The 970,417-nt window shown below is 55.1% G+C and overlaps 318 protein-coding genes and 1 non-coding gene across 319 annotated transcripts; 170 read left to right on the top strand and 149 right to left on the bottom strand.

Annotated features, from left to right (window-relative positions):
* Nucleotides 1–5,070: 5,070 nt before the first annotated feature.
* On the top strand, nt 5,071–6,389 carry ACO1O0_004126 (uncharacterized protein; the record flags this gene model as incomplete). The annotated part of the gene is made up of 3 exons (XM_083193568.1): nt 5,071–5,211; nt 5,271–6,067; nt 6,140–6,389. 3 exons carry the CDS (start codon nt 5,071–5,073, stop codon nt 6,387–6,389), a joined length of 1,188 nt encoding a protein of 395 aa, XP_083050516.1.
* Nucleotides 6,390–6,902: 513 nt separating this feature from the next.
* ACO1O0_004125 (Mob1/phocein) lies at nt 6,903–8,438 on the bottom strand (the record flags this gene model as incomplete). The annotated part of the gene is made up of 1 exon (XM_083193567.1): nt 6,903–8,438. The coding sequence occupies one exon, from the start codon at nt 8,436–8,438 to the stop codon at nt 6,903–6,905; it is 1,536 nt and encodes a 511-aa protein (XP_083050515.1).
* Nucleotides 8,439–8,850: 412 nt separating this feature from the next.
* On the top strand, nt 8,851–10,258 carry ACO1O0_004124 (CobW/HypB/UreG, nucleotide-binding domain-containing protein; the record flags this gene model as incomplete). Its single annotated transcript, XM_083193566.1, has 5 exons — nt 8,851–8,953; nt 9,028–9,111; nt 9,232–9,328; nt 9,363–9,885; nt 9,938–10,258. The coding sequence occupies 5 exons, from the start codon at nt 8,851–8,853 to the stop codon at nt 10,256–10,258; spliced, it is 1,128 nt and encodes a 375-aa protein (XP_083050514.1).
* Nucleotides 10,259–12,200: 1,942 nt separating this feature from the next.
* Nucleotides 12,201–13,372, top strand: CDC36 (NOT2/NOT3/NOT5 family protein; the record flags this gene model as incomplete). Its single annotated transcript, XM_083193565.1, has 5 exons — nt 12,201–12,468; nt 12,519–12,792; nt 12,841–13,050; nt 13,102–13,243; nt 13,307–13,372. The coding sequence occupies 5 exons, from the start codon at nt 12,201–12,203 to the stop codon at nt 13,370–13,372; spliced, it is 960 nt and encodes a 319-aa protein (XP_083050513.1).
* Nucleotides 13,373–14,003: 631 nt separating this feature from the next.
* On the top strand, nt 14,004–14,859 carry ACO1O0_004122 (CUE domain-containing protein; the record flags this gene model as incomplete). The annotated part of the gene is made up of 3 exons (XM_083193564.1): nt 14,004–14,012; nt 14,186–14,485; nt 14,563–14,859. The coding sequence occupies 3 exons, from the start codon at nt 14,004–14,006 to the stop codon at nt 14,857–14,859; spliced, it is 606 nt and encodes a 201-aa protein (XP_083050512.1).
* Nucleotides 14,860–16,572: 1,713 nt separating this feature from the next.
* ACO1O0_004121 (J domain-containing protein) lies at nt 16,573–19,242 on the top strand (the record flags this gene model as incomplete). Its single annotated transcript, XM_083193563.1, has 4 exons — nt 16,573–16,660; nt 16,711–17,604; nt 17,657–17,696; nt 18,033–19,242. The coding sequence occupies 4 exons, from the start codon at nt 16,573–16,575 to the stop codon at nt 19,240–19,242; spliced, it is 2,232 nt and encodes a 743-aa protein (XP_083050511.1).
* A 1,116-nt stretch (nt 19,243–20,358) lies between these two features.
* ACO1O0_004120 (uncharacterized protein) lies at nt 20,359–20,974 on the top strand (the record flags this gene model as incomplete). Its single annotated transcript, XM_083193562.1, has 4 exons — nt 20,359–20,418; nt 20,465–20,675; nt 20,733–20,825; nt 20,886–20,974. 4 exons carry the CDS (start codon nt 20,359–20,361, stop codon nt 20,972–20,974), a joined length of 453 nt encoding a protein of 150 aa, XP_083050510.1.
* A 656-nt stretch (nt 20,975–21,630) lies between these two features.
* On the top strand, nt 21,631–23,545 carry ACO1O0_004119 (uncharacterized protein; the record flags this gene model as incomplete). The annotated part of the gene is made up of 5 exons (XM_083193561.1): nt 21,631–22,000; nt 22,332–22,355; nt 22,408–22,565; nt 22,621–23,157; nt 23,243–23,545. The coding sequence occupies 5 exons, from the start codon at nt 21,631–21,633 to the stop codon at nt 23,543–23,545; spliced, it is 1,392 nt and encodes a 463-aa protein (XP_083050509.1).
* Nucleotides 23,546–24,857: 1,312 nt separating this feature from the next.
* ACO1O0_004118 (putative nuclear serine protease HtrA2/Nma111) lies at nt 24,858–28,078 on the top strand (the record flags this gene model as incomplete). The annotated part of the gene is made up of 4 exons (XM_083193560.1): nt 24,858–25,204; nt 25,266–25,462; nt 25,518–27,815; nt 27,870–28,078. 4 exons carry the CDS (start codon nt 24,858–24,860, stop codon nt 28,076–28,078), a joined length of 3,051 nt encoding a protein of 1,016 aa, XP_083050508.1.
* Nucleotides 28,079–28,726: 648 nt separating this feature from the next.
* IST1 (regulator of Vps4 activity in the MVB pathway-domain-containing protein) lies at nt 28,727–29,731 on the top strand (the record flags this gene model as incomplete). Its single annotated transcript, XM_083193559.1, has 2 exons — nt 28,727–28,750; nt 28,847–29,731. 2 exons carry the CDS (start codon nt 28,727–28,729, stop codon nt 29,729–29,731), a joined length of 909 nt encoding a protein of 302 aa, XP_083050507.1.
* Nucleotides 29,732–30,231: 500 nt separating this feature from the next.
* On the top strand, nt 30,232–32,267 carry ACO1O0_004116 (uncharacterized protein; the record flags this gene model as incomplete). Its single annotated transcript, XM_083193558.1, has 3 exons — nt 30,232–31,009; nt 31,071–31,516; nt 31,566–32,267. The coding sequence occupies 3 exons, from the start codon at nt 30,232–30,234 to the stop codon at nt 32,265–32,267; spliced, it is 1,926 nt and encodes a 641-aa protein (XP_083050506.1).
* Nucleotides 32,268–32,720: 453 nt separating this feature from the next.
* aps2 (AP complex, mu/sigma subunit) lies at nt 32,721–33,224 on the bottom strand (the record flags this gene model as incomplete). Its single annotated transcript, XM_083193557.1, has 2 exons — nt 32,721–33,120; nt 33,193–33,224. 2 exons carry the CDS (start codon nt 33,222–33,224, stop codon nt 32,721–32,723), a joined length of 432 nt encoding a protein of 143 aa, XP_083050505.1.
* A 492-nt stretch (nt 33,225–33,716) lies between these two features.
* Nucleotides 33,717–37,275, top strand: ACO1O0_004114 (aromatic acid exporter family protein; the record flags this gene model as incomplete). The annotated part of the gene is made up of 2 exons (XM_083193556.1): nt 33,717–36,024; nt 36,077–37,275. 2 exons carry the CDS (start codon nt 33,717–33,719, stop codon nt 37,273–37,275), a joined length of 3,507 nt encoding a protein of 1,168 aa, XP_083050504.1.
* Nucleotides 37,276–37,719: 444 nt separating this feature from the next.
* SPT3 (transcription initiation factor IID, 18kD subunit-domain-containing protein) lies at nt 37,720–38,742 on the bottom strand (the record flags this gene model as incomplete). Its single annotated transcript, XM_083193555.1, has 3 exons — nt 37,720–38,541; nt 38,591–38,680; nt 38,737–38,742. The coding sequence occupies 3 exons, from the start codon at nt 38,740–38,742 to the stop codon at nt 37,720–37,722; spliced, it is 918 nt and encodes a 305-aa protein (XP_083050503.1).
* Nucleotides 38,743–39,831: 1,089 nt separating this feature from the next.
* PPM1 (leucine carboxy methyltransferase) lies at nt 39,832–41,039 on the bottom strand (the record flags this gene model as incomplete). Its single annotated transcript, XM_083193554.1, has 2 exons — nt 39,832–40,697; nt 40,751–41,039. 2 exons carry the CDS (start codon nt 41,037–41,039, stop codon nt 39,832–39,834), a joined length of 1,155 nt encoding a protein of 384 aa, XP_083050502.1.
* Nucleotides 41,040–41,600: 561 nt separating this feature from the next.
* On the bottom strand, nt 41,601–44,511 carry KLP1 (putative kinesin family protein (KinA); the record flags this gene model as incomplete). Its single annotated transcript, XM_083193553.1, has 3 exons — nt 41,601–41,847; nt 41,904–44,323; nt 44,392–44,511. 3 exons carry the CDS (start codon nt 44,509–44,511, stop codon nt 41,601–41,603), a joined length of 2,787 nt encoding a protein of 928 aa, XP_083050501.1.
* A 3,830-nt stretch (nt 44,512–48,341) lies between these two features.
* On the bottom strand, nt 48,342–49,011 carry UBC2 (E2 ubiquitin-conjugating protein RAD6; the record flags this gene model as incomplete). The annotated part of the gene is made up of 4 exons (XM_083193552.1): nt 48,342–48,465; nt 48,546–48,770; nt 48,836–48,900; nt 48,970–49,011. The coding sequence occupies 4 exons, from the start codon at nt 49,009–49,011 to the stop codon at nt 48,342–48,344; spliced, it is 456 nt and encodes a 151-aa protein (XP_083050500.1).
* Nucleotides 49,012–49,950: 939 nt separating this feature from the next.
* ACO1O0_004109 (Thiolase, N-terminal domain-containing protein) lies at nt 49,951–51,308 on the top strand (the record flags this gene model as incomplete). Its single annotated transcript, XM_083193551.1, has 2 exons — nt 49,951–50,100; nt 50,166–51,308. 2 exons carry the CDS (start codon nt 49,951–49,953, stop codon nt 51,306–51,308), a joined length of 1,293 nt encoding a protein of 430 aa, XP_083050499.1.
* A 411-nt stretch (nt 51,309–51,719) lies between these two features.
* ACO1O0_004108 (uncharacterized protein) lies at nt 51,720–53,390 on the top strand (the record flags this gene model as incomplete). The annotated part of the gene is made up of 3 exons (XM_083193550.1): nt 51,720–52,045; nt 52,107–52,410; nt 52,476–53,390. 3 exons carry the CDS (start codon nt 51,720–51,722, stop codon nt 53,388–53,390), a joined length of 1,545 nt encoding a protein of 514 aa, XP_083050498.1.
* Nucleotides 53,391–54,106: 716 nt separating this feature from the next.
* Nucleotides 54,107–55,552, bottom strand: ACO1O0_004107 (uncharacterized protein; the record flags this gene model as incomplete). Its single annotated transcript, XM_083193549.1, has 1 exon — nt 54,107–55,552. The coding sequence occupies one exon, from the start codon at nt 55,550–55,552 to the stop codon at nt 54,107–54,109; it is 1,446 nt and encodes a 481-aa protein (XP_083050497.1).
* A 2,570-nt stretch (nt 55,553–58,122) lies between these two features.
* MEF2 (mitochondrial elongation factor MEF2) lies at nt 58,123–60,440 on the bottom strand (the record flags this gene model as incomplete). The annotated part of the gene is made up of 2 exons (XM_083193548.1): nt 58,123–60,353; nt 60,404–60,440. 2 exons carry the CDS (start codon nt 60,438–60,440, stop codon nt 58,123–58,125), a joined length of 2,268 nt encoding a protein of 755 aa, XP_083050496.1.
* Nucleotides 60,441–61,175: 735 nt separating this feature from the next.
* ACO1O0_004105 (Golgi apparatus membrane protein TVP15) lies at nt 61,176–61,835 on the top strand (the record flags this gene model as incomplete). The annotated part of the gene is made up of 5 exons (XM_083193547.1): nt 61,176–61,195; nt 61,266–61,337; nt 61,435–61,493; nt 61,544–61,612; nt 61,660–61,835. The coding sequence occupies 5 exons, from the start codon at nt 61,176–61,178 to the stop codon at nt 61,833–61,835; spliced, it is 396 nt and encodes a 131-aa protein (XP_083050495.1).
* A 1,651-nt stretch (nt 61,836–63,486) lies between these two features.
* Nucleotides 63,487–65,821, top strand: ACO1O0_004104 (uncharacterized protein; the record flags this gene model as incomplete). The annotated part of the gene is made up of 3 exons (XM_083193546.1): nt 63,487–63,708; nt 63,816–65,457; nt 65,529–65,821. 3 exons carry the CDS (start codon nt 63,487–63,489, stop codon nt 65,819–65,821), a joined length of 2,157 nt encoding a protein of 718 aa, XP_083050494.1.
* An 8,634-nt stretch (nt 65,822–74,455) lies between these two features.
* ACO1O0_004103 (uncharacterized protein) lies at nt 74,456–76,122 on the top strand (the record flags this gene model as incomplete). The annotated part of the gene is made up of 3 exons (XM_083193545.1): nt 74,456–74,521; nt 74,581–75,528; nt 75,595–76,122. The coding sequence occupies 3 exons, from the start codon at nt 74,456–74,458 to the stop codon at nt 76,120–76,122; spliced, it is 1,542 nt and encodes a 513-aa protein (XP_083050493.1).
* A 4,399-nt stretch (nt 76,123–80,521) lies between these two features.
* Nucleotides 80,522–83,664, top strand: ACO1O0_004102 (alpha-1,2-mannosidase MNL1 domain-containing protein; the record flags this gene model as incomplete). The annotated part of the gene is made up of 2 exons (XM_083193544.1): nt 80,522–80,624; nt 80,723–83,664. 2 exons carry the CDS (start codon nt 80,522–80,524, stop codon nt 83,662–83,664), a joined length of 3,045 nt encoding a protein of 1,014 aa, XP_083050492.1.
* A 675-nt stretch (nt 83,665–84,339) lies between these two features.
* Nucleotides 84,340–85,082, bottom strand: APT1 (adenine phosphoribosyltransferase APT1; the record flags this gene model as incomplete). The annotated part of the gene is made up of 2 exons (XM_083193543.1): nt 84,340–84,485; nt 84,557–85,082. The coding sequence occupies 2 exons, from the start codon at nt 85,080–85,082 to the stop codon at nt 84,340–84,342; spliced, it is 672 nt and encodes a 223-aa protein (XP_083050491.1).
* A 3,927-nt stretch (nt 85,083–89,009) lies between these two features.
* Nucleotides 89,010–91,059, bottom strand: ACO1O0_004100 (uncharacterized protein; the record flags this gene model as incomplete). Its single annotated transcript, XM_083193542.1, has 4 exons — nt 89,010–89,577; nt 89,628–90,281; nt 90,344–90,555; nt 90,634–91,059. 4 exons carry the CDS (start codon nt 91,057–91,059, stop codon nt 89,010–89,012), a joined length of 1,860 nt encoding a protein of 619 aa, XP_083050490.1.
* Nucleotides 91,060–91,814: 755 nt separating this feature from the next.
* Nucleotides 91,815–94,130, bottom strand: ACO1O0_004099 (Bromodomain-containing protein; the record flags this gene model as incomplete). Its single annotated transcript, XM_083193541.1, has 6 exons — nt 91,815–92,227; nt 92,288–92,774; nt 92,824–93,085; nt 93,136–93,735; nt 93,823–93,917; nt 94,053–94,130. 6 exons carry the CDS (start codon nt 94,128–94,130, stop codon nt 91,815–91,817), a joined length of 1,935 nt encoding a protein of 644 aa, XP_083050489.1.
* A 777-nt stretch (nt 94,131–94,907) lies between these two features.
* ACO1O0_004098 (nucleotide diphosphatase) lies at nt 94,908–95,795 on the top strand (the record flags this gene model as incomplete). Its single annotated transcript, XM_083193540.1, has 2 exons — nt 94,908–95,105; nt 95,166–95,795. The coding sequence occupies 2 exons, from the start codon at nt 94,908–94,910 to the stop codon at nt 95,793–95,795; spliced, it is 828 nt and encodes a 275-aa protein (XP_083050488.1).
* Nucleotides 95,796–96,630: 835 nt separating this feature from the next.
* INO4 (uncharacterized protein) lies at nt 96,631–97,009 on the top strand (the record flags this gene model as incomplete). The annotated part of the gene is made up of 2 exons (XM_083193539.1): nt 96,631–96,727; nt 96,807–97,009. 2 exons carry the CDS (start codon nt 96,631–96,633, stop codon nt 97,007–97,009), a joined length of 300 nt encoding a protein of 99 aa, XP_083050487.1.
* A 470-nt stretch (nt 97,010–97,479) lies between these two features.
* Nucleotides 97,480–98,997, bottom strand: MST1 (threonine--tRNA ligase MST1; the record flags this gene model as incomplete). The annotated part of the gene is made up of 1 exon (XM_083193538.1): nt 97,480–98,997. The coding sequence occupies one exon, from the start codon at nt 98,995–98,997 to the stop codon at nt 97,480–97,482; it is 1,518 nt and encodes a 505-aa protein (XP_083050486.1).
* A 2,936-nt stretch (nt 98,998–101,933) lies between these two features.
* On the top strand, nt 101,934–103,512 carry ACO1O0_004095 (DUF1479 domain-containing protein; the record flags this gene model as incomplete). The annotated part of the gene is made up of 2 exons (XM_083193537.1): nt 101,934–102,393; nt 102,455–103,512. 2 exons carry the CDS (start codon nt 101,934–101,936, stop codon nt 103,510–103,512), a joined length of 1,518 nt encoding a protein of 505 aa, XP_083050485.1.
* A 442-nt stretch (nt 103,513–103,954) lies between these two features.
* ACO1O0_004094 (karyopherin KAP120) lies at nt 103,955–107,164 on the top strand (the record flags this gene model as incomplete). Its single annotated transcript, XM_083193536.1, has 2 exons — nt 103,955–104,122; nt 104,210–107,164. 2 exons carry the CDS (start codon nt 103,955–103,957, stop codon nt 107,162–107,164), a joined length of 3,123 nt encoding a protein of 1,040 aa, XP_083050484.1.
* Nucleotides 107,165–107,263: 99 nt separating this feature from the next.
* ACO1O0_004093 (NADPH:quinone oxidoreductase family protein) lies at nt 107,264–108,592 on the bottom strand (the record flags this gene model as incomplete). Its single annotated transcript, XM_083193535.1, has 4 exons — nt 107,264–107,793; nt 107,895–108,209; nt 108,298–108,454; nt 108,560–108,592. 4 exons carry the CDS (start codon nt 108,590–108,592, stop codon nt 107,264–107,266), a joined length of 1,035 nt encoding a protein of 344 aa, XP_083050483.1.
* A 618-nt stretch (nt 108,593–109,210) lies between these two features.
* ACO1O0_004092 (ubiquitin domain-containing protein DSK2) lies at nt 109,211–110,612 on the bottom strand (the record flags this gene model as incomplete). Its single annotated transcript, XM_083193534.1, has 2 exons — nt 109,211–110,101; nt 110,181–110,612. The coding sequence occupies 2 exons, from the start codon at nt 110,610–110,612 to the stop codon at nt 109,211–109,213; spliced, it is 1,323 nt and encodes a 440-aa protein (XP_083050482.1).
* Nucleotides 110,613–111,708: 1,096 nt separating this feature from the next.
* On the top strand, nt 111,709–113,080 carry NPR2 (nitrogen permease regulating protein NPR2; the record flags this gene model as incomplete). The annotated part of the gene is made up of 3 exons (XM_083193533.1): nt 111,709–111,751; nt 111,803–112,267; nt 112,326–113,080. 3 exons carry the CDS (start codon nt 111,709–111,711, stop codon nt 113,078–113,080), a joined length of 1,263 nt encoding a protein of 420 aa, XP_083050481.1.
* A 134-nt stretch (nt 113,081–113,214) lies between these two features.
* Nucleotides 113,215–115,173, bottom strand: MSY1 (tyrosine--tRNA ligase MSY1; the record flags this gene model as incomplete). The annotated part of the gene is made up of 3 exons (XM_083193532.1): nt 113,215–114,370; nt 114,429–114,869; nt 114,932–115,173. The coding sequence occupies 3 exons, from the start codon at nt 115,171–115,173 to the stop codon at nt 113,215–113,217; spliced, it is 1,839 nt and encodes a 612-aa protein (XP_083050480.1).
* Nucleotides 115,174–115,611: 438 nt separating this feature from the next.
* Nucleotides 115,612–116,289, top strand: SDH4 (CybS-domain-containing protein; the record flags this gene model as incomplete). Its single annotated transcript, XM_083193531.1, has 2 exons — nt 115,612–115,774; nt 115,937–116,289. 2 exons carry the CDS (start codon nt 115,612–115,614, stop codon nt 116,287–116,289), a joined length of 516 nt encoding a protein of 171 aa, XP_083050479.1.
* Nucleotides 116,290–117,334: 1,045 nt separating this feature from the next.
* ACO1O0_004088 (FAD-dependent oxidoreductase) lies at nt 117,335–118,630 on the top strand (the record flags this gene model as incomplete). The annotated part of the gene is made up of 4 exons (XM_083193530.1): nt 117,335–117,342; nt 117,452–117,948; nt 118,020–118,289; nt 118,362–118,630. 4 exons carry the CDS (start codon nt 117,335–117,337, stop codon nt 118,628–118,630), a joined length of 1,044 nt encoding a protein of 347 aa, XP_083050478.1.
* Nucleotides 118,631–118,859: 229 nt separating this feature from the next.
* Nucleotides 118,860–121,576, bottom strand: ACO1O0_004087 (class I SAM-dependent methyltransferase; the record flags this gene model as incomplete). Its single annotated transcript, XM_083193529.1, has 4 exons — nt 118,860–120,629; nt 120,754–121,071; nt 121,132–121,512; nt 121,565–121,576. 4 exons carry the CDS (start codon nt 121,574–121,576, stop codon nt 118,860–118,862), a joined length of 2,481 nt encoding a protein of 826 aa, XP_083050477.1.
* Nucleotides 121,577–122,910: 1,334 nt separating this feature from the next.
* NGG1 (histone acetyltransferase NGG1) lies at nt 122,911–124,929 on the top strand (the record flags this gene model as incomplete). The annotated part of the gene is made up of 2 exons (XM_083193528.1): nt 122,911–123,331; nt 123,443–124,929. The coding sequence occupies 2 exons, from the start codon at nt 122,911–122,913 to the stop codon at nt 124,927–124,929; spliced, it is 1,908 nt and encodes a 635-aa protein (XP_083050476.1).
* A 672-nt stretch (nt 124,930–125,601) lies between these two features.
* URE1 (uncharacterized protein) lies at nt 125,602–128,379 on the top strand (the record flags this gene model as incomplete). Its single annotated transcript, XM_083193527.1, has 4 exons — nt 125,602–125,622; nt 125,700–125,786; nt 125,856–127,042; nt 127,107–128,379. The coding sequence occupies 4 exons, from the start codon at nt 125,602–125,604 to the stop codon at nt 128,377–128,379; spliced, it is 2,568 nt and encodes an 855-aa protein (XP_083050475.1).
* A 572-nt stretch (nt 128,380–128,951) lies between these two features.
* On the bottom strand, nt 128,952–130,584 carry ACO1O0_004084 (uncharacterized protein; the record flags this gene model as incomplete). Its single annotated transcript, XM_083193526.1, has 3 exons — nt 128,952–129,395; nt 129,453–129,830; nt 130,300–130,584. The coding sequence occupies 3 exons, from the start codon at nt 130,582–130,584 to the stop codon at nt 128,952–128,954; spliced, it is 1,107 nt and encodes a 368-aa protein (XP_083050474.1).
* A 3,193-nt stretch (nt 130,585–133,777) lies between these two features.
* On the top strand, nt 133,778–136,845 carry ACO1O0_004083 (heterokaryon incompatibility protein Het-C-domain-containing protein; the record flags this gene model as incomplete). Its single annotated transcript, XM_083193525.1, has 6 exons — nt 133,778–133,883; nt 133,940–134,500; nt 134,563–134,695; nt 134,758–134,804; nt 134,855–135,399; nt 135,460–136,845. The coding sequence occupies 6 exons, from the start codon at nt 133,778–133,780 to the stop codon at nt 136,843–136,845; spliced, it is 2,778 nt and encodes a 925-aa protein (XP_083050473.1).
* Nucleotides 136,846–139,857: 3,012 nt separating this feature from the next.
* ACO1O0_004082 (uncharacterized protein) lies at nt 139,858–142,037 on the top strand (the record flags this gene model as incomplete). Its single annotated transcript, XM_083193524.1, has 5 exons — nt 139,858–139,907; nt 140,095–140,173; nt 140,267–141,282; nt 141,421–141,941; nt 141,997–142,037. The coding sequence occupies 5 exons, from the start codon at nt 139,858–139,860 to the stop codon at nt 142,035–142,037; spliced, it is 1,707 nt and encodes a 568-aa protein (XP_083050472.1).
* Nucleotides 142,038–142,929: 892 nt separating this feature from the next.
* Nucleotides 142,930–144,702, bottom strand: ACO1O0_004081 (uncharacterized protein; the record flags this gene model as incomplete). The annotated part of the gene is made up of 1 exon (XM_083193523.1): nt 142,930–144,702. One exon carries the CDS (start codon nt 144,700–144,702, stop codon nt 142,930–142,932), a length of 1,773 nt encoding a protein of 590 aa, XP_083050471.1.
* Nucleotides 144,703–145,841: 1,139 nt separating this feature from the next.
* On the top strand, nt 145,842–146,588 carry ACO1O0_004080 (HAD-like domain-containing protein; the record flags this gene model as incomplete). Its single annotated transcript, XM_083193522.1, has 1 exon — nt 145,842–146,588. One exon carries the CDS (start codon nt 145,842–145,844, stop codon nt 146,586–146,588), a length of 747 nt encoding a protein of 248 aa, XP_083050470.1.
* Nucleotides 146,589–147,100: 512 nt separating this feature from the next.
* PEX2 (Pex12 amino terminal region-domain-containing protein) lies at nt 147,101–148,474 on the top strand (the record flags this gene model as incomplete). The annotated part of the gene is made up of 1 exon (XM_083193521.1): nt 147,101–148,474. One exon carries the CDS (start codon nt 147,101–147,103, stop codon nt 148,472–148,474), a length of 1,374 nt encoding a protein of 457 aa, XP_083050469.1.
* A 570-nt stretch (nt 148,475–149,044) lies between these two features.
* ACO1O0_004078 (uncharacterized protein) lies at nt 149,045–150,435 on the bottom strand (the record flags this gene model as incomplete). The annotated part of the gene is made up of 3 exons (XM_083193520.1): nt 149,045–149,681; nt 149,738–149,882; nt 149,949–150,435. 3 exons carry the CDS (start codon nt 150,433–150,435, stop codon nt 149,045–149,047), a joined length of 1,269 nt encoding a protein of 422 aa, XP_083050468.1.
* A 407-nt stretch (nt 150,436–150,842) lies between these two features.
* Nucleotides 150,843–152,046, top strand: ACO1O0_004077 (DUF3844 domain-containing protein; the record flags this gene model as incomplete). The annotated part of the gene is made up of 2 exons (XM_083193519.1): nt 150,843–151,385; nt 151,441–152,046. 2 exons carry the CDS (start codon nt 150,843–150,845, stop codon nt 152,044–152,046), a joined length of 1,149 nt encoding a protein of 382 aa, XP_083050467.1.
* A 731-nt stretch (nt 152,047–152,777) lies between these two features.
* On the top strand, nt 152,778–155,196 carry ACO1O0_004076 (uncharacterized protein; the record flags this gene model as incomplete). Its single annotated transcript, XM_083193518.1, has 4 exons — nt 152,778–152,929; nt 153,119–153,769; nt 153,829–154,121; nt 154,184–155,196. 4 exons carry the CDS (start codon nt 152,778–152,780, stop codon nt 155,194–155,196), a joined length of 2,109 nt encoding a protein of 702 aa, XP_083050466.1.
* A 291-nt stretch (nt 155,197–155,487) lies between these two features.
* On the top strand, nt 155,488–156,030 carry ACO1O0_004075 (uncharacterized protein; the record flags this gene model as incomplete). Its single annotated transcript, XM_083193517.1, has 2 exons — nt 155,488–155,782; nt 155,849–156,030. The coding sequence occupies 2 exons, from the start codon at nt 155,488–155,490 to the stop codon at nt 156,028–156,030; spliced, it is 477 nt and encodes a 158-aa protein (XP_083050465.1).
* A 165-nt stretch (nt 156,031–156,195) lies between these two features.
* Nucleotides 156,196–156,684, bottom strand: SMG1 (uncharacterized protein; the record flags this gene model as incomplete). The annotated part of the gene is made up of 4 exons (XM_083193516.1): nt 156,196–156,267; nt 156,338–156,412; nt 156,466–156,537; nt 156,655–156,684. The coding sequence occupies 4 exons, from the start codon at nt 156,682–156,684 to the stop codon at nt 156,196–156,198; spliced, it is 249 nt and encodes an 82-aa protein (XP_083050464.1).
* Nucleotides 156,685–156,894: 210 nt separating this feature from the next.
* On the top strand, nt 156,895–158,355 carry ACO1O0_004073 (nineteen complex-related protein 2-domain-containing protein; the record flags this gene model as incomplete). Its single annotated transcript, XM_083193515.1, is given in 2 exon segments — nt 156,895–157,003; nt 157,016–158,355. 2 exon segments carry the CDS (start codon nt 156,895–156,897, stop codon nt 158,353–158,355), a joined length of 1,449 nt encoding a protein of 482 aa, XP_083050463.1.
* A 205-nt stretch (nt 158,356–158,560) lies between these two features.
* ACO1O0_004072 (cytochrome P450) lies at nt 158,561–160,115 on the bottom strand (the record flags this gene model as incomplete). The annotated part of the gene is made up of 5 exons (XM_083193514.1): nt 158,561–158,677; nt 158,741–159,227; nt 159,281–159,406; nt 159,467–159,831; nt 159,897–160,115. 5 exons carry the CDS (start codon nt 160,113–160,115, stop codon nt 158,561–158,563), a joined length of 1,314 nt encoding a protein of 437 aa, XP_083050462.1.
* Nucleotides 160,116–161,205: 1,090 nt separating this feature from the next.
* On the bottom strand, nt 161,206–162,690 carry ACO1O0_004071 (uncharacterized protein; the record flags this gene model as incomplete). Its single annotated transcript, XM_083193513.1, has 1 exon — nt 161,206–162,690. One exon carries the CDS (start codon nt 162,688–162,690, stop codon nt 161,206–161,208), a length of 1,485 nt encoding a protein of 494 aa, XP_083050461.1.
* Nucleotides 162,691–163,240: 550 nt separating this feature from the next.
* Nucleotides 163,241–164,315, bottom strand: ACO1O0_004070 (nucleic acid/nucleotide deaminase domain-containing protein; the record flags this gene model as incomplete). The annotated part of the gene is made up of 2 exons (XM_083193512.1): nt 163,241–164,184; nt 164,243–164,315. 2 exons carry the CDS (start codon nt 164,313–164,315, stop codon nt 163,241–163,243), a joined length of 1,017 nt encoding a protein of 338 aa, XP_083050460.1.
* Nucleotides 164,316–166,310: 1,995 nt separating this feature from the next.
* On the top strand, nt 166,311–166,688 carry ACO1O0_004069 (uncharacterized protein; the record flags this gene model as incomplete). The annotated part of the gene is made up of 2 exons (XM_083193511.1): nt 166,311–166,390; nt 166,451–166,688. 2 exons carry the CDS (start codon nt 166,311–166,313, stop codon nt 166,686–166,688), a joined length of 318 nt encoding a protein of 105 aa, XP_083050459.1.
* A 496-nt stretch (nt 166,689–167,184) lies between these two features.
* On the bottom strand, nt 167,185–169,111 carry STI1 (Hsp90 cochaperone STI1; the record flags this gene model as incomplete). Its single annotated transcript, XM_083193510.1, has 4 exons — nt 167,185–167,340; nt 167,425–168,617; nt 168,673–168,977; nt 169,041–169,111. The coding sequence occupies 4 exons, from the start codon at nt 169,109–169,111 to the stop codon at nt 167,185–167,187; spliced, it is 1,725 nt and encodes a 574-aa protein (XP_083050458.1).
* Nucleotides 169,112–174,875: 5,764 nt separating this feature from the next.
* Nucleotides 174,876–176,370, top strand: ACO1O0_004067 (Zinc/iron permease; the record flags this gene model as incomplete). Its single annotated transcript, XM_083193509.1, has 2 exons — nt 174,876–175,095; nt 175,277–176,370. 2 exons carry the CDS (start codon nt 174,876–174,878, stop codon nt 176,368–176,370), a joined length of 1,314 nt encoding a protein of 437 aa, XP_083050457.1.
* A 518-nt stretch (nt 176,371–176,888) lies between these two features.
* ACO1O0_004066 (hemerythrin domain-containing protein) lies at nt 176,889–177,706 on the top strand (the record flags this gene model as incomplete). The annotated part of the gene is made up of 2 exons (XM_083193508.1): nt 176,889–177,177; nt 177,237–177,706. The coding sequence occupies 2 exons, from the start codon at nt 176,889–176,891 to the stop codon at nt 177,704–177,706; spliced, it is 759 nt and encodes a 252-aa protein (XP_083050456.1).
* A 2,167-nt stretch (nt 177,707–179,873) lies between these two features.
* On the top strand, nt 179,874–180,247 carry ACO1O0_004065 (uncharacterized protein; the record flags this gene model as incomplete). Its single annotated transcript, XM_083193507.1, has 2 exons — nt 179,874–179,950; nt 180,019–180,247. The coding sequence occupies 2 exons, from the start codon at nt 179,874–179,876 to the stop codon at nt 180,245–180,247; spliced, it is 306 nt and encodes a 101-aa protein (XP_083050455.1).
* Nucleotides 180,248–181,163: 916 nt separating this feature from the next.
* Nucleotides 181,164–181,749, top strand: CTR3_2 (Ctr copper transporter family-domain-containing protein; the record flags this gene model as incomplete). Its single annotated transcript, XM_083193506.1, has 2 exons — nt 181,164–181,584; nt 181,655–181,749. 2 exons carry the CDS (start codon nt 181,164–181,166, stop codon nt 181,747–181,749), a joined length of 516 nt encoding a protein of 171 aa, XP_083050454.1.
* Nucleotides 181,750–182,730: 981 nt separating this feature from the next.
* On the top strand, nt 182,731–183,916 carry ACO1O0_004063 (uncharacterized protein; the record flags this gene model as incomplete). The annotated part of the gene is made up of 3 exons (XM_083193505.1): nt 182,731–182,964; nt 183,034–183,521; nt 183,574–183,916. 3 exons carry the CDS (start codon nt 182,731–182,733, stop codon nt 183,914–183,916), a joined length of 1,065 nt encoding a protein of 354 aa, XP_083050453.1.
* Nucleotides 183,917–184,455: 539 nt separating this feature from the next.
* Nucleotides 184,456–186,345, bottom strand: ACO1O0_004062 (transcription factor domain-containing protein; the record flags this gene model as incomplete). The annotated part of the gene is made up of 1 exon (XM_083193504.1): nt 184,456–186,345. The coding sequence occupies one exon, from the start codon at nt 186,343–186,345 to the stop codon at nt 184,456–184,458; it is 1,890 nt and encodes a 629-aa protein (XP_083050452.1).
* Nucleotides 186,346–186,979: 634 nt separating this feature from the next.
* On the bottom strand, nt 186,980–187,390 carry ACO1O0_004061 (uncharacterized protein; the record flags this gene model as incomplete). The annotated part of the gene is made up of 1 exon (XM_083193503.1): nt 186,980–187,390. The coding sequence occupies one exon, from the start codon at nt 187,388–187,390 to the stop codon at nt 186,980–186,982; it is 411 nt and encodes a 136-aa protein (XP_083050451.1).
* Nucleotides 187,391–187,477: 87 nt separating this feature from the next.
* Nucleotides 187,478–188,094, bottom strand: ACO1O0_004060 (uncharacterized protein; the record flags this gene model as incomplete). The annotated part of the gene is made up of 2 exons (XM_083193502.1): nt 187,478–187,870; nt 187,927–188,094. The coding sequence occupies 2 exons, from the start codon at nt 188,092–188,094 to the stop codon at nt 187,478–187,480; spliced, it is 561 nt and encodes a 186-aa protein (XP_083050450.1).
* Nucleotides 188,095–189,477: 1,383 nt separating this feature from the next.
* On the bottom strand, nt 189,478–191,269 carry ENT3 (ENTH domain-containing protein; the record flags this gene model as incomplete). The annotated part of the gene is made up of 4 exons (XM_083193501.1): nt 189,478–190,912; nt 190,963–191,042; nt 191,102–191,133; nt 191,188–191,269. 4 exons carry the CDS (start codon nt 191,267–191,269, stop codon nt 189,478–189,480), a joined length of 1,629 nt encoding a protein of 542 aa, XP_083050449.1.
* Nucleotides 191,270–192,818: 1,549 nt separating this feature from the next.
* Nucleotides 192,819–193,737, top strand: CSR1_2 (peptidylprolyl isomerase; the record flags this gene model as incomplete). Its single annotated transcript, XM_083193500.1, has 5 exons — nt 192,819–192,832; nt 192,894–192,958; nt 193,160–193,329; nt 193,391–193,497; nt 193,551–193,737. The coding sequence occupies 5 exons, from the start codon at nt 192,819–192,821 to the stop codon at nt 193,735–193,737; spliced, it is 543 nt and encodes a 180-aa protein (XP_083050448.1).
* Nucleotides 193,738–194,218: 481 nt separating this feature from the next.
* RPC34 (DNA-directed RNA polymerase III subunit C34) lies at nt 194,219–195,447 on the bottom strand (the record flags this gene model as incomplete). Its single annotated transcript, XM_083193499.1, has 2 exons — nt 194,219–195,092; nt 195,158–195,447. The coding sequence occupies 2 exons, from the start codon at nt 195,445–195,447 to the stop codon at nt 194,219–194,221; spliced, it is 1,164 nt and encodes a 387-aa protein (XP_083050447.1).
* Nucleotides 195,448–196,343: 896 nt separating this feature from the next.
* Nucleotides 196,344–198,432, bottom strand: RPD3 (histone deacetylase RPD3; the record flags this gene model as incomplete). The annotated part of the gene is made up of 4 exons (XM_083193498.1): nt 196,344–197,243; nt 197,294–197,835; nt 197,887–198,187; nt 198,238–198,432. The coding sequence occupies 4 exons, from the start codon at nt 198,430–198,432 to the stop codon at nt 196,344–196,346; spliced, it is 1,938 nt and encodes a 645-aa protein (XP_083050446.1).
* Nucleotides 198,433–199,011: 579 nt separating this feature from the next.
* On the top strand, nt 199,012–200,169 carry RPN11 (proteasome regulatory particle lid subunit RPN11; the record flags this gene model as incomplete). The annotated part of the gene is made up of 3 exons (XM_083193497.1): nt 199,012–199,080; nt 199,170–199,423; nt 199,479–200,169. 3 exons carry the CDS (start codon nt 199,012–199,014, stop codon nt 200,167–200,169), a joined length of 1,014 nt encoding a protein of 337 aa, XP_083050445.1.
* Nucleotides 200,170–200,635: 466 nt separating this feature from the next.
* ACO1O0_004054 (uncharacterized protein) lies at nt 200,636–201,709 on the top strand (the record flags this gene model as incomplete). Its single annotated transcript, XM_083193496.1, has 1 exon — nt 200,636–201,709. One exon carries the CDS (start codon nt 200,636–200,638, stop codon nt 201,707–201,709), a length of 1,074 nt encoding a protein of 357 aa, XP_083050444.1.
* A 473-nt stretch (nt 201,710–202,182) lies between these two features.
* ACO1O0_004053 (uncharacterized protein) lies at nt 202,183–202,850 on the top strand (the record flags this gene model as incomplete). The annotated part of the gene is made up of 2 exons (XM_083193495.1): nt 202,183–202,429; nt 202,495–202,850. 2 exons carry the CDS (start codon nt 202,183–202,185, stop codon nt 202,848–202,850), a joined length of 603 nt encoding a protein of 200 aa, XP_083050443.1.
* Nucleotides 202,851–203,462: 612 nt separating this feature from the next.
* On the bottom strand, nt 203,463–205,845 carry srk1 (kinase-like domain-containing protein; the record flags this gene model as incomplete). The annotated part of the gene is made up of 4 exons (XM_083193494.1): nt 203,463–204,522; nt 204,579–204,823; nt 205,204–205,685; nt 205,806–205,845. 4 exons carry the CDS (start codon nt 205,843–205,845, stop codon nt 203,463–203,465), a joined length of 1,827 nt encoding a protein of 608 aa, XP_083050442.1.
* Nucleotides 205,846–209,471: 3,626 nt separating this feature from the next.
* On the bottom strand, nt 209,472–210,415 carry ACO1O0_004051 (YoaK family protein; the record flags this gene model as incomplete). The annotated part of the gene is made up of 2 exons (XM_083193493.1): nt 209,472–210,067; nt 210,181–210,415. The coding sequence occupies 2 exons, from the start codon at nt 210,413–210,415 to the stop codon at nt 209,472–209,474; spliced, it is 831 nt and encodes a 276-aa protein (XP_083050441.1).
* Nucleotides 210,416–211,766: 1,351 nt separating this feature from the next.
* Nucleotides 211,767–213,292, top strand: ACO1O0_004050 (RmlC-like cupin domain-containing protein; the record flags this gene model as incomplete). The annotated part of the gene is made up of 3 exons (XM_083193492.1): nt 211,767–212,162; nt 212,238–212,577; nt 212,643–213,292. 3 exons carry the CDS (start codon nt 211,767–211,769, stop codon nt 213,290–213,292), a joined length of 1,386 nt encoding a protein of 461 aa, XP_083050440.1.
* Nucleotides 213,293–216,121: 2,829 nt separating this feature from the next.
* ACO1O0_004049 (sulfate transporter family-domain-containing protein) lies at nt 216,122–218,370 on the top strand (the record flags this gene model as incomplete). Its single annotated transcript, XM_083193491.1, has 4 exons — nt 216,122–216,455; nt 216,512–217,252; nt 217,315–217,469; nt 217,561–218,370. 4 exons carry the CDS (start codon nt 216,122–216,124, stop codon nt 218,368–218,370), a joined length of 2,040 nt encoding a protein of 679 aa, XP_083050439.1.
* A 272-nt stretch (nt 218,371–218,642) lies between these two features.
* Nucleotides 218,643–220,586, bottom strand: ACO1O0_004048 (uncharacterized protein; the record flags this gene model as incomplete). Its single annotated transcript, XM_083193490.1, has 1 exon — nt 218,643–220,586. The coding sequence occupies one exon, from the start codon at nt 220,584–220,586 to the stop codon at nt 218,643–218,645; it is 1,944 nt and encodes a 647-aa protein (XP_083050438.1).
* Nucleotides 220,587–221,633: 1,047 nt separating this feature from the next.
* On the bottom strand, nt 221,634–222,869 carry ACO1O0_004047 (uncharacterized protein; the record flags this gene model as incomplete). The annotated part of the gene is made up of 1 exon (XM_083193489.1): nt 221,634–222,869. The coding sequence occupies one exon, from the start codon at nt 222,867–222,869 to the stop codon at nt 221,634–221,636; it is 1,236 nt and encodes a 411-aa protein (XP_083050437.1).
* A 2,148-nt stretch (nt 222,870–225,017) lies between these two features.
* Nucleotides 225,018–226,895, top strand: ACO1O0_004046 (kinase-like domain-containing protein; the record flags this gene model as incomplete). The annotated part of the gene is made up of 1 exon (XM_083193488.1): nt 225,018–226,895. One exon carries the CDS (start codon nt 225,018–225,020, stop codon nt 226,893–226,895), a length of 1,878 nt encoding a protein of 625 aa, XP_083050436.1.
* Nucleotides 226,896–227,854: 959 nt separating this feature from the next.
* Nucleotides 227,855–229,602, top strand: ACO1O0_004045 (mid region of cactin-domain-containing protein; the record flags this gene model as incomplete). The annotated part of the gene is made up of 2 exons (XM_083193487.1): nt 227,855–229,246; nt 229,585–229,602. 2 exons carry the CDS (start codon nt 227,855–227,857, stop codon nt 229,600–229,602), a joined length of 1,410 nt encoding a protein of 469 aa, XP_083050435.1.
* A 3,096-nt stretch (nt 229,603–232,698) lies between these two features.
* On the top strand, nt 232,699–234,745 carry ACO1O0_004044 (uncharacterized protein; the record flags this gene model as incomplete). The annotated part of the gene is made up of 3 exons (XM_083193486.1): nt 232,699–232,732; nt 232,769–233,496; nt 233,765–234,745. The coding sequence occupies 3 exons, from the start codon at nt 232,699–232,701 to the stop codon at nt 234,743–234,745; spliced, it is 1,743 nt and encodes a 580-aa protein (XP_083050434.1).
* Nucleotides 234,746–238,773: 4,028 nt separating this feature from the next.
* Nucleotides 238,774–238,847, top strand: ACO1O0_004043. The gene has a single exon. It is a non-coding gene; the product is annotated as a tRNA-Ile (tRNA).
* A 4,244-nt stretch (nt 238,848–243,091) lies between these two features.
* Nucleotides 243,092–244,922, top strand: PHR1 (deoxyribodipyrimidine photo-lyase PHR1; the record flags this gene model as incomplete). The annotated part of the gene is made up of 2 exons (XM_083193485.1): nt 243,092–244,326; nt 244,376–244,922. 2 exons carry the CDS (start codon nt 243,092–243,094, stop codon nt 244,920–244,922), a joined length of 1,782 nt encoding a protein of 593 aa, XP_083050433.1.
* A 542-nt stretch (nt 244,923–245,464) lies between these two features.
* On the bottom strand, nt 245,465–245,793 carry RPS21 (40S ribosomal protein eS21; the record flags this gene model as incomplete). The annotated part of the gene is made up of 2 exons (XM_083193484.1): nt 245,465–245,699; nt 245,762–245,793. 2 exons carry the CDS (start codon nt 245,791–245,793, stop codon nt 245,465–245,467), a joined length of 267 nt encoding a protein of 88 aa, XP_083050432.1.
* A 544-nt stretch (nt 245,794–246,337) lies between these two features.
* SLX4 (uncharacterized protein) lies at nt 246,338–249,013 on the top strand (the record flags this gene model as incomplete). The annotated part of the gene is made up of 1 exon (XM_083193483.1): nt 246,338–249,013. The coding sequence occupies one exon, from the start codon at nt 246,338–246,340 to the stop codon at nt 249,011–249,013; it is 2,676 nt and encodes an 891-aa protein (XP_083050431.1).
* A 563-nt stretch (nt 249,014–249,576) lies between these two features.
* Nucleotides 249,577–250,682, top strand: ACO1O0_004039 (NUDIX hydrolase; the record flags this gene model as incomplete). The annotated part of the gene is made up of 2 exons (XM_083193482.1): nt 249,577–249,988; nt 250,057–250,682. The coding sequence occupies 2 exons, from the start codon at nt 249,577–249,579 to the stop codon at nt 250,680–250,682; spliced, it is 1,038 nt and encodes a 345-aa protein (XP_083050430.1).
* Nucleotides 250,683–251,169: 487 nt separating this feature from the next.
* ACO1O0_004038 (transcription factor domain-containing protein) lies at nt 251,170–254,153 on the bottom strand (the record flags this gene model as incomplete). Its single annotated transcript, XM_083193481.1, has 3 exons — nt 251,170–252,912; nt 252,974–253,345; nt 253,401–254,153. The coding sequence occupies 3 exons, from the start codon at nt 254,151–254,153 to the stop codon at nt 251,170–251,172; spliced, it is 2,868 nt and encodes a 955-aa protein (XP_083050429.1).
* Nucleotides 254,154–258,150: 3,997 nt separating this feature from the next.
* Nucleotides 258,151–259,102, top strand: RPL23A (60S ribosomal protein uL14; the record flags this gene model as incomplete). The annotated part of the gene is made up of 5 exons (XM_083193480.1): nt 258,151–258,164; nt 258,455–258,502; nt 258,593–258,839; nt 258,930–259,007; nt 259,070–259,102. The coding sequence occupies 5 exons, from the start codon at nt 258,151–258,153 to the stop codon at nt 259,100–259,102; spliced, it is 420 nt and encodes a 139-aa protein (XP_083050428.1).
* Nucleotides 259,103–260,503: 1,401 nt separating this feature from the next.
* Nucleotides 260,504–264,256, bottom strand: ACO1O0_004036 (uncharacterized protein; the record flags this gene model as incomplete). The annotated part of the gene is made up of 3 exons (XM_083193479.1): nt 260,504–260,824; nt 260,853–260,947; nt 261,007–264,256. 3 exons carry the CDS (start codon nt 264,254–264,256, stop codon nt 260,504–260,506), a joined length of 3,666 nt encoding a protein of 1,221 aa, XP_083050427.1.
* Nucleotides 264,257–265,691: 1,435 nt separating this feature from the next.
* ACO1O0_004035 (protein MTC1) lies at nt 265,692–267,320 on the top strand (the record flags this gene model as incomplete). The annotated part of the gene is made up of 2 exons (XM_083193478.1): nt 265,692–266,304; nt 266,356–267,320. 2 exons carry the CDS (start codon nt 265,692–265,694, stop codon nt 267,318–267,320), a joined length of 1,578 nt encoding a protein of 525 aa, XP_083050426.1.
* A 175-nt stretch (nt 267,321–267,495) lies between these two features.
* On the bottom strand, nt 267,496–269,529 carry MAE1 (NAD-dependent malic enzyme; the record flags this gene model as incomplete). The annotated part of the gene is made up of 5 exons (XM_083193477.1): nt 267,496–268,276; nt 268,333–268,576; nt 268,633–268,929; nt 268,982–269,174; nt 269,230–269,529. The coding sequence occupies 5 exons, from the start codon at nt 269,527–269,529 to the stop codon at nt 267,496–267,498; spliced, it is 1,815 nt and encodes a 604-aa protein (XP_083050425.1).
* A 1,777-nt stretch (nt 269,530–271,306) lies between these two features.
* ACO1O0_004033 (cytochrome P450) lies at nt 271,307–273,063 on the top strand (the record flags this gene model as incomplete). The annotated part of the gene is made up of 4 exons (XM_083193476.1): nt 271,307–271,493; nt 271,562–272,592; nt 272,651–272,788; nt 272,857–273,063. 4 exons carry the CDS (start codon nt 271,307–271,309, stop codon nt 273,061–273,063), a joined length of 1,563 nt encoding a protein of 520 aa, XP_083050424.1.
* Nucleotides 273,064–274,807: 1,744 nt separating this feature from the next.
* ACO1O0_004032 (uncharacterized protein) lies at nt 274,808–275,801 on the top strand (the record flags this gene model as incomplete). The annotated part of the gene is made up of 3 exons (XM_083193475.1): nt 274,808–275,416; nt 275,470–275,769; nt 275,796–275,801. The coding sequence occupies 3 exons, from the start codon at nt 274,808–274,810 to the stop codon at nt 275,799–275,801; spliced, it is 915 nt and encodes a 304-aa protein (XP_083050423.1).
* Nucleotides 275,802–276,523: 722 nt separating this feature from the next.
* ACO1O0_004031 (uncharacterized protein) lies at nt 276,524–277,471 on the bottom strand (the record flags this gene model as incomplete). The annotated part of the gene is made up of 2 exons (XM_083193474.1): nt 276,524–277,020; nt 277,108–277,471. The coding sequence occupies 2 exons, from the start codon at nt 277,469–277,471 to the stop codon at nt 276,524–276,526; spliced, it is 861 nt and encodes a 286-aa protein (XP_083050422.1).
* Nucleotides 277,472–277,992: 521 nt separating this feature from the next.
* MAN9 (glycoside hydrolase superfamily) lies at nt 277,993–280,622 on the bottom strand (the record flags this gene model as incomplete). Its single annotated transcript, XM_083193473.1, has 2 exons — nt 277,993–280,041; nt 280,092–280,622. 2 exons carry the CDS (start codon nt 280,620–280,622, stop codon nt 277,993–277,995), a joined length of 2,580 nt encoding a protein of 859 aa, XP_083050421.1.
* A 1,467-nt stretch (nt 280,623–282,089) lies between these two features.
* Nucleotides 282,090–283,297, bottom strand: ACO1O0_004029 (P-loop containing nucleoside triphosphate hydrolase protein; the record flags this gene model as incomplete). Its single annotated transcript, XM_083193472.1, has 3 exons — nt 282,090–282,848; nt 282,907–283,036; nt 283,116–283,297. 3 exons carry the CDS (start codon nt 283,295–283,297, stop codon nt 282,090–282,092), a joined length of 1,071 nt encoding a protein of 356 aa, XP_083050420.1.
* Nucleotides 283,298–284,390: 1,093 nt separating this feature from the next.
* Nucleotides 284,391–285,474, top strand: ACO1O0_004028 (uncharacterized protein; the record flags this gene model as incomplete). Its single annotated transcript, XM_083193471.1, has 3 exons — nt 284,391–284,398; nt 284,669–284,924; nt 284,962–285,474. The coding sequence occupies 3 exons, from the start codon at nt 284,391–284,393 to the stop codon at nt 285,472–285,474; spliced, it is 777 nt and encodes a 258-aa protein (XP_083050419.1).
* Nucleotides 285,475–285,794: 320 nt separating this feature from the next.
* On the top strand, nt 285,795–286,965 carry ACO1O0_004027 (D-2-hydroxyacid dehydrogenase family protein; the record flags this gene model as incomplete). Its single annotated transcript, XM_083193470.1, has 2 exons — nt 285,795–285,984; nt 286,058–286,965. 2 exons carry the CDS (start codon nt 285,795–285,797, stop codon nt 286,963–286,965), a joined length of 1,098 nt encoding a protein of 365 aa, XP_083050418.1.
* Nucleotides 286,966–287,051: 86 nt separating this feature from the next.
* Nucleotides 287,052–287,636, bottom strand: ACO1O0_004026 (uncharacterized protein; the record flags this gene model as incomplete). Its single annotated transcript, XM_083193469.1, has 1 exon — nt 287,052–287,636. One exon carries the CDS (start codon nt 287,634–287,636, stop codon nt 287,052–287,054), a length of 585 nt encoding a protein of 194 aa, XP_083050417.1.
* A 503-nt stretch (nt 287,637–288,139) lies between these two features.
* On the bottom strand, nt 288,140–289,977 carry ACO1O0_004025 (general substrate transporter; the record flags this gene model as incomplete). Its single annotated transcript, XM_083193468.1, has 4 exons — nt 288,140–288,253; nt 288,319–289,292; nt 289,353–289,848; nt 289,918–289,977. The coding sequence occupies 4 exons, from the start codon at nt 289,975–289,977 to the stop codon at nt 288,140–288,142; spliced, it is 1,644 nt and encodes a 547-aa protein (XP_083050416.1).
* Nucleotides 289,978–293,917: 3,940 nt separating this feature from the next.
* ACO1O0_004024 (transcription factor domain-containing protein) lies at nt 293,918–296,208 on the top strand (the record flags this gene model as incomplete). The annotated part of the gene is made up of 6 exons (XM_083193467.1): nt 293,918–293,921; nt 293,950–294,398; nt 294,614–295,079; nt 295,133–295,445; nt 295,559–295,824; nt 295,880–296,208. The coding sequence occupies 6 exons, from the start codon at nt 293,918–293,920 to the stop codon at nt 296,206–296,208; spliced, it is 1,827 nt and encodes a 608-aa protein (XP_083050415.1).
* Nucleotides 296,209–297,378: 1,170 nt separating this feature from the next.
* On the top strand, nt 297,379–298,059 carry mxr1 (peptide-methionine-S-sulfoxide reductase; the record flags this gene model as incomplete). The annotated part of the gene is made up of 2 exons (XM_083193466.1): nt 297,379–297,652; nt 297,710–298,059. The coding sequence occupies 2 exons, from the start codon at nt 297,379–297,381 to the stop codon at nt 298,057–298,059; spliced, it is 624 nt and encodes a 207-aa protein (XP_083050414.1).
* Nucleotides 298,060–298,451: 392 nt separating this feature from the next.
* Nucleotides 298,452–299,589, bottom strand: ACO1O0_004022 (uncharacterized protein; the record flags this gene model as incomplete). Its single annotated transcript, XM_083193465.1, has 3 exons — nt 298,452–298,938; nt 299,006–299,562; nt 299,584–299,589. 3 exons carry the CDS (start codon nt 299,587–299,589, stop codon nt 298,452–298,454), a joined length of 1,050 nt encoding a protein of 349 aa, XP_083050413.1.
* A 468-nt stretch (nt 299,590–300,057) lies between these two features.
* ACO1O0_004021 (uncharacterized protein) lies at nt 300,058–303,116 on the bottom strand (the record flags this gene model as incomplete). The annotated part of the gene is made up of 2 exons (XM_083193464.1): nt 300,058–300,087; nt 300,186–303,116. The coding sequence occupies 2 exons, from the start codon at nt 303,114–303,116 to the stop codon at nt 300,058–300,060; spliced, it is 2,961 nt and encodes a 986-aa protein (XP_083050412.1).
* A 4,550-nt stretch (nt 303,117–307,666) lies between these two features.
* Nucleotides 307,667–309,675, bottom strand: ILV1 (tryptophan synthase beta subunit-like PLP-dependent enzyme; the record flags this gene model as incomplete). Its single annotated transcript, XM_083193463.1, has 2 exons — nt 307,667–309,223; nt 309,313–309,675. The coding sequence occupies 2 exons, from the start codon at nt 309,673–309,675 to the stop codon at nt 307,667–307,669; spliced, it is 1,920 nt and encodes a 639-aa protein (XP_083050411.1).
* Nucleotides 309,676–310,351: 676 nt separating this feature from the next.
* On the top strand, nt 310,352–311,093 carry ACO1O0_004019 (DUF3716 domain-containing protein; the record flags this gene model as incomplete). The annotated part of the gene is made up of 3 exons (XM_083193462.1): nt 310,352–310,531; nt 310,618–310,849; nt 310,903–311,093. 3 exons carry the CDS (start codon nt 310,352–310,354, stop codon nt 311,091–311,093), a joined length of 603 nt encoding a protein of 200 aa, XP_083050410.1.
* Nucleotides 311,094–317,227: 6,134 nt separating this feature from the next.
* On the bottom strand, nt 317,228–319,134 carry ACO1O0_004018 (glycosyl hydrolase family 76-domain-containing protein; the record flags this gene model as incomplete). Its single annotated transcript, XM_083193461.1, has 4 exons — nt 317,228–318,500; nt 318,576–318,625; nt 318,682–318,810; nt 319,132–319,134. The coding sequence occupies 4 exons, from the start codon at nt 319,132–319,134 to the stop codon at nt 317,228–317,230; spliced, it is 1,455 nt and encodes a 484-aa protein (XP_083050409.1).
* A 1,176-nt stretch (nt 319,135–320,310) lies between these two features.
* ACO1O0_004017 (uncharacterized protein) lies at nt 320,311–323,604 on the top strand (the record flags this gene model as incomplete). Its single annotated transcript, XM_083193460.1, has 2 exons — nt 320,311–321,445; nt 321,494–323,604. 2 exons carry the CDS (start codon nt 320,311–320,313, stop codon nt 323,602–323,604), a joined length of 3,246 nt encoding a protein of 1,081 aa, XP_083050408.1.
* Nucleotides 323,605–323,936: 332 nt separating this feature from the next.
* On the bottom strand, nt 323,937–326,270 carry NOC2 (mRNA-binding ribosome synthesis protein NOC2; the record flags this gene model as incomplete). Its single annotated transcript, XM_083193459.1, has 1 exon — nt 323,937–326,270. One exon carries the CDS (start codon nt 326,268–326,270, stop codon nt 323,937–323,939), a length of 2,334 nt encoding a protein of 777 aa, XP_083050407.1.
* Nucleotides 326,271–326,585: 315 nt separating this feature from the next.
* On the top strand, nt 326,586–327,416 carry VPS28 (ESCRT-I subunit protein VPS28; the record flags this gene model as incomplete). The annotated part of the gene is made up of 3 exons (XM_083193458.1): nt 326,586–326,672; nt 326,726–326,962; nt 327,018–327,416. 3 exons carry the CDS (start codon nt 326,586–326,588, stop codon nt 327,414–327,416), a joined length of 723 nt encoding a protein of 240 aa, XP_083050406.1.
* Nucleotides 327,417–327,536: 120 nt separating this feature from the next.
* On the bottom strand, nt 327,537–328,760 carry MDM12_2 (ERMES complex subunit MDM12; the record flags this gene model as incomplete). The annotated part of the gene is made up of 1 exon (XM_083193457.1): nt 327,537–328,760. The coding sequence occupies one exon, from the start codon at nt 328,758–328,760 to the stop codon at nt 327,537–327,539; it is 1,224 nt and encodes a 407-aa protein (XP_083050405.1).
* Nucleotides 328,761–329,157: 397 nt separating this feature from the next.
* MDM12_1 (1-phosphatidylinositol-3-phosphate 5-kinase) lies at nt 329,158–336,697 on the bottom strand (the record flags this gene model as incomplete). The annotated part of the gene is made up of 2 exons (XM_083193456.1): nt 329,158–329,254; nt 329,316–336,697. 2 exons carry the CDS (start codon nt 336,695–336,697, stop codon nt 329,158–329,160), a joined length of 7,479 nt encoding a protein of 2,492 aa, XP_083050404.1.
* Nucleotides 336,698–340,375: 3,678 nt separating this feature from the next.
* Nucleotides 340,376–340,969, bottom strand: uvi31 (bola protein; the record flags this gene model as incomplete). The annotated part of the gene is made up of 3 exons (XM_083193455.1): nt 340,376–340,598; nt 340,683–340,789; nt 340,871–340,969. The coding sequence occupies 3 exons, from the start codon at nt 340,967–340,969 to the stop codon at nt 340,376–340,378; spliced, it is 429 nt and encodes a 142-aa protein (XP_083050403.1).
* Nucleotides 340,970–344,225: 3,256 nt separating this feature from the next.
* On the top strand, nt 344,226–346,179 carry ACO1O0_004011 (acyl-CoA synthetase; the record flags this gene model as incomplete). The annotated part of the gene is made up of 3 exons (XM_083193454.1): nt 344,226–344,580; nt 344,649–344,944; nt 344,998–346,179. 3 exons carry the CDS (start codon nt 344,226–344,228, stop codon nt 346,177–346,179), a joined length of 1,833 nt encoding a protein of 610 aa, XP_083050402.1.
* A 437-nt stretch (nt 346,180–346,616) lies between these two features.
* Nucleotides 346,617–347,499, bottom strand: TIF45 (translation initiation factor eIF 4e-like domain-containing protein; the record flags this gene model as incomplete). The annotated part of the gene is made up of 3 exons (XM_083193453.1): nt 346,617–347,105; nt 347,161–347,232; nt 347,290–347,499. 3 exons carry the CDS (start codon nt 347,497–347,499, stop codon nt 346,617–346,619), a joined length of 771 nt encoding a protein of 256 aa, XP_083050401.1.
* A 1,290-nt stretch (nt 347,500–348,789) lies between these two features.
* Nucleotides 348,790–350,101, top strand: ACO1O0_004009 (uncharacterized protein; the record flags this gene model as incomplete). The annotated part of the gene is made up of 2 exons (XM_083193452.1): nt 348,790–349,255; nt 349,323–350,101. The coding sequence occupies 2 exons, from the start codon at nt 348,790–348,792 to the stop codon at nt 350,099–350,101; spliced, it is 1,245 nt and encodes a 414-aa protein (XP_083050400.1).
* A 1,049-nt stretch (nt 350,102–351,150) lies between these two features.
* On the top strand, nt 351,151–356,184 carry ACO1O0_004008 (uncharacterized protein; the record flags this gene model as incomplete). Its single annotated transcript, XM_083193451.1, has 2 exons — nt 351,151–354,641; nt 354,693–356,184. The coding sequence occupies 2 exons, from the start codon at nt 351,151–351,153 to the stop codon at nt 356,182–356,184; spliced, it is 4,983 nt and encodes a 1,660-aa protein (XP_083050399.1).
* Nucleotides 356,185–356,963: 779 nt separating this feature from the next.
* Nucleotides 356,964–359,045, top strand: ACO1O0_004007 (putative lipid phosphatase CDC1; the record flags this gene model as incomplete). The annotated part of the gene is made up of 2 exons (XM_083193450.1): nt 356,964–357,242; nt 357,330–359,045. The coding sequence occupies 2 exons, from the start codon at nt 356,964–356,966 to the stop codon at nt 359,043–359,045; spliced, it is 1,995 nt and encodes a 664-aa protein (XP_083050398.1).
* Nucleotides 359,046–359,610: 565 nt separating this feature from the next.
* Nucleotides 359,611–359,895, bottom strand: ACO1O0_004006 (uncharacterized protein; the record flags this gene model as incomplete). The annotated part of the gene is made up of 2 exons (XM_083193449.1): nt 359,611–359,814; nt 359,851–359,895. 2 exons carry the CDS (start codon nt 359,893–359,895, stop codon nt 359,611–359,613), a joined length of 249 nt encoding a protein of 82 aa, XP_083050397.1.
* Nucleotides 359,896–360,515: 620 nt separating this feature from the next.
* ACO1O0_004005 (uncharacterized protein) lies at nt 360,516–362,279 on the bottom strand (the record flags this gene model as incomplete). The annotated part of the gene is made up of 1 exon (XM_083193448.1): nt 360,516–362,279. The coding sequence occupies one exon, from the start codon at nt 362,277–362,279 to the stop codon at nt 360,516–360,518; it is 1,764 nt and encodes a 587-aa protein (XP_083050396.1).
* Nucleotides 362,280–366,636: 4,357 nt separating this feature from the next.
* Nucleotides 366,637–367,037, bottom strand: ACO1O0_004004 (uncharacterized protein; the record flags this gene model as incomplete). Its single annotated transcript, XM_083193447.1, has 2 exons — nt 366,637–366,707; nt 366,761–367,037. 2 exons carry the CDS (start codon nt 367,035–367,037, stop codon nt 366,637–366,639), a joined length of 348 nt encoding a protein of 115 aa, XP_083050395.1.
* Nucleotides 367,038–367,950: 913 nt separating this feature from the next.
* Nucleotides 367,951–368,352, bottom strand: ACO1O0_004003 (uncharacterized protein; the record flags this gene model as incomplete). Its single annotated transcript, XM_083193446.1, has 1 exon — nt 367,951–368,352. One exon carries the CDS (start codon nt 368,350–368,352, stop codon nt 367,951–367,953), a length of 402 nt encoding a protein of 133 aa, XP_083050394.1.
* A 477-nt stretch (nt 368,353–368,829) lies between these two features.
* On the bottom strand, nt 368,830–369,878 carry rad1 (repair protein Rad1/Rec1/Rad17-domain-containing protein; the record flags this gene model as incomplete). Its single annotated transcript, XM_083193445.1, has 2 exons — nt 368,830–369,665; nt 369,722–369,878. 2 exons carry the CDS (start codon nt 369,876–369,878, stop codon nt 368,830–368,832), a joined length of 993 nt encoding a protein of 330 aa, XP_083050393.1.
* An 884-nt stretch (nt 369,879–370,762) lies between these two features.
* Nucleotides 370,763–372,063, top strand: GCN5_1 (Bromodomain-containing protein; the record flags this gene model as incomplete). The annotated part of the gene is made up of 3 exons (XM_083193444.1): nt 370,763–370,775; nt 370,827–370,954; nt 371,011–372,063. The coding sequence occupies 3 exons, from the start codon at nt 370,763–370,765 to the stop codon at nt 372,061–372,063; spliced, it is 1,194 nt and encodes a 397-aa protein (XP_083050392.1).
* A 777-nt stretch (nt 372,064–372,840) lies between these two features.
* On the bottom strand, nt 372,841–373,836 carry ACO1O0_004000 (uncharacterized protein; the record flags this gene model as incomplete). The annotated part of the gene is made up of 1 exon (XM_083193443.1): nt 372,841–373,836. One exon carries the CDS (start codon nt 373,834–373,836, stop codon nt 372,841–372,843), a length of 996 nt encoding a protein of 331 aa, XP_083050391.1.
* A 1,086-nt stretch (nt 373,837–374,922) lies between these two features.
* On the bottom strand, nt 374,923–376,840 carry ACO1O0_003999 (uncharacterized protein; the record flags this gene model as incomplete). The annotated part of the gene is made up of 3 exons (XM_083193442.1): nt 374,923–376,457; nt 376,523–376,610; nt 376,682–376,840. The coding sequence occupies 3 exons, from the start codon at nt 376,838–376,840 to the stop codon at nt 374,923–374,925; spliced, it is 1,782 nt and encodes a 593-aa protein (XP_083050390.1).
* A 5,874-nt stretch (nt 376,841–382,714) lies between these two features.
* Nucleotides 382,715–383,456, bottom strand: ACO1O0_003998 (DUF3716 domain-containing protein; the record flags this gene model as incomplete). The annotated part of the gene is made up of 3 exons (XM_083193441.1): nt 382,715–382,905; nt 382,959–383,190; nt 383,277–383,456. The coding sequence occupies 3 exons, from the start codon at nt 383,454–383,456 to the stop codon at nt 382,715–382,717; spliced, it is 603 nt and encodes a 200-aa protein (XP_083050389.1).
* A 607-nt stretch (nt 383,457–384,063) lies between these two features.
* On the top strand, nt 384,064–384,966 carry ACO1O0_003997 (PQ loop repeat-domain-containing protein; the record flags this gene model as incomplete). Its single annotated transcript, XM_083193440.1, has 2 exons — nt 384,064–384,660; nt 384,718–384,966. 2 exons carry the CDS (start codon nt 384,064–384,066, stop codon nt 384,964–384,966), a joined length of 846 nt encoding a protein of 281 aa, XP_083050388.1.
* A 2,793-nt stretch (nt 384,967–387,759) lies between these two features.
* Nucleotides 387,760–388,844, top strand: ACO1O0_003996 (uncharacterized protein; the record flags this gene model as incomplete). The annotated part of the gene is made up of 3 exons (XM_083193439.1): nt 387,760–388,049; nt 388,101–388,582; nt 388,720–388,844. The coding sequence occupies 3 exons, from the start codon at nt 387,760–387,762 to the stop codon at nt 388,842–388,844; spliced, it is 897 nt and encodes a 298-aa protein (XP_083050387.1).
* Nucleotides 388,845–389,550: 706 nt separating this feature from the next.
* On the top strand, nt 389,551–390,421 carry ACO1O0_003995 (Alpha/Beta hydrolase protein; the record flags this gene model as incomplete). Its single annotated transcript, XM_083193438.1, has 2 exons — nt 389,551–390,010; nt 390,069–390,421. 2 exons carry the CDS (start codon nt 389,551–389,553, stop codon nt 390,419–390,421), a joined length of 813 nt encoding a protein of 270 aa, XP_083050386.1.
* Nucleotides 390,422–390,820: 399 nt separating this feature from the next.
* ACO1O0_003994 (uncharacterized protein) lies at nt 390,821–391,982 on the top strand (the record flags this gene model as incomplete). The annotated part of the gene is made up of 2 exons (XM_083193437.1): nt 390,821–390,884; nt 390,964–391,982. 2 exons carry the CDS (start codon nt 390,821–390,823, stop codon nt 391,980–391,982), a joined length of 1,083 nt encoding a protein of 360 aa, XP_083050385.1.
* Nucleotides 391,983–392,939: 957 nt separating this feature from the next.
* Nucleotides 392,940–393,792, top strand: ACO1O0_003993 (uncharacterized protein; the record flags this gene model as incomplete). The annotated part of the gene is made up of 3 exons (XM_083193436.1): nt 392,940–392,976; nt 393,016–393,551; nt 393,628–393,792. 3 exons carry the CDS (start codon nt 392,940–392,942, stop codon nt 393,790–393,792), a joined length of 738 nt encoding a protein of 245 aa, XP_083050384.1.
* Nucleotides 393,793–393,873: 81 nt separating this feature from the next.
* On the top strand, nt 393,874–395,061 carry ACO1O0_003992 (uncharacterized protein; the record flags this gene model as incomplete). The annotated part of the gene is made up of 1 exon (XM_083193435.1): nt 393,874–395,061. The coding sequence occupies one exon, from the start codon at nt 393,874–393,876 to the stop codon at nt 395,059–395,061; it is 1,188 nt and encodes a 395-aa protein (XP_083050383.1).
* Nucleotides 395,062–395,286: 225 nt separating this feature from the next.
* ACO1O0_003991 (uncharacterized protein) lies at nt 395,287–395,969 on the bottom strand (the record flags this gene model as incomplete). The annotated part of the gene is made up of 2 exons (XM_083193434.1): nt 395,287–395,913; nt 395,946–395,969. 2 exons carry the CDS (start codon nt 395,967–395,969, stop codon nt 395,287–395,289), a joined length of 651 nt encoding a protein of 216 aa, XP_083050382.1.
* A 2,582-nt stretch (nt 395,970–398,551) lies between these two features.
* ACO1O0_003990 (uncharacterized protein) lies at nt 398,552–399,763 on the bottom strand (the record flags this gene model as incomplete). The annotated part of the gene is made up of 3 exons (XM_083193433.1): nt 398,552–398,652; nt 398,718–399,158; nt 399,298–399,763. 3 exons carry the CDS (start codon nt 399,761–399,763, stop codon nt 398,552–398,554), a joined length of 1,008 nt encoding a protein of 335 aa, XP_083050381.1.
* An 895-nt stretch (nt 399,764–400,658) lies between these two features.
* On the bottom strand, nt 400,659–402,098 carry png1 (peptide-N4-(N-acetyl-beta-glucosaminyl)asparagine amidase; the record flags this gene model as incomplete). The annotated part of the gene is made up of 2 exons (XM_083193432.1): nt 400,659–401,505; nt 401,560–402,098. The coding sequence occupies 2 exons, from the start codon at nt 402,096–402,098 to the stop codon at nt 400,659–400,661; spliced, it is 1,386 nt and encodes a 461-aa protein (XP_083050380.1).
* A 4,715-nt stretch (nt 402,099–406,813) lies between these two features.
* Nucleotides 406,814–407,293, bottom strand: ACO1O0_003988 (uncharacterized protein; the record flags this gene model as incomplete). The annotated part of the gene is made up of 1 exon (XM_083193431.1): nt 406,814–407,293. One exon carries the CDS (start codon nt 407,291–407,293, stop codon nt 406,814–406,816), a length of 480 nt encoding a protein of 159 aa, XP_083050379.1.
* Nucleotides 407,294–408,887: 1,594 nt separating this feature from the next.
* On the top strand, nt 408,888–409,247 carry ACO1O0_003987 (uncharacterized protein; the record flags this gene model as incomplete). The annotated part of the gene is made up of 2 exons (XM_083193430.1): nt 408,888–408,894; nt 408,940–409,247. The coding sequence occupies 2 exons, from the start codon at nt 408,888–408,890 to the stop codon at nt 409,245–409,247; spliced, it is 315 nt and encodes a 104-aa protein (XP_083050378.1).
* Nucleotides 409,248–410,935: 1,688 nt separating this feature from the next.
* Nucleotides 410,936–413,588, bottom strand: UTP4 (small subunit rRNA maturation protein UTP4; the record flags this gene model as incomplete). The annotated part of the gene is made up of 2 exons (XM_083193429.1): nt 410,936–412,524; nt 412,574–413,588. 2 exons carry the CDS (start codon nt 413,586–413,588, stop codon nt 410,936–410,938), a joined length of 2,604 nt encoding a protein of 867 aa, XP_083050377.1.
* A 1,261-nt stretch (nt 413,589–414,849) lies between these two features.
* ACO1O0_003985 (uncharacterized protein) lies at nt 414,850–416,160 on the bottom strand (the record flags this gene model as incomplete). Its single annotated transcript, XM_083193428.1, has 1 exon — nt 414,850–416,160. One exon carries the CDS (start codon nt 416,158–416,160, stop codon nt 414,850–414,852), a length of 1,311 nt encoding a protein of 436 aa, XP_083050376.1.
* An 8,695-nt stretch (nt 416,161–424,855) lies between these two features.
* mug86 (GPR1/FUN34/yaaH family-domain-containing protein) lies at nt 424,856–425,797 on the top strand (the record flags this gene model as incomplete). The annotated part of the gene is made up of 3 exons (XM_083193427.1): nt 424,856–425,172; nt 425,241–425,639; nt 425,707–425,797. 3 exons carry the CDS (start codon nt 424,856–424,858, stop codon nt 425,795–425,797), a joined length of 807 nt encoding a protein of 268 aa, XP_083050375.1.
* An 805-nt stretch (nt 425,798–426,602) lies between these two features.
* ACO1O0_003983 (major facilitator superfamily domain-containing protein) lies at nt 426,603–428,072 on the top strand (the record flags this gene model as incomplete). The annotated part of the gene is made up of 1 exon (XM_083193426.1): nt 426,603–428,072. One exon carries the CDS (start codon nt 426,603–426,605, stop codon nt 428,070–428,072), a length of 1,470 nt encoding a protein of 489 aa, XP_083050374.1.
* A 624-nt stretch (nt 428,073–428,696) lies between these two features.
* On the top strand, nt 428,697–429,908 carry ACO1O0_003982 (uncharacterized protein; the record flags this gene model as incomplete). The annotated part of the gene is made up of 1 exon (XM_083193425.1): nt 428,697–429,908. One exon carries the CDS (start codon nt 428,697–428,699, stop codon nt 429,906–429,908), a length of 1,212 nt encoding a protein of 403 aa, XP_083050373.1.
* Nucleotides 429,909–431,725: 1,817 nt separating this feature from the next.
* Nucleotides 431,726–433,831, top strand: ACO1O0_003981 (uncharacterized protein; the record flags this gene model as incomplete). Its single annotated transcript, XM_083193424.1, has 7 exons — nt 431,726–431,939; nt 432,007–432,225; nt 432,285–432,390; nt 432,456–432,618; nt 432,680–432,762; nt 432,832–433,038; nt 433,123–433,831. The coding sequence occupies 7 exons, from the start codon at nt 431,726–431,728 to the stop codon at nt 433,829–433,831; spliced, it is 1,701 nt and encodes a 566-aa protein (XP_083050372.1).
* A 242-nt stretch (nt 433,832–434,073) lies between these two features.
* Nucleotides 434,074–434,894, bottom strand: ACO1O0_003980 (uncharacterized protein; the record flags this gene model as incomplete). The annotated part of the gene is made up of 3 exons (XM_083193423.1): nt 434,074–434,261; nt 434,327–434,734; nt 434,783–434,894. 3 exons carry the CDS (start codon nt 434,892–434,894, stop codon nt 434,074–434,076), a joined length of 708 nt encoding a protein of 235 aa, XP_083050371.1.
* Nucleotides 434,895–435,983: 1,089 nt separating this feature from the next.
* ACO1O0_003979 (copper amine oxidase) lies at nt 435,984–438,209 on the top strand (the record flags this gene model as incomplete). Its single annotated transcript, XM_083193422.1, has 4 exons — nt 435,984–436,037; nt 436,106–436,537; nt 436,585–437,116; nt 437,176–438,209. The coding sequence occupies 4 exons, from the start codon at nt 435,984–435,986 to the stop codon at nt 438,207–438,209; spliced, it is 2,052 nt and encodes a 683-aa protein (XP_083050370.1).
* Nucleotides 438,210–438,645: 436 nt separating this feature from the next.
* Nucleotides 438,646–441,197, top strand: ACO1O0_003978 (uncharacterized protein; the record flags this gene model as incomplete). The annotated part of the gene is made up of 4 exons (XM_083193421.1): nt 438,646–438,682; nt 438,744–438,803; nt 438,876–439,116; nt 439,181–441,197. The coding sequence occupies 4 exons, from the start codon at nt 438,646–438,648 to the stop codon at nt 441,195–441,197; spliced, it is 2,355 nt and encodes a 784-aa protein (XP_083050369.1).
* A 116-nt stretch (nt 441,198–441,313) lies between these two features.
* ACO1O0_003977 (cytochrome b5-like heme/steroid binding domain-containing protein) lies at nt 441,314–442,369 on the bottom strand (the record flags this gene model as incomplete). Its single annotated transcript, XM_083193420.1, has 1 exon — nt 441,314–442,369. One exon carries the CDS (start codon nt 442,367–442,369, stop codon nt 441,314–441,316), a length of 1,056 nt encoding a protein of 351 aa, XP_083050368.1.
* An 856-nt stretch (nt 442,370–443,225) lies between these two features.
* On the top strand, nt 443,226–445,397 carry ACO1O0_003976 (uncharacterized protein; the record flags this gene model as incomplete). Its single annotated transcript, XM_083193419.1, has 1 exon — nt 443,226–445,397. The coding sequence occupies one exon, from the start codon at nt 443,226–443,228 to the stop codon at nt 445,395–445,397; it is 2,172 nt and encodes a 723-aa protein (XP_083050367.1).
* Nucleotides 445,398–446,316: 919 nt separating this feature from the next.
* Nucleotides 446,317–448,008, bottom strand: CAJ1 (X-domain of DnaJ-containing-domain-containing protein; the record flags this gene model as incomplete). The annotated part of the gene is made up of 3 exons (XM_083193418.1): nt 446,317–446,481; nt 446,551–447,824; nt 447,903–448,008. The coding sequence occupies 3 exons, from the start codon at nt 448,006–448,008 to the stop codon at nt 446,317–446,319; spliced, it is 1,545 nt and encodes a 514-aa protein (XP_083050366.1).
* A 1,608-nt stretch (nt 448,009–449,616) lies between these two features.
* On the top strand, nt 449,617–451,204 carry ERG9 (bifunctional farnesyl-diphosphate farnesyltransferase/squalene synthase; the record flags this gene model as incomplete). The annotated part of the gene is made up of 4 exons (XM_083193417.1): nt 449,617–449,672; nt 449,745–450,798; nt 450,854–451,015; nt 451,079–451,204. 4 exons carry the CDS (start codon nt 449,617–449,619, stop codon nt 451,202–451,204), a joined length of 1,398 nt encoding a protein of 465 aa, XP_083050365.1.
* A 1,201-nt stretch (nt 451,205–452,405) lies between these two features.
* ACO1O0_003973 (peptidase S8/S53 domain-containing protein) lies at nt 452,406–453,972 on the bottom strand (the record flags this gene model as incomplete). The annotated part of the gene is made up of 4 exons (XM_083193416.1): nt 452,406–452,584; nt 452,650–452,845; nt 452,926–453,228; nt 453,298–453,972. 4 exons carry the CDS (start codon nt 453,970–453,972, stop codon nt 452,406–452,408), a joined length of 1,353 nt encoding a protein of 450 aa, XP_083050364.1.
* A 2,536-nt stretch (nt 453,973–456,508) lies between these two features.
* On the top strand, nt 456,509–456,974 carry ACO1O0_003972 (RidA family protein; the record flags this gene model as incomplete). The annotated part of the gene is made up of 2 exons (XM_083193415.1): nt 456,509–456,820; nt 456,882–456,974. 2 exons carry the CDS (start codon nt 456,509–456,511, stop codon nt 456,972–456,974), a joined length of 405 nt encoding a protein of 134 aa, XP_083050363.1.
* A 736-nt stretch (nt 456,975–457,710) lies between these two features.
* Nucleotides 457,711–458,972, top strand: DAO1_2 (FAD-dependent oxidoreductase; the record flags this gene model as incomplete). The annotated part of the gene is made up of 4 exons (XM_083193414.1): nt 457,711–457,736; nt 457,799–457,900; nt 457,921–458,096; nt 458,149–458,972. 4 exons carry the CDS (start codon nt 457,711–457,713, stop codon nt 458,970–458,972), a joined length of 1,128 nt encoding a protein of 375 aa, XP_083050362.1.
* Nucleotides 458,973–459,430: 458 nt separating this feature from the next.
* ACO1O0_003970 (mRNA splicing protein SMX3) lies at nt 459,431–459,761 on the top strand (the record flags this gene model as incomplete). Its single annotated transcript, XM_083193413.1, has 2 exons — nt 459,431–459,630; nt 459,692–459,761. The coding sequence occupies 2 exons, from the start codon at nt 459,431–459,433 to the stop codon at nt 459,759–459,761; spliced, it is 270 nt and encodes an 89-aa protein (XP_083050361.1).
* A 1,706-nt stretch (nt 459,762–461,467) lies between these two features.
* Nucleotides 461,468–463,301, top strand: ACO1O0_003969 (uncharacterized protein; the record flags this gene model as incomplete). The annotated part of the gene is made up of 2 exons (XM_083193412.1): nt 461,468–462,989; nt 463,042–463,301. 2 exons carry the CDS (start codon nt 461,468–461,470, stop codon nt 463,299–463,301), a joined length of 1,782 nt encoding a protein of 593 aa, XP_083050360.1.
* Nucleotides 463,302–463,768: 467 nt separating this feature from the next.
* Nucleotides 463,769–465,193, bottom strand: GPI14 (glycosylphosphatidylinositol-alpha 1,4 mannosyltransferase I; the record flags this gene model as incomplete). The annotated part of the gene is made up of 3 exons (XM_083193411.1): nt 463,769–464,056; nt 464,121–464,394; nt 464,466–465,193. The coding sequence occupies 3 exons, from the start codon at nt 465,191–465,193 to the stop codon at nt 463,769–463,771; spliced, it is 1,290 nt and encodes a 429-aa protein (XP_083050359.1).
* Nucleotides 465,194–465,580: 387 nt separating this feature from the next.
* On the top strand, nt 465,581–466,477 carry ACO1O0_003967 (Translin; the record flags this gene model as incomplete). Its single annotated transcript, XM_083193410.1, has 2 exons — nt 465,581–465,762; nt 465,895–466,477. The coding sequence occupies 2 exons, from the start codon at nt 465,581–465,583 to the stop codon at nt 466,475–466,477; spliced, it is 765 nt and encodes a 254-aa protein (XP_083050358.1).
* A 655-nt stretch (nt 466,478–467,132) lies between these two features.
* ACO1O0_003966 (uncharacterized protein) lies at nt 467,133–468,281 on the top strand (the record flags this gene model as incomplete). The annotated part of the gene is made up of 2 exons (XM_083193409.1): nt 467,133–467,140; nt 467,342–468,281. 2 exons carry the CDS (start codon nt 467,133–467,135, stop codon nt 468,279–468,281), a joined length of 948 nt encoding a protein of 315 aa, XP_083050357.1.
* Nucleotides 468,282–469,112: 831 nt separating this feature from the next.
* On the top strand, nt 469,113–470,675 carry ACO1O0_003965 (uncharacterized protein; the record flags this gene model as incomplete). Its single annotated transcript, XM_083193408.1, has 3 exons — nt 469,113–469,445; nt 469,507–469,743; nt 469,821–470,675. 3 exons carry the CDS (start codon nt 469,113–469,115, stop codon nt 470,673–470,675), a joined length of 1,425 nt encoding a protein of 474 aa, XP_083050356.1.
* Nucleotides 470,676–471,264: 589 nt separating this feature from the next.
* ACO1O0_003964 (metal binding domain of Ada-domain-containing protein) lies at nt 471,265–471,951 on the top strand (the record flags this gene model as incomplete). The annotated part of the gene is made up of 1 exon (XM_083193407.1): nt 471,265–471,951. One exon carries the CDS (start codon nt 471,265–471,267, stop codon nt 471,949–471,951), a length of 687 nt encoding a protein of 228 aa, XP_083050355.1.
* An 827-nt stretch (nt 471,952–472,778) lies between these two features.
* ACO1O0_003963 (uncharacterized protein) lies at nt 472,779–473,957 on the top strand (the record flags this gene model as incomplete). The annotated part of the gene is made up of 2 exons (XM_083193406.1): nt 472,779–472,970; nt 473,085–473,957. 2 exons carry the CDS (start codon nt 472,779–472,781, stop codon nt 473,955–473,957), a joined length of 1,065 nt encoding a protein of 354 aa, XP_083050354.1.
* A 515-nt stretch (nt 473,958–474,472) lies between these two features.
* Nucleotides 474,473–475,315, bottom strand: ACO1O0_003962 (uncharacterized protein; the record flags this gene model as incomplete). Its single annotated transcript, XM_083193405.1, has 2 exons — nt 474,473–474,737; nt 474,795–475,315. The coding sequence occupies 2 exons, from the start codon at nt 475,313–475,315 to the stop codon at nt 474,473–474,475; spliced, it is 786 nt and encodes a 261-aa protein (XP_083050353.1).
* A 711-nt stretch (nt 475,316–476,026) lies between these two features.
* Nucleotides 476,027–478,714, bottom strand: ACO1O0_003961 (uncharacterized protein; the record flags this gene model as incomplete). The annotated part of the gene is made up of 1 exon (XM_083193404.1): nt 476,027–478,714. One exon carries the CDS (start codon nt 478,712–478,714, stop codon nt 476,027–476,029), a length of 2,688 nt encoding a protein of 895 aa, XP_083050352.1.
* Nucleotides 478,715–479,120: 406 nt separating this feature from the next.
* RCF1 (respiratory supercomplex assembly factor RCF1) lies at nt 479,121–479,963 on the top strand (the record flags this gene model as incomplete). The annotated part of the gene is made up of 3 exons (XM_083193403.1): nt 479,121–479,188; nt 479,261–479,331; nt 479,401–479,963. 3 exons carry the CDS (start codon nt 479,121–479,123, stop codon nt 479,961–479,963), a joined length of 702 nt encoding a protein of 233 aa, XP_083050351.1.
* A 198-nt stretch (nt 479,964–480,161) lies between these two features.
* RTC5 (TLD-domain-containing protein) lies at nt 480,162–482,029 on the bottom strand (the record flags this gene model as incomplete). The annotated part of the gene is made up of 2 exons (XM_083193402.1): nt 480,162–481,901; nt 481,964–482,029. 2 exons carry the CDS (start codon nt 482,027–482,029, stop codon nt 480,162–480,164), a joined length of 1,806 nt encoding a protein of 601 aa, XP_083050350.1.
* A 565-nt stretch (nt 482,030–482,594) lies between these two features.
* Nucleotides 482,595–483,877, bottom strand: ACO1O0_003958 (uncharacterized protein; the record flags this gene model as incomplete). The annotated part of the gene is made up of 4 exons (XM_083193401.1): nt 482,595–482,963; nt 483,023–483,145; nt 483,201–483,320; nt 483,380–483,877. The coding sequence occupies 4 exons, from the start codon at nt 483,875–483,877 to the stop codon at nt 482,595–482,597; spliced, it is 1,110 nt and encodes a 369-aa protein (XP_083050349.1).
* Nucleotides 483,878–484,747: 870 nt separating this feature from the next.
* On the top strand, nt 484,748–485,549 carry ACO1O0_003957 (uncharacterized protein; the record flags this gene model as incomplete). Its single annotated transcript, XM_083193400.1, has 4 exons — nt 484,748–485,059; nt 485,115–485,183; nt 485,240–485,344; nt 485,400–485,549. The coding sequence occupies 4 exons, from the start codon at nt 484,748–484,750 to the stop codon at nt 485,547–485,549; spliced, it is 636 nt and encodes a 211-aa protein (XP_083050348.1).
* A 1,065-nt stretch (nt 485,550–486,614) lies between these two features.
* On the bottom strand, nt 486,615–488,228 carry ACO1O0_003956 (uncharacterized protein; the record flags this gene model as incomplete). Its single annotated transcript, XM_083193399.1, has 4 exons — nt 486,615–486,777; nt 486,832–486,894; nt 486,948–487,160; nt 487,225–488,228. The coding sequence occupies 4 exons, from the start codon at nt 488,226–488,228 to the stop codon at nt 486,615–486,617; spliced, it is 1,443 nt and encodes a 480-aa protein (XP_083050347.1).
* A 607-nt stretch (nt 488,229–488,835) lies between these two features.
* On the bottom strand, nt 488,836–491,160 carry ACO1O0_003955 (uncharacterized protein; the record flags this gene model as incomplete). Its single annotated transcript, XM_083193398.1, has 4 exons — nt 488,836–490,215; nt 490,316–490,383; nt 490,560–490,855; nt 490,922–491,160. The coding sequence occupies 4 exons, from the start codon at nt 491,158–491,160 to the stop codon at nt 488,836–488,838; spliced, it is 1,983 nt and encodes a 660-aa protein (XP_083050346.1).
* Nucleotides 491,161–492,515: 1,355 nt separating this feature from the next.
* Nucleotides 492,516–493,407, top strand: ACO1O0_003954 (Alpha/Beta hydrolase protein; the record flags this gene model as incomplete). The annotated part of the gene is made up of 3 exons (XM_083193397.1): nt 492,516–492,520; nt 492,791–493,272; nt 493,325–493,407. 3 exons carry the CDS (start codon nt 492,516–492,518, stop codon nt 493,405–493,407), a joined length of 570 nt encoding a protein of 189 aa, XP_083050345.1.
* Nucleotides 493,408–494,170: 763 nt separating this feature from the next.
* Nucleotides 494,171–495,965, top strand: NMT1 (glycylpeptide N-tetradecanoyltransferase NMT1; the record flags this gene model as incomplete). Its single annotated transcript, XM_083193396.1, has 3 exons — nt 494,171–494,871; nt 494,928–495,510; nt 495,564–495,965. 3 exons carry the CDS (start codon nt 494,171–494,173, stop codon nt 495,963–495,965), a joined length of 1,686 nt encoding a protein of 561 aa, XP_083050344.1.
* A 117-nt stretch (nt 495,966–496,082) lies between these two features.
* ACO1O0_003952 (Alpha/Beta hydrolase protein) lies at nt 496,083–497,223 on the bottom strand (the record flags this gene model as incomplete). Its single annotated transcript, XM_083193395.1, has 2 exons — nt 496,083–496,964; nt 497,038–497,223. 2 exons carry the CDS (start codon nt 497,221–497,223, stop codon nt 496,083–496,085), a joined length of 1,068 nt encoding a protein of 355 aa, XP_083050343.1.
* Nucleotides 497,224–497,955: 732 nt separating this feature from the next.
* ACO1O0_003951 (Oligosaccharyltransferase subunit Ribophorin II-domain-containing protein) lies at nt 497,956–498,946 on the bottom strand (the record flags this gene model as incomplete). The annotated part of the gene is made up of 3 exons (XM_083193394.1): nt 497,956–498,195; nt 498,269–498,556; nt 498,620–498,946. The coding sequence occupies 3 exons, from the start codon at nt 498,944–498,946 to the stop codon at nt 497,956–497,958; spliced, it is 855 nt and encodes a 284-aa protein (XP_083050342.1).
* A 510-nt stretch (nt 498,947–499,456) lies between these two features.
* ACO1O0_003950 (glutaminyl-peptide cyclotransferase family protein) lies at nt 499,457–500,617 on the bottom strand (the record flags this gene model as incomplete). The annotated part of the gene is made up of 1 exon (XM_083193393.1): nt 499,457–500,617. One exon carries the CDS (start codon nt 500,615–500,617, stop codon nt 499,457–499,459), a length of 1,161 nt encoding a protein of 386 aa, XP_083050341.1.
* A 1,318-nt stretch (nt 500,618–501,935) lies between these two features.
* On the top strand, nt 501,936–503,349 carry ACO1O0_003949 (fungal specific transcription factor domain-containing protein; the record flags this gene model as incomplete). The annotated part of the gene is made up of 2 exons (XM_083193392.1): nt 501,936–502,093; nt 502,170–503,349. The coding sequence occupies 2 exons, from the start codon at nt 501,936–501,938 to the stop codon at nt 503,347–503,349; spliced, it is 1,338 nt and encodes a 445-aa protein (XP_083050340.1).
* Nucleotides 503,350–503,460: 111 nt separating this feature from the next.
* Nucleotides 503,461–505,071, bottom strand: ACO1O0_003948 (major facilitator superfamily domain-containing protein; the record flags this gene model as incomplete). The annotated part of the gene is made up of 1 exon (XM_083193391.1): nt 503,461–505,071. One exon carries the CDS (start codon nt 505,069–505,071, stop codon nt 503,461–503,463), a length of 1,611 nt encoding a protein of 536 aa, XP_083050339.1.
* A 513-nt stretch (nt 505,072–505,584) lies between these two features.
* On the top strand, nt 505,585–507,687 carry ACO1O0_003947 (amidase signature domain-containing protein; the record flags this gene model as incomplete). The annotated part of the gene is made up of 2 exons (XM_083193390.1): nt 505,585–505,608; nt 505,669–507,687. The coding sequence occupies 2 exons, from the start codon at nt 505,585–505,587 to the stop codon at nt 507,685–507,687; spliced, it is 2,043 nt and encodes a 680-aa protein (XP_083050338.1).
* A 783-nt stretch (nt 507,688–508,470) lies between these two features.
* On the bottom strand, nt 508,471–509,902 carry ACO1O0_003946 (CDP-alcohol phosphatidyltransferase-domain-containing protein; the record flags this gene model as incomplete). Its single annotated transcript, XM_083193389.1, has 4 exons — nt 508,471–509,475; nt 509,531–509,656; nt 509,717–509,826; nt 509,887–509,902. The coding sequence occupies 4 exons, from the start codon at nt 509,900–509,902 to the stop codon at nt 508,471–508,473; spliced, it is 1,257 nt and encodes a 418-aa protein (XP_083050337.1).
* Nucleotides 509,903–510,752: 850 nt separating this feature from the next.
* Nucleotides 510,753–511,440, bottom strand: ACO1O0_003945 (uncharacterized protein; the record flags this gene model as incomplete). The annotated part of the gene is made up of 3 exons (XM_083193388.1): nt 510,753–511,142; nt 511,196–511,284; nt 511,338–511,440. The coding sequence occupies 3 exons, from the start codon at nt 511,438–511,440 to the stop codon at nt 510,753–510,755; spliced, it is 582 nt and encodes a 193-aa protein (XP_083050336.1).
* Nucleotides 511,441–513,107: 1,667 nt separating this feature from the next.
* ACO1O0_003944 (Phox homologous domain-containing protein) lies at nt 513,108–513,882 on the top strand (the record flags this gene model as incomplete). Its single annotated transcript, XM_083193387.1, has 3 exons — nt 513,108–513,530; nt 513,588–513,766; nt 513,819–513,882. The coding sequence occupies 3 exons, from the start codon at nt 513,108–513,110 to the stop codon at nt 513,880–513,882; spliced, it is 666 nt and encodes a 221-aa protein (XP_083050335.1).
* Nucleotides 513,883–514,625: 743 nt separating this feature from the next.
* ACO1O0_003943 (IQ calmodulin-binding motif-containing protein) lies at nt 514,626–516,407 on the top strand (the record flags this gene model as incomplete). Its single annotated transcript, XM_083193386.1, has 1 exon — nt 514,626–516,407. One exon carries the CDS (start codon nt 514,626–514,628, stop codon nt 516,405–516,407), a length of 1,782 nt encoding a protein of 593 aa, XP_083050334.1.
* A 657-nt stretch (nt 516,408–517,064) lies between these two features.
* ACO1O0_003942 (something about silencing, SAS, complex subunit 4-domain-containing protein) lies at nt 517,065–518,632 on the top strand (the record flags this gene model as incomplete). The annotated part of the gene is given in 3 exon segments (XM_083193385.1): nt 517,065–517,068; nt 517,081–517,575; nt 517,650–518,632. The coding sequence occupies 3 exon segments, from the start codon at nt 517,065–517,067 to the stop codon at nt 518,630–518,632; spliced, it is 1,482 nt and encodes a 493-aa protein (XP_083050333.1).
* An 824-nt stretch (nt 518,633–519,456) lies between these two features.
* taf2 (transcription initiation factor TFIID subunit TAF2) lies at nt 519,457–523,159 on the top strand (the record flags this gene model as incomplete). The annotated part of the gene is made up of 2 exons (XM_083193384.1): nt 519,457–523,086; nt 523,136–523,159. The coding sequence occupies 2 exons, from the start codon at nt 519,457–519,459 to the stop codon at nt 523,157–523,159; spliced, it is 3,654 nt and encodes a 1,217-aa protein (XP_083050332.1).
* A 2,544-nt stretch (nt 523,160–525,703) lies between these two features.
* SIN3_2 (Transcriptional regulatory protein sin3) lies at nt 525,704–526,504 on the top strand (the record flags this gene model as incomplete). The annotated part of the gene is made up of 1 exon (XM_083193383.1): nt 525,704–526,504. The coding sequence occupies one exon, from the start codon at nt 525,704–525,706 to the stop codon at nt 526,502–526,504; it is 801 nt and encodes a 266-aa protein (XP_083050331.1).
* A 216-nt stretch (nt 526,505–526,720) lies between these two features.
* SIN3_1 (transcriptional regulator SIN3) lies at nt 526,721–530,874 on the top strand (the record flags this gene model as incomplete). The annotated part of the gene is made up of 6 exons (XM_083193382.1): nt 526,721–526,849; nt 526,927–527,027; nt 527,080–527,638; nt 527,701–528,525; nt 528,581–530,278; nt 530,335–530,874. 6 exons carry the CDS (start codon nt 526,721–526,723, stop codon nt 530,872–530,874), a joined length of 3,852 nt encoding a protein of 1,283 aa, XP_083050330.1.
* Nucleotides 530,875–531,444: 570 nt separating this feature from the next.
* Nucleotides 531,445–532,835, bottom strand: ERG10 (acetyl-CoA C-acetyltransferase; the record flags this gene model as incomplete). The annotated part of the gene is made up of 4 exons (XM_083193381.1): nt 531,445–532,447; nt 532,522–532,594; nt 532,658–532,707; nt 532,771–532,835. 4 exons carry the CDS (start codon nt 532,833–532,835, stop codon nt 531,445–531,447), a joined length of 1,191 nt encoding a protein of 396 aa, XP_083050329.1.
* Nucleotides 532,836–533,406: 571 nt separating this feature from the next.
* Nucleotides 533,407–536,928, top strand: ACO1O0_003937 (P-loop containing nucleoside triphosphate hydrolase protein; the record flags this gene model as incomplete). The annotated part of the gene is made up of 5 exons (XM_083193380.1): nt 533,407–533,426; nt 533,494–533,633; nt 533,710–535,850; nt 535,958–536,045; nt 536,363–536,928. 5 exons carry the CDS (start codon nt 533,407–533,409, stop codon nt 536,926–536,928), a joined length of 2,955 nt encoding a protein of 984 aa, XP_083050328.1.
* Nucleotides 536,929–537,491: 563 nt separating this feature from the next.
* ACO1O0_003936 (iron-sulfur cluster assembly protein CIA2) lies at nt 537,492–538,170 on the bottom strand (the record flags this gene model as incomplete). Its single annotated transcript, XM_083193379.1, has 2 exons — nt 537,492–537,874; nt 537,936–538,170. The coding sequence occupies 2 exons, from the start codon at nt 538,168–538,170 to the stop codon at nt 537,492–537,494; spliced, it is 618 nt and encodes a 205-aa protein (XP_083050327.1).
* A 4,407-nt stretch (nt 538,171–542,577) lies between these two features.
* ACO1O0_003935 (Zn(II)2Cys6 transcription factor) lies at nt 542,578–543,890 on the top strand (the record flags this gene model as incomplete). The annotated part of the gene is made up of 3 exons (XM_083193378.1): nt 542,578–542,803; nt 542,869–543,396; nt 543,457–543,890. 3 exons carry the CDS (start codon nt 542,578–542,580, stop codon nt 543,888–543,890), a joined length of 1,188 nt encoding a protein of 395 aa, XP_083050326.1.
* A 701-nt stretch (nt 543,891–544,591) lies between these two features.
* ACO1O0_003934 (uncharacterized protein) lies at nt 544,592–545,306 on the top strand (the record flags this gene model as incomplete). The annotated part of the gene is made up of 2 exons (XM_083193377.1): nt 544,592–544,610; nt 544,849–545,306. The coding sequence occupies 2 exons, from the start codon at nt 544,592–544,594 to the stop codon at nt 545,304–545,306; spliced, it is 477 nt and encodes a 158-aa protein (XP_083050325.1).
* A 1,340-nt stretch (nt 545,307–546,646) lies between these two features.
* ACO1O0_003933 (chromate transporter) lies at nt 546,647–548,330 on the top strand (the record flags this gene model as incomplete). The annotated part of the gene is made up of 4 exons (XM_083193376.1): nt 546,647–546,763; nt 546,829–546,876; nt 546,953–547,074; nt 547,133–548,330. 4 exons carry the CDS (start codon nt 546,647–546,649, stop codon nt 548,328–548,330), a joined length of 1,485 nt encoding a protein of 494 aa, XP_083050324.1.
* Nucleotides 548,331–548,367: 37 nt separating this feature from the next.
* Nucleotides 548,368–549,262, bottom strand: ACO1O0_003932 (uncharacterized protein; the record flags this gene model as incomplete). Its single annotated transcript, XM_083193375.1, has 2 exons — nt 548,368–548,987; nt 549,049–549,262. 2 exons carry the CDS (start codon nt 549,260–549,262, stop codon nt 548,368–548,370), a joined length of 834 nt encoding a protein of 277 aa, XP_083050323.1.
* A 288-nt stretch (nt 549,263–549,550) lies between these two features.
* ACO1O0_003931 (Type I Iterative PKS) lies at nt 549,551–558,005 on the bottom strand (the record flags this gene model as incomplete). Its single annotated transcript, XM_083193374.1, has 12 exons — nt 549,551–550,396; nt 550,829–554,362; nt 554,413–554,435; nt 554,673–555,397; nt 555,451–555,601; nt 555,656–556,376; nt 556,583–556,649; nt 556,711–556,801; nt 556,878–556,968; nt 557,258–557,565; nt 557,628–557,772; nt 557,829–558,005. The coding sequence occupies 12 exons, from the start codon at nt 558,003–558,005 to the stop codon at nt 549,551–549,553; spliced, it is 6,879 nt and encodes a 2,292-aa protein (XP_083050322.1).
* Nucleotides 558,006–559,285: 1,280 nt separating this feature from the next.
* Nucleotides 559,286–560,105, top strand: ACO1O0_003930 (uncharacterized protein; the record flags this gene model as incomplete). The annotated part of the gene is made up of 3 exons (XM_083193373.1): nt 559,286–559,308; nt 559,456–559,529; nt 559,597–560,105. 3 exons carry the CDS (start codon nt 559,286–559,288, stop codon nt 560,103–560,105), a joined length of 606 nt encoding a protein of 201 aa, XP_083050321.1.
* A 1,346-nt stretch (nt 560,106–561,451) lies between these two features.
* ACO1O0_003929 (uncharacterized protein) lies at nt 561,452–562,982 on the top strand (the record flags this gene model as incomplete). Its single annotated transcript, XM_083193372.1, has 4 exons — nt 561,452–561,674; nt 561,804–561,934; nt 562,000–562,385; nt 562,466–562,982. 4 exons carry the CDS (start codon nt 561,452–561,454, stop codon nt 562,980–562,982), a joined length of 1,257 nt encoding a protein of 418 aa, XP_083050320.1.
* Nucleotides 562,983–565,450: 2,468 nt separating this feature from the next.
* On the top strand, nt 565,451–567,201 carry ACO1O0_003928 (uncharacterized protein; the record flags this gene model as incomplete). Its single annotated transcript, XM_083193371.1, has 4 exons — nt 565,451–565,513; nt 565,593–565,743; nt 565,808–565,867; nt 565,916–567,201. The coding sequence occupies 4 exons, from the start codon at nt 565,451–565,453 to the stop codon at nt 567,199–567,201; spliced, it is 1,560 nt and encodes a 519-aa protein (XP_083050319.1).
* Nucleotides 567,202–567,375: 174 nt separating this feature from the next.
* ACO1O0_003927 (thioredoxin-like protein) lies at nt 567,376–568,026 on the bottom strand (the record flags this gene model as incomplete). The annotated part of the gene is made up of 1 exon (XM_083193370.1): nt 567,376–568,026. One exon carries the CDS (start codon nt 568,024–568,026, stop codon nt 567,376–567,378), a length of 651 nt encoding a protein of 216 aa, XP_083050318.1.
* Nucleotides 568,027–570,952: 2,926 nt separating this feature from the next.
* On the top strand, nt 570,953–572,707 carry ACO1O0_003926 (ZIP zinc transporter-domain-containing protein; the record flags this gene model as incomplete). The annotated part of the gene is made up of 3 exons (XM_083193369.1): nt 570,953–571,217; nt 571,265–572,296; nt 572,349–572,707. The coding sequence occupies 3 exons, from the start codon at nt 570,953–570,955 to the stop codon at nt 572,705–572,707; spliced, it is 1,656 nt and encodes a 551-aa protein (XP_083050317.1).
* A 286-nt stretch (nt 572,708–572,993) lies between these two features.
* Nucleotides 572,994–574,216, bottom strand: ACO1O0_003925 (uncharacterized protein; the record flags this gene model as incomplete). The annotated part of the gene is made up of 3 exons (XM_083193368.1): nt 572,994–573,889; nt 573,954–574,106; nt 574,165–574,216. 3 exons carry the CDS (start codon nt 574,214–574,216, stop codon nt 572,994–572,996), a joined length of 1,101 nt encoding a protein of 366 aa, XP_083050316.1.
* A 333-nt stretch (nt 574,217–574,549) lies between these two features.
* ACO1O0_003924 (FRG1-like family-domain-containing protein) lies at nt 574,550–575,450 on the top strand (the record flags this gene model as incomplete). Its single annotated transcript, XM_083193367.1, has 2 exons — nt 574,550–574,941; nt 575,012–575,450. 2 exons carry the CDS (start codon nt 574,550–574,552, stop codon nt 575,448–575,450), a joined length of 831 nt encoding a protein of 276 aa, XP_083050315.1.
* A 287-nt stretch (nt 575,451–575,737) lies between these two features.
* On the bottom strand, nt 575,738–576,946 carry ACO1O0_003923 (WD40-repeat-containing domain protein; the record flags this gene model as incomplete). The annotated part of the gene is made up of 3 exons (XM_083193366.1): nt 575,738–575,930; nt 576,008–576,419; nt 576,646–576,946. The coding sequence occupies 3 exons, from the start codon at nt 576,944–576,946 to the stop codon at nt 575,738–575,740; spliced, it is 906 nt and encodes a 301-aa protein (XP_083050314.1).
* A 504-nt stretch (nt 576,947–577,450) lies between these two features.
* Nucleotides 577,451–578,783, bottom strand: MTM1 (mitochondrial carrier domain-containing protein; the record flags this gene model as incomplete). Its single annotated transcript, XM_083193365.1, has 2 exons — nt 577,451–578,583; nt 578,648–578,783. The coding sequence occupies 2 exons, from the start codon at nt 578,781–578,783 to the stop codon at nt 577,451–577,453; spliced, it is 1,269 nt and encodes a 422-aa protein (XP_083050313.1).
* A 668-nt stretch (nt 578,784–579,451) lies between these two features.
* ACO1O0_003921 (SCF ubiquitin ligase complex subunit HRT3) lies at nt 579,452–581,094 on the top strand (the record flags this gene model as incomplete). The annotated part of the gene is made up of 2 exons (XM_083193364.1): nt 579,452–579,847; nt 579,913–581,094. 2 exons carry the CDS (start codon nt 579,452–579,454, stop codon nt 581,092–581,094), a joined length of 1,578 nt encoding a protein of 525 aa, XP_083050312.1.
* Nucleotides 581,095–581,620: 526 nt separating this feature from the next.
* Nucleotides 581,621–584,724, bottom strand: ACO1O0_003920 (uncharacterized protein; the record flags this gene model as incomplete). Its single annotated transcript, XM_083193363.1, has 3 exons — nt 581,621–582,260; nt 582,768–583,123; nt 583,177–584,724. 3 exons carry the CDS (start codon nt 584,722–584,724, stop codon nt 581,621–581,623), a joined length of 2,544 nt encoding a protein of 847 aa, XP_083050311.1.
* A 2,578-nt stretch (nt 584,725–587,302) lies between these two features.
* On the top strand, nt 587,303–588,258 carry ACO1O0_003919 (uncharacterized protein; the record flags this gene model as incomplete). Its single annotated transcript, XM_083193362.1, has 2 exons — nt 587,303–587,416; nt 587,548–588,258. The coding sequence occupies 2 exons, from the start codon at nt 587,303–587,305 to the stop codon at nt 588,256–588,258; spliced, it is 825 nt and encodes a 274-aa protein (XP_083050310.1).
* A 217-nt stretch (nt 588,259–588,475) lies between these two features.
* Nucleotides 588,476–590,461, bottom strand: GUP1 (MBOAT, membrane-bound O-acyltransferase family-domain-containing protein; the record flags this gene model as incomplete). The annotated part of the gene is made up of 4 exons (XM_083193361.1): nt 588,476–588,531; nt 588,634–589,495; nt 589,546–590,138; nt 590,206–590,461. The coding sequence occupies 4 exons, from the start codon at nt 590,459–590,461 to the stop codon at nt 588,476–588,478; spliced, it is 1,767 nt and encodes a 588-aa protein (XP_083050309.1).
* A 1,658-nt stretch (nt 590,462–592,119) lies between these two features.
* On the top strand, nt 592,120–592,524 carry ACO1O0_003917 (uncharacterized protein; the record flags this gene model as incomplete). The annotated part of the gene is made up of 1 exon (XM_083193360.1): nt 592,120–592,524. The coding sequence occupies one exon, from the start codon at nt 592,120–592,122 to the stop codon at nt 592,522–592,524; it is 405 nt and encodes a 134-aa protein (XP_083050308.1).
* A 1,373-nt stretch (nt 592,525–593,897) lies between these two features.
* ACO1O0_003916 (uncharacterized protein) lies at nt 593,898–594,258 on the top strand (the record flags this gene model as incomplete). The annotated part of the gene is made up of 2 exons (XM_083193359.1): nt 593,898–593,902; nt 593,928–594,258. 2 exons carry the CDS (start codon nt 593,898–593,900, stop codon nt 594,256–594,258), a joined length of 336 nt encoding a protein of 111 aa, XP_083050307.1.
* Nucleotides 594,259–599,046: 4,788 nt separating this feature from the next.
* On the bottom strand, nt 599,047–601,173 carry RCO3 (and other transporter-domain-containing protein; the record flags this gene model as incomplete). The annotated part of the gene is made up of 3 exons (XM_083193358.1): nt 599,047–600,409; nt 600,471–600,743; nt 601,058–601,173. The coding sequence occupies 3 exons, from the start codon at nt 601,171–601,173 to the stop codon at nt 599,047–599,049; spliced, it is 1,752 nt and encodes a 583-aa protein (XP_083050306.1).
* A 6,139-nt stretch (nt 601,174–607,312) lies between these two features.
* On the bottom strand, nt 607,313–608,287 carry ACO1O0_003914 (uncharacterized protein; the record flags this gene model as incomplete). The annotated part of the gene is made up of 1 exon (XM_083193357.1): nt 607,313–608,287. The coding sequence occupies one exon, from the start codon at nt 608,285–608,287 to the stop codon at nt 607,313–607,315; it is 975 nt and encodes a 324-aa protein (XP_083050305.1).
* Nucleotides 608,288–608,779: 492 nt separating this feature from the next.
* Nucleotides 608,780–610,823, bottom strand: ACO1O0_003913 (dynamin family protein; the record flags this gene model as incomplete). The annotated part of the gene is made up of 4 exons (XM_083193356.1): nt 608,780–608,996; nt 609,197–609,630; nt 609,685–610,368; nt 610,464–610,823. The coding sequence occupies 4 exons, from the start codon at nt 610,821–610,823 to the stop codon at nt 608,780–608,782; spliced, it is 1,695 nt and encodes a 564-aa protein (XP_083050304.1).
* A 953-nt stretch (nt 610,824–611,776) lies between these two features.
* On the bottom strand, nt 611,777–613,940 carry OSM2 (FAD binding domain-containing protein; the record flags this gene model as incomplete). Its single annotated transcript, XM_083193355.1, has 4 exons — nt 611,777–613,304; nt 613,367–613,604; nt 613,714–613,782; nt 613,907–613,940. 4 exons carry the CDS (start codon nt 613,938–613,940, stop codon nt 611,777–611,779), a joined length of 1,869 nt encoding a protein of 622 aa, XP_083050303.1.
* A 2,327-nt stretch (nt 613,941–616,267) lies between these two features.
* On the top strand, nt 616,268–616,973 carry ACO1O0_003911 (uncharacterized protein; the record flags this gene model as incomplete). Its single annotated transcript, XM_083193354.1, has 2 exons — nt 616,268–616,870; nt 616,941–616,973. 2 exons carry the CDS (start codon nt 616,268–616,270, stop codon nt 616,971–616,973), a joined length of 636 nt encoding a protein of 211 aa, XP_083050302.1.
* Nucleotides 616,974–617,771: 798 nt separating this feature from the next.
* RLM1 (MEF2 family transcription factor) lies at nt 617,772–619,734 on the bottom strand (the record flags this gene model as incomplete). Its single annotated transcript, XM_083193353.1, has 3 exons — nt 617,772–619,409; nt 619,463–619,619; nt 619,679–619,734. 3 exons carry the CDS (start codon nt 619,732–619,734, stop codon nt 617,772–617,774), a joined length of 1,851 nt encoding a protein of 616 aa, XP_083050301.1.
* A 3,759-nt stretch (nt 619,735–623,493) lies between these two features.
* Nucleotides 623,494–627,580, bottom strand: ACO1O0_003909 (histone acetyltransferase; the record flags this gene model as incomplete). Its single annotated transcript, XM_083193352.1, has 4 exons — nt 623,494–623,926; nt 624,045–624,248; nt 624,301–624,357; nt 624,576–627,580. 4 exons carry the CDS (start codon nt 627,578–627,580, stop codon nt 623,494–623,496), a joined length of 3,699 nt encoding a protein of 1,232 aa, XP_083050300.1.
* A 1,358-nt stretch (nt 627,581–628,938) lies between these two features.
* Nucleotides 628,939–630,447, top strand: ACO1O0_003908 (uncharacterized protein; the record flags this gene model as incomplete). Its single annotated transcript, XM_083193351.1, has 3 exons — nt 628,939–629,118; nt 629,183–629,317; nt 629,368–630,447. 3 exons carry the CDS (start codon nt 628,939–628,941, stop codon nt 630,445–630,447), a joined length of 1,395 nt encoding a protein of 464 aa, XP_083050299.1.
* A 598-nt stretch (nt 630,448–631,045) lies between these two features.
* ACO1O0_003907 (uncharacterized protein) lies at nt 631,046–631,713 on the bottom strand (the record flags this gene model as incomplete). The annotated part of the gene is made up of 2 exons (XM_083193350.1): nt 631,046–631,676; nt 631,706–631,713. 2 exons carry the CDS (start codon nt 631,711–631,713, stop codon nt 631,046–631,048), a joined length of 639 nt encoding a protein of 212 aa, XP_083050298.1.
* An 818-nt stretch (nt 631,714–632,531) lies between these two features.
* On the top strand, nt 632,532–633,618 carry MNN4_1 (LicD family-domain-containing protein; the record flags this gene model as incomplete). The annotated part of the gene is made up of 4 exons (XM_083193349.1): nt 632,532–632,661; nt 632,827–633,320; nt 633,375–633,502; nt 633,555–633,618. The coding sequence occupies 4 exons, from the start codon at nt 632,532–632,534 to the stop codon at nt 633,616–633,618; spliced, it is 816 nt and encodes a 271-aa protein (XP_083050297.1).
* Nucleotides 633,619–634,174: 556 nt separating this feature from the next.
* On the top strand, nt 634,175–636,239 carry ACO1O0_003905 (uncharacterized protein; the record flags this gene model as incomplete). The annotated part of the gene is made up of 5 exons (XM_083193348.1): nt 634,175–634,184; nt 634,239–634,287; nt 634,346–635,732; nt 635,782–635,952; nt 636,000–636,239. 5 exons carry the CDS (start codon nt 634,175–634,177, stop codon nt 636,237–636,239), a joined length of 1,857 nt encoding a protein of 618 aa, XP_083050296.1.
* Nucleotides 636,240–636,313: 74 nt separating this feature from the next.
* On the bottom strand, nt 636,314–636,995 carry ACO1O0_003904 (HSP20-like chaperone; the record flags this gene model as incomplete). The annotated part of the gene is made up of 3 exons (XM_083193347.1): nt 636,314–636,664; nt 636,724–636,926; nt 636,983–636,995. 3 exons carry the CDS (start codon nt 636,993–636,995, stop codon nt 636,314–636,316), a joined length of 567 nt encoding a protein of 188 aa, XP_083050295.1.
* A 295-nt stretch (nt 636,996–637,290) lies between these two features.
* On the top strand, nt 637,291–638,412 carry TFB3 (TFIIH/NER complex subunit TFB3; the record flags this gene model as incomplete). Its single annotated transcript, XM_083193346.1, has 1 exon — nt 637,291–638,412. One exon carries the CDS (start codon nt 637,291–637,293, stop codon nt 638,410–638,412), a length of 1,122 nt encoding a protein of 373 aa, XP_083050294.1.
* Nucleotides 638,413–638,837: 425 nt separating this feature from the next.
* On the bottom strand, nt 638,838–641,022 carry ACO1O0_003902 (ANTH domain-containing protein; the record flags this gene model as incomplete). Its single annotated transcript, XM_083193345.1, has 5 exons — nt 638,838–640,192; nt 640,249–640,360; nt 640,418–640,608; nt 640,676–640,913; nt 640,975–641,022. The coding sequence occupies 5 exons, from the start codon at nt 641,020–641,022 to the stop codon at nt 638,838–638,840; spliced, it is 1,944 nt and encodes a 647-aa protein (XP_083050293.1).
* Nucleotides 641,023–642,220: 1,198 nt separating this feature from the next.
* Nucleotides 642,221–644,294, top strand: MSD1 (aspartate--tRNA ligase MSD1; the record flags this gene model as incomplete). The annotated part of the gene is made up of 4 exons (XM_083193344.1): nt 642,221–642,231; nt 642,301–642,958; nt 643,011–643,271; nt 643,320–644,294. 4 exons carry the CDS (start codon nt 642,221–642,223, stop codon nt 644,292–644,294), a joined length of 1,905 nt encoding a protein of 634 aa, XP_083050292.1.
* Nucleotides 644,295–644,469: 175 nt separating this feature from the next.
* Nucleotides 644,470–648,537, bottom strand: ACO1O0_003900 (uncharacterized protein; the record flags this gene model as incomplete). The annotated part of the gene is made up of 2 exons (XM_083193343.1): nt 644,470–646,070; nt 646,143–648,537. 2 exons carry the CDS (start codon nt 648,535–648,537, stop codon nt 644,470–644,472), a joined length of 3,996 nt encoding a protein of 1,331 aa, XP_083050291.1.
* A 530-nt stretch (nt 648,538–649,067) lies between these two features.
* ACO1O0_003899 (uncharacterized protein) lies at nt 649,068–650,114 on the bottom strand (the record flags this gene model as incomplete). The annotated part of the gene is made up of 1 exon (XM_083193342.1): nt 649,068–650,114. The coding sequence occupies one exon, from the start codon at nt 650,112–650,114 to the stop codon at nt 649,068–649,070; it is 1,047 nt and encodes a 348-aa protein (XP_083050290.1).
* Nucleotides 650,115–652,637: 2,523 nt separating this feature from the next.
* CEL3B (beta-glucosidase) lies at nt 652,638–655,267 on the top strand (the record flags this gene model as incomplete). The annotated part of the gene is made up of 6 exons (XM_083193341.1): nt 652,638–652,734; nt 652,810–653,121; nt 653,189–653,346; nt 653,413–653,807; nt 653,865–654,270; nt 654,329–655,267. The coding sequence occupies 6 exons, from the start codon at nt 652,638–652,640 to the stop codon at nt 655,265–655,267; spliced, it is 2,307 nt and encodes a 768-aa protein (XP_083050289.1).
* Nucleotides 655,268–656,103: 836 nt separating this feature from the next.
* ACO1O0_003897 (Zn(II)2Cys6 transcription factor domain-containing protein) lies at nt 656,104–656,852 on the bottom strand (the record flags this gene model as incomplete). Its single annotated transcript, XM_083193340.1, has 2 exons — nt 656,104–656,598; nt 656,661–656,852. 2 exons carry the CDS (start codon nt 656,850–656,852, stop codon nt 656,104–656,106), a joined length of 687 nt encoding a protein of 228 aa, XP_083050288.1.
* A 1,456-nt stretch (nt 656,853–658,308) lies between these two features.
* On the bottom strand, nt 658,309–659,813 carry NPT1 (nicotinate phosphoribosyltransferase; the record flags this gene model as incomplete). Its single annotated transcript, XM_083193339.1, has 3 exons — nt 658,309–658,444; nt 658,499–659,561; nt 659,618–659,813. 3 exons carry the CDS (start codon nt 659,811–659,813, stop codon nt 658,309–658,311), a joined length of 1,395 nt encoding a protein of 464 aa, XP_083050287.1.
* Nucleotides 659,814–660,481: 668 nt separating this feature from the next.
* On the top strand, nt 660,482–661,381 carry ACO1O0_003895 (rRNA-processing protein UTP11; the record flags this gene model as incomplete). The annotated part of the gene is made up of 2 exons (XM_083193338.1): nt 660,482–660,577; nt 660,662–661,381. The coding sequence occupies 2 exons, from the start codon at nt 660,482–660,484 to the stop codon at nt 661,379–661,381; spliced, it is 816 nt and encodes a 271-aa protein (XP_083050286.1).
* A 555-nt stretch (nt 661,382–661,936) lies between these two features.
* Nucleotides 661,937–667,104, bottom strand: ACO1O0_003894 (tetratricopeptide repeat protein; the record flags this gene model as incomplete). Its single annotated transcript, XM_083193337.1, has 6 exons — nt 661,937–664,608; nt 665,720–665,758; nt 665,975–666,085; nt 666,226–666,424; nt 666,516–666,759; nt 667,073–667,104. 6 exons carry the CDS (start codon nt 667,102–667,104, stop codon nt 661,937–661,939), a joined length of 3,297 nt encoding a protein of 1,098 aa, XP_083050285.1.
* A 953-nt stretch (nt 667,105–668,057) lies between these two features.
* On the bottom strand, nt 668,058–669,399 carry ACO1O0_003893 (uncharacterized protein; the record flags this gene model as incomplete). The annotated part of the gene is made up of 2 exons (XM_083193336.1): nt 668,058–669,307; nt 669,372–669,399. The coding sequence occupies 2 exons, from the start codon at nt 669,397–669,399 to the stop codon at nt 668,058–668,060; spliced, it is 1,278 nt and encodes a 425-aa protein (XP_083050284.1).
* A 958-nt stretch (nt 669,400–670,357) lies between these two features.
* On the bottom strand, nt 670,358–672,190 carry ACO1O0_003892 (uncharacterized protein; the record flags this gene model as incomplete). The annotated part of the gene is made up of 1 exon (XM_083193335.1): nt 670,358–672,190. The coding sequence occupies one exon, from the start codon at nt 672,188–672,190 to the stop codon at nt 670,358–670,360; it is 1,833 nt and encodes a 610-aa protein (XP_083050283.1).
* A 1,371-nt stretch (nt 672,191–673,561) lies between these two features.
* Nucleotides 673,562–674,103, bottom strand: ACO1O0_003891 (cytochrome c oxidase biogenesis protein Cmc1 like-domain-containing protein; the record flags this gene model as incomplete). Its single annotated transcript, XM_083193334.1, has 2 exons — nt 673,562–673,890; nt 673,959–674,103. The coding sequence occupies 2 exons, from the start codon at nt 674,101–674,103 to the stop codon at nt 673,562–673,564; spliced, it is 474 nt and encodes a 157-aa protein (XP_083050282.1).
* A 630-nt stretch (nt 674,104–674,733) lies between these two features.
* ACO1O0_003890 (MARVEL domain-containing protein) lies at nt 674,734–675,872 on the bottom strand (the record flags this gene model as incomplete). The annotated part of the gene is made up of 3 exons (XM_083193333.1): nt 674,734–675,271; nt 675,345–675,649; nt 675,705–675,872. The coding sequence occupies 3 exons, from the start codon at nt 675,870–675,872 to the stop codon at nt 674,734–674,736; spliced, it is 1,011 nt and encodes a 336-aa protein (XP_083050281.1).
* A 906-nt stretch (nt 675,873–676,778) lies between these two features.
* XYL2_1 (chaperonin 10-like protein) lies at nt 676,779–677,918 on the bottom strand (the record flags this gene model as incomplete). Its single annotated transcript, XM_083193332.1, has 2 exons — nt 676,779–677,834; nt 677,889–677,918. 2 exons carry the CDS (start codon nt 677,916–677,918, stop codon nt 676,779–676,781), a joined length of 1,086 nt encoding a protein of 361 aa, XP_083050280.1.
* A 765-nt stretch (nt 677,919–678,683) lies between these two features.
* ACO1O0_003888 (uncharacterized protein) lies at nt 678,684–679,099 on the bottom strand (the record flags this gene model as incomplete). The annotated part of the gene is made up of 2 exons (XM_083193331.1): nt 678,684–678,837; nt 678,903–679,099. The coding sequence occupies 2 exons, from the start codon at nt 679,097–679,099 to the stop codon at nt 678,684–678,686; spliced, it is 351 nt and encodes a 116-aa protein (XP_083050279.1).
* An 880-nt stretch (nt 679,100–679,979) lies between these two features.
* On the bottom strand, nt 679,980–680,933 carry ACO1O0_003887 (P-loop containing nucleoside triphosphate hydrolase protein; the record flags this gene model as incomplete). The annotated part of the gene is given in 2 exon segments (XM_083193330.1): nt 679,980–680,712; nt 680,731–680,933. The coding sequence occupies 2 exon segments, from the start codon at nt 680,931–680,933 to the stop codon at nt 679,980–679,982; spliced, it is 936 nt and encodes a 311-aa protein (XP_083050278.1).
* Nucleotides 680,934–682,125: 1,192 nt separating this feature from the next.
* On the bottom strand, nt 682,126–683,145 carry ACO1O0_003886 (Alpha/Beta hydrolase protein; the record flags this gene model as incomplete). The annotated part of the gene is made up of 4 exons (XM_083193329.1): nt 682,126–682,190; nt 682,251–682,418; nt 682,496–682,778; nt 682,840–683,145. 4 exons carry the CDS (start codon nt 683,143–683,145, stop codon nt 682,126–682,128), a joined length of 822 nt encoding a protein of 273 aa, XP_083050277.1.
* A 3,646-nt stretch (nt 683,146–686,791) lies between these two features.
* ACO1O0_003885 (uncharacterized protein) lies at nt 686,792–687,226 on the top strand (the record flags this gene model as incomplete). Its single annotated transcript, XM_083193328.1, has 3 exons — nt 686,792–686,835; nt 686,867–687,027; nt 687,099–687,226. 3 exons carry the CDS (start codon nt 686,792–686,794, stop codon nt 687,224–687,226), a joined length of 333 nt encoding a protein of 110 aa, XP_083050276.1.
* Nucleotides 687,227–687,877: 651 nt separating this feature from the next.
* ACO1O0_003884 (sialidase family protein) lies at nt 687,878–689,110 on the top strand (the record flags this gene model as incomplete). Its single annotated transcript, XM_083193327.1, has 2 exons — nt 687,878–688,383; nt 688,450–689,110. 2 exons carry the CDS (start codon nt 687,878–687,880, stop codon nt 689,108–689,110), a joined length of 1,167 nt encoding a protein of 388 aa, XP_083050275.1.
* An 83-nt stretch (nt 689,111–689,193) lies between these two features.
* ACO1O0_003883 (sugar porter family MFS transporter) lies at nt 689,194–691,281 on the bottom strand (the record flags this gene model as incomplete). The annotated part of the gene is made up of 6 exons (XM_083193326.1): nt 689,194–689,400; nt 689,477–689,912; nt 690,000–690,454; nt 690,536–690,802; nt 690,854–690,966; nt 691,053–691,281. The coding sequence occupies 6 exons, from the start codon at nt 691,279–691,281 to the stop codon at nt 689,194–689,196; spliced, it is 1,707 nt and encodes a 568-aa protein (XP_083050274.1).
* A 2,388-nt stretch (nt 691,282–693,669) lies between these two features.
* Nucleotides 693,670–694,521, top strand: ACO1O0_003882 (uncharacterized protein; the record flags this gene model as incomplete). Its single annotated transcript, XM_083193325.1, has 1 exon — nt 693,670–694,521. One exon carries the CDS (start codon nt 693,670–693,672, stop codon nt 694,519–694,521), a length of 852 nt encoding a protein of 283 aa, XP_083050273.1.
* A 1,029-nt stretch (nt 694,522–695,550) lies between these two features.
* Nucleotides 695,551–698,694, top strand: ACO1O0_003881 (ankyrin repeat domain-containing protein; the record flags this gene model as incomplete). Its single annotated transcript, XM_083193324.1, has 2 exons — nt 695,551–697,571; nt 698,031–698,694. 2 exons carry the CDS (start codon nt 695,551–695,553, stop codon nt 698,692–698,694), a joined length of 2,685 nt encoding a protein of 894 aa, XP_083050272.1.
* A 2,426-nt stretch (nt 698,695–701,120) lies between these two features.
* On the bottom strand, nt 701,121–703,896 carry ACO1O0_003880 (uncharacterized protein; the record flags this gene model as incomplete). Its single annotated transcript, XM_083193323.1, has 4 exons — nt 701,121–702,031; nt 702,767–703,064; nt 703,135–703,446; nt 703,663–703,896. 4 exons carry the CDS (start codon nt 703,894–703,896, stop codon nt 701,121–701,123), a joined length of 1,755 nt encoding a protein of 584 aa, XP_083050271.1.
* Nucleotides 703,897–704,461: 565 nt separating this feature from the next.
* On the bottom strand, nt 704,462–706,221 carry ACO1O0_003879 (uncharacterized protein; the record flags this gene model as incomplete). The annotated part of the gene is made up of 6 exons (XM_083193322.1): nt 704,462–704,654; nt 704,725–705,032; nt 705,091–705,228; nt 705,303–705,732; nt 705,792–705,955; nt 706,141–706,221. The coding sequence occupies 6 exons, from the start codon at nt 706,219–706,221 to the stop codon at nt 704,462–704,464; spliced, it is 1,314 nt and encodes a 437-aa protein (XP_083050270.1).
* Nucleotides 706,222–707,129: 908 nt separating this feature from the next.
* ACO1O0_003878 (uncharacterized protein) lies at nt 707,130–708,641 on the bottom strand (the record flags this gene model as incomplete). Its single annotated transcript, XM_083193321.1, has 3 exons — nt 707,130–708,341; nt 708,417–708,615; nt 708,637–708,641. 3 exons carry the CDS (start codon nt 708,639–708,641, stop codon nt 707,130–707,132), a joined length of 1,416 nt encoding a protein of 471 aa, XP_083050269.1.
* A 1,322-nt stretch (nt 708,642–709,963) lies between these two features.
* On the top strand, nt 709,964–710,983 carry ACO1O0_003877 (uncharacterized protein; the record flags this gene model as incomplete). Its single annotated transcript, XM_083193320.1, has 3 exons — nt 709,964–710,185; nt 710,268–710,596; nt 710,689–710,983. 3 exons carry the CDS (start codon nt 709,964–709,966, stop codon nt 710,981–710,983), a joined length of 846 nt encoding a protein of 281 aa, XP_083050268.1.
* Nucleotides 710,984–716,219: 5,236 nt separating this feature from the next.
* On the top strand, nt 716,220–717,540 carry ACO1O0_003876 (MCT family MFS transporter; the record flags this gene model as incomplete). The annotated part of the gene is made up of 2 exons (XM_083193319.1): nt 716,220–716,565; nt 716,624–717,540. 2 exons carry the CDS (start codon nt 716,220–716,222, stop codon nt 717,538–717,540), a joined length of 1,263 nt encoding a protein of 420 aa, XP_083050267.1.
* Nucleotides 717,541–718,900: 1,360 nt separating this feature from the next.
* Nucleotides 718,901–719,900, top strand: ACO1O0_003875 (uncharacterized protein; the record flags this gene model as incomplete). Its single annotated transcript, XM_083193318.1, has 4 exons — nt 718,901–718,907; nt 718,964–719,017; nt 719,286–719,407; nt 719,442–719,900. 4 exons carry the CDS (start codon nt 718,901–718,903, stop codon nt 719,898–719,900), a joined length of 642 nt encoding a protein of 213 aa, XP_083050266.1.
* An 862-nt stretch (nt 719,901–720,762) lies between these two features.
* ACO1O0_003874 (uncharacterized protein) lies at nt 720,763–721,694 on the bottom strand (the record flags this gene model as incomplete). The annotated part of the gene is made up of 2 exons (XM_083193317.1): nt 720,763–720,849; nt 720,915–721,694. 2 exons carry the CDS (start codon nt 721,692–721,694, stop codon nt 720,763–720,765), a joined length of 867 nt encoding a protein of 288 aa, XP_083050265.1.
* A 4,262-nt stretch (nt 721,695–725,956) lies between these two features.
* On the top strand, nt 725,957–729,091 carry ACO1O0_003873 (glycoside hydrolase superfamily; the record flags this gene model as incomplete). The annotated part of the gene is made up of 4 exons (XM_083193316.1): nt 725,957–726,829; nt 726,878–727,012; nt 727,061–727,736; nt 727,791–729,091. The coding sequence occupies 4 exons, from the start codon at nt 725,957–725,959 to the stop codon at nt 729,089–729,091; spliced, it is 2,985 nt and encodes a 994-aa protein (XP_083050264.1).
* An 802-nt stretch (nt 729,092–729,893) lies between these two features.
* Nucleotides 729,894–730,375, top strand: ACO1O0_003872 (uncharacterized protein; the record flags this gene model as incomplete). Its single annotated transcript, XM_083193315.1, has 2 exons — nt 729,894–730,269; nt 730,290–730,375. The coding sequence occupies 2 exons, from the start codon at nt 729,894–729,896 to the stop codon at nt 730,373–730,375; spliced, it is 462 nt and encodes a 153-aa protein (XP_083050263.1).
* Nucleotides 730,376–730,967: 592 nt separating this feature from the next.
* On the bottom strand, nt 730,968–734,312 carry ACO1O0_003871 (uncharacterized protein; the record flags this gene model as incomplete). The annotated part of the gene is made up of 2 exons (XM_083193314.1): nt 730,968–734,135; nt 734,226–734,312. 2 exons carry the CDS (start codon nt 734,310–734,312, stop codon nt 730,968–730,970), a joined length of 3,255 nt encoding a protein of 1,084 aa, XP_083050262.1.
* A 3,599-nt stretch (nt 734,313–737,911) lies between these two features.
* rps30a (40S ribosomal protein eS30) lies at nt 737,912–738,302 on the top strand (the record flags this gene model as incomplete). Its single annotated transcript, XM_083193313.1, has 4 exons — nt 737,912–737,945; nt 738,007–738,032; nt 738,110–738,214; nt 738,279–738,302. 4 exons carry the CDS (start codon nt 737,912–737,914, stop codon nt 738,300–738,302), a joined length of 189 nt encoding a protein of 62 aa, XP_083050261.1.
* Nucleotides 738,303–738,912: 610 nt separating this feature from the next.
* On the top strand, nt 738,913–739,445 carry RBM8AA (RBM8 family RNA-binding protein; the record flags this gene model as incomplete). Its single annotated transcript, XM_083193312.1, has 2 exons — nt 738,913–739,146; nt 739,227–739,445. 2 exons carry the CDS (start codon nt 738,913–738,915, stop codon nt 739,443–739,445), a joined length of 453 nt encoding a protein of 150 aa, XP_083050260.1.
* A 487-nt stretch (nt 739,446–739,932) lies between these two features.
* ACO1O0_003868 (glycoside hydrolase superfamily) lies at nt 739,933–742,824 on the bottom strand (the record flags this gene model as incomplete). The annotated part of the gene is made up of 7 exons (XM_083193311.1): nt 739,933–739,981; nt 740,029–740,519; nt 740,565–741,867; nt 741,924–742,143; nt 742,194–742,452; nt 742,502–742,627; nt 742,681–742,824. 7 exons carry the CDS (start codon nt 742,822–742,824, stop codon nt 739,933–739,935), a joined length of 2,592 nt encoding a protein of 863 aa, XP_083050259.1.
* A 1,921-nt stretch (nt 742,825–744,745) lies between these two features.
* On the top strand, nt 744,746–745,656 carry ACO1O0_003867 (SDR family NAD(P)-dependent oxidoreductase; the record flags this gene model as incomplete). The annotated part of the gene is made up of 2 exons (XM_083193310.1): nt 744,746–745,370; nt 745,451–745,656. 2 exons carry the CDS (start codon nt 744,746–744,748, stop codon nt 745,654–745,656), a joined length of 831 nt encoding a protein of 276 aa, XP_083050258.1.
* Nucleotides 745,657–746,996: 1,340 nt separating this feature from the next.
* On the top strand, nt 746,997–748,886 carry NAG1_2 (beta-N-acetylhexosaminidase; the record flags this gene model as incomplete). The annotated part of the gene is made up of 2 exons (XM_083193309.1): nt 746,997–748,382; nt 748,458–748,886. 2 exons carry the CDS (start codon nt 746,997–746,999, stop codon nt 748,884–748,886), a joined length of 1,815 nt encoding a protein of 604 aa, XP_083050257.1.
* Nucleotides 748,887–749,369: 483 nt separating this feature from the next.
* Nucleotides 749,370–750,032, top strand: ACO1O0_003865 (NUDIX hydrolase domain-like protein; the record flags this gene model as incomplete). Its single annotated transcript, XM_083193308.1, has 3 exons — nt 749,370–749,472; nt 749,550–749,764; nt 749,874–750,032. The coding sequence occupies 3 exons, from the start codon at nt 749,370–749,372 to the stop codon at nt 750,030–750,032; spliced, it is 477 nt and encodes a 158-aa protein (XP_083050256.1).
* A 1,419-nt stretch (nt 750,033–751,451) lies between these two features.
* ACO1O0_003864 (uncharacterized protein) lies at nt 751,452–752,524 on the top strand (the record flags this gene model as incomplete). The annotated part of the gene is made up of 2 exons (XM_083193307.1): nt 751,452–751,619; nt 751,682–752,524. 2 exons carry the CDS (start codon nt 751,452–751,454, stop codon nt 752,522–752,524), a joined length of 1,011 nt encoding a protein of 336 aa, XP_083050255.1.
* A 538-nt stretch (nt 752,525–753,062) lies between these two features.
* Nucleotides 753,063–755,032, top strand: ACO1O0_003863 (uncharacterized protein; the record flags this gene model as incomplete). The annotated part of the gene is made up of 2 exons (XM_083193306.1): nt 753,063–753,515; nt 753,572–755,032. The coding sequence occupies 2 exons, from the start codon at nt 753,063–753,065 to the stop codon at nt 755,030–755,032; spliced, it is 1,914 nt and encodes a 637-aa protein (XP_083050254.1).
* Nucleotides 755,033–755,180: 148 nt separating this feature from the next.
* On the bottom strand, nt 755,181–758,924 carry RTC1 (uncharacterized protein; the record flags this gene model as incomplete). Its single annotated transcript, XM_083193305.1, has 1 exon — nt 755,181–758,924. One exon carries the CDS (start codon nt 758,922–758,924, stop codon nt 755,181–755,183), a length of 3,744 nt encoding a protein of 1,247 aa, XP_083050253.1.
* A 317-nt stretch (nt 758,925–759,241) lies between these two features.
* On the bottom strand, nt 759,242–760,825 carry ACO1O0_003861 (putative secondary metabolism biosynthetic enzyme; the record flags this gene model as incomplete). The annotated part of the gene is made up of 4 exons (XM_083193304.1): nt 759,242–759,493; nt 759,568–760,020; nt 760,079–760,425; nt 760,489–760,825. The coding sequence occupies 4 exons, from the start codon at nt 760,823–760,825 to the stop codon at nt 759,242–759,244; spliced, it is 1,389 nt and encodes a 462-aa protein (XP_083050252.1).
* An 801-nt stretch (nt 760,826–761,626) lies between these two features.
* Nucleotides 761,627–763,473, bottom strand: ACO1O0_003860 (Zn(II)2Cys6 transcription factor; the record flags this gene model as incomplete). The annotated part of the gene is made up of 4 exons (XM_083193303.1): nt 761,627–762,122; nt 762,187–762,604; nt 762,660–763,049; nt 763,467–763,473. The coding sequence occupies 4 exons, from the start codon at nt 763,471–763,473 to the stop codon at nt 761,627–761,629; spliced, it is 1,311 nt and encodes a 436-aa protein (XP_083050251.1).
* A 488-nt stretch (nt 763,474–763,961) lies between these two features.
* ACO1O0_003859 (uncharacterized protein) lies at nt 763,962–765,787 on the bottom strand (the record flags this gene model as incomplete). Its single annotated transcript, XM_083193302.1, has 5 exons — nt 763,962–764,210; nt 764,268–764,330; nt 764,389–764,576; nt 764,635–765,123; nt 765,370–765,787. The coding sequence occupies 5 exons, from the start codon at nt 765,785–765,787 to the stop codon at nt 763,962–763,964; spliced, it is 1,407 nt and encodes a 468-aa protein (XP_083050250.1).
* Nucleotides 765,788–767,127: 1,340 nt separating this feature from the next.
* On the top strand, nt 767,128–767,580 carry ACO1O0_003858 (uncharacterized protein; the record flags this gene model as incomplete). The annotated part of the gene is made up of 2 exons (XM_083193301.1): nt 767,128–767,308; nt 767,432–767,580. The coding sequence occupies 2 exons, from the start codon at nt 767,128–767,130 to the stop codon at nt 767,578–767,580; spliced, it is 330 nt and encodes a 109-aa protein (XP_083050249.1).
* An 87-nt stretch (nt 767,581–767,667) lies between these two features.
* ACO1O0_003857 (uncharacterized protein) lies at nt 767,668–770,773 on the bottom strand (the record flags this gene model as incomplete). Its single annotated transcript, XM_083193300.1, has 2 exons — nt 767,668–767,827; nt 768,156–770,773. 2 exons carry the CDS (start codon nt 770,771–770,773, stop codon nt 767,668–767,670), a joined length of 2,778 nt encoding a protein of 925 aa, XP_083050248.1.
* Nucleotides 770,774–775,575: 4,802 nt separating this feature from the next.
* Nucleotides 775,576–777,045, top strand: ACO1O0_003856 (uncharacterized protein; the record flags this gene model as incomplete). The annotated part of the gene is made up of 1 exon (XM_083193299.1): nt 775,576–777,045. The coding sequence occupies one exon, from the start codon at nt 775,576–775,578 to the stop codon at nt 777,043–777,045; it is 1,470 nt and encodes a 489-aa protein (XP_083050247.1).
* A 782-nt stretch (nt 777,046–777,827) lies between these two features.
* On the bottom strand, nt 777,828–823,628 carry ACO1O0_003855 (NRPS; the record flags this gene model as incomplete). The annotated part of the gene is made up of 1 exon (XM_083193298.1): nt 777,828–823,628. One exon carries the CDS (start codon nt 823,626–823,628, stop codon nt 777,828–777,830), a length of 45,801 nt encoding a protein of 15,266 aa, XP_083050246.1.
* A 581-nt stretch (nt 823,629–824,209) lies between these two features.
* ACO1O0_003854 (putative secondary metabolism biosynthetic enzyme) lies at nt 824,210–825,443 on the top strand (the record flags this gene model as incomplete). Its single annotated transcript, XM_083193297.1, has 2 exons — nt 824,210–824,291; nt 824,374–825,443. 2 exons carry the CDS (start codon nt 824,210–824,212, stop codon nt 825,441–825,443), a joined length of 1,152 nt encoding a protein of 383 aa, XP_083050245.1.
* A 2,934-nt stretch (nt 825,444–828,377) lies between these two features.
* On the top strand, nt 828,378–829,360 carry CSR1_1 (phosphatidylinositol transfer protein csr1; the record flags this gene model as incomplete). Its single annotated transcript, XM_083193296.1, has 5 exons — nt 828,378–828,391; nt 828,502–828,566; nt 828,719–828,888; nt 828,965–829,071; nt 829,174–829,360. The coding sequence occupies 5 exons, from the start codon at nt 828,378–828,380 to the stop codon at nt 829,358–829,360; spliced, it is 543 nt and encodes a 180-aa protein (XP_083050244.1).
* Nucleotides 829,361–829,907: 547 nt separating this feature from the next.
* ACO1O0_003852 (ABC transporter ATP-binding protein) lies at nt 829,908–834,200 on the bottom strand (the record flags this gene model as incomplete). Its single annotated transcript, XM_083193295.1, has 4 exons — nt 829,908–829,928; nt 830,034–832,953; nt 833,046–833,674; nt 833,769–834,200. 4 exons carry the CDS (start codon nt 834,198–834,200, stop codon nt 829,908–829,910), a joined length of 4,002 nt encoding a protein of 1,333 aa, XP_083050243.1.
* A 1,386-nt stretch (nt 834,201–835,586) lies between these two features.
* ACO1O0_003851 (thioesterase domain-containing protein) lies at nt 835,587–836,839 on the top strand (the record flags this gene model as incomplete). The annotated part of the gene is made up of 3 exons (XM_083193294.1): nt 835,587–835,848; nt 835,930–836,519; nt 836,774–836,839. The coding sequence occupies 3 exons, from the start codon at nt 835,587–835,589 to the stop codon at nt 836,837–836,839; spliced, it is 918 nt and encodes a 305-aa protein (XP_083050242.1).
* Nucleotides 836,840–836,898: 59 nt separating this feature from the next.
* On the bottom strand, nt 836,899–838,718 carry ACO1O0_003850 (FMN-dependent dehydrogenase-domain-containing protein; the record flags this gene model as incomplete). The annotated part of the gene is made up of 4 exons (XM_083193293.1): nt 836,899–836,955; nt 837,174–837,277; nt 837,350–838,522; nt 838,592–838,718. The coding sequence occupies 4 exons, from the start codon at nt 838,716–838,718 to the stop codon at nt 836,899–836,901; spliced, it is 1,461 nt and encodes a 486-aa protein (XP_083050241.1).
* Nucleotides 838,719–839,363: 645 nt separating this feature from the next.
* Nucleotides 839,364–848,113, bottom strand: ACO1O0_003849 (type I polyketide synthase; the record flags this gene model as incomplete). Its single annotated transcript, XM_083193292.1, has 13 exons — nt 839,364–841,097; nt 841,181–841,255; nt 841,318–841,602; nt 841,671–842,552; nt 842,759–842,784; nt 842,845–842,941; nt 843,021–845,176; nt 845,293–845,742; nt 845,835–846,513; nt 846,568–846,680; nt 846,754–846,877; nt 846,965–847,478; nt 847,554–848,113. The coding sequence occupies 13 exons, from the start codon at nt 848,111–848,113 to the stop codon at nt 839,364–839,366; spliced, it is 7,695 nt and encodes a 2,564-aa protein (XP_083050240.1).
* A 1,451-nt stretch (nt 848,114–849,564) lies between these two features.
* Nucleotides 849,565–850,673, top strand: ACO1O0_003848 (thioesterase family protein; the record flags this gene model as incomplete). Its single annotated transcript, XM_083193291.1, has 2 exons — nt 849,565–849,765; nt 849,876–850,673. The coding sequence occupies 2 exons, from the start codon at nt 849,565–849,567 to the stop codon at nt 850,671–850,673; spliced, it is 999 nt and encodes a 332-aa protein (XP_083050239.1).
* Nucleotides 850,674–853,020: 2,347 nt separating this feature from the next.
* ACO1O0_003847 (cytochrome P450) lies at nt 853,021–854,405 on the top strand (the record flags this gene model as incomplete). Its single annotated transcript, XM_083193290.1, has 3 exons — nt 853,021–853,303; nt 853,370–853,735; nt 853,795–854,405. The coding sequence occupies 3 exons, from the start codon at nt 853,021–853,023 to the stop codon at nt 854,403–854,405; spliced, it is 1,260 nt and encodes a 419-aa protein (XP_083050238.1).
* A 508-nt stretch (nt 854,406–854,913) lies between these two features.
* On the bottom strand, nt 854,914–856,165 carry ACO1O0_003846 (putative secondary metabolism biosynthetic enzyme; the record flags this gene model as incomplete). The annotated part of the gene is made up of 3 exons (XM_083193289.1): nt 854,914–855,183; nt 855,260–856,059; nt 856,135–856,165. 3 exons carry the CDS (start codon nt 856,163–856,165, stop codon nt 854,914–854,916), a joined length of 1,101 nt encoding a protein of 366 aa, XP_083050237.1.
* Nucleotides 856,166–860,440: 4,275 nt separating this feature from the next.
* ACO1O0_003845 (uncharacterized protein) lies at nt 860,441–860,997 on the top strand (the record flags this gene model as incomplete). Its single annotated transcript, XM_083193288.1, has 2 exons — nt 860,441–860,560; nt 860,653–860,997. 2 exons carry the CDS (start codon nt 860,441–860,443, stop codon nt 860,995–860,997), a joined length of 465 nt encoding a protein of 154 aa, XP_083050236.1.
* Nucleotides 860,998–866,805: 5,808 nt separating this feature from the next.
* ERO1 (ER oxidoreductin) lies at nt 866,806–868,500 on the bottom strand (the record flags this gene model as incomplete). The annotated part of the gene is made up of 2 exons (XM_083193287.1): nt 866,806–868,365; nt 868,414–868,500. The coding sequence occupies 2 exons, from the start codon at nt 868,498–868,500 to the stop codon at nt 866,806–866,808; spliced, it is 1,647 nt and encodes a 548-aa protein (XP_083050235.1).
* A 1,029-nt stretch (nt 868,501–869,529) lies between these two features.
* On the bottom strand, nt 869,530–869,911 carry CKS1 (cyclin-dependent protein kinase regulatory subunit CKS1; the record flags this gene model as incomplete). The annotated part of the gene is made up of 2 exons (XM_083193286.1): nt 869,530–869,737; nt 869,808–869,911. 2 exons carry the CDS (start codon nt 869,909–869,911, stop codon nt 869,530–869,532), a joined length of 312 nt encoding a protein of 103 aa, XP_083050234.1.
* Nucleotides 869,912–872,914: 3,003 nt separating this feature from the next.
* On the top strand, nt 872,915–873,678 carry ACO1O0_003842 (uncharacterized protein; the record flags this gene model as incomplete). The annotated part of the gene is made up of 2 exons (XM_083193285.1): nt 872,915–873,322; nt 873,370–873,678. 2 exons carry the CDS (start codon nt 872,915–872,917, stop codon nt 873,676–873,678), a joined length of 717 nt encoding a protein of 238 aa, XP_083050233.1.
* A 322-nt stretch (nt 873,679–874,000) lies between these two features.
* On the bottom strand, nt 874,001–878,474 carry CFT1 (cleavage/polyadenylation factor CFT1; the record flags this gene model as incomplete). The annotated part of the gene is made up of 4 exons (XM_083193284.1): nt 874,001–874,494; nt 874,540–875,806; nt 875,855–876,342; nt 876,392–878,474. The coding sequence occupies 4 exons, from the start codon at nt 878,472–878,474 to the stop codon at nt 874,001–874,003; spliced, it is 4,332 nt and encodes a 1,443-aa protein (XP_083050232.1).
* A 517-nt stretch (nt 878,475–878,991) lies between these two features.
* On the top strand, nt 878,992–880,773 carry ACO1O0_003840 (uncharacterized protein; the record flags this gene model as incomplete). The annotated part of the gene is made up of 1 exon (XM_083193283.1): nt 878,992–880,773. The coding sequence occupies one exon, from the start codon at nt 878,992–878,994 to the stop codon at nt 880,771–880,773; it is 1,782 nt and encodes a 593-aa protein (XP_083050231.1).
* Nucleotides 880,774–880,979: 206 nt separating this feature from the next.
* ACO1O0_003839 (uncharacterized protein) lies at nt 880,980–882,123 on the bottom strand (the record flags this gene model as incomplete). The annotated part of the gene is made up of 2 exons (XM_083193282.1): nt 880,980–881,976; nt 882,035–882,123. The coding sequence occupies 2 exons, from the start codon at nt 882,121–882,123 to the stop codon at nt 880,980–880,982; spliced, it is 1,086 nt and encodes a 361-aa protein (XP_083050230.1).
* A 1,669-nt stretch (nt 882,124–883,792) lies between these two features.
* On the top strand, nt 883,793–885,456 carry ACO1O0_003838 (uncharacterized protein; the record flags this gene model as incomplete). Its single annotated transcript, XM_083193281.1, has 2 exons — nt 883,793–884,436; nt 884,484–885,456. The coding sequence occupies 2 exons, from the start codon at nt 883,793–883,795 to the stop codon at nt 885,454–885,456; spliced, it is 1,617 nt and encodes a 538-aa protein (XP_083050229.1).
* A 1,217-nt stretch (nt 885,457–886,673) lies between these two features.
* USB1 (phosphoric diester hydrolase) lies at nt 886,674–887,686 on the top strand (the record flags this gene model as incomplete). Its single annotated transcript, XM_083193280.1, has 2 exons — nt 886,674–886,956; nt 887,004–887,686. 2 exons carry the CDS (start codon nt 886,674–886,676, stop codon nt 887,684–887,686), a joined length of 966 nt encoding a protein of 321 aa, XP_083050228.1.
* Nucleotides 887,687–888,809: 1,123 nt separating this feature from the next.
* ACO1O0_003836 (uncharacterized protein) lies at nt 888,810–889,786 on the top strand (the record flags this gene model as incomplete). Its single annotated transcript, XM_083193279.1, has 3 exons — nt 888,810–889,032; nt 889,088–889,148; nt 889,207–889,786. 3 exons carry the CDS (start codon nt 888,810–888,812, stop codon nt 889,784–889,786), a joined length of 864 nt encoding a protein of 287 aa, XP_083050227.1.
* Nucleotides 889,787–890,821: 1,035 nt separating this feature from the next.
* Nucleotides 890,822–892,036, top strand: ACO1O0_003835 (ER lumen protein retaining receptor-domain-containing protein; the record flags this gene model as incomplete). Its single annotated transcript, XM_083193278.1, has 3 exons — nt 890,822–890,830; nt 890,887–891,255; nt 891,329–892,036. The coding sequence occupies 3 exons, from the start codon at nt 890,822–890,824 to the stop codon at nt 892,034–892,036; spliced, it is 1,086 nt and encodes a 361-aa protein (XP_083050226.1).
* Nucleotides 892,037–893,088: 1,052 nt separating this feature from the next.
* ACO1O0_003834 (cytochrome P450) lies at nt 893,089–895,100 on the top strand (the record flags this gene model as incomplete). The annotated part of the gene is made up of 8 exons (XM_083193277.1): nt 893,089–893,319; nt 893,383–893,419; nt 893,481–893,572; nt 893,646–893,730; nt 893,796–894,309; nt 894,373–894,539; nt 894,606–894,991; nt 895,050–895,100. 8 exons carry the CDS (start codon nt 893,089–893,091, stop codon nt 895,098–895,100), a joined length of 1,563 nt encoding a protein of 520 aa, XP_083050225.1.
* A 274-nt stretch (nt 895,101–895,374) lies between these two features.
* Nucleotides 895,375–896,789, top strand: ACO1O0_003833 (uncharacterized protein; the record flags this gene model as incomplete). Its single annotated transcript, XM_083193276.1, has 2 exons — nt 895,375–895,440; nt 895,644–896,789. The coding sequence occupies 2 exons, from the start codon at nt 895,375–895,377 to the stop codon at nt 896,787–896,789; spliced, it is 1,212 nt and encodes a 403-aa protein (XP_083050224.1).
* A 571-nt stretch (nt 896,790–897,360) lies between these two features.
* Nucleotides 897,361–899,150, top strand: ACO1O0_003832 (MFS transporter; the record flags this gene model as incomplete). Its single annotated transcript, XM_083193275.1, has 4 exons — nt 897,361–897,377; nt 897,434–897,718; nt 897,788–898,244; nt 898,317–899,150. 4 exons carry the CDS (start codon nt 897,361–897,363, stop codon nt 899,148–899,150), a joined length of 1,593 nt encoding a protein of 530 aa, XP_083050223.1.
* A 1,223-nt stretch (nt 899,151–900,373) lies between these two features.
* Nucleotides 900,374–901,224, bottom strand: ADK2 (adenylate kinase ADK2; the record flags this gene model as incomplete). Its single annotated transcript, XM_083193274.1, has 2 exons — nt 900,374–901,002; nt 901,068–901,224. The coding sequence occupies 2 exons, from the start codon at nt 901,222–901,224 to the stop codon at nt 900,374–900,376; spliced, it is 786 nt and encodes a 261-aa protein (XP_083050222.1).
* A 1,259-nt stretch (nt 901,225–902,483) lies between these two features.
* Nucleotides 902,484–904,166, top strand: YLH47 (LETM1-like protein-domain-containing protein; the record flags this gene model as incomplete). The annotated part of the gene is made up of 2 exons (XM_083193273.1): nt 902,484–902,544; nt 902,608–904,166. The coding sequence occupies 2 exons, from the start codon at nt 902,484–902,486 to the stop codon at nt 904,164–904,166; spliced, it is 1,620 nt and encodes a 539-aa protein (XP_083050221.1).
* Nucleotides 904,167–904,422: 256 nt separating this feature from the next.
* On the bottom strand, nt 904,423–906,559 carry ACO1O0_003829 (GMC family oxidoreductase; the record flags this gene model as incomplete). Its single annotated transcript, XM_083193272.1, has 6 exons — nt 904,423–904,646; nt 904,725–905,328; nt 905,393–905,932; nt 906,000–906,216; nt 906,320–906,439; nt 906,504–906,559. 6 exons carry the CDS (start codon nt 906,557–906,559, stop codon nt 904,423–904,425), a joined length of 1,761 nt encoding a protein of 586 aa, XP_083050220.1.
* A 3,313-nt stretch (nt 906,560–909,872) lies between these two features.
* Nucleotides 909,873–911,384, top strand: ACO1O0_003828 (uncharacterized protein; the record flags this gene model as incomplete). The annotated part of the gene is made up of 6 exons (XM_083193271.1): nt 909,873–910,028; nt 910,210–910,370; nt 910,439–910,575; nt 910,634–910,688; nt 910,761–910,956; nt 911,022–911,384. The coding sequence occupies 6 exons, from the start codon at nt 909,873–909,875 to the stop codon at nt 911,382–911,384; spliced, it is 1,068 nt and encodes a 355-aa protein (XP_083050219.1).
* Nucleotides 911,385–912,726: 1,342 nt separating this feature from the next.
* On the top strand, nt 912,727–914,188 carry SNX4 (sorting nexin-4; the record flags this gene model as incomplete). The annotated part of the gene is made up of 2 exons (XM_083193270.1): nt 912,727–912,978; nt 913,037–914,188. 2 exons carry the CDS (start codon nt 912,727–912,729, stop codon nt 914,186–914,188), a joined length of 1,404 nt encoding a protein of 467 aa, XP_083050218.1.
* A 367-nt stretch (nt 914,189–914,555) lies between these two features.
* KEX2 (kexin KEX2) lies at nt 914,556–917,204 on the bottom strand (the record flags this gene model as incomplete). Its single annotated transcript, XM_083193269.1, has 3 exons — nt 914,556–915,378; nt 915,431–916,005; nt 916,056–917,204. 3 exons carry the CDS (start codon nt 917,202–917,204, stop codon nt 914,556–914,558), a joined length of 2,547 nt encoding a protein of 848 aa, XP_083050217.1.
* Nucleotides 917,205–918,330: 1,126 nt separating this feature from the next.
* Nucleotides 918,331–919,350, bottom strand: MIR1_1 (mitochondrial carrier domain-containing protein; the record flags this gene model as incomplete). The annotated part of the gene is made up of 2 exons (XM_083193268.1): nt 918,331–919,185; nt 919,258–919,350. The coding sequence occupies 2 exons, from the start codon at nt 919,348–919,350 to the stop codon at nt 918,331–918,333; spliced, it is 948 nt and encodes a 315-aa protein (XP_083050216.1).
* A 3,137-nt stretch (nt 919,351–922,487) lies between these two features.
* Nucleotides 922,488–922,829, bottom strand: ACO1O0_003824 (uncharacterized protein; the record flags this gene model as incomplete). Its single annotated transcript, XM_083193267.1, has 2 exons — nt 922,488–922,672; nt 922,823–922,829. 2 exons carry the CDS (start codon nt 922,827–922,829, stop codon nt 922,488–922,490), a joined length of 192 nt encoding a protein of 63 aa, XP_083050215.1.
* Nucleotides 922,830–923,197: 368 nt separating this feature from the next.
* Nucleotides 923,198–924,815, bottom strand: ACO1O0_003823 (S-adenosyl-L-methionine-dependent methyltransferase; the record flags this gene model as incomplete). Its single annotated transcript, XM_083193266.1, has 5 exons — nt 923,198–923,511; nt 923,607–924,064; nt 924,121–924,244; nt 924,307–924,433; nt 924,594–924,815. The coding sequence occupies 5 exons, from the start codon at nt 924,813–924,815 to the stop codon at nt 923,198–923,200; spliced, it is 1,245 nt and encodes a 414-aa protein (XP_083050214.1).
* A 4,301-nt stretch (nt 924,816–929,116) lies between these two features.
* ACO1O0_003822 (uncharacterized protein) lies at nt 929,117–930,656 on the top strand (the record flags this gene model as incomplete). The annotated part of the gene is made up of 6 exons (XM_083193265.1): nt 929,117–929,326; nt 929,388–929,763; nt 929,836–929,953; nt 930,008–930,072; nt 930,125–930,155; nt 930,218–930,656. 6 exons carry the CDS (start codon nt 929,117–929,119, stop codon nt 930,654–930,656), a joined length of 1,239 nt encoding a protein of 412 aa, XP_083050213.1.
* Nucleotides 930,657–931,490: 834 nt separating this feature from the next.
* Nucleotides 931,491–933,536, top strand: ACO1O0_003821 (heterokaryon incompatibility protein-domain-containing protein; the record flags this gene model as incomplete). The annotated part of the gene is made up of 1 exon (XM_083193264.1): nt 931,491–933,536. The coding sequence occupies one exon, from the start codon at nt 931,491–931,493 to the stop codon at nt 933,534–933,536; it is 2,046 nt and encodes a 681-aa protein (XP_083050212.1).
* A 1,482-nt stretch (nt 933,537–935,018) lies between these two features.
* On the bottom strand, nt 935,019–935,537 carry ACO1O0_003820 (uncharacterized protein; the record flags this gene model as incomplete). Its single annotated transcript, XM_083193263.1, has 1 exon — nt 935,019–935,537. One exon carries the CDS (start codon nt 935,535–935,537, stop codon nt 935,019–935,021), a length of 519 nt encoding a protein of 172 aa, XP_083050211.1.
* Nucleotides 935,538–938,725: 3,188 nt separating this feature from the next.
* On the top strand, nt 938,726–939,517 carry PNC1 (nicotinamidase; the record flags this gene model as incomplete). The annotated part of the gene is made up of 2 exons (XM_083193262.1): nt 938,726–938,752; nt 938,900–939,517. 2 exons carry the CDS (start codon nt 938,726–938,728, stop codon nt 939,515–939,517), a joined length of 645 nt encoding a protein of 214 aa, XP_083050210.1.
* Nucleotides 939,518–939,980: 463 nt separating this feature from the next.
* Nucleotides 939,981–943,601, bottom strand: HMG1 (hydroxymethylglutaryl-coenzyme A reductase-domain-containing protein; the record flags this gene model as incomplete). The annotated part of the gene is made up of 2 exons (XM_083193261.1): nt 939,981–940,383; nt 940,438–943,601. 2 exons carry the CDS (start codon nt 943,599–943,601, stop codon nt 939,981–939,983), a joined length of 3,567 nt encoding a protein of 1,188 aa, XP_083050209.1.
* A 3,257-nt stretch (nt 943,602–946,858) lies between these two features.
* ACO1O0_003817 (uncharacterized protein) lies at nt 946,859–947,770 on the top strand (the record flags this gene model as incomplete). Its single annotated transcript, XM_083193260.1, has 1 exon — nt 946,859–947,770. One exon carries the CDS (start codon nt 946,859–946,861, stop codon nt 947,768–947,770), a length of 912 nt encoding a protein of 303 aa, XP_083050208.1.
* A 222-nt stretch (nt 947,771–947,992) lies between these two features.
* ACO1O0_003816 (PUA-like domain-containing protein) lies at nt 947,993–949,053 on the bottom strand (the record flags this gene model as incomplete). Its single annotated transcript, XM_083193259.1, has 3 exons — nt 947,993–948,276; nt 948,331–948,447; nt 948,588–949,053. The coding sequence occupies 3 exons, from the start codon at nt 949,051–949,053 to the stop codon at nt 947,993–947,995; spliced, it is 867 nt and encodes a 288-aa protein (XP_083050207.1).
* A 2,046-nt stretch (nt 949,054–951,099) lies between these two features.
* On the top strand, nt 951,100–951,728 carry ACO1O0_003815 (uncharacterized protein; the record flags this gene model as incomplete). Its single annotated transcript, XM_083193258.1, has 3 exons — nt 951,100–951,439; nt 951,499–951,639; nt 951,691–951,728. The coding sequence occupies 3 exons, from the start codon at nt 951,100–951,102 to the stop codon at nt 951,726–951,728; spliced, it is 519 nt and encodes a 172-aa protein (XP_083050206.1).
* A 648-nt stretch (nt 951,729–952,376) lies between these two features.
* Nucleotides 952,377–953,489, bottom strand: ACO1O0_003814 (glycoside hydrolase family 130 protein; the record flags this gene model as incomplete). Its single annotated transcript, XM_083193257.1, has 1 exon — nt 952,377–953,489. One exon carries the CDS (start codon nt 953,487–953,489, stop codon nt 952,377–952,379), a length of 1,113 nt encoding a protein of 370 aa, XP_083050205.1.
* Nucleotides 953,490–956,448: 2,959 nt separating this feature from the next.
* On the top strand, nt 956,449–959,513 carry ACO1O0_003813 (beta-mannosidase; the record flags this gene model as incomplete). The annotated part of the gene is made up of 5 exons (XM_083193256.1): nt 956,449–956,651; nt 956,714–956,791; nt 956,854–957,165; nt 957,214–957,722; nt 957,781–959,513. 5 exons carry the CDS (start codon nt 956,449–956,451, stop codon nt 959,511–959,513), a joined length of 2,835 nt encoding a protein of 944 aa, XP_083050204.1.
* Nucleotides 959,514–960,424: 911 nt separating this feature from the next.
* Nucleotides 960,425–961,311, top strand: ACO1O0_003812 (GNAT family N-acetyltransferase; the record flags this gene model as incomplete). The annotated part of the gene is made up of 3 exons (XM_083193255.1): nt 960,425–960,586; nt 960,759–961,103; nt 961,159–961,311. 3 exons carry the CDS (start codon nt 960,425–960,427, stop codon nt 961,309–961,311), a joined length of 660 nt encoding a protein of 219 aa, XP_083050203.1.
* A 286-nt stretch (nt 961,312–961,597) lies between these two features.
* ACO1O0_003811 (serine hydrolase domain-containing protein) lies at nt 961,598–962,687 on the bottom strand (the record flags this gene model as incomplete). The annotated part of the gene is made up of 2 exons (XM_083193254.1): nt 961,598–962,426; nt 962,512–962,687. 2 exons carry the CDS (start codon nt 962,685–962,687, stop codon nt 961,598–961,600), a joined length of 1,005 nt encoding a protein of 334 aa, XP_083050202.1.
* A 560-nt stretch (nt 962,688–963,247) lies between these two features.
* On the bottom strand, nt 963,248–964,957 carry ACO1O0_003810 (uncharacterized protein; the record flags this gene model as incomplete). Its single annotated transcript, XM_083193253.1, has 1 exon — nt 963,248–964,957. One exon carries the CDS (start codon nt 964,955–964,957, stop codon nt 963,248–963,250), a length of 1,710 nt encoding a protein of 569 aa, XP_083050201.1.
* Nucleotides 964,958–965,901: 944 nt separating this feature from the next.
* Nucleotides 965,902–966,762, top strand: ACO1O0_003809 (uncharacterized protein; the record flags this gene model as incomplete). Its single annotated transcript, XM_083193252.1, has 2 exons — nt 965,902–965,951; nt 966,054–966,762. 2 exons carry the CDS (start codon nt 965,902–965,904, stop codon nt 966,760–966,762), a joined length of 759 nt encoding a protein of 252 aa, XP_083050200.1.
* A 2,013-nt stretch (nt 966,763–968,775) lies between these two features.
* ACO1O0_003808 (uncharacterized protein) lies at nt 968,776–969,144 on the bottom strand (the record flags this gene model as incomplete). The annotated part of the gene is made up of 1 exon (XM_083193251.1): nt 968,776–969,144. The coding sequence occupies one exon, from the start codon at nt 969,142–969,144 to the stop codon at nt 968,776–968,778; it is 369 nt and encodes a 122-aa protein (XP_083050199.1).
* Between the last annotated feature and the right edge of the window lie 1,273 nt (nt 969,145–970,417).

The following is a 970,417-nucleotide window of genomic DNA, read 5'->3' as shown; positions in this document are numbered from 1 at the left end:
GGCCTGAGAGGAACTTTTGTTGGGCCAAGACTTCGGCACTAATAGGTATCTTATCCACCATCTCTCGGTGAAGTATTAGTAGCCCGGGGAGTTGGGACTACAAGCAAGGGTTTTTCATTTCTGGCCTGTTCAGCTTCCGTTGAACCGAATAACATGTCCAGGAAGGATTTTATACAGCCATGTCGTGGTGCATTGCTGACCAGCCAACGCGATTTAGCCGCAGGCTGATGCTGAGCTGCAGTTGCCGGTACCCGCGTCTTTGCAACGGGTGCCGTCCAAGTTCAATGGGGGAACGCGCGGGCCCTTGTTGGGCTGATTGAGGGCTTGGGGACAATTGGGATTCGCTCGTATTGGAACCTGGTTTCGGGCCGTTCACTCTTGCAGCCTCTTGCCTAGTGCCGATGAGCCGGGAGTGCAATTGATGCTCCGACCTGGTGCTGTCGCCCCATACGCCACCTGTTCTATATTCTACATAAAGTATGGCCACACTGTCCGTGATAATGTACTGATAGCATGCTCTTGCTGATGCTATTAACCTGCTGCGACTTGTAAGGATATGTCAAGAGTGCGTGGGTCCCAGCGGGCTTGGCGGGATCACTGGTGACATCGGCGGTCCTAAAGAAACACAGGAATCGTTGAAAGATGTATCATTTTTTAGGCGCAATTTCAAGCGTGCCGTGGGGAGCCGCATGGCCGGTTAGAACGCTCTTGTGCTGAGGGATCTTCTTGAGACAGAGGATCGAACACGGTTGAAGATTCTTAAAAGAGAGCAATCCCAGGTACGGGGAAGAAACTTCGCATTGGCCATTGGTGATAGAAACTTGAAAACTTCAAGACTGGGGTCGAGGAGGTGGTTGAAGAGGTTCAGGGTTGAGACATGGCGAAAGGGTGGGTGGGAGACTGACTTTCTGGGTGGGCGTGCCTACCTAAAGCAGGTAGGCGCTTGACGATTGTTGAAATCTGGTGCTCCACTGCTCCTGCTCAACGCGCTCAACGCGCGGGGACTGTCGGGTAAGGTGGTAGGCACGATGGGGTTGACAGGTAATCTGGCATAGAGATGTACGAGTACTGTAGGCATGAGGTGGTCGGTGCGGTTAATGTGCAATGAGGCGCTAGTTCCTTCCACCGATGTTACTTACCTAGGTATCCAGGTACTCTGTACCTTACCATCGAAGGCAGGGAACCCAACCCAGGAAATCCAGGTGCGAGAGGGTTTCGCTGGACGAGAGGTAATAATACTACCTACTACCTACCTAGTAGCGTTCCTGTAAGCTGTAGCCCACCGGGTCACACGCGTTGTCTTACTATCCGTATTTGTAGTATTGTACCCCGTACGGAGTACGAATACCTACCTAGGTACTAGTACTATTAGTATGTACTCAAGAGGTACCACCCACCCGTACCTGCTCCGTACTCCTACTCGTACTAATAATAACTGTGGATGATCCTGGTTCATCTGCGTTGCATCTCCCGCACCTAGGGGTCTTGGTCGTCATTAACTGCCCGGAATCCCATCTGTCAATGTTAATCTGTTGGTCTGGCAGCTGGTTGATCTGTTGCCGTACGCTATTTGCTGTACCCAGCATTGCGGACAGATTGGGAGTTGAAACTGCTCATTTCCCCAGCCAAAGCCCACCTAATAGCAATGCACAGGACCCGCCTCGAGGCTTTCGGAATACGGGTCATTGGTGGGGGCGATCGTTGTCGGAGCCTCGAAAGGCACCTTATTTAGGACTCCGCGCCGTTCCGTCTTTTTAACACCGACCCCCATTTTTCGTACGAGTGCTACTAGTACTCGTACTGACACCACTGCCAGTCTGCGATTCGTACCTCTATAACTCTTGCTGGTCGCAAGCCCGCTACATCCGAGGTAAGCTGGAGAGAAACCGCATGCACTTACACCCGGTGCGGCACCAGAGGAGCTGGTAGGTTGTCTGTCACCCGCAATCCTGCATCGAGATGTGCATACTCGTAGGGCCACGCTGCTGAGGCGCTGGGACCAGGCGCCAAGGCGGGTGAGCCTTGAGATCAAGTCGTCCATTGTCGGCGCTTCTCTCATCTGGTGCCTTTTTGAGACTCTTGCCCCCAATCGGCCCCTCTTTCTTTCCCCTCTAACCCTACCACGTTGATGCTGCAACCTAGTCGGGGGTTCCTTGACATCAAATTCTGACTCGCACTGTAATAGCATCCCCAGATCAGATTCCATCCCCAGATCAGATCCCATCCCCAGATCCCATCCCCTGGCGACAGGCTCAACTCTCCACCAGCCTATCCCGTCGCTCTCTGAAGCTCAGAACTCCCGGCCTTATCCCCCCCGAACGAGAGGCCGAACTTACCTAAAGGGACGAACCTACGGAAGCTGCCCAGGGTCTCGGCCCTTCTTTATCCGTCCCCCCATAAGCCTCCGTGCGGTCTCCAAGGGCTTATCGAAACTTTTGACTCAGTTGGATGTCTTGCACTCTCAGACTGCCAGTCACTACGAATATCGGCTACTGGTTGCCTGCTCATCGTCTTGCATGTTGCGACTGTGGCGCAGCTGCCAAATCTCAATCTTCCAAAAGGTATCCATCTATGGAGTAGGGCACTCTCAATTATCGTCAAGTCAGGAGATTGGGGCGCCAGTCATCCCTCTTCTGACTCCCTCTCCCTATATCCCTTCCCTTCAGAGCCCTCCCATCTTACCCTGACCTGTCCTACACGTATCCTCGCAGAGACCTTCTTGGTAGGTGCCCGAGCTTGGTATGGTGATCCTGGGCCTTGTCGTTGACGTTTGGGAAGGCCGGGGTCTGGTCATGGCTAAATGCCACCCATTCGTGTGACGAATGGCTCATCTATATGTTCTCATGCCTCGACGTCGACAACTTAGGCCCCTGGAGGGTCACCCACTCTCAAGCAGCTGACAGAGAATCTTCACATACTCAGTTGAGCGAACCCGATGAGAGCAACAACGCTGACAACATCACTCTCGTAGGAGCAAATGTCTTTCAGCCTCTGAATGCCAATTGTGAATATTTGGAAACGCGCTGTGCATACGCAGCCGGAAGGACCTCAGGCTTTGGGCCAAGCTGCACGGGGTAAACTAGCCGTTCTTTACGGATAGGAGTCGCCTTTGTTTCTGACAGATCGGGCTTCCCATAGAGCATCCACTGGGGCTACCCTTTGCGGGCAATTTCTGGAGTTCGCCCGGAGCATAGATATCCAAACCGGCCCCCTTACGTCCTACCTGAACTGACTCGTGGATATCACTGCCCTCAGTGTTCTATTACCCCCCACCGAGCTCCTGCTGAACGTTTTGAGACTTCTCCTTGTCCTCAATCCGAGACAAGACCGCCCGCGACTCTTGGATCGAGGGACCCGACTGCAGAACAACTCGCTCCGGCGGTATTCAACACTTATCGAGAGATATAGGGAGCCGTCCCGTCAAGCAAATTATCCACGGGGGCTGCTACACGGATTGTCAACGACTTCCTGGAAGCGCTCTTAATACCCGGATGTGCCAGTTGGGAAGAACGACCCCCACTCCTTGCAGACGATCGCGTTCCAGCACCACCACTTCTTGTGAGACCCCGTGATACCAACTTTCAGTGGCGAGCGGGCAGTCGATTTCAAGGCTAAAGAGGAGCGGCTTGCTTTGAGCCGACGAAGCCAACCGTGAATTTCTGGCTGGTAGGAGGGCAATGGGGGATGAGGAGAACCCCTAGCCGTGGTGGAGTACCTAGTTTAAGACGCCCGGCTCCGAAGGCCTGACCACTATCACTTTGCAAGCTACATGAGTTGTTTTCTACACAAACTTCTTTCTGCGACATCTAGGGACTTTGAGTTACCTTAACATTCTAGGCGGTCTCATCCTCGACGATATCTCCGACTTGATACCTACTATCATCTCAGGAGCAACCCCTCTCGCTGCTCGAACTTCAGCCACCGCGCTCATACACAGTGTGGCTTTTGCCCGTCAAGTGTGCTAGTCTTATCTCAAGGTATCAGCGTGGAGACGCGAGCGCAATCGCTACGTCGGAAGAAAGATCCATCATCAACCCTGACCAGCTCGCGAATATGGATGGCCCTTACCAGCGCTTCCTTACCTCCATGTCGAGGGTTGAACCGCACAATATCGCGCGACTACAAAATATAAAGTCACAAGGGTTTCCAGTCGAGTCTGTTCCAATTGGGGGCTCTCCTTTGAGCGAGGTTCATCCTCAAGATACTGGTCAGATTCAGGACACACAAGAAGCCGTCATCGACGGCTCAAAAGGCAAAGGTCGCAAGAAGTCAGTCGCAGTCAACCCCGGAGGAGATGTTGTCAAACACAGAAGAACTCGATCTGGTTGTTTCACCTGCAGAAGCCGGCGGGTTAAGGTAGAGTAGCCGTCGTGAAAACCTACTGGAGAAAATTGCTGACAGATATAGTGCGACGAGAAGAGACCGGTCTGCGAACGTAAGTGTACTCGAGACCGTGTGCAATTATCATTGAATAATGGTCAAGACTGACCTTGCCTAGGTTGCCAAAAAGGTAATAGGGAATGCGTATATCCTGAACCGCTTTCACGGAAAGGAAGCTCTTCACGATCCTCTCGATCTAGAGACGCTCCCCAGACGGAAAAAAGCAGTTCTCTGTCCCCTTCTGGGAATCAAGATGAAACCGGCGGTTTGAGACTGCAGACCATCGTTGATCAGGATGAGACGGATAACACACAACCACTGCCGCCTTCGAATACCACTGCATCACCATCAGGTATTTCAGGGGCTAGCGGTCGTCATGGTTCCGAGACTCCCTCTCAGGAGGACAATCGCTCCTCTCCTTCGAGTTCTACAGCGGCCTCAAGTGGATTTGCGACAGTCCCGTATGACCCCTCTGATTTCCCGTCGCCGATTGATGGGAACTTAGACTGGTCTCATCTCCCTCTGGATTACCAAAACCATCTCAATTGGTATCATGAGAACATTACCAACTTCCATTACGGCATCAATCACGATACCGACGACTTTTTCAAAACCATTCTTCCCCTGGCGGCACTAAAAAATGAAGCACTACTGAATGCCCTAGTTGGGTTCTCAGCATATCAATCAACAATGCAGAACCCGGACGGGAAGATAGAAGATTTCCTGGGATATTACAACAAGAGCGTGATGCTCTTGTTAGACTTTCTAAGAAAAAAGGAGAGGCACGATGTCTCGACGCTCATGACTATCCTGCAGTTAGCCCAAATCGAGGTGCGCCATCGACAATATTTGAAACGGGCATATACATGTACTAACACTACTGGCTATAGGAATATCTGGGCGATTGGGTGAACATCCTAGGTCACCAAAAAGCCGCTCTGGAGATCTTTACCAAGATCTTCTCCCCTCAGACAGTCATGCAGACGCCTTTCGGGAGAATGTGCCTCAGCTGGTTTGCTCGTTTCGACGGCTTTGTCGCATTCAGGGGTTCCTTTCCGACTGGTCTATCCAAAGACTATTTCGATGCAATGCGTGAATTCTACCAGTCTCAAATGCTAAGATACCCGGGGGATTTGAACTGGATTATTGCGGATAGGTCTGCGCATCTCCGCCAGATTTCGTGCCAGCAATGCCTACTCTATGCTCGAAGGAATCGCCACCAAATCTCCCCATTAGAATATTCTAAGGAGCACCAGCGGCTCAAGGATGCCTTGCATAACTATAGGAACAGTTGGGATCCTGCCATTACCGATCCCAAGTGTCTTGTCACCGACTTTGGAGGTCGGGAGCCAGATCCGGACGACATCGTCAACCCCTACGAGCCTGGAATCCTCTACGACTTCCCAATATTTAACACTACGGTCGCGGCCGCTGAGTGGCATTCGGTAATGATCATGCACATGATTCTGACGCCCAATCACACTTTCCAGGAGATGTTCACGGAACTCCAGGAGCATGCGTATGCGATTTGCCGATACTACGAGACACTCCAATACTGGCCACACTCACCAAACGGGGTCATGATGCAACAGCAGTCGGTTGTACAGACAGCATCTGTGTTTCTGCCCAAAGATTCAAAGCATGGGATGTGGCTTAGGAGAAAGGCTGCATTCTGCGAAAGCACTGGGTGAGTTATCCGCCCTGTTAGCTAGTCCTCGTTGGATATCTAGAGACAGGTACTGATCTACTGCCTGTCTAGATACATGCGGTCATTATCTCATCGGCAGAAGCTAGCCGAAATCTTTGGCGACCCTTCTTGCGTTCGCTGGTGGCTGCCCAACGACGAAGGGTTCACTCCCATCTTGCGGAGTGTCCGGGACTTTGCTGACGAGCGGAATGCCGTCGCCGTTACCGCCCAACAAGAGAGCGTGCGGGAAGTCAAGCATCTCTTCCAGAAGTTTGGGAAGATGGATCTGGGGGAGTCTCCTGGAGAGGACGAGGCTACCTAGGTAGAATGCTTTGCACATTTCTGGAACCTTGATTATTCCCCCGGGGCAGAAGGCGCTACCGCTCTTTAACGTGGCAGAGCGTTGAGCTTGGTATTTTGCAAAAAAATAGATGGTAGGGACATATTCGTACATTTATGGCATAGAAGGAACGGGAGTTGGGAATACGAAAGAACACTCCTCACGGGTTGTACATCGGCTTAATATACTTCGAAGATAGGCGGCATCTTGGCCGCCAAAGGTATCTACTAATACCTCCTTGGATACTAGCAGATGGTGAGAATAACACGTAAACTCTGAGTTGAGAGAAGATAAATTTCTGCTTGCCGCAGGGCTTCGTTGTGTCCATCCTGTCATTGTCCTCAAAAACTATCTAACTATTTTACAAGAAGTGACACGCCTGCTGGAAATGAACCATCTTTGCAATGGCTCGTTCATGACTTGATATAACCCAGCTAACCATATTAAATAACCATCAGAAAAGCCATCGCCATTATACTCCCGACATGTTTCGCATCATTGGCTTTCCACCTTGCTCTCTGACTCCGGTTTTGATTCGGCCGACGCCTCGGCTGGTGTACTCAGCTCTGGGGTAGAAATAGTGGCATCGCCTGTAGTATCCTTCGCATCCGCCGAGGACTCCTCCTCCTTTAGAACTTCTATAGGAGGCTCTGGGGCTCTAGGATTCTCCGCCTTTTCGCTGTCGACCGACGGCGTCTCTCCCAGTTGATCGTCTTCCGCCTCCTGTGCCGAGCTCTCTTGCACAATAGTCTGGTCAGGATCTTGCGCGTCGGCGGAATCAGGCTCGGCCTTCTCTTCATGCGGTTTGCTGGCTTCTTGCGGGGGGGATATAGGCACCACTGACTCCTCCTCCTCAACCATCATGGGGACATCGGCGACCTCGGGCTCTTCGGAGAGAGGGTCGGGGGCCGAGATGCGCAGCTCCTTGACCCTCTGGGCCATTCGGTCAGTCTCCTCCTCCTCGGCCTCAATGACCGTTGTCACGGCACTGCCTGTCGAGGGGCTACTCCTAATGTGCCGCCTCGTGTTGGTGCCCCTGCCGGGATGTAGGTTGTCGTCACCGCCAGCACCGCCAGCACTACCATTATCGCGTGGCTCTGTGGGGGGTTTTAGGATGACCGGTGTTGGCCTCTCGGGCTCAGGCTCCAACGGAGGCGCCTCGAGCCCCTCTGCCTCGGGCGGCAGCTTGTAGTTCTCGGCGGGCAGCAGGTCGTAGAGGTCGCAGACGGTCTTGAAGAAGACGTACAGGCCGGTCTGGGACTCGACGGACCAGAAGACGCTGCGGTGCTGGAACCAGGCGTGGGCGAAGATGCGGTGCAGGCGGCGGAAGACGTTGACGAGGTTCTTGACGCCGACGTTCTTGGAATGGGCGTCGCTGAGGACGACGAAGCGGCTGGGGAAGAGCTTCTGGTCGGTGACGATGTTGGCGGCCCAGTCGAGGGTGTGGCAGCAGTAGTCGATGGCGCAGCAGCTCTTGGGCTGCTCGTGAACGGCACAGAGGAACTGCCACTCAGAGGCGCGCATCTCGGGGCAGGTAGTAGCGCTGCAGGCGGGCGTGTCGAAGAGGAAGCCGACGATGAGGGAGTTGCACTGCGAGATGAGGAAGCGGCAGAGCTCGTAGAGCCAGAGGGTGCGGTCGATGCCGGGGGGCGGTTGGGCGAGCTGGATGGCCGTGTCGCGGTCGATGGGCTTGGTGCCGTTGGCCGAGAGGTGGTAGTGCAGGGCGGCGAGGTGCTCCTGGAGCTGGAAGGGCGAGTCGAGCTGTGCTGTGGTCAGCTTGGGGTCATGTGGCGAGGGCAGAGGGGAGCGGCAAACCTCATTCAGGGGCACCAGGGGGGGGCCGGCAGCCATGTCACAGGCCTTGGTGCCCGGGTGTATGCGCCTCTTGGAGTTGGCATCGAGGAGGCTCTGCTCCAACTGGGAAGCATGGAGGCTAGCTGCTGGGCCACCGGATGGAGAATTCGGCCCTATCTGGATCTCTGCCGGCGGCGGAGGGCTGGGAAGTCGTGGCGAGCTCGGAGCGAGCGCCATGGTCAAGCTGGATGGGGTTTGCAGAGAGGACGCGAACGTGGCCGGAGCTGCAAGGCTTCCATGGAGGTTTGCGCCGTTCCTGCGCGACAGGGTCGGCGCTTGGAGTGTGCTCGGTAGGTGCATAAGAAGCTGATAAATGCATAGTAGCTATCTGCTATCCGTAAGCCACCAAGCGCCAATTGGAGGGGCACCGCTACCTGATGTAATTCCAGCGCCCTTGCGTCCTGTAAAATTCAAGTACAACTGTGAATACGGGCACCCGCTATATTTTTGACGGAACCGTTCGAAGCAAGATTTGGCGTCTGTTTATTTCATTCTACATCCCTGCTATTCTTCTGAGCGCTTTGCCCATCGTTGGCGTGTACGTGGCTTCGTTGTGAGTCGTCGGGGATTTCCCTACGTCACCACCACCATGGACTTGGACGACGATGCCCCCCCAGAGCTCATCGACACGGCTATCGCCGAGGAGCCTAAAGAAGAGGTTACCGTCAAGGTGCCAATAACTATAGTGACAGGTATGTCTGATTTCACTCTGTCTTTTATGCCAGGAGATATATTTTGAAAACGGACTCGCTAACTTAGCTCCCAGGGTATCTCGGCGCCGGGAAGACGACGCTGCTCAATTACATCCTCACAGCCCAACATGGCAAGAAAATTGCAGTCATTATGAATGGTTCGTAGTGTCCCGGGATTGATGCAATTACTTGACTAATCAGACACCCAAAGAATTTGGAGACTGTGAGTGGCATCTGCCTCATGGCGGCCTGTGACATGGCCTTCTAACAGGTGACAGCGCTTGATATCGAGAAGTCCCTTACTGTCAACAAAGGTGGTGAACAGGTAGAAGAATGGCTTGAGGTTGGGAATGGATGCATCTGTTGCTCCGTCAAGTAAGTCAACGCTCACCAAGGTTCCATGCGCAAGCGCTAAGGCGACCAGGGACACGGGTGTAAACGCCATCGAGTCTCTGATGGACAAGAAGGGCGCCTTTGACTACATTCTCCTTGAGACAACGGGACTAGCCGACCCAGGCAACCTCGCGCCGTTATTCTGGGTTGATGATGGCTTGGGTAGCACGATATACCTGGATGGCATTGTGACCTTGGTGGATGCCAAGAACATTTTACGCAGTCTCGACGACCCTAGCGGGGATGTTGAAACTCATGACGACCACGATGGCCATGACGCTCATGGCCCATTAATGACCACAGCTCATGTCCAAATTTCGCATGCAGACGTTATTGTCATCAACAAGGCTGATTTGGTGAGTGAGGAGGAGCTTCAAAAAGTTCGATCACGGATAGAGTCGATCAATGGGCTCGCCAAAATCCATGTTACTGAGAAGAGTGTTGTGCCTAAACTGGAGGGTTTCCTGCTGGACCTCCACGCATACGACCAGTTCAACGAGGCCGAAGCTACCCCGAAGGGGCACAGCCACCTCGATCCCGTGAGTCTCGGAGAGGCGACTGTCATGTCAAAGGGCATAGCTGACTCTTCAGGCGATATCAACCGTTTCCATCCCTGTAGGGCCGCTCCGCCCTGACCAGCTTGATCAAGTCGACCGCTGGCTGAGATCTGTTCTCTGGGACAGCAAGCTGCCCGGAAAGGACGAGCCGGTCGACTTTGAAATTCATCGTTCCAAGGGCCGCTTGATATTTGAGAACGGCCAGGTCAAAATGCTGCAAGGTGTGCAGGAGATATTCGAGCTCATTGATGCTCCTAATGGAGCCGAGTTGACCCAGAAGGGTAAAATCATCCTAATTGGCAAACACGTGGCCAATGTCGACTTTGAGGGTAGTTTCAGGCAATCTGTCAACTAGAATATACAAACCTCGACATTCGTTGGATCATCGTAGTTGTACCGCTCAGTCCTGGGTTGCGGTGAGACACGTTGGTTAACTACTACTACAAGGCAAGCCATCCGCCTACGGATGGCCACCCAACTGGTGTTGTTTCAACGTGAGCTAACGCAACAAGGATGCATCGATTACCGCAGGGTAGGTGGCGAGCCTATTAAGAGGCTGACAATAAACAACTTGAGAAACGTGGCTAGAACACGCATAATAGGGGGGGCTCGAGGTTCCCCGGAAGTAAGCTTATTGTTGATGCCATGGTTCTGGGTTGTTGGGAGAAGAGGATGGAATGGCGACTGGTTAGAGTTCAGCCTCGACCGCGGTCAGTTAGCCTGGGTGGGATGGCTGGTCGTGATTGGCTGTGGGGCTCACCGGGGCGGGCGCATTTGTGTCCGACAGCGATCGCTTCCCCAGACGTCAGTCTGGCAATTCGATGCTGCAGCCTTCTCGTACAACTCCAACATACAACGGACCTTGCAACTAGAGAATCTACGTCTAACCCTCGCTACCGAGCCAAGGAGATCCACTCGACCCGTCTTCTCTATCCAAATCTCTCCGAATCGCGCGCACACCGAGGACCGAACTTTTCGACACTTCGCCGCGCGCCAACTGTAGCAATTATGAATCGGCCAGGTAGGACCTCCCGATCTCGTCACACGTTGTCAATCCAATGGGCCGAGGAAGCGCGCGAAACGTTTTCACTGTTTGGGAATCGATAATGACTCTCTGCGCCGTGTCGCTCTGAGGCTGGCAAGGAGGGGTGGGTGCTGTTGCAGGAGGCGGTCGACACGAGCCTGACACTGTTTTACGCCCGACCCCTCTCTTCTCGACTAGTAGCTATACACGGGTCGCGGTCGCAACGTCGGGAGATAAACCTGCTGGCGTTGAGCTGATCGGACCGCGAGGTTGTGGAGGTTGGAAGCTACCATGGGATGCGGTGCAGGATACTGGAGATCCATGCGAACGAGCTATACCCAGAGGAACAGGCGCTGACGGTATTACCAACTTCAGGTGCGGTGCCGCAAACGATACGAGGGATGCCAGGTGGTTTTGGAAACCAACAACAATCCCAACAGCCAAGTAGATCCGTGTCAAGCCGTCTACCAAACGGCAAGATGGGTAAGTCGAGAGTCCTTTGCCGACCTTTGCCCGCCTGCCCCCGGTGTTGGTGGAGAGGGGGTCATTCCGTGGCCGGCTGGCGGACAGCTGCCGGCTACCGTCACCAGGTGGCATGATTGACGCTGACGGGTCCCTGTTGAATAGCAAACAATAACTCAGGCTGGGCTTTTGGGGGTGGTGTGCCAATGGGCGGCGGTGGAATTCAAAATCCAAGCCGTCAAATGGGCGGTAACGTTAGCTTTGCTCAAAGCTTGAGCGGTTCGCAGCCGGCGACACCTTTAGATCCGTCGTACGTTCTTTCCACCCCACTCCGTCTTCGTTGCTTCCCAGGCAGTCGCTTTGCTTCTACTTCCTTGGTTGCTCCTTACCTACATACACACGTCTGCGCCTGCCTTCATGAGCCCCAGCCATGTCTGGCCATATAAAAAAGGCCATGTTGGTCAGGAGGGCTACAGAGTTGGCGGACAGAGAAGCCACTCCTGGCCGCTCCTCTGGCCCCGCGTATGCAGCTGTTCTTAAGGGGTACTGACCGATCGCCACCACCTTGGGAGGATCAATAGCTGGCAACTATCAATCGTCGATATGGTAAAACGGCTGACATTTTTCTAGGGAGTTTCCGTCGCTATCGAACAACCCCCAAATGCCGAATTCGAGCCAGGCTTCAATGTGGTCGAATGCGTCCAACGCGGGGTCTCGAAACACCAGCGCCCCTGTGCCGCGCAATCAACAACCGACGCCCCTATCATCCCAAGCCGGCCAAGACGATCTCTTCAGCCCTCCATCTTCCCGGATGTCTCAACACGGTTCGTTCCGATTTGGAGCTCAAGGGACGTCTACGCAGCAGGCACAGCCGACAAGCGTCGACGACTTTCCGCCACTACATCGAAATGGAAACGGCGAGATTGGCGCGGAGCGAATGTCTTCGCTGGGATTCGGATCCCAAGCTGGATCGACAACAGGTCCTGTGCAATCTAGCAGGGGGAATGGTCTACTCAATGCGCTCTCTGCCAATGGGAGAGCAAGCGATGCGCGGTCACCCCCAGGAATCGGCTTGCCGGGTCAGTATTCTTTTGCTCTGGCGGCTTCTTCAGCTTCTAACTTGTCCAAGGATCCTCGAGGCCGCAGGACGATGAGGGCCCAGAGAAGACGTCTCTGGTGGGCGATGGGCAGCGGCCTGCTGACTATGACGCATCGACTTCCAAGGCGAAGGAGGACAGAGAGAGCCAAGCGCCCGAAGGTGTTGATCTTCTCGCGGGAATGCCAGAAGCCGACAAGTGGGGAATCAAGGGCTTGCGGACGTTGATGAACAACTACCCGGACTATCATGCTATGGTTGTCGGGCTAGACCCGCAAACGCTGGGACTCGATGTCACCTCCCCAGAGTAAGACTTGGACTCCGAATTCTCCTTGGAGAGACCTAACGTGTGCAGGCCCGTTTCGAATCAGATCTATTCGATATTCGACGACGCTCCTCCGCGACCTACTGTTAGTGGCAGTAGGTTTCGCTTGCCGGACTGCTACAACGTGACGAATGTACAGCCTATAGAGACAAAGATCCAGAGTTTTAACGAGGAGACCCTGTTCTGGATCTTCTATAGCTGCCCGCATGACATCAAACAGCAAATGGCAGCAGTGGAACTGTAAGTTGTGAGTTACCTTGATTTGTGAGTTTACTAACCATACGTCGGCAGGCATACACGTAACTGGAGGTGGCATAAGAAGCACCAAATATGGCTTACTAAGGACGAGCAGATGACCCCCCAGATACTGAGTCCGATGCATGAGAGGGGTTACTATATCGTGTGGGATACTACCAACTGGCGAAAGGATAGGGTAAGCTTATTGCTACAAACCTCGGCTAGTCAAGTTTTGGGCCGCGCTAACAACTATTCTTAGCGAGAGTTCACGTTGTACTACAACGATCTGGACACATCGCCGGGTCAAGCGCCCGTAGTAACATAAGCAGGGGATTGGGGAGATGACGGCCAATCACGTTTCCCCGGGGGTTCTGTTTTCCGGCTTGATTTACATAGCCTACGGCAGAGAGGGCAATGTTTTCTGTACAAGTGTGGCGTTCAACTTCCAGGTCTAGTAATCGGTTTCTGCCGGTAAAGAATCCCGGGGATTGAGCTCGGGGAGGCTCCGGGATTGCAGAGCTATTTGGGCAAACGCGGTAGAACAGGCCAGTCGCTCCCCTTTAATGGATGAGGTGCATTCATCAGTCAATTAATCATGCATATGCGCGTGAAAACATGCGACGTTACGGATACTATTCCACCTATTTCGGGATACTATCCCACCTACTTCGTAGAGAGTATGCACTTCGCAACTTATGGGGACCTCTTGGCGTTCCTAGTATTCGTACTCGTATTCGAGCTCGAGGCCACCGTGGGTTGGGGGAATTTCACATGTTGTGGGTTTCGCCGATATTCTGCCGCCCTGACACCAACCTGGAATCTATGCATTGTCGGTTCCGGCCCACCATGACATGTAGAGGCCGAGGACATACAAAGACCCGGAAGTTTCATCCTCAAAAACAACCGAATCGTGCCCCTTTCTGTCTTGTTGGCTGTATTGGTGCAGGCGATCTACCATGAGTCACGTTTGCATTTTGCAGTAATATACGACTTCGCTGCGCGAATCCATTCTCGGCGACGTTTCCTGACACGGACCACGCCGCCACGGTATCCACGCCGGACGATCATCCTCGTACCATTGGAGACCTCGCAACGCACCCCCTGGCCTTGTCGCATCCCTCATCATCGTCAAACACAGGCGGCCACGCAGTGGTACACTCAGGGCGCCATGTCTGACGACCAGATCTCGCTGCCGTACTTTGTGGCGATTCTCATCATCCTTGGATTCATCATCCGATATCTCTTCTTCCATGGCGGGTCTACGGCGCCGTCATCACGCTCGCCGGAGGCGATCCTGAGGGCTAGGGAGCTGGCCGTGGAAACAATACAGCAGATGTTTCCGCAGGCGGACCGCCGGAGTATTCTGTGGGATCTGCAGCGGAATGGCGGAAACATTCAGAACACGACGGAGCGGATCCTGGCGGGCCGCTTGGAGACGGTAAGAAGAGATCCCTACAATATACGGCCCTGTGAGAAGAATTGTGTGGGCTGACATGGACCGATTCTTGACTATAGCCCCCTATCACCTTTCAACCGCCTCCACCGCCGAACCAGAGCACACCCAGCGGGAGCGCTGTAACAGCCGCCCGACTTCCTGAGAAGCCAGCACAACCGGACCTGATTACACGGTACAACCTGAAGAGCAAGCTGGGTGGGGAGGAGCCCGTGGACGGGGATAAGAAGGGCAAGGGGTGGAGCTCGAACCGGGACGAGAGGCAGGCCTCGCTGCAGCGGCGGCGGGAGGAGATGATCCTGGCGGCAAGGAAGAAGATGGAGGCTAGGATTGCCGCCGAAAAGGCGGCAGTCAGCTGAGCTCAAGCAGGCCGCTAATGATATTGGACAGTGGCGGGGGAAGGCTTTGGTCGGTGAATATACGATGGCTGCGTGCCCTGGGGAGCCGAGGAATATGAACCTGAGAGTTGACGGTAGCAATGAAGCGATCTGTAGTTTGAACACTGTTGATCGACTTGTTTATGCTCATTACCTATGCTCCCACGATCTAGAATGGCGGCCACTTCTCCCTAGATACCCAAACAGTTGCCGCACCGCTTGCAAGGATGACGCAGGCAGTGATGCGGTCTGTTTGCCAAGCCGCATCGTAGCGGCGCGCTAAGACTTAACAATTTGCATCTGCTAATACTCCGTATCAGCAAACCGGAAGCTTAGAACCTAGGTAGAGATGACGAGCTCGTGAGGCGGTGCAGCTGTGCTGAGAAGCTGTGGCTAAGGAATATCAACCCACACCGAAGTGGGATGAAAGTGTGTTACAGCGCTCAGCCACAGATGACTCTCGCATTCGGTAGCCATGCGCCTGCCCCAGTCGGCCGTTATACTACTGGTAGGATGCGGTGAGCCGAAAGATTCGAGGCAAAGATATTACGTACTACTTTGAATATCCACGCAAAGTAAACATGGCTCATCTCGAACATCTTTCTACTCGTAGTATTTTTAGTTGACGAAGGCTTGAACTTCGAAGCATCAGCCTCTTTGGCGAGGCCCAAGAGGCTAAGAACCCTGGAATCCACCCAGTGGCTGACCGTTGTGTTTTTTTTAGGCGGGACACTAGCAGGATGGACGCCTCAGCAACGACGACATCACTGTAACATTGCAGCCCAAACTTGCACCCAAACAAACGTCGCAACTCCAGCGGTTCCCTTTTGCTCTCTACCTCGTCCAACAGCTTCAGCGCCACATCCTGGCTCCTCGGGTTTGCATCCTTTTCCCAAGCCACATGCGACTTCGGCTCTCCAGTTCCATCTGACGTCATCTCGGTAAGTGGCCCACGCGACCAGACCGTGAGACTCGGCCGTTGTGTGGCTTGTACGAAGTACAGACAGCCGATCCTCGCCTTTTCGTCGCATTGCATCTTCACCTTGATCTCACCCTCACCTTTGCGATCCCGCTTGCCTACATACTTCTCCCCCCTGGTGCCAGCGCGTAACACAACTCCAGCCTTTTCATCGTCCCCTTTGTTGGATCTTCAGTCTTGCGCTTGAACGGTTGCTACAGTTTGCCTCACAAGTGCCAGCAACTGGCCACGATTGGAAGTTCCGTTCGCTTCCCTCTTCCACTCGAGTTTGTACGGCGAAATTCCCGCGGTTGCGTTTCTCCGTGCCCCTTCCACCTTCACACCCAGTGAGCCTACTGGATTCGCCCTCACCATGATTATGATACGTACTTGGTGGCTGACAAGCATTGGTCATGTAGAACGTCCCCCATCTGTCCCACCCCACCTTGAGGTTCCCACGAGAGACCTGGACAACCCGAACTCTTCGGCCCGAGCCACGAATACTTTGTGAAACCCTCACTCTCGTGATCCTGCGCCTGAGGCCTCAGAGTACCACAGTTCCTCGCCTGGTTCCTCGCCGAGGTGGCTCGCCTGCCCACTCGACTGACCCTTTGAGGCGGAACTACGAAAGATAGACACGGCTGTTTCTTTGATATGGTATATTTTGTGTGAGCTCGCCATTTCATTAGATACCAGCCAGGCCCCGCTCTCTAGGAGTGGTGTCGCCAGAGACTGCCATGGTAGCTCCACGGGACTACTACGCAGACCTGGAGCTGTCGCCCACGGCAGAGGTCACAGAGATTAAGAAGCAATATCGGAAACTAGGTACGGTTTTTTTATATCTCGATGTATCTACACTTGCTAACTTTTGGCAGCTCTGAAATATCACCCTGACCGGAACCCTGGACGGGAACAGGAAGTCAACGCGCAATTCCTCATCATCCAAACGGCCCACGACGTTCTCACGGACTCCCAACAAAGGGCCAAGTATGATGCCAGCCGGACTCGATCTGGAACCAGTCGATTTCCTGGGGCGTCTGGTGTGAGAGGAAATCCCTGGGCGGACGTTGGACAGCAGTTTCCTACTCCGCCTCGTCGCAACCCGGCTCCGCGCAATGCTGCATCCGGGGCAGAGAGATGGAACTCGCGGTTCTCTTCTGGCGTGCCGCCAACAGCGAGACAGCACACCGCGGCCAACCCAGAATCTAAGAAAAATGCAGCCAAGGCTTTTGAAAATATGAAGCCTAAAGCCCAGACCAAGAGCAGTTCTGGGTCGGGGGCTCGGCCGTCCGGAGTACCTCCTCCCACCCCCCCACGCACCGAGTCCGCAAGACAGCGCCAGCAGGCATCTTTCGGTGCAAGGAAGACGGGATACCACCCTCGCGCCTCCGCAGCTGGTGACGAACCTCCTGTGATTAACAGCAACTATTCGACTCGACCCGACCCGCCTCCGCGATCTAACCCCATGTCAGCAGATCCTGCAATGCCTCAGAAAGTCAAGCCTGAGCGAATGCCTGACCCGCTGAGTCAGTTCAGGGACAACTCCGCCAGTGACGCCCGTCAAAGATCTCCCTATATGGCGAATACAGGCGAGAGGACTAATCCATTCGATGTCAATTCGGGACAACCAAGCTCCACATCGACAGCCAATGCGTCCCAGTCCAGCAACTCTAAGAATTATGCACCCTCTGGTGCGAACGAGCCCGCGGCTCACCACAACGACGCCAAACCAAACGACCACTCGAAACCCGCAACATCAGACAAGAGCTGTGAGTCTCTATGTAGTGAATAATTTCAGATCCGCCCCTAACAAGGCCACAGCATCGAAACTCCAGGCCAACGGCAGCCAAAAGCCCTCAATGTATGAGACACCCTACCAAAATTCCACATCACCCCCAACACACCATGCACGAAGCAACGCTCTTCGGAGCAAGAACCTGGATTTGATCTACAGGATGATCTATGGCTATGATGCTGCTTGTTTGTCGGTGTCAGCCTGCCAGTCACCTCGGCGTTCGGTTAGCAGTGGAGCAAATAACTGTCACCCCCTTACATTGACTTCTTTTGAGCGAGAGCAATATCAATTACTTGACCGGTTGATCCACAATGCCAACCAGCGGCAGGAACGGAGACAAAGAGCTTCTACCCTGTCCAACTTACCAGAAATTGCGGACGGTGCTGACAAATTCCTCAATAGCTTCAACATCTCCGACGACGATGACTTCGCAAAGACATCGAGCGAACGAAGGTACTTTGCTAAAAGTAGCATCGACGATATCAACACTAGTTTTGTAAATGATGATGGTCGCGCCGCTTGGCAGTTCAATGCCGGTGGAGCGGAGCAAACATCTCCGACAAACCCTCCGACTCAGCCTGCCGAACAGGATGGTGAGAGATCGTCGACCAAGCCCGCGGGGACTTGGACTCAGCCTACTGATGGGCCCTTCAATGCAAATGGGTGGAGTGATCAATTTGGTCCACAGACGTTCGTGCCTCCCCAGAGGACTAACTCATCGGGCTCTCCCCCGAGGACTACTCGGACAAATTCGAGGAAGCCGAAGGCAACTAAACCTGTTCCCGGAGAGCCAGGGCAGAATGCCATTCTCGTGGACGACAGCAGCGACGAGGAAGCTTTCACCTGGCGGGGTCGCAAAGGCCAAACTACAGGAGCTTCTACCGACGGCCCCCAAGCGATGGATATCGACTCTCCACCAGCAGAGCCAGCGCCCGAGGCTCCACAGCCCAACGGAGCACGGAACATACACGTCGAGCCATCGAGACCCGAATGGCGACCAGGGGACTTTGCCGGCGTTGACAGCACCAAGGACAAGGCGCCTGAGAAAAAGGAGCCGGTGAAGCCCAACACTGGCGGTTCTGAAGACAGCGACGAGTTCAAAGCAAGCTTTGCAGACCTGAGGAATGTTGCACCTTTCGCCACAGCCGGTACTGGGCTGAAATCATTTGCGGACTTGAAGGACACTCTACCTTTCGAGAGTAAACCATCGGATGAAATACCGATTGAGCCGAAGGTTTCTGCGCCTAAGCCACTGGACTTCCCCACCGTGCCTCAGGCGCCCCGGCCTCCCCTGACAATGGGGGTTCCTAACATGAAGACGAATATCCCGACGTGGGACAAGTACGTTCAGGAATTTGAAGACTACATGCGACGGTGGGATAAATTCGTTGGAGAGGTTACCGATCATTTCAGCACTCGGAGGGCCCGGATTGCTACTCATCGAGAAGAAAAGGGGTATGGGTTCCTCAGGGCCCGTGGGGATACGGACTACTCGGACTACCTCCAGAGTGTCCAGCAAGACAACGACGTCCGAAGACGTTGGATGGCTGCATTCGATGATCACGAGCAGCGACTTCAGGAGTTCAAGAGTTTCAGGGAGAAGATGAAGTGAAACGTGCTGTGATTTTAGGGTTGTGGTGTGTTTGATTCGGATTTGGACGGCGAGCCAACATCTTTTTTGGCTGGCTTTATTGCAACCGCGACGAGTGTCAACTACTTGTTTTCTTACCGAAGACTATACCCACATGGCGATGCGATATTTGCTTCACAGGGGACGGATAGACCAAACGACGACGGCATGGATCGGCGAAGGAAATGGGCGTGGAAGGTCGGTTGTTTTAGTATTATGAGAGCATTTAGCGTTTGGGTTTGCGGCAATTCCGCAGTTTGTGTCTGGTCCGTACTGATAGGTTCATCATCGGGCTAGCAACTGGGCTGATCGAGCCGATGCTACCACCTGCTTTACATTCTCAATATTCTATGTAGAGCCTCTTGCTCTGGGCACTCTTAGGATCTACGGGCGCGGGACCGGGAGTAAATATAGCCATAGGGGACCTGGAATAACCTAAAAATAAAATAAAAAAAATCAATGCCCACCTTGGAGTACAGCGCAGAGATTCAAGTGTTACGATGGCAAAATGGGGCTGGTAGGGAGCTGGACTGGAGCTGACGGCTGCCAGCAGTTGGCAGAATAACCAGGCACAGCCAGAGCAGTATGGCCTTGAGAGGATTAGACTTCTCTCACCATCTACTCTCGTCTTATTCTCTCTTTCTCCTCCTCCACTATCTCCCCCGTTGATCATCATCCAAGTGCCTTTGGGCCTCTCAGTGTAACTTACGACAGCAGGTAGGTTGAAGAAACTCCTTTCTCACTCTCACCAGGATTATTCTCTTCTGTATCCATTCCACCCTGTTCGCGAGAGGCCGGGGCGCTTCAGATGCGAGATGCAGTTTGTCTGGAGAAGAGGCCTGTCACTCACAACTCACCTTCGACTCTCAGCGTCTGCTAACACAGTTGCAAACTTCATTTCTTTCCACCCAGTCACTTTGTTTCCTCCACTACCCATCACTTTCCTCTTGTCTCTTTACCGCTCCCGTCTCCTCTTTATTCCTTCTCCTCCACACACTCTTGAGACAATATCTCTCAACTTGTACCCACCTTCTTCCACACACTACTCGGTTGATATCACCAAATCTTTCTCGGCTAACTCACCCCAAGAAAATCATCATGTCTGACAACGACGTTGGCACCGAGGGCAAGTCTGGCGCCTGGACTGAGGCTGCCAAGGTAGGCTATCCGACCCCCTCCTCCTTCCGTCTCAAGTACCGACCAGGCACTGATGCGCACCCAGTTCCAATTCCTCCTGCGAATCGTCGCTCAGCTGAAGGAAGATTCCGGCCGCAGCATCTCCTGGACGAAGCTCAACATGCCCGGACGAACCACCAAGTCCCTCCAGAACATGTGGACCAAGATCCAGAAGGACATTGCTGCGCTCGAGACGGGCGGCGAGGATGGCGCCGCCGCAACCCCCAAGAAAGCTGCCGGTAAGATTTCTCAACTACAGGATATATTCACGGTGGTAGCTGACGAGCGAATCTTAGCACGCAAGCCTGGAGGCAAGAAGGCTGCTGCTGAGGAGGATGATGGTGAGGGTACGCCCTCCAAGGCCACTCCCAAGAAGCGCGGCGCCGGTGGTAAGACATAGTCACGGTCTTCATGTGGTAGTACGGCATTTAACTGACTGGTAAACTTAGCCAACACTGCTGCCAAGCTGGCCAAGAAACCCAAGAAGGAAGAGAGTGACGAGGAAGAAGACGTCAAGGAGGAGGAGTCTGGGGCTTAACTAGGTCATCACTCTTGACGGCTGTTGTGCTTCACAGCAGGAAAATGACTGCCACCACATTGGGCTTGGGCATGGCGATAGGTGCCTGATTTCTCAACTTTCCTAGACTGAGGTATCTAATTTTTTCTGCAAAGAACCTTTCAAATATGTCGTTGAACACGAAGACGTGAAAGCGGATAACAGGGTTCAATATGGATTGACGAGAGGGGAGAGGGGAGGAACCCGTCGCTAGGAGCAGCCCGAATGAAAGCCACGCTGCAAAACGTTATATATGACAACTGTGACCTATATAAAACGATTGGTGCCATGTTGGTAAGCTAGGGGTAAGCTAGGGGCCAGTAATACGAATACGGTCCGTACTATCGAATGCCTCGGGATGGTTGCCTTTCTCACCGCTCCAAAGTTCGGATGTTACACGACCCGGTTAACGGCAATTAAAGTGGACCAAACCGGTGTGGTCTGATGGCGGGAGCGGCTGTCCCGGGGCGGAGCTTCAGAGGGCCTTGATGACTTCATCCCGTGCTAGCATTGCGCCATGGCCTCATTCGACATGGGTCCTAGGCACAGATATTTCATCTTGTAGCTGGCGCCGTCCCATTGTCGTGGAAGGCCCGAGGAGTCCTACCATCTACTTGGGCCGCCAATTTGAAGTCACGATGAGTGACATCGGGGAACACACACGGCTACTGGGCGACTCGGAGGCTCCGAGCACTGTGGTCGCTGCTTTGGACGACAACCGCAACGAAACCCCCGGTGAAACTTCCAATGGATCCAACGATGGAAAGGCGCCATGGGCGGTGACCAAGACGGCCAGGCGCCTCTATGTTTCGCACTTCCTGTCGACATGGAACTCGCGCGTCTTTGAGTTTGGCAGCGTGCTGTACCTGGCCACCATCTTCCCCGGCACGCTGCTTCCCATGTCCGTCTACGCTGTGGCTAGGGCCGCATCTGCCATACTCCTATCGTCTCTGGCAGGGCAGTATATAGACACGGGCGACCGGCTGCGTGTCGTGCGCCACTCGATTGGTATGTAATACCATCCACAGGCCCCCGAAATAGCCTCGCGTCGTGGCGCTGAATTGTGTCAGTCCTTCAACGTTCTGCCGTGGCGGCGTCTTGCGCCATCTTCCTTGTTCTCGCACGGGGGACTCTGTCCTCGGAAGCTTGGAGGACTGGCTTGCTATCTGCTCTGGTTCTCCTGGCCTGTGTCGAGAAACTCGCCTCCATCATGAACTTGGTGTCTGTCGAGAGAGACTGGGTACCATCACCCCCCCTCCTCCTCTAAACATCTGTCTGGTTGCTGGATTGCACAGTGAGGACAGCAGCTCACATTCATCGCAGGTTGTAACAATCGCAGGAGATGACAGCCAGATCCTACCAGGTAAAACTGGAGCGTGTTCCGGAGTCGCCACGTCAAGACCTAACTTTTCCAGTGATGAACTCCCAGATGCGGCGCATCGATCTCATTTGCAAGCTCTTCGGTCCCTTTTTGATCGCACTCGTGGATGGTGTCTCGACAGAAGTCGCCATACTTGTCAATCTTGGCATGAATCTGGCATCTATACTTCCGGAGTACCTCTTCATCGCCCAGGTATCCCCTGCAATCCTGTATACGGACCAGCCTGGCACAGTCTGACAATGGTTAGATATACCGCCACGTACCAGAACTACAGCGGCATACTCGGAATGAAGATGTAGCTGAGGAGAGCCTAGCGGACGGGCAACCACCCCAAAGACGCGCTCAAACTCGGAACCGAGCCGCGGCAGCTGCCTCAAAGCTGGTGGGGGATATGAAGCTGTACTTCCACCATCCTGCCTTCCTGCCATCGTTCGCCTGTGCTCTGTTGTACCTCACAGTCCTATCCTTCTCTGGCCAAATGGTCACCTACCTGCTCTCCACAGGTTACACCTCGACCCAGGTTGCTGTCGCCAGGACACTGTCGGTGTTCTTCGAAGTGTTGGCCACATGGGTGGCGCCGTGGCTGATGGACAAGATTGGCCCGGTGCGTGCTGGGCTGTGGTTTGCGAGCTGGCAAGCTGGTTGTCTGTTTGCTGGGATATCAGTCTTCTGGGCATTCCCGGACAAGGCCATGATAGCTGCTTCTGGGCTTGTCGGTGGGACGATACTAAGCCGTATAGGCCTCTGGGGATTTGACCTGTGCTCGCAGATTCTCGTTCAAGGGGTAAGTAAGCCATCTTTTTTTTCTCAATTTTTTTTTTCATTCAGCATGCCGTCAAGGATCATAACTGACCTGGAACGCGCCTTAGGAGGTTGAGGAGAACAGCCGCGGTGCCTTTTCGACAACGGAAGCGTCCTGGCAGAATGCCTTCGAGCTCTGCTCCTACGTATCCACCATCATCCTCTCGTCGCCCGACCAGTTTGCGTATCCCGCCAGCGGCAGCGTTCTGGCGGTGCTTTCGGCCTGGCTGCTCTACAGCCGGTTCGTGACGCAGCGGAGGGGCCATCTGCTGCACTGGCCGGCTTGCATTCCCGGGCCAGAAAAGAGGCGACAGTCGTGGGGGCAGGTGACGGAGAGGCTGCAGCGGCGGAGATGGCATGATGGAGGTTAGGGGTGGTGTTGCATGTGTGTGTGGGCGTGTGTGTGTGCCTAAGCTGGCCGATACCGCCTTGGTTGGGGCAAATGGACTTGCATGTTTATGCTTGTCAAGTGATCTATGGGCTCATTGAGATGTGGTTTTGGGAGGCGGGAACGGCTGGATACGGATGGCTGCCCGTGTCCAGCCTCGTGGTGTACGAAGTATGGTGGATGCAGCCCACCTCAAGGGCGATATCGGAATCTCTGGCCTTGTTTTCTCAGAGTCTCAGACACCAAGCATGCCATGCCATGCTTTATGGACAGTGAGTTGGTAACTGGTTGAGTGGCGCAACCCATTTCTTCCGTATTTGTAGCCGACGAGAAAACGACGACACACACACCCCAAGTTCCCTTGCCATCGCCATCCCGAACACAGCCAGCACCGTCTGAAGTGAAGAGACAGGTTCGGGTGTAAGCATCGGTTGTTGGATGGGATGTCAAAAAGCCGGCGGGCCAAAAGTGAGTCCGAGACATGGAGCGGGCCGGAGGTGCTCATGTGCTTGATCGTGCACACCACATCTTGAACAAGGTCGCATCCTGATGGGCCGCGCTTGGGCGGCAGCAGGCTGCAGCGGCAGTTGGGGGAAGAAGCAGGGCCATGCACAATGACGGCCCTTGGAGCTCTAGGAGCTAGAGGTAATAAGAGTACTAATAGTATCCATGGATGTGAGCGACCTCCATGAAACCTGGAAGTGGACACTGGAAGCTCGCTGTCCCCACCGACTCTCTGCCCTCATGCGTTGTAGGAGACTTACATAAGCAGCACAGCGCTCGGAACCTTCTGGCAGGGGCATCTTGCAGGGGTGCTCCAGGCTCCTGGTGGTGGGCCACCCAGAGGTCATCGGGCCTGGCGCGCCATCCACAACCCGGCTGATCCACCCTGCTGGCTGTTCTGGTATCGAGTTTTCCCCAGACTCAAACTTCGAGGTTCCAACCACCATCCTTCACCAGTCTCGCGTCACATGCCTGTGCTTGACGCAAACTCCTGTCTCTCCGGGTTTCTCTTTATCGATTTTATCGCCGGCAGCACTTGCTGAACCTTGTCCCTCATTTTGCTGCCTACACGCCGGACTATCGACTTGGCTGATGCGCCTCCCGCCCTCAGTCTGTGATCCTTGTCCGTCAGTTCGCGTCATATCTCGAGGCAGCGCCAAACTCGAGAGACGCCAATCCAAGACAGGCCTTCGTCCATTATCAACTCCGCTTCTTGAAACCCCTTGCCAGCTTTTGCGCACCGAGATCTCCCGTCCCACACCTTCTTTCAGCCGTCCAAACCTCCCATCAAGATGAACCGCAACGGAAGGGCGACGAGAAGCAGCAAGAGAAAGGCACCGGCCTCACCGGATCAGGGGCCGCCCCCCAAGCGTCCCGTCAACGGAAAGACCACCGAGGATGAAGCCGAATATGTCGAGGTCGAGTACGAGTACGACGAAGTCTCAGATCTGGGGACCGACTTGCACGCCCATCCTGGCATGTACATTGGGACGCCAGGAAGTCTAGGAGAATGGCAGGACACGATTCAAAATGTCGTGCGCAATGTCGTGGCGATTCGATTCTGCCAGACATGTTCCTTTGACACGGACCCGGCTCTCACTAGTGAGGCTACTGGTTTTGTTGTTGACGCCAAGCGAGGGTGAGTCAAGCAGTCAGGTTCCGTGCCAAGCAACACCGTGGGCTGACTTTTCAACTTCCAGGTACATCATGACCAACCGCCACGTTGTTGGTGCTGGTCCCTTCTGGGGCCACTGTGTCTTCGACAACCACGAAGAGGTCGACTGCTACCCCGTCTACCGCGACCCGGTCCACGACTTTGGCATCCTCCGGTACGACCCCACGGCCATTAAATACATGACGGTGACTGGGCTCGATATCAAGCCAGAACAAGCACAAGGTGGGTTCTGAAGCGGGTGGTGATATTCTGGGCGTTGTGCTGACCTCTGTCGCAGTTGGTGTCGAGATTCGCGTCGTCGGTAACGATGCTGGAGAGAAGCTGAGTATTCTCTCCGGTATCATCAGCCGTCTGGACAGGAATGCACCCGAGTACGGGGATGGATACAGCGACTTCAATACGTGCTACTACCAGGCCAACGCTTCGGCCAGCGGAGGTAGCAGCGGTAGTCCCGTCGTCAGCAAGGACGGCTCAGCAGTTGCCCTGCAAGCAGGTGGTCGTTCCGATGGCGCCTCGACCGACTACTTCCTTCCCCTCGATCGTCCCCTGCGCGCGCTACAGTGCATCCAGCAAGGGAAGCCAGTGACTCGGGGTGATATCCAGTGCCAGTTCCTTCTCAAGCCTTTTGAGGAGTGCCGTAGGCTTGGGCTCACTTCCGAGTGGGAGGCTGCTATCAGAAAGGAGTTCCCAAACGAGACCAACATGCTTGCCGCTGAGATCATCCTTCCCATGGGTCCTTCTGACAAGAAGATCGAAGAAGGTGACTTGTTGATCAAGGTCAACGACCAGCTCATCACCCAGTTTCTTCGCCTCGACGACATTCTCGATTCGAATGTCGGAAAGCCGATCAAGATCCTCCTGCAACGCGGAGGCGAAGATGTGGAGGTGGAGATTGTGGTTGGCGATCTTCACGCGATTACTCCTGATCGCTTCGTTACCGTTGCGGGTGGCAGCTTTCACAACCTCTCATACCAGCAGGCTAGGCTCTACGGTGTGGCGGTTCAGGGGCTGTACGTCTGTGAAGCAGCAGGGTCGTTCCGATTCGATAGTCCGGAGAATGGATGGATCATTCAGACTATCGACCACAAGCCTGTGCCGGACCTCGATAGCTTTGTCGAGGTGATGAGGGGGATACCCGACAAGGCTCGCGTGGTTGTGACATACAAGCACCTGCGCGATCTACACACGCTCAACACTACCATCATCTATGTCGATCGCCATTGGTCCTCAAAGATGAAACTTGCGGTTCGCAATGACGAGTCCGGTCTTTGGGACTTCTCTGACCTGGGAGACCCCCTCCCCCCGATCCCGCCCAAGAGGAAATCCGCCGCATTCATCGAGCTGGACCATGCGCCCGACCCCGGCATCGCAGATCTGGTGCACAGCTTTGTGTACATCAACTGCGCCATGCCTGTCAAGCTCGACGGGTTTCCCAAGAGCCGTCGTGCGGGAATGGGATTGGTCATTGATGCTGAGAAGGGACTCGTGCTCGTCTCCAGAGCCATCGTTCCCTATGATCTGTGTGATATCACTGTCACCATTGCTGATGCCATCATTGTCGAGGGAAAGGTCATCTTCCTCCACCCTCTCCAGAACTATGCCATTGTGCAGTACGACCCCTCGTTGGTCGATGCCGATGTCAAGTCTGCCAGGTTGAGCAACGAATATCTTAAGCAGGGTGCCAAAACACATTTCATCGGACACAACCGCATAGGTCGTGTTGTCCATGGTTCTACTACGGTCACCGAGGTCACAGCTGTGGCAATCCCAGCCAACTCAGCGGCTCCGCGTTATCGTGCCATCAACATCGATGCCATCACCATTGACAGCAACTTGGGCTCGACGTGCAACAGTGGTGTTTTGACAGCGCCGGATGGTACTGTGCAAGCTCTCTGGTTATCGTACTTGGGCGAGCGGTCCCCATGCAGCCAGAGAGATGAAGAGTACTATCTCGGACTGGGCACGCCGACACTTTTACCAGTGCTCTCAGCCATCCAGAGGGGCGAGACCCCTTCGCTGCGCATCCTGTCGGTTGAACTGAGATCCATTGCCATGTCCCAGGCCTCCGTAATGGGTGTTTCGGACGAGTGGATCAAGAAGGTCACGGAGGCTAACCGCTCTCATCACCAGCTGTTTATGGTGAGCAAGCGTACCTTTGAGCGAGTCAACCAGCCAGTGTCACTCCTCGAAGGTGACATTGTCTTGACGCTCAACGGCAAGGTGTGCACGACAATCTCTGACTTTGACCTCATGTACACTCACGAGGTTTTGGATGCAGTGATTGTGAGGAAGTGCCAAGAGATGGAGCTTCAGCTCCCCACGGTCAGCACTGACGGCATTGAAACCGACCATGCCGTGTCCTTCTGTGGTGCCATCTTCCATCGCCCGCACCAGGCTGTTCGTCAGCAGATTAGCAAGCTGCACAGTGAGGTCTACGTATCCAGCCGGATCCGTGGCTCCCCGGCCAACCAGTACGGCGTCGCTCCTACCAATTTTATCACCGCTGTCAATGGCCATCCCACGCCAGACCTGGATTCGTTCATTCGTGAGACCCGGAAGATCCCAGATAACACCTGTAAGTTTGACCCCCCCCTGAACGTCTTGGTTGACAGCGACTAATTAAAAGCAGATTTCCGGATGAAGGCAGTCACTTTCGACTCGGTGCCGTGGATGATCACGATGAAGAAGAATGATCATTATTTCCCAACCATGGAATGGATCAAGGATGACAAGGAAGTCTGCGGGTGGAGGCGAATCACATACGAGGGCAAAGAGGTCTTCGAAGGTGAGGCCACGGACGGCGTCCCGGCGCCTCCTGGCGATACGGAGATGGATTAGATATATGGGGAAGCTTTGTGGCTGACAGAAGGGCTCCCGACAAGGGCCCTGGTGCCACAGTAATGGGCGGGGCAACTTTTTTTCTTTTTTTTAATGTTTATACCGGGCGTTCAAAGGCTACATAGGGGCGGATCCGGATGGATAACTGGGCCAGTGACACGGTGTTGGGGGATTCTGATATTGATGGTAGCCGCATACCATCAACTGCGGAATTTTGATAAGGCATACCTACATACAGGACGTAGATAGAAAAGCCCCGCCCGGCGAGGAAGAACATACCTCAAGTCGAATACATTGTTAATCATGAGTTCCATTGTCGCAGTTAGAGACGGGGCGGAGAATACGTGTTCAAGGTTCTACGGACGTCTTGAGGCAGAACCAAATGGAACGGCTGGAGGCTGGAACACGGATGCGGATGACGCTGATGCCTCGCTCGCGAGTTGTTGGTGGGGTCTGGATGGCTCATTGCGTCGACGCCCCGCAATGAGCTCACAGGCGGCAGCGAAGGAAGGCAGCCGCCAGTCGGAACTTCAACCCGGTCCATCACTTCTGCCTTGCGCATCCTCGTCATCTCTCCTGGCTTCAAATCCATAAATACTCCTCCCACCATTCCTCCAACGGGCCATTTCTCCACAGAAGCCACCCGCCATGGCTCCAGGAGGGAACTTCACTGTACGCATCCCCCGCCCCTCCTCCTTCTAGATCTACCCCGCGATGCGACTTGCGACGTGACAGGGCATGCTAACCTCTCTATGAACCCACCCGCAGACCAAGCTCAAGGTCCAGCTCAAGCTGGCCATCTCGCGGCTGCGCATGGTCCAGCAGCGCGACGAGCAGCTGGGCAAGACGCAGCGGCGCGCCATGGCCCAGCTTCTCGAGGCGGGCAAGATCGACTCGGCCACCATTCGCGTCGAGAACATCATCCGGAGCGACATCACGAGCGAGCTGCACGAGCTGCTGGAGCTGTACTGCGAGCTGCTGTTGGCGCGCGCGGGGCTGCTCGAGGCGCCCACGTGCGACCCGGGGCTGGAGGAGGCGGTCAAGAGCATCATCTACGCGGCGCCCAAGACGGAGATCAAGGAACTGAGCGTGGTGCGCAACATGCTGGCCGACAAGTTTGGCAAGGAGTTCGCTCTCCAGGCCGTGGACAACTCGGACGGCAAGGTCAGCGCAAAGGTCGTGCGCAAGCTGAGCGTCGAGCCCCCGCGCGCCGAGCTGGTCCAGGGGTACCTCGAGGAGATCGCCAAGGCGTACGGCGTGGACTGGCCGAAGCGGGCAACGAGGACGCCCCCGCCACCGGAGTTTGAGGATGAGGATGAAGATGATGAGAAGCCATCGGGCGGGCAGGCTCAGAGGGCGCTGGAGGAGCCGTTGGCTGCCGAGGCTGGGACCACGAAGCCCGAGCCCGCCGAGCCCAGGCAGGCAGCTGCCATTACGCCGGCAAAGAAATTGGCTGGGCCGACGAGCCCCCTGACGGTGACGCCGCCGAGGATGACGACGGACAATGTGCATCCCAAGGTGACTCTGGGGTCGGTGGAGCTCAAGCCTAGCAAGAAGATGGAGGACGCATCGCGAAAGAAGAACGAGCCGGAGGGCTCGATACCGGATATAAGTGATCTAGAGAGGAGATTTGCGGCACTGAAGAAACGGTAGGAGGAAATCCATTTGTTACGGTATAACTACCTAGGTCTTTTAGGGTTTTGGCACGGAGTTCCGCCGCGGATGGCGCTATTGATTGTTTTCTTCAGCTTGGCCTGATTGATCATGGAATGGAAGTCACCGATGTCCTCGCCATCGCTGATGTCTGGTAACAGTGAAGGGTCTTAGGTGTCAGTACGTCCAGGTTGAACTCAGTGAAGTGAATTTCGGGCGAGCAGCCGCTGGCAGCTGTCGAGAGGCAGGAGCGCCCCTGGACGAGGAGCCTTCTTCCCCTGTGTTGCTTATCGTCTTCTGTCATCTTCACCGACCGCCCAGCTCGCTTTTTCTTCACACTGTTCATTGTGCTCCTGGTATTATCTTCCATCATCGGCAACCCCTCTCGCCGGACGCTTTGGCCAATACCTCCTCCAACACCTCCAACTGGGCCCCTTTTCCTCATCCGCACCGTCAGAGACGCAGTGATCCATCACTGCCCCTAATTAGAGCCAGTCAGCATGGGCACCAAGGATGATATAATCAAAATTCTCCAGAAAAAGCTGGGATTCTCTGGCCTCCGAAATTCCAGCGATCTCGGCAAAATGAGGCAAGCAACGCTTGAGAAGAAGATCAACATAGAGAGGGACAAGCTGACGGTCGGCAATGTGGCAACCATATACAATATGTGGCTCCAAGAGCAGAAGGGGCCTTTCCAGAAGGCCCACGAAATCATGGTCAAGACCTACTGCAAATGTCTCGAGTCGTTTCACTGCCAGCCGTCGGCGATCGCCATGTTGTGGAATGAGTGCGCTGCTGACGCACTAAAGACCGCTGCTGACGCCAGAGAAGAGAAGCAGCTCAAGGACTACATGGACAGGATCGCAGACGAGATTCAGATTCACTTTAAAAAGGTGAAGCCCGCAGGCAAAGGCAAAGCGGTGTCCAGTGTTGGCAGCTGTCAGCCTGTTGCGGCCTCCGCAACCAAAGGAACCATGGCCACGGCTCTCAACCCTAACCCCAAACCCCCCAATACACGGCAGCCTCCGCGAATCGATTCGAATATCAAAGAATCTCCTCATTTTGGAGTGGACAAAGCTTCCACAAAGCTTCACACTTTCCTAGCTGCTCCTCAAGCCACCGTCAAGTCGAGACAGCCCGAGCCCATCCTGATCGACCTCACCAAGGACTCGTGGGAAACTGGCCCAGCTCAACCCCTTGTACTTCAACACAACGACGAGTGGGACGAGACAATGCCACCTCCTTCGAGCTACGTCTGCCATAGATGCAATTGCAGAGGTTGGTATCTCCCTCAATGTGCAAGCCAAACTAACGTCCGCGGAAGGCCATTACATTGCAGCTTGTCCCACCAACTCCGACCCATTGTTCGATAGTAGGCCCAGTATCGGATACATATGCCACATCTGCGGCGCCAAGGGTGATCATTTCATCACAAGCTGCCCCAACAAAGATCCAGGGTTCTGGATCAAGAAGAAGACCTTCTTCCTGCCTCCTGAAGACAACGGTGGCGTCAGAAGAGGCCCGCCACCTCCTCTATGGGCCAGCACTGGACTGGGCAGCCCGCGCATGGGCAACAGATCTGAAGCCACCAACCATACCACGAGAACATTTTCCGGCCATGTTCGGAAGAGATCCGATGATGTCGAGGATCTCAGCCACAGAGCGAAGAAACAAAAGGCTGATACTGAAAACGACCCGGGGCCATCTCGTCGCCCCACATGGGTTTTGCTTCCACAGGACGGCCCAGTTCCACCGTCGGAGGGACGGCTTACTCCTTGGGCTGAGGTGAGTACTTGTGAGCGAGTGCTAGCTGGGTAAGACTCACGAGTGTTAGGAAAGCGGAGTCCACACTGGCGCTAGACAATTCGACGATATCCGAGGTAGTCGCAGTGATCGAGTTGCTCAGCTGGAAGCTGAGAGTTTTCTGGCAGAGATAACCCAAGAGTCGGAGGAGAGGGCTACCCAGGAAAGATTTGAAATTCGAACGGCACCACCACATCATCCCTCAGCCGTCCAGACACCCATTCCATCGAGGAAGCGGCGCAAAAGCGAAGCGGGGAAGGTGTCCTCCGAGGATCAAGAAGACCCTAGACCCAGCAGCCCAGACTCAGCAGCGCCGTCGGAAAGTAGAGACGACGACCTTATGGAGATGAGCTATGACTGGAGCTCACCCATAACACCGAGATCTCCGGCCCCAATCGAGTTCCTCGTAACCCCAAAGCCCCTATACAAGTATCCGCCATACCACTCGGGCGTCATCTCTCTGTTCCACCACAAGTCCAACTTCTGGGTGCAGAAGGTTAGGAGGCCATCCTCACTCGACTTGTGGGAGGTGCCTGAGCATGGCACAATTGCCAGGGCGGTGCTTCAGGAAGCGGAAGTCGGAACGAATGCCATCGCAATTGGCGATGGCATTCACGGCACGGGGGTCGTCAAAGATGAGGCAGTCGAGGATGCTACCGAATTCGTGGTGGCGGAGGACAGCGAAGAGACTAGTCAAATGCCCGAGTACCTCGGACTCGACGAGGCGAGCTGAAGGTCAGCGTCTGTTACTCATAGTGCTGAAGCACTGCTAATTAGCAAAGGCCTGAGTATAGGAGGTTCTCCAACGAAATAAGTCTTTTGCGTGGCCTTTTATGCAGTCGGCAGACCTCACACTATGGGAACTATCATCATGGGCCTCGACGAGCGGAGAATCGGCTACGATCTCGAAAGGGACCCATTGGTTCTTATAGGCCCAGTCATGAAATGAGCTCGCCAACATCTTCCGATCGTATAGCTAGAAGCTCAAAGGATATGTCGAGGGATGTACGATTTAGTGTACCTGGTGATCATACCTATTCAAATACCATAGTAAAAATAATTGAGCCGAGCCGACCGATGGCTGCCTGCAACACCCGAACTCCGCCCATGCCGTAATTTCCCGTAAACGCAGTTATATGTACAGCTCTATCGTGTGCTCCGTCGAATTCCCAAGTGCGACTTCCGGTCACTCCAGCTTGTCAAGATGCTCGAGGCGGGTGAGGACGACCTGCTTACTCGTCTCCTCGATCTCGCCGGCGAGGAAGACCTCGTCTAGGATGGCATAGACCTTGTAGAAGTTAAATACAAGGTCGAGCTCACAGACGTTGCCGAAGAAGGCGTCGAGGACCTCGACGAAGAAGTGGATGGCCTCGAGGTAGGCGAGCTCGTTGTCGTTTGTGTCGACGCAGGCGCAGAAGAAGAGGCCGGCGTAGCGGCGGTAGATGACCTTGTTGTTGCGGAACTCGACAAAGTTGGACTGGTACTTCTGGTCGCGCGGGGCGACGAGGCGGTGGACCTCGCCCTTGAGCTTGATCTTTTCGTCGTCGCTGTAGGGGGCGTACCACTTGGCGAGGCGGGTCTTGCCCCTGCGCAGGAAAGGGAGGTCTGGTTAGCCAGGCGGTTCAATCGGAAAAGGGGCGGCAGTGTGGTGGGCTTACTGGCGGTTCTGGATAAGGATGAAGGAGAGCATGGCGGCGCGCTGGGTGATGCGCGGGAGAGGGCGGGAGATGGCGGGAGATGGCGGGAGGTGGTGGGAGATCAGATGAGAGGTCACAGATGGAAGCGACGTTGAATTGGGCTGGCGGTTGGCTAGCTTGTCCAGGTTGGCTAGGTTGTCTTAGCGATTAGTGTGGGGGAGGGGAGCTCCACTGGCCATCACTACTACACCATCACTGGAGGGTCTGCAGCTGCGTGCATTGTGCATATCATACTCCGTACGAGTACTTGGAGAGTTCGACCCAACCCGCATCTGCCGGCGCCGATCTCCCTCGTCTCGTGCTTCCAAAGCACCAGTCAGTCCGCTGGCCGCCCTCACAGCCCCTCATCCATGATCTCCAGGCGTCTTCTTGTGCCGCCGAGGACGGCTCGCGGGCTTCCCGGGCTCTGGAATGGATGAATACACGGGACTTAAACTCGCGCAGCCCTCATCGTCATAATCATCACCATCGTTGCCATCGTCGCCATGGCAGCGTCTTTCGTTAAGAGGCTTGTCCGCCTCATCTGGGGCGACTGGCAGGCCAACCGGCTGTGGCAGCGCATTCTCAAGTCGTCCATCTCCTGCACCATTGCCATCATCATCGCCGTCATCCCCAAGGTCGTGGAGGTCTTCGGGCTCAGCACCTTCCTCATCCCCATGACGGCTGTCTTTGCCCACCCGGGCCAGCGCATGGCCAAGATGATTGAATCTCTGCTGCTGATCCTGTTCGGATCTCTGGCGGGCCTAGGCTGGGGTATACTGGGCCTATACCTGTCGTCCATACCTCTGGATTACGACTCACCCGGATCGTCGAGCATCCGGGCCGTCTTCCTCCTAGCATCAGTCCTCATCCACGGCTTTGTCCGCTCATCTACCCCACGCCTCTTCGTCTTCGTCTGGCTCTTCCTCTTTGTTGCGGCAACGACCCTCATAGGCAGAGCCACCAAGGTCAGCTTGGCCGTCTTTACCAACATATACTACCCTATCCTTGCTGGCGCCGGGGTTGTGCTCGTCGTCAATGTCTCCATCTTTCCAGAGTTATCGACCAGTTTCCTTGGCACATCGACCATCGAGACGCTCTATGACACCATGAATACTGTGTCGAGAACAACGCACTGGTTTATGACCCCCGGGGGTGACTCGGAAGAAGCTACCAAGAACCAAGCCGAGTCGAGCAAGGACAAGCCCAGCAAAAAGAAGACCTGGCTCAAGGGGTTTCTGGCCGATTTCCCCAATCCTTTCAAGTCCACCAGAGCGGGTCCCTCATCAGAAATGTCGCTGGAGCTGACGGCACTAGCCGTGTTGGCCGAGAAGAAGTCAAGTCTAAGAGCAGCGCTCTTGCGGTGTAAAGCCGCCCAGGATGAGGTGAACTTTGAGTGCTCCATATCGCCCCTCCCACCAAATTCCCTTAAGCCCATCAGCAAGCACTGCATGTCGAGGCTCGTTCAAAATGTCGTCACCCTGATTGGAGCTTGTGAGAACAAGTATGTGCTTTTGAAGACGACATCTGCTGAGGAGGATGTCACGGAAGGCTCAGAGTCAAACATGACGCCCGAGGATGGCGTGTCTGAGCCGGCTGATCCCCATACGTTGCAGAAAGTGTCTGAGGAAGAGGAGGACGATCTCAACTGTCCGGTGGACGATGTCAAACCCGTTCGTGAGATTGAATCGGGGAGTGTGGACCTTCTCGAGTCTATTCTGCTACGGCTACGTGGGCCTGTCGAGGAGTTCGAGGATGCATTCAAGGAGGCAACGAACCTGGCGATGGCGTGCATTGCCTATTGTTTCGACGTCCCAAAGCTTCCGTCTGGGGTACCGATACCCCAGGGAATTGAGGTGGAAGAGATTGATCTCAGGATCGACGCCTTCACCGACGCATTCGCACGCTTCGATAAACGATCAACCGAAGAGCTCCAGCTGGCAGCCCAGGGGAAGTCTGGCCAGGTTGTGGATCTCATGCCGCGCATGGAAATGTTCCTCGTCTCCTCGTTCCTCCTGGCCTTCCGTCAGGCTGCCACCCATATCTTGACAATGCTCCACCACACCAGAGAGCTTGTCGACCAGCGAAGGAAGCGCAACGACAGACCAAGACTCTGGATGCCTCATTACGCCGATATTCGGCAGTGGCTCGTAACTTCGGGAGAGTCAGATGCCATGGTTCTGCCGGAAAGCGCCCGGAAGAGCATTCGAATTGGCAAGACGACCAAACCGCCCTCCCGTTCCGAGCGTTCAGATAGTTCAAGTTGCGAAGTCCCTCTGCCATGGAAAAAAGGAGACGAAGAGAGCAATCATGCAGCCTTGAATGGGGAGAAATCTGCAAAGAAACAGAGGCGCAGGGGGCACGAGGGAAAGAAACCCAAGTCCAAACATACCGGGCCCATCTCCAAGCTCAGATCTTGGCTTGCCAATGGTCTTGAATGGGCACAGCACTCGGACGATCTCGCGTACGCGCTAAAGCTGTCTCTCGCGGTTTTCATAGTTAGTTGGCCATCTTTTGTCTCCTCCTGGAGGACCTGGTACGGCAATGTTCGTGGCATATGGGCCCCCCTGCAATTGGTGCTCGTCTTTGAGGTCTCCATCGGCACTTCTCTCTTCATCTTCTTAGTTCGTCTATTCGGCGTCATCTTCGGTTGTGTCATGGGCCTTGCCTCATATGAAATTGCCAGAGGCAATCGCATAGGCATGGTCGTTATTCTTATATTCGGAATTGTTCCTTGCGTCTATATCCAGATTGCTACGAAATACGTCAAGGCTGGCATGATTGCCATTACAACAATGTGCGTCGTTGCACTAGGTACGCCACCCCCATTGTAATGACAAGTCCGATGGTGCTGATACTTCCTTAGCTGCCATGAATCAGAGTGGGACGGCGGGCGAGAACTTTTACAAGCGCCTCGTTGCGTTCCTCGTGGGGTCCGTTGTAGCTATTCTGGTGGAAGTCTTCATCTATCCAGTCCGGGCAAGGCACCGCCTCGTCGAATCGCTGTCTTCGTCAATCCGACAAGTGCAGAGAATGCACTCGACCATGGCAGTCGGTATCCACGACCCTGAGTTGCCCAAGTTCCGCTCCCACAAGCTCTATTCTCGCTTCCAACGCGCCCGGGAGAAGGCCCAGGGCTCCCTCGCCGCGGCCGAGACATTCCTCCCCTTCTGCCTCACCGAACCGCGGCTCAAGGGTAGTTTCAAACCTCTGGAGCCAATCTACAGAGAGATCATATTCGTGCTTCACCAGATCATTGATCGAATGGGTAATATCATTGACCTGAGAAATGCATACGGGTCGTCCATTTTGGAAGATCTGAACGTGCACATCTACGCATATAGGCGGAACGTGGCTGCTTCGAGCACGCTCATGTTGTTTTCCGTCCATGAGGCCCTCACGACGTGGCTCCCCCTTCCGCAATTCCTCCCATCGCCAAGGCTGGCCCAGTTGCGACTCGTCAGTCGCGTCCGCGATGTTCTAGAGATGCAAGAAACAAGTCTAGGTGGCCACGATGAGACGTTCAGCGAGAAGGGCGGCGTCGAGCACACAACGAGCTTTGTGACGCAGCGCAGCTTCCTTGCCTGGAACGCCAACGCTGCCGGCCAGATGGAGATTATCGAGTACCTCGAGGAGCTCGTCGAGTTGGTCAAGCTCCTCGTCGGGGTCAACGCCTTCCGCAGCGGCCTCCTCGAGAGGCCACACTACAAGGATTACGTCGAGCAGACCAAGCCGGGCCGTGGGAATCTGGACCTGCTAAAGTCCGACAGCGCTCCTGCTGCACCTACACAGGATGCCGAATCGACATCTGCGTCGCCGCCAACTGCGGATGCTCCTCTGCGTCGGGTCGTGACAGTTGCTGCCACGGTGCAGAGGTTCCGGCAGGCCGTGCGGAGCAACAGACTGCCCTCTGTCTCGACCCCAGACCAGGCGAGGAGTAGTGCCATCAAGGACGACGCGGAAGATTCTCTACCCATGAGCTTGCGAAGAGTCGGCTCCAGGATGCGCGACGACAATACGGCGGTGAGGAGGAGATTCTCGACGGCGAGCCGAGCCATGTCATGAGATGACAATATATATGTGTTTAATTACATGGAAATATACAGCGATGAAATTTAACTTCAATTTAGAAAATACATTTAGCGAGTGTATTGCTAGGGATTGGCAACTTGCCGTGCGCGGGATATTACTTGTAGTAGCTACCCAAGTACTATTAGGTTGTATCTGGTTCCGATTGATGGCATACATGAGGCTTCTCTGTTGCAAACAGCAAACTCCTAGTCCAATAGTAAAGAGCCGCGGCAAAGCAAACGCAGTCTTTCCATCCAGCCATTACGCGTAGCAATCATATCCCTGGATCCAATAACCGTAACTCCATCAAACTCCCTGAAATCCATTCCGCAGCGCCTGGTGCTGGGGAGGCCCCCTTTCCAAAGGCCACCAATAAGTTCTCATCCAATCTCGAATAAACAAATCCCAGTCCGTGATAACTCTGGCCGCGTATAAAGCTCATATAATATTGAGGGGTGTGTGCTGGACCAGCCTCGTGCCGTTGAGCATGGCTCTCGACTTCTTGGGCCGGTGCTGGAAGCGACGGAACGCCTCCTGGACGTGCCTGGGCTCAATGGGCCGCTTGCCCTCGCTGGGCGGGTCGAAGAGGCCCTGCTCATGCTTGCGCTTCTTAGAGCCCGCATTGTCGCCGCCGCTCTGGGCACGGGCGAGGTCCTCCTGCTCCTTGACCTTGAGGGCGACCTCCGTAAGGACCTGCACCATCTCAAAGGTCAGGAAGCCGAGGATGTCGACAATATCGTCCGACGGCTTGCTATCTGTGACGATGCCGAAGCCGGCCCACTCGCGGAAGCGCTTTCCCTTCCGGTAGGTGAAGGACGCCTGGCGGTACTCAGACCAGGTAACGTACTCCTCCTTGGTCATGGCCTTGGTGCGCTCGTCTGCGCGGCGCAGTCGCTGCAGTGTGATAAAGTTCATCTCGTCCTCATCCTCGTCCTCCTCATCGTCGCGCTCGGGGACCTCGACGGGGTAGAGAGAGGCATGCTCCCAGGGCAGGCCAATCTTGGACTTCTTGTTCTTCTTGGCTGCCTCATCGACCGGCCCACTGCCCACAACACCCCCCACGGGGTCGTCGCCTGCTGCAAGATCAGCATCAGCGCCCTTATCGTCCGAGTCCTTGACGTTCTTCCGCACGTCCTTCCAGGAAAGGAACGTGCGAAGCCGGGACACCTTGGCCTGGTCATGCCGAATCTGGAAGATGAGATCGTTGATGCTGATGGATTTGGATCCACGGCGAGAAGCCAGTTCTGTGCAGGTGCGAAGCTGCTGGGAGTTAGTTGGGCGACAACGCCGAGTGCCTGCCGGGACATACCATTTCTATTACTTGCTGACGCACAATGTCTTCCATGATGCTCGTTGTCTCGACGGGAGGCTCAGCAGTCTCTCCAGAGACGTACATCATCTGCAAGGTGGAGTGGATTAGCCTGCGCGCAAAAAAGCAGACCCGACTTCGACGACGGGCATCATAGAGGAATGGTGGGTATTCCGCGAGATCCAGGGTGATGGGACATCGGGGCATCTTGAACAGATTCATGGAGACGGAAGAGAAAGGGAGTGAGATGGGGCGCGCGCATCTTGCTTTCGTAGATGGGGCCAGATAACTTATGTATCTGGATGGCTGGCACCTGTTGACAGCTGGCGGCAGCTGGTGGCACTGGTGGCACTGGTGGCACTGGTGGCAGCTGGACGACATGGCCACCATGCTGGCGATTCCTCTTTTGGAAGTCGGAATGTTCTATGCATGACTTATAAAGACAAACAAAGAAATAAACAAGACGTACCTGGCTGATCTCCTGTCGGTATTTATACTGTTTATCCGCCATGTTGCTCGATGTCTAGGGTCCTGCCCAGCTGCCAGAGTATAGCGAATAATCCCCCTGTTCTTCTACTTCTCTCAGCTCTCCCAAGATCTGATAACAATGGATAGCCAAAACTCCCCGGAAAGGTGTTGACACGGCGTCCCGGCGACGTCTATGAATGCGGCCAACAGGGCTGATGGCACGACTAGTTCCCCGCGAGCAAGTAATCCCAGAGACAAATCCAAAAAGACACGAGTATCCAAAAAAAAGAAACAGGAAAAGTACAGGTCTATCCAACAAGATCCGAGGATGAGCAGTGATTCAGCGGCGCGAGTCGCGTCGATACATGGGCAATGACCGGATGAGGATGGAGATGGAAGACGGATGGAGTGGATTGGCGCATTCGTACCTTGGGTTACAGACCCACTCACGCCGACGTCAAAATGCACCCCACGTGCCCACGTGACACCCCTCATCACCACCAGGTACATACCTCCCCAAGATACTCAGCAGTAGGTAGAGATTTATGTAGAGATTTTCTACGAAGATCCCAAAATCATGCTCTGCCATGTGTAAGCAATTCATATATCTCATGTACAAGTTAAGGGACTCTAGGTTGGAAGATAGAGTGTTGGTGAGGCTACTTCTACCTGGTATCCTCTGCCTAACATCCCCCTAACGAAGACGAAGAAACCGCTTACGACGGTGTATTCCTCTCCCGACATCTACTCCGTACCGTCACACGCATCCCACGTCAGGCCCCTCCCGCCAACGCACCCCACGACCCAAACCCATCCCCCCTCGACCCCCATGCCACAATGTAGTGCGCCGCCAGCAACTCCCACTCCTCCACCTCGTCCAGCCCCTCCAGCCCGTCCACGCGCTCCCTCTCCTCGGTCCGCACCCACGTGCGCCACAGGTCCCCAACCGTCATCTGCCGCGCCACGTCGAACCCCGCCGCCCGCAGCCGGGCCTCCTGGTCCGCCGGCTCCGGGTACGCCTCCAGCGTCGGCATGCGGATCCGCCGCGCCGCCAGGTTCGACACCATGACCCTCCCAAAGGCGTCGTGCGGCCGGATGGGCTCGTACAGCGCGCACGCGAGGCTGGGGATCCGCCCCGTGAAGTACGACAGCACACCGCTGGCCTCGTCGGGGGAGAGGTAGCACAGGCAGCACTCGGAGAGGAGAAGCGTGGGCACGTCGGTGCGCAGACCGGGCAGCGAGGTGGGGGCGGTATTCTGGGAGGAGGACGTGTCATCGTTGGAGGAGGAGGAGGAGGCAAGTTGACGCAGGTCCAGGCCGTGGCAGTGATAGCTCCCTCCGTGGACCGGCTCACTGCTCCACGAGGTCTCGTCGGCGGGCGCCGAGAGGTTTGTCAGGATCCCCGACAGCACGGGGTTTGTCTGGACTGTCCGTAGCTTCCTCCTGCACACGACGCCGAAATCCACCTCGTGGTACACAAGCCCTTGGCGATTCGGCCGACTGAATATCCGGAATGGCCGCGTGTCTGTGCCCGCGCCCAGCGAGATGATCTGTTTCGGCGTAGCGGCCGATGTGGCGTCTTCCTCGGAGAGAAAGGCCTCGACGAGCATGTCCAGCGCGGCGGTGCGCGTATATGTGCCTGAAGCTCCAGGTCAGTGTAGGTTCACCACAGGCTGGTTTGTTCCAGCGCACCTCTGTTGATGATGGGGAGACGCCTGGCCGGTGGGCCATCGACGCTCTGCACAAAGTACCGCGCATACGGGTCGTCCAGATAACCCAGCTCCACGGCGCTCAGCCTCGAGACAGCCGCATCATTATCTGTGCCCTGTATCGTGGCATCATGAGCAGCACCAGCAGAAGAGCCCTGCCCCGAACGGCCTCGTCCCCTGCCTCCACGAGCGCCTCCTCTACTGCCGCGCAGTGACAGTAGATTCGGGATGGACGGCGCGGACATGAGGTCGCCGTCGGGATTACCCGCCATCAGTATTTTTGTATATGAAGTTGTACCGAAATAGAATGAATGAAAACGACACAAGTCTTTTACGCGATGGTTTGAAAGAAGTGTGACGTCGCCTAAACTCATGTGGGGCATCATTTGCTGATACTTCATATGTACTCCGTACATGTATGGGCTACCCAAGTACAATTGGCCTCACACTGCAAAATAGAACATTGCTCACAATCTCACAAAATCCTATCCCCTATCAACAAGCCTCGTCGTGTTTATGATTCATTTAATTCCTAGTTTCATTCGCAATCATGACAAGGAGACTACTGACTACCTCCACCCCTACTCTACATAGATTCACAACAGCTCTGTCTCCGTCATAAATCCAATCATCATCGGACTGGGGGCGCTCACGCTGGCCCTTCTAAAGATGTAGAAATGCTGGCAGAAGAGTGGAATCGGAAAGCAGAATCGCTCAACAAATGATGATGGTGGTGGATGTGGTGGGTGTGGTGGTAATGGTAATGGTGGGGGGGGTATATCTCTACCGTTTACTCTACTCAAGACGCCTCCGCCAAAGCACAATGTCATCGCTTATGACTTGAAGAACCAACTCGACCGCTTGCTGGTGGTCCCCCCGTTTCCTCCCTCGCTCTGCTGGATCGTCTGGATTGTCGGGTTGGCCGCTGGCTGATCACCGCCGCCCCCGCGCAGGGGCTTCGCAATGCGGCTACCAGCGCCGGCAAAGCTGAAGCCACCACCGCCCTGGTTGAGACCACGGGTGCTCCCGGCCTTGGCGCTCTCCAGACGCTCCTTGACAGAGGCAAGCTGGGCCTCGAACCTATCACACTCGTCAGTATCAAGAGGAGCAGATATGTCCATGTAGGAGGCACGTACTTGTGGTTCGCAGCCGCCATCTTCTCCTGGCTGTCTTGCAGCAGGCTCTCGAGGCTCTGGATACGCTCGTTGCGTGCAATCAGCTTGCGCTCCGCAATAGCCACCTCCTTCTTGAGCGCCGAGTTCTGCTCAACCAGTTGCCGCTGCACCTGCGTCAGCTGCTCCAGGTTCCGCTCCAGGAACGCCATCTTCTTCTGCTGTGCGCGGTTGTTGGATGACCGCAGCACATTGTTGTACTGCTCCCGCGTCTCGTCGAGCGAGATCTCGAGCTCCACAACCCGCTCGCAGCGGTTCTGCAGATCCCGCATGAGACTCTTCTTCATGACATCGAACTCGGCAATCTGCTGTTGGATCGTCTTGCCATTGGTCATTGGGGCCCCGGCCCCTGACTTGACCCGCTGCTGCAGATCCTCGATCAGCGTCTTCATCCTGGTGTTCTCGGAAGCCTTCTGGGCAATGTCCGCCTTGAGCTCGTCCACTAGTTCCGTCTGCGTAGTTTGACGGCTGGCATAGACCTTCTCCAGCCGGCCCTTGACCTCCTCGACGTCACTATCGCTGAGATTGCGTGTCAGAGCATCCTCGTACTCCGTCTGCAGCGCCTCCAGCTTCTGCTCAAGCTCATGCCTCCGGCGAGCATCCATGTCGCTCGATGACGCACTATACATGGACAGCTCGGCTTGGCGCACGATGCCCTGGGTCTCCACCAGCTTTGACCTGAGTGACTTAAACTCATCTGGCGCAATGTGGTCGCCCACAGAGCTCTGTTCATACAGCACGTCAATCTGTGTAATCGCATCACCAATCGAGCGCTCATTGTCGCTGAAGACGTCGCCCCCCAGCTCGAAGCCGGCCATCATCTTAGCCATCTTCTCCGCCTTCCTCTTCTCCTTCTCGTCCAGGGCGGCGCCGCTCTCCTTGGCGCTCATCTTAACATCCAGCAGTTGCTGCTTGACCTCGTCCAGCTCGCTGGTGAGCTCTGCGTTGGCCTCCTTCAAGGCATCCATGGTGATCTGGGCCTCCTTGCCCTCAAAGTTCAGTCGCTCCAGCTGCATCTTGAACTCGTTGACCTCGGCTGTCAGCTTCTCGTTCTCCTTGCCAGCCTTGCTGTCGTGCTCTTTGAGGAAGGCAAGCTCTTCCTTGGTCTCCCGAAGTTGCTTCTCGGCAGCAGCAGCCTGTGACTCCCTCTCCGATAGTTGGTCCTGCAGCTCGTTCTCCCGTCGCAGGAACTCCTCGCGCTCGTCCTTCTCCATGGGTATGCTCGGAGTACCGGCGCGCTCAGACAAGGCCGGGGTCTCTGAGCGGCTTTCCGTGGCCAGCCGAGAGGGTGTCGATGGCCTCGGCGGCTTAGACTCAGTCCTCGGCCCCACCACAGCATCGGCCATCGCTTGCGTCCATTTATCCTTGGGAACACTCTCTCCCGCACGCCAGAGCTGAATCTCGCCTTCCAGGGAGGCGATGTAGTTCTCAAAGTTTGTGACCTGGCCCTGGGCCTTCTTCAGTAGTGACTTGAGCTCCGCAGGGCTGAGCTCGGCGTTGACCTTGGCCTTGTTCTTGATCGATTTGGCTCTTGTGCCAAAGCGGAGAGTGCTGAGAGTTTCGGCATCGTTGTAGCTGCTCGGCGAGCAGTTGATGATGAGCGTCGTCCGACTGTTACCACCCAGCGATTCTTGCAGGATACGGGTCAACTTGGAGTCTCGGTAAGGAATGTGCGACGACTTTCCGTCAGTCAGGGCGTTGATGACCATGCCAAGAGCGCTAAGACTCTTGTTGATCTTCTTGGCCTCCTCCAGGGTCTGACCGCTGGCACCGGTCTTCCCGACCTTTTCGCTACCAGCCAAATCGACCAGGAACAGCTGACCGCTCTTGGCCGAGCCCGTCTCGACATTCTTCTGTGTGACGGTAATGACAAAAATCGAGTGTGATCGCGACGACTCCTGGTTCATGTTTGTCGCGGCCACGGCACGGGAATTCCCTCCCCTCCTCATGACTTCGTAGACCTCCTGCACACTGGAAACGTATATCTCCAGCAGCCCCTTGACATACACACCGCGGTTCTTCTCCTCGTGAACGGGCAGGTTGTCGTTTTGCGGAGCCAGCAAATCGCGAATCTTCTCCATGTAGATTTCCATGTAGCTGACGCGTACAGTGTACTCGATGGTGCTGGGACTCGTCATGATGCTGGCAAAGATCTGCTCGACGATGCGCGGGATGACACCCCGCCCCTCGACATCGTCAATGTTGGAGCCCATCATTGTGTACGATTTACCGGCACCGGTCTGACCATAGGCGAAGACGGTTCCGTTGTAGCCATTCAGGATATCGTCGACGGTGGGGCGGATAGAGAAGTCGAAAATGTCCTGCTGCTTGCACGCCATATCAAAGACTCGATCGAAGGTGAAGCTCCCCTGGGCTTCTCTCGACTATTGCAAAACCTCTCACTTTAGCAAGACAATCACCATGACGGAGGAGCTGCAGGGAGAAAACCTACGTCGACGGTACATGACTCCTCCGAGTTGAACCTGACAATCGGCTTGCCGCCCGAGTCCAGCTCGATACGGTTCTGGGGCCGGAACCGGGCGACAACCTTGATGCTGTTGGCAGCAGACATGATGGCGGCGACGATGTCAGATCGAGGCCGTTGTCATGGGGTGCGGTGGCGGGAATATCAGGAAACAGCTGGAGAGCTCAGGGGGTGGACCACCGCAAAACCCGCGAAGCCGGTGACGAAGTGCTCCAGGACGGCGCCCCAAAAACAACCTAGCGAATGGCAAGGGCCCAAGCGCGAACCCGTGGACCGAGGGCCGTGGCAACGACAGGCACGAGTGCAGGCAGTACTGTATCTGCTGCGAGGACGGGCAGTAAAAACAAATACTCGAGGTGAATCCCCGCAGCGACGGAAAGGAACGAGGGGACAGGTGGTTGAGGTGGACGGGTCTTCGCGAGGGGTGGGCGGGAGTCGACGCGCTACATTAAAATGGTGGGTGGGAGGATTCGCGTGGGTAGAAGGTGTCCACGAGACGGCGAGGATGGACGTCAGCTCAGTGCTCAGTGCTGGTCGCCGGACGTCTGAGTACCGTCCAGTGCCCGTGCCGTCCATAGGTGTGCTGGGCTGGGCCCAGCACATGGTGGGCTGCTGGTGGATCGCTGGTGTCCAGGGTGCGACCGTAGTGTGCGGTGCCTCCCAGTCTCCCAGTCTATTACTCGGTAGGAGCAATTTGCTTCCATGGCGCCCCCCTCCAGCACCGCCACGACGGGTGGGACTCGGGCCCTCAAAAGGGTATTAGAACACGGGATTGGAAATGCACAACCGTCACTACTACAGTGTAATACTACGTAGTCAGTGTCCAGGCTCCCCCAGCTTCCTTCTACGCGAGTCCCTAGTAATGCTACTCGCTGGGTACTAGTAGTACCTACTCAGCAAATCGACAACATGCTTATGCTGTACGTATCGCCATCGCGGGCTCGTAGCAAGTATTCACATGATATCATATTAACATCCCAACTTTGCCCAGCACCTGTTCCTCAGCAAACACATATTTATATTAACCTATTCATAAGCCTACTACGTAGCTACTTAGTGAAGATAGATATGTATTGGCCGGTAGAGATATGCTCAGCTTACAACAAGACGCTGGGCCGGACTTAAGGTTTCAACACTGTATCAGCGCACGAACAGTTGCTATAGCTATCCTTGTTGAAAAAAAAAAAACCCTCTCTGTGAAGCGATGCAACAGCTACTCATAGTTCCATACCATAAAATAACCTCTGATACAGACACAGCATGCAGCAGGCCAAAAATATGTATGATGCAGTTAAGTAGGGGCTTTCAAAGATAGGGTCCTATTGGGGCAAGAATTGACTTGCTCTCTCAACGTCTTGTTGGCTAGAGCAAAACTATTTTCTCTGGTGATCTACTAATTTCAAGTCCTTATGTCCTCTACCTCATAGATCTAGTTAGTAGTAGGTAACATTCCCACTATGTTGTATCTCAGTAAGTAGGTAATACGCACCTAGTATCTGCCATATATAGTTGCTCCCGATGCAAATGTATAGAGGCGATTGCATCCTTTTAATAATCCCACGGGGTCCCCGCTATATCTGTAAGAAGGTCATGGGCGAGCTATCAGGAAATCCCGTATCAATCATCAGTACTTAGTCATGCTCTTGCTAACTAGACGTTGAGAGAGCAAGTCTCGGATTCTACATCAACAAGGCCCTGTGTTGCGGACAGATGGTGTGGCACAGGGATATGGCGCAGGGGTATGGCGCCGTAGATGATATCATAGCTAGAGCCTCGGGTGAGTTAGGAGTAATCAACAGCATCAGATAACAGCATCAGATCAACCATTCATCCTGGCAGATCGATCCCGATCAGCATCATCTACCGGATCAGTACGATCCATCGGATCTACTGTATCACCCTGACTTTCAAAGGTCCCTAGGTACCTGACTACGAGTGCTTCTATTATCATGTCCTGCAAACTAATAGTATTATAGCTATACGACCTTTTATTTATCATAAGTACCTAGACTTTAAATAATTATCTGATTTTTTACAGCTATATTATTATTAATCTCTACTTATCTCTTTTAATCATACTAAATATATACTATGCACAAGAACACGAACAAGGGACCCACAACAATAAAGACCGTTGTTTAGGGGCCTCACAAGTGGGGCTCAGGGAGGCTTGCTGAGACAAGGGGCAGGGGATGAAGCTATCAACACCACAACAACCACAACAGCAACATGAAGGTCTTGGAGGTTTGGTGGGCTGGGTTGGGTGTAATATTGCTCGTACAGATGATTGGTGCATACGACAAGTTGTCGTAGGCCATAATCGCAGCCAAGGGCTGGATTGACCCGAAGGTCGTGGCTCACGGAGCAACAAGGTCAGTGTGCAAAATGGGCAACAAATGCGTCAATTGGTAATAAAAGAAGAATATGATGGCATCAATCATCTGTGCGATTGATGCGTGTCTTATATACATAGTGAAAAACAATCTTGAGACCTCTCGGGTCGGGATTCCCTGTTGTGGCTCTCAGGTTGTGACCTTCTGACCACAGAAGCAACGAAGGTGGGCATCCCCCAACACAATATCTTATAAAAGACTATGATATAGAATAAATTAGATTAAGATATTTCTATAATAGTTTTCCCTTTCTTTCTATAAAACTTCTATACTGGAAATTCCTAATTCTTTGAGTAGTACTTAAGTACCTCTATATACGCCTAGGTAGTATATATGCCTACTAAGTACTTAGTATCTTGATACCAATACTTAAGTATAAGTAGGGCCAGTATATATGACTTTGTCCCTCCAAGAGCCGGGTGTGGAGATGCCTTGGATCCTCGCTGATAACGTTCTTGCCGCTGGCAAGGGAGCATTTGGCCCTCAGGTACTCGACAACCGACTCAATCCATACCTCCTCGCAGTCGCTAACCACGGTTACTAGATTCAGTCCCACCTGTTGCATATCCCAGAACAATTCGGCTTCTTCTCATCCGGTCCTCCCCGACTTGCTGTGCACCAGGCTACCGCATTTGTTGTGTTTGTTGCCTGGTCAGCCTATGGAACTCTCTTACTGGGAGTCCCTACTCTTTGGTTAGGCAAACAGATAGCAAAGCTAATTCCTACAATATTGCTCTAGATGGTAGTATTCCATATTTCTGTCATAGCTATACTCTGGCTTATTATGTGCCTCGACCATCGCCGCGCGCTGGGATATGAGTGGGAGGACTGGAAAATACGAACGGAATGACGGTGGTTTATTTCGCTTGCTAAGTCCTTGGTTGCGGAAAGTGTTCACCTAAGTAAGGAGGTATCGTCGTCCCTTCCTCTAGCAGAGCCACTACAGAATACCACGAAAGTACTCAGACTTACCTGAGCATTGGCAAACATATCTAAATGCTACTCTCCACGCTGGGATTATTCGTCGGAAGTTTGCCTCCACACAGGAGAGGGGAGTGCACTAGATTCTCCTGTGTCAGTGTCACCATACAGTACCCTATCCATCTATCCAATTGCGTATCACCACTTATGCCTGCCTTGCAAACCTCATGAGTAATACATGATCCGCCAACGTAGTGAAGTTGCGCGTGAAGAACCAGCGGGTGTCACTGCATCATTACTGGGTGCCTAATGCGCAATGAATAAGTTTTATATCTGCTACGCAAATACAGTCGTCCAATTCACTCTCGGCCATGTCTCAAAGTCTTGCCCCCTGGCTGCAGCTCGCACCAACTCCATACAGCACCGCGCCTATAATGGCATGCAATGACCTTGACGTGATAAAGAATTCCAACACCAGCGCCCAGAACGCCTCTTAAACTCCATCGCTCCTTATGCAGGACGCATCTTACAGCCTAGTCAGAGCTTACCCCGGGGGTATCCAGTCGAAACCAGCTCTTGCCCAGCAACACCTCGCGCACTGGGCTAGTCCTCCCAGCTCTTCTCGACTGTTTCCCTCACCCGCTTCGTGTACTCCTTCCTATTGTCCTTGTATAGATTCGAGGCCTCGACGTTGGCTGGGGATCCCGTGTTCGGATCGTTAAGCAAACTGCAGGCAAGGAAGTCAAGTTAGCGGCTCAGTCGTTGGCATCAAAACTTCCCTCTCTCTGTCTCTCTCCCCCGTCGTACCTCTGGATGCTCGTGAGCACGGCGGCGACATCATACGTTGGACTCCACCTGTTTTGCAGAATGTCCAAGCAGAGCTCGCCGGTCGCGTAGACGTTTGGGTGGAACATTTGGCTGATGAATTTGACTTGCGGCGGCTTGTTGGGATACTGCTCCTCGAACTGCATGACGAGTCGGAAAGTCCCATCCTCGAAAGGAGTGTCCGCCGGTCCTATAATTACGGCGTTCCTATACGCGGTGGTGAGCGCGTGCTTCTCCCCGGCGCTGGTGCCGCTGTGCGTGGTCGGGCATACCAAGTCATCACGTTATCGGGAACAGGAGAGGCAGATACCCCCGCAGGGGGGTCCGTCTGCATTCGCTAGAGTTCTGTCAGCATGCTAGATCAGAGCAGCCTCTTCCGTGGTCTCTCCATGGGCTCAGGGCGGACCTTAAAGTCACGCATCAAGCGTCTTCGTGCTGCGGTCGACATTGTTGCGGCTGAGATTCGGGGTCGTGGGGTTTACAAGGTTCGAGTTGGGGAGAGGCAGAGCAGCTGCAGGTTCGGTCGTGAAAATAGTAGCTAGGCCCAAGAGAATGCGTCTTTCCAGCAGACAAGGATCAAGATTCTCCAGGTACTCGTAGTCGCTCGCCACTTGGGTATTGTCAGGGCTGATGGGGATTCGAGAAGAAACTGAGGATTGGTCATGGAGTCTCGGATGCCGTGGCGGTTGACGGAGGGCGTCGCCAATAAAAGGCGTCATGGGAGGGGCCAATCAGAGTAGATCCGCCTCACGGTGGATAACTTCACGTGATGCCTGCTGCCCGCTCCCTGTAGCAGTGCGGATCGAGGCCGTGCAACTCTCGGCAAGTCTTATTACGTCCCATGGTTTGTTCGTTGTCTCGACGCGCACGGAGATGTCCTGTGTAGTACGTGGAGTCTCGGGCGCGTGGGCGTCGGTGCACAAGGGACAGTGAGGCTATCGGCATGTCAGACAGGCGGGTGCGTGGGAGGTGGACAGGTTCCAGGTTCTAGGTTCCGGGCTGCCCCATACTGGCCCAGTGCAGGTGGCAGAAGTAATCAAGAGCTTGTCATCGGATCCGAAAGCTGCCCGGTTGCCCAGCTGCCCTGAAGATCCGCTTCCCCAATCCCTAGGTATTCCCCAGCACTGGGGGCGGCGTGGGCGACTAGGCGCCGTGTCACCGACGCCGGCGACATCCATGCCTCCCCGCCAACCCGCCAACCCGCTCTAAGCCGAAGTGGCCCGAGATAGACAGAAGCAACATGTAACCCCGGATGACCGCATTCCCCTTGCCCAACTCCCGTCCTTCTTCATAACCCCTCCACGCCTCTGCTCTTTTTTCTGCCTCCCTGCCTGGCACCTATTACTTCTTCCCAGACGAGAAGCACACCCACAGCACATCAGACACAATGGTGACGACACAACTGCGGTCACCCCGGCTAGCCGGCCAGCTCGCCCAGCACGTGAAAGCGACCCGCTGCTTTTCCACCAGCGCCGCCCTCCGCAAGGAGATTCGGGATGCCTACATTCTGAGCGCGTCACGGACGCCCACGGCCAAGGTGCGTATCCCCGGGATCCTACGGGCCCGTAACCGCCCCATGGACCCTCACTAACGGCCGCGCAGTTCAACGGCTCCTTCGCCTCGCTGGACGCCTCCAAGCTCGGCGCCGTGGCCATCAAGTCGGCCCTCGAGAAGTCCAAGGTCCCCGTCGAGCACATCACCGACGTCTACATGGGCAATGTCCTCTCTGGGAACATGGGCCAGGCCCCTGCTCGCCAGGCCGTCCTGTTCGCCGGCCTGCCCCAGTCGGTCGAAGCCACCACCGTCAACAAGGTCTGCGCCTCGGGCCTCAAGTCGGTTGCCCTCGCCGCCCAGAACATCCAGCTCGGTCTGGCTGAGGCTCAGATTGCTGGCGGCATGGAGAACATGACCCGCGTCCCCTACTACACGCCCCGCGCCAGCCTGCTCCCTTCGTTCGGCCACGTCAAGATGGAGGATGGCCTGATCAAGGATGGTCTGACGGACGTGTACGACCAGTTCCACATGGGCAACTGCTGCGAGAACACGGTCAAGAAGCACAACATCACCAGGGAGCAGCAGGATGCCTACGCCATCCAGTCCTACAAGAACGCCCAGAAGGCATGGGCCGAGAAGGCTTTTGCCGACGAGATCGTCCCCGTCACGGTCCCCGGAAGGAAGGGCGACACCGTCATCGATACCGACGAGGGCTACCTCGACATCAAGTTTGAGAAGGTCCCCACTCTCAAGCCCGCGTTCATCCGTGATGGGTCTGGCACCGTGACGGCGGCCAACTCGTCGACCCTCAACGACGGTGCCAGTGCGCTGGTCCTCGGTAGCAAGGCCATTGCGCAGCAGTACGGCTCCGGGTCCCGGGTCCTGGCCAAGATCTGCGGCTACGCCGACGCTGCCATGGCGCCCGTCGACTTCCCCATTGCGCCGGCCAAGGCTGTCCCGATCGCCCTGGAGCGCGCGGGCATCACCAAGGACCAGGTGGCGGTGTGGGAGTTCAACGAGGCCTTTGCCGGCGTGATCCTCGCCAACGCCAAGATCCTAGGTCTGGAGAACGCCAAGGTGAACCCTCTGGGCGGCGCCATCTCCCTGGGACACGCCCTGGGCAGCTCCGGCTCGCGTATCCTGACGACGCTTCTGCATCAGCTCAAGCCTGGCGAGTATGGTGTTGCCGCGATCTGCAACGGAGGCGGCGCGGCCACGGCGCTCGTTGTCCAGCGGGTAGAGTCTGTGTAAGGAACGAAGAAAAAGGAATCCATGACGCCAGAATGGGAACATGTAAATTAAGCCATAGCAATTGAGTTTTCAAAAGGAACAATGACTTGATGCTTGGACCGATTTGACCATGGTGACAATTGTGGATATACATGTACTTTTCAGGTGAGTTGGATAAAGCTGTCAGATAAACCTCACCACGCCGTAAGTAGCATATACTCAATTCGGTGGCTACATATCCTCTAAAAATATAAATGAAGAACGAACAAGCGCTTGGACAGTATTCGTCCTATGTACGGGGTATTCTGACATTCTCTTGTTCTGGCAGGATGAAAGACCAAGTCCGTGCCCCACATTGACCGCCAGCCTCGAACCAACTTGCGACGCCTCTCCAATGTCAATCCGACCGAGCATGGAATCTTTCACATCACCATGTCACTTGTAATACACTTTCTCACGCAGATCCGCCAGCAGGTGCGCGATCAGCAAGGCGATCTCCTCAGCTCATGGCTCCAGGTCGCCCCCGAGGCCGGACGCCAGTACCATGAGCTGGCCGCTGAGCTGCGCTCCCAGTACCGTAACGATGGCCTCGACACCGTCATCGACACCTGCCTGCCTGAGCAGCACAACCTGCAGGAGGGCCAGGGCTCGCCCTTTTCCAGCTTCAACACCTTTATCAAGGACTACCTGATCTTCTGGAGGGACGTCGACTACAATGACCTGCTGGCCGCCCACGAGCTGCTCAGCACTCTCGTCAAGTGAGCCCCCCTTCCACGAGCCCATCACGGCACCAAGAGACTGATCTGCGATACTCCTCAGCTCATGCGCCACGGCATTTGCCAACCCCCAGGGCGCCATGCTCCTCAAAACCAGCATGTCTCTCTCCGAGACCCTCGCCCGCCTCACCATGACCCTCAACCGCAGGCCTGACCTGCTCCGCCGCGTCAAGCGCGACGCTGGCGATGACAGCCAGAAGTCCCTCGCCGAGAAGTCGGCCGAGACCATCCAGCGTATCTTCAAGACGTGTCTTCAGGACCGCACCACCGACCGCTATACCACACCAGGGGGGACCAAGGTGGCTGTCTACAGATTTGCCAATCTCGTCCTCAAGCTACTCTTTGCCGTAAGCAAGACCACAATACACGGCACCGACATGGCCCATGCGACATGACTAACCTGCACACATAGTGTCGGAGGACGCAGCTGGCCACCATGCTCCTCACCCAGATTGAGTCCCAGGGCCCTCTCCTGTCCCTCTACCCAGCGCCCCAGAGGGTCACCTTCCTCTACTACCTCGGACGGTACTGGCTCTCCAACAACCACTTCCTCCGCGCCGCCCACTGCCTGCACGAGGCCTACCTCCAGACACCCGCCAACTACGTCTCCCACCGCACCAAGATCCTCACCTACCTCATCCCCTGCAACCTCCTCCTCGGGCGCTTCCCCTCGCCCGCCCTCCTCGCCCGCCCAGAGTCCCAGCCCCTGGGCCCCATCTTCGGACCGCTCTGCGCCGCCATCCGCACCGGCAACTTCCCCGCCTTCCAGGGCCACCTCGCGGCCCACGAGGACTGGCTCTTCCCCCGCGGCCTCCTTCTCCCGCTCACCCACAGGCTCCGCCCGCTGCTGTGGCGCTCCCTCAGCCGCAGGACCTTCATCCTCACCTACTCCCCGCCCACCGACGCCTCCTCGCGCCGCGCCGCAACCCTCGACCTCGCCCACCTGCACGCCGCGGCCCTCCACCTCCAGCGCCGCCTCGAGGGCTGGCTCAGGAGCAGCAGCAGCAGCAGCAGCCCCCAGGACGGCGGCGACACGACGCTCGTACCGCCGCCCGGCGGCCCGCGCAAGCTGAGGCCCAATGAGGGCTTGGTGTGGGGCAATGCCGCCGTGACGTTTGACGACGTGGAGATGATGGTGGCCGAGCTGGTGCAGCAGGGGCTGATGCACGGGTTCGTGGCGCACGGGCAGGGCCGCTTCGCCATCATCGGGGCCAAGGCCAGGGGCCCTGTGGTGGCGGGCTGGCCCAACGTTTGGCAGGCCATAAGGGAGAGGCGGCACCAAGGGGAATTTGATTCAGATGAAGTGCCTGGGTGGGTGCGTGGGTAGGTAGAGGACAGGAGGGAGGAGGACGTTAATCACTTTGGATATGGATTTGGATATATAAATAGACCAATGAGTGTACTAGGTAGATACCCTTTTTTATGTTTCATGTCCCATGGGACGAGGCCTAGGAGGCCAAGTATGGATGTTAAAAAAATATGGATTTCGCTCGATGCTGTGCCTATCCTGCATCATAATCACAGGTCCTATCCAAAACCCCCTTCCGTACAACCGTGAACATGGCGTCATCTCTGAAAAACAAGTATCGCCGATGAATTTTTGTTTTCCCTTCCTGAAAACCCCGAAACCTTCTAATGCCAAAGGGTATATATATATACATGATGAATAAATCAGAACTCATAAAGAAGAAGAAGAAAATAGTACCTCAAGTAGAAGAAGGTACCAGACTCCGGATGAAGTAGTACGTGGTAGAAAATGAAGTGCTCTGACAGGCGCGCAGATGTGGGCAGCGCCTATAAACGTGGTTCATATATAGGCTCGAAAGGGACTGGGCTAAATCGCCGTATGTAAAAAGAAAAAAAAAAGTTTCGTGAAAAAAGATGGGCAGCCACAACGACAGATGCCAAATAGGTATCTGTCCACAGCGAAAAGGGAGCGATGAAACCAGCCATAGATGACAGGTTAGGTTTAACGTCCCAATACGATGGGGGCTGGCCAAATGAGAAGAGGCGAAGCGGCCAGGGGCCACCAGAGAAGGCTGCTTAGAAGAAGCAGGCAGCCGCAACAAAGGCGACAAGCAGACCAGCGATGGTCGGACTGGATTGCCGACCAGCGACATCTTCGGCCGTCGCAGTGGCGGGCTTCTCGTCCGTCTTGGAGGTGATCTCGGCACCGGAAGGAGTGGTGGAGGCAGAGTCGCCGGTCTCGGATGAAGTGTCGTTGGTGTTCTCGTGGAAGATACCGCCGTGGATAGTGGGGTTGAGCTTGGGCTTAGGGTCGGGCTTGGACACGGTGGTGGACGTGGACGTGGACGTGGACGTGGTCGATGGGAGAACCGACGAGATGGTGGTGGATGTCGTGGTTGGCTCTTCCGTCGTCGTCGTCAGCTCGGGCGATGAGGTGGGAGCCTGGCTAGTCGTAGGCTCCTGGGTTGTGGTTGGGGCTTGACTGGTGGTCGTCTTCTCCTCAACCACGTCATCCACGGGTTCGTCCTCCTCAACGTCATCGTCGGAGTTGCCGCCACCGGGGGTGTAAGCGACAATGTGGGCCGTAGAGCCCTTGGGGACGGTGACAACACAGAAGTTGGAGTCGCCGGCACCACTGGCACTGAGAAGCGAGTCAACGAGGCCTGTACCCTTGGAGGGGTCAATGCCACAGGGAAGACCGTTGCAGCCGCCGTCAGGGCATTCCACCTTGACGCCAAAGTCGATCTTCCGGCTCTTGAGAATGGAAGATTCGTAGATGGGGTTCCAGCCGAGCTTGACAAAAGTGTTGCCATCGGAATCGGTGTTGGCACCGGCGACAAAGGGGCTCCAGTTTCCGATAGATTTAGTGTCATCGCCCCAGACGCAGTCCTGCTCACTGCTCCCCGGCGGGTTGATGTAGAAGTGGGCGGCAGTCTCACACCAGTAACTAGGATCGGGGACGGCAATGGTGGCCATATCGGAGACAATGGTTGGGATGAGCATAGCCTCATTTCCGGGCAAAACGGTCTGGCACCATGACATTTCCTTTCCGGCCTTGTTCACGGCCTTGATAGTGCCGGTGCCATCAACGCAGTAAGGCTTGTTAGAAAAGGGCTTCTTGATCTCGCCATTCTTGTCGCAGTAGAGACCACCGTTCATGGACGACGGGTAGTCATATGTTGAGTCGGGGTCCCACTGAGCCATGACCATGCCCGGTTTGCAAGCGTAGGGGCAGTAGCTGTCCTTGGTGCACTCCTGATCCGGGCTCATGGCCCAGCCGCCGTTCTTCTTATCGGGGGTGACAGCGACAAGGTTGGGATCCTCATCACCGGGGAAGGCACAAGTTGAGCGCTTCTCGATAGAAGGCTCAGCCTGGTCAGTATGGCGAACATGGAGGTGGGTGTGCTGGTTCTCATAGTGCTGGTGCAGATGGCGATGGGAGTGGCTGGCCTCGCACCCGGCAGAGAGCAGGACCAAGGCCAGGCCGAGGGCGCCGTGGATTGGTGTAATCGACAGCTTCATAATGTCGATTCCTTGAGGGACGTGCCAGCAACGTCGTATGTATCGGAAGTACTATCGTGAGGAACTGGGGGCCAGGCGCGTTGCGCTAGGATCGACTGATGAGACCACAACGGTGCAAGCAGGATTCGTACTTGGCGCTGACGTCTCGGGATTTGGAAAGCGAGCGTGAGATCAAAATGGGAGTAGCCAGGGGCTGTGCCGTAGGTTGATCAGAAGTAGCAGGTTGCAAAAGAATGACGGGTTGGCGAGCAACAACTTGCAGTCGCGAAACAGAACAGGAGGTTTGGTCAACGAGCGATAGTAGCAATAATGAAAGATGAAGGATGAAAGGAGAGACGATGGTGATGGGGGCGCCAGCGAGGCAAACGAGGCAAACGAAAGACACTGGCAAAACTGGGACAAAGAGACGGGGCAAGACTAGCAAGGAGCGAAAAGCCTTGCAATGCAAGGATGGTGGTGGGCGACGGGAAGCTGGGGACCGGGGCATCTGGGCAGCCTGGGCTGTCCATCGCAACGGTTCCGCGGGTTGCTATTGAGTATTGACGGCTTTGACTGGACCCCATCATCAAACTGCGCAGCGGTCGCGACTCGGCCAGCGAGCTAAAATGAGACGGGGCCCAGCATACCCCGGTCACAGCCTCTACTCCAGCCAATCCTATCGCAGGGCCGAAATGAAGCATTGGGGGATGGGCCCAGCAGGGCAAACAAGCTGGGTGGAAATCAAGCATTGGCGTGGCAAGCGTGGGCTGGCGTGGCATTGCATAACTTTGATGCAAGGCACAAGGCACAAGGCACCAGGCACAAGGCTCAGGCACAGCAGGTGCACAACGCACCACACCGTTAGCACGGAGTACGAAGTACTTCGTACCCCGAGGCCCAAACAGTCACCTGTTGGCAACTCCAAGTTGGCAACTGGCCCGTGGAACCGGGATACGGGGAAAGCGATTCTCGTGCGTAGTACTGATACGAGCAGCATTGTATGCCAGCAGGGGAGCAAAACTTGTTCCGAATCTCTGATGACTGGCGAGTGTTGACTGCCTGCCACCAGTTCCTGCTAGAAATGGTCAATCGCCCGAAGCATCGAGGCACTGAGGCATTCGCAATTTCGACTGGATGGCGGGCTAATGAACTCGAGACAAGTCGAACAGGTGCGTATTAGAATGTGGCCCAAAAGGAACGAGTCGTCGCCGTCATAAACTGCACTGGGCCTGAGCGGTCCCTCAGCTTGCCACGTCGACGGGCCATTATCAGCCGTCATTCGCTGCCGGCCGTCGACGCCTCCGGCGTGATTGGGGTGCTGGACCTTTGGCACCTCGGTCGAGTTTTGCGCTTGACGGGGCAGGCGGATAATGGTGGACCGGTGGAGTGATGAAGTGATGAGTGGTGAACTGAACCGCTAACGACCTTGAGTCCTTGACTGAGGGAAACCAGCAACACGTTGGGATCCTCAACGATGCCTTCCTCATTGAGTCTGGGTCTGCTGCCATACGTAATAACCTACCTTACTTGGGAACAACGCAGGAGTCAAGAGCACCTTCCCTACAACTCCCTGTGCAAATCTCTCGAGTTTAGCGCGACAGAAGTAATCGTTAACACGCGGTCTCCTAAGCCAAGTTTATAGGATGGCAAGTTGTGCTGATCATGTGTTGTTTCACCCATCAATTCGGAACCGAAACATAAACATCGCCCCCCACATTCCAGGAACTTCGACCCGCCGAGAGAAGTCACATGTTTATGTCTCGGTGAACCTTAGCATATTAGTACTACTATTACGTAGTACGAGTACTATTGTTGTTTCGTCGATGGGAGTGTAACAGAGCCCGCCGTGTTATGGTATACCTATAAGTAACTAGTATTATGGAGCACCAGTACTCTTCTTCAGTCGTGACGACTCCATTACCAACCAGCCCTACAATTACAAGAAAAACAAAAGGGGGGGAGCCCGCGAGGCAGATTCAAAAGCCCAACTAAATATACAGTGCTCCATTATTATACCAGCTACTATTATTAAAGCGAGGTTCTCTACTCCGTATCCGTCCTCTATTTTAATAATATTGGTATAGGGTAGGGTTGCGAAAATGAGTCACGATGTGACGACCCTGGTTGATACTGGAAGAAAAGAAAAGACTAATACTAGTGGTAGGATGCTTAGCCAGCAGTTTTTTCTTTTTCTTTTTCTTCTCCCTTCCTCCTTTCCCCATTATGTCTGACTAGTCAGCCTCGGAGGCCGTCCTGTGTGGTGAAAGCTTCCAGATGCTCCAGGTAGAACAAAGCTCAGAACACAAGCGATAAACCTTACCCCATGGTGCTGCGGAATATATTACTTTAATTAAATTGACACGCCGAGTGGGCGTAGATGGTTTAAGTGAGACGTCCCAGGGCTTAAGACCATCGGCGATGACATCGTCTAGAATGGAATGAAATTTATTTCAAAAGGTGTACGGATAGCCAACGAACCTTTGAATTTCCCATGGTAGAAACGCCCTGGACATGGTTGCCACATAATAATGGTACAGATTTGTACAGACATTGCCCCAAACATCTCTCTCGTTGAACCCTCTACGAATACATTACAGTCCCTTCTCACGATGACCCACAACCCTGGCAAACGAATCAAAAGACATGGTCATGGAATGACGACCGGCTGTTTTGCTTCTGAGGTGTTCGTCATAGTTGAGCATCTCCTTGTACGGAACCTTTGCCACAATCTCAATCACCCGGGCCATGGACCTCTTGCCTCGGAGGGAAGTCACCGAGTCGTAGGGGTCTGGTGGGGCGTAAATTTTGGACACATCGATGAGCTCGTCGCCGGTCGACTCTGCGGACCGGTCGTTGACTTCGAGGACGCTCCCCCCGGCACCGGCGGTGATGTCGTGCTGGACCGTGCCGGCTACTGCTTCGGGGCAGGTGATGTGCACGAGCATGATGGGCTCCAGGACGCCCACTAGGTGCTTCTCAGAGGCATCCCGCAGAGCCGCCTGGACTCCTACCCTTGCCGCACCACTGAAGTGACCACCCGTGGGGGACTCCAGGGCCCCTTCAGAGGTGTCCAGGGTGATGGTGGCGTGGCAGCCATGCACCGGGGAGGCCCGCCTCGGGCCACGGGCCAAGCCAGCGATGCCTCCGTTCAGCAGCTGATGCTGTGCTTCGTCGACGTCAAACCCCATAGTCTCCTGGCCTTGTCCTGTCGGCACTTCGATGGTAAAGATATTCCCATCTCTTTCGACGCCTGTTTCCAAGAGTCGGTCGTGATCCTCAGGCTCAATTGGTTCCAAAGTGACAGTGCAAGAGGCCTTGCCTGCCTTGCTAGCAACTGGCCTGTCAAAAACCCCGTGTTGGGGCTGGACTGGTCCTGTTAGGCATTCCTTGTAGTCGACCTCAATGGGCCCAAACTCGGCATCGATCTTGTGTTTCTGTCGCATGTTGTAAATCGACACATCCAAGTGCAACTTACCCATACCTTGGATTGTGAACTGGTCGGTCTTGGCGTCGCGGCTCCATCGTAGACTAGGATCTTCCCGTGAAGCGTTTTGGAGAGCAATTTGTAGCTCCTGAGCCGCTACATTTCCGAAGGGGTCCACCTGCAGAAAAGCCACGGGAGGTGGGATCTCTGGCGGTCGAATATGGATGTTTCGGAACGCATCAGTGACGGCCTTGTTGCCTCCAGTGGTAATGAGGGTATCTCCAGTGCGGGATAGTTTGAGGCCGCGTAGAGCCCCGATTTGGCCAACCGTAAGATCATGGACATCATGAGTCTTTGATGCCGAGATCTGTAGAATCCCCATGGGGCGCTCGTTCACGTGGAGGTGGGTGTTGAAAGTGGACGCATTTCGCGTCAAGGTGCCATGGTAGACTCGAACAAAACTGATAACACCCTCTTTCGGATGGTTGTACACTTTGAAGACAGAGGCCACGGAGCTGATGTTCGCCTTTGGTCCTTTTTTGTCCTTTTCGAGGAGGTATTCTTCGAGCCTATGTTTGGTAGCTCCTACTCGTACCTCCACATCTGGCCGATCAGCGGGACTGGGGAGGTAGTCTGTGATGGCATCCATTAATGGCTCAACACCAATATGGCGGAAGCTGGAGCCAGCAAACACGGGAATGACCTGGCCGTCGCCACTTTGAATAGCCCTTCTGATAGCCTCTTTAAGAAGAGGCGCAGGTATGTCGTAGTTCTCGGCAAGGAATTCGTCCATAATGGCGTCGTCAAAATCGGCCAACACCTCAATGAGTCTGCGTCTCGCGACCTCAACTTCGGCCAGCAGACCTGGGTTTGACTCTGAGAGCTTTTCTCTCAATTCTGCAGCATCGAATTTAGTTTTCTCTCGCTCAGATTTCCACCGGTACCCAACTAGGCTTATAATGTCAATGACTCCGACAAAAGTGTCCTTTTCCCACCAGGGAATTTGGCAGACGAGTGGCCATCCCTTGAGACGTGTGCCAACCTCAAGAACAGCCTTCTTGAAAGAGGCACCTTCACGGTCGAGCTTGTTGCAGTAGACGATGCGGGGAATCTTAAACTCGTGGGCAGAGGTCCAGACTCGCTCGGTGTGGGCCTCAACCCCTTTTACCGAGTCGATGATGCATACTGCACCGTCCAAGATGGGAAGACACCGATCCACCTCGAACCTGAAGTCCTGATGGCCCGGAGTGTCTATTAGATTCACCGTCTTTGGGTGAGTTCCCGGTGGGTACTCCTGATGGCGAGGCCAGTAAAACGTGATGGCAGCGGATTGAATTGTGATGCCTCTCTCGCGCTCAAGCTCGAGGAAGTCGGTGACAGTATTTCCGGCGTCCACATCTGATTAGATCAGTAAAGTGACAGGTATGGGCTAACCAGAGGTCACGTACCACCCACTCTGTGCGTGACGCCGCTATAGAATAGCATACGCTCTGTTGTAGTGGTTTTACCCTGTAGGCAGAGTTAGCGTGATGTTGATGTAGTGTGAGACGGCAACGAACTGCATCAACATGCGCGATGATGCCAATATTCCGCGTATTTTCTACATGAGGATGATGTTGTGTATCTTGGGTCTGGCTGTAAAATCTTGCAATGATAACGGGGATAGATGCTAGCTTCCGGGTCCGGGAGAGGTGGGAAAGGCAGTTTCGCCTGGCCGCGGCCCTGCGGAACAGCGTGGGAGTGATCATGACCAAATCCCGTCAGCTCTGGACATGTCGGAGAGCCGACTAGGGGGCCAATTGAACCGGAGCAAGGAAGGTCGTGGTGTGAACAGGGCAAGAATTCAACCTCCGTCCAGCTTCTGAGATTTCGAGCGACGACGCACAGAGCTAGGTGAAGCTTGAACGGTTGCAGCTTGTCGTGGCTGGAGATCTGACGCTCTGACGCTCTGACGCACGTGGCTGGTGCTGGCCAAGACTTGTGTGGCTGGGCACCTCGTCTACTATCCTGTTCTCGGCATCATCAGGCTACGACCTTCTCCATCTGCGCCTCTCCAACTCAGCTGCACCGTCGTCGTCATCAGAAACCCCCTTTTGCAAACTGTTGCCCGCATCTGCGCTCGATACCCCGGGGATATTAGTTAACGTCGAAAACCTATCGTCTTCCTGCGAAACACCCTCCCGCAAACCTTTTCAGATCCTCCTTACGCAATCCGTCACAATGGAGCTCTCCGACATCTTGTACTGCATCCCGAGCTCCTGGACCACCCCGTCGCGATTGTTCATGCTGCTAATTGTGCCTTGATTATAGCCGCATCGTCAACCTGGCCATTGGTACCATCACCGCCCTGGGAGGCATCGTGTCCATCTTCCAGTTCAGCCTGTGAGCACTACCTGTTTTGCTCTGACCGCGACGCTGTGCGACAACGTTGCGCTTCTGAGCCCTTGTTTAAGAGTTACTTTCTGACCGTTATAAATAGATCGAGCATCATTGTGGGCGCCTACCTGATCATCTTTGGCCTTTGCGTGGCTCTCCTTGGTATGCCGCTTCCGCCAACTTGACCTACTCCTATCTCTGACCCCATTCAGAGTTCCAGATCCCCCCTCAGGTGTCGCGCTATGCTTCTTTCATGTTCTCCCTCATTGGCCGAGGCGTCTGTAAGTTTTTGTCGCTCGTTGTGCTCGATTCGGTCTGACCAAAGCAGTCTACATCTTCATCGGTGGCCTTATCCTTGGTAGCTCGGTTCTGAGCAAGATTGCCGGCTCCGTTGTCGGCATTGTCGGCATTGGCTACGTTGTTCTCGAGTTCGTCCCGTCGATTGAGGCCCCCGCAAACATGCGCGAGGCCGAGATGGCCGGCTGGGGCGCCGAACAGGTCTAAATCCGACCCCGTGCCGGTCGGAGCAAGAGCACCGGTCGCAACGAGCTCGAATGTTATACTACACGCAAGAGGGGGGCAATATTTGTCCTAGAGAAGTCCTCGTTGCAGACCGGCTAGTGGCTGTGCAAGCGGCAACCTGACGCTGGTATGTTATATGGATATGGAATGGGAAGATGACCGGGAAGAGGAGATACCATGGTGTTCGCATGGGCACCTCCTGTATGGATGGTAGCTGGAAAATACACTCGATAATAAGGAGGTCACGTTTCTGTTATCAGCAAACCAATCTTTCTGCGACTAGTACTAATAGTTGGTTGCCACGTCTGTGGACATGAGCATCTGGTTAGTGCGCGACCAAGTTCCGCTCATACTAGTCCCTCCCAGCGGGAACCCGGATCTGAAGCCGTTGGCAGATGGGGTGCTTATACTATTGGAGACCTTCCTCTGCGCCTAAGTATGTTATTTGTGTAGACAGCTCCACTCAGCATCGCTGAGGCGGCGAGGCCACAAGGAAGCAAACTAGGCCGCGGGTGTGGCTTGCCGTGCAAATCCTGGCCATTGATACTAGTAATACTACTGCTACTCGTATGTAGTAATCGTAGCAACTCGTATGTGGTACTCGTAGCAGGTCATCAAAGGCAACCTCTCTCTCACCGGCGGAGGGAGATCGATCTCTGCTACTAGTCGGCTAGTCTGGGTTGATTCACGTTAACACGACCAGGGCCAAGCAAGCTATTTCCTGAACCAACTACGGATACTTCATAGTATGGATACTGGTTGACACCTGATTTGCACAACGTTTTACTACCTACGTACGAACATTCAGGTCGACAGGGCCACGAAGAATGATATACTAGGTTGCACTGCTACAAGTTAGTGTCAATTGTTCCAGTCGTACTACTAAGTAATGTAGGTGTTTGACAAATCTCACTCGCCAAAGGCGGCAGCATTGGGGAGCCAAAATACGATCAGAAGGACGGCACACATTGGGATAGAGGTGTTCGAGTTATGTTTCACTCGCAAAGAGAGAGATGCACTTCGGTTATCAAGCTTGGAGCTGTTCACGCAGTACTATTACTCGTGCTATTAGAAGTTGAGTCGCTTGTACCTGCTGGTTTCTTTCGAAGTGACAGTGGCTGATACGACTTTACGTGAGCACGCTGACTCTCATCCAATCAGAACACTCAGGCATCAGGCCATAGCTCCACCAAGGCGGCCCCGCCTTGCCTATTGGTTGCACATGCAGTTAGGACCTTCCAAGAACCAGCAAGTGCGGGCGAATTCACGAGCTGCCATTGGGCAGGATTATGTGATTTTTTCGTTTTCCACACTGAGTGGCAGGTGACGAGCCGCCGCGCAATGGGTCATAATTACAGTTTCCAACGGTCCCTCCAGTTCCCTCCTCCACCAGAAGAAATCCCGACCGACCTTTTCCAATTCAACTGCCTCCGCATTCGGCGCTCTGGGCCCTCGACAACGCATCACCACCAACATTGCGACACCGGCTACATTTTTTTCCCAATTAGGGATCAGCAACCCGGAGCCGACCGAGCCAAGCCTATCGCCTTGTCTCGCATCACCCCCAGGCGGTTATCGCACCTGAGCCTCCGACCCCGCTCTCGCTGTCCTGCGCAGCAGCCTCAGCTGTTGCATGGACGGCTCCTCTATCTTGGCCGCTGGTGGGGCGGCGTCCATGAGCCCAACGAGCCCGGTGAGCTCGAGACACGGCGGCATACCTAAGCGCAAGAGGAGCGCGGGCATGGCCGGATTGGAGAGTAGTCCTGGAAGTTTTGTCGACGATGACAACCTCGACAATGACAAGAAGCGCCAACCGGGCGTCAAGAGAGCGTGCAACGAGTGCCGCCAACAAAAGGTGAGTCAGACCATCCATTGCACTCCTCTGCGCGGACTGGCATTGCCAATGCTGATGCACTGCGATCCTTCTAGCTACGTTGCGATGTCGTCCAAGAACCGTTTCAGAGCTGCTCGCGATGTAGGCGCCTGAAGCTCGATTGCAAGATTGAGTCTAACTTCAAGCGCATTGGGAAGAGGTCGAAGCACGCCGAAATGGAGAAGGAAATTGACCGTCTTCGGCGGGGTGTTGCTCGAGCAAAGGCCCAGGGCTTCATCATGGACGACGACGACGACCAAATGGTGTCTCCAGCTGCCCAGAGCACCCCATACACGCACACACGGAACCCGTCACTCATGGGTTCCGACGAGGCCGTATCGAGTCTGCTCCATCTGAAGAGGGGTGGCTCGTACAACGTACCACAGTACGCCTACGACCTCGACGGCGTGCGGCTCACGGACGAGGAGGTAACACACCTCTTCAACGAGTACTTTGCGTTCTACCACCCGTTTCTTCCCTTCCTGAATCCGCACCAGCCTCCGGATCAGTATTACCAACAACATGCGCTTCTCTTTTGGTCCATCATCGCCGTCGCCGCACGTCGCTATAATCCAGCCAATGCCCCCGATTTCCTAGCTAACCTCTCCACACCGTTAAACAGATTCCTGTGGACCACGATTGGGGAGGTTCCGAGCAGCTATTACGTGGTAAAGGCCATGTGCCTGCTCTGTGCGTGGCCACTCCCGACTAGCACAAGCACTTCCGATCCGACCCATATTCTTTGTGGCGTGATGATGAAGACCGCGACTGGTATCGGGCTTCACCGGCCAAATCACATCCAGGACTTCTCACGCGTGTCCGTTGAACTTAACAAGGAACAACTCAGTGATCGAGTCACCACATGGGCTGTTTGCAATATTGTGGCCCAGAATGTCGGCACGGGATATGGTCAGCCGGCTTCGAGTTTGTACGACTGGACATTAGCTCTTCGACCGGGCGACGACAATGCCCTCAAGCTTACTCCAGAATTGGAGGCTAGGCTCCAAATTGAGCGATTCTGCGACAAGGTATCCAAGGAGATGTACAGCAACGCTAGTGACCCGCGGGGTGTTGCCGGCGATGAACATCGAGCCATGCTCATGCGGGTGTACCGCAGGGATTATGCAGAACTGCAAGCGAGTGTTCTATCTCAGCGCTTGGGAACGGTTGTCAACCTCCATTTGCGCGCGGCGGCGCTCCACATGAGGTTAGCGGGCTTCTTCGACGCCAGCACAACACCTGGGTACATTGATGACCTAATGGGTCTTTGGCGGGCTGCCACGAGCTTCCTGGATGAAGTTCTCGAGTCGAAACAGACTAGGTCTCCGGGGGTGAAGTCGGGAGGTAACCTGTTGCAATATGCAACCAACTACATCCAACAAATGCTTGTAGCGGCAGGTTTCACTATCTTGAAGCTGATGAGATCATTCTTTTCCAAGACGATAGACTTCCATCGGGGTCGAAATCTTTTCCACGCCACCGTCGCGGCGATACGGCGCACCAGCGTTGTGCATAATGATTTGCAGTGGCGGTTGGCAGAGCTTATGGTCCAGATGTGGAACGGAGCACGCCTAGAGCACACTAAGCCTAATCTTCAAGACGATTCACCGCTTCATGTTGATGATAGCTTACAACTAAAGGTCCGTTGCCGTCACAGCATGAGTCTTGTCTTTGACTCGGTATGGCGATGGAGGGAGGAGTACCAGGCACAGGGACGAGGGACTCTTGAATGTAAGAACCTATACATGATACTGCCTGGAGAAGGACAAGCCTTTCCATATGCTAACATGATTCTTCAACAGCCCTTAAGCAACCGACCCACCCCGATTCGGCCAACGAGTCATCATCCTCGTCGAGCCATCTGGATAGCACCCTGATGCCTTCTCAAGGCCTAACCTCGGGGATGATGAATACAAACGGTTCATTGACGCCGAACGCCACCGCTCTTTCTGCAACGTCGTCGGCTCCTAACAGCATGATAGGAAGCTTGAGTTACGGCGAGACGAGCTACGATTTCTTCGATCCGCAAAACTGGATGTTGGATGGACTGTTGGACTTTAACTATTCCTATGTCCCGCCTCTGGAAGGCGCCTGAGATGTAAAATGGTTGATGAGGGAAAAAGGACACGGTTATGAACAAGGCTGTTTAGCCAGCGCCGGACTGCTTTACGTTAAGGATTCTTTTTTTTGTGTCGCTTGCCAAGGCCTTAAAAGGTAAAGCCACCACATATTGTGCAAGGTATGCATCCTAAGGTCAACATCTTTTTTTTTCTTCTTTTCTTTTTTCCCCGTTGATTTGCTTTGGGTCCGTTCTGATTCATCGATACCATTCCCTGGTGTCACTTACTTCTATTATCCCTAGCTTTTATCCTTGATATTTTTGTTATTAGGACTGGGGGGCTACCAGATGCTGTTATACCCTGGGGATGGGTTGGGAGGACATGGATTTGCACTCTAATATGGGCTAGGCAGCAGATGTGAGAATGAAGTAGTGTAGTAATGAGTATAAGAATGCATGCAGCAAGTTGTCGGCCCGGGAACAAGACCACCTAAGAACCCGTCTGTGCCAGTATCACCAATCCTTCCTGGGCTCTGACCTTGGCTTTGGGCATCATCATAGGTATACCTCCCGGTCGACGTAAAAATTTACGAAAGAGGAAGAGGCCGACGGATTTCGCCGCTGAACACTACTACCTAGGTACTATTAATTTACATGGTCCGAGTGCTCGGGAATCGATATTGTAACGTTAATATACCGATACCCCGTCATATCCCTGATTCATGGAGCCTATCGTATATTGAATTACATTTAATCTATATGGAACTTGTGCTACCGCTCGGCTGCCATAGCCGAAATCGAGTGGGAAAAAAAAGGAGGGGGGAAAAGGGGGGGAGGGGGAATCCACAGGAACCTGGCCATCCTGGGGTTACCAAGACAAAGTCGTTATATCACAATGGTACATAGCCAAGGAGGCAGGGAACTCTATTCTCAAGATGCCGTGATTTGTAATTGCACGAATGGAAAATACGGGAGCATAGCTCCGACGCAGCAGGGAAGTAGGGTGGGAAGGGAAGAGAGTTACTTTGGGGGCCGAAACGCCGGATCCTCTTGCACAATCTTGGGACTTTACTTCGCCGCGAGCATGCTGCGCTGTGCCGTGCGGATTCCTGTGGTGGCATGACTTGGGCTCGTGTTTCGATGAAAGGGGTAGTATTTGGTTTGTTCCGGCGACGAAGGAAGAGAGATCAGCATGAAGAGGTACGGATGCTTATTACTAGTTGGCCATGTGAACCACCCTGTTGCAACAAGCTACGCTGTGATATCTGTCGGTCCCTTAGTGATGAGAATCGGGTGCGGGGAATAGTTTTCAGAAGCAGGAACCTGCTGGAGAATAGAGTTACTGTGAAACTCTTCTTCCTCCTTTTGACAGGGCTGGTGGTGTGCCCCGAGTCGATGAAATCTTTGTTGGTTGATATCAGTCGTCAACGGGAGGGTGCTGTGCGGCACGGAACGAATGGCTCAGGGGCCAAGAAAATGAGCGAGGTCGAACAGAGGTCATCAACGCTACGAGGACTCATACTGTTTGACTAGATTCTAGAATCACAAGGCTCCAACGAAAATGCCTCGACGGGTCGCGCTTGTGGTCGGAGTGGCCCGGAGGCCGGCCATGGACCGGATCAAATAGCTGCGCTCGACCGACGACAATTTAGGCCCTTGACAGGACCCAATATCTGCAAGGCATATAATACATAATATATCTAAAAACGCCTTGGTATTGCCTCGCACGCTTGTCACACACGGTGACGGATGTTTGGCCGATTCTCCCGCCTTCATGCGTGTCGAGCGAGCATCACGTCCGGTGACAAGCACCCGACAGCAAGGAACATGCTGAACAAAATACGGAGCACTGCGTGTGATACCACCACCCAGAGCTTAAGCGAATGTGCAGCGCAAAGTATACATACCAGTAGAAAGCAAGTTCTTGCAAATTTGTGACCATCCATAATATTCGGACTTTAGTCCCTCACCGTCCGTAAATATTCGGCAACGGAGTCGGAGTCCCCCGTTTCTGGCCCCGGCCGGTTTGCTGGGTGCTAGACGGACGGATGGTCTATGAGGCGAAAGACACTCGGAAACCTGCCTGCTTACAAGGATCTGAACTGGCTTTTTTTTTGTGGTGCGGAACTGTCCGGGGACATTCAAAATACCTGGGGGGTTTGTCTTTTGCTTCCGTGGGCCAGGGTCCAGGGAGAGGGCAAGGGCATGGCTGTTTTGGCCCCCAAGGGGAACAAGATCCCATGGAAGAAGCCAAGAATATCCTGCTAACCTGCCACTGTGCCCCCTCCCCTTCAGTACTATCAAGTTGTTGCGAGCACATACTACAACTATTGTCAAGGTTTAGAAGCGCACCATATTAAAGTAATACCAGCGTGAGGGTGAGTGGTCGGTTCATGGATAATTACCCCTTTCATCTTGTCCTGCGCGCATTGCAAAGTGGATATGGATCGTTTGTGTTCCTGGCCGTCCAAGGTTGTGGCTTATCAGAGACCCAATCACCCGTGATATCGAGTGAATTAGGCAGTCATTCTTGGCTCCCGTATACTCCCGCCGCCGGCCTTGGGGGTGTTTTTGACTGGCAAGCCATGGTGGTTGGGGTCATGCCATGACTGGTCCTCGTCAGGAATGATTCATATCATGATCTCCCAGAAAATATCAGGCCCAAAGGGCTTCCACAAGAAGTAAACTTGCCTTGAAGCGAACGTACGAGTACAGATTACTATTATGTTCGGTGGACCGTAGCTTAATGCCGACAATCTTCGGAAGGAGGCGCGCCAAATGACCCCTGTTGACGATGTTGAAGCCAGAGCCCCACACGACAATCACTGGGGCTGGGATAGACTGTGAAGTTGTGACGACGAAAGACCCCAGGAATAGTCGGCAGGATGGCGAATGTCAATTGGAGATTTATGGCTGAGCGGTGACGTCTCTTGAAGATCCAAACACAACGGTGGCAAACTTGTACAGTAGCCATTCGGTCCAGGACCCCCAGGATTGCCAACATGGGATCCACGCAAAGCTGGCTCATCTGCACAGACTGTGCGGAAGAGATGGACGTCCTTGTTTGCAGAACTGGAATGGATTACGAATCAGAGATGGACGAGTAGTTGCCCTGAACCGAGATTTCGCCGTCGGCCTCAACCGGGCGGAAGCCTGTTGACGTGGCTGATGGCTTCGAAATGGGACCCTCGACGCGGGTCGCCTGTGGCCTTGCTAAAATCCGACGAGCGGTATCTCCTTAAGGTGTCCTGAGCGACGAGAAGGGCAAAGCCATCGACCCGACAGTCTGTTACCGGCTCCAACCTGCATGCTGAGGGGTCAATGAGGTTCGAGATGTGACATGTGTTGGTCGCCGACCGCGTCTAACGCACTGCACAGCCGCGACGGAGGCCATTGCGACTGACTGACCGAACACGACTGCGAGGTCTCGACTCATGCGACCCGGGCGCTTATATGTGAAATATCGATGGCCCAAGTATTATTAATGACGATAAATGGGGGACCAAGCCTTGTCCACTTGTCATCGGGGGTCAGACACTGCGGCAGAAGGAGGCGGGACGATGCACAGATATGCCGCGATCTGCTGGTAGCAGTGGCAGGTGACATGCAGTCCCCAATGGTACATAGCAAACGGGCCAGAATGGCGGTCACCAAGCGGGCCCCGAGGCGAACTTGGTTCCAAAGCGGTCGGGAGGCGCATCTCGACTTGGGTGAAACGGCTTGTGGCCCTCATTGGGCTCTAAGCCTCAGCATCCCAAACCCTCGTGGCTGTGATGGGGCAGAGCACATGGCAGGCAACGGCCGGATGCTTCATGCTGGTCATGATGCGCGCGGAAGATCAGTCACCGTTGGCAAAAAGCTTGAAACGAAACGTCTCTCTGCCGCGTTGCCCTTAGAGGGCTCGAGCCATCGGGCATCTACTGTCAGAGTGTCAACCCGGCAATGGGCGACGGCACTTTGCCGCATGTTAGCTGACTTGGTGTCGGCGGATCATGGGGAATCGGAGATAGGCGCGGCAGCCGCAGGGCCGTATTTTGGTCCCAGCGCCGTTTTGGACTAGATCTTCGCTCGTTACGAGCCTTGTTACCAAAGGGTCTTCACGCAAGTGTTCCCAATCCAAAAAGCGGACAGATTGCGAAGCGTGAGCGAGGAGGGTGTGATGTGTTGATGTTGCAGGTCGATGGGTCTCGCTTGCTGCGTCGTCGGTATCCAATGGGCAGCGCCTTCCCCGGCGCTTAAGCGCTGTCGGCCGACGGACATTATTGTAATTGCGGACTAGCGTGAATTCCAGGGTAATCCGCTATTGGTGCAGCGGGGACCGATGAAGCCTGGGGGGGAGGGGTACAGATAAGAGTCCAATCCCCGGCCAGAAACCACTGCTAGCGCGTCCCGACAGTCTGGTACGCCAAGGGACGGCGCAATCAAGGTCTCAAGCACCACACTGTCAGTGGTCAGATACAGGGGCCAGAAGCAGGAGGATGGGGCGGGAGGGACACTGTGGCTTTTCTGGTGGGCCTCCTCACGCTTCCGGCACGAGATGTCTTTCCTTGCCTGCAATGCTTGCATTGCTTGCTGCTGCTGAGGCACTGCTGCAGCGAAGCCAGCATGATCCTCGTCTCGGGGGGGGGGGGGGGGGGGTTCATCAGCCTGTTCGACCTTGCCTTTATTCCCGTTTGCGACGTGCGACGTGGTCAGGCCGCCTGTCGCCCGTATCACCTCCTTTGCATCTGTCGGTAACCAATCTCAGTCGCAGATGCTCGACCAGGTGCATGCACTGTGAGGGTCGTCCTGCGCCCTCGGGCTTTCTACTTTGTGTGCGTCCGCCCTCTCAGGTCCGCGCCGCTCTGGATCTGAAATCCAGTTGAGTCACGGGTCCCGGTGCTCGCCGTGGTCTGCTCGGGCTGTGCGTGATGCAGCTTGCACGAGCCTGGGGACTCTTGGGAGTTGTATCGCGTACCTGAGTGTGAGGGCTGTTGGATCGGCCCATTTGACGGAAGCAGGAACACACGCGGCTGTTGGCGGCAGTTTTTTTGTCCTGTCCTACTTGACTGCCGACGTAGCGAACCAACAGCACTAACTTTTTACCGCCAACGAGTAGCAGCCACTGTTGAACGAACCTTGGGGCTGATAATCGAGAAGCCAACACAGGAGGGGAGGGGAACGGAACGGCGGCTAGTAGCCTGGTCCCCCAGAGACCGCTAGGATTGAAAGGACTAACTGCTGGCCACACGGCTAAGCATGCAGGGTGGGTTGCACGCAGTTATCATGCGTCCAGGCGTCCCATGCCTCTGGGGCTTTTTGCCTCAACTTGATTGTGCCGATTCCGGCAATATGATTTCAAATGTTGGGCCTGAGGATGGGATGCAAGGAGAGTCAGTCTATTGGGACCTGACCATCAGATGATCGGGGTATCAGAAAGCACAGTGCCATTGGACGCCCTCCCTTTCCGTGTCCCCCTTCGTCTACCTCTCATGACCGCTTGACTCCTTGAGAATGATGACGCGGTATACGAACCGAAGGACAGAGGACCTGTTGATCACTCCTACGGGCTCCTATGTATATTACGTACACCGGACAAGTTCTATTCATCACACCAGCTCCAATGACAATGAATACAACAGCCCGGGAAGCTACTAGCTGCTAGGCCCCGGGAGACCGGGGTTCCATCCCATGATCGACGATAAACCGGCTTTAGTCTTGTGCTTAACGCCGTCCGTCGCGGAGACTGGGTGCTACTACTGACATGGTGACAGTTGCACCGATGTAAATCACCCAACTTGGTTGTCGCGAGTTGAGGTGGGCGCCCACTGGATGTCAAAGGATCAGGGCTACATAGTAGCCCTGGCTTTTCTTGAATGTATGTATGCAACAACTATTAATACAAACAGTACGAATACTCCACACTACAATACTAATAATACCGTACCTCTATGTACGTGCCTCATGCCTCGGCTTATTGGGGCTGTGATGAGGCGCGGCAAACAGGAGAGTACCATTAGGCATGGCTCAATATGGCACACTATGCTATGCACGCATATGTCATGCCCACACCATCACCAAGTACCCATGGACTATGTATGTTCACCTTAAACCCGTAGCTTCTTCCAAGCGGCTGAAGCTCCGAGGAAGGTATTAGTAGACGGGATGGCTTAGATGAGATTTGCGATTTCTTGTGCATGGCTGTAAGAATAGATAGGTAGGAGTTGCGTCATGCGCCTGTGGCTGAACTTGGTGGAGTGATCAATGATTTTGAAATTGAGGGTTGTGACTGTGACCCTCAGAGGTTCTGGGGTGGTGGTAGGCGTAACCGTGGAAGCACTATTACCTACGAGTACACGCAAGAAGATACGAGGGGTTGCCTGGAGCCTTGGAGTTCTATTATTTGCAGCAAATTCTGGGTTGGCACCTGTAAGCTGGGGCAGAACGCCCGTTGATTCTTACCAGGTTCCTCCCGAGTCCCCGGTCTTCCACTGCTTCCACTGTGGCTACTACGCTACAGAGCAAGGAAAGAAGGCTTCGCACGGATGATAGTGAATCTGGAAGGAATACAGTACAGATCTCCGGTTTTAACACCGTCCACCTTCCCTAAACCCCTGCAACCTGAGCCACCAGGGATCAACAACTTTCTCGCCATTCGTGGGCACTCAGCCAACGGCCCCCAAACTGCCCCGCCCCGCCCCATTGCCCATGGGAACCCTTCTCGACAATGCGAGTCGTCATTGTCCGCCGCTGGCCGTCTCGTCTCGTCTCCCGTTTTCTCATCCTCTTACCGAGGCCAGACGCAGCGCAGCTCTGGCGCTCTGGCGCTGGAGGACTATGGGGTCTGCCTCAGGATCTTTTGGCCCCCTCGGTTGAGAACATCAGTGCTGTGGCCAACTCGCTTGTTGGGGGCGTTGCACAGTCAGATCTGTTCTTCGATGGCCTGCCGGACTCCGTCCAGCCTTATGGTTTGCAGCGACTGTTGGCTGACCCCTTGGATGCGATCGGAATTAGCCTTCTTCGGTGGCGGCAGTGCATCGCATCGTCAGCGGCCGCCGACGTAGAACGACATATTAATCGAGCAGCCGCCATTGGCCTATGATACCGGCTGCCGATGATGGCTCGACTTGCTCGCCGGCGCTCGAATTAATCGCCCACGGAGGTGCCTGGTGCCATTTCGCAGCCATCAGGAAGCTACTCGTATTACAAGTAATACCTATTACTCGTAGGAGAGATTTATCATTACGTTACTACCGACCCAGTTACCCCCTGTCCCGGATGTGCGATGTGCTGGTCCCGCCTGATTCACACTAGTATTTCGAACACCAGCGTCATGTCACGGGATTATCGCTCGAATATTGAGTACGTATCACACATGGTTTGACAGCAGCCCTGACCGGTAGCGGATTTAAGAGGCACAGCCGTCTAGTTCCATCGGCATTCCCAGAGTCGCAGAAAGGATCACGATGCGGCTTGTTGGCCTTGCCCTGAAGTTCGGGGCTCGTCGTCGCCAAAAACTTTCGCTGGGCAGTCCAATCCCCCTTTCCACGGTTTCGGTACTAGACAGTCTCGCTGCTGCACTCTCCGTACCGTCTCTTGGTCGTATTATTCGTACGGTCTGCGGATGCTTGTTTCAGTCGCACACACCTCCCAGTGCATTCACGCCCCTGGCAGGCATGCGAAGGCCCAAAGCACACCCCCAGAGATCCACCATCTCGCAGGCTCTGGCACTCTCTCTTCTCCAGCTAATAATGTAGTCTCTCTCAGGTAACATCGAGTCCAAAGTATGAGTACTCGCCGTGGTACCCGTGCGGTTGACAACTTTGTTAGTGTTCTCACCGAGGTCGCAGCTCTTTTGCTACCGGCATCCCTCGATCATCTCGTCCTGCCTGGTACCATTGCCCCCATGTTTAGATCGCTCTCTGCCTTGGCTCGTCATACCAATGGACATCTGTGGTTCATGGCCCTGCCTGGCCGGCGGGCTTCTGGCCAGCCCACCGCACTAGTCAGGGATACCCGTCACGTAGCGCGAGCCCTGTCTTGTGTGTCTTGGGGTGTTCAGGGCCGCATCCGCATCCGCATCCCTGGTCTCCTAAAGACGCGAAGTAGTGTAATAGTGGAACTATCGTTTCCACTCGGCAAAGTACTTCGACATTCCCGGTCGCCCATGGACGACGGTCCCTTACTACAACGGCAGGGAACCAATTCGGCCTGATCTGCGGTTCTGCACCTCCAAGAGCCGGCGGGCTTCGTTGTATACAAGAGGCCGGGCCACCTGCGTCCCCGCAAACATCTCTTGTCCACCTCCATACCGTTCCTCTCCCCCTCGGCCTGCCTTCTTCAAACGCGGTCACGACCAAGCGTGGGCTGACTCTTGGGACATTGGAACCTGTCCCATATCAGCCTTACTCGACCCGCCCTCTCCTCGCCAACATCTCTCTACATAAACTCGAGTCGGGTCTCGAGCATCACCAATTAGTTTAAACCAGGCCTCACGCGACTCCTCACCAACTACAACGACGACCCTTCACGGCTTTATTTCTTCCAGCATCACCCTCTCTCCCTGTGCTGCCGGTGGTGTCAAGCACCACTCACCAACCTGGCGCGGGTTCGTCAACTATGGGAGATACGTCTTTCATCGCACAACCCCAAGCTCTGCCGCGATCCGACTATCTGGCGTGTATCACCAACATGAGCCACGGTTCCCGCACCTCTGCCGCACCAGACTATCCGGAACTCACTACTCCTTACTCAGCTGTTAGTCTGCTCATCCAAAGGGCGAATTGCCGTCCTTCATTGCTGACCCGAGACCCAAGGTTTCATCCTTCAACTTCCCAACTCGTGCCGACTCATCACTCCTGACGCCCATTTCTTCCTCGGCATCGCCTCCCATGCACCCAGATAACAAGTTTGCTGGTCGCTACCCTCCTCCCCCTGACCACTCTCACACACAGGACGGAGCGCCCTCAGCAAACTCTAAGATGTACAGCTGGACAAACCATTTTGACATGAACGGCCAGGCCACTCAAACTAGCTCCCCAATGGCACCCGCGGCTACGGTCGCGCAGGACTATCTGACGACAGCTTACTTGTCTGATGACCGACGTTCTACTCCTGCCCCCCCTGAGCCTTATACTGGCATGTACGGAGTTTCTGAGGCCCCAGACCATCATGGAATCCAGCATCAAGGAACGCCCTACTATATGAGCATGCCTCCTGTCGACCATACAGGCCCCCTTATGGTCAGGGAGGCGCCATCCATGCTCGAAGCTGACCGGGACCCGAGCCGTACCCATATGCCAAATACGCCCATGCTCAGCCAGGTGCATCCCCCAAACCTGCGCTCCGAGCGCCGGCTAAACGGGGGAGGCGCCCATTTTCCAGGGGAATCGGAAGGGCCGCGTCCGGGCGAGAGGAATCCTCGGATCCGGCAAGGCCACCCGCGCGTTCGCAAGCCGAAGCATACCCTCCGCAGGAACAAGGGGAGCCAGTCGCGCAACACGCCCACAGCTCCAGACCCTGGTGAGGACCACAAGAACTGCCTCGGGCACGAGGAGCCACCGCGCCTGAAGGAGACTTGCCCAGCCGAGGAGCGCTGCATCTTCGAGTCGCGGTGGCGAAACCGGCACAAGAAAGGACAAGACATGTGGGACACGATCCAGGCAGATTTCCAGGAGAAGTTCAACAAGACTCACGGGAAAGAGATGCTGCAGATGAAGTTCAAGAGAGCACGGTCCAAGTACTACGTGTGGCTCTCAGAAGATGTGAGTGAAAGACCCTACCCACTCTTTGTTATCTACGCGAAGACTGACGAATCTGCCTTTTAACAGGAAGAGATCCTCCGCCAAGCATTCGTGGAATTAGAAAAGGAACGATACGAGACGCTGCTAGACAAGTTTCTAGACATGGGTGGCTCGCGCAACATGCAGCTGAACCCCGGCGACATTGAGGCCAAGGTTGTCAACGACCTGAAGCTGGAAGAGGGCTTCTATATGGATGACTATTCCGATCTGGGAGTGCGACGACGACGCAAACTCAACCCTCGGAAGCGTGCCGCTGCGCGCGGAGACGACGGCGATACGGCGGCCCCCAATGATGAGGCAGCAGTACCGATGGCGCAACACAGCAATGGCGTGAGCGAGGACGAGGTCATCGACCAAGTACATAAGCGACGCGACCTTGGCTGGAACGGGGGCTCCACGGTGAGCCCCGAGATCATGGAGATCCAGATGGAGATGAAGATGGAGCCTGGTCTGGTGCCCGAACATGTGGCACACCAGCAGCGCGAGGCGCAACGGCTTAGGAGCAGCCATTATGGTCAACAACAGAAAGGAGTTTGGGAGAGGAACCGGGCATGAAGACCGTTTTTTTTTTTTTTTTGGTTTGGCACTGGCGCATAGGAGGATTCTATTCTTGTCTTTTCTTCACACGACATGTTTGGTCACCATTTTCAGTCCTTTCCTTGACTGGCACACGGATAGATTGCTTCATCTTCTCAGCGAAGAGCGGCTCTTGCTTTCATTCTGACTGCGGGGGTGGAGGTTTTGGTATATTATGAGATGTCTAGGACGACTTCCACCACTGATAGATACCCGGAAGGGACAATGTGACTCTCTTCGAATCTGGAAGTACTCTTGACCCTGTGGCAATCATTGTGACATGACAATTGCATGCTTGACATGGAGGATAGTTATTTGGGTGATGGGGGGACGCAAAGAGCGAGCCTGGTAACGCTGCCGGAGTGCCGGGGGGGCCACGCTCGGGGTTCTTGGGGGGTGGGAGGGGTTGGGAGGGATTCGTACCTGGTAACTGGGTCTGGGCGGTGGACCACCGGAGTCAGCCAGGGTAATACGCGAGAGGGGATCAGGGACTGCGGGCTCTTACCCCTGGGGGATGATGCGCAACATGATTCAAGGGCTACTAGTCTTATCCCGGAAAGACTTGAGCCACTCGGGGGGGGGGAGGGGGGGGAAGAACTTGAGAAGGGGCTTGGGGCACGGCGACGGGTGCAAATTGCAGAAGTGTATCTGTATAAAGTTCCATCCAGTCTTCCGGGGGCGGCACTTCTGGCTGCTGTGCCCCGGTGGGCCCGGAAATCACTCCATCGCCCCATCACCTCAGCCCCATGGAGTCTTGGACCATATGATATGACCCATGATCCATGGGCACCCACAAATATCCACAAAACAAATGGCGTAACTGTGTGGTATTCCGTAGTGCCCCGAGTTGTGTAACCATGGCCTTGCTTGGCCATGCATCTCCACGAATGTCCCAAAAGGGAAGCATGCATCGTCTTGCTGAATGTGGAGGGCCGTGGACCGTCGGTCGACTCCGTGGCTCTCGGTGGGTCGTCTTCACGACATCGTTCGACTCCTCCGAGGCCCTGATGCCCGTTGTCGTCCCCCACATTGTCCCCGTTCTTGGCAGTCCAAGGCACTACGTCGTACGTACTATGTAGTAATATGTACTCGTACCACTGTTATGTGCTATGGATGTACGGATACCAACATGGTGTCAATGGTATTATTGATCTGTTTGCGGCCGACGAGTCTTGTCCGGGAGAAGCAAAAATGAAGGTGCCGCAAAGGCTCGCAGACCCGAGGGTCGGTGAGTCGATGAGCCGACGGCCCTAGGGGACTCACCGATACGAAGTACGGAGGCTGGGGGATGAAGAGTTGAAGATTGCTTTTTCCTTCCCGACGCCCTTGTCTGATATGGTGACTGGCCCTGCCACTAATATCATCATAGCTTTTATATGCGTGGTAGTAACTGTGCGTGCTCTGTATTATGTATACTCGCACGAGTGAGTGTTCGTAGTAGGCGCAAGGTATGGTAGCGCCAAGCCACCACGGGTAGTGACATCTGGGAATGTCATCGTGGTGTCTCCTGTGGCGCGGGCTCAGGTCCGGTCTTCCCCACGGGCCACGATGCTGGAATACTAGCAAACGATCTACCAGAGACACCGGACACGCCGCTCTGGAGTGGGAGTAATACTAGTATAATGATGGGGGAGACGGGACGCCGGTAATAATTCATTTTGAACCGGTGGCGCCTTGTTCCAGAGAGCTGGCTCCCGCTCTCCCGTCCCTGGACCCCCGGGTCCCCCGGCTTTATACTACGTACTTCGTACTAACGTACGGATGGTAGCACAGATCTATCCGTTTCGCCCCCCCTCGAGAATCAAGCACTGTGGCAGACAACGTCGCCTCGGTCATGTGATGCGCCCCCAGGTCGTCCGCCTCCGGATCTTTCAGCCCCGCCAGCCACCGATGGCAGAGCCCCGTGGCGTTGGAGGTAATCGATCACAATTTATATCTAGATCGATGAGGGGAAAACACATGTACACATGCACAGTATTTGTACATCTGAATGCTACTCCTTCATCCCTGCATCCCCGTGCGAAATTCCAACACCGCCGGATAAGCAACGCAACAAAGGCTCACGACCGTGTCTTAAAGTCTTGCTGAGAAGGGTCCTATCCGGAGCGCGCGTTGTGCACCGAGTACTGCGAACGAATACTTTTGTACGCGTATTTTCAACATGTACCTGTACTTCCCAAGGGGTATTTGTAGGAGGGAGTCTACCTTGGCAAGCCACCTGCTAGGAATATGTCGATCCAGCCTGGTGCTGACCGTTTCCTTTCTTTTGCCTCTATCGGCACCTTCCTTAGGACCCCAAGATCAACATCATGAAGCCCCAGGCATCCCGCCCGGAACGCAGCAAACGGACCCAAATATTAGGACTAGTATGCATGGTTGACTCAGAGCCAGTCGTGAATGCGACGGAGCAGGAAGATAGACGGCTGTCAGCAAGCGTTCTCTTGACTCCCTTGAAGGCATGTCGCCGCGCCAGACAATCCTGAGGGGTGAGACATGGGACGCGGAGCCTGGAGGCATGCAGGGTCAACATCTCGGACAAGTGCGACATGGCTTGCTTGACTTACACAGCGCGAGAGAACCGGCCAATGCCATCTTACTCCAAGAAGAAGGAAGGGGGACCACTTCCGCTGCGTCCATACCGCCTGGGTGTTGGATTGACTCGAGAGTCCTACTCGTACTGCTGGCCCCGGTACGAGGACTCCTACTATTGGTCTCGGTACAGGGACTAGGGACATGCTAGTAGTTCATCTCGTTGAGCGACATGCGCGAGGAGACGTGCTTTTTCCCTGCATTAACGAGCAGGTCTTAATTGTACACCGTATTACACCGTACGACTACACCGCACCCCCCAAGGCCAGCTGGAACTGACCGGTGTGTTGGGAGTGTTGGTTGGTTGCCCGGCTCGATTAATTGATGACTGTTGGGGGCCAGGACCCGATCACCGTCGGGGATTCCGGGGACGCAAATTCTCAGCTGGCGGCCCTAGATCGGATTGTTGCATGCAGTACCCGTAGGCCACGGTGTGGCATCGCGTGCATTCGTGGTTTTCTGGTGATATCACCACTAGGAAACTCAGATAGGATGCTCCGTACATGTAATACTGACAAGTTCAAGTGAGAAACGGATAGGCGATGGCGCAGCATACCCGGGGGGGGGGGGGGGAGTGCCGGGCGTGCAGAGGCGCATTCGCAACAGTATGACCGTGGATCGCAGTAGGGATGTTTGGCAACGTACCACAGACGTTCAGCCTGCAAACTTGTGCTGCGGTGACCCGTAGGTCCCTGGCACCGAACTCCGGGTGGTTGCTCCGGTCCGGCCATGGCCCGCCTCGGGTGGCCCCACCCCGAAGCTCCGGAGTCTCCGAACGGGGTGGCTTGTCTGCCGAAAATGACATCTTACTTGTCAAGTTGTCTGACCGGTGAGGTTTCCGCTATATGGCGCTTTGATCAAGCTGTTATAGGCCTTGTTTATTCCGGATGAGACAAGCCCTGGGGAACCGTCACCGGGTCCGAAAGCTCTCGGGGGGGGGGGTTCTATCCCGCGCGAGGCTTGCCGTAATCCAAATTCACGCCCCACATGCGGCCGGGCGGGCGGTTAAAGAATCAACCGCCGCTGTGCCCGTAAACTTGTGGCTGGTCTTTCATCAAGTTACTCATTGTGCCTTGTCGTCTGGATCTCCGAGGGTTGGCACCTCCATCTACTGCTCTCCGTGCCAGAAGGCGCGATCTCCGGGAATCAGATGAGTGAAAGCCATCAAGATAGTATGGGGAAGGCCTAGTAGTGATGTTAAGATTCGGACAACGCCTGCGAATGGTAAATTGGTGTACCTACCTTAGTGTTAGGTGATGCAGATGATGTTGCTGTTGTGGGGGAGTTGTGACGGTGCGCGCATGCCTCTTATGCCCCGCGTTAATACAGCGCGCCCGTCCCTCCTGCCTTCAACGGGACCCCACGATAGGTACCTACGACGTATGGGGCAAGTGCGTGTGTCATAAGCCACAGCGGCGCCACAGCATCAGTTTATCAACTGTGGCACAGGACAGTTCAACGCTGGCAACTTCTCTTGCAGATGGAATGCATTCTGTCCACGCCGCGACTTGCTCCTTCCGCCTACTACTAAGCCTGGGACAGCTCTGTCCTCCGGGTGAAGGATAAGACCTCTGGCTGACGGACCTTGGCTCTGTTCGGGCTGATTCATCTTGGCAGGGCCTCTTGGAGCCTCTTGGAACCCCTCCCAAATGACTCTAGAGGGGCCTACGGAGAGCAACCGCTCGACGGCCACGATTCCCATCCCCCGATCGCCCTGACGGGGGCCCCAACTATGTTGCCGCTTGCGCTGGTCCTCCTATGCGCTCTGCTGCCATGGACCGCTCCCGCGATGCGTGTAGACCGCCTGGCGCGCCTGCGCCAGGACACGGTCGACATGTTCTACCACGGCTGGAACAACTACATGGAGCACGCCTTTCCGGAGGATGAGGCAAGTAGACGCCGCTGAAACTCCCATGCTGTCACCATATCATCATTCTGACACGGTGGTTTTTCTAGCTGCGCCCGCTCACCTGCGCTCCCTTATCACGAGACCGAAACGACCCAAGCCAGATCGGCCTCAACGACGCACTGGGCAACTATTCCCTGACCCTTATCGACAGCCTGTCCACGCTCGCCATCCTGGCTGGCGGCCCAAAGGACGAGTCACGTACCGGCCCGCAAGCTCTCAGCGATTTCCAGAGAGGTGTCTCCGATTTCGTCAAACACTACGGAGACGGCCGCCAAGGGCCATCCGGCCAAGGGATCCGGGCTTCGGGCTTCGACCTCGACAGCAAGGTCCAGGTTTTTGAAACGGTCATCCGAGGCGTTGGTGGCCTTCTGAGCGCGCATTTGTTTGCCATTGGAGAGCTTCCCATCGCTGGGTACGACCCGACACCCGTCGAGCCTTCGAAACATGACGACCCGCTGGAGCTCCCCCCTATCCGGTGGCCAAATGGGTTCAAGTACGATGGCCAACTGTTGCGCCTGGCCCTTGATCTTGGCCAGAGGCTCCTCCCTGCGTTCTACACCCCAACCGGCATTCCCTATCCCCGAGTCAACCTTCGCCACGGAATACCGTTCTACACCAACTCTCCCCTCCATGGGCCGGAGTCCGCGGAGAGCTACAAAGACGAGAGGGGGCGCAGAGAGGTAACAGAGACCTGCAGTGCCGGGGCTGGCAGTCTGACTCTAGAGTTTACGGTCCTGAGCCGGCTGACTGGGGATCCCCGCTTTGAACAAGCTGCTAAGCGGGCATTCTGGGAGGTCTGGGGCCGCAAGAGCCACATTGGACTGATCGGCAACGGCATCGATGCAGAGAGTGGCGCGTGGATTGGCCCTCACTCTGGCATCGGCGCTGGCATGGATAGCTTTTTCGAGTACGCTCTCAAGAGCCATATCCTGCTCTCCGGACAAGATATGCTGAACATTTCAACCTCCCACAAGGAAAGCCGGGCAGATTGGCTCGATCCCAACACTCTCCACCCACCTCTCCCCCATGAGTTGCATACGTCAGATGCATTCCTCGAGACTTGGCACCGAGCTCACGACTCGGTGAAACGGTACATCTATACGGACCGTAGCGCGTATCCATACTATTCCAACAATCATCGCAACACTGGGCAGCCGTACACCATGTGGATCGATAGTCTAGGTGCCTTCTATCCAGGCCTACTCGCCCTTGCCGGAGAAGTTGACGAGGCCATTGAGGCAAATCTCGTGTACACGGCGTTGTGGACTCGCTATTCAGCTCTACCCGAGCGGTGGTCATTCCGGGGAAATGATGTCGACTCAGGAATAGGTTGGTGGCCGGGACGACCAGAGTTCATCGAATCGACCTACTACATCTACCGGGCAACCAAAGACCCCTGGTATCTCTACGTTGGAGAGATGGTCCTGAAAGATATCAAGTGGCGCTGTTATGCTCCCTGCGGCTGGGCTGGACTCCAAGACGTCCGGAGCGGCGAGAAGCAGGATCGCATGGAGAGCTTCTTTCTTGGAGAGACAACCAAGTACATGTATCTCTTGTTCGATCCGGACCACCAGCTCAACAAACTGGATGCCCCCTTTGTATTCACCACCGAGGGCCATCCGCTCATCATCCCCAAGAAGAGACATGCCAAGTCTCGCACTGGCGGCGCCCCGGCGGCAGAGAAGAGCGTGGTCCCTTACACATACTTTGACGACACGTACACCAACTCATGCCCCGTCCCAAAAGCTCCGGATATGCTGATGGCGTCTGCTACGGCTGCGCGCCCCGATCTTTTCGATGTTTCACGTTTCACGGGCCTCTACAACATTCCCAATATCCACGGCCCGCTCGAGGCGGTCCAAGTCCAGGACAAGAAAAAGGGGCGCGTGACCAAGTATCGACCTTTGTCGAACCACACCCTGTTTCCTTGGACACTGCCTCCGCAGCTGCTCCCGCCGGATGGTACCTGCTTAGCACCACCGTCCCGTGTCATATCCTGGATTGAATTTCCAGCAAGCGACCCCATTAATTCCGTTATCTCCAAGTTTGGCACGTCCCTTGTGTGGCAGGACCACCGCGGCCCGACTGTCAAGAACTTGGGTGGTCTGAGACTGCAGATTGAGAAAGAAACAGGCAGTTTGGACGATGAAGAAGAGTTCTGGAGGATAACGCACGTGGGCCAGACCGAGCTTGGAAAACATGAGAGAGTGTTTTTCCATGCGGAGCATGTCAGGCACCTTGCGGACGAGGCCTTCACCGCGTACCGGGACTCTAGTATGGTCGATATTGAGTTCATCATTGACGTTCCTTCCGAGGAAGGCGACGCGGACTTACTCTTCCGAGCCGAAGACATGGCTGCGAGTAACGCATCCACGGCCAGCGTTCCTCAGGGAACAGAGTTGGACTCCTCAGAATCTCTTTTTAGATCTCTTCTCCGAGTCGTCTCCTCGGTTTTTGAACCTTCAAACACTGGCCTTCCCGAAAACCCTAGCCATGACGGCGCTGGCCCTCTGATCTACTCTCGGAGAGCTTACACCGCTACAGGCCTAGGTGGGTTCCCAGTCCCTCCCATCGTCGACACCCCTCTCGTCGACAGCCCAACGTATAACAACAAGGATCCGATCTCCAACTTCCTTTGGAAGACCATCTACCTCGCCGGTTATGGGTGCGACGGAGCCCTCCCGGATACCGCTCCACGAAACCACCAGGTCATCGTCATGCGACGCGGGCGCTGCTCCTTCTCCGCCAAGCTGGACAATATCCCCTCCTTCTCCCCATCTACGTCGGCCCTCCAGCTCGTCATCGTCGTCAACGAGAGCGACGAGGAAGACGTGCGCCCGCAGCTCGAGACCGAGCAGCTCACCCCCAGGGGCGTGCGGCGGCCGCACGGTATACCTCTGGTGCTCATGAGCGCCGCGGCGGGCGACTACGAGCTCTTTAGGCAGGCCGCAGGGGTGGGCATGCGGAGAAAATACTATGTCAAGAGCCAGGGGGGCCGCATTGACAATGCTATTGTATTGTGAGAGCCGTGTCGGGTTGGTCCTGTTGCACAGGCGGCGTGGTCTTTGGGACGTGAATCGTGTAAATACCACTGTGGACACGCCATGAGTCGAGCGTTGTATATGCGTACCCGTATTCTATGGCAACAGCGTACATAACATAATACATTGTAAATGTAGGATCGGACGTGCCCACGTGAAGGGCTGACCCATGTCATCCAAGATGATAATGCTGTTATCGTCGGGAAGAGGGGCAGATATCTTCTATCTCATCGGCGACCCAACTTGCCATCTATCCGGTGTCCGTCGCAACCTTAATATCGTCTTTTTTTGCGCAAGCTTGGGCGAAGCTCGGATTATTAGTGACGCGCGGAACGAGTAGCATGGCGAAAAAAAAACAGTATCAACCAAAAATACCTCCCAAACCCCCCAGCGCTCTTGTCTATGTAGTTTCCATGCAAAATATTCCCCTCATACCCACTTTTATGCCAAAGCAATACCTAACGCCAAAAATGTGCTCACTGCCTGCCGTTGTAGGCAAGAGAGAGAAAAATAAGTTTCTTCGCGATGAAGTGGAGATGATCCGATTTCTTTCCCATCGTTGGCGCAGTATATCTGTAGAATCTATCATCGTCCAAGCGGTCGCTTCAAGGGTCCTAGATAGGCAATCATTTGTTGAAAAGTCCGGTGGACGCGGGCTTAGGCGTCTTCGATCAGAATCGACGCGGGGGCTCCGCCGAGCTTGTCACGGCCGTTGAGGCCGGGGATCTCGAGGATGAACAGGAACCCAACGACTTGGCCCTTGAGCTGATGGACAAGGTCGGCAGCAGCCTTGGCAGAGCCACCTGGAAAGTTGTTAGATCTCGAGGTTCTGGGGAAAAATTTTCTTCTCGTCGAAGTATGCAGAATATCTTACCAGTAGCGATAATGTCGTCCACGATCAGCACCTTCTGGCCCTCCTTGATGGCATCCTCCTGCATCTGGAAGAGATCCTTGCCGTACTCCTTGACGTACTCGGCCGTAACACACGGTCCAGGCAGCTTGCCCTGCTTGCGCACAGCGGCGAAACCGACTCCGAGCTTCAGAGCCAGGCCGGGGCCGAAGAGGAAGCCGCGCGCATCAAGCCCGACAATGACATCGGGGCGGGAGCCAGGGAATGCCTCGGCGATCTGGAGCTCGAGGGCCGACATGAGGGTGGCGTGGGCGGAGGGGTTGGCGAAGAGGGGCATGATATCGACAAAGTCGATGCCAGGGATGGGGAAGTCGGGGAACTCGCGCAGGTTGGCACGCAGCTCTATCTTTGCACCGGCGAGTTGGGCGGCGGCGGAGGAGGCGGCGGAGGGCTGTCGTCCCGAGGCATCTTGGCTAGCCGTGGTGGAGGGGTCGATGTTGGTGGTGGCCGCTGTCGAAGAAACAGGAAGATGGTCGCCCTGAGTGCTCATGGTGAGGAAGGGAGAGAGAGAAAAAGGGAACAGAGGAAGAGGGGAAGCTGAGTAGCAGGGGACGAGGGTAGAAAAAGAAGAAGAGTGGGCGAGAAGATTCGGAAGCAACTGGAGGCAAAGGAGCAAGGACCGAGGACGGGAAGTGCAGGAGGAAAGAAACGACAGGGTACAGCCAGGCAGGTAGCCAGGCAGGCAGGTTGCAGCGCAGGTTGGGCAGGTGGGATGGCGGGGGAGGGGGACGGAGGGCAGATGGTGTGCAGTGCGCCCTGGCGCTGTGCGAAGCTGCCGCTGAGAGCAGCCTGAGCCCAAACCTAACCGCCTAACGCTGCCCTGTTCATTCAGGTCGGGCACAACCTGGAAGCTACAACGGGCAAACCGGCCACAACGGCCACAACGGCCACATCAATGATTCACGGCGGCAGGAGCTTCCGTTCGCCTCCAAGGTTACAAGGTTGCAAGGTTCCAAGGTTCTTGTCTGGCACAGGGAAGCCACTTATTACGACATGGCAAGACCAGTAATGCGTAATAATAGTACCTTACCAACTTGCCTTACTACCTTGATGTACTTCCAGTTTCAGCAATAGCGATGGCGAGACAGCGAAGGCAGCATCCGATTGCTATGGAGCCTTTTTATTTCTTTTACGACATCCGACGGGTGCTCGCTTTTCAAATTGTGCTTGTCCTTGTTTTTTGCATGTACTATCCCCAATGTTGGTCGACAAAATTCGCAAGCGTAACAGTACGACTCGGACCAGCGAGCGCCGAGTGCAAAACAGAAGGCGGTAAGAGCGCGTAAGAATGACTCCTCGCCCTGCACGCGAAACATGATCTACTAACATGACAATGTACATATACAGTACTATGGGACTATGTAGCTCAAGTGCAGAGATTTCCTCCCAACCGTGCGCCGGAGCTTAAGAGTGAGCAAATAGCAAATCGTAAGCTGTGGTGTGCGCAGGTGGGATGGACTGAGCTGGCCATTGAAGCGACGAATCGATAATTAACCCCACCATGGCCAGGCATGGGCCGTTGGCAGGGTCGTCGCGACGGCCTTGCTGGGGTCTCGCCGGGGTCTCGGTGGAATCGGTGCAACGGTGAATGGTCGAAGGCACGAAAGAGATGGCTTGGATGACAGCCGATTGAATTGTTTACGGGGGACGGGTCAATGGGTCAACCGCTCATCAGCTCATCAGCTCATCACCTCATCTGCTCACGACGTACTCCACTGTCGTGATCTGTACAAGCATCTCCTCATCCTCCCACATGGGTCTCACCAATACAAAGAGGCGGATGGTTGCCTCGTGGGCGCGGCGGTCCTTGGCTTCCCTCGAGGAATCCAGGGCTCACACGCGACGCTACTCAGACACGCGATCTGCAGAGCATACTTCGTGCTACGCACCTACTTACAAACGGATGCTACCTACCATTGTATTACAATGTACATGCTGCCCCGCCACGGCCATAGCGTGCATGCGGCCGTGTTGTCGGCGATTCGGCGCAAAGGGAAAAAAAAAAGTCCCCTATCTGACAGTTCTGAGCGACAGCCTGGGTAACTGGGTGAAGCAAGGTTCTTCACATGAGTTGACAACTGACAGGGCAATAGGGCTCTGTGAGAGGAGAGGCGACACGACAGATATGTTGGCGGCCCAACCGTTTTGGCATTCCGCAGTGTCAACTTGCCAGCTTGTCAACTTGCCAGCTTGCCAACTTTGAATAGCGGCAGCAAGCCTCAAGGACGCGCAAAAATCACAGCAACTAGGAGCAAGGATGCAGGATGGTGTGGAGGCAACCGATTGACAGGGGCAGTGACTCGTGAGCCCCGAGTCTTTCCTTGCTAGTCGTTTGAGGCCCATGGCGGCAAAAGCTTCCATGGAGCTTCTTCAAGTGCTTCTGCCATGTTACCGAGATGAGACAAAGTGTGGCAACAAATCCACGATCCATGCCAACCCCACGAGTTCTGGCCAGACTTCTTCCACCTTATCGAAGGACATGGGGGAGACAAGACGCCGAGCATGACCGAGGCACCAGCCCCAAGCACGACGCATCAATTTCAGTTGACCAGAAGAAGAACAGGCCCCGATAATACGTGTCGACTCGTCGAGAATCACGACAGCCACACACAACATGATGGCCAGCCATCCACACACACACAAACACACACACACACACACACACATAGGTACACACACACGCAAGCCTGCCACACACCCTTCCCGCGTTGTCATGTCAGCGGTGGGCAAAGCAATCAGATAAGGCGTGCCCCGCACCATCTCCATATCAGGATGGGTCTGACACGACCCAAGCGACGTTTGGGCTCTTCTCGGCAGCTCGCGAGCATGCCATATTATGTATTCGCCCAGGCCAATTTGACGTTTCAGCCTTCCAGACATAGCGAATGGGGGTGGCTGACGTGGAAGGCCAGGTCTTTCATGCTTGTACGAGAACCGACTGCCGGCGTTCTGTTTTATTTGTCAAGCTTATTCCCTCCTGCGACAGTACTCTGCTGATCACAGGCATGCCGCCATGAGCTGGTCGCCAACCTCTCCTATGGAAAGAGTTGTACCTACGCTGGTAAGTTCGTTGGACAATACAATACATGCGTATACGAATATTATTACTTTCCCAATAAACCGGGAGATCACCCGGAGGTGATTCGGGAGAAGCATGATATGGCCGAGACGATATCACGGCCATCGGTCTCGCATCCGTGTCGGGTCGGTGTTTTCCATAATTTCTCATGGTTTTCATGTTTTTCACATGCCCAGCCCAAGCGCCAGCCTATGGACAACCAAATACCACGGCCTCCACCGACAATGGCACCTTGGCAACTTGGCTGTCAGGTCAGGTCATGATAAACGGCGGTTTGAGGCGCTCCGGGGACCGCAACCTGCTATACGTATGTACTACGAGTACGTATGAGTCAACAAGCCTCGCCTTCCGTTGCGCATTCAAGGCACATTGGGGTACCCGCCACAACCATCCATCTCGAGTTACCCTCTCACCGCTCATCTTTTTCGGCACTGGCTTGCATCGAAACAAGCCTCCAAACGCTAGTTCCAGGACTCGAGCATGTCGACTTTATCCCTACTTGAAAGCGTCATCCCGTAAGAGAGATCTAGACCTACATCCTCCGTACGTACTTCATAGTACAAAGTGTGCCCATGGCACCCTCGCCTCCGACAAGGATCCGCCCCACCACCCGCATCTGCGTTGTACATAGTACATATGTGCATACATAATAGTAGTAGTAGGAGCAGCAGCTCCAGGCGATACGGCTATGTACATGGTATAGCCATTTTGCGCTTCATGTACATGTATACAGCATACTGATATGTACTAATATGGCTATTCCTAGATACGGCGTTGCACTCATCAGCCTCACCGGTGCCAGCCCTGTGGGGACACGGGAGAGAGATGGGTGGGAGAGAAGGGAGACGCCGGGACGGCATCTTTGCCATGGTTTGGTCGATGAGAGTCGTAGACCGTAGTGCATCCAAAGTTGATAACTGACAATTGACTCCCGATATGCCACTGTACGTAGGTCTATCACCTTAGGTCCCAGGTAGAATGTTGTGCATGCGTTAGTACCTGTTAGTTACCAAGTTTCGCTGGATCTCGTATTATACAACTCGGATGCGACGGCCGATGAGGCACTTCTGCGGGTATGCACTCCACAGCGAATCTTGGCCCAAGCATCTAAAGATTAAGCATTTCTAGCAAACAGTCAGGGGTGGTATTACTATTTAATGCCGTTACGTTGATGCCGGCAGACTATAAACGCTCCAAGAGGGGGGGTATCCAGGCGCTATGCTATGCAAAACGGCGAATCGTCTAATATGAAGGGGCTTGCCAGGAGAAGCCTGGCGGACAGCCAGCCCCATCGAATGTGATGCCAATGGGAACAGCAAAAAACGAAACATGGTCGCGTCATGCTCGAAAACGTAAACGAATGATGGAAAAAAGCATATTCTGCAGCACGTGGAGCGTCACCGCTACGCACGTCGGCAGCAGCTCCGGCCACACCGCCAGATCCATCCTCCCCTCGAGCCCGACGTCAACGCTAAAGATGGCCCGCACGAGGACCCTGACCACAATGCTGGCGACGAGCTCGCAGCCCCATGTGACGCCCGAAGCCCAGAAGGTCATATTGAAGTCGTAGTCATCGTCGAGATCGTCAAAAGAAAAGTAGGGGTAGACGTTCTTGTTGGCGCCAAAGTGGAGAACTAGGACGCTGCCGAGAAAGGTGGCCATGGACGCGTTCTCGGCCAGGAAGCGGATGAAGACGTTGCGCGTCTGCAGCTTCTGGTAGGTCCCGTAGCTGAGCGTCGTGAGGCCCAGAACGGAGAGGATCTTGTGGAAGACGGTCGTCATCATGATGGGCGTGAGGACTACGAGTCGGGTGGATGAGAGGATCTGCAGGACGAGGAACTGCTTGGGCGAGCGCAGTCGAGCGTACAGAGCCCGCACATAGGTCTGGTAGGTGAGCATGAAATATCTGGCATATCGTCAGTATCAATCGTGATGGAGACTTGGAAGTCAACTTACAGCTTGAAGACCCAGCTCAGGGGGTAGCTACCCACTCGCTCGCCCTCGCGGATGCCAAGCACCCAACCTGTTAGGGCATCTAGTAGATGCACTGTGACGACCCAGCCATACACGTACACAACCGTTTCGAAACTGTTGTGTGGGAGGGTCCGCAGATAGATCTCGGCGTACGCCTCCCCAAGCACGTAGGCCATCAGCCCAATAAACAGGGCGATGCAGAACCACATGAACCTGATAAAACTCGCAGGGAACCACCTCCGTTTCAAGGCCGGGGGGCCACGTTGGAGCTGAACCAGGCCAAGTCCGCCTGGTGCGGCAGGGATATCGTCGAACATGTCCTCGCTGATGGGGCCGCGCCGCCGATCTCGGTTTGAGAAACTGTCGACTGGATCGGCTGTCCACCACGACGAGGTGAAGATGCGCTGCGTCTCGGAGAGTGTGTGCCTCAGTCCAAGGTGACGCTCATTGTTCCTGAGAAGCAGGAGTGCTATGGCCACGGGTAGTGCCATGATGATGAAGGTCCATGAGATCCAAGATGTGTTGTGCATGGTCAGGAAACGGGTCACGTCGGCGTAGTAGATGGGTATCGGAGCAACGACCGACACAATTGCGATAAGTGAGACCGTGACTGGGAATCCCAGCGACTGGGGCCACCTAGGGTTTATGTTATTAGTGATATAGATTTCCTGAAATCGTGTTCAGGGAGGCCGGAGTACCAGTTGAGGCTGTAGAGATTAAAGACCTTTGTTATCCAGGTCAACGCCGTGATATTGTAAAATCCGTAGTAGACGAAGATGAAGAACCAAAAGTTGACTTCCACCCGCGCTTTACCGTGACCAGGCGCCTTGTCCGCGTGTTCCCCCGTATCGCCATCGTCGTCTTCGGGAAGCGGATACTGGGGGAACGGTATCGAGCACCACGCAATGGTCTATATGCAAGCATTAGCCCGGCCATCCTCTTTGTCATTTTTGGCGTTATATCGTGCCCCGTGGCCGACTCGACTTACCATGATAGCAGGTAGGAAGACCAGTAGCCCATATCGAGTATACCACTTCTCCGCAATCCTCTTGACGGCCAGCTGCCTCGGATGAACCCACAAGTCCACCACCCACCGCTGCCACGCCCTCTTCCACGCAGAACCTACCCCCGCGTCGCTGTCATCATCATCGTCGTCGTCGTCGTCGTCATCGTCATCGTCGTCATCCCCCACAATCAACGCGCCGTACCCGACGTGGACGCTGCCCCGGCCGTCGCCCGACAGCAGGCCCGGCTGGCTGGGCTGGCGCCTCACTCCCCGCTGGCGCCGCTGGTAGTACTGGTGCTGGTAGTGCGCGGGCGGGACGGCGCGGAAGCGACCCAGCAGCGGCGAAGAGTCGCTGGTGGGCCGGGCGCGCGACTCGGTGCCCTGCGTGAACTGGAAGAAGCTGGGCATATCTCAGGGGGGGTGGTGGTGGTGGGCGCGCCTTACGACGGGGGAGGCGGCTACATTGGCTGCGTTTCTGGTCGCACAAGTTTAGGTCTTTTTATCGGCTTCGGCGTGGTCGGAGGAGTGGGCGGTATTGGCAGGTGGTCATGTGTCGAGTCCCGGGAGCATTGGGAGCTTTTGGAGAAGGGGGGGGGGGGAGGGGGGGGGGGGGAAGCGCGGTGAAAGGGCAGCGGATCAGCGCAGCACAATGACGAGGGAGTCGTAGGTCCCTGCAGGCGCTATTGGCGCCTGGCAAAACACAGTGGGGGGCACGTTAACTTATCCGCTCAAGTACGAAGTAAGTGGTCCAACACTGCAGAACGAACTCCATCACAATGCCAGATGATCAGTTCTAGCGATATTAATGACCACTCCTCCTCGGTTCTGTCGCCGGCGCTGTTACGGATACAATCCAGACAAACTAAGCAAGTTACTACACTTATAAGCTTTCCTGACCACCGCAAATAGACAGATAATTACACACAATTGTTCGCATTGATACCGAACGACAGACGCATAACATACATAAACCCCACCCAGCGCCTCACGCCATGATACGCCGTCCATGACTCCCCAAATTTACTATCCGGTTTTTGGTAACTTAGCCTGGTGCCAACGCGCCATCACTTACTCCGGCGAATTTCTTGAACCCGCTTGTTTGCCACCCTCATAATAGGCTGAGGCGAGCCCTGCCCATCGTCCAAGAACGGGGTGTCATACTCCTAGCTACGCATCACGTTGACAAAGACTGTAAAGATCTCTAGCTCCGCCTCATCCTCGCCTAGGACTCGCTCGCTGCGAGGGATGGCCGCAATGAGATGGGCCTCGATCATGTTGAGCCCCGGGTGAAGCGTGGCTCCAAAGACACGGTCCTGGGGCCTCTGGTTGGGGATAGGCTGGGGGCTGGCCTTAAGAGGATGCCTGTCAACCAGGGCCCAGAGGCTGTACTGACGGTCTTGGAGGAAATTGGGAAGCGTTGTAACCATGGTCACATGATTGTAGTCGGCTGGCAGGTTGATCGTGGCAGATTGCTGCATGTCCTTGGGGTCCGGGAACACCGTGGACACGTTGGGCTCATTCTGGCCGTGCTTGTGGAATTCAAGTCGCAAGCTGGAGATCAAAGCGTCTTTGATACCTGGTTCGTGTTAGCTTCTCCTAGTTACCCTCTCCCCGCCAACCAAGGAATCATTCATACCTTTTCCGGGGCGTCTCAGACGTTTCTGATCCACAGGCGCGGCTGGGACAGGTTGGAATTGCGGTTGGGCGTGAACTGCAGGATAGGAAGGTCGAGTCATGGCATGCGGCATTGGGCCCGAGGCCACGCTTGGTGGGCGAACTGCGGGAGACATCCGGACATCTTCCCCTTTCAGCCCAGGTTGGATCGACGGACTTGGTGAAGGTGCCGAGGCCGAGATGCTCCTAGCCTTGTCCGTGGGTGCGAGTACCATCTGGGTGTGGCCGGCGACGCCGTTTACGTCCTGGCTGGGAGCTGGTGGATCGACACCCTGGCCAGCTTGGGTTGCGGGGGATTCCACGGAGCCGCCTCGGCTGTTTCCGACATGAATAGTAATCTTTTTGGCTGACGCCGGCTGTTCAGACTGCTGCCCGATCTTGAGTTTGATCTTCGGCTGGGCTGGCTCGGGCACGACCTGAGCTTGCTTGAACTCTTCGTAAAAGAATTTCTGCCAAGGATTAATATCGCGTTTGTCCCGTCAGTTCATAACGGCTTACCTCAAGTTCCTGTGCCAACTCATAAATGTCGCTACCCTCTTCGTTGTAGTAGTATGCGTTGTCCCAGAGAAGTTTTGCCCTCTCCTCAAACTGCGTCCAGTTCTTGAACTCGCTGACGCCAGTAGCATCATTTCGTCCCTGGACACCCTTCACAATCTTTTGCAGCTTCTTCAACGAGAGGGGCTCTTGAATCATCTTGTAGTAGTCTTTCAAAGCCCGCGGAGGCAGGTTCACGAAAGGCTCAAAGTATGCGCTCTCATAGCTACAGACACGTTTAGCAAGGGTTATTTGGCAGACGGGAGATGCACCTACTCTGGCTCTTTGTGTCGTAGCATCTCTTCAACAAGCTTTTCTTGAGCTTGTTGGAAGGTAAGGCCTTTGTACGGCACATCTTCATACTGATGGTCGGGGCGGTTCGAGATCGACTTTCGCGGTGTTTCCTGAGGAGTCGACATCGAGTTCCTAGCTGACCGGCCAGGTCCCCTTCGCTTGAGGATGATAGACCGTTTCCGGGACGCAGTGCCGGGCTCATCGCCGTCCGCATCCTCGTCATATCCGTCGCCTATAGCATCATCATCCTCGCCCTCTGCATCTTCATCCGCACCCTCGTCTTGCGCTCCAGACTGCACGGCACCCTCCGGAGGCAGCGGGGTAGGAACAGCCTGATAGCCGCGGGTCTGATACGCAGGGTTGGTCTTGGTCATGTAGTTGCTGACCGCCTTGCGTACACGCTCGGCGTCATCAAAGGTCGACGAGGACCGTGGAAACCACTCCTTGGCGTTGGATATCATGCGCTTGAAATAACTCTCCAGCTCGGAGAGATTTTGAAACTCGCCATTCTGAAGCTTCTGTTCGATTGTCTCGAGTGAGATGGGCATGCGCGTCCGTTTGTAATAGTCGGCATTGCCTTCTCTGGGGGGCAGCGTTTCGAAGTAGCCCGCTACGCGACGACCACTGAACTGGTCAGTGATATTTCTTGGACCGACAAGAGAAGCTTACCTTTTATCGGCAGTCCGCCGAATTTGATCCACAAGACTCAGTCCATATGCTGTCGTCGATTCGCGGGATTCTCCCTTGGAAAGATCAAATGACTCCTGATTCTGTCAGCTTGGTGTGTCTGGATGGTTGCGCATCAAAGCCGAGGTATAAATGTGGACGTTGAATCAAACAGAGAATCGAGCAATCATACGCAAGGTTGCAGACGGGTTGACGCGCAGGGGCAGACTTACCGCTAGCCTGCGACGCTTGGCTGCTCGGTCATCAGTGTCTGGAGTCCCAGCGCCATTCGCTTTGCGCTTGGAATCCATCTCGAATCAATCGCTAGCGCAACCTCAATCGCATCATATAGAGCCCTGGGAGCTCGAAACAATGCTTTGAGGAGGCGATTCTGCTCAACCGTGGATCCGAATTTGTTGCTGGCGGGTGCTGCCGAAGCAGGGGGGGACGCGCGCGGGAGCCGTCGTCGGAGTCGCGTCGGGGAGACCGCTGTCTGCTGGAAAGCGCCAGCAGACAGAAAGAATGGACTGCTGCTGTAGTTTGCCCCAAGTCAGAGGAATTGGCGGGATGCCTAGGGTTGTGTGTCTGGAGCTCTGGTAAGCTGGAGACGCTTGAGGCCGTCGGATGATTGTAGGTCGCGTCCGTTTTCAAGGTTGGCTTTTTCGAGCTTGGGGATACGTACCTCCTTCCACAGTGCCTTAGCTGGCATTGTCGCGCTAAACCATAAAGGGTAACTGAGACACAGTCGCCATTCCAGCACACCGTGTCCAAGCGAGTGAGAACAACCAGAAGATGGAAGAAAAATGAAGGGAACTTGGTGTTGGTGCAACAGCAATTTTTAATTAGGTCCTTGTAATGGTTTGTATAAGGAAGAAATAATTTCACTGGCACTTTATATATGGTATCATTCACTCACTCCAACTACAACTAACTACGTATTACTATGTACTTCAGGTGTACTCGTACGAACTGGGGTGGCGGGGCAGGCGGGCCCTCCAATGCTCCAACGGTGAATCAATCATCAATCGCCTTGGTCGAGTACTCGACTTCTTCTCGTCACTTACCCAACGGACGATTTCCAAGCCACCATGGCAGACTCCAAGACCCCTAGTGATCCGCCTCCGGATTACGATAAGGCCACTGGCGAGCAGAGCCTTCCTATACGTCAGAATGCACCCGTTCGCAGGGGCCCGCTGCCCCTCGACGTGCCCATTATCAAGCACCTCAACTCGAAGCGTGTGATCCTCGCCTCTGCCTCGCCTCGGAGGAAAGCATTGCTACAGCAGGTGCGCCGCTGATCTAAGGAAATGGCTTATCGGGTTCGCCCACTCACTGACCCGCCGTAGATGGGCCTGAAGAACCTGGAGATCCTCCCGTCGACGAAACCGGAGGACCTGGACAAGACGGCCTACGGTCCCTTTGAGTACGTCGCCGCCACCGGGCGCCAGAAGGCCCTCGATATCTACACCCAGGCCATCGAGACGCACCTCGAGTCGATCCCCGAGCCGGACCTCGTCATTGCGGCCGACACCGTCATCGTCACCCGAGACGGCCGCATCCTCGAGAAGCCACGCAGCGAGGCCGAGCACATCCGCATGCTCAAGGTCATGCGCGACACGCGGCTGCACAAGGTACTCACGTCGGTAACGGTCATTGCGCCCAGGGAGGACGCCAGGCATCCCGGGTACGAGATAGCAACACACACGGAGGAGACCAAGGTGTACTTCTGGGGCGAAGACAATGGGCTGCCGGACGACGTCATCGAGGCGTACGTCAAGACCCGCGAGGGGGCAGACAAGGCCGGCGGGTACGCTATCCAGGGAATAGGGGGCATGCTCCTGGTGGAGAGGATCGAGGGTAGTGTGGACAACGTGGTCGGGTTGCCGGTCCGTCGATGTCTGGCCATGGCGGAGAAGGTCATTTTCCGCCAAGATGAGGAGGAAATGGCAGAGGAGGATGAGCCTGAAGACTACTAGTAGTGCCTCATGTTTGTAGGTGCTGAGACGACAAGAGTGTTGAACTTGCAACGTTAAGGACTACTTGAATGGGCATGAACAAGGCGTTATGGATTTGGTTACAGCGTGTTAAATCGGTTCGGGATTATATACATAGAAAGCAACAGGATGGGTGACAGTATGTCACAAATAAGTCCATGACAAACTATGCTACCTAATTCGGGGAACTCATCGGGACAAGATAGTCTGGAAAAGTAGATTCGACTCTTGGATAATATCCCAACAAACTCAATTCAGGCAGGCCGTAGATCTGCAAGATCTTTCCCGAAACCTTGTTCGCCTTGCCGCGGCGCCTCACCAGGGCTAGTAACAGCAAACATCGATGAAGTTATTATTACCAACCTTGAAGCTACCCACATGAGCATGAGCCCACAGCGTTACAGTAGCACGAGCAGACAGGAATGCGGCAACGCTGGCACCCACGCGCGTGCCAGAATCCCCTGGACGAACCAGCCTCTACCGGCCTACCAGGGCACTTGGCACCCGCGCCACGGCTTCTTGGCTCCCTTTTAAACGTTCTTTTAAGCAGCACGAGGGAAATCCGGGGTCGCATCCTTGCACGCTGCAACCCACACTTTTCATCCTCCCCCGACACAAGCCTCCCCGGATTCACCCGCTTCCCCATCAACACACACGCGCAGAGGCACAGACGGATATAAAAGGACACTCTGCTAGTCTCTTGTCGGCCTGGTCGGTAAAGGGGGGTTTTCGTCTGCTGCTGGGTGTAGCATTTTCTTCTCGAGACGGCAAAAGACGGGCAACCAGGCACTGCCAACACCGAGACACACATCAAACCATGTCATCCCCGCCACCCGCTGACAGTGGCGTCCCCGGCGCCGACGAGAAGCCCCGTCTCACCGAGGAGGAGAAGAAGCAGAACCACATCGCATCCGGTACATCTCCACTCCCCTGGGGCTCGTCTCCCCCGCTTCGCCGCCGAGGCTGCAACTGACTAACATGGCTACGCGACAGAGCAGAAGCGACGGCAGGCCATCAGAGAGGGGTTCGACAGACTAACGGAGCTGGTACCGGGTCTCGAGGGCCAGGGCCGATCAGAGGGTCTCGTGCTGAAGCGCACCGTCGAGTTCATGCGCGAGAAGATTGAGGAGCGGCGCGACCTGGTGGACAGGGTCGAGAAAGCGGGCGGGGAGGTCAACGAGGAGCTCAAGAGGTAGGGGTTGCTACCAGTGCGCCTTCATCCCACCCTCCGTCTCTGTCCATTGTCCCGTCGTCCGATCTGACCTGGTTGGCTGATGCTGCTCCTCCTCCCCAAGACCGCTCTACCGGCAGCAGAGCGGTATCACCCAGGGTCGCCAGTGACGACAGGAATCGAAGAGAAGCGGACGCCTCTGCTGGGCGTGACGGAATCTGCCCCTCCGCGATGTCAGCATTCGCTGCGCCAAAGAGCCGCGCATCGTGTCGCGCAAACCTCATTGCGCAGGCTTGAATGTCTGCTAGTACGGACCAAATGGCACACATCGGGGGCTTTTTAAGCAGGATGACTACCTACTCAGCCGGAATACACGAGGGTTGAGTGACGCGGCCTCTCTGAGGAGGCCATCAGTGCGTCAGGGTTATAGTCAATACTAGTGTTTGAAAGAATAATACCCTTTTGTTATTTACAGCCCTAGAAGGGCACTCTATCTCATTGGAAAGTATCTACCATGTTGAGCATCTTGTCCCGCATCTCTGCCGGGCTCATCCGTTCCTTGCCCAGGCTGACCTGCTTGTTCTCTACGTCCTTGTCGCCGACAACCAGGATCTGGCTGTACCCGTTGGTCTTGGCCTCCCTGATCTTTGAACCGAGTGACCGCGCACTGCTGTCTACGTCCACTGCCAGGCCGGTCGGCCGCAGCGGGTGCTCCGGCGACGGGAGTTTGCCGGCCTGCAGGTCCTCGTACACCTTATCGTCGTTGCCGGTGAGCACATTGCGCACCTCCTCTGCCCACTGCACGACCGGCTCCGAGGTATTCACAGTCAGTATCATGACTTGCCTGGGGCTCAGCCAGAAGGGCCATTTCCCATTGTAGCTCTCAATGAGAATCGCCATCAACCGCTCCACAGATCCCAGCACGGCGCGATGGATCATGACCGGGCGAACAGGGCCGTACGAGGCCAGAAGGTCGGGGTCCTCCGTCGTTTCGCCGCGTGCTTCGTACTCGGGCGCGGGGGCCTGGTACTCGAGCTCGAATCGCTTGGGCAGCTGAAAGTCCAGCTGCACCGTGGCCGTCTGGTGCTCCTTGCCGTCCGAGTCCTTGAGCACAATGTCAATCTTGGGGCCGTAGAAGGCGCCGTCGCCCTCATTGACGCTCCACTCCATGCCGGACTTGTCCAGCGCCCTCCTCAGCGAGTCCTCCGCGCGGTCCCACTCCTCCACGGTGCCGATGAAGTGGTCCACCGGGCGGGTGGACAGGGCCAGGCGGTAGCTGACGCCCAGGCGCAGGGCCGTGTAGACGACCCGGACAAAGTCGAGCGTCTTCTTGATCTCGTCCTCGACCTGGACGGGGCGGCAGAAAATGTGTCCATCGTCCTGGTGGAAGCGGCGCACCCGAGTCAAGCCACTCAGCGCCCCCGAGATCTCGTTCCGGTGGAGTGGGCTGAAGTCGGCATACCGGACGGGTAGGTCACGGTAGCTGTGGTGCTGCGAGGCGAATATTATGCAGTGCCCGGGGCAGTTCATGGGCTTCAGGCCGTACTCGCCATCCTCCTCCTCCTCTGCTGGCACCGCGCTCTCCTTGCCGCAGCAGCCCGTGGTGCTCTTGGGGTCGTCGGATTTGGCGTACCCCGTCACCGAGTACATGTCATCCTTGTAGTTCTCGAGGTGGCCCGACTTGGCCCACAGCGACTTCTTGTATATGGTCGGGGTGATGACCTCCTGGAAGCCGTAGCGCACGTACTGCTTGCGGAGGAAGTCGACGAGCCGGTTGAAGACGCGGGCGCCGTGGGGCAGGAAGATGGGCGAGCCGGGGCTGTAGACGGAGGTGGTGAACAGTCCCTGTTGCGTGCCCAGCTTACGGTGATCGGCCGGTTCGGTCTGCTGGGGAGGCTTCAGCTCGCGGCTGGGCTTCTGGGAGTATCGGCGGTAGAAAGAGCACGAAGGACATGTCCATTGCCTCCGCGCGAGGGCGGCGGCGACTGTGCGAGTGGGCCGGGGCCGGATCATGGCGGTCAGTAGGCCAATGGCTCAATGGCTCCAATGGGTTATTAGGTCAATGGCGACGACGCGGAAGAGCGAGGTTCGAGAATTCTACGACGCGGTTGTGGTTGCGATCGAGTTAATTGCCCTTTGTGGTTTAGCGCTTCCGTGTAATTAAATCGATTTCCCCAAATGGAATCGCCCATGATCACCCCAACTTGCAACAACTTCCATCCCACAAACAACTGCAATATCATCTAGACTACTACCAACTTTTACCTAGTGGATGGAGATTGGCGATGGCGACTAACACAAACCCACAACGGTGATGGAAGAAGCCACAATCTAGAACATCGTCCAGTAGCCATGTTCAAGTTCATCCCCGATCATGTGGGCGGCGTCGGCACAAAGCGAAAGTCGACCCAGCAGAAGTCTTGCGATTCCTGCAAGAAACGACATGTCAGTTGCACTAATTCTTGGACTCGTGCGCTTCATCCCCACTAACATGTGCCCATGTAGAAACGCTGCTCACATGGGGTATCCCGTGGCTCGGATACCATCCCGAGCCATGCTTCGCTGTCTCCTATACCTACCTCTGGAGGCTCCCATGATTTTGTATCTAGACCCCAAGTGCCATCATCCAATCCGGCGGGGCCTACGTCTGACACTCCCGTTCGTCCCGAGAATGGCGCGCCTGAGATCCGGCCACTCTCAAAGGAGTCATACCTTCGATTTGTGGGGGATCTGAGCCCTGAAGCCTCATTCCTCTCTCATCAGCATCCCAGCTCAGAGTCTAAGCAGCTGCCACGGCACGCCGAGGTTGGTGTGTGGCTTGGCCAACGACCCGAATCTCACGACAAGCTACTTTCTAGGGAAAAAAATGGGCCTGTCGACAATCATTCTTCCCAGGAACCGGCTCAACTCACTGGCTTAGTTGGCCTTGGAGCCATTTCTTCGCGTTTGCGCCAGGAATGCCTCGCAGTTCTGCCTCCCGAGTATGAACTTGGTGTATTGATGAGTCTCTATTATGCAAAAGTCGATCCCGTCTTCCCGATTCTGTGGGAAGAATCCCTTGATGCTTATAGCCCGTCAGAGGCCGTGGTACTAAAACAGTGCATCTGCCTTGTCGCAGCCTTGGACCCAAAGATGCGAAAACATTTACGTCTGCCTCATAAGGAGCGCATCCTTTCCCCAAGCGAGTTTCGCGCATACATCGCGGCCGCTGTAAAGCAATCGCTTGATATGGGCTTCATTAGCGACAACGTTGTTCTCTTGCAAGTGTGTACCTTGATGGCATTCTATGCAGACCGAGCCAACTGCAGCGAAGTATCAGCCTACTATGTCTCCCAAGCCGTACATCACACGCAGACCCTGGGTCTGCATCTTGGTTGGCCTGATGACGGCACAGGGGCAGAAAAGTCGAGGCGCATATTCTGGTGTATTTGGGTGCTGGACCGGCTGAATGCTGCGACTAACGGACGTCCCGTTCTCCTACACCGGCAGGATATTGATATAAGCCTACTTGAGACATGTGCTGGGCAAACTCCCCCTTTCAGGTTGCTCATCCGCACTACTCAGTTCTTGGATAGTGTCATCTCACGGTATCGCCCTCATTCTACCGCTGGGGCGGTCGTGGCGGATGAAAGCCTGACGTTCGAGGACCTTGTGCGCGAGGCAAAGGCACAGGACGTGGCGAGCGCTCTTCTTGGTGAGTCCTAATCTGATCCTGGAACTGCTGGTGATTTGATCGGGAAGCACGGTTCTGTGTGTTCTGCTACTGACGCCTACAATAGCCACCTTGGAAATTTTCTATCTTGCAGTTGTCATACTCCAACACAGGCCTAAGGAGACTGAAGGGCAGAGCCAACCTACACCTAGCTCAGATCTTCAATTTTTTGCCGCGACGAGCATCATATCAATCGCATCGGAGGATTTCAAGTCCTCGATGACTTTTTGGCCCGTCGCGCCTTACGCCGTCTCTCTAGCCACGTCTGTCGCATACAAGAGCCTGCGCAACAGCTGCATGGCATATCGCCGCAAACGCGCCTATGCCCTCTTTCATAACAGTTGCGATGTTCTTGACGAACTAGCAAAGACATTCTCCTCTGCGCGGGCTATGGCGAAGCTTGCTACAGATACTATGAAGCAAGTGGAAAGGGTTGCTGCTGACAGGAGTAAAGCAAGACAGCCCTCTAGAGATGCGAATGGTTCTCCCCGGGTAGATCGTGATGGTGTGGGCACCTCTCATATTGAGAGAGCAGAGACCACCAGTAGATCGACGAGAGATGGGGACGAACCTGTTCCTGTGACCGTCGGGCAGCAGCCCATCGAGACCACGGGCATGTATCCACCACTGTTTGATAACACCCTCCTGGACGACTTTATAGGGGACGCGGGGATATTCAACGACTTCGACCCCAGCTTTGATCTGGATCGCATCGATCAAGTCTTCTCGGCCAATCTAGACCCAACTCAGCCACCTCAAGATTGGTTGGGATATATCCCGCTCGGTTGAATACCAATCTGATGGATGCTTTTAACCATTTCCCGGCCCTGTGGTGGAACCCCATTTCCAGATGAGAGCCTGACTGTTTCGGAGGATTGCCTTTTCCGGCAATACCGACGCTGATGATGATGGCGAGTCAAACCATGTGGGCAACTCCCCACGTCGGCCTCCACTCCACCCTTTACACTTTTACCTTTTACAAACTTTCCCGCTTTCGTGATTTTCTGTAAAAGGAAATTGCCCGCTGAAGACAACCGGCTTGGTCCATGTGAAGCCACGGGACCTCTCCTCACGTCATGCTAGATGATGCAATGAGGGAGCTTCTTCCGAATATGGGCGAGAGGGGGGGATTCGGGATGGATTTAAAATTAAATACGGGTGGCTTAATAGCTAGCGAGTGCTGCTACAATCTTGGTCCGTCTCGATTCATCTTTGATCCATCTTCTCCAACAACAAGATGTTGCGAACAACTTCGAGGTCGTTCATCAGGACACGGCCGACCCTGATTTCCGCTCCTATTTTTCAGTACCGGACCGCTACCACGCAGCAGACTCCAAAGAACGAGGGTGACATTTCTTCTGTCTTCCGATCCTTGTCTGGCAGCGATGAGACTGAAAAGCTCCCGCAACGGTTCGCGGACGTGAAGCGCGGCCTTGTTCACGATAGACACGCTTTACATTCGAGCTGGAATCGACTGATCGCTCGCCTGAAGGATGAGACGCATATAGTGAAATCTCAGGGCTCTTCGTGTATCCCTCAGATCAATTTCACGGATATCGAGAAGGCCCCTGTTGAGTTTAGCGAGGCACTCCGTAAACGCGGAGTAGCTGTCGTTCGCCAAGTTATTCCTGAGGACGAGGCTCGCGAGTACAAAGAAGAGGCGGAAAGATATGTGGCTGCGAATCCGTCGACGAAAGGTATGCTTAAGCTGTGCTCCGCTTCGTCTCTTGTCCATTACTGACTTAAGTCGACTACTAGCCTTCCCTCCCGGCAACCCGGCAGTATTCGAGTTGTACTGGTCACGTCCACAGCTCGCTGGTCGGCTTCATGCGAACATGATCAAGGTGCAAAAGTTCCTTATGTCTTACTATCATTCCAGCAACCCCCATACCCTGTGTTCAACACAGCAGCCTCTAACATATGCGGACCGTCTGCGCATCCGCCAACCCGGGGATGCTGGGTTTGCCTTGGGACCCCATGTGGATGGAGGCAGTGTTGAGCGTTGGGAAGAGGGTGGCTACGGAAAGGGGCACGTCTACGACAAGGTATTTGAGGGCAAGTGGGAGGAGTTCGACCCCTGGGAGCTCAGCACGCGCCTTGATGCCACGCAGGATCTCTACAACGGCGCCGGAGCCTGTTCCATGTTCCGCATGTTCCAGGGCTGGTTAAGCATGTCCCACACTGGTCCCCGGGAGGGCACTCTACTGGCGAACCCTCTCCTGTCGCTTTCAACAGCCTACTACCTACTGCGGCCCTTCTTTGCCCCGAAGAACCTCCCAGCCCAGGCAACCGGGTCAGTGGAGTACTCGTCCCAGTTCTTGGATCCCGAGAACTGGGTATGGGCAGACCAAGACTCGCCCGATATCCAGGGCGCCTGGCCTGGCCATTGCCAAGAGCTCAACCATAAGGGGCATCCCCATCTCGATCTCCCAAACACCATGGTTCACGTCCCTCGAATTGCCCCTGGGGACTACGTCGCCTGGCACTGCGACACCATCCACGCTGTTGACAGCGTCCACGCTGGAAAGTCGGATTCGAGCGTCATGTACATACCCGCCTGCCCGACGACGAAGCTGAATGTCGATTATGCCCGCCAGCAGCGCGAGCATTTCCTCCAAGGGATTCCACCGTCTGACTTTCCAGGTGGTGTTGGGGAGAGCCAGCATATAGGGAGGGGGGATGCGGCCACAGTGATGGCCATGGCTGGACCAGAGGCGCTCCGTTCCTTTGGCTTTGCTCCATTCGATCTGGCGGCTGCTAAAATGAAGGGCGAGGCGGATGTCTTGAAGTACGGCAACGAGGTCATGGGATTCTGATTTGGCGGAACAGCGAAGTAGACGACCAAATGGTTCAATAGGCCTCTTTAATTGAAACACTCCCCGAAAGGGAACCATCGACAGTATAGTATTTTCAGAATACAAATATTACCAATCGCAGTGAATCCAAGTAGCACCACTTCTAGCCGTCCTTACTGATCCAAGAGGCGGGAGGAGGCGAGGACTTCGTATTCCTTACCCCACCAACCCCGCCAAAGGGTTCAGCACTCTTAGGCAACCAACCAGGCGGGCTCTTTTTCCATCCAACACCAACCACCAACGTGACGATCTCACGACCCAGTCCGAACCTGCCTGTTCCTCGATATTATACGTGGCATGCCTCCTTGACCGGCCTCCCCAAGCCATCCTCCCATCGAATCGCGACTCAGCGACCACAGCGGCCGCTCGGGCGGCGTCCAGCGGCGTCCACCACGCAGCAACCATGAGCTTCGCCATCGAAGTGCCGGGCGGCGCGAACCCCTTGAGCTTCCAGGACCTCTGCCGGGCACTCGAGTCTGCCACCACGTCCCTCGACTATGCCCAGCGGCAGGCCGCTGAGCAGCAGCTCTCCGCGTGGGAAAGTCACCCCGGGTACTACAGCTCGCTGCAGGTACGCACGCGTCACCGTCTCTTGTCTCACATCTGTCGTCTTTTTTTTTATGCCTAGGCCGAATATCCTCTAACGGAACCCTCCTAGGCTGTGTACCTAGACAAGTCCCTGCCGCTCGAACCGCGCTTCCAGGCAGTCATCCAGCTCAAGAATGGCATCGACAAGTACTGGCGCTCGTTCGCCCAGGTCAAGAACGCCATCAAGCCCGATGAGAAGAACATTATACGCGCGCGCCTGTTCGAGGGCACCGTCGGCGAGGCTGAGGACAGACTAGCCGAGCACAACGCCCTGGTTGTGGCCAAGGTTGTCAGGATCGACTATCCCGCCGAGTGGCCCGACGCTCTTTCCCAGATCATCGGCCTGCTGCGGTCGTCGAGACATGGGGACCAGCGCCACCTGTACGGCTCGCTACAGATCCTGCTGCAGGTGGTCAAGGAGCTTGGGACGGCGCGCCTCAGGAAGTCGCAGACGGCGCTGCAGTCGGTGACACCCGAGATCGTCCACGTCTTGACCGAGATCTACGCGGAGAGGTCCGAGCTGGGCATCGGGTTCCTCTCGAGCGGCCAGGGCAACGAGCAGGAGGCATACCAGGCCATGTCCATCAGCCTGATTGCTCTCAAGATCCTGCGTCGTCTCGTCCTCGTCGGCTACGAGCGCCCCCATGGCGACGAGACTGTGCAAAAGTTCTGGGCCATGTCCCAGAACCAGTTTGGGCAGCTCCTCGGCTTTGTCAGCGACAGCTCCAGCATACCAGAGCACTTCCAGAAGGTTGCGGGCGGCCACCTGCTCCAGTTCACCAAGCTCCACATCAACATGGCCGAAAGTCATGCGGCGAGCTTTGCCGTTCTGCCCAACACCCTTTCCCTGGTCCACGCGTACTGGGAGCTCGTCGCCAAGTTTGCAGAGGTCTTTGCCACGTCAGGAGGGATCCGGCAGAGTTCAGGGTCAGGAACTGCGAAATCCAAGATTGAGGGTCCGCTGCCTGAGAAGCTGGCCGTCAAGGGCCTCCTCTTACTACGGGCGTGTGTTCGTATCGCCTTCCAACCGGTCCAGACGTTCAAGTACCGCACTCAGCAGACAAAGTCCGAGCAGGAGTCGGCCAAGACCCTGATCAAGACGGAGCTCCTGAAGCCGGATCTCGTCATCCAGATCGTCAACTGTATCATCACCTATCTCTTCGTATTCCGCAAAGCTGACTTGGAAGCTTGGGATGAAGACCCCGAGGAGTGGGAAAAGGAACAACAGAGCGAGGGCGATGCGTATGAGTGGCAGGTCCGGCCATGCGCCGAGAGGCTGTTCTTGGACCTACTAACCAACTTCAAGAGCCTTCTTACCGAACCGCTGATGTCTTACTTCCAGACAGCCCAGAATCCACAGGCCGACATAGCCACAAAGGAGGCCGTCTACACAGCAATGGGCTTGTCAGCTGCTCATGTGGTCAATGTCTTTGACTTTGACTCGTTCTTAACCTCAACTATCCTACAAGATGCCCAGCAGACGGGAGGACTCTACAGGGTCCTACGCCGACGGATTGCCATTCTTCTTAGTCAGTGGGCACCCGTTCATCTGGAAGACTCTAGTCGACCAACCGTGTACCAAATATTCCGTCATTTTCTGGATCCGAACGACGAAACAAACGACCTCGTGGTAAGAATCACAGCAGCCAGACAGCTGAGATGGATTGCAGACGAGCTCGGTTTCAGCGTGGAGGCCTTTCTGCCATATACTTCCGATGTGCTAGACCAGCTCATTGTTCTCATCCGCAACGTCGATATTGACGAGACCAAGCTAGCGATATTGGAATCCATCAGGATCATTGTCACCCGCATGGAGGAGCAAGTTTCCCAGTTTGGCGACCAGCTCATGTCAAATCTACCAGCAGTCTGGGACAACTCGGGCACTGAGGAGTACATGATCAAGCAGGCTGTGATTGCCATCTTTTCTGCCCTCGTCATGAGCATGGGCAACTCGTCCCAGCGTTACCAGCACCTCATGATTCCTCTCATTTCCGAGGCGGTGCGACCCGGGACCGACTTGCATGTGCATCTCATTGACGAGTCCCTAGAGCTGTGGAATGCCATTCTCATGCAGAGCAATGCACCCCTTGGTGCCGATATTATCAACTTGGCTGAGATGGCACTCCCACTGCTGGAATATGCCTCTATCACCGCCACCGAAGCACTCAGCGCCGTTGAGTCATATATCCTGCTTGCGCCGGGTGCCGTACTAGAAGATAGACTACGTCGTCCGACTCTACTGGGGCTCCTCGGCGTCTTGGACTCGAAGAGCAGAGAGCAAGTCCGCCGAGGTACCACATGCATAGAGTACCTTATACGATCAGCGGTAGAACTTGGAGGCTCGGACGGGGTTTCCATCATCATTCGGGATATGGTCGAGACGGGCTTCATGAATAAGATCATGGGCGATCTCCACAACGCGTGGGAAGCACATCAGACTACGGGGCCCAACCGCAAGATTAGCAAGCTCAACACGGTTACCCAGGGCGACTACCTTGCCATCCTCGCTCGCTTAGCCCTGGCGGAGCCAAGTCTGTTTGTGCAGATGCTTACCACGTTTGGTGGTCTTGATCAGGTGTGGGGCTGGCTCTCTACGGAATGGTTCAGCTACTTACATGGGATGGACCACATCGAGAGGGAGAAGCTGTATCTGCTAGGCATGACTCGCCTGCTTGAGCTCCCGTCGCCTATGCAGGAGCTTGTGCTGGGCAAGCTCCAGGACTACTTCACCATGTGGTCCAATATTATCTCGGACCTCCAGGACGGTGCCATGGATGCCAGAGACTGCCTAATCCAGGGGCCAGAGGAGCCCAGCGAGTATGATACCCCCAAGTCAATTGTAGAGCGAGAGATGGCGCAGAAGGACCCAATACACACGGTACATGGATACGGATTCCTAAGGGAGCGGTTACAGGACCTTGTTGGCCGGGTTGGCGGCGAGGCGGCCTTTGAGGAGCAGTGGGCCGTCAACGTCGACAAGGACATCATGGATAAGTTTCGACAGATAGCGAGCACCATGCAGTGATGGAAATAGTATCTAGATTTTTACCTCTAGCAGGTTCTCGTGTACGTGTACAGATCCCACACATTTTCCATTTCTCTCCAGGACTACAGGTAGGTAAGATCACAGCTTGCTCCCCCCTTCCTGGGGGACCTTGACCACCACCTTGCCCCAGGTGCCCCGACTCCCCAGCGCAAGCAGCGCATCCTTGACCCTCTCCAGCCCGACAAACTCCTCATCCGAGTACTCGGTGCCCTTGAGCTTACCCTGCTTAACCAGGTCCATGATGCCGCCCCACACGGTGCCGACCGTCTGGGGCTCGAACTTGGCGTACGCGCCCCAGTGGATGCCGACGAGCGAGATGTTCTTGAGCAGGAACTTGTTGGTGGGCACCTTCTCGATGGACCCGGCGGCGAAACCGACCACGAGGATGCGCCCGTTCCAGGCGGTGCACTTTGTGGAGGCGTCGACCAGGCCGACGGGGTCGTAGACGATGTCGACGCCCCGCGACCCGGGCGTCAGGGCCTTGACCTTCTGCGGCCACGACTTGTCGTCGTACGACAGGGCGTGGTCGGCCCCGAAGCGCCTGGCGATGGCTAGCTTGTGCTCGGTCGAGGCGGTGGCGATGACGGTGGCGCCAAAGGCCTTGGCGACTGTGCTCCAAGTCAGCTAGCTATTCTGCCGTCGCTCTCTGCGCGCGCGCGTGTATATCTTCGTATCAAATTTGGGGGAAATGGGAGGGGGGGATTCATACCCTGGACGGCAGCCAGGCCGACACCACCCGCAGCGGCGTGTACGAGGACCGTGTCGCCCTTCTTGATGCCCGCGCGGACGACCAGGGCGCCGTAGCTGGTCGGGGCGGTGACGAACAGGCCCGCGGCCTCCTGGAAGGACCAGCCGTCGGGGACGGGCAGCAGGGAGACCTCCGGAGAGCAGAGGCGCGTGGCAAAGGCGCCCTGGCTGGCGCCAAACACGCGGGCGCCGACGGGGTACTTGGGGGGTTTGCTGGACGACTTGGGCGTGGCGATGACGATGCCCGCGAACTCAGCACCGGCGACCCAGGGAAAGGCTGGTTTTCTCTGTTAGCAAGTTCCATTTCTCTCTCTCTCTCTCTCTCTCTCTCTCAAATGTTTTGTTGCTTCTGGGTAGGTAATTACGTGGCTGGTGCTGGTATTTGCCCTGGACCTGCAGAATGTCGAAGAAGTTGGTGGCGGCGGCGTGGACTTGGATCAGGTACTCGTTGTCCCTGGGGGTTGGGTCAGGCAGGTCGGTGACCTGGAGCTCGCTGGGGCTCTGCTCGAGGGATTGAATTAGCTATAAATACTGTAACCCAGAAACTCTCGGCGTCTTTTCTCATATCAAGAGGCTGTCAAAGGCAGGCAGGGGAAGATGGGAGGGAGACGAGGCCGAGGGGCGTACCTTGACATATTGCTTGAGCTGGATGCCGCGCATGGTGAATATGGAGAATCGGGCAAGATGAGAAATGATGAGAGAAGACGCAGAATGTGAGAAGAAGCCCGCTAAATAGTACTCGTAGAAATGCGGTGATGCGATGAGCGATGAATAATGAGGCTCCTGCAGGCGGCCGAATCCCGATGTTGGGGCCGGGGGGCGACGATCGCGGGGAGCGAGCCGAGGCATCTCTGGGGCATCTCTGGGGTCCATTAATAGTCCATTGACGTGCAGTCACCGAGCTTATTTTGTTCCGCATTTTCGCAAGCATTGCCTGCTACACTATAGCTGCGCCGCATTCCGCAACGTGGTCGTGAATGTGGTAGTAGTCGTTATTTCCTATGGCCCATGTTTGTGCAGGCAATACTACTAGTTAGCCAAGTACTATGTATGTGTTCCCTCGACACCCACAGGGCATAACCATGATGGAATCAGACGGCCCGCTCTCGCCTCCCAACTATGCTATTCCTACCTCGTCGCAAAAGACTCATTCTAGAATCCATTCCATCCACCCCCTCCCCCCCCCCCCCTCCCCGGTGATCCATCTGCTGACCCCATGCCATGGTATTGCAATGTGCCTCCTCACCTCCGCCCACGTCATTCAAGCCATCGCAGCCTCTAGTCCAGTGCGCTCAACAGGTACTCGACCGCTCCCTGAACGCTTCCGCCGCTCCGTCTGAGAGCTGCTACGTTGCGGTCAAAGTCGAAGAATCCCATGTCGTTCAGCTGGCGCAGCTGCTCCTCGTACCGTTCCTCCGGAGGCCGATTGTCCGGCGGCGACTGGCTTGCGCCGCCTCCATTCATCATCTGCATCATCTGCTGCATCTGCTGCAGCAACTCGGGGTTCGTGCCGAATGGGCTGCCGCCTCCCGGTGGTCCAAACAGAGCCGCAAACGGATTCGCAGCTTGTGTGTTCTGCTGCTGCGAGCCTTCTTCGTTCTGCCCCGTAGTTGTGCCCGTTCCCGTGCCAGCCGTCGCTCCGGTCCCTTGGCCTGTTGTTGCTGACGAGTCCGTCTGGCCCGGCGTGGTAGGTGGGCGCATAGCATTGGAGAGGAACTGAAGCTGCTGCGCTAGCTGATTCACGTCTGGCTGCCCTTCTCCTCCTTGGCCACCGCCCAGGCCGCCGCCTAGACCTCCCCCAAAAGCCATGAATGGATTCGCAAACGGATTCTGTTGGCCCTGCGTCGAGTCGCCACCAGTCTCGTTGCTGGACGGTGCTCCCGAGGGAGTCGTGTCTGTCGCCCCAGGGGCTGGAAAGGCAGAGTTTCCGCCCCGCATATTGCGCTGCATCCGCATAGCGTGGGTCATCATGTTGGGGTTCGTCATCATCTGGCGCATAAACGGCGAGGTGATGATTTCTCGGGCGTTGGGCATGTTGCGCAGCATCGGGTTTGACTGGATCAGCATGTTGACAAAGTCGGGGTTGCTGAGCGCTTCGTTCATAGACTGCTGGACGTTGGGGTCCTCCATCATACGCTGCAGTCGCTCCTCGTCCATTGGCGGGCCCATCTGTTTCCCTAGCGTCAGCATCCATCTATATCCATCAAAAGCCCGCCTAGGCAAACACGAGGGGAGCGGGAGAACCTACGCCTCCATCGGGACCGAACATATCAAGTCCAGGAAGGTTGATCTGGTGGCCAGCATACCTAGCGCCAGTGAGGCCAGCCAGGGGGTTGTTGGCGGTGCCGGACGCCATGTTGGAGGGGATAGCTTGAGGGGTGGGGGTAGAGGCGGTGGCGGGCTGGCTGGGGTTGCTCGCGGCGCTCTTGACCATGTGGATGGTGTTGTTGGGCTTGATCTTGTATGTTGCCAGGGTATCGTCGTTTTTGAGGACGCGCCCGGAGTAGATCAAGCGCTGGCGCTCGACGGGGATGTCCTCGTAGTCGCCGCCGGCGAGCTTGTTCTTGAGATCGAGGACAGTGGCGGACTGGGCCATGGTGATGGTGTGGGTGCTGTTGCCCGAGGTCTTGACCTTGAAGGTGATTTGAGCATCACCGCTCGACTCGGCGTTGTCGGCCATGTTCCGTGTGTGCGGCCCTGTAGGCTGGTCTGCTTGGCGCGATGGAGATTACGAATCGTCGAGCTATGCGAACTGTCTGCGGGCGGACGGGCGGGGTCCAGACCGAGATGAGGACGAGCAAAACAGTGATGCGACACTATTGGGACGAGTCGTGAAGTGGGCTGACGTTAAGAAGGGTTTGTGAACGCGAAAGTATGAAGGGGAGAGAAGGAGGAGTGGGCGGCTCAAGCGGAAACGCAGGTGGAAAGTGAGGTCAGTCCAGTAATTGGCAGCAGAGGCGATGACAGTCGGTCGTTGGTGGATGTGGGGTGAGGAGCGTGGGGCAGGCAACTATGAGTGCTATTACATAGTATCCGTAGTACGGAGTACCTATCACTACACAGCTTAAAGCACCCTCGGATGGTAGTTATGGGTGGTGCCAAGTGTATAATGCAAGTAGAAATGGCTCAGAGTCTGAGATGCCTATATAATAGAATAATACTCCCTAAGGGGTCGCTACTATCCAGATTGAATCATCTTGTCCTAAGAATCCAAATGTCCGCTGCGAGGTTCGATTGGCGTCCATGTGATTCTGGGGCCACTTATAGTAATAGAGGTACGAATACGGAGTACGTAGTATATCTTTCTCGCTTAGGCATGCGTCGTCTCCGGGGGAATTGTTTTTTATACGATGCATGCAGCGACCGGGACTTTTGTATAGTGATATTTGTATTCTATCCGCGCGCTGTTTTATATTCCCATGTGACTCGAGCACATTAGGTTGATAGTGGTAGGTTGGTCACCTCAGTCTTTCGTCCTTGGGGCAACTGCTGCAATGAGGTAAGTGGGGCACCACACCCAGATTGGTCTCACCTCACTCGCCGACTCTCTCAATGGACCTCCTTCAACACAAAGCAAACACCCAACATCACGGGGCCAATGTGCATATCGCGACTGGAACAACGCTTCCGAGACCAAGAGAATTACTCAGTTTCTAGTCAGTCGAAGCTGAGCATCCTCCCAAGACAGGCCTCGCGGGCAAGATGAAACTTGCCGCCCTTGAGTGAGCATCTCGAGATAGCCTCAGCACTGCTGACTCAAGAATGCCGCCGCTGCCATGATCCAGGGCATCTTTTACGCGAGGTTCTTCCCTCAGGAGGGTAGGATAGACTTACTCCTCCCATTGGTATCATTAACTGACGGGGCATCAGGCCCTAAGATAGTCGCCCAGTCTCCCCCAGGCTGTATCACCGCTGTCGGCGACGGCACTACTGCGACACGCGCGCCGCTCATCGACTTTGACGTCCTGCAGGAGTACATCATTCCCCGCCAAGCTTTCTGCAACCGCTATGTCACCATCGACTCTCCGGACGGGAAGTACTCCATCCTCGGTTACCCCATCGTCATCCCCCACTCCAAGTACATGCGCAACGAGTTCATCTTCAATTTTGGCTTGCTCGTTGAGGCCGATGTCGATCACGTTCCATACGAGCGCGTCGTGCGCAGGCTAGCGACCACATTCAGTGAGATGGAAAAGCAGAATGAGTATCTCAGTCAGGGCGAGGCTAGGCCTGATGATGGCGGTGAGCAGCTCGCCGGCAGAAGGCCTATTGAGAGTCTGCTCGAGATTGTCAAGGAGGACCTCAACAACTACGGCGAATGCATGATTCCAGTTGGTAGGTTTATCCGCCATTCCCATTCCTAAAAGCCCCAGTTTCTGACAGCCTCTCCCAGACGAAGCAAACACCATCAACATGAAGCTCTTCCCGCACCATCCAAACCCACCCGTCGTTAAAGGGTGGCACGTCCCTGTCTCCAAGACCAAGTTTGCCGACATTGTCGACCCAACCTGGGACCTCACCCTGCAAAAGGTCATCTCCCACATTGATGGCGTCTCAGACGTCCGGCGCATTGCCCATGCCGCCTCCGTCTCCCTCGACCTCGCCAAGACGGCCCTCCGCCACCTCCTCTACTACGACACCATCCTTCTCCTCGACATGTTCTTCTTTAGCGCCTGCTACGCGCCCCGGCCCGGTATCCACGACTTTGTCCGTAATGTCGATGGCATGGTCGACGAGTGCGCAGGCTACGTATCCCACGCAGGCCGTCGGCCGAGTAACTATCACCTTATCCGGCTCATGACGTCCATGGTCGAGGGACGTACTGTTCTCGAATGGCTGTGGGCCCACCAAGAGGCGGGTTTCGAGGTTCTGCGCTACATTGACGTCCGCCGCTTCGTTCAGTTCGGCCTCATCAAGGGCTGCCTCTACCGCGTCCACAAGTACGTAGTCTCGAAGCAGTACCTGGCCGCGCTTGCATCGGGGCAGAGCCGCCCAGTACCCGGGGGCGACCCGCTCCAGAAGTACACAGACGGGTGCCACCACTTTGACCAGATCATCACCGAGCAGGACCTCACAGACGACGAGATTATGAAGAGGTTAAGGACACTCCCAGTTCCAAGAGGCGATTTGGCTTTATTCTATCGGTGAGGGGATCTGGATCCCCAGTCTTGGCTGCCCAACAATTACAGAGATCTATGACTAGGAGCCCGCAGGCAGTCCGCTAATGTACATATAATATGGGTAATTTACAGCGTAATCATACACAGAGATGATGAACTCTCTCACTTCCTCCTCATTATCTCCCGGAGCTCAGCCTTGGATGGCAGCTCGATATCAGGGTTGTTGGCAACGTGGCCCGCCTCGGAGTCCTTCTGGGCCTTGAGCATCCGGCGAATCTCCTTCTCGGACAACTCCTCGCCCCTCGCCGCGGCCTCTTCCTTGAGCTTGTTGACCACGCGGCGCACCGTGCCCGTGTACGGCTGGCCCGGGTACACCCTGCCACTCTCATGCCACTTCTCGTCATCGACCAGCTCGATGATGCGCACGTTGTGCTTGCCCTTGCGCAAGATCAGAATCCTGTCGTCAATGACAAACTTGGTCGTCTCGCCGGGGAACCACATCTTCATGGGCGTCCAGGAGAGGTTTCCGGGAACGAGACCACGGTCCTGGCCCGGCTGGGCAGCCACGTAGGCGCCCTGGGTGGCGACGAGGCGCTGGGCGTCGCTGGTGCTGGAGGCGAGACCGCAAGCGAAGAGGATCTTGGCGGGGGAGGCGTTGATGATGGAGTGGGGAAGCTCAATGTCGGCACGGGGGCGGATGTTGGGTGTGAGGATGCCGCTCTCAGGGCTGGGCTCCTTGATGATGGCTGGGAGCTCGCCGCCGAAGCGGAACTGGTGTTGCAGGGCCTCCTGAAGAGCCCTCTGGGAGCCGTACACCAGGGACAGCACCTCGAAGGCCAGGTGATGGTTGGCGACGCGCTTGGCGGGGTTGGCGCGGTGCTCCGTCATCAGATCCTGGATCCGCTTCAGGGGCATGAAGGTGAAGAGCTTCAGCAGCTTTTCGAGGTCCTCGTCAGGGCGTCGCATAAAGTACCCATAGAGGTCAAATGGCGACGTCTTGAACTCGTCGAGCCACATGGCGTTGCCTGCACTCTTGCCAAACTTGGCCCCGGAGGAGTCGGTCAGCAGGGGCACCGTGAATCCGAAGGGTTCGTGCTGCCACGCGGTGGACATCCGGAAATGGGGCGCCTCCTCGGTCTCCCGGACGGTTTTGAGCACGTCGATGCCAGAGACAATGTTGCCGTACTGGTCGGAGCCGCCGATTTGCATCTGCACGCCTTGCTTGTTGTACAGATGCCAGAAATCCCAGCCCTGGAGCAGGGGGTACATGAACTCGCCGAGGGACATACCGTCGCCTTCTGTCATCTTGCGTTTGACCCTAGCTCCTGAATCAGCACAATGGTTTATCAAGTTGTCGTTCGAGAGGAAGGACTCACGTCTCACGACTAAGCATGGGCCCCATGCGCATGTGTCTACCCAGTCTCTTGCTAAAGTCGTACAGGGTCAACTTCCCCAGCCACATGTTGTTGTTGAACAGGGAACGCTTCGCCGCCCAGTCCTCCTCGTAGCCGTACTTGTCCCTTAGTTTGATGACGTTGGACCATAACCTTGTGAGCTGGTAGTGGAGTTTGGTGATGTTCTTGCTGATATCGGCATTGGACAGGATTTTGCGGCTCTCAAGTCGGTCCGTTGGATCGCCGATCCTCGCGGTAGAGCCTCCAAGAAGGAGGACGGCGGGATGGCCATGGAACCACATCCAGAACAGAGCCATGAAGGGGAGCAGGTGGCCGAGATGCATCGAGTCGGCAGTCGGGTCGATGCCGACGTAGCCACCTATCCGCTTAATTCGCATAATCTCCTTGATCTTGTCCGGGTTCCTAGCAGCGCCGAAAGAGTCAGAGCAACACTTATGGTAATCCAATGGAGGGGCGCAACCAACCCTGCGACATCCTTGATGTAGCCGCGTTCGGCTAGGACATCCCAGACGTGAGGGATCTCGCCATTTTGGATCTTCTCGGCGCGTTCCTTCCAGCGCTTGTCGCCTTCGTCAACCTTGTCAAGGTAAGACGTGGCGATGCCTCTAGCTCTCTGCGCTTCGGCCAAAGGTTGTCGGGTCGAACAGAGGGCGCATGGCCGCACACTCAGCCTAGGGAGACTGCGCAGGGCAATTCGGGGCGCCATGGTGGCTGGGGGAAACCGGTGTGGGGTGAGAGACGGATCAACAAAATTGATCACGTACTAACGAAACCCTTGGCGACTTCTAGATTTGTCTTGACCTGGGACTTTGGTGATCCGTAGTACCGCGCCTGCGTCTTGTTGGAGCCCCAAGAAAATTCCCCAAGAAAGCTACAGGGTCCTCGTCTTGAAAATATGACCAATCACATGCCGCGCTACGACGCTCCCGGAACAGCATTCTTCCGCACCGGAGGCTCGGGAGCACGAGGCCTTTCGGAATGCCTCCAGCCAATCACGAAGCTCGTAATTCGACTTCCTCGGCAATAATCAGTCTTTGGAGATCATCGACCGTCATTTGATCCTGCCTCCTGCTTCGTTCCCATCGACCTTGATGACCGAAACCCATTGGGCGTGGCAACCGACTCGCGCATTCGATTGATCACCATGGCCTCATTCATGCGCCCGACTCTCCTCCGGCAAACGGCGCTCGCGTCGCGCGCTGCCGCCGCTCCCGCCTTTGCTTCCCGAAGCCTCCTCGCCCGCAGCCCTGCCATCGCGGCCTTTCACAACTCGAGCAAGCGCTCTGCGATTCTGCCGCCCCCGCCCCGTAAGAATTCCTGGACTATTGGTTCTCCCTTGCGTCTGGCTCTGGATGCGCTAACATAAAATTACAGAGAAGATTGAGGGCTCAGGTACGGAACGATCGGACTCTTTTCACTGGCACGTGAATATCGCGAGGATGCCGACGAACTGACAATGAGCAACACAGTTAACGACCCTGTCCCCGTCCCCGAGCCCAATGCCGCCCACGGCTCCTACCACTGGGCCTTTGAGCGCCTCCTGGCCGCCGGTCTCGTGCCCCTCACCGTCGCGCCCTTCGCCGCCGGCTCGCTGAACCCGACCATGGACGCCATCCTCTGCGGCGCCGTCCTTGTCCACTCGCACATGGGATTCCAGAGCGTCATCATCGACTACATCCCCCAGAAGCAGTACCCCGGCCTGCGCAAGCTGTTCTGGTGGGGCCTGAACGCCGCAACGCTGCTGGTGGGTGTCGGCCTGTACGAGTTTGAGACCAACGACGTCGGTGTCACGGAGGCGATCAAGCGGGTCTGGAAGGCGTAAAATAGGGGCGTGCTGAGGTTCAGAAGTTGGAGTGTATAGGAAAGGGTGGGGGCTGAATTGATTGGCGGAGGGACGGTTGCATGGCGCACTTTTCCCTTTGTGTGGACTATAACCGGGGGTGCTATGACAACTGTATAGATTACAACACTATTAACCAGGACGAATTAAAAAGGATTCGCCTACTGGCGTGAACAGTCAGGGTGGCAGCGGACGAGCTTGTTGTGAAGCAGCATGAACGGAGCCACATGTCTGCGCATGTCTGACATTGTACAATGTACAAGATGCCGCCAATGGCCCTTTAGAATCTCGTGAGCTGAACCATGCAACCCTCCCCCCCTCCTTTTCCCCTTCTGGGGAACCGGTCAGCCGTTCGAAGTGTTAATTCAGAACAATGTGATACCAAACCAACGTTTTATGCGGGAAACCGCTTCTGGAAGGACAGCACGGGGCCTGAAGCCAATTATTTGTGCCCGCTAGCTCATCAATCTCCCTCTCCATTCGCTGAACCAGATTGTCGGGTTTGCGATGCTGGATCAAGCACACCGAGTCCTCGATGAGTCCTAGGAGTGTGATGGTGTCATCCTACTCCTTCGGGTCACGCGGGAGGTAGCCCGGGTCAGAGAAGATGAGCAGGAGAAGAATTTCCTGGCCTGAACGCTACGGTCAACAGAGGTCGTGCAGGTGAATGACCAACTGCAACCCTCGCCCACCCGCGTACCCTCAAGCTCTGCAGGACAACAGGAATGTCATGATACCGTCCACCGATAGTGACCGTGGATGATTCAGAACGAGAATCGAAAGCTACCTTCTATTACCCCTCTTCTAAATAGGTGGCTTAGGTGGCTATATATATGGCCCCAGCCCTCGGGTGGTGTTATCTCACCTCAAAGCTCCCGATCACAATCTTTCAGACCTGACGATTTCAAATAGAGTGACAACCCAAAATGAGTGCTCCACGAGTGGCCGTAATTGGGTCCGGCTTGACCGGACTCCTAACTGCTCAGGGCCTTCGGAAGGTAAACCTCCCATCCCATTCCCTCAACCCATGAAACAGTCGCTTCAACTGTCCGCAGAATGGCATACCAGTAGTTGTGTATGAAAGGGACCCTTCTCTAGACTTCCGCGAAAGAGACTGGACCATACTGCTGCATTGGGGACTCAGTACTCTCGGTAGCCTTATGCCCCAAGACGTCCAGGACATCTTCCCTGAGGCCTTCTGTGATCCCTTCTACAAGGAGGAATACCCACCTGGCCTCCCATGCTTCGGCAACACCACAGGGAAACCACTCTTCCACATCCCCCCAACCTGGATGCGCCTCATCTCCCGCAAGCGGTTCCGAAGAGTCCTGTCCCATGGCCTGGATATCGAGTATGGCAAGAAACTAGATCGTATCGAGACGGCAGGTGACGGTCCCGTTGCCCTCATCTTTGAGGATGGCACACGCCATGAAGCGGATATTGTTATCGGCGCTGACGGACCAAGGTCTGTCATCCGGACCCAACTGCTCGGCGAAGAGAAGTCAGCCGTCGTCAAATCCCCGTGGGCTATATCCTTAGTCCTAGCGACATATGAGACCCCCGAACAGGCTCTTTTTGTGCGCCAGCCACACCCTGTGTGGCACATGGTATACGGTCCAGAGGGAGTCGGCGGGCTGGCAGGTCAGTTTACCCCCCTTCTGAACATCAAGTCCCATTTTTTAACCCGGAAGAGAAACCAGTATCCGACGTAGGGAAGTCAAACGATCCCGCGGAGTGGCAGTTTTACTACTTCAGAGTGTGGAGAGAAGATTTGGAGCACGGTATCCGGGGCGCCGAGGCGCTTGATAAGTTCAAGGAAAGGAGCAAGCGGCTCTGTGAGCCGTTCCGTTCCGCCGCCGAGTGGGTTCCCAAGGGCAGTGTCTGCGCCATCGATCAGCTCAGGTACTGGATCCCGGAGCCATGGGACAATTGCCAGGGACGCGTGACCCTGGCGGGCGACGCCGCCCACGTTATGATGCCTTGTAAGTCATCAGCACTCGCCCAAACTATGTACGATGCAAGGCTTCTATCTCAGATCACTTACACAAAAACAGTCCGCGGCCAGGGGTTCAACCACAGCATGGAGGATGCGCTAAAGCTCGTTGAAACAATCGTGAGCATCCGTGATGGCGCGGACCGCGCGCAGGTCATGGGGGAGTATGACAAAGACGTGTATGAGCGTGGACGCCAGGCGGTCCTGGCTTCGGTAGAGGAGGGCCAAAGGAACATGAATTATGAGAAACTGTTGACTAGCAAGACGGTGAAAGCGGGGTTTGCGAGGGAGTACGAGACGCTTAAAGCCGTTAAGGTAGAGACAGTGTAAAGCTATCCGTGAGGAAATCCCTCCGCATTGGTTGGCACCAGGTTTATCTCAGATTACAATTTATAATTGAATGTCTTGGGGATTCAGTCATCTCATTATTGCGTTTTAAGTGTTCTTTATTTCCGTTCCCCCGTTCTTTAGATTGTCCCATGTTTTATGCTATATCGATAACAGCCGTATCTTAGGGGGTGGGGTGTTGAACGGTTCCTCGGTTCTCTACAGCACCAGATCAGATGGTCAGACTCGTAATCTCGGGTCCTTCAACGCGGTCCATCTTGGGCGTGGGTGGCGGCAGGTTCTCCGCCTTGGTGCAGAGCCAGCAGCTAGCGTACATATTGACACGATCGATGCATGCGCCGTCTATGCGTGCTCCATGGCGTCTCGCCATGAAGCCGTGTGCCTTGAACACCTCAATGTACCAGGGGCTCAGCGCCGAAGAGCGCAGGAGGACACGCCCACCCGTCCGGAGCGCGCGGTTAAGCTTTCTGACCTGCGCGGCTGCAGCAGTCGATCCATTGTCGAACCAGTCCATGCTGTCCATGATGACGGCGACGGTGAGTGTTCCGGGTGAAATTCGTGAGATGATCTCTTCGAACTCATCCGTGTGGATGCGCAGACCATCGAGAGCGCCCGGGCGGGAGAGCTTGGCGTGAGATTGGGGGCTAAGGTAGTCGGGATGGCATTTCCGCGAGAACTTGCCAGCGAGACAGACGTGGTAATAGGGGTTGTCGGACGCAATGTGTGTATCCTCAGCCATGGGGTCAAGAGTGTTAACCATGTAGTGCCAGATGGCATGGGAGCGTGTGTTCCTGGCCGTGGGGTTGGGGCCCATGACAGCGTCCGACTCGGCGTGGTCGGCCTCGATCATAGCAAGCTGGTTCTTAGGCACGCCGAGAGCAGACCAGAGGAAGCTCTCCTGCGAGACGACGAGGTTGCATATAAGCTTAGATAGCAGGGCGGGGCGAATCTTGTTTCGCCATATTTCCCGCTGCTCGATCAAGGTCTTGGCCTCAAGCATCTGCTTGACCGCAGACTGAAGACCAAAGAGACGTGCAACCCAGCGGAATGCGCGAATGGCGTGCCGAGAGCCGCCGGTGTCGTAGAGGCCGTAGCCCCTTGAGTTCTGGAAGACATGGGTATTCTTGAGCCAGTACTGGAAAGCTCGGCTTGACAAATGGGGTGAAAGCTTGGATATGAGGATATCGCGGAAGTTGGGGTGCTTGCCGTCCCCAAAAATCTTCCAGAAGTCTTCATACTCGAGGGCAACGTAAGAGGCTGCTTTCAGCTCAAGGAGATGGTTCTGCGTCGGGTTCAGATCCACAGCATGGACACGGGCCGGGCCCTGCGTGAGGTAGGAGAGAATATTGTCGCCGGCAGATGTGATGGCAATGACTTTGTCCTCAGAACCGAGGTTGAGTAGGCGGGCATCGACGCGAGTATCCTCCCAAGTGAAGGCGTAGATGTACTCGTCATTGAATTGCCTGTGCTTCTGGAGCTGATCATCGTAGTAGATTCTCCAGTGGTGGTTCTGATAAAAGAACGCGGGCAGTGGCAGGTTGGCTGAAAGGTTCGAGATGGCCGTGACGAAGGCCTTGGAGCGAATCTCAGGGGCAGTCCTCTCGATGGCCAGGGTGAGGGCATCGCCCTGGTTCGCCGGGTATAGATAAGGAGACTCGGTCGCCAGGGCGTCGATACGCTCGATGATCTCATGAGGCAGACTAGACGGCGAGAATGGCTTCTTGTGGCATCCAAGCCAGATGTAGTAGGGGATGAAACCCAGGGCGCGATTGCGACCATTGAAGCTTAGGACCGTGCCGTACTTGTACTCCAAATAGTCCCGACGACTAGGCTCGAGCCCAACGCGGTCGAGGTCAAACCAAGCTCGCCAAAAACTCCTCGCCAGGAAGTTGATATGCCGGTCAACAAGACCTCCCGTGTAGTTTCGGGACGAGTAGTCAACCTGGTTTTGCACGTAGAAGTCGACCACGCCCATGATTCCCTGGGGGGTCAGTAGAGATCCCACCGATTCAACCACAGAGTAATAGTCGGGCTAGGTATTATCCAAGTCAGTCAAGGGATTATTGAACGGGAGTAAGGATTTGTTGGGGGGTTCTATAACCTACAATCATGGACAGACTGTAAGACATGGTGACCAAGTCAGCGCCCCCGTGCTCTGGACATTTTTGTTTGAAGTAGCTGAGCGACGGAGGCCGCGACGAATTTGGCGTCATTTCCACGCCGGATTCATAGTCCTCTAATCGAAACTTGCGGGCGTCTTCGCAAACAACCGTAACGTTGGTCCAGCCCAATCTCAGGAAACGCTTCCGAGCTACCTCGCATAGAGAGGGAGAAAAGTCGACGAGATAGACACTAGAGAAGAACTCGGGGACATTGACAAATTCGGCCATAGCCTCGATATTGAAGCCCGTGCCACCACCAATCTGAACTTGTCAACCGGGTGTTCCCTTCAGAAAAGGGGAGGATGGGTGGGTAGCACATACGTCAACCCAGATTCGCTTCTTGTACCCCTCAGTGTTGTTTTCCCGCTTGGCCTTCAACTGAGAGGCGACAAGCGCCAGCATTTCTTCTCGCCCACGGAGGAGAATCCCGCGAGTGACATCATAAGCCCATGCCTGCTTCTTGTAGAAGCTCTCAAGGGCATCTTGCTGCGTGCCCTTGGGGCCGCCTTGGTGCGGTTTGACGAAGGAGGACCAGAAGAAGAGGAAGAAGGATTTGAGCAGGCTGAGAGCCTTTATTTGCTTCCCGTCAGGCTTGGATGCAAGACTAGAGATATAGACACTGGCGATGACGGCTATTGTTATTCCAGCATAGAGGGGTTGAGCATCAGTGCCCAAGGGCAGCAGGTTAGGAATGTTACCACCCTAGATACTTGGTCAGCATAGCCAATATGCAAGGAGAGTAGGGGAGGCATACAAGAAAAGCCATGGTATTCTCTCATTTTATGGGAGTGAACCTGTGGTAAATTGGCTACGCAACTCGGAGCTGTGTTGAAGTCGCTCAGAGTCGAAGAAGATAACTACAGGACGACGAAAAGCCAGCCACGACATTGGGAAGGGAATCATCTTTATTCCGTTCTGTGTATACATGAGGTCGAGGTACTTGGTCTTGCTGATGCAGGCCACTGGCTACTTCTGAGCAAGGTAGTTAAGAGGTAACATTGAAGGCGTAGGCTTCCCTCACCATCGCCAGCCTCAACATTGGGCCCAAGAATCCCCGCGGTCAGGAGCCGCGTGAGCCAATCACTACGGCACATGTCTTAAGGTGCTCATAGCCTAGGTCATTCGCAAGCCATGCCACAGGGCGGTAGAGAAGATGCTCGTCGAGTTATTGCTGGCGACGGTCGGGAGAGCCAATGGGATGCGTTCAAATTGGAAACATGGGCTCACAACCCAAGAAATGGGCCCCCTCTTAGGTCATGAGAGAAGAGAGGGGGTGAGATCCGCCTTGGTTCACCACCTTGGGTGATGCAGTCTGATGCAGGGACTCGATCAAGTTGGAGGATTTAACGTTGTACAATTGGGGGGAGTGGGGGGACAACGTGCAACTAGCCCCACTTTAGCTACCTACTAGGTACATACCTACAGAGAGCTGTGAGCTCAGGCAGGTACCAATTGGATGGGTCGTGGCTGCCACATGCATCAAGGAGCAACATCCTGAGGCGAGTCGGAGCGTTTCGGCGACAGGCATCCTCGTGCTCTTATAGATGTGATATAATCTAGCCGAAATGTTCTAGCAAACAGATCAACGTAGCCCGTACGGTTGGCCATGATACCCTTCATCCCATCGGTGTGACTTCAAGCCTGGGCATAACAAGAGACCTCATTGACAAAATAACTAGCAACCCACTAGATGTAGTTGTCAGGGAAGTGCGCAAATCAGTAATAAACTCATTTAAAGGTGCGAGGAGGATCCTAAAGAATCACGCGTTAAATTTATACTCACTGTTTATGTTGTTATCAAATAAGAACAAATTTCATTGAACAAAACGATAGCTACTAGTACATCCCTCAAGTCCGTCTCTGTTCCTTTTTTTGTCACTACCCAGCTCCATCGGTTGGGAGCGGAATAACATCAAGCCGTCGGCCCGCCCTTGAGGTCTTGGCGTGGGTGTGAATGCGACGCCAATCATGACGCCGCACTGGGCCGTCAGACGTCGCGAGAACCACGACCGTTCAATCGATCCATCAACAGCCTCCCAGCAGCATCATTGTTGCTGTATGAGGCACTGACTACCATCAGTGCCGTGACGCGCCGTCACTATGCCGTCGCAGAAAGGCACCAGCAAGAAAGGCGGCTCCGCCATCCCTAAGCAGAGCCGCACTTCGACGCCAGCGCCGACCACCACCCTCCCTTCCCAGGAGCCCTACGACCCGGACTTCCTCAACACTCGAGTCATCCTGTTCCAGAATGCGCTTGGGTACGATGACCTCATTGATTCGGGGGCCTCGAGTGCCGCAGTGCCGGATTCCCGGAGCATTGACGCTATGCTCGCCAAGCTCAAGGACTTGGTCGGCGTCATGGAGAAGCGCTCCAACTTCTACGATCGCGGCATGCGCTTCCTTGCCGACGAGCGCAAAAAGCGTCCTGATGACTATGTCCCTGAGCACGAAGGAAAGCGCCTGAAGAACAAGAAAAAGAAGGGCCCCGATTCCCTGGCACCGCCTGATGCAGGCAGCCACGGTAAGTTAAATCCCATGTGTCTCTCACTTTGAGTTCAGATTTCTATTTTATTTTCCCTCATTGCTGGTCACATGTGTCCTTGTTCCATTTTTTGACAGATCATCTCCGCAGGACGAGCATCACCGAACCGAGAGAAGCGAAAACACTCACGCGACCACGATTCGGCAAGCTCTTCGCTGTCGCCTGTCGCAGCACGCTCTCCTTCAGCCATGGAGGTTGACGAAAAGGCCAAGAAGGAAGAGGAGGAGGAAGAGGAAGAGGGTTCATCAAGCTCCGATGACGAGGGTGCTCCTCCTCGCCGCGAGATGCCTCAACATCAAACTTTTGGCGAGGACCCGTCCACATTTCCCGACCCTACCATCTACGAAATCCGCGAGACACACCCGGGAATGTCCGAAGAGGAAAAGAAGGAGATATATTCTGTCGCCGTCTATCCCCATAGCGATCTCTCCGATCTTATCGCTGGCGACCCGCCAGACAAGGATTTCAGCAATGCGAAACCGAGCAGCCAGATCAACTTCACCACATTCGCATCCTACATTGAGCCATACTTTCGCCCATTCTCGGAGGAAGATCTCGGCTTCCTACGCGAGCGGGGGGACCGCACCGCGCCATTTCTGATGCCCAAGCGGGGCAAGAGGCACTACACCGAAGTCTGGGCCGATGAGGACGGCTCCATGTCCCTCGATGCCCCACAGCAACCAGACAAGCTGCCACCGAACATGCCTCGTGGCACCATCGAGAATATGAACGACACAGTCGCCGAGACCGATGGGCTCTCTATCGGGCCCCTAGCCTCTAGGTTACTCTCGGCCCTGCGGCCGGAGCATAGGGTGCAGCCGGCTGACGATAAACCGACCACCAACGGCGTGACCAACGGAGATGTCGCCATGTCCGGTGGTATCAATGGCGAGGATCAAAATGGCGCCAATGCCGAGGAGAAACCGGAGCCGCTAGCCCCTGCGACTTATATGCCCGATTCAGCCACTGAGGCTTGGAAGAAGGCAACCTATCCCAAGCTAGACTATCACCAGGTGGACGAGCGCCTCAAGCAAGAGCTCAGGTACATCGGCTTCACACCCCCAGAAGGCGCTGAAGCCGACTACGACGGCGCATATGATGACGAGGTCGCAGGCAGGCTGCGGGAGCTACAGTCACGCCTGAGGGAGCAGATGCTTATCAACGGCGCGCGCAAGGCCAAGCTCACGGAGCTGGTGCGGGAACGCATGGCCCACCAGGAGTACTCGACGATCCTGGAAGACCTGGACTCGCAAGTCCAGGCGGCCTACACCAAGCGGACACGGACAATGGGCAAGAGCAAGAAGGCAAAGCGCCCCGGCGGAGCGGGCGGTGGCAGCCACTTTGTCGGAGGTGGGGCGGCCGGGACGGCGCGACCTGGCATTGGCGACTTGACCAAGACGCTGATGGAGCGTCGCAAGAGGTGGATCAGCACTATCGGAGCCATCTTCACAGACGAGACTGTGGGCAAGGTGCCGCGAGAAGAAGACCCAGACAGCTCCATCTTCAAGCCGACCGAGATGTCGGAATACATGAAACGGGAGAAGGAGCAGTGGGAGGAGGAGGTCGAGGGCGAATAATGAGAAGATGCATGGCAACAGTGGCTTGGGTTGGCGTTACAGGATAAGGAGCGGCGTTACGGCTTTGATACTTATCATGGCAACGGTCGGGACTGACAGGATACCTTGGTGCGGAGTACCGAGTAGCCAGTAGTGATGGCGCATGATTTGGGGTTTGGGGTTTGGGGGGGAGGGTTAGTACTGCTACTGCATGTTTGAAAGCCCGAGACAATACCTATTCGAACCAATCAGATAAGGAATAATCTTCCAACGCCTACCTATATAAGTATAGGTAGCATTCTAGGACAACGGAAATAGTATGTTCTAGACCAAACACTTGAGACATGTTGTAGTTCTACTGAGAGCACTTTACTAAATAGTACGAGTAGAACCTGCCAATTGGAACGGAACGTACCTAGGTATGCTCCATTGAGTATTAGCGGGTTTCATTGGGCAATGGGCATCGAGAGGCTTATCGTACGCCAACGGTTGATAACTTGACTAACTTCCAGGTTGACAGTGGGGTTTATCGCTCCTTGGCTCTTACCTCGAGTTTAGGTAACGGCGGCCAACTCCGCTGAGGGATCTGTGCTCCCGCCATCTCGTCCTCCTCACCTTCAAATTCATGTCGTTTTGCAGGGTTGCACAGGATTGCCAGTTGATTCCATGCATGTCTGATCCGTCACTATCAACATGCGTCTAGTGCCCAAGGAGGTGCGTATTGTCTTGGAATGTGGTCCACCAGGACTAATGGATCTGCAGTGGGCTAACATGGCAGTTCCCCCCAACAGCTCGACAAACTTGCCATCTCCCAGCTGGGCTTCCTCGCCCAGAGGAGACTGGCACGGGGAGTCAAGCTCAACTATGCTGAAGCCACGGTATCTTCCGCATCTCTTTCCCCTTGGCAACAATTGCGAGTCGAACCTCAGCGCTGACCAAGTTGGCAGGCTCTCATCGCCAGTAACCTCCAGGAGCTCATCCGGGATGGCAATCACACCGTCGCTGAGCTTATGGGGATCGGGTCCACCATGCTTGGCCGTCGCCACGTCCTCCCAGAGGTCTGCAGTACCCTCCATGAGATCCAGGTTGAGGGCACGTTTCCCTCGGGCACGTACCTCGTTACTGTGCACAATCCCATCAGCACCGATGACGGTGACTTGAACCGTGCACTCTACGGGAGTTTCCTCCCCGTGCCGGACAATGACCTCTTCCCGCCCTCCGATCCTGCCGAGTACAAGCCGGCCAACCAGCCAGGGGCCGTCATCACCGTCGAGGGCCAAGTGGCCATTAATGAGAACCGCAAGAGGATCAAGCTCAAGGTCACGAGCACAGGAGATCGCCCCATTCAGGTCGGCTCGCACTATCACTTCATCGAGACGAACCCGCAGCTCGATTTTGACCGCGCCAAGTCGTACGGCTACAGACTGGATGTCCCCGCTGGCACCTCTGTCCGGTTTGAGCCTGGAGACACCAAGACAGTCACCCTCGTCGAGATTGGGGGCAATAAGGTCATTCGCGGAGGCAACCACCTAGCCACTGGGGGTGTAGAGCTCTGGCGCGTCGGCGAGATTGTCGAGAAACTTCAGAAGGCCGGCTTCGCCCACACTCCCGAACCGACCGCCGATGCCTCGCTTCTTACTCCGTTTGTCATGGACCGCGTGGACTACAACACCATGTTTGGCCCCACGACGGGTGACATCGTTCGCTTAGGTACCACGGACCTATGGGTCAAGGTCGAGCGTGACCTAACCTTCTATGGCGATGAGTGCAAGTTTGGTGGCGGAAAGTCGCTGCGAGAAGGCATGGGCCAGGCTACTGGCCGCCCAGACGCCGATGTCTTGGATATGGTCGTTACCAACGCTCTCATCGTCGACTGGTCAGGTATCTACAAGGCTGATATTGGTGTCAAGAACGGCATCATTACGGCCATTGGCAAGGCAGGTAACCCAGATGTCATGGACGGAGTTACGCCCAACATGATCGTGGGCAGCTGCACCGACGTAGTTGCTGGGGAGGGTAAGATCATCACTGCTGGTGGTATTGATACGCACATCCATTTCATCTGCCCTCAGCAGGCTGAAGAGTCCCTCGCTTCGGGAATCACCACCATGCTTGGAGGTGGCGTCGGACCAAGGTTAGCCATCAACCACCTGCCTTGCTCTATTTTCAATGACATGTCCCACTAACAATCGCTTCAGTGCCGGTACAAGTGCCACTACGTGCACTCCTGGAAAGCACTATATGCGCCAGATGCTCCAGGCCTGCGATGGGTTACCCCTGAACATCGGCATCACTGGAAAGGGCAATGACAGTGCCCCTGAGGCACTCCGTGAGCAGGTCAACGCTGGCGCCTGCGGCCTCAAACTGCACGAAGACTGGGGCAGCACACCTGCCGCTATTGATACCTGTCTGGGCGTATGCGATGAGCTAGATGTCCAGTGCCTCATCCACACAGACACCCTCAACGAATCGGGCTTCGTCGAGTCCACCATTGACGCCTTCAAGAACCGCACTATTCACACGTACCACACCGAGGGCGCTGGCGGTGGCCACGCGCCCGATATCATCTCGGTCGTCGAGCATCCTAATGTCCTTCCCTCATCCACAAATCCCACCCGGCCCTTCACACTCAACACTCTCGACGAGCACCTCGACATGCTCATGGTCTGCCACCATCTCTCCAAGAACATCCCCGAGGACGTGGCCTTTGCCGAGAGCCGCATCCGCGCCGAGACCATTGCGGCAGAGGATGTGCTTCACGACTTGGGCGCCATCAGCATGATGAGCTCCGACTCGCAAGCCATGGGCCGCTGCGGCGAGGTCATCCTGCGAACATGGAACACGGCGCACAAGAACAAGGTCCAGCGGGGCACCCTCAAGGAGGATGAAGGCACAGGGGCCGATAACTTGCGGGTCAAGAGATACATAAGCAAGTACACAGTTAACCCTGCCATCGCCCAGGGCTTCGGGCATCTCATCGGCAGCATCGAGGTCGGAAAGTTGGCCGACATTGTCGTCTGGGATCCCGCCTGGTTCGGTACCAAACCCTCTCTCGTCATCAAGAGCGGCCTCATCGCCTCCGCGCAAATGGTAAAGTTCCCCTCCCATCCTCTGAAACCCTCGGACCCCAGGCTGACCATATCTTCCCAGGGCGATCCCAACGCCTCCATCCCTACCGTCCAGCCCATCATCGCGCGGCCCATGTTCGCCCCCATGGTCCCAGAGACCAGCGTGCTCTTCGTCTCGGCCTCGAGCATCGAGACGGGCGCTATCGCCTCGTACGGCCTGCGGAAGCGTGTCGAGGCCGTCCGTGGGTGCAGGAACATCAGCAAGAGCGACATGAAGCACAACGACGTCATGCCCAAGATGAGGGTCGACCCGGAGGGCTACAAGGTCGAGGCGGACGGGGTCGTGTGCGAGGCGGAGCCGTCTAAGACCTTGCCACTGTCGCAGGCCTTCTATGTCTACTAAGAGGCACAGTGCGGCAACAAGCGAATGGCAGTTGCGCATTTAGATCCCAATTAGCTTCTGAATTATCATAGTACTAGTAGCCATGTCCAGATATCCAAACACTTTCATACCCCAGCTCAATTTCAATCACATCAAAAACAAATAGTATGATACCGTAGTCCACGCATGGGTATAATACTCAATCATTGCTATCATAATACTAGGTGAGGTCAAAGAAGAGACCTCGTGCTCGGCTCAAACATGCAACTTATAAAAAGCCATGGACACACGCCGCGTGGCTCCATTCCCCATGACCTGTGCTGGATATGCCCGCAGCCTCCCCTTGATCCGCCGGACCTCCTCCTACATAGAAAGAACCAGTACCTCGAACCCAGAATAGCCGCCCCAAACACCGAATCAACATAAAACAAAGCATGCACATAAGTCCAAACCAGCATTCCGCATCCAATCGGCAGGGAACCAATATTGTCTCATTTGGACGACTTTTTTCCCTTTCGGCTCCTCGAACGCCGATGGGTTCTTGAACGACCCCTAGAAGGGCTGCTCCTCGAAGAATCACACGAGTCGGGTCCCTAGGAGCTCTTAGTCTTCTTGCGACCAGACTTCTTAGGTTCTTCCGCCTCCACGGGCGGCTTGCCCGACGTCCGCCGGCGCTTCTTGTCCGGGCTGGCAGGGGGGGCGGGGGTAGAGATCTTGGACACGTCGGCGTCAGCGGCAACCTCGCTCTTACGCTTGCGGCCACCAGCGTTCTTCTTCGGCGTCTTGGTCTCGGTCTCAACGGCCAGGTCAGCTACAGGCGCATGAGCGACCTGCTGCAGCTGCTGAGCGATGGCATCCTGGTCGTTGGCCGCGCCATCGGTCTGCTTCTTCAGATCAGGCATGGGGATTTCGTTGGCGTCAGCGTAGCGCTGGGCCTCCTCGTCGGTCATGTTCTTGGCATCCATGTTGCCAGCCTTGTAAGAATGGACCCTGGCATTGTACAGGTGGAGGTTGTACTGGTAGGCACGGTTCCAGGCCTGAACAGGTTAGCACTCACTGCTCGAGCATTCAATAGGATGCAGGCTGTAACTCACCACTTTCTCCTCGGCATTCATGGTTGCCCAACGCCTCTGTCCCTCTTCCTGGACAGCTCCCTTCGGGGCATCAGGGCCAAGGTCGTTAGCAATGATGGAGCGAGCGCTCTGCATGTACAGGAAGTACGGCGTCAGAGGGCGCTTAGGGGCATCAGGGTCGTGAGTACGCTTCTTGCGCTCCTTCTTCTCCTCAACAGGAGGAGCCATGTCAGCCATCGGGTGGCCCATGAGCCCGGCGGCGGCATTCTCAAAGTTGGAGAGGAGGTCGCCCTGACCACCATCGGCGGTGGGCTCGCCAAGCAGCAGATTGGTCTGGCGGATGTAGTCGGTGGTGAAGCTGCGCAGCAGCTCAAGAATGGTGGTGAGACGGCCCACAGCCTAGTACAAGTTAGCACAGCATTCGTTACTAGAGAGTACTAAATCATAGCAGTGAGAGTGAGTTTGGTGGCGGAGCTACCCCTGTTGACCCACTAGAGCTCGAAAGCTCCTCAGCTGCAACGGGTACGTGGGGCAAGCTCCGTGTAAACAAGAGCGCGTCCTGTGTACGTTGCGCGCGTGTTGGACAACGAGTGAAGAATTTTAAGGCTGCTTGACCTCAAGCTCCAGAAAGTGCATGGAATTGCATTTCACGCCTTAAACACGGGTACTGGTCGGATTGAGACGCGATGGGTAGGAGCTTGGAGGTCTCAACCCATCCTCGTCTGAACCATTACCGTAGCACCACGCGTCGTCACCCTGATGGCAATCGCGCAAATACCCCCAGTGAATGGCGACGATAGCACCAGTTCTTTCCAGGTGCAGCGTGTATGATACATAGAGAAGGAGATTGTGTGAGAAGGAGTCTTACCGAATCTCTAACCGTGACGAAACTCTCAGCGTCAACGGTTCGGCCAGGCTGGGGCTGCATCGAGGGAACGCCCACAGGCGGGGGAGCCTGCTGGGGCATCTGGACCTGAGGCATGAACTGCTGCTGCTGCTGAGGCCGATGCTGATGCTGATGCTGCATGGGCATGCCTTGAGGAGGCATGCCAGTGGGCATCATGGGCTGAGGAGGCATCTGGGGAGCGGCGGCGACGGGCGCAGGCACCTTGTTCTTGTCCTCGGCGGCCTTCTTGGCAGAGGGACGAGGCATGACGGCGAATAGTGGTGGAGGAATACCTGTATAAATGGATGGTATCAATGCGACGTTGGGAGGTTTGGTGGCGAGATGCTGTGCTATTGAGGTCCACTGGTGTCCTGGGCGCTGGGTGTGACGCGTGCGGGATCAGTTGTTTTGACAGCAGCGAGCTTGGAGGCGCTGGCGGGGGGCAATTGGGATGGTGAGTGCTGGTGGAAGCTGCGCTGGAACAGTGGAAGGGCTGTTCGCGCGATGAGTTGAGGGTGAGTGGGCAAGGGTTATATGAGATTTTTGCAGCGCGTCGTTTTAGCAGGCTCTGGCGTTGTTGTGCACTGAGATGCCTGTGAACAGCGATGCGGTGGATTTAGTTGAGGTGTTTTGGGGGGGAGAATGGAGGAACGAGGTGCTGAAGGGACGCGGGGGGGGAGAGAAAATCTCGGGGGCTGGGTGATTTTGTACCACGGGACGCCTGTGTGCAATCAGCACCTCAGCCCGCCCACCAGCATCAGCGACCAGCACCCGGCCTCCAGTCCCTCTGACCAGTCAGGCCACTCAGGCGGCTCGCACAGCGCCCAGGTTGGGTCCGCTTCAGGTGCTTCGCGCGCATGTGGCAGTTGCACTGCTGCACTGCCCTGCAAGCCTCTGGCTCTGGCTGGATTCGAGCCTTGCCTGAACTGCCCAGGCTACGGCCACCTGTGCAGGCCATCGACCCCGCTCGCCCCCAACCTGGAACCTAACAGCGCCCAGCCTTCTGCCAGAGGATGCATGCGCCGTGAAAATTTCCTCTTTCCCCGCCGCCAGACGTCAAACGTGCAACCTGGAGCTTGGGAGGTTAGGCGGTCGCGACCAGCACCTAGTGGTCCCCATTTCTCGTCCACGTCCCCAAAACACCACACTACGCAACAGTCGACTCTCTGACATTCCCGCCAGCCCCCCAAGCCAGGACATCGCCCAGTGGTTCACCACAGGCATCTTTCTGTCCTCAGCGCACCTACTACAAGGCTGAGAGACCCGAACTGAGCGTGCACAAGGATCCACGACGGTTCCCACAGCGCTCGTCTCCCATCACACCCAGAACGCGCCGGGCCTCAGCGACCACAGCGTCCACTTCCACACCTCACAGCCCGAAAGAACAACGCAGTGGTTTCTGTTCGCTCCCCAACTTGCGAGTCACAGAGCCCCGTTCACTTGGAGCTGGTCGCGCACCCACCCGTCCTCCAGTCAGACCACCCGCACACTTGACTGCACTATTTCAACGCCCACTTGTCCGATCGGTGTCCAGCCCATTGCTTCAGAGGACCCGCATCTGCTCACATTTCTAGTCAATACTTCCAAAGTACCTAGCTGGCCTCGAGCGTCCGTAAAATCCGAGTGTAGTGCCGGTGAGGCATGATGTTGAAACTAATGGCCCGCTTGCCGCAGCCTTAAATAATATCGAAAGCCTATACTACGCCTGTCGTAGAGTGGCCAGTTTCCAAACAGCTCCTAGATGTCATCAAGACGCCCGTAACCCATCGTCGGCAGCGCACCAGCTTAAGGACGGAATTGGGCGCTTATGTGCTCCTGGGCAGGCCAATGGCTCAGCGTGGTGCTGCCGTTGCACCGACTCCTCCCGCAGAGGTCGGGTGTAAATCTCAGCACGGTGGGAGTTTCAGGCCCACCCCTCACTGTGACTGAGCTCGACCTCAACCTGGAACGCCACGGGATGGACATGTCGCTGACACAGGTAACCTTCAGTTTCAAGCCGCCTGATCAGTAATGGTACGGTGCCAATGGGCTCCCGTTGCATGACTTGGGCGCTAATCAGCGCTGGAGCTCTGTCCCGTCGTTGGCCTGAAGTTAGCCTGTGTTTCATCGAATCCTTCCGTACATCACCTGCCAGGAAACATCTTAGCCAGGGAGCTCGCCTGGCGGCTCTAGGGTAGTGTTTCTGTGGGAGCTCGGATTCGACTGGCTGTACCCAAGACGGTTGTGTTTCGCGATGGTGGCTATTGCATTGTCATTTCGATATTCGACTTGCCTTCCTTGCTATTATTTATCTGTTCTCGACGGGATAGCTTTTCTGTATCCGTTCTTGGGCTCAAACCTGGTGGGTGGCGTTATTCTACCTCTTTTAACATCCATGTACACATAACGTTCTCTTAAGATCGGTGGTATTGGAATATTTGACGGGGGAAAAAACGGATTAATTGTACTTCACAAGTAATTCACAGCAAGTGCTCCAATGACCTAGGTAACCTCCTGGCGAAGGTGTTCCACCGTATTCTGTATGTTAAAACCCACATGGTTGAAAGATTATCTCGTACTGGGCAAGCTCCGAATGAAGCTCCGAATGAAGCTCAAAATGGACTCTAAATCTCCAATTCGAGCGGTGCCTGTTAGAACCTTGGTTTAAAGTTACGGGTACTACATTAGTGCCACAAGCTCCAACGGCAACTGACCAGCACCCCAAACGGCCAAACCACGGGTTTCTCACGAAACTATGCGATTCCTGCAGCTCGTTACTCGACCATGAGAGACGGATATCGATCTGCCCCTCCAAACCGGCAGGGCCCCCTCTTCGGCCAGGTCGGATGGAGGGGTTGACGGGGACTGGGAGAGACCCGCGTCGACTCCACGAGGGGTACTTGCGATTGGGTAGCCGCACCAGCCTGGCTCGTGTACCGAGACCCTGTCCCCACCCTGGGGTTTCATCGCGGGTTCGTGAGCCCCTCCGGTCTCCCACTTGTTGCTGTGCTCCAAGCCCAAACTCATGCGCCGGCGCCGCATTGCCGGCTTGTGACGGCAACCTCACAACTCGACTGGCTGTTCGCGATCCCAGTTCCATTGTACTGGAGCCGCTCTCTGGCGAGAACGCAACCCCCCGGACGCGCGTCGGCTTGTTCCATTGGGTTACACCTGTACCTGGTCGTGTGGTCTGGAGAGCTTCTGAAGCTGCCCACCAGCTCTCCCTGCCCGGCAACGTAAAAGCTAGCTTCGACGTCACCTGTTTATTAGCTCCAGCTTTGCCCCTCCTTTTGCTGCCCAGACAAAAGCGACCTAACCCCCTCTCCTCCTTCTCCTCCCATCTTCCTCCGAAATATTAGCGAAACACCTGGATGTCTTGCGTTGCCTTGCCATCTCTTTTCATATTCGTCTTGAGAGCGTCCTTGGATTAGACGCTTGGATCGTCTATTGTTTAAACTGAAGCACTGGGCTCGCCGCCACGATGCTCCGCTTCGCCGTCTTTCTCTTCCTCGCTTGGGCCATTACGCCCGCGGCCGCCTTTGGTGCCGGTAACATTGCCTCGATTGCCAAGATTGAGGGTACCAACTGTACGTTGAACCGCTCTGCTCAAACAGAGTCAAGGGCTAATAATTCCGGGCTTCAGGGCGCCATGGTGATATCGAGGACGTCCTGCTCAGCCTTGCCGCCGCCCACGCCTACAACGGCGGCAAGAAGTTCTCCAAGCTCATGGTGAAGCAGACCTACTTTGGCAACTGGGCCCGTGACTACTCCCAGGCCATCGATGTTGGCACGGTCAAGTCCGTCTCGGCCGAAGCTATCCGCCTCCTCCTTTGCGTCCTCGGCTTCATGACCTTCGGCTATGGCTCCGGCGAGTTCGAAGTTACCAGCGAAAGACTTGGTTGCTACCGACCCGAGGAGCACATTGACAACCCCAAGAACTACGCCGATAACGAGGATGCCCGTCAGTACGACCGCCGTCTCCGTGGGCCCGTTGACGAGGAGGTCGAGCTCGCCATTGATCCCGAGACTGGCATGAAGAACTACATTGCGAACGAGCGTGTTGGCATCATGACCTCGGCCCAACTCCTCCGAAGCCTCCTCGGCCGCTGCATTGAGCTCGGGCGGAAGTACAAGGATAGTGGAAGGGACAAGGACCTCTACGAGTCTCTACGTCTGCTCGGAACAGGCCTCCACTGCCTGGAAGGTCCGTCTTCCCGAACCCAAGAGTGTGCTTTTCACACTGAGGTTGCTGACAATACTCTGCAGACTTCTTCGCTCACAGCAACTACTGCGAACTGGCCCTCATTGAGATTGGCGAGGAGAACGTCTTCCCCCATGTTGGCCGAGACACTCAGATCGAACTCGAGGGAGCTAAGGGGCCCGTTTATCCCATCGTCACGTACGTCGACCTCTTAGGATCAAGCCAATACTGGATCTAGCGCAGTGCTGATTTTTGCCTAGGGGAACCTTTGGCGGAGTCGACTTCCTCCACAGTGTGACTGGCGAAGGTAAGAAACCTTAGAGTACTACCTTGGAGACTAGGCTTACGGTGAGGCAGTCTCGGACAAGCTTACTCAAAGTGAACTCGATGAGCTGAAGGGTACTCTCGATGAGAGCAAGAACGCTGACACCAGCATGCTGCGTGACCTTCTCGACAAGATCCCCGATGGGTTCTTTGGAGATAAGCATGAGAGCGACAAGCTCAACGAGCTCCAGTCTAACGCTAATACTGCTGAGATGGAGAACATGTCCATCTCGCCTCGCGAACCTGAGGAACTCACTCAGTATGTTCAGCAAGCTTTCCGGCAGGTCCAGCCCGCCATTGAGTTCCACGATGAGATCATGAAAGGCATCACGGCCGCCGTGGAGAAGATCCCCGTCCTGCCCAAGGTCATCGAGCAGCTCGAGGAAGAGCTGTCGCGCTTTGTCTTCTCGATCATTGCGCCCTACATTGTCCCCCTCATCAACAACATCAAGAATGAGCTCATGACCGGCTCCAGCGAGATCATTCACTCCTCCGAGCAGGAGCAGCACATCGTCTTCAATGAAGACAGCTCGACTGATCCCACCCACTCAATGCTGGCCAAGGACCACTTCTCAAACGTGAGTGGAGCCAAAAACAACGCGTAAAGCTGTGTACCCCTAACAATTCTCCTCTCCTAGATACTCAATGAAGTTGCTGGCCAGTGTGCCGCCAAGACGGTCCACTGGGTCGTTCCCCAGATCATGGAGGCCATTGATGACGACGGGGTCGACATCGACAGCCTGCTTACACGAATCATTTCCGGCGTCATGCACCATCCCGCTCAGCGTGACATTGGCGAGGATGGCGCTCACGAGGGCCGCCGTCGCATCTACCAGTCTATGAAGGAGTGGTGGCGCGGGCTGGGCCAGGAACGGCGGGCGGAATACCGCCAGAAGCTGTCCCGCGATGGCGTCCTAAATGGCGAGAACCACAAGGAGGGCGTGCACGACACCGGCCATGGCCACGGGTGCAACGGCAAGCTCAAGATGCAGAAGCTGTATGGCCAGCCCGAGACTATGGAGGACAAGATTGCTGGCAAGGCTGCCGAGGTGATCATCGAGGGCGCTACCAGCGCCTTTGCTAATAGCTTTAGTGGGGGCGGTAAGAAGGAGGACAGTGGTCTGGGCGGCATCCTTGGTGCTGCTGGCTCATTCCTCAGCGACGCTCTTGGCGAAGACCAGAAGAGGGACAGCCGCTCTCGCCGTGGTGATGATGATGGTGATGATGAGGAGCGCCCCAAGTCCAGCCACTCCAAGGACTACGAGCGCAAGGAGTATCGCCGCCAGGACAATGAGGAAGAATCTTATGGCAGCAGCCAGCGCTACCAGCAAGAGGAGAGGCGTCAGGAGTCCTCGTCCTATGGCCGTGGAGAGGCGGCTGAGTATGAGAGCGGTGGCTATGGTCGCGGGGAGGCGGCCGAGTATACGAGCGGTGGTTATGCGCAAGTCGAACGCCAACAGAGTAGCTACGGAGATCGCTATGGAGAGCCCGAACGCCAAGAGAGCAGCTACGGAGGTGGTGGCTATGGCGGAGGTGGCGGCTATGGTGGAAGTGGCGGCTATGGCGGAGGTGGCGGCTATGGCGGCGGCGGATATGAGCAGTCCCAGCGCGAGGAGAGTGGCTACGGTGGCAGCGGCGGCGGGTACGGACAGTCCCAGCGCGAGGAGAGCAGCTACGGAGGTGGTGGCTATGGGCGTGAGGACTCTGGCTACGGCGGCGGATACGCTCAGCGCAGCGAGGGGGGAGGCTACGGAGGAGAGGGCTACTCCCAGGAGCACCGTCGCCAGAAGTCCAACGATTCGGACGAAGAGAAGCGGCGCCGCCACCACCACCGCAAGAATTCTAGCGACTCCGATGAGGAGAAGCACCACCGCCGCCGCAAGAGCGGCTCGGACGACGAGCGCGACCTCGCGTACGGACGTGGCGGCGGTGAATACAGCCAGGGCGGCTATAGCCAGGGTGGTTATGGAGGCGGCGATAGCTATGGTGGAGGCGGTTATGGACAGCAAGGCTATGGGTACTAAACTGGCCCGTCCTGTATGTCATTGAGCTTGCCGGGGCGGCGAAGCCTAGAGTGTTGATTAGACAACACGGCGATGAGATGACGACTCATTTAGTTTGAGATGGCTCTGGTAGCATGAAGCTATGGGTGAGTGTATATCATTGTGTCGTTCGCAAAATCGGCGTCGCATATAACTAGAATGAAATCGGAAGCCAACCTGGATGTCTCTGTGCATTCTCCCCATGCTAGAATGTGGATGCACCACGTGCGTCGGTTTGAGCTTTTGACCACCTTGATGGGCGCGGTGAGACAGCAGATTCGTTGAAATCAAAATGGCGATTGATTGGACTGAATCACTCCTCGACTGGAGTCTTGGACAGAAGGGGGGGTGTGTTGGAGGTCTTCAGCTCTGACAGAGTCTCAGCTTTTCCCGACTTGGTGTGGTGGAAATTGCTGCCTCAGGCTTGAAGCATATGGCTCGAGCGGCCTAAGGCAGCTCGACGTCATGTGGCGTCGCTGCGGTGAGACACCAGATCAGATCAACGGGTCTCAGCCGTCGGGTATCAAGGGAGAGGCTCTGTGCTAATCGTTAATAGCCGCACTCGATGCCCGTACGACGTACTAGGGACTCGGGGGGGAGCAGACGTATATCCAGGATGCTGGGAAATTTCCCTAAACGGCCGGCGGTGCGTCTGTGGCGTTTGTTTACCGGCAAGCAGTGAGCACGGCTTGCGACATGCCGTGCTTGGCAGTTTGGAACAGCCGAACAGGTTTGACAGCGCCACGGCATGTCGGGGCGTTGACGGTTACGGATGCCGTCCGACGGCAACTGAGACCACTTGGCCATCTGCCACCAGCGCCACTCCACCGACCACCGACGACAGGACGAGTCATGACACTGGAATATTCGGATTTACTCCGTCCATGTGGTTCTTGGTCTGCCAGCCCGGCCGCAACGCGGGAATAGCTGTGGAACCGTGGAACCGCAACCTGCTGGGCACAGTGAGTACAGGAAACTCCAGGTACGCACGAGAGTACTCGTAAACACACTCGTAGTATCCGTACTCGCGGAGAACGAAGGAGGAGTTGAGCGTGGATAGCTCCCTCTCCTATTTCGGTATGAAGTAGGTACTGATGAGTTAGTGGCGACCCTTGTCGCATTCTGGGATTCTGATAAGGAACACATTCGGCAAGAGGAGTGGGGTCTGGGAGAATGTCCCTGTACGGATGGATATCCATAGGTCGTAGGGAGTACTAGCACGTACTCTGTGTGTACGAGTACGAGTATCCGTGGGTAGGGAAGTTAGGTAATAATAGCCTTCTAGTAGTACATCATCGTATGTAGAGGAGGCGATTGACAAACAGCGGAAGGGTTGTGATTCGCCCGCTTCCGAACATATCGGGACTCGGGCAGCGGGGAGCCATTAATGGCCATTTCTTCAACACATTTTTTTAACCCCCCTGGCGAGTCCTGGGAGCCTGGGACTTGCAAGTTGCGGAGCAGTCGTTTCAAGGGTCCTGGGGAGTCCCGGAGTCAATCTGCAGACCTGCTGTTGTTGGAGAGCACGCCATCACAGGAGGAGATGTGACCTCCGCAAGGAGAGTACTACGTATCCATAGCCGTATTAATCTGAGATGCGCCGTCATTGATCAATTTTGGTGTCGCCGCAGACAGTTACATACTAGTAATACGCAGCACATATCCGTACAATGAGTTGCAGACCGCTCAGGCGCACGCAGTGGGCGTCATCGCCAGGGCAGCGCTCAACTCGTATTGCCTGTCGGGGACTCAGGGGGGCTGGGTGGATCTGGCCCCCCCTCTAGGCGCTACGGAGGACCTGCGCTATCGTTCCGGGCACCTTGCTCGCCTGAAGTGTGCAGCTAGCAGCTGGGCTGTTAGACTGGCTGAGTGAGACCTATTGCAGCGGGTGCCCTGGTAGGTGGTGCCCTCCACTGCTGGGTGATGCCCTGCTGGGTGGTGCCCGGGCTGCCCTGCAGCCTCCACTGCTAACCTGGAAATCACCTAAACTGGGTGGACGGTGACCTCCACTGCTGGCCGGCGCTCGGGGCCTCCAACTGCTCCAATCCTCCAAGGTCGCTGCCATCCGTCCACCCCGTTCCAGTCCCGTCCCGCCCCCATGATCCATGAAACCTCCAGTCCGTCAGCCCTTTCGTCCCTTTCGCTTCCATTCCTGTTCCATTCCAAACCCCTCCTCGTGCCCCGATGCCACTGACGAATACTCGCATTGCATCTCTCCGCCGACAACAGCGACGCTCCACAAGTTAGAGCCGCCCGCCCAAAGACCACCCAACGCCAAACACCAAACCTCGACTTCGCAAAACTGCCCGTCTGCGGTCTCGCCCTTCATCGACCGTCACCCCCCCTTTTCCCTGCTGTCGGCAGCCCTGCGCCGCTGCTGCCGGGTGCTCACCTGTAGGCCGTTGTTGCCTCGTTCGTCCAACGCTGTGCATACCTAGGTCCAGGAGGCCGCTCTTCCGGAGGCATCGTGCCACCCGCCTGCCCGGCCGTTGTCGTTCGTTCGCTCGTTCGCTCGTTTCGTCTCGACCTCCCCCAATCCTTGCCAGCGTCCCGTGTCGCCGCGCTTCCACTCGCTCTCGACGGCCGATTCTCTTTCCCTCCTTTTTTCTCACTCTCGTCGACGTGTTCTCCCCGCACTATCCTGGATAGCCCGTTATCCCCCAGCCTGTGCGCCTCTCCGGCCCTGCGCAGACACCACCTTGGCGATCTGCTTGACATTCACGACTTCTTCACATCGCGACGGGCATCGACCGACTCCGCTACTGTCGCGCTGTCGGTGCCGCTCTATCATGCCTGTCGCCACCTAGTTGGATATGTTTTAGAAGCATGTGTAAGTTGGCTCAATGCCCTGCAAGGCACCCGTCGCTTGGCTTCACCCTGCTTTTGCGTCGCTTGTTGACGTGACGCGCCATGGAAAGCCAAGGACGTCCCCTTCAACTACCCCAGTCTTGGCATCCGGCAGCTAACGCCTCGCAGCGCTCACCGAGATTCGAAATGTTGTGTAGGTTTCCCTCGAGCCCTTGCGCCATTGCTTTTTTTTCGGGGTTTGTCGTCTACCACCTTCCATGCCTCTGTGCCTTTGGCCCATCTGAGTCTCGAGACGCCGGCCGAATCCCCTCGTCCCATCTGCCACTGCCCGCGAATATTTGAACTGGCCGGCAACCAGGCGCCACGTTTCAGACATTATCACGACGGCTTCACACTTGCGCTTGTGCTGACGCCCCTTTTCAGACTTCTTTTTAGCAACCCAGTATGGGCTGGTGCCAGCACGGTCCCGACGACGATTATTAGGAACATCACCGCCTTATCGGTATGCTGGGCGACCCCCCCCCCCCCCCCCCTCTCCTTCAACGCCTCTCCCCAGAAATGGCAAGAGCATAGCTGATTTACATTTCCCCTACAGAGCCAGGTAGCATACGAGCAACGTTTCGGCACCAATATTACGACCTTGACCACGACCAATGCCGATACGCTGGATGGGATCATACAAGGTCTCCTCTATGTCCCTGACATCACAAGCTACGCCTCATGCGACACGCTCCAATATGATTTCATCCCTCCCAATGTCACCCGCCGGAGTGACCTGCCCCCGACAAACTACAACCTGATCGCCCTTGCCCCTTGGTTTAGCATTGATTGTACCCAGGCCTACCTCGCTGCCGCTCGTTTCGATCCCGTCCGTGCATTCGTCTTCTACAAGCCGAACAACTCGTCCAATAAGCCGCAAGATGTGGACTCGCCCATCTGGAATCTGGATGACGATGGCGCCTGGAAATCGGCCAACAGATATCCAGTTTTTGCCGTACCCGGCCTCGAGGGTCAGCAGATGATGGACCAGCTGAGCCTTTACTCTGGGAATGTCACCGAAATTCCCCACGGCCAGGAGATTACAGAGTTGTACGGGCCCAACCCGAGCGATTATGTTCGCATATGGACTGAACTTCAGATGAAGAATCCATCCAACATGCTTGCCCTTTGGACTTTCTTTCTCATCGTTATCGGGTCACTGCTATTCATCATCACGCTCGTTTCCTTGACAATGCACCTCATCCAGCGTCGTCGACGACAATCCCTCCAGCAACGAGTCGAATCGGGCGAGGTCGACCTTGAAGCGAGCGGGATAAAACGATTGGCTGTTCCCGCATCACACGTCAAAGAATTTCCCCTATACACCTACAACGCCGAACCTGATGTGGCCAGTGTTCCGGTGACCCCAAGCTCCGTTGGCGCTCCCATGTCGACTCACTCCGTCCGGTCGTCTCGATCACGCAAAAGCCGAAGAAGACACCACGACAGCCGCAGTGTCATATCTGATATTAGACCCCCAGGCAGCATCAGGAGCAAAAGGTCCAGCCTAGGAGGCTCTGTTGATACTACCGCGACCAACTTCCAGCCAAACTGCCACATTTGTCTGGTCAGGTTCGAGCACCGGTTGTCAATTATCCGGGAGCTACCATGCGGCCACATATTTCATCCGGAATGCATCGACGAATTCCTGACCGAAAATAGCTCTCTGTGTCCAATGTGCAAACATTGTATGCTCCCTCGAGGCTATAGCCCCAAGATCACTAACGCTATGGTCCGCCGTGAACGAGCGTTGAGGCGACTGCGAGGCAGAGTGGACCTAGACGAGTTTGAGCTGGAGGCGGGCGAAGCCAAGATTAAGCTATGGAAAAAGCGGCTGTTCAGTTCCTCGGTGACATCAACGGACACACCAATGGCAATGGCATCCGTGAAGCAGGACAAGAACAAGAATTCGCGTGAGACCAGCGACCAACGGGCGTCGATCGCAGAGGAGAGCACCGATTCAACCGCAGAAGTGCCCGAGGACCCTCTGACTTTAGCGATACCAGAGGAGCCTGAGCAAGCACGCACAACAGAATCGACAAGGACGCCCCGGCCACGGAAGAAACGACCGCGAGCATTGCGATTATTACCGACGCAGCCCGAGAATTCCGAGCTCACGACTGCTCCTGTCGTGGGACGAAAAAGCCCGTCATCGTTTGCCCGAGAGCGCATGCGGGCCATTGCCGCCAAGAACGCGCCGTTCGACGACCCGGACGGCCATCGCCCCAAATGTGAGTCGCTGTGCCTAACAGATATGGATGACCGGTCAGCTAATCAGTCTTACAGGGCGGCGAGCGCTCGGGCATGTTTTCCCGGCATTTTCATAGCATCGGCTGCGTCCAGTCCACTCTTCCCGGACATGGACTGGACCTCTTCGGTTTTGTTTTTTCTTTTAGCAACAAGCAGCATGGTATGGCATGGCATTGGCGTTCTTGGCATGGAAGGCTATAGTGCTTTTGAAAAAGCGCGAGGGAAACCGGGACGGATAAAAATCCCTGCGAAACGGTGTTTTGAGGCGCTTCTATGAAATCGACCCTTTCTTAGAAGGGAGGGACTCGGTATCTTCCGGCACGTCTACGTCTTCACTCGTTCCGATACCCCAGCACAGGTCGGAGAGGAAGCGTCGAGCTTTCCGGGCGTTGACAGGCGGAAAGCAACAGACACGACAGGGGGACCTGTCGGCACTGGAGGCAAAGATGGACGAGAAGAGCTCGAATAGCTCTGGACGAGCCGAGGAGGCCGCGACGCCACCTTTTTCTTCTTCTTTTTTTTTTCTGGATGAATGATGGATATGGCATCTATGGGCCTATATGATATATATACCGTGTTATTTAAGGATACCTAGACGATGGATGGAGCTAGCCTCACAGCCGGAGTCTTACGAGTTCGCATACTACCTATTTAGGGGACGCGAATGAAAATAAAGCCATGTACACCTCCTTGGTGGTATTTGGCCGATGAATTCCGATTTTACTGTCACACGCTGACTGGCTGCAGAGGTGTCACCACTATTTGTGAGGCATGTATTCAGTATCTAATTCAACCAAACTCAGCTATCCAATCTTTGGTATTACCCATTCTGCCCCAACGCCCTAAATCAAAGCCGTATCGTGTGCTATGTACTCCTTTCCCTGTATTGTGCTCACGCCAAAATGCTCACAACAAAACAGTACCAAATCTAACACAAGGAAAAAAAGAAGAATGAACCAAAAACTGACGCTACCGATCTTCAATGAGCTGCTCGTCCTTCATGCCAACCTTCTTGAGGATCTCCCTGACACGATCCGTCTCGGCAGCGCTAATCCTGCGGCGCGCTTCCTCCAACCTGTCGATCCCACGGTCGATGGTCTCGATGTGGACGCTCAGGGGGATGGACGTGTGCCCGGTGGCGGTGTGGAGCTCCGGGGCGGCAACGCGGTCGCGCAGGTCCTCGATGTCGCTTTGTATACGCTGGAGCTCGAGCATAAGTTTCGAGACGCGGTCCACGGCGGCGCCGCGCTGGCTCGTGACCTTTTGGAGGAGGCTTTCCTGTTGGGAGAGGTTGTGAAGGTGAGCTGTGTTGCCACCGACCATGGTCCAGAGGCTCCACATAGCGTCCTTGCGGCGGGAGGCGACTGAGTCCGAATTGCGCGAGCTGACATCGTGGATGAGGGCGAGGTGATCCTCTGCACGAGCCAGGAGACCAAGGATGGACTGCGCCTCGAGGATGAGGATGGCGATGCGGTCTGAGACTTGCGCCGTGTGCTCGACGTACTTCTCGAGGATCATGCGCTCGGTGAAGTAGCGGTCGGTAGGCATGAAGGGGGTGAAGAGCCACGACGTCCAGCGGGTGATGAGTGAGAAGTCGTGGGGACCCGCCGAGTCGTTCGGAGCAGCGAGCGAGTCGATGTAGCGTGACGTCCAGCGGTTGATGGAGATGACGCTATCGACGGCGGAGCCGCAGTGAGTGTTGAAGCGCTGCAGTTCGGAGGCGCTGCGGCGGGAAACGTCGATGAAGCTGTTGAATTCGTGGACAAGCTCGTCGCGCGATGGGATCTCGCTGGCCTTGACGAGAGTGCGCAGGTCGCGAATGGACATCTCGGAGCGCTTCATCTCGTAAGGCAGCGAGATACCTTCGGCGCTGATTTCAAGGACCTGTTCGAGTTTCCCCTGAGCGCCCACGAGGTCGTCAAACTCAAGGTTCGATGACGCGGAGTCATTCGAGCTTGGTGATGGAGGTGACGTCGGGCAGAAAGGGAGGTTGAGGAAGGTGGCGCCAGGAAAGCGGCAGATTGGCGAGAGGGAGACGTAAATGGACTTGGTGACTATGTTCTGCGTAACAATAATAGCGCCGAAGGAGACGTATATGGCGAGGAGTAATGCCAAGGGTCGTTGGGCGTAGCGGAAGGCCAGAGTGATGACGCCGAGCGCCCACATTAGAACCTCGAGCAAAGCTTTCGGCAGGGAGTCCGCCATCCGCTCTCCAACCGTCTGCGGCAGCTGTTCATCGCCCTCGGCATACTGTGCCCTCGGTCCAGTTCGCCTTCTGTATGCGGCACCTAGCATGTTCACGTCTCGCCGTCTTAGTTGGGCATCTCCTCCGTCGGTCTCCATTCTTGCGCCCCGCGTGGTTCGCCTCGCAGCGCCCTCGACGTCAATCCTGGGCATTTTGAACTCCAGGTCAGCAGAAGGTCGTGCGGTGATAGTGCTGCCACTGTAGCTAGTACCCCGCGCGCTGGGGAGGGTTGGGCGAAAGGGCTCGCGCATGATGTTGTCCGGATCATCTTGGTGGCGTGAGAAGTCCCGGATGCTATCCTGCGAGCCCATACTTAGGGCACCCTGGGAGGTGGCGGACAGCTGCGAGGGGAAGGCAGAAGAGGGCTGGCCGCTCGAGGGAACAGAGAAATCATCGTCGAGAGAGGGCGCGAGGGTGGTGTCGAAGCTATCGTTTTCGCCCTCCACGATGCGCCAGGAGCCCGAGGCGGACGACGGCTGGCGCCGGCTCGAGGCCATGGCGCGGGGTCGGTCAGTGGATATCGAGTCGCTTGCTCAAAGCGACTGAAGACCCAAGAGGAGAAGGGACTGGAAGGTTGCGGGGCCCCGGAAGGGTGTTATATGTGGGCTCTATTGGACGTTGAGGGATGAAGTTTAGGCAGAAGCAGGCTGGTTGGTTGTAGAGCGCGTCGCGACGAGGGTGGCGACTGGCGAGTTGTTGTTGACCGGGGTTTAAATGCGTGGGGGCCTGTGTGGACAATGTTGATTCTGGGGACATATATACCAGGCACCAGCTCTGGATGCGGATCGTTGTGGGCCAGAGACAAAGCGTACGATAAGGCGGTTGATGGGCAGACAGGCAGATGTGCAGGGGACGAAGTAGGATCTGAAATCATGTTTGGCGTTGATGCAGGTTGCATGTGTAGGCAAGGTACGGATACTTGGGTATTATGTCCCTTGCATCATTGATTGCATGGAACAGTTGGAGCATAATCTGGGGAGGGGAAACTGCAGTGGTTATTACTCCGTACTTTTACGACCGTTGGGTGGGTGGAACGGGGCGGCGGCTGACCGTGTCTTGTGAGCCTCAATTGCCAACGTTTAAACGTTCCCCAAGTTGCACAGCCTAGAACGAGCCCCATCTATGTTTGCCAATGTTTCTAGTCCATAGAGCGCCTGTACCCCGCTGCTTACAGGGCAATCTGGTTGCTCAAAGACAATGATCATGTGCTTGCATACCTTACCTTTCAAGACTGGAATTTAGTTTCGTACTACGGAGTACCCCACGAAGTAAAGGTAGGCACGGTCCGCGTGCGGAGAATGGCAACGCACTTCTTCCCTCCCGTTCTTCAATGCGGTAAACAAGTTGCTGGGGTGACACGTGATTCTGCATCAACACCTAGCAACTACTCTCGTGTTCCAGTTTCTAGGCTGGCATTCACCCGTCACGGTGTCCTCACCTTCCTCACCTTCCTCCTCATCGTCGTGTTGGGCCCCTTCACTCCCCCCCGCAACCATCCCAGCTAAGCTCCCGAACTACCAGCACTAGCGCGTTGTCTGGCACCCGGCCATCTCCTCGTGCTCGAGACCCTAGACTGACCAGGCCGCAGAAGCCAGTCTCCGAGTCTCATCCAACAACGTGGTTCTGGATCGCCAATATGATTTCCCTTGTCGCTTTCGACCTCGATGGCACTCTCGCTGAGAGCAAGCAGGCATTGAAGGACTCCATGGGCGAGGCATTGGCTGACCTGCTGGCCGTTGCCAACGTCGCCGTCATCTCCGGCGGTGACTGGCCGCAATTTCAGAAGCAGGTCGCTAGCCGCCTGCCTCCGCGCGCCGACCTGTCTAAGCTGTGGCTGATGCCAACGACAGGCACCAAGCTCTACACGCACAAGGCGGCCGACTGGGAGATTGTGTACGCCGAGCTGTTCAGCGATGAGGACAGGAAGAACATCCTCGAAGCCTTTGAGGCCTCCCTTGAGGCCACTGGCTTCAAACCGGAGCAGACCTGGGGCAAGCGCATCGAGGACCGCGGAAGCCAGATCACCTTCTCCGCGTTGGGCCAGCAAGCGCCCATCCATGCCAAGGAGATCTGGGACCCTGATTTTGCCAAGCGCAAAATCATCCAGGCCGATCTGCGCAAGCGGCTGCCTGGTCTCTCCATCAATATGGGCGGTGCGACCTCAATCGACATCACGCAGAAGGGCGTCGACAAGGCCTACGGCCTGAAGAGGTTGAACCAGGCGAGCGGGATCCCTCTGGAGGAGATGATGTTCATCGGCGACGCCATCTTCCCGGGCGGTAACGACTACCCTGCCAAAGAGCTCGGGCTGAAGACTGTGTGCGTCAAGAACCCGGACTGCACGCTTGCGGCCATTGGAGGCATTGTTGCGTGCCTCAGCTAGGCAGAACACGCCCTCCCATCTGTCGCCATTGGGTTGGTGGTTGAAAATGGGGTGAGTTGAAAGCTGAAAGGGATGAGGCGGATGTAACGGTGATATCGAGGGTAGATATTTAATGCTACTGAACGATTTTTAAAAAAAAGTCTCCGGTAAACCCAGCACTGACTTGCTCTGTTCTCTTTTTCGCCCTGATGCTAGATATTAGAGCAAATGTCTATCTGTACTAATAGTATCCGTATTCAGTTGCAATGTGGAAGGGAAATGCGGGTGAAGGTCTGGGCACGCAGAGGAGCCACCGAACCAGCGTCATCCGTTCTCGGCAGTCGCGCCCGAGACCTCGGCTCCTCCAGCACATGGCGGTTCCTTCCAGGTTCCCCATCGACCATCACCCACCACCCACGGTCCCCCAAACTCCCCTTCATATCCAACCATCGTCCTGTTTGCCATCATGCAAACTCCTCCTCCGCTCTCAGCCTGAGTAAACCCACGATACGAGCCCCTCCAATGCCGCCGCGATGACCGACTCCAGCTTCGTCCAGGCCCAGCAGCGCGTCGCCGCCAGGCGCCAAGCTCGGGAAGCCCAAGCCGCTGCCCACCTCGCCGCCCAGCGCGAAGCCTCCCGCGCCAGCGCCGCCCTCCAGCGTCTTCCCTTTCCTCTCAGCCGCCTCGCCCCCGCCTGGGACGCCGTATCCTCGCGCGAGGGCACGCGCCCCGCCTTCCGCGTTGGCCAGGTCGACGCCGAGCTCCTCGATGACGAACTGCTCGACCTGCTTAAGGGCCAGGTCGGCGATGCCCTCAAGTACTTTGCTGGAGGCCACCTCCAAGATGACTGGTCCGCCGAGATCATGCTTGCCCTGCGGGCGGTGCTCTTTAAGCTCACCATCTGGGATCACGATGCGACGTACGGCGCCGCGCTGCAGAACCTTAGATACACAGACGCAAGAAAGGACGGACCTGTCCTGGTTGCCCCATCAAGATGGCAAAAGTCCGCCTACGGCCTGGTCACCGTTTTTGGAAAATACGCGTGGACAAGGTGGGAGGACTGGCTCGTCGATCAGGACGACGGCTACGCTCAGCCTAGCCCTCGCGTCCGGCGCATGTCGCGCTTGACCTCGACCCTTTCGACTGTCCACAGCACCGCTGCCTGTGCCTCTTTCCTCGTCTTCCTTCTCAACGGCCGATATCGCACGCTGCTGGACCGGGTACTGAGGATGCGCCTGGCGCCCCCGACTAGCCAGGTGAGCCGCGAGGTCTCGTTCGAGTACCTCAACCGCCAGCTGGTCTGGCATGCCTTTACAGAATTTCTCCTCTTTGTCCTTCCCCTGATCGGCATCAACCGCTGGCGGAGATGGCTCACCCGGACATGGCGCAAGACCAAGGAGATGATCCAGGCTGGACCGTCGGAGGGCGACGATACTGCCAAGGGGGAGTACGCATTCCTCCCCGAGAGGACATGCGCCATCTGCTACCAGGACCAGAACGATGCCGCGACGACCGAGAACGAGGTCATGGCTGCAGCGGCCGCCAGCGGCGTGGTGGGGTCCGCGCAGACGGATATTACAAACCCCTACGAGACCATCCCGTGCGGCTGCGTCTACTGTTTTGTGTGCCTGGCAACGCGCCTGGAGCGCGAGGAGGGCGAAGGCTGGACGTGTCTACGGTGCGGCGAGCACGTCAAGGAGTGCAAGCCTTGGAGTGGCGATGTGCTGGAGCCGCCGAGCAAGTCGACTTCCGCCAAGACGGTGGCCTTCTCGGACGACGTCACGGGGGTTGTGCTCGTCGATGACGACGATGATGTCGATGATGTCGACGATGTCGACGACAATGCTTCCCGGGAGGAGGGTTGGTCGACAGATGAGCGGTCAGACGACGAAGAAAATGGGGAATAAAAAAAACCATGCTACAACCCTTTCCGAAACATACATACATGGGCATTATATACGATTTAGAGGCCCTCCCAACAACGCATTATATGGATATGGAGCCTAGTGGCACAGGCGAGCCCGGATGGTAGCTTCTCCTCCCGGCCTTCTGTTCCCTTGTCTACTTAGGATGATACCCTTTGAACCCGGGGAGGTACAGCTGGCGCCGTCTACCGTCGCGACGTTCAAACGGCGAAAGACTATTTGAGTGGCTGAGATTTCCGGAACGGTTATTATCTGCCAACGCCATATATGGGATTATCTCCAAGTCACCCTTGGGTACAGCGATTTTGGACTTGGAAGATCGTCTCCAACAACTCTTAGCACTTGGACTAAGTGCCTGTCATAACTAGAGATCACGTAAAAAAAAGATAATGTAATTGAGATATATCCTCAAAACCATCGCTATGCATTTCCTGGTAGCCTAAACCCAAACCTCCATAAGTCTATGGTATGTACCGCTGAGCAACTCAACCATTCACTAGCGCTACGCCGATATTCCACACAAATGGTACAAGGAACTTCTATAAACTCCCCTCATCGCCCACCCATGGGCCGCTGCTGGGTCTGAAGAATATGCTTCAACGTCGCCTGAACGTTGGTGTACTTCTTGGCCCGCGGATCGTACCAAGCAGCCACATATACAACCATGAGCGCCGACTTGCCCTGAACCTCGATGAGGCCGTCTACACGAATGCAGCCTCGGTTGACGGGCTGCTCGGCTGGCCTCCAGTTCTTAGCGAGAGTGAAGGAAGCAGCCTGGAAAGCCTGCATCATGCTTGCCGACATGGGTATATCATTTTCGCCCGGCTTCCTAAAGAGGCCAGTAAAGTCGGGAGTTGTGCCCCGGATCGAGCCGGACTGCGACTCCTTGCCTGACGGGGCTGGAGGTGCTAGTATATGGCCCTGCGATGGCTTTCCCGTGGTGCCAAACGGTGACTGCTCTTTGCCGCGGTTGATTATGGCAGACTGCCAAGTAATTTCCTGTGCCTTTGATCCCTCGAAGCCAAGTGCTTTGGAGATATCGTCTTTGGTCCGCTGGAGAAGGACGTTCCAGAACGTCCATACGGCCAGGGCCACCGCTTTCGGATATACGATAGCGTCGAGCTGGTTCGCCGCGACCGACTCGATGGAGCGGTCGCCCCAGAAGAGGCCGTCCCAGTCAAGCATTAGCCTGCTACATGTTAGCACCGGTTTTGTTTATTGATCGAAAGGTTCGGGGGAATGTACCCTGAGATGTAGTGCTTCGGTGGCGGTGCCGGGGGATATATAATGTCGAGCCACATCTTGCGGACTTTGGTCGACTTGCCGCCCATCAGCCTGACGATTGCTGGATTCGCTTCAATACCTCGCCGGACCGTCTCGGCTAGGGTTGCTACACAAGAGCATAAGCTGGTGCCTGGTGTTCAGGCACGAGAGCCTTGACAAGGGAAATACTTACACTTTATTTGCATTTGCCTCTTCGGATCTTTGTTCACCTTGAGAAACTCCTGCCATTCCGGATCGCTGCCCTTATAGGGTGGTTGCAAGACCTCCTTTGTCGTAAAGGGAAACGGTAGGAACAGGAGGGGGTCTTCATCCTCGTCTTCGGCCTGCTCCTCCATATCCTGCTTCTCCTTCTCCGACATGGAATCCCACTCGGCCTCGGCCCAGTCCAGGAGCGGGTCGAGAACCACGCTCATATAGATCTGCCACATTGCATAGTATACGAGGAGTGTGAAGGCGACGTAACGAAGCCGCGGCCGCCAGGGCTTGCGATGCTGTGGCGCTTCTTTGGGGAAGTAGACGGGCAGCGTCGGGTCTGTCTTCCTGCGCAGGGGCCAGAGGGATATCGATCTCGTGGCGGGGGGGATCCGGCGACTCGCAATCCGGGGTGCTGCGAGAACGGCGAGGGTGGCGCGCCGCGAGGCGGCTGCTCTGGCTAGCATGGTGGGCAGACTGTGCAGATGCGAGCCGAGATGCGAGCCGAGTAGTGTAGGGTGTAAGGAAATATGAAACTAGGGCGCGTGCTATAAGAAGGGAAAAGGCATGACTGCGACGAGATAACAACGGCGCATCCACGGGACGGTCTGCTTTGAATCACAGTGGGCGCAAACTGACCGAGGACTGAGTCGGCGAAGCTAGCCCCACTGTGCGGATGCCAAAAGTGCTGCACAATGATACACTGTGTACACTGTCTTTCGGATCATCCCCCCGCCGAACTCTCCGATGATACGGAGACGACCCAGCAAGCAGTGATGGCCTGTGGCACCTCTGCTGTTCAGCCCGTGACGTTGCAAGCTCCCCTTCCAAGTCGGCCACCAAACCACCGCAGCTTCATCGCCCGACAACCACAATGAAGCTCACCCTTGGGCTCGCAACGGCCCTGGCTGGCTGTGCGGCCGCAGCACAGCAGGCTGCCCAAATCTACATCCTTCCTAGCGATACCGATTCCACCTCGACGCCCTCCGTCTCACCTAGCCTCGCACGTCTTATCCTTCTACAACGACTGGCTCCCGCAGGAAAGGGGCCCTCTGTTTCTGATATCCCCGATGGCGCCGATATCGACACCGTGGTGGAGCTGATGAACAAGTACGGCGGGAAGAGCCCGTCGTTGTTTGGCCAAGAGCAGCCTGTCTCTCCTAGCCAGCTTGTCATCATGCTGGAGGGCTTGTCCGATGACCAGATCAAGGAAGTGGGCGAGGGCTTCCAGAAGAAGCCTGCCTTCTCTGTCGTTGATCCTCCGACAGCCACCGCCCATGATAAGCTGGTCAAGAATGACTTCTACAACGTTGGCATCACGAATGAGCACAAGTGCTCCATCACGGAGGTGACCAACCCCTTTGAGGAGCGGTGCTGGAGCGGGCGGTCCACTGTTGCCAAGTACAATGTTAAGAAGGTAGGTTCTACGCGAAATTAGTTCTTGTAGATGGCAAGGCTGACGTAAACTCTAGCAACCTGAGGTTCTCTCCGATCTCGCGCGTCTGGCCGCGAACCTCGTCGTGCTAGCCAAGTCGGGCGAGATGGAGACGACACTTGTGCTCCTACCCGCGTCGGGCGAAGCTAAGCAGTGGTCCGACAAGACGCAAGAGCTGCGACGCCGCCAGTCAGAAGCCGAGAAGGTCATGTCGATCTACCAGAAGCCGACCGAGTCGGAAGCGCCGACCTCGCCCAGCAACGACGGCACCGTCTTCTACGCGTCCACGAAATCAGGTTCCATCCCCGCGTGCTTTAAGTCGGAGGATAGCTGCAGCACGGCGACGGGCGCCTGCTCTGGGCACGGCACCTGCGTTAACAAGTATGCCAAGGCGGACGGGTCCGAGGGGAAGGAGGCGTGCTATACCTGCCACTGCCAGAGCACGGTTAGCAAATCGGGTAGCCTGACGCACTGGGCTGGACCTACGTGCGCCAAGAAGGACATCAGTGTCTCCTTCTGGCTATTTGCGGGCTTCACGCTGGTCATGGTCCTTGTCCTGTCCATGTCGATCGGCATGCTGTTCAACGTCGGCGAGGAGAAGCTGCCGGGCGTCATCGGTGCGGGTGTTTCTAGGACCAAGTAAGCGAGGCTGTTGGGCAGCATGGGGCAGCACGGACTCTGGAGTCACGCTGAGGCGATGCGAGAGGCGGAGGCAGAGCAGGCGGGGATGATAGATGATCCTGTTTTTTAATCACAACTTGTTCCAAGGTTTAGGAAGGCAAGGGGGAGATGGACGGGCATGAAAGCCCGGCACTCAGGGTGTACCATACAGGTGTATCGATACATTGCATCATCTTGTATCTTGTGGGAGGCTGTGCCGCTTATCACAATTCTCGGCCACGGTTCCCTCTTTGTCAAATACGCGTCGTTTCAAAGAGCATGGAAATGTTTTTGGATGCCTGTCTACTATGATCTATTAACGGTGCCCTGTTCACCCCCGAGGCCAGCCTCGCTTGAGTTAAGCAGCTGCCAAAGTCGCCACGGCTAAGCGAGGTCGTGGCATTGACCATGTTATGCAGTCAGCAATAACCAACCAGAGTTCAACTTGGTTCGCCTGCAGTCGCTTCGCCCCAGCAGTCTCAGCCTCGATTAGACGCGAGATGTTGCGCAAACGCCGCGCTCAGCCCCAGCCCCAGGATCCTCGACCGGAGTTCTTTATAATCTCCGTGTTAAGCAACCATGACGGCGAGGTTTTTTAAGTAGGAGGTGTGCACTGAATCGACGGCATATTGTATTGTCGCCAGAAAACTCCGACGGGCTATATTCACTGCAGAGCGTCTGCATCAGTTGGTAACCATTTAATGTTAAGTAACCATGGCCGACACCGCTAGCACTGGCACCCATAGGAGATCGGGCAGCAGGCTCGGGCTTCCCACAGCTGGATGGAGGGCTGCATGTTCGGCTTGTGCTAGGGCCAAGATTAAGTGTCTGCGATCGAACCCGGCGCCGAACTCCAAGTGTGACACGTGAGTTTCCTCACTTACATCAACGGTACGACAATTGACTAGAAATGATATGCAGATGTCAAAGACTCGATAAAGAATGCACTTCTCAGGTTGTTCGTCCCCGGAAGAAGAGACGGGCCAAGCCGTTGTAAGTGCCGCCCTTGCCTTATGCACCCCATCCATCATCCATCCCTGGCTTACACCATGCAGGAAGACGGACGGGGATCCGGGGAAGCTGGTGGACCTTGGGGACCACCACCCATCGTCGTCGTCTTCGCAGCCCGAAGATCTGAACCTCAACAACCCGTGGGCTGTTCCGGATACTTACAACACTAATGCTCCTCCATCGTGCACATGTCGCGCGCCAAGCGACGATGCTCCGCCTCCGCCAGACTCAGATGAAGCCCTCCTCAACATCTACCGCAATGAGCTGCTCCCTGCTCACCCCTTTGTCGTCATTCCACCGACCATGTCAGCGGCCGCCCTGAAGGAGACGCGGCCGTTCCTCATGTCAGCCATCAGGATGGTCGCCTCCTTCCGGAGCCTAAGGTCGATGAGGGCGCAGATGTACCACCTGATGAAGCACATCTCGGAGCACATGCTGATCCGCTCAGAGCGGACTATAGACCTACTACAGGGTATCATCGTCATTTCAGGGTGGTACCAGTATCATTGCTTCATGCACGCCCAGCTGAGCAACCTCATCAGCCTGGCCCAAGCTCTGGTTGGCGATCTGGGGTTGGGGATGCCCCCTGTGCGGAGGGAGACGACAGTTCTTGCTGTGTTGAAGCCGTTCGACACTCAGCCCCGTACCAACGAGGAGAGGAGAGCACTTGCAGGAGTCTGGTTCCTGTCTTCGTCGTGAGTACTGCGCCTTTAGTTCTTGCTCATTAATGGCAATGCCGACTAATTTACCCTAGGCTGTCACTCGGCTTTGGCAAGATTGAGTCCATCAAGTACACCCGATACTTACACCAGTGCCTCGGGCAGCTTGAGGAGAGCGACGAGTATGAGACCGACACCACTCTGGTGCAGATAGTCCGTGTTCAGCATCTCCTCGACCGCATTGCACAATGCAACGCCCCCCAGGACAGCATGGAAGACATGGGCGTGATGCCTTCAACTCCAACCCCTAGGGCAGCGTGTGTCTCGGGTTTTCAAGCGGAGCTGGACCAAATACGCCAAAACTTGCCTTCAAGTCTCAGGCTAGACAGTAAGTTTCTGATCTCGTATTGCTGGTGTTGTCCCTGATGCCCGTTCTCACACTCTTTCCAGAGATCTTCCAGACGTACCTCAACACGGCCGCCCTGCGGCTGCACGCTCCACCATCGATCGACAGTGAACTTATCGAGTCTCTTTCCGAGTCCCTCGCCTCACCTTCCGATGAATCAAACTCCCCCCTGGACGAGATTTACCGGTCGCGCGCTGCCTTGGTTGCATGGTTCGATAACTGGCTCTCTGTCCCGGTTTCTTCCTACCACTCACAGACGACGGCGACATGCTCTCTCGTCATCTACGCCATATCCATGCTGAACCGCTGGGCAAAGCTCATAATCCCGTCCAAACTACGCACAGAGCGGGTAGTGGGCTCACCAGGGGCCCAGAAGCCCCCTGCTGACCCCAGGCAATACAGATCGTCGCCTCCCAGCGCCGTCTCTTCAGCACCGACGCCTGCCGACTCCGACTCAAACCAGGACACGGAGTACTGCGCCTCCAGCCAGCACAACCGACAGGTCAAGTCGGACCCTCAGCTCCCAGTGGCTGTCGCCTCGCTGCAGGCGCGCCTCCAGCAGCAGCGTCCGGGGCTCGACGTGGACATCCCCGGGATCCTGTCGACTCTCCAGGGGCGGTTCCAGCAGGTCAGTTTGTCGATTCAGGAGTGGTCGGCCTCGGAGGCCGAGAGCGGGGACCTCAACGTGTGGAGCATGAGCGCGGTCAAGATCCTCTCTACGCGTGCAAGGCTCGCGCGCTGGGCGGAACTGGTCGTCGAGGGGATCGAGGCCCTCAGCCTAGAAGACGGCGCGGTCCAAAAGTACTCTTCCGGGGAGGATGTGGCCTGGAACGCGCTGCCGGATGGCTTCCTGGGCGGTTTCGGTGCTGGTAACTCTGGTATGGGGATGGGGATGCCGGATTTCGGGGATGGGATGGGCACGGGATGGATGGCGGGCTTGATGCCGGGAACGGAGCCCATGGCCTGCTTCGACGGGTACATGAACTGGAGCCCGATGATGATGGATTCGATGGGGAGTGTTGACCAGTACGGAAGACTGTACAGGGCACCAGAGTAGTGCGCTGGACTTCAAGGGACGAAGGGATCCATAACTAGTTAATTGCAATGACATGATGGCAAGGTTGTACCTTCGGTCGCGCTCTCAAGCATTGGGAACAGGGCAATCTGGGGCCGTTGTCTAAGTGGGAGCCCGGCTCCGTCCGGGTAAAGCGGGGTCAGTGGACCGGGTCTCGATTCTCGCGGCCTCTGTGACTCTGTCTCAAGGGAACTTGTTTCCATCACGAACACGCCAGGTCTGTATAACTGGTGTGTTTCACTGACGACTAATCGAGGCCTTCAAGTTTCCTCAATGGCGACAGAGCAAGCGCAGAACAGTGAGCCCTGGTGGGCAGCCTTCCCCGAGGTCAAGGCATCATGCCGTCGCATGGACGCATCGCAGGTCAAGGACCTTCTCGAGGCCGATGAGGCAGCTGGCCCCAATGCGCGCAGAGACTTCCTCCTGGTCGATGTTCGACGGACCGACTGGGAGGGCGGCACTATCAAGACGTCCATCAACTTTCCTGCTCAAACACTCTACCAGACAAGGCCGGTCATTTATCAGCTCTGCAAGCAAGCAGGGATTAAGAACATCATATTCTACTGCGGTGAGTGACAGAAAATCACCGACTTCTTTCCAGTTTGATCACAACTCATGTCTCTTTGACGGACAGGAAGCTCCAACGGCCGTGGGCCCAGAAGTGCCGGCTGGATGCAGGACTACCTCAATGAAGTTGGTGAGACCACTATGGAGGCTGTGATTCTGACCGGGGGTATCAAAGGCTGGGTGAAATCGTACGGCGCCGCACTGATGGACTGGTACGACGACAAGGCGTGGGGCGAGCAAGCCAAATAGGATCCGATTGATTCCGTCCAAACCCCATGAGGGTATCATCCTCCCCTAGACGCATGACCGTTACCCGCCCATGCGCCCGCTCTGTTTTGTAGATAGAATGTCCATTTTTCGTCCGCAAACGCCATGTCATTTGTTTCCAGCCTTTATCTGCCATTGGTTCGTAAATCACCGATGTCGTTCGTCGCCGCCAATGCGCTCCAGCGCCTCGAGCATCACAACCGAGTTTCCTCGAATGACCTGGAAGTGTGTCAGCACGCTCGCCGATGAGCCCTCCAAGGATGCTTCCTATTTTCTGGTGAAGACTTACCACCATGCCCAGTCTGACCTTCTCGCCGCCCTCCTTCTCCTCCACGGCGTCGTCCAGGACGATGTTCAGGTAGACCTAGTGGCCCGTCAGTGCTTGCTCGGGGACAGAAATGATCGCAATCGACTGACATCGTAGCCTCGAAGAATACCAAGGACCTTCCGGCTGCCGTTCAGCTGAACAAAGAGCCGCTTCTCGAGATACTGGATGCCAGTCAGTATGTTGTCAAATGTGGTTCAGCCCGAGGCCATGCGAGCGACTGCGCGCGGTCTTAATTCAAACCAGGCGAGTCTGAATCCGAGATTGGATACGCGACGCACCTTCTTCAGCTCAGGCTGCGCGGGCGCCATCTTGAGCAGTGAATGTGGGATGTGGTGGTTGTCTTCCAAACCTGCGACGCGATGACGGACTGAGCTCCCTGCCTTGACCCCAAAATTTCCGTCACGTGGAGATAAGATTGCGATCGCGTACCTCAAGCTCGGCATCCCGCGTCGACCATCTTGAACTGCCTTTCCGACTGCACTCCAAACTTGAAAGTCCAACTGCGAAATATATAAAAAATGAGCTCTTTTGGCTCTAAGCGCAAAGCGCGCGTTATTAGAGTCCCTGATGAAGATGACCCCGCAAACCAGTCGTCCTCGTCGGACAATGGAGACGCCATGAAGACTGGTAAGTATTCAGATGCCCACCTCGCGAAAGTCTTGATGGAGCGGCAAAGGCTGATAGTGACGCAAACAGATCTTCCCAAGCCAGTATTCGGATCGAAAACCGGGCGCAAACCTTTGAGGCAGTCAGGGCTGCGGAAAACGTTCACTGCTGCAGATGATGAAGACGCCGCGGCCGACCAGGCTTCGAAAGGCCAGGATGGGGAAGAGGACGACGACGGCCCCGTCGTGGTGCGCCCAAATATCAGCCGGAGCAGCGCGTCAGCACAGAGGAAGCGGCCGCCTAAGTCGAAGCTCTCTTTTGGTGGGGGCGCAGGCCTTGAGGGAGACGACGACAGCGACGTCATGCCTGTGAAGAAGGCGCCGTTGGGAAAACGTGCGTTGGAGACGAGCGCTGCAAAGAAAGGGATCTCGACAAGGGGCCTCCCAGTGCGTTCGTTCCAGGACGAGGAGGACCGGCCAAAGTACAGCAAGGAGTATCTGGATGAGCTGCAGTCGTCCACACCCAACACCCCTCAGCCTGTCTCGCTGGACGGAGACGAGATGGACCTAGACGATTCCGAGCTCGAAGGCGCGGTTGTTGTTGAGACCCAGGCTGTTTCACCCGCAAAACAGGAGACGCACATACTCACCGAGGCCGAAATCCGAGAGAAGAAGGAACGGCGAGCACGGTTAGCCAAAGAACAGGACTTCCTCTCGGTTGAGGATGACGATGAGGAAGATTCGTTGGGACGGAAGAAGAAGGACGATACTCGGCTGAAGGCCGAAGACGAGGAACTGGGAGAGGGATTCGATGAGTATGTCGAAGATGGAGGACTGTCATTGGGTAAGCGGACGGAGAAGGAACGCCGAAAACGAGAGCGCCAGCAAATGGCCGAGCTTATCACAGCCGCCGAGGGACATTCCTCGGACTCGTCGGAGGACAGCGATGCGGAACGCCGGATGGCATACGAAGCCGCGCAGAGTCGCGCGGGGATGGACGGCTTGAAGAAGCCGCGCAAAGACCCGGCCCAGGAGCTCCTCAAGGTCCCACCTAAGATCACGCCTCTACCAAGCTTGTCGGAGTGCATACAAAAACTCCAGGTCTCCCTCAAGACCATGGAAAACGAGCTAAAGGGGAAGGAGGCTCGGGTGCAGCAGTTGAGAGGCGAGAAGGATGAGATCTCGAAGAGGGAAGCCGAAGTTCAGGCTCTACTTGATGAGACGGGCAAGAAATATCAAGAAGCAATGGGTCAAGGCAAGGTTGACGACGCGACGGTGAAACCCACGGGACCTGGTGCTGAGCTAGTGGGCGAGAGAGGGTTGGAGAGCATTGGAACGACCCCGAGGAGGACAGGCGAGGACGACGAGCTGTGACCTGGCCATGAAGTGAGTTGCATCGATGGCACATGAAGAAAGACTAGTTGAAGCCCCCACGGGCGAATCTTCTGATGGTTTGGCTCACCACCCAGCCTGGCCCTGGGAACTGCCATGCTCAGGAGAGTTAACTTACAAAACGACAAAACCCTGAACCTAACGCCAAATCCCATTCCCGAAAACAAAGAGCGGCACCGCCTATTCACTACAGTTCCCGATTCGTTATCTTCACCCACATGTTGGATGCAATGATGAAGACAGACGACTTAACCTTGATTGGCCTCTCAGGGTTGATAAGCGATATGTCGTACCGTCTCAGCAGCTGCGGTCCTGGTTAGGCCTACTCCGGACAATGCCAACAGCAGCACGGTTCAAAACGACGTACCTCAAACACCGCCTTGTGCAACTCCATCAAAGAAATGGGTTTACCCAAGCAACTATATTTGCCTCCACCAAAGGTTGTATCCCACGCGGCACTCATCCTCACCAGCTCTTCTTCTTCAGCCACAAGCCACCTCTCCGGCCGGAAGATGTCGGCGTCTGGGCCCCAGACATCCTTGGAACGCCCGACGGCGTGGAAGCCTTGACCAACTTCAGTACCGCCGGGGACGAAGTATCCGTTGATGTAATCTCCAGTGTCGGGCACGCGCTTGAGGCCCAGCCCCGTAAGCGGCGGCCACACGCGCAGCCCCTCACGGATGACAGCTGTGAGATACGGCAGAGTCTGTGTCTGGGCCCAGGAGATGGGCCTGCTGACGTTGGGGCTCGCTTTGCGGATCTCAGCGACGAGAGCCATGTAGGCGGAAGGCGTGGTCATGAGGGAAAGCAGGGTCATGCGGAGAGCGTGCGCAGTTGTGTTCGTGCCGGCGATGCTTGCAGGCTAGTCAAAAACTTCCTGAGAGGGAAATGGAGGCAGGACGCTTACAGGAATATGAGAACCTGCTGAATAAGTTCATCGCGGGCCATGCCGTTATTGATATGTCCCTGCAGCATGTCTTCAACAGGGGGCGCCTCCACGTAAAGTCTACGGTCGACAAAAGAGCTTGCAAGGCTTTTTCAACCCTAGTCAGCCACCAACCAGGGCATGCGGGAATTCAAAATAGACACGCACCTCCAGAGTCTTCCAAACCCGACCTGGTCTCCTTCCCTGGGTATGGCCAGCCGCAGCGGCCATCGGTGAACAATCTTGGTCAGCCAGGGGAGCACCGAGAAAACGTTCATGATGGTCGACGAGCTGGTGTTGATACGGTTGTAGTCAAAGAGGTCCTCATCCCCCGCGAGGAAGCCGAAGGGGGCGCCAAGAGAGATATCCCCAATAGCATCCAAGGCAAAGAACTGCGTCTTCTCCGCAAGGTCAAAGGGCTTCGTATCGTGCGCCGTCGAGACGTACTTGCGCTCGAGCAGGTCCATGAAGCTGAGCACCTGACGGTCCAGACCAGACTCGAAACTGAAGCCCTCATTCCCCTTGCCGGAGTACTGTTATGGCAGTTTCACATTAGTAGTTGAGAAGAGAGCATTGCGATGGGGGAATATATTCATACGGCTGTCCACATCCGTGCCCTCATTTTCTTGTGTGTTTCCTCGTCCCTCATGGAGACGACATTGTCGACGCCCGGTGTTAGTCTGCCGCTCTCGTAGAACGAGCCCTTGGTGTATGAGCTCCGGGCGGCCGACATTCGCCGCAAGACGTCGGGGTCGGCTGAGAGTAGCTCATTGGGCCCGATTCGCACAAGGGGTCCTTTAGCCCAGGGAAGGTACATGTAAGCCCAAGTATACCCCAATTTGATCGATATGCTAGGGGGGAAACTTGCCATATTTGTCCGCCACCTCCTTCAGTCTTTCGTGGTTGTTGTCTTGCAAGGCGCCCTGAAGCTGCCACAGGATCGACCATCCAGCTAGCCAGGGACCGGGAATGTGTCGTAGGCGATTCCAGACGCGGATCCTCCACACGGCTAGCCCTATCGCCAAGATCGCTGAAGCCACGTATGTGAGCCGGACAGACTCGGGCCAGAGATTTAGCAAGCTCATCTCAGTCTGGCCTGTCGTTGACATGTGGGAGGGGGGGTAAAAGCAAGCCTGGATAGAGAGGACCTTTGTTTTATATGGTTCTGGCTTCTTCTTGGTGGTTGGATGTGAGAGGGCAATGGCGAATGGAAAGCTGAAAGGGATCAAAGCGCTAGGAGCCCAGTTCTCGATCAGGGACCCAGGATTGCCCCTCACAGTTGCTAGCGCACAGCATATCGCATATACCCATCGGAGCTATATGACAGATGCCAAGGAGCTGCTGTGATGTATGGAGAATGCCACCTACGCACCCGCAGCAGATGGTTGTTGGTGACGACAGGGCTGCCCTAGAGGAATCTTTGCCGATCTTCTTCATGCGGGCTCTGCCTTGCTTTATCAGGCTTCATGCGCCTGGCCATGCTGTACATGCACCTTCATACATTGGCTGATGTATTTCCGCTTTAGCTAAGACTCTGGGCCCGATGGGGGTTGTCAAAAAGCCCGTCGGGAGTCGGTATGGACAATGGACGCCGATCCAAAGTTGAAAATAAATAGACATCTCCTATCGGCACACAGGTGCTACTGGAAATATTGCACCGTATCTGTACTCTGTACTTACTGCGAGTACGGATATAGGCACGCTTGTTGACTGTGCTTGCTTTTTTTCTCTGTCTTTTCCTTTTTCTTGTGCTGGGACCTGGGGTCGTCCACGAGTGGCGCGGGTACTATGTACTTCGTAGGCGACACATGATCAAGATCAGACGCGATACTACACAAGTAGCGTAAAACATTCATGTCTATTGGCATGAGATTCGCCAGTACTGGCACGCGCTGGCCCACTCGCTATCACGTATTCTTATCCTTCACACCGCCATATACAAGACCCTTCTCCATGTCGCTGAACAGATACGCCCAGAAATCCCAGAACAGATTCTTGCGCCCATACCATGGCACCTCTCCCGTCGTCTTGGGCATCCGGTCCGCTGCTTTGACAAAGTAGTTGCTCTTGGCATCGACGGCCAGCTTTGTCGGCATGTTCTCCTTGCGCTCAATCTGGGGGACCACGGTCGTGGCGCCCTTCTTCTCCATGTGCTTGAGCAGCTTGACCGTCAGGTGCGCCATCAGGTTGGCCCCGGGCGTCCACGACGACGTCACGTAGCCGAAGATGAAGGCCGCGTTGGGCATCCCGTCAAGCATCATCCCGCGCCAGATATAGTGTGATCCCAGATCCATCTCCTTGCCATCCACAACAGGCTTCAGGCCGTCAAAGAGCTGGAAGTAGAGGCCGGTGGCTGTGACAATAATGTCCGCGTCCAGTTTCCGGCCGGATGTGAGCTGGATACCGTCCGTCGCCACCGTCTCTATCGTGTCCGTCACAATCTCGCAATTGTCCCGATGCAGCGCCTTGAAAAAGTCACCATCCGGACACATCCCGAGCCTCTGCTCGACCGGGTTGTACTGTGGGTTGAAATGAATGTCTGCATCTACCTTCTCTGGCAGATACTCCTTGGCGCCCTTGATCAGAATCTTGCGCCCCACGTTCGGGAACATCAGCAGCACCTCCGTGATCATCATCTCGAACACCGTCTGGAACCAACGGCTGACGACGGATGCCCAGCGTGCTGGGAGCACGAGATGGGCAAGCCAGTCGAATGCCGGCTGCGTGGGCTGGGCAACAACGTACGACGGGCTGCGCTGGAGCATCGTGACGTGGGAGGCATCCTTGGCCAGCTCGGGGAGGACCGTCACAGCGGTGGCGCCGGAGCCGACGAGCACCACGCGCTTGCCCGCGTAGTCGAGGCCCTCAGGCCACCACTGCGTGTGGACGACCTGCCCACCAAAGGCGTCGATTCCCGGGATCGAGGCCTCGAGGGCCTTGTCATCGGCGTAGTAGCCCATGCAGCCCAGGACAAAGTTGGCGACAAAGGTCTTGCGGACCCCGTCAGCGTCGACGTCAAGACGCCATTTCTCCTCGTCGCTCCTCCACTCGAACCCGTGGACCATGTGGCGGAAGCGGATGAGGGGCGTGATGCCGTCCTTGTCGGCGGCCTCGCCGAGGTACTCGAGGATCTCGCCCGCAGGGGCCATCTTGTGCTTCTTGGTCCAGGGGTGCCAGCCCAGGCCAAAGGAGGTCATGTACGAGTCAGAGCGGAAGCCCGGGTAGCGGAAGAGGTTCCAGGTGCCGCCCAGGACGGGGCGCTTCTCTAGGATGGTGATGGAGCGGTGGGGCATCTGGGCGCGCAGCACGTGGGCCGTGTTGATGCCGCTGAGGCCGGCGCCGATGATGAGGATGTCATGGCTCTCGACTGGCGCATCGGCGGTTGAGCCCATGGCGGATATCTATGCCCTTCCACCAGGGGCGATTATGCTGGCTGGGGACTTGGTTGGAGGGGGAACAAGGAACCAGGGGGGTGGAGTCTGATCTGGCACTGCACGAGTTCATGTCCACCCTGGTGGCGCCGAGTCCTACCCCGGATTTTGCATTGCCGAAGGCACATGCCAATCCGAATTCTAGAACTTCACGTACGAAATGACTGCCTGGTGCTCGCTCCAACACTCGTGTACTTACCACTAAGGTGAGATACTAGTACGGACAGTAGGTAAGGTATAAATTTAAAGAAAGACGGTGAAATGGCTCACATTTTAGGTTCCGGGTACCTCAGGTGCAATGCATGTAACTGGAAGGCGCAAGTGAGTTCTTGCTGATTGCTGAATAGGTACTCCGTATTGAGATTTAGTCGGAGTTGAGGAAACCGCAACTCGCGGGTGACGAGCTGATGAGATATTACAGGGAGCCGCAACCTTCGCGTCAACTCAGAACTGCCACTCAGAACCGCCACTCAGAACTGCCACCTACAAATCTGCCACGGCTCATCCCCCTTTACAGCAACAGCGCACCGCCATCATCATCACCCTCACTATCCCTATTCTCGTGCGCCGTCAGTGTCAGTCCATCACGCAGCAGATCAGCCAGTTCGGCTGTATCCGTCCCAGACCCATCATCTGCCACCAGAGACACGGCTTTGACACTGCTACCGGGTGGCTCGCTGTATGTACTCGACGATCTTGACCCAAACTCGTACGTATTCGAGTCGTGCGTCTTACCCACCGAACACTTCTCGACCATGATCTTGAACGCATCCTCCCGAATCTTATCCATCAGCTTGTTCAGCGACTTCTGCCACCTCCTGGCGCCCAGGGAGCCACCAGGCCCGTGTGCATCAGGCAACTTCCAGTTGGGGTAGATGTTTTCGTGGGACGCACGCATCACAATGTCGCTTCCGCACGCCTCAAAATAGTATTTGCACATCCGGCAGGGCGGCTTGCTGCTCCCGATGTACTTCCAGTTGTTGAAAAAGCGAAGTTGCTGTTTCTGGCCTACCCGCGAGATCCAATCTTGGGCCAACACCTCTGAGTGGATGAAAGGCTTGAAACTAGACTTGGTGCACTCCTCGTGGAGGCGGTCGTCTAGCTCAAACTTGCGCATATCTTGGGCGTACTCATGGAATGTGCTCATGATATTCGGGTCGCTGGTCATGCGCCCAATGATAGCCTCAGCACTGTGGCTTGTCCGTCCCAGCGGCCTCGATTCCGGTTTGCTAGACGGAATTTGGCAAGCCTTGAAGTTGTCGAAGAGCTCCGGCCACTCGACCCTGGCTTTGAATAACGATTTCATCGCTTCTTCATAGGCCAGAATACGACTGACACAGTGCTTCAACTCGCGCCAGCTCTCGCTGTTGGAATCTTCGTCATGGCCCTGAACCAGTCGACAGGCCCTGACGAATACTTTTATCGCCTCGATGCATCCAAGGCAACTCTCGACGTCTGCATCATGGTTAGCTCGCCAACCTTGTCGCGGACAATTGGGCAAACAAGGACATACATTCATCGTCCGTCTTGCTACTTAGCGTCGTCCCGCTGAGGGATCTCGTCAATCCCTCCAAACTCGCCCGCATTATACTGTCTGACGATTCGGTCAACTACTGACATATGATTGAGTGGAGCCCTAGTCCAGTCCATACCTTGATCTCCACCGGCTTGGTGCCCTTCCAAACACTTGGTTGCATGTTGGAAGATTCTTTTCAAGTACGCTTCGATTCGAAGGCGATTGAAACGCAAGATCCTCTTTAAGACCTCGTCCTGGCATCTGGTGCCAGGGTTGCCACGGGACTGATTTGCTGTAGCAACCTTCCTGAGGAGAGCCTCGATGTGCTTTGAAATGCGCTTTCCTTCCTCAGCGCTGACTTGATTACAGGCAAACAGGTAAGAGAATGAACCCTCGGTTTCCATAACAGCCACCGAGGTGATTGTGTCAGAGCCTACATTGTTGGCGCAGATATAGGCAAGCCGATATACGAAGGAGTGAAATCTGTCCTGCGCATTCTGCGGTTCGACAGCCGGCCCGGCCCCTCTTCGCCCTGGGGAGATTTTATTCTCATGGCCCATTGATAGGGCTTTGAGCATCACCAGCGGCTCGTAGAACCGACGGCGGCGTTTACCCTGGAGCGACTTGTTCTCTTAAGTGCGTTAGAACACGGATCGCTTTGCGCGGGAGTCAGACTTACCTGATACGGTTGTAGGCATCTTGTTCGATTGGAGTGAATTGGTTTTCGATGCTTATGTGACTTTCAATGGCATGTCATGGGCTGAGAGCTACTCAATGGGCATAGGGAGCACCTCTATTTGAACCCAAGTTATCTACACAAACTCCCGTCTCCGAGCGCCTTCTCAAGTCAGGCTCCCCATCTTTCAGGCTCGGCTGTGATAGAAATTATTCGAATACCATCGACGATCACAGACTCACATTTGAGAAAGCCTCGGAGGCCGGTATGCGGGTCGCGCCAACCGCGACCCCCTATGGCGCAGCCACGTCTACCCTCCATTTCGGCCTCCCGCTGGAACAGGCGTCACGACCAACCAGCCGCTTCTATCTCACCGGAGACAACCGTTCCATAATTCGCGGCCCAAGCAATACGCGGCTGTGCAGGGCGCCGTTGCTTTTTGGCGCAATTGAGCAATAAGGGACCATTGTCACCGACAGCGCGCGCAACACTCCGCAATGTACATCCCAGGGGGTTCGAAGCGGTTCGTTAGGCTTCCAGACGGCCGCAGGATGACCGAAATCGGGCTCATTTTTATGCGTCATCTTTCATATTAATTCAGATGCATCATGTACAAGGCGGAAAGAGGATCTATCGCGGCAGTACGTTGGCTGGGGGGAGCCTCAGCGGGCTGGAGTATAAAGACGTTGTTCCACATTCTAATTCCATTTTGTCACCCTAGTCCTCGAGTATTCCATCAAAGACCCAACAGTAGTTGAACCTGACCCAAGCTCGTTTCTCAATACATTATATTGTAAGTTGATGAGCCACCTGAAAGGAGTAGGACTCATTCAGTCAATGTTCAGGAAACAGTCTAATTTCTCCTTCAGCTCAATGCTTGTCGCTCAAATACCGAACATATTTTAATCCTGCGATTGATGTCTTTTCCACCAGGTCCTTATATCATACCAGAGGCATGGACAGTTCTGAACATGGCTCCTCAACAGGAACATAGCACAGACGCGGGTTACTTTCCAGAAGACACCGACCTGAATGCCGCCTATGGAACATCAGATCCTTTCTACTTTGGTGATACTTCGATTGCCCAAGAAACGCAAGAAGTCGATATCAGTGCAACTGCTGGTGCATTATTCGCGGAGAGTGACCCAAGCCCCGGTCATTAGACCGGAGACTGCCCCAATCTGACGTTTGGCTTCGAAGCTATTTCAAGCGCAGACCTCTCAAATTGGCAGGGTTCCCAACCGAATGGAACGACGCCCCTTGACTACGGTATTACTGAAGACGAAGCCGTCTCATACGATACGAATCTGACCACCTACAATGCCCCAATTGGTAGGTAGACGGGCAAGACTTCACCAGCTGCTGTTGTCACTAAGTGATCTTCTAGAAATGGGCGACTCGCCATCATCGCCCTACCAATGCCCTGCCGAAAACTGCGGCAAATCATTCCCATCTCAGAATGGGCTTAGGTATGAAGGGAGGGGAGGGTATGTCCTTGGGTCGACAAGAACTAACCAACTATTCTGAAGCAAACACCAGAAGAGCCACAGAAAGGAGGTCAGATGCCAAGCGAACCAGTTTTGCAAGCACGTAACGGCCGACCAGCGGGACATGAACCGCCACTACCACTCTTCCCACAGGATGTACGCCGAGGAGTACAACATCCCTGACCAGAGCGCCGTCTGCAACATCTGCGGCAAGGAGTTCACCAGGGAGGACAACATGCTCAAGCACCAGAAGAATATATGCCGCCCTAAGGGCGCTTGATCTAGTGGGAGTTACCTTGGACTGTTTTCCGGTTATTTGTCCCCCTTGCTTTTCTGCATGACTGTTCGGGCTTTGGTGGAGTTTGCAGACTGTTTGGTCTTTCATGAATATGACGTTGACGGCCGGAACGTGCTTTTCATCCTTTGTTTCTTTAGTAGTCTAGCTAGGCGTGTCTACATCATTTTGCTATCTTTACGAGTTCGAATACGCGATGGGTACGTGCCCACTATCTCCTGTTAGGCAATGGCCTCACATATATAAATAGTGCGAGAATGTAATCCCCATCGTTAGCCGTTGATTATCATCGGAGAGAGAAGGGGGGGTTTAGACAGGGCAGCAGATGGTCTCCTTGCATAGCTGTTTATGGGAGCAAACTGTTTGAACGTCATTTCGCATTAAAATAGTGCTAAAACATTTCTTTTACACGCCAGATGGTCCCCAATACCGATGCAACCCTCCATCCCTGCATTGAACTCCCACCTTCTCACACCGCACATCAGCCGCGGCCGACGCGGATGACACCGGCGGCAGCCAGTTTGTGGATCTTGGTCCGCACGACGGGGTTGCGCATGTGCTCCTGCAGAGCCTGGGGGTCGTTCTGGGCCTGCTGCAGAATGGTCTGCATGACGGGGTCCTGCATGATGCTCATGATCTGTTTTCAAAGTGCAAGTCAGCCATCTGGAAAGTGGAATAGTAGAAACAGGGGGGCCACGCTTGGCTAGCTGGAGTTGCTTACCTCGGGGTCACGCTGGAGGCGCTCCTTTGTCTGCTCTTCCGTCTCATTGTCCCGGGCCGCGTACATGGCCGAGAAGGCCTTCTGCTGCTGGGTCTCGATCTCGCGGGCGTTGGCGCCCTTGTGGTGCTCGGCATCGATGGTCTGGGCGTCGGTGCAGGCGTCGACGCACTCCGAGTACTTGCGCATGCCGAAGTACGCCTGGGCCTTGCGGATGTAGGCGCGGATGAAGGTGGGGTCGATCTTGATGGCCTGGTTGCAGTCGTCGACGGCGCTGGGGAACTCGAAGAGCTTGATGAAGGCGGCGGCGCGGTTGCTGTAGCCGCGGGGGTCCTCGGGCGCGCGCTTGATCATCTCGCTGTACGAAGCGACGGCGCCGGGGAAGTCGGTGTTCTTGAACTTCTTGTTGCCCTCCTCGCGCGCCTCCTCGGCCTTGGCCGGGTCGATGTAAGCTAGCCGGGCCTCCTCAGCCTTCCTCTTCTCAGCGGCGCGGAGCTTGTTCAGGACATCGGGTGTGCGGTGCTCAGTGAGGGACTTGTTGAAGTTCTCGACGGCATTGGCCATGTCGCCCTTGCGCTCGTAGGCAGAGCCGATACGGGCGTAGCTCTTGGCGATGAGCTTGAAGTCGGCGTAGATCTCGCGCCCCTCGTTGACGGCCTGTGTGCACGCCTCGATACACTTGTCGAAGTCGCCCTTCTCAAAGTACGCGGCGCCAAGGTTGTTGAGGTAGGTGATGTCCTTGAAGGTCTCCCAGGCCTTGGTGTAGTGGGCGATGGCCTCGTCAAAGTTACGCTTCTTGTAGTTCTCGGTGCCGAGAGCCTTCTCCTTGTCGGCCGCATCCTTGGCCTTCTTCTTCTCCAGTGCCTCGTCGGACAGATCCTCGGGCTCGGGTTGGGGTTCGGGAGCCTTCTTGGCCGGCTCGGGCTTGGGGGGAGCGTCGGGCATGGCGACGTCCTCGGGAGGAGCATCGCGGGTCTCGAGATCGACGCCCATCATGACGCCAAGGACCTGCAACATCCGAGGGTCGCTGAAAAGGTCAGGGTTCTGAGGGTTCTTCTGGATCTCCTGGAGCTTGGCCATGAACGACGGATCGGCCAGGAAGGAAGCAGTCTTGGGGTTAGAGGCGAGTTTCTGGATCAAGCTGGGGTCCTGGAACATCTTGGAGATGCCGGCACCGGGGTCTTGTCCCATACCATCTGTTGTAGAGGTCAGCACTGGCCTGGTTGAGACCTAGATCTTCCGACTACATACCGCGCTCGGCTTCGCGCTCCATGGACCTCTGCACGGAGGCCAGGCCATTCTTGATCGTGGCGTTGTTGGCATCGTACTTCAGTCCCTCCTCGTAGGCATCATTTGCGCCCAGCAGGTCGCCCTTTCCGTGCAGAGCTGTGCCTTTGCGGCCCCAGCCCTTTGCCCAGTCAGGCTTGATCTCAGTGGTCTTTTCGGCGTCGGCGAGAGCATGGTCCCAGTCCCGCTTGGAGGCATAAGCGGCTGAACGGTTGCTGTAGAGAATGTGGTTCTCGGGCTGGATAGCGATGGCCTGGGTAAACTTGTCGCTTTAGGGAAGGTCAGCAATGCAAATCAGGGAGTTTGCGGGAGTGTTCGGGGGGCAGACGTACATGGCATCGTCAAAGTTCTTGTCGGACATGGCCTTGTTGCCCAGGGCCTTGAGCTCGTCTGCGGAGGCCATGGTGGTGGCGGGTATCTCAGGATTATATCGTCGGGTAGAGTAGTCCACAAAACAAGGTAGTCTACTGAGAGGAGGAAGAGACGATGAAGTAGCTTGGAACGCCCGGAGAAATTTTGAGAAGCTTTTGCGGAGAGGATGCTATCACCGGCAGGCAGCCTTTCTCGGTGGTGGGGAGGCCTGAATAAATCGCCGCCTTCAGCAGATCGTCTCGTAGTGCGGTGGAGACCGGGAGAGCTTCAGTGCTTTCTAGCGCCTTCGATGGCCTGAGCAACTCCCCGCACTCAGGCGCTCATTGGGCGACAGCGGGGTGTGTGGCGCTCCCCGTTGCACCGCCACAGGTGCAAGGCTGGTGATGATTGTGCAAGCTTTGGAAGAGCTATCTTCGACTTGGCACTTGAAACAACAACGCCAATACAACCTTGGATTTCCACTGGGAGGTTTTCCTCCTCCATTTGAACACTCATCGCATGTCCACTAGTAATGAGCACTGATTTATTAACCAAGCCATAACTTTCAAACCTATATCTCTATTTCACCAGAAAAGTCGAGTGTCACAATTAATGCCGACAGTACCGCGACAGCAACAGAGAAATGTAGAGGCACAGAGCCTTCACAGAGCCCCATCGTGGACTTGACTTCAAGGAGGTACTTGGGCGTAGGCTGGCGCCAGGTTTCACCGAGACCCCTATGATTGATCAGCAGCCTGGTCAGTGCAGCCTGGATATCATTGTATACGATGTCAGCCACCTCAGTGGCACGCCGCCTCTCAACATTCCCATATTCTGGATGGAGGTTCACACAATGTCGAATTGTACTCTCCCAGTTCTCGATGGAAAATTCTGGGAGACCAGGTTCTAGTGCGTTGGGGAGCTCCAAAACCTATGTTTCCCGATTAGTTTGCGCCCTAGTGTGGTGTCAATTATCGATATAGTTACCCACGTAAAGCTCGCCAGCGGCGCCAATCATCCTATCCCGCTCAATCTGTGGTCTTGAATAGGAGCGAACGGGTTGGTTTGTGTCACCAGAAAGTGCGCCCTGGAGCGATGATAAATTCAAGGGGCAATGTGTTGGGAAACGGGCCCTCCGCGCGACCGTGACAACTCGCTGGAGCAGTGTCCGGTACGTTCTCTCATCCTCACTGCTGGCTCCAAGGTTGATGCTAAGAGGCGGATATGCAGGGCTTCCGGGGTGCCTTAGATTTGGAGGCAAATGAGCTGTGGGTTGAGACTTCGTACCGAATGGGTTGTGTTGTGTTCCTCCACGTCTTATCGGCTCTGACGTGGGCACAGGAGAGGGAGACGGGCCCCGAGCAATGGCAAGTGATAATGTTCGAGCACTCAATGACATGGAACTTCTGTCTTCACTCGTCACTGTTCTCACAGGCGGCCTGGGCCTCTCATAATCATCTTCTGCAGCTGCCGTAGTCTGTTCCGAGATGAGTTCAAATTCCGTTCCCTCAAGATTAGGTTCAGCATCTTTATTAATTGTGGCAATGTCGTCCTCTTCTGAAATCTCGGGGATCACAGACCGACTAGAATTGAGGACAGTTGAATCTAGACGACATCCCTTCTCGTTTCCTGTACCTATCGCCTCTCTGGCAGGGGAGTCGCTCACCAACCATTAAAACAGAAAAGGAGGGAATGTTCTTGCATAACAGAAGTCGCGACGTTTCTTGTTGCGTGGAACGAAAATCTGGAGCCCTGACTGGCTTTCCCGGTAATGAAGGTCGCTTTGGCCTAACTCATAAAGATATGGCTTGCCGTCCTGGGGCAGTTGCAATTAACAGTGTATTCCGTCGGCGCAGAAAATCTCAACACCTCACAAGATACTGTCAAGATCGTTGATGGAAGTGTTCTTCAATCTTCGGCTTCTGTAGTGGAATGCAACGCTGCGGAATCTTCAGGTCAGAACCCAGACATAGGAATATGGAAGTGTGATAGGTACGACTTATCGGCGTAGCGCATGAGCCTTTGGTCGAATAATGCAATCTGAAGGTGTTACGGGCCGTTCATCAACCCCTGAGATGCTTGAGACCTCTGTCACGTTGCGTGACAAGTACCTGTGATCGAGTCCGAGCCAATCAAGCAGTGTGGGCTGAGTTTGCGAACCTCATCAAAGCTGAAGTTGAGAATCTTGACTTTTGTTTCGAAGTACTCCCCCAAGTGTGTTCTGTAAACATTGGTAAAGTCCGTTGCCGCAGTACACATCTCGACTCGCCTCTTGCCACCGCCAGGAACCTTTACGGGGAATATCCTTGCTTTGCGAAGCTGCTCTAGGTTTGGCGTCATAATCATCCTCAGACGCATCAGTGAGGCCATTCAGGACCCAAAGCTGGTCCTTGATTCTTTTGACCAACGCTGAAGATTGGCTGCCCAAGTGTACAAGGTCATCGTAGACTAGCTGAAGATCAAGGGTGTCAACTCCCAGGAAATCCACGAAGAAATTATAAAGATCCTCGTAATCTCTATCCAAGACTATTTTCCCTTAGATTCTGGTAGCACTAGACCACAGGCAACTTGATATCGTGTGCCAGCTGATGCCTCGCTTTCTGGGACATATATCAGCAATTCGTTTTCAAGTTTGCCCCTGTTTAGCTCCATGTCAGTCATAGCTGAAAGACTGTCATAATTTGCAGCTCACTTGGGCCTTTCCCTATCATCATCTCCTATTTCCAGAACTATGTCACTGAAGTGCTCATAAAGCGTCTCGATCTTGTCAAAATCAACATAAATTTGCTCCCCTGCATTGCCTCAAGTCCTCAAAAATGGTTACTCCACGTGCAATCCGGTATCCCCAGTAGGTCTACACAGATGTGTTTTATGGACGAGGCCTGGTATGAGTCTCCTGAAAGCAGCTTCTGAAACCTTGCCTTTAACGGGTGTCTATATTTGAGGCAAGTTGGAGCATTCCACTGGCGCACTGGACTATTTTAGACAAATCTGATGTTTCCTATGCGGTAACTGGCGGCACCAAGCGTCTCACCCGGGCATAGACGCATATCCAAGCCTTCTAGCTAAAGATGAAGTCGTTGGGTTTATCCGGAATATCCTCTAGATACCAGTGGTGGATGAATTTTAAGTTTGGTCTCCCCTGGGCCTCACTCCCTTCTTCGTCATCTCCTACGAGGTTCTTTGCCCCGAACTCGTGGTCGTCGGGAAGATAAATATTAGTCTGGTGTGGATGGCACATCTCTCGCTTTTCCTCGACCACTAGAATGTTTGCGATGTTTATTGTTGAGGAAGACGCCAGGAGATGTGTCAAGTAGAGGAACTTCAGATGTCTCTAGTTCCGAGCACCGTCTTTTGGAATCGTCATATTTGCTGGTCGTGTCTCTCTAGAATTGTCTTGCGCACAAAGTCCACGTCGGCACTGTGGACCCCAAGGTGCTTGAAGATATCCAACGCTTTGAATTCAGTTCTACAGTGTGACGGATCAAGTTGAGGCCGATTGGCTTTGGGATTAACACTCCTCCGGATTTTGAAAAGCAGACACCGTCATTCACGGCCACCGAGACCCAGGTCCTATCTTGAAGGAGCAACATGGACATTCTCTGTAGTCTCCACTGATGGCTAGGGTTGTGTCGTCCTGTATCAAATGCCCTATTAAGAAGCTCCGCCGCCCTGGTGTGCTAGTTGTCTTCAGTGTTGTCGGATTTGAATCTCGATTCCTTATCCTTTGAGTATGTGGACATCTGCATCGCTGTACTTCCTAGAGAGATACATATCTGGGTTTGGGTCTCCAAATAGAGGTTATCCATGGAAATCAAGAGTAGGTGACGGAATTTGGTAAAGTTCCGAAATAAATTGAAAGGCATTAGGTTCGCTACAGGTTTGTAGTAGAAGCGTACTTTGCAAGCACTTCTCGATTGTTGTAACCAATTGTGACTAGAATTGATCCTACTAGTGCCTATTTCTGTCCGGCAGAAATCTCATCCACATATATAGAAGGGCCGGGTGATTGCAAAACTCTAGTACAGCTTTCATGAAGGCTTCTCCAGTGCCACGAAGGAGGTCGAGATTTCGTCGTGATGTGGTCACAATGCCCTGCCGGTTTTCTTTTGTTACAAAGTCGTCTTGTATCAAGAACTGAAAGAGGGTTAGAGTATTTCTGCAAGATAAAAAGAATTACAAGGGCATACAGAAACCCCAGCGTTCTTCATTGGTAGAAATGCAAAGACATTTTGGGGCTCCTTGATAGGGGTTGAGCCTGGATCCAGCGGAAATGCCAATACCACCTCAGACCGAGCGTATGCCCGGGTTCTTTACTCAAACTCTGAATAGGTACGATTCTCATTTCTTTCAAGATTTCCTGCAGAGACTACCTTTGGTGACTGTCTTGGTCAGGGCGACCTGGCCCGAATCCATCTTCCCCTTGGAAAAAACGGTGGAAGTTTCCTGTCTATCATCGTCGTCAAATATGTCGATTAGGGTCTCCTCTAGGTTTCTTAAGAATAGTAGCAGATTCTCCTGTAGGTCATTGAACTGTTGGCGTATTGTCTGGCGCTGCGAAGCCAACACCTTCCGGCCGCCATCATCGTGCAATAGCAAAGTCATGCGTGTGAGAGATGGGGCTCACCATCCCCTATTCATTGTCCCCGGGTCGGCTTTCGAAATGGAGGGGGAATTATCCGGAATTGATGTGGATCTTCCAGGCTGCCATGAAGACAGACTTGAACCCGATACCCTTCTCGCCGATATACCTCTGCCCTTCTTGATCCGTATTCTTGGAGCTTTTATTAGAAAATCACTATTCGCATATTAAGATCTATAATTCTACCCCGCTCTTTTCCCTCTATTATACCACCCGTAGAACAATAGTACGCGAGAGAACGCATGATAGCTTACGACTATTCGTAGGTTTTCCGGCTTATTAAGGCAATGGCGATAACTGCTGCCAAATGCGCTGGCCCTTTTGGGCCCTTGGTGTTACTAGGTATGGACCTCTGTATCTGGCTCTGTGCGTGCGCCTCCCTACCCGCTATTATGAGTTACACTAGGTATAAAGAGTCCAAGGGAAGTAGGGCTAAAACTAGATCTTAATACTATGCGAACAGTAATTCTCTAATATAAGAATAGTATCCGTACTACTCATTGATAAAGTCAGTCGCAAATATGTCGACTATAGCGCAAGATGTAAGGGTATCGTTACGCATGCGTCGTGGGTTCAAGTTTGCCAGCGACCCTGGCCCGACAGTTGAGACCAACTGTTGCTGCCCACCAACAAACCCGATGCGTCCCGTCTTACGCACGGACTACAAGGGAGGCATACATAGTGGGTATAGCACTTGAGGTACCTATGCGCACCTCTCTCGGTACTCGGAGGATATAGACGAGGGTTCCTACAGATGGGGTAGCCAATGGAACAGCTCGAATAAATCCCCTAATGTACCCCCTAATGTATTCCATATGGTTTATTCAGAGCTCAATCATTTAATAAGCCTTTCCAATGGATTATGCAAGGGCGTTGAAGTCTTCATTAATCCTATGAGACAAGCTGTCGCCTTGCAAGAGATAGCCGACGTTTAGGCGGGACCCCTGAAACCAGCTCAAACATGCGCGTCAAATGGGCATGACGTTGCCCTTGTACGCTAAGAATTATCTACGGGGGCCCGCCCGATTATGCCTTGCTGGCACCTTGAGTGCTCCCCCAACGGGCTCAACCGCCACGACTCTCAACCTTCCAACATGTCCACCCTGTCGCCATGAATTTGCCAGTATCATTATAATTGCGGATCTGGGAACACGCCGATCCAGAAGTGCCCGTCATGGACGGCTTGATAAACACGGCCAGAGGTACTGAGCTTATGAGTCCCTCCCTGTTCGCCGCCTCTACCCCAGAAATGCTAACCGGGCGTCCCGACACAGCCGCCGTTGCAGACGATGTCTCGTGGGCAACAATACCGACGAACATTCTCCTCGCGGAACTCAAGCGGCGGCAAGATGATGGCCAAGACCAGAAGCCCGAGTGCGGCTCGAGAGAGCGCGGTTGGTACGACACGGCAGCCCACGTCTTTGCCCTCTTCCTCATCCTAGTATTGAGCACGCTAAGTACGAGCACCGCTATCCAGAAAGCCGTAGCGCTCCAATCGCTTACATAAAAATGTTGTTTCAGGTTGCGGACTCCCCCTACTATCGCGACGAGCCACGAGCGGACACAAGCAAAAAGCCATCATATTCTACTGCCAGCATGTCGGGACCGGCGTCCTCATGGCGACGGCATTCGTCCACCTGCTCCCGATGGCATTCGACTCGCTGACGGACCCCTGCCTCCCGAACTTCTTCAACAAGGGCTACAGGCCTCTCCCGGGGTTTATAGCCATGATATCGGCCATTATAGTCGTCGGTGTCGAGTCGTACCTGACAGCCCGTGGCGCGGGGCACTCGCACTCGCACGCGCACGATCTTTGGGACGAGAGCGACGACGGCGAGGGCACGTCGCAGATTCCGTTGCAGGAAAGGAGCGGCTTGTCTCAAAGCCGGGGTGGCGGTCACCGTCCTGTCAATCTATCATTGGGCGACGACGAGGCTGCACAGGGTCTGGTTGCCGGCGTGTCGCCCTTACCCGAGTCCACCCCGACCAGGCACGGGGATGGACAGAAGCTGGAGCAAGATGAGGACTTTAACGACGGGGACTCAGACCTCGACTTTGAGACGGCCGAACTACACCAGGCCTCGTCGGCGGATAGGCGCGATAACCAGTACGCGTCGCTCCATGGTAGCTCGTACCCCAAGGAGCCTCAGACGCCAAACACACAGACCCCCGAGGATTATAAGCGACAAATGCTCCAGTGCCTTCTCCTGGAGGCCGGTATTCTTTTCCACAGCGTGTTCATCGGCATGGCGATCTCCGTTGCCACCGGCCCCGCATTTGTGGTCTTCCTGATTGCCATCAGCTTCCACCAGTCGTTCGAGGGCCTCGCCCTAGGGAGCCGCATCGCCGCCATCCAGTTCCCGAGAAAATCTCTCCGTCCGTGGCTGATGGTGCTCGCCTACGGCCTGACGACACCGATCGGTCAGGCGATCGGACTGATTGTGCACCGAATGTACGACCCGCAGAGCATGGGCGGCCTTCTTGTGGTCGGGTTCATGAATGCCATCTCGTCTGGCCTGCTGCTGTATGCTGGGCTGGTGCAGCTGCTGGCGGAGGATTTCCTGACGGAGAAGAGCTACAAGATACTCAAGGGCAAGAAGCGCCTAAGAGCGTACCTTGCCGTGTCTGCTGGCGCGCTGATGATGGCTATTGTGGGAGCATTCGCCTAATAGAGTAATTTTGCATTGTTTGGGTCAGAAATGGCGTTCAGAGAGGTTACGGGTGCGCAACAGTTCATGCTTGGGTCTTGAGCGGTCTCCAACTTGAGACATATCCATAGAGCAAAGTTTCAACTGCGGATGCTAGGGGATCACCACCCTCGAGATTGCCATGAATTTTAGAAACGAGGTTTCAATGGTTCTTGTCCAAGGCGTGTTGTGGCTTCCATCTTCAGGGCATCTGCGATCAATGTTCTCGACCCTTGTATTGTTGTGGTTTGTGACCAATCGCACTGTGGTATTTACTCAGCACGTCTGTCTTGGTCAGATTATCACACCACTTCATCAACATACACACTCAGATTGCAACTCGCTTCTTGAGAAAAACCCCATCATCATTTATGGCGCTACTCAGGGCCGCGGTCTTGCTTCTCATCCAGACCCTCGTCTTTTCGCTGTGGATAAATCGCTCCCCGTTAACGATGACCACCACTCCCCCCTCAAGTTCCAGGCCATGGGCCGACGGACCCATGGGGCTCATCACCACACCTCAATTCGAGACGAAAAAGACGGACCTCTTCACCACGGGCGCAACCCACATGTGCCTCCTGCACAACTCCATCATCCGCGGCTTCAACTCCATCTATCTCCAGGCGCCCCACGTCCAAGAGGCCGACAAGGCCGACTTTGTGGGCTATGCGCGGACGTGGTTCCGCTTCGTAAAGTCGCACCACGACGACGAGGAGGCCAACCTGTTCCCCAAGGTCGAAGAGGTCCTCGACGACAAGGACATCTGGGCCGAGACCCACAAGGAGCACGGTATGCCCCCTCATTCACCTATCCCCAGGACCAACCGCCATTGCTGACAATCCAAAAAGAATCGTTCCTCGCCGGCCTTGTCGAGTTTGACGCCTACCTGGGCGGCCTGGCCTCCCCCTCGGCCCTATCTGGCACGGAGCTCACCCGCATCATGGACTCGTTCCGGGCGCCCTTTGAGCAGCACTTCCACCACGAGATCGCCGTCATCGCCGCGCTGTCGGCGCACCCCAGGGCCCCCGCGGAGGGCTCCCCCGAGGCGGCGGCGGCGTCGGCCGTCTTCAAGCGCTGGGGCAAGGCGACGGTGACCAAGGCGGGCGTCGCCGACGTGGTGCCCTTCTTCCTGCTCAACCTGGACCGCACCGTCGAGGGCGGCTTGTGGGCCACCTGGCCGCCCATGCCGGCGCCCGTCAAGTGGGGGCTCGTCAACATTGCGGGCGCCTGGCACGGGCGGCTGTGGAAGTTTGCGAGCTGTGATACCCAGGGGCAGCCGAGGGAGCTGTATGCGCTGGGGGGAGAGGCCAAGGCCTAGGGCATGTTCTTGTTTATGATGGTTCAATGTTTGGGTATTTGTCGTAGACCGACCATCTGGATTGCTTTCATCGAATTCACGCATTTCCTGTTGTATACCAAACCTCAGCGGTGACTGGGGGTACATGTTTGCATCTACGATGCGGCCTGCCAACAACTGGCGTGCAAACGGCTGGGAGTGACTAGTAGTCTTATCCCTTAGCTTTGCCATGGCATGGAAGCTGAAGGGCAATGCTAGAAATACAATACGCAGCCGCGTGATAAATAACGAGTGCTCCCAGTATCTTGTCCTCTGCACAGTAGACTCCGCACTAGACAACACGCACCACTGAGGATCCAGGCCCAGCTACCACTCAAAGACATTTGTCCGAAGGCATCCCGCACCTCCCTCAACATTTCCCACGAGACCCACTACCTGACACAAGTCCGAAGCTACCATGAGGTCCATGCTCTGCAAAGAATCCAGAGGGGGACAAGAGAGAAAATGCCAGGAGTAGGAAGACAAATATGACCGAGAAAGGCAAAGATCCAAGCAGGGATAAGAAGATGGACAGCAGAAGAACAGAGAATGACAAGGAAGGAAACAACAAGAAACGTAGGCACCAAAGGCCCTTCAAGAAGGAGTGGCGAACAGAATGTCCCTTTTGCCGCTTCTACCGTGCTACCAGGCCTAGGCGGATGGGGATGAGAGGTCGACGAGGTGCTCCCGTCAATCACAGCAGCATGTAAGTAGATGGTGATGGAGAAAGGTAGACTTTAATAAACATGATGGAGAGCTCTGGGAATAACGCGGACCGATGAACAATTTGATTGACTGCCGACATGGTATCCAGCTCTCTTTGCACTGGCTCGCCGTGACTGTGTGAGAGACGCAGAGTCTTCCCATCCGCCCCTCGTCTCCCCCTCCAATGTGAATCCCGACAAATTCAAGTAACACAGGGCTAATGATAGTTTTCCAAGGGCGTCACGGTGTAAGCGACCCCGTGTAGATGATTCACATATCCTAGTGATGACGGTATTCCCAGATCCCACGAGTATTTAATCGAAGTACCTCGAAGTTTACTCAGTCTACCGACCTGAAGTTTGAACCTCGAGAAATTTTGTGTGCTGAATTAAAAAAGAAGGTGTATCTATAAGAACTGGAGTTTTGTAGTAGCGATTTCTTGCCAGTTGTTATATCAGGGCACCCAAAATAACCACCAAGGGCTGCTTCGAATCCAAGCCGCCTAGGAACAAGCACCACCATCACACTCGTCCCGATCACGTAGGGAGGTTTGGCACTTTGTGTACCCTCAATGTTGACTGACGTCTCCAGCAGACACCATGACCGGCATCATGGAGGGGGTCGAGGTAACTTCCCCGGTGGTACCGGTGGGACTTGTTAACTGACAAACCCGGCAACAGCCCACACCATCGTGATCGGGACAGAGAGAGAACACGCGAGAGTAAAAGAGAGCGACGTGAGCAGCGTCTTCTGACCGACCACGAGCACTGGTCCGATGAACGGGGAATGGCCTTGGTCCACGTTCCCCGGGCTGCTGTTGAGGATGATGATTCTTAGTCCGGGGACAGTGAAGGAGAGTCTGATAGGCAGTTGTGACTTTTGGATCAGGTTTCAAGGCAGAGGGAGTATTGCTATGGAGGACTTGATGGAGTGATATGGGGGAAGGCGACAGCTGAGGGACTGAAAACAAGGATGTCTAGCATTAGATGAGGCCATCGTCTCTTGGAATACTACGTCCCGAGAGCCTGAATGATGGTGAGAAACTTTTCATTTTGCCAGGGTAGCCGCAGAAAATACATGAGTAGCTGCTTCTCTATTTCGTCATGTGCCCATTTGTCAGTGATTCAGGAATTCTTCTCCATAGCCCTGGCCTCTTCTGGAGACATCCAAGTATAACTAGTCATCTGCCAGGCCAGAGATGACGACCAAAATTTGGGAACCACGGTGCGTTGTTGATGGTTTGTACACATCTAACTGACGTGGTCAGCAGTCTTCGTGTTTGACACGGGCCATTGCTGCCAGTCAGTCACGGCCGGCATGCTCTTATTTTATGAGCATCGTACGGTCCACAGCAACCTGGTTTACTAAATTTTTTTCTTCTTCTTCCATCCTTTTACCTGAAGACCTGTCGGTGACCTCAACGGCAAGCAACGACTCGGAAACCATGGGCTGCTTTCCATCCAAGAAAAAGGCGACGGAGGAGGAGCCAGTGGCCCCCCCGGCCGAGCCCCCATTCCTGCCGTACGACCTCCAGCTCACAAGATTTCACGGCCGTGAAGATCATTAAAATGTGCTCACACTCTCTCCAGTACGCGCGACGATGACGACGACGAGGAAAACCACGGAACCTCGACGATGACGCCCGCCGAGTCTGGGCCTGCACCTGCGCACCACAATATCGGCACCGCCTTGACGAGCACGCCGGAGATGCCCGGCTACTTCGACAGCTCGGGGTCCCCCGATGGCCCCGCTGACCACTCGTCGGTGCCCCAGGTATCCCATGAGCCGCCCCGGGTCAGGGATTTTGCACAGTTCTAACCCTGATTTTTGCGGAGGGACGTAGGGACCAGAGGCGACGATTGCAAAAGGGACGAGTGAGGCTGTAGAGGCCACCAAGCGGGGAAAGGGCAAGAAGTCGAGGTCTAGCTCAAGCTCCAGCTCCAGCACCAGCTCGTCTTCGAAATCGAAGGGGCACTGATGGGTGCCACCGGTGGGTGGGTGAGGGATGTAATGGGTACTGCTGACTGGGTCGGGCAGGCGCAGTAATGGGAGGGCTTAATGGCACGGAATAATACATTGCCTTTCTTCTTTTGGTTTGTTACCTTTATTGTATGCGTGGCTCCTTGGGTGAATGACCACGGGGCTTTTTCAATGAGAACCCTTTGGATATCTATGACGTCGATCGACACCGGTCACCAACGCCGGAGAGTGGAGACGGAGGGCCGATGGCAAAATTGCCTGTTTGGGCAATTCGCTCCGCCGAGACTCCGCCCAAGCACCGAGCAGCGAACGGACCTTATGGGGCCGATAAGAATGGATTGATGGGTAGATGGACGTCGAAAATAATACCCATAATTCACCGTCGATCAGCAGCACAACGAACCCGCCGTCCACGATCCGACCCCACTGCCAGTCTGCTATGGTGGACTTGATGGTGGATGATGAGAGGGTGGCTGTTGTGGCTGCGACGCCCTCACAGCAACCACCAAAGCCGGACCAACGAAATTCAGGAACAATAAATATCTTTGATACATGGCCTATCTATTCCTCGTCTGCTGACTACTCCCTTGGTTTATCTTGGATCCCTTCATCTGCAGACGCTGATCTCTTAACGGACTCCGAGTCTCACGCAGCATCGCTCTGAGGAGTCACCTCGTCTACCGTGGACCCTTTGTTTCTCGTGAGTGAAAAGCAACCCCAGAACATCACCTCCGCCGCTGCCTCCGAAACAATCATGAGCTGCCACGGGGGCGTAGCAGGGAGCGGTGGGAGCGCCGCGACCGCCGCCGGGTGCAAAATCTCCATGCTGCTCAACTACGACACCATCGACGCGTGCTTCATAACCGCCGACTGGAAGATCACCTCGTCCGGCATGTTCGCCGCCATGTGCCTGTTCGCCTTTCTGCTGGCCACGATGATCGAGATGATGGGCCGGCTTGCCAGGGACTACGACAGGCGCATCGCCAAAAAGTATGTCGACCGGCTCGCGGCTGCCGAGCGCAGGGGCGGAGAGAACGCGACGGTCACCACGGCCGGTGCCCCGGCTCAGATACTAGTAGAGATCCCGCCGTTCTGTCCTCATATCGGGCAGCTGGCCATGCGTGCCATTCTGCACGCGACGCAGTTCACCGTTGCCTATTTTGTTATGCTTCTCGGTATGTGCAGCATCTGTGGGGGGAGACCTCCCCCCTTTCTGGGAGTGCTCGCTAACGTCAACCTTTCCAGCTATGTACTACAACGTCTATATCCTCGTCAGCATCTTCCTCGGGGTCCTGCTGGGCTCTTTTGCCTTCCAGGAAAGGCTTTTGGAAATTGCGTGAGCCCAGCCTAGACCTATCCGAGAGATAGAAGAGGAAGGGGGAAAAGAGGATTGAGCTGGTTTGGACAGACACGGTGGCACCAGCGAGAATACAGAGCCTGCGGTGTGCTGTGGCTAGGATGGAGAGCCAACGTGCTGGTTGCTCACATATAATAGTAGTAGTAATAATAATGGTGCAACTTGGGACCGATAGACCAGGTTCAGTTAGAATCTGACAATGATACGTTCGATGAACTTCCACACAGAGGATTGATGACCCGATGCTGGACAGGCGACATATATACTCGTCGGGTATACCCATCCCCGCTTCAGCCCTTTCTCTCTACCGTGGTGAGCTCGACTCTCTGCACCAGTGCATGCTTCCCCCCCCTCTCTCCCTGGGCACATCCCTCAGCATCTTCCATCATTTTCCTCTTGACCCAATTCACCCCTTCTGTACAAATACTCCGTACCATGTTACCATGTGGCGTGTGGTTGGCTCTGCGACCGCTCGGAAGTCGACGCTCCGTGCGATTGGTGCGCCAGGGGACGCTCGATGATTTCTGCATCCACGCTGCAGGTTTCCCCGGATTCGTGCCAAGAAGGGCCTCAAATTCAAAGGAGGGCTAAGGGCCCCCCCTACTGGCGTCCCCAAATGTGGGAAGCCGTCCAGCCGATCCCCCTTGATCCCTGCCTCGTCGCCAGCCAACTGGTTCACCGTTCGGTCCGTCGACTAATTATTATGAGCACTGTCGAAATTTGGCTGAAAACCAAAATACAGGGAGGGCCCTGCTGCAATGGGTGCGCCTGAGTATACTCGTATTAAAACGAGCGACATCGAGCAAATCCTCATTCCTCCACTCTGGCCCCCTCCCCTCACCTCCCCCCCCTTCTCCCCACAACAGCGTTCGACGAACAGTCACATACTGTTATCACTTTGTGGTCTCACCCATGGTTGCCCTCGCCCCGTCTGGCTGCTGCTGCGAGGACCACGCGCACCGCCATGCCCATCTATTTTGAGCAGTGCTGGTCCATCCTCAGCTCCATCGGCATCGGCAATGTGCTCTTTGGCGGAACCGTCCTGGGCATCACCGGCCTGAGCGCCTCGACCCTCATCCCCATCGTCGTGTCCGCTGCGGGAGCCGTCGCCAACGGCCTGTGCTACTATGTCTACTACGAGAACCCGCCTGCGGCCAATGCCACGGCTGCGTCTGTCGGCGCCGACATCATGTGGCTGGTGAGTCTTGGGGATAGTACTGTCATGATGGAGCACCTGTAATGATGATGGGCCCCCCCCTCCCCACAGATCCAAGAGGCCGGCATCTCCTTCTACAGCTACATCATCCTCGAGCACATCCTCAACGGCCGCCAGCGCGCCGTCTTCCGTGGCCTGTTCTGGAGCCTCATGGCCGTCGTCCTGGTCATGCGCATCCTCATTCTGGTCATGCGCTTGCGCGCCTTTGCCAACCCGGACTCGGACGGCCAGTTCGTCATCAACGGCCTGCATGCCGGCTACTTCGTGTCCATCGCTGCCGTCGAGTGCGTCAGCGCCTACTTCCTGCTGCGAAAGTTCATGTCGGCCAAGAAGCTGTCCAGCCAGGCCGACCTCGGCACCCGCCTGTTCCAGCACCTCATGCGCAGCACCGAGATCCGCCTAGCTACACTGGCCCTCATCGGTGTCACGCGCGCCGTCACCTACTTCTTCCAGAACTCACCCCAGAGGGCCACGGGCACCCCGAGCCAGATCGACCGCTTCGTCTACACTCTCGAGTGCCTGTTCCCCATCATGCTATAGTAGGTTCTTCTTCTTCTCCCCCTGAGTCTCTGATCCCTGACAGCCCCCCAGCATCGATATCCTCGCCTCCAAAATCACCTACACCCGCCACACACAGGACGTGTCCCTCCCCTACATCACGAGCCACACCCACGGCTCCCCCAAGGGCGAGCGTTTCTTCAGCGTCTCGCGCCAGCCCGAGTCGGCCTGGTACGAGGAGATTGGCGCCCGCGTTGAGGACGGCGAGGACACGCGCGACGTCGACGGCATCATCACCTCGCGGCCCCCGAGGCGCGGTAGGGGCGGGCAGTGGCAGCAGTCGCCGTCGTCCCAGCATGGGGGGGCCCATGTGACGAAGCCCCCGCAGGCGCGAGGGCAGGGGATTGTGAAGACGGTCGAAGTGACGGTCGAGTAGTAGTATGCGTTTTGCCTTTCCTGCATATCATCATATGAGCGTGGCGTTTCGGATTGGGTATCGGATTCATCTGGCCAACTTACTTACATATGTATCTTTATGATGTAATAAGGATATAATTCCCCTGCTGCGTCTGACTTGCGGTACTTAAGGGCCTTGATGAACAGCCCGACTGGGATCAAACTGCCGGGCATACCATATCAAAGTCTTCGATAGACAAAACCCTGGCTATGTGGCCGTTGAAGCGATTTCCGTCGCAGATATAATACCTTCTCCCGTAGTGCCAGAGAAGTACAGGATCACCCGTGGTTCCGCAGCTATGCTACTAAGTTCCTATAAATACCCAAATATTTGTCTCGGTGGCTCAATAACGTTGGCTGTTATTCCTCCATATATCCGCCTGGAATGCCAAACGTGAAGTTCTCTCAAAAACAAATGTGAGTGTACATAGAGCCATACAGAGATCGCCAGCAAAAGAAAATAATAGCCAGATATACGTGTCCAGAAAAAAAATGAAGAAGAAAAGGGCCAAAGTACCATTAAATCAACAACGTCGCGTGCCCTAGTATCCGGAGACACTTGGCCACGTCCCACGTCTCGTCAATCTGATCTCGCCGGGACCACACCTTCTCCATGATTTCCGAGGCGTCCTTGACAGTGCCAAACACCCGGAGCGGCCCTAGCCTGTTCACCATGTGGCGGTACTTGTCCTCGTCCTCGGGAGGCGAGAGGCAGCCAGCCACGCAGAACGGAAAGACCATTCCGCGCAAGCAGGTCCCCCGGGGAAGACCGACGAACAACTCAGTTAAGGCCGTCACAGATTTTTTTATGCTCTCATGCTCCGGTTGCCACCCAAAGATGATGGTGTACAGGTAGACTATCACACCATGCAGCCAAATCCTGTTATACAAGGCCTCCGCCGGCTGCAGTTCCTTGATGCCGTGGTCTCTCGGGACCCGCAGCTCCGTGAGCGGATCCTCTACAATCCAGGCAATCCTTTCTATGGCGCGAGGATCCATTACGTCCGTCCGGGAATCGAGGACTTCCAGGCTGGTTTGTAGACCATCTACCAGAATCTGGCTCCGGGACAGCAGGTCGGCCGTCTGGAACGTGCCGGCCTTGATGCTGTCCTTTTTCCACGCGGCGAGGGTGGCAACATTGCCAATCATCTGGATGATCCAGTTGTGCAGGCCGACAAAGTTATTCATAAACAGTGGGCCTGCTTCCTGCGTATGCGAGCCGCAGTCGTCGGAGTAGCACCCGGGGATGAGGTCATCTTGGTACTCACGGAGGCGTGGCTGGCGCTCGAGGGAGATGCTCGACATGACGTCCATGTTGAAGAGATTGGCGGTGAAGAAGCGGAGAGCGGCCTGTTTCGTGCTCCACGGCCGCTTGAGCCCCATCGACGGCGGCGGCCAGCGCGCCGTGTACAGTCGTTCCAGCGTCTCGGCCCACCGGTCAGGTTTGGGGAGGATCTGAAAGAAGAGGGCAATGGCAGCGTCGAGGTGGACCTTCCAATTATCGCCGTTGCTTGTGGTCACCTCGAACACGACCATCTGAGCAATGCCCTGCATGACGATCAGCTGCTCTTCGATGTTGGAGCCGTCTTGGCTGTTGTTGATCCGGAGCATCTCCTTCTGTAGCTCACGAAGGCCCAGCTCCAGCTCGTGCTGCAGCTTGCGGGCCATTCGAGTCATGCATTCCTCGTGCTCCTCGTCGTCGCTAGAGAGAAGGACGCCAAAGAAGTAGGCAGCAAGGGATATGGCCGTGTAGTAGACGGACTTATTGCTCTGCAGGATGTCGAGGACCCAACCACGCCCGCCACTGAGGACGGGCGGGCGGTAGAAGGGGAAGAGGTAGGGGAAGATGTAGTCGAGATAGATCATGATGAAGTGGACATCGGCTTCATGGGCGCCGTCATGTTCGTCTTCCCATTCTCCCTGGTGCTCGAGCAAGCTGCTGGTCCACGGGATCTGAGGGGAAACCTGAGGAGGGATCCGGGGCGAGGCGCCGCTCGTCCGGCTCGACGGGGGCGTCGAGCCACTCTCATTCCCCGATGTTTGCGACGAAGGATCCGTGTCTATCTCGGCACGACTGGCGCCATCGGTGGTAGAAGGCTTGTCGGAGTCTTTGGCCCCCAGACGGACGACACGCGTGCCCGACTCGAGCATCTCCATGTACCTGCGGTCGCGGCGCTGGCTGGCCTGTTTCTTGACCTGAGCCTTGATGCTGGTGGCCATGTCCTTCTGGCGGGCGCCCCCATCCATCCACACGGGTTTCTCATCTTCAAAGTGGCAGGTGATCTCAAGGGCGCTGCAGGCGTCGCACACAGGGCGGCGCTCGTCGCACTTCTTGCGGCGCAGGCGGCAGGTCCAGCAGCCCGCGTTGGACCGTACCTTGGCCGACATGAAGCCCCGGAGCATCGACATGCTGGCGGGTGCAAGGATTTCGGTCAGAACGGCGAGTGGGTGAGTTAGCTAGATGAAAGGTCGATGTTGGCCTTGGCTGCTAATGGCCAATCGTAGACTTTAATTTGTCAGCGGATCTCCTGTGGAAGGAACAGCCAAACTATTTCGCCAAGGTGGAAGGTGGTGACAGAAAAGGGGACTCGACTCGGCGGATATAAGTGACTTCAAATCATGCCTAAAATTTTAGTCATATTCACGACTACCAAAAACAAAATACATTTTCTACTGAAGACAAACATAATCTGTAGAGGATACATTTTATTTCAGTAAAACTCCCAATACATAGCACGACACCGAAGCTCTTTCACAACCACCATGGTTCTTAAGGATTTTGAGTGACTATCTTTTTCTGTCGCCACTGAAGCCCAGGCAGCGACTGACTCGTCTACGTCCGCCTCTGCTTCAGGTTAACACAGCATGCAAGCATTATCAAATAACTGTACCCAAAGTCAAATTCTCTTTTTCTTATTCAAAAAATTACAGACGTTAACCCTGAAAAGACGCATTACCGATTCCCAAGAGAAAAACAAAATCAGTCCCATTATTACATCCATCCAGGTGAGCAGAGCCCCAGAAAAACAACCATTCAATCCATTCAACCCCTTCGAGACCCGTTCGCAAACAGCGTCTGCCTCTTCTCCAGAAGTCCGAGATCCCACCACCCTTCAATGCGCTCCATGATAGTCCTGCGCTTCGACCGGGCCCGCGCAAGCAGCGGGCTCAGCGGGCTCAGCGGGCTCCTGGCCGGCGGTGTGAGTAAACCTTTGGACACAGGGTCCGGCGTCGGCACAACAATCTGGGGCAGCTGGGCGAGCGGGAGGGCTTGACCCTGACGCACACTAGGCTTCTTCTCCAGTACAGTCGCCATGGGGGGCAAATGGGGCCGCGACAGCTTGGGCAGCGGCAGCGGCACGTTGAGGTCGAGGCCATCCGGGTCGTGCCGCGAGAACGATGAACCTTGAGACTCCAACTTGCGCTCCTCATCCTGGGGACCTGCCACGGCCATGGTCCCCAGGCTCCGGCCCTTACGTAGAACGTTGGGCCCGCTGGTCGGTAGCGGCGGCGCCCTCTCCAGACCCCCACGGCCGCACCTTCACGCAATGGACTTGGGGGCTGAACCCTTAGCTTGGCGCCAGAGGCAGGCGGAGACGATGGTGCTGAAGGCGAAGAGAATGCACAAGGCGGTGGTGAGGCCCCAGGTGGCCTTGACCTCGAAGCAGGCCGTCTTGTCCGGGTCGACCCACTCGAATACGTTGCTCTTGGTGTTCTTGACATTGTGGAAGAGCGAGTTGATAAAGTTGGCCGTATTGCCGCTGGTGGGGTACGACTGGCACTTGAGGTAGCTGACAGGCTTGCCGACGAGGACAGCCACGACAATGACCATGATGAGGACGAGGGCATCGGCGCCGGTGCCGATAAGCATGGGCAGCATCGAGTCCCAGTACAAGATGTAGTTGATGGCAATGTAGATGGTGGCCAGGCAAGACTATTCGAAGGTCAGCGCTGGTCTCATAGAGGTCAAAGTTCGCAACAAAAACTGACCACAACCAGAGTCCCAACCAGGGGAGACGGAGCGACATAGCCAGCATCGACAGTCTCACTGACAAAGTTGGCAGAGAGACCAATGACGGAAAGGAGAGCAATGCCCTGCATGACACGCATCGCCGTAAACGTCAGGCCCAAGGCACCGTTTTGCGGAGCTGAACCCATCTTGGCGAGTGAAACGGGAGTGATGAGCGAGAGTCTCGGTCGCGAGGAGCGTTTAGCCGTGCGCAGCGGGAAGCGTTTCGTGTGGAAAGGCAAAGACGCCGTGGAGGACGTCGGGGAGGAAATCTTGATGACGGGTCCGCCTTAAGTAAGGCGAGTTGGACGGGGACAAGGAAGACGAGGGGGAAGTACAAAGGCCCGTTTTTGTCGTCGCCGAAAGTAGAGAATGGATGGAAATCTGGAGGATGGAGTGCAAAGAAAAGACAGCTGATGATGCAATCAAGGAAAATGAGAGAGACCAAGACCCAGACCCGGAGAGAGAAAGGACAAAGGAAAAAAGGAAAATGAGAAAAAGACAAAGATAAGGAAATAGATGTTGTGTCTAGAGTATCTTCTTTTTTGAAGAAAGAGAGAGAGGGGAGAAGGGAGAGCATGTGCCGATCTCTCGTCTTTATACACCTCGTAGTTCTTTGCTTGTTGACCCTTGGGTGGTGATTGTCCTCAGTCCATCCCGGCGGGTTCCAAATACAGCAACGGCGTCAATGGCAACGGCCATTTGCCTTCTAGACGCGGTGTTTCAGGATCCATACTGCTTCCCCGTCAACGCATCAAGGATGTCGCCTTGTTGAGGATAGCTTGGCAGGCAACCGATGCCAATGTCTTGGATGAAGGTTAAGTTCACGGTTCGGCATTGCGATACGTTAGGACAAGAAGGCACTAGCCTGTCTTGCTAGGCGCCCAGCTGCCCAATCATGATTGAATCCCCAGTCAACGCTGGAGGTCCACTTTCCAGGTCCACCTGACATGTCATTGGCTCAGGCGCTAAACATGTTAACTTCAAATCGAAGGTAGCCGCGCAGCTGGAGCCGGCCAATGCTTGGGACCGCGAAAACAGATCGATTGGCCGGTAGCGTGCAAGATGCATGCATGGAAGCATTGACATGATGAGGCTGAGATGCTTGAAAGGCGGTCGCAGATGTGGTAAAATGAAAGGCGGGAGTCTGGACGCTGACTAGACGCTGCACCTTTGTCTGACGCGACGGTGACGCCGCCGCAACCTGCTGCACGCCCGGACCGACACCTTGGTACTTCGACACCCAGACCATAGCAGAGCATCAAGCTGTGCTGCCACAGTCCAGTGGCCGGTTGCTGCCGGTTGCTGCCAGTAGTGGCCTCACGAGGGTCATCGGTGGAGACCAGCCAGATGAGAGCTGACAAGAGCCCTTTGGATACATTTTATGCGCCGGTACGCCTATCTAAAATCCCATCACCAAATATGCTTGCCTTTGCTTAACTGCGACCACCACGTCCTGCTTCCTGGGAAGGGGCAGGACAAATACATTTGATACCCTGACATACAGCTCCCCTCAGCACCCTCAACCATACTTAGCCGAGCAGGTCATCTGATGCAGAACCACCCTGGCGAGGAGCACCGCCGCCTGATTGCTGGGCCGGGGAGCCCCAGATACCGGCACTGCTCTTCTCCTTGGCCAGCTGGCCCAATGCCGGGCCGCTACTCTGGGTGTCGGTCTTCTTGATGCCCGCGCTGGCCTTGCCCCAGAGGGCACCAAACGCATCGGCCCCAGCCGGTGCTGCCGCTGGTTGCGCATTAGGGCTGGTTACAGGCTTGGCGTTGGCCATGGTGGTAGGTCTGTTGTTGGAGGCCGAGGAGAATCCTGACATGCCACCCATGCTGGACATCCCAGCGGCCCCGCCCAGGCCACTTCCGGAGGACTGGGCCTGGATACCTCCAAAGTAGTTAGGGCCGGAGGCTTGGAAGCCAGCTGGCTTCGTAGGCTGCGCGGGAGGAGGTGCACTGAAGGCCGAGTAGTTGATCGCCGGCGTCCCAGATGTGCTTGTCGTGGGCGAGATCGACGACATGCTGACCATCTGGCTGATGTTGGCCTGCTGTGGAGCAGACTGAGGTTGCGGCGCGGCGAACTGGGCAGTCGATTGGGCGGACGAGGTCACAGGCGGTGACAGAGGCTGAGCCATGGCGTTGTAAGCAGCGGGGGCTGGGGCGGCGGATTGGAAGTCATCAAACTCGTCATCATCGTTGGCAGCAGCGGGAGCCGACCCTCCGCTGGGTCCGGCTAGATCCGCAAGACCAGACCCGTTGGAACCGCTCGTCGGTGCGGGAGCAGAGGACTGAGCTGGTTCGTCGAAGGAGAAGAGGTCAACCTCCGGCTCCTTCTTCTTTGGAGGCTCTGCAGTCGTCTTCCTGGATGACCGTTCCGTTCGCTTAGACGACCTTGACGAGCTGGCAGCCGGCCGGGCACCATCATCATACTCGTCGTACTCCTCGAACCTGTCCGACCTACCTCCCCCGCTGTGGAAGTCATTGGACTCTTGGCCTCCAAACCCGCCACCATCGCCATACACGCCCCCAGAGTATCCTCCAAATGTCCCGGCGCTGCCGCCGTAGCCGGCCGACTCGCTGCCGAATCCTCCGTATCGCCCGCTAGACATGCCGCCGCCGCTGAAGGCACCGCCCTCGACGCCCGTGTACTTATTCTTAGTCGCGCGAGCCTTCTTGCGCTCAGTGCGGATCCTGTCGACGTCGCCGAGGAGCTCCGCCAGCTCCTTGGCACGGTTGCGAACGTTGATACCCTGGTCCTTGCCGTTCTGGTCGATGTAGTGGAATTGACGCAGCATCTTGAGCAGGGTGAGGTGCCCGCGGGCATCGTCGATTACGCGCTCGGAGCCATGCTTGATGAGGAACTCTAGCAGCTGGAGGGCCTTGTAGATCTGGCGCCACTCCTCGGCGGACTTCTCGGTGAATCGACGGTAGATCATGGGCATGATCTCGTTGAGAGTTTGGCTGCTACGAGGTTAGTATCGCTCGGTTTGCAGCGGCGCGATTGAACTGACTAGTTAAAGGTGCCGTTCGCAATCTCTTGCATGATCGTGGATGATGCACCCCACGGCTCATTGTTGGTGGCCTCCCGCACCTTGATGCCCAATTAGCCATCCCATCGCTTCAGCGTAGGAAGTCGCGGAGACAACAAACCTTGGCCTCCATATCTGTGTAATTCATAACGGCTGCGAGAGAAATCAGCGCCCGCAAATCTCATCGGTGTGCCTGGCAAAAAGTACCATTTTGGGCTTTCCTGAACCCGGCCTTGAGGTCATACAAGGTCAGGTTCGAAACGGTATCTTTCAGGTCGTTTAAATCCATTGTGACGGTCCCTAAAGGTCTGAATGCCAAAAATAAGAGCGTTCCAAGGGGGCACGGGATAAAAGTTGGGGGCTGGCGGCCAGCGTTTCCGAGCACAAGAGAGGGCTCCTTGTTGCCACGATATGGTTTCCTGGCAGTGAAGCTCCGATGCGACAGGGAGTGTCGGGTTGAGGCGGCCCCTCAGGGGAGGATCACGTGACTAACGTCACGAATCCTCATCCCTTCGGGTTTGTGCAAGAAACCCCATTGACGACGTGTGCCTTCAATTGGGCTCTACCCAACGTAGGATAGCATACAAACAGGATAGAACAAATATTTGCAGGCATCCAGGCATCTCTACATACTTACCAAGATTCAGCGCCGAAGCCATGTCGCGGACTGGCGGACTCGGTTCCTGCATCCTTGCAATATCGTAAGGCCAATTTCTGGGGACCTGAGACTTCAGGCCATAACATCGCTCCCCAAAACTTTTCCAGACCTCAAGGGCAGCTTATCGTCAGTCCATCAAGACTTTAATACTTGCGTCTTCTACAGTGTATTCTTCCCTTGCTCTAGACTCTTTAACTTCCAGCTCTCGCTGCTGTATTAACAAGGTATGTTCACTTCTCTATTTCATCCTGCGGTGGTATTCGTCGGAACCTTCGAGAAACCCAGCCCAGAGGTTCAACACACAGCAACTGGTCTTCTCGACTGGTAACATCACCTTGCAGGCGATGGCCTCAGTCTGAGACTCCTGCTCAGCGCCATCCTCGCAATCCCAAGGCCCTCCCAGAGCGATCGATGCGATGCCTCGATTCGGGGTTCAGCTAGCATTCCTCTTGGGTGCATGCTAGGGATGATAGGCGGAGGGAGCTCGAAGGAGAGCTGCAAGGCGTTGGGTCCCGCTCAATAGCCCTGGCCTCTGCCGAGTCTCCTGCAGCTTACGGCAAAGCGGCATTGGCCTTCTATGCGTCAAGTGAGGCAAATTGGTTCGGGTTTCAGCGTCCAGGAGACTGGCAAGGTCAACTGCGTGTGCAGTCGTCAGCCCTCTGGAACTGCCCAACAAGCTTCCAGAGCTCTTTTCCGAGGTCTGCTGCTGTGCACCAGCCACATTTGCTTCATTCGAGCTGCCGAAATCCCTTCCCCGCTCACGGAACACCAGTTCGCTCTCTGATATATGTCATTGGGCCACCTGGCGCTCGATCTGGATCAACCACCAACTGGAAATCAAGGCGGGAGTCAGCTGACCGAGGGGTCCGGTTTGAGGATTGCCAATGCCAAGGTGACCTCATCCCGAGCTCCAAGTTCAGTCGTCGCCACACGTGATCTCCGTCTTCCCTATAGATCCACTTTTCCTTTACTTCAGCTCCTCTCATTGGTTAATTTAGAAGATTTCGTGCTAACAATTTTGCCCCCTCCAGCCTCCGTGACAATGAGACCATCCCTCTTTCAACCCCTCCTACCCCGCCATAACCTTTGCTCTTCTGTTTCCAGATCCTTCATCCTCCCTCAACTTGCATCCACTTCCAACACCTTCCGAGCCGCTCGATTCTTCTCCGCATCAGCCACCATGGGTAACAAGGTGTAAGTATTGAGCTGGACACCTCGCCAATCGAGGTGCAACAGCTAACAGCTATCACAACAGTTTCTTCGATCTGACGTGGGAGGGGCCCGTTATGCAGAACGGCAAGCCTACCTCTACCATCAAGGGTAAGTGAAGTTTGGATTTTGCTTTTCAGTGTCGAAACTTGGCCTCTTGAAGCTTCAGAGGGGTCAATTGGGCCCTTTCGACAGACTCTCGCGGCCCGTTTCTAATACCGGCTCTGCCTGCCCCTTGGGTGTTTTTTGCTGCCCCGCACCGTTTTACAGCTTTTTATTTCAGGATATTTGCTGACGAATCTGCCATCACAGAGCAGAGTGGCCGCATCAACTTCAACCTGTTCAATGATGTCGTCCCCAAGACTGCCGAGAACTTCCGCGCTCTCTGCACCGGCGAGAAGGGCTTTGGTTACCAGGGCTCTTCCTTCCACCGCGTCATCCCCGACTTCATGCTCCAGGGTGGTGACTTCACCCGTGGCAACGTACGATTGGCTCCACCCTCTTTTCTATAATCTGTCAGAGCGGAGGCTCATTATATCATAGGGCACTGGTGGCAAGTCCATCTACGGCGAGAAGTTCGGCGATGAGAACTTCAAGCTGACCCACGACCGCCCCGGTCTTCTGTCCATGGCCAACGCTGGACCCAACACGTAAGTTACGACATAGCGTACCGCTTGCTGGCCTCTTCTAATTTTCTCGGCAGCAACGGCTCCCAGTTCTTCGTCACCACCGTCGTCACCTCGTGGCTCAACGGTCGCCACGTCGTCTTCGGCGAGGTCGCTGACCAGGAGTCCATGGACGTTGTCAAGGCCATCGAGGCCACTGGCTCTGGCAGCGGCGCTATCAAGTACAGCAAGCGTCCCACCATTGTTAAGTCTGGCGAGCTGTAAGCTATTTCGACTAGGGACATGTAACTTAGGACTAGTTGATTGGTCATGGAACCAACGGGGAACAAAATTTGGGGGCGAATAGCCACTTACGGCAATGTGAATGCGAACTTGAGGTGGAGTTGTGGCTTCGCCCACATAGCTGGTCGCACTACACAGCCGTCTCAATCTTGAGCATCCCACCCGATTGCTACTCCCAATTTCTTGAACGTGCCAAAGAATGTGATTTCAACCCACTTTTTGTCTAGTTGTCTGTCTCATTGCACCTTATGACTTGCCTGAATTTCCTATAGTACTTGGTTTGCAACAAACGATCCCCAAGGCAAACTGAACTCGTAATTTTCGTCTATCCTCCTGCGCCATTGCCATGCTACTCCCCCAAAACATCCCAGTAGAGAACCAAACTCCAGTCCATGCAAGAAGTTGACAACAGTTTCCCACACCGTCAAAGACATGGTAGAAATACTAAAACCGCGCCGCCAACCTAATCGAGACCCAGCCACTGGGTAAAATATACACAGTTATTCGGCCCCACGGGGCCTCCCTCCTCGCATAAATCAAAGACGGGGCATCGGCCGCAGGGGGCTTCTGTATACGGGCTCACGTAGGGTTCGGGACCCCCCTCCAGACCCTCGCGACCGGCCCAGCTCTCGGTGTTCTGCTTCACGATCCGGGACACGCGGTAGCCCATCCTGCCAGCAATCCTGATTGGGTCGACGAGCCTGTCCCACACGAGGACGTCAATGAGCTTCTGGACGTCTTCCACGGCGAGGATGGTGGTGTTGGTGATGCCGCTGGCGGAGAGGAAGCGCGCCACGTCGCGCACAGTCGGATAGCGAGTGTACCCGGCAGGTAGGGGGAGGAGTATGTCATGCCGCGAGGTCGATGCGGCAGATGTCTTGGAGACCTTGGAGGGGGGCTCGTTCATTTCTCGCGCGTCGCGCTTCCTGCCCTTGTCCTCGCCGCCTTTCAAAACACCCTTCTTGGGGACCTGGGTCCGCGAGTCGTGGCCATGTCTACTAACATAGCTGCTCTCTCTCTTGATGAAGTCGAAGACAACCTTTTGCAGCTGGTCGATGAAGGCCTCATCCAGGTTCTGGTCAGTGTACCATGGACCACCCGTCGCTCGATCGCTCGGCTGGATAGAAGCCTTGATGTACATCTTCTTGTTCGGGTGCTCGACATTCTTGAAGGGGGCAATGAGTCCCTTGGTCTGCAGCTGCTTGAGGGCATTCTTAAGGACCGTGTCGTGCATGTTGAGTCGTCGCTGGAGGGTCTGCGACCACACTCCGTCGCCTCCAGATTCATCAATGAGAGAGTACACCATGGCCTGCTCCTCGTTTGCGCATTGCTTGTACCTGTAGGTAAATCCATCGTCAGCACATCTCGTTCGCACACCAACACGCGCCAGGCAAGTACCTACTTGTGAGCCTCTTGAACGTCGCGCCATTTCCAAGAAACCTCTCCCGTACTCTCGCGCATAGTCACAAAGAGCTTGTCGTTGCTGAGCTCCTGAATAACCCGCAACAGCAGGGCCTGGTCCCCTGGGGGGAGGACCCCGAGGTCCATGAGGTCCTGTTGTGTAAAGCGATCATGTTCGCGACTGGTTTCGCAAACTTTCTCGTAGAGCGCTTCCTTCCAAACGGCGAGCTTGGCGGCGGCAGGGTCGTTCTCGTCCTTTGCGGCAGCCTTGGCTGCCGTCGCGGGCGCCATGGTGGCGGGATGAGTCAAAGTTCGAAGATTTGCGGGCAAAGTCGTTGGGCGGATCGGCGAAACCCTCAAGAGAGGCTAGATCTGTGCAGTATCGTAACTACATGGACAGCAATACCATGCTGAGCCCGATCGGGGTTTGCGACAAGTAACAAGCTCGGAACCTGGATACTGGGGGGGAAAAAAGTTCGAGGTTTGGTGATGCATTGGATGGTGGCCCCGCACAAGTCGGCAGCCTTGCAGGGTCAAATGAGTCTATAGTGGGGCATCCCATGGTGGGGGACGAGCTGTGCAGCCACGCCTGCGTGTGATGATTGATCCCTGTCCTCCATGGCCCAGGCCATGGCTAAGACGATGAAAGTCTACGAATAACAATCGTCCAGACACGGTTAAATACGTAGGTACGGATAGATCTATCAGCATAAGTACTTGAACATATTTCTTCTGTGATCACTGCTACCATTATTCTCTCTCAATGTCTTCGCCTAAGGTTGTTCAGGCACAATCCAACTGCACATATTCAATAGCAGAAAGAAAAACACGCACACACGCCCAAGCTACGATACCGACTACACTCGGGTCCATAGCACTAGTAGTATATAGATCGCTGGTGAATTCTGTGGCTGATGTACCCATAAACATTTGAAATCAAAAGCCCCAAATCCGTCCCCTCCCCTCAGCCAGGATCAACCCGTCGCCTCGTTGACATGCCTCGCCCCTGCGCCCAAAACGCCCAGGCACCTATTGCCCCGGAAGAAACAATACACACTTCCCCGATAGTTCTTATCCTTGGGATGGTATAGTATGACAGCCAAGAATATGATGACGGAAAAAAAAAAGACCGGGCGTAAAAAATAGAGAGCCGGCCTGACAGCGTTCAGCAAAAGCGCCTGCAGCTATCAGCTTGAGGCGTCTGTTGTCTCTTTTTTCTCCTCTGTCTTCTCGTCCGTCTTTTCCTTCTCGCTATCGACCTCCATGGCCTCAGGAGCTTCGGGTTCCTTGGGTTTCTCCTCAGGAGCTTCGGGAGATTTCTCAGGGGCGCCTTCGGCCTCTTGGGGCGTCTCTTTGGCGGTCTCGTCGACCTCAGCGGGCTGTGTAACCACATCGGTTGATTTATCTCCATCCTCCTTCTCAGGGGCTGGAGCAGCGGGTGCCGCCTCGGGCTCTGCGTCCTCCTTCTTGATAGCAGTCTCTTCCGCAGGGGCCGTGTCGGTCATTCCCACATCGCCATCATCATCGACACCTTCTTTAGCTGGCTCTTTGTTTTCATCCTTTTCCGGTGCTGTCTCTGCTTCAGGCTTCTCGCCAGTTGTAATATCATCGATGGTATCGTCGTTGGGGTCATGAGCATTGTCTGCAGCAGCATCTTCGGCATCCTTCGGGGTGCCGTTGGCTGTTCGCGTCCGCTTCTCACCCGCATTTTCGGTATGCACGTTGCCATAGTCGGTAAAGGGGCGCTTGTTGCCATTCTGGCGCGTAGCTCCGTTCGCCCTAGCCAAATCGTCGTCGTCACTGGCCTCAAATTCAGCGCTATTGACAATGCGCTTGTCCCATTGCCGTTCTGACATGCGGATGTCCTTGTTTTCGTCTTCGTCCATATCATCCAGCTCGGCTTCTTCCTCATCCGTCATACCGCCAAATGGCTTCCGAGGCACGTCTTGCATCTGCACAGACGGGGCGGGAGCAGTTTGTCGAAGATTATCGATAACGGCCGCAGTGATTTTTTCCAGGTACTCTCGACTATTAGAGTTCTCCATGTTGGAGGATCGAACGTTCAACTCAAAGTCGGGAGCATAGTACTAAACTGTGTTAGTCGCCTGCGGGTGGCGCTGTAGTTCTTGCTGCTTACCTCGTAGTACTCGTTATACGGAAGAGTACGGTCCATGTGTTGGCCGACCAGAACGCCCGTCTCAAAAGCCCACGTACGGGCGACGTTTCGCATCGTATACCCACCACCTCCAACTACTAGAGTGGGGAGCCCGAAGCTCTTGACATAGTTGACGCAGTTGGCATGCCCGTCCATGCTCAAATTGAAGCAACCCAGTCTGTCGCCGGACAAGCTGTCGCCGCCGCATTGGAGGACTACAGCTTCGGGCTGATAGTACCTCATGACGTTTTCGATGACGGGTTCAAATATCGACTTGTACGTCTCGTCCGTGATGCCATCGCGAAGGGGGTAGTTGACAGCGTAGTGCTTGCCCTGGCCGATACCTATGTCTCGAAGTTCGCCAGTCCCCGGAAAGTACTCACCATACTTGTGGAAAGACACGGTCATGACGCGATCGGTGGTATAGAAGGCTTCCTCAACACCATCACCGTGGTGGACATCGATGTCGACGTAGAGAACCCGCTTCTTGAATCGCAGGAGTTCGAGGATGCCGAGGACGATGTCTAACGATGGATTAGCCAGTCAACAGATATATCGAGTCTCACAGCAACTACCATTGACGTAGCAGAAGCCACTGGCTTCCGACTTCTTCGCATGATGCAGTCCTCCGGCCCAATTAATTGCAATATCGCATTTCTGTCGATTCAGGCGAGCGGCACCCTCCATGCTACCACCCGCGCTGATACCGCAAAACTCAAAGAGACCATCAAAGACAGGACAGTCATCGCCAACATTGTATTTACCCTGTTCGCGCATGTAACTGTCCATGTTGTCGGGGGTGACCTTTTGGAGAAAGTCGATGTAGTCGTCGGTGTGAAACTGGGTCATCTCTCCCCGTGTAGCCGGCTTCGCGCGCTGGAGACGAGTTTAGCCATGTATTGCAAGAATAGGGCCGCTGTACTGACGTAGATCTCCATCTTCTGGTATAGGTCGTACTGCATGATCAAGCTGTGCGCTAAACGGATGCGATGGGGCTTCATGGGATGGCCCGTAACGTAGGCGTAGTTTCCAATGTCGGAATCATAAAAGTAAGCCACCTTCTTGGGCGACGACCCATTGAGGGCCGCCGAGCCCAGCTGGACCATGGTGTTGTCGCCCATTGCGGTTCGCGGGAATCGCTAAACGATGGCGCTGGTGAGTGGAGTATAAGAGAGACAATGGTGTTGGAGAAAGCAGCAGCGGTAATCTAGCTACCAAAAGAGCAAAAACCTCAGTGCGCCCTGGGCATGATGCAGGGACAGTGGTGGCGGGGCGAGAAAGAAGTTGATGGGATGGGTGAAGGCTACGAGGAGGGCGCGCTCTTACAACAGCCGATCCGGAATAATATTGGCGCGGCGAGGCTATCGGTTTAGCCCTGGTTATTACCGGGATCAGACAGTCTCCACCTTTTACTAGTCACTGACTGGTGTCGTCTCACCAGCCACAGAAAATAATAGTGGGACTAGAAACAAGGCTGATGCTGGCTCCCGCCACTGCCGGGCACGTGACATTACTAAGCAACTGTTGGCAGCTCCGATTTGGTGTGGCTCAAGGCTGCAGGACTGTCGTCAACACCAAGCTCAGTGCTCCAGCTCTACCCACTTCCACCACATTCCGACCTCTTGCGGTTGCGACTCTCATCCGCACAACTCCAAGTCACACACTTCGATCCTCCAGAGTCTACATCTTCAGCACAAATCATGGACCGCTTTAGGCATTTACTGGGCGGTGCCGGAATGGGCGGCCTTGGTGGCCCTGCACCTGGCCAGGTAAGCTCCCTTGGGACCAACGACGTCGCCTTCATCGCCAGGCGACGCCTCTTATTGTGAGCGCTGCGGCTGATCTCTGTGCTATTCAGGACAACTCGAACCTCATTGATAACTCCGAAACCGTCTACATCTCCTCCCTAGCCCTGCTAAAGATGCTCCGCCACGGCCGCGCAGGCGTTCCCATGGAAGTCATGGGTCTGATGCTGGGCGAGTTTGTGGACGACTTCACTGTCAAGGTCATGGACGTTTTTGCGATGCCCCAGAGTGGTACCGGAGTTAGTGTCGAGGCCGTCGATCCGGTGTTTCAGACCAAGATGATGGACATGCTGAGGCAAACAGGCAGGTGAGGAACACTTCCCTTCAAGCAAGCGCAAGGATGGAGAACTAATCTGGAACAGGCCCGAGTCTGTCGTAGGGTGGTATCACTCCCACCCTGGATTTGGGTGCTGGCTTTCATCGGTCGACATCAACACTCAGCAGTCCTTCGAGCAGCTTAACCCGCGAGCCGTCGCTGTTGTCGTCGATCCTATCCAGTCGGTGAAGGGCAAGGTGGTTATTGACGCCTTCCGTCTCATCAACCCGCAGCTCTTGATGATGGGCCAGGAGCCCCGCCAGAGCACGAGTAACCTGGGACACCTGAACAAGCCTTCGATCCAGGCCCTTATCCACGGCTTGAACCGCCATTACTATTCGATCGCCATCAACTACCGCAAAACAGCGCTAGAGGAGAATATGCTGATGAATCTTCACAAGCATGTGTGGACAGAGGCGCTGGAGATGGACGATTTCCGAACAGAAGGGACGAAGAACAAGGACCGACTGAAGCAGCTTGTTCACCTCGCTGACGGTTACGAGAAGCGCGTCAAGGAGGAGACGGAGCTGACAAAGGATCAGCTCAAGACCCGATACGTTGGCAAGCTGGATCCCAAGAAGCACTTGGAGAATGTCGGGCAGGAACTGATTGAAGACAACATTGTCTCGGTATCAAGACAGATGATCGACAAGGAGGCAACTGTGCCTAAAAAGGACGGACAGGCTTCCAACAGCGCGGCAAACGGAGACAAGATGGATATGGAGGAAGAATTATGAGCAACTCGCCCCGTTATGGGCGGGCATTGTAAGACTAATCGGCGTTGGGGGCTTGGGGTCGTCCGGGACGAGGCGATATAGAGGCCCAACGTGCTTACGAACATTGCCATTTGGGTCATTCTTGCAAGCATTCCCTATGTTCTGGGATATTATTCTGTGTTCCAACTTCCGGTCAGTTCCAAAGTGTACTCATCATTTCGTTGCGGAACAGCTTCTCCAGCGGTTCCTCAGTTGTTCCATCTGGACCCAGTGACGCCCTTGGTCAGCTAACCAGTGAGTCGAAGCACGATCAGAGGGAGATGTGTTCGCCGAGCCATGGCTATAAATATCTTGCAGAATCCACGCCTCTCTAGTCTTTCTCAACTTTTGATAACCAACCCTTACTGATCTGATTGAGATCCCAAAACCACTTTTGAGCTGCCTCGATACGTTGATCAAGGCACTCCAAACAAACCCCGTTTTCACAATGGCTCTCAGCAACTGGTTCCGATCTCTCTTTTGTATCTCCCCAATATCTTCTCAAGGCCAGAAAAGAGTTAGGGGCTCGCGCAGGCGCGGGTACAAAGCTGCCCAGGAGGCCAACGCCGACCGGTCAGCGACCCTGCGGGATCTCTACAGAGCGCAAGGAGCTTCTACATCTCTCCAAGGGATGTACCAGCAGCGTCCGGGGCCTACCAGACCTCCCTCGCCAGCTTACCGGGGGGATGGAGGCTCGCCAATGCCTCCCAACCCCGTGAGGAGTCCAGTCGAGGTCACTCCTTCGCAGAACTACATGGAGCCGCATATCGTGACAGAGATAATTGCGCGCATCGGTAGGGCGTTCCCCCATATTCCCTATGCGGTGACCGGAGTGGCTGCCATGGTCCATCATGGATTTACTGAGCGTCGTGCCAGGAAAATCAATATCGTCTGCCCGTCGCCCACGCGCGATGTCATCCGCTGCTGGGCCGTCGCCCAGGGCATGTACAGGGTGAAGGGCGACCCCGACGCCTTTGGGCTGTTCACCTCCGACCGCAAGTTCCGCCTGATCGATATCAAGTTCATAGATGACGGTTTCGATGACCTGACCATTGTCCGCGGCGGCGTGTCGCAGACCAGAATCGCAGGCCTGTCGTCGATTGTAGGCGAGATTGCCAAGGGATACATGGACGTGCTCCCAACGGCGACCCTGGGAACACAGCATGCATATTCAGAGTGCATGCACTGGGCGCTGCGGGAGATGATTGGCAAGGACAAGAAGCTGTCGAGGCGAACCGCCAGCACCATCCTGCAGCCGGAGTTTTGGCTGCCGTACACGCTCTCCTTTCCGAGCGCCGTGCACTTGTTCGCTCGGGTAGGCCTGACTGGGCCGACTGACCACTTGGGCACGGAGATTTCCATGCCGTATCCGGACAATCCAGGGCCAGATGAGAGTTCCATGGACATGGCCAACTCCAATCCCTACCCGTGGCCCCTGGACATCGTGGGGATTCGCAACAGCCGTTCTCGCTGGTCTGAGGTCGGCACGGACGGCAGCACCACCCTATGCAATGAAGACTAAAGACTGGCGCTAACGGGCTTGATTTTCTGCTTTTTTTGGTGTGCTTTCCTTTGTCTTAGATACGTTGTCCTAGTGCACACCTCATTAAAAAAAATCAAACTTACTGCTGCCTTTCCTCATAGCTTCCCTTTTGTGACTACATGTTCCACTTCACTTACACGACAGCACTGTCCTCTGAACTCACCAATTCTCACAGAACACCGGTAAAAAGCTCCGACATGGTGTAAAAATACAGCATTTCCTATACGTTAGATTAGAGCCAGTTCAACAATTTATATTAGCATTGCCCCCGAACAGCATGTGATGCCCTGAACAGGGTGCGAACAACCTCCTGTAGGGTACCTCCAACGATCGTAATCTCCCGCGAGCCACGGAACGCGTCTCTTTCACCACCACCTCTCATCCATAAGTCATTATAACCCTCATCCATCAAATTCATAAAAGAAAAGGCAGACAAAAGAGACAAGGACAGAATGGGCGATACTATCGACAGCATCATCCGTCTGCCGGACTTCCATCTCCGCGCCATCCTCGTCGCCCTCTGCGATGACGTGCAGACACGCAACAAGGCAGAGGAGTACCTCAAAGACCTCCAGCGCGCCGACACGCCCGCCAAGCAGCTCGCGCGCAAGTCGCTTCGAGACATATGGATCTGCGTACAGTGCAAGGCGCCTTTCTCATACCAGCACAACACGCCGGGGAGTTGCTCTTATCACCCGGGTAAGCCCCCGCGCGTTTGGTGGAGGAGGAGGATTAGTATGTTCATTTTGGCTGACTGCAACTAGGAGAATGTGAGCTAGACGAATCGGCTGACTGCTGGGAGGTCTACTACAACGACCCAGATGATGTTTTTGATGGGCTAGAGGGAAATGAGAGCATGATGAAAGAGTTCCCCCAGGGATACACTTACGGGTGTTGTGATGGCATCTATGGGAGCAAGCCGTGCATGGTAGGCGTGCACGAGGCTCATCCTACCAGAGTACGACTCACGGATTCAGCTAAGCCAGGCACTTCCTCAGCGCCTGTGATGATTCCTGACGAGGAGGATGAAGACGAGGACGAAGAGGGCACCAACGAGGAGGATGGGGAGGAAGGAAGCGAGGATGACGACGGGCATCCGAGCAAGAAGCGCAAGCTCTGAATATGCGTGAATAGCATTGTGATTAATCCTAGAGCATGTACTCCCATTTATAAAGTCAAGGAATTATCCATCGAATTGGGCACCCGGAGAAGATGTCTCCTCCATGAAAGAGGAACATGATATCATATCACAATACAAGAGCAGAAAAGACCCCGCAAGCCTGTTACCATGTCTCACATCTAGAGCTGACAGAAAAAACACACAGCAGGCAAGCAAAACAGACCAGACATGACAGAAAACAGACGTGACCTCGTGTTTAAAAAAACCCAACGTGACCCAGTTCCAACGGTATCTCCCAATACTCCATGCGCCTTGTTATGACGTCCGAAACCTTCATAAGCCCCCGCCTCTGCCACGGGTATTGTCTTTAGGGGGAAAATAACAGCTAGTCATTACCGGCGCGGGCTGTTGTTGTGTTGTCTCTCATGGTGGTGGTGGTGATGTTGGTGTTGGTGTACCGTCATGCTTGAGTGGGGATCCGGCCTTGAAACCGAAAGACGGTTCCTTGGCGGTGGGATTGTTCATGGCGGGCGGCGCCGACATGGGCATCCCGCCTAATGAAAACCCTGTAGCAAGGGCTGTGGCAAGTCAACGATCGACATGGCGAGGCTCCTATGCACCCATGGCTGGAACCTTCTTGTTTCGCTTCCCGAGCAGCGTTGCATTGTCCAGGTTGAGCTCAAATGGACCCTTCTGGCGGTTCGTGTCCCGGACCTGCTGCCTGACCGCCGCCGTGACCGCCGCCGAGTGTTGGCCGTAGCCCTTCTCATTGGCCCGTGCTCGCTCCCGCCCTCGTTGCTGCTGGCCTTCTTGATCGCGAATGTTGGTCTTCCGCATGCTCTGTTCCAGAGCCTGGGTCACGGCGTTGGGCTTCTCATCTGCGTCCTGCTCATCAACCTGCATGCGATCACCACTGTCTTCTTCCTCTTCGTTGAGCGAGTTGAGGAACCTTCCCGTTCCGCCCTTGGTGCCCGCTTGTTGCCGCCTCTTGCCTTCCTCTTCCTGTCTGTGGACGGCGTATCCGACGTCAAAGACCTCACGCAGGTTGACAGCACCTGGTGACCGGAAATCGTAGCGCTTACCAGCATCCTCGAACTTGGTCGAGTCGAAGGCGCGGAGGACAGGCTCGGGCTTCTTCTTTTCTTCGGCAGGAGGTACTGCGGCCTCAGGACCCTGGACCCAAGGGTGGGCGAGGAATTCCCGGATGGTAAACCTCTTCTCCGGGTCGACTGTCAGGAGATGCGTGATGAGGTCCTTGGCCGACTTGGAAATGTCGTCCCACCAGGGTGACAGGAAGGTGTAGGAGCCCTTGGCCACCTTTTCGGTGAGTACTTCGATGCTTTCGTCATAGAAGGGCGGGAAGCCACAGAGCAGAGTGTACAGGACGCAACCGAGGGCCCACATGTCGACAGACTTGGAGTATCGCTCATCCTTGACAATCTCAGGGGCTGTGTAGCCTACGGTACCACATGGCGTCATGGTTTGGTTGTCCCATACAATCTTGGAAAGGCCGAAATCGGCAATCTTGATCTGTCCAATGCCGCCGGCGCCTTGGCCGGGGATGAACTCACCCTCGTCGACCTTGTCCTCGTCACCAGGCTGCTTGGGCTTTGGAACCTTGGACGGCACAAATGGTATGGGGTTGAAGAGGATGTTCTCGGGTTTGATGTCACTAGATGCTCATGTCAGTACTGGGCATATTGGCGATATGACGTCAGGGGGTGTTACCGATGCACAACGCCCCTCTCCTCGTGGAGATACTCGAGTGCTTTGGCCACTTGCACAATGACATGCCGAGACAACTCCTCGCTGAAGTACGTGAGACGAACAATTTGATGGAACAGTTCACCTCCGGGGGCCAGTTCTAGAACAATGTAGTAGTACTGCCGCGACTCGGCAAACTCGATGAGCTTGATGATGTTGGGGTGATCCAGTTGCCGCATGATCTGGACCTCTTTCAGAATATTGGAACGCTGCCGAGCAAGTTAGCATCTCATGTATTTAAGAGATTTGATCTGCCACCCCCATGCCGCCAACAGACCAAGAACGTAGCAAAACAGGAAGGGATGGCCGGCTTCTTGCAGTGTCATGACGGGAGAGAAAAGATTTTTTCCGCACCTCGGCAGCTTTTGGGACCTTCTTAAAGTCCGGATGTAAATGTTTATTTCCCTAAGAAGGGGAGTTGGCCCCGTTGTTGGTAAAAGATACGACAAAAGAGAACAACATCACAGAACGGCGGCAGAAGATGTGGTGCGGAGAAAGGCGAGGAACTGAGGGCGACGGGAACGTGGAAGAAACAAGAGAGAGGGCTGGGACAGCGCAGGCACGACAAGCCTGCTTAAAAAAAACTTACCTGCATGCTATTCATCTCGTACTTGCGGACGACCTTGATGCCGACCTCGGCGTACTCGCCCTGGAGATCCTTGGCGCGGTAGACGTTGCTGAAGGCACCGTCGCCCATCTTCTCGAGGAGCTCCCACCGCTCGAGGCCTGGGTATCGGGGGAACTTGCTCTTGCTGGCGTTCTCCTCGGCAATGAGCTTGGCCAAATTGGCCTCGTCGACGCGCTTGTTCTTGGAGGAGGACGACTTGCTGTGGATGGACTGGCCCGGCTCGGCGTGGTGGGCGGCGGCGTGGCCGGCCTGGGCTACACGGTTGTGGGCGTCGCCGGGGGCATCGGAGAAGGCTTCATGGTTTGCGGCGGCCTGAGCGGGAGGCGGGTGGCCTAGGACGGGTTCGCTTGGGGGCATGGTCTTGTCGGTGACGGGTTGCGGTTGTTGAGGGGGCGAAGAGTCATTCTTCCGCGCAGGCTCCTCGAAGTTGCGCGCTTGTTTCCCTGAAAGAGCAGCGGTCCGTTAGCAAGAAGCGTCTTTGCGGGGGATGGCGACCATGGGCGCAAATGGGCGTTCAACGATGCCACTGTGTTGGGGGGGGGGGGGGGGGGGGGGGGAACTACCGTGACGAATAAAGTTCTTGAGCTGTTGTATAGTCGACATGTCTCTACGGTGCGCCGCTGACGGGCGACTCGAAGCAGGAATGTGGAAAGCAGCGCAGGGGGTTCTCTTTTGATGCCGTTGAAACAATGCTGAGTGGGAACGGTTCTGTGGTACAAAGGAGGGTGGTGTGCTACCCCGGTGGCAGAGAATGCAGGGAGGGAAAAAAAACGTGGGAAGGTGACGGAGGGCAGAGCAGAAGCGAAACGGGCGATGACGATGAGGGGTCGGGGGTTGATGAGGTGCGTGCGGCGCTGGGGGTGGGACGAGGGGCGGGCTGGGACGAGTAGGTAAAACGAGTCTAAATGGCGCAGCTGGAGTCGAGGCAGCGGATGGAGTCGAGCAACGACGGGATGTTGAGGCTGGAGAAAACGGGCGAGGTGGTCGTGAAGGATACAGGCCGTGGTGGTTTGGGTTGGGAAAAGATGGGATGGGTTTGGATGGGAACCGGATTGAGGCGGGAGGTCGGGCGTAGAGAAAAGGATTAGAAAGCAGTTGGAAGCAGGCACCTCCATCAGAGGAGAGAGCTGACGAGAGAGCCAACTGACGCCAACTGATGCCACTGTGCCAGGCACTCGGTGGTGGGGGGGCTGGCGCCTTGGCTCTGACCCTGCAAAACAGCTACTGGCGGGCGATGAAGTCAGAGGCGACTCAGGAGAGCCCCAGGACTGCCCAGGTGACCTGCGAGCAGGCTCTGGGCGTCGTGGCAGTAATCTTTTTTTTTTTTTCAACCCTGCTCCTGGACCTTTTCTTGGCCCTCCTCGTGTGCATGATGAAAGCGATGATGCCAGTGCTGCCCTCCCACGATGGTTGGATGGGTCGTCCGAGGTTGCCCTGGAAGCCCGCTGCGCGTGTTCACTTCGCTATTAGCGTCCCTGCAACTGCAGCGTGCTGGCCCTGCTGGGAGCAACAACTCTAACAAGGGGCTACGCCGTGACGGCGCCCAGCCGTGACGGAATGGGACGGATGACGGTGGAGGGAGTGCTACGGCTGCTATTCGTAGAGCATCCTCCGTATCACAGCCTACAGGAGCGCTCAGGAGCAGTGGAGGAGCAGCCTTGCCCCCCCCCCCCCCCCCCCCCTTCCCCCAAAAGACCACACCCCAAGTTGCCGACCCATGCACGCTCGGGTCCCTGCAATTAGATGAGTCGACGGCCGTTGACGGCCTTGGACGGTGCTGCTGCCGTGGCATAATACGTCGACGGCGTGCTGGGCCCGTTGCATCTAGGCCATGATGGCCTGCCAGCCGTGTCTTGTGATGTCGTAATGAATCCGGGCCGCCAATTGTGTCCCAGCTGCCCTGCATCGCTCACCTGTCAGCTTGTCACGGCAGTGGCTCTTTACGCGGCGCGACCTTGCCCTTCCACCTCCTGCATCTCATCGCCTTTCTGGCGGCCGCGTTTAAAACAGATGAATATGCTTGGAACACGCGACCAGGGCACGAACCTATAGATCCGCGTACACCTACACATCCAGTTGAGGCACTCGGCGACAAGTCCCGCCGTCGTCGCTCCCTGCCCATCGCAGCGTCTCCCCCGCAGGATCCTCGCTGCAGAAGTGCTATGACGCGCCCCCAAACCCCGGCACGCACCTGTACATACAGTAGGCCCCCCATCGACGTCATGAGGGGTCCGCAGCTGGCCAATCAAACGCCGTATCTGGTGTCACGGCCCCATGACAAAATTCCTGGCTGCGCCGTCTGGAAGGAACGAAGGCAACAGGCCTCTGAGAGTCATGGACGACTGGCAGACTGAAGTTTGTGTCCTTGCATGAGAACCTCCCAACTCTGATCACGGTCCGGCCCCTTTGTGTCGAAAACAAGATGAGAGCGTCTATATCCGTATCAAGCACCCGGGTAGCTTATTTTCACATGGCTGGCTTACAAATTACGATTGTCCACAGCAGCTGTCAGCCTCGCCAGAGCAACCCGGCCTTGCCCATATTATTATCCCCCCAGCCATGAGGTAGCGCCATCGCAGACCTCACATCGTCGTCATATTTACCTGCACCGTCGTGATTATGATCGCCGCCTTGGCGAATGTACAACCTTCTGCGGTCCACACCGCGTTCATCTCGATTAAACGATGCCTCCAGATGAAGTCTAATATCGCAAATCCAGGCAGATGGCATGGCCCGTCAGGTCCGGGCGCTACTTGATCTGTGATGTCATATGAGGCAATCACCCACTGTCAAGCACGTTTACGCACAGCTGCTAACCGATGGTGTATATTTTTATTTATTTATTTGTTTGACAGATTGAAAAATGTCGGAATTTGTTAGATCTGTAGATCTTAGTGTGGCCGTGTGCGGCGCAGGAGAGGCTCAACTTCTTTCAAGTTTGGCTGTTTTCGACCCACGCCGCCCCCCGGAGTTTCCGCTCCGAGGCCCCTTCCGGCCGAGCATCACGAACAGGGCGGATTTGCTGCAAAACCTGGAGAACCCCAATGCAAGGTGGCAGGTTTTCTGCAACGAGCCGTCGCCACGAAACTGCCTTGCTGTCTCACGCTGTATGCTAGGTGATGTCGTCCACTCTCGTTGCGCCATCGGACCGGTGTGGAAAACTTACCAACGCATACCATAACTCGCCACGTACATATGACAACAAAGGCTTGGAAGGATGATGCCACAGGGCATCTAACAGTCATTGAAGATGGAACTTTTCTGATATGACGGAGGGATCACGATTCCCGTGGCGTGGCAGACACGGCCATCCTACATTGCCATCTTGTCATATAGTGGCACTTGCACTGTCCTGTGTGGTGACGGCTGGGGGACATTATTGGATGTGAACGAGTATCAAAAGACGCACAACGCTCAATGTTGTTAATACTGCCATGCGGGGTCTGGCAGGATGGGATGTTATGATCTGATCCGTACGATCTGGTCCGTACGATGTGCAGTGGAGCAGGTATCCTGGACCATAAGCCTCCTGCGAGAAACCTGCCGGAGGGTGACCCACGCAAGCCACGTTGCGTTGACCCACGGGGGCCGGAGGAATGCCGTGGACCTCCGGTCTTGAGGGCCGGAATTAAGTGGGCCTCACGGAACCGGGTTGCGGAAGTTTATGCTTGGCATTCAGAGGGCCCCTTACTTGGCGCGTTCCATTGTCCATATTCGGATTATAGACTCGGCTCTTTCACTCTTATCCATTGGCGCGTTCGCCCCCGGCAGAGCTTACTCCCCGAAGTTGATGAATGGTTCTTATATATCTACGAATGTATATATCATCTCGGCAAGACAACCCATAACAGGCTAACATACACCCAAACTCGTAAGCACACTAAGATATATTATGCATAAATGTAGCGAGTCCTGGCGGTAGTTTAAAAGACACGCTTGTGACGAGGTGAACAGGGGATTCTGAAAGGTTGTCGGCTAAAGTAGTAGATGGGTGACCCTACCGTCACCGTCATTTCGACTGGTTAAATTAGGCGAGCCAATGGATGAATCATTTCATTCATACTCAACATTGGTTCATAATCAACATTGGTTCATATTCAGCATTGATTCATATTCAACATAATCTATCTGGCTCATGTACATGCCAGTTCTAGCGATGCATCCACACGACCCTACCAGCGTCATTCTATCCATCCAAAGCCCCCCAGCGCCTACTAATCCCACTACTCCTACTCCTCCTCCTCCGCCTCGGCCGGCCAGAAGAACCACATGACGACCATGAGGAGCTTGATGAAGGCGGCCAGCCACAGCGCGCCCATGATACCGACGGAGCTGTGGGCGAAGAGCCCGCCGCCGACGGCGCCCGCCAGCAGCAGCAGGGGCGCGGCGGCGCGGCGGTTGCGCTCGACGTTGCGCACCGCGAACAGGTCCCCGTCGGAGAAGAGGTCGCAGTAGATGCTGGTGAGGACGACGCTGGTGAGGGCGTTGTAGCGCAGGGCGCGGCTGGTGACGGCCTGGCCGCAGCTCTGGAAGCCGACGAGGGCGAGCGGCAGGAGCACGGTCCAGTCGACCGATTCCGGGTCGGAGTCGGCGTCGCGCGGGTTGAGCGTCACGATGGTGGCGGCCGCGACGGTCAGGAGCATCTGGGCGGCGAACGAGACGCACAGCACCCAGCGGCGCTTGGGGGAGAAGTGGCGGTGGAAGCGCGCGAAGAAGAAGGAGCCGACGCAGAAGGACAGCAGCGAGATGCCGGAGCGGAAGAGGCGCGTGGATACGGGCGGGTAGGCGATGGACGCGAGGCCGAGACCGACGTAGACGGTGTTGCCTAGGGTGGGGGAGGAGAGGGTTAGCTGTCATCCATGGTGTTGTCGGCCCCCCTCGTCCATGTTCACGTGGAGCTGTGCGACAAGCGGTGAGGATGAGAGGTAATTTACCGACCTGTCTGCATGGAGACAAAGGCGCCCCAGACCTGAGTGGAAGCGCTGTCGAGGAGGCCGGTGACGACGTAGCACAGGAGAAGGACGAGGTCAGCCCAGGACCGGCTGACCTCGGCGTTCAAGGACCTGCGGCAGCGGGAGATGACAGAGGGGGACTGGGATGCCTTGGGCAGCAGAGGGGACTCCTCGTCGGGGACGCCGCCGACGAGGCCGTTGAAGCCGTTGCTGGTGGTCATGGCTGAGGGCTGCTGATGGGTCAATTGAGTTTGCTGACGGTCAATTGAGATGCTGACGTGCAGCAGCACCGGAGGGCTCGGATGAGTAGAATAGAAGAGGAGAAGAATTGAGAAGAAGAGTATTAGAAAAAAAAAATATGACGCTTCAGGAGGGAAAAAAAGGGTCAAGAGCCGAGGTGCAGGGGCGGTGGGCAGAGGCCGCTTTTCCGTGGTTGCGACTTCGGCGCCAATATGCCGAGTCACGGGCTGCCAGACAGGGAAAGGCGAGGGCAGCGATGAGGGTCCTCTCGCCGAGCCGCCGTGTTATGTCCGGAAGGGCCATGGCTGGGAGAGATCAGCAGGAGCAGCATGAGGATGACGAGGCGTAGAAGCGGGCGCAGAAAGAGGTGGAGGTGGTTTGGCATGGAGGAGGTACGGAGGCAGCAAGTACCTCTGGCGTTTACGGCGAAGACGTGGGATGAAGCTTGGGCGAGACCCAACGAGACCGGATGAGACAGGGGCCAATTACAGCCGCGATAGCCCTGCAGGAGTGCGTGAGGTTGCATGAGGGCACTGAGGGCACTGAGGGGGCGCCTGAGGGGGAATCGGGGAAGCTGGACGCAGGCTGGACGGAGAGTCGGAGAGACTGGACTGAAACAGTAATGATGAGAAGATGAGTAGGCGGGTCAAACGGCAAAAGACCAGGGCCGGAGTTGGTTCGGGATTACGTTCGGGGAGGTAATATCCTGTAACAGACGCGCCTTTAATACCGCCTTGGCTTACGAACAGTAGTGCTTTGCTGATATTTGCCGTGAGTGTAATGAGTGTATAGAGTAGGTAATGAGGGTAATGTGTGTGAGAGTGTCGTACGCGGCATGTCTTGGCCGAGACCCAGCATGCTCCGATTTCATGTGCGATTCCGCTATTATGGATCACGGATCATGGAGTCCCACGCTGACTCCTCCCCCACGCGCCCAGGCCCCATGGCCCCATGGCTCCATGGCTCCAATTAATAGTACTACGGAGTACGGATATGGACGGATACTATCCGTACTACTACTACTCCTAGCCCCATGGCCCATACTCGTAGGCGTAGCTCCGCGGCTCCGTGGCTCCATGGCGGTGGAGCATTGGAGCAGTAGCAGGTACGTAGCTCTCTCCGATCTGGATGGGCTGGAGCATGGGTGAGGTGAGGTGAGGTGATGAGGTGACAAGCCCATGAGTCTTTATCCGTATTCTCTTATTAATAGTATTAATAGACGGCACACCTCCAGTCCTCTCGCCCTCTCAACTCGACCTCACCTCGCACCCACCGTCTCTCCAGATCCCTCTGCGCATCCCCCACCAACCCAATTGGCCTCGCGTCTCCAACATGAAGCTCACCACCACGCAGCTCCTCCTCGCCGGCGCCGGCATGACCACGGCGCTGCCGCACATGGACAGCCCCCGCCAGCGCCTGCTCAACGGCCTCGAGATGCCGGCCAAGTTCCTCGGGGGCGGCACCCTGCACCAGTCCAGGGCCAGCAAGAACGAGACCGACGACCCCTACACGCCGGGCTACCGCGACCCCTACGATAACGCCATCGACGCCGAGGGCAAGGAGCTGGACCCGCTGCCCTGGCGCAACGGCCTGGGCGCGTCGGTCCTGGGGCCGTGGAACCCGGACCGGTCCAGGCAGGACCCTGATCTGGTGCGCCCGCCGAGCACCGACAAGGGCAACATGGCCAACATGCGCTGGAGCTTTGCCGACTCGCACATCCGCATCGAGGTATTCCTCCCCCGGTGCCATGACGGTGTTACTGACAGAGGAGGAAAATGCTGACCAGTCTCACCCACCTTGCAGGAAGGCGGCTGGACGCGCCAGACGACGGTGCGCGAGCTGGGCTCCAGCGTGGAGCTCGCGGCCGTCAACATGCGCCTCGACTCCGGGGCGATCCGCGAGCTCCACTGGCACAAGGAGGCCGAGTGGGCGTACGTGCTCGAGGGCGAGGTGCGCATCACGGGCCTCGACTACGAGGGCGGCAACTTCATCGACGACCTAAAGAAGGGCGACCTGTGGTACTTCCCCAGCGGCGTGCCGCACTCGCTGCAGGGCCTGGGCGAGAACGGCACCGAGTTCCTGCTGGTCTTTGACAGCGGCAGCTTCTCCGAGGACTCGACCTTTGTCCTGACCGACTGGCTGGGTATGATCCCTTTACAGACGATTGGAATTGGGCCGCTGAAGCTGACTCGTTGCCCCCCCTAACAGCACACACCCCCAAGTCGGTCATCTCCGAAAACTTCAACCTCGCCCCCGAGGTCTTTGCCCACCTCCCCCCCTCGGAGAAGTACATCTTCCAGGGCTCGCAGCCCGGGTCCATCGAGGAGGAGCGGCCGCGCGGCAAAGGCGTCAAGCAGTCCAAGTACAAGTTCTCCCACCGGATGCTGGAGCAGGAGCCGGTCAAGACGTCGGGCGGCGAGGTGCGCATCGCCGACTCCAACAACTTCCCCATCTCCAAGACGGTCGCGGCGGCGCACGCCATCATCGAGCCCGGCGCGCTGCGCGAGATGCACTGGCACCCGCTGGCCGACGAGTGGTCCTTCTTCATCCGCGGCCGCGCGCGCGTCACCATCTTCGCGGCCGAGGGCACCGCCCGCACCTTTGACTACGGCCCCGGCGACGTGGGCATCGTGCCCAGGAACAACGGCCACTTTGTCGAGAACATTGGCGACGAGCCCGTCGAGATGCTCGAGGTCTTCCGCAGCGACCAGTTCCGCGACTTCTCGCTGTTCCAGTGGATGGGCGAGACCCCCAAGCGCATGGTCATCGACACCATGTTTGCCGACGACGCCGAGAATGCCAGCAAGTTCTGGGACAAGGTCAAGGACGCCGAGAAGGATGAGATTAGGAAATATTAGGAGGGCCCCCCTGTGGATGGCCCCGTGGCCTCGTGGGGGTTTCAGATCTACCACCATGGTAGATTGACTGGCATCCCCCATCTACTATTATTACTCTCCCATCTACGAGTACCACCAAAGACTGTCATTGTCTCCTTGCCGTTTCTATAGGACCATATCAATACCAATCTAGGGATATAATCTATGGATAGCGAGTACGTGCGTCAACCATTCTCCCTCCTCCACTTGTGCTCTTGGGCACTTGATGGCTGTATTACTCAGGCCAGTTCCCTCCCCCCCCGGCTCTCCCCTAACCCACAACCAGCCATGCTCTGCTCGTCATTGATCTTTTGACGACTTGCCCGTTCTATTCCTGTCCGCATCCCCCCCTGCATCACGCAAGTCACAATCAATAATCAAGATAATGTACAATGCATTGATAACGCTGCTGCAACCTCGCGATGCAGTCAGTCACACCGATCAACTGTCAAGGGCTACCCACACCCACACACCCACACGGTCGAAAATCGGCATCAGTAAGTTGCCGAGAGCCCTCCGATTGCACAGATTGCGGGGAAGCATGTCCGTGGCGTATCATAGCCATCGATCCAATTGGGCCAGCAAAGGGCAGCGAACCCATGGTTATGGGTGACGATCCGAGGAGGAGGTAGAGGAGGCCATGATGCTGGTGGTGGTGGTGGTGGTTGGTGCGTACTATGTACCAAACGGACATGGTGGTATTCTTATTATTGTGTGTGTGGGCGCCTTCACAAGTACCTGGGAGTTCGGGAGTCAAGAGGTGGGAATGAGACAGGTCTCATCCCCGGTTCCTACGACAGTGGGCATCTGTGAAATGATGTGACGAGGCCCGTGATTCGAGGCCCGTGATTCGAGGGCGGTGGCAGGATGGGGGATCTACACTATCAGTTGGGAGGCCTTGGGGCAGAGGCAGAGGTCTCAAGAATACGACTGTGTTGATGCCATTGAAGCAGGATACCGCAAGACACCACGAGGTAAACGCCGCCGTGTGTATGCAGCCAGGGTCGAGGTGCATGGTATTGTACATAGTATTATAGCAGTGCATGTGGCCAATTCGATCGCCCACGGCCAGAATAGGAAGGTCGTGCGATCTACGTCTTTGGTCTCCGAGTGCCTCTTCTTGATCTGGTACTTGATGCAATATGGGATGGCAGGCTGGCAGCTCAACGAGCCTCTTACACGGGCGTCCCCCCGATGAAGCCCGCCCCCCCCCCCCTTCTTCCGAATCCCCCGGTGAAGGGCTGACCTGAGCAGATCCGGGGAAGACTCGGTATCGTCAGCCGGGAGTGGAGATTTATCGGGCTCGATCTCGTAGTGTTGTTAGTACCGAGTAGTACTCAGCCAGAGACGACGCGTCCCCTCTTCTACTACCCCTTCCCAGGAGCCCGGGTAAGCGGCACTGGCTGACGGCGAGCGGGGCTTGGCGGCGGTATTGTGGATATACGGTGGATATATGGTGGATATATGGTGGACTCTGTGGACAGGCCACGGATCACGGTCGATGGTTTGAATTGTTGATCGCTGGATGGGCTTCTCCATAATTGCGGCCCGTCCGGTACGGAGCTCCCTTCCGCCGCGGATGGCCATGTCGTGCCGCTGCCGTCTATCGTAATACGCATACTACTACCCGTACTGCTCCATAGTACTACTAGTGCTAGTATACATACGGAGTGGTAATGTATTAATAAGACCAGAGCCCATGCCGCGTGTTGTCTCTGCCAGTCTGCGTGCTGTCTCTGAGCCTTGTCTCTGCGTGCCGGTTCCGAGCGTGACGCTGCACGTCGTACCCGATACTGTAACGATGCTGCAGCGTCGAGCGCACCAGGCACACACTGTGGTAGTACGAGTATGGTGTTTCTTCTAGATGACGTCCACGCCTGTCTCTCATCCTTCACTCTGTCTCATCCGCCGGCACTGGTCTGCTCCTCACCGAGAAAGAGGGGGGACGGGGGACGGGGAGCGTATACGGATATCCATGGCCGGCCCTACATGGGAGTTGCATGAGGGGGCTTCCAACCACCCCCTCCTCCAAGTCTCCAAGTGGTCATGATGGGCCACGATGGGCCACGATGGACCACGATGGACCATGGCCATATGCCGGCGTCATGAACCGTCATGCCGCCGTCCGTCTATCACAGCTCCTCCCGCTCCTCCATGGTCGCTGTCTCGCCCCTTGGACGTTTAGGGCCTCCCTCAACAAAGGTCCAAGCTCCAGCTTCCCAGTTCCTAGCTAACAAGCAGCCGGCTCCCCCAGCTCTCCCAGAGGGCGACGGCCTGGGACTTGTCGCCCCCTCACCAAATACATGTAAGCGGAAGGCAGCAAGGCACGCGGTGAGGCACACCCATCACGCGGGCAGCCTGCGACGGGGATACGATGCGTGTGAGTGTGTGTGTGTTCGGACTGGCTTGCTTGTCTCGCCCTGAGGGGACGATCCAATGGATGTAGACGGATGCGTGTACTTGCAACGGATGTATCATGGCTGTCTGCTGTCTATCTTGCGTGGCTGTCTGCGTCTGTCTGTCCTATCTGTGTGATGCCCGCTGACGGCATCTCGAGTTGACGCCTTAAAAGGCCGGATGTCGAAGCATCGTCACAGGAGCATGGTTCTAGTACTACTCGTACACCTCTTGCACGCTCTCCCCTTATATACTGGGTTGCTGAGCCTCGGGGAATCGTTGTAAGCTCTGGTCCATCTCGAGTGAACCTAGGAGTTGACAACAAGTCGTTCTTCCTTCCCCCCAGGTCTCAGGGTACCCATCTACACATCTGCACATCTACACATCTCTTCTCCTCCCCCCCCTTCTCCCACCATGGGATACTTGGCAAAGACCAAGCAGCGCATGGCCACGGCCTACCGCACCGACCCCAACATCAACCGTGTCAAGGGCTGGGTCGAACCCGTCTCGAGACGCCTGCCCAGCGCCACGGTCGACTACCTGGTCGAGAAGCTGCCCGTCGTGCAGTGGCTGCCGCATTACCACCCTCGCTGGATCATCCAGGACGTGATTGCAGGCATCACGCTGGGCGTCATGTTCATCCCCCAGGGGCTGGCCTATGCTAAGATTGCCACCATCCCCGTCGAGCACGGCCTGTACTCGTGCTGGCTGCCCTCGGCCCTGTACTTTTTCCTGGGGACGTCCAAGGGTAAACCACATGGTCCTCAGCCCATATATGTATGCTGATGCGTGTATGTGTAACAGAACTCTCCACCGGCCCAACGTCCATCCTCGGCCTCCTGACCGCCGAGGTCGTCAGCGATCTCTCCAAGGAGGGCTACTCGACCAACGCCATCGCCTCGGCCGTGGCCTTCATGGTCGGCGTCTACAGCATGGCCATCGGCCTACTCAAGCTGGGCTTTTTGCTCGACTTTGTCTCCGCCCCCGTTCTGACGGGCTGGATCTCGGCCGTGGCCCTCGTCATTCTGCTGGGCCAGGTCGACGGCCTGGTGGGACTCGATGCTGGTTCTGGCACTGCCACCATCATCCGCGACGTCCTGGGAAACCTCGACAAGATCCAGCCCCTTACCCTGGCCATTGGCTTCACGGGCATCTTCCTCCTCCTCGTCCTCGAGCACGTCGGCAAGCGCTGGGGCAAGAAGAGCATCTACCTCAAGATCTTCTGCACCAGCCGCGCCGTCGTCGTCCTCATCATCTACACCCTCATCTCGTTCCTCGTCAACCGCGGCCGCGACCCGGAGGACTTTAAGTGGGAGGTGGCCGAGGTCGAGACCAATGGGCTCTGGAGGCCTCGCGTCCACGACAGCACGCTGCTGCAAAAGGTCGTTGGCCGCTCCTTTGCGCCCCTGATCGCCATGGCCGTCGAGCACCTGGGCGTCGGCAAAGCGTTTGGCCTGCGCAACAACTACAACATTGACAAGAGCCAGGAGCTCTTCTTCCTCGGCGTGGAGAATATATGCAACAGCTTCTTCGGTGCCATGACGAGTATGTTTCCCCTCTGTCACTACTCCCTCCTATCACCAGTGACCGACTGACACCACAACTAGCCGGTGCTGCCATGTCGCGCACCGCCGTCAACTCCGAGTGCGGTGTCCGATCCCCCGTCAACTTCCTCTTCACGGCTGGCTTCATCCTCCTGACCCTCTACGAGCTGGCCCCTGCCCTGTACTGGATCCCCAAGGCCACTCTGTCCGCCATCATTGTGAGTGTTCCGTTCTGCCTCCCCCCCCCCCCCCCCCCCCCCCTTCTTCCATTTTACCCCTGACCACTCCCAACTCACACATGTCCCCCAGATCATGGCCGTTGTCCACCTCATCTCCCCCCCGCGCCTCTTCTACCGCTACTACCGCATGTCCTTTGTGGACTTTGTCTCCTCCATGCTCGGATTCTGGGTCACGCTCTTCACCTCCACCGAGATCGGCCTCGCCACGGCCGTCGGCTTCAGCATCGTCGTCACCCTCCTGCGCCTGGCCTTCCCCCGCAAGGTCGCCCTCTCCAACATCGAGACCTCGCGCGAGAAGTACACGGCGCCCGGCCCGGTCCCGGCCCCGGACACCCTCGACGTGCCCCCCGAGGCCTTCTACGTGCGCTTCACCGACGACCTGCTCTTCCCCAACGCGGAGCGCCTCAAGGCCGCCGTCGTCGAGGCCGTGAAAGTCCGCTACGAGCCCGCCTCGGCGTCCATAGACCTCGCCAGCCCGGACCGCAGCTGGAACGTCTCCGACATGAAGCGCATCCCGCGCCTGCGCGCCCGGAGGGGCATCCAGCCGCTGCGCGCCGATGGCTCTGGCTCTGCCGTGCTGCGCCACGTCGTCCTCGACCTCTCCGGCGTGCCCTTCATGGACGTGACGGGCACGCTGTCGCTCATCGAGCTCAAGATGGAGCTGCGCCGGTACGTCGGGCAGGACCTGCAGTTCCGCTTCGTCGGCCTGGCCGAGCCCGTGCGCGAGCGGTTCCGCCGCTCGCAGTGGGAGTTTGCCAACGAGGGCGAGGAGAGGACCGAGGGCGCCGATGTTGTCTACACGTCGCTCGAGAATGCCCTGTTTCACCGCGAGGGGAGTGATAGGGACGAGGTGGTGGAGGAGAAGGCTCTGGAAGTCTAACTAGACGGTGGTTTGCCCCGTTTTTTTGTTTTTGGTTCTCTGATATTATTGTGAATTTCAGTTGTCCATGTTAGCAGGCCGGTCCGGATCTAGTTTTCCCATATCATGATGGTAGTTATTAGATAGCTTTTCAAAATATTTCAAAATTTACATGTATGCATCAAACCACAGACGCCATCGAGTAATTTCACCGCCACATGCGAAGAGTCTTCGGTCCCAGCATGGCCATCTCCTTGACATGCTCCCTCCACTCCGCAACCAAGTCCCTCTCCTCACCCTCCCCCCTTCGCCTTGACCCCATACCGATACGGCTTCTCGTCCGCGTAGCACGCCGTCTCCGCCTCGTCCGGCACCTCCCCCTCCAGGATATAGCGCCTCGCGATCCCGTCCGTGCAGGCCGACCTGTCCCTCGTCGAGTGGCCGTACCCGTGGTGCACCACCAGGCGCGCGTTGCGGCCCATCTCGCCCAGCAGCCTCCGCCCGTTGCGCAGCGGCGTCGCCGGGTCGTACACCTCGGCCACGAGCAGCACCGGGTGCCGCAGCGCGTTGCCCAGGGAGCCCCGGTACACCTCGGCGGGCCGCGGCCAGTACGCCGTGTAGTGCTGGCACGGCAGCGCGCCCAGGAACCGCGAGTTGCCCGCGATCCACGACGTGCTCGTCATGTTGGCCCACAGCGACTCCCACCAGTCGAGCCCATCCTCCGGCAGCGGCGCGTCGTACGAGTCGCCGCAGATGACGCTGAGGGACAGCTCGTCCGAGTCGGCGCGCCGGCGGGACGCCGGCGGGAGCGTCGGGTCGTAGCGCCACGTGTTGTGCTCGAGGAACTGCGCAGCCAGGGTCGTGTTGCCGGCCTCGAGGTCGAAGAGCATCTGGGCCAGGGTGGGCCAGCTCTGGGCGTTGTACATGGCCGCGTAGATGGCGTCGACAATGGCAGTGTACGTGACCAGGGCCGGGCCGCCAAAGTCGGTGTAGCCGGCCATGGGCCGGTGCATGAGTGACGAGAGGAGGGTGCCCATGCGTTCCTCGAGAGCCTCCAGGGTCACGGGCCTGTCGCCGACGGGCTTGGCCAGGGCGCAGTGCTCGGGCCCGGCGTCGATGCACTCGCCCAGGAAGCCGTCATGCCAGGCATCCGTGGCGTTGTCGAGGGCCGTCCACCCAAACCCCGCGAGCAGGCGGTGGTCGCGCACGTACTCTGTGCCGTCGAGGATGATCCTGCCCACGCTGTCTGGGAACATGTTGGCGTACGTCTGCCCGATTCCCGTCCCGTAGCTCACCAGGTAGGCCGTCAGCTCGTCCTCGCCCAGGGCCAGGCGGATCTGCTCCAGGTCGCGCGCCACGAGGGCCGTGGTCATGAACCGCGGCAGGTCGCCGTCCCTCTCCCAGAGGCCGCGGAAGATGGCTTCCGCCATGGCGTCGGCGACCTCGAGCTGCGCCCTGGGGTCGGCGGTAGCCTCGCGGTACTGGCCCGTGAAGAGCGACCAGTGGTCGCGGTCGGCATTGTAGGGAAACGCCGAGATGGCGGGCAGCGAGGCGTTGACGCCGCGGGGGTCGAAGCTGAGCACGTCAAGGGTGCTGTTGCTGAAGCGCCTCGTCACGTCTTCGCCGGCCCGCCAGAGATACTCGGTGCCGCTGCCGCCAGGGCCGCCGGGGTTGAGCACGATGGTGCGTGATGACTTCTCTCCTGCAGGCGAGGAGGTTGACTCTCTGTCAATGCGCTTCAGGCCCGAGACCTGTATCTTGTTGATGGCGAGGCGGACGATGCGATGTTCAGAGGCGTTGCCATAGTCGAGGGGCACATCGAGGTAGCCGCATAGATAGATGCCCCGTCCCGCGTAAGGATCCTTGCTCGTGCCATGGTCAGCGTCAGAGGTGGCATTGGCCCAGCTCCAGTTGTCTGGGTTTGGATCGTAGAGCGCTGCCCACGTCTTCTCGGGATGGGCGTCGTCTAGCTGTGGTAGCAGTGTGGCGTTTGTGCAGGGCATGAGGAGGAACGGATCGTCTAGGCGCGGGAAGCGGCCATACGGGTACAAAGCGGGGGATGGGCCATGATGGTCGGGTTTGGCGGTGAGGCAAGGCCTGTTGAAGGTGGGCACGATGCGGAAGACACAGAAGAGCACCAGGCACACGACCGTCACCACGTAAAAGCGATGTGACCGTTTACTGCGTATGTCGTGAATGGGATCGCCATGGGCGGCCCACGACGTCTTGGTGATCATGGCGTGTTGTTCGCTCGCTGAGGCACCGTCTTCCACTGTCGGGGTCAACAGTTGTTGTGAAGAGAATGGGAATGCAGTCGCAGACCGAGGTAAGATAAAGCGAAGTGAGTTGGAGTTAAAGGGCCAAAACTTGCCAGGGCTATCCGCGCGTATCTGACCCGAGGCCACGTAAGAACCTTGGTCTCCTCATACTACGTACTCGCCGCTGGCGAAGGGTTCCGTACATACTCTAACCCATCTCATTGAGGTTTTTGATTCTGCTGACACACGAGAATGCGTTTTTATTAGTGTATTAGCCGGGTTTATACAAAAAATCTCATTATGTGTAGTACTAGTAACAAGAGTAACTGCATGGCCAGCCCCTCTCTCTCTACACCCAACGCACTTATATCTAGCCACGATCAAGCTATACTAGCATCCGCATATCGGCAGCCTCGATTACATGCACAATCGCATACCTTTGAAAACTCGGAATCGTAGCCTTGGCGTCACGTACAAGAGATGCGAAAAGGCTGACGCAGCAAAATGCAAGGCTGACGCAGCAAAACGCAAGGCTGACGCGGCCATGGTGAGGTGACGCCTCACCAGATAGCCTCACTCAACGAACGCTGCAGACCCACAACACACCAAATCGTACAGAGCACACCTGCAAAGTCAGTGTAGCAAAGAACATCATCTCCTGCGCGTTGGATAAAAATACACATCGTCGATGCCAGTGAATCCCATGACCTATGACGTCGCCGATTTAAGGTCACAGCAAGGCACGAGTTAGCATCTCACCTGACTGCACCTGCAGGCCACCCGCCAGCGTCAGGCACCAGGTCCAGCAAAACATCAAGACGAGACAATACAGGTAATACTCACCTTGAAGACTGAGGCGCATGGCTGATCAGCGCGAGGGGTCTTGGGCACGAGCAGAGTACGACAGGCACAACATGACCAGACTCGACGGAGCGTGAGGTTATCGTGTGTTTATAGCCATCATTAGTCATGAGATACTTAGTACAAATAGGTTCACATATATACAGTGTCCAGAGTCCAGTTCCTTCATATCCTTCCCTTGGGCCTTTTGCGCATGGGTTCTGGCGATGGTTTCTGGATCTTGCTGTGTGCCTCATCAGGGCTCCTTCGTGTGCCGCACGGCAGCGGTCCCGCAGCTCGGTGTGCCCCACGTGGGGGTGGTGAGCGGCGGTTCGGTGAGGGTAGCCTTCGGCAGAGGGCCGACTTCTTGTAGTGGAGGTACGAGCTAGTCGTCACGCCTTCCTGTCTCGGTGTGGGCGTGTCGGACTCGACGGTGTCATTACCATCGTACTCGACGGTGGCATGGCAATGGATTTCATTCATGGTATCGAAGGCGTCGAACGCATCTTCGGGAAACTGTGCGGTGACAAGGTCATCATCCTCATCCTCGACAGCATGGGGAGGGAGGTCTTGCTCCTTATCATCCACCGAGTCAAGAGATGAGCGACTCTCCGCACAATCAGAGACGGACGTCACAGCAGTGTCAACGCTATCCGACTGCCAGGTCTCGTCGTCGTCATGCATCATAGCATGGCGAAAATCGAAACCGCAGGGTCCGCAATCGGAGCCCGAGAAGGACATGGATCGTGACGGAGGGTTGGTCGACTGACTTCGCGACTCCAGGTCGTCGCTCGGTGAGGGTGCTGAGCACTCCGACACGGTCGAGTCGGATTCGGGGGGGGAGAGAGGGCCGTTCATGACACCAGCTTGATGGTGACAGGAGTCGGTATCGAGGGAGTCGGGTTCATCCTTCAGGATGGAACCGTCAAGGAGGAGGGAGTACGGCGCAGAGGCATCATCGACGCTGCTGGCCGTGGTGCTTGCCGTGTGGACGCTCGTGGTGTCAGAGAAGGACGACCTCGCCGAGTACGCACGCTGTTCGTCTCGAGCCATGTACCCCTCCGGAAGGTAGCTAGCAAAGTATCGTACAAGCGAATCGAACGACTTGGTACGGAACAGCTGGATGGCGTAGTTCCAGTGCGGCGAGTCCATCAGCTTGGGGTTGGCGATGATCTCGACGGCGAGCGATTCCAGAGACTCATGGAGCTCACGGAGCCGCTGCCCCCGCCGGTCAGCCATTAAGCGGTGGAACTCCTCGGTTGAGTCGGCCTCGTGGGAGATCTCGTAGACGTCGGCGTGGAAGGCTTCGGGGTCTTGGAGGGAGAAGGTGTAGGTGTTGTACTGGTCGTGGAGAGTGGTGAAGAGGTCATCCCTCTTCAGGCCAAACTTCCACGCAGGCCAGGCGATGTCCGGGTCGTCCATGTTGAAGAGAGTGCGGTGGGGGTATAGGTAGTCGTAGATAACGAGAGCGAGAAGAGACGGCGAGACACAACTGCGCTGCAGGGCCGTGGCCTAGTCGTATAGCGGTGCAGTGTCCCCAGCGAGAGAGTGCATTCAGATCTTGTTACTGTGCATGGGATACATGGTGGCTGTTGTATGGTAGTGTCTAACGGCGTCGGATGCGTTGGAGTATCGCAGGCGAAGCTGGCACGGTCGTGAATGGTCTCGTAGGGCTCGTAGGGCTCGTTGACGAAAACAGAGGAGCAGAGGGAGACCCGTCGTGATAGTCGGGGGGAGTAGCGACTACCAACGTCGGGGACCGCGAAAGGGCAAGAAAGGAGGCGCTCCATGATTGGGTGGCATGTCTCAGCGGTGGAGCACCGCATGCGGCAGGAGCCTGCATCAGGCGTAGTGCGCTACCTTAGTCCTCCAGTCATAGAAGACCACACGCGGGCAAGTGGACATAGCCACCTCCTCCCAGCCAACCAGCGTGAGGATTACGGCTCAGCTGGAGCGTGATCCCGGTTTGGCTGACGCACAGTCCGAAGTCTGTGCACTTCACTGTCTCATTCAACATTGTTGTTGGGCCCCTAGGGATACGGAATGTACTCGTACATGGCTCATCAGGCAATAATTGCGATAAGATGTGATAAGATACGATAAGATAGCACAGTCACGTGGCTGCCATCCTCGGTCTCAACTCAAACGTGATCTTTTGTACTATCTATTCATCATGCGACCAGCTTGAATCTGCGGATTCTAGTCCTTCGGTGCTCATGACGCCCGCCTCTTGGCAATAGTGGCATCTCCAGAATGACCTTTTTTTTAGCAGTTTGACCAGCTCGTATATTCGTACTTTGTAGGGATTTTCGACAAGCCGGATGGACTCATTCGCGTCTGACCCCCAGCTCCCACCTACAGACACTGTCCTCTGACCGCCTTTCCTCGGCGTGGTTGTGGACGCCGGCCATGCGCCTCAATCATGTGTGGCGGTGCGCGAGAGAGCGGAGCATTTCTGTGGCTTTGAGGCGCCTCCCAAGTGCTCCCAAGCTGGGGTGATGGCGGCGGGCGCAGGGCAGACTGGCTCAACTGGAACGTTCCAACTCTTCGCGAAGGATGCCCCGCGTTCGCAACGGCCCGGGCCTTGACCAACCTTTTTCTCATGCTTTCCCTCGCCTTCTCTCGATTTCCTCCCTTACTACATAGTACCTACTAGTAGACAGGGCTCAGTTCGCCCTTCCGAGTTCACAGAGCCTCCCCAGGACCTTCACGGACCAGGGCCCTGAGAACGCGCCGCTGGATGTGTCTGGGAGAAGATAGCCAGCACATGATGGAGTGGTACCTCTCCTGACGCCGCTAAAACCCGCACGCGGGCCGTACCACGCTGACAGCCCTGGCGTGCCACAGGGGCACAACCAGGTTGGCAGACAGTTGAACACTGGGCACACTGAGCAGGGCACAGGCACGTCAGGCAGTCCCACCCGCCGCCTGGTGCCATTTGCTGCCCATTTGCTGCCACTGGCTGCCTGTGCTGCCTTCTTCCCATGATGAAGGCAGGTTGATGACTCGACGGAGAGGCTGAGACGACCATCATCTGCCGCCAGTTCGCAACTCGCCCAGCACCCATCTGACATCTTCCCTCCTCGTAAAGCCCTATTGCATCTCTGTCTCTGTGCCTGCATTTATGGGCACACAGCCTCGACTTTCTGGCTCCCACTTACCCTTCTTCCTGATGCTCTGGCAACTCCATCGTCCCTGGCTCCCGCTTACCCAGCTCGCGCTGTCGAATCAACCCAAATCTGCCACCGTACCCCGGCTGCAAGGAACCCACCCACCTTTTACCTTCGCTCCCCTTCTGTGACCAGTTGTTCCCCTCAGCCTCTGCCCGCGGAGCCTTGAAAGAAGACCCGGTTGGATTCGGCCGGCGACTCACGATATTAGCGCTCCCGCCGTTGGACCGTCTCTCATATCATCATCGCAGTTCCGCCTCACCCACTTGCATACTCTTATTGCAGATTCATTTTTAAAAAAAACTGCCTTTCTTTATTTTACATTGCTACCGAGGTATCCACTCGGCACCACATGGCCGCTTAGGCGCCGTCGCCGTCGTCGCCACTCTCTCCGTCCACCATGGTTGTTGAACACAGGTTCGAGACCTCTGTGGTCTCGGAGGAGAAGACAGAACCCATATCACAGAGCGAGATGGATGCCCGGATCAGGAGTGTCAGGCTCCATGACCCAGTGCTTCCCCTGGACAACCAGGCTATCCCCCTCGACTTCCTACAACTCGAGGAACACCACCACAGACAAAACATCCGTTTGCTGGTCCGGCCACTCACCAGGCTTCACAATGCTCGTTCCGTCAGTCCCAACGGCAATGACAACTGCCAGTGGCTTGCTCTGCGGGCAGAGGTCGCCTCGTCCGACCAGCCCGAGTATAAAGTCCTGGCCGTGACTCAGACCTCGAGAGACATCAAATTCTCCGTCAGGATCCCCGGTGAGAGCCAGGAGGAGTTCCCGCGACCCCCTCTTTGGTGCGAACTCTATTACGATCCTGCCAGTGACAAGGTCGTCTTTTTGAACAAGTCGGACGTCCCCATTACCCTAGAACGACCGACTCAGAGCCCCTTTGCCGACCCCCCAGTGGAGGAGAGTCGCATCATCAACCCAGGACTGGCCAAGGCCCTCAAACCAGCCACGTGGAAGATCAAGGTCCAGGAAACCGCCGTGTTGGATTTCCGAATTCTCGAAAAGCGCCCAGTCACCATCTACCAACCCTTCCCCTCTCGAGTCGAGGAGATGTCTTCGTCCACATCCGACTCCATCCAGATCGGTTCCAGCATCAAGCGATCTCTAACCCCCGATGACGATGAGAAGCGGGTCAGGCGCCGCACCTCTGATGCCAACAAGTTGGACGATGGCGCGGTCGTATTCCTTCGCCCCGGGGCTAACGAGTCCGACTCTCTGGTCTTTCCCCTGCCTAACGCTCGAGATACCAGGGAGCTGGTTGCTGCCAGCAGTCATCCTCTTCTGGATGCGAACGAGGGAGAGACGGTTGCGGTGGCTGGTGTCTGCGAATTGGACCAGTATCAACTCACGAAACAGGACCCGATAGCATCTACGGCCCTATCAGCAGTGTATACCGCAAGTCACTCTGAGGTTCCGGACGAGATTGTCACGGTCAAAGTCCTCAAAACCCGAGTTGCCAACCCCGGCGACAAGCCCTATGTCCACGAGCGCAACGTGATCCGACAAGCTGACATGTGGCTGCGGGAGTGCCAGAGCCAGGAGGACCTTCAGCACGGATCCATCGTAAAATACTACGGTGGAGACGCTCGCTTCCTGTCCTTGTACATGGAGCACGTCGACGCCCAGGACCTGACGGCCGTTCCGCGGTGGAGGAACCAAATGAGCGAGGAGTTTCATGGCAGCCGAGACGACGCAATGCGGGTCTTACGTGACATTGGCGAGGCCCTCAGCTACCTGCACGGCCGCCACCTCGTGCACAATGATATCAAGCCCGCCAACATCCTCTATTCGCCCGACCGCGGCGCCGTCCTCTGCGACTTTGGCCTGTCAACGCCGGCCTCCAAGGCGCCGTCAGGCGGTGGAACGCCGTACTACGTGCCACCCGAGTTCATCGGGCGAAAGCTACGTGGCCCAGCCTCAGATGTGTGGGCTCTCGGTGTTACCATGCTGTACGTGCTGCGCAAGATCCCATTCCCTGACAGCCGCGCACGCCGGAGACACGCCAAGCCCCTGTACTGGCAGATTGCAGGCATCAACAACCCCAACGTACCGCACAGACAGTATGGCAACGGGCAGCCAGCGGTCGACCAGATGCGCGACTGGCTCGTCGAGGTGTTTGAGGCCCGGGAGAAGCTCAACAGCCACGATCGCCTGGAGCGAGTGGTTATGGAGATGCTGACTCCGAACCCCCATCAGCGCATTAGCATGGCCAGGGTGGTTCAAGAATTGAATAGCGGGCAGGTCCAGGCCATTGGATGAGAGGAGAACGTGGGCTCTTTCTTTGGGCTTGGGTCAACAGAAACTCCACAGCCATGTTCGGTGTCACTCGACGGCCACGCTATGCGGACACGTACAGGGTTGTCCACATCACGTTGAGCCGGTGGGTTCACGTACAGGATGACAGGTATGTTGTACACGTGCAACCAGCGAGGGCCTCAACTAACACACCTCACAGTTGGAATATTGAGCAGTCATGATGAGATACACGAAGAGAGCGAGATCGATGTTTGGTTTCGAGAGCATATACTATATGGATGGCGTCATGTCGGGATACATATATCAGCATAAAGCGTGGTTATCATACTACCCAGCTCATTTATCTATATTAACATCTACATTTTTGCATGTACAATAGTGTTTTGGATATTGGGTGGTTTCATCTGCAACAGAAGGGGGACTCCAAAAGTGGGATTCCAGAAGGTTGCCAAACAATCAAAGGTCAGTAGATCTATCTGAAGCGGCCTATTGCAACTTGGTTGTAATACAACCTATGTAGAACACAATATGGGGCAAAATAAAACACGGCTGCTCTTGAACTGAAATTTTCAATCTACTGAATCTAATTGTGACCTTTGTGGTGGTTAACCATTGTGGATGATGCTTCAGAGACTCATGTTCAACGAGAACGACCATATACTAGCACAACTGCTATCCTTCTCAATCACGGAGCGAGCAAGAAGTGGTTAGCTTCGAGTCAAATTATGCATTAAAAACATCATACAATCCATCTGTAGAAATTAAAAAAGCAGGTGGAGGTTGTCAACTCCGGGCGGAGCATTGTGTGGTATAGGTATAGGGTAGGTGACAGAGACGTCGCGACACGTGACCAACATTGCTGGGCAACTTCGCAAGTCAAGCGTTGTTGCAGAAAGTTCGACTTTTCCACCATTCTCAAACGGCTCGAAACGAACACCCTCAGATCTTTAGACAGCGACATCATGGACCCTGCTCGAAGAGCTATGATTGAGGGGCGCCGGTCACCCGCGAAACGAGACGTGACCGCCCCGAGACTTGACCCAAGTACGCGAGTCACCAAAGCCTCACGACCAGACCCGCCAAAGCCAACCAAGAACAGTGCCAGGTACCAGACGCAGGACGAACAGGCGCGCCAGTTCGTGGCCGACGAGGACAAGTTTGTCCTGAAGCAGTCCAAGAAGAAGGCTGATATCCGAGTTCGCGAAGGGCGCGCCAAGCCCATCGACTACCTGGCCTTCAACCTCAAGTACATTGACACCGACCGCGACGTATTCGACGACGACGACGCCGATCTCGATATCGAGGTCCCCTCGCCCGCAAAGATTGTGCAGGCCCTGGACGCAGGCCAGCTGGCGGAGCTGGAGAGCGATATTGCTTCGTACCACGTCCTGGAGTCGAATCCCCGGAACAGAGAGTACTGGCGGGCGCTGCAGTCGCTCTGCGCGACGCAGAAGGTGAAGCTCAGCCCGGAGAAGAACGAGGAGAGAGTTGTGAGCAGCGTCGCCGACGACATTGATAAGATTCTGGCGCCCAAGACGTACGAGCAGCTCGATGCGCTGGAGGGGCAGATCAAGGCCAAGCTGCGGAGCACAGAAGACATCGACACGGACTACTGGGAGCAGCTCCTGCGAAGTCTGGCAGTGTGGAAGTCCAAAGCTACACTGAGCAAGGTGTACAATGCGATAACAGAGGCCCGCCGGAAGCGCCTCGAGGAGCGTGGCCCCGTCCCCGGAGCAAAGGCGCCATCGGCGGGTACAAGTGCTCAGACAGGTGACGGAGCAACCGCTGTAACTCAGAGTGCGGCGTCATCATCATCAGCGGCCCAGGAGCGTGCGCCTCCCGGAACGGCGCGTTTCTCGCAGGCGGAGAATGGGGACTTTTCCCAGGCGACAAATGCCCTGTACGACCGCGAGGTGGCACGGGGAATCTCGGAGAATGAGGAGGTCTTCACGGCGGAGGAGGCTGTGACGAGTGCCACGAAGCCCCAGTGGGCCGACAAGTACCGCCCGCGCAAGCCCAGATACTTCAACCGCGTGCAGATGGGGTACGAGTGGAACAAGTACAACCAGACACACTACGACCACGACAACCCACCACCCAAGGTGGTGCAGGGATACAAGTTCAACATCTTCTACCCGGAGCTCATAGACAAGACCAAGGCGCCGACATTCAAGATTATCCGGGAGCATGGGCGGAAACGGGGCGAGTCCTTCGCGGCGGCAGGCGAGGAGGATACGTGCTTGATCCGCTTCATTGCAGGGCCGCCATACGAAGATATTGCATTCCGCATAGTGGATCGCGAATGGGACTATAGTGCAAAACGGGACCGGGGATTCAAGAGCTCCTTTGACAAGGTACGTACATATGTCACTCTCGAAACCCCCCCCGTACACCCCCCACGATGCCCGGAGCACATGAATGGGATGATGGCAGTAATGATTCTCTCATCCTGCATGGCATGTCATCCACGTTGCGGCTGTTGGCAGCCCGTGCCAAGCCAGCCACATCCCAGGCCACTGTTCTACCGGACGCCTGGGTCCCCTTTTGGCAATGCACCACCCTTGTCGACGTCGTACTAATATTGCACGCCTCACAGGGCATCTTGCAGTTGCATTTTCAGTTCAAAAAGGTATGAGTGTCTCGGAAGAAAACCCTGGAGTTCCGTGGACTATAACTGACTTGTCATCTGCAGATTTTCTATAGGAAGTAATAATGGTCTTCCCGCCGTGGGATCATCGAGTATGGCTCTTTGTCGCGCATCGTTACCTCGCTGAGCTGCCCACTGTCAAACATCCGGTAGCAGGCCCCGTCACATCGAAGCGAAGCTGCACGCCGGAGGCCTGGAGCGTGGTAGATGACCTGTTGCCGTAAGGCCTGTATGCCCCCTCTCTTTCTCTCTTGAAAGTCATCGAGATTAGATCCACAGCTTTACTCTTGGGAGGAAAACAAATTCTTGAATGATTGAACGCTCATGGCGCAACTCGCCTATCATTGTCTATAGCCTTTGCCTCAACCTGTCAATCGGCAAATCCTCTTTCCTGCTCGGTCGCTTGTGTTACACTGCCGGTACTTTGCTTCTTCAATGCTCGGTACCTGATCCGCCTCAAGGATCAGAACCAGCCAAATCGCCCCCTCCCCCACGCTCTGCTACCATGGTGGCCCCAGGAGCCAGGACAGCGCTGCGCTGTCATGCCGGGAGCCTGTCGCAGCAAGCTGCTGGCCTCCAGCAGTCAATGTGGCGGGATGGGCGCTTGCTCAAGACCTGTCCTACGCCACCGAAGTTCTGGAAGGCATGGCGCCGCGCAGGCCAACTCCAGATGGGCCCCGTCAAAGACCAGACTATGGATTCCATTCGCTCCGAGCAGCGTCGCCCGCCCCCTGCTCCCACTCCTAGTAGCAAACGCCAGCGAGGGTAGATGCGGTCAAGCTCGCGTATTTCCGGGCCTTGCTCGTGGCCAATGCCCCGTGGAAAACCATGTCTTCCCGTCCGAGGGTATGCTACGTTCCCCTCCCATGGGAGACGGAACTTTTGGGGATCTTTGTTTGGGTTTCTTTCTCGTCTCCTTGGGTGGGTAAGGACGAAGGCCTCAAACATGGCCCCATTGTCCTCATGGCTCTGGTGTTGCTGTAGCATGCAACGTGCCGGCTATGGGAGTGTCCCTGATGCGGGTATCTGTCATTGAGCGACAAGCGATGGCCCCTGACAAGTGACATGGTCGTTTCGGCAGCAGATGAGGTAACCGTTTACTTGCCCCGTCTAGGGAATGTATCCTCGCTACCAGGCTCCCAGCGAGGCTCTGTAGGAGGGGGTAAAAGGCAGTGCTGATGGAGAGCCCAGTGGGTTCCTCTGACGTCTTGCGGGTACCTGGCGCAAAGGCCTGGCGGGCGGTGGGAGTGCAGCTTAACCCGGCCGCAAGCGTTTGTGGCGCCTCTACCTCAAACGGCACTGCCTCTCCAGGTTGCACGGGCATCGCATGTGGTCGATGGGGCCTGGAAGCCTGGGTTGCTCGTGGATGGGCATCTCCCCTAGCCATGGCCGTGGCACTGCTCTTCTTGGTAGCCTCCCAACAACCATAAGACCCCTGCCCATGTCGGCCGCTGGATGTTACTCGCCAAGTACCGAAAGCGTCCCGGGGCCCCCAGGGAAGTCAGGGAAGGGCGCTCCAGCTGTACGTAGGGGTGAGCCCCGAGGAGTCGCTCCCGGTGGCACGTAAGAAGCATGTGTGTAGGTGGCGTACGGAGTACAACTACGATTATGTATTTATTTATGTATGTATGTATGTATTGGGGATCCGTACTGGGATGGACGGTACGACGACGTCTTGCCGTATGACAGCAACAGGGCAGCAGGGCGATGACAGGGGCACAGGGGCACAGGGGCACAGAGGCACAAGGGGACAGGGGAACAGGGGGCCTGCATAGCGACCGTTTGTATCTCCCGCATGGAGGCATCCATCCCCACCTCACATGCATCTCTGGCAGCACCTGGAGCTGGGCTACTGGCACACAGGCATCCCGCACATGTACACAGCACGCAGCACACATACATGGGCATACATGGGCATACATGGACACACACACACACACACGCGTCTACAAACGGACACAGGCGCCCACAAAGGCACCCACAAGGGCACCCGCAAGTGACAAAGGGCAGCGCCCGGGGACTGCTTGCCCATGCTCCCATCTACCACCATGGCGTACCGATCACGGGTGAGGCTCAGGGCGTGTGCTTGGGAACCCGCTGGACCCATCTTCCCCATTGATGCTCCCCATCTTAACCCATGATCCCATCAACCACTCTCGGTTCTCTCCCCCTACCCTTGTCGTCCTCACTTCGATCGACTGTAGGGACCATCCTTGCCGCCTTGCCCCGGCTCTGGCGAATGTGAGAAGTGACTCGAGCTCACGACGCTGGAACTCCTTGCCCATCTCCATCCATCTAAAGGTACGGAGTACTGCTTCGCTCTATTATTGCTACTTTATTATTTGACCTCTCGGCCACCACCCGCAAGACTCCGAGGACAGCCCTACGGGCGGTTCTCATTGTTCATCTCCACCTTGGGGTTTCGATCGGGGAGCACAGGCTTTTTCCTTGGACCCGTCGCATCTTCCAGGGCTAAGGAATCTTGAACCATCCATCGCCTGTTACCTCCGCCCTCTCCTGCTTCTCTCCTGCGAGGGCGCGTCTTCGTCTATCTACCCTTCCTCTTCCGCTTCCCGTGGATGAGTCAGGACCTGTTGACCCTGCTCCGCTTCCTGGTTACAACAACAGTTGCAACAGTCACAGCAGCGACATCAGCGGACCGTCTTGGCTCACTGGAGGTGGCCCCCTGCCCTCCCCCTTTGGTTGCCTCCGCCGGGGATATCCTCCCTTCTGACGATGGCTCCCCCACCTTTCTCTGACGGTGGGCAACTCGAGAGCTACACGAGCTCCCTATTTCCCGGATCCGGAGGGCAATCAAGTCCCATGTCAGACTTTTCTGCTGAGATAGACCCGTTCCTGACTCTGCCTGCCGCCCCTGAAGAAGCCCAGGGGCAGCCACTTACAGAGACTGGCTCGCTTGACCAGGCGGCCGTCCATCAACATCACCACTATCAGCATCAACAACATCATCCTCCACCTCCGCCGGTCCGCCAACCGCCCCAAAACCAGCATCAGAACCAGCAAAACCAACACCAACACCAACACCAACACCAACAACACCACCAACAAGAACAACGACAACAACAAAAAACCCACCACCACGAGCAGAGCCTCTACTCGACAGCTCCCAAGATCCAAGTCCCAAACACATCTGATCCCATGACGGCTACTCCGCGCCTCTACCTGCCCAGAAGTCAGCAAATGTGGCCCACGCCGCCCTCGGGAGAAGACCTGGACCATTTCCCCTACGGCGACTCGCCCACCTGCGGGAGCGGCACGTCGGCCTCCAACAACCTGTCCCCCGTCTCGCCCACGGGCTCCTGGTCGTCGCCCGCCACGAGCTTCCACCAGTCCGCGGATCGCCCCGGCAGGGACACCTGGGGTGACCTGACCATCTCTACGCCGGTATCTGTCGACGGCGGCTGCTTCTCGGGGAGCGCCTCGGACGCCTCGCCCCTGCCCGCTGGTGCTGGTGCTGCCGACGGCCGAGGAGGAGGAGGAGCCCACGAAGACCCCTTCGAAATCTACAGCGCCAAGTGGCACTGCGAGCCCCTGGCCACGACGGCCGGCCTCCCGACCCTCGCGGGCATGGACACCATGTCGTGCCCTGCCTCGCCCGCCGGCCTGCCCCTGTCTACGTCGGCCTACATGCTCAGCGTAGACTCGCCCACGGGCCAGTTCGACGCCGACATGGAGAGCTCCAGAGACTCCGAGCCGCCCGGTGGGCCAGAGTCATTATCAGAATCAGCGGCAGCAGCAGCAGCAGCGGCATCCACAGCAACACCGGAGCAGCAGATCCCCTACGCGCAGCTCATCTACAAGGCCCTGGCGCAGGCACCGGACCACTCGATGAGCCTGCAGGAAATCTACCAGTGGTTTCAGGAGAACACGGAGAAGTGCAAGCCCGGCCAGCGGGGCTGGATGAACAGCATCCGGCATAATCTGAGTATGAATGCGGTAAGTAAGCCACGTTGCTCCCATTTTTTGCCGTCGTTTGTGGACGATGATGATGATTACTGTTTTCCTCTATTGCTTTCCCCGCGTTCCCCTCGTGGCTGTTGTCTCAGATCCGGGTCTTATTTTTAAGGCCCCGTCGGGACGGCTCATTGTTCACCAAGAGACAGGTCATGTCAGGGGGTGGAGCCTGGCAGCAGGAGCAGCAAGACATTTGTTCCCTCCCCCCCCCTGCGAACGCCCAAAGTCCAACAGCTAACACGGTGTACAGGGGTTTGTCAAGCGCGATCGCAAACGTGAGGCAGAGTCAGCGCCGCCCGAGTCATCAGAGGACGCGCAGCAGCCCAACAATGCGGCCGCCTCCGACCCCAAGAGGTCGACCGAGTGGACGCTGACGGACGAGGCCATAGCCAGGGGCATCCAGAGCACGACGCGGTACCGCAACAAGAAGAACGACGGGAGGGACAGGGACAGGCATCACCATCATCACCAGCACCAGCACCAGCAGGCCACCTCTGGCGGTCACATCCTCTTCCATCCTTCGAGCCACAGCCTGCGCCACGGCGGCGTCCCGGCCAACAGGTTCCCCGGCAGGGTGTCCAAGACCCATCGCCACGGTGGGCAGGGCCTGCGCGCGGCGCCGACGTCTGGCTTCATGGCGCGCACTTCCTCCCCCTACTACCAGGACGCGTTCATGGCGCAGGCTATGGGCGGACACCAGCACCAGCAGCAGCACCAGCCCATGAAGATGGAGGCTGGGGTGACGGCGCTGTCAGCAGTCCCACCGCCTCCGCCGCCTCCGGGTACGGCGGGGCCGGATCACACCTACGGGATGATGATGGGTGAGCAGCACCAGCACCAGCACCAGCACCAGCACCACCAGGGGAACATGGTGCACACGGGCCCTGCCTTCGACATGTCGGCCGCCGGCGGTGCCAACGGCCAGGGTCCGGCTGCTGCCATGTACCACCTTGGGCCGCCCCCGCCGCCACAGGGTCCCTTCCCCTATGACACAATCGACGTCAACCTGGACTACCATCAGCAGCAGCATCAGCAGCATCAGCAGCATCAGCAGCATCAGCATCAGCATCAGGAGCAGCACCACCACCAGCACCGCCACGGTGATAGCCACACTACGGGGGGTGCCGCTGGTACGGCTGCTGCGGACGCTGCCAGTCGCTCCACCCGGCTGTTCGACCCAGCCAACATGCCCGACGCATTCTGCGGCTGGTCTAGTGACCACGGGTACTGATGCTGGTTCGGCCCCACCCCAATGCAGCAGCAGAGGATACGGAGGGGCACGGTCCAAAAGGAGGGGGTAACAGATGAGTGGCGGATGGATGCGCCGAGTGCTCCCCAATCACAGGGCAAATGGTACGTCCTTGACATGACTGGGGCGATCTTTGCGCTTTGTACGAAGTACGAAAAATAAAAACCCCCCCCAAAAAGGAGGGAAAAAAAAAGAAGAGAAAAAACCGAGGCCCCCTTTGAACGAATCACTCAAAACGTCATTTTGGGGAGGATGTGTGCCAAGTCTTCACAAGTGCAGATCGGGGAAACATTGGAGCAGGGAAAAAAGAAAGAAGAAACGAAAGCGAAGCAGGGCGGGATCTAATTCCGGGCACTAGAACGGACAACGTTAGGTGTTGGTGGGCTGGGAGGCGTTTGTCGAATCGAAAGTAGCCTTCCTTGGTTCTCTCTGGGTGCCGGGCACCGGGGCTCTGGGTCCTTGGGTCGTTAAGCGCGGAGGAGGGAGACCCATGTTGGTCCCGTTGGGGGGGGCGAAATGGCCGTTTTCACTTTCTCGGCATCTCTGTAGACGGCGTGGTGGGTTGGCGCTTAGGGCTATTGCGGCAATCGTGGTCAGCAGACATGGTCAAGTGAGGATTGCTGTGTATTATTTGTTGGTTCTGGAGTGTTGGTTGGGAATTGGGAGCTGGGATGGCAGATGGATCCGCATCATGGGGTTGCCTCTCTCCTATCCGTCATCAGCATCGGTATCAAGAATATGTTCTCAGCACTGCTCGAGTCTGGAGAGGGGGATGCGCAAGGGGGTTCTGTGCTGCAACATGTTGTCATGTGATTTCTCATGAATAGACTCGGGGCAATTCGGTTTTCATCCAGCCTGCGCCGCCCGTGTTAGCTCCTTGCGGACTCTCTGCGACGCCCGTACGAATACCAGTGCGGGTGCTAGTATTCGTATACTAACTAGGTAGTATGTAATGCCCCGAATGTGTCGTACTCGTCGCTCGTTCCGTGGACCGTTCGGTCCTCCACTGGCACATATTGGACAGAGGCCCAAGGAGGAAGGAGGGGAAGAGCGGGCACTAAGCTTAGGCCGTGGGCTCCAACAGGATCCACCGTAACCGAGGGCATTTCCGCTGGCATTTCCGCTCCTGGCTAGGATGTGGGCGTTGTGATTGGGTTCCGTTCTGTCGGGATGAGACATGCGTAGATCAGGCCACTAGGAAGAGCTGGCGGTTGCAGGCGGAGATGTGACGAGACAGGGGTGCCAGTCGCTGACAGGTTTGACACAGGCCTGACGGGCCTGACATGCCTGGCAGACCTGGCAGACTCGCAGCGCGACTGGCAGCCGACGCCTCAGCCCTCACCCCTCGACGGTGAACTGGTCCCCGGGTGCCCCCCGGGTGCCCGGGGTCGATGGGCAGTGCGCCAGGCTGATCGTTCCAGCGAAGCGGAGACCCGAAGCGGCCTGTGACGTGTGGGCCGTGATGAGCACCACCCACCTCCTGCTCCACGCCCGCTCCTTGACAGGCCAGACAGGGGTCTCGAACACGGCACTGTACTGTATGTGCTACGTACGCATCCCGTCACCACAAATGGGCAACAGCCCCGGCAGCGGGAACCTAAAAGCTGCATCCGTATCCGTCGTCCGTACCAAGCAATGACCGGTTGCCCAACACGGAAGTTGATCGCACCGAGTCTGTCGGAAGGGAGATCATGTGCAGCATACAGCCCACGGGTAGGCGACCCGCCCACCCAGGCTGAGAGAATGGGAGGCTGCGAGGGACAGGTAGCCCCAGGGTCGAGAACCCTATCTGAAGGGTCGGCCGACCAGGCAGCCTCCACAGTTAGTTCGACGTACATACAATGTAGTATGATGATGGCCTGGTGCATGCACCACCTTCTTCCCCTACAGCCCCATAGTTTCAACGGCTACGTCCGCGCCGCTTAACTCCCACAGCTATACTTGTCTTCGTGATTGGGAAAAAAAAAGAGTATGACCGTGGAGAAGGGAAGGTCAGTCGTCCCTGGTGCGAGCGTACAGAGCACGTAGGGCTGAATTGAAATACGAATCAGTGCCCCGCCCTCTATTCTGGTTCGGCATCCAATGTCCTCGTGGATAGGACGCGAGCACTGACGATCCTCATGTGCCTCATGAGACAGCCTTGCTCCAACGAATCATAGCTCATGGCGAGAACTTCTGCTGGTTCTTGACGAGTCTTGACAGCTGCCCACAGTGCGTTGACAGATAACTGTCGCGGACCGTGCTCGCCCCCATGACAGCTCGGATTGTATGTACGTAACTCTCAAAAGTAGCCGCATGCTGCCCGCAGACTTCCCCTCTACCGAATAGGCGGGACCTGCGAGCGAGGCTGGACCCGGATGCATGCATACGGTAACCGCAGCGAGTGTTATTCAATGTCTGGATCCGAGGGCAAATAGACTTCGGATGATCATGATCTCCAAAACCCTGCTCCCGAATCCAAGGTCCCCTGCCTGCACGGAAACCCTGGCTAGTATTAGTAGATAGCTCATATTCGATCCGTCGAATTATACGGAGTAGCGACATGGGACGCATGCGTCCTTGTTTCTTGCCCGTGACATCCTTGCATCTTCGAAAATGACATTGCAATTCGACGCACTGCATCGCAGACAGCCATAATTGGTCGCAACGTCATGACGGGTGTGCTCCCCCCAACGTGCTGCAGGGTACACTGCATAATCCCAACTACAAAGGTCGACTCTTGACAGCTTGTCCAATATGCCGTACTCGTACCTCATGGGCTGAGAATCTCCCGGGGCCCCATGGCGCATTCGTTTCTTTTGATAGGCTACTGTCTGGACAGAAGTCTCCTATTGGATCAGCTAGCGAGCTTCTCGTCTGGCGACTATTCCTCATGGCGGATTCCCATCCAAAAAGTTGTCTTGTTCCATTTCATACTCAACCAAGCTACCCCAGCATGCATGTGCAAATGGTGGCTGGTCATGAGAGTCTCCTTTTCCCCCCAGAGTTGCAATCTCAACGTGGGAGGCCTGGGTGGCCCAGCCCGGTTGGGTCGCAAGTCCTGCAAGAGCTCAAATAGGGGTATGATCTTTCGATACTAATGGGGAAATTCAGGCCCGGAGCAGTCCCGGGGAAAAATACGTGGCAAGAGGCCAGTTGGTGATTCGACTGGCCACCATGCCTGCATACACACGGCCGCCGAAAGTGCAAGATCCAGTCATAATAAGAGCGACCATTGATGATGAGCAGTAGCTCGATCAGGCTTGTCGGCCCACTGGGCAGGTAATAGCCGCGTTCCCAGTGGACGGGTCAATCCCGTCGAGGTCTAATCAGGCCTCATGTACTCCGTACAATGGATCTGCTTATGGGTTTCGCTCCTTGCTGAGTACCAATAAGAAAGAGGCACGACTTGGGTGAGTTTCTTTGCGAACGTTGACTGGCGACTGAAGCCGGCTTTTGCGGCCTCGGCCAGCCTTTGCCGGTCTATGGGGGCGGAGAGGTAGCTGCTGCCCGGGGGACCGTGTAATACTCCGTATGCGTGAGCGCGCATGCGGGTGCGAATAGCACTGCTCGACCGTAGCCCATGCATTTGCTGGCTTGCTCAATCATAGCCCTATTACAGTAAGTTATACTGTGCGCCGAGTCCTCCTCCCCATGTCCAATCTAAGGGAGCATAAAGGCTCCAGCGCTCCTCGTCGAGACCTGGGGCCTCTAATCCTTGCGCTGATCCATATGTGATTCCCACACCAACTTTGGCAACTCCAGATCCGGATGTATTGTCCTTACGCCTTGCTACTCGTAATAGTCGCCTCGGCTGGACATGGTTAATATCCGCCTGTTGGGTATCTCCACCCTGTAAGAGAGACGCCTCTTGGCGTGGTCGGATGTCAGGTTCGTCGTCTTTTCTTCCCGCGCCTCATTCCGTGCCTCATCAAAATCTCCGTAGCTAGACATGATTCTCGATTTACGTTTTTAATTCAGCTGACGAGCACTCCAAATCGTAACGTCTTCAAGCAAGACCCCTAACAAGTGGTCGGTTAGCTCAGTTGGTTAGAGCGTCGTACTAATAATGCGAAGGCCATGAGTTCGACCCTCATACTGACCATTTATTTTTGCACCATCCACTTCCATTTTTTTTTTTGGTTCTGTTGCCCCCTCCTCGATGCGTTGAACACAAACTGCAATACATACTCGAGGTCATGCGACAATCGACATATTCCTCCCGCAAATCACCCTAGATCCGCCGCTGTTGAGATCGACTCGCCTGCAGATGATACATCAAAATGATTGATTCCAAGTTGCAGGGGAGACCAAATCCGAGTGCAATGCACCAAAGACCAAGTTTTGCGGTAAGCTCTGGCATGCCAGTGTCATTTGTGAGTCTCAGATCCTTTGTCTTGTTTGCTTGGGGTTGTATCACTGGAAAAGGAGGCAACGGCACCAGCGGCAAAGATCCCGAAAATGCATCGGTCCGCTCAAGAAGGAGTGTTTGATTTGTGAGAGTTGGCGTAGAGTCTGTTTATGATACCATCTAGCCCTCGGAAAGCCTCGGAATCAACATTTTAAAAAAAAAAAAAAGTCGAATTCTCGTTGATCATAGGTTGGTGAGATTTCTTGGGATGAGACACCCCGCGGAAGCAGAACTGGGGCTGTGGCCTGTTCACTTTCCTCGCAGAATCAGGGAAGGTGAACCTTGTGTTACATGACGGAGGAACTGTAATGACGCGGAGAAACTGACCCGGTATACACACTGTCAAAAGTAGTACCTGTCCTGGGGAATCCGTGTACCACGTATAGACGTTTCGGTGATAGATGTTTCGGCGACGGACGTTGAGTGCGGACAGCGGTCCACAAGCAAAGCGAGTATCATGCCAGCAAGATCAGGACCGAGAGAGGTCCAAGCAGCCATTGCGGCTATTCGCCCGCCGCACAAGTAACCTCTGGCCCATTTCTCTGATAACCCATTGTTGGTGGTTTGAATAAGCGGAAGTCTGGCGACTCGGGAAGCATCCAGGATGATAAAAGGCTTACTTTGTGCCTAATGATCTTGGAGGAATAGTGGAATCAGAATTTCCTTTTCTTCTTGACTGGACCAGCTGCCGCTTTCCTTTCAAGCTCTCTTTTGAGCTCTTCACGCCTCCGATCTGCACGTTCCATCGACGTTTCTCGCGGCTCATTCTTCGGCTTTGTAGTTTCGCGAGTAGGCACTCGTCCGCGCTCGGTGTTGTCCCTCGCCGGAGGAGAAGCATCTTGTTTTGCTTTGCCAATCATCCCTAGCTTTGGCGGGCGGGAAACAGGAACCTGTGATTTTGTATCCGGGATCGCGTTGTCGATAACTGCCTCATTATCTGCCCGTGAGACTTGTGTCCTGGCACTTCGTCCGCCAATACGTCCGAGTCTCCCTGTTTGAGGCGTAAGCTTTTTTGGCGGAGAAGGGGGAGGCGAGGGATCCATAGTAGAGGCTGTTTCATTGTCATTATCAGCTATGTCCGAGGCGGTGTCGGATCCAGCAGTATGGGTTGCTTCTCTTTTGCCGTTGTGTTCGAGTTGTTTTGGGCTTGCCGAACGCTGTGGCGCTGGGTACTTCTTTCCACCGATAACACCAAGCCGCGGGGCCATGGTGATGGGTTTAGGCTTGCCTGGAGATGGTTCTGCGGAAACAGGCGCCTCCTTAGTCACGGCTGGAGATACAGGGCCATCATCCTCTCCACTATCAGTTGAGACCTCGTCGGTTGACTGTACTTTATCGGACGGCTTATTCCTCGTCTTTGAGACAAGATGAGGCGGCGTAGCCTGAACTTGGAAGTCATCGTCATCTTCGCCTGAAGTATTGATTGGTGGTGATTGATGCTTTTGGTCCCGCTGCGTTTCGGTGCTGCGTTCGCGCTGAGGGAGCTGTAACGTTCCTTTGAGATCTAGCCACCATCTGTCGAGTTTCGGCGAATCCTCAATTTCCAATGAGCCGTGGTGTCGCGCCCCGTCTATGGCGAAAACATCGTGTATGAGGGAGCTTGCCGTCTCCGGCCCTTCTTCCCGGTCCATCTCGCTCTGCCACTGGCTTCTGTTAAAAGGGGCAAGACCCTTGACTCTGGCCTCTGCAGAAGATCTTGTAACCTTCTTTTTGCCCGAGAGAGCATTGAAAACATGCTCCAGCCCCGTACCTGTCGCTTCAAGCTTGTCCAGCAGTTTTGTGACGACTCCATCTTTTTGATTCAGCATGGAGACCAGAGACTCTATTTCGCGAGTCCGTGAATAATGGGCCTGGATGAGAGGAAGCACGAGAGCGGTAGCCATGGTTGAAGGCGAAGCTTTTCTCAGATGCATTGGCCATTTGAGAGGCTGTAGTCCAGGCAAATTGCAAGTCACCCTCAAGGTGAGGCCACCCTCTCCGGCATCGGTCGGCGAAGCTGGCGCTAGGCTCATGGACGTCTGTCCATGCGACGGGTGCGAGGGATCTAGAGTTGACCGGATGCTTGCAAGAAACTGGGCCATATTTTCCGGCGTATCGCTGGGGTCGATTGATGTGTTTTCACCCCATCCTCTCATACAGATGGCTTTCCTGTCCAAACTCTCGACCCACATGTTGGCCATATCTGTGACACGGACAGTGTAGGCAGCCGTACCTATCTCGATAGACGCGAGAAGTACAGGTAAGCTGGAGGATTCCGGTAGTGGCAAAAGCCGCCACGTGGATTGAAGAGCCATCGCTTGGGCGGTTTGGAGGCGAAAGGTAAAGAGAGAGAATCTTAGAGAAAAGAGCTCCTAGTAGGCAATAATCTGAGGGTTGAGCGAACAAATTCGATCGGGTAAGGTGCCTGCGGTGTTTTATCGTGCCACAAGCAACCGAAGGAATCCCTGCGATGCACACCAGGCGCCCCTGCTCGATGCTCGTTCCGCAATGTCTTTTCCTCCCTAACGGAGACTCAAGTCAACAGTGAGAACAAAAGCCTTCATGCGCTCTCTAAAGCTAGAATCGAGGCTCGCTGGGACACATGGTATGGGACAGGTTGGTGTGTCGTCAAGTCCCTGTGTGGCTTTCGAGCCTTGGTCTGGTGGTTTTCGAGCTACACAGGTGACGAAGGCGACGCAACACTGTGCAACCGAACACTGGAGATGTCTCAGATGGAGGGTGGTTGAGGTTGGTGTCGTGTTCAAGAATGGGACTTGAAGGAGGAAGATGAGCTTACCTAGGCAACAGTCGTGTCAGCGCCTGAAGACCGCGACGTGCAGCGTTGTGCAGGACGAGAGTCACCTGACGACGCGCTGGAACCTGGAAGGCAGCAGCAACCAGCATACAGTGTATTGGTACATGAGATCGCTTCGTCGCAACGGCGAATGACTGCACTACCTTTACCATTATCGACGACTACTATAAACGTTGGATAACGAGCGCTATACCTAATTACGAGTATTCTATTTGATGTTGAGGTGTATATTGTACTATAACGGCTACTACTACCATTGACTACGAGGGCTACTCCCTGGGTGCTTTCAACTACGAGGGCTGCTTTTGACTAAGCGCCACCTTTCGATAATTATGACAGCTATTATAAAGGCTATCTCTTATACTTTTAGTTAACAATAAGGTATTGATTTTACTTTATTTACGGAGTCTTAATAGACTTGGGTCTTTGGCGTTTGATTGAAAATTAGTCATTTGCCGTTCCGATATGATGTGGTCTTATGCCACCGTATACAGTGCCGGCAGGTGTGACTGCAAGCCTCTACAATCAGATCGCCTAGCACAATCCGTAGGTACCTTATTATTAGATACCTAGGTCTTCAACAATCCGCATGCCACTCTTCAATCACGTCTAAAGCTTATAGGGCGAGCCACCTGTGTTCTACACACAAAAACACTGCTACTTCTGAAGATTAGGTATGTAATTTTTGTACTCAGCACTCAGCAAGGGGACGCGTGATGCGCTTACCACTAGTACTCCGTATTCTAGTAGTACTCGTACGTACGTACTAGTAGTAGTGTATAGGTACGAATATCTGAGATCCCGCTACTTTAGCGCGCAACCGCCTCGATCTTCAGGAACCCAATGACGCACTCCAAATCGAGCTTCTTACTCTCCATCTCCTCATCTCCTCGGCCAGCAGAAGGAACGCGGGTCTTGACTAAAGGGAGTTGCTGCGGTGCTATTGAATATACATAACAATGTCGCCTCCCATGTCAATCCTTCCCTTTCAAATATTGTCATCGGACGATAATCAATGCTTCCATGCCGTGTTGCCTTGACCATTGACATATTGAATCTTTTTTCTTTCCGACCGTCTGCCATCTCACATAAGTCCCAAGTGTTACCTCCTAGAAACACTCCACTTATCACGCACTTTCACACAATGCCAGCTCGTAAAGCTGCCGCCAAACGCAAGCCTGCTTCTCCACCATCTGAGGCCAACGGGAACCACACCAAGAAGTCCAAGACCGACAACGCCACTAATGGGTTACGTCAACCTCATCCGTTGGCTGACGAGGCCGAGAGACATGGCGTCGTTCTACGCAAGTACTACCCGCCAGAGATGAGCAATGCGCGCGCTCGCGCCTACATCGCGGAGGAGATCCCTCGACCCATCGAGGAGCTCTACTCGGCCCTTGAAGACACTTCAAAGGAACGCAAAGCCGTCAAGGTCAAGAATGCCATCGTCCACTGGTTCAAGATGGATCTCCGGCAATCAGATAACACAGCCTTGGCGCTTGCTAGCGAGAAGGCCAAGGAAGCTGGAGTCCCATTGATATGCATGTACATAGTCAGTCCGCAGGACTTTGAAGCCCACCTGAGGGCACCAGTGCGGATAGACTTTATGCTGCGGACGCTTGAAGTGCTCAAGGAAGACCTCGCGAAGCTGGATATTCCGCTGTACGTCGAAACAGTGGAGCAGAGAAAGAAGATTCCGGATCGAATATTGGAGCTGATGGAGGAGTGGGGAGCCAACCACTTGTTCGCCAATATGGAGTACGAAGTTGACGAGCTTCGAAGAGAGGCAAGGATGGTACGAGATCTCTCCGAGAACGGCAAGTCTTTTGAGGTCGTCCACGATACTTGCGTGGTTCCTCCCGGAGAGCTGCATACCGGTTCTGGAAATCAGTATGCTGTGTACACTCCCTGGTACCGAACCTGGGTGGCCCACATACACGACAACCTCGATTTCTTGGAGTTCTTCGAGCCGCCCAGCAGGAACCCAGAGAGCGCACGCAAGAAGTTCAAGGGTCTCTTTGACTGCCCTATACCTGAGGCACCCATGAACAAGTCGCTTAATGACGAAGAAAAGAAGCGATACCGGCCGCTATGGCCTTGTGGCGAGCATGAAGCACTGAAGCGATTGGACAAGTTTTGCCAAGAAAGGATCGGGGGCTATTCCGACAATCGAAACATCCCAGCAGAGAACGGAACCTCCTGTCTCTCTGTTCACTTGGCGAGCGGGACCATCAGTGCGAGGATGTGCGTCCGCACAGCCAGGGACAGAAATAAGACGAAGAAGCTAAACGGGGGCAACGATGGAATCGCAACCTGGATCAGTGAAGTTGCTTGGCGCGACTTCTATAGGCATGTCCTAGTCAACTGGCCGCACGTCTGGTGAGTAAGCCGGATCCCCGACCCGAAGCAATTAGCTAATGAGCATCAGCATGAACAAACCATGGAAGCCAGACTACTCAAATATCTCCTGGTCGTACGACGAGGAGCACTTTGCGGCATGGTGCGAGGGAAAGACAGGCTTCCCTATAGTGGATGCTGCCATGCGCCAGCTCAAGCACATGGGTTATATGCACAATCGATGCCGGATGATTGTGGCTTGCTTCCTGGCAAAAGACCTCCTCATCGACTGGCGCAAGGGTGAGCGGTACTTCATGGAACATCTCATCGACGGGGACTTCGCCAGCAACAATGGGGGATGGGGCTTCAGCGCCAGTGTCGGCGTCGACCCTCAACCCTACTTCAGGATCTTCAACCCCCTTCTCCAGAGCGAGAAGTTCGACCCTCACGGCGAGTATATTCGCAAATGGGTTCCGGAATTAGCTGGGATCGAAGGCAAAGCTATTCATGAGCCATATAACCGCGGCGCCGGGTCCCAGGCCAAGAAGAAGGGCTACCCAGAACCCATTGTTGACCATAAACACTGTCGGGAGCGAGCGTTGAGTGCGTATAAGCAGGGTATCGAGAGTGGTATGTAAATACGAGGCGCGTGTGCGCCGAGGACTGAGGGCGTCTGTACATTAGTACTCAGTAGTAGCTGTTCGAATACTGGCCTGCGGTTAAAATTTATCGACACATCACATGAGGTTGAGGAAACATGTTTGACCCGTATCTGTACCATGGCTAGGAACTTGGACGCCACGGCTTTTTAAAAGGCCATTAGTCAATCTGCGGCATGGAGACTATTGTCGTAGTCTCAGAATCCTCGGTCACCAAAAGACCTGTGCGGTCGATCCGAGGAGACTTTGCTAGCCGGGAAAACGAGGTAATATCAAGGAAATCGTCACGAGGTACGGTCGCAGTTTTGTTCGATCGTTGGGATCTCTGTTTCAAATCGAGCCGAACGCCCTGAATTGGATTTGCTAGATGCAGCCAACTCTAGTAACCACCCATGCCTCCAGGTCCGGACCAATACCTGACGCTTCCAGTCAAGATTTTTCTGTCATGCCTGACGGCGTAGCATTCGTCGTCGGCGGGTCGTGAAACTGTTCTCATCCGATCACCGGTAGGTATCCCCCCTTTAACCCCTCTGCGCGCTCCAGACGCTCTTGAGGAGACCGTCGCGTTGTGTCAGGCGGTTCATGGAGTCGTCGCTCTCGCCCATGGCGCGGACGAAGCCGCAGAGAGCGTAAACGTGGTTCTCGCCGGGGATGGCACGGCCATTCTCGTCAACCTTGGCGATCGAAATCTGGACGGAGCCGTGGTCCTTGGCCTTGATGATGCGGTTGGTGGCGCTGCACTTGCGCGGGACGTAGCTGGAGGTCGAACTGTCAGTACTCTGGCCTGGGCGTACAGTGACAATTCTGATTGTCCTTACAGATCCACGATATCGCCACGGTCGTTCTCCATTTTGACGGTTTTGGGGGGGTGTCGGGATGTGTTTTGACGTGGGTTTGGGTGGTTAATTACGCTGGAGTGGGATGTTCGAAAAGTTCCCCGAGATTTTGGTGTGGTGCTGCAAATTTCGTGGGGCACGAAGGGTTGTGTGGTCAGGTGATGTGTCAGGTGACCGCGCGGCAGTCTCGCGAGCCGCGACCGGCCCCGCCAGAACTCGCCGAGTCCACCTTGTTAGCCACGGATGACGACCCATTTCAACGATCGCGACATTGCTCCCCTTCTCCATGAACCTGGCTACAAAATAACCACGTTGCTGTTCGTCAGAGACCTGAGATGCGCTCTGCGCTCTCGGGTGTTGACTTGGGGCGTGATGACTTCACCGGACGTCTTTCGATCCTCACCGACGCGGGCCCATCTATACGAAGCGCTGCCGGTCAATTCTTCGTCACCTGATCTCCCGCCCGTGCAGGAGCTCATATCGCAGGTGCCACGACGCCCGCCAATCCGAAGCGGAAGTAGAGTTAAACCCATCCCTGATGGCGCGACCTCGATCTTCATGAGTGCTAAGGAGCACTGGAAGTCCGCGCAAGCTGCTGCCGATAACGACCATTCCGTCCCTGTGATCGAAGCCGACCCCGAACCTGCATCAAAACCGCGCAAACCTCGAAGACGGAAGGAAACGCCGGAAAGGCAGAGCGCTGAAGATTCCTCTGTGACGCTTGTATTGTCAACGCCGGATCAACCCTGGAAAAAATACATGCCTAGCCCCAAACCCAAATCGCCTGGCAAAAAAGCAGGCAAGATTGGCTCGGACCAGGCTCCCCAGGAAGATGCCAAGGTGGCAAAGAAGGTTGTGAAGAAAACGGGGACTATGAGCAACCATTTCCCGGACCAGCCTCCTCGAGACAAATTGGTAAAGGTCAATGAAGACGAGTCGCTTCATTTAGTGCCCGCAGCAAATCGTAGGGTGGACTGGACTCCTCCGCCTCAAAAACAAAGCACCTTCATTGCTATTGATCCCGACGACATAATGGTGAACGATGTCAACTCCTCGGCGGGAGATGATGGGCAGGCGGCAGTGTTCAAGAACCTTCTGGAGAATTACGGGTGCAGCGAACAACCTTTGAGGGACTCTGTTGTCACAATTTCAGACGAAGACTCAAGCTTCCTGAAGAAGCGAAAACTCATCGAGTTTGTGAACATTCACGATGCTAGCCGATCGGTGTCGCCTGCCCCTGCAGCATCGCCAACCAAACAGAAAGCTCCCAAGAAGAAGCCTCGGACAATAACTGGGCTCGCCACAGCCGCTTATCGGCCCGCGACGCAGGTTGAGCCTGTGATTCCAACGAAATCAACCCTCGATGGCTTGCCGAGCGGTCCTGAAGGGATGGAGAACACCGAGACGAGTAACAAAGGCAAGACGAAGCCTCCAGCTCGCAAGAAACCCGCCAAGAAATCGAAGAAGAAAGCGCCGCCACCGAAGCCTATTCTGCTGTCTCCTGGCGCCGCCCTCATGCAGGTTTCAAAACAAGACTTTGTGTTCGGGACTTCTAGTCAGCTAGTGAGAGAGCAATCGCCATCGCTACTACGCGATATTCAATCTGCTATCCAAAACTCGACCGAGACTGAGGTTGCAGACTTTGCCACGCCGCTGAACAGCGATGCAATCGAGACGTCTGAGCAAAGGCAGAAGTTGTGGGAAGCTGCAGCGCGTAACACCGATGGCCAGCTCTTCGACGCAGAGATAATTGATCTTGTTAGTGGCTCTCCACGCCGTTTATCGGTCGATAATGGGGACGACCCGTTTGGTTACTTCAAGGCGGAGGGCGAACAGCGACCAATACTCAGCGGTGCCCCAAGCCCTCATGGAAACTCATTCGAAACCTTGTCTGACATTTTACCTTCCTCGCCCGTTAAGCCAAATGCATCGAAGAGACCCGCTGCCTCGTGGGCAGGGAAAATGCAGGCGGAGACTCAGCCACCAGTTGACCCTCGAGACGGTGACTCTTTCGAAACCCTGTCTGACATCTTGCCTTCGCCTGCCAAACAGCCACTGGAAATTATTGATGATAACTCTCCATTTTCCAGCAGTCAAATTTCGGTGAGCACAGATATCCAGAGACCTGATGCTTCTTCGGCCTTGGAGACTCAAAAGTCTACTGTGCAACAGTCCGTGGCTATCGCCTCGCAACTTCGTCGAACAACTTCCGACGACACAGCGCAGGAACACCCCTCCCGTCCTACGTACGAACTGTACTCGGATGCTCAGCTTTCCAAGGAGATTACCTCATACGGCTTCAAGGCCGTGAAGAGGCGGACGGCTATGATCACTCTTCTCGACCAGTGCTGGCAAAGCAAGAATCACGGCGGGCCGGCCCACGTTAGAACGATTACGACCTCAGCCAGGTCAAGTGAGGCTCCCACAATAGCCGCACAGGGGGCCGCAAGCCCCAAGCGGCCACGCGGAAGACCGAGAAAGAACAGCGCTGTTCTATCTGAATCCCAAGACCCACCGCCCTCGGCGCAACCAACCGAGTCACCCAAGAGGCCTAGAGGGAGGCCAAGGAAAGGTTCCACCGGTTTGAGAAGTGCCCCCCCAACCAGAACGGAACCACCACCTTCAGGGCAGTCGCCCGTCTCGCCAAAGCGGCCGCGCGGACGACCAAGGAGGGACTCAATTAGCCAATCACGAACACCATCGCCCGTGAAGACAAAGACGAGGACGAATGGCAAGGCATCCAAGGCGCCGGTGCCTCCACACCCCAGCACGCCCCCTCGAAAACCCACGATCCCCAAGACGGTAGTGGAGATCCCAGACTCGGAATCGGAGAATGAGAGTATTCTGTCTCCTTTAGCAAGTTCCTCGCCCGAGCAGGCTTTCTCCCCGGCAACTAGAGTGGACCTCTCCGTTTCCATGGAGGAAGATGGCGAGCTGTCACTCGCAGTAATCCCAGACGATAAACAAACCATCTTATTCGACCGCATTACACAGGCGGTTACCTCAGCACCACGATCAACGGATCCCACCAACCCATCATGGTACGAAAAGATACTTCTCTACGACCCTATTGTGCTGGAGGATCTTGCATCTTGGCTCAACTCGGGACAACTGACAAGGGTCGGGCACGACGGCGAAATCAGCCCTGGCGAGGTCAAGAAGTGGTGCGAGGCCAAGAGCATATGCTGCTTATGGAGGGTGAATTTACGCGGGAAAGAAAGAAAGCGATTTTGATTAATAGCAGGCGTCATCATTGGGATTATGGACATCCGGTACACAGAGTTCATGGCGTTGTGTTTCTTTTGCTACTTATATAAGTGATCGATGGCGCCACACATATGGCAGTATGGCATACATATCACCCACATTTGTACAAGCACTGGCTATATTGGATCCCTCTTCAACAGCAAGCCTAGAATTAATGCCATTCGTACACCAAGACCGTAGTAGTCAACTCCAACTGTGGATCCCGATCGAGCCTCGGCATCAGGCGTCCCAAGCGTCGGTAATCTCATTTCCCCCGCAATTGCATCTCGGGCTCTCGGCCACTCCACGCCAAACCATCGCATCGCCCGTGGGGGAACAAGCATTTCCCCATGTCTGCGCCATTGACGTCCTGCGGGAGGCACGTTATCATCCCGAGGCTCTTTGGCTGCGCCACCGTCTTGCAGCGAACCACAGCCAGCTCTGCTCAACGACGACGATGGGATAAACATCCCTCCACGCGGCCCTCATTCTCACCGTCATTCTCATCCTCATCAACAGTATCATTATACTCAACCGCGCCATCATCCACCATGAGCCGCCCAAAGCCGACTGCCTCCGACGGGCCGGAAGACCCTCGCCCCAGCTCCTCCGTCGTCCTCGTCTCTCCCCAGAACCAGGTCCTCCTCCTCCACCGTGTCAAGACCTCGACGTCCTTCGCCTCAGCACATGTCTTCCCCGGCGGCAACCTGGACCCGTTCCACGATGGGGACATCCCCGCTGTAGACTCGCCGGCCAGGCACCAGGATGGGCCGGCATACCGCATTGGCGCCATCAGGGAGACGTTTGAGGAGACGGGCATCCTACTAGCCAAGAAGAAGGACGGGAGCGGCGAGCTAGTCAGCCTAGAGAACGGAGGCAGGGAAGCTGCCAGGAAGAAGATACACGGCAACCAGGTCAAGTTCACCGAGTGGGTGGACTCTGTTGGGGGAATCCCAGACACAGGTTCGTCTCTACCTCCACCTCCACCTCTGCCTTTTCAACCAAGTCCGCATACTTACCTTCCTCGCCAGAAAACCTCATCCCGTGCACCAGGTGGATCACGCCCACCAACGTCCCCAAGCGCTTCACCACCCAGATGTACATTTACCTACTCCCGCTCGCCCGCAGCACTAGCTCGCTGCCCTCGGAGATGCTCGTGCCCACGCCCGACGGCGGCGTCGAGCACACGGCCGCGACCTTCGCGCCGGCGCAGACGTTCCTGGCGCGCGCGGCCGCGGGCGACGTGATCCTGTTCCCGCCGCAGCACTTCCTGCTGGCGCTGCTGGCGCAGTTCCTCAGCGCCGGCGACAGAGGCCCGCTGCACCAGACGTCGCAGCGCGAGAAGCTGCTCGAGTTCCTGCGGCGCGTGCCCACGGCGGAGACGAGCCGCGGCAGGGAGCACTGGACGGCGGAGATCCCCTGGGCGGACAAGGTCATCAGCCCGCACACCATCGCCATACGCGGGTCGGACCAGAGGGCGGTTCTGGCGCTGGATAAGCCGGGGCCGGAGCTCAAGGGCTCGAAACGGGGAGGAGACTGGGAGAGGGTCGTGCTGGTCAAGTTTGGCAAGGGGGGCCCGAGACAGGTGGAGGTGCGGAAGCGGGAAGATGTCCTGGAGGAGGAGAGAAAGGCAAATGAGTCCGAGTCCAAGCTTTGATGGTGATCCTTGCGAGTATAGAAAGGACTGTACATATATCCACAGCCGCAGCTAGGCCCTAGATACATTGTTCTCGATCGAGTACTCTGCCGACGTATCCAAATGCAACGGGGGAACATGTCCATCTGCTAATCGAAACCACCCATGTTTGGATATATTATGGTCGAGTGGAGAAAACCAGTGGTAATTTTGATATTCATAGGTAAACTAAACAGAGAGAGCTTACGATAAATGCCATATGCCGTCATGTTCAACACCAGAGATTTACCAACCTGGAAATCGAGATATGTCCCAACTCAACAATCCTCAAACTCCAAGCCCGTTTAAAATTACTAGCCCGTGGTATCGTCTTATCCATGCATCAAGCCATTGCACAGCCCATCTCACATCGCTTACCAACGTGTAGTCATGTACGACTACGCACTGTAAATGACGTCTCATAGACACCCCTGCCGTGTCTTCATGTACTCCCTCCCATCATGGGCCACTATGTCGGTGGCTGCATACCACCCATGTCAAAGTTCTGCAGCGTTTGCCCCCAATCCTCCCAGTTGAAATCACCCTCCAGCATGTCGATGTCACCGGCGCCGGCACCCTCGTCCTCATCTAGCCTGCCCGGGGCCACGGGCTCACCCCAGGCGTTGGACCACAGAAACGGCGGCGGGCTGTTACTACCGGACGTAGCCTGGGCCTGTAGCGCTTTGGCCTGCTGTCGCAGTGCGTCGTCGTCGATGTGCGGTTGCTGGCCCTGCGCGTTGGCCGTTGCGTTGGTCCCGTCCATGGCCAAGCTCACGCTTGTCTTATCATTCATGTCGATGTATGGCCACAGGGCTGGCATGGAGAGAGAAGGGTTAGGCTGCGTAATCATATCGTCGAGCATCTCCATGGCCGCATCTGTGAGGCTCATCTGCCCAGTCGAGGGCGTGCCAGACTTGGCCCTGTCGCTGGTGGGGGCCGTTGAGAGCTGCGAGACTGGGCTCACAGGTGGCCCTCCAGCTACCGGGGGTTGCTGATGGATAGTGAGGTTCGGACCACGCGCCGATGGACCATTTGGCTGAACTAGCGACCACCACTTCTCCCGCACCTGGTCCATACGGCCCTCATCACCGGGTATAGGCCCGAACCGCCCTGTAGCCGGGTGTGTACGCTCCTCCCAGTCCAGACGACGAGCCTCGTCGAGGTTACCGCGGAGCCGGGCAAGTTCGGCTGCGCGGTGACGGCGCGCCCGAAGGTAGAGCTTGCGCAACGGTAGGAAGACGGCGGCGTGGTCGCCGCTCTTGGCGAGGTCGACAGGATCCCGGTCAAAGGTACTGATGGCCTCCCAAGAGCGCTCGACAAGGGGCGACCAGGGACGGCGACAGAGCTCGATGAGATTGAAGGCAATGGCATGCCAGTTGGTATAGGTCATAAACAACCAGCGGTACTGCCGGCAGCGCGGGTCGGCGTTGAGCTTGTGGCCAAGCTCGACCACCTCGATGGCGGCCATAAAGATGCGGTCCCGGATCTCATCCGAGAGGTTGGGGTTGTTCCCCGTGAAGATCTTGCTCTGGTATATGTGCAGGCACATCTTGGCAACGATGATACGGGCAATCATGGCCGCCATCCAGTACAGCGAGTCCGTCTCGTCCACGACATGTTTGAGAAACTTCTCCTCGACACGTTGATAGGCGTCGACAAGGAGCTGCTCGCGCTCTGACGGGCTGATGTCGGCGTTCTTGCACACCAATTCGGTCATGAATCTCCGCGAAATTACAAGGATACCATACCGAGCGAGAGCGACAGATGTGTCGGAACGCCCCTCACACGGGGTGGGAAAGTCGGTTGACGAAGGGCTTATGTCTGCGTCGTTGATATTGAGAGGCATTTGTGTATCGAATGATGCCTCGTGGACACTCAGGTCGCTGCCAACCTCCTCTGCCGATCGGAGGTCGAGGGCCAATATTGCCCACCAGACCCGTCTCCTCATTTCCGTCTCAAAGGGGGTCAGATCGAACTGAGATCCATCTCGATGAAGCCCCATTCCCTGGGCCATCCGCACGACGAGGCCAGTGAGAGTCCAGCAGAAGCGGCTATCGTCCACCCTTCTAACCACGAGCAGGAAAATGGCAAATGCCTGCAAAACCACAAGCTCTGACGTGTGCAAGAAGTTGGCCCGTGCAAGCGACTGCTCCAAGGCGAATCGGTACTGCCGGAGGAGGTCGTCCTTGGACACGTTAAAATTCGCCATGGTCTGCAGCACTCGAGTTAGATGTTTCATCAGCAAGGACTTAACTTAGAAATTCATGACTGACCTCATCTGGCTCAAGGGAGATGACGGCCGCAAAGTAAATGGCAAATACCAGAGCCTGGGTCCCCGGCGAGAGTCTGTCGGTGTTCTTCCGAGCATCACGCATTATCCCTTCCACAGTAGGAATATGCAGGAGCTTGATAAGGGGTTCGACATTTTCCTGGTACACAGACCAGAGGAACGCAGCGTGAGACGGGATTGCCGGATGGCAGCTTCGCAGGTCAACGTCGGCGGCCCGGTAGCCCAGTATGAATGCATGGTGGTCCTCCACAGAACCGCCATTATTGGGTGGGGAGACATCGGGTGTCTCCTCGTAGTCGGACTCGTCCGATTCCTCGTCTGTCAGCCTTTGGGTGTCCTGACGAAGAGCATCCAGCTAGCGACAGTATTAGTGGGAAAAGGTCCACCTCCAAGCTAAGAATAATGCAAACCTCGTCGTTGATCTTGGCCCAGAACCCATTCGAGACATATCTCGTGCTGCCCTTGTGGTCGTTGAGGACTATTCGTCCCAGCTTCGCGTTGATGTCCTTCTTCCTCGACCCCTCACTCCCTTGCTCACTCAGGGCATCCCCTTCCTTGGGGGTCGACCCGAGCGATCCCTGGGCCCTATCACTGCCTGTTCTTGTCGCGTGCTGCGCAACAATCGATGCCGATGGCCGGGCAGCCGCGGGCTGATGGCTGGGGGAGCTGGGCGAACCCGCAGGCGAGTGGCCCTTGCCGCCCGACTCGACCTCGATCTGGCCGCTCAGCTCCTCGACGATGCCCTCGAGCTTGCGCAGGCGCTTGACGAGCTCGACCTCGCGCTGGCTGGTCGTCTTGGGCGGGGCGTTGGGATCCTTTGGACGGGGCTGGCGGGGGGCGCGGCCGGGAGCAGGGAAGACGCAGGGGATCAGGGCGCGGCGGCAGTTGGAGCAGGGCATCTGCTTGTCGCAGCGGACCTTGCGCCGGCGGCAGGTGACGCAGGATCGCGGGTTGACCAGGGGACCCGAGCCGTCGGAGGATGCGATCGGGCTGGTGTAGGCATCTAAGCCCGTCGTCTGGTACACGGTGACGTTGCCCGACTGGCGCCCGCCTGGGGGCGGTTGGGACGAGGGGTTCGAGGCATAGGTATCATGATGCATATGTGTCGACGTCGTGGGATTGCCCGCAGTGCCCAAAGGCAGCTCCATGCCGTCCATATTCATGTCGTCGTGGCGGGGTTGAGCCTGTGACTCTATCTCGGTGATACGAGCTGAGGTGGAGTCCAGTATCGAATTCGCTGACCGGTCAGAGTACGTGGTAGACGGCGGACGGTGGATGGTATCGTAAGCAATCAAAATCGAAATCGCATCGAGCAGCCCAGCTGGCAGTCAATGCTCGATACCGCGCGGGCGGGATCATTGATGGGATGATCTCATGCGCTTCTATTGATACCTACTAGGAATGCTAACAGGGCGCCGTCAACTGCCATATCGCCTCCCGACTAACTACTAGACGTCTAGTCACTGTCTGCCCACTGTCAGACCTGGACAGCACACTGTACCACAATAACTCCAAGCGCCCATCTTGAGTACTAACAGCGTATCCCCAGTGCTGAAATTGAGCCTTGACTTGTCTCTGAGGTGCTGATAATATCGTCATCATTGTCCCGAATTGGTCTAAACGCCAGCTAACTTTGACCGCACAACGAGCGCAAGTTTCTTTCCCATGCCTCTGTCACGTGTGATTTAGTTGCGCACTGTTCCAGGTTCCCATGTGACTTCCGCTCCGCAAGTGCTTACTATTATACTTACGAATATAGGGGTCTATAATATAGTTGCCAGGGGTAAGTCTACCTTTCAAGGATCAGAAGGCTCTTGAATTTTTATTTTATTTTTCTTGGCAAAAATTCTTCTTTCGAACTCTATTTTGAAAGATCAACAAGTCCTACGCACAGTATCGACTACATACCCTCCCATCGCTGTAGACCTAGCAGTGAAAAGGCAATGATTTAGATAAGCAAGGCATCCAATCTATATTAATGACTAAATGCCCGAGTTCGGCAATGGATACACAGGGGTATTTTGTTGGACACGCAGGAATGAGCTATCATCTGCCGAAGCCAACATCCCACATGTCCCTGCATAGTCGTACCAGTGTTAAGCTTTAAATGACGTATTCAATTGATAACTCGGGGTGAGGAAAATAAAACCCTTAATAGTCTAATTTGACGAGCATTAAAAAGCAACAGTGTCCCAAATGCAGTGTTCATGTGACCCCAGCACTCACCTCCTAGAGTATATAGGTTATCTTACTTGCAGATATAAATGCACCACCCAGATAAAGGGATCCGGTTCATGGCTGGCCAGTATAGATGTTCAAATAAGGTAACTCCCCATGTGAATAGCCCATAAGCTGCTCACAAGACTTTTTCAACTCCCCTCCTAGTCAGTCGTGGTCTTGTAGCCGTTGGTATTTGGGTTCAACCCCGGTCCGGCTCCGATCCGGCACACCAATCGGGGCCGGGATTCCAGCATTGGCTCCGGGTTATAGCGGACGTCCTCGCCGTGGACATTACATCTACTTCTCATAAGGCAGTGGCAAATAATTGTAGAAATCATCGCTAACCATCGCTAGCCGTCTTTTCCCCCCCCGGTCCAGATAACTATACTTGACCACTCGTGGATATCGTTCAACTCCATTGTATTACCAGCCGGAACTTTTGATCGGGGGTGAACCAAGCATACCACCAGACTCGAGTAAGGATGCATGCCAGCGCAGCGACGCAGCCGAGCCCCAAAGCAGCCCGGCCTCCCCGTATGGCCTTTGATGGCATGAGCAGACGTAGCAGCCGGGCCAACGGTCGACGAATGATAAGGTGGTTGCCCCAGTCCACGGTGAGCCGTCTAGGTAGGTCCTTTTGGGAGTGGTCCAAACTGGCAGGACGGTTCCCCGTAACCACCGGCCACCACTCCAAGAGCCTCGCTGTGGACTCGCAGAAACGGTGATGCTTGTCTCGGAGACAAGTCATTCCGGCGCATGCCTCCCACGCAGCTTCATCACCCGGCCTTCCGTCGGGGCTATCCGTCTAGCGGCCGACAAGGATATCCCTGGTCTTTCCTTTCAGCGATTCACCACTCGTCCAAGTTCATCCAATACCAGACTGGCTCCTCACATCGTCAATAACAGGCACGCGCTTCCCCGGGGCCCCATGACAAACTCCCACCGCCACTTGAACGTCGACAAGTCGCCGAGGGGAAGGGGGCCCCAGGCTGTCCAACGCCAGAGGCCTGCATAATGCCTCCAGAGTCACTGAGGGTGCCTATTGGCTTAGCAGAGCCTCAAAAATACGTGATGATTCTCTGAGTTCTTCGGGGTATGTGGCATTGCAGCCGGTCTACCCTCCATTGGTGACCTGTGATTGGAGATACCGTTTGCTGGTTGCAGGACCATGTCAAACGTTCGCTGTTGGGAGCGATGAAGCGGGGTTGCCGGACTGATATTAGTGGTTGGCGGGGTTTTGGTCTGATACGCGAATGTTCGTCATAGCATGCGTCCGTCCTCGCAACCGGGTTATTGGGCCATACTGCATGTCGACATGTGGAGATAGGTCACAGGGCTTCAGACTTGCCTCCGTTGGGAATTCTCGAGTCAAGCAGGGGTTCACGACGAGGATTGCCCGGAGAAGTTGGAGATTTCTCTGATACCCAGCCCGACAGCGTCGGTCCATGTTGCCTGACGCCATGGTACAACGGCCCGGGTTCGCGTGGGATGGCCGCGTTGGCCGCGTAACTCCCGAACCCTGACTCGTGACTGGTGATTTTCCAGGATCGTCGGCCGGAGTTCCTTGTGCTGATATTTCTTTCGTCAGCCAAAACCGGCAATGAGATCAACCCAGCAAATACAGACACATGCTTCGGCTTTAACCCGCTGATTCCCCAGAAGTGGCAGGTATGTCCGATTCGCAAGTTGCTATCGCAGGCCAAGACTCACCATGCATAAGAATTATTGGAGATCAGAAAGTGTGTCTGCATAACTGGTCAGATGTCCCGGTGAGAGCCTCTGCGGAGATGTGGTCGGGCACCATTGGTGTCATCGGAGAAGACCGTACGACTTTGCAATCATGTGAATGATTCCTGCAGATAGATGAGGCCGAAAAGGTCGATGTACAGCTCGTGGCCGAATGGATCAACGGAGGGCGGAGGGTGGAGGCGGTCGGAGTATATGAGGGTGCTGCATCCCTCCGTGTCCGATGGTACCCCATAGCGAACTCCCAAAGCCAAATCAAGTTCCAAATTGGACTCATCCTCTCTCAATATATAAAGCTCATCGCTTGATCAAGCCTCACAAAATGTCAAGCAGTGGCTTGTTCGTAGGCCCTTATCCAAACAAACAAGCTTGCCTAACGCCTCGAACAGGACGCCCATGGACAGATTCGTCAAGGAGGATCCCCAATTCCCGGATAGACTCGTCCATATGAGCCATCAATCAGCCCAGACCAGTGGCTCCGACAAAGAAACCTCCGGCTCCGGGCCCTCGCCTTCCAATGACAATAGTGGATCTTCCAACAATGACAGCCAGGAAAACCGGCCCAATGGAGGGAAGTAGAACAATGGACTTCCATTGTTGTGCAGCGTTTGCCGTTTAGGGGTTGAGCTTTGGTGGATCCTGCAATCCAGATTGACAATGTTGCAAAATTGAAAAACTGAAGACTGGCCGAGTGTTATCATAGCTAGGGCTGAGGATTTTTGTCGTTATTGACATTGAAACAACTTCGGGGTACAGGCTGCGTGCTGTGATGGTGCGCACCAACGGTGTGCATGGGTGGCGTTGTGGCTCGTTCCAAGAGATGCAGCATCGCCAAGATTGTACAAAAGAACGAAGAAAAAAATTAAACGAAAGAAATGACTGTGCCAAAGTGAACTGAATTTAGGTATGAACAGGCAGAAGAGATTAAATACGTTGGGGAGAGAAGTGAGGCGGTATTTCTGTAAGGCAAGACGCGACCCAGTTGCCTCAAGGCGGCCAGCTTAGTCATCCCTGGTTTGCAACAGTGGTCGATAATGCTTATCATCACGTGGGTGCACCCATCGCATGCTCTAGGGTTTCTCACCCCACAGATTGGCTGGGATTTTTTTCGCCCAAAAAGCTGCATCCCACGACGACATCATCCAGACGAGGCCACCCTTTCCCACGAAGTAACGCCGCACAAATACCGACACAATGGGCAAGAACCAGTAAGTCACTTGACAATCCAACTCGTTTCTCCCGGCGATTCGACACTTTCGACGTTCAAGAAGCGGAATTCGCGACGCAGAGGCGGGGAGGAAATCCACGACAGCAAACGACTTTGTGGGAAGACCAGGACGGGCTACCGAGCCATCATGCAACGCATGATTTCTCGCATTCCGCTGCAATTTCGACGCGAAATTCGTTCAGGAGCGTCAAAGAGTCGAAAATCGCCGGGCTGACGGGCACGAATTGCGCATGCATGACGGGGCCGAAATGCTGACCTAGTTCTCAACAGACGTGGTGCCCCTGGTGGCAAGCTCAAGATGACCCTCGGTCTCCCTGTGTACGTCCCTCCCGATTTCGCCAGAATTTTTCGAACGATCCCCCCTTCCGACAGGACAAGAGAAGTGCGAGGTGGCTAACAAGCGCACAGCGGTGCCGTCATGAACTGCGCCGATAACTCGGGTGCCCGCAACCTGTACATCATCGCCGTCAAGGGTATCGGTGCCCGCCTGAACCGCCTGCCCGCCGGTGGTGTCGGTGACATGGTCATGGCCACCGTCAAGAAGGGAAAGCCCGAGCTGCGAAAGAAGGTCCACCCCGCCGTCATTGTCCGGCAATCCAAGCCCTGGAAGCGCTTCGACGGTGTCTTCCTGTACTTCGAGGACAACGCTGGTGTGGTACGTTTATCCGCTGCCTGCGCGGTCGGGAAATTTGCTCCCGCTGCGTAGAAGATAGTAGTGTGCAAAATGCTAATTTTGACTTCACAGATCGTCAACCCCAAGGGTGAGATGAAGGGCTCTGCCATCACCGGCCCCGTCGGCAAGGAGGCTGCCGAGCTGTGGCCCGTAAGTTTCCCTTTGCACACGAGATCAGTTGTACAGTCCAGATGCTGACCCACCGCCAACAGCGTATTGCCAGCAACTCTGGTGTTGTGATGTGAGGTGCATGAATCGTCTGGAGAGGTAGCACGGGCTAGGAAGCGGGCAACGAATTTTTTTTGTCAACCACAACCCGATGCGATCCCACAACGAGAAATTAGAAGAGACCGCGCGCGGAGAGAAGAATTAGGACGCCCCCCTCCCTTTTCTAAACCGGGCACACGCGGATGTTTTCAGGTGGCTGGACGGGCAGGCTCTGCATTTCGGTTGCGGCGTGTAAGGATGATTCATAACCGGGCATCACATCAAGGCAAAAAAATTTACGACACTTCCATGTGCACGTTGGCTGTTGTGGACGCTGTGACTTTGATTATTGAGGGGCGATTTTATCCCTTTCGCTGTGATTTTACTCGCACTTGAGAGAGCGGGTGATAAGCGGCACCTTCTCGACTTGTATCAAGTTGGAATAAATTCCCAGATCATGTCTACTACTAATAGCATCCCTAGTTTGGATTAATGCGTGGACGGATTACCATACCTGACAGAAACAACGATTTGAGACCTCCCGAAATAGCCCTCGGGTGCGTTGAGTCTCCCGCCTCTTGAACTCCACAATTGTGGATAAGGAATTCTGGCTCCTTTATCACCGAAGATCCAACCCTCTCACCAGATTGGTGCGCCTACCCTGCAGCACACCAGCTCTATCGGAAAATAACCCTCACTCGGAGCGTGAAAAGGTGAGTTGTATAGAATGAATACTAGCTTTTACTGTGCTAGGGTTTAAATTAAAGAATAGTCGTCAGAGATCTAATCAAACCGGCGGGGAAACCCACTTGAAGTTAAAAAAAAAAAAAAATACATACATTCCTGTTCTTTTTAAGTACGCATACGGCCGTACCTCCATAGTTTATAATAGGCATTTGTGGCGTATACTTACAACGACGATATATCACAAGCGAAACTGAGTTTCTACAAACATCACACAATACATATACCCTGCGTGTGAAGAGTAAGGTAAGAACACAGTTGATTTGTCACGCTATGGTATACGTATACAATGAAATCAGAATGCATAAGGAAACACCCTTTTTATCCACCGTAACGCCGAGGGACTCATGCATCCGCAGGCCCTTATGCCGAGTTCCAAAGTACTAATAGAGAGAGGACGGATATTTCGAGTAGTCGCAATGTCCAATAGCCCTGAAGACAGATAGCGTGCCTCTCAGAAAGACGACGAAGGGGCTTTCGAGCGTGCAGGGTGTATATACTGTCGTGGTGGACAGGTGTAGGCCCAAGCTTGTTCGCAAGATTGCTCGAAGAGACTTGGGAGGGTGTTGGTACAAGCGATTTGTATCGCTGGTTGATAGTTTTGCAGCATGTATCGAGAAGTGGCTGTCAAGTGATTTGTGACGTACTGTCCTCATCATGAATGATGTATTTGTCGAAATAGCAGTCTGCCGGGTCTATGGGACTCTGTAAAGATGGCTTGCCGAAGTACTGGCCTTCGAATGTAATGTCTTGGCGGTATCAAGACGTATGGAATGGGGCGCCCATGCCAGGGTACTCATGGTGAGGGCGATGAGGATGGTGGACATGCGCATGAGGATGGTGAGGGTGGGGATGAGGTTGATGAGGTGGAGGTGGAGGTGGAGGAGGATGGTGGGCATGGGGGTGAGGGTGAGTATGAGGATGAGGGTGAATATGGGGATGAGGTGGCGGATGGGCCTGCATAAACGCCGGATTCTCTCCAGGGAGAGGCGCAGGTTCCTTTCTGCCCGGTTTGCCTTTGGGCTTGGGAGCGATGAGACCAACTCGCTGCTCAGCCGCTGCCTGGGCAGCCTTCTTCGCAGCCAGAGTGGCCTTTCGCTTCTCCACGGCACCAGCCATGTTTCCATTTGCCCAGCGGCCTGGAGATTTGGTGTGAGCATCTGCCGATGGGCGGGATATGAATTGGTCATTAACTTACTCTTCATAGAGGCCGACATCTTCTCGGACTTTGTCATGGCTCGGTATTCTTTGGGCTGCTCCTCAGTCCCTTCGGCAGTGGGCTGTGACATGGGGGTACCGTTACGGCTCTGAGGGGGAGGGCCGGTCGCGGGTCGCATGACCTTGATCTTGGGCCCCTTCTTGGTGCCGCCGTTGGTCTGTGGCACTGCTTGCGTGACAGGCTCTGCCGCGGTCATTACAGCATCGCCATCTTCGGCTGGGCCAGTTCTCCTGTTCCGCTTCTTGGGTGGGCTATTGAAGGTGGTGCCATTTTCCTCGGGCTCATCACGGAACCGCTTCTGGCGCTTAGGGCGGAACGAATATGAGGACTCGGCTGTGTGCGAGGTCGAATCGGATGAAGCCGTCGAGGGACGAGAGTCTCCGTTGTCCGTAATCGCTGAAGAGGGCTCGCTTAAATTCCTGCCCTTTGGAATCTTGAGGGTGAGTAGATGACGCCTCTTCTGAGGCTCTGAGCGAGGCTCAACGTCCATAGCACGCTGAGACGGGCCATTTTCCTCATCTTTAGGCGCGGCTTTAGGCCTTCCCCGGCGGGCACTGCTTTTGAATGTGTCTTCCGGGGTGGTCCCATTGGTGGGCGGAAAGTCATCCGCAATGCGAGCAGCCCTGGGTTTCGGCCCCCGTTTGCGGCGACCTGGACCTGGCGGTATCTCTCCATCGGAAATGTCGTTAAAGCTGGAGGTGAAGCTGGGCTGAGCATCTTCGTTGTCGGCGTTGGCAGTCTTGCGCCGCCGGCCTCTGGTTGGGACGGGACTTGAGGCACGGCTGATATCCTGAGGGGCAGGGTCATAGAGCTGGACTGGCTTGCGCTGTCTCTTTCCGGTAACGCCATCTGCCTCCGTGGCCTTGGCGGTCTGCCTTGGCTGGTTACGCAAGGACCGCCCGCGCGTCGTGACACCGGCCTGCTGTGTCTCGGGGTTTTGGCGGCCAATCTTGGACGGGTGAGGGTCATACTCAAACCCATATGCGGCAGCCATGATGCGGTCCTGGGCCTGTAGGTAGCGAGTCTCGCTCATGGTCTCCCTCTCCTTGGCCTTGTAACCCCTGACGGCAAATTCGGGTTCCTCGTAGTTGATGCCATGCTGATTTAGGTTGCGCGTGCGAGTCTCATACTTGGCATCAGCAATGCGACGACGCGATGCATTCTCATAGTCGTCGACAATTTTGCCGAGCGCAGTCCATTCTTCTTGCCATCCGACTAGCGAGAGGTTGATGGCTTGTAGTGCACCATAGAGCTCGGCTGTGGGCATGTCCTCATAATTCTCAATCGCAGCGGCGAACTCCTCTGGATCTCGAAGCTTGCGATATCGGTAGTGTTTCTTTCTGTCCAAAGGCTCCTGAGACTCGGAGACGTCAGGGTCTTCAACCTCTTCGACTACCGGAACCGGGGAGTTGAGACCCGTTAGCTCGAGTGTCTCCGGGACAGGCGATCCTCGAGTGGGAGTATTCAAGGCCGGAGTGGGGAGTTCTGTCGTCATGCCATCTGGGCCATCATCGTTGTCGTCTGCAATGGCATCCATATCGTTGTTCTCCTTGGTGGCGTCCTTATCCTCAGGAGACTGATATTCACTAACATCGTCTTCCTCGGATCGGACTTTCTTCTCAGGATACACGGAAAATTGGCCGTCAACGTAAGGTGTGAGATGAGACCACCGGCCAACTGGGGTAGGCTGCGGGCGGCACCACCTGGGATCTAGAGGAGGTGCAGACTTATCGGCTGACTGTTCCTCTTTGAGCGGCGTTCCTGAAACTGGTTCCTTGACAGGCTCTTTGATCTCGATGACATCTGATTTCGGCTTTTCAGGTTCTGTGGGGGGAGCTTCAATAGGCTTGGTAGGCTCTATAGAGTTTACCAAGGACCCTTCTTTGATAGGAGTATACTCTTCACTGTCCTTGGCCATGTCTTCGTCTGCAGGTGATTTGGAAACAGACGACTCCTTGGAGGAATGCTTGGGCGATGAATTTGGCGCATCAGGCTGCTTCTTGGAAGTAGCTGTTTCGTCTTGGACAGTAGCAGATTCTTCGCTGGATGGAAGTTTGGGCCCAGCAGGCAATGGAGTAGAAAGACGAGGTTCTTGTGCAACGCCTTCTTTGCTATCCACAGCCATGGGTGAGCCTTCGTGAATAGTATTGGGCGAATGTTTGATGGAGGGACTCTTCTGCCGATGATTAGGTGTTCTAGGTGGTGACTTGGAGCCAACGCCAGGTGAGCGAGGGCTGAGCGCCGTGGAAACAGGCTCGACCGCCTCCCCATCAACATGCTTCTGGGAGTCGATGGATTCAACCTGCAGCTGTTGGCTGGGGTCGGTGTTGGTGTCTTGAACCTGGTCTTTGGTGGGCTCAATGGCAGGTTCAGTGGCGGAGTTATTAGGCCCTGCACTGTTGTTGTTGTTATCTTTGGTATCACCATCCTTGGACGGGATTTCAGCAGAGCGATCGGCGTCTAATTGATTTTGAGACGCCCGGCTGTGCTCAGGTGAGTCAAATTCGTGTGTGACGACGTCCCTAGAGTCACTCTTTGACGAGGGACTAGAGGATGCTGAGGTCCATGTGCCGACTTGTATGGTGTCATGAACCTCGTCTTCCATGGCTCTTTGAACTTCATGGTCGTCCCGGTCAAATTCTTCCACATAGAGCCGCGACTCGGTGGACTTGCGGGAAGGATTGCGACGCCGACCGCTCGGGGTCTCCATGCCAAGCGACGCGCCTTGCCGCCTTGACTGGGACCCGTACAAGTCTTCGGAGGAATCATCATGGTTACCATCTGGCCTGCGCCTTTTCTGGCGAGAGGCGGACGATGAGTTGGGGACAGTGACCTCGTCCTCAATCTGCTCCGATGCGTAGTTAACGCGGGCACGCTTGCGAAGACTGTGGCCACCCTTTGTCGGCCCATCAGGATCGGCATCACTGGGGGTTGCGGCAGCCGGGAACTCGGGAAAGCCATCAGCACCCCTGGACCTCTTTCGCGACAAAGAGTCACGATGGCCATCGGGGGTGGAGAATGTGAATTCATGGTGGCTGCTGGGGCGGGAGATACGGCGACCCGGGTGAGAGGGTGGCTGTTGTGAGGTTTGATGCCAAGAATGAGATTTGAGCACAGGGCTCACAGAGGACTGACGGGCAAATGGCGACTCAGCCGCAGAGGGCGGAGGCGATGTAGAATTGGCGTACGGCGGGCGGCGGGGAGCCGTCCGTCGCGACGAGCGATCCATGATGTGCTGGACGACGCCCAGAGGGTGCCTTTGTTTGCGTGTATGAGATTGCTGGTGGGAGTTGGTATTGGTGTTGGTGCAGGTGCAGGTGTAGGTGCAAGATGTGTCGTCAGGGCGTTGTGGGCCTGTGGCGAGGCTGGCAGCGCTGGACTGGGGCGCTACGCTGCAACGCTGCAACGCTACGGCCGTGAGTCCGGCTATGGCGAGCAGCAAAAGTGTAATAACTTGTAAGAGAAGGGGACCGCGGGTCTAGGACCAGCCCAGTGTCATCCGCAACGCCGTCAACGCGCAGGGAGGCAGCGGCGGAGACGGCGGCAGTGAGTGAGTGAGGTGTGCGGTGTCTTGCCAGACGATTGCTGGCTGATGAAGCCAGGTGAGAGATGTGGTGCGTGGTGTGTGTGCGTGTGTGTGTATGTGAGAGCGTGTCAGGTGGAAGAAATTTGATGAAGAGCAGATGACGGCGACGGGCCAAACAATGTCCAGGCTCGTGTATGTCTGCAGTAGACAAGGAGTTCTCCTACCAGTAGAGCCGGCGATGATGCGGGCGACTCTGCAACAAGAGGCAACGAGTGCGTGGTGCTGGGCGAAGACGATGTTCTGTTCTGTCCAAGTCTCCTTTGCGGCCTCTCGTCTCTGCCTCTTGCTTGGTGGTGCTTCTCGGCGTCCACTCAAACCCACTCCCCGAATAAGCCAGAGCCCCACAGGCCAATAAGGTTGCACCGTGTGCCCCGGTACGTACCAGCCTCCCCCCAGGTCCCCTTTGCCCTTTTCTGCTGTGCCTGCGGTGCAAGTCGTGAGTCTATGACCCGGAGTTCCTCCGTCAACGACGCTGAACACAGATGTGGCCAATCACAGAACACCATGTTAGGCGCTAGGCCTGCTGAGGCCTGGGGCCCTTTTCCCAAGTGGCCCACTGGTCAGTGATGCAACAAAGGTCGAACTCCCGTGTTGCTGAGACACTTCAGTTCAATTGATTTTCACCCTATTGACCTGTATTCAAGAAAGGGGACAATTCTTGCTGCAGTCAGAATTTATGGAACAATGTATATATGGGTATTTTCTATCCATTTCTTCAATAACAATAGCCCAGCGGTGCTGACAATCATCTTCCTTCCCCTTCTGGTTGTGACGTGGGTACCGGGAGTGGCATGTGTCAGTGGAGGGTCCGGTGTTGCTGGTTGCTGCGTCCCCAAAGGGAGCTCGCAATAGCTCTCCAATCTCAACCACTTGGTCCAACCTACGCACCCCTCCTCCCACCTCAACATTAGCCGACATCTCGCTCTTCTATCCACCGGTGTCACTCCACACGACATCTGAGCTACCGTCTCTAGACTCGTTTCTCTAGCGACTAACCTAGACTGCCATTCCATCTGCGTTCTTCTCTGCCCTCTCCCCCGACCAGCCTCATTGGCGCCACCCAATCCCCAACGTCCTCATGGCTTCCAAGAAGACCAAGGCCAGCGCGGCCGATGATAACCTCGACGAACTCTTTTCCGGCATCGGCGACGACTCCAAGCACAAGAAGACCTCCAACACCGCCGCCAAGAAGGGTCCTTCCACCAAGGCCAAGGGGGACGATCCTCTCGCCGACCTCGAATCCCAGCTTGCCTTTGAGCAGACGTCCTCTCGACCGCACACGCCCCGTCTCAAGGACGCCGGCAAACGATCCACTGCTACACCTCCCGCCACTGATGATAGGGCGGCCGCTGCTGCTGCTGCTGCTCGCAAGTCTACCGACAGCGCCCGTAGCTTGAGGGCCAGCTTCACGCCCAGCGCCACCAGCTCTGAGCTGCACGAGTCCGAGAAGAAGGGCAGCGTCGAGCAGGTGCAGCAGCAGGCGCAGCAGGAGCAACAGGAGCAGCAAGCCCAGGAGGCGGGAGGCGGCTGGTGGGGTGGCTGGCTGTCGACAGCTACCGCCACGGCCAATGCCGCCATGAAGCAGGCCGAGGCCGCCTACAAGGAGATCCAGCAGAACGAGGAGGCCAAGAAGTGGGCTGACCAAGTTAAGGGACTCAAGGACATTGATGTCGGAGCCCTGCGCTCTTATGGTGAGGACACATGCAAGTCAATCTTGAATTTCCAAAGCTGACGATATGTAGGCGATGGTCTCCGTCAACGCGCCCTGCCGACCTTTACCAACATCCTCCACACTCTCGCGCCGCCCATCTCCTCCCACGAGCGCCTTCTCATCCACATTAGTCACGATCTCGTTGGGTATCCGTCTCTCGACCCCCTGATTCATGGCGTCTTTTCTCGCGTCATGTCGCAAGTCGAGGGCGGCGATCTCCTCGTCGTCCAGCGCGGCCACGAGAGCAGCTCTCGCCGATCCAACGACGGCTCAGCTGGCTGGCGGGACGGACCCTGGTGGAGGCAGATTGACTCACCCCGCGAGCTAGGTCTCGTGAACGGCCTTGTCGAGGGTACCAAGCTCTGCCGCGCTGGCGCCGAGAGCTACTCAACCGAGTACTTTGCTGCCCACGGGGGCATCGACGAAGCCAAGTTGCGCGCCACCGAAGCCGTCAGCGAGAGCAACCCCGTGCGCACATCGAACCTCTTCCTGTCCGTCCAGGCCATTGCCACAGACGCCGACAAGACCCTCTTCGCGGGTACCGCCTCGGCTGAGAAGGAGAAGGAGGAGTCTGTTGTTCAGGAGCAGACCGAGGCCGACGAGCTCGTCTGCTTCGCCGTCTTTATCCTCGATCCCATCCACGAGATTGAATACTCCACCATCAGCCAGTCTATCCCTGCCCGCTGGGTCCGCTGGCTCGACGCGCCCACGCCCCTGACCCCACGCTCCGCCGACGATGGCCAGGACATCCCCTACGAGTTCAGCCAGCTTCCCGACGAGATCCGGGACATTGTCGAGAGCGGCGGCGTGGACCCCCGCGAGTGGGTTGCCGAGTGGATCGAGGAGCTGCTGAGCCTCTCTGTTGGCGTGGTTGCCCAGAGGTACGTGGCTAGGAGGATGGGAGTTGGCGAGGGCGGCCTGGGCAGGGGCAAGAAGAGGATCGACGAGCTGGTCGACGAGAATGCCGGAGAGGCGGCGAGGGCTGGACTCCTCTGAGGAATGCATTCTGGTATCGTTTCAAAGTAGGTTGGAGTTTTTTTTGGGCGGGCCTGTTTTCCGAATAATATTTGTTGTCGCACTGCCTAGGTATGGATACGTCAATCGAGAAGCCATTGTTAAGCGAGTTCTTTTCATGGCTGTTTACTCCATGCTCCCCTTCCCCCCCCCTTTCTTATAGCAGCTCCTCTCTGATCACTGTTCCGACCTTCTTCAGCTCTCCCCTAGCAGAGCGCGTAGCACCCTCCATCTCGACGGGCTTCAGCGGGCGGTACACGGGATCCCACATCTGCTCGCGGATCCACTCGTCCAGCTCCCCGTCGTCGCGGGGGATGCCCCCCTGGTTCGCGACGCCCTCCCGGACGGCGGCCTGGATCACGCACCGCGCGACGCGGACGCTGACGGTCCTCACCTCGGACACGTCCGGCAGCAGCGGGGCCCCGGGGTCGTGCTGCGTGGGGCTCAGGGACGCGACGGCCTCCACGGCGGCGACGAGCATGCGGTCCGTCAGGAGGGAAGCGCGGGAGAGGACGCACCCGAGGCCGATGCCGGGGAAGACGACCGAGTTGTTGCACTCGGCAATGTCGATGGTGGTCTGCTCGCCGTTGGGGCCCCACGGCCCGGAGACGGGGTCAAAGGGCGAGCCCGTGGCGACGAGGGCCTTTCCGTCCGTCCACTTGAGGAGGTCGCACGGCTTGGCTTCGTGGAGCCGGGTTGGGTTGGAGAGGGGGAAGATGATGGGGCGGGGGGTGTGCTGGTGCATGGCCTTGACGACGGCCTTGGTGAAGGCCCCGGGAACGGTGGATGTGCCGATGAGGACGTTGGGGTGTACGGCCTGGACGATGGAGAGGAGGTCTGTGTCTTTGCCGGACCAGACTGATGCGTCCTTGCAGAAGGGCCTTTGGGCATCTGATGCTTCTGTCTCAGTGGTAAGAAGGCCGGCCTTGTCGATGAGCCTATTATTCACAGTTAGCCATGATCGGTGTAGAGTTCAGGGTCCAGGTAGACTCACCATATCTGCTTGGCTGCCTCTTCGTGGCCGATGTTACCTTCAGAGGCAATGGCATCCCGCACCTGGTCAGCGATTCCCACACCCGCCGTCCCAGCACCAAAGACGACCATGCGGATGTCGGCCAGTTTCTGTTCGTTGACCTGTAGGCCGGCCATGATGGCTGCCAGGGTGACACAGCCAGTGCCCTGCACGTCGTCATTGAAGCACGGCATCTTTGGACGGTACACGTCGAGCAACCGCCTTGCTGCAAGCGTGGTTAGTTGTGTAATCTATGACGACTTGAAGGGGGTTATGACGGACCATTGCGAAGGCCAAAGTCCTCAAAGTGGATGTAGGCCTTTGGGTAGAGCTGCCTGGCAGTCTTGACGAATGTATCGACAAAGTCGTCATACTTCTTGCCTCGGACGCGCCTCTCTCTGAGGCCTAGGTAGAGATCATCGTCCAGGAGTGTCTTGTTGTCGGTTCCACAATCTAGTACCACAGGAAGCGAGCGGCTGGGATGGATCCCAGCGCAGAGCGTAGTGAGGATAAGCTTTGCGACGGAAATCAGGATGCCTCCGACTCCTTGGTCACCGATTCCCAGGATCTCCTCCCCGTCTGCCGCTTGTTACCAGCTGATCCTCCCTAGTCCGAGTTGGTTGTGGCTTACCGGTCACGACTATGTAATCAATATCATCTGACTCGCCCCATTGAGCTAGATCTGTGGAGACTCGGTCCTGATCATTGATGTTGAGGTAGCATCCCATGGGTCTCCTGAACAGTCGGGAGTAGTTCTGTATGGCGTCTCCCTCTGTCGGCGTGTACACGACGCTAAACATTTCCTTGAGATTGTTCTGCAGCAGCTTTGATCGGGTTAGCCCGACAGTCCTACTTTTGCGTTATATAGGGCGCTCGCACTTTGTAGTAAAGAACTTCATTTTGGTCCTTGAGGGAGGTGAGGAACGTGTTCTTTGCGAGATCATCTGGCCGTGAAGAGTACTGCTCATAAGCCCGCTTGACCTGCTGCTCGAGCGACTGGACACTCTCCGGGAGAAGGCCGGTGAGCTTAAATGAACGCCGCTCCTCTGGGGGGAACGCAGAGCCCTTGTTCAAATAGGGGGTGTTGAGGAGCGCAGTGCCGGTGAGAGCACATTCAATGGGGCCGCTGGTGCTGAGGGGGAGGTGGCCGAACTTGGACGATTTCTTTTCTGAAGCCATGATAAGATGTCTACGGATGCTCTGGAGGTTGATGATTTTAATCCATATAAAACTGGGTTGGAGGGAGAGAGACGAGAAACAGGTGAGAGGTCAAGTTGGATCGAGTTCGAGTCGTATGATTTCTTGCTACATCTATCTAGAAGGGGGAAAACAGTTCAGTTCCGAGGGGTGACGTCTTTGGCCCCTCATGGATCAGGCAAGGCAGGCACCGCGCCAACTCCACCTCGTGCGTGCAGGTCGCGTCAGTGAGGACCCCCACGACCACAGACGACCCAAGGGAGGACACAGTATTATTTTCAAGACTTCAAAGACACATGCAACGCATAAGAATGTCGGAGCTATTGGAGCCTCGCCCGTGTAGGTAGGTCATACCCGGTGGTATGGAGACGGGCGTGGACTATGATGATCCGGGTTGGTCTTGCAGCAAAGCAAAGAGCCAGCCCTGCTCCCAATAAATGGGAGAGGACGTGATCCTGAGCCGATTCGCATTGCCAGCCGGCTTCCAGCGCTTTGCACAAGACGTGGTCGGCGAGGAAGATCTTCGCGAGGAAGACTCGTGGGAGGTAGACGAGTAGCTGGGCTCGGAACGCTGCGAGTGTGTGGGGGCAAAAAAAGGAACATCTCGAGACCTACCTGGTGCTTCTGAGATTTACAGTCATTGGAGAGCTGCTGCGCGCAGCTCTAGAGGAGTTCTCGGAGCATTTTGCTGGAAAACACCAGTGATGGCTTCCATGTTGAAGGTGGCAGACAGTGGTTTGCTCCCGTCGTGACGGGGAAAATTCTGGTGGCTCGGTGTTTGTCGGCCCGACATTAGTAGACCTCACGTGCGCCCACCGGTTATAATCCACCGTGGGATCTGGCAAAATACGACCATGTCTGTTCCGGTAGGCATGTCATAGCGTAATCGTCAACGAGATGGGTGCCTCCTAGGGCCGACAACTACCCGAAGAGTGCAAACCCGCCAGCCTCATATTGGCTTAACCAGGCATCGCGAACCCCATCTCTCTAGTCTTCTACGTAGTTCCAGTCCCCCATGACCGCATCAGCACCCTCGATCCCACCCTGACCCGCAGTGTTGGTGCCATCCTGCACCGAGGGGCCGCAATTCACTTTATGTAGCCATTCCTGTCTATTCCCTCGGTCAGGTGGTGCGTAGATTGTTGCTATCTTCAGTAGAACCGCTTGCGAGGACTACTTCTGCTCCATGTACCAGGCACTCCACGGAGGTCGAGCGAGCTCCTCCAAGTTCTTCTCCATCCAATTCCTTCAACAAGCGCTTCGTACCACTTGCCCCTCTCGCTCGTGATATGAGACCCTTTCTACCTCTCCAGCACCCGATCGGGTATCCAATCGATTCGGACCAAGAGCATTAGTTTTCTGCCAAGGCCTTGCTCAGGTCGGTTGTGAACGGTGGTTCGGCGATACGTAGGCCTGCTGATCGCCGCTTTTCCGTACCGGCGTCGATAGTTGAGACCTCACCCCCTTTGTTGCGTCCTTGTCCAACGCCGGTCTGAGTCAATCACGATATCCTACCGTCATAGACCGCTAGTAGTAGGCTTGTCGGTATGGACAGCCAAATACGGATAGGGGGGATCTCCATGGGGTTTGGAAGGATAAAACCCCCCCGTTTTCTTTGTTGACGCCCGCTGTCTCATATAAACATTCGCTACCGCTGTATTGGATGTAGGTGGAACATATACATATGCTTGAGACCACCGTATCATCAACAGTGACCATAATTCACGCCCTCTTGAAGCTGCTTTAAGCAGAAGCCAAAATGACATTGACTCTGCCTCTCCTCGGACTCGCCGGCGTCTTCCTGGCCCTTATCCTTCGACCGCTGCTTTCCCCCCTCAGATCTGTGCCAGGCCCCTTCATCGCAAGGTGGTCAAACGCCTGGTATCTGTGGAAAGTCTGGCACGGCGACTTTGAGAAGACCAATAAACACTTGCATGATGTCTACGGTACGTTGGCCCACGAGGGGAACAAACGACAACATGCCAAGAGTGTGGTTCTAACTACGTACACTCAGGACCCATCGTCCGATACGGCCCCAACCGCTATAGCTTCAGCGAACCTACTGCTACAGATACCATCTATGGGCACGGATCCCACTTCACCAAGTCATCTTGGTACAGTACCTGGACCAGTCCACCAGCATTGACCGGACCTGGGGTGAGCCCGGGATCCGTGTCAATATTCGGGGACCAGTCCATCAGCCGCCATTCCCACAACCGCAAGCAGTTCCAGAGCAACTATTCCATGACATCTCTGGTCAGCTACGAGCCCTATGTTGACGAGTGTGCGGGCCTGTTCGCCCAGCGTCTCCAGGAGATTGCCACCGCCGGAGTGGCTGTCAACATGCAGCACTGGTTTCAGTGTTATGCCTTCGATGTAATTGGAATGATCACCTACGACAAGCGGCTTGGCTTCCTGGATGGCGGAGAAGATGTCGGCGGAGTCATGGGGACTCTTGCGAACCATTTCACCTACGCCACCTTGGTCGGCATCTACCCGTCTCTGCATCCATTTCTCTACCGCCTGGGGAACCTAATTGCAGGAAAAAGAGGGGCTGGGAGAGGCTACATTCTCAACTTCACAACTGAACGTATCAGTGAACGCCGTGCCGGTGCCAAGGCGGCCGCCCTCGAAGGGGTTGACCAAGACTTGGAGGCGCATGGCTCCAAGACCGAGTCTCTCTTGTCCAAGTTCCTGTCCAAGCACAACACGAATCCCGGAACCTTTACTCCCGACCACGTCAAGGCCGGATGCGTTTTTAACATGGTGGCGGGCTCGGACTCGACCGCAATCACCCTATCAGCCGCTTTCCACTACCTGCTGTTGAATCGCGATAGCCTCCAAAGACTGCAGGATGAGGTCGATGCCTTCCAGTCCGAGGGGAACCTGTCCAGGCACCCGACGTTCAAGGAGAGCCTGCAGATGCCCTACCTCCAGGCGGTTATCAAGGAGACGCTCCGCATGCACCCGGCCACAGGCCTGCCCCTGGAGCGTGTTGTGCCAGAGGAGGGGGCCAGTATCGGTGGTCTGCAGTTCCCAAAGGGGGTGAGTTCTCCCGCTGACGCGCAGGTGCAAGAAGCAAACTGATCTCTGGATGAATAAGACCATTGTGGGAGTCAATCCCTGGGTGGAACATCGCAATCGCGCCGTCTTTGGCGACGACGCCGACCTCTTCAGGCCAGAACGGTGGTTAGAGGAAGATTCTGAGCGGGTGAAGACGATGAACCGTAACTGGATACCGGTAAGTTGGTTAATATATATGCATAGCAAGGCTCGGACTGTGGATCTAGCTGTGCTGACTTGGGACAGTTTGGTCTCGGCTCTCGAACCTGCATTGGTCGCCACATCTCCATGCTTGAGTTGAGCAAGATGATCCCTCGACTCATCCGAGACTTTGAATTTTCCCATGATGTGCCCAGTAACACGGGCAGTTCGTGGCCAACTCGGAGCGCCTGGATCGTAAAGCCGACCAACTTCAACCTTCGGGTCGTGCGTCGGAACAAGGCTTCAGAATGAAGGGGCGCTATATCGGGGTTTGCAATCTACACTGTGGTGTAAGAGAGCGAATATTAGGTAGTCTCTGTAGCAGGAATCACAGGAACGCCACCGGCAAGTCTAGTCCAGACGTGACCTAAGAAACCAAAGTCAAGTTGAACGAAACTTAGCTCGACTCGAGCATCCATGCTGCCATTGGGTGCCTTTTCAGTGCCTTTTGCTGTGTCACGGCCAACAAAGACACCTCTTGTCCTCCTGCAACCACATATCCACGTGCTACTGCTAGCAAAGATACCCCCATAACTCCCCCAATCTCTTGAAAACTGCTTATCAAGATTTCACCGTCGGCGAGAATTCTGCGTCCAACTCACTATTCAAGTCCATGCTCCTCTCCTGTCTTCTTGTTTCTCTCTAGGGGCTCGACTGCGCCTACATTCCCGGCTCCCGAGCACACTCCCACCTCTGGAGTTGTCAATGCTACGGCCCAAGTATCCATTCAAAAATAAAATAAAAATAAAGGTGTTACACCGCGCGACTTGAAGGATACTGCTTGGTCGCCGTCGCGGCGAGAACAAGACATCTGGGACATGACTCCGTTCCACAACTTTCCGGGAAGGCATATTTTCTTTGGTCATTGGATGTCCACGACTACACAGCATGCAAGTCTCCGGGCCTTGTTTCACGGGCTCGAACTTTGAGAATACCCAGGACTAAATAGATGCCGTTCTGTAGGTTACGTCGACGAGGGTACCTACGGTGAGTTGCCACTTCTCGTTCATCGCAGTATTCAAGCCGTGAACACTACGCACCTAATCCTTTCAATATCCTACTTTGACCCAAAGATTGTATCGTGATGTATATGTCTCAGCATCATACAGTTGGATGGGGTATCGATCCCAATACATACACCACGACTGCTGACGGGATGACGATGGAGCTTCAGTCTGTCGAACAGCCCGCGGCCGCTCAAGAGGAGCCTCTTCGAAGGGCTCCGGAGGCGCGTCGTCACAAAGTCTACGATACTATTATCCCTTGGGTACTTTTGCGTCCTCGTAGGGCTTCTCTGCGAAGATTTGCCCACCTAGGGAGCGACAGAGCTCGAGGACCGCCTACTTTTGACCAAAAGTTCACATTGCCTCCATGGATGGGCGACTATCAACCACCAGCCGACCAAGACAGATTTCTCACTCCGGAAGAGGCGCTACTCATTTCCGGGTATCAGTTTGCGCGAAGCATATGGGGAGCAAGCACCTGCGAGCCAGAGGATGGCCGCCGCACAGTCGTTGTGCAGCTGGATCGCCCCAGTGACTATACGGACTGGCCTGCGCCCTTGCTCAGAGTCGAGTTCCATTATCCCCAGACCCAGCCGCTGCTCCTATGGTCACATCGTGAGGTTTTTGGGCCCCCGGAAATTAATCATGCTCTGAACGTGCTCGGGATGGCCTGGCCCCTGACGTTGGGCCAAGCCGACTCGATGCAACGCATTGCATACACCCCGAGGATCCAGCACTTCCAGTGGCTTCATAATCAGGGGCGAGGCGTTGATCAAACCGAGATTACGAGACTTGCTCTGGTCCCGGGCACGCCGCCATCCCATTCGCGCCATCCTCTTTCGACACGTGGTGTGGTTGAGGCTTACACGGGGCCTGAAATAACAGGATCAATCTGGTACAGTGACACACACTCCATTACTCTTGGGAGGATTCTGACACGAGGAAGCTTCCTAGATCTAGACTCCCTTGCCAATCACGTCTCATTGCGGGACATGGCCCAAGGGGCGACACACCTACTCGAGGGCGTAACAACAAGGGGCGACGTTCTGAAGGATGCCCCCTTCCTCGACCTGGGTCAGTTTTTCTTCCCGCTGGCGAGCGAGCTTGACACACGGCGAGATAACTCCCTGTGGGAAGTTTGGAATGGGAGCGACAGCCCGGCCTGGGGTATCCTCCACCACCTCAAATGCTTCTCGGCCATCGCGGGTCCTGACGGGAAGCGCATGGAGGGAAAAGACCCAAACTGCACTCTCGAAGGTTTGCGTCTCGTAAGGGCTAAGCGCTCTCTCGGGCCCAAGGCAAATGTCTTTGTTGGGGAGCGCAGGATTTCCATTGCTGTACTGGCTGCGGCTTCGTCCAGCGCGTCTACATGTACAAGAGAGCCAGATGCGAGGAGATACAACGCCTTGTGCGTGGTATCACCCGGGGGCCGGTTCAAACCGCCTGATCCCCTGGAGACGTCTAGGATGCTGGACATTCAGCAAACCAGTGGGCACTGGGCTCCGGTTGTGTGTTTCCTCACAATCTTCGCATGCGCCACCAGGATGTGGTTTGAGTACTGGGACACATTTCTCGACACAGTGGATATGTTTGAGGACGACGTAAGTGCAAACTGGCAGGAAACATGTCTCATTTAAACACTAAATTTCCGAAGAACATCCTCCTCCAGGACCAGCTTCAAAACGGGTCTGTGTCTGGCGGAGCTCGAGACGAGGAGACATGCCTGGAGGTTTCGAGACTCCTCCGGAGGGCAGAGCGCTGGATCCGCGAGACGCAGCGAAATTTCGAGCGAACCCGCTGCGAGATCATGGACGACGAGCCAAGGAGGTTCTCAGGGGCCGAAGTAATGAGGAGCAACTGGCTGAATGTGGGAAGGATGCTCCAGGAACGCTCCGACAGGCTTATACACAGGATCGATCGCCTCATCAAGGAGTTTGAAGACTTGAGACAATTGGTGAGATGCCCACCACCATTTATAAGGAATAAGTGCTTAACTACTCGGTCAGCTTCATAGCGAAGCCTCCCGCCAGGAAGTTTCCCAAAGTACGCAAATTAACCGATATGCTTTTCTGTTTCTGGTCCTGACTGTCCTCTACCTGCCGTTGAATTTGCTTGCCGTAAGTACATCGCTCAAATCCATGATGACCATCGAGATCTGAAAGACCTGCAGTCACTTTTGGGAAACAGTATTGAGATCAACTTTCACGATTCAAGACATGTGCTTATCCTGGTTTCCCTCACCATAGTTGGGGCTGTGGGAACCTATGGATTTGCTGTGGCATCGATTCTGGTAGCAGACCGGGACAAAGTATCCAGGGAGACTCACAGGAATAGGGAACAGTCCACCCAGAGCCAACGAGGAGGGCTTTATGAAAGGGCGAAGAGCTTTGTGGGCCAGAGGAGTTCGTACATTGACCAGGAGTTTTCATCCACCTCCTCAGAGACGGAGCGCGGGAAATGGTGGGAACGGGGTTCCCTTCGGAGTCGACCATCGGCGGCCCAGTCAGAAAGCATAACTGCTTCAACAGCCTGAGTCGGATGATATTGTCGTTCTTCTGGAACTGCGGTGATAGAGCGACGTTTGAGATCACCGACCGTAGCTGGTGGGCTTGACCTCGTGTATAAAAACCATGCTCATAACCTCTAATAACAGGAACACCAAACTCCTTTTTTTCTTCCAAAGAAGATCTAGTCCCCGTCCCCTCCGTCTATAGCTGCAGGATTCTTGCTCCCTCCTCCAGATTCATCATGTCGTCCGATCTCGTAGCCTTCCCACCCCAGATGACCGTCCCCTTACCATCCACAGCAAACGCCCCAGCCTCCTGCCACTTACTCCCCATGACCCCCGAATTATCCTCCCCGTCATCGTCATCATCATCGTCAAACGCGCTCCTCTGCCTGGCCGCAAGCCCCTGCGTCCTGTTCACCGCGGCCGCCACCTCGTCGCCCAGCCAGCCCGTCTCCTTCCAGCCCTGCACCTGCGCGGCCGGGTGAAACAGGTACATGAGGCTGGCCACTCCCAGGCCCCAGGCCGCGTAGAGGGACCGGTCCTCGTCGACGACCACCTCGACGTTCCAGGCGCCGCCCATGAGGTCGATCCACTTCTGCGTCGCGTGCGCCGACGAGTGCGACACGGCGATGCAGCGCATCGTGTCTGGGTGGCGGTTGGCGATCGATCGGAGAGCCATAAAGGTCTTTTGGGCGACTATTTTTCGAGGGGCAAGGTCACGTTGGTTAGTTTTTATCCGTCTGTTTGAAGAAGAAAAGGGGGAGTGGGTGAGAAGAAACATACAGGCACAGCCCACACAGCGCATAAAGACGACGAGCGCCCTCCTCCCACGCCCCAACTTCAACTTGGCGTCGCGATCCGCAGGCGCAGCGTCTCCAACCGAGGGGACCCTGCCCGTGGCCACGGGGGCCGGCTTGGGCGACAGCCACGGGGTGACTGCGAGCGGGAGGCTCTTCATGTTGATGCTGGGTACCCACGAGGACCAGCCGGCGTTGTCATCGTCGTCGTCCCAGCCCTGTGGCGGGCCCTTCTTGCGCAGCCTGTTGGTCTCGCGACGGGACGGCTCGGTCAGGGACGAGAAGTCGAATGTGTCGGACTTGACGCCCACCTTCCTGAGGGCGATTTTGGTGGAGAGGTTTGCCAGCATGGTTGATGGTGGCGTCTGGGGATGGCCTCACATGGCTGGTGGCACTTTGAACAGGTCAGAATTGCCCCATCTTTGCCCACGTTTGCTGGCGACGCCGTGGTGAGGCGACGGTGGAGGATTGCGTGTACTCGTGGGGTTCCAGAACTTCCAGGTTCCCCTGAACCATGCGGGCCGAAATCCAGATTATCCAGGGTCGGCCCCTGACTTCAAATCTCCAATTCTCTGAACCCCTGCCTGGTTGGAGAATGTGGGGACCAGCATCACCCGACAGGCCAGGGATGGATGGGTTTGTATCTCGGCTGCCCAACTTCTTTTTTTTCTTTTCATCGGTCTCAACATCTGCCACTCCAGTTACTAATATCACCAAGGCATATAAGAATAGTCATTTCATATAGATATTCTCACCTCTTCGTCCAGAGCTTCTATTGTACTATGTAGCAGGTCTTTATGCCCCCAGATAGTCTATTCAATCTACATGTGTCCGTCGAGGGCCAGCCCTATCGTTCCCAGACCCATTCAGATCAGTTCAGCATCCCCAGATAGCGCGTCGTCACCTCTGACGCCTTGGTCGCTCCCTTGACGCCAACCGTCACCACCTCACCCGGCACAATATCAATCAGGTTGTCGTCAAACTTGACATCATCATCCTCGCATTCGAGCGCAACACCCTTGACCGGGACCTCAGCGCTCAGGGACACGCTCTTACCGTCCTTGGCCACCTCGGCCTCGAGGAACTTGGGCTTCTGCAGGTGCACATACTTGAGAGGCTCCGGCCAGTTGACGTATCGCGCAATCTGCTTGCCATCCTGGATCAGGTAAGAGGCAACAACCGTGCGCGCCTCAAGGCCGGCATCCTTCTCCTTGACCGGCACATCCATGGCGATGATCTCGGTCGAGCGGTTCTGGGGGAGAACGATGCCTGACGCGACGGTCTCGGAGTATGTCTCCCTGCCAGTCTCAACATCCCATGCCTTGACGACGCAGTCAACCGTCAGGTCCTCAAGCATGAGATTGGAGCCCCAGATCTCAATCTGGATCTGAGTGTCGATGTTGACCCGGGTGTACTTGTCCTTGGGGTGCTTGTGCTCCTTCCGCGTCATTCCGATGGAAATGGGTGCCATCTCACGCTTGACCGTGTAGTAGGCATGCTTGGGGCGGAGATAGTAGTCGCAGATAGCCCAAGAGGTCACGGGCCAGCAGTCATTGATCTGCCAGACCAGGGCGCCGCCGCAGTACTCCCGCCCGGGACCCCTCCACTCGCGCTTCCACAAGCGGTAGGCGGACGCCAGGCACTCGGCCTGCATCAGCTGGGTGCAGTAGACGAAATGCTCGAGGGGATCAGGGGCATATCGGAAGTTCTCCACCAAGTACAGCGCGATACGGCGCTCATGGCCATCCGCCTTGTTGTGGAAGTCGACCGTCGAAGACTGAGGGTAGCGGTCGGGGTCATCCTTACCCAGCGGCAGGAATGCGTCAATAGTCTTGACAGAGGGGAAAGCCTCCATGCCAAACTCGGAGACGAAGCGGCCGACGAGCTTGTCAAAGTTCTGGTACTTCTCCTGGGTTCCGTGCCAGACGTTCCACTGATGAATATCGCCGATCGTCGGGTCTCTGGTGTCCTTGCCACCCCACGGGCTTCCGAAATGGTAGTATGTGTCGGGAATCAGCTCGGTGCACACGTCCGCCAGAATCTTCTCGTAGATGTAACGAGCAGGGAAGTCCGTTTGCAACCAGCTCTCGGCGTCTTTGTTGTCGGGCTCGTAAGTGAGGTTCTCGGATTCCTGGTACTGGTAGTCCTCGTTGTTTCCAGCCCAGATGACGATGGAAGGGTGGTGACGGAGGAGCTTCACGTTCTCCTCGGCTTCGCGCTTGATCGACTCCCGGAGTTCAGGCCAGGCAGGGTAGTTACCGCAGCCGAACATGAAGTCCTGCCAGACAAGAATACCCAGCTCATCGCACGCATCGTAAAATGCCTCCTCTTCGTAAATACCGCCACCCCAGACGCGGATCATGAACTGGTTACCGTCCGCCACCAGCTTGACCCAATCATAATATCTCTGCTTGGAGATGCGGGGAATGAAGTTGTCCGCCGGAATCCAGTCACTGCCACCGCAGAAGATGGGGATGTGGTTCACCTCGAAGAAGAAGCTGGTACCAGGCTGTTCCTTGAGAGGACGCTGAGCAAGTTCGACTCTGCGGAGGCCGATTCTCTTGGTGGCGGTATCCACCTCATCCTTACCGTCAAGGAGAGTGGCCTTGAGCGTGTAGAGAGGCTGCTTTCCGTATCGCACGGGGTACCAGAGCTCCGGGTTGTCGATGGTGAACTTGGCAGTCGCGCAGGCCCCAACATCGACAGTCTTTGACGCCACCTCCTTGCCGTTGAGGGAAACGTCGAAACGCACATTGCCCGCCCGTCCCTCAGTGGGCGCATGGGCAGTGATCTCAGCGGTCTTGAGAGACTTGTCGACGTCGACCTTGGCCCAAAGGTCGGCGATCCGGGAGTTAAAAATCTCCAGGCTCACGGGGCGCCAGGGACCGCAAGACATGAGTGTAGGGCCCCAATCCCAGCCCTGGGATCGTCAGTATGAGTTCTCTCGGGTTCAGACGGGGGTCGACTTACCCAATGGTACTGTGTCTTCCTCACGGCAAGACGTGAGACATCACCGTTCCAGCAGCCCCATTTGTGGTCTGGGTACTTCTCCACGAGCTGGCAGCCCCGCAGGTAGGCACTGTCGAAAGTGATGACGAGCTCGTTCTCGCCCTCCGTCTTGAGCACCTTTGTGACATCCACACGCTCCGGAATGAACATGTTGTCCGTCTCCAGAATAGTCTCGCCATTCAGCACAACTGTGGCAAAGGTGTCGAGGCCATCAAAGGCCAGCACGGCCTTGCCAGTCGAGGGGACATTGGGGCTAGCAAACGTGGTCTTGTAGACCCAGACAGTCTCGCCGATCCACTGAACGTCGAGCTCGTTCTTGCCGATGTAAGGGTCTGGGATGAGCTTGTGGTGAAGAAGATCTAAATGGACATTGGTAGGAAACTGGCCAACGGGCAGGTAGGCCGAGTCTTCCTTGTCGGCCTCCTTGAACTGCCAGTTCTTGTTGATGGGGATGACGACTTTGGATCCCATGGTAGCGACGGGCACACGCATGGGGTTGGATGGTGAGAAGGGGTGAAAAGAGTGATAGAAAGCAGATGAGAGAGGAAGAGGAGAGGACTTGTTTTGAGCTTGAGGTGGACGGCAGCCGTCAGTAAAATAGGCTAATAGGCCTGGGGAGGTTACGCAAGGTGCTCTTTCCCCCCCCACGGCGATGAGGGGTCCTTGCACTTGCACGGAAAGAAGCAGCAACGTAGCACCACCGTGGCACCTACCTCCTCCCAATCTACAACAACACAGTGAGTGGAGAAACTGGAGAAACCCGAGAGTGAAGGCGGGCAAAACCAGAGCAGATCGCCAGGCAAAACTGCGCCATCTTAGAAACGCCGTGCAAACATTACCTAGGACCTCACGATCTTCCACCTCCAACGCATCCGCGGCGGGGCCCAGCACTGCGCCGAGATGGTCAGATGCACCGAGTAGCTGTCTAGCGTCTCCACCGACTCCGCGTGTCCACTCCGGTCCGGCCTTTCAAACCTCCGTGTCGGCCTGGACCGCGAACACGACCTCCCGGAAGCCTGGAAGGCGAGCCAGCCCCATCCTCACCGTGCTCCCCTTTGGGCCAATTGCAACACATCCACCTACCCGGCGACTGGGTCGCATATTGTGCTAATCTCGCTCGGAGTTTTCTCGTTCCATGAGGCGACTCCACGACTTTCTCGGACCCTGCCTCACCGGGATACCGAAACCAAGGCAACCGCCTGACGGCCATTTGCGATCCCTTATTTCCTCGTCACTCTTTCTTCCCACAACCCGTACACACATAGCATAGCAAGCGCGTCTAGTTCTGACAGTCTTACTACCGCCCACAACCTGGTCCAGATATCAATACGTCAGAACGCCCCATCTCGATCCAAGGGCTAGCTTACAGCAGCGGAGCAGCGGAGTCCAGCTTCCGCTGCGACCATGCGGGATCACGGCAGCCACTGCAGCCACTGCAGCCACCACAGCTGGCGCCGCGGCACTTACAGACTCCGCACCGCTCGCTCAGTGGTGCGCTTGTTTTCTGGAAGCAGTCAGGTTCACGAGAAGCTGAAACACCTTTGTTGATGTTTCATGTGTGCCCGGGAGAGCAGGAACAAGAAGTTCAGAATCGTCCGCTACACCCAGCTTGCCCCACAAGACCAACGTCCGTCCTTCTTGAGAGCACTCTCTGCATTAGCTATGATGTAAAAGGTGGATCCATTATATACTGCTCCTTGTGAGAGATGATGATAAGGAAAAATCAATATCAAGTCAGGTGATGTTCAGCCGTCAGTCTTGACGTCTATCCTCCGTAAACGCCCAACACGCTCGCGCAATCATCAAACGAATGCTTTCCAACACATGAAACCTCCGCATTAGGTATGAGCCGCTCCTCTCGTAGCGGCTGCCATCATCATGCCATGTACATTTAGAAAAGGTGAGAGAAAGGAGAAGAAAGAGAAGAGACGGGGCCTCCATGAAGAGAAGCCCCCTCTCTCAGCAGCAACCGCCACCTCTCCTGCGATTGCTGCTGCTGCTCAGCGTGAACACCTCCTCCCACTCCCGCAAGCCCCAGTTCTGTGTCCGGGGCTTGCCGTGGTGCCGCCTGCGCAGGCCGCTGATCCCGTCGTCGATGGTCCCTCCCGTCATGGTGCTCTTGATGCTGCCGCCGTCACTGGCCGTGTTCCACCCACCGCTGTCACCATACTGGATGCCGCTCATCGGATCGTCCGGGTCGATCTCGCCCAGCTCAATCTTGGTCAGGATGATGCGCGCCAGCCTCCCAAAGATCTCATCGACGCCCTCGCCGTTGAGCGCGCTCGCCTCCGTCACCACTGATATTCCCGCCGTGCTAGCCCACCGGGTGGCCTCTGTGCTCGAGACTTCGCGGCCCTCGGGCGCCACGGTGGCTCGTTGCTGTGTCCCCGCAGAGATGGAGCCGCTGGGAGTTGCGGATAGAGAGTAGGAGCCGGCTGCAGCGGCGGCGGTGATGGTAGACGTCGATCCCATACTACTAGGCGTGGGCGGTGGTAGGGTCGTGTCCACCAACGGGTCCGATGCGAGGTCTAGCTTGTTGCCAACTAGCATGAGGCTCAGATTCGGGGATGCCAGCGCACGCGCATCATTGAGGAAGGGCTGCAGCGCCCGGAAGGAGGCGTGAGATGTGATGTCGTAAACGAGGATCGCTCCGGCGGCGCCGCGATAGTAGGATCGTGAGACGGATCGGAATCGTTCGGTCCCTGCCGTATCCCAGAGCTTCAAAGTTCTATCAGTACGCTGGCAACAGACTCCAAGTAGAAAATGTGTCTCCTACCTGCAACTTGATACGTTTTCGCCGCGCCCCAGTGCCGACCTTGATGATTTTGCTAGCAAACTCAACCCCGATGGTTTGCGACGACAGAACCCTCCACTCATTCTTCACAAATCGGTGCAGTAGACATGACCTGTCCGAGCAGGGATGGTCAGCATCCGCAGAACCGAGGCGCAATAGTATTCACAGGAGTGAGGTGAGGGCGCGCGTACTTTCCGGTGCCGCTAGGTCCGAGTAGAATGATCTTGGCCAGGTAGTCGTACATGCTCCCAAGCTCCTGCACGGCCGTTAGCACCAGTCTCCGCATCCTGCGATCCTGGGGATATCCCACCTGTTCCGGCGCGGTGCCGCCACTCTCCTCGCTGGCACCGGACGACTTGCGAGGTCTCGTCATGGCGGCGTTGCGGGTCTGCTAGGTGCTGTCACTGGCGATCCGCATGCGGTCGTGATCTCGGGCCTGGTCGCTGGGGGGTCACTGTTCGTGCGATACGCGTCGCGGGAGGAAGCTGGCTGAGGAAAGATTGGGAATGGTAGGTCGTCGTTCAAGGTCTTATCGGGCTGCTACGGACGGGCCGATGGAATGGGGCACATCATTGATGATTGATACTGGGTGGAATGGCAGGGGTTCCCTGCGGGTTATGTAAGCTGCAGGTCCACTGCACCCAGTCGGCCATTTGCCCCAAGTCATTGATATTGATGATCACCCTCATTGGTGTTGATGTGAATGACTTTCCTTTTTCCTTCCACTAATGATATCCAAGTTGATCCAACAAAACGGGACCGCATGTGATTCGAAGCCTGCATTCTCAAATTTTCCTTTTGAGTACTTCTACTCTCTTCCGGTTGCAACTGAGTGTGTGCACAAGGTCGTTTGCTCTACTTGAACAAACGATGATGCAGCATAGGAACAGCACGCACCAAACCTCCTCCCCTCGTGTTTCATGCATGACAAGTAAGTGTATTCCGGAATGGAAAGCAAACATATCTTTCGTCGTATTTTCATATTCGGGTGCACCAATTCCACGAGGAAAATGGTCGTGATACAGATCCTACCCTACACTTGCGCATCGACAACAGCGCATTAGGCCTATTTTCCTCAGCTGGTAAAATCTGACAACAGTAACAAAACTACTTATGGCGCTGTGTCTGGAGAACCCATTGTCCCAGAGGGAAATATCTCTCATCGTCAAATTGTTGTTTACTCTTTTCCATGCGTCCTTAGACAGCATACAAAACAGAATCTAAGCGTACTCACTGGTCATGTATCCGTCCTGGGACGTGATATTATAATTACGACCTTGTTTCACAAAACGATGCTAGATCAGGGCTAAAAAGGTATTAAAAAAAAAGATGGATTGTCCTGGGATAGTTTTTTTTATTAAAGTTAAATTTCACTTTACCACTTGACAATTTAACACCTAATATCAAGCATGGTCTCCGTTGAGACCTTCCTCGACCCACCACTGACCCCAGATTTCAATCATCAAATGGTGGGGTAAGCAACTTGATGCAGGGGGCATCTCAAACCTCGGTGCAGACCTCGGCTTAATATGATGTTGGGCCTTCAGCCCAATCATTGCACGGGTAACAGTCTCGTGAACTCGCCATCAACCTCCAGCTCTGGACTCTGCATCAGCTTCACTGATTTGCCCATTTTCAACCTCCATAATGAAAATCGACGGCCGCACCTTTATCATTTCTGGCGGGCAAGTCCCTAGTTCCCATCACATGCTCCCAGGAACCACCCTAACTAACCAACACGCAGGGCGTCCGGTCTGGGTAGGGCCTGCGTCGAGGAGATTTGTAGAAATGGGGGAAATGCAGCCATCCTGGACATGAATGAGGAGGCTGGCCAGGAGTTCGGCAAGGAGATGGGCTCCAGCGGGAGGTTCTTTGTCTGCAACGTGCTCGACACGGATAGCGTGGCCAAGGCTGTCAAGGGCGCGGTCGACTGGGTCAAGCAGTCGGGAAAGCCGCTGGGGGGCGTGATACCAGCGGCGGGCGTTTCAACGCCGGCAACGGTAAGCCCCAACTCAAGAATCATAATTTGTTTGGTAGAAGGCTAAAGCGCAGCAGATCCTCGATAGACATGGCGCAGCCTTCAGCCTAGACGACTTCGACTTTGTGCTCAACGTCAACCTCCGTGGCACCATCGACCTCGTGCGGCAGTCACTGGAGCACCTGGCCAAGGTGACACCGACGGAGGCGGACGGGGAGCGCGGCGTGGTGGTCATGGTGGCCTCGTCGGCGGCGTTTGACGGGCAAAAGGGCCAGGTGTCGTACAGCGCCAGTAAGGGCGCCGTGACGGCCATGACGCTGCCAATGGCGCGCGACCTGGCGCGGCACGGGATCCGCGTTATCACCATTGCGCCCAGCCTGTTTGAGAGCCGCATGACGAGCATGATGCCTGACAAGGTGCGTCGCAGCCTCGAGGGCGCCATGGAGTTCCCGCGCAGGGCGGGCCAGCCGGCCGAGTTTGCCCAGCTGGTCAGGCAGGGGATTGAGAATGTCATGCTCAACGGCGTGGTGATTCGCCTGGATGGCGCTATGCGCATGCCCAGCAAGATGTAATTCTACCTTGGCCAATTCCATCGGACTGGTACCCCATGCAAACCTTGGCTTGCATCTCAGCCTACCTATATGATACCTAAGCAATTGCCTATCATTGAATACTGTCTATAAAAATAGTATATGGAGTAATACCATAGGTGCTCTCGGCGATTCCCCGCACGGGTGGTCCCGATCTCTAAGCCCGAAGGGTCTCCAACAACGTCGCCGGCTATTCAATCATCCACAGGCCTTTTTGCGACCCTTTTAAGAACTCCGGCTTCGCAGCTCGCATCACGTCATCTCCTTCACTTTTCACCATCACCCATCACGCGTCATTCACTATGGCCGAATACGAGATCGCCGTCCTCGATGACTACCAAGGTCTCTCTGAGACCAAGTTCTCCAAACTCGACCCGTCCAAGTACCATGCCACCTACTTTCGCGACACTCTGCCACCTTATAACCGCCCGGACACCCCACAATCGGCCAAGGATGAGCTCGTCAAGCGCCTCGAGCCGTTTCAAATCATCTGTATTTAAACCCCGATAACCTCTAAATATGAAACGATCCAAAGTCAACTGAAACACACAACCCCCACTTCTAGGCACCATGAGGGAGCGCACCCCCTTCCCCGGCGACCTCATCGCCCGCCTCCCCAACCTCCAGCTCCTCCTCACGACGGGCGTCCGCAACGCCGCCCTCGACCTCCCCGCCCTGCAGGCCCGGGGGATCCCCGTCGCCGGCTCCGCCGACTCCGCCTCGCGCCACGCCAGCAGCGGCGGCGCCAAGGCCGCTGGCACCGACAGCACGACGCAGCACTGCGTGGCCTTGATCCTCGCGCTGGTGCGCAACATTGCGCGTGACGATGCCGAGGTGAAGTCCGGCGGGTGGCAGACGGGGCTCGCGACGGGCCTGTCGGGCAAGACGCTCGGGGTCGTGGGGCTGGGCCGGCTGGGCGTGACGACGGCGCGCATCATGAGCGTGGCGTTTGGGATGCGCGTCGTGGCGTGGAGCAGCAACCTAACGCAGGAGGTGGCCGACGACAGGGCGCGCGGGGCGGGGCTGCCCGTCGAGGGCGCGGATGGGGAGAAGACGTTCCGGGTGGTCAGCCGCGAGGAGCTGTTTGGCACGGCAGACGTGGTCACCATGCACCTGGTGCTGTCGGACCGGTCCAGGGGCCTCGTCACCGCGCGGGACCTGTCGAGGATGAAGCCGACGTCGTTCCTGATCAACACGTCGCGGGGCCCGCTGATTGTCGAGAAGGACCTGCTGGAGACGGTCAAGGCTGGGCGGATCGCGGGCGTTGCTCTGGACGTGTTCGACCGGGAGCCTCTACCGGCGGACAGCGAGTGGAGGAGCCAGGAGTGGGGGAAGAATGGCACAAGTCGGGTGCTGTTGACGCCGCACATGGGCTACGTCGAGGCGGACGCTCTGGGGTCCTGGTACCAGCAGCAAGTGGACAACATCGAGCGATGGGTACGCGGGGAGGCATTGCAGAATGTTCTGGCGTGAAAATATACCCAAGATCGAAACATCCATTCACCAAGTCGCCGGATATGCTTAAAAAAAGATATATTGCCCTCGTGATAGAGACCGTATCAGCCCGTATTGCCCTTCCACTCATCCCACTCGGCATCCTCCACTTCCTTATCCGGGCCCAGCAGCACCTCGTCCACCTGCCGCGTCGGCGCTGCGATCCTCCAGAGCCCGCCGCCCGCCGTGATGCAGGACCACACCAAGAGACCTGCAAAGACAAACGGCGAGGTCATCCACAGGAAGTTGGTGAGAAAGTCGCCCACGAGCGGGATGACGCGCAGCGGGTCCAGCAGGTGGGCGGTCCTGAACATCATGAGCGTGACAATCGTGATTCCCATGATGAGCGCGAACAGGCCGCACACGAGGCCTACAGCGATGAGGGCCAGACCGCCGCGGCGGTCGCGGTAGAAGAACTTGTCGAGGCGGTCGGTGCGGGAGGAGTGAATGCGCAGCGCAGCGAGCGTGCGGTAGAGGAAGAAGGGCTGCAGGGTGGTGAGCCCGAAGAGCGGGCTGATGATAGCAAGGCCATCGACGTAGCCGTTGCTGATGTGGTAGATGATGGGGACCCATAGCCACAAGGTGACAGTGAAGAGGAAGATGCCAAAGCCGGTGGCTTGTTTGACGGATCGCATCGGTGATTCGGTCATGTTGGGACGCTGCTGGTGGGAAAGGAGGATCTATTGCGTACAGCCGACGAGGGTGCTGGGATACAAATGAATGACCTGGGCCTCGGGCGAGTCGCTGTTTATATTAGTTCAATGTTGGTACCGATATAAGTATCACTGCCTGCGGCATACCGCCAAGGTGCTAGTTACCAATTTCCCGTCTGCCTCCGAGCATTTATTGGTGCATTACAGGGGGGTTTATGGTTGTCAGTTCGTTCTGGCCCCCACCTCCCCCCCCCAAGGCCCTGCCCGCTCAACTTATACATCCATGTATCAACTCAGAACACTTATCAAAAGTCATGCAGCTCAATAGCTACTCGGGGTATCCAAGTACAAAGTGATTATATTGCTATATTGCTAATTGCTAATGAGAAGAGTGTGGTGAAATTGAAAGACCAAATTTCTGCGATTGCTATTGCCACCAGCCATACTCGGGAAAGCAGTAGTATCAGGAAGCCGAGTTATACAAGCTGGCGGTGGGCCACTTAAGCGCCCTTGATATCGACGACGTCGCCAGACTGCGTGTAGGCGAGCTCCTTCCTTGCAAGGGAGGCCTTGACAGGGTTCTTGGCCGCGAAGACCTCATCCAGCTCCTCAAGCTGCAACTTGTGTTAGTCCTCTGAATCACGATAGCTAGACAGTTGGGGGAAGCGTTAAAACTTACAGTGCGGCCCTTGGTCTCAGGGAGGAATACGTAGACAATGGCGACCTGGACAGCGTCCCAAATGGTGAAGATAATGTACGTCTTCCACCCAATGTTCTTCAGGGACACAGGCCAGGCGAACTGGTTGAGCAGACCGGCGGCGTTGACAGCCAAGTTGGAGAAGGCCATTCCCTTGGCGCGCATCTCAAAAGAGAGCACCTCGACGGGGTAGAGGGCCTGGAGAGGGGTGATACCGACCGAGTAGACAGCGCCAAAGATGAAGATCATGGCCAGGGAAGCCTTGGAGGCGGCCATGTTGGTGTAGATGGTCTTGCCATCCTCGTCCACGCCAGCCGCAGACGCCGCAAACTGGGATGACGCAATCGTCATTCCGAGCCAGACGACCGTGCAACCCGTGAAGGAGAAGAGGAGCAGAGGCCTGCGTCCAATCTTATCCACAAGAGCAGCACCCACAATGGCGCAGAGGAACTGCTGGCAGTTGTTGATGAGCGTGATGTTGGCCTGTTCGATCGAGTTGGAGTATCCGGCAGTGTCGAGGACGGAGCCGAGGAAGTAGGATAGCACAGCGTTGCCGGCCCATTGGCCAAAGATGGAGACTGCCAAATTGCAGCAGAGACGGTAAATGGCGGCGCGGTTACGGAAGAGCGCACGGTAGTCCCACCAGCGCTTGTCGGCGCCGTCCATGTTGAGGAGCTCCTCGTACTCGTGAAGCTGGAGAGTCACCCAGGGGGACTCAGAATTGCCGTTTCCGTGATACTTGGTGAGGACATCCTTGGCCTGTTCCTTCTTGTTGTGGACATAGAGCCATCGCGGGGACTCGGGGAGCCACATGCAGAAAATGACGATCAAGCCGCTGAAGAGCGCCTGAAGCCAGGTGATGAGGCGCCAAGAGTAGTTGCCGCCAACATTAAGGCCGCCTCGGGAAGCGCCTGCAGAAATAATGGCGCCGCTGAACCACAGCGTGTTGTACGCAGCTGTAATAACCGATTAGCAAGGCTCACCAGCAAGCCGGCGAAGAAGGGGACGAAACGTACCTCCGAGAAGACCGCGGTAGGCAGGGTGGTTGATCTCGATAACGTACATGGGCCCGGCCGAGGCGGCAATCGAGACACCGAAACCCAGGAGGAAACGACCGCCCATGAACTGGCCGGACTCGTTGGACACACTCTGGACGATGGTTCCAACGACGACGAGAAGGGCACCGATGAGCATGCCGACACGGCGGCCGAAACCGTCAACGCAGGGACCGACGAACGGGAGGGCAACAACACCACCAATCTGGTACATGGAGGAGACGAGGCCAGCCCAGAAACCGTCGTTTTCGATGTTGTACGTGTCCCTGAACCAGGGGTTCTGCAGCAAGTTGTTGATGAGGGAACCGTCGTAGCCGTTCATGGTACTGCAGAAGAAGCCGATAAGGGAGAAGGCGTACAGGAACAGCTGTCCGCTTGTCCATGGGGACGGAGGCTCCTTGATCATGGCCTCCTCGAAGGCCTCATTACCCCTGACGACCTTGGTATTGACGTGTTTCTGTAGTGAAGAATGGTTAGTTTGGCCATGGTCGAATGCCCCCGAGGTACGGCGACAAGATTAACTCACGGTGTCCTCATCGTGGGTGTGACTATGGACGGTGTCCACCACGTCGTTCTTCTCAGACATGGCCGCTGGTGGTGGGCCCTGGGAGCCGAGAGTAGCTGCGAGTCAAAGGAGTGGTCCTGGCTTGACAGTGGAGAGGACTGCAGGCTGTACTACCTCCAGCAGATGGTCGATCAACGACGGTCGGAAGACAGGGTAGAGAATGAAGGATGATGAGGGGATCTCCAGTTCGAAACGAGCGGGAAGGACTCGCCTTATGAACCCTCCGGGAATGGAAGCTGCTTTAGAAACGGAAAATGGGCCAGCAAAGCCAAACAGAACAGACCGGGGCTCCGGGGCGGACAAGCCCAGGCCGTATGCAGGAATTGCAGTTGGGGATGGATGGTGGGTAGGGACGGGGACGCGGGCCCCCGGTGGGCGACACACCCAGCTGCCAACGGCCACCCCAGTCTCCCCGTCCGGGGAAATTGGGACCCTTCTTGGCAGCTCGAGACGTTTTGAGTCTCTGACCTGTGCAAGCCTCAGCCTGTCGAGCGAGGTGCAGCGATCGGCAGTGCCCTGATACCCTTCTCTGCCAGACTCTGGCCGAGTTCCTGCTGCATCTGAGGCTCCCTCGTATTTCTCCTCCACGTCCAGCCCCGCCACATGTTCCCGCCCGCCGTGTTTCGATGTTTGTCTTATTTTTTTTACTCCCCAAATGACTCGATCTTCCAACATGGGGCCGGACGGTGGACTGACACGACTGTGGGATTTGGTACGTCCCTCAGCCCCTGTGGGGTGCTATTAGGGTGCTATTGCCGGGCCTGTCCCCCTGGGGGCCCCGGATTGGCTGCAGGGCTTGCCCACGGCGGGAAGATATGATGCCGCATCCACATGGGTGAGTCGAGATTCGGGTGGGGTGGTTCACGGTTCGGTCACTGGTTCTGCCAGAGCTGCACTGGACATGGGGCTGTTGGAGACCAACCCCAAATGCCCGAGCAGCGCACACGGGTCTTCGAACTCCGTACTCTGTAAGGAACTACTCGAATACGGAGTATGTAGATCAGAACGGACCCCTGTCCTTTGCCTTCGAAAGGAGACACGAGACAACGAATTTAAACTATACTCGTACCACGCCAGCGTTCATCGTTTGAGATTGAGTGAGCTGCTTCGCTGTACGGTGGCCCAGGTAGGGATGCCAGTAAAAATCCATGGCTGCTTACAGAGGAGAGAGCTGCAACCACTTTCGCATGGTGCCAGAAATCCATCGTCTGTGTTCCCGTAATCCCGTTCATTGTTGGCCATGGCCCATGGGCACGGGATATGTCGCGCAGGGACAAGCCTCCTTGGAGGAAATCGGGGGTCAATTCCATGCCAAAGCAGTCGAGACTTGCTCCCGGTGAAGTTTAGTGCAGGGTATTGTGTAGCACTGAGTGGCAGGAGCCAGGGGTACCCGGGACGAGAAAAGCAGGCAGCGCCAAGCCACATGGAAACACGGGCCTCCTTCCTCCGCGGCTCCCCAAGGACCCGCGTATCACTGGACCAGGCAAGCGCGACCTCAGTTTTCGCTCCTCAAGGCACACCACCGCGGGTACGACCTCTGCAGATTGTGACACGTGCCTTCCAGGTTGTTGGCGGAGAAGTGCTGCGAGATCGACGAGATTCTCACCCACTGCCACCCCGCCGGCCAGCCATCACTCGTCACCCTTTGCCAAGCATCCTCGCTGCCAAGCACCCAAAGAGCCAAACATCCACTTGCGCTGAGCGCCCTGGCTGTTTTTGACTGGTGGCTTCTGCCATTGGCAGGTTCTCCATCGAGGAAAGGGCCGACGTCCTGATGGCTTGCATCCAGGCGGCATCTCCAATCCCCGCCCGGCTCCTGGCGCTTGGCCTCCGGCCGAGATAACCGGGTCCTCCTTCGTCTGGCAGCTCTGGCCCGTGGTTAGGGACCTGGGTGTCGGGACAGACCAGCTTCCTCCACAAGAGGCGATTCTGGGGTGAAGCTGTCGGTTCTCCGGCTGATAACTCCGAAACCTCACGCCACTCCCCGGTGGTGATCCCCCCACTACATAGCACTCAAGACTTAGCACTATGAATCCGTATAGCTGGGAGTGTGGGATACTAGGTATACCATGTCTCGCTAACCTGCCCACAGTTCCCTCGACACCAAGATCTGGCTTTGGTTCATGGTTCAACTTCTGATCCAATCAGCCTCGACGCTTTCCGTTTACACGGGACGCGGCATCGATGAGATGCATGTCCCTGGGCGTCAGTTCACACGGGGCAAAAACGATACACAACCATGTCGCTAGCAACAAGTCTCCCAGCATCCTGTCGCACAAGCCCCTGCTGATTCTTGCAATGCGGGAGATCGATTATTCTGGCGTCTGTTGATGCGGCGAAATACTGCACCGCGTCAATATTTGCCGAGGTACCTGGTTTGTCAATTGGGTCGCGAATACCAAAGACGTCGGTGTGCGTGACCGCGTTGCGGCAATTGCTTCCAAAAATATTTGACACGGCAGGGATAAGCCGAATTGGATGTTGCCTCTGACACGTCGTTGGGAACGAGCGGCTGCTGAAAATGTGATGGAGTCACCGTCCTTGCCACATGAGCTCGCGCGCTCGTCTCTGGTCATACCACCGGATTGTCTATTGGGCTCTTGTCTGGAACTCGGTGTCGACTGTCGAGACGGAATGCGGTCCGAAGAGTCAGCTTAGACTCTTTGTGCAGAATTCTCATCGCTTTTGGAGACAGCTCCGACAGGCGCCACAAGTCTGGACCAGGCCAGGCTTTGTAGAGCCCCCGGAACACGTTGCCGTAAAACATGGCAATGGGCACTGAGAAACTGAACTAGCACGGCCATGGATGGTCCAACGACTGCAGCAATAATCAATACACCTAACTTTTGACACGGTATGTACTCAACGATATAGAATCCGTCGATGCGACCACGGTCACTCAACCGCAGCGTGATCAATATTGCGCCACTCATGATCTAGTCGCGGAACTTCAGGCCCGAGGCAAATAACCGCTTGGGCATCTGGACAGTCCCCCCAATCTAGGCCTGCTTGATCGCAGACTGGCCCATCTTCACAAAGTTGCCACACTTCGGCCCCGAAGATTGTAGCCGGGCGTCCAGCCGCCGTCGATGGCGGGGCAGACGGTGTTCGGACGGTCGGGAGCTCCCCGGTCTTCCGGTGCCAAGCTCCGGGCATGCGACTTATGCCCTCGAGAGCCGTTCCGTATAGTTCGGTATTCGTCAAGGATTCGCACACGCGGTGTTGCTGAGGATATGCTCCTGGGCTCTATTTATTCCTACCGGATCAAGTTGCGGGCCCCGCTCTTGTTCCTGTCGATGCCATTCAGCTGCGCCGAGATCAGGTTATTAACATGGAACGCTTCATCGAAAAAGCGTGCATTATATGGTATCAGCTTGACCATTGTTTCGCGGACTTGACGGCGAGTTGTCGCGGTTAACACAATTCTCGGACGTATTCACCGACGAATACCGAATGCAATTGGCAGTGGTAAGTAAACATTGCCCTTATTGTGAGCGGTATCGGTGCTTTTTCCCTTCGGCGCCGGTCCGCTCCGAGTCAAATTGATTTAGGTAGGCAAACTTGTAGGCAACTCGCAGCAGCACTCCGCTTTCGCCCGCTGAGAGCCTAATTAGCCCCCCATTGTGGAACCTGCCATCGTCCGGGATGGCGGGGAATTTTCGCGGCACGCGCAGCCCAATTGACAACACACCTTACATGACATGAAGTCGCTCAACCCCCATGCCAGCATTCAGGCTCGCCCTTTCTTCCCTCTGTCCATCGTCGAACAGACATGTCCACCTCGGCCAAGGCGACCAAGAAGAGTGCTTTCTCATGCGAGCCGTGCCGACGAAGAAAGGTCGGTGCAGCACGGCGTGGCAGGGATTCGGCGGCTATGTGCTCAGGTGCTGATGCCGGGACGGTGTTTAGGTCAAATGTGGCGGGGAGCAGCCTGTATGCAACCGCTGTGCGTCTCGGAAAGATGAGTGCGTCTACAAGCTGTATGTGTTCCAGGTTATCGGTCCCATCAAGTTGCCCGCCTGGTACTGATGCGTCCCAGCAACCCAACCCTCTCCTACACCCAGAGGCTGGAAAACCGGATCAAGGAGCTTGAGGAGCAGGTAGAGGCGTACTCGAAATCTCCCATTTCAACCCACCCTTCTTCGTCTCATTCAAGCCCCCCCTCCTTCAGCTCACATGAGACACCTTCATCGAGCAGGATCCCCGATGAGCACTCCATGCACCGGAGGTTCAGGGGGTTGAAGGTGGACGACAGGGGGAGCATCACCTACCATGGCGCCACAAGCTTCTTCCATCTGCCTGCCGCTGATCACAACCTCCAAAACACGGGCGGGAACAAGTTCCTGCCTCTCACCGATGCTGGTTCTCATCGGAGGGAGCAGCGGCGTGTCAATAATATCGCCTGGCAACAGCGGCCACTGGAGAACCTGTCCGAAATTCCCGTGAGAAATTCCTTCTCCCAGACCCGAAGGCAATTACTGTGGAGTTGACTGACATGTTCAATTGCAAAGGAGCCGTTCCAATATCTACTCAATGTTCATTGGTGCTGGGTTCAGCCTATGTTCAATTTTGTGTATAGACCGGCGTTCACGCGTATGGTTTCCTTTCCTTACACGTCACTTGCAAGTGCTGACTAGGTTCTTCAGGCGATATGCAGACCATGGGCCCCTATTATTCCCATACCCTCCTAAATGCCATGCTCTCACACTCGACAAGATGGGGTAAGAACGATCCCTCGACCTCGAGAATCCTTGATGAGGCCTACGAGGGTGGCGTTATCTTTGGTAAGCACGCGCGAAGCATGGTGTTCGACGAGCTAAGCCGGGGGGTGGTGACTGTGCCGACAGTTCAGACGCTATTGCTTCTCAGTGCGCAAGAGTGTGGTTTTGGAAACACCACACAGGCCTGGACGTACAGCGGTCTTGCTTTTCGCCTTATTGACCACCTTGGCATTTGTGTGGATAGTGGGCGGTATATGGGGTCGGTCCCCATCAGCGAAGAGGACGCTGAGATACGCCGCCGACTATTTTGGAGCTGCTACTTCTGGGACAAGATGATCAGTCTGTACCTTGGGCGAGCCCCATCGATCCAGCACTCAGCTGTATCGCCACCCCACGTCATGTGTGAGTACGCCCATCCCGTGACTTGCCATCGTTGGGAGACTAATGTCTGAAAGTCGATGTCTCGGCTGAGAATGATCTGTGGATGCCTTTCGGTGCCCAGTCTGGACATAGCTGGAACTACCCGCCTGCCACGGCCCATGCTGCCTCGTGTTTCATGAGCATGTGTCAGCTCTCAGTCATTTTCAACGAGATCCTCATACACATGTACGATCCCCTCTTCCAGAACACGGCAGAGGAGGTAGATGAGTGCCTTCGTACGCAAGAGCTGGCCTTGCAGCAGTGGTGGGACCGGCTGCCGTTATTCCTGAGGCTTGACCCTTGCGCTCTGCCTGGTGTGGCGCCACCGTCTCATATTGTCACGATGAAGTAGGTTGTTTGTACCATTCAAGGGTCTATAAACTCCCGCTAACCGCGATACTCACTAGCTGCCTGTATCACACGTTCAGGATACTACTCTATCGGCCTTCTCTAACTCGTAGCTTCAAGTCCGGGCATGAGGGGCCCTCGCCCGTCTACAACTATCTGGTTCAATGCGTCACATCGGCTACCTCCATCATTGCCATCTTCAACTTGTTTTGCAAAACGTTTGGCACAGATTACTGCATACTGTCGCTATCATACAGCGTCTATATTGCGGCGACAATCTACCTACTCCAGGTGCAGGCATTCCCGAACGATCATCAGGCCCTCCAGAGATTGGATTACTGCATGCGGAGCCTCAACGAGGTTAAGAAGTGCAGCCCGAGTACGCTCTCGCCGCTATCCTTTTTCTGGTAATTACCCTGCTAACCTCGTTGTAGTCATCGGTGGGGCGATGAATCTCATCAACAGGGAGCTGTCCAACCTCGGCATCTCCTTGAGCTCGCCGACATACCATCCGATACCAGAACCACCAAGCACCCCATCTGAGAACCCCTTCTACCAGACCCAAGGACTGTCGGGATTTCACGGCCCGCCGATCCCGCCCAACCCCATGGAGTACCTTTTCCAGTCCCACAGTGGTGCCGACAGCTTTGGTCCCGATCCCATGGCCATGGAGCCTGGAGTCTTCGAGGCCATGTCCTCGCTGGAACCCCTTAGCGCCTGGGTCGGCACCATCCCCGAGTTTGAGAAGCCCAGGCCTGGCTAGGCGCCAGTTACCAAGAATAGTCTGTCAAATTTGACGACAATTCGATAATCCAGCCTAGCTATGGGTTCCAAGGATATACGGGCCCGGTGACCTGGAATCCAGCGGGTTAAACAGCCCCCTAAACAGCCTATCCAGCAAAGCCTCATCACTGCCGCACCCGGATGGTTGTCTCCATAGAAGGTCATGCATCATGCCTCCCAAGGATAGGCAATTCGTGGGCCGCCCGCTTTAAACACTAGGCAAATCTTCCCGCTAAGTTGCCTTAGTTGTCAAGCCGGCCAGGTTTGTAAGCAGTGAAAAGCTTCACAAAGAAAGAAATCACCACTCCCCGCCACAAGGAACCTTGCGAGCTATGGGAATACCAGCAGCTCATTTGGAGCTGTGGTGTCGGGGTGGCTTGGGCTGGGGTGTTATAAAGACGTTTGATATAGAAGCGGACGGTGGGCCCAATCAAGGCCTTGGGGATTGACACTTGGACGATCCATTAGAAGAGGCCACTCCGTCCGCGTCTCTGGGATCCCATAAACCCCGCCTTATGCCCATTTAGGAGGTGTTTCAGGCGCATGGTACGAAGTCGGCTGTCGTGCCTCCCTTGGGGCCGTCTTTGGGATGCTGTTTCAGGGCCAAGAGCGATGACTCCCTGGTCTCCACATGAATGGAGCATATCAGAAGCTGCCATTGAGCAGCCAGCCGTGCTATAAGAGGGTTGGACAGGAATCATATCCCGATTCCCACCGAAGGTTAATCTTGCTTATCGGAATACTTACAATTGTAGAATTATAGTGTCTACTTGGGAACTATTTTTCTAGTATTATGCACAGGTCAAATGAGTGACACAGTGACTCTGCAGATGGTCTGCCGCTCCGGATCGGAGTGTGAGTACTCCACTTTCATTTCATCTGACCAAGCAGACAATTGCGCAAGATCGGGAGTCGGAGAGTCGGAGTGGGTCGTCGGCAGCGGCCAAAGCTAGCACGTCATGATGCGGAATGCTGTCGTTCCCCCCAAAAGATTGGACCCCGATAAATAGAAAAAAAAGAAGGCCCCATACCAGCTCCAGCAGATATCTTAGATATATCCCACCATCTATTCATGAGCTGCGCACTTTGATAAACTTAACTTCAACTTAACCTCTTCCTCTCAGCCGTCCCCGCCCTCACACTCACAGCCATGGCCTTCCACCTGCCGCCCCTCCTCTCCCGCCTGATACGGCCCTTCACGTACTCAACGCGCCTCTCCATCGCGCCCGACGCCGCCTCCGCCGTCGCCTCCATCCCCGAGGGCGCCCAGCTCTGCACAGTTGCTGCCGGCTGCTTCTGGGGCACCGAGCACCTCTACCGCAAGCACTTTGGCGGCAAGGGCCTGATCGATGCCAAGGTTGGCTACATTGGTGGTGACCTCGAAGACCCCACCTACCACGCCGTCTGTGGTGGCAAGACCGGCCGTATGTTCTCGCCCCATCCTTCGCACTTCACAGTGAAACTAACCCCGACATTTCTAGACGCCGAGGCCGCGCAAATCATCTTCGACCCAACCCAGGTCTCGTACCGCCAGCTCCTCGAGTTCTTTTACCGTTTCCACGACCCCACAACGCTCAACGCCCAGGGCCCTGACACGGGGCCCCAGTACCGCTCCGCCATCTACTTCCACGACAAGGAGCAGGAGCGCGTCGCCCGCGAGGTGACGGACCAGGCCAACGGGCAGTGGTGGGCCGGCGGCGTCGTCACAGAGCTCGCGCCGGCGGGGCGGTGGTGGTCCGCCCAGGAGTACCACCAGGAGTACCTCGACCGCAACCCGGCCGGCTACGAGTGCCCGAGTCACTTCCTGCGGCCGTTCCCGCCACTGCAGTGACCAGATGGCGGTGGTAGCAGGGGGGTCAAGTTGTGAGGTTTCGCTGCGTTTCTTCTTGTTCTTCTTCATCGAAGACTGTATATAGGCATGGATCATCTGTGATACTCTCTGGACTAGGCGATAAGGCGCCATCGTTTTTATTTTATTTTATATCTTATTTCAGATACAACGGACTAGTCATCAGGCAATGGGTTAATTAATTTCTCAATTTGAACTTTTTTTTGAGGATTTATTTATATGATCAGACTATGTGTACAGCAAATAGCGACAAACACGTCTGGATTGCCAATCCCACCCACGTTTAGAGAGGAGTTTCTTGCTACCTCTTTCTGCGAATTCAACCTGGTATTAATACATGTATATCCTCCCGAGCCAACTCTGTTCACACTCTCTTACTTCCTCCGGTTCTGCTGCATCATCAGGATCTGGACCATGCGGATGAAGATGTTGAGGAAGTCGAGCTCGAGCGCGATGCTCTCGTTGACGGGATCCCGGCGGATGACGCCGTGCTCGGCCAGGCGCGCGTGGTGCAGCACCTTCTGGACGTCGTACAGGGTGAAGCCGCCAAAGACGGCCAGGCCGCCGTACAGCCAGATGTTCTCAGTGAAGGCCAGGGTGCGGACGGCAGTGGCGGGGATGATGAGGGGGGCGAGGCCGGAGACGGCGACGATGGCGGCGCCGGCGAGGAGAGGGCCGCCGATGTAGAGGTACTTCTCCTGCTTGGCGGTGGCGCCGACGATGGACAGGGCGCCCATCATGGCCACGGTGTAGAGACCGGCACGGCCGAGGAGCGCAGGAGGGACGAAGGCGAGGAGAGGGGCGACAAAGGCAGCCTGAGTGGCGTTGAAGGCAGTCCACAGGGCGTACTTGGGGATGTAGCTGCGATAATGGTTAGCCAGCTAGTTCAACACCCAAAAACTTGCTCTCGAAGACTATCAAAACTCACTTGTCAGGGCTGATAGAGCGGGTTCCAATCATGGTGGCAAAGCTCAGCGCCAGACCACCCAGGCCGACGACCCAGGGGTTCGTCACCATCAGCCGGTACACGAAGCCCGTGTTGACCATCTGCCTGGCGGTCAGGCCGATGATGCCGATGCCCAGACCCGTGTGTAGGAAGGTGTTGTTGAGGTAGTCCCGCTCGTAGACGGGCATGCCACCGTCCTCCCTCGTCTCGCGGTTGAAGACGGCGTTGATCGCCACTAGCGTGCCTCCAAAGATGGCGCCGCCCACGAGCAGCTTGCGCATGCCGGTGCCGCCGAGCGAAGCGGTGCCCTGCTGCGTCTGCTGGTAGTAGGAGCGCGCGGCGCCGCCGGCGCGGGCAAGGACATTGGGCGAGGCGCCGGCCTGGGATGTGATGCGTGACGAGAAGAAGGTGGCCCCGATGCGCTTCTTGTTCGCCTGGGCGGCCTGGGACTGCTGGTGGAAGGCTCGCGCGGGAGCGGCGGATCGGAGAACTGACGTCTTGGACAGCTCGGGCAGCCGTTGCGCCAGGCGCATGGGCCCCTGACGAACGGTAAATGTCACCGACATCGTGTGTCGGATGAAGACCGTACGTTTGTTTGTGATGGTTCGGTTGCTGTAACGGGTAGATGGGGAACAAAGGAAACTGCTGGTGCGGGGAGAAGGTCGGAGAGACTCGAGGACCTAAATGCAAATGGTGACGTTCGGGACGGGGCCTGGAGCTTAGCTAAGTCCGACGTCACGTGAGGCGCCGTGGAAGTCTATCGAAAATTCCAATCACATCGCGTCAGCCCTCGGCATCTCCAAGTAAGTGGGCCAGCAAGGCCCGACCGGCGGCAACTACGAAGAAGAGTCACATCCGAAGGTCCAGAAACAAGGAAAATCCTTCATGAACGTTTAGTAAACGTCACATGGTAGCTCTTTTTGTTGTATTGTGCCCAGGCGAGAAAAATAATGGGTATCTTCTAAGCCTCTCTATTCACAAATCCGACACCCCATATCCATTCAAAGACGCTTCCTGGCCGGTATCCAACGCCCCTAGAAGCTCTTCCTTTTGACCTCAAAATCCTGTAAATATGTCGTTGATTTGCAATCATGTGCAGAAATAAATGGTTACCAGATGATCATCTTAATCCATCTTTTCCCTTCTCGACAAAGAACCTTACCGGACGTCTCTGCCGGCGCCGCCCCCCTATTCCCACCCCAGGCTGAGCAAGGAATTTCGGTGTCGTGAGCGACGCGATGCTCATGGCCTTCGTCGGCGATTGTTGCTCGTCCATCTCGTCATCCTCATCCTGGTCATTGGCGTCTTCTTCAACGGAGGGGCACCCAAACCGGTCATCAAATCCCCATCTCTCGACTCCCCCAGTGCGCAGCCATGGCTCGAGATTGCGGCACTGGCTGACATCGATCCACTCCAGACGCGCACATCCCCGGAGGATGTTCTCAACACCTTTGCCAGTAACACGGACGCAGCCTCGCACGCTGATACCTTCGAGGTTACTGAGGTGGATTGCGACACTCTCCAAACTAGCATCGCTAACCGCGCTGCCACAAAACGCCAACCTCAGCTCACGCAGTCGTGGGAGACCGAGAGCGACCACCTCGGTTGCCGTGTCGGACAGCGCGCAGCAGAATGACAGGTCCAGGTGGGTAAGACTTTTGGCCGCGTTGACGAGCGCGACAATGGCATTGTCCGACAGATACGTGCAGTCGGCCAAGCAAAGATTCCACAGCTTCTCAAACTTGAACGGTGCCCACGACTGAAACCCAGCGTCGGTTATGGATGTACACCGAGTCAAGGACAACGACCGAAGACGGTTCGAGGCATGCGCAGCCAGGTGGGCCATCGATCGATCGGTAATATGTTTGCAATAGGAAAGGTTCAGGGTGTGTAGTTTCGGGCATCCTATGACGGTGCCTGGCGGTGGTATGTTGGGGTTCCTCTGCTGCTGATGCGATTGTTGCTGTTGTCTTTGCTGCTGCTGCTGCTGCTGCTGCTGCTGCTGCTGCTGCTGAACCTGTGCTCTTGTCTTGGGTTTGCTGGAAGGTGAAATCACAATCTGCCTGTTCGCGGGCGGAGGCTCAGGGACGACCCAACCGACAACGCGTCCAAGGAGGTTGTCCCCGACTTTGCGGCAGTTGCTCCAGTCCACCTCCTCCAAGCCCTTGGCGTTCTCGCTCATCTCAAGAATCTGTGTCGCAGACACATCCCAAACCGATCGCATTCTCCAAATCCTCACATTCTTCCCGCACAAGCGCCATAGCGCGGAGAATCCTTCATCAGAAATATGGAAACAGTTGTTCAGATCGATGACACGTGCCCGGTTCCCGACAAATGGGGCGATGACTTGGCAAATGATCTGGTCTGTCACAGTGCGGTTGTAGATGGACAGATCAACATAGTGACATATCTTGTCGGAAGATCTCAAGAGTTGCCGCCAGTGGCTGTTGACTTGGCGAAGCTGGAGGAGCTCTCCTATATCTGCATAGGAGAATATGTTCACTAGGATATCGTCAGAAATTGCAGGCGCCGCTAATTTGTATGGTCGTCGCGGCAGAGTCTTGAGCCGCTTGGCGGGTATGTCGGATTCAGGGGGAGTTTCTGCGCCGTGGAATTTAATCGGTGCTGCTTCTGGTGTAGGTGACCAGATACCATTGGTCAACGGGCTTGAGGTTTCAGTCTGTGCTGTGGGTGGTGCCAGCGAAAGGCGCCTCCTGTTTCTCATATTCTCCATGTTGACACTGAGAAAAGGATCTGGATCTTTACGCTCCATGGTCTCTGAATCGTCCTTGCTGGGGGAGCTCGGCTTTGAAGGCGTCGTGAAGGTGACGTGCGGCGAGGGTTTAAGAGGTGTTGTCGGTGTCGTTGGGGTGGATTTGTCCGTCTTCTCCTCTGCGTCGGCATCCGCCATTTCCACGTCCTCGTCCTTGCTCTTGAACCGAATCCGCGCTGTCTCCTCCACTTGTGACTTGATCTCGGGAGGGCACCGCCTCCAGAGCTCATCCAGAGCATCGCCAGGGATCATCAGACACTCGACAGTCGTTATCGACCTCACGGTGGCCGTGCGTCCTGGAGACAGACCTAAGCTTGTGACCTCCCCGAAGTATTGCCCCTCCTTCAAACGCGGCCTTTTTTGAATTTGGGACACGCTCACCGGCCCCCGAGTCCTGCCTTTCGAGTCCTCATGTATAACTTCCGCCTCCCCCCTCACAATGAAGTAAATCTCGTTCCCAGAAGTTCCCTGGCGCACAATATCGGTAAAGGGAGCATAAGCTCTTGGGTGGGCACTGAGTCCTAGGAAATGGAGGATATCTGGCGGGAGTGTCGAGAATAAGGGAAGCTCCTTCAATGTTCGTCTAATATTGACAAATCCGCTGCCAATGGCACTTCCCGCGGAGGGGTCCTCGATGATGCCGGGGCTAGGGGATTTGCGCTTCTTCGACTTCACCACGGCTCCGTCCTTTATAGATCCGCTCTCTCCCCTAGATACCTCGCCCGGAACGGCGGCGCGGGATGAGATGTCGCCCTTGAGTGTCTGAGCAGTTGCCCCAACTTCTTGGCGACGCTTCTTGAGCAGATTCAACCTCTCCAGCGCCTCCTGGCGGATGGCCTTCTCCATTTCGGGAAACTTTGGCATGATGGCCTGCAAGTCCTCCTTCTTGAGCACGAGAAGAAGACACTTGGTCCGAGCCACAATGGTCGCAGTACGCGGCATGTCCATGAGGACACCAATCTCGCCAAAGAAGGCACCGGGTTTCAGCTCGGCGTAGACCGCCTCGCCATCGCGCGAGGTGACGGCGACCACTCCCCTCACAAGCCAGTACATTGCCCTGGCATCGTCGCCTTCGGTGACAACATGGTCGTTCATCGCTTGAATCTGCGGCTTGAGGTGGTTGCCAATCTCGACCAGGAATTCCTCAGGGGCCGACATGAAGAGGGGAAACGAGCGTATGCGGTCTACCAGGTCTTGGGGCATGTCCCTGATTATCGATGCCGTGAGCGGGGAGGGGCGAATGGGTCGTGTCGGATTGCTCTCATTGTTGAAGGAGCGTATCACCGAGACACTGTCTTTTGGGTTCGAGGCACTGGCCATATGGTGGGCCAGAGCCCGAAAGGGCGACGGCGAACCGGGAGACCGCGACCGCCTCATGTTTGATCCAGTCGTGAGCGGTCAACGGCGCGGTAATGGCAGTCTTGGCAGGTTATCTGCCCGCAACCCCAGTGGTTTAGGACTGCCGAGGCCGACAAGTCCGGTCCGGGTCGCTTGGCTTTCCAGATACTCTTGATCTGAACGAATAGTTGAGGCGACACGATATGCCCTGCTCGTGTCACCAGGCGCGGTGCGTGGGACGGCTTCCCCGCCAAAGCTGAGGCGGCTCGGGCAGTACAGCCGGATGTCGAGGGCACACCGGGTGTAGGCGGCCGGAAAATGCGGGCTTGCTGTCGCAATGTCGACAAAGACCAAGCGCAGTATCAGGCGCGCCAGCGCGTTTTTCGTGTCGGCGGTCTGAGCGCAGGATCAGAGACCCAGCCGCCGCGTGGGCGTAGGTAGGTAAAGTGGCGGGCGGTCCGGGAGGGTCGTAGTAGCCGCCTGGCTAGAGGGGCATCAGACACATGGTACGCTGCTGCGCCGACAATATATCTAAGGATGGGTCGACGATGATGAGTGTGTGTGAGAAGGGTGTTGCAGTTAACTACGCGCGTGGCGCTTCGATCGAGCGTCTACCAAACGGCGTTAGCGAGCGATGACGGAGCTTCGCCTTGGGGTCCAACGTACTTGTACCAGATGAGTAGGCGCCTAGGCTATGTGGTGCAGGGGACTGCGAAATAGGCAAGAAAAAATATACAGATTCAATATCGGAGGCGCGGGAGTTGGCGGTGGGAAGTGTCGTCGACTAATGGATGCTGCGAAGAGATGAAGAATACTGGGACAAGTCCGTGGGGCCAACGGATGGCTGGTGATGATGGATGGACGAGGTGGGCTGGTGGGCTGGTGGGCGGGCAGGAGCTCGGTCGCCAGTGGTCACTGCCCACTTCAGCGTCCCCAGCTCCAATGCCAGCAATCAATGCCAGCAAATCTGGCCCAAGGGCCCCTAGTGGGCACTGGGGCACTGGCGGCGGGCGCTGGAGCTTGCCGCCGTGGGGCAGGACCGGCAGTGGACCAAGCTTCCAAGCTTCCAAGCTTCTTTGCTGAGCGCCCATCGGTGGATGACCTAAAAAGTCCCCCAATCCTGTGCAGGCGAATTATTTCCGTGCACGGGCGCCCACCAGTGCGGTAGTGCAGCAGTGCCCACCTGCCCACCTAGCGATCTTGGGACAGTGGTGCAGACCGGCACATGCAGGGACGCCGACAAACACCTGCCGGTCCTTTTGCGCACTGTTGAGAGCCTACTTGGTGGTTGGAAATGCCCTCAAAATGACCCAGCCTCTTACCAGGCCTAGCGATAGGATGACAAGCAGATGAGGCTGCTTGCAGGTAAAACATTGATTGTTATCGCGCTCCCCCCCAGCAGCGCCTAGTAGTACCCAGGCCTCCGAGAAACAGGACTCCGAGAAACAGGATCGACGAGGGGTTCGTTATCATCAGCCAGCCAGAACAACGTATCCTTGGGACAAATCCAAGGGAACACCAATCGCAGTCCCCTTCCCCACAAACCAACTGCTGCTTTATAAAGCTGCCCTCCCAGCTCCTCCCGACGCAGCTCATAATACCTTGTGTACCAAGCCAATCCAGCGACCGGACTTCTCCGGAAATGCCCTTATTTCTATCCTTCTAGGCTAATTGCAGCATTTTAGAAAGCAAGAATTCTGACCAATGCCAGCATCCATTAGCGCCCCCGCGGTTGTATGCATTACCAGCACTGACGTTAGCAGCTCCAGGCGCGGAGCAAACCTGCCGTATCGCATCCTTTCGCACAATTCTTCCCGAGTAGCATCAGTATCATACAGTCCTAATTTTGCCATGCTTTAAACTCCTATACCTACTCGTAGGTGCGTATGGAACTACTAGCAAGGTTCTACGTCATGTATGAGCTACTGCAGCTACGAAGTACTCGGGCTGTAATAAATCCATATGGATTATAGTGTACCACCCTGTTCCAGATATCCCCGAAATAGTCGCTACAGGACCCCATAATACGCAGTACTATATAATGGTATTGCCATAATACGCGTATAAACATTTATAACAATAAGAATGATAACACCGTAGTAATATCATCCTTAAAAGGATGCTATGGCTACTAATCCGATATCCACTGCTCGCTTTCATTCTGTTTTCTTGTAACCAAAGATGCCATGAGTAGGGGGATCTCGCTGCTCGTTCGCAACCGTGAGAGCTTGCGCGTCGATGAGCTGTTCGTCAACAAGAACTGACAGATACTCCATTGTCCATTCTTGGCATCGCCTGGTGTTGACCTAGAGTTTACGTTAATCAGCTGCGAAGATCGATAATAATTCTGCCTACGACGTTTACTTACTCCATCTATAGGAGCGCGGACGTCTTGGCCTCTTGGCGGGGGTTTGACCGTGGAAGCGTAACGCTCCAATGTACTTCTCGGTGTAGTTTCTTTGGTCTCTTTGATTTCGGTCTTCAGCTCAGGGCCGTAAATGTGGGATATATCAACGTGACCAAGCAAGACTAACTCCTTGAGGTCCTCCGACGTACTGCACTCGTGGTTTCGTTTAATTTCGAGTGCATACCCTGCCATCAGTGGCTCCCCGACCACATGAATTACAGTTCCCGAACATGGTCGCGATCCGTAATCATGGGCGAGCGTTTCACGGTCCCCATCTACGTTTGGAATAAATATGGTAAAATGGGCGCGCTGAGACCCCGATTCACGATGCTTAGCTAGATAAACAGAGCGGTATGCCATTGTAGAAGTGTTGGATAGGATACATGACATGAGGAGAAGAAAAAGTCGGCAAGCCAACGATTATTATTACGGCGAGCGGTAGGCAGTGACCAGCATTTAGAAGGCCACATGCAGGAGGCCACCATAGAGGGCGCTTGTACTAGCCAGTGAGGATTGATGTCTCACGCGCGCGGGAGCCGGTATACCATCTTTCTGACCTCCGTTGTATTCAAGCATGGATCTATGGGTATTATCTTTTAGGCTGCAGGTTGTGGGAAGGGAGGAGGGATATACACGATAGTTGGAGCCTTAAGGGTGTAAAATGCCATCCACATGTTTGCTTTGCATCACTCGGATTCTACAACACCCCTGCCTATTCAATCAGCAACACATGTAGGGTTCACCGCTTCGTTTCCAATCGTTGGATTATCATCGATCATTATGGTGCCAAAATAGCCTGTGAGCCACACATCGCCACGTCAACTCTTCCTGATATTTCAAAAGGGCCGATGGACTTTCTTGATACTTCGTTCTTTCAGTCGACCAAATCCCCCAGATTTTCCCAAACGGCGAGGTCTCTATCCCAGAGGTTTCAGATGGGGAAAATATCAATACCAGGTCTGTCTCTATATGAGCATCGTTCCTGGAAAGACGTTGCGATAAGTGTGGCCATCGCTCGCCGAAGACGATAAGAGATCGATTCAAAGCGAGCTCAAGGAAATCATCACGTCGCTAAGAAGGATCATCCCCCTAGTGTGATTGGTACTATTGGTACACCAACCGTTATACCCGGAAATATGGCGAGCACGGTCGTAGCATCTGTCAATGGAGGGACAGTGCAAAGACAGATTCTTCAGAATTGATTATGAAATGGGCCTATTCTTCACCATTAAGTCTTTTAACGACTGGCTATTTGCTGCTGCTACCGGCCGGACTCCTGGTCCAGAAGAAATTCTCGGCCTAGATCATCCTCACATGTATCGCGACTTAATCCCTAATACGGGGAATGTTTACTTTACCTACGGATATCTTACTCTAGGGAACATCATCATCTCTGGAGCTCCTGTCTCGCACAGAGTTGGGGGTATCATAGGCTGGGATGCAGGCTGGTTGGTATCCAGAGTACTGGGAGTGCTGCAAGATGCTATACGGAGTGGAACTAGACCATGAATAGCGCACTGAGGACTGGGGCGATAAGATGGAGAAGGCTTTCGAGGAGACCTTTTTTGACCTTTGCAAAATACTCATTGTGGCATTGTCCGTCTTAGGCTGCGTTCTTCTTGGGATTCTACCTCCTTTGGGTTCCAGGACGATATGCTCAGAACGTAGCGTGCCAGGTCTTAAATTTATCAGTAGACTTAAACTTAACTAGCTTTGCGTTGAAGTATTTATGATATACTTAATCATCGGAAAGATACTAGTAGTGTCGGTAAACTTAGAATCCGGATTTAATAAATATGCGGTACTGTTTTCTGTTTTTCAAGTTTTCGCCACTTCCGTGTCTTTTACTTTGCGGATTGCCAGGGTTCATAGAGATTTATTCCGATTCGTGTAGTAATAACTCATAAAGGGGTAAGTTCTAGTCGCATATTCGAAGCATTATATACCTTACAGACGAAAGTTGAAGACTGACTTGGAAGTTATCGACTAACTACTTCCAGGAAGGAAAATCGTTTCTACATCAACTAAATGCCAAGATGTGTCATCTATATTGTTTTTGGAAAAAAGAAATAAAAAAAGTAGAAGAAAGGACTCCCAACTCCAATGCCGTACCCGTGCAACGCGCCTAAACACTTTTTTCTTCCTCGACCTCGTTGCGTCGCAGGAAAGTCTTGAAGAGCCGCGAGTTGGTGCAGTCCTCGTAGGGGTACCCAATGTCGGCGAGGAACTTCTCGAGCTCGGCGATGTTCTCGTCCGGGCAGGTGATGGCGGTGAGGATCTTGCCGACATCGCCGCCGTAGTTGCGGTAGTGGAACAGGCTGATGTTGAAGCGCGGCCGCAGCACCGCCAGGAACTTCTCCAGCGCACGGGGCCGCTCGGGGAAGTTGAACATGTACAGCCGCTCGTCCTTGACGCCCGACGCCCCGCCCACCAGGTACCGGATGTGGCTCTTGGCGAGCTCGTCGTGCGACACGTCCGTCACGTTGAAGCCCTCGGCCTGGATGCGCTCCAGGAGGGACTGCAGCTCCTTGGGACGCTCCTCGGGCGGGCCCACGAGCGACAGACCAAGGAGAACGTTGGCAATCTCATCCGTCGCATATCGGTAAGAGAACTCGGTCACTGGGTGGCCCATGATGGTGTCGACCAGCTCCGCAAAGGCCTGGGGCCGTTCAGGGATCTGGACATGTAGCAGGGCCTCCTTGCCGCCTCCCACGGCGGCGCGCTCGGCGACGAACCGCAGACGGTCAAAGTCCATGTTGGCACCCGAGGCAACCGCAATCATAGTCCGGCTAGGGTCCTTGGGCGGGTGCCGCTGCACGTACTTCTTAAGTCCGGCAATGGACAGGGCACCGGCCGGCTCCAGGCTGCATCGGGTGTCCTCGTACATATCCTTGATGGCAGCGCAGATCTCATCGGTGGAGACCTCGACAACTTCGTCAACGACCTCCTTGCAGATGCGGAACGTCTCCTCGCCGAGCGTCTTGACGGCGGCGCCGTCGGCAAACAGGCCAACCGTCTTGAGCACGACGCGGTGGCCGACCTTGAGTGACTGGGCCAGGGCATTCGCATCAGACGCCTCGACGGCAATGATCTTGACGTGCGGCGCCATGCGCTTGACGTACAGGCCGATGCCAGCAATGAGGCCGCCTCCTCCGGCGCAGCAGAAGATGGCGTCCACCTTGCTCATGTTGGTCTGGCCAAAAAGCTCGTTTCCGATGGTGCCCTGGCCGGCAATAACGTATGGGTCGTCGAAGGGGGGGATGTTGATGAGGCCGTCGGTCTTGACCCTGCGCGCGCACTCCTCCTTGGCGGCGTCAAAGTCGGCGCCGTGCAGGACGACATGGCCGCCGAGCCGGGCGACGTTGAGGTGCTTGATGGCCGGGGTCGCCTCGGGCATGATGATGGTGGCGGGGATCCTCAGCTTGCGGGCCGAGTAGGCGACGCCCTGGGCGTGGTTGCCGGCCGAGGAGCAGACGACGCCGCGCCAGCTCTTCTTGGGATCGAGGTGGGCCATCTTGTTGTAGGCGCCGCGCAGCTTGAAGCTGAAGACGGGCTGCTGGTCTTCGCGCTTGAGCAGGACATTGCACTCGAGGCGGTTGCTGAGGTTGACGGCGTGTGTTAGGGGCGTCTGCTTGCAAGCTTCGTATACTCGGGATGTGGCGCTGGCGATCAAACGCAGGTACTAATGACAGGAAGAATAGGGTTAGCAAAGTTCGCAGAGTTTGGAGAAGCTGCAGGCATCTCCCTGTGTAGCATGGCAATGAGACTCACGTCGGGATGCCCATTGGGCAGCAGGAAGTCCTCGGGAACGATATCTCGAATGCGCTGGCGCTTCTCTTCCGAGGGCGTGGAGGGGTTGATGCTATAGTCGGTCAAGGCCATGCTCCCCGTGGGAGTATGGGGCCTCTGAGAGCCAGAGCCATTGGCACGGGATCTGGCCTCCTCGTTGATCTCGACGACACCGTGAGGATCGTTGCTGTCAGCGGAGTTGGCGTCATTACCAATCTTGGGTGCAGGGGCGCCGTTGGCGGCGGGGGGGAGCTCTGCTTCGAAAGGGTCGGTCACAGACCCATTTCCGTTAACGCCGTTGGCCGTCGGCAGCGGCTGCTCGGTGAAGACGTCGGCCGAAGGCATTTTCAGGGGATGGAGAAGGTATCCAGAGGAGTTGAGTATGGCCTGGGCATTTCCACACAAGAGCGTTTTTATGGGGGGACGAATTGAAGGTCGGTCGAGTCAGGGCTGGTTCGATCAAGCTGGGTCTGCCGAAGACGGAGCGGAAGCCAATTTTCAGATACGGGCCCAGAGCTCGGGTGATTTAGGCGATTTAGGCGATTTCCCTACCTAAGGGTACCTAGGCGATAATGGCGGGGCAGCGACAGGCGGCCGTTCATCGGTGAGCGTCAGAGCGGTGTCGCCTACGGCGGACGATAGGCGAGACTGCGTCAAAATTCAAAATTTGTTACGTCTACCCTAGGGGCGAATTTCCTATTGGGTAGTAATGCCCCGGTTTATGCGCGAAAAAAAAACGAATATCCTAATTAGGTCTAGTACCTTATAACCCCGCATCAGTAACCCGTTATAACCATAATATGCTGTAGCACCCGTGTTTTGATTCCTTCCCGTTACCCTCACAACATCCCACTCCGCCGCGCGCCAAGGTAAGTTATTTTTCGCTCGTGTTTAACATTTCGGTCTATTTCTGATCTATTCAAAGCCCTCATTATCTATTCCAATCGCTCGCATCGCAGACGCTTTCGTAGGTTCCATTTCGCCTCATTTCGGGTTCGTATCGATTCTAACTTCGTAGAATATGTCCGACCCCGAGATCCTCGAATCCAACAGCTGGGGTAAGCAGCTGGCCGACTATTGCAGCCCCGAGTACCCCGTCACCCTCACGAGCAAGTCCAAAAACATCTTCTTGGAACTGAGCAACGCCGCCACCGACAAGCTCAAGCTGCACGCCCTCGCCAACGAGGAATTCACCCAAGCCGTGAGTACTCTATTCATTTCGGTTGGTTTCGAGTCCGTAATAACTAGTCGTCATACTAGGTCAAGCGCAATCTTAATTTCAACTAGGTGATGGAAAAGAATGCGCGCGTTAAGATGACTTTCGGGCAAATGACTCCGACCAAGGCCACCGCGGCTATGATACAACTTTTCGGGAGCGAAATGCCTGGTGATAGGGCATGCCGCAAGTGCCGCGACGGTAACGGCCGTTTCAAAGAATGTGTCGTCGACCCTGCCATGGGCAGCGGCTGTGGTAACTGCATGATGCAGAACAACGGCTCGGGCTGTAGTCACTACAAGCGTGAGTTATTACGATCCATTTCACATTATTTCGGATACTAAATGTACGGATAGCACATTCTGGCACTGGTTTGTTCTCTGGCCGACCTGCCCGTCCTAGCCCTACGCAGAGGGCTAGGAGGCTGACGGCCGATGAGCTCTTCCAGAGCTTCCTCGCTCTGCCTGGTCGTGACCAGCAGCGCCTCTTCCGCAAGATTCAGCGCGAGCTTAGGGAGGACGATGAGGACGAGGACGAGGAGATGTGAATAGGCATAGGATAGTTCTGGTCCGTAATGGCACGAAATGGTGCTATGGTGCCAATAATAATAAGATCGTTTGTGGCTTATACCGAGATTACTAGCTAAATACTATAATAATCCTAAGTATCCCGAAATAATCTAGAGAGAAGGAATTTTAAATATTTAAATTATTAATATTAATAAAATATATAATTATTTAAAAATTAAAAATATATAATTAATTACTATTTTAATTATATTTTTATATCTTTTATTTCTTTATTTTAATATATTTTTTAAGTTTTATTTATAAACCTATTTAATAATATTATTATTATAATCTTTTTATTTATAATTTTATATATAATAATTAATTAAGTAAATATAATAAATAAAAGGCTTTAAGATCATAAAAATCTTACTTACTAATAAATACCCTAGACCTAACTATATAACTTATACCTATACGCTTTATCTATAAAGTAAATAAATAGCCTTTATATAGCTTACTTAATAAACTTTAATCTTATAATATAATAACTCTTATATTATTATTATAATTATTTTAATATTAATAATTTAATTTTTTATTTTAATAAGCTTTTTTAAATTTTATTTATAAAAGCTTTAGTAATAATTTTATTATTATAAATCTTTTATTTATGTTTTTATATAATAATTATCTTTTTAACTTATTTATTATATATTTAATAAATATATAACCTTATAATAATATAAAAATAAATTATTTAATATTATATTTATTTATTTAATTATATATAAAGCTTTAAAATTTTTATTAGATTATATAATTAAGTAAATAGAATAAATATAATATTAAATAATTTATTTTTATATTATTATAAGATGTAACCTAAATCTAGGCGAAATACCTCGAAATAACTCGAAATAGATATAACCTAGCGGTACCCCGTAGGTCGAGGTAGATATTTTACCTCCGTTATTAAGCTATTACGATGCCACCTGGCCGAAGACGAATCGACCTAGCTGACCAGAGAACAGCCATTACTGACTGGGTCGGCCAAGGTGAAGACGATAATGCAATTATATCGCTTTTAGCGCACGAATTTCAAATCACAATCTCCCGATCAACGCTGACGCGTCAATTACGACGATGGAATATTAGTCGACAAACCCGTACCGAGCGAAGTCCACAATTACTCGACCGAATCCATGATTTGTTTTTTGAGCAGGCATTATCGGATAATGCCATTATCCGTATACTTCAGAGAGAAGGATTCCAGATCAGTCCTTTCGGCCTCACGCAGTTACGCCGTAGATATGGTCTTTGGCGACGACATGATGGTGTACGGGCTCAAACTGCTATCGATCGAGTTCGAACCTTTTTTAATAATCATGAAAAGAATTCGATGATCATGGAAACATATGGCCGTGGCTACCTTTATACACATTTCCGACAACAATACTTTACTATCGCTAGAGACCCGTTATACGAAATCTTCCGAGAGTTCTCAACAGAAGACCTTCGTTTACGTTGGAATCGTGTTACACGGACCCGGAAGACGTTTACTACTGAGGGACCGGATCATACATGGTCGATCGATGGATATGATAAGTTGAAACGTTTTGGAATTGAGATTTATGGCGGAATCGACGCATATTCGCGTTATATGCCATGGTTTTACTGTGGATTTTCGAACTCGACGGCTTGGAGTGTTGCGTGCCAATACGTACGTATTCTTTCGGGTCGGAAGACTATGCCTCGGCGTCTACGTACAGATCATGGGGGGGAGACGAGCCTTCTCGCTGGGATCCATTTCTATCTCGCTGGATTACGTACAAAGATTGATTTAATGGGTAATGAAGTCCCCGTTGGATTTCGTGATACTTTTCTCTATGGGAGAAGTGTTAGTAATATTCGGATCGAGTCATGGTGGCGCCGTCTCTACGACGCTCAGGTTCGACCTTGGAAGGTATGTCTATTTCGGCTTATTTCGGGCCCGTCCGCTCACAGATAGCCTAGAAACTATTCGAGGATATGGATAAGATGGGGATCTGGTCAGACACATCACTCGCTGACCGCATCGCATTACTATACATCTATATGCCACTAGTCCGAGCTGCATTTACACGCTTCGTTCATACATGGCAAGCACATCGGATTCGACTCCAGACCGCTCCTATAAAACACGGGCAACCGCATAGCCTCTACTTTCAACTTGACCGCTCAGAGGATGCTCCTAATATCAGTTGTTCGGAGCCAATACCAGAGGACCGATGGGAAGAGATTAAGGGTATCTTTGATCAGGATGATGAGGAAATTGATCGATTTTTACCTCCCGAGATGATGGAACTCTGCGCCTCATTTGGTATTATTATACCAGATGAACCCGCAAGCCAGAGTGCGCCATTTATTGAGCAATATCTGCTTCTACGGGACCATCTTTCAACGGCTCAGGCTCAGGGTATAAGACTTTTTCAATTACAAAAACCGACAGGACGGACAGAAGAAATTCGCGCACGTTTAGAGGTAGCTCAGATTGATATTGATAGCTTAGAGTAGAATTGAGAGGAGAGATATAATACTAATAATACAAAAAAAGAATAAAAGATCACTTCATCGTCTTTTTCCTTGCTCGCTTTAGTACGCTCATAGAAGAAAGAGGGATTGCTTTACTCTATTATTATGATTAGTATTAGAATATATCGTGAGGGATTATCTCACTCACTTTCCTATCTTGGTACATACCTTGGTCAACGTCCCTAATAGGCCTCAATGGATCACTTGGTAATTCGTCCGAAGGCATCGAAGGCATCGGTCCTTGTCGGTCAACTGTCCGGATTACCTGTTCAATCTTCGGCAGCGTTATATCAATGAAATCCAGATCTATTATAATCAGTGAAGTCCGTAACCACAAGGCAATAGTTATTTCGTACCATTTCGTGTCAGGTCGGGTCCATTTGCCGACGGGTCAAAACATTTCTCCTGCTTTGGCCGTACCTGACGTGACTCCGAGCTACTCGTAGCCGCCCGAGCACGCTTTGTCTTACCCTCACTCGCCCTATCCTCTGTCTTAACACCATGCCCATTTCCCACTTGCCCCAGCTCAGGAACGGTAGTACCAATACTATCGGGTTCCTCATCTACCTTCTCGAATCGAATAAAGTATAAATTATACTTATAAGGAGAGCTCGCTTGGAGCCCCATCTCCTTGATCATGTCAATGACCGATCGCGTCTTATAGATATCGGCAGCCAAGGAAGTAATCGTCTTGATATTACCCGGCTTCAACTCAGGCGCGATCACCCACTCTTTTTGATGAATCGATGTAATCTTCTGTGGCACGGCTCGGCGGATGATACTTTTAATCAGTTCGGCTTGTGATGGGAACGTCTCGCGCCATTGAGCATCCGCAAAGCATTGCACGGTATCGACTAATGACGGTGAACGTGGAAGGTATGTTCTTTGAGGTTCATCTTCCCCGACATCATCTAACCTATACTTTGCTTTGTAGAAATGCAGCGTAAGACGGGCTATCCGCGAAGGATCAGGCGGATTCCTGGTTTGCGTTGCACTAATATCTCGTGCAGCCTGACCTTGTTGGAGAGCATGTTGAAAGGTTTGAGGAGTCATACGTCGAGGCTGTAAACCAGTGTTCACAATGGCTCCGTGTGACGATGATCTTAACTGCGGTATAGTATCGATCGATCGAAGAGGTTGATTCGCTTTTGCATGGAGCCAGGTTTCTCCATTGCCTTCGAGAAGAGAATCATCGTAACCGGTAAGACTAGATCGAGAGGCGGTGGTCGTCTTCGAGATGAATTGGGCAAAGGAGAAACCACAAATTTTGCAGAATTTCGAGTCCGCTTCATAGCGTAAGATAAGGTCATGGACATATGGGTCACAAGGCCGAGACATCGTAATATAACAGGATAGTACTCCTTCGAAAAGATACGAAATAAAAAGAAATAAGAAGGAAAGGAAAGTTCGTATGAGGATGTGCGAAATAAGATACTTCCTTGCTATATCTCTACCCCTGAATCTTATCCCTATCTGTACTAGTTGACTTTTCACACTTCTCCACCTGCTCCTGTATAAACTGATTTAATGCATAACCCACTTCGCGCCATTGGTGTTTTGATAATGTATGATTATTGGCGTTATATCTTATAGGAGGTTGGGGTTTTTCTAAGAGAATATTAGTAAAACTAATACTTTCTTATAAAGCTTACTCCTTACCTCGAAGGTTACAGCATCGCGCCTGGGAGGAATATGCACAGTTTGCGCATGCTCCTGAAACCATTGACTTTTCGACGATACAACCATCAAAAATACCATACCCTTTAGTACAACGTGTACACGGGGTATCTGCCTCTTTTCCAAAAAGGTAGATTAGGACTGCATCAACATTTGGCGTACGAGTTAGGTCAAGTGGATTTTTTGGTGATCTTCCACGCCTTGCTTCGCGATTGAACTTTAGTAACCGTGCGCTCTGGCCCGCTCTTTCTAGGATACCAGCTTTCACAGGTCGGAGAAATCTAGCATTCGCGAGTGCCCACGCGGTGAGATGTGTTATCTCGGTTGGCTGAGGATCTGTCGGTGCGATTGGAGGAAGGGTCGAAGGTGAATTATCCATTTCTGCTATACAACCTATGATGAATGTTCTGAAACGAGTCGAAATACACCGTAATGATGGAAAGTATAATATACTAAATAAACATTATTATATTGCTTATAATAATTATGATCGGGTAATTGAATATGGGATGAACCACCCCACGGGGGCGTCACCCTATGAGGGTGGTTTAGGTTTATTTGAATTTTGACGCAGTCTCGCCTATCGTCCGCCGTAGTCGCCCTCAGCCAGCCACAAGTGCCACACACAACGTCAGTCCGGTCACGGCAATCAAAATCTCATCCTCCAATCCATCACAACCGTGTTGACGGACTATACTGTAATAGGTACTGTGTAGTCCAACATCAGCACATTCAATCCCAGCCCCGATCATCACCAGGCCCTCCACGAGTCGATCTTACAGCTCTAAATGACAACAGGAACAACACAGACTCCACCGCCCACCGGCCTGGCAGCCTCCCGCTAAAAATTTGACGTCTCTCCATACGTCGTAGTTGGGCTCCCACGTCACCCCAATCGCGTAAGATGCCAGCACCTCAGCTCTTCTTCTCCACCTCCTCATAATCCGGCGGCGGGCCATTCTCCGGGCCCCACCCGGCCTGAGCCCGACTGGAACCCCGGATCTGTTGCTCATGCCCAGCGAACCCAATCGAGTCATCGCGGGAAGGAGGAAGAGACAGTTGTGACGGCACCGGCACCACCACCGACGTGTCCCTCAGCGCTGGGGTGTTGCAGTTTTTCACTTGTCGTCGTTTGCTCCCGCAGCATGTCCGACGAACCTCGCGCTGAGTGTTATGCTCTGCCTCGCGCCGGCCACAGGTTTTGCGCTGAGGGTAGGTGTAGCACTCAGAGCTCCAGTCGTAGGTCGGTGTATAGTACCTATACTGATGTCCGGATTGATGCGTGTAACTGTCAGGTGTCTTGACGTTGCACTGGTTGCCGAACAGCGACTGCACCAGGTTTTTCAAAAGACCCATATCGATTGGCTCTTAGTTTCGAGAGTATCTTATTCTGTAATGTCGACTATACAGGTATCAAATTTGAATCAAGGTGGCAAGATGTGAAGCGCTTTCTTTGGGTACTTTCGGTGTGTAGGGTAGCATTTGTGGTCGCAATATGAAGAACCCAACCCTCACCCAAAGTCCGCGCTCGAAATGCTTCTTATATACTAAGAAGGGAGGGAGGTGTACCCAGGTGCTATGATGCGTTGTCCCTTTTTTGAAGTCCGAGTCCGAGTCTTTACGGGCTAAAGCGAATGCGTGGCCTCGAGTCGCAACCCCAAATCCGTCAAAGCACATCATCTCGCATTCGCTTACGCACCACGGGGACGCGTCAACATCACATTGTGTGGCTGAACGAGGCTAACTTTCCTTGCCTTCACGCTTGATATTGGAAAGATGTTTCAACCTGCGCCAAAGTGACCGATATATTCCTCTATAAGCTCGTCTTCCCCGTGTATGCGTATATGCACCTCTGTGCATCTTCTGATATACTAACACCAGAGCTGATGACTTATCTCATTATACTTTGTCATCACTGTCGTCAACTCGGTCGGGACATTTCCCAGTATGACCTCAGCAATTCGAGCCCTCCAACCTGTGTCTCGACTGTGCGCCCACGGCCTCGGTTGTTCGGGTCTTTGCTGTCAGCCTTGTTGGGCTCTGAGGGCGCCTGAATGCTTCCCAAACCATTCGGCTTCCTGGGCCCACCCATGACTTTCTCACCGATGTGCGACGAAAAGAGACCATCATTGTGAGTATCTGCTCTTACTATACCACCAGAGCCGGGGAGCCATCTGTAACTTCCCCCCCAGACATTGTCCTCGGGCGTTCCCTCGTTGCGGTAGTCGGTCGTGTTCTCGCAACCATGGTCAATCCCGTCGTGATCCTCTGAGACCATCGTGTTGTTGAACAGACTGGCTCCCCACCACATGCCAAATCGACCTTGGGAATCTCGAGTTTGCTGCGCCGCTCGGGCGTTGTGTTGAACCCAGCCCAAGTATGATCGGCAGGCCTCTGCGTGGACAGTCCTGACGGTGTGATACGCATCCGTGTCGACCGTGACGCCGCGCTCAACATGGAATGGCTCTAGAGGCCCGCAGAATTCGGTGAGGTGGTGGAAGAAGATACCTTTGAAGGTCTGGGCATCTTGAGAACATGTCCCACTCGCATCACACTGCTCTTCTAGGATGCCTCCTCGCCCAATACCACGCCAAAGGGGGAGGCGACCGGGAGGTAGGTGCGCCAAGTCATCGACAGGTGCGTTGTGCTTCAAACTCCAACCTGTCGCATTGATGACCGATTGGACCAGTTTGTGCCCTTCCATCAGATACGACACGGCACCGCTGACTGTCCAAAGACCCCGTTGACCTGTTAGGATCACGCCTTGGTTGTAGGTGTAGACCATCTCGTCTCGGACATCGCACTCGACGTTACCAGGTTTCGCATTATCGATGTGGTAGCCATCAACAAACAACCCCTGGCTGTTGGTCATGTTGACGCCCATCAACCACCTGTACCCTTCTATGGCCGCAGCCATGTGCGCTGGGTCCTTTTTCGGGAAGCCGTTGGAAGCAACCCACGGCGATGTGAAGTTGTCCCCGGGGAAGTAGAGGTACATGGATATCGAAGCCGCGATCCAGAGCTCGTTGGTTATGGCATTCTTGTATGGGCTGAGGCGCGGGTTCCAGACCATGCCGCCGTGGCAGAGCTGGGTACCCCAGCCTTCAGAGGCCAGGTTCCAGAAGATGCGCGCGCGATGAGCGAACGAGGAGACCCAGTTACTCCCGTGCCATGGCAACGACTCAAGCGCGTGTCTGAGCCCGCCGGACTTGGGTGCGTTATCGCCCAGGTTGCGTGAATAATGCAACCTCGAATGAACAGAGACAAACCTTATGGCTTCAAGCCACTCCAGGACTACCCACAACATATCATCATACGCCTGGAGGGGATCTTAGAAGAGACATCTACGCGGGAGGATAGGAGACGGCTACATACCTGACCCCTAAGGGATATAATGTCTTGGTTAAAGTACGAGTCGACCAACTGCGCAAAAAAGGACGAGATGAGATTCTCTTTGGATCTCCAATGAATTTGCGGACTCCCCAAATCAACCGAATCGAGAGACTTTGACAGCGTTGTTAGCATGCCTGCAACAGCTGTCCCAGTCACAGCCGCTGTCCAGTCAATGGCTGACGGCCAAGTCCCATAATTGGCGTTGAAATAATCTCTTTGTAGAACCTCGAGGGCATCAAAAGCATCCTCCAGGGCCTCAACACCTGGATGAGGAGGCTCTAAACCGTCCGTGGAGAAGCTGAGGAATGTCGTTGGTATCGGCTCACAGCCAGTTGGCGGCTTGGTGTAGAGGACTGGGCAGTATGGCGCCTTTGCAGCGCACAGTCGCACTGCAATGAAGCCAAAGAGGGCCGCTGCCAGCCCTTTACGAACCATAATGAAGAGAATATGAATATAATGGGTTAAAAAATATACAGGAGGATAGTCCGGGGAGCACCACCACGGCGCGCGGTTTTAAGGTCGGGGAGTAGCCATCTTTCACTGAGGGGAGGGGTCCTGTCTCTTCGCACGCACTCCGCGCGCCGTAATGGAGACTAGTCACAGGACAAGAGATGATGAGCCCTGGTGATGAGGTGGCGGGACCAAGAGAGCAGTGGAGAGGTTCAACGTTGAGAGTTGGAGGCGGGGGGATGACCGTTATCACCAGATCATCTGTCTGAAGATGTGCGACTTAAGCCCCACACAGTGACTACTATTAGCAGGTACTATCCTCGACACGCTCTGGGATTTATACTTTATCTCAAGGTAATGGTGCCTCTGCGCTATATAGGCTCGCACGGAATGCAGTCAGACGGGCGTGCCAAACCGAGAATACCCTTGGAACATAGACACTGCCATCTCTGGGGTGATGATTAGGTTTGTGCCACGGATACGTACCTCCGTATCCGTAGCAGATGCTTAGATGTTCGCACCAGTACGTTGTGGGTACGGGGACCGCGCATTTCCAGGTAGTATACGGAGTACGTGTACTCTTACGGATAATTGCCGCCGGGAGTAAGTCTAAGATTAAGCTTGATGGGGTGCCCTTATTGGCGATATGTATATGAGATAGCCATGAAACTGCCAAAGAATCCAGCTTCGAAAAGAATTGGCTGTTGTCCAGTGGTGATGCGGGGGCATTGGAGATTTTTGGGGAGGTGCCGGGCCGCGGGTTGCCAGCGGGTCCGTTCCTTCCAAGTTGGGGCTCTTGAATCCATCTGTGGCGTTAAAATGGCGCTCCAGACTCTGGTGTCTATAATTTGTGGCGCTTCCTGCGGTTTGTTTACTTTCACCCCAAAACAGATCCCTGCATCTTCGAAGCACTTTCCGCGACTCTTATTCCGCCGCCCACACTTCCACGTCCACCGCCTCCCACTTCGACAGAGCACAACACCGACCAAGGCGCGTCTTTCCGCTCCGCTCTTTCCATTGACACTCTACTACATCTTATAAACACTTCCGTGCTTCGACAACTACGCGTTTTGTTGCCCCCGGGCACCCCAAACATCCATCACCTCAATATCAACTCCTCCAGCAGCTCCATCACCGCGTCGAGAACGCGTGGCAAGAGCCATGGAGGCCGACACCGCTAATAGGTATCGTTCTCGCATTCTTAGAGAAATGAATGCCAACCGCGACAACCCCTTCAACTCCCCCCCATCGTCTACGGGCTCCCACGGCACCGTCAGCCCGACCCTCTCTTCCGTCTTCTCAGATCCCGACGGTGAGTCGACTCGGAGGCTCAACGAGGATATCGCTCGTGTCACCGCCCCGAGAAAGCTGCCCGTGAACCTGGAGGCAGCCCACCGCAAGTGGCCCGAGTTCTACGGCATGCCTAAGAGCCGCTCCGTCCCTATCTTTGAGGACAACACCGACACGAGACCTATGAGCCCCGAGTCCAAGGAGAACCGGCCTCCTGGTGCGGCCGCTAAACACACCGACGACTCGACACAAGATCCTTGGCAAGGCTCTGGCCGGACGCGTTCAGAGATGCAGCCACGCGTCGATAACGACTCAGACGCGTCCATCTTGCACAAGTCACCTGGCCGAGGCCTCTCGGTTCCGGGTCTCTCCGCGCACACTCGCCAACCCAGCCCTCTCGCGATGACACAGACACACGGCCAGTCAGCCTACGTTTCACATGATAAGGCTCGGTCGTCACTCACAGATGCCCTCAACGAGCTACGCAGGAGCTCTAAGAGCCCCAAAGATTTCGTTGGGGACTCTTTTTCGCCCAATTTGTCGTCTGGAAAGTCAAGCCTCACTGCAGTGCCTCCCTCGCCGGGATCTGTGGGAAGCAACGGTCATAACGCGTCTCATGTGCGGTCTTTCTTCATGCCGGATATTTCCCACCTGGGCGACTTCGTCACTGGCACTCTGCGCTTCAATGGTGCCGTGAAGAATGGTGTTCCCCTTCTTGTGAAAAGGGGAAAGGAATATGGTCGCCAGGAGAAGTCCTCTCAGGCGACTCATGCGGAAGTTGATGGGGTGGGAATCCCTGAAGACGAGGAGAAGATTTTCGTGTCTATGGATATGATCCGTGAGGAGATCATCTCTCTTCAAGAGCATTATGACAAGGTGCAAGACTATGCAGCCCAGCTCCAGCAACAAGTCGAGAGCCTGGAGAGTCAGCTCAAGTACAAGTCGTCAACTGTTATACGAGGCAGCTCGGACCGGACCAATGAACAGCTTATTGAACAGAAGAACCGTGAGTCACAATAATGAGACAACAATCTTCACCACTGACTTTTAACAGGATTGGAAGCCGAAGTCATCTCTCTACAGTCGCGACTAGATCAAGCGTCCCACAGGAACAGAATTAATGATATTGAGAATGACTCGCTCACACAGGAGAAGGACCGAGCTGTGCGAAAGCTTCAGGAAGCTTGCGACGACATCAATAAGCTCACTCGCAAGCTTAGCGCCAAGGAGAAGGAGTTGGAGGCATCGCACAAGCAGCTGGAGTCTAGCGAGAGAATGCGCCACGACAATGATACACTGCACCACGACATCGTCTCACTGAAACATGGCCGTGACGCTCTCGAGCTCGAGAATGCGTCGCTTCGCAGTGAAAACCAGACGGTGAAGCAGCAGACCGATGAATTGCAAGAGGAGGCGAAGGCTCTTCGACGGCAACAGGAGTCCCTGATCTCGGATAATAGATCCCTTCGATCTCACAACAAAACCCTCATGGACGAGAACGAAGATCTCCGACGGAATCTCGATGGAGTCCAGCAAGAACTCGACGATGCGCATAGGCAAATGGCGAGCCTTCGTGAAGAAGTCGAGACTCTCGGCGAGGACAGGTCGACACTTGGCGACGAAAATAGGAGCCTTGTTCGACACAACGAGAAGTATTTTAACGACAACAAGATCCTTCGCCGCGAGAACTCCGGCTTCGAGCGTAGCATCAACGACTTGCGTGATAAAAATCTCAAGCTGAAAGACGAAGTCAACTTCCTGAAGCAACAGCTGGATCACTGCCGCCCGATTCCTAAGGACGATTTCTCAGCCCGACTGGATGAGGAGACGGAGGAGAATATGACTTCAGCATTCTTCATTCCAGATATCACCATGAACACCAACGAGTCTGGGCCGGCGGAGAACACCGGGACCCAGAATATGCCCGCACTACCAGACTTCACTATGCAGAGCAACAGGCTATCGACCATTGCGGACGTTACGGAGGAGCTGACACAGAAGTCTGCGAAGAATGACATGACTAGCCACAGCAAGAAGCAACTGGGTCACCGACGGACAAAGAGTGGTAGCAAGGTACCTTCCAAGAGCAGCATCTCCACCAACCCCAAGGTTGCGTTCTCGATCCCGGACCCCTCCATCCACGGTAACAAGAGTTCATCCAATATAGCAAACCGAGGGAGCAAGCGACAAACCACTTCTCGCACTGGTCAGCAGAATGCCGCCAGGCGAATGTCATTCCCAACCAATGACATAATTACGGATAATGAAGACACCACCGGGTTCCTCTCTGGCGACAACACAACACAGGAAATGTCCGTGCCTGTCCACGAGATTATGAGATCGAGGAAGGAGGGCAAGGCCCAAGAGCAGCGGAACTCGAGGTCACAAAACGTGACTCAAACGAGTCAAAGGTCACAGCGTGCTCGATCGCAGTCGCGATCTTCATACAAGAATGTTCCTGTTGTCGATATCACAGCGGAGATCACTCAAACGAGCCAAAAGCCACAGCGGCCCCGGTCGCAGTCGCGGTCTTCATACAAGGGTGCTGCTGCCATCGATGTGACAACGGACAGCTACAAGACCACAGACAAGGACGCGTGCCCTGCTCTTTCCAATGATGCTCGTCGCGTATTGGACGGATTGTGCGAGCACAATTGCCAGAACTGTACTGTCTGCAGCCGCATCACCTCGCACCGCGGAGTTGTGTCTTCTGCCGACCTTGTGAGCGGCAAGAAGCGCGTCGTTGTTCCTCGGCCGGTGCCGGTTACTGATCGCGATCTCTCCACCGAGGACCCGACGATGCGTCCTGCGCACTCCCCTGGCCATGCCCTTGCCATGGTCATCAAGGGCCTTGAGGACGAGGCCCAGCATCTGCAGCTAGAGCTGACTCGCCTCCAATTTAAGTACAGTAGCAGCGACAAGGCACTTGGCCGCCGTGAGCGCCTCACCATGGCCGAGGGTATCCGCACGCTGCTGAAGACGCTTGAGGCAAAGAACGACCAGATCTACAGTCTCTACGATGTCCTTGAGGGACAGAAAGCAGCTGGCCAGGCCATGTCAGAGGAGGAGATTGAGATGACAGTTCTTAACATCACGGGCATGACTGTCAGGGACGTGACCGGTGCGAGTGAACAGCTGACCTGGGATGGTATCCCGGACCTCTGAAACGTGTCTCTCTTTCTCGAAGACGGCGTAACATAGGAATTGGCGTATGCACAAGAGGAAAATTGGATCATGCATCCCGGTGTTGGGGGGCGACTTGCACTTGCTCGTTGGATTAAATGCGGGATGGCTTTGGCTTTGGTTTTGGGCTGCATTTTTTGGAGTTTGAGTTGCCTTTTTGCCAGTTGCTTTTTGTAGGGTCTTGTATGGAGTATCGCTACTACAATGATGCCCTAGATGGGCTAGAATGAACATGAATTTTGAACATCACACTGGCGCCGCCTTGATTGTCCCCTGCGAAGGTATCCTGATTAAACCATTGACCGAAACAACCTCTACTCGTCCTCATCGTCATCGTCATCCTCATCGTCCTCTGCAATCTCACCTTCCACATCCATCTCATCTTCATCTTCCTCATCCTCACTTTCGTCCTCATCCTCGCCTGCATTGGCTGCCCTCTCCTCCTCCTTCCGCTTCCGCTCATCTTCCTTGCGCGCATCGTCGAGCAGCTTGGCCTTCTGCTCCCTGGCCTTGCGCTGCCCCACGACGTAGGCGCCCAGGGGCGTCTTGGCGACGTCAAAGTCCTTGAGGAAGTTGGCGACCTGGGTGCGGTCCTTGGGGGCAAAGTCGACCTTTGCGCGGCGCTCCTCGATGAACTTGGCGTTGGCCTCGAGCTTCTGGACGAGTAGGACGAGGGCGGAGGACAGCTTGGTGTTGCGGTTGCCCTGGGTCTTGGAGCGGGCCTGCTTGAGCCAGCGCTTGAGCTGGATGATGACGGGGAGGGCGAGCTCAGGGAAGGCGATGGAGGTGGACCAGAGGAGGAAGTACTCGCCGAGGAGCTCGACAACCTGGTCGCCGACGCCGTCCTGGTAAACGCGAGTGCGGAGGTAGGACTTGGGCGCCTTGTAGGAGAGGGCGAAGTCGAAGGCCTTGAGGGTGGAGGCCTTCGGCGGCTTCCTCATCTCAGCCGAGTTGAGGACCTCGAGGAGAGGGGAGGCGAGGGGAATGTAGGTGCCCGTGGCGCGGGAGGTGCGGAGGAGGGAGCGGATGAGGTGGAAGCGGAGGGGGAAGTATATGGCCGTGGGGATGAGACGGAGGGCGCCCAGGGTGACCTGGACGAGAGGGTAGATGAGGGGTCGCAGCAGGCTCTCCTTGCCAGCCTCGGCCTCCTTCAGGGGGCTGCAGTGCTCGGCGAGGACGCAGGACCAGAAGTCGAGGGAGTGGGTGTACTGCCAGTTGTAGACGATGCGGAATGCGTCGTTCTTATTGTTGACAATGCTGTTGCGCAGGTGGATGGCCAGCTGGCGGATGAAGGTGAAGGCGGTGGTGTACCCGACGGCCGGGTCAATGCCCCAGAGCTCGGCGGCCGAGTTCTTCATCAGGTTGATGCCCTGGATGGTGTTGGCGTTGGTGACGCGGCAACCCTGGATGAGGCCCTGGTACGTCGCCTTGAGGATCATCTCGCGGATACCCTTGTCGCCGATGACAACGAGGCGGCGCAGGACCAGGAAGGCTGTTATGCGCGTCGACTCGGAGCTGGCGGGCTGGGCCCAGAAGTTGACGACAGACTTGGCGAGGGCCTTGAGGAGCTTCTTGAAGGAGAGCAGATAGGGGAGGATGGGCATGATGGCAGAGAGGGTGAGCTTGAGCGTATTGTCGTCGGAGAGGGTGCTCAGGAGGTGCATGATGGACGTGGTGTAGGTCTTCAGGAGCAGCGAGAGGTTCTTGAACTTCCTCGTCTCCGTCTGGACGTAGACCTTGCCTGATGATGACTCCTTAGCGGGCAGATGGTGGTTCATAACCACTGGAATCTCCTTGAGCGCAAGTACCAGCACATCGTTGAAGACCTCGGGACTGTTGATGGTCCACCGCTGCTGATCGTCCTCGTCGTCCTCATTCAGATGCGCAGCGACCCTGAAGGCCAGGACAACCTGTCTCGCTGCTCGCAGAGACTGCCTCTCGGTGATTGATTTCCTCCACGTTGCCACCATCGACCGCGTCAGTTCGTTGATCTGCGCGGGCTCTTCTTCGACCTTCTTGGACTTCTTCTGCTTCTTCTTCGGCTGCTCATCTTCCGACTCCTCGCCGGGGCTCAGCTCGTCTACCTCTGCTAGGTCGGCATTGTCATCAAAGTCCAATGCTTCAGGATCGTTCTCCTTGAGGAACTTGTAGAATTCCGGGTCCTTCTCGGCGAGGTCATCCATGGTCTTCTTGCTCATGCCTCCCTCCTCGTCTGCGTCGTCTGAAGCGTCATCGTCGCTACCGCTCGCCATGGGGCCGTCGTCTACGGGGAAACCCGAGTCGCTTTCCTCGCTACCCTCGTTCGAGTCTTCCTTTTCTTTGGGGCCGTCGCGCTTCCGCTTGCCCAGCTTTCCACCCTTGCCAGCCTTTGTGTCAATGATGTCGTCGAAACCACCCTGGAAGAAGTCGTCGACGCTCATGTCATTGACCTTCCTCCCCTTCCCAATCATTTTTTTGGCTGCGCCATCCTTGTCGGCTTGGGGACCCTTGAGAAACTCGGCATCTGTGGCTTTCCGTGCCAGCTTCTTGGTCTTGATCTGCTGGCGCTGCTTGATCTTGGCCTCCGCCTTTCTCTTGTCGAGGACACCCGTGAGGTGCTTCTTCTCGAACTTCTTTGTCGCTTTGAGGTTCTTCTTTCCGGCACCCATCTTGGCGACTTCAATGGACCACCCGGTGGTGGTGGCGCTCAATTCGGGATGGAAAAGTTGAGGACGGTGCTGGTTGCGAGGCACAAGTCAATTGGGCGGCGCCTCTGAAGTTGACGCCGCCAAATTTTTTTTCCAATCGAGGCTTATCGATACCGACGTGGGGGCACGGGAACGGCAGGCGGTGAGAGGATTCTGCCGCTGCCCGTACGTAACCGCCGCCATGTGCCTCGATCGCTGTAGAACATCAATTGGGATCCGTCACCAGCCACTCAATCTCGAGGTTGAGCTCCCGATGCCTCACCTCGACTCGCCGCCATGATACCTCGTCAGCAGAGCTATGCGCCGACCCCCCATAGCTATGTACCCAACACCCATCTATCCGCGACTATCAACCTCGACGAGGTAAAGCCAATTCTCACCACCATGGCTCCCCGCGCTAACACCCCCACCTCCAGGAGGTGAAGCTCACCAACACGCGAGCCGAGCGCGACCTCCAAGAATCCCTTGCGGAGCTGTTCAGCATTATAGTTACCCTAGACGAACTCGAGAAGGCATTCCTCAAGGATGCGGTGCCCGAGGCTGAGTACACCGAGATTTGCGAGCGGTCCTTGAGACAATACAAGGCGCTGCTGGCCGATGAGACGATCGCCAAGGAATTTCAGGGACTGGAGGAGTTCAAGGCCCGGTGGGATGTATGTATATGGCGAATACTATTTCTATGCGTGCTTTTTATCTGACGCTGAGCAGCTCGAAGTCCCGCGCGCCACCGAACGCATACGAGTCGGCATGCCCTCCACCACCGTCAACGCATCCTCCTCTGCCACAGCCCCCGCCCCGTCCAGTGCTGCTGCCAACAACACCAGTGGCGTGCTCATCCTCGAAGCGACGCAAGAATTTATCACATTCCTTGATGCCGTCAAACTCGGCCTGCTGTCCAAGGATCAGCTGCACCCCCTGTTGTCGGATGTGATCCAGTCTGTCAATAGGGTCACGGACAAGGACTTTGACAACCGCGGCAAGATTGTACAGTGGCTCATCACTCTGAATCAGATGAAGGCCACGGATGAGCTGAGCGAACAGCAAGCGAGGGAGTTGGAGCTGGACATTCAGCAGGCGTACCAGGGGTTTAGACAGACGTTGACATGATAGATGGCGAATTTGGGTTGATTGCTGGGGGGTGATTTTGATAGCTAGAATGTACCGTGACGCCTTTTTCCTATGCCGGTAAACAATATACCCAATGCTTCTTTTATCCCGCTCCGTTTCCTATACCAGGAATGTCCAGAAGCTGGGGTATACGAATTCCTCCTCGAATATCCTCCTCACCTGCTCCAGCACGAAACGCTCCACCTTGCCCACGTTCTTCAAGCTCTGCTTACCCCCGTCCCTCTCGCCAATCTCACTCTCCACCATGATCTCCTGCAGCAACCCACCAAACCTGCCCTTCTTTTCCCCACTGCCCTTGTCGCCGTCCTCCTCCTCATCCGGCCCCACCGCCGTCATGGCGTCCTCTGGACTCAGGAAGCAAAAGTGCACACGCTTGCGGATGTTGGCTAGCACGCCGACGCCGTCAAACGTCAGGCCCGTGATGTTGAGCTTGAGCGGGATGCCCACGAAGCTGGGCATCGGGTAGTCGAGCAGGATCTCGGCCGTCAGGTTGAGCCGTATGTCGCCCGCGTACTGGATCCGGAAGACGGCCTGGACGTCCTCGACCCGGGGCTCCCTGCGCGGCGGGTGCTCGCCGTGGGCACCGGCCTGGCCCTCCTCGTCTTCGTGGTCGTCTTCCTCCTCCTCGATGGCCGAGTCGAAGTGCGCGTCCCGCGTCGGCGGGCGCGACGTGTTTACAGACGTGGGTGCCAGGGTCGACACGCTGCCCTTCTCGCGCAGCGCGGGATCGGGTGGCGGGTCAAAGTTCTCGACTGAGATGCTGCTCTGAGACGGGTTCCGGCTGTGGCTCGGAGTGAAGAGCTCTGGGTCGGGCGTTGGGCCCCTCCAGTTGTTGCCCAGGTGGGCTCCCGCGACGGCGGCCAGGGGCGTGTGTGAGCCTGTGCCGAGATGGCCCTGGAAGTAGTTGAGCCCGGGGCCACCCAGGATCCCTGGGGTGGAGGTCCCGAGGAATGGACTGCCCATATCATTGCCTGATGCCTCGCTCCTCAGCATCTCGCTCCTCAGTCCCTGCGGCCTCCTCTCGCCTTTCCTCTCGGCGACGCTAGCCCCACCGTCTGTTGCCTGTCCGTCGGCTCCATCATTGCTCTCCTCATCCTCGTCCAGGTCGCCCTCGTAGAAATCCGGGAGAGGGTCGGTTATGTCCTTGAGGACCAGGCGTGGAGAGATTGTGCCAAAGTGGAAGCCGTGTACCTTGACGGACTTGATGAAGCGCGGCAGCGGTACCGTCTGGAACTTGTCGTGGATGAATGAGCGGATGCGCTCGGCAAGGGCGTCGCCATCGGGGCCAGTCGTCAGCGTCTCCCAGTTGAGATCGATGGACATTTGGGTGAGACTGCCGTGATATGGGCAGTCTGGGAGGCCATCGGGGTTGACGGAGGCAGACTGCTGAGATTGAGGCGTCGATAATCCGACGTTGACGGGTGTTCAAGTGGGCGAATCTGTGTCGTGACGTTGAAGCCCCACCTCTTCATACAGCCTCCGTACAGCACCTTGATACTTTAATAATTAAGTACAAGCTGAGCGTACAGGCTTGCATCACAGGGAAAATTGTCCATTCTAGCTCACGGATTTGAATAATCTTCATTTAAATAACAATTGCTACCATTGCATGATGCTACGTGACTCATTATCGTAATGGCACCATTTCTCATGCCCCCCAACTACGGGCCACCACATAACCCAACAGGCCTTGGACACGCCCACAGACAGCTCTGGGAGTTTACTGCTCGAGCTCCTCAAACCTCGCCCGTGAATAGTAGTTTGGGTACTGGGGATAGTTGAACAGATGCCAGCACGTCGGAGACTGCAGAATGTACCTGGCCCATGTTAGTTGCGACGCCCACAAAATGCCTAGGTGATAGGAATATCAGAACATACCTCGCCATGGCCTCGCGGAAACGGTTTTTGTATTCCTTGGGACTCGTCACTGTGGGCCGATTTCGGCCGCCACCCCCGAACCCCCGGTCCTTGATCCAACTCTCTAGTTTCTTGTCCCAGGTATACGTCCTGATGCAGTCAATGATGCCGACCACAAGTTCCTTGCGGTCCTCGTCGACTGCAATCATCAGCGAGTAGTCCATGACATTCTGCCGAGCTAGGAACAGCGTGTCATTCCAAACGGATGCTCTGAGAAGCTTCTTGGAGTGCTCTCGTGCAAACAGCGGGGATTCGTAAATGTACTCGACCATGTTCTCGTCAAGCAGAACCTCGTTCTGCTCGCCGGTGGATTGGATCTTGCGGTTTCGCATCGAGCCTTTCAGATCAAAGATTCTTGTTGGTGATCGGTCGTAGAAGAGATTCTCTGTCACGAGTAGGTCCAGCCTGACATCCACCCCCGTCAAAGGATTCTTGATCAGGACCTGGAAGAAGCCTACCATCTTGGCAATGACAGAGGGGAGGTCATGAAAGAGTGCTTCGGCCATGATGCTGAAGTACCCAGGTGCGAAGCGCAAAAATGCCGAACTCTCGATTGGCGACAGAGACTTGAGCACCAATCGATCATCTAGAGTCTTCAAGAAGACCGACTTGGTCTTTCCGCCCTTGGAATCCCACTTGAGGCAACGGGACAGAGATTCAACAATGCGCTCCGCAACACCGCACTTCTTGCGAAGAGCGTCGAACTGTTCCGCGTAAAAAATTCTGCATGTCATGACCGAGGCGCCATCCTTGAATAAGTACTTTAGATGCGTGCCGGTGGATCTGAGTAAGCTCTTCTCCAGTTCAGACTGATCCGACATATCCCCGTTTTCAGACGCTGGGATAGATCCTAGGTCCGTCTCTGCAGAGCTTTCAATTCCTTCCCGCGCTGATGCCTGCGCCTGAGCCTTGATCTGGGCGAGCTTGTCTTTGTAATCTTCGCTATTGAGCGCGAGCGCTATAACTGAGCTTGGTTCGTCCTCGCGGACGATGATATCTGAATCAACAAAGATATGGTCGTTCCCGGTGACTGGATAGTCAAGCATCGGCCATCCGCTGGCTGACCTCTCGGCCCAAAAGTTGGTGAGGTACTTCATCAGACTCGTCTTTTGATGTTTTGGTAGCTCGAGCGGAATTTCATCGTTAGGCTCCATTGAGTCGGCAATTTCTTTAATTCCTGGTAGGAACTCTTCTGGAACCGCAGGCTCAGCATCACTGGCGGCCCCATCGTCATCAGAGGGACCTTGGCTAGTCTGCACATGGCTCGACTGGTCTCCAGGCTGTTCTGTATCTCCTGTCTGCATCTCCTTTTCGCGCTGTGGGATCTTGGCGTCTTCAACGTGGATCTGATCTTGCTCGGGTTGTGGGGTTACCTCGCCGGACGGAGTCGGGGTCATCTCTGACTGTTTGAGTTCGGTCCCGCGCTCCGGTCCTTGCTTGGTTCCTTGTGCCTGCTCTGCAAAAGCCTCGTTCACATCGTCATATACCTCTACAATGGCCTTGGTTGATGTCCTTGGTAGCATGGCGCGAGGCTGGCGCAAACTTGCGGCACGTTGCTTGCGATCACGGATACGTTCTTTCTCGAACTCCCGACTGAGTTGCTCGAAATGCTTTGCAAGTGTTGACACCCTGGAAGGTTTCTTATGGACTAGTCGGGGTATGCTGGATTGTCCAGTCTTTGTTCGACTTTTCAACGCACTGAGGCCGAGTCGTTCAGAGAGCTTCTTATCTACCTTGACCGAGCCCTCAGGGATATGTTGGTCTATATGCTCTGGAACAGTAGCTTTTCCTTCCTTGATTGCGTTGGCTTTTCCCGAAGACGATTGTGACCTAGGAAACGGTCTCGCCGGTTGAGACGCAGCCCGTAGGAGCGGTGGTGAGAGGTCGTTGCCTGATCTGCGCGCCGCCCTACGACCAGAAGTCTGCTTGGGACTGTCGGGTGTTGGCGTTGTTCTGCCCGTGTCGCCAGCTTGAACGGGTTGTGTGGTGTTTTCTCGGCGCTTTTGGTCGATCTTCTCGGTCAACGACAGCACTGGTGGTGGATGGTCGCTGGTGGCTCGGGCAGCCGCAGTCGGTCTCGGAGAGGTTGGTTGAGCGGGTGAAGGAATCTTTGAGGTGGCTTCGCAGTTTATGGGGATGGAAACTCCTTCGGGATGCCCAACTGGCACGGGGGAGCCTGCTAGGTCGAGAGGCTCAACTCTCTCAATGACACCTTCTGCTGGGATATCTACCTTGATATCCTCACTTGTAGTATGCTTCTCATCGTTTGTCCTGGCAGCAGAAACCGAACTTGTCTCCGCACTTGCAGTTTCTGTATATTCTGTGGGCTGGGTGTATTTCTCATCCGCTTCCGTAAAGGTTTGAGACGGAGGCTCATCGGTATCGCCCACAGACCCCGAGCCCTCGTTCGACACAAGCGACTCCTTTGACTCGTTGTCAGCAAACATCTTCTTGAGTTGCATCATGGTCAACTGTCTCATGTCCTTGTCACCCAGGAAGTCGGCTTCAAATTTGGCAAATGCAGCATCCCAGTCATTGGAGCCTTCAAACATTTGTCGCGTGATTTTGTTGAACGGTACCACCTCGTAGTACTTGGAGTTGACATATATGTTTTGCAGCTCGCGGATCATGGCAGGCTGATCTTCTTGCGCCTTCTTGGTGAGCCGCTCCAGCTCAATCTTACACGATTCCGCCTTCTCGGGGAGAACGCTGTCGATCCTGATGCCTTTTAGACGGGCTTTGACAGAACTCATAAACCGGTTCCATCGCTCCTCCACCTTAGTGAAGATTTCGTTTTTCAGCCTCAGGTCATTTGCCACCTTCCATGTGATTCTGGCCCGAGGTACCACAATCTCCAGGAGGTCGATGGGATCCCAGTGAATCCGTATACGAGAGTCTTCGAGGCTGAAGTAGCGCACGTGATCCTTGTGGTGATCATGGGGACACTGAATCGAGTCCTTCATCCGTAAGCCCCGGCCCCAGTAGAGCAGTTCTAGATACTTCCCAAAGGAATATTTGAACGTAGACATGGACATGGGCGTCTCTTCCGAGTCCTTGTCACAGATTTTGCAGTACGTCCACATCGTAATTCCGTCTCCTAGATCAGGCGTCCGTGAAGGAGCATTGGCGAGGTGTTCAACAACGACGGTGATCCGCGACTGATCATGGACGTACGTCCGATGGTGCTCTATCATCTTCCGCTCGCACCCGTTGGAGTTGCAGATGTCGTTTTTGCTGTAGACCAGGTCCTCAATGTACTGGCCCAAGGAACAGTCAGGATACATGTCGGGATCATATCGCTGCTCGTCGTAAAAGTTAAAGGCGATCAGGCTCGGCTCAGTGCAAGGAATTTTGGTGTCTGTGCAAATGACCGAGTAGAGTACGACGATATTCTGATGGGAAAAAGGGTCGAAGAGGTCCAAGTTTCCCTGGATATAAGTCTCCCAGTGTCGTGTCTGGGTCTGGTAGTTGAATAGTGCCTTGTCGTACTCGGCGTCGTGGACAGCATGGAGAATCTCCATCATTTGCTTTGGAGCTTTCTGGTCAATCTTTTCAACCATTTCGGGCTTGATCAGTTGAAATCGATGGGTTCCAGGTGTTTCAGGATCACCTTTTACTTTGGTGTCCTGTTCCTCCTTGCCCTTGACCTCGATGTCTTCAATCTCTTGACCCTCTAGTTCATGCTCGTCTTCCACTTCCTCCCCTTCCTGCAGCTTGGTTGCTTCATCCTCCTCTCGGTTCTGTGCCTCAAACCTTTCCTGTTCTTGGACTTCTCTCAGCTCTATAGCATCGTGTTCCAGAAGTCGCCGTAGATAAAGCAGGCGCCTCTCTTGCTCTCGAGCCTTCATCAGAAGATAGGGCTGAGAGAATTTGACGTAAGGTGAGGCGGACAAGATTTTAGTCTCGTATTTGGCAACCATGTCGCTATAGTATGTAGGCATGGGGACATCATCCGGAACCTGGCTGTTTTGGTCACTGCCTGCGTCCATCTCCTGTGCTGGGGGAGGCGCGGTGTTGGCTCGGCCCAGCTCGTCAGATGCTTTTAGAGAGCCTTGCTCTTCCTCGCCGCCAAAATTTGAGCTGTCCATCGTAGCTTGAGAAGGAGGTTCACTTTCAGAAGCTTCATGGAGGATGACAGTGGGGCCATTCTTGTCAACGACACTGGCCGTGCTGCCGGATCGGAAGCTTTCGTTCATAGCCTGAACCGAGTTCGAGAGAGATGTTTCTCCAGATTCCGGTGGTTCAATGGACTCATCCCTTAGCAAGCTCGACTCCAACTTGAGGTTGTAGACGACGTATACCATGAACTCCACTATCTGTTTGATTTTCCCAAGGACCTTATGGTCCGCTCCTCGTAGAGATATTGTACAGCCTAGGTTCGGTCTGCACCCGGAGAGAAAGATGTACGACTTCTTCCGGCCGGGGTAGTTATTGTTGACGAACGTCCGAACCTCGAATGATGAGCATTTGCCCACTCTGACGGGCAAAGCCAACATATCAAGCGAGGTGATGATCTCAGTTTCGGCGCACCGAGCCACGGCTTCAATGACTGTATGCTTGACATTGTAAGCCACGGAAATGTTTGCCTCCGAGAGATACTGCAGAGCAACGCCCGAAACCCCCTTCTCCGCTAGTAGAACATTTGGTCGTAGATTTGTAATTCTTTGGACAACAACCCGAAGGTATTCTTTTTCTTGCTCAATGACTGGCTGCAGGCTCATAAAATGCTGCTGGTGTCGTTGGTATTCGATCGGGAAAGTGACTAGGATGATCCGAGGGTTTGTAATCTTGCGTGCCATGCTCTTTAGAGCTAGATTCTTGGTGAACACGACACCCGAGATATACGAAGTGTCGGCAGGCCTGCCTCCTGGTATCCTCTTGAGCTTGACGTAGTGTCTGATGTCCATGTCCTCCCCTTGTGATAGGTCAGGATCAACGTCGTCCGTAGCTCGGAGCAAGATTGGGACTAGAGCGTTCTGCCATGGAGATGGGTCTGGAGAACCTGCATCTTCCAGCAATTGATGAAGGAGCCTGTGCACATGCCGCAAACTGGACTTGTTCAGCTCGACCTTGGGCTTCTTTGGGCGCTGGAACGAGTCACTGCGCGTAAGTTGGTGTGCCACTTGTCCTTGATGGTCCATGGAGAAGAGAATCTCGGAGGAGACCGAGGGTCCCTTATAGACAGCGGACTTTGGCCTAGGGGATGGGAGATAATGACCACTCCCGCTGATACTCAAATTCCGCCGACGGTTGAGACGTCGGTGGCTAATGAGACTTGGGGGGCCATTCATCTCGTCGAAAGCACCCCTGCCGCTAATTCCACTGATGCTTTTCTCGCCTGCCCTATGGCGAGTTCTCTTTCCTGCATTGAGCGATCCCGGGAGGTTCGATCTGTCGTTATCATAGGGTTCCGAGGATAACTCGGCGCCAGACATGGTAGAAAACAACCCCATCTGCTCATCACCGCTGGATTCATCCGACATATAGTCGGCTAGTTCGGGGTCTATAATGTTGTCGTCGTGGAAAGCAGGGAATTTGGGCTTCTTGGAAGATTCTTCCTCAATGCCTTTACGGAAGGGAGCACGGTTCTCCGGCGCACCCTTGAAGCGACCTAGACTGCTATGCTTTGAAAGGTGTCTTTTGTGCCCGGCCGACGACTGTGGTCTGCCTGCTGCGAGGGACTTGAGAGAACGAGAGGACCCGGGCCGACTGAGTTGGGGCGCGTCAATCTCGAGCACAGCAGAGGACCGATGCGAATGTCGCACCCGTCGGGTAGCTGGTATAGCCATCATAGGTGTGGAGAGAGGGCGAGCATCCTCGGAACCTTCTGAGCCAACAATCATGTCTTGTTCCTTCGCCTTGGGCCGGCTGGGTGCGCTGGGGGATTTGGAATTGCCAAAGCCCATGAGTCTAGGCAGGTATCCCTGCTGGTCGTCTCCCGAGTCTTCTGATCCGCTACCATCGAAGCGACGGCTGATGACGTCGAGACACCGTTTGCACACCCGTAACGAACCTGGAACCCCAAATTTCTCGCCTGAAATGACGGTCGTGCACTTAGAATCGAAAATGCACCCGCATGTACGGCAGTGATGCTTGCGTCTAAAGGCGGAAAACGGGGTTTGGCAGTAGAAGCACTCTTTGACAGTGTCATCCTTCATCCATGACTCCTTGTTCAACACCTGTCTTCGCATCCTGTCCAACTGGGTAAGACGGTCGGTTGCCCCTTCATGGCCCATCGTCGTGCCAGGGATCTTGCCTGATCGTGTGTCATGGACATTAGGATCGTGATCCAACGACTCATGGTATACAGAGTTATGAGCAGATATGCTAATAGGACTTGCAGCAGCGGTCCCCCTGTCGGTAGAGGATCCTCGAGACCCAGGCGACTGAGATCGTCGGCTGAGTCGGTCGATGGCCGCAGGCCGTCTTCGGATATCGTCTGGGGATAGTAGGAGAGACCCTCCGGAGGGCGTTCGAAGGTGTCGCGTTTGTATCGGCGGGAGTGGAGGAACCGAGCTTTGAGATGCGCTCTTCGTTGTGTCGATGCTAGCAACACTCGAAGCATCGTCTCTGTTGGATCTCGGCGGTAGCTTGCCCTCTTTCGAATCGTAGAGACGGGCTTCGAGGTCTACTCTGCTTAAGCTTCGTTGTGCCGACCCTTCAGCGCTATCCCGTGTGCTAAGCCTGCTACGGCCTGCCTCATCTTTAGATAGGACTGGAAGGTCGGCGACAACAGAGCTCGTAGCATTTGTAGGCAGGCTCTGGCGGCTGGAGCCCTGGGACTTGGGTCCGGTCATAAGACTTATGCTTGTCGGCTTAGATGACTGTGGCAGCTGGGATCGACTATCCGCCGACCCCGCCATAACTCCGGATGGCATGTCCATCGCGGTACCTGGCTGGACCTGCGATATTGTTGACGTGCTTGCGCTGGTGTCGGTGCGGTTCAACGACGATCCCGAGTGCCTTGATGCACGGCTCGCTCCATCGACTTCCGTTTCGTCGCCATCTTGTGCACGTTTCGCAGAGCTGCCAACCCCCACAGCTTCCCGAAAACGGGTGTAGAGCCCACTGAAGCCTTGCTGCACTATGTCGCCTGCAGTGCCCTTGTTTTCGCTCGCAGAGGTCGGTATGGGAGGGGGCGCAAAGTCGTTGAAGGTTGTTAGAGAGTCAGCTCGACTCGCGGCGGTATGTATCTTATCCAGCGCGAAAGCAAGCTGCTCCTTCTCGATCATAGAGTTGGCAGAGGCAACGGACCCACGGCGGGTACGAAAGCTGATGGGCGAACCCAGGGACCCCGAGGCCTGGGACTCTGCCGGCTGCCTCGAGGATGAGCCGCTAGCCATTCCGAAAGCTTTGTGGGAGTGTGGCGGAGAGTGTAGGAGTCATCAGCGTCGGCGTTTCGTTTCTCAGTCGTTCGACGGCGCGGCGGGAATGGGGATGATGCTTCTCAAAGCCGGAAACATGGGGAACCCGATAACATGCTGGGTTAAGGAAGGTTGCGATAGAATACAGAGATCCAAGTCGTTCTTTGGAGCAAGAATGGTGGGCTATTGACGTTCTTCGTCAGATTTGATGTCGGGTCGCGTCGTGAAGGTCGGTATACGGTAGTAGGCGGCGGTAGGCGGTGTCCAGGGTCAGACACAAAACGCGACCATAGCCTAGAGTGATAGCGGATTACAAATGGTACTGGAGCTGGTCTACTTATGGCTCGGGTGGGTAGTCGAATGAATGGAATGAGAGCCAAGGTTGGCTCCCTCTTTGCCTCCAGAGTTCCCGTCAAGATGGGGTGGTCTCAACTGAAAGCTCCAGCTTCCGGTGCAGAATGACGCCAGGCCTGACCTTCCCTGTTGCCTATCGTTCCTGGAGAGTTTAACGCCGTCGCGGGGAATGAGGTGGGGCACTGGTTGGAAGGACCTGTACTTTGTACAAGGGCATTTGCTCATTGAGCCAAGAGTAGCTGTACCTGGACAACGCTGCTCCACCATGGATGACAAAAATACCTCGTAGCTCTGAACTAGACAGCCCACACAGATACACAGATATCTCAAAGTGGCATGCTAGCGTTAGGTTCCCGAGCACCAAAACATGATTAAACAAACAATGAGATACTAGTCGGATGATAGAGAGTCCATACGAGAGTCATCTGCCAATGCTGTCAACCCCCAGCTGTGCAGATCCGTAGGAGCTTCATAACGTGGAGACCATTACCTTTTGTTTTTGTCCATACGTCCGACCCATGATAGCGGCAAGTGCCAACCCAAAAGTCGTCCCTTGCGCGACCCGGACCGCGTCTTCACCTCAACACGTCTTCAACAAAGCAGGGCAAAAGCAACTCCAAGCGATCATTCTACCCGAACCACGCCCTAGGTCCTCAGCTCTGAACAACCACCTCTCGCCTGAGATTATTTCATCTTCGGCAACTGTCTCACGCCAAATCGCCTCCCTTGGAACGCCTCAGCACTTCAGACAGGCAGAACTCGTGAATCACGGTCTGATGTGACGCCATTCTGGGGAGGGACGCGGATTTCATGACGTTTTGTCTGTTCTGCAGCCATGTCATTCGAAGTCACAAAGCTGCTTGGGCGGCATAACTCTACCAGCATTCCCAAAGATCAGCAGAAATTGTTGGATAGGCATGGCGTTGGAGCGGTAGGCGGTTGGAGCCACCGTCCGAGCCTGGACGATGTCCCGAGCCACGTGCTATCTACAGTCACAGACGCCTATGTGGAAAGCAAAAAGAGAGATGCCAACACGGCACGTCTACCCTCGGATGTCCATCCCTTTAAATCCACCAAGATCAGCCACAATCACAACGGCGTCGGGACAGGCAGCCGCCAAGTCTCTCACAGCGACTCCGAAGTGACTCCATCACGCTCCCGCTCCCCAAACACCACTCAGAATCCAAGACCCAATGGTAGCCACGATGTTATTGGGCAGTCTACTCCAAAGCGGCGGGCAGACAGTTCTATGCTCGCTTCCTCTCCCGAGAGGTTCACCTCCTGGTCACCTTCGGAGAAGGAGGAGGAGGAAATAGAAAATGCTTTGCCATCCAGTCAGTCTAAAGAACTACCCCATCCAAGCCACGATACCGCAGAGGAGCACATGGCCCCTCCACCCAGACCAGCAGCATTTACACGACTTGCCCCAACTTTCGACTTTCCCTCCAGTGGACCAGAGGAAGATCTTGAGGTAGAACTGCCTGCAGCCCAGCTCCCAAGCCAGACTTGGGCTCACCGAACTATTGTTCCGGAGTCTTCTATCAGGACTCCTAAGTCCTGGCACCCTCCCGTCTTGGAAACGCCTACCTGTGCGCAACCTAGCCAAACCGTGATTCCAGGAACAGTGATTCATGATCCGAGCTTACCGCGACAAGTTGAACAAGTCCAACCGCGGCCCAGGCGCATGAAGCCCATAGAATTCAGTGACTCGGGTGACGACAGTCCTACAGCACAGCCTGCAAACGTTTTGACATCCTTCCAACGGATGGCTTCAACAAGAACATATCAGGAGATCAATAGCTCCAACACCACTGCGTCAAGTTCAGTTGTTGCTGCATCGCTCCGCCAATCTGATACGCCAGGCTTGGATGTGTCTCCTAGTGCGGAGGCTGTCCCTTTGGCGACGGAAGTTGGAGAAGAACCTCCCGAGAATGATGATTGCAACGGCGTGGTTCTAGAAGATACCAACTTCCAGGAACAGCACTCAGCTCCTGAAATAAGACATGATGAAAATAATCAGGTCTTGGCTTCAGTTGAACACGAGGGTCCAGACCAGCCGACCCACACACCATTCGAGACATTTTCGCAGGTCTATCCGAGCTATGTGACAAAGTACTCAGGTACATTGTTGTCCTTTGTCAAAGCTTGTATATGTCTTAAGTATATGTCCAAGCACAGAAGCCTGAATCACTTCCTATGGGATGATTTTATCAGAGCTTTCTCTGCGGAATATCTAGGCTATGTCCAGCATACGCCCAGACCATTGGTTGCTAGCGAGTGGTACAATGACCGAGAGGAGCCGCCCTTGTTCCAAGAAAGAGTTGTCCAGAAGGGTAACCTGGACCTTATCCTGCAGCTATATCCCAACGAGGTAATGAAAGCCAAGAGAAATATCACCGCGGACAACGACGACCATGAGATAACCCCACCAAAAACGGCGACCATACACCCACCTACGTCTAGGTCGAGCGATAAAAGTGGCGGGATAACAGCGTTGTCAGATCAAAAGCAAGAGGTTTCGATTTGGCAGACGCGGACATTCAAGCCACGTGCTACAAGCCGCCCGACACCCCAAAGTGGCCCGACCCATACGAACGACAACATGGAGGTCAAAACGCCAAGCAATCGTCCGAGTCGCGAGAGACACGCGAGGCGTAGTTTGGCTTCTCGGGCAGTCGATCTTCCAGCGGGCACTCCCCGGCACTCGGGCGTCCAGGTTACCAAAGTCCCAGGCTCGACCCCGAAGTCTTCACCAGGCGTTTCCAAGCCAATATCTCAGTTGAAGTACTTAAAGGGGCTAGGGAAGCCACGGACTGCTAAAGAACAAGAGAAGCTTCGAGAACACATGAGAAGGCCATCGAGTGGTGCTCGAACGATGGGGCCTAAGTGATAGTTACAAGGAATTAGCGCAACTGCGGCGGCGTCTGATGGGAATCTTCGAAAGCACCGCACAGTGTCATGCGGATGAAATTTTTCAGCCTTTGTCGGTATTCGATAACCTGTCCTGTCAGAGTGTTATATATTACACATTTCTAGCTCATAGGCAAGGAGTTTTGAAGGGGGGAATTGTCATTATCCGTTGCGTGGGCGACCTGTCTAAGATAGCGGGAGGGACCAACAATCTGAGCCTGTTTCTGGTCCAATAAATAGCTCCTTGGGGAGCAGTTGTTCTAATCCTCCTCGTCCCGGTCTCTGCTTGCATATTCCAGCGAAGCAACACAGGTGATACTCCCTCATAAGCACATATACCATCGATCTAAACCGTAAGTCTTTTTTTTTCTTCTTCTTCCGGCTGGTTCTCGATTACTCTGAGGTGGGTGCCGATTCGGCAGCCGCCTTGGCCTTGGCGGCCTCCTCTTGCTCCTTCTTCTTCCTCTGGCGCTCCTCCTCCTCGGGCGTCAGGGTGCGTAGCTGGAGGGCATGGATGCCGCCCTCGACGGCCATCTCATCCCTCAGCAGGGCGTAGACCATCCTGTGACGCGCGGGCTGCATCTTGGACGCGAAGGCGTCGGACGTGATGACGAGTCTTTAGATGGGGGGGAAACAAAATGTAAGCCAAACCTCCCTTCTCGCGGGAGGGTACAGTCCATCTCAGAGCCGCGGAACATACCTGAAGTGCGTCTCCTTGGACGTGCTGCCCTGCATGGCCTTGTGGTGGGAGTGCAGGTGGGAGTCATTGTAGATCTCCAGGGTCTGGGGGTTAAGTGCGGCGGTGATCTGGAAAGAGAGAAAAGCATGTCAGACGGCGATCCCGAGTGATTTTCACTGGGGGAAAAAAGCTGATGAGAGAGGGCGGACCTTTGCGCGGATGGCGTCCTCGAGAGGCGTCGTGCTGGAACTCATGGTGGAGAGCTGTCGTCCCACAGCCGAGAAACCAAGGGCGTAGCGGCGGAACATGGCGGGATGGGGTTGGTGTGATGGTTGAGAGGTTTGAGCGGTTGTACGGTTGAACGGCTGATGGTTGATGGTTGATGGATGACGGTTGATGGTCAATTCCTCGTCGGCTTTTCTCCTGAGACTGAATATCTTTCACTCTGCGCCGACCGCACGCACGCAACGACAAGGCCGTACTTTTCAACAATCTCGACTGCCAGAGGAGGAGGGGCGGGTGAAAGGGAAAGACGAAGGTTTGAAGCGGGGTAATAAGGGACGGGAGAGGACGAAGAAATGGTACTTCGTACTTGCTTCTTGAAGGAAGAGAAGGAGCAAGAAATAGTGGTGAAAAAGGAAAAAGAGGCGGAAGAAGACAAAGCTGTCGGTCGGTTGAACCTTTTTTTCTCGTTTCCGTGGTTCGGTGAAGTCGGTGAGACGAGCAGAGGCGAGCGTTGTCCAATCGAGTGGCACAGCGCTGCATGGCATCTGCGTGGCGGTGACGGCTGTATTCTCGATGTGGCCTAGCGGTGGTGCTGCCTAGACTACCTGGACGCCCTGTGGCCTTTCTTCTCTTCCAGCGCTTGCTGCTCACTGCACCTCGCCCACCTCCGCACCCTCCTCACCGCGACGCCAGGCGGGAGGAGTCGAACCGCTGTTTCATGAGATGGCAGCCTCGTGCTGCAGTTCACCTGCACGAACCAATGTAGGCAGCACTGCTTTGGGGGATCGGACCCTGTTGTGAATGCCCTCACCATCTCATGGGGGCCAGCACCGAGATCTTCGTACGGCCTGCCCCGCTTGGTCCGGCGTTGGGCGGAAGCAACATTGAACACATCAACCCTGTGGCACTGATGGGAGCGGTCAAGGTTGTTTGATACACAGTACAGATTACAGTAGTCTCTACTATTATACGAATAGTAAACACCATTCCACGCATGCCAGCGCGCTACTTCCAACAATGGTCCTCTCTCTACTCCGTACACTATATCATGTATGGAGTGCTAGGCAAAGCTTTGATTCCCCCGTTCCTCGTGCTCCTCCCGACCCTGACCCGTGTTCTCGGTGACCCTCGCCGGCCGGACGGGCCCAGTTGTCTCGGGACGGGTACCCGCCGATCAATTTTAGAAACTCACAAACGCATAGACCGCAGGAGGAGAAAGTATGAATAATAGAAAAAAAAAAGTATATGGGTTGTCCTCCTCGGCGAGAATAAGAACGAGGCTCTTGCTGGTGAGCCATAGCAGGCAATGGCGGTCTGGGATAGGATAGGTCACCGGATGGCTGTGAACTGGTGCCTCCAAGCCAGCCTACTGAGCAATCGTCGGCGCATCGACAAAAGGAAATAAGATGCACCGCATAAAGCGGCACGGGCGAGACTCAGGCACGCGGCCAATCAGGCCAGACGCCGCCCTTTGCTGGGCCCAAATGAGGTGTCGCCACGATGTTGGGGCGGAATCCTCGTTACCGCCTTTCTGGCCCTGCCGCCTCCTGTGCAGGTTGCATGAGTGCATGCACATAGAGTAGCATGCAGGTGACACAGATCCCCGTCCTTCTAGCGTGTGATGTGAACCTCTGCGCCCACCTTGGGCCTCACGGGGCGGAAAGATGGTTGTCAGATGAGAATAAAGGGGGTTGATTCTGGGAGGGGTACTCCGTACATGGGCGGCAAACGGCAGCTGTGACGGCAGCCAAGGGTGATCTCGTGACATTTCCTGCTTCAATCCAGGCAAGGTAGTATTTTATCTAATCTTATATCGGTATCTTATCATGGCGTGCTCCGTTGGGGGTGTTGTATTTCAAACATCGGCCTCTGTGTGCTGAAAGGCCGCTGGTGGAACTGGGGGACGTGGATAGGAGGCCCTTCTCCTCGACACCTTTGATGTCCTTGAATCGACCAGCCAGAAACTCCATAACGTTGCGCCATGAGTACCATATCTAAGTAGTAATAGTATCAAACCTATATGTGGGGGGGAACCACTTACACCCAATGGGGGAATGCGCGAGAATCGGTATTCCGTACTAGCTAGCAACCTCCACAACGCCACTATTGAGAATGTCAAGACATACTATGCTGATTTCTGCCTCTATGGGGGCAATCTTGACGTCCTTTATAGTCTCATGGATGGTCTTCGGGGTGCATTCGCTTAGTTCAATCCCGCTGATCTTACTAGTGTCGACGTAGTCCTTCTACATCAGAGTCAGCGTCTCTGCAAAGTGAGTTCTGGATTCCTCCAAGCAATTCCACAAATATTAAGCATATTTGCTTCATTAACCTGGGTGAAGGTTTAATTAATCGACTGGCGCATAAATTTGGCAGAGAGGGGGGGTTGTCGCCTTTCGCATCCTCCTACTGTAGCTTCCTTGATGATGATGGTGACCTTATCAGCCTCCTTACGGTACTTTGGCAAAGAACTCCTGGAGAAGGGTCATCGAGCTTTGGTCTTGGCCGTATATTTCGGCACCGTTCTAGCGGTTAACACCATTATTGAGAGACGTCTTCGTCACCTGAAGAGACTGAGATGGGCGGCGAAATCCCGCCGGCGAGGCCTGTGTCACTGCCCATATTGTGAGAGGTGCTTGATAGTAGCGAAGCATTCTCGTCAACTTATCTATGAGGTCAAGCTTAATGGGCCTAACGAACGTTTCTGTTGAGAGATGGCATGATTCAAAATGAGGTTTATTTGTGAAGTACGAATGGTAGTTGGCTGTGAAGATGCCATTGAGTGCCTCGGCACTATACACTGGAACATCGAATAAACCCAACGGATATGAGTGATGCAACGCTGTGATGGAGGAGGGGTCCAGCGCACCATATATGTATGCCATTGCTCCATAACAAAATCATCCATGCCTGAGCGTTGGCAATTCCTCACAAATCATCCGCTGCACTGCAGTCACAATCAAGACGGTTCGCCGACGAAGCCAACGGCACGCATACAAGTCAACGACAAGATGATAGAGCCACTTGTATCCGTAGATCGGCTACTAAGATGCAATTGATGGTGGGGTCAGAGCCGGCTTTATCGATCTTGGATGTTGCCGAGTGCCTGCCGAGAGGTGCAGGAGATCCACCTCGGCGTCCAGATCTTGATCCCTTGAAGTTCCGTCACTGGCGCGAAATCCACCCCAAGCTCAACCACCAACCAGTTCACCACCACCATCCATTACCACCCTCCGACCAAACAAACCAATCCTATCTGCAAATCAGCATCCTCCGCCCACGTGGCTCCCGCGATTCACCCACCTGCACCCTGCAGCCCAACACTGTTTTCTTTCCTTAATGTACTTGCGCTCCCTCCTCTCCCCGTCCCTGCGCCGCCTGGCGACGCCCGCCTCTCACCCATCATCATCATCCTCTCCTGCGCTCCTCCGTGTCGCCTCGGTCCTGAGCAGCCCCAGTGGCCGCCTTAGGACAATGACGACCCTCCCGCGGTTGCCCATTCTTGAGGCTGTCGCTCGCCATGATCCGGCCTCGACCGTCGTCGTCCACGCGCCCTCGGGCCGCAGGTTCACCTACGGCGAGCTACTGGGCGATGTCGGCCGCGCAAGGGACCGTCTGCGTGAGGCCAGGGGTGGTGCCAACATGGATGGGGAGAGGGTTGCGTTCCTAGTCGAGAACAGCTACGACTACGTTGGTGAGTACCTCAGCTACCAGCTTCCATCCGATGGCAGCGAGAAGCGCCTGTGCTGATGCCGTCTCAAGTGACCCTCCTGGCTGTCCTGGCCTCGCGCTCCATCGCCGTCCCCCTGTCGCCGGCGTTCCCAGCGCCAGAGCTGCAGTACATTCTCAACCAGTCTGAGGCGTCACTGCTCGTCTCGTCGGCCAAGTTTGACCTCAAGGCACAGCAGGTCATGGGTCAGGACCTCGAGTCCCGTCCGGCCCATCTGGAGCTGCCCAAGCACATGGGTGGCAGCAAACAGGAAGAGATCACCTGGGACGAGGCCGGTCCGGGCGCTGCGGGCATGATGCTCTACACATCGGGAACAACCAACAGGCCGGTATGTTTGACCTAGCAGCTCATCTTCTTCTACTCCGTGCTGACCCCTCGCAGAAAGGTGTCCTCCTCCCACAGGCCGTCCTCACGGCGCAATGTCGCTCTCTCATCGAGGCCTGGGAGTACACCCCGGCAGACCACCTCCTCCACGTCCTCCCCCTCCACCACATCCACGGCACCGTCAACGCCATCCTAACCCCCCTCCTAGCCGGCTCCTCTATCGAATTCCTCTTCCCCTTCAACGCTGACGCCGTCTGGTCCCGCCTGGCCGCTCCCTTCCTCCCCAACCCCACCTCCACCACCAAGGACAAGATCACCTTCTTCACCGTCGTCCCCACCGTCTACAGCCGCCTCCTCTCCACCTACAAGCTCCTCTCACCTGACGTTCAGGCCGCCGCCTCAACCGCCGTCAGCCCCGAGCACATGCGCCTCAGCATCTCGGGCTCCGCCGCGCTGCCAACGCCCGTCAAAGCCGCCTGGCGCGCCCTCAGCCACGGCAGCGTCCTGCTCGAGCGCTACGGCATGACCGAGGTCGGCATGGCCCTCAGCTGCGGCCTCGACACGTCCGACCGCGTCGACGCCAGCGTCGGCTGGCCCCTGCCCTCGGTCCAGGCCCGCCTCGTCGACGTCGACACCGGCGCCGTCATCGCCCCCGGCGAGGAGGTCGACCCGGCCACAGGTCGCGAGCGTTCCGGCGAGATCCAGCTGCGCGGCCCCACCATCTTCAAGGAGTACTGGCGCAACCCGGCCGCCACGGCCTCCGAGTTCGTCGCCGACCCCGACGGCCAGGGCGCGTGGTTCAAGACGGGCGACGTGGCCGTGCGGCGGCCCGTCCCCGGCGCCGCGCACGCCCAGCCGTGGACCAAGGGCCCGCTGTACTTCATCCAGGGCCGCAAGTCAGCCGACATCATCAAGACGGGCGGCGAGAAGGTCAGCGCGCTCGAGGTCGAGCGGGAGCTGCTGTCCCTGCCCGAGGTTGCCGAGGCGGCGGTGGTGTCGGTGCCCAGTGGGAAATGGGGCCAGAAGGTCGGCTGTGTCATCGTTCTCGACACGGATGTCGTCCAGCGCTGGAGTCCGATGGACATGCGGCGTGCGCTGAGGGGTAGGCTGGCCAGCTACAAGATCCCCCAGGTGATGAAGCTGGTGGACAGCATCCCGCGGAATGCCATGGGTAAGATCAACAAGAAGCAGCTTGTGCAATCCATCTTCAAGGATGAGTACAGCGGAGATGAGATGTAAGATTTGATGGCTGTAACGATGATAGAGGGGCAAGCAAAGGGATCGGCATTGAGTACGTACAGTTGTCATGGGAGCGCCGGTTACATATATAGTACAGTTAGAGCATAGAGTCACCGAATAGATCATGGGCTGGACAAGATTTGGCCCAAATTTAGGCTATATTATGGCCAGTGCTGGCCGTATCTGTTCTTTCCTCGGCCGCAGATGAAATGATTTCCGCAGGAACGCCAAAGTAACAACTCGGAAAGAATGGAGCGGCCCGCGGCGCGCAAAGCTAGCGATACATTCTGCAACAAGTGATGTTGACCGCTTCCCGTAAAGGAGCCATCCCCGACAAGGCCCTCCACGTGGTGACGCCTTACTGACAGACATCAAAGTGGTGTGCCGGCGCCATTGCGTTCCGACATGTGATAGTTTCGTATTCCGAGACCCAACGTTTAAACGACGTGCTTGGCCTTGGCCCTCGTGCTACCGGAGTTGGCGCTGTCGGTGTGGCCAGAAAACTCGACCTGCTCATTAGCGGGCAGTTCCAAGACTTCCTTGAACCGGCGGCCGATGGAGAGGAGAATTCCCTTCCCCTTCTCGGTGCTGCGGCCCTTACCGCCAGCGACGTCACCGTCTCCACGGCCGGGAATGCTCTTTCCTATGGTGCGAGTCCACACACCAATACGGTAAAACGCCTTGCGGACGTTGACAACAACGCCCATGACCTCGCCGTCGTCCTCGTCCTCAAGAGTCTCACCAATAGCAGACATCATGACTTGGAGCCAGAGACGATCGACATCAACGTTGCGCTTGTCCTTGTACTGGTACGACCACTTGCCACCGTGCTTGTTCTGGGGGTCTTCCCACTCGGGCCGGACGCCGGCCTTGAAGAGATGGTAATCGGCCTTCTGGGGGAGTTCGGAGACGGGGGCGACATTGTTCTGGGAAGACGATGTTAGAGGGAGAAAAGAGCATTGTTCGATGAATCACGCTTACATAGACACCCCAGAACTCCTCTACGGAGTCAAAGGTGATGACTTCCTTGAGGAGATCATTCCAGTTGTCACCCTAGATGAAGAAGATTAGCAGATGAAGTCAGGCGCCCAATTGTGCCATCATGCATACCTTGCCACTAGGAGGCTTAGTGAACCACAGCGTCCACTTGTTCTGCAGAGGATGCTTGACATTGAAATTTTCCTTATCGTGAAAGACAGTGACGGGCTTCCCATCCGCCTTGGTCTCTCCACTCTCGTCCTTGCCGTTGGGCGAGATGGGGATCGTAGACAGGTCAACCTGCTGGTCCATATTCGGCGTCTCAGTCGTAGGGGCCGCCATGGTGACTATCGATATGCTTGAGTGGAGAAAGATCGGAGAGAGGAACTGGAGAAGTTTCTTGTATTGTCGCGATGGGCGGTGGAAGGATGGTTGTGAATGGAGGTCTCGAGAGGGGGATCGAGGGAAATGGATTCGGGTGGAAGCGAGGATCGGGTGGGATAAATAGGTCTACTATTTCCCTGTTGTTGGCGGTGGCGCTGAGTATTATTTGCACCAGGCAAAAGGCTAATCGCCGGTTGGTCGTGGCAGGAAGTAATCGGTAGTTAAGGTGGGAGTCGCGACCGATGCAGGTGGGAGAAAGTTGCTGATGATCACAGCAGCGCAAAGGCTGGAGCCGTCGCAGAAAAATTCGGCCCCATCTCCATCCATCATCGCACCTTCCGCTGACCTGGCGCCCGCCACCACTACCACCACCTACTTTGAACCCCACCTGCCCTGAGCGGTCACTGGGCACAGTGGGCAGAACGTCCACCACAGGGTCGAATTGCTGCCTGGATTTCAGGGCATAAACTGCGTGTGCTCAGTGGCTCACCAAGGTTGCAAACCACATCACGGCCACCTCCTGTCGTCTTGACAACCCCTGATATTGACTCCCAGCGTCAAACCTTCATGTCATATTCTACCCAGGCAACCAAACTTTATTGCGGGCCCGATGTGGAATAGAGTCGGCAAACACAAGTCGCTCTGTCGAGTTCCAACTTCCCAAGAACTCCAAGATGTGCCACCAAAGACTCCCTTTACAGCCACTATGCCAGAGGTCTGTGATGTCCATTGGGGCATTGTCAAAGTTGGCAACTCACCGCCCTGCAGAACACACAAAGACCTTTGAGAAAGGCCGTTGAGTTAGCATTGACTCTCTTACCACTCCAGGCCGAGGCTGTATTCCACTCCTAGCTAGAGTCGATGGTATAGTTGACTAAATATAGCGGCTTGAGCGAGTACTCGGGCTGTGCACTGCCTCGAGGGACCTTCTTTGTTCCCGGCGCTCGACCGACCATGGGATCTATTTTGTGCCTTCGGTTGTCGTCCTCACGTACTCACAGGGACATAGCGTCAGTAACAGAGAGCAGGTTCTATGATGGAATTATTATAAGGGCAGCAATCCCCTTCATTCTAAACTATTGGATAGAAGAGATATATCTTGCTCAAACAAACATCCATTGCAACTGTCTCATCGCCTAAATCGTTTATAACCCAGCTTGCGCTTTCAAGTCACATTAGCAGAGCCTACAACACTGGTAGATACCGGTTACCCAGTTCTCCCTGCAAGAGATCAGAGATCACTCAACTATGTTTTCTAGCGGTTCCGGCGGAGCAAATCGGCCATGGGCGCCCAAAACAGTCCGGGATTTCGAAAGCATCACGCTACGGTTAGACTCTTATGATTTCACAGAACGCTTCGGTGCATCTGCGGAGGCGTTGCTGGACGAGTGCTACTACAGCCTATACTCCAGAATATCTAAGGTTGCCCGCCAGATCTTTGCTGGCAACGGAAACCTGACTGCGAAGCAATCTCCTTGGGTACATCAATATCCAAATGAATTCTACGAACATGTCAAGGCGATTGCCCGATCGGACCCCAACACCAAACATTGGGAGGGTCTTTTGCGAAACGGAGAGGAGCGGATTGTGCTAATCACGGGTATTATCATGCGGGTCCTCGACTCCCAGGTCTTCTCGAGTCTCTTGTTCGGCGCGAATGACATGCATAAACGGGTTCTTGGTTGTTACGACATTGACCTTCTCGACTGCGATGGTAAGCCAGGCAGCTCCTCCATTTCCCGTGTACCCCCTCCCGAGACGCAATTACTTACAGTTGGCAGGTTTTGAGCGCAGCCAACTTCTCGCTCGACTGAACGAAGCCTACCTTCGCGAGGCTAGTGAGGCTGGCGGTATTCCACCCTTATTATCGACGGAGATGCTGAGAGTGGTATCTCAACTTGGCGGCTTGCTTCTTCCGCTGTACAATGTGGTCGGGGCAGAATCTCCCAACGTGATGCCGTCATTGGAGGAGTTGTGCCAGGGACTGGGCTACATTGTGTCGTATGCTGCTTGGCTAGCAGTCATGAATCGGCTTGTACCGGGCGTCACCACGCTAACATGGATTGCCCCTGGGGACGACTATGAACTCGAGCAGTTCAACTTCATGCACAGTGTGTTCGACGACTCCAAGGCCAAATCGAAGAAATACGACAAGCGCTATTTTGGCGGCACGCCGCCGCGCAGGACGGCCAGGACCAAGATCAGCGTTTTCCCTGGTATCCGCTATTACCCTCCACCGAGCTCAGGAACTGGAGGCCCCGGATGGTATCGGGGGTTCAAGGTCAGGAGGCCCCATGCCGCGTACTATTTTGGTCTCTCGGACTCGAGGGAAGATGCGAAAACGCTGCTACCACTACCTGACTACATTCGCCGTGTGCGCAAGCCGCGAGGTATTCCTCACGGGGCGCTGGTGTTGCTTAGTGCGATTATCATCGTTCTATGCTTCCGTTATATGTTTGTGTATTTATTCGGATACGCTAACTACGTCATGCTGCTCAAGAAAAGCATAGGTCTAGTCTTAGGTGGTGCTCATGTGGATTTTGGGAGCTCAGATACCTGAATGCCTTACGGATACCTAGGTTAAAAGTCCCGGCGCTCAACCCGGGACCTGTGGGAATATTATCACCAAAGAGGTGGAAAGGTTGGTTGGCAGCGAATTGGTCAGATCTGAAACGGGATTAGGGGCGTTGGGAGTGAAGGAATGTGCATTCTGTCGTCCACGTGTATCTCATGCTGTTAGAACTTATATGTAGTATATATTAGATCTGGAGTTGGAGCCCGAGGCGGGACTCCGCAACATGAAGTCACAACACCACACCTGAACAGCAAACTTTATCTGGACATGGCGGCCGTTTTGCGCGTGGCACTATTCTCTCCGAGTCAAATCAAGAGCAGCATCGTCTCCATTTTTTTCCCGACCTCACTGCTAACGAAGCAGCTTGAACACGAATGCACTGTTGGGCGGCGGTGCCTTGCATGGCTGTCGCAGAGTCGCAAACCAGCCACCCGCATTTGCCAGACGGAGGGATCCTTGCTGCCTTTCTGCTCCGTGGACCGACCGCCACTTTCAGCCCCAACCCGAAAGCAGGCAAAGCCGGCTTTTTGGGGTGGCATTGGGCATCGTCATCAAGCAGCGAGATGGCTCTTCGTTGGCCCGGCGGTGACGGGCCAGCGTGGTTGAGGTCTTGGGCAGCGCAGGATCTGGCAAACCAGATAAGATGATGGCGACGACCTCGAATTTTGTTCGTCTGTTTCTTCTTCACCTCTTGCTTCCTCGCCGTGGCTGTCCAAGGGCTTGTTGCTCAGGCTCCGTCGTCCTGCAGCAGCTCCGTCGCATGTGTCTGCACAGCATTGGCTGACATGGCCGCCTGCATCAGTTCAGACCTTGAATCCCGGGTACCTACGAATAGCACAGGCTCCAGGAGGCTGGAGCTCTTTCAGAGCTGGAAGCTGGGATACTCGTACTTCTTTTATCCATACCTCAGACCGCAACTCAGATCCAACCTCCAGCCGTTAGCCGTAATAGCTCGCCCTCCCACGTCGAGACCCAATCACGGCCTAACTCTAACTAACCTGACCACCGTTACCGCCTGCCGCCCTGCCGCTACCATGGCCACGCCCTACTGGGGCCAGCTGCCTGGCCCAAAGATCGTCAAGAACCGACGCATGTCTGACGATGACGCCAAGAGCCCATTGGACGCACAATTGGGAGCTCCCAACCTCGCCCATAGCCCTGAGCTGAACCGAGTCTCGGTCCAGACAGCCCAGACGGCCATCACCGGAACTACATTCAGTCCTCTTGTCTCCCCTGCCAATTCCACCTTCACTCCTCAAGGCCTAGCTCCCAGACCGCCTTCTTACCAGCGACCCCGAGCCGCCGCCCCCGAGTCCGAGCCTGGCCCTTCCACCCGAATCTCTGGACGACGCCAGAGTCGCAAGGCCGCCGAGCCCGAGAACGATTATCCCACCTCGCCAAATCTTCCAATTGCCCCAGAATCAACTCGGGGCCCGCCCGTGCGCTACCGTCACCCTTACGGCAACGGGGACCTGCCATACACCCACACAGAGCCCGGCCCAGAGAAACCGCCACGACCGACCGGCGCCCCAGACCACCACCACGGCAAAGAGATGGAATATGTCGAGCAGTACACAGCCCACCGCGGGGGCCCATTCCGGGGCTACGGTGATGCTGGCACCTCCGGTCCCTCGGCGGCCATGGACCCGTCGAGGAGAGCTTCCGTGGGGATGTCGGAGCGTCGCAGAAAGTCTGCCGCCATGGCCAAATCCCCCCTCCAGAGGCTTGAGCTGACGCTCGATAGCATGACCAAGGAGGAGAAGCGCGCCCGCGTGGAGGCCGCTGAGCGTCGAGCGAGGGAGAGGGCAGCGCAAAGAGCCGACCAGGTCCCCTTCGCCCAGCAAGCGCCCTTCGTCCAGCAAGTCGCCATCGCCCAGCAAGCTCCCGTTTCTCAGCAAGCCCCAGTCGCCCAGCAAGCTCCCGCCGCCCACAAAATCCCCGTCGCCCAGGTGCCGGCATACCACCCTGGCCCCTCCCGCAATCGACGAGCTTCAGTTTCCCTCGCCGACCCAAGACCGGTGCTGGCACCTCCGGCTGCCCTCATCTCCAGAGAGCCCCCCATGCCCAGGACGATGCCGGTCACACCAGATCTACCTCGCGAGTATGTCCCCGTGTCCAGGGCAATGCCAGTCACACCAGACCTGCCTCGGGAATATGTCCCCGTGCGCCGACACACTCAGGTCGATCATCGAACATACCAGGCGCCAGCTCCACGGGCACGAGAGCCAGTGCACATGGCGCCACAGCCTGACCCAGCTGCCGACCTACCAAGGCGCAACTTGAGCTTCCGCGAGCGTACCACGCGCGAAGAAATGAATATTCCAGATAACGACGAGGGAGTTAGAGATGAGAGAGGTCAAGAACCACGGGAAACAGCCCCTAACGGAAGTGGCGCATTCTCTCTCATACGGTCTGTGAGCAACAAGCTCAAGAAGATCCCGCCTACCGCATCATCATCACATGAACCGGTGAGGGAGGCAGAAAGTACCCCCCCCGTGCCGAGGAGAGATTCCCTGGCAATGGAAGGGCCCCCGCACGAGGCTCTTCCTCAGTGGGTTCGAGATAAAGAGCTTCTAGTTGAACCGAATACAAGGCGACCATCAGCTGTCGCCAATGCCCGTGGTGTACCCGAACATGAGATTCACGGCATCCAGAGAAGGGCAACGGAGCCAATGAACGGAAAACAGTACCACCTGGATGGGTATTATGCCCCTCCCGCCCAGCAACCTAGGACATTCAAACAAGAGACGAACATACAACAGCCCATAGCACCACAGAATGGAGCCGCACAGCAGAGAAGACTGGAAAGACAGGACAGCAATGAGTCGTCAGAGGGCTCACATCATCATCACATATCAGATATGCTCTACAGGGGTAAGGAAGGAATGACGCCAGGCGATGGCCTGTATAACCCGCCTCAATGGCTGGACGAGTGGAAGAAGGCCTCTACAGGAGTCCTAACGGGCTCGCTCCTAAGTATGAGCAAGGAGCGGCTATCGAGCACCGATCAGGTCAACCAGGCCTGGTGGGAAGGGGGGACGCGGAGAAGCTCGTACTCGAGCAGGCCTGCAAGGTCTGAGACATTAGATGGAGAGTACGCCGACCTTCATGGGCCAACCCGATTCAAGCCACAGCTCTACCTGGAATGCGGACCTCTCCTGAGATACTGCGGCATGCGCCATGTGAGGGTGCCAAAGAGGTACCGAGGTGCGGACGCAGAGATGGAGCTGTGGAGAGGGAGCATCATGATTGTGACCAGAGACGTGGATTCGACTTATGAAATCCCCCCGATGCTCCGCCTGTTTGTGCAGGATCTCGAGCTCTTGCCTGCTCCACCGCACCAAGTCAACGGCGAACTATCTCCAGAATACGTCGACCCTATTGCCGGACACCCGAAACTCGGGCGCAGGGGTGAAACACTCTTCGTGCGACCAGTAGAGCATCTCGAAGAAGGAAAAGACTTGTCCCGGGACAAAACCGACAATGGACTCTTCGAGGCCAGAAGGAGCACGCCAGATGTCCCGCCAGCGGATGGCTCCCCCGACTATCCTGGAACATTCGCCAGCCGTATGAAGCGGGCTGAGGTCGACGGGGAAAAGCTGCAGAAGTACAGGGACGTCACGGGCTTCCGACTTCACGCCGAGCATGGCCGCACATTCTGGAGGTTCAACATTGAGATTGAGCTGCGAGACAGGCAACAGCGCATTGCCTATCGCATCAACCGGGGGCCATGCAATGCTTTCTGGGTGCCCGCTCGCGGGACACCCATGAACGTCATGTTCCATAGCTGCAACGGCTTCAGCATCGGTGCAAAGACCGATGTGCTGAGCGGACCGGACCCCATGTGGCGCGATGTCCTGAACAATCACCAGACATCCCCATTCCACGTCATGATCGGCGGCGGTGACCAGATCTACAACGACGACGTGGCCGATGAATGCAACTTGTTCATCGACTGGCTTGAGACCAATAACCCACTCCACAAGCGCAATGCCCCCTTTACGCCCGAGTTCCAAGCTCAGGTGGAGGATTTCTACTTCAAGCGGTACTGCACTTGGTTCTCTCAGGGACTCTTTGGCCTGGCAAACTCGCAAATCCCCATGGTCAACATGTGGTCGGACCGCGAGAGCTTCAACGGCTTTGGCTCGTATCCGCACAGGGACATGGACTCCCCTGTTCTGTCGGGAGTGGGCTCCGTGGCGTTCAAGTACTACATGCTCTTCCAGCATCAGAGCATCATGCCAGAGACGGAGGACACGGAGCCAAGCTGGGTCATTGGAGCCGAGCCCGGTCCGTACGTCAATGAGCAGTCGCGGAGCGTGTATGTGTCTCTTGGGTCGAAGCTTGCGCTACTTGCCGCCGACTGTCGCACGGAGCGGACGGAGGATAATGTGATCGACGACAAGACATGGGAGAGGATCATGAACAGGCTGTATGCCGAGGTGAAACGTGGACAGGTTGAGCACTTGCTTGTGGTTCTCCCGGTGCCGATCGCGTATCCAAGACTGGCCTGGCTTGAGAATCTGTGAGTTGTGATCCATTTGATATTCAAAGGGGAGATGCTAACGTGAGATAGATTGACTTCGAGGGCGATGAATCCCATCAAGGCTCTTGGCAAGAGAGGCCTGCTAGGCAAAGCCCTTCATAATATCGACGGCGGATCCGAAGTCATGGACGACCTGAAGGATCACTGGACTGCCAAGAATCACAAGACTGAGAGGACCATTGTCATTGAAGACCTTCAGGACCTGGCTATTGACAAGTCTCTGCGGGTCACGATCCTGAGTGGCGACGTGAACATGGCCGCCGTTGGCCAGTTCTACTCGAACCCCAAGCTCGGGCTCGCCAAGCACAAAGACCCTCGCTACATACCCAACATCATCTCGTCGGCCATTGCCAACGCACCGCCGCCCGATATCATGGCGGATGCTCTCAACAAGCGACACAAGGTCCACCACTTCGACGACCAGACGGACGAGAGCATGATCCCCATGTTCCAGCACGGGGTCGACGGCAAGCCGAGGAACAACAAGCGCCTTCTGCCGCACCGCAACTGGTGCTCCATCCGCCAGTGGGTGCCAGGCAGCACGCCGCCTCCCACGCCGCCCCTCCAAGCCCAGGACAGGAGCATGAGCGTGAGCCCGCCGACCAACGGCAACGGAAGCGGTCTCCTGCGCAGGTTCTCGCTAAGCGGCTCCTCGCACCGGCCAGACATGTCCAGGGAGTCGGTGCGCGGCTCCCGTCCACCCGTGGCTGGGGGTGGAAGCGGCCTCTTCCGCAGTCTCTCCCGAGGTCTCTCCCGTCGCAAATCGACCGAGGGCGAGCGGCCGGCCAAGTTGACACGCACTCTGTCGTTGGGTGGCGGCGGCGGCGGCAGCGGTGGCGTTGGCGGTGGCGGATCCGAGAAGCGAGGTTTCTTCATCTTTGGCCGCCGCAACAGCAAAGGCAGGCCGGATGACGGCGGTATAAACGGGCAATGGGGAACCGAAAGCGAGGACGAGTACGACGCCTACCCCCAGCCCAGGGAACCAGGTGGGCCTCACGCAGTTGGCCTCAGGGGAGGCGCGGCGCAGGATGAGTACTCTGACGGAGACGACATGCACTTTACTGCGGCACCGCCTCGGAGAGCGCAGACGCTGGGCTCGCAGACACTGGGGTCCCAGTCATGGCGCGGGGACGACGACATTCCGCCGCAGGCCCTGAAGCCATTCCACCGAACGCCTACGGGCCTGAGCACGAAGCAGATGCGCAAGGCAGAGGAGCACGAGATCGACCTGGAGGGCGGGCTGGACATCTGCCTCAACGTCGAGGTCAACCCGAAGGACCCCGCGGGCATCACCGTGCCGTACCGGCTGCTCGTGCCGAGGCTGTTCTACGAGTACACGCCCGAGGTGGACAAGCTCCCCCTGCCGCAGCCCAGCGGGTTCAAGAGGCTCCTGAGCTTCCGGAAGAAGGAGAAGACGCCGCCACCGATGGCGGGGTTGGAGGAGGACGAGGAAGAGGAGGACGAGGATAGGGACGAGAGGGAGCAACAGTACCACCAGCATAAGCAGCAGGTTTACGGCTAGCGTTAGCGTTTTTTTTTCTTCTTTGAGATACGAATTATGTCTTTGGAGATTGGATATTTGACGCCGGCCTGTTCACGTGGCGGATTTTGTATACGATGAGGGATGCTTCTGTGGAAGTTTGATATGATATTATTTGCCCACGAAATATGAATGAGTATATGTCCTACCTTCTATATCTGTATGTCTGGCAAATTAATTCCCGCATATTAAAAAAAAATATGGCGCTTATGTGTGCGTAGGAGGCAGTGCCCCAACCGAGCGATATGAATGTCGTGAAACTCTATCGAGGTTGAAAATAACACACCTAGTGTAATAGACAGCGGGCTAAACGAGGGGTTGGGGATGCCTTTGCGGAGAGGCGCGGACAAAATCCATGTGGAGGAATTTTAGCGGCTCATCGCTACCTTGGTGCAGGGGTCGAGGGTCTAGGCTCGCCTTTAGACGCTCAGAGGCAAACTGGAGGCAACTGAGGCGCCAACTGCGAGAGTGTCCCCTTTCCCACCTAACAACATACGACATCTGTTGGGTTGACATCAGCCAACGCGAGCCATACTTTTGCGCCCTTGGGAGCGACTCCTTCTGAATTTGTTTGATTTCTCTGCCTTTTAAAGCGACGGGGGTTTGCTGTCCTTGTGACGCAGCCTCCATTCCTCTGCTGTTCTTTTGTCTCTACGGATACCTCGCCTCCTCATCCCACCACCATCGACACACCATCCACCGTGCCGAACGCGACTCCAAACGACTCCCCAGGAAACGAGGAAACGGGGAATGGCGACAACATGGCTCGCCGCGACCTCAGCCCCGCCCAGGAGCTCGCCTTAGGGATTAAGAGCCTGCTACGCAAGTTATGGATCTACGCACAGGGACCGGGCCGCCAGAGGGCCTTGCACCTCGCCCAGCGCGTGGTACACCGCATCAGCATCAACCTCCAGCCTCGGCGTCTGCTGAGCGTACCGCACCTGGTCGTCGCCTTCTGGATTGTCATACTGCTCTGGGGAGAGCGCTGGGTGTTTGACAGCAAGGTTGACAAGTGCGACTGGGACCATTGGGAAGACTGGGTATGATTCTCTCCTCTGCTTAGCCCCCTCCCCCCAACCTGCATTGCTGCTCCTCAGCCTGCTGACTGACTTTGCGTGAACCTCCAGCCCAAGGACGCGAACCCCCATCACCTCATCTTCGTCGCCGACCCCCAGATCATCGACCCGCACAGCTACCCCGGCCGGCCCTGGCCGCTCTCGTCCCTGACCACGCTCGTCACGGACAACTACCTGCTCCGGGGCTACCGGGCGCTTCAGACACACCTGTCCCCCGACAGCGTCTTCTTCCTGGGCGACCTGTTTGACGGCGGGCGCGAGTGGAAGACGCAGCGCGGCAAGTTTGTCGACCCGCACTACGGCCGGCAACGGTCGGGCGACGAGGCCCGGTGGGTGGACACGTGGCACCGCAAGTACGGCGAGGACTACTGGCTGCACGAGTACAAGCGCTTTGGCGACATCTTCTTCAAGCACTTCAACGACGGCGGCGACACCCCGGGCAAGTGGCAGCGCGGCAGGAAGCTCGTCGCCAGCCTCCCGGGCAACCATGACCTAGGATTTGGCGCGCAGGTCCAGGTCCCCGTGCGGGACCGCTTCGAGGCCTTCTTCGGGGACGTGAACCGGGTGGATGTTGTTGGGAACCACACGATTGTCTCGGTCGACACGGTGTCACTGAGTGCCGACTCTTCCGAGTACAAGGATATACACGACCTGAGGCCGATATACGGGCCGGTGAACAGATTCCTAGACGGGGTCGGGGCTGCGAAGCGCAAGGCAGTGCAGGAGGAGCTGAGCGCCTGGCACGAATTGGACAGAAAGCTGCAGTACGATCACCGCGTGGAAGAGCTGGACAAGGCGGACCTGAAGCGTTTCCCCCACGGCGACCCCGGTGTCGGGGCAGCCGAGTTTCCTACGATCCTGCTCACCCACGTCCCCCTCTACCGCGATCCGGGGACGCCATGCGGGCCTCAGCGGGAGCACTGGCCTCCTGCGCAGCCGCCCACGGGGCAGACGGGTCCAGTCAATCCCGACTACCGCAATGCCATCAGCATCTCGGCGGGGTACCAGTACCAGAACGTTCTCAGCTCTGAGGACTCGGCCAAGTTGATCGACAAGGTCGGGAACGTGGTGCACGTCTTCTCGGGCGACGACCACGACTACTGCGAGATTGTGCACGCAGAAGCCAGGGGCGGCGTGCGCGAGATCACGGTCAAGAGCCTGAGCATGGCCATGGGGGTGCCGACGCCGGGCTTCGTCATGGTGAGCCTGTACAACCCCGTGGACGACAAGGGCAACCGGATCCCCGATGCGCCCGCGCAGACGCTGCAGACGCACCTGTGCCTCCTGCCGAACCAGTTCCACACGTACATGAAGTACGTCGGCTTCATCGTCGTCTCGCTCGTCTTCCTTGCCGTGCGCGCCATGCTGGTGCCGGTGCTGAACCTGACGCCCTTTGCCCTCGATCCCTCGGATGCGTTCCCCGCAAACGGCAGTCTGCTCCCCGTGTCGGCCAAGGACAAGGACAAGCTCGACCCGCCAGATGTGCGCTCCGGGACGCCCGGCAACCTCTCATCATCATCCTCGGCATGGGGATCCCGAGCGCCGGGATCCAACGGGCGGTGGCAGTCGAGCAAGCGTGGGGCGAGGCAGCGGCCAGGCGGCGGCGGTCCGCGGATCCACCTGGACGAGGACTTTTACGACACGCGCAGGGGCCGGACGGACGGACGGCGGCTGCTGGGCGTGGTGGGGAGGGAGATGTGGACGACCACGTGGAGGGTGGCGTGGATGTCGGTGCTGTTCTGGGTGCACCTGTCGAGAGAGAGGTGAGGCTGCCTGGTTCTACGGGATATTTTGTTTTGTCTACGCGGGAGAAAACTTGTATGGGATACACAACTGGCATTATGGTTTTTACATATCTTTGGGAGCGACGGGAGTGCTTGTGACGGTCTTGTCTATTGTATGTTTTATTGACCCGGGCATAGGCCTGCATATATAGATGCTTAATACTGCTCATGAAAATGAAGATCCCAAAGATGGGTAGCTGGTGATGCTTTTGTGATAGCTGGCTATATGCATGGGCGGCCAAAAAGACCGGGTATTCGTCCGCGGGCGCTGAGGGACGCATCCGATAGAGACTCCCACGATGGATCTTTGCCTAAAGAAATATCCAAGGGCTCCCTGGGTCTGTCCAAGGGGCAGTCATCGCTAGGCTGCGGCCGTTAATGTGCAAGGCAAGTGCGTGCCGCCCATGTCCTTCTCCATGGATAACACCACAATCGAGAAACGCCAGATGCCAAAACTCCCCCAGCCTGAAGTATCCAAGCCAAACCCAAACCCGTATGAACAAAAGCCAGAATGACACTTCGGTAGGTACCTCTCTCGACTTCTGACATCACCCCCGCGTCTGCTGCGGCTGCGTCTGCTGCCCCCCGCCCTGCGTCCTCCTCACGCCAACGCCAACACCGGAACCAACACCAGCACCAACGCCAATCCTCTCGTCGCGCGCCCTCCTGCGCTGCGCCTCCGGGTCCTCTGGGGGGCTGCTGCTCCCGTGCTGCATCTGCGCTGCTGCGTGCGCGGCAGCCGCCATCTGCGCCTGTTCCCGCGTGCGCCGGTCCTCGTAGGCGCTTACGTCCTCGGACGTGATCTGGAGGGTTGTCGCTGGACGGCGGAGCATTGTTGCGTATGCGGTGCGTGTGTGTGTGTGTGGGTGCTTATTTTTAGATTTTTCTCGTGTTTTGTTTCTTTGTGCAACCTGGGTTGAGCGGGTTGATTGTCTATTCGAGGGCAGAACAGTCAAAAATCTGCAAGTGTTTGATGGCTGAGACTGGAGATCTGAATACCCGTTTTCAGCGAGTTGTGGGCGACTTTTAGGAGGATTGGATGTTGATGTGGTGGTGTTGGTTGATGGATGAGTGAGTGTTTCTGGAGACGGGTTCCATGGAGCTCTGCCGTGGGAGAATCAACCACTTATAACTCAGATTCTCTGCCTTGTTGTCGTAACCTGCCACCACGTCTCACACTTGGCCAAAGGATGACTTTAGATGTATATAATTTCTTTAATTCGTCTCACACGTAACTCAATTTGCTATAAATATATAGCATAATATTGCTCACATCGGAGCTAGCGATCGCCGTAAGCAGCCAAGTGCGCGCCAGGTATCATAAACACAATAGATCGTCCATAAGAATAAAGGCCACCAGGCCTGTCTAGCCCGCGCCCCAACGCCATACTTCGAAAAAAAAAAAGAGATAACAAAGTGAGAGGAAATTTTTCGATAGGTCGCGTGTCCGTTATCAATGTGCTCCGTAGTATCCGGGACCCAAGGCGTACTGTGCCTCCCACTGGAGGAAGTCCCCAAGGTCTCCCTGTAGGTTGTATCCCATGTCCATGGGTGCCTCGTCTTCGTCAAATGCCGGGATTTTGTCGTCGTACTCATCAACAATCTTCTCCTCCATATACTTCCAGTTCGCCCCATACGCCAGGTTGCGGGTGTGGTCAACAGCAGGGAGGGGCAGGTCGTTCTCCGACGGTGACGATGAGATGGTGCTCTGCGAGGAGCTGCGTGGGGATGATGGCCAGTCCTCAGGGACTAGGTGGCCATGCGTGTCAAATCCAAAGTCGCCGAACCATTTAGCGACGTCTTCGGCTATCTTGCTGTCGCCCTCATCGTCCACGTCATCTAGGAACTCGCCGGCGCCAAGAATGGCCATCTGGAAGGCCGTCCAGTCCAGTGTCTCGTCCATGGTGATTGCTCCCTTGCCAAACTCCGACTTAGCAAAGGCGATGCGCCCATGTCGGAAGAAGGGCGTCGTCAGCGAGTAAGGCGTGCTCTTGAGGTAGAAGTACTCGTCGTCCTCCTCCGGTAATAGCAATTTACTGACATGGCGACGCTTCGCAGTCTCGTTGTTGGGTAGCTCCGGGAGGTCCTTGGTAGGAGGACCGTAGCGTAGAGGGTTCTTTGGGGGCAGGGTAGGCTCAAAGGTGGTCTCCAGAGGGGATGGCTCACCCAGGAGGTCAAATGTCATCAGCCCGTCATCATCTCCATTTTGGGTCTTGATTTGCGGAACAGCTTTCCTTCTGAGTCTACCTGAGCTCTTCTTGGGAGGTGTCGGTGGCTGGTCCTTGTCGCCGTTCTCCGAAGCCGAGGAGGACACTGATGACTCGGATACGCTGCTGACAGTCTCCGTGGATACGCTCCCTTGTGAAGGCTGGCTCTTGTGAGAAGACATGTGGCTTTGAGATGGCTGGGTACCCTTTCCTGGTGCTCCCCGCTTTGACGAACTCCGGCTCGTCTCCGACTCGTTAGAGGCGCGCGGAGGCTTTGGTACACTTTTCTTCCGTTTAGCCTCCTCCCTTTCCTGCTTCAGCTTCGCCAGCTGCTCCGATGTAAGCAACTCGTCGACCTGGTTGCGCTTGAAGACATTTCCTGTCAATATATCCGTCACATTATCCGGCAAGGCCCATCTCGATGGCTTGTGAGACCAGCGGGAGGTAGATGATGATTGCTTGTGGCGTCGGTAGAAGTTGGTGGTGGATTTGAGGGGAGGTGTCTGGTTATGTGAGTTGGCCTTTGCGCTGCCATTACAGGGAGCCGGCGACATTGGAGACTGTGTTGCTAGTGGCGACTTCTTTCGCTGTTCCGGGATGCCTTGCGGCGACGATGCTCTCCTGGTGTTTATGGGCGGTGGTACGGATCTGGACTTCCTCCGCTCTATCCTAAGCATGTCGCCCTTTACTCGTGACGACCGCCTCGGCGGAATGTCCAGCGGTGCCTCTGCCTTTGGCCCCACGTTCTCCATGTCCGCGTTCTTGTTATCGGGTTTCGCTACGAGGAGCGGGCTGGGTCTTAGTGAGGTTAGGTCCGGGTTGGACCGGGACATGTCTTGGGAAAAGCGCGGCAGGTCGAGGCTGTTTGATACACCCATGATGCCATTACCGACGCCCTCAAATGCCAGGTCTGTCTCCTCGATGAGCTGGCGCACGCCTTCAGACCAGTCCGTCTCCAAGCTCTGACGGCTCAGAGTTAGGACCGACCGGCTTGCAAGCGACGGCTCCATGGTGGCTCGGTCCGCACAGGAGTCATCCAGATAGTCAGCTAATGGTGAGCGATAGCTGAATTGGGATGATTGGATGGAGCTGGTGAAGGACAGTGAGCGAGGCCGTTGTTGATCCTGAGTGATGTTCGAATCAGGACTGCTCGGGAAGGAAAGAATGCCAGAGGGTAGGGTAGGGTCATGAAGGATGGGAGTGGAGGGCACGTCATTTAGTGTCCTCCCTTCCGAATTCAACCTCAAGGGGTGGACGCCCGCGCCGCGCAGGGGCTCCTGCGAGGTCTGCTGGGCTTGGTGTTGGTGTTGGTGTTGGTGGGTGGTGGGTAGTGGCGAAGCGGAGTCGCTGCAACTCCGGGCGTGGCCGACGCTGTACGTCGATCCTTTCCGGGGCGCTAGCCACGTTGTAATACTACCACGCTTCGTGAAGGAGGTGCGCTGACTTGACTGGTCATCATCGTAGTAGGATGAGGTGTCATCGTCTTCGGTGGCAGCGTCGTCCTGGTATAGATGAGTATGGATGAGCTTCCGGAGGTTGAATGTGGATGCGGTAGCCATTGTGCGCTTCTGTGATTGCCGATGTTGGTACCGTGATCTCGTTAAATGATCTCTTCTTTGAGAGCAGCTTTGAAGACACGAAGGACAAAGGAGAAGACGCTGGCGGCTATGGAACGGTATATACCAGTTGGTTGGATATTGAGCAACCTCGCCGGATGCGGTGTAGAGGCGGATGTTGGTTGGCGAGCCTAGGGTCTACCCTCGGCCGCAGGGAGCGAGACAAGAGAATGTTTGCTGCAGTTGCTTGATTCTAGAGAGGATGAGGCTGTCCCGGTTGGCCATGAGCGCATGCTCTGTAGGGGAAGCGGGCGAGTAACTTTGCAAGCAAGCAACAAGCAAGACGAATCCGGAAGACAGCCTAGATCAGTAGGCAGTCGTAGATCAAATTTCGCGGATTTGAAGAGATGCAGAACGTTGCAACAGTGCTGAACGAGGCGAGACGAGAGAGCTGGTAGTATGTATGGTGGAGGATGGGGCGCAATGGGGACAAGGAGAAATAGGAATGTTACGCAAGGCCAGATGTCCGGTCGAGAAGAACAGGATCGTAATAGGGCCAACAGAGATGGGAATAGAATAGCAATGGCGCCGAAGTGGCACGGAGCAGCAAGGCTACGTAAGGAAGGGTCGTCAGTCCTAGGCAGTCCTGGTCATCCCAGTCATCCAAGCCATGAGCGTCCATCGTAGCCGGGGCTGGGCTCCTAGATAGACAATGGGGTCTCGAGCACGCTCAATCAGCCCAATCGACCCAATCAGCCCTTGGCCGTGGGAATCGTGGTTGCATGTCTCGCATCTTCGCAGGCTGTCAGCCAGGCCAACCAGCCAGGACCCTTGCTCGTACATGTACAGTGCCGCACTGCCACTGTACGTATCGGCAGATCCAACTCGAACCCACTGGGGTCGGCAGGTTGGCTGGGTTGGCTAGGCTCCCAACTGCCATATCCGTCGTCAACCCATCTGCGTAGTTGTTGCTCAATTGAGCAGCTGTAAGCCTAATAGTCCCGCCAGCCCGGCCAACTTGCACGGGGGCCACGCTGAGTGGTGGCGGTACTCGTAGACGAAGACATGAGATGATGAAGCTGACGGTCAGCGACAGAGACTTCCCAGACATCCAACGGCCCTCGACTCGTATGACCCGATGACGTTTAGTTGGTCGAGCCGTGGCGAAAGGTCAGCAGCGCTTACCAGGGTCTGGACCCCAATCATGCGCGATGGGCGATTGGCGATAATTAGGCGAAAGGCGAGCCTTCAGTGAGGCACAGCGGGAGAGATCCTTCGGCGGCGGCGAACTGCCGATTGCGTACGTACAATTGTGGTGGAAGACGCTGGACGGCCCACTGGGAGTGGGCTCGTGGTGGACGTAATCGTACTGGCCAGGTCGTACTGTGGTAATACTACTGGGCAGGCAGTGGGCAGCCACAGGGTCCAACGGAAGGAAGCACTTGGGTGACCTGCCGAATCCTTCGCTCGACTCTACCCCGTTACTGACGTTACATGGTCCCACGTGATTGGCCGTGGCCACCATAAGCCGGTCACATTCTTGGCGATCGACCTGCTCTGACGCCAGTCCTCACAAAAGCCAAGCGACACTGTGCCGTCCGTCCTCGCCCCAACGCCGAAGGGATGCAGCCGCCTAGGCGCAGGCAACTGCGATTCCTGATCAGTTGCCAAGGATGCCATGCCGGAACCCTTCAGTTCGTCTGCCAACCTAGACCTTGGTCAATTCGTCATGATTCATCCGGGGCATCATGGGATGTGGCTTCAACCATTTGTCTCATATCCCCGCAACCCTCGTGGACCGGTGGCCGAATCTCTCATCTGCCAACGCACCAGTCAGACAATTGCCCTTCCGAACTCAGCTCTACCGCCCTTCCGCCTTGTAGGCATTCAACAGCTTGACCTCGTACGAAGATATGCAAGCCATGCAAGCCACACTTGACAGCCAAGTTCGAGGGTGCCCCAGAATATTCCACAACGGGGATCGGTTGCGGTCTTCGTACTCCGTAAGCACGGGAACAAACCCCCTCGCATATGCGGGACAAGGGCGATTTTATAATTAGGACCCTGAAAATAGCACCCAGAAGCAAAACCGCAAGACTGCAAAAAAGAGGCCTAGACGCAGTCCTCTAGACAAACTGTAAATGGGCATTCGCACTATTGCCCATTGCGATCCCAAAATACATGGCCAGAGCAGATCGCCTGACTGCTGCGCAAAATGCGACACCAAACTCTCAACCCGCATCGATCGGCGTGAGCTGAGGCGCCCACGCTCGCCCCAACCGCCTTACCTGAAGGACCCATGGTCGGGTCCATGGATTTATCATTGGTGGGCTTTAATTGCTCGGCTCCCTTTAAGTACCAGCGGATGGTCCCTTGCGACGTGCTTTCTCGAGCAGGCCAGTCTTCTCTCCCCTATGAGAAGCAAACATCAGACGGGCCGGAAAACGATCCCCAATTTAGACGAGACACGGTGAGTCCGAGTAGGAGTAGGTCCTAATATTACTATCATGTACTGTACTATGTTTATAGTTGGTGGCTTGCAGACTTGTTGCAGGTCTCTGCGCCGAGGTGCATTCAGACCCTCGATGCACCCCATGCGCCTCATCCTGTTCACGGCGTTGGGGTCCAGGGACCTGCGTCCATCCCTGCCCGGCTCCACGGTGCTAGATCCTAACGTTTCCAATACTACCTATCCGGATTCTTCCTTTCGCCGTCGACGTTCGGGTGCCTCGGAAGTACAGGTTGCTACCACTCTGCACGGGAGATCCCTCTGGTCAGAGCTCGTGCATCAACTTCAACGGTCGATAGTCATCGAGACCTTCCGCGGACGAGCCAAAGTTCATGCCTACCTCATCATTTACACTCATGACCTACGTTACCATAGGTACTTGTGGCCAACGGGCAAGAACTCAAACTTGGGGTTTGCCATCACATGATTTGCTGAAAGTCAAGCAATAATTTATACCCTTTTCACATTTATGATGGCACTGAAACATATTTCTTCCACCGTCGGATTCTAATAACTGCTAGCATCCAGGAAGATCTGCGTATATCGCCCGCTATGTGCTGTAGTCCTACATCAAGCACCTTCCCAGTAGCTTACTGGAGAGAGCTTTGGGAGAATAACATTAATGATATCGAGCAGCTTCGAGCATTATCTAGTACCACGGGAATTATAGCTATCGTTATGAATCCATATATTCTAGATGGGAAGACGACGCACGAGAGTATCACCGAGTTTGGTGTTGCGTTTCTACCTCTAATTACGTTTAACCAACGACCCTGTATACCATCACCGCCCTTATTAGATGCCCTCGTGTAGCACTTCTCTGTTTAGAGCCATATTCTCCAGATTATAGACCGGAATCGCACTGATAGAAATAGAGAGACGTATCGCCATGGCTTAGAAGAACCATGGGCTATATCTGCTGGCTAGGTTGAAGACGCTGCCCTCATAATCATCAACTCCTTCACTAGCGGACCTAAGCTAATCTTGGTCGGCTTTAGTATGGCCTATGAGCTTGGAATTTTTACCAAGTTCTATCCTCGATTACTCATAGAGTACTTCTCCACTTGGGTAGATATCTAGGAGCTTGCCGCCGACATTTCTATAGTCACTCAGGAAGGATATATCTCGCCGATAGATAGACGTACTCTTCCACCGGGAATGTAAGATACGCTCCTAGCACTCGGCTACCCAAAGGATGGAATTTTCGTTATGGACTTCTTCATGGCCGGGCGTAACGCTGGCAATGGTGTAGTCTGTGTGCCCAGAACGGCATACCTCTAGCAATGAAGCCGTCTATTGACCTTAGTTCTTCTCCCACCGATCTCCTTGGGTGAGATAGCGCTCATAAATGGAGATCCTCACTTGCGTAACTTCTAAATGGCTAGCCTATAATTGTTTAGCTTCTAAATGGTTCTGTAATATTTACGGTACGCGGTATTCGCCAGGGCGGCAGTGACGATGAGGTATTCTACTGCTGCTACCAACCACGCGGTCCAACGCTCCCCGAGCGCCTTCTCGATCCCATGAAAGGGGAAGCGAGGAGTCGTGTCCTCTGGAAGCGCCTTGCCAAGGTCCTCTACAATATCCGCAAAGTTCTTACCGCGCAGCGACCTGGCGGAGGGGATGCTGGCCGAGAGCAGCATTGCCAGAAAGGGGCGGCGAGGGGCGAGCACGGCGGTCTCGGCGGGCGTGGGGCTGAGCATCTTGGATCAGTGCTGGGGCCACACCGAGAACGACGGAGGATGAGCCGAGCTCAGCTTTTTAGAACTCGGGGAAGTCGTTAAGAATGCAGTCTAGCACGCGGTAGCTTACTCGCATTCTTGTCAGCCCTATTGGGGGATTAAGCACTGATCAGCAACCAGCCGGCGATGATGCTGTAAAGTCTAGGAGGGCAGTATCATGATGGGGCCCTGCGGGTCATCCGACAACACATGTCCCATGGTCGGAGGAGGAGAGCCGGGAAGGATTTGGCCCGAGCGCCATGGAGACCTGGCTATCATATCGAAACGGTTGGAGACCAGCACGAAGGACATAGAGTCTATCCGGGCATCTAGTGCTGTAGTAAGAGAATGCTCTCGCCGTTCTTGTTCTTCGTTGGTTTGGTAGTGGGGAAAGGTTATAGGACGGATTAGCAAGATCCGAAATACAACATTTGGGGGTTCGACGTGTATACTCGTATGTCCACGATTGAGGTATGCACGAATTCACACTCGCCTGATACAAAACGTTTGGACTGTATCATGGTGGGTCAGTAGCTCCGCGGACTTGTCAGAGTCTAGAGTGAATTCGAGCGTTGTGCACCAACTCAAGGCCAACGGTCGAACAGTCTGGGCCGTATCATGTATAAGTCTGTATGTATCATGTGTGAAGAGTCAATCCATGTCCCATTCCTATCGATTTCGTATGTTCCCGAATGCCTATTTCGGCCAAAGTGGTCATCCCGGTGGCTGCAGATGGTCGGTTCCTTGGACCCCTGCCTCCATCCTACGTACCCTCATCCGATCCTTCGCTTGGCGCAGTCATCCTCCTCCTCACGCCACACATAATAGTCGATAAGGGTCCATCACAGGGTCCATTGATCCTTCTGACCAGATCCTCCTTTCATATTAACCGATATCAATGCCTCCAGCCACCGCACCCTTTGCTTTTACCCGCCGCCGTTTTCAGAAATGAAATCGTCACATGCCTCGCCACCAATGTGTGTTCCCTAGCCTCCGGCCCCATCAACCGCTCGTCGTCAATACTGTCCTCGTCCTCCCTGTCCTCCGTATCGTCGCTTCCTTCCTCCTCCTCATCTGTGTCGTCCTCATCATCATCCTCGCCTAGAAGCCGCTCGCGCTCATCCATCTCGTCGTGGTCCCTCCGCCCCCAGCACATGGAGAACCAGTCCCGTATCGAGCGGATGAGCCGCGACCCACGCCGAGACTTGTCCTGTCGTCGTGATCGCCCGCAGGGCTTCGTCGTAACAACCACACGGTCTTCCTTCCTGTACGATGTGATGTTGGAGTAGCTCCGCATGTTTGTGAGGTTTGCTGGACCCCTGCTGTGTTTCCTGTGATGGTGAGCTTGCTTGTCTGTCAAGAGGATGGGACCAGTGATGTACAGGTGGTGTGGACAAGTTGCGGGGGGTCTCCTTTTTGAAATGGGGCGAGTTTGCTGCCGTACGTTGCTCCTTGCAACTGTCCATGAAGATCTTCATTCCAGACGTGTCGCAGCCTCAATCTTGTAGAGGTTAGACCGCTCTCCTCCGATCGGCTTGTCTCACACGTCGACCCCGCGACGTCGCTCATCGGCCGTTGCCCTCGACACCAACGGGCCTGTTTCAGTTCTGAGACGTGGCAGTCGATTATCTCAGGGAAGCTCGCTGTCCCAGCGGCATCGGGGCTAGGCCGAACGGGAGAGGTAGAGCCGAAAGGCGCTGAGGGCCTGATTGTAAAGTCAACCAGTTCACATTGAGCGATACCATCTGTCTGCACCGGCTGGAAGTCGGCTCTCTTAATCTGACATGCCTCCATTGTCCTCGCCACCGTCCACGTCCTCATCCTCTTCATCCTCCTCGTCGTCATCATGTTGAATGAAAGGTACAAATCGAAAGTCAAGGAAACTCTGCTTCTCCCCCTCCGTAATCACCATGAGCTGTAGGTTCAGCACGCCCTGTCTGTCCCCCCTCAGACTGACCTTGCTCGCGATCCTCATCGCCTCGGTCGAATTCTTGATAAAGTCAAACTTGTAGCTCTGCGACCAGCGCTCCTGGATGCTGAACGTCTCCATCAGGTCCCTACCACGCGCAAAATCCACCGCAGAGCTGCCGAGGTCGCCGACGCCGGCCAACGACAGAAATGGAGACGTCTTGGTTGCGGTGATGGTGAGCTTGCTGGGTCCTGTTGGTGATATCTCGGCAAAGGAGTCAAGGAGGGAGCGCGAGGGCATGATGATTTTAAAGGCCATGTCGTTGCGGTCGAAGGGTATTTCTTCCGGTATCTCGGGGACATAGGTTGTGAGCGCGGCTGTAGTCTTGACCCCAGACTCTTCGATGGTGATCTTGAACGAATCGCCTTCCTCGGAGTAGAGGAATGTGCATGTACCAGCCAATCCCAGCGTCTGGTTGCTGAACGCATCCGGGCGATAGTTTCGGAGGTTGCTTCGATACGGGTCTTGCTCGGCCTTTTGGGCACGCGTGGCCACGTCCACGGCGCCAAATATCTGCAATACCTCTAGAAGAGAATTAAAGGGAATCTGGAAGTTGACTGGATCTGCAGCCTCGCCATCCTCAGATGTAGGAAGGTTGACGCTGTAGGATGAAAAGAGCCCCGAGTCCAAAAACGAAACACCTAACAGGCTGTCAGTATCACGGAGAGGAGCCCAGAGTGAAGCAGCTTCCACAAACCTTGCATGACTCGCGAGTGGTCTGCCGCGAAACGAATGCCCTGCTCTGTGATCTGGACGTGGACTCTGGGCGCAAAGTTGATACACCGGAGAAGCTGGTATATCGGCCTTGTGGACGTAGCCACCGCCCGAAAGATGGGTTGAGTATCAGGTGCCATCTCGAAAATCGGCTGGGATAGATAGCCGATTCGGAAATGTCAAACGCAAAAATTCGAAAAATCAGTCGCTCAATGCTTCTTTTTCTTTTCTTCCAACTATTGTACAATCACGCTTGCCGAACCGACTTTCTTTCGTAAGGGTATATCAGACGTAAACACCGACCGCGCAGAACATATAAACGGTTCCGTATCTACTGTCAATTAGATTTGGGGCGCACGGGGTATATGTATCGGCCTGGAAACGTACGCAATGGCTAGGGAAGCCGGGATTCCGAGAAGGGGCACGTTGATGACGGATCGGTCTGGATGGGGTTAGCCTCGTGAATTCGGCGGGAGGTTTTGCGCAATCTCTCACTCAGTGCAAAAATTCCCGTAATCAGCACTCCCAGGAGAAGGAGGGTGAATCCGACGAAGAACTGGCTGCCTTTGCCAATGGCGGGGAGGAATGGACTGCCAGCAGCAGCTTGCCAGACCTCATGCAGCGAGGAATCCATGTGCCAAATCTAAGAGGTGGAGTGATTCGGTGTCAAGTGTTCGATTGGCTGGACTTTGCGCGCTGCACTGTCGTCGGTGGGAAGGTCGCGGCCGAGGGGAAGGGTGAGCTGCTGGTGATGTTGAACTGAGGTTGGAGCTTCAACAAGCTGTCACGATCTCAAGTCGTGTCCGTTTGACCAAAACGGTTTAGGGCCGCGACACCCCCCTGGCACTTGGGGAGCCTACCTTAGACGGCCTGGAGCCTTACATAAGCGTCGCGCCTTACAACTTAATCGCGCCACTCCACAGATGATGCGTGTCTGGTCGATTCGATACCCCAGATACCCCACGACGGCCAGCCATCGGCATCAAGAGCACCTTTATCGACAGGCCCCTAAGGCTTCGGCGAGATGAAGGAAGAGAGTAAGCTCATGCGACCCGCTCTAAATACTTCATATTACTCACCTCTCCCAGGCGCCAAGCGAAAGGCCGAGGAGGAGCCCGAATCCCCCTCCGCCGCTAAGCGCGTTAAGCACGATGACGATGCCTCCGAGGAGACGGAGAAGAAGCCGGAGATGAAGCGCATACCCTTCCCGGAAAAGGTACGTTGGATGCGATCACCATTGTTGCATATTTGCGGCCGCTGACTGTGCGCCAGCCTGCCGTCATCGAAGAGCGCAACGGCGAAATCGAATTTCGAGTGGTCAACAACGACAACGAACGCGAATCCCTCATCATCCTCACCGGCCTGAAATGCATCTTCCAGAAGCAGCTTCCCAAGATGCCGAAAGACTACATCGCGCGACTCGTCTACGACCGCACCCACCTGTCCATCGCCATCGTCAAGAAGCCCCTCGAGGTGGTCGGTGGCATCACATACCGACCCTTCAAGGGGCGGCGCTTTGCCGAGATCGTGTTCTGCGCCATCAGCTCAGACCAGCAGGTCAAGGGGTACGGTGCGCACCTCATGTCACATCTCAAGGACTACGTCAAGGCGACCAGTGACGTTATGCACTTCCTGACGTATGCCGACAACTATGCAATCGGCTACTTCAAGAAGCAGGGTTTCACTAAGGAAATTACACTAGATAGGCGGATATGGATGGGATACATCAAAGATTACGAAGGTGGCACTATTATGCAGTGTTCCATGCTGCCAAGAATCCGGTATCTCGAAATGGGGCGGATGCTCCTAAAGCAAAAGGAGTGTATCCAGGCCAAGGTCAAGGCCTACTCCAAGTCGCACATCGTACACCCACCGCCCAAGGAGTGGAAGAATGGCATCAAGGAGATTAACCCGCTCGAAATTCCCGCCATCCGCGCCTCGGGATGGTCCCCCGACATGGACGAGCTCGCGCGCCAGCCCCGCCACGGCCCCAACTACAACCAACTCCTCCACCTCCTCAACGACCTGCAGAACCACAACGCCGCGTGGCCCTTCCTTCTTCCGGTCAACCGCGACGAGGTGGCGGACTACTACGATGTCATCAAGGAACCCATGGACCTCGGCACCATGGAGAGCAAGCTGGAGGCCGACCAGTACCAGACGCCGGAGGACTTCATCAGGGACGCCAAGCTCATCTTCGACAACTGCCGCAAGTACAACAACGAGAGCACGCCGTACGCCAAGTCGGCCAACAAGCTCGAGAAGTACATGTGGCAGCAGATCAAGAACGTTCCAGAGTGGTCCCACCTGGAACCGGAGAAGTAGGGCTTCGACGAGAATACGGCTCGGCGGAACAGCCGGCGAATGCGCGGGTACGCGTGGGTGCACGAGTACACGACTGATGACGAATGTGCGTCACTATCTGAGACGCGTGACGGGATAGATTAGCACGAGTGTGAGGCGGTGGGAAATGCCGTGTGCAGGCGCTACTGTGGTCTCATGCCCGGGTGTTTTTACAGGTACTACTAGGTGGTTTCACGAGGTGGACTGCCGGAGTTTGGTTGAGATTAAATGTCTATTCAGCGAGGCGTTGGCGGTGGGATGGAATAATGGACAATACCTCTCGGAAGGCATTAGACTAGAGACAGTTGTCTAAAATCGCTGAGACGCGGTTCTCTGCTCGTACCATGATTCTAATTACGCTTCAGAAATTTTATATCTCGTACTGGGGGAAGTCGAAATCCTCCACCGGGACCCTCAAGGTCGTTTCATCAATTCATAAGTGTGCCGCTACCATTTGTAACCCTTCCAAAGAAAACGCCCCAACCCCATTAATAACCCCTGTTTGCAAACCTAAACTGGACGTCCACCAAACTGGAAAATAAGACCGAATCTTCTAACGAGCCGGGAATTCATATTGTCTTGGCCTTCTGTGTCGCTGTCGTCGGACAAGGTCTCGGGTTCTGGTGCCCATATTGGTAATGCTCGTGTAGCTGTGCTGTGGAGCGAAATTGCACCCGCCTCGAGCAGACGTCGTCGGTGAGCATGGAGACCAGCCCCAGACTCATTCCGGGCTCTACGAATGATATTGGGCAGAGCGCGCTACGCTCCAGGTGCATCAGCCGTCACCCGGCCGGGCCTGGAGTTGCCAAGCATCCGTCTCAGAACCGAGGACGAAGCCGGTGAATGAGCGTCAGGAGCCTCGTCGCCGGCGGGACGGATCGCCTGCTCTCGTTGTTCCGCCTGAATCATAAGGCGGAGGATGGCGTGAAGGTATTCCGGAATCTCGGACCATCTACCTTCGCGGGCAGCTGACATGGTATCGACGGGCACGAGCCCCGAGGGGACGAGCGTGGATACTATGTACTCCTGGACACGTTGGCTGGCTATATTGGGGTAGAGGAGGCCGTTGTCAACAATGTGCTTAAGCCACTGTTCCCACTCCTCGTCGAGGACAGCGTTGACATCGCCAGCCTCGCGGCGCGCCGCGCCGGCGAGAAGACGGCGGTTGAGTTCGACACCGACGCTGCGGAACTCCGACTCGCTAGCCTCTTCGTCACCCTGGGCGTCGCCTCTTGCTTCTTGGCCCTGATCATGATTATTGTCGGCGTCATTGCTCTCTTCCTCTTCCTGTGCATTGTCCTGGCTCGCAGCCTCTTCGTCATTGTTGCTCACCTCTCTCTCGTCGCCCACGGCGCGGCCCAGCTCGTCATCCCACGTTGGAATACCGTCTGCCGCCGTATCACAAATCTCGACGCCGGTCTCCTTCTCGTACTTCTCCTTGGCCCACTTTGTACCCTGCCATCTGGAGAGGTTTGAAATCTCGGCGGGCGTCAGGCCGAGCGCGTCGAGCGCGCGGAAGAGCCTTCGGTGCCATGTGTAGCGGGAGAGGCGGATGCGGTGGGTGCGGTTCGTGTAGTCGAGCCCAGGGTACTTGGACTCTAGTGTCTCGAGCTGGCCGTAGAAGGCCAGAGTCTCGCTTTTGATCTCAGCTATGAGGTGGCGGTTGAGGAAAGCATCAAAATCCTCTGGGTCGGTTGCACGCGCCTTGGGGAATAGCTGCGTGTATACGAGCTTTTCGATTGAAACACCCTTCATGGTGGAGAATGACCTGGAGACTGGCAGGCAGCGTTGAAGCTTCGCAGTGTGTAATCGTGCAGTCGAGTCCAGACCAGTAGCGACTCGGGAATTGATGTCTGCAGGCAGGAACACAACAAATTATTGAGATAATTTGTGTCCTCGGGACAGAAACGTCTGGAAAGGAGGCTACTAGGTAGTTTAAGGACACACGTCCGCACGTGTGGCGTGGGAGGGGATGTGGTCGGGCGCAGATCTGGTCAAGGCGCAGACGAGGCGTCAGCACCAGGAAGGCCTAGGTAGGTAGTTCACGTCACGTCGTCGGCGAAGGCTCCAAATGACGCAGAGATGTCGACTGCGCAGCGGGCTGGCCTGGTAAATGAATATAGTCGGGATGAGAATAAGTGCAGTACAAAATCAATGCGTGTGTTGGGGGTTGGGGGAGAGAGAACGAAAGACTGGCGGCTAAGAGCCATGGAATGGAACGACATGGGCGGTGCCTGCTGAGTTGGGTTTCATGGAGTAGCGCAGGCCGAATGTTGGTTGGCTAGCCACATTTGCAGGTGCAGCGACCAGGGATCACCACGTCTTTCATCCACCTACCCTATGGTAAGGCGTATTTACGGATTATTATGCAGTATTCTTTCGAGAACTTTCTCCCATAACAACCGACCTTAGTTACTAATATTTATATTCCAGTGACCCGCAACGCCTGTGCGATAATAGCCTCGCCATGCGTCGAGAACAGCCAGCCCCTTTAAGCTAGGAAATTCGAATGCGAAGATCGGCCTACAAACAGACCAAATGGCCACCTTTCCCTTTTACCACCGCAATCGCCATGATGGGGAGAGTGATATATCGCGGGCCTTGATTTCAAGTCGCATTCAGAATACACCCAATTGCAGTGAGAGGAAATGCTATATTGCCCGGAGTTGGGGATGTCAAATATATATCCACTATCGGACCAAAACCCAAATGCTTCTGTGCAGCTGCTGCAGCTAATGCCGACTAATAAAACCAACTCCCGCTCCCATGCATCATCTTTCGAATCCGCAGTGTCATATCATCATAAAATCATCTCCAGATATTGTGCTCAACTCATATGCCTTAGGCGTATACCGCATCTTGGTATCGCCTCCCTGAAACGCCTGTCACGGGGCTAGCCTCTCTGTCTTCTGGCGAGCGCCTCTCAAACCTCCGGCGCTCGTCCCTGAACCTGTCCCTGCCCCTTGAATCGAGAAGCACATGCTCCCGCCGCCTGTCAATGTCCGCATGGCTGCTTGTCCGCCGGTAGGCCTCAGGACGATGTAGATACTGCCGGTGTCGCCGCGCTGCGGGGTCCAGGTCGTCGTCGAGCTCGCGGTCAAGCTCATACGAGTGTCCTCTGTCCCTGTGGTAGCCTCTCTCGCGCTCTTCTCGTAACCGCCGCCGCCTCCGGTTCTCGTCTGCGCTCGAAGCGGGGTCGGACGTGCCATCCGACTCGGACTGCGCGTACGCAGGCACGGGGCCAGCACGGGTTGCGTGCCCCCGCTGCGGACTCCTCCGAGGGCGCGGGGAATCAGCGTGCGAGCTCTGCCTCGAATCTGTCCGGGGGCGCTCTGGGGGTCGTCCACCGGCAAATAGTCCCGACACCTTCTCGCTCACCTTTTCCCGCAGACTCCCCAAAGGACTGTTGCCACTCCGCCTCTTTAGGTCACTCTCCCGCATTTCGGACCGGTGAGACCGCGCACTTCCATTACTCGCCGCCGACGGCGGCTGCGGTGCTGTTGGGGGTGCAAACCTGCGGCTTGACGGGGGCGGTGGGCTCTGGGGAGCCCGCCTCCTGACCTGGGGGACATCAGGTTCATTGTCAGAAGATGAATCCGACGGATAGTGCCTGGGGTGACTATGTCGTCGACCCTGCGCTGGGTGCTTAGTGCTGTTGGGGTTTAGGTGCGTTCCCGGATGTGGGTGCGGCGGCGACTCGGGCGAGTGCCCCTGTGTCGGGGGTGGGTAGTCTGAGAAGCTGCGCCGTCTTTCCCGATCGTCGGGCGGCGGTTCTCGGTACTCGCGCTCCGGCGATCGCGGGGCCGTGCGATACCCAGGGGGCGCCGGATGCCCAGAGGCCCTCCCTGGGACGTGGACGTATGAAAAGGGGCGGGGTCTCTCGGCCGGTCGTGGGCCTGGGCGATCGCGTGATCGCGCCGAGGGTTGGAATGGATTATTTGGGCTGACGTAGGCGTACTTGGGCTCAGGGTGCTCGGGGGCCGGTTTCGTCCTGGCCGGCTGCGGCTCTTCCTCCTGCTTGGGCTCATGCTTGAACTCGGCCTCCTTCCGCAGCTTCTCTCCACAGGATTTATGCCAATGATCGACTTCTGGATCAGCCTCAAGCGGGAAGACGTTTTGGGGCAGCTCGGATGGAAAAGGCTGGCCGGTCTCCGGGTGCTTCAGGTTCCAGTTCTTGATGGCATATTGCAGAAATGGAACATGTTCCTCAGGTCCCAGGAGGATCTCGAGGGCCTCCCAGCGGCAGAAGCCCCGGGGGGTCAGGGCAGGTATGCTCGGGGGTTCGAAGTCATTCCCGGTGGGCTGCAGGCTGTACTGGCAGCCGGTGACCTGCCATATCCAGGATATGGTCGGGTTGTCACTCTGAACGAAGAGTGCTGGAGCAGAGGCGGTTAGTACCAGCAGAAGGGGGGATTTGTTAGATACGCGGAGGCCAGCTTACCGTCATAATCTCCGCCCACCGCTTTGTAGAAAGCAGCCAATTTCTTGGGGGTCAATTTGAGTTCTGTCTTGTCCCCGATTTCGCGAGTCTGGACAAGAGGCGGTCAGGTCAGCGTGGGGTTGGGGCCTCGGGGCAGCGCGCAGGCGGAGCGGGACATACGATGTATCTGGCGATGGCCCTGAGGATGGCGTCGAGCTGTTTCGTAGGACTCTTTTGCTTGTCGAACATGTACTCGTACTTCATGCTCGAGGTCTTGGAGCCGGCGGAGGCGCTCTGGGGCGGGGGCGGGGGCGGTGGTTCTGTTGTTGGCGTCGCCATATTAACGATGGCTACCTGGAGTGGGTTGACGCCGCTGGACATGCAAATGGCGGGGGGCCTGCCTGTCAGTGTCTTGGGAGGACGGCAGGGCCGGCCGCGCGATGGAGCGACGGTGGCATCCAAAATCGTGCCAGAGTACAAAGCGGCAGAGGTGGAGGGATGCGAGTTGCAGGACAAACGAGTGGGAGCAATCAGGAACGGGGCAGATGGTGGTACATAAATCACCTAGGGAGGAGCTGCTGGACAGTGGAGAGGGTGCGGTGCAGCTCGGGCTCGGCGTTGTTTGCCAGGCAGGCGGCCATGCACGGGCGGGAAGCCCGCGAGTTCGGTGGTACACACTGGTGGCAGAGATATTATACCTTAGGCAGAGGACCGTAGGGAGCCACTACCTAGTAGACCCAATACTGGGCGCCCATCGTGGGCTGACACGTGCATCCTTGTCTCCGGCCGCGTCTTGTTCCTCTGCAGACTCCAGCACAGATTCGGTATTGATCATATTAATTAGCATGCAACAAAAAGGCGCGGGTGAGTAAAAGGGGGCTGTGCAGGCGCATAAAGCGGACAATGAGCTGCAGAAGCCATGATATTCACCGAACAGTTTGAACAGTCAGAAATTAGCTAGGTAGGTACGTAGAGCAGGGTAGGGGAAGGCCTCCCGCCTAGGTATTCGTAGGTAGTCAGCCCCATTGTGGAGGATGGACGGCGGCTGTGGGCTCAACTTCACTCAAGCTCTCACAGTCCCGCCCGTGGCCGAGGCCGCTCAGCCCTGCCCAGGCACCATCTCTAGGCCTCCCGAGGCCTACGGTACTCGTACGAGCTTGGAAGATGCCTGTACCGAACTAATTTTTGTGACTCAGGTTCGTACGAGTTTGGGGAGCTCACGACCGGACGCTGCTTTTGCTGTTGATTCCCCGTAGTGTGCACATAGGTTTATGCAAGTTGGTACCTGGGTGACATGAATTGTTGGTCAGCCCGCATCAGAGGCTGCTGATGTCATGCTGTAGACGGTTTGAGGATTAGACCTGGCGGTTTGGTGCCGGCGCTGTGGCGTGTGGAGGTGGATGTGTACGGCGGACGATAGGCGAGACTGCGTCAAAATTCAAATAAACCTAAACCACCCTCATAGGGTGACGCCCCCGTGGGGTGGTTCATCCCATATTCAATTACCCGATCATAATTATTATAAGCAATATAATAATGTTTATTTAGTATATTATACTTTCCATCATTACGGTGTATTTCGACTCGTTTCAGAACATTCATCATAGGTTGTATAGCAGAAATGGATAATTCACCTTCGACCCTTCCTCCAATCGCACCGACAGATCCTCAGCCAACCGAGATAACACATCTCACCGCGTGGGCACTCGCGAATGCTAGATTTCTCCGACCTGTGAAAGCTGGTATCCTAGAAAGAGCGGGCCAGAGCGCACGGTTACTAAAGTTCAATCGCGAAGCAAGGCGTGGAAGATCACCAAAAAATCCACTTGACCTAACTCGTACGCCAAATGTTGATGCAGTCCTAATCTACCTTTTTGGAAAAGAGGCAGATACCCCGTGTACACGTTGTACTAAAGGGTATGGTATTTTTGATGGTTGTATCGTCGAAAAGTCAATGGTTTCAGGAGCATGCGCAAACTGTGCATATTCCTCCCAGGCGCGATGCTGTAACCTTCGAGGTAAGGAGTAAGCTTTATAAGAAAGTATTAGTTTTACTAATATTCTCTTAGAAAAACCCCAACCTCCTATAAGATATAACGCCAATAATCATACATTATCAAAACACCAATGGCGCGAAGTGGGTTATGCATTAAATCAGTTTATACAGGAGCAGGTGGAGAAGTGTGAAAAGTCAACTAGTACAGATAGGGATAAGATTCAGGGGTAGAGATATAGCAAGGAAGTATCTTATTTCGCACATCCTCATACGAACTTTCCTTTCCTTCTTATTTCTTTTTATTTCGTATCTTTTCGAAGGAGTACTATCCTGTTATATTACGATGTCTCGGCCTTGTGACCCATATGTCCATGACCTTATCTTACGCTATGAAGCGGACTCGAAATTCTGCAAAATTTGTGGTTTCTCCTTTGCCCAATTCATCTCGAAGACGACCACCGCCTCTCGATCTAGTCTTACCGGTTACGATGATTCTCTTCTCGAAGGCAATGGAGAAACCTGGCTCCATGCAAAAGCGAATCAACCTCTTCGATCGATCGATACTATACCGCAGTTAAGATCATCGTCACACGGAGCCATTGTGAACACTGGTTTACAGCCTCGACGTATGACTCCTCAAACCTTTCAACATGCTCTCCAACAAGGTCAGGCTGCACGAGATATTAGTGCAACGCAAACCAGGAATCCGCCTGATCCTTCGCGGATAGCCCGTCTTACGCTGCATTTCTACAAAGCAAAGTATAGGTTAGATGATGTCGGGGAAGATGAACCTCAAAGAACATACCTTCCACGTTCACCGTCATTAGTCGATACCGTGCAATGCTTTGCGGATGCTCAATGGCGCGAGACGTTCCCATCACAAGCCGAACTGATTAAAAGTATCATCCGCCGAGCCGTGCCACAGAAGATTACATCGATTCATCAAAAAGAGTGGGTGATCGCGCCTGAGTTGAAGCCGGGTAATATCAAGACGATTACTTCCTTGGCTGCCGATATCTATAAGACGCGATCGGTCATTGACATGATCAAGGAGATGGGGCTCCAAGCGAGCTCTCCTTATAAGTATAATTTATACTTTATTCGATTCGAGAAGGTAGATGAGGAACCCGATAGTATTGGTACTACCGTTCCTGAGCTGGGGCAAGTGGGAAATGGGCATGGTGTTAAGACAGAGGATAGGGCGAGTGAGGGTAAGACAAAGCGTGCTCGGGCGGCTACGAGTAGCTCGGAGTCACGTCAGGTACGGCCAAAGCAGGAGAAATGTTTTGACCCGTCGGCAAATGGACCCGACCTGACACGAAATGGTACGAAATAACTATTGCCTTGTGGTTACGGACTTCACTGATTATAATAGATCTGGATTTCATTGATATAACGCTGCCGAAGATTGAACAGGTAATCCGGACAGTTGACCGACAAGGACCGATGCCTTCGATGCCTTCGGACGAATTACCAAGTGATCCATTGAGGCCTATTAGGGACGTTGACCAAGGTATGTACCAAGATAGGAAAGTGAGTGAGATAATCCCTCACGATATATTCTAATACTAATCATAATAATAGAGTAAAGCAATCCCTCTTTCTTCTATGAGCGTACTAAAGCGAGCAAGGAAAAAGACGATGAAGTGATCTTTTATTCTTTTTTTGTATTATTAGTATTATATCTCTCCTCTCAATTCTACTCTAAGCTATCAATATCAATCTGAGCTACCTCTAAACGTGCGCGAATTTCTTCTGTCCGTCCTGTCGGTTTTTGTAATTGAAAAAGTCTTATACCCTGAGCCTGAGCCGTTGAAAGATGGTCCCGTAGAAGCAGATATTGCTCAATAAATGGCGCACTCTGGCTTGCGGGTTCATCTGGTATAATAATACCAAATGAGGCGCAGAGTTCCATCATCTCGGGAGGTAAAAATCGATCAATTTCCTCATCATCCTGATCAAAGATACCCTTAATCTCTTCCCATCGGTCCTCTGGTATTGGCTCCGAACAACTGATATTAGGAGCATCCTCTGAGCGGTCAAGTTGAAAGTAGAGGCTATGCGGTTGCCCGTGTTTTATAGGAGCGGTCTGGAGTCGAATCCGATGTGCTTGCCATGTATGAACGAAGCGTGTAAATGCAGCTCGGACTAGTGGCATATAGATGTATAGTAATGCGATGCGGTCAGCGAGTGATGTGTCTGACCAGATCCCCATCTTATCCATATCCTCGAATAGTTTCTAGGCTATCTGTGAGCGGACGGGCCCGAAATAAGCCGAAATAGACATACCTTCCAAGGTCGAACCTGAGCGTCGTAGAGACGGCGCCACCATGACTCGATCCGAATATTACTAACACTTCTCCCATAGAGAAAAGTATCACGAAATCCAACGGGGACTTCATTACCCATTAAATCAATCTTTGTACGTAATCCAGCGAGATAGAAATGGATCCCAGCGAGAAGGCTCGTCTCCCCCCCATGATCTGTACGTAGACGCCGAGGCATAGTCTTCCGACCCGAAAGAATACGTACGTATTGGCACGCAACACTCCAAGCCGTCGAGTTCGAAAATCCACAGTAAAACCATGGCATATAACGCGAATATGCGTCGATTCCGCCATAAATCTCAATTCCAAAACGTTTCAACTTATCATATCCATCGATCGACCATGTATGATCCGGTCCCTCAGTAGTAAACGTCTTCCGGGTCCGTGTAACACGATTCCAACGTAAACGAAGGTCTTCTGTTGAGAACTCTCGGAAGATTTCGTATAACGGGTCTCTAGCGATAGTAAAGTATTGTTGTCGGAAATGTGTATAAAGGTAGCCACGGCCATATGTTTCCATGATCATCGAATTCTTTTCATGATTATTAAAAAAGGTTCGAACTCGATCGATAGCAGTTTGAGCCCGTACACCATCATGTCGTCGCCAAAGACCATATCTACGGCGTAACTGCGTGAGGCCGAAAGGACTGATCTGGAATCCTTCTCTCTGAAGTATACGGATAATGGCATTATCCGATAATGCCTGCTCAAAAAACAAATCATGGATTCGGTCGAGTAATTGTGGACTTCGCTCGGTACGGGTTTGTCGACTAATATTCCATCGTCGTAATTGACGCGTCAGCGTTGATCGGGAGATTGTGATTTGAAATTCGTGCGCTAAAAGCGATATAATTGCATTATCGTCTTCACCTTGGCCGACCCAGTCAGTAATGGCTGTTCTCTGGTCAGCTAGGTCGATTCGTCTTCGGCCAGGTGGCATCGTAATAGCTTAATAACGGAGGTAAAATATCTACCTCGACCTACGGGGTACCGCTAGGTTATATCTATTTCGAGTTATTTCGAGGTATTTCGCCTAGATTTAGGTTACATCTTATAATAATATAAAAATAAATTATTTAATATTATATTTATTCTATTTACTTAATTATATAATCTAATAAAAATTTTAAAGCTTTATATATAATTAAATAAATAAATATAATATTAAATAATTTATTTTTATATTATTATAAGGTTATATATTTATTAAATATATAATAAATAAGTTAAAAAGATAATTATTATATAAAAACATAAATAAAAGATTTATAATAATAAAATTATTACTAAAGCTTTTATAAATAAAATTTAAAAAAGCTTATTAAAATAAAAAATTAAATTATTAATATTAAAATAATTATAATAATAATATAAGAGTTATTATATTATAAGATTAAAGTTTATTAAGTAAGCTATATAAAGGCTATTTATTTACTTTATAGATAAAGCGTATAGGTATAAGTTATATAGTTAGGTCTAGGGTATTTATTAGTAAGTAAGATTTTTATGATCTTAAAGCCTTTTATTTATTATATTTACTTAATTAATTATTATATATAAAATTATAAATAAAAAGATTATAATAATAATATTATTAAATAGGTTTATAAATAAAACTTAAAAAATATATTAAAATAAAGAAATAAAAGATATAAAAATATAATTAAAATAGTAATTAATTATATATTTTTAATTTTTAAATAATTATATATTTTATTAATATTAATAATTTAAATATTTAAAATTCCTTCTCTCTAGATTATTTCGGGATACTTAGGATTATTATAGTATTTAGCTAGTAATCTCGGTATAAGCCACAAACGATCTTATTATTATTGGCACCATAGCACCATTTCGTGCCATTACGGACCAGAACTATCCTATGCCTATTCACATCTCCTCGTCCTCGTCCTCATCGTCCTCCCTAAGCTCGCGCTGAATCTTGCGGAAGAGGCGCTGCTGGTCACGACCAGGCAGAGCGAGGAAGCTCTGGAAGAGCTCATCGGCCGTCAGCCTCCTAGCCCTCTGCGTAGGGCTAGGACGGGCAGGTCGGCCAGAGAACAAACCAGTGCCAGAATGTGCTATCCGTACATTTAGTATCCGAAATAATGTGAAATGGATCGTAATAACTCACGCTTGTAGTGACTACAGCCCGAGCCGTTGTTCTGCATCATGCAGTTACCACAGCCGCTGCCCATGGCAGGGTCGACGACACATTCTTTGAAACGGCCGTTACCGTCGCGGCACTTGCGGCATGCCCTATCACCAGGCATTTCGCTCCCGAAAAGTTGTATCATAGCCGCGGTGGCCTTGGTCGGAGTCATTTGCCCGAAAGTCATCTTAACGCGCGCATTCTTTTCCATCACCTAGTTGAAATTAAGATTGCGCTTGACCTAGTATGACGACTAGTTATTACGGACTCGAAACCAACCGAAATGAATAGAGTACTCACGGCTTGGGTGAATTCCTCGTTGGCGAGGGCGTGCAGCTTGAGCTTGTCGGTGGCGGCGTTGCTCAGTTCCAAGAAGATGTTTTTGGACTTGCTCGTGAGGGTGACGGGGTACTCGGGGCTGCAATAGTCGGCCAGCTGCTTACCCCAGCTGTTGGATTCGAGGATCTCGGGGTCGGACATATTCTACGAAGTTAGAATCGATACGAACCCGAAATGAGGCGAAATGGAACCTACGAAAGCGTCTGCGATGCGAGCGATTGGAATAGATAATGAGGGCTTTGAATAGATCAGAAATAGACCGAAATGTTAAACACGAGCGAAAAATAACTTACCTTGGCGCGCGGCGGAGTGGGATGTTGTGAGGGTAACGGGAAGGAATCAAAACACGGGTGCTACAGCATATTATGGTTATAACGGGTTACTGATGCGGGGTTATAAGGTACTAGACCTAATTAGGATATTCGTTTTTTTTTCGCGCATAAACCGGGGCATTACTACCCAATAGGAAATTCGCCCCTAGGGTAGACGTAACAAATTTTGAATTTTGACGCAGTCTCGCCTATCGTCCGCCGTAGATGTGGAGATGGTGGAGGTGGTGTCGACTTCTCAGTTCTCAGTTCTCACCACCCGGCACCCACTGGGGCTACCGACTCCTGAGGTCCAGTGAGCGCGCATCTGGAGCGTGTCAGCAAAAATTCCACTTCTGCCCAACCACGCGCCATCCCCCGCCATCGACAACTTGAACCGGTCAATTCAGGCCTCACGATCACCCGCCGCAACCGCCAAGATGGACGCCCTCCGCTCCGCCATCCAGCCCATCACCCACAACCTCCCCGCGCCCATCCGCGACCTCGGCGTGTCCATCATTGGCGAGCAGTGCTACAAGACTCTTCTCCTCGACGTCGCCCTCGACGACCAGCCCTGCCTCAAGCTCGCCATCAGCAAGGGCCTGGGCATCGGCATCATCGCCGCCTCCTCCATCGTCAAGGTTCCCCAGATCCTGAAGCTTGCCAACTCGCGCTCTGCTGAGGGCGTCTCCTTCCTGTCCTACCTCCTCGAGACGAGCGCCTACCTCATCACCCTCGCCTACAACTACCGCAACGAGTTCCCCTTCAGCACCTACGGCGAGACTGCCCTCATCCTCGGCCAGAATGTCGTCATCTCCGTCCTCGTCCTCAACTTCAGCGGCCGCGCCAGCCTCGCTGCCGTCTTCATCGCCGCCGTGGCCGGCAGCGCCGCCACTCTCTTCGCTCCGAACGTCCTCGACATGCAGACCCTGGGCTACTTGCAGGCTGGAGCTGGTGTCCTGAGCGTCGCGAGCAAGCTGCCTCAGATTGCGGCCATTTGGAAGCAGGGTGGAACCGGCCAGCTTAGCGCCTTTGCCGTAAGTTAACATCCCGCACTCCTCTCCAAAAGATTGGTGCTCATAGCAATGCCCTAGGTCTTCAACTATCTTGCCGGATCTCTTTCGCGAATCTTTACGACCCTCCAGGAAGTCGACGACAAGCTGATCCTGTACGGATTCATCTCTGGCTTTGCCCTCAATGCGATCCTCGCGCTCCAGATGGTCTACTACTGGAACGCTCCGTCGGAGAAGGCCAAGGGGAAGCGAAAGGCGGCGCCCGTTGCGGCGGCGCCCACTGCCAGCCCCTCGCCTAAGAAGGGTCCTACCACCCGCCGCCGCGGTTGAACATTTCGAACTCTGATAGACTTATTTTTTGTAATTGGCATCTTTAATACCATTATACGCCCCAGGCCTGGAGGCCTGCAACCATCTTGAAAACTTGAAAATGACAAGTCCTGCGAAGTCTTACTCCTGTATCAAAGTCATTCTACGGCCCTAAAACACGCTCTCGAGAATTGCAAAAAAAAAAAATCATACCCAGGCATCCACGAGTGACGCCGTAAACCTTGTAACTCCGCGCCGTTGGCAAAAAACTCCAGCAGGCCCCCAACGCCATCCTAACCTTGTCACATTCGCATCGCACAATCAGCATTGGCCCAGCCGACGTTCCCTACAGCAACAGGCCTCCCAGCACATCGGAGGCACCGTTTCTGCTCCCCGAGATTGCTGACGGAGCAGCTGAAGCACACATTCTTCCCACACGAGCTGCATGCCGACCCTTGGACTCCATCGCCATCAATGTCCATGCCGTCGTCGGTGCTAGCAAGGGTCCCTCCGCAATCCTCGCAGTCTGACAGGCAAGCCGAGGTCTGTTGGTTGAGTGAGGGTACCGGTGCCCTGGGTGTAGAGTTGATGTTCCAGAATCGATGCAGGGACTGCTGGGCTGCCGGGGTGGCTGCGGGCGTGGGCGCGGCGGCGGCGGAGTGGTCCTGGTCGTCGAGGACCTGCTGCAAGTCGGAGGGACGCTGCTGAGCCGAGTATAGGAGGCCTAGTGTGCGCTCTGGAAGTAGATTGTAAGTACTCGATAGGCTATATGTGAAGGGATGGAAGGGAGGGGGGGATTGGCATACGGTGAACCTCCTCATCTGAGGGTCTGCCATTGCGGAGGCGCTTGAGGGTGCGGCTGTTGAGGTGCGCGGGGCCCAACATGCTCGAGCTAAATATGGCGAATGGGCTATTGTGTGAAGGCGACGATGAGGTTGAGGAGACTGATGATGAGGGGGAGGAGCAGAGCTCGGACGTGGAGCGCTTGCGCTTGAGCACCATTGTTTTCGAGAGGGAGTTTGCTTGTCGAAATTCGGCAGGAATATTGTGGATAATGTTGCCGAATGGTGAGGCAATGGGTCTCTGATGGGATATACGGTATTTCGTAAGGTTGTTGTGCAATTGATAGATGAAGAGAGACGGAGGATGGAGGTTGTTTGAGGAGGGTGGCTGTCATCAACGCGACCAGGCGCGCTTGAGGTGGAGAGGTGGGACGTCGCCAGGGATTGATCGCGTTGAGTGCTTCGCGTCTAAGTAGCCCCACAACGTCAACGGCTGCATCTTCCTCGCAGCCTCGGTGTTGCCTAGATGCATCATCCTCTTACATTAGATGGACGACCTTGACTATCCGCTTCCAATAATCTAGTATAAACAACCCCCGGCCCTTTCTAAATCTCAATTCGGGGGCATCCTATGGCCCATGACTATTCTCCATGGCTTCAGACTGGACACCACCGTCGGTACGGTGGTTCTAGTGGAGCCTCCGGACGGCCCCGCCAGGGCGCCGAATTCCACTCCGCCATCGACTGCCTTTCTCGGGTCCACACTTCCCGAGTTGCAACTTTGGTTGACGGTCGAGGCCCCTCAACAATGACCTTGTTGTTGTTTCGTGTTCGTGTGCAAAGAGCACCCTACATCCGTCAGATTTGTCGTCGCTCATATTTGCAGGTTATAGCTTGACCGCCTGGGCGCTCGTAGGAGACGAGGGAGGGATGTTTAGTTCAAGTGCGGTGATTGTGTCAGTGGGATGTGTGATGCCCTTTTCTCTCTGGAGCTACGACCCACATTGCGTCCCACGGTCTCACCCTCCCTGCCAGGGCCCAACAGGCTGGCATCAGAAGAGGCCCAAATATAGACCACATGACGCCCGCCTAGAGCGTGGCGCACTAATACTACTACTGAATAATAATCGATCGTTCGGCGCTACTATTGATACTACTTGCTAACGTGTGTTTCCTCTAGAAGCGTGACACTAACACCCTCCCCCCCTTCCCTTGAGAGGATAAGCAAGATATTATAGAAACATAGAGATTCTACTAAATAGCTAGCTTGCGAAGGAGCAATCAGGTAAATTTGACCTCTTCCGGAGAGAAGTTAATGGTTATTTTAGAGTCAATGTAACGGCCGATAAATCTCTTCTCTCATAAGGGGCTCCTTTTGCTTTTTATCGAGAATAACTATTGCAAGAGGCCGTATAGTCACATTATCGCGGCGCCCATGTATAGCCATCTTGTTCTTTAATTCGTTAAGGTATTCAAGTCGACAGTCCTCCAGAGGTGGAACCAATAGTATTCGTCTCCCGGTTTTGGTGAACTGAATGCAACAAATGACACCCCGGAGCTTCAAAGAGCTCTCCCTCCGTAACCCTTGGGGCGCCCTATCTGGCAAGACTCTAAACGCCAAGCTGACCCAGAGCAGTAGCGCACGAATGGCAGTTGAGACTAGTAGCACCACGTTTTCCAAGGAGGAGGAGGACTCAAGATCGCAAACACATTACTTGCGACCGGGGTTTCTAACCCATGGGTGACTGCCGAACGCACCCCAGTCTCCCGGATTCTCCGCCAATGAGGGCCCGGTTTCAAATATAGAGCTGTTACGAACTTACGAAACGAACCCACAACCCCTGTGCCTCGATGGCTTCAAAGGGCAATTGCGGAGTAGACATCCGTATCTCCTACCCGAGGGCGGCGCAATTGTATAAATGAGATCAAAGCCCTGCCTCGGTAATGCCGTCATGGCTCTGTACTTCTAAGCCTTCAACTTGGGCTTCTTGTTACTCAAACTAGTCTTGGCCATTAACAAAACATCGTGAAAATGAAGGCCTCTATTCTCTCTTTGCTCGCGATTGCAGCTACTGGCACGGCCCTGGACGCCTCCTCCCGGAGCGACGCCGACCCTCGCGTCTGGGAGTCTCTGCAAAATGTCACTCCCCGCTCTAACCGCCCTGTATCCAACAGGCCCTTCAAGAGACAGGATGGATGGAGCCCACCAAGCGAGCTCACAACACCGCTGCAAGAGGTCTGGCAGCATTGCCTGGACACTTATTCTAACGGCCTCTTCGATTTCTACAACTACGGCTGGGACCAGGTCATGGCCACGCAAGGGTGAGAGTCCACATGTACCAGGCGCAAGAAGAGATACTCACAAGGCAAAAGAACCATCAACTACTGTGTCCGATGGGAGTCGGACACGACAGTGACCGAAGCCCAGCGCACGGAGATTGCCTCCAAGTTGGCAGAGCAATACCAGCTGTGGTTCGAGTGGCTCTACGGCTACGACAACTTCCCCTACAGCAAGATCGAGGTCAACGTGGTCGGTTGGGCCGTCCGCGATGAGGGCATCCTCGAGGGCTCCACCGATGGCATCGACGTCTACACTAACACGGACTCGGAGGGCGCGCCCGAGTGTGCCCCCGCCTGCGGCCGGTTCTTCCACCAGGATGGCGACTACAGCGAGTGCCCCGGCGGCGAGGACCGGCACTACGACCACTCGCTCTGGCTCACGGATGGGTTTGAGGGCGGCGCTGGTGGTGACTGGGGGCAGAGGGTCGGGAGGGAGTACTTCATGGAGGCGCTCGGGTTGCCGAGCATGCACATCATCCTCCACGAGATGGGCCACACTTTTGGTCTGGACGACTGTAAGTCAAATATCCTGTTCTCCACCGCGAGGTTTCAAGAAGAATAAATGCTGACAATTTTTGCTGTAGTTTATGGTAATCGAAACCCAGCCCCCTGGATGCTCCATGATGGAGAAGTGGACGCTAACAGGTCGCAGACTGGACTCCCACGGGGATTGAGAACTTCATCATGCTGGCGGGATCTTCCACTGAGATTACCGACTTTGATGGATGGATGTTGCGCAACTGGTGGTATGAGCTTTCACGGGAGCGCGGCTGGTAGGCTTGGAATGGGACTGTGGGCAGGATTCCTCGGCTCTACTGCTCGTATAGGTAGCATTTTAAATTTGTCCATATCAACCGGTTGAATTGAATGTGAACTGCAAACTTATGGCACTTTAATTATCTTAGCGGTCTGCCCAGTTTGGTTTACCTTGCGTGTCTTCAATTTGAGTTGCCCGTTGAGTGGAGATGATTGGTGATGCTATCGGCGGCGACTTGCAACGTCGCAGTAGCAGAACCGTGAACAAGACATAAGGTCCGCGGATGGCGTTCTCGCTTAGGTATAAGATGCACGGTTATATTATCAATGTCTAAATGCTAAATGTTTCAAATCGAGTTCGAAGTATTTCTCTCCTTGTCCTTCCCAATCGGGCTATTTGCAGTCCCCTCCGACTCCATCCCACCGAAGCGCTCCAATCCTTCTTCTAGGCTTATACCTGCACTCTAGGTTGATCCTCTCGGCTGTAGTCTCGTAATGCTACCGGCAGAATGTGTGACGTATATGCAAATACACGGCACTTGACATCGGCAACGATCATGGTCAGTTTCAGTATGAAATTGCCTAAAGCCAACGTCAACAACTACTAGTATGCGTTCAGCTCGTGAGCCAGCCTTGAAGATATAAAATGCCCCCTCAAGACCACGGCTTGAAGCGATGAACAACTCAATCTCCTCTCCACAGTTTCTAACTCGAACCAGCTGCCAAAATGCCCTCCAAATCTGCAATTATCCTCCAACTCGCTGCCATCTCTGGTCTCGCGGCCGCCCAGTCCCCGGGATGTGGCCTTGGTCCCATCGAAAGCGGCACCAAGACGGTCGACATCAACGGCCAGACCCGCGAGTACATCCTCAAGGTGCCAGATAACTACGACCCAAACATCCCCCACAGGTTCATCATCGGATACCACTGGCTAGGCGGCAGCATGCACAACGTGGCTGACGCTGGCTACTATGGCCTTGAGCCGCTGGCCCAGGGTTCAGCCATCTTTGTTGCGCCCCAGGGCCTCGACGCTGGCTGGGCCAACACGAACGGGGCCGACATTGCCTTTACGGATGCCATTGTCGACAGCGTGCTGAATGGGCTCTGCATCGACGAGGCACAGATCTTTGCAACTGGCTTCAGCTACGGCGGCGCCATGTCCTACTCCGTGGCTTGCTCTCGACCTGGTCAGTCCTCCCCACAAGTACGCAGTCTGCATTGTTACTGATTCCAGTGCCCATCTAGACGTCTTCCGCGCCGTGGCCCCCATCGCTGGAGCCGAGCTGAGCGGCTGCGATGGCGGCACAACGCCCATCGCCTACCTGGGCATCCACGGGGTGGCTGACTCGGTGCTGGGCGTCGACCGCGGGCGGGCCCTGCGCGACAAGTTCCTCTCGCTCAACGGGTGCGCGGCCAAGGACGCCCCCGAGCCCCAGCCTGGCAGCGGGAGCCACATCAAGACCGAGTACACGTGTGGCGACGGGTATCCCGTCTGGTGGATCGCGCACAGCGGGGACCATGTGGCCGACCCGGCGGATGCGGATGGCTCGTACTGGGCGCCTGGCGAGACGTGGACCTTCTTCACCGAGACGGTGTGATGCTTTTGCACATGGTCTTCGCTGTGATCCTGAAGTGTTAGGTATGGCTCATGTGCGGGGAGATGGAAGTTGGGCTATTTTGTCTGGTTATAGCCTGCAAGCATGTAGAAGGGGGGGGAATCAGGACGAGGCAGGAACGAGGCCCGATTTCAATAGACCTCGACATGGATGACAACAGCCCCTGCTAAAAATAAATGCCGACAGCTTTGCTCGCTATCCGATATAAGACCGAAGAGCGAAGACGTAATTTGCCCCAATTTCTCCCCGAGGAATTATCCCACTTCTACTCCGTAGTTGATCCCGTCTTGTTCAGGTCATTCACTCCTTCACAGCCCATGGTGGGTGGCCCATCAGGGATCCAGGGGACTTTCTCCACCAACTTCACCAGGCTCTAGAGAAATGGGCTCCCTGAATGTCAATTTCGAGGAGGCGAACCCCGACGTGGAGCGCGGCTCAAAAGCAGGTATCCATATCTATCTCTCCTTTACCCGACAACCTCCGTGTCTCTGGCTGATGGGGATGGAACTCTAACTCGGCTTCAGGTGTCGTTCAACAACGCACGGACTATAGCAGCGACAATGCTGGTCGCGGCTCCAGGACACGGCCATGGACAGGATGGGTTATTAAATGTTATTCCTTCTTCTTCGAGGATGGTTTTGCAGCATTCTTCTGCATCCCTCTGATCATCCCCCTTGTCCTGATTGCCCAGCGCAACACTTTTGACGAGGCCCAGTGCCGCTTGAGGGAGCTGCCATGTGGCTTTGGAGGCGACGAAGACGCCTACGGCATGGGAATCCGCCTCGGAGTCTACCTCCAGTGGTTCGCCACCTGGCTGGTCAGTACCGTGCTGCACGACGAAGAGCGGGGGCTCATGGCCACGTCGGTCGTTTTCAGCGCCTCCCTCATGGTCGCCGTGCTGGTGCTCACTTTTACCCAAGGGTGCACCTACTCTGTCGAGATCATCATCATGCTCTATATTATTGTTATGACTTTATTTCTCGCCTCCGCGACTAAGACGGCCCGCGATATGTCCGACCTGATAGAGAAGCATGAGTCTAGTGACCCCAGACATTCTCTCACACCAATGTCCCGGACAGCTCGAGTCAGCAGCTTCCTCGTCAGCCCGGATCACTCCAAAGGTATACGTGGCTGGGTGTCGAGTACGGGGGTCCTCGAATCTCTCGTCATGGGCTATACCTGTTGGTTCTGGGTCCGGAGAGCTGTCGGCACGGATACGACGTTTGCCGAGACGCCATGCGGGACGTCCTTTTTCCTCTTTGCCCGCATTCAGTCATCCGCAATCCCAATCGCCAGTGGCTTTATATGCGTCTTCTGCTTCCTTCTGCTGATCTTAGACTTCCTGGGATGGATACTGCGTAAGATTTTCCGCCCAAGTCTTGCAGAATCCATTGAGGTGGTAGTGATCCTTATCATTTTTCTCCCCATCGGTGTTTCGGTTCTGGTTTGTCTGGTCTATGTGATGATTCGGGACAGGGTTTCTTCCGGAACAGACACGGACAGCACTTTCGTGTCTTACTGGGACAAGCTGGGACAAGTGTGAGTTTCTAACCTATACCCCTTGCCCTCCAGAGGCTCAGTTGCCGGTGGATTCTAACTCTCAGCACTCAAGGGGCGGCTCCATATTTATGTTGGGCATGGTCGTCATAGTTATCATTGGAATCGAGCTATCGCTAGTTTGGAACGGGGTCGAGGGGGTATACTCCGTCGACTCAACAGGCCAGCTCATCCCGCTCTGTATCGGCCTTATGAGCCTTGTGCCCCTGTTCTGGAAGCTGGTACGGAGGCAATTTGTAAGTGTGGCATTCCATTCTTTCTCCTCTTTCATCGCGGCTCCAACTCCTTAGCTGTCATTTTGATTGACCATTCATTCCCAACTTTTAGTCCGGTGGCAATTCTATTAAAATCTCTACAAAAGATGGGGATAGAGATTTCGACCAGGCTAGGCGTACAAGCCAGCTGTTGGATATTGGAACTGTGTCGGGACAGGAATCTGGCGGTGTGCGTCGCAGACGATATTCAATTTGACTTGGGACTCGGACTCGTTGACGAATAAGTGCTTGCTTGTGAGTATTCCCCATCACTCCCTAGGGAGCTTAACCTGGTTTACAGGGGAGCTTCGAAGATGACTTGTGGAGACGACTGGGCATCTGGAGTGGCGAGCCGCACCGTAGGGATCTTCCCGAAGATGGTGCCTCATAGTATCCACCAGGCGCATGAGGATGAGGAGATATTGAGACTAGCGCCTGCGACTTCTGCAAGCCCGGATCCCTCCGTCACTCCGTCAGTGGATGATGAATCAGAGATACGGGGTTCCCACACTTTCCGGTACCGGCCATGCATGGTGATAAGAGAATTGGAGAAATAGACGTGATCGTGGAAAAAGATGCGTACACGTCTGGGCCCCCTCACTTCGACGACCAGCCAGATGCCCTCGATTTAGATTGCTTTTCCCCAAACGAACATCAAAACCCCCACGTCGTATTAAGCTATATTAACCATGCCCGGCTGTGCGCGATCCTGCGCCGACTGCTCGTGTAAGAGCAGCAATGGTCCCATAACCCACAAGACGGTAGACATCGAGGACTACTACTCGCGCTTTCTCGAGGCCACAGACCGCATCGCACAGCTCGAGAAGACGATCCACAGTCTTGGCGGCCGCGTCGATGCGCCAAAAGACGCGCAACCCGCATCATCCTCCCCCAAGCCGCTCCGGTCCAAGTCGTGGTTCAACGACAGCAGACATGCCGTCCAGACAGCCATCTACCTGGAGCGGTACCAGAACTACGGGCTGACGCCCAGGGAGCTCATGTCGGGGAAGCCCATCATCGGCATCGCCCAGACAGGATCCGACCTGAGCCCCTGCAACCGCCACCACATCGAGCTGGCCAAGCGCGTGCGCGAGGGCATCCGCACTGCTGGCGCCATCGCCTTTGAGTTCCCCACGCATCCCATCCAGGAGACGGGGCGCAGGCCCACGGCTACGCTCGATAGGAATCTCGCCTACCTGGGCCTCGTCGAGCTGCTGCATGGGTATCCCATCGATGGCGTTGTGCTGCTGACCGGGTGTGACAAGACCACTCCGGCGTGTATCATGGCGGCCGCGACAATGGTTAGATGGACCCTGGCCCCTTGAGCTCCCCCCTCCCCCCCCCCCTTTTTGAAAGGAACTAATGAGTCATGTTCAGAATCTACCGGCCATCTGTATGAATGTCGGTCCGATGCTCAACGGCCACGACGGCTCGCAGAGGCTGGGATCCGGCACCGTGGTGTGGAAGGCGGACGAGCTGTACGCCACCGGCGAGATCGACTTTGAGCAGCTGGTATCCATGATCTCCCAAGGGCAAGTCTAGACGGAAATTGTCTCCTAAACAACAACACCCTGACTGACAAGTCAATACAATAGTGCTCCCTCCGTCGGCCACTGCAACACCATGGGGACGGCTTCCACCATGAATGCCCTGGCCGAGGCACTCGGCATGGCCCTCCCTGGCTCGTCGGCTATTCCTGCTCCCTACAAGGAGCGTGGGCAGTGTGCATACGAGACTGGGCTCCGGATTGTCGAGATGGTCCGAGCTGACCGCAAACCCAGCGATATCCTGACGCGCCAGGCCTTTGAGAACGCCATCAGGGTCAACAGCGCCATTGGAGGCAGCACCAACGCCCCCATCCATCTCAATGCTATTGCAAAGCACATGGGGCTGGAGCTCACCAACGAGGACTGGTATAGAGTGGGCTTTGAGGTTCCCCTTCTCCTCAACATGCAGCCCGCGGGACAATATCTCGGGGAAGACTACTACCAGGCTGGAGGAGCACCCGCCATCATGGCACAGCTCCTGGAAGCGGGCCTCCTCTGGCCAGATGCCCTGACGGTCAACGGAAGGACCGTGGAGCAGAATGTCAGGGGCAGCGTCTCCAAGCTGCCCGACGTGATCCGCCCGCTGTCGAATCCCCTCCGTCCAAATGCAGGATTCATCAACCTCAGCGGATCCCTCTTCGACTCGGCCATCCTCAAGGTTTCAACCATCAGCCCATACTTCCATCAGAAATACCTCTCCAATCCAAAGGACCCCAACGCCTTCGAGGGCAGGGCGGTTGTGTTCGACGGCCCCGAGGACTACAGGAAGAATATTGACAACCCCTCGCTGGGAATTGACGAGAAGTGCGTGCTCGTGATGCGAGGCTGCGGTCCCATCGGCTTCCCCGGCGCCGCCGAGACGGTCAACATGCGGGCCCCCAACTACCTCCTGGCGGCAGGCTGCGAGGGTCTTCCATGCATAGGAGACGGCCGTCAGTCCGGCACATCGGCGTCTCCATCCATCCTCAACGCGAGCCCCGAGGCCGCTGCCGGTGGCAACCTAGCCATCCTGGAGAATGGAGACACGATCCGCGTGGACCTCAACACCCGCCGCGTCGACGTGCTACTTCCAGAGGGCGAGGTGGCGAGGCGCAGAGAGAAGCTCGAGGCTTCCGGGGGCTACAAGTATCCCGAGAGTCAGACGCCGTGGCAGGAGCTGCACAGGCGCGAGACGGGCCAGCTGAGCGAGGGGATGATCCTGAAGCGTGCTGCGAGGTACCTGAGTGTGGCTGAGAAATGCCCAGTCCCGAGGCATAATCATTGAAGAACGCTTGGATCACCATGGGCCTTTTTGTTTGTTATTTAGGCGTTTTGAGAGGCATGCGTATTGTGCAACTTTTATCATCTCTACTTCCCACGCAATTTTAGATCCTTTTGCATTTTTCCAGTCAATCAAAATATGGGTAACAAAGTCCGCGGCCGAAAGGTGACGGGTGAAGGAGAAATGACATTTACTTTGTCTCCCCTATAAGCCCTGCTATGTACGTCTTTACTTGTGCTTGCCCAGGAGATCCTCGGCCTTGTGGACAGCCTTCTCCATGAAGCCCTCCTTGCCCTGCTGGTTGTTGCTGCCGGTCTGGTAGTCCTGCTGACGGTTGCCAGAGGATCCATAGGAGTCATTGCCGCCACGGGACGAACCGTAGTCGCCACCGCTGTCGCCAGCGCGGCCACCAGAGCCGTAGGAGTCGCCGTGGGAGGACTGGAGGCCACCGCCGTTGCCAGAGCCGTAGCTGTCCTGGCCCATTCCCTGGCCCGTGCGAGAAGAGCCATAGCTGTCCTGGCCCATTCCCTGGCCCGTGCGAGAAGAGCCATAGCTATCCTGGCCCATTCCCTGCCCCGTGCGAGAAGAGCCGTAGCTGTCCTGGCCGATTCCCTGGTTCATGCGAGAGGAGCCGTAGGAGTCGTTACCGCCCATGCCGGAAGACCCGTGGGTGTTGCCGGTGTGGCCGCTGGTGTCATACGTATTCTGGCCCAGTCCCATTCCAGAGTCTTGGCCCATCCTGGAGGAGCCGAAATCGTTGGCTCCGGTGCGGCCGCTGGAGCCGTACGAGTTGCCGCCGGAGCCGCCGTACTGCTGCATGGGATTGTCAACCTCCTTGTGGCCTTTGTGGGGAAGCTAGGGATCTGATATGAGGGGGTGGGACTCACGTTTTCGGTGCCGCGGTAAGACATTTTGAACTTGGGAGAGGATGGGTCTCGGTGTGAAATTATTACTGGGAGCTTGGAGAAGGAAGATGCAACTGTAGCAGTAATACTTCAGATGACTAGCCAACAGGCTCTGGAGGGCCAGACGGACCAGCCTCATTTAAATACATCATCTGGCTGGCATGGTGATCCAACATCGGAATATCGCTCGATGGGCTCGAGGACGTCACTGAGACCTCCGTTGTTCCTCTTTGGGCATGGTACCAAGCTCCAGTCCGAAGTGTAAGTGACCTGGCCCAGTCCCAGCCTGGGGCAGCACCACCTTCCCCACAGCGATGATTCGGGTCTGCTGTCACTACAAGGGGTCCGGGACATCCGTGAGACATTTAAGTCTTGCACGGCGGCGAATTGAATCGACCTGGGCCAACAGGGTTTAATTTCCAAGGGTCCTTCTGTGACTCTGTGGGGCGACCCGGCCGTGCCGCCGTGGTGGATCCGGGGTCCGGCTCCGAGTCTCCGGCTCCAGCGCTCCGGACCTGCGACCGTGTGTGATGACAAGTGATACGGACTACTGGGGAAGGGCGGGATGTTTCTACCGCACTACAGATTGAATACAGGTGACAGATCATCAATTTGATAATTATCTGCGTCTATTATTCCTCACACTAATACACTAAGCCCCAGGCCAACCTGTGCTGAAATTAAGTTGGGCGAGGAACCCTTTGCTTGACCCCTCAAATACTAAGCACAAGCCGTCTAAACTCCAGTGGTCCCGTCTAATTTCCCCCCAAGATCTCGTCTATATTGAATCATGTTTCTCGTGCCGTCTTTTCAAATCAATCGTAGCCCTGCGTCTGCTCATCGCCTCTGAATCTGAAGAGGATATTCAACGTGACCAGCGTGCCCTAGTGGTTGGCCACTGCTGCTACCGGTGGTGTTTCCACGTCAGGCGACTCCAGCTGCTTATGAGCGGAGCGTGCCTCGTGGTGCCTCGCTTTGCACGACGCTCGGCGTTTCCAAAGGCAGTGGATGAGGAACCCGATGAGGCCGGCACCGACGAGCGAGCCCACGACGATGCCTGCGATGGCTCCTCCCAGGGAGTCCCAGCCGCCCACTTCGTCGCTGTCGCGCTGAGTGAACGCGGGCGTATTTTCTCGTGCAGCAATGTCTACTGTGTCGGGCTGGTCGGTTGGTATTGACGGGGTGGTGAGGGACCATGGGAGGTCGTCTATGGGAGAACTCGGAGCCATCTTTTGTATGGTTGGTTGTCTTTGTGTAAGAATTGTCTTTGCAAGAAGGGATCAAACTGACTGATGGCTTCTGGATTTAGACGGGGCTTGAGTGAGGCATTGGCGACGCTTTTATCTTATTGAAGAACCTGAAGGGGCCCACTGTATACCGAGGACTTTTCGTCCCTGAGGACTTCATCGATACGTGTTGAGGTGTTGGATGGCACCATAGTCTCCGGCGGAATCCGACCGTCGGTGAAAGGTTTTCAGGCGACCGACGGCCACATTTATCTGACAGATCTCATGTGAATTCCCATGCCGGGGAGGACATGGATGTGGCCATGCCCACTTATCACCGTGCATGTGAATCCCAGAGTCGTGGCAAGGGGAGAATTGAAATACTGGTTATGTCACGCTCCCTAAGCCCATTACCGCACTCATAGATCCCTTGGGTCCTATACCAGAATGTCGGACTTGCACCTAGTATTTCGTAAAAGCTTGACCTGCAACTACAAGGACAAGGGTCGACCGCGGGCCGAGGTGTGTACATGGGCTACTATTCGAACTAGTTACGTATCTCTCATGCCAACTCAAAATCTGCCGAAAAAGATCGATAAATCCCGGATTCGCCATGGATGGTGACGATCTACTTCCGTATCGGATACGCCGATTTGCCCAAGGATCAGTCGGCAATTCGGAACAACGTGCCATGCCGGCATGCAAGCACGGCGATCCTGAGTATGATGGCTTTGAAATTTGTCCCTATGGCTCTGAAGAGAGTCGCATTAGATCAGCCCCTGATAGCATTTTAAGCCGGTTATCATTATATAGGCAAACCTCGAAAACCCCAGTCGAACCCCTAGGCAGAATATGAATTGATTAAATATAGGTAAGCAGTGTCGCTATGACGGCATACAAGAATGTGGAGAACGCCGGCGGACACGGAGCGATAAATCATATGTCCATATATACCCCTGCTCGAAGGGTGGCATCTCTCCGAGCATCATACTTTCGTACATGCATAGTACTTTAGGCTGATGGCCGGGGTTTGTTGAGCGCGAAGGTCCGGGTGACCGACCGATCCTAGGGCCGACCCAGGATCATCTCGCTGCTACCAAAGACACCGACGCTGGGCCTCGATACTCCGTTGCGCCGTTCCCGGCCAACTGTTCCAATGTGCTTAGAAGCTCATATTCCCACCTGAATATGCCGTTGGCCAAAGACCATTTCGGGACCCGCCAGGACCAGGACCAGCACCCATTATTTGCGACCCATCGCAGCCCTATGCTAGAACCTAAACAAAGAAAGACAAATCTGAATCGCAACGATTCATACTTTCGCAAAAGTAACCCTCGACGCCAAGCCGAGCAAACGAATAATTTACCACTCTCCCCATGCACCATAGCGACGTCCCCAGCCGCCGCTGTAGCCGCCTCGTCCAGGGCGTGATCGTCCGAACCACTCCGAGTATGAGCTATAGTCTACGACCTCGTCAGTCCTTCCCTTCCACACCCAATATGATCAATAATGATTTTGAAAAACTCACCTCTGACCTGGCTGATCCCAAGCTGATCCGCCACATTCACATACCCCTCGCTTACCGTGCCCCGACTCTTCTCTACGCGGCCCACCATGGCCCCTGGGTCCGCGCCCTCCCACTCGCTCCGGCACATCGGGCACGTCACCTTGCCGCTGCCGCTCTTGGTGCGCGCCCACGTCTGGAAGCACTCCTGGTGCATATTCTGGCCGCAGGCGGCGCGGCACCACACAATCGCCTCACCCTTCTCCTCCAGCTCCGAAAAGCAGATGGGGCAGTCCCCGTCGATGGGCTTGCGCTTGTCGGCGTCTTTCCCATCCCTCGCCGACTCGGGTGAGTCGATGGGCGGCGCCGAGGCAAAGATCTCACGGAGCTCTGAGCTAAGCAGCGCGAGCTGGTACACTAGGTTGAACGGCGCATTCAGAACCTTTTTCATGACCTGATGGCAGCCTGTGAGTATTACATGTTGTCTTGGTGACGGGCTGAAGGGAAAGACCCACAAAGACAATATGTTTGCACTGGTTCCCTTTCTTCGCATGGGGACAGTCACAATCCGGCCTCCGTCCAATTGACACAGTATAGACATTACCCGTCGACCCCGTCAGCTCGACCACCTCACCGGGACACTCGTCCGTGCCGGTGCGCCTGCGCTCCAGCACAAAGAAGCGCTGAGTCATGGCACGATCGTAGATCTCGCTGAAGCTCCGCGGCTCCTGGGGGCGAAACCTGCGCAGGCGTTTCTCCTCAGCGGGCTCATCCGGCGTCTTCTTCTGCCTCTTCTGCTGCTGAGGCGATGTCTGCGGCGCTCGGGGTGCAGGCATCCAGGGTCGTGGCGCAACGGGCCACTCAATGTCAGCTTTCCGCTTCCTGCTCGATGCGGACACAGGTGCAGGTCCATCTTCAGTGAGATCGATGGGGATATGCGGGCTGCTGCCCAGCTTGGCCGATGTCGCCACGCATTGGGTGGTGGAAGCTTGAGGCCAACCGCGCTTCGGCGCTGGGGTGTGCTGGTGGCCCGACGTGCGACCTGCAGATATACGCGTGCCGCCGCCCATTATCAAAAGACGCGATGCCTTACGATAATTCAATATTGGCGCGATAAGTAGGCAAAGACGAGTGAGCTGGAGATGACGTCTTTTTGAAAAGTCACGATGCTCCTGAGAGTGTTTGCCATGCATTTCCTAATTGGGAGACGCTTTAATCTTCACCCGCACCACCAATCATTACGATCTCCACACGAAGTCACGTGTTCCACTGGGAACATTGGATCACGATTGTCAATCAAGAGCGCAACGGCTTCATTTTGAATGGGACAGGCATTCGATTGCAAAATCTATCCCTGATGTACCAAACTACCATCCTTCTCCTTTGGCCCGTAACCCTAGTACCCGCACTGCAACGCTGATGCAAAACCCATGACGAGACGAGCAAAAAACTTCAACCGAACGCCGAGAGCTGGGTTGTATCCCGTCCCAGCTCTTCCCTTGCAGGGAACGAATGCCTGAATATTCGCCCCATGTGTCCCATTCGCCCCGGGAACATCCCCAAAAACAGCTCCAACCCGATATCCAGCCACAAATGAAACTTAGTCAAGTGTTGTTGTTATTGTAGAAGGTACATGTCCCATCTTTCGACGGGGGCCACTGCTTGCACAGATGACCAAGTAGTTTGTGTGGTATAAGTAAACGCCGACTCTATGCAGAGACCCGTGTGGAAAGTTAAAAGAAGTGATAGTATGGCGGACAGGCCGTTTCGATGTAGTGATCGAGCTCAGATAAGTCCGTGGACATAGATGAGGCCGTAGAAGTCGTGGATATTGGTCGTAGAGGTATATATCGTAAAGATGACGACGTTGTATCAGCAGCCAATGGTTTCCATCGGGCAACTGTCCACCGTCGATAGTATGTAATTTCCAGATAAGAAGAAGTTGTGACCCATGCGGCCCAGCGTTCAAGGTCTGCGGCTTGGGTCACGGGGCGGCTGGAACTGCTGGTTGTGGCCGTTTTGGGCCAAGAACCCCGAAGAACCAGTCTGTCGGCTCGGCTGCTCAGCAGGCAGCTTGTGGTCCTGGCCTCGAGCTCCAGTAGACCGACTGGAGCTAGATGAGCTGGAGGCACCGGGAACAAGGTCAGTGACGGCCTGGGCAATGGTGGCCACCACGTATCCTCGGAGTTCTCGGTCTTCTCGCTGGTCTTCCTTTTCCAGTCGGAAGCGCTCATCCTTGCCCATGTTGGTTCGGCGGATGTTCTTGATCTCCTGAGTAATGTAGAGCAAGACCTCCTCGGGACACCGGTTGCGCTCCGAGGCGTTCTCCGACTTGCGGACATAACGCCTCGTCACGTCGGTTGCACCATCGATGGAGAAGGCAATGCAGTACGACATTTTCTTCCCCCAGCCCTCAGTATAGAGCCTCGGATTGTCCCAGGCTTCTTCGCAAGCGTCCACATGGATCCATCGGCGCTGATGATCCGAATAGACCTCTGTCCATACATGGTCCTCCGCATTCCACACCCAGCGCACGCGTCCACCGACCGCGCGGCAGAGCATGCTGAAGCAGTTGGCCCATTCGCCAACACGACCACGTCGGGTCTGCAGCAGCCGCCAAACGTCGCCAAACCGAGGAAATCGCTCATATGAGCCGCAGGAGTGGGCCGAACATCGGTAAAGCTCGACCCGCAGGGCACCACAAGCGCTCTCCTCAGGAGTCGGTGCGGTCATGCCTTGGGCGACGGTAGGCGAGAGGCAGAGCTGGCATGCGGGATTGTTGACCCATGTGAAAAACGATCGCTTATACCACCTGGTATGATGTTAGAACCAGAGCCATCAGATCAATAAGAGGAAAGCAACAAACCTAAGCAGTGCCCTGATGACGCAGTCTTGGTATCCCCATTCAGGCTTGCGCCCGTCGCCCATACTCTCAGCCTCGGCTTGCAAGACCTGACTCTCCTCTTCCGCCTCGCTGTATATCCGGTCGAGTGGGATAATTTGCAGGGCTTCATCCAACAGGCCAGGGTTCTCATATTTTGTCGGTGTCAAGGAGAGGCTGATCAAGAGGTTGCGGAATTTCTGTGACTCGCGGTCGTGCACAGCCGGGGGTGTGGGGATCATAGGAAGATGTCGAATGGAAGAGTAGGAAGGCGGAGTTGCTGGTCCGTGAGACGTTGTCGGCCGGCTGTGGGAATCAAATCCAGGAGCTCGCAGGTTGGCGCTCGAGGCGCGCTCAGCGAGGCCAGGTGAAGGTGATGCATGCCGTGACGAGGAGCGCAAATCGTTCATGCGCTTATCCCGGAGCAGGCCCTCGAACCGCACCCGCAAGTCATGGGCCCATTCCTCGCCATAGTCATCGTGCGCAGGGGCACTCGCATCGATCGGGGTGTTCCGATCCGCCATGGTGATGCCGAAGTTAGTTCAGCAATGGCGGAGTAGTGTTACGATGGTGAGTTGGGTTCCTGGCCAAGGTGTCCGTCCTCAGGTCAGGGTGAGGTTGATAAAAGAGAATGTGATCGGAACGGCGACGGGAACGGACAATTGATACCGTCGCCGATGATGGTGGCAGGCGTTGCCTTTCGTTGTTCGCAGTGCGTGGTGGCCGGGTTGCGTCGTCGTCAGCTGGGGGGATTCGTGGACCTCTCGAGTCGCCACAGGGCCCAGGCTCCCCTAAGCGACTAGCAGTACGTCGTCGTAGGCGTCGCCTCTCGGTCGCTGATTCCGGAGTCGTCGTCTTTGCGAGTAAAAGAGCATCGAGGTATCACGGAGGGATCGTGGTCAACTGTAGCATGCACCTCGAAATGACCGCGCAGCACTGAAGCCGTAGATATGGGATTGAATGGGAGAATGGGTGAAGGGACGCTGCGTGGGAGTCTGCCTGAACCAAGAAGGAGTGGGGAGGAGGGGGGTGGACCCGGCGACAAGCGTTGCGTTGCGTACGCTGCGTTGCGTTGCCTTCCAGAGACTCCAGCCGGGAGGGTGGCAGTTTACGCGTCAGCTACGGCGCTGCAGCCAATCAGGGGCGCCCCGATACCCCAGCAGGCGGTCTGCGAGGCTCAAGCTTAGGTACCGCTACTTCCCCCGACCTGCTGGCCTGCACAACATGCGCCACACAGGCCCCAGCTGACTGCGTCAACCTGGCCAAATTCAGAATAGCGCTGCCGCTGCTGTTGCTCTCCCATCCCTCACTCAAAACTCAGCTGTTACCAGAGGCTTGTGCATTTGTTGTGCACCAATTATGTCTGAATTCTTCCGAAATGACCTGATGGAATGGCCAACGTTTGCTCGCTCTGGAGAAAGAAAACAACTAACAATAACCGCTTGGGCTTAACTTGGATTAATTCAATTATGACTTAAAAAGAAAGAAAAAAGAAAAGCAATATAGGCACTCGATTTGCCTCGAAATTATGCCCTTTTTTTAAGCTCTTCAATGATAAATATCTAACTTAGCACCCCTTAATAATGACAATGCCCCGATTCGCTTATAAAAACCTAACACAGTCACTCTCCTACCCTGCAATTTAAGCTTAACGGCCATTCCTTCGAAGATCACGTAATATTTTGATCTGAAAGACATTGCTCAATCGAGATTCCAATAGCCATAAACAAATAGCGGTGAATTTTGAAAGTGACGGATTTAGTATATCGCCACCTAGAAGGATCGCAAGCTCGAGGTATTCACAGCGCAAGTAGATGTGGAACATCCACGCCCTAAAAGCCAGAGCTAACTCAGCACTCTTGCGCAACACCGTAATGCCAACCGCTAGAACCTTGCTCTCGGGCGCCATATATGATTAAATCTACCTATACTGATGTACTTTACAGCTCATGTTCGTCTGCACCAACACTGGCTGGCCAAGCCATGTAAGTAAATTCCTAATATAATCATAAAAGATAAATCCAGGTATATATAAACACAGGCAAAAATAAAGTACCTCGTATTCACCATTTAGCCCGGCGGTTGGCGCGCCCACATCCACCGACTACACACCCCTTGCCATTGGCATCGAAACTCACGGCTCACTTGTTTGTTCCGCCAGAAGCTTCAACATGACGGACACCTAGTCGGGCATTTATGGAGAGCTTCTTGGTTCAACGTAACGGGCGTGTCTCGACAAAATTTATCAAACCAGCTCCAGCAACAATGGAACAAATTATTGGTCGGCACTTGGTCCATGAATTGCTCTTCATGTTGGCTGACATACGGTAAGTAAATGAGGAATATCGCATATACCTATGAGATTATTAAGTCAAAGGTAAAGAAATAAATAGACAATTCTCAACTATTCACAACTAGTATTTTTGAAGCGGACAGCGAGAATGGTGAAATGACTGTAGTTTGTGGGTTGAATCTGCTCTCTGGCAGTTAATATTATACGTATTGTATTGTTGACTGGCCTAACAACAGCGTGATTTCAGAGCAAGAACTCCCATTAGAGAGGAAAACATTCTTTCGGAGCTCAATAACAAACATCTCGACCATCTTTGACAACTAGTATGCCCGGATCACATCGATAAAATCATCAAGGGCGACGGGGAGGGTGTTATTATTGGACCGGCTAACTGGTTTAAATATGCTTTTAATATCGTGTGAATTCTAAGAAACGTCTCTTATTTTAAGAGAATGAGGAGGTTATATGTGGCTAGCTTCCATAGTTTTGTCAGGCCTGCCTTCATCTCGGATAGACCGAGAGAGACAGGCAGAGACGGTATTAAAGTTTATTCTATAATTTAGACCACTGAAAAATATTGTTGTGATTATGATTAATAATTAGTATCAGATAAGTTGAAAATATTATTATCTCACTATATTTAAATCTACGAATGTTTTATAATTCTGTGGTTGATATCGTTGTAAAGAACTAGATTTGTAGGAGTTTGCAGATCAAGCTATCACTTATGACATCGCAACCGAGCTGCTGACCTTTTTGGGAAGTTATAGAAAACGGACTGTGAACAGGGTGCAAGCACGGCCATAAACCGCCTCATTGGGTACCATATCGTACCAACGCTGGCCTTGAAGGAGTGAGTGGGTGTGTTCAAAAGAATATACAGCTATGCAAGCGTTGGCTAGCCGGTTTTGATTATCGAGTACGTGCTGGATTAGGAGACTTAGCCACGGCTCAGTCTTAAAGTAGCATTGCTCCTCAACCGCCACAACCGCCACAACCGCTGGAAGGGACGTCGGCCATCTTCAACGCTGGCGATGGCACGTAATCACTCCTCGATAAATTCCGTCTCAAAAATGTGAGAGTCGTCGTGGCGGATGCGGCATCCCTTCGCAAAAATGCATTCCTTCAGCATCAACATGCAAAGTTGTCCTCAAGGTCCTCAAACAGCGGGCTTTACTGGGCGCAGGTTCTTCAGGGTCCAGATGAAGACGGGGAGAAGCGGGCGATTGCGCAGCCCTGAGTCCAGGTACCGGTACCTGGGTCGCTTACGGAAAGCATCAGGGGAAGGCGATGACGAGGCATTGTCGTCCACTTTGGGTGTGGCACAGCATTGAACAACCACAAGCCCCCTGTGGCAGTTCCGGTGGCTCAGGCTGCAACTTCTCATGTCCATTACCTTGGGTAGGTGACTTTAACAAAAAAGCGTGTGGAGATTCTCGTTGATTTATGAATGCAGTGCGGTTCCGGCGCCGGAAAACTGCCTGGTTGCTGTTCAGTCGCAACCCCACACCTTCTCAGTTAACCACTCCACTGACTCCAGTAGATATTGCTTCTGCCTTCACCTTGATTCATGGAACGGAAATAAATCCAGGCAATACTCCATACTTTCTGACTGCTAACCTGGAGAAATATGTCCCTGCTTTACAATAACAAAGAATTAACCACTATAACCTATCCGTACATACAAGGCATTGGATGGCATATCCAGGTTACCTTGAAGCCCATACTTCCTTGCTCTACATGCATCAGCTGAGGCAGATGTCTGCTATCACGAGGTATAGTGATTGATCTAGGTAGCGACCTGACAACAAGGCAGGCAGACATTAACTACGTACTACTTAATAGTCGTTACTACTCTGCCACATGGTTCAGCCCCATCCGCGAGTGAACACATCACACGTTGTACACCAACACTATCGCAAAGACTTTCAATCCCGCCAACTTGTTCTCCCCTATCCATGGCATCGGGCCTCGAAGCTATCATAAACCGCCCACGGCCAAGCACCCTTCAGAGATTCTGGTGCCCCCCGCTCGTCTTCCTAGCGCAGACAGTCTACCATTACTGGGCAAGACGTATCCTCCCAGCTGAACTGCCCATAGACTTGGTCACCGTAGTGTGTATTTCAGACATGCGTAATTATTAGCCCGCGCTGCCCGGCGGGGATACCCTCATTCATGCCGGCGATCTGACCCAATCTGGGTCTTTTACTGAGCTCCAGGCTACGATTGCTTGGCTTCGTCGCCAGCCCCATCCGTACAAGATTGTCGTTGCCGGGGATCATGATCTACTGCTGGAACCAAGCCAAGATCGTAGCCTTAATGCTGCTGCAAAGCGTGAGCAACTAGACTGGGGCGACATCATATACTTAGAGAACTCGGAGACTGTAGTTACATGCGCCAACGGCCGACGGCTTCATGTGTATGGGAGTCCACAGTCACACAAGCATGGGAACCGGACGTTTCAGTATCATGGGAGCCACGATGCATGGAATGAGACGGTGCCATCAAACACAGATATTCTGGTCACCCACGGTCCACTGCGAGCTCATCTTGACCTTAATCTGGGATGCAATTATTTGCTTTCGGAACTGTGGCGTGTCCGCCCAAAGTTGCACGCCTGCGGACACGTAAATGAGGGGCGCGGGCAAGAATGGCTTGTTTTCGATCAGCTGCAGCACGGTTTCGAGACGACGCTTATTGGGAGAGGGGGTGTTTGGAATTTCTTGAGAGTTTTGGTTGAGCTACTGCGATGGCTGCTGTTGTCTAAGCTTTATAATCTTCGTATAAAAGCTCGAAGCTAACTCGTGAATGCAGCAATAGTGGGCGGGTTGCGTGATGAGGAGAAACGGGTGGCCATCAAAGTCACGATATAAAAGACAGGGCGGCCTGTATTATAAGCCCCCTGGAGCTTAGATAAATTTCTTTCTGTTCCCAAAAACACATCCCCTAAGCCTCGAAGGAAAACTCTTGCTCCCCCATGGCCCAGATGTCCTGAAGGATATCGTCTGAATCATCCCCGTCCTTCTTCTCTCTCTTTTTCTTCCGAAATATCAGCTTTTGCTCCTTCTTCGCATTTAACTCGGGCTCTCGGAACTCTTCAAGCTCGGTCGCTGTTCGCGCCTTCGTTAGTGAAAGATCGTAATAAGAGACGGCTTCCCAAACCCCATCCTCGAACTGCAAACCGTTGACTTGATCCACGAACAAGTTGAGCTCTTCAAAGCTAGGGAGGTAGACCCAGCCTTTGTCGGTCGGCGGTTTTTGGTTGCGCTCGATCCCCACTGCACTTGGATTATACGCGGAGAAAGTCTCGTACAGTTTCAGGGCTTCCAACTTGGGTCCATTATCATCCTTCCATGTAACTCGAGCAGCAAAAGGAAAGAACTCATGAGGGCCCGGACTTTTACGGAAAAGCTTCTTGTCTTTCATGTATTGTCGTTGAGCACGCTACCCTATAAAGACTCGTCGACTAGTAGTATGCTTAATATGTAGGGTGGTATCATACGAGAGTAGATTGGCAAGTACCTCTAAAATACGCACGGTGTCGTTGCCAGCGTTGTGTTTACAGGCCGAAGAAACTATTATCGCTGGCCTGTCGTTTTGGAACTCATTTTTGAAACCTAGAGCGAGTAACGTGTCGTGCAGGCTGGGGATAGTCGAGAGGTTTGATGACTGCATAGTTATTTCTTGGAGGTCTACCCATGAGGAGAAGCAGAGAAGCACTGGAGAAGCCCTGGATAGGTAGACAAGACTTGGATTTCGAAGAAAAGGGAAAACCCCACCAGGACCAAAACGGGCAATCGAAATGGTGGATTGGGCAACAAGGTGGGTGGAATTGCTGTCAAGACGTCAACAACAGTCCTCCCCACATCCTCAGCCTGGACAAGTGTGGGCTCCCCGTTCCAGAGCGGCCCATGATGGGTTTTGCTCCTTTCTCTTCCAGCCACTTGAATACAGGTAGTGTGAATATTGTCATTTCGATGTAGGGTTTCGAGGGAGGCTGGCCGATATAAGAGTTGGTTGCCCACAGGAGCGAGGAATGAAATCCCAATCTCGCAGATGACCGCGCCTTTTTCACCCCAAGGTTCAGCATCGACGACAACAAAGATGACTGATGAAGAGGCATGATTCTTCAACGATTCCTGACTTGGGATATTCGCCCGCCAAAGGTCTATCCAGCTTCGGGTGTGAAATGGTGGGCTTGAGTAGTAGCGCATGGCAAATCTTGCCTATTCCTAAATGATAGCAGTAAGAATATAATATGGGAAAGTGAAGAAATAGCGATGGTTGTACCTGTCCATGGAGTTATCAAGTAGACATGTAAACAACGCGCGACACAACTCCCCACCCGCACCCACGTGGCAAATGTGGAAGGTACTTATAATTACATGAGCAAAAAAGGGCTGGTATCTCGGACAACAGCAGTATGGGTCAAACCTGGGATCTACCGCCTCTTTTTTTTTGTTGGAGGGTTTGATAGGTTTAGCGGCTTGTTTTGCTCTGACAAGTACACAAGGCCGTATAGGAGATGGATAGCTCTTTGAAGGCTGACTACCTAGGGTTAACACTTGTTGTTTAATAGGTTTAATTTTGTTTTACAACAATCAGCAGCCTCAACTTTGCCGTAAACCACCCCTTGCTTGTGACGGTTGGCAACAAAGACACAGTGCTTGTCGAAAAGAAAGACACGGTGCTTGTATTAGGCAACAAAGGTCTAGACGGCTAAAGTGGTATCCGGAGCTGACTCATCTATACCAAGCAACAGGGGGCCCATAGGCACACGCCTAGGCGCCCCAATTCCACGGGCGCCCAAGCAGCAGCTTTCCAATGGTTTATAAATACTAGTTAGACCCAAGACTGGAATAAAATTTAGTTCTCTCTCTATTTCGCGGTACCTCTGAGCGACCGCGCGCTAAGTGACTTCGCCCAACAAGCAAGCTGCCTACAACCCTTCTAAGTTCTACCCCTCTCGTTCTTCCTCCAACCTCCGCAGAGAAACACACACCGAACTACCTTGTCAACCATGGGCGGTTGGGATTGTTACTGCTTCGTATGTAGTGGGCCTATTTTTTCAGTGCCTCCCGGTTCAAATAACCCACGCCGTCTCAAGCGCCGCCGCCAAAAGGTTGAGAGGAAGCGTTTGGCGCTGGCAGCAGGTCATGAGTACGACCCAGACGAGAGCGAACCCGAAGATGGCAACGGCCAAAATGATGATGAGGAGGATGATGATGAAGTCGACTCTGAGGATGAGGACTTCAGCTATGATCCCGAGCTCGCCCCCCCTGCAAAATTAGAGTGGCTCAACGACGTCCGCGTTCTGGGCATCAACTCGGAAGCCACCGGTAGCACCAAGTTGGGACCACCTCTTCATCAACACGAATAAATGAGTGCCGAGAGATTTACTTATTTTTTGCAGGGCCTTTATAACCGGTAAAGTAGACTATTTGGACTACGTATGCTCTAGACCGACTCCCTCCGCCAATTCCTACTGATGGTGTCTAACTTACGCAAAGGGCCAAGCTGAAGTTTCTGTCGGCTCTGGTAAGCGAACCCAACCACAATCAGTCATTGATACACATAACTAACTATACTACGAGACCCAAATCAACCCCCCGGAGCCCGGTCCTTCCCTTGGTGAATCACTGTTACTTCTGTAGACAATGGTGCCCATCTGACATTTCTCAGTTATGTTGATCGCGATGGAGACAAAGCAGGATTCCCCTTCCATGTTAGCTGTATGGTCGTTCTTGAGAAGGCGTTTCGATGGTTTGTTCCCTGAACTGTCGACGTCCATCCAGTTCTATGGATTCTGCCACATGCTCACACCATTGATGCTTACCTGCTGCAGGTCATCTCCATCCATCAAGACTCGCCAAACGAACATACCTAAACTGGAATTGGACGTTTTATACAAGACCACATCTAAACTAACCGCTTCCGAGCGCTATCAATTCACCGAGAAACTTAACATATGTTATGGTGATATTTCTGGACCCGAGCAATACTGGGAGTCGATCCCGGGCGAGGAGGTATCCATTCTCGCCACTGATGACTGCTACAAGAAGACCTAGGTACTGACATTCAATAACTAGTTCTCTGTTGCAGACCCCCTGAATTTTCCTGTTGGCGCTCTCAGGGATAGCTCCACCCAGCAGGGCCTCCCTTCCCGACCAAGAGCTTCAGTCGACCCCTTTGAGAAGTTGCCTAATGAGATAATACATGCCATCTGCCACAACCTACGGGGGAGAGACCTGGCGGCCTTCGTGACGGCGTCGGCCACGGCGCACTTCGCCACCCTCGATCAAGCATTTTGGAAGTCTATCTGCGCCACCCACGCGCCGTGGTTATGGGAGTTGAGAGGGGACAGTGACATGGACAAGGCTCTGGGAAACGTTGAAATCAACTTTAAGAGGTTCTATATATGCCTATATAGGTATACGAGTCAGGCATTTGGAATGACACTGTCGATGGTGGACTGGATGGGCCTGACGAACCGTCGACGGATCTGGAAGACCTGCCTTAAGCTCTCGAAGCACTATCGCCAGGTAGCGCGAGCAGCACCAGCCAAAGAGGCCTCCTCCTCTCTTTAGATACTCTAGGATCTACGAATTATTTTCTTGTTTTAGTGGCTTATTATCCTCTATGTGTCGTTGAAAATATACGCTATAGTTATCTGCTCTATTCCTACACCTTATATGGAAACCCAGTGTCACAGCTACTTGCTCAAGTTGAACCAGTGGTCTATCCCGCCCGACATCGATAGTAACACGAAGGAGACAGGTAGAATTGGGATGATGGCCTAGTTTGTGGCAGATATAGGTATGAGATAAAACGGGGAATGCCAATCGCATTAGCCTGCCAGCAAAGTTGTTTCGCATGTTGCGCAGTCAATCTTCAGGTTTTTTTTTTCAAGTCCCATGACAACCAGATAATAAGAATTTTCTAGCCCGTGATAGTACCTTGCATCCATTTTCGCCTTGCACCTCAAAATGTTACAATGTGGACCCGCCGTTCCAGCCACAATCGAGGCTCCGCCTTCCACGTCAGCGCCGACGACGCTCCATCTATGCTTCACCTCTCCCACTCCTCCCCCCCGAAATACCTCTCTGGCATATCCGTATCCCACAGAGGCCTCTCCACCAGTGCGATCTCGCTCTCGCCCAGTGGCACGACGCCAAGGATGGGCCGGTACTTGTGGGTTATCCACCATGCGTTGCGCTGGGCCCCCGTTGCGGTGAGTTCCGTCCCAGCCGCCTGGTCCCCATTGCCATTGTGGGTGTTGCGAAGCTGCGCAAGCTCCGCACCCGTTCCCGCGCCATCCATCTCGTCATCGCTGTTGCTCTCCTCGTCGGGCCGGGCGTCATCCATGTCGATGTCTTCCTCCTCGCCGTCGACATGCTTGGTGACATTATGGGGCTTCAGGTTACCCAAAGCCATCTTACCTCCTGCACCCGTACTCTTTCCCGTCCTTTTACGCTTCAGGCCAACTTGGTCTGTAGAGACGCCAGTCGCCTCCGTGGGCTGAGGCAAGTCCTGGCTGAGGTCAATCATCACCAAGAAGGAGACGCCGTAGATCCAAGCCCGAGGCCCTTGCCAGAAGACTCCCTTGGGGAGGTCAATTAGGTCCAGAACAGGCGCCGGGAGAGCCTTCCGGGGATGACGACGGGACCATGGCGTCAGTCCGCCTTGTAGCGGGTGGAACACGTGGATGTTCCACGAACTAGTGACACCCAGCAGGGTGTAGTCGTCACCCTGCGCCGCGGGTAGCTCTTCCGAGAACGAGAGTATCGCCGGGGCCGTGGGAAGCTTTGGTAGTAGCTTCCCATTGGGGTTGCGGACCCAACTCTCCACGTCATCAGCCACCGATTCCTCTTCGCTTTCCGAGTCATCACTCTCAGAGGATGACGAGTCACCGGCCTCCACCTCTTCTGCACCGTTCTGCTTGTCTTTCTGAGAACGCAGGACCCAGGTGTCAACATAGCCGGCCAGATCTGCGGTGGCAACCATCCGCGAGTCCGGGCTGAAGGTGATATGTGTGATGTTCCGATCGTATTTGCCTAGTCCGCCATTTTTCACATGTCGAGGAATATGGCGCCCGAAACGGGGCAGCTTACGAATAGCCTGTGAGGGGATGGTAAAAGACACTTCGTCTTCTGCTCTCTCAATCTTGGCCATGGCAACCCGTAGTCCATCTTGAACCAGGCATAGCCAGGAGCTATCTGGAGACAGCTGAACCCGTGAAGCGCCAAGCTTTGCCAACTTCTGCGGAACTTCAATGCTAGAGATTTTGACATCCGACGGTTTCAAAGGGTCTTGGTGCTCAAGTCGGAATGCCTTGATATCTGTCGCGGTGGAAACGACGAGCAGAGTGCCCTCGGGATTGATGGTGGCGCTGGATATGTTGAAGTCCCCCTTGACGACGATTGTCTTGAGGAGCTTCCGATTCTGGTTCAGGTTGACGCCCTCGTCCACCGAACTGAACAACTCCGTGGCGGGTTTGCGGAGGACCCAAATGTTCACCTCTCTATCCCACCAGCTGAGCAAGAAACGGGCTTTCGGCGCACTTGTAATCGGGGGCTGCTGAGGGAGGCTCGAAATTATCCTGTGGTTCTCTCGGGTCATTTCCTTCAGCGGCACAATGACCGCATTAGAGTCAGGTCCTGTGTCCAAGTTAGCATAGGCCTGTGATGGGAACTAGCGAGTACTAACCTCCCGAAACAACGACGCTCGTGCGACCACTCTCAAAGGCGGCCATGACCTTGACGTCGTGTTCATGGTACCTCCGACCCCATACTTTTCCCCATCGATGGCCAGCACCAGCATTTTGCTTATAAAGGACGGTCTTGCGGTCCATGCCTCCGCTAAGAATAGTGTTCCCATCTGCAGATATAGCGAGGCTAAGAATATCTTGCTTGTGGCTTTGAATCCTCTGCATCTGGGTATAGGTCTTACCATCCCATATGCAGAGCTGGCCCGTCGAGTCACCAGAAACAATGTTCCCGTTCGGCAGACACTGCACCGACCACACGATAATATCCTTTGATCCGCCCACCAGATCGGAACCCAGCGTCATCCTACGCAGCATGTGACCCCTTGTAATATCGTAGGCTCGGACGGTGCTATCGGAGCACCCGACGATGGCAACTTTTCGGGACTGGAAAGTGATGCTGACCATCTGCGACTTCTTAGTGGGCGACCTGACTACAACTCTCTGGAATCGCAAGTCATCGTCCTCGGTTGAGTACATGACCAGCTCGCCGTCTATCGTTCCGCAGACAAGTCTGTTCGGCACATTCGCTTCTTGGGCGGCTCCGATCGCACTCGACTTCTCCGAGACATCGGGCGGCGGCTGGACTGCGACGCACCAAATGTCGCCGTGCTGCCCGCTCGCGTGTCGCTTAGGCTTCCCTGTTTCGAGATCCCACTCGGTTATGGTCGATGTGTAGCCGATGCTGAAAAGGCGCGCCTTGCCCACGAGGACTCGGCCCTGGCCCAGATCTTGGTCTGGCTCGTTGACCCAGACGAGGCCGTCGATGCTCCGGTCCTTGCCTCCCCGGATGACGAGCTCCTGGTTCCAGGAGCCCCTTGCCGGGTTCCAGATCTCTATGTCGCCATTGGCGCGACCAATCGCCATGCGAGCAGTGGCATTATGCTTGGGGGTGAAGGCGATGGCGTTGATGGCCGCGGGCTGGTACGGCACGAAGCGGCAGCGGTGGACGTCCATGGTGAACAAGCGCCTGGCTCGTTTCTGACGTTCCCTTGGCTGTGCTTTCCGTGGGCGGCCGATGTTGGCAGTTGGGATGGCCTCAAGTTGTTGGTTGGAGGAAGCAAGAAAGAAGACCCAGCTTCTGGTGAGGCCCGTCCAGAATTTTTTTTTCTTGGGCCTGCCTTGCCGGCCAGGTTCTCCGGATTTAAGCACTGGTCAATGCGCTAAAACGGCGACAGCCACTGAGCCCCTCCAAGTGACCCCACTAAGCCGCACCAGTTACGGACTGCGCGCACGTCTCAGTCTTGTCAGTGCCCCTCCTTCACGCTGCCATTGATATGCGTCGTTTACTCCTTACGAAGCCCTTTCCTAGGGACGATTGGGAAGTGTAGACAGAGTGTTTAAAACTTTTTCAGAATTTCTAGAGGTTTTATACTCCTTGGGGCGAAAAAAATCTATGCTCTTTCAAGAGACTGTCTAGCACCTTCCCCCTTCTCCAAACACGGGTGTCGCCCGCGTTGTACATCGCCCTTTCCTCCAAAATCTGATCCTTCCCTTCACACGGACCCCTTAATGAGCGGGAAGTGGTTGCCCAGTTTGCACGTCCAATTTTAGACTTCGGGAGGACTTCACAGGGAAGAAAGTGAAGTATGAATGCTTCCCTTGTCTGCGTCCAACAATTTTCCTACCACGCAAAACAATGTCCCCCCAGGCTCTAATCCTCCAGCAACTCGTTTAGAGCTCTCCTTCAATTCCAAAAACCGAACCGGCACCCTTCTCGAGCCCATAATGCTCCGCTCTTTTCATAGGTCTTCTCCGCCCCTATGTCATTGCACCAGGTTCTCCAATGAGCCGAAATCTCTCGCCTCCATCTATATCATCCCTAAAGAGAGTCTTCATCCTTGGCAAGGTGATCCGTTAGCGCCACCAGCGCCTAACATCAATGGGATGACCTGGTGTACACATTTCCCAAAACTAGAAACCAGCATGAGTCTTGTGCGAAGAGACTTTGCTCATGGGTGGCCAGTGTTTGTGTCTGGTTCGCTCCCAAGGAGTCAATATAACACATAGCTTTTTCGATCGAGGTGAGTTTTTCGAAGTCATAGAGCTTCAAAAACCAAGCATATATCCCGAATCCTTTTAAATCCTCAAAACTGTATGGCCAGTGAAACAGATTCGACAACCGGTAAGAACATCCCGTCTCGGTGGGCTTCCATCTCAAATCACATCGATTGACCTCATTCAACGAGAACCGGGGTAATTTTCCGAAAAGTAACCCCTACAGCGGTTGATATCCAATGGCTTCCATTTTCTTGTGGGCTTGTGATAGGCACCACTCGAGTAGCGGCCTGTGATTCTCGTCCAGCGCCTCGTTTATGGAAACCACAGCAGATTCAGGCCACCCACGTGCCCACCATACGGAGTCCATTTTGATACGGCAGATGGACCAATGTGCGAGAAGCAGTAGGGACATAGGATCTCGTGAGTGTATCAAGTTCACGAACTCTTTCTTGACCATTCCAAGCCAATTGCAGAGAGCGCGAAAGTCGCGCTCACCAGAGGAGATGGCGGAGAAGGCCTTGTACAACTTCGTAGCCGCATGGGTCAAGACGAAAAGGCGGTTCTCCTCTGCTGCATCCTCAGAAGGCTCAAGGCTCTCCAGGGTGTCAATGATGCGGTGGATAGATTCTAGTCCCTCTTCCCAAGAGACGTCGTCGGCTAGTGATGGAGGCGCAGCGCCTGAGGAAGACGTATCTGGGCCGCACGGCGAGCCCAAGGTGGCGGCAGCAACATAGGGGGGCACAGTGTGGTGTAAAAATATGTGATTTGTACCCTGGAAGAGGCCGGCGACCTGAGCAAGGATGTCGATGCGATCAAATGCGGTGCGCCGGACGGGGTCGGCGGCGGGCAGGGCGAGCTCGCAGGCCACAAGGACAGCTGAGGTGGCTAGAAGGGTCTCGATAGAGGCTTCAATTCCGGCGCCAATGGCAGGCAGAAATTCCTGCAGGGCCGCATCCTTATGGGCCAGGGCGGTAGAGAGGAAGTGGTAGTGGTTGTGGGCGTGGGAGGGGTCAGGGGAGTGGGAGGCATAGAAGGCGTAGACGGAGGCGAGGTGTAGAGCGGAAAAGGAGAGGACGACGTGGTAGACGTAGGGAACGGAAAGGGCGTGGTGGAGTATAGCGGCGTTAAGGGGGGTGAAGAGGTCGGATTCGAGGATCGGGGACATGGGCGCGACGGCGAGATTATTGACATAGTGCTGGAAGAGGAACGAGTCGTTCGGGTCGAGGATGGGTGTCGAGAGCGTGTGCGGTATTGTCGTCTGCTGCATGAGCCTCGGACTACTGCTAGGGAGGATGTTTGGTGGCGGCGCGGCCGGTGTTGATGGTGTGGGAGTAAGTGAAAAAGCAGGGGTAACCGGGACGGAGGTTACGGAGGCGGTCGGAAGAGCAACTGAAGAATTGGTCGAAAACCCGGGAGGCTGGTACGGTTCGGGAGGTATCTGGGCTGGCTCGAACTGTTGTTGGATGAAGGTGAATGCAGTCGACGAAGTGGCGGCCTCTGGTTGCTGAAAGGGGTTGTATGAGGTCATGAGATGACGGTATGTGCACTCAGAGCCCCTTTTTTGACATCGGGAACACCTGGGTTGGACTTGGTCGCACTACGTAGGTAGCAACGCCTGTCAGAATTTTGAAAGATGTTCGGAAACAGAACATTTTGGTAATATTCACCTTGACTCTCTTGGCCTTGCATTCCAAGCAGCCATGGTGAGAGTTGGTATGAGAACGTCGAGAAGGCATCTTCTTCTAGTGGCCCGAGTCTGTTTCAATCAGCGCCAGTGTGAAGCCTGAAACTCTTTTTTCCCGTGCGTCTTATTCCTAGATGGGTTGAAAGGCACGATGACCATGGTTTATAAAGCTAGGTCACTTAGAGATCCGGGACACAGGTTTCGAGTAGAACCCAACGGCAGCCCAACAAGTAAAGTACAAAACAACGAACTTTTAGCCCATGGGTACGAGGCCCGGGCGTCTTATGTCTATATATTCGTCGCGTGGAGACAGACATGGTTGACAGACATGGTTACCACGGAACTCTCCATCTCGTCATGCAACATGAGCATCTTGGCGCAACAACAGGGACGCACTACTCGGTTGAATCCTTGCAGGCTTTTGGAAGCCTGGACTTTTACCTTGCTTACAATACTCCACAAGGGGCTCCTGTTTTCCGCACTAGAGATTGGAGATTGGAAGTATGTGTCCCCCATCATCCATGGACGTGGCGAAGCATGAGGATGGGCCGACGATGTGAGACTCCCATAGCATGGCAATTGCGGCGCGGTCAAGGGCTACGGCACAGTTCAGGGACCAAAAGATCCGCCTGCAGCGAAACTACAGACATCATGCAGCTATATGTAGGCACGGAGTCACGGACTCAACGATCGGTGCCCCGACGGGGGTCCGTGCTGCTGACGGGAATTGCCCGATCGGGTAATTGCTCGGGGTCGGCCGACCCGACTTGACCTAGAAATTAGAACGATGTGGCCTTTCGAGAATGGTTCATAATGATTATGATGTTTTTTATTCTGGATCTGGTTCCTATGATTTGCCGCACCCGGGTCTTCCTGTCGGAGGTGACAGCCCTTTCTCGTGGCAGATCATCCAACTGCCCAAGCCAATTTGCTGTGGCACGAAGCTCAATCCACCAACATTGGTCGCAATACCGGAATCCCACACAACGCGAAACTATAAATAAAATCCCAGCTCCGAGTCTCCGACCTCAGAAAGCCCAATCTACAGAGTATTAATAAGCTTGGGCACCCCGCCCAATGCCACGTCTTCGCGGCACAGTAGCTTCAATCTCGACGACCCACTATCCGGGCGTGCTCGGCACCACTACATGTCATAATTAAGGGCGCACTTCTTTCATACACTTTAGCGCGTCTGGATGAGCAGATGTGGCTATCGCGAAAATAGGCGCGGATGGGCATATTATGATTTTGCTGCCAGCTGAGACTGAGCATCTACTATTAACATCGGTGGGTGGGTGAGCTCTTCTAAAGGGGCCCCACGAAGGTGTATGGAAGAGCAACTTGTATTGTACGGATACGGTAACCTGTACGGATAATGAAACGAGCAAAACACAACGTCCGACCTTACATGTGTGGAGAGAACGAGGTAGACGCCATGGGCCACGCTGAGGTGATAGGTATGGGGCCCGGCACGTATCACCCGATGCGCTGGCAGCGCTGTTTGGACTAGTTCAATCTACTATGTAACAGATGATCATTAGTTTCAACATGAACGACGTTCCAGACCCAGAGTCCCAGGGACGTTAGTGGCGAAAAGCTCTGGATCAAGGGGGAAGGCTTCATCAAACAAACTCGCCGATATCCGAGCCTCCGAACAGCGTCGGCAACAACTGGCACATGCGGACAGTCAGGTTTGAGTCATCCAGCTGGCCCCATCATGGCTGGGGACTCCTCCAAATAGGGACGTACTAGTAGTTGTACATCAGATCTATTTCGAAATTGGGCGCGGAATCTGACAGTGGATCGTCGCCAGCATCAAGTCCACCGCTCTTCCACCGTCGCGAGGCTACCAAGTTGGCCATCTACGTGAGACTGACACTAAGGAGGCCTCCGTAAATAGCCGGCTCGCCTAGCCAACATTGTGACTTACACTACCAAAGAGTACGTTGTGTCAGTGCTGACGCAACAAGGGATCTAAATAAAGATTCCAAAATGTGTGAGTGCTGATTGACGCCAAAAGTCGTGCAGTTGCGTAGTTGCCAGTGTTGGGCCGAAGGGGTGAGTATGAAAGGCCCGGCATCTCTGGTACCCCAAGATGTTGGTATAGACTAAGCGAGCATCATACTCAGTATTTGTAATACTGTTGACACACTGAGGGGCGTTTTCTAGACCAGTCCAAGGTCATTTGCCCCTACCTATCAGCAACTGCCCTTATTCAGTTATATAGCCGGTCTAATTTATGGCTATCAAGAGAGTCAGTAACCCCGGGCATCAACAGGACGAGCAATGCCTTCATTCAAAACCTCCTTATTTAAGTGCCTTATCCTCTTATGTCAAGGGTTAATTGCCGTAGATTGAGCTATGGCTGAGAATTATGGTACGAAAATTCTAGATTAGAATGCGAATAGACCTCGTCGGTCTCATAAACCCTTATCAGTCTGAGAGACCTTCGTTAGCAAGGCAAAAAAGGGCACGCCTATAGTAGGTATAGGCATTGGTGACAGGGTATCTTATATAGAGCTACGGCTGGAGCTACGGGCTATGGGCTATGGGCTATAGTACGGGATTATCATAAAATGAATTACATCACAAGACTTAAATAAAGTGATTTTGGATATATCTTCAAATTAATTAACTACTAGACAACTTACTACATATATAGAAGGAGCAATCGCTAAAGGGGTATATAAAGGTAGGGCGGAGAAGGACGCCACCTAGCGTGCTAAATAAAAACTTGGCATATAAACAGAGGTTAACGTACTAATAGACTTACTATAACTAATAGGATTTTTCGTACTATAACTCCGATGGCTACTACACTAGGTATACTAGCGATGTTTGTCTATTAGAAATATTGTATTATTGGTTTATGGAATAACGCATCTTGGTCAGCATCGCTGCAACGCTGTTTACGGCTTATACTAACTCTGTATCAAGATGCCCTTGCTGACACATGTATTTTGGTGCCAGTCACCCTTGCCATAAGACTGACCTGAAATGTCCCCGCCCCCTTTCCCTTCGTAGCTAGTAGTACGAGGGGTCGATTTCTAGTGACAGCTTGGCAAGAAATTATTGGTCAATCATCGGGTGAAAGATTATGTCGACAGAGTTGGGCTTTAAGCGACTAATTTTATCTTATAAAACCATTAGCAGTGACGGTCTTCGTCGTCGAAAGATTTTCGTTTTCCTGAAAACATCTCACGATCGACTATTGCTTCTATTATGATAACTGCTGGACTACTATAATCTTTGCAAATAGAACACAGTCTCAGGTTATAGTTAGACAATCACAGGTCACACACAGTCTCAGGCTATAAACAGTCACAGGCACACATAGCTAAAGACACTCAAAATCACAAGTAGGTCATTACCATCATACCTACACACGTAGCTATGCTCTAGCTATACTGGTAGGTATAGCAAGCGGTAGCTACACTAATAGCTACAGGTTTACTAATAACGATGATGAAAATGACAAGAGAAGAGGAAAAGCAGCTAAAAGGGAGGAATTCAACAGTATCTCCATACGGCAGCAGCATCTTTATACGGCAGGGGCAGCTGCAGGAGCAGCACCTATAAGGGCACCAGGTACTACTTACGCGGGCGACCCCGTTTCTGGAGACGATTAAAAAGCATAGATATTGTCTCTGAGGGGTACTAAGATCTTTCCCAGCCCATAAAAGAATTCGGCTACTTAGGAAGGAATCTATGCTCTGGCGACAGCCTATCTAGCACCTTCCATCGTCTCCACAAACGGGAGTCGTCCGCGTAAGTAGTAATCTATTGCAAAAAGTCAAATCGTCTCGAAAGACTTAACGGCCTAAAGACCCCTTGATAGTCTTGCATGCTATAAGGTTTTATAACTGTAGGACTATCAAAGGACAACGTTATTTGTCAAAGCTGCTTCATAAAAGGTAAGTATGTTAGGGCAACTTGAAAAGTTTTGAGGCATAGCTTTTAGCTTTGCCTATTTAAATGAGAGGAACTTATTCTGATCAGATCGACGATAGGTTTATTCGAGGCGTTCTAATCGGTGATCAGCTAGAGTTAATTCGTATAAGAGCTCCCAAATAAGAAATATGATGCCTTTACAATGCCCGAATAGGAAGTTTGATGCGATCGTGATGGAAGAACGAGCGGAGCAAGCATAGTCTCCCCGGGAAGGAGCCCCTGGGGGGTCCTCGCAGTTAGCGACATCAGATGCAGGTCTTACAGTCAACAGGAAGCCCTCCCAGTCAGAGAAATCAGGCAGCCATCACAATTAGCAGCATCATAAACAACCCTCATAATCAGTGGCAGCCTTCGCAGTCAGAGGTATTACAAGCTTCATACAAGATATAACATTCGTTATATTAAAGCTATTTAGGCCTGTTTTGGTGAATAACCTGTGGCATATAATCATGCAGCTTTGCGTATCCTTTTGGTGGCACATCATCGCTAACAATACGGTCTTGCAACAGCTTCAACATTAATCAACAAGCCTACCATAAGGGATCATAGGCGGCCGGCAGGATGTTAGCTTGGTCATGACAGTCTTGGCTCTAATACTCCTTGCCAAGCCGTCACCAGAAATCGGGCCGTCCTGCTACCATCGCGGGCGGGGGTATGTTTTCAGACATGGCTCGTAGCAGCTGTTTACGTCCGATAGCATGCCAATACCCCCAGCTTTGTCTAACACATGTTCCTCGCGTAGAACACTTGTTTACCATATCTAAAAGCTGTTCGCAGCCTGTCCATAAGAATTTTAGGCTGTAAAAACAGCTGTTGGTGAGTAAGAACACCTGTTCAAGTTTGCAAAGAGATGTTAGGCAAGAGCTAGGCTAGGGTGTTGAAACACTATCGGCGCAAGAACAATTGTTGCAGCCTTGTTAAAAAACACTGAGGAGGTAGCTAAACCATCACCTTTTTCTTATCAGAATACTAGATTGACTGCAGCGTGCCTCGAGTACCTACGGAGTACACTAATATCGATCACCGTAGGTACTCGTCTCTTCCATACACCTTAGCGCGTCTAAATGATTGGATTGGGTCTCCGCCACGCAAACAGGCGGGGATTGGCCTGTTAACGATTTTGCCATTGATATAGAGCGTCTAGTAACCTCCGTGGATGAGTTTTTTTGGGGAGAAAACGCGCTGAGTGTATGAAAGAGATGAGTGCATACGATAATCCATTCCCCGCGGGCCTATCAACCGCAGGTCCCGCACTCAGAGGCAGACCATGCTGTCAGCACTCTATTTGAAATCAAGAGTAGGTTAGGTACAGGGCCTGCCCTCTCTAACCGCGAGCGCTGCACCTGAGTTCAAAGCCTGCCTTTGCTGCCTGGACTGCCTCTAACTAGAAGACTTATCTATGGTTGAGTCCGGCTTGCTGTCGCTAGCTGTAAGTGTGATACATGAGGAGGCGGCCATTTAGTCAGAAAGGGTGGTAAAATCGACAAGGGTTCAAACAGAGGGAAGGGAGAGAAAGCGATGGAGAGAGAGTAGGGAGGGAAAGTATCCTCAACTTCCTCCCGCCCAGGGCCCCATATGGGCATTGCGTTACTAAGATTTCGTGTTAGGTGGCGCCACGGGTTCGCCGAGATTCTCTCTCTCTCATGGGAGTAAGTGACCCCCGCGCGCGCCGGGCGGAGCCACAGGGTAGTTACATACAGTATTGTGGTGAGATGATGAGGGTATCCATAATGTGGTGGCTCATGAGACGGTTCTACTGTAGCAGCGGGCACTACTAGCGGCTGTTTATGCTTAAAACTCATCGGACTATCGAGTGGTAAAACGCACGTGTCGGTCCTTGAGAGGAATTGGCTCTGAGCCCTGTGGAGTTGACCAGCCTCTCCCAAGGAACCGGCGTTTCTTGGCTGGAGGGGCTCATGGCAATTTGGGTGCATGTAGTCCGCATGGAGTATTCATGGACTCGCGATCAGCAAGTCGCGGTAAGTAGAGCCAATGGCAATCTATTTCATATTCCGTCCGCCCGAGAGATAGGGTCCTCTCAGCTAGTGGATGAAGGCATCAGAGAGTCTGTGAAGGGTCTGAGCTGGGGGGGGGGGGGGGAGTGAATCGTGGGTATGAATAATGTGATGGAGGGCGGAGGTTAGCTTCACGAAATGAAGCTTGACTTCAAGCTTGAGTTTAATTTCCCCAGATCATCGCCCGTTTGGGTCTCGTGGTTAGCTGGTGGGTGCGGCAGCTGGAGAAAGACAGGATTTCATTTTGGTGGCCCATGTTGATCAGTGATGTGAGTGTCAATGGTGACGTAGAATTCTGATCATTGACGAGTCAGGGTTGGCCGTGGTTGGGTGGTTTTCTATAAGCTCGGACATTGACTGGAGTGAGACTGGATCACCAGAATGGCGATCTCTTTCTCCAATCCCCCCCCTTTCCCCAGAAACACGAGGAGAAGCCGAGCACGAGCTGGGGTTGGGGACCTTGGGGTATTATTGCTGTAGCATGAACTCCGTACGAGGTAACCGACCTAGCCGTTCTCTTGGGCAGCTCGGATACATCGGCGATTCCTCTTGAAGGGGTTTACTGTTACGGGAAAGAGTGTGGGAGACAGAGGACGGCAATTGGCAGCTTCCCATTAGGCAAAATTGGACAACTGCTGCCGCGGTCGGGGATCTTTGCGCTGGTGCTGCACTGGTGCATGCAAAAGAGGTTAGGAGGAGCCGAAACTGCCGATGTGGCAGCGCACTGGGCAAAGATCGGACATATTCCTGCTCCCATGTATCCCGGATCCGTGGCATCCAAATTAATTGCGTCGGAACTTTGAGTGCCGCCCTAGCCGGGTTCCGAGGAGATAGACGAACGACGCGTAGGTGATGGAAGTCAAGGGAATCAACCATGGGTGAAGATGAATTCACTACAATAGTGCAGAGAGCACTGTAGTAACCATAGACTGGAGTAGACTGACTGGAGCAGACTACGGATAGAGAGCACTTCGTTTAAGCGTTCAGATTAGGTCTTGTTGTGTTGTGGACTAGTGATGGTTCTTGTGGAGAGCTCCACCATCTTCCATCTGGGCCGCGGGATCTCTCAACCTCCCCCCATCGCCACTGCCACTGTCGCCCTCACACTTGGACTCCTGGACACATGGGCACGCAAACGTGGAGTCGCTGCTTCACACACCAACCGCATCTCACGGTCGAGCACCCTCCATCACCGCTCCCAACAAGGGTTCCGTCCGCATCCCGGGCCTCTAGTTGGCCTCGACTCGACGGGATTTTCATCTCTACTCCGCTCCGCTGTCCCAGTAGAGGCAGCAGAGCTGTAGCGACGCCGGAGGCCCAGAGCACCTTGTCACCACGGCGCCAAAGCACCAGACTAAATGGTGCCCCCTTCTCCCGGGAGGATCTCGTTTTTTGGTTACTAGTACTACCAGCACCGTCAACGTCATATCCCATCTTTGAGCCTCTCCAAGCTTTGGCAAAGGCTTCACTTGGAGTGTGCTTCCTCCACTCCAATGGAGTCTAATGGAAGAGTATTTCCTTGCGACAGTACGGTCGCTCAAGAGCGCCAGATCTCGTTACACAAGGATAATATTACCTGACGTCTGGCCTCGGCGTCCCGGATGATATCACCAAAACAGACGGACAGAAGTGTCTAGCAGAGCCGAAGAGCCCCAGCAAACCTAGCAGCTTGGCAAGCCTCATGCTGCAAGCCGCAAAACTGCAAGCCTAGCAAGCCTGAACAGCCTGGACGCCGCATCGGCATCGGCACACGCCTCATGCAGGCCTGCATCACCGCGGCGCCTCAGCGAGACATCGACCCACTCTCTACCTAACCCTTCACCCAACGATGCAGCACGCTGCTCAATCAAGTCCGTGCCCCCAGGATGATTCTCACGAGTCGGTGGCGGCCCTGAACCCTCCGTACTGCCCAGATTGCTAGCTCTCAAGGTCCCAGAACGAGTCCCAGATGCCCCAGATGGTCCAGCTGCCCACCCCCAAGGAGCTCTCTCCTGGGGAACTGTAGAGGCGATCACACTCACTGGCGCCCACTTGGAGTCGACGACACGGCGCTGACCCCGATATTTCTTATGACCACCCTCTTCGCCTAAATGGAGGACTTCCGTTCTTGGACGTAATGTGGGCAGAGAGGTGCGTCGCGTTCTTTTCCCGCCCGAGGCCTGTCGCTCGACTGGTTAGAGATCGCCGCCCTCTCGCAATCATCGTCGCATTGTGTCACTCCCCCCCCCGACCGCCTTACCTCTCTCCATCCGGGGCACCCTCTATTCACCCTCACTCATCTCGCGCTGACCCATAACTCCCAACAGTCCCATCCTATGTTTCATGGGGAAGCGTCCCACCCCCGTATTCCCATATAAGTCGTTGGTCCCCTCCTTCCCCAGACTGCTGAGGTTTTCTTATCCCTCCTCGTCTAAATGTGATACCCTTTTGCATTTCCCTTTTCTTTTTACCTGCGATACCCACCCGAGGAAAAAAGTCGGCATTGGCCGCTTGCCATCAAGACCCTCGCCTCTCACCTCAATTTGACTTGCTTCGACAACAGCGTACGTAGTATACGCCCTCCTCACATCATCATGTCGGCCGAACACGCCCCGGAGAAGGACCTCGCCGCCAATGGCGCCGGCTCCTCCCACATCCCCCATCAACACCAGGACGTCTCCCACTTTGGACATGGCTGGAACCAGGGCGGCGCTGTCCATCCCAGCATGTTCAGGGCGTACGAGCCCCGGAAGCTGGCCAACCCGGCGCCCTTGGGGCTCAGCGCTTTCGCCTTGACCACCTTCGTCCTTTCTGCCGTCAACATGGAGGCTCGCGGCGTCAAGGTCCCCGAGGTCGTGGTTCCTCTCGCCTTCGGTTATGGCGGTCTCGTCCAGCTGCTCGCTGGCATGTGGTATGTCCAAGCAACCTCTTCATGTAACCCCTCAATGCGTGAGTGACGAGTGCTCACCCAATCACCAGGGAAATCGCTGCCGGGAACACCTTTGGCGCTACCGCTCTCTCTTCGTATGGCGGCTTCTGGATCTCATACGCCCTCCTGCTCACTCCCTCGCCATGGGGAATCATGGAGGAGACGGGCCCGTACGCGGGCGACACCAGCTCCGTCGTCGGCTTCTTCCTGACGGGCTGGTTCATCTTCACGACCATACTGCTCATCTGCACCCTGCGCTCCTCGGTCGCCTTCTTCCTGCTCTTCTTCACTCTTGACCTGGCCTTCCTCTTCCTCTCATGCGAGATGTACGCCAGAGACCTAGGCAACGAGGCGGCGGCCACCGGACTTAAGCAGGCCGGTGGCTTCTTTGGCTTCCTCGCTGCGTTCCTCGCGTGGTACAACGCCCTGGCCGGCATCCAGGATAGCAGGTATGTCGTTGAAAACCGGTGTTCTTTTTGATGTGGGATCGGCGGCTAATGTATGTGTGACCTGCAGCAACTCCTTTTTCGCGGTGCCCGTCTTCCACTTCCCCTGGTCCGACAAGGGTAGGGAGCTCCGTTCTGCCAAGACCACCTCGACAGCCTGAAGCATGGCTCAAAGCTAGAGGCTTTATAATTTTTTTTCACAAAGGGGACGACGCATCATGTTAGTGGTTTTTGGATAAGCGGAGGAGTATGTTATGTGCGATGATGGGTCTCACGGAAGATAGGTACCAATAAAATAGATTGGAACCTGGGAACGGCCAGTGGCGGCCATTGTACGGATATAGCAAATGGCTTCAGCTTTGGGCGGCCCATGATGAATTCAGCGTGTCACGCGACGTCTTAAGATGCCGTTGCCGCTACGGATACCACCCGTCTGTACCTTATTTATACCTTATTATATGGAGTTTCAGCCAACAACCACCGTCAACGCTCACCGGCCACCAGTACAAGCATCCACCTGTGCACGATGCGCCCAATTCCGTGACAAACCGCAACTTTGGGTCATCGGGGCCGCGGCGCCTCTCGTGGAATCTCGTATATCATAGGCCTGCAAACTTGCCAAGGTCAGGGAATAAGTGGGCTTTGCCGGTCATAAGCGGCCTTATTCCCCGCCAAGACCGCCTCGGGTAGGGAGAAGTGCTGCGAGAACGGGACCTTTTTTCCCAGCCCAGGACGGCCCAACACAACCGAGCAACCACCAAATCTTCTTCTCCTCTTGATGACCAACTCTGGATTACGGTATACAGTATAGCTTCACGGGGCAATGCCCCGAAGTCGGAATCCCCCGTCACCCTGGGAAGTCATTTTAAAATAAAGAAAATTTTGCCCCTGCTGCTTTTGTGAATTCTTCCATCCTGATTTTCTCGCCTGTGATTCTCCCATCTGCCTGGGACGACGCAGACGGCCATGACAGACCAGACATCCGCCATCAAGGAGGTTCACGACAACCTCGGCGATGGCAACGACAAGACCGCCAGCGACGTGATCAAGACGACGCCCGCGGCAGTAGAAGACGCCAGCGGCAGCGACACCACGTACAATGCTCCTCCCCCCCCGCCCAACGGCGGCTATGGCTGGGTCTGCACGGCCTGCGTCTCCATCATCAACGCGCACACCTGGGGCCTGAACTCCAGCTACGGCGTCTTCCTCGCGCACTACCTGTCCGAGGACGTCTTCGCGGGGGCCACGCCGCTCGAGTACGCCTTTGTCGGGTCGCTCAGCATCAGCTGCGCGCTGCTCATCTCGCCGCTGGCCACCATCGGCGTGCGCAAGTACGGCACCAAGCCGACCATGATGCTGGGCGTGGTCCTCCAGGCCGCCAGCCTCATCTGCGCCAGCTTTGCCTACCACATCTGGCACCTGTTCCTCACGCAGGGCATCCTCTTCGGCGTCGGCATGGGCTTCCTGTTCGTGGCGTCGGTGCCCATCGTGCCGCAGTGGTTCACGACCCGCAGGTCCCTCGCCAACGGCTTCTCGACGGCCGGGTCCGGCCTGGGCGGCCTGGTGTACTCGTTCGCGACGGGGGCCATGATCCAGAATCTGGGGCTGGCGTGGGCGTTCCGCATCCTGGGCATCGTGGCGTTCGTGGTCAACACGGCGTGCACGATCCTGGTGCGCGACCGCAACAAGATCATCGGGTCGACGCAGCTGGCCTTCGACATGAGCCTGTTCCGGCGGCCCGAGTACCTCCTGCTGATGGGCTGGGGGTGGTTCAGCATGCTGGCGTACGTGGTGCTCATCTTCAGCCTGGCCAACTACGCCAACGAGATCGGGCTGGGCGCGTCCGAGGCGGCGCTGGTGAGCGCCTTCTTCAACATGGGGCAGGCCATCGGACGCCCGCTGGTCGGCTACTTCAGCGACCGCACGGGGCGGATCAGCATGGCGGCGCTGATGACGATGCTGGCGGGCGTCTTCTCGCTGGCCATCTGGATCCCCGCCAAGACGTACGGCGTGCTCATCTTCTTCGCCATCGTGGGCGGCGCCGTCGCGGGCACGTTCTGGGTGACGGTGGCGCCCGTGACGGCCGAGGTGGTCGGCCTGCGGCACGTGGCGTCCGGGCTCAACATCCTGTGGCTGACGATCGTGCTGCCCTGCGTCTTCAGCGAGCCCATCGCGCTCGAGATCGTGGGCGGGACGGGCTCCTACCTGGGCACGCAGCTGTTCGTCGGGGCCATGTTCGTGGCGGCGGCCGTGTGCACGGGGGTGCTGCGCGGCTGGAAGATTGGCGAGGTCGACGAGGTGTGTCGCGTGCTGGGGCGGGCGCGCAGCGAGATCGACCCGGAGAAGGTGGCGTACAACGAGGAGCTGAGCGCGCGCGCGAAGAAGGCGGGGAGGCAGAGGATGCTGCTCGAGCTGTGGAAGTGGGACAAGGTCTGATATATGATGATGTGAGGTTGTTGCCATGTCTCACCTTGTTGCCGGCGGTAAGACATTGGACGGATGAACTACAAAACACACGGCCACGATTCGACGCATGTTACCTAATTATATATATTTATCCAGCGTATCACTAAAGACTAGATTGTCTCGCATTTCTTTCCCCAGCCAGTGGTTGTGCGCACACGACGGCTGCATGTGTTTTCCATGTGACGGCAACAACACACGATGGAGGATGGAGTTGAGTGCAACTACGAATATGGGGCACTAATAGAGGACTATCCACTATAATCCGGGGTCTTAAGACCCCTCAGAGTCTCAGGCCTTGGAGACCAATGCCCACTGCAGTGTTCAGTGGACAGAATACGACGTAAGTAGGGAAGGAGCTGTGGACTTCACGTGGGTCCCCCGCGACGCGGGTTCCCTGCAGGACCAAGCTGCGTCTCCTGCCCAGGAGTTTGGGATCATTTCCTAACAGGGAAGTAGCAAAACAGTCGTCATACCCTCTTCCTTCCCTCCTCTTCCTTTTTTAAGTGCTAAGGTTACATTTCAGTTTTCTTCAACTTGTGCTCACTCACACACACGAGATCACTCAAGCATTTGCTATCTTTGGAACAGCCTGTCATGTCTTCCACAAACTTGCGCCAGACCACGCTGACGCCGCTCATGAATCGGAACCCCAACGCGACAGCGTCGCCCACAGCAAATACCCAGCTACCTCCCGCGAAATGTCTCCAGAATCGCCCCCACCAGGCGACAAGCCAGCGTGACGAGAATGACATCTTGGAGGCAACGACTGCCGAGGTTGCGGCAGAGTACAACGCCCGTCGGCAGTTGCCCAGGCTCAGTCCTACGAGGATTCTCGCTCAGATGAACGAGGAGATAGCCACGTACGGGTCCACCATGCTCACAGGCTCCGAGATGCGGTGCCTCCAGCGCGCTGAGGAAGAGGCCGAGAGGAAGAGGAAGAAGCGCGCCACCGCCGCCGCTCTCTCCAGGAAGCGCAAGTCGGGCGGCGACGACGCGGACGATATCAAGGCCCTCATGTTCCCCCCTGACGCCCCTGAGATTGACGAGGATGATGGTCGTCTCTACTACATCACTGACTCGTGCCAGCAGACGCGACGCAAGGTCCGAAACTGGATCGAGTCGGGCGCCATGAAGGTGGGCGAGTTCCAGAAGGAGCTCGGCATCAGCTCCAAGGGCTACGGAAACTTCATGAACCGCAACGGGACCTGGGACGGTCAGGGGTGCGACATGTACTCGCTAGCGGCGCGCTTCTTCAAGAAGCGCGAGCTGCAGGGTCTGCCTCTTGCGGTACCAAAGGCGAAGAAGGCCAAGACTGCCTCTGGCGCTGGCGCAGCCAAGGGCGGAAGCAGCAGCCAAACCCAGGAACAGCTTCTCGACGTCAGCGGTGTCGAGATTCCCGGCGAGGAGGTCATGGAAGTCAGCATCTACGAGACCTGCGACGAGTCCCGCAAGAAGATACGCGCGCTGCTGGCCAAGGGCGTCACGCAGACCGCCCTCGCCCGCACACTCGACAGCATGTATCCCGAGGGCAGCGGCAAGAGCGTGACGGCTGCCACCCTCCGCTACTTCTTAGGCCAGAAGGGACCTCTCATGGGCAACACCGGTAGTGTCTTCTACGCGGCGTACCTCTTCTTCGAGAAGAGGCGCCTCAAGGATGGCAAGCCTAAGAGCGAGTATCGCGAGCTAATGGAGGAACTTCACTACCCCATGGGCGTTGATACCAAGGTCTCGATGAGCACGCCTGTTCTTTGCTCGGCTGGGTCGATACCGGTGGTTGACAGGTACGGGATGCGATCGACGATTTGACGGTGAGCGGCCACCTCTGGGTGTCATTTGTAAATTCGATTTCTATTCTCTGGTCATCTAGGCGGGCGCCTGGGGAAATATCGGTGCGGGTTGTGCTTTGGGGGTATGTAAAGGGGCGCAGGGTTATTCTTGCTAGATATAGAGCACACGCTTTGATAAGATGTATTATAGATTGGAAGAAATCTTACGGCCAGTGGTTCTCTGACATGGACATCTAGCGCTGGGCGTGGTGTCCATGTTAGGCTCACTCGAGATGAAGGGAATGATGTAATGTGCATACCAAGATGAGCGAGGCACAGAGTCTGTTCAAGGCCGCTCGATGTAAATGAAATTGGTATTATTATTCTAACAGGGAGCAATTCAGTTTTACAATCTACTCTTATGGTCTCTATCCTCCAGGTGAGGCTGATTTTCAAAACATTCCCCTGTACGAATACGACGACAGCCATTGCAGGAAGGTAGAGTACCACGACAGCGGGAAATAAATTGGACGGTGGCATTGATCGACGTCGCAGATTTTAGCAGCGGACAGTGCACACGACAGTCGATACGGAGTACATATCGTATAATACATGCGTATCAGCCCACTCCGTCTCATGTTTGATAGGATCTGTGCGCGCCGTCAACTTTGGTTGATTTGGCAAACTCCGAGGGCAGCAGGTTTGTGCTATAGCCAACACAGGTGAGGCCATGCCGTCATTGTCTCAGAGCGGGCTGGTCAATTGGTGGTTTGAAGAGCTGGAAAGGTGGCAGCTCATGATGTCTCGTAGTTGCGTCGACTTATACGAAAGGTGCGGGACCGGGGGTTAGGAGGATTCTTACTGCGCAACAGCATCTGCTGTTGTTTATCTTTGTATAGGGTACGGATATGAAGCCCCAATATGCGCGATGCCTCCCAGGTTCCGCCTACTTTGGACAGGATTCGTGTCAGCCTCGTCGGCGATATTGGTCTCGGGATTTATCCACGGGTGTCGATGTTATTACCCCGCAGAAAGGCGTCGTTTAAGCACGTCCGGATAGTATCCGTGCATCCTCTACTGCCTAACTAGTACCTATTTCTACTACTTATTATACATGTAGTTCAGCATGAGTCGACAGCCATGTGACGTGAGGATGGGGAATCTAGAATCGAGAATCGGAGCAACGCCGCTCTGGGGGAATCGACACATGTCGGTCGATCGGCCGAGAGGAACTTGGCCATGAATTCCATGGCTTAAAGACAGCCGCCGTGTCTGGATACGAAGTACAGAGTACGTAATGAATCAGAGGAACATTAACGCCGCCTTGCCTTTAGAGGCATGCAGGTAGCATCCCCCGCCCTGTGTATATTCGACACAGGCCTGGTGACAGTGCTTCTCCTCATGCGGGTCAACCATCTCCCCGGCGCTGAGCCATCCTTGCAAGGAGAGTGTGGGGAGAGATAACAGTCCAACAATGACCCTGGGAGCGCCAACAAATTAGAGTACACGCACAGTGACACCATCCGCCGCGGCAGTGAGGTCCGGTGCTGGTAACTTGGTGTTGGAGCGCACATGGCACTGGGATCCTTTGGTTTGCCTGAACTCGGACCGCCGTCCATGCTCGGATCGGCCAGGTAATTGAGATAAGACACGACACGGCGTGCTTAAGTATCTCGGGGGGTTGCAGCATATTGTCTCTGTAGAATGTTCCAAGCTGCTTCACCCTTCTATTAGACTATCAAACTATCACCGGCAGCCCAGCGCCTTTTTCTCGGCATCAGAGCGCCACTCCGCCCACCGAGTCCCACCACTTCCAGCCATATACTACCGTATACGCATTGCCACTACAGAGGGAGAATGGGTTCTCCAAAGGACGACACGGCGGCGTCGACGGCGGCGGATGTGAAAAAGGTTGTCTCCAACACTGACCACGATGGACCGGACGAGCCGCGCAAGAGCCTCGAGGAAGCCCTGCCCTCAGAGCTCGTCTCGGCTGGATCGCAGCATCTGCAGCGGAGGCTGGGCGGCAAGGAGGTGCAGCTGATTGCCCTCGGCGGCGCCATTGGGACGTGTGAGTGATCAGATATCAACATCACATACATGTACGAATTTGCCTAACGTTTGGTTGGAAATAACAGCCCTCTTTGTTCAGATGGGAGGCGCCCTCCCCAAGGGCGGCCCTGCGGGCCTCTTCCTGGGCTTCTGCATCTATGGCACCGTCATGGTCTGTGTCAACCAGTGCTTTGCCGAGATGATCACCTACATGCCCATTGCCTCGCCCTTTGTGCGCCTGTCGGGCTTCTGGGTCGACGAGGCCCTCAACTTTGCCATGGGCTGGAACTACTTTTTTCTCATGGGTGAGTGTATACAAAGCACACATAGCATCAGTTCTGCTGACACAAACGGACCAACGCAGCCTTCAGTATCCCCTACGAAATTACCGCCATTGCCGTCCTCCTGGGCTTCTGGAGTGATGCCGTTCCCGTCGTGGCCGTCGTCATGGTGTGCCTCGTTATATTTGCGTATGGCCCTTTACACGCCCTCCCCTTTTGATCTCAGGAGGTACAAAATCTAATCGGACGTGCAGAGTCCTCAACGGCCTCGCCGTCAAGTGGTTTGGCCTCTCCGAGTTCTACCTGTCGTCCTTCAAGGTCTTCCTCATGCTGGGCCTGATCATGTACACCTTTATCACCATGGTCGGCGGCAATCCCAAGGGCAACGCCTATGGATTTGCCTACTGGGAGGATCCGGTAAGCTATTCTCTGTCTGCCACTGCTCTTTTTTTTGAGCCTGGCTAATTCAGCTCACCAGGGCGCCTTTGTCGAGCATCTCGCAGAGGGAAACACAGGTCGGTTCCTGGGTCTGCTGTCGTGCATGGTCCAGGCTTCTTTTACGTGAGCTCCCCCTAGACCATGAGTTAACTATATTATATTGTACGCGTTAGACTGACACTCCATGTGAAGCATGGTCGGGCCCGAGTTCATCTCCATGGTGGCCCCTGAGGCGCAGGTCCCTCGCAAGCTGATGAAACGAGCCTACCAGTCCTTTGTGTGGCGTCTCATGTTCTTCTTCATCGGCGGTGCCCTCTGCGTTGGCATTGTCATCCCGTACGACGATCCAACGCTGGAAAGAGTTCTCGTTGACGGTGACGGTGCCGGGACCGGTGCTGCGTGAGTCTATCCCCCCCCCCCCCCCCCCTTTTTTTATCTCTGGTCAGCCCCTTCTGACCCCTGAGCCCCAACTAACACACCCAGCTCGCCCTATGTCATCTCCATGACCAACTTTGGTATCAAGGGCCTTCCCTCGCTCGTCAACGCCCTCATCATCACGTCGGTCCTCTCCGCCGGCAACCACTGCACCTACGCCGCGGCCCGCACCCTGCACGGCCTGGCCCTCGACGGCAAGGCCCCCCGCTTCCTGTCCAAGTGCAACAAGCAGGGCGTGCCCTACTACGCGGTCGGCGTCTCCCTGCTCTTCTGCCTCCTCGCCCTGCTGCAGCTCAGCGACTCGTCGGCCACCGTCCTCGGCTGGCTCGTGGGCATCTGCACCGCCTCCTTCGTCCTCAACTACGTCGGCACCGTCATCACCTACCTGCACTTCTACGCCGCCTGCAGGCGCCAGGGCGTCGACCGCCGCACCCTCCCCTACCGGGGCCTCCTCCAGCCCTACGCCGCCTGGTGGGCCCTCTTCGGCACCGTCTTCATGAGCCTCGCCCTGGGGTACAACCTCTTCATCGACGGCCAGTGGGACACGACCCTCTTCATCACCAGCTACGGCATGGTCGGCTTCTTCCCCGCGGCGTTTGTCGTGTGGAAGGTCGTCAAGCGCACGACCTGGGTGCGGCCCGGCACGGCGGACCTGCGGCTGGGCACCACAAAGGACGACATTGACTTGTACGAGACGCTGTTTGAGCCCAAGAAGAGAGGTAAGCTGTCCGGGTGGTTCAATGGGTTATTTGAGTAGATCTGTGTTCTTGGTGTGTGCGTGTGTGTGTCTTCCATGTGGTCAGGAGACAAGCTGCGGCAATATACGTACAATACATGTATACAATACATGCATATGATACTCCTATTAAGCAGTCTATCAGTGAAAGTTGCCCAGGGAGTAACAAGTATCTGTTCACCGATAGCCCCGGCAATTGGCCAGGAACACGGTTGTGTAAAACTAAGCGACAGAAGTACCCAAAGCCTCGCCCCGACAAAGACTCACATGGATACAGACATGTAGAAGTCCCCTGGCCCTTGACCTGGCTCCCAGAGCTTCGACTCCGGAACGGGCAGTGCCCCCATCTTCTGGATCAGATACTTGCCGATGGCCACGTCCTTGCCAGCCTCCTTCCTATTCCCCCAGTCCGTGATGCCTCCGAATGGGTTCTCGGCAGCTGAAGAGTTGCCTGCTCATGATGTTAGCACAGTTGTCACGCACTTGTCCCGTGAGAAATGTATATGAGTTCCCTACCCGTGTCCATGCCCACCATTCCCACCTCCAGGCTCTCCAGCAGCCTCCAGGTCCGGTTCACATCCCTTGTGAAGAAGTAGGAGGTTGGCTCTATGGGCGTGGCGTTGCCCTTTTCCACAACCTCCTCTTCCGTCTCGAAGTTGTACACCCCTAGCAGGGTGCCAAAGACCTCCTCCCTCGTCGTCAACATGTCATCCGCCATGCTCTTAATGATGGTCGGGAGCAAGCCCGCGCGCAGGGCCAAATTAGCCAAGGGCAGCACGCTGAGGGACGTCTCGGGCGGGGGCTTGACGACCATGGCGACGGGGGAGCTCCAGGGGGCGAGGGCGACGGCTGACGCCGCTGGGCTGCTTGGCGACGAGGGTGCGGCGGTCGAGAAGGATGCAAAGATCTGTTTGGTCCCGGGGTCTATGCCGTTCAGCAGTTTCTCCAGGTGTATATCTTGTATTCACCTACCCTCGACATCAAAGGTGTCGGGGGGCTGGGACGTCACCGAGTCTCCATGGAGCAAGGACCCCTTATGGAGGAGAGATGGATCCTCCAGCTGGAAGAAGTTAGATGAATCCATACCGAAATGTTGAAAGGGGGGTGTATACCTGGAATAGGAGCTACTGGGCATGGTGGACGACAAGAAGGCTACTACGGCATCTACAAGAAGTTTTGTACCATTGTGCAACGCGCCTGCAACACAATGCCTTTATAAAGTAATATACCCCATGTCCAGAATCTGATCTCATATAAAGATACAGTAGGCAATGTGCAATATACCTTGAGGATTCCACCACAAGCTGGGTTCCACCCGTGTCTGGTCGGTCAGACATGCAGACGGGAATGAAGCTGCATCCAAATGTTGCCAGCACATGCGTCCAAGTTACATAACTGATATCCCGGTTGGGTGAAAAAGCATCAGGGCGCACCCTACGAAGGACATTTGGGTGAATATTCGAGCGTCAACAGCATGTTGTGGTGGCCCAGTGGGTGCTGGTGGGTGGTTTATACATTGGCCAATGGATCCCCAAGAGGCTAGAAGGCGGTGCTGATCTTGGGGGTCGGTGCCATTGAGGTAACAGAAACCTACAATGGCCACAATAGCTTCTCCTCATTTATACCTTTAGAGGACACGAAACCGCCCATCTCTCGTGTTGCAAACTTGCATGATTGGCGATTCACAAATTACCCGCTCCTCGCCTCCATAACACTTGGCGGACCCCAGCCTATGCCTTTAGAGGGACGTCGGTCCGAGCTGGCCAAGGCCGGTATCAAGTCATTCATCCCGCCTCCTCATTTATACCTTTAGAGGGTACGTGAGCGAGGCGCCTTACCTTTGGAGGAGATAACCCGTCATGTACATGTAGCAAGTCGATAGAGCCTGTGCCACCAACAAATAGCATTTGCCACAAGCGACATCGGCCAGACGGCGGTCAGCGTTGCAGGATTCCAGCATGGCAGCAGCATGGCAGCATTGACAACACAGTCGCCTCCATCCAGATTGACAAGTTGACAATTGAATGGATACCATCGGTGTCAAGAGCCGCCCCGGACTATTTGACCGAAACAAAACTCATAGCAACCACAACACGACTATCAAGTCTTCTCGAGGCTTTCTCGCCGATTGCCATTTCAATTCTTCCCAACCCACCCATCCACCATCGTCAACATGCCGTGCAGCCCTCACCCCTTCGACCCTCTGTCGCCAGAGGAAATCTCCCGGGTGAGTACCACATGTACCACATGTACCTCTGAGCCCACTGGTTGAGCATCTCATTGACACTCCAACAGGCAGCCGAGATTGTTCGCCCAGCATTCGCCGGGCAGGACCCCAACTTCCGCGTCATCACCCTCAAAGAGCCTCCCAAGGCTCAGATGGTGGACTTCCTCGAAAAGGAGCACCGCAAGCAGCCCGTCAGCTCGGCCCCCACGCGATGTGCACGCGTCCAGGTGGTTGTTTCTCCCAGCGGAGCCCCCAACAGGCTGTTCGAGCTCGAGGTCGACCTCGACGAGAACAAGGTCTCCAAGCAGACCGAGCTTCATGGAAAGCACTCCCATATCGACCCCGGATATATGCAAGAGGTGGAGGCCGCCTGCATGGCCGACGAGCGGGTGAAGCACGAGATCAAACTGCTTGACCTCCCTGCGGGTTCCCAGGTCATCATCGAGCCCTGGGCGTATGCAACCGACGGCATGAATGACATGACCCAGAGAGTGTCCATGGTATACTGCCTCCCGGTCACTCCCAACCATCCAAGCGACTAATCCAGGCGACGCAGTGCTGGTTCTACCTCCAGGTTCATGACCATCCAGATGCCAACTACTACGCCTATCCCCTGGACCTCTGCGCCGAGGTCTCTGAGAAGCTGCAAGTCACCAAGATATACCGTCTCCCCACGACACCAGACGAGAAGATCCACAACGAGAAGCGCCCCTTTGACAGACGCAACATCCACCCCGCCGTCCAGAGCGAGTACCACCCTGACCTGAGGCCGAGCCCTCGGAGAACCACTAAACCGTACCAAGTCGTCCAGCCCGAGGGTCCGTCCTTCCAGATTTCCGGGAACCACCTCAGCTGGGAGAAGTGGACCTTTAGGGTCGGCTTCAACTACCGGGAAGGCCTCACGCTCCACGATATCCGCTATGACGGCCGCAGTCTCTTCTACCGCCTGTCCCTTGCCGAGATGTTCGTCCCCTATGGCGATCCGCGGGCCCCCTACCCAAGGAAGGCCGCCTTTGACCTCGGCAACGACGGCGCGGGCCTCAACGCCAACAACCTCCAGCTGGGATGCGATTGCCTAGGTAATAATGAGAACAAACCGGTCAGGTCTTGTACGCAGCTAATGCCCTGCCCACCCCAGGTACCATCAAATACTTTGACGCGTGGCACAACACCAAGTCCGGGGCGCCCATGAAGCTTCCCAACGTGGTCTGCTGCCACGAGCAGGACGACGGCATCCTCTGGAAGCACACCAACTTCCGCACGGGCAACGCCGCCGTGACGCGCTCCCGTATCCTCGTGCTGCAGACTATCATCACCGTCAGCAACTACGAGTACATCTTCGCCTTCCACTTCAGCCAGGACGCGTCCATCTTCTACGAGGTCCGCGCCACGGGCATCCTGTCGACGGTGCCCATCAAGCACGGCCTGGCGGACAAGGTCCCCTACGGCACCGTCGTCGCCCCGGGCGTCCTCGCCCCGTACCACCAGCACCTGTTCTCCCTGCGCATCGACCCGGCCATCGACGGGCACGCCAACTCGCTGGCCATCGAAGAGTCCAAGCCCATGCCCCTCGACGACGTCCACAACCCCTTCGGGATGGGCTACGTGGCCGAGAGCCGCATCGTGCAGGAGGAGGGCGGTTTCGACCTCGACTTCAGCAAGGCGCGCGTGTTCAAGTTCGTCAACGAGGCCAGGACCAACCCCATCACGGGCACGCCCGTGGGCTTCAAGCTGCTCCCGCATTACAGCCAGGGCCTGCTGTCGCACCCGGACTCGTTCCACGCGCGGCGCTCCGAGTTCGGCAGGCACGCCGTGTGGGTGACGCGCCACGACGACGACGAGCTGTTCCCCGCCGGGCGCTACACGATGCAGTCGATGGGGGGCGACGGCATTGCCTCAGCCATCCGGGGGCGCAGGGACCGCGGGGGGGACTGCTCCGTGCGCAACCAGGACATTGTCGTCTGGCACACGTTCGGGTCGACGCACAACCCGCGGATCGAAGACTGGCCCGTGATGCCCAGCGAGAAGATGATGGTCGGGCTGAAGCCCGTCAATTTCTTCTCGGGCAACCCGGGGCTGGATGTCGCGCCGTCCACGCAGGACGAGAACAGGAGTGTGCTGTATACGGAGGAGCAGGGCCCGGCATCTTCCTGCTGCAACTCTAGAATGTGAAGTAGAAGTGTGTTAGAATATTCCCCATGGGTAGGCGATTGATTCGCGAGGTGAGCAAAGCTCCAAGGATGGGGAGGAGAGAGCGGCGATGATAGATGATGCCCATGGCCAAGATGGCCGGCGTGTGATGGGGGCCATCGGCTATTCCTTTAGCGAGCTCTGAATGCTACCCGTAGAGATGGAGTCATCGCATAGAATAACAATGCAATGAGGTGGCCAACTATAACATGGTGTCCGTATCCGTAAGGTGCTTTGATCTTCCAAGATGCACGTGAGCTGGCGTTTGCCTCGACGCGTCTCGCCGACTTCAGCCCCGCAAAAAAGTTGGCGACCGTGATCCCTCAACGTCATTGCAACGGCGGATCCCACTACCGCATCACCCAGAATCAAATAATGCGCTGATGGGCCGGCCCCTGGCGCCTCTCATTGTTCCAAAATGTGGCTGCTTGAGAGTGACGACGACTCCCTCGGAGGTGAGCGACCCGCCGATACCTGAAACTCCCTGCACCAGCTGATTCCAATCCCGTCTGACAGGCCGTCGTCTCTGGCTGCGCCCGGGCAAGACATATCTCTTTGGACGCACTGCAGCAGAACGTACGTAACCCGACGTTCTTTGAGAGCCCTCCTTTCTACTTGGTGATGCTGACCGTGAGATCTTACTGGCAGCCGGCCAACATGCGATATCTCACAACACCATCTCCCGCAAGCACCTGACCATCAACGTAGCCGACGTCGAGCCTGGCTACGCGCACAACCTATCCAGCCGCTCGAGGCTCACGATCGAGGACCTCAAGACGAAAATAGGCACTTTAGTCAATGGCCAGAAGATCAAGGGTGAGAAGCACATCGTTGCTGGCGACCAGGAGGAAGTCGACATTGTCATGGGCAAATGCCCCAGCAAGTTCCGGTATGCCGATCAATCAATACCCCAGCCTGCGTATGCCCTTCCACTGAGACAACCCCCTTTACAGGTTAAAATGGTTCCCCGTCGTCTTCACCTTCTCCTTCACCAAGAAGGAGCTGCAGAACGGGCCCCTCACGACCCTCCAGGACCGCTTCGAGCAGCTCGACATCAAGCTTCTGACCGAGTATCACGCCAAGTGGACAACGCACGTCGTCTCCAAGAAGCGCAATACGGCAAAGGGCCTGCAGGCGTTGATCAATGGCAGGTACATTGTCACGGAGAGCTTCCTCGATGCAGTCGTCCAGGTCGCCGATGTCGCGGATGCTGAGACGGATTCAAGTGCTCTGGAGCAGGACTTTGATCGATATTGGCCCAATGCCATGGAACATCTCCCTCCACCGGGTGGAGAGCCTGTGCAACACCCGGACGCGACATATGCCCCCGACGCGGGGCGCAAGGACATCTTCGAGGGGTACACGTTCATCTTCTACGACCAGTCCCAGTACAACAACCTGCTGGCCCCTATCACGGATGGAGGCGGTAAAGCACTCATGGAGCAAGTCAACCCCGGAGAGACTGACGTGGATGACTTTATCCGGTACGTGAAGAGCGTAGCGGGCGAGAAGGGGCTTGGCTCGTTTGAAGACGGCGGTGAAGGCAAGGGCGTAGTGCTAGTGCGATACGTACCGGCCAAGGGGGCCCATGTGGAGTGGTATACCGACTTCTTTACGTCCGTATCGCTACGGTTAGACCACCGGCCCATCGAGCAGAGTGAGTTCCTCGAAGCCATCCTCATCAGGGACGCCAGCATCCTCCGCCGACCACTCGAGATTGAATCGCCAACGAATACCCAGGAGCCACACACAGCCCGCAGCAGGAGGCAAGAGGCAGCGCCCCAGCCGTCAGCAGAGGAGGATCCGACGGCTACTCAAGGTGTGGAGGAAGTGCCAGAGTCGCAGGAGCCAGCGTCTCGAAGACCCAGAACCCGTAGGCCGGTGAAGCGACGCTTCGCAGGGTTCGACGACGGTGGCGATGTCGACATGGACGACGCGCGCCCCGTGCCGGGCCCGGAGAGCAGCGGGGCGCTCGAGGATGAAGGCGGATTGTTCGTCTCGCAGGAACCGTCACAGCCGCCGGGGGACGAGCCTAGCGCAGAGCGCACGTCGCAGCGAAAGCGACCAGCACCACCCGCGCCGGAAGATGACCTGATGGACGGGATGGCACCAGCAGCAGCGAGATTCAAGCGGCAACGGCTAGAGCGGGGCGAGACGTTCCCATCACCCACACCAGAGCCAGGGCCCGAAGCATCGGCGCCAGCACCAGAGAAGAAGAAGCCCAAGAAGGAGATTGACATCCTTGCCGTCGCGGCCCAGAACCGCCAGCAGGAGGAGGAGCGGGCGCGCAGAGAGGAAGAGGACCTGGCCAACCTCCCAGACGATGTCGACCTGGCCGAGATCCGTAGGCTCAACATTGTGGAGGAGGTCGAGGTGCGCCAGCCGGGGTCCGGGGCGCGGACGCGCGAGCAGGACATTGCGGACGGCCGCTGGGACCCCAAGTGGAACGGCATGAAGAACTTCAAAAAGTTCCGCCGGAGGGGCGAGGCGGTGGGGAGGCAGCCGGCGAGGAACATTGTGCCCCTGGCCGAGGTGAAGAATAAGGAGTTTGGCGTCGGGGATGACTACTGGCTGGAGGACGAGGGGAGCCAGAGGAGGAAGAAGACAGGAAGCCAGCCGTCCGGCATAGAGTCGCAGAACTCGGCCCCGCAACCTACGGCTCCGCCGACACGGGTCTCAAGGGTCATCCAGTCCGGTAGCGACGATGACGACGACGATGAGGATGAGTCGTCGGTGGTCATCGACCCGGCCCGATCTACGACCCGTGGTGGCAGAGCGGCCACGTCCCAGACTCGGAGCAGCGCGGCAACGCAGTCTTCGAGACAGTCGAGCCAGAATAAACGGCCAGCGCCGGTGCCACCAAAGGAGCTACCTCCAAAGAGGCAACGGCAGACGCGCAAGACTGTAGAGGTCCCAGACAGTGAAGATAGCGATGATGACCTCAAGTTTAGGTTCGGCAAGAGGCGGTAGCAGGAGTCACACCTGGGTCTATAAGGGGTATCTCTCTAAGTAGATAGCTAATGTAGCCATAAATGATAATAATTTCCAAAGCGGGAAAAAACACAAAACTCTTGAACATGTCACTGTTAGTCCATCTTGTCCATCTCGCTCTCCTGGTTCCCCTCCGGTTCATCAACCAACAACCCAACAAGACACGACGACAGCATCGTCTCGTAGTTGACCCACGGGTGGATCTCACCAAACAGCTTGGTCCCGTCGCGGCCCGCACCCCTCATCAGCTCGGGCACGCCGCCCGGGTGGAACTCGGCGTAGGGCGTGATGTTGTACACCTTGCCGTTGAGCCCCATCCACGCATCCTTGCCCTTGCGGCCCGTCTGGCGCTTCAGCATGGACGGTGTGACGCGCAGGTAGGGCGTCGAGGCGGGGAGGCCGCGCAGGTCGGCGCTGGGGCCGGAGATGCGGGCCCAGTCCAGCGGCGAGCGGCCGGGCGCGAGGATGACTTGGCGGCTCGGCTTGGAGGGTTTGGAGGAGTGCGTGGGCGGAGGGGCCAGGCCAGCGGCGGGAGGGGCGAGAGCACCGCCGCGGTTGGGGATGGGACCGCGGTTGGGGACGGGGCCGCGGGCGCGTTGGGCCGAGTTTGCGGCTGGGAACTGGGGGAGGCGGTTCGGTGTAGGGGAGGGCCGGGGCGGAGGAGGCATCATCATGGATGGGGTAGTCGAGGGCGCCGGTCGCGGCGCGGGTTCGGGGGGAGAAGATAGCTCTTCGGATAGCGAAAAGCTGGGGACTGGCTGCGACGGCTGCGAGACAACGGCCTTGGGCGTTGTCTGTTCATCGCTGTCGGGCGCGGCGGGTTCTGGGAGAGTGGAAAGCTCGATCGTGGGCGGAGGTGGTGGAGGAGAGGATATCGAGGGCTCATCGCGGGCCTTGCGGCTGGCTACCGAGGACAGATCTGGCGCATCTCGCGATGTCGTCGTTCCTGAGGAAGCATTCGTTTGGGATGCTGCTTGCCCGGCGCTGCTTTGTGCCTTGGCATCGTCATCTGAAGATGGAGCTGGACCCCGGGTAATGGCCCCTCCAAGACCCCTCCTAAAGCGCTGCAGCCATTCCGGGAGCCAGGCTACGGGGAAGGCTATCACGTAGACCACGGAGGCGACGATTATTGAGACTCCCAGGACGCCCATCGTCGTCAGTTGGGCGGGTGGCTGTGGTTGGTGGCGGTGGTTGACTATGTTGGGAAGGCTAAGACATGATGATGTTGGACTTCTGCGTGGGCTGGAATGGAGGCTTCAAGGGCATGCCAGGGCATGATCGCCACCAGAGGCTCCCCTGTCTCCACCTCCAGCGCCAATGGCCGGCCAACAAGCTGCCAGTGGCTGACCCTGGCAGCGGCAGCGCTAGAAAAGGGACGCTGGAGGTGGGAGGGCTGCTAAGCTGTTGCAGGCATAGCGCTGAACAAGCGTCCCGAGGCCTGAACCATGCCATTGATTGACTGAATCAAACGGCTCCGAGACTCAAGGGGGGGTCTAGGGACCCGGGAGATGACGATGTGGAGGCGGGGGACCTGAGAAACAATTCACAAACAAAACATTGCACAAGCATTTGTTGACACGTGCTGCATGAACAGCAATTTCGCTACAGCGTGGCAGGTCCATGAACTGGCCTTTGAGATACGCCCATAGTAGTGCTTCGTACGGATAATAAGGTACTTCGTACTCCGTAGTAGGTATATTTTGTTGTGCTGTGCTCTGGGCTCGATGTACGGAGTAAGGTGCACAATGAGCGGTTATTCCAGTGTTTTGTTTCCATAATCTCTCTCTTAATATAGACACGGATACCGAGTGGAATCTCATCTAGATTACGGGTACGCCTAGCAGGGTTGGCTGATGAAGGCGGGAATTGAAGACTGGGAGTTGGGCTAGCGGGACCAAACACCGAGACCTCCCGGACAACACACCACATAGTCACCACAGTCACCACACCACCATACCTCCATACCTCTGTACCTCCTCCTCCATCCGCCACGCCTCCAAGGCCAGCATGCGCTCCGTTGACCAGCCACCTACCAACACACAATCCAATTCGCTTCCCAAGTCTATCCTCCCTATAACCGCCAGCTCCAGCTTCCCCCCAACCAGCAGCCATCCCAAAGCACCCACCCTGTTCACGCCCAAGACGCCCAGGCCAGTGCCGTCCCGAACCCGCCCACCGCTCCGCGTGCGCGACAACAACCAAAATGCCCCATCGCTGAGCCCGAAACCGACCATCATCACCACCGCCTCGGCCTCCACGACGCGTTCCACCATCGTGACCGCCTCAACTCGCACAATGCCCGTCGGCGGTGGCGACAACAACCGGCCCCGCCAGCCACAGCTCAGTGCTGCTGCTGCCAGAGCATGCAACCGACCGCCCCTGACGCCCAAAGTCGCAACCACCAAACAGCAACCCGCTGTCTCGCCCCTCACCGGGAGGAGACCCCATACCGGAAAAGATGACACCAGCTCCGCAGCATCAGCCCCCTTCCTGGCCGCCAACGTCACAGGGCGCTCTGGCTCGAGGCAGACCCGCGGCGAGAGTGCTAACAGCACCCCGAGCGGCACCCCGAACCCGGACAAGAAATACGACGGATGGGACGCCAATAAAACTGGGTTCGGTGTCTCGGGCCCGGCCTTCGACGGTGGCAAGTCGGGGTCCCAGGTAGGCCACCAGCACGATGCGCCCGAGTCCAAGTTCTTCTACGCCAGCGATGCCCGACCGACTTCTCAGGGGTCCATGCCACGGCCGGCCACCTTGCTCCAGAAGCCGGCCACATTCTTGTACGCAAATGGGGTTTCCGCAGAAGGCAAGAGGAACACCACACCACCGAGCATCGCACACTTTGCCCCAACACTCTCAACAACGCCCGAACCGAACTTGACCAAGTTCTTCTACGCCAATGGAGCCCCTGACTATCACTCCAGGCCGGGGTTGATGACCACTGGCTCGGGGTCTACCGTATCCACGAGTTCACGAATGACAAACTCGCGTCCAGGAACTGGCAACTCTGCCCCCACTCCAGCACCGTCCGTCACTTCCCGGCCTATATCCCCTATCAAAGCCGCGTCGACCCCATCCGCAACCCCGACCCTCCAGGGAAGTGCCATGCCGCCCGGGCCAGTAAGGTCCCCGTCAGTTATATCAGCTCCTACTCTCGCACCCGCTCCGATCATCAATGGCAAGAGACGGGTCAGCATCGAGGTTCCAGCCCGAGAAACTCCACCTCCAGCACACAGGGGCCACTCCAGGGCAGGCAGCGTCCCCGGCCTGGATCAGTTGGTGGTCCCCAAGTACGCCCGCTCCCCCCAGACACCGGATACCACATCAGCACCCCTTTCCCCGGGACATTCTCGGCCAGCCATGACCATGGCGTCGATCTTGCAGGTCGCGGATGACCTCAGGGAAGATGAGGACTCCAAGGATGATGACTCGCAGCCCGAGGTGCAGAGCCCAACCAAATCTTCACACTCGAACGAACCAGTCAACGAGCTTGTAGCCAATGCCCGAAGGGAGCGCAAAGTTCAGGACCTCGAAATCACGAATGCCTCGCTCGAGGCTATTAACCGAACCTTGGAGCGTCAGCTCAGGAAACAGACCGCAGAGCTGCGTAGATACCGTCGCCTCTCACGGGCCGGCCGCCTCTCCACTGTGTCTGGAGCATCTAGCCGAGTGGCCTCTGCAGCCCTGACGGACCCCCCTGTCGATCTGTCTGATCTCAGTGAAGAAGATCAGAACGGAATGGACGACCAAGATTCTTTCCATGAATCCGACTTCTCCAGCGATGAGACCGGATCAGCAGACGAACCGACATCTCCCAACGCCAAAATGGCTGCACGACGCAAAAGAGACGAGATTCGGCTGCAGCTCGATCTCACAAAGCATCAGGAGCTACTCATCGATAGTCAGAAGATCAACCAGAGCATCAAACGCTGCCTAGATTGGACCGAGGTCCTGATCAAAGAGGGTCAGAAGGCACTCGAGTACAGCGTCAAGGTATCTGACGTAGAACTTGGTGGACACGTCCTCGCACCGCCAGACGAGGATGAGGATGAGACCGCCTCGTATCAAGGAGACGACCAATCGGCAAAGGCCCCCTCCCCAACACTAGAACCGCTCCCGATCAAGACGGGTCAGGATCGAGATAGTGGTATCGAGCTACCCGTTGATGGTGGCTAATACCCCTGCCCTCGCCCCAATCTCGTCCCTAATCACCCCGTGTTGAACACGAACCGCATATATACGAATAGCGACCAGGTTGTCGCTCCTTTCTTTCACCACACCGTCGCAACTCGCGCCTACAATTTCCTTTCAAATTCTCGGGGGCTCCATAAACACGGAAACGGAAACCAGGAAATAGAAGGACCCGAATACCGGGTGTCAGGCGTTTTCATTTTCATTTTCTTTGCTCTTGTTGATCTTCTCGATCTTCAGTCCTTCCACACACGCAGCAGTGCAGGCGACTCGTCATCTTTTCTATTTCGTGCAGCTGGCAAAGGCGTCAGTGCCAGTCATCATCTGTTACCTTCTTTTCTTCGTCTCCTTTGTGCGCCCGTCGTTTGTACCAACAGATACCCCCAGATTTCGCAGCAGATCATGACAGCAAGGAAGCCAGGATGGCACCAGGATGGAGGATGTGAGCCGTCTTCAGAGACGGAGGGTGGGATTCGTTACTACTTGTTTGACCAGGATACCTACAATCCCGCGCGCGGAGGCGAATCACTTGGACACTTGGGCAAGTAGAGAGGCACAATAAAGACAGCAAGTGCCAATTTGAATTTTCAACTTGTCAGAATGTGACGGTTCATATAAGCTCGTAAAGGGGCGCCATATCCAGTGCGAGAACTTCGCCCTGCTACTTGTCCATGTAAAGAGATAAAAAAAGGGGGGTGAGTATCGTAATGCGGAAAACGAAAGCAGTAACCAATGTCTATGCGTGCAAAGCCAACCCGTGCCCACGGTACTAGGTATCTTCCTGGTTTTAAATCTATTCAACCACGCCACCGCACCGTCACGTGCACTCGAACAGGCCCTCCCTGTGTTGAATACACCGGGGGGGATGCCATCCCACAAGATGCATCAACTCTCCCTCGTATGATTAGGCCTTGGCAGATTGGGAATGGGCATCCTCCTTGGCTGCCTTCTTCCCACCATCCTGCTTGGATTTCTTCTTTCCGTCGTCCTTCTCCTTCTTCATAGCCGCCTCAGCGACGAGCTGTTCGAAAATGAGGTAGTCGCCCTCCTCCTCGGGTGATCGTTGCGCCTGGGTATCATGTCAGCATTATTTTCCCCTTGTGAGATGTGTAAAAATTCGGCCAAGAAGCCGGCTCACCTTGACAAAGACGTCGCCAACGAGGACGAGAGCCTGCGCACGCTCCAGACGCTTCTGCAGCGGCACCTTCTTATCGTAGAGAACGCTGTCACAGACCTCGCGCAGGACGCTCTGGATCTCAAACTTGGACCCCCGCCACGCGGCGTTGAGGATCTTGCCCGTCAGGCGGCGCTCGTACTCGGCGCGCTTCTCGTCGTCCCAGTCGTCACCACCCTCCTGCTCCCGGCGGGCCATGTCCTCCATGGTCTGCTGGGCATCGATGGCACTGCTGATAGTGTGCCACGTGTCCTTGACCATGTTGCCCTTGTCGCGCAGCTTGCTGAAGAAGCCGCCGATGCCGAGGAACTTTTGGCTGCGCAGCAGCGTCGACGCGCGCGTCACGTACGTCTGCCCGATGGCGTGTAGGATGTCGATGCCAAACGACTCCATCTTGAGATTTTCGACCTCGAGGCGCATCTGGTCCTGGAAAGCCTTAGTCACCAGGGGGCTCTTGTCCGTCTCGGTCCACACGCTGATGCGGTCGACGAGTTTGCTTGATAGAGTCTCCACGCGCTGCTGGCGAACCAGAGCGCGCTCCTTCTCGAAGGCAGCTAGCTGCTCACGCTGCTCCCGCGACAGACCACCCTTCTTCTTCTCCTTGCGGCGGAGGGCCTCCTCGGACATGTCCCCCTCGCCGGCGGCAGTAAGGTCCTCGTGTGACTTCTCGGTGAGGGCCGGGCGTATGGGGATCTGGTGCTGCTTCCGAGACGTCGAGGATGGGGTTGGCGAGGCATCGTTTGAGCGGGGAGGCACGGGGGGGGTGTCGGATGTGCCAGCGCCGGCAGAGGTCTTCTCATCGTCCACGACGACAGTGGGCGGTGATGCGTGCGTGCTGGTGGTGGCGAACCCAGCCTCCTGTTCCTTCATGCTCTGTCTGATGGCATCTTCGGTGCCGGGGAACTCCTCGTCGCCCTTTGCGGGCTGTTGCTGCTGCTTCTGCTCCTCCTCGGCGCGGGCGGCAGCCTCCTGCTGCTCGGCCTCCTCCTGCATGGTGATGTCCATGGTGGTGGTCAGGTCCTTCATCAGGCTGATCTCGCCGATCCAGTCGACGAAGGCCTCACCACCAAAGATGGAGGTGAAGAACTCGGCGGGGTCGGTGAAGCCCTCCTGAGGCTTTGCGTGGTCCTTGCCGAACTTATCGTAGGCGGCACGAAGGTCCTTGTCAGAGAGGACCTGGTAGGCCTCGCCGATGGCCTGGAACTTCTCGTGTGCGGTCGGATCATTGGGGTTCTTGTCTAGGTGCGTGGAGGCTCATCAGTCATGTCTGCGCGTCTCCCATTTATGCAAGGGGGCCCCGGGGGTCAAGTTCGTACCGGGATGGTGGATGATGGCCAGCTTGCGATAGGCCTTCTTGATCTCGAGCTCGGAGGCGGTGGCCTGGACACCCAGGGTGTCGTAGTAGGCCGTGTCGACAACCATATTGGCGGCTTGTGACTTGGCGGTAGAATGTTGGTGAGGATGAGAGTTTGGGGTTGATGCGCGGTCGAGTCGCCAGAAATTTGCAGTCCCGATATGAGGACCCCCGTTACTAGGTATTTGGTAGTCTAGGTTGCCGTCAATCTTGGGGCCTCGGTGTGCACGTAATGGAGGGGCAGTGTCGTCAGCAGCGCAGCATTGGTAGGAAACCACCACCAACAAGTTGGAAATCTTGGAAGCCTCCATCCGGCCGCCACCGCGCTGGCGTCAGCATTCACATGGCGCCAGCGACGCGGCTCTGGGACTTGCCTAGTGTCGCCACATGCTACATGCTGACTACTACAAGCAGTGCTACTGTCTACCTACCTACGTACAGAGGCTTATGCTAGACCCCATGATGTCTGAGAATTAGGCATAATGGCAGGCAACCATTATCATAAAACAAACGGCTTTATGTTTCATCTCGTTGAAAAAGCACAGGCAACGATCAAACATCAGACAATAGGACTATCCTATGTATGATTTTTGGCATCCTATACAATTGGTTCCGTCTGTGCACTCCTTCTGCAGCAGATACCAAACACTCGGAATAGGACCCGTGTTTGCTGGTTCACTCCAGCGATACATGTTGCGAGTTCCAACATCCAACGAAAATCTTCTGTCAAATGTGCCATGTAGCGCCGCCATCGCCCACAGTCCCAATTTGTATCTGAGCGAAGATCACCACAGCCCGCAGCACGGAGCGCAGTTAGATAGGCGTGGTGCCTCTCGCGTTGAAAGTCTTCAGCCACGAATATGGTCTTACTTACCCTATATTAGCTCTATATTCTAATATGGCTCGAAGTGCAGGGGTTCCGGGGCGGAGAGAATGGGAAAACAGAAGTCTATGGTTCTACAGCCTTGTACTTCGTGCTGAGAGTGATGTTGTTGACTTGACTTCCACGGATAGTGAACAGTGGAAGAGTACGGATACGCTGGCAGTGCTATCGGTAGGTACCTACTGCACCAGATCCACGGATCTTCTCGGGAAAATGATGCAGGCTGGGCCTGGCTGGCGTGCGCCGTGGGTCCGAAACAAAGGGTCGCATGCATGGCCCTGATATGGAGCGCGGAAAAAAATTTCCTATGGGTCGACATCAACACATTGAAGCTCCCTCTCCGGTGTTGAAAATCGTCAACATCGCCCACACCAACAAGTTTGACGCGGCCGATGCATCCCTCCAACATGTCCTCAAGGCTCTCTGGAGGCGGATGCTCGGCTAATGTCAACATGGCGGCTCATGTCAACTCGAACTTGGCGCTGACGCTGCCGGATCGGGGCCCGTCTGTCCGCCCACGCCAATTCCACCACTGAAATTAAAAGACCTTACCCCACGTGGAATCAATTTTGCCCAGCCAAGCCATCTTCACGACCTCTCAACCTACCACCACGAACCCTTTCTTGTCAACACGCTGTCAATTACGCTACCGCCTACTGCTACGGGATTATACGGACTGACTGCCTGGCATTGGACATCTACCTGACCGCTGCAAAAGAGTCACCGACGATTCCACTGTCCGCCCTCTGGGTGTCCCTCGCCGAAATCCCCGCCCCCCTATTCCAAGTTGACAATGGGGATGTTCCAATATCTTCTTCGCCCATACGAGCTGCGCTCGATCCTGCAATGGTGAGTACTTGTCGCCGCAGCCGTCTGAGCTGCTAGATGCCTTCGCCCTACCAGGAGCTAAATAAACTGTAGGAAGGTCTACCATGACCCCGTACACCGCCGGGATCCCAGCAAGGAGTCGCCCGAGCTGAAGGAGTGCTTCCGTTTCCTTGACATGACAAGCCGCAGTTTCGCCGCCGTCATTCAGGAGCTCAACCCTGAGCTGCTTGTTCCCGTCGCCCTCTTCTACCTCGTCCTGCGTGGCCTCGACACCATCGAAGATGACATGACCATCCCGCTGGACACCAAGGTTCCCCTCCTGCGTAATTTCCACACCAACATGCTGAAGGATGGATGGCAATACCACGGCAGCCAAGAGAAGGACAAAGAGTTACTGGAGAAGTTCGACGTGGTTGTCACGGAGCTCAAGAACATCAAGGATGCCCACCTCGAGGTCATCAAGGACATTACCCTCAAGATGGGCAACGGCATGGCCGACTACGTCCAGAACGACGAGATGATCAAGAATGGCGTCAAGAATATCCAGGAGTACGAGCTGTACTGCCACTACGTCGCCGGCCTGGTCGGGGAGGGCCTGACCCGTCTGTTCCTCGCCTCGGACCTTGCCCACCCCAAGCTGGCCGAGCGTCCGGCGCTGACGGAGTCCATGGGCCAGTTCCTGCAAAAGACCAACATTATCCGTGACATCCACGAGGACTGGGTGGATGGCCGCCGGTGGTACCCCCGCGAGATCTGGTCCAAGCACGTCGATGAGTGGGACCACATGTTCGACCCCAAGTACCGCGAGCAGGCCCTCAACTGCATCTCAGAGATGGTTCTCAACGCGCTCAAGCACGTCGAGGAGTGTCTGTTCTACATGGCTGGCATGAAGGACCAGAGTGTCTTCAACTTTGTGGCTATCCCCCAGGGCATGGCCATTGCCACCCTCGAGGCTGTCTTCCGTAACCCGGCCGTGCTGGAGCGCAACGTCAAGATCACCAAGGGCCAGGCGTGCCAGATTATGCTTGAGTCGACGCAGAACCTCCAGGTCGAGTGCGAAGTTTTCCGGAAATACGTGCGCAAGATCCACGAGAAGAACGACCCCAGGGACCCCAACTTCCTGGCCATCAGTGTGCAGTGCGGCAAGGTAAGACGACCCGTGGGATTGGTAGTTGGGAATGTTGGAGCTGACGAGTCCCTAGATCGAGCAATTCATCGAGACGCTCTACCCCAAGCAGAACCCCGAGAAGCTGAGCAGGGAGAATGCTCAGAGGCAGCGCAAGGAGCCCACGACGGACCCCGGCGAGGGCGCCGTCATCTTCCTCGTGGCCCTGGGTTGCCTTTTGTTCATTACTGCTCTCATGGTAAGTCGCAGACTGACGTGGGACCCGATGCCCCTCACACCGCCGTGCTGACCGCCAACGCAGATTGGAATCGCATGGCTATTTGGCGCCAAGTTCGCGTCCTTCATGGATGGCATCGATGCCACGCCGCTGGCCGATGTGAGCTCGAGCGTTGCCGCGACGCCGTCGATCGGACACGAAGAGCTATAGTACCATCATCATCTTTTAAGCCGACTTGCTTCTTCCCGACATGTTCCCAATGTTCTACACGATACACCCGTTCCCCTGCATCCACTCACGTTTCTGGCGTAGCTTTAATATGGGTTTGATATACACAAGGTACTACTAATGAACACTGATAATATTCTTTTTTTTTCTCTTCGCACCCTTACTAGGGTGTGGGTGCATACTTTTGTTCCTGTGACATGTATGAATTCTCCTCTAGCACGGATGTCAAATTACAATCCAGTCCTTTCGATGACTGTGGTTGCGCCGAAGAAGTGCTGATATCAAACACTCCTAGCCTCTAGCCTCCATCGCGAGATGGAGGCACGGTGCTGGTTCTCGTTGTGGATGTTCCACCACATGAGACCTGCGCCGGCGAGCGGACATTTCCTGTGTGACGTACGTATTATGTTTGTGAGAGGAGACGTGTTGGTGGTACCTGTATCGTACCCTCTACGTTTCATAGTATTCGGAGTAATAATAATAATAATATATTCTGGCAATTCCCTCCTTGCAAGGCAGTTTTTCTCTTGGCCTTATATCCGGCCGGCTTTCAGTGACACTGCATGCCTCGCCTCGGTATTGCCACGTCTCATGGTGAGACATGTTTCAGCCAAACCCCAAAATCTTTAATTCTACGGATACTACTTTCGTGCTTCGGATATTCATCATTTCAACGTTATCAAATGACCTCGAGTGGCGCTCTGTGGCTGGGATCATTTCATCCAAATCTGATTATATGGTGCTTTATTCCACAAAATATGAGTTTATCCTGCGGAGGTTTATACGTATTACGTTTCGTCTATGCAAGAGAGCGTCTTTCTCGCCTTGGGTGCGGTTCTCACTTGGAGGATGCTTGAGCACCGCCAAGAGAGACAGCCCTGCGGCACAGAAAGTCGTGCGTCAAGTGTGCATGACGGGGGGGGAGAGAAATGTACAAGAAACCACTTGAAACAGCCACCAACCACCACCAACAACCACCAACACCGCGCAGGGTCCCCCTTCCACTTCCCGCCTCAGACAAGAAGAGTGCAGGTCCCCCGACATGGGCATCCGTCCGTACACACAGATTACATTGTAATATCCAACCAACATGCCGACTTCGCTGACGACGGGCTCGCCCGCGCCGGGGGGGAGAAGGGAAGGGGTTCCCCGCTAGAAATTACCTCCGCTGGGGGGCCCCCGTTTAACCTTCGTACGTGTTGCCGTTGTGGGCGATGAGGGACGTCGTGTCGGCGACATTGTTGATGACGGCGGCGCCCGTCTGCTTGGCGAGGTTCTTGATGAGCCAGTCGATCTCGGGGACCGTCGTGACGTTCTTGTGGCCCATGAGGTAGGCGGCCAGACCGGCGACATGGGGGCAGGCTGCGAGTCAAAAAGTGTGAGCATTGGGGACGAAGGGTCTTGGCTTGTGAGGAGTTGAGACATACCCATGCTGGTGCCGCTGAGGGTGGCGACGTCAACGTTAGAGCGGATGCCAACGCTGGTGACGTCCACGCCTCCAGCGAAGATGTCGACGTCGGGGCCGAAGTTGGAGAAGTAGGCCAGCTCATCGTTGCGAGCGTCAATGGCACCGACGGTGATGGCGTTGGGGGCAGAGCCGGGGGACGAGTTCTTGGTGTCCATCTGCAAGCGGGTTGGACCCCTGGAGTCAGCCTACCAGTGATTCCCAGGACAAATTCAGTGGGCAGGTTGTTTTAACTTACAGCCTCGTTGCCAGCAGCAACGACGGGCACGATGCCGGCCTCGAACATGGACTGGATGGCGCGGTTCAGGGCCTGGGAGAAGCTGCCGCCCAGGGACATGTTCATGACGGCCTTGCCGCGCAGACCTCTCTTCTCGACGTCCTCGATGATCCACTGCATGCCATCAATGACTCCGCCGTTGCTGCCGTTGCCGCTGGCGTCGAGGACCTTGACGGCGACAATCTTGGCGTTCTTGGCGACTCCGAAGGTGGCACCGGCGATGGTGCCGGCAACGTGGCTGCCGTGGCCGTTCTCGTCGGTGTCCTGGGCAGGGTCTGTTAGTACTGGCATGTCTCACAATATACCCCGTAATGAGGTCATTAGGTCTCGTACAATCTCGTTGATGAAGTTAGCACCCCAGGAGGCACGGTCGCCAAACTCGGTGTGGTTGGTCAGGACACCCGTGTCGAGAACATAGGCGGTGATGCCCTCACCGGCCGAGTTGTCAAAGACGTAGGTGTCAGCGCCTGCGGCGCGGTGGGACAGGCGGTTGAGGCCGACGGGGGCGTTGGTCTGGGCAACGAGGGTGGAGGCGGCAACGCGAGTGTCGGCCTCGACGTACTCGACCTCATCCGAGTGGTAGATCTCCTGGATCATGTCGTCGTCGGCGTCGAGGAGCATGGCGCGCCACTTGTTCATGCTGAAGGAGTGGACGCTCGTGGAGAGCAGCTTGCCGCTGAGGGAGCGCTTGTTCAGGTTGCGCTTCTTGATCACACTGCTGATGCGGGCGACGCTGGCGTCGACGGCATCGTCGTCAAAGGTGTTGTTGTAGACGACAATGTAGCGGTGGGGGATGATGTTCTTGGCCTCCGGGTTGTGGACGATCTTGGAGACAGCCGCCGAAATGGCATCCTCAATTACATCACCAACATCATCAAGGAAGTCGCCAAGGGATCCGGGCTCGGTGAGGTTGGGCAGCTCGATATCGAGGCCAGGCGTGGGCGCGGTGCTCGCCAGGGGCAGGCCGAGCAGCAGAGTGCTGGCGATGATGGACTTGAGAGACGGCATGGTGACGGGTTCAAGTATTGCTGTTCAAAAGAGCGAACGGTCGATGATCGACAAATGAGGAGTGAGACCAGAACCAGCCCGCTTTCACTCCGATCGTGTGCGTGAGTCGAGTATCAAAACCAGGCGGTTTGGATATCCGGGCGAAGTACCAATGTGGCGGCGGTCAACGCTGGCGAGGTTCTATAGAAACAAAAGGCGGACAAGAAGTAGAGTACAATGAATGACGGACAACGGATTCCCCGGAGCGGCTGAAAAGAGCGTATAAGAACCGTGTCTATTAGAAAAGGTGAGCAAGTGGGCGCGGTTCAGCGAGAGGAGCCACGATGATGGGGGATGGGGAATCCGGTCGAATTGGGAAATATTAGACGGACTTACATGAACAACGGCACAGACCGGGGTGTTGTTAAAGGGAGAGACAATGAGAGGGAGAAAAAGAGGGTATGCAGAGCAAACAGCAGCAATAAAAGGGAGTTGGAAGAGAAGAAACGGCACAGCAACCGGGCCGTGGAGAACCTCACGTTGTACGGTGGATGCTGGTCGGCAGAAGATCAGACTTCGGATCCGCTAGGGGCCAAGGTGGGCACCTGGCGGCGGATAGGGGCATTTTGAATGGCACCATGCAAAATGTATGGGCCACTGGGCCGGCATGTCCCATGGCGAGGAGGAGCAGGCATGAACCAGAGCATGTTGGATCATTGGATGGCGATGGGCTGGACGACGGACGGGGGCGGTTGGGTGTGGAGAAGGGGGTGCTTCTGAGGGCAGAAAGGGAGCTTCCAAGCCTTCTGAGGTTTGGGGCGCCCCGACAGGGTGGAGCTGTGCCTGGTGAAACGTCACAGGTTGATGGACCGCTGTACATAATTAGTAGGGTTTCCATAGGCTGCCAGGGCCAGTGAGCCCAATGATGTACTGTGTGCCCGCCCAGTGTGTCCAGTGCTGCCAGGGCCAGTGCCTTTTCCAGGCCATCTGCCGCTCCGGATTGGCGCTTCAGCGTCTCGGCCTGCCACCCGCGCAACAGTCTGGGGCCAACCAGGGCCGTCTCCAAGGCATATTCGAACAATCAAAGAACCCAACATGTATCACCAAGTGTTTCCCGACACTTGCGGTTCTCGGATTCTGAAATTCGCTGCTGCCCGGGCCGGCTCCAGGACCCAGGACCCTTCTTGGTCACCCTTCGTGGTCCTCGTGACCCCGTCCGCCGAGTTCCTTCCGAGTCGTCTCATGCTGCTTCCGGCCTTCTGCACGACGCCAAGGTGTTGCTAGCTCCTGCGCTGACATCATTCGAGGCACCACGACGATGATCGTTATCACCCAGGACGAGGGTCTTGGACCCTCCGAGCAGCCGATCTCACGTGAATGCAAGGATCTAATAGCATATTCGGGGTTCCACAATTGACGGGAGGGAGATGCGGTTGATTCATCTCAGGTCGCGGCATTGCAAGTTGACGCGCGCTTGTTTGCGATATCAGCCTGAAGACGGACAAGTTTGCGTTGTGGGCGCCAAAGGGCTGGCACAGTGGCTACCCGCCCGTAGAAGCATGAGACAACGGGTCAAATTACGCACTGTCCAGGAACAACATCCAACATCCAACATCCATCCAGTCCTTGTCCTCACCCGCAAATTCGCCAGTCCCAGAAACCCCTGGACCCCCCCGTGGCTCCCCTGCCGCCACGCCTTGGTCTGGGGACCACTGGCCAATCGATATTCAACCGTCTCTCAAGGTTGCACCTTCGGCTCTGCACAACACTGCTGTTGTGAGTGCACAGAACGATATAGATCCCCTGGAGGCGCTGAATCCTTTGACGCTGTCGGTCTGACGCGCGCAACGCAGCACATGCGGCTTGACGCCTGTCGCAGCTCGGTCGTCTCATCTCGAACATAGGATTCAATCCTATGGTGCTACGTAGCACGTATATGTCTTTATATATAATGCGCGTCCTCGCCTTCCAGTTTCACTTGCTGGGGGATGCGACCCGAAGCTCTGCCAAGCTCCGCGCCCCAGACTTCGGCAGACAGGCGGTGTAATCGTGCCCAACCCGACCTACGGGGGTAATACGAAGTAATAAACAAGTTGCAAACTCGGGCAGTGTCAGCCTGAGCTCGTCTGACGCTCGAAAGTCGCAACGCAAAAGTTCATGGCCTCATCGGAATACCGGGCAAGTCTGGCTGCCCATCTTCATACATGGTATTACGAGTACTACTGTATTGGGCGCCCGACTTCGGCATTCTTTGCAACTGGACATTCGTATTTTTGATTAGCACTCACTCGGAGGGAAGCCAAACAGGACACTCCAGTTGTCAAAAGCTCCATACCTTATCGATACGCGTGTGGTTATTGGTCGTGGGGACCTCTGGAGGCTCTAGGGCGGTTCACGGACCATGGAGGGGCATGAGGGGGCTGACGAGGGGCACTTAGACCGTTTTTCTCCGGAGACGAGCCTCAACGTTGAACTTAGCTCTTCAGACGACTAGAACCGAACCAACCTGACTGTTAATCTAATCCTACTCACTCTTCCCTCCTCTACAAGCATCACCATGTCTCGCCAGACTATCGTCACCGCCCCCGGCGCCCCGGCGCCCATCCCCCAGCTCTCCCAGGCCACCATCTACAACGGCCTCGTCTTCTGCAGCGGCTCTCTTGGAATGGACCCTGCCACCGGCGCCATGGTTGAAGGCACCATCAAGGACCGCGCCCGCCGCGCCATGCTTAACCTCCAGGCCGTCCTCGAGGCCTCGGGCAGCTCCCTGAACCACGTCCTCAAGGTCAACATCTACCTCACCCAGATCTCCAACTTCGCCGCCTTCAACGAAGTCTGGGATGAGTTCTTCAACATGAAGGAGAAACCTGTAAGCCCCCCAATCTGATGCAGTCTTGGTGCTGGGAGCGACGAAAGCTGATCCTTTGTAGGCCCGTACTTGCATCGCTGTTTACCAGCTCCCCAGGGGTACCGATGTCGAGATTGAGGCTACGGCTATTGTTGCACAGGGTCCCAAGATCTAAGATAATTTACGCATAGTCTAAATTACAAAAAAATAGCAGATAATTATATACTACTGAACCACAAACTGTACTGCCTTGACTACTAGAGAGATAACTACATGTGGAGGAAAGGACAGACTGCCTATGGATGATATTCGCAAGACACTTCTGGGTATCAATTGCCGCTGCTCGAGGTTGAAATTGCGCCCTTTTTATACGCATACCGTCTAAGCAGTCAAGGGATTCTGCCTCTCCGGACTCGGCGTCGCCGTTTTTTTTTTTCGATGGCTACGGAGTACATTATTCGACATGGAGTTGTGTCTCCAATGGGGTCTAGTTACATTCCTGGATGCCGGCGAGCTGATGTTGAGGTTTCACTCTCTGAACGCATTCAACGATAATGGTGATGCATGTTCCAATCCAGATGAAAGTGAAGAAGACTGGTCCATCCCCGCATTTGATCGGGCCATAGATTTATGTAACTTACACGTAAAAAATTCCTAACCGACGGCAACCGTCGAGCGGCGCCGACCTATTGTCACGATATCTCCACTCCGTGCCCCTCTACTCCGCCTTGATAGCCGAAGTCGGTGAACGGGAACATTATTCGACCGCCTCGCGAGATAAGGTGCTGTACAGCTCCGCATGGATATCGAACGATAACCAGCTTGAAGCTTTGCAACTCTATGAGCACTTACAGGCCTCCCTCTCAAGTCATTTTTACTCTGCATCGTTGGCTGACTAGAACCATACCAAAATGGGCGAAACAGTAGTCGTTATTGGGTGAGTTAACATTGATCAGCACTCCTGGGCACTCGGTGGTATGGCTGACAAGGCGGAACCAGAGCTGGTGTCTCGGGCCTGACTACGGCGCTGCTGCTGTCCAAGGACAAGGCCAACGATGTGACAGTCGTGGCCAAGCACATGCCGGGGGACTATGACATTGAGTACGCTTCGCCATTTGCAGGCGCAAGCGTAATGCCGTACGTACTATTGCCAAATCCCTTGCGGGGACCTTCAGGTCACTGAATCTCGGGTTGGGCAGGATGGGGTCGAAAGAAGACAGCCGCTTTGAAACGCAGACGTGGCACGAGCTCAAGCGCCTCTGCCAGGACGTCCCAGAGGCCGGAATCCGTTTTCAGAGTAGGTCCCCCTCGTGTCCCATTGCATGCCAGAGGCTCATGACGGGCCCAAGGATGCCAGATTCAGAGGCGCGAAAAGGACAATGGTCCCTCAACCCTGCCCAATGCCCTCTTTGATCCCAAGCCGTGGTTCGCAGATCTCTTTCCTGACTACCACGAGCTTGCGCCCGCCGACGTCCTCCCGGGATACGACTCTGGATGCGAGTACACTAGCGTGTGCATCAACACGGCCATCTACCTGCCGTGGCTTGTCGGCCAGCTGCTCAAGAACGGCGTGAAGCTCAAGCGGACCGTCGTCAGCGACATCCGAGACGCCAAGAAGATGAGCCACACGGGCCGGCCGGCCACGCTGATCATCAACGCCAGCGGTCTGGGCTCCCTGAAACTCGGCGGCGTGCGCGACACGACCATGTTCCCGGCGCGCGGCCAGGTGGTGGTGGTGCGCAACGAGATGGACGCCATGCTCATCGTTTCCGGGACCGAGGACGGCCCCAGCGACGCCCTGTACGCCATGACGCGAGGCGGTGGCGGCGGTTCGATTCTAGGGGGCACCTTTCAGGCGGACAGCTGGGAGTCGCAGCCCGACCCGAGCACGGCGCTGCGCATCATGAAGCGCGTCGTCGAAGTTAAGCCAGAGATTGCGGGCGGAAAGGGCATCGCGGGACTCGACGTCATCAGGCACGCCGTGGGCTTGCGTCCGTACCGTAAGGGAGGCGTGCGCATCGAAGAGGAGCGGCTTGATGATGAGACGTGGATTGTGCACAACTATGGCCACGGAGGATGGGGCTACCAGGGATCCTATGGGTGCGCCAATGAGGTTGTCGGGCTCGTTGCCAAGATACAGCAGAAGAAGCAGTCGTGCAAGGCCAAGTTGTGAGTTTTAGGATAGGAAAGCTAGTAGATAGATATGAAAAATGTCGTCGCGATTGAAGATTAGGAGATGTTTCCTTGGTTGCTTGGCTTCATCGTCATGCAATAGCTCTGTGACTGTTAGTGCGGTGATAGTATGGCGTTGTGTATCTTCTTCCAAGTTTCATAATCACCGGTCTTCTCGAGAAAATACCCTGAGTCCATGGTGTCATTTCAAAGTCGGGGGCTTTTATGCGTAAGGGAAGGTATCTTTCATGAAGATGAATTGTTGTCGTGAATCTGGATGGAAGTTGGGACGGGACCCACAAAAGCTTGGTGCGCGGCGAAAAAATCTCCCGGACCACTTCGACCTGGGAGGCTGGAGCTGGAGCGTCTTTCAGTATCGCATCCCAACACCAAACGCAACCACAACTCTCCCTCCAACGCGACACGCTCCCCTTCGAATCAGCTCTCCCCCGCCCCAAGATGAGCTTCGTCCCCGTCAACCCGCGGCCGATGCTGCAGGGCCTTGTCGACAAGGACATTGTCGTGCGCCTGAAGTGGGGCGAGACCGAGTACAAGGGCAAGCTGGTCTCGCTCGACAGCTACCTCAACCTCCAGCTGTCGGGCACCGTCGAGTACATCAATGACAAGCCCACGGGCGATCTCGGGCAGGTCCTCATCAGGTATGGGCGCCAGATTATTGCTTGCATGTTGTCCGGGCGCGCGCGTACTGACGTGTTATAGGTGCAACAACGTCCTGTGGATACGTGCTGCCGACCAAGGAGAGGGCGCAGACACCAAGATGGAGGATTAGGTCGACGGCTCGATACCCCCCCTTAAACGAAAATTTTTGTGTGTCTCCGGACGGGTTTGGGTTGAGTTGAAGGGGAACCATGGGACAAGGCGAACGGAGTTTTGTATTTGGCGACACACTTTGCCCGCCACGGGGATCTGACGTGCCTGGCGCCGACATCACCGCGCCCCGTCAATCCGGTTCCGCGGAATATCAAGCGTACTGCGCATTGATTCATTGCAACGCCTAGCAGCAGGCATCGAACGTCCAAGGCTCGATTAGCCTATAAGCTGTCGGGTCGATCAAGAGAGCGTCAAGGGCGCTTAGCGCAGCCGAAACAGTAGCAGCGCACGTGCGGGCTGTAGCGAACACCTGTTTGGAAGGGGCCAGATATTACCAAGCGTGGGCCAATTTGCAGGCTGTGCCTTGGGGGAAAGCTGGGACGGATCAACGGACATGTGATGGTCAGCTGGGTACGAAAACCTACCTAGTCATAGGAGGACAATATACAAATTGGGCCCTGGCTACGCTGGAGGGCTAATTTATGTTCAGCTATGGGATCGGGGTGATGGTCCCCCTGAAGGTTCCGTGAGTGATGATGCGTCGAATCAGTCCATAAGTGACGCAGCTGGGACAGATGGCACGCCGGTGGTGCTGCACCGTTGCAGTGGGCGACAGCTCCAAACTCGGTATGAACTATTGTATACATATCCTGCAAACATTGAACTGCGCAACTCACGAGTGTCCGCAAAGATAACAGTGACCGCCGGATGCGGCCGATGCTGCACAGGGCTCCGGTCGGATTCTCAGTTGGGCGGGTGCAAATAATACATGCAGGTGCTCCACCAGGGCGCGACCTCGTCCACACGGTACGCGACAGGTAGTTAGCGCGTAAAGTGGTCGCCCTGCATGAATCCAATGACCCCCAAATCATCTAGATGCACCCGCCGATGACGAAAAAAAAACACACTGTTGGACGATGGATCGAGTGAATGGGCCAGCGCCGTGTCAAGAACCAGAGGGCTCGCGGTGATCGATCTGCGCCTTGGGCTCGAATACCACATGCCACGGAACGGCCATCGCCCACCTGTCTGTACTTCGTACCTACCAGAGTAATCTAACTTACCGGCAATCTTAGCACCCGACACCTTATTAGCCTCACCACCTTACCACCAGTACCTTACGGTCCTTACCACCTGGGACCACTGATTGACCCGTTGCCGCCGGGCACCAACCCAAGACACCTTGCAAGGCCGGGAGATTGCACCAGATACCAGCCTGGCCATCGACGGAAGCACCTCACCTGACCTCATCTCTTCCACTCGATTCACCTCACCTCACTCACTTCCACTTGACCTCCCCGCTCCGCCCTCCCTCCTCCCTCCTGGGTCCCCTCTATTCACCAGCTTGTGCTGTTTGATTGGGAGTCTGAGCCTACCTACTTGACTTGGTGACGTCGGACAGCACCACCCACCTAGATAGCACCACCTAGACAGCACCATCTTCTGCCCACCTGTTCGTATCCCCTCAACCTGTCCTCTCGTTTGCTCACTGATCATTCAGAAGACCTCGACCGCCTAGACGTGCTGCGGAAAACGAGCCTATCCTCCCCTCCTCAACAAGGTCAGCCACCGCCACCGATACCAAGTTGGGATGCTTCTCTCTCCACAGCCATACGACAAACCAAGAGATCCAAACACCGCCATACCACACGATAGCGTTACACCATGGGCAACCTCATTCAGTTGCCACCTGACGTAGAGGTATTCATGGACCGACGCCAACATGATCAGCAAAAGGAGGCTCGGGACACCTTCGCGACCACATCCATGGTGACAGAGCTGCTCAACTCGTCGTCGAGCTTCGCTGTCCCGTCTAGCTCGTCCAGCCCTGCCACACAGCAATCCGTCGACACCAGCTTTCTCAGCCCGAAACGACCAAAGAGCACACCGTTTCCCTATCCCGCCAGCGATCGTGTGCGACGAATTCAACCCTACGACCTCGCCGCGCTTAACAGTTTATACGACTCGGAATCGGATCAAGATGTCGGTTCCGACACCACCCTGTTCGATCCTATAATCCACCCAGCGACGAGCCTCGACGTGTTACCTGTGGAGATCCAAGAGGCTATTCTAGACCACCTGTTTGGGTTTCGTGTCTCCACCACGTCGATCAGCGGGATGCAGATCTCCAGCATGGGCAGCAAGAGCTGGAGCACAGCCATGCGACATTCGAGGCGGAAAGAGCTGACGGAGCTGGCCCTCGTCAGCTCCTCATGGAGGGACCTCGTTCAGCAGAGGTTATACCGACACATCAAACTGAAGGGGACAGTCGATTTTCTAGAGGATGCCATGCTGCATTTCGCGCGCCATGAGCATCTAAGGTCCTATGTCAGACACGTCGAGATATGGTTCCCCGTGTTCCAGCCTAGATACGGCACGAGGGCCACGTCTAATGGCTTGTCGCTACTTACCGTGACCACGGACGGCCTGACAAATGCCACTTACACGCTTCCCCGGAACAAGTGCACGCTGGAGGAGGCCTTTCGATTCATGGGCACAACGTTGCCAAGGGTTCGTGTCCTCACACTGGAGGGCGGCGAGCGGCGCAAGGCGCCCAAGGTTGTCCACTTTCCGGACCAAGATCCTGACCCATCTGTCCGGACCCCGTTTGAGCCCCTGCCCAACGTCAAGACACTCATCACAAGAGGCCAGTGGAACTTGATGAGGGACAATCGTGACTTTGCGACCATCCTCGACGCGCTCCCCAATCTGTCCCAGTGGCACGGATCCTACAGCAAGCCCAAATCTAAATCGTACATTACCATCTCCCAGTTTCTCCCGCAACTTCCACGCCACATCTCCGACCTCAAGCTGTGTATGGAGAGTGACTACCGTCGGGAATCGGTCATGCCGCCCTTCTTCTGCAAGGCTGCTGAAAGGGCACACATCTGCTCCGCCCTGGCCGACGCCGCCACGTCGCTTGAGCACTTCTCGTACACGGGGCGCCTGTGTCACGTCATGTTTGATGGGCTGGCGCGGCTCACCGAACCACGCAACACGAGACTGCAGACGATTGATCTGACTGTGAAGAATTGCTGCCGGCCCGTGGCGAGGTACTCAGAGTCCGGCTCCGGGATTCAGGATATGGGTTTTATCGACGCGTTTGAGGGCCTGGTGCTGGCTGCTATTCGATCTCTATCGGTCCTAAAGCATGTCCAGTACCTGCGGATACGCTTCGTAGACCTGGGTACGTGTTCATTTCTCTCCCTTTTCCGGCTGCCTTACTGACAACAGAGCAGAGTCGGTGCTGCCGCCGCTAAACCCCTTCTTCCTCTTGCAGAACAACAAGTGCACCGGGGTATGGAGTGGGGAAATTATTGCTGAGATGAGCCGGGCGCGGCCGCAGGCAAGGTGGGACGAACTCAGCGATTCGTTCGGAAACATTGTGTACAACAAGGAGGGGAGGATGGTCATCTCCCCCGAGGAGCCGGGCAAGAAGATCACGTCGCTGAAGCTTGCCAACTACCGCCTCCTCTCCCGTCGAATCACGATTCACTAATGTGTGGGTGAGAACGACGACTGCGTGTAACCCACCCCGGAAGGAGGGTCGGAAAGGAATTAGTTTGATTTACGGAACCACATGGGTAATGGCGTTTTGAGCATTTCGGTCTGCCACTCGAGCGAGCAACGATACTTCTAAAACTGGTGCAGCGAGGGGTTTGGGTTTGATACCACAGTAGGCCAAGGTGGTCAGGGGAGTTTAGGATGGATGGAACCGCATAGATCGGGAAGGACCAAGGCGGTGCACTGGCTTTGCTAAGAATGAGTCGGTAATCTGGGAGCCAATAAAGAAATGATCTCTACCAAATAGCATCACGATATATCCAGCTAGTTTTCGCTATAGTCAACTCATATACTCCGTACCTGATATTTATTTGGACAAGAGCCCATATCTAAGGATTGTATTTTTACAGCATGCTAAGGTTTATGGATTTTCTATTCAATATAAGTTTTGTATCCCAAAACTTACTGTATACGGGTCTTTCCAGGCGCTGTTGGTGCCCCCATGGACGCGCCGTCGCTGATAATGATGCCGAGAATCCAGCAGTTGGTGAGGAAGAAGGCTAGAGAGGATAGCCACAGTCCTGGGAAGAAGGTGCTCACGCCCAAGAACTCGAGCTGGTACCCCTGTTGAAGCCAGGCAGCCTGTGTGACGACCCACAGGGCGAGGCCGGCGATCCCGAGCGTGGGGTTTCGCAGGAGGGATGATCGGGGGAGGTACAGCGGGAGAAAGACCATGTACCACAAGAAATACTAATTGAGAGTCAGAATTAGGGGGTCCCAACAAGATGAAGTCCGGGAGGGGGGAGAGCCTTACCTGGGAGGTGCAGACCTTGTTGAAGGTGACAAAGGCAAAGGTCTGGGCCATGATGGACGTGGCCAGGTCCTTCTTTGCGACGACCATGGGGATCAGGACGCAGGAGAGGAGGAGCTGCGGGATGAAAGCGAGGGACTCAGCGTGCAGTGACGAGGACGACGAGGGCTCGGCCGATGTGAGGTAGAGTAGCGTGTTGTAGGGGGAGAAGTTGTGGCGGTGGTCGAGGCGGCTGACATGGTGGAAGAAAGTGTGGATGAGGAAGGGCTCGCCGTATCTTCGCATGTCAGCCAGTTTCCATGTACCTATATAGGGGTAGACCTAAAGCTTGACGAAAGATGGACTTACATTAGGTACATGAGGACATTGAGACCCATGAAGGTGGCGAGACTTTTCCACGCCAGCTCGATCCTCTCCCTCGAGAAGAAGCTCACGACGGGATTCGTAGATGCCGATCCGGAGCGACGCGTCGCACCCAGACGCTCGTCATCCATCCACCAGATAATGGCCGGCGCGTAGATGAAGGGGTAGATCTTGAAGTGGACGCCCAGGCCCAGCACCACCGCCGCCAGACCGAACCTCCTCCTCTCCACGGCCCACAGCAGGGCCACGGTCAGCACGCCCAGCAGGCCCTCGGAGCTTCCCCGGGTGCTGATGGTCGCGACCATGGGGTTCCAGAGCCACAGGGCGGCGAAGGCACCGGCCCGCTCGGGGGTCATACGGTGGACGGTGTTGCTGCTGCTGCTGCTGCCGCGCAGCAGCTTGAGGATGAGCCAGCCCGCGAGCAGGTCGGCGAGGGCAAAGAGAACCTTTCCAGAGGAGAAGAGGCCTGGGATGGCGGTTGGAGTGAGAATCCAGGCGAGGAGGGGCGTGTAGCGGTAGGTGTCGCGGTCGTAGGGGGAGGCGCCATGGGAGACGAGACGGGCAGCGTCGGTGAAGACGAGGTAGTCGATGTCGGTGTACTTGAGGGCGGAGTGGGCGTCCTGCCAAATCCCATAGAGAAGAAGGACAATACGGAGGAGCGCGGCGATGAGGAAGAGGGGGAGCGGGCGGAGCAGGGGGGCGATGGAGGCCATGTTGGCGATGGGGTGAGGCCGTCGTTATGAGGACGAGATGGCGGTTCAAATCCCTGGGCTCATGTCTTGGTCCGGTAAAGACTGGGTGAATCCAATTTTGCACACGTCACGGCTGGATTCGGCTAGCCAGCCTGAATCTCAGTTGGCGCGTCGTGTTCTCGGTGTCGATGGACAGACGAACTGAGAGTCTGGCTTCTGAGAGGGTCTGAGAGAGTGAGACGGTGTCGAAAGGTGGTGGGTGAGACTGCCTGCAGGGGGCCACTAACAATTTCGCCTCTGCACCCCACAACATCGCCATTTCAACATCCCCGTCCCCCCGACCACATTGATCGCCCGGATCCTGTATTATTATCTGGTATCATCAACTTGGTTGTTTTGGCATTGATCATGACTGGAGGGATTAAGAGAGACCGCGACGGCAATGCCCGTGCCAAGAGCGCGCAGGACGCGCCGCGTGGGAAATTCCAGGACATGTTTGAAGGTTTTCGAGATGAGCTGGACGAGCATCACGACCGCCGCGAGCGCATCATCAAGGCTTCTCGAGACGTTACAGCATTGAGCAAGAAAATGTGAGGACTCTGTTCTCCCCTTCATTTGGTTTACCGTGCTAACTTATGACCAGCATCTTTTCTCTTCAGAGGTGCGTGCTCACTCTCCCTCTACACGTCATATGAAATCATTGAAACTCACACACCGTGCAGAGTAAAGCAGCTTAACAAAGACTTCCCTCCTGCCATCCAAAAGGACATGGACTCCCGCCTCGCAGAGATTGCCACGCTCCTATCCTCCATCGCCCCCGACCTCCAGACCGTCAACCGCTACCGCTACGCCCACTCCCTCCGCTGCCTCGAGGAGCTCGTCGAGGCCCTCTCCTTTGCGCACTACCTGCGCCACCAGACCCTCATCACGCCCTCCGAGACCCAGGCCGCCGTCCCGGCCGACGTCCAGCTCTCGCCGCACGACTACATGTACGGCGTCTTCGACCTGTTTGGCGAGCTGATGCGCTTCGCGACGGTGACGACGGCGCAGACGGGCAGGCTGGCGGGCGGCGGCGAGGCGCAGGGCGGGAGGAACATCCTGGGCGACATACACGAGCTGGGATGCGCGTACGAGATGCTGCCCGAGGTGCCGACGAGGGACTACCGCAACAAGATGGAGGCCATGCGGCAGAGCGTCACCAAGGTCGAGAAGCTGGGCTACGGGCTGGTGGTCAGGGGCAGCGAGCGCCCCAAGGGCTGGGTGCCGGATATGAAGGATGATGCGCCGGAGCCCGTGGCTGCTTGAGAAGGTTTTCACGCGCCACGCTCTGTAGGGGTGCTTGTGTGTGCGGTGAGTCTGCTTGTAGGTGGCTCTTTGTTCTTGCCGGGTACCTGTGGCTTGTCGTTGTGGGAACAAACCTTTGTTCTGTTGGACTGCTGCAGTGTTCAGTGAAGACTCCAGCAGGTGTAGCCATCTATGTCAGCTAAATGGAGCTGTTCTGAACAAATACGCAGACTGTTCCTGTTCTTCCCTAGAAAGATGAGAACCGAGTGAGTTCGGCTCTCCCCCCGTGAAGTCGGGGCTGTTCTTCTGTCTAATCACTGAGCCCGGTATCATAAATACCAGTCTGGTACCTGCATTTACGTTTCCCCCCTTAGAGTTTTATAGTGCGAAATACACTCTCTGCAGACGATCCAAAGTATTCGTCCACGATATGCAGCGGCGCCCAACTCTTGTAAAAGCCAGGCCCCAGGGCAACCAAGATCGCCGTGCTACAAAGTATAGTGCAGCCACCGATGACAGAGATATACCGAGGACTGGTTCTCTGGCAGAACCTCCTCTCATTTATCGTGCCCCTACGAGAAACACTCATGGAGAGTATCGCGGAGTCACGTTCACACAAAGCTCATCTCAGCTCGATGCTCACCCCATTGCCGTACAGATGCGTCGGCAGCGCACCATGCCCGGGTTCGAAATCCTAAGCACCTTTAGAAATATATTCCTGTGGTCTTCTAACGCCTTGGTAGGCCAAGGGATTTCTCGCGATCATGCGTCGCTACCCGCCCACCGTTTCGCGTCTCCCAAGAAGTCGCTCCTCCGAGAACCTAGAGAGGCGGTTGCCTCCTCTTCCAAGAGTATTGTCACTACTACTACTACCCCTCCCCGCAGCGTCACTTTTTATGAGAGTGTTGAAGGGAAGGAAATTTCGTCGCCATTGCTGTTCAAGGGCTTCCTTAACTCCAAGGAGCTCGCGGCGAAGGACAAGCGGGCCAAGGCCTACGACGAGATGTGGAAAGCCATGAGGCGCGCCTTCCTCCGCCCGGACCGCTTCGTCAAGCATCTGTCGTTCCACTTGTCGCCGCGCCGCCGCAAAATTGCTACAGAAAGCTCACTCGAGATGTGGAAGCACATCGCCGAGAAGCGGATGGCCGTCGCCCTGCCTAAGGACGAGGAGGAGGACAGGCACCAGATCTGCCTGTACATGATCCACCTCATGTTCCTCAAGCTGAAGGAACACGTCTTCAAGGACCTCCCCGGCGCGTGGAGCGCGAGGCACAGCGAGGCGGCCATCCTCACGTCCGCCACCATCCTGGCCCGGCGGACAGCCAGGTTCTTCCTCGTCTTCAGGAAGGACCCCTTCGGGCCGGACTCCACCGGGTTCACCAAGGAGCTGCTCGAGGTGTGCATGTGCGCGTACCGGCTGCGGGCGCTGCTCTCCCCGACAAAGAAATACACCTTCCAGATCTACGTGCCCCTGAAGAAGGACCGCGAGCGCCGGCTGGCCCTGCTGCAGAACCGCCTGCATGTCTACGAGACCATCGGGGCGGACCGGCTAGGGAGCAACGATAGGGAGGCAGGCCTTGGCCTCGTACACATGGCGCTGTGCGGCGGGCTGATGCGCAAGGCCAAGAACCTGCGGGGGCCGAAGGGGAAGCGTCCCCAACACTCTTCCGTGTGCGAGAGGAAAGCTGTGTGCGTTGCGTACCACCCACTGAAGGCCAAGGGGGCTTGTGACAAGCTCCTCAACGCGGAGGAGATGAATGGTGGGCGTATGATGGAGGCGCACATGAAGGCGCTGAAGCTAGAGGAGGAGGTTAAAAAATTCTAAAGAAAGATCGGGAACTGGGAAACAAAGAGGGCGTTATTGTTGGGGGAGACGGCGGAAGTTAGGGGAGTTTGGAGGGTGCGATTGTGAGACGGGGCCTCTCTGTATACGGGAATTGGATGCTTAAACATGGTCCAGCTGCATGTAACCGAATTGAAATTATATTGTATAGACTTGCCCAGTGCCAGTGCTTCAATGGTGAATGCCCAGCGATGAGGGATGTGCCTGGTGGTGATGCCCCCTTAATGGTCAGGCGTGGCATCTTGCAAGCATTGTGACACCTCTTATCTGCCCGTTTGTTTGGCGCTGGTATGGTGTCGGATTGTTGAAGGCCTAAAGCTTAACAACCTTGAGAATCTCCAAGCCTTCACTTACATGCAGTGGGTGCTAGTATGTTGCTACTTTATATCACGGCTGGTTTCCTTCGTTGCCGCCGTGTCGCCAAGCCAACAGTGTCTAGTTTCCCTAGATGATTTTCTAATAACCATTACATTCTGACGTGAATACATCTCGAGCAGCGTTTTTCTTCTTGTTTCCACCACTTTCTTGCCTAGCAACCGTGGCAGCTGTTCACGGCTGGCAGGCGGCATCTCGTCTTTTCCTACCATGACTACATAGAACGGCCGAGTCCAACTTCCTCGCGCAATCACGTCTTCTGCCCTTCGTTTACAATCACTTCCTCGTCCAGGTAGGCCTTTATTCCTTTCATAATCTGATAATATTTCCTCTACCTCACAATCGGCCCTTTCTTTGATCTGTATATGTTGCAATCATCTTTTCGTAGCATCGAAATTCCAACTCCACCCCCCCTGCTTCTCAGCCTTCGAAAGCGTCATGTTGCATCCATCTACGCCACGTGAGAACCTTCCATCGTCGAACGGAACGGAAAAGATTGCAGAAGCAGAGGAAGCCAACTCGAGGGATCCCATGGCACATAGCGACCAGCTGCCCACGCCTCCCTTGAGCCCGGGAGATGACCAGACCACTGCAGCTCCTCTGAGGCAAGTCCCAGAAATCATCGAAAAGGAGACCAAAATACAGATTGGGGCTTCGGGGAAGACTTCGGTTGAGACTTCTGCTGAGACTTTGACCTGCTTGTTCGCCACTCCGCCCGAGTGCACTGGGACCCCCATCCTCTTCATCCATGGAGACTACCACAATCGCAAGGTTAGCATCAGCAACTTCTTGAATTGGCATGCTGTGGTCGACACTGACTAGAATGACACAGATATGGCTCCAAAAACCAGACGGTGGACTGGGATGGGCTCAGTACTTCTATCAAAATGGCCATCCTGTGCATGTGGTAGACCTTCCACACGCGACACGCCCGCCAGTTCAAGGGGAGGGCTACAACATTGAATACCCGTATACCGTGCAGAACGAGTACACGTGCCCTTCACAACGCCCGCAAGATGTGCGCTGCGCGTACAACCAGGTTGCTCGAACACATGACAAGTGGCCCGGGGTAAGCAAGACCCCAAGGTGGCAGAATGTGGAAGCGGCGTAGCAAGAAACCTGGAAGCTGACCGTGATATCATCCAGACTGGACGCGTGGATGACCCCATTTTTCGCAACTACTATGACTCTCGAGTTATGCTGCGGTACACCGCGTCTTACCGACAGGCCACGAGTCAGCTTCTTCTAGCCGAAGTCCTGGACACGGTAGGCAAGGCCCTCATCATTGCCGAGGGAACTGGCTGCCAGATGGCCTGGCTCGCAGGTGACATCAGACCAGAGCGGGTGGCTGGCATCATTTCCGTGGAGCCCGCGGGGCCTCCTTTTGGGAGTGCGAGGGACACGACGAAGAGCCACAACCATGCGAGGTGGCTGCGGTCCGTAAAGCACAACCAGAACGTGCGGAGATGGGGCTTGACTGACGTGCCGCTGTCGTACGACCCTCCGCTCCCACTGCCAGAAGACATACTCAACGAGCCTCGGGGGCTTTCGAGACTCAATATCTGCCTGAGACGCTCACCAGAGGTTGACAATATCCAGGGCGGACTCATCTGGCTCCAGGCTGATGGAAGCCAGTTTGGTGACGACCGGTACGATGGCGATCAGTTTGATGGCGATCAGTCTGATGGCGGCCAGTTCGTGTATGAAGCTATGATCAGCGACCAGAGTCCCGTCCGGAAGCTTCACAACCTAGCAAAGTTTCCGCACGTGGTGGTGACCGCTCCCGCCAGCCAGCACTCCCTGTTTGACCATGCCACTGTCGCATTCATGAGGCAGGCTGGGCTCCAAGTAACCTGGGAGCGGCTCGAAAAAAGGGGCATCCTCGGCAATGGCACCCTGATGTTTCTCGAGACCAACAGCGACGACATAGCCCATGTCATTTCCGAGAACATTCAGCGACTGGGGCTATGTCCTGGAGACGCAGCGAACAAAACAAAGTAGTGGCGTGTGAGTCCGAAGGAGTGGCCAGGTACGGACAGGCGGTATAAGTGAGCATTATGAAGAGCCGACTCGGGATTGGGGCTAGGCTGGGCAACCAGTTACGCATCTTGTTGGGCTATTTGGGTATATGGGCGTTAGGAGATGTGGTGATTCTCACTTCAAGAGCAACAGCTTGGAATTATCTGCAGAGGGCAATCGAAGCATGGCGTGGGCAGCTTTTCTAGTTGGCAAGCGGTTAGTAAGAATAAAGTAAATAAAGAAACGGCATACCCGATTCTACACCACCACCAATGAGATGATGAGGATATAAGATATAAAATATATTCAAAAGCTGTTTCTGCTTTGAAATTAAGATCCGATGGCTTTGTGATGTGATGACGGGAATTGAGAATCGGGAATGGAGCTTGACGGATTCATGGTTTGACGTCAGGAGAGCTGAGCTCACGCTGTTGACAGCGTCGATTGGTCACTTAGGAAGCAAGGCCCTCTTTTTCTCGAGTCTTACAGACCGTAGACTTGCTCACGCTCACATCTCATGATGGAATTAATACCTATTCTTTGATCCCGCAGATCAGTCATAACTACACCAATGCCCGAAGCTGTCCTGCCTCGCCTCACCATGCCCCTCTTCGACAGCGACGAGGCGCGCTGGCAGGCGGTGCGCAGCCGCAACGCCAGCGCCGACGGCCTCTTCGTGTACTGCGTGCGGTCGACGCGCATCTACTGCCGGCCCATCTGCAAGGCGCGCCTCGCCCGCCGCGCCAACGTGAGCTTCCACGGCACGCCGCGCGAGGCCCGCGAGGCCGGCTTCAGGGCGTGCAAGCGCTGCAGGCCCGACGTGGAGGGGGGCATGCCCGAGGATGCGGCCGTGGGCAAGATCCGGGCGTTTGTGAACGGGGATAGCAGCAGCAGCAGCGGAGGGGGCGTCGAGGACGGGGTGGTGATGAGCCTGGGGCAGATGGCCAGGAGGACGGGCCTGTCCAAGTGGCACTTCCACCGCGTCTTCAAGAAGTGCGTGGGAGTGACGCCGGTCGAGTATGTGAGGATGAGGAGGAGCAGCAGCAGGAGCGTGGGCCCGACAGAGGCCGAATCGCCCCAGCAGCTGCTGGATGTCCTGGATATGGGAAAGTTGGACTTTGCGGCGCTGGATCCTGTGTTGGCGGATGAGGGCTCGGGGGGATCAGGTGGCGAGATGGCGAATGGGCATGGGGATGAGGACATGTCGTGGACGGATCTCCTCGCCTGGCCCGACGACGACTTGGTGCGCCCGGACTGAGGCCTGTCTGTCGCCCAGAACCAGAAAAATCCACGACGTGAATAGTTTTGATGGTTTTTGACGCCGGGTTTTGGTCGCCCCGGTGTTGCGTGGTCGAGTTGCGGCGTCGCTCAGACCGACGCAGTTTGGGAAGTGTCTCAAGATGCCGACCACCACCAAGCCTAAGCACCCCCTGCGATGCCATGTCTCTGGGAGGCCCGGGATCAAAATCGGGATACCAAAGGGGATTGGGTATTCCATCACACAGATATTGGGGATCATTGTTTGGCAAACCCAACCGCTATCACAAGTTCGCCATATCCCTCCACCCGTTCGACACACTCTTTCGAACGACGGAGACGTCTCAAAATAGCCTCCGTCGGTTCAAACGCCCTCGTGTCGACTAAACGCCGTGCTTGGACCCGCGGTTCGTGAGACGGCCTCCAGGTACCCCTTGGTCATTGCCTGGCCCTCTTCTTTAGGCTAATTGAAAAAAATACGCCAGGTTGGATCTCTCAGACACACTCGAAGCAGTGTGAGGCAGCCTGCGATCGCTGCCTGCTTGGCCATGGGGGTCGACTTGGTGACGGCGTGGGTGGCTAACCGCGATGCAATCCGACTACAAGAACGGAGTGCTGGGCTTCTTTCCAGTCGGCCTACACCGAAGCTTTATTTCTACTTCTGTAGCTGTTATTAATTACGAAGCGGTTCTGGCAACTTGCTCGCTTGTTTGCTTCTCTAAAACTACACTACAGCTCTCCATAATCAGATAATACCTTTGGCGCCTGACGATCTACGGCCTCGCCGTTCCTTATCGAAACTTCCACCGCCACCCCAAGAGAACCACCATGTCCATCTCCAAAGCTGTGGCGTTGACAGCTCTTGTGGCTGTCTCCCACGCTCGCTTCGGCCAGGAACAGATCCCCGTCGACGCCGTCCGCCAACTGGGAGATGCCGGCTTCGGTGATCCAGGAGTCGCAGCCACCATCGCTGGAAGCATCCCCGGGGCTCTCCTCGGTGGCGCAAATCCTTGTGAACAGGTAAGATGAGAACCAACTCTCCAAACCCCTCATCACCCCATAAGATTCTGTGTGTGTGTGTGTGTGTGTGTGTGTCACTGGACATTTTTGCTGACAGCTGCGGAACCTGTCTAGCTCACCGTGGCGGACCAAATCATCGACGAGCTCGGCACGGACCAGGCCGTCGTGGACGCCGCCGTCGCGCTGGTAGCCGCGGAGAAGAACTTCAACCCCTTCGAGGTCGACGTGGCCAATGATTTGTCGGAGCAGTCTGTCGCTGCGCCCTTTGATGCTGAGGGGCTGTCCCAGGCCGAGGTCCTGGCTGGGCAGGGGTTCACGAACTTTAACGCTGTTGATAGTGATGGCGCGAGTGTCGATCTGACTGGGCAGGACGGAGATGCCACCGAGGATGAGACTACTGAGGATGGCGCCACTGGGGATGACAGCACTATCGATGACGCTGTTGGAGATGGCAACACTGGGGATGACGCCACTGGAGATGGTGGCACTGGGGATAACGCCACTGGGGATAATGAACCCGCACATGGTGTCACTCCCCACTGCGGTGGTGGCGTCCCCATTAATGGCACACACAGTGGTAACGGCACAGGCAATGCCAACGAGGGCCACCACCAGGGCAATGGGAACAACCAGGGCAACAATGACGACCAAGACAGCGATACCAACACCCTCGACTTCGGCCTCTGCCAGCCCACCATGGCCCGCGTAGGCGGACTCAACGGCCGCCCCGCCGACGAGTTCACCTTCATCCCGCAGGACCCCCTCGTAGCCGAGGGCCAGCAGGAGGCGCTGAACCCCAACATCATCACGAACCGCATCTGCGATCAGCTCATCAACGTGTGCGAGGCTTCTGACGAGGCTGTGGCTGCGTGCGAGGACGCCCAGGCTCAGATTGGGGCCCTGGGGACGCGGGACCAGTCAACTGCCAATGCCTGGAATGCCCTGCTTGGATTTGAGGGGGTGGACTCGGCCGTTGAGACAATTTAAGGGTGGGTGGATGAATTATCTCGTTTAGATACGTGCTGTGAATTGCCCATGTGATAGGGGTAAAGGGGTTTGGATAAGTTGGTGATGAGAGCTCTATATTCAGGGGATTTCGTCAACCTGCTGATCTCCTCAACGTTCCGCTCCTATTCCTGCTATATTTTCTTTGGAGTTGTCACGTCCATTGTGAGATCAGGGCCCTGAACCATCTGACTTTTGGTTTTCACGTTTTTTTTCTCGCTATGTCGACGAATTCACACTATAAACTCTCCATCGCTAACTACTACTTCGTATACTTTGTAGTATACCGGATAAAAAAACCAAAACAAGAAAAAATACCAAGCAATTTTTCACCGTTAATGTTCCCGAGAGAAATCCCGTGCATGGACCCTCTTTGGTGTCGCAAACGAATCGCGGATCGTATCCCACCTGACCAACTGTTTGCCAACTGCAATAAAGCTCACCAGCTTCCGCCTCCCGTACACGACGCAGCCCCAGAAGCCGGCGAGACCAGTACCCTAAGCAACGTCTCGCTTCTGGAGGATAATAGCCTTGGCATTTTGTCCTGCCGAAAGGAGCGGCGCCGTCAAGTCGGCGAGCCAGATGAGGAAGATGACACAGATGATGATACCTATAATGACACCAGCGAGGCTCGGGTCGGCCTCGAGACTATTCTTGAAGAGACGGCTGTCTCTCTTGCTGTATTCGAGGAAGGGATCCTTGGGCTTTCTCTTAAATCGGAGAGCATGGCGCTTCAAAGCCGCAATCTTGTGGGTGTGAATCCTTTACATTTGTTAGTCAGACATTTCTGTCTTTTCATCGAGACAGAGGCACACTTACCAGTTTCCCCAGAAGAAAATTTCAAGTCCAGCCCAGATAACACCAGCCGCGATGAGAACGACCCATCCTGAGATGTTCCAGGCGATGCGTTTCTTGTTAAGACTGCCATAGGCCCAGAAGGTCCAGTGGCCACAGTAGTAGACCATGGGCCTTGTGCTAGGGAGGAGCCATAGGCAAAACACGATACATGAAAACATGCCGAACGTCCATAATCGTATCCACAGGCTGTCCTTGAAGGAGCACTCGGGCGGCAAGTCGTTGAGGAGTTGGAGCGGGTCCTCATAGGCAGGATTATTGTGAGGGCCCGAGAGCTCCTCACCTTCTACAGGGGTCGAAGGACGTTCTGCATTCTCATCTCCATCTGGAATATTGAGGATCCAATCGGGGACTTCGTTTCTGTTCACAGTGTCGAAACCTGGGTAAGGCGCTGCTCCCGTAGAATGCGATAGGCCCCCCTTTTCCGGTGAAACGGGCTCGGACGATTGGTTGTAGCCCACAAGGATATGGCGTCTGCGAACCATGATGTACACTTATCTCAAGTGAAGTAAAGGCTGTTTGTGGTTTGCTGTGGAGATATAAAAATTGAGGTTGGTGGATGTTACTTTGTGTGTGGGTAGAAGGGTGAGTATGGGATGATGGAATGTAAGAGTGATGGTTTGATGGGATTTCCCAAGAGCACCAGTGGCCAAGGTGCCATGTTTATACCCTCCCATGCTCCTTCTTTCTGCCTTTAACTTTGTGTGCGTGTGCGCCTGTTGTCGAACGGTTATTGTTTGTCTTGGGAAATTGCTGGGGAGATATCGGGGAAAGTGGCTATGAGGCAGCATCGTTGACTGGGTGGTGGTGGCTGAGGTCTACTGCTCAGGGGCAGTCGGAGTTAGGATATGCAACTCTTTGGCGCCTGCGCACAGACCGGGGAAAATAGACTCATTCTCGTCATCTGATGCATTCGTTGAACAAAACTTTGATTGCGTGAATATTTCCAGTGGCTACTCCTTACCCGGCCTTCGAAACTTCACACGTGTCCAGCGCCTTCCACCTAATATGGCTTCAAATCCTACGGCTGGAACCTAGAAAGTCATGAGGGACTACTAGAGTCGTACTTTGATACCGCTGTGGTCCCTCTTTGGCCAAGGGCAATGGCTATGATTGGCCTAGGTACCGGTAGATAGGGGAATAACTTCACCCACGTGCATCCACCGCTTATATCTCCGTCTCGCCGTCTTCTTGGACTAGGGTATGCAAAAGTCAATCCAGCTCCCAAGGTAGTCCAATCGGTTCCCCTGGTATTCCTGGCTCCTGTAAATGCTCTCAAACTCCTTGAAGTTGAGTTTGGCCCAGCCGCCTCGCTCCGCAGCCTGCTTCTCGGCTTTGTTGAGGTCCTTCCAATGACCTAGCATCGTATACGTAGGCTCAAAGTCGTCGCTAGCTTCGCTGGGCGGCGGCGATGATCGTGTGATGGGATAATACCGGGCCTTCGAGTCTCTGTATGCATCGGCCCAGGTCATGGTCTCGGGCCGGAACTGAGGCATTGTCAGATCGCGATCCGAATCTGCGCTATCCGCCTCCTTCTCCCCACGTGTTGGCTCTGGTGCACTGTCGAGATCGACTGCATTGCGTGGTTCTGCTTCGTCTATGACAGAATATCCACTCTCCGAGAGCAGCTGGGTAAGAGTTTTCTCCGAGGGCGGTACCTCGTTCTTAGGCGTTGGCTGCTCTGGATTCAGTGCGGCTTCGTCTTGATCTGCTGCCTCCTCGCCCATCTTATCGGTCGGAGAGACGTAGCTTTCAATAGCAGCACGATATTTCTCCCGCAGCTCCTTCGTTTCTCTCGCCTCCACGGCGATGTCCTCCGCTTGCTTGAAGATGGTATCGAGAAGCTCGTTGAACGCCTGCTGTGTTACTTGGTAGAGAATTTCCTTCCCAGCATCCTTCTCAAAGTCAGGCACCTCCATGGTCCCCCACCGGTCGGGCACGCTCCTCGAAGAGGTAGACGGATTAGATCGCGTCTCGAGCTCCTCTAGCTCATCCACAAATCGAACCTTGGAGTTTGACCGCGATCGAGAAAAGTTTAGGTCCTGGCCAGCAGACTTGGAGCTCTCGCCCCCCTCTTGGTCTTGTAGAAAAATATCTTCGTTGTCCTGCCAGTCGTCGGGTGCTTCACCGCCCTCTTCCTCGTCGAGATAGAATTGCCTCCTCTTCCAGCGGTTATGAAGTTGTTCTCGGGCCATGTCGCGTCGACGCCTCTCCAGCCGGGGTATGCGACGTCGGGTATATGAGAGCGCCCTTATTCTCTGCTCTGCTTCGCTGTGTGTGGCCCCGCTCGAGCTGGTATTCCCATTGGCGTCACCCATGTCATCTCCATCATCCTCCTCGTCTTCATCACTATCCTCCCTTTCGACATCGTCATCTTCGTCTATGTCGAGGGTATGGTTTCCCATGATGGCATCTGGCAAATCGTCTAGCGTCATCGGTGGGTCGATCAGCGTGACCAGGTATGGCCTGTCGGCATCGGTGATACCCCTCAGGGGCTGATCGTAGTCCTCGGAATGGTTGGTGGCACTAGTGACGAACCTCCAAGGACGCGGACGCGGCTCTGCTGCGTAGGCAAACAGGCTTGTCAAGATATCTCCACGGCCTACTGTGTCGCTCCGATCGCTCGCAACCACGTTTGTGCCCTCGGCTATATCGACGCTCCCATCCCTATTGAGGGTCTTGCCGTCGAGTCGCAACGTGCGGTCACCGTGCGGAATAGCCCCATCTCGCCCAAAGAAGCTGCTGAGGGGTTGGCGGCTGCTGGCCACCAACTGCTGCGCCTCGGTGCTCGCAAGAAGCTGGTCTTCTAAGCCCTCCAGGATGTCCTTGTGCATCTGCTTGTAGAGCACATAGTACGCCCTGAACATCCGTAGAAAGTCCTTCCGAGTGACATAGCCATCGCCATCGAGGTCATAGCCCTCGAAGACCTTGCGCAATTTGTCCGGGCTTTTTCTGTAAGACTGACCCTCGATGAACTCGGAAAATCCAATCAGACCGTCCCTATTGCGGTCATAGAAGGCAAACATGCGGTCATGGATCAGGTTCGGGGCAGCATGTCGAGATCCCCCTGTAGGCACGAGACACCGCTCAAAAGTCTTGCGATCTAATGCTAGGTAAAGTTCGTCTGGATCATCCCTCCACTCCGTGTTGGCCATGAAAGTCCACTGCTCCCAGAAGGCTTCCAGCTCTGGTCTCTCGAAGCCCGACTCCTTGGAGAGCCTGGTGATGAGTGCTTTGGGCAATGTTCTCCGGCAGGTGTCTGGGTCCCCGGTGTACCACACGGGCTGCATCTGACGAGATGCAAAAGGAGGCGCGGGGACTCTGATCTTGTAGAAGACGTGCGTCTTTGTGTGGAGGCCCTGGGACTCGCAGGTCTCGCAGAGATCAAAGTCGGCGCAGTTGGCGCATCGGTAGCGGATACCCCGGATGGGCACCATTCCGCACGAGTTGCAGAGGCACCCTCTATGGACGCATCCATTGCGCCGAGCATTGTCCTCGGACACGCGGAAGAGCAGGTTCACAATGTTGTGCCCTGCTCGCTGCGAGGCTGGCAGATGGCCGGGTTCCCACCACTCGTCTGCTGCCGCATCGTCCACCACAGTCTCTCCATCACCGAGAGGCTGGGCTGTGTTGTGGGTGTAATCATTCTCGTCGCCGGCGGGTTCGGAGGAGGAGCTCGAGGCGGTGCCGCGTCTTTGCGAGCGTCGCGGGTGGCGCACGGCGTTGCTTCTGTGCAGACCGGGCCCCGTGACGGTCTCTGGGAGATCCGGGGAGCCCTGATGGTATGCGTAGTAGCCGACGGATACCGCCGCGACGGCAGAAACGATCGCGACGGCCACGCGTGGCCTCGTGAGGCTCTCGATCGACGGCGTGGGAAACCACATGGTACCTTAGGCTACCTTTGCTGCATGATTGTGGCGAAGAATGCCGGGTTGTTGGTCTCTGAGGTCTTTCAGCGTGTCCAGGGAGACGATAACTTCAAAGCTCTGTGTGGTATTAGAGTATCGTGTCTTTAGGCTGCGAGAGGAAGAAATTCGAGGTCGGAGGATAGGAGGGAGCTCTGGCGCGCATGCTTAACAACCAGGCGCAGTGTCACTGCAGGAAAGGCGTTATGGCGTTTAGAGGTGGGTCGTCTGCCGGGGATGCAAACTGTGGAGCCCGTTGCACCCTGGCTGGGGCCTCTTGGCGCAAATGTACGAATATGATGCTCGGCATGATTCCATTCCCAAGCATCTTCGACATCCTCTCCCACCTTCCCATCCCGCCTCCAATTCCCCAGATCCAGTCACAATGGCAGACAAGCTGCCGCCGCCGCCTAGTATGCCGGGGCAGATGCCCTCGTCCTTTGACGACAACTCGTATGCTCCCCTCCCACTGGGCCACCTCTCCTCGTAGCCGACAACCCCCCACTCACGCGACTACGGCTATAGTGACTTTGTCAACGAGCGGCCCATGCAGAAGGTCGTCCGCAAGATCAAGGAGGAGCCTCTCGTCCCTCTCGGTATGTTCCACCCTCCCCGGCTCTGCTAAAAACTGCCCCAATCTAACCCGCCTGATCCCCGCCCTACAGGAATCGGCCTCACCGTCTTCGCCTTCGTCAACGCCTACCGAGCCCTCCGCAAGGGCGACTCGCAGCAGGCCAACCGCATGTTCCGCGCCCGCGTCATGGCCCAGGGCTTCACCGTCGTCGCCATGGTCGCCGGCAGCATGTACTACAGCAAGGACCGCGAGAAGTCGGCCGAGCTGCGCAAGCTCAAGGAGCAGCGCGACGCCGAGGAGAAACGCCAGAAGTGGATCCGCGAGCTCGAGGCCCGCGACGAGGAGGAGCGCTCCATGAAGGAGCGCCTCAAGCAGAAGGCCGCCGCCGCCGCGAGCGCCGCCGAGGAAAAGGTCAAGGCCGAGGCTGCCGAGAGCGTCGCTGGCACCGGTGGCATCCTCGGCAGGATGGGGCTCTGGTCGCATGGCGAGAAGAAGGCGGCGGAGGAGGAGGCTCAGGCTCAGGAGGAGGCCGCCGCTGACGAGACTGCGACTACGGAAAAGAAGTCTAGGAACCCCAGGAGCTCATTAGGCACACTGGGAGAGATCATGGCATCGCAAAAGAAGGATGGCTCCAAGGATGAGCCCAAGAAATAGAGGAAAGATTGCCGACGAGGGTAAACCCAAGTCATGTACGATATACTAGTAGTAGAGAGGCGGGGGTTAGAGTGACCCATATCCCCCATCACATCATGTAAATCTCCAAATGCATCAACGACTTCAAGCTATTAATACTTGTAAAACGCCCGACGCCCTTACTCCCAAATAATCGTTGCACAAGTCATCTCCAATCCATCAGCCCATGGAGCCTCCGCTGCGGTTCTGTCCAATCAGCCCAGCCATCTCCAGAAGTGCCCTGTCCGCCTGGATATCACCGTTGCCCAGATTGATCTTCCGGCGAGCTTCAGCTTCTCTAGCTTCCCACGCCCACATCTTGGCCTGGGCCTGGGCCTCCTCATCCCCGCCGCAGCCCCAGACCTCGAGGCTCTCGATCTGGAACCGGTCCTGGAAGTTGAACTTTCTGATGGCACTGGTATGGAATGCGCCCCCGCGCGACCCGAAATCGTGGTTGAAGACGCCAAACTCGAAGGAGTCGTCCAGCACCAGCGAGACGGCCCCCAGTGGGAGATGTCCCTCTCTTCGGGAGGACTTTGTGGGCTTGGGGTGCGGGCTTCCAAACGCAAGCACCTGTTCGTTTCCGGGAAGCTTCGAGAATGTGACATAGTCAGTGTTGATAGTGGAAGCTTGGAACACATCGTGTACCGGCTCCAGCTGGAAGAGGATCGTCTCCGAATCTCCGAAGCACTCTTTGTGCGTATGCTTCCAGGGCTCTCTCACGTACACGCCAAACGTGAGCTGATCCGACTTGCTTCCGTTGGGGAACCTCTTGGCCGGGAGTCTCTCGGCAAAGGCAGCTTCCTGGCCGCCATCAGGAACGTCACCGACGCGGGATCCTCTGACCAAGAGAAGCGTCGGCGCTCTCCAGTTAAACACTTTAGTCTCGAAACTCCTCATCGAAAATCCAGCATCGTTTCCAGAGTAGAGGAGCCTAACACGCCGAAAGAGCGAAGATCCCGGGAGGAAGAACGACAACTGCGCCAGCCTATGGCCATTTAGGATCTCGCCGTTTTCGAGGAGCAGGGGTTGGGCCGTTTTAGGCGCTTCCCCCTTGTCCTTCGCATCGGCCTCCTTGTGCTTAGAAAAATCGAGGTCTTTGGAGAAGAGGAAGCGCTCAAACAGGCCATTGAACCCGTCAAAAACATTTGGCATCAGCGCCGGGATGATGGTCTTGAAATGCTTGTACTTGATTCCGGGGCTCTTCTCCACATCAACAAAGGCAGCAAGGACACATTCAGCTGTCGAGCGTAACGATTCTAAATTATCATCGGTGATGCGACTCGAGTACTGAGAGAGGCTCTCCGGAGGATCCAACGGCGCCGCCAACAGGAGCAGCATGAGAAGCTTCCGAAAATTATCCGTCGGTATCATGGATCCGTGGAATGTTGGCACGTCGCCTTGCTTCACGGCTTCGTTGATATCAAGCAGCTCAAATGCAGTGAGAACTAGGTCATCATCGTCGTCGTCGAGGGCGTCATCCCCAGCTTCGTCAATAGCAAACCCGGCGCTGTGCCCTACCACTTCGGCGCTGCGCCTTGCGGGTGGGGACGCGACGCCAGCCTCAGATGCCTTCCTGTCATACACGGCCAGGCTCCTGAAGAGCAGCTTGGTTCTATCGGAGGAGCCCTTGGCGAGGACCCTGCGATAGCGTTCAGTCATGATGACAATGACCATGACCATACGGTGCAGCTCCAATACAACGGGTGCATCGTGGAGGAAGGGGAATGCGCCCAGGTAGGACACCATCTGGAACACAACGGGCGAGGCCCCCAAAACATCGGGGATCTCGAGGAAACGGGCAATGGTGTCCTCCTTCAGGTAGCGGACGGAACCCTGCTGGTCGGCGAGGCTCTTGAAGACCTCTCTCAAGCAGTAGAACTCAAGGGACGTGAAGCATTTGTCCTTGAATTTGAGCGCCTTCACAAGATCAGTCAGCATCCTAATTGACAAGCACATGCCAGGGAGCGACGAGGTCATACGAGTTGGTGGGTGAGCTCCTCCCGCGACCGCTGCGGGGGGAGCTCGTCGGACATTGTCTGGCCCATGGTGAGATGGAGTCTCTGAGCCAGCTCTCACCTCAAATGATCATGCCGCTCGGTGGTGCAGGATATGAATCCATGAAGCCACGTGGATCAATGCCCGGCGGTGCTGAAGCAGCGATTCTGTGGTTCTGTCACTGTGAGCTGTCCTGAAACCGACATGAGCCGTCACGACCTTGTTGCTGCCACCGGCTGGGAGGCGCAAGGGCGTCAATGTTCCAGATTGGCGGATATAAGCGGAGCTTCTGCTCCAGCATCCAGGCCCGTGTGTCACCGAATTCCTCGGGTGATTGTTAGACCGACTCCGAGGTACCCGTCATAGGTCCTTGCACAACCCCAACCTAAACTTCCTCAAGCCACTCACTTCACCTTCACAAGATAAATCGCCAAGGTTCGGGTATATGGTTTTGATATTATGCTAGACTACGGATACTCAAATCATATAAAATACAAAACCATCTCTAGTCACGCAAAAGACGTGCCACAGTCTTCGGAATCTCAGCCCGCCCGCCCACCTAGATTATGATTGAGATTATCAAAGCAAATACAAATACGCTAACCACCAAATCATCTACTGGTCAAGCTTTTTAAGGTGCTTCTTGAGCGCCTTGGAATCCTTGCGCTTCTGAGCCTTCTTGTCGTCAAGCCAATCCTTCTTGCTCGGCCTGCCGGCATCCTCCCACTCTCCCCACTTGCTCGGGTAGGTGGCGGCAAACTGAGCCCTGTCGTCAACGCATCTCCACGCAATCTGGGCGCGGCGGAAGGGGGAGTCCTCGCCCAGCATGGGCCAGTCGTTCCGGCGGACATAGTCAGAGATGAGCTCGCCCGGCTTGGGCTGCTCATACTTGGAGTGCCAGTACGAGGGAAGGATGTCCGGGAATCGGGCTTCAAAGAGCGTCCTGATGGCCGGGTCATTGCCGTGCATGAGATTGGCAACCGCCTGTGCTCCACGTCAGTACATCAATGGCAAGCGCTGTAGACTAGTCGTTGGTTGCTTACGATGTAGGACATGTACAGAATCTCCATCTTATCGAACATGAGGCATCGCAAGGGGTCCTCCTCCTTGAAATCACCGCCTTGGGCCTCGAGGGCCTGGAGGAACGCCGTCACTTGATAGGCGTACTGTTCTTCGTGTTAGTATTCCTGTGCCAGGTCTCGTGGAATGCGTGACACCTACATCAAGGTAGCAGGGGACAAGTTTGAGCTGAGCCTGGACATTCAGGACCTTGGTTGCCTCCAGCTGTGCTTTGGCATCTCGCAGGATATCGGTCCAGATAAGGATTGCCCGGATGCTCAACTTCGTGTGCGTTAGCTGGGAGTTTCAGAAGTCACCATGGCCATGGTTGGATGACCTACCGCGAAGGGTCCTCTCTGCTCCGTGCTGTGAGCGTAAAGAACATCAAGATCGGTTGATGTTATCTGAGAAGCTGTATGGGTCATGCTGAAGAGGAGCCATTCAAGGCCACGGAAGACGATGCATCCCTCGACATCGGTGAGGGGGATGCTGTTGCGGCAGAGCTCGTAGTCCAGGGCGAACCAGTCCTCGGAGTATTCATCCGCCTTTATCCAGGGCCTAGCCTTCCAGTGTCTTGCGACACCGTAATCGATACCGGATCCTGCTATATGTTTGATCTTGTTCTCCCACTCCCTGGTTTCTGCGCCGGAGGTCTCCTGACGCTTACATTTCACAGGGGCCTCTATCACAGGGGCCTCTGCGACGGGTGGCTCGTGGCCTCCATCGTACTCGATTGATTCGTTGGTCTTATCTGCCGGTTCAGTGACTGTGACATTTCTGACCACCAGTGCGGTTCCCGCGAGAGCGTAATGAAACACGACTAATAGAAGGGGCACCATCGTGACTAAAAGGAACGACAGCGAAATTGACTGGCGTAATGGTTCACGGCGACCTCTTGACTCGCAACACCAAAGATGGTACAAATGGAAAGGACACGGGAAGTATTGGTCTAGTCTGGGCTTTAAATATTCACCGGAGTTGTGTTCATTTTCCCTTCCCTTATATCCTACTCCCCACAGAATCAAACGCCCCCAAAAAAGACAGTAGGTTCTATATATTTGGCTGTTTGGCTACAGATTGTTGGAATGAGCCACCGATAGATGCGCCATCATTGATATGAGCCCCGTCCCCAATGGCGGTCATGGAACTCTATCCGCCGCTGCATTCGACCGAGTATATGGTTTTACCCTTGAGAAAGTTGGGGATTATTAGTCTGATCTCCCAAGATTCATCAATAAAATTTGAGTCACGCGGCACCCAAAGAGAGTTCCGCCCACCCAGCCTGATTGCTCATCTTGAAGCTCTTCATCCTCCCAGCGAATAATGGCAATCCAGAGTGCACGTGGGGATGATTCAATACAATCTTAGACTTTTCAAAATGGCTGTCGAGTGGAAAGCGGCGGTTGATATCTTACAGGTCCATTGCCCACCAACGTGTTCAAAGGTCATCGAAGTGGCATGCCCTCCATAACTGGACAGTGGATCGAGCGCTTCTGGAAGGGGAAGACATTTGTTGAAGACATGGCTGTAATTCTCCAGGTACATAAACCTGGTAATTGGAGCATTACCACGATGCTCTTAGTTCCGTTCTTTTCATCGTCAACCACCTAGGCCTGCCAAAGATCAGAAGCCCTACATCTATCTTTTCATCTTCTCTCACCCCATAAGGGCACTATTCTCGGCTAGCTTTTTTCTCCACCGCTTTTACAATGAAGTGTGCAAAGGCCATTATCGCTGTCACAGTGGCATTCGTGGGAAGCGTCCAAGCCGCATTCTACAGTACCGAGATGACCGAACACCTCGCCTTTGACAAATCCCACTTCGTCGAGGACTGGGATAAAGATGGAAAGAAGTGTCTCAAGCGCTCCAAGAGGGGCGGTCAGATGCTCTTCCCGGGAGAGATGGAGCTTACCCTTGAGCAGCAGAGGATCTTCCGCAACCTGATTGAGCACATTGTTGAGATCCACGACGAAATGGAGCGTGACAGCTTCAGGCACCTCGCAGCTGTCAAGGACTCTACGGTAAAGACTGCTTTCTCCATACTAGGCGTTTGGCACTGCTAATACCCGGCACCAGCGGCAATGGAAGAAGATCAGCCAGTGCCTGTCCTTCTACAAGCTCATCCGTGTCGAGGAACTCACCGACGTAAGTCCGGCACCCCTATATGGGCTGAACACAGGCTGACAGTCCCACCTATATAGAGCTTCATTGCCCTCCGCGAACTTGGAAAGTCTCTCCGTAAGATTCGTTGGAAGCATGGAGAAGCTACTACTGCTCTCACTGACGACCTGGTTGTCTACACGGTGGTACGCAGCCCCCCTTTCTCTCCCGGGCAAGATGCCTTAGCTGACACGGCCACAGCGACTGATTGGATTCCTCAACACCATGTACGACACCAGCGAGATCCCCAACTGGCTTATGGACGCCCCCGGTCAGGGTATCGGCTCTCTACTCAGCTACCTAAGTTTTGACATCCGGCAGCCCCATGGCTGCACCCTGGCTAGGGATTAGAGACCTCTACTTTAGGTCCGTGGGAGGAGGTTGGCATTTAGCTAATAGTTTAAATATATCAATAGCCAAAAAAAAAGGGGGGGGGAGGGGGGGTATCAAAGCCACCTTGCAAATATCCTAGACACAACAGCAACCCAGATCGGCAACAACATTTATTACCATGACTTTCATGTGGCAGCAACAGCAGAGTCCCTGATGGCCTTGTTCGTCAACTTGCCTATGCTGCTATTGATGGCCTGGTTTACGATAGTTTGAGCTCGAGTAGCCGAGTACAGCGTCTACTACTATGGCTACCAACTTACGAGAGCATTTTTTGTGCCACGGGTGCTGCAAGGGGGCTTTGAGAGCCTTGTTCAAACTAGAACCCAATTTCTAATTAATAGTGAGCCTTTCTGGTACCCTACCTCTCTATGTGTGCCTTATTTTTCTGTAGGCGTTTGTGCCATTTGTAGGCCGTTATGGCATATATGGATCTACGTGCCTCTATTCTGGCCTAGGATAGGTCTCCTTTTTTTCGGCACACGATAAAAGAATTGATTGGCCCGAAGGCTACATTAATGAACTGATAGACTGGTATGGTGGAGATGGGATTGAGAGGCCAATTCGTCATGGAATCGGCAATAGGTATCCTTTTGTTTAGGTGGTCTTGCTGGTATGTGACTCTGGCTTAATAGTAGGTAGGTAGGCTAGATTGGGATGGGGACTGTACGAGCCCTCGGAAATCCGACTAAGCGGCCAATGACCTTGAAGAAACAGTGTTCTTGTACCTGTTGATAAAATTAACACCATCTTTAATCATTCTTTTTCTTTGGGCCTGTGGGTACTTTCTGCACTCCGTACTTTTCAATAGTACTGCGATCGCCTCAAGCTAGGTTCCTATTCCTAGCAGAGCAAGGGTCAGATAGTGGAGTGGAGATGTATCAACATCTTTCTTTGATTTAAAGGATACTAGGATAATACTGTTGGGTAATTCTGAAAGAACAAGGGGGGTATCATAGTTTGTTCTCATCAATAGACAGTCTTTCTCCGACCGAGAAGGATTATACCTCGTCTCGGTCATAATACTTACGCCTTCCTCCACACCTTGAAGGAATAATTCATGAATGTAACCCTGGCCATGGCCATAGTCATGAGGCTCAGGATAAAAAGTGTTCCGAAGCAGATGACATGGGTATGTGGACCCAGCGTGCCCAGCATCTCGGCGGCCAGCGGTATGCATACTAGCCCACTATCTAAACGTCAGCCATATACTATCAACTTGTTTGTTTTGGAGGGGACTCACGCTATACTGATTACAACTGAGCTCGCGCTAAGATATTTCCCAAACTCCTCGGCATCGCAGAGCCTGTAGTGCGTTAGAAACTCGTAGATGGAAGCGGCACAGTGGGCGGCACGTACTCTCCTAGCAACGGCGCCATCAGGCCTAATATGGCCCCGTTGGCAAATCCCCAGAGGGCAGCAAAGACATAGAAGATGCCCACGCTAGTCCCAATGTTGTTGAAGAGTCCAAATGCCACAATTATGCCCATGACCTGGGCGAGAATGACAGAGTTGAAGCGGCCAATCCAATCGCTCATCGAGCACACGAGAACTCGTCCGCCAGCGGAGCCCCTGGACAGCAGTGTCAATATCGACTCATCGCCAAGATGCAAAATCAGGGCCCGGGGATGCTTACGCGTTCACAACAGCAATAATATCAAAGGTGAGCGACCTGTCGAACCCACTAGCCACCCCCCACGACGGGAGAGTCCCCGCCACGCCCATGACGACGAACTGGTAGATGCTCAGACTAGCCGTCAGCCAGAGAAAGTCGCCTCTGCGGAAACACCGCACGCCCTCACGGATGCATTGCCCCAACGATGCTGAGGGCTTCTCTGGGATCGGCTTCTCTGGGATCGGCGTCTCTGGGGTCGCCTTCTCCGGGTTTGGCTCCAGCTTTTTCTTGGGCACAATTTTGCTCCAGTCCCAGACTAGTCCGTTTCCCACCGCGAGCAGCACAAACACCAGCCCCGATATAGATCGAATCGACCAGGCCCAGCCCAAGCTTTCGATAGTAACTCGCAGCATCATGGGCCACATGACACCGCCAATAGCGTTGCCCAGGGAGGAGAAGCCGTTGGCGAGGCCGCGGCAGCGGTCGAAGCGGAGGCACAGGAGGCCGGATACGGCGGTGCAGACGAGGCCGTAGCCGATGCCACCGAGAACCCCCCACGAGAGGATCATCATGCCGAGGGTGAGGGCTGGGGGCGAGTGGTTGTCGAAGAAGCTCATGAGGAAGATGCCGAGGAGGAAGAAGATACTGCCGATGGCCATGAGCCAGATGTGTCCGTAACGGTCGAAGATGGGGCCCGCGAGCACAGGGAGGAATAGCGAGAGGTAGAGGTTGACTCCTGAGATCCAGCCGATAGCCTGAGGGGAGTAATCCTTTAGTTGGTTAGTCTCCCAATGGGTCTGCAGCAGACCGACAGAGTTGACCGCGCCGCCAGTGGCCATGATCAACAGAAAGCTCCCTGCCACCGCCATGCAGTCCTGTATAGTCTCCTTACGGAGCTGCCCCTTTCCCTCATCGCGCACCTCAATGTCGGTGGTCTTCGTGATGGAGTTCTTCTTGTCCCTCCCAGCCCATTGGTTCGAACTCCTCGACGAGGAGGACGTGCTTGGAAAAGCCATTCTCGCCATGGCGTGGAAAGGTAACCGCCCGCGTCCGTTGAATGTTGGCAACAGGTCACATTTTGACGGCAGTTCACGATGGGTTCTCCCTTTTGCCCGCGACGGCCGCTGTCCATATCGCCGACGTCAGATCTCGATGGGGATCCCGTGGCAGGAATCGTCAAGGGACCAGACACGGAAAACCGACAACAAGTGTCGCGGTGGCTGGTATTTTCCTATTTCCCTTCCTAGAAGGAAAGCTACCCCTGGATGTGCAGCCTAGACGGATATCTTAATGGCCTGAGTCCCGATGTGTGTGGTCAGGAATGTGTCCTGTAACTCTGGCATGCAACCCCCAAATCTGTCATAAAAAAGACCAAAAAGTCATATTGTCGCCATAATCTGATGCTGAAAAAAGTCTCATGGGCCCCGCGAATCGCCAACCCGAGTTCTGATGCTCAACTGTTGTATCGTACGTACTCCGAAACAAAAAGCGCCCGTTACTAAAGCGCCCGTTACCCAAACCTAGTCCCCATTGCCCCGTGCTCCGGATTTTGTTTAGAACCCGCAAGACCGCAATCCGACATATGTTGTAATAAGCACAAGGGTTAAAAGTACATGCTCTCCTTAGTGTGTTTCATAACGCCGGCGACTCTCTGGCTGCCACCGAGTTGATCAGACGCAGATACTGTGCCTGCGTTTCTTCCTCTGCCTCTCGAGTCTTGAGGGCGCGTGAGATATCCGTAGCCTTTGGCGGGGCCGCATTTGTTGTCCAGAGCACGGGTGGTTTGGGCGCTGCGGGCGGTTCCTTGTCTCTCTCGGCCTTTTCAGTCTGCGGTGTTGATCTGGCTGTCTTGGATTGATCATTGCCCCGCCCACCCTGTACATCCCCTTCCTCCTTAGGAGCGCGCGGGAGACGCATCGCCAAGAGAATATACTCAGCCCGGGTCATATGGTCCATAACATCATCCATGTAGCGACGAACTTCATCCTGCGGTGCCACAACCCTGGCCAGGTTTTCCAGGTGGCGACCCGTGTGCGTGTATAGGCGCATTGTGACTGGCTGGTAGTAGTCAAGCTCTGGATCGCCTCCATACTCGGACATGCTGCCCTTGCGGACGATCAAGAAGGATGCCAAGACTTGCTGGCCCGAGTTCGCTGGCAAGTACTCTAGGATACTAAATTTGGGAAACAGGTATCGGTCTCCTGTGCCAAAATCGAAAACCACTGCTGAAATATCTGGTTTTGTCGCAGGAGGGGGCCCCTTTGAACGCAGGGCTTGGGGATTGGGGTGATTTGCCCCCTGAGTTGCTGGTGCTTGAAGGTGCCCATTTGGTAAGCCGTTTGGAGCCGCGACTGGGGGTGCTTGTCTTGCCTGCGACGAGGCAGGGGAGCTCTGCGATGTTGTCTTGGAGTCCCTGTGCAGCTTATCCAGAATATCCTTCAGGTCCGTCGCATCCGTGAATCCGGGCTTGCCTGTAGATATTCGCCTGCACATTTCCTTGGTGCGCTTATCATCCAAGGCCGATTTGACAAGTAGGACAACCAAAGGATCACTCCGCAGGGGTGGCCTTAAATCCGACGCCCTCTGGTTGGGGTTTGACGCTAGCACGATATCCAATATGGCGCATACCTCATCTGCGAAGTATCTGACCGTTCGACCATCCACGAGCAGCCGGTCTGCCGAGGGACCCTGCTGACCTCCACCCCGCTTGTACTCAGCATTCAGCTGATTAATGATTGTCTGAAAATGATTCAGTTCGTGCTGCTTAGCCTGGCCCACAGCTACTCGCTTCATAAGGTCACGGAGTTCGGCATCTGCAGAAGCCCGTTGCGCTAGTAAAGCGATAACGGGGTCATTTGTCGCAGGTTTGGCCGCTGGAGCGGCAGAGGCTGCTGGTGTTGAAGTCGCAGGTTTGCTCGGGCCCGGAGAAGGTGTTGCAGCTGGACGTGGTGGTAGAGGCTGGCTCGTAGTTACACCAACGTTGGGCACAGGACCTGGTGGTCTTGCTACAAACTGTCCCTGGGGAGGATTCGACGGCAGTCGAGGCACTGGCGAGGAAGAAGTCCCGGCAGACGGTGCTGGAGGGGGAGGAGGTGGTGTCTGTGCGACGGACGCAGGTATAGAAGGTGGCCTTGGTGGATAGCTCGGGGCTGGTGATGGCGGGGCAGCCGGTGGCGCTAGCTGAGCAGTAGCCGGCTTTGGGGTTTCAGATATCTTTCTGTCATGACCATTTGAAGGGGCTCTGGATTGCAGAGCCTGGCTAGTCGCCGGGCTCGCTACCACAGGTTTGGATGCGGCAGGTTCTGGGGCCGGCGAGGCAGTGGCGGATACAGGTGTCGGCGGGGGCGGCATCGAACCGTTCGGTGGCCCATATTGGATGATGGGCCGAGCTTGTGATTGTGGTTGTGACTGGTGCGGCTGTTGATTCGGCCGGGGCTTGGGGTCTTTGACCACAAACATTGTAGCTTCGATGATGTGCGGCTCTATCGAGATAGTGACAGTCCCAACCTTGGCCATGCTCTCTTTGGGAGGATTCTTGGGATCTTCGTTGACCACGCCTTTCCTCTTGTGGGGCTTCGTCCAGTACTTCTCGAAAAGACCATCATGAATCCATTTATGGCGCGATCGTGAGAGGGACTCGGCAAGAACACCACTATACCAAGCTGTGTCAGCAACCCCATCCACGTTCCCATCTGAATGCGCCCTTGGGGGTTCTCACCTCTCGCCAATGGATTGGTATTCTTTCGAAGAGAGGTCGTCGGGCTGAGTGTCTTCGACGGTAGGAAGCGGTTTTCCAGCCTGGACAGAGCGAGGGAGCGGCGGCGGCGGCGGTGGCTCGTCGACGGGCGGCACAGCAGCCGGTTCTTCGGAGCGTTCACGAGGTGTCGAGTGTCGCCTTTTGGCCTCGTTTTCGACACGCGCCGCTGCCCTGGCAGGAAGCTTCCTCTTTCTCTCCATAGTGACGCGGGCACAGCTCCCAAGCTGACTGTGGGTCTGACGTATGGGATGTCGTCAAAAAGCGGGCGATGAGCCAAGCATCATACGGGCGAGCTCGCTGGCAATGCCATGCAGAAAGCGGTCCGAGGCTGGATGGCGACGGCGCAATCCCAATGGCATATATATAGGGGCTCTGGACGAGTGAAGCGGTGGGTTGTGTGTCAGATCCAGGATGGAGGCAACGAGGATTGGTCGAGATGGCACTGGACGTCTTCGCCTCGACGCGGTGCAGTGACAGAAGCAGGGGCGCCTGATTGGTGTTAGTGCTGGCGGGTGCACCACCTACGCACCACCTATTAGTGTCAGCCAGGTCCTCTCCTGCAACGACATTGCCTCAGTTGCTCAGCATGCCCCTGGGTGTTACGGGCTCGCTTCAGACCTGATCCTCTTTGTCGAGAAACCACTAAGTAATAAGCATTATCTGCCGAGTCCGAGAGCACATGATGGTCAAGCTTGAAGCCGCTGTGTCGCGGCTCAGCCCCCAAATCCAGATGCTCCCTCATTCGCAGCTGATCTCCAGTGCCGCCCTACAAGCAAATGGTCCACCTCAGCCGCTAAGGCTCTAACAATTTGGTACCATATTGCCTGCCAGCTCTGCTAAGGAATTTATGCACACTTTATGCCTGCACCACGTATTCCTTCATAATTCGACCTCATCTCTTGATACCTCCAACGTCTCCCAACTTTCGGCACTTCAAGCTCATCATCACAATATGCATGTCTAGGTTGATACCCCTTCTAATATTCTCCTCATAATGCCAGTCCCACTACATCCAGCACTGCTCAGATCCATCTTGGTTGTTACCTGCCCCTTGGCCTTGTATTCAGCCTTTCTCGGCCTTGGCATAATTCCACTCTTCCAGAGACAGTAATAGGACCCTCTCTTCGCTGACGATACTCAGGATCTAACTAACCATTGGCAGTTTCTTATATGCCCATAAGATCAATACACTATGGTGGTCGGACTTGAACACGCCCGAGAAATGGGGCTTCGCGAGTCTGCACTTCACGATTACTCACATCGGTGAGACCACAGCTAACTTGAACCATGTAGGAAATCAAGTCACTCCATTTGGACTTCAGACCCCTGATGGAGAGAGTATCTACGCGTGGCATATTATGCCGCTGCCCCTATACCTCCAAAACGAGGCTACTGTCTCAACTCAGACGCCAGGATACAGCGAGGACTTCACATCGACCGAATCTTTTCGGCTCTTGAAAGAGGACCCAGAAGCTAGAGTCGTACTGTACTGTAAGTTATCTTTCTCCAAACCCATCGGCTTGGAAGAGATCTGTGTCCTAATTTCAAGTAGTTCATGGCGTAAGGCTCACAATTTAGCATCAGGCATTACACGCACTAATTCATGAGCCAGAATGCAGGTCATATTGCACAAAACATCCGACCCTCTAGCTATCACAGTCTTACTGACACTTCCTCTTACCACGTCATCGCAGTGGACTACCGGGGATTTGGACATTCTTCAGGTGTACCTAGCGAAGAGGGATTAATCAATGACGCTTCAGCCTTAGTCGAATGGGTAACAAATATTGCCGGCATACCAACGGAGCGCCAAGTGCTCTTGGGGCATAGTTTAGGCACAGCTGTTGTCAGTGGTGTTGCCGAAAAATACGCCTCTCGAGGAGTCGAGTTTGCGGGGATCGTGTTAGTTGCCGGGTTCAGCGACTTGGCCACCATGCTCAGCGAGTATCGTATCGGGGGCATGTTTCCTGTTCTTGCACCGTTCCGAGCCTGGCCTTCCCTATTGCGGTTGCTACACCACTTCGTCGTGGACAAGTGGCACTCTGCGAACCGGCTAGCCAGTGTCGTTCGGAACACAAAGAGCCGGTTGAGGATCAGCTTGATTCACTCCAAGAATGACCCGGATATCCCATGGACCGAGGACAACAAGCTTTTTATGGCTGCCGTCAACGAATCCGTCAATATTGCGGATTGCGACGAGTTCGAAACCTGGAAAGAGAAGCGCACTGTTCGCAAAGGGGAAAACTCGTTTGTCACTACTTGGAAGTCCGACCCCGACATCATCGTTCGCCAGGAGGTGTTTCCCTACGGCGGTAAGTCAACCGAGTTGCATCCAGACACGCGCAAGCTAAAACTGACCTATAGGACACAACGACATTATGGGATTCGCCCCTGTGTCCTTGGCCATCATGCGGTCGTTTGATTTCCATGGAACTACCTACTCTTAATCTGGCGCTAGTATTACCTGTCACATATACTAGCTGCCAATGTGTTATTGGGAGCGCAAGCAGATTATTCAGACCATCCAGTCATGTATTGACTACAATGCCTGGGTAGGAGACCGTATTGCACCCGGTTCGCCTAGCGGCTACCCTACAGCTACAGCTTAGTAGGAGCTAGACAATCAATAACTGGGATCAAACCTTGCATACAGAGACCCTGCTACAGAGCTAAATGAGACACCGTTTGTATAAGACTTTGGAATTTAGAGCGTATAGTTAAATTAGTAGGTTGTACACGACGTGTACCCTTTTGGAAGCCAATTGATGCGTTGAATAGCAGCCCGATTTTTGTTCAACCAAGTTCGCTCCCCTTAGAAAACATCATGCCAAAATTACTCCATAGTACTCGAATATCAAAGCCTGGCATAATTTGATTAAATTCATATTATCTACTACCCAGGTACAGTTAACGCGACTCGGAAGTCCAATTCCTTAACATAAACAGTGCCTACCCAATGGGAAGGAGTAAATAACCTAGAAAGGCAGAAAGAAGTTCAGTAGCAGGTACCTACTCGGAAACGGAGCTTGGCCGCGGTGGTGCCAAAAAACGGCCAGTTTCATCAGAACCCCGCGTCCACGCCTCGTCGCTGCACCTGACCCCACCATCGCAACGTCACCAAAGCTCCGCTCACCAGGTCCTTTACCTTTCGTTCTGCCGCCTTGGAACTTCCAGGATCCACGAACGAAAGCCAGCCCGAACCCCGAAACAATGCCGCCCGAAGAATCGAAGCCCGTCGAGCCTGTCGTCGATAAGATCGACGCTGAGCTTAAGGGCAAGCAAGCCGAGGTCGAGTCGGAGGGCGAGGAGGAAAATGACGAACCCGCCGAAGAGGGAGGTGCCGCCGGCGACGCGTCAGGATCGGCCAAGAAGAAGAAGAAGAAGAAGTCCAAGAAGGCCAAAGTGAAGGAGGTGCTGACGGGCAAGTCAGACGACCAGGAGGCACAAGTGAAGAAGGCCGTCAACTCCCTGACGCCCCAGCAGGTCCAGGAGTTGATGGCGCTCAACCCGGCACTTGCGCAGGAGGTGGCCGCGGCTTCGGGAAGCGCCAACCCTACGACCGAGCAGGCGGCTGAGATGTTCAAGAACCTTAATCTGCAGGACATCATGACGGGCTTGGCTGCGTCGGGCAAGAATGTCAAGGAGATGGGCGCGTACAAGTTTTGGCAGACGCAGCCTGTGCCACGGTTCGATGACAACGACAAGAGCTTCGAAGAAGGGCCCATAAAGATTCAGACGGTCGATGAGATCTCCAAGGAGCCGTCGCCGATGATCCCTGGCTTCGAGTGGGTTACCTTAGACCTGACCAACGATGAGGAGATCAAGGAGGTGTACGAGCTTCTGAACGGACATTATGTTGAGGATGATGAAGCCATGTTCCGTTTCAACTACTCGCCCTCATTCCTCCGATGGTGTGTAGAGATACCTCCGTGACAATCCCGTACCTATGCTAACATTTGGCTGATAGGGCAATGATGTCCCCAGGCTGGGACCGCAAGTACCATGTCGGAGTGCGGGCCTCGCAATCACGCAGGCTCGTCGCCTATATCTCCGCTATTCCTGCACACGTCCGTGTCCGCGAAAAGACTGTTCTTTGCTCCGAGGTTAATTTCCTTGTTGTCCACAAGAAGCTACGTGGCAAGAGGCTTGCTCCGGTGCTTATCAAGGAGATCACACGCATCAGCAATCTCAATGGGATCTGGCAGGGTGTTCACACGGCGGGTATCGTGCTGCCCCGGCCGATCAGTACCTGCCGCTACTTCCACCGCTCCCTCAACTGGCAGAAGCTGTATGAGTGTGGCTTCAGCCCTCTCCCGCCGGGTAGCAAGCCCCAGTACCAGGTCCATAAGTATGCGCTGCCGGCCTCAACCTCCACCAATGGATTGCGGGCGATGGAGGAGAGAGATCTGGACGGCGTAATGCCTCTGTTTAAGAGGTACATGAAGAGATTCGATATGGCACCCGAGTTCACCAAGGAAGAGATGTACCACTGGTTCATGCCAAAGCTTGAGTCGGGTGGCGAGCAAGTTGTTTGGTCATATGTGGTTGAGGTTTGTCCTCCATTGTTCTCATTTTTAAATTTTGAGATGTTAACATGTCCCAGGATGAGAACAAGAAAATCACTGACTTCTTCTCCTTTAACTGCATCGAGTCCTCCGTCATCCGGAACTCTAAGCACGATGTTATTCGCGTCGCCTATCTCTGGTACTACGCCACCGAGTCCGGCCTCCAGGAGCCCTACGATCGCTCGATCCACAAGGAACGTCTCAACGCCCTGGTCCACGACGCCCTTATCCTGGCAAGGAACCTCAAGTTTGATGTCTTCAACGCCCTCTCCCTCATGGATAATGGTCTGTTCCTCGAGCAGCAAAAGTTCGGCGGCGGTGACGGCCAGCTGCACTATTACCTGTTCAACTACCGCGCACACCCGATCAACGGAGGCGTGGATAAGAAGAACCAGCTGGACGAGAAGAACCTCAGCGGTATCGGGTTTGTGATGCTGTAAGGCCCGTTAAGGGGTGTTTGAGCGATAGCATTCCGCGGAGGAAACCCACGGAGCCACGAATTTGAGACTTGTATGGAATACAAAAATTATATAACTTATACAGAGCCTTAAGGTACATCAACTCATGCTTTCTAGCTGACCCCACGCCTGCACCCGCTCTTCAAACATCTCATTGAACCACCTGAACCTCTCCATCACCGGCGCATGCCCCATCCCTTCCACAATCATGCCCGCGCCCGGCTTGATCGACTCTATTAGGTGCTGCCCATTCGATACCTTGATCATCCTGTCCCCAGTCCCATGAAGGACCCATATGCGCTCCCGCCCAACTGCATCCGCCATGGCGGCCAGCTGCTCCGGGCTCTTGCGATGCCACCACGCCGCCACCAGCTGGCACAGGAAACCCTGCTTTGTGAAGTGGCCCGGCTGCCGCCGCTTGGTCAGCTCCTGCGCCTGGAACCTCTGGAAGTTGTTATCAAACAGGCGGTATTTGCCGTCACCTAGCGCAGGGGCGCACTTGGGCGTCGTCTCGGGCGACGGCGGGTCCTCGGCGTCGGGCGCGGTGAGCCAGTCGTCGACAAAGATCTTGCGGGCCGTGTCGACGATGCCCTGCTCGCCCGACTTGGGCACGACGAAGCCCGCGCACTGCGCGAGCCACTCGCCGACCGTGTCCGTGTTCTTGACCTCGCCCGACGTGCACAGCAGGGACAGCGAGGCGAGGCGCTCGGGGACGGCGCACGCCAGCTCCTGGGCGATCATGCCGCCGAGCGAGATGCCCGCGGCGTGGACCTGGCGCGCGCCCGTCCAGCCGACGTGGTCGAGCACCTCGATGATGTCGAGGGCCATGGCGCTGGTCGAGTAGCGGCCCAGGGGCTTTTCACTGGCGCCCATGCCGCGATTGTCCATGATGAGGACGGAGAAGCGGTCGCCCCTGTCGTGGCCGAAGTAGCGCGTCTGGCGCTGCCACGAGGACGTGACACCGGCGAGACCCATGATGAGCTGCGTAAAGATGGAAAGTGTCAGAAGGATCACGAAGTGAGGTGAGAAGGATGGAGGTGGTGCAACGACGTACGAGGAGCTTGGTAGGACCAGTGCCGTGGATCTCCCAGGCAATGTTGACGGGGCCGCCGCGGCCCTTTGCGGCAGGGAAGAGACCGCTCTGATCGGGCTCCAGATTCCATACCGCAGATGGGTAGGCTGGGTGGTTGGTGGTCTCCTCGATGGAGGGAAACTTGAAGGGTCTGGAGACGGTTCGCATGGTTAGCTAAGGTCTGTGCAGTCTGTGAAAGGTAGAAAGGCATAAATCCAAGTCGTTGGAAGGGGGCGACACGCGGGAAAGCACCTACAGGTGTGTCATGATGGTGATGAATCCGCCACCGTGAACCTCGGTTCAGGTCAAGGCTGAGTGAACTGGAGGTGGTAAGCGAAGGAACCTCGTGGTCAAAGGTACCGTTGGGCGGGCGGCCAAAAAAGCAAGGTTGCTAGCAGGCTGATCAGATGAGCAGAGAAGCAAAAGATGGCTCAACACGCAACGATGGACGCAACGATGAAAAGAGGGTGGAATATAAGATCGGGAGGTGAGAGACGGCTGATATGGACGTCCTCACTCATGGGATTTGTGGCTGAAAGAAGTAGTGACGTCGAGCGGGACCCCTTGGCCCTTGCAGGCCACGCAAACTACAAGGGTGGATTCGCCGCCACTCCCGGCGAGAGCGACCCATTAGCAAGTTGGTGGAGAGAGGAGGATGCATGAATCGCATGACCAGCATATGCTTCATGTTCCCGAGGCTCTTCTATCTCTAAATACACATGCCATTGCTTTACGCTCAAGTATTTTACACCCAACGTTTTGCCTCCAAGCGCATGAGGTAGCTTGCTTTGTTCTGATCGACCCAAATTCGGACGGTCTCCCATGATTCATTGTTCCACCTAGACCAACCCGCAATAATATAACCCATCCATCACATGCATTGCAGTGCTAGCAGGTGTTTCACCTCTCACCGGCCAGGCGCCGGCTCTGGACCTCACCCAGCGCCTTGGTTCCGCTCAGGAACGCGACGACGCCGACAACTCCCACAATCGGAAGCGTCGCAAATAGGCTCCAGCCGCTGTAGTAGAGGAAGAAGACGCCCTCCATCGAGATGATGGATCCGAAGAAGGTGATGTGCGAGATGGGCGCGGCGCCCAGAGCCTTCTGCAGGTGCGCCAGGTTTGCCCCCATGACACCCCACTGCGAGGATGACGTTAGCTTCCATCCATTGTACCACACATCTTTGTGCCTCGACCAGTCTAGGAATACATACGCCGATGAGGAGAGCCGGGACGGTGGCCAGGACGGCCAGGGAGAAGACGATGGAGACAATCTTGGGGGGGTTCTTGGGCTCCGCCCGGAAGATGTGGTGGATCTCAGGCTGCTTTCCGTAGCGCAGAGGACGCTCGTAGCTCGGCGAGGGCGCGTTGGGGTCGAGCTGAACGCTGATGTCGAAGACGGGCGTGACGGAGGCCTGGGATGAGCCGAACGAGCCCAGGACGAGGCTGGCCTCGAGAGGCTCCGACGAGAGGAGAAGCTGGACGGGGAGGTCTCGCTGGGTCTGTTACGTGTTAGCCAGCTGCGTGCGCGCACCCCTTCCACTCTGTCGTAATGTGCGACGTACAATCTCAACGGTGCCCTTGCCAGACTCCTTGACAGTCAGGGCATACGGCGCCTCCAGGCCGGAGGCTTCCTTGACCAGGAGGAACGCCTGGTGCGGCCTCCTCGCCTTGGATCCTTCCTTTGTAGTCAGAGAGACCTTGATCTTGTCACCGCTCCTCAGCGTCACCGTGTCCTTGATGCGCTCCTTGTCCGTGAAGGTGTACGAGCCCGGGGCGCCGTCCGTCGCCTTGGAGGACACTTCGACTTTCCCGTCCGAGAAGCCCCATGTGGTGGCGGCGCTCGCGGCGCCCGCGAGCAGGGCGAGCGTCGAGGCGATGGAAAACCGCATGGTGGAAGTTGTGGCGGCCGGCTGGGTTGTGGATTTGAAGCTGGTACTGGAGCGGAACGGGAAGCTTGGACAGCTATTCGTAACGGCTGGGAGCTTGTGGTTTACGTGGTTGGAGGAGAGTGGTGGTGATTGGTTGGGTGCTGCGGTGGAGAGACAGTGTGCATTGGTCTCGGCACTTTGCTCCGCCAACTGGATCTTGTCCAACATCAAGTTCACTATCGTGTCCAATTGAGAAGATCTTATTGTTTTTTTCTTCTTTTTAAAAATAGCATATAATTTAGCCGCTAGCATCTCGCCTACTGACTGAGTAAATGTTTCGTAATCTCCAATGCAATCTACTCAATGACACAAAACTGCACCTAGACTACGATAAAGCTCAACCACCAGTACAGCACCACAGCTGCAACCTCGTAGAAGAACTTCGTATACTGCATTCAGTCATTGTATTCATGATAGATTGGTATGCTTCGCACATGACACGCTAAACCATCAAGTCCGTACAAAACAATCTCAAAGCTCCGTCCTCTTGCTCGCATAGCTCTGCGTCCCGCTCCTCTTGTCCCGCGCCGACGTCGCCATATTGGGCATAAAGTCGCCCAGCTCCAACCACTCCATGGCGAACGCTGTGACAACCTTGGACCAGTCCCGGCAGGTCGGCAGGTCCAGGTGCTCGCCGTCGTCGTCGATGGTGTGCCACAGCTTCCGCGGGAACGGCGACGGGATGAGGTGCAGGATGTCGACGCCGCGCTGCATAAAGGGCACGTGGTCGTCACCGACAAAGGGGCGCCTGAACTTCTCGGGCGTCTTCTCGGAATCCCCGAGGAAGCTCTTCTTGGGCTTGGACTCGAGGATTTCGAGGTCGCGCATGCGCTTCTCCAGCGAGGCCATGTTCTTGTACGCCCAGTGCGTGGGGAGGAAGTAGGAGGGGACGGTGGGATCGGCGGCGCCGAGGAGGTCCAGCAGGACGAACAGGCTGATAGCCTGAAGGGGCGTCTTGTAGGTAGACATGGTCTCGTAGGCATGGGACTCCCACTCGGCGGCGAGAGATCTGGCGCCGTAGATGGAATCCGTGTCGGTCCACTGGTCAAAGGCCTCCTCGCCGTCCAGAAAGATGATCTGGATGCCCTTAGCCTCCTCCAGGCCACCCTCGCCGCTGTCCTCCATGGACTTCCACTTGGCGCTCAGCGCCTTATCGATGCTCCTGGCAACGTGCATCAGCATCGCGCACGGCGCGGCGCTGTCAATGGCGCCGATGAAGCCCTCGGGCTTGATCAGGCTGTCAAAGTGGGCGACGAGGGTCAGGCGGCCAACGTCGCCCTCCCTCGCCCACGGCGGGTCACGGCGGAAGATCCAGTTGACAAAGGGCACATCCCTGTCGCCGGTGACGGGTGTCTTGGACGTCGAGTTCTGCGAGATGGCGTCCCAGCCAGGGAGCTCGTTGGCGAAGAAGTCGACAAAGTGCTTCTGGACCTTGAGGGACCCCTCGGTGCCGGGGACGCGGGGGATCAGGATCGGGGCGAGGAGCTTGCCGTCGTGGATGTCGAAGTCATCGTTGGGCGAGGGGATGCTGCGCAGGTGGTCGTCGGTCAGCGTGGCAAAGGACGAGGTGGCCGATTCGACAAGGGACAGCAGGTAGGCCATCAACAGGAACCAGGTTGCGGGGAGCGGCATCGTCGTCGACTAGGCGCGGCGGCCGCTGGACATTGCCGGACTGTCCCTGACTGGATTGAGGCGCAAGGAGCAGGAAATTGGGGGACAACGACGCTGGACGCAGTAAATGGACGAGAAAGAACGCAAAAGAGAGAGTGTGGCTAGGGATAGGCAAGAGACAAAGACCAGCTTTTAGTCATTCGGGTCAATGTTCTCAATGTTGTAGCCTAATCATCTTTCCACGTCTGGCTGTGAGGGAGAATGGATTGGTGGTTGTGAACCGTGTCATGGACTGACGGTGCCACTGTGCTAGAGACTACCAGTGCGTTAACGCGGAGGAGGGGCGCCCGTGGTGCCAATTTGTGTAGGAATCCGCAGTGGCGCAGGGGTCTAAGATAGGCCCATGGTGGTGGCAGGAAACTTACCTTGGTGTCGGTACTCCGTACTAGACAAATCCGTTCTCTATCGACGACGGGCGGCAGCCACATGGGATAGACATGGGGACAATACTAGGTACTCGCAGTAGTATACATGATATCTGAACATGTCTCAGCTATAACAACTTTGACATTCCTTGGAGCCTTGTGAGGGGGGTTCCTGGGGACGAGGCCAGATACGCTATTCATCAAGCACGTGATTTAGGAGACTGCGCTTCGGAGTTTACATAAGGTAAGGAGTTTAGATAAACATTCACTTTGAATGTGAGGTGTAGGGGCAGAATAAGTCTGGAATTTGTCAATCTCCATGGCGAAAAGGGGGGTTGGGACAACAGGGATGTATCACCTAACAGTAAGTCAGTCAAACGACAGAATATCGCAGACAGCACCCCAAGTGGTACTCTTTTCGCCCATTTGACCTCTCTACACCTAACCGATGCGAACACCTACCTAGCATTTACGGATAAGTATTCCCTGCCCCCCCATATCGCATGCATAGCACTTATAGGTGGAGCTTTTATATTCGGACCCGGTGTTATCAATGATCGTCTCACATATTATCAGCTGCTAAATGGGATAAGAGATGCGACTGATGATTCCCTGCCTTTATCAGCTGGTGATTCCGGTTCCCAAGCTGGGAATCCGATCCCTTCAACGTCGTATTGTCTCTGAACTGGAGCATCATCCACTACATCGAAATAGGCATGCGGTCCCCGGCAGCCCAACCGAGACAGCGCGCCTCGCGTGCATGCGACTTCTGCCATGGGCGAGGTCTCAAATGCCGCCGAGGGCTCGGGACAAGTGGTCCATCCGGTCCTAGACCATCTCCTAGAGACTCTTCTGATGAGTCTGGGGCCCATGTTGGCTGCCTGACATGCACCGACTACGGAGTCCAGTGTACCATGAACCGCCCCGTCCGGAGAAGAGGCCGGAAACCCACAGCGCCACAGTCTAAGGAAACAACTCCTGAAGATGGGCAAAGTAACGGCCAGGATACAGATTCGGGATTCACATCGCTGCCCGCGGTACGGCAGCTGATACAGATCTACCGTGATACCATGTATCAGTGCTAGTATGACCTGCACATGGCCACATGGCAACGCTGGTCATGACAACATGTGCTGAGCTGTGTCTAGCTTTCCATTTCTTCCGGAAAAGGACCTCCTGACGCGCTGGGAGAATGCCATTCCGGATCCAGATGGGCCGTCGTACCTGTTGCTCATGGCCCTCTGCGCCGTCAGCTCCCAAACCGTCGCTCTAAATGCCGTCTTCGACGAGGGCCTGCTCCAAGGCCTCTGCACGAACCATGGCGACAAGTACTTGACCGAAGCCGTCTCCAGGATCCCACAGCGCATCTCCCAGTCGCAGGACCTCGACTACCTGCGGTCCTTTGGCCTCCTCGCCCTGCACGCGCTGCGCCGCGGCGACCACAGCGACCTGCACCGGTACCTCGGGCTGTACCACGCGCTGGTGGCCCAGAACGGCTTCCACGACGAGGGCCGCTGGCCGGAGCACCTCTCGTCGGCCGACGTCGACGACCGGCGGCGCTTCTTCTGGTGCGTCTACCGGCTGGAGATCCACTCGGCGTGCGTCCTCGGCCACGTCGTGCGCATGCCCGAGGCCCAGGTCTCGGTGCTGTACCCGCGCATCACCCCGGCCATGGACCCGGAGGCCCAGGCCTGGACTGCCGGCTGGGACTACATCACCGACCTGTTCCGGCTGCTCGAGTACGCCATCTTCAGCCTGCGCGGCTCCTCCTCCGGAAGCAGCAGGGGCCGCAATGCGTCGCTGGCCGTGCTCTGCGATCGGCCCTCGCCAACGACTCTCCTGGGCAGCCTGGCTCGGCTCAAGGCAGGCAAACCGCACATCCTCCTGGGCTCGGGGGGCGAGGAGCCCGGTAGCAATAATAATAGTGGCGGCGGCGGCGGCTGCTGCTTCCAGAGCAACCGGTGCAAGTACATGGGCGTGCAGATCACGTCGACCGAGGCGCTCGTCGACATCATGGCGCTGCTGTACTGCCAGGCTCCGGCGCGCGAGGTCATGGGCACGGCCGAGAGCTTCCTTGAGGAGGTGGCCAAGGCACCGCTCATCATGTTCAGGGTGGCGAGCAGCCAGATCGTGCACCAGCTGCTCGGGGTCGGGCACATGCTCTACAACGCGTCGCAGTACGAGAATGGCCACCGCCATCGGTCCGAGGCCAGGCGGTTGATCGCCCTGCTGGGGGATCTGGTCAGGAGCCTGGAGCATGATATCCCCTCTGCGGCGGAGGCGGGACAGCGGCTCCTTGGGCTGGCAGATGCTGCTGCAGTTGGATGATGAAGAATGCATTCATTCGCGCCGTTTACAAGACCAAGTATAACATGTACATGTATGTATATAGGATTTCCCCTGATTATCTGACATGTCATACCCCTCCCCCACCCCCTTTTACTCATGCGACACCACCGTTGTAGCCATGTACTGCCGATACGCGGGAATAGACCACCGCCGGATCTGCTTGCCGTACCTGATCATGATGAGAAAGGTAAAAGTGCATGCAACGGAGATCATGGCCGCCGCGACGAAGCAGTTCTGCAGCCCCTGGGTGGTCCACCAGGGGGTGATGGCGTAGCTGAAGCCAAAGCCGATGGTGTTGCGGATCAGCATGACCGACACAGTCGTCTCGCCCGCAATCTCCTTGAAGCAGTCGACGTTGTAGCTCACGGCGACGGCTCCCCCCGTCACGCAGCCAAACGTCAGCATGCCCAGCCCAAAGACGAGCCCCAGCCAGTGGACGTGGTGGTACGCGCCCACGCCCCAGGTGACAAGCCCCGCGGACGATATAACTCCCGACACGGCCAGCACCCACAGGCGATGCTCGGGCTCGCGGATGCCCCCGTTGCGTCGCGCCAGCGCCAGCGCCACGCGGTCGGCGGCGTTGCCGGACCACAGCGAGGCCGCGGCCGCGCCCAGGATGGGCCCCGCGTAGACGCATCCCACCAGGGCGGCAGACCAGTTGTAGGGGGCGCCGGACAGGACGGGGCTGGCCGTGCCGTTGAGGACGTTGTACCATGCCAGGTTGATGCCGTACAGGAAGCCGGCCCATGCCACGGTCGGGAGGCGGAAGATCATCACGACGGGGCGGTAGGCCATGCGGAGCATGTCGAGGTTGCTGGGCCGTCCTGGGAGTACCTTGAACAGGCCGTACTTGCGCCGCCCTGCGTTGATGTTGACGCTGGGAGTGATGGCCTCCTGTTCCTTGTCTGAGCTTGTCTTGTCTGTTTCTGCCCCTGAGCTCTGGCTTTGGGTGGCGTTGTCGGAGGAGTCGCCGGACGAGTCGCGGAAGTAGATGGTCTCCTCCATGAAGAAGAACATGACGACAAAGCACACGGCGCATAGAATGGCCCCCAGATGCATCGTCCACCGCCAGCCGTACGCATCGTTGAACCATCCCGCGACCAGGGGCGCCAGGAAGTTGGACCCGAACAGGACGAAGACGTAGAGCCCCATGTACGTGCCGCGGTTGTGGGCGAAGAAGAGGTCGAACACTGTGACCTCGCACAGGGACTCTATGGGCGAGACGATGATGCCGATCAGGACCCGGTGGGCGAACCACTCGCCGGGGGACGACGAGTAGGCCGTCCACGCCATCATGGGCACGGTGAGGAGCATCGTGATGAGGTAGACGCCTCGGCGGCCGTAGGTCAGGGCGATGGGCTGCCATATCAGGCAGGCCCAGCCGAAGAAGAGGAACATGACACCGGTCCCCTGGACTAGGTTGGCCGTGGAGATGCCCGTGTCGGCCGTGATGTCGGCGAGGACCGAGTACTGGAGCGAGGTGGCGATCCCCGTCCCCAGGACGTAGAGATACGCCATGCTGACGGCCAACAGCTTGCGGCGGTACGGCCAGTTGAGAGGGTCATTGGGATCAGAACTGGGGCGCGGGACCAGCACAATGTCCTTGTGGGAGGCATCGTGGAGGGCCGACGAGGCCTGGCCGGTGACATCGACCAGGCAGACCGTGCCAGGGACGTGGTCTTCTTCAGTAATGGAGGACATGGCAACAACATGTATGGATGGAACAGTGATTCGTCGAGCTACCAAGTCATGAGATTCAGACGGGACGAGACGGCAGGCAATATATGATTCAGAGGCAACACGAACCTTGTCCGAGACATGGCGCAAGCACGACTTACAAGATACGCCCACGCGATACGGCGATACCATCGCCAAATAAAAGGTCGCTAGCTTATCAAACCGGATCCGGTGACGTGGTTCAAGAAGCTGCTTATGGAGCATCGTATCATGCACCCCAGATTATAAGATACGAGATATGTACGGAGTAGGCAGTACTGATTGGTGGCCAACGAGGGGGGTCAATTACCAGCTGCTAATATCTATTGCCCAGCGGCTAATTGGGATTCCTGCGATTAAATTCATCTAGCTTACAAGGCAAGAGAATGCTATACCTTTTGAAATAAATGGTAGCTGAAATCCTAGAAAAAAGGTTCATCCACTATTCAGTTCAACTTCTCTCTTCGCCTCCTTAACCATTGACGTTCAAGTTCCAACATGGACACCATCACCACTCCCAAAGTAAGCCATACCTTTTATATTCTCGACCACCCGCTCCTCATCTAACATTAAACCGAAAAGACCCTCTCCATCGTGGAGGCCTCGATTGCAGACCTCGCATCGGCACTCTCCCACAGCCACATCAACAGCGTCGAGCTGACGGCCAAGCATCTCCTCCGCATCGCAAAGTACGACCGGCGCTCCACGCTGCTCAACTCGACTCCCATCATCAAGGAGGATGCATTCGAGGCTGCCCAAGCCTCGGACCAGCGACGCGCCTCGGGCCAAGCGCTGGGCCCCCTCGACGGCATCCCCTGCACCATCAAGGACTCGTACAAGATACAGGGCATGACGGTGGCAGCTGGCTCTCCCGCATTCAAGGACCTGGTGGCCAACGAGGACGCCTTCACAGTCGCCCGGATCAAGGAGGCCGGAGCCGTCATCCTCGGCCGAACCAACATGCCGCCCATGGCAGCAGGCGGCATGCAGCGTGGCGTCTACGGTCGAGCCGAGTCGCCCTACAACGCCGACTACCTCACCGCCGCCTTTGCCTCCGGGTCTTCCAACGGCTCCGCCACCGCCACGGCCGCGAGCTTCGGCGTCTTCGGGATGGGCGAGGAGACGATATCGTCCGGCCGCTCCCCGGCCTCCAACAACGGCCTGGTCGCTTACACCCCCTCCAGGGGCCTGATCTCGATCCGCGGCAACTGGCCGCTCTTCCCCACCTGCGACACCGTCGTGCCCCATACGCGCACCGTCGAGGACATGTTTTCCCTGCTCGACGTCATCGTGGCAAAGGATGACAAGACGGCCTGTGACTTCTGGCGAGCCCAGCCCTTTGTGCAGCTCCCAGATGTGGCCGCTGTTCGCCCAGCATCCTATCACGACCTCGCCGACTCGAAAGCACTCTCCGGCAAGAAGATTGGCGTCCCGAAGATGTACATCGGCCAGGTCGATTCTGACCCTACGGCACGTAAAGTCCATACGCGGCAGTCCGTCATTGATCTCTGGGCCAACGCCCGCAGGGTGCTGGAGGGCCTCGGTGCCACCGTCGAGGAGGTCGACTTCCCCGTCGTCACCAAGTTCGAGAAGCCGGACCCCGGCATGAGCCTCGCCGACCAGAGCGTCGCGCCCCCCCATCGCAACGACATCGACATGTGCCAGCTGATGGCCTATGCCTGGGACGACTTCCTGGCCAGCAACAGCGACGCCAGCGTCGCAACCAACCTGGGGCAGGTCGACTCGGGAACCATCTTCCCCCAACCTCCAGGTTCCATCCCAGATAGGTACGACGCCAACGACCCGCTCGTCCGCCACACCGACGTGGTCGCGCACATCACGGGCGGCCGCGTCGCCACGTACGCCATCCCCGGGATGGCCGCGGCCCTGCAGAAGCTCGAGGACACGCGCAGGGCCGACTTCGAGGACTGGCTCGCGGCGCTTGGCCTCGACGCCGTGGTGTGGCCGTGCAACGGCGACGTGGGCGGGGCGGACGCCGACGTCGACGAGGCGTCCGCGCGGGGAGCGTGGCGCAACGGCGTGCTGTACTCCAACGGCAACTGCGCGGTCCGGCAGCTGGGCATCCCGACGGTCAGCGTGCCGATGGGGGTCATGGCCGACACCGGGATGCCCGTCAACCTCACCTTTGCGGCCGGGGCGTACGACGACAGCAACCTGTTCCGGTACGGATACGCCTTTGAGAGGGCCAGTCGGTTGCGGCAGGCACCCCCCAGGACGCCGGCGCTGAAGACAGATACCGTTTTGCTTGCTGGGGGGGAGAAGAAGAAGATGGGAGACGTCGCGCCGGAACTGGCGGTGGATGAGGCCACGGCTTTTGACACTGAGGGGGGCAGGCAGCTCCGCATCTCGGGTAGAGTTAGCGGGGATGATGTGAACGCGCTACATGTGTACGTCGACGGCGACGAGATCCAAGACGACGTCAAGGTTGCGCATGGTAGCTGGGAGGTGGTTTCGGGTCTGCTTGGTCCTTGGAATGGCCGGCCGGAAGAGGCGGGTGTTCCGAGTCCACACAAGGCGTTGGTGATTGTCGTGGCGACGGGCAAGAATGGGAGATCTTCCGCCAAGATGATGTTTGTATAACTAGGCACGGGTATTAGTAGTCATTTTGCCACACTCTAATCGCACAATCACCAGAAAGACACTTGTTGATCATCGCGCCCTCAGCCTTCCACCCGGGGTCCGGAACGGACCATAAAGCGGTAATAGTAGTACGGAGACATGCAGTCGTTCTGCGCCCGAGTTGAATAAGCACTCGCTTTTTCGACCTTGATGCTCTCCGCTGACATTTCTATAGATGTTTCATACTTCAGTATAGCCCATGGTAAGTCGCTCTGGCTCGGATTGCAGTCTCCTGGGAAAATGTGTAGTGGTTTTTTAACCCCTGCATCGTTAACCTTGGTACAGCTATAACCCCGGCCACGTTTTTGTGATCCAAATTTCATGTCGAGAACTGCCTCGCTAGACAATAACGGTACAAGAATCGTATATATGTAATATCGTGGTAATATTCACAAACTGGTGGCTAAGTAAGTAAGCTGTGCAAGCTGTGCCCAAAAAGTAACTCGAAAGCCAAACAGCAAGGTTCTTCAACGCCCAGCTCATGCAAATTATGCTCCAACTCCCTGGTTACCCAAGCATCGCATATCGTTTCGCTCTTGCAAGTATCCTGGAATCCACAGGTTGAACAGTTCGCGATTCTAAAAAGTGTTGAACCGGGGATAAAAAAGAAAAGAAGGAAAAGAAGGAAAAGAAAAGAACACCGCGCGCCGTCTCTCCCATTTTATGCATATTCCTCGAGCGTTCCCGAAATGCTCGATTGCGGCCGTTGCTGTTCGTTTCCCTTGGCTGGTCCTCGATACTGTTTTAGTGTGCCTTCTTGGCGGCGGCGGCCTCGGCGGCGGCCTTGGCGTTGGCAACCTGCTTCTCCTTGGGGATCGTGAGGGCGTTGATGCCAAGGAAGTTGCAGATACTCGTTACAACCAGGTATGCCCAGCGGGAGTAGACGACCAGGGAGAAGAAGAAGTATGCCCACAGGTAATACAGCTCAAGCGTCGGCGTAATCTGGGGGTAACCTAGAAGAGGCAGGTTTCCAATGATGGCGCCTCCCACAAGCGGCCACAACATGACGGTCCAGTACGGGAAGGGCTGGCGCGTCAGATGGGCCAGGATCATCTTGGTCGTCATGCGCCCAAACACAAAGGCCATGGTGAGGCAGAAGAGGACTAGGTGGTTCTCCTCCATCAGGGTGCTGTAAGGGGAGAAGACCCAGGTACCAATAGCGAGGGTGAAGACTACCATGGGCGTCCACTCGAGGAACACGGGCGCGATGGGCTGGCCCCTAGACCGCCTGGCGCGAACGACATTCAGTACGCAAAATGGCATGTGGCCTAAGAGCGTTGATCCGACAATGACGCTGACCCAGACGTCCCGGAACGACGTCTCGCCGAGGTACTCGGCGAGGACAGGTATGCGGTCTCCTACGGCGTTGGCCAAAGGCTGCGTGTAGATCCCAGGGCCGTAGATCCCCGAGACGACCATTACGCCGGCCGCAATGAGCAGGCCCTCCGTAGGGCCGTTGAAGTAGCCTAGATACAGGGTATGGGTGTGATACGTCTCCCATGTCGAGAAGAACATGGGCACGCAGGGACACAGTGCGGTGAAGACGCCAGCGCGGGACGTCCCAAGGCCCATTGCTGCCGTCTCGAGCAGGCTAGCTAATGTGCAGTTGAGAGAGTCGATGCCATGGTCAAACAGCTCGCCAAGGCCACTCGATGTGCCTGTCCTCCTGGCCTGCTTCCCGTCCACATTGTCCATCGTCTGGTACATGAACAGGCCGAACGCGAAGCTGAAGTATAGCCAGCCGGGCCCCTAACCCGTCATGTCAGCACTCGAGCCGCTCTATCGAGAGGTTACCTAGACTCACAGGTCCCACCAGGTCCGGCATGACAGCCACCAGCAGCCCAATGTTGCCCAGGATAAAGAAAAACCCCAGCAGGGTCACCATGTTGGGGGCCAGCCATAGCGGCAGAAATTTCACGAAGGCGTTCCACTAACCCCCGGATCAGTCTATGCGGGTGTTACGAGTACGGGAATCGTTCGGGGGGTGTACCCAGGGGCCGAGGACGTATTTCGAGACGGGGGACTTGTCGACGCTCGAGTACTTGTAGGATCGGAGATGAATTAGAGCCTCGTCCGAGATGCACTCGGCGACTGCCTTCTCTGGGATAGCAGGTTAGCAGGCTGTCTCGGGGGCGGGCAGGGACAACAACATTGACTTACTATGGTTTGCGGCCATTTTCAAGTTCGTCTACCATTCGAATGGGAGACGATGCTAAGCGGAGGGCGAGGGGAATTGCTGCCGTTTAAAAGAGTTGGGGATGGTGGGGCCTACCAGGGGTCTTGTTGGAAAGTTGTAGCTCAGGCGGCAGGTGCAATCATGAGGGGCCACAGGGGAGTCCTCGGCAAGCTGTGGCCTCTGATCCAAGCACGTGACCACATGGCCGCGACTTCAAGTCATGGGACGTCGGATTCATCTAGGGATAACAAGAAAGAAAGAAATAATAGCATCAGTGTGACTCTGGCCCCTGGTCTCAGTGCGCATGTGGCCGTGAGAATGCGCACCACCTACGAGTATAAGCTTTCACACGTGCACCAGAACAACGGAGTGCGAGGTAACGATAAATTCAGCGGCGAATTAAATCCTACCTGAGCGGCGGAAACTTCAGCGGTAGGTGCCTTGTTGAAATTTGGTATCCGATCGCTTGCCACGGCTGCAGACGGCATGGGAGATTACATGATTCACGAACCCTCATCACGGCGAGGATGTCTGGTCTCTGGAGGCTGGGAGCGCACAGGGGGTGCACCCGTACGTGGTCCATGTCGTCAACCCACATCCTGGCCGGTTGGCACTATCCCCGCATCCAACGGCCTGCAGGAGACCGCTTTAATACGACGAGTTAAAACGAAACGCCAAGTTGGCCTGGCTGATATTACAGTATTAAATGCCTATGTTCCATACCGGGCCATGCAGTTCCAGGATAATAAGTGCCCTGACCGAATCGGCCCATTACCTTTTCCACACCAAAAGATCGCAAAAGAACGCTCAGACCGCAATGCAGAGTCAGCAACGCCGCCGCCAGCGGAGCTCACAGCATGGCAAATCCCATGAACAGGGCTCCAGCCACAACAGCTAGTCCGTACGACTGCCCCAACGCCAGGGCCACTGCGCCGCCCTCGTCATCGTCGTCGGATCCGCCGCCGGGAGAACCGGTGAAGATGGTCGTCCCATCATCGTCGGTCTTGGTGGAAGTTGGAGCGGCCGTGGTGGCGGTCGTGGGGTCGGTCCGCTTGGGGTTGAGGGCACCACAAGGGTGATCTTGGCGGCACTCAGATGCACACTGGCTGTTGCTGGCATCGCAGGCGGCAACGCACTGCGTGCCCCATTCGCGGCAGACAAAGTAGGGAATGGTGAGAGAGTATTCGGAAATGTTTGGCTTCTTGTTATCGCCACACAGGCAGCCATAAAAGAGCGTATCCTGGCAGCCACTGTTAGAAGGCTCGTCGGATCGGGGCCACGTCCAAGACTTACAGCGTCACATTCGTTGACCAGGGTCGTCCCAGGCTTCGTTTGTGAGCAGATCAGGGGGCAGCTCTCCACTTGCGTGTTGCACCACACCTCTACCACAATGTCAGACTTTCTCGCCATAGCCCACGCGTGTAGGTCGACTCACTCCTTTCCGCAATGGGAACGCTTTCGGGGTCAATAGAGTATTGGGCCTGAGCTACCGTGGCGAGCGACACGGCAGCAGCCAGAACAGTAGGTCGGAACAGCATGATGAAAGCGAGAGTGTGGAAATGTGTTACACGTATAATCGAGATGAGAAGGTAACGATATTGTTCAACTAGAGGCCAAAGCCGTCAGCGCTGAGTCTGGATACCGGGCAAAGGCAGCACCACAGGAGTGAAGTGAACTCTGAAGGCCAGCCAGCATCGGAAGATGAAAGGGGTGCGGACTCACATATTACTTGCACATGCAAAACTGAAAGGCTCAAACCGGACTAGTAACAGGGACAAAAAGAAAAGAAATCAGTCGACTCAAGGCAGCAACGAAGGAACCGCCAGAATAAGAGTGACGAGGTCTGTGAGGAGAGGGCAGAGCACCGGGGGGACGGGAGAAAGTCTGGAGAAATGACGGGAAACAGGGTCCGTCTGCTTTATCAATGAATGAAACGAGTGGTACGAGAGAGCCACTGAGCCAGACGGGAACTCAAGCCGTGGAGCTCGGTGCAGGTCGCAGGACCCCTACTAGCGCTGGTCACCATGGAACCAGTGCGGAAACAAGCGATGTGCCGGCATTGGGGCGTCCCATTGCAGGACTTGCATCCATTCTGCAACGCCAGCGTCCTAATGACCAGACATCCGCTGCGCCTCTGCTCGTATACGCTCCAACTGTGCTTGGCATGGTTCGTGATGGCCCCCTCGCCTCTCCTCCGAGTCCGCTCTCCCTCAGCTATTGCTCGCCCCGTCGCTCATCACGAAGCGTTGTGGGCCCGTCACTGACGAGACCCCGTCTAGACTCTAGACTGACATGGATGTGGCCCCAAATATCAAACAACACCTTGGGGTGAAACGTGACTACGAGTACTATAACGATTAGCCGTTATAACGATATCGCGAATACCGTGAAGCGTCAGATTATCTACCTAATGTTGTGTTGCTACAGCCATGCTAATAACCAGCAGTATTGCCATAAATCCACAGAGATTAATGAAAAGCCATGAAAAATAGAGCGTAGGTCGTCCTAATAGCCTCAAATACACAAGGGCCTTCGCATCAGTTCATTGTATGCCACCTGATACTTGCCCATAGACGCCCCGCTCTCTGTAGAATCTTTATACTTTGCTCCTTGTCTCATGTAAACGACCCACCGTTGTCCAAAGTCCAAAAGGGTCACTCGATACCCCTAATCGATGCCCGTCTTTTCCGAGGGAACCTAGAATTTTCGGCCTGTCGAGGATTAACTTGCCTTCCATGTCTATGGATTCTGCTCACCAAGAATTATCGATTTCACCCACCGCCATGGCTAAACATGATGGTTATGAGCTTCCAGATGTGTTGAGAGTCCGTCTCCGAAAACGGAAGCCGTTTAAGCAGCATCACCCCCCACGTGTGGACCCCTCGTTCGTCGAATTCTTGACAGCGAAACCTTCCAAGACCACCTGCCATCAACTACATTAGTACTGCCAAGCCCCATTGCGCGTTGAGCTCCGGTTACATTCAAGACCATATATTACCTCGACAAAGCAATTGCCCGTTAGCATCTCAGACCACCCACCTTTCGAACCAATCCTCGATAAACCGTCTCCCGCCAGGCCTCAATCGCCACGCCAAAAGTCTACTACGAGTACGGGAGAGGCAAATCTCGTCGCATACATCATTCCTCTACGGCGCAGCCGGTGCACCGCCGAAACACGCATGACTGCCGAATCTCGCCTGGCCGGATGGCGTCGGCGGTAGACCAGGGCAGCAACTCCATCGGCGCCTCGAGCGCAGCCTGCCCAGGCTCAAGTCCCGAGCAGAGCAACCGGCCGGCCGTCCCGCCCATTGGGACGCAACCAAGCGACGACGAGGAAGCTGCTGGCGCCGATGCGTCGTCACCCATCGTGACGCCCAGCTCCGTGACAACCCCGCCCTACTGGACCAGCACGAATCGGCCTCACCAGCGAACAACATCCAACATCTCAGTGGACTCGCTCCCTGCGGGCGCCATCACGCTGAGAGATAACGAGAACATTGAGGGCGATGATCGCAACAATGCGTGCTGGGCAAAGAGCGTGGAGATTATCGATTATATAGTCGTCAATGGCAGTGCCACAAACATTGGCGCGTTTGTCGTGTGGATCATTCAGGTCGAGACGTTGACTGTGAGCTGCGCGAGTCAAGGGACATCTGCGCAATCTGGAGACTAACCGCCTATACAGGGGAGCTACATGAACATCCGCAAGCGATACTCGGAGTTTGACGACTTCCGTGAGCGCCTCATCCTTTCCTTCCCCAATTTCGAAGCGACAATACCACCTCTCCCACCTAAAAGTATCATATCCAAGTTCAGACCGCGCTTCCTAGAGAAGAGGCGAGCTGGCCTGCAATACTTCCTTAAGTACGCTATCTACTGGCGTCCAGAAGCCCGCTGATGCTGATATATTTCCCAGTTGTATTCTACTAAACCCCGAGTTTTCCGGGTCACCGGTGCTCAAGGATTTCCTGTTCGCATGATATAGCGCACTCCATCGGGTATGGTTTATACATTCTAGCGTTGGGTTGTTCTGCTTTCTGCTGTCCTTTTTTCGTGCCGACTCTGGGTGTACATATTTGGCGAACACACCAACTCATTTGCCGCAGCGTACATAGTAAGTGCAGCTACTACGATTAATGATAATGTTATGGGATTCTGGGCAGCCAGCAAACCCTCTGATGATTTTGATGCACCATGTCATTCCCGTTTCGCTTCGCCGAGTTGTTTTCTCTGCCGTGAGCGGCAGAGTTCCACGATAGCGTCAGACATTGACGCCCGACCAGATATGGGCTTGTGCCTGAACAACTCGACAGACAGGCGTACGTACAATAACGCCGCCGGCCAAAATGCCGGCGGCATTGGCGACTGCTTGAGTGATGGGTCCGGTGGCGACTCAGCGCCGATCTTGTCGACATTGACACTGGCAACGTGATATTGGACTTCCTTGGTAACATTGCAAGGCGGTTCCCATCTAACAATTCCGAATACACATACGAAGTACTAGGCAATATGCGATTGCTTTTTTTCCAGCTTCAAATTGAAGACAGGCCAAGGGACCGCGTCAGTTGAGTCGCTGGGAGCTAGGCAGCGCTGAGAACTGCAGCCAGTCTTATGCTGGCTGTCTCGGCGCCAAACGTCATAACGCTTGCCGCCCATCATCAAGATATCCATCCATGACACACCGAGCTTCTGCGCCCAAACTTGGCACTCATGGAGGCCTGCCATGGCCTCGCCACGAGTTTCGCAATCCGATTCGAAAATGTCTCTAGATGAATTTAGCGGCAACACCGAATTGCTCCGGCCGTCGCCACCCAAGACGGAGTCTTACATGGCGTCCCTCGTACCGCCCTCGCAGAAGGATTTCGAGCGCATCGCGCAGGTCCAGGAGCAGAAGGAGGAGGAGCTACGGCAGAGGGACAGGCAAAGGCGACAGGAGGCGATACAGGAGCAGAGACAGAAGGAGTCGTCAGAGGATGATCTCAGCTCCCCCCACACCCGGGCGGCAAGGCTGATACAAAAGACATTTCGTGGCCACAGGACGAGGAGAGAGCTACACGGTTTCGGGTTGGATGCGAACACTAGGTGGATCAGTGCGCTCCGGGAGGCTGAGTTTCGTCATACGACAAGGCCAAAGTCCAGGAGCGCACCGGGCGGCATCGCGCCACCACCGTCTGGGGAAGAAGAGGGCGATGAGGATAGTTCAAATGCCAGGTTGCGGTGGAAGAAGGCCAGCATCGTGGCCCGCCGAGCCGGCCACGACGATCTCGAGTCCGACACCTCGTCCACATCAGATTCTGGTGCATCGGGGGATGAGCGTGATGGAGTTTATCAGCAGAGTAATAAGCTTCTCGACGGACGACGCAATCACGCACAGATGATGGGCCTGCCGTACTTTCTCGAAATGGTGGATTTGAAACACCGGTACGGCAGCAACCTGCGGATGTATCACAGCGAGTGGAAGAAGTCTGACACCAAAGAGAACTTCTTCTACTGGCTCGACTTTGGCGAGGGGAAGAATATCGAGCTGAGTGCGTGTCCCCGGGACAGGCTGGAGAGAGAGAAGGTTCGATACCTCTCGCGGGAGGAGCGCCAGTACTACCTAGTCAAGATTGACGACGAGGGTAGGCTGCGCTGGGCAAAGAATGGGGCTCGGATCGACACAACCGAGCAGTACAAGGACAGTATTCACGGCGTCGTGCCCGTCGATGATCCGACGCCGGCTTTCAATCCGGAACTTCAACCCCGGCCTGTCTCTCCGCTCGCCAGCAGCCGCTCCAGTTCCCTCTCGTCTATCGACTCAAAGAGAGAGGCCGACAAGGCGGCGAAGTATGCGAACCACAGCCCGGATGAGCCCTCGCCCAGCGGCCTCAAGAAGGTGACGCACATATCGGCCTCAACCATCTGGAACAAGCTGCTACGGCGGTCTGTCAAGGACGGTACCTGGATCTTCGTTGCAGATACATCGTTCCGCCTCTACGTGGGCATCAAAAGCTCTGGAGGATTCCAGCACTCGTCCTTCCTCCAGGGCAGCCGCATCTCGGCAGCAGGGCTGATCAAGATCAAGAACGGGCGTATACGTTCGCTATCGCCGCTAAGCGGGCACTACCGTCCCCCCGCGAGCAACTTCAGCGCCTTCGTCAAGAGCCTCAGGGAAGGCGGCGTGGACATGTCGCACGTCTCCATCTCCAAGTCGTACGCCATCCTTGTCGGGCTAGAGACGTATGTTAAGACGCGCAAGAAGAGCAAGCACCTAGTCGAAAAGATGATGCACAGCAAGGACAAGATTGTCGCGCCCGAGGTGGCTCGCCAGCGCGAGGAGGAAGCCAAGGACACAAGCCAGAGCGCGCAGCGGGAGAGGGAGGTGATTGAGAAGCAGGAGGGGGTGAGGGAGGCAAGCCGGGCGGCTGTGAAGATGATGGAGAAGCTCAAGGTTGTGCCTCGCGAGCTGAAGGAGCAGCCCGAACAAGACAAGGTAGATAGTGGTGGCCGGGCAGAAGAGGCATAATTTTTAGATACCCTGGAAACCTGGAAGGGTTAGCCTGAATAATACATAGCCTATTTCGTACAAAGTGTATGTTGTCCGTCGCTTACCTATGGCTTCCTGTGATGTCTTGGTTATTCTACCGATCTACTCAACCACAGGTAGTTGGTGTCAATTGCACGTACTGTGCAGTTTACTAATAACATCTAAGAGCTAGACATAGATCCATCGGTCATACTAGTTTCACATTATTCGAATACATGTAGGATCGCCGCGGGGAAAAGTCCATCAAAGATTTTTTATACTATTGAAGTTTGTTTTGGTTTGGTAAAGCCTCAATTCGTCCCAATACTTAACTAATAGGTGCCATAGTTGGAGAGCGTAGGGTAGCGGTCACTTGAGCTAGGCAAGTTTCAGCGAGAGGCAACCGCTAGGGGTTGCGCTTCCAGGTGGTTGACAACTGAAGGCGCCCCCTAGAAAGGGCCCAACGTCAGTGCATCACGAAACAATCGCGACGAGACTTCAATCGACAAAACATCGCCAGATCACGCATCCGCCCCGAGAACCATCTCATGAGGGCACAGAAAACAATGCCAGGGCTCTCCTCGGTTGCCAATGGCCTCCGTCACCCGCTCCTCGCGACGAGCTGAGAGCCACACTCCGCATCACGCCAGCCCCCCGATGCGTTCTCGCCCAGCTAACTTTAACCACGCTGCCGCTGGGGGAGGAGGCGGAGGAGGAATCGGTCGCATGAAGCGTGCAATAGACGCTCCCGCCGAGAACGATTACGAACCTGTCAAACCGAAAAAGCCGCGCATCGCGGTTGAGATCCTCACACAGCCCGCTGCCAGGAGCGACAAGACTGTGAATCGCAAGCCCAAGGTGCCACCGCCAGCGAAGCCTGCGCCAGCGGCTCTGCCCACCCCAAACCAAACTTCCACCCCTCGCAAGGGCGGTGGCCACAGCGCAAAGCCACCTGTCGCCCCCGACGACGACCAGAACCTTACAAAACACCAGGTAAAGGTCATCAATGGCATTAAGCATGAATTGGACCGTCTCCAGCCCCAAGGAACAGTCCGTAAGGAGCAAGGGCGTAAGCTCCGGTCGCAGGAAGCGACGCGGTTCAAGAGCGAGCTGTCGGCCTATTTCCCCGACTACGACGAGGTTATTGGGAACGACCCAAAGGAAGAGCGTATGTCTGAAAAAAATCCTGATCGCTCTGCCGGGCCTTATGCCCCTGGTACCGTCGTCACTAATTGATTCCAGATCTGTTGAATATTGATACGCCTATTGTCGTTTTCGATTCGAATACCAACCGCGCCACACCGCCAGGGTCTCAGCACGCCGTACCGCCACCCTCCGACAGCACAACATTCCCTGTACGAGGATACGGCGATGCCCTATACACAGACATTGTCGACTCTCAACGCATCGATTTCAGTTTTCTAGAAGCACAATATAAGAATAAGACTTTGGAGGATCCCTTACCAAATAGTTTGTTCGAACCGGCGCACAAACGAGCAGAACGGCTTGAACGGTCTATCCGTAATACAGAAAAGGGGAGGGCACAGCATGAAAGGGATCAGATCGTTCGCCTCTTGGAGGGGTTGCAAGGTCATGACTGGCTGCGAGTAATGGGTGTGAGCGGTATCACCGAAACAAAGAAGAAGGCATTTGAACCGGCCCGCCAACACTTTATTCAGGGATGCCAGGGGATTCTCGACAAGTTCCGCAACTGGAGCTTGGAAGAAAAGCGACGGAAGCTGGAGAAGGAGCGGGCGTTGGCTGAGCAGGCCGGTGAGGACGAAGAAGATGACGAGGATGAGCAGGGGGGAGAGGAAGGCACCGACCAGAGCGAAGAGATCGGCGGCGATGACGAGGCCTCGACGGGGGACACTAGCGAAGCCTCCTCGCCCGCGAAGCAGCTGCGCGAAGAGGCGATGGCGAGATCAAGGTTGTCATCCAGGACGATCAAGCGGCCACGGCCCGTGGCCAGACCACCGCCTCTCCGACCCCCGGGACCTCCAGCACCCCCGAAAGAATTCAAGTCTTTCTTCTCAAAGAAATATGAGCGGGAAAGTGCGCTGAACCGTACTCGTCGGGCAGGTCGAAAGATTCTCGCCTTCGGACACCCGATCCCCGAGTTCCCAGTGGCCAACTTTGATCTGCCAGAGTATTATCGGGACGAAGAGACACTGAGAGTCAGAGCGCGTAAGAAGCGCAGGGACAGACGCGGCAGTAGAAACTGAAGACGCAATAATTCTGGGATGTGGTGCACGCAGCGTCGCCTCATGTATTTTACTCTTCCAAGGACAGGGACGGTATGGGATAAGGGCTCACATGGTATGGCGTAACGGGTTTGCTTCGTCTGGCTTGCGACGTGGATGGAGTGTGCGGTATGGGTTTGTTTCTTGGAGCGGGGCCTAGATTTGTGATATGCAATTAGGAGAGAAGGTTCCAGAATAGGACAGATGAGGAAGGCCTGTAAATTCGAGTTGGCCTTTGCGGGTGATTTTGTGAAATCTGTCTGGCGTCGCTAGAGGTGCAAGTGGCGTGTTGGGAGCGTCGGTGGTTGAGACTTAATAAGAGGTGAGGCTTCTCAGGTGCCTGACCTTGTGGGAGCCACAGGTGGTCCGTGCACCCTGCATGCAGCTTCTCCCTCTCGACGCGCATTGAACTCTGAAGCTCCATTGCCCTGCCTTGCCGTGAGCTGTTGACTCTTGCCCTCCACTTCACTCTCTCTTCAGCGCCTAGAACATCCGTACCACGACTTCCGCTCGCTTACAGTTGACACCTCCATCGGTTTGAACCCTTGCGCGACGCCGCGGGAGGCCTCATTTCTGCGACGGCGTTCTCGAATAGCCTGTCCACAAACAGCAGAGACCACTCCGTACTATGCGACGACCGTTACCCTGAAGATTGAAAACTTGATGCGCACGGGAGGCGCACACGCAAACAAACTCGATGCGCGGTGCCTGCAGACTGAGCTCGCTAGAGCGGTGATTCTTTGTTGCTTCTGCGACCTTCCGACCCGCATCAGAACCTCCAGCGACCCACGACCCCAACGCCCGACATGACTGACCAGGCGGCTGAGCGTCACACGCTCATTGACGGGGATCGCGACCTGCCTCCCATAGAGGATGGACCGGTACTCGAGTATTTCGTCATCAAGCAGGATGTTTTTCTCGACGTCAACTTTCGCGAGAAGCGCATCGACGGCACGACCGACATTTTCCTCGTCGTCTTCAACGATAAGCTTGACGAGGTCACTCTAGACGCAGCTCACTGCGAGATCGATACGAAGCATATTACTGTTACCGAGCTACGCGAGGCACATGGCGAGATTCACGAAGGCCAGAAGCGCCGGGTCGCTGCCGAGTACCAGGACCCATACAAACGACTCGAAAACCCCAAAGGCTGGAACTGGACGGCAGAGCATCATGATCTTCGCCGCATCCGTGCCCGAAATCTCTTTCATAGCCGCAAAACCGATGTGCCCGCCGAGGCTAGAGAAGTCGCGGGTTGTACGCCGGTGTACGGTTCGTTGAAGGTCAGCCTGCGAGGGAGGGCCGACCAGGATCGACCGCGGTTGATTATCAGAAAGTCGACAGTGAACCTCGAGTCTCAAACCACATCTGGTAGCAAGCAATTCAAAATTACCATACCCTTCACCAACAAGAACCCTCGGGATGGACTGCATTTTGTTGGGGTAGATCCTCTGGACCATCGGTATACGCACATGTATACACGTCACTCGGTTCACCCGGGGACTGCTTCTTGCATATTTCCTTGCATCGATGATCACGGCTCTCGATGTGAGTGGAAGATCTCCATCAGATACCCACGAACGCTAGGGGATGCGCTCCAGAAGCCACTCGCCTCGCACCAGAACGGATCCTCCCACAACGTCAACAGCAAGACGCAGACGGATGCGCCTGATCGCACCGTCGATCTAGTGGAAGAGGACAAGCTCAGAGAGATGACGGTGATATGTTCCGGCTTTCTTATGGAGGATAAGACGGACCCAAAGGATGACCGCAAGAAGATTATGACCTTTGAGCCGGAGAAAAAGACTTCAGTTCAGAAACTGGGCTTCGCCGTGGGCCCATTCGAGCATATTGATCTTTCTTCTGAGTTTCGCTCAGAGGAGGACGAAATCAAGCTTGGATTGAGCGCCCTGAAGGTTCACGCTTATTGTCTGCCCCGGCGCGGCGAATGGGTCCGCAACACCTGTGCTGCGCTGACAATGGCCGCCGATTACTTCAGTTATACCTTTGCCAAGTATCCGTTTTCCAATTTCAAGCTGTGCTTCTTGGAAGACATGATCGAGGAGACGGTCCCACTCCACTCCATGGCCTTTATCAGCAACCGCTTGCTCTTCCCTGAGGACGTCATCGACACCGAAGTCGATGTGACTCGCAAGCTAGTCTTCACTCTGGCATACCAATGGACTGGCATCAACCTCATACCTAATACTCGAAACGACCTGTGGCTTGTCTTCGGCATCGCGCATTATATGACTGATCTTTTCATGAAGCGGCTTTGCGGAAACAACGAGCATCGGTTCAGGATGAAAATCATGGCCGATCACCTGGTCGATGTTGATATTAACCGCCCTTCCCTATTCGACCTCGGGGCAAATCTTCATTTGGGGGACTTTGAGATGGACTTTATGAACTTAAAGGCACCTCTGGTCTTCTTCATACTCGACAAACGACTGATAAAGGCCTCAGGAGGGCATGGCCTGACTCGCATCTTGGCCAGGTTCCTGACCAAGGTCCAAGTTGAGAGTGGCGATAGCTCAAGCATTCTGAAAACAGAGGATTTCAAGCTGAGATGCGAAAAGGCGGCTAGGTACCGCCTTGAGTCTTTCTGGAACCAATGGGTTTATGGCAGCGGATGTCCAAGATTCGATGTCAAAGCCAAATTCAATAAGAAGCGACTGTGCGTGGAGTTGACTCTTAATCAGATTCAACTTCAGACGGTCAAGAAGCCTGAGCTCGAGAAGAACGACTTTCTCCGAGTTATCAGAGAGCGACGTGCTGAGACACCTCTGGGGGATGTCCAACCGTTGTTCACAGGTCCTATGACCATTAGGATCCATGAGGCCGATGGCACACCTTACGAACACATCCTAGAGATTCGAGAAGACGCCACGCGATCAACCAAGTTCGAAATTCCGTATAATACCAAGTATAAACGCCTGAAGAGAACACGCCGGATGAAGGAGAAGCACACGGGGGCCGCAAACGTCGATGGCGGAGAAGGGGCTGAGGACGCGTTGCTATACTGTCTAGGGGACGTCCTTCAAACTCCCGAAGAGCAGAAGCAGTGGGAGCTCATAGATTGGGATCCTGAAACCGAGCGGAAGATGGACCAGGAGTCCTATGAGTGGATCCGTGTCGATGCAGACTTCGAGTGGGCTGCCTCGATGAAACACACACTGGAGCCGTATATGTATGTCTCTCAGCTCCAGCAGGACAGAGACGTTGTGGCACAGCAGGATGCGATGCTATATCTCGCTCACGGACCGCTCCATCCCATTGCCTCCGGATTCCTCGTCCGCACACTCGTTGACAAACGCTATTTCCATGGCATTCGGACAATGGCGGCTCAGGCGCTCCCGAGGCAGGCAAACATCAAGGATATTCCCATGCTAGGGCTTCGACAGCTCATGATGGCTTACCGTGATATGTTCTGCTTCGAAAACACAAGCCAGCCACAGCCCAACAACTTCTCTGATAAACAACAATACAAAGTTCGCTGCGCCATCATTCGCGCAATCGCCGACGTCAGAGACAACAGCACACACCGGTGTCCCTTAGAAGCCCGCCAGTTCATCCTCGATCAGCTGCTCTTCAACAACAATGAGGACAACCCTTACTCCGACCACCACTGGATTGCGCTTCTTGTCGAGGCTGTCGCAACGTCTCTAATCCCGTCCCAAAAGGACGACTGGCTAGAGCGCCAGTGGAAGGTTCAACACGAAGAAGAGCGCCAGTTCCTCGATTCAGCTCTTGAACAGATTGAACGGGTTCTTAGACGCGATGAGTGGACTAATTCGTACCAGAACATCTGGACCATCGCTGGCCTGGATGCCAAGCAGCGTCTCATGAAAGCAGAAGTCATCCCTAAAAACTTTTCAGAGTTTGGCCAATACCTACTGGATGGGACTGCAGACCAGATCCGGGTCAAGTGCTTCGAAGCACTTATTGATCTCGGCGCGATGACAGACCATGTGGTATTCACCTTCTTGATGTACGTGCTGACTACGGATCGATCACCGTTTGTCCGCGGTAAGCTCATCCAGGCCGTTGCTCGCGGGCTCGCTGCAATCGCATTCGGGGAACATACAAAGGTCGTTAAGGACGAGCCACCCGCGGATGCCGACCCCTTGCTGGTTGTGCAGGATAGTGAAAAGGAGGTTGAAGCTCGGAAGGAGATGTTTGCCCGCAAGGAGAACCTGGACGCCGCCCTCAAAGCTCTGAGGAAAGAGATGGACGAGACATACGCTGCGGACGAACGTCATTACAGGACGGCGATGCGCAAGGCGCTAGATCATGGAGATCTTGGACGTGCAGATGTCGAAGGTCTGCTCGACATCGCGGCCATGATGTTTGATGAGGCTCAAAGTTGGATCCTGACATTGAACCTTCCTAAGGGTTGGAAGGTGAATAGGGTTACGCCGCAAATTGGGGACCGAGTAAGTGGATGAACTTGACCCGAGACGACCGTGAGAATTTTGCTGACAGATTTTAGTTGTTGATGAATTTTAATTCCTACTATAAGATGCAACCAAAGGTCCCATATGCGGAGCCGTCAGCCATTGAGCCGAAGCGTCCAGTGGCACTTCCAAAAGCCCCCTCCATCAAGATCAATACAAAGGGCTCTGGGACTCCGCGTCCCTCTATTTCTGGGGCTCCACGTCCCTCTATTTCTGGGACTCCACGCCCTTCTATTTCTGGGACTTCACGCCCTTCTATTTCGGGGACTCCACGCCCTTCTATTTCTGGGACTCCGCGTCCTTCTATTTCCGGGACTCCACGTCCCTCTATGTCTGGGACCCCACGCCCCTCTGTCTCTGGCCCTGTGGACGGCCAGCTGCTCACGGCTGCTCGGAAGCCTAGCATAAACCTATCGAAGGCCGCTCCCGATACACCCGTCCAATCGTTGGCTAAGCGGCCTCTTCAAGATAAAGATGACGGCGCCTCATCATCAGCTGCAAAGCGCCCCAAAACTGAGACACCAACTCACCCCAATGGTCTGGATAGCCAACGGCGCAAGGGTAGCCACATCGTGACTCTTAAGACGTCCAATCCGAAGCGTCTTGCCCTTGTACTGGGACAAAGATCATCACCACTGGCGGGGTCGGCTCGGACATCGTTACCGGGGATGGTCAAGAGGGAGCCCGAGGATGCCCATGATATCATTGTGGCCAAGCCTGCGAGAAAGCCTCTTCCCAGTGCAGGAGAATCGGCTAGGAGGCCGTTACCAACCGGTGGATCTTCCATGTCACCGCCACCGCCAAAGATGACCATTGACACGAATCACCGTGTGTCACCCGCTGGAGGACAGGCAGGAAGCCCACCACCTCCGACGCCCGGCAGTGCTACTGGGCGTCCGAAGATCAAGATTATACGAAAGCCACAGCCTGGTGCTTCCTCCTCTCCCCCAGCTCCTTGAATGGAGTGGGCCGTCCTGTAGCAAAGGGGACGGATAGTAGACAGGGGTCTAGGGCAGTAGCCTTTTCTTTAGACATGGTCCCCGCTTCTCATGGCCTGGGGTGCGCGGGATATACGGGTGTGATTCTGCTTCATGAAGGATAATGGGCTCACTATGGGTATGTGGGGGGAGCGTTTTGATGGCTAGAAGAAGATGAAAAGCGGCAATGACCCGTCACGGCGGTTTGGAATAGTGGATGGTGAGAGATGAGAATGTTGAAAGGGTGGCACGGCCGTTGAGATGACAGGTGCGCATTGCGTTGGCGTTTAGGATGGGCTTCAACGGTCCCTGGCGTTTGTTTCTCTGCTTTCTTTTCCTGCTAGGGGTTGGCTAGGCCAGAGACTGCTGTGAATAAGGCTAGAACGGTACAGACTCAGCAGTTGAGGCAATGAAAACGATTAATCGCCAAAGTTGACAGGCCTGTGGAAATTAGTTGACACATGTACACCCGGACATATGGATTATCGTCAATAATAATGCTGATGAACGCTGGTATCGTTGGGCGCGAGTAGAAAGTAAATACTTGTGAAATTGGTACTTTGATATCTACACGAGGAGTAGCTGATGCTGGGTAGACTCTAAGGGAAAATCGATATGAAAAAAGTATATTGTAGATGTGTGTACGTCGTAGAGGAGCTAACTACTATCAACGTGGTTATCGATAGCGTTGAACTTTTTAACTCTCTGATAATACTAGTACGAGTATAGAGGCTGGTGGCGATGCTAAACCCTTGTTGTGGGGCCGACTGAATCTCCTTCCAGGTCTGACGCTAAGAGAGGACTTACCCAGCTCCTGGACTTTGTGGGTGGAGGTTCAATTGTCGACGGCATCTACAAAGAGGGATGTATGGAGACAGGGCCTCCAGATGATACCTAGGATACCTATTCATTAATAGAAAAGCTGATGGGGGAAGAATTCAAATGTGGCCTCCAGCGCCCTGAGAGCCCTGAGAGCATGAGAGCTCGAGAGCCTGAGAGCAACTCTTTGCAGGTTGTTATGACGCCGACGGCCCCACCTCCACCAATTGGCCGAATTCGGGAATTGTGTCGCGGATCAGCGGCTGGGCGCTGGGCGGGTAGCGTCGCGACCTGGCAACCTTGCAAGTTTTATTGCCGAGATAAAAAGGATCGATCTCCATCCCCCTTATCACCACGTGATGCGGCATCCGCCGCGCTCAGCTTGTGCGAACCCCGGTCACATCTCGTCACCCCCAGACCCAGAGCGTCAAAGAGGGAGCTGCTTCGCAACTTTGCAACAATTCATCCTCAGACCAGCGGCACCCCCAGCACCCCACGTCCCGTGTCTGGACAGTCGTGTTTTTTCGGTGCATCTTATCTGCCTTCTGTTACCCATGTAGATGGTTTCTGGTTCATGTGCCTGTAAGTCTTTTTCCCTCCTTGCCTACGCCGCTGTCGCTGCTACGGCACAATCGGCCTGGTCTCCTGAGCCGAAGAGTGGCGGGACGCCAAAGAAAGACACTCTATCCCCGGGCCCATGCCCGCACGGCATTGCTATTGTGCTTCTGGGGATTTCCAACGAGCTGCCGCTTTCTCACTCTCTTGCAGAACTGTTGCTGATCGCTCTGGCCCAGACTAGCATGAACAGTCAACACCCCCACGGTGGCAGCGGCCCAGCGCCCTACGATCGGGACCGCGAAATGGAAGAACGACATCGTGCCCTCCAGCAGCATGAGGAGATGGCCCGCCGCGACCATGAGCGGGAGAGAGAACGAGAGCGCGATCGCGATCGCGACCGAGAGCGCGAATCAAACGAGCGGTTCCAATCGACACCCCATCATAGTAGCAGTGCCGGCTCGATCCCCATCCACCAGCCCGTGGCCTCGCGAACGGCCAACGCTATTCACAGCCCTGGCGGGATACTTGGGAACTACAACGGCAACGCGCCAAACGTCCCCTTGGGTGGTGGTGGTGGCGGCGGCGGCGGCGCTCCTCCGGGCTCTGTGGCCAGCTTCGGCGGCCCCTTGCAGCAGTCGGAGCAGCACGGCCGCCAGGGGCAGCACGGCGGGCAGGGAAATGCCGGCGCGCAGCATCAAATGTTTGCGCCCATGCCGCACTCCCAGGGTCCCGCTGCCGGCTCGCAGAGTGCCACCGGACCCAGCGCTGCCGCCGCAGCTGTGTTTGGCGGGGCGCTGCAGCAACAGCAGCAGCAACAATCACAGCAGCAGCAGGATGGGCGTGGTGGCCAACAAGGTGGTCCTCCATTCCGTGGGATGACCCCTGGGGGCCATCAGATTCCTGGCGGCATCACCCAGGGCCAGCAACCCATTCTCAATGTGAGTGGACTCTCTCTACCTGATTTTCTTCCATCCGAGGATCGCTTCCGATTTCCCAGCGAGTGGTTTGTCCTCCGTCCCCACATGTTTACCAGCAAGCTCTGAATCGCTGTTCACTTTCACCTGCATCTCACGAGCCCAATCTACCTTCCCACTCTGTACCTAGTTCCTGTTACCTTGTTTTGTTTCCCCGGCTGGCAGGAGAAAACCCACTTGCCTCTACCGTCACGATCAGTCATCTATCGACGGGAGTACTGTTGAAGTCGTCCATCCTGGTACTGTTGCAAAGGCGTGGGCATGAGCTCTCTCTCCACCGGGGCCATGGGTGCCGTGCCTGGGAGGGGATCATCGCTCGGTGCTACGCAGATCGCGTTTGCGCACGCAAGCGAGCCTTTGCCCTCCTGGCGTGGCAGCGATGTCGGCCTTTGGTTCCTTTATGATAGCTACCTCGTACATGCCATCTTCCCTTCCTTTGAGGCATCGCACGCGCATATTTGAGAACTATGCTAACATTTAATGCGCTTCAGGACGCCCTCACCTACTTGGATCAGGTTAAGGTCCAATTCCACGATCAGCCCGATGTATACAATAGGTTCTTGGACATTATGAAAGATTTCAAGAGCCAATCGTGAGTGATGTCGGACGCCCCGGCGCCGAATTCGACTGACAGCATGCACTAGGATCGACACTCCTGGCGTCATCAACAGAGTCTCCGAGTTGTTTGCGGGGCATCCAAATCTGATCCAGGGATTCAACACTTTCCTACCCCCGGGCTATAGGATAGAGTGTGGCGCTGGCAATGACCCGAATACCATCAGGGTGACCACTCCCATGGGGACCACTATGCAGCAGATTGCAGGCCGCGGAAGTCAGACCGAAGTACATGGGTCCTCGGCTGGGGGGCAGCCTCCCTTTCAGGATCGTGGTGCTCAGTGGCAGCGACCTCAGCGTAGCATTGAGAGCCCCGAGGCAACATTCAGCACTCCTGTGCAGAATGGCTCCAACCTCTTGGCTGTTGCTCAAGGGGCCCCTTATGAGGGCTCAGCTGTGGGTCCGCAAAGGAATACATCACAGGCACCAGTGGGTGGGGGCGCTGGCAACCAGGCCAACACTCGCAACGCTCATACACCAACTCCTTCTGGACCGGCCCCCGTTAATGGCAACTCTGGTCAGGGTCCGCTGAGTGCCAAGGGGCCGGTGGAGTTTAACCACGCTATTTCATATGTCAACAAGATCAAGGTGAGTTTCACCGAGTTTGGTGGCGTCGGTGCATGATCTACAGAGGCTAATCATCTTCCAAGAACCGCTTCCAGGACAAACCGGAGATCTATAAACAATTTCTGGAGATTCTCCAGACGTACCAAAGGGAACAGAAGCCTATCCAGGATGTCTATGCACAGGTTACGGCCCTCTTTCACGAGGCACCAGATCTGCTAGAGTCGTTCAAGCAGTTCCTCCCGGAGTCTGCTGGCCAAGCAAACAAGGCCACTCCCGGGCGTGGCGAAGAGGGGATGGGTGGCGCAAGAACCCCTCAGCCCAGAGATGGCCAGAAGATGCCGCCTCTTGGGAGCTTTGCGCCTCCGGCAAGCGCGAGCAAAGACAACAAGAAGCGACCACGAGCAGCGGACAAGCAGGCTGCTAATGCGGGCGCCCTGTTGACAGATGCTGCTGCTGCTAGCCGACTAGCTCAACCGAGCACTGTTAATGGTGCCAAGCGGCCTAAGTTGAGCCATGCACGCGCCACAGCCGATGGTGCCGTTGTGGAACCCACACTCACTCCGATGATGCCTGAACCCTACCCGCCCCGGGCTGCCACGACTTCGACCCAGGATGAGATCGCCTTCTTCGAACGTGTCAAGAAGTTCCTTGGCAATCGATCTTCTATGAACGAGTTCCTCAAGCTCTGCAATCTTTTCAGCCAAAATATCATTGACAAGAATACGCTGTTTCACAAGGGTGTTCAGTTCATTGGTGCGAATCCTGATCTGCTGAGCTTCTGGAAGGCGTTCGTGGGCTATGATACTCAGGACGTGGTCATTGACAATCGCCCTGAACCACCGATCGAAAAGGTTTCCCTTAGCAATTGCCGAGGATACGGACCTAGCTACAGACTTCTGCCAAAGAGGGTAGGTTATCTTGATTTTACATATATGCTGCTTTTGGCTGACACTTTCTATCTAGGAACGATTGAAGCGTTGTAGCGGGCGAGACGAGCTTTGCCAGTCTGTGCTAAATGATGAGTGGGCCTCCCACCCTACCTGGGCTTCCGAAGACTCTGGCTTCGTAGCCCACCGAAAAAACCAGTTTGAAGAAGGGCTGCACCGCATTGAAGAGGAGCGTCATGACTATGACTTTTATATTGAGGCGAATCTGAAATGCATCCAGCTGCTCGAACCCATCGCCCAGTCGATGCTGGCCATGTCACCAGAAGAACGCGAGGGATTCTACATGCATCAGGCCCTTGCTGGCCAGAGCACCTCCATCTTCAAGCGGATATGCAAGAAGATTTACGGGGACCGTGGAATCGATGTTGTTAACGACATGTACAGCCATCCCTTTGACGTGGTCCCAGTTCTCCTTGCTCGCATGAAGCAAAAGGACGAGGATTGGCGCTTCTCTCAGCGTGAATGGGAGAAGGTGTGGCATGCTCAGACTGAGAACATGCACCTGAAGAGTCTCGACCACATGGGCATTCTTGTCAAGTCTAGCGACAAGAAAAATCTCACGGCGAAGCACTTGGTTGATGTCATCAAGACTAAGCATGAAGAGCAGCGCCGTGAGCGCGCGCTCAAGGGCAAGGCTTCCCATTACCAGTTCACCTGGGATTTCAGCGACAAGGAGGTAGTGGTTGAGCTGCTCCGTTTAGCGATGCTCTACAGCTTGAATGCTGGCCAGCATAGCAACCAAGAGAAGGAGCGCATTCTTGAGTTTCTTGAAATGTTTATTCCTGTCTTTTTCGACATTCCCGAGGAGCAGTTCCAGGACAGGCTCCCTAAGGTTCCGCTTGATTCAGGAGAAGAGGATGTTGATGACCACACGCCAGCCGAGCTCACGAATGGCCGGAGCCGTCGGAACGGGAAGAAGGGAGATCTCCTCCGAGGCGTTCTTGATCCTGGGCGAAATGCCAGCAGGCCTAGGAATCAGAAGGAGGGCAGTGCCGCCTCGGGGAGCAAGGAGACAACACCCGACGTCGGCTCGAACGAAGAAGACATGCCTGATGCGGCTGATGATGGTACTGTTCCCGAAGTTTCGAACGAGCGGTGGATGCCGAGCGTCCCGAAGCCGGTTGTCGTCGGTGAGAGCAATGGACTCTTGGACTCGGACGGCGAGCTTAAGGCGGATGGGCTCTTCGCGCGCAAGTGGTATCATTTCTTCTGCAATCAGACCATCTTCGTCTTCCTCAATATCTTCCGGACGCTGTACACCCGCCTGGAAGACATCAAGAACAGCAAAGAGAATGTCGCATTCGAAGTCAAGCGGCTGAGTAAAGAGAAGCCTGCCCGAGATATTGGCTATTCGGACAACCACATGGCCTTCTTCTCGCCCAATGATGACCCTACGACCTACTGGCCGAAAACTGTGGAGCTGATCGAGGACTATATCACCGGCGAGGCGGATGAGAACCGTTACCAAGATGTCATGCGTCACTACTACCTGCGTAACGGCTGGAAGCTGTACACCATTCAGGACTTGCTCAAGACCCTGTGCCGTCTTGCTCTTACCTGCAGCAGCACCGATGCCAAGGAGAAGTCTCCGGATCTGATTCAACAGTATATCAACAGCCGTGAGAAGCAGGAGACCAGCTACCAGACTGAGATCAGCGCTCGGAAATTTGCTGAGAAGTGTGTCAAGGATGGAGAACTGTTTGCAATTCGCTGGGTGAGTACCAAAATCTTTCCCACCTCCTCTCATCATCAGCCACTGACATGATTTAGTACCCTGAGGAGTCGACAGCAACTGTCCGTTGGCTGCAGCGTGACGAGACCACATTCCATACAGATGATATGCAGCTTCGTGAGCGCTGGCAATACTACATCTCGTCCTTTATTCGCGTGGAACCCACGGAGGGCATCCCGAGGTCGAGACTGCAAAAAGTGGTTCTGACACGCAACCTCCCTTCGGGTGACGCCGACTCTGATGGGGGCTCTATCCCTAAGCCGGTGTCGTATGAGGAGAACCTTGTCGTCAGTATTTGTCTTAGATCCTCCAAGATGATTTGGGAACCTGGCACCTCCGAGTACTTTGTCTACGATCAGGCGCCTAAGACTAACGAGCAGCGGGAGCGCCGAGAGAAGTTCACCAAAGCCCTCAGCAACCATCGCGAGGTGGAGCTCACCAAGAAGTTTGTCCACAACCCTGTCTGGGCTAAGGACATGAGCCCTGAAGAGGTGCAAGAGCAGAACAGCAATTTCCGCAAGTGGATGGACGAGGGTGTTGTGCCTCCCAATGCTAATGTCGATGTGGACATGGACTAGACCCGACAGGAAGTGTCTGGTCGGAGAATCATAGTTTGATGATTTCTTGGGGCTTTTGCCTTTATCGCGAATGGAGGAACTTCCTGGGCAATGAAACCTATACGCAAGAAAGATGGCATACATGGTTGATTTTCTGTTTCTGTGTTTCCCTTTTTCTGGGTTTTATGTCTTTTTATTCTTTACTCTAAGCGCTCGTCTCCGTTCTGCTATTGTGTTTGTTTTCTGGCTGCCAATTGGAGAAATCAAAACGGGGGTATTGATTGTATGAGGCAAGGGGATGGCGGATAGCTCTGCTGAGGGGTTGGGCAGAGAGCGATGGCATAGGGGATGTATACCTTCCTAGTCATCGAATAGGGAGAACAGAAACGTTGCCCGTTTTCTGCTCTTCATGTATTTTTATCCCAATCGATTTTCATACTAATTCTTTTCTAGCATTTTAAAGTAATTCATGGTGGCCAACCCATCTAGCCACGCTAAGGTAGGCATATGCGAGGTTGTTCAATTGTCCAAGTGACATTTTGTATCTCCAATTAATGTAAGCTCATCATCTCATCTAAAATCCGTGGACGCTTATTGCAAGTTCTCAATGACGATGGCCGAAGCACCGCCACCACCGTTGCAGATACCAGCGCAGCCAATCTTGGCACCCTTCTCCTTGAGGACGGTGGTCAGAGTGCTGACAATGCGGGCGCCAGAGCAGCCTAGAGGGTGGCCAATGGCGACGGAGCCGCCAAAGACGTTGACCTTCTCAGGGTCGAGGCCCAGGAGCTTGATGTTGGCGAGTGCGACAACGGAGAAGGCCTCATTGATCTCGTAGAAGTCGATGTCGGACTCGGACAGACCGGCGTGCTTGATGGCCTTGGGGACGGCAAGAGCGGGGGCGACAGTGAAGCGCTCGGGCTCGCGCTCGGCGTCGCCCCAGCCGAGGATCTTGGCGATGGGCTTAACTCCGAGCTCCTTGACCTTAGCCTCGGACATGAGGACGACGGCGGCGGCACCATCGTTGAGAGGGGCGGCGTTGGGAGCGGTAACGGTGCCGTCTGACTTGAAAGCCGGGCGCATGGCACGCAGTTTGGCCTCGTTGAGGTTCTTGACCTCGTCGTCACGGTCAATGACAACGGGAGGCTTGCCGCGGCCGCCGGGGACCTCGACGGGAACAATCTCCTTGAAGAGACCAGCCTCAGTGGCGGCCTGGGCACGCTTGTAGGTGTTGACGGCGTAGTTATCCTGGTCCTCGCGGGAGAAGGTGTTATCGGCGGCGCAGAGCTCGGCCTGGAGACCCATGTGCTCCTTCTTGTAGGCGTCGGTGAGACCATCCTTGAGAACACCGTCGACAAGGGTCTGGTCGCCGTATTTGGCACCGTTGCGGAGGTTGGGCAGGTAGTGGGGGGTGTTCGACATGGACTCGGTGCCACCAGCAACGACGACGGAAGAGGTGCCGAGCATGATGTTCTGGGCACCGAGGATGATGGCCTTGAGGGACGAGGCGCACACCTTGTTCACGGTGGTGGCGATGGTGGTCTGGGGGAGGCCAGCGCCGATGGCACACTGGCGGGCAGGGCCCTGGCCGAGGCTGGATGGAGGACATTATCAGCAGTGCATTCAAGAGGAGCAGATTATGGCGCATTAGGGGATTTCAGAGCATACCCAGCAGAGAGGACATTGCCAAAAAAGACCTCCTCGACGTCCTCGTTCTTGATTCCAGCTCGCTGAACCGCTCCTATAAGGCGACGGAAGAAGATTAGCCAGCGTTTTCGTCGCAGATAATCACTGGCGAACATACCTTTGATAGCCTCAGCACCCAGCTGCGTCGCAGTCAGGGAGGAGAGGGAGCTGCATGAGAGTCAGTATCGGGGTTCCTGTTGGAGGACTGGCGCGGGGCAGAGCTGAACTGACCCAAGAAAAGACCCAACAGGGGTTCTGGCGGTTGAGACGATGTAGACGGGAGGAAGGTTCGACATGGTGAAGACGCTTGCGAAAAGGAAGGATAGATAAGAACAGGAAAGATATGATGAAGGAAAGAGAAGGGGAAACTGTGTAAGAAAAGCTTCACCGTCTAATATCTCTCCGATGGTCGGTTGTTTCTCCCACCTTTTCTCGATTTGTTGGTGACACCCAGGCCAACAATCGCAGAGGGGCACAGAGGTGTAAAAAAAGGGCCGAACTACGCTCACCTAAAACCCACCTATCACTGCTCGGCGTATTTCGGTACTCCACCAATCCAGGGCATCACGCACTAGCGCTGGGGGCTCCACCGTCGATACGCACCTGCAGGCGGTTCCTTCGTAGGCGGGGCATCTAACGCCAAACCAATCAGCGTGCTCAACATGATCTGATTTCGCACAGCCTTGTAGTACCACACGTGATCTTTGTCAGCCTTGTCGCGTTCAGCTATCAAAAATGTTCAAGGTTGGCGTCACCCACTGGGGCGCAGACAGCTAGCACCCGGAGCCCGTGCCAACAACCCGCAATTTCGATCGCTGTTGGTGCCATTTTCATCTCGGGAAAAGCGGGAAGATTGTCATTGGAAAGATGGATGATCTCTACGATGAGTATGGGCCCCTTGCGCAGCTTCATTTCGCTGTCGGAACGAGCTCCAACGCGCTGACCGCACACTAGGTTTGGCAACTTCATTGGTGAAGAGGCCGAGTCTGAGGATGTCTCTGAGGCGGGTGTCAATGCCGATGACTATGTCTACGATGACGATGTCTCCGAGGTGGCAGACCGTGCGACGGGCCAAGAGCACATGGAGATAGATGGTTTGTTCTACCCTTTGAGGCTATGGTACAGGGGGTGTCGCGAAGCTGACTAGATGCGCCGCTTGAGCGCGAGTAGAGGGTCCATCGAACGCCATCATTTTGCACGAGGACAAGCAATACTACCCGACCGCGGAGCAAGTATATGGCGCGGAGGTCGAGACCCGTGTAGAGGAGGAGGATGCGCAGCCCCTCACCCAGCCCATTATCGCCCCTGTCGAACAGAAGAAGTTCAACATCGAGGAGGCGGACCTCCCCCCGGTGTTTTTCGACCGAGAGTTCATGACAGATCTTATGAACTTCCCCGAACAGATCCGAAACGTTGCCTTTGCTGGCCACCTTCACCATGGAAAGACAGCGTTTGCAGACATGCTGGTCCTTGAGACCCATGACATCACCGACAGGCTAGAGCGGAGAGTTGGTAAGAAGAGGGATGAGCAGCTGAGGTACACCGATATTCATATTACGGAGAGGGAGCGTGGGGTGTCTGTCAAGGCTGCGCCCATGACCCTCGTACTCCAAAGCTCGAAGGGAAAATCCCATCTCGTCAACTTCATCGACACTCCCGGCCATGTTAACTTTGTGGACGAAGTTGCAGCATCGTTTCGACTGGTGGATGGCGTGTGTTTGGTTGTGGATGTGGTGGAAGGTGTTCAGATCAACACGGAACAGATCATCAAGCATGCTGTGCTGGAAGACATTCCTCTGACGCTCATCATCAACAAGATGGACCGCCTGATCCTAGAGTTGAAGCTACCACCCAAGGACGCCTACTTCAAGCTCAAACACGTTGTGGAGGAGGTGAACAGCGTCATTGCGGACACAGTCCCTTTGACTGCGGCATCGAAGCGCATCAGCCCTGAAAAGGGAAATGTTCTCTTTGCCTGCACGGATATGGGTTGGTGCTTCACGCTGCCCTCATTCGCCAAGATGTACACCGACGTGTTTGGTGATATCGACACGGAAGAGTTTGCTCGGAGATTATGGGGCGATATTTACTTCAACCCCAAGAAGCGGAACTTTACCAGGAAACCCGTGGAGGACCGCTCAGCAAGGTCGTTCGTCCACTTTGTTCTGGAGCCGATATACAAGGTCTTCACGCATTCTATCAGCGATAGTCCAGAGCAGCTGAAACCGGTACTAGCATCTTTAGGCATAGAGCTCAAGCCTTCACAGTACAAGGCGGATGCGAAGGACATCCTGAAGGCAGTATGCGAGCAGTTTTTCGGCCCGTCGACGGGATTTGTCGACATGATTGTACGCCACATTCCGTCCCCGATGGGAGGGGCTGAGAGAATGCTCGACCGCTACTACACTGGTCCCACAGACACGAAGGTGGCTTCATCGATGAAGGCCTGTGACCAGGATGGACCCTTGATTGTCCATGTCACTAAGCTCTTCAACACCAGCGATGCTAAGAGCTTCTACTCATTTGGCCGTGTGCTTAGCGGTACTGCTCGGCCAGGCATGCAAGTTCGCGTGCTTGGAGAGGGGTACTCTCTGGATGATGAAGAAGATATGGCAATGGCATCCATTGCGGAGGTGTTCATTGCAGAGACGAGATATAATATTCCCACAGACGGCGTTCCCGCTGGAAATCTGGTGCTCCTGAGCGGCGTCGACAACTCGATTGTCAAGTCAGCTACGATCGTACCGCCAAAGCTGGAGGACGATGAAGACGCCTACATCTTCCGGCCGGTGACGCATTTCACAGAGTCGGTTCTTAAGATTGCTGTCGAGCCGATCAACCCGTCCGAGCTCCCCAAGATGTTGGACGGTTTACGCAAGATCAACAAGTCATACCCTCTCATCAAGACCAAGGTGGAGGAGTCGGGTGAGCACATCATCTTGGGAACGGGAGAGCTGTACATGGACTGCGTGCTACATGATCTGCGGCGTTTGTACGCCGACATGGATATTAAGGTCTCAGATCCTGTCACGCGCTTCTGCGAGACAGTAGTCGAGACATCAGCAACCAAGTGCTATGCCATTACTCCCAACAAGAAGAACAAGATTACCATGGTTGCGGAGCAACTAGAAAATGGAATCGCAAAAGACATTGAGACGGGCGCCGTCAAGATCCGAGACCCAATTCGCAAGACGGCCAAGTTCTTTGAGGAGCATCACGGGTGGGACAAGCTGGCGGCCAGGAGTATCTGGGCCTTTGGACCAGAAGACATGAGCCCCAATATCCTTCAGGATGATACCCTTCCCACAGAGGTGAGTAAGAGTACAATCATGCATGCGCGAGGGGTTACTATGCCGCCTTCAAGCGGAGAACCTCATATGCATTGAAAGCTGTTTGACTGACGGGCATCTTTTGGCAGGTCGACAAAAAGCTCCTTGGCACAGTCAAAGAATCGATTCGGCAAGGATTCAGCTGGGCAACCCGTGAGGGCCCGCTATGTGAAGAACGTAAGTTTTACTCTATTCCCTCCTTTCCCCCTGCTGCATTTGGGTTCGGGACAAGCAATGTCTGGGTCCGCCCGGCTGGATTGCTCGAACTCTACACTCCAACTACACATCTCGGATCATCCATATCTGCATCCAACGGTCCCATCTTGCTGCCCTACTCAATGGGCTTCAGATCTACTACATGTCCTTGGCAGTTGGTGATGTGATCATCTATGCTCCGTTGATCACATACCCCGCCAACTGACTGCCAAGATACACTGTCTTGCTACACAGTAATCAACAATGTCACATCCCCAGCTAACATATTTGGGCCACAGCGATCCGCAACACTAAGTTCCGGTTGACCGATGTCGTGCTAGCCAGCGAGGCTATCGCACGTGGAGGTGGCCAAATTATCCCCACATCTCGTCGTGCCTGCTACTCCTCCTTCCTCATGGCGTCCCCACGCCTCATGGAGCCTGTCTACTCCGTCTCCGTCACTGGACCCGAGGACTCATATATGGAAGTGTACAACGTTCTCGCTCGCCGCAGAGGCCACGTCCTCTCAGACGGCCCTGTCGCCGGAACGCCCCTGTACCGTGTCAACGGCTTGCTCCCTGTTATCGACTCCTTCGGCTTCGAGACAGATCTGCGCATCAAGACTCAGGGAAGCAGTATGGTCAGCCTTGTCTTTGACAGCTGGAACATTGTCCCCGGCGACCCGCTCGACCGCGATCAAATCATTCGGCCGCTGCAGCCCGCCTCGGCGCAGGCTACGGCCCGTGACTTTGTGCTCAAGACAAGGAGGCGGAAGGGTTTGAGCGAGGATGTCAGCGTGCGGACATTCCTGGAGCCTGAGTTCTACCAGAGTCTCATGGAGAGTGGGCTGCTGGGCGAGATGTAAAGGAGTAGTCACAGGAATGAAACGGAAGTGGCGGATGATATGAGGAATTGGGATTAAAGGCAATCTGGCTGCCATGTTTAATCACTCTGGCGTATTAGATGTATATACAGTCTGGGATACCAAAATCGAAGACCTCCTTATGAACAGGAGGCATCTGAGCTCATTTTCTGAACTTTGACCCGTCCCATCTAATCAGATAGCATTTTCAACACGCCTCTTCCGTTTCCTCCTTTGAAGACATTGTTGGGGTTTCATCAACCCTGAATGCATTTACTGATCCAAGACTTGTTTGCCAAGCAAAAGGGCAAGAAATAGCGTCATCTTTTGCAGCTTGGGGTCTTCGACTGCATTGGTCGTTCACCCTCTTGGCTTGCTTGGCTTTAAGGTGTTTTCTCGAACTTCAAGCGGTTGTATACACCCAGTGATGTTCTCCACCTGTTCATGCTGGCTGCTCTGCCACATGACCTGGGGTTTTAGGAAGCGAGAGGTTTTTGCTTCCATCAAGAACCGGCCATTACTCTAGAGTCATCAGACCTTCTAGGGAGAGCCCAATAACATATCCCTCAAGCACAGGTTTCGAGCATCTTGTCCAGAACCCCCTTCAGGGTGTCGTTCTCCAGGGCCGCCGCCACGCGCTCCTTGTCTCCGAGCTGCTTGTTGACCTGGTCGTCCTGGCTGTGGCTATTCTCCTTGCAGCGCACGACGACGCGGTAGTTGGGCGGCAGGGCCTGCTCGAGGCGCACGCGGACGCCGAGGCCGATGACGGTGGCCAGGGAGCAGTGGGTGATGGTCGGGGTGATCTCGATGAGGACGGTGACGATGGTGTTGGGCGAGGGGACGACGCCGGGGATCGGGGCCGGGGTGATGTGGATGTCTGGAAGGTTGATGACGGAGAGCTGGCCGAGGGAGACGGGGTGCTCGGGGTCGGAGATGGTCGAGATGAGATCTGAAGACCAACAATATTAGACTCAGTTTGGTACTATTGCACCCGCATCATAAAAACGTACCATATATCTCCTGCTCGTCTATCGGATCGGAGGCGAACTGCTCATCCTGACCACCGAAACTTGGCCAGGAGGTCTCGTCAAGACAGAACGGCTTAGATAGGTATGAGGGCCGCTCGAAAATGATGTCGCTGTACTTGGAGTCAGGGCCTTGGCGCGCGACCACCCTCTTCTGGCGGGTGGGCAGCTGGGAGGCGCTGAGGATGGTTGGGTTGGCGTTGTCGAGGGCGGCAGCCATGATGTCAGGTTCTGAGGCCCGGAGGTCTCCGAGACGTCGGGTTCTGAGACCAAATGTTTCGGCTGGTTTCTACAAATGGAGAGGCAGGAATGGAGCGATGAATTTCGGCTTTTGGCGATTCGTTGTGGCACACGAGGATGGAATGAGGTTGGATCTGGAGGTGGCGTGCATGGAGGGGGGAGGGGAAAGATTTCCAAGCACCCTGACGCCACCAGGTACGTAATTCTGTTAGCGCCCCCGTTATCGCAGGGTCCCTTCTTCCTGTGACCTGAGGGGTGGACCACCACCGCCACTCATGCTATCTGTCCATAACTGCCATCACGTTGGGTTTCAGATGAAGCTTCAACGCCTCTCAGCTGCGCGGCCTTGTCTCCAGTTTGAATACATGGGTGGATATCCGTACCGGCGGATTTGCTGCAATACCTACAATAAAATAATATGCAACTCAATTACTCGCTCGCATGGTGAAAGTAGGGGATGTGCTTCTTGGCGCATAGGGCTGGCAAATGACCACACCTCCCCGCTGGAGCCTAGAAGCAGGTGGTATGATCATGGTGCGAAGGAGCAGAAGCTCTGGAATGCTTCTCGAATCATGGGTTTACGGGGGGTTCCCTGGGGAATCGGGGCTTACTCTCTCAGCAACGGCCAGCCGGATGGGGTTGCTAGAAACGGGCAATGGAGCGGGACCGACTTGTCAATCTGGCATACGTCCATCGAGCCTTGCACCGGCATTGGAAACGAACTGCCGTTAGTACATACATAATAATGTATATTAGGTGTGCTCGATCACCCAGTCACTTGGTGACACTTTCCTGATTGCTCTGGCACAAGAGGAAAAGGGAGACCGCCTCCAGGGCACAAAGAGTCGCACACTGTGTGTTGATGAGCGTTGCAGATTGTCAGAGGAGGCTCCCCGCATTTCAGGGGAGAAGCACTGTCAGCTTGCGCCAACTACTAGTACCCAATAAGGTACATACAGTGGGGGCGCATAAGGTACGAGTACCTACTAGTATTAGTAGCTCGAGTACGGAGTAATGAGGAGTTTGTTGGTTCTAATATCCGCTCGAATAACCCCTACGAATACAGATAGGGGGAGATAATGTCGCGCCGTAGAGCCGCCGAGGCCATGTGGATGGGTTGCATCACGAGATGGCGACATGGTTGATATTGCCTCCATGGTTGCAAGTCATTGCATGTGTACTAACCAGGTCAACAGCGCGGTGGCAGGCATAGTTGTTACAACGGGTGCGGGGGAGGCTGGGACGGTGGAAGGTTAGTGCTGCCGCCTGGTGGCACGGCTGCCCAGCACAGGCGCTGAATCCATGGATGTCACCTCAGAACCTCGGCTTCTTACAGGCCTGGCAGCCCCCTTGCCCCCTGGTAACTGACTTCTCGCATCAAATGCAGGGAGCATGTGAGAAGAGACGCTTCCACCGCCCATTGTCATTTCGGGCGAATGGGACAAATATAATTATATCTAATAATACCAGTACTTACGTACTTGCTGACCAAGATATACTTCACCGAGGTATCCATATAATAGGGGGACGAACCAGATTGTTCCGACATAATTGTTCATGTATCCGTGTTATAGGTCTCATCTCCGACTGGGCTATGCGACGGGCAGGACTTTGCTAGCAAGTCGATAGCCATGGTTCTCTCTTATTGGTGATTTGTTGGAGGGCTGGACCTGTGCAGCAGTCGGCACAGCGTTCCATCACGCCTTCAGGCCAAACTGCAGCGCAGAGATGGTGTACGCGGCGAAGCGGGACAAACCAACCAAAGTACCTGCAGGATGCGTATTACTCGGTGCTAACCTACCCAGGCCGTGTCGTGTCAGAAAGAGTCCGAAACTGTTGCAACTGGCATCAAGGGGCTCTCAGTTCCGGGGATTGCTTACCTGCATAAGGTATATATGGAGGGTAGGTGACACTGCTTCTAGACTCTTTGGGGGCCGTCTACGAAGTACAGCCATCTGCCTACATGTAAGTATTATCCGAGATCGACTTGCCGCATGCAAGTCCCGCGCTGGCCACGTCTCTACACTCTTGAGTATCTGTATTATTAATATTAGGTATGTTGGTCGGATCAATTGATCTACCTCTAGAGTATCGCATGCATAGCCCTAATAGTAGATCTCGGCTGGATACGGTGTTCGGAATAAACGGGTGTGCACTCCAGTCTGCACAGTCACCACAGTGCCCAGTGCTGCTGGAGCCTGGAGGCCCCCCGCAGGCTCGGACCCGTACGTACCTGAAGGTCTGGTGGACTCGGTCCCGGGCGCTACCTGGTGGTCGCCGACCACTACCAGCCCTTAGGGAAGCCAGAATCTGCACAAGAGAGGGCTTAATACCTTGTAGTAATATTATACTATACAGTGTTCGGATATTCTAATTGCACTGATGGGCAACCATGGTCGGCAGCCGAACAGAGCACTGGCACGCTTGAAATTGCAAATCGGCCTGGCTGTGATGGGAACTGTATGGAGTATGTAAGAAGTATTATAGTAAGTAGGTGGAAGTGGAAACTGGGGTTTCCAAACGCGGAGCGCGGTGACTCCCAAAAATCGGGTCTTTTTTTTTAAGGAAACATCTGCCGAGACACACCACGTTCGAAGATGTTCTCCCGGCGCCAACCAACAGCAAAACACTAGGTAGGATTATCTGTCAAGGCCTGAGCAGTTCTTCAAGGACCAATTTATCGAGGCCCTCTTTATAGTATTCCCAGCAGTAATACCTACAGCTCTCTAACACTTCAACTAAGCACTAAGGCAGTAGTAATTGGTGGGACTGGTGTCATGGCACCCTTGGCGCTTCAAATTGAGGCAGGCACGATCGCGCAGGCCATCGATGATGGGAGTTCCTCCTGCCTCACCTAGGCCATTACTTCTCTCGATGATGCCCTCTCTGGAAAATATATCAGCCACTTCCACTCCCAACGTCCAACATTTCTACTGTCCCTCATCTCACATTGTCCACGCTTGAACTTGGCTTCCAGTGGATGGTGGGACATGGCACATCATCACGTTTCGACCATGGTTTTGATACCGGTTCCACCGACTCCAGGCGGTATTAATGGCGCCGCACCAACCGTCTCGAACGATTCAAGATCAAAGATGACACACTTCTGCGCCTACTGGACCGGTCTGGTCGACCTTGTGTCGCCATTCATCGCACATTGAACCCCGAGCACGTTTCAGCCTATACTACGGAGTACATATCCGTAGCACCTTCATCAATATTATTGCTTCTCCCCTGTGCTGTGGCTCCACCTCGACCGCCCAGCTGTGTGCTGTCGTCCAGCCACCCTATACGTGCAATGCGTTCGATCCATGAATCGTTCACTCTTCACCCTGCCTGCCCTGCGAATCTCGGTTGTCGTGTAGTATCAGCCTCAAGAAATTCTTTTCCAGAGTAAAGAAGAGGCAATAATAAGAGAAACAGAAAAGAAGGGGAGATACAGGCTGCGGAGCTATTCCCGCCATTTCCACTTCGGACATAAGAACCCCGTCGGTGTGGACCGACCAAACAGTTCCAACACATGATTCTCACAAGCTTTGACGGAGGTAGAGGGACAGGCACAACACAGGCTTGGGTCCTCAACTTGCAACGGCGCCAAGGGACAACGCGCTATACTAATTACGCATGGGCGGTGAACTGACGGTGATTCTGGTACATAGTATTACTCCCGGTCGCCGTTTTGCGTCCTCCGAGCCTCCGTATATCGTCAAGGTCAATTGCCTTGATCCATATGGGTACGGGGGCGGTACAAGGCTACAGGGTTCTGACGGTGATCTCGAATCATCCCTCGCCCTCCAAACTTGGGATCCTCCACCACCCGCAGGACTGCCTCACTAGCTTGCTGCGACCCATGAGCCATCAGGACCATCAATTGTCAAGTCCCATAATAAGCCCAGGCCACCGCCAATCCAGTGCGCTCCCGTGGCCCTCAGCGTCCTGGACTCCTGTTGGCTTGCCTCGCTGGTGCGCTTGCTGCCTCCCCTTCCCCTCCCTAGCCATCCCGCCCACCCCAAATCCGTCATCGCTCTCTCCTTAGCCTGCCGAGTCCACCAACTACCTATCAAGCGAAAAAGGGACCAGGGGGAACGGAGCGAGAGCAAAGGGACGACGTCTCAACTCTTCACCTCCCCCGCGGCCCTCGCAGACAATTAATCACAATTCGCGCCGTCTACCTTAGCGAGCCTACCGACTTACTCGGTCCCCGACCTGACCGATCACACTGTCGATCACTTCGCATTGCTGGTAGCTTCGCCCGCCACTCCAACCGCGCTTGAAGCCATTCGGCCAGGCTCTCGTTGCGTCGGCTTCATGTCGGGTGGCAGCGTCGCGCCCGACGTCGCCAGGCTGCGCTGACCTTACCCGAATCGAACCGAACCGCGATCCAACCATGTCGAACGATCCGACCGCTCGTCGCATACTACCCCAGAACCCTCAAAACGTCCAAATGAGCTCCTTCACCTTTGCGCCGCAGCAGTACCCTCAGCGGGAAACACAGAAGAGTGCGCATACCTCTCCCGATCACACGACCCGCGTTCCCGGTGATTTGTCTTCTGACTGGCTCTCTGTAGACTATGTGTTCGTCGACGAGCACAACCGCCACAAGCGGCTCAAGGGTATGCGAGTTCTACGGTGGTAGTGCTAGTTGTGTACTACTTCGCTAACCGTCCTGCGCCGTTAGTTATGAGGGCCTGTGAGGGTTGCAGGAGGAGAAAGATCAAGTGCGATGCGGCCACCACCAACACCTGGCCGTGCTCGGCTTGTATTAGACTAAAGCTTCATTGCGTCCGACCGAACGGCTACGACGGCTCTGGCGACCCTACGTACGATGGCCCTCTGGGCCAGCCCGACCAGTTCCAACATATGCCGATGCAGCAGCCTATGATGCAGGCCGCACCGAAAACTAGCCAGACCGTGTATGCGCCTCCTCCGCCAGGGCACTACTCTGATGCTTCGACTACAGCTGGGTACCAAGGCATACCCTATGATGCGCCTCAATCTCACCAGCCTAGCCTCAACTATACCTCCGTACAACCTCCAGTATCTACCATGGATCCGCCATACGCTGGCCAGGGTGTCTTCCCGACGCCCCCTTTACAGCCCAACAACCCGCATGAACCTTCTCCGGAGGCGTACTCTCCCGAATCGTATGCGCAGCAGGATCTCTCTGAACTTCTCGGCAATTTGAAGGTGGACGAGAAAGGAACAGGTATGGCCATATTATGCTAGTTCTTCTCCTTGCCCTGCGGTAGCTGACCGTTGCTTTCAGCGCCGTACCTTAGGAATAAAGCTTCCTTTCGCCGAGAGGAAGAGCCAGCTTTCGAAGACGAGGACGACTTTTCATCCATGCTGCCTCCAGTCAAAGCGGGCCCAGGCTCCAAGATCCGTATCCCTCCTGATCTAATGCCGGAGGAACCAGATGCCTTGAATTATATTGATGCATTTTTCAACCATGTCCACCCATATGTACCGGTATTGAACAAGTCTATGTTTTTACACCAATGGCACACAAGTCGAGAATCAATATCGCCGCTCATCCTCGAAGCCATCTTTGCTCTTGGTGGCCGTTTGAGAGACGACCCTTCTGAGGGGCAGCAGTGGCTTGCCCTCGCTTCAAGTAAGATCGCGGCGAACTGTATGAGGTACTGGGTTACTAACCTGAAGCAGGACATGCTGATTCTTTCATGGATATTCCACGTTTGAGTACCTTGCAGGGCTTATTGCTTATCCTCAAAGCTCGAGAAGCCGTGCCTAAGCGTGGATACTACTACCGCTCCTGGATGACAGTGGTGCAGTGTGTTCAGATGGGTATTGACCTGGGTCTTGATGAGCATTATGATGATCATCAAGCTGGTCGGAGATGTGAATCTAGCCCAGCTGAATGTCAGCTGCGGAAACGCATATGGCAAACCGTGTTTGTCTGCGAAGTCATGGTTGGAGCACCCCAAGGTTTGTGTTCTTCCCTCATCCTTCACCTAGTGAACGAATCAAGTAACCGAATGAACAATAGGACGTCACGACCTTGCCGTGCCGATCGACAGTGTTGATTTCAGTGTTCCGCATCTGGTTGTTGGTGGCGATGACGCTGAGTACCACACCTCTCGAAATTTTACCTATATCTCACGAGTCGTTCGCAACGTACGGAAGATGAGCTCGGTTTATACGCGAGTGAAGAAGAAGAAGGAATGGGGGATTGATCCCGAGATACTGCAGCTCAACCAAGGCTTCGATACCTTTTTAGCCGAGCTGCCAGCAGATCTTTCCGTCAGCTTTCCTCCCGATGGCTCCGCGCCATGGCTGCCGTCTCCATTCCTTGGCAACCTCTTGTCTTATTATTACCTCACCCTTATCCTATATCACCGACCGCAACTGTCTTTTCTCGACCCCGGAGCAAACCCCCAGCAATGGAAGCACCATATGATGGTGTGTTACGACTCTGCCAAGGCATTATGCCGGCTGCAAGAGGCAATTATCAACGTGGGTGGCTTAGAAGGCCTCCACTGCATGCAGAGGGGCTATAGCTTTACTGTCTACGCGGGGCTGTCATGCATCCTTCTTCATCTCGTATGCCACTATTTCGTGATATTTCTTTTTGCTATTATTCGGGCTGACATGAAATCGCAGGTTGCTATAGTCTCACCGGACCCAGATTTGAATACAGATGCCGCCGAGTTCTTTACCCGTCACATGAGGATTATGGAGAAGGTCATGGAGGTCTGGGCCATGCCGGACCTTCGTCAGCAGGTGGAGGCTGTTCGTGAAGCGTTCTCGGCCGACACGCGCAAACGCTTCGTGCTGAAGCCCAGTTTCCCCTACGGAAGCCCCCGACCATCCAATCATTCTAGCCCTCCGCAAGGGTCCCATAGCTACAGGTCGGCCGCTGACCACACAGCATCCATGGACCAGCACCTGGGCCCGCAGACCACTCAAACCGTTAGTTATACTGGCCATCCCATCTCACCTCCTGTTTCGACCGGCGCCGCGGACAGCAAAGGTGACTCCCCAGCTGGACAGCCAATAATGATGATGTCCCAGGGTGACCAGGCACCAGGAGTTCAACAGCAGAGCATGTCGCTCGCAGACCATCCCTCGTGGAATCCGGCCAAAATCTTTGAGTGAGTGATCCCACCCGGGGGTGTAGGCTAGTTCACACCCAGAGCGCTGACCATACGACCTAGGCAATGGAACACATCGTTTGGTACGCCCCCTCCAACGGAGCCGACTTCACTTTCCCAGGCCAGGCCGCTAAATCTATCATCATCTGCAGGCCCGCCGGGTGTCTCCAACCTTCCGGAATATCCAGCTAGCCATGACGCCCTCCAGCCTGGCTCGCAGCAGGTCTCCCCGCAGCAGTACAGTGCCCCCGCGATACCAAGCTTTGTCACCCCAGCGATGTGGCAGGAGTCTGTGGCGAGCGTTTACGAGGACGGCCTGAAACGACCGTGGGATTATGACGGTGGGCAAATGATGAAACGTCGCTAGAAGGGCCTGCCAGATCTTTCTCAGATGATGGTGTGGAGAGCTTGTTGACACGAACTCTGCGCATACTAATGTATTGCGAGTATGGAGAGGGGGCGTAAATGGGTTCGCTTTGCACGCAAAGGAACACCAGAAGATTGAGTGGGAGAATCAATTCGGGTTATCGGCCTGAGAGGGGCAAGATGCAACGGCACACATCACAGTTGGTGTTGGGGAAGTGTTGATACCATGTTGTTTTCCAAAGAGGCTCCAGCCGAGCTATGTCGGGGGTTAGTAGATGGATGATCGATCGGGGAAGCGATTCCTACACACCGACCGAGGTTGGAGCAGACGAGAGGAGCGTTTAGAGGCCATCCGCAAAGATATGGGGCGTTTTGATTTGCGCTACAGCGTGGACGCTGTAGGTCTTGGATGATAGGCGCATGGTTTTGGGTACAGTGTTCTGTGTAGGATGAGGATAGCGGTATGTGCTACATGGGCGATGAACGACGAATGAGATGAACTTTGTCCTTTGCATGTTCCATCATTCCGGACTGCGTTAGCCGTCGGAAACCAACGTTGAAGCTGGAGAGGGGAATTACGTACAGCTCCATATGCTTTACAGGGGGCAAGCGGGCGGCTCATGTGCAGCAGCGGGAGCACGTGGGCGGGAGCCTCAAGAACAGAAACGAAATCGAGCCATTCACAAGAGGACAGTGTCAGACTGACAGCGAGTGTCCCAAACCCCCGGTCTCTTGAGCCCGAGATCTGGTCGCCGATCCCCACCAATTAAGCTGTCGCCATAAATAAGCATATATCGTGTCGCCATTCTCTCTCCATCCATTTACTCATTCATCCTTCATCTTCTCCCCCCTTCGGTCTGTTTGGCCAATTGAGAAACTTTGCGTCAAGTTGTCTTGGGCGCATGCTCAATTGAGCTCCTCACTCCCCTCTGTTCAACCTTGTACGAGTTACACAAGACAATCAATCCGGCAGGCAAAATGGCTGTGGGGGCGGCGTGGGCGGACGACCTGGGCCACCGCGCGTGGAACACGGTGAGACAGAACTGGCACCTCGGATTCACCGCGTTCGGGGGCCCGCCGGTCCACTTCAAGATTGTGAGTTATCGGCTTTTGGAGTGGCAGAGCGAGTTGGACTGACTAGGCCGCACCGGGGATAATAGTTTCACGACAAGTTTACCAATAAGCTCAAGTGGATTGATGAGCAGGTGGTGAGTGAACTACCGGGCGCTGTCTCTTTCTGAATATACTGTCTGTGTGACTGACTATTTATATTACGGAGCGCAGTATCAGGAGCTATTCAGCGTGTGCCAGGCCCTGTCGGGTCCGGCGAGCACCAAGATGCATTACTGTATCAACCTCATCCACGACGGGTTCCCCTCAGCCGTTCTGGGTTTCCTCATATGGAGGTAGGATTGCCCTCCGCACCGCTCGGCCGCGAAACATCTAGAATCTAACCCTCCTCAGCCTTCCTGGTGCACTGGGCATGTACGGCCTCTCGATCGGCGTGTCCAACGTGTCCGAGACACTGCCCCGAGCTGTCTACGCGCTGCTCTCGGGTCTCAACGCGGCGACGGTGGGTATCATCGTGCTGGCGGCCGTGGAGCTGTCGCAAAAGGCCATCACGGACCCAATCACGCGCGTGCTGGTGTTCCTGGCGGGCGCCGCGGGAATGATGTACAATGCCCTGTGGTATTTCCCCCTGCTCATGGCGCTGGCGGGTATGGTGACCGTGGTGCACGACTACCGGTGGTTGCATGGGCCTATCAGGAAGATTGCTGGTGTGTTCGGGAAGAGGAGGACCGCGCCGCGGGAGGAGGAGGGAGTTCAAATAGAGGAGCGGGCTGGACGGGATACGGACAGCCAGCTGTCGCCGAGGGATTCACGGGATACCCGGGGACCCCCGACACCCCCTCCCGAACGGACCGACGACGAGCGCGCGACCTCGACCGCAGACGAGCCGCGAATCGTCCCGCCCCAGCGGCGCCTCAACATGTCGTGGAAGGTCGGACTAGGCATCGTCGTGGCCTTCCTGCTCAGCTTCACCGTCGTCATGGTCCTGCGCGGCGTTCTGCCCCACAAGCCACTGCTGTACCGTCTCTTTGCAAACATGTATCTCGCCGGGACCATCATCTTCGGCGGCGGGCCCGTGGTCATCCCGCTTCTGCGCGAGTACGTCGTGGCCGAGGGCTGGGTCAGCCCACGCGACTTCCTCATCGGCCTAGCCCTGATCCAGGCGTGGCCGGGCCCCAACTTCAACTTTGCCGTCTATCTGGGCAGCCTGACGGCTGTCAATGCGGGGATGAGCAGTGCCGCGGGCGCCCTGGTAGGATACCTGGGCATTTTCCTGCCGGGCATGTGGCTCGTGCACGGGACGATGGGCATCTGGAGCGCGGTCCGCGGCACGCGGTGGGTCAAGTCTATAGTGAGAGGCGTCAACGCGGGCGCCGTGGGCCTGATATACACGGCGGTGTACCGGCTGTGGCAGATTGGGTACATTGACGAAGGGTACCGCGACGGGACGAGCCTGGCGGTTGAGCCGTGGTGGGTGGTTGTGACGGCGACGAGCTATGTGGGCGGCATGTGGTTTGGTGTGAAGCCGCCCGTGGCAATCATCATGGGGGCCGTGATGGGGTTGATCTGGTATGGAGTGGTGACGACCTGATCGGAATAGTAGTAGTTTCGTGTATGAAAAGAGTGTTTTATGCTGATACCCTCGCGGCGAGCTTCTCCTTGATGGCCTCCCAGATCCACCACTGAACGCGGTCGGGCCTCGTCTCCTGGTACCGGACCTTGCGCACCTGGCCCGGCCGGCCTTGCTGTACGTAAAAGCTGGTGACCGGCCGGAACATGTACCACTTGCGCCGCTTGCGCTCCTCCTCGAGAGCCGGGCCTTCCCGACGGATGTAGTTGATGATGCCGAAGCGACGGTTGGCGGGGACGAGGTCGCCAGCCTGGATGGTGGTGGTCCGCGGCTTGGCAATGAAGCTCATGGTGGTGAGCGAGATGGGAGTAGAGGGCGCCATGGCACCAGAGCGGACAAAACGCTCGAGATGGGCCTTGGAGCCGCGGGCCTGGGCAGGCAGGTGGACATGGACATGGGTGACAAAGGGGGCGGTGATGAAAGCGATGAAGAGCGGGGGCACGATGCCGCAGAAGATAACCTGCGCAGTGTCGCCCAGGGGCTTCTCAGACTTGACGTAGGTGGGAGTGACGATGCCGACGAAGAAGGCGCCCAGGAGGAGCGAGGTGACCTTGATGAGGGCGAGGAACGTGGTACGGCCAGTCCCAGCGTGGAAGACGAGTACCTTCTCGGGAAGCTCTGAGACAGCGTCAGCATGAGATCAGTTGGAAATGCGATGCATGTTATTGATGATTCTTACTCTTATCTGTCGAGTTATTGGCGGCTTCACGGGCGAGACGCTTGAGCTCCTCCTCGGCACGCGTTGGATTGGAGCTTGGTTGAGCGTAGCATCGCGCTTGTGTAGGCGTCTTTCCTAGAGCCAGGCGCACTCGGGGCAGGATTCGTGGGACAATTGAGCGTGAGGAAAGTGGCATGGGGGTTCCCAGAGGCCGGACGAGTCGTGGGAGTAGCATCTTGATGGCGATGGCAGTGGAGGCGCGACGTTGGACGAGGTGAAACTGGAGTCTCATTTTTTTCTTACGAGCTCAAGATGAGCGACTGCGACGCGACGTCACGTGATACCACTTATATCACTACCTACCAGGCGTCTAAACTTATGACGACTGCTTTTGAAGCAAAGAGATAATGTTCTGATAATATTCATTGTATTTGTCACATATTTTGACATCTTCTGTTGCGAGAAAAATCGCAATGTGATGCGAAACATGCGAAACTTCTTTCCCCTATTTCCCCTATTTCCCCTATTTCCCCTTTTCTCCCACAGTGCTCCTCTCCACAACAAGCTCTGCAATCAAGGAGATCGGCGTGCCTCCCATAATGTCAAATACTGCTACATTTGCATGGAAGTCTTTCCCAATCCAGTTGCGGAGCTCCACCGCCATCAGAGAGTCAACACCGTAGTCTGAGAGGGCCTTGCCCGGCTCCACGTCGTCGGGAGAGATGGATATGGCACGAGCAAGCTTCGTCGCCAAAGCATATGCCACTATCTCCTTCCTCTCATCCTTGTCAGTTGTCTTACTGAACAGGATTGAGGGATCCACCACCCCCTGACCACTGGCAGCTTGTGCCGCTTGGTCCCCGACGACTTCTGAAAAAGCGGCCAGGAGTGGCCGATTGAGGATCAAGGGGACTGTCTCGCCTTTGCCAATATAGTCTGCTGGTGTGGCTAAACCGATCAGGATCTGGCTTTCGGATGGAGCGAGCAGTGGCAGAACTGGATCGCAGTACATGGTCAGCAAAGCTAACAATGTTGACCCGTCGACCTCCCGCAAGTCGCGGGCGTTCTTGCGATGTGTCTGATACAGGTTCGTTTCTGATATAATGCCAATATCCCGCATCCAGCCAACGTCAATTGACACTGCCTTTTGACCATGTGAGACGCGGTACCGAGCGAGGGCATCCTGGTAGGTGCAGCCTGCGGCGTAGTTGCACTGGCCGAGGGAGCCCATGATTCCACAGATAGATGCTAGGTTGATGAAGAAGTCAAGATCTTTGGGAAGATACTGATGTAAATTCCATGTCGAATGGACTTTGGAGTTGATGGTGAGCTCCCATTGGGCATGGGTCATGTTGTCAAATACGGCATCCTATTGACCAGCGTTATTGGAAGGATTTCAAAAGCAGGGATAATTAGAAATACCTGGAGAACCATTGCTGCATTGATGCACCCCTTTATTGGAGGCATGGTGCGGACGCAGTCTTCCATCATGCCAGCCACTTGCGAAGCCGATGAGGCGTCGCACTTGGGAGTCACAATGTTGACACTCCGCTTCTCCAACTCGTGGACAACATCTGCCGCCGCTTGAGATGAGACTCCAGACCTTGAAGGTACTATGAGATGCTTCGCTCCTCTTTCGGCCATCCATAGGAGGATCGCCCGGCCCAAGCCACCCAAACCACCTGCGACCATATATGAGGCTTCACTATCAAATTGCCAGCTGGGTCGGTCCAGTGCAAGTCGCTGTATCAATCTTTAAGTCAGCTGCATTGTAACGGGAAACGTATCCTTGGCTACTTACCGGGACCATATCGGAGTGACTGAGACTGACGACTACCCGCCCCGTGTTAGTTCCACCCTGCATGTATCTAAAAGCCTGCTCTATCTCAGAAGCCCGGTAAACATGGAGCGGGCTGGGGTGATCGATGATCCCTCCCCCCAGTAGTCCAATGACCTTGTTCAGAAGTGTGGACTCGAGATCCGGATTGGTCTGCATAATGTGATGAAGGTCAATCGCTGCGAAACTGACATTCTTGGCAAAAGAAGCCATCGGCAAGGACGAGTTGGAGTCGATATCCGCCCGACCAATCTCAATGAATCGTCCATAAGGCGCAACGCACTCCCAAGATGCTCGCAGGGCGTCTCCTGAAAGTGAATTGAGAACCACATCCACACCATAACCGTTGGTCACTCGCTTGATACCCTGGGCAAACGACGTGTTTCGGCTGTAAAAGATGTGATCCTCCTCGAGCCCGAACTGGTCAACTAGGAGCTGCTTCTTGTCATCGAAGCCAACTGTGGCAAATATCTCGGCACCTTGCATCTTTGCTACCATAATAGCCATTTGGCCCGTGCTGCCAGAAGCTGAGTGGATCAAGACCTTTTCCCCCTTTTTCAGGCGGGCCACCTCAATTAGGGCATGCCAGGCTGTTACACCTGGCTGAATAATGGAAGCGGCAGCCTCGAAGGAGACGGCGTCTGGTAGCTTGACGACTGCTCTGGAGGCAGCTCGCGGATATGTCCTCATGCACCCGAGAGACGACATGCAGACCCGGTCTCCCGGCTTGATGGAAGAGGCATCGCACCCAGCCCCCACCCTCGTCACCACACCTGCACAATCACTCCCATATTCTTTGTCTTCCAATCGGCCTAGAGCCTGAAGAACATGTCTGAAACTCAGACCCCAGGCTTTGGCCTCGATTTCTACCTCGCCAGGCATCAGTTCTGATGGGCGCGTGGCATCTTCGACAAACTGAAGGGTGTCCAAAAGACCCGGAGAACCAACACCAAGCTCCAGCGCTGGGCCAGGTAGCCACGGCTCTGTCCTGACCTTGGGGGAAATTAGGGATGACAATATCTCCTCCCGGGACAGCTCCCTTGTAGCTCGCCCGGTAGTGATCTGTCCGTCTTGAAGCACGTACTCCAGCTCTGGAGACCCGTCTAAGAAAGTCGACCTGAATACTTGAGAGACTGTCTCGCCCAATGATTCGTACGTGTCCGAAGAGCCCTCGATTGACAACGAGACGATCTTCTTGTCACGCGCCTCAGAGCCCACACCTCTCAGGAAACCTTTCATAATGCTGTAGTGGGCATATTTCTCCTCATCTAAGCCTGCAACATTGATCCACAGCAGATTTCGCGTCTTTGTGATCAGGTTTTTGATTTGTAGAAATATTTCTTCGGAGAGTGTAGCAAGAACCGGAAAATCGACGTCGAGGAGAGAAATGACAATGTCATCCTCGTCCAAGTTCGTATTCTGTATATCAGCCAGAGTAACCACATCTGTCTTCTGGCTAACCAACTGGCCGAGGCTCTTTTGCAGCACCAAGGCCGCCTTGTTTTGGGTAGCTGTCTGGCCGTCCACGACCAGGAAAGTCTTTGTAGCTCTTTCCGTGTACTCTTCCGGCTGCGACTCGGCTGTTGTGACGAGGACGCTCATCAGGTGACAGACATCGCTCACGTAGTCTCTCAGACACAGATCGACCCCGGAAAATCCGTTGGCTCTCAAATGGATATCCCACTCATCGGTCGTGATGGTCGGCGATACTGTCCGCCAGTCCTCTTGTGATAGCCACCATCCAGGGAGAATGCCAGAAGCAAAATTGGTCGCAATATTCTCCGGTGCCGTGGGTTCGAGGGCTATGAGACGCCCTCCAGGTTTGAGCATCTCGCGAACAATACGAATGGTTCTCGTCAAGTCCACCGTCGCATGCAACACACTACCAGCAATGACAATATCGTATGAGCCCGCTTCGAATCCTTGCTGTGGCCCTGTCTTCTCGAGGTCAAATGCTTTGAAAGTCATTCTTTGACTGAAGGCTTTCCACTTGGTGCTGGCACTCTCGAAGAAACTAGGGGAGATGTCTGTATACGTATAGCTGGAGAACTTGACAGATCCGCTTTTCTTCTCCATCTCGTCCAGAGCCGACAAGACATAACCTGTGACACCTCCTGTTCCAGCTCCCACTTCGAGGATGCGGAGGTTAGGGTTTTCGTGGGTGGCAAGCTCGAGCAATTTCCTGAACCTATAGTCGCATGTTGTCTGGAACAAGTTGGCATAGAATCCTTCCGCTAGTTTTTGACCAAAGACGAGTTCTAGGGCGTCTACTTCGCCGACAAGGACACGCTTGAGCTGCCGGGCAATGGCAGAGAATATCTTCCATTCAGGGAGAAGATCCTCCACTTCTTGGAGCTGGGCTTCGATTTCTTCATCCGAAACATTGTGTAGGTTTTCGGAGACGGACAACTGCGCGACCGAATACTCCATCCACGTCACGTAGCGCCGTAGCTCGCCGGTGATCTTCTGGCGGTCTGTTTTCGAGAGGCCGTCTAGAACCCGAGCCATGACTTTTCCAAGCGTCAAGTTGAGTTTCTCGAAGTATTTGATGGTGTCTGTCTCGTCTCGAGTGTAGATGCCGGCATCGCATTCTCGCTGCAGCTGTTGGGGGCCCATCAGACTGAACTGCGGTTTCCACTCAATCCCGTAGAGTAGTTTCCGTTCCGGTTCGTCCTCGGATGCGCTCGCCACCAGGGCGCATATCAACTTCTGAACGGTACACAAAACAGCCCCATTGTCCGTCACTGCGTAAATGGAACCCTCCGTACCAGTGCCAGTGGTGATCGTCAAATACTGGACTAAAGATGTCTGGGGCGATTGCCAGCCTGATGCTGAGAACCACGCGTCGCGGATCTGAGAGGGAACGTAGGTACTTGAAGAATCGGTCAATCCCTTGGTGGCAGTCACACGAAGTACTTGGAGAGCAGCATCGAGGACGGCAGGATGGACCATACTCGCTGTATTGTGCTTCCCCGTCGACACGTCAACGCTGGCTATGCCGGTGCGATCACCATCCCAGCGGATATCTTGAAGAAGATGGAACCACTCGCCGTACTGAATGCCGTGCTCAGCCGAGTCCTTGTAAAAGGCCTCAGAGCCGACCGATGCTCTGCATGAGTCCCTGGCGTGGGCCAACTTGGACACGACCTCCTCTGTAGCTAGCCGCTTCTCAAGGCCTTTGTCGACTTCTGTCGTATTATCTTGGTACTGAATTTGGATACTTCCTTGGAAGCACTCAATAAACTGGGTGCTAGACCGCGAAAAGATCTTGATATCGAACCAAACAGCCTCTTTCTCATATTGGTTTTGGACGGGGCGTAGCTGGAGCACGGTTTCTGTCCTGTCCTCGGATGACTCCTTGACGATAATAGGGTTGAGGAATTGGGCCCTCTTGACGTAGTAACCGGAGATGATGCGGTTTGCTGTAGCCATTTGCCTGACTGCTTCCATAGCCATGACTAACATGCCCGTTGCCGGATATAGGATAGTATCGTTTACCTGTATCGTGTCAGAATCCAGAAAGTTCATAGTGAATAAAGCTCACGTACTACATGGTCCTTAGTCCAGGGAACTGTCTCCGTGCTCAGAAAACTCCTCCACCTTGGCTCTAGGTGGTTCCATTCGGGTGAACACAGGCCCAAAACGTCACCGTGGACAGAATTACGCAGCCGATAGTCGCGGCTCATTCGGGATTCTTGCCAATAAACCCTAGAATGATCGAAGGGGTAACCTGGACAGTCAATGAGAAAGGGGCGTGGCGACTTGGTTGGCAACTGTTGGTTGGCGATGGGAATATCCACGTCGTGACCGTGGCAGAAGAGATTTCCGAGAAGCTCCAATATGGACCAAAGAGCGGGCTTAGAACGATTCAACGCCGAGAAATATCGTGTCTGTCTCTTGGTGCTAGCCTCTTGTCCCACTGTGTCTAGGACCGGTCGTCGGAGCGCAGAATGGGGCCCGACTTCCACAAGGTCTGTGATGGCCTCCATACCAATCTTGAGAGTCTGGGTCTTTCGGGTTAGAGTGTGGATGGCCTGGGAGAACTTGACTGGCGAAACCATATTATCCACCCAGTACTGAGACTGAGACAGCTTCGACGGGTGGATGGTATTCCCAGTAACCGAGGAGACCATAGGGATCTTGGTGACCTCCCCAGCGCTAAGGGACGACATCAAGGAGAGATACTCGGCGGAAATCCGTGACATGTAAGAAGAGTGATATGCGACACCGGTTTTCAGCTTTTGAGCAAATATTTCATCCTCGTCAAGTTGGATCTTCAGCGTATCAAGCGCTGCTTCAGGCCCTGAAAGGGTGCAATTTGATGGGCTGTTGACACAGGCAATGGTAATGGACTCGGCCGCTTCGGAAGATATGACCCCTGCGACATAGTCTTGGACTCGATCCCGTGTCAGATTCACCGACATCATGGCCCCAGGGGAGGAGCTCATCTCGTCCCTCAGTTTCCCAGCCAGTTGGCCCCGGAAATAGGAAATCTTGCATGCCGATTCCAATGATATGGCTCCAATGGCATAGCTTTAGGCTATCAGCAGGGGCTTGGCTAGGGTAACTCCACGTTTAGTACTCACGCTGCTGCAATTTCTCCTGAAGAGTGTCCAACGACGGCCCTGTAGATGACTCCAAAACTCTTTAAAAGCTCCACTAGTGCGATCTGGACGGCAGTGGACAGGGGCTGGCTGTATTCAGGCTTATCGATGTTGATCTGATTTCGAAGTTCCACTTGACGTTGTGAGACTAGATGTTTCCATGCATATAAAAGAGCAGAGAACGTACCGAAAAGGGACCATTCGCAGCCCAGGGTTTGATAAACGTCGTCTATTATCCGCAAGGTAGACTCGAAAATGGGATATGTCAGCAGTCCAGCCGCCATATCAACGTATTGTGCTCCTTGACCAGTGAAGACCAGCGCAATGCCAGCCTCGCTCACGCTCCGCACTGGTCTGGCGGTCGAAAGAGTGGTGTCCTGATTTTGTTTAGTAGCATCGACAATGGCGTATGTCCGCCACATGAGATGACTCCGGCGAGCTGCCAGGGTGTATGAGAGGTTGTCAATCTTGGTTGCGTTGCCTGAAATGCTCGAGGCATAGTAGGAGTCGTACTTCTGTGTCATCCGCTTGAGTGCCTTCTCATCCGAGGCACTCCAGATGAGGAGTCTGCCGGAGCGGAGAGTTTCATGGCTTCCATTGACTCCATTGGTACCGTTAAGCCTGTTGACCTTGCTGGACCCGTTGACACCATTGACACCGTTGACTCCGTTGACCCCATTGATTCCGTTTGGAGTGGCATGGCCGTTGGTGCCGTTGGTCGTAGGCGAGGTCCCCAAGGTACCGCTGAATGACTCGGCTGTACTGTGGTTGGCCTTCAGGTTTCGGTCATGGAGATAATGCGACGCATCGTCAAGAATAGCATGAGAGTTGCAGCCTCCAAAGCCAAACGAGTTGACAGACACTCTCCGCAGTCCCTTGGTTGGCCAAGGAATATTTTCCGTGGGTATCTAGGCGTTAGTTAGCAACCAAGGCCCTCGACAGTTGTCTTTAGCTATAACATGCCTTGACACGGTAAAAGTTCTCGTCAATGTCGAGGTTGATGGATTCGAACAGGGCCTGTGGCGGGATTACACCCTTCTCGAGTATCACTTTTTGAGCCGGAATTAGCTAAATGACCAAATGAAGGAACATATTCTGGCGTAGTCCTACAAACTGCCTTGAGGATCCCGGCCAGCCCGCTGCATCCTTCTGAGTGGCCAATGTTGGACTTGACAGAGCCGCTACACGGGGTGATGTGAGCAATCTGGCCTCTTTGCCAAGATCTGATACCCCTGGACTTACATGTAGAGAGGATCCTCGGTAGTTCGGAAGGCCCTGAAGACCCTACCAATGGCCTTGACTTCGATTGGATCACCGACTGGCGTGCCGGTGCCTACGTCCCATTGTAAGCGGAGCCTCATCTAAGAGCTACATACATAGTACATAGTATGTAGGTAGAGTAAACACACCGTGGGCCTCGACATAGCGAGTCAGGTCAAAATCCAGTTTTGCCTTCCGATACACGTGCCGTATCAGCTTCTCTTGGGCCTCGAGGCTAGGCTGTGTTAAAATGGGGGTATGCCCGTCTTGATTTGATGCGGTGGCCCTAATAACTGCACGAATCATATCACCATCTCGGATAGCACGGGATACGGGCTTCAGGAGCATGGAAATCACACCCTCGCCCCTAGCATAGCCGTTTGCCCTGTGGTCAAAGCTATAGCAGAGACTATCAGGGGACAAAAAGTTGAGGTTTGACACGAGCAGTGAGCATTCTGGCCCAAGAATCACATTTGTTCCTACAACAAGGGCCTTGGAAATCTGTCAGCTGGTTGAAAATATTACGCACGTGAAGCTCGTTGTGGAGGCCCCCGGGTATGAAACTCACAGCATCCGAGTCGCCGCAGCGAAGTGATTGGCATGCTAGGTCCACAGCTACCAGACTGCTGGAGCAGGCGGTGTCAATGTGGACACTTGGCCCGAGCAGGTCAAAGTACCAGCTCAGGCGATTTGGTAATATGGCAAATGCATTTCCTGCAAGATTCATGCGCGGCATTGTTTCAGGGTCTTTGGAAACCTGTTTCTGATAGTCATCTGTCATGGAGGCTCCAAAAACCGCCGTTCTGGAGCCCCGTAGACCCTGGACCGGGATTCCCGCTGCCAAAAGACGCAGTCAGCTTTTCATACTGTGTTGATGTGCAAATAATGTTATGCCTGACCATTCTCAAATGCATGGTAGGACGTCTCGAGGGCCCATCGCTGCATTGGGTCCATAGCAGCGGCCTCCTTGGTGGTTATGGAGAAGAACGGGGCATCAAAGGCCCCAGGGTCCTGAGCAATGAAGTGTGCGCCCCGTGAATGAAGCTGTAGTATGTGAGTCGAGGTCCTCGTCTTGGATGGAACCACTTCTCGGTCAGTACCTTGTTTGGCTGGTTGGTGTCGGCATCGTAGAATGATTCAAGATTGATGCGAGACTCCGGCCACTCCGTCATTAGATTCCTCCTGCTCTCCAGGGTGTCCCACAGCGACGACACATCATCCACCCCCTGGGGCAGCTTGAAAGAGAAGCCGACCACGGCAATGTCGTCGTCGTCCATGATGGATCGTCGGCTACACGAGTACCGAGGCGAAGTTGTCCGTGGGATCTTTTCTCTGGAGGTGGAACTGAGCAAATGCAAAACCAGCAAGACGAACCAGCCTGTCGGTATCAACGTGACAGAGGGAGTAGGAGAACATGGCGAACCCTGGCGTGTTTAATATGCAACATTATGCGACGACAAAAGGTCGGCTACCGTGGTAGGTACTGCCCCTCGGCAGCTAAGTGTGCAGGCCAAGGCGAGGCCATGTCTGCATGTACAGCCGTAGTACCACAATTATCGAGCGGAGGAGGATATCCACATGGGCGCGGAAGCTCGATGTGGCCAAATACAGCTCTGAAACGATAAATCCAGCGGAGCCTGGTGGTTCCTATCCAAGGGGCAGCCTAGAACTGACGAGCAGCTTCACCAGGTTGCGGGGGGGGCGTTGCGACTCGCATGAGTCAGGATTCCTTCCATGTGGACGTGGTGATCCGAGTCGCAACTTCCGTGTTGGCAGCTGATGTCAGAAGCACCTGCTCTAGCTTGGTGACAGACTGTGATAGACGCGCGCCTGCCCAACCGGGATTCGCAAGAAGGCAAATGGACTTTCCTCGTGCAGCAAGCTCCCCAACTTTCTGCCAAAGACTGTTCGCACTTGTGGGCGGGTCACGCCCATGTGAATTGGTGACTGGACGGGAAGGCGGGCAATGTACAAAGGTTGAGACGCCGTTTAGCCGCTGGAGAAATTCATCGACCGGGAGGACCCTGAGTCCTTGGCCCAGAACGGCAATAAATTCAGAATCCGGAAAGGACTGCAAAAGCAGTCTCAAAGTGATAGTCTCCCTTGACCTTGACAGTTGACATGGATGTTGTGGGTCTCAAAGGAATCGGACAGATCCTCCCGGTCAACTTGAGGGACAGGGGACAATGGACAAAATAAGTGAGACTCAGCAAACAAACTGTGGTCTTGATAAAGGGGAACAACCTAATAAATACATAAGGAATGACCTACTGAATTCATAAGAAATAGCATAGCATATTTACTATACGGGGCTTAATGATCATTTTATCTCTCTCTGCTTGCTACCCTTCAAGTCAACGGAGCCTCGCGGGGTGCCCCGCCATCCCACTTGCGAATACTACATATGATTCTGTTATCGCTGATGCAGGGACTGGGTGGCGAGGACTTGCTTGGGGCGCCAATCTTTTATGACTTCACGTCCTAGACAGTACATGCTACAGTGTTTGTTGTTGCCTAACACCAAGTCCCGGCCTGCTAATGCGTTTTCTTTGCCTTCATGGCAGGGGCACCAATGCCAAGGTATATACTTGTAACCCTGACCGAGCTACTTCGATGAAATCTAATCAAGGCACAAAGATATTTGAGATGCAAACAGGTTACCACATGGGCATTGGCAGCACCGAGCGGCGGGCTATTAAAAGGAAGCCACTGACACTGTCCAGCCAGGATCCGCCAGGCTCTCGGAAGGGAACACGAATACGTCTTCATAAATGGACGGATCGAAACGGAGCCATATCCCGGTCCGTCCATCCCCACAAACGGAGGAGACATAAGACGGGCGAATACGGAGACTGACGGAGGGACCAGGTGCCGAGAGGCTCTCCACCGAATTCTATGGCCACACATCTATAGGAGATGCCAGGCAACACGCCGAGCTCTGCGATGAGCTCATAGATTTCGTACAGGCCGAGGGCCCCTTCGACGGGGTCATGGGCTTCTCGGAGGGCGGAGGGGCAGCAGGACTGATTCTCCTCCAGGACCTGAGGGAGCACTTTGGGATCAAGTGCGCCGTCTTCTTCTCCTCGGCGGTGCCCTTCGACCCGGGAATGGTGAAAAAGGGCATCGTCCGGTGGCTGGACCCGGCAATTGACGGCGTCTCAGTGCGGCTGCCGACCGCTCACATCTGGTGCGAGTCGAGCGGCCTCGAGGTGGCCGGTACGTGGGCGAAGATGTGTGAGGAGCGGACGCGGGAGGTATACAAGCACAACCTGGGACACATGATTCCGGGATCCCATTCGCAGGAGGGGCTCAAAGAGACAGTGAGGATCATTGAACGTACCATTGAGAAGGTGAAGCTTGCCAAGGGGTGGCCGTAATAAACGGAGGGACATTTTCAAGCTTGATATGTGCTCGTTTAGGGGTTGGGGCCATGACGGAGGGCGGCTTGTCTGTGAGAAATAACATTACTACGTACTCCGTACTACGTAACGATAATATGGACCGTCTGACTTTTGGCCAAGGAGATGGGAGGTTCTTGGCTGGTCCATGCACGAGGGGCTAAAGGGGATATATGCATGCATGGCATTCTGCAGGTATTACTATGGACTAGCCCAAGCAAGCATCATATATGTACTCATGCTTATGTGTGTCCAACTAGCACCGCTAACAGCACTATTATGGAGCTGTGGGAGTGGAGAAAATATGCATCCAGGGGCAACCAGATGTGTCTATTCGTACGGATATTCGTCCATCGCGCCAACGACTCCTCCCTCCCTTTGCCGTCCGATTTCCACGTTATTAATTATTAATATCGATAGTACGTACAGGAGGAGAAAGATCTTCACGGATGGCTTTTTGCCACCTCGGCCCTGGCAGATTGGCTTCTGCAGGTCCCATCGGCTGGAGAATTCACCCACACTTACACGGTCCCAGCGTGTTTCCCCCGACCCTTGAAGCCAACATGAATGAGGTGGTCCTGACACACACACCTACCAGAGCAATTGCCGACATGGGCCTGCAGAAATGCTACAGGGAATCAGTCAGCGATAGATTGCTGGAGACAGTTGCCGAGGCTTCACATCAGCGCCCTACCTACTTCCGAGACATGCCATGCCCTCGATCACGCCACGCCACGGAGACTGTGTACGGAATACCTGATGGGGGAATCGAAGCGTCTGGAGTCTGGACCAGTAGGCACATGAAAAATGTAATAGCGTGTAAGCATGGCAAGCCACTTGTGCACTTATAGAAGGCACGCCCAGATTTGGAATGTGGGAATGGACAGAGGGGGGGAAAAAGAGCCACGGTTGGGACGACAGGGACTATGGAATACATGTGGCGGGCGAAGACGGACGCCCTCGGTTCCGCGCAGGGGTGAGAGAGGTTTAAGCAGCCTTGCCATGCCAGGGTCACACCCGGACTATTAGTGGCCACACCTTTTGGCCCCCCCGGCTGTTGCCCGTGTAGATGCAGGGTTTAGAATGAAGAGCTTGAGACGCCGTGGGGATACCCATCGATCTGATCGGCGGGCGGCGAGAAAGAAGAGGAGAACCCAGTTCTAGTGCTGTAAATTCTCCTCCAGGACTCTTATAGACTGCTTTGCCGTGGAGCCACCCATGCCGAATTGGTGGCCCCGTCCTTCGACTTCATGTTCAACGGCCCGACGCCTAGTCACGACGCCGTCTCCAGAGAAATCGACTAACTAAGACGCCTACCCGTCGCCATGGACCAGTTGCCATACTTGCCCAAGGAGCAGCAGGATGCGATCCTCAATGGCCCAGCGCTGGCTGCGCCCAAGGGCGTCACACCCGACTTCGAGAACCCGCCCAACAACAACGAGCTTGGACATGCCGTGACGGCCATCTGCATCGCCGTGGCGACTGTGTGCTGTCTGGTCCGCATCTACGCCCGAAACATTCGGATGCGGCAGTTCTTCCTTGAGGATGGTTAGTGGTTTGCGCCCTGTGATTGTTGTAACCAAGGGGGAATGGGCTTTGGCTAACACGGAACCTGCTCTAGCCCTCATGCTTATTGGATTTGTCCGTTGGCCTCTTATATGATACGAGTGTTGGGAGGGTTTACTGACTGGAAATCCAAGGGTTTCTTTGTTGCGTACGTCTACGCCTTGTACCGCCTCATGTTTGACCTGGGGATTTTCGTCCACCAGTGGGACCTTCTTCTGAAAGATCTCATCGATCTCCAATTTGTGAGGCAGTTTCGATTCTTTTGGCACCTGGCCTTTCGACACAATGCTGACCTGCATGGCCACAGATTCTCCATATCGGAGGAACATTCTACAGCATCACGCTATGCTGCCTGAAAGCGGCCATCGCGCTCGAGTGGTCCCGGATCTTCGTGCCCCACGGAACTAGGACGGGCTTCTGGTGGGTGTGCGTCGCGGTCGCGGCGGTGCAGATCGGCTTCTGCATCGCCATGGTGGTCTCGCTGCAGCTCGTCTGCCGCCCCATCGAGAGCATCTGGGACTTCACCGTGGCGGGCACGTGCTACGACAAGAGCAAGCTGGAGATTTCGACGGCATCCATCAGCCTGGCGTCGGACGTGGTCATCTTCATCCTGCCTCAAAAGGTCATCTGGGAACTGCACATGTCGGTCCAGAAGAAGCTCAGCGTTGCCGTCATCTTCTCTGTCGGTATTCTGTAAGTGTTTCCAGTTGTTCCACTGTTGACCAACTCTACCTATCTTCTCTTCCTTCTCTGACCGGCTTCACCTCTTACAGGGCCTGTGTTTCCGCCGTTTTCCGCCTCGTCGTTACCCTCACCTACGCCGACTCCCCCGATGTCACATACAACGTCGCACCCCTGGCGCTGTGGGCGCTGGCCGAGTGCACGTGCGGGTTCCTCGTCTTCTGCACGCCAAGCGCGCCCAAGGCGTTCAGCGAGCGGGGGGTGCTGACGCGGTTCAAGGAGAGCATGCGGTCGTGGACGGGGGCCAGCATGAAGAGCACGAGCAAGCTGGCGACGGGGGTCTCGTCTTCGCACTACCACGACGGGTCGGGCCACCTGAGCCGCAGCGACAACTACGTGGCCATGGACGACAGCTCCATCGCCATGGGCAAGATGGGCGACGGCGACTCGACCGAGGAGCTGCGCGTGTCGGCCGCCAAGAGCGGCGCCATTGTGCGCACCATGCAGTTCTCCACGACCGAGGACTACATCGACTCGCCCAGGAGCAATGGCAACTTCAGCCGCCAGCACCCTTGGTCGCAAGGGGGCCGCAGGAGGGACATGGCCTGATCTGATGGTCCCACCCACTGCCACCGAGAGAGGGCATGTCAAAAGTCGGTTTAGTATATTGGTCGCTTCGTACTATCTTTCAGCGTCGGGAATTTGGGAATCTGGGATTTGGCATCTGGGATTTTGGGAAACTGGGGTGGCCCTGGCCTGGTAATTGCAAAAAGTGTACAGCTACGGGACGATTGGGGGGATACCATTCAATCTCTTCGAGGGGGCTCGGGATTTACAGGACCTTACACGTTTAGAATCCAGACGGTGGCGTTCAAATGAAACGTCGTCGTCATTTTTTTTTTTTTTTTTTGCCCACGATGGCGCTGCACGAGTATTAATATCTCGCGATTCCGCGATTGGAGGGGACCCCTGAGTCCCTGGCCAGGGAGGCATATCGGTAGTGCCATGCGCACTTTATTACATGTCCAAGGTCCTCGGCGAATGGCCGCAACTCGCATGGGCATGACATCTTGATTAGTACCATGTATTATTACATGTACTTGCCGTATGCTTGTTGGCAGTTGACAGTTGGCAGTTGGTAGCCGCACGTGGGTAAGCTTGCGATGGCCACATGCGTGATGCAGGCTGCTCACAAGAAGTCTGCCCACAAGAAGTCTCCCAGTCTCCTTCTGGAAGGCCCTGGTGCTCTCCCATGTGCTCTCCCAGGGTGCTGTCCCAGGGTGCTCTCCGGTGGCCTGTGGGCCTCCCGACTCCCGCCTCCGACTCCCCTAACAGCGGAACGGACGGCTAAAAGCGGTGCTTCGTACGGAGTACCTTGTCACAGATTCCGGACAGCCGTGCTGGGGTCGCTGGATCCGATCGTCTGTTGACTGACGGAGTGGCAGACTGACAGACTGACAGAGTGTTGACCTGGGGGCCGATTTATCCAGGATCAAGGCTACATGTTCCTGGATTCGTAGGAGCAAAAGGGCTCAAAAACCTCCGTAATTGGGAAATCCAGAATCCGCTGTGTAAATGCTCGGGACCCGGGGTAGCATTCGGGAATATCAATGGCACCAATTTCATGCACTGCTGGTCCAAGTCTTGGTGTTTACATGCTACCTGTCTCTGGCAAACTCCTGCCTCGAGAGGAAGTGATCAATCGTTCTCGTATAGTACAGGTGCTAACGGGGCGACTATCGACCGTCGACCGGGATGGCCATTACGAGTACGTTCTTCGTACCATGACTCGTAATAACATGATACATGGAATGGCAGAAATGAGTCTACCACCTTCCTGCCAAGCCCGCCTCCTGTCCACCAAGTCCGCTATCGAAAGAAATCCCGCCCAGCCAACGCCAGCTGATGCCCAGCCACGCCCGGTCTTCCATCTTCCGCGACTCGCTGCCAAGCTGACAACTTATTCTACAGTCTCCTAGCCGTCCGGCTCGTCCCTCCCGGCCTGCCTGCGTTAGTCCATCGCCTCCATTCCCTCTAGCGTCGCGGGGCTGGCGGGTAAAAGCGTACTACTACTCCGTACTATCCGTACTATCACTGTTTAAAAGCGTCGCGTCTCCACCCCCTGAAGACGCCTTCAGCTGACAGAATAACCCAGCAGTGTGAAGCAACCAGCCTACCAACATACACATGTACATATTACTGAGAAGGCCTTTTGGGGGAGATTGCTGTGCCCCTATTGTGCGTCAACTACATCACCACCCGATACTACTACCGTATTACCAACAGATGCCGGAAAGGGAATGCACCTGGGCCGTGGGTTCGTGGCTCGGACTCGTATTACTTGCATATTACAACCCAGTCACGGCTTCTCACCTGGCACTAACAAGGTGCTTGGATTGCCTCCCATCGTCAAGGGTGTGTTTGAGCTGTGCAGATAGCCCCCGCTCACCGTCAACACTTCCCATTCCGGAACGTGAACTCGCTACAGATACTAGACCAAGTACCTATGGAGGAGAATCTGCTTCCGAGGCTAGTGCCATATTATTTTGTGCGCCTTTTTCCCCTCAATAATATAGTTGTATTAATTTGTGCATGGTACATGACAGGGGGATGCCACGAGAGCAAATGTGGAACTTCGTATGGATTAAGATTGACAGATGAGCCATCACATAATGAGGACCCGATCGTGGCCGTTTGATGCGTATTCCTAGTGGAGTGTCCGTTGCTTGCAAGTAATTGCAGGGAAGCACTCAGAATGTCCATGAGTGATACAGGAAGCCCAGTGATGCCCCAACATGGGTCTCGTCCCCCAGGTCCCTCCAAACACCATCTTTCCAGGCTAATGTCTGAGCCCCTCGAGGGGTTGCTTTCGTCAGACAACTAAAAGACTACGCAATCATTGGTCAATGGGAACTCCAGCTACCGAGGGACCGTTGGGGTCCTGAGGGGCTGTGACGACGAGTCCCCAAGATCTGTGTGGGCACTACCATCCGTGAAGCACTGGCGACTCCTCCACACCACTGCATCCTGGTGAGGGCATCTAGTCACGAGCTTCAACATCCGTCGTCAGTGTCAGCATGGCCTTTTCTGACACCGTCGGTCTGGTGGTCAAATATGGCCCGGCCATCTTCGTCACCTACGTATGTTCATATTTGACCCACCTCACTCCAGCCCCATAATATGAGGGTTGTCAGGACTCCAGCTCATCATATATGACAGTGGCTTACTGTCTTTGCCTACCGCCTCCTACTCCATCCTCTGAGAAGCTATCCAGGGCCGTTCCTGGCAAAGCTAACTGGGGCCTATGGCGCCTATCATGCCCTCGCCGGCAATATGCACCTGCGTGTTGCCCAGGACTTGAGGAAATATGGTACGCCGAGTTGCAGTGGAAGTATGCTCTACCTGGATAAAGCTAATGGACTATGTCTCGACAGGTCCGGTGATTCGACAAGGCCCCAACAGGCTCGTCTTTAGCTCCGTCAAGGCCCTTCACGGTACTGCAGATGATCTAGCTTTGCCGACTCCATTCTAACGCCGCCCAGACATCTACGACAGCGACCGAATCGTCAAGTCCAAGGTGTATCTCGAGACGCTTGGATATACGGGGACGATCAATGTCTTCTCCGCCATCGAGAAGGATGTGCACCGCCCGCGACGACAGATGGCCGGAGCCGCGCTGACGGACCGCGCCATGCGCAAGTTCGAGCCCACCATGGCCAAGGAGATCGACGTCTTCCTGCGCCAGATCCTGCGCTCGAGCCGCAGCGCCGACCCCGTCGTCGACGCGACGCACCGCTGCCGGCGCCTGGGCATGGACATTGTCGGCGAGCTGGCCTTTGGCTTCCCTCTCCGGACGCAGACGGAGCCCACGAACCGCTTCCTGCAGGAGGGCATCTCGGCGGCCAACGCCCACAACAACGTGCTGATGCAGTTCCCCCGGCTCAACTCACACGTCCTGGCGTACCCGCTGCACGTCCTGACCACGGGCCCGCGCAACGAGGCGTTCGGCTTCATCGAGAAGATGATCACCACGCGGCTCAGCGAGGGCAAGGACGCCCGGGACGACTACTTCTCGCAGATCGTCGACGTCCTGCCCAAGGACACGGACCTGCGCACCAGCGACCTCTGGTCCGAGGCCCTGTTCCTGGTCCCCGCGGGCGGCGACACGACGGGCACGACGCTGACCTCGCTCTTCTTCTACCTCTCGCGCAACCCGCAGGCCTACCGCAGGCTGTGCGACGAGGTCCGCTCGACCTTCTCCAGCGGCAGGGACATCTCCAGCGGGCCCGCGCTGAGCGGCTGCAGGTACCTGCGCGCCTGCATCGACGAGTCCCTGCGCGTGTCGCCCCCCGTGACGGGCACGCTCTGGCGGCAGCAGTCGAGCCACGACGCGGAGCCCCTGTACGTCGACGGGCACCTCGTCCCGCGGGGCACGCACGTCGCCGTCAACATCTACGACATCCACCACAACGCGGCGTACTTCCCCGACCCCTATGCGTACCGGCCCGAGCGGTGGCTCGACGCGGACGAGGAGCGCCGCAGGACCATGGCCGCGGCGTTTGCGCCCTTCTCGCTGGGCTACCGCAGCTGCGCGGGCAAGCCCATGGCGTACATGGAGGTGAGCCTCGTCATCGCCAAGGCCATCTTCTACTTTGACTTCAAGCCGGCGCCGGGCGCGGTGGGACGCGTGGGCGAGGGGAAGCCGGGGGATGAGAATGGGAGGGACAGGCCGGATGAGTTCCAGCTCACGGACAGCTTCACGGCCACGCACCAGGGGCCAAACTTGATTTTCCATCCTCGGGGTGACTATTGGAAGGAACTGGAGTAGCTAGATATTATATAGGCCTAAGAATGCCTCTTGTGTTGCCACGTATCGAGCATTCGTCTGCGCCATTGATGTCTCTTCGCCGCACCTCCTAAGCTAGGCATCGGGGCAAAGAAGGTGAGTGGCGTACATAGACGAACAGTCAAAGTGTTTTCTAATCCGACACAATCAGAGCCCTCAGACCACATTCTTCTCCAGCCACTCCTTCCACTGATCGTGGCCCCAGGAGGACTCAATGCCCTGGACAACGCCATCGTAGACCACCGTGGGCGTGACGTGGACGCCAATGAGCCTGTTCATCTTGGTGATGACCTTGAGGTCGTTGGTCACAGCATTCCCAATATTCAGGGAGTCTTCACCGGCCTTGTCCGGGATGGCCAGCATGCGGTACACCTCATCCGCATCCACGCCGACCTCGCCGGCCAGGGCCGCCAGGCGGCGGTACGTGTCGTTCCTCAGCTCGTTGACGACGCTGACGTCAAAGTAGGCCTTCTGCTCGGCAAACAGGCGGCCGCTGAACTCCCAGAACTTTCCGGGGGCGAGGCGCAGGACGGCCAGGGCGGCTTCGTGGACGAGGGTGGACGAGGGGTGCCAGGGCTGGACCTGCGGGCGGAGGATGAGGGTGAGGGAGGAGGCCCAGGCCGGGTTGGCGCGGATGAGGGGCAGGACGGTCGAGGAGAGGTTGTTGTAGATCTTGGCGCTGAAGGGGCAGACGTAGTCGATGTAGACCTCGAGGGTGTGCGTGGCGGCGGGGACGGAGGGTTCGGTGGATGCGACGGGCGCGGCGAGGCGGTGGGCCAGGCCGGCGAACTTGGGCGGGAGGGCCATGGTGGGGGATGAGCTTAGGTGAGCTGTGATAGCTGTGATGGGCGGTTCGTGAGATGAATCAAAGGTGAAACGTGAGTTGGAGATGGCGAGTTGGAATGTGAGACAGATTGCATGCCTTCCTTCATCAACATGACGTGATGCGCCAACTTGGAATGTTCCGCCCACAGTGGCGGGGCCGCGGGGGAGGGGCAGTGTCTCACAGCATCAGTCCCTTTAAACCCTGATCCCTTGCTTATCAGCCTGTGTCTGTGTAGAAGACAGTCTAGAATCAGGATTTCTCTCTTCTTCCGTCTCCCTGACACTTAGAACGTATTCACTTTGTTCCTTCCAGCGCTGACGGATTTCTGGATCCACAGGCTCGCCATTCTCGCCGTCTTTCTTAGGTGGATCCATTGGAGGCGGTGTTGAATTCAGGAACATGGGAAATTGGATAACCTCCCATGGTACCGTGCATGCATTTTCCCATTCAATGATGGATAGGACGTTATAGTCACCATCAATAATGACGTTGCTATGGGAAAAGTCGGGATGGTGGAGTGGGACGGGGCCATCTTTTAGAGGCAGCCGTCGGGCTATCCGAGCGATCTCCTCGGGAAACCTTTGGATCGATTGCACGATACCATCTACAATGTCTAGCGGTAACATTGATCGAAGTTGTTTCTCTGACGCTATCGGAAACTAAGCATTCCGTGCCCATGCTTCGAGATATTCTGCGGCCGTAGAAAAAGGCCCACCAATGCCTAAAATAGGGTCGATGGCAAATGAACCATCCATCGCTTTCCTATGTGATTGTCCAATCTTGGGGGACCTGATTGAAGCCAAATGTGTCTCCTCTCTTAGCTTTGCAAAGATCATACTCGGGTTTGGAACTCACCTGCATATATGCAAGCTGGCGGGAGAAATGAGGCCTGTGTTGATCCTCAATGTGACCCCGATGGACGTACCATCCACCGAATGAGTCCATCTCAGTATCGCCCGGAATGAATTCCATGAGCATAAAAGCAGCAGCAGGACAAACGGGACAAATAATCTTCGCACTCTACGCATTAAACACTCTCTACGGAATAAGCAACACCCCTATCGCTACGTTGGTAATCGGTATTATTCGTACCAAGTACCAAAGTTTGTATTTGCTTATCAATGGAAGACAGTGTACTAGTGTCAACATGCGAGGAAGATTGCAAAGAAAAAATAGGTTTGGTAGATTGACCGTTTGAAAATACTACCTAGGCCGACGGTATCAGAGTCGTATTCCGTTGCTCTTGGTTCCCAACTCTGGACGAAGGCGTCTCACTCGGCGAAATATGCCCACGTGGTATGGGGATAACCATCAACGGCCAATGAGTATCTACTAGTTGTGCCGCTGCGGGTTGACCTCATTCGCGACTTTGCCCATATGAAGCCGGGAGCAGGTAAGTACTATCAAAACACTACAAGAGCTGCACCAGTCACAGAGCCCAAGTGTGAGGGGCTTCAGCGCTCACTAAGATGTACCGGCAAAGGTGATAAATCATCTACCCCTCCATCTGAGTAAGTGCACACACGTAGGGCATCCATGCGTCCGAGCATAGATGGGAAGGGTCACGAGGCTTGACCAGAGCCCTCTCAAAGTTGCGCTAACAACCTAACTTGCATGTTCAGTTAGTTACTCATAATTCTACTCAGACGGAGGGGGCATACGATTACTGAAGAAAAATTCTATGACTTTACATGTGGCTACTCGTGGACGGCACAGTAAGTAGCTAAGGTACCACTGTGTCCGTGTCTAATATCTGACGTACTCTGGCCATGCTTGGGTGTCCGATGGCTGCTCATGGCAAAGACTATTGGGAGAAAGAAAAGACTCCCTTCACGGATTCGCAATCATCGAACGGCTGCGCAAGGTAGGTGAGTCAAAATTGGAAAATTAGGTCGGGTATCAAACAAAATCAAACAAGGTTGGTCAGTCAAACGAGGTTGTGCATGATTGACCGCAAACACCTAAAAAGAGTATATAGACCTAAATCTTGGCATAATCACGGCAGCAAGGAGTCTTTGTAGGTCCTCACAATAGTATCCTGCGGCACGTCACTTTAGGTAAGTCCTCGTGATACCCCTACGGATAGGGAGACCCAAGTGGCTGGGTTAGGGTTTGGGAGTGAACTGACCATTGGGTGTAATACGACTGGATGAGATACTAGCTGGGTGTAATACGACTGGATAGCGCCTCCGACAATACGCCTGATCGGCACGCCATGTTCGAGTAGTTACCGCTCTGCCGTGGGTGGAAATAGAAACCGGTCAAAAGTTACTCGTACTCCATACGTTACGTATTGAAATGCGTATCGAGAGCTGGATTGAGGGGGCTCGTGACCCATTTCCTCGGCTCCCGGTCACGAATGCACGGGGGACTCCTAAAACTCCCGACTGTGTGACAGCTTTCCACTTCCGGCGCCCGCTCGGCTACTGTCCGAACTTTAATCAACCAGGTGAACGACGGTCACAGAAGACAGATACCAAAGGGAACATAAGGGGTAAACAAAGAGAGAAAAAAATGAAACTGGGATGGCCGTTTTTGGTGAGGAAACGAGGCAGGTTAGGGTAATGGATGGCATTCAGATCTTGGGCATCATGAAGGTGCCATCAAACAAGGTTGGGTTCCAGAAGGTCCAGGCTGTTCGGTACTCCGGACTGTCGTGTGCCTTTGCCTTTGGAGATCGCCCCACGTTTTGAGACATGCTCAGCCACTCAACAGCCAGATCTCATCCCGAGTGGGGCAATCGTAAGCCTCTTTCCCGGTTGGCACCTTCAAAGGAACTTGTTGATGACTCGTCCACGCCTTCCCATCTTCGTGCTGATATCATCTTGGACGACTCCTCTTTTCTTTCCTGGCAACTTCAACTCCAGGAAGACACAGAACCGAAAGGCAGGAAGGAACCCACACACCATGATCTGTCTCTCCAAGGCCGACGAGGGTGCCCTCCGGCACCTGGCTTATAATCAGAGCCCCCATCCGTTAGCCCCCAAACACACGACCCGCCAGGATCTCAATGGCATCGCCAACCTCCGCGAGCACGTTGCCGCCGACCAGGACGATGATGGAGGCGGAGGGATGCTAGGTTCAGCAAACGCAGACGAAAAGTGGCATCACCAAGGTCTCTCGCCTGGGCCCGACCTCTGTCCCTCTGCCGGTGCGGGACGACGGGTCTGCGGTTGGTAATCCTGCCTGTAGTCCCCGACGTAGGCTGACATCTCCCAGGACCGTCCTCGCATCGCATGGCTGAGGCTGGTGGTGATGACCAGCCCTGCCGTTCCCCGGTAGCCTCCCCTGCGTGCTCCTCACGCATCTGGGGCTGGGTTACCTGGACCGCATCTGTCTTCTTCGTTTCCTTTGCCCTCACGGCTGTCATGTCCGTCTTTAACGGATCCAGCCGTGATGCCTCTACGCCCCCTGCCGAACCCCCGAATGCCGTGGATCCCTCGTCCGGACCCCTTATCGTGGACCTCCGCAAGCGATCTTCCTGTACCTCTGGCGGTGTCGCGGGCGCCGTGTACGACACTCCTCTTCACGTCGGCGCGCTCCTCATCGTCTGGTTCGTCTCGACCCTGGCCTGCGCATTTCCTCTCCTGGCCAGCAAGTATCCCGGCCTGCACATTCCTCCGCGCTTCTTCTTCGTGGTCCGTCACTTCGGCACAGGTGTTCTCATTGCCACGGCATTTGTTCACTTGCTGCCCACTGCCTTCATCTCACTGGGAGACCCATGCTTGGGCGACTTTTGGGTCAAGGACTACCCGGCTATGCCCGGTGCCATAGCTCTAGCTGCCATCTTCTTCGTCACGGTTGTGGAGATGATCTTTCACCCCGCTCGACGCTGTACCACTGCCCCGTCGACCCACCAGCCCGATGAGCAGGCTGCCGAGGACCAGGTAACCACCGCGCCTGACAGTACCCGTGTACCTATGCGTAACATGGCCCCTCCACGCGCACGTACCTCTAGTGTTGGGCATGGCCTCAATCGCCTTCCTACTGCCGTTGATGACGACAGGTCGGCCCGTCATGAGCAACCGCTTGAGCTTGAGCTCCAGCCCAAGAGCGACATTGAAGAAGCAGCCATTGAAACAGAAGACACATCATCGAACCCGCCGACAGAGCTAAAGCTCCGAAAAGAGCGTCTGCAATGCGTTCTCTTGGAGCTCGGTATCCTCTTCCACAGTGTCTTTATCGGCATGGCTCTCAGTGTCTCTGTAGGCAGCGAGTTCGTCATCCTGCTTATTGCCATCGTCTTCCATCGTAAGTCTCGTCCCTATACCCTCTGGTCCCTGGCACACTAACACTGTTGAAGAAACTTTTGAGGGACTCGCACTCGGCTCACGCATTTCCATGGTCAAGTGGCCCAAAGCGAACCACCAACCCTGGTTCATGGCGATAGCTTATGGATGCACCACTCCCCTCGGACAGGCTCTCGGCATTGCAACCCACACCCTATACAGCCCGGACTCACAGGTTGGCCTGATCGTCGTCGGCGTCATGAACTCCATCTCAGCGGGACTCCTCACTTTTGCATCCCTTGTCGAGCTCATGTCCGAGGATTTCCTGAGCGACGATAGTTGGATATACCTCCGTGGGCGCAAGCGGGTTGTTGCCTGTGTGCTCGTCTTCTTGGGTGCCTTTGGCATGAGCCTTGTTGGAGCTTGGGCGTAGAGCATGGCTGAGAAACTATCGAATAGGGCCACATATATTACAGGGGTTCTTCAAGGAAACTGGATGACAGATCCATTAAGCACAATGTTTATCCTTCTTTCTGGGCTTAGCAACGAGACCAATCTCACGGTTCTCAGATCTTAAGCTATATTTTGAATAGAAATTTTTGACATCATCATATATACGCTTGTCAACGCTCCACTACCATTTTCTCGATATGTTCTTTTCGGCCCAGGAGAACCAGTACACTCCGTACGGATCCCACAGTGGTGACATTGTGGAAATCCTACGACACCGTATTCTTAGCCACAACACCCCTCGCAAACTCGCCAAACGTCAAATGCTGCGCGATATCCACCTCCTCACCAAGATTGGGCTGCGTAAAGACGGCCAGCGTGTTGCGCGCCACGCTCCCGCCACCGGCGCCGGGGCGCGCCCCGCGCACAAAGTGCGGCACGGCCTTGAACCGCCCCGCCGTGATTCGCTCCAGGGCCTCGCCCGTCTGGAACGCGATGCAGTCGCGCGGGATGCGCACCTGGTACGTCTCGCCGGAGCGCGACTTGATGTACAACCCCGCAGAGGGGTCGGGCGACGAGGCCAGCTCGGCCAGCGGGGGCAGGGAGGCACCCGTCGTGGCGGAGGCGTCTGCGGGCACGGCGGGCGAGGTGGCCTGCTCGTCGATGAACATGGCCGACGTGAGACCCGTCAGGCAGCCGTGGTCGAGGTGCGTCGCGCACCAGTCGTCCTCGTCCTCGCTCTTGCCCGAGGGGTCGGCCTGCTGCGGGTAATAGTGCAGCAGTCGCGCCTTGGTGGTGTTGCTGGTGCTGACGACGTGCTCGAGGTACCCCTGGGGGTACCCCTGGATCTCCTTCTCGGCGAAGCGGTCACATGCGCGGGCGACGAGGACGGCCACGTCGATGATGAGGCTGCAGAGGTTGGTCACGGCGGGCTTGAAACCCGGCAGGACGGTTTCCGATGGCCAGACGTTGGGGGATAGGTACTCGGGGAACGTGGCGGGGGAGAAGTCGGCGGTGGGACGGGCGCACTCAAGTGAGGGGTCGATGTAGAAGGCGCAGTTGGCGTAGTAGGACCCCTTGAAGGTGTCAACCTGGCCGTTCTTGAGGGTCTCCTTGCCGAGGGACCAGCCGGTAAGGTACTTGGCCTCGGCATTCTCGAGGCGGTCTGGTGGTGGTTGTTAGTTTGATAATGCGGTAGTGAGAGGAGGCACGATGGATGAGGAACATACCGAGCTCCTCTTTGGGGAGGTTCCCCAGATAAGAGGCGTATGAGAGGGCGAGATGTCTCAGCTGGGGAAACTCCTTGGGAACATCCTTGACGACGAGGATTCCCAGGGAGTCGGGTCCAAAGGCCTGCTGGAGGGTCTCGAATGAGACGGCGCCTGTTGGTGTAAGTCGACGCACAGTTGTCCTATCAAAGTGCGATATTCCAGCGCATACCATTCTTGAGCTCCTCCAGTGACACTGTCACAGCTTGAGCTTGAGCAACCATATTGAAGATAAGGCCAAATACGACGTCAGTCTGCGGCTCAGAATTCTCCGATGAAGATTATGCAAGAGGGAATTGGCTGCTGAGATTCAGGTTTCAGAGAAGGTAGTAGCAGTAGACTTAGACTTATCAGTCGCTCTTTCCCCAAGGCAAGTTGCGCGGGGGAGGGGTCAAGAATGGGGACCCTGAGCGCTTACATAACTCCCCCAAAAATGGGCCAAATTGGTGCCACTTTCAGTGGAGGTCGCCGCCTCCCGAACTCCGGATTTCAGATCCCAGCTGCCACCTCCGACACCGACGCAAACCGCAGAACCAACCCACCGACCGTCCTTCGCCATGGTCAAGCCGCTCACATTCAAAGGCGACAAGAAGCCCAAGAAGCGCAAGCGCCCCGCCGCCGCCGACGCCGACGACAATGCTGCGGGCGATGGAGGGCCCTCGAAGCAGGTGCAGAGGCTCGCCGCCGACGAGGATGCAGCCGCCAACGACGACAGCTGGGTCTCGGCCGAGTCAACGGGCGACGTCGTCGGGCCCGTCATGATTGTGCTCCCCACGGAGCCGCCATCGGCGCTGGCGTGTGACCAGAACGGCGCCGTGTTCACGCTGCCGATTGAGAACATTGTGGACGGGAACCCGGCGAGCGCGGAGCCGCACGACGTGAGGCAGGTCTGGGTTGCCAACCGCGTTTCGGGCACCGAGAGCTTCCGGTTTAAGGGCCATCACGGACGGTGAGTCCCCCATCAAACGGGTTTTGATGAATCGCCCTTTTTTTTTTTGGTTTGCTAACTCCCCGGGTAGATATCTGTCGTGCGACAAGATCGGCCAGCTGTCTGCCACCTCCGAAGCCGTCTCGCCCCTCGAGTTCTTCAACGTGATCCCCACCGCCGACACGCCCGGCACATTCCAGCTGCAGACGCAGCGCGAGACCTTCATCACCACCCAGCCACCGTCGTCGACGGCCAAGAAGCAGGTGACCGAGGTGCGGGGCGACGCCGAGGACATGTCGTTCGGCACGACGCTGCGGATACGCATGCAGGCGCGGTTCAAGCCGCGCATCCAGGCGTCCAAGGAGGAGCGCGCGCAGGCCAAGATTAGTCGGCGGGAGCTTGAGGAGGCGGCGGGGCGCAAGCTGGATGAGGATGAGGTGAGGATGCTGAAGAGGGCGAGGAGGGAGGGGGATTACCATGAGAGGCTCTTGGAGATCAAGGTCAAGAACAAGCACGACAAGTTCGGTTGAGGCGGCTGACATGGTATGGATATCTTTGGTTGAATAACGGAGCCTTGTCATGGGACCACCGATGTTCATTGCGAGGGACATGGTCTGTTAGCGTTTCGCTCATATCGAGCTATTCGAGGATGAGGTAAGACTCGTCCACACCCCGGAGACCCGGGTCCTTTATATAGAACCCCAGGCCAACTCCCCAGGGCATGCAGCTAGCATGCGAACTCATACGGGTACCTTAGCACCCGGCATCACTGCATAGGCTATGAATCAACATACTTGAATTAAACCCTGACTCTTGTCTAACTGTCCGGACGCCACGCTTTGATCTTACCATCCTCACCTCCCGTAAACACCACGTGCTGGTCGTCAAAGAAGCAGAATGACCGTACAATCTCCCCACCATGTGCTCCCGGCAGGCTAACGCCCGTCCCGCCATCCAGTGTCCACGAGTCTTGTGATTGCGCCAGGAACACCAGCTCGAAATGCTCCTTACTAAAAAGCCGGTCAGCTTCCTCCCGAAGAGAACAAAGTAGTTTAAAAAAAAAAAAAGAAGAAGAAGAAAAACTCACTCTTGCGCCCCCGCGCCGACAATGGCACCGCTACCGTCCACCTTGGGCACCACATCGGCCACGTACTGGCACCCGAGCCCCTTCCGCAGGTCACCAAAGTCGCACAGGGCGTCACCGCTGTCATGGCCGTCAGAGACGTCGTAGAGGGCGAAGCGCTCGTCGTGGCTGAGGGCGCAGACGAGCGAGTCGGCGATGAAGCCCGCGCGGTGGATGGAGGCGCCGAGGTTGAGCGTCTGGACCGTCAGCTCATCCTCGTCGGCGACGGACGTGTCGTGGATGCTGACGAGACCGTCAGTGGAGCCCGAGAGGAGGATCGGGGCCCGGTTTGGGTGGTAGGACAGCGTGGTGATGTCGTCGCTGTGGAGCTCGTGGTGGGCGGCCACGGGGGAGGGCGAGGAGCGGACGTCCCTGGCTGCTGTGTGAGTTCCTCTCCTCATGGTGAAGGGGGCAAGATGGGGGCATGGCGGGCGTACCAGAGGAGGATGGAGGCTTGGTGGTTGTGAAGCTCTGTGCCGACGGCGATGGTCTGTGTCTGGGGATTACAAGCCATGGAGATAATGGGTGCTTCGCTTGCTATCCTCTCTCGTCAGTCTCACTTATACCCCCAAGACACTCGGGAACATGAGATGAGCCCTCACCAGCAAACTTGGCCACCTTTCCCGCCGCCCTCAAATCCCACACCTCTACACTCCCATTCTCACCCGCCGTGCACACGACGCTCTCGCCAAACACTCGTAGTGTCGTCAAGTTGCCATGGTCTGTGGCGAAACTCTGCACGGGGCCGTTGCCCAGCGCTGAAGAAGCAGAGGGGTCAAACACTGAGAGCGCCTGGTCGGACGAGATAGACACAAGGGCGCCTGACGTTGTGCGCGCCAGGTCGAGGACCCAGACGTCCTCGGCGAAGCTGTGCTGATCGGACTGCGCCAGTGAGTACGACATTGTGGCTATTGATGGGGTAGAGCCAGAGTTCAGCGCTCGTTGGACAGAAAGATTTTCGTGAGACGCAACTAGAATGTGAGACCCATCCACAAATTCAGCAACACGATTGATGGGGAACATACGACGGTAGAGTTCACAACATTTATTCCACCAAATGAATACTGTTACTACGCATCGTATTCATTATTAAGTCTTCTATTAATTGTTTTCAATGAAACCCGAACTCATTCTTCCGTCATTGCTGGACTTGATGCCACTTATCGAGCATACTTCAGGGTAGCACACTTTGAGGAAAGCCTGGAAAGTAGAGCATAAATCGTATTAGGTGCGCGAGTCTAAAGTTTTACTCTTCCTCCCAATTAACATGGTATCGTACACGCCGGTTTTGTCTAACGCGAAAGCAGGTGAATGGAGTCGCCCCTCGTTTTGTATACATGTTCCGTGCCCCAAACTCCTGTGCAATGCAGCCAAAATAAAAATAAAAATGGAAAGATTATGAGCCTCTTACAAGTCGCCGTCGGTTCGCTTGTTCGCCGCCCTCTCGTTGACTCCCCTGAATACTCTCTTACCGACCTCGTACGTGCTGATCATGATGGCGCATGACGGCGCCACCTTCAACGTCCGTGGGATCCAGCCTTTCCACAGTCCGGCGATGCCCTCCGTCTTGAAGATGTCCCACAGCAAGCGCGTCATGTGGCGCGACTCGGGCACAGCGGAGCCCACGGGCGCATCACGGTGCACCTGGGTTCTCGTCTTCCCGACGTCAAACGGCATCGTGACGATGGAGGCAAACGCCCCCGATGTGGCTCCGGCCACAAAACTGTCCACAAAAGTGGCCGAGTGGTTTTCATGGCTCTGCGACCGATACCGGGATCTCGACAGAGACCGATCGACTGTGCGGCCTCTGCGCTCATCGCGCATGTCCGTCAGCTTGGAACGGATCACTTCGTATCCCCACCAGTAAAGCCCCGAGAAGGGGACATCCCGCCAGAGGGTCAGAGTCAGACCCCTCCAAAGGGAGGTGTAGCCTTGGGTGTTGACCATTTGCCGGATGCCCCTGAAGGCTTCCACCATGTGGTTCGTTGTTGAGGTGCCCGAGGCAGCTTGCATCCGCGTCCTGACTAGCTCGATAGGGCCCACCGCTGTCGCTGCCAGCACGCGTGCTGCCGACCCTGCGGTCAAGGGGGCGTAGTCGTCGGAGAAGTTGGCGAGCGGGCTCTTCGGGTTGTGCCGTAGCCACTCGTATCCGGTAAAGTAGATAATATTAGCTGGAACGGCCATTACCAATGTCGGAGACAGGCCCCTCCAAAGCGTCGTTACGCCTTCGTTACGGGCAATCTTGCGCATCCCGTCTATCGTCGAGGTGTATGTCCTCTTTTGCACCTCGTGCACGGCGCAGTCCGCCGAGTTGGCGCCTCCGGCTGATGCTTCTAAACCCTCTATCCTGGGCCCGGCGATGCAGTACTCGGCGTTGTTGTTCATGAAGAAGACCTCTCGGCAGCAGGACGTGACGCCGAGTTCGGCGGTCTGAGCGGGAGTAAGGGAATTTGTTGTCATGGCGAGTCGGGAAAAGTCGATACTCGGAGAATGCGGTTTCTGCGATTGGAGTCGGACACGAACAACATCGAGCGGTGTCACTATTAAGGTTCATGTTAGGTCACGTCGGCTTTTTGTGGTAGACCCGGACGGGATGGTGCTTACCCAGTAGGGACGTGAAGAGACTGCCCGTCAGTGCGGATGCCATTCTCTGGGTAGTCGTGATTTCGAATACGTCGCTTCCGCTGGGACCTTCACTGGCGCCGCCGACGGCGATGTCGGCGGACTGCGCGACGGCCATTTTGGCGATGTTTGCGCGTATCGGGTAGTGCCTTTGGCCGGTGGAGCTGTGGATGGCCAAGGCGGTTTCTCTCAATTCATTGTCTATTAGGTCGGGTTGAGGGAATGCCGTTCGGGGTGCAGCATTCGAAAATGCTGTCTCTAAATTGGCGATGCGGCCAGGGTGATTTTGTACGTGGCAAGGTTATGGAGGGGAAGACGAGTCGTGGGCGTCATGACATGAGACGATGAGTCGACCGATTGATAAGGTCCACATGGAAGGCGGCGGCAAACAATGGCCAAAATTTTGCGGGTGCAGCTGCTAAGGCCACCGATTTCCGGATCACCCCAGACTGGTCTTTGATTGGCTGAAGTTTATTGTGGACCTCGGTCTATCCGCATTGCTTCCTCATCACCCGAATTCGATCTTATCGATAACGCTTGCTCAACTCGCCGTTAGACTCACTCTTCTGTCTTACCTCGACTCCACATCCAACCTCACTCATTGATGCTGGATGCGGTGTGGATTCAGCATATCTATATTAACATCAGATAGCTCCCTTATTGTACGTCAAAACGCTGTCAACATGTCTTACGTATAAGAACCTTGAACCTTTGTTATTTTCTATGATAAATACATCAGCTCATCCTGAATATTCGCGAGCTCGCTCCACATCCTCATCTCTCACCATGAACCCAAACGACTCCCGAGTGGAGGATCTCAACTCGGAACTCGAGAACTTCCGCCAGCAATGGCTTTACGATCTTCGATCCAAGAATGAGGCCGCAGGCCATAGCCACCAGCCAGGCGAGTCGTCATCATCGACTCAGCCGACGCACCCGTCCGGTCCATCAGTCTCAACGTCCACCAAGAGGAGGCCCACCCACGCCGACGACGATGATGACTATTTCCAGGGACGCTCTTTTGATGAGCCCCCCGTGCCCGCGGGGCATACGCTCGCGGGACCGGGCAAGCCCGCCCCCAAGAAGCTCGTCTCAGCACTGGATTACTTCGAGGAGGCCATGGAGAGGGAAGCTCAGGGCAACATGGGGGACAGCTTGAAGCTGTACCGGCGAGCCTACAAGGTATTTGAGTCCACATCTTACCGTGATAGTTGACATATGCTGGGACCCTTCTGACGGCGCTCTAGCTTGACAGCGGGGTGGACCGGAGGTACCGAGAGAAGCACTTCCCAGCTGGCTTCCCCAAGCCAGCACCGCCGCCGTCAGCTACCGCCCAACCGCTAGCCTCTAAAGCCCAAGACGACAATCAACCACAACCCCAGTCCATGAGCGAACTCCTAGAGAGTTTCGCGTCCCTCTCCATTGAGCCCATCCCCCCTCCTGTTGAGGGTATGCCCCAGCCCCCCTGCCCCATCGCCGACCTCCCCGACGAAATCCTCGTCCACATCCTCAAGGATGTCGCCGTCCACGACGTCGCCGAGTTCTCCCGCCTATCCCTCGTCTGCCGGCGCCTCGCCTACCTAGTCTCCACCGAGGAGCGCATCTGGCGCCGCATCAGCCTCGGTTCCAAGGTCGGCTTCGCCGCCATGCACCACCACTTCGCCCTCGGGATCGACTGGACGTCGCACGACGACCACATTGAGTGCCTCCCGGACGGCACGCTCGTCTCCGCGCGCGACCTGCGCATCCGCCGCTCCGCCGAGTCGGCCCTCGTCACGCGCTCGCTCGTCCCCGGCGTGTACCCGACGTGGAAGGCCCTGTTCCGCCGCCGGCCGCGCGTGCGATTTAACGGCTGCTACATTTCCACCGTCAACTACGTCCGCAGCGGCCAGATGTCCACCAACCAGGTCACCTGGGGCGGGAGCCCCATCCACATCGTCACCTACTACCGCTACCTGCGCTTCTTCCGCGACGGGTCCGTCATCAGCCTGCTCACCACCTCGGAGCCCTCCGAGGTCGTCCACCACCTCACCAAGAAGGAGCTTCTCGCGTACCGCGGGGAGCGCGACCGGCACCACTCCTCTGTGGGCCATTCGGTTCTTCCATTGCCTGCTATGCAGGCTGCCCTGAAAGGCCGGTGGCGCCTCTCCTCAACCCTCGACCTCCCTGAGGAGGCCGATGGGATGATACCCGGCCAGCAGCCACAGGAGGGCGATGTGTACATCGAGACGGAGGGGGTGGGTGAAAAATACATGTACCGCATGGACTTGTCGATGCGCAGCGCCGGAAAGGGCGCGCGAAACAACAAGCTTGTATGGCGGGGCTTTTACAGCTACAACAAGTTGACCGATGACTGGGGCGAGTTCATGCTAAAGAATGACAAGCCCTTCTTTTTCAGCCGGGTCAAGAGCTATGGTTTTGGGGAGTAGACACGTGCGTTAGGCATGCATATGGCACCCATAGGAAGAGACCAAAATCTCATGACGTCTGTCTTGTTCTGTATATATCGTGAGTACATTACATCCACCTGGCCGGGAGGTACAAAGTAATGCCACCCCGGCGCCATCATTATGATAAAAAAAATACACCACAGAAGATGAGAATCGTCCAATCAGTTGCAGTCATGTACTTGGTAGGCAAAACCCAAGGTAGTTGAATCCAGCCTCCCCATAAGACAAGAGTCGCTCATGATGGGCCAAAATAAAATAGTAGATGGCACTGTGTATGTTGTTGATATGACATGATAGAAAATGGCTCGCTTGCCAAAAAAGCGCTGATTGAATCTTAATAGAGACATATGACAGGTTATGAGGTAGATAGGAAAGTTCGCGTCGGGCGAGTCGTCGTGCAGACGCTGTGTGGTGATTTAGTTCGAAACCAAACAGAAACACCTAGTGTAACATAAAGTAAGAGAGCACCGAGGAAGATGCTGCGTTGCGATTGTGGGCGGGTTGTTCATCGTATTCTCTTGCCGTCTAGGAACTTGGGGGTCATATCCTGGTAGTAGTTGTCAGGCTGTTGGATATTTTTACGGGCCTCAAATGCGGCTCTCTCTTCGTCGTCCATGGTGAAGGCCTTCTTGAACCAGCCAAACGCACTCTTCTTCTTCTTAAGTGTCTTTCTACTAGAAATAGAAGGTGCGTTCGGCCTCACTGTGCGATTGTCGTTGGCGCTTGAGGCAATGGTATTGGGTGTTGCACCGCCAAGTCGGGAAGGCTGGTTGTGAACTTGGTTCGGAAATTGCCCCGATGTATGATAGGCCTGTGGCCCGGCCGCAGTATGCGGTCGCTGTTGGAGCGGGGAGTGCGGCGAGGCGAGCACAGGGTGGTAATGCTGATAGTCCGAGTTCGGGGACTGGATCAGCGATGGCCGCGTTGCCCGGAGCTCTGCATGCGACCCCACGCGCGGCATACGGTGCTGCTGGAGCCCATCCATCTCGGACCCGGAGGAGTCGCGCATCTGGAAACTACTACCGGCTGAGTCGCGAGTCTGCAGATTGCTACCGGCCGAGTCGCGGGCCTGTAGATGACTGCTGGCCGAGTCGCGGACTTGCAGATGGCCACCGCCCGAGTCGCGAACGGCCAGCTTCAGATTACTATGATTGCTTCTCCGGGGCTCAGAGATTCTCGACGAAGTAGTAACTGCCGGCGAGGCTCGGCCACCCGGGCGGTCACGAGTCTCGCCCGTAGGGAGGCGGGTGTCTTCTCTGGGGCTGGACGCTCTTTGGCTGATGGAGCGCGCATCCATGGGCATCGGCGCCTGATCAGACCGCCGTTGTGATCTTGGGCTGGATTCTCTTTGGCTGATGGAACGTGCGTCAATGGGCATCGGTGCTTGATCAGACCGCCGTTGTGATCTTGGGCTGGATTCTCTTTGGCTGATGGAACGTGCGTCAATGGGTATCGGTGCTTGATCAGACCGTCGCTGTGATGCTGGGCTGGATACTCTTTCATCTATGGAGCGCGCGTCCACAGGTATCGGTGCTTGGTCAGATCGTCGTTGTGGTCTTAGGCTGGAGGGTGATGTAGGAGAGTCCCTGACTCTGGGTGATGGGAGGGGCTCTGGTGGCTGCGGTGTGTATGTTCGTGGCTGTAAGATGTACAGGGGGCTGTCCTCTCTCTCCTCCTCCGGTATGACCTCTACCACTGGCGACGGCTTGGGAGCTGTGTTGACCTGCAAAGTTGGTGGCTCTACTGTTGGCTTCTTCGCGACACGAGCAGCAGACCGCGGGGGTGGCAGAAGAGGGGCGATGCCGGGCAAGGGGAACTCGCCCAGGCCATCGTCCATCTCATCGTCGGATTGGAAATGTTGAGACGTAGAGGTAGATCCGCTGCGAACACTCGTTCGCGTGGTAGATCTTGGGTTAGAGTGAACTGAGAGCGGCGACGAGATGGAGGAAGTATCCTTTTTGCTCTTCAGACTGGCGGGCGCGGGTGAAGTGAATGGCGGGATGGTGGACTACCAATGGTCAGTATCCCACTAACAGTGAATCTGGCATATCAAGTACTTACCCATGTCTTGCGGCTAACCTCTCCGACCTTGTGTTCCATTTCGGCGACAATGGTCATCAGCGCGGCGACGAGGGCATTCATGTGCTGCGTCTTGCTCTCCATCTCATCAAAGGCGTTAAGCCACCCCTCTGCGTTGCCCTTCATGGCATCAAAAATGTCAACGAGCTCGGGTTGCGCTTGACGCCAGGACCCGGTCCTAACCAAGTTCAACCACTCATTAAAGGCAGCGGCGCCTTGTAGACCAGCCTCGACATCGTCTTCCCACTGCTTCATGACGACTTTCATCCGTCCTAGCACCTGGTCTATCTTCTCGTTACCCTCGAGGATCTCAGCTCGGTAGTTGCGGTCCTGGAGCATTTCCTCAAACACCTTCACGTTAGACATGGGAAGCTTGAGATAGTCGATGCGATCATCCAGATCGTTGGACGCTTGGGCCAAGTCCTCAAGCGTGACTTCAAGAAACTCGTCGACCTCGTCAATGTGCCCTTGCAGAATAGTGATGACCTGAGAAGTATCGTTGGCCATCCCGTTGAGGAGAAGATAAACACCAAAAGTGATTTGGGAGACCAGCTTGAGGACTTCGTGTTGGGTCTGGCCAGGGCGATAGCGCCACCGTGCGTCAAAGGGCTCATCGTCTTTGTCCTGGTCCAACAAGCGTTGCCTGCGCGCCCTTGCATCAAGATCCTTGAGTCGGGGTTTGTCCGCCCCCCCTTTGGTCACTTCGTCTAGTGATTCGGCAAACGCAAGCTGCATAGATGCAACAGGGTGTGTGGGAACAGTGGGCGGCTCCGGAGCCTCCTCTAGTATTGGGGTGGGCATTTCTTGTTGGGGGCCAACAAGAAGGCATGCTGGGACGTCAACTAATTCAGATACCTGGTGTGAATCAATTGTGGCCTCTGGTGCAGGAACTGGTTTGCGCGCGGGAGCGGGCGCAGGTATGGACACAGTGATAGGCACATTATGGGACTCCGGAACTGGTGCGGGCCGGGGCTCTGGAGCCGGTGCAGAGTCGTGCTTTGGAGCCGGTGAAGACCCAGGCTCTGGAACCGGTGTAGACTGAGGCTCTGGAACTGGTGCAGGCTCAGGCTCTGGAACTGGTGCAGGCTCAGGCTCTGGAGCGGGTGGTGACTCAGGCTCTGTAATCGGTGTGGATTGTGACACGGGTGTAGTAGACTCAATCCCTGGTCTAGATTCCGGGTTGACTTGGGGTTCAGGCCTGGGCTCAATCTCTGGTTCGGCCTCTGGCTCAGCCTTGGGCTCTGCCTTGAGCACAGTGTTGGAGTTGGGCGTGGCCTCGGATTGAGGTTGCTGGGATTGCGGTGGCGCATTTTGGGGCTGCTCGGGGGGCGCCCGCTGGGTCTCTTGCTCTTGTTCTTGCTCCGGCTTGGGTTCTGGTTCCGGCTTCTCTTCTTGGTCGGCCTCGGATTGTGAGAAGGGTTTCGCATCGGCCACAGCGGGAAGACCGGTGGCGGCTGGCGGACCCGTGATGACGGAGACGCGGAAGCCCCCATCATCAAACTGCAGAGGGGGCAGCGACAGGGAGGTCATGACTGCGAACGGCGGGAGAGCCGATGACAGTCGGGAATTATTCTAGACTGCTTGCTGGTCCGAGCGTGACAGGAACCATTGAGCGCTGTGACACGGCGCCAATGTTCGGTGGTAGTAGCAGCAGCTGCAAGCGCCCGAGGTTTGACGGGGAGCACGGGGAGCCCAAAGGGTCAACGAGAGTCGAGGGTGTAACAAGCGAATGTAGTAGAGCGAATGTAGTTGGATGCGGTTCGCGATCCTGGGGATACCGGGGCTTCTTCAGATGGCGAGGGCGTCCATGATACGGCGTCGGTGTGAATCTGGGAGTTGTCGGGGCTGGGGCGAGTCGTCGAGGAGCCCGCACCCGTGTCTGTTGTTCTCAATCTCTACAGATGGGGGGCGGTGCTGCTTGTCGTGACAGGGGTCTCCGGGGACGGGATTGCAATGGCGATGGGGTCGAGCTCCGTGGGCGCGAGCGCGCAGCCAGCAGCAATTGGCGTAAGCAAAGATGCCAGCAGAGTTAAACAACAGAGACCGAACGGATGGAAAGGAGATGCGAGGGCAGCAATGGTGGAGGAAACAGGTGGTGTGGTGGTGGTGGTTGGCAGAACGCCATAACGCGGTGATGCAGAGCCAGTGCGGCAGTGCCGCCAATGTCACCATCCCCCAGCGTGTGCCCCTGGCAGGAACGGGAAGCTCCAGGGGTCCTTCCTGTGCTATGAGCCTACTAGGCATGTGCGAGCCTACAAGCCTTGGAGGTTTTGCGGCAGGACCAGGAGCCCCGCCATCAGAACAGTCGCGTCGGGTTCGAGTTCCCATGGAAGGCCTGGAAGCTGCGCGGGCCAAGCATGGAACCAGCCTGCAAGCTTCCAGGTTGTAGCCATTGGGGGGCCATTGGGGCCTCTCTTAGCGCAGTTCACCGAGATCAGGCATGGAGCATTGGAGCGGTAGAGCGCCGAGCCGTGGGCCATAGCGGGCAGTAATAATAAGGACCAGTGGGCACCTGCGTGGTTACCCCTGTCCCCTGCAGGGAGCCAAACCATCGGTTGATCCCAGCTTCGCAGCTTGTGATGGGAAAATTCCAACTAAAAATCCTTCTCGCACATCCGTCGTCCATCAGTACATAGGTAGTATTAATAGTATGTAGTACGTATCATCATTGCACCGTTCATTGCTCTGGGGCGGCTTTCAACGGGTGATCGGCACCCATAGCGGGGTTTAGTCGAGTTCGAGACACTCGTCTCCCAGCCGCTAAATCCAGCAGAATCCAGTGCCGTGGTCGGCCATCCAGCCACGCTTGTGCGTGTCAGTTGTTACGAATCCCGTTTGAGACACAGTGACGCCGTCTTGGACTCTGGGATCACCCGACAAGGACCAGGAATGGTGCCTGCAGGAATGCGGCCCGCCGGACAGCCGACATCGTGGTATCTGTACTACATACGTATTATTCCGTACGGAGACTTCGTAATGATATTGAATTAATTATATCTGTCAGTTGCCACGTTGGACGGTTGGAAAAGATGCGAATTGCAGATTTCGACCCAGTGATATCCGCTGGTAGGCTGGCGTGTGCTGACTCGGCCGCAGACTATTGGCAATACAACAAGAATAGTAAAAATTAATTACCGACGCACCACGCACGCACACTGCTGATCTTTTGCGGTCTTCTTCTTGCCCCTCTTGGCGCGACTACTGGCGGTCACTGCTCTGGAGCAAGTTGTCACCTGGCATCTACTACTGCACTTATCCGTACCCGCGTAAGAATTCCACCAGGAGAGTATCTCCAGTATCTCCAATGGCATGGTACCTTGTGCGCCACGATGGCTTCTATTCAGGAGGGAAACTGGACGCAGCTCGAAAAACCCCCGGCTCTAGCTTCTCAGCCTTATGGCTTCCCAACTCCCCAACTTCCAAGCATTTCTTTTGGTATTTGATTCACCAGATACGCATGGGACCGACACATTGGCAAGCCTGTCTTGGGCCCTTGACGCCTTAAGCCCCATCGTGGCATGCAGATCACGCGATCTGCGGATATCTATCCGTACTCCATACACTGATCGACATGTCGAATTGACGATAGTAGTGCTCGTACACTAGCAGACATAAAATCGCATGATTCAAAATCATCACGACCTACGAATACGGAGTACTACCACTCGTACTTCGCCCTACACAACTCACAACAGCGCGACGCCATGATTATGGGACAAGCAGGGGCCACCTATTGATGCGTGAGCTCTGCTGATGTCCGTTTCTGATCAGCCAATTGGCCACTTCTCTCGCCTGTCTCGAAGACGTGTCGGGATTCCTAGCAATTCGGTGTATGATCAGGTACCCGTATATACTACCTACTCCGTACGAAGTAATAATAAGGTATGCTAACACCAAACCCGGATTCATGGGGGTTTGCCAGAGTCAGCATCAGCCTCACTTTAGCCACGAGTCCAAAGTCAAACCCAAGGTAGCATTCATACCAAATGTGTTTGCTTTTGTTGCTATCGCGTACTCCGTAGTAAAAATATCTTATATTACGATCACACCCACGGCTCTGTCCTCGCGCGCCGGCTCTGCTGCACTCCTTGATCAGCATCCCGCAGCCATGAGGATTAAACAGGTCTTCTCCTTCGGCACAGACCTCTGGGATCCGTCCAACCGGTTCCAGACGTCCTGGGCACTGAGCCCCTGGCTGCTATTTGCCTGCCGCGCCCTCATCGTGAGTCTTCCCCCCCGTTTGCCGCGCCCTTGTTCCATGTTCCTGCTACGGATACGTATTACCCAGCTTAGCTACTACATACCTATATATAGTTGTTCACAACACCGCCGCCCGTAACTAACCGCCCCCAGGGCCTCTACGCCCTCGCGTCCCGGCTCTTCAGCCTCGCCTGGCGCTGCGAGCATGACGCCATCCACGGCTGCCGCTCCGCCCGCCGCTCCTTCTCCTACTTCACCGTGCTGACCTTCTGGGGCGTCGCCTTCTACTTCCTCATCGCCGCCCTGCACACGGCCACCTACGCCCTCCGCGGGCCCAACCGCTCCGGCCTCGACGCCCTGCCGCGGCCCCTGCAGGCCCTGCACTCGCTCCTCTACACCTCGGCCGTCGTGTACCCCATCCTCGTCACCGTCGTCTACTGGGCCGCCCTGTATGGGGGTGCGTGGTTCGCCATGCCGTTCCTTGGGTGGGAGAACATCACCCAGCACGCGCTTAACAGCGTCTTCGCCCTCTTCGAGATTGCTGTGCCGCGGACGAGCCCGCCGCCGTGGATCCACCTGCTGTGGCTGGTTGTCGTGCTGGCCATGTACCTGGGGCTGGCGTTTGTGACGCACGCGACGCAGGGCTTCTACGTGTACGCCTTCCTGGATCCCGAGGCGATTGGCGGCCGGGGCATCGTTGCGGCGTGTGCCATTGGGGTCGCCGTGGCTGCCGTGATAATTTTCTGTGCGGTCTGGGGGTTGATTTGGCTGAGGCAGTGGGTGACGGAGACGAAGCTCGGCATGGATGGGAAGGTTGCCAAGCAGCCGCTGCATGGAGATGCCGAGATGAGCGGCGTCAATTAGGTCGCGAGTATGCGAAACTAAGGTGATTGTGGTTGAATGAAGAGATGGGCGGGCGTGTTATGGATGATACCCAAACAGAGAAAAGCGAATTTTTGGATACCGCATTTTGCGCGTGGTCGCTCTGGTAATTATACAGACTCTTCTAGTCGTTGTAATCTATAATACATAATCATTCATCGGAAATCTATCGCTTGCATCCAAAAGAACATCTCTAAGTCTAGCACTTGAGGTTAACACCCTTGCGCCGCTCTTCTTCTCGGATCTCAAACATGACTTGAACCCCCACGAAAAGGCATACACATGATGTGGTGAGGAACAATATACCTGACAGAGAGTTAGTGCATGTCGGTGTTAAGTTGACTGGATAGAACCTACCAGACCAATCGTGCAAGATGCTTTTGATAATCACCTGCAGTCCATCCAACCCCAGGGCAAACCCGACCAAGTTCGCAGCCATCATCATGAAGACGCTGACCACGGCCCCGACACAGCACAGCATGCGATACTCTGTCGGGCGATTCTCCCACTTTCTCGCCGGAAAGAGGTACGAGGCTATCCACTCGGGCGCCATGAACAGGACGATCAGCCAACCCCAGATAAGCAAACGCAACTGAATATCGTGCCAGAGCGCGACAAATGTGAAGACGAGAAGATATGTTATGACTGACCGGGCCGTAGCGCGCCAGTTCCGGAACGACGACCCGCCAAGCGGCACATATATGTAGCGGATCAGCCAACGATTGTACGACCTGTGCCACGAGCGCCAGAAGAGCTGCGTGCTGTAATTGTTGCTCACGCAACGAACCATGTTCTCTGGCGGATCGATACCGTCAATGAGCGACCACAGGCGGAACATGCGCCAGGGAAGTAGGAGCTTGAGCCAGATGATGTGTAGATTCATGAAAGAGAGAAGACACAGCTGGGCAGCTGTGTACTCGCTCCACACTGGGTTCGCCTTGCTTATGGCGTTGACGTAGTTGAAGTGCAGGACGAACTCCATGGCGAGGAGCACGAGGACAAAGCGGATGGCGTAGCGCACGGTGCGGGGACGCTCAAGACTGGCAGCGCGGTGCCTGGACTGGGAGATGTAGTCGTTGAAAGTCATGATGGGTCCTGCGAGGTAGAGCGGTGCATAGACGGCGTAGGCCACGAAGTTGCGGAATGAGTAGTCCTGGGCATCAGCAGAGATGGAAACACGATCCCGTTCAGAGAGTTGTGCCGGATTTAGCTGCTTCTTCTTTGGCATATTAGATGAAGCCCGTTGGAGCGAAAAGCAGGGAAACACACCTCGATCGAGTTGGAAGTGCGCCTTTCGAGGCTCCAGTAGTAGTCCATGTTGAAGCTGATGAGCCTCAGAATGGTAATGTTGAACAGTACCTGCCACCTCGGTATGAGGCCCCCGTAGCTGTCCAGCCAGGCACCCCACCCTACAAGAGGGGTGGCAAAGAGCCTGGCAATGTCGCGGTAGTAGTAGCCGCGGCACAGTTCGTTGGCGAACAAAACAGTAATGTTGAAAACCCAGGTCACAAGCGGAATGTATTTTTTGGGAATCGTCGTGGCGAGTCGGTAGTTGGCGTAGAGAATGAGAGCTACCTTGAACGCCGAGGATCCATGCAGCATGACGAGATATAGAATCGCAAATGCGTAGTCAAAAGACAGACGTTGCTCGAGCCGGCCGGCGCCGTTGTTCCTATTATCCGGCACCCGGTGGAATACGTTCCATAACTTTCGCAGCAATGGATGGAAGAGCAGAAGCATTCCCATGTATGGGAGATTCCGGCGAAAGATGTTGTACTGGTGGTCCGATATGTCGACTTTGCGCCCTAGTATCCAGCCGTCCGAGAGGATACGCTCATACTTGTAGTATCGGGGGTCCCAAGCTGGAGGAACGAGTTAGTTCTGGTGCCCTGTGCCTGACTGTTGCTATCGAGGCGCTATGGCACTTACGTCCTGAGACCTGGTACGGGATCCAGAACATGAGCGGGACGGCGAGGACGAAGACGACATAGTAGAGGCAGAACTCTGGAGTCCTCCATTTTGGCGGGGATGCCCGTGGCTGGGCCTTGAAGGAAGGTTCTTGGCTCGACCCAGGATCGCTTCGGGCGTCGATGACGGTCTGGTATGGAACGGACGAGGGGCTCGTGAAACGCGTGTCGAGCGTGTCGAGATCGTAGATATTTCTAAAGAATGACAGTAGACCCATATTGGCTAAATTGGGTTCCGGCGTGTAGGGTTCAGCTCATTATGTTGTGTAGTCGGTAGCTTATGCTCCAGAGAGGAAAGGACAGCGTTGGCGGTTGGGATGTGGGAGGTTGAAGCAGAGGCTCGGAAGGGGCGCAGCGGTTTCAACTTTCAAGGGGTCCAGTGGCTGTGTGGGGACTGGGGATCATTAGTTAGGTGGTTCGAGTACTAGCACTGTACGCTGCGCTCCACCACCGACCGTTATTAGCCCAGGCTTGGAGCCGAGGTAGGTGCTTAAATTCTCCAACTGTCGACATTACCCGCCAATTGGCTAAGAGCCAAGTTGATTCATTTGATTACCAGGCGAAGTCTGCGGGATCAGTGCACGAAAAGGGGCAAATATGCTCAGCAGATCTTCCAACAACACAAGCGCACCTGTGGGGATATGATGTTGGCAGAAGGCGGGCCACTGAATCACGTGGTCGCCGTGTGCTTCAACTTGCATGGAGGAGAGTCGCCACGAGGATGCGCTGCAGTTTGCTTGCTAGAAACATCGAACCTGGTATCGTAGGATCACAACTGCTGCTACTCCAAAGGACCGTCGCGAGACCCGGAGGGCAGGTGGCAATATGTCTGGCATTGGCGTGCCCTGATGTCGGGCGAGCCTGCCCTTTCATGCTATGTTCTGCTGCCTACCATATTTGAGCTCCAGCCTTTCAAGGTGGACTTTACCCATGCTGGCTGCGGCTCGTCTGCGAGCCCAGGGAATTCGTCTTGGAACTGTGTCTGCGCTCCCGCTCCTACGGCGGCGTCCTGGAGATGGTCGGATCGCCCATGATCTTCGGCAGCGGCACAAGCAGCAGCTGGACGTGTTTGGAACCGGTTGCCCGGATGGGTTACACCAGTTTTATGCGCACATTCCACGCCGTCTACAACGAAACGCTGGATATACCATGCCAGCGACTGTGTGTCTCTTTAACGCCGGGACAGTCCATCGCTTTATGCACAACTCAAGCCCCGGGGGTCAACGCTGGGTGCGCCACGTTCAAATGGCTCCGATCGTGCAATCAAACAGTTGAGTGGAAGTCCAGAACTGGGCAAGCTCTTGACAGCTTTCGATATATTCCCAGAGCATGTCGCAGTTGTACTCTCCGCTCTTCGTTACCCCCCCGGGCCCTGGGCTTTGAGCCCCACGGACGAAAGATACTAGATAGTATAGACACTGGAAGGTAGCTGTTGCCAGTGGGAATTGTCATTTCAAGTCTCCCCTTTATATGTAACCTTTGAGCGAGCATTCGGTCGCTGAAATAAAGAACACTCGGTCCAATTGTTCATGCCCTGTCTACCCCAGCACTCATGGCTAGGACATAATCAACAAACGCCACGACAGCCGTTGACGCTCATACTTCCACTCCTATGAAACTACATGGTAGACTATGCTGTTTCCCCTCTTTTGATCTACTTGTCTAGGCTGTGGCAATGAGGCTGCTTATATTTGGTGGCTGGATGCGTTGAACGCCCCCTACGAGCTTATCCGGGCCCTTCCAGCGACAGAGTTCCGACCTCGAGAGGGCCACATCTCCGGCCAACAGGATAAACACTTCTTCTTCTTTGCCCCCCCCCCTTCCCATAACCTCGAACGCGATTACTAGTACTGATCCAACACCCGTCAACGTAAACATGTGTGAAGTCCGCTTCGACGTCTGCCCACGCTGCGCCCGGTTCCACCGCGTGCGGATGACGTACTGCACGGGGATGCAGAAGATCCTGCGGAAGAAGGAGGGCGACAAATCCGAATGGACCATCCGCTCGGGCTTCTGCTGGTCTCCCATGGGCGGATGCGAGGCTCTGAGCGTCTCGTGGGCCGGGCGCCTCGTGCACTGCCCCCAGCACGCCGGCCCGGGGACGGCTACGACTGCGGAGCAGCGCGCTCGGCTGGAGGAGATGGGAAGGCGGATAGAGGAGTATGTGCGCGAGCTGCAGCACCTGGAGTTTGGCGAGTCCAGCGGCGAGTCGACCGAGAGGGAGGCTGATGAGGAGAGTTTGGGGGTGCCGTCCTTCTCCGAGCAAGCTGAAATTGAATGAAGGTAAGTCTGCTGCTGGATTTGCAATTGAGTATACTTGATTTCTAGAGCAGCCGGCAGATTAGACTGATATTTCTTCATGCTAGGGATCTGAGTCGCAGATATCTTCAGGGCAGGACGTGATACGAGGATGCATGGATTGGCAATCGTTTTTGTCCCATCTTTGTTGGTGGTAGTCAAGCAGACAATCATCGCTGCACTAATTACTGATTTCTTAATCAATTTAATTATAAAACGGTCTAGAGGCTTCGATCAGTGATTCAGTGCTTCCAGAGTAGGGGGACCAGGGGAGCTAGGACGACGTGATTGTATAAGACACGATCGGTGGTTCAAATTCTGAACAGACAGCGCTCCAGATCACGTTGCAAACAACACAGAATCCTGTCCTTTAGTATTGGGAACCCCTGAATCCGGCACTTTCTCTCGCAATGTGTCTTGTAGCCTTCCAGGCTTGCGAGGAATGTCACCGAAACATCAAATTTATGATGACCTACTGCGAAGCCGCGCACGGGGCTGTCCCCAACCGGCCTCAGAGCCTTATCTCACCTATCACCTCCACCTTCTCATGGAGCCCGTACAATCAGTGCAATGTGATCGAGGTCTACTACCGGACGTGCATCGAGGGGCTCTGCGCAGACTGCTTCCAGGCCAAGCACCCCGATCGTTTCCCCCATGGGTTCACCATCAACCATGGGAGTGCGTATATCCTATTCAAACCTGGCTGTATTTGCGTGAGGGGCGCCGGCTAACCTGAATATCTGGTATAGATGAAGTACTGGCGACTTACAATAGGACCTATCCCCAGCTCCGGGAACGCTGGCGGCGCTCCGTTAGATGGGCGACCAATCTTACCAGGGGAGATAATCCGCGCTCCTAAGGACTACTGAGAAGAATAGAGGTGTCCCCAAATGTCCTGACGTTTGGCTGCCTGGCGCAAGCTATCGTAGATACTAGAATCTTCTTTAGTAAAACAGGTACTTACCTGAGGAAAGATCGAGCCAGAAAAAGAAAGCTAGTTTGTACATCAAAGGTACTATCTCCTTATCTGAGTAGAGTGGTAGAGTATGGGCTATCTGAGTTCCCAATGAAGGGCTTTGTGGACTGTTTAACATAAGGCAGGTTTTGAAAAACTCCTTTAATCTCTGTTAATAGGTCTAGGCTAGATATCGTTGGCCGAACCGATCATGCCTACTTCGAATTCTGTGGTGCTCTTTCAGGCCGCTCTGATTACCTATTTACGTTCAGTCAACTACGTTGATCAACCAAACTGGGAGGGAAAGCGCCACTGGACGGTCCATGTTTTCGGGATCCCATGCCTCATGGCCAAAAGAGCAGGCAGAGTACCTAATACTACCTAGTAGTATTGACAAGGCCATGCGGTGAATTACTCCATCTACACAACAGAGCTACGGAGACAAATGCCTACCACTTATGCTTAGACCACATCAACCGCCAAGCCATCCAAACCATGTGTTTCATGGCACAGGGAATCTGCAGCAACTGCCACTGCTTCATCCTCGTCTTCCTCGAGCGCTGCGAAGAAGTCATGCTGCGCCAGCCCTCGCTCGACCACGTGGCCGTGTTCGAAGTCAAGAATGAGATGTGCTGGTCGCCCTTCCCGGGTTGCGACTCGCTGGCCATCAAGAGGTTCCTCTATACCGTCACCAGCCTTTGCATGCATTGCAAACCGGACGAGGTCCGCAGGTGGGATTTTTGCCTTGGTGTGTTTTTATAGAATTCCCTTCTTCCCCCCCTTTAACCCCCCCTTCCAAACGAGGTTTGAGGACCGGAGCTACGGGAAAACTAACTATGGTCAGCATTGGGGGAGCATTATTTGCGGAGAGAAGTGCGTCGCTTCGACGCCTACGGCGGAACCTGAATCAAAACTGCTATTAGCCGCTCTGGCATTGAGGAGATGTTTGTTGTACGCGAGGCATGGGCCCGGCCGCACGGTGGCATGCAGGTTTGGAGACCCCGAGCTGGTTTATGTCGTGGCTGCCACCGCAGGACACAGGACATGGGGCAGCACAAAGAATGGACATGGTTAGCATCAGCAAAGTATAGGGTCGGTATAATCAAAGCATTTGTTTGACGGCAGAGCAGAAGCAGAGAAGTGATTCAACTTTGATTATCCTTAGCCCGCGCAAACTCCAGCGGCGCTTTTGGGAGATCAGTGCCACATGCCACGCTGCCTCCACTTTAACGTCGCGTCAACGTTAATTGCCAAGCTTATGCTAAACCATAACCTTATGGGTAACGATTAGTATGAAACAACCATGTGGCATCGTTTGGTATATTCATTTAAAGTCACGATCAATGAAGCGGTCGTGTTGCCAGACACTCACTCGAAGTTGCATAGACTGGTTCTTCTCGTTCTCCTCGTCTTTTCATAACGTTGCTAAATTAATGAATACCAAACGCTGCTTGCTAGCCGCTGATTGACCATTACATGTTAAATACAACAAAGATACCCAATACCTGAGTCCTAAAAACCAATCACAGGCTGAATCAAAATGCCATGCCTCCATGCCTTGTGATGTGACAGACCAGAGAAGCCTAGTTTCACAGTGTCTCCATAGAAATGAGGAGACCCGCTCGCTAGGATGAAAACTCAATACACATGCCAGGGGTCTCCCAATTCTTTTGATGCTCCTGTCCGGCCAAGGCCGTCCACGGCGACAGAGTGGAGCCCCGCACCCCCGGATTCGGGCCGGCTCAACACGGAGCTGCTAGCCAAGCTGAGACCTATTTATAGCCCTCCGGAACACGGTATAGACCCTGACTCCGGAGGAAGGCCATAGTAGACTGATCTTGTATCGTGCGCTTACCCACACGGAGGTCGGGCGGAAATCTGTCTGACACGGGCGCGACTTGCCTGGTCCGGGGTTGGAATCGCTCTGGCTTCGAACCGGGCCTATGCTCCATGGGCAGACGCCACTCCAAGGATCCGAAATGCGGGCACGCGCAGCTACCGAGGATCTCAGGGTCTTCATTTTCGTCTATCATGCCGCAGAGGTAGCAGAACGCGGCATTGCACCGAGGGCAGTCCATGAGATTGCACCCGTCGCCGTGGGCGATAATCTCGTCGCAACCGGGGCAGCTGACCGCGCCACTGGCGTCCATGAGTGCCCAGACGTCCTCCTATTCATCTTCCACAGGGCACAGCCTTCCAGGATGGTCGTGGTTGTAGCACATGGCGCAAGTGTGTATATCGCAAACGGGGCATTTCCATCGCTGGACGTTGGGGTCGCGGGGGCCGACGAAGGTTCCGCACTGGATGTCAGCACAGTAGACACGCGCCCCGCTCGGGAAACGGTACTCCTCTGAGAGTTGACGGTGCAAGTTGTACAAGGTTGGGCGTTTGGCCAGTATGATCTCGGAGGGCCACAGAGGTTGACAGCAACGGGGCGGGAAATTGTCTTCCTGGGATAGGCCGTAGCGGATGAGGGACCGCAAGCATCTGTAGCAGTAAAGGCAGTGACAGGAAGGCAGCTCAATATTGGCGGCCTCGTAACACACAACGCAGATCCCAGGCAGCTCTTTCCACTCCTCCCTGTTACTGGGTCCATCCACAAAGTCTTGCGAGAGTATAATATGTTTTCCGCGGGCGCTAAAGGTGAAATGGATGCAAAGATCACACACATTGGCTTCCAACAATCTTCTTCGAAGCCCATCCTCGCAGCCCACGATGGCCTCGATAATCCCCTGGGCATGGTCGGGAGATATTCGCTGTAGTTCCTGCATGCCCCGTTCAACTGCGTCGGCCAGCTGCCCGTCGCTGGCATACCACAAGTTGCCATCGCGGAGGTCGGGTATATTATTGAATGTGCCTTTTGCGATGCATAGCAACGTCAGCAGGTTGTTGAGACTCTCAATCGGTCGAGGCATGGCCCCTCTGTGAAAACTCGCGGGTTGGATTGACTAAGTACATGTAGGTACGTTACTAGTACTCCGTACTACCTAGTAGATACTAGTAGGTAGGGTGTTGCGGGTTGAGACTTGTGTATGTAGAAATAAGCTGGAAGTACTTAACTAGGTGCCTACGCGCGGGTGAACCCCCGTTTTTAGAGACCATTAAAAAGTGTAGACAGAGTCTCTAGAGGGTATCTGGGTCTTTCCCGACGTCCTGAAAGATTTCGGCTACTTACCTAGAAAGGAATCTATGCTCTGTCGAGAGCCTGTCTAGCACCTTCCGCCGTCTTCAAAACGGGGGTCGCCTGCGTAAGTAGGTACTTATGAAGAAGGGTGAGTAGAAAGAGCGAGTGTATTCAATTCCATCATTCAAAATAGCACCTAGGCAGTCGCAAGGAAAGGTTCTGTGAGTGGGAGATAGGTATTACTTGCCTTCAAGGTTATATCATCCAACCGCGATATTCTTCTGTAGTGAATGGTCCTTCCTCGTTCGTGTGAAGATCGATGCGATCCTACCTTATACTAGAAAATTTAATACCAGGGCTATTTAAGGAGGTCGAGAATTTAGGGGGAGAGATCATCATAAAATCAATTTTTTCTCTTCCCCATTAATGCTTGAAAGGAATAGGGCTAAGTAGTGAAACAAAGAATGTCTGCTAGGCAAACCAGGATAACTCCCACATACCGCCCCAGCTTCCCCTAACAACGAAAGAAAATCTGTCCCAAAAGAAAACCGCACCAATTCTTCATGTTTTCGTCGCGTGAATCAAGCTCCACCAGCTAGGGCCCGCTGCTGGTAATATGCCCATCAACGCCAGAAGTCCTGTCTGTGTAGAAGCCCAGCCGCATCCGCTACTAATTATAGCTGTAACAATTTGCAATAACAATAAAAATAATCATTGACGATTTCATCATCATAGCGTGTCGAGGTGGAAAATCTGACCCTTGACGGGTCGATTGGGCCCCCAGTTAGCCCCAAGTCCGAGGCTTGATATGGCCATTCACTAGGGTGAGTTGAATGGCCCGACGGGGGAGCCTCTGTAACAGAACTTGTGCTGTAGGGGCCGTAAAGGCTGTCGTAAAAGCATTCGCAGAAAACTAGGCCACCATAAGGCTTGAGGTGGGGGACGTGAGTACGCTCCCAGCTGGGTCCAAGGCTAAGGTTAGCCTTGGTGGTCGAATAGGGCGATTTGAATAACTCGCGGAGGGCAGGTCTCGGTCAGAACTTGTGCTATAGCTGCTGTTAGGGCGCTCATAAAAGAACTCTTCATAAATTAGGCCATCAGAGCGTGTCAAGGTGGAAGATCTAAGCCTTGGCCTCTCGACCGAGCTCCTAGCTGGTCTCAAAGCTAAGGCTCGACTTGACGATTCACTCCGGCGGCTTGAATGCGCCGAGGGTGGGGCGTCTCTAGTAGAGGTCGTACACTAGCGACTGCTATTAGGAGCATTGCGAACTGTGGAGGAAGATCTGACGCTCCTTGTGCCGACCGAGCTCGAAGATGAACCCACGACGGTTGGCGCTTGACTCGAACGACTCAAAGGGGGTCGGTCTCTGTTGGAGCTTCTCCCATGGCGGCTGCTGTTGCTTAGACCACCCCGAGCACCCCGAGCAGTAGAGGGAGCTCTGGAGCTGGATCCAGAATCCCGAACAGTGGACGAAGCTCTGGCGCTGGATGCGGCATCCAAGCGCCTGGATGATCTCACCGAGTCTGGCTGCTGTCTCGCCCATTCACTTCGGTAGCTCGGGGGCAGGGAACGGCCCGCGTCTGACCTACGTGAGCCCCGAGCTGCGAGTGGCGGCTTGTAGTTTCTCCAAATTCTGCTGATTCAAGGCCATTCCGTGATGTTCCCGCGGCGGACCACCGTACAGGCTGTAGGATGTGATCATGATATGTCTTTGTATCGTTTCTAGCTAATAGATAGCTACTAGGCTTGATAGGTCTCGTGAGAATGCGTGTCTGCCTTGCCAATAGCTGGTAAGACTACGGTAGAGAGAGAAATATTTATACTATTTGTCTTAGTTCTCGCATCCGAATCATAGAGGGGTATCCCCCAAGTCTAGAGTGATTGACTCGAGTTTCAAGAGTTGTAGGAACTCCATCATTGCACAAACTGGAGTAGAATCAGTTCCCATAGAACGGCACACAACAAAAACTCGCCGGTTAGTCAGTCATGTACCTCTCGACATCCATCTGGCACAGGCAAATTGGTGAATGTGTTCAACATGGACATATGTTTATATGTTGTAATGAATACCTGGAATGGATTCTCCTGATTTGATTCGACATCATCCAAGACGTGATTGACAATATCCATGCTCCAAGCATTAGCTTCTCCCCGACTTAGGGTATCGTGTCCCGTCGCCACATGTCCCCCGTTGAAAACCTAGAAAATGATGATGATGATGAGACCTGCTGGTATCCTGCAATGAGTAGGCTCGAAAATAGGTAATACTAGTTGTCGTGACCCGTGAAACCGACAAGCCGCTTATTGGGAGGCGGAAAGACCCAAAACTCCGCCCCAGCATAAACTCCGACGCTGAGATTCCATATGAGACAAAAATCCATTAAACAAAAAGCGGGGTATAGACAAGATACGCGAGATGAGCTCCTTAGTAAGTGAAATCAACATGTGCCATGACCGGTTGGCTCTTGTTTTCGCTCGACGATGAATTGGTGGTGATGGTGGTAGTGGTGTTGTTATTGTTGTTCGACGTTCCCTCGCTAACATTGGCGGTAGCTGATGACGCGCCGTCGCCCAATATCGTATCGCCACTAGTTGCGGATGTCGTCGACTGCAACTCGTGAGCTGCCGGCGGCTGCGCACTCGGTGACCAGCCCTCATCGAGTATCTGTTGAAAGCTCCAACTGGGCTCGAAATCCTTGCTCTTCCACGCGTTGGGCACTCTCTCGTACATTTCATCGATCTGCTCCAAGCTGATTTTGCTCGTCTCGTAGACCATGCACCACACGAAGAATATGGCGATAATGCAGAAAGTTCCCCAGATGAAGAAAATCTTGGACCCAAAATCGCCGTGCCCAGGTCCATTGCCGACCATGAACGGACTGGAGTATGAGATGGCAAAATTCAGAAGCCAGTTAGATGCCGTTGAGATCGATATTGCCTTGGCACGGATTTTGAGGGGATAGATCTCCGACGTGACGACCCAGGCAACAGGACCCCATGACGCCGCAAAGAAGGAAACATTGAGCGAGCAAAACACAATCAGGATAATTTGAGCCTCATCCTTGAGCTCAGGTCCGGTGGCAGCGGCAAACGTGGCCATGAGAAGCTGACACACAGCCATCCCAAGAGCCCCAATCATAAGCAGCTTCCGTCGACCCCAGGACTCGATGACGAGTAGCCCAGGGAAGGTCGAGGCAACGTTGATACCGTTGATGATCAATGACTTTTTAAGCGGGGAATGGACTCCGACACCACTGAAAAAGGTCGTACTGTAGTACATGATGAAGTTGATGCCTGTGAGCTGTTGTAGCATCTGCAGGCCACATCCGGTGAAAGTCCGTCGGCCTAGATGGGGCGTGCCACGGAAGAGGACTCCGTAGGTACTCGGACCTAGAGATAGCTCATAGCGGTGGTTCGCCTCGATCTCCTGCAGTTCGTCCACCAGAACGGGATGGGTAATGTCGAGTCGTCGCAGCCGACTGAGTGATAGGCCAGCCAGTTCACGGCGGCCTTTCATAATAAGAAATCGGGGGGTCTCCGGGAGGATCAGAATACCGCCTGTAAGGATCAGAGCGGGAACAAATTGCAGCCCGAGAGGTATTCGATAGGCGGCTGAGCTAGTCATCTTGGTGGTGAGGACGTTGACAACGGAGGCTGCCAAGAGTCCAATGGTGATAGAGAGCTGGTAGGCGCAGACAAGAGTGCCTCGTATCCACTTCGGGGCCATTTCAGACTGATATAAAGGGACGAGCACGGATATGGCACCGACGCCAACACCAGCCAGTACTCTAGAGGAAAAGTCAGCGACTCGAGTCTTTCGCACAACAACGCGGAGAGGGGAATAAGCACCTCCCAACAAGCATCAGATCTATCGCATAAGCGCAGACTTGGCAGATGGCACCGATGCAGAAAATCCCCACGGAGATGAGGAGCGTTTGCCGACGGCCAAGAGTGTCACCAGCCGGGGCGGCAAGAAGAGAGCCGATGACGGTTCCCGCGCTCAGGATTGCGACAAGAATTGATGAATCTTCTGTGCAGATGTCCAGCTTATTGTCCTTGTCGTAACAGTTGGTTCCAAATTGATCTTTGAATGCGCGCATAGCGAGGATGCCATTGATCGCTCTGAATTAGACTGGTGTTAGTCGTTGATCTCAACTCTGCCCGGCACATGTAACCCTGCCCCCCGTCGTTCGTCCGACCGTTGGCCTCGCTTCGGAATTCATTTCGCGCTCGCATCGTGGACCGTCTGTGTTGTCGTCGGCTTCGCCGTCAATCGGGTTGTTGTCGGTTTCGCATCGGCAGAACGGCGATTTAAATTGAGAGAAATCGGTGACGGGTATCGCAGAGGATCGCAATTCGGCGGGGCAGGAGGCAGAGGTCGACGGGTGGACGAAAGGGACTGTTTGGAGCAGAAATGCGTGGTGAGGGAGGCTTACCCAGTGTCGTAACCAAAGAGCAAACCGCCCGAGGCAACAAAGAGACCGACCATGATGGCCGGCGCTGACGAGCCAGCGACATTGTCGGGCTTCTGCCAGCCCATGGCAATCGCCATGGTGTCGTAGTTTGGTTTGTCAATCCAGGGTTGAAGACACGGGGACGCTCTCGATACAGGGCGGTGGTGTGTTGGCGAGATATCGATGGAACGAGAGGAGAAGAGGAGATTCTGGATGGGGGTGGAGGCGATTTGGTGGTGGAGGTGGTGGTTGAACTCGAGGGTGGGCGACGGGGGTGAATGGGCTGGACAGGCTGGATGGCTAGCCACCTCACCCTAGCACCCTCCGCTGACTGTGAACCGTTCGGCTTCTCCTCTCCTTGAGGGTGGTGGTCTGGCACTGGCCTGGACGCCTAGTATGGGTGGGGCCACTTGTTGGGGCCAGTGAGCGCTACAAGTCAGGCGATCATCCACTATACTTGCAGGACAGAGGAGCGGTGCAGGGGACTTTAGGGACACGCAGAAGGGTCTCTCTCCTGTGGAAGCTAATGGGCCGGTCAGGGACGAGGAGGAGGACGCGAGCACCGTACTTGGCCTGCGGGAGATGACGGGTTGAGTGAAGTGAATGGATATTTCGGGATCCGAGTCGAACGGGGACTGATAATCAGTAGGCAGAGACAAAGAACGGTTTTAGAAGCGTCTCGAGTGACTCGAGGGCTCTGACAGGAGATGGCGGCACAGCAAAAGCGAGAATGCAAATGGAAAAGAGCGAGAGATGGTGCCATGGGGATTGAAGGGGAAGCGATCGACAGATTGATCAAGGTGCTGATTGGCCCACACTACCCTGGCTCTTGACTCCACGCTTTGCCTCGTTGGGTTGTGGCTGAAGCCTGTAGCGTCCCTTCCCCGGATCGCAAGGAATGGCCTGTGTTCCACCAACTTTCAGGCCAACCTGCCGGCGGCAAGCCACGGCAACTGCCATGCTTTCACGTGTGGAAAGAAGCACCAAGGTAATTTCATTCCACCAGGCACGCGTATGATAGTCAATCGTAAGGATTTCCGGATTTTAGGTAATACTAGGCCAGAGCATAGGTAGGCGCCATCATGTATATGTATAGTGCTATAGGTATTGGCTAGAAGCAATCCCATCCCGTAGCTATTTGGGATGTAAGTGCAACACAGACTCAGCTCTGCAATTGTCCAGGGACCATTCTGAGCTCTCACAGTCACCCTAAGCCCCGAGATATCTCGGTGGCCCACAGGCTACTGCTCGTGCTAGATTCCCAGACCAGATGCAGAGTTATTACTTACCTACTCGTATTGGAACTGTCTCGCATCGAATCTACCTATCTTAAATCTGAGACAACATGGTCTGGCTCAACGGGAGCAGGGTCAAGCATCCTAGCGAAGGGAACAGCGCGTTTGCAGCCACCATGAACTCTGTCTCCTCCGTCCGTGCGTCGTGAGATACGTAGGTGGTCCATCATGTGCAGTGGTTATTGCGCCTGGGCGCCTCCAAAGACCGCTGCCCACGACCAGTGCCGTCGATCTTGTGCAATAATACGATGGGGCCCGCCGAGGAGCAGCCTCTTGGCTGATCAAGCTTCGGATATTCCGGGCTAGTCTACGATCATACATATTAGTAGCATGTACGTGGCCCGAACCCTGAACAAGACACTGGTGACAAGGTCTCAAGGGGAATACTTAGTAGTAGACTTTTCCGTCTAGCTGCATAGGAGGCTTATGTACGGACACAACTTAGATAAGGTAACTTGGGTAACTCTTCGTAGGACTAGAGATGCTGACAGGCCTCCTTCCAGTGGTAGTGGTACGGATAGACAAACCAGGCACCTACTATTAGGCAGTGTACTCGTACAAGCACACCGTCGATTAATATACCCCTCCTTCAACGTGGCTCTAATATTGATCAGTAGTAATAATACTGTGTTATTATTGGCAGCGACACTGCCAAGCGTACGGCCTGCGACACAGAAGAGCATAGTCTGGGCAGTCGATCGACCAAGGGTCCTCTTCCATCGCGCCGCCAGGACGTGCGGTACGAGCATCTTCGTACTTCGTACCAATTCTCGACCATCAATGCAACACCTTGCCGAGTCCCAGGAGCGTCGCGTGAACGGCACTATTAAGAGGCTGAGAGCTAGTAACACTAGTATGAGTACCCCGACCCCTGGCCGCCTTTACACATCAATGGACATTGAAAAGGCTCACCAGTCCATTGCCGCATTCCTGCGCCCGACTCAAGTCTCTCTCAATCGCTCAGCGCCGCGAAAACCGTTACGAGTCGCCACCGCATGATTCTCGCTTGTCTCGCCTCCAGTTTACCCCGAGGAATGAGAGGCAGCGGAAGCAGCGAGCTATTCCGCGAACAAACGGGGGTGCAGATCCTTTACGAGTATCCGTACTTGTACTCGGAGTATTGCCCAAGCAGTGTACAGATAATACTTGTACACTTCGTAGCGGTGCCCTCATCCAAGGTTCGGCCGATGGGGGTAATGCGTGTCTGGACTCAAGAGAAGGAGGCACTGTGCTTCTTCTTGGCTAATCGCAGCAGCTGCATACAGTGTGGTTTTGTGATTCTTCCAGGCAGTGCACCGTGCGGAGCGGAATGTGGAAAACAAGGTCATGGAAAGCTCCCGGCCCGCCTCCAAGATGCAGCTCATTGCGGGGAGACACCACCAACAACTCCAGACAGCTGCGTGCGTGCGCACAGGAAGCCTTCGCTGCGACAACACGACTTCCTCCGGCCAGGAGCCCCCCAAGTCCCAACCCTGCTAGTATTAGGCACTACTACCCTGTACCTACCTATCCCCAACGCCAACAACCTAGACAGTGAAATCCACCCAGCCAGCCAGCCATCCCCGGCACACCTCTCTCTCTCTCTCTCGCCCCCAGACAAGACCCTGATGGGCATGCGCCGCGACCGCGCATCCCCAGTTGCTCACCGTTGCTGCCCTGCAAGGCCGAGAGCCCCTGCAAGGGGATCCCGCCGAGCACACACAACTGCGCACGTTGGCACACAGAGCTCTCCATTGTGGCGGCATCTGCCGGAGCACACGGTGCCGCTCCACATCATTCTGCCCCCCCCCCCCCCCCCTCAAGGCCAGATATTATCGAACCTTGGGGGCGGCGCCTACTTTTTGATGTCCTTTGAAATCATGGTGTCCCGTCGCCATCCTTGGGCGTTGCGTGCGCACGTCGACCTACCTGGGGGCCGAGCAGGCACGAGCAAAATACACAAACCAACGCTCCAAAGAAAAATTCAAACGTGTCTGCGTGAATTGTGAAATGGTAAGCCAAATGCCTTCGTGGCTTACATCCCAAACTGCAGCCACGTCTTGGCTGGTGCGATCCCAGCTTCAAGCTACACTAAGGGGAGGTCGCAACTCCGCGCCGGCCTGCTGCCATGCTGAATAATAACGGTCCTACTGCTCTCGTCCCTGCGACAGCAGCACCCGCATTGCATGTATGCTCCCATCCTCTCATCACCTCGTCCGCAGGCGTCCACCTGAAACGCTCATCACATCTGAATATGAGGTAATAGAGCCGCAGATGGTTGACACGACTTGGCCGACCTCGGCCTTATAGCTGCCCACCACCCCTGGATCCCTCATCCAGAAGAACGGGAACTTGATCCTGTGGAGAGCTGGATCCGCGCCAGAGCCCAAACGGGGCACCCAGACGCGGATCAGCGACATCCGGACCCATCCATCACTGCTCTAAAATCAAGCTTGTCCTACGGTTATGTACGAGAATGTCGTTTGCTGCCCCCCAGAGGCTGCCATGCTGTCTCCTCATGGTAAGGTGGGATTGTTTGGCGGCATGGTGAACTGCTATTACCCCAACCAAGCTTCCTTTGGAGAGCGCGTACGTCACGATGCGACGCTGTGGGTGGCACATCCCTCTGACAAGCAGACCCGTAGGAACCGTTCATCCATATCGGGAAGCTATATCTGTTCTATGTATCTTACTAGGAGCATCCATATGTCCCAAAAGAGTGTACCAGGTCAAGAGGGTGGTCAAGTGAATATTAGCTATGTTTTGTGCTTCTTATTCTAAACTTTGATCAACTTCAGCCGCTCAACTCCAAGTAAAACGTTAGACGCGCTTTCAAACAATATACAGGCTCAGGCCAAGCGCCTCTTAACAGCCCTCAAAACACGACGGCAGCCTCACTCCTCTCCAGGTGTCGAATAGTCGGCGCTTCATTCTCTCCCAGACATCAGTGGGTAGGGGAAAACCCTTCATTGCAGCTTGGTCTGACGCTGTTTGCATTAGAGCAATGTCATTTAGCAGAAAACGTTTCTTGCTCCAAGCTCTGCCATTCCATTTCACCTGGTCAATCTATCCGCCAGCGATTTGGTGGTCTCGGAATTGAAGAATACCCTGCATTTCTTCTCGTTGCTTCTCAAAGATATAGGCCATCGTACTAGGCTTCTTCAGAGGTAAGGGGTCATAGAGCGCCGGGCCAGAGCAGCAAGGTACTTGGTGACTATTTGTGTCTGCTCCAAACATCTGCCCAACCCACTCTATGCAGTATTCGTCTGATGGGGAGGCTTCTTCCAATGACTCTGGATAGCCCTGGGCCAGATACTCCTTGTGAGCTGCCCAGCCCTGCTTTTCCTGGCTAAAATAGCCCGAGTCTTGTGTATATCTACAAGCTGGGAGGGTAAAGTTCCGAGCGGTACCGCCAGGTCTTTGGACACAGAAGTATTGCGGTGGAGATTCTTCTGCGTATCCAGAGTCCTTCTCCATCTGAGCAGGAAGAGGCAGGGGGGAGGAGCAGTGTCTTTGCGGTTGTTGTGTCTCGAACAGAGGTGGGTTAACACGCATCGCTCTAAAGGTGGCGAGGGCGGGAAAATAGAAGAATTCTGTTGATATACTGTCACAAAATGACGGTGAACTCTCTGGGTCGTGCCCTCGATAACAATTAACTGTGGCCATCTGAGCTGGGATTGGGCTGGACTGAGAGCCAGATGGGTTATTTTGGAAATTCATATAGGTCTTCGGACTGAATTCCTTTGCCAAAGGGTTCAGTTGACTCGTTTTGACATCCTCGACGGTCGTGGTTTGACCTGCCCCAACCATTCCTCCAACGGTATTTCCCAGTGTGCCACCAAGGATTTGGTCTAATATGCCGAGACAAAATTCCGGGTATTTGGACTCGAGGGTGTGGATGAGCCGGGTGGCTCTGGGGAACTCGTCTGGATACAGGACCCTGAGGAACACTGCATGTGCCATATTGACTCTTTTCACGGGGCGGGGATAAACTGCGCTCGAGACCATCGGACGACCTTGGTGATGGGAGTGGCCTACGACATGGCTAATGAGTTTGATCCAGGTCAGTCTGGACTCCTCGTCCCACATGTAGCTGTATTTGTTGAAGATATTTCGAAAGTACTTCCATTGGCATTGGTAGTACGCCCCAGAGCTGAACGCTGGGATTCTAGGGTATAGAAAGGTTCCTCGGCCGTGCCTGACACCAAATTCGGGCGCCATATTTGAGTCTGGTTGTGTCTAGAGGTTGTCGGGTAGCCTCGAATAACGGATACGAGGGGCGATCGTCTTGGTTCCGGCGGAGCAAATGACTTGAAAAGAGCGTGGGTTCTAGAAGTGCTCCCAAACTGTCAGCCTGTCCTGTTTAATTAATCTCTCGAGCTGACCACTGTACATAAAACGAAACACTGTAATAAAGGATTCATCAGCTTCCCGTATTGATGCCGTGAAGGAGCGGCTGGTGGTGCACCGTGAGATGTGTTGGGGATGAAGAACCAGAGTCATTAATAGCCCAAGGCTGGTGCTTCAGCTAGAAAATTCCTCTCGCCAGTACTCACCTCCTTCCGTGGGGGCACAAATTAGATGGGAGAGGCAGCTTCGAGTTTCCTGATACTACTACTTGCGTAGCCTGACAGGTGCCTGCCTCCTACTGCAAGACAATCATTCCGTGGACGGATCATGGACATGCAGATACCAATCACAACCAGTCTTGTGTGTGAAATTAATGGCATGCAACCCATGCGGCGTGTTGAAGTCCACCTGTTTCTTTCTCCTTCTGTCTACAGTATGCAGCCGATAGCAAGCAAAGCCCCCACAACACGTCAAACTGTTTATGATCCCCAACGGCGAAGCCTCTCCCTTGTGAGTCCCAGTTTCGAACGTACTTGTACATAAGTATGCGTGCTTCTCCCCTTGGGATGGAAGAATCTCATCTCTTGTCGCAGTAACTGGGGGATATGTCCGGTTAAGTGGATGGGCATTCCCCAGCTTTCAGCATCGCATAGATCTTGTCGCTCTGCGATTCCAGCCTCCTAACCTCCTTGTCAACCCTCTTGATCATACGCATAGCATCGGATATTTCCTTATCTTGGTCTGTCTTGCGGAACGTGTCTTGCGTCTCCATTGCGGCTTGCTTAAGCTGCATATTTTGAATGTGTCCCTTGAGATGATTAATCTCTTTCTTCTGCTCGTCCACAGTGTCCTTGAGGTCTTTCAATGCTTGAGTCTTGTGTCGCAATTCCTCCCTCATAGCGCTCATTTGTCCCGAAAATATATCGGCAGGCTGAATCCTGAGGTCCTTGAAACCACAGGGCTGCGTGGCCACGATGGACTCAGACAGCTGAAGCGAGGGAGGAGCGGCTGGTCTCTCAGGGTCATAGCTGGAAGCCCCAGGTCCAATATCTGGACTTGGTGCCGAGGTTTGGGACCCAACAAATGGATGCAGATACCTGGGGTCTAGGGTATTTCGCTCCCTCTTCTTGGCCAGAGGCTCGGAGTCGTCGCTGTCGGATCCCTCATCGCCCAACGCGGCCGGCTCGCCGGTTCTATTATTGCTGCAGGAAGCCTCGTTGGAGTCGTACACTCCAGGGCGGAAACCTTGGTACCTCTTTTGTATATGACGGTAAAGCACGGGGCTGCTGAGGAACCCATTCTTGTCAAGCTCTTGGAGAATGATGACATGAGCCCAAGTGAGTTCTCCTGGTTTCTTCGCCCCTTGAGCAATATGGTGGGTTGACAAAGCAGTGTGGATATCACGCTGACGCCTTGCCTGACACACGAGATTACAGTATGCCTCCCGAGACTTTTTATCCCAGGTATTGTTGAACTCATTCCAGATGTCTTCGAGTCTAATCCATCGTCGTTCGTCCTCAGATCCCTTCTCGAACAAACCCGGCATATTCGGGTAAGAAAGATTGTTAACTGGCTTATAGGAGGCCATGATGGATTAATACCGAGAGATAGGCAATCTAGGTTATCGTTGGATATCGTAGGGGAGTGACAAGTATCGCCTAGTAGGGGATCCGAATAACGCGTCCTCTAAATGATTTCTTTATTAGCATCGTAGTTAGATATAAGGCTTAAATAACTATACCTGGAGGAATAAATAGATCAAAATAAAGTGATCCTGATAGAATATAGTTGCGTAATATAAGCACGATATCTCGAGAATGATAGATGCGCTGGCGTGCGAAGGGATGAGGGGCTGCCTACGCGTATGCCTCCGCGTGATAGAGAATGAAGAGGGGAGTATCAGAGCGAAAAGATTTCTCCTTTATGTTTCGTAAACGTGACGATAAATTAAACTACTAGGCAGCTCGCACCTTGCTTTCTAAGTTGCCAGCTGGCGGCAGCTGGTGACAGCTGACCCCTGATAGTTCCCGCTGCACAGCAGGCCTGTATCTCCGGGCGCTTTACATCCCTTTACCAGACTTTACAACCGATCCCGCGCGTCCTTGAGCACTTCAAACCTCTTCGTGAGTTTGATACGCTTGGAAGATACTTCTGGATCCTCCAAAGCTAACTGGGTAATGTGCTTGTCCGTCATGCCGCCGACAATGTCAGGAGTAAATATAGAAGACAGTTCCCGCATGAGACATTGCTCGACAACCAGGACGCCGAAATCGTCCACAAACTTTCTTATGGAAACCCTATAGTATGTTTCCATTATGTCGATCACCATTGTGACTGCAAAGGCTTTCATGTTAATGACCGTCGGAGTGCCGAGCGTTTGGGGTTGGGCCATTCGGTTTTCACCCTGAAATTCTCCGTTTCAATGGCCCATCTCTCTGTCTGCTCTTGTCTCTCAATTTGCGTCATTTGACAGTCGTCAATGAAAAAGTGGCTGTACGTGATGGGGTGGCCCGTCAAGTATGGTGCCAGGACTTCATCCAGCTTCGCCTGCGCCGATTCTTTCAGCTTCATTAAAATAGGACCTATGATTTCGTGAGACATGCGCCGTCTAACTTGCTTGTCTCCAGTGACAGCGCTGAGTGCTATCTCGACCACACTTTCTATCTCTGCCACTACAATCTCAAGGCGCCTTTGAGCAAGGTGCTTCCAGGGGAGCGATTTTTCTCTCAAGAGCTCGCCAACAGCGCCAGCATTAAACGTCCCTGGAAGCTCGTACCCGTGGTTCCATTGAATCATATCCAATGCATGGCGCATATAATCGACTCTTGCAATCTTTCTGGGATTTGCTCTATCTGAGGCATTCCTCAGGTCGTCGACGACATGGACCGCATGGCCAATGGTGGCGAGTTCCTTGGAAAACCCTATCAGGTTCTGGAAAACCCTGGCTCGTAGCCGTGTTTCATAGATATTTCATGATCCACTAACCTCGAAGAACTCGTGATCGGAGGGGTAGTCACCCTCAGCAGCCGCTTTGACCAACCGGGCGAAATCCTGGCTCACACGTAACAGGTACTGTTGCTGGTCATGAGCATTGTCTCGCTGATGCCCTAGTTGCGTGAGCTCTGAGGAGGACAAAGACATACTAGCCTCAGCTTCCAAAATAACCCCGGGCAATTGTGCAAGATTGAGATCGTGGAGGACCTTGCTCAATTTCCCCTTTGTGGCATCGACGCCCAACTGGCTGGGACACAATGATGCCCAGACGCCCTTGGAGAAGAAATCCTTCTCGGAAGCATTGCGTTGTTCCTTGGTCGACTCTCGCATCTCAAAATCGCGATTCTTGACAACATGCCAGCCCAGTCTAAGAAAGACGTCTTCGTTTTTGATCAGGTCCAAATAAGATTGATCACTCACGGATCCGGCATCAAGGGTATCGGGCTTGGTGATGAGCCCAATCGTGCGGTTTCCTTTAGGATCTACCTCAAGAGCTCGCTGTATGACGTTCTGTAGAACGAATTCGTTCTTTGCCGGGATGACAGCTAAGATGATGCTGCGCTGCTGCTTCATGTATGACGTTACCAGAGTCTCGACCCATTCAGAGTACGAGACAGATTGGTTCTTGTTGCCAGATATGAATAGGCCCGGGAGATCAACCAGTGTGAGGTGAGGCTGCGTTCAAGAGGAGTGTTGAATCCGAAGGACATCCTTGGAGAAGGTCTTCTCCGCATTATCGAAGACCATGAATTCTGGGCGTCCTCGATGACGCGGCCAAGATCTAATTCGTCAATTCTCCCTTCAAACTTAAAGTCCGACATCCTCAGCATCTGCTCTGGAGTGCGGTCTGGACTCGGGCTAATGGAGACGGCGATCCTCTGATCTCTGTGGGTGGTCCTGCGCAGGACCAACTCGGTAGCAAAGCGCGTGCAAAGAGAATCATTGACAGGGAATGGCAGGCCAGAGATGGCTTCGAGAACAGAGCTCTTCCCAGATGACTGATCACCACAGACAACATCTGAGGGGAGAGAAATGTATTTGCCGATGCCCTTGACGTGTGAGGAGTCGACGATGTCAACCGCCTCTCGATACTCTTTGCTGAGAAGGCTATCGGTGGCGGCGGAATCCATCTTGTCCGGCGCTCCTAGGATCTAGAATATGGGTTATTGAGTCTCCTATACTCCATATTCAAAATGGGGATAGACGAGAGTCCTACCGGGTTCGAGTTTGGTGAGCGCAGCGAAGTGTTCTCAACGTGGTGCGTACTGCGTAACTTGCAAAGAAGAATAAAGAAGGATAGGTCCAGAAGTGAAAGGAGAAGGGAAAAGGCGTATGGAAAACATTCTCCAAGGGGAAAGAGCAGTGTATACATCCATTAGAAGACGGCAGCCAGAGAGCTGACAGGAAGTTGCCGTCGCACTCAAAAAAAAAACCAAAAAACAAAAACAAAAGGAAGCACCTAGAAGGGGCTTGCTTGGTTACTACTATTAGTAGGTAGCTACCTATTTTAGATACAACCCAACTGCCTAGCAGTAGGTGGTACTAGGTATATCTACTAGTAAGGTGGGTAAGCACGAACCAGCAAGTATACTGTCTTCGGTCGTCGTTTTTTCATCACTATAATTTCGAGAATTGTTATCTTAACGACTATCTTGTGTTATTTCGAGCTGTGAACCCTAGAATTGGTGGTGCTACGTGCAGAGGCAGTATACATATAGAAGCTCTTGCGGTGCTAAAGTGGCTAGTATTGGGCAGTTTTAAAGATTGTAATACTTGAACTTAGACTAGACTTTTAGTTGGGAGCGTCTAATATGGGCTAGTTTCGATCAGTACCATGCAACAAACACTCATTTGTTTTAAGACTTAATGCTGGTGTATTGGACAAATAAATATAAAAAAAACTATCGTTACAATGGACAAGTCATCAGCACACCTAGCGCCAGTGAACCCATCTTCCCAAGACCGCCGTAGCGGCATGTCCAAGCTCGCTGAAGGACAGTTTCCCATCTGATTTTATGTAGGCTCTTCCCCACCTCGGCTTCATCATCATTCTAATAAATCATCCAACAGGCCACAAATATTCTTAAATCTCAAGGCTGGGGGTCTGGCCCTTGACACGGCCAATGACTTGCGAGGGCGCGTACTTGGGGATGACCTCGTCGTCGTGCAGCATCTCGAACTCCTCAGTGGCGTCGCGGCCCATGAAGTTCATGATGGCCTGGGGGCCACCGGGGTGGTCGTCCAGCCAGTTGGTCAGGTCCATGACGACACCCTTGACAACGACCCACAGGTCGCCCTTGGTGTTGTGCTTGGCAACCTCCTCGAGGGTGTACTCCTTGTCGGGGATGGTGAACTCCTTGGGGTTGTTGGGCTTGGACGCCGAGGCGGCAGCATCCGTGGCGGTGGCGGGGGCGGCAGCAGAGGCCTGCTGGACAGCACCAGAGCCGGAGGCACCGTTGGCCCACTCGACGGTCAGCTTGCCAGGGGCAGTGGGGTCGAGGTGCAGGGAGATCTGGCCGAGACGCTGGGCAGCGCCGGCCTGGCCCTGCAGAGCCTTCTGGAAGAGGTAGTTGCTGGCAGTGTCACCGGCAACACGGCCGTAGACGACGCAGCCGAGCAGCGAGGAGCCACCGAGACGGTTGGCACCGTGGACACCACCAGCCAGCTCACCGCAGGCGAAGAGACCGTCGAAGGGCTTCTTGTCCTGGTTCAGGACCTGGGCCTTGTCGTTGATCTCGATACCGCCCATGGTGAAGTGGAGGACGGGCTCCATGAGGGCGACATGGAAGTCGTCGTTGATGTCGACGGGCAGGTTGTGGAAGAACTTCTTGCCCCAGGGGTCCTTCTGCTTGCCGTCGGCAATGGCGTTGTAGGTGGTGAAGGTCTTCTGGAGGTGCTCGGGGGAGCAGCCAATCTCCTTGGCGAGCTCCTTGCCGGTCATCTTCTTCATCAGGCCACGGCCAGAGTAGTGGCGGGTGTGGAAGTCGAGGACCTTGGAGGCCTTGGAGTTGAGGATGAGGCGGATGGGGAACTTGCCCTTGTCCTTCTCCTTCCACATCATGCCGGAGACGTAGTCACGATGGCCGAGCTCGTCGCAGAAGCGGTCACCATCGGCGTTGAGGAGCAGACCGCCCTCACCACGGAGAGCCTCAGCAGCAAGGAACTTCCACTTGGAGCCGGGGTCCTTGGGGTCGACGAGACCAGTGGGGTGGACCTGGACCTTGTCCATGTCGATGCCGTTGCCGCCGATGGCCATGACCATCTTCTGGCCGTCACCGGTGGCGTGGGTGCCGTTGGTGGTGGCCAGGCCGAAGGTGTCAGGGCGGTGCTGCTTGAGGAGCGAAGAGTCGCTGAAATCGGCGGCGTAACCACCGGTAGCGAGGACGACGGGGCCCTCGAGGGTAGCGGACTCGCCGCCGAGCTCGTAGGTGACACCGGTGACCAGGTTGCCCTCCTTGTTGAGGCCAGTGACGCGGGCCTTCTTGATGATGGTGACGCGCTCGGGCTCGGTCTCGGCGAGCTCCTCGAGGCGCTGCATCAGGGCGTAGGTGATGGCCATGCCGGGGAACTTGGCATCATGGCCACGGTGGGTTCGGGGCTGGGAGTGGCCACTGGGAGGGAGCAGGTCAGCTTTGAGGGGTCCAGATTCCAATGGGGGGCAGAATCAACATACCCTAACCGGGAGACGAGGGTGAGGTCGAGGTTGAAGACATCCTGAAGCCACTCGACGGCGGCGGCGGACTTGTAGGTGAGGACCTTGATGAGGTCGGGACGGGCCTTGTCACGGGCGGACTTGAGGGTGTCGTCGTAGAACTGCTTGACGCTGTCGGCAATTCCAAGGTCGACCTGCGTGCGCGTCAGGGCGCCGTTGATGCCGGAAGTGGCCTTTGTGGAGTTGCCGCCGAAGAAGCCTGCGCCAAAACTGGTCAGCACCTAACGGTCATGTGGGCAGAGAGCCGAGCCGTTGAGCCCAGCGCCACACGCATGAGCACAGCGCAGCGCAGAACAGCAGCAACTTACCCTGCTTGTCGAGCACGGTGACATTGCCACCGGCGAGGTAGATGGTGTGCGCGGCACTCAGGCCAGAGACTACGGACAAAGGTCAGCTTCCGGGACAGTCGCGCAGCGCAGCGCAGCAGCGAGCTCAAAGGACCGAGGCATGACGCCATGGGCGGATGAGCGGCTGGGTGCTGGTGGGAGAAGGATGACTTACGGCCGCCGCCCACGACAATGACGCTGGGAGCCATGGTGTATGATGGGATGGGGAATGTGGGGGAGGGAGGTGAGTGAAGAGCTAGGAGTATGGAGAGGAAGGAGAAGAAGAAGAGAGAATTATCGAGTCGCGTTGGAGAGTTTAAAGGACGAAACGAAGGGAATGGTCAAGGTTTCGCCGAGGACGTGGGGACGACCCAGGCCTCAAGTGAGCCGAGGCTCCTCCCGCAGTAGCCGTCCACAGTCGCGCTCCACTGTTTGCAGGAGCACTTTCAAGCACTGCACCTCACCCAGCAACCAGCTCGCAGCAACCAGCTCGCAGCCCTGGCGGTTGTCTGCCGTCGGCACTGACACGGCTCTGTGACCCCTGGACGCGTCTTCTCTTCACAGGCATTCACTGATATCTTGTTTTTTTCTTGGCCTCGCTCTCCAAGCATCTTGCAAACTGTCTGCTTGCGTGCTTGCTTCGTCCCTCACATTATACGGGGCCCCGAGGCGCTCTACAAGTAGCATGTGGCGAATTGGCAACGCTCGCCGAACCCGTCCCCGTGGAGCAAGTTGGCCACCTGACTGGTCTGCCGCCATGAGGCAGGCCGTGGAATAAGGTGCCGAAAATGATAAATTCACAATATTCGCAACTTCAGTTCCATGGACCCTCCGATGTACATAGTAGCCGCATTGTAAAGTCCCGGCGCCCTCACGGATTGCGAGGAGCTGGCCTCCATTGCACCTCGGAACAGTGGCCGAGGCCTGGTGCGCCTGGAGTCGCAGTGGCTCACTGAGAGTCCCGGGTTCTGGCTTCGCCCTGAGCTATGCCGACTGCGGGTGGCCATCGGCTAAAAGGCCTGCCGAAGCAGCAGCATCAGCTGCGCCAGGACCAGCTTGCATCTAGCCCACCCTGTATGTTTATGTTGGACATGAAAGGACAATGCCTCCGGTGTCCTGTTTCTGACCTGATATCCAGAGCCTCTTTGGACTGCCTAGTTAAGCCAATCGCATGTGCATCATGGTCTGTCCAACGCCCCCCTGACATGTGAAAGCCTGTTCGCTCAACTCTGGGGCCCCTCCCCCGCGAGTGACTGGATGCTGGAGCCTGGCTCCCACGCCCAGGCGCTCCTCCCCACAACCGCCAATGATGACGCCCTGGTCATCTGACCAGCACCACGCCGTGTGAGCAGCATTCCACGCCCATTGATTGGCCCGTTCCAAGTCCCCATGCTAGCATGTGAAAGCTCATGGCAGATGGAATCAGGAGTTGCCCGTGCAGGTGGAAGAAATTCATATGCTCGTGAATTTTGTTGAACTCTGTCGACCGACTATTATAACATTGAGCCCTCGCTTCTTGCTCTTTATGGCTGTCATTTCCGACATGCCGTCGGACACACGTGTCGGTTATGCCTACCTGTGGATGTACTTACCGTTGCTAGTCAAACAGTCAAGAGTCGAGGCTTGCGTCCTCCGTCCTCCGTCTCCATGATTGCCCCGGATCGGAACCGACCACCATCCATCATCCCCCAATCCTCACGGATCTCCTCCGACCAAAAGCACGAGCGCCCCATTGCTCCGTACAGTCCGCGATACCGGGGTAGTATCACCACCCAGCAACGCCATCAGTCTCCGGCATCAGGTCTTCCGATTATAATACTACCGCCAAACCCACAATTGGCTCGAGATGCTCTTTTTTTTCCCACCCCAAGGCCCGCAGTTCCCGCAACACCCGCAATCATGTCCCGTCGGGAGAGATTGTTGCGAATGTTGCTATTTTTGCCTCCACTTAGCGTAGGGGCCGCGACTTGCGATTGAACCCTTTCTCTTTCCCCAGCCGCAATCGCTTCTGGCTCCAACCCCGTCTCGCGCCTCTTCGCTTATCATATTAGGTATCGATCCTGTTGGCAATGTTCGAGGTCATATTGAATGCGCGTGCGTGTGCATCAGAGGAAGCTGCTGAAGGTGGCCCACGTTGGGGAGTTGCTCCCTCCTGCATACCTTACGAGGGAAGAAAAAGACCCTTCGTCAATTGCTCAGGACTCATACTTTATTGCTTCACACCAGCCTCGAGAAAGAACATGGACCTCTATAAAGTCCACAGAGGCCAGGCGAAAAGCTCGGGATGAAAGAGAATAATTGTCGTCGTAGTGGCGCGTCTTGCGCGAGTAGACGTTGCGGTTGTAACTGTAGAGCATGGTACACTACCAGGTAGGCTGGTGTGGGGTCGTTGGGCCAAGGGACCTCGCAGTGTCTGATGTCATCACCACCTGACGAATGGTATGTGCCGCCACACTTGACCCCCGAAACCATGACGAACGCCATCCATTCCTTCAACCTCCATTCCTCCAACTCACCGTCTCCCAAACTCCCCATCATGAAAACACTGCCATCTCTTCTATTTCTCTTCATCTCAACTCTCACCGCCGCCTCGCTCCCGCCCCAGCAACACCCCTTCCCCGGCTCCCTTCCCGCCATGCCTCCCCCTCCCCCACCCGACAACGACGACGACCCAAGCCACCAACCCGCCGTCCGCCTCGCCGACGTCCTCGGCACCCAGCGCTCCCTCACCACCTTCTCCTCGCTCGCCCGCCTCCACGCCTCCACGTCCTCCCTCCTCGCCGACCTCTCCACCAACACCACCGTCCTCGCCCCGCTCAACTCGGCCATCGACGCCCTGCCCCGCAAGCCCTGGGAGGACCCGCGCGACTACGGCGCGCTGGGCGCCGGCGCCTACGAGGGAGAGGGCGGCCGCGACCGCGCCCAGCGCAACCTGCGCCGCTTCGTCGAGGCGCACCTCGTCACGCAGAGCCCCTGGGAGGGGCGCGCGCGGACGGTGAGCGGCGGCGAGAGAGAGGGCGAGGGCGGGGACAAGGGGGGACGGGAGGTGTGGTGGGAGTGGAGAGGGGATAAGAGGGTGGTGATGCCGGATGGGGTGGAGGTCGAGAAGGTGGCGAGCCAGGTTGCCAACGGAGAGCTGGTAAGTCTTTTGTGTTCCGTTCCCCTCTGCGACATGGTCGGGATGGGTTTGCTGACAATTTGTGCGGTAGTGGATTCTCAAGGGCGTGCTCAACTACGCCTAGTGGGATGATGATGATGCGACATGAGAGACGAGTATTGCAATGAGACATTATCAGAGGAATCCAAATACAGCGGGACTGGTACAATTTCTAATGACTTCCTTTTGGTAACACGGTTAAGGCACAGCACAGCAAGGACATCTTGTCGTTTATGCGCTTAGTAGGAGCTCGCGAACATTTCTCACGGTAGAAGTAATCTGATATCTGTACACACGTTAGATACTACTGCAAGTATAAAGCATATCGTCGCGGCTCCAGTCGTCACAATATGCACAACGCAAAGAGTCCAATGATGGTTGTCTAGGTCGCACTGAATTCCGTGTATGTATATCAATCTACTCCGTACTACCATATTAAAGATAAATCCCAAAGCACACAAACGCCAAGCGCCGTCCATGCCATGTCGTCACACACGTTGGTATCGTCAACGAGCACGTTCCCACAAGCATCCAATATTTTCTTCCAGAAAATCCCAACAGTCGCAACCTCCAGAACGGAGGGCAAAGGGGTCGAAAAACGAATGGGGTATGTCGGATTAGAAAAGACCCAAAGCCATTAGCCATGAAGACGGCTCCACTGGAGTCCGTCGCGATACAATAACGCGAATTAGAAAGCTCCAAACCAACCCGCGTCTAATCCAACGCCCACGGCAATGATGCCGGTAATACTTTAGTGGAGAGAAGAAGTCGTAAGAAAGTGGTATCTCTGAAGAAGTTCAAAGGAGAATGCGAAAAGGCAAGAAGGGGAATTGGAGAATTAGATGAAGAAATTGTTTGAGGTTGGATGTCAGAAGATGGTGTATCATTCAACCTTGACACGCTTGGTTTCGCCGGACATGCCAAGCCCCTCAGCATGCTCATCGTTGTCGAATTCGGGGCTCTTGCGCTTCGCCGCGCCGGCGGCGGTAGAAGCGGTAGTGTTGCCCGCGAGAGCAGATGTGGTCACCGCCGTATTGTCCTCCCTCAGGAAGCTGGGGCCAGATGGACCAATCGGCGTGGCAAAGTTGAGTGGACTGGGGAGGGTGTTGTTGTCGGTAGCCCGAAAGTTCCAATCATTGTAGAAGCTGCTGGGGCTGGGAAGAAACTCATTTCCGAGAAAGCGAGACGGGAGCGCTGAGGCGGGCGTGTCGGCGGTGACACTCTGCTGCGGCGGAGGTTTCGCGAATGGGTTCGGGGGGCCAGTCGCGCCTGCAGAGAGAAGCGCTGACGCAGAGGGGGAGGGCGGGGGGAGAACAATCGAGGAGTGAGAGTTGTGACGCTGCAGGCCTTGCGAGGCACTCTCCGCCGGGCGGGGAGAGCTGGACTCGGCAGTCGCGCTTCCGGGCTCAGAGCCACCATCTCCGGGGATCTGAACAGTAAGACGCGGTCCTCTAGGGCGTGCCCCAGCGCCAGTCTTAAAGCTGTCGGAGCGAGAGGGCGGAGTGAAAGTCGTATCAGGAACGGACGAGGCCGAACCGGCACGTCCTTTGGCTGGGCTGGTCTGGCTGGTGGGCTTCTGTGGAGGCGAAGCTGTCCTTGAAGCGGCAGCGATGTCAGCGGCATGAGCACGGGAGTTGGCAGCCGCTGCCGCCGCCACCGACTCAGATTTGATCGGCTCGGATGCAAAGGACGCCAGGTGCTGGGATAGGATGGATCGGTTCTCCTCAACCGGCGTGAAGATGCTGTGGGATTTGCGCTGGGGCAGTTTCTTGATGGCGGCATCCGTGTTAATTAATGGTGGTTGCGGTGCCAGCTGCGACCTGTCCATCAGCTCCCTCTTGGGCTCGACAGGAGGGGGAGGCTGGGGATCTTGCAGCCGGCCCTCCGGCTGCGGCGGGGTCGTCGAGATCTGAGGAACATGGTGCTGGGGAGGCTGCGGAGGAGAAAGTTCGGCACGAGAAACGGGAGCAGCGTGTGGCGGTGGGTGAGTCGTGTAACCGGGAGGCGCGGACGGGCGGCGCTCTTCCATATAAGCCTGCGGCTGCTGCTGCTGCTGCTGCTGCTGGTGATGCGGGGGTCCCTGGTGATAGGGGTACTGAGAGCCATGCTGAGGTGCCATCCCTGGCTGGGGCTGGGGCGGGTTGTAGATGGGAGGCGTGGGCATGTAGGTGATGCCAGGGTGGGCGCCCTGGTGCGCCATGCTGGGTCCCATGCGGCGCGTATCGTTGCGAGAGCCTGGGCGAGAGACCACAGGGCCCTGAGGAGTGTGGCTTCGCTGCATCTGGTGGTGAGGGTGACCGGGGAAGACAGCGCCGTTGGGGATAGGCGGGGAGGCAGAGGGCGTGTGATGGCGGACCTGGGGGAATTGGGCGTGGGGCTGGCCATGGTATTGCGGCGGCATCATCTGAGGCTCGAGGCCCTCGGGTCCTCGGGGAGGGGTGGCGTCGCCGTCCTCGTCGTCATCATCATCGTTGCCGGCGTTGAAGTCGGAAGGGCCCTTGTGTTCATTAGGCCCGCCGTGCTGGCATAACATTAGCATTGACGCCTGCGGGTTCGGCCGAGAGGCAAGCTTACAAACTGGTATCTGGAAATGAGATCGCGCATGTCGGCCGAAGAGTACTCGTACAACTTCCTGTTGTTGCCAAAGACAAAGACAGCAACGTCGACAGAGCAGAGTACGGAGAGCTCGTGGGCCTTCTTGAACAAGCCTCCCTTACGCTTGAGGAAGGTTCTGTAGCGCGCGCGTTAGTCAGTGCTGTGTACAGTACCGCCGCACAAGGTGCTACCTACACTGAGCGATTGCGGTCATCCTTGATGGCCTTGATCTCAATCTTCCGTCGGCCCATGTTGGCGATGGGTGTCCGCGCGTAGCGATCGAGGTCGGGAAGTAAAGAGTGCGGTGCCGGTGGGCAATGGACGGAGCTCCGTCGGGTGGGTGACGAAATCGGTCGCGGAATCAAGCGGCGAGTGGTCGCGCTAGGTTACCGAAGGCAGCAATCGAATCCAGGTCGGGGAGGGATTAGAAGCGAGAGAGAAGATGGTTGGACTCGTCGCGAGACAGAAGGGTGTTGTGGCAGCGATGGTATGTCGGGTCCAGCAACGAGGGTCTATATCCGGAGCCGAGGTATCAAGTATGGATATCCCAAGACCAAGACAAAGGAAAAACAGACAAGAAAGGAAATAAGAAAGGGTTTGGGTGAGGTTGGTGGTGATGGTGGAACAGTTCGGGGGGAGGATGGTGTTGAGGGCGCGGGGGGGCCGGATGCTTATGACCAGTCGGGAGACGTGGGCTGGACGAGGAACGATGCCGGCAGAGAGCAGAAGCTGTGTACAAGGCGACAGGTGGTCGCGATGGTGTAGCTATCGCGTACTTGGTGTTGCAGCGGGAGCGGTGCGTCGGTGGTGCAGGGCGATGGGGCTGAACCTGGCGTTGGGGGATTCTAATAATAGATGTCGGATCGTGCTTCGTCGGTGTGTGGAAGGGGGAGAAGAAGGGGAGGGAGAAAAAGGGCGGCGGCGGGCGGCAGCCTCCACGGACAGCGAGGCGGGCTGCCAGTGTGCCAGACTGCCAGCGACTGAGGTGACACTCACTCTCTGCCACTCTTTGGGGGGGGGGGGGCCCTGAGCTTGGGCCGCTGTTGGCGGGGCCCTCCCGCTGCAAGTCAACTGACATGGAGCCCTGTTTCGTCACCAGTGGTCACCACCTAAAGCACCAGCCCTGTGCTGTGCCGCACCGGGGGCCGTCGACCGCTGAAGGAGAATCATCCACCACCATCGAGTCCACCACTGGCAGGCCACCACTGGCAGGCCACCACTGGCAGGCCACCAGCACCCACATTCGTAGCTTCACCTGGCAGTCCTAGCATTAGCCCATGGGATCTTTCTGCTCACTACCGCCGACATTTTAGCTTTGTAGCCATCACCTCACGAATGCTTCAGCATGCCACAAGCTCACCCTCGCACAACGGGGCAGGCAAGTCGTCAAATTTTTTCTTTTACCTGCTACATACCCCATCCGGCCCCGACGCAATCTCCCGCTTGTCTCCCTCAGAAATCATGAACCCACTGAGCCCGAAGAACAATAAAATGACGGTGGGCCTTTGATAGTACCAGACGGCGGGACAGGGTCAGTGCTGTCCCCCGATAATACTCGTAGTGAGACTGTGAGACCACCCGCCGCGGCTGTCGGCTCTGTTCGATGCCGTTCAACCTCCTAATCTACACTGCACCCATGTCCAACCTCCATCAAGATGCAGGCAAACTGCACCTCTTCCCCGCCCCGAGTGGCAGTGCTGGCCCTGCGAGCCCGATACACCGCGGATCAGTCGTCCGAGTTCATTGATGGATCACCCAGCACAGCGCAACCTGCATCAGAGATCATTGATCTTGGCTTCGAGGAAAATCAAGGACAATGCTTCGGTCACACGGTCTGTTTCAAAGTCTCGTCGAGGCCCGGCGTCGCACAGACTGTCGCTCCATGAAACCGTCCGTCCCCTTCATGGCCCAATGCGCATTGGTTGTGCACAATTGCTGGGGGTCCAGCAGGGAAACTTGCACCGTTGCTGAAAGCCCGAAAACCCCTCCCCCTTCAGCCCTGCATCTCGACCTTCCCCATGCAGCAGTGATCGAATCTTACACAGGGCAGCACATCTCAGACATGATGAAGATGAGCCGCCTGCCGTCATGATGCTCTCACCTCAACCCGCAGAACACCCCCAAAGCGCGACAACCCCCAAGCCCAACTGCCGTGGGAGCCCATGGCCAATGGCGGGTTGTAGCAAGCGTCCCGTATGTGCTGTGCCACAACGGCTTCGACATCAATCACCCTCGCCCTCCTCCCCTCAAGTTCACAGCCCCAACAATGGCCTGCAGCGGGCCTGCATACAGCCAACCAGGCAGCCCATCCTCGACTCGGCCGGCAGTCGACCCTGGAACAGAAGACGCACGTCCGTCATCCAGGGAGTCACACTCGCATTCCAGTATCCTCGCAGAATCGCGTACAACACGGTCAATCAACCGCCTCCCGCGCTTCCACCACGTGGGAAGCACATGCCCTCCCCTTGATCATCCCGTCTGAGCCCCAAACGACCTCGTCAACGAAGATCGTATTCTCGAATCTTTGACCTTCCACGGGCTCCTATTGGCTTCCTCGCTCATAATTAAGCGCCAGCGCGCTTACTAGTTAAGACAGACACGCACGCATACACGACGGGACGGTTATGTAGGCAAAGCCATGTGCATCGTGATTCGATTCCCTATCTCCGGTTCGCATCCTCCCGATCATTGCCTGATCCGGAGTTTCTACTATTACGACTGGGGTAGTCTCTCGCAGCCATTGCTCGTTCGGTCCTACTAAGGCCCTATCTGTACTGCTCGTATCACCTAGTACTAGCACGAAATGTATCTGTCGCAAGGTGCCATAGACGTAGTCCCGGAAACCATAATTCCACTTTCTGTATCACATTATCCCATCCAGTCTTAACCCCAGACTATTACTAGTACAAGTAGGTATTCACCAACAGCTCAGCCAAGCAATGTGAACAATAAATCCACCATGCCGGCAAGTCCGCCAAAGAGCAATGACCATCTCGCCCTTGCATCAGCATCAGCCGAGTCGATCCAACCAACTGGAACTCATGCAGTCGTTCACCCAACATCATACTCATCCGTACATCAGTGATCAACCACACACAATTGAGGTAAGCCCAGCCATGGGCAAGCATCTCTCGAGTACGACGCGCATCACGACATGTTCGCATTGCACGTACAGGAAGCAACTACACAATTGCACTCGGAGCAAGCCAAGGCCCAAGCCTCCGCCCGTAAACTGTGAACTCACAGCATGCTGCATGTCTATTGGCCCATCCGGCCGTTTGGGCTGCATCGATTGCTATTTATAGCTGTTCCGCGTATGCCGACTCGGACCATTTAGTCCACATTTCTCGAGCCCCGCAATGGAAAATGGGCCTAAATCGTCTCTTGACTCTTCTCCCTTTGGTCCATCCGTCCGACAAACCCCATCCCCTCTTTCGGTGAGGGACAAGACGACCGCCGTGAGCACGGATATGGCCGTCCCCGTCAGGGCTGCGAGGTCAGCCATGCCATACCACCTCTCCTATCGGTCAGGTCCGTCTGTGTTGGTCGTGGATGAATTGAATCCCTGAGGGCCGCCCTCGAATTGAATTTGCAGTATGTACTCCGTACGGAGTGATGGTGATATCACGATCAACGCATCTTGCCCCTTGCGCTTCCCAAACCAAAGAGCCTATCGGCCACCGTTTTCTGAATCCATGCGCCCCAAACGCCGAGTCGTCCTGACAATGCTTCCCTTTCACCAGTCATGCTTAGAACTCGTCCACCAGCCAGCCCTACTTAGACCACCTCCTCTTAAGCTTTCCTTGCCGCCACCACTATGGCGGAGATCCCGCCCCTCCGGCAGGCGCGCTGTATGCACCAAACCCGCCATGCTCGGCGGCTCCGTTGTCGTTGCTCATTGTCCCATTGAGCAGAGGACATAATCTTTAGAGAATAGCAGTCAGCAAAGTTCTTCAACGGGTGCAAAGACATGTCCATGGAGAGTGTGTCTATGATGGCGTGTCCAGGTGTCATCGTCGAGTCCTATAGTGAGTGAAATGAAATCCATGCGGTCCTCTCCGGGCAAGGATGGCTCGTCTCCGTTCGGCCCTTGCTTGCTCGGCTTCTCGGGCTTCGAGGGCTGCCTGCTGGCGTCTCCGCTCTTGGAGATCTTCCCGGTACCGTCGCATATTGACCCGCTCCTCTTCCCGGGCACGACGCTTCCGCTGTTGTTCAATCTGCGCCTCTTCCTTATGTCGCTTCGCTGCCTCTCTAGCTTTCTCTTTTTCTTCCTGAGCAGCCAGTCGTGCAGTTTCCTTAGCCTGCCTCGCCTCTTCCTGGGCAGCCTGGCGGGCAAGCTTTTCGTGATGTCGTGCTGCTTGTTTTTCAACGCGTTCGCGCTCGGCAGCTTCTTTCCGGCTTTGCCGGTCCGACTCCTGAAGTTTCTCGACCAGGAAGGCCTGCCTCTTTTTGTGCCGTCGTTTTTGCTGGATATTGTCGTTCGCCTGGGCCGCGGACTCCGGGACACGCCACCAATCAAATGACATTCGGGGGGGTGGGGAGAAAGGGGAGTGTTCCATACTTTTTGTTAGTCTTGATGTGGCCGACCTGGCCACAATTGGCACACTTTCGGGTAGTCCCCGTGGCGGCCTTCTCAGCCACTGGGTTAGCTCCTGGGGATCCGGCATCCCCTCCGCCGTGAGCTTTGCTATGCAACTCTTTCTGTTGCTCGCGTGCTTGTCGCCGTGCCTTGTTCTTTTCGAGTCTTTCAAGCTCCTTCTTAATTCTACAACACGGTTAGCATTGCACGCTGCAAAGGTTTCACATACTCAACATACCTAAGTCCTGCAAGACGGTCGTGGTCGGCATTGCCCGTAGGCCGCGAGCTGTAGATGCTGCAAGCAGATATGTGTAAGCTGGTGCTCTAAATAGAAGTCCAACAGGGTCTTTGATAGAGCCTGGGGAGCCTGGGCCAAAAGAGTGGGCTCTAGTGGTGAAGGTCCGCGCAAGGGTTGACCATCTTTGAAGTGCTCTTGCGGGACTGGGCAGCTTGCGCCATTGCCGCGGCGGGCGCCTGGTGAGGCCAGGGAAACGAAGTAGGAGTTTCACATACTCTTTCAATTCCAAATCGGCCTCAGTCCGTCGCTTCATGTACTGCGAAATCACGACAGGGTCGTGAACCACTTCGGTTCGGGTTTGGGTGCTGCCGTCGGGGAGTCGAACGTCGCGGGAGATGCAGATCGCGCGCTTGGGGTGGCGGCTAGAAGAGGTGAAGCCGCTGATCTGGCTGGTTCCGTCATCGAACTGAGCAGGCGTTGCGGCAGTGTGTACGTTGAAGCGGTCGTCCTCGTCCTCGGTCGCCTGGATGTCCTTGTCGTCGTGTTCTTGGGGGTCAGAAAGGGTCGATTTCTGCTTATCCCAAATCTCTCGGATGCCCTCCTCGTACATTGCCTGCTGCTTCTTCACGTTATATGCGTGTCCTCCATTCGCACGTTTTTCGCGTTCCATGGCATCGGCGGATGTAGCCAGGGGTCCCTGTACAGCTTCAATGTAGCCGCCCTTCATTGACGTCCGGATGAAGCTGAATCCCAGGCCATGCCCAGTCGGGTCTCCTTCGCCGTGCAGTTGAAGCATTGCCTTTTGGGCGCAAGCATCGATAAATGCTTTTGTCGTTTTCCAAGGCGCCATCTTGTCAGCCAGCGTCTCTTCCTGCTTCTCCTGTGCCTTCTTCCCGGCTGCGCTTTTAACAATCTTGCTCCCATCGTCGTCCTCATCACCGTCTTCGCCATCAGCCCCATCAGCCATCTGCACATCTTCATCGAAATTGGCGTTCCTAGGATCGTAACCGGCATCTTCCAGCTCCTTGATGCCAAGCTGCATGGCATCAAGCAGACAGACTTCTTCGGGCTTGATCATGGCGCGGACAGCGCTCTCATCCGGGAGTATTTCCCCGGGCTTCAAGCGCCACATACCCTTCTCTCCACTCTCTCTATCATATTGCAGAAATTCCTTTAGCTTCTGGCGATTCTGGGTATCCGTGGAGTCGGCAATATGTCGCGTGATGTCAGACAGTTGGCAGTTGTCCGTACCGCTATGCCGAATCATGCGGAATGCCAGCATTTTCATCCTATTCTTGGATGCATTCGTGACTTTGCGGCTGTGCGGCCCTGGGACCTCAACCGAGGGGAACGTCTGGCCCACAACATGAAGATGGTCAATCTTATGAAGATACCACTTAGAACCCTCTGCGCCTGTTGTGTTCCGTACGATGAGGAAGTCAGTGCCTCGAGGCGTGTGCTTGAATACCGGTGCCCGGTACATCTCATTGTGAAGTGTCGGCACTGTCTCGCCAGCATTCACGGGCCCGAAGAGTGCAAAGGGTGACCGATCTTCAGGTAGAAGGAATCGGTACTCTCCAAGGTCTTGTTTCGGAAGCTGCTCCTCTTCTTTGGCGTCCTTCCTGCGGTAATAATTGATGAGCTTACTGCCCATGCCAAAGCTATTGAGTACTCTTGGCCTTGGCTCGCAATATTCAAACAGCACAGCCGTGGAGTTGTCGCTGATACTCAAGTCTTTCGAGGATGTGAAGACATCTGGGACTTTGCCCCTCATGTGCTTCTTCTTATGGGTCTGCGGCTTGTCGAATTTGATGACATGCCCAGCAAATTTCTTGTATCTGAAACGAGGACGATGGTATTCGTCCGTTGTACCAGGCAGCTTGACCTTGTAGTACGGCCACGTAAGCTTGATGGCAGGCATGCTGTGCTCGACAGAAATATTACCCAGAGTAGCTCGCACCTTGCTCTGGTGGTTTTCTTTGAGCAAGTCGTAGGCCTCATCATTGGAAAGGTTGAATCTAGAGGCGATGTCACGACCTGTCTTTCCATTGGCCACGCGCGTAGTCTCCGTACCATCTGGCCGCACGCGTTTCGATCCCCGGTTGTTATCTTGGGATTCGATCAGAAGGTAAGGGTCTGTCATTTCCAGATGCACACGCTTGGCCCCGCGTCGAGTTGCTTCTTGGAAGTCGTCGAAGGACGGTGCCGTATAACGAGGTATTTCGGGCAGTCCAGTTTTGATAGTCTTGTGCTTCTTGGGTCTTGGTTGCGAGTGGTCCTCGCCGTCCATCAGGAATTCGGCATCCCACTCGTCGTCCTGCTCCGTGTCGGCCGGTCTCTTTCGTGAGGCGGACTCCTGCTCTGCAGCTTGTCGCATGGCAAACTCCCTCTCAACTTCTTCAACTTGGGAACCCCAATCTTCACAGGCCATTTCAATATCGCGGAGAGAGAATCCCATTACAGTTTCGGAGTCAGAGCCTTGGTCGACGTCGAATTGTGTCGGATCTTCCCCTTCCTCGTCGGAGCCCCAGTCACATCGTATAAACCCCCTCGAGTCAGGCTTTTCATTCCTGTATCGCTTTTCCGACGCTTGCGGCCCAGGGACGCGGAAGGCGGTGGCCGTGTCAGCGTCCAGCTCCAAAGTGAGCTTGCTCGTCACCAGTCGCTTTGGTTTCCTGAGCGGCTTTTTCTCCTTCCAAACAGCCTTCTTTGGTGGTAGAATCTCGCTCCATGTCAGAATATGCCCCTTTTTGAAAGCTGGCCATGCGGCCTTGAGCAGATCTTCGACCGTCTCGGCGGGTGCGGGGATGTCTGGGTCCTGGTTGTCGGCGGCGTTGATATGCGGCTCTTGGTCGAAGTTGATGCCAGGAAAGCTGAGAGCTAAATCTGTCGGCTGGGTGTCATCACCGGCATCGACATCTCGAACCTGCGCCCCTGGTGATGGTGCGCCAAGTGCTAGGTCGGTAGGCGATGACGGGCCCTCTCCAAATAGATCGTCGGCGTCGTTGCTAGTGCCACCGTCATCTGTTAGGCCCGGCATCTCGAGTGAAGCGCCCGCGCTAGGCTCTTCTTCGGGAAGCTCATCGTCGCTAATATCTTCAAAGTCCTCGGCATCGTCGGCTTTGTTTGTCTGGTCAAAGGGGGTGTCGTCGATCTTAAGGCCGCCGCTGGTGCCGCCTTGGCTCTGCTCCAGGAGCTTGGCAATTTCCCGGTCGTCGGCAGCGTTTTGCGCCTTCCAGTCGGTCTCGTCAAATGACGAAGATTCATTTTCGTTGGTCATAGCTGTAGTCGTGCCAACATGCGCCCCCTCTCGACATCAACCCGGTCGCGTGGTAGCAGCGGTAGTGACTAGATCATACTTATTCAAGAGCACACCATTATTGGTTCGGCGATGGATGATTCGAAGTCGCGAAGATGTGAGTCGTCGGTGAAGCCGTGAAGTCCGCGTTGCCAAGTTCACGTTTGCGATTTGGAGTCGCGGTTGAAGGCTGGCGACAGCTGGGAGTTGATGAGTCAGCTAAAGTGCGTTGGTGCACGAATGTGGTCTGTGCGTGGGAGTAACTGTCAAGAGTGGGGCATTCCGAGCTGTTGTACCAAAGCCACCTGTCGGGGAACCCAGAGCGGCCATAAACAGCACCGTGGTGTCAGATGCTGGACACTACCAACGCACCTAAGGCTAAGCTTATACAGATGGGAAAATCATGGCTTCCTACTCTTTTGTGTGATTGTGTATGTAGAAGTCTACTCCTAGGTAACGCAAGCTGGGTGTGGAAGAAAGCTGTCCTTCCCACGGACTTGTTCAACTCCGGGACGCATGTGGAAGTACCAGGTGAAGATGATGCTCGGTTATCCGGCACTAGAAAAATTACGAGCAGTAGTGAGGTAAGAAAGGAATTTTATACCCCTAGTGCTAAGGTAGGTACCTGACTTCCTTACTACCTTAGGTCGTACCTTCCGCGAGTCTAACAAGCCTCTTGCCCCCCTCAACTCTACTGATACTCGTAATAGAAGCTCCTGAGAGGGCAGTGAGACGGTGGCATTCGGCGTGGGCGATGGACATAACGGGAGGTACTATGGGGAAGTCTAATAATAATTTGATGTTTACTTTTTTCGACGGATTATTGAAAAAGTATTCCTAAGCTAATTTTCAAAGTAGGCAGTGCCATTTTTTATTTAGTTGCTAGCTTTTTAAGATATGTAAACCATGTTGTCTGCCTCAAGTTAGGCGCCAAGTATCATTGTTTCCACCAACCTAGTGCAACAAATACCACCAACAATAGAGCAGCGAAGATGAGATCTAAAATCCCCAAGTTGTAGATCCGAATGGCTCCAATGAAAATTTTTACTTACTACACACCAATGCTGGGGATGCTGAAACCGTTGGCTGGACCTCTTGAGCTCTCCTAGTCTAGGGTATTTGGCGACATGCCCCTCCGGTGGCGGCGATGGGCCGATGAGGGGCCAAGCGGACAAGATCATCTCCACGCGGTCTCGGGATCTCAGGAGCGTATAAATCCCAAGTCACCCAATTCTTTTCCGTCTCGATTGTTGTGGAGACTCTGTCATTGTCCATACTCCTCATCTTTCTGAGCAGAGGACGGGTTGGCCTCTCGACTGTGCTTTACTCGCCACGCCAAGATGCCCTCAAACACATTCAACGACGAAATAAAGGCCCAGCTAGTAGGAAAGACTCTCCAAGATGTCCCTACACCGTCCGTCATCCTTGACCTGGCAAAGTTAGACGTGAACTGTCAACGTATGCTTGACGCTGTCGAACGACTGTCCCTCTCGTGGCGACCACACATCAAGACGCACAAGGTGAGCTCACCGAGGTTTCTATGAAGTGGACCTATATATATTGACACTTTGTGTCTCATTTTAGACAATAGAGCTCACCCGACTGCAAGTTGGCGATGAGGGAACCTCTCCAGTCAATCTTGTCGTGTCCACAGTTGTGGAAGCGGAGAATGTGACGCCTCTACTCAAGGAGTACCAAAACAGGGGACGCAAAGTCAATGTTTGTTTCCCCCGAATTCTCTGCTATCCCCTGGATTCTTACCATTTTAGGTCCTATATGGCATTCCGCTCTCCCCGTCGATAGTCGACCGCCTGGCGAAGGTTTCGCTTCTGCTGGGGCCTGGTTGCTTGTCTCTCATGATTGACCACCCAAGCCAGCTCCGTTGCGTGGAGGATATACGTTCTAGGTCCGGATATGTTCCGTTGGTGTTTATGAAGGTCGACATGGGGTACAAGCGTGCTGGCGTGATCCCCAGCACGCCGGAATGCGAAGAACTCATTGACCAACTCATGTCAAGCGCCCTGAAGGGCCATTCCATCTTCCACGGTATATACGCCCACGCCGGCCATTCTTATGAGACCCGCGAGGATTGGGAGGCTCTAGACTACCTAGCTGCAGAATTCAAGGCCCTGGAGGACGTGGCAGCCTCAATCAAGTCGCGAAGACCGACCGATTCTTTGACGCTATCGGTAGGAGCCACGCCAACGGCGACGAGCCTGCAGCATCCGCAGCTCAAAGGGCAGGGTTCTGAAGCAGGACCCAGACTAAATGCGATCAACGGTTACCTGCACAAGCTCAAATCGGAAGGCTTTGGCCTCGAGGTCCACGCTGGCGTCTACCCAACGCTGGACCTGCAGCAGCTCGCCACGCACGCGCGCGACAGGTCCTTGCTTTCGGCCTCCTCCATCGCCATCTCGGTCTTGTGTGAAGTTTCGTCCCTGTACCCTAGGCGCGGGCCTAACGAGACCACCGAGGCCCTCATCAATGCTGGGTGCCTCGCCCTCGGCCGCGAGCCCTGCGCTGACATGGGTGCGGAGAAGGGGCAGCATTACAGCGGCTGGGGCGTTGTCATGCCATGGGGCATTGCAAATCCGGAGCCTGGGCCGGATTTTCCAGCTATCCACGGGGGCTGGCAGGTTGGAAAAATAAGCCAGGAACATGGGATTCTTCGCTGGCAGGGGCAACCTGAGGAGGAGCTGAGTTTGGAGTATGGCCAGCGGGTGAGGATCTGGCCGAACCACTCCTGCATTGCTGGCTCTGGGTACGACAAGTACCTAATTGTTGATAGTCGGAGAGTCGGTAAGGAAGATGAAATCGTCGACGTTTGGCCGCGTTGGAGAGGATGGTGAGGTGTCGATGGGTTAAAGGCGAATGGCATCACTGGTTTGGAAGGTGGATTGATTCCTTGTTAAAATAGTGAAGCTACTTAGGCTGCAACGATTTTCTATTCGGGCTGTAGGACCTATAAAATACTACACGATTATGATAGTAATGCCCGTATTGGGATGATATTACTACGCTATTAGCGTTCTTCATGTGATAATATTTGCATGTATACTACAAGATATTATGGCGGTTGATACGGCGGCATGAAACAAGTATTTGATAGGAACCGCGGCCCCATTAGCGATGCTCTTGTCAAAATGAATCATTGGGAACAGTGACGGTCCAGGGGTTGACATGCATTTAACCTTCACTCATTCTAGTAGCTACTGTAGCGAGAATGTGGGAGGCGGCTTCATAATAATCGTGTATTGAGGCTCCTTGTAATAGGACCTTGAAAACCCAAATACAGTCGTTTTATGATAGTAGTTACACTACCACAGACCAATTCACTCTCTTCTATATCACCCAATATCTGACAGCTGTACATAATCAATCTCTCTGCGCTGCCATAATATGCTGAGCATCATACCTACCGGTCCCCCGCTCAAAACAAGTCAATCCCTACTCTGGGTTCTGAATCCATTCCCTAAGCTTCCCAAGGGAGAAAGTGTCGCGTTTCTTCTCAGAGGTGTGAGAGTCCCCGTCGCACCAGCCTGGCGTGCCCATTGACTGTAGCCTCTTACCAACTGGCTGGCAAGAGCCAAAGTCAATCAGTATTGGCTGATCATCTTTGATCATGATGTTGTTCGGGTCGATGTCGTTATGAGCTAGACCCAATCCATGCAAATACTGAACGGCGGACTCGACGCCTTGGCAGAACTTGTCCTTATCTAACTCTCCAAGCCTAGGCTCGAAGACATATTGTTGTAGGGTCATATCATGGCGCTCCAAAAGCACGGAGGTGATGCGCCCACGTCTCAAGCGACAGCCGTAGTAGCGGACTATATTCGGGTGAGACGACTTGGATGTGTTTTCCATGGTGAGCGTCTCGTTGAGAACCTCGGTGGGGATGAAGTTGGTGCCCTTCATAGTATCATACCAGATAAGGCTTGGACGCTTCACATATGCCGAATTGTCATCCAAATGGTCTGGAGCTATTGTTAAGTCGACGTCCGGGGGCAGCTCAGGATCAATCTCCTCGTCGCCGACGCGAAGGAGTGCTGCGTTGCAATCCTCGACGGTTAAGTCTACTCTAGGTTTGGAGAATTCGCCAAAGCAGACCTCGTCATCTCGGGTGATGAAGTAAAAGGTGATACTGGACTCTTTTGTCCTTGAACTCTATGATTCAACAATGACCAGGTCCTGGAGTGATGAAATTATTTGGGGAGCCATAGTGTACATGTAATGAATGCGATCAGTGGTGGATAGTTGTGCAAGATCAGGTTTCAGGGTCCTAAGAACTGACTTAAGAGGCCTATTTTCGCATACAGATCTTGGCGATGTCCGACAATGCCACACAGTTCGTGGATTTGTCCACAAGCATGGACATCTTCGCACTTCGCACGAGGGGGACCAACGCACGATATATAATAAGTATTAAGGCGAAGGGAAACAGATCCTAAGCAAAAGCGGCGGAGGTGCTAGTCCGGATTTAGCGATACACCATGTCACAGAGTCGCAGTCAAACGCATCACCATCAGGGGGTGGAATGGGGGCCAACCTGGATAAGCTGGAATGAACTGATCGACAACTACATGCATCATCTTGGAAACGGAATTTTCGTTCTCCGAGTCGTCACTCCCTTTACTTCATCAGAACAGAACCACCTAGGCTCTAGAAAGCTCCTTCCCTCATCTTTGGCCGGTCGATTTGGAGCGTCCCTGATACTCTGCATTTCAAGAGTCGAGTCAGTGGCGAAGCAACAGGCTGGACGTACGACCCACCCTCCCCGGCTGGATCGGCATTGAGCGCAAGTTGAAACTGCAACACTGGGACCAACACCTTCCAGCAGCGCGCAATCCACCATTTGTTTTGACTTGTCTATCAACATCGGGCCTCTCGATATTCTGTGTGTTTGCTACACTACCTGCGGACCAATGCCGCGGTCATGAAAGCCCTGGGCGTTCTCGCCGCCTTGACGTGGGCAGTATGCGCAGTCGCCGTCCCCTTCAGGGAGTCCCGCGTCACGCAGCTGGCAAAGAGAGGGCAGGTGGATTTTCCGGAACCCAAATACTTTCGTAAGTCTTGTACAAGGCCCTGTGCGGTCTGCTAATGGGGAGATCTGGCTAACAATTGCTTAGAGGAGTCACCGTATGTGTTCAGTCAGGTGGTTGATTAGTGAGAGGCGCTGTTTCTGACAAGCCGCGCAAGTTACAATGCCCACTATGATGAAAGATTCATAGTGAAACAGCTCGGGGAGTTTGAACAGAGGGATGCCATCCGGGCTCTGATCCAGACATATCTGTCGACGTTTCGAGAACTAGGTATCCAGACCTGGCTGATGCACGGCTCCCTTCTAGGCTGGTGGTGGGGGAAGAAGGTAGGCCATTTCTCAGACGGAAGAGGGACAGCGCAGCTAAACAAGGAGCAGATCATGCCATGGGACCTGGACGCGGATGTTCAGATCAGTGAGGCCGACATGTATTACCTTGGGGCATACCACAACATGACAACCTTCTACTACAAATATGACGCCATACCCGAAGGCCGCTTCTACCTGCTCGAGATAAATCCTCACTTTGAGCACCGCGAGCAGGATGACGTGCTCAATGTCATTGACGCGAGGTGGATTGACACAAAGACGGGGCTCTTTATTGATATCACCGCGGCGAGATATCATATTAATCACCCAAGGGGTGAGGGGATTTTATACGACAAGAACGGCCATGAGTTCAAGGTGCGTTCCCCGCTGCTTGGCAGTGGTCGTCGCCTGGTCATCTGACTCCTCTAGGACACGTACCTGTACCCATTACTGGACACTAGGTTTGAAGGAGCCCCCGTCAAGATCCCATATGGGTATAGAGCAATGCTTGAATCGGAGTATGGAAAGAAGGCATTGGTGAACACAAAGTTTCACGGGTAAGTTATATCAGCGGCCCACGTTCCGCCCTGCTAACGATGGCAATGCTAGTCACGTATTTGACGATGATAAGATGGAATGGGTTCCAGAGCAGACAACAGATGACGCCTCATGAGGCTAAACCCCACAGATGTCGCTAATACGGCAGTTGAGAATATGTTGAAATGAAGAATTCGAGACCAAGGCTGAAGTATAATGCAGTACAGGGACATGAGGATTAGTATACTGTTATGATAGACGCAAGACGGGGCTTCGGGTTATGGGAAACAGGCTTTGTACACCAACTCAATGGTCGGGTTGCAGAAAGTTAATTGTGATTAGGTCGGCGTTTGAACAGGAATAAATATGAAATGTTTGCATGTTTCCAGATTTGCACAATATGCGAATTTAACGCTTGTTCTTATGTCCAGGTTCCTGCTATACGGTTACGGGCGGTCACTGAGGTTAGTGGCGAGTATTGGTGACGGTGTTTGGCCCCGCGCTCGATTGCTTGCTTTAACTGCGACGAGCTTAACGCGTCTCCAACACGCGTTCGACAACCTCGACACCTTAAACGTCATTACAGCCTAGGCAATCGGACTCTTCCGATCACATCCGACGATATACTTCCATACAGGTCGACGCCAGTATCGAGGTTTTTATGAACCGCGCAGGGTGCTGAGCCAGTTGCGATGGCGACAGGTTGGGCTTCCCATCACCGATCCGCAGACCTTCCACTGACATCGGCATGACCAGCCCGCGAAGCTCGCGCAGAGCGTCTCAACGAGCGCCTTCGCGGTGCGCAGTACGTTATCTATGTTCTCTATATTTGCCATGTATCAAATTTCTTACGGATGATCCAGGCGCGTCAACGTCGGCGACGACTCATTCAATCTCGACATCGCAGACCTCGGTATCCCACCCGCACCATCGAGCTCTCCAGCCAAGAATCACAATGTCAATACCCGGGCGCCTACAACTGTCCAAAATGAACCGCGCCCAAGCGCCCGGCGACCTCCTCAAAAGCAAACTCCGTACGACCTGCCCGACACATCTAAGGAATCTGGCGCGCAGAGGAGCGATGCGACTTCGGATGTCCGACCGGAGTCGGCGCCAGATGGGACGAGTCGAACTTCTAGGAGTCCCGCGAGTCCAGAGTCATCACATGCAGGCCTCGATGCGCCTCCGGAACCCAGATCCTTGATGGCACGGTCTGAGCCCGACGCTGACGACCCCGGAAGCGTGCCTCCCCCGAGTGATCTACCGACTACGAGACCTGACACTACGGCGGTGGCTATAGATGAGATTGAGGAGAGCCCCATCAATGCGCCGGGAAGCGGGCAGAGGAAGAGGGTGGAATCAGGGAGGGTGCTCCCGTCGAGCGCCAGCTTACAGGGGACTCTGCAATCTGATGACAATGCGCCAATGTCGTCTTCGCCGTTGACGCGCAAATCGAAACGGAGTGACGCAGCAACGTCGGTGCGAACAGTACGCAGCATACGCCAGACACTAAGTCGGTCGCCAGCCGGAGGCGAGGACGAATTGTCACCAGACAGGCCACGGAGCCGAGCGGTGGTAGATGACGAGATCGTGGACCGAGGAACGCTGACAGCGAACAAGGAGCTGGTGCAAGAAGAGTCTGGTGACGACGAAGAGGCTCAGGAGGTTGATGAGACGGAAGCAGCAAAGACTATCGGCAGGAAACGGCCTAGATCAAGCCTGCGCGGTTCTTCGCCGCAGCTAGGGTCCGACGATCGCGAAGATGAGCCTCCGCCAAAGAGGGGCCGTGGACGCCCTAGCAAAAGCCCTGCGACTCAAAAGCAAGGGGCTCCGAAAACAAAAACGAAGCCGCGAGGGCGACCATCGGGACCCAAGGCTAGCGAGAAGGCAAAGACTAAGGACAAACCTCAGGCTTCGCTAAAGAAGCGCAGAGGCAGTGATGAGGGCAGCGTAGGGAACGCAGCCATTGAACTCACAGTCCAACGTTTCGTCCACCATAAGAAACGCGGCGGCGACGATGGTGACGATACTGACCCGCTCCAGTTGGATATTCCGTTTGCCAATCGTACTGGGGAGAGCGCGGTAGATGTATTTTCCCAGGTATGCGATGAAGTGATTGCAAACACTCTCGAAAGATTCCAGGAGATGGCGGATACTGCAACAGATACGGCCAAGAAAAAGGAGTTCCGTATCAAAGCTCGCGCGGTGGAAGCCTACAGGGAGGTTCTCAACTCCCGTCTGCTACAGCATGTGAGTCAATACCAAAGTATCTGATCCAACCAAGGCTAATTTGGGACAGACGATTCATCTGGATCATTGGCACTCGCTACGAAAGCGCCTCCGCCATGCGCAAAAGGAAAAGCTTGAACTAAGGGAAGAGATCATCCGGCTCAAGGCTGAGCGAGAGCAGGTGGCGCTGCGCATGGATGCTGTGCGCATAAAGCATGAGGCAGATACCAAAGAGTCGACTGTGAGTAGAGTTCAGTTCGCACTTGGGCTAGGCTAACCGCGATCTAGTTCTTGCTCAACACATCGAGTACAATGCGCGACATTGACCTGGCGGTGGCACAGGGCCGAGAAGCACCAGAACTGTCGGCCAAAGCACAGAAGGAGGCAGAGCTGGCGAACCTTGAGCTGGCTGTGGCCCAGATATCGGACCTGGCAAGTTCTGCAGGGTCAACAGGCGGGCTTCTCAGCCAGATCAGGGATTTCAACTCGTTCTTGGAACGCGCCGCCGTGGCACTGGAGTCTAGATGAAAGGAAGAATTCTGCTAATATGCTTCTCAATTCGAAACGCCTGCAACCTGACACACGGTATTTACAAATCAACCCTAGTTGATCTTGGCATTGCTAAAATCCATCTCAGGATGCTCTGCCTGGAACTTCTTGAGGATGTTCATCTTCTTCTGCTCATCAGACGAGGGCAGGCCCTGCTCCTTCTGGCGCTGGTCATACATCATCTTCTCGACCATGCCGCGCGTCTCGCCGTCGAGATCGGACAGCTTGGAGGACTCGGGCTGAATTTTGGTGACGTCGATCTTGGGCGCGTCGGTGATGACATGCGCCCACCACTCCATTTTGTTGGCCTTGTCGAGATGGATCTCAACAGTCTTGGTACCATCGGAGTTGCTCGAGAGGGTCCAGGTAGAGTCTTCGACGTTGACATCGTGGGGGGTCTCGCCCTGTTGCGACGGGGTTAGAACGGAGGGGGGTGAGCCCGGGACGGGAGTGCGGGCTGTACGTTTATAATGGGAGGATGGCCCTTCAGGCCGGCCACAAGCTTCCTCTTCTTGATCTCGATGGCGAGATCCCTGGACTTCATATTGCCGGGGACCGTGAAGGTGATGTCGAGCTCATGGATCTGCTGCGACCACTTGTACGGTAGTGCGGCCTGCTCCTCGGCCTCCTTTGCGCGGGCGGCAGTCTCATCGGCGGGCGTGGGTTCTGTCTGTAGGTTAGATCGTCCATGCATCCATATTAAATAGAAAAGCCAGGCCTACCTTTGTCAGCCATGTTGACGTGCACAGCGTGGTTCCGTATGCGTGTGGAAGGTGATCGAAGTGGGATGTCGAACTGGGAGGTGGAGGGGCAACTTTATGGTGGGTGGGCTGGATCGCTGCGGCGGTTCACCGACCCTTGTCGTTTTGCGCTAAGACCGTGCTAGAAGCTGCCTGGGGCTGGGGTCAGACCTGGCTCGAGCTTTATATTCCAACCTCACCCCGAACGCCTTTCCAGGTTCCAACCACCGTAACCTTAACTTCTCACAACCCTCAAAACAGTCCCAAGACTGCCTCTGGGAGCTGCAGCCATGTCCCGACCATCTAACAGCGCCATCTCGGTGCGCCACATGTCGGCGGTCGGCGGCGGCAGCAACCCCCCCCAGCGCACCGACGACCAAGACGAGACCTGCCCTGTGTGCAAGACGACGCGCTACTTCAACAAGGACATGGAGTTCCGCATCAACCCGGAGTGCTACCACCGCATGTGCAAGACGTGCGTCGAGCGCATCTTCAAGGACGGGCCCAACCAGTGCCCCTACGCGACCTGCCACAAGACCCTGCGCCTGCGTGGCTTCCGGAAGCCCTGGTTCGCCGACCTGGCCGTCGAGCGCGAGGTTGACATCCGCCGCCGCGTTGCTGCCGTCTTCAACAAGGTCGAGGACGACTTTGAGTCGCTCGACGCGTACAACGACTACCTCGACATGGTGGAGTGCCTGACGGCCGACATGGTCAACGGCAACGACGAGGCGCGCCGCGAGGCCGAGGCCAAGCTGTCCAAGTGGGAGGCGCAGCACCGCGCCGAGATTGAGCGCAACAAGCGGCTGGCGCGTGAGACGGAGGACGCGCGGCAGCGGCGCCTGGCCGCGGAGCAGGAGGCGGCCAAGCAGCGGCGGATGCGCGAGCTGCAGGCCGAGGCGGACGAGAAGGCCAGCGCGGTCCGGTTCAAGGAGGAGATGCTCGACTCTCTGCAGAGCGCGGAGATGGGGCGGGCGAACGAGGCGGTCGACCGGGTCCTGCTCAAGAAGCGGGGGCAGCGGAACCGAGATGCGGCGCTGGATGTCATGGCCGCGGGCGCGGGTGGCTTGTCGATCCGGGGCCTGCGGGAAAAGAAGACTGTTGTTGTCGACGATGGGCCCTACGACCCCTACGGAGGATTGGATCTGGCGCCGTCCAGGGTGGACTTGTCTTCGGATAAGCTGTCCCAGTACAGGAACGAGTGGCTGGACGTGACGAGGACAAAGGACGACTACAAGGTCGGAGGGTACAGCCCGGACGAATACCTGAAGAGGGCACTATTCGAGGCTTTCTCCGGGCTGGGCGTCTTTATCGGAGAGGATAAGATGGAAAAGGGAGTGTCTACTGCTGCCGCGGCGCAAGCTGCCGTCTCAGACCAGAGCGCGGGCAGGATGGACGTGGATGATCCGTTCTGAACAATTCAAGGCAGGTGTTGCAGTTTGGACCATTGATATTACCTTGCACATAGCTTGGCGTTACGGCGGAATACATTGGATGGGTAACGATAGTACATAAGGGCTCTCGCATTTAGAGAGGATTTGGAGTTACGGATATCAGACATAATAAAACGGACCGACCATTAGGTCCAAGGGGCCCGTACTTAACATACAAGCGTTCTAATGATATGCTGTATTCCTGCTTCGTAACTACTGTCATCACCCCCTATATGCTAATGACCTGTTTCCTCCCCCTTAATAATTCTCAGTACCGGAAGAACGCCTCGCTGGATAATGCGATGATGAAAATGTGACCCTAGACGATGGCACGCGTAGATAGTGCTAGAATGCGAAGCGAACGATGTAGCCCACGCTCAACTCGACGGCGTCTAGAATGATTCTGATCACTGCTGCCACGGTGATTGCTGTGCGGGACGAGGGAAGACGGGTTGTGTGGGGAGCTGATCAAGGCCACCCCCAATGGGCTGCTGGTTGTGTTGCCATCCCATGCCGGTGTTGTGGTTAACAAAGGCACTTTGGCGGAAGGGGTTCGTGCTGCCAGTTGGCTGTGGAGCGAGGGCGCCACCGGCAGTCTGTGGACGCTGCTGGTCCACTGACTGGGGCGACGTCTTCCGAGCAAATGGATTGGTCCCCGTCGGCGTGGCTTGGAGAGGGGCGGGGGGCTGGTACTGGGGTTGGGATTGGAAGGGCGAGTTGGTGCCAGAGTTATACGGAGACTGGCTCTGGGGAGAGCGGGCGAAAGGGTTTGTTGACTGGCGCTGGAGCGGGTTGGCTGTGGGAGAGGAGACGTTGGATGATGGAGGGCTCTGCATTCCGGTCTGCTGGGTCATGAGCATGGACTGGCGGAAAGGATTCGTGCTCTGCTGTCCGGTCTGCGTCGGCTGGAGGAAACCCGGCTGCCCAGTCTGAGCCGGCTGCATGAAACTCGGTTGCCCCGTCTGCATGGCCTGGAGCCCGCCTTGTCCTGGGTTCTGGAAGCTGGCCATGGAGTCCTGGGGAATGGTGCCAAGTGCGCCGGGTTGGAAGCTCTGCTGCTGGGGAGTGAAGCCTCCGAAGCCGGCACCAGTGGGCTGGGGTGCCATGAATTGACCTGTTTGCTGTGGTTGCTGCATCTGTTGCTGGTATGGGCTGTTGGAGAGGAACCCGCTAGGCTGTGACTGCACAAAACCATTGTTGGCCGGGAATTGCGTGGCTGTAGGCTGGGGCTGGAAGCCATTATTCAAGGGGTTGGCGGTTGGCTGGCTGCTGACCTGTGTAGCCATAGGGGTATTGTTCACCTGTGTGGGCAAAGGGGTCTGTTTCTCTTCTATAGATTCAAAGAAGTCGATTAAGTTAGTATCGGAACCCTTGTTGGCCTGGGGTTTGGACTCCGGTTTGGACTCTGTTGGCTTGGATCCGTTGGATTTGGGGAACGGGTTGTTGGAAACAGGCGTGGGGAAGTCGTCATCGTCGACCTTGCTGAAAGGCTTTGACGAGGAGCCTCCCCTTCTCTTGGCCGCCTGCTCAGCTATGTATTGTCTCCGATTGATCTCAAAGTCGGGGTCGTTGAGGTATTCCTCCAACTGGCGGGCCAAGTGCACCGGCGCATGCTTGAGCTTGGGAACCTGGACTCGCGTGTGGTGCTCGTGCTGGCGGGCCACGCTGAGATACCCCACCACAAGCTCAGTCTGTCTGGTAAAGGTTCGATAGATATCCATTGCGCGCTCGGCGTCGGTCTTGGACAGTTCGAAGAAGTGACCTGGCATAGGTGTTAGGGGGAGGGATTGCGTGAAACATGGGGAGTTCAAAACGTACCCAGAATGTTGATCAGACCCTGATTGGCAACCTGGAACAGCGCTAGGAGATCCAGAACCAGAAGGCGAAAGGCGGTGATTGTGATCTCGTTTTCGGGCTCCGAAGTTAGGAGCTACCCAGGTTTAGCATATTGTATCACGGACATCTGGACAAGTAGCTGTCTACTCACATCGCATTTCAGCAGCGCAGACAGCTGGCGCTGGACAGTTTCTGTCTGTCGCAAGAGTCCCTTTTCTACCGTAGTTTGCTCCAGCTTCGACTCATTCACTCGGACCCAGTCGATCATGGTCTCGCGGAAGGCCCGCGTGCGCTCAGAGAGGTAGTTGGCATAGTGCCGGATGTTTCGACCCTGCGTCACAGCTGTTTGCCCCGAGTATCTGTCAGTTGGTTTGAGATCAGACAGTGTGCATGTAATGCTTGAACTAACCGTCGGTGAAGTTGCTAATGGCAAGAGAGTTGCGATTTCTGGCTAGCAGCGCGAGAGTGACGTCGGGCTCACCCTCGCGAATCATGAGATGGACGGTGATGAGGCTCTTGAAGACGACGGTCCAAGTGGCATCCCCTAGGCGGTACTGTAGCGCGCGGATGACCTCTGTGATACTCTTCTCGCCCGAATGCGTCGCGACGAGGAGGTGCTCGATGTACTTTGTCTTGGGGGGCGCATTCTGGAGCTGTGGTTAGTTCACGGGCGGCGTGGGGAGTAGAGGTCGCGCGTGGAGGCCGCACCTTGATCTTGGTTGCGCCCTTGACGGACTTTTCGAAAGAGCTGGACATGATGCGAGTGGCTGGTCCGGCAGCGGCGGCAGCAGGAGGCCAGACTCGGGCGACGAGTCGATATGGTGATGCAATGTAGAGAAGAGAGGGAGAGGGAGGCTTGGTTGGCACTTGGCAGCAATGATGATGGGTGACAGGGGTGGTTGGGCAGCGGGTACCAGATAACGTTGTTCCGGGCGACTCGGATACCCGAGATTTGGTGGGCAGCAGGCGGGGAGAGAAGTATCGCGCTAACACTTTCGCTCCGGACCCTGTTCGGTGAGCCATGAGGTCAACTGCTGTGGATCGACCTGGAACCGAGACACGACACTTGCATTTGAGAGTAACCGATACGGGCGAGAAGTCATCCTTCACCTAGAGAACTTGGTACGGGACGTGCGACTAGTAGTATTTACGCCTTCTATGGAATACATGTATGCTGGGGTATTTTTTTCTTTGACAGTGACACTTGTCCTGTCCAATGGAGCGCAAAAAAAAACTAACTGAACAAGCATACGCGTTGGTGCCAAGCACCTGATAAAACACGGAAATCAAAAACAATCGCAAAATAACCAATCCAAGAAGCCTCTTCCATTCATAATAAATCAGAGCTGTTTTCAATGCGTCCGATGAAGTAACAAGGTCGTGTGTCGGACGCTTATATCATGCTGCCATCCGTGCCCTTCCACCCAAGCCACTGAAGCCCCGAAGGGAGAGCCGGGGCGGTCGGGACGGGGGCAGATACATCATTTGGGGCACGCGGTTCTCATCATCTAGAGAGATAGTCAGCATCCGTGAACGTTTGGAGCAGAGGCGGGCAAGTTGGGGTGCTTACACTTATTTGAATGGAAGGGATGAAGAGAAGAAAAAGAGAAGAAGCTGTGGTGCGCGCGCGCCCAAAATTTATGAGGGCGCGGAATTTCGTCGGCTCAACCATTGGTGGGCCTGTGGCTGCCAGTGGGGTGATGCAAGAGAGCTCGCTACCATTTTGAGCCTTGTTCTATCCGTAACGTAGGGTCCCCGAACTTTCGCGTACGATTCTCATCACAGTGGATATGAGGCCCTCAGTCTGCCGCTGTGGCCTCATGCTACGTCAAAGGACCTGCTTGAGGGCATTTTTGGTCCCAATTCCTACTCGGGCACCGTCGAGGCAGTTCAGTAGCGGTTCCTGGCGCCGATCACCCGTTGCGACAGACAGGCAGAAGCAATTGCTCGACACATGGTCACGATGTACGCCTTCCATACAGGCGTTCTCTTCTTTGTCTAGGTCTAATTTAAACTAGATCGTAAGGATGCCAGTGCGCCATCCGAGAAAACACAGGGCGAGGAATATGTTGGGTTCATAGGTAAGCGACGAAATGTCGGCAAGCATCTCTCCTTTGCCGACCTCACCCTGCGTTCGGGACAGGTTGTCCAGCTGTGCTCCAAGGCCGAAGTCGATGCCGACGCCCACGAGAAGTTCCGCCAAATTCCTGCACATTCCCCTGTTGTCGTCCGTGCCGACCTAGATCAGCCCGATCCCGCCGAACAGGACCGCAATGCGAAGCCCACGCTCAACACGCGGGATGTCCAGATGCTCAACGACTTCCCCAAGGATGTGATAGTCACACCCGAGACAGTCTTCCCGCAGACGAAGCGCCATCTCCAAATCCGCTTCCACCCCGAGTTGCGAGCACGGCTTCGTTTCAGGTCGTGGCTGAAGGGAGTGCTGAATCAGGGACTGCTGGACAAGGGATTCACCGACGTCGAGACGCCGACGCTGTTCAAATCGACCCCGGAGGGTGCCAGGGAGTTTCTGGTGCCCACGCGCCAGAAGGGGACGGCCTATGCCCTGACGCAGAGCCCGCAGCAATACAAACAGATGCTCATTGCTAGCGGTATTGACCGGTACATGCAGTGGGCGCGCTGCTATCGCGACGAGGACTCTCGGGCGGACCGACAGCCCGAGTTCTCCCAGGTTAGTATTGCTTATGTATCTTCTGTTCTGGAAACCAACTGACCCTGGCTAGCTTGATATGGAGTGGGCTTTTGCAGATGCCACTCAAGTTCGACAAGACATCAATGACATAATCCTAAAAGCTCTTTCATTGCTGCGACCCGCCCATAGCTACCAGGATTTCCGTGGCGAAAGGATACCCGTCGTATCATCGCTGCCTGACGGGGCTTCCGAGACCGAAGGCCCCCCGGCACACCGGTTCACGACGCTCAAGTTTGCGGACAGCATCGCCATGTACGGGACTGACAAGCCAGATCTTCGAATCCCTGGAAGGGTAAGTTACCATGTTTTGCTTCTGGGTATTTGAGCTGACACCACCAAGATCAACCAAATACCCATCCCCGACAGTGCTCGGCATTTCGTCAGCATGATCACCTATCTGCCCGACCCCATGGTGGAAGCCTTCTCCCTTCCACTAAACGACAGCTCACCTGAGATGTCTCGCCGATTTGTGGTTGACTTCATGAAGGACCTGCCAAAACAATTCACCAACAACTCCGACGGCATGCCCCAGGTCCTCATCTATGACTCTAGCAAACCCCTGTGCGGTTTCTCGTCCATCGGATTTGAATATGAGAGTATTCTAGAGGCAGTCCCTGGTTCAAAAGATCTGAAGGATGGAGACCTTGTTGTTTTCCAGGCCCGCCCCAAACCCGAGGGACAGTACACCTCTTCATCCACCAAGATTGGCGAGCTTCGGAGCCTTCTGTGGAAAGCCCTTCTGGAGGAGGGCCACATGGAGAAGCCGCGCCTCGGAGATCCGGGGTCCCTGCAGTTTGTGTGGGTCACCGAGTTCCCCATGTTCCAGCCGGTGGAGGAAGACGAACCTTGGAAGGCGAAGGACGCGGGTGCTGGTATCGCCGCCAGCCACCACCCGTTCACTGCGCCCCTCTCCCGGGAGGACCTGGAGCTCTTGTTCACGGATCCCCTGCAGGCCCGGAGCGCCGCGTATGACCTCGTCCTGAACGGCATCGAGATTGGCGGCGGCAGCGAGCGTAACCACGTCGCCGATGTTCAGGAGTTCATCATGCGGGACGTGCTCAAGATGTCGGACCAGAGGGTCAGAGACTTTTCCCACCTCTTCGAGGCGCTACGAGCGGGATGCCCACCGCATGCCGGTTTCGCCCTCGGCTTCGACCGCATGGTGGCGCTCATGACGGATACGGCGACGGTGCGGGACGTCATGGCATTCCCCAAGACGATGAAGGGCGAGGACCCAACAGTCAAGTCCCCGAGCAAGGTCAGCGACGAGCAGCTGGCGCCGTATGGCCTAGCGCTTCGTGGTAAGTCGGGTTAAGCCGTCAATTTGTGGTTGGACACCATTTGCCCCCTGTCGTCGGGATGCGAAGTGAGTATCTCTAACGACGGGGGATGTATACAATGTATAAACGTTTATAGAACTACCGTGTAACTTGTACCATAGAAATAGACAAACAGGATACCCTCTCCACCCCGGTGTACACATCGCCTTTCTACACAAGCTTCAAAGTTTCACCCTCAACACCCAAGAATGGGTGATGCGATATCATATTGTAAGCAAACTGCCCAATCCCGATCCTGCGGTACGTCTTCCTCCTCCTCCGTCTTTGCACCGGAACCTCCTCCAGCACCATGAAGGTCGCAAAGCTGTTGTTGGGCTGCATACTCAGCAGCAGGCACGGCGCCTCGAAGAACCCGCCCTCGTCCGTCTCCACCGACGACACCCCCTCGTCCAGGAAGCACGCCTGGTGCGGCTCAGTGAAGCTGCAGAACTGCCCGCGCCTCGGCGCCGCCTGGGGCACGAGCGCCAGCGTCCGCACGGGGCCTCTCACCACGAGCCGCGACGAGGACACGTCCGATACCATGGGCGTGCCGGACCAGGCGACGTCGAAGCTCACCAGCCTGGTCTGCGCGGTGCCGTGCCCGCTGAACAGGTGTCCGTAGATGGGCATCTGGTACCGGAACCATGACCACGACGGCAGGTTGCGTATGACGGAGCGCCGAGGCAGCGAGGGGACCGTGGCGGCGGCACCGCTGTGCAGGCCGATGACGTCGTGCGTCGACCAGCCCAGGCCAAACGCGAGCATATAGTCGGCCCAGATGCCCAGGGCAGGCGGCGTCCCCGTGCGGTCGGAAAAGTACTGAGTGATGCCGGCGAAGGCAGCCATGTAGTCAGAGGGGTGGGACAACTGGCGCGAGGTGTAGTTCGTGACCCAGGCCCACCAGTGGTCGCACGAGGTCCAGCGGTTGCCAAAGTCGAGGGGCCGGATGCAGATGTCGCGGTGCAGCCTGTACTCGGTGCTCTCGTGGACGGTGGCGTCCTCAGAGTGGGTGTGCGTGCGGCACTGCCAGTATGTCTGGTCCCTGGTGAAGAAGACGACGCGCCGGGCGAGGAGCGTCTCCTGCAGCGTCCAGGCGCGTGTGCTGAGGGGCTTGAAGGTGTCTCCTATGTCCTGCCACATCTCGACGGGTATCTCCTCCTCCTTGCCCGGGGAAAGATACTTGTACTGCTTGGGCTGTCTCCAGGTGTCGAGGAACAAGCCGCCATGAGCATTTAGTGAGCTAGCGGCTGCCAGGACCAGAGAGCAGCCTTGGTAGACGCTGCTCATGGTGGCGGCTTCTCTGGCCCAGTCTTCTCGGTCTTCCTGGATGATGCATAGCGAGTCGATCCATATGAACCGGATGCCGACTGCGGCTGTCATCGTCATAGCATCCCTGAAAGTTTTGGGTAGTGACGAAAAGACAATCTGCTGACGATGCGACTCCTCGCTGGACCGCGTTGTCATTGCTTCGGGGCAACGGTCGACGCCCCAGCAGTAGCTCAGGGCCGTATACTCGATCTTAATAGACGGGTCTATGTCGGCTACATCAACAAGGCGTGGCGAGGGATCTTGGTTGTGCTGTGGGAGGCCGAGGTCGATTAACCGTGTAGGCCTCACGAGCTTAGTTTTGGTCTCTGACTCGCTTGATGAGCACTGGGTGTGTTCTTTGCGACAGCCGTGGAGCCACGAGCGAACAAGGCCTAGTCGTTCCTGGACCAAAGTCTCGGACGGTGCGTCATCTCTTCGGTATATTGCCCTCTGTGTGATTTCATCTGGAGTGGAGAAGACAAGACGTGGTCAGCTCTTGATCGTAGTCAGTTGTTTGGTACATGATATGGACTCACCCTCAGGGCCGAAGACTCTGGCAACGAAGTTGATCAGATGTTGCTCCCGTGGCGGCGCGTAGCAGTTGACGCCACGGATGTGGATTCCCGACTGCTGTATCTTCTTATAGTTTGTTCCAAGCACGCCGTGGAAGTACACTCGGAACCGCCGTATCTCGTGGTCCCGGAGGTCCTTCTCCTTGGCCAGACTGAAAGCAGCATCCCTGATGTCTCTACACAAGGGGCAAGTCTTCGCCGAATGCATCAGCTGCGCCATGTTCTCGTAGTGCGATAGCTCCTCGTGGCCCTGGGAGCCGGCGATGAGAGATCCGTCCGTGTAGAGGGGGCTAGTGAAGGCGTGGACACATATCTTGCAGAGCATATTGGTGTCCCCAGGGATACCGGACTGGTCGCTCTCATCAAGCAGCACTCTCTGGGTTAGGTCAAACGAACGGCTGAACGTCTGCTTCGACTCGTCGTGTAGCTTCATGTTGTCCAGGACCATGCCCAAGTTGTTCATTCTCTCTATGGTGGAAGGGTGATCGTCTCCAAGCACCGTCTCTAGACCCTCGACAGCCGTTCTTAAAATGTCTGCGGCCTCTTCGAATTTCCCCTGGGCATTGAAGACCAAGGCGAGGCCGCTCTTGCTGTCCAGCGTCGATGGATGATCAGGGCCCAGAATCCGCCCTTGGGCCTCTATCACCTGGCGATGTATGTCCTCGGCCTCGGCATATTCCTCGCGCATATACGCCACGAGGGCGAGATGATGCATGCTACGGAGGAGCGAGGGATTATCCCGCCCCAGAATCCTCTCCATTTCCTCCACGGCCTGACGGAGTAACGGCTGGCCCTCGGCGAATTTTGTCTGCAGGTTGAGGACAAGGCCGAGGTTTGCTTTCGCCTGGATCGTCCACATATGGCTCTCGCCAACCTGTTTCTCAAAGACCTGCGAGAGCCGACGGAACATCTGCTCAGCAGGGACATAATGCTGTAGCTGCAGAAGAACCCCCGCGAGGTCGGTGAGGTTCAACAGCGTCGACGGATGCTCCTCTCCCAGGGCGCTCTGCATCAGCCAGTGCGCCTGGTAATGCACCTGGGCAGACTGCTTTATTAGTCCCTGGTACCTGATTGCCTCGGCCATTCTGTTCATGGTGCGCAGCGCCTCTGGGTTCTCGGGCCCAAGAGTTCTGACCTGTAGATCCAACAGCCGCTTGAAGTTGTCGGCCGACTCCTTGTATCTGCCCTGCCCGTACAGGGCCATCGCGAGGGCCTCTATAGTCTCTATCACGGCGGGTGATTCCTCGCCTACGAACTCCACCATAGGCTCCAGGACCTCGTGAAGCAGCTCCGCGGCCTCTTGGTCGTGACCCATCGGGACAAGTACCTGGCCAAGCATGCTCTTGATCATGAGCATGAGAAGGTCTCCTGGGCCATCGACCTTGTGGCGGAGGGCGAGCAGCCGACGAAGCACCTCCTCAGCTTCTTGTACCTTCATCTGAGAACAGAGAGACGCCCCCAGTTCAAACATGCACTCCTGGGTCCAGAGGTGTTGCTCCCCCAGGGTCTTCTCCGCCCGTTCCAGCATGATCTTCAACATCTCCTCCGCCTCTCCATGTCTCTCCTGCTTCGTCAGTGACCCTGCAAGCATTTTCAACGTGCTAATAGCCGCCTGATGCTCCTTTCCCTGGCCCTTCTCTATCAGGTTGAGGGCCCGTCGATGGAGGCGCTCGGCATCCGCATGCCTGCCACGCTGGGTCATTATGGTGCCGATGTTGTTGACGTGAAGCAGCGTCCGGAGCTCGTCCTTTTCCGTGATAATCTCGGTCAGGGACTCTGCCCGTGCAATCATCGAGTCAGACTCCTCCATGAGCCCCTGGACTCGCAGACACTCTATGATGTGGACCAGACACTCAAAGGCCTTGGGGTGTGTATCGTACAAGCTCGCCTGCGTGAACACCAGCAACTCTCGGTGGATCCTCTCAGCCTCGGCGTGCTCCCTGATGTCCTGCAAGGAGCATGCGTAGAGGGTGGTGCTATCCAGCACAACCTGGTTCTCGAGGGGGAGAGACTGCTTAAGCAGCCGCAGGTTGTTGAACAGGAGCCGTTCCGTCTCGTCCTGCCGCCCCTGCATCGCCAGGGTGACTGCAACGCGGTTCATGGCAATGATAGACTGGGGGCAGTTCTCCCACGCGGCTTCCTGGATGATCCCGGCCAGCTCCCGGTAGACCTGCTCGGCGTCCGCGTGCCTCCCCTGGCGCTCGAGGGCGACGCCCACCTGCTCTATGCTGGCGATGGTCTCCTGGTGGCCAGCCCCAAGCTCCCGCGACTTGCGCTCTGTTTCCTCGCGGTGGAACTTCTCGGCATCCTCAGGGGTCAGCTGCTGGACGGCAGCCGGCGATGCACCTCTCACGTTCATGTTGGGATCGGACCGTTGCGGGGAATCAGCTACGATGGGGAGCTTCGATGCTCGCCAAGTCTGGTGAGAGTCATTGATAATAACCTCTGCATGTAGAACCCGGTTCAATTACTGTTTTACTGGACTAGAAGGGGGTTGCAGCCAACTCTTAAAGTCGTGGAACAGCCAAGGCAGAATTGACGACTCCACGAGGCCGACTTTAAGATGCCTGCTGGGCTGAATGCCAGCTCTAAGCCCCGCTCCTTGGCAGAGTTGTGTATTATATAGGTATTTATATGACATGAGTAGAACTCATGGTTTATCCGATCTACAGGTAGTCTTCTGGAGCATCTTATTATGGTCTGGTCTAACCATAGGTAGCCACCACTCATCGTTATAGCCGTCCTGGGCCGTCGGTGGCATCTCGTTTCATCTCACCAATACAACCAGTCATCGTAATTGCTGCATACTGTACATCTAGTGTTCTCCTCTGAACCTCGTTTCCGTCTCAGTCATCGCCTCCAAACTCAAATTTTATCCCAAGCTCGAACCTAACCCTCTGGGACGAGTCCAAGGGTGTCCCGGGATGCGGCCTGAACCTGAGTCCCCTGCGCAGTTCCGCCGCTCCGATCTCGTGCACAAGCCAGCCGCCCGCACATCTGTACGCGTTTTTGGAGCGAAGTGATGCGGTCGCGGAACCTGTTCGCCGTGGGGTTTAGGTTGATGTAGTTGCCGCGACCACTCCTCAGAGCCGAGAGACGGAGGGACCTCAGGGCTGGCATCGTGCCAAGGTAGGCTAGGATGGGAGCCCACGTCCCCGGTGTCAGACTGATGGATCGGAGCTTCAAGCGCTTGATCCTGGGGTGTTTGGGAAGAAAGAGCAGCATGTCGGCTTTCTTGACGTGGAGACCACGGATGATGAGATGCTCCAGTGCTGGGAGCATGACCCCGTGCGCCATGTTCGCAAATAGCCGGTCGCTAGCTCTCGCACCAGTGCTAAGTATGGTACACTCATGAAGTTCCAGCAAGGCAAGATTGGGAAGCTGCTTGAGCATGGCCGCAACCCCCGTGAAGTGGTGCTCTGACCGCGGGTTGCCATCTTCATCACGGCCCTCGGTCTTGACATAGCTATAAGAGTACTCGTCTTTCTCGCCGCCGTCGTCGTCGCTACTGTTGCTAACGTCGGAGCCTGAGCCTGAGGCTATTTTGATGTCGCGCGTCCTTGCCGCCACGCTGAGGCCCAGCTTCTTGATCTTCTTCGCCGCGGCGGCGAAGTCGGTATCATTAGCCCAGAGCTTCTCCATGTGCCTCGTTATGTCTGCCGCCTGGACGCTGCACCACATCGTGCCTCGGAAGACAGACAGGGCGCCAATGCTGACGGTTCTTTTCGCCATGGCCAAGGCGGCAGCCTTGAAGGTCCACGAGGCGCTGAGACAAGCTTCGGTCGAAGGAAACCCCCCGGGATGCGGTTCGGTCGTGTAGCGCCCCGTAACGCACCTGGAATCCAATCTGATCCTATTCAGTCTCCCCATCTTGCTCAGGATGGAGGCCAGTCTCTTAGCGACGACGGAGAGATCCCGTTCGCCCTCTACTTTCATCCTAGCCGGATCCACTCGTATTCCTCCTTTGCCGCCGCCATTTCCTCAGGCGTGAACGAGTCCTTGATAGACGCGACGAAAGAAATTTGCTCTCCTCCCGCTGGAAATAATATAATCCAACGCACTGGTGTTGTATGTTAGAGCCATGATAGTTATGCTCTTGACTGTGGAGCGCAAGTAGGGGTGGGAGGCGAGCGCATCGAGATTGTCAAGGCTGCTCCGAGATAGGTCTGTTGTGGGCTCCCTGAGGAAAGATTTGAAGCGAGGACCGAGGCAGTTGTCGCTGAGACATCGCGAAGTCAGACGAAGGTTTTTGATCGAGGCCAGATCGAGATTCTCGAGGACCAAGTCTAGTGGAACAGCTGGGAGGCGACTTAAGGGAGCCAGGCCCTCGAGCTGATATGCCATCTCTGGGGGGTTGGCAGTTATTCTTTTTTGGGGGTGTAGAGATGGATCATGGGAGAATAAATTTGGGAGGGAGGAGAACCGATGGATGAAAAGCGGCACTCCATGGATATTAGTAGTGAGAACCTCAAAGGTCGGGCTGAGAAAAAGAAAAGAATAATGCGAGCAACATCATCACACTTAGGCTGTGAAGACTCAGTATACTCGAACCCCTGTTTGATTATACAATTGGGGTGCTGTACGCATACTTCATACAATCCAAACCGTGAATTTTTGTTAGCTCGATACTTGGCTTGGGTAGGTAGATAGCAGTAAATGAAGACGAGGTCCTAAATAAAAACTAGAATCAAGAGTTCTAGGGGCATTAACTCCAGTAGTGTAAAATATATCGTATTCTGATTGAAATGGCGCAAGAATATCGCTATAGCTTGATACGTTATGGTGATGATGGTGGTTGGAAAGCTGAGCTTGTTATAGATTTCTGATGTTTTAACGAGGCGCTGGATGATACCTAGGCCAGCAAAACAATGCATAATCTCTAATTGGCTACTGATCCCTGCGTCTGTACCGGAGGTAACAAAAATTCACGGGTTGGATTGCACGAATATAATGCCTCCTGGTGACGCAGCTATTAAGAGTTACTTCGTTGTACTCGATAATCATCCAGGGGGTGAACCGCCTGCGGAATATTCGTAGGTTAGGACGGCACAAACTCCATTTTGCCCCAACCTTTCAATGCCGGCTCAATGTACCACCGTATGCACATCCGAGTACTTCTACTCCGCTTCCCAGAGCAGCTTCTCGATTGTGGTTGCAGGAATATTGATACCCTGGACCGAGTTCCCACGCACAATTATCCCATCCATTGTTGCTGATTATCATGGTTGACGGCAGTCTTCTGTTGCCGTTGGGATGGGCTATATAAAGAGTTCATCATGACTATTCTTAGGGTGATCTTTCTGGTAGTTAATGACCCTTCGCCGGATGATTGCTCTGCCATCTTGGAATCATCTACTATATCTTGGGTAGGACCTTGAAGCCATGAACACGTTACTTTGCCCGCATGTGGCACCACATACCTTTACCAGCCACCCCGTACTAGCACTCCCCAAGAGACCAACCGCAACCACTCTCAACGGCACCTACCGTGGCATCCAGCTCCTCGACTGGGGGCAGGATGCCTCCCTAGGCATTACATAAGCCCAACCGTCTATTAGCGAGCTACGGTACCGCCATCCCCGGAGTCTGAGTGCCTCATTTGGCGAGACCCGAGACGCCCGGCACCTACGGGCACTGCAACACAGCGCAGGATCGTCTTACCTGCCTGCGCGAGGTCGATGAAGCCGAACTGTATGCTGCTCGGCAGTCTCAAAAGTGACAGGACCCTCTGGTTCAGATTGGCGGCGAGTTTCTGGCGGGATATCCTAGCCAGCTTCTCCCCCAGGGGAAATTCACCAAGGTGCCCATCCTGACGGGGGCCAACACGGGCGAGGGAGTTGGGTTCAAACCGAGATATCATGTCAACGTGCCTAGACCACTCGCTGCTGGACACGGAAAATGAGCTCTTGGCGTGAACGCCGATCTTGGACTCGGGGACGGTTAAGATACGGCGCCAACATAAAAGACCGACCGGCATTCAGCCAAGATTCCGGCTTCCCCGGAGGATCCACCAATAATGCCGGAGCGGGAGTGGCGCCGAGGCGCGGAGGAGACGCCGGGGGGATTCCCCACTGGAGGGTCAGTTGGTCAGTTGATCAGCTGGGGGGATAATAACACTGTTACTAGTGGCAGTCAGAATATGGAGTACACCGTGCAACGCCGGGAACTCGCCCCGACCTGGCCGGACGCGAGTGGGACAGCGCAGGTCGCAGCCATGGCGGTGAAGCGTCATTTGCCAGCGGCCGGATGACGGATGCCAAGAGTGCATACTGTTGGTGTTTCTGCATCGCACGGCTCGCATGGATCACGAATCCTTGGTCACTTACACCGTCCGTCCGTGGGGGCGGGGGGATGCCGAGTGCGGAGTTGGAGCAGTGCCTGATATAAATGCAATCTCGGCTTTCTTTCTATGCTCTTTTTCTCTTTCCCTCCAACCAATTTATCACAGACTAAGGCATCATGTGGTCGGCTTTGGCATATGCTGGTCTGGCCAGCCTCGTGCTGCCGCTCACCGCCTCTGCAACCACGTTTGACTCTCCCCCCGTCTATCCCAGCCGTAAGCACGCCATGCCAATCTGACAAGTTGTCGCCTTACTTTGGGTAAGATGCTGATGCTGACACTCGGTGACAGCACCCGGCAAAGGCCGCGGAGAATGGGCTGACGCCTACGCCAGCGCGCGCGCCCTCGTGGGCCAGATGACTCTCGAGGAAAAGGTCAACATCACCCGTGGTGTCGACGACGTCAACACCTGCGCCGGCATGACGGGCACTGTGCCACGTCTGGGCTGGCCGGGGATGTGTCTGCACGACGCAGGCAATGGTGTTCGAGCGACAGACCTGGTCAGCTCGTTTCCCTCGGCCCTGCATGTTGGTGCGTCGTGGGACAAGAACTTGACCTACCAGAGGGGCTGGTACATGGGCAAGGAGTTCAAGGCCAAGGGCGGTAAGACCATCTCCAGCAATGTGTTTGACACCTGGAAGGCCAGAACCGGATACTGACGGGTGCATAGTCAATGTGATCCTGGGGCCCAATGCTGGCCCGTTGGGACGCAGTCCGCTTGGTGGCCGCAACTGGGAGGGCTTCAGTGTCGACCCCTACCTCTCTGGCAAACTCAACGCCGAGACCATCATCGCCCACCAGGATGCCGGTGTTATCGCCAACATCAAGGTGAGGACGGTTTCGGAAGAAACGGGCTAGAGGCAACGCTGGCTAACTCTGCCCTCCCCCCTCCAGCATTTCATCGGCAATGAGCAAGAGACGTACCGCCGCCCTTACTTTGGCGTCGAAGCCGTCTCCAGCAACATCGATGACAAGACTCTGCACGAGTTCTACCTGTGGCCCTTCATCGACAGCGTCCACGCCGGCGTCGCCTCCGCCATGTGCTCGTACCAGCGCATCAACGGTACCTACGGCTGCGACAACAGCAAGACCCTCAACGGCGTGCTCAAGGGCGAGCTCGAGTTCGAGGGCTTCGTCCTCCTCGACTGGAACGCCGTCCACAAGCTGACCAGCGCCAACGCCGGCCTGGACATGGTGATGCCCATGGGCGGCAGCTTTGGCCAGAACCTGACGGACGCGGTCCATAATGGGACGGTGAGTGCGGAGCGGGTGACGGACATGGCAACGAGGTGAGTTCGAGTTGCCCCCCTTTTGAACCTGGCGCTTTTGATACTAGTGCATTTAAGAATTGTCGCGGCATGGTACTTTGTTGGCCAGGATGGTGACAACTTTCCCACTCCCGGGATCGGCATGAGGAACCTCACCCTCCCCCACGACAAGGTCGACGCCCGCGACCCCAAGTCCAAGCCCAGCATCCTCGAAGGTGCCATTGCAGGCCACGTCCTGCTCAAGAACGTTGATAATGCCCTCCCCTTCAAAAAGCCCCCGACGATGCTCTCCATCTATGGATACGACGCCACTGTACCCCCGACCAAGAACACGGACAAGCTGTTCGAGCTCGGCTACACCTCCTCGCAGGAGATGGGCCTGGCCGAGCTAGGCACGCCCCAGATCTTCGATCAGGCCGCCAGGGGAGGGACCATTGTTACCGGTGGAAGAGCCGGTGCCAACGCTCCCCCGTACATGATCGATGTAAGCCGCATCCACCTCGTGCCCTCGAAATACTGAACCACTGAACAACCCAAACCAGCCCCTCAGCGCCATCCAGTTTAAGGCCGTCGAGACCGGCGCCTGGATCAACTGGGACCTCGAGTCCGGCGACCCGACCGTCAACGCCGCCTCGGACGCCTGTCTTGTCTTCATCAGCGCCATGGCCACCGAGGGCTGGGACCGCGCAGGCCTTCACGACGACTTCAGCGACGGGCTCGTCCTCAACGTGGCTCGGCAGTGCGCTAACACTATCGTCGTCGTCCACGCCGCCGGTGTCCGCCTCGTCGAGCAGTGGATCGACCACCCCAACGTGACGGCCACTGTCATCGCCCACCTCCCCGGGCAGGACTCGGGTCGCGCCCTGGTCAAGCTGCTGTACGGCGAGGCCGACTTCTCCGGCAGGCTGCCGTACACGGTTGCGCGCAACGAGAGCGACTACGGGCGCGTGCTGCACCCGTGCGGGCCATCGGCCGAGGACCCCACGGACCCCCAGTGCGACTTCTCCGAGGGGTCGTACCTCGATTACCGCGCCTTCGATGAGCAGGGCATCGAGCCGCGCTTCGAGTTCGGTTTTGGCCTGAGCTACACCACGTTCGAATTCTCGTCGCTCTCGCTGGCCCGCAGGGACCTGTCCCCGGCATCGCCCTGCAACGGGAGGCACATGTGGGACACGGCGGCCGTGGTGGAGGCCAGCGTCACCAACACGGGCGGCCGGGACGGCCAGGAGGTCGCGCAGCTGTACCTGGCGATCCCGGGGAGCCCGCCACGACAGCTGCGCGGGTTCGAGAAGGTGAGACTGGCGGCGGGCGAGGAGGCGACGGTGCGGTTCGAGCTGGACAAGAGGGATTTCGCTGTGTGGGATGTCGTGGCCCAGCGGTGGACGGTCCAGGCGGGTGAGTATGAGGTATTCGTCGGATCGAGCAGTAGGATGCTTCCGCTGAGGAAAAAGTTTGTCGTCGAGGACGAGGGGGACTTGTGACTAGATGGCCTGGAGCTCTAGTCCCCTACTATCAGTCGCTTCTCTGTGGTCGTCGTTCGCGATGTATACAATCTCTAAACTCACCCAGGCTGGAGGCGTTGCGTTCTTGCATCGTAGAGATGGTAATCTCCGTTGGAACTTGAAAATCACCAGGTCCCTACATTGCGGGAGAACTAGGGTTGTGGATAATGTCCGATTCTGTCGAATTCGTTGAAGCCCTAACTATAGGTATTCTGCAGTCTTTCTGCAGCCTTTTACTCGCCCTGGAAGAGACAGCTCCGCTGATATGTGGTGGACCGCTGCCTATTCCTACACCCACAGCTCTCGAAAAGCCCTTGGGTTTATCACTGTCGTGAAATCATTTTTCCACAAGTACTTCTTGCATGGGCCCAAGATCCTGATACGTACTGACGGCTCGCTCCTCTTTGGCGTTGTCGCACCTCGGTCTCTGCCATGCATACAGTTTCATCAAAATGAAGACTCACCCTGTAAAGCCAGAGACTCCAATTTACACTTCACTGGCTTTGGGTTCACTGTAGGCTGCCTGCTAGCCCGCGGAGGCTTTTGGGGCTTTTCGAGAGTTCTCGGAAACAATCAGAGCCTATCGTTGTCGAATACGTTAATGTCTGCCGAGGTTGTTGATGTCTGTGACCGAAGTGGTTTTTTCAGGGGCCTTACCTCAATAGCGTGGTCCATCTAAGCATGTAAGTATTTGAATATAGATATGACGGGAAAGGATATCTTCTCCTCTCTGAAGTTGCCCCGTCGCCGGTAGCCCCGGGGGTTATAATCGGTGAAAGGGACCCCTAGACTGCCCTAGAGGTTTGTATCCTTTTTTAGGGAGTCGATTCGTTCCCTTCGTTGCCTGGCCGGGCCTCCCTCCCGGGACTGGGGGGATCCTCTAGCCCGGAACTGCCCGGGCGGTTTTCGCGACTGGAGGCACTCGGGTAATTTTCCACGCCGGAGCTGCTGAAATGATTGTTCTGGCTGGATAAGCTCGGGTGGTTCTCCACGCCAGAGCTGCTGTCCTGTACCGAGTCGGCTGAGTCGAAGTTTGGCAGAAGGAGCCTGGCCTGACGGATGAATCCCAGCACGTCCAGCGGGTTGTCGGTGGACTTTATGCGGCGGAGGATCTCGCTAGACTCGGCATAGGGAGTGTCCCGAAGCAGGGTGTAGAGCTCCTTGTACTGGTTGTTCTCGCTCTCGAGCTCGCTCAGCTTGCGGCGCAGGGCCAGCGACACTGTCTCGCCCTCCTCGGCCTCGTAAACGCAGATTTCGCCCTTCTGGTGACACTGCCAGCACGACGGGCGCTGGCCACCACACTTTTGCAACTGTCAGCGTGTGATCGGTCCCCCCAAATGATCGGGGAAAACGAGTGTCGAGATCTACTCACCCTGATCCGCTTTCGGCGGCAGGCATGGCAGGCCACCCGGACGGATGTACGCTTGGGTAGGTCACGTAGGTGATCTACCGGGTCGGGGGTAGAGGATTTGTTGTTGTTACTGTTGTCGAAACCCTGGCTGCTGCTCTCGCCTTCTGAGGCCGGCAATATGGGCACAGGGTTGTTCCCTCGGTGTCTCGTCATGGGATTTTCTCACCCGTGGACACCAAAGGGGGTGGGTCAGAGAGAAAGAAGGGGAGTGGGAAGAAAGAGCCCATGGAAGGGATTGTTTGGCGTGGGTCCCCCTTTTTATATAATGGTGTGCCTCGAAAGGACCAGTGTTCCAAGTGACGACTGTGACATCAGGCGGGTATGGGCAGTGATGGTCTTGATCGCAATCTCACGAACTGTTAGCTTGAACGGGGCGAGTTTCCGGGGATAAATGGCCGAATAACTGTATATGCATGTACCTGGACGTACTTGGTCTGTGGGCTGCGTCTGGTGTTGGTGTCCCGGACAAGAGTCAAGCCAGCTACTGGGCTTACTACTGGTTATTCTCCCATCCAACTCCGTAATAATGCTCGTAGTATATGCGCCAACATGGGCCTGCCGCAACCCTCGGACATTTCCTCTCTGAAAGGCTCTTCAGATGGGACCGTGATTGGCTGCCGGTGGTTCCGCGGTGAGGTCTGCATGGCCATGGCCCATCCAGCGTTCGAAACCATCCGTGGCCCGTGGGCCATGAGGAGTGGTGCCCAGGCCGTAACGGGTACAAGCACGAGTAGGTTGGTCATGGGTCATGTAGGCTCATGTAGCACGCCGCAGCCGGTGACGTGGAGGTGATGGTGGTGTCCTTAATCTCGATGAGTGCGAGCCTATCGATCTCGTCCCTCGTGTCAAGGGTGGTGAATCTCTGATCTCGAAGCGTCGCGCCAGGCACCATCCAACTCGGCGTCTGTGGGGCGTGAGAAACATGTGGTGGAATTTGTGGTCGACGATGATAGCGGGGTCAATTCATCGCTGCATCACCACATCCGCCGCGTCTCGCTAGTGGCCTTCATTGGAGACTTTGAAGTTGACCTCGTCGCGTACTTGTCGGGTAGCACATGGTAATAGTGCAATATCTGTTGTTTGAGAGTGGCTGTACTTTCCAAGGCGTCGGCTTGCAAAGTGCATCCCTGGAGACCACCAGCCATGCCAAGTTCTTGGGGAGCTGTGAGGGTCCACGGGTTCCTGTTTCCTGTTTCCAGGCGTCTGGGTCACGAGCGCAGGTACCAAGTACTAGTACCCTGGACCTTCCCAAACTGCCAACCAGCGTCGAGGCCCCAAAGTGTCAGAACGAGGCTAGCGAGGCTAAGGTAGTACATGTATTAGTGGGGGCTTGGGTAAGTACAGCCTGACTCCCGATGGTCCTTTTGAGTGCCGCCCCAGCTAGTATTATTACGTAGTGGCAGGTCGCTGTTTTATATTACCTCACAGTGAGCCGTTGGTTTGACCACTTGGTAAAGGCAATGTTGGGCATTGAAGAAATCGCTAGGCAGATCACCCTTGAATTATCTTCCTTATCTTCCTCCTCGAGTGAGCCTCCGGGTATGCCCCTTCTCTTCTAGCTTCCTGTATCGGTTTGTCTAAGATAATTGTACTTCTCCATAGTATTTGCTCAGGCACGCACTTCGCCTTCTTTGCCCCATCTAGCCGTCTCGTCGCCCCCAGCCCATTCGTGCTCGATGTATCCCAGCTCTTTCTTCACTCTCTCGACAGTCGCCTTGTCACCGGTGTTCTTTCCAATGTTGTCGCTAGATCTGGTTAGCTTACATATTTCCGGCACGTACGGCGTGAGAGAGACTAACCTGATCTTTACTGCGGGGCGCCCCGCCGCTGAACTGATCTTGATCACAATGTTCATGGGGACCGACTTGGCCCCAGTCTTGAGGTGTGTAAAGTCGTTGGTCAAGAACGTGCCTACACCAAACGTGGGCTGGAAGTCGAACTGCTCCGCGACCTTCTTGTATTCAAGGCAACGATCGATGTTGAGCGAGTCCGAAAAGACAATCACCTTTTTGTCCTTGATACCTTGCTTGTCGTAGTAGTTTCGCATCAGCTTGGTATACTCTTCCGGGTCGCCGGAATCCTGCCTGACACCGGTGAACAGCTCGGCATACGTCTTGACGGATCCGTCCTCCTTCTGGAACGTCTCGATGGGGAAGCCGCCCTCGATTGGGCGAATGGGCTTGCTGAATGCCCTGAGGAACTCTTCGGTTCCGAACGTATCCGTAAGGGCGATGGCGAGCTTGGTGCCAAAGCAGCTCACCCAGCGGCGCAGCGCTTCCTCAGTAGCGGAAGAGTAGTCACCGATGATCGCGGCGGTCCCCATGAACCACTCGTGGGCCACGGTTCCCACGGGGGGAATGTTGAACCGCATGGCCAGGTGAACGTTGCTGGTGCCAGACAGCTTGCCGGGATATCCCTTCTTGGCAGCTTCATTTGACGCCTTGACGAGTCCGCGGAAGACCAAGGCCTGAGTATGGTAGTCGCGGCGCCTGCGGGTGCCGAATTCCGAGGTTATACATCCAGCCTCCAGCAGTCGCATGCCCTTTTCAAATGCAGCCTCTTCCTGGCCGTCGTAGTTCCAGTCCGTATCCATAAATTTGAAGTAGGCCTCGGAGGTCAGGGCGAGGATAGGGATCTCGTAGAGAATCGTCTCGACCCATGTTCCTTTGATGCTGATGTCGATGGCACCGATTTCATCATCGGCACCGGTGTCGCTTCCAACGGGGTGGAACGTCGCCGCGACTTGTTCTCTGGGGTGCAAACGGAACTCCTTCAGGAACTCGAGGTAGTCGGGGGTGAGGTAGTCGCAGTGGGTCTGGAGAAACCGGTATTCCTCTGTGGTCAGGGAGATGTTTCCGAGCTCTGCGAAGAAGCTGTTAGTTATGGCGTGCGCGAGCTACGAGTCGCGACAGACATACTTTGGATTTGGTCCTCCAGCCAGCGGAACGCAGCCCTGGAGAGCTTCTTGTCCGGGGTTCGGTTGGTGAAGGCATAGGTAACTGGGACATCCTTGAAGCACTTGAAGACGGCGCATTGCATGGTCAATTTGTAGAGATCGGTGTCGAGGAAGGAGATGACCCCTTCGGGGAAGGGCGAAGAGCTGTTAAAGTCCATGGCGGAAATCTAGCTGTCCTGGACAGCGGAGGTCAGATGGCGAAGTGTTCTTGGACTCGGCTGTTCATCCGGGTGGCCAAAGGGCTGGAACAAGGCAAAACCGGAGCGCGGGGCTCGAGTGTGACCTTTCCGTATCTTGATTGCGCTCAGTCGCTCAATGCGGCCGATTGTCCATTGCGCTGCCGCCTAGGACGTGGTCGAGGGGACTAAAGTGCACGTGGTCGGAAGAGTGCAGTCTCCAGGGCGAGAGGTTCTTCAGTGCTGAGGGAAACAAGGCCACTTTTCTAGAATCGAGTCACGACTGATGAGAGCGTGAATTGAGGGGATAGTTGCGCAACTTGCGTGGTCGGATGTCAACCCCACCAACGAACTGAGCACCTATTATGAGCATCTGCAGGTTCAAAACGAGGCTAGGCTGTCGAGAACCCCACTTTTCCCGAAGCTTTCTCCCACCCTGGGTCCCTGGCAGCCAGATGAGGTAGAGTGCTTATCGATTCTGGCGCAGCCAATTTTTTTCCCACTGGGTGAGCCGTCCATTTCCCCACGAAACGTCCCCCATCGCCACACTCTGGCGTCCTCCTCGACGAACTCCTCTCTAGGTCACGAGAAAACCTAATCTTTGTCTTTGTTTGTTTGAATCTCCGGCAATCTCGAACAATCTTTCCGCCATGTCGTCGATGCGAAACGCCGTCCAGCGGCGCCCTCACAGGGAGCGCGCGCAGCCCCTCGAACGACGCCGTCTCGGTCTGCTCGAGAAGCATAAGGTTAGAAAAGAACATGCCTAGGCTCCCCATGAGCAGGCTCTCCACTAGGGCTATGGACGCTGACATGGGGATGAACTTCAACAGGACTACTCTCTCCGCGCCAAGGACTACAACAAGAAGAAGCAGCAGCTCGATAACCTCCGCAAGAAGGCGGCCGAGCGCAACGAGGATGAATTCTACTTTGGCATGATGTCCCGCACGGGGCCCGGGCAGCGCGTCACCCAGGGCAAGAGCTGGAACGGCCGCGTACAAGGCGACCGCGGCAATGCGGCCATGGACGTCGACACGGTGCGGCTGCTCAAGACGCAGGACATAGGTTACGTCCGGACGATGCGGCAGGTGACACGGAAGGAGGTTGCGCGGCTGGAGCAGCAGGTGGTTATGACGAGGGGGCTCCACCGGCTGGACGACGAGGACGACGACGAGGACAATGAGTTCGACGATGACGACGATGACATTTTTGACCTCCCGGTGAAGCCCAAGCCCGCGAGGAAAATTGTCTTTATGGACGACGAGGAAGAGCGGAACGAGGCATTAGATCAAGGAGACGAAGATGCTGATGAAGACGGGGACTTTGAAGGTCTGAAGGACAAACCAAAGGGGGCAGAGGGTGAGGAGGACGAGCAAGCACAGAATTTCCGCCGGTTACGGCGTGAACTCGACAACGCACGCAGAAAGCTACAGGTTCTCACAGACGCCGAAAGGCAACTGGAGATTCAGAAGGCAAAGATGGCAAAGACCGCCACATCCGGCGGAGAGACGAGGAGGGGCCACAAGATCAAGGTGCGGACCAGGAAGAGGTAGACGAGTGAGCGGTCCATGAAAAGCGTTTCCACACTGCTGCCCACTCTTCGTCATTCAACTATGGGTTGGTTCCCATAGGAAGACAGCATTTGCCGAGTCCCGACCATTCTCCGTAACAGCCGAAATGCAGCCACACTACCGTGGCGGCCGGGACTTTCGCATTTTTGGGTCTCCACGGCGGGGACAAAGCTCCGCGTATGGAGGAGGCAGGGCGGGATAGAGTCTCCGCCGAATCGTCGGAATTTCAGCCGCTGTCTATGACACCAACGTGATGGCGGAACGGGTAGCACACATGACTAAGCGGGCATAAATGGGTTGCGAGAAGTTGTCAAAGTTAGGCATTCAAGTCAGTATAGGTTTAAATGAATTCCATTACTCCGTCCACTAGAAACATAACAAAGGCCCTTCGGGCATCGACGTATCTCTGCAGAATCAAAACTCCGGGCACCTGACTAGCAGCAACACCGATCACCAGTATCAGCAAATTTGGTTTGAGAAAATGAAAGAACAGAGAGGGGCGACTGGAGTCGGGAAGCAAAGCGCTTCTTCTCCTGATCACGGATCAGGCTGAATATCCACCCACTCTCCGGCACCGCTCCCTAATCCGACGGGCGGCTTCATCCAAGTTGTGTCCGCCCCTGGCATGCCTGGATTAAGCCAGAGATCCCTTTCCCGCACCCATCGCAAGTCTTCGGCACGCAAAAGTTCTTCCGCCTCGTCAAACCGCCCTGAGCGGACTAACCTCAGGGCCTCTTCGGCCAGCCTAAGTACCCGTGGAGGGTTTGGCTCGTCGCCTGGGCTGTGCTCCCCCTTGCTCTCGACGACGTCGTCAAATAGTGAGCTGGCGGCCTGGTCGTCCCCCTCCCCGTCCCTGTACCTTAGCATGGAGGCCAGGTCGACGCGCGCCCACGTTAGGGCTCGGTTGATTTCTTCGCGGTCCGTATCTATAAGGAGACCCTGGAGCAACGCTATGGCGCGGTCCGTCTCCCCGCTATCGAATAGAAGTAGGGACCTGAGGTGCTTGACCTGGCAGAGTCGAAGGAAACGGTCCTGGTCCTCCAGCATCCCCTTCGTTTCGAGCTCCTCTACAACTTTGTCTGCTTCCTCGTATAGACCGGCGTCTCGGTATGCAATAGCTAGGAAGATGGACGGGTCCACAGTCCCGAGATCGCTGGTGGGGATGAACTGGCGCCGAAACTCAACGCTGCGCTTGATGTTGGATAGCGCCTTGTCATGGTCGCCGCATATCCGGTAGAGATTTCCGATGAAGATACATACTGTCATGATATATGCATCGTCCGGCCCATACTCATCCTCGTGTGTATGGCAGACGCCTTCTAGAGCCTTGATCGACGGCCTAATGCCTGTTGTAGGTGAGGCGCTCACTTGGGCATACCATATCAAGGCCATGAGATATCCGGTGCTTTTCGGGCCCTTGGTGCGCAGCAGTCCATCCATGGCGTTTGAAATCGTGTCGAGAGCCTTGGACGTGCTGTTCATCATATACTCGGCCCGCCCCTGGTATACGAGGGTTATGAAGAACTGCTCGCCTTCGGGGTCAACCTGGTGCTGGTCCTCGGCAACCTCAACATAGATCTGATGTGCCTTGCGAATCTCCCCCTTGAACAACGGAGCATATGCGGCATCGGATCTCGCTTTCAGCGACAATTGGTGTCGTCGTCCCAAGAGGTTTGTCAGTCCCTCAGCGACTTCATCCCGGATCTTTCCCATTTCGCTTATTCTGCCCGTGTCGAAATAGTAGGATCCAAGCTGCATCAGGGCAAACCACTGAAGTTCATTGTCATTGCTGGACACTTGATACTTGTGGCGCAACTTGGTATAGGGCTGTTCGAAATAGGCTTCCAGAGCTAGTAGCTTCTTACACTCCTCTGGCAAGTCCTTGTTCCATCTTCTCAAGCGGATCAGCGTTTCCCGAACCGCTTGGAGGTCGGCGCTTCCTGAATGAGAGTACTCGGCCCAGTGGGCAAACTGCAGAGAGCGTAGAAATTTCCCGGCCAGCTCCACCAGATCCCTATCAGGAGACTCTACTCCAGCCAAATGAGTATCCCAGTGCCGGGCCGCATATGGATAAAAACTACTATCTGGGTCATCTGGGAGCCCGTCGGGCTCGATGTTTCCCCTCAGACGACGCGCGATGCGGTCCAATTCGGCAAATTTAGGCTTGAGCAGGCATTCGAGACACATGCGTGCCAAGTTGGCGTCAGGCTCCGTGCGGTCAAACGTGATGCCTTCAGCCCTCATGTCTAGATCCTCGCTGAGGAGGAAGTCTCTGACGGAGGCGTGGCCAAGATATAGGCAGCCGTCCATGGCCACGACCAGTGGTCGGCAGAACTGGGACATGACGAAGGCGCCCCTTTTTGCGACAAGACCAAGAGACTCCTCCACTTCTTTGATGGTCATAGGCCGGCGTGCTGCAAGGAGGATCGAGAAAATGTCCCGACTGGTCTCTCTGCCGCAACTATCCCCAGTACTGTTCTTGAAATGTTCCCGCCACGTCTTCAGATATACCCCCCAGCAGGTCGGCGGGAAGTCCCTGATAATTTTGTTGACTTGCTTTTGGTTGTTGGCCTCGCTAATCTTTTCTAGAAACAACCTCGTCCACAGAAATGGACCGGCGCTTGCTTTTTCTACGACTTGAAGGCGACTTGACCTTGTCAGGTCAATCTGAGAACAGAAGCGGGTGATAAAATTCTTGAGATCTTCCAGCGTTGCGTCTGGTGTTATGGTAATCTCGCTCTGTCGAGGGTCGGATGCCACCCCCACGTCGAGTTGACAACTAGGCCGCGTAAAGATGATGGCCTTGCCCGCTGTGGACGACAAGAGACTCGAAAGACTTTCCAAGAACGACTGTACTTCTTGTGGGCGGCCAAACACGCACTCGTCGAGCGCGTCAATGACTAGAATGAAGTTGTTGCTCTCTCTGAGGAGTTGGATGCATACTTCCCATACAGTTGTGAAATCGCATTCCTCGGGATTTGCCTTGTGCCGAGAACGAAGCCTCTCTAGTTCCGAAAACGCGTCGCGCTGGGCTTGACGCGCGGATCCCGATTCCAACAGGCTGTGCAGGATCGATGCAGCGAGACTGGTAGGGCTTCTCGCACGCGCCGAAACGGTGGCCTGGAATGCGTGTGACACGATCGATCTGGAGGGGTACTGGCGTAATAGATAATCGTTGATGACTTCAGAGAGATACGACTTTCCAGTCCCTAGCATACTCCTGGTTAGCTGACAGGAACATGGGACATGATTGCCTCATATCGAGTTTGTATACTCGTATGAAGCGCGACGCGAACTTGGCTCGTGGCCGATTCCTACGTACCTGGCTCCCCGCAAACCCAAAGACGTGGAGAGGGAGGCGAGACAGATTCCAACCAAGCCTGAAACTTACGATGTCTAATTAGCCACGACCCGTCATTCGTCTCTAGGTCGCCCAAGAAAGTCTTATTCGATCGGCCTGCGATGGGATGGGCCAGGTCGTCGATCCAGCCATAGACCTCTAAATGATGAACATGGTAGAGTGTCAGCCCCTTGTCGGTCCAACTGAGGTAATCTCCCGTCATAATGCCTGCCGCTGACTGAGGCTGCCAGGCTGCCCAGGGCGGCCATGGGCCTGTGAGGCCATGTCTCTCACTCACCTAAGTCAACTTGCTTTCGTTTGGCGAGCGCAGATGAATAGCTCTGTCTATCAGCCGCATCTGTATGAACAAGTTCCCGTGTTAGTGCATCGGCACCGAGATATGCCTATAAGCGGCTCTGCCTCACATGATAGCATGCGGTTCTAGTATTATGAAGGAGGAGGAGACTTTCATGACAGGTGTCTATCATACCCCGCTCATCATCAAACGCAAGGCTGGGGACATGATTGGGTTCCAGGTTGATTGCACTTCTGAGACGCTTCGTCCAGGCACGTGTATTCGTGTAAGGCATGGAGTATATCTGTAGTAACAGAGCAAAGCATCGTGTCCACAGAAGAGAAATGGATCAATCCGTCAATTGATGAGTGATCGTAGGGGTTTAGTTTGTCGTGTACGGGGGCTGGACGATGGATAGGGTTCTGGGAAATTGGCAAAAAGTGAGGCCACCAGAATGGCGCCTTAACAGGAGCCACTGGTAATTGGCATCTCTTGCCTTACGAGTATGAAGCGAAGGGATGCAGCTGGATCGGAGAATGGTAATTGAAAGAAAAGGAACCGCAGCCGAGAGGAAGTCCTTTGTCCACGATACAAGTACAGTACTCGTATTCGTAGTCGACGGTGACCACTGGCAGGGTTCATGTCTGTTGGGGTATGAACAAAGGAGACTGTTCGCGTTTCGTACCTTTCGCCTGACGCAAGATGTTGTCTGTTTTTTGTTGAACTAGATTTTTCCTGTCAGCATGGACAATTCCAATCTTTTACCATGTCTGTGTGATCGGCTCACCTAGATCATTGCCTATGGTACAGGATTCCCCCGATGTCAGTCCAGTTGTCATCGATTGAAATTGGTGCACATATCCGTATAAAGTTGACATTGCGAGTACTTCAAACCTCGCAGTAGAATAAGAAACAAGGCACGTGTCTAGGGAAAACTCACTCTCCCATTGCGCCACCCTGTCCAGTTGGGTTGTTGCTTCCTTCAGCCTCGAGAGTGCTTCCATAAAGGTTTCCTTTTCGTTGCCCTTCCACAATGACTTTTTCAAGCGTTCTATATGGCATAGTATCAGATCAGCTAGCTCATAATATGAATAATATCCGAAGACGGCGTGGAAAATGAGTCGGGCATCATGGCACTCGGGCTGTCATGAAGGCGGCCCAACAGCGCATTAGGGTATATCAGCCACTTACCAAAGCGTCCCTTCTGTAAACGATGAATGGCAGGCATCAAAAACCCCAGGACTTGAAGATACACATCGGTCAGAGCCTCCTGGACGCTGTGTTTATCTCCGCATGCTTGGACAATCCTACGCCATACTGTGGCCTGTTTCACAATCAGCAACAGCCCGTCTGCCGTGACATCTGTTGCTTTCTCATTGTCCACAGCAGCCTGAGGAAAGTCAGCGCATTGACCCGGTACGCAGTTATACTGCTCGTTACTACTGTGCATGCATGTTCCCAAAAGAAAATCTCCGACAAACCTGAAGCAAGGTCCGCACGTTTCCCCATACAAGCCACGAGGTGATGGGGTCATGCTTCATGACGGTTTCAACAGCCGTCAAGTTCTCGTTCAAAAACATAACTATGTCGCGGTACATAGACTTCAGTCCCTTGCCCCGTCTGCTCGTCGCCTCGTGTGCTCTTGCAGCTGCGTCGATGAGGTCTGCCGACGTGAACGGGGCAGCCTCTTTCTCGTCCTCAAGTCTCACAAAGTACTTGGCGTATCTGTGTTTATCGTCTTCTAGGCTCTTGTTCCATTTCTGTAATGCCGTGCGTCAGTGTAACGGAAACCATCTTGCTCGCTCCCGCGGGCTTAATGCAACTAACTTTAATGGCGTCGAGCCAGCACTGGCGGTCAATGCTGAGAAACCATGCCTGATGATCAGTGCGGTTCCCATAGTCAGTGGCCCATCCGCTTCCAGTACTCGTACGAGTACTCCAAGTTCGGGTATCATCTCTTCTGACCGAGCCGTGTCTCAGGCTAGGTATTGTGATGGTGGTCGGGGCGCCTGGTATGCCAGGAGAGGAGTCTAAAGACGTGGACGACTGGCCGTCACTTGATTCCGCCATTCTGGGCGATTGGGTTGGGAACATGATGAGACATGGGGATTCTTCACACTTTGAGACCTGTGTCCCGCCATAATATCATTCAAACGTACTCCGTAGTGCACGAAGTAATCAGGCATCCGAGGTGCATATCCCAATATCTGCGACCCACCGCGGCCTGTCTCCGGTCATCGCCGCCTCGGTAAAGATGGCTTCGGGCATTAAACTGCCACCGATGGGCTCTCAAGTTGCCTCGAAATGGGAGCCTGAAGGAGGGCGAAACGTGTGGTCACGAGGGGGGCCATCATGCAGTGCATTTGGAGCCTGACACTTGATCGCCAATTAAACAGTACAGTAACACACCACTTTGAGCCCCCTCGTGCCAGACCGATGTTGGAGTTAGAGACGCCGGGTCGGAGAATCCTGGACGCCCAATGCTCACCGGGTGCTGGGCTGAACGGCTGGACTGCATCACCTGCTTTTCCGTGTAACGCCCGGCTTCGCCCTTATTTTGTTGTGCATCTGACTGTGCCCCCCCATCGATAACGGCCTTTATGTGGGTGTTCTCTCACCGACTCGGGTAGGATTTTGGCGGAGCCTCACTGTTGCAAATCAAGAGAGAGCCCGTCTACTGGGACCTTGAATTTACATTCCGCCGTTGGGAAAGTTGAATGCACTCTAAGGCAGTCTAAGGATGATGCCATGATTCCCAGTGCCGTATTTATGACTACTGTGAATATCGAAACACGTTTGTGGAAAGATAAAGGTACTAGATAACAGTATTTGAAATGTCAGAGTCTAGGAACGAAGGACCAATATGTACGATCACAGCAATCAGCTACAAAAAAAACAAAAAAAAACACCAATATAAGCCAGACAAATTGTCCACCAAGTAAAAAGCAAAATGGGGAGCCCAGAACAATCTAAGAAGATATCATCAATAGCATGACCCTTCAATCAAACCTTCCATCAAGTCCCTAATCCTTTCTACGCTTCCCTTCCTTCTTGCTGCTGTGGCTCTTGGACTTCTTTCTCGCATGTTCCTTGGCCGCAGCAGGGTCTGCTCCCTCTTGCTGTCCCGGATATCCATAGTGCTCCTCTGGATTGACCTCGGGTCCCCCTTGGTAAGTATATTGGGCGTCCCAGTGGGCGCTATGCTCGGCGCCATACTGGGGGCCGTACTGAGGGTCATACTGGGGGTCGTACTGATGGTCATACTGGACGCTCTCATCAGCCGGCTGTACGTAGGAATACTCTGCTGAGTACTGCTCTGGATATTGATGCTGGTTTGTAGTAGCCCGAGGCGTGTGGGAAGCTGTATATTGCGCCTGGGCCTCCGGGTAATGACCCGTGTCGTAACCATGGCCACCGCCCCGGCTGTCAGTGGTTGTCGAGTCAGGCTGTCCCATACTCATACCAGAGACACCTTGTGTGACTTGATGAATAACGGTGTCATATTCCTGCTGGTAGCCCGAGGGGCCAGTGGTCCTAGGGTCCCACCGAGAGGTGCTATCGTAAGCTTCCTCATGCCCGTATTCCTGTTCCTGTTGCTCATGGCCTCCAGGCTGTGTATGTGTATAAGAGGGCTCGTGATACTCTTCCGGTAGATCTCGAGTAGATGTTGAGGCCCCGGAGCGATACGACGGCTGCCTGTGCTCTTTGGATTTGCTGCTCTTTCTGTCTTCCCTTGAAGATGATTTGTCGCTCTTTGAAGACCGGTGTTCATCATGCTTTGAAGATCGGTGCTCCCGCGACTTGCCCGTGGAGCTTCTTTCGCCCCGGCTCTTCGACTCCTTTCTGGACTTGCCCTTGGACTCTTCCCGGGACGTCCCCTTGGATTTTGAACGGCGCTCTTCCCGAGACGAGGAGCTAGCATGCTTCCGGTGCGATGAAGAGCCCTTTTCTGGCTCGGCCGATTCTTCTTCCCCTTCTTCTTGGTCGTCGTAATGCCAATCCATACAATACCCCTCATGTTGACGATCCTGTGGTGGCACCAAGCCTGCCACCACAGCACCCCCAGAATTCCATTCGCCGTGGACTCTGCAAAAGTAGCCGTTCCCGCAGGGGCACTTGACTCTGCTCCATTCCAGGTATCCCTGGTGCCACTTCTTCCACTCCTTCACGTCCCTCTGGTCGGGCTCTGGTGCTGGGGCGACATGCAGCTCCGGGAACTTCTGTAGCGCATTGTCGGCTGTGATGTTGGCACAGCCCCACGGGTCACCGCATTCTATTACCAGACTGTGTCAGCAGAGGAAAGCAAGACATGGGGGTATGAATGGATTCGAACGCACGCGGTACGTCACAACCACAAGCTTCCATGATGGCTCGCGTTTGGCACTGTCAAGTGACTTGGGCAGGCGGTGTGACCTGTGGCGACAGGGTCGGGGAGGCAGTGTAGCCTCGGAGAGGGATCCCTAGAGGGAACACAAGGCTGAGGGAGCGTGTTGAAGCCTCCAATATTGGTTCTGGCAAAGACCGGGTGTATGCGAGTACATGTACTGGGCGGGTCAGGGATCTAATAGCCCGAGGACAGGGAGCTCAACGTGGGCTCAAACCCGGAGCTTGTCCATGAGGGCAATCTTTGGAGATGTTCTGAGCAGGCTGGATTTACGTATGGCCCCAGCTAGACAAGCCGGGAATATACGGTGTAGTAATAGTAGTGGGAGGTTGCATGGGACTGGAAGCGGAGGGGTAGCACACCATCTTATCCCCATCCCCACGGGTGGGCACCAGGCGATGCCATTGCCAGTCGACCAGTACCTCTTCACGAATACCCTTGTGGGCCCATAGCTTGCGGCTGATGAGCTGTTAAAAAAGGCAAAAAGGCAGACAGACGGGCGCGGAGCATCAAACATTGAACGGGTGCCCGCGCATTAGCTCACTGGATTACATTGCTTTGGCAGCGTAACACAGCCGCACGTTTCGGCCCAACCAAGTACGTTCGGTACTGAAATAAGACGAGGCTGACATTGTGGTATGTATATGTGGCATTGATTCCCTCGAATTGAATTGCTCACGTGGCACAATGTCCCAGGGGTAACCCCTACTCGGGCGAGGGCTTCCTACAATACGTGTATCCGTAAGCTGAACGCAAGGGCACCTCAATTTAATGTTGATGAAGAGTATCCGTACTATTCACTAGTATTCATCAAACTAAGTGCAATATTTACATCGAGTACGTGTAAGGCAAGGTCCCATAGTTTCCGCTCGGATGGCAAGAGAATAGACGTGAGAATAGACATGAATCATTCTGATCTGTCACAGACAATCACTTCTATTAGTACTTGGAGCCGACCATGCTGTAGCAGCTCCCAAATACCGCCCGGAGGCACTTGAACGCTATCGTCAGAACCCAAATCGCCACCTTGAATAGTCCCTTGGCAATCTTGACCGGCACACGCAGGAAAAACGGTAGTCTATCGATACCCTCCTTGATCTTGACCCTCCCCTTGCCAAGGCTGCCATCCTGGCTCTCCAGATCAATCTCAAACGCCTCCATCTTGGGCTTCTTCTTTCCTCCGGCGCTGACAAGTCTACCGAGCGAGGACTTGTCCCGCTTATGCTTCGCCACCGCCGTCTTGGGCGGCACGGTAGGTGGCGGCTCAAACACTTCGGCGACCGCAGGTTGATTCTTCTCGTCCGCTGAGGCGACCAGCATGAGCGCCGTGACAGCCACGTCAGCAATGTAGAAGGACTCGATCTTGGACGCCAACCCCGTGTCTAGCTCCAGCCACCCCCCGCCCGTAGCGTCGCGCGTGAGCTTGGCTAGGTGCCGCGGCGACTCGTGGTGCTCGAGCGTGTACTCTACGCGCGACCAGGCTGGGCAGCGCTCTATCGTCACGCAGAAGGGCGTCGCCAGCGCCGGGTGCACGAGGAAGTGGGTGGCGCTGTCGTCGTCCCACACCAGCCGCGCGCACTCGAGCTCCGCCATCATGACGGCCTGCGCATCGTGCGCCTTGTCCATGGCCACGCGCGTCGCCGCCGAGGGCATGAGCAGCGCCACGAGCCCGTCCTCGGGTTGATGCCGCCGCGACTCCTCCTCCAGGGTCGTCGTGAGGGCCTCGTGCCAGTCCTTGCCCTCGGTGATCTTGCCGCTCGGGGCGATGCTCCCGCTGCTTCCGTTGACGGGGCTGCTCGACGATGAGCCGCCGCCTTCCCGCTTGGGCTCCTTGTACGGCTTGCTGGGGTCGTGGCGCATGACGGTCACGCGGGCGGATGCCGATGTCGGGTCCAGGCGGATGTTGTAAAAGGGGTCCGTCGCCGACGACAGGGTGTAGACGGGGGCGTCCCGTTCCTGCGAGAGCTTCATGCAGTAGACCCGCCCCTCGGACGAAGGCGCCCTCCATCCGTTGACCACCTTCCAGAAGCCCTTGAGCTGCTCCGTCGTGGATGGCTTGGGGATCGTGGGCGGTTCCTGCGGACGGGCTCGCGCCCACCTGTGGCCGTCGTCGATGGCCCTCGGGCTGTGTGCGGGACTCCGGACGTGTGTGCTTTCGTCGTCCCTCTGGAAGTAAGACTGCCTGCTGATGATGGCCCTGGGGATGCGCGTCGGGCTCTTCTGTGTGGGTGCGTAGTCCTGCTGGTCCAGGGGCAGCTCTGGGTTGTATGTGGGGAATATGGAGCGGAGGGGCTGGGGGTTTGAGGAATCGGGTCCATCGTCTAAGGGGAGTTTGGCGATAGAGCTGCGGAAGGGCCGCTGCTGGGCGGGTGGTGGTGAGGAGGTTGTCTCGGTATGTGGGCGAGTCTCTTGTTGCGGCCAAGGTTCCTGGGGTTGTGGTTGAGGTGGTTGTTGTGGTTGTTGCTGGCCGCCCAGCGGCCATTGTGGTTGGTCATCACGCTGCAGCGGAGAGTCAAACTGGAGCGGTGTCTGTTGTCGGCGGTGATGAGACGTCCGTCGGCCCATCCGGGGTGGTGAGACGGTAGCGAGCTCCGGCTCGGCTCCGTGGTGTGGGGTCGGCTCCCGCATGCTCTGGGGTGTTGGTGCTCTACGCTCCCGAGACTCGGAGCGACGCCCAAGGGGAGTCTGATTGAGGCCAACAGGAGGCGGCTTGGAGGTGTTGGGGTTGGGAAAGAGAGAGAAGCTCCCGGGGGCGGGAGACGAGGACGGCATGGCCGGGGTTGTATGCGGTGTTCGAGTCAAGTTCTGTACATATATCCAGCAGACTCAACCGAGCACAGCACTTCCTATTCCGGAGGAAGCTGAGACAATTCGCACAGCGAATGGTGATCGGGGGATCCCGGGTAAAAAAGCAAGTCAATCGAGTCGCTATCGCTTCATCGTCCTCGTGAAGTCGTGATACCAGCCAGGGCATGTAATGGAAGTGTAAGTTCCAGTTCCCGGCGGAACAGGTGTCGGGGTAGGTTGAATAGTAGGGAGAAGCTTTGCATCCGCAAAGCCCGGCGCGGGCCAAGAGATATATCAAGTCAGGCCATTTTCAGCGCCGTGGAGGCCGTGGAGGTGATTTGCCTGGAAGCGCTCTTCACAGCGGTGGAGGGTGGGCGAACGCGGGGTGCAACACCAAAAATAGCAGACATCTCCTACCATGCAGGACAATGGCAGATCTGGGGTCCAATGAGGGCCCGCATCACCATGCAGCCCAGTCTAAGCGCCCAACAACGACGCGCTGCACCGTCGAATGAGAGGCCTTGAGTCCCCTAGGGGCCTGTCCTGTCAGTCCCCCATACCCATCTGGTGCCCGTCCGGCGCTTAAAGGCGAGCGTTGGTGCGCGTGGTTGGGGTGCTCACGTCGTGACGGGCACTGATGGTGCCTGAGCCAGCACAGACGGCGCTCGCTGTGAGCGAATAGCATGACCTGGCAACCTGCAATCAATTCACCATACAGTGACGAACCAGCTAGGTGAATTGGAGTAGCGTTGTTTCTTTGGCGACTTAGTTTCCTCCAATTGGGAAACTGCCGGGTTCGTCTCCCACATAATAAGGGCCGACCTTTGCGTGGATGCCGCCCACGAGACGAAGCCGACCTACGGCCATCTTGGCCAAGACTGCAAGCGTTGAAGGATGCAGTGGTCAAAACAGGGCCTCGTGGCCGCCAGATGGCCGCGACTGAAGCATGTCGGCACCTTTGATGCGGGCCGTATCCGCTGCCGCCGTCATCCTGGCCTCTGGCCCTCATGACCTCACTTCATCTTCGATCCATCCCACGAGTCTTGCTACCGAGAGTCAGCATCTGCCTGCGATCCCGACATGCCCTAAGCTCGCCATCCTTGCCGAATTTGGCCCAGTACCGCCGTAGTAAGAGGTGTATTTTCCGTCTAGATAGTCAGCGCTTCTCGCCAAAGTACTCATACAGAAGTCCTGCCGTTAGTTATACACACGCCGCCGCCCAGGCGAAATCCCCATTTTCCAAAAAAAAAAAAAAAAACGCCGGCCGAAAGATGCGCACACCCGAAGCCCATCATCCCCCACTCTCCCTACCTCCCCCCAATCGATCCATCCATCCATGCCTCCCCATCCCCATCGTCACCTCTCTCCATGCGGCCTCTCCTTGGCGGGCATCCCGCCCACGCGCTCGGCCCTGCTCCTCTCCTCCATGTCCTTCTGGCGCGACAGCCGGACGTCCTCGGGCAGGCCCCACCACTCGCGCATGAACTCCTCCTGCGCGGCTGCCACCTGCGTCTTGCGCTCGCGCTCACGCTGCCGCTGGATGCGCATGGCGAACCACTCCTCGCGCGCGGCGTCGTGCTCGGCGGGCGTCGCGTGGCGCGTCATGCACCCGTTCATGGCGCGGTGCTCGGCGCGGCAGGCGAAGGAGACGGTGAAGGTCCGGCCGAGGGCGCAGGCGGCGAACGCTACGGGAGAACGGCTTGTCAGCAGGGGGAGGGAGACGGGAGGAGAATGGTAATGATTGGGGACGAACCTTTGATCTCCTCGGTGCAGTTCTTGCGTACGCGGGCGTAGTAGATGTCGCGGACTTGAGCCTCCTGCGAGGCAGACAGTGGTAACGGGTTGCGCGAGGGCACGCCGAGGCGCTCCGATGGAGCATCGGGTTTGTCGGTGGCCATTGTGGCCATGGGTGGGCTCTGGGGGCCGGGGATGCGAGTCGGCAGAGCTGAGGCGTGTCCTCGGAGTCTCTGGCCGCTGTTTGCGAAGCCCGTGGCGTGGGCAATGTCGTGTGTTGGGGGCCGATGATGCTGCGTGGGATCCTGGCTAGATGAGCTCCGAGGCGAGCTTTGGTGTGTCGGACGATTGGAAGGGGAGGGAATTTCACCGCCTGCCGATTGTGGACCGTACATGGCAGAATAAGTTGGAGACCTGCGGAAACACCAAGAACCGCGCCGGACCCACCTGGACACGATGCTCTTAGTTCTTCACATTGAATTATTCTCTCATTTGAATCTCCTCTCAAAAGAGACGACGGGCGCGGTATTATGGCAAGTTGAAAAAAGGCTGCCCTTGTATCTCAGGCTCTAAACCGAGCAATGGTTGCGAACTGTGTTCAAAGCCGGCATCAAGTGATGTCAAAGACAAGGCAAGGTCCAGACACTCATTCTGTCACTTCTCACTCTTACGTTCAGTTGGCACACAAACACGATCCGTTCGATTATACTCCTCGCTATTGCTAAAACAATTGCAATCATTAACACGCAACTCCACATTATCCATCATTCGTGTACTGTTTAGGGTACGCCTAGTTACTGGTGGTGAGGCGGTGGCGACCCAGTGGGAGGAGATGGCGTCAGATACTGTTGACCGTTCGCGTCCAGCTCACCGTGATGAGTCTGCACCGACACCGTGTGATGGAGGTAAGGTGGCTGCTGTCCCTGGTATCCCTGGTGCTGGGGATACTGGCCATAGTGCTGCTGCTGCTGCTGCTGCTGCTGCTGCTGGCCCTGCAGCTCTTGAGCCTGCGAGTAGGGTGCTTGGTACGGACTCGGAGTCGTGGGGGGCGGGCTGACAGAAGGCTGATAGCCAGCCTGGGGATAATGTGCCTGCGGAGGGTACTGCCCGGCGGGGGGCACAGGATACTGCCCAGCAGGAGGCACCTGATACTGCCCAGCAGGCGCGGGCTGGACAATCTTCTCAGGCTGAGCCCCCTGCGGCGCGGGCACGAAGGGCTGCTGGTTTTCCATCTGGTGGTCGTTGGACCCGACGCCGAACAGGAAGCGGCCCTCTTTGCGGCCGCGGAAGTACATGGTCATTCCCCAGGCAAAGGTGGCGATGAAGAGGAGCCTGCACCGCGACGAGATGGAACATTAGCTGCTGGTGCCCGTATTTGCCAAACAGATGATAGAAAACGACCTACCAGACCAGAGCGCCCAGGCCGGCAATGGCAGCGAACATGGCGGCACCGGACTTGAAGAGAATCACGCCTCTCTTCCGAACGCACGTCTTGCTGTCGATGAGGCTGCCGTCTGAGTAGCAGCTCTCCACGTTGACGTTATAGACGTAGCGGGCGCGCTCGGCGGCAGCGGCGGCAAAGGTGGCGAGCCACATGACGAGGAGGAAGCCGTCGAGGACGAGGACGGCGATGACGTTGTACAGCTTGTGGAGGGACGGGAGCTTCTCGGCCAAGACGATGTAGCCGACCATGACCCAGGTGATGAGCGCCTATTTCTTTGTGAGTGAGGAGTGACGGACTTGGTGCGGACGTTGAAAGCATTACCATGGCCAGGGCGAGGCCCTCCTCGTCGAGGTAGGCATCGTGCATCAAACGGCCAGCCAGGCCGGCAATGACGAGAGTAAGGAGGAACTGGAAGCCACGGACAACCAGAATCCACACGGGCGTCTTGAGCACATGCACAGCGCCATCGCTGTCGGATTCGACAGTCATTTCGGCACCGTTTGCAAGCCGAATACGAATACTTGCTGAGTCAACGCAGACCGCCTCAGGATGGGATGGCCAGGAACACAAGACAAGTGGGCGGCGCTCCCGATCAACGAAACCACCAACTTATATAGGAATACCCTGCCACCCGGAACGGGCCATTCGCAAAGCTGAGGGCTCTGAGGCTCAGCAGCGCCCGGTCAGGCGCTGGCGATCGAGGATTTGCCCAAGGCGTCGGCGCTATTGAAGGCGGCATCGAATATGACGCCGGGGGGCGCGGGACTAGACCCTTCAGCCGCATAGGGCGGGATCTAGCGATGCCGGAGAAGCCTTGCCAAGACATGCCATCGGCTAACGAATTGCCATTTGGGGAGTCGAAGGAGGCGGCAGACGAGAGGGATGCTGCATCTGTCTACGAGTAGGCATGTCAGCTGCATTGTACTGATAGCTCGTGAGAAGCCATTATCATTCCAGTTGGTAAGTGGTAACTCCCAGGCCCCACAGGGGGATGGTCGTCACACAGCCTGCTCTTTGGACCCGGCACTCTGTCTCATCGACACTGCCGAAGATGGGTCAACAACTTAATATCAAAACAAGACTAGACGGGTCTAGGCAGACATGTCGCTGACAGCTCGCTTGCTGGAGCCAAGTACGGATGGCGGGAGGGTGGAGTGCGGAACGACCCCTGCCAACGCGGAAACCATGGCCGGAGAATTATGTACTATGTCACGCCCGATCAGGCAGTTCTTCTGTCGATCATATTCATGGATCGCGTTATATTCCGTATGCACGCCTAAATATCACAGTACTGCTTATAAAACCTCCTCGCCATGCACCATCATTACTCCGGTTCTCCTATTTCCCCATCGAACCCTCCCCGGGACACGCTTCCCCTCGACGCAAGCTACGACTTTAGATTTTCTCGTTGGGCCCGGCAATCAGCACCTTGATCGCCTCACCCTCCTTGACCTTGCGGAACGCCTCCTCGGCCTTGTCGAAGCTCACGACGGCCGTGATGAGCTTCTTGACGTCGACCTTGCCCGTGGCCACCAGCTCCACGGCCAGCGCGTAGTCGCCCGCGCCGTAGCGGAACGAGCCCTTGGCGGTCACCTCCTTGAGGCACAGCGCCATGATGGGGAAGGTAATGTCCGGCTTGCCCATGCCGCCCTGGACGTAGGTGCCGCCCGTGCGCACCGTGTGCAGGCTCGTCTGGATCGACGGCTCCGCGCCGCTGGCGTCGATGACCACGTCGGCGCCCCGCGGGAGGCCCGCCAGCTCGCGGATGTTGCGGGCATTCTCCTCGGCGCTCACGCGCTGCGACGCGTACGTGTGCGTGGCGGCGAACCCGCGCGCAAAGTCCAGCTTGGACTGCACGATGTCGACGCTGACGACCTTGGAGGCGCCGTAGGCGCGCGCGACGGCCGCGCACAGAAGGCCCACGGGGCCCGCGCCCATGACGACGACGGACTGGCCGGGCGTGATGGTGGCCTGCTTGACGATGTGGACGGCCACGGCGAGGGGCTCGATCATGGCGCCCTCCTGCAGGGAGACACCCTCAGGCAGCTTGTAGCAGAAGTCGGCGGGGGCGGACCACAGGCCCGTGAGGGTGCCGTGGATGGGGGGTGTGGCGGCGAAGGCCATCTCCGGGCACAGGTTGTAGTGGCCGGCGAGGCAGTCGTGGCAGCGGCGGCAGGGGTAGCCGGGCTCGATGGCGACGGCGTCTCCGGGCTTCAGGGAGGTGACCTGGTCGCCGACCTCGACGACGGTTCCGGCGGACTCGTGGCCCAGGACCATGGGCTCCTTGACGACATAGTGGCCGATGGCGCCGTGGACCCAGTAGTGGACGTCGGAGCCGCAGATGCCGGTGTAGTTGACGGCGACGAGGACGTCGTGGGGCGAGGCGAGGGTGGGCTTGGGGCGCTCAGCGTAGGTGACGTCGTTGGGCTTGTTGAGGATGAAGGAGAGGTTCTGCGGAGGTTAGTTCCTGGGAGTGAAGAGGTGAGATGATGGAGAAGTCCTTACGCTCAGGTCATTCTTGTTGAGGGACGCCATTGCGGCGGCTGTGTGTGGTGATGAGGTGAATCGCGTGAAGATGGGATTCCGACTGTGGTGAGGGGACGGAATGGCGGGGTACAGCAGCACCGTGTCTCTCTCGATCAAAGCACCAAAGGATCAGTCCAATTGAACAGGAAAAGTCTCCAAGGCTTCAGACAGTACAGGTATATATCGCACGATGAAGAGAAGAGAAGGAAAAGTGAAGAAGGAAAGAGAGAAAAAGTCTTCTTAGGCAAAATGTCTGGACACGCTCGCAGCTAAGGTGTCGCTCTGCCCCGCCGGGGGAAATCATGGTGACGCGACAGGCCGATGGTTGGCAGAAGCCCCGCGATGGAGCATCCATGGAGCAGCCCGTGGAGCAGCGTGGAGCACCATTATTCCTCAATTTATCCCGCTGGCGCGGCGCCTTTACCCGGTCCAATGGGCGTCGCCCAGCAGAGTCAGATGGGACAAATGAGAACTAATGGACCCTCGAGTTCGTGGGGCATCGGTGTGGAATGCAGCGCTTTCCACTCATGGAGAAAGGCGGCTTTTGGGGGACCAGATTGGAGCGCCAGAGCGTCCAGAGGGGTCTGGCCCTGCCGAGTTGGGGTCATGGGATGGGATGGCCTCATGGAGAGAAGGTAGGTAGTAAATCATCCACTCCCAGCAGAGTTCATATTCATCAATCCAAAAGACCAGAAATGTTCATTATGGCATCATGATTCATGACCGTCAAAACTATCATACATTGCTCTGTTCCAGATCACTCCCCCTGCCGCTTCATCGCATAAGATGCTGCTCCTGATGGCTGATGGAGTGTCGCTTGTGCGTGCTATCGTGGGGATAGTCGTGCTCGACGGTCGGCTCGCCGAGGTGCTGCTGCATGACCGAGGGGGGGTGGCGGGACGCATCAGCCCGGTCGCTGGTAGCGGTGCTGCCCAGTTGTTAGTCTAGCCGTACGGAGTAGATGTGGTGCTGGTGAGATAGGTAAGCACTCACTTGGTGGTCCCTTGCTCGTGGACGCGCGGGTCGACCTTGTTCAGGGTCTCGCTGTTGTGGACGGGGCCGGTCTGGGCCGTCTCGGTGTGGCTTCCGGCGCTGGCTAAGGAGTCCTCCGTGGTCGGCTGCTCAAAGGTGGGGTTCTCGGCCTTGTTGCTGCCGAGCAGATCCTTGGCCTTGTTGACGAGGGAAGACATTGTGCTTGTGTTGTGTTGCGAACTTGGGGCTTGCGAATGTGCGGAGTAAAATTGTGGATGGGTGCTTTGGAATGTGACGGGTTCGGATTGAGATGGAATGTATGGTAGGATGTCTGGAGAAGAGGGACTTGATCGGGATATATATATATATATATATACACTCGGTACGCCAAATTCCATCTGTATCTACAGACCTCGATGTGAAACCCTGAAGCACTACCGGTTACTTCATACATCGTCATGGTGGGTAGCAAACCACTGCTGCCAGCGCAATCAAATCGCCTGCGAAGCGCCTTGTGAGACTCTCACGGAACGTCTCCCCCACTTGGCCAAGGCCCCAAGGGGGGTATCTTTCTGCATCTTGGAGTCTTTGCTGAGACGGAGTGCGTCATCGGCAGCAGGACGGGGCTTAGGGGGCAAGCCACGTGGGGCTCATGACGTTTGTCCAGCCTACAGCACCGTGGCATTGCTCGAGATTCGCCTCCAACGGTCTGGCGATCAGTTCAGGCTGGGAGCCGGTTGGTTCATCCAGAATAACCATAAATCTTAGCGTTCAGAGACCCCCGATGAGCTGCATAGGCTTCGTTGTGAGCCGGAATCTATACAACTCTAACTGGTATGGAGCACAGTACTCCATACAGGGTTTGCCATCTGGGCTCGGCGTCGTCATGCAACTTAATCAAGTGGGAATCAAACTTTAATTCGACGCATACAGGCTTCTACAGTGTCCATCCCCTCAATGCTACGCTCAAAGACTTTGCGTCATGTCCGTGCACACCAACCGGCGGCCGTCGAGCGGCCCAGAACTCGGCGCTGGAGGCCGGACCCCCGGGAGACTCACCGGAGCGGTGCAGGGCGAACATTCCGGTCTGCCATATACCTACCCCAGACTCTGACGCCCAGCAGATACAAAATAGCTGTAGACACGGTCCATCCTGAAGATGCCCATCACCGCACCCGGCAAGCCCAGCCACCTCGACGCCTGCATCGCACCGCCAATCCCCCCCCGTCTCACCACCATCCACACTCCCACAGCCGCCGCCCCAACGCCGACCGCCCACGGCAGCACCACCCCGGCCGCCCTGATGCTGTTGTGCACCATGAAGTCGACCGCGATGCCCCTCAGCATGGCCGCCTCGTTCAGCCACGGGAACTCCTCCTCCGGCTCCTCGCACCCCAGGAACGCGCACAGCGGGCCCCACCCGTCCCCCAGCCGGTACACGAGCAGCCTCCCTGGCTGACCCGCCACCGCCTCGCGCACGCGCCTCGCATGACGGTCGTACGCCTCACGGGCCTTGCCCCGGGCCTCATCCGGACTCCGCGCGTCGAACAGCCCCAGCAGCATCTTGCGCGTGGCGAAGCCCCCGCGGAAGCCCACCAGCGGCTCGACGACGCGCAGGGACAGGTCGGTGGCGCGGTTCCACACGGTGGGGAAGAGGCTGTCGAAGATGCTGGCGTGCCAGCGGGCGTAGTCGCGCTCGACGAGGATGACCTTGGCCTCCGGGTAGGCGCGGATCAGCTCCGGGGCGAACATGCTGGCGGCGTCGGTGGTGGCCTCGAAGGGCGCGTAGAGGGCGTCCCAGTCGGCGCGGGTGAAGGGCTGGCCGGTGTAGCTGGGCAGGCAGGGGAACGTGGCGTCGGCGGCGGCCTCGAGGATGGCCCAGTCGCCGGGCCGGTTCATGGCCTTGCTGGTGTGGTACACGCCCTGGTAGCCGAGGATGGAGAGGGCGGCCGCGATGGAGGTTGAGCCGGTGCGAGGGAGGCCGACGGAGAGGACCTTCATCTCGCGATGGGGTGGCGACGACGACGGCTCCATGTCGGTGGATGAGGCCATGTCGGCGGATGAGGCCATGGCTGTGGAGGGATGATGTAGGGGCGCTTCACAGGTGAGATGCCCAGGCCATCGGTGGATGAGCGAGGTTTATGTGGGATGGATCCAGGTGACGGAGTGAGTGAATCATGTTGGCCGACCGACGGTGGTGCGACTCCAGACTCCTCAGACTCCCCAGGCTCGCCAGATTACCCCCCATGTCAGCCACGATACCACCTCATATAACTCGCGCATATGCAGCCTGCACTCCCTGCTTCATGCGTGTCGAGTTGTCGACTGATATTGCAAACCTGCCTGTTGGTTCCCAATTATATTTGAAACTGGGATATCATGCGTACAAGCAGTATGTGTACTTGAATCCTGCCAATCATGACCACCGGTCTACTGAACACCTCCAAGACAACCATGCACGTGCTCAACCAACATCAAGAATCAAATGTTTTCTATAAATAGTCAAATTACGCTTGCTCATTATTTAATGCGCAACTTGTGAATGCATGACCTTGATCTCAACCCGAAAAGTAGATCGACAGAGTGTCTAGGGTAGCTGATGCTGAAGGGGCAGATGGCGTGTAAGTCCAGGAGGAGACCACAACAGCAACTAATCTTGACATGGACAAGAAAAAAACCTCCCCCCCACCCCCCAAAAAAAGATTAATGTAACAGTGGAGCTTAACTAGGCGTTCATCTCATTAAGTAGTGAAATCATTAGCTATATGTATATCAAAGCTCGGGAACTCCCGTGGAGACTGACCGTGGCAGACATAGCGCCAAGTGATTTGTACTATTGAAGACACAAAAGTTCACCCACGCTTATAGTCATGGGAACTCTCATCTTAACGACCTGGAATCATTGCCAACCTACTACTAAACTGGCCGGCACACAAACATTGAACACATCTCCTCGACCCGAAGGTGTTATGAATGCCATGTTGCTTCCACCAGGAGACCGCGCACTGCATTTACCTTATCCAGGTAAAAACGGCGATATAAGATGGAGTGTGATTATACTTGACATAAAATACAACCTCTGGCTCGTAGAAAATCTTATTTATACGTGCTATAAACCGTACACTGCCCATCGATGGATGCCGGCGCTGGGGATATGGTCATGTTCTCAATCTGTGATTTGCCGTATCGTTGCCTGGCGCGCATGTACATACCTTATCCCAATCAAACTCCCCCCTAGTATCAGCTACTGTGAGCTCCAATAGTTGAACCATCCCACGATCCCAGCCAGGCTCTGTTCTTTGACCCAACCTGCGTAATTACACGTCAGAAAGTAACGACTTCCACAGGGTCTTGGATATTCACACTCACGCTGATAAGGGTCATCTGGATCACCGCGCACAGCAAACCCGTGCTGGACACCCGAGAAGAGCTGGTAATGATACGTCTTCTCACCCCCTTGAAGAATGTCCAACGCCCGCCTTCGTGAGGGCCCATCGAAGGTGGGGTCAACCTCGCAGCAAGAAAGGAACATGGGTTCTACATGGTAGGCAAACAGTGTCAATGAAAAGAACAATCCAGCGGGTGAAGCGTAAAAAAAAGACGACGCCACTCACTCTTGCTGTTCTCGAAATGGTGGTCCATGAGAAAGGCCGGATGGGCAAAGGCCCCCGCCGTGACTGTGTCTCCCGCCAGCTCGTCGCACACATACGGCGCACCGAAGCAGTAGCCCACGCAGAAGAACTTGGCGTCGCCATTTCTGTAGCGTTCGGCGACGTCCTTGGCCCATTTTGGAGCGGCCTCGTCTGCAAAGGCCGTGTGCTTGTCCTTCCACGCCTCGTAGTCAAAGTCATTGTTCTCGGCACCGGGAGGATCTTGGAGATGCTTCCAGATAGGATCCTGTAGAAATTAGAAAACAGAAACAAGATGAAAGTCTTGAACTCGTGGTACATAGACGTACACCCCGGAAATAGTCGAGCCCGAGGGTCAGGAACCCTGCATCCGCAAAGGCATCCATGACCAGCAGGGCATTGGGAAACAGGCCCCAGGCGTCGGGGAAGTAGAGAAGAACATGGCCGTTGGCTCTGCCCTCGGGGGGTTTGGAGAGGTAGGTTTCGACACCGGAAATGACCTCCCATGAGCCTCTGGCATCGCCCCTGTGGACGGTTCCCTGGCGACAACACTTGCCGATGGGCTTGGCCAGGTAGGCGCTGTCGTCCCGAGTCCGCTTGAGGACTTTTGGACGCTTAGAGAGCAACTGGCCCATGGTCATCTGTGTAAGAACAAGACGAAAAACAATTCCAGTCGAGAGGTTCGACGTGCCAAATGGCATTGAAGACCAGACCTGTCGGGAGGTTCTTAGGTAAAACGTATGGACGACGCCAAGAGACGGCACAACTGCCATGACACTGTTACTTTGTTCACAGTCCCACTGTCTCACAGATGGCGGAAAATGATTGCTGCCCCTCCCCCTCTCCATCTCCTCGCGGGGGCTCTGAGCCGCCATAGCATCGATTCTAAGCCTGTTAAATCGTCAATCCCATGTGGAGGTCGGATCTAGAAGAGGAGATGCGTTCGGGGATGCGGGGCCTCACGTTAACCCAGGTCAGTCTCCAATTTCAACACTCTAGTTCGCAATTAGGGGCACGAAACTCTTGAACCCGTCCCCTCTGCCTTTTCGAGAGGGACCACCCTTATTACAAGTCTACATGTTGCAGACTGCAGTTCGTATTCGACGATACCGTGGCGGCAATGACAGATGCAGAGAAACGGGCTAGCGACTTGGCCGCTGGCCCGATCGAGAAGACGAATGTCTGGGAACTGGAGATGCACAACTGCTGACATCCAGGATTACGAAATCGGGACTTTGTATTATAGGTGGCCGTAGCGGACTTTAGTGTCAAGGTTGAAAACCCGCTGCTCGACACTAGGAATGCCGCCAGCGTAGCTTAAAGAGCTTATAATATCACTTTTAGTCACTTGGGGCTTGCCGAGTTCACATGCGTAAACAAATTCCAGGCCATGCGCTACATATGTGGCGCAAACATAATAACAAAGAGGTTGCCTTTGTCTCCTTATCCCGTGAATCGCCGGCTAGTCGAGTTCTAGGCCGTGTCAACTTTCAAACCCGAATGCATAAGACAAACTGCGCATTGTGTGCCGAAAACATGATACTAAGTCGTTTTATCCTAGCTACCAAACGTTATTTCTTGTAATGACTGATCCAATGCATCAAAGGTAATAACAAACCATTAACTGTTGCGGTTTGCCTGTGACAAGCATACATGTAGTGACCAGAACCCATTACCACGTCGCAAAACATGCAAGGAGGATGCGACTGGCATCCGGAAGAGAACCTGAAGGGAAGAATGATTCGCCGACCGACATCCATATGTCATAACCCTTGACATTTGCGGGGTGACTCACCAAGTTCTACCAAGTGCATATTTCAGGATTCAAGTAAACCGCTACCAGCACCCTTATAACACGCCCAGCCCCAATTCCACACCCAATACCAACCGAAGCAAGGACGCATAAGGACTCAGAAACAAGCGACGATGCCGTGGCAACCCAAGTGTGGACCGATTCCCCCGTCCCCATTAGACAAATTCTTCCACAATGGTTCTCGCTGTGAAGACCTACTCCGCTATGTCAAAAATGGCTACCACCCTATTATCCCTGGAGACATCCTTCCCAAGTTGCAGACCTGTGTCTCTGACGAGAGCATGCAGCCAAGGTATCGCATTCTGTGGAAGCTGGGTAACGGGGCCTTTGCCACCGTTTGGCTTGCACGCGACCTCGTCCAAAAGTTGGTTATCCATTTGATCCTAGCTCCTCCGAAGCCAACGCTCACGCAGGCATATCTAGGCGAAATGTTGCCATCAAAGTTGGCAGCGGCAGCGACAGCCCGCAACAAACCACCGAAGCGCACATCTTGGGTTGGATCAGGGATCATGGTCGGCAGCATCCTAGGCACGAGCGTATCATTAAACTCTATCAGTCATTCATCATCCAAGGGCCCAATGGATTCCACGAATGTCTCGTTACAGAGATCGTAACCCCGCTGATGAACCGTTCTGGGAACTGGAATTCGGCTTCACCCAGGTTCATGACACAGCTGATCGAGGGACTTGCATTCCTTCATAGCCAAGGCATTGCACATGGGGGTAAAGTACCACGAGCAAAAGGCACGCATCGTCACATCCTAACTAGTTTTAGATCCGTATCCACAGAACTTCGGCATCGCCTTGCCAGAACTTGAGGAGCTTGATGAGGATATAATCATGGAGGAACTTGACGATAGTGATGTTACTCCCGTGACGCCTCGTGACCCTCACTTTCCTATGAATACTATTCCCGCTTACCTTACCCCGGAATGGGAGTGGCTGGAGAATGCACTGCCTGAGAGCTCCCGCCCTAAGACAGAAACCGCAAGCCTCAGGATTTTAGATTTCGGCAGGGGTATGTGATCGGGAGTACAAGTACGTACATATAGCTGTGCGAGGCTGACATGGTGCTCCTTTAGCATTTTGGATCACGGAGCCTATACGTGGGCTACCAGGGTGCGTCCCCGCCGTTTATCGACCCCCAGAAGTGGAAGTCCATCGGAGATCAGAAGGTAGCGAAGGGTGCGAATGGAGTTTAAAGGCAGATGTCTGGACCTTGGGCGCGGCGGTCAGTACTCAGCCCCAGCACCTACTTGGACTAGAGCTTTGGACTAATGCTAATTATAGCTTTGCAAACTCAGGACTGGGGTACCTCCTATTTCAATGGGGCGTGACTTCTTGTCCGAGGCAATTCAAAGGTGCGGACCTGCGCCGCAGTCATGGCTGGAATATCTCTATGATGGAGAAAAGGAAAAATGTAAATTCCAGCCAACATCTCTTCTTCCATGGGGCGACCACTTGATGTATTGGGCTAATATGACTTACCTGGGTAGTGAACTCCTCGGCCAGAAATGTCGAAGGTGGCCGTCGGAACACACAACACCCTAATAGGCCTAAAATTGAAGATGCTTTCCAGGAAATCATAGGGTCAATGTTGTTGGCAGACCCAGAGAGGCGAGTGAGCATGTCAGATCTCTTGTCGAGGGTAGTAGTATCGACAGACGGAAAGCTCAGCTACGAGACAGCTGATAAATAGACTAGCAAACTCATAGCATATACATACGTAGAGACACTGAAAACACTCTCCTAATTTGAGAAGCGATAGAATAGCCCCACGGTTTGATAGTTGCAATTGATAAGAGCTTGGGATACCTCGTATCCCGCCAGCCTAAACTGATCAGTAACAGCGAGTTCTACGAGTGTATCATTTATAGTGGCTATCGCGAGAGGCGGTATTGATTTGACGATAGATGGGGACAGCTAAGGCTACATAACAAGAAGTAGTCCCGATTTTGGGTCCTTGGTGGTCCAGGTAGACTGCATTCGTACCGCCTTCGTACCATATTTGATCTGGTACCCATCGCCTGGAACTGGCCTGTCTGTAGCAACTATCACGAAGCAAAGGCATACTGCTCGTGAAGAAACGAGCAGAGCGGCCTGTCGTGTTTCCACCACCATCATCCGCGACATGGGATTCAGCACCACCATGACGACCCAGCTCATGTCCGTAGGAGATGCGGTGCAGATTGTGGCCCTGCTAATTGGAGGGATCATTATCCTCAACGTGTACCCAACTGTAAATCCACGCCTCTCCCTTTAACCGTAGGAGTTGTTTGCCATCATTGCTAATGCCTTGTCTCTAGCCCGCCTCCTCGCGGCCACAGGGGCCAACATTCTCTGCATCGTGGCTGCAGCCTGCATGGCGTACCTCCCACGATCCAACACCTGGGCCGACTGGTATCGTTTTGGCTGGTCAACGCGCAGCCAATTGGGCTCACAGTATCCCTCACCACAATATCCTCCAACATGGCGGGTTACACCCACCGCTCCCTGGCCAACGCCGTGGTCTTGTAAGTCCTTCCTGACCCTTGAGCCCATCAGGCGAGTATTGGCTAAAGTGTTGGAAATCACTGCCTACTTCTGGGGCAACTTTGCGCGACCCTTTGTGGTGAAGCCCTCCGAGGCTCCAGGATTTACAGGTGCCACTATTGGGCTGCTGGTTGGGTACTCGATTAAGCTCGGCTGTCATATCCTCCTGCTCGGTACGTTTATGATGCTGCGAGAACACCCCACAATGTGGGACCAAGGATTTGGGCCTAAAAAATATGCCAAGTGTACATGTTCTTCATGAACCGTTCTCATGAGAAGCGCTATGGCCCGGCGAACAAGGGGGCAAGCGACGAGGCGGGCATGAGGGATCTTACAGAGTTTGAGAACAAGAACTCTCAGTATGTCCTGTGAACAGGTAGATGGAAATGGAGATGTGGTATTCTAATGGCATGGAATTTCCATCTACTTTTGGAATGTATTTACATGAATAGTATAGATACAGTTCATATCAATTGAGGTTGCGTCCGATATCAGGGTATAGAGCCATTCCACTCGCCTTGGGAAATCCATGAAGCGAGGTCCTCCCTCCCAACTTACATGCTACGTCTAATCATGTTCTCATGAGTTGGACACGAATTACGAGCTTCGGCCATTGACGCGAACTAGTCCCATTCCCCAACTCCAATGCAGAAAACGACGCATATAAACTATAACCGACCCCCCGGTTCGTGGGGTTCTTGGCAGACGACACATGTAAACATCTTCCGGCGGCATATCCAGCCGATTGGTGGCAATGGCATATGCTGGGATGATCTTCCCCAGGCCAACTCACTCCCGCGCCAATCGGCACTGAGATATCCTCAAGACAATTGGCACTTCTTTCTGCCTCGGGGGTTCGGTCTCGTCGCACCGAGATTCCCCTCCGAATATAGCTCCGGATCATCGTGATCTTAGATGGCTACTTGAGGGATCTCATACCATAAATAATGGCCAATTCCTCTTGCCCGGGATTAGAAGCTGTCAATAACCCCTGGACTCAATCAAAAAGCAGCCATCTGAGCCATGCGTCTCCTCTCCACCCTTCTTTCGCTGGGCGTGTCTCTGGCCACAGCCCAGACATTCGACAACAATGTCATCTTCGTCCCCGAGGCCAACTACACAGACCCGAGAGTCCTCTACGCCCGCGCCCTGCAGCTGAGCGACGGCACCCTCCTCTCCACGTGGGAGAACTACTCTCCTGAGCCCCCCATTGTGTCCTTCCCCATCTACAAGAGCGTCGACGGCGGCCAGAACTGGGAAGAGATCTCCCGCGTCCGCGACGAGGTCAACGGTTGGGGCATGCGCTACCAGCCTGAGCTATACCAGCTGCCCGAGGCCGTTGGTGACTTTGAGGCTGGGACGGTGCTGTGTGCTGGCAACAGCATCCCCACCGACCTCAGCAGGACCAAGATTGACGTCTACGCCAGCCGAGACCTGGGAGTCACCTGGGAGTTTGCCAGCAGCGTGGCCGAGGGCGGCGAGGCGCTCCCCAACCACGGCCTGACACCTGTGTGGGAGCCCTGGTTCATGTAAGTTCACACCCCCAAGCTCTTTCACATGCATGCAGGGAATCCTCCATCTAACGCTCCTCTCAGGATGTACGACGGCCAGCTGGTGCTGTTCTACTCCGACCAGCGCGACAACGCGACCTACTCGCAGAAGCTCGTCCACCAGACCACGACAGACCTCAAGACCTGGGGAGAGCTGGTCGACGACGTCGCCCACGACGACTACTACCAGCGGCCCGGCATGCCCACCGTCGCCCAGCTGCCCACGGGCGACTACATCTACACGTACGAGTTTGGCGGCGAGGCCTCCCAGGAGGACTACTGGTTCCCCGTCTACTACCGCATCTCGTCCTCGCCCCTGACATTCAGCTCCGCGCCCGACCAGGCGCTACGGCCCAGCAACGACGACAGCACCGTGCCCCAGGGCTCGCCCTACGTCGTCTGGAGCGCCTACGGCGGCGAGAACGGCACCATCGTGGTCAGCTGCGGCACGCTGGGCCAGGTGTTCACCAACCAGATGCTGGGCCACCCGGACCACTGGGTGATGCGCGAGACGCCGCAGCCCGAGGCGTACACGCGGTTCCTCATGGTCAAGGACGAGGACCCGGACCTGCTGCTGATCATGGGGGCGGGCCATCTGCCGCCCAGCACGACCAACGAGGTCAGCCTGAGTGTGGTGCGGCTGTCGGAGATGTTGGGGGATGATGCGAAGTGCGAGAAGGGCAAGAAGGGGGGGCGTGGGCAGTAACTAGGATGGAACCTCAATATTATATGTATTCTTATGCATAAAACACTGTCCTGTCGCTGGGTGTCGGGTGGTATTTGTACATGTCACACCTTGACGTCGGGAATTTCACCCGCAGCCACCTGTTTCTGCCGCTTCTTGATGGCAACACTCTCCTTTCTCGGATTGCTGGCCTCGAACACGGCATCCAGTTCTTCGAGAGTAAGCCCCTTGGTCTCGACAAAGAAGAAGTACATGAAAGTCGCCTCGAACGTGTCCCAGAAGACGAAGAAGACGTAGAACCAGTATCCAATCTGCCCCGGTGTCAGCATGGACCACACCAAAACAAAGGGCGGGGGAAAGGACTGGAGATTTGAGGAAGGAACTCACATTGGACAGAGCAATGGGGCCGACAAAGGTGTTCAGGAACCCGGCCGCGCCCGTGGTCAGCTTGTACGCGCCCATGGCCTTTGCGCGCATCCTGGTGCTGACCACCTCGGCCGGGTAGATGGGCTGCATGGGGGTGAAGCCGACGGCGAAGACGGCGCCGAACAGGAAGATGAAGACGATGCTGACGGTTGAGGCTGTGCGGTTGCCGTACTCGACGAAGCCGGCCGCGCAGGCGGCCACGACGGCGAGGCACACGGTCATGCCCAGGGTCGAGCCGATGAGCATCTTGCGACGGCCGACCTTGTCGTGGAGGCGAGACCCTGTGGTGGAGAAGACCCAGCCGACGATGGCGTAGATGATGTTGAGGATCAGGTGCAGGTTGGTGTCGGTGACGCCAATGTTGCGCAGCATGATGGGGAGGTAGTACGAGATGATGCTGCTCCACGGTCAGCTCCATGTTCATGTTGTCAGAGTCGCTCATAACCCCTGACAAGGGCAAGGGCCTGGCAAGGGGCCGGATTACTTGTTCCCGCTGAACTGGCCAAACCAGGAAAAGGTCATGTTCAGCATGATCCTGTACCGGCTCGCCCTGGACTCGAACAGGACGCGGAGGTCAAAGAGATCCTTCCATGTAGGTGGTGGCTCGCTATACAGGGCCTCCAGGGCCTCGGCCATTTGTAGAGTCACCAGGGGGTGGTCGGCATCGCCATTGGCATGGTAGGTGGCGAAGAAGGCCTTGGCCTCCTCGTGGCGGTCCTGTGCAATAAGCCTAGGGTTGAAGAGTGAGCGATGTTCAACAAGAGAGTATTCGGTCACATGAGCGTACCATCTGGGTGACTCGGGGAGGAAAAAGGCAACAAAGGTGAACATGCCCGGGCAGATCATTTGCAGCCACAGAGGGATCCTCCAGTCTAGGTTCCCACGGTCGCCCAGATATTTATGGCAAGCATATACGGCCGACGTCGCAAGAATCGAGCCCTGTGCACATCTCAGCATAATAATCCTATGTGTCTACACATGGTGGAATAGCCCGAAGGCAAGGCCAGAGCAGTTACTCACCACAAAGTAAAACGTATTATACAGACCAGCAATCGTACCACGCTGCGCTGCAGGTGACACTTCGACCAGGTACAATGGGGCCGCCATGGTCGCAAAGGCCACAAAGAAGGCCAAGACAAAGCGACCGCCGATGAACATGGGCACACTGGTGGCCAGGGAGTTGATAATGGTGCCCACGCACACGCCCAGGCAGCCGACGAACATGTGCCACCGCCGACCATACCAGTCTGCCAGCCAGACGAACAGGGCGCCGCACATGAGGCCGACCTAGAAAAATGTTGGTGGGATATAAGGGGATGATGGGTGTTCAGATAGTACCTGGAAAATGGCAAAGATGATGCCGGTGCTGGCATTGCCTCCCTCGGGCAGACCAAAGTACTCGGTGTAGTTGGGCAGGGCGTTGATAGACCCCATCAGAGACCCGTCGAAGCCTACCAACATTCAGTACCAACATTCAGTGGTGTACTTTGTTGCTTTTCATTCGGGTCGTGAAAAAAATAGGTAATTAATCACATACCGCTCATTGTGGAGCAGAGAAACACGGACCCGGCGACCATGTAGAGCCGGATGTAGCCCGGCCCCCAGAGATCCGGCTTGTGCTGGGCCATGATGGCAGCGTACGTCTCGGCGCTGGGCTCCTGGAGCTTCACATTGTCAAGAGTTACCGAATCCATGTGCTGCTTGTTGGCTGCGGGGGCCTCATTGTGTGAGACCCTCTCGGGTGCTGTTGCATCGGTGCCTGTCATGGTGTACGGATACACGTTCCGGGTATAGACTGAATGTCGAAGATTCTGGCACCAGAAGGGGAATCAAGAATGCTCCTGGTATCCTTTGGAGTAACTAGAGTTGATAATACGAGTGCATAGAATGAGAGCGGTGAGGGTGTATTTATGATGAGAGTAATCCCCCAAAGCGAGGTGTCCCCAAGGGAGGGGGAAGAACGGGACCATGAGATCACCAGTCATTATTTCCGAGTTTGGCTCGAATCCGGGGACGACTGTGTCAATGACCCCGCAAATTGGGAGGCATTGGGGGAACCCTGGAAGTGATGATGGGACTGTAGCGGTCATGTGGATGTAACCGGCTTCGGCTTAGATGAGCACAAGAAGCATGGGTGCTGCATGTCTCTGGCGCATCAAGCGAAACTAGGATACATTCAGGCTTGTGCTGGCAATGCGACAGGATAAGCCTACTTATATAAGATGAATTCAAGACGATGAATAGTTAATATTAGCTGATTTAGTAATTATTCTTTGTTGATGTGTAGAGTAGCAAGTTGGCAACTTTTTTTTAAAAAAAAGCACCGGCGTAAGATGGATATGCTGCTATCAATGTGTTGGATACTTACCCATGCATGTACCACTATCTAGACCTTTCTCTCAGTGCTTTGTTCACCTGGTCGTACAGCCCACTCCTCCAGCCCACCGACTCCTCGTGGCCTAGTATACACATATCGACACATTTCCACGACAGTAGACCCTCGGCTCTTGCCCCCCCGGGATAATCCACCACTCCCAGTGCAACAAAGATGCGGCCAGGGGACTCTTCGTGTACCTGAAAGAAGGTTGCAGAGCACGCCTTGCACGAATAAGTAGTCGTCGTCTGTTCGTCGCGAGGGGCGCGGGAGTCTCTTCCAAGTGTCCCAAGCGGTGTGTCCTCCCGAGCCCCAACCATGTCCAGATCCGTGCTCGACTCAAACAACGAAGCAGATGACATGTCAGGCTTTGCAACAATACTCCCAATGGTAACACTGGCCCAGAAAACAATATCAGCACTCACAGCTTGTCGAGAAGCGGGACGTGCGTCCACAATCAACCGAGGCTTGTCATCAGGAGCCGTTCTAAGGAACAGATTGACGCCGTTGCAGTGGCACGCCAGTCGTGTGAATACAGGCCCGTGTTCTTGATCCCCTTCCTCTTCTGTGAGCTTGAGACCGTATGGCCACCCCAATGGCAGTTCCTCACTCTTGTTCCCGTGCCCTCTCCAACGCTCCAGAGGCTGCCCATCAGCCCACTCTCCCAACAGCACCGACGCGCCCCCATCCACCGTATCTCCCACAAAGATGTTTCTCGAGTACCGCACAAGATCTGGCCAGTCCTCCACCAGGGCACTCGTTACCACCTCGGGTGGCTCCCCCGGCCTGGTGTCCCTGCAGAAGAGCTGCGATGCGCACGCGCCGCACGAGAAGACGTCGGTGCCTGACGAGAAGGGGTAGCGCTTGAGGCGCGAGAGATCCTCTTCAGGATTAGGCCAGGCCGTGCAGCCAAAGTAGAGGGCGCCAGTGTTGCGGCGACAAGAGGTGCAGTGGCAGAGAGAGGCGTGAAGGGGCAGGGCGGATGAGGGGATTGACGTGGTGAAGACGTGCTTCTCGCAGTGGCAGCGGGCTGTGAGTAGGACTGTTTGATGGGCTGCATCCATGGTCAGGTATAAGGGTGATTTTCAGAGGAGTATGGGGATTGAGGATCTGTTCTGACTATGAGACTGAGAGACTGCGTGTTGTTGAATTGTGGAAGACTGAAGTCGGCGATTCACATCGAGTGATCTGCACGCATGTCTAAGTGGCTTGGCATATGGCTGACCTAGGGTGTTGCTCAAGGTCTCGATAACACTTGACAACTTGGCTTCTGGATGTTCACAAATTACATCCTCATTATTCCTAGGTCTAATCACTGCATATGCATGTATATATATGGTTAATTGAGGTCGTCGCACGTGTTCTGATAGGCCCTGACCATCTCTTCGACAGAGTCAAGGAACTCTGGGAGACGGCCATCCCTTTTACCGAGTTCATCTACCATTGTTATGGACCCCTCTGTTGCTTGAACACAGTCAAATTTACTACTCACTTACATGGACTCAACAACCAAGGAGTTCAAAAACAACCATCAGTTGTGGGATCATTAAAAACACATCATGAACCCTTCACTTGGGAAAACCGAGAACAACTTCAAGCTCACCTATAAATATAACCCAAATCAACTCATTCCCCTCGAAACTTATCTCTCCTCTCAACCTCTTACTGCATCAGCAACCAAGAACCCACAACCACAACTCCTACTGACCTGTCCATATAGCATCCGGGGTGCTTAGTCTCTTGGCCACGAGGACTCCCAAGCCAACCAGGCCAAGCCATCATGGCTCCCTCCAGCAACCACCAGGGCAACGAGCCCATCACGGAGACATATCTCCCCGCAATCAGGCCCCTTCTCGACAACGTCCGGAACCTGCGCCGGCTGCAGCTGGACTGCAGCATCTGCCGACAGCGCATGTCCCCCGACCCCCTGATGCTCGACGACGACATCTGCACGGGCGTTGCGGTGCTGTGCTGCGGGCATATGGTGGGCTTCGAGTGCCTCGAGATGTGGTTATCCCAGGCGTCTAACCGTTGCCCCTGCTGCAACAACCAGGCCGTCCACCCCGGGTGCGGCCACCTGGCGTCTCTGCGCCGCTTCTATGACCCCAACACGGCCCTCATGGGTCTCGGGGCCGCGACCTCGGTGCCCAGCACCGTCCCCGAGGGCGGCGTCCTGAGCGACGAGTGCATCTTCTGCGCGCTGGACGACGTGGTCCTGCAGCTGGCGGAGCTCTTCGGGTCCGACCTGTCGGCGCAGGCGCACGCCGCGATCGGGGGCTACTTCTGCATCCAGGCGCGGTGCCTGACCGAGGGGCGGCGGCACAACCGCTTCTTTGCGTGGGACGCCGAGGCCCGGGAGGCGTACGAGGTGGAGACTGAGGAGGTGGATGAGCCGGCGCACATGCTCAGGCTCAGCGAGAAGGTGCGCGAGCACCTGGACAGCGTGGTGGACGACAGGCTGGACGGCCGCGAGGGCCAGTGGGAGACGGAGGGCCTGCGGCTGGACATTGGACTTGTGGTGTCGGTGGAGGACCTAGACCAGGAGACGTTGGAGGAGCTGGGAATCGACGATCACAGTGGCTGGCCACTGCCAGACGAGAACGGCGTCTATTTCAGCCTGGACGACGTCTAGTCCGGAAGGGTGGTTGGGTGTTGGGGTTCTTGGGTTGCCGACTTCCTTACGGGTGAGTGTCTTTACTGTTTCTGTTTTGCTAATTTGGTCTGAGTAGGAGCAGGTTCGCGATTCGCATAGACGGGGAAACGGCGCATGGGAAAGGGGGATATGGAGTTTTGATGATATTAGATTGTTGGACAGGAACAGATTGGCACAACCGGGGGAAAGACATCTATAGCAAGATAGAGATTTAATAAAATAAGAAGAAGAAGAATTCAGCATCGCCATATAATGTGAATATTCACCCCAAGTTGATGGGATTCTCAGCGGTCACCTCTGGCTCCAGAGACAGCAACTCGGTCGCCTCAGCCATGCCATTGGAGAGATGGGTAAAAGAGACCTTAGGGAAAAACAATGGGATACGTACTTTCAAGAAAACCAAAATCGCGTCTGCTCACGACCCCGGCTCAGGGGCAGTTGTGAAATTGTGAGGACTAGGTCTTTCGTTGCAAGTTGTATCTCGGTATGTGTGGGGTTTGTGGGGGAGTAGGGCTGAGAGAGGCAATCTTAATCCTGGATACACGTATTTACCCCGTATATTCATGTATTAAATATGATGCCAATCCTTTGACGCAAAGGGATCACATGAGTAAGCCTACTTTGTAGTACTTACAGCGAGCCGATTTTGGATCCCTCCACTTGTACAGAGTAGATAAATGTGTGGCATTCGCACTGCTACCGTGAAACTGTGGTTGTGAACATGAACATGGAAGATCAGAACAGCGCAGTTCAACAGGGGATCCATCCAAGTTGCTGCGCCACCCACAAGCACTCAGACAGCCTGCAGTCACTAGGCACTCTCGTCGGTAGTTGCTTGCGGATAGTGGAATCGATATCGAATGAAACTGAAGTCGAATGACTCATTCTCCCGACACTGGACACTTTGAAGTCAATTGCAACATCCATCAGCACGAACAATCGAACATAAAAACACCAGAACCGGCCACTCGCAACAACCCCCACATCAATCCACCTGAGCCCCTGAACATGCTGCTGCTTGAGCTCCCCGTTGAGCTGCTAGAGACCATCGCCGCTCGCCTCCAGGGTGTGGCGCCCATCAACGCCCTGTCGCAAACATGCACAAGCCTCCACGCCATCCTCACCCCGTTCCTATACCGCTACGACGATGCTCAGAACGGCCGCGCCGGCGCCGAGGCCATGACCTGGGCTCTGAAGCGCAACAGGATACGCACTGTCGAGAGGATCATCGCCTCTGCTCCCAGCGCCCTCAAAGTGCGCCACCTCACCAGGGCACTGCGGCTGCCCCGTCATGAGATATTCCAGCTCATCATCCAGGCGCCCGCTCTCCAGGAGAAGCTCAGGCGTTCCAAGGGCCTGGACGAGTCCGGCCGCAGCGTCCTGCACGCCGCTGTGACCAGGGGACCCAATGCCGCCGTCATCTCGCTGGCCACGGTAGGCGGCCCGGCCGTTGTGCGAGAAGGCACGGGCTCCCAGATCCCCCTCATCGCGGCGATATCCTCCCGGCATCTCGGAGCAGCCCGGATCGTGCTCGATCACGGCGCCGACGTCAACGCCAGAGACGACGGACAGCGCTCTGCCCTGACCCTGGCTGCCGGCCTGCCCAACCTGGAGCTCGTCGAAGCTTTGATAGAAAAGGGGGCAGATCCCGCCCAAGACCGCGAAGCATTGGGGGCGGCTGTCATGGCTGGAGCCCTAGACGTTGTCAGCCTCCTTCTCGAGCACGTAGCGAGAGCAGAAACCCCGTTTTCCCACCATCCTAACTGGCAAAAGCAATTGCTGTGTCAGGCGGCCGGAGACTATTTAACTTATTCCAACAACCCGGACCCCCAGCGCGCCATCATTGTCCAGGCTCTGCTCGACCATGGAGCCGACCCCAAAGACCAGTGCACCACACTCGAGAGATGTACACCCCTCGCCCGATTTGCGGCCAAAGGACACGCCCAGGTTATCGAGCTACTACTGGCCCTCGGGGCAGATCCCGGCACTAGCGAGAAGCCCCTATGGAACGCAGTCATGTCAAAGTCCGTCGAAACAGTCAGGCTGCTCGTCTCCCACGGAGCCAATCTCAATGGATCGGGTCTCCTTCTCCAAGCAGTAGAGTACGCAGATAGTGATCACTTGATTGTTGAGTGCCTCGTCCAAGCGGGCGCCGACGTCAACGTCGTGAGACGGTTCGACGGCATCACCCCATTGCATCTAGCCGTGGAGCAGGGAAATGTAGGGATGGCCAGGTTGCTCCTGGAGCATGGGGCCGACGCCCACGCTGTCAACAATTGCGGAAAACAGCCTCTTCAATACGCCTTTGGGGCTCAGGAGGTGGAATTCGTCGACCTCTTCATTTCCCACGGCGTCAACGTAGATGCCGCCGTGTTTGATGAAAAGACACTAGCAGCTCTTTCCATACACCGCTCTCCCAAGCTGGCCGAGCTCCTCATCACCAAGCACGGAGCCAACGTCAACGCCCGGAGTCGCGGGGCCAACACCCTCCTGCATCTGGCGGCGCGGGCAAATCCCTATCCTCGCGTGCTCGACGACCAGCGCAGCCTCCTCAGAACCATGATTGAGAACGGCGGCGACGTCAATGCGCCAAACGCCTGCGGCCAGACGCCGCTCTCCCTTCTCATGGGGGTGGGCGATGCCGACGCTGAGCGACTGGGGATGCTGCTGAGGGCCGGGGCAGACCCTGCCGGTGCTGCGAAGAACGGAGTCCTGCCCTTTCTCAAGGGCTTGTTCAGGGGTAGTTCCAAGGCTGCCGAGAAACTCCTAGAACATGGCTACGACATCATCAACATGACTACACTCTCGGGGAGGACTCTTCTTATGGAGGCCGCAATGGTAGGGTACCTCGACGCGGTTTACGACCTCCTCAACCTGGGGGTGGACGTCAATGCTGTCTCTGATGATGGGAGGACGGCTCTTGATATGGCCTGGGCTGGACTTGGAAGCCCGACGGGGCGGCTGCTGCGTTCACGCGGTGCTGTGGCACATCGCCTGAATGACCGTCAAAAGAGATACCTCGAGCTAATGTAGAGCTATAGGCCGGTGAAATTAGAGGATTTATCATAATAACATACAGTAAGATGCTGTACTTGATGACTTCTTTGTAGCGAGAGGCCTAGTAGGGAAAAAGAAAGAGCAGTTCCTGGGCTGAGTCGGCGACAGCCAGCAGCGACAAAGATGGAACAGGCCACAGTGGGTGGAGGCCAAGGGGGTACGTGCCGCTTTCATTCTTTGTTTGCTCGCTACTTTGAAGGGACACTCTGGTTTTATGTGCGGTTTGTTCAGATTCCGCCTTCTTTTTTGCACTTGATCACTGGCGCACCCTGGAAATGGGAACAATCAAGTCTCTCACAGTCCCCTGCATTCAATAGCAAACACCCAGAGACACATCTGACAACATATAGAAGCCAAGATAAGTCCCTGATATTTCTCCAATCGAACCGCGGTAATTCTGAAACCCCTTTGAACGGAAATACAGCATCCAGGTTATTTCCCATGAATAAACACTCCGACGTCGTGAGCCGCCTCATGGCTCGCAAACGCCTTGCCTGGGTCCCTCCCGAGGCCATGCGCGAGGCCATCCTCGCCTACATCACCCTCGTCGCCGAAGGTCTCACAAAGGGCACATGGCCACCCCTCAATTCACAGTTCCTCGTCGACCCAGAATCTGGAGCATTTGCCATGGCTCCACCTCTCTCCGGATTTCAGTCCAGCCTCTACTCTAGCATCGCTCTCGTTACGGGCGTCAACACGCAAGATATGGTGTGGCAGCAGATAGTCACAGGTGTGGCAGTCTGTATCAGGCTGTGGCTGGATGAGGTGACTTGCGATGCTAAGGGAAACGAAGTGGCCTCTTCCGACCTCCATGTTCTGGACGTGGACGCCCTGTACCGCGGCTGGGAGGAGATCCGGCCGGTGAGTAAATGGAAGAGAAAAACCAAGCCCTTAACCACCGAGAAGATGGCCGATTCCATGTCCGACTTGGTTCGGTCGTTGTCGGTTGTTCCCTTGAAAGATAAGAAGTGCCTGCACAAGGCCAACGTAAACGTCTGGGCGAATGTTCTGAAGCAGCAGTGGCGCTTGTATCGACGGGGAACACAACCAGCTACAGCTTTGGTCCTTTCTTCACCCTTTCAATCTGAAGGATGAGAGATGGTATTAGATTTACTGCAGTATAAACCTCATGCGTCTTATTTACAGCGTTCTGGATCTGGTTTTTCGCTCTGTACCTCTAGGAAGAAGTATAACAGCGCCACTCTTGTGATTAAAGAGCTACAAAATGGAATAGAGGGCTGAGCAGGGTAGCTTGTACTTTGAATTCATTATGACAATAAACAGATGGCAGGCCAATGTGTGCGGTCTCGGCGCGTCGTGATACCCTAGGGCTTCATCATTACCCATAGCAACAATAACCTTAGGGCGTCGGTGAACCCAAGTATGGAGAAGCCCTCAATAATATCCCGCTGAAGGACAAGGTAAGTGGAATAATTATTCGTGTTAGACTTCAGTGAAATAACACTTAAATATATTGGCGACTTTGATTAACTGGGGAAAAGCGAAATTGTTTGGAATCAGATCGAGATGGTCCATCCAGGGCTAGTGATTCTCTAGAATCCTCAGCCCCAGTGATGCCTCTGTTGTCCCCAGCGAAGCGAATTGTCCAATTGGGTAATTAAATCACACTTGGAAATAATGATAGGTATGCAGTCATCATCAGCCGCGAGGAATCTGTACCACGGGGCCTGTCAAATAAATTGAGGCACCTGGCTGTATTGGAGGCCAAGAGCCATTACTTCCAGGGCATGACAAGGCCCCCCCACGTCCCCCACGGCCCCAAATTTGAACTCAAGCCATCTGTTCTGTTATATTTTTCCGTCACGTTCGGCTGATTTGCACTTTCGATTGGGAGCTCGCCGTTTGCTCGCTTCTGAACCCCTCGATATGCCTTTATAGGCGGTGCCGGCACAAAACTCATTACTATAGAGGAACTACTTGTATAAGTACGAAGTGGCCATACAGTTGCCTACTAGTAGGTTGTATGTCTAGAGGCTGGGGCTAGAAAACTTGAATGAATTGGCAAAATCGAAGACCAGAAGGTTTAGCTAACCCCATTCCAATGGTTCAGGTCTGGATCAGGTCATGTCTGATCCCAGCACCATGGTGTCGGTGCTCAGACACCCTCGTGCATGCCGGTAGAGACAAACGTATTAGTTCGCACCCGTACCCGACCCGAGGAATGTATCTACCAATTGCAGAGTACGAGTGCGATAGTCCATTACCCAATAAAGGATGTTACAATGAGCTATGATCCGCAATGTCCATACAAAACACACCTACCTATCTGTTACTCAAGCATGTCGGCACTGCAACTTCGGTCAGCGGCCAAGGATCCCCGGCCAAGGACGATGCCTCATGTAGTATTAGTAGTAATGGTATCCGTAGATGGACAGCTTTTTCAGTCTTAGGTCAAAATCTGATGTGTCGTTGATTCCCTGAACGAACTGCCGTGAAGCGATAAACTGTGTGCTCATTCAACGTCGAATCTGAGGCTCGGTTTGCCAAGTCATGAAGCGCAGAAACGCACCCTTGTTGCCCGTTTTCTCCGTAGACCGGGGGCGGCCGACGCTTATCACGAATGTCACTGAGGACGTCAGAGACCCTCATCGAATCTCCAGACACGCAGGGCTACAGCAACTGTAGTCTGTTTGGAGGGCGCAAACGCAGTCCAAGCTCAAGTGGATGGGGCAGCTCCCTTCCCTCGTACTACCATGTATTCAGTGTCTTGAGGTATTAAATAGGTATTATGACGTCCAAGGTCATACGACGTGTACCTACTCGGATCCGCACACGCGCGTAGAGTTGCGAGTGCGGTTTTATTCTTGGCTGGGTTTCTGATGTATCGGAACTCACATTCATACCCATGTTCAAGCGCCGCCAACCCCGGGCTAGTTTTCCATTGCTTGCAGATGGTGCAAGGGGCCCCAGACTCCGTGTCTGGGACCACATTAAATCGACAAAGATTGGGTCTGCTGTTCCGCCGCAATGAACGCCGCGCCTCTCAGACGCCTAGCTGGCGCCTGCTAGTCAGCGATGGGCGACAGGTGACCAAGATATGTCACGACTTGTAGTTAGTATCATGTGATGTTCAGTCAGAGGTGGATGAACGTGACCAGTTACGAATCGTAATTTATAAGAGGTTGCTCTGGAACTCTACAAACAATGGAGGCCACGAAAGACTTTGCCGTCGATCAGATAATGCGATTGCCAGGGGCGTAATGCGAAAGCATTGAATTTACAGTCCAGACGGACAGCTGCGCTTGATATTTCTTCGTATTAATCTTGCTATACGTGGGCTGTTAATGACTATCCTGCTTCGATATTTCAAAATCAATGGACCGAGTTTGTAAGTTAAGATCCACGACCACTTTCAGGCTCATAGATATATGTATTTGACTATGGGCGTGTGTCAAGGAGAAATACACTCCCACATTCTCGAAAGAGCCACAATGATAATTCCGGCATCAGACCATTGTTCATTGTCTTCGGATTCGTTCAAATGAGTACAGACGTAACGCTCACGTCTTGCCCTTCTTATCGTACCACGTGCCCGTCTCTTCCAAGAGCTTAACCGCCTTCTTCATGTCCTTCATATAATACCTACTAGGAGCCTCCCGCAGCGTCCTCGGCAGCTTCGGGTACCAGAACGCTACGCTTCCCGCAACAAAATGGAACATGCTCTGCTTGAACGGCGTAATCTCGAACCCAAACTCGCGCTGGAACCGCTCCGGCAGCCAGTTGATGCTCAGCAGCCGCGCGACGGGCAGGTTGGGCAGTGCCCACAGAGGCATGGCCTTTGGCCAGAGCAGGTCCCTTGCGAGGCTGCGGGCCCAGTCGGTGATCTGGAGGGCGCGGACGTTGTGGTCCCAGTAGGCCCAGAAGTCGTCGAGCGTCTCCGGCCACATGTCCGGGGGCATGCGCAGCGAGGTGCCGTAGATTGCGCTCTCCCTAAAGAGGACCTCCTGGGTCTCGCGCGACATCTTGCCAAAGAAGGTCTCGTGCACGACAACGAGGGACACGAAGAGCGTCGCGGCGGTCCACTTGTGTAGCTCCGGGTCGTCGGCGTAGTAGCCCTCGCCCTTGACATCCTTGTGGGCCGAGTGGATGGCGCTGAAGATGGCCTCCTTCTCGCGCGGGGTGCCAAAGACGGCGGCGTTGAGGAAGCGTGCCGTCGTCTTGAGCCGGTTCATGATGCGGTAGGCAAAGTTGGAGTGCTTGTAGGAGCCCTCGGCCAGGCCCGGGTGGGCGAACTGGCAGATAATGGCAAACTGCCCTCCGGTGAGGTAGATTGCCTCAGTGCTGTACTTGCGCAGCTCCGTGGGCACGGCGATGGTCTCGAAGATGTGAGGCTTCTCATAGGCGACCTCCTTCCTCGCCCCGGCGCCAAATCCCATAGGGCACGCCATTCTGATCTTCGGGAATGTCTCGTCTGCAAGAGTTGTTCTCAGGTGGGTTTTGTATTAGACAGAGTATCCCTAACCGGCAAGGTTTCCGGGTGCATCATCCTAGATATTATAAGCTGAACGATATCACCAAATAATACGCGTAATGCCAAAGAATCGAGGAGCCCCAACCGACCCAGCCTCGGTACTCCCCTTTACGATATATTCGGGATACCGAGGTTTCGTTGTGCTTGGTGGTAATGTAGGTTGAGGAGGGCGATATGGATACCGAATCGGGTAACGAGCTTTGGTGGAGTGGCAGATCGGACGCGGGGCTCAAGAAGGCATGCTGCTTTGGACATCACTGGTGTACTGCCAGCAGATTTCACATGGAATAAATGAGGGGCATACAGCTTCATGTTATAAATCTGCTGCGTCTATGGGAAAAACCCTCGTGCGGATGAATCCTTGGTCCCTTGGGCCCAAGTCAACAAATGCGGCGATCAATATAGTGGGTAGTACGGTGAGAGCTCCAAAATCCTAATGACACCCTCGAGACTTACGCATGAACCATCTATGCCATCCGGATTTGAATGCGGAGTTCATGGGGAGAAGATTCTCTGAATAACATACAAGCATAGATGCTTCCGGTAGCTGGCCTACCTACTCCTTATGCATGCTATCTTGTGGGAGTTCCCACTTTCCAACACCCTATTCAAATCAAGGGTCTACGTATAGGGGCGACTGGCTTGCAGTATCAATCCTCCTGAACGTCAACCTACTCAGGTCCACCCCCTCCAGCACTCGTATGTTGACGGGGTGTTTCTTCGAGGCCCTGTACTGCCACTTCGTCTTTTCATCGTTGGCTGGCTCAGGCTGCTGCTGCTTCTGCCCCTGTGAGGAGGCCTGAGGCAAGCCCTTGAGGACCTCAGGGTCGAAGCGGTTCGTCAGGTGTACGCCGCAGGTCCGACAAAAGGTCTTGCCCACGAAGCGGCGCCCGAAAAAGTACCAGCCTATGTCTGCTTCGTCGCCGGCCAGAACGACTTGGTCGTTTGATGGGTAGATCCAGATGTAGCCACCCTAGGATTAGATCGATCAGCCTTGGTGAAACATTGGGAGGAAGTTCCAAAGTGTTGCGGCCTCGACTTACACGCTCGCAAATGCTGCAGTTGCAGACGACAACAGGCGACTCGTCGAATGTTTCATCGATGGGTTTGGACTTGACGGCTACCGTTACTTTGCCACAGTGGCAGCTCCCCATGTAAATCTTGGCACCCTCAATCTCAGCTCTCGGCAGCTCCCCTCTGTGGGTGGGTGGTTCGTATGTGGATTCATCCAGAAGTTTTCTGCCATTGAACCTGCAGCTTTGGGTCAGTTTCCTCAAAGAGGGCAGTACATCCGTCGGGGTGTCTGACGGTTTAACCTCAAGATCTCCAGTGTTGATTCCTTGAATAGCGTGCACCTGATATCAAGTTGGTCAATACATTCGCAGGTACCAAGTGGCCGCAGTATACCTGTCTAGGGGAGGTATACATTGATGGCGAGCTCCATTCTTCGGGGGATTTCGTCCGTGAGGGCGCTTCTCATGAGTGCCGTACCGCAATTCGGGCAAAACTGATTCCATTTTGTCAGACTGCATAAGATCATCCCACAGAAAGTAAAGTAAGTATGAAGTCACCTGGTGCTCTTGCCTCTTGCAACCAAACGAATATGCCGTGAGCTGGGCTATATCGCCCTTGACAACCCTGAAGCTCTTCCGTTCAAGAAATATCCATAGACTGCCCTTTTTGAAACAGATGCTACAGTTGCAATCGGTCACCGACTTTATCTCGGGCACGTCAATCTCGTACACAAAGGCTCCGCAGTGGCAATTACCGCGGTAGGTTTGGAGGGGTTGCTCTGCGTCTGCCATGGTGAACCAATGGTGTATAAATGTGAACTAGTGGCCTGATAGTATAACAAAGTTGCAAAGACACGTACGTGGATTGTCGATGGATCGAAATAGGTATAAAGAGGCTACAAAGTCAGCTTTTGTAATCCTCATTGGGTTCATGGTGTCAGTAGACGGAGCTGCCCGCATGAGTCATTTGAACACGTTGCTTGGTGATCCCAGTGTATGGGGTAGGTGGCATGGCATTAGGTACTACACCGTACGCGTAGTGTACGGATCAGGATGTGGCCGAGTCTGACAATCTGAATGCCCCTGGTTGGAGGCTGACACGTCGCCACGTATCACAGCAGCCACGGACTTCAGGTCGGCTGTGAACACAAAGGGATTACAGGAGCCATTAAATCTGAATATCTTCGAACCCGGCCTGCGAGAAAGTTGCCCCGAGAACGGGTGTGATTATTGATGTTGAAAGTTTGATTAATATTTATGTTGTTACAGTCGTGTCCATGATGAATGGGTATATCCTCCAATGCCTTCCTTATTTTTCCAATGCTTCCCTAGCAACTCCAGTTAATTAAAAACCACTTTATACCTTTTCCGAAAGATTGTCCTTTTGCGCCACATCACCTCCAGCAGGCGCTTCCTCTGAAGAGGAGTCATGCTCTGCCTCTGTGGCAATCTTCCTGTCCTGCACCTCCAAAACGGTGAAGACGGCCGGCACCAGGCTGACCGTCCAGAAGACGACGTTGATGATTGTCGTGTGGAAGAGCGAGAATTTGCTAGAAACGGAAATGTTTAGTATTGATGAATAGGAAAGAACACATTGATCAGGCTGGGGATTTTGCTTACCTGCTGCTGATTCCAAACGACGCACACTGTCCCCAACTCTCCACTCCGCGCAGAAGACCGGTTGAGCGGCTCAGCTCCAGAGTGCCATCACCGATGGTTCCCATGAGGAAGTACAGGTAGTTTTGGACCATGTTGCCAGTGGTCTGCAGCATGATGTACATGCCAAACGCCCTGCCGAACCCGGGCGAGAGCCAGTCGAGGGCCGTGGCGGGTGTGTTGTACTGCAGATCATGCTGGACGATCATGACCCAGATCCACATAAGAGTGAAGCTTCCGGCGGATATGGCGAAGCCGTACCGGATGCGTGTCTAAATTTCATTCTGTTTAGTGGATGCAAGTACAGCAAGATGCGGGTATTTGGCTCACCTTTAGTGTGAGACGGGTCGAGTCAAGGAAGATGCCAAAAATAATACAGGCCAGGGTGCCCGTGATGGCGGACAGGAATGATGCCAGGGCACGAGCACGAACGGAGAAGTACAGAGTCAGATAGGTCGAAAGATAACCCTGAGTAGGCGCGATGTTAGCATCACAGCTATCACTTGGACCAAGAAGGCGAGGAGGAGGAGGCGGCAGCTTACCCAGTAGAACCAACTAGCGAAAAAGATGGGCAGCAGCAGGCCAATCTGGCGCGTCGTCACAGTCTTCCAGAGCTTGCGAATCTGCTCGCCGAGAGGTGTCCGGCTCTCCACGACGATGTGGGTGCCGTCGGACCGATTCGTCTTCTCTGGCGGGGACAGCAGAAAGGCGAAGGGCACAGAGACGGCCTGCAGGACGACAAAGACCAGGAGGGTCACGTAGGAGACCTTGCCGGCGGTGGCGCGGGTTGCATTGAGGCCGAGATTGATAGCACCGCCGATGAGCTGGCCGCTGTTCTTGAAGGCCAGCCAGAGGGCCAGATAGCGGCCTCGTTTGGCGTGCTCTGGGTAGGAGAGGATGATGGCGCCCTCGGCCGCCCAGTAGAGACCGGCGCTGATTCCGCATATGGCGGCGCCGAAGATGACGAACCATCTGGGATGCATGTTAATACGTGCCCGGGGTAGGCAATCAGGGGCCTGGGATTAACTTACTCTGTCCCGTAGCGGTTGTTCTGGTACAGGGCAGCGCTGTAGACGCACCAGCCCAGAGTTCCGGAGACCAGAGTCCACTTGACGCCGATCCAGTTGACAAAGATGGGCGAAAGGACGCAGAAGAGGCCCATGAGGCCGAAGACCATCGAGTTTCCGGCATTGACCTGATCAACGTCATGCTTGGTTAGCCTACGCGTTACATTCCTCAGGTCCGCGTATTGGACATTACCAGATACGGTTCCAGTGCTCCTCCGGCACCAAGAGAGTTATTCGCGTTCTGTGGCAATTCTCGGTTAGCAAAACGTACGGCTCATCTTGAATTGCCGAGCGGCGAGCGGGAGCGACAAACCCATAAGCCAGGTCCGAGAAGAGCAATGATGCCACAGATGATCATCTGGGCGAGGACGCTGCGCTGGAATTCCAAAGCCATGGTGGGCGTGATGATGGACTGAGACACGTGGTTCAAACCGTCAAACGTGGCAAAGGTAAAACAATACCCGTTGCCGATCCCATTGCTTTTAAGCTTCCTGTCCCCCGGTAGCTCGGCCACCAAGCCTGGCGGAATTTTTCTAGACGAGTCGGATTGTCGGATTGCACTGTTATCGGCGCGATTGCGCCATCGCCCACGGCTATCTCCGCCATTGAGATATCGCGGTTCGCTTCGAATGTGGATATCACCATGGTGGACCTGACTCGAGTCACTCGAATCGCCCGACCTGGACTGATTTCTCCACTGTTAAAGTGTGCTAACCTCCGAGGTCGGGTTGTTTTCTTGTCATGTCCCCCTATTTGACTGCTCTGGGGGCCGTCCAAATCATTTTTTTCAGTGCGCCTCTTCTTCCGCAATGTCCAAAGACGAAGACCAGAGCAGTGGCGGGCACTGTAACGGCACTCTCTGCACAGCACCACAGCATTGTCTCAGACACATTTTGACTGTCATTGACGTTCCCCATGCTAAAAATAGCTGCACGGGCTCCCGTTGGCCCGGTTCGATACGTGCCCCTGGCCTCGTGTGAGACTTAAAAGACTGGATGAGAATAAAGATGACTCGAACTGTCAATATGCAACGACAATCGTGGCCATTGGGCCATCACGGTAGTGAAAGGGGTACTCTGCTGATCAGGCAGTAGATATGGATAATGTGATTTGAGAACTGCTGAGTTCGCTTGGATCCTGGAAAGGGACATAAGTATCTATCGCCTACTATGTGAGCATCCGTATGACTATATGGTATTGACATAGAGAGAAAATAATGCAGTATATGTGAAGTGAAATCGACAGGAAGGGGGACTCGTAACTGGGTTGGGTATCAGATTGCTGAAATCATGGCGAATAGATTTACTCGGGCATGGACTGTAACTCCTTCTCAACTTGCTCCCACTGGCCCTGGACCCGGTATCCGCAGAGCCACGTGTTCCCCTTGGAGTCCTTGCCGACAATGATGAAACCCTCGGGGAACTGGAATGGGACCTGGCAATGGGCGATGTACGACGCGTAGAGCGGCGTGTCCCTCGGCTTTACGGCCGCCGCTGAGAAGTCGGCCGCGAACAGATCGGCCTGTGTCCAGTTGGAGAATGAGATCTGGTGGGTTGACCCATTGCCGATGAAAACAGGCAACGGGGCCATGGCCGCCCGCACCATGGCTTGGTACGCCTCGACCTGCTCCCGCGTGCGCTGCTCGTTGATGGCGGTCCGAATCTGCCCCGCGATATCACCTAGTGGCTTCTCTTTGAAGTCCTTAGCAGAGAGAAGCACGTTGGTGAAGCCAAAGCAGTTGGACACAAACGGCACGTCGGGTTCCAGCAAGTCCTTCTCCAGCGTCCGCCGGAGCGACATGGCAATCTGCACGGTTACGGGGCGCTCCGAGTTTGGTGGTAGATGGGACACCGCGACTTCCGACCACCAGGCCATGAGGACATCGTTCTCGGTGACGGATGGGTTCTCGACGCCGGCGTCCGACATTTGTTGCAGCGCCTTGACGCGCTGCTTCTCCAGGAAGGCGGCGGGGATGCAGACCATGCGGTTTTCCTTCTTCCCTGCTAACAGATTATAGCCATTCCTGAGGCCATACGAGAGCAGCGAGCCCGTCGACATGACCTGGTCCGCCAGCTTGTGCTTCTCAGTGGGATGCTTGCCCAGCTCGGTGAGCGGATTGGTGTCGAACCCCTGCTGAGGGGGGATCTCCTTGCCCTGCATAGCGAGGACCCAGCATCCGACCAGCCACTTCATGCCCATCGCATCACAGGCAATATGTAGCCAATGCAGAGTGACAAGCGTGGCATCTTTGAGAGAGACAATATGAAGGCCCAAGATCGAGCGGTCCGAGTACAAGTAGTCATCAATGGTGGTCGGACAGTCCGGGCCACATGCCAGATCGAGGCAGTCATCAGGATCGCACACGATGGCCGGGCGTGTGGACGGCCCTGGGATCCGCGATGCGAGCGGGTGGTCAGCTTTCGTCACATGGCTCTCGTCCACGTGGGTGAAAGAGATGGCAGGCCGATCCCGGTTGAACTGTTCGGGAATGTGATACTCGAGGCCGCCTTTTGTCTGGTTGTACCGAGTACGTCAGACGAATGTTGCCGCACATGGCAAGAACAGCGGAACGGGGGTGGGTGTACTCACGTCTTTCCTCAGCCTCCCGCCTAGCTTGCTCCATGTTGTCTGAGATACAAGGTGCTCAAGGCTGGTACGGAGCTTCTCGGGGTCGAGAACATCGTCAAAGACCTTCAGGTTATACAGGGCAATCCTCCGATACAGAGGGCTGTCGTCCCAGTAGTGCACAGGAATGACCCGATCAGTCGGGACCCGGGCGGGAGCCGACCTACTCGTACCAAACAAGAACGGCATTGCACAGACACTCGGACGTTTTTGATCTGCAGATACTTGGATGTGAAGTACAGGCTGCAGACGAGATGCATGCAACCAGGGACAGGCGCTGGGTTCAACGTTGGACGGATAGAAGGACGCAACGCAAGAGACAAGGAAAGTGAGCGAATGGAGAAGGTTGGGAACAGTGAGGAGAGTGTTCCCGGGACTCGGGACTCACTGGTCCAAAAGGGGAGCCGAGGAAATACATTAAATCACACTGCGACGTACAAGGCTACCTAGCTAGGTGCTGCCTATGTTCTGCGAGCTTTCGCATTGCAATGTCTTCTCGCGCCAACAGGGAGCAAACAGGCATCCAGGTCATGGGCCCCTGGGGTCCGGGGACCCGGGCTTGTCAAACCGTTGCCAAGCTTCATAGGGAGTACGACGTAGTGATGGTTCATTTTCCAGGGCCAATTTGACGGGGGTACGAGCACTCATTAGCTTGGGTGCCCGAAAACGGGCAAGTATCTGTAGAGGGGCCGGTTTCCTCCTGAAGATCTGTCGTGCGAGGATAGGGATCAAGGGCACGATTTGGGATCATCTCGGATATTCGTCGGCGGCGGTTTGTCCCTGTTCAGATGTCAACTGCGAAAGACCCTCCCAGGACCCTGCAATTGCCTCTCAAGCCCCTGTCGAAGACCTGTCACTGCCCTGGCAGGCAAAAGACTGAGCGACAGGCAGGAACTACTCCGTAAGCAGGGAGACTACCAACGGGAACTACTGGCCGGGGAAAGTGTCGTGGTCCACCCGCGGCGGTCACCCCTGCCTTCCTGCCCATGTCCTTGCTGCTAATGGATCATGGATGTCGACATGCAGATGCATCCCCGCTGTGTCTCAGAACCTGTCAGAAGTTAGCACTACATTCCACACCTTATCCACAATGGACTGCAATAGACCCCACGCTTCGCTCTTGGGTTGCTTGGTATTATGAGATGTCATCTCCGTCGATGCTGTTGGGCGGAGCGTTGCTGTATGATACATGCGCACTGGCACTCCAGGAGTCCAAAAACCCCATGCCCACACGGCGCAGCATGCCACCATGAGTTGGGCTTTGGGCTTCCAGGAGCCTGGTTCTTCTTCCCAAGTCCCGGCTTTTGTAAATTGCTCACGCCATCCGTACACCAGGGCCTCCACCAATATAGCCGGGGGTCTCTCTTAATGCATAGTACTGACGGTTTCTCCAATGCCCGGCTCGGCAGTTCCCCTGCAAATTCCCAGAAATATGGACTGATCACAATATGTAAAACGCCGTCCCGCTCCTCGTCCGTAACCGTTCTCCATCGTTGGCTGTCGTCGCCACGATGAGATCCATCGACCACCTTACCGGCGGAGAGATTGCCCAGATCGCCTACGACCAGCCACCCATCAAGCCATTCGGGGTCGGATTCGCGTCCGAGGTCCTGACATACATCCTGACCATCCTTTGCGCCATCGTCGTGGGACTTCGGGTTTACGTGCGGACCTTCAAGGAAACCACCAAGCAGAAATGGAGGATAAATGACTACCTTGCTGTCTTCGGGTTTGTAAGTCTTGCGCCCCCCTTGTGCCACGTCCACCTTTTGCGCCATCGCGCGTCAACTGACCGAGACCTCTACGTGCCTCCAGCTGCCCTTGATACCCGCCGGCGTTTTTGCCGTGCTTTCCGGTCGGTATGGCATCGGTCAACCCGATTCACACTTCAAGAAATTTGAGAATCACGAGTTTCTTAGAGTCCGTGGCCTGGAGTATCTCATCTGGTACGAACTCACATACTATGCGGCCTCGACCATCACCAAATTTGCCATCGCCTTCACCATCTTGCACATTTGTATGGACAGGAAGTACGCCTATCTCATGTACAGCATCATGGTTATCATGGCCCTAAGCATGGCTGGCTGCTTAATCGCCTTGTTTGTCAATTGCCAGCCTTTCCCTGCCTACTGGAACCCGAAGATGTACGTCTTCTCTCCCCATACTTCCTCTCCCCGGTTTTTTTCTTTTTTTTTTTTTTGTTTAAAAAGAGACGCCCGTCCTGATAATCTGGAAGTGGCCATTGCAAGGATGTCCAAGGCTTTCTCATCCTCAGCTACTGTGGAACCGCCGCTCAGGTGGCCATGGACTGGTCTTGCGCCATTACGCCCTTCTTCATCGTCCGTACCTTGCAGATGCCCAGGCGCACCAAGATCTCTGTTATTGCAATTCTGGGACTAGGTATCCTAGCCAGCATCGCCGCCTTGATGCGCATTATCAGCTACAAGTATATTGATGAGATACGTTATCCAAATGATCATATGCGTAAGCACACCCCCCACTCCTTTCCGCTTATCGAGCTGTGGAACTAATCAGACGGATCCTCTATTAGTTGCCCAAGGCCGCCTCATTCTCTGGTCCGTTTTCGAATCGAGCTTTGCCATAATAGCGTGCTCGCTGCCTCCATTGAAGAAACTCTTCTCCAGCTGTCTTGGGCGCTCTACCAACCGCTCAAATCTTACTCCTGGATCCGTAAGTCTCTCCCCTCCGCCCCGCCACCACGCCGTCTCCCACCACGGTTCGTCCATCTTCTAACATGATCCTGTCTTCTGCAGCGAGCGCTATACAACAGTGGAACCGCTCTAAACTCCCTGACGCCAAACGGGCAGTCCCATGCGACGGTTTCGACCAAGGGAAGGTGGGATCGACTCCACGATGACGATTCGAGCGCGAGACACATCATAAAGTCGACCGAGGTCCACATCGATACGGAAAGCATGACATCCAGACCTCCGTAAACAGGGAGCTAGGGAACATTCTGCGTTATGTTTGAAAGTTATACTACGAATGTCGTTTTCAGTATTACATTTCTCCTTGCTACAAGACCTTAGGTATAGAAGCTAGATTTATTAATGAGATGCAAAGGGGCCAGACCCCTCGTTTCTTTCAATGCGTTTTTCAGCCAGCAGCACCCACGTTGTCATGATCCGGGCGGATGGCACCAAAAGCCAGTATTGTCTTAGACAGGTCGCATCGCACAACAAGAACAACAACGCATCCAATCATCCCGCATCCGGCCGTACGGCTTCATCTACTCCCGACAATCTGGCTGTGGGTATAAAGGATCACATACACGCACCTAGAAGTGCCCCCAGCAACGATGCGTCTTGTTATAGTTATAAAAGTTCGAGTACGGATATGTGGTAGGGAGATTAGCAGGAACATGAGGCTCGGTTGGGAGATGGATCATCAACACCACGTCAACAGCACCACAGATATGTGTACGCCGCGACGCCATATATGATGAGCAAAACCCGTATATTTAATGGGACAATAATGATGGTGTGTGGCCGTGAATCAATTCTATAATTGATGCACTTTTGTAGGTGGGGAAGAAGAGCAAGGAAATCCCGGCCGTTGAAGGCCCGCCTTTTTTCTCATCGCCGATCGTGATGCCGAGCGCCCCCGATGTTGAGTCGAACAAGGCAACTGCCGGCACCTGCCATGGTCAATCTATTCATTCCAATTCAATCATTCCCTTTTTTTCTCCACCGGTTAGTATGGTCCGTATGCTTTGCCTGGCTAGGAATACAAATATCGACCGACCTCAGCCTCCCACTCTCGTGGGAGGCTGTGGTCCCATCACAACAGCACTAGCTTCGTTGGCAGAGGCGGTCCATTTCGCGGCCAAGTCAACCCTTCAAATAATAACATCGCCCCTCCCTTACTTCCTGCCCTTTCGTTCCAAAGTATCTTTGAGACTTGAAGCTGGTTGGAATTAGCTCTATCCTGTGGCAACCGTCACAATTAGTTGAGATACAGACCTCCAATGCGCGTTACCAAGTGGCATGTTGCGGCAACAGTCAATATATCTGAAGATCTCCTTGTCGATAGCTTCCCCATATGGCGTAAGTCTTGCTAGTGCTAAATGCCATGACTCGTAGCACTTGTCAATTTTGGCAGCGATTTCGTCAACGGCGGCTTGTTCTGATAGGTTTCGACGTTTCAGGATCAAGATGAGGTTGATGTCCCCTCCTTCCTCCTGTTTTGAATTAGTTTACGTTAAAGAGAGCACTGGATTTGACGACTTACTATGTCCTTAGGCAGCGATAGGATATCATTCGCCCTATTTCTTTTGTCAGCATACTTAGTTATTCTAATGTATGTCGAGATTGTAAAAGCTCACAGAATCATCAGGTCGAAGCTGATGCGCCTACATTCTTGAATGGATTCAAGATTAAGATATTCTTGGGGGAGCTGTATATCGCAACAATATCTACTCAGATTAGTCGACCTGTCGAAGGCGGTAATCATATACTGGGCAAACTTACTCCAACATCACCAAGCTAGGCAACCCCCCGATCGTGTTCCGACGACGTTCTATATATTCATCCGCTTGAATGTTGAGCCAGGTATCCTCGCTGACGGAATCCACCTGTTTTAGAAGCCCTTCAAACCATGTTTGATGGTATTCCTTGAAACGTTGCTGTCTCGCTTGGTCATTGTTGGCTAGTAGTACGCGGAGTACCGTTCGTCGTTACATACCGGGGGGAGATCTCTGGGAGGGTACCGTGTTAGTATACCATTTTGGAATCTCAGTATTTTAAATGCTCAGTACATTAGTTGTGAGATTAACATACCTTTTGGAAACTGTGCCATGCCGTCTGGAACAGATAAAGCAACGGTTTGGCCGCTGGGGAAACAAGGGGATGGTTATCCTCCATAACGGAAAGAGTTTCATCGATCTCCTGTTTAGCTAGAATTGGCTCATCTTTGAGGCGCCCTTCGTCAAACTCTAAATACCGTCAGGCCCCATTGCAGCATACCTAACGAAAGCCTTTGACTCACGATCATCAAATATAAATATCTACGATATTCATTAATAATGTTTAAATTAGGATAAAAAGAATCCACAGAATCGGGGGGGGGCAGTCAAAACATACCCAGTATTGCCAGTCCGTGAGTGTTCGAAGCGCCTCCTTGTCTGCATAAGGCGCCCAGATTGCGCAAATGAAAGCAAAGTCTGCCTTATCATACAGTTCCGCCCTGGACTCATTCGCCTGGAACAACCTTCCAGAGGTTAGTACCCTTCTGAAAAACTTGCTTTAAAAGAATAGGCAGTTATACTTTTTAACGGCTGTAGCTGCCTCGTCCTTAACTTGGTCATAATGGACATTGATGATAGGATCAGTAGCCAGTATAGATGAGAATATATCTGGTATATGAATGCGGAGGCCTGGTTGTGATTCATCTGGTGCCTGCATAGTCCCAGAATCCCTTTTCTGCTCAGTGAGTACTTGCGGCATGTTTATTGAATGGCTGCTAGCTCAGGCTTTCATTAGCAAGAAATATTGCGCCCTAATTTGAGTAGAAAGAAGCGTACGTGCCATAAAACGGTCCTAGAGTTCAACAGAGCTAGAAATCTAGTCACTGAAGGAGCCGTATAAATACCTATCGGCATATTAGAACATTAGGACTCACCGTTGCATTGTCGCCCCATATTTATGGATGAAAGAACCAAGTACTAAACAAGCTCCATGAGTCATTTTATTCCGTCCATACTACTCGACGTCGTATTGTTCAATTGAATGGAAGTCCGATTCAGCAACCCGACAACTCACCAACTTGCCGGGCTCATTTGTATCCTTTTAATCGTCACATGAAGCTCGGTAAGGTATTGATAGTGGCCTTTGCCCAATTAGAAGAGAAGTATTTAGGTTCATACGATAAATCGATATCATATTAGCTTCTCTGCAACGATTTATACGCAGAAGGACACACAGCCATACTCAATAATCGTCATGCTAAAGTATAACTCGTCCTTGATCGGAGTAGTTAATACACTTTGATAAATTCTAAATATATATTGATAAAGACTGTAGAAAGAACTGTTTGAAGATTACTTGCTTCGCTCAGTTCTAATGTTATTTCTACGCCCTCAGCGATGAGAAAACACATGCTCACCGTACAGATACTTGTTATACCTTGGCTGTGTAACTTCAGCCGCTCCATAGTGTTATTTACGCACGGTCTCGAGTAATGAGCTAGTCGAGGTATACTCAAGGCACGCGGTAATTTCAGTTACTCCCTCAGGTCGCTTATGTGCTATGTAGCAAGCCACTCATTACTACCTTGTATATATCTGACCTCCTATAGTACCCCGAGCACGCCTTCGGCTCCGCAATCTCTGCCGCTCACATGAGTCGCTTACGCACAATGGAGATTCACCTGCAATGCACTTTAATACATGTAGAATCCCTATTTTAGGAGCAGGTGGAAGGTACTCCTTGCTCTACAGCCTCATAATGGAGAAATAAAAGTCGTCTAGCAGGTCCGGAAATAAACCTCTTAGTACTCTTCAGAGACACTGTCAACGGCTTCCAACCATCTCCAGGAAAGGGCCTTGACGCGCAAAATATACCTAAACCTCGGGTTCCGAAATTTCAGCCGCCTCCTACGGTCAGTTACGTGTAGTCTCAAAGAAATTTCGGTACTTCATCTTCCCGATAAGAGTGTACCAAAAGTAATAAGAAAAAGAGATGAAACGTGGATCAACGTTCTACTATTATAAATATCTATGCATAATTGAACAAGAAGGCTCAGGCGGAATATGATGCAGGTCATGTGCTATTACCCAAGGTACTTAGTAGGTACTAGTATGAGCAAGGGGAGAGGGCCATACTTCGATATTTTGCGGAAACGTCTATGTGACTACGGAGTACTTGGATTGAAATTCAAGCACGGGTGTCATTATTGGGAGTTATACTTAAGTACCTTCACGGGTGAGGTGGCCGGAGGGTCTTAGACATCAATAGCTCCAATGGGCTCTTAGCCAAGATAATACTACCTATTACCTATGTAGTGTTGAACGTTAAGTGTCCTGACTCGAGGACAGACAGCCTGTAGCCCCACCTCCACACACTACTGGTAGATAGCCTCGATCCACACAGACACCTACACCTACACTCACACATCATCCACACGTTCGTTCCACATTGATCGAGCCGCCCTCATCACACCTAGTACCTCTAATTTGATTACATTAGCACCCGTTGCCACTCTGGGAAATACCAGGTACTTACCTGCTATGGCAAGGGCTCATCGGGTAGCTACTAATAGCCTATAGATGGGCACTATACAAAGGTCCGCTCCAGTGGATGAAGTTGCCAGTAGTAATAGGATAATAGCACTAATAGCAGTAGATAGGCGGTAATAGGACTTGAAAGCGCAACTCTGGCTGTCACTTCAAACATAATTCTAGTCGTTAACGACATAATTTTGTAATTTTTTTAACATCATGATTCATGGCTGTGACATTGGTCAACTTGCGGTGAAAGCCAGCCGGCATAGACATACCTTTCTGAGTGGACGATGGAACCCCGCACGCCAATTCCGACGTTCGAAGTGCCCAATGCAACCTACATGTCGTACTGACAAGACTATATGTGTTTACTTCGCAAGATAGACAAGGGAATGCCGAATATGTCGTCGTCATTGCCCCTTTAAGCGATTACAACAAGTTCCTAGGTACTCACAATAGGAGCGTTGAGACTCGAGTTCCCCGTCAAGAGCCGACCGGGCCCCTATGCGGGGAGCTTGTCCAGCACAATGGTGACGACCGAGAAGACAGGATCCACCGTGGAGAATGACGAGAATTCATATCCAGAAGGAGGCCTCAGAGCATGGGGTGTGGTCCTAGGAGCCTTCTGCATCATGCTCTGCGTCTTTGGCGTCATCAATTCTGCGGCCGTCTTCGAGCTGCACTTCAGAGAGCACCAACTCAGCGACCATTCGCATGCCAAGATCAGCTGGATATTCTCACTCTATCTCTTCACAGTCTATTTTGTTGGAATATTGGCAGGCCCCATCTTTGACCGACATGGCCATCGCATTCTCGTGGCCCTCGGCAGCTTGTGTGTCGTCACCAGCCCCATGCTGCTGAGCATCAGCTCGGGTAATAACCATGAACCCCTCGAACATCTCCGTCATTCCCCCCTGCTAACTAACCTCAGAATATTACCAGATTGTTCTCACGTTCTCCATCCTCAGCGGACTGGGCGGCTCGCTCATAAACTCCCCAGCCTACGCAGCCATTGGCCATTTCTTCTATAAGCGTCGAGGTTTTGCAACCGGTATTGCAGCGTCGGCAGGCGGTGTCGGCGGCGTCATATTTCCGTTGATGCTTCGATCCACGCTGGAATCCGTTGGCTTTGGCTGGAGCATGAGGGTTCTCGGCTTCACCCTCCTATTCCTCCTAGTCCCTTCCAACTTGCTGCTTACCACGCGCGTGTCTGCGACCAAGGGCACACAAAGGTCGGCGTGGCCCGACTTTCGAGTGTTTAAAGACCCCAAGTTCTCTCTCTGCTGCGTCGGTATCTTTTTGATGGAGTATGGGGTGCTGATCCCGCTCACATACATCATGTCGTATGCTGAGGCCCACGGATTGGACGTCGGCGGGTCGTACATGTTGCCCGCCCTTCTCAACGCCGGTAGCGTTGTCGGGAGGATACTCCCTGGGTTGGCCTCGGACAAGATGGGGCGGTTCAACATGCTCATCGTGACCGTGGGAGGGTGCGCCGTCGTGGTTCTCGCGCTATGGCTGCCCGCGGGCGACTCCAAGCCCATGTTGATTGCATTTACCACACTTCTAGGCTTCACGAGCGGCGGAAATGTAAGCCTTATACCCGTTTGCATCGGGCAGATATGCGACACTCAGAACTACGGCCGTTTCCTGTCGACGGCCATGCTTGTGGCTGGGTTTGGGACGCTGACGGGGATCCCAATAGGCGGTGCGATTCTCGGCCTGGACGATAGGGTTCGGTGGACTGGGCTCATCTTATTCTCTGGCATATCGTATGTGGCGTCGTTCATGTGCTATTCTGCGGCTCGGATCTTGGCTGTAGGTTGGAGTCCACTTGCTGTGTACTAAATGGGTGCATATACCTAACCATGTCTACCGCAGCGTAGTTATTGAAAGGCTGCCAAGTAAACCAGATAGTCACTAGCAGATACCGGGAGCTAAGAGCAAGAGGATATATTGTTGATCTGTATAGCTTTAAGTTCTGGCTACATCGAAGTTGCCTTGTTCGTAGCCATGGGCACCCTCAACGCCATCCGACAACCTCCCCACCCAACAATGAACACATCAGTCTCAAACCCCCCAATGCCAACAACTCCAGTACAATACCCTATCCTCTACAACACTTACCAATGGCCCAGTAGTCTGCATTTAATCGGCCAAGGCCTGAGCTGGACCCCGTAGGATGCTTAAGCACCAAGGCGACTAGGGTAGCCAAAGCTGTAGGCGCTGCTGCGGTTACCCATTGACGGAGGGCGAAAGCTTCCAGGGGCAGGCACATTTGGGCCTATGTCTAGGCGGTTCCAAGCGCCCCTGGGTCTATCCGTCTGTGCGTGGGCCCGGTCTCTGAGATATCTGACCTCTCGTGTCAGTAGTCCGCAGTGGTTTCCTACTAAGTAGCTCGCAGCCAAATACATGGTGCGCAATGTAAAGGGGCTAAATATCATTGCTCTATTCCTCTGGTGGGTTGATGATACTCAGCAGTCAAGCACCGCTGTCTTTAGGCTCTACTTAAGGTACCCAGATGTCAATAGCCAACCGTGCACTATACCGATCTACGGATAGACTTGCCGATGTTGCCCAATCTCCTGTTGGACATCGTGACGGGGGCAATCTGCACGATCCCCATATTTATCCATTATACCTACCGCCTATGGGTGCTTCAGTTCTCCCCATTAGCCTTCTAATCGCACCTCGTCACCCATCTCACCTGGGGTAAAGCCGCCATCAGTGTCCTTTTGGTGGGCTTTACTGTTGACGTATATCGGCGTTATACTACTACCAGGTACCTTACCTTGGTACTTAGGTTCCTGGTAGCATCTCTGTTAGAGCTGTCGCCTGCAGCTGATAACGGCTGGCAACAGCTGGCAGCCAGGAGTCCCCGAAGCGCACCTTCCCGCACAGCACCTGCCTTACTACACCCAATCCTCCTGCCGCGTCGTTTGCATTCAAAACAAACATCCGAAATATTAGATCAACGCCTTCGCAACCCTCCCCTTCAAACGCCTTCAGTATCCAACACCTTCTCACCACCCTGCCATTGAATACTACCTAGGTACCATGGCCTCTTCCTGGGTGCCATCGCCGTCTCAATACACTCCACACACGACCCAGACGGTTGCACCCTCCGCCGACGTCTCCCTTCGAAACTATACTCGATGGCGTTCTGTACTTGAGAATCTCATTGTTAAGTATCTATCCCAGTCCCAAGATGTCCTGTTCGCTGGACACACACGCACTGTCATCAGTACAATCCTCAAGAAAGACAAGGCAGACAGCCTCAAGAGCTTCACGGTGATTGAGGAAGTCCTACGTGGACTCTCACAAGGTGAGTAAAGCTTCCCCATGTGTTTACACGCACGGATAGGCTCCTAACACGTCCGTCATATCTTTCAGAACCGCTGAAACTCCCATATCCCGTCGCGTTCGGTACATATGTCGTCCCCCGCCACACGCTAGTCAGACTTGTCTCGCTCCCTCCTGGAATCGACTTTTGTAGGCTTCTATACGGCATCCTTCCTATTTTAGATGCACAGAACGACAAAGAGTTCACCAATCTCCTCCAGCATCGGGGTATTTGCCAGGAGGTTCCCCAGGGCATTCTCCCCGGCTGTCAATCAATGCCGCCCGACTATTTTCTGCCCCGCGCCTCTACTACAATACCAGCCAAAAGGGCCGCCGAGACTTCTGGATAGGCTCCGGTCAAGCGTCGACGGCCGTATGCGCTGTCGCCAGTGTCATCGAATGCGCAGGATGTGAAGTTATCCATCAAGGGCAAACATCAGGATTTAAAGAGCATATCAGAGGCTTGTGCACAGTTCACAATGATCTCAGAGGAACAAGAGAAGAAGAATGCCCACCTGTCCATGAGGAACGCCCAGCTATCCATCCAGAACGCTCAGTTGACCATGCGGATCGCCCAACTTGAGCGTACTGTCAAAGAAAAGGACGCCGAGATGGAAGTTTGGATGACTACCCCCGGAAGTGCCTGGGAATCATATCGGGACAGCCACGCCGTTCACGACACAGGGGAAGAGAGAATGAAGATTGTACTAGAAAAGAGCAAGTTGGCGCGCGAAAGACAAGGTCTAGCAACTCACGTCTCCACTTTGATCAATGAGCTCCAGCATTACAAAGAAAAATTGAAGAAGGAGGACCCTGAGAACAGCCAGAGGTGCGGTCTCAGTGCGGTCTCAATGAAGGGGAAGTGATCAACTAGGCTCTGGCTTCCCCTTGCTTGTTACGCGTTAGCTTGGAATGTGTACACATTTGTTGTAGTTGATGATTAGTTTTGCCTTGTACTGGATCTGTATTTAGAATGAAATCAATCTGGCGGGCAGTAGTCAGCGACCTAGAAAATCCATTTCCCCTCAATGCCATGGGCCCCAGTCCGTTTCCGAACAGCTAAAGTCGAACAATCGCTCGCCTCCAACAAGGCCTATCATTCTTTCTTTCGAGTCTCTCCAATCACTTGTAATACAGCTTCCAATAAACATCATCTTGACGGCACAACCTTAGGATACCTTTGGAGAGGCCAATGAGCATAACCACCCGATACAGTCTTCCCAGTCGCCACGCATAAGACCAGCTCGGTCCACAATTATATATATCGTGCTAAGGATTCGCACAATCTCAGCGAGGACATCCAGGGCCAGAGCAGAGTCCTTCACCCAGCTGACATTGTCCGTCTTGCTCCGTATGGCTTTGAAAGAGGGAGTATCTAAAGGCCAAGGCATAGTATCAAGGATCTAAAAGGTCAGATAGCTAAGGACATCGCCACAGCTGCCCCCCTTGTCCCCTGAATCAATGGTTTGACAGTAGTGAAGTGCCACGGTTTCATTGGCTTGTTAGAAGTCTTGGTACAATCGCAGCGCGAGTGGTAAGAACCAACAGAAGTGTGTGTCTCCAACCTTGCTTCCCCTCACATAATTAGGAACAAAATTTCAGAATATTTTTCCATCCTTGGTATTATTTATTAATGTACGGCATAATCGATGTGGCTTTTTTTCTAAGAGCATATAAAATTTTCAGACAGTATATCAACCCAGCGCCAATGCTTTCCGTTCTATCCGTCTACGCGTTTGAAGTGTAGTGCGCGATGTAGCCAATCTCCATCATGCTAGCGTTGCCACCCAGGGTAAGCGAGTTGGGAGGGCCGGGCTTTATAGTCATAAAATGTTAGTCTTTGGCCACAATTACTCAATAGGAAGCGAAGTCTTTCATACCCAGTTGCCACCAACAGAAACGTTGGCGATGAAGTACAGCGGCTTGGCGGTGAGCGTAGCCCACACGTTGGCATCATTGACCTGTGTGCCGGTAACGCGGTGGTACTCCACGTCATCCAGATACCAGATCATGGTCTGCTTCTTGAAGTCGCTGTTGCGACGGTCGAACTCGATGCGCCAGACGTGGAACTTGATGTCGGGAAGTGTGGTGCTGTCGACAAGGCCCTGGGGCTCGTTGCAGATACCATTGGGGTACGAATCGCAGTGAACAACGCCATATCCCTCCTTCTGGCCGTTGATGTTCTCGAAAATATCGACCTCGCCACAGCCGGGCCAGGCGACACCCTTGCGGTAGGCCTCGCCCATCATCCAGAAGGCATACCAGATGCCCTGCTTGCGGTTCGCGGAATTGCCACCAACGCGGAGAGATGCCTCAACGCGGGTGAGCCGTCCGTCCTTGGGCGTGACGGTGTACTGGCTCTCGAGGCGGGCAGAGGTCCACCCCTTCGGTGCGCTGGAGTCGACCAGGGGGATGATCTCGAGGGTGTTCCTGTTGCTGTAGCGCAGGTTGTTGGTGCTGTCGGTCCAGCGCTGGAACTCGTTGTTGTCGTTGCTGTCGCCGACGGGGATGTTCCACTTGGCCTTGTTGGGCTGAGAACCCTGCGCGCCCATGAAGTTGGCGTTGAAGTTGCGGGTGAAGCCGCTGTATGAAGGCGCATCCACGGCCTGGGCCACGGCCGCGAGGGAGGCCAGGGCGGCCAGGATTTGTGGGAAGTGCATTGTGCCGGCCGTAAAAGTAGACGAATTAGCGTGTCTATTAAGAATAAAGAGCGGTAGTCAATTAATGGCTATGAGAGCAATAGGAACGAGTGACGAGAGCTACCCGGACTTTATTTAAGACAAGAAATGGGGTGGAAGACCACATGGCCATCGATCATCCCGCATGTCTCCTTTTATTAATACCGGAGTAATGCGTGACTGACCCGAAATGGGGACCTTGGCCGTCCGTGGAGTCACTGGAGTGTCAGCCATCACACCTACTTGGACCGGTCTGGATCGCCTCAGCCTCCCATCAATGCACTGTCTTGGCCCAGGTATCTACTCGTATTGGACGTGAAGGCACCTGGAGCGGGACCGTTGGAAACCATTGGCATCATTGGCAGGGGTTCCCAAATCTGGAATGTGGAAAACCGGAGATGCTACGCTAGACTACTCGTATCCGGCCCAAGCGAAGGGTCCAACCCTTGCCGCCCCACACTGGCGAGGATCTGGAAAGGTCTCCGAAAGCCCATCAGGCCAGGAACTGAGATTTGCTTCAAGCATGAGCAGCGAATTGAATCAGCGTTTGGGCTAGTGTGACGTTTCGTTTCGGTAGGAACGGCCATTTGGCTTATATAAGACGCGTCACAGAGCAACCACGTTGGTATTGCTATGTATTCCATTCTATCCCTAGGGCCATATGAACGCATGTGGGCTAAGGTGATTATCTCATGGTCAATAGCGTCTGGTGAAGATAGGTGACGCCACGGCATACATAGTATCCGTAATGAGACGTCAGCTTCTGTAAGCTGGTCGCAGGGATCCCAATACGATTGTCGGGACAGGGGGAGCCGCATACGCCGCAGGGATTCCGATACGATTGGTATCAGGGCAGAAGGAGCCCAGGGGGATCAGAATGATCCGAGCTGCCCGGCTTAGAACGGGGGTTGCATTTGCGGCAGAGTACCGCTGAAAGAAGAAGCATCAGGACTACACCAGGCTCAGTGAGGGCGATCAGTCTCGCCGATATTGAGAAGCCCCTGCAGCCAAAGCAGCCAGGAATCAACCACAAGGTTAATTAATCTACAACCGGACCATAACGGTAACGAGGCTCCCCTCCCGTACGGCCCGCTTAACGGTATGAAATGTGAGGAACACCTCGTCTTGCGAAAGGCCCCTACGGACCTCTTGGATAGAGGATTTATCCGGGCCAGCAGCTTAGTAGCAGTAGTAGTAGTCCTCGTGCCATTCATACGGAAACAAAATGGAGGGCTACGGTCCTATTGCGATTACCGCGCCCTGAACAGACTGTTCTCATTACACGGTTGGAGTGCAGTCTTACGGCACGGCAGAGCCGCCGCTGGGCCTCCGACATCTCGCAGTTCGATTTCAAGCTCGACTACCGATCCGGGTGTCAGGCTGTAGTGTCTGACGTGCTATCCCGTCGAGAGCAAGATGCGCCTCAGGGAGTAGGTGACGAGCACGATTAAGGGGAAGGAACAAGACCACAGATCTAAAGGACCGGCCTAGAAGCTCCAATGCCACCGGAGACGAAGGTCTTCAAAGGCAGCAACCCACAGGAGCTATGAGATAAGAAGATCAAGGAACACCATATCCATCGAGCAGCCTACATGTACGAAGCGGTGAAGCGAAATGACTACTCCTTCCCGCCAGGGATAGACTTAAATATTCAGATATCACAGTTTGGTATGTATCAACGCAGGTAAGCGGTTGACCTTTAGGAAGCGGATTTGGATCCTTGGGGCGCAGGGGAAAAGGCGAAACCGGGGGATTCTGACAAGGATATAATACGAACTCGTATCGCGCAGGACTCTCACAACTCTACCGTATCAGGCCAACTTGGAAGAGAAGGAGCGCGAGCTATTGTTTCATGCCGTTTATACTGTCCTGGGCAGTCCCAGCTAGTCTGAAAACTTACAAGGAATTGTGATACCTGTAGCCGAGAGCATACCTCGCGTCTGTCGAAGAGAGGATTCCTCGAGCCGCTACCAACCCCAGATCAGACCCGAACCTGCCTGGCGACGGATTTTTCATCACGGACCTGCCGCCTACTGGCGCCAGCCAAGCACGATACCTCTGGGTGATTGTGGGCCGGTTGACGAAAGCGGTGACATTGGAAGTGATAGACACAATAGAGGCTAAGGCATACGCAAAACACTTCCTCCAGCCTCACTACGAGTTCCACAGGATTCCACGGCTTATACCGTCAGCGATTGCGAAGTTAACTAGCTATACCAGCTCTAGAAGAGGTTCCGCAAGCTTTCTAAGGTAACGCAACGGCTTAGCACGGTGTACCACCCACAGATCGATGGGGGCCACGAGCGAACAAACCAGGAGGCTCGGGCCTACCTACGAGCCTACGTCTCTTACCTGCAGAAGGACGGGGAGGCTTCCTCCCATCAGCACAGCTTGCCTTGAACAATCGCGAAACTAGCAACGAAAATCAGCCCCTTCTTCGTTGACTACGGATATCACGTCGGGCTTGGCGTACCCAGCTCGACCTATCCACGATTCCATGTTGCTTTAATACGGCGAGCACATCGAGACCCAGCGCCGGGTCAGCGAATAGAAGATTCCCAACCGCCGCCGATACAGGAGGATTGGGGCGAGAATGTATGGCAGATTAAAGAAATTCTTTGTGCCTGGTGGACGAAGCGTGGCCCCGGCAGGTTCCGGCAGGTATTCGTGCTCCAGAGAGGCCACGCGAACCCAAATTGGGAGCTTATAGAGGCCCTGTAGGAGACAGAGGTGCTGGACGCGTTCAAGGCCCTTGGATCAGTATTATGAGACAACCCCAGCACCCCAGCGTCACCACGGTGTGCGGAGGGGAGGAAGGGCTCCCCTTGTTCCAGCGAGGGCTCACTAATCTGGGAGCTTCAATTTCTGTTAAAGAAGGCAATAAATTTGTTGAACAGGGAGATATTGTGTATTTTCTTTCGGTTTCGTAGCAACGTCAACCAAGGTGGTACAATGCTCCCAGACCGCGCCAGTCTACGCGCCTTGCACACCCTGGCACGGCACACTCACTAAACAGGGCTGAGTAGCAGTAGGACCAGTCCACTCAGGGTAAGATTTGGGGAGCATTGAGCCTGTATTGCCATCTACCTTCACTACCTAAAAGCATGAAATTGATTAAGCCGCTTCGCAACTTTGGAAGAACGCAACTGAGTGGCAAAGAGCAATTAGCTTCCGGGTTTGCTCCTGTTAGTGAAGGTAGCGGATGCACTGGAAGGCCACCCACTAATGGTTCAGGAATCAGTAAGGTACGAGTAAATAGGTAGTACTACGTGGGGGCCCAACTTATATATAAAGATTGCACAAAGTCGATACTCTATCACCTAACTGACGAGGTACTATGCGCGTGAGGACATTGAGACAAGGCGGCGGGGTTGCTGGTCTGAATTTGGCGGCATACCTAGTAGGCTATTTCTTGCCTGTTTAGTAGCTGATTTCTTGTATATATTCACGTACTCGTATTCCCTGTGTATCAGGGGACAGCTGTGTACGTAGTACTAAGTCTCGATTCTGTTCATCTACAGCTTTTACAGGATCGGCCACCTGCGAACACCAGTTGACAGCAATGCTCAATCGCCAATTGCAAGGGCATACATATCACCGAGAAGCATCGTTTCTTCTCCCGGCGGCTCTATGGACGGAAGAAATGGGCGGGGACATTTCGGCCAGTTGATGACGCGAGCCAAAGACGGGGTCAAGAAAGCCCCCAAGGGGAGCAAGGTTTTGACACAAATAGGGGAGCAGCAATGAGTGTAGAGATTGCAGTTGCTTGCATCGCTATTTTACGTCAGCATTAGAATGCGGGGGGGATTCCTGGGGAAGCCTGGCCATTGCCCAATACCCGTCGACTTCCCCTCATCACCTTTCGCTGGCCCTTGCCCTGCACTCTGCAACCCAGCTCTCCCACCCGGCTCGATTCTCGGATCAACGACCATCATCGTGAGGGGAATCCCAGCCCTGCACGGCAATTCAGGCACAAGTCGCAGTGGCTCCCATTGATTCTACCGGACCAGTAAGAGTGGTGCCATCGCGGGTCCATGGCTCCCAACGAGCACAACAACGCGGACCCTGCAGGACCGAGATTCCGACTCCAAGATGGGAGGCAGCACTATGAAAGGACGACGGCATGCCACTCACGATGATGAGGACTCCTCTCTCGAGATCTTCCACACCATCAAGAAGCCGCTTTGTCGGTAACCTCAGCCCAATTTGACCCCAGGGCGCCGGATTGACCGCCAGTCATCACGATGCTTTTCACCAAGTCCCTGCACGCCCTCTCGCTGGGCCTGTCCCTGGCCAGCGGAGCCAATGCCAGGGCTGTGAGCCACAGCACGGGCGATCTCCAGGGCCGCCAGCAAGACATTGTCACCTGGGACGACCACAGTCTGTTCGTCAATGGCGAACGCATGATGGTCTTCAGCGGCGAGTTCCACCCCTTCCGCCTGCCCGTCCCTAGCCTCTGGCTCGACGTCCTCCAGAAGATCAAGGCCTCCGGCTACACCTGTATCTCCATCTACATCGACTGGCACCTTCTCGAGGCGAATCCGGGCGACTTCCGCGCCGAGGGTATCTTTGACCTCGAGCCCTTCTTCGAGGCCGCCAAGAAGGCTGGCCTGTACGTCCTGGCCCGTCCTGGCCCGTACATCAATGCTGAGGTGTCGGGTGGCGGATTCCCTGGATGGCTGACCCGTGTGCCGGGGGCTCTGCGCTCCAACTCCGATGCCTTCCTCAATGCCACAGACAACTACACGGACAAGATTGGCAAGATCATATCCGCCGCGCAGATCACCAACGGCGGGCCTGTCATTCTCTTCCAGCCGGAGAACGAGTACCAGAATTCCATCGACCCGTATCCCATGCCCGACTACGACTACTGGGCCCGGGTCCTCGAGCAGTACCGCAGGTCTGACATTGTGGTCCCGTACTTCAACAATGAGGCTCACATGAAGGGCTACATCACACCACACACCCCCGCCGGGGTCGACATCTATGGCCACGATGGTTATCCCCTTGGGTTTGACTGCGAGAACCCCTCTTTGTGGCCAGAGGACGGCCTCCCCACCGACTGGCTAGAGATCAACAATCGCATCGCCCCCGATTCCCCGTACACTATCCCTGAGGTATGTCGCCTGATCTCGTGCAATTCTTACTGTTCTAATTGAGTGCAGTTCCAAGGCGGTGGTTTCCAGCACTGGGGCCAGTCTGGTTTCGAGGACTGCGCCCTGCTGCTCAACATGGAGTTTGAGCGCGTCCTCTACAAGAACAACTACGCAGCCGGAGCCACGATCTTCAACATTTACATGGTTGGTAGTCCTCCCCATGGCCTCATTCCCGTCTAACCGCCAATATAGATTTACGGAGGCACCAACTGGGGCAACCTAGGCCATGCAGAGGGCTTTACGTCGTACGACTACGGCGCGCAGATCACCGAGGAGCGACAGCTCTGGCGCGAAAAGTACAGCGAGGTCAAGCTGCAGGCCAACTTCTTCCACGTTTCCCCTGCGTACCTAGCTGCAGACCGGTTCAACTCTTCGCTGCAGTACACGAACAACGGGGCCATCACCGTCACACCCGCAACCACCGACACGACCAAGTTCTACATCTCGAGGCATACCCAGTACGACTCGACCGATTCTGTCCCGTACCGCCTCACTGTCAAGACCGTCAACCACGGCGACATTGAGATCCCCCAGCTGGGAGGCGACCTCATTCTCAACCGCCGCGACTCCAAGATCCACGTCAGTGATTATCCTGTGGGAGACAAGCACATCATCTACTCCTCGGCCGAGATCTTCACCTGGAAGAAGTATGATGACAAGACCATCCTTGTTGTCTATGGTGGCCCCAACGAGCACCACGAGATTGCTATCGAGAACGACGGCGACAACTTCAACGTCCTTCAGGGCGAGGAGGGCGTCAAGATCAAGAAGGCTGATGATTACACGATCATCGCATGGGATATCTCGGACGACGTTGAGGACCGCAAGGTGGTCAGAGTCCACGGCGACTTCTACATCTACATGCTGAGTATGCACCTCTCTTCAATTTCAAGCATCTTTTCCCGCAGCTAACATCCTGCAGATCGCAACGAGGCGTACAACTTCTGGGTCCCCCCTACTGGCGATGACTACGGCACGTCTGACGTTATTGTCAAGGCAGGCTACCTGGTCCGCACCGCGCAGAGGGACGGCAAGATCCTCAACCTTGTTGGCGATGTCAATGCCACAACTCCCATTGAAATTATTGGCGGCGCCCCCGCAGACCTCGAGAAGCTCAACTTCAACGGAAAGCCTCTGTACTTCAAGCAGAACAAACTTGGTGTTGTCACTGCTACAGTCGACTTCAAGGAGCCGAAGCTCCAGCTCCCGGCTTTAGAAGACCTTACTTGGAAGAAGGTTGACTCTCTTCCTGAGATCTCTAAGCACTACAACGACCATGACTGGGTTGATGCCAATCTGAAGGAGTCGCCCAATGACCTGGGGTCTATCCTTACTCCAGTGTCTCTCCGCGCTGGTGACTACGGTTTCCACACCGGCTCTGTTCTATTCAGGGGCCATTTCACTGCCAATGGCCACGAATCTGTTTTCAACGTCACCACCCAAGGAGGCCAGACCTTTGGGTCCTCTGTGTGGCTAGATTCGACATTCCTGGGCTCTTGGACCGGTGAGGTAGATGTGGTCAACGGGAATCTCACTCTTGCTCTGCCCCGCCTGAAGAAGGGCAGCAAGCACGTCTTCACCGTGGTCATCGACCACATGGGTCTCAACGGCAATTACGTTGTCGGTGAGGACACCCTCAAGGCTCCCCGCGGCATCGAGAACTACGCCCTTGCCGGCCACAAGGCCAGCGACATCAAGTGGAAGGTCCAGGGCAACCTCGGCGGCGAGGACTACTGGGACAAGACGCGCGGCCCGCTCAACGAGGGCGGCATGTTCATCGAGCGCCAGGGCTACCACCTGCCGTCGCCCCCTTCCAAGCGCTGGGACGTGGGCAAGCCGACGGAGGGGTTGTCCGAGCCGGGCATTACCTTCTACACCACGACCTTCGACCTCGATCTGCCCGACGGCTACGACATCCCCCTTGCCGTCAAGTTTGATACTGACGTCTCGGCCGGCCTCTTCCGTGTCCAGCTCTTCGTCAACGGCTACCAGTATGGCAAGTTCGTGCCGCACATTGGCCCGCAGGCCAGGTATCCCGTCCCCGAGGGCATTCTCAACCACCACGGGACCAACACGGTGGGCATCACGTTCTGGGCCATGGAGGAGGGCGGCGCGAAGCTAGCTGGGCTGAGCTGGGATGTGTCCATGGTTACGGAGACGGGCTTTGGGGATATTGAGTTGTCGCCTGCACCAAAGTGGGAGAAGAGAAGGGGGGCGTATTAAGGTGACCCTGTCTATAGAGTAGATATTAGTACTAGTATAAGTCAAATATACTCGTCTCAAATAGAGAGAAACCGTCCGAGTCCTCGGTGACTTTTAGTTTCTACTCTATTGAAGTCTTTGGACTACTTGGCAATACGCAAGTCAAACGAGCCGTGTATGCGTGTTTGCTGTCTTCAGCTTCCAATTCACCACCTGTTCACTTTTGCATCACCCAAACGCTACATACAGCATTCCTCATCTCCTTTCCTCGCCACTTTTCTTCACTCGGCCCAAGACTCTCAATCCATTTTAGCATTCGCCCAGAACCCTTCCAAAAGCGTCTGCGATTCTGCTATTTACGCAATGCCATACGGCTACCCGACGGAAGTCCGCGAGTTCTGCAGCAAAACCGTCTCGGACAGATACTTCTCGATTTTCAAAAACTTGATCTGCACCGTACATGATAATTATGGCCCGCACGCTTTTGGCTTTGAGATGGATAAAATTCTTCACAGAGTCACCAATGCTTTTGACAACCGTTCCGACAATTCCAACATGCCATGGGTTGTGATCCTTCGCAACATCGATACCATTGTCTGCCAACAGGGGGTATGAGTTCCCTCCAAGCCTACCATGAAGCGTGAGATTGCAGGCCAAGGCTTAATACCGACTGTGTCTCAGTCGGCTCTAGCCAGCATGTAGACATTTGCGTTGCGCAGTGTCAAGAAGGACATCCGCGGTTCTCAATAGAGATCCTCAGAGATGTCCGCGGAGAGCGCAAATCATTCCCAAGAAATCCTATGCCGACCGACTATACAATACTATGCGTTGGACTGCCCATCTTGAGCCCAAACGGCTCCCCATAAGCATCGTTCTCCGCGAGAGAGACATGACTGCCATGTCGCAAACACCCTCTTCAGCACTTCAGAAGAGAACCCATAAGACTGTGGCCTATGATGAGGCACTAGGAAAAGATACAAAGGCTTCTGACAGCAGCATAATAGTTGTCAACTGGCTCAGGGCACAGGTCAACAAGTTCCGCGAACGTGAAAAGCACTTCACCAGCCTCGTCGACGGCTTTACGAAGGATAATGAAGATTTGACTTCCAAGATGGAGAACATGGAGTATCAGCTGCACCAGAAGAGCCAGGATCTGGAAAGACTCACTTCCGAAAATGAGGAACTGCGAAAACACGCTGGTACTGCAAAACTCCGCCAGGGATCATCAAGCTCAATCAGGATCATAGCAAGCTCCAAACTGATCACAATGCTCTACGGCTACAGAACCAGACGCTCACTATCTAATTGGAGGAGGAAAAGAAACGGTACAGAGGCATGGCTGGGGGCGCACAGAAGCTCAGAAGGTGCTGCAAGATGGTGCAGATTTCCCCCTACTGTGAGCCTCAGGCGGCTGTAGGCTTGGTGGTACATCTAAGGCACAAGCCTGGAGAACGCCGACTATGTGGCTCTGAACGTGTTTGTATGGAAAGAAATTACAGACAAGTTTAAGGAGCAGAATTGCGCGTGGTTTCCAGGAATTGTATTTTATTGACATTGCCGTCACTCTCGTCCAGCTATCGTAGCCACATTGCAACAAGCATCCCCTCATCTATTTCATTGTGGCCGCCACCATCGACGCAGAATTGAAAATTAGCAAATGCCACTTGTCTTCGTGGCTGTATCGCAAGATTATGAGACAAAAGAAATCCAAAGTCGAGAGCGAGTTGGGTATCCCCCGAAAATTACCAACCTGCTGAATGAGTGTAGGTATCACTTCGCTGAAGTCGCTGCCCCCAGACTATTCCGCTCCAAACGCCTTGATAATCCCATGTCAAACAAAAACAAAAGAAATTCGTAACTTCATAATGAGGGATTTCTGTAGAAACAAGAGCCAGGGTCAGTGAAGCCGCTCCTTAACGTAGACCATGGCGGCTAGACCGGCGCAGCACTTGGTGCTCATCTCGTGCTTGCACCAGGGGCACTTGACCGTCATTGACACGGCGCCCGCAAACTCCATGTTTTCTCCCATCCTCACAACGCCCTTAGGATTGGTCATGGCCTCGTACAACTTGCTCGGCATGTCGTGGTAGTACCTGCATCCGCAGCACTCGAGGAACATCTTAGCAGTCCCTTCACTGTCGGCGCTGCTGACCATCGACTGAGGACGTTGGCCGGGCGCTTTCCCCATGGAATCGGAAGTAAAGGAGAACCGAGTTCTTAGAGAGGGAGAGAGCTCCTTTGGTGTCATAGTAAGCGATGGCGAGTTCTGCAACTTCAAGCCTTTGGGCACTTGGGCACCTAGCGGGGAGGCCTTTCGGGCAGCCTCGAGGTAGGTCGCCGGCCAAGGCGCCGCTACAGACGACTCGTTCGTGGACATTAACAAGTCCCTCAACGGCGGCGGCGACTTTGGCTCCGTACGCTCCGTACCCTGAGTTGACTCGATAGCCGTAGTAATAGGCCTAGGCCTGTTCCGGTCTCGGTATTGGGCTCTGGGATGAACTGTCTTGTCGGGGGCGACATTGGAGTCGGAGTTGCTGCGGCGGTCGGAATCAGGTCGCCGAACTGGGACGTCAGGGAACGCTGCCATGACCTTCAGAGCTGCTGCCTGGATGGGATCGAGCTCAAAATGCGAGGGCTGGTTGGCATGATGAACGTCGTCGGTATGGGAAAACGCTGGAGACGGCAACACCGAAGTGTATCCTGAATGGTGACGAGCATTCTTCCCTTCACCGTCATGATCTCCAAACTTGGGAAAGACGCCTCTCGCAGATTGTGGGCGGGACGTGTCGGGAGTGCCATGCTCTGACGCAGATCGTAAATCGTCAGACAAGGAGTCATCCGAAGAATGTGTAGGCGGTGATGTTGATATCGGGTGGCTGATCTTCCAATCTTGCACTCCCGTAATCTTATCCTGCTTGCCCGATGGACCGGTCGCCGGGGAGGTATTGTTCTTGGTTGTGGGGATGGATGTCGGAGGCAGATCTCGTCTTCCAAAAGCGGCTTTGGCAGCTGCTTTGAGGGTTCGTTTTGGCTGTGCCGGTGCTCCAATGGCAGAAGAAGGAGTCAAGGAGTCGTATGAAATGCTCGGGGGGTTGGTCATGTTAGACATACTCCATCGCTTGGGCCGTACCATCGAAGATGGCCTTGTATTCGCCGTAGGTTGTCGCCTGCGAACCACGAGAGGGTCACATTCTGGCGCAGAAGCTTTCACAGTAGGCTGAGTAGACTCTGGCGCTTCAATCTTGCTCTCCTTTTGACCCTCACTTTCTTCAGGCTCGGGAGTCAACTGTGGCTGAGTAGGCGGGCTGTACGCCACGGAGGCATCATCCATAACAATCAGCGACTTTCTCTTAGAGCTTCGCCGAGGAGGTGGTGGGGGTGGTAAGGGTGCCGTCGTGTACGGGGGCGGTCCATTCGTCTCTGAGGCCGGATTGTGAGCTTCGTCGGTATTTTTACGGTCGCTGTCAGTGCCCTGCGGTGGCTTCTCGTCGTATTGAGCTCCATCGAGCAAAGCTGGATGAGTTGAATGATCGACCTTGGGAGCGGCAAGCTCGTCTTTCTCACTACCGGTAGGACCGTCCATCTTCATGATCATGATAGGAGAGCTAATGGCCTGGGTGGAGATATTCCTCCCACTGGTCATCTTGTTGGAGCTTTCCTCGCGCTGAGCTGACGGTGTCTTGGTGAGCTTTTGCCCAGTCTTCCCCCTAGCATCGCGTACCACTCCACCCTGTGCAGCCGCCTTTTGTCCCGACCCCTTGAGGCCAACACGGGCTCGCCATCTATTCATCACTCCACCTTCGGGCATTGTGGATGTTTCGGGACCAAGCAATGCTAGATTCTTTGCCGATGTTCGAATCGCAATAGGCGGGTAGGCTCGGTCATGTGCGTCCTTCGGCTCGGATCGCGGCACAAAGAACCTCAGAGGACTCGGTGAGCGCCTCTCAGCTTTCCGAAATGCAGGGTGGATTTCTGAATCAGGGCCAATTGCGTACTCGTCGAGCGCTCTTTGGTGAGCGGCCAGTCGGTGTTGTTCAAGCTTGATGCCGCCAATAAAGCCGTCTGAGCCGTGGTCAAATGAGGAACGTCTATGTTCGAAGGGAGCTTTGAATAGAGAAGTAAAAGAGCTTGAGCGACCACGCGGTGTGTGGGGTGTCGGGATATTATCAGATAGGGAAACATTGGTGTTGGGTAGACCTAGAGCACTGGCCGGTCGCTCTTTGGGCTGACGGGGGCGAGAGAGTGCAGTATCCGACATGCATGCATCATTGTGTAATTGGGCGAGACCTTTCCGGGATTGAGGGGGTTGGTTCGCAGCCTTGCCTGAAAGAGGGGGCTGACTGTGTAACGTTGACGTTGGAATCGAAGAAGTCAGGGACGTGGGAGGAGGCGCCTTGCTCAGCCGGCGCTTTTTCCCTTTGGCTTTATCTGCCTGCTCCTTTTCCTTCTTCTCCTTCTTGCGGCGACCATATGCCTCCCAGCTTGGAGACTGGCACATGGACTGGCGATCTTCAACCAGGGTGGGACGCGTGGAATGCGGCTGGGCGGGTCCAGCCGGCGCAGCCAACTTCGGGCCATTCTCAGAGGTTATAGTGTGAGGTTTTGTGCCAATCTTCAGTCCCGGTACTCCGGGTTCCTTCTTGGCCTCCCGGCGATGATGGGCCCTTGAGCGGTCGGAGTAAGGGGAGGCTGGAGAAGCACCGAATAAATCAGAGCTTGGCAGATTGGCCGTAATGCCGGTATTGATGGGCGGTAGCTCGTATAGGTGCTGCATCTTGCCTTGGCGTTGGCTGTCCCGCATGGAGGCGTGGTCCTCCCCTGGTGGCTTAGTGGTCCGACGATTAGCGGCCTTGGGCGCCAGGGACAACGAGTCTGGGACCATCTGGCGGCAAGGGATGGCAGTGCGTGCCTGGGGCTGCAGAGGCTTTCTGGACGAGATCATCGGATTTCTCCGAAACGATGGCGAGGCCGGGCTCGATGGTGTGGGATTTGCTGTATTTTTCGCTGAATCGGGTCGAACGTGCGTGGCTAGGTCAGCAGCAGTATGCAGCGTCTGGCGTTCAAGCTGCATGAATGAGAAAAAAGCAACGGTCAGCATAAATTCTAGATGCCACGGATAGAGGCTAAATTGGAGACCAAGACAGTTTTTTCCTACCATGGACTGTTTCTCTAGCTCGAGCATACGCTGGAGACTATTGGAGCGACCGGGTCGTGACTTGGGCTTCTGCTTGGCAGTAGCCATGACGAGGGTCGTGGTTGGCGGTGGTGATCAGGGTTCCAGAACTTGCAGATGCCGGGCCAACACGACGATGCATACAGCGTCGCCCGGTTTTCCGCGGAAATTCTGACTGCTGGTCCAATATTGCCGTAAGCTGAATCGCAGATCTGGAAGAAAAGGCCAGGCCAGGCGAGGCGAGGCGAGGAAAGAAATACAGGCGAGATGCGCTACTGGATCATAAGTCGTAGCAGGAGCAGCTGGCGAGCAGCTGGCGAGCAGTTGTCAGCAGGTGCCTTGGGTGGCCAAATTGCGAGGCAAGGGAGCAAGAATCCAAGACTGGCCAGCGCTGGGTGTGCAACCAGTGCAATGCCAATACTAGGCTCAATGCACAAGAAAACTTGGTAATAGTAGCAGAATAAGACAAGCTCGGCGGTTACGGCTGAGACCTCAAGAAGGACTGAATCACCGCGTGATGTCAGTAGACTCAGCGCGTAGATGTTCCTGATGGAGGCCGATATGGAAGTGGTGATGATGCGAGACTGAAAAAATGAAGACAAAGTCCACACGTTGACGGGAACTGGGAAAATGGTGATGCTTGTAGTCACCGTTGCACAGAGGCCGTTAGGCCCTTGTGGTGCAAATACGAGCTCTCGTCTAGGTGATCAGTCCCATTCAGTGGTTTTGTTCGTATCGTATTCGTCTGTCTTGGCGCATCTCCGCGCACCTGCAGCTTCAGCTGGGCTTTGTAAACTTTTCAAAAAGTAAGGTGCGCGCACTGTATTGCTCGTACTTAAACGTTTGCACTTCCAAACCAGCGTCTCGCAACAATGTCACGCTGATGCCTATCACCGATTCTCAATGACCAATTCCTTCGCTCAGTACAAACCCTCACCTGACTGTCCAACACAGCAGCAGCCTGGAACTTACACGCTGCGGGAATCATCCCACTACTGATGGCGCGACCTATGAAATATGAATACGAAGCCTTGCCGCCGCTAGCATCACCCGTGTGGATCCCTGTAACCCTGTTTTGCCTTCCCGAATCCCGATCGCCAGCCCACTCACGAATCTGGAGACTGGAGCTGCCAATCCCAGCACTTGATTGAATCCTCATTGGCTCGCTTTGGCTCTCTTCCATAAATAGACTTCCGCCATCAGTCGTCAATTCTTCTCCTCCTTCTGGGACTCACAGTTGGGACTCCATTCAACTTGTATAGTCTGGGGTAATCAGACAAGATCAGGAGCCTGAGGTGGAGAACCTGGTGAATTTCCTCCGGACAATTGTTATTATAGCAACCTGCTGCGGGATGTGATGGGGCCGTTCGCATGCAGCCGTCGTCAACGTGGCAGCCGCTGAGAGCTCCAGCATTTCGTCGTTGGTCAATAACTTGTCTCAGTCAACTCCAGCCCTCGGCACAACTCAGCGGTCAATATCGCGCAACCCATGCGTCCAAAACCCGAGCATCCGATTTATGCCAAGCAAATTTTTCACAGCTCCCATTTGATACCGTTCCCTGCACATGAAACCAGTTCCATGTTCTAAGGTGCTCTAGGGTATCTTTGTCGGGTTCAGCCAGACCCGCCCATGATATGACGCACAAAAGTCGGGTGACCCCTCATCAAAATTCAAAGGTATCATGACGATACTACCAGTTGCGATTCCGTGTGTCTCTGGGAACGCCTGATGTGCTCCTCAATACCCCGCATAGGAGGTCTAAAGTGTGTCCATATTTCCTCTTGCTTATTAAAGTCCTCGAGCCCAGACACCAGTTCAAGCTCATCGTCAGCCGCGCAGAGAACCCGTCGCTTGCTCGATGCAAGCACGCCTTGGTATGACCCCAGACCTCATGGCGGATGCGGAGGCGCATGGCAATCCATCGCTAGCCGGGAGCATGGTCTGATCGCAACAGCTCGTCTGGCTCCGACGGCGTATCGCCCGACTATAGTAGCTTCTCCTTCAGCCACGTCTTGTACTTAGTCTGCTCCGCTGGTAGAGTGATACTGAGAAACTCGAGCGATGCCCCAATTGGGAAGTAGAACGTCCGCACCGGGTTGGCCATGGACTTGGTCAGGAGCGACATCTAGTTCGGATGCAGCACTGCAATGTCTGACACGGATTGGTGAGTCGAGCCCACGATTGTCATCATCCAGCAGAGAGCTCCCGATTCCCGAGCTTCTCCGCAGATTTCCACGATCCGGTCAAAGTTGCACTTTCACTGGGTAAAGGTTCTAGAGGTCAATATAGGGCTTAGTCACCTTGTCCCCCTGGGTCTCGCCGGAGAAGGGTATATCCTTGTCCCCAGGGATCAAGTAAAATCCCCTGGCCTATCCGTGACAGCACTGTAATATAGATGAGAGCCACCCAAGCCATGGGAGAAGATGATAGCAGCAGGAAACCGGAGCCCCCCAGAAGCGCCACATTCCTCCTCACAAGCACCGTATTCGCTAGGGTCCCTGTCATCGAGCATATCCTCTAGCAAGTGCTCGATCAACCTGGCGTCGAAACGCGGGAAGATCCAAGAAGAGCGAAGTACAAGCCAGGTACTCAATCACCGGGAGCCAAGGCAGATTCATTATCTTGGCATAACCCCTGGATGTTGCAATGCGTGGCCGTGGCATCCAGTTGACCCGGTACAGCTTCTCGTCTTCATCGGGAGCCTTACGGCCTTGCCAAACCTGGGCCGGGTAGTAGATGCCCATGAGCACCGTGTTGAGTCGTCGGAGTACTGGCTTTCCATCGCGTTTTGGGGTTGAAACTGGCCGCGGATTGCGCGCCACCACCTCGATGTCAATATAGCCGACATTCCAGGGCACCTCGTACTGGAGCAGTCGATGGGGAACCTGTCACGAAACGTCTTGGGAGGCACTACCGGAGGCCGTCGCGGTCGTTCCATTTCAGGTTTCCTGGAGACCATTTCTTGCGCACAGTCGAGATGACATACTTATTCGTACCAAAAATGCACCGAGAAGGTGAGAAATCCATGGTGTTAGAAGAATATCGAGGTCGTTCCAGTCGATGTTCACTAGCGTTTAAAAGGCAATAATGGATCGCGTTGCCAAGACCCATCAATCGATCCGCCATGGCCTGTGATGTCAATCAAATGACGGTGCTCCAGTATCATCATGATATGAGTATCTCAACGGACATATGTCCGACTGGCTAACATGAGGTTTTGAAGGATTCGGGTCTCCAAGAACCAGGCAAGTAGGGATTTGCAATTCCCATCAGTGCGATCAGTGCTTGGCTAACCACTCAGCGAAGCCACTAGTGTCTCTTGTCAAAATTCAAAAAAAATAGAAGAGAAAATCGCAGTCACGCTTCTAGACTTCTGAATTTCGACGGATTGCTTCAATGTTCTCACATTCAAAGTTCATGTCTTGGCCATCACCACTGACGCCAAGAGGCAATCCGGTTATGTAAGCTACCTAGAAGTCCAGCGGAGTGGACCTCTGTCGGCGTGACTCAGCCGGACCATGTTTTTCCGGCAGGGCATCCGAAGGTCCCCGCTCACGTGAGCCTCGCCACCAACGCACAATACCCAAATTGCGCCGAAAAACTTCAGCCGCCCACCTAATCGTCGACTCAGCACCGTAAGCATCACAACCACCGCAAATCCATCACCATGGGAAAAGTTCACGGATCTCTTGCCCGTGCCGGTATGTTGCGCTTATATTTACTAATGATTTGGAAGATTGGATGCTGACTAGATTCCTCCAGGCAAGGTCAAGTCTCAGACCCCTAAGGTACGACACCGCCGACGAAATCTTGAATCACAAACCCGCACCGAAGCGCCCGATGACTGACGCATCACGTCCCACAGGTTGAGCCCCAGGAGAAGGCCAAGGTCCCCAAGGGCCGTGCTCTCAAGCGCCTCAAGTACACCCGCCGTTTCGTCAACGTTACCCTGACTGGCGGCAAGCGGAAGGTAGGCCACGAACTAGCGAACCGAGACCAGAGTGTGGGAGGCAGATGGCTGACGGCGGACACAGATGAACCCCAACCCCGGCTCTTAAGTGCACCGATTGACGAGCGATGGGAAACCGGAAATCATGAGGGGTTGGCAAATGTTTGGCAGGACGCATATTCGATAAGACTGCTCTGAAGGAGCAGGCGGTGGGATTAGGTCTGGTCGATCGGCAGGCTGAGCGCCCTCCACAACAGAGACGCGACGAAGCGGCGACGACTTTACTCGGCGTCAGGTGTCCCCTTTGTCAATACATCAACAATTTCATCCGCGACATGTCGATTCGTGGTGACGGACTGGTTCGCGGGTGACATTCACAGAGGTGCCGTGGTCTAGCAGGGCGTCTCCAGGACTTGTTAACCACGCGCCTTGCAATCGCTTTTTGAACGTAATACTTTCCCCATGTATCGGCCGTAACACTCCCTCGTATTTGTACACACTCAATCACCTTGCGCGTCTCGCGCATACCCCTCCACAGTAATCGTAGCCTAAGTACGGATATTTACGGATACCTACCGTACCTGGTAGGTAGAGTTCACCCGCTGAAAATCACGTGACCCTCCCTCGACTTCTCCAACTTGAGCTCGTCAAGCTCCTGCCTCCAAACTTACAAGCCCGCCACAACCACAACTCGCCAATTCACATCTACAGCCGTCAAAATGGCCGACGGAGACATGGAAATCGACAGCGCGCCCCCCGCCCCGGCCCCCAATGAGTCTGAGATGCTCACCCACGCCAAGGCCACCGCCGTGCGCTCCATCGAGGGCTGGATCATCATCGTCACCAACGTCCACGAGGAGGCAGACGAGGAGACCATCCAGGACAAGTTCGGCGAGTTCGGCGAGATCAAGAACCTTCACCTTAACCTAGATCGGAGAAGCGGTTACGTCAAGGTACTTCCTCCTGCCCTTCGCCCCCACGCGGGTCGAGCCTCGAAAGGCGGGGATGGACTGGGCTAATTAATCTGCCATAGGGCTACGCATTGATCGAGTACGCGACGCTGGAGGAAGCGCGAGCCGCCATCGACGGCGCCCACGAGACCAAGATGCTGGACCAGACGGTCTTGGTCGACTTTGCGTTTGTGCGGCCCCCGCCTGGGCAGAACAAGGGCTCGCGGGGCAGCCGTGTGGGAGGCGGGCGGAGAGGGCGCAGCCGGAGCCGGAGCCCCGAAGGCAAGGAGCGCGAAGATTGAGGCATAATGATCATGGATATGGAGAGAAAACACAGATAATGACCCTCGCGTCATGTTAGGGAGCCGACGTCCCGACCTTCACGGTCAATAGTTAGAGGATGTCGGCACGAGAAACCCCGCAATATCAGGTTTGTAAACGTTTCTGTTGGAATTATACCCCGCCACTGATCATGAAATAGAATGGAACAGCGGCCACAGCTAAAATTATTGGCGTTGAGGCTCGGCCAAGTTGCATGAAGCACGATGGTCCGACTGCCAGCTTCGCAAGGCTCGGGAAAACTAGCTATGTGCCATTTGTGGCTCAAATCCAAACTGCGATCCCGTTCACACGGCACTCTACTTAACAAATGTTCATGAATCGTGTTCATCAGTACAACTGGTCTGTATTCTTGTTGCTAACATTCTCGCATCTGTCATCCATGTTGCAGCCACGAATCCCCGAGTCTTGGTTACTGGGTGCAGGCTATTGTATACATGTTGACAACTCCTAGAAAACCCACGTGAAAGACTCCTTGACATCAAATTTGATTGATCGTCTAGTCTGGTCAGCATGCACCATCGCCGAGAGGATCAGCAGACTTACCGAATATCGGCACTTGACGCCCCGATCAGAACCTCAAAGGTCCCCTCCTCCGCTATCCATCCAGGCACCGCGGTGTCATAGTACCCAACTGCGTATTTGTCCAGCCCAATGTGGATATGCCTAGTCTCTCCGGCCTCAAGGAACACCTTCTCAAACGCAACTAGCTCCTTTTCTGGACGGGGTAGCCGGCTCTTCTCGTCACGGACGTACACTTGCACGATCTCTGCCCCATCTCTGTCGCCGATGTTGGAGATAGCCAGGGTGATATTGACGGTTCCGTCGGCTGTGAGCGTCCGTGAGGAAATCTCAGGGCGGCCATACTCAAAGGATGTGTAAGAGAGCCCATGGCCAAAGGCAAATAGCGGGGCGATGCCGGTGCGGTCGTAATGCCTGTACCCAATGTGCAAGCCCTCGCCGTACATAACTTTCAGATTCTCACCGGGCCAGTTATGCCACGCGGGTGTGTGCTCGATGCGTCTCGGGAAAGTCGCCTGTCAAGTTAGTGACACCCGCTAAGCGTGCAAGGGGAATCTTACCGGAAGCTTTCCACTAGGACTCTTCAGGCCAAAGAGCACATCTGCGAGAGCATTGCCCGCCTCCTGCCCCTGGTACCAACCTTGGAGAATGGCAGGCACCTTGTCCACCCAAGGCATATGCACAGGACTCCCCGACTGGTTCACAACAATCGTCCGAGGATTCGCCTTGGCCACGGCTTCGATAAGCCTGTCCTGGCTGCCATCAATCGGCAAGTCCATCGTCTGGCGGTCATAACCCTCCGACTCCCACTCGCCATCGAGGCCGACTATCACCACAGCCACATCAGCCGCTCGTGCCGTCTCCACGGCCTCCGCGACGTAGTCCACCCTGTCTTCCTGCTTGAAGCCAATACGGCAGCCACCGTACTTGTGCGTGATGCCAAATTGCTTCTGCTTTGCAATCGGGCGCAGCTCGTTGGTCATTTCGACCTTGAGCTCCGTGGCCCTGCCCGCTTCCATGTCTACTTCGACAAGATAGTCAATGGACCCATCGAACATGGCCTCACCTTCCTCGGTCCAATCCCACAGATCAAGTGCCGGCTTTCCGTTCACGTACAGCTTTCCCGGCCCCACGCTCATGAAGCTGACAGTGTGCCTTCCGGAGGCTGTCGGCGTCAGATATGTTGTGGCGACGGCAGACCATTTCGGGCCAACCTGATCCAGGGGCGCCGAGTCCCACAAGAAGAGGTCCGTGTTTGTTCGTCTCTGGATTATTACAGGTTTGCCCTCAAAGGCGTCTCCAGCATACCAGTCGATGTTCACGCCAGGCTTCCCAGCCTTATCAGTGCAGTATTTGGAGGCCACGGGCAGCCACTTATGAATATGGCAGCCCTGGGCGAACGTGACCTCCTTCTCGGCCAAGTTGCGGATACTGACAAGGGGTATCGTATTGTAATACGGGTTCAAGCTTGCGCTACCACCGCCCCCTGCAATAGCTCGGTTAGCGTTGGGCCCGATGACTGCAACCTTTGTAGTCTTCGGGCAGATGGGCAGGATTGCGCCTTCATTCTTGAGAAGCGTCAGTCCCTCATGGCCGGCAGTTCGGATTAGACGCCTTGTGGTTTCACAATCGTCCTCCCTCTCGGGTTCCTCCGGAGACATGTCATCGCCCTTGAGACGTTCCACGAGGGTTAGAGCATTCTCGGCTGCTCGGTCGATATCTTCGACACCGATTTGCCCCTTTTTGACTGCCGCAACCAGTTTGTCGAGACGCCACTTGGTCGAGTACGGGAATTCAATATCGCAGCCCGCTTGGACAGACTCGACGACAGAATTGGTGCCGCCCCAGTCCGAAACGACAGTCCTATATGCGGTCAGCTTGGTCAAGACCTAGATCTCAGAGGAAAAGATTGCTGCTACCCATCGTATCCCCACTCGCCGCGCAGGATATCCTTGAGGGTGTGGGGGTGCATATCCCCGTGGACGCCGTTGATGAGATTGTACGAAGACATGACAGCCCATGGATTCGCCTCGCGAACAGCGATCTCGAAGGGTCGCAGATAAATTTCACGCAACGATCGCTCTGTGATGAGCGAGTCAATAGTGACCCTATTCGTCTCCTGCTCATTGCCGACAAAATCTGCGGCATTCAGCAGGTGCCCCCGAGAAAGGTCATGTTGAAGATCATACGCTTGATTGCAGCTGCAACGCCCTTATCCTGCAGGCCTTTGATATACTGGGCGGCAAGCTTCCCCGTCAGCAAGGGATCTTCAGAGAAAGACTCGAAGTTCCTGCCACCGAGCGGGTGGCGATGCATGCACACGGTGGGTGCAAGAAGCATATCTGCTGACCTGGCCCTGGTCTCGGCGGCAAGGTGCCGGCCGACCTCATAGAGGAGATCCTTGTTCCATGTTGCCGCCAAGGAGATGCCGCACGGGAAGAGGGCAGCCTATGAATCTCAGCACGACTTCAAGCCCTCAGCGCGAAAGAGAACCAACCTTGGTACCGCCGACGAAGATGCCACCTCTGGCGCCGTTGGGCCCATCTGAGGTTTTGATGGCCGGGATGCCTTTGTCCGGGATGGATTTCGTCCTCCAGAAATCTGCTGCTGTGAGCAAGGACACCTGCGGTTTTGGTTAACACCGGAGAGATAGTCCCTGCACCAATCGCCACCGACCTTCTCCTCCAAAGTGAGAGTTTCCAACTTTTTCCTGGCTGCAAGGCGTGTGTCGCGCGGAAGCGGGCTCTTCCCAGGCGGACTAAACGGTGGAGAACAATCCGTGTCCGGAGTCGAGTTGGAGTTGGTCGTCTCGGTGTCCATAGTGTCTCTTTGCTTTTTATGCGAATATGCGGTTTTTGGCAACTCTCATGAGAGTATTTATAGTACTTCCAAGGCTTGTGCTGAGGGCTTAGTTAGATTGCACCGGATGTCTCACCAAGACGGTATAGACTACGGAGCAGACGGGAGCTATATGTATGCAAGTCAAATGAGGCTGTGGATTGCCTTTTCAGGCCGGAATTGATGGTAATAGTGCGGATGACCGGAAATGACCTATTTAAGACACCGGACCGTGTGCCGAAAGGTATATAGCAAGGCTTATTATTAGAAGCTGGACGCTGGGGGGTCGATAGGCGAGTACGAGTAAGAGGTTATCCAATGCAGAAACACGGGCCATGCCGTGATACCCAAGATATATACAATGGCCGGCTGCACAGGACCTGTCAGGCGGCTTGCGGCATTGCAACCACACATGATAACAGATGGCAACAAAGCCAGTGCAAGTTTGTCTTGTCAGAGGTCGCTAACAGGTTGGCCTTTCGGTACGGACGGACCGGAGAGCACCATCAAACCAACGGCCTCTTTGGTCATGCCGAGGATGCTGGTTGGGCCAGTCTCGTGCCAATTGAGTCCAGCCCACCAGTCCAAGAGCTCAAAGCCAGCCCAGATTCCGCGCTTGAAAGCGTGTCGAAGTTTTGGGAAAGGGAGAGGATCGACGGGCCGTGTAGCCGACGAGCTTCGGCCAGATGTATCCACTGCACTGTGAACACGGCAATATCAAATCTCCTCCCCGCGCGCGCGAGAGCGTGGGATCAGAATGATGCAAGCTGGGATATAGCGAGTGCCAGGCGCCCGGCAGATATACCGCGAGATGACCAGCATGGCTGCTGCCATGGGTGCATGTCACGGGGAGTCGGCTTCTTCAACGCCATTTCCAGAAGCTGCAGGCTCATACCAGCCATGGAACGCCCGACAAGACGGGGAATTCGTTTCCATGAACCGGATCCTAAACCACATTCTTCATCCTAGTCACATCTGTCCTTCTCGAATCGGGTTGTCGTCAGTAATCTATGACACGCGTTTCGGTGAGCCCAACCGGAACCTCGTCCACCGAGCTCACCGGCAGGTGGGCAGTGCCCAGACCGACCGACGCCACAAAGAAACCAGGTTGTAACAAATCTCTATTCGGGCTGTGAACCTCATGAGATGCGGTAATTATCATGACTATGATAGCGAAGTTATTTTATTTATTCTTGCGGGATTGATTAAGAAAAATATTACTACGATGTAGAGACCACAACCCCACGCACGGGTTGGGGACAATCTAAGTCATGGCTCTGCTTCATTAGAACTGTTGGTCAAACTCCAAACGGCTTTTTCACCAGCTCACCCATCGCTCCCCAAAGATTAAATCAATACTAGATGCTGCAGGACTATGGAAACATCTATTAGCGGGGCGTCAGATACACCATCTACTCGTATGAGCAAGATGAAGGGTCGAAAGCCAGGTATGGTTATTCAATCCATTGCTATAGGGTAGGCAGGTCACAACCAACCTGAAGCCCAAGACGGTCCGGGAGCCAATTGACCCACGAGGCATACAAACTATACCGAAACAAGTTGCAAGACCCGAGCAATAAAACGGAGCCAAAATGGGTGTCGTCATCATTTAGGTGGAAATGGGTTTTACTACATAGAGGAGAGCCCCATTGGCGATGGATTAGATGGAGGATCGACTCGACGATCGCGGGGGCGGGGTATAGTGGCACCAAGACATGCTTCCGACTACGGAGTACGACTATAAAACGGATGCAGATGTACGTATAGCGCAGATACCAACCCTTGGCCTATGAGGAGTGAGGGACGCACGAGGCGCATAAATAGTCGGGCAGGTCATGGAGGCATTCGTCACATCAGACCCAAGATCCCAGCACCGTAAGAGAAAGAGCCAAGCACCACCACCATGACGACAAACCAGCTCCCTCCCCGCCCCTCGCGCAGTCTCGCCGGCAAGGTCGTTATTGTGACCGGTGCGGGTAGTTCTGGCGACGGGCTCGGAAACGGCCGCGCCATCGCCATCCTGCTGGCCGAGGACGGCGCCGCGTTGCTCTGCGTCGACCGCGACATGGCATCCGCTCAGCGCACGGCTGACATGGCCAACGCCGAGGCCAAGGGCCGCGCCGTCGCCTTCCAGGCAGACGTGACATCGTCGGAGCAGTGCGCGGCCATGGTGGACAGGGCGGTCGGGGAGTTTGGGCGGCTGGACATCCTGGTGAACAACGTGGGTGTCCTGGGTCCCGCTGGCTCGGCGATCGACACGGATGAGGCGGAGTGGGCGCGGGGGATGGAGGTTAACGTGACGAGCATGATGCTGGCGAGCAAGCACGCGCTGCCGGCGATGCTGAGGAACGAGCGTGGCGATCAGGGTATCCGGGGCAGCATTGTCCACATGGGCTCGGTGACTGGGCTGATGGGCTGGTCGGGGAGCCTGCTGTACCCGGTGAGCAAGGGCGCGGTGGTGCAGATGACGCGGGCCATGGCGGCGCACCATGGCAAGGACGGCATCAGGGTCAACACGGTCTGTCCTGGTAAGTCATGGCAGCAGTTTGAGTGCGAAGGTATTGGACGGGGCATGCGAGCTGAGCTGAGCTGATTTGGTGGGACGCAGGCATGGTGTACACGCCGATGGTGTCGACAACGGGCATGACGCCGGAGCACCGCGAGAAGCGGCGGCAGCGAAGCCTGCTCCAGACCGAAGGCAACGCGTGGGACGTGGCTGCGTCGGTGAGGTTCCTGGCCGGAGGCGATGCGCGGTGGATCACAGGTTCCGTGCTGACCGTGGACGCGGGGGCGTCGTGCGCAATTGAAGTTTAATGATGACCCGAGGCTTGCTGGGATTGAAACACAGACGAACGGCCTCCGCCTGGGCTGATGGCAACTGATAATCAAAGTTGATCGTGGCGTGGTAGCAACGGATTGTTGACGCGCATGGAGGAGTGGAGCTACAGGTGCCAGGTGCCAGGCTGCTGACGTTGTTAGCTCCTAATTAGCTCCTCTTAGTCTTGGGCTATCACTTCGCTCCTGATTCCTCTACCGGACCCCGTTTCTTGGCAAAAATTGGCATTCAGAACTTGCATGGCAGATGCTACATTGCCGCTATCATGAATGTTTCGTTTCTCCAAAGTGTGGGGATACTGCACCTGGCGGCATGAAGTCATTAATCATCGATGGACGCCTTCGCAAGCCACTGCAACGACGGCACCTGATTGTGTAACGGCCTGGCGCACCGAGAATTGAGAATGTTGATTGTTCAACTGATAAGTGGGAGACCCAATTTAAGTACGTTATCGGCGGGAAGCTTACATACATGGCAGTAATTAACGACGACTCCTAATATATAGGTATTTTTGTCATACGGATACATGAGGATCGCATCCACGGATCCTCCAATCCCACGGAGGCACAGGGGCAGAGCCTGCAGCTTTGGGCTGCTTCAGCACTCCTGGGCTGCTGCAGATCGCCATTTCACCGCTGTTGGTTGCTGCCCAGGCCCTGTAATCTCCCCAAAAGCTGCCTCTCCGCACTGGGCATCCCCAACCTCAGGGCAGCCAAGACTCAGGAGAGAGCGAGTAACGTAACGTCGTGACCGAGATCCATTCGAAGATGCCCCATTGCTCCCCATCTCCAACTTCTCCATCCGATCAAAGGCCATCAAACGCTAGCTCTGAGCTCCACGCCACCCTCCCGACAAGCCTAGATTTCCCCATCGACCCCCCAGCAAGCGACCATCCGACAACGCCGTATCTGCTGCCGCGAGCCTTGTGTCTCGATTCTGCGACAGCATCGGCGCCTCGCATCCTAGCTGGCCCTTCCCATACCCTTCCCATACCCTTCCCATACCCTTCCTGCTGTTACATGGCGCCATCGCCAGTGTCACCCTGCTGCCCGCCCCCAGTCTCGGCGACTCTTGGAATCCCTGTGTTTCTGGATATCGTCAGCCCGTTTTGATTCTCCGCACTGCCCGGACTGCAGGAGTGTCGCCTTGCTACCCAGCTAGGCGGGAGATCAACACTGGTCCTGCCCGAAGGATTCTTGCATAAAAAGGAGTCTGAGCCCGCGCTCACCCTCTGGCCACCTCTCCCTTCTGGTTCCCTAGCTCTCACTCCTTTTTGGAACATCATCATCTTCACCAGCTGCGACTTCCCGCAAGCAAGATGTTGTCCAAGACAGTTCTCGCTGTCGTCGCTCTGGCGATCAGCCCCGCCAGCGCCATCTGGCCCATCCCCAAGTCGATCTCTACCGGCAACACTACCCTCGTTATCGACCAGACAGTGTCTGTGACCTACAATGGAGAACCTGTACGGACCCCCCCAGAGTATACTATGCCCCGTGAACATCTGGCTGAGACTAGTTTCTTCGACCATCAACAGATCACCTACGCTGTTGGCTATGCCCCTCCCCCGGGCCCTAGCTTCAAGAGCAAGGACATTGTCCAGGGCGGCGTCGAGCGTGCCTTTTCGGCCATCTTCCAGACCGGCCTGGTCCCCTGGATGCTGCGCGAGCGAGGCGGCGACTACGAGCCTGACACTCACCACGCCAAGCGCGTCTCCAAGCTGAAGATTACCCAGACCAAGAAGGACACCCCGGAGACCTTCAGGCCCGTCGCCGGCTCCGTCGATGAATCCTATACCCTGACCCTCTCGGCCAAGGGAGAGGCCGCCATCAACGCCGCTTCGTCCACCGGTGTTCTGCGCGGTCTCGAGACCTTCACCCAGCTCTTCTTCCAGCACTCCTCCGGCCAATCCTGGTACACGACCATGGCGCCCGTCAAGATCGAGGACGAGCCCAAGTACCCCCACCGCGGCATCATGATGGATGTGTCCCGCCACTGGTTCGAGATCAAGGACATCAAGCGCACCATTGACGCCCTTGCCATGAACAAGATGAACGTGCTGCACTTCCACGTCACTGACACGCAGTCCTGGCCGCTCGAGGTCCCCTCCCTGCCCAAGCTGACCGAGAAGGGCGCCTATGCCAAGGGCCTCACCTACTCCGTCGACGACATTACCGGCCTCTACGAGTACGCCATCCACCGCGGCGTCCAGATCATCATGGAGATTGACATGCCCGGCCACATGGGCATCGAGGAGGCCTACCCCGGCCTGACTGTCGCCTTTGACAAGCAGCCCTACCAGTGGTACTGCTCGCAGCCCCCCTGCGGCTCGTTCAAGCTCAACGACACTAAGGTTGAGGACTTTGTCGACACGCTCCTCGACGACGTGCTGTCGCGCATCGCCCCCTACACGGCCTACTTCCACACTGGTGGTGACGAGTACAAGGCCAACAACTCGCTGCTCGACCCGGCCCTCGAGACCAACGACATGTCCATCTTGCAGCCCATGCTGCAGCGCTTCCTGTCTCACGCCCACGACAAGATTGTCGACCATGGCCTCGTGCCCTTTGTCTGGGAGGAGATGGTCCTCGAGTGGAACGCCACCGTGCCTGAGGGCACTGTCATCCAGTCGTGGCTGGGCGAGGGTGCTATGGGTGAGCTCGCCGAGGCTGGCTACAAGGTCATTGACAGCAGCAACGCGGTCTACGTATGTTCCTCCCTCCCACCCCCCCAACTTTCTAACAACGTAAAAAAAAAAAAATCGTACTGACGATGACAATAGTACCTCGACTGCGGTCGTGGCCAGTGGCTCGACTTCCCCAACGGCCCCACATGGCAGCTGTTCTACCCCTTCAACGACTGGTGCGCCCCGACCAAGAACTGGCGCCTCCTGTACAGCCACGACCCGGCCGATGGCGTCTCCGAGGAGGCCAAGAAGAACGTCCTGGGTGGCGAGATGCCCGTCTGGGCCGAGACGATCGACCCGCTCTCCATCGATACCATCATCTGGCCCCGCGCTGGCGCCGCCGCCGAGGTCTGGTGGAGCGGCCGCATCGACGCTGATGGCAACAACCGCACGCACCTCGATGCCCGCCCTCGTCTGAGCGAGCAGCGCGAGCGCATGCTGAAGCGTGGTGTTAAGGGAACGCCCATCACCCAGCTGTGGTGCGACATGAACGATGCCGACCGGTGCGCGCACGTCGAGCAGTAGGCGCCTTTGGGGTATATACAGTTTCTCCCATAGTCTAAATAGTTTGTATAACAAAAGATGATCATATGGCGAAAAAATATGGCGGCTTCAGTGCATGTTGGCTCGGCGGGCGGGGCTGAGGGATTAGTGGGTGTGCCTCGGTGCTGGTTTGCCCTTGCATGCATGACGTTGTGAACCGCATGGCCTGGTCATAATCCGCCTTGTCCAAAGGCCTCGAGACCAACAAACTCATGCCGACCGACGGAATTGGACAAAGGGGAACATTGGTGATTGCTGTCGCGATGGAGCCGTGCTCTTGTTGGACAAACAGCAAACAACCAACCCCTAGCGGCGAGTGACTCAGGCCTCCAGAAATCGTCGTTTAAAAACGCTCTGTTGGCGCCGCCGCGAAAAGACCTGGGTCTGCATACCTATACCGAACTAGAGTCAACCCGCCATCACCATTTCATACTTCGTACCTAGTAATCCACAACATCACCAGCCATGGGACCTCCAGGTGTAACCCGCCGCGATGGCGTCGCCTGCATCATCTGCAACCCAGACGGCAAAGTCCTCGTCGGCAAGCGCAAGGGCAGCCACGGCGCAGGTACGTTGAAAACTCCGACCATCCCAGAGGATAGGATAGGATAGGAGAGCTCGTATTGACACGGCGAACAAAAACAGGCTCCTGGGGTCTCCCCGGCGGACACATCGATCCCGGCGAGACCGAGGAGGTCACGGCAGCGCGCGAGGTGGTCGAGGAGACGGGCCTGGAGGTTCGGGCTGTCGGGAAGGTCGCGCAGACCGAGGACGACTTTGTCGTCCCGGGCCAGTATGCCAAGTACTACAACACGCACTTTATCTGGTGCGAGGTGAAAGACGCGGCGGCGCAGCCCGAGGTTAGCTCCTTGTTCCCGTCTTCCCCGGTTGGCACACGAGTTACTCGTAGCACGAGCAGTACTCGTACGGACAACGAGTTTGATGTAGTACTGACAGTATAATTTATAGGTCAAAGAGCCCAACAAGTGCTATGGCTGGGAGTGGAAGACCTGGGAGGAGCTCCGCGTGTTGCGGGACGGATCGAAACCCGACGAGGTGGTCTTCCAGCCGCTGTGGAAGCTACTGGGCCTCAAGCCCGAGCTCAGCAACCTGAGACCCCGGAAATGACACACTGACAGTAGGACCCGTACTCGTATGAGCACATACTACTAGTAGTACGACATCAAGGGCCTACACGGCTCTCAGGGTCTTGGTCTGTGGGTAGAGTTCCGGTAGGGTGGAGGGGATAGAAATGGGGAAGAATGACGTGTCAAAGGGACCGTGGGATATTTGACCGGCCGATAGGGTTCGGCGGTGAGAAGAAGTTAAGAACACATCGAATAAACCGTGGCATCGAAGAATGATTCCAAATCTACTCCATGGCGGTGCTATAAATGAAGCCAGAGTGGGTTGGGAGCGTGCAAGGTAAGGAGATCAAGTGGTTGGCGAGAGATGCGAGACATCAACATATCTAATGAGCATGCATCGCTTAGGTGTAATGCGTGGGAATATATAGGTATCATCATATGAATAAATCTATGAATTTACACGGAGTATCCGTACATGAGCACCAATACGTACACACTCCAGTATGTACAAAATATGCATAGGCAGGTCCATCATGACGGTGCCGAGATGTTTTGCCGTCTCAACTTTGTTTTGCTAAGCGCTCGCCACCGCCAAACCGCATCGCGAAATGGCACAGATAAACGCCAGAGGCACCTCTGTCTGCGCTTGATGAAAACTCTGAGCTGTTGCCTTCGAGGGGAGAACAATGTCCCAGCGCCTCATGGTCTGTCTTGGCCCTTAGTTCCCGTTGGCGTGCACGTTTCTTTTGCGGCTCTGTGATTGCCCCTTCCAGGGATTGAAACATTGAACTCACACACTACCATGTGTTTTCCTTGGAGCGATACTACCTCGTTATGTTGTCTGTTTCAACGACCTGAACGGAACCCTCTGAAAGGGTGGGTTCAAAGTGTCCCTGTTGTCTACTCGTAGTAAGGAGGAGAGAACAAGCCGGGACAATGGTGATCTGAGCTGACTTGTGATAACTGGCGGCTGATGAGCCAAATCTTCTCCAGAGCGACAATTAGTCACGACCATATCCATAAGATGGGCCCAGGTAGTGTCTCAGAGCCCTCACCAGAGGCACAAGAGGGTTTGACCAGATCCTGCTGGAGATGGGCGTTGCTTCTTCTTGCCCGATTGATACGAGCACCTCTTCCAAATCTCTCTCCTTCTTCTTATCCCTGTCATAGTGGTTCTGGACAGCTCTGGTTGCGGGCGCCCCTTGGCGACCTGATCTTGGCGTCTCACTCTCCGTCGGAATGAGGGTATGCACGATGTGCGCTTCCCATGGTGCCTCGTACCTATAAAGACCAGATGGCGTTCGCCCACTTAGCGAAAACTTGCTCAGCACCAGCATCACTCACTCTCGTTTCTCCCCCCGTCGCTCTTTAAGCATTCCCCTCTTTTGAAATCCGCTGGCCACCAAGATAAACTTACCGCAACCCTTGCTCATCCTCTCTCTTTGAAAAAAAAAAAAAAATGTCTGATATCATCGCCCAGCTCGAGGTCCTCTCGCGAGAGAGCGGCTGCCTCGTCGACCTGTCTTCCCTTCTGAACATGTCCACCTGCCCCAAGATCGACCTGAAGGTCTCCACGGGCCACACCGTCCAGGAGAATGATGACCTCATTTACATCATCCCCACCAAGGTAAGCTGTCTCAGGCGACCAGAGCGAGAGGGTTTTGCCAAGCAGAGGCTGAACTCATCTAGGATCCCCTCCCTGAGAAGGAGTGCAACTCGTGCTACAAGGTCCCCGAGAAGGTGTGCAAGAGGGATAATGTCGCCCTGGACTTGGGACTTCTCGTCGGGCTCGACCTCCTGACGGAGGCTGAGCTTGAGACGTACCTCCAGACCATTGGCGAGCTGGACGTGGATGCCCGTCTCAATCTGGGTGAGGATCACCACTGCAAGGTGGACCCTCTCCTGAGCCTTGACGTCGGGTCGCAGAGCCGCATCCTCGATGCTGATCTTGATCTCGATGGCCTCCTCACTCTTGACCTGGGCAACAAGAACCTCCTCAACATTGGTGGAGACGGCCTTAGCAGCCTCCTTGATGTTAATGTTGGTGGCAAGAGGGGCAATGGCAAGGCTGCCATTAACGTCGATGTGGCCAGCCACTCCCGCCGCAGCAGCAAGCAGCTCGCTGATGTCGACATTCTTGGTGAAAAGGACAACCAGGACGCTGCCATCGACGTTGACATCCTGACTCACCGCAAGGGCAACAAGAGCCACCACGACGACTACCTCCTGTCTCTGTACACCCCCTCTTGCCAGACGGGCTTCAAGAAGGTGCACCACGACCACGCCGAGAAGTGCCGCACCAAGAACGCCAACCACTGCCTGGCCCGCTGCCACTCCGACGCTGCGCTCCTGACCCTGCAGGCCGACGTCCAGGCCGACGACCTGGCCAACATCCTGCTCTGCGCTGCCGTCGAGTTCAACGACTCGACCGACGGTGACAACTGCCACTACTTTGTCGCCCCCAAGCACGAGCCCATCCACCATGACCAGCTCGAGGTCAAGGTCGACTCCTACATCTTTGTCCGCAACTAAGCGGCTTGGCGTAGGTGATCATGCCGGGATAGTGGAAAAAGGAATGTGTGTGGATGTAATGTACTTTTGCCGTTCTTGAGACAAACTTTTGCCATAGACTTTTGGTGTTTAACAATTCTTTTTCCATAATATGTACTCCCACGGGGACGCTGGTCCATGTTCGTAATTTGGTGATGTCATGTAGTAGTAGCTTGGAGATTGGGACCTTCGAAGGGGGTACGTCCAGTAACAGTGGTCCCTTCGTTGCGGAAATGAATTGCGATGAGTATCCGTGATGAGAATAATTGAAGCATTAGGGAGTCATCGATGTTGTGTGAAGTTGGAAGGTTGTGCAGGTTGGACGTGTCGCAGTCGATCGTCTCTGTATTGCCATCCCCCGCTACAGTGATATCTGCCATTGGCCACCATTCCATGACGACAAGCCAAGCTCCTGGGAGACTCACCATCCCCATCCGTCAGCCATTTCATTGCCCGCTCCCACCACCTGCATTCCCCGACGCCAATGCCATAACAACCCCCGATCCATGATGCCCTGGTCATGTCGTCCCTCTCGGAGCCTCGCAGACCGCGTCTCCTCGCGCAGAACCGCAAGCTGCGCCACCTCAAGGGCCTCTCGCTGCGCAACCTAAGCTTCGCGCCCACGCACCTGCGCGCCGCCGACGATGCCGCCCTGGGTGGGGGACGCCCCCAGAACCAGAGGGCGAAGCTCAGCGCCCTAAATGAGGCCTCTCCTCTCCAGCATTCGCGCAGCTCCGACAGCCTTCGCAGGGACAGTCTGCGGGCGGCGGCAGGATCCTCATCGGACACGTTGCGTCCGCAGCGGCCACGGAGGACCAGCCTCAGCCTGGGCTCGATACATGCCAGCCCCATGACGCGTCAGAGGACGCTCGAGGGGCTGATGGATGGCGCTGTTGGGGACGTCTTCTTCACGCTGCACGTCAAGGGCGAGGAGGAACCGGTGTACATCAGCGAGGTCCGCCACCGGTCTGCGGTATGGGAAACGGCGTGCATCCTTTGAAAAGACGACACAGTCTGACCGGGTGATAGAACTTTGACTTCCAATTCTTCGAGCTGGGCGACCGGGACGCCCGAATCTCGCGGTCATGCCAACTCACGATACGGGTCTGGGCCCTGCGGCCGAAGCATTCTTCGTGGGTGTTTCTCCTAGAAGAGATGATCGACCTGCGGCAGCTCAACTTTATCGGCACGCTTCTTGACCGGCGATTTCCTCCGAACGCGTTGGTATTCCACCTTGAAGATGGCGTCTACTCGCTCGACTTTCCGAACCGAATATCCGAACCGAAGCAGGCCCCGTCGATTGCGACGGCCTCCTACGCTACTCTCATGAAGCTGGCCAACCTCGAGAGCTCCATCGACGATGCTATAGAGACGCAGACCAAAATTATGCAGGAAATTAACCAGATCCTTGAAGAAACACCCCCGGATGCCTCCGAAACGGCCGAAGAGCAAGTCAAGCTCGCTGACAAGTACGTCGCAACCCAGCAGCGAGCCAACCGCCTCGCCGAGCGCCGACGCGACCAGCTCCAAGAGTCACTACGCAGCCGCCGCGCGGCCATCACCGAGGGCAGGCAGCTGCAGGAGCGCGCGGCCGAGGACATATTCAACAGCCGGGAGAAGCTCGAGGCGAACCGCGCGCTGGTTGAGCAGACGCAGCAGCAGATCCGCGGGCAGCGACGGCGCATCTGCTCCGAGCTCAGCGACATCCTCCCCATCACGCCCGTCCCCAAGGCGCCGCCCCTGTCCTTTCAGATCTGCAACATCCCGCTGCCCAACTCGACCTACAACTCCTCCATCGCCCGCACCCTCAGCGAGGACGTCCTCTCCGCGGGGCTCGGCCTCGTCGCCCTGCTCACCCGCCACCTGCAGTTCTACCTCGGCCACGCCCTGCCCTACCCGCTCTACCCCTACGGCTCGCGCTCCCACGCCCGCGACGACATCTCCCTGCTGTCCGACCGCGCTGCCACCCCACGCCGCGAGTTTCCCCTCTACCTGCCCCGCGGGGGGTCCACCGCGGGCCAGTGGCGCTTCGAGTACGCCTGGTTCCTCCTCAACAAGGATATCGAGTCGCTGTGCGCCTCCCAGGGGCTCAAGGTCGTCGACATCCGCCACTCCCTGCCCAACCTCAAGTACCTCCTGTACGTCTGCAGTGCGGGGTCCGCCGACGTGCCGGAGCGGAAGAAGGGCGGCGTGCGGGGCCTGTGGCTCGGCCGTCTGCAGGGCCGCATGCCGCTCGAGGTGCCTGATGACGGCGGCGGCGGCGGCAGCGGCGAGGGTAGTGGTAGTGGTGCTGGTAGCGCCGCGGGGAGCAGGAGGGGAAGCGTGGACAGCGAGGTCATGAACCAGCACGGCGAGGCGCTGCGCAACGCTATCATCCGGGGCAACGGCGGTGGCGGTGCGAGGGCGACAGCGCCGGATCTGGCGCTGCCGTTTGGCGATGAGGCCAAGTTTACGCTGCGGACAAAGGGGCTGAGGGAGAATGTTGCATGAATGGAAATATGTGATGGATAATACAGTGCCCATTGGTTGTTGCAATGATACCCAGGCTACGTACGACAGTAGTAGCCGGTGCAGTCAAGTATTAATAGGTAGTTTTATATACAAGTTACATAGGTATACAAAGTTATAATGCCCGCCCTCAGCGGTCGGGCTTAGCGAACTTCACGCTCTTCCTCCTCTCCCTCTCCCCCGTTGTCGCGCGCCCCGGGCTGGAACTGAGGATCCCACCGCCGCTGCCACCGCCGTTGCTCGCCCCCCTGCTCAGGGCCTCCCTCGCCATGCCTACTGCCCGGCTCTGTGGCACGTCGTTCCCGTCGCTGCGGACAGCGCCGCCGCGGGGGCTCGACACGCCGCTGTTGAGACCTTGCTGCTGCTGGGCCTTCTCCACGGCTGCGCGGGCGAGGTCGTCGGCGCGCGAGGTGGCTGTCTCGCCGCGGTATTTGCCGGGGAGGCATGCGTGGCCGCAGCCGTCGAGGGGGCAGCATCCGCCGCTGAACTTGGTGGGCAGGTCGGGTGTGGAGGAGGAGGATGGGTCGGGGGCGTGCCAGGTTTGGAGGCAGGAGGCGTGACCGCCGTGGGCGCAGCCGGGGCAGTACCACCATCCTGAGAGGAGGGGCGTTTCCTGTTGGCCGGACGAGGTGGAGTCGATGGGGTTATGCGACGTGGTTTCGGGTTCGCGGTGGCCGCAGACGGCGCAGGGGGCCATGACTGCGCGGCAACGTTCGCACAGCCAGATGGACGCGGAGGCATCGGCCGGGTCTATCTCGCGGGGCTTGTGACACGAGGAGCACGCTAGGGCGACCTTGATGTCGCGCTGGGCGGGGGCGAAGATGGCAGGGTAGCTGTCGCCCCAGGTGGGGAGGCCGGCGGGCCAGCCCTGGACGCAGAGGTTGCGAAGGAGGGCGGCTTCAACGACGAGGCCCATACTGGAAAGGCGGGAGTGGTGCTGGCGGAGAATGGCAGTGGCTTGGTGGGCGCTGATGACGGAGTCGGGGACGAGGGGTTTGAGAAGGAGGACCATGGCCGAGGCGTTGAGGGCTGATGTGCGGGACTCGAATTCCAGGGCGCGGGTGAGGAGGAGGTGCGGGTCGAGAGGAGGGACGGACGGCGACTTGAACCCGGGGGAGATGAGGGGCTGCGGGTAAGAGTGGTCATGGGGCCATGGTAGATAGTCGGTCTCAATGATGGTTGGACACGGGTCATGGTATGGCGAGGGCCTTGTTGAGGTGGGCGTTTCGGGGATGGTGGGCTCCGAGGGGTGGAAGTGAGTTCCGTTCCCCTGGCTCTCCGAGTCCTGTGATGGGAAGGATGGCTGCGATGAATATGCCTCGTCCGACTGTATTGTCGTCTGCGAAATCATGAAGACGTCCTCGGGCGACTCGGAGATGGGTTTCTGTGATTTGGGCGACTGCTCTATCTCCTCACCTCGGATCCGACTGTGGTAATCTGAGACATCGCTGACTTTGGAGTCTTGGTGTGATAGACTCGGGCGCCTTGGGCTCTGACTCTTAGTGGGGGAGCTCTTGGCGTTCTGCCTCGTCCCCTCAGAGATGGAAAACATCTGCCCGTAGCTCTCGTTGGAATCATGCCGTACAGCTCGTCTCTGTGGATGATCCCCCCCCAAGGGAACATCAACCGCGTGGGATAGCTCTTCCATGCCGTAAAAGTCGTAGCCCCCCGTGTTGGATACTTGTGATTGTGATCTCTCGCTCTCTTCACTGGTGAGTGAAATGGGCATGGACTCTAGGCGCTGGCGGGGACCAGGTGCCTCGTATGAGCCGTGTATGCTTGGACCAATGGTAAAGGACTCGGGCTCGGTGATGGGAGTGAGCACCTTATGCGGCCGATAAGGGTGGCTTGAGTGGCTGATGGTGTAGTCCGCTGGCCTCGCCCTAGGAGTGGGCACGTTGGACGTGCTACCAGGCTCGGACATCAACGACCGCCCGAAGCGGTCCATGGAGGACCTCCTTGGCGTGGCATCTCCCGGGCCATACTCGAATTTCCGCGAGCCTCGCCCGATGTCGTACTTGATCTTCTGAAAGCTTGAGACGCGTTTCTCTAGGTGGTATTGGGCTCGCCGCTTTAGGAGAAGCCCCATGGCAAAGGCTAGGATCCGCCACGTCTGCGCGAGCCTGAAGAGGCTAGCATTCTCAGCAGCCCGCGCATACTGTTCCATGATGCGGGTCACTCTTTCAAGGAGCGACTTGCCTCCTTCAACGTATGGCAGTTCCCTTTCAAGCATCTCCAAATAGATGCTAGAGAGGTACTGATACATGGGCACTGACTTTGCCGACGGGATATGACCAAATGCCATCGATTGCTGGGGCTTGAAAATCCCCGTCACCCTGATAGCTTGCTCGAGCCCAAGGACCTTCTTAGCGTCCTCCAGCCCAGAGCCGGACGGAGGCGTCGTGCTGATAGCCGCCGTCCTACCGCTGGGGCGCCGCTTGTGGTGCATCCTCCGCCGGGGCGCGAGGAAGCTTCCCACCACATCCTCCTCCGAGTCACTCCGGCTGAGGCTCAGCATGGGCGTATTTGTGCTTGACCCATACGAGCTGCGCGGGCCTCCCGTCTGGGTCACAGAGGTGCGCGGCCGTGGCTTCTGAGGCCTCTCGTCAAGGAACATGAGGACATCGCCCCTGGATGAAAAAGACATGGCAGATGTGGGCTGTCGGTCGACAGCCCGCGGGGCATAAGCGGCGTCGCACTGGTTAAACAGGCCGTCCTGGCCGACGGTCCAGAGTCTATCCTGGTCCTGCCACATGAGTGCACTGGGCGAGCTGTCAAACCTCTCAATCTCCTTGTAGGGCATGGTCGGGCGGGCCAAGTCCCAGATGTGCACAGCCGACGTCCCATAGCGCCGGGCGCTGTTGTCGTCGTAGCTGACAGCAACCTGGGCGACGCGCCTCCCCTGGGCTGTGGCAGACCAGAGCCCCGGGCGCCAGGCGACGGCGGCGACGGGGGCCGGGGTCGAGATGGTGTACTTGGGCTTCTGGCGGCGGTCGGCCGAGTTGCCCATCTCCCAGACGTGCAGCTTGGAGTCGGAGCCAGCGCTGATGAGGTGGTTGCCGTCCGGGTGCCAGGCGATGCCGGTGCAGGCCTTTTCGTGGGCGTTGATCCTCAGCAGCGGCTTAGACGGCTGGCGGATATCCCACTTAAGGACGACGCCGCTATCCGTGCAGGCCGCCATCTCGTCGCCGCGCTTGGGCGACCACTTGACCTGGCGGATGGAGTCTATACATCGCAGGGCAGCGAATCGCTGACGGAAGGTGAGGAAGCCCTGGCGCGTGTGGATGCGGTTGGCCACGTCGAAGATGCGCGCCACGCCGTCCTGACCGCCTGACAGGAGCCAGCTCTCTATATGTGGGTTTGCGTCGAGCGTGTTGATCTGGCGCGAGTCCTCCTGGATGTGGACGTTCTCGGTGGCGTCTGTGCCGCCGGTCCCCAGGCGAGCGACATCGTAGCCAAAGATGCGGCCGTTGGCGCAGGCGGTAAAGACCATGTTCCCATGCCACTTGACATCGCGGATGTTGAGCTGGTCGGCGGCCGAGTTGGCCTTGGGCCCAGTCGAGGCCTGAGAGGTGATGATGGCGCGCAGGTCGATGCCCTCGGTGGGCGCGAAGGTCGAGTCGGGAGTGGCTGGGTTGTCGACGTGGACGGTCTTGAGGATGTGGGGGCCACCGAGGGCCACCATGCGCTTGTCGGGCGAGACATCGAAGCAGGAAATGGGGACGCCTGCTGCGTAGACGGCATCCTGGACCTTGGACGGGCGGTAGCTGGCGGGGATAGACGCAGGCGCGCTGGGCGTGGCGTCGCCTGAGGGCGCGTCGGTCACGGTTCGGCCGAGTAGCTTGCGCATGATTTTGGAGTCGCGGTTATACATGGTGACGACACGGCGCAGGCGCCGGTCAGGGGACTGGGCGCATTGGCGGTTGTGGTGATGAGGAGGGAGGAGGGAGGAGGGAGGAGAAGGAGGAGGAGAAGGAGGAGGTTGACGATCGAAGTGGAGGTTGGAGCTCGTGCTTGGCTGGGAAGGAAGGGACGTCAGCGTCTTGGGTACGTACCACCTACCTAAGTGCCAGTGATGACGATCTTGACCCTCCCCACATTTTGCACTTAACTCCATCACCACAGACATCAATATTCCAATTCCCATTCATCAATGTTCTTCAGGCATGCCAACATTATGATTCATTCCACCTATCCGAGTCTATCGAGGGTATCGACAACCACTCGCTTTGTGCGCTCCACCATCGTCTCCAGGTCCTCCGCAGTCATATTATACGCCGGAGCAAGAACAATGTGATCCCCATCCTTCCCATCGACCGTCCCAGCCCCAGGAATGAGTGAGATGCAGTAATCGGCCGTTACTCCTGTGGCGTGAAGATTCCACGCGAGCTTTTTGGCCGCCGGAAATGGCTGCTTGGAGCGTTTATCCTGGACAAACTCAACCTAAAACAGCAGTTAGCCCCGTCATTCATTCACCCTCGTAAGATCCAAGGTTCAAGACCCAAGGAACGACATACCGCCCAGAAGAATCCCCGGCCGCGGATGTCTCCCACGTTGGGATGGTCCGCCAATGCGCTCCTGAGCAGCTCCCCGAGGTAAGGCCCAAGCTTCTGGACGTTGGCCACGAGACTCTGCTCCTTGATCACCTCTTGCACCGACAGGGCAGCGGCGCATGCCAGTGCATGGCTATGGTACGTCTGGCCGGGGGAGAACTTGTTGGATCCCCCGTTCAAGACGTCCCCGACGCGTCTGTTTACCAGGAGCGCTCCGATGGGCGAGTATCCGCCACCTAGTCCCTTGGCAACGGTCTGCAGGTCCGGCACGACGCCTTCCTGCTCCCAGGCATGGAAGGTCCCCGTTCGTCCGGCACCAGTCATGACCTCGTCGAGGATAAACAGTGCGCCGTGTTTCTCGCAGACGGCTTTCATGGCCTGGAAATATCCAGCCACGGCGGGCACACAGCCGAGTGTCTTCATCCTTGGTTAGTCACGCTGTCCCAGTGCTGACTGATGCGGTTGGGAAACTTACCACCCCCGAAACCGTCTCGGCAATGAATGCGCATACAGTGTCGGGGCCTACTCTCTGGAACTCATCATCGAGCTCCTTGGCGAGGCGTTCAACGTACTCCTCCTCTGTCTCCCCCTCCAGCATGTCTCGGTAGGGGTAGCACGGGGAAACATGAGAGATGTTGTTGCTGAGCATGTCCGTGTAGATGGCCTTGCGGCCCACATGAGCCCCCACCGCCAGTGCGCCCAGGGTATTTCCATGGTAAGACTGCTTCCGGGAAATGAACCTCACCCGCTGGGGCTGGGGCTCCGGTAGCTCGACAAAGTACTGCCTCGCCATCTTCAAGGCTGCTTCCACGGCCTCCGAGCCTAAAGAAGAGCATCAGCAATGAAACACCGTGTTTCGAAGCTCCCGGTAGCCACCGCCCTTACCTGAGCTCACCAGGAACACCATATTCATCTGCCCCCCCGTCGATTCCGTCAGCATCCTCGACAGCTTCTCAGCCGGAGGCGTGGTGAAGAACTCGACATAGCAGTAGCTGACGGTGTCGAGCTGCTTGATCATGTCGGCCTTGACCTTGGGATGGTTGTGGCCGATGGATGCGACGGCGACGCCGCCCGTGGCGTCCATGATCTCCCGCCCGTCGCTCGCGTAGAGGAAGTGGCCCTTGCTGTCGACGATGGAGGGGGGTTTTTGGCCGAGGGCCCGGTACATGACAGAACCGTGGATGAAGCCACTGCCCTTGCCCTCGGGGACGTCGGCAGGCATGTCGGTGGTTGCTGAAGGCGCCATCGTGTGTGTTATCTGGGGTAAGTTGATCAAAGTAGTAAGTTGAGATTGGGTTGAGATTCCGGAAACTGAAGACCAGAAGACCACCTTGGGAGGTGCTGTTGGATCAATTTATAGACAATTTCCCCATGTGCAGTACCAGACACACCTGAACTCCAACGCATCGTCTTCTCTCATTCATGTTCTCTCCCTATCAGTGATTGTGGTCGTGCTGATTGTGGAAGCCCAAGGGAGACACCGCAGTCGGGCAATTGGGCAAGATAAGAGGTCTCGCCGCCGCCACACTCTCCCCGCAATGACTCAAAGCATGTCAGTGCCAGCCAGATGCTGCCCAGGGTATCCGTAGATTCTATGATGCCATCAATGCAGAATCACTATTACAGACCAGGATGGCTGAGACACATGTGTGTGGTAGATTGTCCGAATATGGAAGTTCCCCAGAGACCGGGGTTGGCGGATGAACGCATGAGGGGACCAGGACGCATGTACAGGTATATAATCATTACTCTACAAAATGCCAATTGGTTGTAATAAACTAGTGCTTCACGGTGGCGTGTGAGGTAACGGTATCATGTTAGGTAACGGTAGCACAGCGATATCTTCCAGGCCATGGGGTGCGGAGCTCCGATGTCCATCCATCTCCCTGGCATCACCACATCAGCGCCGTGATAGCATCACCCTCTACTCTACGTATCGTGAGACGCACGAGTAAAGATCTCGCACGGAGTAAAGATACCAATATAGAGTCTAAATAGAATGCCCAAAAATTAGACACTAAAATTACATGATGAGCGCCTGTGTCGGCCCTCCCAGTAACGTCGTCCACCGGACCTCGGACTGCACCGCCCAAATCCTCTGCGCCTGCTCAATCGCCCTCAGTATATTCCGACTCCCCGTGTGCTCGTGCAGTATCTCCAGCCTGCCAATCCAAAATTCACGGTGGCGGACTGTGGAGCTCTCGGCGGCGAGGATAAAGTACGACCAACCCAGCAGGTAATGCCCCATGATCTCGGAGTACCCGTCCATCCTCGCCGTCAGGAGGCGGCATCTCTCGACGAGCGGCTCCGTCTCGTGGGGGGGCGGGTTCTCGGTCGCCCTCCGGACGTAGATGCGGCAGGCCACCGAGATGAGCTCGTGGAGGCAGCTGAGGAGGTCGCGGTGCTCGGGATGGAGACGCGAGCAGAATCGCAGGAATCCGAGGCAGCCTTCCTGGTTGGTGAGGAGGTACTGGGCACCAAACGTCTCGTCTGAGAGTGCCTCGGCGAACATTTGAATCCTGGAAAGCTGCGTGTCAGTCCGTGTGCGACTTATCCTCGTGGAATCTTCTCCCGGGGAGTTACACTTGCCTGAAGATCTGAACAGTGATAAAGTCGTCCAGCTCCGAATTTCGAGACCCAAAGCTCGATTCAGAGCTGGTAACCTGGACTAGGCTCCGCAAGCACCCGTATATGAGCTCAAAGTCCTCGGTCCCCGAGACCATCTCCCGGATATGCAGCAACAGTAGGGCAATCCTGCTGGAGTGATCCCGAGAGACCTGCGTACGCCGCGACTGAGCCAGCAGACTCTGCAACAGATTACTGTACGTGTCCAGCAGGGGGAACTGGCATTGGCCGAAGCAAGAAGCGATATGCTGGGTTGAGACGCTCAGCACTGCCTGGCGCACCAGCGGGTCGACTTCTGCCAGGGGGAGAATCAGGTCCCGGAAGCCATTGAAGCCGTGGGTGATGACAGCCATCCGTGGGGCTATCTGAAAGGAGACTGTGTGGGTTGTCAACTTGACGTCCAGCATCACGGGCTCAGGGTATTCACTCACAGTAATGAAGCAGATAGCGGGTGGCACCGTCGAGATGATCAGGCCCCGCTGCAAGCTGAAGGCACGAAGACAGTCCTATTGCCCCCGCGTCTTCTTCTTCTTCTTCTTCTTCTTCTCCTGCAACCGAGTCCGCATTCTTCTCGCCATTTCCCAACGGACATGGACGCGGAGCATCTCTCGGCAGCGAGCCCCTCGAGACACGATCCCGGACATACGACAGCGCGCCCTCGGGGACCTTCTTCCCAGCCAGCTTCCCCCTCGAGGCCACGCCGTCATTGAAGCGATACCTGACCCCCAGGCCGCTGCACTCGAGGCCCCGCTGCTCGCATTTCAGACAGACGGGCCCACGGCGGTCGCAGTCGATCCGCCGACGCGAGCACTCATAGCAGCCTGGTGAGAGAGTGGACGGGTCAGCGCCGGAAAGGCCTACAAGGGGCATTGCATGCATGCATGTGGGGGAAGGGAGAACCCAGGGGGGGAGGGGGGGGAGGATGCCTATTACCCTTTACCTTGGGCCTCTTTCGGCCCCGCGGTAGTCGATCGTTGGGCGGCGCCGGGTCCATCTAGGGCCCGAACTAGGGAAAGATGCATCGAGAGAGGGGGACAAAGGCAGAGGCTCCGACTAGGGTGGGAAAACGAGGAGAACAAGGGAACCGAGAGACGATGATATGTTCGGTGAGAAGTCGTTGCCAGCGCACAATGAGAATTCCGAGACCGGACTGGTTGGGGCGATAAGGGAAGACGTAGCATCTGAGGGGATCAAGAGAATCAGGATGCCATTTTGGGAACCGATGCGTCTCCATCAACCATCCATGTCAGGCTAGCGCCAATTGCTGTATCGGGACGGCTACGTAAACCAAGACCGAGACCCATGGGCCATGCATGGATTGCCTCGATACTTTCATGAATGGTCCGAAGATAAGGTGGGATGGTATCGAAGTGGTCTATCCGTACGGCATGTGATATCGTACTCGCCGCATCACATGATATAGTGGGCGTTTGAATTGGGCTTCATGAGGCTGGCTTACACAGACAGACACATTGAATTTGGAATTGCTAGGTCGTTGTGCAATCGTTGCCTTACTTTGTTCCTAGCCCGCAGTAGGTGTTCAAATCCCCAGCCAGGATGTCTATTCAAGAGCCAGTTCCCCGTCGCGGAGCATCGGACTGCAGCTATATTTTGGGATTTCGAGCGGTGTCCCGCCCCATGGGAACCTCCGGAGCACCGCCGGAGCCGATGCCGACCCATTGAGGACCCACCCGCCCCGGAGGTCCTCCGGCCATGTACATGCAATCAGGGCATCATGCCATTGCCGCCTGTCTTTTCTGCCGCAGACGCCCACCGCATCGTATCCCCCACACCATGAGCGGGACGCAGAGACCGCCCAAGAGTCCAAAGATGGTGAAGCACCAACCAACCCCAACGCCGTCGATGATATACTCGAGGACGGCCAGCGCAGCGGCTGCAAGGGCGCAGCGCACGAGGTTGGCAGATGCAGCCGCCGTGGAGGCCCTTTCTGCGTTCAGGTCTGTGAGAAGCGTTCCAAATGCCTGGAAGTATTTAGCACTCGTATGCAGATAGGCATGTAATTCGCTGGGACCGCTCACCACAAAGAGGCCTGTGCCTGTAAAGCCGATGATAGCCTGCATGGCGAGTGGGGCGGCTACATGCTACGGAAATGTCAGTGCTCCATGGGATCTCTCGGTTTTTGCAGTTCATATAGCTCACCAGATGGTAATGCACTGTCCATCCGTATCCGATGGTTGCCAAGGCGCTGGCTACGACGAGGAACAGCGCACTGCGAAGTCTGGCCTTCTCAACGGGAAACTCAACAATGGCGCCATGCTCTCGTACTGGGTCGGCGGATACCCCGTAATCCTTGGAAACGCGAGCAAACTCGGAATCGAGAACCCGGCCTGGAGCGGAGTCAGTGACTGTTATCTAGGCCCGAGATGAGAAAAGCTGCATACTAACCCCAGATAAAATTGCCGATCAGGCAGGCAACACCAAAGGGAAGGTATATGAGGCCCGCCTCTAAGCTTTTGTAACCGTAAACTTCAATGAATAACGTCGAGAGAGAGGCCTGGATGCAGCAGTAGATGGTATAGTAGATGGCGTTGCAGACAAGAACCATGGCTACGTCCCCTAGAAGAAATAGTTTGAGGCAATCAATCGGGCTGGGGAGGAGGGATCTGGATGTGGTTCGTTCGAGGATAGGGGCCTCATTGGCCTTTTCGGTCTTCCCATGTCCATTTCGCCATTCGGTAAGGATGGAGGTGAGAGTTCGGTAGATGCCCGTGGCGGGGATGCTCCCATTGCCCACAATGACGCGCGAGGTCTCAGGCAGGGCTAGCAGGACCAGGACCAGACATACGCCTCCCAGGATGCAGAGCAGCCAGAAGATCCACTTCCACCCCAGCTTCGCAGCAACTACGCCGCCCAAGACGGGGCCGAGAGACGGGGCTACATTTGGCCTATCCACACAGGTCGGCTGATTAGTTGAGAAGTCCGAGTACATGTTGAGCGACGGGGCTTCTCACCCCACGAGAAGAAGGCCAACGTAGGACCCCCTTTCAGCCCGTGTAGTCAGATCAGAAAGGACGCCATATCCCAGAGATATTGTACCTGGGGTGGTGGAAGTTGTTTACCTTTAGCTGGTTCTTGAAAAAGCCCTCGGGGGAACATGATGATCTGATAGGGAAATCATACCAGAACTGCCGGCGCTCTGGAGCATGCGAAGTACGAGCAATCCCGCGTAGGTATTTTGTAGGGAAAGACCGAGATTGGCGGCAAAGTAGATGAGCAGGGCGAGGAGATAAATGGGCCGTCTGCCAAACTTGTCGGCCGCGTTGCCCAGCAGAGCGGGTACAACACCCGAGACAACCATGTAGGTGGTGACGGCCAAGTTGATCAGCCCGACCGTGACGCCCAGGCTTGTGGCAATGGACTTGATGGCCGGGTAGAAGATGAAGCTGCTCATGGGAGAGAATAGACTCGCGAATGCGGCGAGGAAGACGATCCACCTCTTTTGCCAGGGACCGAATGCTGAGTAGGCAGGCTCTGGGGTCGGGGCGGCCTCAGCGTCCGGAGCGCTGGCGCTGTCCTCTTCCGATGTCTCTGGTGCCATTTTTGCAATATCTCTACTTGGGTGACGGAAAAGTCTGGTTGTGTTCGTCTGGCAAAAAACTCGTCATCGGACACGCGAACTGGAAAACGTTGGTTTATACGAGATACGGGTCGGTCAAGGGCGCGAAAGCTCGCAGACACCCCAGAAGACCGCCAAGCGCATAAAGATCCCTCGTTACCCAACAAGGCAGCTGTCAGGCATAAAGGGTAAAATTAACCTTCATAAAAGCCCGGCATCCCTGGTGGCAATGTAACCCGTTACTAGGGTACAGGCCGCCTGATAGGCTCCAACGAGGAATAACAGGTGCCCAAATCTGCAATTCGCCCGGCATGACTCATGAGCTTGATGTGCACCGGGGTCATCAAATGTCATGGTGTCCAAGCTCGGATGGGGCCGAGAGTATCCGTAGCAGTTCAATATTTGGTCTCGAGCTCTGAGAGGCTTGCCGTCAGTAAGCATTAATCCAGCTTGAAATCGGGGAGTAGCTTTCATGTTCCTCTATCTATATGACGGTTAATTGGGACAATGGTATATCGTGGCCCTTGTAGTAGCCTGACGAGCGGCACAAAATCACGATGCATTAAATAGTGGTATATTAGTACTATGTACGGATACTCCGTACTACTCCTACTCTGTACAATGTTAACAAAGGCCCCCCGCTTCTAGTAATCAAACCCGCCAATCTACATCAACTCATAACTTATAGTGTTAGTAGCGATAATGCAGGACGATACGTACGCAGGTAAATCTTTACCGTTTGTATATTTATAGCGACGTTTCTTTTGGCAAACTTGGGCGGCATTTGGCGGAGCAGACAATCGGCACCTCAGCAGCGCTTCATGCTTGCGCTCACCAAACACCAACAAACAAGTGCGGGGGCAGCGCCATGTAGGCGCCTGACGGCTTGGCGCTGTGTCTTTACCTTTCCCCGATGTCATCTTCTGGTCTGCACAAAGTAGACCGCAAACTGCGTCCCAGCCGTGTCCCGGCCATGTCCATCGAGTTTATGCCCACCACTGAATAGTTAGACCATAGGGGGCCATGATTATGGCAGTTTCCAGCGGCACTGGCTGGCAACGTCCCCATCGATGTGGCTATCTGCGACGGTACGAAGGGTCCCTCAAATTAGAATCTTCTAATAAGAAAGCTCTTTATTCTAATTGCTGCGAGCACCGTCGGTTAGCTTTGCCAGAGGACATCACGATCTCGAGAGTCTACCCGTTTGGCCAGTCTTCTTGGTCCTCCATAGCTAAGATCAACGCGGTTGGCAAGGACGGGAATCACGCCGCATACTTTCTCAGCATTCCCTCTGCCAATTTCAGACTGACACGAATGGCGCAATGCGACAGTATATGCCCGGCGACCTCGGCCGCAAGCAGGTCGAGGGGGAGTTTGTGAGCATGACGGGGCTCTGCAAGGCCCGCCCGGACCTGGTTCCCCGACCGATCGCCTGGGGCAAACTGAAAAGTGTCTCCCTGGCCAGTCGCTTCCTGCTGGTTGAGTTCAAAGACTTTACGCCAGGTCTGATGCCGGACCCGATCAAACTTGGCATGCGAGTAGTGGCCATGCATAGGAATAGCCGGTCCCCGACAGATATGTTCGGGTTTCCCATCTAGGCATTTGACGGGGCACGACTCTAGGCAGTCGGGCGAAGCGTCAAACCCGTGCTCATCCACGGCGACATGTGGGACGGCAACGTTGGGACCGTCTCGGCCACCAGCGATGCCTGGAGCTTTGACTCTGCTGCATACTATGCCCACGATAAGATGGAGCTGGGATGCCCAGGGGTATGAGCTGAGGGCCGAGGTATGCCGCCACCAGTACTGGTGCAGCTTTAAGCCTAGCGAGCCCAAGGAGGAGTGGGATAGCCGGAATCGCCTTTATAGCGCGAAGACCAACTTAATGTACTCGGCCTGCATTTTGGGGTTGCTTGCTAGGAAGCTGTAAGTACTCTTGTTGTTCCGTCCAGCCTTCAAGTTGAGATATTGATACAGGCTGTTGGTGGCTGATTGGCTAGTGCGCTTGAAGAAATACATGTACCTATTATCTCAATTATTCATTATCGTTAAATTCTGTTCACAAAATATAAGAAGTTCATATTAGTTTGATATACTTCTTATATATATCATAACCCTAGGCTCTCCTTGATAATATATACTCACTGGTACACTTCTTCGGTAGGCTACGTATACCCGTAAAAAAAAAAGATAGTATCAAATTTGAATACCCTTATAATATCTCTCTAAGTGACTGGATGCTAGCTCTTACTGCTTGATTATATTCATTAGTGCTGCCGCCGTGGGAAGATGGATAGATATAGTCATCACCATCTAACCATGCCTCCAATGAATCGATAAGAGGTCCCAACTCGATGCCAGGAGGCATGTCGACACATTGCTGATTCTTGACAATATAGAGCAGTCCCTCTATGATCTCGGGAATTCTGCACTCATCCCAGAGCATACCGCCTTCTGCGAGACAGCGCCGTGGCACAAAGTTTGCATGGACAGCGAGCAAACCCGGTGGCATCAACAGAACATCATCCTGCTCCAGGACAATGAGGCGACTCTTACCCCTGGGAGACCAATCACGGCCATCTCTCGAGAATCTTTGCCAGTCCCCAGCGTCCAAGTCGGTGGCGATGGCCCAGATGCTGAAGCCAGCAAGACAACGTACCCAGCTGCCAACCAGAGGATCCATGCGGGAGCCAGAGAAGGCCCCTGAGAAGCCCAACATGTCAAAGCCAAGGCTGCCCTTAACCTCACTGAGCTTGAGCTGACTTCTCCGGCCCATGACGCCCTCCACGCGATCAGCCAACATGGAGAGAAGCCCAAATCGGGGCAGCCTGGTCAGCAATGGTTCGTCGGCTTGGGCTATACGACCGAGGTTGATGATATTGCTGACGGGGGCAGCCGACTCCGGCGAGCTGAGGTCAACCTCAGCAACGGTGACGCAATAGTCTTTGACGCTCATCGAATTGCGCGTACCCATCATGCTGTTCTGTATGAGTACCTCCTGCTCAGGGAAGCGCTGCCATAGCATGTCGATGTACTCTGCGATATTATACATGCCTCTATCCTGGAACCTTTGTTTGATGACAACAGGACGATCAAAGGCAAAGTCACTCTCGCCATAGGAGCGGAAGGTGTTCCAGTCAAGGTACCAAACATCCGCCTCCTGCTGGGAGGCCACACAGCTCCGGCCTAAGGCATGCTCTGGCTCGACGTAGATGCTGGCCCAGCGTTGTGCCTCCAACCATTCGAGCTGCAAGAGACGGTGTGGTGCCGCATCCTCTGAGGTGTGAGGCTCTCGTAGTTTGGCAATGAATCGGCTGACTTCAGGGTCGTACCGCGCTCGCAATATCTGCAGCAGCGTTGGAACGGCCCTCAATGACTCGGACTGGTCGAAAACACTGGGATGGCTTTGGACGACAGGAGCATCCGTCATCTCACCACTGCTGCGATCTGAGGTGCCTTGGTGGGACCCTGTAGCTTGAGATGCTGAGGTATCGGGGCTTGCAACGTCCAGGTGTTCTTGTGTCTCCATCCGACCAGAGTTGTTCTCTCGGCTCATGTGGAATAGGGCATCAAGCGCCTCCACTTCCACATCATATGACCCCTCTGACGACGAGGCCATGTCTTGCAAAGCATTAGGACGCTCTTGTCTCATGTCCGCAAGATCTGACTCATTTTCAGGCTCTATGTCCATCTCTTCACCTTGTGCTGTTGTGTTGTCGTTGGCCTCATCATCTTCCATATCACTCCCAACGTCACTAGTAGTCCGTTCGTCATCTCCGTTGCCGCTTCCATGTCTTCCATCAATGCTTAAATTCGGTTGTTGTACCCTTTCCGGCCTGCAGTCTAGCTCGTCCGCGCCTTGATTGCCAGCAGCTTCATTTAGCGTTTCCGTCGCTTCAGCAGCATCGCCCGAAGATGAATCCGAGTCCGCATGCTCAGGAGCATCAGCCTCGGTGGGGGATGACGGGGACCCAGCTTGGAATCGCGATTCCAAGCCTCCTTGACCAGAGACCTCCCTATCGCTGTCGATTACGGCGGCTCTCGTCAAGCGGCGTTCTGAAGAAGCAGCCAAACGTTTCGAGGCTTGCACCGAGCTCGGCACTGACCTGATTCGTTTAGGTACCTTTAACGGTGCACTGCCGACAGGGGGGTGTGAAGTGGAGGAGATGGAGAAGGAGGAGGAGGCCGTTTCATTCGAGCCATCACCATTGACTGATGGCACAATCATGCTGTAAATGTCTCGCTTCAGCCCAAATGCCCCGAGGCTAGCGCCCTTCACCTTCTCCGCCGCAAGATCCATCTGCTGCCGAAGGTCCAGAGGGGTTGCCCTATGACGAGCAGCTTCCAGAGCCGAGATGATGTCGGAGCGCTCAACGGGGGAATGCCGATTCTGCACCTTGGAAGCCGCCGAGTGCTCCCCGATCAAGAGCGCCTTGTTATTGCCGCGCAACATACGAAGCTCATGCCGGGCAAGCATCTTGGAATTCAGCAGGTCGACGACGTCGGTCCAGCTCGGGATCAGCACAGCAAGCTCATGTAGTTGTCGCAGGAGAGGCAGCGGCAGAGCCTCCCAGCCGTAGTAGTGGAATCTCTCGCCTCCCCAAGCGGCGATCACGCCCGACTGGTGTCTGATATGCTGGCTCTGCCTGTCCCGCATGTTCTTGCCGCGCTGGGCGAGGCGGTCATAGTCGGACCATTGCTCAGCATCAGCGTCGCCTTCACGGTTGTCTGGGGGGCCGAGGAAGGGCAGGAAAGCCGCCGCTATATTGGCACCCAGTTGGTCGATTGCGAGGATCTTGTCGCGGTACTGTCTGTGCAACTGCTGCCGCTCGTGCTTGCTCGCGCACGCTTGGACATCGCGGTAAAAGTTGGCCGCCATATTCATGGCAGCCGTGGCGGGCGATATGGTGTGGTCCATAACATCGGTCCCGACCAGCGTAGTCGTGGAGAGGCCATCTTGCAACTCCATTGCCAGGCCACAGCAGTTCGGTAAAGTCGAGTTGAGATATAGAGAGAGAAGTGAGTTGTAAATGGGAAATCCTACATACGAACATCCCGCAATGGCGGCACCTGGTATCAAATATAAGTGCTCGTGCTCTGACTGTGTGCACGTGTCTGGTATTAGTGAAAACGCCGCTAGATGAGAAGGGCATGGATAGCCATTCTTAGTAAATTAGAAAATCACTCTAGATAATATCCCACTTTAAGTATTATTAATCTAAAGGCCCTTATATCTATCTATATCATATAAAACTGTTATATATTATATATAAGCTAAGGAATTATATTATAGCTAAGCATTAATTATATTTCTAAAGCTAATAGCTCTCTCTTATTTATAATATCTATATATAGTAGCTGATTAGCGGCGCTAATATTAAGCTATCTATTATTAAGGGATATTATAAATTAAAAAGGGCTAAAATAAAGAGATTATAGATGCCTTTAGTTAGCTTAATTTTATTGATTTCCTATATATTATAAAAGCTCTATTTATATAAATAATAAAAGAGTCAGCTCTTTAGTTATTAATTTCCTAATTATTAAGATAAGGTTTATAAAGAGATTAAATAGGTATAATAATAAAGAATAATATCAATATAACTATAATATCGTAGCTAAAGGGTATACTATAATTAGATCAATCTCCAAAGAGCCTAAGGCCCCGATATATAGGATTATTCATAAGGTCCTTTCTACGTAATATCATTATACCCTATTATATATAATCTCTTAACCTTATAGGCTGGTAGATAAGATGTTACTTTTTCTACGTCTATGTAGCGGATAAGGGCTCCGGGACTTAAGGAATCCGGCCCACTAATACCCTAGACCTAGTCATATGATCTATACGCCTTATCCACGAGGCAAGCGTGTAGTCTTTATATAGCTTACTCGGTAAGCTTTCATCTTATAATATAACGCACTTCTGGCTACTATTATCTCGCCTAGCTACTTAACTTTATTATACGTTATCGTTAGTCTAATATTTAATTATATTTTTTAGATTAGCTAATACTCTTATAATCATCTAACATTATATTAATAATATCGTATCTAAGTGTATTAATCAGATTTATGTATACTTATACTAAATCTATTTTCCCTGTTATAAATATAACGAGAAGAGGGAAACTAGGGATATTCTGGCTATATTCTAGTAAGCCTGAAGCCTTCCTATAGCCAAAGAAAATACCGAGAGTAACGCTGAGAGAGTAAGCACCCCGTTCTTAAGAAATTTACGCAGCATGCTCTTCTGTGAGGTCTAGCTTCCTGCTGTGGAGACTTTAGACCCATGATTGATCCTTTGGCCGCTTTGGAATCAAGCAATGTAGCCGTAGGTTCTTCAGTCCTCAAATTGCGAGCTGCGTTAGCTATAGAGTCCCCCTGTGTCGGATGTGTCTCCTGGTTTTACACAATTGACCTGTGGTTCAGGATCCATTACTTCGCGAAGCACACAAAGTCTCCATGATACGCAGGACGGCTTCGCTATCCGAATCATGCCTCGATGCATTTGTCCTCGCTACAAGCGTCGTAGCAAAAGCCCATAGGTTTGGGAGCTGCGAGATTGTTCAGTATCAGGCCGTTCCCAGGTTGCCCTTTGTGCGATGGCTCTCTGACAGGAAAAAAGGCTCAAGGAGGAAAATAGATGGGAACCGTGAGGGGGGAGGATTGGGGAAAGCACACACACTGTCTTGGAACGTTCGCCTATTATTCGACCCTCGACCTGTTCCAGCGGTCTGGCCTCCTCCCAGCTCCGAGGTGGTCATTTCTCGGAGAAACGCAGTGTCTGTGTATTCCTTCCTGAAGAGCTCAAGCTCCTCGACGAGAATATCCTCGGCGCCTTGAGTGATTTGTTCTTGGAAGCCTCGCCGCTCCCAATGACTCCAGTCCTTAGAAGCATCGCGCAAAGCACCCAACAGCCGGGGTAACCGCCGATTGCGGCTGAGTCTCTGGTCCCGATCTAGTGGCGAAGCGTCATCAAATGTTTCCGTATAGTAGGCCTCTATAGCTTCATCAAAAGTCGTGAAGCCGGCCTCGATGACTGAGTCCACGATATAGCGTATTCGGTCCTGGACAGGAGCAGCACGGGCCATGCTTCTCTCGCCATGCGGGTTTGTAGCGGCATGGCTGGGCATCTCAGGACGGACATAATCGAGGGGACCAGGTTTTCCACGCTCGAAATACGATGGGATGTTTATAACGGAACAGTCGTCCTGTAGTCTCCGTGGAACATGTCGCGGGTCCAACGAGAGAGAGGTGCCGTGCGGAGACAATGGAGTGTGAAAGTCTGAGGCGGTCTGAAAGTTCATGTCGTGGCTGCCAAGGCATCCTTCTGAGGGATATACTGCATCTATACTTGCAAACAATTACGGCCATGCGTGTCAGCAGACAGCTCCTCCTAAAGCAGAAATCTGCACCTGCAGACGCACCAAGGTCAAAAACAGCGCCAGTCATGAGATCTTGATGAGCTGCTGGTGTTGCAACTTCTGGATATGTAGTTGAAGCCGCATTGGAGTCAAGAGGAGGGTTGACGATCTCTGAACTCGGTGTTGGCGCAGCATCAATGAAGAGCTCCTGTGGTGCCGGCACTTCATCTTCAAGACCTTTGAGTTTGGCCTTGAGGCGTTCGCCTAAGGGTGACATTGTCAATACAAAAACAGGGGGATAAAGGGCTTGAACGAGAGGTGGAAGACAAGTTCTCTGCACGTACGATATGCTCGTTGAGGAAAACGACCCTGCTCTGTCTTCTTTCCTCCTTGATGATCAAGCGGCGACTCGTGGTCTGAGTTGGGGCAAGGCCTCTTGAGCGACATGGCGTCAGGTCATACACTAGGTCTAATCAATTATTGGTCGACCTGTTGGTTGAGCAACAGGCTGGACATCGTGGTGGGCACCCCAGAAGCTTATAGGCGGGGGGAAACGCCCTCTGCGACGTGCGAAGTCTCCATCTGATTACTTATACAGGGTAAGGAGTGTCGTATCCCCGCTTCGTGGCAGTGCCATAACGAATGGCAAGGATCTTTCACGTACGATCGGTCTTAGTCAGACGAGGAGTAGCTCCCCTGGTCGTACCATGACTTGCTGTGAGCGGCACCGGTCGAGCATGAATATTGGTAGGAGCTGCAAGAAGATAGCGTACGTAGGTTGCGACCAAGAGTCTTGTTCTATTTGGTACCTGGCCACTAAGAGCTAGACATATAAGAGACCACAAGGGACCAGTGTCCGGCTATTAGTGGCCAGGTACCAAATAGAACAAGACTCTTGGTCGCAACCTACGGATGATGATCATCCTACGACAAGGGTAGTCATCCTACGACAAGGGTGGTCATCCTTCAACAAATATTCTCATCCTGCGACATGGATTGATTCACCTAGCCGGTGGACTGGGCCCTCGCCTGCAGGAATTATTACCCGTAGGAAAATCTTATAGGGGGGGGTGTGTTAGGTGTGGCACCTGCCGTAGCTAATTAAGGGTGTGCTGCCCCACCCTGTCATTGGTTGCGGGTAGAGTATCCGTAGATCTTGGTCGGAAATATTTAAGGCCCATGTAGAGAGGGAGTTACCGTGCTTCTCCCCGGCTTGGAAAGTACAATCTTCACCTCCGCATAATCATATTACGCATCCGCATCTTACTCCTTGGTACAACAGCGGGCTCGACACCGCTTGCTACCAACCGCTTTTTGGAAGGTAATACTCATAGGACCCAGACGCGGAAACGTCTGCCAAGGCATCGCACCCCCTCACCCAGGGCAAAAAAAGGAAGAAAAAAACAATATTTACGGTTTAACCCATCGGTACGTACTCCGTAGTTGAGCCACTGGCGGATAATGCACATGTAGTACTACGTCGTATATGCTTCCTGTAGTCATCATCTCGCATCCTTGTTAACCTCTTTTAACACTTCCGTGTTCCGATGATGCGTGACATCTGAGACTGTTCGTGAACCCTGGCTCACTTACAAACCAACCAGCACACGTCAGCCCGGTGGACCGTAGTGGTTATAACGTGCCAACGAGGAAGTAGCCATAGGTATCAAAGGTGGGCAAAGTACGGATACCAAAATCGGGCCCACACAGCCACTGACAAGGACCTTAGGGTACCAAAACATAAGTTCTGTGTAACTGTATCGACAAGATATATTTAACAGCTCATTGAGTGACTTACGTAAGTATCCATAAACTAAGGAGAAAGGAGAGAAGAAGAGCACGCGGCGCCTATACTGTGAACTCGAAGACTTTTCCTAGTAGGCCGTTGCTATAATTAACCAATATAGAGAGGAAAGTAATATTACAAGGGCTAGATTGACATGATGCAAATTATTATATTAATTATGAATCATTATTTTAGTAGAATTCTTTAGCCATAAACCTTGATTTTTATTTGAGTAAGATACTATGGTTTATAGTTTATATATCAAAATACTTAATAATTTCAAGGTTAATTACTTTGTAATCATATAATAAAAGCTAAAAGCTAAGTAAAGTTATACCATAGGCTGCTGATACATCTCGGATTCAAGGAGGGTTTTTGAGAGTGACCGTGGTGTCACAATCCTATGCCCCAACTTGCAGGAGCGCGCGAAGTCATGTGGCACTGCAGCATCCGCACACATGCAGGCATTGATCCTTCTGATCGGACTTGTGCCTTGCAACCGATCCCCCGCCCCCCCGCTGCACGACGAACCCTTTCCCTTTTTCTTATCCTACCTTACTTTAATTCGCCCCTACGAGATCTGATACCTTACCCAGATCGCTAAAGGAATTCACTATGGCCATGGCCAACGATGTGCATCGACAGCATGGCGTTTATACCCCGCACAGTCTCTCCGACCTAACGGCTGGCATGGCGCCTATGGAGGTGTCACGCGGGGAGACATTCCCAATCTTGTCGGATCCAGAAAGCGCCGTCTACCAACCCGATCAGCTTCGAGGGCTTCTTTGCCTAGACCAGTCGCCTAACTCGGTGCGGGCAACCACGTCCCCGAGGACCGCCTCGAAGAACAAGGAAGAAGAAGAGAAGCTGGAGGCGCAAGCCATTGAAGTGTTTGAGCTCAACGAGGCGGATTACTCGCTCCTGCTAGAGAGAGCAATCGTCGACGATGGTCCCATCGTGGTCCTACATGGTGAGCAGCTGCTATCCCGGAGGGTTCGCACACTCATACCGGCTGCTTACCCTCCGCGCTCCCTGGATCATACCCAAACATGCGATGCTACGGAATGTCGTCTCTCCCCGAGCGAGGCGGGGCCAGCCTCGGCTTCGACACCTCGATCAATCAAGTCACTATCGCAATCGCAATCGCAGTTGCAGGCAACGGCGTCGGTGCTAAGGACTCCTGAACTCCTTGAGCTCATTCTGCTTCATGTCGACCTGAAGTCTCGTATCACCTCTGCTCCACGAGTTTGCAGCTTCTGGTTGGAGACCCTGAATCACTCGCCTAGGCTCCGAAAAGCGTCTTTCTTCCAGGCCGACGGAAGCCTTCACGCGAAGCCCGGTGAACGACCCTATACCAACCCTCTTCTTCAGGAGGCCTTTGGCGACCAATTCTTCAACCTAAGCGATTACCAGGTAGATAAGTACCCTTTCCGGCGTGCCGAATACTTCTGGAAGCTACCCTGGTCGCCGAAAGCCTTACATCACCTCCAAGCAAGTACCGGCAGCGTTCTCGACGTCGACGCAACCTGTCGTCAACGCAGCTTTACCAGGGCTGGTGCGAGTTGGAGACGCATGTTCGTCTCGCAGCCCCCGCCGCCTTTCCTCGGATTCACTTGGCTGGATTGTTTCACCATCACCCCGGGGGGCCACCGCTGTGTCGTCGACTCCGTCACGCCTCCACAGAACGATGCTGGTGACTTCGACACGGGGGTCACAATGGGGCACCTTTATGATACGATACAGTCATTGACCATGCAGCAGCAGAAACCCGGTTTATTCTTTCGCGTCCGGTGGGATCTGACCTGTGAGAGACCAAGCAGCGAGAGCGCCAGTGCCGGAGAGGATGAAAGCGCTCGCGAAAGCACAAACCTAGTTGCCGAGTTCTGGGACGACGCCTACTTTAACTCAAGTCACTACGGGCCCTTTTCTATGGAAGCGACCCGGAGCGTTTTCAGGTGTGAGGAAGGTGTCAAGCCAGTTTTCGGTGGACAGGCGTGGATCGAAGGTCTCGACGAGGACGCCGAACACCAAGCGCCGGCCAATGACGAGTTTGAGCTCTGGGAGCCGCTCGTGTGGAATCCATAAAGGGCCAGCAGTTTTGATCCTAGAATATTGCTTCGCGTCGCAGTTGGAGGGTTCCCTCAGCAGCTTGAACCTTGTGCGGGTGCAGTACCAGTATCTTGGAATTCTCGCCACTATTAGAATGCATAAATACTTGTATGTTTATGATGCGTTGAAGTGAAGTGCTCACGTGTAATATTCGGTTTCCTCGGCCTCCCCTGCCTGAATGAGTTGTCAGCTCAAACCCTAAGGTACAAACCCAACCGGCATCATCTTCAGCCCGGGGCTACAGCACCTCTGTCATAACATGTCGGCATACCGTAGTAAGCACGTAGACTGCATTGGTATGGCATCGTGGGCGATCGCTTAGATTCTAGCTGTCCATTTCCCACCTCTAAGCGTTCACAGATCCCCACCAAGGCCGGGTGAAAAAATGACGACAAAAAATTGGTCCAGTGTTTATGGCTACTCAATACATGTCCTCGACGAAATGATACATGTTGCTCGGGCCATGACTCGATCCGTTACCAACGCGTCTGTCGAGTCCATACGGTCTTCCACATGAGCTCAAGTCAAGATCGTGAAGTATCCAGATTTAAAATTAATCAAGAGCAACTATGGAATGAAAGAATTTTAAAGGAAAAAAGAGATTGCGCATCCAGTAAAGATAAAAGAAAAAGAAAACAAAAGAAACCCGAAAAAAAAAGAGAGAAGTCGGTAGTCCTCTTGTTGGCTCATGCTAACCTCGGCGGACACCTCCATAATTTGAAGAGAATCTTGTCGAGCTAGTCGTCGTGGAAAAGCTGTCACGTTCTGCTCAAAGCGAGCATTGCCTCGCAAAGGTCATTGAGCATGCTGCCCACGACCTTCTCTCCAAGGATCTGCCGGCTCGCACCAATGCCAATCTTGACGCTGCCGTCAGGCTCCGGAATTCCAACAATGTCCAGATCGTGAACAGGAGCTTGATCGCCAGCGGCTGAAACCACGTTGCTATCGTGACCATTGACACCGTTGCTACCATTGGTACCGTTGGCATGGGTACCGTTGGTACCATTCGTACCATTCGTACCATTCTGGTCATGACTATTGGCTTGGCGTGTTTGGTCCTTTGCTGGCAAACCCTCCAGGCGAATCTGCTGCCCTTCAATCTCGGCCTCAGGATGCAAGTTGAGGTTCTGGAAGGCAATGCAGCAACTGAACTCCTTGGTTGCATCAGTCCAATCCGTGCAGTTCTCCCTCACTTCTTGGAAGCCCAGGGTCTCGTGCCGGAAGCTGCTAGTGTACTGGTCCTGAATGGAGCGCAGCAGACCGCCCATGTCGTCGCCCTCGTCGATCCGGACGCGCACAGGCACCTCGTTGATGCAAGGTCCCACCATATCTTGGCAGTTGACGGATAGATCCTGTCGTCCAGATACAACGCGGCCGAAGACGACGTCTCTCGACTTGGTATGCTTGGCGAGCAAGAGAGAGACAGCGGCGGTGAAGAGGGTTGCCTGAGTGATGCCGTTCTTGAGTGCCGAAGGAGGGATCCTGACGGACTTTGACGTCTGCCATGTACCGGCAGACGGCGTCATGGCGTCGAGGGCACTGACAGAGCCCTTCAGGGATGTCATTGAAGAGCCCTGAAGAATAGATCGCCAGAAATCGTAGCCCTCTTCACGTCGGCTAGCCATGTGATGCATGTAGAGACCAAACTTGGGTGCTTGCGCAAGAGGTTTATCGCTGTACAAGGCATGTAGAGCGTTGACGATATGTTCAAGACTCAACCCGTCGTACAGGGCATGAGACATTCGGAGAACAAGTCGCACCTTGGCTCCCGGTCTCTTGAGGATGGCTATCCGCAGCATCGCACGCCCAAGACGTAGGGGCTGCTGTTTGTCTGCTTCATGCAGAGCGAGAGCAACTTCATCCAACTCTTGCTCGGTCTCGATGACCTCGACGGGTACATCGAGGTGAGCAAGAACAACTTGGTAGAAGCGGCCGTCTCTTGAAACGAACACGGTTCTGAATATGTCAAAGTGCTGGACGAGAGCGGCGGAGGCGCCTGCCAGACGACGGCAGTCGGAGTTCTCGGGGAAGTCCAAGGAGAACAGTGGCGGCGTGTGCGGGTGGCCCGTCGCTTTGTCGTGCAGGAAGAAGATCTGCGTCTGCGTGGCTGGATACATGTCTAGGGGTGTGCTGTGACCGTTCTCAATCTGGGGTACAACATCGCGCTGGATGATCTCTCTCGACATTTCCGCGGGTAGGAGTTGGAAGGGGGCAATGCTAACTGTCGAGCTCTCATCTTCTCCTGAGAACCTCTGGTGTTGTTCTAGCTTGCCAGCGAGAGAAACAGGAACAGGATCATCAAACAGATCCTTGACGGATATGCGAAGGTCCATCCGGCGGCTGAGCCGAGCAGCGAGTTTGGTGGCTAGGAGTGAGTGGCCACCCAGTTCGAAGAAGTTGTCTGTGATTCCCACCTTGACACCGAGTATAGACTCGAACTCGTCGCAAATTGCTGCCTCAGTCTTGTTGCGAGGAGCCACATGCACCGAGGCCGAGCTGGTTGCTGCCGGAGTAATCTGGGCACGCCGAGCGAGGTCTTTTCGGTCTACCTTGCCGTTGGCATTGAGCGGCATTTGTCTGAGTATTATGACCCGGGATGGGACCATGTAGTATGGTACAAGCGACTGGAGTTGCTTGCGCATATCTCCTGCTGCTTGTGTGGCGTACGGGTCCTCCTCTTCGTTGCTTGAACCCGAGTGATATTCGTGGTCAGTAGTCACAAAGGCAACCAGTTGCGGGTCCTGCTCTTCCAGGGTGCGGAGTACGACAGCCACATCAGTGACTGAATCTTGGCTGAGCAGAGCATGCTCGACCTCGCCCAGTTCAACACGGTGGCCACGGATCTTGGCCTGCTGATCCAGGCGGCCGAAGAACTCTATCTGGAATCCCTTTGGCCGATATCGCACCCGGTCACCCGTGCGGTACGCCCTCTGGCGCTGGCCATCGACAGTGACGATGACAAAGCGGTCTGTATCGAGGCTTGCATCGGTATAGCCACGAGCTACACCATCTCCTGTAACAATCAGCTCTCCCATCACACCGGGAGGGAGAAGCTGCTGGTTGCGATCCATGACATAGGCCCCTGAATTGCTGACAGCGCTACCGATAGGAACACCGTTCACATACGGATCGTCCTTATCGATGCCATATATCGTGCTAAGGATTGCGTTCTCAGTTGGGCCATACGCGTTGTACACACGAGGCCCGACCAGTGCTTGGGTTGCGTGGGCGTCGCGGGAGTGGAAGCGATCGCCGGCCACGTAAATAGCCTCTAACATGCCGATGGCATTGGGCATGTTGGCCAAGCACTGTCGCAGGAGCGCTGGCGGGAAGATAGCTGCGCGAACCTGCTCACGCTCAAAGGTCTCCCGGAGCATGGTGCTGTCAAGAAGGGTCAGGTAGTCAATGCAGACTAGGGTTCCGCCGTTGAGGAGCGTTGCGCACATCTCGAACAATGAAACGTCGAATGCGATATTCGTGAGGTGGGCCATCCGTGTCGCTGGCGGCATATGAGCCACGACGTTACTGTCTTTCACAAGGCGCATGATAGCACGATGCTCTACCATGACACCCTTTGGTTTGCCCGTCGACCCTGAAGTGAAGATGACATATGCGAGACTTGTAGCACTTGGTAGGACAACCGGAGGTTCGAGAGTGCCGATAGCATCAGTCCCGGTAACCACGTCGCTGATCAGCATCGCTTTTGCGTTCGGTACTTTGATATCAGCATGGCGGATACCCGAGCCGACCAAGATGAGCCTGCGCCCTGGGACAGACGATATGATGGCTTCCATGCGAGCAGGTGGCGTATTGACGTCGAGAGGCATATAGGCAAGATTGGCTTTGAGAATAGCAAGGAACGCGATGATGGTCTCACAAGAGCGTGGAGCGAGAACGGCCACCATTGTCTCCGCTGGGAGTTGCTGCCGTCGTAGATAGGAAGCAGCTTGATCGGAGAGTCGATCAAGCTCGGCATATGTCAGCTTGGAGGCCGAGTCAGTGACGGCGACAGTTGACGGGTTGGCAGTAGCCTGCTGCTGGAAGATATCAACCAGGGACGCGTTGCGAGGGTAATCAGACACTGGCATCTGCAGCGCACCAGCATCTCGGAGCTGAGCAATGCCTTCGGCCAGCGATATGGTTGCGATAGGGCTCTGTGGTTGTTCCAGACCACGCTGTAGAACCTCTTCGACAATCGCAACGAAACCTTGGATGGTCTCGGGCTGGAAGAGGTCCGTGGCAAACATGACAGTTCCATTGAGCCGGTCGGCCTCTTGGAAGGCGTGGAATTCGAGGTCGAACCGAGTAGAAACGGTCGACGGAACCGGCTCATCGACTACACCGTCGAGCTGGATCCTGCCTAGGCCTTGTTGGGAATGCACCGCAAAGAGAAGCTGTACTAGGGGGTTTCGGGACGTATCCCTAGACCCAGCACTGACGGCGGAAACAATTCGTTCAAACGGAACGTCTTGATTCTCGAAGGCTGTCGCGGTGGTAGACCGTACCTGTTGCACCAGTGATTCAAATGTCTCATCGTCGCCGATAGTGATACGCATGCATTGTGTATTGACAAAGCAGCCGATCAGGTTTTCAAGCTCAGGCCTATTGCGATTAGCAATAGGTGTGCCAATAGTTGCGTCGTCTGACCCGGTCATTCGATAGTGAGCGGCGCGGAACGCTGCCAGTAAAGCCGTAAAGGTGGTCACTTGTCGAGACCGGCAGAAGGAGATGAGGTTCTTGTAAACTGCATCGTTGATCACGAAAGACACGCTTCCTGCTTCTCCTGATAGTACGGTCGGCCTGTTGTAATCAGCCAAGAGTTCAGCCGGGCTACTGTCCGTAAGCTGCTTCTTCCAGTAGTCAAGCTGCCGTTGGCTCTCTGCGACCTGTTCCTCTTGTCTCTGCCAAACAGCAAAATCGCGATACTGAATAGGAAGCGGGGCAACCTGCGATAATGGGTCGTCCCCGGATTTCGCTGCTAGGTAGAATTGACTGAGTTCCTTTTGCAAGACTTCAGTAGACCACCCGTCAGAAATGATGTGGTGCATGGTAATAGAGAGGATGTGGTCATCCTTTCCAAGTTTCAACAGTGCTACCCTCCATCCAGGCTCTAAAGCAAGGTCAAAAGGAGTCTGCTGTTCTTTCTTCAATGGCTGGAGGTAGGCGTCGTCGTCTCGCATGCCTGACACGTCGATGATCCGGATATCCTTGGTCGTGCGGAGGGGCTGCACCACTTGGATGCCGACTCCGTCTCGTTCTTCGAACGTTGTGCGCAGAGATTCATGGCGCTCCTCAAGTGCCACTAGGGCAGTAGCAAGGGCGTCAACTTGTAGCGGTCCGCGCATGCGAAGTGCAAGGGGCACAAGGTACCACAAGGCATCGATGTTGAACTGGTCGAGGAACCACAGGCGCCCCTGGGCAAAGGACTGCTCCACGGGTCCATCGTAGGGCAAAGACGGAATAGACCTGTGACGAGACGACCCTTGACGAATAGAAGCAGCAAGATCAGCAAGTACTGGCTGGTCAAAAACCTGCTTCACAGTGATACCAGCGTCTAGTCTACGACTTAGACGTGCGCTCAGTTTTGTGGCTAGCAGCGAATGGCCGCCCAGCTCGAAGAAGTTGTCTGTAATGCCAACCTTGACACCTAGTAGATCGGTGAATTCTTCGCAGAGGACGACTTCAATTTCTGTGCGTGGCGCCACAAAGTCCAACGTGCTTGCCGCAATTCTGGGGATGACCCGGGCTTGTCGAGAAAGCTTCTTGCGATCCACCTTGCCGTTGGAAGTCACAGGCATCTGATCGAGCAACACGATTCGAGAGGGAATCATGTACGTTGGAAGCAGTGACTGCAGTCGCTCGCGGACCTTTGCCTCCAGCCTGCGGCTCTGAACCAGGTGCAACGGGCGATTCGTAAGACTGCTCGAAGAACGGCCTTTGTGTTCAGTTGGGAACCTGAACATGACATGGCCTGAGTGTTTTGGTGGTTCGAATCGGTGGAAAACAGCATCGAGTCCGCCGCGCTGGGAGTGTTGTCGAGCCCAGCTGGTGTCAACTTCGAAGCCGACTTCCTTACCAATCTCAACCAGGTCGACCACTGAGAGTGCAGGGCATTCCTTCGCCCGTGATTGAGCAGCCGATATCCAAGCCGTTCCGTCTACATCTGAAGTGCCGTCCTCGTCATCATCAAGTGACTGACACAGATGGTGCTCCATGATGGTCTTGCTGTATGGGATGTTACTGACGGCAACAACGTCATCGCCGCCACCTTGGCGGTCCTGAAGGAGCTGCAAGAGAGCCTGGCGGTTCATCTTGGTGCTAGCAAAGTCCACCCAGGTCTTCGGATCGATGTCCTTGACAGCCCATTGATTATCCCCATCCTCCCCATTCGGCATCTCGTGGCCTCCCACATGAATGACAGCAGCATATCGGTAAGAGCTGAGTTCGTTGGTCGCGACCATTCTCTTTGGCAGAATTTCAATATGCTTGATTTCTTCTGGGAATTGGTCGCTCAGGCTGGTGAAGAAGGCAGGGTCAACGAGTAACTCTTCCTCGTCATCTTCAAGCTTGGCTACTTGTTCTCGAACCATGGCCTTCGATGCATTAGACCCTAGGGTATGAACTGCTCGTGCCACCAAGAAGTCTTTATTGGTAGCATAGGTCCTCATGTCACCGAAGAAAATACGCTTGACGCCGGGCAGTCGAATTAACTTGGCCGTCAGCTCAGTGAGATATTGTCGACTCGGAAAGTATTGGGCAACTGAGTTGACCACAACGAGGTCGGCATGTAGTCCATCAATGGAGCTGATGTCCTCGGCGGTTCCAACGTGGACTTGGGCGCGTCCTGCCAGGCTTGGGAAAGTTTCGATTGCCTTGTTAACCCAGGCAGTGACGGAGCGCGAGGGCTCAAGACCGGCATAGCTCTGTAGTCCCTTAACCTTGCCGAGATTGAACAGCACCATACCGGTACCAGTTCCGACCTCGAGTACTTTTCCGGGTGGTTGGTTGTCGAGGAGTGCGTGCATAGTATCGTTGAGCCATTCCTGCATCTCTTCCCGGGGAACCAATGAGCCGTCGTACATAGATGTCCAGGATAAGAAGTCCTGTCCGAGGGTATCGCGATCAATATCCCCGATTTTGGCATATGCAGTGGAGTCGAAATGAGCCTCCCACTCCTGTACCTTGTTGCTGGATTCCTCCTTGTCGACTGATTGTGCAGCCTGGGTAGTGATGTAGCCAACCATTTCGAGTCCCTCCTTATTTTGTGCCGATACAACGACGGCATCGTTGATCGACGAGTCGCTGAGAAGAGCCTGCTCTACTTCAGCTGGCTCAATGCGGTGACCGCGGATCTTGATCTGCTGATCCAAACGGCCAAAGAACTCAATTTGGTAGTCCCTAGGTCGGTACCTAACCCGATCGCCAGTCCGGTATGCTCGAACTTGTTGGCCATCGATCGTGATATAGATGAACCGGCCTGTGTCCAGTGACGGATCGGTATACCCTCTTGCGAGACCATCGCCAGAGACGACAAGCTCACCCATCACACCTGCTGGCACGAGCTGCTGGTCCTGGTCTATGATATAGGCCTTGGACTTGGGGCCTAAAGATGTGCCGATGGGAACGCCATTCGCAAACGTCTCGTACTCGATGGTATAGATCGTGCTTATGACGGAATTCTCGGTGGGGCCGTACGCATTGTAGGCCTTTCCTTTGACGAGGTCCTTAACCTTGGTTGCGTCGACTCCATCAAGGCGGTCGCCGCCAATGTATAGACTCTCGAGGGAGCTTAGGGTAGATGGCGCGTCTGCAAGACATTGTTTGAGCAAGGCCGGTGGGAGCAGGGTGATGTTGATGCGATGATCGGTGAAAGCGGCACAAAGTGCCTTACTGTCCAAGACAGTAAAGTAGCTGATGCAGAAGAGCGTTCCTCCATTGAGCAGGGTGGTGAATATCTCCCACACGGAAGCGTCGAATGCGAGATTGGAAACATGTGCCATCCGCAGACTTTGTGGTATTCTTGAGGCGTTCTGCTTCACCAAAGAAAGAACACCCCGATGCTCGACCATGACGCCCTTTGGTCGGCCTGTCGAACCTGATGTGAAGATGACATAGGCAAGGCTTGATGCATTTGGCCGAGTGCCGGGCAGGTAGAACTTGTCCGTCTTGGCGGCGACGATATCGCTGATGAGGACCATCTTGACATCAGGTGTCTCGTTACTAGGAATAGGCACTCCTGATCCAAGCAAAACGAACTTGTCCCCCGAAATCTCCGAAAGAATTGCTTGGCGACGGGCTTCGGGAACATTGAAATCCATGGGGAGATATGCGAGGTTCGCCTTCAGGATGCCAATGCATGCTACGATAGTCTCAGACGATCGTGGCGCAAGAACAACCACTGGGCTCTCTGCTGGTAGCTTCTGTTTAGACAGCCAAGCTGCGACATGATCGGATTGTTCATCCAGCTCCGCATATGTGAGCTTTGTGGATGTGTCGGTCACAGCCAGGGCATCTGGGTTAGCGATCACTTGTGCTTGGAATACATCAACCACTGAAGCTTCGGTGGCGAAGTCAGGCTCCTTGTCTTCAACTGCGGGTAGGTTGTGGCTCTTGAGCGCCGCCAGGCCATCGACAAGTGGCATGGTGGAAATTGCGATATCTGGCTGGTCAAGACCACGACGGAGGATCTCGTGGAAGACTTCAACAACGCTGCGGATAGTAGCAGCCTCGAACAGGTCTGCTGCGAAGATAACATTTCCGGCGAGGCCTTTGTCTTGTTCGAAGAGGTGAAATTCAACGTCAAAGCGGGTCGTCGTGGTGAATGGGGTTGGTTCGCCTTCCAAGCCCTCCAACTGTAGTTTACCGAGATTTCGCTGGGAATGGACGATAAACATGAGTTGAACGAGGGGATTCCGGGAGGCATCTCTAGAGCCGGGCAGAAGTGCAGATACAAGACGCTCAAATGGCACATCCTGGTTTTCGAAGGCGCTGGCTGCTGTTGAGCGGACTCTTTGCACGATCGATAGGAAGTTATCGTGCTCTTCCAGCGCGATTCTTAGGCATTGTGTATTGACGAAGAAGCCGATCAAGTCCTCAAGTTCGGGGCGGTTACGGTTCGCGATTGGTGTACCGATAGTCGCATCCTCTGCCCCTGTTAGACGATAATGTGCAATGCGGAAAGCAGCTAGAAGTACGACGAAGCTGGTGACCTGATGATTGCGGCAGAAGAGGGAGAGCTTGTCGTAAACCTCATCTCCGATTACGATCGGAACTTGGCCAGCTTCACCGGATAAGACCTTCGGTCGGTTGAAATCAGTTAAGATTTCGGCTGGCGTGCTATCCGCGAGCTGCTCTATCCAGTACTGAAGTTGGCTTTCGTGAACGGCAACTTGTTCATCTTGTCTCTGCCAGATGGCAAAATCGCGGTAGTTAATAGGCAGCTTTTTGACCTGCGAGAGGGGATCATGCCCTCGTATAGCTGCCGAGTAGAATTGGGCAAGCTCCTGCTGGAAGATGTCAACTGACCAGCCGTCAGAGATTATGTGATGCTTGACGATGGAGAGGATATGGTGGTTCTCTCCAACCTTGAAGAGTGCTACCCTCCAAGCGACGTCAGTAGAGAGATTGAAAGGAGCTTTCTGTTGCTCCTTTAGCTTTGCAAGTTCGTCATTTGTGCCGGAGATGTCTATAACGCAGATATCCCTCATTCGGGGCGGATGAACGATTTGCATACCAACGCCATCATGTTCTTCGAACGTGGTGCGTAGCAACTCGTGCCGTTCTTCAAGAGCCCTCAATGCAGCCTGAAGTGCATCGACTCGGAGATGTCCGCGAAGACGAACACCGAATGGCATGATGTACCAGGAAGCGTTGAGATTGAAACGGTCTAGGAACCAAAGACGCCCTTGAGCAAAGGATTGTTGCACAGGTCCCGAGTATGATAACGCCGGAATAGCTTCATGAGGGGCCGAGCCTTGCTGGATAGAAGCCGCTAATTGGCCTACCACGGGAGCATCAAAGACCTCCCTAACAGACACGCGAGTATCTAGTCGACGGCTGAGGCGGGCCGCTAGCTTGGTGGCTATAAGTGAGTGCCCACCCAGGTCAAAGAAGTTGTCTGTGATTCCCACTCGAACGCTGAGGATATCTGCGAATTCGTTGCAGATGATGGTTTCGATATCATTGCGAGGGGCCACGTAGGTTGACACTGAACTGGTTCTTGGCGTTTCCTGGGCTCGAACAGCTAGGTCATTGCGGTCAATCTTGCCGTTAGCATTGACCGGCAGCCGATCGATATGGATGATCCGGGAGGGGATCATGTAAGTGGGCAGCAGCGCTTGTAGGTTGTGACGGATCTTGATCTCCATCAGCAGAGCATGTTGCTCATCGTCGGTCTCCTCTTGATTGCTCACGCCTTTGACACCGTTGGTGCTGTTGGCATTCTCCTTCAGTGAGAAGAAAGCCACAAGTTCCGGCTCCTCTTCATCCGTGAGCTGGGTAATAACGGCTGAATCGCTGATGGCCGGGTCACGGGCGAGAGCCTCCTCCACCTCTGCTGGCTCGATGCGATGACCACGGATCTTGATCTGCTGATCCATCCGCCCGAGGAACTCGATCTGCCCATCCTTAGGCCGGTGCCTGACACGATCGCCCGTGCGGTAGGCTCTGACCCGGTTCTTGTCAAGAGTAATATAGATAAATCGATCCACCCCAAGCTTAGAATCCGTGTAGCCGCGGGCAAGGCCATCTCCGGTTACAATAAGCTCTCCAATCACACCGGCGGAGACCAGTTGCTGATTTTGATCCATGACGAATGCGCCGGAGTTACTGATAGCGTTACCAATGGGAACGCCGTTCGAGAATGCCTCGTTCTCGCCGATGTTATATATCGTACTCAGGACTGTGTTCTCAGTAGGGCCGTAAGCGTTGTAAACGCCCGAGCCAACGGCACGTTGCGCCAGGGTGGCATCTTGACTGCTCAGCCGATCGCCGGCCGCGAAAAGTATCTCCAGAGAGCTGATCATAGTAGGAGCAGAGACCAAACACTGTTTGAGAAGTGCTGGTGGAAGCATTGCTCCGCAGATGTGGTGCTGGTTGAATACCGCTTCAAGGGCTTTGATATCGATCGTGGTATAGTAATCAATGCAGACGACTGTACCGCCGTTAAGGAGAGCAGCGTATATCTCCCAGGAAGAGGCATCGAAAGCAATGTTCGAAAGATGAGCGATGGCACCCGCCGGTTGCTTTGCGACCACGTTGCTGTTTTTAACGAGACGTGTGATGCCTCGGTGCTCTACCATGACACCCTTCGGAACGCCAGTTGAGCCTGATGTAAACATGACATAGGCAAGGCTTTGTGCAGTCGGCCCTGTGGAAAGCTCTTCGGTAGGAGGACTGCTGCTCTTGACGAGGGCGTCGCTGATCCGGGTGAATCGGACGCTGTTTGAGTGAAGCTTTACCTCCTCAGTATCAGATCCAATTAAGATAAGTCTGCTTCCTGGTAGAGATGATAGAATTGTCTCGATCCGACCAGCGGGTGCGTTGACGTCAAGTGGCAGATAAGCGAGATTCGCTTTCATAATGCCGAGGAAGGCGATGATTGTCTCACAGGACCGTGGAGCGAGGACTCCGACCAGCTCCTCAGGTACTGTATCTTGTTGGCGTAGCCACGTGGCGAGCTGGCTAGATCTCTCGTCGAGTTCGGTGTAGGTGAGCTGCAAAGAAGCATCAACAATGGCGATGGACTCGGGCGTCTTTGCTACCTGCTCTCTGAACACTTGGATCACGGAGGCATCTCGGGGGTAGTCAGGCTGATTGGCCGGAAGACACAGGCTTCGAACACTAGGCAATCCATCGGTAAGAGGAAGTGTTGCGAGGTTTGCGTGAGGATTAGCCAGGCCACGCCTTAGGGTCTCCTGGAACACGGCCACAACACTGCGGATCGTTTCGGATTCGAACAAGTCCTTCGAAAAGACAATGTTGCCGCCGAGCATGCCTTGGTCCTCAAATAGGTGCATTTCTGCGTCAAAACGTGTGGATGGTGCCATCGAAACGGGCTCTCCCTCAACACCTTCCAGACGAATGTTACCCAGGTCGTGCTGAGAGTGCACAGCAAACATGACCTGAACGAGTGGATTTCGCGAGGTATCTCGTGAGCTAGCAAGCATAGAAGAAACGATCCTCTCGAACGGCACATCTTGGTTATCCTGGGCCTCGGTCGCCGTTTCTCGTGCCTGTTCAACTAACGTGTCAAATGTGTCCTCACTCTTGACACGAATGCGGAGGCACTGTGTATTAACAAAGCATCCAATGAGGCCTTCAAGCTCAGGTCGATTCCTATTGGCGATCGGAGAGCCGATAGTTGCATCTTCGGCCCCAGTTAGACGGTAGTGAGCAGCTCGGAAAGCTGCTAAGAGTGCAACAAAGCTGGTGACCTGCCGAGCGCGACAAAACGAGCGGAGGTTCTGATATACCTGGTCATCAATCTCTATCGGTATGACATCAGCATCGCCGGATAGCGCCTTCGGACGAGTTAAGTCTGCCAGGAACTCAGCCGGCTTGCTGTTGACCAGTTGTCTCTTCCAGTAGTTCAGCTGCTTTTGGTGCTCAGCGATCTGACTCTCCTGCTTCTGCCAGATGGCGAAATCTCGATATTGAATCGGAAGAGGAGCGGGCTCCGATGAGGCATTCGAGTAGAGCTGCCCAAGTTCTTGTCGGAGGATATCAACCGACCATCCGTCAGATATGATGTGGTGCATGACGATAGACAGGATATGATCATCCGGTCCAAGGCGCAACAGTGCTACTCGCCAGCCTGGCTCAGCAGTCAGATCGAATGTGGCGTCTTGCTCTTTCTTCAATGCTGGGAGATACGCATCCTCGGTGCCTGAAACGTCGATGGTCCTCAGCTGCTTGTTACGCGCATCGTGTACAATCTGAACGGGAACACCATCTCGCTCCTCGAATGTGGTGCGCAGGGATTCGTGCCGCGCTTCAATCGTTGCCAGCGCTGACTGCAGCACCTCGATCCGAAGTGGGCCTCGCAACCGGCTCGCTAATGGCATATGGTACCATGATGCATTGAGATTCAGCTGATCCAAGAACCACAGACGGCCCTGAGAGAAGGATTGCTCCACGGGACCAGAGTAGGCCGTGGATGGAATAGCTTCATGAGGAGCGGAGCCAGTCTGGACCACGTTCGCGAGGTCTTGAAGGGTAGGTTTGTTGAAGATATCCTTCACAGAGATGCGGGTATCGAAGCGGCGACTAAGACGGGCAGCCAATTTCGTAGCCATCAGGGAGTGTCCGCCCAACTCGAAAAAGTTATCCATGACTCCAACTGCAACACCAAGAACTTCCTGGAACTCGTCGCACAAGATGGCTTCAATATCGTTGCGAGGAGCCACGCGCGCTGTAGAAGGCTTGACGGTTTGTAGGGTCCTCGCCTTCCTTGCCAATTCTTTACGGTCGACTTTGCTGTTTGCATTGAGAGGCATGCGCTCCATTACTACGATCCGTGATGGAACCATATAAGGTGGCAGCAATGTTTGTAGGTGTTCGCGGATCTGCGACTCGAACCGACGGTTCTGGATGCGCTGCAGCGGCCGACTGGTCAGGGAGATGCCAGGGGATAGACGCTCGAAGTCTGTGGGGAAGTTGATCAAGACGCGGCCTGGTCTTTCATCTTCAAGATGGTGGAAGACGACGTCCAGTGCCCCATGTTGGGATCGTTGACGAGCCCAGCTGACCTCGACCCTGAATCCTGCCGCTTGACCGATATTGACCAGTTCAGTGACGGAAAGGGAAGCGCAGCTCGCGGCCAATGCCTTCGTAGCCGATTGCCAGGCGAATCCATCCAGGGAATCTTCAGCAATGCCCTCTCCCTCGGCATCCAGGGATGTCGTAAATTGTCGCTCGTTGATCGAGTTGCTGTGAGGGATGTTGCCGATGGCGACGGTCTGGGCGTCTCTACGTTCATCGAGCATCTGAACTAGGGCGTGACGATCCATGTCAGACGACGCGAAGTCAATCCAGGCGTTCTCTTCCACTGTGTGGACACGCCTGTCATGTCTGTCCCTACTGTCCCCATCCCCAGAGATGTGTAGCACCGCAGCATATCGGTACGAGCTTAGTTCATTGCTCGTCCTCATCCGCTTCGGCAAGATTTCAACATGCTTGACCTTGTCAGGCCATTGGCTGGCCAAAGAGGTGAAGAATGCTGGGTCGACAAGCAGCTCGTCTTCATTCTCCTCCAGTCGGGCAACCTCTTGACGAATCTGATCCTTTGTAGCCTTGTCGCCTAGCGTATAGAGAGCTCGGGATACGAGAAAATCCCTGTTGGTGGCCCAGGATCGCATATCTCCAAAGAAGATTGTCTTAACGCTGGTGGTGTGAATGAGGTCGCTCGCTATCTGTTGGAGGTAGCTCTGGCTCGGGAAATATTGGGCTACCGAGTTGATGACAACCACGTCAGGGTGGAAATCTTTGACTAGATTGATGTCCTCGGCTGTGCCGACGAGGATTTGCGTCTTTCCTTGCAGACCTGGAAATTCTTGGGCTGCCTTTTCGACGAACAAGGCTGCAGATCGCGAAGGCTCTATACCGACATAGCTCTCAAGGCCATCATCGTTTGTAGGCAAATTGAATAGAACCATGCCGGTACCTGTTCCGATCTCGAGCACACGACCTGGCTCCTCCTTATCGAGGAGAGATTGCATTGTGTCGTCAAGCCACTCCTGCATTTCGGCTTTATCAATCAGATTGCCATTGTACATCGAGGTCCATGAAGTGAAATCGCGTCCTAGGGTAGCCTGGTCGATGGTCTCAATGCCAGCGTAGGCGGTGCTTTCGAAGTGGTCTTCCCACTCCTGCACTTGGTTAATCATCTCCCCCTCCTCTTCGCTGGATCTGTCGCCAGTCATGGAAACAAAACCAATCATCTCCGTTTCCTGGCCATCCACCGTCTGAACAACAACTGCTGCATCACGGATAGCCTTATTGCCGAGCATGGCTTGCTCGACCTCGGCCGGCTCAACACGATGACCACGGATTTTAACTTGCTGATCAATACGGCCGAAGAACTCGATGCTACCATCCTTGGGTCGGTAGCGAGTACGATCTCCGGTCCGGTATGCGCGGGCCTTTTGATCGTTGATGGTAATGTCAACGAAACGATCATCATTGAGCGTCGAGTTGGTATAGCCACGGGCGAGGCCATCGCCGCTTACAACGAGCTCGCCCATAACACCAGGAGGAACGAGGCGCTGCTCTTGATCCATGACATAAGCGCCAGAGTTGCTCACAGCATTGCCGATTGGCACACCGTTAGCATAGGACTCCCCATCTGTGAGGCTGTAGATCGTGCTCATGACTGTGTTCTCTGTTGGCCCGTACGCGTTGTAGACCGTGCCCTTGGCAAGGGCTTGTATTTTGGCTGCGTCGGTGGCATCGAGTCGGTCGCCACCGATGTAGAGCACTTTGAGGTCCTCAAACAAGGTCGGCGCGTGATTAAGGCATTCTTTGAGCAAGGCCGGCGCGAATAGGGTAGCATTAACCCTGGCTTTTTCGAATATCGTCCGGAGGGCTTGACTGTCTAGCAAAGTAAAGTAGTCAATGCAAATGAGGGCGCCGCCATTGAGAAGTGTCGTAAATATCTCCCAGATGGACGCGTCAAAGGCCAGGTTGGAGATATGTGCCATGCGTAGATCCTGCGGCAATTGAGACATGACGTTCGACTGCTTGACAAGGCGTAGAATACCACGATGCTCAATCATCACGCCCTTAGGGCGGCCAGTTGACCCGGATGTGAATATGACATAGGCAAGGCTAGTTGCCAATGGCCTCCCAATGGAATCAGATCTCTTGACCGTCGTATTCGTTAGGATGTCCTGGATTCGAGCCGTTTCAACATCCATTTGGTCGCTTTGAGGCATGTTTGTCTCTGATCCTAGTAGTACCAGTCTTCTTCCTCCAACCTCGGATAGGATCGATTGGATTCGAGCTGCAGGTGCATTCACATCCAGAGGCAGGTAGGCTAAGCCAGCCTTCAAGATACCGAGTAAGGAGACGATGGTTTCGCAGGATCGTGGCGCCATCACACAGATCAATGACTCAGGGCGGAGGCCTTTGGCATGCAGCCAGTCAGCTATCCGCTCAGACTTCTGGTCTAGCGAGGTATAGGTCATGGACGTCTCCGAATCCACGACAGCGGGCGCATCTGGGTTGGCAGCCACCTGCTGTCGGAAGATGTCGACAACCGAGCAGTCACGAGGGAAGTTACTGCGCTCAATTTCCAGCAAGCCCAAATTCTCCAGATCAGTCAGCCCATCAGTAAGGGGCATAGTAGAAATCGAGACTTGGGGTTCGTCGAGGCCGCGTCGGAGTATTTCCTGGAACACAGTCACGACGCTGTTGATTGTTTCAGGCTGGAAGAGCTCGTCGGCAAAGAGTATAGAGCCGCTCAGCTTGTTAGGCTCTTGGAACAGGTGGAACTCCATGTCGAAACGTGTTGCGACGCTTGTTGGTAGGCGCTTGTGCTCTAGTCCTTCGAGAGTAATGTTGCCGAGATCTTGTTGCGAGTGCAAGGCAAACATAAGCTGGATCAGTGGGCTTCGCGAGGCATCTCTCGAGCCAGGCAGAAGTGCCGAGACGATGCGTTCGAAGGGGATATCCTGATTCGAATAGGCATCTGTAGCCACGGACCGCACATGCTGCACTAGGGATTCGAATGTGCTGCCGCTATCGAGGAGAAGACGCATGCATTGGGTGTTGACAAAGAATCCAATGATATGCTCGAGTTCTGGCCGGTTGCGATTTGCTATTGGAGTGCCGATCGTAGCATCTTCTGCACCAGTGAGGCGATAGTGTGTAGCCCGGAATGCTGCTAATAGAACTGAGAATAGGGTTACCTGGCGCTCCTTGGAGAACTTCAGGAGTCTCTCGTAGACCGGCCCCTCAATGGTAACAGGGATGACACCAGCCTTCCCACTTAGGACCTGCGGGCGGGGAAAGTCGGTCAGAAGCTCACCGGGAGTACTATCAGCTAACTGACTCTCCCAGTACGCGAGTTGCCTCTCATGCTCAGCAACTTGGGTAGCTTCTTTCTGCCAAGCCGCAAAGTCACGATATTGTATGGGCAGGGGCTTGACCTGAGATAACGGATCCCTGCCACGCAAAGCGGCTGCGTAGAACTGACCGAGTTCCTGTCTTAGGATATCAACGGACCAGCCGTCTGAGATGATGTGATGCATGACGAGGGATAGGATATACTCCGTTGGGCCAAGGCGAAGCAAGATGACCCTCCAGCCTGGCTCCGAAGCAAGAGTGAACGGTCTCATCTGTTCATTCTCTAGCGTGGACATGTGTTCCTTCTCGCTCTTGTCTGATAGATCAAGGACCTTGAGCCTCTTCATTCCGGTCTCATGAACGACCTGGACGCCGATGTCCTTTTGAGCCTCAAAGGTTGTGCGAAGTGTCTCGTGTCGCTGCTCCAGCGCACGTAAGGCCACATCCAGCGCGTCCATGTTAAGCGGCCCGATCAGCCTTATTGCCAGTGACATGTGATACCACGTTGCGTTGAGGTTGAACTGATCTAAGAACCATAAGCGACCTTGGGCATACGACTGCTCCACCGGTCCGGAATACACCGATGAGGCAATAGGCAGATGAGGTGTCGAGCCTTGTTCGATCGAAGCAGCAAGGTCAGCCAGGACGGGTTTATCGAAAACCTCCTTGACCGTAACCCGGGTATTCAGTCGACGGCTGAGTCGGGCTGCGAGCTTCGTAGCCATGAGTGAATGCCCACCCATGTCGAAGAAATTGTCCGTGATGCCAACTTCGGTCCCTAGGATATCTGCGTATTCCTCGCAAAGAACTATCTCGGCGTCATTACGAGGCGCAACGCGCGCTGACACGGCCTTCCTCTTGGCCACAATCTGCGCGCGGCGAGCGAGCTGTTTCCTATCCACTTTGCCGTTGGCGTTGGTCGGCATCTGCGGGAGCACGATGATGCGCGATGGGATCATGTAGGCCGGCAGTGCTGTCTGCAGTGCCTCGAAGACCTGTGACTCGATACGGCGGCTCTGAGCTCGTTGAAGTGGCCGGTTCGTCAGGGTTTGAGGTTGTCGACCTTGGTGGTCTGTAGGGAAGTGTATTAGGACACGACTCTGCTCGCAATTTGCATCGGTTGCCAGACGGTGGAAAACGGCATCGAGGGCGCCGTTTTGAGATCTCTGTCGCGCCCAGCTCAACTCTACCCGGTATCCCTCCTCCTTGGCCAACTGCGTGAGGGTGGGTGCGTCGAATGAAGTGCAGATTGCAGCGGCTGATTGAGCATCTGAGATCCAGGATGTCCCGTCCAGTGCGTTGACGTGATCTTGGTCAAGAGAGTTCATGATGTGTCGCTCCACTATGGTCTTGCTGTAGGGGATGTTCCCGACCGCGATCATCGCAGCATCTTGTCCTTGTTGTAGAAGGTTTCTCAGATCTTGAGAATCACTTTGCGTTGCTGCGAAGTCAACCCATGCCGTGGGATCGATATCCTGTATAGACAGCTGCTCCTCTTCATTGTGGCTGATGTGTAGAACGACAGCATATCTGTACGAGCTCAGCTCGTTGGTGGCCTTCATCAGCTTAGGCAGGACCTCAACGTGCTTGATGTTAGGTAGCTGGCTTCTCAAACTCACGAAGAAGGCTGGGTCCACGAGAAGTTCTTCTTCGCTCTCCTCGAGCTCTGCGATCTTTTGCCGAATCTGCTCTTTGCTGGCATTGTCACCCAACGCCCGGACGGCACGAGCTGCAAGGAAGTCCCTGTTAAGGGCCTGGGATCTGATATCGCCAAAGAAAACGCGCTTGACGGTGGGTACTTCCACAACAGCTCTGACCACCTTGATTAAGTACTCTGATGTGGGGAAGTACTGGGCCACAGAGTTGATAACCACAAGCTCAGGCTGGATCTCATTCTTGTCCAGAGACCCGACATCCAGGGCAGTTCCAACAAGCACCCGGGCCTTACCGGCTAGATTTGGAAGATGTCTGACGGCTTCGTTGACAAAGATTGCCGCTGAAGGAGCCGGGTCAAGACCGACATACTTTTGTAGGCCGTCGACTTTGCCCAGGCCAGAAAGAATCATGCCTGTTCCGGCTCCGATCTCGAGGATATGGCCGGGTGGGCGATTGTCTAGGAGGCAGGCCACAGTTTCATCAAGCCACTCTTTCATCTCGTTGACAGGAATGTCCACTCCGTCATACATAGATGTCCAACCCAAAAAGTCGTGACCAAAGGTAGAAGTATCGAGATTCTGGATATCAGCATACCTGCTTACGTCGAAATGCTCGCCCCAGCCTTGGACCTGTACGTTTGACTCATGCTGCTCGATGGTCTCGTCTTCCTGGCTGGTGATGAAAGCAATCATCTCTGGTTCTTGATTTGCTGGCTTTCGAAGCACGATAGCTGCATCGTGAACCAAGTCGTGACCGAGTAGTGCATGTTCCACTTCTGCTGGCTCAATGCGGTGACCTCGAATCTTCACCTGTTGATCCATACGGCCGAAGAACTCAATCTCAAAGTCCTTAGGCCGGTAGCGTACCCGATCACCTGTTCGGTATACCTTGACATTTTCGTCACCATCAATCGTGACGTGAATAAACCGGTCCTTGTCTAGGGCCGAGTCTGTATAGCCACGGGCAAGACCATCACCCGTAACGACAATTTCTCCCATCACACCGGGTGATACGAGCTGTTGATCGCCGTCCATGACGTAAGCCCCAGAGTTGGTGATAGATCGACCGATGGGGACGCCGTTGACGAAGGGCTCATTGACGTCAACCTTGTACATCGTACTCTGCATGCCGTTTTCCGTGGGTCCGTAGGCGTTGTACACGGCGTCTTGGATCAGGCCTGATGCAGCCACAGCATCATGGGCATCCAGCCTGTCACCAACGTTGAAGAGAACACTCAGGCGGCTGATGATAGCGGGCATGTTCCCAAGACATTGCTTGAGGAGGACCGGTGTGAACATGGCCGTGTTGACCTGTGCTTCCACAAAAACGTTGTAAAGCATTTTGCTATCCAACAGCGCTAGATAGTCTAGGCAAACGAGAGTGCCACCATTTAGGAGCGCTGTGTAGATTTCCTGCACCGAGATATCAAAGGCAAGGTTTGATACATTCGCCATCCGGACTGGCGCAGGCAGAGTTGCAACAACATCGCTGTTCTTGACAAGTCGAATAATACTGCGGTGGTCGATCATGACACCCTTTGGCTTTCCAGTAGAACCTGACGTGAACATCACGTAGGCGAGACTTGTGGCAGAAGGGTCGGACACAGGGATCTGCTCATGATCACCGGATGGACTAGATGCAAGTATCTCGTCAATCTGCACTAGTTCAGTATCAGCCATCGTCAGGCCAAGCTCATCAGCCTGCACCAGGACCAGCTTGTGGCCTGGAACTGCTGACAGGATAGCCTCGATACGGGCAGCAGGCGCATTAACATCCAACGGTAGGTAGGCCAGATTAGCCTTCAAAATACCGAGGAATGCGACAATAGTGAGGCATGAGCGTGGCGCAAACACAGCTACCAAGGTCTCTGGGGCCATATTGCGCTGGCATAGCCAGTGGGCAAGCTTGTTCGATCGCCTATCGAGGTCGGCATAGGTCAATGTTGAGGAGGAATCCCACACAGCAATGGCATTTGGTACGGCGGCAACCTGCTGCCTGAATAGATCTATGACGCTCGATTCGCGAGGGTAGGCTGGTTTCGCCACTGTTAGGAGACCCTGGTCTCGTAGCGTTGTGATACCATCGGTAATTGGCATGGTCATCAGTCGCTGCTTGGGTTGCTCAAGGCCGCGGCGTAAGACCTCCAGGAACACATCAACGATTCCACGAATCGTCTCGACCTCAAAGAGGTCTGTGGAGTACAAGAGGCTGCCGCTCAACTTGCCAACCTCCTGGAAGAGGTGAACCTCAAGGTCGAGCCTCGTCGACAGCGGGGTTTCCATAGCTTCGTCCGTCATACCTTCCAGCTGGATTCTTCCGAGGTCTTGCTGCGATTGCAGGGCAAACATGACCTGCACGAGCGGGTTTCTTGACGTATCTCGTGATCCAGGGAGAAGGGTTGACACAATCTGCTCAAACGGCACATCTTGGTTCGCAAAGGCTTCAGTCGTAGTCGAGCGCACCTGCTGGACCAGTGACTCAAAGGTTTCAGTCTCACTGACTGTTATCCTCATACACTGCGTGTTGACGAAGAAACCGATCAGACTTTCCAACTCTGGCCGGTTCCGGTTGGCGATTGGTGTGCCAACCGTCGCATCGAGTATCCCGGTAAGGCGGCAGTGTGCAGTGCGGAAGGCTGCGAGAAGGATTGAGAACGATGTGACTTGGTGTGTCCGGCAGAAATCAGTAAGGAGCTGGTACACCGTACCATCGATGACGATAGGAACGGCGTCAGCTTTACCAGACAGGATAGGGGGCCGAGGGAGATCTATTAGGAACTCGCAGGGGGTACTGTCTGCGAGCTGCTGTGACCAGTACCTGAGCTGTTTCGCTTGCTCCTTGATCTGGTTCTCCTGCTTCTGCCAAACAGCAAAGTCGCGGTATTGAATAGGTAGGGGCTTAACCTGCGATAAAGGCTCCTGGCCCCTGATCGTAGCTGAATAGAACTGGCCGAGTTCTTGTCGTAGCACATCAACAGTCCAGCCATCAGAGATGATGTGGTGCATAACGATAGAAAGGATATAATCCTCGCTACCTAGGCGTATGAGTGATACTCTCCACCCTGCTTCAGAGGTTAGGTCAAAGGCCGTTGTCTGTTCCCTCTCGAGCGCAGAAAGATAGGCAGTATCATCTACAGCGTCTGATAGATCGATGATCCGCAGGTCTTGGCTTGACTTTGGTTGAATGACCTGAACACCAACCCCATCGTGGTCCTCGAACGTCGTCCGCAACGCCTCGTGCCGGTGCACCAAAGCGTTCAGGGCGACAGCCAGTGCCTTTGTCTGAAGGGGCCCTCGCATCCGGATCGCAAAGGGCATCAAGTACCAGCTGGCACCTAGGTTTAGTTGTTCTAAAAACCACAGACGACCCTGAGCGAACGACTGTTCAACAGGGCCCGTGTACGGAGTAGCAGGAATTGGATCGTGGCGTTGGGAACCGCGGCGGATGATATCGGCTAGGTCAGCGAGTATTGGCTGGTCAAAGACGTCCTTGACAGATACGCGAGTATTGAGCCGTCGGCTTAGGCGGGCCGCAAGCTTGGTGGCGAGGAGCGAATGTCCACCCAGGTCGAAGAATCCGTCGGTAATGCCAACCTCAACTTCAAGTAAGTTGCTATACTCTTCGCAAAGAACAGCCTCTACCTCGTCACGAGGTGGTACCCTTGCAGCGGTAGATCTGGTTTTCTGTACTGTCTGTGCTCTGAGTGCGAGATCCTTGCGATCGACCTTACCGTTGTCGGTGACCGGCATCTGGTCAAGGATGACAAGGTGTGAGGGAATCATGTACGCGGGTAAGATACCCTGGAGGTGCTTGTAAATGGCCTTGTGAGTTTCCATGCTGTCTTCAGTGTCGATGGTGATGAAGGCAATCATCTCTGGGTCGCCGTTAGGTGGTCTTCTGACCACCACAGTCGCCGCCAGTACAGACTTGTGGTCGAGCAGGGTAAGCTCAACTTCACCGGGTTCGATTCGAACACCGCGGATCTTGACCATTTGGTCCATGCGGCCGAAGAACTCCAGCTGGCCATCCCTCGGTCGATAACGTGCCTTGTCGCCTGTGCGGTACGTCCATGTGCTTGTACCGTTGATATCGATGTACACGAATCGATCCTTGTTTAGCGCGGAGTCGGTGTAACCTCGAGCAACACCGTCACCAGTGAGAATAAGCTCCCCCATAACACCTGCGGGTACGAGCTTCTGGTGTCGGTCGATGATGTATGCATGGGAGTTACTAATGCCGCGACCGACGGGGACACCATTGACGAACGTCTCCTCACCAACCACAGGGTAGAAGGTGCTGTAGGCAGTGTTCTCTGTGTGGCCTAGGACGTTGAAGATACCACCCTTGGCTGTCTTTCCAGCCAGGTTGGCATCTCCAGGGTCGAGACGATCACCTGCCGTGTGAAGGAGCTCTAGGTTGGCGACTAGCTCTGGTGTCTCGGCGAGACATTGCTTCAGGAAGGCAGGGGTGAAGAAGGCAGCCCGGACGTTCTCCTTCTGGAATGCTGCATTCAACGCGGCTATGTCTAACATAGTGTCTCGGTCAATGCATACAACGGTCCCTCCATTGAGCACAGCAGTGTAGATCTCCCAAGTTGCCGCATCCCAGGCGAGGTTGGAGAAGTGAGAGACAGGCAAAGCGGATCCCGATTCCGGGAACACGTTGACATTGGTGTCTCTGACCAGGCGCACGATTCCGCGATGCTCGATCATGACACCCTTGGGCTTGCCAGTAGATCCCGAAGTGAAAATGACGTACGCAAGGCTGGTGGCCGAGGGCTGTGGGATGGAAGTAACATCGACGGCCGTGGCATCGTTCAGTGCTTCCGCGATGTATGCCGTTGACAGGCGAGGGATCTGGATATCGGGCTGGGGGACACCTGCGCCTAATAGAAGCAGTCTTTCTCCATCGACTGTATCTAGGATAGCCGCCGAACGGGCATCTGGTGCATAGACATCCAATGGCAGGTAAGCCAGGTTTGCCTTCATGATGCCAAAGTACGCGATGATAGTCTCGCACGAACGTGGCGATAGTACAGCAACCAAAGACTCCGCTGGCATATGGCGCTCGTGTAGCCAGGCGGCAACACGGTCAGATTGCTCATCCAGCTGAGCATATGTCAGTTGCGACGATGAGTCTTTGACGGCGATGCTGTCGGGGCAGATTGCCGCTTGCTCTCGGAAGAGATCAACGACTGTCCGATCGCGAGGGTAATCCGTGGTCGGCATCTCTAGGAGATCTAAGCTCTCGAGGTTTGAAATGGCGTTGTCAAAGGGAAGAACAGAGATAGGGGTCAATGGCTGGTCTAGGACAGAGCGAAGACATTCCTGGAAGATGTCGACGAAGTTCTGGATAGTCCCTTGCTCAAAAAGGTCTGACGAGTAAAGAACGCTGCCCGTAAGCTTCTGATCGCCGGGGACAAGGTGGAATTCCATATCAAAGCGTGTGGAGGCTTCTCCAGGCATCATGACACTCTCCAGGCCCTCGAGTCGGACCTGGTCATAATCTTCCACGGACTGGACAGCAAACATGAGCTGAACTAGGGGGTTGCGCGATGTGTTTCTTGACCCTGGGACTAGGGCGGAAACGATTCGTTCGAAAGGAACATCTTGGTTCGCGTAAGCTGCCGTTGCAACATTACGCACCTGTCGCACAAGACCTTCAAAGTTATCGTCGTCGGCTATGCTGATACGCATGCATTGCGTGTTTACAAAGCAGCCAACCAACGTCTCTAGTTCGGGACGGTTACGGTTTGCAATAGGAGTGCCGATAGTCGCGTCGTCGACGGCGGTGAGACGGAAATGCGCGATCCGGAACACGGTCAGAAGCACAACGAATGTGGTTACCGAACGCGTGCGGCAGAATGACTGAAGGGCTCCATAAACAGAGCCTTCGATCGTCACATCTACCGACCCGGCACGACCGGATAAGATAGACGGGCGAGGCAGATCCGTCAACAGCTCAGCCGGAGTGCTGTCAACAAGCTGCTTCGACCAGTACCCAAGTTGGCGTTGATGCTCTTCAACTTGTTTTGCCTCCTTTTGCCATACTGCGAAATCCCGGTATTGAATAGGAAGGGGTGTAGCGTGTAGCAAGGGGTCTTGGCCACGTAGGGCAGCGGAATAGAATTGACCCAATTCTCCGCGGAGAATATCCACGGACCAGCCATCGTAAATAATATGGTGCATGACGATGGATAGTATATGGTCCTCCTTGCCCGTTTTGATCAGGCAAACCCTCCAACCAGGCTCTGAGGATAGGTCAAAGGGCACAGTCTGTTCCCTCCTAAGTACTTCAAGGTACTCCCCGTCGTCTCTGATAGAAACGTCATGAAACCGAAGGTCTGAGTTGCGAGCCTCCCCAACAATCTGCACGCCAACGCCGTCGCTTTCTTCAAAGGTAGTTCTCAAGGTCTCATGTCGTCTCTCCAAGGCGAACAGCGCGGCAGACAACGCATCTACCTTCAACTGGCCACGGATACGGATGGCTAAAGGCATCAGGTACCAGGTCGCGCCAAGGTTAAGCTGGTCAAGGAACCATAGGCGACCTTGGGCAAATGACTGTTCAGCCGGCTCATTGTCATTGTAAGGTCTTTGCGGAATTGGGTCATGAGGTGCCGACTCTCTCTGGATTGACGCCGCAAGATCCGCTAGGACTGGCTGATCAAAGACATCTTTGATGGAAACATTGGCATCAAGGCGGCGGCTAACGCGTGCGGCGAGCTTCGTAGCCATGAGTGAATGCCCACCGAGATCAAAGAAGTTATCCAGCACGCTGACTTCCGTTCCGAGCACGTCCTCGAATTCTTCTTTGAGAATAGCCTCGATCTCATTGCGGGGGGCTACCCGAGTAGCCGCTGACCTCGGCTTCGGGGCTACAATGGCTCTCCGCACAAGCTCCTTGCGGTCAATCTTACCGTTGTTGTTGACAGGCATCTGGTCAAGAACTATGATACGCGATGGAATCATGTAAGGCGGCAGGAGGGTCTGTAGCTTCTCGCGGATCTGCGTCCCAAGACGGCGGCCTTGAATGCTGTTCAGGGGACGGTTTGTTAAGTTGTTCACATTCCGGCCTTCGTAATCCGTCGGAAACTCAATAAGTGTGCGAGCACCGTCCTTGGGCGGTTCGAAGTGATGGAAGATGGCATCGATCGCACCATTCTGGGACCATTGACGCGCCCAGCTGATTTCGACCTGGTATCCCGTCTCTTGAGCAATCTTCTTGATATCCATTGCATCGAGCGATGGGCAGCTTTGAGCGGCCGCCCGGACGGCTGCAACCCAAGCTGATCCGTCTAGTGAGTTCTGGCCTTCCTCCATATCATCCTCGCTCAGGGACTTGTTGATAAACCGCTCAACAATGGTCTTGCTGTACGGGATATTACCGATAGCGACGGTCCCGGAACCCTTGTGCTCCTTCAGCAAGTTGATGAGCGTCTGCCGGCCGAGACCGTCAGCTGCAAAGTCTATCCAGGCGTTGGGAGAGACTTGGTGTATAGTTGATGTTTCTCTCGAGCCACGCACATGTAGTACTGCGGCATATCGGTACTTGCTGAGCTCGTTGGTAGCCTTCATAGTCTTGGGGAGAATTTCGACGTGCTTGATCTTGTCACCCAAGCGCGTACGCAAGGATGTGAAGAATGCAGGGTCTGTCAAAAGTTCCTCTTCGTTGGCTTCGAGCTCATAGATCATCTGACGGACCAGGCGCTTGTTTGCTTTCTCGCCGAGGGTGTGCAATGCTCGGCTAGCGACGAAGTCTCTGTTGATAGCGTTGGTTCTCATGTCACCAAAGACGATGCGTTCCACACTTGGGATCTGTACAAGGGCCTCCACAACACTGAAGAGGTACTCTGGGGTAGGGAAATACTGCGCCACAGAGTTGATAACAACGAGACGTGGTTGGATCGGCCCAGCCTTGTTGATGTCTGTCGCTGTGCCGACATGGACTATTGACCGGCCATCCTTCAGAGCCGGGAACGACTGCGCTGCATCATTGACGAATTGGGCCGCCGACTTTGAAGGCTCGAAACCGACGTAGCCCTGCAGACCAGGACACTTGGCAAGGTTGAACATGATCATGCCGGTGCCGGTACCGATCTCTAGTACATGGCCCGGCTCTCTGGCGTCGAGTATCATACGCATGGTGTCATTAAGCCACTCATGCATGTCTGTCTTGTCGATCTCGCTGCCGTCATACATAGAAGTCCAGCCCATAAAGTCGTTACCGACTTCTGACTGTCGAATGTCCTTGACTTCTGAATATGCGGCCGTTTCGAAGTGAGTCTCCCACCCTTGAACCTGATCGACTGCTTCCTCGTCCTGGATGTCCTCGTCTTCGGTATTGCGGGCGGCAACGAATGCCACCATTTCCACGCCTGAGTCTTCATCTGCTGGGGCGCAGATGACGACCACGGCGTCTTGTACCGTGTTGTAACTGAGCAATGCGCTCTCCACCTCGCCCGGCTCAATTCGATGGCCACGGATCTTGACTTGCTGGTCTATGCGGCCAAAGAATTCAATCTGCAGATCCGTAGGTCGGTATCTCGCCCGATCACCAGTCCGATAGGCCCTGATACTCTCCCCATTAACAGTGATGTAAATGAAGCGGTTCTTGTTCAGGGACGGATCAGTGTATCCGCGAGCAAGGCCATCGCCAGTAACCACAAGCTCGCCTATCACTCCAATAGGCACCAGTTGCTGATTTCTATCCATGACATACGCCCCGGAGTTGCTTACGGTCCTGCCGATGGGTACACCATTCACAAACATCTCATCTGCCTCAACTTCGTAGATGGTGCTGATGACGGTGTTTTCCGTAGGGCCGTAACCGCTAAGCATTCCGATCTTGACTAGCGAGCGAGCCCGCATTGCATCATGACCTCCTACTCGATCACCACCGGTATACAGGAGGTCGAGGTTTGCGAGGGTCTCGGGTATTTCGGCCACGCACTGCTTGAGGAGCGCAGGCATCAGTGTGACAACGGTAATGCTTTCCCTTTCGAAGACTTCTTTGAGAGTCCTGCAGTCGAGAATTGTGTGATAGTCGAGACAAACAAGCGTAGCTCCATTCAGAAGGGTTGTGGCAATTTCCCAGATCGAGGCATCAAAGGCAATGTTGGCGAGGTGCGCTACCCTAGCCCCTTGAGGTAGCTTGGAGATGACGTTGCTGGGCTTTGCCAATCTTGTAACACTACGATGTTCGACCATGACGCCCTTGGGCTTGCCGGTTGAACCAGAGGTGAAAATAACATAAGCAAGACTCGTTGCCGAGGGTCGGGCGTTGATGCCTTGTGTCGTGTCCAGCTCAGTGCTGGCCAGGATCTCCTGAATACCAACAGCTTCCACCTCTGGGTTGTCTTGCTCGGGTGCTGTGACACCACTGCCGAGAAGAACAAGCTTATTCCCATCTATAGCCGATAGAATGCTGCGCAGTCGAGCAGCAGGCGAGTTGATATCCAAAGGCAGGTAGGCGAGGTTGGCCTTCATAATGCCAAACATTGCGGTAATGGTCTCGCATGACCGCGGTGCAAGGACACCCACCAGCGTTTCGGGAACCATGTGCCGGACACTCAACCAGACAGCAAGTTGATCAGACTGCTGATCTAGCTGATCATACGTTAGTGTAGAAGTAGCGTCCTTGACGGCGATGGCATCTGGGGTAGCGCGGACGTGCTGTTGGAAGACCTCAACGATATTTGCATCTCGTGGATAGTCTGTCGTGGGCACATCAAGGAGACCCTTGCTTGCGATCTCCCTGACTCCATCAGTCAGCGGCAAGACAGCAATGGGAGTCAATGGCTGGTCGAGAGCCCGCCGCAGAGTCTCCAGGAAAACGGAGACCACCGATTCAATCGTGCGTTGATGGAACAGTTCCTTTGCGTAAAGCACGCTACCGCTGAGTCTATCTGCGTGCTCGAAAAGATGGAACTCCACATCGAAGCGGGTTGAAATAGCCGAGTCAACAGCTTCATCTCTGAGGCCTTCCAAGGTAAGTTTACCCAGGTCCTGCTGAGAGTGGACAGCTAGAATAACCTGAACTAATGGATTGCGCGAGGCGTCTCTGGATCCAGGCAGCAGAGACGAGACAATAGATTCGAACGGAACGTCTTGGTTCGCGAAAGCGGATGTTGCCGTCGATCGTACTCGACGGACAAGGGACTCGAAGTTATCATTCTCCTCGATAGCAATACGCATACACTGCGTATTAACAAAGAAGCCGATCATATTCTCAAGTTCCGGTCGGTTACGGTTAGCAATAGGCGTTCCCAGTGTAGCATCCTCAGCCCCTGTAAGACGGTAATGCGTGGCCCTCAGGGCTGCAAGGAGAATGACGAACGGCGTGGCTTGGTGGACTCGGCAGAAAGCGCGCAATTTGTCATGAAGACGCCCCTCGATGGTAAGGGGTATCTCATTGGCACGGCCGGATAAGATAGAAGGTCGAGGTAGGTCAGTTAATAGTTCCGCAGGGGTACTATCAGCAAGATGCTCCGTCCAGTAGTCCAACTGCCGCTGATGCTCGGCAACCTGCTCTTCAGTCTTTTGCCACGCCGCAAAGTCGCGGTACTGGATCGGTAGAGGCAAGATTTGCTCCAGGGGGTCCTGTTGCCTAAGCGCACTCGCGTAAAACCTCTGCATCTCATCAAACAGAATCTCTACTGACCAGCCGTCAGATATGATATGGTGCATGACAATGGAAAGTATATGCTCTTCTTCTCCAAGCTTTATCAGAGCCACGCGCCATCCGGGCTCGGTTGCGAGATCGAAGAGCGTGGTCTGCTCATGCTTCAAGAAGACAAGATAGGCGTCCTTTGGCTGGGTTGATAGGTCGATGATCCTAAGATCCTTCGGCCGGTGATTTTGTACGACTTGAACCCCGACGCCATCCTCCTCGTGGAATGTCGTACGGAGAGGCTCGTGACGCTGCTCCAGGGCTGATATCGCAGTAGCGAGGGCATCAACCTGGAGAGATCCGTGAAGGCGAATACCAAGGGGCATAAGATACCACGTCGCCCCAACATTGAGTTGATCGAGGAACCAAAGACGTCCCTGTGCAAATGACTGGGGGACGGGCCCTTCGTAGTCTGCTGGTTTGATCGGCTCGTGAGGTGCCGAGTTGCGTTGGATCACAGCGGCGAGATCAGCAACGACTGGTTGATCGAAGACGTCTCTCACTGAGATACGTGTATTGAGTTGACGGCCGAGACGAGCCGCCAACTTTGTTGCCATCAGTGAATGACCGCCGAGGGTGAAGAAATTATCTGTTATCCCAACTTCAACTCCCAGCACGTCAGTGAAGCCTTTACAGACCGTAGCCTCGACGCTGTTCCGAGGGGGAACGACGTCCTCAACCGGTTTGCTCTTCTGTGTGATTTTGGCCCGACGAGCGAGTTCTCTCCGGTCGACTTTGCCGTTAGCATTGAGTGGCATCCGGTCGATAAGCGTGATTTGCGAGGGGATCATATAGGGAGGCAGCAGGGTTTGCAGCCCCTCCCGGATCAAGAGCTCAGCTCGGCGACTCTGGGCTGGCTGGAGCGGTTGATTCGTAAGGCTCTTGAGAGGCCACCCTTGGTGATCTGTAGGGAACTGGATCAAAACGCGGCTGTCGTCCGTAGCGGGCTTCAGATGGTGGAACACCGCATCCAGGGCACCATGCTGCGAACGTTGACGGGCCCAGCTGACCTCAACACGGAACCCAGCACCTTCTGCAATATCAAACAGTTCACTTGCTGTGAGAGTGTGGGACTCTTGAGCTCTCTTGCGCACAGCTGAGATCCAGTCGGTGCCATCCATCGATTCCTCAGGGGCATTGGCGTCTTCCTGGTCAAGCGACTGGACAATGTGACGTTCCACAACGGTCTTGGTATAAGGAATGTTGCTGATTGCCACACTCTCGGCGCTCTGATCCTGCTCGAGTACTTGTGCAAGCGCCTCTCGGGTCAGTTGGGACCCCTCAAAGTTAATCCAGGCTTCGGGATTAATCTTGTAGATAGGGAGGGGTTCGTCGGAGATGTGCAGCACGGCGGCATATCGGTACGAGCTCAGCTCATTTGTAGCCTTCATTCGTTTGGGTAGGATCTCCACGTGTTGGATCCTGTATTGTGGCTGGCTCGCCAAAGCAGTGAAGAAGGCCGGGTCAACGAGCAATTCTTCCTCTTTCTCTTCCAATTCCATCATCTTCTGTCTGACGCGGTCTTTGCTGACATTATCGCCTAATGAATAGGCGGCGCGAGCGGCAGCAAAGTCCCTGTTCATGGCCCAGGACCGCATATCGCCCAGGTATATGCGCTTCATGCCCGGGACTTGGACAAGTGATTTGATCGTCTCCGCTAGGTACTCTGGAGTTGGGAAGTACTGTGCCACCGAGTTGATGACGGCCATATCTGAGGTCAGGCCTTGCAGTGTACCGACATCTGAGGCAGTACCGACGTGAACTTCGGCCTTACCAGCGAGACCTGGGAACAACTTTGCAGCGTTGTTGACGAACTTGGCGGCCGTTGGTGCAGGTTCGAGGCCAATATATCTCTCGAGCCCTTGTGACCTGCCAAGGTTGAACATGATCATACCGGTACCGGTACCAACCTCAAGAACCCGACCAGCTGGCTTTCCATCCAGGAGAGAGCGTATCGTGTCATCTAGCCACTCTCTCATCTCGTCCTTATCGATCTCAGTGCCGTCGTACATAGACGTCCAGCCTATAAAGTCGTAACCAAGAGCCTCGCTTTCGATCCCCTTGATGTCGGCGTACGCACCACCCTCGAAATGCGCCTCCCAACCTTCGATCTGTGTTGTAGCCTCTTCTTCTCTCGCGGAGATATCGCCCTTGGCAGTGATAAAGGCGACCATCTCAGACTCTTGGTTCTCTGGGGTGCGAATAACGATGGCAACGTCCTCGACGAAGCCATTGTTTAGGAAGGCCTGCTCAACCTCGGCCGGCTCAATACGATATCCGCGGATCTTGATTTGCTGGTCGATACGACCGAAGAACTCGATCTGGAAGTCCTTTGGTCGGTATCGTACACGGTCGCCGGTGCGATATGCCCTGACTTGCTCGCTGCCGTTGACTGTGAGTTGGATAAAGCGGTCTGCGTCTAGCTTTGGATCCATGTAGCCGCGGGCGAGACCGTCACCAGTAACAACCAATTCTCCCATGACTCCAGCCGGCACGACCTGCTGACTCTTATCCATGATGTAGGCCCCGGAGTTGCTCACAGCACTGCCTATAGGAACACCGTTGACGAAGGAGTCGTTTTCAGCAACGTTATAGATAGTGCTCAGAATAGTATTCTCCGTAGGGCCATACGCGTTGAAGACGCCCGAGCCAACGAGACGTTGGGCCTCGAGAGCATCCGCGCTATTGAAGCGATCACCAGCAGCAAATAGGATATCTAGCCTGCTGATCATGTCTGGGGCCTGAGCTAGGCACTGCTTGAGGAGTGAGGGCGGCAGCATCGCACCGCGGATCTCGTGCTCCCGGAAGACTTCTTGAAGAGCCTGCGGGTCAATCGTTGTAAAGTAGTCGACACACACAATTGCGCCGCCGTTGAGCAACGGGGCATAGATCTCCCAAGACGAGGCGTCAAACGCTAGATTAGATATATGTGCTATGCGGGCTGCTTCGGGCTGCTTCGCGATGACGTTGCTGTTCTTCACTAAGCGGACGATGTTACGGTGCTGGACCATAACACCCTTCGGTCGTCCGGTAGAGCCAGACGTGAACATGGCGTACGCAAGGCTTTGCGCTGAGGGGTGTTGAATAGTAGGCCCATCTTGAGGTGTGCTGTCAGTGAGTATAGTCAGGGTATCAGAGATGGGCACAAAATTGATGCTCGCTTCCTGAAGCTTAGGCGGCGTAACGTTTGCGCCTAGTAGAATGAGCTTGTTTCCGGGTAGCGACGATACAATGGCATCAATGCGGGCAGCAGGGGCCTTGACATCCAGAGGTAGGTACGCAAGGTTTGCCTTGAGGATTCCGAGGAACGCGATGATTGTCTCGCAGGACCGTGGCGCTAACACCGCAATCAACGTGCCAGGGCTGAAAGAACGGTAACGGAGCCAGCGAGCGATCCTGTCAGATTCCCTGTCGAGCTGAGCGTAGCTAAGCTTCTCCGACCCATGTATCAGTGCAATGGAATCGGGGTGAAGCGAGACCTGCTCGTAAAACACATCAACGACGGAGGAATCACGAGGGTATTCCGTCTTCTGGATATCTAATAGGCCCTGTCTTTGTAGGTCGATAATTCCATCCTGAAGGGGTAGGGTGCTGATGGGCACATCCGGACCGTTCAAACCTCGGCGCAGAATTTCGTGGAAAACTGAAAGAAGACTTTGGACCGAGACCTCTTCGAAGAGATCGGTTGAATAGAAGATTGAGCCCTCAAGGCTGTCATCTTGCTGGAATAGGTGGAATTCCAAATCGAACCGGGTCGTGATCTCCGTGGGAACAACCTCGCTGTGAGCATTTTCCAGCTTCAGCTCACCGAGGTTCTTCTGCGAATGCACCGCAAACATGAGCTGTACAAGTGGGTTACGTGATGCATCTCGGGAACCGGGTAAAAGAGTAGAGACGATCTTCTCGAACGGAACGTCCTGATGGGCGAATGCAGCTGTCGCCGTTGACCTGACCTGCTGCACCAGGGACTCAAAGGTCTCGTCCTCGTTGACGGGAATGCGTATACATTGAGTATTGACGAAGAAGCCGATCAGCTGCTCAAGTTCAGGTCGGTTGCGATTGGCGATTGGTGTCCCGATAGTTGCGTCTTCGGAACCCGTGAGGCGATAATGGGCTGCACGCAGGGCCGTAAGCAGTACCACAAAGGAGGTGACGCGATGGACCCGGCAAAATGCCTCCAAGTTCTTGTATAGTGCTCCTTCAATCGTGACCGAGATCTCCCCAGCCTGACCAGAGAGGATCGAAGGCCGCGGCAGATCCGTGAGTAGCTCAGCCGGGCTACTATCTGCAAGTTGCTTGACCCAGTATTGTAACTGACGCTCGTGTTCGATTTCTTGGGTTGGCTTCTTCTGCCACAGAGCGAAATCGCGATAGTGGATTGGGAGGGGTGTGGTCTGCAGCAGGGGATCGTGGCCTTTCACAGCCGTGGAATAGAACTGCCCCAGCTCCTGGAATAGAATATCCACAGACCAGCCGTCAGAAATGATGTGATGCATGACGATAGATAAGATATAGTCGCCTGGCCCGAGGCGCAGTAGAGCCACGCGCCATCCGGGCTCGGTTTCCAGGTGGAACGGGGTAGTTTGCTCCTTTTTCAAGGTGGGGAGGAAATCGCCGTCGCCGTTAGAGAGATCAATGACCCTCAGGTCCTCGTTCGTAACTTGATTGACCTTCTGCATACCGACGCCGTTTTGTTCGTAGAACGTGGTGCGGAGTAGCTCGTGACGCCTCTCGAGTGCCGACAAGGCCACGGTAAGACCATCAACGTTTATCGTACCGCGAAGACGGACGGCAAGGGGCATGAGATACCATGTTGCGCCAAAGTTAAGCTGGTCGAGGAACCAAAGACGGCCCTGGGCAAACGATTGAGGTATCGGCCCGGTGTATTTGGTCGAAACGATGGCATCATAAGGCTTTGATCCCTGTTGTACTATGAGAATAAGATCATAGACTCGCGGATAGTCAAAGATCTGCTTAACGGAGACGTGAGTCTCGAGTCGGCGGCTAATGCGTGCGGCTAACTTTGTTGCTGTGAGCGAGTGGCCGCCGAGATCGAAAAAGTTTTCCATTATCCCGATATCAACGCCTAGGATATCCGAGAACTCCTGGCAGAGCACCCTTTCGGTCTCTGTGCGCGGGGCCACAAGAGCAGCCACTTGCTTAGTAGCCTTGGGTACCGTCTGGGCTCGTAGCGTTAGCTGCTTGCGGTCGACCTTTCCATTCGCGTTGAGAGGTAGTTTGTCAAGAACCATGATCTGGGCTGGGACCATGTAGGCTGGCAGGAGTGTCTGGAGTCTCTCGCGTATCTGCCTCTCGATGTGTCGAGACTGTGTTCGGTGCAGCGGGTGGTTCGTCAGGGTTTCTTCTGGCCGGCCTTGGTGGTCGGTCAAGAAGTCGATCAACACACGAGGCGACTGTGGTGATGAGTCAAGGTGGTGGAATACGGCGTCCAACGCGCCATTCTGAGACCACTGCCTCGCGCAGCTGATCTCGACCCGAAAGCCTGCCTCTTGTGCAACGTCAACGAGGTCGATCGCGGAGAGGGAAGCAACTTTGACGGCATTCGATCGAGCAGCCGAAAGCCATGAGACTCTGCTATTCGAGTCTTTGGCGTCCCCGCTAACATCGTAAACCGATTCGCAGATGGTTCGCTCGACGATTGTCTTGCTGTTAGGAATATTGGCGATCGCAATGTGGCCGGAACTTTCGGTGCCCTTGAGCAGACGGATCAAGGCGTCGCGATCCATCCTCGTCGCGGCAAAATCGACCCAGGCGCCAGGACTGACCTTGTGTGCCGGCTTCGGCAGCTCATTGACGTGCAGGACAGCAGCATATCGATACGAGCTCAGCTCGTTCGTGGCTCGCATTCTCTTAGGGAGGATCTCCACGTGCTTGATCTTCTGTATTTGCGTCGCCAGGGAGGTGAAAAAGGCCGGATCAACGAGCAGTTCGTCTTCAGACTCTTCCATTCGGACAACCTCCCTTTGGATCTCAGCCTTTGTTGACTTATCACCTAGTGCATTAACTGCGCGAGCGACAAGGAAATCCCTGTTAATTGCGTGCGACCTCATATCACCAAAGAATATACGCTGAACGCCAGGGACATTGGTAAGATCTCTGACCAACTGGGCTAGATATTCCTGGCTCGGGAAGTATTGAGCGACGGAATTGATGACGACAAGGCCTGCGTGAAGATCGTCTCCAAGCTGGTCAATGTCAGTTGCCGTTCCAACTTCAACCCGGACCTTATCCTCAAGGCCAGGGAATGACTTGGCGGCCATGTTGACAAACGCGGTTGCGGATGGTGATGGCTCTAGGCCAACGTAGCTTTGCAGACCCCCTTCTCTTCCGAGGTTGAACAGAACCATGCCAGTTCCGGTACCAATTTCGAGTACGTGAACAGGGGGTTGTGAATCCAGAAGTGACCGCATAGTGTCATCGAGCCACTCCTGCATTTGGCTCTTCTCGATCAGGCTACCATCGTACATGGAGGTCCATGACATGAAATCTCGTCCAAGGCTTTGCTGGTCGATGGTGGTGATATCTGCGTATGCGACGCTGTCAAAGTGAGTCTGCCATTCTTGCACCTGGTTGCTAGACTCATCCTCTGCGACATCAGCGACTCGGGCGGCCACGAATCCAACCATCTCCAGGTCTTGATTTTCTTGAGAGTGGGTGACCACTGCCGCATCAGAGACCAGGTCGTGGCTCAGAAGAGCATACTCGACCTCAGCTAGTTCGATGCGGTGGCCACGAATCTTGACCTGGTGATCGATACGGCCGAAGAATTCGATCTGATAATCTTTTGGTCGGTAGCGTACTCGATCACCTGTGCGATAGGCCCTGACTTGTCTGCCATCGATATCAACGTTGATAAATCGACCAGCGTTGAGAGAGGGAGTAGTGTAGCCTCGAGCAAGGCCATCCCCAGTCACGATGAGTTCTCCCATTGCACCAGGGGGGACGATTTGCTGGTTCTGGTCCATGACGAAAGCTCCCGAGTTGCTGACAGCATGTCCGATAGGCACACCATTGATGAAGGGGTCTTCGGCAATGGGATAGATTGTGCTCATGACTGCGTTTTCCGTTGGGCCGTAGGCATTGAAAGCTTGCGTCTGGACGAGGCCCCTTGCTTTGGCAGCATCAGAAACATCGAGCCTATCACCACCAATGTAGAGAACTTCGAGAGCTTTGATAAGAGCGGGTGAGTTGTCAAGGCACTGTTTTAGTAAGGCTGGAGGGAGCAGAGCAACATTGACGCGTTGGTCGAAGAAGACCTTCTCGAGCGCCGTGCTCTCCAAGAGAGTGAAATAGTCGATGCATACCAATGTGCCTCCATTGAGAAGTGTAGTGAACACCTCCCAAACGGAGGCATCAAAGGCAAGATTTGATACATGGGCCATGTGGAAAGAATCTGGCATCCTAGATGTGACGTTGGTCTGCTTTGTAAGACGTACGATTCCGCGATGCTCCACCATGACACCCTTTGGTCGACCAGTCGATCCAGACGTAAAGATCACATACGCAAGGCTTGATGCAGTGGGCTGAGTCGCGACCAGCCCGCTAATGTCTTCGGTCTTTGCATCGGCGAGAATCTCTGTGATCCGGACCGTCTCCGCTCCGGCCATTCCCTCTGGAATCGGGGTCTCTGCGCCCACAAGGACTAACATCGATCCCGATACCTCCGAAAGGATGGCCTCGAGCCGGGACGGAGGAACATTAACATCTAGAGGCAGGTATGCAAGGTTGGCTTTCAATATGCCGATAATGGCCACGATTGTCTCGCACGAGCGTGGTGCCAGGATCGCCACAAAAGTCTCGGGAGCGATACCTCGCCAAGATAGCCAGCAGGCCACTTGATCCGACTTCCGGTCCAAGTCGACATAGCTCAGCCGTGTTGATTCATCCCTCACAGCGATGCCACCCGGGTTGGCTGCCACCTGCTGTTTGAATATCTGCACCACCGAAGCATCGGACGGATAATCAGTTTGTTGAGGGTGCAGCAGTCCTGCGCTTCGCAGGGACGCCAGCCCACCATCAAGCGCCATGGAGGCGACGGGCATATCGGGCTCGCTCAGGCCTTTTTGTAGGATGCCTTGGAAGATGGTGATGACGCTCTGTATAGTCTCGGGGACGAAGAGATCAGCTGCATAGACGATACTACCGTTCAGCCTCTCAGCCTCTTGGTATAGATGGAACTCGATATCAAATCTCGTGGTCTCAGGAATTCGGATGACCTCCTCCTCGATACCCTCTAGGTAGACCTTGCCAAGGTTCTGTTGCGAGTGTAGAGCAAACATAAGCTGTACTAGCGGATTCCGAGAAGTGTCGCTTGACCCGGGTAGGATATTTGAGACGATCTGTTCGAAAGGAACATCCTGGTTGGCATATGCAGCCAACGTCGTTTCTCGAACCTGGTGAACCAACGTTTCGAATGAAGCCTGCGTATCCACGGTGATACGCATACACTGTGTGTTGACGAAGAAGCCGATCAGGCCCTCAATTTCTGGCCGGTTACGGTTCGCGATAGGTGTTCCGATCGTCGCATCCTCGGTCCCAGTCATACGATAATGCGCTATCCGGAACGCCGCCAGCAACACAGTAAATGGGGTCACCTGGCGAGTTCGACAGAAGTCCTGGAGCTTCTCGTAGATCAAGCCGTCGACGACCACGGGGACCTCGCCCGCGCGGCCGGAGAGCATAGGTGGTCGCTTGAAATCGGTCAGCAGCTCGGCTGGTTTATTATCGGCCAGTTGCTTAGTCCAGTATGCAAGTTGCCGATGGTGATCTGCGACTTGGAATGTCTGCCTCTGCCAAGTCGCGAAGTCGCGATACTGGATCGAGAGTGGTGCGATCTGGGCCAAAGGATCGTGTCCGCGAAGGATTGCCGAGTAAAATTGGCCGATTTCTTGTTGGAAGATATCGACGGACCACCCATCAGAGATTGCATGGTGCATCACTGTCGAGAGGATGTGCTCGTCCTCTCCTGTCTTCAGTAATGCTAGTCTGAAACCAGGCTCAGAAGCTAGATTGAAGGGTGTTGTCTGTTCCTTTTCCAGTATCTTCTGGATAGTTCCATCTTCCTCTCCCGAGACATCGATTACCCTTAACTCCTTAGGGGTAAACGGATGGATAACCTGCATGCCAATGCCTTCCTGTTCGATAAAGGTTGTTCGCAGTGTCTCGTGGCGCTCCTCTAGGGCTAGAAGAGCGGCAGCGAGAGCAGACACAACCAAACGGCCTCGTAGCCTGACTGCGAAGGGCATGAGATACCATGTGGCGCCGACATTCAATTGGTCGAGGAACCAGAGTCGGCCTTGTGCGAACGATTGTTCAACTGGGCCGGTATAAGGGGTCGGTAGGATAGGGTCATGCTCTGTGGTATCCTGCTGGATTGTGGCTGCCAGATCGGCGATGACAGGCCGGTCGAAGATGTCTTTGACTGCAATCTGGGTCTTGAGTTGTCGGCTCAGGCGCGCTGCGAGCTTTGTGGCCAAAAGAGAATGCCCTCCGATATTAAAGAAGTTATCTATTATACCCACTTCGACGCCGAGAATATCTTTGAATTCCTTGCAGATGATAGCCTCAATAGCATTACGAGGAGCCACGAGTTCGGAGCTTGGCTTAGCCTGCGGCGTGATCTTGGCTCGTAGAGTGAGTTCCTTGCGATCTACCTTGCCGCTCGTGTTCAGCGGCATGTTCTGGAGAAGCAGAATCCGGGTTGGGATCATGTATGCCGGGAGCAACACTTGGAGCTGCTCTCGGACCTTTGCTTCGATTCGACGGCTCTCAACCCGCTGCAGGGGCCGGTTCGTCAGGCTCCTGGCTTGTTGGCCCTTATAGTCAGTGGGGAAATCGACGAGCGTGCGGCTTTCGTTCTCTGTAGGCTGGAGGTGATGGAAGAAAGCATCAAGAGCGCCGTTCTGGGACCTTTGGCGGGCCCAGCTGACCTCCACACAGAACCCAGCGTCCTCGGCCAACTGCACGAGCTCGTGCACATCAAGAGATGGACACTGGCTCGCCTTCTCGCGCACGGCTGAGATCCAGGCGACTCCATCGATCAAGCTGTGTGTATCATCTCCGTTGTGGCCATCGGCCAAAGACTTGGCAATGTGCCGTTCCACGATAGTCTTGCTGTAAGGGATGTTGCACACAGCGATGCTTTCGGCATCTTTGTTCTCTTTCAATAGCTCAGAAAGAATCAGTCTATCCATTTGACTTGAGGTAAAGTCGATCCAGGACTCTGCGTTGATCTTGTGGATCGGCCTGCTTTGATTCTGGCTGCGGTCACGGATGTGCAGAACCGCGCCGTACCGATATGAACTCAGCTCGTTGTTCACCTTCATGTTCTTCGGTAGGATCTCAACATGCTCTATTTCTTCCGATAGAGATTCCTTGAGTCTTGTAAAGAAGGCAGGGTCGACAAGCAATTCCTCCTCTAGTTCCTCTAACCGGGCCACCTCCTGTTGCACCTTAGATCTCGTCACCTTGCTACCGTGTGTGTGGACCGCCCGTGCAACAAGGAAGTCCTTGTGGGTGGCATAGGTTCTCATATCTCCGAAGAAGATACGGCGAATACCTGGAATCCGGACCAGGGCCTCAACCACCTCGGTGAGGTATTCTCGGCTCGGGAAATACTGGGCCACAGAGTTGATAACGATCAGATCCGGGCTCAAAGCGCCGAGCCGGACCGTATCCATGGCCGTGCCGACATGTACTTGGGTCTTTCCCTCAAGCCCTGGGAATGTTTGAGCTGCCTTGTTCACGAATTGAACCGCGGATTGGGAAGGTTCCAGCCCAATATAGCTCTTCAGCCCAGCTTGACCGAGATTAAATAGAACCATACCGGTGCCGGTACCAATTTCAAGTACGTGGCCAGCTGCTTGACCGTCAAGGAAACTGCGCATAGTATCGTCGAGCCATTCCTGCATCTCCCTCTTGTCAATGAGCGTCCCATCGTACATGGAGGTCCAGGATGTAAAGTCTCGGCCGAGCGTGTTTTGATCAATCGCCGCGATATCCGCGTAGGCCGTAGTCTCGAAATGACTCTCCCATTCCTGGACTTGGTTGCTCGACTGTGCCTCCTGCAGAGTCTCGTTGTCTTCAGCGGTGATGAAGGCCACCATCTCGGCACCCTGAGTATCTTCCTCAGAGTTTGAAACAACAACGGCATCGTGCACACCGGCAGTGCTTAACAAAGCGTATTCTACTTCGGCGAGCTCGATGCGGTGCCCTCGGACCTTGACCTGGTGATCTATCCGACCAAAGAACTCAACCTGGCCATCCTTGGGCCGGTAGCGAGCTCGGTCACCTGTGCGATAGGCCCTGAGAGGTTGGCCTTGAACAATGACATCAACGAACCTGCCGGAATCAAGATCTGGGTTTGTGTAGCCACGAGCTAAACCATCTCCAGTGACTACCAGCTCCCCTATCACGCCTAACGGCATAATCTGCTGGTTCTGGTCCATCACGTAGGCCCCTGAGTTACTAACAGCTCTGCCAATTGGCACACCATTAACAAATCGTTCAACGTCAGAAATCGAGTATAAAGTGCTCATGACAGTATTTTCTGTTGGGCCGTAGGCATTGTAGACCTCTGACTTGACGAGAGCTCTGGCCAGAGCTGCGTCCGCTGTATCCAACCGGTCTCCTCCTACGTATAGGAGGTCAAGAGACTTGATGGTAGCAGCTGCATCCGTGAGGCATTGCTTCAATAGGGCGGGCGGGAACAGTGCGATGTTGATGTGCTCCCTGAGGAACAGTGCCTCCAACGCTTGAGCATCCAGGATGGTAAACCTGTCGATGCATATGAGAGAGCCTCCGTTCAGAAGAGCTGTGAAGACCTCCCATATCGATGCATCAAACGCAAGGTTAGACATGTGAGCCATTCGGAAGGTCTGCGCCGGCGGCAGACTGGATAGAATGTTGGTCTGCTTCACAAGACGCAAGATTCCCCGGTGCTCGATCATCACACCCTTAGGTTGACCTGTGGATCCGGAAGTAAAAATGACATAGGCGAGACTGTCTGCAGTAGGCTTGGACTTGTCATCACGCAAGCTAGCATGGTCGACAGGGCTCGTGGCATCGGCAATCCTCACGATCGACACCTCTGGCGACTGGGCTTCCGGTGACGGCTCACCCGTCCCTAGAAGAACCAGCTTCTCGCCCTTTACCTCAGCCAAGATAGCGCGAAGACGCGCTGCTGGCACATTGACGTCGAGAGGCAGGTAGGCATGACCAGCCTTCAAGATGCCGAGCAGAGCGATGATGGCCTCGCACGAGCGTGGTGCTAGCACTGCCACAAAGGTTTCAGCTGGCAGCTGTCGCTGGCGAAGCCACGCTGCCACCTGGTCGGACCTCTGGTCCAGTTCGGCGTAGCTCATCCGCGAAGATGAGTCAATAATAGCTGTATCATCGGCACTGAGACGAACTTGCTGTTGGAATATGTCTACCACAGACATGTTGCGAGGGTAGTCGGTCTTGACCATATCCAGCAAGCCCATCCTATCCAGCTCGGGAATGCCATCGGTGAGCGGCATTGTCACGATCGGGGTCTGTGGCTGTTGCAATCCGCGCCTCAGAACCTCCTGAAAGACGTTGACGACGCCACGAATAGTTTCGGCTTCGAATAAGTCGGCAGCGAATATGATATCACCGCTCAGCTTGCTGTCGCCTTGGTGGAGATGGAACTCGATGTCGAACCTCGTCACTTCTTCTGTTGGGATCACCTCCTCTTCGGTCCCTTCTAGTTGGATCTTGAACAGATCCTGCTGTCCGTGCAGTGCAAACATGAGCTGCACCAGGGGATTCCGAGATGCATCTCTCGAGCTGCTCGGCATGAGGTTAGAAACAACCTGTTCGAACGGGACATCCTGATTGTCCTGTGCGGCTGTGGTTGTCGACCGGACCTGCCGGACCAACGATTTAAAGCTATCGTTTTCGTCGATTGTGATGCGTATACATTGTGTGTTCACGAAGAAGCCGATGATGTTCTCAAGCTCCGGCCGATTCCGGTTCGCGCTTGGGACACCAATAGTCGCATTATCAGACCCCGTAAGCCGAAAATGAGCTGCACGGAAGGCTGCGAGTAGGATAGCAAACGACGTGACTTGATGGGTGCGGCTGTAGACTTGAAGCATGTCGTACAGAGACCCCTCGATAGAAACGGGGACCTTTCCAGCGTTTCCGGACAGAATCGAGGGCCGCGGGAAGTCTGTCAAGAGCTCCGCGGGCGTGCTGTCTGCAAGCTGCTTGGTCCAGTACTCCAGTTGCCTCTGGTGCGCTGCTTTCTGCTGGCTGTCTTGCTTCTGCCAGGCCGCAAAGTCACGGTATTGGATCGGAAGTGGCTCAATGCTCGATAATGGGTCCTGGCCGCGTAGAGCTGCCGAGTAGAATTGGCCCAGCTCGTGTCGTAGGAGGTCGAGAGACCATCCATCCGATACAATGTGGTGCATGACGATCGAGAAGATGTGGTGGTCTGCCAAATTCAGCAGCGCCACTCTCCAACCTGGCTCGCGAGTCAGGTCGAAGCGGGTTGACTGCTCCTTCAACAGGGCCTCATGCGCGACAGTGCCGGATTTCTCTGATAGATCAATCACCCGCAGCTCCCCCATGAGGCTGCTGTGGACTGCCTGCATGCCAACCCCGTCCCGTTCCTCAAAGGTTGTCCGAAGAGTCTCGTGCCGTTTCTCTAGGGCGAGCAGGGCCGTTCCCAGCGCATCCCTGTCGAGGCGGCCTCGTAGTCGTACGGTGAGCTTCACATTATACCATGAGGCGCCGGTATTCAGCTGCTCAAGGAACCATAGACGGCCTTGGGCAAATGATTGCTCCACCGGTCCAGTGTATTCTGTCGTGGGGATGACGCTATACAGGGTCGAGCCGCGATGGATCGTGGCGGCGAGGTCAGCCAGCATGGGCTTCTCAAAGACAGTTGCTACAGATGCGTGAATGTCGAGCCTCTTACTGATCCGTGCCGCGAGCTTCATGGCTGTCAAGGAATGACCACCCAGGTCGAAGAAGTTATCAGTGATGCCAACCTCGACACCAAGCACACTCCTGAACTCCTCGCAGAGCACGGCCTCGATCTCATTGCGTGGGGCGACGCGCTGCGAGACCAGCTTGCTCTTCTGCACAGTCTTGGCCGACTGACCGAGCGCCTTCCGGTCGACTTTGCCATTGGGGTTGAGAGGGAGATGGTCAAGCACCACGATGCGGGCTGGCATCATGTAGGAGGGCAGCAACATCTGCAAACGCCGGCGCAGTTCACTCTCGACGTGAACGGCAAATTGGTCTTTCCTGCTGCCGTCGGTAACGTGGCCGTTGCCGTTGATGTTTAGCAGGTGGTCAGGGAGCGTACCCTGCGTGGTAACGAAGGCAATCATCGCAGGCTCTTCTTCATCCTCCTGTCTCCAGATAACCACTGCCGCATCGCGTACTTGTTCGCTGTTGAGTAAAGCGTGCTCTACCTCAGCTGGCTCAATCCGATGGCCACGGATCTTGACCTGCTGATCCATACGGCCAAAGAACTCGATCTGGCCACCTTTGAGACTGTATCGGGCCCGGTCTCCCGTACGATATCCCCGGATTGACTGGCCGTTGACCTGCATCATGATAAATCGGTTCTTATCTAGGGCCGAATTGGTATATCCTCGAGCCAGACCATCTCCAGAAACCACAAGCTCACCCATCACTCCAGGAGAGACCAGTTGCTGATCCTGATCCACGACGTAGGCGCCCGAGTTGCTGATGGCCCGGCCAATGGGCACCCCGGTGACAAACGGTGAAGTCTCGGAGACACTATAGATGGTACTGACAACAGAATTCTCGGTTGGTCCGTAGGCATTGTAAACGCCATGCTTCACCAAGGACTTTGCATGGAGGGCGTCACGCCGGTCAAAGCGATCGCCAATAGCGTACAGGCTATCCAGGCCCTCAAAGATCGCCGGTCTATCGGCGAGACACTGCTTGATCAGAGCAGGAGCAAGGAAGGCCACACGAATACCTTCCTTGGTAAATACAGCTTCCAGGGCCCTACTATCCAGCGTGACAGAGTGTTCGATACAGACAAGAGTGCCGCCATTGAGAATAGGGGTATAGATCTCCCATGTTGAGAGGTCGAAAGCGATGTTGGCCAGGTGGGCTGTCGGGACCGCTGCCTGGGTGGGCGAAATAATATTTGTCCCTTTCACGAGGCGTACGATACCCCGATGCTCTATCATGACACCCTTCGGCTTGCCAGTCGATCCCGAGGTGAAGATGACGTAGGCCAGGTCAGTCGCCGAGGGTTTTGCAGTCATTTGTTTCCCTGCAAGCCCATTCACCTCAGACCCGTTCTTCAGGGCATCGCTGATCCGCAGCATCTCAACATCGGGTATGTCCACCTTAGGTTGGGACACATTGCTCCCAAGTAGGATGAGCTTGTGCCCGTCCACGGCCGAAAGGATTGATTCGATACGTGCCAGGGGGACGTTGATATCGAGAGGTAGGTAAGCTAGATTAGCCTTGAGGATACCGAGGAAGGAAACCATTGTCTCGCAAGATGGAGGAGACAATACGCCAATCAGGGTCTCAGGCTTAAGCTGCCGGCTGCGTAGCCACGCGGCCAGCTGATCTGACTTGTGATCCAACTCAGAGTAGCTCAATCTCGACGAAGCGTCGGCCACGGCGGTGGCGCTTGGATTCAAGATCACCTGTTCTTGGAACATATCAATCACGCTGGCCTCGCGGGGGTAGTCGGTAATCCCGATATCCAGCAAGCCCATGTCCCGGATCGCGGCGAGCCCATCAGTGAGCGGCATCGTCTTCACGCTGACTGCAGGCTGCGAGATGCCACGGCGCAGGACTTCCCGAAAGATAGAAACCACGCTGTAGATGGCTTCTTCATCAAAAAGGTCCTTGGAAAACAGCAACTTTGCATTGAGCCGGTCATGCCCCTCAAACAGGTGCATCTCCATGTCGAATCGTGTCGGGGCCGCACTCTGTAGAGTCTCGGCCTCGAGGACCCCCCACCGGCCTCGGCCCGTATCCTGCGGATGCAAAGCAAGCATGAGCTGCACAAGCGGGTGTCGTGATGTGTCTGTCGACCCAGGAAGCAGCGCAGACACGATGCGCTCAAAGGGGACGTCGCGGTTGGCATGTGCCTCTGTCATGACGGACATGATCTGCCGCAATACCGACTCGAAGGTGTCGTCCTCATCGAGCACGACTCGCATGCACTGCAGAGTGGCCAGGGGAGCAACCATGTTCTCCAGCTCCGGCCGGTCACGGTTGGCAACGGGCGCTCCAATGGATGCATCCTCGGCTCCAGTGAGGCGAAAGTGCGCCACGCGAAACGCTGCCAGCAGCACGGCGTAGGCGGTAACTTGCTGGGAGCGGCAGAAGGTCAGGAGCTCTTTGTGTACAGATCCATCGATCTGAAAGGAGACCCTGCCAGTTGTGCCAGATAGAATAGCTGGCCGGGGAAGCTCTGTGAGAAGTTCGGCCGGTGTGTTGTTATCGAGCTGCTCGATCCAGTATCCGAGCTGCTTTTCCTGCTCGGCGACCTGCTCCTCCTGGTTCTGCCATGTCGTCAAGTCACGGTATTGAATGGAGATTGGGCCCAAGGGAGAGGCCGAAATCGCTTTCCCCTGCGAGGCGGTCGCGTAGAGTTCTCCAAGCTCCTGCTGAATAATGTCGAGAGACCGGGTGTCTGAGATGATATGGTGTACAACAATGGAAATGACATGGTGATCCTCGGCCACCTTCAACAATGCAACTCTCCAAGCTGGCTCAGACTCTAGGTCGAACCTGATGGTTTGTTCCTCTGCCAGGAGTTGGGCTAAATTGCCGCTCGAGGCATCAACAATCCTCAACCCTCTTTCGAGACCTGAGGCGTGCACAACCTGTACGCCCACGCCATCCTTCTCCTGGAAAGTCGTTCGGAGCGTCTCGTGGCGCTGCGTCAAGGCACGCAAGGCAGTGTTCAGAGCATCGATGTCGAGATGGCCACGGAGTCGAATCGCGGCCGGTGTAATGTCCCAGCTCGAACCGAGCTTCAGCTGGTGCAAGAACCACAGTCTTCCCTGGGCAAAGGATTGCTCGACGGGTTCGGAGTACCGGTTCGTGGAAATTGAAGTCGCCCGAGACGGGTTGGCAAAGTGATCATACGCCATGTCTTGGCCGATGTTGCCCATGTTGATCAGTAAAGCAAAAGGCTCGGTTATCTGGCAACGATTGTCTATCTATTAGTAAACCTATTGTAGTCAGTATGTCCAATCCATCTGATGAAGTTCGTGAAGCTGTTGTAGTTTGCGATTTCGAACGGCTGGTTGCTGAGTTGCGGCGAGTACAGGTGTAAGTGGCTCGTAGGTCGAGTCTTCTGAGAGTATCGTTGCCCGGCACAGAAAGCAGGTAGCTATTTGTGGCCGACAAAGAGTGTATCTCCTAAATTCTTGTTGGTGTTTTTTTCGTTTTTTCAAATTAGAAGAAGAGATGTTCCAGTAAACAGTAAGTGACTGAAGGAACAGAGTTCAGCTTGCTGTCAGGAGATGGAGATGTGTAAGGTAATCTGACAGCCCAGGGGAACACCTCCTCGGAGTTTCCACTATTCCAAGTTATAACTAGTACTAATCCTTTACTCCATATTACCTGGTTAATAATCCCCGAAGGATTCGAAACTTCGTCAGATTGTGGTGAGGCTGTGGACCATGTGGCTCATATCTGGAGACCATCCCAGCCGATTCTCATGCATTCTTCTCGTTATATTCACATCACCATGAAGACTTTCCCAATACTGAGTTCCAAGCCAGGTCATTGGGGAGATCCCACTGTCAGTGGCTCAGCCTTTGATTTCAGGAGTGAGTTATCAAATTGATTCTTTGCAGCTATTCTATCCTATCCTTCCCTGTTACTAGAGCTGACAGCTATATAATATTGCAGGCGATGCTATTACTACACCATCCCACGGAATGCTGGAGGCAATCGCCGGGGCCACACTCAATGATGATGTCTACGGCGAGGACCAGCTAACACGGTCCTTCGAGGAGCACATGGCGAGCATCTGTGGCAAAGAGGCAGCTCTATTTGTTATATCCGGGACCATGGCCAACCAGATTGCCTTAGGAGCACTGTCACGACGATGCACAGGTGTACTAGCAGATGCTACCTCTCATATCGTACACTTCGAGGCCGGCGGCCTTGCCGGTCTCTCTGGGGTAACCATCCAGCCCGCGCGGCCGGCGAATGGGCATTATCTCACCCTTGATGATGTGGAACGACACGCAGTGACCACCGACATGATAGAACGGCTACCCACCACCATAATCAGCATCGAGAACACAGCTCACGGCAGCGTAATCCCACTGCAAGAGCTCCGCAAGATGAAGGCTTGGGCCGAGGAGCGGGAGATCGCCATTCACATCGATGGTGCGCGGATATGGCACGCCGTGGCAGGCGGGGGCGGTAATCTAAAGGAGATCGCGGGCTGCTGCGACGCCATGACCATCTCCTTCGGTAAGGGACTCGCAGCACCAATAGGATCGGTCGTCGTGGGCTCCAGGGACCTTATAGCAAGGGCGAGAAGACTGCGTCAAAGCATCGGCGGCGGCGTCCGCAAGGCTGGGCCCATTGTGGCTGCAGCTTGGCAGGCCATGATGGAGAATTTTGGTCCCGGCGATGTCGACACACGGGGCATCATCCAGGGGACACACGTCTTGGCGAGAGCGGTGGCCAGCATGTGGACCTCCAGGGGTGGTCTGCTTCTTCGCCCGGTGATGACGAACCTTGTCTGGCTCGATTTGAAGAGCGCTGGTCTCGACAAGCCCAGGCTGGACACGGCTGCTCAGCACCATGGCATACGCATCAGGGCACCACGCATCGTTCTGCATTACCAGATATCAACTGATGCCATGCGAAGACTGGAGGCAGCGTTCAAAGAGGTGTTGGAGAAAAAGGCAAGTCAAAGTCCGTTACGGTCAAGAGTGGACCGAGCAGGTCTAGAACGCCTTTAGTCAAACCGGATGCACAGAGTTGGATCATTGCTGTCGTGTCTTATTCCATGGATCAAGGGGTAGTGGCTATCTAGGGTTCGCTGTCAAGCGTTCTAAGTTCTCATGTGAGGGAAAAGGGTAATAGAGGATAGATACTATGTAGGCAGGACCTGGCCATCCCACCAAAGTCGATCCCGCGATGCAAAGCAGGCATCAATCATCATATCACCCTGCACGGTGTGTTTCACCTTCTCCTCCCGGGACTCATCCGTGCAAAGCCCCGGTATTCTCCCCCGGTCACTGTGAGAACCAAGGGTTTCAGTACATGTGGTATTTCATCCATCTTTCAATGCCGTCGGTTGTTAACCCATCAGCATCGAGTCGAGTGTGTTGTTTCTAATTTTAGTCACTGGTGCTCCGATATCGGGCCAGGAAGCTTAGACCATCGCGCCACGGGACATGATCCGTGCTTGACAGCCCAAGGTTGAAAATTGCCTAAATCGGCAAGACCCCGAAAATGGATCCACCCCTCTTTGTTTGTCTCTCTGATCGCGTCGGGTGTACTTCGTAGACACGGAGTAAACACAAGGTGTCTTCCGCTCAGGCTGATCTATTGTGTGCATTTCAGCCTAGGGCGATGCATGCCTCTCTCAGCGAGGTTTTTGGAATGATCGCCCTGTCGAACTCATCACTAGTCTAGAATCAACGAGAGTCAACCGCAGGTTCTGCACCAGGTAGACACGATGATGGTTCATTCCAGAACAGAACAGAGCCGCTCCACGGATGGCCAGTTCACGCAACCCTTCAGACATGTCGCAGCGAGGTGTTCTTTAGATCCAACACCAGCTATTAGTTGTATGGATGTTTCTAGTTTTTTTGGCCACTTATCCTTTCCCGGACTCGTATGATCTGTGACTGGCATAGCATCCCTACCGCCAGGGGCCTAGCCCAGCGCCTCATCCATCTCACCAGATGGGATGAGTAGTTATCTGCACGAGGGGCGGTGAGCGCTCAGGAATAGGACGATCCGCTAAGCACAAGATGGATTTGAATTGTGTTGTCCTTGCGTTGGTCTTTTCGTATCCCTTTTCCCTTGGGAGTGACAGCAAGCCTCGCGCGGGAATAGACTTGTCCAGGATGGTCAGCCACCGCTCCGCTGGCTAACTTGGAACTTGCCGATGCAAGAAGAAATAAACATGGAAAAGACAAAAGAAAAGAAAAATAAAAAAAACGGGGGGGGAGGGGGGTTATGATGTTGATGGAGCAGGGTTGGATCAGAATGGTGTCTGAACAAGCCTGTTTGACCAGGTACGCCCATGATGCGCAGCCACAGCTCAGATAGTGGCTGGAACACCTATTTGGCGAAGACTTTGCCTGAAACTCCTACTTAGGGGGACTTTGAGTCGAGGGGGGGGATGGGGGGGGCGAGTCAAAGGCCCCCCAAGTACTCCGTCCACTCCTTGCATATATGGTTGTTAATATTAAGATAAACTGAGATAGAATGAACGGATATAATTTGGTAGTAATGAATGAGTAGAAGAGATTCAGGCTAGTAGAAACAATGGTCGGCCACTACTTTTACCATTGTATATTTCAGATGTCTTTTACATCGAGCTGCTGGAAATATGTGACCATGCCCACTCGTCCCGCGGTATTTTAACTGTCTTGGTTTGCAAAGATGCTAAACGACTGCACAACCTGATCTGAGATGCACTTCTTCTTGCACTTAATACTCATCTTATCAAACAGGTTCATCTTACTGGATGGTATTGCCATGCATTATTGATCTATCGACCCCGTTGAGGAAGTTGATCTGTGTTGGCCTAAAGGAGAATGGGTACAGGGTAGGATGTGCATTCAAACTAACCCTCCCTGTACTGGGTTTTAGGCCCATCGACACATCGTCAACTTTGTCATGTTTGCTGAAGAAATGTTAGGGAGGAATTTTTTTTTAATTTTTTAATTTAAAAAAAAAGATCGTCTACTAGATGCACCAGGCCAGATTCAATTGTCACTGTGATTAAAGCCATCATTGTCTGTCGCTTGCAAGCACTCTAGCATGATACTTGTCCGATAGCTGAGGCGTCGCTGATTAGGTTACTGGCTCTACCTGAAGGTGCCATATGCCAAGATTTCCAGGTTGACAAGGGTCTTGTTGGTGTTACCATCTGTTGTGCTACTCGTAGCGAGGCAGCATTCCATTTCACTGTGCAATAGGTAGGCACCGATGATTGGATCTTGTTTGCCCCGCGCCCAGTTCGTGTTACGCGGCGTGCATACACCCGGTAAGAAATGGGATCACCATGTGACGTACACCATTCTTCACCTTTCATTCAAGGGCAGGACTTTCTCTGCAAAGAGAAAGACAACTTCGGGGGACCGAACACTGGTGAACCAGGAACATGTGCCAAAATGAGGAGACTGCAGCCTTGATCAAGGTGGAGAAACCAGAGTAGCAGATCCGTATTGAATACCCCAAAGTCAATGTATCATCCATCCCTCATGCTGTCGACTGTTAATAGTATGGTTCTTGAACCCAGCACTGCCACCCGTGGCCTATGTGGCGCATACGGATGTATACATGTATGCATGGACGGATTGGAATACCACGGCACGGACCAGCCATCAGCCTCCTCCCCGGTCTCATCGCTGCACCCTCGAGGCCAAGATTACACGCATGCCAGATCGAGCTTAATCCTCATCTACCCCTCCTGGAATACGCCTCCTGAAGTGCCCCTCCTGAAATACCCCTCCTGAAATACCCCTCCTTGGCCCTCGTTTTACCCCTTCCAACCCTCTCGCGACTCTACGATCTTGCCCTTTACATGTAAAGGCCATCTCGAAGATTCTCCAGCGTCTCTGTCTCTCCTCCGCCTTGCACGACCCGCTTCTCCCGTTCTCCTGCTTCCAATTGGTGTCAAGTATCACTATCTAACTTCTTGTTCTTTTGCCAAGATGGTTATCAGCACGTAAGTGAAGCTGAAAACCACCCTGGCCGCTTAGTCAGGCCGGCCCTGCCCTCTTTGCGGTGATGTATGGTGATGGGAAAAGCCATGGCTGATTCCTAAACGCATGATAGTTACCTCGAACTCGAGTGGGAAGGCCCTGTTATGGAAGATGGCAAGCCCACCGAAACAACAAAGAGTATGTGTCTCCTACTGCCCATGCCACCTTTCTCAACCCCTTCCCCGGCACCAAACCATGGCTACTGTTGCCATTCCCTTTTTCACCATCAATGAAACACGATATTCAACTCCTGCTACCGCTTCCCACTGACGGATGACTTCTCTCTACAGCGCAGACTGGCCGCATCAACTTGACCGTGTACGATGACGTTACCCCCATGACGGCCGAGAACTTCCGTGCTCTCTGCACCGGCGAGAAGGGCTTCGGGTACAAGGGCTCCTCCCTGCACCGCATCATCCCGGGATTTCTACTGCAAGGCGGAGATTTCACCCGTGGCAATGTACGAAAACACCCACCCACGGGATAATAAATACCTGGTCACATACTTCTCGTCAGGAAGCTAAGATATCCTTTAGGGCACAGGCGGGAAATCCATCTACGGGCCCAAGTTCAAGGACGAGAACTTTACTCTGAAGCACCACAAGCCTGGAATACTGACCATGGCCAATGCCGGGCCTCACACGTAAAGCTCCCCTCCCCTCCCCCCTTCCGCCGTTCTAAATGCAATCTGCCCGCAGGGCAAGAGGCAAAGGAAGAGATCGTCATTCTAATAGATCTTGATTAGAAACGGATCCCAGTTTGTCATCACCACGGCTGAAACTTCTTGGCTCGACGGCCGGCACGTCGTGTTCGGTGAGGTTGCTGATGAGGAGTCGATGGCTGTTGTCATGGCTATTGAGGCGACCGGCTCCAAGAGTGGTGCTATCAAGTACAGCAAGAGGCCCCTAATTGTTGCGTGCGGTCAGTCGTGAAAAAAATAAAGTCATTTCGACGTGGTTCGGCGTGATGATATGATGTGCATGCAGCCTTGGAGAGAAACCTTGGAGACAGTTTATAGACTGTTGTGGAAGATTTGATTCATGAGGTCTCAGACTGGAGACCGGAAGCCAGTAGGCCGTATATACATACTAGCAGCAGCATATCGAGCACGTTCGATCCGAGTGTGTTGGCCTGATATGAAAGACAGGAATGCAGGAAGTGGGGAAGCAGTGTTCGTGTTCTCTACTTTCTATTGTAGGGTCTTAGGCTTACGGTGGTCTAATTTATGACACTTGTGGTCTTCTGAGAAATGGAAGCAGAAAATAGCATTCAAATGCTCTATTCTTTGATTGTCTAGATCATATTATTCTATTATGAGGGAAGTGAAGACCATCATAGAAGTACACCAGGTGCAAGTTATATGAGAAGGAGTTGACAAGGCAAGGAGGTTGGTGTTGTGCCAACACCCAAACTAGTACGCATGTCGGCAAAAGGACACTGTATCTGACCAAGATGTTCAAAGTCAATCCCTGCTTTTCATCACCAAATGTTCTTTCTGTACTGCGCGCGTCTCGTTTTCTCTATTGATCTAGAGCTTGACTTTGACACTAGATTCCAGTGTTAGCATAGGAAGACACACAAGAATAGCTTGGCCGAGAGACTTACCATGCTCCAATACGCGCCCCTCAGCCTGAGCAGCTCAGAATGGCTGCCCTGTTCGAGCACCGTTCCTTCTCCCAGCACGTAGATGACATCAGCGTTCTGAATGGTCGCCAGCCGGTGCGCTACGGCGATCGTCGTCCGACCCTGCGCGACCCGGCTCAAGCTGGCCTGCACCTGTTTCTCGCTCTCCGAGTCTAGCGAGCTCGTCGCCTCGTCGAGCAGCAGTACGCACGGGTTCCTCATTAGGGCGCGTGCGATCGACATCCTCTGCTTCTGCCCGCCGCTGAGGCTAATACCTTTGTTGCCGACCTCGGTTTGAAACCCGTCCGGGAGCGAGCTGATGAAGTCGTAGATGTCGGCGTCGCGGCAGCACTGCTCGAGCTGCTCGTCGGTCGTCTCGTCGGGGTCGACGCCGAGGAGGATGTTGTCACGCATGGTGCCGGAGAACAGGGCCGGCTCCTGGGATACCAAGGACAGCAACCGGCGGTGTTCGGGGATGCTCGTCTCACTTATGTCCTGGCCGTTGAAAAGAATGCGGCCCTTGGTGACGTCGTAAAATCGCTCAAGAAGTGATACGATAGACGTCTTGCCGGAGCCGGACGCTCCCACGATGGCGGCGAACTGGCCCTCTTCAATGGTAAGGTTAATTCCTTGAAAGATGGGAACGTCGCGAGTGGGATACTTGAAGTGAACATCCTGGAACTGAATGTTGATGCCCTTCTGCGTCTCAGGGACAACGGGCCTCGACCCGAGTGCCATGTCTTGATGTCGAGTATTCCGGAGGTTGAGGATCCTGTTGGCGGCGGCCGTAGCCTGGGCAGCGTTAGGCCCGAAGCCGAGCCACTGGCCGGCCGACTCTCCGCCCTGAATGACAGCCATGTAGGTGATGAAGAAGCCAATGATGCCGTACTCTCCCGAAGAAACGAGCCGGCCGCCGTACCAAAGAATAAGGGCCTGGCAAGCGAGTCCGACACTGTCGGAGAAGGCAAAGATGAATGTGGGCCAGGGGGACTTCCGGTACGCCGAGGTCAATTGACCTTGGAGCAGTTTCTGATATCTTTCGCAGATGGCGTCCTCGAGGACGAGGGCCGTGACCGTGCGGAACGCGCCGACCGCCTCGGCTCCGAACTTTGAGCTCTCCGAGAACACGGCCTCGTTCATGGCGGCGAACTGCAGCTCGTAGCGAAGTTTGTAAAAGGTAGCCAAACAGGTGAGCGGGAGGATGACGCAAAGAGCAACGAGCGCCAATTTCCAGCCGTAGATGAAGGATATGATGACCGCACCAAGGAGCGAGAATATACCCACCAGGACCATGCACGTGTTGATCCCCAGAAGCTCCTTGAGGGACGTCGGATCGCTGGAAAGGCGTGCCATGAGCTGACCGCTTGAGTTGCCGTCCTGGTCAAAGTACGATGTCTTCTGCATGAGCATGGAGTCAAAGTACTCGCGCCGATACACCGAGGCGATGAAGTGCTCGACGTTGGTGGCCACCATGATAACGACGAAGTAGCAGATGCCCACACCAATCGCGAGGCCAACCCATACAGACGCCCAGAACGACGAATCATCTCTCAGTTCCTGACCGGTCTCCCCGAAGATGGATATGACATTGCCGAAGAAGTATGCTTGGAGAGGGATGGCAGTTGCCGCACCCATGGAGAAGATGATGGCTATTACATATAGTGGGAAGCGGCTCCTCTGCTCGTACAGAAGCTTCCCAAATCCATTGAGAATGTTCTTGTCCTTCCACTGCGCATCTTGGTCTGCACCCGAAGGGAGGTCCGCCACCGAGGACGAAGCGGTTTTGGTGCGATGTTTTTTGATGCCGACCTTCTCCTCTTTCGTCCCTGGCAACCCCTCGGCTCCGTCATCGTCTCCGAGTGAGAGTTTCTGGGCGTGAACCAGACGATAGTAGGCTCCCTCGGGATCCGCGAGGAGCGACTCGTGAGTTCCCGCCTCGGCGACTTTGCCATGGCGGAGCACGACGATCCGATCAGCGTTCTTGATGGTGGAAAGCCGGTGGGCAATGGTAACGGTAGTACGGCCTTTGGAAACCCTTTCGAGAGCCGCCTGGACGATCCGCTCGCTGCGGATGTCGATAGCGGACGTGGCTTCGTCTAGGATGAGAATCTTGGGGTTGGCAATGATGCTGCGGGCGATGGCGATCCGTTGGCGCTGGCCTCCGCTGAGCTTGATGCCCGAGTCTCCCACTTCGGTATCGTACCCCTCGGGAAGGCGGTCGATGAACTCGTCGGCAAAACTCTCTTTGCAGGCCTCCTGGACTAGCTGACGCTTCTTTGCTTCTGGCTCGTCCGCCCATTGGGTTCCCGTCAACCCAGCGGCGACGTTGCTGTATATGGTGTCGTTGAAGAGGAATGGCTCTTGCTGGACGAGCCCGATTTGCGATCGCCACCATTTCATGTCCAGATCTGTCATGTCTTTTCCATCGATAGTGATGGAGCCTGAGAGCTCAACAGGGGGACCGAGATCGTCCATCTCAATGGAGGGCCCAGTACCTGGTGCCGACGGCGGTTCTAGGTCGCTTTCTTCTCCTTGCTGCGGTTTCTTCGCGGGTGGTTTCTTCTCTACCGTTTTGGCGATGATGTGCTGCCTCTGTAGGGTATACCATCCTTCGATAAGACCGACAATTGTGCTCTTTCCAGAGCCACTGGGCCCAACGATGGCAGTGTTCTTGTTGGCCATGATACGGAGGTTAAGCCCATCTAGGACCTTCTTGCTGGGGCGGCTAGGGTAGGCGAACTGAACGTCGTTGAAGACAATGTCGGTACCAGGGTTCACGGAAGGATATCTGAGCGTGCCAGCCACCGGCCTGGGGGCATCGATGACAGCGAAGAACTCGGATGCTGCAACGATGGCTTTCGAGATGACGATGAGGGGTGTGGACACTTGGGATATGGAGGATCTGTAGGTCACAACGCCAGTCAGCAAGGCCCGTGATGACAGACGAAACTTAAAAAGAAGAAGAGATCCAGGGGAGAAACGAAAGGCACGTACACCATGAGCATGACGCTCATCAAGACAATGACGACGGTGCCGACGGTGTCGATACGACCATTCGAATACTCGCTGCTTCCAAACCAAAAGGCCAGCGCGAAAGCGACCTGGAAACTGAAAAACACGAGCCCCGTCTGGATAGCGACAAATGGGCTCGTCCACACGCCGGCCTGGCGAGCCTGCTCGACCAAACCGGCATACTTCAGGGCGATGCGGTTCTCGGCACCGCAGGAGGTGATCATGCGGACGGAGCCCAGAGCCTCGGCTGCGACAGCGCCGGCCTTGGTCTCGGCTGCAGTGAGCCTCGCGTGGCCCTTGAGAATAATGGGCAGGAGGATGCCGAGGACAACGAGGATGAAGATCAGGACAGAGCTGGTGACGAGAGTGACAGACCAGCTGTAGACGAAGGCGATGATGATGGCCGAGATGATGGTGGCTGTGTACTCGAGAAAGGTGCCGAGTTTCTCAGAGACACCGATCTGGAGGATGTTGGAGGTCGCCGTGATGGTGGTGGTTGCCGCGCCGGGGGGCATAGAGTCGAGAACATGGATGGTCTGGCCGAGGAGGCACTGCATGTAGTGAAGGCGGATAGCCGCAGATATGCGGATGCCGATGATGCGAAAACAGAACTGGCATCCGGGTTAGTTTCGATGTCTGTGGAGGCCCCCAGCACCGTCCCATGGTTATGTATGAGTCCATGAGACATTCCAGACAATTACATACCTTGTTGATGTAGTTGAGGCCGAGGCGGGCGATGAACAAGCCGGTGATGTACAACGAGCCCTTGTTCATGGTATCGTCAAAGGCATCCTGCGCCTTGCCATCCGGAGCATCAAAGCTGCTGAAGTTCTCGACCAACTGACCAAAGACGGCGACCATCAAAGGCATGGTCACACCGGCGGCGATGCTGGACAGCGCAGCGGCCACCAGGAAGATGATGTCCTGTCGCTTGGCGTAGGTGAAGACACGGATGTAGTCCTTGAGCCCCGCCTCCCTCTCAAGCGGCGGATCTTCAATTGCAGCAGAGGTAACATCACCACTGAGGCGAGCACTATTGGGCTCGCTGTCCAGCACTCGGTCTTGCGAGCGGTCTTCCGATGGGTTAGCGAGGGGAAGACCGCCGCGGCCAGCCTTGGTCCTGTTGAATATCCCCATGCTGACTGATGGCGCTGACGCTGCTGCTTGTGACTCGGAGATGTTGTGATGAGAGACAGTGTCAGAAACGTTCCAGCGTGAGGCGACGATGAACAGCTTCCACCGTCTTTCGGGGGCGCACTTGGCCTTTTGACCCTGGCGACAAAAAGAAGATGGGGACTGAGCTCAGATCTATTGTTGCGACGCCATTCTCGGATCACAGCGTTGGAAATTGGAATTTGGGGGTGGGCAGGGGGCCACGAAGGTTGTTGCTGTTTGGAGGTTTGGAGTTGACACGCTAAAAATGTATGAGGACGGTGTGGCAAAGGCCATGGATGGAGGAAATTATTCGTACAACTCAGGAAAATTTACCTAAGCGAGGACCCGGGGAACCTAGGGGCGAGTTGCCTGGTGCACGCAGAAGAGGCAATGAATGGTGCACGTGTGTGTATGTTGGTTGTTGGTTGTAAGCAAGAGACAGATCAGATGAGCGTGTTGAGGGAAGCAGGGGGAAGAAGAAGAAGGTGATGGATCGCGAGTATGAAAGTGGGTGATTTGTTCATTGGGGGTGGTGATCGTGGTGACAACGATGACAGTCAAGGCTCCTGGGATTCATTTGTATGGCATTGCAAGGGCAGCTAGCTCTCTGTCATTCGAGGAGGCGTCACACAGCGCTCGATATCATTGAATGTTCCAGGTACGAATACGACGCACCTCCAATGTCAACAGAGATCTCCGGCGCCAAAACGCGCGCTAAGCTGTACTGGGCAGTCAGTACACTTTTTTTAGGTGTCGGGTATTATTTTAGCGCGTCTGTATCTAGGTATTTTAGTGCATCAACCCCCCGTTATGTCGCCGTTATAGTGGAAACGGACCCACGTAGTCTATTGCCTGGCTACCCACTCTCCTTGGAGAGGGGGGAGGGGGAACACATCACCGTTATTTGCATAAATCGGAGCAGAATGAATTCAGCACGACGGGGACAGAAAGCTCTACCCTACGAGCAAAGACCAGGCAAAAAGTAAACAACACGTCAAGACCGAGAGAGGATCTACAGGCTCACATGCATGTGAGAGAATTTGGAGTACCGTACGTGCCTTGTGTTTCAAATTCTGGTAGGGAGTGGTAAAAACAAGATAGTACATACAAGGTATCCGTAGATGTCAAAGGTACTCCGTGAAAGTGGTGAGATCGCATCGATCTGTCTTCCAGGTTGAGAGGTCACGTGCAACGGAACTTATAAGAGTAATTCCTTGTGGAAGGATCCAAGACTCTCCAGAGGCCAATACAGTCGTTATACGCCCCTAACTCCGATGACATAGTTATATTGCCGTTATCCTGCCTCGTTATACATCTTTACTCTCCTCGTAAACCTAGTCCCCATACTACAACCACCACCACCACACCATGGATGACAACCCCTTGCGCCTACAGTTTCGCCCAAGGGCGGCAAGGTTTCCAAGTGCCGCTCCCCTCGTACTCATCCACGACGCCGGTGGGACGATCTATAGCTATCTGCGCCTGGGGGACCTGAAACGGGATGTCTGGGCCATCTCAGACCCGTACTTCGAGGCTGTGAAGCCATGGGACGGGGGTTTTGACGAGATGGCTGAGCACTACCAGCAGCTGATAGAGAGCGCCGGCATCAGGGGCCCGATCCTGTTGGGAGGTACGTAGATGGGACACGGGAGAGGAGGAAAAGGCCCTCCTCCTTTACGACATCACTAGTCGCTCATGCAAACTCTTCAAGGATGGTCACTCGGCGCCTATGTGTCCCTCGCCATTGCCAAACGGATGCTACACATGAAGCCCTGCAGGTTCTACGTTACGGGGATCCTCATGGTCGATTCACCGATTCAGATCCCCACGTCTACGCTGCCGCCCTGCGGGCCGGACCCGGACTTTAGCGACCTCCCAGACTTGGTGCGCAAGTCGTTCGATAAGTTCGACGATATGCTGAGTGTGTGCGGCCTACCCGCCTGGGACTCTCCGGCCTGTCAAGGTAAGCCGGTGCGTCTCGCTGCCGGCGGAAAGACGTTCACCGTGGACACGGATCAGGTTCTACACTTGGCCTTGGGCAGTGGCTGGACGACAGCTTCTCTGACCAAGACTCCCCAGGAGGGTCGAATGGAGGTAAAAGATCAATTCACTGGGCCGCCGCCTGCAGTTCTGGTGAGGTGCTTGAGGCGCACACCCACCAATGCACCCTCACAGTTACCGTCCCAGGTAGACAGGCACCGGGATGATCTCCTGTTGGGTTGGGAGGGCAGGCATCAGAGCTTCATCAAGGCTGTCATCGACGTGGACAAGCACCACTTTAACGTCTTCCAGCCCTCTAATGTAAGTTGGCCGGACAAGTTTGTTGCCGCTTCCATCCCCACCATGAGTATTCATACTCATGTTGCATGCTTTTCTTTTGTCCTTGGCCCCTTTTTTTACCCTCTTGCGTGTTTCTCCATGCCCCAAGCTTGCCGCCAAAACTCAGTAGGACTCTCTTGGATCTACTGTTGTTGGTACATGTCCTTTGTTAACCACTTACCAAGTTCATGAAACTACTTCCACAACGAGCTGCTAACCTTCTTCCTTCCTTGCAGGTGGACACCATGACGCAGCACATTAACGAGGGTCTCAACATGCTCGATAGCCTCCAAATAGCTTGACAAACTCCAAGGAGCAAGGATAAACCGCACTTTCCCTGATCTGGCTATGGGTCGAGCTATCAATCATTCATTTCATGGTTTGTGAGGAAGAGGCTGCGGTCAGTGTCGAGGTCGGACTATGGAGTTGTTAACCTGGCCCTCAACATCTACGTGATCGGGACGGGAGGTGGCTGCAGAAGAACACATGGCAAGGATTCTAGAGGGTTCATAGTGAGTGACATTGGTCAATAGGAACTACCTTGGCACTTGGTGAAGATCTGTATTTAGATGAACAAGTCTAGATCCTGGATCTTCGGGCCATCTTCCTCGCATAGGGATGTTGTCCGCTACAAACGAGGTGGTCAATCTCACCAGTGACCAGGTAATTGGGACTTGCATCCGCGAAAAGATTGCATATGCCAATGAGCTGCATGCAGGTTTTGATTTCGTCTTTGAGTACTGAAGAAAGGAATCAGCAAGCTGCCGAGAAGTGATGAGGGAAACCCTTAAAGAAAGTGGCGGGAAACTTACTGTCGACCACACGCTCCGTCCCCTCCTGGCCATATATGACGCTGTACATGAATGGCCGCCCGAGTCCTACAGCCGACGCGCCGAGGCATATCGCTTTGACAATGTCCGAGCCTCTCCGGAACCCCCCGTCGATGAGGATCTCCATGGCGCCAAAGACCTGCGGGCAGTTCCTGTGCAGCTCTAGCAGGGTCAAGATGGCCGGTAGAGCGTTATCGGCCGCCCTCCCCCCGTGGTTGCTCAGAACTATCCCCTCGAACCCGAGCTCCATTGCTTTGGCGGCATCCTCATGCCGCTGGACGCCTTTCAGCACCAGGGGCAGATCGGTGATGCTGCGAAGCCAGGCCAGGTCGCTCCAGCTTATGCTGGGGTCGACTTGCTGACCCGACTGCCGGGCAAAACCACCGCGCGGCGGTCCCTTGCGGGAGGCGGCGGTGGCGGAGGGTGACGAGCCTTTATACGGATTGACCGAGGACAAGTTCCCCTTGATGCGCTCGTCCGCCTCGCGCTTTGACACGACGGGAGAGTCCACTGTCACGAATATAGCCTTGATCTTCCCTGACGCGGTCACCTTGCGGACGATATTCTCGGACTGCTGCCTGTCGTTGCTCACGTAGAGCTGGAAGAAGGCCCTCTCCGGCGTGGCATCCAGGATGTTCTCGAGGGGATGGGACGCCATATTCGGGATCGTCGCGATGATCCCGCTGCTCGCTGCCCCCCTGGCCTGCGCCAACTCGCCGTCCGGTCCAGCGACGCTGACGGCGGCCGTGGGTGAGATGTAGATGGGTACATCCAGCTTGCAGCCGAACAGGGTTGTCGACATGTTGACGTAGCGGACACCCCTCATGACCGCCGGGCGGAACCAGATGTGCTTGAGGACTCGGTTGTTAAAGCGGTAGGTGAGATTGTCGTTGGAGGCGCCGTCGATGTAAGCCCACGCTTTGGCCGTGAAGGTTCGCTTGGCCGCTCCCTCGAGGTCGTGCAGGTTGATGAGTTCATCGAGAAGTGGCTTCTGGTCCGTGACCGAGGTTGGCCTGACGGCATCTGAGCCGGCGGTCGCGACGTCGAGGAGATCGCCCACCATCTTCTCAGCTCCAAGGGTACTCTTGACCAGGTCTGGTGCGTGGAACGTGTTGTACTCTTCCGAAGCATCTTGTCCGGCGAAGCGGTATATCACTGCAGTTCGCTCGCGCCCACGTTAACGAATTATGTCTGTCTCGCTTTGTGGAGGCCATCTTGACGTACCTTCAGGCCCGCCAGGGTGGCTCGATGGGAAGCCGGAGAAGTCATACACCTTCCCGTTCAGCGCAATCCAGAGATTTCCATCCTTGTTGTGTTGGCCCAGCTCTTCACGCGAAATCGACTTTGTCATTCTGCCGCGAGGGGATTGGTATCCAATGCTGGCCAACTACCGAGCGATTAGGAGTAATGCAAAGAGTCTATCTGTGACAGATGCATATCTAGGAATCAAGAAGGAAAATAAGACGCATGGATTAGGCCCCCTTGTGGGTGTGTGTTTGGGATTGGAATATATACCAAGATGCATGGATGTGCACCACGCCTTCTGACTCAGCCGTCACTCCCTCGTCGTCTTCAATTCCATGTATTGCACATTAGGATGAAACAGATGGCAATGTATATATTTGACAGTTCTCGCCGGTTAGGGGGAAACCAGAGTCAATGGGTGTGCAGAATCAAGAGACCAGTATAATACGCCGTGTCCATACACGATCATCATCAGAAGACAAACGACTTGGGGCTGGATAGTTCAGGGCTTCAGGTTATAAGAAATCAACAACCGCAGTAGAAATAAAATATCTCATCTTCTACTTTACTGAGCCCGGCGATGATGCCCCTTGACACACCGTTGTGCCTAGGCTTGGTGATTCCTCATATGGCCCCTCGGCCTTATTATCAAAGTCTGTCAATCATTCTCCAAACGTGTATCTACATCTTGTAGCGTAAGCAGCATTATATATATCCATCTCTGTTTAAAATCATTACACACAGGCCTCCATCACTCCTCGCTCGCCGCATTCATCGCCGTCCTGATCTCGCCGGCAAGATGCATGAAGGAAGCGCTCTGGAGCACAGTGAACGTGCTTGTCTCGGCGCCAATGTTCTGCCGGATCCAGTTCCGCACCTCCATGGCGATCAAGGAATCCATCCCGAGCATCTTGAGGGGCTTGTCGAGCGGGAAGCTGCTCCCGTCTTTGATTAGGAAGTTCCCGAGAGTGCCGGCGAGGGCCCTGGCGATGATCTCAGTCTTCTTCTCCTCAGATGGCTCGGCGGCCAGGACGGCCTTGAGCGAGCCGCCCTTGGAGGAGCCCTCGCCACTGGCGTCTCCACCGGACTTGCCCATATTGTGGTAGATGCTCATGCGGGGGTCTCGCTTCCACGGGACGCGGGTCGAGGCGGCAGACATGGGTGTCGTGGTATTGAGGCCGATACCCACGTAGCCCGGCGTAATGTAGCGACTCTTCTTGTCCACTGTCTCGTGCATGGGCTGTGACTTGAGAAGAGCCAGGTTGATGGCGTCGAGTAGGTCCGTCTCTTGTAGGATATACATGCCGATCCTGCCCAGCTTCTTTAGGATCGCGCGGTTCTCCGCCGCGAAGCCCACGTCGCCCATGAGACCTACATCGATGACGGAAGCGACGAGGTTATGCCCGTGCCGGTACTGGGCAAAGGCGTCGAGGAAGGTGTTGGCAGCCGCGTAGTTGGCCTGGCCCCATTGGCCGATCTGAGCGTTTTGTGAAGAGAACAGTATGAAGAAGTCCAAGGAAGTGCAGTGTGCAGTGGCGTGATGCAGATTCCACGTTCCCCTGACCTTTGGCTCCACGGCCGTGGTCCAGTCCGAGTATGTCATCTTGTTGAGCGTGACATCCCTGAGGACCATGGACATGTTGATGAGGCCTCCGAGTGGCTGGTAAGCTGTGGCAATTGCCACCACCGTTTGCACGTCCTCGAGGTTGCTGACGCTTCCGGGAACCAACAGCACAGTGCAACCTTCGGAGCGGAGGTCGTTGAGGAAGTCCCGGTTGCCATCATTCTCCCGGGCCGATCTGGAGAGGAAGACCAAGACCCGCGCCCCGTGTTCCACCATCCACGTCGCCACGGCACGTCCCAGCCCTCCCAGGCCACCCACGAGGAGATAGCTTCGATCAGGGCGGAAGCTGGGTCTGGGCCTGGGAGAGGCTTCCAGCTCGGCCGACTCCCTCTCTGGAGGTACACCTGCACCAAGGTCCTCCCGCGGGTCATCAGGCATCTCGATGACAATCTTGCCAATATGCTTGGCGCTCTGCATGTACCTGTAGGCATCCTGGATCTCGACAGCTGGGAAGGTCGTGCAGGCGACAGGGCCCTGGATGGCCCTCGACCGGATCATGTCGACGCATCGACGCATCAGATCGGCGGCCCTCTCCGGGCGAGAGATGGAAAGCCCGCGTATGTCCAGGCCCACGAAGCTCCGGTTCGCTTCGAACACCTCCATGGAGAGCTTCGACCGGCGCTGGAAGTCGCGTTTCCCAATCTCTACCATCATACCAAACTCGGCGACGCACTTCCACGACGCGTGCAGGAGGTCACCGGAGAGCGAGTTGAGAACGACGTCAACGCCGCGTCCATTGGTCGCGCGCATCACGTCTGGAAGGAATGTCACATCGCGAGAGTTGAAGATGTGGTCTGCCGGGATGTTGTAGGTGTCCTCGAGGTATCTCCGCTTCGGCTCGCTTCCCACCGTGCAGTATATCTAGACACAACACGTTAGCCATCCAATGGAGACGGAGAGCATGGAGAGAAAAGGAGGCCTTTTCATATCTTGGGGTTGTTTACCTGTGCGCCAATGTTCTGTGCAATCTGAATCGCGGCCAAACCGACGCCACCACATGCCGCATGGATGAGCACGGACTGTTCAAAAAGGTTATCGTGTTGGTCATCGAACGGACAGGCAAAAAAGGGCCGACACTTACCTGTCCTCTCTGAAGTTTGGAAACATCAACTAGTGCCGCTAGAGCGGTTGCATACACGGCAGGTAGAGCGGCACCCTGGATAAAGCTTGTCGAGTCGTCAAGCTTGACGCAGATGTCCTTCGACAACGTCAGCTGCGTGGTGAAGCAGCCATCGTGGATGAACATGACCCTGTCGCCGACGGAGAGATCTTGAACATCCGGTCCGACTGCGCGGATGACACCACTGCCCTCGTGGCCCATTCCGCTGGGATTCCCTTCTACTACGCCCAAAGCTAGAATAACATCCTGTCGATTGTGTCAGAAGAGAGGTCATGTAGAAGTAAAGGCTGGTGTTGTGGTGGAGGAGCACGAACCCTGAAGTTGAGACCAACGGCCTTCACTTCGACCAACACCTCGCCCTTGGCGGGAGCGGCCGGAACCTCGCCGTCGACCCACTTCATTGTACGTAGAAGGCCTGGAGTCGACATGTTGAGGTGCTTGAGAGCGACCTCAGCATCATTCGTCTCCTTGCGCGCGGCCCCTGAAAATGCACCCGACATGGTCTGCCAGTGGAATCGCGGAACCAGGATCCTGCCGTCGACCAAGGCATATTCGTAGTCGTGATCCATAGACTCCGGATCTAGGTCTGGAGTGCTGACCCGGCCCCAGATGTCAATGATCGCCTCGGTGGCTCTGCTCGTGGTCGTCCTTTTATCGAGCTCGACGGTGTACATCTGTAGTGAGTACTCGTTCCGGGTCGTCCTGGCGAGGCCGAGCATCATTGCAGGCTCGGGGTTTGCGCAGTCTATCTGGCAGGCTCCGGTCACCCAGATCACCCTAGACTTGTGGCTCTGGAAGTAGGCAATGATGGTCTTGAAGGTCTCCTCGGACATTTCATGCAATAAAGGCTTCTCAAGCTCGAGGACGGAAATGATGTCGCAAGAGGGGAGAGGCTGGCCCCAGAGGCATGTCTCGACGTCTATGCCCATGGCACCGAGACGGCAGATCATCTCTACCGCATGGGGCTCATCGGCGGTATGGCACAGAACCGCCACCTTGGAGGGCAAGGTCGATCGTACCCCCCGTGAAGCGATGATCCCCGCGCTGATCTGATATGGCTTGTCACTGTCTAGAACGATGGCTTCGGGCTTCTGGAATCCCGCGGCGACCAGCTTCTCAGCCCAGCATTCGGGCGCGATCCATGGCTGCTCGACACGATTGTCCTCGGCACCGAGCCACCAGCCGTAGAAGAAGCCCTTCCGAAAAAGTCAGCTCGTGTCATATAGTTTCATAAAGAGGCCATCATGGCAAGAGAGCAACGATGTCAATCCTTTCGTTTTCGTTGATGGATGTAGCGTCGTTGAGAGTAGACTCCCCTTGTACGCCCATATACATACTACCTTAGACCACGCTATGCCATACTCTGTGGAAACAAGGAGAGTGAAACAGATTCCAAACTTACCATGACGTAGTTTACGAACATTGCATCTAGCTTCTGTGAGTATTTTCTAACGCATATACGCATTGACCAAAGGGGGAGCAACCTACCAGGAGTGAGTTCCTCTAGAAACAAGCGTCCGCTGGGCTTCAATAGACTATAGACGTTGCGAAGCGTCTCATTCAGAGCAGGGGTAGCGTGTAGAACCTGGAATACCGTATGGTTAGCATTATCTATCCACGACAGGCAGGCCATAGAAGTTCCTAGTCGCTGCTTAGACACCTACGTTGGAAGCGATAACGAGATCATAGCTGCCAGGCTTGAATCCCTGCTCCTCGGGATCCTTCGATATGTCCAGCACATCGTAGTCTATGTTCTCAACGTCGACAAAGCGCTGCTTCCCCACGGCCATGAAGCCGGCCGATACGTCAGTGTACCCGTACTGGCTGTAGAGGCGCTCGCCGTGGGAAGACGTCAGGGCGCGGAGAAGCCTGGCCGTCATGCTGCCAGTTCCGGCGCCAACCTCGAGCACGCGCATGTGAGGGTTCGTGTTGGCCACCAGGCGGACGGCATCGGCCATGTCGAAGGATGTGGCGTCGTAAAAGTCGCTCAGGACATTGTCAGGCATGAGAATGTGCAGGGGGTGGCCCTCTCCCGCGAATATGGAGGGTGCTTCGATGAAGAGGCGATGGATCGCCCTGGCGAAGACAGCGTCCTGCGTGTCAGCAAGCTGGGCCATGAGGGAATCAATCCTGGCAACTCGCTCGTCGTGATCCAAGCGTTCGAGGCCAGCGCTTGCAGACACGAAAAGGTTCTTGCCGGACTTGTATCGATCCGTAACAAGGCGCATCCAGTCCAGGAGCTTGACAAGATACGGCGCAGTGCTGTCATCGGTCTTGATCTGGTCGAGATGGTCAAGATTGCACAACAGGACGAGCTCCTCCAGCAGAGCCCACTCCCTTTTCCTCGGCGCACGCGGGTGTAGGCCGATCTCCAGTCCGACAAAGTCGCTGTGAGGCTTCCACACAAGTTCCGTGGAGAGAGGCGGCTCTGACTGCGCCGGGGTCGCGAGGACGACCGACTTCATCCCCTTGAGCCTCACGACGGGCCCATCGGCTGCGAGGGCAACGAAGTCGCCTGTCCAGGATCCCACCTCGTCCAGGCGGTTGATCTTGGCGGTGACACTCAGGGGCGATGCGCTCGGCGACACGACCAGCTCCTCGATGAAGGTCGGGACCGCCAGCCGCCTGTTGCTGCGCCTGAGTCCCCGGCACAGGGCCACCGTGAAGAGCTGGAAGCATTGATCCATCACCGCCGGGTGCACCGAGTATGTGGCGCACCTGGACGACTTATCGGTCTCTTGGCGAGTCGGGGAAGTGACACCATGGGCTTGGAGCGATGACGGCGAGACCGAGATGTCAGCCATCCCTTCAAACTCCCCGGTATAGTTGAAGCCAACTCGTCTCAGGATGTCGTAAGAGTCCCTCTTGTCAAGCTTGCGGGAAAAGGATGATGCTGCAGGAGAGACAGAGTCGAGGTGAAACGACTTGTCACTTGACGCCATGGCCTCGCCGTGGCAGTTCCGGACCCATGCCGTACCGTCGAACGAGGTAATGGTAAACTCGTACCACTCCGAATCGTCCGAGGTGCCCAACGTGGTCGACCTCAACAAAGTGACCAGCTCGACCGGCTTGCCTGAGCCGAGCACCAGGCCCGACATGATGCGGACGTTCCTGACGGTGAATGTCGAGACTCCGGTCAGCTGTCGAAGCGCCTCTCCCACCATGGAGATGTACCCAGCAGCCGGGAACAAGACCTGGCCATTGACCTCGTGGCCATCCAGCCAGAGAGCGTCCTCGAGAGCCATCACCTTTCTCCAAGACGGCTCGCCCTCCGTCTCCAGCACTCTGCTCCCCAGAAGCTCGTGGGGTGGATGTTCCCGGAGCCTCCAGCCGCGCGCGATCCTGGATTCTTCCCAGTGCGTCGTGTCCTGGCTCCAGGAATAGCGCGGCAGGTTAGTCAGGACGGCGCCGGGCGGGCAGATTGCCGCAAGGTCCATCGGTATAGACTGCTGGTACAGCTTCCCGGCGAGGTGAAGCAGGCTGCGATCGCATTCGCTGCCCCTGATACAGGTCCCGAGGTAGATGTCGTCTGTGCGGCGTAGGTCTCGGAGGATCTGGCCAACTGGTCCTTCGAGGGCGGGATGAGGTCCCAACTCGACCAGGACCAGCTTTCCGGGTCGGTCTCGGAGGGCAGAGCGGAGCGCTGGGTTGAAGAGAACCGTGTTCTCCATGTTTGCCCGCCAGTACGATGCCTCGAGCTGTCCCTCGCCAGTCAGGCGGTCGCCGGTGACGGAGGAGTAGAATGGGATCTCGGGGTCAGCACTGCGAACCACGGGCTTCAGCTGCTCCTCATACACCGGCCCGTATTCATGCATGTGATCTGTTTGAGTACATCGGTCAGCGGGTGCACCCAACCTTCCAGACAGGCGCTAATATCCCAGAAACGATGACGGGGAACGGCGGTAGTGATGGCGGCCGGGCAGTATTGGAACTTACGCGAGTGATACGCCTTCTGTACCCGGAGCAAACGAGCAAAGACCCCCGGTCTCTCGGTCTTAAGTGTTGCTACGATGCTCTCAACCTGCTCACTATCTCCCGACAGCGTGACGTTGCTCTGGCTGTTCTCGCATGCGATGTTGACCCCCTCGAGCAGGAACGGCTGTATCTCATCCCTGCCCAGCCCGACGGCGGCCATGGAGCCTTTCCTCTGGGAGGATGCGTTGCCGATGCCTCGTCTCGTTGCCGCGTATACGGCAGCCTCGGCCGTGATGGCTCCGCAGGCGTAGGCGGCGGCTGTTTCGCCCGACGAGTGGCCCAGGACAAAGTCTGGGACGATATTCCAGGAGCGGAGCACGTCGACCAGGGCCACCTGCATGGCGACGCATACGAGATGTCCCATCTCGGGACGGTGCACGCGACTGTCTTCCTTGGTCTTGCGCAGCTCGGCTACGGATTTAGTGTCAGCATAGTGACAAAGGCTTTTCCCATGTTCCGTCACATTGAGGCCAATGAAGGGGACTCGGGACGGACTGTCTCACCTTCGATGCTCACCGGTGGCTCCAGCTTCAGCGTCTGCAGGTACTTGTCCAGCTTACGGATCCTGTTTGCAAACGCAGCATTGGTATCAATCAGCCTAGCGCCCATCTCCGGCCACTGCGCACCCTGCCCGGTGAAGATCCAGCCCACCGGCGGAGGAGCTCCATCAACAACGGCGTCGACGGTGGCGGAGGCGTCTTGGACACCAGATACGTCGTCGGCGATGGCATAAGCACGGTAGGGCCTGTGATCGCGTCGGCTCGACAAGGTATATGCCAGGTCCTTGAGCGAGGTGTCTTGGTGAGTTGCTGCAAAGTCACGGTAAGCACTGATCTGCCGATCGAGAGAGTCGGAGCTGTAGGCGGAGAAGACCAGGAGATCCGGTCCGTGGTCAGCATGCTTTCCGTTGCCGTTCGACCCGTTGCCATTCACACCGTTTCCGTTTACCCCGTTTCCGTTCGCCCCGTTAATGACAGTGCCGTTACCATTTGCCCCGTTGATGGCAGTGCCGTTCGTATAATTGCCGTTCACGTAGTCGCTTTGGTCTTGGTGGTGGCGGTCATGCTCAAGCTGCTTATGAGAGCCATTGGGAACAGAATCACCGTTTGTGTGTACGCCGCGGCTGGCGACGCCGTTGGCAGGCTTCTTGATTCCAAACTGCGCTGGGGATTCGATGATTACCTACACCGTGTCAGCAAATGAGACACTCTCTTTGTGGATCCAGACAAGACAAACATGGGCGTTGACACCTCCGATGCCGAAGGCGTTGATGCTTATCCTCTCTGCTCGGCCCTGCGGCCAAGATTCAACCTCGGTCGGGACGCGGAGGTTGTATTTCTCAAACGGAACTTGCGGAATACACGTCAATTTCCTGGGCTGTGGTATCTCTCACGATTCAAACCGCGGCTTATTTGCACTTACTGTCTGGATTGGGTGTCTTGAAGTTGATATTTGGCAGCACTTGCCGGTGCTCCAAGCTCAGGACACACTTGATCAGGCTGGACAGACCGGCGGCAGCTTCAGCGTGTCCAAGATTCGGTTTGACCTGGACACGCGGTCAGTCAGCATGACAAGAGGACAGAGATTTTGCCTGTATGTATGTATCAGTAGGAGAGGCGTTCCGGGGGCTTACTGATGTGATGGTGATGCCGTCTTCGCCAAAGCACCGTCCGACAGCCTCCGTCTCGATGGGGTCGCCGACCGGAGTTCCGGTGCCGTGACACTCCACGACGGCGGTTTGTGACAGGTCATCTATCCCAGCCGTCTCGTATGTGTGCCGGATGAGATTCGCCTGCACGGTGGAGCTTGGGGTCAGCATGCCGTTGGTTCTGCCGTCGGTGTTGACACCGGTCCCGCGGATGACGGCACGGATGGGGTCCTTGTCCCTCAGAGCGTGATCCAGCCTCTTGACCATGACCATGTTGACGGCCTCCCCACGCGCGTAGCCGTCCGCGCCGGCGTCGAAGCTCCGACACTGGCCGTTGGGCGAGATGACACCCAGGTCGGTCACGCTGATGTATGTGGCGGGCGAGAACATCATACTAACACCTCCGACGAGGGCACTGTCGCATTCGCCGCTCTGGATGGCCTTGCATGCCAGGTCGAGGCACACGAGGGAAGACGAACAAGCCGTCTTGACCACCATACTAGAAAACTAGCAGTGAGTTTCCCAATCTTTGCTGCTGCTAAGAGCTTGTTACGGCTGGAGGGTTCTCCCTTACCTCGGGCCTTGAAGGTCGAGCTCATACGAGATCCTGTTGGCTATTGCGAAATCGGCAAGGCCGGTGTATCGTAAATTGCCCCTCTGCTGTGACTCGCGAGCAGAACTGTCGGCAAAGTCCTCGCCGAACTCGCCGATGTAGCACCCGGTTCTGCTCCCACGCCACGAGGTCCCGCCTGCGTTCTCTATGCACTCGTAGGCTACCTGGAGCAGCTGTCGCTGGGCAGGATCCAGGAGTTCCAGCTCCATCCTGGGGATGGGGAAGACGTTGGTGTCAAACTCCTCGATCTGCACGTCATGGAGGAAATATCCCTTGTTGACCGGGATCGTCCCGGGGCCCCGAGCCGGGTCGTAGAACCCGTCGGCGTTGAACCGGTTCTTGGGGATATCGCAGAGTCCGCTCTTCCTCGCGGAGAGGAGGTCCCAGAGGTCATCGGCCGAGCGTACACTTCCTGGGAGGCGCATGGCCATACCGATGATGGCCATGGGCTTGGCCAACTCGGCGCCGTCCGCGCTGTCTGCCCATGGCGATTCTGTTGTAGGTAAAGCTGTTCTGTACATATATCTCGGAGTATCGGCATCTGGGAATGCCGTCCCATTGGGGGGTGATGTTCGTTGAGGAGCCATTCTTGGGATCGTATGTCCAGCCTGCTATACAAAGAGCGCAAATTAAGCACAATGGACGAAGTCGTGTTGAAGTTGAGCTTCGCGAGGTGCTGCTTACAGAGGTGCTGTTATGGTTATAGTGACATCTAAGACTCTCGGGGTTTCAAGTTCGATCTTGTTGAAATCACTCGTTTCCTTTGCTCGTAGGTGGATGTTTGAACGCACAGGAAGAGTGCAAATCAACACTCATTGACAATGTCAGCTGTTGCTCGAGCTTTAGTCAAGGGCCAGGTGGGAATCCTGCTCAAGCTTCCCGAGCACATCACCCTGCCTATTAAGCCTTTAGGGTGGAGACGTTCCCCTGTCTGGCCAAGGGAAACAGAGCTCGGCAAAGGATCGTGGCTGTTGTAAATGAAAGGATTTGTTTCAAAAGGGTAAGCTCCGCCTTGTTCTCAAGAGAATACAAAGATACATTCTCATCTTGGGGTTCCAGCTCAGCTTGACGGAAGAGACTCAAGGCAGCCGCATCTTACCCCAAGGTAGCAGCCAGCCGAGTCCCTAGACGCAGTGGTTGCAAAATATGAGTCAATGCAAATCTCTAGTACCTACTTGACTTGGTTGTTTGGCCTTATCCTCTACAAATTGGGATGCAGAGTAAGCTAGGTCCATGAGAAATGTGGGAGATGCATGAGGCCAGGCAAGGTTGCACAATTTAAAGGGATGAAAAATCTCAACGGTGTCACTGGAAAGCGTAACCCATGGTTCTGTTCATCTTGTTTTCCTTTCCTCCTTTTGTCCTCTCTTTCTTTTTACTATGCTGGTGGGCTATCAGGTTTGGATGCGGAGCTTCACTATGTATGCGTGATGTTATTGGGATTGGAACACACGTCTGCTCCACTAGATTCCCAGGAGGCAGATTGCGTCTCATGATCCGGAATAACATGCTAGCAAGTCGAGACTATGAGCGGACAGAAGATGGCCAATGCTCTCAAGTTGTAACCCCTTGAACCTGTGACGTACAGATGCTGGTAGTTCAGACCCCAGAGGAGAGGCTTAGTTGGCCCCTCGCCGTATCTGGTTAACAGCCAAACAACCAAGTCACGGACTACCAGGGAGTATGGCACGTCGATGCATTGTCTGAAGAACTGAAGAAAGCCGTTACTCGAAAACACCAGATATGAATACGTCTTTATCTATCATTTGATTAAAAAGGCCCCTGCTCCGCACTGAAGGTTGACTGACGCAGTCATTTCTGGTGGAGCAGGTCGTAGGCAATCCATTTAACACGAGCCGTCCTGTCATCTCCTCCTTGCGCGATCTGGCCCAAGTGATGTCGGCGCAATCTCCTTAAAATACACGGCAACAAGCAGATACATAGAACCTTCAGGAAGAACATAGCCTTTTCCATGTTGACGCCACTCATTCTCATCAAATTCGCCGTTGCGGCCTCTGTGCCGGTCACCATTGGCGGCCTTGCCTACGTGGCCACCTCGCCGGAGCTACGGGAAGGCATCTACAACTTCTTGACATCGCCGGGATGGCAGCTTCGTCTGTGCCTCGTGGTGTTCGCCGTCTTGAATTGGAAGAATCTGCCGCTGGCATGGACGGTACGACACTGCCTTGCCCTGGCCCAATGCACTCCGACAAAGAACACAGGAGGAGCCGAGAGAAGCAATGGCATGAAAGCTAACACTGAGGTTTGTCCTTTTTCATCTAGGCTCGCGTCTTCTATAGTTTTGTCCGCCACGACTTCTTCAAGCGGGGCGAACTCCCACCCAACGCGCTGTTTGGCTATATCGTCACAACTACTCGCAACTCACCTCTCGACACCGACTACAACCTGCACAAGAGCAACAGCACCTACTTTCCAGATCTAGATGTCTCGCGCACACGCTTTGTCAGCTATCTGTTGACGCCTGGCATCCAGGTTGTCACGGACAATGCCAGGGCACAGGTGGTCCGCGACAGGAGCGGCAGGGTCATGGGCGGTGGGTTCAGCCTCGTGCTCGGTTCTGTCTTCTGCAGCTACAGACGCGAGGTCGGGATGCTGGAGAGCTATGAGCTGTGGAGTCGGGTGCTGACCTGGGACCGCAAATGGTTATACTTTGTGACGCACTTTGTGGCCAGAGACAAGAAGGATAAGGGCAGGACGCCACCGGGAGGTGTTGGCACCGATCGGGACTGGTCGCAGCGGGTCATAGCGACGGCTGTTTCCAAGTATGTTTTCAAGCTTGGGCGCTTCACGATTCATCCGTCCATCATACTCGAGGAGAGCGGTCTTTTGCCTGAGCGCCCCGGTGGTGGGTGGCGCGGCGGCGAGCTCGAGGTTGGTGATGTGAGCGAGAAGGTCGAGTCATTGGTTGGAGAGGAAGAGCCAGTAGAGGGCTGGAAGCGGATGGAGTTGATGCGTCGTAAGGGGATGGAGCTCGCTGAGCATTTCGCCGCACTGGATGCTGGGCATTCCCTGTTTGATGGACGAGAGGATGGAGTGTTGGGGAGATTTGTTCTCGGCTAGATTGGTCTGATCCCTGGTATGACAAGTTTGGTACGGGGTTACTGGCCCTTAGCTCAATGGACGTTGAATGAAGATGAGCGGAGACCTGAACATACTCTACTGCGGGATTGACAAAAGATTCCTCCCAGCCAAGCAGTTGGGGAAGAAATACTTGTTCAAGTCGGACGTGTATCTATCTCCGTTGCATTAGAACACCTGGGCATCTTGATCACTTGACATTTGATATGGACGATCGTACCCCGCGCTTTTGATACTGTCAGATCTAAGTTACTCCGCAAAACATGCACTGTGGAGTCTGGACACCCCCTGTCCGTCGCTGCCAAAGCCCTCCATGGTCGAACAAATACATTTTTGGCACTTTACGGATATATTGTTTCAAATCATCATCTCAATCACTGAACAGTTTGCAGCCAGAAGACCTCGCATCCACAACTCGTATGGACTGCGCTTTGTCTCCTCATGGGCAGAGAGTCGTAAGTGCAAGCACAAGTACAGGTATGTACAAGTACAAGTATGTACAAGTACAAGGTTGGTTGCGCCCCACATGGAATTAGATCAGCTGCGGCCAAGCACTGACCATGTCGCCATGATACATGGTCCGAGCTTACATGTACTTGTCTCTGTAAATACCCTGCATAGTACCTGCATTACAAGCGCGCCTAACCCTGTTCACTCGGAAGCATTCTGACAAAGTAGGATCATACCACTTGATTGCGGACATTGAATACCTTTGCAGTAGCTCGCGCAACGAAAGCGGCTCGTAGCTGCATCGATAGCCGAGGAACGGTAGCATTCTGACAAAGTAGGATCATACCACTTGACCCGGACATCGAGTAGCTTTGTAGTAGCTCGCGTAACGAAAGCTGCTTGCAGCTGCAACGGTAGATGAGGAACGGCATCGCCAGTATTAGTATTGGTTGGGGGGATGTCTGGCTGTGGTCAATGACACAGCATAGCAAAGTTGCCAAGTCTTCATGGTCGTAAACAAACACGATTAAATTGCCTCGGGGTGTTCGGCGAAAAGACAAGAAGAAGAGGCGGAGTGATGGTAAACGTGTCGGCACGTCAAGAACAAGCCGAGGGATGACTGTGGAGGAAGCCATCCCTACCTATGCATAGCCCTTGCTTGCATTTATATAGAGCTCCATAAGCGGTTTGCCATTCCAGGACGACCACCATACGGCTTATGTGAACGATAAGCACGGCCCAGGCCCAGGCCCAAACCAGCATATACCTAAAGCCAAGTGAGGTTGTCATTTGAATCATTCACTGACTCACGTCGCAAAATGACCCAACATCCATTTCCTATGTACGATGGGGATCATGATCTCAATGAGTATCAACGACTCCTGCTGATCTTTCGCAGGTGATCAACTAGGGGTTTATCCAATAAGGAAAAGTGTAGGAAAAGCAGCTCCTGATTCAGAGGTTAGACTGTACGCCCAATCTACAGTGCTATAGGTTAAGGGGACCCAAGTTATCATCAGTAGTAGTTAACACTTGTTGAGATTCATACAGCCAAGGGGATACAGCCCATTCCATCCCATCTCAATAAGTATTAACTACTACTACTGATCTTTCGCGGGGGATCTACTAGGGGATTTATCTAATAAAGAAAACGTATAGGAAAAGGGCAAGGGTTATCGACCCTAACGTGCTATTAATATAACTAACTCCAATCCTACAATGCTATAGGCCAACTGGATACCCAAGTGATCAGCAGTAATAGTTGATACTCATTGAGATGGCATGTCCCTCAACCAGGCCAATCGTCATACGCCTGCGTCTTTAAATACACACATTGCTCACCTGTCGTTTCCTGGACTCCGATGCACACTTCTCGTTTTCTTCATGCCCACAATGTTGCAGTATTCATTTGAAACCACTTTGAGTGTGCATAGGCTACTTGAATGGGCAAAGCTTCTCGGTGTGACGTTATTTGGAAGCCTTGTATCTTTTGTAAGAGATCTTATGAACAATTTCTATCCCTAGATATCCTTGGGCCGTATACTTACAATCAATTAAAAGATTATCTACACATTGATTCATCATGCCTTCTTCCACCCTCTGGCCAAATACCCAGGTCCCGTCCTGGCAAAGTTCACCAACCTGTATAGTGCCTACCATGCCTGGAAAGGTGATATACACACCGACATATTGAGATGTCACGAGAAATATGGTTCGTCGTGCCGTTTCTCTGAATGAGTAGGGAATGAGTGGCTAAGTCTTTGACGTGGTAGGGGTATGGGTGCGCTATGCACCGAACCGTGTGTTGATCAACACCGCGGACAGTCTTCAAGGTATGACATGTGAATGAGTCCAGTCGTTTCCAGTGAAAGCTGGATAGATGCTGAAACCTCCAACAGCTGTCTATGGCCACGGCGCACCTGTGACCAAAGGCCACTCCTACAAGGTTCTGTCGGCCAGGGCGCCCAACACCCTGACAATGCAAGACAAGCTCCAACACTCTCGTCGCAGACGGGTTCTCAGTCAGGCGTTCTCCGAGAGCAGCCTGCGAAAGTTCCAGCCCGTCATTCAGACTCGGATTGATAGGTTTCTACAGGTTGTACGTGGTGGTGTCGACCTGCAGGCAGGACAATGGTCAGAGCCTTCGAATATGGCCCATCGATGTAGGTGACGCACGCCGCCCCCTACCAGCAAGATTTCATGTTGTTTTCTCTGACTTTCGGCGACAGTCACACATTTGGCATTCGACACGATGACTACCCTCACATTCGACATTGACTACCGCACGATAGAAGACGACGAGTACCGCTTCGTGATGGACGCAATCGAGAAGTCAAATGTGCGGCTCGCCGCGCTGTGGCAAATGCCCAATCTGACCTTCTGGGGCCTGGATCGAAAGCTACTACCAGAGTCGGACAAGGCAGCTAAGAGATTTGTGGTCTTTCTCCGATCACTGATGAAACTCCGGCTAGGGGAGGAGAAGGCGGACAACAACGACATTTTCTCGTTCCTGCAACAGTGCAAAGACCCGGACACGAAGCAGCATCTGACGCTCAAGGAGCTAAGCACGGAGACGGCAACATTCGTCGTGGCTGGTAATTTGAGCGCCTTTCCGAGATCTACTGCAGGCTGGCTGACTTTTGTTCGATGGTAGGTGTCGATACCTCATCGACGACGATGGCTGCGATGGCCCACTACCTTTCATGCACGGACAAGGCCTACCATCAAGCAGTGGAAGAGGTCCGCGCAACGTTTGACTCGGTCGAGGAAATCCAACTGGGGAAGAAGCTCAACTCGTGCGTATTTCTACGGGCCTGCATGGATGAAGCGTTACGCTTGTCCCCGCCGGGAGGAGGTCCGCCGTGGCGTGTCATCGACAACGACAAAGGCATGATAATCGATGGGCAGTTCGTGCCGTCCGGATGCGAGGTCGGCTCGGGGATCTACGCAATGCAGCGCAGTCCCGCGAACTGGGAACACCCCCACCGGTTCATGCCCGAGCGGTGGACTGACGAGGTGGACGGCCGGCGTCCGTATTTCCCCTTCAACATCGGTCCTAGAAGCTGCGTTGGGAAGCCACTAGCTATTGCGCAGATTATGCTGACGTTCGCTCGCCTGCTGTTCGAGTTCGACTTCAAGAGGGCAGAGGGGGCAACGAAGGCGAATATCGAGATGTTGGACTCGCAAACGATCCCGTATGTTCTGAGGGACCATGTGACGGGGCAGAAAGATGGACCGATGCTGCGATTCCGCCCGAGATTTTGATTGCAGCCGAGGAACCGTGGGAACAGTCCGAAGACAATGGTTAGAGTAACTAGGAAGAGATAAATAGCGTGTCGCCGTAGCTATCCTTAGCACCGGCATTGCAGACAGACTACTTGCAACAACAAACCAGACGATGACAAAACTAGGGATTATACAACATGCCGGGGCCAGAGTCAGCGAACGTGGAAATAGTTGCATGTGACGATCAAGGATTAATGCAGTGCGGATTTAGGGCCTAACTAGGGCCTAGGCATGGTCTTATCCATCATTAGTCTTATTTCTCAAAATATCCGCTCCATATTACACACGGGAGATGACCCAGCCAGTGGCCTTGGAAAGGGCCCTTGGCCGTTTGCGTGAGTACGTGCATGTGTAGAGAGGAAATGGCGTGGTCCATGAGGCTCTATGGTAGCAAAAAGAACACTATTGGCGCTGGTTAGGCTTGAGAGGCAAAATTATATCGTCTCCATGCGCATGTCTCTGTGTATATCTTATCGATCCTCCAGCACTACAGACGGCTGGGAGGAGTGCTGACCCCGCCATGCTCCGTGACCTTCCAGCACCATCCTTCAATGTCCTCCCGGTCACCTCGTACTATTTCTGATAGTGTACGAGCCAGTCCCAGCAGCTGGCTTTCGATCTTCTCTGGGTCCGAAGTGCCGGGGAACGTGAACTTCTCGCTCGTGGACAAGCGAGAGATGCTTCGAATGGGAACAACAACTGCCACCGTACCGACCGCCACCACCTCTTGGATGGAAGGAAGCGTATCCAATGGGACCTTAAGAAGGATATTTCAGTATACTCGTAAAGACTTCTTTTTTTTTCTGCGCGGTCGCGCGTAGCGAGTGACTCACCTCGTCACGCTGGATAGTCCAGCCCTGCAGCTCCGCTATCCTGGTCAACGATGCGCTCGTGACGCTCTGCACTGCATTCTCCGCAAGAGGGACGATAAGAGTCTTCTCGGAGCTTCCATCAGACTTGAAGCCCAAGAAGCCGCTCGTGGAGAACTCGTCAATCTTGGTCCGGGTGGCACTGTCCACGTGCAGCGTGATCCCGTAGCCCTTCTCCTTGGCGGCCGCAGCGTGTTTCCACACAGGCGCGTAGTTCCCGCCGACCTTGAACGGCCCGGTTCCGAAAGGTGCCGTGCGGTCAAAATCCTCCAAGACCAGCGCGTCAGTGGCGGCCGAGCCGTGGTAGGGTAGAAGAGGGTAGACGTAGACTGCCAGGATAGACTCCTCTGGCGGAGCCAACGCCAGTTGCGCTGAAGACCCGAACAGCACGGGGCGGATGTACAACGCGCCGTTGGACGATGAGGGCGGGACCAGCTCGGCGTTCGCGGCCACTGCTGCGCGGACGCACTCGACGAACAGGTCCTTGGGAGGCGGTGGGAGGCACACGGACACGGCGGACTTGGCTATGCGTGCAGCGTGGACCTCGGGGCGGAAGATGACAATGTCACCTGATGCCTGTCGGTAGGCCTTCAGGCCCTCGAAGCATTGCTGCCCATAGTTTAAGGCGGGGGATATGCCGCTTACGGAGATGTTCGGGTTCGTCTCGAGGATAGGCGCACTCCAAGTGCCAGTCGAGGCATTGTGGCGAGCCTCGACGTGGCCCTTGACTGGGATTTTAAGAGAGAGGTCGACGTTTTTCCAGTCTGGATACACCGTGTTAGCGGTTGGCTCCAGGACTTGAATTGACGTTGTAAGGGGGCGTTGCAGTGTATTCTTACCGATATCAGAAGCAGGTGGCGGCGGAAACATGGTGCATGTAAGTCGGGCCTTTTGATGGGAGTCGATTGGCAAAGATTGTCGTGGATTCAGCTTTGTGAGGGCTTTCTGAGGAGTGGCTCCAAGAAACAGAGAGAATTAGTGAGGGTGTCAATAATGGGGGGATGGGTTTCGCCGTGTATAAGTACCACACCGATAGGTAGGCTCATGAGGGGGAGAGATCCTGTATGTGACTGTGTCTCCGCTAGAGCTTTAAGCGGGTGTCAATATGGATGATACAGAGCTTGGATGGAAAACGATGCTGACATATACAATCCGGGTAAGCTTTACGGCGCTGATGGGCATGAGTAGTCTTCCTATCTTCCGAATGACAGGGATATGGATGGAGTGCTAGCCCAAGCTCTACACCCGGGATATCAGTAGTACTTTAAGACCAAGGTACTTTGTATCAGATCAGGGCTATCCCACCATGACACAAACGTACTTTGTGTTATCCCATGAATATCCGGCACTGCTTAAAGGCGTTTGAGAGTCCCAGACTAAGCTTAGATCGTGACGGTGTCGTCTCTGTCTTCTCCACGGTCTTGCTAAGGACCCTCTCGGGCTGGATGATGCGCTGCTATACAGAGTTGTAGATCTTCTGGATTTTCTCGGCGGTCACGCGCGGCGCTTGGCCTTAGCGAAGGATGGAAAGTGGTCGGAGGCAGGGCCTTTGAAATTACTGAAATCGACTTTCGGCTCCATTTTGACCTAGCACTTGTCTATCCATAGGGAATGGTACCGGAGTTGCGATGGCCGTGATCGCAGAGCATGAGAAGAAATAGGATACCTTTAAGGCCTAGGAAGGATGGTTCTATAGGATTACGGCATCATTTTTTGATTGTATGTTGGATTATGGTTTATTTCCACAATCGTCTCTCACAAAAAGCGACATTATTCTTAGACTCTTCGCCATGCGTAGTTTGTTTGTAGCTCGTAGAAATATACTCAACTGATCAGCCTTAGAAGGGCATGCATAGAAGGGCAGGGAAAACACACAGGTTAGCGATCCAGCTCGATGTCAACGAGCTGCCTAAACCAAAGCAAACAGAAGAAGATGCGGAAAGCGTTAAGGGAAAAGAAGGGTCAAGAGAAGAGAGAAGAAGAGGATCAGATAAAGGAGAAAGTAGATACCTAAGTAAGTAGGTAAGTAGAGTCCGACATGCAGGGTGCCTCTGTGAGGGACATGTGCTTATCGAGTGTGTGAAGGTGTACCGTACTCAATGTACCTTTCCCCACATACCACCTGTCTATTAGTTGGGTACTCAGGTCTTAGTATCTCCAGCCAGTGAAACTGCGGCAGATGCAATAGCGTGGCTTATATCTTTTAGCATTGCAGGTACTTTTAATACCGCCGGGATGCAGGGAAAATTGAAGTAGCGAAATATTCATTAATTGCGATTGACTCATAACCCCAGTCGGTACTTCGAGTGCACCTTCACACACTCTCGCGATATCGTGTGGCTGCTCATCTCCTTGAGTGTCGTATGGCTGGGCAAATTGTGATCGATCAGTGTCGCGCTACGACTGCGAGCCTTGAGCTTGGGAACATCAAAAACTAGTTATCAAGTTCTTCCTGCTATATAGACTTGACTAATGTCCTAGACTAAAAACATCGATATATTTAGTCCGGCTAGCTATACGTTCCGCTTGCTATACTTTAGACGTACCCTCATACTCTCTCTACGCGTTGATAAGCCAGCTATACCTGCTCAGACTATCGGCAGAGCTTTATCTATCCTACTTAAGAAAAAAACAGAAAACACTACGCCCTTCCTAAAGGTCTTAATATATCAATTTAGCCTTTTGCGACGACAAGCTAAAGTAGCTACATAATCGGAAAAAAATACTACTCCTTAGTTATTATAGTATATATTTCTTAATACTCCGCTATTCGAAACTCTTATATTTTGGGGTTTGTTATGCGCCCACTGCCTCTGGTTAGCCGGCCACCTCATCACATCAAAATTTCTAGGCTAAGATTCTGTACTCGAAGTATCTGCACTAACACCACCTTGCGATCAATGGAGGCCAGCAGACTTATCTCATAGTCAGAGTCTCGTAGTCAGAGGCATATCTACCCAAGGGTCGGAGGAAGCACGTATAATATTAAGGAAGCGATGAGGATAGCCTCGTAATCAGCGGCAACGCTCCTAATCATAGTAGCCCTGATAAGTCCCTCACCTGCTACTAACAACACCTGGATGGCGGCGGCGGCAGGGGGTGCCGGTGCCCCAGCGGAGCCAGACACGGCACGCTGTCAAGATGTTATCCTTCTCCCAAAATCGAGCGGGGGGAAAGGTCGAAGCGTACGCGTTTCTCCCGGCGAGACTGCTCAGTGGGTGATGATCGTTAGTCGTTTGCTGCAATGAGCGCGATGAAGGACAAGCGTGTGGACGAACTTGTTTCTTGGCCTGTAGACAGCAAAATGTCAGCATGATACTCCTTGATATGAGAATCACTGGACTGGGTGACAGTTCCAATATCGAGGTAATGTAAGGGGAGACTTACTGGGCCCTGGGCCCGGGGATTCCGACAAGCCGAAGCCTTGTGGCCAGGCTCGCCGCATTTGTTGAATTCCTATATTTAAATAAGTATCCCTGATCCGCCATGTCACCCAAAATCATTTCGGACTTACGCCTCTCATGGTCTTTTTGTTCAAGGAAAGACTCAGATTAGTTTCAGCGCTCTCGAGAAAAACGGCTGCACATCTGAAGAACAACTCTTGAAGGGTCTTACGGTGGATGATTGAAGATCTACTGTCCAATCCGGACGGGTCAGTACTCAGTAGTAGTAGGAAGTTGAATGCGAGCTTTTGAAGGAGACTTACGGTTCGAAAGTGATGGTCTAGCAGCCAACATGAAAGAGTCATCAGCGGTGGGTAGCTGAAGAGAAGCACTTGAAGGGTCTTACGGATGTAATTGATGGTCTGTAGCGAACACGGGTCAGTATTCTGATGGCTGGCCTTAAGTGAGAGTGCTAGATGAAGGGCAGAAGGGGGTCAGAAATAGGTTCAACTTACGCGCTGTGGTTGTGGATATCTAAAGATGCTAAGCTTTAGTATTTCTCTGGTCCTACAACTGCACGAAAGGGGAAACAATGAGGGTATTCACGAAATTTAAACCGGTGCGCAAGGGGGAAAAAAAAGAAGAAGAAAATGAGGCGGGGTGGGATATTTTATTACTTTCCACTTCCTTCCCTCTTTCCTTCCCTTACCTGGCTCTCACTTTTTCCCGGCCCGCCAGGGACCTACCTTCTTTTAGTACCTACTCACCTACGTAGGTAGGTACTCAGGTATCTGTTTTGTTCTAGTTCGACCGTGTCACCCGGTAAGTAAGTAGGTAGGTAGGTAGGTAACATGTCAGGGCTGTCTAAAGATGTTCGGCTTCCTCTAATGTCGTTTCTTGGAACAAGGTCATTACTGTCTAACTCTTTTATCAGGATATACACCACCTATGCAAGGCCGGCATCCGACTCATCATTATCAACGACATTATTATTCAGATAAACTGGCGCCGCAACCTGGCCATCACGGAAGATGCCCTTGAGAATATAAAGACGCGCCTGGATCTGTGATGTCCCCAGCCCATAGCCTACCTGCCCAGAAGACGTTAAGGTGAGTTAGGAGACGACTCTAGTTATTTCGACTTGCCTTTATGTTTTCTCGAAACTGCTCTTTGAGAGGCTACGCGGTATCTTTTTTCCCACTGAAGAATTCCCAACTTAATATCACCTTAGCCCTTTTTTTTCCTACATTCCCTCAACCACTACATCATCATTAAAGGCCTATCATTCCCCACTAGCTCTACACCACCCGCAACACCCCCCCGAGCTAGAAGACAGAGGCGGCCAGCCTCTGCCATCCACTCAGTAGCCGCTCTCAAACGGCCCCAAGATACGACTATCGCTCAGCCTATACCCACGCTCGCCTTACGACCTAGCCCTCAGGCTTCTGCTCCGTCGGGGATCGTGAAGGCAAGGAATGTTAACCTGGACCCTAGACTGTTCCCTGTGAGAGCTCCGAAGCGACTACTGCTAGTGGGTTGGCTTGGATTGGAGGCGCCGCTTCGGCTGGATACCAGGAGAGAGTCAACCAGGCTGCTGATGTTAATGACAGGCTATCTGACGACTGGGTCACTTGTCGCCGGGAGGTTTCAGCTGGGTGCTGGTCTATGTTCTGATTCTGCTGTACGAGGATTACAAGGTCTGCTCCAGCAACCTGGCATCTGATGTGAGGACCTGGTTCGGCTGGGCGTGCCACTGACAACTATGCCGCCCAAGAGCAACTTTCTCGCCTTGGGTATGGAGAGGCCGGCATCCTCCCGAAAGAGAAAGGGTGCCGACGATAAAACTCAGTCACGAGGGGGATCCCGGCGGAAGCCTATTGATGTTCGAAAGACAGCCCAGGTCGAGCACTTCCTGCTGATGATCCCCAGCGGAGACTTCAGATGGTGACTCGCCCCCCCCCCCCCCCTGTTCAGCTGGTGGAAGATGACGAGGAGGAGGATACCTGTCTTCCCATGGCCTCAAGCCAGACCGGGAAAATCCTACGTCTGCGAGAGCAACTGAAGAAACCTGGCGAGCCCAAGTCGAATCAGACCGATCCCAAACAGAGACAGAACCCGACCGGCATTCGGGGAGGACAAGCTGTGGTGGGTGTACCCCGGGCTGGGGCTCAGATATCGGACGCCTGGAGGAGGCTCGTCGAGTATGTGAGCAGGCTAGGCCAAGATGTGGCCGAGATCAGGGCTACTACTCAGGCGTGGAAGGAGTCGATTCACTCGTCTCATGAGAGCTACCAACGACTGGCCAAGCAGCATCACTAACTCCAGGGGCGCGTCACCGGCCTGATTCAGGAATATGATGAGCTGAGGGACCTTGTGAGAAACTTTCAGGCTCGAGCGAACTCGGGGGAACAGAGAGCCAGGAAACCCGAGGACGAGTTGCTATCCCAGAATCAGAGTCTCAATAGACTGGAGGATGTTATCCTTGGGGTAGCTAGAAGGAGAATGAGGCCTCGTGCTGAGGGACGCATTGCTGGGCGAGCACCTGCCCGGCCCGCGAGAAGCCCTCTACCGGATACACCTACCGCGACCCCGCCTTCTCGCGCTCATCTGGCTGATGTGGCCCCCTAAGGACAATATGGCCACTATGCGGAGCGGACTAATAGGATTCCTAGAATCGTTCACCCTGGTGATGTGGTTGGGGGATAGGTGGGGGATGGTGCCGAGACAGAGGTGGATATCTGAGCTGCTCGCCGAGGGTAGGCGCATTATTTTACTAGGGAAGGGCTATTTTTCTTTCTTTTCCTTTGTCTTTCCTTTGCCTGCGTGTTGTTTGCTGTGGTCAGAAATATGCGTCATTTGGAGTTATCAAGTTGTGGACGGGGCGTCCACTTGCTGGCCCGGATTTGCTGGGGGAGGAGTCAACTGGGGCTGTTGTGGCAGGGAGAACCCTGCTGAATCCTGATCGGGAAAGTTGAATGTACAAGACGGCGTTCTGGGAACGATTGATACATATGACTACTAAGGTAGTTTTAAATGGCCTTGGGTGGCTTAGCCTGAACCTAGCAGATAGAACAAGACCCGTCTCGAGATCTTCAGCTTTGTGTGCGTCCTTCTCCAGTGGAGATACGTACCGATACTGGTACCCCTGTTCAAGCTGTCTCTTATCATGTCATCCATCTGGTTCTTCAGACATCTGACCTATCGTACCACTCGTCGCAGCACGCACATCTACGTGTCGTGTATCTCGGGTCTGACTCTTTTCTTGACCTTATTAGAAGTGCTCACATTTGAATCTTTGAGAATTTTTTCTATCGTCAAATCCGAACCGCAAAAGTAAAATTTGAAGACATGACAGAGTCTCTCGAAAAACTGCACTGACTCCAATATATGTTGCTAAAGTGTCGTCGACGAGGGGTGTGTGGGCAGCACCATTGAGCGACGGTGATTTGCCTATAAACGGGGCATCTATCAATGTGTCAGATTACCCACAAACAAGACCGTGGCATTGTGGTTGTTCATACCATTCTTGGGGTTTATCGTTCTCATGATAGGTTTCAACAGGATCTGGATAGAAACCGTTTTGAGAGCTGTCATCGGATGTCCCGATAGGTTCTTTCTCAGTTCATAAAGAAGTGAACTTGCCAACTCATCCCGATAGAATTTCAAACATGCTTCGGCCAAGGGCATTTCAAATATCTGACACAACTCTCTTGGAGCTAGTTCCCCTTCTAGAAAGCAGCCACTCCAACATAGAAGAAGTGTAACATGCTTGGAGGAAAACTATGACGGGCTTTCCATCCGTCTTGGTCTCTCCGCTCTCGTCTTCGCTGTCAGAGGTGGGAATCGTCTACAAGTCGACCTGCTAGTCCATATTCAGCGTCTCGGTTGCTAGAGTCGCCGGAACGACAGTTTATGTGCTAAGGTAGGTAGAGAAAGGAAGATGAGATCATCCATTAATGTTGGTGTGCCGGGGGCGCAGGAAATAGTTTGCGCAGAAATAAAGTTCAGCACTCACTTTGGAGAACGAGAGGAACGGATTAAAAATTCTTCACTGGGAGGGTGTTTCCATCAGCGATAGAAAAGAGTGAAGTTGTGAACACAAAGCTGAGAAAGATGATTTTCCTACCATAGTTACCCCCTCCACCTGACAAACACGGCAATAAGGTGAGTTAGTACCTTTTACGCCCAGTTTTCTTTTCTGGAAACTGATGTCAATGACCCAACAGAATGGGCTTACAGCTAGTACACAACCATCGGGCTCCATCCCCAGCCAATATGCGAGCCGCAGAATAGCACAGGACGGCATCACATAGGACACGCCAGAGGACAAGATGAGTCCCGTCCACCAAGCCCCATAATCGCCTATTCCCCGGAAGAACCAGACACACCGCGCTGTCAAGATGTTGTCCTTCTGTCGAACATCTGGCGGCAGGAGGTTGGAGCGTACACATTTAGTCTGCCGGGACAGTTCATCATGTGTAAACGGAGTCTAACGACAGCTAAATCCAAGTCAGCATTTTGAAAAGGGACACCAAGGGGAGGGAGGAGCGCGAATAGTTGATCAAGCTTTTCCCTCTCGTTGGGGGGGGGGGGGGGGGGTTCCTCTCTGAGGGCCATCTGGGGGCTTTGCCGGGAGCCGCGTATGGCGGGCTTCCTGCCTTTCCTACTAGGTGGGTAGGTAGGTAGATAGGTAGGTACCTACTGGGCTACCTGCCTGCCTAGCTGGCTGGCTGGGTATCTGCCTATTGGTGCATCTCGTGTTACTACGAGGAAGGATGTGGGGTAAAAAGAGGACTAGCGTATTTATCAAAGGAGCAAATCTAGAAGCTACGTTTTGCCCTCCGGTTAATACCTTCGCGCAAAGCTGCTTCGCAGCTTTGCTTGACAATTTGAACATTCTAGTGCAGGAATTAGGATATTCAGGGATATAGGGTAGCAGAGGGCAGTAGGGCGTAGTAGAGTATAGTAGAGCATAGTAGAGGGTAATCAAAGAAAGAGCACTATAGCTAGTAGCACTCGAGGACTATGGGCCTCTTCAAAGTCCGCACACCCCTCTCCGTTTCTCGATCCTTCAACGTGAACGAGCAATAAATTCCGTCAGAACAATACAGCAAACTTCACCAAGGAAGTATCTCAAAGCATCCTCTGAATAATTCAAAGGTCTAGGCACTATTAATAAATCTACACTACACTAGATTATCGGACGATCGCCGCTCATCGAAATGGTTTCCGCCAGATTCCAGAGAAAGCGCATACAGAGGCGCAAGGCGTTCGGCAAGAAGGTCAAAGCCCTTACAAGGCTAGAAGGGCTTTCTCCCAGAGCAAGAAAGGATGCAAAAGCGCTATACAGCTCCTTTCTTTCTAAAGGGCCCCGCGAGCACCTAGGAGATTTGAAGATGTCATTCAAAAACTTAAAGAGGTCGACCGAAAAGTCGGAGAGGATCCAGGAGCTAGAGGAGATCTCAAAAAAGAAGGACTGTCATGACTGGCTACTGAAAGTCGGAGACTGGTGTGCAGTTCTCTTGGGCCACGTCAGGGGCCACGAGGATGGTGCACCCGTCCGCCGGCAGGAAATGGCAGAGTTTGTTAAATACCGAAAGGCCCAAGGAGCCCCAGAGCTTCAGGCCAATCAGCATGCAAAAAAGAGCGCGAAATGGAGGGCTTTTGCAGGCCAAGTTCAGGTGTTCTGGCCTCGAGTACAAATTGAGATCGCCCAAGTCCAGGCGTGGCGGGAGAGCGGCTGCGATCATCAAGCGACGCCAGATACGCCATTCTTGATCAAACTAAACCGGGTCTTGGACGGGAGCGACGGAGTCAACCAGCAGTCCGGGCCCCAGAAGATCACTCACAAGCTCTTTATAAAGACAATGGAGTGTTATAATGAGCGGAACCAGTTCGCGCACTGCACACTACCAAAACCGGCACTTCACTTTGATTCGATAACGGGTACTGTGGACTGGCACAAGGTCTAGCAGGAATGCGATGACACGAAACAGGAGTGGAATGCAATGAGTTAAAATGGGACGATTTCCCAGGAGGAACTCAAGTTTGCAGAGCAGCTCGTTGATGCTTAGCTGTACATATACGTGAAGGCGTGGGAACTCAGCGGGAAGGCCAACTTTACTACTCACGGCGAAAAGACAGTTCAGGACCTGATAATCCAGAATGGAAAGGCTCCCCCTGTCCCTTACGCATGGCCATACCAACAAGGCCAGTGGGATCAATCGGTGCCTCCAGCATGATGCAGAGGTCACGGATGCCCGCCTTGGAAGAGAATACTCCGAGAGGAATAGTAAAGGAGCCGACCTGCCAGACCAAGTCGATGATGGTAAGCCCTGGTGAGACAATTCCCAGAGGTGCCGGGCGGGCGGCGAAGTCGGACTCTGAACCTCCTCGTGGTGCCGCCTGGGAACCTGGCTAGGTCCAGAGCTAACTCAGAGACGCAACAAAACAAGATCATAATTAGTCTTAATCTAGCTTTCTCCCTTGATTTCATATCTGCGACCATTGCCTCAACTAGGGACACGGAACCGCCGTTGGAACCCCTCCAGTCATAGAGGCGCCTCGTAAGCAGCACCTAAATACGTCCCGTCTAGGCATTGACTGACCAATGAGCAGTGCACAATTCACTCGAGAAAGAAAAGCAGATCATCGACACTGCGCTTTTCATAATAGCGTAACAAGAACACTATTCTCACATAAGGCGGCCGAATTCGGACGGCGATAGAAAGCCTAAACATGGAAGAACAGCGAGATCAGGCAAAATATACCCCTTCCCAACAAATGGAAGTGGTTTAGAGGCTACTCCAGGTCTCTACGGCTGCATCGGACTCATTAGGGGAGTGACTATATTAATCGACCAGATGGTAGGGGGGGGTCTCTTGTAGGTAGCGGCAATCTTGGACCCATCTGGGCTTATAGATAGGGCTGTATCCCTCAAGAGAATCGATCTCTATCGTCCAGGAGCCGTGGATTGATGTTGTTCCATGCGCATGGAACTTCTGGGTCAAGCGAGGCATGTAGGACGGAATAACCACTCACGCGGGCAGATGCCCTCCGATATCATCAGCAGCCCTGACGGCCTCGTCTATGCCATCTGTGGAGCCCGCGGCACGACTCTTTGAATACCAAAACTCTCCACGCTCATCTACAGCTCAACTCGGAGGAATCCCTCCCGGCCTTCTGCTTCAATCACGACGGGGGGCGGGGGGGGATTCTACGACATTCGCGGCAGCCACTGCACGATGTGAGAGCCCAGTTCCCACATGCGCCTGTCTGCAGTCGATGCACCCCCAGCTCTGGAAAAAAGCGTCCAGCAATCTCAAGTGGCCTCCGCGACCTTCAATGACAACTGACCCCCAATACTGATCATGCCGCCTGCGCCACGGAACCACATGGTATGCTTCGGAGATGAGGACGGCGCCGTGGAGCTCTTCGACTATAAGACATCCGAAAAGATTTCAACTGGACAGACGGCTACTCAGATGAGCATCGAATATCGTGTGTGGAGCGAACAAGGAAACCGCCTTTATTACGGAGAGTATGGTGGTGGCAGGCTCACCATCATACAGGTGGGGCAACAAAGGGACAACCTCAGAGCACGCCGTGTCGAGAGGTTCAAGCACAATTTCAACTCGGGGAACATCACGCAGATCCTGTTCCTCCCAGAGTCGATACTATTAGTTCTTTGTATCGGGAGGTTTAGTGTCTTGATAGAGATCACATAGGGTCCAGGCAACGGTGGTTTTATTTTACATAGGGGCCAGGTAGATAGATGCTCATGATTAGAGAGGGGAGAAGCAGTGATTCGGTCATGGATTGAAACCATCAATACGTGACCAAAGCAAAAGCTGGGTTCAAAAACAGGGTAATTCAAGATTCTATGACATGCGCTATTCATGCAATAATCCACCAACGCCACAAATGCAAGATGTACTGGCCACTGGCCTATATACCATCTATTACAGTTCGTCCCGGTCGAGATCGGGGAGGTGAATACTCCAGGTCCGAGGTTGGACAGGTAGACCGATCCAGAATTGATAAAGGCGCTTCAATTCACATGTGATTATATCCCACCTGCGGCTGTTAGTCAAGAATCGCAATACGGGCAAGAAAAAAAAAGCCAACTCACATTGCCCGCGGGAAGCGCAGCCAGCTGCTGATAACCACGCGAAGAGCCATTTTCAGCTTATCCATCTCGTACGCAAACACCTCACCTATCGGTGCATCCGCTCTAGGACGGTTCTTGCGGATTTTAATAAACTGCTGGAGAGCTTCGTCTTCCTCCTCTTCTAGTTGACTTTCCGGTTCGCTTTCCTGGTGGCTCTCAATCATGATGTGGGGGTCTGCGACCGGTTTCTCGTCTTTACCCTCCAACATCTGGCGGAACTTGCCCACCGCGCTGATTGACGAGCCCAGCCGAGCGTACGTGTTGAAGAGGGCCACGAGTTCCGTCCTCTTCAGGGAAGGGATGTTGGAGGGGTCGTTATCAAACTCAAACAGCACCTTGAGGGCAGTGCCGTATCCGGCGGTCTGGAGTTTACCCCAGAGGCGGCACTTGTCGCAGCCGACGCAGTCCATCAGTCGGCTAACATTGCGGAAGCGATTGCGGAAGTCCTCCTTGAGCGACGGGCCCTCGCCATTAACGAACATCATACCCTCGTCAAAGATCTGGGGCACCGAGGCGGCGCGCTCGGTGACTTCGAGGACCTTGGAGCGGGTCGCAGCGTCCTCTGATGGATCGTCAGTGCAGAAGGTGTAGTCCTGGGTGGACTTGAGGTAGGGGCCGAGTTTGGCGACAGCCCGGGTGAGGAGGGCATAGTTGAAGTAGAGGTTGCTGATGCGATCAGGGTGCGCATGGAGACGCGACTCGTAGCATGCAAGGTTTGGCTGCCACTTGCCCGTCGTCTGGTTCAAAAAGTCCCAGCACAGGTGGACGGAGATGCTCGCGTGCATGCCCGAGACAACACGGTAGAAGACGCGCTTCTCAAGACACTCGTCGTCAGGGTCGATGCCAGCGGTAGGGTCGTTGGGGTGCGCAAGACGCTGATGCTGCGAAGCCGCACCAAGAACCTGTCTAAAGTCGTGTTCTGCGAGTCCCAACGGAGAAGATGTACCCACGTCGGCCGAGGACGGGAAGGAGCTGCGTTGGAAGCAGTTCTCACGGTAGATTGCGTCCCAGACCTGTTTGGCGCCCTCGCCACTATAGCCGGTGTAACGCTCGGGATTTTGAAGTAGGCTAACATAGTCACCCTTGGCGCTAGCGCTCTCGTCCTCGGGGACACAGTAGTCGCGCTCGTCGCATTCGTCATCGTACTCGTAGACGCAGCTCTCCCCAACGTCTTCACCCAGTTCTCCCCGCAAAGGCTTCCCTAGCAGCTTCTTCTGCGCGGACCGCCCTGGGTGCTTGGCCAGTGGGCCCTCGAGCTTGCCCAGCTCGTGGGCGCGCCAGGCCTCAGGGATGTCCTCCTCGTTGTCTAGGGTCTCGACCGCGCAGGCAATGTTGCCGCACATGCCCCCTTCATCGTCCCAAAATGGACAGCGCTTGTTGAATAGATTCAGACGGTAGTGGGAGAAGAAGTCGGTGGTGCGGGTCAGGTCGTCGAGGGCGGGCTTGACTTGGGTATTGAGATTATCGAGTGTGGCATAGGATACGCAGGCATCGTCGACAATGGCCCTGGGGGAGATCTGGAAGAGGTCAGTAAAAGCCATTAAGAGGCAGGCCGGGTGGCCTACAGGGCAATCATTGTCGGAGCATGCTCCAGGAGAAGCCCATAGCGTAAAGACGGAGAGGTAGAAGAGCCTGCTGGCCGAAGGCTTCATTGTGGCTTAACGGGCAATGCAAGCCGTTGACAAATACAGTTGGTGGTGATACAAGGCGCCAAAGTCAGCGTGCGAGCGTGACCATGAGGCGGCAGCGAGGATTTAAAGGGATCAAAAAAAACCCCGGAGGCGATGAACCGGGTGAGTTTTGAAACAAAAGATGCCACGTTGGCGGGTTGTCGTAGGTTGCAGCCGAAGGATGGAGGATGCGCAGTGGAAGGTGTGCACTCGAGGCAAATCCGCTACCTGTTTGGGAAAGGTGGCCTCATGTCAGGGTCCCGCCAGATCTCAGGATGACTGGCAATGACAAAATGACACCACAATTGACTTCAACCAACATTAAGCCCTGGTAGCAATTCAGCAGGGCGCCCCATTCCTGCAGGGATGTAGCTTCCGCCGGGTGAGCACTGAGGTCATGGCATGATCTCAGGCTCTCAGGTTCTCTCAACTGGGGGCTGCAAGGTCTGGACATCGAATGCTCTGGCGCGAGACTTGCCACCGTCATTTGTCACACTGCCCATGTCACCTCTCGGAGATGTGGGGTGCGTCCGGGCGTTCAGCGTTGCATCTTGGCGCTGGTATCGATACGAGATATTCAATATCGATAATTAAATTGTCCGCAGCACCAGGTGGACAGTTCCCGCCATTAGCCTTTCCATTGCCAACAGCCTGGGTTTAGTCTTCGCAGCGGCATGGCCACTAAGAAAGCTTCAGAGGTCCAAGGCTGCTGCCTGTGTGAAACTACGTGAATTCAATTCTCGTTGGTTAATTCTCCGTCTAAGTCTACCTACATACTACCTCATAGTTCGGTAAGTAGGGAGCCATCCTCTTCTCTCCGTATCCATCCATCCATCCTCGCAACATGTAAAACCGTAAAATCATGAGGGCGTACAAGACTCGGGAGTCATCACAAATCTCAATATCCGCACCGCTAGTGTGGCGGCTGAAAGTTCAGAGGACGCCTGTGTACCCTGGGTCAGCAACACAACATGCCTACCACCATAGCAGCTTGGGCGGACAAGGGCAGACTCACTTGAACAGCAAAATGTGCGGCTCTGGCTCATGTACCTCGTAGTGCTCCCAACCTAGACTCTGGGTGATGCCAAGAGCCCGCCACTCCTCCTCCCATAGAAGCTTTAGTGTTCCCTTGGACGTGTCATGGTAGTCTTTCGGGATAGCCTTGAGCATCGCCTTGGGCAGCTGGACATGGCGGTATTCGTGGGCGTCGTCGCTGTAGCTGTACCGGAGGGTCAGAGTCGGCGTCTCTCTTCAGCGCTGCCATATGGGACCCCCAGGGGAGAACCTACCGTGCAGAGTAGTGGATCGCATCGATGAACTCGTCGAGCCTAGCACGCTCCGAGTCGGACAGCGGCCGAGGACTCTTATTCCGACGGCCGACATCGATATCCATGTTGGGCTTGGGGGCGTGGTAGGTTGCGACAAGTCCGGTCAGCGCGGGAGGTATGTGCGCCTTTTCGCGGCGGTCGAGCTCTAGTTATGCGGAGATCGGCCGGTGACAATGCTTTGGTGGCGCGTTTCGGCAATGTTTGTGCTTGGTCCCGGAGGCTCTTTGGGGAGAATCGTCTGGAAGACGCGCGGGGCAGGAGGAAAAAGGCGGGGTGACGGAGCGCGTTGAGTCGTTGAGAGTCGAACTGCAGGATGAGAGGGAGTTCGTGGCTGCCTGAGGATGGTAAGAGAAGAAGGTTGGAGATGCTGGTTTTGCTTCAAAAGTTGAGTGGTTGCAGTATCAACACGAACCTGGTCACTGCCGACGACGATGCAGGTTCAATGTTGGGAGTTTCAACAAAGGCGGGAACGGCGTCGGCTGTAACTAACCTGGGTGGTAAACAGCCCACTTCTTTCTTCGTCAGGGCCAGGCACAGACGTGTTTTGATAGGCCCACTCTCTGCTTGACGATGGCCTCAATCCAGTGGCGTCCACCTTGGACCACTGACTGTCACCACCATAGCAAGAATAAAGCTGGCAGTGGATTTGCCCCAGAAATTCCCACCTCAATCAATTTCTTCAATTACGCCTACGATACGGAGTAGGCACTAGTAGCAAGTAACTCCACCATGTTTTCTCTACGCCCTCCTCCAACCAGCGCGTCCCTCAGTTCTCCCCACAAGCTCCCTCAAGAGCCTGCGCAAGCTCCAACTCCTAGTTACATCTCGTACTATGTAACCAAGGCAAACCCTCATCGCATCAATTGGCACCGAGTCCATCTTCTCCTCTGTCCTGCTCTCTTCATGGACTTTTTGTTGCCCAGATCAACCACATGCACACCGTCTTGTTCGGGGTACATCATCCGATGAAGCTACCCTAAAGACCTCGTCAAGGGCCAAGAGACCGCAAGGGAGAAATCACCACGCGACTAACTCTAAGGAAGCGGCTCGCCGAAGTTGAGTCACCGCTTTTCGGTCTAGAGGTATGTTGGCCTAATCCGCCCAATCTTTTTTATGATAGTCCGTCATGGACAGAGGAGCCACCAACGTGCGACATGCCGAGGCCGAGCCACTCACTAGCAACTGTGTAGCCCAACGATGGCACATGGCTTGTCAGCTCCGGTGGGATCATCACTGTTCCTCATTAACCCTCTTCCATCTCTAATTCCCTTGTAGGGCAAAGCCATTCAGCTGAGTCCGTTGCTCCGACCGTGTCCGCCGGAGTCTCTCCTCCCACTCTGCCCGACCTAAACCACATCAAAGCAAGCCTTGGCTCATCATGTTTCACACCACGATTCAAATTGCTTAGATGGTCGTCCATGTGCCTTCCAACTAGCGCCTCCCAGCCGCTCTCCTAGCTATTACTACCTTGGTATGTATTACCTTCGTACTCGTAGTAGGCGCCCTTGACGAGTGTCGGAGCACTCGGGTGACCTTCCTCCAATGACGTACCCGACCAAAGGCCACGCAACAAGCGGTCAACTTGACAACGGGCATTGGGTCTGAAGCATAATGGCCTGAGCAGTGCTTCATGGATCTGATGGCAATTGTCTTATACTTCAGGCAGGACCTAGGTATTGCTTGCACCTGCCTGTAAGTACCTACCTACACTTGAATTGCCTGATGCGCGCAGTAACGATTGCGGCGGAAACAGCAACAGCAGTATAACTGCATTGGGAAGGGGAGGGACGCATGTGCCCTTCCTTCCATGTATGATGTGTGCCAGGGTGGCTCAGGTGCAGGACGCGCAACCCACCTGCGCATCGCGGGGCTTCCGTGACGGCAAGAGAAGCTCCAAGTACATTAGCTCGACCGCGCATCCGGGGCGGGAATGAAGGGGCGTGGTCCATAGAGGTGCCATTGCCTAACTCCTACAAGAAGCTATTGCATCCAGCCAAATGGCATAAAGCATCTCGGTGCCCCTCCCCTCGTGCTGATGGTTCAAAGTCTCCGATACTCTTCCCTTGTCGCGCTCTCATCCTAGTACTTATTCCTGTATACCCCCATTGCACACTGCATCCCGTCGTCCAGCGAGTGTAGCTCTCATCATCAATTCTAGACCAGCCTCCCGACGCACCGAGCACCATAGCCTTATTCGCCCTGGTCGACTGTATCAATACCAAGACGGCGACCTCAGGCCGCAGCATCATTCGCAACTATGGGTGTCGACAAAGGATATGTGAGTTTAGCAATCTACCCTCCTTCGCACACACTCTGGGACCCTGCGGACCCTTGTTGCTTTTTTTATCCTACTTGCCTGGCAACCCTGCAGGGCCCCCCTAGCTTGCCATGATCGTGCCCGATCTGCGCCGGTTGCGTCACAGCGGGTTCGTACCCAAAGCTCGTCCTGGACTGCCGCCTCCAGAGCCCAGGGGTGACGAAAGCATTCCTCCCTTTGCGACCCTGTCCCCGATTCCGTAGTACCTTTATTCGGCTTCATAACTTCTAACCTCTGGTTATTATAGACTCAGAATTACGCCTTCGACATTCGTTACTCTCCGGAACCAGCCTCGCCAACCAGCACCTCCAACCTGCCAGCTCAAGATAAAAAGTCCACTGCAAAGAAGCCACTGCCGCAGACCCCAGTCAACCCCAGCATCCCCACGTCGCCATCTTCAGCCGCAGCAGCGTCATCAGCATTCCATCGCTCTAACCCATTCTCACCTTCGTCCCAGTCTGCGTCGCTGCTGGACACACCCAATCCACCCCTGAGAAGCTCTCAGAGAGGTTCAACGCCCCGTGTAGACGTCTCCAGGGTGCCTTCTGCTGGCAACGCTACAAGGGCCCAATCCTCGTACCGTACCACAGCTCCGTCTGACCATTCCAACGGTCCATCAGGTCGTCCTCGATCGCTCAGCGCTCGAGCTCCGAAACTTGCTGTAGACGTCTCGACCACACCCCAAAGGAGCGTCAGCCACAAATACACCCACAAGCGCAACAGCTCGCTGCCGAAACGGTTTCCCGGCGACATGTCCCACCGACCACTCGATATGATCAAGCGGGAGACCAAGGTCGCTAACCGCGCCGGCAAGCACCGCCGTGGCCCCTCTCAGCCGGACATCATCGATGCCCTCGACACTGTTGGCGGCGGCTACCACCATGATGGCCCTTATGAGGCTACCTTGGCCTCCCGTAACATTCACTCGAAGTACTCTCCGCTCGAAGCTGTTCGCGACTCCAACATGGAGGCCATCCGTGCCACCCCTCACGAATATATCCAAGACTCCCTCACGCGCCACGTACCTCTTCAAGGCACTTCCACTATCCCAAATGGTAGCGTCGACTTGAAGGGAAATGTCTTGACGTATCAGGAGGGCGCTGACCTCATGCGCGAAAAGGACGCGCCAGGAGGCGCCTACGGGCGCTGGGATGGCACGGTAAGCAGCCTTGCCCGGTCTTCATCTCACCGTGCTAACCCACCCAGGCTTACCACCCAGATGATCTCAAGGGTAAGGGAGAGCCCTGGTTCACGTACGAGCGTGATTACAAGAGAAAGGTACGGGAGCGTCTCCTCCACCCCGACCAACAGCCCGACGATATCGAGCTGCAATCCCGCGGCGCATCCCACCATCGCAGCCTCAGCAACGGCGCGTACGATGCCACATCAACGGGGCTCAGCTCACGCGCCGGCAACAGCGTGCAACGCAGCAACACAACAGGCAGGCGCGTGAGCGATGGGCTCAAGCGTCGATTCGGCAGGAAGAAGGACATGCCAGCCGAGCAAGTCCACTGAAGTGCTTTCCTTTGTTTTTTCATTGTGTATTGTTAGAGAGATACATGTGCTAGATTGGATCGGGTGATTCGGATACGGTATGGTATTTCCTTTGGTCGGGCATAAATGAGCAGCAGCACAAGGGACGCTGCGTGTGTATGGGCTACATGGGGTTATCACTGGAGTTTGTCTGAGTGGGATTGGACCTGACCTTACAAGCGTCACTAATAGGAGCGCCTAACTTAAACATCAATACAAAGCAACTCAACCTTTTTAGTGTTTAAAACTATAGTCTAAGCATACCCCACTCATTACCCCTGAACGGCAATATGCTACGAGAACCTTAAAAGTACGCCATACCGCTCCACCCAAGAAGACTCTCCAACTCAGCCCTCGTTTCCGCGACGCCATCGTAACCCCCCTTCCCACTGACCTCGGCCCTCTTAGCACTTCCCAGCTCTGACCACCGCGTCAGGATGGCGCCGTCCACCACCGCAGCGCTCCTACCCGCCGCCGTGTCAACGCCTACATGGGTGGCTCTCGCGCCGCCGCCGGACTGCCTGTACGCCTTGGCATTGAGGCCCGCCGTGGCGGGGAGCGCGGAGAAGAGCTGGTTCGCGAGGGAGAGGAGGCGGCGGTGGGGGCCCTCGGAGACGGTGCTCAGGGCGGAGATGTGACCCGATGGGGAGGTCATGAGGAGGAGATGCGGGGGGGAGTCCGGGTTGGGGGAGGTCCCGGGGACGGTTCGTGGGAGGAGGACGGTGGAGGTAGGCGTGTTGGGGGTGAGGGAGAAGGTAGCGCGGTGGAGTAGGAGGTTGCCCTGGAGGGATTTGGGATCTGCGGAGGGTTAGCTGGCTGTTCTAGATCATGCGCGGGGCGCACGGATGGGGAGGGAGGACTTGCGCTCTGGGTTGAACTCGAGGATGTGCATGTCGCCCTCGGCGTCGATGGCTACAATGGCTAACTCATCGCCCTGGGGAAGGAAATCTGCCACGAGGATGGGGAGGTGGCTACCACTCTTGCCGAGGACCTTAAACGTGTACGGCTCTTCGGTGTAGCCCGCGAACCAGACGCCCTTGAAGGCATCCGCCAGGAGACACAGCCCTGTGCGCGGCAGGGATCGCGCGCTGGCGACATGGCAGCTCATGTCGAGGAACGCAACGGGGAGCAGCGTGCCATCCTCCTTCAGACCGCGGACCATGCTCTTCTGGCCCTGGGCGACCAGCATGAGTCCCTGGGTGCCTATCTCGCAGAGGGCGGTGACGCCGCCGCGGGGAATATCCTCGCTGGCGACGGGCTTGAGGCGGCGGTTCGTCTCCGGGTGGCCCGGCTCGGGGATGACGGAGACAATATCGAAGACCTGGATGCGGCCTTTGGTGGGAAGGTCCTCGCCGCGGGAGATGGCCGAGCCGACGGCGATGAGCATGCGGCGCTCGCGCGTCTCCTCGGAGACTTCGAGGTGCAGAACCTTCATGGATTCGATGGTCTCGCACGGCTCGAGCTCAAGCGTGTTGATGGCCGTCCACGTCGTGGGGTTGATGAGCTTGAGCATTCCGCGGGGCATGGTAGGCGCAAATGGGAGCGTCTCGCGCGCCCACTCCTTGTGGTAGTCGTCGTCGCGGGGCAGCTCGAAGGGTTCGTACGTGAGGCAGGCGGCGACGTAGGACTCGGACGGGCGGTGGTAGGCAACGTGTCGGACTTCGACGTCGAGGGGGACCTTCTTAACCGAGAGGCCTAGTTGAGCGTAGTCGGTTCCCGGTGCCAACTGCGTGACGCGGGCGATACCGGCTGAGTCGGCGTAGATGAAGCCCCTGTCGCAGCCCTCGGTGTGGAACGTGCTCATCCCTCGGACGCCGATGCCCTGGAGGCCGACCACGCGGGGGATGCTCTTGCTGGACTTGATGATGAAGCTTGGTGAGGGCCCGGGGAGGAAGACGGTGCTGTAGCCGTCTACGTTGGCACATCTTCGGAGGGGGACAAACCGAGCCTGCTGTGAGTCGTCCTCGTTTGACTCTTCAGGTGGGCTCTTTGCGAAAACAGAGTTGGGAGACTTTTTGAAGTACAGCGTCGAAGCCAGTGAGCCATCATCGCCAGCTTGGTAGCGGAGCGGTTCGTAGATGGTCAGATCGTCTGTCGTTGAATGTCGTAGCTGTATACATGGTCAGCAATATCCGTGTGTGAGAAACGGACGACTTACAATCAGATAAGGCGTCTGAGAGACAGCGTCTCCAAGATCGGCAACCAGAATCTCCGACAACGACTCACGAGGAGTTCCCTTCCGTACCGTATAGTCAGCTGACAGATACGGCGGGATGTATGATAGTCCCTCGGCAATGTAGACTGGCTTCGACAAGTCGGGCAGTGCGTAGATATGCAAAGCCCCCGTTGAGCTTAGCAGAAACATCATAATTTTCTCTCCGCCCTTGCCCTTGTCCCCTTGCGATTCCTGGAATAACCCCTTGGTATCAGTGTAGAGGCACCCATTCGCCCACTTGGTGGACGTCAGCGGTCCTTGCGTCTTCTCAAGTTCTTCCAACTCCTTGTTGTTATCCATCTGAGCCACAAAGACACTTCCATCATCGCGCGTGAGCAGCAAATAGGGGTCGGCAATACTGGCGCTGAGGACTCTCGGCTCTGCACCTGTCTCTTCATCCAGCATCGGCAGAATTTGCGAAAGTCCGAGATCTGAAAAGTCAGCCTTTTATCTCCCCTGCTGCATAATCGGGCAACATACCTCCATCGTAGCTCCGCACCTCCGACTTAAGCACCTGGATGATTCTCGACTGCTTCCCCATGACGCCCGCCTCCACCGTGAACCCAGCCGCCGGCTCAAACTCGGTTTCCTTGATGCTCTCAAAACCCGCAGCAGTCAGGGCATAGACATCGGACGTCTCGTACCCATCCAGGTCCACCTTGGCGACAATCATGTACTTGTCGTACTGGCCTGTGGGATCATACTCAGCCCCTACTGCCGCTTTAGTGGCCAGGGACTTGGGTATCGGCTTTTCGACACACATGGTCCAGAATCCCCGTGCTTCGGGGAACTCAAACCGCCCAATAACCTTGGGCTGGATCTCCCGGTTCAGCACAGCGAGGGCGCCCGCTCTGCCTCCGCCCACGGCACATGTGAGCTCCAGGTTGGAGGTGACCCCCTTAGACAAGGCCACCTCCTCGCTGTCAGGGACAAAGGTGGGTTTTCCGCAGGTAATGTCCCGTATCGGTGCCAGGCTGAGGAGCGTATCGTGTATGCGGAATGTAAAATCGCCCGATTTTTGGCCTCCATCATCCCCTGGGGCTGGCTTCGCTGTTGATGTGTCATTTCCATACAGATCATCGTCTTCTTCATCGTCCTCTAGATCTAGATCATCGACATCAATGCCTACAAGATCGGGGTCGACAATCCGCGGCTTTTTGCGCTTCTCCTGGGCCTGTTTTCGCGACCACCCCAGAACCAAGCCGTCATTCGTCTCGCTTCCCACAAACATGGAATTCTTGCCCAATCTCGAGGTGCAGGATGCTCCGTCCTTGACAATATTCCCGCCACAGTCCTCTGTGACAAGCTTGAGGCTGATGCCAGACACGGTCCGGCCATCAATGTGGAATGAGCATATCGCGAGTCGGCCATCACGGAGTATGATGAGAAGTTCTCCGCTCTCCACAGACAGTGGCTCAACTACACATCCCTCTAGGCGTAGGTTCAAATCGGACTGGTCGGCCAGGTTGAACGAGGTGATCTGCTTCGTCATCGGGTTGACAGCCACACCATTGGGTTTCCCGGACTGGTCAACGTGGATGAGTTCGTTCTCGCCAACCAGAAGCGCCCCCCCTATGGGCGCCGGCAGCGCAATGACCTTAAATAGGTCCCTGGGCAGGTCTGTGACGGACAGGATGGTGGTGGACGCCTTCTGTTGCAGGTCTAACGTAAAGACCTTGTATGACAGATAGTCCTTCGCACCGAGCGAAGCAGACGGCGGCTTAGTCGCAAAGAGGATGCCAAACGTAGGCTCGCGGTACTCATGCAGAAAGGCGAGATGCACGGGATGCAGCAGGCTAGGATCAAGCAGTGGGAGGCGGAGGACAAATGATGGTGTATAAGCTGGTTCTACACTGCCGCTATCTCCATTGTCGACTGCGCTGGTCTCAGTGACAGGCCGGGGCCCGTCCAGAGCCTCGTCCCAGTCATCCATCTCCAGATCCTCTTCGGATTGCCTGAACGGGAGGATGGCGAGGTTGCGGGGGCCGAACTTGAAGGCCGCGCACCGGCTGCCGGGGTCAGCTTCGAGGTAGTTGGGGTACTCCCCGAGGGGAAGCTCCCACGGGGGTGCGTGGATATCATCCTTCTCGTAGTAGTGTAGCGACAGCGTCTCAAGCGTCTGCAGCTTGGGATCCCACTCGACTAGGCACAGCTTGGCGGCTTTGTATGCGATGAGCAGCGCTTCACCTCCGGACGCGGTCTTGCCAACTTTCAACCTCGCCAGCCCAATGACGGTTCCTGCCAGGGGAATCTCGGTAACGAGGGCAAGCTTGGTGTTTTTCGACCGGTCGGCGCGCACAATCATAGACTCGGCGCCACCCAGGAAGGAGGACTCGAGACCTTCATCATCGTTGGCGCGACGGTCGAACTGGGGCTCGGTGTTGTCTGAGGGCGCGGCCTGGTACTTTTGCGAGTCTAGTTCGGCGGATAGGTGCTTGGTGGTGAAGATCTGGAGCAGGGAGCCCTTTGCGACAACGAGGTTGTTGGCAGTGGCAGAGGTCAGAGGCAGGGTCAGCGAGTGGGATACGGCTGTGGGAGCCGCAAGCTCGGTGTAGGCCTGCATCGCCACAGGACCATTCTTCCCCGGTTGCGAGGGTGATCGGGACGAATTGGTCTTGCGCAGGCCGTGGTCGCTGGGTTGGTTGAGGCTGCTTGAGGCTGCTTGAATGGAGCTGGTCGAAAATAGGCGACAATTGAATTGGGCGGATCAACGCGACGCCGCGCACCTATGCCTGCCCTGGGCGTGCAGCTAAGACATTCCTCACAGTGATGTTGATTGACCGTCTGACCGTCTGCATCCACTGTCTGTCGGGCGTGCGAATAGAAGATGCGCTAAACCCGGAAGGGACAGCTGTGGCAGTCCATTGCGTCAGAAGGAAGGAAGGGCCAATGCTTTACAGCATGCAAATGCCCACCAGATTCCAGCTTCCCAGATTCCCAGTATTAACACATCCATAGCAGCTCCAGGCTCCAGCTACCTCCCAGCTGCCTGCACTCAACAACACCTCATTTCAGCATTGCTCATAACGCAAACACCAGAACACGCATCCTCTGGGAACGCCCCACAACCAACGCCCAACATGGCCAACGCCGGCCTCCTCCAGACCAGCCTGATCTGGGTGGCCTACGCCGTTGCCATCGCCCTCTGCCTGCTAGCCGCCGCCATCACCACCTTCACCTGGCAGACGCCCCGCGAGCGCTCTGCCATCGTCAGCGTTGTTGCCATAATCAGCCTGACGGCACTTCTTGCGACGGTCCTTCTTCTTCCCGTCGATATTGCCCTCGTCTCCGCCACGACGTCATCTGCCCTGGGCGCCAAGAAGGACTGGGCCACGCCCGAGCGAGTCGACCGCATCCTCCACACGCTCGAGATTGTCTACTACTCTCTATACACTTTTGACGCGCTGCTATGCCTGCTCGTCATTCCATTCGCCTACTTTTGGTACGAGGAGTATGACGAGGTTGAGTTCGAGGAGGAGGGCAGGACCTGGACCAGTCGCCTGTGGTCCGCTGCAAAGTACACCCTCTTCTTCCTGGCCCTCGTCATCGTCCTCTTCCTTCTGGGCTTCTTTGTTCCAGCTGCTGGGGATGCCTCGAGAGACCATTGGGACCTCGACTACTACAAGAAGCTCATCACCCAAAACCATGGCGAAAAGGCCCTCACATTTTCACTTGGCCTGCTCGTCACGCTTGGCACCCTACTCTACTCCATCTACACTGGAGCTGGTCTTGCCCTGCTACCCGTCTCATTCATAAAGTCTGCTCCGTCCATCTCAGCGCCCCAGCTTTCGGCGACTACCGCATCCCAGCTCGAGCAGAACCGCGAGAGGCAGCGCCAGATTGAAATGCGCAATGCTGGTCGACAAGACGGCTTGTCCCGCAAGGACCGTCGCGAGCTTGACGCCCTCGCAAGGGAGGAGCAGACTCTCGTCCGGAGAGAGCGCCTCGCCGCTGAAGCTCAGGGCGAGGGTCGGAGCAAATTCTACCAGATTTGGTTCAAGCTCTGTGCTCTTTTCCGCCCCATCAAGATGCTAGGCGGTGTTCTTCTCCTCGTGCTCTCCATTGTCATCTGGGTCTCGATGCTCATCACCGGTATCGACAAAGCTAAGAACTCGATCTGCAAAGAAAAGTGTGGCTACATCCTGGGCAAGATCCACATCTTCCAGCCGCTCAACTGGATTTTCCTTAAGGCCGCCAAGGTCTTTCCCATTGACTATGCTCTGATGGCACTGCTCATTCTGCTTCTCTTCGGAAGCTCCATCACCGGTATCGCCACTGTAGGTATTCGCTTCCTCTGGGTCAAGATCTTCCAGATCCGCCGTGGCAGGACGGCTCCGCAGGCGCTCCTCATGGCCACAGTCATGCTCGCCCTCATGATTCTGGCCATCAACTACTCGGTAGCCATGCTCATGGCGCCGCAGTACTCCATCTACGGCACACAAACGTTCTGCACCAACGAACCGGACTCCCCCAGCTCGCAGCCCAACTGCAGTCGCCATTCAGACATGATTCTCCCCTGCTCCGAGGCGCTCACGTACAAGAACGCCAAGGATGTCTGCACGCCGTCGGTCATGTCGACATTCCTGAACCGCATCACCATCACCTGGCCGTTCTTTGGCGTCATTGACTTCTGGGCACAGTTTGCCTTTCTGGGTATTTTCCTCATCGTCCTCATCACGGCTATTATTCGTACACCCAAGGTCAACATGGCTGAGATTGACGAGGACGCCGAGGCGGATGAGCAGGAGAGCTTGCTGGCGACTACGGGCCGTCGGTTTGGTGCAACTTGGCAGGATTTGACGGGAAAGCCCAGGGGTGGTAACGGGAATGGGGGGAACGGACAGGGTTCAGGCACTGTTTGAAGGGCCACGATAGATTTAAGCACACAAGGGTCTGGTCAAGGTCGGATGGGTAGGGAAGGTTAGGTCTGGAAAGTCGCATACAAGCAGGGCAAGGAGTTTGTTTTATGTTTACGATTCTTTCGCGCTCTGATTTCGGGAGACAAACAACGCATGTACAATCAGCACGCACCAGATTGCAATGAAGCCTGTTTTTTTCTAAGATGTCTTCACGCCGCTAATGCGACTTTGTCCTTCTTGCGGCTCCTGCGCAACTGCACCGCCCGGTGAGTCCGATCGTCGAACGCCGCAGCGGGGCCGACGTGCATCTCGCGCCAACACCGGGTACAGTACGGGTCTCCCTCCTTGCCCTCGTCTAAATCGCCACATCCGAGGCACAGCAGCGTCGCATCGGCGAGACAGACGGTGCACCACGAGTCGACGTCATCGTCGGTGTAGTTTGTGCGCGACTCGAGGCGCTTGGGTGCCTTGGCGGGCCTGGATATGGGCACGGAGGGGAGGTCGAGGGACGGGGAGGAGGATGATGCGCGGAGGGCGGAGAGGCGGGCGGTTATGTCGTCGAGGGAGGAGGAGGAGGAGGCAGGGGGCGATGTGTGGGGGTTAGAATTAGGTTCAGAGGCGGTAATATCTGTTGGGACGGAGGGGAGGGCGAGGTCTGGGGGTGGTTGCTGGTCGTCTGTATCATTGCCTGGGTCCTTGTGTGACTCGGAGGGGGTTCCGGGTTCGTCCTTGGCGAGGGCGGCTTCAATCTGGATCTCGTCGCGGAAGCGGGCTATCACGTCGTCCACCTCGTGTTGCATGTTCTCTCCATCCGAGTCGTCAGAGTCGGCGGCCTTTTCCTGTGCCTCTTTTTTACTATTTGCGGATTCCGAGTCTTGCGGAATCGACGCTGATAGCTCCTCTAGCAGGGCTTTCACCTTGGCATCATCATCAGGCTCAGTTGTGAAAGTCTCATCGGCGCCGACGTCACCAAGGAGCTCCTCCAACGTCTGGTCGTCGGTCTGGAAAGCTGCATCCACATCGTCTTCCCCCAGATCCTCGTTTCTTGATATGTCCTGGGAGACATGGGCCTCGACAGACTTCCTCACTGGAGGAGATGGCGGGTGTGGCGATATCTCATCTTGGCTACGTAGAGACTTCAGACGCGCGGCCAGAGTGTCTTCTCGCGTTGGCGTCTTCTGCCGCTCTATAACGTCGATTTCAATCCTCCAGATGCAGAGTTAGCTCGAGTGGTCGAGGCAGCGTCAGATGGTGGCATGGATACTTTGCCGGGCCGAGCCGCTCTGGGGTTGCGCTGGAGCCGCGGAGGGCCTGAAGGCGGTCTAGCAGCGACTTGTCCACCTCGTTGGGCATGGCCTGGTGCCAAGGGGCTGTATATCCTTTTCAAATCGATATTAGGTGTGAGCGATAAAGGCGTTGGCCATGATGTGAAGTTGATAAGGTTGAAGCACTGACGAAGCGTCGTTGAGTGAAGTGGGGTCAAATTGACGTGTACCTATGTACCTCCTCCAACTCGACTGACGACATCATCTTCGATCCTTCAACTCCTCCATCACCAATCACCTCCGCTAAGCACAGTCTTCAATGGAAGCGACATGAGGCTTCGATTCCAATTGGAACATAATTGTGAATTATCTACGTCTAGATCCATCAACCCCGAGCCCGCGCACATCGGCCTTGGGTGGCGCGGAGGTGGTCAAGAACTTGAGCTCTGATGTCGCACGTCGAACACCGTGACGATATGGTGTGTGTCTCTACCAATTGTTGGCAAAAGCCACCATGAGCCGTGAGGCTTGCAACCTTCAGATTAACTGGCCGAGATGGGAGCGAAGCCCCTCGTTTTGTGAATAGGGTGATGCAATGGGCAGCATCGCAGCCCCTCCAACTCCTGGAATGAGGCTAGACCCAGGCACCGGTCTGTAGGCCACGAGAGCAAGCAAAGCACAAGCTTTCCAGGGCGAAATATTTATGGCCATCTTAGAAACTTGAGGCCTCGACCTCCGATGCGCTAAAGCAGCTGACAGTCGAGACAGTTTGACAGGCAACCAGAAGCCTCCAGATAATCTACTCCCGCAGCAGGAGCTGGTGGGGACCCCACTAGCATTGCGCCGGGACTCTGGGGTTTGGGGAGAACGTTGGATGGCCATTAGACCTCTTCTGGGCGACGAATGTATCGGTTTCGCGTGCAATCTATGAGGGCAGAAATCATTGATTCGTTCGATTGTCTCCGAGTCTCTGACATCTTGATTACGTCCGTTACGATAGCAGAAGCTCGGTCATGGCAACTCCTTCTCGAACGCTCAAGTGGCTGGGCATTCTGAGTTTGAACCCCCCACAACCCCTCACTCGCAGATGCCCAGAATAACGGCTACTCCCGTTATCTTGGGCACGCCGGAACACGGCGTAGAATTCATCAGGTCTAAACTTTAGCCTGTTGAAACTACCAAGCATGTGCCAGCCGGTAGGGCCAGAGCCGTATCCTTGGCAAGGCCATGGAGTCATGGCCTTTTGGGAGAAAGCAGGAAAAGACCTCTACTATTCCAACAGCCGGGCTGTCTGCGTCTCCAGATATATATCCCATTCAGATTAGCGGCCGAGAACCAGCCAGTTGTGATGCTAATTAACTTCCTCTTCCTGGATAGATGCATCAACCACCCCAACAATGGGAGATGCTTCTCTAGGTACCGACGCCGTTTACATTCTCGTCCCAGTTGGACAGCTCCAGGTAATGTGACGATCCAATTTTGCCGCAGAGGCAGAACATCGCTGACGGCAGAGGACTGGATCACGATGGGTCTTCATCAGGCCCTCTTCGCATGTCTCCGGGAAGCTTAACTACAACTCTAAAGCCAACCCGAACCCTGTTACTCATACCATGGTGCTCTCCCCACATGGACTCTTGTTCCCCATGGGCTTCTTCTCGACTATTTGAACGGCCGCTGCTCCCCGCAGGCTCATACTCAACAGAAGGCCTATACATCCCAGAGCCATTCATCCTATCCCCAGTCTTGCAACATTCAACATGTCTTCTGACGACAAGGCTCTCGCTCCCGTGCCGGAGGAGGTGCAGCAGGAGAATGTTCCTGACATCAACCTCCCTTCTTCCCCCGAGGGCGAGAAGGACCCTGTGGACGCCAAGATTGAAATCACCGAGGATGACTGCTACGATGAGCTGGGCTTCAAGTTTCCCACTCTCAAGAAGTGGTACATCATCACCATCGTCTTCTGGGTCCAGGTATTTATGAACTTCAACACGTCCATCTACAACAATGGTGCCAAAGGCATGGCAGAGGAGTTTGGCGTCAGTGACCAGGTTGTCAAGGTCGGATCGGCCGCCTTTTTGATCGCGTATGCGTTTGGTTGCGAACTGTGGGCGCCCTGGAGCGAGGAGTTTGGGCGCAAACCTGTTCTTCAGCTTTCTTGTTTGTTGGTCAACCTCTTCCAGCTCCCTGTGGCGTTGGCCCCTAATATGGGGACCGTTATTGCCGGCCGCACTTTGGGTGGTCTATCCACAGCTGGTGGCTCCGTGACCCTCGGCATGATCGCAGACCTCTGGGAGCCAGAGGGCCAGCAGTATGCTGTTGCCTACGTCGTCTTTGCCTCAGTTGGTGGATCCATCCTTGGTCCTATCTTTGGTGGATTTCTCGAGCAGTATGCTCACTGGAGGTTTGTTGATTCCATCTCAGCCTTGAAGCAAACGCTAATTGTCGCAGATGGTGCATATGGATCCAGCTCATCCTCGGCGGAGTGGTGCAGCTACTCCATCTGTTGACCGTTCCCGAGACGCGGTCCACGATCTTGATGAACCGCATCGCCAAGAAACGCCGGGAGGCGACGGGCCAGAACATCTGGGGACCCGATGAGGTGACGCCCTTCCGCGAACGCTTCTCTTTCAAGGAGATCCTCATGACATGGCTTCGGCCGTTCAGGATGTTTCTGACGGAACCCATTGTCCTCATCCTCTCACTCCTATCCGGGTTTGCCGATGCACTGATCTTCATGTGCATCCACTCATTTGGGTTCGTCTATAAGACTGTCTGGGGCTTCAACGCTGTGGAAACCGGTCTGGCCTTTGTCCCCATCCTCGTCTCTTACTTCATCGCATGGGCTCTCTTCATCCCGAGCTTCTGGCGCGGTGAGCGCCAGCGCAAGGCGAGACCCCGCGACGAGCGCACGCAGTACGAGTCACGTCTCTGGCTCCTGCTGTACACGGCGCCCCTTCTATCCATCGGGCTCATCGGCTTCGCCTGGGTTGTCTACCCGGAGATCCACTGGATCGCATCCATGATCTTCGCCGCTACGGTCGGTATATCCAACTACGCCATCTACATGGCCACCATCGACTACATGATCTGCGCCTACGGCCCCTACTCGGCCTCAGCCACGGGCGGCAACGGCTGGGCGCGTGACTTCCTAGCTGGTGTCCTGGTCCTGCCCTCGAAGCCCTTCTTCATGAACATTGGCGCTGAAAAGGGGATGAACTTTACCTACGCGAGCATCATCCTCTTCTGCATCTCGGTGCCCCTGGTTGCGGCCGTGTACCTCATCTACTGGAAGGGCCCCGTCATGCGCAAACGCTCGCCCTTTGCGCAGCAGCTGGCGGATGCCAGGGAGGAGGCTGTAGCCGAGGGCCGGCGCGGAAGCCTTCCGTATATGGCGCAGGAACGTCGCAGGAGTGAGTACTAGCCCTTGGTTTTCTGTTGTAGATGGGCGGTGGCCAGATTGGTGCTAACAATGGCTAGGCTCTCTTGCTGTTGGGTCCCTGGAAGGGCCGGGGAGTCGGAGGAGCTCGATTCGTCCCTTGTACTGAGCGTATGGAGACGGGACTTAGGGGAGGCACTTGGGCCGGGTGGGACTGATACAAGGTAGGTACTTTGTACGTGTAGGACAAAAAGACGGTGAAGCCCGCACAGCGAAGAGCATGATTTTTCGTCCGAGCGTCTCCAGCGCAGTAGCAATTACATACATAGTAGCAGGTTACCATGTAGAATAGGCTTTAGCATCTGAGCTTCGATAACGCTGGTTTGATGATCCCTGTAAGATTGAAGAGAAGGCCCAGAGTGCCCCTCAAGGTTCAGCCCCCCGGCCGCCGGCTTTCCGGATTGAAATCAGCACGGTCTACTCCGTACTATTATGGGAATGAGGCATTCTTCAACACTTGACGGGATATCTGCTGCTCGTCTAATGCCCATTTCCAGATTCCGCAACCGCTGGGCCAGGTAAGTTGCCTGCAATCTGACGCCAAGGATTCGGCGTCCTGGAAGGCGAACACAGCATAACGCCCGGAATGCCGTGGGGAATATTACGGCCCACAAGAGCCAAAGGTATACGACTATACGACGATGGCAAACCGGGAAAGCAGAGCGTTGAGACATAATGGAGTCAGCCTGGCGGGTTTTTGACCGAGATACGAAGTACAGACGTAGTAGTATTGCAGTGGCGAGGTTTGTCATGAAAGATGTATTGTAGGAGGTCTCCCCAAGACGGCATAGGGTCAGCCAAGACACAATTGGCGTAGCCTGTACCAGATGACGGTGCAATTGACCGACGGTTCATATTTTTTGAAAATCTGGAGTCAGAACGTTGTCTAAATTCTAATCGGGCCAAGAGCGGCAAAGAATCGTGGCTCTGGCCTCAAACGTGCATCGTCGATCCTGGTGGCACAGTGCAGTTTTCACGTCACCACCAACTCGTTATTTTCTGCGCCGCTACACCACAAAGCACACCGGTGACACCACAACACAACACGCCACCGCAATACATCCACACAGCATCCAACACTGGCCCCACGATGCCTCGCTGACCCTGTCTCGGCGCTCCGTCTGCCGCTACGTGTTAACACACCCGTAGCGCCGACAGCGCCACTGTCCACAACGCCCCAAACAGCGCCTGACATCATCGATATGGCCCTGGTCGACTACTCCTCTACCTCGGGCGAGTCCGGCGACGAGGAGCCCCCGGCCAAGCGCCGTAGGTACGGGTCTGACACGGGCTCTGAAGCCGGCGTTGACCCCACCCCGGGCAAGGACGCCGTGTCCGACTTGCCTCCGCTGCCCTCGACCTTCCACGACCTCTACGCCTCCACCGTCCGCCAGAGCGTCGTCGACGACCCCAGCCTCCACCAGGGCCGCAAGAGGTTGGTCCCTCATGTCCCCGGCAACTGGCCGTCTCACGTCTACGTCGAGTGTAAGTTGATCCGTGCTACGCTGCGTCACCTCCGCTAACCTCCCCAGGGCATCCCACCAACACCCAGCATGACGTGCTCACGCAGCTGCTGAGCGACGTCGAGCGCGAACTTGGTGGCTTGATACCGCTCCATGGCTTTCTCACCAGCGACCTCGGCGCCCCGCTGCCTCTGCACATTAGCCTGTCACGCCCCCTGAGCCTGCCCACCGCCGACAAGGACGCCTTCCTGGACCGTCTCACCTCCTCCCTCCAGTCCAGCAGCACCGGCCGCTTCAGCGTCACCCCACACGACCTCGCCTGGTACCGGTCTCCCGACTCGGAGCGCACGTTCCTCATCCTGCGCGTCGCGGCAGGCAGCAGCAACAACGAAGACAACGAAGGCGACGCCGCCGCGCCGCCCCCGTGGAGCCCGCAGCTGCTGGACCTGCTGACGCGCTGCAACGCGGCCGCCACGCAGTTCCGCCAGCCGCCGCTGTACCAGCAGACACGCGACGAGCCCGTGGGCGCGGCGTTCCACGTGTCGGTCGCGTGGTCGTTTGGCAGGCCCGGCGAGGAGGCGAGCCTGCGCGCTCTGAGGGTGCTCAGGCAGCGGCGGCGGTACGCGGAGGTGCGGGCGTGGGAGATTGACGTGCCGGCTGTCAAGGTCAAGATTGGCAATGTGGTGCACCATGTGCCGCTGTCGGGGCCGGGGAGGAAAGGGTCGGTGGATGGGGGTTTGTTTGGCGTTTGATAGAATGACCAGTTCGGTGCAGCGGTCTGCAAAACGCTTACAACCAACAAGCTATTAATGGCAGTGAGAGACCATCTCGATGATCTACAGATCTGGGTATGAGAGTCTGTCCGCACACAAACCACTCTGACATGTGCTTCTATCTAAATACCACTACATAGTACTACGAGCGTGTAATAAAGATAGTACTCGATTTCCAGCATCAATGGCTCGGCATACGTCAAGTGGCTTGGACTTAGGGGTCTATGTGTCCCGTACTGAGAGCTAAGTATGTATACGTGCATGCGGATATAAAGCGTGCATAATCCCTTGCTTAGGGGGCGTTCTGATCGTCCTCCACAACCCGAAATAACAAGAGATGCCAAGGGAGGAAGGGAGGAAGGGAGGGCGGGATGTGGCGGGCGGAGACCCCGACCTCTGAGTGGAACTGGCACCGCGCTTACTTCGCACCTTTATTATAGGTATGAGGTAGTATTACTATACCTAATCTCGTACATCGTTGTTACGCCTGGACGGCATTACCCCGGCGCGGACGGAAGAGGACAAGGCTCACTACAAGGCGTTCAACTAGATATTAATATTGCTGCGCACTGTCAGCGGTATCATGCCACCCCCCTCCCTGCCACCTCCCAAACCAGGTAGTATTGCGGCACAGACGGGTATCACGGCCAAGCCTCGGCCCCCCCAAGGGAAAGATATTTGTACAGCCAACACCGCCAAAGCAGGATCGACATAGCAATTCCGTCAGGCACCCACCCCAGCCTGCGCCAATTAACCGGGCTCCCCTGGAAATTCTGGAACTCCGTCAGTACTCCTACTCTTGTGCACCGCCACTAAGATGCAATTGGCTCAAGATCCACAATATGGGGCCCATAAGGCTGTGGCACAGCACAGTCCGTCCTTCCATTTGCCCAACAAACAGAGAATAAATTACCAGGTAGAACCACCACATCCCGTTCCCGTCCGTCTCCCGACGACATCACCATCATTCCCCAGACCCCAGATTTGTCTTTATTCAGCGCAGCGTCCATCCAAGACATTGCATTTCTTCCAAAACAATCCATACAATTCAAAAGCACCGAGCATCTGAGTCGAATTCATTAGTACCCCGAATCAAACCACAATGAGATTCAATCTCGCCGTCTTCGCCTCCCTGCTAGTCAGCGCGGTCGCGGCCGGCATAGTCGACCCGGCTGCGCGGGCACAGCACGCAGCCCGCGTTGACGAACAGCCCAGGCACACAGAGGACGAGCCGCAATACTCTGACCTCTGGAAGCGCAAAGGCGGCGGCGGTGGAGGCGGTCGCGGTGGAGGCGGTGGCGGTGGTAGCAAAGGAGGCAGCAAAGGTAAGCGCAACCAAACATCTGTCCGCAGCAGTACTTAGAGGCTCATATATTGCAGGTTCCAGCAACTCTGGAGGCGGTAGTGGCAACCGCGGAGGTGGCGGGTCGAAGGGCGACGGGTAGGCTCACATTCTCTCCCCTGCTCAAGGCGCTGCGGGTATTGACACATATCTATAGCAAGGGATACAACACCAAGAGCGACTCAAACACGGGCGGATACTCGCGCGGCGGTACCGGCCCCCAGCCCAACATCGCTGGATTCTACGCCGGGGGCGCGGCTGTCCCATTCGCTGCCGGGGCTGCCACCCCGAGTGGCATGAAGCCGCGCGGTCCCGCCCCCGTCGGGTACTGGCCTGGATACTGGTACCCTGGCCCCATCTACGTATATGGGCCTTACGGATACAGTCACCACTACTACAACAAGACCTCGCACAAGACGGAGGATCGCGAGATCATCTGCGGATGCGCCCAGTACAGCGTGTGCATGTGCGACGAGGTGAAGGACAAGAAGTTCTGGGACAAACTCCTCGCCGACGGCGACTACAAGAAGCTCAACAAGTCGGTCGTCACTGTGACCAAGGTGGACCGCAAAGAGAAGATCGTCATCAACGGCACACTGCCCAATGGCACGACGGTGGATAGCGACGACCCCGAGGACTACGAGAAGTACCTGACCAACACGGCCGTGGCCTTGGCCAAGACCCTGGGCCTGTGGCCTGCCATCGCCGCGGTCACTGGCGCCGTCTTCCTTCTCTAATTTTCCTAATGCCGTGTGCTCTTTGAATTCTTTTATGCTGTCTGTATATAAGACGCCTTGACGATAATGATACCAGCTCTAGCGGGTTGCGCCCCTGGTATATATGGGATTGGGGTTTGCTGCTTTCTTGCATATCTGCATAGCTCGCTGGCCAGGACTTTGGCTTGGAAGAGACGGGCAGGAAAAGTAGAATAATGGGCTACGAAGAGTTTTTTTTTTTTAGCCAGACAATGATACCCAGGATTATGATGACTTTAAAACTTTCATCTTTCATGTGTAAGGGATGCATTTCGAGAACGCTATGATGTCACGGTGATCAGTGAGATTGGTGCATGATGTGCTACCCGGTAGTTGGGCAGGCTTGGCAGAGCACAACAAGTTTCATAGGAGCCTGGGGCTTACTCTCCCCCTAGATCATAAGGTTCCCCTTCTGATGATCTGTAGTATTTGCTTCGCGTTTTGAGGGTAGCGGCCGATGTTTTGATGGGCTGCTAGGATGCTCAATTGTATTCGCGATATCTGTCATCATTCATACTCGTAGTACACCACCAGGAGCGTACGCTGTTGTATCATTCATTCTTTTTCAACGTAAACTCTGAAATAAATGGCTTGATAGTTAAGGAATAGAGCCTATTAGACCCGAATACCGTCTTTGTTACCCGATATTGATATTTTGATTAATGAAGTATTCTACGTATTTGCCTGGTCTTTCGGCATTTAGTTTAGGCACGATTATCCGTAGGGACAGTGGAGACGGTGAGAACATAGTTGTGGCTGGGGTCTGGGCCGCCAAGCCGGGGCCCAACTGAACCACACACCCCACTGAGCGTCACGTTGTCCCGTGCAGCCTGGTGACTGACGTCCGCCCTGACGCAAGCTCTCCCCCAGCTCATCAACCAGCTCCTTTTTCCTCCCCCGCGCGCCATCTTGGAGCAGCTTCACACATCGGGCATCTGCTGTGTCTTGCTCGTTACATTTTAGCTCAGCTGCAAACAACCCTCCTGCTGTCGCTCTGGCGCGACGCCAACTGCCAAGATGTGGAACGTAGGTCTTCACCGTCACTCCCATAGCACCAACGAAGCTGACCCAAGCCCATCCAGGTCTTCCGCTACCTGGGAGACATCTCCCATCTGCTCTCCAAGCTGATCCTGATCCTGTCCATCCACCGAAACCGCAGCGCCGAGGGTGTCTCGCTCATCACCCAGATCCTCTACGCCGGCGTCTTCTGCACCCGCTACCTCGACCTATTCGACTCCAGCAAGAACCAGCCGACATGGAACATCATCTTCAAGACCTTCTACCTCGTCTCGTCCTTCTACATACTGGCTATCATGCAGTGGCGGTTCCCCCGCTCGCGCGAGCGCGAGGTCGCGTGGAAGCTCGGCGCCGTCGTGCTGGGCGGGTCGTTGATCCTGTCACCGTTTGTCATGCTCATCTTTGAGAGCAAGGACTTTTGGGGATTTGTGCACGTGAGTCCGCTCTGAATTCAATTGAACGCGTTGAACCTAGAAGTAAGGGTACACGTAACTGACAAGAAGCTAGTGGCTCTGGGTCTTCTCCGAGATCCTCGAGTCCGTCTGCGTCCTCCCCCAGCTGCTGCTCCTCCGCCAGACCACGGTCCCTACCGTCATCGACTCCTTCTACCTCCTGACGCTAGGATCCTACCGCGCCATCTACGGCCTCAACTGGATCTGGCGGGGGCTCGACAAGGAGGACCCCGGGCCGGACACCGTGTCCGTCATCTTCGGCATCATCCAGACGGCCCTCTACATCGACTTTGCCTGGGTCTACTACACGCGCCAGAGGGTCAAGCTCCGCGGCGGCGGCATCGTCGACGCCGACGACCTGCGCCGCAGCTGGCTCCTCCGCCGGATCTTTGGCCGCGTCGCGCCGCGCAGCCAGGACGATGACGACGACGTCGACGACGTGGAGAGTGGACCCGGTGGTGCGCACGGTGACAGCGGCGGTCGCGGCGGCAGCGGCAGCAACCGGCCGAAATGGGGCGCCCGCGGCATCTCCATCAGCGCGGACGACGGCGTGTATGACGCGGAGCGGGAGCACCTGACGCAGACGGAGGGTGTCACGGACGCGGCGGTTGATCCGGATGCGAGGATGAGGGATCCGGACGAGCTGGCCCGGGCGCTGGACGACGACGACGACGATGACAATAGCAAGAAGAACAAGGGACGGTATCACGACGAGAATGGGGCGTCTAGTGGGGGTGTCCGGAACGATGGGTGGGATGATTAAGGGGAGGGAGTGCCTGTCTGGATTGGAGGGATGGCGTGGATAGATTGGTGGTGGACGCGGGGGAAGGGGTTGTAAACTTGACGACGTATCTGTAAGAGGTATGTACGAGGAGGGCGGGGAGACTGAGAGATACTTACAAAGATACTACATGGGCAATTTAGCAATAATGTTCATGTCCACTATGGGGAGCTACTATGTAGCCGGAGTTGATAGGAGCCTCACGTGGACCCTACTTGGTTGAGCCATCTACGATAGTACCACTTGGATGACCTCGACTTCAGTACGGGGTAGACTTGGTGGTTATCAGCGATAGACGAGGTGCGTCTGGGTGCTTCTGCGTGCCGTCTGGTCATGCATTAGGGATGAGTAGAGGCATGTGCGCAATTCGGCCATTGAAAGGCTCTAGACCGAGATATTAATAATGCAGGGTAATTTTCAGGTCGATCAACTAGGCAAGAGGCGCGAATCGATATCGATGCGGTTCACTCCGAACAGCATGTAAAGGCATGTACCTACATACCTACCCCAAAGTAGAAAGATGCCTAGGCACTCGCATGCGTTGCTTCTGATCATGGAAGAAGGAGGGGGTGGGTGTTCGCCTTTAGCTGGCCGGATTCACAAGGCCTCGCGTATTTGCCTCGAACAAGTCAACCTTTGGCAGCCAAGGTTCCGACCGGCACTTGATACCTTATGCTGGGGTAAGATCGGCATGTGTATCTGGGAATCCTGTCATAAATCTGATCATGGCCCCGCTCTCCCGTAGGCCGAACACTAGCTGCCGGAGCGGGAGATGGGGAAGCGGGACCGAAACCGAGACCGGGTGCAACCCATTGTATAAATCGTGTACACGCACGGGCGTTTGAGAATAGTCGATAGAGGGTGTTATCTTACTACTTATGGTTATTACATATTAGTGCGAGTAGTAGCTCACCGATGGTGAGGAGTATAAGATCTGCCTCGTTCCCGGGGTATTTGCCCATTTACCGGCTTGTCTCTTGGATATAAACCCAGGCTCATCCTCCCCCCCCCTCCGACCAACGCCAAATTTGACCATGCCGGCCATGGATAGTCTCGAGCAGCTTGCGACTGTCGTCGCCGAGCGATGGGTTGTCATTTCCACGGCTATTCTGGTCCTTGCAGTCTCGCTATGGGCGCCTAGCCTGGTCAACCAGTTCAGGACATGGCAGATCCCCATGATTGGCGAAGAGCTCGGCACCGTTGAGAAGCGGAGGCAGGCCTATCTGGGCGGAGCGAGAAAGCTCTACAATGAAGGATACCGAAAGGTTTGGGACCCTGGAGGACCCCAACCAATGCTGCCTATTTGATACTCACCAAGGGGACTATAGTTCCGCAACGGTGTTTTCCGAATCACCACGTCTCGAAGTATGATATACCCGGCGATACAACCACTCAGAACATGGGGAAGCAGCTAAACTTGGTGTAGAGTCGCCCATCTTGGTGCTGTCCCCGGACTTTCTGCCAGAGCTGAAAAAGCTCCCCGACAACGTTGTCAGCATGGAGGCTGCCGTGGACGAGGTATGATATATAACTGGGTTGTCCTTGTGGACAGGTCGTATCAGTGCAGATACTGACTTCCACGGTGAAACAGACCATGGAGACCAAGTATACGCAGATTGAGACGAACGTGCCCATCATCCCTCACACTATCAAGGCTTCCCTCACGCCGTCTTTGCGTACGCCACCCTACTCCCCCCCTTCCCCCTTTTTAACACGAGAAGACGAGTACTGACCAAGGTAGCCAAACTCAACGAGACCATCTCGGCCGAAGTAAAGGAAGCCCTGGGCATGGAGCTCAAGGTGGGCAGCAGCTGGACCGAAGTCGACATCCACCACGTGCTCCTCCGCGTCGTCGCCATGGTCTCGGGCCGCGTCTTCATCGGGCCCGAGCTCTGCCGCACAGAGCAGTACCTCGACGCCGCCATCAACTACACCATGGAGGTCATGACGGCCCAGCGCGCGGTCCAGCACCTGAAGCCCTGGCAGCGGCCCCTCCTGGCCTCGCGCATGGCACCCGTCAGGAAGCTCCGGCAGCGCATCCGCGAGGCCAACGACTTCCTGCAGCCCGTCGTGGACGGAAGGCGCCGCACGGCGGCCGCGGGCTCCCCGGCGTACGAGAAGCCTGATGACATGCTGCAGTGGATGATTGACGGGCAGGAACAGTTCACGGATAGGAACAGTCGGGACCTGGCCAAGGTGCAGATGGGGCTGAGTTTTGCGGCGATTCACACGACGACGCTGACGGCGACGAATGCGTAAGGATCTCCTCCTTTTCTCTCTGAAAAGTTCAAAGCTGATGATGGGGGCTGGTTCTGCAGGTTCTATGATATGGCTGCCCTGCCCGACTTTATCACGGAGCTGCGCGAGGAGATCAAGGAGGCGCTGGCGGAGAACGGGGGCGTGTTCAGCAGCAACGCCCTGCAGTCGATGAAGAAGCTCGACAGCTTCCTCAAGGAGACGCTGCGGCTGTATCCGGCGACGATGGGTAGGATACGACTTACTTGTTGTTGCCCAGCTTAGCTCCAGACCATAGCTGACAAAGTACCACCAGCCTCGTTCCAGCGCAAGGTGCTCAGGCCCTTCACGCTGTCCAACGGCCAGGTCATCCCCTCGGGCACCATGATCGAAGTGCCCGCCGTGGCCGTCAACTCGGACCCGGAGGTCTTCCCCGGCCCGCTCGAGTTCGACCCGCTGCGGTTCTACAGGCTGCGGCAGAGCGCCAGGGCCCAGGGCTCGGTCGAGGGCGCGGCGCTCAACCAGTTTGTCAGCGTCAGCCAGAACAGCCTGACGTTTGGGTACGGGCGGCACGCGTGCCCCGGGAGGTTCTTTGCGGCCAACGAGATCAAGATGATCCTGGCGAATGTGCTGCTCGAGTACGATGTCAGGATGCCCGAGGGGACGACGGGGCGGTATCCCAATATCGAGTTTGCGCATATGGTGAGTGACGATACTTATATCGGACAGAGGATTGAGTGTTGTGGGCTAACATGCGCAGTCGATCCCCGACTCGTCCAAGAAGCTGCTCTTCCGGAAGATGTCTACCTAGTAGTAATAATATCATGTACGGATAGGCAGTGTAATAAATGTGCACATGGAATTCGGTGCACAAATGACGGGCCCCGCTTTGGCCGGGTCCAAGCCGGCCGGGCCTTTGCATAAATTCATGCAAATTAATTCATGCAAATTGACTCCAAACTGGCAGCTGGACTCGTATTAAATGACAGCACGAATTGAAAACGCGGCTCAGCTTGGCCCAACCAACCTGGCCCCCTTTCCCACCTTTTATCTCCCGAGCCATAATCCCTCCCCAATGCTCCGCTATGCCGCGTCTGGGCTTCCCCAAGTCCCGCAAGGGCTGCCTGCGATGCAAGCAGCGGCGAGTCAAGGTACGCTGTCCTGATCTCTCCCCTCCTCCTGCGTCACCAGTCAAGGACCACATGGCTCAACTGCGCGTGTGTGCACCCGCTCCCAGTGCGACGAGAGACGCCCAGCCTGTGCGGCCTGTGTGCGGCACAATTTGCCCTGCAGTCTCGGTGATTCGGCCGTGACCGACGGGCCCGGAGGCCCCGGAGCGGCCCCCCTCCGGCAGCCCCGGGATGTCCGTCCCGGCCCCGTCTCCGCCTCGGGCCTGTCTGGAAGCCGTGGCACCTCCCGGAGCTCCCGCAGCGACGCCGGCTCTCTCCCGGCCTCTGGCGACTCCAAGGACAACAACAACAACAACAACCACCCCTTTCCCTACCTCGCTAGTCTTGTCAAGGCGCCCAAAACCCAGGGGTCCGAGACGTGGACCTCGGACCTCGAGCTGATGCACCACTACACCGCCATCACCTACAAGTCGCTGCCGCGGGCCGACAAGATCACAGACATCTGGCAGCTGGAGCTCCCGCGGCTGGCCGTCACCCACGAATTCCTCATGCACCAGCTGCTGGCCATCTCGGCCGCCCACATGGCGCGCCTGTCCCCCCAGGAAGCATCACCTGCATCCGCGTACTACTCGATGCGCGCGACGCAGCACCAGAACCAGGCCATCCAGCAGCTCCAGAGCACCCTCCCCGCCATCACCGACGCCAGCTGCCCGGCCGTGTTCCTGGCGGCCTCGCTGCTGGCCATTGGCGAGTTCGCAGCCATGTCCTCCCCCTCGCCCTCGCCATCGCCGTCCTCGCCGCAGGAGCTGCCGCCACCCCAGTCTTCTTCGCGCCCGGGGATAGACGACCTGCTGCGCGTGTTCCTCCTCGTGCGCGGCATGAGCGACATCCTCGTGAACCACAGCGCCACCATTGCGCGCAGCTGCATCGGCAGCCTCCTCCAGCTGGGGCAGTACGACTCGCGCTCGGCGCTGCTGGACGGCCTGGCGGACCAGCTGGGCCGGATCGCAGCGGCGGCCACCACGGGGATGGACGATGACGATAACGACAACGACGCCGGCCTGGCGGTAACAGCAGCAGCAGCGGCGGCGGCGGCGCTGCGGGACGGGGCCGAGTCGCTCGTGCGGTGCATCCGCATGGCCGTGGAGACGTCGGACCAGCCGGAGCTGCGCGTGACCATGTCGTGGCCGGCGGATCTGACGGACGGGTTCACGGGCCTGCTGCGTGGGCGCGACGGGGATGCGCTCAAGGTGCTGGACTGCTACTGCTGCATGCTCGAGACGCTGGGGGGGAGGCACTGGTACCTGGAGGGATGGGGGCAGAGTGTGCGGGAGGATATACGCAAGGCGTGGGCGTGGCAGGGTTCATGAGGGCGATACTATCCGAGAGTGAGGCTATCTGTGGATGTATATGCTACGGCTATCTGCTGAAGTGGCCTGTCACTTACAAGGTCAAGGTGCTGGGCTCGCTGCATATATCAGTACGGAGTTGTGTGTGTTGTCTGGTGCTTTGGTCTGCTGGCGACATGTGCTTGCATTGCTGATTGGAGTTTTACTACAGATTGCATTGTATGTAAACACCAGCCTTGGAATCTTCAACGACCGAACTCTGAAGATGATTCATTTTGGAACGAGGTCCTCTGCAATTTCGTTGGAGAGGCGAGAACATTGCACAACCAGTTGGAGATGCCGGTCTCGCTCTCGCTCTCGCTCTCGGTATCGCTCTGCGGCTTGCCCCGTCTTCCCCGACTGCCCACCGTCCACTAACAGCCCTCCTGGAGGCTACAGAATGGGGTTCAGAGACGGGCTGTCCCAGTGTAATAAGGCAATGCTGCACATTACCGTCCACGGAGCGGTGGGCATCCGGTGCAACTCTCCGGCACGCCTCGTGGCCGGCAGCAAATTGTGCACCCCTTGACTGGGCCTTGTCGTTCCGCCCCCAATGCCTGTATATAATAGGTAGGCACACGTGGATGGTAGCATTCTCCAAAACCAAACATATTATGTGTCTGTAGATCCCCTCTTCGCCTCAACCCCACGCCGCAGCCTCTCTCCAAGGCGACTACCGGCGAGTTTCGAACCATGGAGGAAACAAAGACTGACCCAGAGCGCGCGGCGCTGGACTCGAGAGACGCCACCATCACTGACACCACCGACGAGGCCACCAAGGAGCCCGTCCAGGATGCCTTCTCCGTCTACTGGAACGAGCCGGCTGAGGAGGATCCCGAGAACCCCATGGCCTGGCCGGCCAGTCGCAAATGGAGCTCCGTGGCTGTCCTCTCGGTCATCTCCTTCTTGACGTGAGTCTAGTTCTATACGCGTGTTGCGCAAGATGCAGCCGTGTGCTAACAATCGGACCCTGTATGCAGCCCCCTCGCCTCGTCTATGATGGCCCCCGGCGTGCCCAACATCATGATGGACTTCAAGAGCTCCGACGACATGGAGGCCACCTTTGTCGTGTCCATCTTCGTCCTGGGCTTCGCCTTTGGGCCCCTCATCCTCGCGCCCCTGAGCGAGCTGTACGGCCGTCTGCCCGTCTACCACGTCTGCAACTCCCTCTTTGTCGTCTTCTCTGCCTGCTGCGCCCTGGCCAACGGCGTGCCCATGCTCATGGCCTTCCGTTTTCTGTCTGGCCTGGGCGGCGTCGCTGTCATCACCTGCGGTAGTGGATCGATCGCCGATATGATGCCCGCCGAGCAGAGAGGTCGGGCCATGGCCTTGTGGTCGCTGGGGCCCCTGATCGGTCCCGTTGTTGGTCCTGTATGTGCTGGCTTCCTGGTCGAGGCCAAGGGCTGGCGATGGGTGTTCTGGATCATCACCATTGTGGTAAGTGTCTGCAGCAACTCTCGTACACGCAGTCGTGATATACGGAATAATAATTACTGACGCCGACTCCAGGCTGGCGCCGCCGTCCTCGTCTCCTTCATCACGCTCAAGGAGACCTACGCCCCCGTCCTGCTCGAGCGCAAGGCCCTCCGCCTGCGCAAGGAGACGGGCAACGACGCCTACCGGTCGCGGCTCAAGAAGGACGGCACCACCAAGGAGCTCTTCATCGAGGCCATCATCCGCCCGACGCGCATGTTCGCCCTCAGCCCCATCGTCATGGCCATGTGCATCTACGTGGCTGTGCTGTACGGCCTGCTCTACATCCTCTTCACCACCTTCACCTTTGTCTACAAGGACGTCTACGGCTTCAACTCTGTCGGCGCGGGCCTGTCCTTCATCGCCGGCGGCGTCGGCAACCTCATCGGCCTGTTCTACGTCGGCGGGCTCAGCGACCGGCTCGTGAAGCGCCGCAAGGCCCTGGGGCTCGAGTACCACCCGGAGCAGCGGCTGCACCTGCTCATCAGCGTGCCCGCGGGCCTGACGCTGTCGCTGGGCCTGCTCATGTACGGGTGGACGGCGGACCGGCGGGTGCACTGGATCGCGCCTATGGTGGGCACGGGCATCATGGGCTTCGGCATGATCGCCATCTTCATGAGCGTGCAGACGTACCTGGTGGACGTGTACACGCCGTACGCGGCGTCCGTGACGGCCGCCAACGCCGTCCTGCGCAGCCTGCTGGGAGCCCTGCTGCCCCTGTGCGGCCTGCAGCTGTACGACGCGCTGGGGCTGGGCTGGGGGAACACCCTGCTGGGGCTGATTGCCCTGGTGCTGGCCCCCGTGCCGTGGCTGTTCTTCCTGTACGGCGATAGGATCCGCAAGAGTCCCAAGTTCCGGACCGAGTTCTGAGGCAGTCAGGAGGAGGAGGGGTCTCAGTGACGGAGAGGCGGGGGTAATGGTTGTGTGTTAATATCTTAAAGAATATACTACTATATATGGAGTACGTACGAATAGACGGTATCTCCCGTACTGCTAGGTTAGAGATCCTTAGATTCCTGACAAGAAACACTCAGCAAAGCCTCCGGTGCCAACATGTCGGCCAATTAACGAGAGCTCATATGATGAGCTATGTAACTACTACGGCTCCAAATTCGACACCCCGTTCCAAAGCTGAATACGCCCACAATTTCGACGATGAATGCGAGGTTGAAATGTAGTAGAAAATAAGTTTGTATGGGGTGTTTTTTTATTTTTTATTTTTTAATTCAAATTGTCTTAAATTGTCTGAGTGGCCTACGATGTGAAGGAAAGGACCCTGGTTCTGTGTGGCACGTGTATTCTTTTCCCCATCGTATGGTATGCTGCTCATATTCCTCTGTTAGACTTCAGCTAATCTTGTCTGAGATCTGCCCGGTAGTGACGCGTCTTGGTACAACAGCGGGCGAGCCAGAACGGAAGAGACATGGACGCTCAGGGGTCTGCTGTGGCAATCAACAAGGGTAGAATTAGCGATTGGGTGTGGGTTGAGTTTTGATGATTACCATGCTTTGGCATGGGCATGAGAAGCAGTCACTGTATTTTTCCTTGCTTTAAAATAAATTGAATTCGTGGTTTACCTCTTGCCTACGCTTTGAAGTTTGGAGACATTGTGTCTCAAGTAAAGGCCGCCCGCGACTTGTCCGTCATTACCCCGACTTTCCTATGTAGTTGGTAAGTAGCTTTCCAGGTGGATACGTTTACACAAGACTTGAAACTGCTAGCTCATAGATGGGACACGTGTTTGTCTGATGGTAAACGATACATGAGACGGGACTGGTTTAGATCACATGTGACAAGTGACTGGTAATCATTCAATGTTCCTCTGGCGTCGGGACGCCCGAGTCTCAACAACGCTACCCATAAACCCATCAGGTCTTGTATATTAATATCCAAGCCCGAAAACTCGACAACTCCAGAGCGGCCTTGAACCCTGGTCTGCTCACCATTCCGGGCAGACCGGCCACCACGTAATCCGGGCAGCTAGACCCAGCTGCACTTTGTATGAATAAACTCCTTAATCAGAACAGCGGCTCGGGACAGAAACAAATAAACGAAAGACAACGACAAAAGCACTCTGTGTATCCAAGCCAGTCTTAGCAGAAACGCTTCTCAAACTCCCCGTACAGCTTCGGGCTGATCTCGTCGCTGCTCATGCCCGCCACCTCGAGCAGCACGCCCTTCTTGGCGTAGTGCTCCAGCAGGGGCTCGCTCGACTCGCGGAACCGCTCCAGGCGGCGCGCGTAGACGTCATGGGTGTCGTCGGCCCGCTGGGTGAGGGGCTCGCCGGTGACATCGTCTCTCCCAGGGACGCGGGGCGCGTTGAAGCTGGTGTTGTAGACGCGGCCCGAGGGCTCGTGGACCCAGCGGCTCGTGATGCGGTCGAGGATCACGGAGAAGGGCGTGACGATGGACACGGCCAGGTTGATGGGGACAATGTCGTCGAGGGTGACGGCCTGGGCTGGGGTGCGCGGGTAGCCGTCGAGGATGAAGGACGCCGAGGGCTCTTCGGAGGGCTGCGCGGTGAGGAAGGGGTCGGGGTTGTTGTGGTCCTCGAAGGAGTCGGAGGTGGCTGACGTAGCGGAGGAGTTGAGGGTCATGACGTTGGGGGCCCGGCCTTGGGCAGCGAGCCAGCCGCGGGTACGCAGCTCATTGGAGATCAAGCGGAGCATGACTTCGTCGGCGACGAGCCCGCCAGCCTTCATGACGCTCTCGGCCTGGATGCCTGAGAATATATTAATCAGCATGGGAGGGCTAGTCTGATTGAACACGGGGGTACTGGGAACCTACCGAGAGCAGTTCGCCTCTTGACATTGGTGCGCAGCAGGTCACCAGTGCTGATGGATTGGAGCTGGGGGAAGCGATGGAGGAGACGCTCGGTCTGGGTGCCCTTGCCAACGCCAGGTGCGCCGATGAGGATGACGCGCGCTGCCCGCCTGAGGGTCATGGTATGCTGGTGTCGGGGGAACTGTCTCTCTGGGATGGCTCAATGGGGGAGCGAGAGTTGTTATAACTGCGTCTTTGGGGTGATATCCGTTGGGGATATTACTTGGGAAAGCGCCAAGCAAGAAGAGAAGGGTGCAAGGGAGAGGGTATCATCAAGGAAGAACGAGGAGCGATGGAGGGGTATAGTAATAGTATAAAGCGGACGGACAGCACACCGTGGACGAGGCAGTGGGTATCAAGTAAAAGCCGAGGCGATGTCACCACATATTGGGGCCGGATCGGGACGATGACCGGGAGATGGGGGAGACGGGAGAGGAGTGCGCGTCGCAGGTGAAGGTTGGCACGGGACCGGTATCGCACAATTGCATTCTGCAGAGTCGACAGACCCGACACAGAACACAGAACGATTGCAGCGAGGAGAGGCGCTCGGGCCACGGGGACCTGGAAAGTTGGCGGGGGATCTGGTGGGGCCTCACATGCGTAGAGTTAAGGTTCCAGTGTTCCAGTGCCAGTCTGGGGAAGCAGTCGGGGGCTCTGGGGGCATTGGGCGTGCACATGTGATGTGAATTTGGTGAATTTCTACGAAATAATAATACTACTACGCCATGCCTAACAACAGGAGACGCAGGTTTAGGTCGCAATATGGAGGACTCGCAGTCGAATGCTCTCAATTTTCGTGTTGTAAGCGGCCTCAGCAAAACAGGCCCCTGTTGAGATCCGGAAATGTTGGCGTAAAAAAACGTGGGGGTGAAAAATACACCAGCACTGACACCTCAGATTCCCAGCCAATATGCATTTGTAAGTCCGGCGTTTTTGTTGCGCCTCGAGACTCGGGCCATGCGGCATGTCGGTTAACCAAGGCAGAGGCAAAGGCATCCTGCTCTTCACGTGGTATGGGTCGCGGAATCATCCCCGGGTGAGAATCCCGAGGCCACCCGAGGTTCATGGTGTTGAGATCCCATCGAGGCCCCGCTGCTGAGGATCTCAGGGGCAGACGTCATCTGACAGATCACGTGACTAAAACCAGACCGGAGAATATGCTCTTCCGGTCTCCAGCGTCCCACATCGGTTCTCATTGGCGGCGGCAATAGCCCGCTGCGCAAACCCGACCCGGCGACCCTTCCTTTTGTGACGTTTACCACCATAATCTTCAGGCGGTGTTCATACTTCGTCCCATCACCTCCATCAACGCCAAGCTTATGTCCTCTTGATCTCGCCCGCTACGCGTATTTTCCCATCTTTCTCATATCCAGCCCCGCCATGAGCGCCTCGTCCAGCGTGGCTAGGCGGGCCGCGGCGCGCAACCCCTTGCTGGGCAGCGGTAAGTAATTCTCAGCTGCTGCATTCCCTCAGCACCAGACCTTGCTGACATCTTCCTTTATAGCTCGCGCGCTCCCCCGAGGCGTCTCGCCAGCTCTTCTCGCTCGTCACATCGGCCGCCAGTCCCAAGTTCCCGCTCTAGCGCTCCTGATCCCGCATCGCCAACTGGGCACCGAGCACCACCGCTCCGACTCTTCCGTACCCCCGCCTGGGTTCAACGCTGAGCAGGCTAGGAAGCCGCTCCCTAAGAACGAGACAGCTACGTCGAAAGCCGCGACCGGCACTACTTCTAAAGATGGAACGGTTGCGCAGGCCGACACGACCCAGGAAGAGGCCAAGATAACCGAGGTGGATGCGAAGAAGGCGGAGCTTTCGGAGAAGGCCGACATCATGAAGAAGGAAAAGGAGGAGAAGAAGCTTACGCTTTGGCAAAAGGTCAAGAAGGAGGCAAATCACTACTGGGACGGGAGCAAGCTGCTCGCGGCCGAGGTGCGCATCAGCTGGCGGTTGGCGCTGAAGATGGCTGCCGGGTACGAGTTGACGCGGAGAGAGAACAAGCAGCTGCAGAGAACGGTCCGTGACCTGGGTCGGCTGGTTCCTTTCTCCGTCTTCATTATTGTGCCCCTTGGCGAGGCTCTCCTGCCGCTTGCCCTGAAGCTCTTCCCCAACATGCTTCCTAGCACCTTTGAGGCCCAGAAGTCCAAGGACGCCAAGGCCAAGATCCTGCGGTCTACCCGCAAGGAGGTAAGCGGTTTCCTGAGACAGACACTCAAGGAGACGGGTCTGCCCTTCAGCCGGGCTGCCGCACAGAAGGAGGAATTTTCCAACTTCTTCCGCAAGGTCCGGTCGACTGGTGAGGCACCCACTGCCGAGGATGTCATCAAGGTCTGCAAGGTGTTCCGTGATGATATGACCCTCGACAATCTGTCGCGGCCCCAGCTGGTCTCGATGTGCCGGTATATGAACCTCAACACATTTGGCACCGACATGATGCTGCGTTACCAGATTCGCCACCGCATGCGCCAGATCAAGCGCGACGATAAGGCCATCAGCTTTGAGGGCGTTGACAGCCTGACGGTGGCGGAGCTGCAGATGGCCTGCGCCGCCCGCGGTATCAAGACGCACAGCGTCTCCCCCGCCCGCATGCGCAACGATCTCCAGACCTGGCTCAACCTCCGCCTCAAGGAGGGAGTGCCATCGACGCTCCTCGTCCTGAGCAATGCGTACATGTACGGCCAGGACCAGGGCGGCGAAGCCTCCAGCCAGATCGACTCGCTCATCGGTGTTCTGTCGTCCATCCCCGAGGAGCTCTTCCACGAGATCGAGCTTGAGGTCCACCACGCCGAGGGCGCTGCCACCAACAAGCAGCGTCTGGAGGTCATCAAGGAGCAGCAGGACCTGATCGACGAGGAGAATGAGCAGAACCAGGAGAGCCAGAGCACCGGAATGGCCACGCCGCGAGACACGGACGACATTGATGAGGAGAAGGAGGAGCTTCAGGCGACAGCGGCCGCCGAGGGTCTAGAGAAGAGCCAGGCTGGGGAGATGGCGGACGCCGAGGCGGACCAGAAGAAGGCCGAGAAGGAGCAGGTGGCCTCTGGGAACCAGCAGCAGCAGAAGTAAGGGCTTCCTACTATTAGGTCGCAACTCAGTACTTCACTTTGCACTCCCCCATTCGCCTCGGCGACTGGTTTGTATATCTCATATGTATGATTGTATGTATGGTATTAGGGACGGGGGCGCGTATGACAAAAAGGGCAAACACTCGTATCAGAACCACCACAGGGACACTGGCATAGACTTTTCATGGCACCAATAGATTTTACTTGTTCAATTTCTTGGATATTACCCGCTTGAGACACCTCCCAGCTATGAGCGCTTACTTAGTAGCAGACCTCAACCCCCAGGTCTGCTTGATCATATCAGCAGCCTTCTCGCCGATACCATACGCGGGCATCTGGGTGTGTCCGCCGTGCAGGATGGGCATGATGCTGCAGTCGGCTACACGGAGGCCCTTGACACCCCTGACGATTAGGTGCTCATCAACGACAGACTTGGGGTCGGACTCCTTGCCCATGGCGCACGTTCCCGACGCATGGTAGCCTGGGACGGGTTAGCATTCTGATTTACAACTTCACTGTGGGCAAGGGGGGCCACAAAAAGGGGGGCAGGGGAACTCACAGGTGGTTGCGTTCTTCCGCACATAGGGGACCCAGTCCTCCCTCGTCTTATACTCATGGTGTCCCGACTCCGCCGGCCACGACCCCTTGACGATATCCTTGGTCCCCTTACCCTCCATGATGATCTCGTTGCCGAAGCGGCACGCCTCGGCCAGGACCTCGACGTCAAGCGGGTCAGTCAGGTATCCGCAGTCGACAACGGGCACGGCCTTGGGGTCCGCATCGCGGAGGGTCACGGTGCCGCGCGACTTGGGAGCGAACAGCTCGGCAATCATGCTGAAGGCGTGCTTGTTGTCGACGGGGAACTGGTCGAACTGCTTGGGCCCGCCGTAGCACTCGGTCGTGAAGAACTCGATGTTGGGCTGCCTGGGCGTCAGGCCCATGGGGTCGCGGCCGGGCTGCCGGGGGGCCGAGCTCCAGTGGGGGGCGTCGGCCAGGCGCTCGTCCAGCCGGGCATACGCGAAGATGCCGAAGGGGAAGGTCGACAGGAAGCCCTTCTTCTCCTCCTTCCAGAGCTGGTAGCTGCGCGCGAGGGCGTCGCCGTGGTAGGCGAGATAGTCGGTGGTGATGCCGGGCTTCTCGGTCTCGTAGAACATGAAGACGATCTGAGACGGTGTCAGAGGAGGTAATGACCTAAGGGGGAAGAGAGGGAGGGATTCTGGGGCTTACCAGGTGGTCCATCAGATTCTTGCCGACGCCGGGGAGGTCGACGAGGGTGGTGATGCCGTGCTTCTGGAGCTCATCCTTGGCGCCGATGCCAGAGCGGTTGAGGATGTTGGGGCTGCAGTAGGCACCGCCGCTGATGATGACCTCCTTGGTGGCCTTGGCCTCGACGACACTGCCGTCAGCGAGGACGGCCCTGACGCCTGTGGCGCGCAGCTGGCCGTCAGCGTCGCGCTCGATGATGGCCTTGTCGACGTGGACGTCGGTGACAATGTCGATGTTGTTTTTGACGTTCTTCTTGGTGATGAAGTCGGCGCTAGTCGTGCGCAGGCCGTTGGTGACGGTCCGGGGCGCGTGTCCGCAGCCGTGAGGGTTCTCTCCGTGGGAGAACATGTCGTGGTCCAGGGGCAGGCCCTTGTCCTCCATGGACTCCCTGATGAGGTCCGAGATGGGTGCTAGGTCGTGTGGCTCGGTGCCCAGATGGCCATCGTAGCCGTGGGCATCGGCGACTGGCTTGAACCATGGCTTCGACTTGAAGGATTCGGCCTGGTGAAAATTAGTTTTCGAACCCCCCCTTTTTCATGATGCAGCAATGTGAGCTTGTGCAACATACTTTGCTCATGTACTTGAAGAACTCGTCGCCGCTCCAGCCGGGCATGTCCCAGTCATCAAAGTCCTGTTTTGACCCTCGGATGGAGAGAGTGCCATTACAGCCGGACGAGCCTCCGAGGAACTTGCCACGGCTCAGCTTGACCTGGCGGTCGTCGATACCGGTGCCCTTATCCGAGATGACGTTCCAGTCCGTCTCCTTGTCAAAGTTTTGGGACCATCTGGAGGGTTATATACATGTGAGTATTCAACTGGACTCTAATCATATGTGGTCTTGCTTGAACTGGGTAGAGTGAGAGGAAGGGAAGTGATAATTGCACTCACCCGCCAGTCATGTGTACGTTCTCGAGACCCTCATTGTGAGGGCCGGCCTCGAGGACGAGGATGCTTACGTTTTCATCCTCGGCGAGTCTACCGGCGACGACGCAGCCCGATGTCCCGCCACTGACACCCGGTTAGCATGGGTGTCTCTCCTGCCAAGAATACCTGGGGTTCTCGTTACACTCACCCGCAGACGATGAAATCGTAGGACGGGCGGAAATTGGGAGAAGGGTTGGAGCCCATGATTATCAGATCAAGGCAGCTAAGGGTGGTAACAATGGGATCGGGATGTTTTCCAGGTTGCTTTTGGTTCCAAGCTGGACAAGTAGGCGGGGGGAGTGACACAAGGTCTGAGGGTGCCAAGGGGGTGCCTGTTGGATACTACTTCACGTGGAAGACCTTGGACGCTTCCCTCAGCCAAGACTATCCCACGATGTGGCTCGACCGGACCTTTAACAGTGCAGGCAGACCGCCGACTCGGATGACGAGACCCTAGTCCCTGTAGACAGAAATGAGATGCATTGCATGGCCTGACGGCCGCATAGTACTATACGTAGGCTCCCCTGCAGGATGCTGGGACTGGGAGCCCGTCGAGTCGGTGTCGACTGGCAACGGTCGGCAAGTATCCACGGCTTTGTGGCAACCCCCATGAACCACAACAAGCATGCTATGGGACATCCAACAGCGAATAGTGATCGTTGTAGTCGTTGTTAGTCTGTGCTGCTAGTACTACGTAGGATGGTTGGGTGAGGTTCCCCTATTCGCCACTGGGGCTGAAGATCTCTGTCGATGGGGGAGAGGCATAGCAAGGTAGTACTCGTAGTATCATCAGGTCCAGTAATGCCGAAGTATGGGGTCATATTACATACGATGATACGAGCAGTACTACTATGTACTAGGCATGTACTCCGTACTGGGTGTAGGTCCACGTAGAGTGCTGCCTGTGGGCCGTGCCAGGGTGCATCATCTGTCTAGTACTACGGATACATAGTATCCATCCTCGGTATATGCTATTATTACGGATAAATCCGTTATACTGTAGTAAAATTGTGGAGGTACGAGCACTAGCAATGGTATGGATGCTCGTAGTACTAAATAACTTGGTTCCACGCGGGAGTGGGAGGATTGCCGATCACATCGGGCAGCATAACACTTGGACATAGCATTAATGTTGCCAATGGCCGTCGGGTCCGACATGGAGGGCCGGGCGGACTCATAAAATCATGGAATCGGGGAACCGTAGAATCATCGGGGGAATGCCGAGAACCGGGGTCTCACTCGGAGCCGACCCAGCCAGCCATGGGCAACCATGGCCAATTATGAGCCGGATTCCTGGGATCTGGACTCGCTCAAGATTGAATGAACCAAGAAGCTCCACTGCCGTGCATTGGCTGTCAGTCACAGAACGACCTGCAGGCAGGGGACCAGAAGTACCACCCTGAAGATTGGAGGATGTATGGAGTGATGATGATCTGACCACTTGGCTGTCTGTGCAAGGGTGGCTTTGGGGAATAATGCTGCTACTACGTATTCTAGTATGAATGGGACGTGGCGTGTCTTACCATATTAGTGAGCGCATACATAAGGTACGTACAGATACTACAGATTACTGGTACATGATATGTACATAGTGGCAGTCAACGGCTAAGTGTCGTTGAATGTTATTAGATGGGCTCAAGCTGTAAACTTGTACTATGTAATACTAACTAACTGGGCCCAGATACCAATCGCGCTCAACCGGGGACTCCCCCCGGGCGCTACGGGAGGGCCGGTCGGCGCCACGTCGCAAGCCAGATGTAAGTTAGTACGGTATCCATTGATCCAACAGAGTTAGCACTCATCGTGGGAGCAATGGGAGCAATGGGAGCATCGACTGCCCCTCCTTGGTGGACCCCGATGGGGTCCCCGAGCAAGGCATCTGCCCTGTTTCTTGCGCGCTGATTGACACGAGCTGGAGAGGTGGAAACGCTGGAAACAAATTAACAATCGCCAAACTTGCAACTCGCGCTCCAAAACGAGGGGCGACAGGGGCGACAGGGGCAACGCGGAATCATACCCCAGACCCGGTACGATCGCCACCCATTGTGGGACCGTGGGACTGTGGAACGTGGGACTGTCAGTCGGTCTGACAGCCAGTCTGACAGTAATATGTGTAGCAGATGGTCTGACTTTCATGCGAGTGATAGTATTTGGCCATGGCTGTCAGCGAGTTTGCTCGAATTTATAGGCTATAATATCCGTATGGGAGGCATTGACCAGACACGGGCGTCCGAGGGTAACACATGGGACCTGATGGCTGAGGTTTTGACGTTTTGCACTAATTTACAACGTCCTCTAGACAGTTTAACACTATGTATCTAGTGCTGGTAGTGACCGACTATGTCATGCCATAATACCGAAGTCTAACGCCTCCGTGGCCCCCTGTTCATCATGTGTCGAGCTAGTAGGGGTTCAGACCATGGCCTTACCAGGCAGTGATATTCTCTGCATCTTCGTCCAGAGCCTTTCTTACTCCAAATGCGGACGCGAATTTGGAGGGGTAAAATCTCTAGTACTATTTTTTTTATTTCTTGAAAACGGTCCAACGATTTTTGACATTTGGTACTGGGCAAGGGCTCCACCAAAGGAGATGGTCACTGGGGTATCGACGCTAAACTATGTAATATTTTGTCACTTTGTGTACTGCCGGCTATCATTAGCATGTAATTTCCACCATGATATGTACGAATGGGGATATCCTGTGGTAAATTGGGTTTAATAATTACTGTAACACGTGCATACGTAGATCTGCACACCTGGTACTGCCCCCCCCCGGTCCCCTGGCTCCCCCGTTCTCGCCCGTTATACCGAACCCCGTGGCTGAGCCGCACCCGACCTCGGCCCTTGGAAAGTTGACGAGTCAGAGATTCGACGACCTGAAGACCGAATCAGGGAGTTGTGGGCCGCAGCTGGGCCTTGAAGTGGTTTCCTGCCGTCAAGCACCCAACCTCTCCAGCTTCCGTGTCTGGACCAGGAGGCACAACGATGGGGGCCTTGGAGATCCCTACGGTATGGAGAAGTCTCCAGCACGCGACAGCTAATACTTGTATGTACTAGTATGAACGCCCTGTGGCGCCCTGGGAATAAGGAGCTTGGCGAGGCTAAAATTCGTACAATATCGTATGGACCTGTGATTTGCGCCCAGTAACGGCACATTTCCGCCGATGGCAATGGACAAGGGACACTCCTGATACTCGTACTGTTACTTGCAAAGATGGTGTGTATGTACTCGAAACTTACGTACATTATACTGTGACTTCAGGGGGCGGTGGCGTCAGGTACATGGTGCTCTTGAATGCCATACCGGCAGCATCTTGGCGAAGCTTTCCCAAGCACTCGGTTCATCGCCAACTGTCACACCCTCTTTTGCATACATACCTGACCCGCTTCAAGTCCATTTTCTACCTCACCATTCCGGCCAGGAGATATACTGTCCAGACGTCGTCAACAGCCAGCCGACGACCGTTTCTTATAATACGACGCCTAGAAAAGGAGCCCCCTTTCCAGCGGGGCCATCATGGGTGCCACGCCGTTTCAGAAGGAGGCGTGGACCGAGTACGGCATCGGAACTCTGGTCCTCTTCCTCAGATACTTTGCGAGATGGAAAGCGGTGGGATTCAAGGAATGGCAGGGCGACGACTACTTCGCCATTGCCGTGCTCGTCTTCTGGACGGTATGCGACCTCACTCTGACCTTGCGACTTTGCGCTCCCCCTTTCGATAGCTGACCTTGGACCGTGAAGCTCGAGCTATGCATGCTGGAACTTATTGGTGAGCATCCAACCGCACAGGCTACATACACTATCTTCTAGAGAACTCTATTACTGATGACTGTACTACTGTCCACCAGGCCAGTACGGCACCAACATTGGCCTCGACTACAGCACTCCCATGACGGACGACGAGATCGCCCGGTTTGAATTTGGCTCCAAATGCCTGCTGATGGGCTGGAACTTTTACGTCACCCTGATCTGGGCACTAAAGGGCTGCATGCTGTGCTTCTACAATCGCATCACGTATGTTCATCGCGGGATATGCCCAAGTCCTCAGATAGAGCGACCCTTATTGACATGGCTATTTCCAGGCTTGGTTTGAAGCAGCAAAAGTTTGTCAAATGGACCGCAATTGCCTGCGTATTTGCCTACTGTGGCGTGATGGGAGCGATCTGGGGCCACTGCGTTCCCGTACACAAGAACTGGCAGGTCGTGCCCTATCCGGGAGGTAAACCGCCCCGTATACTACTCTGCGTTAGACGAGGGAATGCTAAACATGTTCTTAGATGCTTGCACCAAGGCCGTGGCCAACTACCTCACGTTGGTGGTTTTCAACGTCGTGTGAGTAGATATCTGCCCATAGATGCCCCCAATTTTCTGCCATTACCTGCTGACTTGAGTGTGTTTCCCCAGCACCGATGTCGCCATTGTGTGCATCCCCGTGCCGCTGCTCTGGAAGGTCAAGCTGCCCATGGGGCGTAAGCTTGCCATTGGCGTCCTGCTATGCTCCGGCGTCTTCATCATCGTGGCGACCATCCTACGCTGCGTGCTCTCCCTGAAGAGTATCCAGGGTATCAACATCAGCACCATTTGGGCTATCCGAGAAACGGTACGACCAAAAACTCCGAGTCAATTCTTGTAGTATGAAGCGAAAAGGGACTGACCTGGGAACAGTTTGTGGGCATCATCGCCGTCAACGCCTCGTGCATCAAGCCCCTCTTCTCTACCAAGCGCTGGCTCTCGTCGAGCAAGGGCAACAGCGCAACGCCAGACTCGCACGGCAACCATAGCAGTCACCCCCTGGGGACCCTCGGGTCGTCCAACATGACTCCCCACCGCCGCCGCCGCTCGATGAACTACACCGACATTGACAACTCGAGCGAGGAACACATCTTCAAGCCCGACCTGAGCCACCTCCGGGGCGAGACCAAGGTTAGCGCCAACTCGAGCACGAAGAAGAATGCGTACCCCGGCACCATCACTGTCACGACGCAGGTGGACGTGGATAATAATATGAAGGGGCCTATGGATGTCTGAGCGCGAGAATCAGGGCTGGGACCCAGAGAAGCAATTTTTTTTTTAACTTTCTTATACCCCCAATCCCCCATAACTCCAAAGTCCAAAGCATTCAGCAGGCTTCAAGAGAGTCGGAAGAACGCTGCCAAGGAATGCTTTTTTAAATACTTGGAGCGGGATCACACAGATTTTTGTCCTATGGGAAACGGGGAAGCTAGTGAGCTCTTCTCCCATTGTTGTTTTTATAGAATCTAAACAGCCGTCTGGGCTACCTATCGAACCCCTGTCAATACGATATACCTTACTTTTAATACATACTCATGGAAAAAGAAGATCAAGAAGCATTGGAATGCGCAAGAGCAAGTGGGCATATTCACCGAAGAGGGCCTGCCTGTAAGAAGATAGACAGCACTGTCGCGACGCGGGGGATACGGGCAGTCGGCGGCCCACTTCTCCCCGTAGTATCATTACCAGTCTCTCCGGGTCCCGCTCATGATCAGGAGCTTGGTATCCAACGGAAAATCTCCCGGATAGATCGTGTCCACCCGCCGTTGCTGGCTGCATAGGTTCCGATACTCCATATATGCCACCAAAGGCAGAGGGCCACAGAGAACGGCAACATCGTCAAGTTCAAGCCTAAGGCTGGGGAAGTTGATTACCATACCGTATGGGTCGAGTGTGTCTACAAGAACAATACTAGACATCTATAAAGATATCGACTGCAGCTTTCCCCGAAAGAACTGCTTCAAAGGGTGCTTAGGCGGGGTTGATGATGAAGGGTTATGGTAGACTGCTTGACCGTTGAGGGAGCTGGACTTGGACCAGGTGGTTAGGGAGCATTTTCCGTAGTCTACACCAAGGATAAAAACATAACGTCCATTGCGATTCGTGAAACAAACACTACCTCAGGCGTGTTCTCGAGTATCGTGTCTGTGAAGTGAAGATGAATCGAGGTTGGAGTTGGCGGTTGGCAGTTGGTGTCGAGGGCCCCAATAGGCCCGCGCCTAGGCGCGCCCCTAATTCCACACGCCTATGCCTGGTGTGGACAACCGCTTACTCAGCACCAGGATAAACAGCGCTAATCCTGATTCGGAGCTCCCCACGACAGCGCTGACCTCACTCGTCACTCGCCCACTTGGTCAACCTCCGGCCTCCGCCAACTTGGAAGCTCTCCAGCACAGCCCCCCAGCCTCCACCGAGAGCTCCGTCGCCGACAGAAACACATCCCCAGACAACCTTCGAGATATCCAATCGTCGTTTACTTTGGGCCCTTTCACATATCCCACTCGATATCCCGATACTCCCGCCGCCGCACCTCCTCCAGACCCCACTCAACTCCGCCGCGCGGAAGTGGGATGCCATCATGGCAGTGACGTCGGAACAAGATAACTTCTCCAACGTATCTGGCTCGTGGAGCGAGCATGTCCGGGAGCAGACAGAGAGGCCAATACCCCCGGCAGAGGAGCCTGGCCACACCATGGACGGGCCCGGCACTGCCATCGACCATGAGCCCCATCGTCTAGGCAGCGAGCGCCTCGAGTGCGTTGTCGACACCCCCATCAAGGAGAATGATGGCACCAAGGATGCCTTTGTCTCCTACCTCATAACCACCAGTGTAAGTACCTGATCCCCCGAGATGTGCGACAGCGCGGGATATTCACTGACCCAACTAGTCCAACTTCCCCTCCTTCCAGCGAGAGCACACCACCGTGCGCCGCCGCTTCACCGACTTCGTCTTCCTTTACAAGCAGCTCGCCCGCGACTACCCCGCCACCGCCGTGCCCCCTATTCCCGACAAGCAGCGCATGGAGTATGTCCGCGGCGACCGCTTCGGCCAGGACTTCACGGTGCGCCGCGCCCACTCGCTCCAGCGCTTCCTCGCCCGCCTCAGCCTGCATCCGACGCTGCGCCGCGCCCCGATCCTCCACAGCTTCCTCGAGAGCCCGGATTGGAACGCCACCATGCGCAGCCGCAGCACCCGCGCCAGCAGCGGTGACGTCTCCACCGGCGCCGCCGGCGTCTTCGACAACTTTGCCGACACCTTCATCAACGCCTTCACCAAGGTCCACCGCCCGGATCGACGCTTCCTCGAGGTTAAGGACAAGAGCGACAAGCTCGACGAGGACCTCACCCACATAGAGAAGGTCGTTGCCCGCGTCGCCCGCCGCGAGGCCGACCTCGAGACGGACCTGCGCGACCTGGCCGAGCAGTTCCAGAGGCTCATGGCGCTCGAGCCCGGCGTCGAGCCCGCCGTCCGCGCCTTCGCCGCCTCCGTCGAGGACTCGGCCACGCACCTCCGCCGCCTGCACGACGTCACCGACCAGGACTATCTGGGCTCGCTGCGCGACATGCAGGCCTACAGCCTCAGCCTGCGGCAGCTTCTCAAGGCCCGCGAGCAGAAGCAGCTCGACCACGAGCAGCTGACCGAGTACCTCAACAAGTCGACCGCGGAGCGCGACTCGCTGCAGGGGCAGGGGCCGGGCGGCTACGGCGGCGGCGGGTCTTCGGGTCCCGGCGGGTTCCTGCGTAACAAGTTCGAGGACGTGCGCGGGGTGGACCACGAGCAGGCGCGGCGGGAGCGGGCGCGCAAGCTGGAGCTGCGCGTCGAGGAGCTGACGGCCGAGGTGGAGCGGGCGCGGGCGACGAGCGACCTGTTCGACGAGGAGGTCGTGCACGAGGTGGCCGACTTTGAGCGGATCAAGCGGGTCGAGTTCAAGGGCCAGCTCGGCGGCCTGGCGGATGCGCACGTCCAGTTCTACGGGGACGTGGCGGAGCTGTGGGAGCGGTACGTCAAGGAGATGGAGGCGCAGGGGGTCGAGGGGTGAGACGACGCGGGGGATGATTGGGTGAGTTGAGTTGAGTGAGTTGAGTGAGTGATTCAAAGAAAGGAACGGCGTTGGGGTGTATGGCACGGGATGGCCTGGTTCATATGGCTGTACCTCGTTTTTAGTTGACCTGTAATATTGATTGATTATCCACCTCTATGAAGCATACCAAACATCACGACGGCGGGAAATGAAGTCCATATATGTTGAGCTCTAAGAAGCACTAGTCAAATACGCCGAAATCTATGCTAGCGGGAAAAAAATATGACACCAACGCTGTATAATAATCACCATCCAAGAACAGCTCGCCGCCTGTCTGCGTATCCAAGCTCAGATACACCCAACGCGTCACTCGTCGACGTGCTCATTACCGCAACGGCTTCGCCTCGGCTGCGACTGGTGGCGCATCGTCATTGTCATCGCTGTCATCGTCGCCCACAATGTACTGCTCGCTCTCCCTTTGCCTGTCGGCGGAGGGATCGCGGTCACTGTAGCGATCAAAGTCGTCGTCATCATCGCTGCCGCCCGCAAAGGCGTCGTAAAGCTCCCCTCCACGGGTGCGGCGCGTGCCCTTACCACCGGCGGCTGCCTTCTCGCCCGTGTTGAGGCCCTCGCCTTCCTCCTCGTCCAGCATCTCGAATTCGTAGTTGCTGCGCGAGTCGTTGCGGAGGCGGCGTCGGCGGGCGACCCATAGGTAGATGCCCAGGCCGGCGCAGAAAGCCACAATGAGGCCCAGGGCACCGTATATCCACGGCTGGGCGGCCTTGGAGGCGCCAAGAGTCGGCAGCCACGAAATCCAAGATGATGCCGTTTCGGTAGCTTCTTGAGCCGCGCTGGTGCTGTCGGCTGCCTCGTCCCCAGTTTCGGTGGCGGTCTCGGTAGGCTTAGGTTTGCCGGCGGGCTTGGTCGGCCGATGGGGATGCTCCGATGGGTCAGGCGGGGAGTGGTCGTGAGTTTCCTCAGGATGAGGAGGTACTGTGGCGGTCTCAGCAGGCGGCGTCTGCGTCACGGTGATAATCTCGTCATGGTCCGCATCGTCATCGGCGTTTGGCATGGGGAGGAGAGTCGTCTTGTCAGCATTAATGGCCTCTCCCCAGAGCTTGAGGTGCCAGTCAATGAACTGCCCCTTGTGCTCGTTCACGTTGTTATCCTTTATAATGATCGTCCACTTGCCGACACCAGACTCGCCCCTGAACTATGAGTTAGTAGAGATCTCAGACAACATAAACTCGCTGTACTCACCAGTGGGCAACGCTCATAAAAGTCCAGTTGTTGTAGCCAGCTTCCTCCTTGTCGTCCTGTCGAGCCGTAGCAATATGGCTAATCACTTTCTCTGGGCTGATGAGATCAACGCTGAGGTCGCCGCGACATGTGTGGTTGACGTTCATGGTGACCGTGACGTGCTCCAACCGCTCGAGGTTTGCTTCCTTAAGCATCTTCTCTGTCACCTCGAAATGGACGGAGAGACCCTTACCACCCTGTGGGATGGCCTTTTTGACATGCAGCCAGGGAGAGAAAAACCATGCTTGGGGCTTGACAAGCTCCCAGTCCTTGGCCATCTCAACCAGCGCGTACGAGTCCACCTTGCCGTACCCAAAGGTATGGCTAAACTTCTTCCCAATAGACGTTTCTTGCCACTCGGCCTTCTCATCAGCAACGTGGGCCGCGGTGTGCATGGCGATGTACTGGAGGTCTCTCCATGTCAGCTCTGGCCGTACCTGCAGGGCTAGGGCAAAGATGCCCGCGGCGAGAGGTGCTGCAGCTGACGTGCCGCCATGACGACTATAGCACGAGTTCTCGCCAACATCGGTGGTGTGCTGTCACATGTCAATCTATGTTCTAGTCTAAGAATTCTGGGAATACTCACAATAAAATCATTGCTGCCGCTGCTGTATGTGACGACCAGGTTGGCAGAGCAATGCTCAGAGTAGTAAGGGTGCAAACCAGCACGGTCCACAGCACCAACAGTGATACTATAGATGGAGTTGGTGTAGCCATCAAAGTTGCAGTTGTCCCCGTATGAGGCACCGTTGCCGCTTGCGAAGACGTAGATGGACCCGCGGCCTCCTCGACCCTCCTGGACACCCTTGAGCATGGCCCGACGGATCAGCACATCGGGAGCCTCCATATGCTGGCCGTCGTCGGGAGGACCCCAAGAGCAAGAGTAAATATTGTTCAAGTCCGACTTGTAAATCAAAGCCTCAGCCTCGTCAGCATTGGTGAGGTCTCCGCTGAGGATGCGGATTCCGGCAATCTTGGCATCGTAGGCGACACCCACGCCGCACACATCATTGCGCGCCGCAGCAACCTCGCCAGCACACCTGGTCCCGTGCTTGTCGTCGGAATGTGTAGGCCTCGGCTCAGGGTCATGCTCGTTAAAATCCCATGATCCCTCAGCAAAGTAGTTGTCCTTCAGATCGTTGCTGTACATGTCCAGACCATCATCAATGATGGCGACAGTGACGTTCTTGCCAGTAACGCCGTCCAGCCATACACTGCTCACGTTGACGTCGTGGCCAATCTGGACGGTATTCATCAGGTGCCACTGATCTTTGAATATGGGATCCGATATTTCCAAGTCCTTCATCACCTGGCTCTGCCTTTCAGTTGCCACAGTCACAGACCGCTGTGGGGCCCTAGGCAGTGCGGGAAGGTCGGCGGGGGGTGGCGGGATAATGCGCTTCTGGAGATGCCTGCGAGCTTTTTGCTTCTGCGCCAGAAGGACACCGTCAAGCAGATCCTCGCCACCGATGTCTCGTTTCCTCCTCTTGCGTTCCTTGACCACCGGCGTCACGATATCGTCGTCTGTTTTCGGTGCGCGAAAGATGTGGTGGTCAGCCAGGCCGCGCAGCTCGCCCTGGTGGTCGAGACCTAACCGGGCAGCGACGTGTTCGGGCTCGAGTCCCCGTTCTAGGTGAAGAACATAGTAGTCGTTGTTGTCGTAATCTCTTCGGACTAGAGACGCGTTCGAGAGCACCGACAGGCCCAGAAGGGCCAGCAAAGAGAGGGGCCTCATGGTAGAGGTGGTAGCGCCGGGGCGCGAGGATCGGCGGAGAAAGGGTATTGCTATACTATCGCGAACAATCTAATCCATCTATGCAACAGGTGCGGCCGACCGTCAACGAAAAGCAATGATACTATGGGAGCAAAGACTGTCAGCTTGCGGTGCAAGAGAGAGGGGCAAGCCACCATAGAGAGGCTATCATTTAGTGTTGGGAGGCGCAGTGTGGCATGCGTGGCTGGCGGTTGAACAAGGTTCCGGTTGCGACAACACGACGCAACTCGGCGATGGGAGGCTGTAACGCTACGCGGGTTGTTCAGGAGAGGAACTTGGGGCAAGCTTACCAGATATGTAAATTGCAGCGTATCAGTACTTGGAGGAAACAGTCCTGGACGCTGGAAACTTGTGTGGCGCCCAGGAAGATGGTGATGATGGGGGGAGATGGCAGAACGGCGCAGGAGGAGGTATCCGTGACGGGAGATGATGTCGTCGTGGCCTTGTCAGACCACGTCAGCTGGTGAGATACTTCAGATTTACCGCTGTGTGCACATTCATTGTGGGTACTCTGTTAAGAATTCTGGAGCAAGGCCGCGTTCGGCAGGTCTATTGGCACGGGAATTACCACTGGGCGCTGGAAGGCCAAAGTTCCAGCTCATTTCCAGAAGGTCCCCCACTAAACCCACTGAGCCGTTCAGTCCGTTCAGTGAAGCGCGAGTCTCAGAGTCATTCTGCTTCACGAAATCTCTCGAGTCAGACACTCGATTGGACCACCTCGCCCTTCAAAGTTCAAACAGGGTGGTTGGTGCAAAGACCAGTACGTGTAACTAAATGCTCCCTTGGCTCCCTGATTGATCACCCCCTACGAACTGCAACAGACCGTGCGCCCCTCGTGCCGGGCCCTCAATGACGCTCAATGAGGGTTTCAATAGGAAACGTCTTGCCGGCGCTGCCGTTAGACATGGGACTCGATCTCTTCTATCCCAGGTCATTGAGGGCCCAACATCCCAAATCTACCCTCAGCCCGAGACGAGTGAACCGCGCATACGCTTCTAAACCAACCTAACCCCACTCACGAGTCGCTGCCACCAGCAGTCAGTCTCCTCCCCAGTGACATTCCATCCTCCAACCGCGAGCAGAATCTTCACGATAAGGAAACCTCCTTGTGAATCTCTATGCCGGGAGGAGCCCCCGTCAATGCCTTGCACTGAGCGTATATCACGAACTGCCCAGACACCAAGCTACATGTCATGACTAGACGAGGCCCCAGCCCGGTAAGCAGCAATCGTCTGGGCCCAAACTCTCGCGCCAGCTGCAGCATTCGGCTCGTGGCGCCCTGCTTAGGATCCCCAGCGCCCTTGTTGATGGCCGACAGAAGCGTGTCGGCAGGGTGGGAGAGCACCGCGGCGGCGGCGCCCGCTGCAATCCCAGACGTCAACTCTACACCCGTCGACTCGATCTGTGTCAAGCGTGCCTTGCGCTCCGGGCCCATGGTGCGGAAGATGATTTCGTTGACGGCCTCGTGCACCGAGAACTGACCCACGGCAAAGGGCACCTGCTTGAACAGCAGCGGCACGAAGCCAGAGTAGAAGCCGCGCAGGCCCTCCTCACGGGCCATGCGCGCAAATCCCGTCGTGAGCCCCGTCGCGTACCCCCTCTGTGACACGAGCCGTATGCGCGTGGCCTCGAGAGGACATAGCAGAATGTCGGCGAAGAACTCAGCGCTGGCGCTGGCGCCCAGGTAGATGGCGGTGCGGCGGTCGACGGCGCGGTCAGGCCCTCCCGCAGCGTTGATGAAGGTCTTCTTGAAGAACTCGTAGCCGGCGAACTTGGCGCCACCCTGGACCAGATAGCCCACGGCCGTAGGACCGAAGCCCGTCAACAAGGCTGAGGCGCCCTCCTTGGCCACGATTGTCCGCGCCGCCCGTACCATGTTGTAGCCCTTCAAGGCATCGTCGACCTGGATGCGCGTCTTGACGACGTCAATGGGTGTTGCAGCCTGCGGCAATTTCAGTCAGCAACAGATGGGGGACCTCATCGGTTCTCTGGGCCGGTCTAGTTCGCAACGTACGCCATGTGTAAGCGTCGCTGCGAGAGCGCCTGCGCCAAAGAACTTGACATAATCGCTGGAGGTGAAGCTGGGCAGCTCGTTCTGTTTGGCCATGGTGTGCCTGTCTAAAACCAATGGTGTCTATGAGAAGCAGTTGACGCTATTGTGCGGCGGCGGTAGGCCTTTTGATATTTACGTTAGGTATCACAGATTCCCAGATTCCCTGGCCCCCAACGGCTAAGACGTGCCGTGACGTTGACGTCGCTTCCGTCGATGCCGACGGGATTCGGCGATTGCGAGACCCTGCAGACCGATCAATGCCACCAAAAATGGCCAAACATGGACAACTCTCGGTTTCACCCACCCGGGCCGCAGAGAAACCCGCTTTTCCTCCAACGTCGCGCCGTCAATGTCGTCATGGAACAATCGTCATACCATTATACCAGTTGCTTGAGCAGGAGTCCCTGTTTGGACACGCTATATTAAGCGCCGCGTGTTCCGTCGTGCTGCGACTATCCAGTCCCTTGCCTTAAATGCCCACAAACCGGACAGAGTCTCCAAAATACCAACAAAAGTTGTTTCCATTCCTGGTGTCACTCTTGGGTAAAGCTATATAGTACTCAAGTTGTATCGAATCTCTATTTCGGCTGTAAGCCCCATGGATGCTTATTGTGGAAATATTGGTTTATTGTTTCTACCGAAATCGATATATACTAATTGCAGCGACATCAAGAAATCATTAGAGGGACGTTTTGAAGGCAAACTCCGCGCATCAACATGCAGTGATGAGTAGGCAGCTGGCCTATTTGAAAAATATCTTAGGCAGTTTAATACTGATAATAAGCCCCTTAACTCTTACTCAGGGAACGATTCCACAACATCCCGGCGGAAATCCAGCCACCACTCCAGCTTGGTGGATATGGGGATCCTCGCGCCGAGGATATGCAGCACTTTATAAATAACTTGGGGCGCCGAAAATATATCAATAGTTTCATACAATAATCCTCCCTCCATTCCCCCCAATTTTCCCAGATAAGCTATTCATTTCCAGCTCCTCAGCTATCAATAACAGTGCTAACCCTTATCTTTGTTCCAATTCCCAAAGCTTCAAGCACCCCCGTAGTGACAGACAACCCATTACTTAGATGACACCCTAGTTTAGCGAACATAAAGCCACAACATCGCTATTTACTTTGTAATTAGAGATCCAAACGTCACAACGACACAGTAAAAATGATGGCCACCTCCGACATGACCCATAATTGTTACCCTCTCAGGCTTTTACCTACAAGAGCTGGGTTTTATTGGCATGCTTCCTGCGCGGCGTGGATGGTCTGGAACCTTGATTTTTTGTACGCCACTGAATTAATCCAATTACTGAGAAATATAAGGCAGAAGTTTAGGATTATGAGGCCAAGGGTGGCAATAAGTCATAGAATAGAGAAGAGAGAAAATCCACGCGAAGCCGATTGGAAATTCTGGTTTCGGGCGAGGGAGTTAGTCGCCAGGCCAACTTGCATGGCTGTCAGTATGACGATGATATAAATTGTACCAGCGGCCAGCAAGGCGAGGTTGTCTTGGGAAAAGTCGCCGTACCGGTTCCACGGCGACATGTACCCGCGCAGGAACTGTGACTGGGTGAGGTTGTAGATCTTATTAAGGCGGCTCAGACGGAGCTCGCCGTAGATGAATCGCGCGTGGATGTTGTGGTATATATGATTCGTAGCGAGGACCTGCTCCACAAGGATCGCCCATTCCGACCAAATCACCCTCCGGGGTATCAGTTGCCTCTGTTGGGCGATCAGTAAACGCTACCCGACATGAAATCACCACGACCATGACGGTTGTGATCGATGCTCTCGATGAATGCGAGGTAGAACAGGACGTTCAAACTGTCATCGAGCTACTCTTGCAGTATAATCGTCCGGAACCAATCCCCTTGAAGTTCTTCGTCACCAGCAGGAATGAATATCCGGTTCGTCGGGGTTTCCGGGGGGCTGAAGATAAATTCATAGAGTTTGCTCTTCACGATATCGCACCGTATATAATTGAGGAAGATATTGTACTCTTTTTGAAGTTTCCATTAGATGAGATTCGACGCTAGTTTAATATCGCCTCTACTTGGATAGATACATCTAAATTTCGGAACCTGCTAACGAAATCCATCCCGTTATTTATCTTTGCGGCCACTGCCTACCGCTTCGTGGAAGACTATCGGCAAGGCGATGGGCCAGAAGATCGGCTTTAGAAGACCGTCGAACATAAGACCAATGGAGACTTCCACTAGATATAACTACCTGCACTGAACTAGATGTTTTATGGCCTGAAGGGCTCCAACCGTGTTAATATAATCAAAGAGTTTAAATAAATTGTGGGCTCGATAGTTACGCTTATGAGTCCTCTTGCCGCTGGGCTACTAGTAACCCTCCTTAGAATTTCTACTTAACGTGTTAATAGGAGGCTGGGGCTGCTTTACTTGGTACTAGATGTTTTATCTGATACTGCCGCCCCTGTGAGAATATTCTACGTATCGTTCTATGATTTCCTTATCTATCGTGACTAGGAAGACTAATACGAATTCTGCGTTGATGAGAAGGCCGCTTATAGAATGCTTGCGGAGGTATATCTTCGGCTAATCTCCAAAGAAGACCGTCTAAAAGAAGATATCTGTGAACTGGGAGCCCCCGGGAAACCTCGCAATATTATCGATCAGTAAACGATTAAGAGATGCTTACCATCAGAGGTTCGATATACGTGCCTATACTGGGTATATCACTTAAATGGTGGTGGGGTTATGCTTAATGATAGATACTAAACGCTGCAATTCCTTTAGAGCCACTTCCTCTACTGGCTTGAGGCTTTGAGTCTTATCGGGAGGGTATCGGAGAGTATCAGGCTTATAGGCAACCTACAGAGTCTGGTTAATGTAAGTCATCTATGTAAACCTATAATTTCTTATCTTAACCTATAATTTCCCCAGCACTAAGATAAATTATCTAGCCCGATAATAGTACCAAGATATCACGGTTTCTTCGCGATGCGAATCGGTTTATCCTTACTAACGGGTTAGCCATTGACTACACTGTCGAGTACGGGGGCAATCAGACTCACCTTGGTAGTAGGGACAGCCTACACCTTGAAGTTGTATGGACACGCTCGAGGAAACCTAGGGTGAGAAATCACTTCGCTCCACGACAAGGGTGACACGGGGTATGCCCAAAGCACTTACTAAAGATCTCGTTCAGGCGGTGTCAAACTTTTTGAATGTTCCACTCGTCAAAGTTATGGGGCTTGTCGGTGGTAGCACAGACGCGGGAGTCGAGAGCAGCAACGAGGAGCTCTTCGAGGCATCGAGCCTGCTCCTCTTTATCCAGCACGGCAATGTTGTTTTGGAAAGGATAGGGAACCCAGCTATCCCGGAAACAGATATAGGAAACTCTCTGCAAATTTGGGGCGAGTCAGCAGGTTAGTTTGTCAGAGCTGGTGGTATCTTGGGTGAACAATATCTGAGAGAAATTGGGCGGGGGTGTAGGGTGTCAAAGGCGAGGAATGGCGGAATCAATCAAGAAAGTCACACCCAACTGACCTGGCATGTGTACCAATCGCCATCCTGTGGCTGAGCCTCATGCAGACAGTCATCAAAATACTTATAGTGGGAGAAGATGACATGGCCCCCGACATCGAACAACTGAGTAGGAGGACATTGCCGTCAAAGCAATCGGTCTTATTTTTTTCTCAGAGGCCACCACGGCTTTATTCATGAAGCCCTCAGGGGTAGTGTCGGTAGATGCTAGACCGCCGGGAGTACCATTGGAGTTCACAATGAACCATGATGCAAGATAAAGGCCTTCATTGTGTTTAGAATCCTTTCATTTATAATATCATACTTAGTACGCTATATAAATCCCTTCCCTCTCTTTCATGAAATTGCTTGCTCACTATTCACACCCTCTCCCTCCACTCACGCCAGCTCGCACTCAATCAGACTCTCCGCGCCGTTCCGCACGGTCCAGATCTTGGTGATCTTGAGCTCGGCCTGCGTCAGCAGGTCCTGCCAGTTCTCGCGCGTGCGCTCGCGCGAGCTGAGCAGCGTCAGCATCATGATGTCGAGGGCCGTCGCCTCCCACTGCGCGCCGGTGTCGGGCACCACGTTCTCGTTGATGAGGATCTTGCTGTAGCCGGGCTTCATGGCCGCCGTGATGTTGGCGAGGATCTTGAGGCACATCTCGTCGGGCCAGTCGTGCAGGACGGAGTGCATGAAGTAGGCGCGGGCTCCTGCGTTCGTGGTTAGTAATATTCTCAAAATGCATGATTTCAAAAAGCGTGACCGTGGAAGAATAAGGGGGAAGTGAATGGGGATGTTGACGTACCATTGACGGGCTGCTCGGTGAGGAAGTCGTAGCTCATGGGCTCAATTCTGGCATCGAGCTTCTTGACCTGATCAATGACGATGGGCAGGTCCTGCAGGATAAGACGACCAGGGACGTCGGGGTGCTTGGCGCAGAACTCCTCGAGATCGTGGCCGTAGGAGCCGCCGACGTCGACAATCATGGCAGACCCCTCGCTTTTGTCGAAGCCCTCGACGAGGCGCTCCTTGACAGGGAAGAAGCCGGCATCCATCCACGAGGGCCGGCCCTGGTGGTAGCCGCCCATGTGGTGGTTGAACTGGAAGCCGAGGGGGTTGTTGGCTTGGAGGTACTGGAAGAAGTTGAGCTCGGTGTTGTAGGCGAGCTGGTAAGATCCGTCTGAGATGCTGTTGGGCGTCTTCCACCCGGTCTTGTTGGCCCAGATGTGGAACTGGTCGAGGGCGGCGAGGCAGCCGCCAGATCTGTTGTGAGTGTCAGTGTGAAGTGGAAGTAGACTCGTTGGCATCTGGAAACCCACATGCAAGGGTAGCCATCGCCGATGATGGGCACAGCCAAGGACCTGGTGAAGTTGGTGCTCTCATAGGTGTCGGGGCCAACCTCCTTCAGGTATCCCATGGCGGCGACATGGCGCATGAGACGAGCTGCAAGCAATGTTAGCATTCGGACAGAATAAAATGTGATAGGGAAAGGAAAAGAGACATACACAGCAGCGGGGGGTCAATCTCCTTGACCTTGGCCACCTCGGCGGCCTTGAAGGGACCATCACGCTCGGCGAGATAGGTCCAGACGCCCTTCTCGACACCAGCAGTCAGGGCGGTGAAAGCGGCGGGCTTTGTGGTTGGAAAAGAAAAGTCAGCCTCAAGATCTGAATTGTTTGTGAAGGGTAAGTGAAGGCGTGCGTGGCTGTTCTCCAGTGCCGGAGACCCGTGGGGTCTCAGGAGCAAGGAAGAAGCTGGTAAGGTGAGAAGCGAGGTCTAGGTCCTGACGCACCTGGGCCCAGCAGTGACGAATCATGGTCTCGCGGGGTGTCTCAAGGGCCTTCCATAGCGTCCGGGCCTTGATGAGGAGGTCGAGTCGGACGTCCTCGTCTGAGCCGTCGGTGAAGTTCTCACCTAGGGCGGCGATCTCCTTGATGAGCGCGGGAACGGCAGCTGGGTCGGTGGCAGCCGTGGCCGACACGGCGGGCTTGGAAACCCCGTTGGCCTGAGCCATTGTATATACTTTCCTAGAATAATATGCGTAGATGATAATATGCTATGCTTTATGGCTGTATAGAGGTAGCTATTCGCACGTGGAAGGGGTGCAGGGCGCGTTTCAACAGCACGTGGCAAACGGGGGGACGGGTACAAATAGACTTGAGAAGAGAGAAGGAGATCAATATTCCGAAGGGAGCTCACCGCCGGTAATTACTGCGTAGAAAACAAAAGGGGCAAGGGAAAAGTTGGCAGAGGCCTGGCAGGCCTGGGCCAAATATGCCAGCTTGATGTTGGGTCTCCCCCCTCTGCCTCTAGGGGTATCTCATGATTCATCATTCACACCTGGGCTGCAGGATACGCCCGGGACCCTTGGACTTGGCAGACACCGCCGGTAATCTTGAGACATGATAATTTCGTGCATTAAAAATGACCAGTACAGAGTACAGCCCATCGAGAGGTCTGTCTTTCAACTGAGAACTGCGGTCTCGGGCACTACCAGTAGCCGGCAGCCCCTGTTGAAGGCGTTGACACGCATCAAAGGACTGGTGCGGATCCAGGACTATCACCCCACTTGGGGTTGGGAGGGTATTCCATACGACTACGACGTAGTACTAGTACGCGGGTTCACTCCTCACTCTGCCCGTCCAAAGTAGTATTATGCACGATACAGTACCTACGCACTCTGTCCTGCGTAATTCTACTGTGTGTGTGTGGATGTACTAGCACTAGGAGGCTAGCCCCGTTGCTGGCTACTAGATATACATGTTGGTTATACTCGCGTTGGGCTCCCTGGGTCTGTTCCTTCAAGCGATCTGCTATGTATACCTCAAGGTATACTAACTACGCAGTACTGACAGACATCATCTCTCGGAAACGGACATGGGCCTCTGGCCGTGTTGAGCTGCTCGGCGCATGAGGGGTTGAATTTCAATGGCAAAACACTGGGTCATGTAATAATGACCAGGGCCACGGATATTGATACCACCTATTCGCATGTATGCCTGTTAGCTGCGGGAACACTCCGTGTCTGCATTGCATATTGATGGTGTTATTGCCGGCCAGGGCCTCTCAAGGGTGGTACGTACTATGCAAGGCCGGAGCACGGCTCGCCAGCGTTGGGCCATTAACAAAACAGCAACCAAAATTGCCCCTTAAGAGGCCCCGACTAATAGGCCTAGTAATCAACCACTGCGGCAAATATCTGACCCGAGATTCACGGCGGGCTGATCTCCATGCCAGATACCGGATTGGAAGCTCTCGGTCAAGTTTACGGATACAGTGGGTGGGGTGGCGCCGCATCAGTGCATCGTATCGTGGGGCACAGGGGTCCATCATCCCATCCATGGCTCCATTCATATTGACAGGCCTCCTCATCAGGAACCGGCTCTTGTCATGACGGGTTGCAGCGTTATGCTACAGTCTGCAACCTGCAGCTAGCAATGTCACAAACCCCAGGTAAAGAAACAAGCCCCGGCCTGCAGGTCCCAAACCACAGCCGTCGCTGCGCCGCTGAACTTCCAGGGACCAGATGTGAGAATTGACCCCCAAGGATCCAGGGTCTGAAACCCAATTCTCCTTGATATCCGGAGAGTCGGTAATGTGGCGGCATCGCCCCGAACTGATGAGTGACAGTTGACAACTTGATACTTGACAGTCGTAGGCCTCCCGACACCCGCTACATTGACAAGCCTGACAGGTGGAGGCAGTGGGACAGCGCTCGTCCTAGTAAATTGGACTCCAGTATGGAGGGTAGAGGTCGCCGAGCAGGGACATAATAGCACGAGTAGTATGGAGTACGAAGACCAAACTGCAAAAATGACAGCTCGCACTGGCTGGTTCTCGTTGGCTGTGCACAAAACGTGAGAAAACGGTCACCCAGTGTCAAAGCCTGGGATGCACCTCCAACAGCTCCATTTTTGATGCATCCCGCACACCACCAACCGCATGACTTTGTTCCACTACAGGCCGCGGATGCCAGTGCTTCTGTCCGAGCACCAATACTGCCAGAGTCGGAGATTTGAAGAGATGGACCGGGCACACGTGAGCCACATTCATCACTCCGGAGGACGCCCCAGCCTCTGAAACAGACGAGAGCAATGGGAAATCCAAGATGGATCATGGCGGCAGCCGATGACGGCAACGGCAAACGGCAAACGGCAAACGGTAACGGGCAATAAACGACCGCGGGTCCGTAGAGGAGCCGTCTCCGCTTAAAATGAAAACTGAATCTATCACTGTCCGCACACAGCTCCTACAAGACGAGAAAAAAAAAGGCAGAAAGAACCAAAACCTGCGCCGAGGAGACACACACAGGCAGCTTGCAGGGGTTTTAGTGACATGTCATACAGAACGTTGTCAGAACGTTGGTGACGTGACAGTCACAGACCCCCTGACCCTGCCAAACGACCCGAGGCTCCGGGCTTCCGGCTACAACCTACCGACCAACAGACCACCTCTTCGAAGCCACAACCAACAGGAAACGTCGACCGCCATCGACATGGCTGCCAGCGATGGATTAGTTAGTTATTACTATGTACCTTTCTTTCATTTGCTGCCTACAGCAATTGGGGTTTGATTTGGAGAGCAATTTGGGCCGAGGTCTGCGCTAAGCGCAACGGACCGCTGAGGAATTTAATCGCCCCAACACGGCCCCCACACATTGCCTCAACTCCAGCGGATACTACACGGCGGCCCTGTTGATGTGCTAAGATCCGGCAGTGCAATGTCAATGCGGGGCAGCATTGGTGAGTCGTTCAAGTGATACGCATACTCGCAGTGAGAGCACGGCGCAAAATGCACATCGTGATATACAGGGGCGAATGATGCACTTACATGTGGGCAAGAAAGACGATACATCACCAACAGGGGCATCGCCACCCGCAGCACTACCAACAACGTAATACCATCCCTGGATGGCCGTCACCAACGCGCCCAAGAGGAACCACGGAGAATACGGATATCACCCAAAGATTGGAATCAAGGCTCCAGAGCCTGCGGATGGGTGGTTGACATACCCGGTTGCGGACTCTCAGAATTAATACGATAAGGGCCTTGGTGATTTCGTTCCTCCAGCGCACGCTGCTGGAGGGGAAAGAGGGAAGGACTTCTGAACATCAACTTCCCAAGAGAAGGCGGATGGAGTCCAGTAAAAAATATTTTTTGTGAAAAATCTAGAACCCTTGGGTACCGAGGCACGGCCATCGTGCGTAGTACTACTATACATATATATGCTGAGCCTGGAGACGGCATCGTACGAGACTCACTCCAAATGCCGTGATGATGGACGGGAGCGTGTGCGGGAATAGAGACTATTGCCCTCAAGGTTCAATGACAGCCATCACCTCGAGCCACCGATCCATCCAGTGGCTTCTCCCAACTGCCAGTGGCGCCTTCCCAGGACGCCTAAACAGGCCATCTCTTCACGGAGTGGCGTTCCGCTGTACGCTAAGAGCCTGAAACCAGCCACGACCCGCGGCACTATCACTATGGCAGTTAGCAACCCAACATGATGTGGAACAAACTTCGTACAATACAATCCACACGTATTATTCTTGCTCCCTCAACCGCGATAGGTATCATGTGGCCCATGTGATGACCTTCGTGCATTTTCGAGGCAGGAGGTAGAAAAGGAGAGCATAAGCTTACTGACCCAAATCCGAAACTTGATCAACCAACAAGACCCAGAGCCTCGGTAGCTAGGGTAATCACGTAACTAGGTTCTAGGTGCTAATAGTACTCGTAGTGAAGAGTGGGATGGCTACGAGGCGAGAAAGATAGGTGCCAAGGCTCGGGATTCGTTGGAACTCGAGCTCCACCGGTGCGGCACTCCCCGGTCATATGTCTTGTTCCATCGAGGATTCGAGCCACCGCCGTCGAACTCGGGCCCATATGGTGATCCCGGTCACAAATGACAGAAGACGCAAGAGGCCGAATCCATCTGTCAGTCGGGGCAAGTTTTGCCTGACAGGTACCAGGGGAGCGCTGGGGAAGGGCCCCCCTTTTAGTCCCCTTCCGGGAATGCTTGACGGCGACTCGAAAGGAGGCTGTCCGTATACGTGAGAGCAAAAAGCTCATCTGGTCCACAGTTCACTCCTAAGACGCCTACGTGCCGAACAAGCATCAGGAGCCCTGCAGGTTCTATTCCTTAAGAGAAACCCCATTCATATGGTGTTTCGGGAGAATCCACCGTCTCCGTTCCACCGACGTCCCGTTCCTTTCTTGTGATTTTGTTTCTTTTGCGGCTTGATTTCTTATCAAATAGCAAAATTCCAACCTCCCGACGCTCGTTTCTCCGCCTTCGACAGACGGACGGGAAAGATGGATCCTAGCATGGACCCGAACGCGAAGCCGCCGTCGCTGCCGCACCATACGGCCGCATACCTGTCCGAGAACAAAGGACCCTCGATCGTGGCCACCACCCTCACCGTCACTATTATTAGCACCATCTTCATGTTTGCCCGCCTCTTCACAAGACAGAAGATTATGGGCAATCTGCATCTTGACGACTACTTGGTCACGTTAGCCCTTGTAAGCGACGCGCCCAGGACGCCCTCCTTCCGGCAAGTCGAGTACCTAACCAGAATATCAGCCATTCCAATGGGCTTCGGTTGCCCTAGCCATCATGGCGGTCAAGAATGGAAATGGACAGCACTTTGACACCCTGAGCTTGAATGAGAAGCAGGGCTCCATCTTCTGGACCATCCTTGGCTTCCCCTTTGGCGTCATGGCCTTTGGCATCCCGAAGCTGGCTGTCGTCGCGCTGTTGCATCGTCTGATGAACCCGGCCAAGTGGCACGCCATCCTGCTGTGGTCTATGTCGCTTCTGTGTGTCGCCTCTCTGATCGGCTGTGTTGTGATTCTGTTTGCGCAGTGCACACCGGCAAAGTCGCAATGGGATTTATCGATCACGGACAAGACATGTATCTCCCCGTGGGTGCTTGTGCATTATGCCATATTTGCGGGCGGTATGTCTACCTCGACGACGGGCTATCGATGAAGGAATGTGCCTAGGACATGGAGGAACTGACACTCGGCAGGTTTCTCCGCCTTGGTCGATTTGTACCTGGCTGTGTACCCGGCTTTCGTGCTTTGGAGGTTGCAGCTCAACATTCGAAAGAAAATCGCGCTGTGCATTGCGCTCGGTATTGGATCCATGTAAGGGAAAGGTGGTTTTGAGGGCGCGTTGAACATCAACTGATAATATCCCAGTGCCACTGTTGTCGCCATCTACAAGTGCACCCGCCTGCCCACTCTTGCGAGCCTGGACTTCTCGTGTGAGTAGAATTCGGTGGCGAAAGAGTTGGGCTTGACTGACCTTTCTCGCAGATGATACCTCGGATCTTGTCATCTGGACTGTGTAGGATAATCCCCTACAACTGCTCACAGGCCGTAGAGGTTGGCTAACTTGGTTGCGCGTAGGGTCGAGGCCGCCACAATTATTATCGCTTGCTGCATCCCCGTCCTACAGCCGCTGGTCGACTTTCTCTTCGGCCGCCGAACGATGGCAGGATCCTCGGGTTACCGAAACTACGGAACATCGAAGAGTGGGCAGCTTAAGTCGGATATCGAGATGGAGAAGGGCAGGGGCCCACGCAGCGGCAACCGCAGCCAAGTCACGACCAAGCACACGATGAGCACGTCGCGCGGCGACGACATTGAGGTCGACTCGCAGGACAGCATCCTGGGTGATGACCACATCAAGTCAAGCTACAACGGTATCCACGGCGGTAGCCAGCGCATTGGAAAGGACGGGCGCATCGTCCGGACCGACGTGGTGACAGTGACATACGACACAGACAGCGTGGATGACAGGCGGCGTGCCCCCGAGGAGCCTGAAAGGAGTTGGGTCAGGATGTAAATGTTTGATACCGTTAAAGAGAGAGAGGAGCGCTAGCCGGGATTGTATTATTTTGTTATGGGCGACTCGCGAAGAGCTGCGAATATCCATCATGTCCTTTCAGTACGGATGGCTGGGAGTTCTGCTTGGCGGATCTGGGACAGACACAGCAAAGACTGTGCATTATTGTAATCTTCTCGCAGGCGAGGCTTCTGGGATAGAAGAGGGCCTGCAAAAACGAAACCACGTTGACAAGAAGTGGGAAGTTGATGCCTTTGACGTGGATGTGAAGTGGGAAGGTGGGACCAGAATGCATACCAACCCGTCAATGGGAAGAGCGGGGATGCCATCAGGCCTCAAGATAAATACAGGCAAGTGCAGCTTACCTCCAAGTCCTTATTCTCTCTGTTCCTCTTCCGTCTCATGCCACTGGAACTTTTCGCAGTTTTTTAACAGGTCCTCCCAGCCACGACTAGCCCAACTCCCGGCGCTCATCACCATGACCAGCCCAACTCCCGACGCTCATCACCATGGGTGCCCGAAGCTTTGTTGTCTTGTCTGCCATGCTGGCACATCAGCAGAGATTAATCCCAGCTCCAGATCACCATCAAAAGTCAAGGGTCTTGAACCTGCGTCTTGAGCCTGCAACCGCCGCCAGCACGACCCCCACGACTTGGACCATCGATCATCGGATTCCTTGCACTTTTTCAAATAAAGCATTATTACAGACGAGTTACGACGCGGGGTACGCCCAACGTGATTCGTAGAGCCCCGCTACTTGGTGAGCCAGCCTCAGGCGGCTGGGCGCCAACGGCCCGCGCATTCGGAGAGTCAGAAGCGAAGTAGTCTAGAGACATGGGCAACTATCGGTACCAGTCGCTGCCGCCTCTCCCAGAGACGGAGAGAGCACCTCCATTCACACGCATCCTCTGCCTTGCCCCGGGCTCGGGCGACGACCCCCTATCCGGCCATCTCGAGATCATCAACGCTGAAGCCGCGCCCCACCCGTACGAAGCTCTATCCTACACCTGGGGCACCGACCCTCCGAGCAACTACCTCTGGCTTCAAGGTGTTGCGCTGCCTATCCGCCCGAGCCTCGAAGCAGCCCTGACCTTCCTGCGCCTTCCCCACCATACGCGGTTGCTATGGGTCGATGCTGTCTGCATCAACCAGGACGATGTCGACGAGCGCAGCCGACAGGTCCAATACATGCGCCTGGTGTACAAAAATTCCGCTAGAGCGCTGGTCTGGGTGGGATTCAAGACACCCGGTGTGGAGGATGCCTTCAAGATGGCCCGGCGCCTCGTCAGCTTCCGCCAGATGATGGACGACCAGAAACACTTCAACCGGACACCCCCCGATGTAAACACCATGGTGCAGTTACGGGAAAGCTATCTTGCGGATGTGGCCCCCGGGAGCCTGCAAAGACTGTATGAGCTATGCCATAGGCCCTACTTCTCGCGGGTGTGGTGCATTCAGGAGGTCGTGGCCGCCCCCGAGGCGCTTCTCAAGTGCGAGGAACTGGAGATACCTTTTATGCATGTCGCGGAGCACATTATCTTGGTAAGGCAATTGGTTCAGAGGATCGACATGGATACGTCCCTTACTCTGTGGTATCGGGTCTGGGACCAGCGGCAGCCTTCTCCGTATTTGGGCAAAGCCAAAGTCGAGGGGTCTCTGGGGAGGATGCTCGATCTTCTCGACTTGATGCGGTCCTTCCAAGCAACCGACATCCGTGACAAGATCTTTGCATTGCAGGGGATATGTGATGAGGGACTGCAGCCTGCACTATCCATGACGCAAATCATGGGGCAGGAGGGATTCATGGTCCGCGGTGCCCGGCGCCTCTTTACCGGGTTGGCCAATACCCTCAATGGCTTTGGCCCAAACCTCGACTTTGGACGTCCCGAGGGGCTCAAGGTCAACTATCGCAAATCGGCCGTTGATGTCTACATTGACCTGGCCCGTTTTATGGTGCGCAAGTCACCGCGTGTGCTGGATGTCCTTGACCATGTCTCCCACGCCAGTAATGCCGAGGGTGGCGAATATCCGTCCTGGGTTCCCAAGTGGTTTGAGCCCCGAATTACCCAGACAATGTCTGGTGCTTTCCTCGCTGGCTTCTGCGATGGCCACTTCCGTTACTTTGCCGAGGTGCACGACAATCCTCTTATGGGTACTGCTCGGGACCCTCGGACTCTATCAATCGACGGCTTCTTTGTCGACAACGCTTACAGCGTGTCCGACGTCTTACGGTATGAGACTCGCGACATCAACGACACTGTGGCCGTTATAGAGCGGGCATGGTCGCAGCTTTTCCCATTCCGCATGTCGCCGACGCCGACGCCGAGCGCACGCTACCGCGATGGCCAGCCACTAGATCTGGCATTCTGCAAGACTGTGTCAGCCCACCCCCTTGGCGATGGCATGAGCCTGGTCACTGAGAACCGGGCCCCAGGCAGTACAACTCTGACGCTCCCCGATGACTTTGGGAGTCAGATATCGGCGGCTGCCAAGGATGGTGGTGCCAGGGCTAGGTCATTCCTCAACCAACTCAACCGCCTACGCGCCAAACCCACCACCAACACAGCACCAGCCAAGCTCGAGTTTAATCCATCCGGGGAAGGGTTTCTCTCCGGAGTTCGGGTCTACTCCAACAACCGCCGCGTTTTCGTCACACGCGACGGCCATATTGGCCTCGGGCCGATGATGATGCAGCCTGGAGACGAGATTGTTGTGCTCTTTGGCGGCAGGTTTCCATTTGTAACCCGCAGACGGCGTGATCATCACGTCTTCATTGGGCAATGCTATCTTGTTGACGATGAACTGATGGCTGGGAGGGTGACGGAGAAGGTCCTCAGACACCACAATGGTCCGCCGAGGATGACGTACCACCTTCGTTGACCATGGCCTTGTAAGGGATCAACTATACAAAGCTATCGTTGATGAAAGGCTCATCTAGAGGGTCAATTACCTGCGAATTATGGTGGTGTTGAGGTTGTATTGAAGCGAGTTTGGATTCATGTAGCCATAGAGTCAAATGTTGGTAAATGTATTAGACACGAAATTATCTAGGTTGATGTGGTATTTGGTGGCATGGTAGTAATAGACTCCGCGCCTTCGTCTGGGTACCTATATACTACAACCTTGCCCCAGATGAAGCAAATGGTGAAATCATGAACCTGAGAGGAGATAGGCATCCTCATCTAAGCGTGAGAAGTGAACTAATCACAGTAATTTCATAATGCCTGTTTGCCAATACTAAGATGACACATAACTTGACTGTGGAATATAGTTGGATAGAGAGATCCATTACCATTTAAGTGGCTTCACTCACACTGCAGAAAAATTCATAGCATCGTGGTTCATTTCACATTCATTTTCAATAATCATTCCTACAGATTCGTTCCTCACAGCATTTGAAAAATTCTTACTTCAGGGCATGCAGGTAGCAAATCATAAAGGAGAGATCATAACATGGGTCTGAAGCAGGATGAGATGCACAAAATTGTTCCTTGCCTAGGTCATGCCGTGGGAAACTACACTCTGCACGATCTTTCACCTCGTCTTCATATGAGTCACGACATGCACATTTTCATACCAGTTTTCAGTGTCAGAGGAAAGTAGGGCGGAGAAAGTTTATATTGTTTACTAAACTCCATGGAGACTGTGTACTCATGCATTGAGCACCAGTTGCTCTCCAAAATGACGGTACGATTTGCAGTTTCCAAAAACCAGCAAGATGTGTTCGCTTTATGCAACCAATCCAGCGCTCCCGTTTGTTTGTATGGGTGTGTTTATTTGGTTTGTTTGTTTGTTTGTTCTCGCTTTCCCCTCCACATGCCGATGATGTGGCGCCCCTCTCTGTGATGGACTCGACCTCGCGCGCCAGTTTGCACTTGGCGGCAGCGTCGAGGTCCTGCTCAACTGACGGGCTGGCCTGTACGTGTTCAGGGCCCTGCGAGTCGTCCTGGGGGTAGATGGTGGTGCTGCTGCTGCCGAGGTCGGCGGGATACACAGCTGTTTGTATCGCGCGGGACCTGGACCAGTTCGTCGTCTTGCTTGAACTGGATGCGGGCTCCCCTTGTGCCTTGAGCTTTCCCTTGTTTTTGAGACAGGAGCTGAGAGGGCGGGGGCCGGCAGGCGTAGTAGGCGCAGCAGCACCGGAGGCGGAGGCGGTGGCAGCGACCCTGTGACTTGGATTGCCGCGGGCGGGATGGGGCCGGCGGCGGCTCCGGGGCCTCCACTAATAGCGTGGGTAGGTCGGCTGCCGAGGTCCGCTTTGGCGGGAATTCTTTCCTCGTCGGTGAGGCCCAGCGCGTGTTGCTTCTGAAGCGGACGTCAGTATCTGTCAAGATGGAGTGGTATTTCCCTCCACATTTGGGTTCACATACCGTCATTTCCCCGAACAAGAGGACCGTAGCCGCTTGGGCCAATGGTCCTCCTGAAGATGTCGTTCTGGGGTGCCGTTGTCTTGGTCACCCCGCGAGGTCGCTCACCTCCACGCCCTTTGTTGGCGTTTCGTGGGTGGCGCCGTTGCTTCTTTGCGCGTTCTTCGCGCAGGAGAGCCTCCAGTCCAGCGTCCGTGATCTTGAAGGCTGGCTGGGACGACCACTGTGTCTGGGCAGGCTTCTGTGCCCGCCGGTCGTCTGCCACCGGGTTGTTGTCCCACGAGAACACGACGAAGCTGTCGTCATCAATGTCCATCGGGCTTCCGGGGCACATGGACTCGTCTGTATCAATGTCCATCGGGCTTCCAGGGCACATGGACTCTTCGGTATCGATGTCCATGGGCTCTCCGTAGTACTCCATGGGCTGGTTGTTGCCCATGGGGTTTCCAGCATCGTGTAGCTGGACCTCGGCCATCATCTTGGTGATGCTGGTGGTATGATCCTGAGGATTCATAGTGGTTGTTGTTGTGGTTTTTTTGTTATTGTTTGTTCTGTCTTTCAAAGACAGAGAAGGTGTAGTTGCTCTCCTGAACTGCCTTGAGCCAGAGCGAACGGGGGTTTTTTGAGGTTGTGGTTTGTTTTGAGAGGCGGAGAGAAGATGTTTGAGCTTGTGCGGTTGATCAAGAGTAAGGTAGTAGAGGATGGTAGGTTGGTGTACGGTCTGGCTCGTGTGGTCTGTATGTAAATTTGCAGTTCAGGGTGAAGGAAGAAAAGTCCAAATTCAAGGATCAGGAAAATTCAGGCCTATAAATGCTTCGAAAGTACAAAACCAATGTATCGAAGAAACCTTTGGGAACCAACAAAAGCGATGGAAGCAGTTCAAAAGGGTGCCAAAGAAGACAGATTGCGATGATTCCATAATCTTTTCAATGTAAAAGAACAATAGAGTCATCCCTAGAGAGTGTGTTTCTGATAAAGGACTACGATGCTAGTCATATGAGAGCGCCACAGGAACTATCCCGGACCGATATCATCCTAGTCAAAGTAAACAAAATACCTTGGTATAGAAGCGTAGGAATGTACCTACGGGAAGAATTTCTGCCCTAAATTGACCTGAGTACCGTGAGTAGGATTTCCAAAGAGCGTCGGGACTTTTCCTAATGTCCTGGGAGATTCCTGTCTCTTAAAAAAGCATCAATGGCTGTGAGGAGCCTGTCTAGGATCGTCTCTCAACTGTAAACACAACTCTGGAGCCTCAAACAGCTACGACGTTGTTCTTACAGAGTAGGTATACTACAGTCATTCTATAATTTTCAGAGTGAGAAGTAATACATTTCACGATGACAGGTAAGTCATATGAAAGCGTCACAGAAATCCTCTTCTGACGATATCATAGAAGCCAGACTGAATGGAATGATGTAGAAGATATGAAAATACCACGAGAGGCTGCCACGTACACTTAGGCGCTTTATGAGTTTGTCATGTAAAAGTTCCGTACAGCATATGTTGTTTAGGATGACGCCGAGGCTCTGAAAGTAAACAGAAAAGTACGAAATACACAAACGTGCCATCTTGAGAGAGTGCCACGTATATTTAGGAAGATGACCATGACGGTGCCACGGAAAGCAAATTCTTCGGCGATGACTCTATATCGGTGAGAGTAAATGGAATGACACAGGAAGTAAACAAAGCACTTCGTGATAGTTTCGAAGAAGCTCCAGCACAAAACCTACACTCGATCCCTGTAGCAGAGTCATATGAACCCTTGTGATAAGATGAGAAACGCCACAGTTTTGCACGTTCAAAGGCATTGAAAACCATGAATATTCCCGTATCCTGAATTTGAAGGCAGATGACGCCTAGACTGTGGTCAGGTGCGAGGGAAGAATCGAGAATCGAGAAGAACGGAACGTTCTGTCAAAACACGTCATCTTGGGCGTTCCATGGGCATCTCATTATGGACGCCCATGAGTGCCACTTCCATTAATCTTTAAAGTACGTATTCGAATTGGACGTGGCCCTTTTCGTTGCTTTGTTATTGTTGTATCTGTTGGTGTTTGTTTACTTGGTGCTTATTGTTTACATTCACTAAACTCTATTCTAGTACTATGCGATTGTAGCATTAGAGGCCTCGGGGCAGAGAGCAGAGGGTCCATCGCGGAACCTAGGTCAAATGTGGAAGCAATGAAATAGAGGAGATGTATTTTAGGTGGTTTTAAGACATTGGATGATCAGGAGCAGGCAGCATTGTCTTGTCCGCATGGCCGGAGGTGTAGTATGGCCAAATTCGCAGGTCTTTTTAGAGCCAACGTTGTTCCCGTACTCCCCTCCATGTCACTTCCCGGCCTTTTTAAATAGATCGAATTAGTTAGGAAAAGGCTGATAATGATTACTGAAAGAGTATGAAATGCAAGGGTTATGCTCCTTGTGCTGGACACACTCTCGCGGGTGGGCAGGTTGGATATAGGATCTTCAGAAGAGCTACGGCTTACACGGAGGGTCACCTCCGCAGTCGCCAGGACATTACACATCCCAATTATTCCTAATAACGTAGGGCATTACTCCTCCAAGCTAGAGGAAGCCATGTTTAGCGCTCCAAACGGAAGGTAGCGATTTGGGGAGGTGGCGGTGGACGGCTACCGCCCTTTCTGCTCGCCATCTCTTCAACCCCACGAGTCCTGGGACAGTCAGTGCGCATCCTTCTTCTAGACAACCAAAACCATAGGTAATTTTGGGTATTATTACATACTTACACGGCGAAGGCTGTCCTGAAAGTCCAGGACACCAACAAGCGCCTTCGGTGACGGGCATACCTACCCGGAGAGTCGTTGCGGTAGGCAGGTAGCTACTGAGAGTCTGGCCCTAGGTAAGAAGGGACAAGGACGAGAGCAATGGTGATCGCCAACCTGAAAGTCGCAGGTTCACAGACACCCACAGAGGATCGCATAGTCGTTCCCCATGGGAGCAGTGCCCAGCTCAACCGTGATGCGGACAGTGCATCGGCGTGCCTGATAAAAACGTAAATATCGTGATCTAGACTTGCCCTCCACGACCAAAGACTCAAGAGTTGTGGGCCGGTGGCAATGAAACAAGGGGAGACTATAAGCCCCAGCACAACGCATTGGCCATCATGTTATAGAATTCGTATAGGCATTGAATTACCATGGAAGTACACATGGACTGGCTTGGCAGCAAAGACGGGTAAGATGCATGTGCAGGTGAGGCAGCATCACACCGTGGCCCTCCTATCAGTACCCAAGATCCCTTCTAAGGTGATCTTTGATCAACTCAAGACGGGGTACACCAGAAATGCAGTACGAGGACCCCTGTCACTGGCAGACCTTTCCCATTTTACGAGAGTTTTCATGAATGCTTCCAAAGTTTAGGGTCCCCATCTCCCCAGCCGACTACTCGGTAGACCTGCCCATATTCTTCCGATGCTGTGCTCTGTCCGACATAAACATTCACAGTCCATTCTCCGCTAATTACAGAATATGCACATTGAGGAGGGGGATCCATCCCGGTGCGGCGGTGGATGTGGGGCCGGAGCCGGTCCTGAAAGCTTGTAATATCCACACCAAATCCGAGAGCCCCTCATGATTCATCCACCACTCATCACTCATCAACCACCTCTCACCACCATCCAGATGATTCATCACCCCTCATCCATCGCCCACAACCACGCGCCAAATCACCGCTAGCATGGCGTTCAAACCCGCTCTCATCGTCGTCGACTTCCAAGAAGACTTCTGTCCACCGGCAAGAACTCCCCTCCCACCGCTACCCCCACGCCCACCCCCCACAAACCCATCCTCACCATCACCCTCATCACCATCATTCTCATCACCATGCAACTCACTAACCCACCCACCACAGAACGGCTCCCTCGCCGTCCCCGACGCCCGTGCCATCACCGCCCCCGTCAACCACCTCCTCTCCCTCCCCTTCGCCCTCAAGCTCGCCACCCGCGACTGGCACCCTCCTAACCACATCTCCTTCGCCCCCAACCACCTCTCCTCCCAGCCCTTCACCTCCACCACCACCGTCCCCCACCCCTCCGACCCCTCCCGCGCCCCCTACACAACCACCCTCTGGCCCGTCCACTGCGTCGCCGACTCCCCGGGCGCCCAGCTCGTGCCCGATCTCCACGCCTCCCTGCTCGACGCCGTCGTCGACAAGGGCCGCGACCCGCGCGTCGAGATGTACTCTGCCTTCTACGACCCCTTCCGCGTGGAGGACTCCGGGCTGGCGCGCACGCTGCGCGACGCGGCCGTCACGCACGTCTACGTCGTGGGGCTGGCGGCCGACTACTGCGTCAAGGCCACGGCCGAGGATGCCGTGCAGGAAGGGTTCGAGACGTATATTGTCGAGGAGGGGACGAGGCCTGTCGTGGTGGATAGGTGGCCGGAATGCAGGGAGCAGATTGTGGCCAAGGGTGTAAGAATGGTGTCTGTGGAGGGGGAGGAGGTCAAGAGGGTGGAGCGGCTATCGTAAGACGCGGAGCTCATGGATGCAGTGATGGGATCGCGGCAAAAGGAAGAAGAGTAGAGGTGTTATCATGCATGTCACGATATGACCAGGATATGTACAGATGCCCATGATGAGGCGTAATTCCATTGTATTGTGGCGCTTCGTGTCTAATGGGATGTCTCCATGGACGGCGATGAATACGGCAAATAATCATTCAGATACGTAATCCACTTTGTTTTCTTGCAGATGGCAATCCTTTCCTTTTCTCTCTGAAAACAATAAGATGTATTATGGCGCTGTGCGTATATATCCATATATATCAGCTCATGCCACAGACTGGCTCAAAGACTCCGTCCTTTCTCCAGAAAAACCCAATTACCCTTCTATGTGTCTGTGTCCCTTTCCCTACTTTCGGGACGACGTGCAAACCACATTGGCTTCCAGCCTCCTTCCGCCACTTGCCATCAGGCCACGTTTACGTCGCCCATCACCTCTTTGAGCGCTGAGCCGCAGCCGCGCTCACCGATCCGTTAGCGCTCCCGCTCGTTTTCTCCTGGGTGCTCGTCATGGCCAGTGACACGGGAGTCAGGGCCGGCGTCGGCGCAGGGGTGGTTGATCGCGAAGGCGCGGCACTCCGGTTGTGTGCCATGTGAGCCTTCACCAGGTGGCCAGCAGCAAGCGCACTACACAGCGACAGCTCGCCTGCCAAAGTCGCCGCTGCGATGACGCGGGCCAGTCGGCGCGCATTGTCACCAGGGTTCGTGGGGTGCGAGCCACGGACGCCAAGCAGGTCCAGCATGGCGCTCTGGGGCTCAAGAATGGTGCCACCGCCGAGTGTGCCCACCTCGAGAGAGGGCATGGATACAGCGATCTGAAGGGAGCCGCGGAGACTGGAAAGTTGTTAGCACTGATCCAGCCAGTCAAATATCAGGAGGAAAACTTACTTCTTCATGGTGGTGATGCAGTTGCAGCTCTCTACAACCTGCGCGGGGTCCTGACCAGTCGCGAGGAACATGGCCGCAACGATATTGGCAGCATGCGCGTTGAAACCACCAACGGAGCCAGCCATGGCAGATCCAATCAAGTTTTTGGAGATGTTGAGCTCAACCAGAGAGTCAACATCGCTCTTGAGGACGCTCTTGACCACATCGCCGGGGATGATGGCCTCAGCAACAACACCCTTGCCACGTCCATCGATCCAGTTGAGCGCCGCCGGCTTCTTATCCGTGCAGTAGTTTCCAGAGACGGAGATGATGGACATGTCCTCAAATCCGCCCTCGGTGGCCATGACACTCAGGGCATGCTCCACACCCTTGGAGATCATGTTCATGCCCATGGCATCGCCGGTGGTGGTCTTGAATCGGATAAACAGGTTGGTACCAGCCAGGGCCGTCTTCATGGACTGCAGGCGTGCGAAGCGGCTCGTCGAGTTGAAAGCCTTCTTCATCAGCGCCTGTCCAGTTTCCGAGTCGAGCCACAGCTTGGCAGCACCGGCACGCTCCAGGGTCTCAAACCCAACGCAGGGGCCGCGGGTCATACCGTCGCTAGTCAGAACAGTGATAGCGCCACCACCAGAGTTGATAGCCTTGCAACCTCGGCTCGTGCTGGCAACCAGAACACCTTCAGTTGTAGCCATGGGGAGGAAGTAGCTCTGGCCATCAATCACAAGAGGGCCAGCAACACCGACAGGAATAGGCATGTAGCCAATGACGTTCTCGCAGCACGCTCCGTGAACGCGCTCCCAGTTGTAGTGGCGGTAGGGCAGCTTAGATCGCTCCAGCGAGTTAGTGAGCGCCGAAGTAGCCCTGGTCCGGGAGATGATAGACCGCCTGATTTTAACGGCACGGGTAAAGTCCGCAAGGGTCTTTTCCAGTGCATAGCCAGGGATCTTGCCGCGCAAGGACATGCTAACGACCTCCTCATCCGTCATCTCGTGGGCGCGTTTCTGGGCTACAATAGCTTCCAGGACCTCGTTGCTGCGCAAGATGGCACTCTCAACCGCCTTGGACTTTGCCTCGGGCTCAGACTCGTCGTCTGAAATTGCAGGGGTGGCCGGTTCGGTCCGCTGGGGCGTGGGCGGGACATACTCGCCGAGGGGCAGGGTCGCAGCGCCGGTGTCGTTGAACCTCTCGGCGCTAGCCAGCTCGTTGCGGTCAATAGCGCGCTCGGGCTCGTTGGGGTCCTTGATTCCAGTCTTGGCGACGTTGAAGAGGTAACCATTCAGGCCCAAGCTCAGCGCCAGGGCAACGACAATCCACTTGGTGAGGACGGGGTCCTCCAGACTCTTGAGCAAGCTGCCAACCATGCGGCCGCCCACACCGTAGTCATCGAGCTGGCCAAGTCCGGCAAGGCCAGCGCTAGTGTGACCGAGAGCAGAGGTGAGTGCGTAGTGAATCGAGGGAAATTCGAGCTCATACTTGATGGGGGTGAGAACAGTAACGAGGGTTGGGATACCTTTGGCCTTGGCCGCCGCGAGAATAGCATCCAGGCCGTTGGAGGCGACCTTGAAAGGATCAACTGGTGGGCTAGACACGACACCGCCCAGGCCACCAGCCCAGGACCGGATGCTAGAAAGCGAACCAGGGTTGCGGAAGGGAATGGTGCAGATGTTGATGACGTTGATCAGCACAAATCCAGAAATCATAAGGACCTTGAACTTGGGGACGCTACTGCTCTTCATCTTGCGGCCAAAGAGCGATTTCTCCTGGGCGTCCGCATCATCATTGCTCTTGGCAACGTTCTCGGCGGTCCTGCGGCTGAGTCCATCATCCTCCAGGGCCATGCGCATCTCCACATGGCGCTTGATGCGGTTGATCTCGAGCTTAATGCTCAGAATGGCAATATAAAAAGTGAAGAGCAGGATACAGTCGAAAAAGAGAATCCACGCAGCCAGGAAGCAGAACTGCTGGAGGCCGCCCTTGACGCCTGAGACGGCACCGATGGAGAGAATGAAGATCTCAATGCAGTAGTCGCGGATGATTTCGTAGCCCTTGTCCTTGACGGCAGCCTGGATGGCGTACTGGATCAGGCCCTGGGTGGAGGGCTCAGCGGCCTTCTTGTTCTTGCCCTTGGCGACGTTGTTCTTGGATTCTTGGATCTGGGCTCGGCGATGCTCAATAGCGTGGGAGAGCACAGCCCTGGTCAGAGCAATGTTCTTCTCGAATCCAATCGTGACAACCAGGAAGGGGAGTCCCTCGGACAAAAGAATGACACTAATGGGGACACCCAGCTTCGTGGTGACGGCAAGCCCAAACAGGAAGCCAAAGATGGAGGAGAAGAGAGTGGTCATGCCTAGCCAGAAGTTGGAACCCATTCGGCGCATGGAAACAAAGAGCGAGACAAAAGTCAGGTGCATGGACAGGTACCCAAGGACCATGATGACAATATCCAGAGTCTCGGCATTCTTGAGCAGGTCGATGAACTCAGACCAGGCATTTTTGGCCCACTGAACCACGGTGCTGCGGGTCGTGACCTTGGCAGCCTTCATGATCCATGTCTTCTTCTCGCGGCCATGAACCGTCAGGGTCTCCTCGGCATCCTCGTTCGGAATCTCTTGGGCGGCAGCGACGAACTCGGGGGCATCATCATAGGGGATCGAGAAAGTGAGGATAGTATCCTGCGAGTAGGTGGTAAAAGGGTTTTCGGTGGACGGCAGGGGGGTGATAGACAGGTTCTCGGGCGTAGGGACGGCGTGTGACAGCGGAGCGGTGCTGGGAGAGTCGTTCGAGAGTGTGTCGGGAAAGACGAGGGTCAGGAGTGCGAGGTGATCGGCATCGCTGGGGATGGGCGCATCCTGCTCAACGCTCTGCCACTTCCAGGCCGTATCGGGACCAGCGACAAGGCGTCGGCTACCCTCAACGAGGGACGACCAGTCAGCCTTGCCCGCGCTGGTAGTATTCTCGAACAGGCTGTCCTGGAGTAGGCGCACATATGACGTGCTAGCGAGGACAGCGACGAGGACGACGAGATGGATGGGGTGCGAGCAGGCAACGCTGGCAAGGAACTGGAGAAAGGGCGTGGTCTTCTTGCTCAGCCAGGTCGGGGTGGTGTTTGGAGCGACGGCGGTCTCGCCGCGAAAGCGCCTTGGCAGGAAGGATGACGAAATCATTTCTTCGGCGACGGGCTCGGAGAGGACGATTCGGCGGCGAGGTTTACGGCATCGGGGGGTGTCCGCGATATTTCGACTGATGCCGGTGGCAGACGACCAGGCTAGATGCGATAGTCAGCATGCTTTGGACACGATAGTGAATGAGGAAGGTCAGCTGTGTGGCAGCAGCAGAAGTCACATCATCGCACTCCGACGGAGGTAGGTTGGCAAATAGTGGTGAGACACGAGTGATGAGACAAGTTGCGGCAATCAATTCTTCCCCCTAATCTGACGAGAGCAAACTTACAATTGTTGAAGGGCCGACCAAGGGCTCGGGAGCCAACGAGGGGTGCGAGCAGTCGGAGACTCGGAGGGTAGTCGAGGCTCTAGGGAGTCGGCGATAAGGCAGTCCAATTGAGAGGGGTCACGGCGCAGCCACGACACCGCAGGAACAGATGTCGAGAGTGTTGGGAAACGAAAGGAAAAGAGAAAGAAGAGACCGCAGCCGAAGTGTGGTGTAGGAGGGGTGCGACGAGGTCGGCGGTGATGAGGTCGGTGCAAGGCGGAAGAGGGACAGAAGAACGTCGAGATATGGGGAAAGTTTTGGGCCGACTGGATTCGCTATCTGGTGCTCGGGCCAATGGTCGTCTGCAGTGCCACTGAACCCCTGGCAACCCTTCACTTTTTTTTTTCCTTGGGGCGGGCTACATAGTACATTGACTCTCCGGCTGATGTCGGGGGCGGTGAGAGGCAATTTTGCAGCCTCCCAACCAGTTTTAATCGCCGAGGCCACCAAACTCACGTCCAACAACTAATAGAAGCCCACCTGCCACTGTTTGGACACTCGTCGGCTGTGCGTCTGCGGAGCTGCGATACTAATAATTCTTATCGATTCCGACCGTCTCCTTTTTTTTGGTTTTTATGGAGACGCAGCGGCGGGGAATTAAAAAATCGAAATGAGAAGATCACCGTACTAGGCAGCCGCCACCCGCTATCATCTTAGCGCACGCTCTCACTGGCTGGTCGCATCTGTAGACTTGAAGAATCAGGCCATTTTACGTCGGCGCTGGAGGCTTAGGTCGTGGGGTCCTGTTTATCAATCTGAGGACGTCCCACGACAGTGTACGAGTACCACTCGTACATTCGTGCAACACTTGTCCTTGTGTACGGAGTATCTGTACTCCGTTACATTTGCGGACAGAACTTTTTATTCGCCATGGAGGCCGGTGGTGATGACGACGGCCTGAAAATACTCCGACTCTGACCACTGATGTCACTCTGAGCAAATGCACCGTCTGATGCAGGTAGACGCAGACCTTAACAGTGCTAGGCAAGCTTGAGTTTCTTGCCTCACCGTCCATCGCGAACAATACAGGACCCGGGCGGGGTGTCTTGTCCATCTCCCCGGAGCCGTACGATGTACGGAGTACGTAGCCTTCCCATCGTCTATCACCAAATCGCCAACAGACACTACTAGGGTCTAATCTGCGAGGAGTAACTTCCATGTCAAGCGCATCCAGCAACCTCCCCAAGCAACGCACATAGTAGCACCAGGTGAGCACTGAGCCACCGGGGATGCGTTTCTTAAAGAGGCTCGGTAGGTAGTACCGAGTACCTAACTACTAGTACCTAATCTCGCCGAAGCCGATGACTTCCATCAGCAGTTTCCCCGCCGGTAGATCTTTCGTGCCCGCCCGGCCACTGGCCCACCCACCGCCGCGCCGACCGGTCCTAGTCTTAAGGCTCCGAGTACGGAGGTAAGCTCGGATGGCCGATGCTCGTAGTAACGAAACACGCAAAAAGTCTTTCTCGACAAGAGCGTCAATTCGCGCGTCAAAATATCGCAAGGTGAGTCCTGTACGGAGTAGCCTGGATCCATTCGGCTATGTTCGGCCCATTTTGCCCTCCGTAGACTTCAACCCGCCCGCCGGTAATACCACTCGTAAGACTTTGGTGTTAGCCAAATGTGGGTGCTCCTCCCCAAACCACTCTGTCGATGATTCATCAACTATTACTTTGTAAACACTTTGTGATAGCGAACTAGATGGTTTCTCAACTATGACGATAGGTAAATAATCCTATTGGTTAGTTGCAGGTCATCTGACACTGGAACTGTGCACTCAAGTAAAGACGCGTAACTCTACGTAGGGTAGGCATGGGGGGTGAGACAGCGAGACGAAATGCGCGATCCGACTAAGCATCTGCTGACGATGTCAGATCGTAGTTTTTGCTCTTTTGGGGTCTTTACAGGGACGCCGAATATCGCACAATTGAAATTCCAAGTATGAAAACAAGAACGTTGGCCCCTGGCAATTGTACTTGGCTAGTGCTTCATAAAGGCTGTCGTGCAACTATCTCGAACTGCAAAGATGGACCTCGCTCCAGCTAAGTTGTAAACTAATATGTAAGTTTGGTATTGAAGGGCAGAAAAAGGAAAAGAAAGAATTTTCTTCGACTTTGGAACACTAACGGCGGCTGGTTGTAATCAAGACCTTACTTATACTAGCATTGATACCGTAAGTATTACGGGAACAATAACGCGAGTGAATTGTTCCAAATTACCAGACTGAACCCCCCTGCCTCAACGATATACAGTATTCGCTGTCATAGTAGTGGTTATAAATACGACCGATGGCGAATGAACGATGAAACGTGGAGTGTCTACACAACCTCAACCCCAGCGTCGATGACTCCAACACCGTCTCAGGTCCCCCCAACCAAATGCCGAGCCGACACCGGGATGCTCGGGATCCGGCTCCCAATGCCTCGAAATGGCATCGCAAAAACGTGACTGCCAATGAACTGATTTTCTGCCCCCCCCTTGTCTGCTGGGACGAGTGGAAAATCAACCTTGATCGCGTTTTGCGCCGCGACATCATCGCTGGCCTCAGTCTCACCCGCGTCACAAAGATATGGTAAAACAGAACGCGATGCGGATAATAGCCAAAAAAATTGTAAAATTATTTTCACATTATGTACAAAGATACTATGTGTATCCATGAATAATTTCATGGGAGTACAGCTAAAAATAGAGGTCTGTTACAGTCTATGAGGCTTTACTCTTGCTATATAAAGCCCCTCGGAAGACGGCCCTGAAGTGAACCTTTCATGTGTTTGTCGCCTGGCATTGGTACTCCATTCTTTTCTTTACTTCGTCTCAAGCCCGGTGCTCTGAGCCTTCTTTTGCCACTTGTTTCTCTATTCACGGGCTTGTGGCCGACGTTCTCTTTCACAAACTATATCAATATCTCCCTGGTTGCGCAGATACCGGTCTCAACATGCATTTCAAACAATCCATTCGACGTGCTACAATTGCAGCTTTACTGCTCGATGCCTCGGCCGTAGTATCCGCTCACGAGGGCAGGGTGAAGCATCGAAATGCTCTCCGTCGCCGCGGCGACGTCGGCGGCCTGCTTAGAGAGCGCCATGAAGGGAATAGCGGCGGGCTGGGCCTGAATCTGGGTGAGCTGCTCGGCGGGGGAGGCGACGGGCTGGACCTCGAGGACCTCCTCGGCGGAGGCGACGGTGTGAACCTGGGGGACCTCATCGGGGGAGGTGGGACGACTGACAAGGGTGACGGTAATTCTGTTATCGTGGCCCCTTCTGAACCCGGGGCTGATGATAAGGACACGGAGGACGAGCAGGACGATGCCGACGATATTGATGGAGGTGGCGGCGGTGACGGGATTGTGCCTCCCGGCAATGGAACCGCCGTGGAGACTCCAACCAGCGGAGATGCCATCCAGGGTGGCCAGAAAACTGCTCCTCCTGAAAGTGCAGAAGAAGCACCAGCAGAAAGCACAGAACAACCCGGTGCGGATTCTGGAAACAACGGCAACGGAAAAAACAACGGCAACGGAGAAAACAACGGCAACGGAGAAAACAACGGCAACGGAGAAAACAACGGCAACGCAGGGAACGATGACCCTGGCAAGGGCAACCAAAATGCCCCTCCGGTTGAGTCTCCTGCCGCTGGCGGTGGTGGTGCTGGAGGCGAGGCCGGTGGCAGCAACGGTGAGGCCGGAGACGACACGGATGACGAGGGCGGTGCCACCTCCAATGGCGAGGATGATGATGGACAGACGTCAGACGATGAGGCGGCCGGCGGCGGCGGCGGAGCGACCCCCGTGGCCAGAAGGGTCCGGCGCAGGTCCCCCGGATTCCGTCGTCGTGCGGTGCGACACGAGTGAGTGTGCGAGTGTGGACGAGCAACGGGGGCTGGGGGGTTGAAGCTGGAAGAGCTGTGCTCTCTATGCGAAGGAAGGCGGACGGATGGACTGCTTTGGAATTCGAATGCGCTTGTAGCGAAAGTCTATTGTATAGCTATACAGGTTGATGATACACGGTTGCCCCTAGGAGTTTCAACAGTTTAGATGTATTTCATTTCCGGAATAGGGTAAATGAGACTCACCTCACGCGTCCTCATGCTCCAGACCGGCCTCCTTGGCCTTCTTGTCGGCCAGGTCGCACAGCGCTTCCCACTCCTCGGCACTGACCTTGCTGACGCTGATCCTCGACTGGCGCAGCATCTGCATCTGCTCAAGGGGACCTCCGGGCTTGCCTAGCTCGCGCAGCTCGGGGAGGTAGATGGGGACGGCAAACTTGCGGCGGAACTCGACGTGGACGAGGCTCCACCGCGGGTTCTCCTTTGTTGACGATGGGTCGTAGTATGGGGTGCCAGGATGACGGGCACTCTCTAAGTGTGATTGTTAGATGGCTAGTGAAGATGAGGGGGAAGTGATGGCCGTACTGTCTTCGGAATACTCTCTCACAATCTCCATGGTGCCGACGATGCCAGGTGTCTTGCAGTTGGAGTGGTAGAAGAAGGCCTTGTCGCCCACGTTCATGGCGCGGAGATTATTCCGGGCTGCTTCGCGTTAGTTGGTTGCTCCCACCAATTCAAGGCCCTAGGGACATCTGGAGTCTCTCACCGGCATACGCTCTGATGCCTACGATTCATGGTCAGCCTGGGTGTGTTCTGCGGAGACTCAAAATGAGGCGACATACCGTCCCAGCCCTCAGGCTTGGTGCAGGCGCGCAAGTCATCGATGGAGAAGCGGACATCGATTCCATTCTCAAAGCGTGACTCAGGCTCTGCTTTCAAGAGCCAGTACCACGTGCCGTCATGCCTCACAGCGTCTGGATTCCGCCGCGGAATGGACTCTGGGTCAGGGTTTGGTGAAACGGATCTGGCGTGGTCGGTCTTGGGTGGCGCAGAGGGCTTCTTGATGTTCTTGGTAGCTTTAGCGGTCGGGGCCGGACTGTCCTTTGTCTTCGCCTTTGAATTGGGTGTCTTCTTGGGTTTCACTGTCTTGGCAGGCGATTTGACGCCATCTGTTGGTGCTGGCTCCTTGACCTTGGATGCGGCGGATGTCGAGGCTGCTGCGGCAGCGGCCTGGCGCGAGGAGCGCCTCTTGGCGACTGGTTCGGCCAGATCGCCGCTCGGCGCAGATTCACGCTTGCGAGGTGGCATACTGAGTTATGGGCTGGTTGCGCGGCGGCTCCGTTCGCGTCGAGGTGAATTGCTCGAAGACGCGTCTGGTGCCAATACGCTGGAATCTTCATCTAATTTCCAGCTTCCGTCCACGGATGGTCGCTGCCGGGTATTTCGCGCTAGAGCGCAACGGGCCACTCTGTGAAACTACCCTAGACCTGTAATCGCGGGGTTTGGTGGCATCGTGAAATGCCAAGGCGCCCTCGCCGGCATTACGTACTCGTAGTCCCCGAGTAGCTCGCACCCCTGCCGCCTAAAAATACTGTCCGTTCATCCTCGGATGGGGACTCGCAGGACTATTCTCAGGTCGATGATAGCCACGGAAGCTCCGTTCAAGGTCGGCGCAAGCGCCGCAAGATCAACTTGTCCTTGGCTAGCACCGGCCGTCGCCGCCGCTAAATCAACGCATCCTGTGCATCAGACTTGATCACCGCCGGACGAAAGAGGAAGGAAGATAGTACTCGTCAGCACTGGGCGGGCCTGGGACAAGAAAAGTTGAATTCACACGCTAGAAGGCCGGCGTTCTCTAGGCACTGAAAGAGCAGGGTGTCCCATGGACCGAAATTCATTTTCAGTGCAGCGCGGCCTTCTTGGGGGTGGCGGTCCCGTGGACGCTTCTAGGTACATTACAAGGTTGAAGAATTTCAGATGAAGACGAGTTTTGTTACTGGGCTTAACGATAAAGTCTGGTTTATCCGTACTGTGGATCACAAAGAGGATTTCATCAAGTGAAGAAGCCCCCATTATTCGGCCCTCACATTACCAGCTTTATCTGCTTCTTGTCGCAGGCCCTGGCAAAGGTTGTGAGCTAATTGATCAATTGATCAACCTACGCCTATTACCATGTACCTGGGAATTATCCGAGGTGTGACATCATCCCATTCAGGGACGCCAGGGGCATCATTCCATGCAGGGAATATCATCCTGTCCGGGGACAGGCTAGAGACGATGTCAGCAATGACATCACATAAGATATGTTGTGGCAGACGCCGATACATCAAATAAAATTTCAAGTCATTGTACCGACTATCTCAGGGCCTATTATGGTGAGTTATCCGGATAGTAGAGATAGGACGCTATTTTGTGGCAGACTTGGTAGACCAGAGGTCTTGGTGAGCACCGCGCAATCCATACGCTATACGGCCGCATTCTGATTGACGAGGCTCTTTAAGCGGGTCGTAGGATAAGGCTGATTGTCGCCGAAGAGTAAAATGCTGTGCTTTTCTATGCTGACTATGGATCTAAAATTGCTCTGTTGTACTTTTGTCTCTACGTACGTAGTTCTTACTACAATCATCATTAATTTTATGACGTCGGGAACCCGTTGCTACCGCCATGGCTCCTACATCTCCTAGGTGCCATAATAAAGCTACTCCGTACTCGTACTGCTGATCATTTCTCGTTAGGGATTGAGAAGCTGTGGCTAAAACGATACATCTGGCCACAGTTTTAACGCCTCGGGTTACCGACCTTAATGTGAAGAAGATGTATCTACCCCTAACCTCAAAGTGCAGTGGGCCCAAGGGATCTGCAGTAGCTTATGGCAGTCATTGAGATGCACCCTCGCGAGTTATGTCATCTCTACTAGAGCTTGAACTGTGCACGAGGATCAGCAAGCCGCATATAGCAGGAGGCTGATTACAATCGCCACCGTAGCGCACACATCGCCACGCTACAGTAGGCATTTGCTCCATCAAGTTCATGTTAGTTTCCATAACGGTCGTCCGGGGGAAGATCTCGACATCTATTTCTAGAGCCGACATGGTTTTACAGCTGTTGCTTACCGCGAAGGATTATCTTGGCCCGGGTCATCGGCATGCTAATTGACGATCTAATCTCGCCTCTAGCCTCGCCTCCAGCCTTTGGGGATGTGTCTGCATATTGTCGTCGTCTAGGCCTCTCGACTATAAGAACCTCAGCGTCTCTTCGCTCTTGGATATGAGGCAACAACTCTCACCTTCACTCACTGCACACTACTAAAATCATATACTACCGCTATTGCCTTACTCTCTCAGAACCGCCACCATGCAATTCAAGACTCTTGCTTTCGTTGCCTCCCTTACACCCGCCGCTCTGGCTGATTTCAAGGTCTTCTGCGGAGAGAGCTGCAACGGATTCGACTCCTCGGGCTGCGGACTCGCCTGCTACTTCTTCAGCAACCCTCCCTCGTGCGGCGACCTTATGGACTCTGTCCCATTCTTTCTCGAGTCGGATGTATCCGGCTGCGGCGGCGTTGCCTGCGATGGCTGTGAGAAGGACGAAGCGTCGCGCGACTGGGACATCACCCGCTTGGAGATTGCCAACCAGCAGAGCTGCAGTCCTTCGCATCTTTACTGGGACAATGGTGGTGACGATCCTCATTTCAGTAAGCCCCCAGCATGCCCACTGGGTGAATAAGACCCCTCGCTGAACCTCTCTTTGCAGCTATCTATAACAAGGACGGCGATGCCAATATCCTTGACGTGGATGGTAAGAACGTTGGAACTTGCGTGATTCCCAAGGACGCGCAACAAGTCGATTGTGGCGACGTGTTCGGAAACACCGGCTTGACGAATCATTTTGATTGTGAGTCCCAGACATATACATTTGAATCCACAGCTGCTAACTTTGTCAAAGGTACCTCCGACCTCGTCTTCAAAGAATCCCCAAACTAAGGCGTCAGAGGAGCGAAACGCGATAGCGCGGCGATTTGCCTGTTTGCATGCAGAGGTGTTACGGGTGGTGGGACTTGTAAGAGTTATGGATAGGAACATAGACCTTTTAGAGATCAATAGATTTATGAGACGCTCCCCTAACCGCGGTCCCACCCTGATATCGCCGTTGTCCTGCTCAACTACCTTACTCACGACTGACGAGGTTGCCCTTATATCGATATCTCGTTCATTGCAAGGGTTTGAGATGGCTGTTATGTTTTTCTTCCCTTCTTCGACTTATTTGTCTTTAGTTATTAATAAATACAATAGTTATGTATTATTGCTATAGGTACATGTAAAATATACGCGCGAATATATGTGCGTAAATGCATACCGGGTATATGGATTACTGTGATGGTCCCTTGGGGCGGTCTTTTTTTATTTTACGTTTTACTGAATGTTTGCTCTACTACGACTTCGTATGGTAGTAAAAGAGATTTATATCGTTACCCACGCCGGCACCATGGAGCCCAGAGATTTGAAACTCTGTTAATGATCCTCTGAGACGTGATTTGCTGGAGGGGCACGGTGTGATTTGCAGCAAAATAAAATAGTACATATATGGATGAAAACCTCATCTGTTCGTATAACCCAGTCCTAAAGCCGTTCTTAGTCCTGCACCGGAGTTGTCGCTACGCCAAGCGAAGTATCCCCCTGTCCAAAGTACATGAACCACTTCCCATGGTACTGCACCAACCCCTCTGTAAACACCACATCTTTGACCTGCCCATTCAGCTCATCACTGCTCGTTGGGGTCAGCAACGGCGTCTCGACCCGCGCAATCGGCGGGCCCGCCGGTCTCTTGACAGGATCGATGAGCATCTCGCCCGTGCTGTACTGCCTGGGCCGGTACCCGCCCGGGCCCGTGGCCATGCCGTTGTAGATGAGTATCCACTTGCCGTCGCGGGTCTTGATGGCCGGCGGGCCGGCCTCCATGATGCCCTGCTCCCAGGGGTTGATCTTGGACGCGAAGGGCAGGTTGTTGGCCCGGTAGTCCCAGTGGATCAGGTCCTTGGACGTGGCGTGGTAGAGCATCTGGTCGCCGAAGATCATGTGGTAGGACCCGTCGGGCATCTTCTCGTCGAGGATGGAGCCGGACTTGCTCCAGCCGGTGCGCGGGCGGTAGGCGTTGACGTGGCGGCCCCACTCGTACAGGATGTCGTTGATGTTGGGCAGGATGGGGCCGTGCTTCTTCCAGGTGATGAGGTCTGTCGAGGTGGCCATGCACAGGCGCGCCGTGCGGCCGTCATAGCTGGTGTAGGTCATGTAGAAGGTGCCGTTGACGCGGATGACGCGCGGGTCCTCGCATCCGCCGCCCTTCTCATACCACTCGGTTGGCTTGAGCACGGGGCGGTCGTACCGCTTGAAGTTGTAGCCATCCTTGGACCATGCCAGGCCGATGGAGGATGTCTTGCCCTTGTTCTGCGCGCGGTAGAGGAGGAAGACGAAGTCGTCGACAACAATGGCAGTAGGGTTGTACGTGTAGGCAGACTCCCACTCATTGGCCGGGTTGGGCCTCAGGATGGGGTTCCCCGAGTAGTTCTTGAAGCCTATCAAAGGGAAGTAGGGGGCTGAATAATTGCGGTCGCCATGGACTGAGTTGATGGTGATCTTGGGGACCCTGTCCGAGCCGCGCCCGATGAGGTCATGGTCAAGGTTACTCGCCGACGCTGTAAACGGCGTTATGAGGAGGAGTGTCGAGAGGATCAAGGAAAGCGCCATGGTTGGAGGAGGGAGCTCGTACGTCTGGCCATCACTCATGGCAAAAGATGGCGCTTGCTGGGCCTGATATACTCAACATGTACGGATATACAGGCCCCCAATGGCCCCCAAGAGCGCGAAGGGGTCAGTTGATCGACACGCCCTGGGGAAATTGCAGGAATTTCCCTTTTTGTTGCAACCCATCCAATCGGGATCAACCACCCTTCGGAAGGTTTCTAGCTCCCTTTCTGGGCTGCTGATCGCCCCGCGTGCCGTGTAGAATGCATGCGGCTGGGCACGGGGGAACCATCACGTTTCAACGGGTGGCAGAGGCTTGAGCGAGACGACTCAACGATGCATCCCCAGGGAGAAATGAGGGGGTTGTTGGGCCTGTATCCGTATTCATGTGGAATGATGCTGGGCTTGGCATTGCCATCAACACGGTTGTTCAGTGTCTGCGGAGGGTCCCGTGGCTTTGTCCCACATCTAGGGAGTAGTAGTAGCCATGAGTACGAAGTACTAGTCCTACATGGTTAGCACGGAAGAGAGTGCTTCTACGGATACAAAGTACTAGAAGTACCACAGCCACTAGTCGTGGCTTGCATGACCGCGGCAGGGCTGCAACGAGCCGTGCGCCTTGTTGTCTCTAGTGGGAATGAACGTCTCGGAGTGGCCCTGGATAATTCTTAACACTTGTACGGAGTACGAAGTACGAGTGGACGGCAAGCCCAACGAGAAACAGCCGGCGATTGGCGACGGATGGCGATGGACGACCATGACCCATGGCGTGGGGTGAGATGGGGACTTGGCGATGGGCAAGGCGGGGTTGGACGGTCGGTCTCTACCAGTGGGAGCGGAGCCCCCGAGATTCCCTGAGATTCTCTGAGATCCATGGATGGCTCCCCTCCCGTCCAGCGTCCACGGGTGGGCGATAATACGCTAAAGCCACTACCGAATTAGCGCCTGGGTACCTGTCTAGGGCCTGTTGCAGGTCTAGTAGTAGCGGTGCACTGCGGTGGGCAGGTAGCAGGGGTAAAAGGGCATCAGCGCACTGTATTCGTGCCATCAGATTCTCGGATTCTACAACATCTTCAGCCCATCAATCACCTATCTTTCAAGCCTCCCAAGACGCTCATCCAGTATCTCGCCACCGTCAATCGCGCATTCACGGCAATAATTATAGTACCCACCAGTGACTGGTCTGGGGCAAGTTGCAGCAGCATCAGAAAAACGCAAGGCCACATCGACACCACCAGTGCGACGGTGGCCTAGGCACGCTGGATCGGGTCGAACCAACAGGGTACTGACACGGGACAGTGACAGACCTGGAGGCGAAAAGGAATCAGACGGACCAGACAGAAACTTTTCTTCTTCCTTTGGTGGTGTTTGAGCTGCCTGTTGACGACCCCACTACCAGACTTGAGCAACGGGTAATATGCCTGATCTTCTTTTCTCCAACTTCCACGCTCCAACTTCCACAGTCGACGTTGGCCGGCCACGCATCTCCTCAAGCTATGAAACTACGTCTAGCTAAATTTCAACACCTGAAACCCCCCGAAGATACTAGTACTAGATGATTTCCTCTCATTCTTTAGCGTCAACGAGTTGCCAAATTTCTGACTCCTCAACACGAGCTATCCCAGGGCCGACGACGAACCGCAATACAGCCTGGCGATCCTTTTCCATCTGTTTTCCATATCTGATCAATCCGGAATAGATCCAAGGTCTATGATGCACTAAAGTAATATCTGTTTGCTCGGATGGCCAAAACCCATCTGTTGTGCGAACATATTCCGTTTGGTAAGCATCGCAATTTTGGTCGACTTCGAGGAGATCGCCAAAGTAAAAGGTGGGCCAGTGCCTAATCCCCGGTGGTTATTCTAGCCACAGCCAAGCCATGCTGTTATGATCATCGCCACTGAACTGATCATGAGATGTGTGAGTTTAGGCGAGGAGGTGCCAACATATTGTAGGAGTAGACTTGATGTACGTATGTACGTGGTGCACTGGTGGCCGAGATGTAGGTCGTTTGCGCGTTGTAACCCCGGCGCCCAACAAGTCGCTGAAGAGGGGCGTCTCAGCCCGCCCCTCCATCGTTTGGCAAGGGGGGAGGGAATAGCCGAGTATAAAATTGAGACCAGATATTATCTGTATCCAGCACGCATCATGGCTGTAGGTGCGCATAAGGCTGGTCGAGAGCGTTGAAAGTGAGCCATGTCTGGCCCACAAGGTCAGAGCTTCTGCCAACCATGCCAACAATGGGCGTGGGCGGGAACCAGTGGGAGGCTGAAGCCTCAGTTTAGTGTCTAAGCTGCCCCTTTTTGCTTGCCCTCTTGCGATATCCAGTGTAAGTCGGTTGGCTGACATTCCAATCAAACAGTGGATTTGGGAGATTTAGGAGACACCGTCAACGGTCGGCCACCTGAACTAATGCTGCCGATCGCCAGACCCGGTCACACACCCACCCCCGTTGCCCACGCATAGCTCCCATGACCTCCCGTGCAAGGTTGCACCGGTATAACCCGCGGCATTCGCCAAGACGTGCCCTTCGGCGCCGCGCCGCCGCTACCCCGGAGCTCGTGATACCCCGCAACTCGTGATGCCACCCCACCACGGGGGTCGCACGGCCCCGAGTAGGAAACGGTGATGAACATCACTCCCCCTGAGGAGGGGGGGTAGGCCAACCAACGGCTTTGCAGGCGAGGCTCGAGGCCGACGGGAGCTACCCCATGTCTCACTCAACCATTCCTCGGGCGGTCTGATACCGTTGCGCGATGCAACCGATCAGTGAATAGGTGATGCGTTGCAATGGATCATATCCGATGATTCCGTGGCGTCCGCTGCATCTGTGTATGAAACAAAATTTATATTCGAATATATAATATACCAGCTGAGCCGTGACTAGGGCTTCTCCCCCTTCCGTTGACGTGACACCAATACCTCCCCTCCCTGGCCTAGAGCATGGACTGTGAATTCCACAATGCGTGTCTCATCATATCAGAAACAGACCGCCGCGGTCGCTCTGCTGCTTCTGCAGCTGGCGATGGCGGGAACCCATAAGACTATTGACCTCTCTGATCAGGAGTGGACGCTCACAAGCCCAGACAACGACGAGAGAGTCCCTGGCAAGGTGCCCTCGCACGCCCACGTCGATTTATTCAACGCTGGTGTCATCAAGGACCCGTACGCATATAGCTCGTTCATGAGATTTATTACCTTGTAGTGGATGCTGACGCCTCGGATAGGCTGGCCGAGCTCAACGAGTTTGACGTTCGCTGGGTCTCCTACAGCAACTGGACCTACACCAGTGACATCGAGGGACTGTAAGTTCCAGTCTGGACGGGGGTTCTAGTTCATCTTCAGGGCATAGTCTCACCCAGCGCAGGGACGATGCAAAGAACCTCGAGACGTACCTCGTCTTCAACGGCCTCGACACGTATGCCACAGTCGAGTTCTGCGGGCAGTACATTGCCAGCACCGACAACCAGTTCCGGCAGTATGTGTTCGACGCGTCCGAGGCTCTACAGTCCTGCAAGGAGGAAACGCCACGTCTCACTGTCAATTTTGGCCCGGCATCCAACATATCTGAGGCCATCGCCAAGCAGCCGGGCCAGGAGTCGTGGCCGAAGGGCATCAACATGGTCTATCAGTACTCACACAGGGAGTTTGTCCGCAAGCAGCAGAATGACTTTGGCTGGTAGGCATCCCATTTTCTCACATATTCGACTCGGAACTGACCTTGTAGGGACTGGGGCCCCGCATTGGTCCCGGCTGGCATCTGGCAGCCTGCGTACATTGTGCAGCTAGACGGGCCAGAGTCGCTGTATGTCAAGAACTCGGATTTTGACCTGTACCGCACGGGGCAGCTCAATAATCTTCCACCGGACCAGGGGGGAAACTGGGTGTTCAACGCCAGTGTAGATGTCGTTGGCACAGTTCCCAAGGATGCCAATATGAGATTTACATTCACAGACCCGGATTCCGGAAACGAGGTGACTAGCGGAGAACTCTCTGTTATCGGCAACGGAGGGGACGTCATCACGGGAATCACCACCCTTGACAAGGCCGACTATGAGCTGTGGTGGCCCAATGGTCTGGGCCCGCAGAAGCTGTACGAAGTCCATGTGGAGGTTGTGCGCAAGGGCAAAGTAATTGCGTCTGTGGACAAGCGCATGGGCTTCCGGACCATCATGGTCAACATGGCGCCCATAACCGAGGAGCAGCTGGCGCAGGGCATCATGAACGGGAGTAACTGTACGTATCCCACACCGCAACTCCACAACAGGGAAGCAGCTGCTGATGACAGTCCTAGGGCACCTGGAGATCAATGGCCACGTCTTCTATGCCAAGGGGGCCAACTTTATCCCCCCGGATCCCTTCTGGCCGCGTGTGACTCGCGAGGACATCAAGGCCATCCTGGCAGACGCAGTCGACGCGCACATGAACATGCTGCGAGTATGGTCCAGTGGGGCGTACGTGCCCGACTTCATGTACGACCTGGCGGACGAGATGGGCATCCTGCTGTGGTGCGAGTTCGAGTTCAGCGTGTCGCTGTACCCTGTGGCGCCCGCGTTCCTCGAGAACGTCCGCCAGGAGGCCGTGTACCAGGTTCGACGCGCCAACCACCACCCGTCGCTGGCGCTCTGGGCCGGCGGCAACGAGCAGGAGAAGGGCCAGCTGCCGGCGCTGCGCAAGAACTTCCCGAACCAGTACGAGAAGTACCTGAGCGACTACCTGGAGCTGTTCCTCAACACTCTGCTGCCCGCCGTGTACGGCAACTCGCGCAGCATCAGCTACATGCCCTGCAGCACCAACAACGGCTACCTCGAGCTGAACCACAGCCTGCCCATCCCCTTTGTCGACCGGCTGTACAACACGACCAAGGGCTACCTGTACGGCGACAGCGACTACTACGACTACAACGCGGCCCACGCCTTCGACATCAACACGTTTGTCGTCAACCGCTTTGCCAACGAGTTTGGGTTCCCATCCATGCCCACGCTCGAGACGTGGCGCGAGGCCATCCCCGAGGACCAGCTGGAGTTCAACTCGACCATGGTGGTCCTGCGCAACCGCCACTACCCGCCCAACGACCTGTCCACGGACAAGATGGGTCCTCCGCTCCGGGGCATGGCGGAGATAACCAAGGGCGTGGAGCTGTGGTACCCGAAGCCGCACAAGGCCGACGCCGTGGCCAACTTCTCGGCGTGGTGCCACACGTCGCAGGTCTTCCAGGCCGACTTCTACCACACCAAGATCCAGTACTACCGGGCCGGGTCGGGCGAGCCGCACCGGCAGCTGGGCGCGCTGTACTGGCAGCTCAACGACATCTGGCAGGCGCCGACGTGGTCGAGCCGCGAGTACAGCGGGCGCTGGAAGATGATGTTCTACGCGGCCAAGGACATCTTCCAGCCGGTGATTGTGGCGCCCGTGTTCAACGTGACGACGGGCGTGCTGACCGTCTACGCCGTGTCGGACCTGTGGAGCGACGTCGAGGGCGAGGCGAGCTGGGAGTGGATCGGGTACGACGGGGAGCCTGTGAGGGGGTTGTCGTCGGGGTCCAGCAAGGCGGGCGTTGTCCAGTCCACCAGGTTCACCGTCGGAGCCGTCAACTCGACGGTGTTGACGCGGATCAACATCACCGACCTGACGGGCCCGGGCGGGTTGCCAGCAGAGAACGCGGTGCTGGTGGCCAACCTGACCGCGACGGGCACGCCGCCCAACACGGACGCGACCAAGACGTACTCGCACTTCAACTTCTTCACGGCGGCTCCCCTGCGCGAGGCCAAGCTCGTGGACCCAGGGCTGACGATTGAGCACGAGGGCGATGCCTTCACGGTGACGGCGCGGGAGGCCGTGAGTGCCTTCACGTGGGTGGCGCCGGACCCCCAGGACGCGGGGATTATTGTCGTGTTCGACGACAATGGGTTCCTGATGCGCAAGGGCGAGAGCAGGAAGATTGGGTATCGCATTGTCAGTGGCGAGAGTGAGGGCTGGGAGGGGCGTGTCTCGGTCAGCAGCATCTGGGACAATACGCTGCCGTAGGTGGGGGGTGCCATATCTGGCTATTATTACTAGGTACTATACGAAGTAGTGCTAGGGTCAGTTGAATGGATTGGGGAATATCATTCTAAGGCTGAAGACACTTGGTCATACCAGTAATCAACAAAAGACCCATGTGAATGATGATGAATGCCTCTTTTGGAGTATGGAATCGGGGATTCAATAGGTGTCGCCTTCTTTTTTGTCACGATATCAGTGGCTGTTTTCAGGTCAGTGACTCTCCCTCCTATAGGTGCTGGAGGGAAGGGCCGGTTGGACCTGATTGGGCAAGAACAGGTGAGAGACTTTAAAATGCAGGCATGGCCTGTTATCAAGGTGGAAATAGGAATTAAAAAAATTAACATCCCGGTACAGTTGATTTCCATACTATTACCTGTCAACACCTTTCGTTCCAACAGCATCATCGCGTCTCTTGTATGGCTCGGTCGGATCCGATACGTACTGCAACACGAAGCATAAATGTACCTGTAAGCCACATTGGACGCCAGATGTCAACCACGCCCTAATGCTGGCTTGTGGATTCTCTGACTCAGGACAGGCTCAGTTAGTGTTGTTGAGTGTAGATTGATCCCACGCTACGGAGAGGAGAGATCTATATAAACCGACGGGCAAATTCTTGCCGACACCGCTGCAGCCAGCTCACCTGGAAGCCGCTAGCAAGACAAACCACGCAACCGAACGGTATTACTACGAGTATTATCCGTATATCCGAAGTACGCGTACGGATACTACCACAGGCTTCCACAGCGGCAGTGAGGTACTCACCACCTTATTGCAGTCACGAACGCACCCACAGTCCCACGCACCCACGGTCCCACGGACCTTGACCACTGTGCGGGCTGCTCTTCTGGCATCAGGGGTCACCCATATACCCGGGACCAGTCGGCGCCAACATGCCTAAAGCAACCATCAAGCTCGTCCCCTGGGACCCCGAATCCGACAGCCACATCCAGCGCCTTGTCGAGCAGCGCAAGGCCTGCGGCTGGGCAGCCGAGCAGGTGCCCCAGCTGTGGCGCGACGCTCACCTCGCTGGTACCAAGTGCATATGGTGGATTGTACGACCTCGCAGTGCTTCGTCCGAGATTCTCGAGCTGACACGTGTTTAGGTTCTGGCCTCGGATGAGCCTCATCTCATCGAGAAGCACGTTTCCCAATATCCCGCAGTCGGTTGCCCCCCTCCCCCCTTGGAACCTTAGATTCAACCCCGTAGACACTGACAATCCCTAGGAAAGGGATACACTGCTCGATACAAGCAAGACGTTTCGTGGGGTCGCTGTTGAGCCTTCCGGAGACGCCATCCTCCCCGTCGGGCACGTCGCCCTCGACAACCAGCATCCCGATGCCATCCAGCTCGGCTTGCCGCTGCCCACCGAGGACGCCTTCTGGATCAAGAGTCTCTATGTCTCCTACGCCCTGCAGGGGTCCGGCATCGGCAGTTCGGCCATGTCCATGGCCGAGACCACGGCCACGGGCGAGCCGCTGAATGCGAAGCACCTCTTGCTGGACACGGTCCACCGGGATGATTCGAGCAATGAGGAAATTGCCGTTTCCTACTTCGGCCAGATTCCCACGGTATGGCTGCCATTCCCATAACCTGTAAATAAGGCCGTGTTGACAAGACATGCAGGTGACAGCACAGGACTGGTACGAGCGACGGGGCTACGAGCTGGTTGGCACGGTTTCAGGCTTCTATAATCACCCTGACCGTAATGGCAAGCTCTGGCCCCTGCGGACAGTCTTTATGCATCGGGACCTGCTCAAGGAGAAGGTCAAGAATTAGTTGAGTCTTGGGCATGTGGGACAAATCAATCCCGGAAGACGGCCATGGGGCATGAAAATTGGATATGACGATATAGATTATATGAACCGGATTAGAATAATGCATAAAATAGAGAGTCACAAAGGTCGCGAATCGCAAATAACAGGCATCGAGTGCAAATCTTTGCTTGGATCGAGCTTGTAGATGAAATAACGATGCACCTCGACATTGATTTTTCCCTGGAGTCGATGCTGTCTCAACTTCGCACCGGATCTCCCCGGTATCCCCTCGGATCCTAATGACGATGTCATTTCGGACCCCAGAGACTGTAAACCTCCGTCTCTAACTCCTTACTCAGATCCACCACCGCTTTAGTCCCATACGGCAACACCTGGACATACAGCGTCCCCCCAATCCCCAACACCGGATCTACCCACCAGTGCGAATTCGTCATGCCTTTCCACGTCATGCTCCCCTTCTTCTTGTGGCCCGGGACATCCTCCATGGCGACGGCCCCGCACAGGGAATGGTTCACAGGCACCGGGTGAGCATACCCCGGCCCGGTAGCATCCGGCATGGGCGAGATTAGCGGGATCTCGCAGAAGCCCTGCAGCAGCGTGGCGTCGTCGAGCTGCGGGCTGAACATGGTCGCCAGCGTCTCGGCCGACAGGATGCGCGGGTCCTGGGCGACGATGGCGCCGATGAGCTTGCCGTAGTCGTTGGCCGAGGCGAACAGCCCGGAGCCGCCGTACGCAATCTCGGCGACCTGCCCCGTCAGGGGGGCCGGTGGCGCGGGCGCGGGGATGTGCGGATTGTAGTGGTCGTCTACCTCGGCCAGGTCCGGCCGGGCCCCCGCGGCGGAGAAGAAGGTCGCAGAGTCCATGCCCAGCGGGCCGAAGATGTGGCGCCGCATGTACTCCTCCAGGGGCAGGCCCGAAACGGCCTCGACGACCTGCCCGGCCCAGTCGAGGCTCGTGCCGTACGTCCAGCTGGAGCCCGGCTGGAAGACGAGGGGCGTCTTGAGGGCGTCGAGGGTGTATGCCTGGGAGGCGGGGCGGTTGGTGACTCTGCTCCATTGCTGGAGTTGCGGGGCCGTGGCGTCGTAGGCGAAGCCGGCGGTGTGGGTGAGGAGTTTGCTATGGGAACTCGTTTGTTAGGATGGGATGTGAACTAGATGGGGTGGGATATCGTGTGATTATGGGTGTGGGCGGGCGTTTTTACCGCAGGGTGATGGGCTGGGTGCGCCTCTCGAGCACGGCACCCCCGGAGTCGTCAAAGCCCGTCAGCACCTGGACGTCGGCGAGGTAAGGGACGTGCTGGCCCACGTCGTCGTCCAGGCCGATGAGGCCCCTCTCGACGAGCTGCATGGCGGCGACCGAGGTGACGATCTTGGTCATGGAGGCGGACCAGCCGACCGAGTCCTGGGTGAAGGGGGGGCTGTCATCTTTGGATGTGAGTTTCCCCACGGCATTCGAGTAGAGTGTTTGGCCTGTTGTGATGAAAGGTTAGGACGGGTATATAATAATGGCACTGGATGGAGTGGATGCTCGTGACGCGCCATTTCTGTCCTTGACTATGAATGCTGCCGCGCGGAGGGGGTCGGGGGTTGATCCCACGGTGGTGTATTTTGCGAGGATCTCATCGAGACGAGATATATTGGTTGGCATGGTTGATGGTATATGGAATGAGATATGCTAGTCTGAAATGCGTCTCATGTATGCCATGAAGGGTGTAAGTTGTCATGGACGGAAGAGGGGTGAGGATGTACTACTGTATGGATACGGATGGAATCATTGGCAATTGGGGTCCATTACAAATCACCAGTCTGCGAGACATGGATGTGGCCGTGGGCTTATTCACATTTCCACATGCGCATGTGCATTGTATGTGTCTGACGCGATTGCCAGCAGTATTAATACATGAGTATGACTAGGAATACACGTATAGGAGGCAAATGTTAAAAGGGAAGCTTGGGCTTGGCGGAAGGCCACGGCTTCACCTTGGACGACAGGACGACCTCAAACATGGATCCGCCGTCTCGTATCACGCCCAGAGTGGCGTGCAGCGAGTTGCGCAACATCCACTCACCAAGCAGAAGCTCATCCGACTCTTTCGTGGCGACAGACTCGGCATCCCGCCTCAGCTTGTACAGCTGTGACCGCAGAAGCTCCTCGTTGCCAGTGTCGGCCTCCAACTCGACCCTCCGGAGGCCAACCGTGCCAATCGCCTTTTCAGGGTCCATCCTCAACACCATGCAGTAGCGGATACCATCCGGGGAGCTCGTGAAGCTGAAGGCTATGGCCGTGACTACGGTGCCATCCACCCTCGGCAGCTCCATGGTCATGGACCGCGCAGGGCTGATGTGCCAGTGCTCCTCCGGGATGGCCAGGACGGGCTCCAGCCCTTCGGCCGCGGCCCCAAAGCGCAGCCAGCACCTCCGGAGAGCCCTGCTGGCACCGGCACCGGTCCTGTCGCGCTTGACGAGGTGGATGGCCGGGGGCGTGTTCCCGATGGGCTGCCTCAGGGGCACGGATATGGGCGCGGAGCGGGTGCGCTCGTACTGGGCCATGGCGCCCGTGTTGGCCACTTTGCGCACGAGGATGCCCACGCGCGAGCTCAGGTCGTTGGCGTAGCGGCAGTCCAGCAGGGCCACGGACACGAGGCCCTTGTTCCCCTTCTGGGAGATGACGGGCATGTTGCTCTGGATGCCCCGGGGCGAGATGGTCAGGCTGCCGTCGGACTGCAGGGCCTCAACCGTGGCAGCGCGTCGGAACTGCGAGGGATGCGTTGCTAGAGCGCCGATGGTGGTGACAGCCTCGTCCTTGTCCGAGGCGTCCCACGCCAGGATGGAGTGGTCGCCCGACTCCTTGAGGATCTCCTCTTGCAGCCTGATGAACGCCTTGTCGCCCTCGCCGTACAGCAGCGGCATGTTGACGTCAAAGATGCCCATCAGGCAGTAGGCCACGTCCTCGCGCCTCGTCGTCTGCCGGTCCGCCGCCCACGACATGCGCTGTGCCACGCTCGTGTCCTCCCACCAGCCCGTGAGGACCACGTCCAGGTCGATCCGAGTGCGCCGCGCGATGCGCTCCGCCAGGCTCATCTTGTCCCCAAGGAGCTCCCAGTTGCGATCGAAGAAGTACACCTCCCGGGGAGCCAGCAGCTCCTGCAGCGTCCACCCGCGCGTGAACCACCGCGACGCCTCGAACTCGTCCCCCACCACCGCGGCTCCTGCTCCTCCCGGTCCTCCTGCTGCCCCGACGACGGCCCTGGGGAGATGATAGTCGGTCTTGCTCTCCGGCCCGTCTCCTCCGGCCGTGACATCGGTCAGCAGCACAAAGCACGCGGCGGCGCTGCGGTACCACCGGAACATGCAGTTGATGGCCTCGGACAGCTCGGCGCTGCTGGTCTTGTCGATGCAGCACGTGTCAACCCACGCGTAGCTGACGGGCCCGCGCGCCAGCAGGCTGTCCTGGTGGCCATGCATGGCCGCGCAGAAGCCCACCACCTTGCGCCAGCCCTCCAGGCCGTTGAGCCGGTCGCGCGGCTGGGAGAGCACATCCTGCAGTGTCACCTCCTCGGCGCCCCAGGAGTGGCTGAGGATGGCAAATGGCGGGGGGTCGGCATGGAAGTACTCGAGCTCGAGGGTGTAGACGTTGATGAGGCGCATAGTACAGTGCCCATGGACTAGACTCGAGGGAACGGGGCTGTCAGGGTGACGCAGGTTAGAGATGGGGAAATGCCACGCAGAATTGGTCCCTGGTAGTCTCTAGGGGCTCCCCCTGTCAAGGATGAAAAGCCGGGGCCCCCGTTTGTCCCCCCCAGCCCCAGGGCCGGAGTTTTTTTTTATTTGGACCAACGGGCGATCATTTCCAACGCTGGTCGAATGGGTTCTGGGCGGCATTACCGTGGTTTTATGAGTTTTCGCGAGCCTTTTATTCATTCAAAATTAATTCACATAAAGTCAAACAGATTCGAGGTACAATAAAAGACTCGGGGGTCGAAGCCGGGCCGGAGCCGGAGCCGGTCGGGGCGATCGGGGTTGATCCGGGTGGAGACGCCGAGTGGCGAGTGCGCCGGAGGCGACGCTTGGGCCCATGACGCATTTCCGACGTCTGTGTCTGTATCTGTAATCGGGTTGCAGGCTCGGGAAGTACCATATAGCCGTGTGAAATGCTGCTATGACTTGCCATTTGGTACTGACTTTCTTGCTTGCCCGCAACGTAGAGCTCCAGTGGCGCGGTCGGATAGACATTCCTACTAGGTTAAGGTATATATGTTTAGGTGATCCTGAAGACGGTAGTTCTATGTGTCAAAGGGCTAAAAAAATATCCAGAGGCCCATCTATGGCTTAATAACTTGAAACAATTGCAACCGTGGTGGGTGGTACCCTTGTAGACCCCCTTTAAACTTCGCAGTGGCTAGGCAATAGCCATGATGCAACACGGAGTGATTACGCCGAAGACCAACGTCATGCTAAGGAGGCCTACATTTGGCCTACTAATATGTACGGGGGAGAATAATACCTTCTGTCGTCAGATTCCTTTCGTCCCCTTGCGTTAAATCAGAAGAAAATATTCCAGAAGTCATATTCTATACTTCTAAACAGACTAAATGGCTTCCAATCCTCCCGGAGCTTGCTGCGTCAGGGGTACCGCTTTCGAGTAGGTTTCGGCTCCCTAATCCATCTACCCCTCTAAGCATTGTGTTTTATCCTTACCCGGAATATTTGTCAATCTCATAGTTGGCTAACTACCATACAATAGGGGCGAACCAACCGGGCGAATGATCCAAGTCGGCGGCCGAATTGCTGCTTATGTATCCGACGCTCCCGCAAGCATTTCCCGCCAAGGCCATGGCATTCTCTACCTACCGGACGTGAGGGGCATCTGGCAGAACAGCAAGCTCATGGCCGACGGCTTCGCTGCTAACGGGTTCACCACTCTCGTCCTCGATGTCCTCGACGGGGACTCGGTGCCACGCGATAGGACCACCTCATCTGGCGTCATCGACTGGCTGAGGCATGGCTCGCCGGGAAAACACCCCCACACGCCCGAGTATGTCGATCCGCTGGTTGTGGCGGGAATAAGGGCCATGAGGGATATGGGCGTGGACAAGATTGCGGCCGTGGGTTACTGTTTCGGTGCCAAGTACGTAGCGCGTCACTACAAGAGCGGAATCGACGTTGGCTTCGTTGCCCACCCATCGCTCATTGACGAGGAGGAGCTCGAGGCTATCACGGGGCCTCTATCCATTGCTGCCGCCGAGACGGACGCCATATTTCCTGCAGAGATGAGGCACAAGTCGGAGGAGATTCTTCGGAGGACGGGCCATCGCTACCAGGTCAATCTGTACAGTGGCGTGGACCACGGGTTCGCTGTGCGCTGCAACAAGGATGTCAGGGAGGAGGCATTTGCCAGGGACCAAGCATTCAAGCAGGCTTTGACGTGGTTTGAGGAGTGTCTCGCAGAGTGAACCGGCCGCAAAGAAAGAATATCCATACCTCTACGACGTACATTGGCAACTTAGTATTGGGGGCAAAGGACATCAGAGTTATCATAGCACTTTACGCAGTGATATTGGAAATCTCAAGATTGGATCATTGCAATCTAGCGAGCAGATGTTTACCATTTCTTATGCCGTATTTATCCCTTGAAGGTCCGTGGTTCGTGCATACTAAGTGGTCAGGCGGCAGATTTTCCTTGAATCAGGGCACCTGGCTTTCAACAGATGGACATTCCCATTGTACCTGCTATCCGCCTAGTTCGCAAAATCATGCTAAACTATTCGCAAAAGTTAGGCGTGCTGTGCTTGGAGTACTGCGCAGGAATCAACACTACACCAGGCGACGTTCAATATATCCAGACTTTAGAAATGCAGATGGGACTCTTGACTAAAAGTCCGGAACCCTGTTTCTGCTCATTTCTGGCAGCCCTTGAAAAAGAACATCGATAATCCTTGCCTTGAAGGCAGCAGGGCAGCAGACAATTGTCATAATTTATAGGAATCAAAAGGAGCCAGATTCCCGCTTCCCACCAACCTATCAACCTAGCTTCAGATCTCCGTCAGGAGTATGAAAAAGAATAAAGGAAAAAAAGTTCGGAATCGAGGTGCATATCTCAAGTCATGAGACCCATCATGCTTTGACACGCCTTTCTGGACAATCTCACAATCTCATTCACTTCCCCAACCTCACGGAGACTGACGAAAAATTCACCGCTTTGTAGAGAGGCGGTGACTTGTTCGTCACTCATCGCGGTGGCTGTACGCTCGCCCAAGAGTTTTCTATCCTTGCTCTTCAACTGCAGCCACAACCCTGGCCCACAGGGAATCCAGTATACCCATACCACATCATCTGGCCCCGTATTTGCGCCTCCTCTCTCGGGGAATAAAGGCTCTGGACCTTCTTCTTCGTCGCTGGGGACGCTCGGTTGAACACCGGTCAAAACACGAGCCGCGGGAACTGAGACGATCTTCTCGCCGACAAGGAATTGGACAATACATGAGTCGTACAGGGTGGTGCCCGTTAGATCCGAGGCTGCTCCAGTAACCCAGCATGCGCTTGTGAGCATAGTATCGCCGATGACGCAGACTATATGGACCATGGTCACGGTTCCAATTCGATCGATGATATATGGGTATTCTTCCACAGTTGTTCCAAAGTTCGGTATCAAGGTTGTGTCGTCTTCGTAGGAGTATGACCCCCGGGGGTGGACGTTGACGAGGTGCGCGGACAGCCCGTATACAAGACTCCGAATTCGGGTTTTATACGAGCGATTCAGCTCCTTCCAGTTTCTCTTGATAAGCGTGAACTCGAGGTTGGTCCGCTTGCCTGCGAGGTGGAAGAAAAGCATCCGGCCAATAAGCCACAAGAATTGGAATCCTGTCCAGGTATAAAATACCATGGGTTCCAGAGCCCCTAGGATTATGTAGTACATTACCAGGGAAACCGCACAGGTGATGGCACTCACTATCCATGTGAGAATCCAGGCGGCTCGTCGTCTTGTATGAGCCGGTAGACCAAGGAGAATCACCCTCTCCCCGCCAACAGAGGTTGGGATTGGGAGCTCGCCAACAACCATGTCGAGCTGGGCGCCTCGAAGATCTTCCTCCCGTGACAGTCCGAGTGCAAATAAACAAGTCGAACAGAGCAAGATAATGGCCCAGCTCCCTCCTGCCAACAATGCGAGCCAGAATGCACCTAGCTTGTAGAGTGCGAAAACTTCGAGAAGCTTAAGTAGCGAGAAGATGAACCCGGAGACGTCGGCCCATTTCATAGAGTTTATCCAATCTTTTTGGTAGGGGTCCGCCGTGTAGATGTATATACCATCCGCCTCGTACATGCCAGTGCGCGCTGACCGGACATATCTGGCTACCAGTCTATTAAAGGCATAGACAACCGATTGGGATTGGGTCACGAATTCATCCGTAGATTGACCAGTCGTATCCTGAGACAAATTGGTCAGTGGGAAATACCGGATATCCCAGCTAGGGGTGGGTGTTGCCGACCTTGCGTAACTCATTCTGTATGCCAACAACAGGGTCTAAGCTGAGTCGTGCGTGGATGTTCTTCTGGTAAATGCTGACTGTGAGGCCAATGCTCTGGTCAGTCGACGTGCTCCGGACCCCGAGCGTCTCCCGCAGCCCGCTTGGTGTCGCCGCAGTGACGGCAGCCTTGATTAGGGCTACCACGCCGAAGACGCTCATAGACGCCCAGAGGACACCTGCCGCTCCACGACTGCCAAGCATAAGTGATTCCGCCGTAGAGGCACCTATTAAGATGGTAAGAGCGGCGATTTCGATGATACCACCCGCTAATGTCGGCCGCGCCGAGCCGAAATCGGCCGCTGATGACATGGAGGCGTCTGTGTCTGTTTAGCCTTCAGCTATTGTATTAAAGAAGTTCCATCTTTCTAGAGATGAGCCTACGGGAGGTGGAGGAGTATAAACACTCCCAAAAGCGATAACGAGGCTGTAAGGCAACGCATGGCCGAAGGCTGCTGCCGCCCAACTCCGTTTGCAAGTAGGGCTGCATGTCTTCCATGGAAGAAAGGGTCAGAGAAGCAAGGGGCACATGGGGAGTCTAGTTAGCCATTACTTAGCGATCTCAAAAAGGTATCGAGCACACGAATCATCATGACTTCTAAGAGTGAATGGAAGGAGGGGTTGAGCCATGGACTGGCGAGGACAATGGACAACGAGGGTACCACGTCAACACCCCGACACCTGGGTGAGGGATATTGATAGACAAAGGTGCAGAGATGACAAATGACAGCACACGATACGGGTCATCTGGTGATTATTCCTTGGAGTAGAGTGTCCAGTGAACCCCTCATCCCGAAATGGATCGGCACGACGGCTGGTGGTGTGTGAGAACTCGACCCTCGCACTAGGAAGCCTCGCCGCTCCTGACAAGAGATTCATACATATGCCTGACTTCTCAGTTATAAAATTTCAGCGCCAAATTTAACTTTCGCAGCCGATACCAAGTCATAAACCCTGCAAACTAGGCCTGCCCAGAGCGACAAACAACGTGGCAAGCGTAGTCACCTATTTCGGTTGTTACTATGTCCACATCCATGCTCTCCAATTACTACGACAATTATTTAGGGGAGACATTTGCCGATAGGTTGAGGCTGACGCCGGCTTCCACCCCATAACCGTCTCGAATACAGGAGCCTTTCGTGGGTGAGGGGATGATCTCGTCTTATTGTAAGGTGATGGGTGTATTGGAGCCTTTGCTGATAGGTTGCGGCTGAAGTCGGCTTTCCCCCCATCACTGTCTTGGCTACAAGAGCCGTTTGCGAGTTCTAGGATGATCTCGCCTTGTTGCAAGGTGGTACCGTAGGCACATGGAGCTTGCAGTCACATCACACGCATTAGAGAAACATGTATTTATAGGTTTGTTGTTGGTTATTATGCTGAAGGAGCGAATCAAACGGGCGTATGATGCGAGTCGAGAGTGGCATTACTGCTTATATCGTCAAGGCTCTCACAAGCATTTATCGTAAAGGTCGAGATATTCTCTACCTACCGGGTATCATAAGGGTCTACCAGAATAGAATTCTTATGACTGACGACTATACAACTAATGGTTTTACTACTCTCGTCCTCTATATCCTCGATAACA

Source organism: Amphichorda felina (assembly GCF_050947745.1).
Source record: "Amphichorda felina strain 45539 chromosome Unknown scaffold_4, whole genome shotgun sequence".
Taxonomy (NCBI): Eukaryota; Fungi; Ascomycota; class Sordariomycetes; order Hypocreales; family Bionectriaceae; genus Amphichorda; species Amphichorda felina.
This window is presented reverse-complemented; position numbering and strand designations above follow the sequence as displayed.